Source organism: Netta rufina (assembly GCF_964035555.1).
Source record: "Netta rufina genome assembly, chromosome: 3".
Lineage (NCBI taxonomy): Eukaryota > Metazoa > Chordata > Aves > Anseriformes > Anatidae > Netta > Netta rufina.
In genome coordinates, this window is record NC_140125.1 from 52,144,996 (window position 1) to 53,298,340 (window position 1,153,345).

Genomic DNA, 1,153,345 nt, shown 5'->3' on the forward strand with positions numbered 1-1,153,345 from the left:
AGGAGGAGGAGGAGGGAGAAGGAGGAGGAGGAGGAGGAGGAGGAGGGCTGGGGGAGGCTGGTGGCTGCGGGGGCGGGCGGCGGCAGCAGCCGGGAGAAGCCCCGCCGGTGACTGGCTGGCGGCACACGCAGCTCAGCTCCGAGGGGGCGGAGGGAGGGAGGGAGGGAGGGGAGGGCGCTGCGAGGCGGCGGGGGGGGGCCGAGCAGGGACTGCGGCGGCGGGCGGGGGGCCGGGTGGCACCATGTGAGGCGGCTGCGCGGCCGGGCGCGGAGGCTGCGGGCGGCTCGGCGGCCGGGAGGACGGGGTGGGACGGGCCGGGGCGGGCCGTGAGCCCCCTGCGGGCGGGGCCGGGCCGGGCAGGGCAGCGGCAGGGGCAGCGGCAGCACAGCACGGGCTGACCGGGCGCCGTTTGCTTGGCTCCAGCCGCCGGGCCCCGATGAGGAGCGGCGCTGCGCTGCCGGACTAACGCGTCGCCCTCCCGCGGGGGCTCGTCTGCCGCCGGCGGGGCGGGGGGAGCGGGCGGAGCGGGCGGCGGCGGCGCTCCCCGCTCGGCTCTGCCTCGGCGCCGCCGCGAGCCATGAGGAAATTTAACATCAGGAAGGTGCTGGACGGCCTGACGGCGGTCTCGTCCGCCGCCTCGGCGTCGTCCGCCGCGCAGCAGCAGCAGGCGGGCAACCGGGAGAGCGAGATCCAGGAGACGCTCCAGTCCGAGCACTTCCAGCTCTGCAAGGTGAACGCCCCGGGGGGACGGGGGGGAGAAGCCGCGGGGCTGCGGGGTGCCCGCGAGCAGCTTGGCCGGAGACTCGCAGGGCTCGATGCCCACGGGGTGCGCCCGGGCTTCGTGGGGAGAGCGGGGTGGAGGATGGAGGGAGGGCTGGGGGAGGGAGGGAGGGATGCCCGGCGGCATCGCGGCCTTCAGCGGGAGCTGGCGGGCCCCGAGGAGCGGGGTTTGGGGCGCTGCGTGCCGGGGAACGCGGCTGCCCGCTGCCTTTGCGCCTGGAGGGGGCCGGAGACGTTCGTGGTGCTGTGGCTGCAGTGTGTTGCCAAGTCGCCGGGGCTGCTGTTGCAAAGGTTCTCCAGAGACGGAGGAAAAGTTCCCTTTTTTTTTTTTTTTTTTTTTTCTTTTTTTTTTTCATTTGCTTGCGTGTGATACAATAACTGCAGTTAGTGCCCGCACGCTTTTGGAAAATGATGCAGCGAATTAATCCGCTAGCTGTACCTAGAGGAATACAAACTGATTTGAATATCAATACCCATTTTTATCTTTACAATGCACCCGTGGCCTAGCTTGATATGGCTGAGCTTGTTTGTGGATTCGCCTCCTTGTTTTATCTAGTATTGCAGGTGTTCCTGCCACTTTTACAAGTTGCTCATGAAGGACACGGCGAAGAGCAGGGCTATTGCTGCTTAGATTTTATTCACAGTGAAATACCAAGAGTTGTGAGCTATGCCTGCAACTTCACTGAAGTAAAAGGAGTCTATCTGAAGTTCGCTATGAGGTCCTAAAATAACCCTGAGTTAAACTAAAGGTTTTGCAGTTGAAAAGCCAGAGTTTGTATGGCTTACGTTGCATACATCTATAGTAGAAGTCAGAATAGATAATGCTTTTATTCTTGATTCTGATTAATTGCAGCCTGAGAAGTGTAATGGGGTTGTTGTGTGGTTGATTAGCCAAGACTAATTTGGTAATCAGAAACCCAGATGTGCCAACTGCTTCATATTAAGAAAGAATCCCTTGGTTAAGGAGGCTTGGTTTGTTTTTATGGCATGTTTTCTATTTGTCTGTTTTCAGGAGCATTTATTTGTTTGTTTTGAGGGGAAGCAGAGGTTGAGAGAGATGCTCTGTGGAGGTTGGGCTGATAATTTATTGTTTTTGTTGTTTTTTTTTTTTTTTTTGTAAAGGTGATGAGAGAGTTTGCACTGTCATGTGGGGCCTGTTGGAGTGAAATTGAAGAAGCTCTCACAAGCAGGTGTAGCAATTTGTAACAGTTCTAACAACAAGTCTGGCTTTGTTGCCAAACTTCCTAGGAACATCACAGGTTTTAATGGGTTAGTGCCATTCTTAGGGCTAAAATAGGAGTATTCAGAGGATGACATGGATGGAAAAAAAAAAGCCATGTTGATACAGTCTTTGTACAGAAATAATGCAACATTCACATTAAGTTTCAGTAAGTATGACTGTCATTTGGTGATCAAGGGTGAATGACTGGACCAACTTTAAAAAAAATCTTTTATAATTGGTGAATATAGGACAGCTGTTATTCTCAATCTGTGGGTTTCTTTCTTAATTGTGATTAATGCTGAATCCTATTCCATAACATATGATATTGATTCTGTTTATTTTTGGTCTGCTGCTTGTCCCATCATTACTACGATGCTCTGACTTGTTAGACTGTGCGCCATGGTTTCCCCTATCAACCTTCAGCCCTGGCATTTGATCCTGTTCAGAAAATACTGGCCATCGGGACTCAGACTGGAGCATTAAGGCTGTATCCTTTCCTATTCTGAAAAGGAAATTAGCGTACCTCACACAAGTCATGTTTTGATTCAGCTGCTGGAGCCTTTCAGGTGTGGTGGGAACCAGGTATGCAGAAGGGGGGGAAAAATCTCTGTTTTCTGGTGGTGGGTGGCCTGGCTGTTCTGCTTGTTGTGTGTCAGTTCAGGTTGTGTTAATGCTATGAGGTATGGCTGCTTAGTCCCCCTTATCTGCAGTTAATATATACATTTTGTAGAGGATTACCTACATGCTGACAAATTAGAAGCACAGTCAGCTGCTATAAAAAAAAGACCTGTCTGAGGGTCTGTTTCATTTTCTGCTATAACCCCTGGAATTATAAAACTCCATGCTACTTGTATTTATTTATATATATATTTTTTTTGTGTCTTGCTCTTGAGAGAAATGTTGTAATAGTGTAGATCTTACTACTGTATTGCCAAAAGGTAGTTTCAGGTGGGGATGTTAAAGGGTGTGGGAACAGTATTTCACTAAAAGTTTGTAACTGACAGAGATGAGCAGATTAAATTCATGGAATAAACCAACAGTAACCCTTCTTCTCCATGTTCAATAAAAAGTGAACTGTCCATATGCTCAAAGCCATATGGTACCACATCTGTACTGTACCACCCAAGCCACATAATAACATACGTGTTTAAACTTTTATTTTAAAAGAAGGTGCCCTGTAGATCCTTTAATCCACACTAACATTGCCTAAACCTTACTTTGCAACAGAGTAGAATGAGTTGATTTCTCTCTTGTCCTGGAATTGTCTGAATTCTGAGAATTTTTGGAGAAGGCTTAGCAATCTTGCTAGAAAAATCGAGTTAATTGTCTTTAAACTGCAGGTAAATGTCATCATTCTCTTTCCTTTGTTAACTATGTTACTCTACAAGTGGACATTTTGTTTCCTTCTGTAACATCAGTGTTCTGTCTAAGGTTAACTGTCTTTAAAAGGTTGTCTTTGACAAGTGGAGAAGTTCGAACTTCAGTATTGAAGAAGAGGTTGAACTGAAGTAACTTGTATGAAAGACATATTTCTTGTCGCTTATCTTTGACTACACCCGTGAATTGCTTTCTAAATAATCAGGAGAAGCCTAGCAGGATTGCAAGGGAAGCATCGGTTGCTGTGAGAGGAAGCAGTAACATGAACAGAAAATGTTTCCTAAGGGAGGAAGTTTCATGCTGAGACCGAAACATTTGTGTTCCACTAACTTAGCCAGGGTCAGTATCTATCTCATTGCTGACTTTCAGTCTTGGAAGAACTGTTTTAAAGCCCTCCATTTAGCCTGATGGGTTAGCCCAGTAACCCAACAGCGCTGCAGAGGTTGTATCTCCTGTGATTACTTGCTTTTGGGTAGGGATAGGTGCAGGCAGAGGGGATAGATTCAGATACACTGTAAATGTAAAACCAGGTTCACTTTCTGCGTAGTGAAACCTAGGAAGACTACTACTCTTGGGAAGGAGTGGAACTTGCAAGAGCTGTTTATTTCACCCTACTGCTAATGGACAAAAACTGAACCTCAAATTTATTGGTAACTACAGGATGTCTTACCTGCTGAGGCTTTTACTAATGATAAATTACGTGCAAGGATTCATTGCATGTAATCTAAGCCACACTCTCTTTAGAGCAGCAGAAGTGTGTCTTAACTGAAATGAGGTGTGAACTAGGAAGACTGAGAGCGAATAAAGAGGTATTCATTGAGATCTAAATTTTAAAAGTGTAAGGAAAGTCAATCCTAATTTTCCTCTTCTGTTGTGAGGATATAGAAGTAAAGGAAGGAAAATGCTTTCTTCCTTCATTGTCTACTGGTGGATGGGAGTTGGGTATTAGCGTTTTTCTTTAGTCTTCAAGTATGGACGCAGCTTGTCAGGCTTTCAGTTCCTTTCTATTGCAAATAGGTGATCTGAGTAATTGCAAAGCAACGGGGTGTTTTGGTTTTTTGAAAAGGTATTAAAGATAAAATGCTCATAAGAAATGTAGTAACCTGGTTTAGATTTAATTTCTTTATGTGCTAGTGAATACTACAGCCCTGATTTACTTACAGCAATTTATGAGCTAGTCCCTTCTTAGAGCATGTTCTCTGTATTTGAGCAGTTTTCAATTCAGTTATTTTAACTTCAGTGTTGTCTATAAAAGGTTAATGTGAGCAGGAATGTTCTCAGTCATGCTTCCATCTCGTTCTTAATTTTGAGGACTCTGTAAACAGTGGAAGAAAAAATGCATTGCAATGCACAAATACTGCTATCTCTACTATTGGTACAGTTACATGTTACAGTAGAACTAAAGCTTTTTCTGAAGAACCAGAATTTGTCGACAGAAATGCAACGGGAGTTCACTGATTTAGTATATTTATCAATTAGAGGCAAATAAAGACAAAATAGCATCAACATGATATTAAGCTCTGAGTCCACAATGTAATTGTGAAAATGGAAATACCGAAGTACAGGTTGCATGTTTCTCTAATCAGATGGGAAATTGAATTAGTACTTTGTTAACAATGTTTGTCCCTATCCTAAGCTTGACCAGTTAAAATCAGAAGAGCACTGTGGAGTTGGTGAGTTAGCATGCAAGAGATAGAATTTCACCATTTCATTCCCATGACCAGCAGTTGGTTCTAGACCTTGCAGTTTTAAGAGGGAGAGGAGTCCATAAAGTAGTAGAAAGAAACTTTTTTTTATACGAAAGTCACTGAAGTGGTAGTTTAGTAGTATTCACTAGCTTAATTTGAGCTGCTTATAGCTTGTATCCTGCCCTCACCCCCTTTTAAAACAACAAACAAATCAACAATGAAAAAAAAACACCTTACTGTGTATTGGGAGAAGTTACAAAGTGTGTACATGTATAGCTTAATAGAATACAAACCTGGAGAGGTGTCAGATCCTGGACCTTCTGCACTTGACATAGAACAGCCAGGTGGCGTGAACATCCTCCCTGACATTAGGACCTGTTGAAAATAATTGAGCAGTTTGATTTTGTGTTCTGTATTTCAGGAGAAATTGAGTGATGCGATAGGAACAAGAGCAGAAGTGCACTTTGGAGCAGCATTAAAAACTTGAATTTGCATATCTTGTCCATACTCGCAATTATCCACTCGCTGTGATCCAGCTGTTCCTCTGTGTTCATTGTGTTGATCGAAGGATGCTCATTCAAGCTGTTTGAGGTGTCTTGAGTCTTGCCTGGTGGCCTGGCCTTCATGTGTGGCATTTCTACCTCGGGCTTACTGCAGTGTTGGATGCTCGTGAATGTGTTCCCCACAAGGAACAATTTTCTCACTATTTATACATGTCAAATTTCAACAGCAGCATAAGCTTCTGGGGACCTCACCTGCCACTGCAGGCCAGTCTCATCAGCTTCTTCGTATGCAAAGCCATTTAGCTGTTACAAGTGTTGCTATCACCTTCTGGTCTCCTGTCCCAGATGTGTTGGATATAAAGCTGTAAGATGTTCATCTATCTTTTGTTTCTTTCCTGAGCATACCTGAACTGTTACAACAGGACACACAGTCCAGAATTTTACGGAAGTTTCCTGCCTAACAACCGTCTGTGCTTTACTTTCCCAGCACATACCAAAACCTTCTAATGAGTTGGGTGTATGTACTTAAGGTCTTACTCACCTGCATGGCTCAATGGGGCAGACTCTCTGTTCCTTGATATCCTGATGGCTTGCAGTGTCACGGGTAATGGTGCTGCTTCTGTGCTCTTGTTTACTCTCACTCTTCCACTTGAAAGTTCCTCTAGGAGTCAAATGTGACCTGACTGCAACGGCATTTGTGCAGTGGAGAGGTTTGATAAACATGAAAAACACTTTTTCAGGATTTGTTGGTACTTGGAACGATGTTTCCTGAAAACTTTGTAGCTAGTTGTACAGAGCCCAGGCCTTAAAAACAAACAGGGAAGCTCAGCTGTGATAGGAGGTAGGATAAGCTTTGAGGCGAGAGCAGATAATTTGAAGGAAACTTGCTGCCTGCTGTTTAACTATTCTGTCTTAAGGTAATTCAGTTCTCTGTGCCTTAATTTCTCTATAGCAAAACCAGGACAGTAGATCAAGTAAGTCACATCTTAATTGTCTGCCAACATGAATACAGCATTTCTACTGGTGCTTCACGTCTTTAATAAACTTTCATTTGGAGCTTGCAGCTCAGCTTCTCACATAACTGAGAGTCTGAAAAGACCATTTCCATGAGAACTTCTTGAAAAGGAAGGGGATACCCGTACAGTAAATGTTATGCCTTCCACACAGATCAAATTGGCCATGAGTCTTTATTTCCAAGCAGAATAGGTTCTTTACTTAAAGAGTGTTTTTTCCTGTTGCAATCTCTGTTCACAGGAAGGAGAAAAATTAGGTTGTTTGTCATTCCGTCATTAAATAACTGAAGATCCCAATCATTCTGAATGTCAGCATCTGTTCATTTCCCCCCATTCTTTTCAGCAGTAAAAGAAGTCTCTTACGTAAGCAAATGGCTGAAGTTTTCATATATCTGAGGCATATAAAACTTATTTTCTGTGACTTCCATTCTCTGGCCTTTGTGAGAAGATCTCACAACTGTAATTCTTTGATCAAAATAGCTCAAAGCCTGGATGTGCGGTTCCTTGCAGCTTCTGATGAAATGTTTGTTATAGCATCTGAATAGTTCTTCTGTGGATGTGTACCATAAAATTCAAGCAAATCAGTGAAGTCTCTAAAGTTCTAACAAATTTCTATGTTAAACTTGTGACATTATATCCATTAACAATACTTTTTTTTCATTTGCATTGTTCAAACTACAGAAGGTAGTCTGATTATTCCCCCCTCATACTGAAATATCAACAGGAGTTGTTTTTTTGTTTGTTTTGAAGTAGCTGAATACCTGCTCTTTCTTCTGTCAGAAGGGCAGCAGGGAGATGAGTGGAGTTCTTTTTGCAGTATTCAGAGCGAAGACTTCAGTTTTTCAGACCAGGCATCTAACTGTGAAGTTGGCAGTGCTTCAAGTGAGAGACTGGATCAGATAAATTTGAGAGGTTGTGTCCAACCTAAATGATTCTGTGATTCTACTAAACTCAAACTAAACTAATGTTTTTCGGAGTGTCAGGTTTTTGGCATGTGGATGTTGGAAGAGAATGGTTTCAATCCGTGCCCACATTCTTCTGGACTTTGAACAAATGTTTCTGTTTGAAGAAGAGTGCATCAGTAAAGCTTCTAAAAAATATTGCAGTACTGTCATGCCAGAGCAACTCTGTGATTACCTATTAATGAGAAAATGTTTTTTGGATACCTCACCACCCAATTCACATAGAGGAGGAGTGTTTTTTTTTTAAAGTACTTTGGTTTTAGCATACATTAATCTTATCACATTTTCATTTCTTTAAACGTTACCACATTTCTTATCACATCTTTCAGCACTTAGTTCACATGAATATCATCAGCTCTCATACAGCTTGCTTTTAATGGGGGGAAAAAAAATTCCCATCCCCTAAATGAAGAAAATCCATCAACCTTTGGATACACTGGAGTGAAATATGGTCAAAACGATGGTATGGTGTGATGTGTAACTCTTAGAAATGCAAAGAATTATAGAGAGTTAGTCCTACAGAGAGAAAGCTTTGACTGAATTCTTCACAATGTATAGGGTGGTTTACTTTTAAAATTTATAGTTATTCGTGCTGGGAGACTTACTGATACTTAAAGTAAGAAAACTGCGTCATCTGTTTGAAGTATTATCTCGTCTTGTAATTCTGAACAAGAGCTTGCAGTGATCACTGTTGTTCATAAATACCTGAAGTATAATTGTGTTAAATCTCATACTATAGTTTATGAAAATGAATTTTATAATGAAAACTTTTCATCCCTGTTGTAGCTATATTACTGACAAAGTGGAAACCTAATGGACGTAGCCTTGCAACCTGAAACTTGCTGGGTCATAGTGAGCTTGGGGAAGGGAATATCTTCTGGAAAACAAGTGAAGTTTTCAAGGCTGCAGGCTTTGCTGTAGCACCAGCAGGGTCTGTTTCCTCGGATCTTCTAGCTGTCTGTGAAATGCTGAGGTGATGCAGTTTTGTGATCTGATGGTTTTTTGTCCTCACAGCACTGAACCAGAATTTTAGGGTAAAATGTAACAGGGAATTAGACAGCTGGGACCCAGCTTAGGCTTTCAGGTTTCTGGTACAGTGCCCAACTCTTAATTCGACATTTTACTGGATTTGTTCTTTCTCAGTCGCTGTGGAAGGGCTTTTAGAACTGAAATAGCATTATTGCTGCAGGAGAAGAAATGAGCAGTTTTGGTAGTCATGGCTGGAATAACAGAAGTGGCTCATGATTTGAGATGTGATAAAGCTTGAAAGCACAATTTAAGATCGTAAGCCCTTTCTAACAAAACTTCCTGTTTGTCAAAAATTTTGTAACTGCATTAGATTTCTTTTAAGTGTCCAGCACATCTGTGTTTTTTAAAAAGAATTCACAAGGTAAAGCTAAATGTTCTTACAGAGTGCCTTTATCACAGAATGGTTTGGGTTGGGTGATCCTTGGTTAAAGACCACCCAGTTCCAACCCCGCTGCTGTGGGCAGGGACACCTCCCACCAGACCAGGTTGCTCACAGCCCCATCCAGCCTGGCTTTGAACACTTCCAGGGATGGGGCATCCACAGCTTCTCTGGGCAGCCTGTTCCAGTGCATCACCACCCTCCGAGTGAAGAATTTCTTCCTTATATCTCATCTAAATCTCCCTTCTTTTAGTTTAAAGCTGTTACTCCTTGTCCTATCACTACGCTGCCTGATAAGGAGCACCTCTCCTGCTTTCTTGTACGGCCCCCTTTAGGCACCAGAAGGCTGCTATAATTTCTCCCCAGAGCCTTCTATTCTCCAGGGTGAACAACCCCAGCTCCCTCAGCCTGTCGTCATAGGAGAGGTGCTCTTGGTCGTCTTTGTGACCCTCTGGACTTGTTCTAATACTTCAGCCCCCAGCACAAGGACGTGGAACACAGGACTCCAGGTGGCGTCTCACAAGAGCAGAGTAGAGGGAGCAATCACCTCCCTTGCCCTGCTGGCCACACTGCTTTTGATGCAGCCCAGGATAAGGTTGACTTTCTGGGCTGCTACTGCATACTGTTGGTTCATGTGAGCTTCTCATCAACCAGCAACCTCAGATCCTTTTCCTCAAGGCTGCTCTCAATCCATTCTCTCCCCAGTCTGTGTTTGTGCTCAGGCTTGCCCTAACCCAGGTACAGGACCTTGCACTTGGCCTTGTTGAACCTCATGAGGTTCACCTAGGCCTGCCTATCAAGCCTGTCCAGCTCTTTCCAGATGGCATCCCTTCCCTCCAGCATGTTGACAACACCTCACAACCTAGTGTCATCAGCAAACTTGCTGAGGGTGCACTCAATTTCACTGTCCGTGTCACTGGCAAAGGTGTTAAACAGTGCTGGTTCCATTACTGACCCCCAAGGAGCACCACTCATTGTTCTTTGATTGTGACCATCCAGCTAATTAAAGTGACCAGAAGTGCCCTCACTTACTACTTTATATGCATCTTCTTGCTCTTCTAGAGCATCTGTTTCTTGATTTTTTTTTTATTTTTTTTTCCTGTGTTGTTTAGTGCTTTTGGAACAGTAAAAAAAAAAAAAAAAAAAGGCATTTTTTATCAGGGTTCCCGTAGAACATTTGTTTATATAGGGTAGTCTTTGTAGCACTTCAGTGAAAGAACAGAATCAAACCTGCAAATTGTTATGTGCCTGTTTGAAGTTAAACAATACCGGAAAACTTGAATTTTAGGAACATTGTCCTTTGAAGTTAAACAATACCAGAAAACTTGAATTTTAGGAACATTGTCCTTAATCTTAGTTGTCTGGTAATGGTTTTGCATTTGGGGGAAAAAACAAACAAACAAACAAAAACTTCTCAGTTCTGAGAGAGTAAATGTTGCAGTAAGTCTTTAATCCCCTGGGTCTTCTCTTTTCTTCTTGCTATTCCTGATTTGACCCGTCCTGGAGTGCACCGTTGAAATGATCATGCTAATTTATTTGAAAAATGCTGATTCTTAGACCTGCAAAGTACATCTGGTTAAGTAAACAAGACTCTAATTCTCCAGAGATCTAGTTCTTTGACACACAGAGTATTTATTTGTGTGCTGACCTGAGAAAAAAGTTTATGGTACTCATGAATGAAGACTGTGTATGAGAGTGCATTGCTTACCACTTTTTTGCCAGTACACTTCCATCAACTCTTACAGTTATCTTATTTTACTGAACTTAAGTTTGAGTTGTAGTATTGTAATTGACACTTGAGTGCTAATCAAGGCTATGCCTTGGCATAGGCTCTTAGTATTCAGCTGGTGGTACTTACGTGACCTTTTGTGTCAACACTTCTGTTGTAGGCACTTGATAATAATAATAATACAGCTTGTGTTTATCAAAGAGAACACTAAGTTACTACTGGTGTTGACTTCCAGTGCAAATACACGTAAAGCTCTAACAATGCAATTCAAAGTACTGGCAGTGATATTTGCACCACTAAATTTAGGCAGAGTGTAAAATGAGTCTTAGAAATAGCTACAAGTGAAATATTCACTAATGAGGATTGTGGTAGAGTGGTAAATTTCCTTATTAGTTCATTTCTAAAATACGTAGCAATTCTCTCAACCTCTGGAGATTCATACTGAATCTAGATTCATCTTGATTTTTACAGTGGTTTCATGAAAGTACTCCTTTCGTGGCTATCATTTAGTCTGATCTGACACACTGATGTTCTGTTTGAGACTCTGCCACAAATGAGAACCATTTTGTCTTGCAGTTAAAATCTCTCCTTGGTAAGAGATGCCTGCTTTTATGTCTGAGATCTGTACAACCTGATGAAAGCCCTGGTCTGCATAGTAGTAGTTCTAACTTAATTGCTTCCTGCACAGAGCTAGTCTATTTTAAATCTGGATAATTCTTTTTTTTTAATAAAAAAAAAAAAAGTATGCTAGGTATTGATAGTGCTTATACTGAGATAAAATCAACCATAACTCAGCAATTGATATAGCTTAAATTGTATTAGGTGAAATTTTTCACTTGTGTTCAGGATATGGCTTTCCCAGTCATTTGTCCACAGTAATTCTACTCTGCATTGGTGTTTCTGTACTTAAAATTCAGAGTGAATGAGAAATCCTTATCTTAAATGTCAAGAATAGTGAAGGTAGGTGAAACTTGAAATGGGTGTTCCCTGCTAGTGCAGAAAACAAAGTGCAAGATTAAATGTTTTGAGAAATGTAAGGTTATATTGACTGAGTCAATTAAAGCCTATGAAACTTTTTTTTGTAGTGACTCTGATCTTGAATTACTTGACCAAGTGCTGTGCAGTGTGAAGCACTGCAGTTTTCAAAGCTGTCTACCTGATCACTGTTCTACAGAGAAGTTCATCCTTGATAGGAATAACTAAGGCTACACTTGTTTATTTGTTAATTTTACTGAATGTCGTTGGATTTTTGTTTAATAAATGTCTTAATCAGGTAGTGACAATCTGTTTTCTGTCTGGGCAACTTGAATCTTATTTTCCTTTCATAATTAGATGAGAAAATCACAGTGGCCACTGCATGTCCAGAATAATTGTTAGCAGGTCCTGCTCAAACCAGACAGTGCTCATGAAAGCAGCATGGGTGGAGAGGAGATGGGGAGAGACTCAGGTTCTTCAGCAAGAAGGCTGCAGACTGCACTCACCCTTTCATGAGGTTTCTCCCAAGACCTAATTGTCTCATTCTGCTCCTGTGTTCTCCTGAAAAACATCCACAGGAACTACCTTGGCTTTGGAAAGCAGCAACTAAAGAAAGGATGCAGGTCCAAAGTAAGCAAGGCCCTTGTGGCTCTGCTTGGTGAGCTCCTGCTTTAGTTCATGTGATTGGTGCAGTTTCAAGCAGAGGGGTGCACTGCGTAGCCTCTTGAAGCTGCTTCCAGGCATGTACCCTGTATGCGTTCGATTAACACCAGATCTTTGGTTCATGCTAAAATGAAATATTTAACACTTAAGGAACAGCCAACTAAAGAGGTAATCCAACTGGTATCTAATGTTTTTCATTGCCTCCTCTGCTGAAGGTCCTGCCTCTTTGTGGCCTAGTAACACCAGCTCAGCAGAAGATGGACAAAAGCAATTTGCATTTTTCTACTTGCTCATTACGGGAAAAGAATAGAATGCTGTATTTTTGTGATCACTTAATGTTAAATTGATAGGATTAACTTGCTTGTATTTTTTTAGCATATGCTCAATCCAGTCTTACTACCTTGTTAAACAGAACAGATGTTCATCTTCACAGTTGAAAAACATTCTTGACTGAACTTTGTAGTGTTGGTATTAAAGCTTTAGTGATGCTTATTAATATGCAGAGTGAGCTTCATAACAATAATTTGCACAGCATTCCCTTTTGTACAAGTATGAAACTTGTGCAGTAAACTGGCACAGTGAAATTAGTTTCACAGCCACCTTTAGATGTCAGATGAAAAGCAGAGCCACCTAACAAAGCAAAATACAACTCTTCCCTCTACACCCTTGCCCAATAAATTCCCATTTAGGTGACTAAATATAATGAGATCTCTTGCTGGCAAGGTGAATATCTCCTCATTTGTTAAAATAATTAGGTGGCAAACACAACATTTTGGGAAGAAATCCAAGTGAGTTACTGAACTTATAGAAAAGAGATTGAATAGCCTACCTCTTTAAGGTAATGTCCCTGCCTTTTCATAAGGGCTGCTCACCAAAGGAAATAGTGTTCATATAGCAGCCATTCCCATAGGATACTCTGCTTTTTAAAAACTTATTTTGTATTTATTTCTGTTAATAAATAAACACAACAACAACAAAGCAAACAAAAGGCATGTAAGTTCAAAACTTATTTTTTCAATTCTCTACAGTGTATGTGGCTGTTGACGCAGGGTACTTGACTGTTGTACCCGTTTTCTTTCAGGCACTGCCTATGGAGATATCAAAGTACTATGAATATAGTCCCAATTGCTTGAGCAGTGAAAGGGATTGTTTAAAAAGAAAAAAGTGGTGGGCAGTGACATAGAATGGAAGAATGAAATTTATCCATTCTGAGGAGGATGCTGTAAGGAAGAAGCAGCAGGAGTTAACTTCTATAACATTCTTTTCGTACTTCAGTAGCAAAGGACAAAAACTTGAGAACTATGGCAGTTTAAAAGAACTGTGTGTTTTGTTTTCCTTATGAATGTTCTGTCAGTAACTTCTAGATCAAATAAATGCTGTTCTTGGGGCAGAGGGTGGAGGTAAATTGTGGAGAGGTGGTGGCTTTTCCTGAGCAAATTGTCCAACTTTTGATCATACGTTTTTTGTTGTTGTTGTTTTTTTTCTGCTAGCAATTCCCAGTGGGAGAAACAGCACAACAGAAAGTGGTAACAGTGAAGTACACTTAGAATATACTGAAGAACTGCAGTTTTGCATTTTAGCAAATAAACAGAAGCAGTTCCAGCATTTTATGATCGTCTTGTTATACGTAACTAACAATGAGTTCTGTCATTTCCAGACCAGGATTTTGATGGCGTTTGTGCAGCCTCTTTACCTCCTGTAGTTTTCAACAGAAAAAGTAACCGAAACTTAGTGAAGACATGTATTTAATGCAGGAAAGTTGCTTGTAAGACATACAACGTGGCACTAGTGGTAACAGCCATAAAGGCTTCTGTTACTGTGGATAGCAAACACAGCTCTGCAGTGCTAATATTTGAATGCGTTGGTATCAGTTTGATTCCCTGCTTTGTGGAAGAAAAGACCTGTATTTAGTGTAGACTTTTGATTTAAAACCAGCTCAATTATAATACCAGCGATTATAATTCCAAAGGGGCCAGTGGTGGTTCTGTGTAGTTTAAATTGCAAGTATTTGATAGTCACTAAAAATTGTAATCTTAATAGGTTTGCTCCATCCTAAAATAGCTAAAAATTAAGCTGTTAGTACTATTGCACCTCAGGGTCAAGTCATCTGCCTTGGCATAGTAGGCACTACAGGTGGTCAGTGTCACCACTTCAGAAAATCTTAGAATATCCAGAGTTGGAAGGGACCCGTGAGGATCACTGAGTCCAGCTCTCCAGTTCCTCCAGGCAAACAGGAGCTGGCTACAAGAGAAGTACCCAGTGCATTTCATTTCATTTGACAGAAGTTGTAGAAATCCTTCGTTGAGGTTATGGGCAGGCTTTTATCCCTGAAGTGCTCAAAAATGACCTTAGCTTCTCTATGTCTAGTTGACCCTGACCTGGGTAGAATACTTACACACTTAGCTGTTACTTTGCTGAAACCCTTTTTAATAAGGATGGCTTTGAAAACAGGAAAAAGTGCTTGTTGCCTGCTTTCAGGTTAAATTTGGGTTTTCCTTTACAAATGTAGTCTTCCTCTATTTTCAAGACTGACCTGAGGAAAAATATCAGCTCCTAGTGAGGCTGTGGAAACTTGGGAGAGTTTACTTCAATTCCAAGAGTGTTACTTAAATGTTTAATTCTTAAGTCCTTGGTATAATTTCATAGCAATTCACCTCTTTGAATTCAACTTGAATATAATATTTTATATTAAATACATTTAGAAACATGTAATATACTGGCCAGATTTGTGTGCTGTTCTTACATAGCACATAGTGATGATGTAGGGGATGGTGCCGGAATGTGCGGGCCTCTGGTTTGAGTCAGCGCAGTGGTTTCTGTGGTCGTCAGCTGGCTCTTGTCAGAGGAAAGACATCCTTAGCTGTGTGGCTGCACACACATCTTCAGTTCAGCTCAGTACTTTGCATGGTGATTGTTTTTATAGCACACAAATTAAAATTCTCTAAGCCTGTACTGTCTAGTGGCAAGGGGATAATCCTTGCTGCTTAAGCAAAATTTGTCTGATGCCTAAAGAGCTGATGAAACAATTTCTGTGGTATGGCGTAATGTAAAATGCCAAGGGTGTTGGTGTGTTGGTGATGGTGAGTTTTGATGTCAAAGAAGCTGGCATGGAAACTTGAGTGTGATAACCACACTGTGATCTGTTAATGTTCCTGCCTTTTTTTTTTTTTTTTTTTTTTTTTTTTTTTTTGACTGTAGCTGAGGTTATTGTTGCAGTTAGAACAGAGTGCTAAGCAAGGTCAGAAGCTCGTGGTGCTGAGTAAGATTTGAGGGGGAAAACTACTTTGTGCCACTTAAAACACGATAGCATCTTAGCACAGTAGTTGTACCCAGACTTGACATTGAAGATGTCAAGAGGTGTGTTTTCTGTTCTAAATTTGGTTTATTCTACAAACAAACAACCAAAAAGCACAAATACCCTTTAAAAGCGAACAAACACAACACAACTCTACGTGTATTCTGAAACCTCTTGTTGGCTATTATATTAAGAAGCGTATTATTGTACATATTACAAATATACTTTATATTTGTAATATGTACAAATATGTATAAATATTTATATTTATACTTTATTTGTAATATAAAATATAAAATATATTTTAAATATAAATTTATATTTAAAATATAAATTTAAATTATAAATTTAAAATATAAATAAATATAAAAATATAAAATAAAAATATAAATTTGCATATTTTATACAATGTGCAATTTGGGGGGGAAGTTTACTGCTAATGAAATTACTCAGTTGGCAATACGTGTTGTTAGTCTTTTTACTGTATTATTACAACACTTTTAAAGATGACCAGTGTAAATGCAGTCTGTGTGAGGGATGCTGAATCTCTATAAATATTTTCAGTTCCTACTAATAACTTTTGAAACACCAAGCAGCCTCAAGTATCTTCATAGCTCAGTGCTTGACTGTCTGTTACTCCTTGTTACTTCTGTGGTTGCCTTTATTAGTAGCCATTTTATAAAATTGCCATTCTCTATATCATTTTTGTCCCTGTGTGACTTCAATGTGGGGGGCTGGAGGTCTTAAATAAGTTCCTTCCTCACTTGTGTTGGAGGAGATTGTTCTCCTTGAGGAGAGTGTTGCTGTTTTGCATGTTGGGAATTTTTTGTTAATAGAAATAATCTGCTTATCTTTCAGAAAAGAATAGTTGGTCTGTCTTTATCATAAATGTTTGCAGTTTTCTGTGTCTATAGGTGATTTATTTTTCTCATGGAGTAACTTCAAAAATGCTGTTTCAGTTTTTGAGTGTTCATTGGTACAGCACTGCTTTTGTTAGTTCATCATAGCACTTCGTGGTGAGTGGCCTCTTCCAGCACCCAGCACAGATATGCTCTTGGCAACTATCTCAGGTGGTCTGGGCCTAATAATCAAACTTTCTTCTTGCTTTTCTGATTCAGGAGGATCAAATTTGCTTATATATGTGGCTTATGGGAAGAGATGGCACTTGGTTCTAGTGAAAAAATTCTTTGTCTGTGCTGTGCAGCCCTGTTGATGGCAGAGTGGCTTTGAAGGCGACCTGCTCTCCCAAGTTTAGAGTCGCACGGACTTGGAACATGTGGGGGGATTTGTTGGTGATTCCCGATTAATCAGCCTTTCCGGGAGGCTGGAGCTGGGACCTTGGCCATTCATGGGAAAAATGAGTAGTAATCAGACTTGTTGTGCTAGCATATCAAATGGGTTTTGTTTGTAGCCCTTGGATGCAAAACTAGTTGGGATTGTAGGCAAAACACTTCCAGATTTGTAGCACTTGAAAGAAATAAAACAAGTCTGCAGGCAGTTTGCCCAATAAAGTTTTTTCTTAGGAGAAGACAGCTTTTTTTTTTTTTCTTTATACATGTTTGAGTTGAGTTTAGCTCAAGTGGAGTTCTTTAGTAGCAGGAAGGCTAATCCTTTTTTTCGTTTTTTTTCAGTTCCCACAGATGTCTAGAATGGTATATGTGCAACAGGGTTGCTTGTTCCTGCTTAAAGGGTTGACGTTCTAGTATGCCCACATCTGAAGGAAGTAATAAGCTTTGAATGATATCTTGTAAACATGGTATTTACATGTATTCTCTTTGAACTTTTCTACCTAATTCTTGGGGGGAAAAAATTTCCCCCCTTGTTTTTGTTTTTATTTTTCCTTCTAGCGTACATTTAAGAACATCATCACACTATGACAGGCTTGGTATGACAGATACCAACTTAAATGCTTATTGTATCAGCTTATATTTGAGTGTCCCATGGTTTTTATTCATTACCATGTACAGCATATGTAAAACTACTACATGTTGCAACTTCTAGTGATTTCGGTATTTGGTGAAGAGTTGCAGCAGCGGTTTCTTGGAATATTTTTTGATGGAAGGCATTACAGAAGTGAAGCTTAACAAATGTTTTCACTTTCTTCTTATTGCTGAGTAATAAAAATCCATATAATACTCAGTGTTTTAAAAAATAAAAGGGGGGGGGGAGGGTTAACTGTACCCTGAGGGTTTTAAGCAGTGAATTACACTGTATCAGTGCAGGTTCTCCTGATGTGAGGCAGGTCTCAACTCACTAGGCTGGATTCAGTTTAAAGGTCTGAACTTGCTGCTTCGAAACCTTTTTGAGTTTGGGTGGGGAGTCCTGTTCCAGAGACCTCTGCTCTTGCCTGAGTCCCTAGATATTGTCATGTTGTGGTATTTCTGCAGTACTGTTTTCTACAAAAATTTACCCAGACAAGCTGAGAAACCCTCTGGCATCTGTAACTTCAGGCTTTGAAATTAAAACCTCAGTAAAGCTCTGAACTGGTCTGATAGCCTACTACAAACAGCAAGTGTTTAAATTTTTTTGGGGGGTGGGGTGGGAAGTAGTACTGGAACTAGTAATGATAATAGCAATTATTTGATTTTTAGAATCGCTGACTTTTGTGATACTTAAAACAGTGGTTGTTTACACCTCTTGGGGTGGCTCTCAAGAGCAAATGAGTTGCTGAAAAGATTCCAGTTAGAACCAAAATGCTCAAAAACCGATCCAAACTTCCTTAGTTTTTTAACTGTAAAAATGCAATTAAAGGTAACAATTTCTTGAGGAATCCAGCTGGATTTCTCTTCAAGTAGATCTCTGTACAGCCTTGGTATTTATCTTTCCTTCTTTCTCTTTACCATTTTAAAAAAGGGGGGAAAGGTGAGGGAGAGAAGTGGTGGAAATGAAGATCTCTTTTGGCATTTGGAGAGCAGACTGGTAAGTGAAGGACACAGCAGCACTTTGCGTAGAAAGGAAAAGCTCTAGTCTTTGTTTCTGCAGCTTTTCTAAGACTATGCAGCAAGACAAATGCTCAGCTTTCTTTTCCCCTGCTCCCTGCATTGACCCTTTCCTTGCTCCTCATAAATCAGATTTCAAGCTATTAAATTTCAGTGCAGGCTTTTTTGAAGACAATCTCATTCTTGCAGAATCTGTGCTAGAAACTTCATTCAAGCCGCAGGATTGCAGAGGAACCTTGGAGGAGCTGGGCAGCAAAAGCAGGTATATTTCTGTGGGTTTTAGCCAGAGATGCATGTTGTCATATATGTTTTCCTTCGAACTGTTATATGGAGAGTTCAGTTTCCCCTTTCCTGGGACTGTAACAGTTTCAGTTATAGGAAAAGAGTTAAAGGATGAGGGTATTCCTTTACCTGGGGAAAAAAAGCTGAGACATTTAATTTGTGAAACCTGGTATCATATGGCTCTCTCTTGTAATAGAATTACCCTGTGTGTGGTAACTGTTGTTAACGGTGTGTGTAACAGTTTTCCATGACTGCAGCATTTTATGCAGAGCCTCTATTTTAGGATATTGAGGTAATGCTGGCCCTTTTGGTGGGCTCTGCATCTAATCTAGGTTTCTCTTCTCTTTTCAGCTTCCTATTTTCATAAAGCTTACAGGAAAACATTATCTGCAACACTTCTTCCTTTCTGTCAAACTTGAACAAAATAATTCTTCAGCCTTAAAATGATTAAAATAGCAGATTACAAAGAAGTAAAACATTCTTGTGATAGCAGGGAGGATGAGCACTGCCTTAAATACCAGATATTACATGGAATCTGATGGGAACTGGAAGTGCACAAGGCCAAAAGATGAGCAGATTCTCTAAACTATCAAAAAAACCCACAACCAACAAAAAACAAAAACCCACCCTCATTTAAAGAAGCGAGGTGTGCAAGGTAGTAGTCTCCATGCAGTCAAATTCCACCTGGAAAAACTGCAGGAAACATGCTTAGGATAACTACTTTGGACTGGGCTGTTCTGTTCATGTTATTTTTTCCATCCTTTTGTAGTCTTAAAATGGGCAGTGGATACTTGCAGTGCTACAAGACTTTAATGAATTCTGTCCTTCCTAATCTTAGTAAGAGGTATGTTTGACATGCACAGCCATACCAAGCAGTAGTGCTGTGTTCATGCTCTCATGGGAATTCTGTTTAGCACAGGGTGATGCATTTCTTGTGGCCAAAGGAACTATCTGAAGTATACAAGTACAATGAGAAAGAGCAGGATTTAAGGTGCCATCTACAAAAAAATTTTAAAAGAAGAGCTGAGATGAAATAGGAAGCCTTCTATCTACTATATTCACATTTCTGTAATATCAAAGAATTGAATATTGTTTTAAATTGATTTAATGGCCATCTCTCTTTTTGACACTATTAATAAAGCTTAGGCTAAATCATGCCAAATGTTTACTAGTGATAGTAAAATAATGCCTAATCTTTTTTTTTTTTTTTTTTTTTTTTTTAATAGAAGACCTTTTGGTCTTCTGCATTTCAGGAGATACTGAATTAAGGTTGCATAAGCAGCTTCGAGGAACAACTTCAACGTTGTAGTCTTTCTCAGACTGGCTTCTGGTTTAAAAAAAAAAAAAGCCACAAAAATGTTTCTTCATGTAACAATGGTTACAGTGGAACAGTGTTTCTTCATGTACGGTTATTTTTGTGATAAGAAATGGACCTCTATGTAGTAAGACAAATGTCTGGACAAAATAGCAATATGGAATTGCATTTTGGCAAAAAAAGTAACAATGTCTCTTAATGTTTTTGCATGTAAAAAAGATTCATACATGGTTTCCTATGAAAAGTACCAAATATTAAATGCTCCAATGAGTATTTCAGATTCTTACATATTAAAAAAATAAGCTTTGCAGCTTCAAGGTAATCATTTGTTTATTGCGAGGACAGTTTCCTTTCTTGATTTTTGTGAAAGAGTGCCATCTACTGAATTGCTTGAATTGTATCTTAGTTCTGTGTGGTGGTAATATTGAGCTGGCCTTCCATAAAACTGTCACTACTGCTTAGATAGCACTGAAATGCAAATATGCTGTGCAAAATTAGAATTTATGTTAAAGTTGGAATTGTAATGCTCTCTGGTCTTATTCTAGGACAAAAGATTTAAAGGGTTAAGGAGGTAGAAGTGAAACTGGGACTCAGCAGGCTGGACTAGCTGCTGCTCAGTTTGGAGGGAGGGAACTGAAGGATGGGCTTAGATATGAATGAGGTTGAGATGAAATTCTAACAGTCAGTGTCTTCTGCCATGAGTATCTTGTGTTTTGTGACTGAAAAATAACTGAATAAGGTATGTTTGGCAGGCAAACGTTAGGGGAAGTATTTTAGATCATTCTGTCTTCCCCAAAATAAGGGGTGAGACATGTTTCTGGACCCAACAGTTGCTTTACTGTCAGAAATTGGCATTAATTGACAATAATTGATTGGGCAGGGATTGGCTATGTTCTTTGATAACATTAAGTTATTGTTGTAAGGTAATATATATGGCTCTTTATGCTTTTGTAAGTTAAACTAAATAGGTATATAAAAATTCACTTAACATCTAGTTCAGCACAGTACATTTGTTAATGCTGTTTTTGGCAATATCTGTATGGAATATTTGGACACAGGGAAGAGAGCAAGCATAAAGTGGCCATGCCTTCAGTTGTGGCCAAGAAGCTATGAACATAAGAAGAAAAAGCCTGGTTAATTATTAATATTGTGATATAGCATATGCTACCAGAAGGATGGATGAGATAGGATATTTGTAATTAAAATTAAACAGTTTTAAATGGATGACAGATGAGCAGCATATAACAGAATAAAAAGATTTGCTTCTGAATTTTGATAAAGGTCTTTCAAAGTATGTAATGATTTGCTAGTTTTATTCTTCCGTATATAGTCTTTCCAAAAAAAAACTTCAGTGAGTTAGCAGTTACAACCCGTTTCAGTACATCTTGTGTAGTCAGAGGAACCATTATGCAAATATATTTGTAGCAATTTCCTTCTCTCTCCCCTTGTGTTCTGCCATTCTTCTTCCCTCCCATCCCAAGTGAATAAATGCCAGAAAAATCTTTTTTTTTTTTTTTTTTTTTTTTGCATTGTTGGTGCTAAAATATAGCTTCTAGGCTTAAGTAGTAGGACCTGGATGAGATTCTGTCAGAAAACAAAATGAGTAAAATCAAGGAAATCCAGTAACCTTGTAGGGTTTTTGAAAAATTTGCTTAATCTAAATTGATGATTTTTGCCCCTTGAATTAATGACATGCATTGTTATCCGTGAATTAAATGTACGTAAAATTGTTTTTAATGATAATTCCTTTTTTTTTTTTTTTTTTTAAGTTGGGCTTTAATGCTGTTTTGACTACCTAGTTTACATCTTATTCTCAAGAAAGATTGCCTCTTACTGGCAGGCAGGAGAAAATTCTACTAAATACAGCCCTTACAGAAAATTTACTGGTACTTCTCAAAGCTGTTTGGGAAATGCTGTATTTTTGCCTAGTTATGTAAGTAGCTTTGAAGTTTAAGTATTTTGACTCTTAGCTATTCTTTGTTAGAAAATAGATCTGATATAACTGCTCAATATCCACCATGGATCAGTTTCTGTGGAGGCTAGTTCAATAATTGACATATAATTTTGACATAAGCTAAGGAAAAGTGTTTTTTTTTTTTTTTTTTTAAACCCTTTAAAATTGCTACAACTGCCTGCCTATTTTCACCCTGTCCATGTAAGACTCTCTTTTTCTGAAAACACTATTGAATCATTTGGCCTATGAGGTTTAAAGGAGCTGAGGCTGTTTTCTGAACAAGGTGAATGCTTATGGATGATGATTTGCATTTATGCAGGAACTGATGTTATCAGTGACTGACTTGGAAGTTGAGAAATCCTCCTTCCAGGGGCTTGCCTAGTCACTGGTTCAGTGGAATTTCTGCAGCTGCAGGAGCAAGCAGCAGTAGTTCAGCCAATATGGCATTTGAAATAACAAGATTAAGATCTAAAATGAGCTGCTTGAATACCACATGTTCACAGAATCAGAATAGCTGGGGTTGAGGGGGCCTCTGGAGTTCATCTGGTCTAGCTCCCCCTGCTCAAGCAGGGCCACCTGGAGCAGATTGCCCAGGGTGTTGTCACCCTCTTTCGCTGATACTAATTGGACAAAGGAAATGCTGAGTTTAATTTTTTGGTTGTTTTCTACCCTCTGGGAAACTGTGAACTCAAAATTATGAGTGTAAATGAACTCCTGAGTTCAAATGGTATCAAATAATATCATGACAATGCATCTCAAATACTTTTTTGGCCACATATAACCCATCTGAATGTGGCTTCTTAGCCTTCAGTGGCCATATTTAAAAAATAAAAACAAACACAAAAAACTCATCACTCAGTACAGTTGCTCTCAAAAATACCTGAACAATGCTAAGGTTTCTTGGAAATGAGAAAAACGTAATGGTTTGATCTTTGTGTGTAAATGGTATCTTTGGAGACCGTAAGACCATAAGAACTTACCTTCTTGGGTGTTTGTGGGTTTTTTGAGTGTTAGTTCTGTTTTGGGGGACTGTTTTTTTTTTGTTTGTTTGTTTGTTTTTTCTCCTTTCTCTCAAGGAAGGGAAGACCTTTGGAAGGTTAGCAAAAGGTTTTCCCAGCACTGAGATCCTAGTGTCTTCTACAGCGAGGTGCCTTGCATTTACTTTCATCTTTATGACTAATAGAAAGAAGCTATATGTAGATTTTTTTTCATTGCCTGGAAGTTATTTCTTTACTGTCTAGGGATGCCTGAGTTGGTTTCCAAATACAATATATATAATGTTGATGGTTTTTTCTGTCCAAATAACTAGGTCAAACTGTATCAGCTAATTCAGCAAGTGCTATATTTGATGCACAGGCATTACAGCCAGTGTCTTCTGACTGTCTGTATCTGGCATCTTTTTCCTTATCCTGCTTCCTTAAGGTCAGTTTCCCTGCCTTCTCCACTTCTTCGCCGGCAGAAGGAGAATGCATTACAGCAGTCCAGCTGGAATTCCCATAGCCAGCTGTTGCTGGTAATTTGATAATATTCCCACCTGGCAACCTTTAATCTCAGTTTTGAAGCTAATTGTACTTAGTGTGGAAGTGCGGATGACAGCACTATGGTCCTTGTAACAAAGCAGTAAACTATTCAACTTCCAAAGAGGGTGGTGGCTGTGAGGTGTGGCTGTGCTTTTCAGGAAGAAATAGTGGGAGTTAGTGGAGCCTGCATTGTGCGGACACTTGTCCTGGCTTCTCTTCACCCTGTTGCCTGTTCTTAGGCCTGCTTGTGGCTGCAGCTCCTGTCCTTGAAACTTCTGGCTTGTACTGGGGAAATGTGTGGGAGGGTATGGAGGTGAAGGGCCCTCATTGTCACTAGAGGAGAACTTGGGGGGAGCTGGTGTTTGGCTGTACTTGGAGGAGAGGAGAGAGGAAAAAGTGTCCGTAGAAGTGAGTTCAGCTTCTCTTCAGTGTTGAAAGAGTATTAGCAATGTTGCGTATTTCTGTGCTTTTGTAATTCGTGTATGAATTTCTTGGTTTTTGGAAAGCAGCAATATGAGCTTTATGCTTTAAGGCTGAAGAAAATGAGACCTGCTCATTAATTAACAAAAGCTTGCTTTTTCAGATTAGCGGTTATCCCTTGTACCTTTGATATGTTACGAAGTTTTCTCTTGGTTGTATATCCTTTGTATTTTTAAAATAAAAATAGCTCTTATTTTCTGTGGAGATGGCTTTATTTCATGGCACTCTCCTTTATTCCACAGTTGGTTGTAGTTACTGTTAGTGTGACAGACTTTGGGGGGAGCTGCAAAGAAAAAAGCCTAACTACTACTGCAAAAAAACTCAGGCTTGGAGTTACTTTGGTAGTACGCCTTAGTAATGGAAGGATTAGATAAAACTGAAGAGGGGTCTTAATGGCACCAAATTCATCCAGAGGGATGTAGATGGTCAGAAGAAAGGAGAAATCTCATCAGTCTTCTCAGTAAGTCTGCAAATTGGACTAAGACTACCATTTTGCTAAATGAAAAAATCTGAGAAGTCTTACAGCTTTCTTTTGGAGCTGTACCTGACCTTAAATTTATAAAAGATCTCTGCCTTTCATAAGTGCATACTTATTATAGATTAATTTATTCATAATGTTGCACCGTCTTCACCTTCCCTAAGCGCACTCATTGAGCAGGGTGAGTGTAGCTCTTGCTGGGCCGCTATTTAAGGTAGGGGTCGGAAAAGTCAGAGCTGGAGAACTTAAGGGACCTGATTTTTAAAACGAAGAAAAAAATTAAGTCTGTGTGTGCAAGTGCTGCAATTCTGGGTAAAATAGTTTTAACGATTCTAGGTATGTAAGAGCAAGCTGTTTCATTTAGAGATGTGGCTGTTTGTTTTCCTCTTTGCATTTTAAGCTGTAGCACTGTTTATGTAAAAAACAGAAGCCCTTGTTTATTTTTTTGCCTGATGTTGTCACTTTCATAAAGGAAAGTGGATGTGAAATGTTGCTGAATGTTATTTTATACTTTTGCAGGCATAAACAGTGAGACTTCATGAAGAATAAAGACCTGCTTAGCTGAGGGATGTGAATACAGCAAGATGCTATTCAGGCCTAAGATTTTGGAAAGAAATTCTATAATTCTGTTTTTTCTTGAAAAGTGGTGATATGCTACCATATTGGGCTTGACATGAAATCTAAAACACTCCCCCAAATGTTCTGTGACTTAATTTTATCCTGTTTATTGGTATTAAATGGACATGAAAGGTCAAAGCTAGTTTTGTAGACAGTATTGAATGTGGTACTTCCCAACTTCTGGCATAACTCTCTTGCTGACTAGCTGTGTATATTGATAAACTGTTCTTGGAGGCTGTTTCTGTGAGGGATTGTATAGTAAAAATGCACGTGTAATCTGTGGTGCTGTAGAGCTATATGCTACAGACTGGTGTATATAAGAATATTGTAAGCAACGTATTTTGTACATAATTCATATCAGTAGTATGTATCTTCCTCTACTAGGAGATCTATTTTTCTGTCAAAGTTGCCTGATGTTTAAAAATTGTGTTACAGCTACAGGTGTTACGGCTACAACTTTAAGAAGTATCTGGTGATGAATTTTAAAAGCTGTTAGTTCTGTATTTGTCTTGAAGATCCCAAACTATCATAACAGTGGCAAATCTGATACAGGAGTATGGTCTATATCTTGTACTAAACTATCAAAACTTTATTGCAATGTATGAACATGAAGGTGGGGATAGTTTGAAAGGTATCTTATATTGTAAACGTAGTTTTGTATTTGTAACTGATTTATGCTGGGGGATTGAGCTGATATAGTTACAAGTTTAATCGAACTTACTTGCTCATGTTTGGAATTAGGAACAAAACAGGAACAGTAGGAAGAAATGTGTGGAAGTGAAGGAGGAAGGATTGGTATTTGATTTAAAAAAAAAAGCAAAACAAAACTGCTCTGAGCAGACTATTTCTTCCTGAGCAACCCTAGTTCTTTGGCAGAGAATTTTTCCTGTCTATAGCATGAAAATGCTTTGCCCGTCTTGTCGTTATCCATTATAATCTTTGTTTCAAGGACTGCTACGTGGTAGACGGCCACTGCTTAGTACAGTGAGCTCTCTTGCCTTAAGCATTCATACGCAACAGCTATAGAGGAATTGGAGAAACTGCGCTCCCTGGAATACTGTGTGTTTTGTATGGTTCATCGAGAAATGCTTAACATGGAAAGGGTATTTTAACAGCCATGTGTTCTTACAGGCATTGGGATAATGCCCTCGTTACTATGCTTTAACTTTTGGTTAGCCCTGAAGCGGTCAGGCAGTTGGACAAGATGATCCCTGAAGGTCCCTTCCAGTTGAACTGTTCTGTTTTCCTTGCACAGTCAGTATTTGTAACATGCTTTTTCAACACAGAATACCCCCACAAAACTGCAAGGCTTTGCATTGCTTTAGAAAAGAAGATTAATGCTGATTAGGAGAGTGATATTAATTTGAGATGAGAAGAACAAATTTAGCTACCAGGTGAAAAAGTGAAGGCTACATAATCCTTGGTTAGAGGAACTAAATGGACTGACTGCTAGGACTGTTTGCACTTAAATTTTTTTGATAAACATAAGCAAGATAAGAGATCAAACTCTGTTTCCAGATCTGCTCATGAGGCTTCCACTACCTTGTCAAAAAGCAGAAACTGCCTCTGTACGATTAAAATTTACATAAACTTACTCTTAATGCTGCGGATGTACTGATATCTAGAGAGGGAACTGGTTGAGATGTCCTGCAAAATGCTAAAGGATTGTTGGTCAAAAGTTCAAGTATTCTTAACTAGTGAATACAAATTTCAATATTATAATAGTGCTTCTAGAAAATACTTGCAGCAGAAAGTGCTTGAAGCCAACGTTTGAGGGATAGAGCTTGTGAAGGCTGGAGTAACTTGAAGAATCTGTGGGTTTCTCTGGGTCATGCTCTCATACTCTGGGTCATACTCTTGTTTTAAGGCAAGGTAGCTATAAAGCCTCAATTCCTTCACCACCCACAATTTATTTGAAACAAGTGTTGCATATTTAAATTGGAAGCTGATGTTCAGTGGAGGTGTTTGGGAAATCTTTTTTTTTTTGTTAGAAAACTGTGTCAGTGCAGATAAATAATTGACAAATCATAAAATTCGGTTCTTGTAAACATGTGAATTTCACTTTCGGAGAAGGCTTTGACTATTTCTATGAGAAATTGTGAATTTAAGTAAATGCAGAAACATGAAGTAAACCAACTAATTGACTCTGAAATTTCTGTTATTGTGGGGGTTTCCTTTTTCTTGCCTGGCAGTTTGTAAAAGCACTGCTGCTACATTAAAAGTACCCTGAGTTTGTGAAGTACCCTAATCTGTGGGGGAGGGGAACGTGGATTTTAAGCTTCCTATTTATATTAAGAGCTATGACATGGTAGTGGAATATGGAACTGGCTGATGACGCTTCTGTGCAGGAAACATACTGATAAGAATGTAAAATACAAGGGGAAAAAACAGGTGAAGCAAGCTGGCTCTTTAAGCCCTTCCACTCCAGAACAAAATTAAATTACTAATTCTGTTCAGGGAAGAAAGCTGGAATTAAGTTTGGATTATTCAACATCTGTTTAGTATATCTCTTATCACTTGGCTGGATGTTATATGGATTCATTAAGCTAAGAGAAGAAAGTGGTTGAAGTAGAAAAGGTAAAACACTGAGGTCTGTTGAAGCAGACTTGTTCCTACTTCAGTTCTGCTTGCATTACATCTTGTTATTTAGAAGCTGAGTGGGAGATCTGTGTTTGAGCTTTAATTTGCATGAAACTTAGTAGTTACTTCAGCCTTTCCACTTTTCACTGGTGTGAATGTATATTTTATATATATAAATATTTGTGAGGTGTGGGTGGTGCATTATAAATTAATGTGCTACACAGCTGAGCTCCACCACAGCTACTCTCTCAGTCCTGCTCCTCAAAGGAAAAAAGCAGAGAAAATGTGATGGAAAGGGCTCAAAGGTTGAGATAAGGACAGGGAGATCATTCAACAATTATCATCATGGGCGAAACAGACTCAGCATAGGGAGATTAATATAATTTATTGCCTACCACTAGTGGACTAGAACACTGAGAAAATAAAAGCAAACTGAAAACACCTTCCCCCCATCCATCCTCTTCTGCCTCCTCCCGTGAGAGGCACAGAGGAACAGGGAATGGGGCTGCGGCCAGTTCCTGACGCTTGGTTTCTGCCCCCGCTCCCCGTGGGGTCCCTCCCATGGGATGCCGTCCTTCCCCAACTGAGCCTGCGGAGGCTGCCCACAGGCAGCAGCTCTCCAAGCACTGCTACCACACGGCTCCTTGCCATGGGGTCCATCCATCCCCCAGGAGCAAACTGCTCCAGCATGGGTTCCCCACAAGTGGGTGGCAGCTCCTCCCAGACCTCCTGCTCCTGCATGGGCTCCTCTCCACGGGCTGCAGCGTGGAGATCTGCTGCATGTGGGACCCATGGGCTGCAGGGGGACAGCCTGCTCCTCCAGGGGCCTCTCCACAGGCCTCAGGGGGACTGTTGCTGCGTGCCTGGAGTACATCCTGCCCTCCTTCTGCACTGGCTTTGGGGTCTGCAGGGCTGGCTCTCACTCATCTCTTCCAGCTGCTGTTTTGCAGCAAGTTTTATTCCCTTTCTCAAATCTGTTTTCAGAGTTGTAACCAGCATCACAATTGGCTTGGCTCTGGCCAGCAGCAGGTCCTCTTTTGGAGCTGGCCCTTACTTGCCATGGGGCAGCTGCTGGACCCTTGTCACAGAGGCCACCGCTGCAGTCAGTCCCCCTGTTACCAAGCCCTTGCCATGTAAACCAAATACAATTATGTACTGTATATATTGTTATATATATACTTTTTAAAAGGTTATTTATATTCACTTTTGCTGTGATCAACAATTTCTCAGTAAACAGAAAGCTTGAAGAATGGGTGAGAATAGTAATGTTTTATTAATTTCTACTGTTTACTGAGAGAACAAATTGTACATTGTTTTCCCTGATTTGCATATGTCTTCTATTCTCCTGTTTTAAACAGGCATATTGGGAAGGTGTTCAGCTCTTTGGCAAATTATTCTCTGTGAACTCTGTTTGTACTGTAATGATGGTATACTGACTGTTTCACGTAATTCATTTGGACTTGTGTTATTTCTGTTCCTTCTCCTAGAGGTTGGAAAATTTCCTTAATTTCATGACAGAAGAAAGAGGATAACCAAACTGGAAATACAAAGTCTTTGCAACTAATAAATTAATCTAGTTTCTAGATAAGGAAGAATCTGTGTTGTTACCCTTCAATTTGATATTCATTATAAAAGTAGAGGACTGATTTATGTGTAGGAGTGAAAATGAGCACACTTTTGTTATCTCATAGTTGGTATGAATCCAGGAAATCTTGATACAGAGATACTGGAAATTTACATTTATACATAATTTACCATTGACTCCTCCATATTTTGGCTACTGATCTTTTTATCTCTGTCATAGCACATTTTCTTTTAATATGCCTTGCATTATTCAGCTCTTCTTTCATCTGTAAGTAGCATCTAAAAATGAGAGAAAGCTCCTTTAGCACTTAAATAAAAAAAAAAAAAGATTTTGATTGTGATGTTTATTTAAATTAACTTTCTTTTATACTAGTCCTGATATTTAACACTACTAAAATAACTGCTTCATCATCCTCCATTGTGTTCTCGTTGACAAGGGATCCTTTAAATAAATGTGGTAAGTTTAGCAGTTATACATAATTTTCCTACTTCATGGGGATAAATAAAATGGGCCTTTCAACTGTTGTTACTCTGTTTATGAATTTTTTCAGTGATCGTTAAGGTCTATGTGGTTAAATATTTTGAGTGCACTAGCTAGAAGCAGGATGTTAGTCTGTTTGAACATGATATTAGTGATGTTGATAACATTTTTCTTTTTCCTACATTGCATACAACAATTATTCCTTAACAGTACCAATTTCAGCTTTGGTCGGCCAGGAGTGGAATGTTACTGCCAGCATGACAGTGGAGCTGCAGTAATCCAGCTTCAGTTTCTGATTAACGAGGTTAGTAAAATGATGTTTATATTCCATAATTTTGAGAAGATACAAAGTACGTTTTCTTCAACTTCTCATTAAGAAAACATCAAAATACAAATCCTATTCACACTTAGAATCATTTTTGTTAAACAGTGATAACAATTAAGGTACCTTTATTTAATCACATAAATTGCTAGACTAACTGCTGAAACTGGCTGTCTCTGGAGTGCTCCTGCTATAGGCAAGAACTGTTTTGCTAGGAAAATTTATTCGTGTCATTAGATGTAGAGCTTAGGGAAATGGTTTAGTGGGGACTGTTAGCGTTAGGTCAGAGGTTGGACTCGATGATCTTGAGGTCTCTTCCAACCTAGAAAATTCTGTGATTCTGTGATTCTATGTTATCCCTTACAGTAATAAAATATGCTTTTAATAGTGCCAACAGTTTCAGTGGGTTGTTAATTTTATTTTGATTGCTACTGTTTTAGATGTGAGCTGGGCAAAGATCCCTAATCTAATCCCTCAGTAATTTCGGATGTGTTTTTTCTAGAAATATTGCAGCTGAGACCCGACAGTAATGCTTTTCTTAAACCAGCTATCGCCAGATTTCTAGAGGGATTTCTAGCTCAGAGGAATGCTGAAATTAAGTATTGCTAACTATGTTGGGGCATAGACACTAGCCACTGAGTTCACTGCTTAATTTCTCTGCAAATTGTGTACGTGAGGGAACTGATGTACTCACACGAGAAAAAGCTTTTTCTTTCCCTTTACCCCTCAGTATAGCACTGAACTAAATGTGTGTGAGTTCAGTGTCATGATCAAATCAGTTACTTTGTTACTACTGTTTGAAACTATCTGCTCTATGATGTTGACATGCATGCTTGTAAATATTGTAATACTGGTAGCAAATATTACATACTTGATATTGATGTTGTAAATACTGTAAATACCATGATTTACAAATACTAGGTTTCTAGAAATAAAGTTTTGCTGAACTTATTTCTAATAGGGAGCTCTTGTGAGTGCCTTGGCTGATGATACCTTACACCTGTGGAACTTACGTCAGAAGAGACCTGCTATACTTCATTCGCTCAAGTTTAACCGAGAACGGTAGGAATTGGACTATTTTTGCTTTGCTCATTACCGTCACACTGTGTAAGTGGGAGATTGGATTTATTATAGCAGTACAACTAATAAATAGTTAAAAATTGTAACTGGATTTACTTTAGGATTGACTTCCAGGTTGCTAGCGTCCAAATTGCTTATAAGTAGACACACCATATGTCTGCTAACTCGAGATTACTTCTCTATTATTGTGAGCATTGTTTTGCTGAACAACAATATTCCTGTCTTTATCAAGTGGAGGGAAAAAAGACTGTTAGTTTGTCTCCAAAGGAATTTTTGGAACAGAAGTGTTAGTTTTCCTAGTGCCTTGTTAATACATACAGTCTCCATTTTTGAAGGCTTTCTGAGATATATTTCTATCATTTTTCTTCAAGTTTTTTTAGGAAGTAGTTTTTTTCTTGCCAGATTAGGTACAGTCTCAATTGGAATGTTATGTGTACTTCTTGAGCAGTGTGTTTCTGAACTGGACTTCTTAGAGAGCTGAGAGGAGCCTAGCAAGAATGCACAGTAGTCTGTGACCTGTACCTCTGAATAGGGCGGGAAAGCAGTAGGCTTTAAGTAATAGGTAGTGCGAAAGAGGAAGGTTTAAATACCTACGTGAAACCTTCTGATGTAATGTCATATGAAATGCTACAGTAGACTGTTGGGTGGATTGTGGAGTAACCTTGTAGTTTTAAAGAACAGACCATAAACAGGTTTGTCAGGAATGACACAGAAGCAGATTGTTTTTTCTGGGGTAGAGGATTAAGTGAGTCCCAAGTCCCTTTTGAGGTTGTTTTCGTGATTGTGATGCACAACTATTACGCACAAAATGGAAAGTTCTGCTTACAAAGCAAGATTCTTTGCAGTCTGAAACAAAGCATTGGACAGCAGCATGTAACTAATGCTTTAAAATGGGTGTCTGAGAAGGTGACTGTGTGTGAATCAGTTGGAAGCTGTTTTAGAGTCTTAGATGTACATATAGCTTAGTTTAAACAGTGGAAATCTTAAACTGTCATTTTGCTCTAAATGGGGTATTCTCACAAGCAAAACCTGTCATAGGCAGTTGAGCTTTGTCTGCCATTCACAGAACAGGCTAAGGGAAAAGTCTAGATAACTCACATTTCTTGAGTAGCAGTACTAGTTATTAGTTTTGGGCAGACTACTGATTTTCAAAAAAAAAAAAAAAAAAAGCTGTGCCTTGCTGAAATACGTAGCGAGATCATCCTAATTATCAAGAGTGGTGAAGATAAAGTTTCTGAGACAAGGGTTATTCTTGTAGTAATTTTAATCTTAAAGTATCCATCATTATAACTTACAGAAGTAGCCAGAACACTTAAGGTCCCCAAGCCACCAATGTCACCAGCCATTTATTAAGTCATGCTGGATGACGGTTACATATGTTTTCCAACAGTTTTCTTTTGGCTAATTCATAAAATGAAGCTTTATTTTATAAAGTGCAATCTCATTAGAAGGGAATTATTTTGATTCTGAACTTTAGAAAATTGCAAATTCATTGCTGAATAATTCTATTTAGTTGGTTTTAGTAACTTAGAGCCATTAGTGTTATTACTACTCCTAATAGGTTTGTTATGTTATGTGAATTTGAAGTAGTTGACTTTGTTTGGGTCAGTTTTATGTTGTGTATTAGCTACGAAGTTAATTAAGAAGAGTGTTCATGAAAAAAACTGAACACTCAATTAGCAAGTGCAAAGATGTTAGGTACCTAATTAATAAAACGGTTTTAAATAATTTATGATTTGGGGTTAAGATTTTCTCATAAGGATAATTAACTTCTCAACCATTAATTATTAAGATATTAAATATTAAAACTGAGCCTCATAGTAATGTTTTCCAATGATGCTTCACTTTGCCAGCTTGCACTTTGTAGGGATTTTCAGTATCTTGGAAATCAGTTTGGGTAAAAGAAAATAAATGAATGGGAAAATGTCCTTGGAGGAGAAATCAAGTCAAATCTTACTAAATAACTGAATCAATTGCTTTGGTTATATCAGTATTTGTCTTAGAACTCCAGATGCAAAGGCTTAAAATTATTCGCCTGATTGGGAGTACCTGGAAGTGTGTTGACATTGCAGAAAAACAGTATTTGTATTCTACTTAAAGAGTTTAACTCAGTATGTCAAGGGGCAGGTTTTCTCCAGATTCTGTTTTCAAATTGGATTTTGATGTATAAGGATTTGATGTGATTTATAAAGTTGTTTGTCGCATAGAAAGCTAACTGAAACAGTTTAAACAGTTTATGCTACTCAGATTAAAAGATATATTTTTAAACCTATTCTTGAATGTTTTGAAAAAGAGGAGGGGGGAGAAAAAAGGTAGGGGTATGGTGCATTATTGAATTCTTTCTTCTCCTGGTATAGCCTTTTACCAGCTTTGGTTAATTCCCTGGTTTTAGCCGTACACATGAATGTGCTCTTAGCTTAATGATGATATTTCCAGAACTTGTATTTGTCTCACCTGTTGGTGATGTATTTTGACTATCTTTATTTTAGGCCTGTTTTGAGCAGATCAAAACAAGGAAACAAAAATTGACACATCTTGTTTATAAATTCTTATGTTAAATATTTCTGATACAAAGGAAAACAATAACAATAACCTGAAGTATTGAATTACCTGTAAACCAATTAAGAATGCAGCCTCTAGTATGTGACTGGGAAGTGTTCTGGATTCTTGCTTTTCTGCTCATGAATTTTAAGAATGGAGATTAAGAGTTTTACATGAGTGTTACCCATTACAGACTTCATTCTTATCAGTGAAAAATACCCTCATTGGGTAACTTGCAGCTTTTCAGTTTTGAACAAAATGTTTCTTTAAAAGTAGCGGCCAGGAGTCTTTAAAGACTCCGCTTTCTGTTGAACCTGTAAATGAGTCTTACTATCTGTAAGTAAGAATTTGGTCATTTAATAAATTCATAGCTGCCTATTGTATCAGTGCTGGTGAGTAATCTGAAACAAGTCTTTTTTGACCTGGTGACTGATGAACTTGTATAACAAATTAAAAAAATAATGGCAGATATCAGAAATACAAAACAAGCTAGTTTTGCAAGTTTTCTAGCCTTTTGTTCTTGTCACATTTGTGTGGGTTTTGCAGCTGCTCCATGTTCTAGTTACTAAACAAAAGTTAGAAGATATTAAACCAATATAATGCTGAGCTTGGCCACTGCTCCTTGACTGTGGGAAGGAGGAAGAGGGGCCAGAAGAAAATGCGTAATGGTGCTTACATGGAGGGCTGGGTTGCTTGCGTGCAAATTAATGTGTTAGTATCTCCTTGTGAAATACACGTTTCAGAGTGTGAACTTATTAGTATCCTAGATTTTATGCATTGCTAAGATTTTTTTTTCAGTGAGTGGCAATAGTTTTTGTCATCTATGTACCTGTATAAACTTGAAAATATGCCAGCTTAATGTAGGACATGAAAAATTTGTTTTGTAACCTGACTTGCATCTTTCCTGAGCTGCCTGTGATTCCGTGCCTTAATGCAGAAACAAATGTTCCACTTGCTTTGTGGCTTAGCGTAAAGACAAGAACCAAAATCACAGCATAAAAATAGAACCAAGTGTTTAGTGTACCAGTGCTTTGCATATCGATCATTGAATGCATTGAGAGCAGTTTAATTTTTAATATGTCACCTTCTGTGCTGTAGGATTTAAATGGTCTTTCTCGGCATGAAACTGCATGATTTGGAGTTACCAAATTGTTTTAAGTATTGCTGCCTTTGTACTCTGAAAAACAGCCACTTCACATTTGTATTTAAAACACAAACTCTGCACTGTGTGTGAAAAATCCCACTTGTATTTACTCTTTACTAACAGATAGGATTTTGGACTTTTATTATGACACATACCTCACGTTGTAAGATACTGTAAATTTGTACTCAGGCCACGCATTACCAGGCATTAGTTGAAAGGATTTCTCTCTGCTTCCACCTCACTGAATTTATAAACTGACCAATTCTGCCACTTTGTGGATAGCAGGAAGACATACAGGATTTTTTTTTTTGCCTTTGAGAAGAGATTATGATAGACTTTTTTTTCCTCCCTTTTCTGTGTATTAGTATCAGTTGTGCTTCCACCATTTATTTGGGGGGCTGTTTTTTTCCCCCCACCTTGACCTATATGCTTTGAGGTAGGATTATAGTATAACTGGAAAGATGCACATCCATACAATACTTCTGAGAAATTGAATGTTTGGACTCTGAGTTAATAATATACTGAGTATAGATCTGACATATGACACATAGCTAAGTTTTTCACCCTTTTTCTAAAGCTGGCTTATTTTTCAAGATCAAAATGAAATGATCATCTGTTTTTATGATGTCATATAAGACCATTTTTTCCTGTTGGGCTTAAAGTTACTTAATGGTGATCCACTAGAGGACATACTTGAGTTCCATCTTGCTTCAAGAAGTTAGTAAGGGAAAAGGAGCTCTTCAACTGTCTGGGTTTGCTGCGGGTCTGAATGTCTCATTTGTGCAAGATCAAATTCCTTTGAAAAATGTTTTCTGGAGGCCATGCGGTGCATTCTCTGTCCCATGTGTTGGTGCGGTTGATGGAGCTACAATTGTGTGTTTTCTTCTTCTGCTGCCTTTGGCATTGAGGCAGAACTGAAATACTGAGTCCTATTACTCTGAGACTATAGGTTTCTATGAAACAGTTTTTAAAACCTGTCTCCACTGTCCAATTACCATTTTTCCCTGTACACCAATGATTTTTGCAGTGCTGTGAGCCACATAATGACCAACTGCCACATTCCTAGGTTGAATTCAACCTCTAGTCTTTTTGCCCTGCCTGCCTGGCAGACTTTTCCTCACCAGTGATGAGCATAGCTCTTCTTTCTCCTATGGGAAATTTACATTTCCAATGTGGCCATTTTATAAATCCTCATATATAACTTCCAAGAATAAATGTTTAGCCTGAACTGCTTGTGTTATAGCAAGCTACCTGACTGATGCCAAACATGGTGGTTATTCCTTGAGTATAGAAACTCTAAAAGTGAGCCTCTATCTGGAATGATGTATAAAAGGCCTTAATATTGATTGCATCAGTCATGGCATTCTTCCATTTTATTATTGTTCTCAGATTTTGCTTCCCCAATACCACATTTTGACATCACTAGTGTACAGAAGAAGTCAGATACTGAGTGTAAGTCGATGTAATAGTGATGTCAGTCAACATCAGAGCCAGGTGATCATATTTGGAGAAGAATCATTGAGAGTGCTGTTACGTGATATAGATAGAATTAAAGTACCTAGGCCAGTTTGTATGATGTACTACCTTTACCAACATGGCCTTTTTAGGGAAAATTTTGGGGGGCATTGAAGAACAATTCTTCCTCTGCCTGTGCTTCCTGCCCCTTCAGGCCTTTTTCATACAAGTAGGCATATAAAACCTCTTGCAGTTAACAAATCTGGAAATAACCCCTTGGCAGAAGTATGGGAAAAATCACAGCTACTGCTTGGTTCCATGTGAAAGTCACTGTGACAATGGCTCTTTGTTTTGTGCCCATTAAATACTTGACACAGGGACCACAGACATGGAGTCTGGTCTAGTATATGACTTAAACTTTTCAGTCTCGGAATTTTGTGCTGACTATCCAATGTATGATAGCTTGGAGAGAGATGTATGCAGAAGGCGACTGATAGCTTACCCCTTTTCTTAGAAAAAAACATGTTGCATATACACAAATTTGAGCAGCTAATGTAATTGCACAAACTGAAGACTTATAATGATAGCGTGAGGTTCTAGAAATAGGTTTAGTGTCTTAAAAATAAAACCTGTTATCAGCATTTGACATTCATCAAAGTATTTGTCACTGTGCTTTGTTAAAGCAGTGGAAAATTCTGAAGAACATAATACTTCATAATGCAGCAGACTAAGGAAAGGTAAAGATTAATTTAGAAGGATGTTTATTGTCATAATAATACACTTAACTTTTTTTTTTTTTTACTTACTAGTTCCCTTAAGTGGAAGAATTAGGCTGTTGGCATATTAATTTAATAAACTCTATTCTTTGAGATTTCTATAATTAAATTCCTCTAGGGAATACTGTAATTTGCTATAATTATTTATATATGCTGTGACACAACCACAATCAAAATTTTAACTAATTTTGACATTGTAAGAAAATACATGGTCTGCGGTTACGAAAAAATCTTTTCAGTGGGTTTCCAAATGGCTGCTTAAAGACTCCTGTCACTGCTAATGCTCTCCCATAAGCAACAACACAAAATACATCCTGAGTGCAGTAAAAATATTTAAAAAAAAAAATAAAATATTTTGAGGGTTAGGGTTTTTCTCTTATCAGCATTTTCCACTGCTAGTGCAACGCTGTATTCTGTGTATAACTGTTTTCTTGAGAAATAGTGGTTAAACTCTGATAAATACATTTCACAGGAAAGCTTCTTCTTGGGTTCTGTTAGCTTGTTGCAGGGGGAGGTTGAGAGCACGTACAGTGGCTTTGTGAATGTGTATGCAGTAAGGAAGTAGAATTAATGCTTCTAGAAAAGTACGGATACGTTAGAATTTGGGACTATGCTGACTGTTTTGGGCTTGCATAGCAGTACCTCATCTAGGCAGTGATGTTAGCATATATTAAAGTCATTGTATATCTCAGATTGGAGAAAAACTCTTTAAAGCATTGTTTTCTTCTATAAAGGGATTCAAAATATTTGGAATAAAGCACGATACTTGTATTATGGCAAAAGTTCCATCAGCTTCACAGAATGTACTAGATGAGATAGCAGAAATTTCTTAAGAGATAGCACGATAAATTTATTGTGCCATGTACGAACTGCCTGCAGAAGCCTGCTTTCTCTCATCACTTGCTCATGCAGTCCCATTTTTGAGCTGTCTCTTTGGATGCACAAAACTAGTCTTTTTTTTTTTTTATGGATGCCTTTCTCATGGTATTTTTTGGTCAGAATGGTTTGATACAGGAAAGAATGTGTACTGCTCTTGACTGTTATTAGGCAGTTGGAATTTGTGTTCAAGAAAGGCTCGCAAAGAAATTTCACTTCGGTTTGGTGCATCTGTAGGGCTTTCAATCTCTGCCCAACCACTGGTTCTTCTCTACATTAGTGTATGTATCCCTTTGTGTGTAAGGAGAGAAGGAGAATAATGCCTTAGTTTTGGAAATTGGCAGGGCATAGTATGGCAGTTTCTACTTCTGTGAATCATATATGCGTTAGGGACAGAGTATCTAATATCATATTCTAATCGTATCATGACAGAAATAAAGATTTCTGGAGGAAAGTCTGCATTTTTAAGGAAAAAAAATGCCCTGTTCTTGGCCAGAAGGGAGCTGCCTGATTACCAGGAAGACCTTGAAACTTGTTTTCATCTCCCAAAGCAAGTCTAAATCTCTTGCAGACCCAACTCCAATTTAAAATGAAATAAGCTAGGTGACATAGTTATATGTTAACGTGTCAATGCGGTTTCTCTGGTTGTTAAGATGGTCATAGCTTCACTGAATTTATTTTCTAAGGGGGTTATAAATTTTCCAGCCATTGTTTAAAATCTGCTTAGTGTCTTAGGTGAAGCCTTAAACACTGAAGAGAAGAGAAACTCAGTACATGGACCATAATGTTGGAAATGTTATTCTGTAAATTGAATGCAAAAATAAATGCAGTTATCTGAAATGAATCAAATAGATGAAAATTTAATAGAATTTCTGAAAATTGGAAGGTATACTTTTATCTCAGAAAGAAAATGGAGTAATAGCAGTGATTCTTTCATCATTGCAGCTTCAGCACAGTGAATTCCATTTGGACTTAGCTAGTCATCAGTTCTATGAACCATGAAAGCTCCAAAAGAATATTTTTTAGTTGTATAAACATCATGGAAGACTTTCTGATTGTGGAAGACTGCTAAAAGCACACTTTGAAGGTTGGGTTGGGAACACTGTTTTAAATGTACCTATACTTACAATTCTGAAGTCATTTGCCTCCTGACTTTGAGATTTAGTAAAGCTACTAGATCAAATGTAACTTACTCTTGGTGTGGAAGTATTTCACTGCTTGCTAACTGTTGACAAAAGTAATCTCTGCTGCACAGAGAAGACATTGAGTATGGCTGAAGAGTGCAAAAAGTATTCCAGAAAGGTATCAAGAGTATTGAGGAGTTGAACGCTTTTCTTTTACCTTCAAGTGTTGCCCTTTCATTATAGCAATTGAAATTGCAGCCCAAAATTATATTTCTGTCCACCTTTAAATGCCATGAAATAGATTTTAGTTTTTGGTTGTGTTGTTTTTATTTTTAGAATGAGTGTTGGGCAACTATAGGTGACAATATTAACTCACAGATCAACATAGATATACCCGTGACCCTGCTCTTGAATATTCTTTCTGGCTGCTAGGCCACAAGTTTAGATCCAGCTGATGCGGCTGCCAGCTTTTTTCTGGCACATGGAGTGCCAGGAAAAAAATCTATAGCATTGCAGAATGCTGAAAGTTTGCTTTACCTCCTGCCTCACGCTGCCTTTCTTCACATACCCTGCTGTCCTGCTTACACTGGGAGAGCTTTCTTACTGGGCAGTGGTATTTGGGGTCCTCAATGGTGTGTGTGTACGGATGTATGTTTCTAACTTCCAATAAAATCTGTCTTGTCTTTCTTCCAAGGAAGTTGGTGAAATGCAAGTGCTTCACCTGCAGTGTTTACAGATTACTCTGTAGTAAAAATGTTATAACCTCTACAAGTTCACTGAGTTGGAGCACTTTAAACCTTGCCTAGAGTACTTTTTTCTATGTAACATCAGTGGAAAAAAAAGTGCAGCCTTTGCACTTTAATATTTAAGTACAAGAGCAAAAGAAACCAAGAAAGTCAGAAAATGGATAAATTAAAGATTTGCTTAAGCAATCAGCATTCCCTTGCTGGAAATAAGTGATATAAAAAGTTAAGTGGTGCACTTTGGATCCAGGTAGCGTTACAACAGACACCTTAACTTTTGAAACCTGTAATACAAATTAATGTCTCTTCATCCATCAGTAATTTTTTGCATTGCTGCTGTTAGACTTCGCTTTTGTGCTTGTTAAATGCATATATAGAACATCTAATGCAAAGGATCTAAAGCTGTTCTTTGCGTAAATAATTATTAACAGGCTTGTGAAATGATGCATGGATTTGGCAAGAAGGGAACCCAACTGGGAGAAAATAAGAAAAAATATGTAAAGCTAAGGATTAGCACTGACAAAACAAATTCACGATTAATAATTATTTCAGCTTATCACTGAAACCTTTCTGAAAATCCTAGTTTGATAGTCCAAGGGATTTGTCAGGTTTTTACCATATTGGACATTATCAGATGAAACTGTAAATTCAAAAACATTTTATAGAAATTTTCTAGGGTTTAACTTAGTATTTCTGTTATATAGAAAACTCAAATACTTTAGAAGCTCCAGTTCCTATGCGTACATTATTACCTTTATCAAAAAATTAAACAATAAGCAGAACTCGAGAGGTCAGAAATAAGTAACTTTTAAAATACTACTTCTTGCACTGGAGATACAGTCAGAGGATTTCTGCCAGACATCAGCATTTGGGTTTTGTTCAGCTATTTCTTTCTAGCAACAGAGGTGAAAAATGCGAGATTGGAAATTAAAGTGTGGTTTAAGTAAAATAGTAACACCAACTTTAAATTACTTTTAAAATGAATTTTATTATTTTATAGGTCTTATGGTTGTTAATAGGCTTGCTCTTTGGGGGATACATTGGGTTACGTGTAAACTTATGTTTATTAGGTTACACTTTCTCCCTTTGCTTCATTCACTTGAAGCCAGTTTAAACTGCAGCAAGCTACTTCCTTAACTTAACTAACTTAAGTTTTGTTCTTCAAAACTTGAAATTAGATAGTTTTCAAAGGGAGATTTATAGATTATAACATAAGAGTATTGTGTTTTAAGCTTAAAATGGCAGCTAACTTGGGGAAAAACATTCAATGTGATGATTTTCAATGGCAGTGGTGTGGTTTTTATCTGAAAGACTTTAATAGTCTTAGAATACTTTGGTTTATATTCCATGTTTAGTCTAAATTTTACGTTGTCTGTGGATCTCTGATCAAGTACTGTTTTTGCTATTTTTATCGAACTGTAACTTGTATTTTTTTCCTGTTTGCCTGCTGCATTTGTTCTACTTTTTGGCAATTTAGACATTGAAATACAGGATTTATAAAAAAAAACTTTTCTTTAATCCTCTTTTTCTGGTGGTATTCTTTTTCAGGATAACATTTTGTCATCTACCTTTCCAAAGTAAATGGCTATATGTGGGCACCGAAAGAGGAAACATTCACATTGTCAATGTGGAATCATTTACTCTCTCAGGCTATGTCATCATGTGGAATAAAGCCATTGAACTGTGAGTTCTGTCTAGTATTGTCTGTTAGGGGTGGTGGTGGTGAGGGAAACAGATGTCCAAGTGTCCAAGATGTTTTAAGTTGCAGAATTGACATTCTTATCTAGAACAACCTCCATATTAGTCTCATTGCACCAAATAATGTGGGCAAAGTACATGGGCATGTAAATAACTTTATTTTCATAAAAGTGAAGTGTTAATGTTAACTTGGTGAACTTTTGTTTTTCTAGCTTGTTAAAACTATTTCTGACTTGACTTAAGACTGTGATGCCCAGAACTGTTTAACATCAGCATGTTTTCAGGGATAATTGGATTCAGTAATCCTTGCAGAATATCTTCCAGAGTGTAAAGATATGCATTGTGACAGGGCCGATGCATACTGGCTAAAAATGTAAATTTAAATAAGCCTATTCCAAGAACAAAATACATTTTTTACAGCTATTTCCGTTCTTCCTTCCTTTTTTAATAATAGATTTGTGAACGTAAATGTAGTGGTATGTGGGTGAAAACATACTTATATGCTGCTGTTGCTGTGCTGCTGTTGTTTCTAGAGTGTTATATCTATCTTCAAAACATACATGAAGTCCATCACTTGCCAAAGGCTTTTGGAAAAAAAGCACATCTCTTCATTTGTCAGTCTTCTTTAATATCAAGATAACAATTCTTTAATAGCAAGAAGTCAACATAAAAACATATATTTTTTAATAAACCCCATTTTAATAGTACCCATCTTGAGCAGTATAAAAATTATATAATGGTTAAAAAACAGTTACTCTAATTCTTTTCTCATCACTGAAGAATTAACAGTTTAGAGAGCGTGTCATATTTTCTTGTCTACAAAAGAGCATGTGGAAGAAGGAAGATAGCAGAATGTAGCTTTCCAGTTTGTGCAATTAAAGGAGGCAAAGCTTTATGGAAATAATAACATGGGTTTTGTCTTATCTGTAGCAGCTATTGTTAGTTAGAGTTCAGATAATCTGTGTGTATGCAGGAATACAAGATAAAAGTCTACTGTATGTAGTCTACTGAAATCTTCTGAAGAAAAGTGGCACGTGAAATAGGCATTGTATGAAACGCTACTGATCTTTTTTTAAAAGTGCTTTGTTTCTCCTGATCAACTTTAGGAGATGTTTTAAGATTAATTGATGTCTAGATGTTTCAATATGAGAGTAAATATAGTTTTTTAATTACTTGTAATCACCTTATGAGATGTAATTTTGGCAGGGCTATTTTTTTTGCCTAATTGGAATTATTCCTTGTTTAGGTCATCTAAATCTCACCCAGGACCTATTGTTCACATCAGCGACAATCCAATGGATGAAGGAAAGGTAAGATACGTTTGAAGGCTTTTCACCAAACTATTTTTCAAGTGAGACTTCAAAAAAAAAAAAAAAAAGGAAATAAATCCGACTGCTTTTAAGGAGGGATTAAGTAGATGAGGACAATGTTGGATGCATGAAGGAAGACTAAATCAAGGTGTTAGGCTCTGAAATATGAAGTAAAGTACAGACATGAATATAGGAAACACTGCTAGGGTAGTTGAATGTATCTTGTAATCAGAAACATTTTAAAATACAGGTGAAAGTATTGAATTGCAGAAATCCTTGAAGATATAAGCAAGGAACATTACTACTTGTGGTTAAAAAAAAAAGTTGATTAAAAAAACAACTTGGGATGAAAATTAATAAGCTTTATATTGCCATGGGGCTGTTGTTACTTTTACAACTGTAAAATGCTTTGTGGTCACTGAAGTGTATTTATATAGCTTACTGTGTACTTTATCTTTAGCCAATCCAAGACAGCAATTTTTATGAAGTTCAAGATCTAACCGACAAACTATCACTTAGCAGTATCTAGTGCTTAAAAGTTAACTGGCTTGTAGTACAAAAGAAAAGTCATCTGTAGTAAAACATGCAAGAAAACTACGTATCAGACTTGTATTATCCTTGTGAGATATTGCTAACGTGGTCGTCTTATCTTAACAATAATTTTTGATGGTATACATTCTTGAAGCCCTCACAGAACGTTTATTGTAATGTCCTGTGACACAGCAGCCAACAAGAAGAACCTGAACAATGAAATCATAAGTTCTTTCTTAGAACTTTCTTAGTTCTAGAATAAATCTGCAAGTATTACTGTTTGTTTTTGAGAGACCTCTTGCAAGGCACATGTAAAAATGATATAGAATGAATAACTTAAGTTCATCGTGAAGATTTCATGAATTAAAAATAAAGGCAAGTAGTTAAAACATTTTTCTCTGAGAGCAATGACTGTAATACTAAAACAATACTTTTTTTATACTTTATTTTACACTTCTATAAATAAGTGACCTGCTAGGCAGTTTAATTCAGTGCTTTTTTGGCTGCGTGGCTAATGCCTATTCCACTTGATTTCTTTCTTTACACTGGATGGAACAAGATAGTTGTGCTAGAAAACAATGAATCCTTGGAAACCCTCAAGAATCTGTATAAAGAAATGCTTCCATTTGTGCTGGAACATCTGTTTTTGTTGTATCTGTTTCCTAAGTGCTTTATTCTGTATTGTTACATGCTATAGAATCACTTACACATGATCAAGTGTGTACAGAATGACACCATATATGTTATGGCTTTGCCATAATTCATTCTTCACTTCAGTCATGGTTGCTTTGCTTCAGTTGTCTGACCTCTTTTCTAATCTTTGGATGAGATTGTGACTCTAACCCTTTGAAGGATCTTTAGCCTGTTTAGCTTGCATTGCCTCATAGTTACTTAGTAAATCTAACTGATCTGCTGCAATTTTTGTTCAGGTGTCTTGGTCCACAGTTGAAGAGTAAGCAGGAAGGGTTTTCCTTAATTTTCACAACAGGAAAAAAAAAAAAAAAAAAAAGGTAAAAGGAGGGATTTGAGAAGTATAGTACATATTCATCTCTTCCAAAAGTGTATAGACCCCTTTCAAAACTTTCAAAAACACGGTTATAATTTAGCTAGGTATACCAGAAGAGCTGGTATGTCTAGCCAAATACCGTTTGAGAAAGTTTGTCTCTTCAAACGGATTTTCATTGATTCCTCTCTAGAGCATATATAGATATATTCAGGTATAAGTAATTGAATATATTGATGAATTAAATTCTAAATGTTTATTTGTCAGTGTAATGGCTCAGAAATATTGTAGAGCTTTGAATTCCCAAGAATAAAGAACTTTCGAGGAGAGAGAAAATAATGTTGCTTTCTACTGTTCTACTTGTACAGGAAAAATATTATTGTTTGTGTTTTCTGTTTGATGTGTTAGTGGTGGATAAAACTGAAAAGATTGGGCAATGATAGTGTTGTCTCAGCAGTGATTTGAATATTTTAACAGCATGCTAGTTGTGAGCTTGTAACATAGATGTCTGAGGATTCAGTCCAAAAAGAATTTAACAAGTAGAGCTTTTCCATTCACTTGAAATTCACTGAGGTAAGCATGTAACTATTGGATTTTTCTCTAGGATTTGGTCTGAATTGCACTCCAGAATCATGAACGCTAGATTATAAATGTAATTAAACTATGGTAACTTGAGAAAGACGAGCAATCTATTTAGTATGGTGTATTCTACCCATACTTCATATTTAATTATTGTGAATTAAAGTGAAAGGTGTATTGTTTTTATCAGTTTGAGTGTTCTTTAGTCTTGTAGAATGACCTTATGGTCCTCTTCTTTCCAATTAAAAAAATAAAAATAAAAAAACATCCATAAAAGTAAGCAAAACAAAACAAAGACCTGTGCAGTTGCAAGAATCTGCTGTGTACTTGCTTCTTAAAACTTTCAGGCTCTTAGAAAAATCGTAATGAATAGAAGGCTAAATTCGAAGTTTAAAATAGAAAAATTATAAAATGGCTTATGGTAAGCAGGGTAGTGTAAAATAATAGTATACATGACGATGTAGTGAGGAAAAATATCTAACATTCACTTTTACTGGATCAAACACGCTTAGTGTTTAAGTCATTTTTGTGTTATGTAGCAATGAAATAGAATATATTGTCTGTATGCTGGCTGGAGATCCTCTTTTACATATTGGATAGAACTGAAGACCCTGAAAAACTCAAAATCTTGAAAAGACTGTTCAGGCAAAACCTCTAGGTACAACAATAGACTCATGTAGATCTTTTTCCCTGACTGCAGTGGCATGTATGGAAAGGCAGTGTTTTGTAACCTCTAGTATGAAGATCAGTCCGTGGGGTGCTTCAGCTTACATGAAATAGGCTGTTACAGCAGTGAATAAATATCTGTAGCCAAGTACTCCTTTTCTGTATGTCCTTGCTGGGACAAAAAAAAAAAAGTGGAATTGAAGGCCTGCTGCATAATGCTGCACTTCAGTGTTGCTGAAATGAAGGCTTTCGGAGTAGATCCAACTACTGTAAAATAAGCTAATAAGAAGAACCTTCTTTGATTATATGATAAGTACAAAGGCTGTTACTACTGTTTTATGTTGGCCTTGTTTTGTTTTCATTAAGAGAAGTGTCACTTAAGATAGGAAAACAAAACAGATACTCAGCAATGTGATAATGCAATTATTATGAGCAATTTGGATCTTCATTCCCTGCAGAAATAGTTTTGCTTCTTGAAAAATATGATTTCAAAAAGCATTATTTAATTTCTCTCTACCTTTCCTTTGAACAGCTAATTTTCTTTGTGTTCATTTAGCCAGTTAACTCAATTTTTATTAACATCGGGGAAAGCTTATATTATTTTTTTTTCTTAGAGACAATGAAACAATAACCAGAACTTCAGAAATGAGTGTATTTTTTTCTAACAAATCTAAGCAGAACAAATTCTAGTGATGAAAACATATGTTAGTGAACAAAAAGTGCTTCCCCCAACCATAATTTTCACTCAGGAAAGAATACAATTAGGAAAGTGTTTAATGTTGGGCTTTCTGGAACTCAAAGGGATTTCCAAAGATTCTTCTGAAGATTAAGACAATTTTTTTTCTAACTTTGAATGAATTTCATCATGTAATAATATTGTATTAGCTGGAAGAGAATGATAAACAGTATAAAGTAAGTCTTCAATTTTGAGGTCTTCACAGCTTGTCGCTAACTTCTGGCTTCTCAATTACTTGCGATTGCTTCATCTAGTATTAGGCTGCAGTTCTTTGGGACGAGAACTACAGGCCATGCAAATTGTGCTTTATTTGCTTATAAAGACTTAATATTTATGCTTATTATTGCAGCTCCTGATTGGCTTTGAGTCTGGAACAGTGGTATTGTGGGATCTGAAGTCAAAGAAGGCAGATTACAGATACTCACACGATGAGGTAATAACGATTTTTCATTTGCATTGTATATTATGAGGACATCATTCACAGTTCTAGAGATACCATTTTGATTATTTTATTCAGTTCTTCTCCTGCTCTTGTCACTAGTGGATGAATAAATAGGTCTCTCTGAAATTGCAAGTACTTGAAGCTTTCTGTAAAAGAAACAGTGTTTGAATAATAGAAACTTCAGACTGAAGAAGTGTTTGAGTTCAAGTTTTTTGCAATGACTGGTGTCGTGGATTAGGTTTCTTCCCCAATTTCTGCGGTTAAGGTTTCAGCTCTGTTTTTCTGTTGAGTAGTGTGACTTTCATCCATGTTAAGAGCTTGAGTCTTTAGTTGAAATAAGATAGCTTAGCAATTTTTGTAGTTTGGAAAATCTCACATTCTGAAAAATGTGAAAAAAGAAACTAATTAATAGTCTCAGTAAGATGGTTCTGTAAGTGTACCTTTTCACTGTAGGATAAGATCAATGTTAAAACCAGGAGAGTGTCTTTGTTTGTTTGTTTGTTTGTTTTTAAGAAGGTTGGGGGGAGCATTTAATGGCATTTATTTCTTACAACTTGATTTTTTAAGAGAATTCAGGCTGCTGGAAAGACAAACTAAAAATCAATCGTTCAACACATTATGCAACTATATGCATTTTATTTAAAATAACATAAAGCTAGTCTTTGTTACATTTAAAAGATCCTAAAATGTCTTTATAATTGTTCAGTACTAGCTACTCTAGACATGCTTTGTATATCACAAAAGGAGTATGTTTCTTAGCTCTGCGCTTAAGTTTTCACGAGACAGGTTTTTCTGTGTTTTTTTCTTTTTTTTGTGGTTGTTCTGGCTTAGTACTTATACTTGCATGTGTCAGCTCTGCCTATGGAGCGTTTCTCTGAAGGGTGAATCTCTGAAGCAGCCTAAGCCTTAGATCATCAGAGCTGGATGAGATTTCTTTGAAGCTTGTACAGTTGTTTTTGAACACAAAGTATGTTATATGAAGAATAATTTCTTACCTTCCAATTGCATTACATGCACCTCACTTATTCTCTCTATGTATTGCTTCATTTTATAAACTACTTCGTATCTCCATCTCTTTCTAGTCTTACTTTTGTTCATCTTCAATCTCTTTCTATACTTCTTACTGTTCTTGCTCATCCCAGATTTTATTTTTTAAAGTCTTATTGTACCTTTTAAAAAGAAAAACACAACAAAATAGCTTATTCAAGATGTAAGCACATAACATTTCTACTGGGGAATCACTTCATGTTTGGTTTCATTTTCTTTCTTTCGATCTTAAATACTGGATTAGCATTTGCAAGGATCAAACAATACTCCCTTGGAACAACCTGCTATAAAAGTATTGTATCACTTTTTAGTGTCAATTGTCAGCTCAGTGCCCCTTGTTTTAATGTATAATTGTGGTTTAACCCGATAGGCCACTAAGCACCACACAGCCATTCACTCATTCCCCTGCAGTGGGGGTTAGAAGATACAAGAGAGAATCAGAAAAAGGTAAAAACTTGTGGACTGTCTAACAGGATGGAAAAAGAAGGGAAAATAATAATAATAAAGAATATACAAAACAAGTGGTGCACAATGCAATTGCTGATCACACACCAACCAACATCCAGCCTGTCCCTGAGATCGAGCAGGGACAGCCCCCCAGCCAACCTCTCCAGTTTTATTGTTCAGCATGATCCCACATGGTGTGGAATATCCCTTTGGACAGTCTGGATCAGGTGTCCTGGTTCTGTCCCCTCCCAGTTTCCTGTACACCCCCAGTTTCCCCACTGGCAGAGCAGCATGAGAAGCAGAAAAATTCCTGTCTCTGTGTAAGCACTGCTCTGCAACAAGTAAAAGCAACAACTAAAACATTGGTGTGTTATTGGCATTATTTTTCTCCTAAATCCAAAACCTGTAGACCAGCCACAACATTCTATACCAGAGACTAATAAAAAAATTAACCTTATCTTAGCTGAAACCAGGAGAATACTAAACTCTCTTTTTTTTTTTTTTTTTTTTTTTTGTCTGCATCACTTCACAGTTGCATGTGCTGGCTGATTTTAGAAAAGGGAAAAAAAAATCTTTCAGCAGTTCTTCACTGGAAGGACTCATTTCTACCTTGAATAAGCCTTAGTATTGTCAGTGGACCTTATCAGTTCAATATTCTTGTTCTGATTTTCCAGGCTATTTATGAATAAACCAAGCAGCACAGATCCCTGAGGTTCTCTGCCAATTACCTTCATCTGTTAACTGATCAATTACTGCCAGTCTGTCTTTCCTTCAGCTTGCTTTACTTCCTGATACCTTGACCAGTTACTCATCTGTTCAAGGATATCTAATCTGTTTGTTTGGTTTCCTTTGAGAAATATTGTTGAAGACTTTGAGGAAAAAAATCTATGTAGATGGCTTAATTGGTGTTTCAATTAGCCACATGCTTATTTACATTTTCAGAGGTTTGTTGGATGTGATTTCCTGTTACAAAAAGCATGCTGACTGCTCATACCTGGTATATTAAACTAATTCTTACGTTGGTTAGTTCTTTATTAAAGTTTTGATAATGGTTATAGAAACTTACCCAGAATAGTCATTACTCTGTTTATTTTGTTTTTCTTTGGATTTTGTGGCCCACTTGTTTAAAGGTTGACCTCATGCTTGTTATCTATGAGTTTTCCTGAACCAACCTGATTTTGGGAAGTCACAAACAGCAGTGCATAGTTAAGTCATTTCATTTTTGATTTTCTATAGGATGTGTAGGTGTATGCATCTAGCTATTCCTTTTTTTTTTTTCTTTTTTTAACTGCAGAAGAGGTAATGAAATACCTGAGGTAAGATGCTTTGCTAAAGAAAGTATTTACGGTTGTGATAATGTGATAAATTGGAGGTGGATAAGGAGGAGACCTTAAAAAAAAAAAAAAAAAAAAAAAAAAAGATATATATGGAGTGAGCTTGAGAAGTTTTACTGTTCTCATTAGTGAGCAACACCATATGATAATGTTCCTTAAAAAAAAATAAATCTATAGGCATGTGTTTTAAATCTAACTTTCTAAGGAGGAAAAATAGAACAATGGCCGTTTTTTGAATTTGGCTTTGATACAGTTAGCACAGTATCATATTTTTCTGGATTCTGTATTGAGTGGCATAAAACTAAAAATGATTAATCTTGTTACACATGTAAAAGGTATATTTCTTGACAGGTGTCATTGCAGAGAGTACTGTAATTGTCTCTGGCCATATGGCCATGAGAGATGATGTATCAGATGCAGCAAAGGTAAAGCTGCAGAAAGTGAACGATGACTAGATTTATTTGTTCGTATGTGTATGATCTGTTTTTTAGCATGGGCTAGGTGAGGTGTGTCTTGTCCTGTATCCTTCATTTTGTTCTTCAGTGCCTCAGTTCTGTGTTCAGCTGCAAAAATTGAGAATCTCCCTGAATTTGTCAGTGAAAAAAAATGTTAAGCTCCATAATGTTAACTTCCTAATTATGCTTTGATCCATGCTGACTAACTAGTGGCCTATATGAATATACTGTTCCTGCTGTTTGTCAGCTAGCCAAGTTTCAGCTAAGGGAAAGTAAGTGTTGCTGATTAAAAAATAAATAAATCTAGTTTGTGTGAGCAGTATCCCTAACAGGTAAGAGAAAAGCCATCCTATTTGCTTAATGCTGAGTGAGGTTACTGTGGAAAGGTGGGTAACTTTTTTACTGGAGCACTAAGAGATCTTCTGTCTTCATAATACAGAAGTCTAAGAAATTGGTGGTAGGAATATTGTTTGGCAACTGAAGCCTGCTTATTAGCACTGGAAAACATTCTCTGGCTCTAACCCTATTGAAAATAGATGATGACTTCGATACTGATATTGGTCCCATCAGTCCGATTAAAGTCCACCACCAGTCATTGCAAAGGTAATGACTGAGTCTACACCTGTCTAAAAATTGTAGTGCTCTCTATGTGGGACATGATCTTTGCTGCTGGGAGTTACAGGATCGACACTAGCAGAGCCTGGTGCTGCAGCACAAGGCATTGCCTCTGGTATTGCCTCTGGAGCCTAGAGCTGAATCTCTAGCTCTGCAGACTCTTTACAAGAGAAATGTGTGTGCTTCACAATGCTGCTACATTTTGAGTTACGATGGCTGTTAATGGGTGACTAGGCTTCAGTAGGTGTCACAGACAGGATGGCCAGAGACACTTATTACCATAAAAATTGTTTGTAAACCTTGCCATTAGATAAGTTTCTTCTACCTTCATTGTTTTTTACCAGTGTCATTTGATGTAACTGACTCAAAACTTCCCAAGTGTCCAGGGGTCCAAATGTTATCCTTTTACTGTCTTCCTCTACTCATGAGCAAGGAGTAACCTTCCTATATGATCATAGGTTTATGGCAAGATAGCTGTGCAGCTTCCTTGGAGAAGGCTGAATCCTATTACAACTTCTTAAACTTCTGCTGGGTTTCATTCAGAACTTCATGACCACCAAGGAGGCTCTCCTGAAGCAAATTCCAATGTTGTTGTGTGGCAGATTGATCTGTTATCTGAAAGCTGAGTCAGTGGAACACTGTCCCTGTTTTCCTCTTGTCTGAACTTGCATGCCCACCCAGCCCCATACTCTGATAATTGCAGCACAAAATTAGGAGCTTTCATCCCAAGGACAGGCAGGAATGATTAAAGGATGGGCAACACCACCACGACAGCATAAAACCATTTTAACCATATTGCTGCTGAACCATGGTTGGGGGAGGCTAATGAGTAAAGTACTGTTTACTGGAGTGATCCTCCCTCTACAACATGCTAGTTTATGATAGGGAATTTAGTTAGAATTTGTTCTTGATTTTTCTGTATCACGAAAGAGGTTCTGAACTTCTAGTAGTATATACTTTTTTATTACAACAGCAATATGTTGCATGTTTACATTTATGAATTATTCTAAATTCTTGTTATTCACAGAATTTGGAGAACAAACTTTTTTTTGTCTTGGACAGGCTTAGTGAGAAAATAGGAGTAAAATCTTTTTTTTTTCTTTGCATAATTTTTAAGCTTTTTATGTTCAAATATTGGTGATATTTTTTTTTAAGTTATGCTTTTCTCCCATGGAATACGGTTTATACTACAGATGCTTCCCTTTCTTTATTTGCAGCCATGAAATAAGTAAAACAATACTTAATATTAGTCTGTAATATTACTTTGTTAAATAAAGTTAGTTTCTTAAATAAACTAGATTTTTAAAAATGCATTTCAATCTTAGTATTCAATAAAGTCCATTCTTCAAGTAGTATTTTTTTCTTCTGAGTTAAAGTCAGCTTTGATAGCATTAACTCAAAGAATGTATTACAGTTTGCTATTTTTAGGCTCAATCTTGTACATGGTTGAGGGTAAGAGATTATTTTACAGCATTAAAAGCATGTCAAAGTATCCTGGGGGAGTTTAAATAAATTAATTTAAAACAAACAAAAATCCACAACCCTGAAATATGACTTGCCAGAAACCGAAGCACGATCAGGAAGTCATTATGCCTTGCACATTCCACTGCATCAAAATGAACTTCATGAGTTACATATTCACTTAAGTTTCAGTAACTACGTTTTTTTATTTTTTTTTCTTCTCAATAGCCTAAGAAAAGGGAAAAAAAATGCCACAGAAGAGAGTTAACAGGAATGTTGACGTTACTATGCATGTTTTGGATACTTTGGTGAACCAGTAGAAAAAGAACGCGTGTCATCACCTGTTCAAGTTGACCAAAAAACATTTTATGTGTCCATGCAGGAGATGGAGGGCTATCATAATAAGGAGGAAATCTAATAAATAAAATCATAGTCAAAAACAAATTATGAATGTAATTCTCCCCAGTTTTGGTTCATTCTTCTGGGAAATTATGCGGAGGTGTTTAGCCAGTGAAGATTTCTAATACTTGAAAAGTATACAGGCATGTGCATATTAAAATAATAAAAATTAAAAAGGTAGATGATTTTAATTTGTTCTGAGTCATAGCAATTGTATTTGCAGTAGTATAAGCTTGATATTAGAAATATGATTTAAAACAAGTCTTTATCAATAGGGAGAATTGCAAAAGGTTAATACTGTATTCATATCAAAGTATCAGTTTCTGCATGTATCTTGTCTTGTGGGAAGATAAAATGAAGAGCAGTTTCAAACTGTTCTAAAATAGTATGCATGTAATCAGCTCTAGGGCTAAAATAGGTCTATATGAATTGAAAAGATTATTTTTGGAAAGATTTTCTGAACTGAAACAGTTAAATGCCCTCCGTAGATATTAAAAAAAAAAAAAAATCAAAACATATGAAAATATGAGTCTCTATTGATTAATTTAGTTCTGAGATTCTAAGTAAAAGTTGTCTTTAGAATTTCTAATTTTTTGTACCTCTCTAAAGAGCCAAGAAATAATAGTGATTCTAGGGATATTAACAAGCTGTTGTAGCAGAAAAAAAAGTTGCATAAAATATTAAAATGCATCAATCTCATTATCAGTGATCTAATTAAGTCTTGTGTAGAAAAATAAATGCTTTTAATTGTTTTTCTCGGACTCTTTCACTTTACAGTCCTACCATTTCTCTCAGGTAACTGTTGCAGACATTGCAAAAATGTTTCCTTCTGAATATGAAATATATTAGCTTCATAGCAGGCAGTACAGCAGTCATTTTTTCACATGGGATCATGCATCTGGAACAGCTGGTGAAAGTAAGGCTTCCTATGTGCACCGTCTATCTCCATGTAGTACATTAGGATGGTCAGTTTCTACATTTCTGGATTTTACTCTTTGCTTTGACAGCAAAGTCAAGCATGATGGTTTTGTTGTTCAAAAATGTATGGATTTATTTCCTCTGAGGCAGTTACTTATCTTCTAGAAAGTTATGAAACACGCTTCCACTTAACCCAGAATAGCTGCCTTAACTTACAATCAAAGTGAAAGAGGTGATTTCTTAATTTAATAAGACACCTTTTAGTTATAATAATTCACTTCATCTAAATAAATCTATTTACTTTATTACTAGAGCATTCTATCTTTAATCTCATGTACAGTTTTTGTGTATTTGGTGCTTGTTTGTGAATGGAAGGGTTCAGGGTATTCGTCTGAGGTCAGAACCTTGGGCTGCTCTCCTGGTTTCAGCTGGGATAGAGCTAATTTTTCTAGTAGCTGGTATGGTGCTGTGTTTTGTATTTAGGACGAGAATAATGCTGATAACACACCGATGTTGTTTCAAAGCAGTGTTTACACTAAGTCAAGGACTTCTCTGCTTCCTGTGTTACCCTGCCACTGAGGAGGCTTCATATTCAGGCAACTCTTCTTGAGGATGTAGACAGCTTCTGCCTTAAATATAGCAACAGTCCTCTGCAGTACTAGTGCATGATCTCATGAGAGATTACTGTCTGATCAGGATCCAAGTGACCAGTGAGATATTGTACAAAAATATGAGATGCAGCTGAATCAGCATCAGATGATTTAGTCATATTGCTCTGGTACCAAAAGGATACCAGATGATGATTAATAATCAAAGATAAGAATTATGATTAGAATTTAAGTAGTTTTATTCTGGATTGGTAGGTCTTGTATGAAAATATTAGTGGAAAAATGTATTACTCTTAAGGGCTTTTTCTTGTCTAAGAAGCTATGTATATCTTTGTGGCCTCAGTGTATTCTGCCTGATTTTTCTGTCTTGGATGTTATACTTTCTTTCTAATTCTAGCACTAATAGTAACCATGGAAAAAGTTTTTTTTGGTGATTGAAGGTGTTGATACGAACTAGCTAGTGCCACCTAAAGTTACTGTAGTTTTTTCATTATAACTGGTTTGCCCTAGGCAGCCCATTGAATACCTTGAGAGTTCAACTACTTACAAGTCTTTTGATTTTTAGACTTAAAAAAGTTGAGTTGTGTAATAGCAAAGGATAGTGCTCAGTACCAAAGTTTTTCATACTCTGCCCAGAGAATTTAGTTGAATTATTTGAAAAATACATAAAATATGTTATGCGTTAAATAATATTTAACTGTCATTAAATTTAACCAGATGGTCTATAAAATTAGTCAATAAAGTCATAAAGCCACGACATCATTGTTCTTTTTGCAATGTTCTTTCCATCTCATTGGGTTCCTTGCAGAAATTAAGTGATAGCAATTGTCTTTCTCCTTTGTGCTCGGTTTATCAGATCTCGATTTTCATAAGCATTAATGCACTTCAACAGTACTGGGTTGTTTTGTGTCCTCCCTCTTGACCTTTTTTCAATAAAAAGAAAGTGTCTGTCTATTACTCAATTATCCTTCTTTCTGTGCGGTTTGCTTTCTTATTGGATCTTAAGGCCTATTCTTCATAGACATATAAATGGCTTAATTTACACTATGAGTTGAGCTGATTACATATGGGAGAGTATTTGAAACATTTATTACATTGCATCACTAATAGTGTAGATAGCTTTCAAGTGAAGAGAACTTCTTCAAATACAGCCTTTGCTTTAGCTAGTCTACACTTTCAAACTCGCTGATCTCTAACTTTGGTACTATGTTGGTAAATAACATAATCTAGAAAAAAAAATTATAAGCAAAACTGCTTTTATAATTCCTGCTTTTATTTGATAATTAAATATTACCTCACAGACAGATTAAGCAAGACTATTTTACTTGGTCTCTAGGTTAACTTCATATGAGTTGTCTAGGTTTCCAAGCTGCAAATGTGTAGATGAGATGTTGGTACACTAAATCTGTTTTCTAACAAAATCCATAGTGATTCCACATGAAAGAGGGAGCAAGATTACCTTAAAGTTTAGCATTTCTTTGTCAAATTTAATTAGTGGTTTGCAGATATCCACATCTGCTGTATTCAATTGAAACTGTTTGTACTGAAGACTCCACGCTCATGTAATGCAGTCATTTTCCTGTCTGTCACGTTGTCTCTGGATTCTCCCTTCGTGTTGCTGAAAGCTGTCTTGTTCTTCTGCATAACTTTGTTAAATGTGAAGATCAGATCTGTGTATAATCACTTTAGATGAAGCTGTCTTACATCTGTCTTCTGTGATTTGCTCTTTGCCAAGTATTTACTACCTAAGCATCCACTGTTGGGTAGGGTTCCTTGCAGGGGCAATCCATAGGTACATAAGAAATGGAGTGAGTCTGAGCCCTGTTTACAAATAATCTCTACTGAGGGTATGCGTTCAAAAGATAGTATTGGACAGCCTATTAGCATTCACACATTCAGTTTCTGCTTTGTTTACCTAGAGTAATGTCTCCACCATGATTACTAAGCAAATCTACTTTCTGAGCAGGACTAAAGCTCAATATTTATAGCAGGTAATACTTCCTTCTGCACATTTTGGATAGTAGATAAAATACTCGGACTTATCATTGTTTATTGATATTTTCATGATATAACTAACATTTTCTTGAATATCACCAAATGGTTTCATAATGTCTTCATGTACTAAGAGACCGGAAGCAGAAATAGCAACAATCATCTATTCCTACTAGTTAATCTGTTTGCTTTATCTGAACGCATTGCTTTATTGTTCATTGTTTTCTCACCTAAAGGCAGCAACTAGATTTCATTTTTTTTTTTCTGCAGTAGGTTTTTATGTGGCTTGGCTGATTGCTCACTTCCTAATTTTATGAACATTAAGACATTTCTTTATTTGTGAAAAGATTTACTAGTAGTTTCCTACTCAACACTGCTATTGCAACATCAGAACGCTAATATTTTGTTTTCTTCATCTGAAACTGAAACGTTTAATTTCTTCAAAAAAAAAATCTTATTGATCACTTCAATTCTCATTTCACTGGTGTTCTCAGCCCTTGTTTGCCTCTTGTGCATATCCACTTGGCATCTCAAAATGACTTGTGAATTTTTGACTTAATGATCTCTTCAAGTAGATCTTCAGTATCAACAAGATAATTTATTTTGCCCAATAATAAGCTTTGGTTAGTGAAGTTCAAATAAGAGTTTGCAGTTATTTTCTGTGTACTACCAACTGTTGAAAATGTTTTAATGCAACATTCCAAGGAGGTTTTTCCCCCCCCCTTAAACATGTCAGTACAATGAAGGTAATGTTTTTGATGAATAAATTATGTCTGAAAGAAGTACTTTAGAATTTAACATGGGTAATTTAGGACATAGTAAGAGCAACAAGATTTAGGTAGTGCTTTCTGTAATTTCCTTTTGTTGTCTAATGTCATCAAGGAAGGAGTAATGATAAAATGATACGAAGATATTAGTCTTGTACTGTTATATTTTGTTTGTTTTCTTGTATAGGCTATCCATTCTGTGGCTTGGCATCATGAAGGAAAACAATTTATTTGTAGTCATTCAGATGGTACCTTGACCATATGGAATGTAAAATCTCCTACCAAACCGTTCCAGACAATCACTCCACATGGTAAGATTGAAAATAGATGCCCACTGTGTGCCTTAAAACCCAGAGGAAACTTAATGGAAACTTTTAATGGAAATATGTTTTATAAAACTAAGTATTAAAAATCTATTTTTTTATTTCAGTGCAAGTAGATTTTGTCATATCAAATTCTGATAGATTTAATGTTTAAAAAAGTCTGGTCTTTATGAAATAGGAGACCAGCTCAATGCAATGGTATCTAAATCTCTAAACTTTAGGCTGTTTTTTACACAATGACATTGATCTTAAAATTAACTAAGGCATGTTTTGCAGAGCTTGCTTTTTGCTTGACATTACAGTCCCATATGTTGTTTAAAATACATATAAGCAAGCATCTGTTTCATGTATAAATGTGTAGATTACCATATAAATTCTTGGAAAGGTTTGTAAAAGAATAAGATTTGCATCTGGTAAGATGTTCCCACTTCTCAGATAATTCTGCATTAATTTAAGCCTAGAAAATTAACATGTTGTTCTGTGAAATATGCGGATGCATATTTCAAAAATATATATATCAGTATACAGAGTATTATCTGTACACGGCAATTTATTTACTTCAGACAAGTGTGAATGCAATGGTGAGGATAATCTGTGAGGTCAGTTGTAAGATGCTGGATGCTGTAGTTAAGCATTCTGGTTTACGTATCTGAGACTATAGCAAGTCCCTGCTTATTATAGTGGATGTTGGCCAGAGTGGAAAGAGGAAGCTATAAATTTCTCATGGAAAAAAAGGCAAGGCTAACTTCAGTTTTATGTTTTGTCATCTTCACCGTTTTCATTTTGTTATTGGGTTGCAAACTAAATCTTCTGCAGAACTTTATAGCTTTATCAAATGTTATCAATGTACATAGGTGCATATTTACACCATACTTCTAACTTCTGTTGACTCCAGGAGAAATTGTGACTGTAGAAGCTTTAGTTGCTAATACTCCAAAGTAGAGGAAGAAGGGCCCTTCATATTCAAGCTCTTAAGGGTAATGCTTAGAATAAACTTAAAATAAAGTTCTTGTAAGCTGAGAAATTTTAATTGCAAAATGGTAGAGATAAGTTTTAAATCCTCCATGCTACTTAAAATAATTTTAGGGGAAGGTTATATTTTTGAAAATAAAGATTTCACAACACTGAAGACACACACACAAAAAAGGCACCACTAACAAAACTCTAAATTTTCAGGGTTAATGTACTGATAACTTTAACAATTTTTTCCTGGTATTTCAAGGCATACTCTGTAATTGTCAGTCTACTTTGTAAGTTGCATAGTGAATTTCTTAATTTGCCATCATGTTATGGAGTTGTAAGATTAATATAAGAAAAATTCACTTTAGGAAAGCAGCTGAAGGATGGAAAGAAACCAGAACCCTGCAAACCTATCCTTAAAGTGGAATATAAAACAACTAGAGCTGGGTAAGACTTGTTTTGAATATGAAGTTATAGCATACTTAAAGTAAATTTAGCTCTCTAAGAATGTCCTTTGTTTCCTGTTGTTGGGATGCATATTTTGGTATCACTGAGCTACAGTAAAAAAGCTGAAATAATTTTTCAAAAATCAGATTTGCTGAATAAACTGCAAAAACAAATATGAAAAAATTGCTATATGCACAAACCTTAACTTAGGTAGTGCACTATCACTAGTATCGCTAGTGCACCATCTACATGTTTATTCTATGCTAACAAAAACAATCCTTGTATATTTTTACTATACAATAGTAAAAAACAAAAACGTATCTTATTAAAGAAAAAAAGCCTGACAGAGCACAGAGGACACTGAAATGTAGAGGCCTGAAAAATTTTAACTTTGAAAAACAGTGGCCTGATGCAGTTATTCTAAATTCTGAATATATGTTCCTCCCCCTGTACTCCCCTAAAATGTTACTGACGGAAGCTGTTCTGGTAGAGTACAGTAATTTATGCATTGAATTGTTCCTAATTATGCACATTGAAAAAGTAACAAAGCAGTAATTGCAAGAAGAGGCTGAGATGGAATTACAGTATCTTGAATAGCATGTTTTGTTAGCAAGACTGCAATTAGGATTGAAGGATTTCATGAACTTTATGGGATTTCTTTTCTTTATGTTTCTAAAGTGCTTTAAAATGGTTGAGTATAAGGTGCAATATAAAGATAAAATATTCATGGAAACCTGCTTAGCTATTTGATTTTTTTTTTTGCTTCTGGATGTTTATGTATTATCTTGTTTGCTTTCCAGGCATTCAAATCTATGGAATATTATTAATTGATGTAATATTGATTTCTACTATATATCAGTATTTATACAGATAATATCAGTGGCTGTGTGTAATTTCACTTTCTAAAAGTGAAGTAGAAACCTAGGGCTGGTACCCAGATGTTTGAACATCCACAGGCAGTTGAATAGTCATTTTTTTACAGCAGTCTACATCTGTCTGCATATTTTCACAACTGAAATGTCAAACTGAGATCTAAATAAAGGTACAGATAACTTGAAGCTGAAGCTACTTCAGGTTACAATTTCTGCAGTCAAAAGCCTTCTACTATGAATTCTGAAAAAAAATAGTTTATAGAACAAGCTTCAATATTACAATACAGAAACTGGTTGACCTTTTATACAGCTTTTAAAAAGGAGCTTGTTCCAGTACAATTTCTGAGAATACATAGCTCTTTGGGGAGAATGTATCCTAGTGTAGGCTTTTTTGTTACCCCTTATTTTCCAGCGTGCATCAAAACATTCAGTTTGAATGAATTTCAATTTAATTTCTCTTAAATATTCTTCTCCATTCAATGTACTTATTAAATCCATAACAATATGTCTATGTTGTCATATTCTTCCCTTCCAGAAGTTTAATCAAAATAAATACTAAACAGTTTGCCCTGTAGTAAGGAAGTGTTGCACTAGAAATACCTGTTCACATGTGCAGTTGGATTTCTATTTGCTATTTTCTATTATAACAAGAATTTTAAAGTGTGACTAACTACCTTTCAGTGCTTAGATTTTTCATAGCTTTTCTCTTTACCAATGGAAATGTATTAGGTGTGTGAACATGAAACAATTTTGACTGTCATACTTGGCTCATGGCTTGATTTCTGTAGCAGAGAAGAGAATAATCACTTCTGGGTTTGTTTAGGACATGTATCTGGTTTTCTGGCCAGTAAAGGAAATAATTTTGCTTCTATAGTAGTCTGCTCTAGGTGTTCTTCAGAAAACAACAACAAAAAACTAGAAGAAGTTAAAAAGTGGCTAATGCATAATAAATTATTTTACTTAACTTCTTTTTTTGTGAAAACATAATTCTAATTCTAATAAACACTTTTTTTCTGAGAAAATATGTCCACAACCACACTGAAGGAAGGAGCATAACTGATTGCATTCTGTTGCAGCAGCTAGAGACACCATTCCTTCTATTGTTGCAGCATTTATTAATACCTTCTCTTTTTTCCCCCCCCCACTACCTACTCCGCATCATGAAGTTGGAATGGGGAAAACAGGAGGATGTGAGCGCATGCTGGGGTGCTTACAGAGTACTTATTTGTTCTTTAAGTTTATGGGGGTCTTTGCATTTTTTTCTTTTTTTAATTTTTCCCTCTGAAGTTATGTTTACCCTTCAACAATAGTGTGTCTATAGCTTTATTCATCTGAGCATATTAACATCTGTAGAAAAGTTACTATTGACAATCCTTTTGTATCTGGACTTAGGAGGTCAAAAAGGCAGGTTCCTGATGTATTCCTTAATCAAACTGGTAAAAACATTGCAATCACAGAGCGTAACATCATTGTTCTCCAGCCATTTAAGTTCATCTAAATTATTCTGTCTTTTGAAGTGGTTGTTCCAAAGGTGGGCTACCATCTGAGTATGCTGAGGTGGCTTTACATGTATTTTCCTGTCTAAAGTGTATCCAGAGAATCTCATGAATTTCCTAATGCTAATTTCCCACCCCCCAGGTTCAGTCCATGATGGTATTCACTCTGGCTTAGCATTACGTGAAATTTCTCAAGTTTATTTTTTGCTACTGGAGCTCTGTTTAATGGAAATTACAGCTTGTAAATTTTCCTGTTAATAAGTGAAGAGGGTATTCTGTTGGTGGTAGCTAATGCAGCTGTCAAGACTGACAGTCCAGCAGCACTTCCGAGCAAGATAAATGTATATTATTGGGATCCACAGATTACATGAATAATGAGAAGGTATCCAGATAAGTAAGTTACCAAATTTAGTTTTAGTAGGATTATTTTGTGTTGTGAGCATGTCAGTTGAAAAACACACCTCCCAAAATGAATTTATCTTCACCGTTATTTAAGACTTTCATTCTTGCACTAAAATAACTCTTGAAGCCTTTTCTGCCTTCATTACTAGAGAGCAATTTCTTCACAAATTATAGAAGTACATGTAATAGATTTGAAAGAAAATTGTTCACTCATGGTCTGAAAAGCAAATCAGCTGGTATCATTGGTGTGATGTCTATATCTGTTTTCTCACACCTAAATTGCTGATTCTGATTGCTGAAACTGACTAAAGTTTAACAATTTGCCTCTAAAACTGAGCAGAAATGTTCCTGCAGGAATGTTAGCCACTGATATTGATTGTATTGTGTATTGATACACTGCAAGAGGTAATCCTGTGGGTTTTGAGACCTTTTTCAATGAAACATTTCCACCCATGTAGCGATATTTTCCAGTGTTATCCAAGTAATTTTACAAATTTAAGTGATCGTGCAAATTAATGTGAAGAGATTGATTTCAGTCCTGCTGAAGCAGAACTGTTTCAATGAGGAATTGATGTTCACAGCAGCTGGAAATGCTGTATAGCTGTTCACTAAGAGCTGAGCATCACTTCATGTTGTACATTTTCTATCTTGTTAAATATTTCCTATAGATTTAGGTAGGTAATATGTACCTATTGAAGCTGAATCCATCTCACCTATTACAATTAATTGTAATTGTAAATTAAATCTTTATTTTTCTTTTAAATCATTTTTATTAAATATCAGTGTGCACTAACCTTCTAATATGTATCACAATTGAAGAACAACACAAGTATTTAACTAGAAAATGTACACTTGCTTTTATGGTAAATCTTAGCTTAATGAAAATATGAAAAGTTTCTATCCAAACCTATTTGTCTTTTTTGTCAGACTAAAGTTAACTGTAATTTTTGACTCATCTGTGAAATATCCATGTGACAGATCTATGTAATCTATTCTCAGCTCTTCCATTCTTTCCTTTGTAATGATACAGACTCTGGTAAGCCTGCCAAAAGCAACCCGATTACCTTGAGAAATAAAACTGGCAGAAACCAGCATGTGATGTTCACTGTTATGTTAGAAACTTGGAAACTAAAATGTATCACTATGGTTTTTATCAGATGATCTAAGTGAATCCACAAGTCTACTTGTTACTATAAATTGTCCTGGCAGCATTACTAAAAAAAATAAAATAAAAAATAATAATAAAAAAAAACTTTTGCCAAAACAAACTACTTAGTAAATAATCCCATCAAAATGAGATACTGGAAGCATATCACACAAGTGATGTCTATTCACTAACATCCTGAAGAATATCATATTTTATTCTCTTCCTGAGAATCACTTTATGGACCCAATCGTAAAAGATTATAGGAAGTTCCCATATGAGGAAGTGTAAGAAAGCAAAAACTTCTCCAAGTTTCAAGGAAAGTGCTTGCAGTGTCCTTACTTCTTTGCTTACTGCTTTCAGTTGTGGTTATGGTGGAGTCAGGGTACTGAATGAACTCAGTGAGGTCTAGCTTATGTCCATTCCTTTGAGATCTGTTTCTCAGCCTCAGAACTTACTGATCATGTTAACCCTTCAGTTAAAGGGCTTTCTGAAGGATCAGGCAGATGGCAAAATAATGAGAAACTGGAAGCTGTCCCAGTCTGCTTTGCCTTTAGTACTGCAAACACAGTGTCTATTTTAGCCAAGCTTATGAGGGCCAGCATGTGCATAAAAGAAACCCTTCATGCAAAGTTCTCAAGAAGATGTATGTAATCTGTCACACTTCTTTGAAACACAAGTGAAATCCAGTTAGACGTTGGAAAGATGGAGTTATGGGAAAAGACAACATAAAGACATCTCTTCAGCCTCATTTTCTCAATCAGTGAGAATAGCTTTTTTCCCTACAAATTTTCCCTACAAATTTTCTCCAGATTCTGATGTGTTAACTACTTCCACTTAAGACAGACACAAGCAAAGGGTGTGTCTTGCCATCCTAAAGTCGGTGTACAAGTAAATAAGAGGAATTGCGTCCCTTTAGTGCCTGTTGTTCCTCCAGAAATATAATCTCAAATTTGAGGAAGTAGTCAGTAGTGGGTGAGATTTCTTGAGCAGCTATATAAACAGTCAGTCTGCTCTTAAAAAGGTATAAGACCCCATTTTAAACAAACAGTATTAAAGTGAGTGGTGGCCTTTTAATAATTGGGAAATGAAGAAAATATCTAGTACAATATATTTACTTTATCTTACTTTCAGTAAATTATATATTATGTGCATATTAGAGAAAATGTGAATGTTTTGTAATATGCTTCTGTAGCAACTTAATTTTTTTTCAAAGTCCGTAATCTCTTCTACCATGACAAGAAGGCTTTTTGTTTTTGCTCTACTTAGTCATTTAATTACACGGCATGAGTGTAATCTCTGACAGAAAAAATCCCTCAATTTAATGCATGATGGTAGGGAAAAAAAGATAAAACATCTAGAGTAAATATATGTTGAAGTATTGGCATTTATTTATGTACTTGCTTCTTGTAAGGTCTTTGAAGTTTGCCAAGCACCTGGTTGCTTTTCTAAGAAAGCCAAGTTTTTGTGATTGCAAAATTGCTTCGCCTTTTTTCGTAAAATTTTTCATCTTTCAAGCTTTAGGTTAATTCTATACAAAAAGCAAAATTCTTGAGACTATTTCTTTATAATCCTGCAGGAATATTTTATATTGTGGTTATATGTAGGTGTTGGCAAATCTGAATATGCTCTTCAATAGAAGAGAAACAATTCTAAAGTTCAACAAAATAATAAAAACTGCTTCATCTTGGGAAACAGTCTTTTTAAATTTTGAAATGTACCCAAGCTACCTATTGTATGCAGAGCTGCTTTGCATTATTCTTGATGTATCTACTTAATGATATTTTGTGGAACTTTACTATTAGGTCACAAAAAATGACCAATCTTTTTACTTATTATCTTGGTTTGATCCTATATATGTCTGATTTATTCTAGGGAGCCTTTCATCATTCTCTCAGGAGGCTTGTCATATGACACTGTAGGAAGAAGACCCTGTTTAACAGTTATGCATGGGAAGAGTACTGCTGTGCTAGAAATGGATTATTCTATTGTTGATTTTCTAACCCTCTGTGAAACACCATATCCTAACGGTAGGCTTTGTAAAGATTTTTCTCTGTACTTTGACCTAATTTCTCTGGAGTTTTATCCCATCAGAATATTTCTTACTATTGTCCTTGTTTTATCTCTGGGGATCAGACTGCAGCAGTAGCAACATCTGTTATTCCTATTGTCTGAGGTCTGTTTTTCTTCCCAAAGCATTCATAATAGAAGAGTTCATAATAAAATCTGTTTTGTTTCTAGAAGAATGCTGATTGCTGGTTGCATGTTTTCCTTTTTTTAACCCCAAAAGCAATTGCAGACAAAAAGTAGCATTACAATTTTAAGCTGCTATTGCAGCAGATGTGTTCATCAATATTTATTACTGCACATGAGACCTTTCCAGTCAATGCTAAATCTTGATTAGCATTTGTGTAGTACTCTTAACTTTAGTGACTTTCTTATTCATTCCAATAGTCACACAAAATTCTTCACTAACTTGTAATCTCTCTGTTGCAGAAGGGGATTTCTTTATCATGGATTAGATAGTTGTCCCACATTAGTGCTATTATTTCTGATTCCGGTGTTTTGAGCTGTCAACTTCCATCAGAGTGTATAGAACTGCTTAGCTCAGAATTTGAGAATTTGTCTTTCTGAAAGACAGCAAGCTAAACTTTGACAACTTCCATATTATTTATTTTATATAAATAAGGAAATTTTGGGGTTGGGGGAGTGTTATTGTTCAGTAATTGGTACTTTCAGAATCATGCTTATACAAGTTCACCTGCATGTTCCTTTTCATGTTATATGATCTGTTCAAATGTTTCTAGCAAATTGAAAAAGAGCTGAGGACATAAGCTAAAGGAGTGTGGCTTTTCCAAACTCAGAGTATTCAGAGGAGTGAGTGCATAAATACCTTCAGAAACCGTGTGTCATCTAAATCACTTCTCTACTCTTGACTAATCAAGTGCAAGGTCTGATTGAGTGCTGTGCATGCAGAGTATGATGTTTATCTATAACTTAACTTTTTTCTTGCTTTTAGACTTTCAGGAACCGTATGCTGTAGTTGTTCTGTTAGAAAAGGACTTAGTGCTGATTGACCTTGCACAAAATGGGTAAGAATCTTGTATAGTCTTTTTAATGGTTGCTTGCAGTAGTCAGCTTGTTGTTGTGATCTTTAGCTTCTTAATCCACCATACTGCCTCACTGCCCAAAACATAACATTTTGAATATTTGATATAAGTTTTATTGGGTAGAATATAATACTTTTTAAAAGCAGCTTTTCTCGAGTTATCATGTAGTAGATGGGAACAGTATATGCAACTTTTTCCAAAGTTGACTGAAGGAAATTACTAGCAGATCACTTGTGCTTTTTAATTATCAGTTTATTTTAGAGTGAACTAGAGCTCAGCTGGCAAAATACTGCAAAGAATTTTAGGGAAGGGAGCAGGTGTAACAGTTGTTCTGAGAGGTTGGGTAATTTTGGCTGACAATGAGTGTGGTTGTCATCATATAAATACATAAATATTTGTTAATATTATTCCCGAATTGAAAAGTTTTAAGTATTGGATAGTATTGGTAACTCATTACAGATGTAATAACTACCATGTACACACACACACACACAAAAATTGTGTATATACACAAAATTAGAATGGTAATGTATTCCCTCATTCCTTAGTGTGGTAAGAGGTTGCTTAAAACTAGTATCTTATTACAGTTTTCACAACTAAAACTTACCCCATGCATCTTGAAACTTGTGTTACTTTGCCCGTAGAACAATCTGTACGCTGTGGTGGGTCTTGCAATTTTTTATCAGAGGTTTCAAAATCATTATAGGCAATAGCCACCAACTATTAATGGATTAGTAGCAAGGGAACTTGACAGATAAGATCTTTGTGATGTTCCTGATTAAAAGTAATGAACCATGTGAAGAACATCCATCTATGGCAGAACGAAAGCTTGTAAATAAGTATCCTCAAAGTCTATGGTGATACCTTAGACAGTAAAGCATCTGTGAAATTTGGAAGAAGGTCAAGTTTAATCCTAATATCTGAAATTGGTTTAGTTCACAACTTTAATGGGAATGGAAACTACTGAGCAGTTGCATTTAGATTTTCTACGTGGCCATTTTTTACATTGCCATATGCCGAAGCCAAAATTTGTTTCTGATTAAACCCATGGCATTAAGCTTCATAAATTCATAAACCAAGTTTAATGGGCTTGAAATAAAATGCTTTTTACAAGTCTTTTTTTCTTAAGTGAAGTAGTTGGCAGTGCCTGAAATCTGAAGATAATTCCTGTTCTGTTTCATGATAAAGTAATAATAATCTTCAGTAGCTATGTTTTTTAGAAGACCTACATGGTCTTTGTTTCACTTGCAATGTGTTAATTCTTTTGCACCTGGAAAAAGCAATAAGATGCACAGGTGCATGCGTAGATGCTACAGGATTTTTCCGTTTGCCCCATGCTGTCATATGGATGTAACATATCTTGTTAAAATTAAGCCTCTTTCAGACATTTTTAGAAAAATTTTTAGCTTCACAGGTAGCTTTATGTAAAATTATTTGTATGCATAAAATTTTCATATGTTTTTGCTAACTTTTCCTTTAAATGGGTTGAAAAGCTGTTTCTGATTCACACACACAAAAAGCATAGTATTAATTTAACTGAAGAGTCCTTTGAGCACAGATAAATATACCCGAATATTATTGACTTTTTTTTTCCACATTAAGGCTCATTAACACATTGAAAATGAGGCTGTAAAGAACAGCAGTGTTGTAAACATATTCTAGGAACAGTATAAACTTCAGGTTCTGTTTAGAGATCTACAGAATCTGTATAGTGTACTCGATGAGAAGTAAAGTTTCATAATATATTCATTCATAATCTAATTTTGTATGCATTTATTTTTCTTTGTACAAAAAGAACCCAAACAGTCTTCAGTGTTTCACTTGTTCTGGATTTAAAATAAATAGTTTTTCCTAGATTGAGTCTTCCACTTTCATCCCTTAAAGGTACCCTATATTTGAGAATCCTTATCCTTTGACAATACATGAGTCTCCAGTTACCTGTTGTGAATATTTTGCTGATTGTCCTGTGGACCTCATACCTGCACTCTATTCAGTTGGCGCTCGACAGAAACGTCAAGGTTACAGTAAGAAGGTAAAACACTTAGTACATAAGTGTTATTTGAAAATTCTGAAAATCAACTGCTCCGAACAGTGTAAGCATGGCCATGCTGTGACTAAAGCTCCACCTGACCAATTATTCTGTCTTTGGCTAGTAGATGTCTAGAGAGGGCATAGCATATGTCATGCCTGCTTTCCTGATGTGATTCAATTGACTGCCACATCACTGGAAGCTAAGGGTTTTCTTGGAGCATGGGTGTCGTCCATAGACCTTGTTGACTTTTCTTTGCTGTAGACATATCTAGTAACACAGATTCTAATATTTCTCAAGTTCAGAAAGTTATCTATAATAATTTCAGTGGCTTAACTCTGCACTGTATCTTATTTTCTACCTTGGTGTATTTGTTCCTGTATTCAAATTCCTGTACTATATTTCCAAATTTGATCCTGTATTGCATTGATTAATCTTCTAGGAATGGCCTATCAGTGGAGGCAACTGGGGTATGATTACTCAAAGCTATCCAGAGATAATAATTACAGGGTAAGTGACACCATAGTGTAGTAATAACTCACTTATCTGGTTGAGTAGAACTGAGAATATTTTGATCGTTTATAGAAAGAAAAATGTTCCATGAGTGGTTTAATCATTTAAGAAATTATGTTCACTAGACAAGATATTTACATAATCTTGACAAGAAAGTAAAACGTGGAAGAGAAGGTAGGAATAGTATGAAAGCAAGTGTTTTACTATTATGTGTTATTATGATTGTCTGCTATCTATACATCCTGGAATTTTTCCTTTTTTCTTAACGTTTGGAAAATACTTGAACTATGTTTTAAAGCATAGGAAGTCCGTTAAATTGTTATTGATTTTTCAGTTCTCAAAGGAAAGCCAAGTTTTTCTTTTAAAAATAAACAACCAAATACTTAAATCTGTTTGTTTTGATCTTTTTTTTTTTTTTAAACAAGTCCTTCTAACTCTACTGTAAGCAGTAGAAAGGAAATTTAATTTATAACCATGCAGTGCATCACTGAAAGTGAGAGCACCAGTAAAATATTCTTTCAAGAACAGCCCGTTAGTCCCAATGAGGATTACTGTCACCTTCGTACTAAATGTTACGGAGATTTTGAGAGATGATCCTGAAAGTCTAGTCTTCTGACTATGCTTTAAGGATAAAAACAAATTAGAAAACTCATTTACGCTGAAATACACTGAAAGTTAATTTAGGCATTTACTTTATGAGTGTCACTTCAAATAATGGCATCATTTTAAGAAACAACGCATGGTAAGGTATGCCAAACTGCTTATGAGAAGTGTAGGTAACTCAAATCAGTTTAAAATGGGAAATTATTACAGTGGAATTTCAGTGAGGTAACCTCTAAATGTTTTTTTAATCCTTTTTGTCTAAATACGTGGGACATGTGTTTGTAAATGGTTTACCATAAGTTGTAATGACATTTTGTTTTTTAACAAATACTAATAAATGTCAGTCATCTATTTAATCAGTTAGTAGCAAAGAGGTCTAACACTCAAACTAACCTTTTTATGATCTTATTAATTTTTAATATTTCATAGGCATGCTGATGGGTCAATCAAGTTTTGGGATGCCTCAGCAAGTAAGTGTTTTCAGCAGAGAACTTTTTTCTGTTCAGCAGGAGTTTTCTAAACTTACTGATTTCTCTAATGGAATGCAATTACGAACTAGTCATTCTTTTATTTCCTGCCTTATGTACAGTCAGCAACTCCATATGAAATTTTGATTTAAACTTAAATAAAACTAACATGATTTTTTAGTTAACCTTTCACTTTTTTTTTAACCACCTCAGTGAAAATCATAGAATCATACGGCTTGGTTTGGAAGGACCTTAAAGATCATCTAGTTTCAAGCCTCTGCCCTGGGCAGGGATGCCACCCACTAGATCAGGTTGCTCATGCTCATTTCAAGCTCTTTGTCCACCAGAACCCCCCAAGTCTTTTTCCACATAGCTTCCCATAGTAAGTTCTTCTCCCAGGCTGTACTGTCTGGGATTACCCCAACCCAGGTACAGCAATCTATCCTAGTAGTTCAAGGCCCAGCTGGAAAAGAAGTTTTTTTGTATTTTAAATTTCAGAAGTAGCTTATTGACCATACAGAAGAATGCCAGCCAAATGCATCCCTTTTTAGTACTTGGTACTTACTTTACTAACTGAATTTCAGTAAATTATTTCAGCCTAAAATTAGGGCTCTTTTTATATAATATCAGCACCCTGGAACTCAGAGTATCTAAAAATGAGAATTGGAGCCAGTATTTGTGCTAGTAAAATGATCTACACGTTTGTGAAGAAAGGCAGGAGAACAGTAAAATTCTTTGTAGCACTGAACAAGCCATTTTACATTTTTAAAGGGTCAATTGCCTCTGATGGTCTACACAGCTAACAGTGAGAAATGCAGTAAGAATTCAAATTAGAATGGACTACATTGAGTTAGATATTTTAAATCATCTAGTTCTGACTAAACTTACTCTTAGGGCTTTATAGCTGTCTGAAACAATCTTGGAATCATTATCAGTTGTCTTTTGAAAACTTGTGGAAGACTGGTGAGGCTCCAAAATGCTAAGGAGTGTGTAGGTTGGAACAGATGCAATATATATGTTTAAAAACGGGAAGGAGGAGTATTGGGAGTATTATAGATCTTTAATTTGTTTGGAGTGGGGGTGGAACCTGGAAGAAGGAAAAACTGATTGATTCTCTGTGGTTAAAAATATTACTCAGCATAGATTTGTCAAAAGTAGCTCCTGTTATAGCCATTTTGTTTCATTTTAATAACAGATTAATTAGCCTGTTAAAGTGGAAGCTACAGCTATCCTGTGTCTTAATTTTGAACCTTTTTCAAATTTCTCCAACACCACAGCCCTATAGATATAATAGGGCAATGTGAGTATGTGAGTCGGGTGAAGCTACTGAAATACAGAAGAGCAGAAAGGATAGGTTAGGTTTTCATAGGGATATGATTAGTACTGATGTCAAGGGTTTGGATGACTGATCAGAGACTTCCTGTGAAGTTTGAAAGCAACACTAGGGCAGTTGCAAGAATACTGGAAGAAAGAATTAGAATTACAATTATAATTGAGGTTAATATTACTGACTGTTGAGTAGCATGAGACCATTTATTTGAATATAGGATCAAGGCTATACACTCAAAACTTAGTCTAGAAAAAAAAAGTTATGTGGGAGTGCAGTGTCAGCACATACAAAAATCATTGCAAAAATAGTTTTGAAAAATTGGAGGAATTGAGGCTGTTAAGTTTGAAAACACAAGTAAGAGGCCATGGATTTGAAATACTGTAAGGAGAAAGGGAAGGAATTTCACTTTGTGTACCATAGGCTTAAGTTGTGGTGTGGTAAATATAACTAGTTTTTACCAATATAAAGAGAACCTGAAGTGTTGCTAAACGTGAGAAACTCTGACAGCAGTTTGTAATTTAAGCTTAGCATATATATCTATAGATGGGAAAAGTTTTTGATACTAACTGATCCTGCATTGAACGAGTGGTGCACTGCATGGGTGGTATCAACAGTTACTCATTTTTTTCTACTCTGCTGTATTTTACTGAACACGTGGGCTGTCTCTACCAAGAAACATTTCTAAATTAGAAAAACTATCAAGAGAAAAATATTTGCTTAAATGGGAACTAACTTTTATTTCTCTTGGTTTGCTCCTAGTAACGCTGCAAGTACTCTATAAGCTCAAAACAGCTAAAGTATTTGAAAAATCACGGAATAAGGATGACAGGCCAAACACGGATATAGTAGATGAAGATCCATATGCTATTCAGATCATCTCATGGTGTCCAGAAAGTAGAATGCTGTGCATAGCTGGAGTTTCTGCACATGTCATTATTTACAGGTTCAGCAAGCAGGAAGTGACAACAGAAGTCATTCCGGTAATTTGTATAACTTTATAGGATATAGCTATAATAAGATTTTTGCAGCAATTCAGTTTTTCATTTTGTTAGTAAAACAGACAAAAAAGATCATCTCAAAAGTGGGAGGGCTTTTCATGGAAGAACAGTAATAAATTATGAAATTCAGCAGAAATAAAAATTACACACCAAGATTTGGTTTTCATTGCCTTTTTCAGATCTTGCTACTGATAATAGTACTTTGCTCTATCAGACCAACTCATGGATCAAAACTTAGTTGAATCAGAGATATATTTTAAATGGAAGTGAATTAGATATGGAGTCAAAGAATTTTCAAATCTTTTGGTTGATGCCTTTTTTTTTTTTTTTTTTGCTTGATTACTAATAATTACTATTTTTCTTGGTAAAAATTCTGCAGTATGCAGAACAAGAAGGGGAGAACTGTACAATACATGCCCAAAGGTCTATTAAGGACTTTGCTGTTATTGATTTGATACTATTACAAGTTGTAGAAGACTTGGGAAGACTAGTACAAGAGTTTGAGAAATCTTTTGTTAAATTAGAGACATGCAACTTTGCTTATCTGGATATACGAGCAGAAAGCTAACTTGAAGATGGTTAGTTATCAATGTTCTGAATAAATCATTAGTGGTGATACAGTTCTTATTCTTTCCACTTGAGACAAGTCTCAGTAAAGGAGATGAGCCATGTTAGTTTTTCTTCTAGTGTTTAGTCATGTGTAAGTGTATTCCCTTCTAAAGTAGTAGTATTTTCTAATGGATTTTTAGAAATAAGCAAGTAGCAAGCTGATTCTTTGTTCGGAATGCTTTAAAGTTTACTGTATAGTTATTTGTTTGTCTGAATTAAGTTCTGCTTTGCAGATGAGAATAAGATATTGGAAAACTTTCTTTAAACTGTGCTGCAATTAATACTAACGTTGTTGCAGATCCAACAGAAGAAAGTCTGAAATCATGATGAGCTTCTGTTCTTTAAAATGTATAGTCTAGATCGATACAACATTAAAAAATGAATTAAGTTCTGTATGTATAGTGCTACTGAGTGGGTATATCAGTCAAACTGTTCACCTGCCTTTGGCTCTTCTTAGTTTCAGCATTCCCAAACTACATAAAATAAGCTTTCATCATAACTAAGAGTATTACATGCACATAATGACAATTAAATGAGTCTTGTATTCAGTATTTCCTTTTATTGTCCTTATTGAGCAGGAAACTTGTAAATGGTGAGAAATAAGTTAGGTTTTCAGGTTTTTGTATGTTCAATCTCAAGTAGCTAGTATTGCTCTATTTCTGAAGACCGTGTGTGTTCAGGTTGTGATATTTGTTAAGCAACTTATCTTTAAAAAGATGGAGAAGTCCTGGATGTCACTTTTAGCACTAGTAACTTTGGTTGCACTTCATTTAATTCATGTATTTTTTGAAAGACAGAATTGACAGATTTTGTTGTTGTTTTTAACTTTATGTTGCAGATGCTGGAAGTACGTCTGTTGTATGAAATAAATGATATTGAATCTCCAGATGGTGAGCAGGTGCCACCTTTACCAACTCCTGGCACAGGTTCCAATCCTCAATCCATTGTTCCCCAGTCTCATCCATCAACTAGTAGTAGTTCATCTGATGGACTTCGTGATAATGTCCCATGTTTAAAGTAAGTATATTCTGTTTTGTTTTTGAGTTTGAAACAAGAAAATTTGTATGCTGATAATATATCTACTTGGAAAAATCTTACAGAAATGTTACTGTCAGTGAAACACATTTGTTACAGCAACATTCTGCAAATATCTGGAAGTTAAATTCCCTTTCAATAAATTGATTCCAATCTTAATTTCTTTAAATGTCCTAATTCCAGTTGATATTAATAATAATAATCAGAAAATAGTTTTATGACTATGCTGCTTGTTTTGGGAAACTTTGGCACAGATGGTAGTATAGATATAGATGCTCATGCTGTAGAACAAGCATTTTAAATAAAAATGTTTAAATTAAATTCCTAAGTTTGTTTGTCAGCATGCAGGCAATGTTTCCAAGAGCTTCAATTCCCCCCCGCCTCCCCACCCCTCAAGCTTTTTATTTGTAACTGGTCTACCATCACAGTCATCTTACATTGCTTTGAATTCTTTTCCCTATTGTTAACTTCTTGTTTGTGTTTGTCTAATACCTTGTGCTTCTGTTTTCATTTTCCATATGCTTCTTCCATCCACATTCCTCACTCTTACATCCTCTAAACCAGAGTTCTTTTAGGAACTCAGAAAAGAGTTAGTGCCACCTTCCTTTTAGATGCTGTTCAAGTCAGTACAGAGTGCAAATACTGTACTTTTTCTGAAGAAGAGAGAAATGGAGTTTGTGATCATTGCTCAATTTATTTTCAACACAATAATGAATCAAAGGGGCTTTTAAAAGACTGGATGAGCAGTTCTGAGGTAGTTTTCTGGTTTTGGTTGATTTTCTTTGCAGCTATCCAAACTTTCAAAAGTTCAGTGAATTCTGAGCCTATAAGGAAAAAAAGATTTTAGAGAGTCAAAAAGATATATTTTGCTTACTTTGCAGAGTTAAAAATTCTCCTCTTAAGCAGTCTCCAGGTTACCAAATTGAGCTAGTTATCCAACTAGTGTGGGTGAGCGGAGAACCTCCTCAGCAGATAACCAGCTTAGCAGTCAATTCAGCATATGGCCTGTAAGTATATTCTATGCAATTTTGTTTTTCATTATCTTGTTAATGTGTTAATTATCTTGTTAAAAATTAAGTCAGTGTGTTCACATGACTTGCACAGCAACACGAGATGCAATCAATTTCCTGTGCTTAAATTTTGTGGGTCATGGCAGAGTGATTGCTGATGATGCTAATGTCAGAAACAAATCAGCATCATTCTTCCTTGTGTTTGCACTGTAGAGCTAAATGTCAGTTAAGCCTCTGTCAGATAGGTTGGCACATACAATGACAGTGATCTACTTTAGTCAGTGTCACATCTTTATACAAAAGAACACAAACAATTCTGCATTCTAAAATTATAATTTATACAGATTCTTAATTTAGGGCAACTTATTAAAAATAGTAATAATAAAGTAAGAAAAAAATAGGAAGTCTTAAAATTCTTAACAGCAAAAAAATATCAAAATTGAAATTATACCTATATTTGACTAGCATTATCTTCCCTTCCACTTATCTTTTTCCAGAGTAGTTTTTGGAAACTGTAATGGTATTGCCATGGTTGATTACCTGCAGAAGACAGTGCTCTTGAATCTTGGCACTATTGAACTGTATGGCTCCAATGATCCTTATCGTAGGGAGCCACGATCTCCCCGAAAAACTCGGCAGCCATCTGGGGGTGAGTTATTCAGCACTTATTTTAACCAGCTATGTCTATCTTCTGAGTTTATCAAGGCTAACGGTGTCTATTCTTTGCATACAAGTATGCTTTTGCCGTTATGGTTTCATCCTTTCTTCTTGATCATCACTATTGCAGGTTTGTTACTTTTTCCTTCAAAAATAATACTCAATAAAACAATACTCAGTAATGCTTGATATCATTGTTAATGTTTTCTAGTGTAATGTTAGTTTTTTAAAAAACAGATGGAAACGCATGTTCTGTGTATGTAGATGTAAGTTACAAACACTCAGTAGATTTATGCCTTTAACACAGCTTGAAGTCATTTCTTCTGCTAAGCCTAGTATCCATGTCACATGCATGTATAAACCTATTAATATTAGCAGATAGTTACTGTATCTGCTGAGATCATTTTGCATCCTATTTTAACCTTTGTTTAGAAAGGTCCATGATAATCTAAAGAGTGTTATAATATTGTACATGCTCTTATATTAGTTTCGGAGGAAGCCTTTGATATAAATAAATCAATTAAACTTCACAATCCAAATGAGTAAAACAGAAGCTTTTTTTGAAAAATGAACTTGACTTCAAAAGTATACTTAAGAAGGGTGCTTCTTTGCAGCAGAGGAGGAAAATGACCTTTCAGTCAGAATTCCAAACTTTTTGTTGCCAAAATTAAAAGTTAGAATTTCAAGATTTTCTCCTTCTTGTTAGTTAGTGGATAATTTTAAGCTAATTTGGAAAGCAGCTAAAGACAGGGCTATCAACAAAGTCACTGCTTCCCCCATATGATTACCGTTTGATGGGAAATTATTGATGTTCAAAAAACTTCTTCATGCTCTAGAGTTGGTTGGTTTATTTTAACTGATCCAGAATAAAGTTCAAGTAACATTTTATCCAAGTGAAAATTGATGCTCCAGGAAATTTTAGTAAAACATTGGTTTGAGAAAGATGTAGTTAACACCAGTCAGCTTACTTCAACTGGAAAACTGCTTTAAAAAAGCATTAGCACAAAGCAGAACATAAGCAGTTCTTAGCCTGTGTCAGATAAGATATACTTTAAGTATAATTTAAATATATATATATATATCTTTGAGAAAGAAAGAAATAACTTTGCAGCTTCACTGTGTTAATTGCACTTGGTAGTAAAGGGCTTAACTTCTACCTCATGCATTTATGTATTAACTGCATTTTTAGTGTTAAAAATTACTTCTCTTGCCTTTTATTATTTTAATGTTCAGCATAAATCTGAGTTAACACTCTGGCTACGATGTTCATGAATCGAGTCTTTCTTGCTCATGAATGTAACTGTTACATGAAATCATATAATTTTTCATCTTACATTTTAATACTAATGACCTGCATGGCAAGAGCGTTTTCTAAACCTGGTTATACAAGTTGTTGAGCTGGCTTTTCTCTCTTAAATGTACTGTTAGTGTCTCCGTCTTTCCTTTTCTCATTGCTGCATAAAGGTATGCTGACTGTGGCTTCTTGCATGTGCGGCCTTTCTAACTTATATTCAGAGTCTGTGAAAAAGCTTCGCACCTCTTATATAAGTAAGTCATCTCATGGCAATAAAATATTTTTGAACATCTGAACCTGATTTTTTTTTACTTGCTGTTTATTCACCACAAATATTTTTTGTTATTCCATTATAAGTAATTGTTTTAGTTTTAGAAACTGATTTTAATCAATCATACATCTATCACTTGTTCATGGCTTCATTGAAAGAAACTGGAAGGAAAAAAGCAACCATGATAATAGTCTATGTACTGGCAGGAGAGAGGAGGAAAGCAAGAACCTGTCTCATAAGTTGCTGATGTCTATAGGTTCAAGATCTGACTCACCAAATCCAGTGGTCCTCTGAGGCTAGAACCTTCTCTTCCTTGGTCCCCATCCTGGCTGAAAAAGCTTCAGAACTCGTGTTACAAGATGACAACAGTTATTTATTTACTTATTAACATTGTAATGGTGATTTGTCCATTAAAAGTGAAAGCTTACTTCTGCGAAGAAATTGCTTGTAGGGTTTAAAAGTTCAGGTGTTGGTGCATTGCACAGCCCTGTAGGGGGCTGATGGTAGCCCATCAGAGCCATGAGTTACCCTCAGGGCTTCTCTGATGTGTTCCAGCAGTCACAGCATTCAAGAATTCAGAAAATATAAAGTAGATTTTAAAAGTACAATGTGCATTTTTCTAGTATGCTAGTTTTCTCCAGCCCTTGGGCTGTAATCCGACCACCTTATAACAGGAGTGTAGAATAAAACTAAACCCAAGGAACAGTGAGCAGGGTGGGGGAAGGCATACTTGAGACTGTGGTCTAGTTTTTTTAGTTTCTCTCTGTGGTTTTTCCAAAAGAGAAAAAAATAAATGCATTTCAGAGATGGTAGGCTTAATAGCCAACTATTTCTTTCTTTATGGTCTTCCGTCATTTGCTGCCAAGGAACAGTTAGGCATGAAAGAAACGCTTCCACCTTGAGATGATAAAGAACTGATAGCTGGGATCTGATGCTCCTTTGACACTGTGAAGGGAAGCAAAAGATGGGCAGAAGTTCCAGAACTGCCTTCTGAAGCCAACAAGTGAAAATCTGAGTTTACCTGGAATATTTATAGGTTAGAATAGTTTTTTTGAGAGTTGGTTTCTTAACCAAGTAGTTGATCCTGCTTTCCTTCACCATCCTTTCCAAATTTTGACTAGCTAGAGCTGCACACTCACTTTCTATAAAGACTGAAATTAATTTCTCTAGAGCTATTTAACATCTCTAATGATTTCTAGTTTTCTAGTTCTTGCTGTTATCCAGACTTTGGTAGCTTAAAAATAAATAATTATTGCTGTATATGTTTACAAAACTCTGTTAAGCTAAAGCATAATTTTTTGCTGTATTTATGGGATTGGTGCTATATGAGCTAGTCAGTGCACTTTGGGGGTTTGTGTTCTCCAGTTCTTGAATGTTAATATTGGTGTTTAGTGCCTTCAAAAATACAAGGAACTTATGATCACTCGTTTGTATTTCAAGCCTACATTCATTGAATTCTTTTGTTTTTGTCTTTAAAGCATTTCTATTTTAATACATCTGAAGATTTGTATGCATAAGACTGTTTCAACTGCTGTACAGTTCTAGTAACCTTCAGGCATTACTAGTACTCAGTACGTAAATCTTCCTAGAAAAAGTGTTTGTGTGCCTAATGTGGATGTTTTAGAGAAACTTCAGTGTATTTCTCATTCTTTGAGACAACAACAGCATTAGAAGGTAATCATTCTAACCTATGTAGGCGTTCAGACAAATTATTAATTAGTTGTTTGAAGTTCAGGTTCAGACAGTGTGACAAAGCGGCATATTGCTACTGTCCATAGTATCCAAGATTAGCAAAACCAAAGATTCAATGATTTCATGATACAGGGGAGTAGGAAAAAAATATTCTGTTATTCAACCATTTCCACAGATTTTGACCAAACAAAGCAAGAAGAGTTGATCCTTCCTCAGTAAGAACCCTGCTATTTCATATGTTCCAGCATAAATTGTAAGCAGATGGTCTAAATGGTCTATTAAATAGACATTTATAATTTACTAAATGGCATGTTCTGAGTTAATCAGTTGAAAATTCAAAAAGACTTTCTTTATAAAAAAAAAAAAATCATACACTAAGAGCTATGTATTTTCTAAAGTATGAGTAGAAATGCAAGATTTTCCCTTCACTTGTGATACAAGAATATGATGTATGTTTCTGTCATCTTTTTACTTGGGAAAAGAATTTCAGGGTCGCATCTTAAAGCAACATCTATTTAGAGTCAAGGTACTCCACACTAGCTTGACTGTGAACTGACATTTCAGACTAGTTCGACAGGTACGAGCTATGGTTGGGATTGTATTTTGCAATTTCAGTGAATCTTACCAGGTATTTTACTAGTGTTTTAGGTGACAGTTTATAGGTTGTGAAGCATGCAGTATGTGTTTTGTGAAGGCCTGCTAAACAACATCTTCAGGTGCTTGTCATGGATAAAAACGAAATCAATCTTAATCTTTAACTCGTGATTGTGGAAGAAAAAAGTTAGCTTTGGCTGTATGCTGAAATGTGAGAAAATTTTCTACAGGATGATGAGAAATCTATTCATAGTGGCTGTTAATACTGTTTTGAGATCTTTGCTTGATATACAAATTCCAAAGTATGACAGGAGAATAGAGTCAGCAAGAAGACAGCCAGTACTGATACCAAATATCACGCACTTCAAAATTTTATGACTACACAAAAGAACTACAAATAGCAGTTGTTGCTTGCTTAGTCCCATAATTTTGAGTTCACAGAAGACACCAACCTTATTAACTCTTTCAAAGCTTATTATTGGTGGGAGTTGCAAGGGTTTCTGTGATTTTTCAATGAGTACAATATACTAGAAATGTATGTATGTTTTATATATTCCTATAACGTTTTTATATGTTTTAGCAGAGAGAGTTCAGAATTATTCAGACAAAGTAGAAGCAGTTTTTGCTTGCATGTGACTTTTATTTGATTACACATCAAAAAGTCTTTTTTAAATGTAACCAACAAGGATTTCAGAACTGGAGTTGAATCAAACCAGAAGAAAGTACAGGGGTTGGTTGTTCTACTCATTTACCCATCCTATTTCTACTCCAACTGGATCTGGACCTGAACTTGTTTTGAATTTTTAAATTTAGGCTTAAACTAAACCAGACCAACATCAATTGTGGCTAAGCCAAATACAGAACTGAAATCACAGTTTGATTATTGTGTTTATTTAATTGTCTCAAGTTAATTATTTTTAATTCTAATTCTCATGTCGTTTATTATTTTAATTGTATTTTTTGTTAGGCAGGTTTTCTGTGAAGTTGTTTCTTCTGTGATAAATCTGCCTGAAGCTTATGCACAAAATCATCAAACATCTTATGAAGCATAATACATTAGTTAAATTTGGTTGTAGTTCTAGGGAGCATTTAATGCAGCATGATGTTTTTTCTATCTTTAGTAGCATTATATGACTTTGATTCATTTTAAAGTTTATTTCAAATTTCCTGCTACTAGAGTTCAGAAGGAAGCTAAGAGCTTGTTAAGAAGATCACTTTTCCATATATTTGTTTTAGTCAGGTTGCAGTTCTGAAATAGAAGACTTTGGATCAATTGGTTTAGAAATTCACAGCAAGTTGCACATATGTTGTAAGCCTGAAACCTTTCCTGAATTTACTGTGCACATGGGTTATATCAGGGTGCCTTGGGTTATAAGGTAGACAGGCCTTCATGGTTCATAGGCTCAACTCAGATCATCTTCATTACTCTCTGCTCATTGTAACAACTAATACATAATTTTTTTTATATATTTCTGTCCCTTTCTCCTATCTGTCAAATAAAAGCAGTGTTGACTATGCTTAGATTTCCAAGGTTTATGTGCCATAATGATGGTCATAATGCCCACTTACTCTTTAGTAGGATAAATCTTAACTAATGCATAAAACTGGCATATAGCTTTATGACAAGAGACTATATTTTGAGGGTTTCTGTTGGATCAATTGATATGAGTCATTCATTAAGATGGATATTAATCAAATTTAACTTAAATACTACTTACAGAGGAAGCAAATGTGTAGGTATATGACTTTATTCTTGTCTAAAGTCTATTCCAGACAAAGCAGGATTTCACTTTTCAGACGAAGCTAGTGTAAGAAGCTCAATTCTTCCTCTGAAGATAAAGAATTAAAATATTTGTGAGGAGAGAGGATGTTAAATTCCTGAACTGCATCTTAGGATTTATGTTGTTTGGCTCCCTGAGGAGCATGATTTAGAAACATGACTATTTCTAAAAGCACAGGATATATATGTTTGTCCTCCCTGTATCACTGCTGTGAGAATTTACTTAATATTTGGTCAAAGAGCGTTCTTTAAACCTCCTGCTTCCAGTAATGAGCCAGTCTACATAGTGTGATACTGTGTTGTCTATTGTGACATTTCAGAATTGAAACTGTGCTTTGACTGGGAGTAATGAGCTCATATTTCTGCATGTTGTAATAGAGCTTCATGTACAATAGGTATGTGTAGCATCTGAGTGGCAGTGTGAGCACAGCACTGTGTCTAAGCTAAGAGCTTTTGAGATGGCAGACACCAGAAGGCCTTGGGTAGCGTGTTTTAAAGTGAAGGCCAGAAAACCTCCTGGGTATTTCTTTGTCACGCTTGCAAGAACTGTTTCCCCTCATACTTAAGGACCATGTTCATTTTCAAATCCCACTCAGCAACGCTGGCAAAGTCTTTGCTGGATTACCAAAAAAGAAAGTGGGGAGAGGCAAGAATAAACAGTCAGTGATGAAAGAACATTAAAATGTCAAAATGGTATTTGTTCTTCTGTGGGTGAAACTGGTTTTTCAACTGTTAGTACCAGAAGACTCCACCTCAAATATTCAGGACACCTAAAACTTCTATAAAGAAGATGCTAATTGGTTTGATAAACTATGTGTGGCTACTCCTGACGGGTTTTTTTGTTCCTCTATTGATGATATAGGCTGCCCAGTGAAACCATTCTGTGAGGCCTGTGCTTTCCACCAGCTGAAAGAGTAGGGAGATGTTTAATATCTGTTTTAGGTAGGGTCAGAGGATCCTTCTGGATGTTAACTATTAAAACTGTTAATAAGCACATTTTAGGCTTAAAAGATTTTTTTTCCCGAAAAGGAGGCTTCAGTCCCCCGCCTCCCCTCATTCTCATCTAAAAGCTTCCCCATGTAGTAACCAAGTGCAGTCTCAATTTGGTTGTTTGTTCCCAGCACCAAAAATTCATGTTTATTTCTTAAAGAAGCCTGATCAAGATCTGTCTTTATATTTTTGAGGGACATCTGCTCTCACCAAGGCCATATTCTCAGAATGGTAATCACATGCTTTTAATCTGTGAAAAGGGAGCTCTGTGAATTTTCAGAAATCTTAACGAGAAAGATCATTAATTCTAAGCTGATTTTGATCACCCTTACTTGTGATTAGCAGAGCTATTGATTTCTGAATGTATAACACGTGGTCTGCTCAGGCTATCTTGGAGAGATAACATGCTGAAATTTATCTGTAAATGTATCCCAAACATTGTCCTTTAAATATACATAAAAATATATTGTCCACCCATGCTACTGTCTAAAATTTATTTTGCTTCTTGGGGAGAGCAGCTTGTGTATTTTTAAGAAAATTTATTACACAACATTGTGTAGTACAAAACATTTATAGTCTCAAGTGTGTTTAAAACTGGGCAGTGTTGCTAGCAATTTATTATCAAAAAGGAAAAGGGCAAAATTCCTTGTATATTCATAGTTAATGCTATGGAATAATCTTTAGTACATTAATGAGGTAACTTCCATCTTTAGCATCAGATACTGAACTCCTATTCTTTATTTCCTTCACTGGAATGTAAGGAATGAGCTTTAGATGTTAACATATTCATTATTCAAATGGTCAGAGTTGACAATGTAATTTAGTGAAATGCCTTCGTATAAGGAAGAAGGCTTTTTTAAGCACCCTAATACCCTAAATTCAGCAAATGACATAATCTTTCAGTAAAACTCCATATTGAACTTCACAGAATGAAAGTAAATACAAAGCTCATCACTTTAACAGATAGAAAACAAATAGTGAAAGAACTCAGTTTCACATATACTCTGAATGTGGTTGTAGTCTTAGAGATCCTCTTTCATGTGACTTTCTTTAACAATTACATTTTTGTAGGATTTTTTTCAAAATAGAAATGATGTATATCTGATATATCTATATAATGTAATTAAGTGCTCAGTTAAGTGTGTCATGCTTAAAAGATAGTTCTTTTCACTGAAATTTAATGAGTAGGATGAAGTGAATAGCTTTGCAGTGGCTGCAGCTAGTGTCCAAATTTTAAAAAGTGTAATATGTAACAAATTCTACCACAGCCAGCTGGTTTGTATTTAATAAAAAAAAATCCTAACTGTAATGGAAGAAAGGATGAAATAGCAGCCATATTCACTATACATTGTTTTTGTGTTCCAGCAGGTCTTTGTGATATTAATGAAGGTACAATGGTGCCAGAAGATCGCTGCAAATCACCTACTTCAGGTAATCATCACCTTCTCTAACTTTCATCTTCCTATTTGCACAGAAGATGGCATGCTTTAAGTAAGCGCATATTGGTTAAGTAATTATATAAAACCTGTATAACTTGTGAGAAGTCCTGAAAAACCATTGTGTTGCTCCACTGTATTTTTAAAGCAAAGTTTATTTAACAGATGCAATAAAAATGTCATGAAAATGAGTGAAGAGAGATACAATCTGCAATATTTGTGTTTCAGGGAGACTACTAAACTGCACAATGGAATTCTGAAACACTGATAAGAGGTGTATGAATTCCTGTAGTAGTTCAGGTATCTGGTGTTTCACTTGTCAGAAGTAGTTTAAAAAAAAAAGTTTGCAAAAGGAGCTAGTTTACTTCTGCTTCCACAAATTATCATTTTCCTTTGGAATCAGAGGTCTTCAGAAGCTGTCATCCTTACAAAGTATGATTTTCTTGTTTCCAAAAAAAAAAAAAAAAGGAGAAGGGGATGGATATTCAGTAGTTACTGAATATCCATGTACTTTAATATTCTAAAAGAAAGCTTCAGCAGTATGTTACACAACTTTAAAATTTTTCAGTGTTGGCTCATTGAGGCTATAGATATGTAAATATTAAATAGTATGTGTCAGTGTATAGTATTAGAAATTAATATTTCATGTAGTAGGTAAAAGACGCATCTTCAGCATTACTCTTGACAAAACTTTTAAAGAAGTATTGTCACTTCATCTGTTTCACTGAAAGCTCTGCTCCAAATTAAAGGTCAAAGGTTTACACAGGTAGCTAGTATAATGTAGTTAGTATACTTGCAATGTCGTGCAAACTGGTAATCAATATAGGGGTCTAAGGATAGATTCCTTTTATATGGTAGCCTGTGAGTCATGTGAGGAATGAAGGAAGTGAGCCATGAAGGAAACTGTTTAAAACTGAAATGCAGTGTTATATCTTGTTATCATCTGCCCCATCTCCATTGAAAAACTTACTGTTTTTGCAAAAATGTTTACAGGGAACAAATAATGAGTTGTAACTGCAATCTTTTTTCTCTCTTGCTCCAGCATCACTCAAATGTCAGCCCAAATGACTTCCAACTTGTATAGCTAAAGCTTAAAACACTAAGTTGAATTAGAGGCTTTTTTCATAATGTTGATATTGAAGTGGTATAAAACTCAAATCACCATTTCCACTAACAGTGCAATGGAAGTACTAGGGTAAGAATCAAGGTTATATGGAAAAATCTTAAATTTAACAATCTGCCTACCCTCCCTCCCTCATGTCTGGGTTGTGTTAGCTGGAGTAGATAATATATATATATGTATCCAAATTGCATTATATTTTAAAGAGAATCAAATAAGGGGACAATTTAGAATAGACAGATTTAAATGGCCTGAAAGGAAACAAAATTAGAGGGTAAATCTTAACCATAGAGTGATAGGATTTAAGTTTTAATTTATAAATTGATGATCTGAGAAGACTTTAGAAGGTAGCTTACTCATAATAAAATCTAGAATTTTGGGGAGCTGAATATTCTGTGAAAAGAGTATATGATTTCTTAAGTACACATGCACTACTAAAGAGAAATAATTCTAAATACCAAAAATACTGAATAGAGAAAAGAGGGAGCTGAGAAGCCACAGCTGCAAGCCCTGTAAAGTAGATTCTTGAAGTGGTAAGTTTAGACTGTGTCCTGCTTCCCTCTGTTCTGTCCTCTCCTCCCAGTTTTTCATGAATGAGAAGGTTCATGGCAGGCTTCTCCAGTTTTCCTTTGAGAAAGATACTTGTAACTAGGGACGGAGGCAGTCACCTCACTGATAAGAAATCTTTTTGTGATGCTTGTATGTTCCGGGGAAGGCCGGCTCTTATGGATATGAGAAGAACTGCAGTTCCTTAGGTTTGGTTTCTGAATTTTACACCTTTTCTGGGCAAGATCACAACACTGTAGTCTTCTTTTAGTCATGTGAAAATGACATGCTGTTTTCAGAAAGATAAGAGAGGACATTTTGGAGAAAGTATCGCACTGTACTGGTGAACTTGAGGTGCAGGATGGAGGCCAAATTTAAATAAACTTTTTCCAAAATAATCTGGCTAGTAAAGAAAGAAATGTATTAGCACAAAAAGTTTACCTTTAATTTTGGAGGAGTGGATTGAAAATTTAATATGTTGCTGGCTTTGACTGCTAATAATATGACCTGTAAAACAAACCAGTCAGTTTGGGTTGAAGTCTGAATTTGCTCTAGTGATCTAGATTTTCCATGTCTTCCACGTTTCAGTCCCCAGGTGAAGAGATACGGAAGCTAACTTCCATTTGATTTGCTCCATTGGGTGATTATACAGTTTAGAGGACTGTGAAAGGGGCCACCTGCAAGTTAGGAGTGTATCCTACAGTTTTAATAAGAGAACTACAGAAAACCAGGGGGGGATGGGAAAGGGGACAGATGGGAACTTTGTCTCCTGCTTTTTTTTCCTCTCCAGAAATTAAGAGGTGATAAACTGAGGGCATTCATCTGACCATAAAATAAATGTATAGCATTGTAAACCATCATGTTTTTGTATTCACAAATGTCAAAATGTTTGCATTCCATTCTTATTTTTACACTTGCACAAAATAAAATCCAGTGAAATTTTCTATTTTCAGTAGGAGGCTTCAAGTAGTGGCCTACAGACACCACTACTGTTTTTTCAGTATTAAGAATTCTGAAAAATCCTAGGTGACAGCATTGGCTTTGAGCTGTTGGCGGAATAATTGAGGAGCTGTGGCCAAACAATGTTATATTGCATTGGGGAAAAAAAAAAAAAAAAAAAAAAGATTTTCAAAACTTCTTATTTTGTTACTACTGTGTTCTGTGAATTGTAATTTGGGCTAATTTTTTGTCTGGAACCATGATTAGGACAGCAATACAGTTACTCAGTGTTAAATATTTTATTCAGTGAGAGAAATATTTCTCTCACTAAACTAACGTCAATGTGGCAGAATTCCTGTCCCAACAAAATAATTGTAATCCATAGTATCTAGTACAGCTACCAGCTACCAGAGAATACCACCATCAGTATTTCATATTTTAACAAACCTTTTTATCTACCTTAAACTGAAAATTTTATTAATGCATTGGTTTTGTGTCAAAATTAAATGTGTATCCATTTCATTCTGTCTTCACTCATAGGTTCTGGTTCACCAAATTCTGATGATGATCAAAAAATGAATAATTTTATAGAAAAGGGTACAGTATTTTTCTTTTCTAAAGTCTTTTTTCCAGTTCATTCTTTGATACATAGATTGACCTTTTTTTATTAATATATTATTTACAGTGAAGACCAAAAGCAGAAAATTTTCCAGGATGGTAGCCAATGACATAGGTAGGAAGTAGAAAGAAAATGTTCTGTTCCTAATCCAGTGCCTTACTCTATGCAACACTAACTCAGCAGCAAAAAATAAATAAAATTTTTAAAAACGCATACTTAGTTGTTTTTCATTCTTTTTTCTAATTGGTAATTCTGTGGGCTGCTTCTGTACTAAATACACTGGGCACAATTTTAAAAAAATCAAGGAAACTGGTGGCTTAAATTACACTCTTGCAAATGCACTTCTCTGTTTTCTGGATGGGTGGAATTCTAATCTGTACTAAGAGTTCAGTCTATGCAATTCACAACATTATTCCATTATTTTTGCAAAGGTACACTCCCTTTGAGAACGTGTGGCTGTTTAAACTTCTTTTGTGTGTTACATTTATAGCCACATGGTCAGATTTCCATATTACAGTGGTCAAGGTGGAGGTAGTATCATGTTTTGATTTAATCACGTGGAAAAGGACTTTTGGTCATATGTGTGTGTATATATATATATATGTATATATATATATATGACTAAATATTTGGTCATAAATATATATATGTATATTACGTACACCCCATTACTGGTCCAGACTGTATTTACTTTTCTGCATCTAACAGTGACACAATTTCCTTCCAAATCCAGACTTCACTTAAAAATTTGGCAACAAACTGCCTTGGAATATGTTGTATGCAGGTTAATAGATTGAACACTTTTGTGATTGGAATGAAAATTAACTCTGCTTATAACAATTGGGTCATTAAATAAATGAAGTCCAGGGGCTGGGTGATTTGATTTTGGGAAAGGGTTTTTCTTTCTTGCATGGGATATGGCTACTTTCATTTCAGAATCTCTATGTTAATGTTTCATTATGTTTTCTGTTTTTACATTAGTATATGTAAATTATATGTATAGTATGTTAGCAGGAAGGCTTAATTTTAACTCTTTTTGTGAGGTCAAAAACCAAACTATTTTGTGTAGTGAAGTTGTTTGCTGAAGTACTACTTCAAAGGTTATGTTGAACCATAAGGTCAGGTGATGGAGGACGTTTCTTTTTCACTATTCTCTGATTTGCTGTTTGACAACTTAACTTTTAATCCTAAACCACAAATCCACAACTCAGTAATCGAGAAGAATTGTTAATATGAAAATATGACTATGGTGAAGGTTCCTTTGGAATGTGAAGCATAACATGAGGAAGAGTAAGAAATGTCCCCTTTGCTCAGTACTATCACAACTGCAGCGATAACAGGTTAGGGAAGATGAGCTCAGAGACAGGAGAAGCCGAAGCATAATTCAAAAAAGCAAGTGTCTCTCAGTAATAGATCATTATGTCAATTAAATTATATAATTGGAAAAACTTGAGCATGGTTTACATGAATATTCATTGATATGTTCTCCTAAAGGATTCTGGCTAACTGGAAGCTTATGTTCAGTTCTTCTCCTGAGAAAAACAACACTTAATGTTGTGCATGTTAGGTCAGTGCCTGTTGATGAGGTATTTTCCTTTTGTCCCAAAGCAGTCTCTTCTAAACTTATTTTTTTGCACAAGATATGAGGTCTTATAATGTGTTGGAGCATTACTTTATTTTTCCCTTTTTTAAAAGAGTAATATTATGGTATTAATAAAACATGCTAATGATAATTCTATAGAACTGTTGACATCTGTTTCAGCTTGAAGCCTTTCAAAAAAAGTGTGAATGTTTTTCACAGCTAAAATAGCATAATGTTTACAAGCAATGCCTTCTTCTGGGTGTAAGTTAAATGCAGAGCTGAGGCCATAATGAATGCATTGGATGTGTAATTCATAACTGTTTCCCAGTCAGCCCTTACTTTGTGTACCTTGCACAGTGTAATGGAAGTCTGAAGAAATGTAATTATTTCATCTGCATTCCGTTAGTTGGATGCTGTGCAAGGAATGATCTTGTTTTTTCTCCACTACTATGTTTTCTATACCTTATACCCAGCATCTTTCCTCTGCATGACTTTCTGAACTTATATTGTACGCTCTTCGGTATATGTAAAATAAGGCAAAATGCTATGCCACTTCTTTGGTGCTAATAGTTGCATTTTTTTGCATTTTCGTTGTTTTAAATGGAATTGTCAGCTAAATGTGAATGGAAAATAAGTTTTGTAAAATGTGAGTGCTACTTTCTGTCATTATCTTCACACTGTTGTATGAAAGAACACAATTTACGATCAACTGTGTTCACAGGAATGAGTTTGTGTGTATGTAGCATGGTCATAGCTTTTTGCACTGGCATATCATGCAATCAGTTCAAGTACTTTCACGTCTTTATCCATGTGTGAAATACAACCTGTCAAAATGGGTTACAAATAAAAAGAATAGTTTACATAGTTAATTTCAGTCACTGTTAATATCACCCCTGTGTTTTTTGTCAGATGTGAACAGTGAGAGAAAACTGCTGACAAAGACAGAAATAATTTAATTTCAGTGATAGGCCTGTAAGGTGGTAACAGAAAATGCATCCATTTAGAAATATGAAACCATTGTCAATTAAATCATTTTATTAAAGTTTTTATATAGAAGCATCTTCATTTCCATTGATATGTATCATTAGTGACAGTATCAGGCAAGGGTTCTTACTTCATTAAAGGATCCAAAACCATCAAAGATTGCAACAGTAGGATAAATAAGTTAAAATGCAAATGTTTCATGAACCAACGTTTCAGCTTTGTCTTTACGAGTATTTAGGAGGGGAAAAAAAAAAAAATGCAGATGTACCTATCCAAAGGTCTATTGTTAATATGTGGCTTTAGGGTCACGTTTCCCCTTCGTTTGCATTGGGGTGAACTTCAGAATAGTTGCAATTACCTTAGGTACAAGGAGATACTTGGTTTAACGAACTAGGAATTTATAGAAAATACTCTGGCTGTTATGTGATGCAAACATTTCTCTTGGGAATGACAAACGTTTGAAAACGTAAGTCATGTTCTGTGAATTACTGTTGAAAAGTGTGTTAGACGTAAAGAGAAAAAAAATAGGTATTTTACGTCTAAGACCATGTAATTTTTGTAGAAAGGCATTGTGATCTGATTCCAGATGAAGCAATATCTTTAGCTGTTTTACATGTTTGTGTCAGTAAAGTATTTGGTACAATGACTTAATATATCAATATGAATCTGGTCAGAACTTGAGGTATTACAACATCCATTTCTGTAAGAAGCTCTAGTGAAGTTATTGTAGACTTCAAAAATATTGTAGACTTCAATACCGCTATAATTATTTCAGACTGCATTCTTCAGTAAAATAATTTTTATTTCTTTTTTGCAATCTGCAAGTTTAAGAACAATTGCAAATGATATCATTAGGCAGATCTAAGCAGAGTAATTGCAATTCAAAATTTCTGTACTCATAGCTGTTACCATTAACATAAGGCTTTTCACATTATGAAGTGTACAACTAAAATTGCCAAACAATGCTAAAGTCATTGACTTTTAATTCCATTTTCACAGAATCAAAGGTTAAGTTCTCAGATGCCCAAATGCCAGTGTTTTTTTCCAGCGTTTTAATACTTTGTCTGATTCAGGCATTCTGTTATAAAATGACTTCATTATTCTTCTAACAAATTTAGACATCTCAGCATTGATAATCTATTTCTTTAACTGTCACCAGTACAGTATTTGATTCTTTAAGCATCATGAAATTTGGTAATTTAAATTTTTCCTTTTATGCAGTTGTCAAACGTTGAATCACATAGGAACTTGAGTATGTCTAAAATACTAGCAAGAAAGAAAATTCAAGGCTGGTTAGATATTTCTCATTAAATGTTAAATGAATTATGCTTCATGTAAACTATTCTCTTGTCTGTCAAAACACCAAGATACTCGTCTTACTTTATTTTAGGTTTAAAGGATTTTTTTTTAGTAGAGGGTTTTGACTGTTTCCTTGAATAGGGAATATATGAGAAAACAGTTTACAGCTTTCAAACTAATGTGCTATACAATGTAATGTTTTGTAAAGTAGCTCAGGGTAACGTACTGCAAAATAAGATATAACTATTACTTTAAGCCATAGCTTCCTGTTGACAGTTGAGATATGTCTCAGGTAGTCTTCAGATTTTCTTCATTGAATTGGTTGAGCCTGCTATACTGAAAAATAGCACAGTGTGCAAAGCTAACCTTTTATTTTATTTTTTTTTACCACTTCAAGACTGACATATGAGAAATCTCCAAGAATCGTGGATGTTGTTCTTGGACAGTTCTCTAATCTCATATTTTCATAATATACGTTTAGTTATATAAATAAGCAAAATAATGTGTGTATGTGGCCTATGTACAACTTAAGGTTTTCTAATTTAGAGAAGTATAAAGTGTAGGTCTAAGCAGAGGCAAGAGAAGCAGAATTATTCCCTAGTCTGACTCCTTGTCTTGCGCTGGTTGCAGAAAGGCAGCCTTGGCTGTAAATGGGGCAGAGGTATTCAGCAGTGGCATCACAGCTGCTACTTGAGGTCAGTTACACTCAGAAGGGGCAGTTGACATCACCTGTTCTACAAATAGAGTCAAAAGCCGGACACTGACATCTCAATCCTGTTTCCTTTCCTTTTCCCCGATCATTATCTTTTATGTGGTAGTTCTCTAGCTGTCTGGCAGTATTGCTGTTTTTCATCTAAGTCATGGAAAAACTGAATTTTCTTAAAACTATTGTAAACTATAAGCCACATATGAATGCAAGCAGTTTATTATACCAAGTACTGTTAAAAAACGATTTGGCTGGTGAAATATTCCTATTTTCTCATTGCATCTTCAGGCACTTCTCTCTTTAAGCACAAGATGGCAGTACTGCTATTTAAATAGGCTCTTGTTTATTTACATTGGAATTATTGAGGCTTTTGACACATTGAAATATGTTTTGAGCTGTAAGTTTTCTTCATAACGTTAATTCATGATTTCTAGCAATGATAGTCTTACCTCTTGTATCCTGTTGTCCTATTAATGAGAGGCATTTTTTAGTATGTACTGAAGAAGATGCTGGGCAGATTTGTTTTACCCTGTCAACCTAGACCATGCAGCTGGCCTTTTACTAGTGAACAAAAAAGCCAAAAGTAGGGATTGACTCTTAGGATCTGACACACAAACCTGTATTTGTATGACCTGTTGCCTTATACCTTGTGTTTCTTGCCATTTTTTCTGAGTTAAAATTGTTAAACACTTTGATCTGAGAAGCCAAAAATAACCACTCTAGTCTTTAAAATGATTAAATAAACTAATCATTACTGATATTCACACATAGTAAAAGCTGTGAAAAGCCAAGACCAGATCAATTTTTGTGTGCATGTTTCAGCTTTTGTTCAGTATCTCAGCTTTTTATGATTTACACGTCCAAAACAGAAAATAAATCTTACGATGAGGAACACCTGTCTTATAATTCCTAATTCCAGATGAGGTTCCATGTTCTTGCACCAAGCTGATGCAAGTTCAAGCTGACAACAGAAAAAAGGATTCATTGTAATTAGTGCAGTGTTGTACCACAGTTTACCATATGTATAGCTGAGCACTGATCTGAAACAAGTCAGTCTTGCTGAAAACAACCTCTGGCAAAAACTTCTTGAAGATGAGCTTTGGCCTCATCATTAAGCCAGGCAGATGCCAATGCAAGGCTGTGAGGGTAGAAAACATGTAGGTGCAGCACCCTTTTCCGTTTCAGCCTGCGCTAAAGTAAGTTAAAATAACTAGCATTGTGGTCTGAGTTGAATTTAATTTGAACAGGACATACTTTGTAACAATGACATGTGAAGGAAATGAGAAGATTATTTCTGGAGCCTTACTCTCAAATTTTCATAATGTATGACAGGAATAAAACTGTTCAACCATTCAGATAACTAGCATTTGTAATATTGATGAGCATAATTGATGATACAATGAAGTACTTCTCCTTTTGAAGGAGTGGAAGTAACTTTAAATCATGTACTCTTCTTCAGGACATGTTGCAAACAATGATTTCTGTTAAAAAAAAAAAAAAAAAAAAAAAGATAATTACAATAAGCGAACTCCCATTTTTAACAGAGAAAAAGCAAGATTCAATCTGCCTAATGACGGGTATCCAACATCTATTTAGGTGGAGAAGTATTACCCTTAAAAGACAGCGAAGAACTAAATGATATAGCATGTGGCTGAGAAATTCAAATTCTAGCCCTGGTCTAGAAGTTAAGCTATATCAAAATTATTCCTTCTACTACTTGTTAAAAGAAAGATGAAGGATGTATGGCTACAAGTCTACTAGTGACTATTACTTTATCAATGTTTGTTAGCATAATACTGCATTTTAAATAAGCCATAAGATTTCTGTTCCTACAAACAGAATTCTCTATGTCAGTGATGATATCAAGCTCTACTTTTCACATGACCAGTACTGTTGAAATCTGACTTTTTTGCATGTTACATTTGTATGCTGCTGATCATATATAATTATTCCTTGTAATTTCATTCTTTTAAGATTGCTGATTACATCTCAGATTACTAGCTTATTTTACACATGTACTCTTACCTGTTACATTTTAGAGCAATTAAAATTTCATCTGATTTCTTTTTTGAAGTATCTCAGGTGTGATCAGGAAGTAGGGCAGAAGAAGAGTGGAGGGGATGTTCAATTTCTGAAAACTTCAGTGTATAGTCTTGCAGTAACTGAGTCTGCATTATCTTCTCTTACCCAAAGAGATAAAATTTGAGTTTGAGCCAAAGCAAAATTCATCCAATCCATCAAGTTCATTCAGAAGTCTAAGGGGAAATGAAGTTGGGCAAGAGTAATAAAATGCTGTATTTGAAGACAGCGGTATCTTCCACGTTCTACTTTGCACCCTTCACTTGTGAAAGTCGGGCTCTGCTTTAATAGAAATCCTGTTAAGTACTGCAGTTAATGTAATGAACAATAATTTATTAAATGTTTGGAAAGCAGCAAATAAAGGCCAGCAGAATTATGTTTATTCTTTTTAAAAAAAAGATATACTTCACTTTTCAGCAAAGATGTCCAGGAAGCTAAGTTTGCCAACTGAGTTAAAGCCTGATTTAGGTAAGTTTACATAGTTGATTTTATCTTTATTGAAACTGTTTTGCAGAGTGTGCATACATTAAAGAGTCCTTACTTATGTAAACTATCATGACTGAGTTGCATTATCTGAAGTGTAGAACTAAAATTTTAATTCCACTCTCCTTGGGGGCTCTCAGGCACAAAATGTCATTGCTGTCATCATAAGGTAAGCCTGCAAATTTTGTACATGGCTTATCACATTTTTGTCATAATTTTTAGGCATCTGTCACTCCTACTTTCAAAATAGTGCTGTGATAGAAAAAGTGTTGAATAAGCAGGTAATTTATTATAAGGAAAATTGCTTGCCTGTTTAAAACCATCTGATATATTTTAAATTGAAAAATGCAGTATCTTGGGAACAACAGGATATGTTGAGGTCTGCTCAGCAAATAGTTGGATGCTTTTTACAAATAGTAATTGTCTTGTGACCACTCTCCATAAATGAAAATAACATACAGCTGTTTGCTGGGTAGATGGCCAGTCTGAGAATTTCAATTTCCTTGAAAAAGTACAATACCTTTTTACATAATAAGCAAATAAGTTGTGAAGTTTGTAATGCTAAATGTTTTGCATAACTAAAACAACATACAAATGAATAGTTTTTTTTTTTTTTTTTTAGAGCTTTTTCATCAAAAGTTGACTACCAGCTTGTAGAGCAGATCCAGCATTTTAGAGAAAAAAATGATCAGGGACAGCTGTAGACCTACAGCAGTAGATGTAGCCTGTATATGAAAGCTGCCTTCTGTCTGCCACAGCTCCCTTTCCCCTCTTGCAGCAGAATCCCCTGTACAACCCCAGCAGAAAACAGATCAGGATCGGACTGTCAGCTGGAGAACCGTGTATTTGACAACCCTTGCTATCAGCAAGGGAAGAGTTGATGGCACTGGAATATCCTGAAACTTAAGAGTTAGACCACCCTGATTTACATTACAGCTTGCTCTGCTCAGAGAAATGTGAAGCTGGAAGAAACCCTCAGAAATCCTTTAATCCATTGCTATGGCAAGGATCCAGGTGTCTGGCAGCTTAACCTCTCATTCATGAGCCTCCAATAAATAAGTTTCTAGAAAAATACCAGACAAAGTTTGTGTTTTATAGCCAGTTAAACAAATTTCCTGTTATTCAAACAATAGTCCTTGCTTCCATATTAACTTAGCTTTTTTTCTTGTCCTTTCCACAAGGAACATGGATAGCTATTGTTGTTTCTCTTTGCTAGTCCATCTTTTATGCTGTTGAAAGCTGTCATCACATGCTAATCTTCATTTTTGCAGATAGGTTTAGGTTTGTTTTAGTTTTTAACAAAATCAAGCTACTTTTAAGTTACATTGTCTAAATCTAGACTGGCTTCTGTTAATTGCCTCTGGACTTTGAGTTTTTCTTCGTCTTTCTAAAGGTCTTCTGTGTAGCACTAGAATGATTTAAACATGGCATCATTAGCACTAAGGAACACAAAAAATTCGTTTGTCTTTTCACTGTGTGTTTGTTCTTCCTTACTACTTTTACTGACAGTTTAGGGATAATTTCAGCTTAGGGTGAACTTGATCAGCCTTTGCAAACTGGAATGCATTTATGCTTAAATGTTATCAAATTCATTCTATTTCTACTGTTGTTTTTACTTGAAATTCTTCAATAGCAATAAGTGCATAGTTGTGTTTGTTTGTTTGTTTGTTTTTTTAATTGGAGCAAGGAGAAAAGAGAATGCTAAAACAGTATCTTCTAATGCTAAAATTGCCAGCATTCTTTACATGATTTAATATTTGCTGTTCTAATGAAATAATGGAGCTTTTTTGTTCAACTCACTTCTGGTGTATTTCTTTACTACTTAGTTGTAGTCTTTGGTTTTGCTTGACTTCACCCCATGTGTAGCTGTCTGCACTTACACACCTCATTTTGTTCTGTATAGAATTCTTAGATTTTCAGGTCTGTAAATAACTTCCTTAGGCAATGATAAGTCTGTTTTTATTTGACTTACCATCTTTTCTGCTAGTGGAATAGCTTTTGCATAGGGTTCTTCAGTGACTCAGCTTGCTTGTACTTTTTTTGTCACTTAGGTGACCATATGTACTGGATCTAGGACACAGCTCTGAAATGTCTTTCTCACAAGTTCATTATCCATATTTTCTCTCATTTTCTTCCATGGCTTCTTGAACCTTGATCACATTTACTCTTTCATGGTTGTGTTCTTTCAAAATACTTTTGTGTCTAAATCTTTGATCTACTCCCCATTCTCTCTAAGTAGCCAAAACAAATTGTGCTTCTATATTTATCTTTCAATTCCTAAAATAGAAATTGTCTTAAGCATACTGTAGTCTGCATTATACTATTGTTTTTCAATGTTGTAACCCAGATGATTAAGGTACCATTACCACTAGGTCCTAGCTTTAGTTGCTTAGAAGAGGCTCATCTTTCCTTCCTTCTGATGAAGTGGTTTTGTAGTCACACTATTGTAACTTCCTCTTCATTCAAAACTAATCTATTAAGAAATTAGATTCTTGCCTGACTTCAGGATAAAGAATATGCACTAATGCAGTTAAATCTTTCACTCCCAGTTCTTCTCTTTGAATGAGTTGTCCACTCTCTACAATGCCTGTATTGTTTGGCTAGTTAATTTCTGTGTTTCCCTGTCTGTTCCAATACTTCTGGAATTTGTACACATGCTTTTCAAATGTTCAACCAGCTGCAACTGAAGAAAAGTACATCTTATGCCTGTTGCAGTAATTGTATCTTTCTCAGGAAGAGGAGAAGGATCTTTTCTGAAATAAGGAGTATAGAAAGTATGTTCTCAAATTGTTAGTCAAAGGGGTATAATTAATGTAGTCCCATGTTCTAGTGAGATGCTAGGATTTGAGTTATCTTTTATTCATGCAGATGGTTTACAGTTGGTTTGCATTTTTAAATTCTGAATATACCAATATATTCCAGGTTTTTTGGCCTTAATTTGGTTTACAGAATATTTATGCCTTTTTTGCAAATATGTATTTTAGTGTCAGCAAAGTTCAAATGTATGATTATATTCAGAGTGATTAATCTGTTACAGTTGGAAAAAAACAAAAAGCCAATAAATATTCAAACTTGAAGGAACAAGCATTGTACGAGGTTGTGGTCATTAAAAAAAATATAAAAGGATTTTCATCATTTTATCCTGGTTTTTATGTTTTTCCTAGGCAATGTTTTTAAATGTGAAAACTTGAGATGTCAGCATATGAGTGGTTGACCTAGTTTATTTTTATGATTGATGTTTTACATTTGAATTAAATAAAATAAAAACAAGGCAGGACAATAATTTTTCTATCCTTGTTGGAATGAGACAAATCTCTCCTGAGAGTTTCACTGTTTATATTGTCTACATGTCTGTATTTTGTCAGCTGAAATCTAGTTTATAAGATTTTTTCAAATGCATGTTGGGTGTTCTTTGTAGAAAAGTTGCAATTATTTAATGAAATTACCATATTGATACTTCTAGTACGTATGCAGTTAAACGTTGCTCTTCACTTCATAATCCTGCTTAAGAAATGTTCCGTGCACCACCTGAAGATCTAAAATAATAATTTAGTTTTAGGAAGTCATGATATAAACAAAGTGTACCAGACTTTACTGGGAAGTGTTGTCTCGTGCTAAAATTGTGGAATGACGCATTGAGAAAGTAAAGCATTAATTTGGAGTGCACAGATAACTTCAGACATGCTGATGTATTAAGTATCACCACAGCTACAGACAACACACGGCTAGAATAGAGCAGCATGGTTTGTTTTTAATTTTTTTGTTAATATGCTAATTAACTTTCTGTTAAAAGAACCGTATTTGCCAAGCAAAAAGACTAAGACATCCCGATGAAAAGTGTTACTGACATATTGTACTGTATTCAAAAAGGAGATCTTCAGCTTTTCATAGCAGTGCCAAGTGGCATTTGGTAGCATTTGATGTTTCTCTTACTAAAAGTTCAGGTGTGTGCAAATGGCCTATGAAAACTCATGCAGTTTCCTGAAGTGGGACAATATTGTAAGTCATTACAGGTTGTGTAATCGTGATGTCTGGTTGTCCCTGTCCTTCTGAAACTAAAATAGTTAAATATTCAAAAAAAAATCATTAAGCTGTTTGCCATTTTTTATCTGATCAATGAGCTAATTGACAGTTTTTTATAATTTTTTTTTTTAACTCCTGTTGTTTAATGATAACTTTTACTCTTTGTCTCTAGAAGGCAGAAATGTCCAGTATGCTTTATAGTGTAGTGACAGGTTAAGGGATAACAGTTTTAAACTAAAAAAGAGCAGGTTTAGATTTGATACTAGTAAGAAAGAAGTAGTGAGGCACTGGAGCAAGTTGCCCAGAGAAGCTGTGGATGTTCCAACCCTGGAGGTGTTCAAGGCTGGGCTGGATGGGGCTTTGAGCAACCTGGTCTAGAGGAAGGTGTCCCTGCCCATGGCAGGGGGGTTGGAAGAAGATAGTCTTTAAAGTCCCTCCCAACCCAAACCATTCTGTGATAAGTCATTCATGGCAATTACTTAATCACTACCTCTGCGAAGAAAGATTGGGTGCTTTGTTGGAAATAGAATCAAAAAAAATGATTAAGGAAAAATCATAGTAGAAATATGATTAAGGAAGAATAAAGTAGTAATAAAAAGCAGTAGTATAATACATACGAAAGAACAAAACTAAAAGGTGATCTCAATTTTTTTAATTCCTGCATTTTGCTCTTCCTAATTAATACCTATCTGTTTTCAGATGTCAAAGACAATTCTTTCAGTCGATCCAGGAGTTCTAGTGTAACTAGCATTGATAAAGAGTCACGTGAGGCAATTTCAGCTCTTCATTTTTGTGAGACTTTCACAAGAAAAGCTGATACATCACCTTCCCCGTGCCTGTGGGTTGGGACCACCCTAGGTACAGTGCTTGTCATTGTACTGAACCTACCCCCAGGAGGAGAGCAAAGACTTCTTCAGCCAGTAATTGTTTCTCCTAGTGGTGAGTAGAAAGCAGAGTACAGCCTAAAGATAAATATTGCTGTTGTTTCTCATGCTTTTATTTTATTATGTTAAGAAACTATTTTTCTCAGCTACGGAGTAATTGGAAACTAATATATACTTCATTGATCTAGCTAATAAGGTTAACAATATAGATTGGTTACTTTATTATCAGAATTTTAATGTTCCAGAGTTGAGAATATAATCTCATAATATTAAAAGAAAAAAATCAAAGTATATCTGTTGAGAAAAGTAGACGTTCTCATTTTAATGTAGTGGATGGCAATAGTTAAACAGAGACAGTAGAGAAGATGTGTATTTTGTTTTTTCTTCAGTAGCATGGTAGGAAACTTTCAGTTCTACAGAATCATGGGAAAAATAAATAAAAATTAAGGGCTGTGTATTTTAATGGTTTAAATACTAATGATGAAGTATTCCTGTGATTTACTGAGAGATCTTGTTTTACTGATATGCAGCAACTGATTTTGTTGTAATGATGTCTTAATGGTTTTCAGACTGTTGCCTAAATAAAGATAAACACTGAATAATGTGCTGTTAGGCATAGATTTAGCTTTCCTACTACAACGTCATTGCAGAACATGATGCATGTTTGTAAACTTTGTTACAAATATGCATTCCAGCTCTATTATTTTAATAAATACATTACTATTTATATTAATGGAGCATATTCGGACACTTAAATTTTGAAAACTGGTATAGCATCTTATTGAATAGGTATGTGCACTTGCACATGCTTCATTGGTTTTCAGATTAATATCCAAAGGTTTTTCTTCTGTTTTGTTGAGGCAAGTCTAAGTTCTTGTTTAGCTTTCATTCTGCTAACTTCATAAAGAAATCTTTTATATTTAAAATTCAACTTAGAAATCTTCTCAACTTCTGTTTCTTAGGAACCATCCTGAGGCTAAAAGGGGCAATCTTGAGAATGGCTTTTCTGGATACCACAGGATCCTTAGTCTCACCAGCACATGAACCCTGGAGAGAACACAATGTTCCTGAAGATAAAGATGAAAAAGATAAATTGAAAAAGCGACGACCTGTTTCAGTGTCCCCCTCTTCCTCTCAGGAAATCAGTGAAAACCAATATGCAGTGATATGTTCTGAAAAGCAAGCAAAAGTTATCTCACTGCCATCCCAGAACTGTATTTATAAGCAAAACATAACAGAGACTTCTTTTGTTCTTCGTGGAGACATAGTGTCATTGAGTAACAGTATCTGCCTTGCATGTTTCTGTGCCAATGGACATATTATGACTTTTAGGTAAGACCTCCTTGATAGTAAGATGTACATACATATATATATATAAGTAAAAAATGAGTCTTAAGTTAGATAAAACTCAAGTTATTTTTCCAGAATAATATCAATAAAATAAATGTACATTCACCTCAGTGTTGATGAACCTCTAACATCTGGCCAGGATACCTTTGATTATATATTCTTATTATTTATTGCTAACTCAAGTTAGAGCAATTCAACAAATTATAAGTCCTTGAACTCATGAAGATTGTCTCAAACATGAGCTTACTCCTTGATGGAGGAAACTGCTTTAAGTTAGACCTTTAGCTAATCATAGCTCTGCATGTTTTTTGTGCAGCTGTTACAGTTCTGTTTGCTTCTCAATCATGTCTTGAGCTTACTGTTTCGTTCTGTAGCTCATATTGCAAAGGCCTTAAACTCAGGCTATAAAGGTCAAATTGATGACAGTTGCAGTATAGAAAAATCATCTAAATTAAGAGGTTTAAGTTATTAATTTAAACATGCGTAAAAGTAATGTTTGAAGGTCACTTTTGTAACTTTTACCTGTCCTTTCTCTTGCGTATTTGCAAATGCAGTTTTATTCTGAGTAGCAGTAGGAGGGGGGAGAAGACTGTATATACCTATATCCTTGCACCTATATTTTATTCATGGCTAATGGTAAGATGAATGTGGAATATGGCATTCAAAATTGTGCCAGTACAATTCCTAAAAGATCATTTTAAAAGTTGCAAATATCAAGTACTAAGCTTGGGAAATTCTGTAAATTCATTTCTCCAGGGAGCTTCTAGGAATAAAACTAAAGCTGTTTCATATCATAACTTAAAAAGTAGGGCTTTGTTTTTAAGTCTGTTGGTAACTCTGTTGATCTATACCCCAACATACATTCTAAACATCTCTAGAAAATGCTGCTCATCTTGTTTGTTTGCAGGGCAAGTATTGCTTTTTCCATAATTGAAGCTGAATTTGGTAACGTTCATGTTCCGTATATTCAAACAAATCCTGTTTTTCTCAGGATCAATTATTTTCTAATGAACTTTGCATTGAGACGTAGGTGCTAAATTATAAATATTGAATTGATCAGCTCCTATGACAACCTTGCCCTGACATGACTTCTTGTCATGAGTTTATTTAGAACAACATGAATTTATTTCAGAAATAGTTATTTCTGGTGGCAGCTACACTTGCTTGCCAAGGGATTTGGACCTATCTAAGAGGATATTTCATAAGCATGAAATTGCTGCCATTTGTGTAAAGTTGTCAGAGCACTGTCATGTCCAAGATGCCCAATGCCTATCTACAGATATAAATTTAGGTAAGACCATTCTGCTACAGGTTTGTTTGATACTCTGAAAATGCTGTCATTAATGCCATGCTTGTCCTATGTGACCTAATATTGTCATGATTTCTCTCAAAGCTGTAAGGATTATTTGATGCTTCCAGCAGTTTGAGGCAAAGCAGTTCCCTCTTCAGTCTAGGAATATTCCTATTTTACATACAAGCAGTGCAGATGTGTCATAGCTGGATGATGTGCTTACAGGAAAATATTGCTTTTTATTTCTTAATGTGACTTTAGAGGAAAGTTCTGCAGGTATCTACTCTTTCCTTTTTCCTGCTATTGGACAATACACAGTCTGTAAAACGCAAGCTTAACATTTAGAAATTTCAGTGTCGTACTAAAGGGGGGGGGGGGGAGGCAGATCATTGTTGCTATCACTATATTTTTTAACTTTATCATTAGTTCCAGCTTCACTTTGTCCTGCTTTCTTAAGTCTTTAGAACTAGTAATCTTAGATGATATCTGCAGCAGAAGCTGCTTAATATATTGTCGATAGATTTTCAGTTAACATTTTGTGTAAATCCTATTTTTACAGAAATTTCACAAATAATATTTTTGAGGTAGGGGTTCATTTTGGGTTCCATTCATTAAGACATAAGTTATCCATGCATTTAGTATTTCTTTGAGGGAGAGGAATGTTTGGTAGCTTGAGCATTATTACAGCATGAGTGCGTTGCATCTGTTCTTTAGTAGCCTGATGCAGTAAGTACTGCAGTTCCATATGCAGAAACAGAAAATATAAGGTAAGCAAAACCTTGATTTAAGAGGATTTCCTCTTAAATATACACTCAGGAAAAAAAAAAAAACAAAATAGGTGGGCATAAATTCACAAAATTATCGTTTGAAATTACTGAATTCTGTCATCCTTTGAAAGCACTCCTCCTGTGTATTTTCCTGCATTATACGAACAGTTCTTTCAGACCTGTGGTTTTATTCAAGAAGAAAATCTTCATCTGAAAGAAGAGGCAGGGTATTTAATTGTTCATGAAAGAAAAATAAAAAGCAGGTATTAAAATATTTAATTAGTAATTACTGAATAGTACTTTAAGTGTACCTGTGATATATATACTCAGAGTATCATTTAAATTGTGCTTTCACATGCAGCTGTTGCAGATGTCTGTTTTTTCTTGTTGAGGTGCTAATTGGAAGATTGCATAGTTCTGTTTTGAATTTTTTCCTAACTGCATTAAATGATATCCTGTGTTTGTTGTACTTATTCAAATAGTGAGGAGGAAAATAGTGTGCTTTAAAAATGAACCATTTGATCAATAATAGATAATCCTGTTACATTTTTTTAATTTATTTATTCTTTCTTAAGTTTGCCAAGTTTAAGGCCACTGTTGGATGTGTATTACCTGCCACTCACCAACATGCGAATAGCCAGGACATTCTGCTTCACCAATAATGGACAAGCACTCTATCTTGTCTCACCAACTGAAATACAGAGGCTCACCTACAGTCAAGAAACATGTGAAAATCTCCAGGTAATTAATAAAAACAAATTTACTATCTTCTAACATGGCTATCCTCCAAGTCTGTTTTAAATTCACAGTGCTTACAGTAATTATATTCCTCACAAAGCTGCACTTCAACTATCATGCTCTGATTTTTCTCACTGTAGAGTCAAACTCAGGATGAATTTCCCCCACTCTTATATTGTACTGTTTCATCCATACTCCTGTATTTGAAACAGTTTCTTCCATGTTTAACATGCGCACAATTCTTGTTCAAATGAAGCTGGTGGAGATGCATGCAGACTAAAGTGGAGATTGCTAACTTAAGATACTTGAAGGAAACTATTATGTTCCAGGGGTACTAAGAATTCAAGCAGATTCACTACAATGCTTCAGCTTCAAAGTTGTATAGGATACAGATATAGCAGAAATACATTATGCAAATTCTGCTTTGCAACCTGTGGATATGAATATTTGTGGATACAGTTTCAACAAAACAAGATCAGAAGTGTTGGCCAAGTTGAGAGGAAAATACAGCTTTACTCAAATATTCTTGAGCTATAAGCTTGCAACTATATGAACAGATGGTCTGGACAGATTTCCTAATAAGTTTTTATTTTTTTTATTTGCTAAGTAGCATTGACTGCCTACTGCAAAGTCAGATGCCTATTAAAACATTTATTTTGAAATTCAAATCCACAAACTAAATGTTTGAAATGACAGAACATTTCGTTAATCTGTGTGTGAAATGATGTATGCCTTGTTGTATCTCTTCATTGCAAAGGAAATGTTGGGTGAGCTCTTCACTCCTGTAGAAACACCAGAAGCACCAAATAGGGGTTTCTTTAAAGGCCTGTTCGGAGGTGGGGCACAGTCACTTGACAGAGAAGAACTGTGTAAGTTTTTAATGTTCTTTATTTTTCTGTTATTTCCATCCAAGGAAGCCAGTGATTCTTGAGAAATGTTTTGACTGTGTTAATAGGACACTACATTTCCAAAGAGGAAACTGAGAAAGGGAATGATAAGAAATAAATTTTCATAGCTTTACATGTTGTACACCTTACCAACAAGATCAGAAAATGTTAGTTTTCTGACATGCTGCTTTACCCTATTTATTCAAGAGTGGATGATAAGACAGCAAATGGGACAACTGATCTTATATTTATTCGTTTTAAGTCTATAGCACTGTCCATAATTCTCTTAATGCTGGTAAACTGAAAGAGACTGGTTCTGGAGAACACTACCTTTGGACAGTGAGAAAACTGAAACTATTCTAATTCAATTCATCTACTAGATTTTTTCCTCATTTGGCTTGTGCCTCAGAAATGAGAGAGAGTACACCACTGTACTCATCACTGGACTTTATTGTCCTATGAATAGAGGATTGAATTAAGTTCACATTTGGCCAAAATTTTATTGCATTTTGTCATTACTTCTTGATTACATATTTATTAGCCTTTTATTGTGGTAGCATGCAACGTTTTAATATATTTAAAGGAAATTAAATCTACTTAGTCATAGATTTGCTAATTGAAACATCATTTTATGCAAGTTTATTGGTAAGTAGAACTGTTTCCTTTTTAATGTGAAATGTTGCTGTTAAAACAGACAAGGCTCCCTGACAAACTTTTCTATTATAAGTTCTTTTGATCTATCCAGTAAAAATTAATCCTTACTTCTTTTCCTGTATATTTTGAACATGTGTGTATTTATAAATAAAAAATATTGAGAGGTGTTTTCCAATTTAAAAATGTCATTTGTAGTTATGTATGTATAATAATTTGAAAGGTTGGTCAAGTATTCTATTAGAGAAACTCGCATGTAGAAATTATACATTTAATTAGTATGACTGGGACACCGGAAAATTACAAGTTCATGGCAACAGAAAAGCATACTTGTAACTTTAGAAGGTATCATTTTACATCATTTCAAGTTTCCACAATTTTGCACTGACTCCTCTGACCTATTTTTAAGGAGATCTCAAGTGGTTTTTATAACAGTCTCTGGCTTTGTGGTTTTCAATAGAAAATGCTTTTTTGGCTCAAATTGTCAGAATAAAAATGCTGAATAGGGAAAAAATCCAAATGAATTGTAGCCTGACAGTGAGTTCAATGACAACTAAGACATCTGAAAACATATTCAAAATAGTAATACTTAACATGAGGATCACAGCAGAATGCCTGCGATAAGTGAAATGATTTTCTGTACATTCCTTAAGAATCAAATTGTATGTAGTATTGGTTGAAATGAAAATCATTCTTCCTAGAACCATAAAATCAGATCAGAAAATCCTGAAGTACTGCAGCAATTTTTTTATTTAACAGTAATAATATTCTTTGTTAGAGTTGGGGGGAAAAAATGTTAACCATAATTTCATTTTTAAAAATAGACAAAAATAACAAGATTATTTGGTTTGACTTTAATACCCAGGAAGGCCTTTTCTTGTCCTTTCTTTTGATATTTGTAGAGTATACAATTCGGCTTGAGAGAGAGATGAATGTCTAAGTTTCTAAACTGAACTAGGTGGCTGATGTCCCATTATGAGCAAAGGAGATATAGTCAGTATGGTTACCAGAGCAGAGCTGTTCAGCTCACTACTTGTGGGTGTTTATTTTAGGATGAACTGATTTGTTCATACAGCTGCACTGTCTTTCCAAGATGTGTGTTACTTTTCTTTTAAACGTGTTTGCTTACACTAATGGGATCACTGATACCTAGTCTTCAGGTGTCTGAATCTAAAACTGAACTCCCACTGTAAGAAATTTATGCTGGTAGGCTGTATCAGCAAAGCACTTTCAGTATTGACCGCAGCTCCTATTACCGGAGTTCTCCTGCTTTGCTGAATTTCCAACACCCTTCTTGTGAAGCAAGCTGTATTGTTTAAAAACTGCATAATTCTGTTAATGACGGTGATGTCAACACTGTTGTGGGTTTTAATTTCATGCTTGAACTGTAACGAGGTTAAAATTTTATAAATTGCCTGGAAACTCTGAAATATGTTTTTAAAATCTCAATTTGATTAAATAGTAACAGAGTAGTGAGTATTGCTCATAGGCATGCTTATGATTGTTTGCTGTCCATGTTAAAAAAAAAAAAAAAAAAAAAAAACACCTCTTTATAAAGCAGTTATATTGATATTTGTCATAATGATAAGAAACCTTACTGTTCTTTTTTTTTTTTTTTTTTTTTTTTTTTTTTTTTTTTTGCTGCTTTGCAAATGCCTCCAGTTGGAGAATCAGCTTCTGGAAAGGCATCAAGAAGTCTTGCCCAGCATATTCCAGGGCCTGGGGGTATTGAAGGTGTCAAAGGAGCAGCATCTGGTGTAGTTGGTGAACTAGCACGAGCCCGGTTGGCACTAGATGAACGAGGACAGAAACTAGGAGAACTGGAAGAAAAAACTGCAGCTATGCTTTACAGTGCCGATTCTTTCTCTAAACATGCTCATGAGGTGAGTTTATTACATGTTAAACTTAGAGCATTAAATTAGTTGTCTATTGAATACATGTAATCTTTGCAAGAAACTGACTTCTGCTTTAAAGACGTATTAGAGAGGTCTAAAGGGAATGCAATGTCATTTATAAAGGACTTCATTTCTATCTTGCAATCATTACTCCTAATAGTTAAATATTAAGGTAAGCACCTTTTGTTTTTTGGCACATTGATCTAGGGTATGCCATCTGTCTGACTGGTATATAGGCTTCAAAAAGGCCTGTTCATTTCCCATTACTTAAAGAATTTGTCACTGAATTAGATAAGTAATGTTCTGTGTGAGAGTCATGTGGTTCTTAAAGATCCAACAGTCTGTGATTCCAAGTTCATTTTTTCCTCAGTCACTACGAAGGATAGCTGTTCTCTTGAGTGTTTCTGCAGATCTCCTTTCATACCCCAATCTTCTGTGCAACCTTCCCATTCTCCAAAATTGTCTTTTTCTATCAGAGACCAGAAAATCAGCAATGATGTCACCATTAGAAAATTCATCATGCCAAACCCTCACTGTTCAACTATGATGCTTTCTTTGTGTTATAGCACTCTTTGGTACATTATAGAAACATTAATTAAAAATTGTTTCTTTGTTTTTTAGATGATGTTGAAGTACAAAGACAAGAAGTGGTACCAATTCTGATGATGCTCATCAATTACACCTGTTTAATTTTGTCCTGATGAGAAAAAATCTTGTTTTTCATTAATTTTGGCAGGAACATTGAAATTTAAAAAAGTATTCAACATTGGATACTGTTGTTTCCTAGCACAAATCACACACTGTTTTACCTCAGTCGTGGCTTTAACTGAGGAGCTTTATAGAAACATAAAAAGAAAGAAACCTGGAGTGTTTCTTAGCTGTTGGTTAGCTGAGAGTTGGAGAACAGAGCAGGTAACTGGAATATGTGGAAAAGGGATAAAGGAAGTAGTGTGATGGGCAGGGGCAATGCAGGGTCAATCCTGTGTTAGTATTTCATATGCCAAAAGTTTTTGTGCTGTTGTACTTGCTGCCAGTGTTATACCCTCCTGTGAGGAGAGGCAATAAATCAGGGGTCCGAGAGCTGGAATAAAGTTGTTTGTCTTGCTGGACAGTAGCTGACTTACACTTACCCTCTCTAGGACTCACTATATTTACCATTATTGTTGACGAAGAGTGGAAGCTTGCTGTCATTTCTTTCATCAGAAAAGCTGGAAGCTTGGAAAATTTCATGTTGAAAATTGTATACATAGTTGACCTGTGCATAGTCTTTTCTTGGACCCCGATCTAGTATTCTTGTATTCACATCATATTCTGTGAAGTGCAAAACAAGAGAATACACAATTTTTGCATTAAAAGAAGTCAAGTGAATAATATGACTGGAATGTGTCATGCTGGGAGTTTTCATTTGTGTTATGGATGTGCAATGTGAAATGTGGTAACATCTTCATTGTGGTAAGAATACTTCAACTTCTGTTTAGTTAAATATTCCTTTTTGCCAAAAACAGTTATTGGTTTAGTTTATATAACATTTAGAATTGGCTGTGGGTTCCATTCATGCTGTGAATTTTTATAAAAGTTTAACAGAATGTATCTTTACAGCCACTAATTAAAATAGCTGAGATAGTGTCACTTAAAATTTAAGTTCTAGATGCCCCTTTAGTCCTTTACTATGAAATCAGATAATCTTGTACTCAGGTTTTCAAACAGTTTTACACTCCATGGAGGTGCTGATGCATGAATAATGGCAAGCATCTAATATTTAATAATTGTCAGGTATTGTTCAGCAAATTTTTAAACCCTGCTAGTAGAGCTATTTTACAAGTACCTATCTCAGCCCCAAGAAGTGTTAAAGGCAGCTTGTCTAAAGTTCAGATTTAGTCTCTAAAGCAGTGTTTTCAATATTGTGGGCAATGTTAAGTGTCCACTAAAACTTGGTGAAATGATATTCAAGTTGGGTAAGGTAAATAATTTAGCTGACCTTACTTGCTACTGGCTGCTGCACTAAAGCTGTAATAGTGGGGATGACCAGGGGTCTTTTAAAATAAATGTTTGCATTTCAAAAATGAATTTGGCCTTTGTTTTCCTCAAAAAGGCAGGAATAGTTACTGTCTGGTTTTGCTTTATAAAAGGGAATACTTAGAAGCTGATAGGTAATGTCTTGCAATATTGTCAGAAATTAATTATTTGGGTCTGCTTGTCCAAGCACTGCATTCTGTGTGTTTTTTTTCACATGCTTTCCAAATGTTCTGAAGCAAAAACCTGGGTTATATCTGTATTGTGAAGTGATGTTACAGGTACATAGATATGTGAACCTTACAATACATATAAAAAGATGCCAAATACTAAAGTTAGTGATGGTTCTTAATTCTTTTTTTTAATTTGTCATTCATCCCAGTAAATGTGCTTGGGATTTGTAGCACAAATCGATAAGTTTTCTGATTGTATCTATAGTTACATTTAAAGACAAATAATTTTTTGTTGCCAGTATGAAGGCATACCATGCTGTGTCAGCTGTATGAACATCACAATTTGAACATGTGGCACTGTTTTCTTGATGTCTCTGTACCATATCTATTGAGGCAACATTAACTCAGCTTTCCACACATTTTGTCTCTGCCTATTAATCTATTTTTTTTAGTGTCCAACTAATGCATATTTAAATCGATACCATTTTGTTCAAAGTCCAGGTAGAAGATAACTAGATCATACCTGGTTATACCATTTACAAAAATGTAACACCCTACCTGACATTCGTGCTGGTCCTTTTCTCACATTCATAAATAATATTATGTAACTTGTTGAAGATGAACTGTATTTCAGAACAACAGAATCATCCTGGAAAATTAGTCTGGTTAGTCTCTGGGAGAGAGGATGGCAAAAATACTCTTCAGCAAATTGTGGTATCAGTTCAGTGGAAGATGACCTTGGCTCGAAAGAAAAGCATATTAAACTTTTTCCCGTTGGGAAACATTTGATGACCACCAGCAAGCAAAAAATGAGGCAATGAGTGACCACGTGCCCAGTATAAGTAGAGCAGTGGTTTATTTGGTATTATAGAATGTATCATAGTTGATTCTTTTGTTGCACATGTTCAGAGCATGTTTCTAGATTTGAAAACCAATGGAATGATTGCTCAGAAGATGAATATAAAAAATGGTTCTTGGTCAATAACAGGGGCTATGTACAATCTCAGTGTAAGATGTTCCTTATTCCTTCTCTGTAGAAGGAAGTTGATCATATACGTGTATCTTCTGCTATTTGTGGTGCACCTTTTGTACAGCAAACTACATTGAAATTCCTGGGGGGAAACACCCCTGTGTTTTTTTTGTTTTTTTTTTTTTTTGCTAGCATTTTAGTTGTGTGAAACTTTTTTAGAGTGTCTTGAAAAAATATAAAATACAATTGAGCTATTACTTTTTTATTTTTTTGATGGAAGTGTAAGAAACTGCTGCTACCTATCTGTTTATATGTAGTGTGTCTCATTAGGAACTGTAAACTGAAGAAGCTTTTCTTCACCTTAGTCCTGCCAAATTGTAACTTCTGAATGTTGATATGTGTAAATATGCGTGTATTCCAAATAAGTCTGAAAGTGTTACACCACAGGCATCTCCAGTGATTTGTTCTTTAGCAAAAAAAAAAAGTTATAAAATATAGTGATATATAGCTGTGTTCTTTGTCTGTCTTTATACAAAGATTTTTGCCTGAGGTGGTACTTACACGGCAGGTGATGTTAGAAAGCTACATCCAAAGGAGGATTTTTGGAAGCAAGTTCTTTTCCTTTTTTCCTTTTGTTTCTTTTCCTTTTTTCTTTTTTTATTTTTTTCCTTAATTAATAGCACTGATCCTACCTGAACTTTTAAACTTGAATTTTTCCTGCACTTTAATTCAATCATGATACTTTATTCCTTAATTTTGTTTGGACATTTGTGCAGTTCAGGTTCATTATTTGTATATAAGCACACACATTCAGTGAAGAGTTTAGAGCAGGTTATTTTGGGGCACATTTGCTAATTATGTGACTATAATTCAGAATGTGTGTTTTCTTAGCAAAATATGTATATACAAGTATATACAATGTAGAATCTAATGAAAGGCACTTATCCTGTGTCAGCATTCAGTTTATAAATTACTGCAACACTTTCAGATTTGTTACTAGATAATACAATAAACTCTGTTATATTTATACATACTGCTTAAGAATATACTTTTAATTTTAAGTAATTTTTATATGTACACTTCTACCTTTAATTTTAAAGACTTATGTTCAATTTTTAAGTCAAAGTACTTAAAGTATGTATATTATCCATAGAAGAAGTTGTTTTAAGCTTATGAATACATTCATATCTCATATCGAGATGATACAATTACTAAGCAATGAAAACAAACAGCCCATTTTGCTTTGCAGAAAATAATTATTCTTACTTTTACCTCCCATTTTGAACAGTCTTTAAAAAAATTCCCTAAGTATGAAGAGGGAAGATAACACATTCAGAAAATGAACATAACGTAGAAATTCTCTCAATAGCTGCAGTCAGTGGCTAACTTGCTTTCTATGATATTTTTTTTTTTTTTAAGTATTCATATAAAAGAATTTTCAGCTATATTCCTTGGACTTTTGAAATTCCCGAAAATTGAAATGAGGTTTGTCCAATAAAGATTTTCTTTGACTAATGTACAAGTCTTCATTATACATCAGCTCTTTACATGTAAACCATTTTTTGGTATACCAAATGTGTGTCGAAAAACTTATAGCCTGTGACTGAAGAAGTACCCTCCTCCCCTTTCTCATCATGGTTTCACATAACTGGTGGATACTGATAGTGGCTGAAGTTCTGCATGTGGTGGGAAAACTGTGCAAGGACTTGCCTCCCTCTACAAGCTGCAAGGTAACTTGTCAGTGGAACTCTTTTCTTCATTCTGGCATATTTCTTGGATGTGATTCGTTCTGGGTAGATGTTGATAACTGTGCTACTACCATGAAATCTTCACTTCGTAGACAGAAATGAGTGATGTTTGAGGGGAGGAAGAGAATCAACAAATGCGTAGTGTAGGAGAATCAGGTGTACTGGTTTTATTTCAGTTTTCATTGAAAAGCTAATTTAAGCTGGGCCAGTTTCTCTCTCTTATGTATGTTATAAAAATGTGCTGTCATCTATTTTATTACTGTTCCAAGCCAGATGAGCGTACTGTGTTTCTGGGTTCTTTTATTCTTTATAAAGTTCAGGCTAAAAGATGTGGGTGTTGGTAAAGACAAGATAAAAACATAGAACAGTCAAATGAAAGCTGTCAATTGGCATTCCTTTTAGTTTTTCATGGAAAGCACCTCAAAATGTTTGTCATACAGCCGTAGGTTTCTTTGACACTTGCATTTGTTTTTATTAGTACCTAAGTTACATATTACAGGCAAATAATAACTAGAAGTTAAGCTGTTTCAGTTGAAGACATGTAAGGAGTTGTATGTGGTTTACTACTACTATTCAGTGATGCAAAGACAGTGGGGTGGGAACATGTTTTAAATATTCCCTTTTAAAAAAGAACTGTAAATAAGCAGTAATATGTTATTTTAGACCTGAGCTCTGCTATCTGTAGTGGTTAGAACTAGGAAAACATGCTGCTTTCTAGTTATGCTACTGTTTCATTGTACCAGCACCATGGGCCGGGCGGGGAATCAGTAAATTTTTCTAACATTGCCCACTTGTGGGTAAGCATGCTTGATGTGTAGCAGTTCTCGTTTATGTATAACTTAGTGTGTACATGTGTGTTTTTTCTTTTTGTTCATTGCAACTTATTTTCAGTTAAGTCTTGCTGAGCCCCACTAGCTCTTCTGAGGGTGATTACTGGAATATGCATTTTAGGTAGGGTTGCAAATCCATCTGTCTACAAATATAGTTTCATATGAACTGCAAACTGTACTGTTACAAACAACTATGTTAGATTGCATAGAGTTATTTTACTTACATGTACTTGAACTGAACTATGTCATCATAACAAAGTTAAAAAAAAAAATAAGTATGGAATATTTTTGTAAATAAAAATACCTGTGCAGCTGGTATTTTAAATTTAAAATGTATTATACATTAATGTTTCAGAAAAAAAAATGTTCATATATGTGTATATGAATGTGTCATTATGCTGAAGGGCTCTGATTGGGCAAAATAAACTATTCAAATCTCTCCTGAAGTGAGTCTAATTTACTTCTCTTCCCCCCACCCCTCCTTTTTTTCCTTCCCCTAACAGTTACTAACAGTTATTTTCCTGCTGTCTGGAGTGCAGTAAGTCCCTTCTTTCCAAAAGAAGGGACTTTTTTTGTTTCGCTTGAAGTTTCAAGATGTCCTTTATAATGTTATAATAAGGACATGTTGCAAGGATAACTTTCAATCCATTAAACTTTCTGTCTTTTACTGTTGTGGGGGTTAAAAAAAAATATATATATATTCTGAACAATGCAGACATGCTGAATCTGAAGAGAGGCTGGGGCAGTGATTCTCAGATGTCTGAAACTGCAACACCTTGGTGAAATTTTCTTAATCTCATGCCACCTCAAATAGTTGAATACTTCAATGCTGGTTGTTTTAGTATGCAGTTAATGCAGTGAGGATATAATTTCATCTGTATCAAAAATCTGCTGGTTCCAGACCTTTCCTGCCTCCCTTTTTTTCCTCCACTCTAATATCTGAAAGTTTTGTATTCTGAACCTGAAACATGGAGTTATAAATAAGATGATGCGTTGGAATCAAAACCTGTTTTAACTTCAATTAAATGGAGGGTGTTCTGAGCTGTGACAATGACTCCAGCCACTTAGTGGCTCTGGTCATCGTTTTCATTACTGTGGCAAAAATCCTCCCTGTGGGACTCCCCGTGGCTGCATATGGCATCAAAGGACTGACAAAAGGAAGGGGAGTATTGCCCAGCTGGGGATGCAAAATGAAGCACTTTAATTCAGTGAAAGCCAGGATTTGATGGGAGACACATAACACGTGGTCCTTCTGCATATCATGTGTTATGGCAGTTTCGTTGCAAACTTACTCTAAATGAAATACATCTGAGCCCTGCTGACCACATGAGGGTATGCACATTAGTATTAAACTGTGCCACCTTCCAAAGGGTTGTCATATCCAGATTCTTTATTAGGAATAGTCCCTGGCCAACCCTGCCTGGGAGTTACATGGGAGTAGGGGACGTCCCCTAACAACATGGCAGTAGGCAACTAAGGTCCAGTGCTGGAGGATGAGTACAGACATAGCAATCAACATCAGCGCACCAGAGTATAATTCCAGGTTGTTTGGCTGATTTTCACAATATATAATTAATGCTCCCTTAGCACTGGATTTCTCTGCCAAAGGAGACTGGGCTGGGGCTAGTGTGCAGGCTGGGAGGGAGGGAAGGAGGGAGCTGCACGCTCTGGCTGGCTGAGATCTGAGCACTTCTCCAATGCTCACTTGCAGCTGTTTGACCCCAAAACCGCTCAGAAGGGGCAATAGAGGACTGTAGAAAATCCACAGTCAAAAGGAAAGTGGAAAGAATTATGTTCTGTTTCAGAGCAGATAACAGCATTTCTGTATCTTGCTTCATCCGCAGTGTAGGCAGGGCTTGAGAGGCTTTCTGATTTGAAAGGGTTTGCAATCAAAGTCTGAGACTATGCATACTGTTCTGGTAAGTTTACCAATGCCTCTGCCTAATTAAGCAGACATAATGAGGAATTTTATACAACTGTGATTTCTGTGGTGCAGAAGACTCCTGGGAAGAGTAATGCAGCCTTCTCTGTGGGAGCAAAGAGAAAACAATTTCGAGGTGGTACCTCCTCATGCTGTGGGGCACCTGCAAATTTCTTATAAAAGGTACTTACTGAGATTCTGTTCTCTGAATGTCAGGAGGTCACCTACCAACTATGGTGCTTCTTGGTTTTCTAGGATCAAGGAGTGCAAAGTGCAGTGGGCTAGGCTCCTCGTGGGGCTTTGTTTCATTACAGTTATTGTCTTCAGATGGAGTATGCATGTGCATATCAGCTTTGAAACAGAACAGCAAGCAAAGAATCCATGTAGACTTCCAAAACATAAGCAGTGACAGGGTTTGGCCATGTACCACATCCTGGAAAGCCAATTTCAAGTCTGAAGACCCTTCTCCTTGTGACCTGACCTGGAGAGAAGGCAAAGCTGATGCGAGTAATGGCTGTTTGCCATAGTCCTACATGTAACTGATGACAAGCAATGATTTAAAAGTTCTCCAGTACCAGCTGAAAGGAATTTCTTAAGCTATAAGGTTGGGCCAGATCGTGAGCTGTGTGAATTGCTATCTCTCTGATATTTCTGAGATCCCTGGTCGTGATCTGCTCTGTTCTTATTGTTACAAGAGCTACAAAAATGTAGAAAGAAACACTGATCTGAGCCTGGCCCTATAGGCTTCAGCCTGGCAGAAGAATGACATGGGCAAGGGGGTAGAACAGGGAGACAAAGTTTGGCTGAGCTAGTTGGCACATGACCAGTTGAATTCCTGTGACATTTTGGCAGCTATTGTGGCAAAGGAGGGCTTGCAGGAATGTATTTAGAAGGACATAAAGTGTGGCTGTTCTGGTATTTACAGGGAGCTACTCCCTAACATAAACAACAGCATGGAAAAAATGAAGCAGCACTGCTTGAAAAAAATTAACAAGAATTGATGGTGTTTGGCATGGTTCTCCTACCACATGAGATCTGGCATCCCACTAAACGAGCAAAGATAGCTCTGGCGGGGCATGGGGTGCTGTGCAGGCAATAAACATGGAGACAAACTGCTCGTGCCTGCTGCTGCTGTGAAGGGGGATGCAAAGGGAACGTGACACAAAGGGAGGCAGAGAGCACAACGCAGCAGGCTTCCAAAAGGATCCTCACAGCTGTGTTGTGTGAGGAAATGGAGAGTGAGGGTTTGGTATTGCTGCATCTTCCCTGGCATCCAGACTGGGGCCTCTGCCCTTCCCCAAGGGATACAGGTGGCCTTCACAGTTTGCAGAGCGGAGACAGGGATGCCCCTCATGCAGTCCTGCAACCTGCCCTCATACTGACACTAGGGTTTTGACCCCAAGTGTTTTTGTGAGGTGGCTGTGAAGCAGTAATGGTTAGACATAGTCCAGGTTTTCTTTAACAGGGAAGGTGAAGATTAATCAACTTTTGGTTTTATAGATCTTTTTATTATGGAGAGAAAGGAGAAAAACAAACACTGCTCTGGGCCAAATTAACTGGCAATGATGCTTAACATAACACCATGTGTGCAGCTTCCTACCACGCACCAATATGTGACGGCATCTGTCGGTGGGGTGTTGCAGTGCAGCCACCATTTTGTGTGAAGAAACGATTCATTACAGAGCTCTTCGAGTAGCCTTCGGCCTCATGGTCACTGTTCTGCAGGGCTGCCTTGCCCCAGGCCTCTTGCTCCCTGACGGAAATGCAGGTGACACAGGAACAGATTTTTCTTTTATTCCCAGAGCCTGGTGAAGTGTGAAATTTGAAATTTTGGCTGAGGAGGCCAGTCTGCGTTGGCATGCCTGAGACTTGAGTGTCTGCTTCCAGGTCGCTGTGAGCAGTGAACAGGGCCTGTAGGTAACGAGATGTGGGGCACCAGTTGGATGTCTGTAGGAGCAATAGAGGCAATTTAATGAGTAAAGAGCCACCCCTTCTCACCCTTACCACCTCTCCTGCTCTGGAGTGAAATAGCCTCCTGCTCTTGCCCTGTGGGTTTAATTAAAAGTCGTGCTGTCACATCATAGGGCTTTCAGGATGACTGAAATGAGCTAGAGGGAAAGCATCACCAAAGCCTGTGCTCCAGGTTTCTGCGGGTGGGCAGACAGCTCACCATGGAGCACTTTCCTCCCTGTTGGTGCCAGACAAGTAACTGCATCTGGGCCACAGGAGCAGCGGTATGGCAGGCCTGCCTTGAAGAGGACAACTCCAAAACGCTGTCTTCACGAATGGCCTCCCTCTTCCCATCAGGTTGGTGAAGAGCACAGTGGTTAGGACAGGAAGAGGGGAGGCGAGGGGCTGCAGTGCGGGATGGAAGCACTTTGTGTGGGGCCAGGCATCAAGCAGGGCCAGGCACCGACATGGCAGTGAGGGGGAGCTGGGTTGGATGGTGCTGGTGGTGCCCCTGGAGCAAAGGGTAAGCTGGCAGAGCCCTGCCAGGTTTGTGCAGGTGAGGGAAGGGGAGCAGGACACTGGGCTGGTGGTTACCAGTACTAGGTGAGCAGCTGGAGGGTGCAAGGATGGAGGTGGCTGCACTGGACAAGTGCAATGGGACGAGGTCTCTGTTTGGGGGGCTGCTGCTCTGATGGCACAGCAAAACCCAGCTTTGCTTGCCAGGGCCTGAAGTGCTGTTTTGCAAACATGAGGCATCACTGGAGAGCCATGAGAAGCAGCTTGGTTTCTATGACTGTTCCAGCTCACGCTATTAGTTTTCAGTTTAAGCTCATCCTCTAAGCAACAGAGCATAATACAAGGATCTGCTCACAGCCTCTTTCCCCTCCTGAGCTTCGTGAAAATCCCCTAGGGACAGGAACAGCAGCACCAGTGTGGGGGACATTCAAAACCTGGCTTAACCCAGCACTCAGGAGCACTGCACACCGTGTAATCCTGCTCATCACTAACTCATTTTCTGAGAAATCTGTGTTTATCTGAGGATACTTTATATAGGCCTGGGCTTACCACCCATCTGAGGGGCCGACTGTTGGAGCTAGGGCAAAGCTTTGTTTCAAGATGCATAGTCAAGGCAAAAGCGTGCTTTTTTTTTTTTTTTTTTTTTTTTTTAACCTAGGTCTGACTGTAATGAAGTGAGTGCTGGGTCATTTAGCAATTATTATGGATGATCAATAATAAGGATGGCACAAATTAAGGTTACCCAGCTCTTCTACCACATTAACATTTTAGAGCTAGTGACCTTTGCCATAATCACCACAACTCTGATACACCCCTCCCAACCTTTTCTAGCACTGAACAAATCAGCTTTTGTCAAAAGCACAAAGAGACATCCTGATCTGTGTTCAGATACTCCAACTCTGTGGTTCCTCAGGAGTTTTTAAAAATAAAAACAAAATGCCTTAGAGTAGGCTTCTATTATAAAATGTCATTGTGCGTAGATTACAGATTTTCTTAGAGTTTAACAGTCAATCTTTTCCATATGAGTGCATGCTTTTGGCTGGGAAAACTATTATCTGAATATAATGGCTTTCTTTTCAAGCCAAAAAAATAAGTATGGAAGGCACATCCAACTGAAATGAGAAATGCTGTGTTATTTCAGTTTTTTGTAAAACTGCTCTTATTTCTGACAGTGGTTTTGCTGAAGACAGTGGTTTTGCAGAAGAGATGCAATCTTTCTTAAATAGACTATAAATAATAGCTAAAAACTGAATTGGAAGCAGAATAAATAGAGACAATTAATTTGACTGAAAAAGGCTAATTTTCATTCTGATTACCCACAGTAGCACACAATCATCACTTAATGCTATTAAGAGACTGTAGGATGAGGAACAAATCATAGAATTCAATTGATAAAATAAATGGTACAATGCACGTTCTGTTCATTTCAATCTGTAGGCAATTACTCTCCGCTGTGTTACACAAAAATATTCCCTTCCAGTTTGAACACAGTTTCAAAACTCTCATTAGTAACTTCAAGATTTGCATGTAGGCAACGAGGGTGATATTTGGTCCTCAGCTTTCCAGTGATATATATGTCCTTCTACCGTCGTTTTCCAACCACATACTTGGAAACCTTTCCCACTTGGCCAGTGTGCTTATGGACCCCACTAGGTTCCAAAGTATTTCACTTGGTTATTCCTCCAACCTCAGGCAAATCTTGCTGCTTCCCACCCAGCCAGCTAATTTCCAAGCATAGCCCACAGCTAGTTATATTTTTGCCATCCTGCTGTGCTGGGCATGTTTCTTCCTACCACCATGTCCCAGCTGAAGTTCCCCATATGGGGCAGCTGCCATCCAAAACTGGATCTTGAGCAAAGTTCTCTGCTGGGAGGGCTGTAAAGTAGGTGCAGAGCCTGACGTGCTGTGATAGTTACCCACAGCAATGCAAATTTCCCCTGGAAAGCCATTGCAACAATGCATTTTAAACAAAACTCCTCAATTTTACCGATGTGGTCTTCATTTTCTGTTTAAAAGTACCACTTAGAGTTTATTTCACTGTAATGTTGTTCTCCAGCTTCACTTGTTTCTGCCCACAGGGCAGCCTGGCCCAACCCCAAAGCTGTCCCCACCATGGTGTGTCTGCCACAGTTGATGGCCAGAACAGGTATCAGAAATTGGAGGGGATTATTTTCACTATGTCATAAAATTTAAGTGAAATTGCAAACTGGAGTTTAAATTCAAAACCAATTTGCTCAGTACAAGCAGCCAGTCTGTAAGAGCACATATAACCTCCCAAGGAACTGGGCTACAGACCCAGTTTAAAACCCTCATTTGGATCAAATAGTGTTAAGAAATCAATTCTAGCATTTCTATAAACAAATGTACCTTAAAAAAATAAAATAAATAAATCACTCTAAACGTTAGTTCTAACCAGTGCAGAAATATACCCTTAAATTCTGCTGTTAGCTACCTCAAAACTTTTCCAAGCCTATCTTTTAGCTTATCTCTCATCTGTATAGACTCTGGAAAGTCATGTTAGTCTCTAGGCAATGAATATGATTTGTTTACTCAAAGAGCTTCCTGAAATCACAACGCAGCACTACTCTGTGTTATTAAAAGATAAAAAATGTATTACTCTCAGGTGAAGGGTCAATGTCAAATCCTTTATATCTGGTAAATTCAGATTTAAAGCCAAAGCAGTCTTGAAGATGCTCAATTGAAGGCATCATACTCAGCAGAAATATCTCATGATACCACGTTGTTTCCTGTGCCTGGGTCCATCTAGTGTTGTCAGGAGAAAAATATCACCCTACCATTCAGCTGCCTGTCAGTTTACCTCTCTGGATACCTGCAATAAATTAGAAAGTCATACAACAACAAAACAAATTTAAAGAAAACCTATCTGCACAGCACGTATGCCTGACTGCGGGGAGAGGAGGGCCGTACAGGAATGAAAAGGCTTGCTGAGGTCTTTGTCCCCTTTCTGGCCATGCGATGTGGTTCTGCACTGAAAGGAGACTTTTAAAACAGCATTGGTATGTACTGTATCTCAAGGGGAAAAGGCAATAAAAGTCATTTATATCAAACAAGTAAGCGGATGTGACTGGATATTGTAAGGAGCTATTCAGTCAGAAATTAGAAGTCATTTTTACATGACTGCATTCCAGAAGAAACAGTCTTTAAGTTTTTACTGCAGGACCTAATTAACTCTTATGTATTCACATTTTCATCCAATTTTACAGATACCCTCTTCAGAAGGGTTACTATCAACTGTTTTGTGGAAACTATGATTTAAATCTGCATAATTATTATTCTTGCTCTGGAAAGTTACTGAAAAAAATAAATAGAAATCACTTCAAGCATGTTTGAAGTCTGCATTTCTAGTCTGTGATGAAGGTGAGGCAGCATAACTACAACTTTTTATTAAAACACAATGTCTGTAGAATGGAGTGGTGGGGGGAGGAAGCACGGCAGTGTATTAGGACCACGAGGCAATCTGTTCTGCCAGCTAAATTGTAGGAATCCATCACATTGCAATGAGGTTCTCAGAGGCAATTTAGGTAACTTTGTTTGATATACATCTCGGAACAGTAATGGTAACAATAAAGAGCAGAGAAAACAATTTACCCTGTTTCTGACAATTATTCTTTCAATATTGTGGTGACCCCATTAAACAGCCATGTGCATTAGCAAAATCCAGCATTTCAGCTAAGAATAAGGGAAGAATAACAATGCCTAAATGGGTTCGTTCTAAATGTAATAGCCAGTTGAAAAACCTATAAAGTTTTTATCAAGCATATAGATTCACCTAAATAGGCAATGTTCTTACTTATTTTTTTCTCTACAGAAAAAGATGAGATCCTTAAATCCAAGGACTTTTCAACAAAGGGCTTGAATTTCTATTATGAATCTTAGCTAGTGGAAACTGCTTTTGTAATGACATTTTTCTGACAGCAGAGGATCAAATATTTAAAATATGTAATTTATTGTTGCTCACAAGCAAACAATTTCTATCTTCAAGAATGAACATGTACAAATAATTACTTAAGTGTTCCTGACAAATGAGGCACATGAATCCCCCTCACCCCTTATGATGAGGCTGTCTACCCATCAGGTAGTTGTTCTCAGGAAAAAAATTAATGGCTTTCAATACCTTGATATGGTAGTGTGTAACATCAGTGGCTTATGACAAACCCTATTCTCGAGTGATTTTGTTGAGACAGGAGTTCTGCGGACTTCCTGCACAAACAATGCTGATGGACATATTTCTGCCACCCCAGCTACTGCAGGTGTTAACTAATCATGTTTTGTCCCCATGATGCCTGGAGCCCAGCGGATTTCATGCCGTGTCTCATTACTGCCTCGAACTGCCCAGGCGTTTTACTTAGGCTGCCTCTCCTGTTTGCTAATGTGGTATCTCTAGAACAGACCCTGTTCTCTCAGTGCTGCTTGTAGATTTATTTCAGAACGTCCCTTTGCAACCCCAACCACACTTCCATAGTTTTGTGCTTACTGGCAGAGCTTCTCAGCTGGTAGAAGACATAAAAGGTGTGGATTCATTATCACCAGCAGCGAAGTAACTTGTAAGTTGCAATTCTTCTTTTGGTGTACTAGAAAAAGATCTTTTCAGGTGTTTTTAGAGTTTTAGATGTTTCTCTTCAAGTGCAGATGTGACGGTGAATATTTAGAAAAATTCTTCAAATTCTAAAACAGAATATTATGAATACAAGAACAGCATGCTAGTCAATCCCAGCATGGCCTATGTAACATTTGGAGATGTATAAATTTTTTGGTGTCTGTGAGAACCACTGACTCAGCCCTGCTCCTCCTCCACCAACCAAGAACAGCAGAGCCCATGGTGCCTGGGGCTTGTTTTCCTCCTTGTTGTGGTATAGAAGCTGTTGTCATAAGCAAAGAAATAAAATAAAATGCAATAACTCAACCAAAATACATTACTGAAAAGCAAAAGCAGAACCGGGATTTTTTTCAGAGGCAAATTACAGCAATAACCTCATATAGCCTCCAATTCTTTCCTTTCTCTGGATTTGAAGCTCTGCATTAAGTCTTCATGCCAAGCAAAGCAATTGTTTGTGACCCCAAGAAAATAACTGTACAGACTTTTTATGTTTTCAATGGAGTTCTCCTGGTCTTTTGGAGATCTCTGTGGCATGGTGGTATAAATGCTATACTCTGTGCTAGAGTGTACATCCCTGATAGGGCCAACACTGAAAAATAGTTTTCCCTAGTTCCTCAACCCATGGCAGTGTGTGGGCTGTCATACAGCTGCTTTGCACTTTGTATTTATGAGCAACAACCCAAGAATTGAATGTGTTGGTTGTATGGGGAGATTTTTTTTTTTTTCTTAGAGTCGTTCTTCAAAGCTGTGTTATGATCATTATGTCTCATAATGTTTTCCGTCTGACAAGCTACTTCAAATTTCTGCAAGACAGACAGACGTTCTGGATCCAATCCACCTCACAGACTACCGTTCTCATCACACACGTCTTTTATGCCGGAATAACGGGTGAGTTTGCAGCCCTCCATCAAACAGTTCTTACCAGGGTGTGTTGCCATGTCCTGGCTACCATGCCCAAGCTTGTATACTTGTTATTTTACTGAGAATTGCTCACTGGGCTGCTAGAAGTGTAATAACATTTGTCCATGTCTAAACTGATAGTAACTGATGTATAACAAAGTTTGTACCAAATTAAAGGCCAAGGAAACAAGAACCCGTGTTGATAACAAAGCTATGCCTGCTGTGCATTCTCCATCAAACTCCCCTCAAAATCTGTTATACCTGGAGGTTTCCTAATTGCCATTTCCTTTTTCTCCATGCTTAGAAAATTCTAGGAAATTTAATAAATGCTGGCATAATGTCAGGTGGAAAGTTAATACACTTCAGACCATGGAGATCTGGGGCAGATGGGTCAGCAAGGCTTATTCTGAAGGAAATCCCTTCAAGGAAAACAACCTGGCTTAAAACAAAGAGTCATTTTTTTTTCTTTCAGATCTAGAACAGAAATACAGACAGCTATGAAGGGAAGTTAACTTCAGATGCTAAATTATGCTAGTCCTTTATACTTTATGTATAAAAGATTTATACAATTTTATGCTAACCTAGCAAATAGGTAAGAGCGAATTGAGTTTTTACTTTGGATAGTGAAAATTTAGACCACTTAAGACAAAATAGGTTTCATTTTTGTATACTGTTGGAACAATTCTGCTTGCAAAGCAGACATTTTCTCCTTTTCTGTCCCCAAGCACCTGGTTTTCTACTAGTGCTTGTCTCCACCACTGCTGTACCCAACCTGCCCCAGTGCCCCATGTGCTGCTGGGGACCTTGTCCCCCACAGGACCAGAGTTTTGTCTCTGTGGTACCCATCTTGCTTCTCCTTCTGCCCTGCAGGTCTTTTCACCAGCTGCCTCTGCACTGCCTCACACCCTTCAACCACTTCCTTGTCTCTACTGCCCTCATTCTAGAAGGACTCCAGAAGGTCCAGACAAACCCCCATCTTTTGCATCTGTATCCTTGTTAGGCTTGCTAGGGCTGTGCTCCATCTCTTTCCTCCTACCTTGTCACTTGTATAGTTTCTGCCAACAGCACTTCTTCAGATTCTGAAGTATTCTGGTTTTGTTACCAGTTTCAAAGTCCAGTGTCATCTTCCCACCCCCAGCTAACCCTACTAAAACTTAAAAATGTCAAAATCCATAATTTTGTTTCTGAAAATAAATAAACCTTGATAAGCACTTAGTGAATTGAATAGGCAAAGTTTAATAAATGATTTTCTTTCCAGTAACTCCCTCAGGATTCCCCACCTTTGCACACCAAGAAGAGAAACCAAGGCTTGCTCTGGGGTCCAGCAGCCCCAGCATGTTTGTAGCAGAGAGCTGGCTGCCAGGTGTGAAAAGCTCAGTCCCCTTCGCTTTTAGGTAACTCCACACAGCTTTGCATTGCCCTAGGGATGGGTCTAAGCTGGCTGCTGGGGGAAAATCTGCTTTTTGTCCACTTTAATCAGTGCTCCATATAGCCCTGTCCTTTCAGGCACCAAGCCGTAAAATTGCTTTTGTTATTTATGTTATAAGAGCACCTTGAGTGCAGCCTCAGCAGAGCTTTCTGTGCCTTTGTCTCACAATTTATTGATTGAGGTCCTTATACAGATGATTAACACTGCAATACCTGTGCACCTTCCAAAACTACTGGGAGGAAAAGACGCATTTACCTCTTCCTCCAGACAAGAGGTCAAAGGAGTGGCTTGTGTTTTTAGCACTAAAAATGGCAAATGTTGTGGTCATCTCAGCACTGCTTCATAAAGAGCCTCAGCCTCCTGAACTGACCGATGAGGACGCAAGAGCAGCCGTGGGCACTCCCCCAGCTCCACTGCTGGAAAGTGGCCAGCTCTGTTTGTTTGGATCCAATTACAAATCCCAATTCTGTAGTCTGCTGGACCACGCAAATACAAATTACAATTTGCTCATGAAATGAGATGAATCAAACTTTTCCTTTGATTTGTGGTTAGATATAGAAAAGCAAACACCAGCAGGGCTGGGGCAGCATGGTTTTGATAACCTGTGTTGCCTAGCACATTTTCTTTAGTCAGCACAAATTTGATGCAAAGGATCCACATTCATATTTCAAGCTTTCACTTTAAAACAGTGTTTATCATGCAGCAGTCTGAATTCAACAGGAAAATTGCTGCTGCCTTTCCAGCTGTCAGTCAGGTCAGAGGGGCATCTCTCTCCTTTCTAGCAAACATTCCCTTGAGACTCTTATGAAGGCTGAGGAGTACCTTAAGAATTTTGATGGACAAGTAATCTGCTTAATGCCATTACTTTCCATTTCAAGTGTTGACCAAATATGATAGCCATGTCTTAATTAGGATTAAGCATTTTAAAGTGTCTATCACAAATGATGAGTCTTTTCAGGAAGAAGAGAGTATAAAATGTTTACTTTCTGCTATTGAATTTCACCCTCCTGGGAGCAGAATATCCACATAAATGAATTATTTGGCATTCATTGCTTAAGAGCATTCTCACAGTTCAGGAGCCTCCAGTGTCTTCACCAAAGACAAAATACAGAATGCCAAAATGTGTGACGGTAAGTATTTGTATTGGTGATTTAGCATGATTAGCATCCATTACTCTCTTTTAGACTCATCTCACGTAAGGCACAGAGCTACCTATAAGCCTAATTTACTTAACCTTACCTGAAGATTTCAGACCTTTTTTCTGGTTAGATCATGAATAAAATTGTCTCCTGAAGGGGAAGTGGGCTCTGGACATTCTGTGACTATTCATACTATTCATTTTTCTTCTGGACTGTAGGGCTAGGGTCAGTATAAAATGCTGAACATTATCTTATCTTTCAAAAGACCAACAAATCTTAATGCAGGGATTTTTTTTGTTTCTTTGTATCAAAGGAAAGGTATTAGAAGGAAGAAAGTCAGTCCTGGATTTCTAGAGTGAATAGCAAAACTGCTGTTGGCAACAGTGAGCCACAATAAAGCCTGACCTGCCTTTCAATTAGATGGTTTGAGGTGTAAAAGAATTCTTCAGGGTGCCACTGGATTGTGAAAGGCCAAAAAAAGAAAAATATCAAATCACTACCACCAACAACAAACCACAGAAACTGTAGTCCACTTTGGTTATGGTGACTCTGTTTTGATAGTTTGCCTCCATTTTTGTCTAACCACTAAACTGGCCTGAAACCATGTCTCATGTGGCTTTCAATTTTTTAGGATTAGGAGGTGTTGTGCTTTTGGGGAATGTCCTTCTTGGTGCAAAAGTTTGTCTCCTAAACCTCAGTGTTTTCTCTTGCTTAAGTTCTTAAATGACATTTTTTTTGGTAAGCTTTCTGAGATTTGGTGACCTTGTGCCATTCCCAGTCTTCAAAAACAATACAAATTGATTGACAGTGAAAAGGCCATGCTTTGGTGCTGGGATTCAATTTCAGAGATCTGATATTATTGCAGTAAGTTAAGCACAAATAACAACACTGAAGTCTCCCTTCCCTCACCTCCCTCCTCATAAAGCAACAGCTGTGACTTCAGAAACAACACACAGCACCAGATATTAACTCAAATTTCATTTGAACTAATTACATGAGCAGTGTTCCAGGGTTCTGTCTGCATTTCTGAACTTCACCCATTTAATTTCTTCATTCTCAGCACTAATCCATGTGAATAGCAGATGAGATGCAGACCTAGCAGTAGTCTCGTTGTTCCAGTTGTTTCTATTTAATCTTTCATGAAAACCAGCCTTGGAGTTAAGTTTTTCAGCATTTCTCATCTCAGCTTGAACTTGCTCTTCAACATTTCCCCTCTAGCATCAACAAAGATCCTACAGAAAAACAGAGAAACAAAGGACTGTATTAACCCACCTCAGGAAACAAAGGATAGCTGATGGAGAAGGACATACCACCAGTGGCATGACTTTCCTCTGCTCCAAATGAAATACTTGTATTGACTGTCTCTAGAGACTTCATTGGCACTGGCTCTGGACAAAAAGAAAACCACTAAGTTCTGTGCAAATAGACCTGGAAATTCAGTAATTATTTCTTGCTCTAATTTTTTCTGTGTAAGTAATTATATTTGCCAATGTATGTTTCAATAGAAGTGCTCTAGCAGATTGCAAGTGATGGGGTGGAAGTTCTCCAGAGACAATAACTTTGATAAGATGTGGTCACTGTTACCAAAATCAGTCCTCCATGACCTCAGGCACTCAGATCCTTCTTCCTCTTGCTGCCTTTCAAATTATAGACTTGCATTTACTTGTATGGAGGTTGTTTTTGTTTTGTTTTGTTTATTTGTTTGTTTTGTTTTGCTTTAAAAATCAAAAGCACAAATTGGAAAGGATGTCAGCATTGATGATACTCTAATTCTGTGGCCTGGGATCTTTGAAAGAGCTTGGGTACCCAACCATAGCTGCATCTTCCACTCTTCTGCTGGTAGCAGAGTCCTGTCATCAAGTCACTGTACTTCAAAGCCTTTAAGAAAATCAGGAAACTTTACTTGAAAATATAACAAATTTGCCCTGAAAGAAAGATAATAAGATATAGCTTTGCTTTTTGTCATTATTTAGATAATGTAAGAACACTGAAACAGGCCTAAAATCACATCTTTCTTCCCTGTGATCACATAAGTTTCACAGCTATGGTGAATGAATGCATTAAATCCAAGGCAGTAAATCCAAGTTAAAATGTAGTGGAATTGCAATGAGTGATGTAATACCCCAAATAATTAAAATTATATAAATTTGCACTTTTGGAGAAATTATTGTTTGTTAATGTGTTATCTATATTTCAGTAGCACCAAGAAGCTGCTCTGTGACATTCACAATACCCCTGAGGGAAAGTATCTTCCTTGTAGCTCAAAGTTTCACTCATTTTATCCCCTCACGAGAGTCTAAATTGAGTTCCTGTTGTTCATTGCACTGAATATGAGCTTCTTTTCCAAATCTCCTGGGATGTAGCTCTGACCAAGAAAGCTGTAGCTTAGCATGTTGGAGAGAAGGGGAGGGCTGACTGCTATCACAGCTTTTTTAATGGAAATATGCAAATGACCTTCAGTTTGTCCTCCTTCGTGTACAACTAAACATAGCATGAATTTCCCCCAATATTTAGACTACTAATGCCATCCCTTTCTCCAAATCTCTAATTAGTACTTGCTTCTGTGTTGGTGCCTGCTGGAATTAATTGATATTTGTAAGATGCTGAAGGGCAGGAACATATGGTGCCACCTTGTGTGCTGTGCTGATCTGTATAAAACCCTGCTGCTCTAGCTGCTGAATCAGTTCTCTTTCCTCAGAGATGGCAGTAGCTCCAAGCCTGACAAGTAGAGAAGGTGAAAATGTTGTCCTAGAGACAGACCACTGGGGCTACAGCTGCATTAGAGAACAGTATTGCCTGGTAGAAAGATGTCTGTAGACAGAAACACTCTGTGGTAAAGAGCTGGTTTTCAGTCAGTAGGGTTACTTTGGGTTAGGTCTGTTCTGGCCCCCTGGGCTGGACCCCAGTAAGCAGATGAAACACATTATTTGTGTTCCTAGAGCATGTGTTTTGGTTTAGCTTTGGCCAGGAGGAAACCAGTTCCTTCACTCCAAGGGTGTGTTGTGATGCCCACCAAGCATTTTCTGAACTCTACCAAGTTTATCAAAACTGTGAGCTGGAAAAATTGTGAGACATGCTTCAGACTGTGCACTCCCAATCCAAACTGTAACATAAATGTAAGCACGCCCTATGCATGCCAAACTTCTCTGTAGCACCAATGTCCCATATGTGACCTAATAATGGTTTCATTTCCCTGCAGATGTCCAAACTGTAAACTGTTAGTTCATGCCCTGGCTTTGAAGTGGGCTGAACTAATGGCTCCTTCTGGCAAAAAAAAGTGGGTGTGTTGAGAAGGCTGCTCATTCCAAGCTCCATGCCTGTAGACAAATTGCAGATGTAAAGAAGACTGGCTTTCTAAGACTGACACAGTCTTCCAAAAATATCTCGGCAACCTCCGTGGCCTCTTTCTCTCATAAGCCAAGCACAAATCTCTATATGACGTGATTGGAAGTCGTGCTGTAAAAGTTGCCTGTGGTAGGCTGTGAAGCAGCCAGTCATTCTTTGTACCAGTGGCCAAAGGACACAGGGGTTTGGTGACTTTAAGGCTCTGGTTTCCAGCTGTTGTACTTGGACTTTGCTTCTAGCAGCAATCTAAGAAGGCAGTTCAGCAACTGTTCAGCATTGGCTTTCATACTAACAGCATGAGATGCCAATCTCAACACAAAAAGGCAGCCTACCTGCAGCCCATGGAAAAAAAAAAAAGTAGCCAAAGTGCAGCAGAACCTTATGTTGGCATGGAGACCTCTGCTATGTTCTGGTCATAGCCTGTTGGGGTTGGGGCCTGGGCCCATGACCTGCTGGGGTTGGTTCATACAAGGTTGTGTAAGAACGAGCTCTGAAACTCATTTGTGGGGCTGTGAGACCATCCTACCCATCCACCCAGGCTGTAACTCTCAGGGGCCTTTTCCAAAGAGCATGCCTCCCCGTGCAAAGGAGTGCAAAGGTGATGTCTGGGTGATGTCTTGTCCTGTTTTGTTTTTTTTCTCTGCCTTGAGCAGAAGGAAAACCATGGGGAATGACACGCCAGCAGATAGGGATGCTGCACATCATTGCACAAATGTCGTTTCTTAGAAAGCAGTTGGGGGATTCCAGGCTTATTGACATGCTGCTGCTGTGGGATCAAAGCATCTGTGTTTGTACTGCAATTACCCTGCGTGCTTTTCTTTTTTTTTTTTTTTTTTTTTAATCACTCTTGTTTAGGGATCAGTAGTGATTATGTAAACAAGTGATGTATTACCAGCCTCCTGACTTCATAGTTGATTTTTTTTTTTTCAGAAAAAGAAAGAACACACCAAAGCAAAACAAAAATTAAAACTAAAAACTAAATCCCCACTAAAAAAAAAAAAAAAAAAAAAAAAAAAAGGTTATGAGTGCTATCTCTGTGGTGCCTAGGAACCTGAGGTGCTGAAAAATTAAACTGGCCATGGCTTTTACTGCTGATTTGGCACATCTTGCTCCCAGGTCTTCAGCAGAAGATAGTACCAAGGAATTAGTGGCAGAGCTGGGGATGTAATCTTGATTTTGCTATTCCCAAACCTTTCAGCTTAATCCCCTCTTAGAGAGGACACATGCATTGAATAAAAGTTTATTGTTTTAAAGCTACACTGTAGACTCATCTGTTGAGAAAAAAAAAATTTTTGAACTTTATGGACTTAACTGCATATGGGTAGAAAGTTGCATACACATTTTTCTCAGCCACGGAAAACCATAAATTGGCTGCATTTACTGACAGAAAAAGGTGCTGCTAAGGCAAACATTCGATTTCCTGCTGAGATGCCGTGAATCATAAAGCACAAAGCAATACATACTGAGTTTTTATTCCTTTGTAAAAATACTGGGGTGAATTTGTTGCCTGGAAGAAATGAAATGTCCTGAGATGGTGAGAAATACCTTAGTCTGTTGTTTGCTGGCATAATGTGTTTTGGATAGCTTTCCATTATATTATCTTAGGCAGATGGACATTTGAGATGGTGAGATTTTATCAATTTCTCATAATTAATATAGGTTTGTTTTGAGGGAATGGTATTTCTAATACAGCAAAGGGTTATTTTACTTTCTTTATTTTGCTCTCATTTATCTTCACATCTCTCTCACTGACTTTTTATTTCAGCACCTTTTGCTTTTCATGGGTCTTTAGTTCCATTAAACATCCAGCGCTAATTAGACGCTGTTGTCTAAACTGTAGCAAACACTTCACTCAAAATCAAAGAGCATTTAATTAGTTAGTCTCCAGGTTACACCCTATCTTGCAATGTTAACGCAAATGAACAGTTGAAATGCTTGTTACAGCCTCGCAAGAATGTAAAAAAGGTTCTTTAATGGCAATCAAGATTTCTGTTTCACTATTGATGAATGATGGCATGACAAGTCCTTGCTACTCAGAGGGCTCCTGGGCTGTTTGCATTAGTGGGAAGGCAGGGGAGCAGTAATGCTTATTTCTGTGCTTTCCCAGGAAAGGCTCTGAGGGATCAGAGCCAAAGGGGGAAGGCAGCTGAAGCCCTGTGCTGGTACTGAACACCTGAGTTGAGGGATCGGAGCCAAAGGGGGAAAGCCTCGGGCTCCGCACAGCCTGCCACTGCAATGAGCAGGATCAAGTGGCCACAGAGCATCACTCCTGCAACTTTTTTGGATCTCTGGGTTCTTATTCTGGCATTTAAATAGGAATCAATGCAGTGCAGAAACAGTTGCTAATCTAATAATATCTTTCTAATGAATATAGCAATAGGATACCAAAATTCAATCTATCTATATATCTTAGAAGCAGTCATGGTATTTGAACAGATAAATCTGGTTTTAAGCAACAGTCGGAATTAGTGCTTTAGAAAAACAGGTGTTTCACTGATAACTGCTGCAAGGTTTTAGCAGTGTTACATCTCAAGGGAGCTGCTGAGAATGTTAGAGTGTAGGTCAGATCAGCCAATATTAAAAGAGCAGCCTTAAACATCTTTGGTTTCCAGTGAAACAAACACTGTTTTCTATTCGTACTTTGTGCAGAGGCAAAGTGAAGACCATGTGGCCTTCCATCATTACTCTTCAGAGATCTGAAACCCCAAAATTCCTTGGCCTGGCACCTATAAATAGTGTTCGGTGCTTTACACTGCAATTAGGACTAAGCTGGAATTTGAAATTGGTCAATTCTAGAAGCTCAGTGAAGGCTTCTAACCTAGCCATGCTTTATGCACTTGTGTTGTACAAAGCACGCTTAAAATTTCATCAGAAATGTTAATTAATTTCATTATTCATTAAAAATTACAGTCATGTTTGTTAAGGTTGAATTTCTAGGCAGATCACAGAGATGTATAATTTTCTGTCATATCATTGATAGGGCCCCCATTTTGCGTTCCTTACCCAGTTCACAAGAATTGATCTTTGGCATCTATCTTGCTCTCACTTTACTTGAACAAAGTGTCATTTCCTGTGATCTACTATTACAGCAGACATGCAGTGCATAGTTCAGCATAGCAGTGTGCAGAGTAGAAAACATCTATCAAACAGGGAACTTAGGAATTTAAAAGCTCTGATTAAAAACATCCATAGAAGACAAGGCCTTCTTCTCAAAATAAAATAACCCATTTGGGTGAGATGGGGTTTTGGTAAAATCTTGTAACTCCACGAGCCCTGCACTGGATTTGGAACATTTTGCACGTGTTGGAATTGATGCAGGCTTTTTTGGTTTGATTTTTGCTGCCATAAGAAAGGTGGGATTTTATTATAGAGAGACAGGGGACATCTGGGGTTGTAGCTTATATACCTGCCAATGGAAAGGTAAACTACAGATTGTCTCTTCAATTTACTGACTGGCATCACTAGAAAGAGGTAGCTTTTAATATTCTCTGAAGAGAGGAAATAAATCATTACAGCACATCCCTGAAGAATAATTCTGACACTTCATCTGACCAGTCTGAACCAATGCTGATTTTATGAGGCTAAGACTGGTCAGGGATAAAGATATATTAATCTTCCATGTGGGTATTTAATTGGTCCTGAATGAAACAGGAATTGCCCTAATATTTGACTAATCCAAATTAAGCTAATTCATCATTATTTTATTAATGTTAGATTTAGATCAAGCCTTGGATCTTCCTTCCAAATTAGAGTCATGAACTTCATGCTGACACAATTTAACCTGTCTCAGATCATTAGCAGGACTGAAACCCAAAGGCTGCAGTTAGATGGAAAGATGGGTGTGCTTCGTGGCACGCTTCCATGTCCGGGTCTCTCAGCCATCCAAACTGAGATCGTCACTGATGTGAGCAACACCGGTCTGCCAGTCTGTGTGACTCCTACTCTTACCTTATGAGCCACTGCACAGGTAACCACATAGATCCTGAAAACTTACCTCAGTAAGAGGTTGTGACACAGCTGAAAAATGTACCTTGACATAGACACCCGAGAGCTCAGAAATGTCCATGGTTCACCCAGCTGAAACAGCCTTTTTCTGATGCTTAAAAGGCAGAGCCATAATCAAAAATGCCTCTTCTGACTTGAGGTAATGATAAGAATGAAGATGTTGACAAATGCCAAGGTGTTGTCAGTGAGGCCATTTCTGAAATAGGTCTCAGCACTGGAATTGTGTCACAGCTTGGATCATCTCACATAGACAGCCCTTAAATGCATAAGAGCCCACTCCTGCTTTGCATTTTCCACTGAAATAGGTGTGATATGAAAGCTTATGGAAGACTGGAAGCGAAGAAAGCTTTTCTTCCATCCCTCTACCGACACTTCCAAGGTTAACAAACAGCAGCAATCTCCACACATGGTATTTTTGATATTTGAAAGTTGTTTGCTTTAAAAGTCTTCTTTCTTCCATCTTCTCCCACCAGAGATGCAGAGGTTAACTGACAGATCTGCCTGTGTCTCTGCAACCTCTCAGGAATCTTCCCAAATTCACTTCAAAATAAGCTGATAATGAAAGATGGACGATAATTCACTCAAGTGAAAATGTTTATAAGTGTGTGGATACTGCATGCATGATAGAGAGAAAAGACAACTCAAAAATGCATAGATTTAAAAAATCTGTTCAGATACTATTTGTAGAAAAAGAAACTAAAATATAACACATCAGAGATATAACACTGGACGTGTTCTCTGGAGATAAAACCCTTCATCCTGATTTTGTATCTTTGGAAAAATTCAGGACTCTTTTAGCCGGTGTGATTCTTTATTAACAAAGAAAAATTGTTCAGATGGTAAGCACATATTGCTTCTTCCTCTCTCTTCTATTTATTTTTAATTAGACTGTTAGATCCACTTTATCAGAAATATCCATGGTGTAAATTCAAGAAACCATTTGTTTTTTTAATTCCCTGATCTTGTAATATTCCGCTAGGCTTGTGTTTTCACAACCAAGCAGTTAAAACCCCACAGACACAGCATCCCCAAATGCCTGTTAAGAAGATGCAGGGTACCAGCTGCAGGAAGACTGGTTTTCTCCACCCAAAATTAGGAAGCGATGGCAAGGTGCTGCAGGGCGGCCATTGGCAGAGATAGGTGTGATGGGCCAGGCTCCTGTGATGCCTGATCAACTCCTGACACACCACAGGGCTGGAAACAGGCCCCAGCTGCAAGAGAGGCCACATAAAAGGTGTGAGCTGGGATGCAGTGCTGCCTTCTGGGATACCTAGTTGGATGACTGACAAAAATCTATTACAGAGGAAGGGGCGAGCATGACTAAAAGGTCTCATGGCATTTATTCTGACAGGATGATTAATTTCTCATTACTCATCCAGAATGGGAGCGTCTGAGGGGAATTCAGGGAAATGTTTGATTCTTTCAAACATTGATTATTTGGAGAGGAGCTTTTGCATAAATCCAACACTTTTTACCATCTTACTTTTGAACTGCTGCAAAGAGAGCTTTCTAATCTCCTTTTGGAGGTTCTTCAGAATCAGTGCTATCAGGACCCCACAGTTCAATGCGAGGAGCCAAATCCTTAGCCACCTCAGAGTGTCTAATTTACTAGGGCCATGCTGAACCCTTTCACACAGCCAGTTCTCCCATCTCCTCTTCCTCCTCCACTTTTTCCTCCTTCCTCCTCCTCCTCCTCTTTTCTTTCCTTCTCCTTCTCCCTCCCCTTCTCCTTTTCCTCATGTGTTCTGGGTGCCTACTGGTCCTGCTGATGTGCTGGGAAAGGTGTCCTGGAAGAGGAAAAATTTCCTGTAAGAGGAAAAATCATGATTGTTACACTGCAGCACTGCTTGGTTCCAAGGGTTTTTACCTGATAGCCACCTGGATAACAATTTTGACTTCTCCCTACAAGGGAGCACTTTACTTTGGATGAGTCTCAAGAAACAGAATAAGTACACTCTGCTTTACTTTTGATGATTTCTACCTCACAGGGCTCTAGCTTTTATGTCCTGCGTCTCAAGTGCTGTTCAGAAAGCTCTGTGTGTTTATGCCATCTACAGCAGCTGAGCTTGAGAGAAAAAGGGAAAGCTGGGACTATTCTTTCACCTTTAGTAAGATCACACACAGCAATGGCCACACTGAATCAGGTAAGTCCCATGAATTCGATATACTGTCTAGGTAGCAAGATCCTAAGCAAAAAGTCAGTATAAGAACAAGGCAAACACAGCAAGGGAATTTTCCAACTGGACTATTTCTGTTGGAGGGGGGCAGGAATCGGATCTGGACATGGTGAGAAAAAGAGAAAATAACAGAAAGTGAAGAGCGTTAACAAAAAACCCATTCAGCACAGAAGGCATGAAGGAAAAGAGGAGGAATTGTGGAAATGGGAGATGATGGAAAACACAGTCCATGAGGCAGACAGAGCCGCAGGAAATTGGTAGGGATAATAGACATGGAGGAAGGATGGATGAATGGAGCAGTCAGAGAAGGAGCACATGGTCAAAGGAACTGAGCATATGCCAGCGGGTAATGAAAATAGCCAGTCTATTACTGGCTGCGTGTATAAGAGAAGGGAGTTTAAGAATACACTTCTAATGTTTATGTACTTAGAGAGCTGTGGCTTTGAGAAATTTTAAAAGTCTCATCATTTTTTATCTATCTCCCTCTAAATACATTACAAATCTGGGGTTTCACCTGCGTGCCTCTGAAGAGAGGCAGAGTAAATGCAAACATGGGAGAAACTAAGAGCTGACTGTCAGTTGGCAGCTTCTCTGATAGCTCTGTAAAATCAATGGGTGACTCTGCTCCCTGATGACATGGAAACCTCAGCTGAACAAAAACAGCAGGGTGTTTTTCCCTGGGGTCAAAATATTGCATTGCGGTCCTAGGACATTGGAGGAATCTTCTGGAACCAAGAGGATAATTTCTGAAGGGTTGATCATTTCCCTTGTCTCTGACAGACGCTTCCTGCCCCACAGTAATTGCAGCTGGTGATTAGTGCCACAATTTTTAGGACAAGCTGCACAAGCTAGTTAGAAATGATGGATACGTTTTTCCCCATTTTACGAAATCATCTTTTTTTCTCCACAAAATGCTTTTGTGTCCTGGAAATGTGGTGCCTGCCTGATGTTTGCAGGTTTTTACAATGTCTTTGTGTAAGACATATGACTATGCTGACTGTAAGTGAGTTCAATTTTATTAGGCAGTAGCTGTATGCTCTAAATTCAATTTCTCATTGGAAAAAAAAAAAAAAAAAAGAAAAAGAAAAAAGAACAAACAACTTCAAAGCTGCATAAAGACTGTTGTTTCATGGTACGTGCAAGCATCTGATAAAGGAGCTCTTCTTGATGAAGAGGAGTATGGGGACATTTATAGAAAAAAGGTGACAGAAGCTCACAGTAAATGTCCAAGAAACCAAAGCTCTCGGCTTTTTGTTCATTATAATTCCAAGGCAGTGTCATGTGGAAGTGCTAGACTGTAAGTTATGTGGGTGTTTATATTAATTAACTTTCTACACGCTGTTCAGCTGGTATTTCTAGGGATTGCCACAACATAAGTAGTACTAGGAACACTACTATTAATAATAATATAGGATTATTATTTTTTTTTTTTTTACATTTGCCTGCTATAAGTAGTTTATTTAAAAACCTTTCAGTGTGAAGTAAAATGTTTTGGGTAAATGTAAAATTCCTGTGTGCACACCACATCAGCATTGCCTTCTGGCTCAGAGCCAATACTGGTCACTGTTTAAAATCTGTAAAGACAAGCCCACTCCGAATTATTGTAGGGAAGGAACTATTGCATTGTGAAAATAGGTGCCTACCAGCAGTGAATGAAACAGCAGTCACAATATATTTCTAGGGATAAAGTGGTTTTGTCTTGTTTTGGTTTTAGAGTTTTTGCCATGAAAAGCCAAGAAGCCAGTACTTGTGCAGACTGGTTTTAGCTCTTCACTGGAAGTGGAATACAAAACAAAACAAACAAACAAGCAAAAAACCTTAAGAGTCTTCTGGTTAACAGAAAATGGGCTGCTCTATGGAAGAAGTTTAGCTCTTACACCTTCTCATTCTGCTACTGAGGAAAAAGAAGCTAAATGTTTAGACTGAATTCTGGTTACAGAACTTGGTCTGAGAAAAACAGCCTTGATGTAGATATTTATTCTGATTTCTATTAAATTTGCTTCTCTGTTACATTCAGAAAGTGATCTAGTTATCATAGTCCTGATCTTAAATTAATGCCTGTAAATTTTTATGGGAAAGGAAGCAAGAGTACCACAGTAAATAAGGTAGCTACTCTGTTTCAAATGTGATTTCAAATCCAAAATAATTTAATTTCATGACTAAAAAAAAAAAAAAAAAAAAAAGAGAGAGAGAGAGAGAGATGTTTCATCAGCTAGGTTCTTTTATTTTCCCCTTTAGATAGACTCAATGAGCATTATATTATTATAAAAATGAATATTCTGAGTATATTTGGGACTGAAGGTAGTTTTTGAAGTTTTTGTAGTTTTTGAAGTTTTTGTATATTTGAAGTTTCATTTAAAATTAAAGCGTTGCTTTGTTTATATAAACAATTGATACATTTCATTTTGTAAACAATACTCTTTTTACATTTAGATTTTATATGAAATTCCATATTGCCATGTTTACGTCAGTCTTCATTTTCTGTTTCTTTTTTCTGTGATAGAGCTTTTGCTTAAATACATCTTAATTCCTCACAAATAGTATCTTTTCAAATTTTTGTCTACTGACAACATATGAAGAGAGGGCAAAGGCTTGTTTAGCCTAGAGATGAGAAAGCAAAGGAAACCAGACTTCAGCTTTTGACAACCTAACAGGAAATCTATACAGAAGGTAAAGCCAAACCTTTCTTAGAAGTGCCCAGCAGAAGGACATGAGACAAAGGGCGCAGTTGCTTTCACTAAACAGGAGGTAAATGTTCATCCTGGTAAGAGAGGAAGTAAGCTGGAAGAGGTTGCCCAGAGAAGATGGGGAATCTCCATCCTTGCAGATTTTCAGAAATCAGGTGGGCAAACCCACCTGCAACCTGATCTGGCTTTGAAGCTCACTTTGCTCTCAGCAGGGTGTGGGACTGGATGACCTTCAGGCGTCCTTTCCAATCTAAATTTTCCATTCTTCCATGAAAGGGTACTTAAAGTAGTTAAGTAGTTAGTGGTCCTTTTTTTTTTTTTTTTTTTTTTTTTTTATATATAAGAAAAATTCAGTCATCAGAATACTCGAGTCAGTACTATTCATTAGTTAGTACAATTCATGAGAGCTGACATAATGTGTACTAATTTCTGAATTTCTAACCTTTATACATAAGTTTATTTATTTGCAGAGTTTACATGAGCTAATCTTCCTTTAGATGCTGAATTTTGTATTTATATATTCTTCATTTCACACTCACCTTTAGATAAGAGAGTATTTTCAAACTTTATCTCATCACCATTAAATTCCTTGGGACTTTTTGCCAATGTATTCTAGGTATGGTCACACATTTGCAACGTTTTACAAGGAAGTATAAAGAGCTCTATTTACCTTAACTAATAGCCTAGTTCTGCAAATATTTACCTTTGTATATGAGCAGTTACATTCATTTTAGTGAATTATTCACCTTTTGCCCTGGTGGAAACCTTAGAAAAGTATTTGGGAATTTGCTTCTGTGTTTTACAAAAGTACAGAAGTATTAGCTTGCACTCAATAAATTATTTATAGCTATGTAATCATGTGCTATACCCTCATGCTGTATGTGAATTTGAATTTACTTTTCTAGCTGAGCGTCACAAACACCTTAATTGAATTTTATTATTTTCAGACTCTTCCTCCAATTCATGCACAAGGTGATTATCCTTCAGAATATTTATGTTTATGCCTAGTTTTGTTTCAAACATCAAATATATCACTGTGGTTCAAAACACTAAGTACTCAGCTATCCAGAGCAAAGGCCTGCAATGCTTCCTTAATGTGTCAAAAATGAGTCAGTAATGGTAAAGGTAGGAAACAAACAAACAGAAAAAACCTCTAAAGATTACTGAGTATATTTTTATCTAGGTGTAAGTTAGCATTCAGCTACAACTTGATTTATCCCACTCCACACAAAATGACTATATACAGCATCTCACGGTATAGAAAATGGGTGACCATAGCTTTGCAAAATCTACCATTATCTGACAATGTAATCCATTAGCTAAGCATATATTTTAATAGCATACACTTCAGAACAGAAGTTCAAGGATGAAACATTTTTCATTTACTGGTGCCCTGGATGAATACAGCGTGCCCTCTGCTTGAAGGATACCTAAACTGATTTAGTTAAAATATACTTTACATTTGCTAAACAAACTTGCCGTTGCTATGATGTATGCTTTTTGGCAATAAGTATCTCATTTATGTCATATTATGTGAATAATACAGTCTGACATGGTAAAACCTGCCAGGACTCTCATTTTTTTCCCTCGTAGTGAGCCTGAAAAGATGCTGGAAAAAAAATGCTAGGGAAAAATGATATTTTTCTGCCATGTATCTCATCCGGACTTGATTCTTCTGAATACAAGTTAGAAATAACTTCTATCCATTTTGCTGGAAGCTGCTACAAACTTAACCTGAAAAGCAAAACTCTGGTCCTTACCCTTCACTACCAAACTGCTTACAAGGAAAATTCTACTAACTTGGTAGCAAACATTCCCTCCATAATGTGTTTATGTAGATAGTGACTGAAACATTGCAATCCTGTATATCAGTGAAGCTTCTAATATGTGTTCTCTTTATTATATTCTGAATTTGAAAAACAAAGTTGAGATTTAGTTTGGAAATGCTGGAGACGATCCATTCGCATGGAGCACTACAGAAGTTAAATGCATTGTGTCAATTATCATCAGCCCACACAATTCTAATGAATTCCAGTCACAGTGTGGCTTGATTAACTTTGCCCCAAAAGTGGTGGTCTTTATTTGAATGGCAAAGTATGAGAAGCAAGGAGGAGTGCCCTGTTCTCACTTGTCACCTGCATGATTACATATATACCTGTCGTTACATTTATACATAACATAGAGGTAAGAAGATACTTGCTGTGTATCTCTACTAGAACAGCATGTTTCAGATTTTCCCTGGGAGGCTCATCCCTTCTCATGTGGTCCATTGGAAGGTCACAGACCTAGAAGACCAGGGCCTAGAAAAGAGGAAGAGTATTTGCACGCTGAAGAGCTGGGTACAATACCTAATGAAGAAAGCCAGGATGTGTGGTGCCACTTCCTTTCTGCTGTTTATCCTGGAACTTGAAGGCAGATTTACCTGTACATGTTTTAGCTCACCCATGTTTTATCCTGGAACTTGAAGGCAGATTTACCTGTACATGTTTTAGCTCACCCATACTATTAGTCTGCCTGTGTGCCTTTCATTTACCAATTGCTTGTGCTTTGGCTCTTTGTTTAAGCACAGACTATTTCCAGTGTATGTCAGGAAAACCCGTGTATTCAGGGAAAGCTTCCCCCACCTTGTGATATATTAACATCTTAATTAGTATCTGTATATAATGTGAGCATAAATAGTGTACTCTGCAGAGATAAGCTAAAAGCTAAATATAAGCTGAAATAGTGTCTCTATTCCACCACTGAAATTAATCTGCAAATACTGTAAGAAATATTGTTTAATGTTTTACTATCTTATTTAATAGCTCTACATATAAGATACAAATGACAAGTGGAGCCTTACAATCAGCAAACACACACTTAGGCATGAGCTGGATCAAAACTGTAGTTCAATATCTGAGGAATTAACAAATTTAACATTTAATAATTTTTAATAATCATTTTTGCATGTAACAGGTTTTCAAGCTGACTTTGCTGTTATCACTCAAAACACACTTCCATCTCCTGCTCCTCCACTTGGAGATCTTCCTCCTCCAGTCTCAATATAGGGCCCCAGGCTATTGCCTACCCCTCCCAGTCTGGGGTCATCTGGGAACTCACAGAATCACAGAATCACAGAATCACAGAATTTCTAGGTTGGAAGAGACCTCAAGGTCATCGAGTCCAACCTCCAACCTAACGCTAACAGCCCTCCACTAAACCATATCCCTAAGCTCTACATCTAAACGTCTTTTGAAGACTTCCAGGGATGGTGACTCCACCACTTCCCTGGGCAGCCTGTTCCAGTGTCCAACAACCCTTTCAGTGAAGAAATTCTTCCTAACATCTAACCTAAAACTCCCCTGGCTCAACTTAAGCCCATTCCCCCTCGTCCTGTCACCAGGCACGTGGGAGAACAGGCCAACCCCCACCTCGCTACAGCCTCCCTTGAGGTACCTAAAAAGAGCGATAAGGTCACCCCTGAGCCTCCTCTTCTCCAGGCTGAACAAGCCCAGCTCCCTCAGCCGCTCCTCGTAGGACTTGTTCTCCAGGCCCCTCACCAGCTTCGTCGCCCTTCTCTGCACCCGCTCAAGCACCTCGATGTCCTTCTTGTAGCGAGGGGCCCAAAACTGAACACAGTACTCGAGGTGCGGCCTCACCAGAGCTGAGTACAGGGGGACGATCACCTCCCTCGCCCTGCTGGTCACGCTGTTCCTGATACAAGCCAGGATGCCGTTGGCCTTCTTGGCCACCTGAGCACACTGCTGGCTCATATTCAGCTGACTATCCACCATCACTCCCAGGTCCTTCTCTGCCTGGCAGCTCTCCAACCATTCCTCTCCCAGTCTGTAGCTCTGCTTGGGGTTATTGCGCCCCAGGTGCAGGACCCGGCACTTGGCCTTGTTGAACTTCATGCAGTTGACCTCAGCCCATCGGTGCAGCCTATCCAGATCCTCCTGCAGAGCTTTCCTACCCTCGAGCAGATCGACACACGCACCTAACTTGGTGTCATCTGCGAACTTACTGAGGGTGCACTCGATGCCCTCGTCCAGATCATCGATGAAGATATTAAAGAGGACCGGCCCCAGCACCGAGCCCTGGGGGACGCCACTAGTGACTGGCCTCCAACTGGACTTGGCTCCATTCACCACGACTCTTTGGGCCCGGCTATCCAGCCAGTTTCTAACCCAGCGAAGCGTGCGCCAGTCCAAGCCAAGAGCAGCCAGTTTCTTGAGGAGAATGCTGTGGGAGACGGTGTCAAAAGCCTTGCTGAAGTCAAGGTAGACCACATCCACAGCCTTTCCCTCATCCACCCAGCGCGTCACTCTGTCATAGAAGGAGATCAGGTTCGTCAGGCATGACCTGCCTTTCATAAAGCCATGCTGACTGGGCCTGATCGCCTGCTTCCCCTGCAATTGCTGCATGAAAGAAGACGCAGCCCACCTTGCCACTGAAGGCATCTGCAAAGATACCGTACAGTACTGGCCCCACAATCAACCCCGAGGAATGCCCTTTTCAGTAGCCACCAAACCTCTACACAACTCTTCATGAAGACTTGCTCTGGTGTGTTCCCAGGGACTGAGGTGAGGAGGATGGGTCTTTTCCCCTATGGACCTCTGACTGTTTTTTTTTTTTAGGTCTTTTTTAAGGACATAACCGTTTATTAATATTATTTATTTATTTTTTTATTTCATTGTCACCTAAAACTCTGCTGTATCTGCTACCAGGTGAACTCCTTTTGTGAAATCAAGGTCAATGCCAAACCAGAGACAGTTTCATAACGCTGTAACCTGAGGCTGAACTCCACAGCCCCGAGGTGGCGATGCACAGGTTCAGAGAGACGCTCAGGACCCTGCCCTCTTACAGATGGGACGCACATGGTTTGCCAAGCCACAGCTGAACCACAATATTTGCAATACCTTAAAAAGCCCTCCCAGACCCTTCTGAAATCCACAGATGAAACCAATATAATTCTGTATGTGCAGTCAGTAAGCCCGACGAATGGGGGCTGCACCAGCCAGTTTTCCCCATCTATCTCTGACACCATCAATTCCAGCTCTGCTCGCGGAACCTCCTTGCTAATTTCTCCGGCCTTGTCAGTCGTTCACCAGGCCTGTGAAAAGAAGATAATTGCTGCTGCAATCTCCGTGTCGGGGCTGGGGAGAGGGTTTGAAATATTGCGTGGCCTGGGAAGAAAATAAGATACCGGATGAGAAGATGGGTGGAAGGAGATTTTAAAGGGGAAAAAGTGCTGTTCTTTTTCCCCTTTTAGTGTATGAATGTGTGAGCCATACCCAGAGGCTGCATTATAACCGCTTGTAAGTATGTAACTTGTAAAAAACGCCCTGCAATAATACATGTACAGTGCTTTAGCTGAGGATGTTGCTGTGTTAAACAATCATGAGGTGAATCCCTACCAAGTCCAGAGGAGAAACCCGAGCCCATCCGCTACAGAGGCCCCCCAGGCACCTTGTCACCACTACAACCAACCGAGTTACGGAAGGGGGGAGGCACGAGGGGCGCCCTCAGCAGCTCCCCGCAGCCTAATGCGGGCTGCCCCCTGCCCACAGCCTCCTGTCAGGACGCCGCGGGCTCCAGGCGCTGCCCCGCTCCCCCCGCAGCGCCACGGCCGCGGCTCCCTCCGAGGCGAGGCGACCCCCCCGGCCCCTTTGGGTCCCCCCCCGGCCCCTTTGGGTCCCCCCTCGGCCCCTTTGGGTCCCCCCTCGGCCCCTTTGGGTCCCCCCTCGGCCCCTTTGGGTCCCCCCGGGGCGACGCCTGGCCCCGGCGGTGGCGGCGCTTCCCTCGGCGGCCTGGCGAGGGCGCCGCGAGCCCGGCGGTGCGGCCGGAGCAGGGCGGCCGCCCTCAGGCAGCCCCCGGCCGAGGGGCGGCGGGGCCGGGGCTGAGGGGAGCGAGGCTCGCCCCCGGAGCAGCCCCGCTCGGGGCGCGGTGCCCAGCTGGCCGGGACCCGCTGCCCGTCCTGCCGCTGCCCGCAAGGGGGACGGGGCGGCGGGAGGGCGTGTGGAGAGCGGGCAGCCCCCCTGCCCCTGCTCCTGCCCCAGCTCCATCCCCTGCCCCTGCCACAGCCCCTGGTCCTAGCCCCGAGCCGTGTAAAGGGGGCGGCCGGCGGCGGCTGCCTGTCAGCCCGCGACCCCCTCCAAAGTTGTGAGGGCGGCGGGGCAGGGGCTGGCGGCACAGGAGGAGGAGCAGGAGCGGGGAGAAGCCGCGCCGGGAGGAGGCGGAGGAGCCACCCGAAGCCCCCAGGGGTAGGGGAAGGAGGAGCCGGCAGGGAGGGGGCTCCGCAGAGGGGTCCCGCTGGCGGGGACCGGTGGGGGGCTCGGCCAAGGCAGCGGGGCAGGCGGCAGCGACCTGCGGGGGGCGGCTCGGCAGCCCCGGGGCCAGCCCTGCCGCCGAGGGATGCGCGGAGCCCGGCCGCCCGCTCGGCACCGCCGGGACAAGAGGGGATAACGGGGATCAAGGGGATAAAGGGAATAAGGGGGGTAAGGGGGATCAAAGTTGTGCCCGGCCGGCGCCCGGCTGCCTGCCCGCCCGGGGCACGGGGAGCAGGAGGGGGGCTCTCTGCCGGGCTGATGCCGGCATCCCGGGGCGGGGATGAAGGGCAGCGGGGAAAGTAACTCGGGAAAGTGAGCGGGATCCTTCCTTATCAGCCCTCCCTTTCTTTTTTTTTCCCCCATCCTAATCCGAAAGGAGCCGTTTAAAAGGGAAGCGAAAGCCGCCCGTGTGCACCCGTTGCCGGCAGGGATAGGGGAAAGGACGTAAAAATAAAAATAAAATAATAATAATTTAAAAAAGCACGGCGCTGTGCTGGGAGAGGGAAGGGGATCCTGCTCGCCCGGCGTGACCGGCCCCAGGCAGGGAGTGGATTGATCATGCGACAGAGCACGGGAAGGTGAGACGGGAGCTGGAACAGAAACCGAAGCTGGAAGGAAGAGAGGGGGGGAAAAAAGAAAAAAAATAGACAGCGCCGGCGAATTACTTCCAGAGAAAGTGGGTGGATGTTGTGCGGCAGCGACTGGGGATTTTAGGGGATGCACCCTCGCACTTGGCTTCGCTCTCGCCCGAGCCTCCCCTCTCCGGTGGCAGCGGGCGGCGGCGCTTGGTGGCAGCAGCAGAGGAGGAGGAAGAAGCGGGAGGGCTTCGCTCGGCAGCGCTGCCGATGCCCCGCTGATCTGCTCTAGGGATTCGTGGCTTGCTTTTTTTTTTTTTTTTTTTTTTTTTTTCCCCCCCACCCCCGGTGAGTGTTCATTTCGTGACCTTGCTCCCGAGCCCCGCGAGTCGCGGCGCGGCTCCTGGCCGTGTCTCTGTTTCCTCCGGCCGGGGGGAGGCTGGCTCCGGTGCTGAAAGTTGCGGTCGCCGTCCCCGCGGAGCCAGCATGTGCACCAACATCGTGTACGAGTGGCTGAAGACCCTGCAGCTCCCCCAGTACGCCGAGTCCTTCGTCGACAACGGCTACGACGACCTGGAGGTGTGCAAGCAGATCGGGGACCCGGACCTGGATGCCATCGGCGTGGCCGTGCCCCAGCACCGCCGCCGGATCCACGAAGCCGTGCGGCGGCTCAAGGAGGCGGCCGAGACGGCGGCGGGGCTCTACTTCACCCTAGAGCCGCCGCCCGCGCCCCCCGACACCGGCCGCCCCCCGTCAGGGCCGGGGTTGGCGGCCCCCCGGCACCGCCCCGGCCGGGGGGGGCTGGTGGCTTACCCCCGGCTCAAGCTGAAGATCATGATCCGTGACAAGCTCGTCCGCGACGGCATCAACCTCAGCAAGCCCCCCTACTCCAACAAGGTAAGACAGCTCCTCGGGGTTTTGGCCGGGTCCTTGGCTCCGGTCCGGTTTGGGTGTGAAGGCAGGGATTGACGGGACCACCTACAAGATGCTTCGAGTGTTTGTTATTTTATTTCTGCTCTATTTATTTATTTTGCCTTCTGCAACTTTTCCATTGTGTTGGGGGTTGATAGCTGCTCTCACCAGCCCTTACAGGTAGTATGCTAGTGTCAGGTCCTGCTGGCAAAGTGGCTCCCGAAGGAAGCAGCCTTGTGGCTGGAGGAACAGCTCCTGTTGCCCACGTTTATTTACTAGGGGATGGAAGTGAGCGGTGAATGTCAAAACCATGCGTCAGCCGCCCCGGGCACGAGTCAGTTGGTGTTCAGGACACATGTTCTGCTGAAAGGCCGGAAAAGTGCGGGTCTCAGAAAAGTGTATTCCAGTTTGATAAACCCCCGACATTCACCTAATTCTTATCTTCTGGAAAGGTTAAAGCATAAGGTTAATGTGGTCCAGAAGGTAGAAATTGTTTTGTCTGAAGTTTTCTGTAGATTTCCTGCTGCAAATAAGATATGCACGATGAATACAGCTATAGAATTAAACGGGCAGTGCCATGGAGGAGAAAGTGACTTGTGAAAGAAAATAAGGTATTAAAATGCATGTTTGCTTCAGAGCTGAGAATGAAGTGCTTCGGAAAGTTGTTTGATGACCCAGGTTGCCCATACTTTCGATAATGTTTTTTCAGGAAACCTGAGCAGTTGTCAGTTGACCTTGAAATTGTGGGCACTTTCTTCCTCGGAAAAAAACTTCCAGAAGACATGGAAGTAAGGGGAAGTCTGCAGGTCTGGGTCTCTAGAAATGGTTATGGTTGTGATGAATTAAAACTGAGAATTACCATCAGCAGCAGGGGACCTGGATGTGGTAACAATGGGTGAAATTCAGCTTGGTTAACAATGTGGAGGTGCTCATAATAAGGCTAAGAGGATAATAATTTTCAGGACTCCTCTTTTTAATAGAGGACCACTAGTCACTTCTCCAGTACAGCACAGTTGACTGGTTTGATACATTTCTTTGTTCACTTCTTCCTGAAACATCTGACTGATGACAGATGTTTCAGGAAGAGACAATCTGAGATGGATCAGAGGCAATGTACCAAATCTGATAGGGTGGTGGCCAAGACATCCTTGAACGTATACATTGAGTCTAAGTACAGCATCTTCCAAAACCTACTGTGTCATTTCAGAGAGATCTTTTTCCCTTTAAAGTGATATGTCATTGGACCGACATTGTTATGAAATTACCATTACACGTCTTATATAAACAAACTTCCATAAAAGTTCTTGCTTATCAGTGCTGCTGCAGTGCATCTCCCACCTTCACAGCTGTTTCACTTCTTTCTTTCAGCTTTGTGCATATTCACAGTCATCAATTCCTTCTTACCAAGGAATTCCCTGCATTCTCACTTCACTACCTACTCTTTGCTACCTTCTCTATAGGAATTATAACATTCCTAAGATGCCAGCATGTGACATCACGGAAATTAAAATCTTTGGCATTGATTTCTTCTTTAGCTCACCTTGTTTTAATTTGATGGGTCTGATAGTAATGTGGGTTAACTGTCAGGACAAGCTCATCTTACATGGAAAGTGTCACTCAACTTTAATGGGTTTAAATGTAAATGTAACATTTTGAGGTAGAAAGAGGAACTAAGCTTTATTTCCGTATTTTATTTCAGCTTGTGGTGTCAGTGTTTATTTTGGATGATAAATGCATATAACATCATTTTTTTTTACAGTAATAGAAAAACTTTCTCCGTGTTCTTAATGTGAATCACTTCACATTGAAGCATGTTGTAAGAAACCATAAAACTGGCAAGATTTGAATGTGTGTTGCTCAACATGTGTTCTTGTGAATGCCACCCACTGTAGCAATCCATCTCAAAAACGGCTTAAAGGGAATACCAAAAGATCACGTCACTGTGCATTATTCATTGGATGTTGTGTAGAACACGAGAAATAAATACTGTATTCTTTCATTTGGGAAAGAACTGTATTGTAATTGTGCCTCTTTTGAAGAAAAAGGTCCTTTAGAAAACTGGCTGTAATTTCAGCAACCTGTATTATATGTTTTTGTATAGAATATGCAGTGTACAGACTTCTGCATGTCCAAAGAAACCGGATGTGTTCTCTTCTGCACATAAGATTAAAGAATCAGCTTCAGGTATATCCCAAGTTTTTGTATATATTTATCCAAAGACACATCTGTCTACAGATGGTCATGTAGCTGGTGTGGAGCAGGGCACTAGACACCAACCTATTGAACATCTGTTTGCATTTCTGCTGCTGAGCTCCTAACCAGCCTTCTCCTTCACTCCATGGCTTACATGAACAATGTCATCTTTTCATGTAGACTTTCAATGTCTATGAATGGAGCATTACACAGAGGAGCATGCCTATGTGTATTTGTATGTGTATATTTATATATGTATTTTACTTGTTTCCTGATGAATACTTAAAGCATTCAGTTATGTAGTTCTCAGACAATTTTGTAGTTTTATTTGAAAATGTCCCTGAGAACTGGAAGTGCTGATCCTCTGCCTTGTTTACATCTTTTTGCTAGCTTCCTGAGCTGCAGGCTTGTCAAAACACCAAAAATGAGTACTAGGTGTGGATGATGAGATGTTAAAAACATCTTTTTGCTGTCTCCTTTCAGTGTTGTCATTGTTTTATCGGATGAAGGGGGAAAACACAGAGTATGAGGGATAGAAATGTATTGGCAAGGTAAATTTTAGTTTAACTTAGCTTGATCGCACTCAGAAAAAACGAGTAACAACTACTTAATGCAGCTTAATATAAATCTCTTAAAGACGTGCAGGCTTTGAATTCAAGCCATGTGTGTGGGCGCCTTCAGACATGGAGAATTATCGCAAGCCATCTTGATTATTTCCAGGAGAATTAGAACCTAAGACCTCACTTCCTCAAATTGAATCTTTTATATTTTTCAAATGTAAACCAAGGAATATAACTGTAACTGAGAAGAACTCTACCGAGGCCAGTTTTTTTCTCCACAACGGTAATCTTCCTTAATACTCCAAGTCTTCTGTTTCGGTTTCAAGCCTGCTGTGTCAGATCTCCTTACAAGTCCCTTGAATCTGAGGAACTTCTTGTGGAGGTGATGGGCTGCAGTGCACTTCAAAGAAGAGCTTGTGGTACCTCATTGAGTCAGCCCAGAACATCTAGCTGCTTTTAAATATTTATTGATGGTTGTAATTCTGTCTTCAGTTAGGGAATCTGTTATGCCGGATGTAGGAATAGTATTGCTATTCTTCTGACATGTAGAATTTAGGGGGTGCGATGGCAGAAGGAAACTAAAATGAGCAAAATGCCAAGTTTCCCATTCAGATGAACAAAGGGGAGCTCAGTGCTGACCTGAGCCAGCCAGAACAAAGGCAGTGGAGCCTTCACCCCCATGCAGACGCACTTCTTACCTTGGTGGGCTGTCTGTAAACCAGATTATGTCCATGCTCGGTTCGAGCAGGAATAATGTCACTAAATGTCACTGTGGTATGGAAAGCAGAGGAGCTCCACTTTAGTCAATACAAAGACGAGTAGGGTACCTTGTCGTGGAACATGTCAAGAGAAATTAAGTATTCTATTTATCTTGAATACAGATTAAGTGACATTTAATAGTTTACTGGAATTTCATTACTATTTCTAATTGAAACAAATGGCCTGACCTGTTCTTGAGGAACTTTATTCAATTTTTCATCTGCAGAGAACTGCAAATACATTAAAAATGACTGAAAATATACATGCATTAAAAGCTCCCACACCAATTAAGATGGTTTGCGTAGCCTCAATAAAGTTATACTGATGTAGATTTCCATATTTATTAGAGAGAATAAAACTGTAGTATGACATGTGTGTGTTGTATGTGACCTCATTGTCACTCACTGTGCTGTTTACGATTATCAGCATGCTTGGAAAACAAACACTGAAAATTCAGCTGCATTTGAGGTCATAATCTCAAGAGCTCAAGCAGATGTAGAAAAGAAAGAAGTCAGATCCAAGTGAGTATCTGCTTAAACATCCAACTATGTTTTTTTTACGTTCCATGCTGATGGTATAGCACAGATTTGTGTTTCTGATTAAATCTTTGTTTAATCCTTGCCATCGCAAAATGAGGAATATCTCGCATAAGTCATATGTAAAGAGGTAAAGATGCCAGCAATACTCTTTGAAACATACTGATTCAAACTGAGTCTGGGACTGGATAATTTAGTTAGTGCTTCAGATAGCTACAGAAATGAATTCGGTGAATTAAAAATATTGTGCTTTGAAGAAATGGCAACACTCACCCATACTGGAATTAAACATGAACCTTTTTCTAAAGACCTGGCTGCTTTGGAATAACTGCATCAACCCTGATTAGCAGAGCGTTCTCAAATATGCCTTGGGGAAAGCTGCCTATTGACAAAAGTACTAGTGCATTAAGTAGTAACAATATTTTCATGGCAATAAATTAGCAAAGCTACAGGCAATGTTCAGGAAGTGAAAAGGTATTTTATATTAGGAAGCACTGAATTTGCCTTTAACTTCATACCTCTGTTTTCTTTTAAAGAAAATACAGCACCTCATATATTGGACAGTTGTTTCAAAGTCACAATTTATTAAACTCAGAAAAAAAAAAAAAAAAAAAAACTGGAAAAGGTCTTCTCCCAAAAGAGCATTAAGGCAAGATATTGCAGAATATGAATAATACAGCACTCTGCTGTATTTGCATTTGAATACTTCCTGAATATTTTAATGTGTATTTACTCTCCTCTGGAAATGTTGAATGTGAATTTTCCTGGGTTTCATTATGTCTCAGTTTTGAGAGGAAAGAAAATCCCATTAGGGTGTATTAAAGGTGGAGTCCTAAGAGAGGATAGCATCCACTTTTAGTATTTTCTCTCTTTTTCTAGGGTTGTGTTCACTTCCCCTGTGTGTCTTCTCAGGTCTGGTCATGGTGGGTGCTGGAAGGGTGAAGTGGAGCGTGGGGTCCTGAGCTCAGTGGAAGCTGAGCTGAGCTGCCTTCCCCTGCACTCAGCATCAACTGCGCGTGAAGGGGATGCTTTAGCCAGCCTTCAAATGGCGTTACGTTTGAAGGAGAAACTCAACTTACAGCTCCCTGGCAAAAGAGAGATGCCTGGCCTCTTGTAGTTCCCAGAAGGCTTTTTCTTCCCCCCAGGGACATGATTCAGTCAGAGCTCAGTGGTGCGAGGCTGAACTGAATTTTCTCAGGAAAATTCTGAACTCTGTGTGTGTGTGTGCATGTGCAGGGCCATTCGCCAGTGCCTTAAAATTAAATTTAAGTTTCCCTATATGTAAGTAAGAAAAGTGATCAAGGAACAAATAGTAGCTTGGATATATGACAATTAGCTATGCCTGTTATTTTTGCCTGTTAGACATACCCTGTGTGCATATGTCATTTATGAAAAGTCCTTATCCACTACAGTACATGTATGTATGATCTGAAACACACTGACAGGTATCATTGAACTTCCAAAAAATGTGGTAGAGGGGTTTGAGGTGAAAGGAGTATTGTTGTTCCCAATTAGGAGGGAATTTAGTACAGGAGGTCACTTTCTGGCTTGAGATTCTTCCAAAGCAGGGGAGGACGCAGTATGTTCAGGCTGGATCAGTAGGTGTAACTTTTACGTTTCTTCCTTTGTCAGTTTGAATGAGCCCCTTTGCTTTGTGTTTGACAAAGCTATCTGGTTCAATCTCTTTGTCTAGGCTAACATGACATCTCATATTGATGTACTTATCTTGACAAACGCGGTGGCTTGTACACGCTGCAGGAATTGTCATTTATTAAACGTACATGGCAGAGCTATGTTTAGCACCACCGTGTTATTTTAGGAATGGCTGTGCATCAGGAAGCAGAGAATTGCCTGAACCTTCCCCAGCACTGCCAGTCTGCAGCCAGGCTGGCCCAAAACTGTCTGCACTGAGTCATTGAGGCTGCTAGCTTTGCTACTTGCAGAGTCTCTTAATATTTTGCAAAACAAAAGAGAAGTGGTTTGTCAAATGAAACACAACTGCAGCTGCCTTCAAATAATGCCTCGTCCCTGTTCTCACGAGCTCAGCAGTATGTGAATTGCAGTGATACATGCCTCTTGCTGGAGTCTTGCTCCTCCAGTTGGTCTCATTCCCAGTGAAGTCACTGAGGATTTTGCCAGGGATTTCATTTGATGCTGGGTTTGGCTTGAAGTGTTCAAATTTAAATCAGCTAACAAGCACACCCTTACCAACTGTAATTGTTGTGATGGGTGAGAACAGTACGATGTGAGATGAGAATGATAAATATAGCAGTAGCACGCAAAAAGAAACCAGAACTTTTTCAGGGCTTTAAATATCACCATTAGCAGCTTGAACAGCAGCAAGGCAGACTTCTGAGTGTAGATCTCACAGGTTCACACTAGAATAAATGTTTAGTAAATATTCTCTGAAATCTATGCTCATCTATATTGGCTGTAATCAAGTAAACAGTTGTTTACAGTTGTCCTGTCAGCAACTATAAATCAGAAAGAAATGGCGTGTATCAAATAAAACTTACAACTGGGTACAAACATACGTCTTCCATGAGTTCTTTTTTCTCCAAGAATTGCGTTGGTCTTGGGCATCCACACTCTGAAGTAGGGATGTGGTATTGTCACTCTGCATTTGACATCTGTGGGAACATGATGGGGAAATTAGGCCCAGTTCTGATGTCTGTGCCTCAAAAACCACACAGTAAATTTTGTGTCATTCAGGAAAGAGTTAAAAAGTCAAAAATAAAAGCCTTTTCTTTCCATCCAGGATGAAGAAAAGCTTGAGCAGTTTTTATTCCAGGGTTAGCTAAGTGGCCAACTGGCCATGCACTCAATAAGTCAATGTTCCATAGAGAAAACAAACAAATAATTAAATAAAGCTAAGATCAGATGCAGATTTGGCATCGGTGCCTGTGTATCTTGGGTAGAGATTTTTGCCAGGAGTGACTCTTCTGTGCTAGGAAGCTCCCGTCCTTTGGGCTCCGCACCTCCCAGTCCGTTTTCCCCAGAGCCCTCTGCTCATCGCAGAGCTACCCACTGCCCAACTTCTAAATCATCTCTCCTAAATCTGCCTAAAGACACTCCACCTTCTTCCTTAAGAGCGATGTGTTTCCCACCCAAGAATAACAGAATCACAGAATCACAGAATTTCTAGGTTGGAAGAGACCTCAAGATCAGAATGTACATCTTTTTCCTGGATCTCTCTAACCATTTTCACCCCAGTCTAGATTCACTCAACAAAGCTGAGGAGCGTTACCGCTGATCTATTTGGGTGGAGAGAGAGAACTGAGGCAGCAATTCCTTTTTGTACAGCTTGAGACAATGCTCCGTCTTCTCATTTGATTCATCCCCTTCCAATCCCATGCTGAGCCCTGTGTTAGTTATCCATCCCATCCCAAGCTCTGCATGAGTTTTATTCCACCTCCCTTTCCCACTGTCCCAGAGTGCTGGGCTGTAATTTGGATCCTTCCCTTGCCTCCTCCACGCTCTGCTGAGAAGAAAGGCTTTCTCCCACTTGGGAGAGTTCCCAGAGATCTGGGGAAAGGAGTAGGTGTTACAGCTTTAGAAAATAGGTATGAAATTGGTCTTTATGAAGCAAGATGGAATGTATCACTTAAAAAAAAAAAAAAAAAAAAGCTGTAGTTTCACCAAAAGTTATGAGTTCACTGCAAAAATGTTGAAAACAATTGTTGGCATAGTTTTTGGGTGCTTATTATGTGATCTCAGTAATCTCTCTGAACTGTAGCATTTCTTAATTCTAGTCCGATTGTGTGGTGTTTGCCAAAATGCTTTTCTTGCAATTTTGTTTAAACCTGTTCTACTAAAAACTGATTGTGTTGTATTATATAGAGAACTGTATACAGACACACCTCTGATCTTTTGTATACCTCGTAGTAAAGGTCTCCCCCTAAATATTCAACTCTTAGTTTAGTAAGGGTTTTTCCATAGCTAGGGAATGGGAGGTACCAGAATAGTCATCAAGAATCTAATTTGCCCTTGTGAAGACCTGTTACATCTTCATGTGCTGGTTCCTGGGCTATAACATTTAACCTAAGATAAGAGTGAGTGACTATTTCTGGCCCTGAGACTACATTCACTCTTATTTTAGACCAAACTTCACAAACAATTCTCATTTTAAAATGCCATTCTGACAAAATTAATGCGTTAACAAAGAGAACTATGGAAATTACTAAGCAAGAATGTCCGTTCATTTTTATCCTATATAGGTGTTAACATTCAAATAAAGGGGAAAAGCAGAAGCAAAGGAAATGTGACTGAAATTATACCAAGAAAGATGAAAAAAAAGTCACATTCATCTCACCTGCTTTGTTATTTTTACATGAAAGAAATTACTAGGCTTTTGCGATGATAACTTCTAAACAAGACTTTGCCAAGAGAATACTTCAGAGGAAAGATTTTCACATACACTTGATTTTTAAACAGTGGTAAAAATAATGCTTTATAACTTTTAGAATAGAAGGAGCAAGAGAAAGTTTGACAAGCTACCACTAGTTGTTCTCTTTCCGGGTCTAAAAATTGCATACAGGAAGGACATACTTTGTGCAGCCAGTGACTAGAAGGAACAAAATGTGTGTCACTTTGACAATAAAGTCAAAACCAAACAAAAATAAACATGAAGAACAATGCATATGAAGTTAATCATACTGCGCCTCTTTAAGAAGTAACATCAGTAACCCTAGCAAAGGTTAAGGCAAAATTCTCCTAAAAAGTAGACTTTATTCCCCATGTTTGTGGTCACAACAACTCAGTGTTTGAAGTGATGTTGGAAAAATACTGTTTACCCCTTCAGTACTAGAATCAGAGATGGCTTGGGTCAGAAGAGACCTTAAAGTCCGTCTCATTCCAAACCCCTGCCATGGGCAGGGATACCTCCCACCAGACCAGGATGCCCAAAGCCCCATCCAGCCTGGCCTCACCACCCTCATCCTGAACATTTTCTTTGAGTCCTGATGGGGTCATTTCCTGGAAAAAGGATTTTATTCTTTTTGACAGAAAAGCACATGAGTGCTGGATTGGGGAAGGAAGGGAACTGCCTTAACTGCTAACGACCTGAGCCTGGCCTGCTGCTGGGCACTCCCAGGCTGGTGGCCTGAGCTCATTTAAGCTTTTAAATCTTGAGTAGTGCCCTGGCCAGGGCTTAATCACTTAGGGATGTTTTTCTAAGGGAGTTTACATCATCTGTAGTACCAGTTACTGTAAGTAAGTTTTATGTGTTTGGAAAAGCTTCTATCAATGAAAGTAGAGAGAGTTTATTATAATTAGAGGAAGCCTGACTCTCTCGATGAAGCAGGCTTGCTACAATATCAACTTATTGTAGCAAGTATGTGATAGTGTGAGTGCTGTGCATTTTTTTTGAAATGTCTCTTACAAAATTGGGAGGTTTTCTTATGAGCCCTTAGTAGGGGGTATTGCTTCACCTATGCAGGAAGTTGTAAAGGTTTCAGGTGTTGCCCCAAGGGGCTATTTCATCACAGAACTGGAAGCGTACTTAAAAGAGAACTTACATTCTAAACATAAATATATTAAAAAGAGCTGCCTATGCAACCACTAGCTTCATTAAATCAATTTCTATGGTGTCTAACAGGAAATAAGTGATTGCGGTACATCCTTCCTGTCTATGTGTATGATGTTTTTGCTAGCAGCCTAAATTTGTCCAGGGGAATGAATTGTTTTTATAGAATGTGTCTTTATAGATCTTCAAGTAGGTGAAACTGATGTGATAGTTAATAGTATTGATCGAGATGTGGAAAATAAGGCAGAAATTCCTTTGTGCTGAGTACACTGCTTCCTATGTGGATAAGGAAATGAGCACTAGCCTTTTAATAATAGCTTCGCTCTTGCAATGAATATCAACTAAATTCAAGGCAAAGGTGGTGACGGAATTCAGGAGTTTATTTTTCTCTTGCTTTGCCTCTCTTGTCACATTTATTACAGAAAGATTTCTTTCTCTAATTTGAATTTACTGTACAATTGGACAGAAACAATTTCATCTTTTATGGAGCTAGAGCATCCTATCGTGCCCTAACATCATAATCTTCTTTTTTGTCCTTTTTCTTCATATTATGTGGAGTTGAATTTTAAACTTTCAAGATGTACTATTTTTAATTGAAGTGGTGATATTATGTTTTTTTCAAATTTTAATCTGAAGGAAACTTAAATTTTGTTCTACAGTTCTAGAGGTGGTATTTTTAAGAAAAACTTCCAGAGTGGTTCAGGTGTTTTCACTAATGTTTACTTCTTTATACAGTCATTTCCAGAACTTAAGTTGTCTCTTTAGTTGTATTTTTTTTTTTTTTTTAAAGTATTTGCTATCTTTCTGTAGACTATTTTGGATAAGTTCTTGAACAGTGATTATCTATTGCCAACTATTACAGCACAGAGACGATGAATAATAAGCAGACAGAGCAATACTTGTGGCGTGTATATTGCATGGCTTTAGGGGCATGTGGTTTGTGTGAAGGTTCCTTAATGTATTGCTTGTTCTATATACATTCATTTTTAAGCCCTAAGTGACAAGTGAACCTTAGTTTTGATGTTAGTTCTTCACTGCAATGCTACTCGCTTTAGCCAGTGCTAAAGAAACAATGCTCTTAAGTGTTAATAACTAAGCTATAACTGTCAGAGAGAGATTTCTTCATCTAAAGAGCTTCTAATGTCCCCTTTTGTCTGATGGCTGTGTGCTTAATCACCGATGCTTCAGGATGTTTGATTAATAACTGCTATGAGAAAGTATGGCAGCCATTAAATGCAAATAAGCATGCTTCAGTGCAACAGAGCTTGTCAGAGAATGTTTGGGTTTTAGTTTTAGATCTTTTGTAATGTTTCGTAAACAGTCAGCAGCACTGGATTTGTCTTGCACATGCTTTGCTTTTTCTACAGTAGGATTTTTCAAAAGTACACGTACAGTAGGTGTGGTTGGGTATGTGGGTTCTGGCCCTGTGCTGTGAAAGCCGGTGGAGCTCTTGGTGTTGATTTGTATTAGGAAATGAGAGAGGTTTTTGCACAGGATCTGTAGTCTGTCTTTCAAACCACTAAATACAAAAATATAATCAGTATGGTTTCTCGTCTCTGCCTTGCCTTGAGCTAAGTGGCTCTTCAAATGTATTTTTACTATCCATATAATGTTAAATTGATACATACCTCTTTCTACTTTTTTTTTTTTTCTTCTTTTTCTCCTTTCTCTTCCTTCCCCATTCTTCCGGTCTGGAAATGTGTGAAATAAGCCATAGCCTGTCAAACCGTGTGCTGAAATCCTTGCTGACTTTCCATTTCTTTGGTCAGAAGTAAAGACATAGAAAATATAATTAGTAAGAAAGAAGCTTTTTGGTATATGAAAATATTTAGAATGTAGTAAATAGAAACAGTTGATAGTTGTGCTGTGATGCTCGATAGTCCTCTCAGAAGGACTTTTAGCACATCTAAGAGTAATCCTGTATGTTGATTGTTGTTGTCTTACTGGGGTTAAACTGCCATGGAGAACCTAAACTTGGAAAGAAAACATAAGCTGTAGTACAGAAAACGTCAGAACAGCTAGGTTGAGAAAAAGGTCTTTAGACAGAATTTGTATCATGTTATTTTACAGCTATGTACCCGAAGGCAGAGATCGCTGTCTGATTTGGATGAAATGGTGGGATTTGTTTGGAGACTGCTTTATTTACATGTTCTGTCAATCCTGAAGGTGGAAATTTGGCAGGCATTGTAACTAATTTCCTTTTTTTTTTTTTTTTTTTTTTTTCTCATTTAACGTAATATGATCAGAGAAGTTACTGGCTGTCTGCCAACATGCTCCTTTGCTTTTCCTTTGGAATCTCTGGTTTCTGCTCTCTTTCCTGATAAACGCATGAGCTCCTAGACCCTGTGAGCCCATTGCTGTTGCCCATGTAGAAAGCTTTGTCTGCCTGGAAATTGAAAGGGGGGGAGGGAATAGGAACTAAAAAAGTATTGGAAATAACACTCTTAAGGGTGTGTGTGTGTGTTTTGTTTGTTGTTGTTTTTTTTTTGTTGTTGTTGTTGGTTTTTTGAATTCCCAAAACTCTGCATAAAGAATACTTAGACCTTGGGTTTCCAAATAGTGTCTTTTAAATTCAAGAGGTTGGAAGAGAAAAGCACTTTTTTTTTTTTTTTTTTTAAATAGGTTCATGTTTAAATCACAGCTCTGGATGTTGTTTAGACAGCTTGCAGCTGAAGAATATGTTTAGAAAAAGACTCCTGCAGTTTTTTGCAAGCTTTTTTCTTCCACCGTACAAAGTGGTATTGCTGCATGGAACTGAACCAAGTGTATATCTCTAAAGAGCAGAAAAAGCAGTGAAATTATTGCAGCAGTTTTCCGTGTGTTTCCCTTCAACATTTCTATGGTTCGACTAAACTGAGATTGCTGAAATTATGAAAAAATAAATTAAAAAATAATTTCTTGCTCACATTACACCAGATCCATGCTGTGAGTTAAACGTCCTTCTTCTCTTTGCCGAATTGGAAGTACCAACCCTTAGTAATTTGTCGAAATACTTGTCTAAATAGTTTTAAGCCTCTGAATAGAGGTCAAATAATGATGTGGGTTTTTTTCCTCAAGCATTAGCTGGCTTTTAAAAATACTGATTGACAAGCTTAAAGGAGGCTGTAGTGAGGTGGGGGTTGGCCTGTTCTCCCATGTGCCTGGTGACAGGATGAGGGGGAATGGGCTAAAGTTGCGCCAGGGGAGTTTTAGGTTAGATGTTAGGAAGAACTTCTTTACCGAAAGGGTTGTTGGACACTGGAACAGGCTGCCCAGGGTGGAGTCACCATCCCTGGAAGTCTTCAAAAGACGTTTAGATGTAGAGCTTAGGGATATGGTTTAGTGGGGATTGTTAGCGTTAGGTAGAGGTTGGACTCGATGATCTTGAGGTCTCTTCCAACCTAGAAATTCTGTGATTCTGTTGTCTAACTTTACAGAGGTTGTGTTACTGGTGATCTTAATCTTAGTTATTAATCCTTTTCTAGTGTTAAGTTGTCTTTAGCATTAAGATTATTTTTTTCCTTAGTATTCGACCTAAATCTTCCATACCACAATTCTAGTTTACTTCTTGCTATGTCTTCTTGGACCATGGAGAATACCTTTTTCTTTTCTGATGGTGGTAAGGTTTAGTTAGTTGAGAGTACTGCAAGTCCTAACAATCTCTGATAATTAATGGTTTGTTAATTAATAAAGTAATGATTAATGATGAGCATGTTTTGGCCATGGCCAAGGACCTGATGCATATTGAACACTGTGAAACCCATCCTACAGTTCAGGACACAGCTGAAAAAAACAGTAATGTGGAGATGCAATTCACAGATGAATCATTATTAAATTTCTCAAGCCTCAGACATATCTCTTCTGTGTTAAGTCTACAAAAGTGTAAGCTGTAGGAAACGCTTTCCCTGCTGGGCACGTCATGTAAAAATAAATGTGTCTGTTCTGTGTCTCCCTGCAGACACACTGACCCAACTCAGGGTCACTAGGGGTAGGGCTAATGCACTTTTTAAATCACAGTTTGGAATTTTACCATATTCTTGCAACGACTTCTTTTTCTCTGGGTAACCTGGTGGACTGGCTTTTTTCTTTTTTAAGAAGCTGTCTATGCTCTTCTGCAGTTTTTCTTGCACCAAGACCTCAAATTTTCATAGACGTCTTGTAGGTCTTACAACAGGCAGGTAGGTATTCTGTAGGCTGTGTTTATTTTGTTTTTGTTTATTACAGCTACTGTGAGGAGGGAAAAAACAACACAACAAAAAAAACAGTTTGTTGTAGTTGACACAAAGTCAGTGACAGAGGCCTTGGGGTAGCTTTCTGTATGAGTATGAGCAATTGAATGACTGACACAGGAGCAGATTTACAGGTCATATCACAACCTTTATTCACTTTGCGCAGTGAAATGTTACTTTCTTCTTTTCCCCCAGTTGTGTGTTTTTCTGCTGTTTTGTCAGGGTTTCAGCATTCACACTTCTAATCCCTAGGACTTCCTTCACTTTTTAAAGCCACCTAACCTGTCCCTTACTTGTGACTCACAAGAGCAGGGAGGTTGCAAGTCTCCTCTGTTGTTAACAGTGGTCAACTACTGAAACTACAGATACCATTCTCTGAAGAACTGCTGTTTATTAATTGGACTGTGTGATGGCCATGTGTTGTGAGGATCTCTATACTGTGATGTTGTGGTTGACTATCACACCTTAAGCCTAGCAGAAATAAATATATTTTTTTTATTATTATAAAATAAGTGCTTGGTCAGGTGTGGGTGGAAATGCACTTTTTGTTACGTAACTGTGGGGACGGATGTGCTGCTGAAAATGAGCAAGCTCTCAATAAGCCTCTGAGAGTTAAAATGCACAGGCAAGAGAGACTTGGAGCCAAGTAATGTTTGCATTTCTTGCATCAATAGCCACATGTTCAACAAACAAGCAGGAATGTTAAATATAATCCTCAATATTTTACTTTTTTTTTTTTTTTTAAATACCCCAAAGTAACTACTCTATCACTGCCACTACTACTCTGTTAGATAAAGTAAATGTTTTTAAAGTCAATTCTGCAGGGCTGCAATTCTTGGCAACAAAATAATTCTTGAACATTAGTACAGAAATTTATGGATTTCAATTATAGCTTGTTGTGTATCATAATTCTAATTTTATACCCTGTGCAATTCAGTGTTTTGGATTTTTAATGGGTATAGAGCAGTAATCATAAAAGTGATTCAAAATGCACCCAGTAATTACAGAGATTTGCTGTTGCTTTTGCATTAAAAATGATGATGATTTACAATCAACAAAATTGCAGTCTATGGTTTTAGTTAAGACACTCATGCTATTACACTGCTTATTAGTTATGGTCAGTGATTTAAAGCTTGAGCTACACGTTAGAAAGCTGTACAATTATTTGTTCTTTAATAGATGATAACAGTAAATTTAAAACAGGAGTTATATTAATTAGAATCTTGTATGTTAAAGAATACGTATGTAGCCCTTTGTATCTTTTGCTGTTGAAAATTAATTACAACTAAAATAAAGTAGCTAGCTTTGAGCAGCCAAAGCTGTGTGTATGTATTTTCTCTTATAGTCTCTATTACAGTCCATGAATTTTAAGAATAGCTGCAAGACTCATTTCTATCTAGCAAGTAATGTAAATGTCATTTTCTTCCTCACCTCTACCTGTACCACAAACACATATTTAGATATATATGAATTATTAAAAAGGTAGCTAATATACTGAAACCACAAGCATTTAAAAATCATGTAGGGAAGGAAGGCATTTTACTTGAGAATTTATTTTTAAATACTTTTGGAATAAGGTAAGAATGTGGTGGATTTTGTTCACACTTCTCCTTTCCATCCATTTTCTTCCTCTTGCCAATATTTCTTCTTTTCTAGTACCTTGATGCAACAAGTCAAGGAAACAGATTACCAACTTTAAGACATATTATTTATGGATTAGGTTTTACACTTGGTAATTATAAGAATTAAAGCTATTTTAACCAAAACATGTTTCTCTAGAACATTCAAAAGCATTAGCATAAACAGCACTTCCCCTTCTTATTAAATCTGGATTTAAACTGAGATAAGATAGTGCTTAGGTACATTAGCAGTCAAGTCACGATGCAAAACATAGTGGTGTAGTTACTGATTATATACCTGTTTGTTGGAAATAGTGACTGAAAAACTTGAAACAAGGGAAGTTTCCCAGCTGTTGGATGAGTGGTTTCTCTCTACAAGTTTGCATGGAAACAGTGCCCCTTTTATTTTTCACCCATATTGTCACCAGAATAAGTTGATAGTATTCTATTTTAGCTTGTGTTGTATTACTCTGGGGTATGGTGACAGCATGCCAATTTCTGATGTCCAGGGATTGATCATCAAGGCCAGGAGGAGTTTGCCCACATGCCCTGTGCACCCTCACAGCTGCTCAGTCAGATCACTCGTTTGCATAATCGAAGATGTCTTTAGCCAAATCAGCAATGAAAGTAGAATCTGAAGCAGAAGGAGGCCCTCATCTTACAATCAGTTTAAACTGTTTGTATGGAGGTGTTTGTCGTGTGTTGTTTTTTTTTTTTGTTTTGTTTTGTTTTTGGGGGGGGGGAGGGATCTTTTTACATTTAAAACTGTGTGCTACCTCCCTCTCTTGCAAAAGCACAGATGCAAAATCTTCTCTGTGTGAGGAGGACTGGTTTTGACTTTCTTTAGTCCTGCGTCATGTGAAAGTCCAAGGTCATGCACAGACAAGTGGCCCAAGCGAGGAGGTGGAGCAGAGGTGAAGATAAGGGCTGGGGGGAATTCAGGAGAGCTTATTTGAGTCAGTTTTCCCCTGCCTCCTTAAGATGTGACTCTCTGTCCTTGTGTGCTGTAGATCCATGTGTTGTAAGGAGGATTACTTCAGCCAAGTATAAACTGGAAGGAGTAGTGGGTGATGGGTGAGTATTAAACAGCCCCAACAGAGTTCTTTGCTCAAACTAGCTTTTCTTCCATTTGCCAAGAGTTCAGACCTGCTGGTTTCAAAGTAACTGTGGATTTGCCAAAATAAGTCTGTTGGGCAGAGTTTATTCTCTGATTTGCATAGCAGATAGCACTGGATGGGTTAATGCTTGCTGCTCATAATTGAGTGGTTTCTCTGTTTAGACTCGGTTTTCTGTGTCATACAGGAAGGACAGAAAAAGTAAGACCTTAAGTTCCCACAAAGTCTGTAAAACATGAACATCTGCTGGAGTCATGAACTGTGTATTGACTGTGTTTGGTAACAGGGCGAAGGCAGCTGATCATGAGCGTCCTTCTCTTAATTACTTTGTCAAATGTCACTACAGTCCCATGTAGGGAAAAGAGGTATTTCCTTAGTGACAAGGAAATAAGATAAACAGTAAGCAAAAATGAAATAGACCACCAGAATTCTACTGTTCTTAGTTGTATTTAACCATAACTGTCATATATCATGCTGTTTTTTTGCTGATTTTTTTTTTCTTGGTACCTTTTTTCCTACTGAAGGATATGGTCTCAAGGTTTTCTTTTAAAAGATGTTGGCCCTTCATCCTTCTATTACTACTGGTTGATAGTATAGGTCAATTTCAGTTTGGATGTTCTTTCTGACTCTGATTCTATCTGGCCTTATGCTCATCCACCCAAATATTTTTTTAAACATATATGTTTTTTGAATGTCATCCTAACAAATGCTTTTATGCAGCAGGATGAGGAAGAGGTATATTCTACACTTGTGAATAGCTTACCAAAGTGCAAAATGGTCAGACTTCAAATGAGTCTATTTCTTGGAGCTCAGCCTTACAATAGATACTGTTTGAGGCCTCTGGTCCTTCAAGGGACAGTAGTAATCCATAGCAACTGGTAATCATGTTAAGAAAATCAAAGACGTATTAATACATTTTTAACTTTAAAGACGTATTAATACATTTTTAACATTTAACATTATAATTAACATTATAATACAAAATCCCTCCAAAAGGGATTGAATGTTTAAGTCAGAAGTGTATTATATCCCATTAACTCCATATTGATCATTTAGCTCGTGAAGCTCCAATAAGGAATCTGTGGTCTGTAGGGCAGGGAAGACCCTTGGCCATGTAACAGCCATGACATCTGATTGTGTGAAGGCAAAATCAGACTTGTCAGATTAAATGTCATTGGATGATACACACGTTGTCACATGTTGGACTTGATTGTTGACTGTAAAATCCTGTTGAGAGGTTCCTGGGCAGCAAGGCAAGTAGATGTGCAAGTTACATTTCCACTGTCCCAGAGCTGAGTGTTTTTGATTTAACTACTATTGAGACCCCTGAGTGTTTTTTTCTCTCTGTGGGAGCATAAGACAGCAACAGTTTCCTGTGCAAAACAACTCACTACAGCTGGCTGTTAACCCTTGCTGTAAAAGTGACTGTGCATTCAGTTATGCTGAACTATGCTAGCCTCTTAAGATGAAATATTCTAAAACCAGCAGCGGCTACATGCATTAGCTGGAGCTGCCTAATTAGTTTAATTAGCATAATTAGCTAAAGCTTCATTGTTCTGAAGAGTTGGACTTTTAGATAAGCGTTTGAGTTCAGAATGAGTATTTGAAGTACCTGGGCTGAATTAACATAGACCGGGATGGGCTGAATACTTATTAATAACAGAAGTAAGAAAGCATGACATGGAATTGATTGAATGTACTGTTGGGTTAGATCTCTATCTAAAGGAGATCTTTACCTCTGCTAGAGTCTTAAATTAAGATTGCATTAACTTTATTTGTACAGATGCTCTCTTGACAAAAACAAAACATGAGTTTCAATTAAGTTACAGTGGCTGCATATGAGGTGGGAGTGCAGCTGTTTGGGATAGGTTAGCATAGCTTATCAACAGAAATTGTAACCTATATGGAATTTATTATTTAAAGTTTTTGTTTTAAATGTGTTAGTTATCGTTGAACGATGGGCAGGGCACTGAGGAGCAGCAGCAATGGAAGCTGCTGCATTCATTGCTGTTTCAGGTATTTGGGGATACTCAGTTTGCTGCTGGTGTAGGAATTCACTTTTTCTGATATCTGTGGGTAGCACACGTGAGGGTTTTGGACTAATGTGGTACCCTGTGATGCTCTGTGCCCTGTGGCTGCAAGGACCCTTGCCAGACAGGTAGGAGAGGACTGCCATCACCACACGAGTTGATGCTGACCTCAGGCTGTCCAAGGGATTGGTGCTTTTCACTAGGCTGGTGCTGTTCTGGAGAGAAGTACATGTGTTCTGTCATGTGTCTTTGACTGTGTGTGTATATCTAAAAATATATGGGGTTAGGGTTTTTGTTTGCTCACAAAACCTGGGGGGGGAGGGGAGGGGCGGCACACAATCCATCCCTGATGTAACATACAGAACTCTCGTAGAGCCATTGTGGAGTTGAATCCGGTGTGTTTTGTCTTCTAAAGCAGTAGTAGCAGGATGTGCAATATTCAGTAAAACAAATTTAAATTCATATTTCCAATCCTGTCAAAGGCAGAATACTCTATAAATAGTACTGTCACAAGACAGATTTACAGGAACTTCAGGAAAATTGCTTTTGGGTTAATTCTTTAACTATTTTCTACATAGCCACAGCTACACCTTCTTATGTTTCTTAATGAATCAGAATTTTCATTCCACTGTCCTAGAGTAAATGTTGTAATATATATCAGTTCTTATATTAGTTTATGTAACAATCTGCAGAAGTCTGAGCACCAAGACAGCTCATACCAGTCCCTTGCAGGTTTTCTTCTTACTGCATTGTAAATGCTCTGTCTGTGCAATGTACAAACTTTCAATAAGCATGCAGTACCAAAGCATGAAGACACATTAGAGCAACAACCTAAATATTGAGGTTTATTTGGCAAAGCTTTGGAAGGAATTGTGGTAAAGTTACACTTCTGTTTACTTGCAATTTTTTTTATTAAAACAGTGAAATTGAACAGTAAAGACTGTGAAATGGCAGCAGCTGGCATGTACTTGCATAATTGCAAGTGTGAGATTAATATTGTCTTGTGATAGTAGTAAATCGTTAATGTTTGGTGTATTGGTTCCTGCAAAGTAATGCTGTAATTTATCTGTGATGTCATATGTCATAGATGCTTTATTTCAGTGATTGGCCTAAAAGTAATAATATGCCATTTTAGATGCTCATTTGTAACCACAGACACTTGTGACTGATCAGTCATAGGACATATTCTGTACTGAAGCTTACCATGAGCATATATTATTCACTCAAAATCTCATCTTTCATAAATAAATGGAAATGTTATTTTACTGTGGGAGCACTAGGTTCACCACCACTACTTGTTTCAGAAAACCTTGTAGATAAATGATGAGTGTATACTAGGGGCCATATGGGTTGAGAAGTGGTGTTGAAAGCCAGAGTAATTTATTACAATCAGCTTGTTCCTGGAACAGGTGAGGTAAATCATTAGTTGCCAAGGACATCTCATGAGTGAGCAGAGATGAAATACATTAACTGAGTGGGGGGAAAAACAGGACACAACTTTAATGTTCTTTTGTCCCAAATGTAAATGAGGTGCAGAAGAGAGGTACCAGAATATCTTGTCTCATACGGACTAGAGAAGTCTTTGTGGGGGTGTTTTTTCTTCTTTTGCATGGTAATTATATATTGTTGTGAGCTACTAAGTCTTATTTGTCCTGATATATAAATGGGCTCTTTAGATTCTACATCTTGTGATTATGATTCCCTGTCCATTCTCTAGACATAATTTTCTGCCTCTGACATAATCCTAAAGCTTCAGGAGTGTGTGGCTTGACTTTTCCAAATTTTTAAAACAGCTGTTGTTATACTTAATTGGACACTAGAGCTGGTTGATTTTTTTTCTGAAAATATTTTAGTGAAACAGTGTTTTTGATTAAGTACATGGGATCTGATACTGCAGCATTCTGAGAATGGAATGTTATTTTTTCACAAGAAAGAAACAGCACCATTCCTTAGGGTAAAAAAAAAATATATATATATATATATGTATATGTATGTATGTATTTTAAAGCCGACAATCTTCAGTTCTTGTTCTAATTGGATATACAGACTTATTTAAACTCTGTCTTTTTTTACCTTTGTGACAATGAGATTTCCATTTTCTAGAAAAGAATCTTCAAAGTCTTAGTTTTGTACTTTGAAACAGAAAATTAGCTGGTGCTGTTGCAGGATTTGCCAGCTAATGAATTTGAGAGAGCAAAGGAAAGAATATGAAGGCCATCCAGGAGAGTCAGTATGACTTTATTCTCTTTTTGGAAACTAAGGAGATGATGCTGAGTAAAAAGGAATATGAAAAAGGTTGATACAGGTGTAGTACAGTATAGTCATTCTGTACCAAACCTAGTATGTGATTGGTTATGGTTACATTGCTGCATTTGGGGCAATTTTCCTCATACTTATGGGAATTAAATAAAGCCGTGGCCTGCCACACAAACATACTGTTATCCTTGCCCTGTGTTTGAACAGTGATAGCCAAATCTTGTCAAATAGGAGTGAATTATTTTAGAAAATTTGCGTCCTCTAAAGCACATCTACATGTTCCACATATTCATTTCTACCCCTAAGGTTTGCATATCATTTTATTATAAAATAAACTTGGATCTTAGTGTTACGTGACTGTTTATCTCTGACAACCTAAAATTCATTTGATCATGATCTGTTGTAACCGATTGCATCTACATCCTTTTCCAATCTGTCACAGATGATAGGATCTTTTGTCCGATTGTCTTGCTTCATTGGTACACACCAAACCAGGTCTCTACTGCAACTAGCACAAACAATCACACAAAGCTTGTGCAGGACTGTTCCTACTATGTTCATACAACTCTGAAATTATGTCAGACCTTCACTGCTGTATGGGATATCAAGTGATGATTAGCATGGAAGTCTTAAGCTACTCCAGATATAGCAAAAAGAAATTTCAAGATGTGCTGCTAATTTTTGCTTTTCTTCATGCCTTCAGGCTGGTTTATTTCTGTAGTGTTGTGCAGAGCATCTCTGCATGTTGTTCTTCCTCCTTTGGATTGTTTCAGTAATAGATGCTCCCATTTACATGTGCCAATTATAACTTAAGATTTTTTTTTTTATTTTTATTTTTTGCTGTTGACACCAATGGAGTGCAGCCCAACCAAAGTGGTGCCATTTTCTCAAGATTTTCATTCATCTAGACAAGATGATGATGTTTTCCTATTCAGGCTGAGGATCTCAGGCCTTTGCCCTTCCTGTGTAGGATGGCATGCTTAGGAAAGAAGCTGACTGTTGGACTTCCTAGTCCTCTAGGAAATCTGGGTGGGGATGAGAGCAGAGCAGATACATCATTTGCCTAAGAGCACTGGTACTTGAATAGCTGTACCAATTAATTGTTATAGTTTTTTATAATATCAGAGGGCAGGTGTTCTTGTTTTTTTTCTTGCTTTCTAACACTTTTTCATTACATTCTGTCTCTTTAGCCTTCTCTCCAGTTGCTTAATAAGGCACGCAGACGACTGAGTTAATAAATAACTTACATCTTCTTCCTGCTCTGCATACTAATCTAGCTCTTTGCGACTGCTGTGTCCAGTAGGCAGTTGTGATTGGCTCCGTTTTTTTCGAAGCTACTTGGGTCTCCTCAGCACTACTCAGCCGGTGCTTTTCTGCCACGGTGGAAAGCAGGAAATGTAATCTCTGATTGGTGTCAAGGAGATGCAGTGTCCTGCTGAGGGCTCTGTCATTAGTCTCCTTCTGTGTCTTGAAATCACAAGATTCTTTTCCCACTGGTAAAATGTCAGTGATTGGAATGCATGCACGGCAGCGTAAAGACAAAACATATGAAACAAGTCATCTTCTGATGATGAAGTCGAGAAATATGATATGTCACAGGTGGCAGAAGGTGTGTAACAGAGATAAATGGATGCAGTTAAATTCTATACTAAAAAAATAAAATTTTCTAAATAGCAGTCTTGGTTGAACTCAGCATTGTTATTCATGTGAAAAACAAGGACTTTGGGAGTGAAGATTGTTTCCTGAGCCTTAAAAACAGACACTAGGAGTGTTTACTGAAATGGACATTGCATTTTTATCTTTTTTTTCCAAACTCTTAAATGTTCCAGTTTTATTAGAGAATTAATTAAAAGGCGCCATATTTTTGTGTTTAAACAATTAGATGACAACAATTGAAGTCTTAGAGCTGGAGTCAGGGAAATACGGAAGTGCAAAAAAAAAGTTATGTTTAATATGCGCTTGATTGTGTAATGTCGGTTTATGTGCATTTTCTATTTTTTATGCTAGTGCAGTCCCAGGATTTCAGAATTAATTAGTACACAAGGCTTGCACCATCCTCAGCACAGGATTGTTTTGCACATCATGTGTATTGGCTTTCCAATTACTGCTTTCCCAGGAGCAACAGCTTTCAGATTTTTTTTTTTTTGAGGATGGAAGGAAGGAGAAGCTGGAACTGACTTGACAGTTAATGGGAAATTGCTGAAATTAATATTGGGTTCCGGAATATCATCCAGACTTCAATTCAGTCTACACGTTTTACCTGAAGTGGTAGGCTGAAAATCTCTCATTTAGTACTGGGTGTTGTGCAAGTGTTACTGAGAATTATCTTTGTACCAGGCTAGTGCCTAGTGCTATATTTCTTTACAAACACATTAAAATGACTTGTTTCCTCTTATGATCTGAAGAGGCAAGATGAACTATGGGAGGTTTGGGGAAAGTGAAAGGTAAAACTGACATATCAGAACCAGAACTAGACTTTTCTAGGCTAATAGCCTGCCTTCAAAGCTATGCCAATTATTGATAAAGAGAAATGGAGACCTTTTTTCCTAGCTATTCCTGCCTGTTTCAGCAGCCCTGAAGTTTTCCTCTGGAAGTCGCCTTTTTGGATGTTTCTTAATACATGAAGCCTGATGGCTTGTCATGTGATAGTTTGCATTGGGTGACCTGATGCTGCTGTTGTGCCAAGTGACACAATTTTCATCGTGCTTGGAGTGCCCAGAACCAACGTGAGAGTTTTCCCATTTCTTCCTTCATTCAGGAAGCAAGGATGGCTTGATGAGCTGGCTGGGAGCCTTCTGCTCCTGTCTACTTTTTTTTTTAACCTGGCAAACATTGCCATCTTACTTCCTGCTTCCAAGCGTGTCACAGGCAAAGCTGTTTCACTCACTTAAATGTAAAGTTTGGGGCTATTATCCATAATATTTTTCAGTGATAAAGTAACCTTAAGTATAAATAAAATAGTATAATCAACAAAACCGCCTTCATGTTCATGTCTTAAAGTAAGCAAAGCCTCAGTAATATCTCCCCGGAGACAGGAAGATAGCAGTTCTGAAAAACATAATTACAAACTACTTTGAGTTCTGCTCTTGGCTTTTGTTTTTGACAAATGGTGATGGTGTGTTGGTTTTTGTTTTGTTTTTTAAAAACAAACAAACAACTTTGTTGATCAGTATCAATGGTTTCAAATTAGCATGTAATGTTCCAGCAGCTTGGCTTTCATTGGAGTTGAGAAAGAGCCAGTTCATAGTTGCTTGGTTTTTCCAGCCAGTGCAGTTGTTTCTGAAGAAAAATATTTACAAGCCTAAATTAATATTTCCTTTGGCTGACTTGAGAATTATTTTTTTTTCCAAGAAAGCTATAGGTTGTTTAGGAATAAACAAATTTTTAACAGTGCTTTTCTTAATCTGAGCACAATAAAGCAAAAACTAAATCCAACTAGAATTAACCGCTATTTCAGTAGTGATTCCCCTCAAGATTGTGGGACTACTTTCTATTATTGCATATATTAACTTTTTTCTTCATTTAATCTGTAGGTGTCTAGGTCAACAAGTTACAGAACCTATGACATCAACTGAAAAAGAAGTGCTCATTTATATAGAAGTGGTCTTCAGTAATTTTCATGTGCTTTACAGTGGAAATAAACATCATTTGACAGGTGTTGAAACTTTTATGAATAGTAGAGTAAAATAAATTGCTTGAAATTGCATGTTAGATCAATTGAAGATCTGGGAATAAAACCCAATTTTCCTGTGTCGCTTTTGTTTATTTTCCAACAAAAAAATACTGCCTTGTGCAGCCACCCCTAAAATTTCAGGAAAAAAAATAAAATAAAGCAGTTGCTAAGAACAGCACTGGGTAGCTTGTATGGATGCATGTAGTGCTATATATAGAGCTTGTATTTTCATGGCTCTTTGCAAGCACTAGCTTACAATTATCTGCAAGGTTAATATAATTATCTGCAAGGTTATATTTTCTTATACCTCAATTATCATTAATATTCCTAATTATCTGCAGTGTGAATATAACTTTTAAATTCAGATAAAGCTGTCTTTTGTAGAGTGACAATATTAGTCTTTATGGCATAAAAGAATGAAGGAAAAAGTGCAGGGGTGAGGGGTGGTTTATTGTATGAAGTGAGATTTGTCTTTTTCTGCAAAACTTTTTTCCTTTTTTTTTTTTTTAAATAAAGGTAGAGGTCTCTACTTTTTTTTTTTTTTTTTGAAGAGGCTGTAAGACTGGTTATACTCAGAGTCCAGCGAAGATCAAAGAGAGTCAAACTTAAGTGGGATTAAGTGTTATTTCCAACCTTAAACTAAATGTCTGGTATGCATAAATTGGATTTATTTCAGCTGAAATTGAATATTTCTGTTGTAAATACCCTGTTGATCCATCACAGGATTATATTTGCTTTTCCCATGGGCAGTGTTGTCCTGCTGACACTTGCAGTTAATTACAGTTTGACATATTTACCCACGTTCCTCCTCTACTCTTTTGATATAAACTGGTCTGGCTTTGTGAAGTGTTATAGCTGTCTCTCTTCCATATATTCATCCTTAAGATCTCTTTTTTCTTTAAAAAGAGACTCTCTGGTGTGGTGTTGAACCTCCCCTGCTCTGTGACATTCACAAATTCTACTTTTTTCTTTTTTTTAGTGTTAGGGGAAAATAGTACACTAGATCAGTCTCAACTTAGTTAAATTTTTAACTACTTTCAAAGTCATGTACTAATCACCCTGCTGTCCCCTGAGGAAACTAGATGATTTTGATGTAAATATCTTAAAAATGTGAGACCAAGCAGATTTGGTATTAACGGTTCACCAGGACCAGATGCCATCCACCGCAGGGTGCTGAATGGACTCATTGTGAAATGCAAGATTACTGAACCACTGACTGAGCTGAGTAAGGTCCCATTTGGGATCCATGGTTGTGGTGCATGGCGGACTGCTTGTATGTCTCCCATGTATGCCTGTATGGAAAGGGAGCCTGGAAGCTATAGACCACTCAGGCTGACTGGTGGATGATGCTGAGCTTTTGTTCAGGTAGTCAAATGGTGTGGTGATGGTGGAGAACTGCAGGAGGATCTTCACAAAGCAGAGTGAGTAGGCAAAAATGCAGCAGATGGCTTTAGCGTAGACAGACATGAAAGTAGTATGTTGAGGAGAAAAATAATCCAAACCAGAACTAAATGTTTCTGAACCTAGAAATACTAATTACAACTTAGGATCTTTGACATTCATGTTAAATTCATTGTGCAGCAGCAACTAAAGAAGCCAAAAAAAATACTGGGAACTTCCAGGGAAAGAACCAAAAATAAAATGGAAAGTATTGTTTAGCTACCGAATAAAACTTTGTTCCTGTATCTTGAGTACAAACTGAGCACAAAATAGGGTACAATGTAGTTATGCCAGGTATCAAGAAGGATGGCAAAAATGATCTGAGTAGCAGTGCTGTGAGGAAAAGTTTGGGGGGCTGGGGGAAAGCACTATGGAAGATCACAGCTTCACAGAGTGGATTGCAAATTCATCAAGTCTTGTGATATGAAAGCTGCTCAAAACTTCTTTTAGCATATGGATGTAAAACGGATTTAGAAAAAAAAAAGAACCTCCATAACTGCTTATCTCCACAACAGGGAGGGAAAGCAAATGCAGCAAGTGGCCATTCCCATGTGTGTTCCCTCAGCAGAGCTTCCTCTCCCTGCTGCTACTGGGAGCAGAAAGCAGGGATAAATGAGGTGCTGGACTGAGCCACTCGTCTTTTTTCATGTTCTCCCACAAGTCATTTGGTGTGGAAAAGGTGATTTAAGTTTTTTTTTTTAAATATATATATACACATATATCTTCCTACTGACCTTCTGACTTTCACTGCTGCTTGCAGTTATAGAATGCAGAACATCTGGTTCTCCAAATTCAAGCTAAAACCTCTGCCTCAAATAGTCTTAGTTCAGTCATCTCTTGTCCACATCTGCCCTCATGTTCTGTATCCTCTGCTACTGAAAAATAAACCAAAGTGGATTTTGGTCCATATCTTGATTATTTAAGATATAAGCATTACCCTTCTGAATCAATGTGGTGTTTCCTCTTTTTTTCTTGACTGATGGATGTAACCCATTGATACCATTTCCAGCAGTGTCTAATTGTTGTGAGGACCCTCTTTTCATGAATTTTTGTGTGGTAAATTAAGTTACTGAGGTAACTCTATAGTTGTGGCTTCTTCAGTAAAACATTGCTCTTCGCTCCTAGCTTCAGATTTAATACAGCAAAATTTTGGTGATCTCTGTAAATGTTCAACCCGAGCATGCTGTGAGCAGCCTGGCAGTAGGGCTATGTTTGTTGTGGAAAGTTAAGCATACATATGAGCTTTGGCAGGATTGTGTTTCTGGGTGCCACTTAATCAGTTACTTGAATGCTTAACTTCAGCTATGACTTATTCTTTTGACTTCAAGGCTACTTACCTTGTGTAAACTTATGTAGGAGTTTGCTTCTAAGGTCAGTCTCATAACAAGATAGGGTAGGGAAAGGTTCCAAAGGACTGGAAGGCATTTCAAAGGGTTATTTTACAGAGCAAACATCAGGCTTTTATTTCTTTGCATTTCTTTTTAACAATGACAATGCAAGCTAAGACCTCTGCTGTAATTTCTTTAAAGCTATTCCACATTGTCATCTCAGTTTTGTCTCTCACAGTCTATTTTGGTATAAGATACTGCAGTTTGCTCTTTGTCAATGAACTTCGCTAGCAAAGATGGATAGCAGGTTTCTTTTTTTATATGGAACAGCATGCTACCATTTTTGTATTATATTAAAACATTGATAGGTTCTTCCTTTGCATTGTTTCCCTCTAGTTCAGTATTTGTAAATGCAATTTTAGGGGGTGGGGAAAAAATAATTGGCAGTTTAAAAAGATTCACAAGTGAAATCCTGTGGAATGCATCTACCATTCTGTGGTTGCACTGCATGATTTGGTATGGTACCAAATCAATTAATAACAGCCTAATAGTTAACATATTGGTACCAGCAGGCAATTACTTTAAGTGTGACCTTCTCTCTTTTTTTCCATCCCTTAGAATTGTTGGGTTTGTTAATGAAATTTACAATAATAGCATAATGAAAGTAATATGACAAAAACATGCTTTCTATATATCTGGTTTGAAAAAATACATGTGGTCTATAGACAAAAGCTTATACTCTCTACTGGCATTGAAAATGGAAAGGACTAACTAAGAACACAATCATCTAAGCTTTTTCATTTCATCAACTAAAGAATCTCTAAATTTCACCTCTGTCATTCTGCTTTTGGAAACCTTATCACATTCTCATGGTGACTGCTCCAGAAGAACAGGTTGAGGCACGGTCTTATGCTTAACTTTAACTTTGTGTAAGCCTCATAAGATCGTTGTTGGTGTTTGGGAGGCTATGCGATCTCCAGGAGGGGGTGACTACAGCAGTTCACACTGAAGCTCCCAGGGAGCAGGGCTGAAAGTTGTTTTCCCAGCCCCTTTCCCCCTTCCCCTCACCCTGACTACCCACGCGTGTTCCCCTAGAAGCAATGGTGAGGATGCACTGTGGCACACCTTTAAGAAGGGCTGACTCTGCCTTCTGGCAGATGGGCAGTAAATCACAGACTCATGCTTGCAGTCAGTTTTGCAGGGGCTGTAGTTCCAATGAAGGCAGTTAAAACTGTCAACACCTCACAGTGCTTGAAGATAATGAATGTAATATAAACCTGAGAAGCCCACGAGCAGTGCTGGCTTCCCACATAGCAGATGAAACCCTCTGGGTCTATGCATTTCAAGAAAGCTTCTTAATCCTCCTCAGGCATTCATAACAATAGTTAAGGATTGTTTGTGTGTGTGTATAACTTATATATATATATACATACATGTATGCTTGTTCAGAGAAGCATATTAACAAAAAAGTTAGAAATACTTAAACATCCTGTGGTTCCAAAACCATTTCAGGATGTTGACAGCTGGTTATTAATTACACTGCCGTGAATAAATATGCTATGATAAAGCAGCACCTAACTTACATGCCATATATACACATTCTCCAGTGGATGTTCAGTGTTCCCTTGGTGGATTTCAGTAACACAATCGGATATTTTATATTTTTGAGTTCCTCATTACTTTGGCTGCTTTTAGTCAAGTGTAATGTAGAGATTAATGTCATTATCATTTGGTAATGATTTTAGCAAAATGAAGAAGTATTGCAAAGAAAATGTCTTTGTACTTCAGTAAGTTTCCTATTTTGGGAGGAAGGTAAGAGGAATGAGCCTTTGATAGGACTAAGATTCTGGTGCAGGAAATCTAATGATGAGAGGCCTGTTTTTCAAAATCTTTCATTTAAATGAAATGAAGTACAAAGTATTGCAGTATAAAGTAATCCCCTAGGAAAATAAACAGGGAAATGATCATGAAATGTGTGAAGTAATTGCAGAGAATCATGCATATAGAAATTATTTTTCAGTGTATGTGGCTCTAAGTAGAATTAAGTATTGTTTGAAAACCCATCTGCCACTAGCCATCGTGTATTCTGTGTGATTTCCCTTTTATTTGAATATTGCAAATTAAGTGGCTTGAACTCTTTAATTATAGGGCCCTATGTAATGGAGTGATTTACAGTCATAAGATACGATATTTTTTGTTGTTGTAGAAATTACATGGATGCTCTAGAAGTCTTCATTAATTATTACAAGTGCCAGTCCATATACATCCACAGATGAACGTACTATTTACAGAATGATATGATGATACAATTTCTGTCAAATTCTGATGGCTTATCTGCAAGTAATGGAAAGTTTAGGATAACAGAGGGGTGTTCTCTCTTCCTCAAACTGCAGTTTTAGTATTATTCTTATTACTTGAAATACTAGCACAGAGTTTGACAGCGGGTCGCAAATTGGAATTCCTTATCAGCACGTGTCAACCCTGAGCTCGTGCTGCTCCTGGTAACTTGCTGTGTTGTGGGAACACACAACAAAGAACAAGTAAAGCTGCAGAGAATTCACATCAGCTTTGAAGACAACCCATTTAATGTAGTTCATTGAAGGTGCAATTCAGAAGAGATCTTTGCTTTTGAATTTTTGATGCAGCAGAAGTGTCCAAAGTAAATCTTTGTTGGAGGAATTACTCAAACCTCCCCCAGGTAGTAGGCAGAAAGGTCATAGTGCCCTAAATAGTTACAGTACAACAACCTGATTCACCTGTTCTTATAGTATCTGTAGAAACTTGCCACTGCTACTTCTATTTTTCTCTTTAATACCATTTATAAGAAAGAAAAGACACCTGTTTTTGTGTGAGCTACAACCATTTTTTCTTTTTTCAAAATAAATACTTGGTATGATAGAAATTACACGGTAGGATTCTGGCTTAACTTTTTAATTAATTCCAAAGGATGCACTTAAAAGTTGAGGTCCCTCTGTTGAACAGTTCTAACAAGTGCCACCAAATCTCCAAGTCACCGCTTTGAGTTGTAGTAGAGGGTAAAATGCTGCAAAATCCTGGGTGTGTTTCACTTGCATATAAAATTAGGTTTCTAAATTGTATGTTATTTACTCCTTTGTCATGTGAAAAGTAGTTAGTTGGAAGGAGGATTGCAATAACTTGTAGGACTTTGTAAGTCTTACTGTGAAATAATTTTCATATACTCTGTAGTAATGAATATAGCTGGGCAGGGTACTGATAAAGCTGCTGTGCTCTAATAGGACTGCTATGCTGAGCAATTAACTGGCTGTCTAATATAAGGGTCTATAAACACTGTAAGGTTAGTTTTATACAAATGAGCTGTTCTACTTGAATAGAAAGTGTTTCTTCTTCATACTTCTGAAGTTAAGGAAGCAGCCAGATGTTTGAAGTGTTAATCCCATGGAGGTTGTTTTCTAAAAATTGGAGTGGGTATAAAACAAAGCATTATATTTTACATATCCCACAATAAAGGTAAGACCTTTTCTGAAGAGCAAGGAAGGGTGGTTTTCTTTTTTTTTGAGTTTCCAATAATTTTCCTCATGAGCATCTCTTGGCTTACTGTGTTGCATGTCTTGTACTGACACTTGTTTTTCATTCAAACCTTAGGCATCTTCACTTTTACTGTGGAGAATGATACTAAACTGGACAACTATAATCTTTTTTATTATTTTGGGCTTGGTCCAATAGCTGCAACCAATACCATAGTTGGTGATCATCTCAAGTTATGAAATATATATTTATCAAGCTCTCATGTAAATATGCTCTATATTTAATTCTGTTTCTGCAGTTATTGAGACAAAAAAAAAAGTACAGGACTGTGCTGGATAGTGCACATTAAAGTGTACTACAGAATCGGGCTACTAGCAATCTTTCCCTCTGAAAACTGCTATTGGAAGTTGTATAAAGAATCCCATCAACCAGCTGAAGGGGGGGGGAGGTTGGAGTTGTCAGCTATTTTTTTCAAGTAATTTCCCTTGACTTTCTTAGGGAAACAAATATCAAAGAGAAAATTAAGAAAAGCAAATTTAAAAAAAAAAATAAATCTGTAGCTTGTAGCTTTGGGAAAACTTTTTTTTTTTTAAATAAATATTAGTATTAATTTCTGAAGTGAGGCAAATGGGTTAAACTGCGTTTAGATCTGTTTTCTGCTTTCCAGCTAGTTCTGCCAAAAAGTCATTCCAGTGGAACATTAGGAAGGAAATAAACTTTTAAACATAATTCAGGACCTGAAAAGTCTTTTATGGATGATGTATTTTGTATCATGTCTTTTATAAAAAAATAAAAAAAAATAAATATATATATTTCAGAACTGAAACAGTCTTTAAAATATGTACAGGATAAAATAGTACATCACAGGGACAAAATGTCAGGCACTACTGTTTTCTGCATTTAATCTAATGGCTGTACATGTTTACCATTTCTAGCAGTTCTTCCATACTAATGGTTTAATTCAGTAAAACTGTCTAAGAATATGAAGTCTGCTCAGTCCCTGAAAAATCATTCTGAGTCTTGTTCAACAATGCAAGTGCTCACATGAGATTGTGTGGGGTCTTCACTTTTTTTTAAATATTGTCCTAAAAGTATTTTCCTGTTGGAAATCCTTTGAGGAGGGGGGACCTGTAACCCTGAAGTAGCATGTTTATTCTTCACAGCCAGCATAAACATGCTTTTTCCTTTGTCTTTTTACTTTAAGTTTTAGTATAACTGTATTTGATGCCATTATTTCCCCTGAATACTACCTTATCTTTGAAGTATTTCCAAATTCCTTGCATAAGCATCTATTTGTAGGTGATCCTCACCTGGATCCTCAAGTGACTGTTCAGTTTCACTTTGCCTTGCACCATTCCATAACCTAAAACTTCTTTTTTTGGTTTTGTAAGATCAACAGATGAGTCCTGTGGCAGCAGCAATTCTTCCTTGCTGCCCCTTGAAGAGAACATGCATGCTTTGTGTGTCTGTCAGATCTTCTGTATGTTTGACAAACAGGCAGACAACTGTGTATAGAAACTTGGAAATTTGATTTGATGAGCACATATTCTGAAAGGGGGAAAACAAATCTTTGATTATATTTGTTTCTCTTGAATATTCATTGGCTTTCTGTTGAAAGCAAAACATGCTTGTGAATAAGTTTGTGAACAAAGTGGATGTGGGTTGGTGAGAATGATTGGCAGATATGTTTTGGCTCCAGCCAACAGTGGCATGGGAGGCCCTGTGTTTATTAACAAAATGATTCCATGTGCCAAACATTAAAATTAATACTCAAAATGTTGACTGGACAAGATCAACCACAGGCTTTTCCTCTAGCTTGTGACTTGACTGGCTAAATTTACATTGAATGATCCCCTAGCATTTCAAAACATGTTGGCTAGACTAAGCATGGTCAAAACCAAACATTCTTGAGCAGATCTTCTGGCTGTAGCAAGTCTAATAATGCATGCTTGATAATATTAAATGTCTTAGTAAGGATTTGCCCATTACGTGTTTTTCCCTTCTCCCCTTCTGTTGAACCTGCCCTCCTGAGACTGAGGTTGCGATTGTTTTGCTTTAGAGGCTGTCTTCCTGTATAATGACTCTTAGCCACAGATCATCAATCAGCTTTTTTCTTCTTTACTTATGTATATTAGAAGGTTTAAATTTGTGTTAAGTTATGTATATTTTCGAAGCTGTAACTAACTTGAAGTATAGTTCAAGTTAAGCTTAGTTAGCTTTAGCATCATTTTATTTTGCATAGAATTCCCTTCATTTTTCTTGTTCTCAGTGAAATTGGAGCTTACCATAGTATAAGCTATAACTTTGAAAATCTATCACAGAATTGTCTAGGTTGGAAGAGACCTCAAGACCATTGAGTCCAGCCTCTGACCTAACACTAACAAGTCCTCCACTAAACTATATCACTAAGTTCAACATCTAAATGTCTTTTAAAGACCTCCAGGAATGGTGACTCCACCACTTCCCTGGGCAGCCTGTTCCAATGCCTCGCAACCCTTTCGGTAAAGAAGTTCTTCGTAACATCCAACCTAAAACACCCCTGGCACAACTTTAGCCCATTTCTCCCTCATCCTGCCAGGCACGTGGGAGAATAGACCACCCCCCACCTTGCTAAGTCCTCCTTTAATGTACTTATAAAGAGTGATAAAGTCACCCCTGAGCGTCCTTTTCTCGAGGCTGAACAAGCACAGATCCCTCAGCCGTTCCTTGTAGGACTTGTTCTCCAGATCCCTCACCAGCTTCTTCGCCCTTCTCTGGACTCACTTGAGCACCTCCATGTCCTTCATGTAGCGAGGGGCCCAAAACTGAACACAGTACTCGAGGTGCGGCCTCACCAGAGCCAAGTACAGGGGGACAATCACTTCCCTAGCCCTGCTGGCCTCACTGCTTCTTATGCAAGCCAGGATGCTGTTGGCCTTCTTGGCCACCTGAGCACACTGCTGGCTCATATTCAGCCGACTATCCACCAATACTCCCAGATCCTTCTCTGCCAGGCATCTTTCCAATCATTCCTCTCCCAGCCTGTAGCTCTGCTTGGGATTGTTGCGCCCCAGGTGCAAGACCTTGGCCTTGTTGAACTTCATGCAGTTGACCTCAGCCCATCGGTGCAGCCTATCCAGATCCTCCTGCAGAGCCTTCCTACCCTCGAGCAGATCAACACACGCACCTAACTTGGTGTCATCTGCGAACTTACTGAGGGTGCACTCGATGCCCTCGTCCAGATCATCGATGAAGATATTAAAGAGGACTGGCCCCAGCACCGAGCCCTGGGGGACGCCACTAGTGACTGGCCTCCAACTGGATTTGACTCCATTCACCACAACTCTTTGAGCCTGGCTATCCAGCCAGTTTTTAACCCAACGAAGCGTATGCCAGTCCAGACCATGAGCAGCCAGTTTCTTGAGGAGAATGCTGTGGGAAATGATGTCAAAAGCCTTACTGAAGTCAAGGCAGACCACATCTACAGCCTTTCCCTCCTCCACCAAGCATGTCACTTTGTCATAGAAGGAGATCAGGTTTGTCAAACAGGACCTGCCTTTCATAAACCCATGCTGACTAGGCCTGATCACCTGGTTGCCCTTTAAGTGCCATGTGATGACACTCAAGATAATCTGCTCCATGAGCTTCCCTGGCACTGAGGTCAAACTGAAAGGCCTATAGTTCCCTGGGTCTACCTTCCGGCCCTTCTTGTAGATGGGCATCACGTTTGCCAGTCAACTGGGACCTCCCCTGATAGTCAGGACTGCTGATAAATGATGGAAAGCAGCTTGGCCAGCTCCTCTGCCAGTTCTCTCAGTATCCTCGGGTGGATCCCATCTGGCCCCATTGACTTGTGTACATCCAAGATATCTAGCATTATCATATGTTGAAATAAAAATACAGATAATAAAGATAGACTCTTGGGTGTTAAAATAAATAGAAATTCTAAATAAGATGCTACACAAAGTTTTCAGATTATCCCAAACTTCGTTTTCATACCCACAGTAAAGATGACATTCCTAGAGATACTTTAGCATGTGTTTAAGTTGGCATACCTATAAGTCCTAGAGCCAAATATAGATGATTGAGACTGAAGTCCATTATGAAACTAAAATATTAAAATTGTAAGATTTTAAACTACTTGATCGCATGTGTAGGGAGAGAATTATCAGGGACATATGAATCATCTGTAACATAAGGGACAAACACATTTCCCAGTCCTGAAACTGAAGAGCGTCCCAAGAATTCTAAGCTTATAAATTATTTGTTTTTACTAAACTAAATTAGGTAAACCTATTTTTTTTTTAACGTGGAATGGTAATTAAAAAAAATAATAATAATAAAAAATTGCTACTTGAGTTGTAACCATGGTCAGTCTTGTAACACCTATTATAGCCATCCTTAATTTGTATAATTAGGAAGAAGGAGAACTAGTGACAGAATACATTGTGACAGAATACATCAAGCTCTTGCCTTGATGATTTGCTCACTTTATTTAACATGGCGTAGTTTTATCTACTTTGACGTGCACTTAAATACTTAACATTTTATTTCAAAGGAGGAGGTACAGAATCACAGAATTTTCTAGGCTGGAAGAGACCTCAAGATCATCTAGTCCAACCTCTGACCTAACGCTAACAGTCCCCACTAAACCATTTCCCTAAGCTCTACATCTAAACGTCTTTTGAAGACTTCCAGGGATGGTGACTCCACCACTTCCCTGGGCAGCCTGTTCCAGTGCCTCACAACCCTTTCAGTGAAGAAGTTCTTCCTAACATCTAACCTAAAACTCCCCTGGCTCAACTTAAGCCCATTCCCCCTCGTCCTGTCACCAGGCACATGGGATAACAGGCCAACCCCCACCTCGCTACAGCCTCCCTTGAGGTACCCATAGAGAGCGATAAGGTCACCCCTGAGCCTCCTCTTCTCCAGGCTGAACAAGCCCAGCTCCCTCAGCCGCTCCTCGTAGGACTTGTTCTCCAGGCCCCTCACCAGCTTCGTCGCCCTTCTCTGCACCCGCTCAAGCACCTCAATGTCCTTGTAGCGAGGGGCCCAAAACTGAACACAGTACTCGAGGTGCGGCCTCACCAGAGCTGAGTACAGGGGGACGATCACCTCCCTAGCCCTGCTGGTCACACTGTTTCTGATACAAGCCAGGATGCCGTTGGCATTCTTGGCCACCTGAGCACACTGCTGGCTCATACTCAGCCGACTATCCACCATCACTCCCAGGTCCTTCTCTGCCTGGCAGCTCTCCAACCATTCCTCTCCCAGCCTGTAGCTCTGCTTGGGGTTATTGCGCCCCAGGTGCAGGACCCGGCACTTGGCCTTGTTGAACTTCATGCAGTTGACCTCAGCCCATCGGTACAGCCTATCCAGATCCTCCTGCAGAGCTTTCCTACCCTCAAGCAGATACGCTACCATGCTTTCATTTCCATGGCTCCATGTTAGTTTTTCTTCAACCATATGCATCTGTGGACCCTTCCAGTCTGGTGCCAGAATCTTCACTAGGTTGTAAACCAAAGAATAACAAAATCTAGAAACTGAAGTCTAAATGTTTTCAATAACTTGAAGAGTCTATGTGCCTGGAAAAAAATGGTAGGCAAATGACGCATGATAGGCAGCAGTGTATTCCCTTTTCCCTCACAATGGAAGAGGTAGAGGCTGAGAGGGCAGTTTGAAGGATTACATCTAAAAGCTCCAGAAATGAGAAGCACAGAAAAAAAAAAAAAAAAAGCAAAATAACGTGGCTATTTCCTCTCACTTAATATACTCCCTATGGAGAATCTTTAGTTGTGTGTTTAATAAATTTGAGTACGCTGAAGAATATAGGAATTTATTTTGCTCTCTGGTCTAATTACTGTTAATTGGAGTAGAAAATTAAAACAACTTGGAAATGAATTCAGTTTCATTCAAATATTAGTAGCACATGCTACATCCTTTCCCATCACCTTCCAGTGTGCAAAACAGATGAAGAGAAAATCTGCTTGTAGAAAGTCAAAACGTTCCACAACAAATTGTGAAGAGAGTGTGTTATTTACTCTGAGATGAAAATTAAATAAAACTTATCTACAGCTTAGTATGTGTGGGGTTTGCAGAAATTTAAGTTGTTAATGTCAAAACACATGCGTTAGTATGTGATTTACCTTATATAATGTACTTTAAGTGATAGTTTGTATATTTATATTGTCCTGAAAATCCTTCCACTGCAATAGATGCTGCTATGAAACAAAAATAAACAAAAACCTAGAGGAACCTTGTTTGTTTGATATTAGTAATAGTAGGTATATCCTTTACTAGTGGCATGAAACTCAAGATTTTTCTATTATCTACAAACTTGGTTTCTAAAACAAGTAACAGTTTATATAAATACCAAATTCTGATCCCTTGGTCAAGAGCTCTTCTAAATTTGACTCTTATTTATAAATAAGCATAAAATCAAAACAACATTTTGAATGTTTAGCTTGTCTTGTGGAAATATTCTTTTGATAAAGAGACTGGCGATTCTTTATTTTTATCTTTTCAGGTAAATATTTTTGCAGAATATGCAGGTTTACATAATCTTGTCAGTAGTATAACTTTAGGTCTGTCCTCATATTTTTGAAAAGCAGTCAAATCATGCTACTACGTCTAATGTGTATTCTACTCACTGTTAGAAGGTTAATTATAAAGAAGCAGCCCTGGAAAAATCATGAAGGTGATTATCAATCATTTTTCAGGTTGCCTGTGGGCAGTGTGCGTCTGTGTAATTAATGGTATGTATGTAACCAACCACAAGCATGGAGAAAAAAATATCAATGTCTTACTGTTGTGTTTGTGAAGTTGTTTCTTACTTGAACTGGACTACATGTATTAAGTTATTGCATTAATCAAATAGTAAATAATCATTGCTCGTGGTATTTGTGGTAGCATTGAGTTTTTAATGGGGAAACTATTTTAAAAATTTAGAGGTAATGGAAAAAAACATTTAATTTCACCAAAAAAAAAAAAGTTTCAGTATAATGCTGTGCTGTCTTTAAATATCAGGTAAAAGATGGTAGTTATTGAAGAACAATTTCAGGTGGTGTTCAGGAGCTGAATTTTGTCTTTGTGGACAAGGAAATGTTGTGTTTGCTCATATGTTAGTATAGGAAAAGAAAAGCTTAAACATTGTATGGTGGTTGCTCTGCTCTTGAAAGTCTTCTCCAGCTCCAAACCTTTCCATCACTTTGTTCATATTTTGAACGTCACAAAATGGTACCTGTCTGATCTCAATTAATCAGGTGTGGATTATGCAGTCTGGAGACTGACTCTGCCCTGGGGCCAGTGGACTAGGACCCATCAGCATTGGGCAGAACAGGCTCTGCTGCCCATCCATCCTGGGCTGCTGGCGGGGACTGATGGAGCTTGGGGTACCCCTGTGCCTTTCCATTTACAACCCTCTGTGCTGTGTCACCTCTTACAGTAAGCAACTTGATCTGGTTTTGTTTGTTTGGGGTTGTGTGATTTGTGGTTTTTTAACAACAAAAGTATTCTGCAGGATTTGACCTTCCCAAAGATGTTTGCCTTCCTCTCTTAAAGGAAGCATTTGTGTCTTGGGGGATCAGCCATACTAGTATCTGGTGATTGGCATGAAAGGCCCAAGTTCTTCCAAGCAAGCTTTAGGAATACAATATAATTAAATATACATATTTTTTTCAGGTTCCTAGTGTATGTTAAAAACAGTCAAATTGATTAATTGTCTCGCATTATTATAGATCATGCTTGTCTCACTGATCAATTTCTGGGGGCATGGATACTGTATACTTTCCTCTCCCATCATTTTACCTTACCTTTTTTTGCTCCTCATTATTTTGTTAATTGTATCTTTTTCCTGCAGTTCATCCAGAAGTCACTTCTGTATTTGCTGTCTCTGAAGACTTTATTCAGGATCTTAAGTTTTAATACCAAGCCGTGTCTGCTTCAATGAATATAAAATACAACCACTTTACTAAGTGTTTCCACTGGACTGTAGTAATGCAAATCTATTCAGAAATATTCTTGTGTGTGTGTGTCTATGCTGCCCTGAATAAGCTCATCATAGTTCTTTGTTTTCTCTTTGTTTAGAGAGAGTGGGGGACGGGGAGCCAGGAAATTTAATAGAAAATGGGAAAAAAAAAATGTGGTTGAATTTAAATCTAATCCAAAAAGCAGAATGCAGTTGAACATGATAACTGCAGTTGCCTAAAGCATTGTTCTGCAAGATATTAAAAACAGTGGCTGAATATTCCCTACTTAAACTGATGAAAATAAGAAAAAATCTCTCCTACTTTAATTGTCTTTGTGTACAGACAAATATTGTAAGTGAAGAAAGAGAATTGAGCACTCTCTTGGACTCTTTGCAAACCCTATGTTTTACTGCTTTTTGGACTGAATAATTATGGAAAAAATTAAGGCTTTGATCAAAAGGGTCTTTTATATAATAAGATGGGAAGCAAATGGAATGGCATGTGAAGCTGCAGCACAAAATGACTATAATGTGCATAGATGTATATTTAAAATGATAACTTTAACTTCTGTTTTAAATATCTCTTGTGCTATGTACAAATAGCCCAGAATTGAGACCCTTGAGATATGTACAGCAATATTAAGTAAATTATTACAAAAATTAAATGCATCAGACTAATAAATCTATTAAATTGTTGGCATTTCAGGAGATAATCTGTGTATGACAGCTCTTTAATATTTAAAGCATTTTGAAAAATGACTATTTACACAACAGTCAGTGTGGTCTCATATTTCTCGCAGTATTTCAAGATGTTCTTCTTCCAGTCTACTACTTGTCAAAATGTATTAGCTGGCATTTGCATTTGTCAAAATCTACAGGATCTTGCCAAGTTAATTTAAGGTTTTGTTGACAATTATTAGGGAAGCTTCCAATATAATTAGTGTTTTATTTCATGTTATATTATGATGCTTTACATATTATGTTTCTGAATAATTAATTTTGAGTTTTCTTTGTGTGGGAGAGACTTTTTTTAGTGAAGTTAACAAAGAACGATTTTTTAAAAAGAGAAAGGAAGGTTGTGCTAAATGATTTAGTATGGTAATGCACCAATCTACTTGATCAACTGTACCTTGTGAATAAACAAGATACTTTACTTGAGCATTAGATTCATAAGGGTAGATATATTAGTATTGAGTACAGGTTGTAATTTCAAAAATATGTTCTATTAATAGAATTTGAACAATAACGTAATTTCTCCCTTATTTTTCCTGATGCTCCAGATGTCTGGAGCATCTTCCCTATGAGGAAAAGCTGAGAGACCTGGGGCCTGTTCAGCCTTGAGAAAAGACAGAGGGAATCTTATTAACAATTACAAGTATCTTAAGCATGGGAGATAGAGGGATTTGGCCAACCTCTTTTCAGTGGTTTGGACAGGACAAGGGGCAATGGCCACAAAACGGATCACAGGAAGTTCCACACCAACATGTGAAATAACTACTTCCCGGTGAGGGTGACGGAGCACTGGAACAGGCTGCCCAGGGAGGTTGTGGAGTCTCCTTCTCTGGAGATATTCAAGGACCATCTGGGTGCCTACATAGGCAACCTGCTCTAGGAAACCTGCTTTGGCAGGAGGGTTGGACCTGATGTTCTCTTGACTTCTCTTCCAACCCCTACAGTTCCGTGATTCTTGAACTCCGTTGCTGAAAACTGATGTGCTCTACAGTAAGGAAGTGTTTTTGAATGACAGTACTTGTACTTGAAACTGAGTATCATTGGAAACTTGTGGATAAAAATGCATGTGTGTATACCTAAGAGGACAGAAACATGTATAGTGGCATGTTTGTGACTGATATGGTGACTGTAACTTGCTTTTCCTGAGGCTGTTTGAAATCTCATTTTCATAATCAGGAGAAGGAACTATAAGATTGGTTTTATTTTAAAAACAGTTCCAAATGCTTCTATTTTAAAATACAAAGCTTTCCCAGCAGACCATGTTGCTTACTTTTCCTATTGTTTAAATGGCCTATAGAGTGGGACACTGTTCAATATGACTCCTGAAGGGAGTGCTAGGGAGTAAAAAGAGCTGGAGGTTCTAACTAATAAAGTAGCAGATAACCTGAAACCAGTCACCTTGATTTCCCTCTGCACTGGGATGGATTGAGTTTAAAAACATGCATCATTTGCCTGTTTTCTCTTCTCTCTGGAAAAATAGAGAGCTTTTAAAACTGCAAAGCCCATGTCTTCCAAGTACTAAATTCATTATAAAAGACTTTTATAAAAATAAGGACAAACTGTTTTTTTCACTCAGCTATGAAATTTGCTTATGACTTTTGTAGTTAAATACATCAGCAAAAGTGATTTCCCACCAGTGCATTACTTCTAAAATTTCTCAAATGGGAAAAAATATATTTACACTTCAAACCATTCAGTATGTTTATTACACACAAATCATTTCAATCTTATTTCTAGGGATGAAGCAGAGCACAGAAAGCTACAGGACTTTGGTGAAAAATCTTCAAGTTCTTGTCCTCGTATACGCTAAGTGAGGACAAGTGAGGGATGAAAGTTGTGTAGTGATGAAAGACGTAGTGTCCGGTTACCCTGGATTGTTTAGTTTGGCAGTGTTGCAAGTGCAGGCTCATGATGAGATATAGGTTTTTCCACTTTCTGTTGCGTAGGGTATAACATGTTTTCTTTGGAACCAATAGAGAAAAGTAAATGTCATAGGATACGTTGAGAGCACTGGTGTTCAAGCACAACATCCTTGCACTGTAAAAAGTGGCTGTTTCTCAAAATGAGAACAAGTTGTTAAAATGTCTGAGCATGCTGTTCTTTTTTTTTTTTTTTTAAATAAATAAATAAAGTATATATATCTAAAAGAAAGAATAGTGTTTGTTTTAAGCTAGAGTGCTTCTTTATGGATATTTCACAGAGCAGAACTGAAGCAGCAGATGTTTTGATTGGTGTCATGCAGGCCTCTGGAGGGAAGGGCTGGTCCTTTCACCCACAGCCTGAGGTCCAGGAAGCTAGAACTTGGACGAGCTTTGAGCTTGCAACTAGTAAGAACAACAGCTTCCACTTTTAGTCTAGCGTCAGAGCACAAAGTTAGAAATCTCCATCACAGACAGTTATTTCTGCTCCTTCAGCAGGAGATTGGCAAGTATCCCAGTTGCCCTCTGTGAGCACTTGTATGAAGTGCTCTGTCCCAAAGAGGGGTGTCAGAGGCTGGCTGTACTTGGGCTAGCATAGAGATGCTCTTAGCAGAGGGGCTGCCAGAAGGAAATCAGGCACGCCTGTCTGCTAACATGTTTTTTGGGCTGGTGACAACTGCAGAAGTGAGGGAAGGGTAAAGAATGGAAATTATATGCAACCTTTTAAAAGTAGAGTGGGATAAAGAATCTAGAATCTTGCCACACAGTTAAGTGGTGCCGGTTGCAGCGTTTTGGCAGCTCTAAATGGAGATTAATTTAATTTTACAGCAAGGAAGAATTTCAGCAACATCCTCATCCTGCCTTGCAGTCTCTTGCTAAGGAAATAGCTTTGCTAGAGCTTTCCCCCCTTGCCCACTACTTTTTTAATCAAAGCACTTTTCCCAGTTCTAATAACCATTGATGTAAAAAGAAAAAAAAAAAAAAAAGTTAACTGACTTGCCTGTCTTCTAATTTTATCTTTATTCCACAGTGTGCAAGACCTTATTTACTCATTATGTAAATATTCACTGGCTCCAGCAGCCCTGAGTCAGCATGGCTATTTGTAGGGTAGTCGTGGCATGAATGTGATATGCCCCATTCTGTAGGCAGAGTTCTGTGGAAAATGTCATCTTGCTAATGAATACAAACATATTAAGAATTAAAAAGAAGAGCCCATTTCATTTGGGAATAAAAGCTTTTGTCAGCGAGTCCTTGAGGCTTCCAAACACATCTGAGTCTTCTGTCTGAATGACACAAAGCTACTGGAGAAGATGGAGTGATGGGTCTTAGGCGTCAAGAAAACCTTTCACAATGAAGAACAAGCCTTTGTTTTTTTTAGCAGTTTGCTTTGGGTAATTAAAGGGAGTGGGATGATGGAGAGGGCAAAGGTAAGGAAAGCAGCTCATGATTTCTTGTAGAGCTGAACTTGCCTATATCTGCAGAGGCAGGAAACATACAGATTTTCCAGTTCATTAAAAGCAGCAAGCTGTCAGTCAGATGCTTACGAGGCAGCTCAGTTGAGAGAGGGCACATGCCTTGGCTGTTTACACAGAAATCCTATGATTGCTGCAAGAATGCTTTTGCAGCCACTGTTGGCAGCACTTAACACAGTGTCACATTGCTTTGATTTTTGGACATGCTTCCTGTTTTGGACCTGCTCTCTTGTGCTATTACCAATCAGCTTGGAGGGGTATGGAGCACCCTAGGCTCTAAGTATTTCCAGAATCAAAATTTTTGTGGTATACTTAACCTTAGATTGACTCCATGCATTCACTGACTGGATTCTAAAATAAATTATTGCATTAATTTATACTATGGTAATCTCTGTAGTACAGAAATGGATCAATTCCTCTGCAAAACTACTCTGTTCCTTCCCCCCCCCCCAGTTGCATGCTGAGATATCAAGAACAGCTATCATCCTAGTTCAAAGAGAAAAGGGATTGACAGGGCACAAGGAAGAGGGAAAGATAAACTTTAAAAAGTGGATTTAAGAATTCCTGACAAAATAGTACTTAAAGCATAAGGTAAAAAATAAAATAAAGGGGAGAAAATGCAAAATTGAGAGCAAAATAAAACTAAAACATGAAGCTGTAATTGAGTTGTGGTTTTTAGTTTTTGAACAAGCAATTTGAGGAGTATCTTTTGACTTTAAGAGGATTAGTGATGGGCAGTACAGAGGTGCAATACCACTGCATTTGAATGTGCAAAATGTGTCAGGGCTCACAGAGAGTAGAGCAGGCCCATGGTCTGTCCTGGATTATTATTTCCAGAATGCTGTGTTTTCCTATGGAAGAATGAGATGAAATGGGAGAGCAATCCTTTTACTGAAAGGCAGAAAAATGCCTTACAATGGCAACACTCACCAAACCTGTTATTGTAAATCAAATTATCATGGGGTAACTTTCATTGGGGCAGTATAATGTTTTGGTGCAAGCATTGTGGAAGTTTCACATTTCTTTCCATTCTGGTGGTGGATAATAAAAGTTCTGCTAAATTCTTAGCTGTGAAAATGTAAATGCTGGAATTATGTTTTGAAAGCTGTCTACCATTCTCTTTTATTATATCAGTCAGTAGTTCTTGAAATAAGTACATTTCTTGATGATTCAGGGGCCTTTGAGATAGTTGTTGTTATTTTCCCATGTACAGTAAATCTCATTATTTGTACTTGCAGGCAGCAAGCTGATTTGCAGATGTAGCAAGAAGTAAAAGAATCCAATGGGTTTAATACTGTCCTCAGCTGAGTTGAAATAAATCTAGAATAATTGCACTTAAATATAATAGTTGCTCCAAAACTGTTTTATTACAATACCCTTTTTCTCCCATGTGTTTCTTCCCCTTTATTTTTATTACTACCTATTTATCAAGAATCACATAACTGAAACCACTAAAAGGAATCAGGAAGTAAATACTGGATATTTGTGACCATTACTTGAACATCCCCTCTTTTCCTAACAGCCAGCCTGTTGATCTTGAAGTAGTGCATAGTGAAAATGAATAGAAAGCCAGAGTATTACATGGTGAAGCTGGATACAAATCCTTTTGGATTAATGACAGTACACTGATGCATACCACTTGTTGATTTGACTTGCAGGATGTAGTATAGCTACTCCATAATACAGCATATTGTAGAGCTATGAAAAATGCTGCTCTGCTTCAGGGAAGTGCCATTGCAAACTGCTCTCCCTGCTGCAAATGAAACACACAAATGTTAAGAAATCATAATTATTACTTTTTGTGTTAGTTTGTGAATTTTTTGTGTGTGATTTGAAGGTGGAACAGATGGTGAAAACGTAGCTATATGTGGTGTGCATATTGTGGAGATGGGGATGTGCTCATTTAAGGCCCAGGTTTATTCTTCTATCGACTTACCCTAACAGAACGTTCCATGGGAAGATATGGGATTTCTGAGATAAGAGTCTATTGTAGGGCAGTGATATTTTTTGTAAAGCTTTATTTAGTGAAAACCATGAAGTACTTGTTAAATGCCCTGGAGAAACTGTGTATATATAGAGAAGTGAAAATACTGAATTGTATATTGTTCTTCAGTTAGGGTCAGGCCAGACTTGTTGCCCAGAATGTCCAGAATTCATGCTATGAGGAGAACGATGGGAATGAGGGAGGAAGGATGCTACCTACATGACTTATGGACTATTTTAATTTATTCTCCATGGTCTCCATTGGGAAACAAGAACTGAGATGTCAGTTGGTTGATGAGATGAGAGAGAATTTCATACAGGAGTGTATGCAATAGATCCACCTCTAAATGGTTGTGAACAGTACTAAAATATTGTTAGATTCTCACTTGTGACAAAATATGCCATGGATCCATCATACCTGTGCCAGAAGCTCATTAGCATTCTCAGGAGTAGCAGTGCTCTGTGGTCCTGCAGTGCCCAGCAGGAAGGTACTTGCTGCATAGGCCTCTTGAGAGATCTACACGAGAACGTGGCTTGGTTCATCACCCTTAGTCTTAACTATGAGGGAAGTGGTGGATTCTGCAGTGAATGTCTTCTGTCCTAGGTGTGGTGAGTTGCTGTGGTGCTCTTGTCCGCTTGAGGGACACGTACCACAGGCTTTGATGACACGTTCACTTTATTGTGGTACATGTCCTGTTGACAGTGACTGTTAATTATTTCAACTCCTTCTTGGGTGAGCTTCAGTGTACTGACATCTGCAGACCTTACTAAGTGTGCAGTAACCCTTTTTTCTGCTTGTCCAGGCCAACACAGCTGCATTATATAAGTGTTTTCAATCAGAAGAAATAAGTAAATTGATTTAAAATCATGAGATCAATTCTGGTTCTTTCAGGTTCTTATGAAAATTTTCTGATTTTACTTCTGTGCTTTTTAATTTTATTTTTTTTTACCCAACTACAAAGAACACATTATTTAAGAACGGATGCTCATTGCATTGTCACTTAACCATATGCCTCACAAAGGGAAAGAAAAGTGCTGATAGCACTTCTGACAGTGTTATAGAAGTTGGCAACATGTTCATACCTTCCCCATGTTCTTGACAGAGGAAGCAGGCTGACTTTGACACTCACATTTTGACACACTATATGATTTGTTTGATGTGCATGTTTTAGAGGAAAAATAAATAAATAACACACCAAAACTCTAGTTCTTCTAGTCCTGGTATCTAATAAAAGAAGTGAGACTTACATTTAATTATAATGGAGTCATAAGATTTTTATAGTCAAGTACAGATATTAAAAACTCACTGTCTCAGTTTTCCCTACTTACATATAGTAAAATACCAGCCTTCAGTTTTGTGTTCCAAAATTGTTTGGTCTACTATTTTATGTGGCCACGGCTTTCCGTCTGTGTAAATTGCCTTTCCTTTTCTGTGTGTTGTCATCATAAAAATTTGTCTTTTAAAATGAATGCAGGTTTATTGTGTTGGTAAATTTGGATCTTACCACACCTTATGCAGAGCTGAGAATAAGGATGCAAGCAATTTAAGGAGGGAGTGTTTTATAAATAATTAGTTCAGCTACAAGAGTTATTCCAATAATTTCAGCTGTAGCAGTAATAGTGTTTTTTATGTTTTAAAAAAGTTAGTACAAAATATTTGAGATAGTAGCAAGGGCATTTAGCTTTACCTTGGCTTAATAGCTGACACTCTACCAGCTGCTGATGCTAATCAGTTACTAAAGATTGAATACAGCTGTGTTTCAACATAACTAAAAGCTCAGGTTTTCTCTCCTGACACTTCAGTTGGGTGTGTGTCTTGATTTACTTAATCTATGCCAACCTAAATAATTTCATAGCTTGAATTATCTTTTTTTTTTTTTTTCTTAAAGTCTTAAGAAAACAGGAAGAAAAGGGGGAAACAAAAGGACAGTAGATGTACTTCTGGGGTCACCAATGGTGCTTGTTTAGATCCATTAGTCTGGTTCAATATGTCCTCCTTCAAATTACTTTTATGTTCAGTTGTGCTCTTCCGTACCCAGAAGATAATGTGCTATTATCTGATGTTTGCAATTTAAATACATGACTTGGTAATTGTTATGTTAGGATGTGCTTTTTTTGGTGTGTGTCAGGTAAACAGAATCATTGAGTGCATGTGATGCTTTCTTAAAAAGGCATCAGTAGGAAAGGGTGTTAAATGCAGAGGAAAAAGTCATACGAAAAGTCAGGATAGAAGCTGTGAGTAAGGATTATTATTAAAAATGCTGTAGAAATGATTTACTTTTAGCCCCCTTGGTCCATCCTTCCCCAAACACTTGAGTTACTAATGTAATGCAAGGAATAAGTAATTCAATTTCTTTTAGTTCTTTTTATGATTGTCAGACACATTTCTGTACAGACTGTTTTGGCAGCAGCAGTGATGAAATATGTTTATTGACTGCAGCCACAGCAATCTATTTAGATATTTGTCTTTCCCTAACACCTTGTAATAGGAATTTGCAGATTATATACATGAAGTAAATCTACTTACAGAATTATTTTTCCTAGCATAGGTTATAATATTTGGTTTATTTGTCTACTGTGTTTCTGATAACTTTTGGAATACTTACAGAAGGCAAGAAGGTAGTTTCCTGTAACGCAATATTCCTTTGAGCATATTTCACTGCATTTTGGACTTGGTTTGCAAAACCTAGTATAGAGTTTTGTTGTTCTTCTATCAGCACAAACAAATCACTCTTTTCCATAAAAGTCATTGAAGAGAAGCTGGAAATAGTGTCACTCTTCTTCCCCCATGCCCCAAATGCATGGTCAATCTCATTTTCTTAATTCATCTTTTTTCCTTGCCAGGTTATCCAGGGAACTTGTTCAACTAGGTCCAGTTGTTCTGATAATTGAGTAATAAAGCAAGTTGCTGAAACAAGGGAGTTTAATGTTAAATAGAGTTAAAGTTCTCATGGTTAGCCAGTTAGGTTTTTATGAAGAATTCCTGGGTGTTGAGGTCTCTATTCTGCTACCTGTATCTGTATTTTGTATGAAACAGTAAATTGGATCAAATATGTAGTTCTGTTAGGAAAAGGTATTGGTGGGTAGAACAGTGAATGGATGCCTGTATCAGATTGTGGAGTCACCTACCATTTTTTTTCTACGTTTTCTTTGAAATCCTAAGAAATTGTGTCACTCAACATATATGAGTTCAGCATGGGAGCAGAAAGTTCATACTTTCCCTACAACTTGATTATTAGCATATACATCTTGGAGGTGAGAGAGATGAGAGGGTAGAGTGATATCAACAAGTTCTTTATCAGTAGTCAAGGCTCTTTGGGTACCTTTTTCATGAACCCAGGCTGGGAAGAAACTAAAAGAAGATGGGCTATGTATTGTATACAAGTGGCAGGGAGAGGTTCAGTTTCAATGTGTAAGTCTGTGTATGACTATAAATCACATTCTGTTCATGCCCATTCTGCTTTCTAATACTATAACTGTAGCTACATATTGACCATTTTTTCCCATCAACAATACTTTCCTACCAAGCCCCTATATTATTATCCCCATTATTTGTTTTCAAGTTGTGGAAAAACTTAACATTTCCTTGGGTCTTCACTCAAGCAGTCTGCTTGGACTGAAGATTTCTCCAAGTACTCCTCCCATCAGTTTCCCCTCTGCAGATGGTGGTTGTGGTGGGATGTAACCTGCTTTGGAAGCACTAGGCTTACATCTGGCAGTGTGTGGGTACCCAGTTGAATGTGCTTGGTCAATATTCTATTAGAAACTTCTGGTCATACAACCAACTGCAGAGCTGATGGGCATTACTGAGCAGGAATTTTGATACTAATACCCAAACACTACATTGCAGGTCAACCAAGCAAACTCAACAAAAATTAAGAATGATGGCTATCTTCTATATTTGTTTAAATATTAATTTCACCTAAATTATATACCATGTGTCTGCCCTATTTTCATGTAGTCTATTGGTAAATGTAATAACATGACACATTCATGAAGGCTTTTCTTGGATATCTTGGGCCAGTGGAATTTGAGCACAAAATGATGTAGTGGGATTTCCAGAATGTTCTTTGGTGTCTCTTTCCCACAGAAATTCTACCAGGCACTTCTGTGAATTTTCTTCTAGACAAGTCACTTTTATAATCTGATGTGAAATGTTTGCTTTCATTGTTGGAATTTGTCAGTACACCTGATGTTACAAAAATAAATAGCATGCACAGATTTAAGCTAAAGAATTCAGGAATACGGGAAGAGAAATGTCAGCAACAAACACGCATAGCTGAAGAAGTATCAGGTTGTGGCTACCTGTGCAAATTGAACTTCTTCACCCTCTCTCCTCTCCTTTCCTTCCATGTGTATTTTTTAAAATTATTTTTTAACTGATCACAAACCTTTTTACCACATGTGATGTGCAAAATTAATCTTTCCTTGCTATGCCCCCAGTATGCTTTTTGTATGCTAATTAAACTATAATTCAAAACTATTCATTTCTCCATGGGCTTTTAAGGTGGATTTTAGTTATCTGTGCTTCATAAAATTCACTATGTTTATTTCCCCCTCACATCCCCTCAGTATCCCTTGATGTACTATCTCCATTATACATTTGGGTAACTTAAACACATAGAAGGAAAACTAGTATCAGAATTTTAACGTACTTAACACAGTATAGATGTACTGTTTGATTCAGCTATGATGACAGGAACATTCTCCAATGAAGTCTTTAGTTCATTATTAATCAGCACTCTAAGCTGGCTGTCACATACTGTAGTTGGTCATAGCTCGTATGAAATACCTCATAATTACAATCTTTTCTTTGTGGAAAGGGATATGAGTATCTTCTTGGTGAGACAAGACAATTATATAAGGTTATTTGTGAATGCTGCAGCCCTGTCATGGTTTTGAAAGGCTTCTCTTTGCTATTGTGTATAGCTTGCTCACCTTGATGATTTTAAATTAAGTAATATTAATCCGCTGCCTCATGACTTATTGTACCCACTCACAGGCTTGCTATTTATAATTTGTTTTTCACATATTTCTGTGCTGGTGCCATGTTTCAGAGTCAAGACGCAGGTAAATGATTTTAGTGCCTGTCTACACTGGAATGTTTGCTGGAGACTGGAAATATCACTGGCTTCAGGGTTGTTCTGGATGTTCCCATGGTACATATGGTATCATACCTCAGCCAGTAGTTATCTAGCATCTTCTAGGAAGAAGATAATCATGCAGATGGGCATGTAGGAAGTCAGCGTTTTCTCAGCTATAAGGGTTGATGATGATTTTCGTTAGGACTAATTAGCAGGGCTATTAATCCAAGCATTTAAATTCTCTTCTAACAGTACAGCTGTCTAATTAATGAATCTATTAATTAATCAGTAGATTCTCCAGATGTCTGCTTAGATACTGTCCCTTGAGCAGAAACATTAGTTGTTGAATTTTTGTGAACTGTGAACTAGAATCTTTCATTTGTTTGTTTGTGTAGTAAACAGGTGCTAAATTTATTGAATTACATGAGTTGTAACTTTTCCTCTGAGTAAAAATCTATTTTCAATTATCATTGGTTACTTTTCCATTCAGCCACCTGACATATTCGTGAATAGTTAATGTGTGATTAAAATCTAAGGATATGTTATTCAAATGGCCTCCTTTCCATTGACCCAGAAAAAGCTTTCTCAAAAGTGAATATTACAACATAAACATAAATAGCGTAATTGTTTTCATTTTCAGAAACCTACTTACCTTGTGTGAGTTAATCAAGATCTCACCACAGTGCTGCTGCTGCTGAACTCTGGTATTTACTCAGATGCATTTGTTATTTTTCTTATGAATGGGAACACGCCTCTGTGCTGAGCCCAAGGTCCCTACTTTGTACAAAATTTGGGTAATCTGTTATTACTGAAGACCTGGTCAACCTGCCTGCTGTCTCTCCCCCTCTCTTCCTCCTTTCAATGTGTGCAAGGACAGTGAAAGTTATTAAGTCTGCTTTCATCTAGGTATCAAAAGTTGTTTTTCTTGGTCTTAGGTATCAAGAAACCAACTTGTGTAATAGCACAGCCTGAAGAGCTGTTTGTATTGGTGGCATGATGCCTTGCAGGACAGCTTGAAAATGGGCTATTGTTTAGGTCAAGTCTGGCAAAAGACAGTGTCCTTTAGCTTGATTGATACTATTTATTCAACAGAAATGGAAAGTACTGTGACCATACACTATGCATATCTAAATTTGCATTTTCTGAAGTTATGTTTGTGCATGGGGTTTACCAAAAATAAATAAATAATTAAAAAATTTACTCATTGTACTAAAGATGGATATCTGTGCGTGTTTGTGCAGATCTGTTTGGTTTGTAATTTCTTCTTGGAACAGTAGAGTTTCAAAATTAAATATTACTTCTTGGCGTTTAGAATCTTTTTTCATGACTAAAACAGTTCTTGGTCCATTCAGCAATGAAATATTAGTCATCTAAAAGCAGTGAAACTGGTGATCATGCTTTCCTCCCTGTTTGGTAGACGCCAAGGTATAAATTACCCAGTCAGCTCTAATTATCGTACAACAGGCTAAAAGGTAAATTCTAAGCTGCCATAGCTATGTTTTTTGCTAGCACGTTGTTTCCCACAGAGACAAGGGCCTATTTTATTTCTCCTTTCACTTTTTGCTCTTAAAACACACTCCCTTTTAATTTATCAGGTATGAAAGAAGATAAGTTTAAGCCAAAAGAAAACTGTATTTAACTTGAAATCCTAGAATGCAATCTATTCCACTTATATTCCTGTGTTGGTGAGCCATGAGACTCCCAAACTTGCCAGCCCACAGCTGCCAGCATTGCTGTATTATTGGAACATGTGCAGAGTTGGCTGCTTCTCCCAGTGGCAAGCATCCTTGCTGACAAAGGTGTTACACTGGGAAAGGACAGTGTCAGAGGAGCTGAGGGCATATGTTCTCAATTGGAGTTCGTCCATGGTGACATCTTGCTGAAGGCTTGTGCTGTTTGGGAAGGTGGTTTTCCTGAGGTGACAGGCTGGGTTTTTGCCAGCAGGCTTCAAATTTTGCAAACTATTGGCAACAAGAAACAACTCCTTTGAATGAAACTTTGAAGGCCTGAGTGAAGCTGGCTTTACCGAGGAAACATCTTGTTCAGGTTCCTTCAGCTGCTGTCCATTTAACTTAGTGTTAATGCAGATATTTTAGGGAACTTTGAGATTATATTGGCTCAGTTTACAGCTGAGTTCTGGGAACTGAGGGCTGAACAGCGGCATAATTCTGTCTCTAGCTATAGACTGAGCTAGAGATAGCTGTAAGTGTTTGTCTGAGCTGTGTTGTGCTGAAACCTACTGTTGCACTATATCAATAGCTGTCTGCTTGTGGCTAACCAAGCAAAGAGGGCTCACTGGAAAATAGAAAGAATGCTGAACATATGAGGAAATAAATCCTGAATCTATTAAAGGAAGAAAACACAAAACTTGGCTCTGTAAAACTCCTCTGAATTAGGAAGAGCCCAAGTCTGCTTCAAAGTTAAAAGCTTTATTAAGATAATATTTAAAGTTTTTCAGTATTCCTATACATCAGATTAATCTGTTGTGATCTTAAGGAGAGAAAAAACAAATTTGACCCCATTAATTGCAAACCTCTCAGTGACAGCTGAACAAATGATATTTTGAGATTTTTTTCCATGTTACATATGATTCCTTGATCTAATTTATTTATTGGAAATAGGTATTTCTATGTGTCTAAGTAGAGGAAAGAAAACACATGAAATTATGCAAGAATTTCCTCAAAAAAAAAAAAAAGTTACCACCTCTAAAACAAATGGTACTGTTGCTGAAGAGCTTCATACAGTTACATCTCAAATATTTTTTCTCACCAAAGAATCTTTGGAATCTGGCTAATCAGAAACTGGAAAGCAGTTTCTTTCCTCCCCTCTCTCTTCCCCCACCCTCTTTTCTAAACTGAATTCATTATCTAGTTTTAAAATTTTCCAGTCACTTTTTATTGTATTAACTCTAGTATGTTCAATGGATTTTAGACGACATTGCTAAGAATCATTTGAAATGAAATAAACAAAAATTAGTTGGCTTACTTTTATCGTGACTTTCCACTGTGTCATTGGTTTTCACTTTGTGGTTCAGTAGTTATTGATGGTCTGGGAAGTACATGGCAAATATGTGATCCTCCGAGAGCTAGCTAATCATATGGTTTCAACTGTCCTTTTCTTTTTCTATTTCAAAATTTCATTAAAAGAAAGACAAAACCACATTGCCAGTATTGCTCTCTTATGTAAGCAATTTAGGTAGTCATTGAAAAGATATTGTATGACTTGTGAATGGAAAAGGATGGTTGTCTGCATCTATGAGAGGAAGGATATACGTCAAAGAAATTTAAGACTACCTTAAGAGAGTTTGCAATATGAAAGTATTTGAGAAATCCTGCCATCCAACCTCAGTTTCAACATTTTCACAGACCCGAAGTCAAGGATAACCAGTGCGGTCTGAAACAATCAGAATTAAGAATTACGTGTACAAGTTTTGTTGCTCTTATAAGACTGTTCGGATCATGCCGTATTTTGTGCCTTTGAAAGCATTCCCTAGCAGTGAAATCAAAATGCTTGATCTTGAGTCTCAGCTTTATCGACCTCTTGATTTCCCCTTTTTGTGTCCTAACCAGAGTTATATTTATAATACTTACTCCGGGCTCTTTAACTTACTTACAAGAGGAAAAAAAATAAATAAATCATGTCATTACTGTTATATTATTCTGCATTTTACAGTAGCACTAATAAGAACCTTTTCCTCATGTTGTTTATTATCTAATATCTATTATAGATCTCTAAATTAATTGCTGAAGAAATATGAGAAATATAGTTTCTGATCTCCACGACTAATGAATTAGAAGTTTCCTTCTAGGATGTACAAAGTAGGTAACTTGTTGCAATAAGCTCCACTTTGAGCTAGGGCTGAGATCTGCTTGAAGAGCAGAGGTTAAAAGCATACCTCAAAGCTGAGATTATTTCAAGTGATAGTCTCTTCCTCCCTGCCAATGTCTTTTATGTGCTATTGTTTCTCACTGCCCTGTTGAATTTCATTCCTTTGACACTAGCTATTTGTTATGTTTAGAGAAACTTTTTACTTCATCTGGATGGTCTCGAGTGTAGTAGATTCTTGCTATTTGAATAGCAAGATCCTTTTGAAGGCTTACCGTGATGTGCCAGCCAAGTTTCTGAGCTGGTATAAATAAATGCCAAAGAAGTAGTCACTGAAATGGCTTTGTAACTTTTGGTTCTGTTGCTGCAGAGTAGGACTGTGGAGGCTGCACTGTTCTTAGCAAAGACCAGGTTTTAAAGGGAATTTAGTTTGAAACTCTTTTTTTTGATGCATGTGGGTAAGGATCCTTGAAATATGAATAGCCTTTTGTTCTTCAAGCCTACCTAAGTGGAGTGCTGTGAGCGCACTGCTGGCACGTCATGTGAACTCTGAATGAAAGTGGAAGGGCCCCTTGGTCTCCTGTTCAGGCAGACTCTCAGTGTTCGGTGCCTGATACTTCAGCACTTTAAATAAATGTGCTGTGTCAGGCATACTTGATCAAAGGTAGCCTTCCACTTCTGATTAGGGCAGGTGTGCTTATAGCATGCCTTTTCAGAAGTGCTGAGCATCTACAAAGCTCTGAGTCACTTGGGTTTGCAAAAACTCAGCGTCTTTGGAAGTCACACCACTAGCAATGACAAAACTGGAGTATCCAATTAGGTGATCTCATAAGTCTAGTTAAATTATATATGTTAGTATACTTACAGATGCAGGTAATCATACTATTGCTTACCTCCATTGAAATCAATAAATGTTAAATTACTCAGTGCTTTTGAAAAATCCCATTAGGCACTGAGACAACTGAATAACTTCAGAAATCTGATGTATGGGAACATTATTTTATATGTATAACATCCATTATGTTAGAAGACCGTGCAAGAAAGCTAAGCTTTTTAGAGGGAGGAAAAGAAATTAAATGCCCAGTCAATGGGGCATTCAGTGGCTAGCCATCATGAGCTGCTTTAAAGCCCCCAATTGCAGCCTCTGCTTCCAGAGGTTTATGGCCCATGTGTGGGAAGAGAACAACTTGGCATGCAGTGACAAAGAAGCCCAGCAGAATGTTTATAATATTCAATACTCTGTTGCCCTTGGCAGGGAAGTCTAAATATTGACCTACTGCCATACTTTCTAACTACTGTTAGCCAAATTCTCATCTCGGATACATTTATGCAGTGCAATTAAGTTCAGTGTGTAGAACTTAATAAACATCAAAAAGGGCAATAGCTGGAAAAATTGACATTCTTTAGAGTTTATTATTATTTTAGTATCAACATATTTCACTGGACTTTCTTCTCCTGGTCTTTTTGAGATATAAGGCAGTGGTTCTAAATTCACATTCTGTTTTGAAAAGCTTGTGTATAGGAAAGGATTCTCTTACAGGCAAGAAGGGGGAAATTATGAATGATAATCAGAAAGCCTGAGTGGTAGAGTTCCAGTGTTGGTGAGGGGATGAGGAGATACTTATCTTGTATGAGTCAGAGATAATATAGAAGTGTGCAGTCTCACTCGTTTGACAAATGTTCAAAAAAAATATTTCAAAGGCATGCCTAGAAGCCTTCCATGAATAGGAATGTATTAACAATGTTACTTTAATATATCTTTTAACATTGAAAGCTACTACTTGGCCATCAGCTTACCCTTCCCCATATGAGTAACATTTGATAGCAGGAAAGTTTTTCATCAAAGTATCACGTAAGTCAAAATATTTCTTAGCTGCATCTGATTTGAAACAATTGGCATATAGAAAAGTGTTGAAACTATTTAAAACTCCATTCATTTGTATTTTCTTACTTTACCTTGACTAATCTAGAGATATTTTTTAAAGTATATTTTAAGATCTAAAACTGCTAAAGGTTATTTCTCCTGAGTTTTGTTTTTTTTTTTTTTTTACAATGTGATTGTTCTTGATGGTTTTATAAATGGATTAACCAATGTGTTAATGAAATGCGTTTACTTAGCTAAACTTTTGAAGTTAGAAACTGCAAAATTTAAGGCTTGAGTAAGTCTTGTATGGTCTGAATATATTTCACTTTATATCTCATTTTATGATAAGAGGATTAATCAAGCTGTAAGTTGGTCAAGTTCCTGTATAAAATGCAGCTATATTAACTATTGTTCCTATAATGCTATTCAATTTTCTTGGGGCAGGGGTTTAGTGAGGAGAGTTTGGCATGGGTCCTATGAGGTGTTGAGAGAAGGTGGTGTCTTTGTTGGAACAAATCTTGAGGATGTACATTTACTAGAACTTTCAGTCTTTGCTGTTGTTTCACTTCTAAAGGTAAGGATCTAAGCTAAAAATAGTGTGTGTGTAGTGCTGATAACATCTAATAGTATTACAAGCTGGCCTCTGTCTATTGATCGTTCTGCATGACTCCTCCCTGTTGCATGACGTTATAATAGTTTACAATAAGCCTGAGTAAATCTGTGTGTTTTTTATCATTAAGATGTGTACTTGTAAATAAAGTCATTTGCCATGGTTTGATTTGAGACAATTCTGTAGATCATTGGAGTGACCAAAGGGAGCCAAGGCAATATTTTTGATAGGATTAAGTACTACAAATGTATAGATATCTTTTAACTTTTCCACTGTAGTGGAATTTGTTTTCTAGTATATTTTATAAAGGTTCAGGAAAAAGTGGTTGCATAGTTTTGGGAAATAAGATGAGGAGATAAAATGTTTTAGATTTCAGATGATTCCAGCGGATTTTATTAGCTTTATGTATGGTGTTAAATAGTTGGGAGCACAGACTTGAAATGTAGGAGCAGGTGGCCTTTTTGTCTTTCCTTATTTGTTTGCCAAAATATAAACTTTAAAGTCTACTTGCATGTGCTGAATAGAGTCAAAAGGAAGGTAATGAAAAAGGCTGATCCTCTCTGTAGTTAATGGCAAACAAGTTATTCCATGGCTGATTCAAAGGATCAAAGTTAAGTTCCTGCTGAGTTGTTCTCTTCTTTCTTTACTTCTGGAGAAAGTCATGGAAGAATAATCCCAGTTGACTGAAGCTAGCCTTGGTGAATAATACTGTTTTACTAAAATCTCTGAAGCTGTGTGAACATTTTGCTGCACATTCTAGTTCTGCCACTGCTGACCAGTCTGTGCACATATCAACATCTCTGGGATGCTTAACTTGTTTTAGCCTGGAGCTACAGGATTGAAGTTGAATTCGTTTTACTGCAGTTGCTGCTCCTGGCTGAAGAACTAGCACTGAAACTGAAATCATAGCCCTTGTCTTGCTGTGCTGTTGTTGAACCCTGTGCTGGCCCCAAGGCAGTGCTGGGGCAGACACTGTCATATGGAAGTGTGCAAAGAAAGAGGGGGGTGGAGCAGTGCTGAAATGTTTCGGTGGCAGTGGAGCAACAGTGGTGGGAGGAAAAATTGTGTTGCCTGTTGTGGTGGTTTTACCGTGCTAGGCAGCTGAACTCCACCACAACCGCTCTCTCACTCCTCCTCCTGAGAAGACAAGGGGAGGAAATAAAGGAAAGAACAACTCACGGGTTGAGATAAGGATAATTTAATTAACGGGAAAAAATAATTATTAAGGAAAGATTATTATTATTATTATTAATAAATCAATTTAACTAAAGGGAAAAGGAAAACAAACAAACAAACAATGAAGGCTGTGTGGAAATGCAGAGGAAAGAAATTACTTCCCACAAATGAGTGATGCTTGACTGTGTCCTTGAAGCAGGGCCTCAACGCACGTAGACAGTGTTAGGGAGGAAAGATGTTTTCACAACAAGAGCCCATCCCTCCCCTCTTCTACCTTTTTTCACTTTCTATTGCTGAGTGTGACATCATATGGTATGGAATATCCCTTTGGTTGGTTTAGATCAGCTGCCCTGGTGATGTTCCTTTCTCACATTTTTGCCCACCCCCTAGGAGGGTTAGAGGGAGTCCTGATGCTGTGCCAGCACTCTTCAGCAGCAGATGCAACACTGGTGTGATACAACTGCTGTTCTAGCTACAAGTGCAGAGCACAGCACTGTATGGGCTGCTGCAGGGAAAGTTAACATCCCAGCCAGACCCAGTACACGTGTGCGTGTGTGTGGGGGGGGGAAGGATCTGGGAGCATAAGGTAGCTTGAAGTCTGATGCCGGGACAAACAACTGCAGTTTTACAGCTTTACAATCGTAGTCTTGATGGGTCATATCTTCTTGTGACACAGGAGAAGACAGGGATTAAAGGGAAAAAAATAAACCAGCATACCTAAAACCAAACAAAATAACAAGAATAAAAATCACCTTGGCACTTTAAAATGTCACTAAAACACTTGCTATGTATATATTATAAATTGTCCACTGCTTTTTTTTATTTCAGTTCTCCATAAATGAACCTATTTATACTTAGTTGTATGAGAAAATGATGCTTTTGTGTGTAGAATGTGTTTTGACACAATTTATCTAAAGCTTGACAGGGATGTCATCCTTAATGATTAAAAAGGCATTAATGAGATGAGTACTTGTCAAGAGTGGATTATGGCTATCTCCATGTTTAGTTAAATGTCAATGGGATGACTGCTGGAAACAAATGAGAAGCATGCATTTTTGCAAAGTATTGATTGTACTTGGTAGAGGAAATAAGAAATCAGAATAACTGGACAATAAAATACAAACAGTCCTTGGTATTCTAATCAGGCATACTGTGAAGTAGATGTTGTAAGACTAAAAAGCTGTGCATGGTATGAAGTCATTTCTCGTAAAGAATCCTAATTCGGTTTAGATAGAGAAATATGAACTTTTTTTTATTTTAGCTATAATGCATATTGCATAAACCATAGTACAACTAGTTAATTTTCTTCAACCTGCACATGGAAGCCCTTAATTAGTAGTTCAACAAGGTGCTAAACATATGGTTGACATGACCTCAGAATTACTACTGATGTAAAAAATAAAATAAAATTGAAATATACGCTAGTTAGTGCTGCTTTGACTTCTTAACTATTGAGCTATTTTGATTTGAGAAATTTAAATAAGTGGCATCTTGGGGAACTAGACCAAAACTTGACGTGTAAAGATTTATTATCTTTGCAAAATCCTTTACAGACACTGTTTTGCTGTGGAAGTTTCTTCACAGACTTTTATCTCGTAATGTCAAAACAATTAGTGGGAAAACAAGCATTTCACAATACTTCATTTTTCTTGTTTTTTTAACAAGCTCAACTCTCTATATCTGGAAACTTTTAATATGTATTTGTATGGAAGGACGTACTGCAGCGCTGCTGGTACTTTATGAGGCAATAAGGTTTCAAGAAAACTTTAACAGTGAATACTGTTCCATCCCTGCCAAGATCTGATCTAGAAAGTATGCAATGAGAGAGAGAGCGTAAACACATTCTACTCACCATAAACTTATGCATCTCCCAACATGCAATAAGAAAAATGTTTTAGGGTTTGGCATATGCAGAATTTTGTGTCAACATGTGAGGAAGTTCTCTAGAATTGGTAAAAAAAAAAAAAAAAAAAAAAAGGCAAAAAAGGATTAAAGAATTTTTATTATTCTTCTGGTCACGCAACTGAAGAAAACACAGAAAGACAGTTTTAATCACTCCTAGTAAAATTCGTGTTACAGAATTATTCCTCTTGTATATTGTCAAATAGGGAGTCTTTATCCACTTCCATGCTCATTGCTGCCAATGTACTTTTCTATGTGAAACATCATAAATAACAGTAGCTTTAATTCCACGACATGATGGATGAGGTTTCTTGGGATTTTAACACTTTGTATGGGAATTCTAAAATGCCTTTATTTTTAAATCTTATATTTTTAGATAATAGTTTAATAGTAAATTCTGAGAAAGTGGTAGTTAGGAAGATCTAGCACTGGCAGTAATAAGTCTTGCCTTGTGGAAGACTAAGTGGTACTGTGCTCCACATTAGGCAAGCACTTGTGTTGATGCTTTAGTTTTCGGTCACAGCAGAGGGTTTACAAGATTACAATGTCCACTACATTAGTCACTGCTTCTTGTTGGGCTGTGAGGCAAGTATGTAGTGTAAGGCATTACCTGCGTTTTAGCTCTTCTTTTAAATCTTGTTTCATGATGTCAATAACTTGGAAAATTACTCCCCTACTCCTCAGTTCTTCTATGTGTCTTTTCATCACGGCAGGTAATTTCTCTTATATCTAAGCATTAGATGTCTTGTAATGTGCTTATGGATATAAACATGCCAAAATGTGCTAATTAGTTTATTAGGAAGCATGATCATCATGTATACAAACATTATCAGGCATATGAGCACTTGTGGCTTGAACTCCCCCATTTGGGCAATAATGAGATAATCTGCCTCCCCCTGAGCAGTGTGAAGTGAACAAACATTTCCCTGCACTCTGGCCAAGCAGCAGTGCTGACAGAGGGGTCTGCTTTGCTCAGGATGACACTAGGAAGAATTTACAAGTAAAACCAGCTGTACCATGGGAAGGGAAACGGGTGGATGTGGGTGGTGGTGTGGTGGGGATGTAAAGACCATTTCACCAAGAGGAGTACGTCTGCTGAACTAGCACTCAAGTTACTGAAAGCGACTTAAATACCCACTCAAGCAGTAAAGGAACTCTTGGCAGAGGAGCAGAGTGCAGACCTTCCTGGCTCACTTGTGCCAGGATGTGAACAGCTATGTTTCGATACAACCTGTGAAATAAAACCTTTTCAGGTGCACATCAGGTTTTTATTGTAGATTTTAACTTTCAGAGATTTTTTCCCCCAAAAAATGTCACTGTGAATATAAGGTTTCTGCATTTAGAGAGTGAGAAATACCTAATTTTCCAAGTTTTATGATGCCTTGGTGTTTTACCTTTATGTGCGGTTTTGTAAATCGTGAAAGTATTGTGAGTTTAAAATTCTTCTCTTGCTGAAATTGGTAGGAAAAACTCGTGAACTTGGCTGGGAAGCATGTCAAGCCAATAACGGGTAGGAAAGAAAATGAACAGTGCTCTGACACACAGTTGGCTCCACTTGGGCCCAAGCCTGCAGTGTTCTCTCACATGATGACTGCTGGGAGGTTGCATGTGTCAGCCCCACACTGGAAGCCTTGGCTGCATTGGGACTGGTCAAACAAACTTAAGCATTGCCAGAGATAGAGGAGTCTGCTTGTTCCTGTGGCTGCTTGCCCATCAGAAGCAACTCATATAGGCAGGTATTTATTTATCAAAAAAAAAAAAAAAAAAAAAAAAAAAAAAAAAAGCCTGGTATCTTTAGGTTAGGATGTAAGGACAATTTTAGCAAGTCTGCCACAAAAAGATAATTCAGAGGGAATGATATATCATAATGAAACCTGTTATCCATCAAAGTGATTTAGTCCTCACTGAGAATTGAACGTAGGTCGTGAGTTGTGAGGCTTTGTCAGCACTGCGCATCTGAATAAACAAAATAAGATTTTCAAGAACTGTTCTTAACACAAATCCCAGCATACAGTGCAAATTAAGCTTCCTATAGAAACTCTCAAAACATTCACTGGGGTGATTCTACTATTACAGGTTTTTAAATCCTATATAGATGAATAATATTATGGGCATATAAGTAAATACTAAATAGAGAGAGAGCAGTGAGAAACTACACTTAAAGGAAAAATTATGCTAGATTAGAGGTTTATCATCATCTATAGATGGTCTTTTTGTTTCTATAATGTCTTAAATTTGAAAGTATTGGTGCCTCAGGAGGTTAACTCATTTCTCTGTAGGTGCTAAAATTTCTGTAAATATATGGTATGAAACCTGATAGATTTGTTTTTATTGAACTGAGATGCAACTGAGGCTCTATTAACTTCTTATAATCCCTCTGCTAAATTGAGTTCTGCATGTTTCCTTACAGTTAAGTTTCACTATGCGCTGTACATATGGCAAATATGTAACCCTGCAATTGACTGGGAATAGTTGTGAAGAGGTTGTTATGGTCTCTCTTGCGTAAGTAATACATCCTTAGAAAACAGAATTAGGTCATTGGCACACATATTTAACAGTGATTTGACTGAAACAGAAGAGCTGAAACTGTTTCTCTGCCCCCTGAGTAAAAGAGCATTTCTCTCTGAACTAAGGACTTTCTTCTGACTCGTCATTTTAGGCTACGTATTATAGTTACTCTTTTCTTTGGAGGACAATTAGACTTCTTTATACCAGGGGTATTGTACTTCTCCCCTTCCCACTGTACACATATATTTGGACAGGATAACTGTTAAACTCAGCACTCTCAAGGAATGGAGCACAAACTCTCAGCTTGAAGCTTGTGACTGTTTGGAACACTTTTATGCTTAAATTCCAGGATGAAATTCAAGACATGCTTCCTTTGCAGTGACCAGAAATTCACAAACTTAACTGTCCTGGGACTTACAGTTCTGAGAATTTTTCAATAAGGCTGTCAAGGTATTCTGCAAACATTAATTAAACATCACACTTTGGACAGTGATTTACTACTTCTGGTAACTAAAGCACCAGGATACTCTTGGATTTTGCTGTGATTGTAGAATAAATCAGTAATGTGAAGGGATAAGAAATTTAAGAGTCCAAACTCCCATATAATACTATACTATTGGAACAAATATTTCACCTAATTAAATAACATCTAAAGTTTACCTATACATCCAAAGCTGGTAAGCATCTGTACTAGTTTGTAGGAGAACTGATGGAAAACAAACTTTTTTTTTTTTTTTGAAAGATTTCAAGAGGCATGAAATGTTTTTAAAATAAAAATAAAAATCTGTCTCGCTGATGAGAGCAGCTGTCTGTCTGGAGTGGCACTTGTCCACAAGAATTGCTCAGAGAAGGCTTGAGTTACTCAGCCTGTACGTGTGGTTGTGTCTTTGCTCTGTGGGAAGCTCTGCATCAGCCTAGCTGTGGGAAGCCACTCATTAGGATGTTAATGTCCTTACTCATCCCCACCCCTTGCCCTGCTCTGGCTGCAGTGTGAATTGGCTATGTGGAATATTAAATTAAAATCTCCTTTGTCTACATAAAATCCTCTTAAGGCTGCTTCTTACTCAGGGACAGTTTATCCAATTTCACATTTTAAGAAAGACTTCATGTGGCCTCAGGTTAAATCCCCCACAAATGGGGGTGTGCCTCACTGGTGAGCTGGAAATGTGCTGTCAGTGAGCTACAGTGCAAAACGGGAGCGGGTAAGCTTTGCCAGACCTGTGCTGCATTTCTACGTTTCAGTCATTTGGCCTTAGTGCATAAATCTGGTAGCCATGACCATTTGCCCAGGACTATAGCCATGAACAGGTTAAGAGCAGTTATTGTGCATGGCTCCACAGGGTGAGAGGGACAAAGGGATGAAAAGAAGAACTTGTTTGCAAGTGTTAAAATCTCTTCTGTTACACTGGTCAAATCAGAATAACTTCACTACATCTTGCATGCATGTTCTGGGCTGGCATTCAGTAAATGCATTAGAATCATCACTTTACTGCTTGAATATTTTGTTTCATGGATAGTATAAATAAGGGAAAAATGTCTTTGTATAAAGAAAACCTGGACTGTGGTAGTAGGTTGCATAAGAATCTCGTCACACTTTAAAAATAAATATATGAAGTAATGCTATATGTAGCAACTGTCATATGGCTTAATCATAGCTTAATACAACCAAGTTCAGTCTGAGTCCAAGAGATAGTTATCCTATTAAAATTCAGCATGATTACAGAGCTGTTTTCAGGAAATAAGGGGGGGGGGGGGTTAAGGGAGGGCTTGTCAGCTTTTGGCAGTGCTGAGGTGTTGGACTTTGATCAGAAACTTTGATTCCTGTGGCTTCTATTACACAGGAAAGGAACTAGTCTTGGCACATCTTCTAACAGGTTGTGAAAGATCTGTTGCTCATGCCCATTGGAAGAACTTGACTATCAGACATCTTGGTTTCATTAAAGAGTTTCAGAGAAGTCATGAATTAGAACTTGAGTGTTCACAAAAATGGTTTTAATAATGAGTTTCCAGGCACCATATTTATGAAACATGAGAGAATAGCACTTCTGCGCCTGCCAGATATTTGGAAAGATACATTTATTGAAGGGTTATGAGATGCTGGACTTAACTGGAGATTAAAGCATGGTAAGGGTGGAAGGTGAAAAGTCATCTATAAATGCCAGTATGAAAACGAGAAGCTACTGTATATGATTTATTTTAATAAGCATATTAAACAGTACAGATGTTTAAGTTGTTTCATGTTTTCTTAAGTTTTACACTTTCTATTAAATTTATAGCTAGTATGACTTCATTCCATGGGGAGGGTTGTGTAATATCCCCACTTACTGAGCAGCCTGATTACATCTCTGAAGATGCAGCTGGACACCTACTGCAATTTTCATAGATGGTTTTTTTTCACCCCCTGGCTAATTTTTTGCCCATTGGCTGACATTAGTCACATCCCAGCTGTCAGTGACCTGATGCCTCAGTGCTTCCAAAAACTCAGCCTTGGTTACCTTTTCAAATGTTTCTCATCATAGAAGTGTGAATTTCGAGCATAAAGCTGTGTCTGATAAGCTCTATGTGCATACCCTAGCAACAGAGTGCTTGTGCATGGAGATGATCACAAACTCTTCCATAAGCAAGTCCATCAAAGTGGTGGACACCAGGAAACACCAATTTCAGGTGTTATAAGCCCAAGTTTGTAACCATAAGCTTCAGTTATGTATTTTTCTTTAGATGTAGCTATTGTACTGCTTTATGGTGTGGATGGAGCACATCCTGCAGACCTGAGATGCTCTGAGGTTATCCCAGCCAGATGTGGAACACTAACCTTTCTTATGGGGGAAACAAGGACTGCAGGAAAGGCACTGGAGGATTCTGTGTTGTTTCACTTGTATTCTCTCTTCAAAATAAGCAGGTGCTAACTTGGTTGAAACTAGATCCTGGGCTCTAAGCCATGCTGCCATCTGTGCTAGTTAGCCAGGATGCAGGCTATCCAAACTCAAGTTAACTTCTTTTCTCAGTGGAAATAAGGAGATTTCAGCCAAGATTCAAGGCAAAAATTTTTGATAATACAGAAAGAACTGGGCTATTTCATTTTTCATTAACTTTCTGGATTAAAATGTTTTGCTGGGTGTAGTTTTCATCTCTAGCTCAAAGTAATATACAAACAGATTGCAGACTATAAAACTCACTATAATTGGAAGTTTTCATGCAAAATAATTAAAAGTCAAAACAAACCAACCAACCAAACAAAAACCTACACCAGGACCCAACGTGAATCTTCAGTGTTTTTGTTCTTACTGTTCCAAAGCAGAATTCTTTGCTTCAGATCTGGGCTTAATTTTCATTTTGGATGATTCAGTTCTTGCTTCAGTTGAATAGCCAAAGCTGTCATGATGTTGTAATAGTTATTTAAGCCAAAGATATTATACAGATTTAATAAATCTTCCCTAATTCAAAAAAAAAAAAAAAAAAAAGATAAAAACAAATGATTTTTCCACTAAAATATATGGTATATATGGTATATGGGACAAAAAGGATAATTTCTTGTTCAAATGGAAATCTAGCATACTTCATTAAGTACAGCATGCAGATCAGTGGTTTCCAATTTTTTGTTCTTTGTAAATCCCCTTCCAGCATCACAGCCTTTTTCCAAAAAAAGTTGTTCTCCTGGTCTGTGAACCCGGATTTATTTGAGAATCACTGAGTCTGCAGAACCATGGCTATGGGAAACCTCAGTGATGAGGAATGAGCCCTTTGTTTGCAGGAATACCAGCTCCCAGTGCTGCCTTGGCTGATGTCCTGGCTCTGACAGTGCATTTGACAGCATCAGATAACTGAAAATGGAGAAGTGGCACAGTGGGCAGATAATTTCTTCTTCACAACTGTTTTTATTCTGATCATAGATATTTAAAGACAGGCTTAAAATCATAAAGCATAGGATTTTAATAGCTTTTTGTAATGTTATGTTGGTTTCACAAAATTTAAGTATCCTTGACAGCTCTACAAGTTACACATGGCTGTCAATAATGTAGATATGTTCTTGCTTCAGTTTTGAATTTTAAGTTGCTTTGTTACAACAAGCCTCAATTTAATTATTAAGTGACACAATAGTGATCACTCTTCTATTTGATTTTTTTTCTTGCCTTCTGTTTCATTGTTCTGGTAATGTTAGGTGACTGATTCCAACTTACCTATGCTATTACTACTTCACCTTTTTATCATTTGTTCTTAACCTTTTTTTTTTTTTTTTCCTTGAACAAAGTGAAAGATTTAAAATTGAAGTCTTCAGCTTCAGCCTGCAAGATTTGCCCATTTCTCAAAAGCAGAACAGTAGTCTAACCGGGTTAGTGCATGCGCCATTATAGATCACTGCACACTTCGCTGTGCGCACTACCTCTCTTCTTTCCCCCCCACATTGCTCCCATGTGTGTATGCCTCTTATTTGCCTTTGTGTTGTCCCCACTAGTTCCTTGATGTCCTCTGTATTTTGTAATGTCCCAACTGTTTGGCCTTTGCTGGGTGAGATGTGGTACAGCTGGGTAGATGAAGATATGCCCTGGCTGGACAAATAACTGAGGTGACTGGGAACTGCTGTGCCAGGCAGCTTGGCAGCTGTTGTTGCTTGCCTATCAAGCACTTGTGGCAATGAACCTTTTCATGATGTTCTCATTTTAATAGCTCTGATTTGGTACAGAAGTGATGAATTTAAACTGCTCTTTGAGTCTGAATTACATAATTGGGTATATCGATATACTTACTTGCTGATGGGTTCACTGTCTGAGTAGCAACTTCAGTTTAGTAGGGAGCTGTGGGAGGAAAAATAAGTAGTTGTGAAAATGAGTATTTCAAAGTAAATTGCTACTGCAAAAACAACCGAGAGCAGTTGGTGGGGAATGCTGGGACAGTAAAAGATGGCTGTGTGGTGAAGGACAGGGAAGGAGGTAGTTTGAGAGAAAAGGGCTTTTTGGTGAGGTAAGGTGAAGAATCGTGGGAGGTTGCTGGCTGGGTTTGTTTGAAGGCTTTTCCTAGATTACCTTCACGCGACAATTAATTTTTGTATTGTACACAGTTTCATGTAGGAATACTTAGTTTTTAGCAGTAGGTGAATGCTGCTTTTGTTTTAAGAATTTGCTGTTGGTCCCATCTGCTAGCTCCAAGGCCTGGCTCAGCAGAGCCAGTTGTGTTGGGCTTGTTGGATAAGCACAGTGGGTGCTCAGGGGACTGCCATGAGGCAGGCTTACCAGGCTCTTCAGCAGAATATGTGAAGTCTGTAAGGTGTCACTGAGTCCCTTTAAGCAAAACTGAACTTATTTCCTCCTGAGGGGAGTGATGGTGCTGGGGAAAGTGGCTCAGGCCAGGCTGGTTCTTTCTGCTGCAGGCTGGAGTAACTCAGTGTGTTGTGACTTTCCTCAGCATCTCCATCATCAAGCATCGCTCCTCACAGCTCTGAAATGGGAAAAGAGGAAGAAAGGCCAGGTCTGTTTTGCAGCCCCCAGAAATCCACTGCTGTAGGTAGTTACCTGCTTTTAGCTATATGTGTACAGGACCCCATAAAGCTCCCCACGGAGAAAGTCACAGAGAGCCAGCTTTCTCAATGTAGCAGCAGGTAGTTTCTGTCAAGTACCAGAACATCCAACATCCTTAGTCATCAGGTAGAAATTTAGATATAAAGAGGAATGAAATCTTATTTTATCCTGACTCAGGATGCTGTAACACGTTTTTATCTAAATATACAAAGTAGTAATTAGGCTAAAGGGAAAAACTTCATGTAAAGGCTCTGGGACTGTCAATTCACAGACGTTTTTGCAGAAATTACCAGGAGACGGTCTTGTGGATGTGACTTCTGTCATTTTATACAAAAGTTTTAATGAAAAAGCAGACCAAAGGACTGTACCCTTTAGAAGATAGAAGTATTTTATACAATACCATCTACCTTGTGTTGGGATATATATCAGATCCCAAAGGCGTAATCCCCTACAGTATTCTGGGTGTGGGGAAAACCAAGAGAGAGAGAGAGACTTTCTAAGCCTAGTAGTAATAGGATCTTTAACATACTTCTGTTGAAGGGATGTGAAGTTATTTTGCAGGGTATTTATAAATCCTTTCTGTTCAGCTGGTATTTGTGCCTTGTCCTGTAACTTCTGATGACATCTGTGTTATACTTCATCCATCCTTGTGATGGAACCGAGAAGTTATTGAACTGAATTTTCTTGCAGGATTGTAATCTACATTTCAGTAAGCGTTCTTTATAGTTAAGATTGTGATAAAAGACCTACTCTGATAGAATATGCATGTTTTTTCAAATGCTTTGCCTAGATTAATTTTTTATTCCCAGTGAGTCCAACAGCAACTGCCACTTATATCTGGAGTTTTTTCATTAAGTTGTTGGAAATAACTGTACTGTATCAAGTGATAAATATGCTTTATTACTCTGGAAATTTGGCACTGTAAAGCATGAACATAATTTTCTTATAAGATACTCTCCATGCTGTGCACAAATCTCTTATTATGTGTCTTGTGTTGTAGTTGTCCTTATTTTCATTTAAATTTATTGCATTGCTTTGTCTGATGAAAATATTTTGATTGGTTAGTAAACATGCCACAGGGGGTAGGTAATTTACATGAACCAGCAATTCTGCTGGAATTGCTATTCAGCAGTTTAAACTACTTATTTCATCCCAACTATGGTTAAACTAGGGGGAAGAGCTCCCAGAAATGACACCTAGCCCCTCCCCCAAAGTTGCAAAAAATGCAGAACAGGTGTGGTTTTTTTTTTTATTTTGTAAGAGAATAAGGGAGTAACTCTCTGGGAAACTAGTAGGAGTATGGTGTGTTACTTGCTGTGAACACCCCTGTGACATGCTACTATTGCAATAAACTCCTGTAGCCATTGATGCTGTTCTTGTTGTGCTATAAAACTAGATGGGACTGAAGTTCACTGCTAGTAGCTCCACATGACTAAAGTTAATTTCTCAATTAGTCTGAGTAGCACTATGAAACAGCACTGCAATGCCTACAAAACAGCAGCTTTATTCAGGAGATGAAGCAATGAAAACAAATGCCAGAGGACAGCCACATATCTCTTTCCTTCAGAGTGTGAAGCTTCTCAAGATGCTGCTGTTTTGTTTTGTTTTGTTTTCCTATTTATATCTCTTAGTTATTAAATACTTAAGACATAACTAAATCTGTAAAGTCACGAAGCACCACAGGTATCACCTGAGGCTTGGTAAGGAAGGTTTAAGCTGTCAACTACAGGACTTGTAAAGGTTGTGCAACTTTGGGACCTCACTTTCCCATTCTTCCATGGCTACATGTGAAAACATTTTTGTTTGGCAGCCCTGAAGAGTATGTAATGCTGAATGCTCAAAATATCACAGAATCACAGAATTTCTAGGTTGGAAGAGACCTCAAGATCATCAAGTCCAACCTCTGACCTAACGCTAACAGTCCCCACTAAACCATATCCCTAAGCTCTATGCAAAGGATTCTGCTGTGAGGTAAGGTGTGAAAGAAAATGTCCTCTGTTACTCTTGGACATTTTGGAGCATCTTGCACTTGTTTGTGTGTACATGCAGTGTTCACTGGCAAATTGCTTTCTGCCTTCTTGCTCTTTGTTTTCACTTCCATGCATTCCAACAGAGCACTGGTGCCCTAGCCCCTGTGGGCCTAAAACTAGATAGAAAAAGAAAGCCTAAATATTATCTCAAGACACATCTAACCATGTGTGTGCCTCAGGTCAATTAGTACTCATTATTCCTGTTTTGTGTCTAAGTGTTCGTAGGATGCATTTCTTCCCCTTTGCCTCTTCCTGATGCAGCTGAACCAGTATGTGTGTTCAGAGAAAACCTGTCACTTTGCTACATCAAAAATTCACAGTGGGACTGCAGCAGGGGAAAGAAAAAACAACAAAAACAAAAAACAGAAGGAGAGAGGGGCTACCCTCTGCTCATTTTGGGGATCTCAGAAAGGACAGGGGAGGTTGCAGCACATCTTCTTTGCTCCAAGATGTGCTAGCCCAGGCTGCCCAAGAATGTGTCCTACACAGCCCTTAATTAAAACTGCTTTTTGGAGGAAAAGGCTCATTGCTCATTGTTGTGAGCAACAGGGGAGCAACTTTCCCCAAGTGGGATGGGGGAGATAATCAGAAAAGTAAAAGTGAGAACTCATGGGCTGAGAGGACAGTTCACCAAGTAAAGCAAGAGTTGGGCTCACAAGCAAAGCCAAGCGAAGGATCCCTTCATGGCTTCCCATCGGCAGGCAGGGGCTCAGCTGCTCCCAGGCCTGCAGGGCTGAGCACACAGAGTGGCTCCTTGGGAGGACAAATGCCATCACTCCCAATGTCCCCCCTTCCTCCTCCTTGGCATCAGCTCCCCTGTGGTGTGGGACATCCCTCTGGCCAGTTTGGGCATGCTGTCCTGGTTGTGTACCCCCCCAGCTCCAGGTGCACCCCCATCCTCCTCGGTGGCAGGGCAGTGCCAGGAGCAGAAGGGTCCTGGGCTGATATGTGAGCATGGCTCTGCAACAGCTGAAACGTCAGGGTGTTACCACCTCTGTTTTAATTAGAAACCCCAAACACAGCATTATATGTCCCTCTATGAAGAAAATTAACTCTGTTCCAGCCAACACCATGACACGCATTAATTCAAAAAACAATAAGCATTTAGATTGGCAATGCTTATGCATCCACCTACCCAGGTTGCCAGTTTCTGAGGGTGTGCCATGAGGAACCTCCTTTCCTTGTGAATGCAGAGAGTAGTTCACAGCTCAGGACTGTCAGGCTGGTGCAATGGAGGTTGGCAGCACAATCCAGGCCACAGATAGCTTGGCCCTTGTGTGGCTTCTCTGTCCCCAGAGAATGTGTTTATCTTCTGTCCAAGAGAAAATAACCTGTATAATTCCATCATAAACAAGGATTTGCAGCCTACCTAAATACATCAGTTTCATGATCAGCATCAGCTTAGGCCATTTCCACATCTGAAATCTGCAAAATATTTGTGCCAAGACAAAGGCGGCAGCATGTGCTAAGCTTGTCTATGTGTAACATGATGGTCAAAGAGCCAAATATTCTTCTTTTTCAGATGGTCTTCTCTAAAACATAATAACTCTTAAATCCTGTACATCTGAAGAATTAACAGTAAATCTTGAGTCCAGCTGTAACACATCTGAAGATTAAATGTGGGGATCCAGGGATAGAATAATTCATTCAATGCTGATCCTTTTACATTCAATTTTATCCTTTTACTGTTGTATTTTATGATTTTGTGAATGGTTTAGTGCATGAGATAAACTCACAACCCAGAGTATATGACAAGTTTGTTAGCTTTTCACTCGTTTTTAAAATAATCTTTGCACAGATAAAATCAATGAATTAAGAATCAAAGCATAAGGTGCTATAAATATTGCTTCTCACACCTATGTGCAAGCAGTTTTCTTTCCTTTCTTACTTAAACTTTTCCGATTCACTGACAATTCTTTATGTAAATATAGCTCCTAAAATGTACCTCACAGCTCATTCCAGTTTCTAACACCGTGGAGTTCAGAATGCTATCTCTTCGTTGCTATACTGTATTAGAAATACTCAATGTCATGCATGCAAAGGCCAGGCAGAGCAGCAAGCTACAGCAGAATTTTCCTGGCTTCAGCCTTAATAGGAAGTGGTCAGGAATTTCCTGCTTTGAAATGTTTTTGAAGTTCTGAAATTGTTGTGACATTCTAATTTAATACTATTTAAATAAAAGCTCTGTTTTTTTTTTTGTTTTTTTTTTTTTTTTTTTCCTAACTCTAATTTACAGTAAAACAAATTGTAGTTATCAAAATGAAATGTTTCATCTGATTTTAGAATGATTTTTTTTTTCCAAACTTTTGGCCTGAGGCCGTATTTGATTTTTTTTAAATGTTTTATCTATAGTTAGAAAAAAGAATCAAAATCGTTTGTGGCAGCAAAATGGCTTCCATCTCAGTACAGCATTAATATTGTGTCAAACTAGCTTTTCATATTAGAAATTGTAAATGTAAGGAAGGTGTAGTAAGGCTGTATTTCTTAGACAAAAGAAGAAATCACATGAAAACTGCTAACCTTCAGTTGACAAAGTCAACATTGTAAATATATGAATGTTTGTATATGTTCTAGCCTTAACATATTTTGAAAGAAACAGCCACCTGTCCACTTCATCCCTTTCTCAGTTTAAATTTGCTAAAAAACTAGCTCCTTTTGCATCTTCATGCAAGCAGGAACAGATAGCTTTGGTGTTTGTAAAATGACAGATGTTCTTGCTGCCCTAAAGTGTTCAGAAGCTCAGTAGCTGATGAACATATAGCATAATAACAACCATGATTATAATGATGATGGAGTCTAATTTACTATTCTGTCCCAGCCCTAATCTGATGTAGTTACTAATGTCAGGTACCTGTGAACCTATTCTTCCTTCCGTATTATCAAATTACAAGTGAAATGAGATTGGCAAGAAGTGGCAGGAATATTTTCCCTCCTTTTAACTTCTGTGAAATACCAGTTGCCATTTGACCTTTTACAGTTGGGATGGTTTCTGTGAAGATATATCTGTACTAGAGGTGAGAAGAACTGTTTATTTGGGAAACATACAGTTGTTCCAAAATTTCCTGTGGATTCTGAATGTGCTTTTTTTTTTTTTTTTTTTTTTGAGTTAGTATGAGCCAGTGTAGCCACCAGTGTGGTAAAGAGCATACCAACCACTTCCTTTTTTATTGTATGCTAATATATCTTTGAGAAATCTATTTTGGGGAATAGCTCATTCAAATGAATAGCATTGAGCAGTTAAACTTGGGTTACAGAAGCACAAACAATTCTTTCTGTGTCTGCATGTGGAGGGATTCAAAGCCTGGTCAGGAACTGGGCAACAGCAAACCTCATTAAAATTTTCAACTTGGCAAAAGCACAACATAGTTATCAAAGAACTATTGCCATTGGTTATTTTACAGGCAGAAAACCGCTTACAGACCATATCTGGGGGTACGGCTGGAGGGCACAGGGATCAAGTGAGGGCTATGAGAAAGAAATCAGTTTTTGTTGAGCAAACTTAAGACTTTCAAGGCAGGATCCCAGCTGAACCTTTTTTGTTTGTTTGTTGTTTTCCCACCTAAGAAGCAAAAATAGAGCTACTGTATGCAGAAAAAATGCACAATGGAAATAGTATCTTGTAATGACTGTAATCATTTTAAATGGCTTAGAAGGAATGGTAGCCATTTAAAAAGCAAATATATTTAAAAGTGGCTTAAAATTGGAGAGGAATACACATGTATTTGGAAGGTACCTCAGAGACCTAAGCCTAACCCTCCACTGAACACAGGACCAACCTAGAGCAGGTTGCATAAGGCCATTTTGAGTATCTCCAGAGGTGAATACTGAACGGCCTCACTGTGTTCCTATTCCAATGCTAGACTCTTTGGTGTGAAAACTTGTTTCCTGATGTCTCACTGGAATTTCCCGTGTTACAACTTGTGTGATTGTCACTTATCTTGTCCCTGTGCACTTCTCAGAAAACTCTGACCACCCACCCCAGTTTGGTGTCTTAAACTGTGGTTGTCACATCTGTGCTGGCTGCAATTAAGAGAAGGCACAAGCAGCCTGTTTCCAAGAGAAGCTGTCATACAGACTTGTATGGTTTTGCAGGGACCCAGAATGGGAAACTAAGAATACAGCCCAACATCTAAGGGGCAACATTTCACTTATAAGCCACTTTAAATGTCAGTAGTGACAGAGCAAGTATTTTCGGTCTGATGTTTTTCCTGATTTAAAAGTTCTAATATGATGTTTAAAATATAACCCACAACCTAGTGTACAGTTCTCCATTTTGTGTTTCCCTGTCTAACATTATTGATACTAGTTATTTAGATTTAATAATGACATGCTTTTGGTTCACCTGTAATTTTGTCTTTACATGTTCCTGGATACGTATTATCACTGAAAGTGCCCTCTCTCAATCATTCTTTTGGTCAATTCTTTGCCTGCCCCACCTCACCGTTTAGCAGCTGCTGAGATTTATAGGACAGTTTCTCAGACAGTTGTAAGAAGTCAAGTCTTGGGTTGCAAATTCATGATTAGTAAAAGAAAATGTACAGCTGATCACAGTAAAAATCAATTATGTTAGATGTGATAAAATGCATTACAACACTAGTGCCTTTGTGGTGCCTTGAGCCAAGGATAAATGCCTAATATGTTTGCATGCATATAACTTTACTTTATTTTGATACCTACTATAAATTTCGAGTTGACAAAATCACTGATTGGACAAGGACTTCTCTTGAGCATCTCCAGACAGCAACTTTGTTCGTATCTACTTCCAAAGAGGCTCTCAATAAGTTCGTGTGATAAAAGAAGACTGTGCCTGACTTGATTTATTTATTTATTTTATTTTTTTGTTGTTGGCTAAAACTAGATAAATTCTGCCCCTAAGCAACATCTATCCCTTGAGTGATTCCCCACTTCATTTTCATAACAGCATAGCTCTTTTCATAACTTTTGAAATCCACAAAAGAGAAATAAAACACAGTGGAGTTCAGCAGCGATATAGCTGGTTTCTAGGTGGGAAACTGAAACATCGTGAGCTGAAAGAGTTTATACAGATTCTAATTATGGCTTTCTTGTTTTCTAATTCCCAATGTACAGCCCTAACCTCTAAGACAAACTGTAACTTGAGTCCTTTAGGCACTATTTTTTTCCCATAAATGTTAGAGCTTGAAATTAGGTTATTATGTGATAACTTCAATTTCCTTTTTTTTAATTAACCCCCCAGCTTGAAAATATAGCAGTCGAAACTCAAGGTGTGTAAAGAAAATAAGACTTCAGATACAGTCCCTAAAAGGCAAAGATATGCAACTTCTGAACATGCTTTCCTGAGCACCCCACCAAATGCCTATGATTTTGTAGAGTTCCTAACTTTCACTATCTCTGCATATGCATTTAGCCAGCGCACTATGCTCTGTTTATGCAGTGATGGTGGTAAATAGTGACAAATACATTGCAGAGTAGCAGGTCTTTGCAGGATGCAGAGAGCTGTGGTGCTAGTTTAATCTGTCTAGTGCAAAGAAGATTCAATATAGAAAATCTGGGTGGTCTCTGAGGGGGGAAGGAAACAATAGCCTGCTTCAAATAGCTATATTTTAGGCAGACCACCTCTTTGCTTTTTGGTAAGGAGGGTGGGAGGTTGCAGGGAGTAAAGGGAGTAACAGTGAAATAGTTTGATTCATGATCAAAAGCCATGCAAGTCTGGAAGGGCTCCTTTTCAAAATCTCCTACACTTTTTTAAGTTTGAAAGGAAAAAGAAAAAACAATCCTGCTGGAAGTCTTTACTGGGTTTTGTTTGCATGCTTGGTTTTTGCCTAACAATGTTGCTCAAATACAATGTTGGAAGTCTGTTGTTAAGGATCAATGGCAACTTCCAGTAAAGCTCTGCATCTGCTGATGTGGAGTAATTAATAGTATGGAGCAGTGCGGGTGCGTACCTCTGAACAGAGCGCCGTGAGACCTTTGGTGTTATTGAGCTAATTGCGTATAGGAGGGCATTATCCTGTAGGAGATACCTCTTAAACATGGGGTTTTAGTCCAATATGCAAAGATTTAGCCGTGAGGCCGATTAGGATTAGAATTATGTGGGTCAAAATTATTTTTCTGGATGATTGTCTTAGACTAGAAGTAATATAACTTTGCTAGTGGTTTTCAATCACCTGCAAGTAGGTAGACACTGGCATTATGCCTAATATACTATGTGATAATGTTCTGTTTGATGTTAAATAATGCTAATATCCTGAACATGAGAGAGAAATACAATGAATATGAAAAATACATTATTCTAGTAACCTAGGGTGGTGTTAAAAGGATGTAGAAGAAAATATAAGGAATTCAGAGAGGTAAACATTAGCTCTGTGTGTGTTCTAGGGAAAAAGTAGTAAGAAATACATAACTAACTGTGACATGGGAGGGGATAAAATGTATTTTCTCTTGTTATCACCACAGCATATGCATGTGCTATGCTTCATTAATGTGAAGTTACCACTAAGAATGCAGCAAAAATCATGGTTAAGCAATATTTAGGAGAGTATTTGAATTAAATTTAAGCTTCTAAACAATAACAGGCTGAGTTTCTTAATGGCCTCTAAATAAAAAAAGAACTTGTTTTCTGTTGGAAAAACAAATGGTTTCATGTGTGGTAAGCTGCTTCAGGACTCTAACTTTCTAAACCTTCAAAAGTGGATTTAGTCTTCACAGATGAAATCCAATTGCAACTCACATGTGCCACTGACATACCTATGGAATGAATAAGATGATATTGTGCATCATTGTGCCAGTTGAAATAAAACATAATACTGTATTTTTAGTAGTACTCACTAGTTGGTATGTGCACGTATGCAAATGTCATATGGGTTAAAAAGTCATCACCGAGATATCTAGCTGAAGTTAGTTGTTTGAACACATTGTTGAGCCATCTATTTAAAAAAAAAAAAGTCTATATAATGTAAATTCAAAATCACTGTAGATATTTATTTCTTCTCAGTAAGTGTTGGTTGTTTACCTTAATTTCTTCATACCTATGCCTCTGTTAAGTTTTTGAACAAACAGTGCTATTCTTTGGAATCATGTTGTTGTAGCTCACACATCAGTTTAGCAGAGACTTACAGTATATTTATTTTTTTACTATTTATATTTATTTTTTTACTATTATTTTACTAAGCAGTACCCTTACTGAATTTGCCACATTACTTTTATGAGATTGATTTAAACATTACTTCTTCTTTATTTGACAGTTACCAAAAAAAAGAAATCTGGAAATGTAATTGTTCCTACTTACTTCTTGCTTTTAAATTTCTTTTTCATTTCTTCTATTGTTTTGGGAGTTTATTTTTCACTTTACTTTTCACTAGGTTTGCTTGTTCTTTTTAAATACAGACTTCAGATTTAGTCCTCTCCTTGTAGCATAATCACTACATTTTACGGTATTACAGTAAGCAAAGTGATAGATGACAGCCAGCCCTTGTGGAACATTCATCACACAGCTAAACTTTTTATTTCTGAGACACAGAAAACATATAGAAATACAAAATGGCTTCATAGGGAAGGGATATATACATCCTTTTACATGTCATTGTCACCTACTGGAGTTGCTGGAAAACAAGAATAGAAACTCGATCTACAGAAGAAGGCAGGCCTTCACCTAAGGAGCTGGGTGATTCTGCACTTTTGCAGAATAGGTTGTGCTGTGCTCCAGGGCAGTGAAAGGGCTTTCAACATGCATTTAAACAACACACTCAGTGCCATTTACTCTCCTTGGGAGCACCAGGAGGAGAGGAATACAAAGTGAGTATTTGTTTCCCTTAGACTATTTCTGAGGCTGCACAACTGTGTCCTATTTGCTTGTCACCACTGAATGCAAATTTAGGAAAAATGCCATTTTAGACACTTAACTGGGACCAGGGAGGTTTTACTTGCAAATCTCTTCTGCTGAAGGCTATATTTCAGTCCCAAGTAGTAAAGCTGGTGTGATTGAAAGCATGTGGCATACTGCTAATTGCAACAAGACCCAGCTCCTAGTGTTTGTAGGGCTTGTCCTGAGAAATCTTGAAAGTACTTCAGTAAGGCCATTGGCCTTCATTTTGAAGGCTGGGAAACTGAGGCATGAAGAGATGGGCTGAGGTCAGTGACACCAGCAGGTTGCAGTCACCAGAGTATCAGCTTGGCACCCATTGCAACAGATCATCAGCTTCTGCTTGACCTATCTGTTGTCACTGAGAGTGATTCAAGTGCTTTTTGGATGCATAGAAGCAGTGTGTGAATGGTCTATTTGTTCCTATTATGAATTATCTTTTTTAATGCCAGCATATTTGCATACATATTCTGGAGTCGGTCATTGCTGTTTTTCATACTTGAAAATGTATGTATGTTTTTCATGCTTACATACTTTCATATACTTGACCCATCTTTGTTTCTTCAGTTTAATTTAAAAACCTTCTTACAAATTGGCACAGGTTCATGGATTTCCAGTTTATAGTTACACATTCTTAATCTAAAATCAATTTTCATTGCTAAGAATATAAGTCTAGTTTTAAAAGGTGTGCTACAAGTTTCTACATACTGTATGAATTTTAGGACACAACAGTGACAAGCCTAGATGCCATAGCTCAGACGAGTGATATGATTGCCACGTTACTGAACAGGGAGAGTAGGCTAGGGATGCTGTGTTACACCCTGCTATAGTGCTATGTGTGAATGTTAAATAACGACTCTGCTCAGTACATTTTCTTAAGAGATACTTCAAGTGTGCATTTAGATTTATATGATTAGATTTATATTAGATTTATATGATTTAGATTTATAGACATTTGACAAAGAGTTCTGAAAACGAATTGAAGTGGTGGGTATGAGCTACATAGGGATAGAGTTTATTTCAGTGTGTTGAAAAAGGGAATGTGTCAATAGTGGATGGGGGACCCTGAAACCATGTGTTCTTGACCAAAGTAAAAACAAAACCAACAAAAACAACTATAATGCTGTCTTGTTGCCACTTATTACAGAAGCACACTTAAAATCTTTAATTCCAAAAGAATAAAATATTTCATGTCTCATCATTTGTCTGTCAGCACAACTTTTGATCCAGTTCTATGCACTTCTCATCATCTTTGCAACCCTATTTGTGCCTTCTCTCTCCACATTTTCTCAAAGTATGGAGAATCATTGACTTTGGTGGCAACATGTGTTTTACTAGTGAGACACTGTGGAGAAAAAATAAATCAAAGAAGCATTGTGTGGGCTTTGGAATGTGGTCCATCTTTTTAATGAAGATCAAATGGGTGGTAAATAAAGGTGTGGATAATTTAAAATATTACATTTGAGTAACTGAAGAGGGAAGAAAAAATATCTGTATAATCTTTAAATTGATGAAAGAGGACTTTTATGCTTGGGCATATGATTTCCTATTTATTTTATGTGCAATTTTAAGAGAATGACAAATACACCCCAAAATCATGGGAACAATTCAAGCATAAGAAATTTTCTCCTGGAGAATGACCTTCATAAGAAAATGTATGAAAATGCTTGACATGAGGACTAACGATAAAAATAACTTTTCAATCATAAATCTGACCTTGTCCCTCTGATGCTATACTCTGTATATGGATGTAAAATGACTGGATCTTGCTTGGCTGTGACAGCGCATTGCTGCTGTTACTGTTAATTCTTCATTCAGCTGGTTATAGCAATTATTGCATTGTTCTGCTGCAGCATTAACCTACTTTTAAGTATATGTTGTGCCTCCCACTTACCTGTAAATTCTCAGTCAGAATGGATGTGTCATACTGTGCTTTGACACAAAAGTTGCATCTTCATATTGCCAACTAATTGGCAAATCTTCACACGCTAGGATTGGCTTCAACACTGCTAAAAAACAAATTGATGTTGTGCCAAATTCATTCATGCCATAACATCGTTGACTTCAGTGCTATTACACCAGATTTGAGTTCAGTCTATTGTGTTCCTGTTGCTTGGTTTTTCCAGGCACAGATACAGGAAGGAACAGGGTGGATGTAGAATAGCTGATATCCTTGCCTTGCCCATGATTCATTTTCCTTTTAAATTACTTTCATTGAAGGATATGATATAACTTAGCAGATCCCTGGCACAGTTCTTCATACAAACAAATAACATTATGGAAAAAAAAAAAAAAAAACACTTTGTTTGTAATAGTCTGACAGCATTGTGCTCGCTATGTCTGACATCTGAAAACATAATGGGGCTGCTTCATCTGAAGCAAGGAAGGGGCAGAAAAGGCGTTTCGAATAGGATGGCAGTGACCAAATAACTTTAACAATATGGGGTTTTGTTTGCAGTCTTTGAGATCTTTTGTAACATTGTGGTAATCTTCACAAAGCTCAACCAAACCAAGGAGCTTGCACAATAGTTTTCTTTGGAGCATTGTCAGTTGTAGAACACATGAAGTAGAAAAATAGGAAAATTTTGTCTATGCGGCAAATTTGGCCGAACCTGATGATTGTTACCATCATGTCACACGGAAAGAAATTTAAGAAGAGGGAAAGTAGCTGAGGACTGGATTCTGCCTTGTGAGCAAACAGGCAAGGGTGAATTGTGAATCAAGTAATCACATTTTGGGGGAATAAGGGATATCTCTTCATGTTTTGTTTTCCATCAGTGTTTTTTCAGCAGCTTCTGGAGCTGGCAGAATGAAGTAGGACAAACTTAATGCTCATTCAGACTCTTTTTTTTTTTCTTTTTTTTTGTATTTTTTTTTCTTTGTCTTTGCTCCATCTTGGCATCTTTCTGCTCTTGTACTGGGTAGGACTAACACAAAATTACATCATCTCCCTTGCCTACACCTACAATCTGTCTCCAGTGCTTACTTAACACATCCTCAAATGAGCACCCATTGTATTTGCCCATGTGAAGCTTTCCATGCTTGGTTGGGGCTCATTGTGAAGATCTGTAGAACTGCTTCATTCTTCTCCTTCACATCCCTACTTTAAATTCTCCATGAGTGTTAAGCCTATGGATAAAGGACCTGCTGGTGACTGTTGGGCTGACCAACGCTGCTGCTACTGAACTTTTTTTTTTATTGGATTTCCATCTCTCCATGTCCATCTTCCCTGTAGATAATACTGTATTAATCAGAAGGGATCTTGTGTTCTGCATTTTGTTTTCTACAGCAGTGAGATCTTGGTCCATGACTAAGTAAACCAAAATTTGTTAGCATGTTGCATAAAGGAAAACACACAAAGAAAGGAAAAAGGAGACCAACACAGAAAAACTGTTCAAGTAGAAAAGTGGCTGAGGTCTTGAGACCAGCTCTTTTAAAGCTGATGTCACATGATGCTTCCTTTCAAAAGAATTTATTTCAGGAGTGTTTTTCTTATTTGTTCTTTCAATTTCGTTGTCAGCATCCTGAAATACCTTCTCTAGTGTTCATGAGAGAAAATTCTATTGTGGTTTAGAGCTAGCATACAAATCTTAAAATTAAAAGAGTGGTAGTTAAGTGGCTCTTGAAAACAACACTGGTTTGAAGTAAAGTCCTGTTCTTCCTGCAGCTCCGTTCACCCAACAACAAGGACAGGTCTCTGTGATGAACAGACTGGTACAGATGAACAGTGGTACAGATAAGTGCTGGGGGGAGGGGGACGTTGGTCTGTTTTCTGGTGTTGTTTTTTTTTTTTGGGAGGGGGGGAGGGAGGACAAAAGGGGTGCAACTGGGAAGGGCAGCATTGTTGGCAGGATTTGTGACTGTTGATTCACTTTATGCCCACTTTCCTACTTTGCTGATCGTTTTGATTCACTTTGACAGGGTTCTGGTGGAATTTTCTTTAGAACTGTATTGAGGTGAGGTGTTTAGAACTTTTTTGGGGGTGGGGGTGTCCCATGTGTTTCTGAGGTTGCCAAAGTCCTTCACTGTCTTTTTTCCACTTTGTCCCTTGATGTGAATTATATGCTCTTGCTGTCTGCTGTTGTACTATAAAGTAACTATCTATTATTTCTTGTGAGATTTCTAGCTCTGTGTTTTGCTTTGTTTTTCTTGCTGTAATTCATTATATGAGAGAATGCATGATTGTGGTAGGTCCTCCCTGTGAAGGGTGTCAATATCCACTGTATTTGAATCTAATGTATTGTTCAATATTAATTTTTAAGTGTGATATTTAAGCTTCCTTCTCTTTAAGTCTGCTGTCAATTTTCACAACGCAGTGAAGGAGCACAAGTGTCTAGGATTTACTTCAACCATTCCCGCAAATGCCACAAGCCAAATTCTGTTCTGTTTGTTACCAGTGTAACATGGAAGTAAAGGATTTGCTGGCCTAGCGTGGATTTATGTTATTGTCATAGATGCCTTTGCTTTGTTTGACTTAGCAAAATTGTGCTGCTATTAAATCAAGCGTACTAAGAAAACGAGGAAAAAATGAAATCCTTCTGTATTGTTTTTTACATTCTTTTGTAATGCATGTAAATAATAGAGATGGGTTTGCTTTATGAAAGAGGAAAAAGTCACAAGAAAACAATTCATGCACTTTTTAAAATCCAAATGCATCTTTTCATAAAGCTCCATTGTGCTGACAGTGCTTTAAAAGTGGGAAGGAAAAGAGAAAAATGCAGATCTCTTGTTCTAATTTTCATTACATACCACCCATGAAAAAGTCTCGGGTTAGAACACTTTCTGTGGTGGAGATCAAACTGAGTGGTGTGTGTGACTTTGTGATTTACAGGAGCTTAATTGTCAGAGGGAAGATCTGTTGCTCTTCTGTGTCGAGCAACAGGGCATTTGTTCAGTAGCAGGAGAGAAGCCACTGCAGCATCAGCTCTGCCTTCCCAACAGGTGGGCAGCTGAGAGGGCTGCTGAGTCTGCTCATGGTCTGTGACAGGTGAAAAGTGCTATTTAATGAGTTTTCTTCCCAGTCAATTAGCAGAAGGAGGGAGCTTTCCCATCTGTGCCTGACACAAGCAGGGCTTGCTGGTTGCCACATTTCCTTTGTGAGAGTGATGGGTAATTCATAGATTTGGATAGTGACAATTACTTTGCTGGCTGCAGTCAGTCTCGCTAACCAGTCTGATCAGTTTGATCTTTTAAATCCAAGCTTTATTTCTTTCTGAAATACTTCCCACTGGTGAGAAAGAGCAATGCAGAAGAAGGGTTCTCACAAGGACAGTGCACTGCTGTAGGTAGGCTACTTGTGTCTTGCAGTAAAAACAAAGAAAACAAACAGCAACTCCCAGGCTGTCCTCATCCATACAAATATCCATCACAGATGTACGTTTATTTGGCTTGCCTGCTATCTGCAGGCGTTACTGATAAACATTGCCTTATTTGACTACTGTTGGATTTCTCGGAGAAATATTTTGTACCTACATCACTAAAGTACACGCAAATCCTTCTGAAATCTTTAGTAATCTCTTCTCAGCCTTTTATTTTTTGGGGGGGTACCATAGTAAAGAAAATTTCAATCTGACATCAAAAACTCAAAAACTCAAAAAAAAAAAAAAAAAGTAATTATTCACATGCATGTTGATATGTAGATTATGTAAGAGGTCTCTGCAAAGTCTCTTAATTCAAACAGATTTTTCTAATCATGTACTTTGTTTCTAGACTCTATTAATCATTCTAATGCGCAGGCTTTAAATTTATTCACACATCAGTTCTGTTGAAATACTGGGAATTAGAGCGTGTTAAGTTATCACATCCTCCTGCTAATATGTTATATTTAGCTGCAGTGGTACATAGAGTCTTTACAGTGGAAAGGACAAGACAGGTAGCTGTACTTTCTATATATCAATTCAAGATCTTTGTGGGTTTTCCTGCAAAGTAAGGTTCTTATAAATGAATAGTATTCAGCTAAGAATCCTATGTGTTGGATGACATTCATTTGTCATCATTCATGACTGCCCAGTCCCACTATTATTCCCACTATCTACAGTGTTAATATTTAAGTTATCTACACTGTTAGTATTTCTTTTCCAAAACGTTTTTTATTTTTTTCTTAATATCTACTTAAACCATTTTATTTGTCTTCTTGTGCACTTGTAAAATAGCATAACTGCATCTTTGAATGGAGGGAGCTGCTTTGTTTTTCTTTCTTTTATTTTAAATCTTCAGTTCTGTGAAATATAGCCACCTTGGGGATTCCTTTGAAAAACCTGATAATGAATGTAAGATGTGAGTGACTGGTGTGTGATTGTGTTGATGTTTTCCCTTCTCTTGAGCCCAGTTTGAAATTCAGCTCTGCACAGCAGGGATTGTCCTCAGACACATATGACTATTTTGAGGATTGTGTGCTCAAGTAGCTGTGCAGGCTTTGGGCAACTGGCAGCAGTTTGTCATGACTGCCTTTAGGCTAGTAAACCTTGGGGATTTTAATCCCTGTCCCTCTCTGTCAATCAAGTCTATTCCAGTTTTAATGTAGTATTATATATTTTCAAACAAATGGTGTTTTTTCTACAGTAGGTGCAAAAACACCAAAAGGCAAAATGCATAATGTAGGGTTTCACCTATTTTCCTTTGGCTGTGTCACTGAGAATTATTTGTTCTATGATATAATTGTTCATATTTAAATCATCAAGTTCACTTGCCTATTTTCTCATTGTTTTATTTTGATTGAGTACTTTGATGCTGTGAGTCCTGGCTGCATTTAATTCATTATAATCATGTGAAGCTAAACCCTGAATGGCTTCCAAATGAATATTATTTAATTTTCTTTGGCATTCACACAAGCAGCTTCTTTGCCAGCTGAGTAGTAAGTATACACACATTTTTCACTTCCTTGTGACATGGTCAGATTTTAGAGCTGTTCTCTTTTAAGTTTCCAAAGTACTGAATATACTGTTCTGAATGTTGTTCTTAATATTCTTCCTTTTAGTCCCCAAATGTTAATGCCATTTACTCTTTACTTTTTACAAGTTTTTGGCTGCTTTTTACCTTTTTTTCCCCTAAATGCTGTAAAAGTTGAAGAGGGAGTTTCCACACTGTTGCTCTTCTGTTGCACAGCAAGGTACTGTGTGAAGAAGATCAGAATGCCCCCAAAAAATTAAACAAATGTTTTCTGTTCTATGGTTTATTATACAGTTATTTAATATGGGAATGAATATATATATATATATATATATATAAAATATTTGGATGACTTTAAAGCCATGGTATTTAATTACAAAACCTCCTATTGTCATGTCTACAGCACTTCCAATGTTCCAAGGTGAATTAGTTCTGATATTAGGATTCTTTTGCCCCCTTGTTTCATCTTGAGCAGCAAGGCAGTGAATGTGGTTCACAGTATTTTTAGAAAATTCGCACTAAAATGGTAGTAAGTTGGTGCAGAAACAAGGTTAGGAACAAATTGTCCTCAAATCTAAGTGATTTCAAAGGAAACTGTACCACCTTTTAAGGCCTGACGTGGCAGGGGAATAGGTATGTCTTTTCTGACCACTGAAATCACGCAGATCTTTGCATGACTGCAAGGAGCCAGCAGCTCCAAGTGAAAGGTTGCTCACAGTGGGTGGAGCTGCCCCCATAAACCAACCAAAGCCAGCCTCTGTTGACTTCTCACAGTGGAAATAGGCAAGGAGTCTGAACTGTGGGGCTTTGGAGAGGTTTTTTTTTTTCCTAAAGGAAGGGTAATGTAGCTATTGCTTCATGGCACTGCTGTTCTTTTCATAATTTATGAAGCTTGCATACTTGGACCTTGGACCTATTCACCTTTTGAGGAGTGTTACAATATTTTAGAAGAATAAAATGGTTCAAAAATGAAATGTAGCATCATGAATTAAGAGCTTTTCGTCCCTTGCAGCAGATTATGAGTAAGAGCTTTCTTGATATGATGATGGGGTTAATTCCAAGGTGCCTATCTCCTGCCTTCCTTTGGAGGCTGGGAATAGGTGAGTTCCTAAAGCCATGGATTAAAAGAGGGAAAGAGGAAAAATCCTGCATAGTGAACTCGATGTAGGGCAAAATACTTCTCAGAGACTTTGTTCAGAACATGGAGGTCATAGTTTATTATTAAATTATATGTGGGTAAACACGGGTCCTCTGGTCACCTTACTACATGTGCTCCTATATATATCCACATCAAATGGAAATCCAAAAATTAAAAGACAGTCAGTCCTAGATGATAAACTTCATGAGATGTTGGAGACTATGCTTTCATCCCATTTCAGTATGACAATAAGGAGGCATGTTAAATACAGTGTACTGGACTCACCTCCTTATGTTCTGCCAGCCTGACCAGTTATCTGGTTTCTAGACCTTTTGGTTCTTCTTGCTGGCCTGAGAGCTGAATTTCATGAGAAACATGCTTAAATGTGTACTGTTCTTGAAGTCAGATTTTTTTAAAGAAGACTTTTTTCCCCTTGTAATTTCCTTGCTGTTATTACAGTTACCTTTTCAGTCACCTAAACACTGTGCATTCTGTGCAATTTTGACCCACTATTCATCAGGCTGTCAGGTTCCCAAGGTACTAATACAGAGTGCATGAGGGAGGTTTAAAAATGATTTGGTCCCCTAGTTTGTTACAGTTATACATATGATTAACTACTAAGTGACTCAAAATGCTGCTGTAAGCACCATCTTTATATTCCACCAGAGATGCGCTCTCGGGAGAACAATGAGACATTTATGGTATTTGGGTGGGAGGGAGATTCGAAAGTGTGAAATAATTTCTAACTCATAAACTGGTAAATTATCTTTTCATTTAGTAATAAAACATGAAGTTTCAATAAAGATATACATTAGTGGATTGCCAGAAAATGGCACTATATTTCTAGCCCTTACTGAAGGATAACAGAGTGAAATAACTTCATGTGTTTTGTTTTGTTTTGTTTTGTTTTTTGAAAATTTCTCAGAATCCTTCAGATCTTTATTCATGGGAATTCTAGTACTGAGCCCTTTCATTTATATTCCCCTCTCGTCATCTCATTGTCATTAATTCAGAACCTTAAGTCACTGAATTGCAAAGTCTGCTTTTGTTTTCATTTAAATTGCAGAACGTTAAAATAAGTGATATGTTACATGCAAATCTCAGTACCATTTTTCTCCTGGAAATAAAAGAAATACAACCAAAGGCCCAGATCTTCCTCTGCCATGAAAGAATGGATGGTCTGGGCTCAACCCTGGATTCCTGTTTCCTTTATAGTCCCGATTTGTCTTACATGGAAGATATGGCCGTAGGCTATCACTGTGTCACCTTTTGTAACGTTCTATGTGATGGTCTTTTTCCATAGCCTACATAGCTTCCAGCATGCTCTTGAAAAGCTCTCCCTAGTCTGTATTCATTTTATATGTAGAGAAATAATTTAAGAGCAATGAATGTTATGGAGTTTCTAGAGACTCCTTCCTGAAGTTTTGTCTTTCATATGCAAGGGTGGGATTCAAACACAGAGATTGGATGATCTAGACAGAAGGATGCTTGGACAACCTGTAAGTTTCTCCTGTGATTCAAGTGACTAGCTTTTTCCATTTCTGTTTCTGCAGTAGAACAGCTCATTTTGGTCTGGATCATCAAGTTGCAACCCAAAACTTGCCTTGTGGGCTTGATATTCCTTAGGTTTACCCCTGGGGATGTTGGTAGAATTACCCTTACAACTAGCATTAAAGAAAAAGAATCTGGAAATCATGTCCATTGGCATGGAGGTGATTCTTATTAAATGCCCATTTATGTACCCTGCTCATCTTATGAAGTCTTTCATTCTGACCTATGGAAAACTTGCCTGCAATGTGTCTGGTAACAATTGGTTAGAGATTTTCAGTATCCATAGAACATGTGTTTGGTATAGCTCCCTACAGGTGACGAAGATAAAAATAATATTCTGATATACAAACTGAAGTATGTGATATTCACAGTGAATAATATAGCTGCATCTCTTTGTACATTACATTATTTTTTTTTTATTTTTAAAAGGAAATAGTATGCTTACTGATATTGTCACTTTTTTTTTTTTTTTAACTTGTACACTGTTGATTTTTATGACTTATCCACTAAATTCTGCAGTGAAGCTTGTAAACTGTTCTGGTTTTCCATTGTTAAGTTCATGATAGGGGTTGAACGATGAAGTGGCGTTTTCTTCAGTGGGTTCTTGTCAACCAACTCAGATGTCTTGAGTGTTGCTGCCAGACACCCGAACTAGATAATGGGAGGCCTATGACACATTTTGAAACATAACTTCAGGTTTTTGCTTATACTTAAGTTTCTAGAAGACTAGCCTTTGGCTTCAGACTTTTTCTGCCTCTCTAGTTGATTCAGGTTCCTGGTGTCTTCACTAGGCATCCAGGATTCAGCAGCCTAAACTACTGGACATGTGTTTGTGTGTCTTTTCCTATAGCTACACATCAGTACACAGTCAGCTGTGATGCTGAGCTGCTGTTGTTTCTTTGGCCAGCGATGATGTCCAGTGCTTTTTGAGGGGTGTGCACTACTTGGATGATCTGTGGATGTCATTTTAAATCGGGAACACTTTAGATGGACAGAACAGATTTGACAAAATCTATACTTTTCAAAGGGAAGTTCAGTCAGCTCAATTTTTTCTCTTATATTTATAGTTTTCAAACTATAAGACAAGGCTTCAAATATCTGATTAACTTTTTTGATAGGAAGAACTTGTATAGAATTATATATTCACATTTCTACCCTTGTCTATTTTGATGTAGTTGGAAAAGAGAGATGCAAGAACTGGATGGCATGTTTATAGTAGTTGTTTAAGGGAAAGGTCTCAACTGGACACTGTTGTATTCACCAGTCTTAAAAAGAAAGATAGAATCAGTGTGAGATGCTGTGGGCTTGCACAAACATTATTGGCATGTGAATGGGTACAGAATAGCCATATCATCCTTCTCCCAAGAATCCAGACAGCTCACTCTGCCTCCTTCCTTTACTTACGCTAGTGTGTTGGCTTGAAAAATCACAGAATTTAGATAAAGTTCAAACATAAATGCTACATTCAAGTATGAAGAAGTGGAAACTATTCTGCAATCTTTTAATGATTTGATATAAAGTAATTCCTTGTGGAGTTATGTAATTCCTTTTTTATTATTTTTAAATAAATGATCCTACCAATTATGAGATCTTCTATTCAGTTGTTTTCTTCATTTATAATACAATACATATTTATAAACTGGTAATACATATTTATGTGTTGCTTCTAAGACAGCAAGTGTCCCACAGTTTGTATAGAAAATGGTTCACAGGGCTCTGCTCTGTCATTTTCAGAGCTTGGGGAAAAATAATTACCTGTAACCTTTTGAAGACAGACACCCTTACCAGATATCACTATTAAATTAAAAATAAATAAATAACAATAATAAAAAAGCTCACCATTATAGAGCAAAGCATTAGTAGCTATCTAAGTAGGAATTCAATTGCACTGAAATATATATATATATGTATATATAAAATAGTTTTTTCTTCCTCTCTCCACAATGCACAAGGAATAGAGGACTGAAACGATGGGGGTAATCTGTAGCCTTCCCACTCACAGCCTGTAGTACAATCTGTTGTGTTTGGGAGGAAGCCTGTGAACCAAACAGAAGTATAAGCATTGCTCTGGTTGTTGTTGGTACATGAAGCTGTCCTCAAGTAGCTGGGGGATGGAGCTGGTGAGAGTTACAGAGCCACCTCTAAGCAGTTTAAGACATGTAGGAGACAAGAGTGCCTTTAGCACCTTTGTTCTTCTGGACTGAGTCTGCTCTGGTGTACTTCGTAATTCATTCTGCACAGTGTATGGATCTAGCTGTTCATTCTCTGCAGTCTCAGTCTCAAAACTTATCTTGTTAATCAGAACCAATCACTTTTCGTATGTCCTTCTCTGTTCTCTTAAAATTAGCACAATTTTTGTCCAACTTTTCCTAAAAATATAACCAGAACATAATAAGCAGGTCCCTGTAGAGTTGTTACATGGAGAAGTTGTCCCTGCATTGCTTTTTAAAAGCAGCTAGCAATGGAGAGCAAACACTTTCTAGACTTAGTGTTCTGTCCTCATAGTACAACATTATAGATTGCTGCAATTTTTAATGTACCTCTTCCATAAAGGAAAAGAAAAAGGGGACTTTCTGATTCTTTAGTGTTTTATGGTTGTAGCACCATCATCTCAACTTTGGGCCTTGGTACTGTGACCAACTTCATGGATCCCACATAAACAGGAGTTAAAGATCTGGGATGCTATGGGTGTCAATTACTCAGATTACACGTTCTGTCTGGTGAATCTAGGTAGCAATATAACTTCTCAGATTGTGAAACTCTTTAAAAGATGTTTTTAGATGGCTGGAGGTGGCTTGTTTGAAATAGAATATGAAGGGGTAGTCTCTGAATAGATCGACATTATTGATCAGACACATAGGTAACCTGTTATTTTCCAGTACATGAAACTAATCTCTGTACAAGACACAGTTAAAAAAAAAAAAAAAAAAAAAAAAAAAGAGAGAGAGAGAGAGAAGAGCTTTAGTGATCACCCCTGTGGTTGATAGTGTTTTGGATCATTATTAGCTATAGGACTTTATTAAAGCTCACACAGCACTTTAAAAAGAGATTTTCATCTTGCAGGAAAAAGAAAAATATCGCATACCGAACTTGAGAGACCTGGGCACTTCTGTCTTTGCTGAAGCTCACACTGAATAAATGGCGAAAGTGCAAAAGATGAAAGACTTTCTTCACCTCTGCTCATTTCTAAATTACGAGTCTCATAATGTTCCACCTTCATGTTGGGACAAGTCTAAACCACACTCATTCCTCCTGGTCCTCTTGCCCTTTTTTCATCTTCTCCCTGCAACCACATGCACCCTGGTCAGGTGCCTTGCAGTTCAGACATTCAGTATGACTAATAAGCTCCACTGCTGAAGGGAATCTCCATCTGCCTTGTTACAACAGCACCAAAGGGACTGACCATAGGACTATAAGGCAAGTTTAGTTGCATATAGAAGTATTTTTATATTATGAAACACTCTTGTGGTGGTTTTACTCAGCTGGACAGCTGAGCTCCATCATACCACCATCTCTTCCTCCCTCTCCTCAAAGGGAAAGCAGGGAGAAAATGCACTGGAAAAGGTTCAGGGATTGAGATAAGGACAGGGAGATCACTCTATGATAGATCACTCTATGGTTATTGGCACAGGCAAAATGGACTCAGCATAAGGAGATTAATGTAACTTATTGCCTATCACTAGTGGACATTGAGAAAATAAAACAAACTAAAAACACTTTCCCCCCATTCATTCCTCTCCCCAAGCTGTGCAGGGGAATGGCAAATGGGGGTTGTAGTCAGTTGCTAATGCACTGGTGCCACTCCTTTACGATTACTCTCTGCCCCTCTCCACAGCCCGCAGGGGAACTGCTGCTGCATACCTGGAGCACCTCCTGCTGCACTGGCCTTAGGGGCTGCAGCGTTGGCTCTCACTCCTCACTATCCCAGATGCTGTTGAGCAGCAAGTTTTTTTTTTTTTCCCCTTGCTTAAATCTGCTCTCACAGAAGCTCAACCAGTGTTGCTGAAGTGCTAGTCTTTAGGCAGCGGTGGGTCCCTTCTGGAGCCAGCTGGAGCTGGCCCTCATCTGACGTGGGGCAGCTACTGGACTCTTTTCACAAAGGTCACTCCTGCAGCCCCTCTGCTACTAAATCTTGACACATAAACCCTAGACACCTCTGTATTTGCTACATCTTGAAAATTTTGCATTTCTAAACACTACTCTGTGGCTTTCTTTTGGTAAAACAAGTTCTGTTCAGCTTTGTTAGGGTCCAGAGTAGTGGATTTGCAAGATCTTCCAACTTTGACCATTGCCAGCATTCCTATCTGGAAACTGGGTTTTCAGAGGCTCCCATTATCTTATTCTGGTTCATTAAGTCATGTTTTGAGATTCCTTTGCTAATATTTGTCAGTCAAAAGAATATTTAAGAATTTGTGCACTGTATTCTTGCATCAGGTTGAACTGGTTTCATGCTTATCTGTTTTTTGGTGTTTGTTGTTGTTGTTTGTTTTTTTTTTTTGTTTGGTTTGGTTTTGTTTTGTTTTCCCTCTCTGGAGGGCAACATTGACATGAAGGCACCTTTGCTATGGTGAGAGCAACTCAGCTGCTCTACCCTCCCCTCAGCACTGGATAGACCAGACAGTGTTCCTCATTTGGGAGGATAACTGTAGATCCTACTGTAGTTCCACCTTTGCACTGTGTAGTCATTGTCTAAAAATGAAGAAATACTGTTATATTGAGGGGAGAAAGAAAGCAGCATCCTAGTAAAAATTCTGAAGAACCTCAATCACTGTCCTTTGCTTTAAAGACATAAGTGGAAATAAATGTTATTTCCCAAATTTATAGTCTCTCTTATGTGACGGCTGATTGTGGACAGAAGAGAAAAAAAAAAGGCACAACAAAACCTACATAGTTTAATATCCTTGACTGCAGCAGGACCAATTTGATGGACCTGAAAATAAAATTTCCTGTCTGAGGGCTTGGCATGAGGTCTAAGATCACAATGTCTGATGTCGATAATGACTTCTAGAAGGTATGTAACTAAGCCATGATTCTCAGCATTGCTTCAGGTATCAGCATCCAGAGAGAGAGGTGAGGGCTACCTTGAGATGAGCATGTATGCCTGCCAGTCAGCAAGGGAGTTCATAGAACAGCTGAGATGTTAAAGGGAAATACACACCACAGAAACTTATGTTTTCTTTTGCTTTCAGGGGAAGAAAACAAAACAAAACAAAAGCTATTACATGTTCTGGAGGCAAGCTTAGGTGTTTAGGTTCAGTTGCTTATTACAGCCTTTAATACAGGATTTCTGCTTTGTCTCTTGCTTTCACTTTCTTAACTGGATGTATTGCACGTAATGATAATGAAGAGCTTTATGGTACTAAAAAATTTACCATCAGTTTGTGATGCTAGTACACTCTGGGTGACCAACTGATATAGTCTTCTGCTGAGAATGATATTCCTGAATTGCCGCAGTTTTTTCTTAAGGCTCTGTCACTTTCATAGTTGCTGCCCCATGGGGAAGTCATTTCCATTTTAAACAAATTATTTAGCGTTCGTAATTCAGCAAGCTTAGTTCACCTTAATGGCCCTAATTTATATGCTGTCTCACACTCCCTACCCCCACAGTTTGTATTCACTAACGTTGTCACACAATTTTTTGCTAAGTAAGTACTGTTTATGTTTTGGGGTGGGGATCCTGTGGTCTAATCATCTGTGGTGTACATGTTTGGTGTTTGCATTCAGCTGCCTTTGCAGTTCATAGATGTGGCACTTCTAGAAAATGATTCACACGTTCATCCTCTGACAGCTGTGTAAAGTTGGTCAGGTGAATCACAGCCCAGATTTGCCCTTCTCTCAAGGCAAGTCCAGGCAGATAGCCAAGATGTGGAAGTGTCTGCATTGTAGAATTCTGAAACTGTGTCCTTAAAATAAAATGTTGTCGCTGTTGTTTCCTGAACAAGTCAAGCGATGGTGTTAAACTATTAGGATATTCGATAACTGCTCAAAAAGTGAGAAAAGTATGACTTACAGCTTATTCCACATAATAGTGAAATTTATGTATATGTTGTAGGCACACAGAAACTTTTGTTCATTGACTGTAAAGGCAGACGCTCCCTCTAGTGCCTAAGACTATTTTCTTGTAATGATAATAGCTTTGTTGGGCTTTCTGCCATGTTTTGCTATCCAATTCCTCAAATCTCAATCTTAAAATGAGTAATATGAATCAGGGATAAAACCTTTAGTATTGCATGTCTCTCTCATCTTTCCCCTTATGTGTCTACAATAATGCATTAGGTAACTTAATCTAAATACATTCTTAATGTCAAGGCTTTTATAGCCTATCAGGTCAGAAAACCACTTCGAATTAAATCTCATATGGAAAACTGTAGGACTTGTGGACATCTCTGAACCTGGAGAGGTTCAGAACATTCATTGCATGTGTGGAACAGCCAGGTTTCAAAAAGGTACCTGGGCACTCTATCTCAAATTCAAGTCGTCATCACCTTTTTGATATTTTTGTTAGTTGATGTTTTTGGTTATTGAAGATAGTGGACTGAAGTTTTATGACATTCTAAAATGCTTTGTAATATCACTGTAGAAATAAAAATAATCCGTGAACTGTCAAGTCAACCATATACACTATTTACTAAGAGGATGTAAGCTCTGAAGCACCCAAGCCATCACCAGGGAGGAGTTGAGGAGAGAGCAGAGTATACTTGTATGCTGTGCAAGATGCTTGGTGATGCACATCCTCCTTCCTTGTTAGACTGTGGCTGCATTCATCCCTGCACACTGCCCTTTCTGAAGGCAGCTTTTGGATGCTGTTTGTGTTCTCAGATTTTCTACTATGGTTTTTAAAATGAATATTCTACTGTTTTACATTTATCTGTAAATCATGCTCAAAAATAATTTTTATTAGAAATAACATGTATACGGATATATATATACATACACAAATCAGTGTATATTCCTATCAACATTCTGTAACAAATTGTGAAATCCAAGACGATAAACAGTACTGCAGTAATGCATTGCCTACACCATTGTCAAGCTCTGGTAGTTGTGATAGCAGAGGGTTTTAAGGGGTTTGAGGGAAAAGAATGGGTAAGGGAGGGGAGAGAGGAGTGTGAAGAAATTTCTCCAAAATATCATGCATTCTTGTGCTTTGTATTTATCCTGACTAAAAGCTGCATGAAATAGTGAGCTTCTAGTTTCATGGTCAGTGCGTCCCTTCTCTCTCCTTTTCCTTCACCCAGTCTTTCTTTCCATAAGGGAAACAAAATGAAAACCTATTGTAAAGGCTCTGGGGACATCAACATTCAAAACCAAGAAAAACGTGTATAAATAAAATGTGTGTTCCACTTAGGTGCACTGGGAATATCAGTGATATTTTTCATTCTGTAGCTTGCATTTGCACAGCTGAATGGTGCAGTGATGCAGCGCAATTTGAAAGAGCAGCCAGCAGCCTCTGCTCTGTCCCTGTGCATCCCTGAAGTTTCCTCTTTCACAGGGGAAGGGAGGAAGGAAATGTCTGTGCGTTTCAGCAATCTTTCTTTTGATTGTGTACCAATACACAGTGTAAGAAAAAGTAACTGAAAGTAATTAACTCTGCTTGATTGCATTTTAAAGTAATCTGAAACTGGGGCTAAGTCCAAAAGTAAAAATAAAAATTAAAAAAAATCTGGTAACTTGTTATAATTATAACTGATTGTCTCTTAAAAGTTACTTTCTCAGCAATGCCATTGGCAAAACTATTTGCCTGCTGTAAAGATTACTTTTCTTCTTGTGGCATTTTATCAGCATTAGTGGGCATGGTAGTGAGCAACAGAATCATGTAGTTTAAGAGCGAGACTCCAATACAGATAACCCCTCCATGAAAGGATGCCTCCTAGATTACCTCTCTTAAATTCTGACAGGGTTTGTTTACATCCTTGTTGATGTCTCCATATGCCTTTAGCCATTTGGAAGTTTAAATGCTGTGCACTTACTCTTCTGTTTCCAGCTGTGCATTGTAGATTGTGTGCAGTAAAATGTTCCACTTGTCTGCTTCAAAATCACTGGGTAGGCTAAACCCTTACTGAGACTACTTTTTCTTGTTGTTTTGGGGGTACTCATCACTCCTAAAAGGGGAGCTAGGTCCCTATCTTTTTATTGGGTGCTACACAATTACGCTTGCTGAGGCTCTTTCCAGTGAAATGCTGTTTCTTGGCAATATATTACAGTATAAGACTAGCAGAGACAAATATGGTTCAGCCGAGTCATATTTTAGGAATGTTAAAGATCAGGTAAGATGTCAGCATCCTGAAATGCAGTATGGAAGTGATGATTCCTGAGGATGCCATTCGCATGCAAATATCGCATTTCTTTTTTTTTTTTATTTTTTTTGAGGAAATAGGAAGGATTTCATCCATCAAGATCATTTGCATTTCTACTTCAAAATAAAGGATTTTTTCTACAAGCTGCATTGAATCAGCAGGATATAGCCCATCCCTACTGTTCCCTCCTTGCTGCTTCTTTCCTCTAAGACTGTAGCAATTAGCCGATAACCTGTTAGAATAACAAATCATTACTCCCCCTCCTGCTGGCTCTGCTTAAAGAGGAGTAAAAGGTTTTGGATATGAAATGCTGAATAATCTAGTTTTTGTGTGATGATCAACACTTGTGTATTTGAACCAAAGACACAGGTGCCATATCAGAAATGTTTAATGAAGTACACTTTTTATTGTGATCCAACCATACTGCTGTCTTATAACATTGCTGTTGCAGAACGAAGGTGTTCAGGTTTGTGATCTTAGGCCTGCTTCTGCTGTACTGTGTGTCATTAGCTTTGTGCTTCTTAGTTAAAACTGTGGTGATAATTTTGAAATAACTGAGAACAGAAGTGCACAGCATGATGCTGCACTGATGGAGTTGTAATTTCTGTCTAAACATCAACTGCTATGGGCTTCAAATTTGGACAGGATTTTTAGGTTTATAATTTTGGTTTTATTAGTAAAGAGTAAAATCTGCCCTGCAGACATGAAAAAATGCATTGACTTTTTTTCTTTTTTTTCTTTTTTTTTTTTTTTTTTACACTACTTAGTGGTTTTTCGGGTAAGGATAGGAGAATTTCATATAGCTGAATATGTATTTTAAAAGAATGTTTCAGAAATTGTTGCTTGGAGCTATTTTATTTTTGCTTCCCCAGTACTGGGAATGTCTAAGCAATGGAGCACTGACCTGATCTGTAATTTGGTCATGAATTCAGTTCCCATCATAGCTATTCTGATTTACATTGCTGCTGAAGTTCAACCAAGACCTCAACTATTTATGTCATGTGGTGATTCTTTTCATGTAGTTTTTCTTTAGTTCAAAAAAGGTGACTGTTGCCTTTCTTTGTAGAATTCTTAGTGTTTCCTGCCAGTCCTCTTCTTTTGAGTTAGTCTTCTCCTGAATGCATTTGTGTACTGTCTGAAAGCTGATTTTCCTGTGCTGTAACCTAAGGGCAGAACTTAGCTCAACTTTGTTTCGTGCTAATAGTGTCTTATTTGAGACAGCTTGCAGTTCTTCTTTTTATAGATATAAATTCTTATCTCACTTCCTAAAACTTTATTTTATCTGGATTTTCTCAGAAGATAGATCTAGTGGAAAATGCTGTCTTTGACAGCAAAGCTTTGAGATGCTGAAGCTATATTACACCTGTATTTTCTGCAAAAAGGAATGAGTTGTGATAATGAAACAAAACCCTTTCAAACCTTCAGCATTACTCCACACTCCTAACTTAAGGCTACAAAATAAAGTCATTGATATTTCTCTCATTTTTTTTTTTGTAAGTTTGTCATTTCAATAATCTTATTTACACCATTCATCTGACATGTGCTACCAGTCGATACCTTTTAAGTATAAATCAGGATTTTGGAATTATTTCCAAAAGGCATCACAGTGTAATAGATACCATTTTGTAAACATATTGGCCAAGCTCACCTCAGTATAACTCTACTGAATTGGAAGCATGAGCCATCGTGCTCATGTATTTCCAGTAGCTATTTTTTTTCATGCTTTTGTGATAGGTGACCTGCTTATCTTGTATTCTTTTCTCTGATTTGTATGCATTTTCATTTTCTCTCCAAGTGTTACAGTGCCGTGTGCGCTTCCTGACAGCCGGTTAATTGGCTGGCTCTTCATGCGGCCAGAATAGAGGTAACGGCCCGACACAAACCCCGCTTGTCCATTGATGTATGCAGCCAACGTCCTAAGAATGGGGACATGTTTCCCCAGACTTGTGGCTGCACGCTGTTCACATCAATTTCCCATTAAAAGGTAATTTAAAGGTATAGCCCCAGGCAGGCTCAGGAGAGAGTTATAAAAAGAGTTTAATTAACAGTTCAGAGTAATATAATCTAAGGTTGAATAGTCTGCAACGGGCTCAGTTTTTGTTCGCATTTGTCATTTCCTTTACTTGCAGATTAGAGGAGATTTCCTTGTTTGGTAAAGAATGCAGTGAAATAAGTCTTCGAAGAAGCTTTGTTGTGTGTGTCCTGGAGCTAGATCAGGGCGTTATCACAGGCTTTAAACCTGCCACTGCTTATCTCCTCTCTGCCTTAGCTCACCTCTTCTGGTCAACGTGTTTCAAGGGATGAGATGCAAGGCACCTCACAGTTGGGTCCTCCATGCTTTGTGAAAGCTCAGAAATGTATTTAGCCAGCTTGTTCCAAAATACTTTACAGAAATAGCTACTTTCATGTGGGGAAAAAAATGGTAGGCAATGGTGCTAGCAGAGATATAAGAGGCTTTGTAGTCAATAGAAAGAACTATTCTGTCTTTCCCCACATGGTTGGATGTAATTTTGATAAAACTTTCATTGCAAGGATTTTGTTTCTCTTTTCTTTTCTATTGTCCCCCACACACCCCTCACCTTCTTTGTGTCTGTGTTTTGTGGGTTTCTGCACACATCTAGCCGGGCTGAATATAGCAGGATGTGTTACTCTCATGACTCCTAACAGCCTTCAAATCAGAATGATTTTCTGTCACACCAGCCTGACCTTTTCCTGGAAAAATTTATTGCCTAAAAGAAGAAAAAAAAAAAAAGACATGTAAGGGGTTCTGAAGTACTGTCTTCCTTGAGGGCTAAAGATATACAGTACTTGTTGTCATTTAACCGTCCACCCATCTAATTCATTCCAAAATGTTAGCTACAAGTACAACAATTCGTGGACATGACATATCTTGCGTGCTTGGTACATTAGGACTACAAGCCTGACAATTTTATTCTTCCACAGAAATCTGTCTTGCTTTCTTGGAGTTGCTTACTTCTCTCTTCTAGTGAGTAATATGCAGATTTCTTAAACTTTTGGTTTCTGCGTTGCTCACCTCTGAGAATAGAGTGGAAGCAGTGACTGAACTCTTGTTTTGCCCTGTGGCCAAGTATATTAAATCACTCCTCAATTAAATATGGCTACGATGGGACATATTTTGCGCAAGTTAAATAAGCCTGACTTGTCAAGTATTGAGTTTGTTTTGATTTCAGAGAAAACGAGACGAGGCACAGTTTGATCTTTATTCTTTTGTCTGGCAAGTTTTTAGTTATATCATGACAGGCTTAAAAAAAAAAAAAAAAAGGCAAAGCAGGAATCTTTCTATATGATTGACAGAAAGACCCCTTAAGAAATGCTTGAAGTGACTACCTAAGTGGAAATTGTTGTGGTGCTAAATCAGCTTTAGCAGTGTCTAATTAGCACTGCCACAACATTCAGATAGTTTGTTAATTACTGTTCTGCTTCTCCCTCCAGTTGCTGTGTAAGGTAAGCACAAAGCTAACATGCATCTCTGTAGTATGCATCAGATCTGCTCATTTTCATCATGTCCTAACAATAGGAAGCTGTAAGGGTAATTAAAACAAATTTTAACAATTGTCTTTTAGAAGACTTAGTAAGCTTATGAAGCAAATGTTAGTTTACACGTCTATTTCCAGCATATGGTGGGTTTATAATTATAACTGTGAAATGGTTTTGGGGGAGTTTGACTAGTAGTTCTGAGACTAAGGGTAGTATTTTTCAAGGAGGCCTGAAAAACTCCCATGGTGCCAACAACAGGGATTTTCCAAGGTGAGCATAACCCAGGCAGGCCTTATGTTTGGTGCCAGGAAACTCTGACTTCAGGGGTCTTCAGCACCCATGAGTTCCAGGGAGCGGGTGAAGGGAATTAAACGTAATTCAAAAATAGAGATGTGCTTCTCCGCTGTAGTGTAGGCATGCAGCCTCACAAAAACAGTTGTTTTGTAACTCTTCTTGGCAAGAATGTCAGGCTTCTGATTTGTACTGACAGGTAAAGGTCCTGTACAGACCTTGCAAATCCCAAGGCATAATGTGTGTGGTGCAGAGGCAATAGTGCCATGGTGAGAACAGACGTGACTGTCCTCTATGCACACACAGTACTTCACTGCAGGACTGCACGCTGCTGCAGGAGAGGTCTGGCAGTCACCTTGCACCACTGCCCAAGAGTGCCAGAGGAGACGTGAGCAGGAACAGGCGCATCAGTAAGCTGCGTCGTATTCTTTGCTTTCTGCTTGCTCCCAGGTAATTGCTGACCTGTACAAACTGTGTGTGTGTTGTTGACTAAGCAAGCCTGGCTAGCACATACAGCACTCTGGAAACAAAGTTCTGCCTATCTGCAGTAACCATCTACTCTGAAAGAAAAGAGGAAAAAGCAGTTCAGTCTCCTCTTGTGATGTAGGCTTGAGGACTTGATAGCCCAGATAAAGATGAAAAGGAAGAGCTGGGAAGCTCCGCTCTGAGTTGCGTAACAGAAATCACTGCTTAGCTGTAAGGCATGTAGGCCTAAAACTACCAATTTCCAAGAATGACAGCATGATGCATGTGTCAAAATGTCACTCCGTCTTGCATTAGGATATCCAAATTGTATTACAGCAAGAACACATCTACCTATGCCCAAGACAGTGTGCTGCAGTTTAGCTGCTGAGGGATACTTGACAGCCTTTCCCTGAGAGCTATCGCAAGGTGATCTGGGACATCAGCTTGGCTTGTCTCTCAAGAGTTGGCCCAGCTAGCTGAGACAGTGAATTTTCTGTGGAAACATCACCGAATAACTAACAACATTCTGACACTTCTCAGCCTTACTACATGGCAGAAAGGCAGAGTCTGCTGTTATGGTTGACCATCCCCATGCAAAGATGACTGGTGAACAGGAAAACAAGAGGCACTTTGCCTGCCCCAGAGCATTAAAATTTTTTTAACTCACGGGCAACCCCAGCACCTTTATTATTATGGTTTGAACTAAAATTTCCAAACTCTTTGGAGTATGGTGACTATGAGTAAATACCCATTCTACCAGAAGAAGGTTAAAACTAGGGAGATGAGGAGCCTGAAGTCAGGGTAAGGACTGAGGAAGAGCGAGTTCAAAGTGTCACTGAACGATTCAGAGAAGGGATATGGAAGGGACCTAGAGAGAGGAGTAGATCTGCAGACACTTGGGCTGTTCAGAGGTGGATTGGGCCAAACTGTTGCACTGAACATCTCTCTATGAACATCCTTAACTACTAAAGAGAAGGCCAGGAGAAAATCAGCGCATTGCAGTTTTAAAATCTATTTGCAGTGCTCTTTCATTTCACCAGCTGTTCTGTCCGTTCTTCATTGCAGCTTCCAAAGTTTTAATTATTCTTGCCCATAGTTAAAATTATGCTTGTGTCGGTAAATGCAAGTGTGTTGTATCTAATGTCAGAGATAATTGCTGGCTGCCTCAAGAGACTTGATAGATTCATTACCTCTACATATGGCAGGAGGAAAACTGTCAGATTTTATTTAAGCTTTGAGGAGTCTATAAAAAGAGTAAGAAATTGTCACAGAAAGAGCATCAGTTTGTTAAACAAGGTCCCACACATTTCTACATTGGTGCAGTATATTTAGGTTGATGTATCTTTCCTATTGGTCTTACAAAGAATAATCTGGAGACAAAATAAAGGATTTATGGCTCTCTTTCTGATGCCCATAGGTCTTCCAAAATGAAAACACTTCTTGTTGGATTTTGTCATTCTGAATGGCTGTGAGGGGTCTGTCGAATATATTGAGGCATTTTCCATGCAAAATCTGCAATGCATCTGATGCTAACGCTTGCTAAGAATGTGGCCAGTGAAGGAGTAAGTGTAACTGTTTGGCAAATGTTACAAGAAACGTGTTCGCTTTGGTGTCTTATGTTATCTGTTATTGTATTTTTCCAGTGTGGTTGCACTTAATGGCCTCATTGAATTTGAAGTTGTGCTGTATGAGGTGCTGTATGAATGCAGATGAGAGACACTCCTGTCTCAGAAAGCCAGCTGAAGATCCTGCTAGCACCTAACAGGAATTTAAGCTGATATAACAGCTGGCTGCACAGTCCCACTCTCCTCCTTCCTCTGCTGCACAGTCCTGTCCCACTCACTTTTGGCAGTTCTGGTATTCATCAAACCTGCATTTCTCTGCATAGAGCCAAAGCTGATTTGAGCCTCAGCCTGGGGATGCAGTTACACGGTACAGCTGAGCTCATTGAGTGCTGTAAAGAGAAGTCTTCCCCTTTCCTCCCATATTCCTCCTGCCTCTTGTTACCAACCACACCATTTGCCAATCTCCTTTGCTGCAGCTGTGGTTCTCACACAGCTTTTCATTTAGTCCCTTCACCTTGCTAATTCAGCAGAAAGTTCTTCACTTGCTTTTCTTCGGCACCTCTTCTATATGTAGTGCAGAGTGGGGCAAGCACTTGCTGTGGCACAAAGAAGCCACTGGGATCAAGGGGGGAATGGCAGAAGAGTTGGCTGCACCTACAGCTCCTTCTTCAGTAGCAGCATCATTCAGGTCAGCTCAGGTTGTAAAGTGTCTCTTCACCCCAGCAGCCTTGCCAGAGGAGCAGATAAAGCACAGGGCAGGAAACAGAGGTGCAGGGAGCCAGCACTGAACTCAGGAAGCCTGCACCCACCAGACTGTGCTGTCATCACTATTCTTTATGATCCTTATGAACTTGTGGCAGGGGGTTGAAAATTACAGCTGCTACAGAAGAAAGGGCAACAGATTTTGTGGGATATTTTGCCTTTTGAATTCCTCACCATTTCCTGAAAGATTTGCGTGAACATAACAGATGCTGATAAACTTTTTTTTTTTTTTTTTTTAATGCATTAGAAACAATACAGGCTAACTTCACTGTGTGGATGAAGTATCTAAGTAATAAAAGGAGAGGAGAATAGTAAGAACAACAGGTACCTTCACTGGCAAGGTGGAAATGTGAAGGCTGTAGGACTGTGTGGTGGCCTAAAGAGATTTCCTGGTGATACTTCCTGGAATCTGCAAAAGCTTGAATAGTTCCTTTGTGCTGAGCTGTCATGGGTGTTTGAATCTGCCATAAGCAAGCAGGGAAATGATCAAAATATAGCATGCATTTGACATAATGCTTGCTACAGAAAAAGGGATTAAATCTGTTACAGATGTTGACATCTTGCAGGCTTATGACACCAGTGGAGATTTAGCTCCTCTAAATTAACACACAAAGCCAGAATTTGTATAAAGAGAAAAGCTCTGTGGGGGAGATACAGACCCTTTCTGCTAATTAGTCAGCTTGCTCACCTCTCCAATACAGAACGGCGTACCTTTGGACAGAAGAGTTGGATGGTGAAACACAATTGCCTCTTGTTATATACAGCATTAGAGGTTAAGGAATCTGTTAAAAGCTTATTTGTAAATAATTTTTTTTTGTGCTGAATATCTGTAGCAAAATGGGAATCTGTTATAATTAAATTGGTGAAGGAAACAGCAAGGAGATTCACAGCTCTTCCAGTTTTGAAAAGTCTTTCCTTCCAGTCAGCCTAGCACCACAGCAGTGTAGTATTACCCTGTTTGGATTGCTCAGATATGAATTTTGTATCAGTGCAGGTGAGAGAGCACATACAACAGCTATATTGCTACGCAAGATAATCTTCTAAAGCAGCAGTGTGAAACTTTCTTCCATGTTTGGCACACCTGAGAAACAGAGGGCTTCTCTGCAGAATGTCATGTAGGTAGGAAAGCAGCTAGTTCATGGTGGGAGGTGATGTGCATACAGAGGCATACAACCCTGCTGTAAGGGTTTCATTTAGACATAAAGGGCATTTATTTGCTGTTGTGTCCTTTGAGGAGAATTTATATTGGTTCTTTTGCCCTCAATTCTTCCTGTGAAAAACTTTGTGTGTGTGCTGTATTTTGTTCCTGTGCGTTTCTGTTTCTATCTCTACACTGTAATTTTCTCTGTTACTCTGGAGAAGAGAGGTGTTGAGGTCCATAATTTAGAAATTTTGTTGGTGTCACCCAGGAAGTGAAATTTATCTCACTATTGTCTGAGCTGCAGAAATTAGTTTGCAGGGTTAGGAGGGAAATAAACAATGAGCTTTGGCGCAATCTTTATTGTTTATGGTTTATTTCTGGTAATAGCCTCTGTTGTACAACTAATCACTTTACAAGTATTCAAGGAGAACATTTTTTGCTGTAGGGAACTCACAGCATAAGGTCAGGGGAATATGGGGACAGTGACAGGCAATTTGAGCTTTGAAGGTGATGACAAGAAGCTTAAATTTGATGTGATAGAAGTGGAAGGTTTCAAAGGAGTGACTTGATGTGATCGAGTGGACAGGTGAAAGAAGATGGCTCTTGCAGCTGCATTATGCAAAGAATGAGGAGGGTCTTTCTGGCAACTCAAGGAGCAAGGTTTAACAGTTGTCAAGGTGGGGTATAATGTGGTCTGAGTTAGGAGACTTGGCTATAGAAAATATCAGCAGGATCTCAGAGATGTTAAGAATGAAGCAGCAGAGAATTTGAGTGTGACTCCTAGACACAGAAAAGAGGAAAGAGAAAAGTGAAAATTAGCTCTGAGATTGTAAGTATAAGTGATAGTGAAACCCTTTGAGTTGTCATCTTTGATAAAGTGGAAAAGCAGAAACAAAGGTTATAAGAAAAGATGTGGTTACTGTTGTGGCAGTGTTACATAATATCCATGCACTTGGTTACTGAACATTGCAAAATGAAATTACACAGTGTGACATCTTTCATTTCCGTTTTCCAGGCTACAGGACAGATACACAAAGCATGTTTTCCACTGTGAGCAAGTGATTTGCAAGTGATTTTTTTTTTTTTTTTTTTAGGTGAACTTTTTGACTGTCTTTTTGGCTGGTCATGGAGGGGCAAGGTTTAAGGGGATTGTTTTGGAAGCATTCTAATGGTTTACCTGGAAGTCAGAGCTTTCTTCAGTTTGAGGGGATTCTGAGCTACAGATGTCTCTTATCAGGAGAGTTTTCTAAGCAGATGCTTAGAAAGGAAGAGGCTATGAGGACAGTGACCCTCCCACCCCAATCTTCTCTTGAAGGTAGATGGCTGTGCAGCCAGACATGCAGGAGTTACAGGACAAGAAAGGAGTAAACAGGAGCTTTGCTGCTGCTTGAAAGTACCCTCATCTCTTGGAGTTTAAATCTGTCTGCTACTCTTACCCCAAGGCTCATGCCTCAGGTTACTGTGATTTTTTTTTTCTATTTTTTTTTTTTTATTATTATTATTATTTATTTTTATTTTGGTTGGTTTTGGTTTGGTTTGTTTTTTTTTTTTTTGCCAGTGGAACTATGGAGAAAAATTCATTCTATACAGTGACATAGAAGTTGAACCTTGGGTCTCTTGCCCCTAAAGTAGTCCAACCCCTGGGCTTTTAGACATAAGTGCTGTTGTAATTTCCTCTCCCTTCTTCCCAGCTACCCTATTTTAAAAAGAGTGTGAATCCAACTTGGCTTTCCTTCTTGACTGCTACAGTGGCCTTCTACTTCTGTCTTTGGCTCTTTGTGTTGTACTTCTTGGCGAATGTCTAATTTTAAGGTAGTATCTATGGAGAAGATGCACATTCCATTAGTTTGTATCTCATCACTTGGCTTCTGTCGCTTAGCTTCTGTGAAGCTTAAGGGAATATTTCTTTGGCTGATGTTAGAGGAACAGCTGAAAATACTGAAGTGTTTTTCTCTATACATTTCTTGTAAAATTTTGTCCTGATTGCTTAATTTACAGGATATGAAGTCTATGACAGAAATGATTCTGTTGTGGGTTAAAATTTTACGTGTTATTTAAAAAAGTAAAGGAAGAGGAGATCTCTAGAAAATTCAAATTAACTGTCAGATAGTACTTAAAGATACTGTAAAATACTTGCCAACCTAAGAATATATAGAAAGTCAGGCACAGATCATGTTATGCAGTCTTACTGCAAAACAAAAATTATGGTCCACCAGCCTGTATTTTGTGTGTTTCTTTTCTTAGCCTTAAGCTTTATGAAACACATCTATTTTAATTTTATTTTTATTTTATATCACCATCAAAATAACATGATGGCTGATTGTCAGACTACAGTGAAATATGCTCTCCGCTACTGTTGGCTTTCACAGAGGCTTTCAATTCCCCCTGTTACTGCAGAAGAACTCTTGTCTGAGCTCTCATAGTGAAATCTGCTCTAATTCTTGCTGTCTGTCTTGTGTGTTTATGGATTGCTGCTTTAAGTAGAAAAGTTTGCATTACTTTAAAAACATAACCTTTAAGGTAGGATGATGGAAGAATCAAGAAAGCCCCTTTGCTGCTGTAATGGCACTAGCAGCATTACATTGTTATGGTGATCAGACAGTGCTAGGTTTGGTGGGGTGTTTGTTTTTTTTTGTTTTGTTTTGTTTGTTTGTTTGTTTTTTTACAAAAATTAGTGGGACAGGAATAACCAAAAATTTCCTTTTAGGACAGAGTATCTAATGTAGAAGGAATGTATTGCAGAGGGAAGAAAAAAATAACATAGTGTCATTGCCATGATAGAAAACAAATTTCTTTGGAGTAATTGGCTGTTATGCAAATAAAATCAGTGGGCAGGAGCTGTGTTGACATATGGCTGGTCCAAACATGAATGTGTTCAGTTGCATTTTTATTTTGGTAAGGTTGAAGAGACTGTGTTTTCACTACAAGAGCTATGTAGTTTTGCAGGTTCTTGCTTGTAATAGTGATATCTTTGCTTTCAACCTGGTGCAATTAAGATTTCTAAGTACTATTAACTCACTTTTATTTTTTTCCTCATCTCATTGCATCTACCTGAAGCTCTCAGTTTATAAAGACATGACGCTCGGTAATTATGTCTCTGTGGGTTTTAGAGTACCTTTTTATAGAAGTATCCTGGAGAGGACAACGCACATGGGAAGGGAAAACTCACAGGGATATGGTCATATGTTCATAATAAAATTTTATTGTACTTTGTTGTACTAAGTCATATTTTGTATACTTATTTTAAAAATGAAATTAATATGCAGACTTTTTCATATTTTAAAAGAAAATGTTTGAAATGTGGACAGATGGAAATGTCAATATGTAACACAAGGGCTCTTCTACAATAACAAAGATGAGATATTATGACTCGAAAGAAGCACTTGTTATTAACTTCTCAGCCTACAAGAGCTACTGCTGTGTGGGTGTGTGGATGACCAGCTGCACATGTTCACTGCGTATGAGTAAGGTAATCTTTTTTTTCCACATAACATTTTTCAGCATCTATACACACGTATACATAAATATATAGAATGTCACTAGATGATAAGCTGGCTAAATGTTCTATTTATAAGAATTGTAAAAAAAGAGACATGAAGAATAGAGAACTGGAGGTGATATGCTAGAAAGGGCTGTAGAGATGTCAAGAATAGAAAACCAAATTACACAATGAGAAATTATTGCATTCAAGAAGATTGTCTGTCTCTGCCAACCTGCTTCTCCATATCAAAGTTAAGATCTCTGATTGTTTGAATATTTTGATAAGCACTTGACTTTTCTCTGTCCAAACAAATAAGTAATCTTTGTATGGACTTAAATAAGAGGCTGTACTAAATAGTGACCTTGAAAGATGAAATAATTTTAGTTGCCATTATTCTGCTCCATCTCTTTATTTAGTAGTTCTAAATACTACATTGCTACTAAATAAATAAATAAAAATAAACACATGCACAACGTGGAAGAAATTAGTCTGCACTGTGTTTGTGTGAAATAAACTGCAATGTGGTAGTTATTGATAACTTTTAAAGACTGTGGCTTTCAGAATTTTAGCATAAACAGTATTTATAGAGAGAGACATTCAATAAAAACTATGTAGCATGCTTCTTCTGACATTTGCTTTTTTCAAATTTGTATATGTTCTTGGGAGAAAAATTTTGCCATATGTTTTGAGGCAATAGTGTTTAGAAGTCTCTGTCCCAAATTCCTTAAGGTATATGATCACATGCTCCACTCCAAGTATTATAACTGACTGCTGAGTGTTCAGAAAGGTAGCAAAAGATTAGCCATTTGTAGGTTTCAGGAGGTGAAAAGAAAGCTGATAAGATTATTTTCTTGATTTCTACTTTATGTTTTCACTTCATATGAGATGAATGTTAACGAAGTCTTTGTTAGTTTAAACAAATAAATAAATAATCCCAAATTCTTTATTCAGAGACCCAAAGAAACAGCATATGGATATGCTGGTAAAGCATATGGAGACCCTTATGTAAAGACAAAACAAAAGCAAAATAAAGTTGCTGGCTGGACCCCTGAGGTGCAGCACATAGAAGAGCTTGGTGGAGTGTTGCCAGTCCTCTTTTCTTCTGAGGAACAAAACTTCCTTCATCTCCTAAACAAGTAAAAACAAATAACACAGCTAGCATACATCTGGTAGCAGCAACAAATTGCACTCTACTTGAATTCATCTTCACACTGGTAATTTTTACTCAGTGCTCAGAAAGTAGTGACCTTTTAAAGTTAATGGCAATTACATTATTATGCTAGATGGTTTATTCCACACAGTCTCAGTGCGCTGTTTTCTGAGGCTGTGTATCTGCAATACAGAGACTACTACTATAGGAATCCCCTTTCTATTAAGAAAGATCTTTACCCTGAAGTAATGTTTTTCCACTGTAGTAACTTAACTGCACTTGCAAATAAAACTTAACTGGCTGAACCCACAAACATGGTTTAGTGCACTTACTGCTGCTTTGAATTTTATGCAAATTCTTTGGAAATTTTTATTTCTGTAGTAATGGTTTGTGTCTTCATTTCTCTTTCATGGCAGCCATTTAGGCACACCATCTGTGTAAAGGTAAACATGTACTTAAAATTAAAACATTTATCTTTTGCTGAACATAGTGTCTATTAATAGCTTGCTCAGAGCATACTTGAATCAGCCTCTGGTATCTGTACTGTACTGACACACAGTCATTAGTAAATTAAACATGCCAAGAACTGTTATGGCACATCTGTACACTCATAATACATTTTCACACTCTTTTCATACCCTCCAAAACAGAGACAGCATGGCTATAGACAGACTGCCGAGTTGGAGTAGCCTCCCATGTGTCCTAACTCATGGACCATGGCAGGTAGTTGTTAGGGCATACTGGTCATCACAGCCCCAAAGCATGTTACAGTACTTTAAAAGTACAGATAGCTGAGTTTTGGTACCCAGGAACATTTCTTGACATGTTAACGTTTACTAGTATAGTAAACCAAAGTGTTTCTAATGTCTTCTTCCAGGCTATGGCTGACTCTACTCTGATGTATTTTTAGAGAATATTGCTTGAAAGCAGACACAGGACCTCCTCATGAAGCATTACTACCTTTCAGAGCACACACACACAGACTAGAACTCATGTGTCACTGTGTGCAGTAATTTGAGGATGAAGAAGTCCTCTTTGCAGTTTTTCAGCTATAAGAGCTTTCCAACATTGCTATCTAGTAGATGACTGATGAACTGTGTTGAATATTTTAAAGGACTGAGTTCTGCACTCAGCAGCAACTAATTGATAAAGATGCTTTGATAACTTCAGATTCTTTAAAAAATAATATTCTCAATTTTATGCTATCTTTTTACAATATCCTTGATTTTTACTTTTTAATTAATACTTTTACTGTTGCAAATTTATAAAGCTTCTTTCTTGTGAAGGACTAAAACCTACACCCCAGCTTCCAGTATATAACCGAGACCAAATTCTGAAATGTAAAAAATTTGTTTGGAAAAGTTGAATAGTTGCCATATTCTTCTACACTCAGATACTGTGTCCCAATGTAAACCTTTTCCTGTGTCTCCATTTTTGTTTTAAAGATTTATAATTATGTTGTTAGATGTAATTAGGAAGGCAGCTTACTATGGATAAGTGTGTTCAGCTGTTAGTGCAAAGCAAATAGACAAGCAGTGCTTGGCCCCAAGCCGTGACTGAAAAGCAATTGGGCAGTGTGCTACATGTCACAATTTGTTTTGCCATTCACTGGATGTAATTCTTCTGATACGGAAAATTCATCTTCTATCTCCACCTCTACTGTTTTAAATAGCAATAGAATTTAAATAGAGAACAGTTTCCCAGACAACTTTAGCATTTTTAAATGCTAAAGACCTTTCTGCTATTTGCTGTAAATGGAGTAGGAAAAAAAAAAAAAAAAAAAAGCCAAGTAAGCTATGTCCTAGTTTGTCAGTCAACTTGGCAATTTGCCGTTATTTGACTCAAAGCTCATAAGTGACCTGTACTTTTATTGCTTATCAGTTGCTCCAAACTGGGTTGCATTTTTTTTGCTTCTGTAAGTGTTCTTAAACGTCAGACTGATGGTTATAAACAAGTGGAGAATATCTTTGCTTAGAAGGAGAAGCTAAACAACTTTGACAAGAAATGTTGAGAACAGACATAATCTGAAGGGTAAACTCTGCTGCAGATTGAGCAATTTCTTTTTCTTCCATACTTTTAGACCCTCGCTGACATGATCAAATCAATGTTATGACACTGCATAAAAGGATGAAAGGGTTTGGGGAAACTTATGCTGAGCATCCTTGAAAGGAATAGGCCAACTCTTCAGATGTGTCTGTGCAATCCCATAGAGCAGGATTTGAGCTGGAGGTCACAATGAGCAAGAGAAGATCAGAAAAACTGGTAGGTCTTCTGCTACCCAGATTTGGCAGCTATTCTACAAAGAGTTTGTGTACAGGAGAGAGTGGAGCTGCTGCTCTGTGACACGGGAAAAGAAGGAAGATAACTTTCATCCTAGATTTCTTGTTCTTGAGTATTTCTGCTAATAAATATTTTTTGTCCCATGACAGTTTAAATGTGCCACGTTATTAAAAGGCACATAGGAGAAGAATGGAGAAAATGGAAATTACAAGACTGTCTATGCGTGAAGGCAATTTTCCGTAAGACTTACATTGCTAATATATTCAAATGTTTCTAATATGATGCTGCATTTGTTTGTTTTTAAGAAAAACACCTCTGCTGATTCGAATTATTATGATATGATGAAAAAACAAAGGCTTTCAATGCCTGGTGTTATCACAAGCAGAGCATAACAGCAGCGTTTCCTCTACAGGTATATAAATGATTTTGCTTAAGGCTTTGACCCTCAGATAAGTTTCACCATAATCTTAGTCAACAAAAACCTTGCTATTTCTGTAGCACAAGATGGCTAGATCAATGTGAAAGCATGTACTCTTACAGCTATGAGTAGATAGAGTTCCTTCTATCGAATGCTCAGATAGCAGCTCTGGCTGGGTCCTCACCCAGCACATTCTGAAGCTTCCCTCCTAGTCTATGGATGCAAATAGTTTACCTTGTTATTGCTTTTTTTGGCCCCAGTGGCATATGATAATGGTTAAGGCTCTCTGCTTATCACTTCTCCATGGCAATAGCTACTTTTGCAATTTGGCAGTGCTAGGCCCCCGCACTGTTGCTGTTACTAAAGGGCATTCTAGCTACTACAGCATCATCCTGTAAGGTTAATGATTCTCTGTTGTGCATGCTATGGGAGGTGCATATTACTACGTCGACAACAGATAATGGATTCCAGGTATGGTGTAACATTTGCAGTCTTATAAAGCAGACAAAAATTATCATTTGTAAATACTAAGTTTATTAGAATATTTAGGTCTACAGGCACTCCTCAGACTGTTTCCCAGTTTCCTAAATGTTACCTACAGTTATCAGTTGGGTGAACTGAGGCAGGGGAGGCCTAATATAGAAATAAAATGTAACAGCAGACTAAAGGAAAAGAAATTGGAGGTCAGCGAAAGGTAGTAATTTCTGTTTTTGAAGGACGTAGTTGACTGGAATGTTTGACACTCACAATGAGTAGCACCATGCATCTCAATCCACAAGCACTGTATGTTTTACGTGAGGATTTTGAAAGGCTCAGGCTAATTCTCTTCATAAGCATGGTATTCACTCTCATTTTTCCTGAAGTAGAACGTCTTGGTTTGTAATCTTTCACTAACCTCTATTAGTTTTATTTGTAATTATTAATAGTGATAGTGATAACAATTACAGCTAATTTAAGGCATGAAGACAGCATAGTCTTATGGGTGTACAGGGACACTGGGGAAATACACATTTTTTAGATATCTTTACTCACTTTAATGTTTTTTCTCCCTTCTTCAAAACAAAAAGTCAAAATTTCCATTGCTGAATTCCTTTTTTTTTGTATGAAATAATTTTAAAGTGTATGTTAAGGATTACTGCAGATCTTGAAAACTATCAGTAATTTGAGTGATGATAACAGTAATAGAAGTGAAGGTTTGGGATAATATGCTTGCCTTCAAAATCAAAAGCTCAATTACAATCAGAATAAAAATAAGAAAACTTCGTGAACAGCAACTGTGGCACATCTTCATCAGCGTACGTAGAATCACGGAATGGTTTGGGTCAGAAGACACCTTAGAGATCATTCAGTTCCAACTGTCCTGCCACAGGCATGGATTCCACTCACTGGACCAGGTTGCCTAAAGCCCCATCTAGCCTGGCCTTGAACACTTCCAGGGATGTGACATCCACAGCTTCCCTGGGCAACCTGTTCCAGTGCTCACCACAATCATTATTAAGAATTTCTTCCTTATATCCAAAACATATAAGGATAAGGAGAGCCTGCTGGTATCAGTGGTTTACAGCCTGTATGCTCACACAAGTTCTGGTAACTTGAGGTCTTCATTTACCAGACTGGTATCTTTAATTTCTTTTGTTGGGAGTGTGTGTGTAAACAGCTGAAGGTGGAAATATTGAGGGCAATTTCCTTGTGTTTGTTTGTTTGTTTTTTGTTTGTTTTGTTTTGTTTTTGTTTTTTCTTTTAAGGAACAAATATCTTTTTATCATGAAATAATTTCTGAAATTCTCATTCTGTTGTTAGAAAGGATAGTGCATCCTTTTTGCCTTTCAGAAACACTTATGTACATACACATTAATTTTACAGTGTTGCTTTTCAGAATGAAAGTTGCATTTAGCACCTCTGGTTTCCTTCATAGCACATTAGGAAGACTGTTGTTCAAGACTGTTAATCACAAACTAACAAAATTATTTTTGACAGCCAGAATTTCAGATAATTTGCCATTCAAAGTACCAGAATGCCAAGAAAGAAAATAGAAGTTAAAAATAAAAATAATAAAAAAATCTTAAGCATGAACGTCATCTTGTAGAGCTAAGACTAACCAGAACTTAGTCATGCTTCTAAAGGATGCCTAAGAAGCTGAAGACTAAGCTTTCTGATTTCCTTCAGCTTTCATATAGCTACTGTCCAGGTATTAAGTATATCTTTAGAACATAAAAGTTGTCCTCCAGATACATAGTGCTCTATTTCAGCAATGCAAAGAAGATTCACAAGCTTTAGCAAACTGAAAGGATCTTGGGAGGAAGATGTGTAATAAAATTAGTTATTTATAGCTCCTTCTTACAACTAACATTGTTGTGTGAGTATTTTATTCCTTTGACCTTGAAGCTTCATAAGAGGATGTTTACTTTAGGAATGTGCAGTAAACCATGTATTTGTGACTTGTTATAAGTACTAGTTTTAGCCAAAAAAAAAAAAAAAAGGATAGTACATAATTTAAAATGAAAGCAATTTGCTTTACATAGAAAAATGTCCTTATCAAAGAGATGAATGTAAACTTTTAAAGAATTTATAACAATCTAAAACATATGAAACTTGATTAACTTCCAGTACAAAATAACTGCACTTTTCAAAACCAGTAAAACTGGTGTGTATTTTATATATGTCAGATTAACTTCTGGGTTTATTTTTTGTCAGAGCTGCTTTTACAAGATAAGATGAATATTTAGTTCATCCTTTTTAGAGCTTGCTGTGTTATTGCTGCTGTTACTATTCTTTCCTTCCCTCCCCCCTTCTCTTCTCTTATCTCACTGTACAAATTCTCACCCCATCTTCAAAGATCTTTTTTTCAGACTAAAATCTGTTGTAGAAATTGGTGCAAGTGCACCATAAAGATGGTGATACAGTGATGTTCCTAGGCCTTGCTAGGCAATGGAGCAGCAATATTGAAGAATAAATGTATCATATTGAAGAGTAAATGGTTTAATTCCATATTCTTTCACATTTTTCTGCATCCTTAACTTTCAATGCTCATGTGCTCTCTACACGTTTTTTTGTCTTTGATGTTATTATCTCTGAAAAGAGTGAGATTGCCTTATTGTCCTGTTAGCTGTGATGTTTCCAAACTTGAGAAGAACGCTGTCATGTCTGATGACAGGACACTGATTTGAGGGAGATGTCATTTATATAGCTCATTCAAGGAAGGAGCCCAAGTTTGTCAGGGGCTACAGTGAGTCTTTGTGAATATTCCCTGAAACCTCACCCTCACAGTTCCTCTGGCTAGATAAGTGTGCTGCCTGTCTGTGCAGGGTATTAACTCTAGACCTCAGAGCCTTCATTTGTTATGTCATCTGCTGAAAAGCAAGCAGCTGATGCTGAGTAATAAACACCTTGTCCCCACTTTGCAAGGGAGAGGTGGGAGTTCTCTGTTTTCTTCCCTTCTCTTTCTGCATCTGCTCCACTTCTCCATTTCAGCTTGTGAAGATATATCTCCTTGAGTGTTGGTATTAGAATACTTGACCAGAGGTTTCATGTTGCTTCCATTTGTCTCTATTGATGTAGATGAAATTAATTTTGAATTATGAGTTATTTCAGTTAGATGGCCTTTCCCATCTGGTTGTCTTCAGAAAGAATCCTTAACTGTCCTAGCTATACATACTGTAATTATTGTTTTCCACAAGCTTATTATTCATTGGTTTAAAATAGCAAATTTTCCCTTTCCAAGGGAACAAGAAATCTCAGTATGTCTACTGTTAATCTGGATATTTTTTCCCGTCTGGTTTCCTAATAATGATGGGTTGTGAAAAAAGGATGTTTATATTTATAGCTATAATGAACTGTGCAATCACACGAAGAATTGGTGGGGGCCTGCTGGGGATAATTCAGGAAGGAGGAAGTGAGACACAGGACATAAATGCCAAACATTATGTGCAATTAGAAAATCTGCAGCATATTCTTATGAACTGTGACCACTCATCTGCGCCGCACATTCGTCGGCGCACATTAAAGGCCTGATCCTGTGAGATACCAACTGTGGTGCTTGCAGGGCATGGTCGTTGTTGATGGTAGTAGGAATTGAGGGCATATGTCACCTAGCATGAGCATATGCTCAGAGGGGTAACATCCGTTACCTCCCACAACGTGAATGCCAGCTCTGATCCATCACAGCGTGGTTACTGAGATGAGTTTTGGGTCAGATCTCTGTGCTCAGTCTGCAATGTTCACCTGGAGGGCAAGTGTCCTACATCATGTTTGTACCCCTTCCTGTTCCTGGCAGCCTGTTTGAACCACCACAGCTCAATTACAGCAGTGACAGAATGGGCTTTCCTGTTGGGGTGGCTTTCTGTGGGTAGGTGAGATATTTACTCTTTAAAAAAGAAAACTGGTCAGAAAGAGAAAATTCAAAAGCTTAGTTCTCCTCCCCGAGGAACTGCAGGCTGATGAACTGGTTTATTCAACTCTGTTAAAAGTGCTCAAAATGTACTTACACCACCTCATTGATTATCATGACAAAAAACACACAGGGGAATTTTGCTAGAGGCAGGGACAGCACCGGAATGTCTGGCAATTACATTACCACTTATAAAAATGATCTTAACCTCTGCTTTTAATCAGCTTCTTTAGGAAAGTTGTTTTGTTGAGGGGGTGTGTGTTTGTCTGTCTCTTTCTTCCCCTTCACTTTCCACATTGTAATGGAAATGCAGGATGCCTGTGTGCAATCTTTCACCTCTGACAGCATGTACTGCATACTGCATGCAGCTGTCATGGTAATGACAGGTCTGGTACACCAGGATAATTGGGTACTTGAAGAAGATTCATAAGGCAATATGCTGCACGGTGCTGTGTTATGCCCTGGGGCAACGGGGAAAAGAGAGAGGGTACCAGAGTCTATTTGTGAGAAATGATAATCTAGCAACATGATTTAGTTTGCCTATGAAGTGGTTTCCCTCCTGCCTGCCTGCCCCACAAAATGACGTTGAGGGTTTCAAAGTTGGTTTGTACTGTGTGTGAAATTGGGTGCCATTTTATAAGGGATGGCATCGATGCATCCGAATGGAGGGAAGGCAGTGAGTGCCATGAAGAAAGCTGTGGCTCTCCATGGGAAAGAGTTTGGTGTCAAACCTCGCTATAATCTGACAGCTCATTATTAAGAAACAACAAGAACTGACTTTATTACTGTAGAGTATACTTGGCTTATCTGCAAATTAGGATCTTTTGTTCCCATGTGACAGATTCTGTATGCTTTTCTGGCAACTGTCATGAGGTGTTAAAGGGGAGCGTATTTTTAGAGTTTAATGTGATAACAATTAACCTCTGATCTCTCCTTCTGATAAGTCTCCTTTTTCAGTATTATTGAAGTAATTTGTCATAGACTGACAGTGAAGATGAAATGCTTAGAGACTATGTATTTATGTTCACTGATACTGATAGCCTGCAAAATTATATGTTTAATGGATTACACATTTAAATCTTCATGGTAGAGTCTCTCCACAGAAAAGGAAAGGAAAGTGTTGATCACCAGGAAACTAGGATTCAAACTTCCATCTGAATCTCTGCTTGTTTCCGTGTCCTTGAACAAGTCATTTAATCTCTCAGTATGATGGAAATAATAGCCACAGTACCTCACCAGCATGTTGAGAAAACTAATTAATTACTGCTTAAATAGCATTTGGGTACCAGTGAATGACTTATGGCAGAAATATGAAGTACTGTTATTAGTAATAGTTTGGGAAAATTAGAAACTACCTATATAATACTTTGCCTGGAGAGTTTTTTGTATCATACAAATATAATTTTCATCCCCAAACCATTCAGAAATTAGATCTATAACGTGATTTATGCTGTAGATATATAGATAATGATAACAGCATAACACAACACCAGCACTTGTAAACAAGAGCTGACTTGCAGTTTTATAGAGGAAGGTCATGTGCCTAAAAAGCTTTTCCAGCATCACCAATTTAGACTATTATAGAAAATGAAATGTGTATCAAGACGTCCGTATCTTATTACTAGTAATGAGGCTGACATTGGAAGTGCTGGAAGAAGCACTCCTCAACCACCTAAATAGTGAATTATGCTGAACTTACTTTTTATACATCTTTACAAAGAACTGAAGCAGTTATTGCCTTGTAGATCTCACTCTTCGGGAGTGCAAGTTATTGGATACCTCTCAGGGTAATTAATTTGTTGAGTTTTTCACTTTGCAGTAACATATTCAAAAATTATCTAGAAGCAATCTTGTTGTCTTCAGATATCTTCTGTTTCTGAGACCGAGACTGTATTCTACATGTTTGGTATTTATCTGAACAGATGCTTCCATTAACTCCCTTTTTCATTCCTCTCAAAATAAATAAATAAAGCTGAGCTTTTTCCTAACCCTATCCAAAGATGCCTTTGTATTTTAGCTCTCCTGGGAGGACTGCCTTAGGACAGCCCAGTTCCTACTGGTGGAATGGTAGGCAGAAACCATGAACTCTTTAACTGTTCAGGTACTGTGTTAGCTTTGCCATTTGGTGACTTGTGATTAAACCATTTCCATTTGTTAAATATCAAAATGGATGACCTTATAGTAGTCCACACTTTATTGACCTAGCATTGTAGGTAGCTCCCTTAGATATCTAAAAGTGTGTATGCAAACCCTAAATACATAGGACTTTTAATCATCAGATCTCTTTTGGCCAAATTTTTCTGAGAATGGAACATAATTTGTTTTTCTGTTGAGAGCTGAAGACATAAATGATCTCTTTAAATGTTATTTTCAATGCAGTGTGAAGTACAAAGGGGTTTTTGGGGTTTGTTTGATATCCCTAAATTCTCAAATTGCTTAGTCTTTATTAATTGTTAGCACATAAGTGATTCAGGCTCCTATATGGCTGTATTTTGAATGTGTGTAATGCAGGAAAACATCACTGCCCAACTGTAGTCTCTTCTGTGTATCTGGAAAGCTTTGAGAGTTCTGAAGCTGTTTTTTTGTTTTGTTTGTTTGTTAGTTTAATGTTTTTTTTGTTTGTTTTTTGTTTTTTTTGAAGACTCAACCTCACTTTCACTTAGAAATTACTTAACATTTCAATAGGAAAATGACTGCTAGCCCAAATTAAGTATATGGAACAGAACTTTATGCTTCTTGTGTTGCAAATAAAAGAAAATGTCAGGGTAGGAATGAAACTTGTAACACATTAGGTTCAAGTCCATTACACTCTTCTGTATGTTGTCAACTAGGGAGTGAAACCTTCAGAATGGATCATGCTTTGTCCTCTGAACTTGTAAGGTTTTGACTTCTTGTTACCACTTTGGCTTAAGTTCATGTTAAAACATCTTCCATGGGATTGTATCCATGATTTTATTCTCTTACTGCCCAGAGTGATAACCTGGGACCTTGGCTCATTTTGTGAATACGCTGCAGGTCGGCAAAGTCTGACAGCAGGCAGGTAACTAAAGCCACTTAACAGAAAGCCAGTAGACTGCATTTCTAGCTGTCTCAAAAAGTTTGTTTGCAGCTCCTGATCCTCATGAAAGTCTGTGATGATGTGGGCTTAGCATGGTTATTTTATAAGTCTGTTGTCTAATACATAAACTGACTAAAATACTCAATAAAACAGAACCCCAGTCACATTGTCTTATTTCTTTTAACATATTTGTTATATTCTGTAATAGAAAGGTAAAAGTTAGATATGCCAGATGGAGTGATCTGCCTACAATTTGTCCTTGTTGTCCTGCCCAAAAGTCAGGTTTGTTGCATCTGAGGATCCGGTCTGGGTTATTTAAAGTAGAAAGACTGTGGAGGTGATGGAATATGAGTACATATACTTTAAAGGACCTGTAGTAGATGGGGATCTTTGTTTCAGGCTTCAGATTTCATTTACAGAGAGCATGCGCATTCCCCAAATTAATTTAAATGTCTGTTTCTTTAGTTTGAATAACTGGGATTTTTCATCTCTACCCGTGTCCTATATTAAGAAGACTTTTGAATCTCAGGAAAAGTGTAGTCCCAAGTAGTGATACCCAAAGTGTTAACTTTTTTTCTTTAGATTCTGTCTTATTCTTGCTAATTATAACTATGCATGTGAGAAATTAAATCATAGAAAAAATACTAAAACTTACAAACATTTTCTCATCAAGTTCATTGCTGCTATTAACAGTCTTTACTCATTAAAAAGTATGGGTATAAAATACTGTTAATCAGAGAGGTTTATTTTTATATGAGATTTTTTTTGAGATCCATTATCCATATTTGCTAGTAATTTTTAGGAAGTCCCTGTTATCTGGATATCTAAACCTAATAAGAGTATATCTGGATATCTAAACCTAATAAGAGTGTATAAAACCACAGTAAAAAATATATTTACACAACACAACCAATAAATCACAAAATACTGCTCCATACCAGCCTGATATTTGAAATCTGAATTATAGAATTTATACACATACCAAATTCTCTAGAAATAATAATCCATAATTAAAGGTTTCATTTTAATATCAACTAAAGAGAATAATGAATGATTGGAGTAGAGAACCTATGTTTAGTAAGTGAATACATCTTTTAAGTGCTAATTAATTCATTACTTGCTCATCTTTCATCACTTAGCTTCTCTTTTTTTTTCTTTTTTTTTTTTTCCCATTGAAGACCACTGTTGCAGTACCTTTTTGCTTGGTGCCTTGAATTTCTATGCAAAACTGACAGGTATTCAGATTGGCCTGCATTATCAAAATGATAAATGTCACATTTATTTGGATGGCAAAAAATTACCCTTAAGTTGCAAATACAGGTCTTCAGCGTTACAGCAAAATATCTGGGGAAGACTGTTTCCAGGCAACCCCTGTAGGATCACTAGAAGGGACTGCAGCTGTAAACATCAAGGCCCTTCTTACCTTTATTTTTTTAGCTGTTTCCCTGTGTTAGGCTGTTAGCAGCACTGAAAGGTGCAAACCTTGTAAAGTCTTCCCTACCACACCAGCTGCAAAGTAGAAGATATCCGAGTGCCTTTTCAGCATAATCAGCTGGGATATCCATGAAAATCAGAGATATTTTTTTTGGTAGCTGCTCCTTTGCTACTTCAACTCCTGTCCCAGGCATGCCCATCGTGCACAAAAGAGTTGATATCACAAAGGTACAATAAAAGGTTCCTGATGAAGAGCTCAAACAGGGCAGCCATTCTTCTATCCTTTGCCAGTCTTACCTCACTTATACAGGTTTAGCTGATTTTGAGGCTTGCTTTTTCTTTCCTTGTTTTGTTCAGACCACTGGGAATTGTATCAGGAAAGTAATGGAACTGAAACTGATCCATAAGAGTAATTTAATCATTGGTGCACATATGATGTTCTGATTCAATCTCTTGTTATCCAAGTGCTTTTTTAGGAGATATGGGAACAGGGTAGGAAAAGATAGACAAGGAACTGGCTGGAGGCTGTTAGTTTAAATTTTGATGATATTTTTGTCATGTGGCATGTTCTGAAGTAATAGATCTGCTTCTCAGAGGAGCTATCCCATCCTTTTATGCAGGTGGACACTTAATGTGACCAGACTGGCAATAGCAAAGACACTGTTTTAAAGTGAGGTAGAATAAAGCACCACATTCTTGAAAAACAATATTATTGGAAGCAATGATGGTAAATGTGATTTGCTGGTGGTAAATTGAAATCACTGATTAAATTACATCTCTGGCTAATAAATTCACTGGGGCAACAGTGCACAGCAAGTGCCAACACAGCACAGCCCTAAGGCATAAATAAAAGTTATCTAATTGATGACAAAGATAAATCAGAGTAGAAGCAAGTGGCTTCTTAATGTCCTTGCACAAGATTCTTCACAGCCAGTGGAAGAAAATATTCCTCTGTGCATGCTTCACTGCACAAGACAGCCCTCGTGACTGTCACAATTACCCACCTGAATTTGATGCCTTAAAGTTTTTCTGACTTGTGGATTCTTTTGAGGGGATACAACAGGTATTGTGTCTTGTCTTAGCAGGGGGAGTCAAGGCCCCAAGCTGATTTGAGACCTATCTATCTTAAAATAAGGAATGAATTATTTTGAAGCAGCTCTGGTGGTGAGCTACAGTTGTTTCTAGTCAGTGCACATGCTTGTACAGAGGAGAGAGAATGCTTCCCCAGAGTGGATCAAAGTCAAATTTCGGCTTAATGACTTAGCAGGCATTAAATGTCACACTAAAAAATGTGTTATGGAAATCATCCTTTCTCCATAGAATAATTTGTAGGATGCTTTGTTGCTGCTTTTGTTGTTGCTACGTTTGGGTATCCACATGGGTTCACATGGTTAGCAAAGGAATGGTCAAAGACATTTGCTTATTGCGTTTAAAAAATAATAATAATAAAAAAGTGTGTCTGATTCTGCAGCTTTTGATATTTATCTCTAGAAGAAGCCAGTAGGAACTTAGATGTTTTACATCTCCCTGCTTAGTTCTTCAGTTATGTATTGAAATATCTTTTAGAACGGAGTCAACTCTAGCACAAAGAGGTGAGCATCATGGCATAAACTTTGCTGGCTTATCTGCTGCTATCTGTGGATAAAGGTTTCTGTTGTGCTCTTAGTAACACTGAGTCCGACTCTAGAGTAAGTGTTGCACTGAAGGAGTTTTTTATTCCTCTACACGTAGTTAAATAGAACTTGTCCTGCTGCCTCAAGATGACAATTAGTTAGGATCTAGTCACTTCACAGAGGTTATATTGTACATCCTCTTAGAGTTTTTGTGATTGATATTCACAGGGTTTCTGCAGACTAAAGCTCAAACATAAATATGCATGTTCAAATAATGGCAGCAAACTTAAGCTGCGGTAGAAATCCCAGAACCTCTTTCAACTGTGTAGTTAAAGGCAATCACATGACCCATATATGACAAAGTGCAAATGAATATAAACATGTTACCAATGCAAGAAACTGTTGCATTTGACAAAAATAAAATGCAGTCCAAACCTGACAGTGATAAACCCTGGCAGATGTTATGGTTCTTTTATATGAGCACAAACTGTCTGGTTTTTCATGGTTCTTTGGAAGTTCACAGCCACAATTTAGTGGAAAAATCAAGTCATCTCTGTGAGGTGGAAGGGGTAATGGCTCGACTTTTCTTATCTCAGTGAGTTACGAAAAGAGGCAAAAATTGCTTTATTTGAGATGATTGTGTATTTCTCCAGAGACAGAATGACTGAGCAATCATGATAACCTTATTGACTTATTTTACCTGCCCTGTTGAGTGGACATGTCATTCAAATGAATGCTAGTCAGCATTGTACAGTCCTTCACAGCATGTTACTGATTCTTTATTTTTTTTTTTTTCCATCATGAAGTGCAACTGCAGGCACTGATGAGTTTGTAAAGAGAAGCAGGGCAACTATCAGGAAAAACTAATCTGTACTGAACAGGAGTCTGAAGTGGGAGGAAACTGTATAATAAATAATTGTTTTTCTTATACTTAAGGTAAGTGGGACAGTGTGTTTTCATCTCCAGATGAAAAATTTTCTTTGCTGTTGCGGCATATTGTTCTCTAACCTAGCTTGTAGATATGTGTATCTACAACTCATGCCCAACAACACTCAATTTTGAGCATAAGTATATAAAATGTTATTGAAGCAGATGAAATAAGTTTGTCCTGATTGTCTGAGGCTCTGGCAGCCCTTCTTAGAGCCATTAACCAGCATCTCTGAACGGTTTCTTTTGCAGGGTTGTCTAACTAAAGATACTCAATTCTGAGATAAAGCTGGGCATGTTTTTGTGTGCATAGTCATTGATTCAGAGTCAAAGAATGCTGTATACACCACATGAATGCATATACACAAAGCTATCCATAACTGGATATAGAAGGCTCTTTTTCCTTCATGTTCATAGTGGGAAAACAAAGTGTTGGGTCCGTGGCAGTCTCTGAGTATAGTTAAGAGCAGAAGGGGACTCTAGAGGAGTAACTCGGACTGAGTAAGGTCTGGTTATCACTTGCTCCCTACTCCAGAAGCTGAAGAAAAAAAGGTGATGGACTGACGTGGCATTTGTGGAGGGTTGCAGAGCCAGCTCCTGCTTGGAGAATGGGTTGTGTACATTGAAGACCTTAATAATTCTTTGTCCAAGGCCAGATGCTGCTGCTCTTATGCATGGGGAGGAGTAAATTTCCCTTTTAATGAGTACAGCTGTCTCTTTAACACTAAAATGCATTACTTATTACAAATGGCAGTAATGGAATACCTCGAGATTATCGTCATGGTTATGTGCTATCACATGCCTTGACATCCCCATTCCAGGGATTAGAGGCACAAAGAGAATGCTCAATAAGCTGATTAAATCAAATAAACAGATTTTTAATTCTCAATAAAAATAAAATAAAATTGAAAGCTAGTGCTTTTACCAATACAGGGGGAGAAAAAATAAATAAATAAATAAATCTGCTTCTCTAATTCAGAAAACTTAAGGCAGTGTTTGTATCAGAAATATTGTGCAAATGTAAGATTATCCTGCTGAATGTTACGAACCTTTTGCATTATAAGCAGCAAAAATGCCAAGACACATTTTGTATTAATCAGTCAAAATGCAGAAAGTAAAATCTAAAACCTCATACAGCAGCAGAGGATATTCCTCAGGGGCTGTTTCTGTGGAATTGCCTGACTTTTGCCACTGCACAATCCAGATATCCAGCTATTGATTTAAGTCTAATTATATGCCTTTTAGTAATGGTTTATATGTGTATTAGAACTGGTTTCAGGAAAGGAGTAAGGCAGTTTAGAAACAAGTAAACTATAGGGACAATCATGAATAAAGGAAGATAAATTCAGAAATGTCTTTGAATCGTCATGAAACAATTTTGTGCTTATGTGATGGGAGAATCACATAATCAGAAAGACATTTTATTGCAGGCATAAGCACATGTCTTGTTTAGCATTTTTTCCATTATAAGCTAACATTTATTTTACTCGTTGTTTGGAGTCCTATAAAAGCAGAATTAATATAATCATTTAGTTTTCTTGTAAAATTTTAAAACATCCTGAAGAAGTGCAACTTATTTTTTAGTCTGGAATAGACAAAGAGACAGAAGGGAAGAAACAAGAAAAAAAAAAAAAAGTACAATTAGATGAATACTATCTCTGACTTGTCAGTCTGGTTCCTTCTTTCCTTCATCCATCTCCTTTTCATCCTCCTCTTTGCCATCTGCTCTGGCAGCAGCTCCCACAGGTGCTGGGAAGACAAGCACATGTAGCAAATACTTTCCATTTACTGGAGCTGGGGCTTGTTCTCTCATTATAAAAATGCCAACTGCTTTTGACTACCTTCTGAATCTAATACTTCACAAAAAGTTCCATGAGAATTTAGCAAAAGAGCAGTCCCAAGTGTCAGCATAATGTAGGCACCTGGTGGTCAGAGACTTTTCTGTAGTCCTCTGAGCAGCTGTGAATTTTAAATTGCTGCATTCAAAAGGATTTTCATTAAATGAGAATGACAAAGCAATCTACAGACAGGAAGGAGGAACAAGAAGAAGAAAAAGAAAAAAAAAAAACAAAAACTTTCAGGGCTCTGGGATATTCTTATGAGGTTTCTTTAGAATGAATAATATGCATAAAAGTTAATGCACCTAGAATATATATACAGTAAGAATGAAGACATGCTGCATGCTTCACAGAACCCTTAGCTTGTTAATTTTAACACATCTAGCAAGAAAAATTAGAAAATTATCTGGGTAATAGTTGCAAATCAATATTTGGGGATAACCTACAAGGTTAAGTAGAGACCTGTCATGTTCTATCCTGTTTCTATAATAATTGAAGGAACTTTTATTTTTTCCTCTTTGATTAAATTGGTAGTAATTTTCCTTGGTGAGTTGATCCTCTTCTTCATTTCTCTCTTCATCCAAAGCACAATTCAATGCACAGAATATTTGCTGTAAAACTAGTTCACCTCAGAAATAGTCTGAAGTAGGAAGAGAACGTGTTATGGAGCAAACGCTATCATGGCAGTACATTTTGAGAAGGCCCTGAAATGCCAGCCTGTAGCAGCAAGCACCCACAGACCTTGATGGTTCTGGTCCTGACTCAGTGTGGAAAACAGTACAGGTCAAAAGTGGAGGGTAATTTACACAGGGAAGGAAGCTTTCAAAAATCCAAGCTTAAAACAGAATTTATTCATTAGGTTGACTATTTTAAGCATTTCCCTTTCATTACTATGAAGTATATCAAAATCTTTGTGTACACGCAGCTTCCTTATCTTTTCTGAACTTCCGCAAGGCAGTGGCTGAGCAGTTGCTTTGTTTAAGAAAGTCTTTGAGTTGTATAAACATCTGACCTTGTTCCTAGACAATTTGATTGTATTTTTTTTCCTAGTAATTATCCCAACTGAAATTAGACGGTCCCAAAATATTAGGAAATGAGTAATGGAATGATACCAGAGACTTTATGTGACTGGTGAGTCATGCAGATTCCATGTACAACATCCTTATCAAATTCTTCTTTTCTGAATCATCTGGTTAACTAATGGTGTGTATTCCCTACTGAAGAATACTACAATATATTGTTCAGAAAACACAGTGTGGAAAGAAGTGATGTGCACACTCTTAAATAAATACTAGCAGAACTTTTCTTTCCTGCTTTAGCACTTGTAAGTTATCCTCGTCTTTTTTTTTTTCTTTTTTCTCATTGTCAGTTTCACTCTAAATCTTCTTTCTATTTGGAGGAGAAACAAAAACAAACAAACAAAAAAGGATAAATTATGTCTAAATTACTACATGGAATTAAGATGTAATTGCAAAATAGGTATATTTTTTTTCTGGTTCTCCCTTTCCCAGTGCCTCCTGAATGATTAACTTCTGTTTATTTCTAATTAGAAAAGCCACATCAGACTAAGCCGCAAAGCATGTCAAAGAGTATGCAAATAGTGCAGAGTACTTGAAAACCTAGGGCACTTTGCCTTTAAATACCCTGCATGGTTTATTAAACTATAATTGCACCCTCTAAAATGTCCTTTTGCAATTACATCCAGGGTTATTAATTAAAATAAAAGAAACTATAAGTGATAAAAGATAATTTTGCCTGTAAAAAGCTTTATTGAGATTTTAGAGAAGGGCATTCAGGCAAAAAGTCATTTGTGAGAAAAGCTCTCACTGAAAGAAAATTAGATGTTTTGATCACCTTCTGGGGAAGTGAACCTGCATCCATTCTCAGCAGGTTGGGAGCTGTAGTTAAAATACAGTGAACCACAGAAGAAGAACTGTAGGTGATAATGACAGATACTTATGCAAATTCATTGACAGCAGCCAACATAGGGAAGTTCTTGTTTTCTCTAGTCATATATTTTGGAAAAAATTAAAAAAATGTTTACTTCTTGGTGTTATAATATGGAAGTTGGTAATGTTCTTTAAAAACAGGTGCAGATGATGAAACTTCTGAGAGCATCACCATCATTATAACCTCCACTTCTGCTAGAGGTAGTGGTGTGCAAATTATTACAATTTAGGAATGGCACATTAAAAGAATAACTATTTATGTACTTTTAATAGAAGTTTACTTTCCATTTTCTAGAGAATAATATGCCTTTTTTTTTCTTTTAATTGAGTTGAAGTTTATAATACATGCAGACCTAATACAACTGTCTGCTGAAGAAAGAAAGACACCTTCTACAAACCACAATTTAGTCTCATACTGTTTCACTTTAGAAGTTTGTTTCTGTTTGAAAATATCCTGAAAATGAAGGATTACAGTTTGACTGGAGCTTTTTGGTAATAAAGGATCAGTTCCCTGGGTCCTTTTGTGTGAGAATGCATTTATAGTTCTCAGAAATCATTACGTTGTTGAACGGTGTTGCTGAGATTCAGCATCTTGAATCATTTGTTGGTTCTTTTTTTTTTTTTTTTAAGGTCTTCCTCCAGTGCAAACTGCATGCTCACACAAAATTGCTTTGCATCTGATGTCAGAAAATAAAGCTGGCAAGGTTCAGCGTGTGTTTCTGCCTCCATGGGTATTCTCAGTCAGACCATAAGGAGACTGTGTTTTTACCTTTCTATATATAAATGTGGGAATCTTTTTTCCTACTTCAAAAGAAGTGTACCATTAGCTGTCTTTGGGAGAAAGGGAGGAACATCCATCAAATTAGTTAGTGGGTTTGTCTTCAAAAACAATTTCTCCATGCTTCTACTTGCTAGAGGTAGATTAATCTGTGTGCAGTGTTTCTGAAAGGATGGTACCACTGTAGCTGTTTTATCCTCTAAGTATTGCTCTGCCAGTACAAGTCATAAGGTTGCTAACTTGGGAAGAGTGTTCAAGTTATGTGTTCTCAGCATATGGCTTTCATTTAATTCCAGAGAGACAGAGGAAGCTGGGTCAGGAGGTACCGGTGAAGGATGGACCAAGAACAACTTTTATAAATCAGTTTTAGTATTAGCCTTGCAGGTGTAAGTAATTCTTGTGGTCAAAGGGACTGCTGGAATGAATGGAAGAATGTACAAATAATAAATAAACTGCCCTTTTGACTGCACAGAAAGACAGCTTTTTATGATAAAAAGGCTCTAGCTCCTATCTTTTTCCTTCAGCTGTTGAGAGGAGAATGAGCTCCGGGGATTGGTTATTTTGTGGAATACTAATCAGAATATGCTTTTTGTTATACTGTGTCTTTTAATTGAGAGAACAGGAGGTGAAGAAAAGAAAATAAATATTCTTAAAGGTATTCTTTTTGATACATTTCAATGAAAAGCAGAAGCAAATCCTCTCTTCCTGCTAGAAAGCAAAACCAAACAAACAAAAGAAAAACTAGAAGGAGCAAACTCTCTAAATTCACCTTTGTATGATCTTTTTCAGAATATGTGAGGCACAGCTAGATTTGGGATAGCAAGAAGGTTTCACTGAATCTGGTGTCCCAGGCTGAGGGTTGCTGGAAGGGTTGCCCCTTTTCAAAAAAAAAAAATAAAAAATAAAATAAAATAAAAGTGTATCAGCTTATCTCCTCTCTCCTTCTTACAGAGGCTATATTTCACTTTCCTTTTTTTTTGATTACTTGTATCAGAGATATGTCAGATTTAGGAGCTCTTGGAAGTAACTGAGAAGAGGAGCTCAGAAGTTCAAGTAGAATATTTATTTATTTATTTTAAAAAACTTCTGATACCCTATTTGTTTGAAACATGATAAAAAGATAAATGATAAATGAAATTATAAATTAAAATGATAAAAGATAAATGATAAAAAGAAAATATTATGCCTTTAAGCAATAGGCTATAAGGAATTAATAGTGTGATATTTGGTCTTATTTTTTTTTAAGACTCAGCACTTTTAATCAAACCAAGTATTTTTAGACCCAAATACTTCCTTGCTACTAGCTATTACAGCTGTTTCATTAAAGCATGTTTAAAAGAATATGATTAGAAAAGTCAAGTTAAAATCAAGTTCAATTCTGTTATTATTTTAACAGTACAATTTGGACTCATTAGCAGCTCATTGGTAAGGTCAGAACTTGAAAAGCTCAAAACTTTTGACATCAAAGGCTTTTGACACCGTCTCCCACAGCATTCTCCTCAAGAAACTGGCTGCTCTTGGCTTGGACTGGCGCACGCTTCGCTGGGTTAGAAACTGGCTGGATAGCCGGGCCCTAAGAGTCGTGGTGAATGGAGCCAAGTCCAGTTGGAGGCCGGTCACTAGTGGCGTCCCCCAGGGCTCGGTGCTGGGGCCGGTCCTCTCTAATATCTTCATTGATGATCTGGACGAGGGCATTGAGTGCACCCTCAGTAAGTTCGCAGATGACACCAAGTTAGGTGCGTGTGTCGATCTGCTCGAGGGTAGGAAAGCTCTGCAGGAGGATCTGGATAGGCTGCACCGATGGGCTGAGGTCAACTGCATGAAGTTCAACAAAGCCAAGTGCCGGGTCCTGCACCTGGGGCGCAATAACCCCAAGCAGAGCTACAGACTGGGAGAGGAATGGTTGGAGAGCTGCCAGGCAGAGAAGGACCTGGGAGTGATGGTGGATAGTCAGCTGAATATGAGCCAGCAGTGTGCTCAGGTGGCCAAGAAGGCCAACGGCATCCTGGCTTGTATCAGGAACAGCGTGACCAGCAGGGCGAGGGAGGTGATCGTCCCCCTGTACTCAGCTCTGGTGAGGCCGCACCTCGAGTACTGTGTTCAGTTTTGGGCCCCTCGCTACAAGAAGGACATCGAGGTGCTTGAGCGGGTGCAGAGAAGGGCGACGAAGCTGGTGAGGGGCCTGGAGAACAAGTCCTACGAGGAGCGGCTGAGGGAGCTGGGCTTGTTCAGCCTGGAGAAGAGGAGGCTCAGGGGCGACCTTATCGCTCTCTATAGGTACCTCAAGGGAGGCTGTAGCGAGGTGGGGGTTGGCCTGTTCTCCCACGTGCCTGGTGACAGGACGAGGGGGAATGGGCTTAAGTTGAGCCAGGGGAGTTTTAGGTTAGATGTTAGGAAGAATTTCTTCACTGAAAGGGTTGTTAGACATTGGAACAGGCTGCCCAGGGAAGTGGTGGAGTCACCATCCCTGGAAGTCTTCAAAAGACGTTTAGATGTAGAGCTTAGGGATATGGTTTAGTGGAGGGCTGTTAGCGTTAGGTTGGAGGTTGGACTCGATGACCTTGAGGTCTCTTCCAACCTAGAAATTCTGTGATTCTGTGATTCTGTGAAAACAAAAATATTGCTATGAATCTACATTGTCATTATTGTGAGGTTCTGAACCAAGCATATGTTTAAATAACTATTTAATTAGAGTATGAAGAGAGAACTGAGAGTGTCTGCCATAAAGGTATAATAAAAGTGAAGCTGTATTACTGTAAAAGCTTCATATTTTGGCACATGTACACTTCTTTTAAATCCTTATAGAAGTTTCAAAATAAATTTTTCAACTCTGTATATAAAGGAGTAGTGAAGAATTGGATTTTCTACAATATGAGGCTCTGCTGAGATTAAGCCCAAGGAGCTGTGGACTGCATGTGTGAAAATGGGAATTACTGCATCCAAGCAGAATTTCTGGAGATGAATATGCTCAGTTCTGGAGAACTGAGTTTATATTCATAGCTTATACCCCAGAATTCTGAGAAGATTTTTAAATAAGATTGTCAGTTTGGAATTAGTAATTTAGATGGAATTTACAGTGACAGAGTAGTACTGAAGTATGGCAAATTAATTTTAGAAAGGAATGTTGAAAAACTTTTTTTTTTTTTAAAAAAAAAAAAAGAACACCTGGGGAAGATTGAAGTTACTATGTGAAATATTAGAAAGCTAGATATCTAGCTAACTAGAGATGACAGCGGATTGTAGTGAAAAAAAAAATAACCAGCTTGAGGGGGAGAAGGAAGTGGAATTTCCCAGAGATAAGGAAGTTAATGGAGTATGTCATATTTTCATTAATAATTTTGTAGCAAGTTGTACTCCTGTTGCAGTTGACACAAGTTTAAGAGGGATTTACTGCAGAGAAGGGGATTGAGTTAGTGAAATGAGAAGAACTGGAGGAACTTGAAGATTGTAACAGAAATGTGATGAAATTCAGTTCTAACAAATGTAGGATCATTCCTACATTTGTAGGACTGCTAAATAAAGTGGAGATAGTTAATGAGATTGTGGAGTGATTGCTGTTTTTTACTGCTTATTTTTTTAGCGTGGGTCTTAATTTCTGGCACACTCCATGATGTGCTTTTGGGCCATGCCAACCAGCCTTCTTCAAGACAATAGAAAGATATGGCTCAGGGAGTAGTGTGCTCCAAACACCACTCCCAGTAGTCACTTTGGAAAAGATGAAATCAGTTTTGGCACCACTTTGCAGTCTTCCAATGCCCACAGGCTTTACTTTTCCAAACATTCCCATGAGCTTTCAGACCACAGCCTTGTGCTGCATGTTACACTTACTCTCCTGTTTGTAGCATCAAAAATAGCCAATGTAGCTTGGGCTTCTGAGTTATTTCAGATACTTTGAACTGAAAACAAACAAACAAACAAAAATGCACTATAGTAATAATAGTACCAGTGATAGTAATCATCATCACCATATCCTTTGAGCCAAAGGATGTCCCAATTTTAGACCCTGCTGTTGTGTGATGTGGAGGTGGCAGTATAGATAGAGTCCTTGGACTTGTTTTCTTTAGCCTTATAGGCTGCTAGTCCCAGCACTGAGGTGTCCTCTTCATTCAGAAATTAAGTAAGAAAAGTAAGAAAAAAAAGACCTGTTATGACCCCAAGGTACATCCATGAATCAGATATTAGCCAGTAATATTAGCCAGTATGAAGCAATGCACTTTTGTGGAGGTAGCAGAGCAGTCATGACAGTAGTGGAGAGACCTTCTTGGCTCCTTAAATGTAGTACAACTACAATTAAGGCTTAGAAATGTAATTACTCCTTCAGGAGCAGGCACCAGAGAAGAGAGCAAAATAGCTGTTTCAGCTAAAGGAGGACATGAGACTGGAATGAATATAACTGTCCCTGAGTACACATGACCAGGTAGGCTCAGGACAGGCTTCTGGAGCAATATGCCAAGAGCAGCAGAGAGGGCAAAAACTGGTTAATCTCACAAAGGATCAGTAATCACTTATGAAAGGAACAGTGAAGTGATCAACATAAAGTTTACATGATGGAATTGCCTGCAGTCCCTGGACTGTCCTTTCCAGGTTTACCTTTTTATTTTGTCTAGTGTAATGGGCAGAACTATGTAGCTATTTAAAGTAAGATAAGCTTGAGCACCAAGCGCATTCAGAACAAAATCAATGGTATCCTGTAGTTTTCTCTGGTTAAGCTGTATTGGGAAGAAGCTGCAAATGCTCGGTGCTAAAGAAAAATTCTGTGTACATTAGTTTACATATTATGTGAAAAACAATGTAAGAAACCTATTTTCTATCTTAATAATTAATCTTTGAACTTTGAAAACATCAAGTTTGAGTGACACAAAGAACCTTCTAGAAAATGCCAGTGTTTTCCCACTTTTATTACCAACCTTTTTCAAAGATGAAATGGAGTTCTGAAATAAATCTAGGCTTACTTGTTTTCATACCATGGGAAAAATGTAATATCCCGATGGACTCATGTTTCTTTCATTTTAATTTTGATGTAGCATGAACTTACATTCCTTAAAAAAACATACTTTTTTTTGTACTTATTTGTGTTCACAATGAAATTAATTGCATAAATGCTGTATGTGCTTAATTACAGCTTCAGAATGCTAATGCGTTTATAGGCTGTAGAAGATCTATGATATATATTGACTACAGTTTTCCAGTTTATATTTTTAGAGTTTATTAATACTTAATGTATTTTTAATTAGAGTTTTCTTTAAAGATAGCCTGTTTGGCACACAAGAATATTTAATGCTGTGTTTTTTCCCATCACCTTTTCATTTTATTATACAGTAGTTCTGGGGTTTGCAATTTCTGAAGTTCATCCAGATGTTAAGAGAACAGTATTAGGTTAGCCAAAGTTTACCAAATAAAAGTATATCCCAATGTTTAGTAGTGAAATAATGCTCAACACCTTGAGAAGTTAGTTCTGCAGTCTTGTTTTGGGTTCTGGTGCCTTTTAGAGCACTAGAAGATATTATCTGGGAAGGCAAGAATTTAGGAACATTTGCTTTTAGAGAACTTGCAACCAGTTACAGTTTTACCTTTTGCCATACAATGACCTGATGATTGCTGGGCAAATTCTAAAGAGAAAAGGTCAGTTATAGAATAAAAGTATATTATTATTTCTCGGGAGATGTAGCTATTATTTTAAAATGTTAGTAGAGAGAGAGACTTCAGAGTTTTCAGAGTACCACCTGGGGTTTGTGGCTGTAGATCACCGGTTGCAGAAAAGCTGATTCCCCACAGCCTATGGCTGGACATCTACCAGCCTGGTTTGTTCTTTATAGGATGTGCTGCTATAGTCTCAGTTGCTCATATACCTCTGGTTTTTAATGAGACAGCCTCGTCCTGTTGACATTTGTGTTTTTACTATATTGAAAAATACCCACTGCAAGCAATATTATTTGGGAGGAGGCTAATTTAAATGTGTCATGTCCTTTTATTTGTGTATCAACAGTCTCAAATATTGTGTGTCTAATAACTTTTCCTCTGAATAAAGAGACCCAGTATATGCAAATGCATACATGTTCTAATAACTTTTCCTCTGAATATAGAAACCCGATATATGCAAATGTGTGGGGAGGCATCCGTTGTTCTGCTGCCTCCGTGCCTGAGGGCACTCTGTGAAGTGTCAGTGATTACAGGTGCTTTTGTTTCAAACAGCATTTCCCCAAAAATAGTAACAATCACCAGTAAGAGGAAAACAAAACCTTGCCAATATCAGCAGCGTAAATGAACTCAAGGGTGCTCAAGGGCCCTTCTAGCAAAGATAGTTGGTAGGGAGATGCTCTCCTCTTAGCATATTAAATAAGTTTTATTGTGCTTTATTTATTTATTTATTTGTGGAGAGTGGAGAATTATACCACTCAGAAACACCATGGGAGTGGCGCTGCACCATAATGGGACTAACTTTTATGCATCCACTTGAAGCACCTGATCACAGCGGTGAGAGATTCAGAGGATGGGAGCTTCTGCCCTCTGCTTGCATGCAGATCCCACTGTGTGAAGATGCTGGGGAAAAGCAAAAGAGAGCAAAGAAACAAACTAAAAGGATCTCTTAGGAGAAGCGTTACAGTATGGTCACAAATCCAGGGGTTTAGCTGTTCCCCTGCTGTCCTTGCTTACTAGGGACCCTCTGGCTGTGGCTGGTTGTCTGAAGGCAATTCATTCTGCGCAGTGCCTCATGTTGTCTGTTGCCACACTGCTGCAGCTCTGCGGAGGAACCTCCCTGCCCTGCCTCTCACTTTAGAGTGTTGTGCTTTGGTGCTGTGAGAACACATCCTTAATGCAAGATGAATGTTCACAAATCAATTCATAAAATTAAGAGGTTAATGCCTTACCATGGTAAATGTATTATTTACATGTGTATTAACATTTGAAATAGCAAAATACAGGAAAATCAACCTCATTTCTTCCTATGCTTTTGGTTAACTCTAAGGTATTTTTCTTTCTGTTATATCTTGTTACCAGCTGTTAGGATGCTTGTATGAGATCTCAGCTGGAATCCAGTCCTCATGTAGACTGTTTCTCCCAGGCCCTTTTTTGCTGAGTAGAGCCCTGATTTGAAGATGCAAGTTTCTCAGTGTGCCCAAAACTTCCACCACGTTCTCTTTCTTCCATTTCTTTTCTGCAGAAGAGGAGGAGAGGAGTGGACATTCATAACACAATGTCTGACCTGTAGGAATGCTAACCTGAATGTGGTAATGGCTTGTCATCTCAGATGCAGGCAGAGAGTAAACTGTGGTACCAGCCCTCAGTGTTTTAGCAGTTCTTAGAGTGGTGCTTGTCCATTCTCAGCTAAACCCTTCCATTTGATTCACAGGCAGAGCTCAGCTCATAGCTCTGGTTTATTTTCTGAGGGAGAGATTTTCTGTACAGATGTAGACAGATAATGATTCTTTATGCAAGCATGCATTTAAATGAGAATAACGTATCTGACTCATTACTAGCTTTTGAACGAAACTGGACTTATTGATAGCTGTTCTTAAGAGATAGTATTTGGAAGAAGTATTTTGGAAGAAATTTTTTTCTATTAGCTGTTTTTTCTTGGAGCAGCAATATTTCGTTGGATATTGCTGCAAGTATAAAATAATAAAAAAAATAAATGGAAACATTCCTATTGACATGAATCAGAATATTACAGGGATCACTTAAAACAGTCTAGTAGATTTTTGGATTTTTCATTTTTAGTTAAGATGTACTGTCCTTGGTAAGAAAAGGGTTGATGTGAAAGTAAAGTTAAAAATGATTAATATGATTTCTCCAATGGAAATGATGCAGACTTGCATGATGAGAAATGAATCTAATGCAAAATCCAAACAGCAGAGAGCAAAAGAAATAGATGTGCCCAGCAATGTTTTAGTATGCCAGGCTACCGTGAACTACAATGTATGATAGCTCCAAAATCAATAAGAAAATCCATTTTGGAGAAACAAAGGAAGAAAAAAATGTGGAAAATATGTCGGTTCCCCAATAGGCTCTTTAAAAAGCCATTTTCAATTTCTGGTGATGCATCAACAAAAGTAATATTTTCTATAGTGGTGTTTTTCTATGGCAGAGCACATGAAGATTTTTCTGTGATGAAACAGATGAATCATCAGATGCAATTAACTTGCATCTAGCTCCTTAATTTTGCATAGCAGTAAATGGTATTAGCAGATCTGATTTTTCCTTTATGATAGAGTGTATCAGGTCCTTTGTCTCGTATCTGTGTCTGTATGGAGACCAATTAATTTCAGACTAGTTTTCACAGAGGTTCTCAGTGAACCATTTTTTTTTTTCTAATGCATATTATTTACTAGAGAAAAGTTATGCCACATGCTTTTCAGTAGAAGCCTAGCTCAGTGAATTATAGTAAATAATCCAGGTCCCAGTTGTCAAAGACTAATCCAAAAAAAGTCCAATTTATGGATACAACAGTGTAAAAAACAGTGAGCTGCAGGATAAACATGCTACAGCACCTGGGTTATAAGGTATATGCAATAACTTATAATAAATATATATATATATATATAAATAATAATAAATTAATTTGGAGTAAAACGTATTTTGTTCATAACCAAGTAGCTACCAAGTGTTTCAGTTGTTATCAGGTCCTAAAACTTCTTCTAACATAACGTTTCATTAAATATTAAGTTGTACGAAAGTTCCACAAGCAGTCTTATATTGTATACAATTTAAATTAAACCAAGAAAAATCCTTTGAAGAAATTATTGTTAAACAAAGACAAATAGTTCAAAAGCATGACATTATGAAATTCCTTGTATTTACAAACACAGTATTTAAGAAAGATTTTAAGTATTAGGCTAGTGAAACAGTTACGGAGCATACACAACCTATTTGCTTTGTAATTGAAATTTCTTGGGCATCTGAGCAGTCATATGACCCTAAAGAAAAAAAATAGTGATTGCAATCATATCTAGCTAATCAAGCCTTCTGCAGCAAGCCATATTTGAAAATTCTTCACATACACAGGACGTTTCAATTGACTTCTACATTTTTCTCACACATTTTCACAATGGTCCAGTGTTGCATATTTGCTAATATTCCCTAATCTCATTAAAGAGAGCATGGAGGATGGATAGGTGGCAGGGGAGGAGAATAATGTCAGAGACTTCTGTGAGCAGGAGTTGGTTGCTGAAGCTGCTTTGGAAGAACTCCTGTTCTGTTTGTTGCTCTGATGTGAGAATTGGGAAAGCTCTGAGGTGCAAAACCAACATTGCTTTTGAGTGAGGAACAATGCCTGATCCCCTGGAGAAATTCACAGGCTCTGTTTTTAGCTCAATTGATTTTTCATTTAATGAAAAACATGACAACATGCTGGTTGCCCCCAAATAATAATCTCATAAATAAGTGTTCTTTTTTTTTTTAGGCTATGCTCTCTGCTAGACTTCTTTTTTGAGATATCTTAGCTCCAACCTGCAAAATCACAGTTTCTTCCTTATGTCAGTCATGTTCACGTAGCAAAGGAGTATTTTCTGCAGATTCTGACATAAAGAAGTGGTCATATAAAATTAATTAAGGCAAGGGGAGAAGAATATTCCAAAAACCTTGAATTATTCACACTATGGCAGAGATCTTTCTCCTGATTGGTTCCAAAGAGTAATTTGATAAGGTATTTTCCATACACGTTTAATGTATGCTAGCTCTCATCTCCCATTTAAATTGTCTCACTGGAGGAAGAGGGATTTGATCTATCTTTATTGGCTAAGCTACAGCTCAAGACAGCAGCACAGGGCAAGACTTTTATTTGCAGTAAAACACTGACATCAAGGCAAATTTTCTACGCCTGGTTTTAAAAGCTAAAGGGAACCTGAGCTTGGGGTTTCCAGTCTTGAACTGTTGCATCCCAACAGCAGTTCTGTTTATTGATTCTTGCTGTCTACTCTTGTGCAGAGACAGTGGCAAGTGTAATGTCAGACTAGATGATCACAGCAGCCTTCTCTGGCCTTATAAATCTATGGAGAAAACCCTTCAGTCTCTGCATTTACTAGACTCTTCATTTGTGAATTAGAATAATATCTGCATACGTAAGTAACAGGGTATCTTAAAATCTTTTTTTTTTTTTTTTTTTTTTTGAGTGCGATGAAAATGGAAGGACATGTGGTGTTTTTTATAGAAATGTTCAAATACTGTTGGAGACTTTCTTTAAACATTCACAAAGTATCATCTGGCTGTCAGAGTTAATCTAATAAGATTAACAATTATATTATTGTCATATGTAATGCAATGCAGACATTTCAATACCCATTTGCAAGGGATTCCTTCTGATTAATTTGTATGGTAATCCACAGTCATTTATTCCAGTTTGTGCCTGTTTGTATGGGGTGGTTATGGTCTATGTTAAGGTGTTTGTGAGCTGGAGAGGCAGCTGGATTCATGCTCATTAAGCCTTAAAGCCTCTCGCTTTCTCCCCTGCTAGTAGCGTGCAACGTGCTGTGGTTCTCTGATTTGGAAGTACAGCACTGAGGGAACCGAGCTGAAACCACCAGTCTAATTTCACGTTGGTCTTTTTTCACTTGGCTGATCAGAATGATTTTCAGTCACTCCAGCCAGGGCTGGAGTCCCAGAGGTGAGAAGTCAGCGAATAATCCATTTAGCCACCAGGTCCTCCAGGTGGGCTTTGGAAAACTATCACAGTCATTGTATTCCCTTGTTTCTTATCATAACGTGGCCATTGCTAACCTTGTGTCCGTGCTTCCTTTTTGAACCAGGCTGTGCGGGAGGTGTAGAATTTGCTGGAAAAATGCCCTACGTGCCGAATGCCGACACAGGGGGTCACAGTGCAGGAAACCTTTTTGGCACTATTTGAAAGATGAGCTTCAGTGACTTTTAATGAAAAATTGACTCCTTCATCCAGAATGTATTTTTCCCAAAAGCCGTTCACAGAAGAAAACTTCTATGAGGAGAAAAAATGTTGTTTGGTGGGATATTATACCACTATCTCTCCCAGCTGCAGAGTAAACTGTAGAGCCCCTTCACTTCAGTCTTGTAAGAAACATGAAATAGCAAAGGGATACCTATGAATTGACCAATTTATTAAGTACGTTAAAATACTTTTATTTATTTATTTGACCAAGAACATTTCATTTTGTTACACTTAAAGTACTAGTTAGTCACAGCAAGTGTTTTTCTGACTTTATGATTTGGTTATGCCCTTGCATTTTTTTCAGATCAGAGAGTAAAGAAACGAGCAGTCACTTATGTAAACAGGCGGTTTCAGTTGGCAGATGCCCTGTACTTTAACATCTGTGATGCAAATATCACAAAACTGGCTATTTTAGTACAAATTTTTGGAATCAGGATGACTTTTTTTAATATGCATTTCTTGAATCCATGCTGTTAAGAACTCCTTTTTGGATGAAACTTTAATACCCTTTTTAAAGTGAAGTTGGCAAACTGCATATATTTATATTGTCTATGTATTCTCACATGATTTTTTTAACATACTAAGAAAGTAACTTCCCTAGAAAATATGAAATCCGTTGGTCAAAACCAGCTGAAATATGATAATGTCATTGTTATTTTAAAAGCAACCATTTTACATCCAATCTAAGGTTTTATGGGCCTTAATTTGAATTTTTAGGGGCTACAGACCCTCAAAACTGAGAAAGCATATGATGAGTTAAGTACAGTACAGTGGTATTTATGAACAACATTCCATTTACTGTCATTTCCTCTGGCTTGGGGGTAATATTTTGTTCTTCTGTCCTCATATTCTTCCCACTCCTAGGAAGAAAACTTTTGAAGACTAATGGCCTTCGTGTTTCCAGACAGGATTGTACCCTTTACTCATTAATGTTGTTAACCATGCAGGTACCTTCTCAGCCATCATTCTTCCAGTTTTTGTCAAGTGCAGACATTTTTATTTTTTATTTTTTTAGGATTGGATGGTAGAATCATATAAAAGCTTTTGGTAGTTGCACAGTTTATATTTTTGCTATTTCTTTGAAAATTCACCCTCCAATAATTAAATAAATAAACAAAAAAAGAAACCTTCACCTCAATTCTTTTGTGTTACTGACTTTTCATAGTTGCCATGAAACCCTTATAATTTTATCCTAAATCTCCAGTAAATAATGTAACATTAAGTGGTAACTAGGTCTTATTTTTCTTGAATATGTCATACTTGGATGTTCTTTTGTATATGGAAATTAAATGGCATGTATGACTTTTGTGCACTTAGGCTACCCCAATTGTTTTTATTTGGTAACAGAAAAATGGGGAAAATTATCAAATAGGGGAATATATTTTGCTTGCGTCTTTCAATGTACAGAACACAATAAGAAAGCTGACAAAGCGTTTCTGAATTGAAGATCCTTTGTTTATTACAAATCTTTAACAGTCTCTTGGTTGTTAGACTCAAGATGGAATCAATTATTTTAAATCTGGCAAACTCTAATCAATATTCAATTATTGGTTTGTTAATTAGTAGATGATGCCTTTTCTCTGTTATTAGCACAGACAATGTACTGGTGAACTTCTTTGTTTTGACTGCTCAGTCTCCAGCTTAAAGTGAGTACCTTTAAGGAAGCACAAGCGGTGTAATTGTTGCCTTCTTGGAGCTTTAGGGTAGCAGTTGGCTAATCCATGGAAATGTGGGATTTCAGTGAAGAAATACTTCTGTGGGTTTTTTTTTTTTTACATAAAACATTTTAAAGTGCTTTTTGTTCATTAATGAGTGAAAGGCAAAGCTGTAGAAGATGTCACAAAATTTGCCTGTTCTTGTTTGTAAAGGGTTACTGCACCGTTTTGCAGCTAGTTGCAAAACATTCCTTGACTTTAGGGCAAGCTAGCTGGGATTATTATGCACGTGGCAATTGCAATGTTTTTTCTATGAAGGTAACTGAGTATTAAATTCATGTAAAGACCCCTCTCTTAAACTATTATGCATCACGTGTATACTTGAATATGTTTCAATTTAGGGATCAGAGTGGGGACAAACAAGATGGAATTATTTCTCGCAATCATAAAAGCCTATAAATTTTTATCCTATCAAATGGCTGAATTGTTGTTTACAAAAATAATCTTTGAAAATGCATCTGAATTTAAGATAGTGATCATCTGTTGCATGCTTCTGAGAGTTTATTTATGTAGGGCAATAGAACATTAATACAAGATGAAATGGCCTGAGTTGAGGATTATTAGTAGAGACGAAGTTTAATGCAGTCTCTTTGCAATGTCAGTAGGTGTTGCGGCACTGTGGCAGCACGCTTCCAGTGAATCTAATGGCTCCTACAGAAGTCAGACTCTTAAAAAAAATTAAGATGATAATGTATGCTTTCCAAATGTAGTAAGGTACATTGCTTTTGATTTTTTTTGCTTGCAGCTAGGTAGTGCCAAATGATTGGTAATACTCTTGGAGTATCAGCTATGATACTTCAGGAGAACAGCATGCATACTAGTACTTAGCATCCTGCCAATCCTGACCATTTCATTTAAAGCATCCAATAATTCTGCGAAAAAGTTTGCTTACCACTACTTTCTAACCCCAGTATAATACTGGCAACTTTTCTCTACAATGGTCCATCTGCCTTTATGTTTTTTTTTTTTTTTTCCTCCAGGACTTTACTCCTGGGCTATTAAATGTACACTGCACTGCAGCTTTGTATTTTTTGCAGTATTAAATATGAATTAAAGCACACACGGTTCAGCCTTACTCATTTTTCTTGTTTTATGAGACTGTTTTTCTCCCTCTGTGTACAAGGGGGAGAAAAAGAGCTTTATTTAAGTGAATGTTGCCTGTTGAAAGAGACTATGTGGAAGAGTGAGAATGAATGCTTTCAGTCTCCAGAAACTATTGATGTGTAACCTACTTGAGCTTCAGCATGTTTTCAGATGAAGCCTTTTGTATGACCACTTTGTCTTGCCACCTCTATGTGGAGCTGAAGTCCTCAACATTTTCCTACCTCCCTATGTTTTTCCTGGTGTGATTTAGTTGGGCAACACTTAATTAAACTCCATTTCCTGTCTTTATGCTTCTGGTATTATTGTGCAGCTCCCTTCAAAAGGTAATTTGTGGGCTGTTTATCAAAGCTGTGAATTTAATAATATCAAAGCCATGCTATTGTGCTGCCACTGTAATGAGATGTATTGGCATTTCTATGAACAGAATTTTCTCTCCATGAGTGTGTAGTTCTCTGCTGAATGTTGGGGGCATTCCAAATGAAAAACCTATCTACCTTGTTTAGTCACGTTATTCCATTACCCTCACCTTCTCCGTTGTCTTACGTTGGCATATAGAAAGCAGAACTTTGGCACTATGGTACTTTGCAACAGGAAAGCCATCATGTACTTTATCTGACAGTATTACCTGCTGCACTCAACTAGCATTTCTGTTAGGAGACATGATGGGAATATTAGCAGTACCCTGACAAATTTTTTGAAGATATGACAGTCTCTGCTCTGGTTGCAGAGCAGCACTGATTACATAGTTCTGTTACTGGTCAAAAACACAGACTTGATTTTCCTATAGAAATCTCATATTATTTGCCAAAAATGTTGTTTGTGTTGTGTTTTTTGTTGTTGTTTTTAAGGAGAGAGATTTCTCAAAAAAAAAAAAAATAACATATAGAAAATAGATACTTTATGAGATATCGTGGAAAACTTCTTAATGGTTTTTCAATGTAATTTCACAGTAACATGTAGTATGATTATAATGTTTGCTATTTCCTTACCTCTTGCACTGTTTTTTGTGTAATTTGCTCTCCTTTCCATAATTTTTTCTCTTTGCATTTGGGTTTTCTGTGCTTGCAAATCCAAAATATCCAAAATCCAAACAGTCACATACTTTGGAAAGAAACATTATAAAGACAAGCAGCATGCAAAATAAACAAATCTAACTCCCACTCCCCCCTTTTTTTCTTTACTTTAAATCTCATTTAAGGAATAGGATGAGAAAAGGAACAGCTCATGGACGTTATATAATCAACAACGATTTAGGTAATTTTAAATTTAAAGGTCTGAATATGCAGTATATCCATGCATTAATGCTAATGGCTATGATAGCATTGTGGCAGTCATAGAATTTTTGAAATAAAATTATTCTGCTAGAATATTCAGTCCAAAATATTTATAGCTTTTGATTTTAAACTTGTGGACTTTGTTGCTTTACTTTAATGGGTTAAGAAAAAAAAAAAAAAAAAAAAAAAAAAAAAAACACTTTTTTTTTTCTGGGAAGGTATGAATCAATTTTTTGGCTCAGTCTTTAGCGGCAATACCGGATGTTCTCTGGATACTCAGTACCCTGAGCTGGTGGAAGGCGATGGGGAGCAGGATGTGGCCCTCATTATCCATGAAGAACTGGTTGGTGACCTGCTACGGCACTTAGATGTGCACAAGTCGATGGGGCCGGATGGGATCCACCCAAGGGTACTGAGGGAACTGGCAGAGGAGCTGGCCAAGCCACTTTCCATCATTTATCAACAGTCCTGGCTATCAGGGGAGGTTCCAATCGACTGGCGGCTAGCAAACGTGACACCCATCTACAAGAAGGGCCGGAGGGCAGACCCGGGAAACTACAGGCCTGTCAGTTTGACCTCAGTGCCAGGAAAGCTCATGGAGCAGATCCTCCTGAGAGTCATCATGCAGCAATTGCAGGGGAAGCAGGCGATCAGGCCCAGTCAGCATGGCTTTATGAAAGGCAGGTCATGCCTGACGAACCTGATCTCCTTCTATGACAGAGTGACGCGCTGGGTAGATGAGGGAAAGGCTGTGGATGTGGTCTACCTTGACTTCAGCAAGGCTTTTGACACCGTCTCCCACAGCATTCTCCTCAAGAAACTGGCTGCTCTTGGCTTGGACTGGCGCACGCTTCGCTGGGTTAGAAACTGGCTGGATAGCCGGGCCCAAAGAGTCGTGGTGAATGGAGCCAAGTCCAGTTGGAGGCCAGTCACTAGTGGCGTCCCCCAGGGCTCGGTGCTGGGGCCGGTCCTCTTTAATATCTTCATTGATGATCTGGACGAGGGCATTGAGTGCACCCTCAGTAAGTTCGCAGATGACACCAAGTTAGGTGCGTGTGTCGATCTGCTCGAGGGTAGGAAAGCTCTGCAGGAGGATCTGGATAGGCTGCACCGATGGGCTGAGGTCAACTGCATGAAGTTCAACAAAGCCAAGTGCCGGGTCCTGCACCTGGGGCGCAATAACCCCAAGCAGAGCTACAGACTGGGAGAGGAATGGTTGGAGAGCTGCCAGGCAGAGAAGGACCTGGGAGTGATGGTGGATAGTCAGCTGAATATGAGCCAGCAGTGTGCTCAGGTGGCCAAGAAGGCCAACGGCATCCTGGCTTGTATCAGGAACAGCGTGACCAGCAGGGCGAGGGAGGTGATCGTCCCCCTGTACTCAGCTCTGGTGAGGCCGCACCTCGAGTACTGTGTTCAGTTTTGGGCCCCTCGCTACAAGAAGGACATCGAGGTGCTTGAGCGGGTGCAGAGAAGGGCGACGAAGCTGGTGAGGGGCCTGGAGAACAAGTCCTACGAGGAGCGGCTGAGGGAGCTGGGCTTGTTCAGCCTGGAGAAGAGGAGGCTCAGGGGCGACCTTATCGCTCTCTATAGGTACCTCAAGGGAGGCTGTAGCGAGGTGGGGGTTGGCCTGTTCTCCCACGTGCCTGGTGACAGGACGAGGGGGAATGGGCTTAAGTTGAGCCAGGGGAGTTTTAGGTTAGATGTTAGGAAGAATTTCTTCACTGAAAGGGTTGTTAGACATTGGAACAGGCTGCCCAGGGAAGTGGTGGAGTCACCATCCCTGGAAGTCTTCAAAAGACGTTTAGATGTAGAGCTTAGGGATATGGTTTAGTGGAGGGCTGTTAGCGTTAGGTTGGAGGTTGGACTCGATGACCTTGAGGTCTCTTCCAACCTAGAAAATTCTGTGATTCTGTGATTCTGTGAATTTTTTTCTAATATTTAAGAACCATTGTTTAGTGTTTCTGGTTCTCTGCCTATATAGGCAGTCTGATGCTTAGATTTTTACTTCTTTGAATGAGTGTCTACAAAGATTCTATATTTGGTGCGTGCATGACTCATGTACATGAGATTAGATCTATTTTGAGTACTACTGCAAATATTGTGGCCCTGGTTGCTACTGTTGTTGAAAATTCTTAGCTTAGGATTAACCCTGCTTATCTGAAAACTTGTTTTTTGTTGAAAAAGTGCTTCCTTGGAGCTAATACTGCTAATACTGTTACGTTCTAGCTGCAAAATCATTGCTAAGATAGTTGTAGCTAGATAATTTGATGGAAAGTACAGTGTCTCAGAAAGATCCTCAGAAATATGGTATGTCCTTATACATCATGTCCTGTAACATCATCTGCTGCCTCAGAGAATGTAGGTGCTGATCTGATCACCTAGTCAAATCCAGAGGACTTTCTGATCTTCGGTCTCTGTTCCTTTTCCTCTTCCCTTCATGGTGATGCCACCCTCCACCTTCTCTTCCTGTGAACAGGAACATATACTGGTCAGTCTGGAAGTGAACAACCAATATAGGAAGACAAATCTAAACTCAGAGGTGGTCTTGGTTGCTGGAGATTGTGGAATTGCTGCACACTCCCGTTGTGGTTTAACCTGTCCAGTAGCTAAGCATCACAGCTGTTCACTCACTCTCACCCCCATCCTGTCACATCAGTGGAATGGGGGAGAGAATCGGAAAAGAAGTGAAAGCTTGTGGGTTGAGAAAAAGACAGTTTATTACGACATAAAAGAAAGGAAAATAATAATAGTAATGATATAGTACTACTACTAATAATGTGTACAAACAAGTGATGCACAATGCATCACCACCCACTGGGTGATGCCCAGACTATCCCCGAGCAGCCAGTCACCCCAGGCCAGCTAGCCACCCCTATATATTGTTTAGCATGACGTCAGATGGTATGGAACTGGACTTTGGCCAGTTTGGGTCAGCTGTCCTGGGTCTGTCCCCTCCCAGCTCCTGCTGCACCTCCAGCCTGCCTGCTGGCAGGACAGAGTGAGAAGCTGAGAAGTCCTTGGCTTAGTGTAAGCACTGCTCTGCAACAATTAAAACATCAGTGTATTTATCAACATTATTTTCATCCTAAATCCAAAATGCAGCACCCTACCAGGTACTAGGAGGAAAATTAACTCTATCCTAGCCAAAACCAGGACAACCTCACAGAAAATATGCATGATAACTTCAACTGCTTACCAGCATTGCCCAAGGACTTCAGTCTTGTGATCAGTAGAAAAGTTGAGAGCACATTTCAACCATCTCCAAGACGGTTGTCCCAATACAAGTTACAGAAAACAATCCAGATAGACACCAGCTTTATTTGTGCTGGTTGCACTCTTCTTAGGTCAGTAGTAAATGACAATGAAATCTGTATTCTCATTTCCAAAGAGAATTCCCTTTCTTAATTGTTAGGAAAAATATTGATCTGATTTTCACTTTATTTTGTTTAACATAAAATTAACATACTGTATTTTCTTAATTTCTCTCCTGTGTCAGATTCTGTACAGTCACCATATTCACCAGCACCTTGAGCTGATGGAGTAGCAGAACTTGTGCTGGACTCCGCAGTTGCGCTGTCATGACCAACATATCAAATTCTGAGGGCATACTGAAATATTCTTTGATACTGGATGCTTTGTAGAGCTTCATTTGCAGTGGTCTGGGTACACACAAGAGAACGAATAGTCAGGGATTCTCAAATGAGACTTCTTCTGCCAGTTAGCTAAGAACAAAAATGAGACAGAGGTATTTGGTAAATTGAGGAGAGGAAATTATGCCAGGGCAATGTATTTAAAACTAGTCTTGCAGAGGAGACTGAAAAATATTTTAAGAAGATGCTAAAATTTTCCTGTGAATTAACCCTGGGAAGCCAGTCTCAGTGTGTAGTAACCAGAGGCTTTGAGCTGAAACAACTGAAGACAAATCTGTTATGCGACTAACATACCATTTGTGGTGAAGTATACATTCAAGAGGAGAGAGAACTTCAAAGAGAATTAGTCACCACCTTTCTGTTGTGTTAACTTGTAACTCTGTTTGGTCCTCAAATATGTCTGTTCTCACGTGAATGTTCACATAGACCAGGGGAGTACATCACAGTGAAGAAATGGTTGTTGACCACAACAAAAGACCAACAAGACATGCTTAGTATGAGACTAAATGCTGGCTGTGTGCTCAGTCTCTTTAATGACAGAGCTTACTTATGTGAGGGACTGTTGCATTCTTGCTTTGTGACTGGATTTTATTTTTCCTGTTCTTTGAGCTTCTATAAACTCGGTCTGTGGAAGTAAAAAAGTAACTTTGTGTTTATCCATACACCTACCTTCTTCCTACTCTTCACCTTTTTCCAGAGGATGCTCTAGTCATAGAGGCAGACACCCAGTCTACCAGAATTGAAACCTGCTTGCCGTATTCTTTAACATGCAAACACTCTTGTGATGTCAGCAACTCTGGAGACAGTCTAGCAATTAAGCTATTGTTGCCAGAGGCTCCAGACCAACTGTTTCTAAGAAGACAGGAAGAATTTCTAGGCTGCCGTATTCAGGGGCTGTTATTCTTGATCCTGGGATCATTATTTCAAGAGCTGTGCCTGAAAGCATGAATATTCTCTGCATCTCAAAGGATTATGATGCCTCTGGTGAATTCTTCTCTGCAGCATCTCAGTCAGACATCTGTGACTTCCAAAGGCTTGGTGTCAGCATCAGTCATCTCTCCTGAGGCCAGGTAGCTCAGCACTGAGGCTGCTCACATCATTGGCCAAACTTGTAAGTTAGTTCAGTGTTGAAATGCCCTCTACTAAACATCAAGAAAGATTCAGTATTTAGGTAGTTGTCCTTAAAAAGAACTACCTTATTCCACTAAAAAGAACATGAGGTAGAACTGGCAGATCCATGCCTTCAAAGGATGATTTTGTCTCTTTTTCATCTGCCTCTCTGAAAAGAAGCCAGGGTGATCTCTCTGCTCACAACTCCGTCATAGATCTCATATAAAAGAAGTGATATGTTGAAGATTTTTAAGATGAAAAAGGAGATGTTTTCCTTACAGAAACAGATTATCTGTTCTCAGTATTTAGGAGCCCTGTTGGCCTTGGATGGGTTTGTGATTCTTCTTCAGATAAACTTCTTTTAAACTGTCCTGTTGCTCCAAATTCTCTCTGAGGAATTGCAGTACTTTTGCCCTTTGAACCTCTGTTTTTTTCAGTGTCAGTCACTAGAAGGCAATATTTATTTATTTATTTATTTTTTAAAAAAGGTTTATAAACAATGCCGCCCCTCCAAACTTATGGGGCCACCTTCATCAATAGATCAGGTGCTTTCCACTCATTGTCTGCCTCCTAGGATATGGCTTACTAACTTATCAAAGGAGTTGCAAAGATAACTCATGGATAACTTGGTACAATTTTTATTACAAAAGCATTAGAAAAACTTATCCATTAACAAGAACTTACTGTAAGCATGCCAAAGTACAATGTCACTTTCCCAAGAAGTAGAAAGTACTGCTAGGTCACAGCTAAAGAAGACATCTTGGGTGTTAACACAGAAGGAATGGAGAACACTGACAACATGTAAAAAGCATTAGTGGTACAAATGCCACCATAGCAAGCAGCCACTAAAAGGAATGGTCTGTTTGCTCTCCTACCCCAAATCCATGTTCCCACTTCCATACTTTATGTTGGATCAAGTGGTAATATCACTAGAAGTTGAGATGATATATCTAGTTGATCCAACAGAAAACTTTTCATCTATTTTTCTGTATAGGCATACAAGATGAGCCATTTGAACTAACTCACCGTGAAGTAGCATAATCATGAAATCTGATGCAAAACAGAGACATGCGAATCCTTGACGTGAGAATTCAGAGAAATCAAGTTGTTTCAGCTGTGAAATCTATTCAGAGGCAAATATCCCTAAGTGAGGTATCCAGCTCTCAAGAACTGAGACTTTAAATATGACTTTCTTTTATGGTCCCTTAAAAAGGAAAAAAAATATATATAAAATATGTTATTGCTACTGTGTGCAAATAATGTTGCTCATACATGAAAAATATATAACCCATCTGTTAAGCCCACTATACAACACATTCTTATATGTAAATGTTTTATATTTCATGTGTATGAACATTATTGCTTGTGGTCATTCAGGATGTTTTTTTCTTTTTGGCTTGGATACGCTTTTTTTTTTTTTTTAAAGCATGTTTTTTTCGTCCTAGTCATGCACATGCAGGCTCTATCACAGATAGCTCTAATTCAAACAAGAATCCTAGGCTTTTTTTTTTTTCTATCTCTCTGTTAATATTTACCTGAACTAAGTTATGAAGGACGTCAGCCCTTCAAAAAGTATCCTAATACTTCAAAAAGTATCCTAATACTTTTTGATGCTACTATTTATTATATAGTTTCTTATGGTGGTGCTAGTTACTCAAAAATGAGAATATAAATTCATTACAAAGGAGAATGCATTACTTTTTAAATTCTGTCTTTAGAAACTGAAGTCTTATTTTTAAATGTGCTGCAGCTGTTCTATGATCTTATGAATCAAATGCTAGATTGCTGCTGAAAATGAAATCAAACACTTTGCTCTTTCCAGTCAACAAGAAATTAAATAAAATCAGATGGCCTAACCTGTAAATATTCCTACACTTGTCTTTTGAATAAAATAAAGAAAAAGAAAACAAAACACAAGCACAAACATCCTTCTGCTTGGTTTATCGTGTATGTTAAGGCTACACTGCCTTGTAGCCATGTACTTTGTTATAGCATTTTAAGTATTTTTGTTTTTTTTTTGTTTCATTTTGTTTGTTTGTTTGTTTTTTCATGAACTTTAAATTTAGAAGCAGAAACATGTTTTTTTCTCTATTATATATAAGAAGTGAGATGAGAAGAAAAGGGGGTATTTGACATAGATAAATATACATTTCTAGAAATGTGAGATAGAAAGCATCAACTGAAAAGCCTGGGGGGGGGGGGAGAACAAAAAAAAAAAAAAAAAAAAAAAAAAAAACGTTTTTCCCTTTCTGTAGTAAAAACTGAAGATTGTGGTATGGAAACTATTAAATGACAGTTGTTATCTCCTTATAGTAAATACAGCACATATTTGCTTTTTGCCAGACCACAAGGTAAACTCGGGAAACATTGTATTTCTCTGAGCTTATCTCAAGGAACTTTGTTCATGCTCTGAACTGGGATTGAGAATTGTGTAGGCAGTAGTATTATAATCAAATAATTGTGAAAATAGCTTCAATTGTGTCTCTAGGAAATAATTCTCATTGGCCACATGAGAGCAGCTGTTAAAATATATCAGGAGACTGACCTCACAAATTGTCCTTTTCAAAATGATATCAGTGATGGTCAGTGAAGCAAAAGCAATAACAAAAATGAAGGCTTTTTTTCTTCTTTTATTTTGGAAATCTGGATGTGTTCTTGCCCATTAGTGTCATGTCATACATCCCAACTGTAAAGAGATGTCCTCATATTCAAAAAATAAATTCTTTCTCTGTGTATACCAGAGGAGTTACCCTTTTTGTTTTCTTTCTGTGTGCCAAAATACTTCCTCTGTTATTCACTCGGTAATGCCTGCTGAGTAATGTGCATGCTACTTTATATGCTCCCTGTTGGGTCCTACTGAATTGTCTGTTGCTTTAATTATCTGTGCCCCCACAGGATGTCACAGAATGTGCTCCAGCATAGTATGGTGAAAGAAGGACTCATTCAGCCTTTCTCTTCCTCTTGTCTCTGCTAGGAGATCTGTACTTTCCCTGCCTGCACGATTCCTGTGGCACTTTATTTCTTTGGTGATGTGACCACCGTGTGAGGCATATAAGGAAGAGAGTTAAGTTCTAGAATATGGTATGGACAGATATCGCTACAAGTTAAAAAATATAAAATAAAATAATAAGGGATTATTTTGGAGTATGTTAGAAATGTTTGTTTTAGATTTGAGAGAACCAAAAATTAGGAAAACTTCACGACAATGTGAAGGTGGGAGCATATTTTCAGAGTGTTATGAAGAAATATTAAGGGGAGAAAGGAAGGACTTGACCATGCAGGTGCTGGATAAGAGAAAAAGGATGTTTGAGAAAAACACAGAGTTCTTGTTTTTTAATTATTTTCAAAGTGGTGTCTTTGCAAGTATAAAATATAGAAATATTTTGTTACTGCCCTTTAAATCTCAAATCCATTTCCTGTTATTTGCAGTGTCTCTTTTCTCCATTCACTTGGCTGCTTGTCAGCGTGAAGAAAACCTATGACAATTATTTCCTAGAGGAATCTGCCTTGGGCTTCAGAATTCTGACATTGTGGTTATGATCTACCCAATTCTTACTTAAAATCAGAAAGTTTAGGATTTAACTGTAAAGTGGTACCTTTCTGAATAGTTTTTCTACTTTTACATTAAAATTAAAGTAACAATACTTCAGGTAAATGTAGGTTATATTTAAACTTAGATTAAGTTTTAGGTGTACATTGCAGGATACCTAAGTATCTTTGGTAGGCCGCCCTAGAAAGTAAAGCATTCAGAATTTGCTAATTTCTTCTGATTTTGTAAAACTTTGTATTTTGATAGTATTTCCTCCCATCCAATGTTTTGCATACCTGCTTCATTTATAATTCTGCTCTAATATTCATACACATCATTCCTAAAGCTTCACTGCAGTTAAGTCCTTGGGTTTGGAATAGGTCATGATATTACGTATCTTCTGTTGTATTTTCCATATTGTATTAAGAAAAGAAGATGTTGAGATGAAAGCCCATTTTCAAATAAACTGTTAGAAGCAAAAGTAAAAATATAACATATTTTTACTTTTAACATACATGTTAATATGTTAACATACATGTTAAATGTTAACATACATTTGCATACTTACACAATTAGTCTGACAGAAAGTTATCACAGACTTAGATTCCAAGATATGATACATTCACGGTTTTGTCCACTGCCTACCAAGAATTTCACTTGAGAGAAGCTGCTAAAATACATAGCATAGCATCAATACATTGCTACTACTCAAAACTTAATCCATAGCCTGTTTTTTCCATCTTCTTTATTTTTAGTTTTGAGGCATACTGATATGAAGCACCACCTGTATCATTTTCAAGACTTTTAGCTCAGTTCTTTTGTAGATTCTTAAGGTACAGGGAGGAACTCTTTGTTTATGACTTTGTAACTGTTCAAGGTGTTGGATCTTTCAGAATCTGCTTCTAGTGAAGCTTTTACAAGAAATATTACTTGAATGATAATAGCAATAATTATAGTACTTAAAATGTGAATTTTTAGTGAAAATATACAAAAATATGGTTTAGCAATTATTATTTTATAATAGCCTCTAATTATATTATCATTTGCAAAAACAGGGTGGTGCTTATACTTGCAGAAATTTGAAAACTAATTTTTTTTTTGGTATAATAGCTTGGTTAGATTATGACGAAGTTGACCCCAGCAGAGCATCTAACCTGGAGCAAACTGCACATGGCACATCTGAGTAAATGTGGAAAGGAAGGCAGGTGTACTCAGGTGCAGGATGTGGCATGTCAAAGTCTGTTTGGAATTCTCAGTTTTCCTTTCAGTAGTGATACTCACTGTACTTAAGGTAGGAGCGTGTTCATCCTGGTCAATTTGGGAATTACTGTAATTTTCTTTTCCTATGCTGCTCCATGCCTGGTAAATGGCACAAAAATAACGTGACATGATGCCATTGTCATTTCCAGGAAGATTTTTGGTCCCTGAAAGACGTGACTGACTGCCATTGAATAAATCCTATGCTATTGTTAAAACAACTAAGTGCTAAAAAAGTGTTACGTGTCTGTCCTCACAGCATCATTTGAATTCTTGTTATTAAATTTGAGTAATGCGATAATGCTATTAAGACCATGTCTGAGAAGACATGTTTGGAGAATAATAACAGTCTATAAACTAAGAGTCCTCTTCTTTTTGCAATCCTTTATCTGACGTCTTTCCCGGGGCCATTAAAATTTACCTGCACACTCACAAACAAGGTCTCTGCTGACCTATGTAGTGTCTAAGAGGAGCTGTTTGGTAGGCACCTTCTTAGTGTGTGGTTTTTGCATTGTTTTGTTTCTTGATATAAACCCTGATATAGTATACATGCGTGCATGCACAGACGTGAAAGGGAGGAAGTACCATGAATATAGGTGATAGGGGATTACTTGGATAGAAGCAAAGTCTAGAGAGGTTTTAGTCACTAGTATAATGTAGGTGTCCAAACACAGTGTGGTGGAGTGGCTGCATCGGTGTGTCGTTGCATCTTCCAAAGCTCCTGTTGTTTCTGTGAAACTATAAAGGATACTGCAATGTAACTAAAAATTATGCAGTGCAAATAGATGATGGCCCTGCCAGTTTTAAGAAAGCATCCTGTAAAAGCTGGGATAAATTTTTGATGAACTTTGCTGTAAGAGTGAGGAGGTAGCTTGCTATTTATTTTTGAAATTCCATCCAAATTTAGCTACGTTTGATGATAGTTTTACCTAAGAATGGACTAGAAGCTGAGAAATTCATAGATATTATGAAAGTTTTGGTAAGCCACCTAGTTCTTCTGTCTGTCACTTCACTGTTGTTCTCCACAGGCAATTTTCCAGTGGATTGTCTAATCTGCTTTTAAAAGAAGCCTCTAGAAATTGTGCTTTTGCCATTTCCTATGGGAAAATGATATTGAATGAGTCTCAGGAGAGCCATATATATATATACTTTTCAATTATATACTATGTCATCAGAACTTCATCATCCAGATAAAACTCACACAGGAAAAAAATGTATATTTTTTATTTGTTCAGACAACTTTCTGGCATTGTGGTGATGTGTTCTTTTTCATAATACAAGTTTTCTGCCTCAGTGCACAGCAGCTGCCTATACTGCTGTGTTCTAGAGGACACTTGCTAGGTGACAGATTTATATAATACAGTCATAATTTACAGTTGTTAATATGAAGATGTTTTATCAATTACCTAAGCAAAAATGCCCTGCAGAATTTATATCTTTTTGTTATTAAAAAGTGGGGACTATCTTAAATTAGTTATTGGAAATAAAGAATTCAGCAACAGAAATTAATCACTGTCACTTCCTTGTGCATGTTGTTTGGATGCTAGGCTGTGTAGAACATTTGTTTGGAAAAAGGAGAAGTGTTATTATGACACCTTTAATAGAAACAGACAATCAAACAAATCTTAATTTGAAAAGGTTTTTGTAGTCATAAATCATAATGGCACTGTGTTCTAATGGAGGAAAAACATCTTCATAACTGTATGACCTTGATGCAGAGGGCCACATTCTGGGAGGGATATGCTCTCATCAAACACATTTATTTTTTTCTGTTTCAAAGATAGATGACATTTTTGTCAAAACACAATGTTAAAGACATGCATTTTAGCTCCTGGTAAAATCATATTGTATTTATCTTTACATTTTACAGCAATTAAATATATATTTACCTGGCGTGTTTGTTAAGCTTATCTCTCTCAGTTAATAGATACATTAGGTAATTTGCAATGTAACTGAAGCTAGTACAAATTAAAGATCAATGTGTTTTTAACACAGATACAAAGACCAATGGTCAGGTAACTCTTAGATTGTTAGGGTCATAAGTATGTGGGCTGAGCAGGATGAATTAAAACAAATAAGCAAACAAAAAACTCCAAAAGGAAAAATGTGGAACTTAGGCTGCAAAAATTTCACTTGTAGGTATAATAGAAAGTAATATGGTTTGTGGTCATCTGAGTGACCTAGACTAATGCTCACAGTGGTATGTGGTGTGGAGAAATGTATGTGGTGTGGCGTGGTGTTTTGCCCTCAAGAAGCAAAACAGTCCAGCTTGTGTGGCAGCAGAGCCTACCTGGCATGCCTATGTTTGAGGTCACAATGTCATTTAGCTGCCCATTTAGGCAATCTGCCCATACTATCTGGAGAGAATTTATTTTTACACATATATGTATGTAAAAGATAATAATCACAACTCGTTTCCACTGAAGGGCGAAAAGATAGTGGAATATTTAGCATATTAAGGGCTGAGATGATGAAGATATCTATCTTCAGCCTAAGAAGAAATTACTGTACATTTGAACTAATAAAAACATGGATAGCAAATTAAAACAGATGAACTGTAGTTTCCTGTATTCTTTATTTGCAAAAGCTGCCATTATCTCAAGTATTATTGTCAGTGGGAGGCAACTAGCATAGCTGAAAAAAGATGAGGGAGCTATTTTGTGAATTTATATAGCTGATGTATATATAGCTGATGTATAGTTGGCATAGTTTATCTAATTGAAGTAACTGTCATTGGCCTACAACGTCTGTCTCTGTCCCTCTGGCATATCTTTAAGATGCATTAAGACTGGTGCTTATTGACTGTTTAGTGCATATTTGTTTAGAGAGAGGTAATGTTCTTGCCAAAGAGCAGAGTTAAGAGTATGAAGGGTGTATGGCATAAAGACAGGAGAGAGGAATGTTAAACCGATGGGCCATAAAGCTGAACCTATGTCTGCCAAAGCCAGCCCCATACCTGCACCAAATCTAGAGTCATTCAACAGCTTGAGCTGGTTGTATTTTTCATATTCACCACTGTATCTTAACAAGTAGGATTTGATCTATATCTTCAGAAAAGGAAATAAAAAATTGTCACTACCTAAGCAATGAAGGGCATAGCAAAAGATAAGCGATAATATTCCACGGTAAAGACTTATCTTCCATAAATGTATGAACTTGTGCTGTGTCTGCTTTACGTCATTACTGTGCGTGTCTGTTGACCCTCTGTCTTTGTGTAATGGGATGCACTTCCTCCAGATTTTCTTAAACCAGTATTTTTGGAGTAACATTTTGGAGTAATTCTTATGTGACATGTTTTCCACTGTAAAATGAAACAGTCCCATAATAAACAGCTCAGCAGTATCACATAATTTTTTCAGGTCACCTTTAAAGACAAACACGGTGTTCCTACTGTGCTACATGCCCCCAACAAACTGCTTCCTTAGCAGGAGCTCTGTTGTTTTATTGATAGCGCAACTAACTACAGATAAATCCTCTGATTTTGATAAGTCCCCTGTTACCTTCCTGATACAAGGAATCTCCTACTGTGCTTCGTAACTATCATCAAAAAACAAACTGTGAAAACAACACTAACCATCAATCTGCCTTTCAGAATCCAGTTTTTGAAATACAAGTCTTACAATAAGTTAGTAGATGAATGAAATATAGTTCATTAATATATGTTCTGACAGTGAGAGAGAGATTTTTCACTAATTAAGGAAATTTGGTAAGTTGGAAAGAATTCAGCTTTGCTCTTTTAATAATGGGTCATTTAAATTACTGTGAAGTATGTGATTCAGAAGACATCCACAATTACAGATCCACAGAGTAAAGGAATAATGACTTTGTATGTGCATTATCTAGTTTATCCATCCTGTACACAGGATCACACTGTGATATTGGAGTATGTTTCTATTTCCTCACACTGAAGTTTGCACTCACAAGCTTTCAGCACCCATGCAGAACAGAGAATTCTGAAAAGTTGTTGTCATGGTTCTATGTCTCAGGTATCTGTCAAAGCTTTTACAGCTTTGTTTTAACAAATCTCTTTTTGGGGGGATGTATTTCAGTCTCATGTTTTCTCATGTAATCACACTGCCTAAAGCATATTGAACGTGTTTTGTATCCTATCTGCATTTCATGTGACCCCATTGGAGGGATTTTAATACTATAATAATAACTGAATAGCCGCCTAGGTTGGTCCTCCAGGAGCTTTTCAGCTGTACTGCAGTATATACTCAGTAGGTGTAACAACTTGCAGGTCGGAAATACCTTAAGGAAATTAATGGGGCTTTAATCCAGTCTTGGTAACAGCAACTTTATGTATTAAAAAGGCTGGTTAAGCCTCTGGAATAGCTGTGTTATTTTAAGGAAAAGCTATAAGGGTGGAGGCTGTGGATTTTGTATAAAACTGGTCTTTTTTTTGTTTTGTTTTTTCTTTTATTTTCTTTTCAGGTTTTATATGTAACTCTTAAGTAATAAAGGTGACATTTCATAGCATGCAAGCATTGCTTTTCCTGGTGTTGCTTACGGAAGAATCTCAAACAATTTGAATAAATTTGCAGAAAATCTGGAGGCTTGTTCCATCATTGAACACATTGACTCCATAAACAAGTCTAGGCCAACTGAAATTTTCTCTGCTTCTTTCAGTCTGACCACAAGAGCTGCCTTTTCTCTGATATTTCTGTCATATGGAATCCATAGAAAAGGAAAATGCTGATGGGAGAAAAACTATTAACTGACTTTTTTAAGCTCAAAAACAGTGGTCAGTTTGACTGTGATTAGGGTTTTGGTTAAAGAATCAGTGGTACAACATAGTTTCTGTTGTCAAAACTGTTATTACTCTTCACCTGATTTTGTATTATTTCTGGATGTTACGTGTCATGAAGATCTAAGGAGCAAGGTGTTATGCTTCTCATATTCATATATTCATATAAATAGACAAATACTTATATACATACACTTATATATATACAAATATGCACACAACGACCCCATTTTTCTTTAAGAGCTCAGATCTTCATTTTGTGCCTGACTGATAAAATGTGGCAAAGTGAATTTATTTAGAGAGAAATAAGGTAGCACTCCCTGATTGCGGCTATAATTAAAGCACCAGGATTCTGTCTGAGGAATGGACATGTGCCCAAATCTTGAAATATGGGATAAAAGCTCAAGTTGGTGTACATCCAGTTTGTGTTTCCTATACTACTGAAAGTTGTTGAAGAAAATCTTTTTTTTTTTTTTTTTTTAATAAGTATTTATAAGTATTTATTAGGTGCTCTGGTGAGGCACAAGAGGTTGGAACTGCCACTTTGGTTACTTTTTAATGGTAAAGGGTGCAACATAGAAGAGTTTGAAGTGCTAGGTTTTTTAAAGTCTTATTTTGTAAGTGATCAGTAAAAAAGAAGGCAGTCTCAAAACTAGGAGAGCACACTGTCATTGCAATCATTTTACTTTTTCAGTAAAACTAGCAACGTTAGTTTAGGGCCCAAGGCTATGAAGTATCAAAGTTAAAATGGATTTTGTGTCCTCAGAAAACTTTTAAGAATCTTTCCAACTGTGTGGTATTTAAAAATGAAATTTTCCTTTGTCTCTAAGGAAGAGAGCAGAGAAAGAGAATTTCATTGTGCAGTGCTCTAACAGCCTTTTTCTCCAAATTCCACACGCATTTATGTTTTGATGGAACAAATGTATTATGATTTGATTATAGATAAGAAGCATATGGATAGCATATGCTAATGAGGACCTACTTCTAGACTATTTTCTGCTAAGCAGAAAATTATTGAATGTATATCTAGTTCAGAGAGTGTCTGAGGTTATCGCATCCTGGAGTTCAACACATGCTGCAAACAGACGACATCCAAAACAGATGGCTATCCAAATATATCTATACTCTCTCTTCCTCAAACACATACATTCTAAATTTTCAAGGGTCTTGGCTCTAACTATAAAGACATCTTTGATACACAATAATATACAAATGTTACGGAAGCAACGTGTAGGCTGTCTGAAAATGACTTGTCATTTTACAAACGCAGTACAGATTGTTAATTGTTTTCACAAGGTGCTATTTACAGTAATAATTTCTGGACCAGGTAATGAGCTCTTACAAATTGTGTGATGTTTTGGATATAACACCATGCCCCAATGCATTTGGACTTACCACCAAATTTATACAAGAGTAAAGTTTTCATTATTTACAGAAGTGATTTTGATGTGTACTACAGGAGCTGACCAAATAAATAATTGAACATGGCATTTTTTCCTCATGTCCTCTGCTACTGGTGCATTTCTATATTCTGACAATTAGCAAACTGTGCCCTTAGCTACTGCTGAGAAAATACAAAAATGGTTACAAGCATCTTCATTTCCACCAGCCTGAAAGTGATGTACACTTAATTCAATCATGTAAGCTTTGTACACTGGTAGTACTGTACTACCTTATTAGTACTACTTATTAGTAGTTAGTACTGTACTAACTTGTGATGTAGGGAATTGAATTTTATTTTTTGCTTTCCAGATGCTTGATAATTTTGCTCCATTTCTTTTTTTTTTTTTTTTTTTTTCCTCCACAGTTACCTAGGTTGTACAGATTGTCATAGCTTTAGTTCTGTAACCCAGGTCTCCTTGGGGCTTTTGCCTCAGGGCAAACCATAACTGTCAAGAGCCCTTGTTTAAATTAGCTTGTTTAGAGTGTGTAGCAGGCAGAGACTGAGTAATGAAATCCATACCCTGACTGTACAAAAAGATTGTATTATTTTTTGGACTAGTTGTAGAAAGGTCTAAAGCATCAGTTCCAGTCTCGTGAACAGTCCTACTTGTAAACAAGACCAAAAAATAACCCATAAAATAGCCTAGTTTCTGAAGGAGCAGACTAGAGCTACAGATCATAAGCTTGTATTTAATTCTTAGCTTTTTACAGTCAAAGTCCTAAATGCATGTCGCAAAGCAGTCAGCTGCAAAAATGTTGAGAACAACCTCACAACTGCCTGCTCCTGCTGGACAGTTTTGTCAACAGGCTTTATGAGTATTCCTCAGCCAGGGCAAACTTAAGTGGGTTTATTTTTTACTGTCATGGAAATGTGTCTCTGGCCTAGCTGCTGGATTTCCCTCTAAGTGGCTGAAGAATGCGGGTCAGTGCAGTAACCTTAAAACAGCATGGCAGTTACACAGAACCGCAGAAGAACGGTATCCTAAAGTAGGTGCTTGCTAGGCAAAATGTCTATCTGATCTTAAAATCTGTATTCATTTAGTGAAGACAAATATTTATGACAGCCTTTGCCTGAGTGACAGTAAAGTTTAATATATTAAGCTTAAAAAAATTTTTAAATGTTATCTTTGAATATGAGCTTGATTTTTCTTTTCAATTTTTTAAAGAAGGGTTAGTTTTTGAAATTACATTGTCTGTTTCTTTTCCTGTATTATTAGGTTAGTGTATATGCATACCCTTAGAAGTCTAGTCACTCTGGAATGAGGAGGATCTTAGGTGCTTTGAAAAGTGTTTTACTTGACAGCTGATGTGTAGTTTATCATAGGCAAGAATGATGCGATGATTATTATGACTTATTTAGAAGTATAGTAGAACATGAAGAATGTAAAGAAGAAATTGGAAGGACTTTTTTAAAAAAAAAAAAAAAAAAAAATCTTAAGAAAGCTTTTTCTGACCTCTCCAATAAGCTGCTGAGTTGCTGGCTTCTTGACTGACTGAGAAGACTGATAGAGGGATTCTTCTTTGTCACTGCTTCTTCTAGAAAGTGTCTAGATTTTCTTTTATATATGTATATATATATATCATTTTTTCCTGGACAATTAGCACCTCTGCAGAGAAGGAGATAATGGAAGAGGATAGTGGATGCTACCCATCTGCAAAGTTCTCAGTAAAACACCCACAATTATGTTTGAGTAAGGAAACGTATCAGGTAATTGTAAGAAGGCAGAAAGTTCAACACTTTCCTTAGAAAGTTTGCAATCTTAGCTCAAGAAAACAACATTCTGAACAGAAGTCTTCAGTAGTACGAAAAGTAACATCCCGTTGTAATCAGGACCTGCCAGGTGGGTAAATTTCCATTTTATTTCAAGGGCTCAGCTCTGCATTACAGCCTTCCCTTTGCAGTGTCATCTTCACTAGCTGTTGTGGTAGGTGAAAACAACAGTTTTGTAGCTGATGCCTGACAGTTAGAGGTGTGACAGGCTTTAAGTTGTCTCTGTGCAATCAAGGACCTTTGAAAGACATTTTCCAATTACAATGGTAGTTTCTCATTCTTTAATCACTCTAAAGAAAATAAAGGGAAATATGGGAGGAGGAGAAGGGGGTTTAAGGGAAGGGAATACAGAGAAGGTAAAGCCCTGAACATCCCTCGTAAGAAATATATGCAGTTAGCCAGGACCACATAGGCAGACTTGGCTGTGTAGCCCAATGAAATTTGTCAGTAAAAGGACCAAGACACCACTGCCACACATGGAGTATACTGCTGTCATGGCTTTCTCACTCTGATAACTCTCCACGATATTTTGTTCCTACAGGGTTGTTACAAAGTCAAGAAACGTGATTGCTGGGACTCAGTTCTTTGCCTGTTTGCCACATTTCTTTTCTGCTGAAAAGGGATAATGTAGGGCAAGGACCCATTCCTTGGTCCTAAGCTTGAGTGACACAACACAGTTTGAAGTTACATAGCTAACATGTTCCTCCAGAAAATATCATGGCTTCATTGATAAACCCTTTTGGAACAGTCCCAGGGCTCTTCTGCAGCCAAGCTGTTACCCAGTTGCACCAGTGCTAGCTCAGCTGGTGTGAGCCAAAAGCACAAGGCAAGACACTAACTAACACTTGGTGGCAGGTACTCTGAGTGGAGCTGCAGAGGACTGATCTCCCTTGTTTCTGGGATGCCAAAGTGATAATGCATTTGAGAGCTCCAGATCACAAGTCAAGATCATCAGTCAGTAAATGGGCTCATTGGGCTTTAGACCACATGGGATCCAACAGGTATGCCCACGTTAGAGACGTGCAAGAGAAGACTGATTAGGACATTTCCATGTTTTTACAATAGCTGACTTAAAAGCCTCTGCAAGTTTGCAAGTGACAGGGGCAAAAGCTGAGAAGAAAGCTTTGATGAGAAAGATAAAGGAGGCGTTAACAGTAAAGTTTAGGCATAGTGTTACTGCAGCTGTCACAGTGTCACATCTTATTCATGTTCACATAATGAAAGGAGCAGGTTTACTCTTACTTATGTAATGCTCTAAAATGCTCTGAAATTGCACTCACTGACAGTTCTTTCAGTCACTCTAATCTTCAACTACAAATGACTGTAATGTAAAATGGAACAAACCTACAAGGTCATACAATTACTGTAAGGGTATATTTGAAAGTTTTCAAAGGATTCAAAGTTGATGTACAAAATTTACCCTCCAAGTAGTTTTTAAGATATAAGTGACAAGAAATTTACATGTCTGCATATAGGCTACCTTTGAGTTTCTAATGAGTGCTTGATTGTGGGGATTCTAATCTGATAGCAATTTTCATCTTCACTTCCCTATTTCTGGCATGGAATAGTCTATCATGAAAAACAGAGTGTCTTCTTTTTTAGTATATTCACAATAACAGTAGGTAAATGCATTTCATGGTTTTACAGTGGGGCTTCAGACTTCACAAAGCAACTGTATTGTTTTTTATGCATCCTTTCAGAATCTAAGTAACTTTATACAGTAGTAATCACCAGTAAAAAGAATAGCACTCTCTTGAGATGTGAATACCTTGATTGTAAATCATAGTTTTGTAGTGCCTCACTACAGGAACTAGGAATATCAAACTGCATGTATTATTTTTGTTTAATTGCCTGGAAGTATCCAGCATCATTCAAGTAAATCACAAATAACCTGACTTTACAGCATTGTTTTTTGTTCACATAAATGCTTCAAGACTTGGTCTAGTGAAGAACTTTCTGAAGTGAAAACCTCCAAAATCTGTATGTAGTTGTCTGAGCTCTGAGGCTTATGAAGGGCAAGGAGGATAAGAATGCTAAGCAGAGAGTGCATAGAAGAAAGGAACTGCCCTTTTCAGGGTCAGCACAGTCAGTTTAAGAAAATGCTGAGACTACAAGTGACAGGATGCTGGCTGAAAACATGGACTGTCCTGGGCAGCTGCCTCCACATCCTACTCTGGTTCTGCCCCTTGCTTCCTGAACTATGTGAGGATTTTACAGAAACCAGTCAGTAAATGTGCTTGCATTGATTTTTGCTCTTCCTCCTGTTTTATTTTTTTTTATTTTTTTTTTTTTTTACAGTGTCCCAAGTTGGTTCAGAATTCCTGTAATGTCCTGGCTTATTTTTTTTAAAGAGTTCTAGTACCCTTGGAGAAACTGTACAGGCTCAAGGGAAAGAAGGGAAAATGGAGAGGGTAGGCATGCTACTTTGGGCAGCAGAGCAGACATAGCCTGACATAAGGCATGAAGCCATGCTCAGTCCTTGCTTCCCCTTCCTGTTTTCAGAGTTGCAGAAAAAGTTGGTAAGGGTATAGGTAAGGAGTAAAACAAGGTTACTGCCTGTGTAAATTATGTAACTATTCTTGTCACTGTGGAGAAAAACACCTTACTGTGCAGCATGGATTCCACTCTTAGAGCAGCGCCCTGGCAGGTAAATGTTATGTTACCTAATGTGAAAGCAGTTAATTTTTGGTCCATGTCTACAGAGGTAATCAGTGTTCTTTTGATTTGGGTATTAGCTGATTTGGCCTTCAACCTTTTTGTGCTTCAGATCTTGAACTCCACAACATGTATTAGTGCTTTTCTCACAGTTCACAGGAGTCTTAAATAAGAAATATGCTAAAAAGCAGGAACATTCAAATAATGAAATGTGAACAAGGCACCATTAATGTTTCGCAGAAAGGATAAGAGAGGGTGGTTGAATGGGGGATGTGGAAGATAAAAGATACTGATAAAACATCATAAAGGTAGAATATATAGAAAGGAGGTGGAGCACTCTAGAAATCTGAGAGGCTCTGCCTGTAGGAGACTGTGCCTTTCTGGGTTTAGATGCCTATCTGGGATAGATGTTTCACAGAATGTAGCAATAACGATGACTTCTAAGATTCAAGAGATAATAGTAAACCTGAAGCCAGCTCATAGCTTGGTCCTCCCATGAATATACTGAAGCCTTTTCCCCAGCAGGAGCAGGTCAGCTGACCAAATTTAACAAAGCCCCTATCCCCTGATGCATAAAGCTGCAGATATTTTTCTGTTGGCATAACATTAAAAATTGTAATCAAGAATAAATGTGCCAAATTTCAGAGTTCAAAGCCTTCAGACAGACCTAGCACATCAGGAAGGGTCTTGGAAAGGCTTTAGGAAACAGTTGCAACGGACAAAACTGTAGTACTTCTCAAAAGTCTTTGTGCTAAAAAGCAGAAAGTGATTATTTCTGAACTTATGGGCAATAAAAAGGGTACAAATTACCTAAACAGGGCACTGCTGTCATTGGAAAATATCTGGATGTAATCTCTGTTTACCTTATTGATCATTAATTTCTAGCAAGTACCCTGTGGATATAATAAGCACTCCTCAGATTGAAAAAAATAAATAAATTAATAAAAAATAATAGTCAAGCACAATAAATAAGTGCAAGAGTATTAGATGGTCACAGTCTAGTAAATCCCTCTCTTCCTGATTGATTTGATCTAATTTTTTAGACACAGTTGCCAATAGTTTCACCTATGCTAATGTTACCAGTTAGCCTTCTGAATCCATTCTGCCATTGATGTCATAGACATTTTTTTAAGTGAATATTACCAAATTTTTATGGGAATAAATTTTGCATGAGGAACGTCACTGGGGCCCTACCCAGCACCAGAGGCCTGAGGAGAAGCAGCCAAACCAGTGCAGGAGGGGCTCTCCCTTCTCACTCCCACTAGACATTTACATCTTTCAGGTGCAATTTGTGGTTAATGCCCAATCAGCAGTCAGCTGAAGTTTCTAAATTTTCATGTGACTGCTGTCTGTGGAGGTGGAAAATTCTGCCTGGGAGAAGGGGGGGGGAGGGGAACAGGAATTATATTTTTTAGTTTGTGTTTACCAACCTTTTTCTGGTTGTGTCTGTTAAATAATTAGCTCTCTGAGTTTTGAACTTACTCTGGAGAGGTCTGAGGTGAGTATTTTGATCTTTGCAATGGTGGGGAGGCTCAGAAGGGGCCCCAGAGGACAGGCTGCCAATGTTTTTCACCTGTTCTCCAAGCTGTTTCCTTTGTTCTGGTTGGAGCCAGCACTGCTTCTAATGAGTTGTGGTGGTGATGATTAGACATAATCACTTTTTTTTTTTTTTCCTCAGTAAATTTAAGTTCAAACATACTTTGGGCATTTTTTTTCCTTTTTCTCCAGAAAGATGAGGTATGTTAAAAAATTTAATGGATAAATTATTCTAATCTAAACATACAGATGGAGGACCTACCCTTACTCCCCTCCCCTGCAACTATCCATATTCATTTGACTGTTGCAAAATAGACCTGCCCTTAGCTTTATTTTGCACGTAGTTTTAGCAACTAATCTGCTGTGAGATTGGCCTGTCATCGTTTTGAAGGAGTATTTCATATCTCATCAGTTTTGCTCTTATACAGCTATACAGGACACAAATTATGACATTTGTGACTGAGAAGGGTACAGACTTCTGTTTTATTTTGAAGTGCTGTTTCATGGTTGCTGAGCAGACATAGCATGTTATTCAGCAATAAGAGCAAGGTATCCAGTGAAAATACATATTATATTCATATTTGTTAGGTGTGTGACTGCTTTCCTCTGTTTTCATAATACACGGAAATGTGTTTATGCTTAGACTTGCAGTCTGGAGCAAAGGATACCATAATAGGAATGATATGTCAAGATCTAACTGCTCTATGGGTTGTAGCACAATAAAGCAATAATCCGTCTCCCCTGTGATGGCTCTAATTTTTTATTCAGCTGTGGCATTCCGTACCATGCTGTTTATCTTGTATTTTCATTCACTCATGGATCTGATAGTTGTGAAATTGGCAGATGGTTTGTGGTGCTGTGCTAGGAGTGGTTGTATCAATCCCTGTGATTAAAAGACTTGCTGATTTGCTTACCCAAAAGGATTAATGGCAGGCAGCAAAGGCTTTGTTTGAAAAATCCATGCCCCATAACTCAACAAGGGGACAACAATGTAGACTGGAAGTAATCCAGTATTAGAACTGCTTTATGGGGAAGCTTTTTACAAAACTTACTGACTCAGCAGCTGGACACTTCCTGATGAGATCTGAACTATCAAGTAAAATGCAGCTTCACACTGTTTTCTCAGTCATTCCATGAGAACAAAGTTCAAGTTTTTAAGCAGGTCAGCAGCAGAAGTGAATGACATATAAAACTTTGGAGAGCTGCCCTGAATATCTCGCTTCTGAAATCAGAAATGCAAAGTACGGAAGTGTGGCCTTGACCCTTCCACTCCTACCTACACAATTTAAGCATTCATAAATTGCTAGTTTTATTTCTATCAGAAATTTAGGTGGAAGAAGGTATACCAGAGTTTGGATGACAGATGCCTAACTCCACAGAACAAGGTGCTTCTCTGCATGTAAATATATCTATTTTGTGCCTAGGAAATTGAAGTGGGGGTGTTTCTTGACTTTGCATTTGTGAGTAAAAAACAAGTTTACTCAGAGTAAACTCTGTTGTTGTTTTTGTTTTTTAATACTGCTTACTAAGAGTAAGCAGTCTAAGCATGCCTATATTGGAACCCTAATAGGCTATCATGCAGTCACATTGCTGCCACCATCCTTTCTGTGTGCTGACTGATTCTGTGTATTTTTGTCCTTTCTTAAATACAACTGGTAACCCTTGCATTTTTTCACCATTACATTATCCTGATTTTGCACCTTGTGCAAGCTTCAGGTATTATTGCATACACATTGAACCTGCTCTACTGACTTTTTTGCTTATGGTCCTTTCATGTGATACCTTTTCATTTCTAATCTTGACTGTGGGGCCAGAAACTTCAGCCTGGTAAACATGGTAGCTATTGCTGGGAAAATGAGAGTCACCTTGTAAAGGATTAATTCTAAGTCTCCTTGAAATCTCTCCCTCAGATTTCTGTCCTGTAGATCAAGAGTGGTCTTGTATCTCAGCTAATTCTTTCAAAGTTGCAAACAGCTTTTCAGCCTTAGATCAGCCACAAACTTTCTCAAGGTTTAATTTATCTTCTGTCCTCAAGCTTAAACCATGCATGTTTTAAAACAAACATTTTGGTCTAACATGACACTCCGCAGCTGTATGCAATACACTTGCACAGTCAGCTTCTTCTGCATGATTACCAACCAAAACTCTTTGAGAACACCAGAATCTGCTGTGATCAGATGATTCTCTTCATATTTTTCTTTTTAGTAGCACCCATTCCCTGAAATACAGAATGCAGTTTAGATCCCTTGCAGTTGTCTTCCATATGTCCAGATACTTTTATCTTTCCTGCTCAGATTATTTTCTGTAATTTATATATTTATTTATTTATTTTTGCCTGGTGGTAGTAGATGCTGTTCTGAAATCACTTTGGACCACAGTGCTTGAGAGCAAGCCCCTGATTTATGGGTGTATTTACAGTAATTCCTGGTTAATTAATATCTGGTTAATACATTTCTTCAGGAGACCTTCTCGTGTCTTCCAAAGGATGAGTAAAATTATTTAAAACTGCATTTCTTTTGTCACACAATATTCTGATGATATCAACCAGGTTACTCCACTGTGCTATTGTCTAAAGAATCTGAGATCCAGTAGGAAAACCTGTCTTGTAGACCAAAGATAATGTCGTCAAATGTACCCAAGTAACTTAAGATCCTACCAGCAAAGGAGAGAAAAAAAAAGAAAAAAAAAAAAAGAAAAAGAAAAAAAAAACACTTAGGAATCTAAATTTTAATGAAAGCACTTCTTTTACATTCTTTTGCATTCTTTTCTAAGCTAGATTTAAATCCTGGGATTTTAAATGTGCATATTTTCCATATTGTCTCAGCATACTCTGGAGACCCTCTGTGTAAGCTGGTTTTAATTAGATTTGTGTTAAAGGGAGACTGCCTTTATCCTACTTGAGCAACTAGACATATGTTGAATACTTTTAATGGCAGTCTCTCAGTACTCTAATTGTATATGTGATTATTTATGATCTTTTTCCAAGTTATAAAAAGACAGTCAAAATTATCTTAAAACAATAGAGGCATGACACTGATGTCATTCTGATCTCACAGGTAATAAATGGGAATAAACTACTGACCCCAAGCAACCTGAAGAGCAAATGATTTTACGATGCCCATTTCCTCAGTGGCAGAGAATAACCACCAATCAAAGAATTTTCAATTTTCCATTCAGCTAATTCCTTCATATTTGGATGGAGTACTTTCCAGTAGACATTTGCTTTACACATTTTTTCTTTTTTTTTTTCTTTTTTTTTTTTTACAGAACTTTCATTTTGACTAGAAATGAATAGCATAATGGGGGGAAAAATTCCTGCATGAGCTATTTTTTGTTTCCATGAGGAAGGTGAGTAGTTAAAGGCAACAGATTCTTTTCTACTCATATTCTTCATGTGTAAAATAGGTACTCAAGCGATACTATTTTAGCTTTTACTCCACAAATACCTAATGTATTCCAGTGTTTTCTTAACCTTCTACATTAATTATTTATCCAACCTGAATAGCTTAGGTTGTATAACTATTTTACTGTGTCAAGGAATAGTTGATTGGGCTGAGCGCATGAACTTCTGTATGTCCATAATTATGCACACGTTGCTGGCATAATCAAGTGGTTTGAGGGAAAACAATTAGAATATGTTAAACTATTGTGGAAGAGATTTGCAATATTTCTGTACAGATTTGTCGCATGCAGTATGATCATTTCATAAATACAGTGTTTGCTGCAATGAGCAGAAATGCAGTGTAGATGTGTTTTCACATCATTAAGTAATACATTAGCTACATCTGAAACCACTGTTACCACAGCTAGTTTCAACCTTCTTCGTTACTGACTTCTGTCAGTGCTTTTATCTCAAAAGAAAGCCATACAAAGATGCGTGTCACACACACACGCCAAACCAACCAACCAAACAAACAATAAAAGCAAACAACAACAACAACACCTACTGAGTCTTTCCAGTGAGGAGGATGGTATACTGTCATTGTACCATAGGTTAAGGAACAGTTCATTCTGTAACTTCAGAGTTGAATAGATTTCTGTTCAGTCTCTCTCTCTCTGTCTTTTTAGTAGTTAAAAAGTATCATATCAATCATATCATTTACTTGTGGAGTCCTCTGCTTCCTACTTGCAAACTGGATATAAAATCAGGACAAAAGTAAACTAATTCTACTTAGAAATTTCTGGTGAGAACATAGTATGCAAGTGTTAACAATTTTCAATCTTTTTTTTTTTTTTAATGAAAAATATTTTTCCTTTTCCTTTCTGATTTGATTCTTCAGCATACACCTAATGAAGATCTGTAGAATATACAGATTGAACTCTAAATGCCCCTGATTTTAGTCACAGAGAGTATTATTTAAGCATGGGAAAAATATCCCTTTCAAAAGTCTGATCTCTCTAGTGACTCCTAGAAAGACTGTGTTTTAACAAGGCATATAATCTGTAATTATCTGACCCTGTTGCTGGTACCATACAGTCATACCTTGCTTTGTTGTGCTATTTCTATTGTATAAGGTATAAAAGACTCAACACTTTACTTCTCTGTGCTGAATAAATATTCTCCCTAATATAAAAATAAATATGTTCCCTGTAGTGTAAATGCTAGGGCAGGCTGATTGGCATAGGTGATAAAGTTAGATGACGGAAAAAATGGAACTATTGTCTTGTGGGGACCTTGACCAAAGAAGCAGGTAAAGAGACTGGATCTTACCCACACTGTTTTCTCCAGGATTAGCATTAAGATTTATTATCCTCTCCACAGCGTCCTGGTCCTTCACACTGTAAACCTTATTGAAATTAAGCCTTATTCAAAGTCAGATTGTAAGTAAAGAAAAAAGTAGCAATCAGTATGGGGTAAATTCAGAGGCAGCAGTTACAGAGGACTATTAAGACATTGTAGGTTCACTCAACAATAACCTAAAGTCTTCTGAATATATTTTCATATTTCTAAGATGTTTCAAGTAAAACAATGGAAAATGTGTCTGTGCACTTATGCATACATTTGTGAAGCTGGCAATTTTATGTTAGTTTATACTCTTATCTGAGGTTTCAAAAGTCAGTATGAAGTAATAGTAATATTTCTATATTGTTTTCCACCATTTCAGTGCATGTATTAAGTTCAGGGTTGTGCATATTTTGAAGATGTATATATGGAAGTATATGAAAGAGCTCTAAGAAACAGTGAATGTACCTGATAAGCAGGAACACTTAATATAGAGTAAAATCATCTTTGTCCAGTGTCTTTTTTTTTCTTTTTTTTTTTTTTTTCAAAAAGCAAACACACACACGACGTGAATATGGGGGAAAAAGGAAAAAAATATATTTTAAAAATGAAACAATTAGAAGTATCATAAGGAAAAAGAAATTCTAGATGCCTTATTAATAATAATTATCATACTGTATAACTAATATTTTAATGAGGAATAGATCGTAGAAAGCAATGTAAAGAGGTAAAAGAGATCACACACTATGAACAGTTCTCAGTCTAAAGATTAAAAACAGACTGGAGCTAGAGAAAGAAAAAAGAACGGATGAGGAAATTAATTTGGGCAAAAATGGCCTAGCTTTTTTTTTTTTTTTAACTGTACATCTACTTTTTTTATTTCCTGACTTTAATTGTTAGATATGTTTTTATTTGTTATATTTTTTACATTATTTTAATTGTGTAAAAAATAAATAGGTCTTGCCACCTGCTTTTTCTGAGAGTCATTTGAAACTGTGGTTCAGAATAAGTGAACATACTGTAGCAGGCAGATGTATTTTTCCATTTGCACAGTATCACTTTCCCAGATGAAAGCTTGGCTCTGTCTCGCTGTGTTGTGAGTATTTTTGCCAATACTGGCTTTGTACCATGATCTATCTGGTATCTCTGTTTGGATCTGTGTAAAGGAATGGTGAAACAGAAGAGATGAATTGTTTCTTAGTATTGGCTTAACTCATTCTGTTTGTATAATGATAAAATAGCTTAACGTGATGTCCTTTGTGAGGCTAGTTTTTGGTGACTTTGCTTGGGATGGAGTCAACCTTAGGCTACAAAAGAGGGACAGCCATATCATTTTTTTCAAGTACCTTCAAAAAACTTTTGAGCTATCTTCAGCACCATCCTGATATGATGTACTTTCTGCCTGAGCTCTTTTCTGTGCCTGACTATACAACACGAACTCTTCCCTCCAACCCTACCCCGAACCAACCAACCAACCAAAACAGAAACTAATAAAAGAAAGCACAGTTAGCCCTCCAAATTAGATGTACAGAAATTGGAAATGTGAACTAAATTTGTATACAAGTTGTTTTGCATGTATTTCAACCCACTTTTTTCGTTAAATGGTGATAATGAAAAGATAGATTACCCCACCAATTACCAGTGAGATGTGTTTGGATGAGATCTGCCAAACAGGGACTGAAAATTGATATAAGGGAACAGGAAATAAGAAGAATCCCACTTTTTTTTTTTTTTTTCTCTACATGTCAGATTATAAATACAGATTCGCTCAAATCTACTTCATGAAAACTAGTGAGCAAAGACTGCTGTAAATTCTTGTCACAGTATGAAATAGTAGATTTGTATCAAGCAAGAGGTTTGTACTTCAGAACACCACCAACGAACAGGTGAAGCACAGGAGTGATGGGTGCTTCAACTTCAGCTGAAGACACGATGAATCTTTGTCGTATGTCATGTTCATGAAAAGGATGCATTTTTTGTCTCATTTCTAGAATTGTAGTGCCTCTCTCCCTTGTTGGTATAGGTATACCATTTGCAGTAACAAGGAAGCAGTCAGTAAACCTGTAATTTTGGGTTCTTGTTTTGGAGATGTTCTGTGACATTTGCAAGCTGAGGAAGTTGTATTTGATCAAAAGATTCTGTATTTAATCTAAACAGTCTTTAAGAGAAGTGATGGCTTTAGTCTGATGTGGAGTGAGTGACCATGAGAATGAAAGATGATTTTTTTTTTTCTGTAAAAATCTACCATATGGTAAATGAATTCCAGTGAAACAAAGCTATTAAACAAAGACGGTGGTGGGGGTGGTAGCTGGTTTCTGCTAAACATCCACATAGAAGTTGACTTACATCATCACAACACAATATGGAATAGACTGGCCTGTGTGATTCTTTTGCAAAGGAAATAGGTGAACATCATTATAATACTATTGAAGAAGGGCTTACAAGTATATCCCCTCACCTGAATTGCTGGCCGTCATAAGGTGTTCTAAAAATTACTACATAAATCTTACTTTTTGATGATTTCTGAGATTGAATTTAGTTGAGCTGAAGCCTTTATTGCATTGAATCTTAATGTGAGTCAAGGACCAATGGACATGAATAAGAATTAAAAAGATGCATGAAAATAGCCTTAATAAAAAAACGCAGCACTTGGATGCCAGAGTTAGATTGAGTCCTGAATTGTCATTGACGGGTTTCTCAATCTTGTCAGTAATGATGGTCTCCCATGGTGCCAGCAAACAGAGAGCAATTTTCTGCAGTAGCTGCTGTGACCAGATTGTATTAAGATGAAATGTTGTCAGTGTTGTCATGAGACAAATATACAAGAGCTTCTACTTAGTTGTATCTGATGCAAGGAGGAAAACCATCTTTCTGAGCCTTACACGGGATAGACAACCCTCCTTGAATCAAGGAAAGAAAATGGAAGAAAATGTTTTGGTCTTTCATTCACGTGCCATTTATTGTGTCTTGTGTCTTTATTGTAGAACACTTCTTTATAACTGGAACAAAATGAGATTGTGTATGTACAGACTATTTACAATGTATTAAATATCATTTGGTCATTAATGTGGCTATATTATCTACAATAATGCTTTCCTTGTGTATTGTGTAGTAAAACAAATGTTCTTTGAAGAAGAATAACCTAATCTAGTAGGAACATTCCTAGACAGCATTTTGTATTGCTAATACATGTTTTCTGTACAAAACTTAAATTTGTATTTCTTAGAAGTAAGCCAGGGTAGCAGTGGTTGCTGATGAGAAAGGAAAACAGAGTTGTTTAAATGGGTTTATTGAGAAGCATTGACATAGATGACAGGTATCTATGTCAGAGACTCTCAGTTCTCTTAAATCCATTTTGGTCTTTTGTCTGAGACCTTTATGATGAAAAAAGTTCACAACAAAGCAGAATGGAAATGCAGTTATTTTCAATTATAATTAAATAGGATATTAATTATGCCAAAGACTGGAGACAACGGGAAGTCATCAAATCCAATTAAATTTAAGCAGAAGTCTCGAGAAGGATGCTGTTAAAGGTTAATGTTCTTACATTTGTTTTTTGCCAGTGGTGAAAAAGGCACACTGGCAGGTACTGCATACAAACTAGTTGACTGGGCATAGTGACAAAATCAGTAAATCAGAAAATTTCTATCTTTGAAATTAGCTAGGATAGAACTTCCAGTATTAAGAGGATAAATTATATTTGCAGTCAAGTACAGTTGAGAGAAAGTAGAGGTAGCATATAATCGCAGCTCTAAGTCCTTCAGATACATCATCAGCTGAAATTTGCCTTTTTTTCTTTTTTCTTTTAAAAAGGTGTTCTTCATTGTCATGTAACTAACCACAGTCTGTAATTCATCATGTAACCTATTGAGCATTGGAAGGTGGCAACAGTGACACCAGTTTTTAAAAAGGCTTTCTGGAAAGTTGAATTAATATTGACCTGTGATCTATATAGATGCTTGTCTGAAACAGCAAATAAAATTTTCTGGGAAATTAATAGAAACTGTGGTAAATTAGAATTAATGGGCATACAGATAAATATTATTTACTGAGCAACATTCATGGTGGCTTTTTAAATGGAGTGCTTGGCTCACAAGGCCAGTAGAATTCTTGGAAGTTGTCAGCAAGTATGTGGGCAAAGCAGTGTCCGAATTTCCAGATAGAAAAGGAGTCTTGTTGAAGGCTGAGTGTTTTAAGGAAATTAAGTGGCTTTAGGATTGCTGCCTATACAACTTCTTGCATAGTAGGGATGCATAGTAGTTGAGCAAAAACAAGAATTAGGAATAGTTTGTGACTTCGTGTATTAGCTGGAATCTGAGCTGGGATAGTGTTCAGCATATTAATAAGTTACCTGGGAACGGTCATGAACAGAGATTTGACCAAGTCTGTTGATAAGATTAAAATTCTTCCTGTATAAGCAGTAGGGGTCGGAACTGAAGCTGGCAGAAGGCAAGTTAGGAACAATAAAAGGGGACAATTTTCCAGTAGTCATGGGACTTCACACAGAGCAAGATTTTGCCCTGGCCCCAGGTTTTATATTTTACAACCAAATTTGCTAAATTGGCCCTAAAATTTATTTTCAAATATAGTTATTTCCCTGACAGTCACAAAATATGGCTGATATTGGTAGTAGCAGGTGATAACAAATGATAATCTTTGGTTAGTAGACAGAACTTCTGTTTTCACAGAGACACTGCCAGCACCTTTTGCAAGCAGTGATGCAGTAATACTGATAAATTGATGATGTGTTGTTTCACTGATACCATTTTCAGTCTTGCAAAGATACAAAGGAAGAATCTCACAGGTACCATGCTATCCTGGGTCAGAAAAGAACCCAAAAGACTGAAACTGAAGCGCTGCTAGGGATAGCTGAAAAATTGGATGCTTAAAAGTGGTAAAAGATATAAATTCTATTTCTTAACTCCTGCTTCCAAGGTTGAGACAGAAAGGATAAAGTGAAATGGAGGAGTGCAGAATATGAAAAATACACCAGCAAAGGTGGTTGAGGCTGTTGGACACTTTTTTAAAAACTTATTCCAAGCATCTATTTCATTCCTCAACAAGCTGAAATTCTGATTTTCTGTTGTCTGAAGCTGCCAGGCATTGTTCTACTAAATCATCCCTTACATCATCCCTTGGAACTTTCCATGGTAGATTTATAGTTTACACCCCATCTGCCTCCTAGGGGGTATACCCTCTGTCTTTATCCTCTCCTTCTTGCAAAGTTTTACATCTTTTTTCCAACATCTACTTGTTATATATGTACACATACTCCTCCTTTTGCCTCTCATATATATTACTGCATTTTACCTGCTCAAGATATCTTCCTTGTACCTGTTGTAAAAATTACCTGCTTTTTTGCTTCCTTGTATTGTATCTGTAGCCAGGTGTCATGGTTCCACTCGAGTGGGCAGCCGAGCTCCACCACAGCCGCTCTCTCACTCCCCCTCCTCAAAGGGGAATGGGGAGAAAATATGTGAAAAGGGGCTCAAGTGTTGAGATAAGGACAAGAAAATCACGCAATAATTATTGTAACGGGCAAAACAGACTCTGCATAAGGAGATAGTAAGATTTATTGCCTATTACTAACAAGCGAGAGAAGTGAGAAAACAAAGGAAAAGAAAAAAAAAACAAAAGCACCTTCCCCCCCATCCACCCTCTTCCACCTCCTCCCCCCGAGCGGCGCAGGGGAATGGGGGAATGGGGTTTATGGTCAGTCTACAGCACTTCTTCTCTGCCGCTCCTTCTCGGTCACTCTCGTCCCCTGTGCTGTGGGGTCCCACCCACGGGATGCAGTCCTTGATGAACTGATCCGGCGTGGGCTTCCCACAGGCAGCAGCTCTTCCAGAACTGCTCCAGATATGGGTCCGTACCACGGGGTCCATCCCTCAGGAGAAAACTTCTCCAACCTGGCTCCCCTACGGGCAGCAGCTCCTGCCAGGTCACCTGCTCCTGCGTGGGCTCCTCTCCATGGGCTACAGGTCCGGCCCGGAATCTGCTCCGGCAGGGGTCTTCCACAGGTGGCAGCCTCCATCGGTGCAGGGCCACCTGCTCCACCGTGGTCTCCTCCACGGGCTGCAGCGTGGAACCCTGCTCCACCGTGGTACTCCATGGGCTGCAGGGGGACATCCTGCTTCACCATGGTCCTCACCACAGGCCGCAGGGGACTTCTGCTCCAGCGCCTGGAGCACCTCTCCCCCTCCCTCTACACTGACCTTGGCACCTGCAAGGCTGTTCTCTCACTCCCTTGACTCTTCCGGCTGCTGTGTGGCGCAGCGTTTTTTTTCCCTGTCTTAAATATGCTCTCACAGAGGCGCAAAACAACATCGCTTATTGGCTCAGCTCTGGAAAACAATGGGGCCCTTCCCAAACATAGGGCAGCTTCTAGATCTTTCTCACAGAAACCACCCCTATGGCTCCCTGCTACCAAAACCTTGCCACGTAAACCCACTACACCAGGTCTCTTTTATAACCCTTGTATTCTTCACAGCTGTGGTGCACAGACACTTTGTCCTTCTTCAAGGGACCACCCAGCTGTCTCATCAGAATCGTATGGCTTAGAGCAAAATAATCCTTGTAAACATAAATAAATTAGAGCTTTAAAAAAATGCTGCAAAAATGTTTTGATATTGCTTCCAACAGTGCACAGCTGGAATGCTGAATCTGTAGGACAGGTAGATATAAAAATGATTGACCAAGAGATTCTCTGCCAGATGATCAGAAGATATTAGTGCCTAAAATATCAACTGTCAAAATGTCTTAAAATCCTTCTTCTTGAGCAACATAATCCCTTAGCTGGGGTGGGAGGAAAGGTTATCATACAGCAGTTTGAGATGAGTGTGCCAGTTTCTTTCAATTCCTTCAACCTTCAGCAAGGACAGGGTAAGAAAAAAATGCTGCTCATCTATTTATTTTGCAACTGCTTTCTTGGTATATGACGTGGATCTGTTCTGAATCTTCCACAGATTAACCCTAAATCTTAACCTTACTAGTTTTAAGAATCATCCCTAAAATTTCTTTAGTTTCTGAATGTCACTTTTGTTTTATGGATGCCAAATGCACATGAAATACTCTTATGTCAATTTTACACTGTGGTGAGGTCATTATTTCTCCTTGATAGTTCTTGCTCATACCCAAAAATTCCATTAGTACTTCTTGTCATAACTTCATATTGGGATTTCATGTTCTTTCTCAATCTTTTTCAGCTTCACCATTTCCCAGGTCTCAAACCTCCCACAGTGTTACTGTGGGCTGTAGTCTGGATTCCTCAATGTGCCTACCATTCCAGTAATGGGTTTATCTGAATTACATTCTTCTCTGTATCACTGCTCACAAGCAGTCTTTGTGTAAGTTAGAAAATCAGCTATGTGTTTTGTGTTTATCTCTAGATTATTTTTGTAAATGTTTGATGGGATTTTATCTAGCACAGGGCATTACAAAACCACCCTTTCAGCATTTTGGAATGATTTAGAATTAGATTATTTTAGACCATTTAGTACTCAGAATATGTGCTTTACAGATATTGTCCAGTGTTGTGCTGTTTTCTAATTAGTAGTTAATGTGGTTCTAGCCAAAATGATACAAAATAAGAATGCTGCAACTTACAGGTTGGGAGATTAGTTCAGAGATGTATAATATCTAAAACCCTAGAACTAGGTATGGCTGCCAAGACTTTCATTATGTAAACCCAAATTGTATTCCAACCTACTAGAAACTAAATTTTTTGGAATCTTTTCCTTTATCTTGCATAATATTCATACTGCTTAGATTGCCTTTGTTGTATACTGGAATATGAACATGTTTCCAAATTTCTTAAGTTTTCTGTGTTAGCAGCCTACTAGTAGTGGTTGAAATATCTCTCCAGCCATCTCCTTAGAGCTTCAGGGAGTAATTAGGAAATAAATAAGTAAAAGCTGATTTATTAATCCTTATCCCTAGTCCATAGTCAATATTTATCCACTTACGTTATTTCTTGCAATGAAATCTTTCATCATTCTCATGCGATAAAAACACTTTCTGCTTTTTGCAAATACGAGTATCATATGAACACTTGAGCCTCATTGGTATGCTGTGAAGTTTTAGCATTTCCATCTGTAAATTATGTTTTTAATACTGCTAAGACGTCTCTCATTACTATATTTTAAAACTTTTTTTTTTTTTTCCATAATGACTCTATACCTGCTATCAGTGACATGATTCTGGTTCTTCTTAGATCTCATTGCCATTTTTCTAATAATATCCGTCCCACTGGTAATGGTAGCTAACTAATTTCCCTTATATTTTGTCATTCTCTAAGCCAAAATCTCTGGTGTGAATTTGGCATTAGCTACCACCCCTGGGGAGGTGGGGGTAGAAAGCAAGAAATATCAACCACTTGTAATTCATTCCAGTTCAGTCCCTGTATAGTTGTGCTTGAATAAAAATAATCTTTGCTTATTTTTAGGTTTATAAAATCAGTAATAATATTCCATATTTTGTTGTTTACATATAATTTGCTAATTGGTTTTAAATGACCTCCTAAAAATCATAGGAGAATAAATAACCTCAGTATATATCAAAAAAGATGTAAACTAAAATGTAGCAAAGCAACCATATTTATCAGTTTATCTGAAGAAATTGAACATTACTTTTGCAGATAGTTGCAGCCTGGCATAAAAATCACAAGCATCTTTTGTGAAGCTTTAATTACCTTAAACTTCAGTGTAATTAAATTGCTTCCACGTGCAAATCCTTTTCTAAATATCTGTATCAGTAGGCCAGGCATCACATTCTGAATCAAAAATCATGTTGCTTTTTGCTGCCTCTGGAAATTCAGTGTTGATATTTTCTAGGAAGCTGTTTGCTCTGTAGTTACTGTGCTGGAGCAAGGCTGAAGACATGTTATGATGGAGCCTGCAGTTTTCAAACATGAATGGAACACCCTTCTAGCCTGCTGTGATGAATTTTCTGCACAGTCATGTCCTTGAATCACAAGTAATCAGTGAAGCACAGTTGCAGGAGATGATTCTGGGAAAGCAACCTGGGGGATAACTACCTTTCAAAGGGACAAATGTAAGCAAGAAAACTAGCTTTGATCTCACAATGGTGCTCCTGGATAATTCTTGAAATTACACGTATTGAACCAGCTACAGCATCTTGGTCTCAAAAAGGCCAGTAATACTAATTTTAATCTTAATCATTACAAGACTTGTCCTACTAAATTAGGAATTATTCTATTCTTTAATAGACATTGAATAAAAACCTACTTTCAGTTATTTATGGATGCTGAATATCTTCCAAGAGAGCTGTTTGTTATTTATGCCAAAAGGTCAAACCTCCTAGATACCCAAATATAGATTTAGGAGTCCATCTTTAGGCACTCCTGCTAAGAAAATTTTGAGTGCTCTTCTTGAGAGGAAAAAAATAAAAAAAATAAAAAGTCTTTATTTGGTTCTCTGTCCTGGATAAAAGAAACTAATTAAAAAAGATAGGGAAAGTAGAGTTAGTATCCTAGGTACAAAAAAAAAAAAAAAAAAAAAGGCAATGTTTTTGTTAAGCTGCTCAAAAGGAACTTCTTTACAGGTACCAAAGCCGATTGGATTATTTTCTAGATTTTACTTTCTTAAAATTCCAGCAAGCTTCAAGCAAGAAGTTTATCTTGAGGCCCATTCACATGGAAGGCTGCAAATTTGCATTTTGATATGGATTCCTTACACACTTCTATTGGGAGAAGAAGGATTGAAAGTCAGTTTTTGATATATTGAAAATAATGTAACTGATAAGAAAAAAAAAAAATCCACCTCCACAAGATAGACTCCACAAATAATAGAAAGCAAAATATTAACTATTTAAGTATAAGGCTACCACTTCATTTTTAAAAGTTCATTCTGCATAGAATTGTTGTATAAAGTAACTGTAAAATAGCAATCTAACCTGAATTGGCTGATAAAATCTGTCTGCAACCCAAATAGAAGTCCATTATATGTTCCTTTATTTTTCTGTATTCCTACAGAAAATATCACCTAGTAGGCCATAAAAATCTTTTCAGGTGACATCATAGTTTGTTAGTGTCCTAAATGTTATTAATTAGAAAAAATATGTTCTCTTCTCTAAGGTAGTTATCCATCTGAATAATGGATAACATAATTGCTTGTGCTTATTCTTTTTACCTAAGGGCTTGTCTATTTGCTGCTTTAACAAAGCTACCTGGAAGGAGACTACTGATAATATAAAAAATATGTTTTATTTTGTTTTTTTTTCCTTATTTAAGGGTATTATACCGCTTTTTGGTGAAAAATTGTTATATACTTATATGAAACGTGTGCTGAATTACTCTATCAGGGACAAAACATCAATGTGGTTAACCATAGAATATGATATTCATTAGCAGTTGGTACGTTTTTGTATTCCTCTCATTTTCTTGTAGCCAACAGTTGCTGAACTCCGTCTCTTATACAGTAGCTTTGTTTAGTAGCACCCATAATCTTCTAAAACTCCCACATCTTGGATCAGGTGGTGACATACAAAGACAGCTTAAAATCAGCGGAATGGCTGTCAAGGGATTGAGGTGATGAGCTGGTAAGCGTACAAGGAGTGGAAGGATGAAGAGTAACATGGAGTGATATCATGATTAGGTGACACATGGCAGCCATGCTTAAGATCTTGCATCCTTGAAACATGACAGATTTTTGGCTCATTCTGTGAGAAAATATAAGCTGTGAATGGCATTTGTGCAGGCATTGTATGAAGTGTTGGTTGGTTGTGCCAGCAGACTGGCTGTTGGGCACCAGGGTATTGAACTGCACCATGACTGCTGGGTCTCAAGTGCGTACTTCAATGTGGATTTCTTTCTTAGGATAATCCTGCTATTTCATTAGATACCTCCAGGAGGGCAGATATGTTTGCTTTCACTTGCTACTGTGAATGGAAAGATCAGCCTCTCCAGTTACAGCCAGCTCCACTTATTGTTATAGTCATAGAAAGCATGCTAAATGGTTTGTGATTCATTCTTTGTTTTACAGGGTCTTTGACCTGGGAAGGTGTGGTACACAAAGGGAAGGAGCTCTTTGCCCTGTCATAAAAATTGAAAGTTGTCTCAGCATGGCTGTAAAAAAATGATTAAGAATATGATGAAGGGAGGTATAATCTCTGTGGAAAGAGAGTTGTTTAATTGTGATACTTCAGTAAGGGAGAACTTGAACCAATAGCATGAGAGCTTTCTGTTTCTGTATTAGATTGCACAAAATGAGTGTGATATTGTATACTCTAGTTCTGTGATTAGTTTCTTATTACATTTTGGTAAAGCTTCATGAGCTAAAGACTATGAGCTGTGGAGAAATTCTGGGTTGTTATTGCTTTGTAATGCACTACAGAGCTATCTGCAAAAATACTGTAAATGAAAGTGTTTGCTTAAAAAGGAAACAAACAAAAAACTGCTACCACTTCTTTTCAGTTTGTGCCACTGTAAGAATCTGAAAGAACTGAAAAGTTTACTGAAGACTTTGCTTTAAGCAATTGTCATGCTGCATACATAGCAATGTGTGTGTTGCTGCCTCCATGCACTACTTCATGACAGCAAAACAAGTATCCCTTGCATTGTTTGCCCTAGCAGTGGAAAATAAACATTTGGTTATCTGTCTCCTCAGAAAATATAAAATGCAACTTCTGAGAGAATCTTTACATACCAAAGCATTACTTTGTCAGAGAAATAATGCTTTATCTAAGGGGAAAAAAAAAAAAAGCCTCAAAAACTTAAAAATCACTGTGTAGGCCATTAACATCTGGTTTAAAGTGCATTAAAAGCCAACAACTCAATGTCAATTTGGTCTGACTTTACGGTATTATTCGCTTGATTATGGCTCTCGCTGGGGGAGCACAGCATTTTGATATCATCCAAAACCCCTGAGAACAATTCAAACCAGCTGGTATTCCATATATTACATAATTACGAAGCACACAGTGCAGTTTGGAATACTGAAGAGGCACTAGGGGCCCACTTCTCAAAATATTTACAGCCTTTTATTCTTCTCTAAACAATTATTTGCATAGTAAAAGTGATATACAGCACACCAACATACAGGTTTACTTTATTTTCACTTTCTCAAACTTCCCTGAAATTGGTTGTGTTTAGCAGTGAGTAGGCAGAAGGGAGATGGAGACAGCAGGGATAAAAGCTGTAATGTTGCTAGGAAAAGCTTTATACTTACTCTGTCAGTACAAGAATGGAATGTTTTCAAAGAAAACCTGAAAGGTGTATAGGAGTTCCATTGCCTACGTGACACGTCTCCCCTGGATGTGGAAGTGTTAGAAATCAGGAGATGTTGCAATTGAGTAAGCTGGTCACAAAGGGGTTGTTCGTGTATAAATGAGATTCGGTGGCTACATCTTGGTAAGAGTCTTGCATGAGCATGCATAAGTGCATGCGTGTCTTTGTTCTGAGTAACTTATTCTTGGTAGTGAGATCAGCTTACTTGTAAGGCAGAATTGATGTAACTATTTTTTCTAAAGTGACTAAAAATGAAAATTATCAATAGATAATAAAGCAGAGAAAACGGAAAAGGAAGAAAGAAAAAGGAAGGAAAAAAAAAAAAAAAAAAAAGGAAAATCTGGTGGAGTTTCTTCCATTACATATTTGCATAAGAGAAGTTACAGACAAAGAGGTAGGTGAATGGTTAATGGTAACAACCACTTTTCTCTGCACCACACTAATAAAATTTATGCACTTATTGCACACACACAACTCTTGAACTTCCAACCTCTATCTGGTCTTAGCACACACAGCCTACCATCATGCCATGTGTGGGATGAATTGCAAAATACAGATAAAACACTTCAAAGCCCCAAATGCTACCAGGTTTTCCATTACTAAATTCATGTTTGTCAAATTTTAGTAAGAATACTGCAATATTAAATGATAGTTAATTTAATTCTTAAAGGCTTTCATGCTGTCTAATACAGGCTTTCTATTTTGTTTTGGTTTCAATTAAGAGGTCTTTTAAAGTTGTTAGCTATGTTGTGCATACAGGCAAACCCCAAATTCTTTCTCTTTTTTTCCACAAAGCTTCCAATCTGATTTGAACCAAACTTTTGCAGCTTATAAAATTGTTTGAGGGATGAACAAATTATTAGCTGAAAGTGAGCATTGCAAATTACTAGATACACTATGGGGAGCCTGGTATTTACATATTGTCCAGGATCTGAATGGTTGGTGTGAACAGATATGGTTACTTGTAAATCTCTGGACCTCTGCAGGGGGTGTTATCATTCAATTTCCTCACAGCAAGGGTTACTGAAACTAATTTTTGGTACATGTTTGCTTCCCACTTTAAAGATGTTTTAATGCATTGCATAATTTGGACAGTTAGTGAAGACATTATAAGTGCAGAATCAAAATGAAAAATGTAATGGCAATGTGAATAGACCATTATACGTGGTTTGCTGAGCACAGGGACACAGTGTGTCAGGTACCACTGTGTAGTTAAACCTGCAAACCACAAACTTTACTGAATTATTATTTTTTGCCATCTGGTCCACTGCAGAACTTGACCAAGTGCCAGTGGGTTTCAAAGCTGAATTCTTTAAACTGTCCAAGAGATAGGGCAAAGAAAGGATGGTCCTGTCTTACAGAACAAGGAAACTAGCATCTTCACCATGCAATGTCACGTTAGATAACCAAGCAGACCATTGGATGTCCCAATGCACTATTTTTTAATATAAAAAACACATTTTTATACAGGAGATGCCAGAAAAAAAATGACCTTAAGTTTGCTGGATAGCTAGAGGTGAAGTCATCTACTGTCTTAATTTCTCTAAGAAAATATTGACTGCATTTTGATGTATCCTGTCTCTTTGATGTATCCAGTGTTCAAACATGAGACCAGACCACTAACTGTTGCTTTCTTATCCATTTCATCCTCTGGTTCTCATTCCTAATGATTCTGCCAGTTTTGCCTTGCAAACCCTGCTGTGCCGAGGCAACATCGTGAAAGAAAAAAGGCTGGATTGATGGAATTATAAAAAGAAAAAAAAACAAAAAACAGATTTGTTTATGACACAGGTAATCAAGGAGCCAACGAAGGAAAACATTCAGTTCAACCTCATACTCCCAAACAAAGAATGCTTGGATGGGAATTTGGAGACTGGGAGCAGCTGTGGCTGCAGTGACTATGAAATGGAGAAGTTCAATATTCTGCAAGGAGGTGAAAAGAAAAAAGGCAAGATTACAATGCTAAATTTCAGGAGAACAGTCTTTGTCCTGTTCATGGACCTGCTTGGAAGGATCCTATGAGATGTGGACATGGAGAGAAGAGGGGTCAAGGAGAGCTGGTTGACTTCCAGGGATCTTAAAAGTCAAAGTCAATAGGAAGCTTGCAGGATGAATGAGGTAGTCCTGAAAAGACTCAAACATAAAAAAGAAGTAGACAAAAAGTGGAAGCAGAGGTAAGTGGCTGGGGAGGAGCATAGAGACACTGTCCAAGCACACAGGAATGGGGTTAGGAAAGCCAAAGCCATGAAAAAAAGGCTATGAACAAAATAGATGTTAATATAGACTGAAGGCTTAGATTTTGGATCTCACAGACTGAGCTTCTCATCAGAAATGGATCTGCGTATCTTGGAAGCTGTTACATTAATAATGTGTGTCATTTTTAGGCTTTTCTCAACGTTTTGCTTTCCTAAGGATAGCAAAGACAGCCACCCACTCAATTGAAGTTCATGCTTTCACCACACATCCAGTCTTTCAACAAAAATAAATCTTTGTTACATTTTCAGATCCTTTCGGAGTCCTTTAACTTCTCTAGTTACTCAATATATAGTGGTGAAAACTAGTTCTATCTTTTGTGATGCTGTGAGTTTTAAATGAGACATGAAAGCATGCTGCAAAGCAAGGCAGAAATACTGCAGTTTTGATAATTTATTCAGATGTTTCAGAAACCTGCTGCGTGGTGAGCTTGCTGAACTCCCAATACCATTCACCCTTCAATATAGATATTCAGTGAACTTAATGTTCTTTCAACAGCACCTATTTTAATGCTATGTTGACTTTTTCAAAAAACATGCAATGAGGCATCCTAGCAAGCTTTTTTCTTTTTTCTTTTTTCTTTTTTCTTTTTTTTTTTTTTTTTAACATAAAATTGCCTTTTGAGTTTATACTTTGAGGTTGAATTCGGAAATCTGCACAGGCAGAAGCTTGGAGGCTTAATCCTTTCTACACACTATCTGCTCATCCTGGTTGTGAAATCAAAGGAAAAGAAAGAGGGGCAACAGAGTCATTGGCATTATCAAATCTGGGTAAAGTATGGGATTTAATGGAATCCATCTGGAACCTGAAAAAGAAATCCATACATCAGCTATGAATATATCAGCAAAAGTATACCTACATGGATTTCAGATTTGTTGCCATAGCGCAGCACCTAGTAAGGTAACTCCATTAATTTCTACTAATAAGATAGATCCCACAAATGAAGGGTTCAAATAGTTCTCTAACCAAGCTGTGGGTCCTCCCACACAGCGACTGGAAAGATGTGGACTGAACATCCACTTTCCTGAATGGACTCTGGTCTGCACAGAGAAGAGGTATGGGGCTCTGCCTTTCCCCCTGACAGTTCAAACACCTGTGCATGCCAGTGAAAAGTGATGTTTGACAAGAGTCAAATTTAAAACAGTTTTTTTCCCCCCTCACTTGTGGGAGAGACATACCTCTCCAAAAGTATGTAAAAGAGTGTAACTTCTTTGTTCTTTGTTACATTTGAAATCCATCTTCTAGCTAGCAGATTCAACAGAGTCTGTGTGGTCCTACTACACAATTTAATGATATTTAATAATTAAATTCAGTATTATTATTAATAAGGTTCAACAAAAAAGAAGCACTATGGAAAAGCAGAAATATCCCTTTGAAAGCTCAAACACGGAAGTAACCATCATTCTATTGAATATGTGCTGTATCCTGATATGGTTAGCTTTAATTAATTCTGAAAAGGCTTCTCACCTGTTACAAGAGAGTTAGCTTTTCTTGTGTGGATCAGTTTCTTTTACTGGCTTTAATAATTACATTTATCTGGTACTAATTTTTCTTCTTTGCAAAAACATTTGCAGTAACTTTTATGTGAATGTATATTTGAATTTCCCAATTAATTAAGTCTGTAAAGCTGCACTTTAAAAGTCCATTACATCTTCAAATGGGCAAAGAGCCTCTATTGTGCACAATTGGTATTGAGATATTCAAGGTGGTTAATACCGTTTATGTTCTTCTGAATCGTATTTGTGCAAATTTTTCAATATTGATCTGTATACCATTGTTACAAATCACAACCAAACCCCTATTTTCTGAAAGGTTCCAAGAGACAACGCTTTAATATGATCCTTAAATCAGTCAGCTGAAAATTATACCTTCTTAAAATGCATGACAGCTAGCATTTTGCTACAGGAAGGAAGGAAGGAGGGAATGAAGGAAGAAAGGAAGGAAGGAAGGCAGGCCGGCTGGCCAGCCGGCCCACACCTAAGGCTTAATGAAGCAAATGCATCAATTAAGTAATTAGTTTAAAAAGCAAAAGGGAATTTCATGTAACTTTTACTCACTAAACCTTAGGCTGTCTTGCTAATTTACACATTAGATTTTTCTCATAAGGAGGTTAATAGATTGTGCTTGCAACTGCATTTACGTAGATAGAAAAATAATGGACATTGAAAAGGAAATTCGTAAAACTGAAGTACTATGCCTACTATGAAGGAGTAGTTTGCTCTAAAATAAATCTTAGCATATGAAACAAAAATGTTGATTAAAAAAATCATGCTTTGATTTCTCTAATTCAATTGCAGGAAGAACTTCAGTAAAAATAGAGGGAGAATATCATGTCTTGGATGCTATGTTGTAGTACCAGAAATTATCCTTACAACAGAAGATTTTAGTTTTCCTGTGTTCAGAGCTGATTACCTCTGTTAGGGAAGTAGAATTTTCAACCTTTTCAACCTTTCTTTTTTTTTTTTTTTTTTCTTCAACCTTTTTCTTTTCAACTTTTTTTTTTTTTTTTCTATACTTTACAGGGTCCAGATGTTATGACCCTTTAAATGTTTCCTGTTACAACCAACCTTTGCTAACTTGAGCAGCTATGGTTGTATGTGCTCACCATTGTACTGCAAATGCAGGAAGGGACAAGTGAAGGGAAATTATTACTGCAATCATGTCTAAGTTTGTACTGTGACATGAGCTGCTTTAAAAGAGATAGTAATCCATACCCATTTCTAAAAAAGCACCTAGCACCTCCTTCCTCTCCTTTGAATTGTATCTGATGTATTTTTGATGTGTGAGGGTTGTTCTTTTGTATACACACAATATTTATTACCCTCACTGTTCTAAGAAACTTGTGGAATACTACAGCAGAAATGGAGAAAATTTTTTTCCAGTTTTGTCTATTTTATAGTACTAATATGAACTATGTACTATAGTACTAATGTGAACTAATGAAGGCCCAAACAAAGGGGCATCAGTATAACAGGAGTTAAAATAATGAAATTACTGAGAAATGCCATATGTCTTTATAACCTGATTTTGCAGGCTTTTGGTATAATCCTTAATCACTGAGTGTCTTTAAATCTAAAGTTCCCTCGTATGAGGATTTTAATCAAGTACTGTATCAGTGATACAGTTCTTGATGCTCTCATCAGAAACTCCTTGCAGATCGCACTTTGATCATTTGCAGTCTACCGTTATTACTTTCTCACATTGGGAAACATCCAAGGAAAATAGCTAATGAAAGACATTCCATCTAGTTAGAACTCTGACCTTGAATTCTGAGATCTTGTCTTTGCATGCAACATCTACTGTTGGAGACTGATTGGTAACTGGCTTTTCTTTGAAGGCATAGAAGGTCTTACTTATTTTTCTAAAAGAGGGATTTTCAGAGACTCATCTAATTCTTCAAGGTTCTTTGAAAATCCCAGATTAATTCTTGATTCATTTGTCTATTGACTGCACAGCTTTTTTTCCATTATACTCTTAGCCTCTATCTTCAAGTAAATTAAATTGTGTTTAACTGGATTTTATGGATATATTTCTTAAAGGTACTTGTAAAGGTTTTTAAAACTCAATTTATAACTATTTTATACAGCTTACCTCTAACTCAAAACTGTAAATTCCTCAGACTGACCCAAAAACTTGAGTCATACCTACAGAGGAAAAGCTTATCAGGCTGTTCTGACGATTAGCCTTCTGTAAATGAACTGGCAATCCTATATTCGGGGTACATCTGTATGACAGCTAAATGCCAGCTGAGGGCTTCTGTACTTCAGTAGAATAGCGATAGTGATGCAGGAATTTACTTGCTCGATTCAAGTTTGTGTGAACTATAACCTAGTTGCAACCTAGTTGTGAGAAACACAACTTTTGACAATAAATCCTTGTTAAATAGACTAGCATGCCCCTCAAAAGCAGTTTGTATGCCCATAAATCACCAGAGAGTGTGTTTGAACCAAGCTCACTTGGATGCAGTCAATCTATTCCTGTTCTCCATTTTACATTTGCTTTCTCATTTGCCTCCCATGCTTGCTGACCTCCCATGGTGCGACCTCAGTCCAGAAAGCTCTAGCAAAGTCTGTGAGCCAGCTGGTGTCCCTGCATGACCATGGCCTACCTTCCCCAGAGGAACCATCTCGTCTTCACACCTGCCTTTACTGCCATTACTCACACTGCCACAGGCACAAAAAAATAATTGGAATATGCGCAAAGAGGTTCAATTAAGCTTTTTTTGTTGTTGTTTTTATTTCCAGTTTCTCTTTATTTGTGCCAGATTGGCTTAGCCTGCAAACTTACTAAGCCTAGCAATGGCTTTTATCTCAGCAGTGTTGCTGAGGGTGTCCAATTTCTCGCCCCATTGGCCTGCCAGCTCCAGTGGACTGTCTCAGTGGTTGTGAACCTGTCAACACTAAAGGACAAGAGGGCAATATTTTGTTGAATAGCTATAAAGCCACTTCAGCAAAGCTGTAAGAATTGCAGAACGTTATTGTACTAGGATGCGTAATACCATTTGAATCTTTCACAATATTGATACTAAAAAGTAAGAATCATGATATTGCAAATGTATATGGTACTTTGAAGCTATTTTGGTTGCAATTTAAGGGTCTGAAGGTCTCTCTCTTTCCTCACTAACCATCTGTCTTCCAGACAGTCTAGGTTTTACTTTGCAAATAAGGTTATTTCTCTTGGAGATTGTGCCTGACATCACCAGCTCTTTTGCTGCAGCTTTTGAGGCCTTTATCCCCTTCATCAATGTTCCCCAGCTTCCTTCCAGATCCCTCCAGCATCCCCTGATTCTTCACTTGTGGTGTTGTCCCTATGCTTAGACTAGGCCAGGATGACTTTAGCGTAACAAAAGGTAGCAGCTTGACGAGAGCCATGTACCACGTCTAATACCAGCACTGCGGCAGAAATATTAACATTCAATACCTTTGATAATACTAGCAGGTTTCAGCGTACTGCTGCTTCAGGAAGAGGCTCCAAGCAATCAAGTTTGTTCCTGACCCTTTGTCTATTACATGTATGCTCCTTAGCTACCCAAGATGATGGGTTTTCTTGAAAGTGGAAGTATTTAAGGGAAAAAAGGGTATTAGAGGAGTTCATCAAGTGAACAATCTTATTTAATATTCTCCTTAATGACCTTGACTCATGAATGAAATTTGCTGATAAAGCAGAGATGGGGTCAATCTCAATGCAGAGGAGGAGTTGAATAACAAGAAGGATGAACTGGGTAATTTTGAGAGCTGATAAGAATAAAAAAAGAGATGAATTTAAATAGCACTAAAGATAAAGGTGTTCATCAGAAAAAAATAATAATTTCTGCTATATCCTGAATTTTCATCAGTTAGAATAAAATGACTTACTGCATAAGGCCTTTATAGGATGTTTATGAAATACTGATGAGATTTGGCTGTGTGAAACATGATAGCAAGAGACATGTGATAAAGTATTTCTAGCCTTTGCGATGAGTAGTATCAACTACTTAAAATATTGATGAGGTTCCTTCCACAATGCCACAGGCATGTCTGTCATCAAGAAGGATGAGAATGATATTGAAATCATTGCAAATAAGAGCTCCTAGGATTATTGCAGGCTATCAGGGAAAGGACATGTTTGTTGTCAGCCAATTGCATGTACCTCTTGCATAGAAAATTTCTGCAGGTATTGAGACAACAACTGCAACAGCTTTCCATTTGGAACAGGAAATCTAACCAGATTTAAAATGACACTTGATAAAGTTATAAACAGGATTATGTGATACAATTGCTTGTCTGATATACCGGGGACTAGATTAGGTGGAAGGCAATTGCTTCAAGTATATGTTATTTTCTCTTCGAAGAGATCTCTTAAGTTTCCAAGCACTGAAAATATAATTTCAAAATTCATATCAGAGCCATGCATTCTCACAACTAGTTAATCTCTACAGAAGAGGTGTCAAAGGATAGAGCTGTGAATATCTATTGACAGAAATGTTTACCTTTTAATTATTTATTTTTTTTCCATAAGGATTCTGTATGGTTGTGTTTAAAATCTGGGCCTCCTTTGTTTGAAAACAAAACATTTCTCTCCTGGAGTTTCACAATTTTTCATCATCCTAAATCACGCCTGTCTGTGTTGGCTTTTCGGATTCACCATCCCTTCTTGAAGGTTATGGTAGTGTGGACTGACTCCAGTCAATGCCTTTTTGTCCCTTTTGCCCCTTTGGTGTTTTTGTTTGTTTGTTTTTGTTTTTTTCTAATCTGCAGTGTACATCTGGATCATGACAGGAAATGCATAAGAAACTTGTTGATAATTATAATATCTGTGTATAATGACACATCTTTCAGTAGAAGATACCTTTCAACTGTCTCATCGTTTTTCCAGAGTTTACCTTTATTCTCAGCCACGGTTTGATTATTCTAAAAAATATTCCTAGTTTTAATTCAGATGCAAGAGAAAAAGTTTCCATTGATTTTTTTTATTATTATTATTATTTTCTTTTTCTGAGAATTTCTAAGTATTTGCTCTCAAGGAACTCCAATTACTTTGACAGTGACCAGATAAAATGCTGGTTACTTTCCAAGCTCTCGTTAAAGATCATTTCAAAGATCTCAGAAAACAGGCTTCTAACAAGTACTTACATCCGAACAAAAAAGGTCAGCAGTTTTACCAGATCCGATAGGATTAATGGGAATGAGAAGAACAGTCTCTAGACAGTTAGGTAGGTAATCTTCCATGTACTATCACAGTTTTACCAGATTTCATCATCCTTAAGCAGTTTTCTCTCAGATTCACAGACATTAATGTCTTAGGCTTCAAGACAAGAAACTGAAGGATTTACCTTCCAGACAATAAGCATCACTGTACAGTCAACATTAGAAAGTAATTTTTAAAAATCACAAGGACAAGAATTCAAAATTCATTTGAGAAATACATTAGTGTTCCTGTACTATTAATTATATCTGTATCCTAGCTTTCTGAAGTTTTGGGTTTCAGTGGAAAAAACATTCAATGTTTCCTTCCAGTTCTGGATCTGTTTCCACGCATGTTCAAAGCTCCCAAATTCTTAAACTATGTCTGCATGAATAAATATAGAATTCCAGCAGGAGACTATAGTACTTAAACATTTTTACTCTCATTAGTCCCTGAACCCTTGATATTTTTACAGGTGGGAAAGTCTATTAAAAATAAATAAATAAATAAATATCAAACATTTCCTATTAGCTGTCATAGTGGCCCCATAGAATTAGTATGTATTGACAGTTTATGCATCTGGAATGCTTATGTGCACATTTTTTTCTTTGGATGCAGAAAAAAAAAAAAAAGCCTCTAAAAACCTCTACCTTCTACTAACTGTTGTCCATTATTTTCAACCTGTATGCATAAAATATTTCTGAGTGCATGTAATTCTTTGGAAAAGATTACACTTGGTCACTTAAACAACTTTTTTGCTTCTTCAGAAAAGACTGGTGTTTCAATTGTAACAATTTGCTGCACATTTTCTATGTTTTCAGTGTACCTACTTGGCACTTTAAAAAGGGAAGTTGTTCAATAAATGTCAACATTGCATCCTCACAATCCCAGTCAGCCTGTCTCTGCCCTCTTAAAAATTCTCCAGAGTTCTTCCTCTCCTCCTGCATAGTCTTCCCAGCTGGGCATGAGTCACCTGCTGCTGGGACTGATTTTGAGTTCTGGACATGCTTCTTGCCAATCCAATTTCTGCTGCTCAAAATGGCCAAAATATTCTTTCTACCTGTACTTTCAGAAAAAAAAGAGAAGCATACACATCTTATTCCTCTCTCCAGGTGCTATATAAGAATTCTACTTTCTTTTAAAGTATAGTTAAAACATTTAAACATGTTTAAAGAGGTTCAAAACAGAGGAAAGAAAACAAAAACAAACGAACAAACAAAAAAAAAGGTCTAGGTTCTAACTAACATAATTAAAAAAAAAAAATCCAGCGTTTTCCCTCCTTTCTATTTTTTTACTCTGAGTTGTATGGCTTCACCATAACTGGATAAAGGATCTTTGAGTACTACATGCACTTAGTGAAGGAAATATGCTTTATTATTCAGAACATTTTTAACAATATTTTATCTAGAACAATTTAATAAGTAATCATGAAAAATATCCAGATGTATTAGTCATATAACATATGTGAGCATCAAATGGGTCACATGGCAAGATGTGCTTTGCAGAACATGGTAAGTAGATCATTTTGACTTCTTAGATTTCAGAACAGGGAAAGGGTTGATAATTTTAGTTGACCCAAACCCAAGATTCTGCAACAGAAAATCTAGAGATATGAAAGATTGTAGAAGAAATCTCTGGGGGAAGTAGCTTAGAGAGAAAGAAAACAATGACAGTATGGACAGAGGTATTGTTCTATAAACTGTCTTCTGTTTTGTCAGTAGAAGAAAGAACTTCACTGAAAAATAGAAGTACCATGTGGCAGTCTGCTTTTAATAAATGTTTGCTCTTTTTTAGGGCTCCCACGGGGCTGCTCTAGATTAGCCTGTAGAGAAGTTGCTGAAGTAAGAGAAATACGTGGCCCTCCTTGAGCAGTCCTGCTCTAGATCTCTGTCAAGCAGCGTCTTCTGCAAGTGTAATCTGTTCCCAGCAAGTGATGGTGGTTGAATGCATGACAGGAAACTGAAGTCAGTTCTTTTAGGAAGCATAAAATCCAGTGGACAAAAAGGACTTTGATTTTTGTGCTAATAGGTTATTCAGTATTAGGTATATCTGGGGGATTTTTGAGACCCTTTTCTGACTTTAAAAAACATAAAACCTAATAGATCTTACTCATTGAGAGTCAGTCACATTACTCCCTGCCATATGAATCAATAGTATTTTTTTTTAATTTGTTTTTCCATTGTTTTATTATCCTTCTCACACAAACCTTTTAACTCCAAATACAGTCTGGAGGCATTTCACAATCAGGTAACTTTGGATGGTTATCAGCTATGACTACAAGTTCCAGTGAAGAAAATACTGGGTGACTTTTTTTTCTCCTTTCTCCTGTATACTCCTCCAAAAGGCACCGACACATGGAACTTCAGCCTTTGGACACAACAGTTGCCATGGGAATCTGAATGTTTAACCCCCAAGTCCTTTGCAAAAGTACACCTTCCTTGTGGCAAAGGTGTTTCTATGGAAACATTTACTGGAGGCCACAGAACTTACGTGGGATGTGCCGTAAGACTTCTTTTGCACATTATCTGTCTTAAATATGTCAATATAGGTTTAGTCATATTAAGCCAGATAAAGGTGAGGAGAAATATTTTTCCTTGGTGACTAGACTTTCCAGGAGTTACTGAACACAGCTCATCAGAATTTTACTTTATTTTAGGTTTTTATTCTGTATTCTTTCATTATTTCTGATGGGGTGCACTGTTCTTCTGCAGCAGTCATTGTCTGAATAATATCGGCCGATCGTATTATCTTCAAAGAAAATATAACAGTATCACTTTTGGTCCTTCTTTAATAAACCAAATAGGACTTTTAATTTCTGAGAAGATGTTAGTGGTGTTTTTCAGCTTCCTAAGATGTCACTTTCGTATTTGAAAGGGAGTTACTTTCTGTAGCAAATGTAATGGATTGAGGGGTTAAGTATGGGCTTTTATTGTTTCTTTTGATTCACTATAGATCATTGTCACCTCTGATAATGGTTTTCACCTTAAAAAATGAGATGACACTTCCCAAATTAAAATGGGCCATGTTTTCTCGCTGAGAGTCATCCATTGATGTCGGCTTCCATTTACAGCTGAGCCTGAGCAGGCAGCAGTGTTCTTGCCTTGTAATAAATAATTTTGGGTTATCATCATTGTTTTATTACTGTGCTATCAGCCTTTATATTTATTCCCATCCATCAGTGAAGGGACTCTTATTGCTGCCAGGTATGTGGGCCCATTTTGTTTCCCTGATTGTTTCAAAATACTGGTGCTGGCTTTGCATCAGCCATTACTTTGCTATCACTATTGAGAATAGCTACAATATGGGTTATTATTAATGTCGATCATTTTCTGTTGGCAAGGGTACAAAAGTCAGCTTCAGCCAACACCATGTTACTTTTAACTGGAATCTTAATCAGATCATCTTCCTTGGCCAGGGAAAGGTGTAGAAGAGAAAATCAGATGAGCTACAAGAATTAGGACAAATAAAGGCATTTTGTGAATGCATTTGTGACAAATTAGCTCAGACTACAAATAGAGATTGATTAGTTTGGGTGAAATGGATCGGTGCTTGGTAACATAGGGGTCAGACTCATCAAGTTTAAGGGGAGGGAAGATATGTTTAGAACTGATGTTAGCTTTTCTTCTGACATCAACCCTAAATTGAAAATCAACGCAATTAGCATTGTGGAAGCTTATCATATATACAGTCTTCTTGGGTAAGAAGCATCTATTCTTGCTCAGAAGCTAGACAAAATGTAAATTCTGAAAGTGATAGGCAAACTGAGTCATACCCAGTAGAACTACTGCTTCTTGTCACCTTACCCCCAATGACAGCAGTTAGTTAGGCACCAGCATCCCTTCCACTCACTGAGAAGCCTGCAGAATCTTATTCACTAGATTTACTTGAGATGAGTCCTATAAGTCTGCTGCATTAAAATACTCAGAACTGCTTGCAACTGTGCAATTGATGCTAAGTTTCTTTATTTTTTGATATTGGATGCATAAAAAGGAGAGAAGAAAATATTTCCATCATCTACCTGTTGGCATTTGGAGCATTTCATTCAAGAAAACATTACTTTCTCCTGCCTAATAATAAAGGTGCCATGAAATTTAAAGCTTTACATGTAAATAAATAAATAAATAAATAAATAAAAATAAATCATGCACACGTTACTATCTGGTATTAAAAATTCTACTTTGAAAAATAAGCAATTTGCTTAAATATGGAAGCAAAGCCTCAATGCAAAGTCTCAATGAGGCATCTGAAATTATTCAAGTACTTTTTAACAAGCATTCATTGCCATGCATAAGTTAGGTGGCTGTGCACACAATCTTTTGATCCTTATGTGTACCATTTGGTGCTCAGTTTCAGACTGTCTCAAAATTGGAACATTTGTTTTCTTAGCTGGATTACTTAAAAATGTGTTTTGCCAAGACTTTAAGCAAGCCAAATATTTATAGATTTTGGTTACTAGGGATTCTTTCCTGGGTAAAATTTTTCAGACCTCTGGAGTAAACGTATTATTACCTGGAAAGTGGTGAGAAATGCTGTATTGCTACCTGGTCCCCTTCCTACATTTCCTTGGTTAATTTCCATCCATATCTTTAATTCTCTGGAATAAATCATTTCCATGTTCAAAATAATCAGTTTAACCCTCTCAGAATTAAATATTTTCTACCCAAATGAAGTCAGTCTTCTCTAGTATCTTGGCAAAATCAAATTAATTAATGTTGGACTTTACTCCTTCCTCAGGTCTTCTCTGCTGTTGCAAGAAACCGTACCCTAGATAACTAGCAGGCCTTGTGGGCACCATTTCTTTCTCTTTACTTAAGCCTGCTGCCCCCTCTTTTTAGCATTTTAGAAACTATGTCATACTGTCTTTCCATGCCCAGGAAGAAGGATGACGCACAAAGGTTAGTATAAATCTTGTGATCTTGTAGACAGTGAGAATATGGCTACTTCTTCACTTCTTTCTTCTCTTTCTTAACCTTCTGTCTCTGGTAGCATCTTGCTTTTTGTTGTACTTTGGTTCTCTGTTCCCACTCACACTTGTTCTTCTTGGAGTGCAGTCCACTAACTGAAGACAGAGATCACATGAAAGGACAAAAGGCAAAATTTCTTCATGACTTGAAGGAAAATGAAGTCTTGATTATATATATATATATGTATATATAAATAAATATATATATTTTTCAATTGTGTTAGGAGAGACAATGCTAGAATTAAATAAGGTGTGTGGCATGAAATCTGCAGTTTGGGAATCCTCCCTTGAGACTGCGCTGCCTCTGTGCTCCTCTTGTGCCCTAGGAGCAGAGCAGTTTTCAGAAAATGAAGGAAGAGAACTTGCTGTTAAGCCATGTTCCCCCCCTTTTTCCATAGCCAGTGGTGAGCTTTCCTTACTCTGTGAAGGGCCAGAACAGATCTATCATTTTTGCCCTGTCAATGGGGAAGCAGTCCAGTCCTGTACATAGGGTTAACGTAGGGAAGGTTCCACAAGTTCTTTGGGCTACAGTCTATACCATGGATCCAGACCTTTTCTACAGCATTTAATTTGGAGTAAGGGTTTAGCTGAATGAATAAAATGTTCTTTCAAATAAAATTTCCATTGAATTCTTGTGGCACGTTGGTAGGAAAGCTCACACAATTGATATTATGGAGAGCTAGGGGAACACAACTGATATTCCAATAATAAACCTTCTCTTTGTGGCATCTGTATTCAATGCATAATTAAAGTAGAAGTTTCCATTATATGGTTTTGTATCCTGCAACGATCTCTAAGAGCTTCCATCAGTTTCAGAATCTGTTGGATTTCCTGCAATACGGAGTATTTCTCTCTTCCTTCCTCCACCCAAAAGGACAGGCATTAGATAATATTTACCTGAAAATAGTATTACTGAAGTGGAGGAGCATATGTGCTCCTATATTTGTGTCTAAAAAAGAAAAGAATTAAATGAAAATTGTGATTTCAGCTAGGCTGACATGGAAGAAAGAGCATTTTTCATGTTAAGAACTCATTTTTTATAGGAGTAATGTATACAAATGTATTGTAATGAAGATTTGGTAAATTATAATTGGTAACAGTGTTGTAACTTGATAGATTTTTCTGTCAATGCACTTTTATTGTGACCATCCTTTCTTTCATTTCTAGTTCTCATTTATGTCAAGTAGGGGAGCAATGACACTTAATATTGTTTGTGCATGTTCAACAAGGAATAGCTAGTTGGGGTGAATATGGGTATACTAACACATACCTAGTATCTTGGCAACACTAATGCTAAGCCCTTCAGTATTTCCACAGTGGTAGTATCATTATGGTGACAAGATAAAAGCACAGAAGTTCACCTATACTATTGTATTGGGTTTACATGGCAAGGATTTGGTATCAAGGGCCTACAGGGGTGGCCTCTGTGAAAAGAGCCCAGCAGCTGCCCCATGTCAGATCAGAGCCAGCTCCAGCCGGCTCAAAAAAAAGGACCCACTGCTACCCAGAGCCAAGCCTGGGAGTGACAGTGGGTGGGCCTTTGGGAGAGCAGATTCAAGAAAGGGGAAAAATAAAATAATAATAATAATAATAATAATAATTAATAATAATAATAATAAAAACTGCTGTGCAACAGCGGCTAGGAGAGAGGAGTGAGAACCAGCCCTACAGACCCCAAAGCCAGTGGAGAAGGAGGGCAGGAGGTGCTCTAGTCACAGAGCAGCAGTTCCCCTGCAGCCCATGGAGGAGCCCCCGGTGGAGCAGGTGGATGTGGCCTGGAGGAGGCTGTGGCCCATGGAGAGCCCCCACAGGAGCAGGCCCCGGGCCGGAGCTGCAGCCCATGGAGAAGAGCCCACACAGGAGCAGCAGGTCTGGGGGGAGCTGCTGGCCACCCGTGGGGAACCGTCCTGGAGCAGTTTGCTCCTGGGGGATGGATGGACCCCATGGTATGGAGCCGTGTGGGAGCAGTGCTTGGAGAGCTGCTGCCTGTGGGCAGCCTCTGCAGGCTCAGTTCAGGAAGGATGCCATCCCGTGGGAAGGACCCCACAGGGAGCAGGGGCAGAGAGGGACTGTGAAGGAGCAGCGGAGATGAAGTGTCAGGGGCTGACCTCAAGCCCCAGTCCCTGTTCCTCTGTGCCTCTCAAGGGAGGAGGCAGAAGAAGATGGATGGGGGGAAGGTGTTTCTAGTTTGCTTTTGTTTCTCACTGCTCTAGTCCACTAGTGATGGGCAATAAATTATATTAATCTCCCTATGCTGAGTCTGTTTTGCCCTTGATGACAATCATAGAGTGTTGTCCTTATCTCAACCCCTGAGCCCTTTCCATTTTGTTTTCTCCCCCTTTCCCTTTGAGGAGGGGGAGTGAGAGAGTGGGTGTGGTAGAGCTCAGCTACCCAGCTGGGTAAAACCACCATCAAGCATTCCTCTGGTAAATCTTAATCTTTAATGCAGGACTAAAAAAGCTTGCTCTGGTCCTGATTCAGGAGAGCTTTCAGACCAAAGACTTTAGTTTCTGCATACCTTTTTAAGCAACACAGTTCGTAATCATGCTCAGGTTATTTTGCTGAATCTGTCTTTTAGAGAGACAAGATTGTACGGTACTTTTCATTTGAGCAGTTGCTTATACGGTTATCCAAGACTCCCAACTCATCTTCTTGGAGCTTTCCGAACAAGTGCAGTGGCAAGTTGCGTGTTACTTAGGCCAGAAGTAATCCTCTTAAGTAGAGGATTTATCATTTTACTAATTTATAAACATTTCTTACAATGATGTTATTTGCAGGGGGATTGTTGAGGGTGTTTTGTCTCATCTTACCTAACCAGCAATTTCAGCATCACTTATAACAATAAATATAGGGTTCCTTAATACAGTGCTCTATTCCAATTTAGATATCCTGCATACACAAAGTGTTCAAAGATTCATGACTATGTCTTGCGCTATCTTAAGTAGTAACCAAGGTAGGAAATACCATTTTTGTTCTATAGCAGCAAAATAGTTTAAAAATCTATGAATGAGCAGACTTTATTTGTTACTGTATCAAGTTTTTCCATAATGAATTTTGTCAGGAAGATCTAATCAAATCAAATAGTGGTAAATGGTGACAGTGATACATGGAAGTACGTCAAATACATAGGTATCTTGAGAGACATTGAATGTTTTCAATTGCCTGTTGAAACTGTAAAATATTGTAAAAGGCATGATGTGTAGTAACAGATTATTTTAAGTTGTTTTGTTTTTTTTTAGTGATGTTTAACTGTTTGGGGGTTCTCATGTGTAGTGCCATAATACTGATCTCCTTAGGTAAAACTGTATGCGTTGGATTAGTTGAAATCTATTAAGAGAGAAGCAATTTTTTCAGCATTACAGTGTTTGAAAACTAAGTTTGGTTGTGGTCAGAAGCTGAATAAATTAGTAATGAATCATAGTGGCAAACTTAATATTTGTGGTTTGCAATTCTGTCTTTATGTGTTGGGGTAACTTCACAATAGTACACCTGCAGGCAGAAGATATTATGTGAATGACCACCTTGTTTCAAAGGAGAGATGAAAACTTCAGACTCATTCTTAAAGGTGGAGCAGTCCTACCACCTAATGCTCCAATTAATTCCGGCCGTTATTAAATGATAATGGGCACAAAGATGGAACTACCATTTCATCCAGGGAATTTAATTCAGGGATATACAATAAAATAAATTAATCAATCGATCATTCTTTCTTGTCTTTTATGAGTTAATTTTGACAAAATTTAGTTGTAATTTCTGTGTTTCTAGCTTTCTCTTATATTTGTCAAAAAAAATACACATTTGTTGTCAAAAAAAATACACATTAGGATGGGAGAGGACTATTGGGTTATCTTCTCTGTTATCTCAAATATATTAAGCAGATTGGTTAAGAGGTAACATCAGGTATCATGCATTCAGGGATTTATGTATTTTTTTCAGCACTATTAACTTTGATTTTGCATTAGTTTGTTGTGCCTCAAGGACCTGCTGGCTTGGACAGAGGTTATCCAGTAACTACTAACCTTGTCTGTGTTACTATTGATTCAGTCTTTCAGGCATAGTTAAAAAGCAAAGGCAACTTTGAAAATAGAAATTGTGTCACAGTCTACTGCAAAGTGTTTATCAAAGCAAGAGTGAAAACTAACCAAATATGCCCTTCTGTCTCCTTAAACTATGGGGTTCATTGTAAATAAACACAGATGCTTTAAATGAGCCCTATGCACCCATATAATTTTTGGATTTTGTGTTTCTTGATAGGCAATAGAAGTCTTTTTATGCTTGTTCACACTTATTGGTTAAATATTGAATTTTAAATCATTGAGGAAATATAGGAGAGGGAGAAACGGTGGATCTGTCACTTTGACCTGGTCAGCATTCCTAATGTTTAGCCTTCTGGAGAGGCTTCTGGAAAAAGTCAGTCTTTCCCAAGAGCCAGTGAACCCCACTTCTGTCACTTGTGGCAGAGCAGATCATCTCAGCTAGCAGAAGCCTTCAGCTGCACACAGCCTCAGAGACCCTGGGAAAGCTGGAAGCTGATGGGCTTTGGGAAGCTCAGTTTGAGCAGGTGAGAAGAGGGGCTTTCCCATGCCCTCTGATACGATGACGAGCAATGTGGTTAAACCTAGACACTGAAAGCCGGTGAGCACAAGGAAAGGCAATAGCTTATCTTCGAGCCTTTTGATCTACTCTTCATCACTCTGCAGTTCTGAATTTCTTTAGTTGCAATTATCTTATTCTAATAATTATTTCTGTTTTCTAAGAAAAAATATCAGGGACTGTAAATTTGCAATTAAAGACCGCAAATATTTAGTGTCTTCAGAGATGCTCAGAAGATAGAGGGTGGCAGTTGTTTCCCAAGGCTCCAGCTGGCTTGAAATCATGTCAGACTTTTCTTCACCCACTTTCCAGTTTGCACCATTTGAATCTAACATTCAAACCATTGTAACAGAAAAGGGTAGGGAGTCAGAGAGGAAGGCTTGTAGTGATCTCTTGTATCTTTCAGCTGGCCAGATAGGGTTGCCCTTTAAGTCACACATGCTGTAGTACATTTTGTGTCATCTTGTCCAGTCTGCTATTAGGAAATTAATTTCCTTTCTATTATATTCTCTCCTTAATCTCATCATATTTTCATTTTTGTATCTTCCTTGTATCACCCTAAGTACTCTAGTCAGTCTACATGCTGCTTTCATACCTTTGCAAATCATTTTAATAGAGGTTGTTTTGCAGAAAGGATTGGATATATTAATTTACATTTAAATGGTAAGTTTTATCACAGTTTCCGGGTGTTTATTGGTGCTACAGTAAAATCATAGCACCTCCAAGCCAATGCATCAAGCGAGAACTTGGCAAGCTGTAACCACTTGTTCCTGTGGCATTCCCCAAAATTCATGTAGTCATGAAGGAAATCCTTTGGCTCAACATCTACCAGCACATAACCACCTCACTGTGGATGAGGTCGTCATCCTCTGTGTGGATGAGAGGTCTACTGTTGGCTGTGCTCCTCTTTGGCCAGTACTGGATAGGGCAGCATGAAGAAAGATGTTGTCTGAGTGAGTCCCAAGATCTTTGACAGTAAGATTTGCCTCACAAAAAGCTAGTTCTAGCATTTAAATATTCTGAATGTTCACATATTTTTCTGGAACAGCATTTTTATATATTTATTTTTATAAGTCGATTCATAATAATTTAATCACACATCACAGTTTCTGCTGTGCATTTTTCTCAGCTGTGCAGTTTAAGCAATGTGTATGTAGTGGCTTGAGCAACAGCGCTGGGGGAGAAATGGGACAGTGAAAGCTCAGGGGAGTCAGTACATCATCTTCCTACATTAAAATGATACTGCAGAAGTAGTGATATTGTTCTTACTGAAAGCTATTCTAAATAAATGAAATATTCCACTAGAGGAAATGGAAAGCAAATTTGTTTTGACTTCACAACATAACAGTAAATATCATATAATATTATATTTTCAGTTGTGTGAAAGGGAACGTTTGCTATAGTCAAAGGAACAACATATTTCTGTGGTAATAAATATCCTTAAAAAGAAAAAAAAAAAAAAAAGTAGTGTTTTTGTTTGTATGCTTGTTTGTTTGTTTTCAAACAAACAACATGTCTTTAACAAGGAAATGGAGAAAAAAAATCATTATTTTCACTCGACAACTAATCATTATGCCCTTGCTGTGGTAAACATATATTTCTCTCAGTTTGGCTGCATTACATAATAAAATATTCTGGTTTCAGCAAGTGTGTTTTCTGCTGAGTGTTGTGAAATTTAATAGAGAAGTAATGTCTTATTGATGCTTAGTTTTTGTGACCTTTTCCGTCTTGTATTAGTGACATATTGGTCCTCTGTCTCCTGTAGTATGGGATTCTAATGGATAGGATAGAATGGGTCAGATAATGAAAGTCCCTGGTACATTAACTTTCAATTTCATGAATGTCTGAATACTGCCTGGAAGATGAATAACGGGCATTTCCTTCTTTTTGCATTTTAACATTTATGACCTGGTTACAATTTGTGTGTGTGTGTTACCTCATAACAGGTCTTATATTATAGTATTAAGCTGTGTGCTCTGCTTTTGGCAAAGAGAAAATCTTGTAATTTGCAGAGGGAGGCAGATAATGCCCAAATGCTTCTGTGTAAGACAGTCTAATGCCGATTTTTTATTAGCAAGCGCATATATATATATATTTATTATTATTATTAATTATTGTTTTTTTTTTTTCCCAGTGTTATGTTCCTTATTTAATAAGGTCTCACTTTCCTGGTTTAGGAATGCAGATAGACTTTGTTAGTGGTCGATCAGTAACTGAAAAACAGTAATTTAATAATGTTGGCAGCACTTGAGCCTTGTAAGGTTGTAACAGTCACGTGATATGTGGAAGACAACCAAGGATAGGGGGGTTGCCTGTATTTTTAGGAGGCATGCAAGTGTTTGTAGGATGCACTATTACATATATAATAGACATGTTGTGTATGGGATATAATGAGTGTTTTGGAACTGGAAGTAGTTAGATTTGATACTGCCACTGTGAAAACAAATAAAGAACTGTTCATGATATGACTGAAGGTATGACAGGGTGGGAACTCAATCAATCCTTCAGTTCTTCATAATATATTAATGTGGCAGTTAGTCTTTTTTACAAAGTGTGCAAGAAGCCTTGTAGGCAAGGCTTTTAGTTGAAGTTTCAGAACACACTAGCTTAAGCTTACAGCCTCTTTTGGAAATTTCAAGAAGCCTGTACAATGTCAACTTTTACAGCAATGGGTACCAGAAAATTTCTGAGAACGATGATAATAATACCTAATGTTAAATAACATCAGTGCAGCAGCAGCCGAATCTTTATGTTTAAAACACTGTAAAATATTTTCAGGGGAGGACGAAAAAAAAAAAAAAAAAAAAAAACATTCTGTAGAGAAATTCAGCTGCATTTAGTCTCCTTCCATTCAGCAGCATTCAGCCACTGGAAGCAAAGTTATTAGTGTCAGTATTTGTTTCATCCATTGAGAATGATGGATATAGATGAATAGATTGGTTAACAAGATGGGAATATAGCCAGTGTGCTATGTCTAGATAGGAATTGGACTAATTTCCTCATTAAAGTGAGGTTTGTGGTTTCTGTTGCAGATTATAAACTGATCTGAAGTTAGGACTAGGGGAAAAGGATGTTTCTCCCATGTTGTGAAGGAAGAAAACCCACAAACATTTAAGTGAGATTTTCTATGGGGAGGTATGAAACATGATGCTGTAAGTAGGGTAGGTTAAATCAGAGTGTTTTATTGTTTTGTGGTTGCAACAGCTGAGTCAGTTCACAATGCGTCTCTGAGAAAAATTGTCTGTCAACAATTTTTCAATTCACAATATTAGCATTATTTATGATCCCAAAAGAAGAATTCAAAACATTCTTGGGCTGGATTAAATCTGCTGCCTAGGACCCATTCTTCCTGAGAAGAGGTTTGGTTGAAGTATTTCAGGAATGAGCAGCATGTGGATTTAGCAGTTGTGTGGAACCGGTTGTAACACTCCTGCGGTTATGTAGGCACTTTATAATTAACTTAGTTTGATAGACATTCTTATTTTACAACCAAAATTGTAAAGAGGGAAACAAAAAATACAATGGCTTCTTCTGGTGCCAAAACAGCATACATTCTTTTTTTTGTTTTGTTTTTTTGTTTTCTCCAGAGGTGTGATTTAATAAGGGACCTTTTGAATAAAATCTGTATATAAATACATAAGTAAATACACATTTTATGGAAAAGGGAAAATATTTTGTACTGGGTAGCCTGTATGCAGAAAAAAATAAATTTAACTGCAAAGGAAGAACTGCAAAATAACTTTAGTGTTGCACATTGTGATCTGAAAAGCCTGAAAGACTCATTTTTAGAATAACCAGGTACTTTTGGAGAAGAAATTCCTCAGCATGGGTCATGCTCACTATCATTAGCAGTCCCATCTGTTTCAGGAGCAAGGACTTATTTGTGGACAGCTGCTGATTATGCAGATGCTGCCTTGTTTATAGATGTTCTGCCCTGAAGTAAAACATGACTGTATGTGCACATGGAGCATCTTTTACCTGTGTTTAGAGTATTGCTTCATCTTTGGTAACAAAAATAGTTGCTAAGATTGTGCCTGAAGCCTTGTTTAGCATTTGCCTGCCTGACAGGCCATAAAAGACTGTTAATGTGCCTGGCATGTGTAAAAACAGGTTACCTCCTACAATAGTCTGTTAGAAATAGCCAGCTACTTGCTTATCAATCCCAGTCTGGTTCAAGCATCAAATGGGAAAGCTGGTATTTGGAGGATTGGTGCACAAGCAAGCGTACAAAACAATTCAAGCCTCAAATCAACCTCCTTCCATCCAGGTCCTGTTGCCTTTGGAAGATCAGGTCAGGGCTTATGGGGTTGCTGCAGCCCCTCTCTGGATGTACCCTTGACTGCCACTGGAGTAGATGACATTGCCAAAAGCAGCTGCAATGGTATTTGGCTAGAGGTAAATTTTAGGAAGTACAGGCATCATCTACTTGGACTTGGGGGTCCTGGTGGACGACAGGTTGACCATGAGCCAGCACTGTGCCCTTGTGGCCAAGAGGGCTAATGGGATCCTGGCGTGCATTAAAAGGAGCATGGCCGGCAGGTCAAGGAAGGTGATCCTCCCCCTCTACTCTGCCCTGGTCAGGCCTCACCTGGAGTACTGTGTCCAGTTCTGGGCTCCCCGGTACAAGAAAAACAGGGATCTCCTGGAAAGAGTCCAGCGGAGGGCCACAAAGATGATACGGGGCCTGGAGCATCTTCCCTATGAGGAAAGGCTGAGAGACCTGGGTCTGTTCAGCCTGGAGAAGAGAAGACTGAGAGGGATCTCCTCAGCGTATATAAGTATCTGAGGGTTGGGGGACAGAAGGATGTAGCCAACCTCTTCTCAGTGGTTTGTGGGGATAGGACAAGGGGCAATGGCTGCAAGTTAGAACACAGGAAGTTCCGCACTGACATGTGAAGGAACTTCTTCACGGTGAGGGTGATGGAGCATTGGAACAGGCTGCCTAGGGAGGTTGTGGAGTCTCCTTCTCTGGAGATATTCAAGGCCTGTCTGGACGCCTACCTGGGCAGCCTGCACAGAGGAACCTGCTTTGGCAGGGGGGTTGGACCCGATGATCTTTCAAGGTCCCTTCCAACCCCTACAGTTCCATAATTCTGTGATTCATGTTACTTCCATAGGTAAAAAACCAGGGCTTAGTATATTCACTGTGAAATAGAGCAAAACTGTAATATGAAGGAAAGGCAGTGAAATCAGGCTTCTTTCAGGAATTAACTTGATTTACTTGCATTTTAAAATCAACCGGATGGTATCAATCAGTTTTAGTCTATGGTTAAAATTTCATTTATTTTAACGCACAGAGAAAAGGGTATTGAAAGTAATCACTTGAAAGTGCTGACATAAAATATTATCCAACATATTTTTCCCAGATTTAAGAATGAGCCAATACAATCAAAAGAGATAATCTGCAGTTTAAATTTTTTACCTTCAAAACACGTATTGTATGGCCATAGAAGATACACACACTTTGTACGAAAGATGAGTACACAGTTCTTTAAAATGAATGAAATAAATCTAGTAAAAGAGTAAATAGCTTTTAATTTAATATGTAATCTGACAATATGTTTTACACTGAGGTATGCCTTATATGTCATGTTCGTGATTCAGATCTGGATGAGTCCTTTAGGTCCTCTTTTCCATCTCACTGCTCTGCTCCCTCTGTCTGGTCATTGCATGATTTAAAAGGGAAATTTTATTTGTCACGTGCTACATGCAGATTTGAGTGACTTCTAAGTTGGGTGGGATTGCAAAGGTTTGACTCTTCATCACTTTAACAGGGTAGTGATCATCAACAATGAACAGTGGCCACTCTTTGTCAGATAAAACCTATTTTGTTGCCTCCTGGAAGGGAGGAAGCACAAGGTAAATATATCTGCACCAGCATATCCTAAGTATGAGACCTCTGTGCTTGAGCAAAGAGGAGTTTGAGCCTTTAGTAAATAAACATGTTGTACTAAGAAATTGCCACAGCTTAGGGCTGCATCAGGCTCTCCTTAAGTGAGAAGTGGCTCTGGAAAGCTCTTGAGTCTGCTCCTACAATACCAATAACTGAAATTTGAACCAGTACCCTCTTTTTCAGCTGTTTGATCCTCTGCTAGGAATAATCAAAAGTAGGTCCTGTTGAGGTAGTCCTGCTGCAGCCTTGCAGAGGCAGTGCTCTGAAAAGGTATAGATGGCTGCTCTGCAAAAATGGGTGTGCCAGACCTCGGCTGCACTGGTGTTTCTTAGACAAGGCTAAGAAATTCAGAGAAATCTCATTAGAAAAAGATGGGGTTTGATCCTTGCAGACACGACGTAACTACATATTTTCAGGGTGAAAATCCAGGAGACCGGTGTGCATGGGGAAAGAAAGCTCAGGAGAAGTGATTTAGCAGGGAAAAAATATTTATCTTTCCAGTGGCTACAGCGTTATGGATTATCAGTAATAAATTTATCAATTCCCATTTTAAGACTAATTAGCACAGTTGCCTCCCTTACTTATACAGAGTAGTAATTTCATTTTAATTCACATACTAAATCTATTTGTAGTTAGCTTACACTAAGTTTTTCTCTTGCCAACATGACTTTCGCTTTAATGTTCTTTGCTCTTGCCAGGTGCCTATGTCCCCAAGTGTTGCTCTGGCTCCTATGTATGTCCATTCTAGCTTCTACCTTCCTCATTTAGCAGAACTTTCCTTCACAAACATATCTGCCCATACACTAATTCACACACACGTAATTAACTCCTGTGCTCTTAAGCTTTTATAGTTGAATCATCCTATTTCCCTTTTAACCCCATTTAAGCTTTATGAAATCATTACTGCCCAGTGCTAAGAACTCAGGCTAAGAACCTGTCCTCTCATGAAGAAATATTTCCCCTGCCCAATTCAATAAAAGCAGAACACATTAAAGGTGCAGATGACATTTAACTTCCATTCAAGATATCTGTGAAAAGTGCAAGCAGGAAACCCTATAACAGTTGTTATATTTCTCTCCTTCAGTCAGGAAGTTCTCTTTAACCCATATTAACATCTTACACTAATTGGGGAGGAGGCAATAAATTAGTTCATGGGTCATTCAAAGTCTGATGATGCAGTGACACACAAAGGTTTTCTCTGAAGAATCATTACCTGATTATTTAATCTTTTTCCAGAGCCTGAAATTCTGTATTTATTTCTAAGTTCTTTTAGAAGACTTTGGAAGTGAAAAATGTGATGGACGTATCCAAGAGATAAGCTGCCAGAAAATTAACAGCCAATGCATAATCAATGTTTCCAGCATCTATTGATTTAAGTCAGTAATTACTTGGTAACCCATAATGCTGACTGTTGTCAAAATAGTCTGCACTTTATGGTGTAAAATACAAACTGTGCCAAGGGAAACCTTATTTATCTCAATAAATTAAGTATAATAGTGATAATGCTAAGCAAGTGTTTATATTATATGGCACCTTTGACACTGGCCAGAGAGCAATTCATTCAGAAGATTTCTAGGCATGAATTAGTAAAGAAAATAGGGATTCCAGTCAGAGTCAGACAACAAAACCCATGGGTTGAATCAGCCTGGGCAATGCTGACCTAGAATATAGTTGAAATATAACAAGTCAGCTTTCCTGAAAACTCACACAGACGCTGTTCTGTTTGGCATTTGTATTTTTTATTTTTATTTTTCTAAAGAAGCAACAGTCTAAGTTGCATTGCTAGGAAGCTCTTCATTACCTGGTAGATGACAACACACACAAATTGAAATGCAGCATTGAATTTCTCAATTACCCAAGTTACTAGTTCATACCTGACTCTGAAAACAGGAGGCCTGCAAATTTACCAGTTAATTGCAGCTCTGCCCTTGATAGTTTGTTTTGAGCACTTTTAAGAACAGGTGCTTTTGAATGCTTCTCAAAACAGGTGCTTTAACTTGCCAACTACATAATGCTTTTTCAAGGTGTAACATATTCCTAATTTCATTAAAATTCACAGGAAGCTGTGAATTCACAGAAAACTAGAGTTGTGGATTTTCAGTAGCTTACATGCATGCAAAGCTTTGAAAAACAAACCCACAAAAATTGTGGCTGCGTGTCCTGGTAATTGTGGGGCAATATCGAACAGTTGTTGGCACAATCACATTCTTTGTGTTTCAGTCCATTTTAAGATGTTTACAGAGTGTCCTCAGCTTTATACCTGATTTAGTTGTAATGATGTTAATTATCACAGCAGTAAATCATGTCTTGAAACACTTGACTATTTAAGTGTTCACCTGTTGCCAGAGTGTGTTCTTGTTTTGCTTGTGATAAACAGCTTCCTTTCCTGGCTCCTCATTTTTGTGTTAACATCACCAAAATTTCCAAGATTTTTGAATAATAGAAAGCATAAAAGCTTTTTTTTCTAACTGGAAAGAATACTACAAACACAACCTCTGATTGATTTAGACACGAAGGCAAAGGCCATGTGTTAGTGCTATCAGTACTAGAGCTTAAAATACTTAATGGAAGTTGTTAAACTTTATTTTTCTGCCATGATTTAATATTGGCAAAAGATTTTTGCTGATCCATACTTCTGTAAGATTAAGTGTTCAATTTAGCAGTGTAGTTTGCACAGTTGAAGCCAGGCAGGGGTGTATGAAAGGTCTTTTACTGCAAAAGCCTCCAAAGATGTAGACAACAAAGTTTTATAGCAGAAATACTCTGGATGAAAGATGTTTTACCCTTACATGTTTCCTCCATTGTTCTGAATTAACATGCTAAAAAAGGTCTGGGTGTCTAGTATCGATGTTTAATATTCCATTATATCTGGTTGTCACATAACTCAGTTAAGTAACAATAATACTGTGACACACGCTGAATCTATTAAATTAAAATTTCAAGTGTAAAGCTATGATGAGGAAGCACAGTATAAGACTAGCAGATATTCCTCTTTTGTTTATATTAAGTCCTTTGTGTAGTTGTTTCATTTAAGAATAAAACATCTGAAATAGGAATCCAAAATACCTATAAGAATGAGTAGATAGATTTGGGGTAATTTATCTTATTAGAAATAATGATATGTGTGTATATATATAAGAAATTAAAAATTGTCATAAGGAGTAAGGCAGCTGATAACAAAGAAAATGCAAGACCAAATAAGAAAACATGAAAGAGCTCTGTGTATGTCAAAAGCATATACTGAATGTTTTAAAGGCCTATTGGACACTGAGATTTAAGGGAATGATAGACTTTTTGTAAGTTTACTGGCTATGAACAGCTGAAGTGTAAATAGTTCTACTAATTAAATGGCAATAATATATGTTGGACAAAACAAGAGAATTAACAAACTCAGGAGCACATCATGAAATCATAAAGAAAAGTACAGTTTGGGAATAGAGGTGAGACACACCAAATTTCTGCTTTTCCTATGTGAAATCCAAAACCTGCCACCTTGACTTTACTGCAGCAGGAAGCAGCCTACAGTCTATTGGAAACCACAGTGAAGGAACTACATCAGGAACACTGAAGAAGAAAAGGTATCGGTAGCAAGATTATATGTTCCTTTAGTTCTGCTGGTTTTGTGCTTAAGAAAATAGTACGTAAACTGTTAGAAGTTTACAAAGACAGCATTTATAAATTTTGTTGTGTTTGCCTAATCTGGAATAGACATACATATCAGGAATTAAATGGACCTATACAAGTTATTGTAATTCATTTTATCTGTAGCCCTCATGAAGTTAAGATTTAATTATTTTCCTTTGGTTACATGAGTCTGAACAAACAATTTTGCTTTCTGACAGGAGAAAAGGAAATCACACTGTATACTTTTCCTTTAAGTCAATTAGTTTCTGATTTGTGTTTCAAGACTATGTTACTTTATTCATATATATGATACATTAGAATCTTGGATTTTGGTTGACGTTCATTTACAGTAGTTAGTATGTTAGTAGTTAGTATGAGAGAAGGCTCCAGGGAGACCTTGTAGTGGCTTTTCAATATTTTAAGGGGTGTATAAAGAAGATTCATAGAGACCTTTTAAAAGTGTTATGCAAAGGGGTAATGGTTTTAAAATGAAAGAGTGTAGATTTAGATTAGATACAAGGAAGAAATTATTTACTATAAGAATGATGAAATACCAGAACAAGCTGCCCATTGTCAATGCCAGTGCTCAAGGCCAGGTAGGATGGGACTTTGGGCAATGTGGTCTAGTGGAAGGTGTGCCTACTGATGTCAGTGGTGTTGGACTAGATGATTTTTAAATGTCCCTTCTAAGCCAAACCATTCTATGATTCTGTGATTCTATGAAGTAAGGCTCAGCTTCAAAAAGATATGTATCTTTTTGACAAAGAACTTAACCTTGAGCTGTAGGGATGATACATGATGGTCCAGTTGCATATGAAAAAATGGACATAGCAACGCTCGAGAAGAGTTTGAATAGCTATATGGTCCAGAAGAAGGAACAAGCAAGAAATTAAATACTCACTGCACACCAAGGTTTCTATACCAGCTGGAGATGAGGGTTTCCTTAGTATATGTTTATGTTTTGAAGGGATATAGTGTTCTTTACAGGCATTTTTTTTCATGTCTGATGGGTATCTAACATATCTCTGTTTCCAAGGACCATTGGCTACACACCAATGATGTGTTGATCTTGATCTTAAGGAAAAGCCCCAGAGGCAGCTATTCTTCTGTATTTTCTTGCATTATAATTCATAGAAGTTAGCATCTCCTACTTTAGCAACTACTTCAAGTGCTTTTTCCAGTAGTTAATGTAACTTATTTCTGAACGTTGAACATATCTGAAATACATATTCCTTTAAGATTTTCCTCCTTCATTTTATCACCTCAGGTACAGAAGGTCTAGTTAGTAAGTATAAAGCTTTTAGAACATGTGAGATCTGCTTGGGTAAGAGCCAAAAAGAAGAAAACACCTAGTGGTCTCAGTACAGCAAGACACATACAGATAAGCATGCATCCCTGCTTGAGAAAGTACTTGAGGAAGATACCTTTATCTTGCTAACCTCAGTGGGATGTAAGCATATATGTTGTACTCTGAAGCTGGAGCCGCCTACACAGGACTAGCATCACAGAGCTGGAAACTCTCAGCTCTTCCTTACTGATGTTTATTAGGTTCGGATGGGATAATTTTAAAGAACTGAATTATGGTTGAAGTCTTGACACTGCCAATGGTTTTGAAACTGAAGAAGCTATGAGTGAAAGGACCTTTGTGCCATTTCCATGCCCCTGGTGCAAAATAAAAAATGCAAAATAATTTTTTTTTGGCAACCCAGATTGGCCTGTGGAAGGATTAAGTCTTGTAGAGAAGGCTGATATTAAGAAAAAGTACTAATAGCTACAACTGTGGTGAGTGTGGAGTGAAGTACATAGCTAGCTGAACAGCTCATAAAAATAAGCTGTTGTTATTAGGATTGAAGAACAGGACAAATCTTACCTTTGCCAGCAGAGTAAAAATACCTAGCCTTGTCCTCCGCCAAAGGAATCCCAGGAAATGAATCTAATGCAGTATGCATATACTGTTTTTCTGCACAGAAGCAATGCAAGCTGTAACTAGTGTTGCTGTTGATTTTATTGGAGGTGTTAGCTAACTTGACAGTTTGACCTTTCTCTTCTGATGACAAACACTTGGGAATATGCACTCACATTTAGCTTGACTTGACTTGTAGTGCTTTATTTGGTGGTACTGCTTGTGCCTTTTGGCTTTTGTGAGGGAAAGTGCCTTTTACTTACATTCTCGTCTCTACCTGTGAATTAGACTGCAATGAATAAACTTCTCCCCTGAAAATATAATATAAAGATCTCCTTGCTGGCAGGTAGCTGGCTGCTATTAAGCACAAACAGTTGGTGTCTCAGAATATGATCAAGTTTTTACCTTAGCCTTATAAATATTCATTAACTTACATATTCACTAATTGCTCTAGAGAAAGAGAAAATGTTAATTTTTAATCAATAATACAGCATCCTTGAGAACATTTTACAAATTAGGAGTTCATTTGAGTCCCAGCACATGTTTTTAATTTTGGCTGTTACATGTTAATTAGTTTGGATTTATTTTTTTTTTAATCAGGAGTAGCACTGGAAATGCAAGCTATGGAACTTGCAGTGACCAAAAATTTTCTGAGCAGTGGTCAAGTGAGAGCTCCTGCATAGAAGAGGCAGTATGTAGTTACTTGCTTGAGTTTCCTTGATGAAATCAGCTGATAAAGAAATTAACTCTTTTTCTTAGTGTAGTTTAACCATCCGTATGCGTAATACTCAGGAATTTCTTCTGATTAGTGATTTCACCATGTTAAGACACAATGATTATAAATTGATGGGTTTTTTGAAGGTTAAGTATTTTAAAGCACACAGATTTATTCATGCAGACTATCAATTACTTTGATATCCTTTGAATTAGCATTAAAGTTAGGGGTCTTTGAACTGAAAGGATTTCATTAATTGCAGGCAAAGATATGGAGTCCATAATTCCTTTGGATGGAACTGTCATGAATCTTGAAATATGGCAGAGAGAGTCATTAGCAGAGTGCCATTCACATTGGCTCATCAGAAAGGGAGTTTGATGTGATTGCCTCAGGCATAGTACAGAAGGTCAGCACGGGCCAATACCCTCAGCTAACAGAAATGTAGAGAGTTCACAGAGCTGCATGACAGCTAGCTCCAGTAATCCTGACTCCTCTGTCTAGATGAGTTGTTTCTCTGGGAGAAACCCATTGTCAACTGCTCAAGGCTCTTGCCATTTAAATTCTTAAAGGGATTTTATTTTTTATTTTGTGACATTTCTATAATATTCTACATGACTTAACATTATTTTTAGGGGTAGGAGTAAGGTTCGATTAGAGATTAAGGATCAAGAGGATGACCTGCTCTCTATTTCTACGTTTCACTTCCAATTTTTTTCTGTGTTTAATGTTCTCCTACAGTAGCTCCTGTGTAATTTCACATACTGATAAATGAAAAAAAAATAAATAAAAAATCTTGCTTGAATCTTTGCAGACTGAAAAGATATGTGACAGGCCAGGAAGGGACATTTCTCCACTTCATTTAGCAGAGCTTGGGCACAAAAAAAAAAGATGGATGGAGAGCACAAACCACCAAGTCTCGGTTCTTTTGTGCCCAGGCTACTATAAATAAAAGTGCTTTAGTTTATTCTACTGGTGCAGGACCAGAAGTTGAGGCACACTTGAATTGTATTCACACTAACCATTCACACTAACTTGAATGGTTAGTGGCATTTACCTTTCTTCGTCCTGCACCACAAACATGAAGGACACAATTCTGAGAGTGTATAAGGAGGTGCTGGCTGGCAGAGACAACAGAGTTAATGAAATATCAGAGTTGTCCCGAGGGTCTTTGTCCAATACAAGAAACCAAAGATAATATAAGTAGGTAGGAGACTCTAAGCTTTTGCTATCCATCTCAAAATAAATAAATAAATAAATAAATATGAGATCTTGAGCAGTTTTAGCTGTAGTATTAGATTTCAGTTACAAAACTTTAAATCTTAACCAGGTCTGTACTGGACAATGAATATTTTACACTTAATATAGCTGTTGAAATTGTATATATGATTCTGTGACTCCTGGTAGACTCTCAGAAGTCATTAAAATAGGTGTCTGCCTCAGACTTCCCTTATTATTATTCTTCCTACCACCCCACCACCCCATTTTAATGTTCAGGTGAATGTTCCCCAAAATGAGAGGCTGAGACATCAAGTTGTTCCAAGTGGTCTGGCTTTACAGCAGACACAGACTGTGCTTGACTTCATGTGTACAGAAAAACATACATAGGAGATTAATTTTTCTGAACCTCATTTATTTCCATTGCTTCTCCAGAATGGATGCAGTTTCTTCATGTAATACTTACTGGTCTCAGTCTCTACAAGAAACTATTTGAGATTGACTGAATAAACCACTTGATTCATAAATCTTTCAGGTTACTAAATTGATAAATCGGAAAGGACATGCAAAAGGAAGAGGAATGCCCAGATCTGACTGATTGGTAGCAGAAATTGATCTCACATAAAGATTACAGTGCAGTAGAACATTCGTTTTTCTGCTGGTGGAGGGAAATGTTTTCTGTGGTGTTTTTTTCTGTGGTCGCTATTTATCTTTTTTATACAACTGCCTTTTAGGAAGTGTATGAGTGGCACTCAGCTCCGGTTGCATGAAAGTTCATGCATAGCCTCTGGGGCTGTGAAAATGTTCAGCTGATAGTCAAAATAAAAGGTAGGTCACTTACTGCTAGTCATATTTTAAATGTGGTGATACTTTTTTGGGAACTGCTTTCCATGACATTATAAGTAAACACACTTTTTTCCCCTTTTAAATGGCACTTCAGGTTGTAGCCACATTATCTCTCATAATCAAGACTTAAGCTTTTATGTATCCTGTCAGTGTCAGTGTTAACAGATTTTTTTTAAAAGCAGTCAAATTGAAATTGCACACCATCTGTCTTGTCCTACTATCATTCAGTAGTACTTTGGATCTCTAATGGTCAGTGATGTTTAAACCTTGACCAAAGTTTAATTTCAAAGGGTTATTAGTTTTGTTGTTATTGGTTTTGTTTTTCTTTGTTTTCTACTTACCTATATTTCAGTATCTGAAAGTTTTCTGATGCCATCTAAGTTATTCATAACTTCTGAGATACCTTTTAAGGTACAATACATTCTGTTTAAAAAACTTCATATATTGTCATTGGTAATGGTGGACTGGCCAGTGGTGATACAGCTTTTTTCTATGACAGCTTTGCTTCCCAATAGGGAAGATGCAACAGCCCCATTTTGAGGGAACCCAGAGATGACAGTATCATCATGAGGGAAGAAAGCAAAGTGGATGACCAACTGGAGGGCATATATATATACATGTATGTATGTGTGTATGTATACATACATATATATATACATACATATATGTGTAAATATATATATATGTAAATATGTGTCTGTGTGTGTGTATACGTGTACATATATATATATATGTAAAAGGGTAGACAGTTCTGATAAGACCAAGGAGTGGTTTATTTTGGTCTGATTTTCTAGTTACCCCAGAAATCCACTGAGCAGCTTTTATTTTATTTTTTTTTTCAAATGTAGATTGAATCCAAATACAAAACCAAAGTAAATTGCATATCGAATTATTCCACACATGGGAAGAAAATGCATAAATAAGCTTAGAATCGGTTTAGATTTGTTTTTAATGTTCATTTTATTACACATGCCCCCTGACAGTTATTTAATTTTAAATGGTTTGGGTTTTGAGTCATAGATTTTGAGCACATATCCCTTCAAAGAGATTATCAGTGCTGCTGCATTCTTAAATAAACTGTGATGTAAATAAAGCAAAGTAAAAATGGTTTAGTAAATAAATTAAAATGTGTTTAATGTTGTAGTTCACAAGGCTCAGATAATTTTAAACATCATTGTATTATTTTCAAGGTCTTTCTTCACTTCTTAACGTTTAAAAATTAAGTACATGAACAGTATTTTACTCTAAATGAATAGAATAGAAAGTATAAATTAAATGCATACAGTGCATGTAATGAGGTAATAAAATATTACATACAGTATATATAAATTTACAGTTACTGTAAGCTGATTCCAAAACCTTCATGCCAAATTCAAATAAAATTCCCACTATTCAGATGACTAGCTCAAGTACTACTATAAGGTCTGCTGTGATGCAAACTTTTATAATTTGGTCTAAAATGGGTTTAAGAGGAAACAACTTTGGTGTTAGTGTAAGTTTGTATGAAAACAAATCCAACTGAGGTGGCAGGATAGGTGGAAATAATTGAATACAGCAGCTGTAATAATATTGTTTTATAACTTTTCTATTTTTTATTTTTACTTAGCCTATAAATTACAAAAATGAGTCAGGATCTTACTTAAAATACATACTGCAAGACAAAAACAAGGTAGATACAGGCACACAGAGAAACAAACATGCTACACATACTGGGATGTTTTTCTAGCACAAATTCTTAAGGTAATATTTTGACTTCTGCTGGGGTAGTCCTCCAACTTTGCCTTGTGTTTCTTCAAGTATCCTCATTAGGAGTTAGAGAACTTATAACATTCCTGGGTTCAGCCTTATTGGTGAAGAAAGAAATTAGCATGGAAGCACTCAAAATAGTTAGAAATGTCACTGCCTGACATTAATTTTAAAGTAAAGATCCCAGCAACATCGATTTTTTTCAGAAGTTTCAACATTTTCAAAGCCACAAAATGATCTCTCTCAGGCTATCAAAGGCTGTTTTAAGATTATCTGAGCTCTTTGTAAGAAGAGTCCTTGAGGATTCCCTGCCATTTTTGATCCAAATGTGTAGCTTTCATATTGATTGAATTGAAATTTTCATGAGAATAAATCTCCTTGTAGCATCTTTCTATTTTATACCTCTGGGTAGAGCTCTGCTCCCCAGACCTCAATTAAATCAGCATTGACCTTGCAACTCTCAGTAGAAAACACAAGAGTTCATCTTGTGACTTTTTCCCATGTTGTTTTTAAGTTGTTGTTGTGCCCTCCAGAATTGTAGAAGCAAACCTCCAAAAATATATCTAAAACACACCATTAAAGTATTTCAAATGCAATCTCCATATTAAAGAAAACAAATTATTCAACGTGTTCCTTCTGGAAATAGTTAAAATAATAGAGAAGTCCATCCAAAATATTTTTTCAGTTCTTGTTTGTACAATTTGCTAACCTCATTTCTCCCTGTATTTCTGACAGGGAATGTTGCATGCCATTGGAGTTTCGTTGGGTTCAGGCCACCAGCTGGGCTGGCTTCTGGGAGCTGGAGCATGATTTGCATGCTCCTGCAAAGCTCTGGGCTTGGGGATTTCCCTGCAGGAGCCAGAGGTCAGGGAGACCAAGAGCCAAAACTGAGCTTGCATCATGGGAATTATTGGGATAGGAGAGGAGTAGTGGAGCAAGGTACAACATAGGTAGGTTTTAACTGCCAACTGAGGAAGCAGGCATGCTTTTTATCACTGGGCTTGGCCAAAACCTAACTGCAGGCAGTGCAGCCACTGGATCTCAGGATGCTTAGCTTTGGTAGAAAATAAGTTGTATAGGAGATATAGCTGAAGACCGGGATGCTGAAAGAAGTAAACCCTCCAAATTTCATTTTTTCCCCTTCAACTCCACAGAAGGACTTATGCATGCATAAAACTTACACAGAATATAGAATATAGCTGATGCTTCCTGATTTCTGAAGACGGAGGGATATTTTATTTATAGCATAGAAGCACAGATGTTCCTAAATACAGAATGGATTTATAGCACAGAAGCACAGACGTTCCTAAATATAGAATGAATAATACAAAGCCTGTTCTAATTGGTTTGAAGGCGCTGCATTTTCCATGTTCTTCTGTACACTTAATTGAGCGTTAACTCAAAGAGAAACTGAAGCGTATTTGCATTGTGGTTATTCTGACTGTAAAATTGACCTCCTTGGTAATTTTAACAGCCTGTAATGTTTTTTTCATATGTAGAATATGTTGCAGGTGTTTAATTTTTCTTCTTTTCCATTTTTCATACAGAAATTTTGAAAACCCTTTATTATACATTGATGTTGAACAGTACTACAAACCAAACCCTAATGACCATTCCACTAGGTTCACTAATGTTTATAGATTTTAACTATTAACTAATTTTCAGACACATCTGTTCTATTACTTGAGGGGCTTTTTCCTCCCTTTTTTCCCTCCCTTCCCCCTTTTTAAGTTTTAGGTAACTCAGAGACTTGTTAAGTCCATGGTCAGGGAAAATTGTTTGTCTGTTTTAAATTTCTTTCTTTTGGATTATTTTTTGATTTGGATCAGTACTAAAATCATGTTCATTATGAACTGGGGGAATTTCACACATAGCCTTCCCTGCTATGTGTTCTTCAGTGAAACGTGTTTCTTCGTATGCCATCTGCAGAAGTCAACTCCAAATTCATTTGTCCCTTTATATTTACAAACCCAATTAGATGTTCTCACTGTCTATTTTTCATCTTTCTTGTAACCATTTGATGTAACAGTGTACATTTTTTTTTTTTTGATTGATTGATTTTTTCTTCTGATCATTGTCTGTTATAATTTCATGTATTATAGTAGTAATTGTAGGATCAAAGACTGAGACCTGATAAATTCTCTTCTCAATGTACTCTGAGCACTTATTTGTCTCCAGGCAGACTGGTGGTGTGTGTTGATTGTAGTTTTTTCTTCAGCTGCTAAAGGAAGGCAAGAAGAGTTGACATTTGTTTTTCATTTTACTAAAAATTGTGTAATTGGAAAGATTCTGTTATTGTTAACTCAGAGAGAACTGTGGCCTGGTAAAAGCAGGGCCAAAAGAAAACAGAAGATGTAATTGGGCTTAGAGTCTGGAAATCTGGGACTCAGAAGTTTTCCAGCTCTAGCCTGATCTGCTGTGCCTAACAGAAATAGGTCATGTATCCTGGAAAAGAAATATAAAAAGGTCAGGCATTTTTGGCAATTTGGAAAGTTTGTTCAGGTGCCTTTAGCATGTACAGAAAGACTTAGGATACAGGGAATTTATAATCTGTAAAGCAATTATTATGTAACCAGCACACAGGAGATAGGTGGGATGTGATGAGCTGTTAGGCTAAGCATCTGTCCACAAGTGTTAGCATTAGCTATTGGGGTAAGCATGCGGCACCTCCGAGCCTGACGGGGAAGGGTCAGCCTCTGCAGCCCCTGGCACTGGCTTTGCAGTGCTGCTGAGCTGCCGTCTGCCACCAGCTCCGTCATCAAGGCTGTCACTGGCAGCTCAGACCCATGGCCCGATGCTTCCCAGCTTGCTTGACCAGCCTCCCAGCCTTCTTCCTTTAGGATTTTACACCCTACCATGTTGGTGTGCTTCTTCCCCTTTAGTCCTTCAGCCCCATCTCAACAGTTGTACCCCATTAGTATTTTCTCTTTTCTTGACTTTCTGTTCTTTCACACAATTCTTTCTCCCAAGTTAGCAATTTTCTCAGAAACTGGAGGCACAATTGCACAGTTGGACTAGATTAGAGCTGTGCCTCCAACACTGGAAACAGAGGAAGCCAGGGCCCTAGAAGACAAAGGGGGAGGCTGCAGCATCAGGGTCCGGTTCTACCATAGTCTGTTTTTATTATGGATAATATTTAAAATTATCAATACTTAGTAATGAAACAGTTCTGAACATTTTGCTTCTGAAAGCACGGGTGCCCTCTGGATTGCATACAGCTTTCCTCCTTGCATGAAGATGGACAACTGTTCTGTATTTCATCTTTTGCTATCTTTTTGAACCATTGATGGTTTTTGTCTTTTCATAACCACTTCCAGATGCATACCATATGCTGTAGCATTATAATACAAATTCTATAACCAGGAAATGTATATGTTGCATACATTGTGGAGCAAAATAAGTCATATTTGCATGAAGGCATCTGTGCTTTCATTTCATAGCATAACTATGTTATCTTGCTGTGTTCATAGAAACAATCCTTATAAACCAATGTTTATGCAAATGCTGAAAAAATCAGATATCCTGTAAATTATTTTACAGTCTAGAATTACATTTGGTCTGAATTCCTTCCTTGATAGCAGACTGAAAATCTACATATTGAATATCAAGGTAGTAGTCTCTCTATTCCAATGGATGTTGTATACTTATGCAAATTACTACTCGAGTTATATAAATTTAGTTTGAGGTTATTATGTGGATAATTTGTTACTTAGTAAAGTGGTTTGTCAGGTTACAAGACATTAATCCTCCAATAGGTCTTTAATTAGAAGAGATGAACTAAATAATTCATAGCCAGACTTGGCCTGAAAACATTTATACTACTCGATTATACCATTTTGCATGCAATGACAAATTGTTTTGGTGTACTTTGGAAATAGAGGGACTTAATTAATTACTTCCAACGTTTTAGACATCTGTGATAGGTTCTTTAAAAGCACTAGATTGGAAATTCATACAAAGGATAAAAATAGAGTTGAAGTCCTTGGGGTTAAAAAGCTGAGATGAAAAGAGAGATCATTCTGTTTGCGGGAAAGAGCAGGAAGTGGCTGAAAAGAGGAGAGGAATGGCAGCTAACTAGCATGTCCAATTCCCCAAATATTTTTTGTGCAAAACTGAACTGGAAATCAATAATATGTGAAAATGACATGTTTTTAAATGTGAATAAAAGGAGTGTGCTAATTACTTCATCACCTTTTACTGATCTGGCCAATTAAATGGGAGAGGTGGCTGAGAAAGGAGCCCTGAGTAGAAGCACTAAAAACAAAGGAAAAAAGGGATGGTGTTTTTCTGATCTGAAGTCACCTTGCAGATGAGATTAATTAAATGAGTATAATTAGACTGGAAAAGGAGATTCTTTTTCAAAAACACAAGAGAAGTAGGATTTATGTTGTAGTAATCCAAGATTTAGTATACACCATTAAGTGGTATCTCCAGATGATGGAGCTGTGAGTCATGCCGCTATTGCATTTACAGGTAGCAGGAAGAGCAAATAGCAATGTTATAGTCACATGATCATACCAACCTGAAGAAAAAAAAAAATCATTTTGAGAAGGATATTTATTAATTTACACTGTGGAGGAGTATTTTTTATTTTTTTTTTACAAATTAGATACCTTCTTGAACACAACCTAGGAGTGCTAAAAGATTGAAATCTATAACCCCAAATATGGATTTAATCCCTGAAAGCAGTCCTTTTGAGCATGGACAAATGTTTAATTTTTGCTTTTGTACAGTCAAGTTGCTGACCTTTATATGCAACCTCACAGCTGGGGCACTCATCCAGTGCTCTCAAGCTGTCATTTCAGTTTCCTCCTTGGCCTGAGAGACCTCAAATGCACATCACCTACCTCGCAAGAGGACATCTCAGCTGGGTAAAAGCAGCTGCACCATTGTGCTGAATGCAGATGTAGGAGGCCAGAAAATGAGCAATCAAAAGGATGGAACAGATATGTCATTTGAGGACTACACTGTCATTACCCAAATGATGGTTTGAACATCATGCAGCAAGAGAAGGGATTTTTATCTATTACTGCTTTCTGGTGCTTTGCTATAAATAGCTACTACGTACCTTCAGGCAGACCTGGAGATCATGCCTGTATCATTTAGTGGTACAGATGTGGCTAGTGGGGACAGCCAGAAGTTTGTGAAACAACCTCCATGGATGGAGGGCAGTTAAGTGTCATTTAAACTGTAAATTTGGTGCCTCAGTGCTTGTGCTGCTTTAGACATTTGACACTCAAGTTTCAGGTTATCTGTGAAAATATTCCTCTGGCCAAATCACTGGTGTTATGAACAGTGGCACTTAGATTAGCAACCAATATAAAAACATGATGTGTGTAGAAAGAAATAAGAATGGAAACAGCAGTAACCGCCTAGTAGCCACCAGTGCTAGAGTGCACATACCTGGCCTCGTTCATAAAAGATTTCACAACTAGTATTTTCTAGTGATCCTAGGAAGACTCAAAATATTTGCCACCTTTGGGATAATTCTAGGCATATGTAGAAATTTCAAACAAGGACATTTTTATTGAAGAAAGAATCTGACATCCACCTTGGAAGCAAAATAGCTCCATGTATTATAAAGAGGTACTGATAATAGCAATGCAAAGAAGAAAAGGGATATGAAAGGTCTCAGCAAAACAAGTGATATAAAGGGTAAATAGCTAAAGGGTAGACTTACTGATTGTGTTTGGTGCAGATATGTGGCTTATACTGAGGCTGAATTCTATGGGTTACATGTCAGTAAAAAATCACAGCTGAACTTCAAAGTACTCACTTTATTTCATAACTATACAAAATCAGATGAAATTTTCTTGTTCCATTTTTCAGTCTGAAACACATTTTTACAGATCCCACTTTTTAGCAAGTCAGGGCACTTAGCAGGAGCTGCAGCAAATTCTTTCAATTCATTTATCAAAGCATTTGCAGCGCCCATTATAAAACAACAATAGATGTTAACAAAAGGAAGTTAATCTGTATTCTATAAATAAAAAGCTAGAGAACATCAAAGCTACTTGCAAAGTCCTGTGTTTCTTTTAAGTTTCATTTAAGTTTCCCTTCTTTGCATCCATATGATGAAAGCTTATTTAACGAGCCCAGCTAAAATATTCAACATTGTAGGAAAAATAAAAATAAAATAAAAAAGAAAACAGCCTACATAAAGAGAAGTAAGAAAAGTGCAGCTGAGTGAAAAAGATGTCAGAAAACAGCTTAGATGTTGGTAGCTGTCATATACTGCTGAGGCAAAGCCCTGCAGACAGGCTTTAGTTGGCTGCTGCTCTCCTCAGCATGCGAGGTCAGTGCCCTGAGCAGCTCCCGCAGCACCACTGGAAGGAATCACAGCAGCACACTCACCCGTCAGCATCCCCAGCCTCAGTGCCTGCCTGAAGCTGAGCCTGGGTTCCAATTAGCTGATGCTGCCAGCGTGGTTCCTCTAAGCCCACCCAAATAAAACATGATCTGTTGGCCTTGCAGAGGCTGCTCTGCTTTCTGTGTGAAGTTTTGCAAGCCTGCTATAATCTGCTCTGAATTTGTTCTGAAGGAATCCGGTAATAGAACTGATGGTTGCTCTCCTGCCTCCTGCCTTCGGTAGGGGTAGCACTGGTGGGTGTGACACTGAATGATACACACCAAGACAGCACTGAAACAGTCTCTGCCTAAAAGTCTTAAAGTCAAAATCAACAGGGAAAAAAAATGGTTAATCAAGTCTCCCAAGATAAATTGAAAGGTCAATGGCAGAGCTTGAATATGGAGTCTAGCAAAACAGCATCCTCTGCCAAGATAATCCATTACATGTGAAGGATGCAGGACAGAGGCAGCAGTGCCAGTAAAAGTCAGCATGATCTACCTCGCTGGAGCCTGGCTGCTGAGAGTCAGCATCAGGTAGTGATGGATGCAAAGTTTCATTCCCTACAATAAAGCCCATGAAACCTAAGACAAGGCTAGATTGTCATTTTCTGAAGAGCTTTTCATTATAGAGTTTGTTGTGTGTATATTACTCCAGTGTTAATGTATCTCAGTTTGCTTCATAGATTTTTAGGGGGCAGAATGGTTGTTTGGTTTGCTTGGTTTCAGAAGCTACCAAGACAAGTAATAGCAAAATCCATCCCTGATGCCATGCAAAGAGGTTAATCTCTGCTTATATCCTAGGTGAATTCAGCCTGTGACATTGCTTGAAAGCAAGTTAAGATATTTTCTATGATTTATGTTTTTTTTCAGAACACTTCTTACAGATGGGTAAAATAGATATCATTTGGTTACTTTACTGTTTGAAAAAAAAAAAACAAAAACAACAAAAACATAACAAAACAAAACAAACAAAAAAAAACACCACACAAGAGACATCTTTAAAACATTACTTTATGTCATTGTATGTATTTCTTAACTGTTACTAAAATTAAGAGTAATGTCCATTTCTCAAGCTATTTAAATAATATTTAGCATTTCTCTTATTTTTCAAATCATTACAGAGATAAATGCAGCCATCCTAAGTGTACACTGCAGTCATGAGATCTTAAAACAGTAAGATATTTTATAACCCAAGCAGGGTTTCCATATTTGACTGTTTGCAAAAACAGTTATTAAATGCTGAGAGTTGGAAGAAATGTTAAATCTGGCACTGAGAGGAAAATAAAAGAGAAGAAAAAAAAAAAAAAAAAGCCTGTGACATGCAGGAGCAGTCAAGCTGTGTTCAAGTATGCAAGCTGAGCAACTCCTCAGGTGTGGCCTTTCAGGGACAGGGGGTGTTTTGTGCAGCTTAGAATGTCTTTGTTGGTGTTCAGTGAAGGTAAATTTTTTCTGGCCCACATTGAAGTAAATGAAATTTAATACTCTTTTGCTGAGTAGCAGATTGCTCACGAGTCTAGGAGCTGCTCTTCAGAAGTAAGGAATGCTCCTGTCTCAAACAGTTTCTGAATCTGGCCTGAGATGGCTGTGTTCCTGGCAGACAGGCTCTATACATGCCAGCTGGGCCCCATCACACACAGATTTCCCCCAGCTGCCTTATAGGTGCCCATTTGAGCAAAGTACATGGGTTCTGACCCCTTGCAGCCACACTGTATGCCTTTGCATTCAGGAGAGCAGTAACCCCATCTCCTACATGCCCAAGGAAGCCTGGTGCAACAGCCTGCCTCCAGCTCCAAAGCTCACATGCAGAGGAGGGGCGAAGCCTCCACATTTTGGGGGTGGTGAGTGTCCATGGCCACGTCACAGAACCACAGATGGGTTGAGGATGGCGAGGACATCTGGTCCAAGCCCCTGCTTAAGCAGGGACACACACAGCAGGCTGCTCATCACCATGTCTAGGCAGCTTTTGAAGATCTCCAAGGTGGGAGACCCCACAGCCTCTCTGGGCAACCTGTGCCAATGCTCAAACACCCACCCAGCACAGAAGTGCTTCCTCATAGAATCATAGAATATCCTGAGTTGGAAGGGACCCACAAGGATCATCGAGTCCAACTTCTGGCAATCCGATAATTCAGACCATGTGACTAAGTGCACAGTCCAAATGCTCATATTCAGATGAAACCTCCTGTGCTCCAGTTTGTGCCCATTGCCTCTTGTCCTGGCTCTGGGTACCACAGAAGAGAGCCTGGCTCCGTCCACTTTACAATCTCCCTTCAGGTATTTGTGGACATTGCTGAGATTCCCCTGAGTCCCCTTTCCCCCATGCTGAGCAGTCCCAGCTCCCTCAGCCTTCCTCGCAGGAGAGATGTTCCAGTCCCTTCACCAGAACTGGATTGGGCTCTCCCTTCCTCCAGGGACTTTGAGTTTAGAATAAGCCCAACCTGTGGGGCTGCCAGCCCCACCTGGGGCCTTGTTAGCCTGATGAGGGCAACATGGGTGGTTCCTGTTTGGAGGGTATAAAAAGGAGGTCGTCTGCCCCCTTCAGTTCTCTGGGAGGTTTGAAGGTGTTTATGGGCATCTGCATTTGGTCAAGAAGAAGCAGAAGGGAAAGGACTACAAATATGCTTTGGGGTGAGTGTTTGGGGGCTATGGTGTGGGGGGTAGGCCTGTGGTCAGGAGGAGGGAGCCTGCCAGCTGGATCTCTCTGGCCAGGCTGGCCATGTATCATGTGGTGAAAAGGAAGGGTGGTCACCTGTGGTGGTCACTGATGGGGGTATATGACTTCTGGCAGGGTATGAATGTAAAGCACAAGTTTTGTTTTGTTTGCTGTGGCTTGCTTGGTTTTCAGGGGGATAGAGAAAATATATGCCTCATGAGTAGGCTGGCCTGTGAAATTGTAGAGACATGTACAAATACCTCCTCAGCTGAGGTCAGAGTGATTTATTAAAGCTCCTTCCCTAAATGCAGGAGGAGGGAGGGGGAGCACACAGTGAGAGAGCAGGTATGTGCTGCCTGGTTGCCTCCGTTGCAAGCACCTCCTGTGGTTCCTGTGCTGCTGTCCTAGCCTGTCCCAGCAGCAACCTTATGGGGGTCTGTTTTAAGGGGTATGTGCAGGGAAATAAGGTATTCAAAGGAGTGTACTTCATTCAGCAATGTATGGATGTTAGCTGTCTAAAAGAAACTTCATCTTCCTTGGAAAATTTCTGGATTATGAATAGGAATACAAAAACACTCTATTGCCGGGTAGATGACTATTGCTACTTTATGTTACTGCTTTATCCTGGTTGTAGCATGCAGAACAACTCAAGTTCTCTTATACTTCCTTGCCGTAGCACTGCATTGACTTTTGGATAGAAATAAATCAAATACTAATACTGACTTTTTGGAAATAGAATATTATGATTACTGGTAGTTTTTTAGTTTTTTATTCTTCTAAAAAATAGTATGCTCCAGAAACTTACTTCACTGGACTGTTACTTCATCTACTGCTAGTCATCAGAGGGTCAGAGGTTATCTAAAATACCTTCATAATGAAGATAGAAAACTAATGGTTATATACAGAAGAAATATTCAGGATAATCTAGGCTTTTATTTGCATATCGTAGTTTCCTGGTTTTGGCTATGTATTGGATTTACTCAGCAATATTCAGTGCTTTAAAGCCTCATTAGAGTAGAAAACAGAGCTAATTTTTAAAATGCCTTCTGGTTCACTTGTAGAAATGTTTCAAAAGTGAAATAAAACTTTTGAAGGCTGCCTGTGCTGAGCCCCTCAAGGTGATGTTTCTTGACTGCTCCTGCCAGACTTCTGTACAGCCAGATCACCTAGTGGATTAAACATGATTTGCAATTAGGCACAGTTACATGCCTGGACGCTGCTACATGATGGCAGTCATCCAGCAGTGATTTTGACCTTTTTGAAGTTTCCTGAACTTTTAAAATTTTTTAACAAAAAAATGAGCTGACCTCTTCTCTCCCCTTTACCAAAGCACCAATATCTTACATTACCTTCTAGATACTGAGAATTTTTCTTCAGTGGGTTTTGGTGTGCTCATACACCAGATCTCTAAGGTGCTGTCATTGATATGGGTCTTTCTGAGAATACCAGAGTATTAGGAAAAACAAATCATACAGTAAAGACTTAAGGGGAGGTCTCTAGGTCTCCTGTGTGCTTCGTGTCTTCTCCCACCCCAGGAAAGATATTTATCTCCCCTTTGGGTGATATGACCTTATCTCAGTGGCTTAGAGTTATAATGTCATACTAATGCTTTTCTTCTATTTGTTTGCATAGAGAGCTTTTTTTCTCCTTCTCTGTTATCTGTCCTTAAATACCCTGGAAGGAGGTGGGGAAGGAAGCTCTGTGAAAGGATGAGTTGGAAATAAGGGGAGAGAGATGAAGTTTGCTCATGCCTACAGAGAAACCTCCTTTGACTTGTCAAAACTAACTTTTATCCAAAATGTAATTAAAGTTGCTTTGAAATGTCTCTGAGCAAGCACGTATGAAGTGTTCAGATGTGCCTGGTTCCCTTATCTAGGTGTGTTGTAGTATACTGCAGTGCTCTTCAGGCTTGCATCGTTTGGCCTTCCTATAGGTGACCAGCATGTGCCTGTGCCAAGCTTTCATGCAGAAAGCTCTCTCTGTCTGTTGGTGTAAATCCAGCTATGCAAAATGTAGATAGATCCAATTCCATGGCAGTGTTAATGTTGAGTGAAATTGCTTGTTACATAGCTTCTGACACTTCTTTAGTGGTGTATTCTATTGTAATATTCAATAATAAATCTCTTTAAAATAATCTCTTATCATTTAAGCTATGAGACTATGAGTATCTCGTATCACAGAAGAATATGAAGAGATATATTAAGTAAATGATATTAAAGAGACACCAAATGTATGTGGTCGGAGCCAAAAGGCAGGGGTTCAGTGTAGCCCAGGAGCTCTCAGTAGGGCAGAGACACTTGTGCAGAAGTCTCAAGGGAAGTTAGCCATGAAATTTGTGTGAGAGAAAGAAAGGAGCATAGGCAAGAAGCTGGCTTTTCAAGAGACATCTTTAACAGGTGACTTGAAAAGTGGCTGTTGTGCCTGCTGAAACCAGCTGTTAAAACCTAAGGAATAAGTTGGCTTTGTTGTGCTGGCTTGTCCTTTTCCATGGTTCTCTTTACACATTGCAGACTTTTCTATGTGAATGATTGTATTATTATGTTTAAAATAGCAGCGTAGTATATGGAAGGTGATAAAAATCAGGAGAGAGGGAAGAGAAGTGGTGAGACGTTATTACACAATGTATCACTTTCAGGTATTGCTGATAGTTTGTAGACTTAGTAAATGCATTTGAAACAGAAATGTTTGCATAGGTTTGACTACTTGTCAGTCAAAGCTTTACCATATCCCCGGTAACTGGAGATGGGGAAAACCATGCTGGATCACTTGCTTTATTACAACTTACAAAAACAAAAAAAAAAAAAAAAAAAAAAAAAAACTCATAAATGGAAACTTCTATTGTGTAATGGTTTATTAATAAAAGAAAAGCGTTTGCAAGTTGATGGGAATTCTTATTAACAAAAAGCTGTTGTCAATCAAAAATTGCCTTTTCTTATATTAATGGTGAAGCTAGCTTTACAACACATGAAATTGAGGCTTTTGTGCTGGCACTGAAAAGCTTGCTGTTCTGCAGAGAAAGATGATCTTCAGTTTGTTTGCTTTCCAAGTCCTTAGTACAGACATCCAAGATCTTGAGGGGATTCTCTCTTATATTGTGGCTCTGTCTTCCTGTCTTTGCTGTTACAGGTGAAGTCAGCTTTGCAAAGACTTCTCTCTGCTTAAATAACAGCATAAAGAAGGACAGATAAGGTTTTTAGGTAAAAATTTGTCACCTAAAGATTATGCAGCAGCATTAAAACATGGGGGTAGATTGTTAATATTATTTTTATCTGTGAATATGATGACTTTTTGTTGACTCTTTGCTATAGAGAAAGTAAGCTTTCTCTCTTGAAATTTGATTCAAATCTCCATTCCAGTCCCTCTTACTAATCACTGTTTTCTGGTAATAATGCTTAAATATTAAATGAACTCCTGAGGCCATTCTGAGCCTTCCCCATCCTGCTAAACAAAATGGGGAATACAAAGAATGGTCTAAGTTGGCATCTGAAAGAAAGAGAAAGACATCACAGGAGTTCAGAGCTATTTGACTGGGCAATGCTTTCACCTGATCTCTTACATTTCTTTTGTCTACTCAGTGAAATTTTTCAGAACATAAGTTTTATGCTTGTCCAACATTGCTTTTCTGTATTTTTCTTAATGATCATGCAGGTAAGGAGCTGTTATCTCAGAATATTTTCTTTTGCTACAAACCATTTAATATCTCGTTTTCCTGCAACATTTGAAAGTACTTAAACATCTGTTTCTTCTGTAGTTTCACCTTTACACGTGAAAGTGAAAATAGCACTCTTTTTGAAGACTTTAGCTTTGTTTCTTCTGTTTGTTTTTCCAAACTGTAGTCTTGCAATGACTGATTACTGAGAAACTTTTTTTCTGGACATGTTCCTTTGTGTGCTACAGCCATGGTATATGAATCATGTTCCATTACCTGTTGCTAAGTGAGTTGTTTATTATGTTATGTCCGTATACTCATTTGTATTCTGTACCTTGCAGCAATGCCAAGCAGGACAGAGCAGTCTCATTGTTTTACACTGACAGCAGAGTACATCTTGCTTAGCTTAAAGCATTCCCCACGTAGGCATCCACATGTGAACTGGCAGTGTTCCTTTATGAAGGCAGTGGGCCTTTTTGAAGTCAGTAAAGAGAAAGAGGCCTTTCTAGGATGTGGTTAAGATCATCCTAAGGTTGGTGCCAAGAAACACGATGGAAGTATCTTTTTCTCTCCACTGATGTGTAAACATGGCATCTTGAAGTAATGATTTTTCAAGACGTTTTTAAGACATTTAATGTTAAGTGACACTTCTAAGTATGTTAAACCATTCCTTGGCTGTGGAAAGTACATAGAGAGTACATAGAGATGTAGAATTTATGAGCATTACATATTGGGGGATTAGTACTAGCTCAGTGTTCTCAAGTTAATTACTGTGTGTTTTAAAGTATTTGTTTAGCATTTTATTATTATTATTAATGTCTTGGAAAAACAAGGATTTGCTTTTGTATGGGTGATAATTTTTAAGGAGTTCCTGTGTGTTATGGCTTAATACCTCTGGATGTTAGAAGCAGAGAGACGGATATGTGGGCAGAGGGCAGGTGAAGATGGTCAGAGGTGCAGGGCAAAAGCAATTTATCAAATGTTTTTACTGAACAAAAAATGTGATTTATTCTGTAGGTAGTTATTGCATGACATCTTTTGCTGTGATTCATCATGAGTTGTGCCTCTACTATACCAGTGCAGGGGGCAGAAAGTAGACAAAGAATTTTGTTCTGCTTCTGTGCAGGAGGCTGACAGAGGCTCATAATTTTCTGCCTTTCATAAGGCTCTGTGGAGGCTCTGATTTGTGTCACACTTTACTGAAGATTTTGTGGAACACTTCTGTCTGTAGTTCCAAAGAATTGTAATAGACTTGGGGAAAAAAAAAGTCTTTTATGCCCTAATTGCCTGATGACCTGATTGAAGAATGCAACCCCTCTACTAATGTTAGTGATATATTCCAAGTTTCTTGGAATTATAAAAGACAAGTTTCTCTGTTTGTTTAATGTGACCAAAATATCAAAGGAAGAACTTGGCTTTTTTGTTGATTTTTAAAAAGCTCGTTTAAACTTGGTAGTGTGCAAATAAAAGTATTTGTCTTCTACAAGACTTTTTTAGTAAGAACTTATATACATGTATAATGGACAAACAGGCATAATACCTGTACAGATAAACGTTTTAAAACATTTAATGAGTAAATGTAGCACAAACTGTATCTATACTTTTTTCCCCTTAATGAAGTTATTCATACACTTATATATATGGAAACTGATATGTACAGCCTGAATTTCCACCTGTTTTTATATAAGGAAATTTTCTTTAAAGCAGTGTAATTAGCCATAGTGCCTTAAAATTATGGGAGATCTCTTGTTGCAGTTTGTTATTGCTGTTCTTTTGTGTTGTGTGATGCTTGTGATACAGCTTTTTTTTTTTTTTTTTCCAGGAAATTTCTACCAGATTCTCTTGTATATTCAAAAGACGTTTAGATGTAGAGCTTAGGGATATGGTTTAGTGGAGGGCTGTTAGCGTTAGGTTGGAGGTTGGACTCGATGACCTTGAGGTCTCTTCCAACCTAGAAATTCTGTGATTTCTGTGATTTCTGTATAAAAGATTGAATTCAAACTTTAACCATTACAGATACTACTGGAGTCCTAAAGACTTAATTTAGGAAAGTTTTGACAAAGACTCGATGGAAGTTTAAAACGTTTTTGTGTTTCAAGTATGTTTTACTTCCAAAACTAGTTAGCTGAGAGAACTTTACAGTCAAAACTATTAAACACTTCAGTTATGCTCTACAAATGAAAAATAACAGTCTTTCATCAAAGCAATTCTAGTGTGCAGAAGGGGAGCTGTTAATGTCTGTATGCTGTGATGTGTTATAAAGTACAAAGATCTACTGAGACCAGAATTGATTAGTGGTGTTTGACACCTCTTGGGGTATCATTTGAAGGTTCTAGGATGGTTCTCAACCTGAAATCACTACATGAATATAGAAGTTATATAGACCTGATTGGCTAGAATTATTTTACAGTATCACTTAGTTGAGTGAAAGAAAAGCAGTGATAGTAGTGTGACTCTACTCTGAGTAAAGAAATACAGCACTGAGAAAATAGTTGGCTTCTTCCTTCAGATGAGAAGACCAAAGGAGAATAAGAATAGAAAAATACTTCAATTTTCTCTTAACATATTCAGATTTATGATTCTATAAATGGGTAGGATAAAACGGCTATTTAGGTGAATTTCTGGCTTTATGCAGATGAAAATTCAATGAGGCAGAAAATGGAAACTCCATGCTAAATAGAAGCTGTTCTTCTTACTCATAGTTAACTGATTGGAACAAATGGGAAATTAAAAGCAAGCCTGGAATTTAGTGACCCACTGGTAAGAGGCATCAGTTCAGTAGAACAAGGGTGGGAGAGAAATTGATTGAGTTCAGAAAATACTATGCATGAATGCAGTTAGTAGACAAAGAAGGGCCAGTTTTCCAACTGTTGAATTCCAGTTGGAATTTCTCATAGACTTACAACTGCATTTCATTTATATTTTTATATAACATTAATATGCCATCTGAAAATTGATTTTTTTTTTAAATATGGAATCTTCTTTTGATCTCTCAAAAAAACGGGTATAAAAAGACTCTCTCAAAAAAAAAAAAAGGTTATTGCATTCCTGGTGCCTTTGAAGTTTATGAGGAGAAGTTGTAATCTTCACGATTGCATTCTGTGGGCATTACCAGTTATATGTGGAAGCAAATCTATCTTCCATGGTTGTTGCAGCAGAAGCACTGAAGTCACAGTTAAATACTTTCAGTATCTCTAGTGTGCAAATGCTTTTTAAAACTCAGTTCCGATCTACTGACATTACTTCTTTAATTTACATATTTTATGATCATGTAAGTGCATCTCCAGAGAGGGACTTTAAAATGAACAATTATTTGGGCTTTTCTTTTCTCTGATAGACATTTTTTTCTTCAGTTGTCTTTCTAGTATCATTTCCCTAAAGTAATTATGTAACTGGGTAGACTAATCTTCATTTAGTCTCTGCTGATCTTTCTCTAACTAAAAAGAGAGAGACGGGTAGTGAAATTTGTCTCACAGCAGAAGTCTCAGTCGAAGTCAAAATGAAGGATTTTAAATTCTGCACCAAAATCTTTCTTGGTCTGATTTCTTAGTAGTGGACCTACTAAGAAGGGACCCCTTCCCTTCTTTACAAAGGGAAGGGGTCCCTTGTATCAACACATGTAAGCAGTGCTTGAAGCTGCCTAATATTTCTGGTGAACCTGATGTCCTTATTGCACTGTTTTGTGGTTTTGTTTTAAGGTGCGTGTGAATGTCTTGAAGTTTGTGTTGTTGTTGTTTGACAAAAGGCTTTATAAAGAGTCATCTTTTTTCTGTGCCGAAAATGAGTGCTTGTAATTTCAAAACCACAAGTAATTGTAACCACCTGACCAGCCACACAGCACAACAAGAACTCCCCTGGGAATGTAATGGGCACACTTCAGACCAACAGCTTTAGAAAGGAAACACTTCCCTCTTTCCTTAAGTAAAGCTCCCAATGGCTCCACAATGGCCAGATCCTCATGTTCAGGAGTTGGTGGAAAACATGTTGTTAGTGTTATCACTGACTAGTACTCCCCAATCTAGGGTACTGAAATGCCATTTCTCCTTTCCATAGGACAGTTTGAAGAGGGTGCAAGGGGTGTGGTGTGTGTGGGTGGTGGAATTATATGGCCTTATTATTCCCCTGCATGGTCTGGTTTTGCTTCTGGAGTTGGACACATTCATAGGAAACTCACAGTTGTAGTGAGATGTGTATAAAGTAGTGGTGATGGTCTCCCAACCCCTGTTGTGTAGCAGTTCTTTCAGCTGTAGCTCCCTTGGGCCTTGTGGCAGCCCACAAGCATCATTCTGATTTATTTTTTTCTTTCCTTAATGATATGGTGTGCCAACTGTATCACTGCCAAGTTCTCGCTAGTAGTTTACCACTTTACATGGAGGTCTATGAACCTTTACCTGTTTATTTTTTTTTAATAATGGAAGTAAAATTAACTTTCTCCCCCTCTGGGCTTCTGTGTCTAACTTCCACTCAATTTAGAAAGGAGGCTTAACAGGTAAAGGTTGTTTGCTTATAGTGTATGTAATACATAAAATAATAATTTTCAGGACCCAGAGGGTTGGGAGGGCTATTTTTATTCTTATGCATTTCTAATACTTGCTTAGAAACCATGCTTCATCCAGCTGCCAAATCTACTGTTGTTTTTGAAGGTAGTAAATGGAGTTGAGACCCTCTGCAATTAAAGAAAATACTTGTGTAGGTCTAGGTGATGAAAAACGGTATGATACTTTCCCTCACTTCACACAAATCACCTGAGGTCTCATTCTTTCAGAAGATTTTTTAAGCTTTTTCTCTGAAATGCAGACGTTCAGCCCTTGTAAAGGTTTGATGATTTTGCTTTGTGTTGTAGTCAGTAAAACTGTTGAAGGAAATAGACTCAAATCCCTGTGAGTTTTCAGGGAAATATTATTTTGATGTTAAAGTGTAAAAACCTCCTCTGACCTAAATTTTTGTAAGTGACTAATGCTTTGGGGAATTGCATTTTCTAATGCTTGATTGGAGGTTATGTAAGGAGACTTTATGGAGAATGAACACTAACAATTGGGGAATTGACAAATCTCCAGTGATGTAGTCTGGTTATCTGCATATACATGCCTTAAAAATATATGGGATACAGTTCCTTCTCTCTAATTATATAACAATTTTTTTTTTCAGTTTTAAAAAACCTGTTCAATTCATTAACTTGAGTACAAGGATGTGCTGACATGAATCGAAGCAGGCTTTTTTTATTTTCCTGTGCTGATTGAATTGTTCCTCGTCTTTCTGATTTATTTTAGTAAAGCTACATTAAATCTAATGGGAAAACAAACACTAAGATATAGATAAAAGTGTAAATCTGTAGAGTTCAGAAAACTAAAAAGCAAGGTCATTGTGATCTGTCACTTTTCCTGGTCTTCATAGATTTGCAGTATTTTGTTACTGAGGCAGTGATAAACGTGCAGGGTAAAGGACCTGTTCCTGGAATAAACCTACATCTTCTGATTTTTGGGATCCTCTATTTTCAACAGGGGTTGTGTGTATTTTGTTTTCTGTTGAATGCAAACATCTTAAGTTCCATTTGACCCTGGGAAGAAAATGTGAATGGAGAGATGCTTTGTTTGGGGTAGAGACAGAGGTGTAAGGGTTCTGTATTCTTGGATGGAATAAATCTGCAGCCTTCCCCCACAGAGTGCTTGTGGGTGGTGGTCCAGCAGATCCAGACCAGTTTCCTTACTTGTACTTGTCAGATGCAGTCTGTCATGCTGATATCTGGAATGCATGCTGTTTAAAGTACGTGAGTCTGTGTATTTTGTATTTGATCTATGCTTTTTCTAGGCAATTGTTTATTTGTCCTCTAAGTAGATGTTTGGTACGTACCTTTAAAGGAGGTGGCAGAGTCATCTTCACTCTAATGTAAAATAACGTGTCACATAGATGAAGTTTTAGCCTGAGAAGTGATGGTATTCTTAGGCTGCATGTTCTGTAGCCTGCTAGCTCGTACCTGTTACTGAGAGTAGGCACTCCTTGGTAGAATGCAGAGAAGTAAAAAGAGGATAAAAATTATCAGAATTAAGGTTTGCTGATTTAGAGAGCTAGAAGTACATGCTTCGTCTCCCAAACCTTTAACTTTCAGTGGGTTACGTGTTCTGTAGCTTTAGAAGTGCTTCTATAACTGTAACTATTCTGACGGATCTGAGAACTGTCAATGTTTTTAAGTACATTGTAAAAGAAACTATTTTGCAGGTGAATTAGAAAACTTCTAAAAATAGGATGTTAATTACATGAGGTAAAATTTAAATTGACTTGACTGAAACGTTACAAACAGAAAGGTTGTGTATGTTAGGGAATGTCTTTTGACACTTAGCATTTCCATGTCCCTTATTTAAAAATTAGCTTAAGTAATCGGGAAAAACCTGTAAATGTGTGAGGTGCCTACAAATGGAGTGAACATCTGACAGAATTTCAGTCACTGTGGGTTAGCTCCTGAAACATGCTGTGGCTGGAAGCATCCATGTAAAGGTAAGAGCTACCTAACAATTTGAATGTGCTGTGATGCTAGGTTCTGTGAAAGTGATAAGTTGTGGGTCTTAAACCATTTCTTTAACATAGAAATCTTTATGCATTGTTTCATATGCTGAAAATTATTTTGCACATTTATGTAAAATATTAATAGCAGACGATGGCAGAGAGGAAAACACAGATTTAAAAACATACAAACAAAACTATGAATTAAACTCTCTGCCAAAGAAAAGAGAAGGGATGTTCCAGTAGATGACATTATAAAGCTGAACTTAGTTTGCTATAATCTTTTGAGTAGGAAAGGTAAATGGAAAAAATCAGCAGCAAAATAAGTAGCCACAAAAGAAGCTGCTAGAATTTCAACAGCAAAAAATTCTTATGTGGTAATGTTTAATTTATTCAACACATCAACCTCGTGGATAGCCTAGGATTTAGCAGCCTTCTGCATTAATAGGACACTTCTGGTGCCACTGAGGTTAGTGTTTATTGATCTTTAATTTGGCATGAGAAAGCTGCTTTTTATTCTTATAGAGTTATTCTTGAGTGTCCAGGCAGCTCCATCCACGGAAGTGCGGAAGAGGTGAAGACAGTAATTTGGAGGCTTTACAGCCAGAAGCATCTGTGTAAGCTGTATATGGTCTTCGAGTTCTTTCATGCTATCATGTGAAAAAACAGCTCTTTGTACTTTGAAGGCCTTGTTCTTGGCTGCTGAATTCCAAGAGATATGGGCAGATTTGAACTAGAAGAGATAGTGGAAACTAGGGCACCTGCTGGTAGGACGTTCTGATGGCCTGACTGACTGCTCAGGACTGACAGGGTATGCAGCCTACAGGATTTAGTTCAGTTCTTTTTTTTTTTTTTTTTTTTTTTCCAAAGAAAATATATGCAGCAATACTGGAAATGTCCAAAAGTAACATTCATGAAGCTACCTTTGGTAATAAGATGCTGATAAAGCACCTACAAAGCTCCGGTTAAAAATACCTTTTCTGTTAAATCTTTCATCTGAAGTGATGGGGAAATGTTTAACTTTGTGAAACCCTTTCATGTCCACAGAACCAACAGAAAAGAATGAAGTATCAGGGAAAAAGACAGATGTATCAAAAATCTATTTTCTTCCTCAAATAGACTTGAGATGAAAAAAAATGTTTCTCACACCATGCAGTTGTTCACATCTTTGGCTTATGACTTGCATGTAAAAAGTTAATACAAGGACATTCCTAATGAGCAGAATGCCATCAGAAAGGCTGGCCACAGTTTAAACAATAAAAAGCCAGGTCGAATGAATTTATTGCAGAACACTAAAATTTCACACATGCTCTATCTGAAAATATTTTAGGAGTGCCATCTTTTTCATACCTTTCTCATTCCTTCATAAACGTCTGTGTTTAAATAGCTGTGTTAAGGACTACACATGTGCTACTATGGGTGACTTTAAATTTTCCTTTGAACACTTTTTGAGGTGGCTGTGCTTCAGTTTGCAGTTTTCTCCTGTACACTGAGAGCCCCACAAAGGACAGTATAAGCTGCAGCAGCTTCTGCTATTATATCATAGTCACTGTGTCTGAAAGGGCTGTGTCATGCTGCGTTGTGTATGTATACTAGACATGACAAACAATTGCCACTCAGAATAATTAATCGTAATTAGCAACAAAACAGGAATGATTGTAAAATACCAACAGGCTTTTTTTATTTGCGTCAATCCTACCTATCTATGAGGCAGCAAGAAAGTAATTTTATAGAACGTGCTTTTGTAGTGTGGATCTTCATTTAGTTATCCAGCCACAAAGGATATCAAAATGCAGCTGATACAGCTGATGTTATGCAGCTTTTCTCACATGAAAGAGAAGGTCCCTATTCAAGTTAGGCAGTATTTATTTTATCATCCCTTAGGATTTCCAAATAGGGTGTATTCAGGGTTGGTGATTTTTTTTTTTTTTTCAAGTTCTCTAAATATATTCCCTTCAGTGCTAGTGACTTATATCAGCACCACAGGATGAAATACAGAAATGAGAATAGAATTTGAGGCCAGTGCATGTTTTCTAGAAGCACTGAGAAAGATTCTTGTAGCAATAAACAAGAGACTAAGAGGGTAGACCAAGGCAGGATTTGGTGCATGTCCTCCTAACATAAACTGATGCCATAAAGCTGGAAATATAGAGCTATAAAATGGAAATAGTAAAGAGAGTGACTTTACCCCCAGGCTTGGCTCCAGTGTCTGACTTAAAAAAAATAAAAGGGGCGGGGGGGAATGACCTGTGCGCTGAGGCCTGGAGAAAAGGTTATGATTGATTTGACCCTTGATACGTTAGGAAATCTAGCTGAATGCATAACCGTAATAAGCATGATACTGTATGCTGGTTGTCTTCACGGATAAGAACCAACTGGTTGGAGCAGTATTTGAAAGTAAGAACTAGCTGGTTTGTACTTAATGGGTCAAAGCACTCTGAAAACCCTAAACCAGCTTAGTGCTACTTTAGTTCTTATGCTTCTACTTGAAGGCTAAAGGCTTGACAAGTGTAAATAAACCAGCAAAATTCTTCCTATTCTTGAAAAGTTAATGAAAACACATTTTAGCATTTGCCCCTTCCCTCTTTAAATTCTTTTTTTTTTTTTTTTTTTTTTCCCCACTTGGATCAAAGGCAGACCATTCCTGACAGAAGAGAATTACCCCTGACCTGTCAAACTACATGTAAGGCATTGTTTGCATATTCTACATCAGGTGTTGTAAACTCCAAGTTTTGATAGCATGCAAACATAGATTTTGGTTGCAAATATATTTGTGCTGGCTACTGAAACTCAGGAGGGAGTTCTGTGGGGACATATCACAAATTACCGAATCAATGAATTGTTCCTTAAGTAACTGCAAATCACCTGAGGAAAGGAACCCATTGCTGGAGTGCCCCAATTTACAATGTGCATAGAAATTTCACACAAATAACATTTTCCTACAGCTGATAGAGAAATTAACCTCTACTTTCTTAACCTTTAGTCAAATTCTGTAAAATACATTTCATAAGTGGTGGTATTTCAGAAGAGAGGGGGGAATCGTGAATAGGAAAGTGCAAGTAAAGAAGGGGAGGCAGCTTCTCAGAATATGTGTTTGGGGATAACATTTGAACACCAGGAGGCCCAAACAATTTAAGCGCTAATTTAGAGCTTGTGAAAGAGATCTAATTACAGTGAAACTAACAAGGGCATTTCAGTGTACTCAAGTGCCACACTCTAGATTTGGGAATATGATTTTTTTCATAAGAAAAATCCTTCATAAGACTCTTCATACTGGCTCTGCCTGCCACCCAGTATCTCTTTCAGTTAGGCTATTTTTGTGAGGATAGTTTTACTTTGTTCCCCCCTCATGGAAGTTCTTGCATGAGACTTCTGAAATAAGTCTTACTTCTGTTCCCATTAAATCAATATCAAAACTCTGGCTTATGCGTTACCTGATTCCAGTGATAATAGTAATGTGAGAGGGCAGAGTCTCAGAAATTCTCCTTTTTTTTTTTTTTTATTGTTTCATATCTGAGTTAATCAGGCTCAGATCATTGCAGATATTAAGGGGCATAATTTCTTGTTAAGCAAATCACATTCATCAAAGTCAATGAGACAAGTGAAGAAATGCAAAATCAGTTGAAGCCAGGTTATAGCTAGCTACCTGGAGGGAACCTGATTCTTCCTTTCTTGAAAGAGTTTGTGAACTGCCTGCATAGTTGTATGTTATCGTTGACCAGCAGTTCTGTCTCAGAACAACAAGTTTCATGGATGACTGAAACAACTTAGCACAATTTTGTATGTTTTATACAATGAATATATAAAATGAAGTGCTTAACAAGTAGCAAATTTCCTTTCTCTGAAGGAATATGAATGGCTAAATTCTTGATCAAGTCAAGCTGTCAGAAAACCTAAGTCTTCATCGGATTTGTCTATCTTTTGTCTTTGTGTATTCATTTGATTAAAATGAATGTTGGGAGCATCCTGAGTAAGAAAGCAAATAATTACTTTATTGTCAAAATTTGATCCTTTTCCCCACTTTATTTCCTACTAGCAGCAAGATGAGAGCATGTTACTGGAAGACATAGGAATTACTGAGGACAATATTCTAGAAAGGAAAATAAGGAAATTACCATAGGACTAAGTAATTACGTGCTCTCTTGACTAGAAAACAGGTGTGAACTGGGGTGACACTGTTTGAAGTGCTAGTGGAATCCTATGAGTTACTGCAGTGATTTTTTTTCTTAATTACTATAGAAAAGTAATTTTTTATTACTGCTGCCCTCTGTTCTGAAATTCTGCCTCATTCTACAGTGCTCTGCTTGTACAGAAGTACACTTCTCCAGCGTCTAAATACTGTGCTTCAGTGAGCAGACATATAAAAGGTGCTATATTTTTCCCCAATTGTTCCTTCTGAATTAATGTTTTTGAGGTATTTTATGCAAGAGGATCAAAACAGATTGTTTAAAGCAGCAAACCTGAGCCACCAGGGCAAGACAGACTAACAAAATTTAAAGGAAAAGCATGAAGGCAGCTTTTCAGTTGCTTTGATTTGCCTTAGCAGTCAATATGCCCTTGACTAGATAGGGTCTAACCATCTAGTACAAATTCCTATACTTGCCGCTTCAGTGGGTTTTGTTGAAGATGCTGGCTTTTAATATATGAGTCAGCAGTGTTTATCAGTTTCAATATCATGCCTCGGGAATATTGCCGCTTACACTTTAATATGACTTGGCTTGTCAATTCAAGTCTTGGCTTTTTTCCTGGTTTTTGAATTCTCATAATTTTATAGTTTATAGGGATCCAGGGTTAATTCATGAAAATATGCCTGCTGGTTCTTAGGTAAACAGTTTAGGAAGAAGTGGCTCTTTGTTGCAGTGCAGTGTTTTATTTGTCAGGTTTTATCTACTGGATTTAAAGGTATAATGTTAAGGAAATGCAAATTTCAAAGATGTCATTTGAGTCACAGTGGGCAACTCAATTGGAAAATGCTCCTATAGAGGCCTTTCTATAAAGGTTTAATTCTTGTTGCTGCTATGCCATACAAAACTCTTTGCGTAATCGTGTTTAAAAATCATCTCACCTTTTCTAAGCCTACTCATGTGGGATGTTCAATCATAAACTACTTTAATTCATTGTGCTGGCATTTCTTAATACCCAGTGTGAGCTCTGATTCTCAGTATGTGCAAAGCCCCCAAATCACAGCTCCTTGATGCAGCATTTGGTGTAGAACTTTGCAGACAATGCACAGTGAAAATTTGGGGGATTTGCAGTACTGTTGCCAGCTTTGTATGACCTTTTGCCTCTTACTTGCTGCCCCACTTCTTTGAAATACCTTGGGTAAAGGCAAACCTTCTCCCTCCTCATCCCGCTCCTTGTATATGGCTTATATTAGTCTTCAAATGTCTGGTATGTTAGAAACCTGAACTGAATTTCTGGTGTAAATCACTTGGAAAGTAGCATGATGCTTTCTGCTAACAGAATCTTCCTGTGCAGAGAAGAATGTGTATTTCACTGCCTTGGCTTCCAAAATAGAGAGAGGCTGCGTGACCGCTTTTTTAAAGTGGCAAAGCGGTTTTTCCTTATTTACATGAAAGGAGAACAATTTGATTAAAATAACCATGACTATTGTATCTTTCATCCAAATGTTGTATAAACACTTAAATTCTTATGACAAACTCGTGAGGTATCATTTAAAAACAAATTATTTTCATACATCAATTATTAATAAAATGAAGTTCTTCTCTAAGCATATGCTGTGAGTTGTGATATGAACCTGGGAATACTTTATCCAAATTAAACTGCAAGAGAATTCAGCAAGCTTAGAATATAATTACTGTCATCTAATCATTTGATTGAATGTGTTTATGTGGTGTTTTTTTTGTTTGTTTCTCTCTTGGAGCTGTTTGTTGAACAAAAGCTCTTTATTGATCACTCAGCTGAATTCTCCACTTCTTCCTTTATGGATTGTCTTTCAATTTTACCCTGCTAAATGTATAAGATAAAACTATTTCTATTTAAAGAGCAGGAAAATCCCCATCCCTAGAAGTTCATAACCATGCCCTAACTGCAGCAGGGCATTTCACAGCCAATATCTGTGAAAATGCGTTTATGGTTTATTTACCTACCTTTGTCTCTGTTCCTGCACAGCCTCTGCGTAGGGGTATCTGAGCCCCTCACTTCCTGGAGTAGGGGAAAGGAAAATAAAGAAAGTGAGAAAAGGATGAGTAATTCAAGTTCTGGTACCTCTGTCTGCATCAAATTGTTTTTTAAAGCCGGTGAGCTGCATGAAGAACAGGAATTGCCCATTCATTGCAGGTACCAGAAGACTACTTTAGAGCAAAAGTCCCAGTACCGAGGACATTTGGCCCTTCAGTGTGAAATGCAGTTGCAGTACTGAACAGCTCCTGAACAGTTCCTTTTGTGTTTCCTTATGCAAACCTTGCTGCAGACCAAAACAAACTATCTACTTTATAGAGGGTTTTGGTTTGCAGATGAAGACAGCACAAACCAAAATCATGTTGAATGGTTGCTAGATCCCAAGAGCTTGCTGATAACTGAGTAAACTGCTGAATAGTAGCTTTCAGTGCTTGGACCTTGATTTTGTATGGGGTTTTTGTGGTTTTGTTTTTTTTGGGGTTCAGTGACTTGTTTTTACGTGTATTCTCTTATCCAGCATTTTATCAGCACTACATGTTCCCCTTCCCCCATTTCCATATTTCCACATCTGTAGCCCTCACTATTCCTGCATCTTGAAGTTACTCAATACATCTTCTTGCCACCTTCCACTAGCAAGGTACTTGTTCCATTTCCAAAGCGATATTCCAGGCACGTAGGTAGTAACCGGTAAGCTAAAGGCTCCATCAGCTGTAAAAGAACAGTTTAGGGAAGCTGTTTATTCTGAAGCATTAACCAGCAAAGGTGGGCTCAAAACATCAATTTTCTGAAAAGACTGTTTCCAAAATATGTTGCTACTGTACTGATTGATAGAGAATTTGTACTCCTCAATTGTTAGGTATTACTGTCCATATGCATATGCTGACAGAATAAGGGAGAAGAAAAGAAGCTCTGAGGATTTAATTTATAGTATATACTACAGTTGTAAAATTGTTTTCTTGTTTTATGTGTTTAGTTTTCTCTAAACTGAAGTTTATGGGGAAAAATATATATCCTGAATCCCTGTATATTGCTTTCCTTTATTCCAAATTTATGACTTTAATGATCTTCTGTGAGAAGCTGTTTATCTCAGCTGTGTGTATGTTGACATACAGGACTCATGTGGCTTCATTTATTTAATCTGGAATACTTTAGAAAGAAACAGCAATTGCAACTGAATATTCAGAAATGGTGTGATTCTCTGTAAAACTGGGACACTTTCTTTACTGTATGCTGTCTTCATCTTTCAATATTTGTACTCTTTCATGAGTACAAATTTGAGTAAGGTAAGTGTTTAAGTATCATTTGTAGAAATTGATTTTTTTTTTTTTAAAGTATATTGAGGAAATAACTTGTTTTTGTCTTTGAATGCATACATTAACTTACTAAATACCGAGCTTAATATAATGTTCTTACACTTAAGAAGGTTTCTGACAAAATCTTATATTTTGCAGATTTTTTTTTGCAGACATCTAATCTTTTGCCATTTTACAAGCTGCGTTTGGGTCTCAGCTATGCTGACAGTGTTTGAAATATTTAACTTGTGTGCTCTTATAGGAGCGCTGCAATACATGTAAGGATTTCCATCGTTTATAACTTCTCATACGTGCTTTCATTTTACATGCAAATCTATTGTTCTGGGAGTAGACCTGAGGCAATCAATAAGCTGGTCCATAGATTTAAATTGGGCATGTGATAGGCCTGAGCTATGGAAGAAGTAAACTTGTTACAGCTGCTCAGAAATATGTTTTTCTTTTTTTCATGGTGTTTAGCAACTCAATGATCTTAAGTTTTCCTGTTAGTAGTCAACTCTTCCTCCTTTTCCACAATCATCAGTTCAGTCTCGTTAGAAGAAACAGATTAAATGATCTTTGTGATATCTACAGTGAAGCTCAATATTGCCTTGAAAACCTGAAGGAATTCCTACCAGTTCTTAGATGCCCCTTAATCATTAGTTCCATTAAATGGTCTATTTCCCCTGGGGCAGTACTGTTACACCCGGGCCCATGAAGAGCTGAGCAGGCATTTGCATTAATGGAGCGCTGTGTGGTCACTTCTATCATGGCTATCTCCTGTTTCACAGATAATATCGTAGTCTGCTGTGATGGGTAGAGATAGAGGAATACTGTCTTCAGTGCAGTGAGCTGAGCCAGCCTTCCAGCTCATCTGGTCCAAACTACTGTACAGTACTCTGCTGATTCTGGGGGCTGGACTTGCTTTATTATCTAACGCCTTTCATTCTTTAATTTTCTGTCTTTATGTATATGCAAGGAGTATTTGCATTCCTTCCCTCTTAAAGCTCTGTTTTGTTGCTCCCAGCAAACCCAATGCCCTGGAAATGCAGAGTATCTCTATGAGATTCAATGTTCTCATCCACACCCTTGCCTGGTTTGTGCAACACCTTGCATCTCTTCCAGATACCTTCCTGGCCACTGTGTAGCTCTTCATCTCCCCTAACTAAGTTTTAAGTTAGGAAGGCTAAATATAGCATGACCTATATCCCAAAAGCAGTAAGGAGAAGTGTCCTTTCACAGTGGTGGGTGACACTTAAGGTGGAATTTGGCCAGCATTTGAAGTAGCTCCCAGCAGAGAGATCAGGAGGAATTGCAGCAGCAGCAAGCATCTCTCTGAGCTCCACTGCCAAGCAAACACCTCCTGTCTCATTTCTTCTGTAGACTACAGCTGTTTGGTCTCTCCCAGCTCCCCTGGAAGAACAAGCACCTTGGCTGTGTGCTTGTCTGTCTCTGTCCCTACCTAGTGAGTATTTATGAGACTGTCTTAAGTGCAGTGGCCTTGACATATGGTGATGTTTTAGTGCATACTAAACCTGGGATTTCATGATAATGTGTGTCCCACTGTGTTGCTTTGATTTACCTATAGAGGTTGACAGTGCCCATTTTAATGATCTGAATATATATAAGCGGCTCCTGACCTTCTCTTTATGGCTGCCTGTGCATCAATCACAGTGAGGCATAAATGAACTGTGACTTTGAGTAGCAATATGGAAATTTTTTTTAGTAGCAATGTACAGCAAGCACAGTTGATCACTGATCAAACCTACAGCCTGCTTTACTCCTGTAGATGAGTGCAGAACTGCAGCAGTTATCTTGTAGCTATGAATTTTGATCAGAGTAAACACTGAGGGCTCATTTGTTATTAATTGGTGAGGGTACAGCAACAGGCAGTGATGGAGAAAAGCAGGGCTGTGTGCTGCTGAGAAATGAGAGTCAAATAATGCTACACTTCACTAATTTTCAGACAAAAAATAGCAGAGGGTTTGCAATGCTGATATATGGAAAGCGCATGTTGATATCTGGTTGTGTTTGGTATGGGTTAGTGCTAGGTGTCTGCCTACACTACTGAAATAATATTTCAGGCAATTCCTCTAATAAAAATTAGCTTAAAATGCTTTGAATAAAAGGCACTTACAGGTAGCCTTTAAATGCACTTAGTGTATGGGGAAGGAGAGATCTGTGTTAAAATTAACTGGATGTCAGACACCAGTCCCATTTGATGAAGCATCCAAACTTCATTATTTTTACTTGACTGTAAAGCTTCCTTTGGTTTCTATTCCTGTTCTTGGTGGCCCTGACTTGGGATAGAACATCACAATTTGTAGTATCTAACACCTCGTGACTTGATAAAAAGCAAATAATCTTTTTACCCTTCTGTTGTGTTTGCTAACCTGTACTTAGTAATGATATCCTAAAAGAAGGCACATGGGAATGGGTGGGACTGCTTTTGAAGCACAAGTAACACAAGATTTGGGTTATGTACCTCATTGGTAAGCTCCTAAATACTGCAGGAAATTTTATTTTGCAACTCTAGGACCTTCATTTTCTCATCTTCAAGCAGTTCTACTTACAGCAAAGGACTTGTGATTTTTACCTTTAAGGCATGTTAATATCATTGGAAAAGATAGTGTTGTATTATTTGTGTTGCAACAGTATCTCTGAGGGCCCACAGAGTTGAGTACAGTATTATTACATTTTAATATAACTTGGTCCCTGCCTCCAACACTTCACAAAATCAAGAATTATGATATGCCATACCCTATTTCTTCTACTCCATCAAAGCTGCTGCCTCATCTACTACTCAGCATCTCAATGAGTGCTACACAGAGAGTTAATGCTGTTGACTGTAGGTCATCTGCCTTCTTTATTCTGGTATTTGGAAGTTTGACACACTATATACATGATCTTAATGGCTGCAATTGCACAACTACCTTGGGTGTATATACATCTTCTTTGAAGTTATCTGTGAACGCTTCTGATTTGGTATACCACTCTGGTTCTGCTGTGATTAACACTGCAAATAACCATGAAGAACAATTTAACAACTCTGTCAGCATTTGGTTTAGGTTCAGTAAATGCAACTTGGGCTACCATACAGTTTCACATCCACTGTGCAGGAGCTGTACAGAGGTAAATTTCTGCATCAACATTGTACATCTGATGCTCTTTCAGTTGTAAAATATTTTATGTGTACAAGGTTTGCACAGTGATATTCATCTTTGTGTTTATATCTATGTGCATTTGGGGCTAATAGGTCATTTAGGTACCAAAATACCAGATGTCTAGGGTATACAAATACATATATTAACTTATTGAATGCCTTGCATTGAAAATGAGTTTTTATTTTAAAGCCAATGTACTCAGAACCAAAAGATTTCTCGAAGATTAGCAATATTTAGCAGAAAATTTTAGGAGTATTGCTACGTTATTTCTGTAGCATGATTTCACAAATCAGGCATTCTTTTAAGTGTGTTACATAGTGACCACCTTTATATTAAAAGGGGTTCACCCAAAATTGAAAGAAATTCTTTTCACGCTGTTGTCAAGTGAAGTACCTACCAAGGCGGGGGGGGGAAGATTACTTATTGGAAGTAATTTTTTTTTTCCTATTTTCATGAAGGAAGTACCAAAAACCATGTCAGAACTAACAGGCATAACCCAGTTTTGTAAAATGGCTTATTATAAAATAATAAGCAACAGGCATTGTTCTGGGAAACGTTCTCATGATTTACATAGTATATGTTTTAGAAATAGTTCTTAATTGGTGGGCCTCAGTTAATTCTTTCAGTACCAAACTAGATGGTAGACAGCTCTCAAAATCATGATAAAACTTCATCTTACGTAGCATTGCTTTTCAGATTTTTAAGAGAACCCAGTGCTTTTTCCAGTGAAATGGTGTGCACAGTAACAACACTACTTTAAATTTCTCTAACTTAACAAGGCATCAGAAGCTGAACTGAAGTCGTCTCCCCTGGCTGATTACATTTCCTGCTGGTAGATTACTGTCAGGAGCCAGGGAAGAAACTCTTGGTGGGACAGATAGAATCTACCAATCAGTTCTGCTGTAATTAACACAGAATTCAGAGCAGAAAAATCCAGACTGTCGGTGATGTGTTCAATAACTTGTGCCAAGACTTCTTTATCAATAATGCTTATCTTTGGAAGAGGCATAGTTAATTTCTTCAGTAGTCCATAAATTATTACAGAAATCACAATTCTGCTATAAAATCAATACAACTAATTGTAAATTAATAGATTTCTAAGTGTGAAAGAGCATGTAATAATGTAGATGAGTCCTTGAATGAGCATGCCAGTTCTAGTGTCAGGGGTGGGAGCTTCCCACTGTTTTATGTGACATCTTCAAGTGTAAACACATTTCTTTTTCCTTTCCCCAACTGATTTAGGCTGCTACTGTAGCAAGTAACATTTCCATTAGCCTCCTACCGTTAAATCGTGAACTAACTATAATCACAAAAATATCCAACATGCAAGCAAACTAATAGAGCAGCAACTGTGGTCATAGCTTATCTCCATCTTACAGGCAGCTCTGTGAGTTCACCACAGCTGGTGCAGAAACAAATCCCTTTAAACTGAGTCTAATGGAGAATAAAAATGGATGATTACAATACAGGCTAAGGGTTTGTAGATATTTTTGAGAACACTTGCTAGAAAGAAAAAACTTCTGTTTTTGTTGTTTTCCTTACATGCAGTACTTAACACCAAGGCAGTGGCCTATGTGGTGATGTCCAGACTGCTTGGGATTGAAGGGATAGAAAAGGAACAGCTTGACATCAGGCTACTTCAGTTTTATTTAAGATCAAATTATTTATTTAAAATCCTCACAGGCTTAGTCATGTTACAAGCAGTAGAATAGAAATAATTAAGGCAAGAAAAGCTTTTCTTTTTATTGTTTAAACTATTTTGATTCTGCTAATGTGTATGGACTAAAAGCAACTGTATTGGCATATGTACAACAGCCATAACTTTCTGTAACTTAGCTTTCTTTTTCTTTAAAAGTGGAGTTAGTTAAGATAAGCTTTCATTGCATAGCAATCTCAAGCTTCTTTTTAAAAAAAAATGTTTGGTAGAGGACTTAACCTTGCTCCAGAGTCAATTCAGTTTCCAGTCTAACTTTCATACACGAGTTTTCTGATCTGGGTTTTCAAGGTGTCCTTACCTTGCTTAGAGACAGGGGGTCTGGAAACTTGCCACAAAGCCATTCGTGCCAAAAACTTATCTTGCAGCACAGTTCATCTGGTCTGGATGCAGCAACACCTGTTAGTATTAATGGATTTGATAGCACCTCCTTCGGTACCTATGCGGTGTGTTGGGTTGTTGAATAATAGAATCACAAATAGGATGATGATACGAGGTCTCTTAAAGAGACTTCACTTGACACCATAAGATTTTGCATAATATGAGTGCCAGAAATGTGCTTTCATATGAAAAATAGGGCACCAAATTATACGAGAATGTGTAAGTTCAAGGTTGACTGGATGCATGCTGAAGCCTGTATCACTTGTGTTACTACTTTGGATGTATCATGACAGGAATTGTAATATGATGTGTGATCTCCATATGTTAAAGCAGCAGTAGCCAAAGGAGGGGCTGAATCAGCTCCAAGGAATAATATATAGTTAATAGAAAGAGATCACTTCCATTTCCCATGGAAGTACTAACCATTAGATTTACTGGGCACTAATTTTCCTCTAAATTGTACTGGCATAAATTGGATTTTAAAATATGCCATCTCTTCAGCAAAACTGAAGTGTGTAGTTGCAGGGGAGGAGGGACTGCTCTTTTGTGGAGCAAGGGAACAGTGAATGTGGGTGGAAAGATTGTGCGTACTGTAAGTGAAATCCTGTTTGTGCAGAGTATTATTGTACACTGTCATTAAATGCATAGAAGGAAATGAATAACAGGAGGATAAGAAAAGGTCTATTGACCTTTTTGAAGGATAAGAAAAGGTCTGTTATGGCTGCCTGCTCTAACCACCCATGTCACATATAACTAGGAATTAAAATGCTTGCTACCTTATTTTAGTTGAAATTTATATTAAAGGTGCTTCAGTTATAACATTGTTCTAACATACAAGAGGAAAAAATGTATCTTTATTTCTTTCTCTGGCTTATTTTTGTTGTGAATTTCACTATTTCTTCTAGCCAGAAACTGCCAGCTGATGGCATGTTAAGTATGTTAGCAACAGGTTATAAAAGTCCTAGTTAAGAAATAACCCCCAAATTCTTCCTTTTACAAGAGGAAAGCACTGTCAGAACAGCTTTGCAACAGCTTAACTACAGCACAGGTGTGCAAGGCTCAGTGCTGCTGCTTCAGAGGGAGGAGTCTTTGTAAGCCTCATAATGAACAAGAACTAAAATGTGTGGCAAGTAGGTGCTTTTGCTATTTTGTTTGCTAGTTTTCTTAGAATAATTACATTAAAATATTGGATTTCTTTTACTAGAATTAGGTGTCCTAGCAGGGGGTGACACACAGGGAACGCATTCTGCGTGGTGCTGTCCAGGAGGAGCAGAAGTGCAAGATCCTCCCTAAGTATGTGAGGTGCAGCTTGGTCCTTTTGACTGCCACACAAGTTAAACAGTTCGGTATCTCTTTTCCATGGTTGCTGTTTACATTTCAGTAACTCTTAATTCTCTTATACATGTATATGTTTATTACATTTTATGTTCTCTGTGTCCAACTGTCCTGTATGATAATGGTAGAAATAAGAGGTACCTTAGCAAAAGCATCTGACCTGTGCCCAATGTCCCCAGACTTAGTTTGTCAAATGTGTTGTGAAGATGAATGTTCTTGTTTGTATACGAGCATTTGTTTAGGGGCTATTTGGAGTCCTATGCTGCAGCGTATCTGTCTGGTGGAAAGCACACTGAACAGCAGCCTCTTAGCTATACCCAATATGCAAACAGTAAGTGAAAGGCTGAAGACAAGTCCATTTCTCAGAAGGTCTTAGTTTTTAGTAAAAGATGATACAGGTTTCAGAAAAAGCTTACAGGTAACAAAGCTTTACGTAGACTGATGTGGGGTGGATTTTTTCTTCCTCTCCCTACTCTCCTGTTGAGTAAAGGATGGGGGCAGTGGGTTAAATGTGCTGGCTGGTCATGACCATGATACATCCAGAGTGTGCCACTGCTGATCTGCGCATGGCTGCCCCAGGTCTCCTGGTCTGCCAGGGGAGCTCTGTCCCTCTGGTCCTTCGCCATCCGCCATAACTTTAAGGTGATGGGGGCTCCACTGGGCTTCTCTAGATCCAAAATAATAGGAACACTCTTGTTATGCTTTTTAAAAAGCATAACCGGATGCATTTTAAAATATGTGTTTGAAGGGCACTGTTGCATATGAACTCAAAGCTCTGAGTGGTAGAGGATTGTTATATAGGCAACTATAAATACCACATAGGAAATCCTTTGTTTTCTCTTGAACAAGCTTTCAAAGATCCTTATTTAAATGCACAACATCATGTTTTAAATGATTCAAACAGTTCATGTGATGGCAAAGTTAGAAAAGGAGCAGTGCAGTTCAAAGATGCTATCAATGTAAATGAGGGCTTTGTTCTTTTCCTTTTTCTCTACTCCTAACCTCTTAACTGTGCTTACACACTATGTGTTTCATGTGGTTGAACAATGGTGTATTTTCAGACTACCCCACTCTTTGATGTTACATGCTAGTAACTAAAAAGGATTTGAATGGCTTTATCCACACGTACAGTGGAGACAACAATATGCTCTGTTTAAAAATAATAGCAATAAAGAAAATCTGTTCCAATAACTTTCAGACACTACCTCATTTCAGTTTTCACTAAATTCATATTCATTCTCAGAATTGTTGCTTATAAAGCTGATGTGCAATGGAGGACTTCCTTTTGATCTATTAATAGCACCCCATTTATTTAAAAAAACATTCTTATCCATATGGGATTGTTGTTGCTCCTTGCACAGGAGTCAGTCCTGATGCATCCACATGTGCTCCCTGTCAGGACGTTGCCCATAGCAGTCACTCTATCTGTGTCAGTGAGATGGGTCTCCCCTTTCTGAATCTCCATCCTAAATCATATACCTTTTTTTTTCCAGTATTCTCAATTTCTGTGACATTTTGGACAGGAGGCGATTCAAAGATGTGTTGATTAAGTGTATGTGCTGGTAGTGATTAAGTGTACATGCAGGCTATGGTTTCTTATCCACATCAAAACATCTCTTACCTTTTGTGGAAGGAGGGGGTGAGCAAGTAAAAACTGAATGAAGGAAAACTTCTTTCCCTCCCCCAAATGTTAAATCTGTAACAGAGATTTCCTGAGTAGTTTTAACTTTTTTTTTTTTTTTTTTCTTTTAGGTAAGTGGAACCTTTCTCTTCATGGCTTGGGGAAGCATTTTGTTGCTGTGGTAAGTGTTCTACATCATGTGAATACGCTGATGGCTGTGTAAAAATAAGCACATAAGTCTCTGGTTCAAATTTGAAATGTTTGCTGCTGTCCCTGGCTTGTCATTGGCATTGCAACAGGCAACTGCTGGTTCCTAGAAAACTGTGTACATATGCTGCTTTTCCTGCACAAGTATTTCTGAATAGCAAAATTGATCTTCTGTTCTCTGAAGATCCTGCTCGGTTACACAGCTTCCAAACATCCTGATTTTTGTTGATATAATTTGGGTTTAATGGTAGATGGTTATGTTGTGTTTGGTCTTACAATACAGAAGCTTCTTGGCTGAATTGGTTTACTTGTTTCTGATTTGACTGCTTGTCTTCGAAATGTAACATGCAGTTTGAAAATAACTTCAGAGGTTGCGTGTTGGGGGAGGGGGAGAATCACCACAAAACTTGACCACTTAGCTGTGAGTTTTTTCAGAGTAAAAACCTCGAAGTCTTGAATTTGCATTTGTGTGTGGTTGCTGATGTACTATATCTGGGTAGAAGTGAAGGAAGGACTATTTTTTAGCAACTTGATTTTTAGGTTATAAGGGGTGAATGTCCTACTTGGGCTGTGCAAATTCCATGCGTTCTTTATGATGGATGAGACAGTGGACTGCTGGAGAAGAGAAAAAATAAATAATCTCCCTTTGTGTTTCTGGCATTGTCCTGGAAATGGCAGTACCTGTATAATCCTTCTGTTGAAAGAGCTGTGGTCTCGCATGCTATCATTATCTCTTCAGTCATATCTTTTGAAATGTTATTTTATGACTCCAGTTGATTTTTGTGGCTTTTCTTTTTTTGACTGCAAGTCTTTATCCTATGTATCTTTCATTTGTGTAATGGATTAAAACATGCATTACTTACGGTGATAGTGCTTTAAGTGTATCCAACATGCTTAGCCTTTGCCAACATAATTATTTATATTGATGGTATTTAGGGATGGAGGTAAAGAAGGTTATGCTAGCAAAGACCAGCTATTCACTTCATTAAAATTGTTTTAATAACATTACAAAAATAAACGTGCAGCTTGTACAGCACAAACTCCTCTTTCTAACCCAGTGAGCTTGATTTATTATTATAACCTTTTGTTGCTTCAGGGAAAAAAATAAAAAAAAAAAAATAAAAAATAAAAGATGGGGGGGTAACTTAACTTTTAAGTAATTGGTTATCAAATATGAAAGTGGTGAAGTCCTACTTCAGAATGATCATATGAAGGCTTGATACAGTGTGTCTACACTGATGTAATTGTTTTCTGTGGAAAAATCTTTGTTTAGTTAAGCCTGCACTTTTAAGATCCAGATGTTAATCAGGAGATTTGTCACTTAACTAGAGGATACTCGTTTTCTTTTTTTTTCTGGCCCATGGGAGACATTTACTTAATACTATAATTAGATCAAAAATGGGTATATGTATTTGTTCAAGGTTATAGATTATTGCAACTGCAGAGCTGACACGGGTGAACGAGAAGCTAGTACAGCAGATGCAAAATCAGCGCATGAGTATGTACATTTATAAACCTTTTAAAGGTGTTGTCCTGGAAAAAGTTTTCTTTATTCAAGTCTTCCCATGTTTAAAATAAAAACAAAGCAAGAATTAAAAAATAAAATAATATACATGTATGTACTAAGTAGCTTGTATTTAGAATATCAATTTTATACCCTTATCATTATATTTGTCTTGTTTCATGCACTTTGAGTTTAGAATGAAAAAGTACTTAGGCTTCAAACGTCCCTTCCTCTTACCTACCTTTTCACCAAATGCTTGCTAAAAATTTTTCTTTTGAGGTCATACGAAGGAAACTTTAAACTTCTTGTTCAAAGAGAATTGGAAAAACTTGGAATAACTAATAAAACTTCAGTCACTGTGTATCAACTTAAGATTTTATTGCTCCCTGAAGTAGGGTAGAAAACTGATAGATCTATGTAGAAAAATGTCAAAATGGAAGAACCGCTTATGCCGAAGGTGAACAAATGAACTGGAGATTGTCATTGCTGTTGCTTTAGTTAAGTGATGGCTGTGTAGATGTAGATGGCTGGGTAGAAAGACCAGAAACCATTGTGCCAGTGATATCCATCACAGTGGGGGAAGGAAACTTGGTGTGTGCATGCGTGTGTGTAATGTTATATAGAAACTATCTGCCAGTGATCTATGTGTGAGGAACAGTGTGCTTGAGAACATAATTATATCAGTGACAAGTCTAGTTAAACGTTATTTTTCAGCTTTTAAATTTAATCTCCTTGTTGAGTAGGAATGCTTAAAAATGAATTCCTGGAGGACAGATCATTTTTTCTTGAAACATACTAAAGATAGCAGATTGTACTTCAGATACTACATTGAGGTTCATGCCCCATGCTGTTTTCAAGCCTGTTATAGTTTTCTTTTCTATTAAAGAAACAGGACTAGAAAGATCAGAAAATAGAAAAATGGAAAGGTGAAGAAGGTCAGGTTTTTTGTGCTTGCATAGGCTCTTTCATACTTATGCTTTGAACCCTTTTAAGAATGGCAGAGGCACGTGAATCCAGATGTTGTTTGAAGAGCTACCTCAAAGGAAGCTGGTCTGAGCAAATCACACCAGTGACAGGGCAAACCCATGCTGTGGCTTTTCATGACCATATGTAGTCCAACAGCTTGAGAGCTGCACCCCATTTCAAATGTTCATGTTATATCGATGTGCCTGTCTTTTCTTCTGCATTTAATTTGAGGGTGTTGGTTCTAAACACCTGAAGTTTTTCATTATAAAAAATGTAGTTTATGACTTGTCATTTTATTTTTTTAATTAACTTATCCTCAGTGATCCTCATTTGTACGCAATGTTATTATGTATTAATGAAGCTTTATGTTCCTACCATTGGAGAATATCTCTCAATCTTCAACTTCTGCTATACTCACTGATATCAATAAAAATAAGTTTTCATTTGTTTGTTTGATTTGCAGATGAATTGCCTGAAGTACAGTGCAAACTAATATATTCAAAATGTTAAGAATTGAATTTGAGATTAACTCATATTCAGAAATCTTCCTATTTATTTTGCAACTCAGGTTGTTTTCAAATTTGTGTTGAGAATGCTTAAAATAGTATTGCAGAAATTGGGAAAAGTTGGTCTGAATCCTTTGTTTAAAGCAAAATTTTTAATTAGTCTGGCTTTGCAGTCTTTCTTGATCTTGATTATTTTAGGTTGTAAATATTTCTAGTGTCTCTTTTCCATATTCAATCACTGGTTATGTTCTTGATGATCAAGTTCAGTTGTATTTTCAGAAATTAAAGTATTTCCTTTAAAACTTTGCACTTCTAGTTCCTACTACCATGTTGCTTGTTCTCTTGCCTTAATAGCGAAGTCAAAGGCTACAGTACAGACATCAAAACATCAGAAGAAACAGTTGTTTCTGATGCTGCTGAAAGGAGATCCCAAATGTAAAATTATACTAACAAAAACTTGCAAACACTAAAAATCTTGCGTTTCAGAATAACTGTTCAGGTAATTAAATAGTGAATCTAGCTTTCATACTTGCTTGCTTTTAGACTCATAAGCATGAGTTCACTCCATAAGCATGGGATGAAAGCATTTCTTAATGGCTCAGCAGGTTACTTCAGCTGAACATAATCTTGAGGCATATATGGAATGCCTGCCTGCATTCCTTGGTAGATGAAGACTATTGCAAACATTCTGCTTCTGGCTTGATGGATTGATGATTTCTTACTGATATTCTTTTGTGTGTGTAGTGTCTCTTTTTGTTGTGTGTTGTTTTTTTTTACTTGTTAAACTTTTCTATTTTAAAATGTTTTTACTAGGCTGTTTGTATATTTATGAAAAAAATGAATTTTTTAAATGTTTGACAGAAGGTGCTTTTTAAACTTAAAGGAAAAATCATTGCATTTCAAGATGTTTCGCTAACGGGAATTAAGCAAATAAGATATCAGTCTTCTGACAGTGCACAGCACAAAAAAGAAGTCTCGTTGGAACATATGTGAAATTTTTAATGATGGATTGCCACTAATAAACTTACTTCAACTGCATTAATCTGATAAGTAGCAGCTAATATGTAATATTTGATAAGTAACTGTTTTTCATGATTATACAGTTGAGATTTTTCCTAAAGCAGCTTTTTTCTACAGCAGGCTGGTTAAGGTTTTCTGTCAAAGAAACTTCAACCTGCACTGACAAAGACCTGGTGTCTTTCATTGAACTAACATGCTAAAATAATCATACATTTGTGAAAAGTTTTGGAAATGTATAACTGTGAATATATACATGTACATGCAAGCAAGCATATGTAGATAATAGTGACAATTTATAATACCAACCTACCTAGATTAGTTTGCATTTTTGTTTTAATGCTCAGAACTGCATTACTCTTCAGATTTAATATGCCAATACTTTGTGTTGCATTGTTACCACTTATAGTCCATGACCTCACCTCTACCTTACTGCATTTTTGGTGGGATTAGTCTCAATCACATTCCATAAAGCAAAAAGCACATTAGTTGCATTAATTCAAAAAAATCAGTCTGTTGGGATTGTGGTCAGGAGCTTATCGTTGTGCTTCTTATTCTATTCAATTTAATTTGGAAGGTTTAATAATAAGCTTGTAGCTGCTGCTGTTTTTGTCTTTTGATTTCTTAATTTTAAAAGTGAGTGGTGAATGTGTATGGAAATAATCAGTATCATCCTAGCAGATGCACACAGTCCTCAGTAGCAGGTTGCATCACTTTATGCTAGAGTAGGTAGAACCAATATGGAGAGCTGTGGTATGATCCGGCTTCGGATTACCTTGCTCTACTCGGGTTGCTCAGTGTCCTTTGTACGAACCCAGTGTGCAGTTAAGTTGGAGATGACACATTGTCTTGTTGAATTGAGGTTCTTGCTATTTGATTGAGATCCTGTTGAGCACTAAGCTTGGTGTTTACCTGTGCTTGTTCATGCCAGTCAAAACAGAAAAACAAAAATCTGTGTTTTCAGGTTTACATTTTGCTGCAGCTAGCCTTAAACATTTTAGTAAGCCTTGCAAATATCTTGATACTTTGTCCACACTAGTTAATAGGAAAAACACAAAACTGAATGTCATCTGGTGTTGTGTATCAAAGCTGGATGTTTTTAAAAGTTATGGAGCAGAATAGCTCCAGATCATTAACTTTTGAGTGTTCACAGCAATTAAATAATCATGTAATGGAATGCCACATAGGTATTGATCTATGCATTTTACTGCCATGCAATCCTTTTGAAACAAAGCTGAATTTAAGAACAGCCAGTGAAATCTTTTTTCTTTGAAAATCCTTTATGAAACATTTAAGTGAAACATTCATTATTTTGCAATTATTATTTGAATGAGTGCCTTCCTAATTATGTGAAATATCTGTTTTCCTTGGGGTTTGCCTGACAGGAAATAGTATAATGCTATTTTATAGCTCATTAGTAACAGCTTTTTTTATTATTTTTTATATTTCCCCAGCTGTGGGGATTTCTTTCTTCTATGTTCAGAACTTAATTTATTTCTAGGGAAAAGAGATGGGAAGAGAAACTTGTAAATATCTGTAACAATACCAGAGTGGAGTGACAGCAGAGGAATTACTAACAAATTGTTTTAACCGTTATTTACAAATGTAATTAAGAACTAAAAAGAGGAGCTTAAAGTAAAATCATAGTGGGGAGTCTTACACATGGTAGATTCTGCTCTTTCATTATTGCACACTTTCAGCACTCATTTACATTGTTATTTCCCGAAGTCCCTGCAACTGTTAAATTATGCAAATCAAGTTACCATAATATTCAGTGCCAAAATGTTTTATTTAATAGTAGTCATTAATTTATTTCTTCTAATTGATTCCACTAGGAAATCATCTTAAATGTATCATTTTGTTTTAAATAGGTCCCAGTTCAACATAACTAAAACCTGTTGGGCCTTACAGTCAGGGGGTGTTTTTTTCCCCCAACATCTCCGTGACAATTCAGCAGTTATGCCACAACACCCTCTGCATTTCCCTCCCATTTACCAAGTTATTTCACATAATGGTAGAATCATACAACATATTTAAACATGACACAACCATGTGTTTTATAATGCAGTGAATAAATACTATTGCTAGTGTTTCTGGATAGAGTAGAGCATTATAAGAAAGCAAGGAATGGAAGCAGACCTGAGAGAACTAGGGTAGTGCCTCTGGGAGATGGTGAGGCGAAGGTGATGCTAATGAGATTTTAAAAAGATAAATTTTTGAATAGCTCCAGGTCTGATTTGCATGATCTTTAGCATATAATACAAGGACATCTTGAATACTGCAATGATGCAAGTCTTAAGGGGCTTCTGGATCTCCCTTAACAAAAGGGAGGCAAGGGGTTTTCCAGTGGTTTCATCTTTCTGCTGTGTGCCTTTCAAAGGGGCTGTTTAGATGAGCAGAGACTGTTTAGATTGAGACTCATAACTTGGTTTACTGCAAGCACAAAAAGCAGCATGATTATGGAGTTAGACCTGTCCTAGTGTCTGAGTGCTAAACATAATTTGAACATTCTGTGATCTGAAAATATTACTGGAGTAACATACACCAAATCTTTCTCAGAAGAAGCTATCATGTTTGAATTACCGAATTCTAGGAGGGGGAAAAAGCTTAATATGCATGTATTTATAAGCAAAACCTGGATAGATATTTTTTCCACTAAACCTTTGCCTCCTTTCCCAATGCTGTTGTGCAGCTGTGGCAGGAAATTAAATTCAGTGTGAGAGTGGAGATTGTAATCTTCTCTTCTCCTGCATCTGACACATTTTTACCTTGTTCCATTGCAGAGAAGACCTGGCAACTTGTTTGAAAATGAGTAAAATATTTTTGCAGGGACAAGTAAGGTTAACCTTGCACCATTTAATAGCCACGGGGAGCAGAATAACCTGTTGTCTTTGAGAAAGTGCAAATGAGATTCTTGTCTAATTGAAAAATAGGATATTTCTGGGTTAATTGCTGGAAATGACCAATTATCCAAAGACCTGCAATAAAGGAAATACCACCATCCCTCTTACCTTTCTTAAAACAAATTACTATCATCTGTAACCAGCAGCACATTCACCAGAAAGCTACATGGTTCCTGTTACACAATTCGTATTTATCAGTTTTGTGAATAACAGGTAAGATCACTGTCTGGCTGCATTATTTACATTTTGAAATTAGATGGAGCCCCAGTTCTGATGACAGTATGTGGCCTCAAACCTGTCCTGTCTCACTTAGGGACCTGTAACTTGTCACATTTAAGAGCATAAAGTCATGTGAAAAATTGGGAGGGTGGTTGTCATGTCATTTTTCCTATCTTCCATCTATACAACTGATTCCAGCCCTAAACAGATTAATTCTTTCCTTGCTTCACCCCTAGTTTCCTAGAAGTGTGTCTGTTGGAAGTGGAGGAATAAGAGTGGAGAAGCTGTCCACTGTTCATATGAGACAATGGACAAAACAAGACTGCCCTCTTCTCAGCCAGCTTCCTCACTTTACCTCCTCATTCCCTCATCTGACATGGGCTTCAGGAAGATCCCTCAGTGAGGGAAAGCGTTCCTGGCTTTAATCTTTTTAAAGCAATGTGTAAGCATTTATAGGTTTGTTTATATGTGTATTTGATGATTTTCATGCAACCTCAACATAAAATAAATAGCCTGATGGGGTATGTTTCTTTTTTTTACTGTGTTTCGTGGTGGCTAAGGTAATTTGTTCCCTGTATGTAAAATGTCAGGGGTTAAAGATGTTAACAGAATAGGCTTGGTCTTTTGGAGATTTCTGCCTTTTTACCAACACTTATTTTTGTGCTTAGGCCTTTATTATATTTCGTTTCTAAATCTGGTAAAAACAAAAATTGCACATAAAAATGAGAGAAGACAGAAAAAAGTGTAAACTACTTTTGACTAGTTTCCCTGAAATAAGGATGTTCTTCTGTGACAGAGGTAAATATCCCTTTTAATTTAACTAAATAAACAAAGCAGCAAGCGTAACTTACAACTGTCCCCTTTTTTTCCCTCCCCCTTCCTTGACTTTGTTCTTGGTAGATTTCTTGTCCATAACTGCATGTTCCTGCATTCCCAAGATACAGAGCTCTCTGCTGAATCTCAATGACAAGGAGAAGTCTCAGTTGGTTTATTCGTTAGTGATCTGACCTTTTCTCTGTCAACTTGTTTACTTGCAAACATTTCATCTTTGATTCAACCCACAGTTTACTGAAAAGCAAGAAACAAAACTTCTGAATCTCTGTGTCTTGTAATCTGTAATTTCTGTTACAAAATAATATTTAGGAAGATTTATAGGGAATCTTTCTTTTCAAGAGCTCGGGGTCCTAGGCTTGGAATTTTGTGGAGGTTTTTACTCTTGAAAAGCAGTTTGTTTCATGGCAGTGTGGGATCAAATGAATCAGATCAAATGGAGGCACAGGCACGCTGTCCAGGGAGGCTGTAGGGTCTTCGCTCTTCAGATGTTCTGAACATCTGTTCAGAAGCTGCCTGGATGTGGTGCTGGGCAGCCTCTGGGTGTCCCTGCTTGAGTAGGGGGTTGGACCAGGTGGCCTCTGGAGGTCCCTGCCAACCTCAGGCACTCTGTGATTACATCTTGGCCATGGCCACCCCCAAAATGTGGGGGCTTCACCCCAGCTCCCCTTCTCTGCATGTGGGCTTTGGAGCTCAAGGTAAGTGCCATGATTCTGTGACACCTGGGTTCTATTGCTTCAACTCCAGCACCGGTACAGTAGGTATTTCCATCTCATCAGTCCTAGGCTTTCTCTGGTTTTCGTGTGGAATTTCTTGACAGTGATCTCAAAGTATTTTTAGTAATGCCCTTGTGTGAGAAAAGCCATTTGTGAGTGAAGAGTGGCTATGGGCTGGGTTAATGAGGGAAGCCTTTTGCAAATCTCTCAGCAACCCACCTGTCAGTCTGAGCCTCACTTCCAGGAGGCCATAGTCCTCACCTAGATCCCCTTTCCCTCCTCTCCTTTATGTTTTATGTTACTCAGTGAATAGACTCATAGCTAAACTACTTACCTAGCACTTGGACCTGGTTTACTGATTGTTCTCATGGCAGACTTTTTTTTTTTTTTTTTTTTAAGGTAATAGGACACTGATTTAGAAGTGTTCAGACAGAAATGTGTCTAAAACAAATGATGCCTTTGGTCTTGTCCATAGGCTTCTCCCCGAGCATCGTTGCTGGAGAGGCTGCTTGGGAAGCATCACATTGCCTGGCGAGTGCTGGGGTGGCAAAGTGGGCTTCTCCTCCAGTGTTCTGTGAGGAGAGCTGGTAGTGATTTTTTTCAGGAGTTCAGACAATGCCCCTGATCACTTCTACCTGTTACCAATTAGCATTACCTACAGGTAGTATGTTGGTTATTTGCAAAGGCATGAATTCTTGAAGTTATTTGTGACCAACTTCCATGGCTTGCAGTATGAAAAACTTGAATACATTTTGTAGAAGATAGAGTTGACTTCTCAAATCTCACACGGATCTATAACCAGTTAGCACTCAGCATAATCTCCTTGATAACCATCTGTTCTTCTGCTCACACTTACATGTAAGACATGTAAAAAGTGAATAAGGGAGCTTGAAGTGTATTTGTAGATCAGTTGCTTGTAAGTTACTTCCATCAAGAAAACAGTGGCTAAGAGCCTTCTGTTTTTCTTTCTCTTTTCCCCTACAAAAATAAAAACGAAGCGTCTGAAGGTATAAAAATGAAAATTAATACTTTTTTTATTTCATACCGTGCACTGCGGACTTTCACTGCCTTATATCCTGTTTTTATTCATCTTCAGCATAAGGGATGTTTGAGTTTATTTATACCAAGGTATGATTAATTTGTGTGAAGGAAGTAAATGATTTAAATAACACTGCTTATCTGCAAAGATTGTTGTTCAGATTGAAAAGGATCAATTGTAGTGGTATCTAGTGCCCTTTACTGACACTACTTTCAAAGTGCCAACTTCAATTAAACAATTAATGTTAACTGTTAATAGCCTCTGGATCTACCCACAAGGAATTTCGGAAGTGGCTCAGTACTCCAACATTTCATCAAGTAGAGAATTAAATTTGTTACCCAAATCTGTATAAATTATTTGTACTCTATATTTTCTTTCCTTGATAGAACTAAAACTGCAAGTTTATAGGACTGTTTCTAAAAGTAGGCTGAAATGGTGTATAACCTATCAAGGCAATCAATGTGAGAAGAACACTGTCTTGGGAAAAAAAAAAAAAAGGATACTTAACCTTATTCTGAGTGATTTAGGGATAGTACTGGTACAGACTGTACTCTCTTACAACAAGAGGTGTCATTTGTTAGGTATCTGACTGTCTTGATTATATGACTTTGAATAAATATTTCTTGAAACTATGCTGCCCTTCCTTATTTCAGTCAATTACTGATTCAGTCCTTTAAAAAATCTTCTTATGGGTTTGCTGGATGAGGTTGAAGCTCATCTATGAAAACTCTTGAACTAGCCACACAGGTTTACTGAAAAAGATGGAAGGACTTGTGTAAGACACAAATGTACAAGGTTATCACCTGTTTCTGATAATTATTTGTTTTGTTTTAATTAATTAATAGATCTGTAGTCAATTTTTTAATAGAATGAGTCAATTTAGAGATAAAGAATTGGCTTGAAATTAAGTGTCTTTAAAATTTAATGAATGCATTCTTGAAGTAATCTGAAGAACATAAAGAACATGTTATGTAAGTAAAATGTATGTCCTCTCTAATTACATGGAGAAATAGATATGAAAGGGGACTCAAATTCTTAATTCTAACACTAACAGCCTGGATAAGGTTACTGACTGTGGAAGATAGCAGAGCTCTTTCCATAGTGAGAATAAACAAATGAATGATATCGGTAAAGAGTAATATAATAAAACTTAAAAATGAATACAACAATTTAAAAATAAATTGAGTAGACTACAGAGTATGTAGTGCCAATTCTTTGAATATTACTTCACTTTGCTTCATAGAGATTCTGGAGACTGCTTGGTAGGTTTGTAAGCTTTACTCCTAAAGGAGATACTCTGACCAATGGAAATGTAAGGACAGTTAGCATGAATATGCATGGGTGTCTTATATTTGTGTTGTGTAAAAGCAGTATATATTTCAGCCTGTCCTATTCTGCTGAATATTGACATAGCTATTCAAGAAAGAAAGATTCCTGTCTTGATTCTTCCTGTTCTCAGTTTCAAATATTGTAAAACCTTCAAACTTGTATTATTCATTTCTAATTTGCTTCCACCAGAAGGCCAAATGGAGAAACAGCAAGGTGTTTTGGCAATAAGGTATGGATTTAAGTAACGTGCTTAAAACCATAGTCTCTGAGTCGAAGGTGTCGGACCTCAGTCAGCTCCATTATCACTGCTAATAGAGACTGTCAGAAAACTGATAACAAAACTCATCTCCATTAACAGTATTTGTGCTCAGCAGATGTGCATCACTGAAAATTGTTATGTTCATACTCCGAAATGTAGCAAAATGATCCTTAGTATGCTCTAGTTCTGCAAATTGAAGTGATAGCTGTCTTACTCATCTCTGTCAGATATTTATTTACACATCTCACAGGGAAATATATTACACATTTAGAAAGACACTGGAATGTTTTGCAAAAACAGAAGTTATTTTTAGAAAAAGATTCATCTGTCACTGACATGGACGACATCTGGTTTAAGTGTGATGAATCCATGTTGTAGAAGAAAAGGGACATCCTGATGCTATTGCATATACATCTTTGTGATTACAGGTGTGCTTTTTTTGAAGAAGCAAATTTATTACAGATAAATATTTTTTTGCACAAGTATGCTTCAGAACAACACAGATACTTGATGCTCTAGCACTCCCCTAGACTGCAGGAGAATCTGTTACACAGTGCAGAATTGTCTCTGGGAATAGTAGTAGATCCTAAAAACCATGTAGGTGATTTCTTAGGGTGGGCTGTAGCCACTGTAGGAGGATCCCAGTTTTCACATACTTTGCCATGTTGTGCCTGCAGCACTGTGTTGGATTCTATATCAATGCAGTGGAATGCATTTGCATCACCTTCTCTCCTACATGGCCATGGTGGCAGCTCAGGTATTAAATATCTGCCAATACATATGCCTCACAGAGACATTTGTTTATTTGTGCAACATGAGCTTTCCCATCAGCTATTCATCATCTCTGCTAAAAATAGAAGATGAAAAAAAAAAAAAATAGTAGTAGGTCAGATGGCAGCAGGCCAGGTTCTTCTCACTCTTGTTCCCTTAGGGCTAAGAGAAGGCTAAGAGAAATAGAGCTTGAAACGGCAAAATCTGTGAGACCAAACAGAAACGACTGGAAGTATTGCACTGTTTTTCTCTAGTCTAGTAAGAGTTCTGTTTAAATTCCTCTCCTTTTTGGGAAAGATAATTGAAAGATAAAGAAGAGGCAGGTGAACTTATTTTCTGATCTGTATTTTATATTGTATGACTTCGGCCAAGGATCTTAAAATATAGTATTTCTTTTGGTATTTGCCTATTAAACTTAACATATCCATATATTTTTATGTATTACTTTGCTTGTTAAAATAAATAATGCACTGAACATTGTTAAAGTGCAAGCTTCCACTTTTGCAGGCCTCACTGTGTAACTTGCATTCATATTTTTTAATGATCATGTGATTTTTTTTTTTTTTTTTTTTTTTTGGAACAAAGTAAATCTATAAGTAATGATGTAATACTATCATCTCCAGAATGGATTGTTCCGGTATGGCATAAGTCAGATTGTAACATGATACAGAAATACAGAAAACTGTTTTGACTGTGTAAAGAATTTGTTTTTTTAAATGCAGCAGTACGTTTTCAGTGCTCTCAGATGTATTGTTTGATCATGGGAAAAAAAAAGAACATTTGTGGAAGATCAAACAAGATCATGTACAACATAGATTTTAAGGTTCACATAAAGTCTGAGCCTTTTCTTCTAAAATTCTTCTGACATCTGTATCTTTGTGGGGGTTGGTGCTTTTTCGGTATAACAATTCAGACCTGTATAACGCACTCCAACGTGACTGTATGCAGTTACTTCTCTTTTTATAAGTAGACAACTGTGGTTGTTTCACCATCCTGAGCAGATAAACTTCAACAAATACCCTCTCTCACTCCCCCTTCTCAAAGGGAAGGGGAGAGAAAATAAAATGTAAACATCTCAACGGTTGAGATGACAGGGAGAACACTCAGCAATTATTGTCAGGCTCAAAACAGACGCAGAGGGAGAATAATACAACCTAGAGCAGTGATAACTAAAAGCAAACTAAAACCACCTTCCTCCTATCCCTCCTCTTCTGCCTCCTCCCTTGAGAGGCACAGAGGAACAGGGACTGGGACTTAAGGTCAGTCCCTGACACTTCATCTCCCCTGCTCCTTCACAGTCCCTCCCTGACCCTGCTCCCTGTGAAGTCCTTCCCACGGGATGCCGTCCTTCTCCAACTGAGCATGCAGGGGCTGCTCACAGGCAGCAGCTCTCCAAGCACTGCTCCCGCATGGCTCTGTACCATGGGGTCTATCCCCCAGGAGCAAACTGTTCCAGCACGGGTCCCCTGCAGGTGGGCTGCAGCTCCCCCCAGACCCCAGCTCCTGCGTGGGCTCCTCTCCATGGGCTGCAGCTCCAGCCAGGGGCCTGCTCCTGCGGGGGCTCTCCGTGGGCCACAGCCTCCTCCAGGCGACATCCACCTGCTCCACCGGGGGCTCTTCCACCCACTGGGGGGCTGCACCGTGGAGATCTGCTCCATGTGGGACCCATGGGCTGCAGGGGGACAGCTCCTCCAGGGGCCTCTCCACAGGCCACAGGGGAACTGCTGCCGCCTGCCTGGAGCTCCTTCTGCACCAACCTGTGGAGCTGGCAAGAACAGGCCCTTATCTGACATGGGGCAGTTTCTGGACTCTTTTAACAGAGGCCACCCCTGCTACCAGAACATTGACATATAAACCTATTACAGCAATCTGTGATTTTCAGCATCAGAATAAGGATGTTCAAATATGTATTTTTGAAAATAAGTACAGTAATGATCTGTTGGTAATTAATACCTCCTCTTAAAGATTTATTTTACATTTTCCTTCAATAGTGTTTTGCATATTCTATTTGGGAAGTGTTACAGTAAATTTCACCTTTAGGCAGGGAGCTGACTTAGCCTGCACGCAGCAGATCAGTGGTATGGTGGTTCTGCTCATGTGCACTTCAGAAGAATTTCTACAAGTGTATGTACATGTATATGAACCTGTTTGCTAGCTTCACACTTGTACTAGGTAAAATTTAAAAAACAACAGAATACCTTGTGGTTTGTGTTAGTTGCTTTGCATGGCAGGTAGAATGGAAATTTGCTCGCTTCACTATCAAGGAATAACATGATAATCTTGCAGCATTCCAGTATGTCTCTACTGGGAAAGAACATTTTTTTGAGTTTAAAGTAATAAAGTCAAGTATGTACTTCTGCTCTAGTTGGCGTTTTAGTAGCAGACTCCTGGTTTGTGGCATTCAGCTTAAGTAAAAAGGAGTTCCTTTTGGAAGGGCAGAGGAAATGCTCTTGTGTGTACCAAACAAGCATCAGTAGAGCTGCCCTTCAGTGACCCTTCCACTTGTCCTGGTATTTTCACATACTTTTCTGAAAGCACGGGAGTCATGATAGATTCTTAGGTCCACTACTTTCCTGATCCATCTTAAACTCCGCAAACTCTTGTACATAGATCTGAATCTAGAGAAGCCTTGTGCCAAACTCTCACTCTGGATACTTGGCATTGCACATGCCTGCCCCTTCAAAATGACTTGTGACCTGTGTTTCAAAGATCAGTTTTGTTCCCTCAAAATCATGGCTGTCTCCTTATGTGGGAGTAGTCTGTGCTTCCCAGATGGCAGGAACTGTAGTTCTTCCTAGGCTTTCTGAATGGGGGGCCGAGCAGGCAAAGGCCTGGAGAAAAGTGAGGCAGAACTGGATTTAGAAGTCTAAGGAAGTTATATAGTCCGTTACCTATTAGGTAATAATTATACCCTTTTAAATTGCATACTATGGTGAATTTGATTCCTTGCTGTGTTTCCCATATCAAGTTGGGCCACTGCAGGTAGCTGCTTTTTTCTCTTTAAACTTTTGTGGCATGTATTAAAAGTATATCAGATGCAATATGGAGATCATATCAATGACATTTCTAAATACACACTTTCTGGTTTCCTTTCCAATGAAGCTTTGATGTCAGCATTTTGACAATTGCCCTTTACTTGTGTGCCTACCTGCTGCAGATGGGGCCTGACTTACATGCTATAGTCTGTCTTTAAAGCTATACGTTCTTCTGTTGACATTTTTTCTCCTTTTATTTTTTGCCTTCAAAGGTTTTTGTGTTTTCATGCTGTTTTTCTTTTCTTTTAGCTTAAAAAAAGAAAAAAAAAAAAAAAAAAAGTTAGCCTACCCAGTTTCTACGCTTAGGCTTGTCTTTATTTCTGTGCTTTTCCATCTGCCCTGTTCACAAGTTTTGCATCTACATGCTGTGCTTTACAGACATACATGCTCTAAACTGGCATTGTATTGCATAATCATTTGTAATCAAAATTGCTTCAGGTGATTTAGCAAGTAACATTCAAAGCAACTGCAAAGTAGAGGGAATATAGGAGTAGAGACTGATTTAATGCCTTTTTAGAGCTTAAAGCATAAAACTAATGGTGCCAAGATGGTATCATGGAGACAACTATATGTTATCCAAGGCTGACATGATAGAAGCCTGAATTACGTTATCATTGTACTGTAGCCTCATGCAATGAATACTGTTGCACATAAGCAGGACACCAAGAGAAATAAAGCCAGCTCTGTCAAAAGCTAATTTGCAGGTGCATCTGAAGATGGGCAGTGTATTCGTACAGTTCTGTTCCTGATGGCTTCCTTGTTCTGAAACAGTGTGGTTCTACTCAGGATTTTAATATCAAAAAGGTTGTTTTCCTTCAAATTAAAATAGTCAGGGAACTTGTATTTTCTAATTTTTATTCTACTTTTTATTTATTCAGTAATGAAATAAAAGGATTAGGTAAGTCTTTAAAAGCATAATAAAATGCTGCTGTGAGTGGTATGCTGTTCAGGGGATGCAGGTGCAATTTCTTTCCTCTTAGGTATCATCTTAAATTGTAGTAAAATTCTAATGGAAAAATATTTTGAACATCAGTCTGAAGGATCTGTATACAGACATTAGGAGATAAGAAGTTCTGATTGCACTCAAACTTTTTTTTCTATATAAACAAGTTACCTGTTTTCTAGAAATCTTAACATTACTAGACTTAAGGAAATCATGTTTGCGCATTGTCTATGAAAAACTATGATGCTGATAGTGTTAAAAAGCTGTATCCAAGTTAAGTTTTCATAGCTATCCTGTCTAGAATGGCTTATTCTGGTAAATGTTTTCCAAAGTGTTCTGGGAAGGCAAATGGAAAGACTCACTAGGAGAAGAAAATGAGCTTTTACCTTCAGGGGAGGAAAGTTGAATTGGATCTGTGAAGTTTATTTAACTTCACTCTTGGCTCCTTGTTGTATTGCATAGGTATTTTGGTTCCTTGGCTTGCTGTTCAAAAAAAGCCTTGTTCATAATTTTCAACTCAACTGGTAAGAACACGTGGTACATGTGGTGAGGGTGTCTGAATGGTTTTACAGACGAATACAGAGTTGGGAATAAGTGTAGAATGTGAAGTACTTGGAATAAATGGCCTTGTTGGGTTTTACTTGGAAGGTCTGAGATGGGAAAAAGTGTTTCCCATGTAGAAGGAAAATAATTTCTGTTGAAGATGCCAAGGAAAAGAAAGCTAATGAGGATAAGTATGCCTGTTTTTCATGGTGCAGAACAATGAGGAGGAATATTTTTGCAGTTTGTGATTTTGAAGGGTAATTGCAACTTTTTATTATCTGGCTCTTGCTAACACTGTCTCCATCTTTAATTTCCAGAATGCAAAAATTCACCACTCTAACTTTAGTAGTGCTGGCATAGATTGGCAACAATTTCAGACTTGAACAGGTTTCTAATGCAGAGTAACATGTTTCTCTATTGATGTGTTAAGCTCTTAATTAGGCAGTGACTATGACAACCTCGTGTGATGTGGCAGCATCCCCAAATTGTTCCTGAAAAGTTGTGTGTATATCAAAAAAAAAACTTCCTCCTCTTCCTCCTTCTCCTTTCTCTTCTCCTCTTCTCTTCATATGGCTTCAGATATACTCTTTAACTGTGCTTAACCTTTTGATTTACTAATGTAATCCAGAAATGTTTTTTCTTATTATTCTTTATATCTAGTTCCTGGACTTTCCCATCCCTTACAGTAAGCTTGTTTGCAATGTGATGGGTGCTAATTTGTTGTTTCACCTCTTTGGGAGGTTTGCAGTGCTCTCTGTACCAGCAGCAAGTCAACCACTTCAGCACTGCCTGGTGAACAGCACAGCGGCACTGGCTGTCCCCAGGAGCCTTTCACTTGCTTCTGAAGGCAGTGTCCCTGCAGCCAAAGGGAAATTATCATCAATGAGAGTCAAAAGGCATTCAGCCTTTTAGTGATAAATTGTCCTGTTGCCTCCAGGCACCACTTCTTCCAAAGACAAAGGCACTGATAAAATATTTATGCTGAAAGGTAGCAGGCAAAGGGATTGTGCATTGTGAGGTTTAAATCTGTGTTGCCAAGATAATTTTTTCTTAACTTTAGTGATCTGAAGGTAAAAAATAAGGATCTTAAGGAACATATTTTGAGAGTTAAGCCCGGATGCAGAAGTCACCGATGCCATCATTTCACTTAAAATAGCAAACATAGAGGTTGCATTGTCAAGAGTTTTTATAATTGAATGATGTAGCCTGGGCCATAATACAGCCTTTTCTAGTGAAAAGGTTAGAAGCAATGAAGTGGTGACAGGAGAATCATGTTTTAAGTACTGATCGTTACCCCGTTTCTTAACGACACTTGTTTGTTTTGTTGGTTTTTTTTTTCCTTCGTGTGCCCACATGTAATTTCTGCTTTCACAGAGATGGTGAGAACACTGGTATGGAAAAACAGCTGCTCTTTGATGCTTATTGTAGAGATTGCAGTCTCAGTAGCTGCTCTGTAGTAACACCACTGCAAATGGTACATCCTAATGGGTGGTACAAACAGTGGCTGTCCAAAAAAAAAAAAAAAAATGACCTCTTGTAAACAAGGTAATAGTATATCTGTATAGGAGCTTCAATTCTCGTTTTTAGTAATTGCATACTGATGCTTTGAACTATATTTATTTAACTGAACGCAAGTTTACAGGATGACAACACAGCTATGTAAGTCTAGAGTTACAACAATGGATACTTCCAGGCTTCAAAGCTCCCAGCATAGACATGTCGAGAAGTCCATTCTGCACTCTGAATTCATTGTGATTTTCAATTACTACATGCAGAGGTCATGATTTCCAGCCCTATTGTTCTGTTCTTTTCCTACCTCTGAATTATTATGGTAGAGAGTAAGATAAGAGTCAGTATGTTAAAGTGTATATGCGTTATTGGAGGGATAGGATGGCAGCAAAGGCTACAAATCCTTTTAGTAAAATAGAACACTCTCTTGGTGACTGCTTTGCTTGGTTTTATTAGTTCATCTGTCTGTAAATGAGTCCTGCAGGTGCTTTCTCAAATGGATTGAGAGATTGCCTGGTATGTTCCTCTGCTTCTTATAAGTACCTCTGTGTCCTGTGTAGAAGATTTGTAACTTCCTACACTGAGATATCTTTGTAAAGCACACCAAGGACCCTTGAGCCTTCCAAAGCCACAGTATGGGTTGAAAGAGGAACTTAATGAAAACTGGAAAATAATAATAATAATAATAATAAAAGGATAATGATAGAAAAGGTATTAATACAAATTCAACAGCTAGATTTTCTAAACTTGTATTGTGAAAAGATGCATCTTCTTCTCTCACATGTTCTTTGCATTCATGGCAGTCAGTACATGCTGCTTGCACCTAGAGGTATGAATCCAGTTATCTCTTCTTCCTGCCACCAAGGAAAAGAGTAAACAAGGGGGGAGTATAGCATTAAGTTAAGCACCATTTCCAAGACTCAGTTGCAAGAGCTGGAAATTCCAGGATCTCCAGTTTCAATCTCCTCCCCACTTAGAAAGTGGTTTTTAGTTTTCTGCAAGATCCTGCAAGTTGAAATTCAGGGCACCTCTTACTGATGAAGGACATGGCAGGGATGCATGGGAACTAAAATAACTTCTTACATTTTTCTTCATACTTCCAGAGCACAACTAAATGCAAAATACCTGGCTCCATAGTGGGAAAACTTGCTGTGATCTAATAATGCCTTTTTAGCTTAACCTGGGTCTTCTCTCCAGCCAAGACTCCAACTCTGATTATTTAGTTACTCTACCTATTTTTTGTGTGATTTATTCTTTCAATATTTCTAGCTAGCTTGAACTATGAAGCAAGGAAACAGGAAAAACAGTGCTAGGATTTAGATAAGATATGACTTGTCTTACAAAGTGTAACTGGCAGGTGTGATCATATTACTGGATAGGGATGCATTTGGAAAGGGTAGAGAGAACAGAATTTTATTTTCAGCCAAGTATTTTTCTACTTGATTTGATTGAATATTCTAGAGAAAGCAAGCAAGGAGTGGCTTGAAAAAGCATTTCTGTGTAGGTGCCACATTTTTCCATGTGTTTTTACGTGTAGATTTACATAGACTACCATTATATAATATTATATATATGGTGTATGGGGAGAGAAAGGGATGTGAATAACAAACTTGCCTGAAAACACTTACATTGTTATTCCGTAATTGGAGTTGCTTTTGTTATGTGGAAACAGACGTGAACTGGAAAATGAAAGATATCTGAAGGTCATCTCTTCCATTCAGGCTTGGCTGGAGCAGAAATAACAGCCTCGTTTACATTTAGTACAAGTATGCGGTGATTAGTATGGTGTCCATTATGTATTATTCCACCAAGGCCAACAGTGTGCTTTTGCTGCAAAGGCCGATGGTACCCTAAGCTGCATTAGGAGGAAGGTGATCCTCCCCCTCTCCTCATTGTTCCTCACACCTGCAGTTCTGTGTCCGGTTCTGGACCCCCAGCACAAGGAAGGCATGGACATACTGGACAGAGACCACTGTAGGGCACAGAGATAATGAAGAGACTGGGGCAGCTCTCCTGTGAAGAAAGCTGAGAGAGCTGGGACTGCTCAGCCTGGAGAAAAGGGGGCTTTTGGGGGGGCCTGCATCAATATGTCTAAATACTCAAAGGAAGGGTGCAGAGAAGATGGAGCCATGCTCTTTGCAGTGGTGCCCAGTGACAAGTAGAAGAGGCAATGGGCACAAATAGAGAAGGCTCCCTCAGAAGCACTTCTGTGCTGTGTGGTTGACCAAGCATTGGCACAGGTTGCCCACAGAGGTTGTGGGGTCTCCCCCCTTGGAGATCTTCAGCAGCCACCTGGACGCAGCCCTGGGCAGCCTGCTCTGGGTGTCCCTGCTTTTAAGCAAGGGGTTGGACCAGGTGGCTTCCAGAGGTCATTGCCAACCTGAACCAGGCTGTGGTTAAGGAATTACAGGGGGCGTTTGTACAGAATACTGTATAATCAAAAGATCTTCCTGTAAGTCTGTATGTTCCTCTAAATTGTTAATATTATCTATTGTATAAGCCATGAAGTTATTTAAATACATAGATTTTTTTTCATTTGTGTTTACTTCATATGCATGTAACATTACGGATAAACAGCCCAAATGCCAGAGGTGGAACTAATGATAATGGGTGCTGGAGGGTTGTTTGATATGACTATTCTGTTCTGTCCAGGTTGCGAAGTTCTTTTTCTAGAAGGTGGAAGGGAGATCATTGGCCTTATTCAATAGGCCACATCTGGGTATTACCAGATTATCCTGCTGAAAACAAATAGGCCATTTAAATAAGTTTATCAGATGTTGTTGGATGACTGTGTCCACATCTCATTAGAAGTTAAACTAACAGATTAAATTTTTAAGTGTGTTAATGAGGTATGGATATCATAGCATAAAAACTCTAATCCCTTGCCTTATCTTGCAGTTTAGAAGACCTTCGTTAATTGGTTACATTTATACTTAAAAAGGACTGATATCATTATTTGTCCTAAATGATCTGTGGTATTTCTTTTTTCCTAAATAAATAGGAATTCTGATCCTTCTTCTCTGTAGGATAAACAGGGAACTCACAGGTCATGTTTGTTTAAGCTGAGAAAAAAACAATTGTAGAATGGGTGTTTGGTTATAATAATTTCTGAAAATACTTCTTTCTGTATGTAAAATATTCTCATGTATATATATTTATTAAGGCAGGAAATAGTACTGCCATAACTTGAATAACTTTTTTTTCTAGATTTCATAATCTTATAATTTATTTAGATATGTTTACTATCAAAACCAGTCTTACTACTTAAGATCTACCTCTTAAATTATATCCAGAATGAATAATATCTAAATGTCAAAGACCGAAGTTTTATCCTAGCAGAAATTTTTGAGAAAGTTGGATTTTCCAGTTTTAAAGACTTGCTAACTCTTTTGGTACTTTGTGCTCTGATTTCATGTGACATTTTCTGTGCTTTTTAATAGCAAGGCTTGAATTTCATGTCAAATTGAAGAGAGGGATTATTTCTGGGAGACAGAGTACATAAGAATGTTCACTAAAATCCTGGTTTATTTAATAGTTGAGTGATTTTTGGTGTCCTTCTTCTTATTTAGGTAAATGAACTTGAGGAGCATTCTGTTTCTGCTTGCTTCCTAGGGGGTTAGCCTACACACTGGCTGGCTCTCGGCAATTTTGTTTTAATTTTGGATCTTTATCTTTTTTATCATTATTATTTTCATTTACTCACTTCAGAAAAGATAGTTCTTTATTTTGTTTTAGCTTCTTACTTGTGGTTTCTTTTTCCTATTGGTACCTAAAATGTGAACCTTCCTAACATGCCTAAATGTGCTACCACACTAAGGTTAGTTGTTTTCAAATGTGTTGGTATTGCCTCTTAAAAATCCTGATAAAGAGAGAAATTAAGAAAGACTAGTAAGGTTTTAGAAAAGCTATTTTACCTGCTGTATTGTATTGCTTCAGATGACGCAAGTGATAAATGCAATCCCAGGCGACCTACAGGTTAACAATGACCTTTGATTGACCATGGAAGAATATAAAGTCTTAATAACAAGACTCCATACAGAGATAACTTGTAGTCCACTGCAGTTAGGAGTAACTGGGTCATTTTATTCTGATGGCTATTTGGAGGCTTGTATAAAATGAGGTGACTCTTTCAGTTTCTTCTTGGGTTGACTGATACTTGTATGTCTATAGATTATTTTGTTGGCAAAGACACAGTACAGCCAGGACTGATGTAAATTGTCCTTGTGACCATAAGTAAGGGCATGCTTCATTCATTGGCAAAACCAAGTTCTTCATTAAAATGTTTTGGTTTTATTTTGCTTTCAATTGGGAATACAAGAGAAGAATTGATACAGGTGTGAGTTCCAGAAAAATATTTCAAAATGTATATATAGACATCTGACTTAATCATAAATAAAAGGCAGAAAGGGCCTTTCAGAATGGAATTCCAAATTATTGGCCAGATTATGTATTTAATTTGCTGAGTTTGGGGAAAATCTCTAATGCATTTTAATCTTTAAGAGAAATTTAAAATGTCATTGCAGGCCAAATATAGAACTAGACCTAATAAAAGGCCTCTTCTTTGTTCTTTGTACACTATATTGCAGACACTATATTGCATTGCATGTTCTTTTGTTCTTCTCTAAGCCAGTGTTTGCCAAGAACTGGACAAGTTCTGTTCTCAGCTGATGATTGCTGCACTGTTGGGTACCCGGTCTCAGGAGGATTCCTTAGCTTACATTTTTTCTTTTGTGAAGCTGTACTAATAAGACTGTCTTTCTCTGCACAAAAGAATGAAAAATGTTAATCATTTCAATTTAGCAATGTTTTCCTTTCTGCAAGCTTGTGAAGTGATAGAAGTGATAAAATTAAACAATGTGTGGTGTGGTGGGTTTTGTTTGTTTGTTTTGAAGCACTTGTTAAGGGAATAAAGACGAGCCTTAATTCTGAAATTATATACTGTGGAGTGCTGCTTTTCTTTCTTGATGATGTTTCTTAAGTACTCTAACAGTGAAAATCTGAGAGCACAAAACCAGTCATCTCATTATCTGAAATGATGTAGAATTTTATAGATAAAATTCTAGCCATTTTGAACAACCTACACTTTTGTTAAAAATATTATTTCCCACTAAAAGAGTTTTCCTACTGTGTACTTATATACTTACACTTATATTTCTTTTTTTTAAGTTTCTTATATTTGTATCTAGATACTAAATGTTTTAACTTAAAATACTATTTAATGAGACAAATTTTCACTCTGAATTTTGCGTGCCTGGTAAGGTGAGGATTGACACGGTGGTAAATTTGGGTTTTGAGGAGGTGGCTTAATACTAGACCAAAAACTTTCCACACATGTAAATGGTGAACAAACTACTCTAGGTCCAATTTGTTTTTAAAGCTTGAGAGAATAACTTTGGCCAAAGAAAGTTCAGATTGTACTGGGGGCATTTTCTACTTGCATCATTTGGTATTCAGACAGACCTTATGCTGAAAGGTCTACAGCATAAACATGGGCATGCAGTCTGGTGAGATGAAAGGATGTACAACCCTATCTATATTCATGCTTGATCTGAGTCACACTGGTACTGTGATGTATGGCATTAAGGAGTTTGGCATCATGGTAAGAGAGGCCCATGTAAATAAACTCGCAACACCAACTTGGAAAGCTTTTGTTGGAACCCTTAATATAAAACAGCAAAGCTACCTTGTTGAGTAGAGGTAAAAATAGCAATATAGCTAACAGCACCACAGTATGAGCTGCCATTGAAGAGAGGTGAAAGCTGTGTTTGTCCTGGCTATTTTCTGGATTCTACTTCAGCCTTTACAAATAGATCACAGCTGGAGTATCTGCAGAACTTGACATCATTGGGTCACGCTCAACACCGGCTTTTACTATAGATCTTTTTTTTCCTTTTGTTGTCTCAAAAGGAATTGGAGTACAGGTCAAAAAGAGCATCTGGCTGAAAATACCCAAGTCAAGATACCAGGACAATTAAAACAGGAAGAAAAGGTGGAGGAAAATAGCAGGACTCAAACAATCACAAAAGCATGGTAACCTTCGTAGTTCAACCTGACCTCTCTGCCTTTGAACTCCTCATGCTGTACTTATTTTGGGAGCATAGTAACAAAACAAAAAAAAAAAAAAAAAAAAAAAAACTAAGAATATTAAAATAGCCCAGCAAAATGGGGTATTGGTATTGCAATCTGAATGCTGTACAAACATTGTTTTTAAAATGTTAATTTTCCATTTTTAACCTTTTTTTCCCTAATTGAGCACAGATATACCCGTGAAAAATGACACTTGGCACACAGTGATTTGAAAATCGCTGTCTGCCGCTTGATGTCTTCATCTGACAACATCTATATGTTGCCAGGTTGCCATGACAACTAAGTACAGTTGTAATTGCAACCCTGGAAAGGTAATTCTTTCACTCAAAATGTGGCATACATTTAGTCTGTCTGAAGTTTAAACAAACCATCTTTTAATGACAAGTATTTTGAAAAGCCTGAATGAGGTAGCTTCTTTGATGTCATTTTTTTTATTATCTCATGTAGTCTAACTAGATAGATATGTTGGCTTTTATTCAGCAGAGTCTGTATTTTTAACCTTTTTATGCTTTATTTAAGTTTCAAATATATGGTATCAACTGTGAATCTGAAATTAACATATGAAAGCAAAATAACACATAAAGTGTTCATTTACTTGTACTGGCAGTTCTGAAAGCAGAAGATCTTGATACATTCCTTAGACTTACAATCCTTTGCATGAAGTCAAATGAGTTTTGTTGTTTGGCTGGTTTAATGTTAAAAAAAAAAAAAAAAAAAAAAAAAAAAAAAAAAAGAAGGAAGGAAGAAAAAAAGTGTTCTAGTTTTTTACTCAGCAGGCCACATAGATTTTATAGTGCCACAAAGACAATCTTTAGAATCAGCAAAACTGCAGCAATTCCATGAAATTTCCACCTGATTTTTGTATATAGCTGAGCCTTATTACAGACATCTGTAATCCTTGGTACTGAGAATTGGCAACATGTAGCTGCATTTTGCCTGTTGATCTGTCTTCTCCATCATTGATGTTGTACAGTCCCTCACCTTCCATTTCCATTACACAGAGTGAGTAATATGTTAGTCAACTACACCTCTTTGTAGTAGTGGAAAAAAACAAAAACAACAAAAAAACCTTTCTTAGGTCTTTGGGCTGTCATTTAGGGCTAGAATATGAGCTTTATACTCTCTGGAGGGTGCAAACTAGCTCTGAAAAGTAAGAATGAATGCAGTTCTGAGCTTTCAGTATTAATTTCCTCAATCTGCAGTACTGCTCCATGAGGGCATGGTAGCAGCGTTTCTGTGGATTGCTACATTTTTGCTCACTAAATGATAGAGCCCTCACTTGGGGTTTCTGGATAAACCAGGCAGCTTTAGTCTTTAGATGTGTTAGGCTTTCAGTGAATGTTGAACATCAATAGTGTGATTTTAAACTTCATATGAGACAAATGCTTTCATTTAGGTACTCACTTGGCTCAGCAATCCACAACAATAAAATCACCCTTCCTAAGACATGCACAGAGAGATTCACATTTTTGCTCTGGAAAACAAGAGCATGATGAGGCTTTTGATAAGTTTTGAAAATCAAGTCGATTTTTAGGTTGACCACCGTTTTCTGCCTGCACCTCCACTGTCAGTAGAAAACTGCTTTGAATGCAGCAAGGCTGTTCACGCTCACAATATACTTTATTTTCATAATAGAAGGTCTTCTTGCAAGTCTAGACAACTCATCATTTCAGAGCAAGTCCTCTTGAAACAATTGTGGCATTATGCCATCTGATTTTTTTGATCTATTCCTTTGTGCTTGAAATTTATTCAAAATGTTTTTCTTTGGCTTTTTTTAATTGCCTCCTAATGAACCAGAAGACAAAACCGTGGTGTCACTCGGCAAAACAGAACTTGTATATTTTGAAGCAAGTCACAGATGTGTCCCTAGAGATGTCCTAAAGCTCATTATGACCAAAGTATTAGAATAGGCTTTCAGTATCCTAACACGCAATGCGGTAGTATAAATTGCAGAGAAAGAATCATGATTGTTTAATTTGAAATAATCCTTTATCTCCGAGGTCCGTGCTTTGCATAGATGTGCTGTATTGTTTGAGCATTTTGTGTGATCCGGTGATCAGTGCTCTAATTGTTTTGCAGAAAGCTAGTTTAAAAAGCCAGGCACACCTCTCTGTGCAGAGTAGAAAGCAGCTATTCTGTGATTAAAAGGCACTGAGCAGCAAGCACATAGCCATACCAGATGGGAAGGCAAGTAGAATAAGAGAGGGACAACAGCAATCCTCAGCACCTTCCTGCATATCTTACTCTGAATATTAATACGGATGGAGATTCTAGCAACTCTTGAATAAGCTTACCCGGGTGTACTGGCATCATTCAGCCCAGAATTTGCCACTTAGTATATATGAAATATGTATTATTTCAGAAGTTAATTGTCTGAAATATGCATGTAGATAGCAAATCCCCACTGTTTTCTATAAACTTCTAATAGTTACTTCAGCACACAAGAAGATGGATTAGGATCTGGCATCCTGCTTTTCTGATTTATGCTGTGTTTGTAACTTTTTCTTATAGTATTGAGCTCTGAGTTGGCTGCATATTCCTGCAGAAAAACAGGTTGTATGTGTTTTGAAAGCTAGTTAGGACTATGAGTTTGAGTTCTTACTCCAGTTGCTGTTTTTTTTTCCTGGCAGAAGCCCTGTGTCGTATCACCAAAGTTTAGGAGTTACCACCATCCTGTAGTGACTTAACACCACTGGAGTTTGCTGGGTTGAGTTTTCACCTAGTTGCTATTGTGCTCTGCATCTTGCCTTGCAAGGTAAAGTGACAGGATTCAGTCTTCACTTACTTTTTTTTTTCATATTTGCTGAGTAAAAGCTCTTGCTTTCCTTCCTCCTATGCTTCCACACTGACCTGGAAATCATTTACATGCTCTAATGCTCTGCACCCTGACTGTTCCATATTTACAATTTAGCAAGACAGGTTATAGCTTACAGATATGCTCATGTTGCACAGGATTAGCTTTTTCTTAACTTTCACAAGAAATGCAAAAATAAGAATCCCTGTAGTGTGCTTTTTCTCAGTTCCACCAAGATCCTTCAGAAAGCGGGCCCTTCTCCTGTTTTAAACTCACTTGGATTCACCCTTTGTCTGCCTCTGTACTTAGACAGGACTTTACCTGCATACAGGGCAGGCTTTTCTTTATTATTTTATTGTGTCAATGCTATGCTGGGGGCTCACTTCCTTTGTATACGAGTGACTTTTTCTCTGGCCACCTCCACACCACTTTGCATAGAGCCCTTACCAACCTGGTTTCCCTCCCAGGCAGCTTCCTTACCCTGCCAGCGGCTGGTCATGGCAGCAATGTCAGGGTTAACCATTTCACCTTCTCTCCTTCCCACAGAGGTACATTACGCTCCTCCTTCCCATAAACACATATTTCCCCTTAAAGCAATTACATGTCAACATTATAATGGTGCCAAGAATTCATAAATTATATATAGACTGCCTGTATCATTGTATTTCTCCTTTGTCAAGAAAACCTCATTAGGATAGAGGTGAGCTACTCCCCTGGGTGCCTTTCTCATGTTCTGGCATCTTGGTCTCAACACACCTGCTTATAATCCTTATTAACTGAGACTGGCAGCATTCATTCTGGGTATGGCCCCCTATCATGAAATTGTTTTAGGTCAGTTTTCATCTACCCAGTGTAACTGGCCTTTCTCGTTACGTGTGGGAAAGCAGTACAGAAAAACAGCATTCATAGCTCCTACTTCTCCATAAGTTCATTCATCCATGAAATCTGTTCTTCACACATGAATATTAAAGAAAAGGATTTACATGAGGTATATGTGCATTAACCTGTAATGCTTTTGTGAACCTCTATGTTTATGTGATCGTTGAGATGTTTGAGTGATTGTGATATATTTTAGGAAAGAAAAACAATTTATGCATAGTTTTGCCATTGTCATGGAGCCTTGCAGCAGTTTGGAATCCGGAGCATATTTGTCTGCTACTCAGGTGGGAATTCCAGTTACGAGGGTAAAGACTACATCTTTTCTATTGCCCAGTCGATGTACATGAAGAAGTTAGTTGCTTCTTACATAGAAATGTGATATAGATCTTCTTGCTTATTCTGTAACAGTTCTGATGTGGAATATGCAAATTCTGATTAATACAGTCCTCGCAGCCTTTGGTTACAAATGTGAAACCATGGGCTAATCTGTAAAAATCAATTTCATTGTGTGCAATCCATACATATGAATCTAAGAACCCATTTTGGCAATGAAAAATGTGTTTGAAAGGAAAACGGTATTTAAATCAGAGGGTCACATAACATTTTCTTGAAATAATAATTCAATCAAGAAATTGATGGTAATCAGTGTTTAAATCTCTCATCTTGTCAGCTCTATGTTTGGTGCCTTGTTTGAAGTGAAATGTTTTTTGACACAGACTTCCTAATGCAAAATTTGTTTTCCTTATTTCTTTGATGTTGTCATTAAAGGGAAAGACATAAAAAAACCTTCTCTAGCAATAGTACTAAAGGAAGGGAATTGATTTGATATTCATAACAACTTCTCCGGGGCTTTGCATATAAAACATCAACAACTCTGACCTATCTTTATCAAGAATAGAGAGAAAATGATTTATTTTTTGTACTATAGTAGCACCTAGAGGCTCCTTTCAAAATCAGCTTTATCACATTTGACATTATATATGTTAATGAGCATCTGTCCTCCAAAAATTCATGAGTAGGCCAGGCAAAAGTGTAACTAAAATTAGTGTTGTAGTAAGCTTGAAAAGGGGGTATTCAAGGACATTCAAAGATACATCAGAGAGCTGGGAAAAAATGCAGGAGTGTAGAATTCATTGCATCCATAGATGTGCTAATGCCAGCCCAGTGTTTTGGGATCTTGGGCCACCAGACATCCTCCTAAATCCTGCTGTACTTCTTAGGCCTTACACTTCTTAGACTTCTTGGATCCTGCCCTGCCTGGGTGGCTTTGTGGGGAAGAATGAGGTAATGGCAGCAGCAGCTGGAGGTGAGCTGAAGGAGGAGAAAATGGTAAAGGCTTCCTACCAAAGCATTAGTACTGTACCAAATTGCACTACTTCTGCACTCTATACTCTTAATGCAGGGTAGTATGAAACCACGTGAGCTTGCTGTAAACGCTAAATACAGTGCTTTGTAATCTGCTGTTCATCGTGCATCTGGCAGATGCATAAAACACTATATTCCAGGTGCAGGTGAAATAGAAGTAACAAAATATGTGCTATGAAACAATAATGTGAGGGTATGTTAGTGTGTATAAACATGATATAATTCATAAATAAATCAAGATTGTGTAATCTCATATCAAAGCAGTAGTCTTATTGAGGTTACAAAATAAAGCTCTCAGGTGCTAGGAGAGGTCATTGTGAAGGTTTTCTTCACAGTCTCCATTTACTCTTCTTGTGCCTATGTGTTGTATGTATATTGTATACTTTTTTTTTCTGCTTAAAATTCTCACTTAATTCGGGAAAGATTGTACCTAGTTTCCCCCCACTTCATGTTCATTCCCTGTCTTCAGTTCCTATGACCACTTCACTGCACATTATTCGAATCCAGTTCAGATAGAACAGTTGATATCCCTGTGAATTTTCTAAGGTATTTTAATGCTATGTAGTCTGAATGTTTGAATGTTAATAAACCTAGTATCAATACTATTGTGAAATTGGGCAATAATCTTTTTCCTCATTTAAAGATTAATTTTTCCAGTATTTTATCAAAGTATTAATGATGCTGGTTTATGTGTAGCAGGCAGTCTAGAACTGGGACCAATATATAATGGTAATCTGTTCAAAAATTGTAACTAAATTTGGTTGCCTACCCTGAAATGTCTAGGATCACATTTCATAGGATACTGCTTGGTTCAAAATATGGTTCCATTCACAGCTAAGAAGTTTGGGCCTATTGCAATTGTACAAATAAGAATAAGTTCTTCAGCTGAGAAGCTAGGCGATGTGAAAAGTGAACATTTAACCATCTATGAAAGTTAAATTTGTAACTTGTCCAGTATTCCTACTTCCCACACAGTCAGTATGTAAATACAGAATTAAATTCACCATGGCAACATCCTTGAGAGTTGGCTTTCTCTGCTGTACCCACCCAACTTTCTGGGGGAAAATAAAAAGTCTGGAACAAATGTTGCAAAAATTTTGTGTGTGTTAGTAATCCTTGTGGATCCTCAAGAGAAGGCATGTTATATCCACCCCCATTTCACATATAGAATGAAGAAAAACAATAACAGATCAGATGTAAAGACGTGTGTTTCGCATTGGCTGTGCCACTGCTTCTTTTTATTACCTGCCTTACGTCATTGTCAAAAAGGCTACCTGCAAATGGTAATTGAGGTAACACAGTACCTAACAGTAACGGGAAGTTGTTTCTTTTCTTTACATTGATGGGAAATACCGAAGGATTGGTGGGTGCGGTCTTGGTGTTGTTTTTTTTTGTTGTGTTTTTTTTTTTTTTTTGATGCTATTTTTTCTTTTTTTTTTCTTGAAACACCATACAGAAAACAGTTGCTTAGTCTTATAACCAGATATCTTTTCCTTAAACAAATTTGTCTATATGAGCATACCATCTACTATTTTAAGAAGAAATTAATTAGTATTAAAATTAGTAGTAAATTGATAGTACATAGTTTTAAAGGTTTTTGCTCTGAAAATTATAACAAAAACATTTTAAAGGAATTAAGCAAACACTTCATGTATTTTCTTTTCAATAGCATCATTTCTTTTCAAGTCACCCTGACAACTCTTGACTAGCTACTAGAAAATCATAAATTAAAGTAAACTAAGCTGGATTACCAGATCTGAAAAATAGAAATAATCACTTATATAAATTATTCTTCTCTATAAATAGCACAGTATTAGCCAGAATGTAGGATACATCTGAAGACTACTTCAAATGCTGTCCTTGTATTAAATGGTTTTTCATTTGGAGTGCTTTTTAAATAATAATTAGTTGTGTGAAACCTTACATTTCTAGATGAATTGATTTATTCTGTCTATACTATTAATGATGAATTGCAGTTACAATTTTTTTATATGAATGATACATCTTCAGTCAATAAACAGCTTCCAGCAATTATTGGAAGGCAGCAATCAAATCTGTTGGTATTTTCACTAGATTAATTGGTATTGTATGACATCTGATTGTAGTTCTGCTCTGAAATTTCCTCTAAAAATAGCAATTATTATAAACTTTGTGTAAGAGATCTTTTGTTAAGAACCCATCAATTATTTTTTCTTTATGACTTTAAATATCATTTTCCTTTATCAACGCTATTATTTATTAACCTGAAATTTTGGAAATTTTTAGTCCTCTCTCACATTCTAAGGCAATCCTAAACAGAGTATGATAGTGCTGGAGAACAGTGAGAGTCTGAAAATCAATAATATTCATTAAAAATAAATTATAATATATATTGCTGTTCCCAGGTATTTTCTATCCTTGGGGTTACGTTATGTCCCATTTGGGTATGACTCCCTGTTTTGTCTGATATATGCGGGAAAACTGTTAAAGTGTTCAGGCTATTTTAATAATCTTTTAAACAACTCCTAATATTGGTTAGCTGATCTGCAGTGGAATGTTACTAGGCAAGTAAGCCATTTCTTATGCTCTGGAAACAAGTGTATTTAGAGATCAAAATTGAACATTTCACTTTGTCTAGGTATTAAACTATTATTTCAGTATATGAACAGCCCGGAAAGGCCATAAGTCTCACTTTCATCGGAGAATATTTTTTTTTCTGATCTCCAGGGCACACCTTTTTCAGCAGTGGGAAACCACTTTGAGGGGTACACTCTTCTGTTGTTGGCTATTTTTTCCTCTCATGTCAGGCATCTGTGTCTTTCAGACTATGAATTCAACGTAGGTCAAGGGCAAGCTTTGAGAAGCCTGTTTCTTTCTGTAACTGGAGGTAAAGGATATCTGTCTGGGTCTGAAGTAACTAGGGGTCTGAAGTAACTAATTTCATTGTTAAATATGGGATGTCCAAACATTTGTACAGTCAACATTTGCAGGTTCTTTAATACAGTACTTGCTTTTACAGTTTCCCCAAAGTATACGCATAAGACCATTGTAATTGCAATTAACACATCAGCCTACAGAGCCATGTTAACACCCAATGTCTGCAGGAAATACTACAGTTGTTCAGGTGTCACTTTGCAGGATCTAAAAAGGTCATTTTGTCAAATTGAACACATCGTGGTTCAGGTAACCATTCAGATGGTCATATTTTTGATTGTATTTATGTACTGAAAGACTTGCACCTTAAAGCTCAGGAACTCCTTGATAGCATTCTGATAAGTAACCGTTCAGTTACTGTAAGATCAGTTTATCTTAGTAACACCAAAAATACAGTTAACCATCTGTCTCAGACCTGTCCCCAAGTCTGTCATGTTGTCACCTAGTGCTGCTTATTTCTGAATTAGTGAGAAAATGATGGATTTGCCAGAGTTGTTTAAAGATTTAAGAAGAGTAGTCAAGTACTAGGCATATTCTAAAGGCGTCTGGGCTGTCATAGAGAAATGGCCATGCTTGTTTAGAGATTTATCTCTTACAGTGTGTAGTTATGACAATGATCTGCAGGTATTTGACTGTATCTGACACCTATATGTAAATATATCTTGTGTCCATAGATAATTCCTTAGTATTTCATCTGCCTGCAAGCATAAAATTTTTAGGAACACGTTGCTTTTCTCTTCTGATAATGTTCGGAGAAGGCGTTTAGGGCTTTTAATGTCTGATTAATCAGGAATGTAAGTAATTTTTGCAGTAATGGCACGTGAACTAGGTTAATTGCTTGTGGAGGATAAAGCAGTGTTCCAAGCACAGTCCTCAAAAGCCCTCTGTTCAAAGGTGGTGCTGTGCCCAGATAATTCAGACCAGTATCCCATGTGGAATATGTATATTATCTTTTAAACTGAAAACTTATGCATACTTGAAGCTAATATTGCTAGTGGCTGTACAGTTAAAGAAATAATTTCACCTTTGTATTACATCAACATGCTTTGTAATGAAGAAATGAAATAGCTATAATTGCTCTTTTTATTAACAAAACCAGTAAACTGATTTTAAGTGGTTCATTGTGGATTTAAATTTAATAATACTATGAATGTGACTAATTATATCCATATAAATTACATTATGCTTTTGTATTTCTGAACTCTAGCTTACTGGAGGATGTGCTTTGAGTTCTGAAACCAAGAACATTTGCTCATATCACTTAACATTTTTGCTGCTGAATTATTTGAAGGAAAAAATAAGCATCTGAAGGAAGTATACAAGGTTAAGAAGTAATCACAAGATATTGTTTAAACACTTATTGTTTTGTGGGTTACTAATCATTTAACAAGTTATCAATTTGAAACCATTCCAGCTCAAGATGGCAAAGATATTTGTGTCAAACTGTTCAGTAATGAACTGAAGAATTGTTCAACACATTTTATTCCCCAGTATTTAAGTGGTAGCTTAAATCCTGAATTATGTTTTCAACAGCTGGAGAGTGTCTTTTCTAAGTTGGCATACAGTACTTTTGCTCTGTTGTGCTTCATAATGACCTGGTCTCCTGTGGACAAGGTAAAATGTAGAATCATGGAAAGCTTGGGTGGACTTGTGGACGTTGAAAGCAAATTGCAGACTTTAATCTTGGAAAAGAACTCATCCCTTCAAAAACGGTGATTTTGTCATTCTCCCATTTTATGGTTAATAGTGATTATATTTGTAGTTAGTAAACCCGATACCTAGCAAATCAAATTAGTTCCATTGTTCTTCAACCAGAAAACTGAAAAAACTCATGATAATGTCGTATCTGTGAACATTCGGTTAATAGAAAGATGCAGTTTCTTACTTTTTTTTTTTTTTTTTTTTTTAAATAAAAAATAGGTGTTTGTTTTCTTCTAGGTGCGGGTTTTCAATCTTTCTGGGATTTTCAGTCATTTTTGGCAGCTATTTGGAGTTCAGTCAGCCAGATAAAAAAGCAGAGTTGTTTGAAGGAAGGTTGCCTTTTGGTGTCTCAGGAGAGTTTGAGTTAATTTCCCTCTTAACCAACTCAGACTAAAGGACCTAAAACTAAAACACATAGCACCCCAGAAAAGGAGCAAAGCTGAATCTCTTTCTTTTGTCCAGGAAATGCAGGCTGGAGGGAACAAAGCTCAAATGGGGAGATAGCACCCATATATTTATTCTTTGGCAGAAGTTATTGAGGAGACATCCTTTACAAATTCACGCAGTACAGGAAAAAGCATGTGGCAGGCAAATAAAGGCTTCTATGGTTTTCTCCTGTGTCTCTTGATAAAAGGCATCGATGTGGGAAGAGTACAGTTGAAGGTGCCTTTACCAATGCAGTTGTGGGTTGCAAATAAGAAGATGAAGGAGCAGCACAGATTTATGTATGTTCTTTGGGTAGATTGAATGAGGGAGATCCAAAGACCCTTGAGCTTCAGTTAAAAATTGCTAGAAGACAGAAGAGAGTCTGGATCTGGTGTCGCGGAAAGCAGTTTGAGTGGCTCATGAATAATTTTGCATCAAATGATTTTTGAGAAAGCATAGTCCTCAGGCCCAAAGACTTTAAATCTTGATTAGATTCAGGCCTCATGTGGGTTAGGCTTGAAATAAATTTAGGTATCAAGTGCTTAAAATTAAAAGAAATTGCTGTCTCTTGAAAAATGAAAGTCAGCATTTGTTGAAAGGATCCCTTTAATTATATTCCTAGTCTACAATTTTAAATTTTAATTCAGATGGGCATCACTGTCATCTAAAAAAAAAAAAAACACTTGGATTAGTTAATTGGCTGATGAAAGTGAGCAGGCTCTTACGTATTTCCAGCATGACTTGTTCAGCGATAAGATTAGGGCATCCTCTATGAAAAGCTGTCAGGACACACATTTTGCCACTGACAAGAGTTGCTGCACTTCCCATTAAAATATTTGTTTTGCTTCTGTCCATTTTCTAGGCAAGCAGGGAATATTTGTGTGCATTTTCATGCACAGCTCTGTCAGCGTATTTTGCCACTATGCAAATCCTTCTTATTTCTTTGCAATAGCTGCTAAATATCAAGTAGTACAGTGTTGTTTGGGATGAAGGTTGGATGACAGTGACTTGTATGAAGTCACCATATCAGTTTTCAGCTTTGGCCAGAAATAGGTTTTTAAACCAGTTCATGGTGATGGGCTGGCAGAGTAACTTGAAGAGTCACAGGTGATATTAAAGGAAGAGCTTAGTAATACTATTCTTGTTGATGGGCTGCATCACAAGTTGCAGTAAATCCTGTTATTAAAATCATTTTAAAAATCTTTCATTAAACAGAATTAAAAAACTGAGAAGTTTTGATTAAATTTAGTTGCGTGACTTCAAATACTTTAGAATAATTTCACAATAACTTATTTAAGAAAAGGTAGGTCCTTTGTGAAAAATGTTATTAGTGGAGTCCTTGAAGCAAGTGCTGGAAAATGGCTTTTCCATTACTTCAGAGGCAGTATTAAGGTAGCATGAAATTCAGAGCCCCTGGTTTTATCACAGACATTTTTATATCAGTATTTAAGCATTTCTTTTATAGACCTTATATCTAACAGCCAGCATTTTAAGAGAACTGATATACCTGGAGATGGATCACCAAGTGACCATTATGCAGCAAGTTATAAATCAGTTAGATTTTCTAAGTGCTTTAGATATTCATATATCATTAGTTGCAATTCCAAAATATATTTGGATTTAATTAAAATTCTGGAATATATAGAACTTGCTTTTGTATCTATAAGTTGTAAATTTAGCTGACCTGAAATGAGCTCCTGGATTTTTTTCCTATCCCAGCTAAGCAGGCCTTTATGAGTTCAATGAAATTATTCATTGATCTCTTATATAAATAAACTTTCAGACATTGTTCCAGTTATTGTACTTCATCATGATAATAAATTTTCTTTCCTGTTACAATGTCACCTGCATTCTATAGAAGAAAAGGGTTGCATTTTATTCTTCCCTGTTGTAAGAAAGAATTAGAAGGTAAAATGGAGAAAGCATGAAGTAAAGCACTCATGCTGACTATCTACCCTACCATCAGTCTCCCTTTGCCAGCAAATCCAGTGAAGCAACATTTTTTTGGCCTTGCAGATTATTTAAGGTAGCTGTGGCTGATGATTCCAAGAACGCAGCTGCTAACACCTGGGTTATAAATAGGGACAATTTCAGAGGAAGAACAGATATTTACCAGTCCCCAAGCCAAGGAATTTTACCGAAGGATGACTTTCAGGAAAAAACAGAACAGGACAATGGGAACAGTTTCAAAGAAATAGGCTGAAATGACATTTTTGCAGGACAGGACAAGACAAGAGGGGCTGCAAAACCAGAAGCAAATATGTAGCTCCATACCCAGATCTATAGTTTACAGGAATCAAGAAGGAGGAAGGAGCAGAGCAGTTCAAGAGGTTAGAGGGGCATTGTCATGCAACTAGCTGTAGCAGTTTTCTTCTCTCACATAAGGACAGAAGAAGCCTCTTCCTTTTGCAAAATATTTGCATGCCTGACTAGTACCAGAGGCAGATATATTGTTCTTTTCTTCTGTTACTGATCAAAGGAATGATCTTTGAGTATTAGGACAATGTTATGTTTTGTCATCTTCTTCCACAGTGATAAAGGACAAGCCACAGTAAAGGCTGGCCAGTGCTTGGTTAGGAAATCTATCAGGTACTTGAGGCGATTTATAGGAAAGGTTGGTGACAGCAAAGGGGGATAAATGACTGTTAAGAGAACATTACATAAAGTGTAGTGTGGCGGAAAAGTTGTAAATATAAGGTCTGATCACTTAGAGTTTTGACATTCTATTTCACCTTTCCTAAGTTGCTTTTAGAATTGACAACTGGCGATGGCCAGACCAAATCTGACTTTACATAAATGTCCTCTGACTACACTGCAGTTCTTGTAAGAAAGTGTAATCACATCCTCTCCTGGAACGTGGTCTGGTGTTATTGCATTTTAGAAAATAATTACTCCTCCTTCCCTAAAGCATATGTATTGAAGGGGAAATAGGTAAATTGCTTCTGACAGAATAATTTTAGGCAAACTAGCAATGAAATAATGTTGCCTGATGCTTTCCATTATTAAAGACTGCTTCCTGTAGCTAATAGTTTTACCAGGCTTAAATTTCTTGTTTGGAGTTTTCCATGCTTGATCTCCGTCTTAGGATATTTTTTCCCCACATTAAAAATGAAACTTTGGACTGTGAATATAAAGTCTTTGCACTGAACAAGGGTTGTAAATATTACAAACACCTATAATTATAAGACTGGATCATTAGAAATCAATTTCGCTTGAACTGATGATCTTCACATGAACATTTGGTAAACTCTTGTGTGCTTTTAACAAGGTGAAGCATTTCAATAAAATGAACGTGACAGTCTTGCATTTGGATAACGTAGGAAGTAGCTGAGAGTTGAGAAGCTGCAAGTTAGCAAATATCATGTAACATATAATCTAATTTCCAGATTTTTAAAGTAAGGTCTTAGTACGATTAAGTCAGAAGCTTGAAAAGAGTGGATGTTAATCACCAGCAAATTTAAGAGAACCACTCGGACAGGAGCAATGGCCTCTGTGCTTGTCCTGTTCTTCCTTTTGATCACATTTTTTTACCATTATAGGTAGGAGACAGTTATCTACATCTAGTAAACTGTTGTTTGCTATGAAGTCATATGCAATATGACTCAGAAATACATTTCCACTTGACTTAAATTTAAATATCATTTGATGGATGAAAAACTGACAGGCAGTAACCCAAAACTACTGAATGATCAATGACAGTGCACTGGCTTTTGGAAGGAGGATCTATGTAAGAGCATCGGTGGTAATTGGTAGCCCTGCTTATGCTGTGGGAAGAGCTCCAGTAGTAATAGACTGGGGAAAAATACCACGTATATGAAACATGCAGATTGCACTAAACTGGAAGAGAAAATAAAAAATGAAACACAAAGCAAATATTGATACAGGTGGGAAATAAATTTAGTTTTGGGAGAGCATCATGCTTTTTTCATATTTCCTTGAGAAGTAAGGGAAAAGTAGAAATCACAAATGGCCTGCCATTCTTCTTCACATTAAGTAATAATTTACTGTATAACATGTAATATTATTTTTAAGAGCTTCTTGTGGATTAACTTGCTATTCAAAACAGAAGGAAACCATATCAAAACATGAGCAATAACTGGCATGAAGGTGTTGATTTTTTAACATTAACTAATTTAGAAAATTCAAAAGTAATGGTAGAATATGGCTGGTAAGTTTATACCCTAATATGACATACATTAAAAGAAATGCATTTTTAGTTTAAAAAGAAATCTTGTCATAATAGGGATATATTTTTGTAATAACAATACAGTTTATCACTATCAGGCTCTGGTGTAATCGTATCAACACTGGACAGCTAAGTGTTAGATGTGAGTTGAAAGAGGAAATCACTAGGTGAACCTACAGTAGTAAATCAGTGCTTAGTAATTGAACTCTGACTTGCAGAAAAAAAAAAAAAAAAAAAAAAAAAAAAAGAGGACTGGAGTGCCTTAAGTCCACAGTGCTCATATTAATCCTCTCTAGAATGACTAGGTGGTGTTCCTACCGTGTGCATCTTGGTCTCCCCTGGGCTACATGTGGCACCCCATCACTCCTGGACATGGTTATATATGGGATGGGGAAGAAGGGGTGAAGCATCTCAATTTGTAATCTTAAATAGAGAGGCCTAAGTCACAACCCACCAGAGTGGTGTTTTATGGCATAAGGTTGAGGGCATGACAGTCAGCAGTGATCAAATTCTCCAACAGGAGAGTTGGTCCTGGAAGAAGGGGACATTAAATGGTTCTGCCTAATTCACTCTGCCCCTTGGGGAAAAGCAAGATCTGCCAACCTTACCTCAGTTGTGTCTGAGTGGACATTTTGCTGCTCTTCCAAGAGACACTAGGGGACATGACCCATAATCAGACTATAGATCTGTTTTATTTATCAGCATATGTGTATCTTCACAATAGTTTGTGCTGTCTGGGAATGACTGCATTTGCTTGTACTCTGTAAAAATACATAAGTATCGGCCTACAAAGAAAGATGTACCTAATGAGGACAAAAAATCATGATAGCTTATGCTGGGCCAGTTCCAAAAACATACAATGTGATGAGTCACTGATCGTTTTTTTAATATATCCAATGTTTACCAGTGTATGCTAATATACCTTTAGAAAGCCAAGCATCGAATGCATAAGTAAAAAAAGTTGTTAAAATTCCATCACACTGATGATTATTGTTCTTCCCATGTCAATGCAGTTTATGACTGTTAACCCCAAAATTATTAGATATGGAATCAGTTATGTATACCATCTGTAACAAGGAAACATTAACTTCCAATGGCATAAAGCATTGATGTTTAACACTGGGTGTTAATAAGATTTGCATTAGAAGTACTATACTTGACAGAATCAAGGTACTAATGATATTTCATGTCTGGTTCTATTAATTACAGATATCTAGCTTTTTGTTTAGAATCCAAAATAGAGATCTTAATCTAGGTAGGCATTCTCAAGGGTCAGTATCAGTGCATGTTGTCAAATTTAAGCAAAGTAAAACTTCTGAATGTTCTCACAAAACCAAGAAAGATTTATTTTTTTTCCTTTTTCTTTCTCTTTTCCCTTTAGGAGCAGAGCTGGGTTTCATATTATTGCTAAAAACAGAAGCTTTTATGGGCTAATCGATACACTGTTTGGATTTTCTGCAGGTTTAGGGGTATGCAAAATACAAAGAAAGTCTCTTATGGTCTTTAGTAAAAATTGAGCATACCCTCATCATTTTGTAGTTTTTTGTTTGCTCATTTTACAAATAGGTATTTCTAGAACTCAAATGCTAAAATGTGTTGGTCATAAGATCTAGTATGCTGCTTATAGAAAACGATCCATCGTTTGGTGCCAATTCATATGATGGTAGAGGTGTATATTGGAGGCAGGTTTTCCAAGGTGAGAGCTGCCACTGTGCAGCATTTTCAGAGATGTTTTCTTTAAGATGTTATTTGGTCTACATGCATTTCCTAGCAAGTCCCTTGCCACCATGTGAAAAATAGGTTATAAAAGTTGCCTGTGAATGTGTTCACATCAGTCACTTTGTATGAAAACAAAAACTCCATCAGAGCAATGACCTGCAGATAAGACGGCAAAAGAATGAGTAGTAGGATCTATGCCAACAGTATGTCTTACATCTTAAGGAGAATGACTTTGTAAGATTAATTCATCTTAGGCAAGAAGAATCACCTTGTTTTACGACCAAGTAGTAATTTCAAGGTCTGTACATTAAGTTTTGTCATTATCAAAGGAAGATTCTGAAGTCGTATAAAAAAACATGACCTGTTGAAACAACCTAATGCCCAAAGTCTATTTGCAATGATTGTGTTATAAATCATGATTCATTGTGGGATTGTGATCGGCACGTAGTAGGAAAAATCATCTTTTTCAGTGATGTATTATTTTTATGGCCTTCTTTTTCTACAGTTAAATTGCTTTACTGCTTTGTTCTTTATATTTGAGTTTAAATAGTTTTTATGTTCTTGTTTGCATATTTTCACAGTATCTGTTTCACAGGACTGGAATCTTTAAAAGAAAAAGCTTTTTTCTTCTTCTTCTTTCTTTATAAAATCTTCCATTTGCATTTATGTCAGTAATGTTTAAAACATGAAACTAGGTACATAATCCTAAAGCATCACCTTGCTTGATTTTGGCCCTGGTTGTGGGTGATGCCCACACCCATTGCAAGAGGAAGATGGTGTAAAGAATCCCAAAGCCTTTGGCATCACTGGCCTGGGCTGTAAGTTATAGCCCAGCAGGGAGCAAGCCGTGCTGCTAAGCACAGAGAAATGAGAAATGAGGTAGACACCCTTCCTCAGTACTCCTTTTCTGCTAGCTAGTGTGCCTTAGCTGACGTGAAGAGGTGGGAATGATCTCGACCACCATAAAGCTGTCACTTATGTCCCTTTTTTCTGAGTTATTGCCTGATACAACTGCAACTGTGTGTTTCTCCCTGAGGTTTTGTATCAAAGGTAGAATTTAGTTCTTTATAAGCAAAGGATATAGATGTTTGCAGTCGTCTCAAAAACTTCCTTTTCACTGACTCTCAGATGACTTAAAAGTACAGGTTTGGTCTAAAACACGATGAAGCTACACACGTAGATTTTCTTTACATAACTCAGGCTCAGTTTACACTCGAAGTTTTTTCACTTTCCTGTTCTTGAAGTATTTGAAAATATTTTTCTCTGCCAGCAAGTGGAGATAGCTTACAGACCCTCTGTATTTAAAAACCCTGTGTATGTAAGAGTGTTGCCACTTACCAAACGTCAGCAATGCAAGGAACAACAGATGGAGAGCATAATAACTTCACTACCTCAGTAGAAAGCCAAAAAGGATCAAACTGTCTGTCACATGGGCTCAAAAGCACATACAATGATACAATTCTTTTGCTGGAGAACTTGGAAGAATCCAAGGTTATATTTAACTCACAAGATGTGAAAGGTAAAATTGGATACATACAGGATTTTTATATACAAATGCATTTGCAGTAGCTTTCTTATTTACATTCAGATAATCACTCAAGGATCTGTAGCCATAATAATTTAAAACTAAGTAGTTATAATACTTTTTTCCACTCTAGGCATCTATTATTAAATGGAATAAGACTAATAAATCATTCACATTTATTGTTTTGTATACAGAAGCTTGAACTCTTCTACTACAGAATATCAAACCAAATGTCATTTTTTCTGCATACTAGGATAAACAACATGTAGGCTTTTGAAACTTTGAGCTAAGCTTTCCTAAACATATCAGTGCATAGTTTTTCTTTGTTTTTAGTCCAATGACATGACCCTTGAATCAAGCCAGGCAAGGCCTGCCTTAGAATTAGTCTCTGTTGCTTTGAGAGGAAGCCAACAAGGGATGTGTAAATTATGCAGAGAGCAAATCCCAACTGTGTGCCGTTTACTTGCGCAACAAGCTCAACTTTAATTAAGCCAGGGCCTAAGATCCTTTGCCAAGTTGCTTTCAATACTGATTTTACAGTTCATAGAACAACAGTCTCACCTATGTGAAAGGCTTTTAACCCTTCAAAAACATGCCTGTGTTAGACCGTACGTAAGGGGCCCTCATGATTCAGTGGCTTACAGGGACACTCCATGATAAATACATTCAGACTTCAATTTAAAACTGCACATTTTTAGACTTTTTTTTTTTGGCACAGCAGGCATAATGATTGACATGACCTACCACTGTAGTGTTGGTATTAAATCCATGAGATTATCGCCTGCTAACATCAAACCAAAAGGATTAGACAGAGGTTACCTAAAGGGTGCACCCAGGACTTGGAAGTAAGGTAGGTTCTCATGACTGGAGAACAGTGAACCTCCCTTGTAAACTGTGAAGGTGATTCCCAGGGAGTGGAATCGCTTCTGGAGATGCTTATTACCATGTGAATGGTTTGCTCCATGAGGAAATAAAATATTAATCCATTTTGTTTATATTCTGTGGAGCTGTATATATCTGTTCTAGTACAGCTGCCAGCTAGAGACTGTGACTGTTTCACTTCAGAGATTGCTGTAAAATACATTCTAGTGTATTAAACGTTATTTCTAAAAATGAGGGATATTGATTACCAGTAGTAAAATACAGTGTTGCACATAGCAGTAACTCCAGTTTCTTGTTTGTGAAAATGAGATTTTAGATGGGAAAGAAATTGATCACTTACAAAAATTAGTGGTAATTAAACATGTGGTTAAAGTTGTCATGTGTTGTTAAATTAGTGGTTTGGACTGGATTCTATGTATTAAAAGAGACAAATTCCACCACTTTGAGAGAAATCATCAGGAACATCAGAGATGTTCTAAAGAAGAAAATATGAGTAAAGATTGGGATAATTTTCTGGTTTTTATCTTGCTTTTTAAAACCACTGCACTGACTCTAATAAAGGATTTAGTGACTTAGAGCATGTGCCAAAGCAAAACTGTATTTGCCCAAGAGATGTTCAGGTTAGAAGAAAGGAGGTTGTACCAAAACTAGTGGCTAGTAATTGTGTGTGTTTGTGTATGACTTTGTCTAGGGTTATGTTTTTCCTGTTTGGTTTTGGTCATTTTGGAGGTTAGAGTTTGTGTTTCTTTTTTTTTTTCTTTTTTTTTTTTTTCTGAAAATTTGGCATATCTACAATGTGCAGAGCTCTTTCTGACAGTCTCTAGTGAGCTTCAACAGGTTCTCCTTTCTGATTCAGTTCATTTCTAGTATCTGGTAGACCTCTGATAATACTGGGAAATTTGATTTTTAACTATGATTAAAGTGAAATTTTGACTGTTACAGTAGCATCTTTAGAGCAGACTGTCATGTCAAGCACAGCCAAATATGGCTTTGTCATTAGATTTCAAGTCCTTTCATTTATTTATTAGCAATTTAAAAGCTAGTTTAAGCTCCATTATGTCCCAGACCATTGAATAAAGGAATGAAGCTGTCTGGGACTTGATGTTGCAGATTAAAATCCACAATCCCTTGTGAATGCTGTAAGTCCTGGTCATTGAGCTGAGAGTCATTATCAGTGCTATTCCTAGCACTCTGTATCTGGCACATAAAGATTTCACACATACTTGTATTTTTATGTGAAATTTCTCTTGACTGAAATCTCTAGGAATACAAGTAATAATCTAATAGTAAAACTTAACCTACGTATGTAAATATTAATGCCTGGTTCAGATGGTATCTCCAACTTTTTCTTATGTACCAGCATTGCTTCTCGTCTCTGTCTCTCAGTTCCCATAAGATTCTTATGCGTTGTTTAAAGTGCATGTTTTTAAAACTCAGTTTAATAATAATAATAAAAAAAGTGAGTAAATATTGTACCAGTTCCATTTAATTTTCAATAATTGTTCATACAGTAGTTTAGCAGGAATTAGTTCCACAGTAAGCACCCTCAGTTTTACTGAACTTTTCCATATGCACTGGGGGGAGAGAAGGTTGGTTGGTTGGTTGTTTTTTTCTTCTTAGAATTGTCAATTGGTGATCATGTAAATTTTAGGCCTAGAAGTATTGTAGATGTTTAATATCTGCCTATCAGCTAGAACATTTTTGTTTATTTCAGGAGGATTTCAGGCATCTCAGTATCTTTTCCTGATTCTAGATCTTCCAAGATTTTCAGTAGTTGTTTTTTGTTTGTTTGTTTGTTTTGTATATATATGGGTGTTTCTAGTCATTATCTGATTTTGTCATGAAATCTTCTGTAAGTCTCATCATCTGATTCATTAGTGTAGGCTTAGTCACAAAAATTGGTCTTGCTTTACTTCTCTGGTGATGTCATAAAACTTTATCCGCCTCTCTACCTCCCCCAAAAAATCACACAATATTCCTCAAACATACTCACCATAACATACAGCCAAACCCACATTTGTGGACTTAGTGCATAGCACTACCATAGCTTACAGTCCTGTCGTATTTAGAAAATTACTGAGTTTCCTGACTTTCTGAGCCCAGTTGCTCATCTCTGCATCCTGAGGGGATTTTTTCAGTGGAGTTTACAGCTGAGTGCTAGGTCTTTCTACCTCTGAGCCCTCTGGTTTTCTTGGCATCACTGTTTCATTCCCAACAGTTGTGTTGGTTAGTCTTTATTTGGGGGGCACTTTCTCTTCTGATAACCCTTCTATGTGAGGGTACACTTCTTGTACACTACACTTCTTGTAGTGTTTGAACAAGGACTTCTGGTAGTTTGTAGAAGGTTTGACAGAGATCAAACCTACCCTCTAGGGACATGTTAGCTGTTGGAAAGCCTACAGCTGCCTGACTGCAAGTGCCAGATAATTCCCATGGCCTCAGAAACCCAGATCACCAGACAGTAAGCTGGTTAAAAAGAATAGACAAAAATGAAGGTTGATAGTAGTAAATATAAAACTAATATAATGAAAAAATGTAGTAAGCTTTTTAAAATAGGGTCTGTCTAGTATGTGTCAAGGAAAACTACCCAGCACTGTTAGCACTTAAAGCAGTTCTTGAAATGCCAGAATGTGCGTTGGATGGTATGTAGTCTACAATAATATCATCCTCCCAGAAGAATAAAGTTTAGACATGTAATGTATGTAATATTAACCCAAGTGTTACTTCAGATTTCTACAGGGAGTTTTGCTAATTATGGAGAGCAAACAGCTCTGCCCTTCAGGGCTGTGCTTTTAGGACACTAAAATTCAAAGCAAAACTTCTGAGCTATTTGCCAGCCATGGCTTTGTTAATCACACTCTGTTTCAAATATGAAGCAAGAATAATACTGAAAAGCTCCATAAAAGCAGAGGGTGATTAAAATGGTTAGGAGACTAGAGAGACTATAACAAAGGAAGAGAGGCAGGTTTTACAGCTTGAGAAGAGAAAGGCAACAGGGATATCATTGCAATTTTCAGTTAACAAGCAGGGAGGAGGGTTTTAGAGAAAGAAATTGGATTCATCTCAGAGGTGCACACGGGAAAAGGACAAGAGGCAGCAGACACTTTGTTGGACATCAAGAAAAAAAATCTTCCCTTTGTGAAAGTTCCACACTGGTTGGATGAGGACCCCATGGAGGCTGTCATTCTCTCCATCATTAGAGATTTTAAAAACTTGACTAGACAAGGCTCTTTGCAACTTGGTCTGGCTTGGAAGCTGTCCTTTCTTTGGGCAGAGTGTTGGACTACATCACCTTTAGAAGTTGGTTAGGGCCTAAATTATTTGATGATTGTATAATTCAGTATTAAATCTTCCATGTGGCATTTGATTTGAAATCACATGGTTAAAAGTTCAAAAATAATATCATATATGCAGAGTAGGTTTAAAATTGCTAACCAGTACATGGAAAAGTAGAATAATTCCTGAGAAAGTCTTTTCTAGTTGGGTAATTCATATTTTTGTCCTTCATTTCATTTCATCCCTCAAAATAGAAAATATTCAACATCTGGTGAAGGAAAAGAGAAAAGCCCCGAGACATTTTTCAAACCAGACAAAATAGCCAGAATGGTTCCTGCCGCTGTATACCTAATGCACTTTTACAGGTTCTTGGAAGCAGGAATAATTTTTGCCTTCCCCTTTTTTGGGTCAGGTAGGGATCAAGTGGGACAAGACATTATATTGTTGTTTCTTACTTAGCAAGGTATTACTGCTATCAGGATACTTAAACAGACCTGTAACTAATAATAATATGAACACATCCAAGCCCAGCAGCAGCCAGGATTAAGCAGCCCCCTCTGCTGGGGCTGGTGGCATCTGGAGGTAGAACTACAACACTGGAGAGCACTGCATTCTCTTCTGAAGACTCAGTATCATGACTTTAGCAAGTAGTTTCTTATACTGAAATCAAACAACATCTGGAACATCTGTTTGTTGTTGATTTTTTCTTTGCTTTTTGCACTGCTTTTAGTAAAACATTTGCTTTTCTTAGTAAACAAATATGCATAAATTGAAACAACATTAACATGGAAAAAATTTCCTGCTGTCAAAAAAAGTTACCGAGAGGAATACAGTCTGTGCTTCTCTGTAAGAAGAAAATGCCAATTCAAGTAGTGTGAAATAAAACTCTCACCTTGTTTCTCATGAAATACCTTGTATAAGCTGAGAATAAAATGGAGTGAATAGGGATGGAAAGATGTACAAAGTCTTCAGATATTTGAATTGCTGAAAGAGAACTCTATTTTAAAGTAGGCTTACTTGTCCTTCAGAAATAACTATTCTTACAAGAAACTTTCTTTAGTTTTACTTTATTTGGCTAGTCTCATTACTGCTTAAATTGCCCATTCCTACATCCAAATTGCACCCCATCTCTTTTCCCAGCTCCACATCCCCCCGAACACCCAGACTAGTTGGGGCCAGATCTGGAAGTGAGCTCTAGGGCTGGGCATCCTGTTCGTCTCCTGCTATGGATGTGGATACATGTGTCAGTATCATGGCAAAGTATTTGCAGTCTTTCATTCAGTTTTGTTGTTTGTAACTTACTTTGTTATTATTTTCAATATTAACAAACTTCCCTTTAAGAGAAGTTATACTAGGAGAAGTTGTTTTAGTACTTTTGTACTAAACAGTATCAAACAAACAGTAGGAGTAGTGGACTTCTCTTAAAGGAAGAAAAATAATAACTAAAAAAAAAAAAAAAAGTCCTGGATCATTTGTGAGCAAAGGGAACAAGCAACAGAGATCAAGGAAAGGGTGCAGCTGGAGCAGGCCTGTCTCCAATTTTTTATTTACGAGGAGAGAGGGAATTTCCAACTCCTATATACATCCTCTGTCTCAGTCACTGCACCTCTTAAATATTTTTGGTCTAAAATTCAACTAAAATATTCTAATTTTAAGCTGTCAAAAACGTCTTAGTAAACTAGAATCAAGTTATTCGTGTCAACACTTTGTTTAACTCATATAAAGAGGTTAAAAAAAAAAAGGCATGGAGGAGAAGAGAGGAAGAGAATGCCCCAGCAGTTGTTACAAAGTGGCAGAGAGGTCATTAGCATCTTTTACTGTGTGTTTTTATTCTTTGCCACTGCAGTCTCTGAAAGGAGAGTGACTTGATTCAGGACTGTTCAGTGAAGTGTGGGTCCTGGAGGTCTTTAAAAGACGTTTAGATGTAGAGCTTAGGGAAATGGTTTAGTGGGGACTGTTAGCGTTAGGTCAGAGGTTGGACTTGATGACCTTGAGGTCTCTTCCAACCTAGAAAATTCTGTGATTCTGTGATTCCTTGGCTAAGCTGGGGCAGACCTGGGGAGGGCAAAATGCTGACGTAGCTCTTGCTGTTCTGCTGAACCTGTATGGCAGGGCCCAGCTGCAGAGTTCCCCAGTGCTCTGACAATTTTAGCTCTTTCTTATCTCATGTTTATTTGTGGGATGGATTGGAATATGTCCTAAAGAGACTATCGGAAATCTTTACTGCTTTGGGTTAAACCCAACTTAGGTCTCACAGATATTATCAGCAGAAGTAGGGGGAAAAAAAGGATTCCTTAGTAGGATTCTGCTTATGTCAGCAAAAGAAATCTCTGGGAAACTGAGTTAGGCCAAAGAAAGATTGTCTAACTTCTGCTATAGAAATTAAAAAATAATAATAATAAAATAAAAATCAAGGTGGCACTGTGTAGCAGGAATGTGTTTTGTTTTTATTTGGTTTCATTTTTCATTCATGCATCACCCCTAACCTTTAGGGTAAAAGGTATTTCACATTAGCATAAATATTAAGCAGATGCCATTTCCGCTGCATAAAGAACTTTCAGCTAATCATTTTTTTCATGCATTTAAATAGGAATATTAGAATGAGGGTAATTACTTCAGTTTTCCATGAGTGATCCATCAAGACATTGACTTTCGCTGTATATTGTTGCACAGATTAGTAAGTATAGAATTGAATTAGAAACCAGTGTTGAAATATCTGAAGTGCATTGACAAGTTCAATAACTTTGGATTTTTAACAAAGTTAGCATTTTATTTTTAGAAGGCATGTCCTTCTTATGAAGAGGCTATTTTGTCAGAAAAAGGTACTACAGATGACAAGGAAAAATATGAAAGAAATGACTGGTTATGTGAGGGAATAACCTAGCAGGGGTGAAATAGAAAGAGTGAATGATCTGTTAGAGAAGTTGCTTTAAAATGAAAGGTTCCAAATTCTTTTATTATTATTATTATTATTGTTTTATTTCACATCAAAGGTATCACTGTTGGCACTGGGGATGGGCAGTACAGTGCTGTTGAAGCAAAGGTAGTTGTAACAACAAGTCTGACTTCAACTAAACTGTCACTGGGAGTTTTAGGTCTGGCTATTATCAAATAAAAAGAGCTTGCTCCTTCAGGTTTTGGCCATTTTATCCAAATAAATTTTATTTTCCAAGTCTTTACAAGAGTATTCCATATTCAAAACATCATGCTGAAAAAATAATATTTTTATATACCAAGAAGCTAAGCAAGTATCTCAAAAAATTTGTAAGACTTGTAAGGAACTGCCAGGAATTATGCACCATCATGTGCTATCCACTTTGCAGAATCAGAAAAATGCACCATTCATCCCCTACCAAGGCATAAAAACAATGCTTTTTTGTGCTTCTCTCTGCTTGACCATACTGAAGAAAGCTGATTATTACCTAAGGAAGTGATGGGACTTGGAAAGAAATTTCCTCTTTGAGTAAAACAGATTGCACTGCCAGAAAGAAGCGTCAGAGGAACTGTTTATTGCATGACTGCAGATCAGATATTAACAGAATGCTTTGTCAATGCTTTGGAAAATCCTAAGTAGGCATTGATTTCTGTTGCCAATATCAAGATTTATTGGCACAAGAGATATTGACTACAGCAAATCTATGACATTATTATATCTGAAAGATTAATAAATCTTGTTACCAGCCAAGACCATAAGTCAATGTAATTATGCTTGATGATGCACATGTTTTCCCTAAAGATCTCAGCATCGTATTAGACATCCAAGAAATATCAGAATATCCACAAAAAACAACTGAGGGAAAAGTCAGTATATATAGCCACATTTGCACGGACAAGTGTCTTGTAGTCTCTGGATCTTCATGAAAGATGTTTGCCTATTTCTGTGATGTTTCATATGCTTTTTGAGAGGGGTTGTTTGCTCTTGAAATGTTGGGCTTCCTTTCAGCAACAGGATTTTATTTTTGTTATTTAAAAAAGACAGACGACAAATACATGCGTCCATGGGAACTTCTGAATTCTTTGGTAGTCTTGTTGCCAAATTAATTTTTAAAAATATATATATAGGCCTAATGGGCTCCACCAAATTGTTGTCTGCTGAACAGACCATATTTTACAGTGTAAAACACACCTCTGAATAACCTGAGATATTTTGAGCCCATTTGTTACTTTGCAAACCTTCTTCCCCAATGCCAACAGCAATACCTTTGATGTGAAATAAAATCATAATATTATGACAGGTAATTTTTGCTTTAAAAAGACCCTTCCATTGACATACCTCTGTCACTGAGTATAACCAGGGTTTATTTTCAGCTTTTTTTTTTTTTTTTCCCTTGGATTGTGTTCTTCAAAACAAAAGGACAGTGGAGGAGACCTAGGAAGGCTGGTCACTCGCTGCACCCTCACCATGCCTGCTGGAGAGATATGAGCAGGCACACAGAAGACTGCTCATGGTGCACAACCTCTGCAGTTGGTATTTCAACACAGAAATGGCATTGCTTTGCAGCTGCATTTCTAGCTGTACAGTAATTTCTGTTTCTCTGAATCCTGAGTTAGAAGAGCCTATTTTCCCAAACATTAACCAAATTTCATTGAAGTGTATTGTATATAACTAATGGTGCAAAAGCAGGGAAAAGTCATGAAAATCCCTTTGCATTGGCTTAGTTTTGATTTCCTCCTTTATGGATTTATGACCAATTTTACAAATCTGAAGAAGCTTCTGTCTGAAAATATATAAAAACTTTTTTTCTATTCCTTAAACTATTGCATGATTTCAGATAATTCTTTTAAAAGCTCCTCTCACTGAGCTCTTATTTGTTTTCCCCTTTCCACTACGGCATTTTATTTACCTGTTGACATTATACGAATTAATAGCTTTTCTTTCTGATTTGCAAAGCAAGTGGCAATCATCTTGTGGGTGCTTTGGTTTAATCTGTTGACTTTGAAAACTGTATAATGCCAAGTATATATAATAGATAATGCTAGTAAATTTCTGAAGAAAAATAGGAAGGATCACAAAATGTAACCATACAGTAAATTATATTTCTATTTTTCAAAGAGGATGTAAGAAATGATGTGAAGACCTACAGTCACACAGCGTGGAGGTAATAGCTCTGCACAGGAGTTGAATTCAATTTTGTGACAAAGCGGATACTGAAAATGCATTTTAACAAAACGGAGATACTGCTGTGGTTGAAGAAGTTTTAAGTTTGTCCTTTCTTCTCAACTGTTTTAATTTCAAGTTTGTCACTCCTTTGAGGTGAGAGGGCTTCAATAAAACATCAGAAGATCACATTTTTTTCTGAGAACTCCAAGCTGTTTATCAAAGAACAAGGGACAACATTAAGAACATGTGCTTTGTCACTTCTGATATAGTTGAGGTTGCAGAACAGTTTCCATATGATGTGAGGGGATGTAAAGTATTAATGGCTCCATAAAATCAGGTTGTGATATCCCGTCTCTTAATCATTTGTTGTTTTTTTTTTTTTCTTTCACAAATAAGCTGGAAGATTGCTTTATTTCAGAGTAAATGAGAATTGTCAAGTATTTCTCAAAGCACAGGTTAGAGATCAGGGAGATTTATCATGTTACCAGACCATATCAGTAGGTATTTTAATTTCTTTCCACACATCAAAAGGTTATGTATGGTATTCACAAGGTGAGCCTTTTTTTATTATTTATTTTATTTAATTTGAAGCCATTTATAGAGATTAAGGTAGCAGTATAAAGGAGTAACAGGAAGCTAAAAGAGAAAAAGCTTCTTAAAAATGGTTGTAGAGTTCCAACAGCTTTTCAAATCCTGTCTGTCCGCTGTTACTGGTGAGGTTTCAAGGTGGCACCCTCACAAGAACCTAGTACTTTTGCTAACAGTATTAGCAACTGCAGGGAGAAAGCAGTTGTCATGTTATCCACAGGCTTCAACAGCATATTTTTTCATGTGAATGGATACCTGTTCTCCAAACCAATTTTTCCTAAAGTAAAGCTTTCAAAATACTATACGTAATACTTTAAAGACAGCTTCCCAAATTTAGTTTCCCCCTTAACATGTTATATTTGTCACAGCAAAGCACAGCACAGGCAATTTTGTCAACAAGAAGGGGTAACAGAACCTATGGTAAATTAGCATATGGAAATGTCTTCTCTTTCCCTTCTGAGTTCATATTTATTAGCTGGTTGTTCTCTGGCCTTTACAGTCCTTTGGTAGAGACTGCATCTACAAGTCTGCACACTAATTTGAGGGAGAATTTTTAGCAATATTGCATGATCATGTTGTCATTGAGTGCACCATCACGTTTTGGGGAAATCTGAACACATGGTCAGATTAACTGTCATCTTATCAGAAGTTCCTAGGGGTGTGAAGAAATTTGAAGCTCTATAGGAGGAGAAGGGGAAGCAATATCTATGGGAAAGGCATTGTGGAGAGATGTTTCAGAAGAGGGGGGACAGGGAGGAAAGCAATGAAGTAAGTACAGGTGCAGGCAAGAAGTCATTTCTCTTTTGTGAAGATAGTGGGGATTAAAAAACAAACAACAAAACATCATCAACAACAACAAAACTTGCACAACTGTTAAGGTTGCTATGTAAATTAGTGAAAAATGTTTGTCTATGCTGATAATAGGAAACTGTTTTCTTTGAGATTGCTTCAGCCTCTCTGCACATCTCAGGTGTAATCAAGGCAGAACTGTGACTTATTAAGTCACATGTACTTACATGACATATAAGAATTTCAGCTTTCCATAAAGCTGAAATATTCTGGTAGATCAGCCCTGTGTCCTGGTTCAACATTAATTCAAAGTCTCTAAACTGTGCTAAAAACCACAGCTAGGCAGCAGCACATCTGCAAAGAAAATGATTTTTCATATTTCTACTGTCTGTTAATAGCAAGCTTCACTGAGTCTTTTTAATTTTCCGTTTCAAGTTGGGTACAGTAAGAGTAGCGTGGGAGGGCTGCAATGCTGTTATGATATTACATTATCTTAATTTTACTGGCATATATTGCCCTTTTCAACATGAAACATGAGTTTTTTTCAGGAGGGCATGCAAAGCAGAAAGCAAATATGGCAACTGCCATTCTTTAAAGCTGTAGAGTAGCATGACTGGAGCCAGTTTATACTGCAAATATTAAACCACGTGCTACGAATTTCCTGGTGAATTAGTGACTTGTCATCTTGCTTATGCTATATGGATAGACATGAAATAAAAAATCTGTACAATTTCCATAATATACTGATCAAATCATTTTGTTTATGAGCAATATAAGATAATAGTATGTAGTACTGTGTGTGTAACTGAGCTATAAACCTTTGCTGTCTGCTCTAGTAGGGGTTCAATTTGTAATATTTGATTCAAACCATTGCTCTTTCTTTTTATATTTTTCTCTCTTGGTTGGCTGAGTCCCAACACAGTTTGTTCTTTAAGCAAGCACTGGGAGCAATAACCATTAACCTTTTTAAAGCGGCTTTTTAGCATGTCATGAGTTTAGATGTCTTGCTTCTTTTCACCATTAACCTTTCTGATGGGACAGTGCGCTGTGTTTTGCTTGCTTCAGCATGTCACACACATTTTCACCCCTTGCCGGTTTGCAGGCATTTTGTTTCATTAGGAGAAGGATGAGGGAATGAGGTGGGGAAAGAACAAAAGCAGTGCATGTCATACCTTTTCTCTGGCCGCATAAGCAGCTAGCATGACTCTTGTTAAGAAAAATAGTCCACTAAAAAAATATCCTTATTCAGGTGCAGAAGCAGTTCCTCTAACACTAGCACTGGCCCTTGCTACAAGGCAATTGTCATCCATGATAAGGCATTGCAACCAAAGCCGTCAAAACAAAAGCTGTTCATCTAAGGCCAACACCAGTGAAAGGTTCAGTTATTCTTGCTTTACTGAGCATGAAATGGAATTGAAAGGCAATATTAAATGGGCTATTAAACTTAAGACATGGTGTCTTGTGATTTTCTCTTGCGGTTGCCCTTCCTACATGCATCTATAATGTGTGGAATATTCTCTATAGAGCAGGTCATTTGTATGGCCTTTAAATTTCAAGAAATGTTAGCATTGCAATTATTCAGTAGCTGGTTTATGATAAACTAAAAATATGGTTCCTTTGGAAACTAAATGTCTGTCCACTTGTTATTCCCATCCTTTCTACTTGCAAGTGGGTATCTAGCACAAGAGAGAGATTAAGAAGTGGAAACAATATGCTTATTTCTAGGACAATTTTCACGTGTCTCAAAAATTCTTAGTGTGAGAAAGGTGTACTTTTAGTTAGGTTAGGGACATCTCTTTAAATGTAAACATTGATTTGGCAAGGTTTTTGTTAGTTTTACGTTACATTATAACTTCCCTCATATCCCATTGAAATTGTTCTACAGCAACTGATAAAAGTTTCCTGAAAAGAAACTAAGCATTTAAAAATGAACCTCATAGTTTTGTAGCATTTTGGTCAGAACTTTTTTGTGGGTGAATAGAGTTACTTCCACAGACTTCATGTGGCCTGAGGGCAGGCCCAAGAGAATTGCATGAAAGCACATTTCTGGGGCTAGATTCAGTGTTTGTTCAGTTTGCCTAGAAACTAGAAAGGGGTGGAACATTAAACAAAAGGAATTGATCTAAAGGGCAATTGCCATTTAGCCCAGCTGTTAGTAAATAAGGTAAAGGTACCTTAGTTGTCCAGAAAAGGACTAGTCAATCTAACACCCAATAACATAGCATTCCCACTGTTTGCTCATAAACTACAACTATACTGGAGTAGGAGGCTCTCTTGTAACTCTTGGTGATTTGCCTGGCGACAGAAGTGTTTTCTAGATATTAACTGTCTTCATAACTAATTTAAAGAGTAATCCAGACTGGCTATATATCATCAGGCAGCAACATTCAGTATAACTTTGGTAGCATAAAGTAGAAGTTGGAGGCGGCTAATTGGCAATTAAGCAGAAGATAAAGCATCAGTTAATTTTGTTAACTGAAACTTAGCTGAAAGCCAATTTGTGTTTAAGCATACACCTGAGGGTTCTTGCAAAAGTATTTCAAATTTAAAAGGGAAAAAAATATTCTATGTGAAATGAAAGAACTTTTAGAAGGTATTTCCCCAAATATATTGGTAGAAACAATATACTTCCGTCAAAATTTATCTGCCCTTTTTTTTGAAAATTTATTGTGGAAATAGACCAACTTTATTATGAGTGGCTTAGAATTATGGTATAAATGGGTAATCTGTATCATAATTTGTAGTATCTATAGCTGCAAAGTCTGAATCTATTTCTAAAATAGTAGGAAGAGGTTCTGCTTTAATGATTCTGGAAATGTTTTTTACTATTTCTTTAATAATTTACCTAGGTCTGGAAGATCTGGCAAGCAGCACAAGAAATCAGTGACAAAACAGTTCAAACACTTGTGAGTAGCTTTAGAGAAAGAAAAAAAAAAATTGAATGGAATTAAAGATATCACTGGAGAGGATTTTGGATTAGTCTATTGACTTGGTTTGGTTTATGTCTGTTCAGAGACAGGCCAACTGCCACAGCTTCATTTTAACACTTTACAGAATCACCTTCCAAATTGCTAGAAATGTGAGGAATATATACAGGCAACTTTTACCTTGAAAATAAACTTCTGTATCAGAAGAAAAGCAAGGCTAAGATCAAAGCAAGGTTGATCTTCAGCAGATCAACTTTCAGTTGTTTGGGCCAATATAGATACCATACTATTACTCTAGAGATGATTTGAAAGTAGGGTTCCATCTTATTCAGAACTAAAACTATTTAGTATTAAATAGATATTCAAGATCCTAATAAATTTTTGTGTGTTTTGTGCCTGGAGTTTTGGCTCATCCTAATGGTCTTTCACAAGAACTATAGAATATGACTTCTGACTGAGGGGCCACCCCAGTCTGTATCTAAATCCTGAATGCAGTATTCATAAATCACTTTTCTGTCATAATATTTTGTGGCTATATATGGGAGAAACACAGATTCATACCAATGCTTTTGTGTAGTTATTTTGTTCTCATTTGTAGTAATGAAATTCTGAGTTGTATTTTTTTTTTCATGACAGGCTTTTCCTACCCACACCATTAAATCTTCCATTGTTCACCCCTAGAGTCCAGGGAAATGTACCGTAGCATTTTTTATTCCAAGCACTAACAGTACTGATCCCGTTTTTGTGTTAAAGAAATGAGTAAATCCATCCTTCCTGCATGGCTCAAGCAATTTACTTTTGAAAGGGAAAACCTATTCTTCTTTTACCTTCAGACAATCTTTCAGAATTTCAGTGTAATATTTAGTCAATTGATTTAATATTTTTTTCCCATAAAACTATGTACACCTATGGACTGTTTGCATTGAAGCTCATGTTTGGGGTATGCATATTTCAATAACTCTTTCTAGGACTGTTTTAGCATTCTAGTTTGTGCTTCTGCCTACACTGGGTTGGTTGGTCTCATTACTTCCTGCTCCGTTATTTCGTAGTGAGTGAAGGACGTTCTGTATTTACAGTGCTTTGTTCAACCACTAATGCTTGGTCTGTTGTGTCTTCCAGTGACTGAGTTGGGACAATGAGGAGCAGATTTTGAGTGCTAGTGATGTCAGTAATCACTGTATCTGAGTTGTTCATCGTTCATGTTTTACCTGCTGAGGACAACTGAAAAATGGTAGTGCAATATACAAAGACTTTCGAGTCCTTGGTGATTTTGTAAAATTATATTTTGTGGCCTTATTAAGACATCTGATCTTAGAGGTTTACACTAAAACTGTCAGAAAAGCGAAGTATCTAGTCTGAGGGAAAACAGTTTCCACCTAAGGAAACTGTTTGGCATTAGGCCAAATTGTGCTTGGATGCTTCAGATCTACTCTTTAGGTTCTCCATAAAACTTCAGTTTTGTTTAGCATAGCAGATGCAGGAAGCTCAAGCATCTTTGCCCTGTCATCCAAGGAACCCTATGAAAATGCCAGGTATGTTTACCTTGGAAAAGACTCGTGTTCAAGAAACCCAAAATGAGGAGAGGGATGAGAAGAGGGGAGGAAACATTTTTAAGAGTAAACTGTGAGGCTATAAGGATTTAATTTTTTAATTTCATTATTAATTTTTAATTTCATTTTAAAAGGTAAGATGTGCTTACCTAGAAAAAAAAAAAAAAAAAAAAAAACAGATTCAGCTCTGCTTGACATGGATTGCAGTGCTTTGACACTGGGAAGAGCAGGACCACAAACAGGTGAAAGCATTGTCTTTACCACCTGCAGAAAGTTTATGGTGGCATCTAAGAACTGAACACAGACTTTTATTTTATTTTTAGCTCCTACATCTTACAGTTTATTTATCTGATTTTTCTCTTACGCTTTACAAAGCAATTCTAACAGTCACACCAGTAAGAGGTTAAGGATTTGTACTTAGTCTAAATGTACACGGCTGTGGGAGAATCTCAGTATGGCATTTTAAAACCTCCAAAGTACAAATTTGTGTTGTTTTTCAGGCCTCAGATGACATTATGAAGGACATAGCAGGGCTGCCAATCCATTTTACCCCTCATTGGGGTTCCCTGGTAGAGCTGCTTCTGTAACCTGTTAACATATTGAGAAGCAGTTTAAGCTCAACAGCCTTAAAATGGTTGGAAATGGCTTTCTTTTTTTTCATTTTTTTTTTTTTAAGTTACTTCTAAATCTCATTGGCATCTGTACTTAAATGCGACAGGGATTCTTTTTAACTCCAAGGCAAGGCCCAAGGCTCTAATCCATGTCTCCAGGTGACCTGCAGGTAAAGCTTGTCAGAATAATTACATTTTGCTGTGGATAGGCATGAGCCTTTGTAGTATTTTTAAGACTGTTCTCTATAAACTACCTGACTGGAGCTGACTACCCTTCAAGACAGAGGAGAGGAGCATAACGTAATATTAGTTATGCATGTCCTGCTGTCAGCCCAAGATCTCCATCACTGATTTCTGTCAACCTCCTTGACAGGAAAATAACCTATTCAGCCAATGCTTTGCTGTATGAAAACAATGCATGTTCATTAAAGAAGAGAGAAAAAAAAAAAAAAAAAGACGTACATTCGTTAACATTTAATTGCCCCAGAAACCAAACCCCACGTGTTTATTAAGATGTGTGTCCCTGTTGCCGTGACCACCTTGCATTGCCTAGCAAACACCAGACAAGGAGTGATTGAGTGTGGATTTTTCCTCTCTATGTATTATACTTGAGTTTAGCCTCAGTCTGGCTGCTAAATAGAATAATCAATGCCATTATCTCTTCCTCCCTTATCTAAATCACATCAGGAGATCAATAGCTACAACAAAGACGGCCAGTGCTTTCATTCCGCTGGGACTCATTACTTGGCTGCCCGAGATGGGGGTATAGATATTCTCGGGAAGGTTATCTGCTGTTCCCTGGTAGTTAACAACAACTGTCAGTTATTAATGGTGCTCTGCAGCCTTACCTTTATAGTACTGTGACTGATAACAGGACATCTTTATAACAAAATGAATCTCTGCCGCCTTTCCTCCTCATCTCCCCATTCTTCCTCTTTCTTAAGTTTCTTTTCTCCTCTCCTTTCTGCTGTTGTAGTCTGAAGCAGTGTGTCTGAGAATATCAAATGTTTGGGGCATTCTCATTGAGATTCCTTGCAAGTGCAGGTTTGCTTTTATATGGGCTAACATCTGCTGCAGTATTACAAAGACTAATTAAAATAAATTCAGATCCTAAATTAGTCTTTTCAGTAACATTTATTACACAAGACACTGGGTGATAAAGCATATAATACAGTTAAGCTGAAGCAAAAGTCGTATTTTGATTGGGTTTTGCGGGCCAGACAGGAACAACCTCCCTGAAGAAGTTTACATTTGCAATACAATACTTTCCACTAGACTAATAACAAAGTCTACCACAGTGTTTCTCCTCATGTTTATTTATACATATCAACTAAATGTAAAAAATGATGCTTTAAAAAAAGACAGAGAAATGCACTTCTCCTCCTGTCATTTTGGACTACACTCCCGGTTTTTCTTGTCAGAAAGACAGCCAGTTTGCAAATCCTAGGTGAGTGGTATGACAGACAACTCACACATCAACCCATAAAATCCTCAAAGGGGCAATTAGCCACTAATTTCCTGCCTTCCCTCTCTGTATGGTGGGGCCTCAGTGCAGGTGCGGTTCCTGCCTGCACTCTCATTTTGCCTTGGGGCTTGGTGTAGGGCTGGGGAACTGCCACATCTGATGGGCAAGGAGCAGCGGTGCCCACAGGACGTTTTGTAGGCCTTGAAAGCGTTTACAGCAGTTAGAAATACACAGATGACCGGGATCACATTTATTCCTTATTATGTGCTTCACAGAAGCAGAACACAATGCCCAAACAATAACATTGTCATTTTTCTGGTCTGTAAAACTGTAAATGAGTGAAAACAGCTGGAGAGCAGTTGTGAAACAGTGTGCTCCACCCAATGGCAGTCATTATGCTAAGCTAAGGAACCAAACCATAAAGTAGTCTCATTGCATCTTTTCTTTCTAACACGTTTCCTTGTAGGATCTTACAGTCTTGATCTGATGCCAAATGGAAGTAGTGGGAGTTTAGCAGTTGCTTTCAAGTAGGAACAAGAGTTACCCTTCACAGAAATGCTAAGGGTTTCCTAAGATCCACAGTAGGAAAGGTGTGGTGCCTCAGGCCTTCAACCCGTGAGTGAACACCAGCACAATGTGAAATACGTAGCAGTAGAAAGGCTTATCTTAATAAAGAGCTGAACTACTTATATTTCCAAGTCATTTGTCCTGCCTATTAGAAGAGGGGTTTTTTGGTGCTCTGTGCTAGTAATTCCTTTTGGACTTTTTGCTGCTTCCTTTAGTCTATAATTTCTCCTTGTTTGCAGTGAAATGGACCCAAAAAGGACAGAAAGTAATTTCAGTTTTGTTCAGATTGTCTCTTGATGTACCTAAGAAAATATTCAGGAACCCAGAGTGTGGGATTATTGCTTTCCTCAGCCAGCACAGCATTTGAAGTGCAAGACATGTTGGCCTTGACTTTTGCTACCTTTTTCTTTATGCATTTTAGGTGTTTCTGCTGGCATCTTTATTCTTTAAAGACTTTGAGGCCTTTTTTTAATTAATCACTTGTCATCTGTCCTGCTACTCAAAGATTTTGTGCGCCTTCCAGTGGCTGGGAAATAAATTTGTTGAAAATAATTTGCATTTCTTTGTGTATGAGAGATTGGACACCATTGTATACACTGTTTGCTTAGACAGTGTTTATTCAGGGCTAAAAATAAAACTTTAAGAAATATTTACTAGTAGCTTTCCCTCAGCTACTTCATTTTTCTTACATTTAACAGCAAAGTAGGTTAGTTATAGACATGGCATAAAAGGGCATAATAGGTTGCAGGCAACTCTGCACCAATGTTTATGTTTTCTTTTACTTTCTTAGTCCCCAGATTGTATACATACAGATCAAGAATTTCCAAGGACACCACAGGAAAGCTTGTGGAAAATCTAAAATAGACTATGGTAGGTCATAATCAAAACAAACAAACTCTCCAAAAATAACCTTGGAAATAACTAAGCTTCAGAGTAAGATAATTTTAGCAAAAAAAAATAAATAAAAAATTAACAGGAGCATAATGAATGAAAGAGGTGGGCAGTCTAAGTGACTGAATCAGTGTCACATTTAAAAAAAAAAAAAAAAAAAAAAAGTGGAGTTGTCTCTCTGAATTTTTTGAGAAATCTGTGCTAAACTCCTTTCTCTCTGATTGATTCCTTCTGTGGAGTAAACAAAATGACTCGCATATGGTTTGCTGTCTAGGAGAAAACACAAACTGGTTGTTCAATTCTGGACGGGCTGATACCAAATTTTACCTCATTGTTACCTGCGTGGCACTGTCTCTCCATCTCACATGAGATGAAAAGCTTGTATTTGTTGGAGAACACCATTCTTAGCTTCATCTGATAATGTGTTTGAGCTTTTCCCCACTGGTTTGGGGGCTTTGTCTGTGCTAGTAGCCATCAGCCCTTTGGCTCTGCATTACTATTGCTGTTATTGCTGTTCATGTATTTCTGTCTTTAAATCAAAGTATGATCATTAACTGACACAACAGGTATCTCTGCTATATAAAACTGACAAGCTCCAGCAGTGCATACCTTCTCCTTTTCTGTGCTGAAGAGTGGATGTGCTGGAATTTGGAATCAGTCTCTCAGAAGCTCCTAAAATTATAGTGAAAGTTTAGTCATACAGTTCACAGCGTAATGGTTGGCTACAGTTCAGCAATAAAGATGAGAAGGGAGGAGCAAGGCAGCAAGATAGGCATGCCATGCGGGAGCACTGATGCTGATGAGATGTTTCACTCAGATGATTAATGCCCATTTACAAAATTGGGCTATTTACAAAATTGAGCATGTAACTTAGAGTGCCTGGGTTAAAAGGAAGTGTCCCTGCCCGCTGGCACTGCTTTTATCCTACGCTGTTTGCTCTGCCCCATTGTGCCATAATTATGGCTGAGCCTTGTACAGTGGCCTGTCTCAGGTGGCAGTTGTCCAGGTCCTGTATGCTGCAGCCATCTCTCCCGGTGTGCTGTGCCAGGCTGCAGGAGTGAGGGGACAAGGGAACACTTAATGGAAGGTGAGAGGTTTCCATTTGTGGCTGTTATCCACTCTGATTCTGGGGTAAGAGCCATTATAAGGGTGTTTCAGAGCACAACAGGAAGAAACTACCATAACTAGGAGTAATGGGATAAGATTGAGCAAAGGCAAATTTAGGCCATTTCCTGACAGTGAGATCTATTAGACTGTGGAATAGATAAGTCTCCCAAGGGAAGTGGTAGAAGTCCAAGCACTTGAGTCATTTAAAACTACAGTGGACAAAGAGCTCCAGAGTATGTAATAGGGAGTAATCTACCAGTGGACACAAAATGAAAAATTGACATAATATGTCCTTCCATCTCTAATTTCTGGGTTACGTGTAGAGTGATTGAAGCTTTCTAGCTTGTAGTTTCCTGTTAAACATTATTTTAAAAGTCCAGTTTCTACAGACAGAGTGGTAGCTGCAGATGTCTTTTAAAGGAACTACTGCTTTTTTATAATGCTATTCCACAACCTGTTCTGCAGACGTTTCCTCTGCAGGTGGCAAGTTTAAAGCTTTTGCAGTTAAGTGAAGTCCAGCCTGGGGGACAGTTTCCTCCTCAGAAACACTCTTTTTCTTCCACGCTTGTTGTTCATCTCACTCCCTACCCAAATATGCACAACGTTATTATTAGTTTCAGCTTTTTTGACGCCTTGTCCCTCATTTAAGCTTTTATATCAGTAACCTAAAATGTAGAAGGAAATCCTCATCTTAGAGCGCCAGCCATCTACTCTTCACCTTAAGGCCTTTTGTTGGCATGATGGGACTGGCCTTCAGGAACAGAAGTCAGTCCTCTAGTTAAACTCAGAAAAGGCACAGGGTGTATGAGGGACAGTAAAAATGTGAAACACGAAGTAGTTATACGAGGCACAAAAAGGTCTAGAATTACTAAAAGACAAGATGAAGAGTGATGTGGTGAGAGAGGAGAGCAGTCAAGTTAGGAACAGAAGAGTTCTTAAGGTTACTTGAGTGTGAACACCATGCAGTAGGATAGTGATGTGAACAATACGCTGCCCTGGAGCTATAGACCTGAGAGGCTGTCATTGATAAACTGAAGGCAAAATTAAAGGTGTTGAACAGGAGTCACTGGGAGGGCAGGGAAACGTGTTAAATACTTCTGGTTTTGGAAATTCCACTGCCTCTGGTAGAAAATATTTATCTTAAGATGCAGATTTGAAAGCTGCATCTAACCTGTGGCTTTTGTCCTTCATTCACTGTTGTATGCAGCACATAACCCTAGATTAAACTGTAGATTGCAGAATTCACAAGCAGGTTGTGCAACATAGCTTGACATATCTCCCCTCCCCTCAAGCTATACCTCTTGGTGGGTATTGGTGGAACAACACTACAAGCATAAGAATTGGCTTGATCTAATCAGCAGTGTTGTTTGTGTTAGAAAATAGAGAACAGAACAGTTATTGAAATGGGTTATGTTCAAGATGCCCTAAGGGTAGGCTAATATATTAAGAAATCTTTAGCACCCTGTAATGATTTACTGTCTCCAAGAGGTTGGTTTCTTTTCTCTGTGACTTATTTATTTAAATGTTGCCAGATTCATTTTTAACAAATCTGATCATTTTTCATTCATATTTTTACTTCCTTTCCCTGTTTTTTTTTCTTTAGCATATATATGTATTATGTTTGCCATTTATGTCTAAGCACATATGCTTTGCTACATCAAGATTGTCTAATCAAAAGCCAGAGCTGAGAATTTAAACAAACATGTTAACCCACTCTGAACTAGAGATGTACAGTGTCTCACTTCATTCTATGCTGGGCTGTGTGAATGCATGGATCTTTGCTTTGCTCCCAAAGGGTTATGGTAAATGGGGCTGCGTCAGGCTGGCGGGCGGTCACCAGTGGGGTCCCTCAAGGCTCCATTTTAGGGCCGGTACTTTTCAATATTTTTATAAACGATCTGGATGTAGGAATAGAGAGTATTTTGAGCAAGTTTGCTGATGACACCAAACTTGGAGGAGTTGTGGACTCAAATGAGGGCGTAAAGGCCTTACAGAGGGATCTGGACAGGTTGGAGAGCTGGGCGATCACCAACCGCATGAAGTTCAATAAGAGCAAGTGTCGGGTCCTGCACCTGGGACGGGGAAACCCTGGCTGCATGTACAGACTGGGTGATGAGACGCTGGAGAGCAGCCTAGAAGAGAGGGATCTGGGGGTCGTGGTAGACAGCAAGTTGAATATGAGCCAGCAGTGTGCCCTGGCAGCCAGGAGGGCCAACCGTGTCCTGGGGTGCATCAAGCACGGCATCGCTAGTAGGTCAAGGGAGGTGATTGTCCCGCTCTACTCTGCGCTGGTGCGGCCTCACCTCGAGTACTGTGTGCAGTTCTGGGCACCACAGTATAAAAAGGACATGAAACTGTTGGAAAGTGTCCAGAGGAGGGCTACGAAGATGGTGAAAGGCCTTGAGGGGAAGACGTACGAGGAACGGCTGAGGTCACTGGGCCTGTTCAGCCTGGAGAAGAGGAGGCTGAGGGGAGACCTCATCACAGTCTACAACTGCCTCGTAAGGGGGTGTCGAGAGGCAGGAGACCTTTTCTCCATTAACACTAGTGACAGGACCCGCGGGAATGGGGTTAAGCTGAGGCAGGGGAAATTTAGGCTGGACGTCAGGAGGGGGTTCTTTACAGAGAGGGTGGTTGCACACTGGAACAGGCTCCCCAGGGAAGTGGTCACTGCACCGAGCCTGTCTGAATTTAAGAAGAGATTGGACTGTGCACTTAGGCACATGGTCTGAACTTTTGGGTAGACCTGTGCGGTGTCAAGAGTTGGACTTGATGATCCTTAAGGGTCCCTTCCAACTCAGGATATTCTATGATTCTATGATTCTATGGTGATCAGGCGTTTTTTCCTTAACTAGCTACAATGGCTAGCCCCCAGATTTTGGCCTCTTATTTGGTCAGCACCTCCATATTTCAGCATTTCACTGACATGGGTGGTCAAGATATTTAAGACATTAATATAAAGTCTGTTAAACCAAAAATCTTTTCAGGATCATTAGGGGTGGGTATTTGGTGTAACTTGGCACATCAAAAGAGATGTCAAAATTGTTTATTGGGCTTTTTCTAATCATGATCCTCTATTTTTCTTCATGCATCCTCTCCACTTAAAAATAGCAGCTTAACACAATTTTATGCATTTTCTGTTATCTGTACTAAGCAGGCAGATCTTTCTTTTTTAGCTATTGTTTTTTGCAGAGCAACTTGATAATCTTTCTGGCTCAGAATTGATTTGTATAGGATAATAATAAAACTTAAGTATCAAAGTTACACCAGAATAGCTGTTACTTTATCTATATTTTATAGTTACAATGGTCTTCTATAGTTACAACAGTAAAGAAACTTGAGAGGAAGAGCAAAATTCCAGTAAAACTGCCAGTATTTATCCACCAAACAAAGACCTTTATTGAACCACTGAGGAAAAAGTACACCAAAAAAGCTTGTGTGATGGTAGGATATGGAGTGTGTAGTCCAGCAGGAAGCTATGCTGTGCCGCTTAAATGCATGATCATAGCATATGTAACCATAGCCTTTCAATATATATATATCCATATTATTTTCTGCAAAGTATTTTCCAAGAGGGAAAGACAAGAGCATGTGACAGGAATACTTGTTCCATTGGCAATAATGGCATCTAGTCTATAGAGATGGCTAGTAGATTCAAATCATTGCTTGCCTTCTAGGCAGCAATCTTTCAATGCACGATTTACCATAAAGATCAGAAAAACAGCAGGCAAATAGCAACATATTATATAAAAAACCTTTAAATGTCTTCTACTACCTAGCTGTGATATAGTGTGATTCCCTTCAAAATGCAGCTATTGATACACAAAATTATTCAAGACCCACAGCTCCAATTAGCTGGTAAAATCCAGTTATGGTTTTAATTGTTTTCTGATTTCTGTGGGGATATCAGGCTGTGACGAGCTGAAAGAGGAGGGACTGTGTTCTGGAATTTCAGTTTCCTAGCTGTGGCAGAAGTCTATCACTGGATGCTTATGCATTGTCATTAGTGACTGGGGACCCACATGGCGAATATTAACAAAGGATAAGAAACTGCAAACTGCAGAAAAATACAGGTGAAAGGAAAAAAAAAATTGTTGAGCTGAACAATATGTTGTACATTTAAAGCAGGAAAATAACTGAGACAGTAATTTTCTCTGTCAGTCAATTAGAGCAGCTGTGCAGGTGTACATCTATACAAACCCAAGCACACTCTACATTGCTGGTGGGAAACGATATATCTCCAGTGCAGACACTACTGAGAGAATTAGGTTGGGGTGATTTTAAAGTTGGAATTTCAAGGTACCTTTTGTCCAAAGCAGAATGCTGTGAGAAAATGTCATTGCTATTAGCAGGATTTTTATTTCTATTTCATTCATAAGGTCCAAACTTGTGCTTCCTACACTGATACACTTTTTTTTCCCCCCATGACTCCTGGAGCTTTCTTTGGATTATGAAGAATCTAATTCAGCTTCCATATCTATTTTAGCCATCTATCTCTCTGTTATAGCTACTATAGCTATATTTCAATAAGCTATCCTGCTGAAATATCCTGTCTGCAAACTCAGACAGACAGCTCAGAGAGTGAGTTTGGATGGATGGATGGATAGATAAACAGTTATCCAGAATAGCTCTCAGAGCTGTCTATTTTAGCAAACTATTTAAGCTGTCAGCCTCTGTGTATTTATATCCTACTTATCGCACTAGTATCTGAACACCTATCAATTTAGCATTAGAAATCCAGTCCAAGTCTCAATCCAATTGTGGAGGCTCACTGGCTGTGGAGACTCGCTTGACTTAGACAAGTAGAATAAAAGATGCAATAGCCAGACACACTTTGCTGTTTCCTTTTGAGTCTGTTATCAGAAAACTTGATCTAGAGCTTCCTAAACTGTTAAAAGAGGCTCTTTTGGGGGATCCCTTATAAACAGTAGTTCGCTTGTTTGTTTGTTTTTTTCAAAGCTCTTCTCTGACCAAGTTTTAACCTTTTTCTGAAAAGGAATATTTTTATCACAAAGTCTTAAAAGTCTTGCAAATTTCAAACTAAAATTTCAATTTCCATTTTCCCAAACTTTTTTTTCCTGTTTAATATTCTACCATTTTCCTTACTTTTTTTTTTTTTTTTTTTTTTTCTCCTGTGAAATTGTTTCTCACATCATTTGTGGGGCAAAATGCAGAAGTGCTTAGCTCAGAGTCATCTGAACAGATGAAAAGGAAACATTAAACGTGAAACTACATAAACTTTCCTATTTTTAAGAAAAAGACTTAAGAAAAAGTAAAGAAACTAATGTTTTTCAGTGCTATGCTGCTAAGTATTAGAGGGATATCAGGACCACATGGTAGACTTCCAGGGTTTATGGTGATCATGAAACTGCATCCCACACATATCAAAGCAGGCATCTGAGTCTTGTGTTTAGAAATGGTCCACATTATAGACTGTGTAACAGAAAAAAAAAAAAAAAAAAGAAAAAAAAAAAAGAAAAAAAAAAATTCATAATGACTTCCTAGGTTAAAAGGCAGAACAGAGACTTTTTTGAAAAGAATACAATATGAAAAGGGCAATATAGCTCTGTGCAACCTGCAATACTGATTGTTAATGCAGTAACGCATCATTAGTAGAACTAAATCCATCTGTACTCCTGGTAAAATCTTAATAAAAGCCATTCTGCGGAATTGAAAGGTCTTCGTGTTATCCCAGATGCTCCGAGGAGGTGCCAATAAAAGGAACCAGGTCGGCATGGTCATGAGTTACCCACATGCATACAGATGTAAGTTCACACCTTCATTATTACTCAGGTCAGACAATTTTCTGGTCGTACCTCTCATGAATGAGAAACAAGGAGGACCAGATGTGTGCAGCCATAGGCACGCTTGCTATTGTTCAAGGAAGAGAGCTTGTTTCTCTCCAGGGGAAAAAAAGCTTCCTTATGTGGTGGTCTCAAGGGGCAGCAGTTTTCATGTTTTTGTCCTTGCTCAGCCATAGCTCTGAGGCATTTCAGACAACAATCAGTCTGTAATAGAGGAGAGTCCATCCTTTGATCAAAGGGAAGTAGCATTTTTGGCTGGGTTCACATTCTTCCACAGTTCCTTAGCCATTGTCACCAAATCACACATGGCCCATTTCTGCAGTGTCAGTGTGTCTCTCCTGTTTCCACCAGGGTAGGTCAAAAAGGAAAAATCTTGGATTATGCTGTTTTTCTTTCACTGAATTTGAAATTCTGGTTCATGTAGGTGATTAATTCCCTGGTATGGAACTGAACTGGAGAAGCATTGATGTATTTGGCTCTCTGATTAAATGGGAGAGAGCACAAAGCAATAGCATTCCAGATGTTGTTGTAGACTGCCCTTACTCATCAGGCTGCTTTTTTGGTGCAGTCAGGAACATGCATCTCCTCTCTCCTCTCTATAGCAAAATGAAAAAAAGAGAGGCATTTGGTATGCTAAAGCACACTGCTTTTCAGAATAAAAATAAATAATTAGTTGGAGAAATCTAAATTAGAATTGGGAAAACATGGCAGAGAGTTGGCTGGGTGTCTGTTTTCATGAAAGAGCTGAGAAAGAGAATAACTAACAGATGAGGACACAATGATGGAGTCAGCTCACAGGAGGGTTAGTGAAAACATTGGAAAAGGCTGCCACCCAGCAAGGAGGCTGGGAGAGGCACTGCCAGGACAGCTGACCTGAAGTGAGCAGAGATACTCCATACCACGTAGTCTTGTGCTAGTGTTCCTGTAGTCTGCTCCATAAACCATTCTGGTAAAGCTGGAAGGGGTGGCCAGGGCTGATGCTGTTCATCTTGCTACTCTGAGCAAGCAGCTGCTGCTCTGAGACTGGCTGAGCATCAGTCTGCTGGTGGGATGCAGAGAGCCAATGCCTTTGTGTCACTTGTGGCTTTTTTTTTTCTTTTTCATTTATTTAACTGTCTGTACCTCAATCCATCGGAACAAGAGCAAGTTTTTCTTGCTTTTCCCTTTCCAGTTCTCCTCCCCATCCCACTGAGGGGAGTGAGTGAGTGACTGGGCAGGGGCTTCACTGGCAGCTGGGTTCAACCCACCACAGTCTGACCTACTCTTTCTGCTGTCACCTCCTTCCTCCTATACAGCCGTATTTACTACTAATGTGCTTGTATTCATAGGTTGTTTGCAGTAAAAATATAATGGGGAGAGAAGGACGTGCTTATAAATGCAAATCTCCTGAGGTGTTAGTGATGTGCGGCCCTCAGAGGAAGCAGCTGATCAATGCATAAAAAGGATGAGGGTTGTGATCATGATCAGACAACAAGGTTTGCAGTATCAGCTAGGTCTCCTGAAATAAATGGAAGACTTGCAATTTTGTGTCTTCAACTACATCCTGGCCTTGTTTGCTGGTTTCAAATATAAAATAGCAATAAAGCATCCATCTACCTGACATCCTTTTATGTTCCCTTTCAATCATAGGCCACAAAATGTTTCTTTTCAGGTTTACTGTGGTTTGGCAGTCCTGTTATTGCCTATCACTTTAAGGAGTTGAAAGGACGGATTTCATTTTCTTTTAGCTTGCAAGCTTTTTTATGTGGAATCTGTTTCTCACTTGGTTTGCATTTCATCTAGGATAATGCTGGCTATCAGTGCTTGAATAATAATTGAACTGAAGCAAGCTGTTCAGCCTAAGGTCTCAAGCTGGGAAAGCTATATATGTCGTGTTTGGGTATTTCAAAAGAATTGAACATGCCAAAATTCAGTCACAAGTAAACACAAAGGTGGTGCAAAGCCGTGCAGCTCTGGCTACACAGCTGCAGCTGCAGTTTCTCACTGTACCTGAGATCTTGCCCTTAATGTCCCTTAACAATTTTCATAAATGGTTTGTATTAAAGAGCTACAGCATTAAGAGATTGAAAATGACATACTGGTAATTTTGAAACATGGATGAGCCTTGTGCAATTGTTTCTCCCGCCCCTTCATATGCTTAGCTTCTGTTGAATGGGACCTTAATAGTTACCCTACTTGAAATTACACTTTTATTTAGATCCAATTAGTGCTGCTAAACCCATAGATGCTGGTTGTAGCTTTTGTAGTTATGTTGCTGCACCTTTAGTTTACAGTAACCCTATGGCATTATTGTTCCTCTATCTGTAATCTCTGCTAATAAGAATTTGAAATTGTGACTAAACCGGCAGGGAAAGCAAGCTTGTCATACAGTATTGCTCTGTAAAAGGATTGGTGAGTATGCAGTTTGTAGATTGCTTATAGTGAGTGCCACAGTTTGACACATCCCACTTGAATTTGGCAAATTTGGGTAGCCACTCAGAGGTGGAGATAAATGGTTTGGGGCTGTAGTGCATAGTAATAAGCACCAGGCAGCTTGGCCCCAGCTCATTCCCCCTGCATCAGGCTGGGGCAGTGCCTTAGGGCAGGGCTTGGGTCAGGTGTAGGGGAGCAGAAAATGTTCACTCCCATAACTTAGCTGCTGTCTGTAAAAGTACAGAATACTTTGTCCTCTTCTTTTCCCATGAGGTTGCTGTTTGAATCATCCTAGTGTTCCTGTAGTCTCTTCTGTAAACCATTTTTTCTTTGAGCTCAGGGGGGGAAATCCATTAGTGGTCCAAGTAGCAATTACATCTTTGAAGCCACAATCAGATGGCTTGAGAATATGTGTTAATTAAAGCTTCCCAAGCTGTTTAAATCTTTGAAAGACTTTAACCTTCTCTACCCCACTTAACCCAGACACGGCACAGGAACTTCACCACTACACGAGCACTTGTACTTGCTTGATCCTCTGGACTGTGCTTTGCTAGCAATTTACATACACAGATCCTGTGCTGCCAGTTAGGCGTTGTGATTTCTTTAAGCTCTGGAGCTGAGAGACAAGAAAGGATGGCTTCATTAAATATTAAGAAGAGGTCTTTCCATAAGAAGTTCTGTCACGTGAAGAGAAGATGCTACAAGTCAGAAAGACGCGTGTTAATTACAGAGTTTAAACAGAAGAAGAAGTCATGCTCAGAGGGAGAAATGCTCCTGTTACCTGTTCATATCTATGAATTTATGATACTGCTGATTGATATCTTTAAACTTCAGAATTAATGAGCACCCTGAGGACAAATGATAGTTGGTTAAAAAGAAAGAGAAGATTGGAGGGATAGTATTGAATGTAGTTTCTTTGCTCTGTGGGGGTAGGGCACATTAATATCCTTCTGATGATAAATAAAAAATAATATATGTTGGAAAAAATATCATGCTTCAGCCAAATAAAAAAAAAAAATAAAAAAATACAAAGACAAGTTCATGTAGCTCCCGTAGCTTTAGTTTTCCTTGTAAGGGGAAAGAAAAGACAGTTGAATAGCATGACTTAAAACAAAAACCTAGCTTTTTATTTACCTTTGAAACTTCAAGAAGAAATGCCAAGCTTTCAAATACTCTGATATCTCCTATCCAAACTGTTAGTGATTTCCTTTTTTAGCAGAGAAGAAAGGAGTTGGGCTGCCTTGGGAGTGTATTTTGCCTGGTACATAGACTTATGGGAGAATTGTACATGTTTGAAAAGATGAAGCACCTCCATCCGCTCCTGAGCAGGTGCCTGCAGAATCGTGTAATGTACATCTGCAGTCTGTCTGAACTGTTAAGGTGTTATAATTCAGGGTGAGGTACTTGCTTAGTATTTTGTTTCTTCGGTTTAAAATGATTCTCATCAGTTTTGAGCACTCTAAACCAGGAATGTGGTTTCCTACTTCCGTGATTCTTTTCAGGCTGATCCATATAATCTTGATGGGCTGGTTGAGAGTCAGACAGGCCTTAAACTGGCATCTCTTTAGAGTCCGAGGTCGGTCACCCATACAGCAAACCTCAAGATGGGTGCAGTTTTTCAAAAGCCTGCAAGCTTTTCCTGGCACTGGATGGTCAGTGTCATGGCAGGAGCATGGACTCAGCTTACCTCTCCTGTGGGTACCTGCTCTATGACCACCCTTGTGCAGGTCTCTTTGCCTGCCTCTCCCAAACCAATGGCCACAAATTTGTCAGCAGCCTGGCAGTAAGTAAATCTTTGGGCTGTGAATCTGCCACCCACATGATGAATGAAGAGAGCAGTGTATTTCAGAGAGATGTCTTGCTCTCACAACATTGTGGCTTTTCTCCACACCAGATGACTTCATCTTTTCTCTGTTTGTAAAATATCTGAGCAACTGTCTGCAACTTCTGAGTTGTGTGGCATTTTATTGTGAAATTTGCTGAGATTTTCCTCACCTCTGAAAAACCTTTTCTTCTAACCTTCAGACATCAATTCAGGCATTTTGTTGAAAGCACTACATAGCTGGCAAACTCCTTTTAATACTACCTATCCTTTGGTTGCTTTGTCTTGTCAGCCCTTTTCACGAAGAGCCTTCTTCCATATGAGTACTTTGTCCTTATCAGGGCAGAGAGCATGCATTGTGGTTTTATATAAAGCCCTAAGCTTTCCTGTATGATGGGGTTAGACAAGGTTAGACGAGTAATTTCACTTACCTTCATACTTATGTCTCAGCTGATCAGGCTTTTCTGTACCAAAACCAGCTTTTTGATAGGTGAGCAAACTGAGGGACTGTAGTAAACATGACAAAATCTCCCCTCATTGCAGAGGTGGGCTCCAGCAGTGAAGAGAATGATCATAAGCAGTTCTCCTGAGCTTGAAGATGTTATCCTGGGAAAAAGCAATCTGTTAATCACAGCAGATAAGAGTTGAACATAGTCTTCCAAGGCAATATTGAGGCTAATATGATCAATGATTTTGAACTTGGTAGGAATGCTGCTGAAGTTCTGTGCCTGGGTCTGACATTCCTAGTACAAGAAGGAGACTGGCAAGTTGGAAAGGACTCAGATGAGAGCCTTGCAGTGTCTGAATAAAGATTCCTAACGTGTTTAGTTACTCAAGAAAATGATTGAGAAAGGACTTAGTTTAGTAGGACCCAAACAGAGAACAGAAACATGATATTTTCAAAAGATGTTCTAAATCAGATAGGCATTGGTTACAGAGTCTCAGAGGTTCCTTCTAACATTACATGAAAGTCTTTTAATAATCATAACTATGCACCTTCCACCTGTCTCTTTAGTTCTGATACATGAGTTCTTTATACTGTGCAATAATGCCTTTTGCTGTACATCCAGACTCACCGATAGCTTCTTTTTTTGCTGGTCACAGGGTCTGTACCGTGTATTGGAGACAGTGATGGAAAGACCCTGACTGGTCTTGTTCTGAGTGCAGAAATAGCAATAGAAAATATGAAAGCTTTTATTTGATTTTCCTGGGCTTTGAAACTGCTGTCTTAGAAGACAAAGCAGAACAGAGGAACATTAGAGCATTTCTGATCTCTGGCCATCTCCATCCTGTTTTCAGACTAGTCATAGTTCCTACCTGATAAAAAGGTCCATGGTGGTGTTAAGTTCATAGTGTTAATATTAGACTGCCCTGGTAAATAATGAAAAGATTGATAAAGCTGAGTGTTATGCTTACTACCTTAATTAAATATAGTTTTGCTTAGTAATCATCCCTGAAGCCCATTCATTCACTCTAAATTTCACTCAAAGTTTCCTGGCACAGGTCTTTCAAAAACGAGCCTCAGGTCTGCAGTCTCCCAAGCCTTCACTGGGGCAAGGGATACTCGCAGTGCTGTGTTATTTTTATTTTTATTTTTTTTAATAAAGGTGTTTCAGTGCCTGCAGTACTTCATGCTCAGAATTGAGAAAATGGCAACATGCTCGCAGCAAGCAGCAGAGTATTCAGTCCCCAGGGTTAGAAGATGCAGCGTTTATATCTGTATTCACTTCCCAGGTGGTTTTAATGTCTTGGGTTCCTTTTATAAAATAGGAATTCTGTAGCTAGATTTATTTCTTATTTAATGGGGAGTTGAATATGAACAAGATAATAACTTCCATTTTCATTAGCTGCGCTTCTGCCTGTCCTGCCATTTTCTGATGAATACCAGCTAAAATTTCAGTGGCAGCAACAACAGCAAAAAAATTCTGACTGTGCTTGAGGTTTCTTAGCAGTTTCTCGTAAGGGGAAGGAGAAAAGAATACCGTAAAAATATATTGCTTGTGACAGAATTTGTTTCTGCTTCCAAGTGATTAAAATAACCAAAAATACATCCGAGAAACAAGTGGGAAATTATTGATATCCTCAAAGGTACTCTCCCTTAGTATGTACTATTTGTATTTCCTCTATCCCAGTTTTTAAACATAATTTTATATCACTAGTTTGTGCGTTCTCCCTATGAAACGTGAAACTGCTGAGAATAAGAGCCATTGTATTTTTAAAGCTTCATCTGCTCCATGTGTAAGCAGTACAGGCCAGCTACAACCGCAGCCATTCATTTAGAACACCCCATTCAATGGAAGTGTTTAATGGAGGAGGGAGCTGACGGAGTGCCTTCGGATAATGGCAGCAGCCGGGAAGGGCAGCTATACATTTAAAACTTTCTCAGCGGGGCTGTCACTATTTTGCCTGAGCCTTCAAAATAAGAATGAGCAATTCTTGCAAAATTTTTAGTGACTGTACAAGTTTGTACCATTAACAACAACAACAACAACAACAAAAAGTATTTCCAAATTTGATCAGCACAATTATATATCTAGCCCAGTGTTTCTGTCTCCAGCAGTGGAGAGTATTAGATCTTAGAGAAAAGTGCTAAAACTCCCACAGTGGACAATTATGGAATAAGCTGCTGTAAGGGAAAGGTTCTTCCTTAACCCTAGGATGCCTTAAAGAATTTCTGTTCTGTCTAATGTAATTGTAGATCTTCATATTAGTCCTATAAATGCGAAATCCTTTTATTAATCCTTCTGCAAGATTAATTCTGCACTAAAGTAAATTCTGCACAGTAGCTGCTCAAAAGAAGTAGAAATTCATCTTGGAATAAAAAGAGATTCCTTCTGTTTTCAAAGCCAGACAAGATCTAACTGATAGTTTATAAACATATCTCTCTCCATGCCTAGCCTGTATGTGCCAGTTCAAAGACAAGAATGATTATTCACACTGTTTGTAGGCAAGTGAATAAATGATGTTGCTACTTGAATATTCTTGAGGCTTCTTTTTAACGTTATTTTTTGTTTATTCATTTCAGTTGTTCCTATAACTCTTCATACAGTTCTCACTCCATAGTCCTTTGAAATGTACCTAAGAAGGTCTTCAGAGCATTCTGCACCTTCAGGTTTTTTTACTTTGCAGGTTTGTGATCCAAGTTTTAAACACGTAATTCACTACTAATCTTTGAAAGAAATAGGATCATAAATTCAGACATTAAAGATAAATACTAGATAAATTATAAGACTAATGTGTTCCTAACTAAGTCATTTTCTGATAAGCATTGACATTTCTAGAAGACATTTAATTATTGATGTACAGTATATCAGGAATGATTAATCAAAAGGGTATTGTAAGTTCAAATGGATATAAATTATATGTTTTATAATGCTGACATTATTTAATTTACTAAGATTTTAGTTTAGTAGTCATCTTGGATTAGACAATGTAGTGACACACTGTGGGGATATTAATTTTTGTCTGACTACCGACAGAAACTAGGCACAGTTTCCAGGTCTAAATCCTATGTAGAATTTCAATACGAACACATGCCTGAAAGACTGTTTAACTTGTATAGTGGTGTCAAACACAGGCAATCTTTTTACATGAAATAACACAGGCTTAACCTTTTAGTGATCTTACCAGGGAGACCTATGTTACACTGTAAGGTGGTGAAAAATACCACCATCCATTTTTTGTCTAAGATTTAATATTCTAAGGTTACACTGAATAGTTTAGATGGTGTAGATTTGATTTTTCTTTCTCACACAAATTTTACTCTGATACGGTGGTACAGATACTGCTTTCTCATGAATATGTAACAGCAGAAGGAAAGAATTGGACAGTACGCATTCTATATTGAGGAATCTATTTTCTCTTCATTATAAAACACAAATATGTTCCTAACAGAACTATTCATGCTGTAAGTAGATTTAAATCAGCTGTCACACACTGTATGCTAAAATGCTGTTCTTGCACATTTGGTCTATTGTGCAGGCTGGGTGCTACCCAATAGATTCATTGCATGAAGGATTGGGTCAGTGCTGATGGCTTCTCAGCCCTCCTGAAGGCTGTATGAAGTTTGTGCCCTTTCAACTTAGAAATAAGTCAGCTTTTCAAAGTCAAACTGATCTCTGAAATGTCTTTTCCAGCTGAATAGGATGCTTACAAAAAATCTCACATGGTAACATGTTATCAAAGTAATTGTGGATCTAAAGCAACCCCCTTCCCACCCACACTCTCCCCACAAAAAGAAAAAAAAAGTGTCCTTCAGGAAAAATCGTGTTTTCAGTGAAAATCTGCATACAGTTTAAACTGGAGTACCCATACTGGGAAATACAGGCAGAAAAGTATGTTTGTCCAGTTTCGCATTTCCTCTCAGTCTGACTCAGTCAATCATTCAAAGGAGACAAAGTCCATTTATAGGGCCTTTGATCATTAGTCCCTTTAGTGTATTGGGGTGATACTGCTCTTCCCACAGTTTTCTGAGTAACTTGAGAACTATTTAGAGGTTCAGCTCAGCAACACACATCTGGGAGTAACAGGGAAAAAAAAAAAAAAAAAAAAAAAAAATCTCTCCCTTATGAGTTACCATGGCATAAAACAGCATGATATGATAATGTCACTGTGACTCAGCAAGTTTTGTGCAAGTGCATTTTAGAGACATTCATCATTCCTGTGGTGCAGCTGCCTCTTACAGCAGTTGCCTATCGTCTGCTCTGGCTCCTTCATACTCAGCAGGTCTACTCCTGATGTCCAAAGCTGAGGGATTAATTTTGTGAGGGGCCTGTTACTGTTGGCATTGCTCGATCTTCTGGTATGTGTGCTGTTTCCAAGCTGTCTGTTTCAGCTAACTTGGTGCAGGTCAGCATGGCTGCAATTTGTTCTGGATCTGTATTACAGCTTGATTTGGTATAAACAATGATTTTGCTATTTTGCTAATAGCAAAGCAGCAATGTAAGCAAATACAACAGAGCTTTAAGTAAAGAAACAAAGAACAGAGAAACATCATTCCCTCATGGGGCTCATCTAGCTGTGGAAGAGCCTAATCCCAAGGAACCACTGAATGTGAAGGCTGGGGCAGGCATGCTGGGGGCATTTGTGCTTAGTGTCACCCTAAAAAAAGTTCTAATCGCCAGGATAAGAGGATTCAACTGACATGGCAAGGAAAGATGGGAAACAGCAAACAATATTCTGTGAAATAAACCTTGAAGGTTGCCTATACATTTCCACAGAGTCATTTAAAAAATCACATATTTTAGCACGAGGTGTGTAACTTCAGAAGATGCCACAGTAATTGTCACAACAAAGTTTATGTATTTTATAACTAATAATGAGGAAAGAAAAATATACTCTAAGAATTTAGAAGCTTATAAACAAACATGTTTTCTTGCCTAATGAAGCTGTTGAACATCAGATCTCTAGAGCAAAACCAACAAGGTCAAAGTTGCATTTGGTTAAAGAGTCAGCTTTTTATTTAAGTTTCCCTCTGTAGGGGCCAGGAAGCCATGGTATTCTAGAGTGGGTTGCATTTACAAAATGGGGATTTTCTTGCTATTTTCTTGCTAAAAGGCTTATGTCTGCTAAGTGTACAGCACGAATTTGGAGTGGAGAAAAATACAGAAAAGGAGAAGAGTAAGCATTTTGCATTTAAGAGATCTGCATGTATTCAAGGATGGGCTTCTTTACCACTAGAGATTTTCTACTTCCTTTCCGTTTACACACCATGTAATGTCACTTAATGCTATCTATCTGTTGCAATAGTTTTATAATGGCTAGCTGCTTAGTTAGGTGTAAGGGGCAGCATGCCCATCTAAAGGCAATCTAGAAAAGACTCATTCCACTGCTGCTGAGTTAAAACTAATCTGTTTAGGGAGAGAATTCATCTTACCACTGTTCTTTAAAGAGAGAAGGAAAGCCCTCTCCTCATGGGTTAGAGGCTTCTCAATAATCAGAGCAGTCAGCCAAGTGAGTGCTCTGTTGGCTTTCCCTCTACAGGGGCCTGTGTGCAAAGTGGAAATTCAAGGCTGAAATGGGATCTCTGCAATCATTTATGTGAAAGTTGTACAATGATGCCTCTAGATGAAAGAATACATAAAAATTCATAAGATACATGAGGAGCAAATTTCATTAATATTTATCAGCCTTCTCCTTTGTGGAATATACAGATGTTAGCTCATTGTTGCATTTAAATGCAGTATACTCAAGACAGGAAAGAAGTAATGGGCAGTAAATTTCAGCAGCCTAATGCTTCTGAATAAATCTGTACATGGCTCCACAGCCAGAATGATAGCATGTCTGCTTATAAAAGAGCGTTTTTAGCTAGTCTTTTCCTCGTGAGTTTGTAAAAATTAATAAACTTTATTAACATTCCAAATTAAGGGCTGCATTAAGACAAATTGTTTTTTAAAGGTTGGCCTTCAAACTGTTCCAATTTCATACCGTCACAATCCCAGCAATACTGGAAAACGAAATGATAGTAGGACACCGTTTTCTGTTAATGTAGAGCCTTTTCAATCTCATCTTCTTTCTGACTGAGGACAAAAGTTCAACCTGTAGCTCATCATTTAACACCGCTGAAGGAGAGTTAGTTATTTGGAGCTACAAATATGCTAAAGCCTATCAGTTTCTGCTGTGGCTACTCTTGTTCTCATGATAGTGGATAATTACTTGGAACCAAGGTGCTTGGCAGGCATATGTTGTGCCATACCAGAAAATCAGGCCGAGCAGAACAGCGTAATAAGCAGTATTGTGTAACATGTGGTTCCAATTAGTTCATGCCAGGACCTATTAAAAGCACTTTCTCCCATTTTTATTTCCCAGCCAAATGCAACAGCAATGCCCCTAGAAAACACAAGATAACAATTACTATCAATCCATCCGTTCTAACTAAATGGCAATATATAATCAGTTACTGAGGGGTCCCACATGGTTTTGCATTGACTGACAGAGCTACCCTGAAGGAAAACCATGGTTTCAAAGCAGCCTTAACTGTGTTAATTCTTGTGCCTTGAACTCAGCTGGTTGACCTGCTGTGGTTCTCACCAGAGGCCTTCTCAAGCTAAACAGCACCCCATTCTTCTGGGATATGGCAAAGGTAGCACCCCCTACTGTTGTATAAAAACTGACTATCTTGGTTAACAACTTCATGTGATGCCACCTACTACTCGTGATGTCCTCCTGTCAGTGGTCATAGTTTCCCGTTGTAGATGCTTGTTTTCATTGCAGCCTCTAGGACCCACACTCTATTGATTTTTGTCTTGGCTACTACATGTCCTGGCTGGGTCTGATGTTGGTTTCCAGCAGCATGTGTCTTCTTGCAGTTTTGGTTGAGCAAAAAGCAATAGCTGACTACATGGGCTTCTTTAATACTATCCCGTAATTTAATACATATGGATCTGAGTTCAACTCCATATTTTTTCAGCGGACGCTTTATTGTTTTAATACCGTTTCTCACCAGCCCACACTTCAGATCAAATATTTGTTCAGAACCAAGATATAATGGTGACAGAAACATGTATGTGAATTTCTGCTAAGCGGGACCTCCAGTTTCACGCTGCATTGTGATGAAAGTCAACTCTCAGCTCTACGATAGCAGCTAGAGCCGCGCACGTTCTCCAGCCTATTCCACAGACTTCAGACAATTACAGTATTAGTCTCTGTGTCAAAGGTAGGAAGGAAGTTTAAATAAAACAATCAAAATTGATGCAGTTCTCATTGCGGTGGAATCTGGCTCTAATGGACCATCAGAGCCGTACTCTGGTGTGGAACTGTGTGTGTCAGACCTGGAAGACGCTCACTATGTGATGGGTTATTACATAAATGCTACCAGAGGAGCAGTTTCAAGCAGCCCTGAAAAAAAAATCAATGATCTAGAAAAACAGAGTTGAAGAAATGATGATAGGACTGTAAGAGTCCTGAAGGAATTGAGGGCTCTGACCCTGAGAGGATTTTAACTAAATGGCTACTTAGTTTATTGGATTTACTTGGGTGGAGGGACAGGGAGGAAAAAGCTTAAATGAAGCTGGATGGAAAAAAAGATTCTCTAATATATCAGACTGAACAGTAGTAAGAGCTTTATTACAGTCTTGTTAAAATTCCCAGCTGGATGGTTACTCAGTTATTGTGTCAAGATCCTACTGCAATACATTCCCAGCCTTTTTTTTTTTTTTTTTTTTTTTCCTCAGTCTGAGGCTGCACCCATGCCATAGTTTCAACCTTTTTCAGAGTTAGAATCCAGCAGAAACAAGTCAATAGTTCTCCAGTTTTGTGCCAAGGGAGGAGGACTGTGAGCTCCTTCCTTGTGAGGCATGAGCAGAGCTGCACGGAGCTCATCAGCCCAGCGTTAGCCAGGTACAGGCCATTTGGATTAGACTTTAGCACATGCTGGTTCAGCCAGCCTGTGGAGTGTGTCTTTCTTTTCTTGTTCTTGCCTACGTACAGCCAACTTTCTCCTTGTTTCTGCCAATGAAATGTCATTCCTTGGTTTGCCTTCACCAAATGGCATGTGTCTGTGAATCATTTCAGCAGCTCATGGATTGTTTTCTAGATCTATTAGCAACAACTGCTTTGTATTAGTCTGAATATCTCAGTGCTCCAAATGTCTAACTCCCCAGCTTATCTTCTAAACAGTTCATGTCTTGAGTAGCTCAAGATCATTCTGACCTTACAAGAGGGCACTTGAGCTCAAGTGATGGCTCTCCAGCTTCAATGACCTTTCCCATTCTCCAGCCAGGAAAATGTGTGGTAGAATCCCAAGAGCATGATTGACTCCATGTGCACCAAGGCATCATTAAAGACATGCTTGTTTCTGTACTGCATACAGTACAATTCCTGAAATTGTCATACAAAGTCTAGGAGGGGGTGGTTGGATTTTTCTACACAAATGGAAAGATGAAATGTAGTGTGAAGTACAGCCTCAGATGAAAACGTGTCAACAGATGGCAAGCTGCTGCTGCTGCTATTGGTTTATTTGTTTCCATAACAAAGAGTGTGTGAGAAAAAAGTATGCTGGGTCAACTAACTGAGCACACAGCAAGCGGGGGGGAGGGGGAGGAAAGAGTCTTTATGAAGTATTTATCACTGATTTGCATTTCTAACACAAAATTTCTAATATCACAGATTTGATCAAGCTGTTCTTCATGAGGAGACCACTAGGTCAGCCCAGGTCTTTGGCTTGGTGCTGGAATGGTGGTAGAAGACACATCTGTTCAGGAGCTGCTGCTCCTAAGAACTGATTCCTGTGGCCCAACTGTTTGGGGATTAGTACTGACTCCCCAACACAGACCAATGACTGGAAATGTGTCTTACTATGGAACTCCACCAGGAGTCTTTGGGGCTACTTCTTTCCTCTTTAAAAGAGTCTTAATGACTGAACTTGTCGTGCAGTGTCAGCAGAGGCATTCTGTACATCCACACTCTTTTCTTAAGAAGGTAGAGTCAGGTAGTTGTGGTTAATTTAGAAACCAAAGATCGTGATCAAAGTTCACTAACATACTGTTTTTCTTCATGGTTTACCTTTCCTTGGGAGTCTAGCTTTTCAGAAAGATGGGTCTCTGCTTTTGCTTCGGGCACAGATAGCAGCTTGATTTTAAGCAAGTAAAACATCATCCAAACCAAGAACACCTCTGATCTATTTATTTTCCTGCTGTTATAAAATCTTGTGCTTGGCACTACAGAGCAATTCCCAGCCGACCCTACTCAAGATTCTGTTCTGAATGATGGCTGCCCATCAACGCCAGTCTTCCAGGGCAAGGCTGGCCTGCTGGCTAGCAGGGACCTGATTAAATTGCTTTGTAAACATGGAAATTAAAAAACACTTCATATAGAATTTTCACTCTTAAAAAAGGAAAGAAAATTAAATTAGACCCTAATTTTCTTGGGGTCATTGTAGTCTTTGCTCTTGTTTATGGTTTTGATTTAACAGCTGGGTTCATGATGGATTTTCATGCTCTGTTTTCACACTGAATTTGACTGACAGAGGTGCAACCCCAAAGTGCCTGCTTAAGAGCAGTATTTGCATCTCCTCAGTAGTCCTGCTTGTCACTGACCCACTGCATCTTACATTATTTAAAAGCCTTGATTCTGCAAACATTTTTGTATGTTCTTAATTTACTTACATAAATAGTCTGCACTTCAGAAAGAAGTTTATCTTATACTTAAGAAAAGCTTTTAAAGGCTAATCTTTGCTTCCTAAGTAAGTATCTGGATCTTTTTCCAGTGTACGCCATGAATTTAATAAAAGCTGCTGAATGTTCCACATGTTTGAAAGTAAGGCCTTTATTTTTATTGTATAAAAGGGTTGTTTTTATTAGCTCATATTTTGCTTCAAAATTCGGGGCATATTTGCTAGATGAGGACATAATACTGGAAGTTTTGGGGTGGCGGCAGAGCAAATTAACCTGCAAGAACATCCTTGCATCCCACAGACAACAAGTGAAAATTCTGGGGCTAGAAAAAGACTGTATGGCAGAAAACATCAAAAGTGTTCCTACATTAAGAATGCATTGAAACAGGCTGATATTAACCAATGACAAATTACAAAGGTCTTAAATGTTGCAGCCGACTGAGTACTAACAGAGAGTGTCAGCATAATGTTAAATCAGCAAATACTAAGAGACAGAAATCAATTGCAGATTGCTATGATAGGTGTTTATCAACTCTGCCTCCATAACATGACTACACTTTACTCATTAATCGTGAGAAAAACAAAAGTTTTATGAAGAACATGCTGGAAGCTGAGTACTTTATACAAGCCTCTGTTGTGTTGCATTTAGATTTCTATCTCACATGCAGTTTGCCTGGGACTTGGGTAAATGGCACGAACTGGTGCTCTGAAGGGGATTACATGCACAAGAGTGGCTTCAGGCTTCATAGAAGTCATGCCTCTATCTCACACAGGGCTGAGACACCTCCAGACAGATACTCAGTTGACTTCACTGTGATTTTTGCCCTGTTTTTTAGCTCTGCGCTGCAGGGCGTATTGGACTTCCATCTCTCACACAGACAGGATAGGATTAATGTTAGCCTGAGAGAGGGAGAGGCTTCCATCTTCCACTGAATTCCTGCTGACATTACAAATGCCTACAACTTAGGGGAAAAAAATTATCACCTTCAAAATAAAAAGAGAGTGACATAAAAAAGAGAGGCGGATGAATGCCTCCACATTATGGACAGTTATGGTAGTGTCAGAGAGCTCAAGGAATGAGTTGAACTTTACATAGATGGTTAACATTTAAGGGAACAATTATGCGGTTTTAATAAGAAAATCCTCCATTTCAGAGGAGCCACTGGAGCTATAGCTAGATATCCTTAATGACTTGGAACTTTTCTCAATTATATATTTATCTACTGGAGATTAGTTATTTAAATAATTAACCATCATCTAACGTTTGTTAACTCAAAGAGGTAGCAGAAAGCAATGCCTGCAAGCGTCTTTTGTGTGCTTGGAAAGTAATTGGATTGAAAGATGAGCCTTTTTTCAATAAAAATGCAGTTGGAATTTCTGCCTGTACTGCTGCATCTTGGTATAAAGTGGGTTTTGCTGTGTTACTGTCAGTGTATAAAATCCTTAGATGTTCTGGTCTTAGACAGATTGCTTTGAATATTCATTCACTGAATTCATATAAATTCAGATGATGATTGTCACACTATTTAGAAAACAGACTGGAAAATCATTTCCATAGTTCTAATAGTGGTTAACCTTCGGCAGAAGAGTAACAGAGAGACCAATGCAGAAATAGTAGATTTTTACATTTTTTTGATTTTGCATATATTTACTGTGCCTTTCAGTGTATTAAATATAAGTACCTTGTAATATAGGGAGTATGATTAATAGCTGGCCTTTGATACAGTTTGAAGTTATCAAGCAATCTTTAGAGCACATTCTGCTCAGCAAAGGATACCAACACAAATTATATCCTATCCTCTTTTTAATTATTTTTTTTAGAAAATAATATCAGCATGACTGAAGCTCTGGTTATAAGCTGAAACAGAATTTGAAAAGAATCTGAAAGAATTGTTGGCATGAAAAGAAGCATCAGTCTGCCTCCCTAGGGATAATATATATATATATGTATGTTTGTATTGGCTATTTTTCAATGTTTATAAATATTTGTGAGGGCAATGTATTGTTTAAATTTTGTGGAAAAGTGTGGACAAAAGTTGGGTTACCTAGCTGACATTGAATGAATTGCATTTTTGTGCATTTAATTGCATTTTTGTGCATTTAATTTTGACCCTGGCTATAACCACTTTTACTAACATCTCTTTTCCAAAGCTTCTTCTGCAATATTATAAGTTATTTTTTATTTTAATTCAAGTTTATCAATTTGTAAGTTGAGAATTATACAGGTGACCTTTACACAAATGATTTCCTTGTATAATCTTAAAAGCAGCGTTATGCAGTTATTGATTTATTTTAAAAATATATCACATTTATAAACTTTTTGTTCTCAGAATTACTAATAGAGATTTTTCTGTGTTGGCTTTAGTGGTTTATTGAGTGCATATGGACCACTAAATTGAGAATCAGTTTACAAAACTTAAATATAGGGCTGAAATCTGACATCTCATGGTAGTTCTTTTGGAAATGATGCATTCTGTCAAAGCTGAAATGGCATTAAATGTACACATATTAAATATGTATTAGATACATCTTAAGCCTGAAATGTGCAAATGTTGGAACCCATAATTGCATTTTGTTTGTTTGTTTTTTGTTTGTTTGTTTGTTTTCCCCTGGTGGGTCTATCGATTTTTCAGTGACACCACATTCTCCTCTTCTGATCTATTAACACTTTAAAAATTAAAATAAAAGTGTAGCAGGGTTAGAGCATTACTGTGCGTTACTGTTGAATCCACAGTGGATTGTTCTGTTGAACTTCTGGCTCACATCACTTTCAGTGTTTACAAAGTACATTTGGTACATCTTAAACATTAGGGGAAGAAAATAGCTATGCAAAACCAATTTCCAGTCAAATGCCATTTGAGAATTTGGAGTAAATACTGCATTATTGGATGCACTATCATTTATTATTTACATGGAATAAAAATAAGATTTTGACCTTCAGTGATTCTGTTGTGATCTAGGATACAATAAAGCTTTTACTAAACATAATTTAATGTTCTGGAACATGGGTAAAAAGATGTGCAGATACAGATTATAAGGAAAATGTTAATTATCTTAAACTTAATTACAGAATAGATCTTGATGAGAATACATAAAAAATGCTTGAAATGCAGCCAAAACATTTTTCCAAAGAACATTAAAAATGATTGCTGTTTACTAATCACAGATCATGTCAACACAAAGCTGTGGTGGAAAATATATTTAAATTTCACCTATGTGGGTACCATCAGAGAGCCAGGGCCAGCTATAAAGTACATGGGAACCTTAGCTTTATAAACTATCAATTTTTCCATGGCTGGAGCAGAGCTTTCCCTGCTACCTCCAAACCATCCCAGCTGCAGAGGTCAGCAGCCTCCGTAAAGTGCCAATGTCTCTGTGCAGATTTCCGAATCCCTCAGTCCCGATGGACACAAATTGCATGATCTTGGTGAGGTGTCCTGCAGATTTCAATGTTTAAAGGAAGGGCTGAAAATTGCAAGTAGGAAAACATAACGGTACACGACAGCAGCATTACCTACTTGGTAATTGGTGGGGGGAATTGGGTGCATTTAAGGATTACTTCCTCTTACATGCAGCTTCTTTCTCTGTGTCAAAGATGGGGAAAGTGTTGTAATCCTAAACTTTCAGACGAGAAATGTGTTTTAGCCAGAAATGAAACAAAAAAGTCTGTTTATTGGAAGACTTGCTCATAACTATTGATTTTCATCTGAGCACTCTGACTCCCAGTTCCTTGGAAAGTACGGCTCATTTCTGACAAGTCTATTTTTTATGTTGTTGTATGCAACCATGATTCAGCCAAGCTGAATCCCAGAAAGCTAAATTCACCTGAGTATTAGGACATGTATAATTATTGCTTCCTTTCAGAATTGTTTGAGCTTTTTCCAGCGTTGCTTAGATCGCTCTCTGCGCCTCCTACCTCGAAGGGAAATAAGTCTATGCATTTGTCTGCCTGGCTTCCAGCCCTTCTGTTCTCCTTAGTCTGAGGTGAATAGGCAGAAAAGACAACAAATAAAAATATCCGCAAAGACACGCAAATGAAAATGGGTCAGATTCCTCACTCCTCCTTAATATCCAGGTGGATTATATAAACCTTCATATTCTGCAGAATACTGACATTTCTCAGACTGCTAGGAAATCCGACAGTAAACTTCCCAAACCTGAAAGTTAAACAAAGGTTAGAGACAGGGATAATCCTGGAACAACTTTTCAGGATCATCTTCCTGAGTTGGCAGACAGTCTGTAGCATAGTTCTGGAAAGTGTGAACTCCCTCATCCTGCCTCCATCCCTTTTCATCACCTTGATTAAGTGAGTTTGTGGATTGCTTCAGTGCCAATTAGTCTTTGTGTAAGAAGAGGAAAGAGGCCTGAGATGTTGCAGGAGAGAAGGGAAGGACTAGCAGGGAAACTGAAAGAAACAAAAGCAGGGAAGGGAGAGCATGAGTGAAGAGGAATGCTACGGCGGCGGGTGGCTGGCTGGTGAGCTCTGCACGCACTTTCTGCTAACCCGGGGCTCTCTGGCAGCAAGATCTGGCCTGGCACCAACCTATCCACTGGCACCTGTTTAAAATCTGAATTGGAGAATAATAAGGAGTTGCACTAAGCATTACACTCTATTCCACAGACCGCAATTAGCAACCTAATACAGTCCTGCCTATGAATTTGGCACCCCTTTGCCAGCCATTTTCAGGGAGGTTTTGTTCTGAATCGCCAGGCAGCAGAGTGCCGTGCGCTGGCACGGGGCTGGCCCCGTACCCGGGCAGGAACAAAAGGGCTGGGGAAGGGAAACAAGCACCCAGCAGAGCCCCGGGGAGGCTGCTGGGCCTGGCATATTTGGGGAGAAAAGGATTCATTATATTTTAGGCAAATCAGAAAATGCTGTGGTTCGTAGACCTTACAGGCTTGCAACAGATGGTGGTGTTTTGGCTGGCGCAGGAGGCAGGTGTTACAGCAACTTCCTCAGATAATGGAGCTGCGACCGGCAGAGTTGAAAAGGGTGCAGAGAGTCATGGGGCATAATGGGTATACATGGAGCTAAGGGAAGAAGGACTTCGAAACTCAGCTTGGATTTGGCACGCTGCCACCTGACTTTTTCGCTGCCTCTAGGAGGAAAGGAGATGCCACGGCATGAGCTGCTGCATGCTCCCCCAGGAATTGTTTGAATTGTTGAAAATATGTAACCTTGATAGGGCTGAGTTGCAGTTTTCATCTTTTATTGCTGATGTTTTCCATCCCCATATATCACTGAAGGAAGAGATGTGCTTTCTGGAAGAAGTAAAAGTTGTGAAATATGGGTGTAGATGGTTGCTGAGCATGGCCAGAGGTGTTTATCCACCACAGCAGCCGAAGAGGACAAAATGCCTTCAGCCAAGGAATGGGTCTTCATGGGTCTTGTTTTCAGTATTAATCCCAATCTGTCAATCTCTGGGTGTTGCTTTCATAGCTGGATTTCAGGGTCTGATGACAAACTCTTCCTGAGTGCCTCGCTGCCGAGCCACAAGTCCTGCCTGCCAGCGGGCCTGCCCTGACCTCTCCGCTGCCTCCCTGCTGCAGCCTCACCCCTCCACTAAGGAGGCTGCGGGGCCGCTGGGCGGTGAGCACCAGGCACAGGCTGACCGCTGCCCCTGTGCCAAGACCCATGCTGGCTGGACCATGCTCAGCCTTTCACTGCTTTGGCCAAACAGCACCAGCGAGCTAATTGTGCTGGCTTTCTGGTTTGGTTAATTTAATGCTTGCCTGATTCCAATTGCTTGTAATGCAACCCAGGCAGACATACCTCATATTCAAGTGGAATTCCAGAGGGTTGTGGTACAGGCTTAGAAACAGGGTAACATTAAACCTTGTTAACTCCCTTGTCACATTAATTTGCCCCCTGGCAAAAACTTGCTACCAGCTTGCCCGGTTTATTTTGTGACTCAGGAATGACTTCTCCCAAGGGGAGCCTTGAAACTGAACAGAAAATCTGTGTGACTAGCTGTGCTTGAACAAAGAAATGAAGGGTGCACCTGCAAAGTTTTCTTATATGTCAAATACAGATATTGCTGGAACCTCATCAGATTGAGGGAACCTGAGAAGTGCAGGGATGAGCAAGTGTGCACCCAGCTTCAGACACCTTAATTGGGAAAATAACCTTTTAGGTATTGACTTTCTAGGTATTCTTTAAAGCTGTGATTTCAGGGATTATTTCTTCTATTTCTTCTCTTTTGTATTTTAGTTAATTTTGATGCCATTTCATTGTGGCTTATTTCATCATTGCTACCATGAAAGTAAATAGTAGCACAGCCACTATAATAGTTACTGTATACGGATAATTAAAATAGAAAATATTATTCTACTCAATTCCTTTCAATAACTTAATGAGGAGTCATTGAACGTGTCTCAAATGCCACTTAACATTCAAGAGGTACTTCCTGATGGTGTTAGGTGCTCACTTGGCAGATGAAACATGTACTGTGTCACAGTTAGAAAACTGTGATGATACCTGGGCTGTTGTGTCATGGAGAGCCATGTCATCTAAGGACTGGTGTGAACAGATTTGTGAAATGGTTTGGACCTCTAAATTCCTAGAACTTTTTTTTTTTTTTTTTAATCAAATTTGTCGATCACATGTTCTGTTCTTGAAAGTGTATATGGATTATAACTCGTAGTACAGATGAATAGAATATAAACGAGCCTTCCTGAAATATAATCTGTTATCTAACTTAAAATGCCAAGGTTAGTACCGAGTGTTAGTGCCAGAAAGAGAGATGTTTAAATTGTCTAAATAGACTACTGGAAGAGAGCTACAAAGCTGATCATTTTCCAGTAACTGAATGATAAAAATATATATTATTCTTGAAGTTCTGTTCTAGATTGGAAGTGATTTGGGGACATAGCTGGCAATAGGGCATTTATTATGTCTAAATACAGCAGTGCTGTGATATCATCCATGTCAAAATGGGGGCAGTAGAAATTACCTCTTAGGCATGTCTGCGGAAGAGTGAGCAATACAATACTTGAACTATCTCTGATCCGTGCATATTGCTCTTGGCTGTATGCTGCCTGGTAATCTCAAACCCATAACTTTCAACATTTGAGGTTGACTTACTAAATGACAAAATAAACACACACAAAAAAATTCTTGCATAGAAAAGCAAAGTGAATAATATTTTTGCTGGGCAAAATGCTTATGGATTTTTTTTAAGTGTCAAGCTGTATAAAAACATAGGTTTTTATACTTTGTTTATCATTCTCTAGTCAAGCGGTTTTTCGCCTCTTTCAATTTGTATTTAATATAATGGGTGCTTTGAGAAACCTGCTGTAATTTAATTTGACAAGTAGTATGCATATGTTGCACAAATTTATATTATGTGACACTTAAAACACACTAGGAATCTCAGTCTTACTGAGCTTGGCTAGGCAAAGAAAGATGAATAAAATAATATTGTCATGAGTCTTTGGAAAAGTCAATGCACATTTTTTCCTTTGAATAGTGTGTTTGTCTTGCCTGTTGGCATGAGTTACACAAATTCTGAATAAAATGTGAGATTTCACATGGCAGTTGGTGTGAAGTTAGCAAGGTGCCTAATTTCTTGGCAAGTATTAGCAACAAGAGATTTGAATATTAAATTATACAGTTGCTATCATTAGTTTAGAAATTTGGGATTGTTTTAATATTAGGGAATAAATTGCTCTCATTTTACATTACTGCAGTTTGAACATATGACAGGGTAATTCAAGTCTGAAGGGAGATCAGGGAGCATCTACCCCCACTACTTCCTAAAAGTAGGGTGAACTATGAGTTCAGATGAAGTTGCTCAGGGTTTTGTCCAGTTGTTCTCGATAACCTCCAAGGGTAGAGCCTGCTCAGCCTCTCTAGGCAACTTTTTCCACTCCTTCACTGTCCAAACAGTTGGGGAAAAAAAAAAAAAAAAAAAAAAAAAAAAAAAAAAAAAAAAAAACACTTTGATACCCAGTTTGAACCTCTCATTTTAGCTTTTCCCATTGTCTCCCATCCTTCTGCCATGCAGCACTGGCTCCATCTTCTCCCACTACTTCCTTGTAGGCACCAGGACTGAAGATGTCTCTTCCCAAGATGAACAAGCCCAGCTTCTTCAGTCTCTCCTCACAAGGGCAAGTGCTCCAGGATGTGTCAAACTTCATAGCTCTCCTCTTACGTGCTTCAGTTTATCAGTGTATTTTGTGTATTGGAAGGCCTCAAAGTGTGGACCAAGACGTGCTGAGTAGAGGGGGACTGTGGCTGTGCTCCTGCTCATGCAGCCTCAGTTGTCAGCTGTCTTTGGTGCCAGGACCACTCCTGGCTCCAGCTCAGCTTGTGCCTGTCCATACCTGCAGGGTGCTTCAGCAGTCCTCAGAAATGCTCCGCAGACACTGTCATTGTAGGGATTATTCCCTCCCAGGTGCAGGATTTGCACTTGTCCCTGTTGAGTTTTGTAGGGCTTCTGTGACCCATTCCTCCAGCCTGTCCCCCTGACAGCAGCTCAGCTCCCAGGTGTATTGACAACTCCCACCATTTTGGTGTGAGCTGCAAACCTAATACAGCACACTCCACTGCCTCCTCTGGGTCACCAACAGAGACATTAACCAGGACAGACCTCTGTGGTGCTCTGCTTGTAACCAGCCTCAGAGCATGACCCACTGACCATCACCAACTGAGTCCAGCCGCCCTGTTTTGTACCCATCTAGGCTGTAACATCCTAATTTTCTGGGATGTGTTGAAAGCCTTGCTAAAGTCAAACAAGGTATGAGCACTGTGTGCAGTTTGGGGTCTCACAATACAAGAAGGACATGAAACTATTAGCAAGTGTCCAAAGGAGGACTACAGATACGGTGAAGGGTATGGAGGGCAAGACGTATGAGGAGCGGCTGAGGTCCCTTGATTTGCTCAGAGGCGAGCAGGCTGAGGGGAGGCCTCGTGGCGGCCTGCAGCTCCCTCATGAGGGGAGCAGAGGGGCAGGTGCTGAGCTCTGCTCTCTGGGGACAGCGACAGGACCCAAGGGAACAGCATGGAGCTGGGACAGGGGAGGGTCAGGCTGGGGGTTAGGGAAAGGTTCTGCACCCAGAGGGTGCTCAGGCACTGGGACAGGCTCCCCAGGGCAGTGGTCATGGCACTGAGCCTACCAGAGTTCATGAAGCATTAGAACAACGCTCTCAGACAAAGGGTCTGAATTTTGTGTGGTCTTGTGTGGAGCCAGGAGTTGGACTTGATGATTCTGATGGGTCCCTTCCAGTTTTGGATATCCTATGATTTTATGAGCCTATTCTTCCCTTGTTTGGCCTTTTACTACTAATGTGTCTTTATTGTTCCCCTTATTTTAAGTGTTGTTTTTTTTTCTGACTTTATTTATTCCTGTTCTTTGGAAAATTTTGAAGCAACAACCTTTTGACCAACAGGACCAGGATCTCTTCTTTTAATAAACAGCCTTTTTCTCCATTTTATTAAGTAAAAATCCCCACGTGTGATACTTGTCATTTAATAGGAGTGGTAGCAGACACCATTGAGGAAAAGAATACTACAATTTTTTAGGTTGTTCAATAAGTTATAATTTGCTGTGCCAGACTCTCTTTTAGGCTTTCTAAAAAACATATGTCTGTAGTGGAAATGATTTCCTTTAATTATAAAAACAGCTTCCTACTAGACTGTATTATGAGTTTTGTTTCCATAGCAGTATCTTTCTAAAAGGTCATTCCTCAGCCTCAGATATTGCCTTCTGTTTAAGCTGATTTTTAAATGCATTCTTACAAATATTCCATCCAGGTAAATCTTGTTAGAATAAGAATTTCATTTCAAAGTAGTTGAAGTCCCTAAACTATCAGAATTTAGGGATCTGAATGTAATCTTTTCAGGTAAGAATCTCCACTGTATCTGTATGTGTGCACAAAAGCTTGCATTGTTGAAACCAAAATGCCCAAGAACCTGAATTCTGTTTTCCAGTATGGCAGATACTGACAGACATACATGTATTTCTAAAGCTGCTTAGGCACCAAAGGATTTATGCAACCAGTAGGATAATCAAAATAATCTGGCTATCTATCTATCATCAACATAAACAGACTATTGATATTTTCCCAACCTTAACTTTAGTCATCATAAGCATCTAGTCAGAGTATCCTAGAATCTCCAAATCATCAGTGGAGAGACAGAGCCACCAGACAAAGATATTTTCCTTTGTAGGACAGGTGTCATATGGGTCAGTTAAATTCTGGAGGTGTGTATTTCTCCTTTAGCTGTAACATGGGAGCCTAAACAGCATTGTCTAGTATTCAAATGGCTATAGCTGCCTAGGGCAAATCCTGCGTTATGTGACTTTAATTCCCATGGAAACTGTGGGAAACTGGATTCAAGGGAACAGTTCAAGGCACCTCTGTATGTCCAATCATTTAAGTGTTTTCTGACCTGGTTCTCTTCCACACAGTGGTAAGTCTTACTCCAGACTTCCCCACTTGTCTCGGAGGCTTGGGAATGCTTAAGGCAAGCCTTACCATTAAAGACTGAGATAAAGTACCTCATCATTGAGTTCCTCAGTCTTTTTGTGTTCTTTATCACCAGGTCCACTGCCCTGTTCAGCAACAGGATCACCTCTTGTTTGCTTCCTTTCTATGCTTGAGTTGTGTCAGGAGCTCTTTGTTGATCCATGCAGACTTCCTGCCACCATGCTTGACCTCCTGCACATCAGGATGGACCATTCTTGAGCTCAGAGGAGGAGACTGTTGAAAATCTGTGTGTTCTGGATCCACATTTCTCTACTGAGCTGTTTCCCACAGCGCCCTCCCAAACAAGTCCTTGAACTGGCCCAGGCCTGCCCTCCTGATGTCCAGGGTTGTAAGCCCGCTTTCTTCCATGTTCCCTTCTGAGGATTCTGAGACCCACCATCTCATGGACACAGGAGCTGAGGTTGGCCCCAGTCGCCATATCCCCAACTATTTCTACCTTGTTCATAAGAGTGAGGTTCAGCAGTGTGTCTCCCCTTGTTGGCTCCTTGATCACCTGTGTCAGGAAGTTACCATCGGTGTACTCCAGAAACTTCCTGGTGCTCTGTACGGTTTTTAATTGTACAGTGCTGCAGTAATTAAAAATATATATATTTCTATATGGACCTAACTAACATGATTGTATCTGCTTAATAATTTGGTATCTAAGGCCTGAAAAATCATACACTCTGAAAATGATCTTTAAGAATTTTTCAGCCCTGCTTTTCATGGTCTGTATTTATTACAAAGCACATAAGACTTGTCTTTGAATATGAACATGTCTTTGGAGACATTTTTTTCATGTGAAAGCAAAATGGAAAAACAAAAAGCATTCAGAATTATGTTAACGCATATTTCTATCTACGACTTGAGGAGGTTCTTCCTTCTGTAGTACTTATATAGAAGTTTTCATGAAGGTAGCTGACTAGCTGTCCTCCTCTATGCAGGGAGGGAAACAGGGTCTTGTGGACATTTCACCTCAGTGGTGGAAATGAGAACAGAATACATGTACAAACTGCAGAACACATGCTCGGTCGAAGCCCGCTCTGGTTCATGGGTTCAATTATTTCTCTTCACGTGTTCAGATAATAAAACAATTTATTCTAATTTCTTCATCTTGTTAAGAAATTGATATGTATGATGCAAAGACAAAGACTTATTATTAAAGAGAAAAAGTGTGCTTAGACGGGTGAGAGGTGGTAAATGAAGATACTCTGGAGAAATATTTTGTATTACAGGAAAACCTTTATGAATATAGTAAAAGAGTGCATAAACAGCCTCCTTTTCATTTCAGGTGGTAAGGGGTAGTGAATTTTTTATAGAAAGGTGTCTTCTAGAAGTTATAGGACGGGATAAATTTGAGAAAGTCCCTTCTTCAGGATTTGAGATCATCAAAATAACCATATTGTGGGCAGCAATCCTGAAGTCAGCAGCCGTTTTTCAGGACACGCCACCAAAGGCTTGAAGGTAAATAGAAAGTGCCTGTCAATGTGCAGTGCAAAGAGGCAGCTGAGTGCCCATGTAGCTCTGCTGTGAGCAGTGTTTGAAGCAGAAGCCCTGGCTAGGAGGGTAAGAGAAGAGGGGAGTGAGGCAGGGATGGAGCGATGGAGACCTGGAGGGGCGCTGCAATCTGGATGGGCGGCTGGATCTCAGCCTCCTCAGCTCTGCCAATCTTCAGCTTGAAAAGCTCTGGGAAAGAGGTTTGTCGTGAAGTCAGTCAGTTAAATGCAATGATTATGTTTGTTCAAAAGCAAGTGAAAGTGGCACATGTTCAGCAGAGATCTCTCGTCCCCCTTTTTGATTGTAGCAGAAGATTTGGGCGGATTTTCTCTTCAGCGAGCGTGGAGAGTGAGGGATGCAGGATGCCCTGGATGACCTTCAGAAGAATTATTGTTTCTTTCACTCATGCTTTCTCCCCCCCATCTCTCTTTTACAAGGGGAGCTACAGAAGCTTTCTGTTTAAAAACAGGTGCATAAGTGGAGCTGTCGACTGCAGGGATGTAATTGATTCAGGACAACAGTGCCCCTAATCAGACAGCTGCTTTTGTCATCTTGCCCTTTGTATGAGACAGTAGGAAAATAACTATCACTATGTGTTTTTGTGAGGAAATATTCAGCAAATATTTGTGTGTTTAGAATACTGCTTGAAATTATATATATGTTTAACACTTTCCCCTTCTTTTCTATTCAAAACTGTCAGGCTTTAAAGGATACAATTTAATTAACAGTGGCATTTTAATACAGTTACTGGCACTGGCTGTGCTGTATGCAAATAATTTATTTCAGGGAAATTGTATGGGGATTGAAAACGTTTTCTCTTTCCCAAGAAGTATTATAATTCCTAATTGGCTGAAGCTTTGCTGATTTAAAAATGCATTTAAAGAAACCAAGATGCAAGTCAAGGGTACAGGGGGATTAAAGATACTGTCACTCTTATGCAAATGTCTGTCACCCTGCACAAGGCTCACAAATTAAAATTGAAGTGCCGGTTTGCTGCAGCAGTCATGCTTTCAGAATAATCAGTGATGAATTCAACTGACATACCACAACCGTTTCCTAAAACCAGAGCATCATTCTTGTATAACACGGCACGTTTATATTGCTAGAGAAGATTTATATTGGTTTCATTCTACAGTCATATTTTTGGAAGTTGCTAGATATGAACCAAGTGCATTTGCTTGCCCTGAAGATGAGTTTTCCATGTGCAGCGCCATGCTTGTCATTACAGATTAGCGCATCATTTAGAGGGAAACAGAATAGATAGAATAGATAAAATATTTTGCATATGCATAATCAACACAATTGCAAATAAAGGCAAAAGTCTTGGGAGGCAAAACACAGCTGTAATGCTAATGCTGAGTGAATAATTTACTTGATGAATTTAGCCTCTGTGTCTGCTCACCAAATGTCCTCAAACATATTGTAATTTCTGAAAATTTAGCCATTCTTCAGAATTGCTGAACTGTTTTGTTTTTGATTTTATTTTTTACTCTTTGGATCACATGCAATTTGCGATTATAAAATACTTGATATTCAGCATGCAGGCTTGATTAGCTACCAGCCATTGATCGTGGAAGCATACCTCATTTCTATCTTCTGCTTGGAGTGATGCAATTCCTTTAGGAATACCGTCTGCAAGCAGTTGGTCCGTAGTAAAGTGTTAGAAATTTATTTCTAGCGTACTATGGCATGTCCTAGAGTTAGTTGCTTTCTATATGTATGACAAAAAATGTAAATGTACATAGCCACAGTCAGAAGGAAGGGCAAAAGATAAAATGATGCCATGTTTTCTCTGTGATTATATATATTCCTTTCTCATCACCTTTTCTTTTTATCTACTTTGTTCTGATTGGACTTCTTTCTTGCTGTTTTTCTATGGGATGGAACGTTGACTTGCTTTTTTTGTGTAATGTTTGAAGTTTTATTTATATGCAAATTAATGACAATTATAAGCATTTTGAGATAGGACCTGTGAGTATTTCTGTTTCTGAAAAATGTTACAACCTCTTTCTGGTACAATATAAACAGCTTAGCAAGGAATAGGGGAACAGGTAAAAAGTGTTATTTTAAAACAGTTATTGTCGTAGAGTAATTAGGTGATTGCTTTCCGTTGTCTTGAAGAAAATATTTATTTTACCGGTAAATAGATTTATTTCACTAATTTTGGGGAAATGTTGCAATAAGTCCTGTTAGGCAGTTCAAAAATGTCCTAATGTGTATATACAAGCCCATATATCTACAGTGATTTGGGAATATTCTCGGTGATGCTCTTCTAGTGAATAGTGGAAAGGTTACCTTATAAGTCATTACAGAAAGCATAAAGATATAAACCTTTTGAAGTCTTTTCATACAGAAATAAAATGCATTTTGAAAAACAGTAAATCGAGACTATAAATGTCCTTAAGACTTGAAAAAAAGTTAAATGGACTCGTATAAAGTTCATGCAATTTAAAACTACTTAGATGTGTAAGCGCCAAACAACAGGCTGCTTCTCCCAGTGGTGACTGTATTTTTGCATTTGCTTTCCAATAAATCCATTAGTCAGGCACCACTCTTCAACAGCCTCCTCATTGGGTTTTACAAAGCATTACATTCAGTTATTCAGCAAGTTATATATACCAGAAAAAATAGCGGCTGTATTTGTTCCTGGCTCTGTACTGGTGGAGTAGCTGCAATCAAGCTACCATACATAGGATGCTGTTAATAGTTCTGATTGCATAATCGTAACTCACATAATACAGGAAAATGAATATGATTGCCCAAAGCAAAACAGTGTTTGCAAGGAGCTCATAGCATGCCATTCTCTTTCATGATGCATTTGATGACCAAGTACAAAACCTTCCTAACTCAATAGCTGTTATTCAGGAACATGATTTATTTTTAAGTGGGGAAGGAAGGTCAAATTCATTTAACAGCACTGCAATTTCCCCACCTGTGTTTTTACTATGTCTAGATGTTGACTATCAAATCGTGTTTCTTCGAAACACGTTATTTGAGAAAATGATCCGGGTGCAGTTTTTACATGTTTACAACATGCACTGTGTTTTCAGGAATTATTGGAAGTAAATTGAGCGGATCTTTAGGCACCTGTCGGTTTTGTTCCCTGTTCTGCATGCTGCCACCCCTGCCCACCAGCATTCATCCCCGCTGAGGCGCGCCGTGCTGCTGCTGGTCCGGTGGCTCCCTGGGGTCTGAGGGCTTTGCTCAGAGCTAAAGCTGTTCCTTTATAGATCCAAACTTTGCAATTTATTAAAGCAGCACACCTCAGTGAGTCGTATTGGCTATTACTATCCTTCCACATCATGAAGCAACAATTTAGAAACTGGAACTACCTTTTTTCTCTTCCCCTCTGAAAGTAATTATTAGCTACAAAGCTGTAATAAATCAGAGCACTTAAAGATGGCCCAAGGGAGCTTTTGTGTGTGTAAAACCTTGTTAGTCGGGCTTTGGTTCTGCAAAAACTCCAAACCAAGGAAAGTTCCTTGTCCCGTTTTATTTGAACTTTCAAAGCAATGAAGCCAGGAAGGTTTGGATCAAAGGTTCTTGTTGGGCCTTTCTTTATTTTTTTATACTGTTATTAATGCTAGCTCATATATTAGATACGGTAAGTCAGTTCCCTTTGGTTCCCAGGCTGCAAAAGAGTTAAGCTAGGATGAAAAAAAAAATACACATTTTATATCTTTTGTAGATCTTCCTATGTTTACCCAGACCATTTAATTGCTTATGTTACTCCGTATTTGAGCAGGGTTTGCCTTGAGCAGAGAGATCTTGCAGTGCTTAGGGACATGGTTTAGTGGGTGACATTGGTGGCAGGGTGATGGTTGGACCAGATGATCTTGGAGGTCATTTCCAACCTTAATGTTTCTATGATGTGCTACCAGCAGGGCTTGAGAGCTAATGCCAGGCTATGTCGGAGTGCTGCCACTGGTGGTGCTAAAAGGGTACGCACGCTGTATGGGAGCTGCGGGCATTCAGGGTGCTCACAGAGGTTGCTGCAAACAAGGGCAGCCCGAGTCCTTTTATTAGGGTGGCAGCTTTATCTTCTGTTCTGTAGATATATTTTGCATGTGAGCAATGTTACTGAAAGTGCCTTGAAGGACTGCTGGTAGAGGTTAGATAATATCTCATCAGATATGACATGCACCAAGAAATCTCTTGAACAAGAAGTTAGCTCCAACATTGTCAAAAACTGTGCTGTTACTGTGGTCTGGGCCAAGAAATACGGCAACTCTGCTGCTGCAAACACTGAAAACTTAAATGGTTTCTAAAACTATCCTAATTACCGAGCCTTTAGTTTTATCTCAGTAAAATGAATTTCTTTCCTTAATAGAGAAGTCATTGCTCTTTTACAGCGAATTAAGTAAGAGTTTCTAAAGCTGATATATATGCTCTTTTAACAAACTGAATGGTACCAAGTTAATGGCAGTTTTTGGTAGGGCAGACAAGGTTAAAAGCATTACTGGAGAGAGCAGAGACACATGCTGTCTAGAGAATATCTGTTGGAATATCTGAGAATGTTTGAGCAAAGGGAATTTAGTTATAAACCAGAAGCTGGAATTCACTGCTTATATTTGTCTTTCTTCCTGACAGTAAATCTTCCAACCAGTCAGTCTTTGTGAGGCAAAGAAATTCTGGAGAAGAAAATATATATATATTGCTGATGCACCTATTTAACTTATATTGGGAGTTTCTGAGCTATAAAGACACACAACTGCAGAAGATGGACACAGCCCTGCAGTGTGGTGTGGCTCAGGTATCCTGGCTGTTGTGCATCTGCTCCACTGCAGCAAAGGTTGCTTTAGAGCCCATGTTGCTCTACAACAGTCTAGACCAGGGCCAGCTATCTAAAAGCACTAGACTCCCATTAAAACAGACTCTTTTAATTAAAAAAAGACATTGGAGTATGAAATGCAGTGGTAGAAGAACCACGAAAAGGGAAAATTAAAGGTCTACAAATAATTCTTCCATTTCAAACACTAATTTAATGCCTGTGTCATCTCTGAGACAGTTAATGTCTAGTAGAGACATTACTACATCTAATGTACGGTTAATGAAGAATACGAAAAACAGTTGGACTACAACTCTGCTGTACAATCGCTTCTGTGAATAAGATCATGACCAGATGGTGTCAAAGTACTGTCGAAGCTGACTGATACTAAAACTCCATCTGACTTTGATGGGGAAAGTGGAGTCAGGATTTCTCATCCCATATTTACCTACCGGAAAGACTTCTGACATCACTGAAAAGGGACTGAAATTCTGCTTCAACTTCTGTTGAATTTCTGTGAATTCTGTTCATTTTTCACTGAAACACCTCCAATAAATAGATTTATACATTTGTGAGCTCTTCTGATCTAAAATAAATTCAGCAGACTAACAAGTGCATGCTGAAATATCTAAGTGGTCTGATTACAAAGAGTGCATGATAACTCTGGACCAAAGGCAAGATAGAGTCAAACTTTTCTCTTTAGTTTCTCTGTGTTTATATTGGGAGAAATTGGGAAGAAAAATAAACTTCTCAACTGTAAATAATAAACTCATAAATTATCACAAATCCCACAAACAGTCCCATGTACATTCCAAAGGCATGCTCCCAATGACACAATGACAGCAATCTTCCCTGCTTCTAATAGATTAAAATCTGTACAGGAATTAGGGCTGGGGGGCAAAAAATAAAGTGACACTGGATAAAAAGGTGAAGAACTAACCCAAGCTGTTACCTTTGCCTGCCCGTTTGGTCTCAGAGTCCCTGCTTAGCTGAGCCCTGAGAAGCATGAGCTTATTTCTGATTCTCCTCAAAACTTAAATATCTTTTTTTTTTTTTTTTTTTTTTTTTCTTTTCTTGTTAAAGCTTTGAGCTCTCTTGGAGATGTCACTCCCTCCTCCTAATAAAGATTTGCGAGTCATGCACGTTAACTCCAGGCTCAACAATCCTAATTTATAGATTTTGTAGCTGTGTGTGAAAATGATGTACAGCTCCCAGCTGGCAGGCTCTGCGGCTGCTTCCTGGAGCCCTCTGAGTCCCAGTTGGACTGCTCTCGTGCTGGGCTCCTTCCAGCTGCTTTAGTCACCCCTTGCTAAACCTGCTAACGAGGAGCTGTTGCCCATTTTTGTGTGGAGGGCCTAGTGGCAGCAGCAACAGCTGGCAAGTTTTAAGCTTATTTACTCCTTTTTGGCAACCCCTTCCCTGACTCAAAGGGGCATCTGAGAGGTTGAGAGGTTGTAGTGGCAGCCCTTCTGCTCCCCTTGCCTGCTGCGTTGGCCCTGTAAGCACATGAATTTTCTGTTCGTGTTGCTGCAGTGTCCTTCAGTTTCAATCCAAAACCAGCAGGAGGGTCTTTGAAAGCAATGATTAGTTTGCATTTCTCCATAATGTCATCTTCTTGGAAATCGTATTCATCAGTGAACCTCTGTGACAAAGCGGAGAACATCTGGCCCCGGGAAGGCAAATACCAGGTGAATCTCTAGTGTTTGACCATTGTAGGCCATGAAAAATGACTTTCCATCTTAAGAAGATGATATTTACTTGGCATTGCCTTGTATCCATAAGTCTTTACTCCTTTTACTCTTGCCAAAATAGTTTTTTATTCTAAGAAGAAATGTCAGAGTTGAGAACTTCAAGACTTTTTTTCTGAAATTGTTGCTGTTATATGGAAGATGCATGAAAGTTATAATGATGGGGAGAAGTGTAAAAGCCTTAAAATAGACTTTTTTTTGGATCTGGAATGATGCTATGAAACGAGTAGGGTTACTGCAGTATAAATCACTGTTTGGCCCACACTCTGAGTACTTCTGCAGCTTTTCGTAATTCCATGTAAGGTCCCTGTAATTTTCTCAACGTGTGCAGTCAGTGTTGCCATTTCCTTAAGTTTAGCCCTGTTCACACGTGTCGTCTGTGTTTTCTAAATGTACTTGTAGGGCTGAGTGGTGGCAGGCTTTTCTTCACCTTTGAAGAAACACAGAAACAGGAAAACAGAGTCTCATAATTCCTTAAACCACACTGTCACCAAACCCTAGCTAGGTTCCAGACAAAGCAAATATTCATTTATGTTTTCATACCACAAAATCCATCATTTCAAACCTGCTGGATCAGTGACAGCAAACTCTGATCTCTGCACTTTACTTGCTCAGACCCTCAGGCCATACAGGAATGACAACTTTTCTCATCCAGAAATGAAATACTTCTGTTATTTTGTAGAAGTATTTCAAGTTTTGCAGATATTGATGATCAAAAGTTCATATTTTGAATTTCAGCTTAGGTATTGTATGTAAAATTTAATGCTTTCCCTTCACTCAGCATCTGCTAGCTATTTAGAGTTGGTTGATGACAAGTTGCAACTATACTAGTAAGTGTATTTTCCATATGTTTATGTGGGATTAGATGGGATCTAATTGGATGGGTTGAGATCAAATGTGTTCTTTGATACATCTGGGGAGTCCAGTTTTGGAAGCTGAAATTTTGGGGCAGACTTGGGACTGCTTGAAAGCTGCCGACTTGGGAGGTGCCAAAATCCAGGTCATGGTCTGGGGGCTCTGGGGGCTCTGGCTTCCCAAACAGCAGGACCGAGCAGAAATGTTGGGAGGTCACCTGGCTGGGACCTTGTACTAAGAATGTGGCACAGCTTCACGTGTGCTGCCGCAGTTGAGTTTGCTTTGGCCCAGTGCCAGACTGAAATAAAAGAAGTCAGGGGTGCCTTGCATCAAGCGTGGCGTTAAAACACTGTGTGCACACTCCTTGTTTGTGCTGTGTGGTTTCTCTTTCTTTTTGGTCAGTTTGTTTAGTTTCCTATATTGGCTTCCTGAAATTACCCAAGGAGAACCAAAAAAGCTTTGGTAGGTAATAAAATTAAGCCTTTTATAATGACAATAGTGAAAATAAAATGATTATTTCTCAAATGATGTGATGCTGCATTTTGGGGGGAGAGTATTTCTTGATTTGTCTTTTATTTATTCTTTTATTTCTTAATATCAGTATTCTGAGAGATATAGAAGATTTATTGTAGAAGTCAGAGCATGGGAAACGTGGATATTCTGAACCAAAATCTTAGGAACCAGAAAGTCCCGAGTTGCAGGTTGTTCCTGGTGGGGGTGAAGGCACAGTACGCACTCACAGACTTTGCAAAGATGCAGAGACATCTGGGGTAAGGCAGTCAGAATTAGCTGTCTGTGTGCTTGTCTGCAGGGAAAATTTGCCAGTGTAATTAAATTGCTCTAGTTACACAGGTACAGCTCCTCGTATGGTCACTCTGCTTTCCGGAGGAGTGCCCGGGCAGGGGATTTGTGCCAGTGTAACCACGGAAATGTGCTGCCATACAAGCACGGCGAGGCCATTTGCCAGCTGCTGCGTGCCGGGTGGCTGCCATCTGAGATGCTCAGGATAGCGCTGCTCAGAGTGAAAGAAACGCCAAGCTGCATCAGGGCCATAGGCAGGACACGTGTTCCCATTAATGCCCTGAAAATACATGTCTGAAGTCATAAATCCAATCATTTCCCTAAGTATAAGCTCCAGCTGCCTTTGAAAACCTATCGCAGCTTTCTCTTGCATGTCAATTCGACAAAAAGCTGAGTTTAACTGTTAATATTCAATCAGTCTCCTGATGCTTGATCCTTAACACAGTTTCTCACCAGCCCCGTTTCCCCATCCTGTCTGTGGCTGCAGCTGGACTCCTGTCTGAGGAAAAGGTGGGAGAAGACATTGCGTGAGGGGCTGGGAGTGTGAGTGACCTGCCTTCAGGTCCTTGCTTCACTGCAGACGTTCTGTGTGGCCTTGGGTATGACAGCCCCTCTGCAGCTGCCTTTGTGCCTTGTGACATCGAGGAGCAGCACATCCGAGAGGCAGGGAAGAGGAGTGAGCTGTGATAACAGCGTCGGAGGAGATGAGCTGCAGAGGTGGTGCTGGAGGAGAGGTCGGGTCAGCATCTCGGCTGCCTTGCAGCTCCCAGGAGATGGGGACTGGAAAGCTGTTCCCATCAGACTGCCCTCCTGCAGCAAATCCACCTTACCCTCCCTCCTCTTCCCTTACTAAGCCACCTTCCAGAGCCTTTACTGCCCCAAGCAGATGTCCTTGCATCCTAATGCACTAAAAAGCATCTTTCTGAAGAGGCATAAATCCTATTGAAAACCCTTGTTACTTGTGATTATTACAACCTGAACAAATAATTGGTTTTAAAGCAGGAAGGTTCCTGATGCTGCTCAGGTCATTTGTATTGTCTTGTGAAAATGAGGCTGCAGAAAGGCAAACCTCATTCAGACAAAGGCGTTCTACAAAAATTGACTTTTGAATGGACAAGGTAGCACAGTTGTTCATTATGGGACAGGCTCCGTTGTTACTCTCAATGTTAGCTAACAAGAAGTTCGGAAAAAAATGGCAGCTCCAGATGTTAATGCCGGATAATGAAAAGAGGGGAAAAAGAAAAAAGCAAGCCAGACAAACTGAGCTAAATCTAGTTTACTCTTTTTTTCTTCATCATCCGAGTGCAGCTTCCCATGCTTGGCCCCGTCTGAACCAGAGTTACTGATTTGGTTAGTGGCTTTTGAATGGTGTTCCTGAACTGCTGAATATTTTGTTTGTTCCCCAGCTTGCATAATTTGCTCTTACTTGTCTTACACCAGTCTCTGTCTGGGGGAAAGCACATATCTTATGTGGGAACTCTATTATACAGTTGTTAAAAGCAGCTGTTTGAATCTTACTATTCAATCTTTTCTTTAATTCATTTCAAATGGGACAATTCAGATTGTGAGTTTAGCTCAAGGATATACAATGAGGGTAATCAAATGTCTTTATATAGCCTCAAATCTGTGTCATAAAGAACTGCAAAAAAGGCATCCAAATGCAACGCTGAAAGTTAGATGGCAATTGATTTCTACTGTGTAATCTCACAGTCGTTTCGCTGGCCGAAAACAGGCTCAGAAGCCTCTGCAGTGTTTTGTACACCCCGGAGATAGGGAGATGTCATGGTTTAACCCAGCCGGCAGCTAAACACCACGCAGCCGTTCGCTCACCCTCCCCCCTCCCTCTCTGGGACGGGGGAGAGAAATGGAAAGTGAAGCCCGTGAGTTGAGATAAAGACAGTTTAATAAGACAGGAAAATAATAATAACAAAAATAATAATAACAATAATAATAATAATAATAATAATACAATGGTGATAATAGGAAAGTAATAATAATATGTACAAACAAGTGATGCACAATGCAATTGCTCACCACCCGCTGACCGATGCCCAGCCTAACCCCGAGCAGTCCGGCCCCCTCCCCTGGCTAGCCACCCCTATATATTGTTTAGCATGACGTCAGATGGTATGGAATACCCCTTTGGCTAGTTCGGGTCACCTGTCCTGGGTCTGTCCCCTCCCAGCTCTTACTGCACCCCCAGCCTGCCCGTTGGCAGGACAGAGCGAAAGGCTGAGATGTCCTTGGCTTGGTATAAGCACTGCTCTGCAACTATTAAAACATCGGGGTGTTATCAGCACTCTTCTCATCCTAAGCCAAAACACAGCATTGTACCAGCTACTAGGAAGAAAATTAATTCTGTTCTAACTGAAACCAGGACAGGAGAAAGCCTCACAAACGTCAGTGCACACTGATGTTAAACGTACCTTCTGTGTTTCAGGATTGGTGTTTACTTGTGGAGCTGCAGGCATACGAATTACCTGGCGTAAGAATGATGGGATCGGCTAATACCTTATCTATGGTCACACCACCTGTGTCAGCATTAGCAGATTGGAGAGGCAAGCCGCAGCTTTTGGACACGGGATGGATGGGGCTGGCTGTCCGGTCTGGTCCTGGGCCAGAAGACGGGACAGGGCAAGGAGAGATGCACTCAGCAGGCTGGAGCTGCCAGCTCCGTTCCCTTCCCTTTCCCAGCCTGGGTTCAGCGAGCAGCTCCGCAGGCAGTGCTCAGCTGAAATTCACCCTTGTAGGTTTCCTCTGGTTAAGTAGTGCTTTTATTCCTGCTCCCCAGAGAACTTTTCAAGCAGAAATAGCTCGTTCTTCTTGTTTCTTTCAACATGCAAAGCAGACCAGTGCTGTGGCCTTTCAGATACCTGAGCGGGTCTTTGTTGGTGGGTTTTTTTCGTGTTTTGTTTTGTGAGAAAGCAACCCGGGGTGGCAAATTCAGCCTGGGCTTTCAATCCAATCGGCTCTACTCGAGTGTGTGCAAAACCTGAGGTGCTTTTGCTCTTGTAGCTATTCAGTGGAAAAGTGCACGGTGTATTTAGTGCTTTGTGGGCTTTGTCTCTGTGCAATTTCACCGGCAATGTAATCGTCTTTCCTAAGTTTTGCAGCGAGTTTTCTCCCAAGGCATCCTTCGGGGAAGGGATTGCTCAGCGGGGGCTGCCGCGGGGCCTGCGCGTCGGCAGGCGGGGCTGCCACCTAGCGGGTCCTTTTAAAATGAAAGGAATAGGGAAAAATCCTACTGAATGTCCCCCACGGGCTGAGCTTGGGGCTGGCATCGGGCTTTTAGCGACGAATGGTCCCGGAGGGGAAGCCCGCGGTGCGTGGGGCGCCGCCTGCACGGCATCGCCCTGGGCAGCCTGGCCGCGGGCGGGTCCCGCACGGCTCCCGGGGGCTGTGGGTCCGTGGGATGCTCTGTGGGGTCAGAGCAGGGGTGCTGGGGGCTCCCAGGGCATCAGGGATGTGCCACGGTGACTCGGGGGAATCGGTGGTGTCGTGTGCTTTGGTATTTCAGGAGTAAACCTCTGAGCGGGCGTACCCTGTGTCTGCTGGAGAGGTCCATGCTGAAAAACTCCCTCTTCCTCCCCTCCAAAAACCCCAAAAGAAGACAAATGTAGGACAAGCTCACTTCAGCAGACCAAAGAAGAAGGAAGAGAGCATGCTTTGCTTGCGTACAAGATCACAACTTACACATGATGTAGAGGAAGGAGCTGAGACTCTGTCCTGACCTGGTAATCTTAACTGTACTTGCAATTTCTCCCCCAAATGAAATCCTTCTGATAAAGGTGATAATGTGCTTTAAATAATTTAGCCTTTCAAACTGTTCCATCCAGTTACATTCATTGAAATGAGATGATGCCTTTGGCTTTTTCTGAGGTCTAGGCTTGAAAATACAGATTTATTTGCCATTTGCAGCCAGCTCATATCAAAAATTGCTAGTGTAAGGTTGCTTGGGCTGTACTCTGGTATTACCCATTGCAACACCACTAGTCTGCTTATAGCACAGAAAAGTTGATGCATTGTGTGTGAGCTCCCCTGCTGTGCCACACCACCTCACTGAAATCAACGGAACTGAGCACGTTGGATGGGAGAGGAAATTTGGGGTTGTTTATGACATTCTTGACATTGTGCTTTACGATGGAGACCTGTGGATATAAACAAAATGCTACAGGATTCCCTTGATTCTGTCCCATCCCCGTGACCTTGAGCATTTAAAACATGATATTCTTCATGAAATCTGAGCTTCTCCTAAACAATGTGATTCCAGGAGCTGAAACTTGAAAAATAAAGCTACCAAATATCCTCAGTTATGAAAATTATGTTACTGAATTGGCCATAATGTTTTGGGGGGAGGAAGGAGGTTGGTCATTTTTTGTTTTCAAAGCACCAGTGGATAGCATGTATTGATGAATGAGGAATGAGACAAACCTGTCCGTCCATACTGATAAATACTGTCCTGTCAAAGCCAGATGCCTGGGGGAGAGATGGGGATCAACCACTGCTTTTGCTAAGAGTCAGACCTGATGGTTCAGAAGCATGATGTCTTTGAGCCTTGGACATTTTCTTCCCATCAACTATCAAACCTTGACTTAGCCTTCACACCGTATTGTCCAGAAGTTTGATAGGTATCTTGCAGGTTATTTATAAAGTTTATATAATTCTGGCTCATTTTTGGCAGGTAATCATATCAGTCTGTGCTGCTACCTAGCTTGTGTTGGTTTTCCCATGCTGCTGGATTGCTACGTTAAGTTGCACGTCGGGATTGTGCCATAGCTGCATGAGGAACTGAAGTTTAAAAATTTCTGTTTCAAGGTCTAAAGGGGAGAGGGGAAGAGCAATAAAACCTGATGTTTATGGGGGAACTTTAGAAAAGAACAAATCAACCTCCTTTTTGTTTCCAGTCAAGATCTCTGATTGACAGAAAATTACTTTGGCTTCCAGGATTCAGGATAACAATTCTAATAAGTGGTTGCAGCCTCCTATTAATGGGTAAGCAAGATGTGTAGGAAGCCTACAACAGGAATTATGCAATTTACAGATCCACTGGAAAGGTCAGCAGAAGATGACTTTTTCCTCTTTCCTTCTGTCTTTTTTGACTGCACAAAGATCTTCACTGGTTGTGTGTCCTCACTTTTAGCATGGGCAACTTCTCTAAAAGGAATATGTGCAGTATCAGGAATTCATGTAAGCACAGACCCACCTTTCATATACATTGTGCCAGTTACGGAGACTGCTGGCATCACTCCTCTGGAGGCAGCAGCACCTACATAATGGGGTTTTCTTCCCCTACCAGGGATAATGCTCTGTGTATATTGTCTGTGATATAAGGCATAGTCAACAAACAAAGTATACAAAACCTAGGTCAGATGAAAATTAGGCAGCTGGAGGTAATCAGGTGCTTCCAAGAGGAGTTTTTGTTTGTTTGATTTGGTTTGGTTTGGTTTTCAAGTAAGGTTAAAATTGCTGTTCTCATTCTGGCCAAGCTTGTAAGATCTGCTAAGGAAGAAATACTGACCCACTTCCTTGGGAAGGAGCTAAAACGCATTTTTTAGAACAGTGAAGAGTTTACTGTGCATTCTCTAATTCCACACAAATGTTAGTGTCCGCAGTGTGCATGTACACAGATAAACATCTTGAGTTAGACTGGCTGCAGATGGAGAGAAACACCATCTGCTGCTACCCTTAACTCCTAGCCCCAAAGTCCACTGATCTACTGGAGTGCTTTTGGTGCCTTCTGCTTGAAATAGTTCTTAATGTTTTTCACACCTCCCAGAGGAGTTGATTTTGGTGTCCCAGCTTCAGTTTGGCAGTGAAAGAACACCTGTTACTGCAAATTTTCATTCCTTCCAAGGTTTTCTGCTAGAGGATATATAAAGATGAAAAGAGCAATTGGAACTCTTCCTGCAGCACACCAATTTCAAGAAGTAGCATTGTTCCTGCAAGGAAGAGGAATAAGAAACAATCACAAACATAAATAGTTACAAAATTAGAAGAAGCATTTCCCTGCTTCCTGCTGCCATATCAATTTTGAACAAGTATCCAGGCACATGAAAAAGTTTTGGCACTCACAGGTATTGAAGGCCTGCGTGAGGGTTCCCAGAGGGTGAAGACTCTGACCTCTGCTTTGAATTCCCAAAGTTGCTGTGACCTTTACCATCCTCACGTAGTATCCCTGCCCATCTAAAAACCCCATGCTCTTACTCTGTTATTGATAAACAAAAAGAGGACTGAAGAAAATGCAGTAAAGGTGTAATGAACATTTTCCTAGCCAAATTTTGACCAGATCCTTAAAAGACTTGGTAGTATAATAATCAAGGATGATTGATGATGATTAAGTTTCCATTAGCACACCTGTGTCCAGATTTACTAATCTCTATATTGTTTGCATTTGGAATGACTGTCTGAGATGAACAGGGACCTCTCTGCCTCATTTCTCTTTATTTGTCAATTCCTTTCTGTTGTATTCTCATGTACTGCTTTGTAATAAACAGGAAAAAGAATTCCTCTCACACCTGAGACTTTGTCATTAGAAATGTTACCACTTCATTTAATAATTCACAATAATAAAACTGACTCCAGTATTAGGGAGTTTATTTAGAATTCAGAACTGTAGGATTTCATGATGAAAATTCACCCAGAGTATTTTGGCTTGCCAAAAGGAGATGATTTGCACAGATAGCAGTGGGGAATTGTAGCAGGGTTGTATTTGATCACTTTACCTTTGTCACAAATGATCCAAACAAACTGTTTTCAGTGATATTTTACAGTGGTGGACACTGAGCATACGATAATTTTTAATATCCAAGGGCTAGAACCACCATGGCTGCTTATGCCTCTGCTACACTTCTAGCTCCTTTCTCATATTTTAACTTGATGAGTCTGATCCAAATTCCATTGGCATTAATGAAGAACATTCATTGACTTCAATAATCTTTGAATTGCATCTAGCATCAACCACATTAGCATAATCAAGTGAGAGGCAATTGTTATGGATGCATTATTTAGCACTGATTGGGGAGGTACCGTGAGCTCCAGTGTCAGCTGGTGTTAGATGTTATGTTATAAGGGCTTGATTATTAAATTACTATCACAGGTTATGAATCTTTCAGTTGTGCTTTCATGTCTTATGGTGCAGTATTCTGTATTTATGTTATAGGTCCCTAAAGAATACATTGGAAGGGGTCAGCTTTTTTATATAATTTTGGAATTTGTAACCTGCTCTGTGAAGTAGCATTTCACACAAGCCCAAGTGAAGCGAGTGTCAAAATGTGCCTCACATTCTTGTCTGCATGACGTAGCGAGACACATCCTGCATTGCTGCAGATAAGGCGCTGACCTGACCGCACTCATCCATGCATGAAGTGGGAGAGGGAGCAGGCCAACTTTCTGATGGTGTTAATTTGAGTCTGGCTCCTGGCGTGCAGCGCTCTTGAGCTGCTGAAGCCCATGAAGACAAAGAAGATCAAACTACCGCTCCACATCCTGGAATAACTTTGTCAAGCCCTGAATCAGGAGGTGTGACCGGCTGTCATAAAACAGGCAGTAGCAAGAAGGAAGCATACTGTTGGCAGGCCTCACACCTATGCAAAGCCCTCATCCTGCTGTTTCTAATGCTAGTGTTACTAAACCAGTGTTTGGAGCCACTGGAGGCTCTGTCCATGCCCAGGAAGTGAGCATGGTTGGGAAAGATTTGCTACGTTCAATAGCACTCGTTAGTATTTTTTTAATCAGTATTCAGCTTGACTGAAGCTAGAAATACTTGCAGCACTAGTTGTAAATGGTTTAAAAAACATACTTGATCATAACTGGAGTGAGCAATGTCAGAGGCCGCAGTGGTGTGGGAACAGGAGACAAGGTATTTTCAACAGTGATACTCTCGTTTGTTAATGTTGCTGGAGCAATTAAAAATAGTTTTGTCAATGATCGGGGGTTTTCCAAAGAGCTGCAGGGGGCATAGGTCTCTGCTGTAAGCTAGCTGCTTGCCTTCCAGGAGCACATAATTTCATTCATTAGGTTTGCTATTAGCAAAGTACAAAATGATTAACTGTCATATTAGCCAATGCATAGACTTGTGTCAGCAGTTAGGAGAATTTTACTTAGATCCTAACCTCCAGGCTGATGGACTCCTGTGCCAGCTCAGGACTTCATCAGTCAATAAAAGTTGATCTGCAACCGTATTTCATGTTGCAAAAGCCACACCTCAACCAGTAAAACAGAAGGGAAATCTTTCTCTGCCTTGTAAGACTGAAATAAAGATGCTGGAGAAGTAAGTGCGTTAAATTCTGGGGCAGAGAAACACGTGCGTGTTGTATTTGGCATGGCGGTGTTGCGGTGGCTGTCCTGGTCACCCAGGGTAAGAGAATAGATGGCACGTGGGTATTTAACATTAGCGCTGAGGTCTGCTTAAAAACAGGCCCCTGAAATCACAAGGTGCTTGCAGTCTTTATAGGAACCAAACCAAATCTGTCTCACAAATCAAAGAAGATGTGCTGTTGGGCTAAGGATTAACATTTGTAAGAAATTATTTACATGTGCATGATTTTAACATGTAGCTACTTACATAGGTATTGAAATTAAAATGTAATGTTGGGGTGCTTCTGCCTAGTACAGGCAAAAGCTAGGAGCTAGGTGATGGACATGTGAAAACGTTCAAACCTTGTTTTCTGAGGGGATCAATATAAAAGAACTTCAGGATGGGTACATAAAGGTGATTTACTTTTCACCTTTTTCTGGCTTACTGCAGAAAAAATGTAATTGAACTTCAACTGGTCTCTGAATTATTTGGCCTTCTGTTAAGGCAGCAGAGAGATCTTTGATAGATGTTTATTATGATCCTGATGGAAGATTTTATGCTGTGCATCATGAGAATCAAGGGAGAGAGAAAAAAAAAAAAAAAAAAAAAAAATAGACTTTTAAAGATGGTTTCTACTGCATGCCATTTCACCTCTGTGGTTTTTCTTGCTGTCTCTATCCCAAGTTCCCACTTATAGCATCCAGTAATCCACAAGCTGCCATCACTCACCCCGTGCTCTTCTTTTTCACCCTCCCCTCCAAGTTATTAATCCAAAACCAAGAACTCAGCCGCTTTCCCATTTTCACCAGTTTTTCTCCACAGGTTTTCTAACTATTGAAATTTTTCTCTAGCCTTTGAAAGAACTGGTGTAAGACCATGTAATTTTCAGTCAAAATGAAATTTTGTGACAGGTTCAAATGGTTCTCAAGGTAAGAACAACTAAGAGAAATGAAGTAATGTTATTGGGGTAAAGTAATTGGGGTCTACAAAAATTCCTGAGCTCAGCTCAGAACATATTTCCACCCGCTGGCCTCAACGTACGGTGTCCAAAACAACAGAGAGGGCAGTGGAGACATCCTGGTTGTGACTGGAAAGCCCAGAGGGTTCAGGATCCTTTTTAATGGGACAAAGAGGTCTGTGTTTCACCCAATGCCAGGAGGATTGTATTCATGTGCCAACTTGCAGGGTTCACGGAGCCGAGCAGGAAAAACATACACGCTGATAAGGAACAGTCTGCTGGCTTTTGCGAATCAAAGAGCCTGAAAAGCCCTAAGAATAGATTTATTGCTGAACAACATCCTTTCTAGCTATTTACTTCTGGACAGATACAGGATGGTGGGCATCCTGTTTTAGGCCACTTTGTTTGCGCAAGCAGAACAAGTAACCGCGACCAAGCGCCGACCAACAAGAAGTTGATCCCACATTGGGGCTGGCAGGCAATCCGCCGCGGGACCACCGCTTTTATTTCCCACCCTTGCTGCAGAAAAACCGACCAGCGCCCCACGGGGCCGTTCGCAGCCTCCCTGAGGCAGCCGTGCCGTCCCCCCCGCTCCCCTCGGCCCGGCCGCACGGGGGCGCTGCGCCGCCGGCCCGGCCCCGGTTGTGGCGGCGGCCGCGGGGGCTCCGCGGGCTCCGCTCCCCGGCTGGGGCCGGGGCCGGGGCCGGGGCCGGCGGCTCCGTGCTGGCGGCCCCATTGGGCCAGCGGCCCTCCGCCGCCTCCTGGTGGCTCCGCTCCCGGCCGCCTGCCGGTTTTTAGCCAGGGGTTGGGTTTTGAACCTCCACGAGGTTCACCTGTGAAGGCAGGTTCGCCAGAAGGCTTGGGGATAGGCAGGTGAAGCAAACGGCAGGTGTTAGGCTGCGGTCTCCTAATTAGCAGACAGTCATTAGGGGGTATTAGGGGGTTCCAGCCCCCGCCCGTTTTAATTTACTGCAGAGTTGTTCCCAAGCTCTTCAGTCTCTCGCCTCAGGGCACAAATGGGGTCTGCACGTATATGGAAAAGAAATCGCAGCATTTAGGTGGTCCCTGGGTCTTGTTATCCCTATTTCTCAAAAAATGCACTGTAATTTCTCCTGTGCTTTTGTTGGAGGTTTTTAAAAATTGTTATATTAAAATGTTAAGTAAGTTTTTGTAACTTCTTCCTATCCCAGCCCTTTCTGTGCATTAATCCAGTAATGCATCGTGGCAGTGTGGATATTTTTAGCACGCAGCTTAGGATGAACGTGATGATACGTATATGCACAGCAAGCAGGAACCCACACTTGTGCTCCATACGTAACTTCATACACCTTAGGGACTTTGACTTCAGAGACACATAAATGCGAGCCTCTGGCTTGGAGCTATCTTTCTTTTGGCTGCACATAGCACCCAGTAAAAGTTCATATCTGGCACGTCATTTTTGAGGTGTGGCAGAGTTATAGATGGTAATAGGAGTTGAAGTTTCACAAATGAGTATGTCAGAGACATGTATGATTTCTCTAGTTCCTTCACTGTACATTGTGCAAGCATTCAGTTAGCTGAGGCATACTTAGCTCTTGAATCATAAGGAAAATGCCACTACCCAGCTTGCTTGCAAACTCGTTTGCTTAGAAGCCTCATTGCATCAGCAAAAACAACAGTGTGTCTTTAGAGTGCTGTGTGGAGCACGATGTTTTCTTTTCTTCGTTCAGTCATTTAAATGATTGGAGCGATACTTTTGACAAGGAAGCAGTAATTTCATTGTAATGGACCGTTTTTCACGTGAAACCGAGTTTTGGAATAAAGTGATGGTGAGTAAACCATGTGAGCGGGGATGGGGGGACTATTTTTGTTCTGACTTTAATTCAGCAGTTTCTGAAAACTAAGATGGAAGTGATTTTTCTATTCTGACTGTGGGGTTGTATGTTTCTCATTAAACGGGAAACATATCGATTAAAGCAGGGGGGAGACAGCAACAGGCATGCTCACTGTCGTGTTCCATGAGAAAGCGGAATGTGAATGCTGTGCTAATAGCGAGATGCAAGTCTGATCCTCAGTTAGTTGTTACAACTTCTTCTGAAAGGGAGACATGTCAGCTGATTGAATAGATGTATTTTGTCCAAGCAGCTGCTTTTAACACAATAGAAACCTAGCTTTTCAAAATCATTTGTGGAATTTAAAGAGGTGTGGTTTTTCTTTAGAGAAAAAGGAAAAATAAAAATAAATACTAATTTCATTTCCAATGGGGGATTTTTTTTAAATGGCTAACTATGATGAGTGTCTTTCTGGAAACTATATTCTCTGTATTAACTGTTTTCTTCACGTACTGTATATAGCCTTTTTTTTTTTTTCCTCTTTTTTGCCATCAGAATTCAAATAATATTTTGGTCATTGAACTATCAGTTTCAGCCAAAGAGGGTTGCATGTTTCTTTTTTTTTCTTTTTTTTTTTTTTTTTTTTTAATACAAGTTCATAGTCTTTACCCATAAGACTAAAAAGGCCAGACAAAATAATAGATGCCTAAGTATAGGGAGGTGCCTAAGTATAGCTGCAGGTTAGAACAAGTAAACTTTATTGTGCCTTCTCTTGTTGCTTATGGTAATCAGGACATTCATATTAGCCTGATGAAAAGGAAAAATCAACTGGAGGTTTTCTGAAGTAACTTAGGGATCACATTTTTCTGAGGGAGAAAGACAGAATGATCTACTTGGTAGAGCATATGATCAGTGTGTCTAGCTTACATGTATGTCCTCAGGCTCTGCCACAGGCACGCTTACATGAGCTCAAGGGAGTCAGTGTACCACCAATTTGACTACACTTGCTTACAAAGTGAATCGTGCCTTACTCGCGTACTAAGGTACACCCCAAAATCTTTGTTTGCCTGTTTTTAAAATATCAGTAACTTCTGTCTGCTCCACAGGGCAGCTGTGATTCTTGCTTTGGCGGTGTATTTAGTCTCTGCTGACACCGTTCCAGCCATTGCTAGCTCTTTCTTCCATACTCAGCGTTGCTGTTGGGAGAGAGTAATTAATATAAAATGTGTTCCAGTCTGAGAAGTCATATTTGTATTTCCTTCTTTTTTTTTTTTTTAAAAAAAAAAAAAGCCCCCAAAGTAAGTCTTTGGCTGTCCAACTGCTGAAGATACAGGCGTACACAACCAAGTTGCATTTTAGAAATGTATGAGCTATGCTAATCTTTGCCCATATAATTTAGTTCACGTTTACAAGCTATGAACTTCTTCATTTTGCTGTCTTGTATAAATGATTTGTACAGAAGTCATTAGCTTGTGACTGCAGGTGTGCAAGTGGATGTGATTATCCCGTTGAACCTTTAGGCCATGATCTGGTCATAAACCAAGGGTTTTGCTACCTCTGTGGCTGCCTGAACATGCACGCTGAGCATGTTCCCATGCGGGGAAGCTACCTTTACAGTTGGGTTATTTCAAGTGAGCTTGTGTCTGTGGTACCTTTGGAAGTGTTTCTCCTTAATACTTTGATAACTGGTTGAAATATTTCTTAAACATAAAAGTGAGAGAGCAGCTCAGTTTGCTCTTTTTCTGGAGTGGCTGGTTTTCCTCTGCCTCTCTCCCAGAACAGTAGCATTTCATCCTCACTCGCCTATGGTCTCCTCGCATCAGTATCAGTCCTCCGTATTGGATTATAGGGCCAAGCTATGTCACATGGCAGAGGTAAAAAGAAAAAAGCTCTTTGAGGGATGCTAACGCTTCAGTAACAGTGCTGGAGCCATTCTCCTGATCACAGGCATTTTGCTTACCTCAATTCCAGTTCTGCGCCTTGATAAAGAAATTCAGAATAACCAGCATGTCAGGGTAAAACGTGTAACAGTGGTGGGAAGGTGTTTAGTGCTATGCTCTGACCTTGAAAACAGGGCTGTGGGAGGGAGATGATTAAAGCATCATGGCTAGTTGATGCAGGACAACCAAATCCTGTGGAAAGATATTTTTTCCACTTCCTGCAAGATGCAGATTTTCATCCATTTCATGGGCTCAGGAGTGCCCTTGCCATCACTGCCATCAGCTGAAGCACTTCATTTGCCACGCAGCCAGTCACCAACTGTATCTCCTGGTGAAGGGCAGGGGTCTCAATATAAATCCAGAATAATTGTGGCTTGCCAATTAGGGGTGTTCGAAACAGACTGTGAGAAGGAAAGCTCCAAATAATGGTTGTCAGGTCACAGGTTCAATGGGTTTTGTTCTGTCTGTCTAACCATCGAGACAGGATGTGTGGGAGTTTGCTGCTGGCAAGCCCAGTGTCACTCTACTAAGATTTTGGGGACGTGGTTCAAAAACTTGGCTCTGCAAAACTGTAAGTTAACTGGAGGTGTTACCACTTTCACCATACAATGGAAAGGGATCACTCTTTCATTTAATTAAAAGCACTAAAGCAAAGTTATTCTAAAAAGTGCTTGAGATGACATAAAAGCACTTGTAGGTTTTACACATGGATTTAAAAACCACAGAAGAAATCATGGTTTAAAGAGAAAGTAACCTTTCTTTTGAACTCAGGTCTTCCACAGCATCAGATATGGTTGGGCTGCATCTTCTCCTTGTGACACGTTTTGGAAATGCTGATCATAGTCAGCTTCTCTTGCCAAGATGAGGTTCCCAATGTTCTTGAGAGGCCTGCTCTTGTCTACTTGCAGTCTGCCAACATCCAAAATGCTTTACCCAGGGACTGCTGATCCATTTGCATGTTATGTTGTGGTCCTGCTGCTTTTATTGTAGTTAGGTAGCAGACCACAGAACATTCTGGAATATGTCCTATATGCAACTATTATGGAAAAATATCTTTCTTTTCCCCTTCCTCCTAATTCTCACTCCCGTTTTGCCACCTCAATTTATATTTTGCATTTATTTTTCGTCCTGTCTGTGGAACTAACCGAAAGCATTGCACCTGCTGCACACCCGCATTTGTTTTCTGTTAAATCATCCAAATTCCGAAAATCCCAACCCAATATTTGCAGGTAATCTGCTCATCTGGAAGACAATAACTTTCTAGGATCAGGTTGAAGGCTATGTGCTTCCCCAGAGAAAAGACACGTATACTGACGTGTTTATGCTTTATAATAATAATATTTGTCCATGTGAGAAAGTGTGAAGTTTTTTTCTTCTGCCACACCATATGGCTTATGACTATTTACAATCCAAACAATAACAGCTGCTGCTGTGTAAGAGAAGTCATTTTTCTGAGCTGGAGATGCGCTGAGTAGTGAATGACAAAGTGTATGTCCACAGATGTATTCCAAATACCCGAATTTACCACTCAACATCCTGTCTGTTATTCTCTTCTTGGAAACTGGTGGAGCTTTTTTTTTTCCATGCTTAACTAACGGGGAGGGCTTTGACAGCTTGGTTTGGGAAATATTTCATGTTTTGTATTTTACTTTTATATGCTTATAGAGAATCTGTGTCAGGCGACTGCTTTCCAAAGAGGAGAAGGGAAGGACATTCTGGTTGGGAGCTCAGCAAAATGAAAGTGAATCATGCTCTTAATCCCTTTCACAGAAAAGCAGTTGACTCTTACAGTCAATAGCTGAGAAGTTTCTAGTTGGGAAAATAAACCAGGTAGTCTTTAGACCTTTAAAACGCGGGTCACTTACTGCTCTTTGTTGCTGGCATGCTTGGTCTGGATTTCAGCAGTCCACAGATACATAAGTACCCTGTGCATTTCTCAGCTACTATCAGCCATTTCGGGTTCCTATCAGTTGTCTGTTCAAGGCTCTTTTTTTTTGTGGTTGTCCATTGGGCATGCTGATGAATTCCTGAGTTTTTGTATCAGGCTTTGTAATAGGTGACTTACCGTTGTCAGTCGGTCCTGTCACCAGCAAGAGGACAATTGCAAGATACCATACAATTGGTCTGCATACCTGGCCCTTAGCTACGGGGCTCTGATTGGAAATGACATTTAAACCTCTGCCTGTTTCCGTGCCTGTCAGCAGCTCTCTGGAGCCGTGGTTCTCTCATATTTGCACCAAGTTGCTCCTGTGCCTGCTCTTTCCCAATGGGTTAGACGATTGGCACATCGTATTTATTATGATTTATCTCAAAAAAGCATATTCCAGGGAGGATGAAATGATTGGGGGGCTATTCCCTGGGCATATTCTTGCTGTCACACAATAATCTAGCAGTGCTCATTAGCTAAAAAGAATTGCAAGTGTCCTGCAGTTGACACTTTGTCCCCCATGAAGCTTTGCTGGTAAATAAAACCCTCTGGATTTCATCCCACTTAGGAGTGCCCTAAAAGGGGGCTGTGAATGCAAGTGACCATGCTTTCTAACAGTGTCACGGTGGAGCCTTCTCATTGAAAAGCCTTAAAATTAAGCTAGATTAATTGCTCGATGTATAACCATTTCTATAATTTACATTTTTTTATTATTATTATTATTTTAATATATCTGTAAGTACTCCTGTGTCACTGGGGTTTTTCATGTCAGGGCTACAGACACCATAGAAACAAAAGGGCTGAAAGGAACTTTCTGGCACAGTTGGGCTGGCAGCCCCAAAAAACTCACTGCTTCGATGGTTACAAACAACAACCCTTCAATTTGGATGCCTTTGTGGTCGCCTTACACAGAGATGTTTTTAACTGGAATAGTTTTCTTCCGTCTGCTTGATGCAAGCAGCTCTCCATCTCAGACTTTGCTTTAGTGGGGTGAATGGCTTCTGCTCATCTCCCCACATGTGATGAATGCTCTGCTGCACGATTACACCGGCTCTTACGGTTCCTCTTCCACGACTGTGCAGCAACCAGAGGGGTTTGGAGGAAGGAAACCCTCACAGAAGCAAACAGGCTCTTAAGACTTACAAGAACGGGCTGGTTCCACATTTGGAAAAAGTGGGGCTCCAGGTAGACGCAAGTCACATCCCTTTATTGTAGAGCCTGAGCGATTCAGCTTATAGTTAATGAAAAATCTCCTTTGTAAACCCGCGGGCTGTGGCGCGGCTCCGGGCAGCTGCGGTTCCATAATTCATGTGCTGAGTCAGCTCCTCCCGGTGCGAGTGAAGGAGTTACCGGGGAACGTGCTCCTCGGTGTGAATTTCATCTCACTTGCCAGAGATAAATGGGATTACCAGAAATATTTGTATGGAAGGCCATAAGCACAGCCTTAATCTACATTGGGGCTAAGGGAAAGAGCTTCTAACGTATTCGTAACAGAAAAGCGGTGATAGGTACTGTCTCCTGCCCCATTTCTGCTTCGCTGGGAGAGACAAATTGCTTCAGCTTTCTTGGATCAATGCAGCTCTGCCCGGGTTAAACTTGAAGCTGCACGAAGAGAAATCAATATAAAAAAATATGACAACAAAAATGGCAGATGGGAAAAATTGCTCTGTATAAACTAAGCCTACGGTTTCTCATGGCCTTTGCCTGCCAAAGCTATTCCATGAGCAGTAACAATGGATTGCATAAACAAATTTCAGGGATTGATGGAATTTGATTTCACACTTTGTTCTTTCTAGCTGTCCGCGACGTTAAGCAGGGAATCCATTTCAGTACCCACTATGCAAAAGTCTGGAAACAGCTGGGATTATTTACTGCTAGGCTGCTGCCTAGGGATAGCTGGGCTTGTTGGCAGCTCCGCGTTACAGCAATCAGTGTCAAGAAATCTCCTGGTGGATAAAATTGCTTTGCTGACCTGTGACATGATTTGGTGCCATTAATACCAGATGTTGAAGCCTCTGCTCCTCCTCCGGTCCTGCCCTCAGTCCACACCGCACTGAGATGCAAATTTGCTCTTGAAAGCTGTCCCTGCTTCCAAAGCATGGGGCTTCATACATAGAGGAAAGCTGCTGTGTTGGCTAAACTGAGGGAAGATCCCAAAGAACTATTTCTTGGTGTTGGCTTTGTAAAAGCAAAAAGCATACGGCAATGCTGGCCAAACGCAAAGATTAAATTTACACCCATTCCTTTCTGCTGCCCCCTACCTTTGGAAAGCCGTGGAAATAAATCATGGAGGGTCTGCGCTCTGCTATCAGCCTTGCTAGCTGCTGAAATTGAGTCTCTCCTGCACAGGGGCAGCCTTGCATGCTAAAATTGCTTCGCTTTGGGACGTCACAGGCGGCTGTGTTTTGGCTTGGGACCAACGAGCTGGAATTTAAGACAGTCATCGCTCGAATCCCCTGCACTTGCTTTAGCCTAGCAAGTTAGAGTGAGAGGCTGCATTTGGACAGCATCCCAGTGAGACAGTGAGGAAGATATGGAACCACTTAATATCAGAGACCTGTGCCTTCGTGTGCATCCCAGTGTCCTGCAGGTGCTGAAGCAAACCTCTCAGAAGCCTCCCCCTGGCTCAGTGGTTTGCCCACAGCCCCCAAACGTGCTTGAGCAATAACCTTGCGAAAGCACATCCATGAGCACCAGGCAAGCAGCTCCAGCAGCGATCCTGCGTGCAGGTTGCTGCCTGGCATGCCAGAAACAGTTGAGCAAGGGATGAGGTAAGAGGGAATTTGGGGAGGCCTTCCTTCCATCTTACTCAAAAGCAAAGAGGATGGTCCTGCTCTTTCTGCCTCGTGTCTGTAAGTGATTTGCTTTCCTGCGTTTTCACAGACTGATGTCTCGAAAGCTCATTTTGTTGGAAAGTACAGCGTAGGGGTAACAAAGTGCAACAGCAGAACCTTACATGAGAAGAGCTCTTTAAAGTGCAAATCCTCTGTCTCCCTCCTTTCCCCTGCGGAAGACAGAACGACTGCAGGGCTCTGCGATCCTGAGGGAGCCTCGGGCCCTGCTATACCGTAGGAAGAGCGTTTTGGGACATGTCCCCTGGCATGGCTGTGACTTGGTGCCTCAGGAGCCCTGTGCTGCCAGTCAGTGCCCCAAGCAGCAGCCCTGGTGGGTTGGAAGCTCAGCACAAGTGGCAGGGTTCGCATGACCTGCTTTATGGTGGGTGTTTGGGGTTTTCAGTGTGCACCAACTATCAGCCTAGGCTAATTCCTGCAACACGAATTGCACTTCAAAGCGCCGTTGATCTCATCATCCCTGCAATTTTGTTCCTTTTATTGTCAGTTTTATCTGAGAAAGCGACGTGCTGCTCCCCACTTCCCGCTGTCACAGTGAACTTACCTTCCCCGATACCTGTACTGAAGTGGTGCTGCGCATCCCCTGTGACAAACCTGCAGCTGTTACAGGAATGTCTAGCATATATCTTAGAAATCCATTTTTTGCCTCTTGATTTAATGGTCTTCTAAGCCATTATTTCAAAAGGGGATGTTGCCTATTTTTTATTTCTCGGGTTCAGTAGTTAGTGATAAATGAATCTCAAGAGGGAAAGTAACTGAAGATGATGAATAGAAGAAAAATGTTCATTATTAGCTCAGGCAGAAAATGAATCCCTTTTCAGAAATTCAGGAAGTTGATAATAGTGGATTTTTTTTATAGATGATTACCCTCATGACAAATCTATCGCTTTGCCTTCCCAGACAAGTATGATATGTTTTGTCTTTTTTTCCTCTTGACAAAGGAATTCATGACATAATGTCACCCTGTTGGAAAATGTGTATGTTTCTGGTAATTACTGGAAAATGATGCTGTTCTTAATTTCCATATTACGCGGGGTGGTTGTGATTAAAAAGTTAGACATTGACATGCAAGAAGGTTCTGGGATAAGTCAGTTAATTTCTCCTAGCTGCTGCAGACATTTCTCTGCAAGAAGACACAATGCAATTTGTATGTACTTTTTTTTTTTTTTTTTAACCATTTAACAGCAATCCCTGTACAAAGCGGAGCCGTAATCCCACGCAGATGCTGAGTTTCTTTGCTATCTCTGGGAAGGTGCCCCCTCCCTCACGTAAATTTTTTCCTCATCAGGAGGAAATCTGCAAATACATTTTGTCATTGCTGCACAAATCAAAAAAGGAAGAACTGTGTTCCTAGCCGCTTCCAGAACTATATACCATATTTTAAGGGGTCTAGTAGTGAAACTCTGTGAGTGCCCATCCCCTTACAGTGATGTACTACATTGGAAACTCATGCAGAGAACAGCATGTCATGCTGTCCTCCTTACCTGTAAATCAAAATAGTATCTCTGCTCTCTCAGACATACCCTGTCTTTGGACTTCTTTAAATATTTCTCCCCAGATTGTTCTCCAGTGAAGTCAATGCCAAGGTGATGGAACCACCTGTGGTTGCACGTACCGGTTGCTTCTGGCTGTAGGCTTAATGAGTGAAGTCACAACTTGTATTAAATCTTGCCCAGCCCTTTATAACTCCTCAGCCCATTGAACATGTCACATCTGGCCACCCTTAGGTGTGGTTGGCATCTTTATTCAAAAGATGTGACAGCATGCTTACCTAAAACTTCTGCCAAAGCAAAGGACTGAATCAAAGCTAAGGGATTCTCCTTGGAAATGGGAAGAGGAGCCCAAAGTCTCGACCATGAGGATTCCTTCTAAAAAAAAAAAAAAAACACTGAGAGAGAAATATTTGATAAATTGGGGAACTCAGGAGAAGGGCTGATCTCTTGTCAGTGTCCCAAAATAAGGCGAGGTTTGCAGTCGTGGATTGCTGCAGCGTAGGCAAGCTCTATGAGTTTTCTAAACTTGGAAAGGCATTTTTCTAACTGGTCATGGAAGAGAAGTTATCTTCTCATGCAGTGAGAACTTATAGTATTTCATTTTCAGTTCTCAAAATAGGATGAAAAGCCCAAATCCTGGGTAGGACCATGAATTCACAAGATAAAAATGATTAAATAAACAATGAATCACAGTATGTCTTTTTCTTTTCCGTTCCTTTCCCTCACTTTTTGCACATCATTTTACCAGGATTTTTGGTTAAAATTACTTATGTTTCAAAAGAAAAAAAAAAAAGCATCCACAGGAAGTACAAACTTTCCCCACCATTTTTGGTATTGGCAAATCAAGAATCTTTTATAAAGATAGGATGTGTTTATTGAAAATTTTGTAGTCAGCCTTACTCTGCTTCTGAAAGGAGTCCCTTCAAATCTATGGAAAGTGCAGATAAAATCCAGGTCAATAGTCTCTTCCCTGGACTCTGGCTGATGTCCATGGGCTGAGGACATAAGGTGAAAACCTGCTACAGTGAGTGACAGCTGCAGCATGACCTAAGTTGAGCTATCATGTTGACTTTTATATCGTGTGGCCCAATCTGTTCTGCATTCCTGCATCTGAAGGGAAAGGAAGAGGAAAATAGCTTCTGTTAAGTGGCTGAAATAAATTTCAGTAATCTCACAGTGTTATAATTGAATGATTGATAAAGGAAGAGCACGCCATAAAATGATGTGAAAAAGATGAATACTGTTCAACAAGATTAATATGCTAATAAGGGGGATTTTTTGCTCTGAACTAATTATAAAAAACAATTCCTGCAAACAGCTGAATAGGCTCAAGTTGCTTCTTTCTGTTTTTTCTTTGCCATTGGTTATCTATTAGCAATAAAGTTCATTATTTGCTACATAATGATAAAATGAAAAGTGAAAAAAGGAATTGTCATCAATTCAAGGGTGATTTTTCTTCCTTTGTTGTTGTTACAGGCATTCTGGCAGCTTCATTTAGCTTTCAAACATTCAGAAAGTTTGTATTTAAATCTGAGGTCTTGGATGCAGCACACAAAAATTTCCAGCAGATGTTTCTAGCCTGAGCAGCCACGTGTGGTGTTCCTGGATCCTCCCCGTGCCTGTGCTCCCGTGAGATGGATGCCGGATTGCTTTGGGTTATTGGAAGGGTTTTGTCACGCACCACATACGAAAGAAAGGACCTTTCTAGTACAATTCCTGAGATGCATGGGTGTGCCCAGGTGGCCAAGAAGGCCAGCAGCATCCTGGCTTGTATCAGGAATAGCGTAGCCAGCAGGGCCAGGGAGGTGATCGTCCCCCTGTACTCTGCTCTGGTGAGGCCGCACTTCAAGTGCTGTGTTCAGCTTTGGGCCCCTCAGTACAAGAAGGACATCAAGACCCTGGAGCGTGTCCAGAGCAGGGCTACGAAACTGGTGAAGGGTTTGGAGCACAAGTCCTGTGAGGAGCAGCTGAGGGAGCTGGGGGTGTTTAGTCTGGAGAAGAGGAGGCTCAGGGGAGACCTTATTGCTTTCTGCAGCTACCTGAAAGGGAGGTGTGGGGAGCTGGGGGTCAGCCTCTTCTTGTAGATAACCAGTGATAGGACCAGAAGGAATGTCCTCAAGTTGCACCAGGGGAGGTTCAGCTTGGAAATGTGGAGACATTTCTGCTCAGAAAGAGCAGCCAGGCACTGGGACGGGTTGCCCAGGGAGGTGGTGGAGTCACCGTCCCTGGGGGTGTTCAAAGAGAGGTTGGACATGGTGCTTAGGGGCATGGATTAGTGGGTGACATTGGTGGTAGGAGGATGGTCGGACCAGATGATCTTAAGGTCTCTTCCAACCTTAATTATTCTGATTCTACGATAGAAGCTGTCAGAGTGGAGGTGATGGAAACACAGAATACTTGGAGGTCTCATCCAGAGGCAGACAAGGATCCTCCATCCTCTGCTCTGCTGGCGATGGTAGGGGGCAGAGGTAGGAAGCAGGTGGTTCCACATCCACAGGACAGATGTGTAGCAACCATCTTAAAAGATGTCTTTGCCTCTTGCAAGGCTTGCCTTTTCAAAGTTGCCTTGCTTTAGCAGTCTTTGTCTGATCTCACCTCTCTCATCTAGCATCAGAGGCCCTTTGGTCCTGCCAAAGGCTGCCTAAAATTTGCACTGCCTAGGAGGAGCCCTCCTTTATCTTTCTGAAGCATCTGTTCACCATCTAATTTCAAAGGATAACTGAAAATATTTGTTTGGTTTGTGTTTTTTTTTTTTTCTTTTTCCCCATGCCTGTGCTTTTAAATTTCTTAATCACTTTGTTGTTGTTTAATTTTTAACCTTTTAGGTTTAGTCTTTTTTTTTTTTTCAGAGCACATATACTGCCTCAGATTGCTGTACCGCAACATATATCAGAAATGTATTAGTTAATAATACTCCTTCAAAAAACTTAATCCTCATTCTGTTTAAGTCAGTGCAATGATTAGGATCTGCTTTGCTTCACCAAACAAACAAAAAAAACACAAAGAAGAAATTGGCTCTTACAAAGAGCGCAAGAAACAGTTAACCTTGTTGGATTCCCACACATCAGTTTGGGTCTTTTTTTTCTATTTTTTCCTCTAATACTATAAGTCCCTTGACTGATGCTGGGATGCTTGCCATGACAATGTAATTTCTGACTTACAGAGATTGTATGTGTGTTCCTTGGTGCATGCAAGTATAACTTGAATTCTCCTTTCCCTTACTCCCCTCTGCGCTCCCCCAGCAGTTTTCCTTGTCCATCCAATAGTGATGCAAAAAGAAAGGAGAGCTACTTCCTACCATTTCCTTCAAGGCCTGAGAATTTGGGGTACATATCCAGCTGGTTACACTTTTAGTTTATGTGCATTTTTTATTCTCTTAATTTATAGGCTGAAGTCAGGAAATGCCTTCCTCTTAGAGCCAGCCACAATCTGCTGCTCTTAAAGAAGAAAGAGGAGGGACCCTGGGAGATTTTCCCTTGCCTCTCACCCCGTCGTCCCCTTCCTCCTTTTAAATTGCATGGGTACTTTCCTTTCAGGTCCTTTAAAACTCGTGTTTTGGGAAAAGGAATGGCAGTTTTGCAGTCCTTAGATCAGAGGGGAAAAGCCTTGAGAAAGACATATCCAACCAGACCGTGCTGAGCTTACAGCAGAGACTGCTTCCCCTGGGCACCTCGAGCTGCATTACTCGAGCCTGCTTGATGGGAAGAGCACCATGTGTGCACCACAGCAGCTTCACCGTTTGCAAGATGTTAACTCCGCTGTGTGGCTGGCCTATGTGCTACACCACTATGCGTGTTTGAAATCTGAGGCAAGATCGAGACAAAATCTTTTTTCACTAGAAAACTGAGGGCTGCATTTTGGTGCTTCTGAGTAATATATTGGCCCCAAATTGTTCCCTTGCTAGATATTTGGGAATGAAAATTATTATTTTCAAGAAATGATAGAAATTTGGAAAATAATTTTTAGGTTTTCATAGTTCTCTAAAATGTTTGAACTCTGGAAAACTTATCCTCTAAGAACTAGGAATGCAGGTGATGTGAGCCTAGAAAGTAAAAGTAATTGTAGGTGTAAAGGTATGAAAATCAAGAGGATCCACTAGAGGTATTCATACAACATGATAGTTGCTGTTTTTCCCTCTGTAGTAGATGCTTATGGCTGTATGCATGTTTTGGCTGTATGCGTTCAGTTACTGTAAAACTGGTCCTACTGAATCAAGAAATCCTGAGAACTCAACTGAGAGGTTTTGAGAAATCTGTGCATGTTCAGTTACAGCTGCAGCAAATGCTAACTCCACATCTATCACCAGTGCAATACTCTGGGGAGGGGGGGGAATCTCATCTAAAAGCAAGTACAACAAGTCTGATTTGCCTGAGTTTCTTCTTTGAACTTAGAGAAAAATGTTCTCCACCTAGGTGAGCAAGAGCCAGCTGCTTTCTTGCATATACACATAACATGTCTCGTCCTGTGGAGTGGGCAGAAAGTGAGTCGATGCACTGCACTGAGCAAGTGTAATTTAAGTAGCAGGTTTAATTACAGCCTTAGAACTGGATTGTCGGGTTTGTGACAAATGCGTTGTAATTTCCACTGCACTTCATAGAGTCAGCAAATGTTGATCAACAGGTACTGCTTACTCTGGCTTTCTGAAGTTTTGGTTTAAAATAACCATGATCAAACCAGTTCAGAGAGCGAGGTATATATTCATTGGCTTCTTAAACTTTTGTTTTACCAACTCTTTTTTTTTTTTTCACATTCTCAGTAGCAATAAGCACTGCAAAATAACTGCTGTAACAAGATAAATACAATTTTAAAAGCCAATAGCTTTGAGTGCCAGAAAAAGAATTAGAGAATTGAGCAGCTCTTGTACAAATTTAGAATTTGTGTCTTGACAGTTGTTTTCCTGGAAATCAACAGTATGTCAATGACCAAATCCTATTCAGAGAATACGTCTTCAAACCATTCTACAGACTATTAACTATACATTTTTCATTAAATCAATCAGAGCTCAATTCCCACAGCATTTGAAAAATCTTCACTTAAATCTCCCCCTTAGTTTTACAGTATGAGTGAAGCACCTGTTATTAAAATTATTTTGCCTCCGGTTAAGAGAAAATGGTGTTATTAATGCAAAAAGTGGAAAACGGTGCACAAGCACTTTGTTTTTAGAAGTCATTTTCTAAACATTTAATTTGTTCTATGTCCATTACTTCCACTGAAAATGAATGCCAAAGTGGGAATTATATTTTTAAAATAAACCTTTTTTCCTCTGTAAAACACATTTTGTGCCTTTTTATGAGGACCTCATAAAAATGAAAAATGAAAGCAAATAGTTGATTCTTGGGAAGATTTTAATTTGCTCAAAAGATGTAATGGAAGTGAGGGCTTTTATTTATTTACTACAGCAGGTGTTAGTTTAAAAGGTGTCATTCAAGCTAAATGGGTAGTTACTTTTCCCAGTATCTTTTGCTTTTCCAAAAGACCCCCAATAACTACTTCCATATATTTGAATGTTTATCTGTTACTGTTAAATCAATGTTAGAAATAAATAAATTACTCCAGAAGACATTTCAGAATTCAAAATCTATCAATTTTATTTTTGTCCCTTTCAGGCACATTTATCCTCTCCCTAGCAGAAACCTGGGCCTCCTTGATTTTACTTCTGTCTTTGCCTACCCTAAACTTCTGCAACACTTCAGGCAAATCCATTCACAACACCAGGATTTTTATCTTGGTTCTTTTCTCTAATATTTGAATTCTATAAATAGTTTCTACATCATCTGCTCACTTTTGATGTCTCTGATGTCAGAACCCAAGTGGGATGCACTGAACACAACCTTGGTCTCTTTTATGTTGTCTCCTATTTGCCCCAATGTTTTTCATTGTGCATGGAAAACAGAAAACAAAAGGGCTAGTCTGTCTTTTTCAATTGATTAGTACATTCTGTTTTCAAAAAACATTTGTGGGACAAATATATTTACCATGTGTTGACTCTTTGTTCTTTTTCTTTGGAAAATTTAGTGACCACCTTGCCAGTCTAAGTCATTACTTGAGAAATAATTTTTAGTGCTTATTTTTCCAGTTATATTTGTCAAGACCTATGAAATAGCTGACTGGAAAAAATGTCTGTTTTCTCTTCCATTTATATGTATGAGCAGATTTTTGCTTTCCTATTCCTAAAATTAGCAGTTCTATTGTGTGAAAGTGAGGCTTGAGCTTTTCCCTAGGCATAAAATGTTGTGAACTTATCTAGTGGTTTGACTTGGCAAGTGCTCTTCCTTAGGGTACCCTGACTCCTCAGCAGTGGTCCCCTCAAGCCCTCTCCTCAGGATGCCTCTAGAAAGAGAAATTGCAGCTTAGGGCACCCCACCACAGTGAGAAGGGAACAACGCACATCCCTCCAGACCCTTGGCTTTTCCTTATGGTGTTAACCAAAAAGCTGCCTTGGAACCAGAAGATTTGGAGGATGATGCTCTAAGAGAGGTACTCATGTGACGTTTTGTTGCAAGGTAGAAAGATCTTCAAAGAGTCACAGCAGAACTACCCCTGGTGGTTCTGCACTCTGCTAATACTGATGTTTCCCCTTGAGTGCTAATGAAAGCAATAATTAGATACCTGTGGTCTCTTTCTGATATTTATATACATCCTTTTAGGTGCTATTGTTCATCCAGAAGCAATCCAAAGACAGGCAGGCTGCCTGCTGTCATAAATACTAGCCCATGGCTTTGTCCTTAGTGACCTAAGGGGTACCATAGGTTGAATTTTTATTAGCAGTACTTCCCCAGTAAAGATACTTTCCCTCAAACATCACATATTAAATTGATTATGCATGTCATTTTAAAAGTATGCAGTTGCTGCTTGATTTATATGGTCAGACTGCCTGCCAACTCAGCAATTTCCATCCTAAAATAACAGATCCAAAAAACCCCAAGCCCCACAGTCGGCTGCTTCATGTTGTAATGAGTCAGCTGCAGATATGTGCAACTACTAATTTCAGCCCATTTGTCCGAAGGGACAAGCGAAAACATGCAATTTTCTAGCAATTACAATCAGTGCAGAAGTACATGGAAATGGTCGGCAGAAATACCAAGTAAACAATTTAGACCAGGAAGCGTTTTATGCTGTTTTCTGCACTCTCTCTCCACCTCTCCATATACATGTGTTTCCAGTAAACAACTAAATGACACAGATCTTCTTGGCCAGTTCTAGCAAAAAAACACAAACAAAATACAAAGCTGGTTGAAGTCCCATGAAGTTGCTAGAGGTTTGCAACTGAGTGCCTACTTATGTGAATGGATAGCGGCAAGGAAGTGCCAACTTTAATAAACTCTCTTAACTTCACAACAAAATGAATGAAGGATTTTCTTGGCAGCTCTTCCACGTGTAGTTATTTCAGATGGAACCCAGACAAACCTGTGTGTGGCATATATGTGGTACTCTGTCACTGAAGAGCACAGAGGCTAGTAGAGTAGCTGCAGGTATGGCACATCCAAGTGTACATTCATATCTGAAAGCAAAAACAAATTGGGAAGCAGCCCTTAAAGCTAAACAATGCTGGTACACGCTTCAGGTGTATAGTATTCATCTCAGGCTTGACGAAGAAAATAAATTAGTTTACTCTTACTTCTCATAGTTCAATGTACGGAGCTTGCTGACCTCTTCAGGGTATTGTGATAGGGATACCTGGTGTTGACCACTGCACCCGAATGTTGTAGTCCTTTCTTTGAGACAAGAGCATTAAAAGCGGACTAGATGATCTTGTAGGTCCTTTCCAACCTTGTGTTTCTATGATTCTATGGGAAGCAGATCTCACCTTGTTACCTCCTCATTTTGACACAGGAAGGTGACCAGGAATTCAGACTCCCTTTCTGAAGCCACTGAGCCAAGGAGCACCTGACAGGCGCTCCAGATGCCACCTTTTATCAGTCCAATCCCTTATGACCATGATCACGTGTGACTTTGTCGGTTTAAGGTGATATATAGAGCCTGGTACTCTACTTGTATGCTGTTTCTGCTAATGATGCATAGTTAAGCCCAGAGCAATAGTGTAATGAGGCGAATCCAATAGAGTTCATTTGCGGGGCCTGCGAACATCTTTAACAGACTTTGCATTTAATGAGAATATGGTATTGATTAAATTAGATCTACAATGGTATAAGCAATAGCGCTGAATTTCCAAAGTGTGCTCTGATTGAATTACTATTTCAGATTTAGGCTCTAGGGTTAGAAATGGGGTGAATGCATACCCATAAATAGTGTTTTCCTGGCATCATTACTAATTAGTATAATTATATGCCAATGTCATTTGCTTAATTTATGAGTTGGCAGCATGGCTGAAAGTAGGATTTTTTTTCTTGCCTTTTCTGTTTAGAATTTGGTTATTAGGATGAGGTCGTTAGTTTACAATTAAGTCACTTTATTTCCTCTAGCACTAATATTAATGGAACACTTCATCATTGAAACCCATATCTTGCTTCTCTGGTAAATGGAGAAAGGAACTCCTATGGGTTTTAGCTTCCCACTCCATCATTAAAGCTGCAGGAGGAATTTCTTATGTGTGTTATATGAGACAATGAGGCAATTTCTTATGAAGTCATTTCTGTGCATACATTCCCACCTCCATGCCTCCAGTGGGCTCCTTGGGTCTTCCCCCCATGCCTCTGCCAGCACCGTCTGTCAGTTCAGATGTGGAAGAAGGCTTTGCTTTGTAGGGGAAAAATGTGAAAAACAGCTTTAATTGCAAAGTTTTTAAAACACAGATCAGGCCTAAGCATTCAGTTCTAGGGTATGTGCTTGGCGGTGCTTGACATCAGATTCCTCTGATGACAGCCTGTCTCCTCGATGCAGAAGGGCAGTAAGAGGTGTCCTGTGCTTTAGACCACTCTGTGCTACCAGTGTGCAACGTAAATGAAATCCTGTTATTACTACAATGTAATGCTAAAAATAAAATAAAATAAAATAAAATAAAATAAAATAAAATAAAATAAAATAAAATAAAATAATAAAATAAAATAAAATAAAATAAAATAAAATAAAATAAAATAAAATAAAATAAAATAAAATAAGGGAACAAAAAGGTGGGAGAGATTCCTTTTTTTCCCACCTGTATTAAAAGAAAAAAAACTAAAAAGGCTCGGGGCTTTTTATTGAAGGTACACAGCATGATCTGTTTGAACTATCCAGCACTCTGTGTTTGCAGTGTTCCCCTCTAGTGGCAGACGTGTGGAAAAGAGAAGAGCAGCTGCCTGCCGCAAGAGCTGCTGGGGAGCAGAGCAAGGTCTTTGCTTATGAACCGAGCAGCAAATGTTCGTGTCACGTTTTAGGATGCAAATTCATAAGGAATTGGCCTTGCTTTTTAAATACTGTATTTTCCAGTCATATCCTTTTGTAGTTTTTATTTATTTTTTTACCTGGAACTAAGTGACCTACAGCTACAAACCACTGCCATAAAGCACGTGCTTCCCTTTTATGGCCCCCTTTGCCAGTAGTATCTGCTCAGAGCACAAGGCATACTGTTGCCATAAAACACTGTTTTAATTCCAATTCAATAGCTGACTTTCAAATTCTAAGTCATTCTAGATATGTGTTTAAATAATCCCAAATCTAAGAGCTCTTGAGAATGTGTGGTATGGATTTCTAATAGTATAGTTGTGTTTTCATGTACACGCAGGGATACTTGTCCCTTTATATAAACTATAAGCCTGAAACTTCTGACTGGGCATCTCGAATTCATTGAAAAATCCCCTCTGTTCACTTTCTAATTGAGGTCTCGGGTGGTTGCTTTGCATCAGCGGCCATGTGAGGATGTGTCAGAGTGGTGCCTCTGCCAAGGCTGGCCTCCTTCCACCGTCTGTGTTTGCCCGTCAGCCTCCAGAGAACGCTGCACTTTGAAGAGCTCTTCCCCTGGGCAGGAGGATTAACCCTGATCCCAGTCTGGGAGAAGACAGAAGGGCTGGAGCTGGGCAGCTGGCAGGGCTGTGAAAGCTGCTAAATGGAGAGCTGGGGGTATTGCCTGAGTGTGGACGTCTTGTCCTGGCAGTCCCTCGTCCTTCCCACATTCCAGCCTCCTGCATTCATCTCAGATGTCTTCCAGGAGCCTTCCCAGGAGAAACAGCTGCCTCATGCTTAACAGAAAGAAATATTGAAAACTCCTGAGGTTTTAAATCTGGGGGATTGATGCAATTTCACTCCTTTGGCAATGCAAGCAGCATTTAACTCATCTCTGGCCACAGTCAGGGGCTGAAGAATTACCCTAAAACTTTTTTATTGGCTTGAGTGGAGCATGGTAGCATGTGGGGTCTTGATGTGCTTGATGGTGGGCAGCTTTTTGGTATTAAGCCGCATAGCCTAACAGAATTTGATAAGCTCTGTTGAGGAGGAGCTGGAAGTGATGTGCTGGCACATGGGCTCAGATTTTCAAGTTTGAGGTGCCATAAGCTAGTTCACCTAAAGGTGACTATTTAGCAGGATTGCTGGAAGCATCCCCTGATAGGACAATAGATAGGTCATTTAGCAACTCACATTTGTTTGTCATATTGAGGCCCTAAATAACTATAAAAACAAGAAATTGGGGATCTTTCTCCCCTGCAATGGCCAAAGTCCTTACTCTAATGCCTTTGGAAGGGACAGTCAAAAATTAGTCTGGTATAGGGCCAACTCCTAGCCATTACTCACAGGGAGAAGCAGCAGCCTTATGGGAGCCTGGCAGAGAAGCCGAGGTCTGAATGTCCACACTCACGCACATGTTCGTGCATGCATTTATGCAAACAGGCAGCTTCTGAGTTGGGCCTGTAGCAGATCTATGTTAATCATGAAATAAAATGTTGGGTAGCTATTTTGCATCAGAGACATATTCTGCCATTCCTCTAAGAGTATGGTTCAGCTTGTGGTAATGCTTACAGTGCTGTCAGTCCAGCGCAACTCCTCTGTGTCAGTGGCTCTAGCACAGATTTTCCCAGAACATAAAGGGGAACAGGGACTTGAAAGTAGGGTGCTTAAGAAGTGGAAGAAAAATTAATTGCTGTGCTATATGCAGTAATTTTTCTAGATAAAGAGAAGGAGAAAGAGGTGACTAATAGTTCCTAGAAAAAGAAACAGCAATTCTTCATTAAAAAAAAAAAAAAGAGCCAAAGTTATTTTAATTAAATGCATATGAAGCTCTTTTGCTTTTATTCATTTCTCCTAACTTGCTTGTTTCACACATTTGACAGCATTTTGAAGATAGCTCAGTTTGTTGTATCTCCTACCATATCATTTAATCAGTTTTCAGTGTTGTGCCCAGGTCGCTGCTGTCGAGTATTTGCAGGAGTGCCAGCTGCTTGCTTGGCACTGTCTAAGCACTTGAGGATGGCAGCTTGGACAACTGGTAAGAGCAAAAGAAATAATAGCACAGCTTAAAATCAATATATTTTAATAAACAGCATGTCACAAGTGGATCTCCTGGAAAAAAATCAAGAGAAGGGGTCACATGGGGCAAAAGACAAGGAAACTGAAAACCTGCAGGCAGGAGAGCTGGGGAGAACTGGAGGAAAGGACGGATTAGAAGGTAAGATAAAACTTAACAAGGAGAAGATAAATTAAAAAGCCCCAGAATTACACTGAGCTGGGAAGGTGCTGACATCTGTTATGATTTTGGAGGGAAGCCAGTGGTGAAACTAAGAAAGGGTTGGGGGGAGAGGAAGGAAAAGAGGTGATCAAACTTCCAGGCAAGGAACGTGTGTTTGTTTGGCAGCGCTTTGATTTGTGTGCCTTTGTGCGTATGGGAGGCCAGAAAGGAGGAGTGGGGGCTGCAGTAATCAAGATGGGATACAAGTGAGAGATGGAACAAAGGATCACACTCTTAAGAATGGAGATGAAAGGGTGGATTTTGAAGATGCTGAAGACATAAGTGTCATGATTTGGAAGTGGTTTGGTATGGCTAAAGGGGAAAGAGTCAAACACCAACCCCAAATGTGGGCCATGGTGACAGAAAGGGGAGTGGTATTGTCAACAGCGCTAGAAGAGTTTTGTGAGAAAAGGTATATTTGTGTTGGCAGTAATCCCTCAGAAATGACAAAGAATTACAGATTTCCTTGGATAGCTAATTCATACTTGAACCGTGATTTTTTTTCATGGACGTAGTACAGTATTAACTCACAGCAGCTGAAACATGTGTGAGCTAATTTAAATAGCTCTTCCATAAATCTCTACAGGCCTTGTGTTCAATGACATAACTTGTTTGAAGTGGTTGTCAGTTTTTGGACTATATAGGGTAGGAGAAATATATGAATTTTAAAGGGAAAATGCAATTGGAAGATCCTAGCAATTGGCAAGGAAATGTAAGGCAAAACATTAGTACCTTAAGTACATAGTTTATGTGTGGATATGCACGTGCTCCCTCTTTGGGTGGCTTAATTTCACAATAGCTGTATCTCTTGAATTTCCACAGATTTCAATCTTTCTATCTGTCTTGCTTTTTCTTTTTTTTTTTTCTTCCCATTGGCACAAAATAAAAGTAGAAAGCAGAAACATAATTAGTTTAAATCTTGTGAGCAGTTTTTACACAATTCTGAAAAAAAAAAAAAAAAAAAAAGGTATCTTGTCAGGGCTGAATCATTCTATCTGTACCAAAGAAACAAAACAAAGGTGGTATCATCTTGGACCTAATCAAATAGGATGGGTATTATTACCTGCAATTCCTTCCCGCACCATTGTTCTCAGGACGAAGCTGTCTTTTCAGCCACTATTGCTATATCCACATATAGCTGTTTAATCTAAGAAGCTTTGCATTAAGATGTAAGTTTTCAGTTTTTAGTCTACACAGCTGAAACTCATTGCTGCTTCCTTCATTGGCAACAAGGTTTAATTCCTCTGGCAGCTCTCAGGTCCAGGGCAACCAGGAGAGGCAACCTCCTAATGAACCATTACGGGGTGGGTGTCCAGCTGGGAGCCTTGCAGTGGTTTGAGACTCTTCCACCAATGTCATGGCAGCACCGTGACTGCATTGGTAGACAGCACGGAAAGCAGGCTACCAATACTACCATGGCATTCACAAAAGTAAAAAATCAATGAATTTTGCATTCCTAGTCTTCTCTGCGCTTCTTCTTTTGCCTTCCTCTACTGCCTAAGTGGTGTGGTGCTCACTGCTAATGCCAGCCTGGCTGTTCCTTCTGGGGAGGTGAGGGCAGACTGGGGGGCAGCCACACTTCTGTTCCATTCCCCCATCCACGAACTCCCCTTTCTGCTCCCAATAAAAAAAAGGCAGAGCAAATTTCAGTCAGTGAGGTTGGTGGGACCAGGGTGCGCATCCTAAGGAGCTGGGAGGGGGTGAAGGAGGAGGCTTCATCACCACTTTGTGTTTCAGGTTCCATGCAGAATGAAGGCCCTCAGGGACACACCTGGGCTCCCAACGAAAGCACATTGTTTTAAGAAGCAGAGAGGTTAGCACAGAAAAGAGATTCCTATCGCCATTGGGATACTCATAGAAACCTGTGTGACACTTCAGATCTAAAATCTTGAGCAGTGTGTGGTGTCTTTTGTCCTCTTTTAACAGACAGGTGAATGTACTGTTTCTTTTCAGTGTCTTGGTGCAAAAGAGAGTTGAGTTTAAAACGCTGAAATGTATTTATAAAACTAATGCTTCCTCCAACTGGGAGTTGGAGCAATTCCTGTCCTGCAGATCCTTGTTAACTGCTCAAGGACAGCTGTGGCTGGTGTGTGATAAGAGAGAATTATTCATGCAATCTGTCTGGAATACAGATTGCATCCTTTATTTTTAAACCATTAGAAGAAGACATGCATATGAGAGGTGGAAGGAAATAAAAATGTAAGAGTTCTAGGAAAATCAGCCCAGGTCCTGCCCCTTCCCTCAACAAATGTTTCCTTATGCAACGTCAAAATTTTTCTTTCCTTGTCATTACTGTGCGTTATCATCAACTTACAGCATTCATTATTATTGCTGAAGAAGACTGAGCAGGAAACCCCCCATTTCCAAACCAAGCATTGTTTCTAAACCAAGCAATCAGGGTATTTGATTTCTTTTAAGGAAATCAGTCTAATTTCCTGCTAAGCCTTCTATTATACTGGGTGGGAGGGAGCTGCAACTACTTCTGATAGTGTTACTTTAAAGTGTTTGCCTGCTTTTGCTGTACATACAGTTTCACGTTGCCAGGTTTGTATGTGTATAATGATTCGGGAAAAGGAGCTTGAGAAAGTTTTGATGACTTCCCTGATGAACCAGGGTGTGTTGTCCACCTCCTGGGCCACAGTGCAGGGTTTGTGGCAGACAAAAAAAGACCAGAGAGCAGAGAGAAACGGCAAATGTGGAGAGGCGCCACGTCTGAAGTTACCACTTCAGCCCCAGGTTGGAAGTTTCTCTGAGTGCGATGGCTGAACATTCCCTTTGTAGCAATTACTCGCAGAATAATTCTCCTCTAGGACATAATTGGGTCACTTGCAGTTGGTTTTGCGATCTGTCTGTTTTGAAGTCTTGCTTCAAATGTATAAATGGGTCACGAGGATTTAAGTCCTGTGGGGAACTATTTTCAGGGTTAGATCAAGATCTGTGAGCACATATTCACAGAGGCAGGGCTTAAGGCATGTAGCCCTGCGTACATAGACTGCCTGCTGTCGGGGGGAGGTCTGTGCATACTGGGACAGATTGACTTCTTTCCACTTGGATGGTAACAAGAATACAGGAGCATGCTAGGGCAGCCAGAATAAATTGAAACGAGATTACTCTATACGTGCTGCTGGGAAATGCAGAACGAGCATCCCCATTCATCTAACACTTCTCCGCTGAGGCATTCAACTAAGGAGGAATGAGGGACTGCAGCTTTACCCCCGCTAAAAATAAAACAGCTCACCCTCTTCTCCCTTATTTGAAAACAGTGCTCTGTGGCAGCATTGCTTCTGCTTGGCTGGAGCAATAGCTCCCCATCTTTTTTCCTTCTGGTTTTAGTGTTGCTCACCTAAGTACAGATTTGCTTATTGCGATCATCTAATCCCTTACAAGAACAAGACTGGTATTTTTTAAGCAAAAAAATTACCTGAAGTAGTTCTAATTCAAAGCTCAAACCATTGAACTCATTGATTTCTTCTCTTGCTGCCTCTCTGAGTTCATTTGTTAGATCAGCTCCAAGTGTTGTGTTGGGGGGATATTTGGGAACCAGAGCTTTGCACCTGCAGTATCCAGGACCAGAGCTGAATGATCCGAACACTTCTTGACCACAACCTCTGCCTCCACTTACCTCTCTCTACCATTAGCTACAGTCTGTGCTCTGCTCTGACTGCCTCTGTGGTTCAGATCCATGCTGTGTTCTCATTGCAGTGACTCAACTTCCAACACAGGTCTAGAGCACAGACTTTAACAGCTGGGAATCACTGCTCTTATCTGCGCAATACAGTGCCAGGGATTTCAGCATGGAGATCATTCAACCTATCAGTTATATTGGACCGACACTAGGGCTCCCAGATGCAGTCTGGTGAACAGGGTTCATCTTTGTCTGTCCCTTAAGTTATGGAGGGAAAGTTGTGAAAGCAGAAATAGTTTGACTTCAGCATTTTGTTTGCAATGGTTAGTAAAATCCAAAGTGGATTTGGCTACTAGGGAGGCTAGGGGGAAAGCAGCACATCCATCATCATCTGTGCAGAATCCATCAAGAATTATATTTAAGATGCAATAGTGGCTTCCTTGGCCAGCTCTGTCTCTTTCCTACGTGCATGCATGTATATGCATGTACACACCCCCTTCAGTCTTTGACACAAAAGAATTTGTGATGTTCACTTCGCTCTATGTATATGTCCATCCTTCCAGGTATCACATATGTTTCTGGGGAACAGAGCAACATTACAGTGCCAGCTGAGATCTGCGAGCAGTTGTCCTTTTCTGCTAAAGCAAACATAGTCTATATTCTGATGAGATGCCATTTCTCATTTACATCACCCTTCTTACAGCACTGCTTCCTTCAGTCTGGGGTCTTAGGAGGACAGATGAAGAAGGATGACTTCAGCAGAGGTTATGGCTCATTGCAAATTGGCTTCCAAATGCCCAGGTGTTATCTGAATAGAAATGCAATCCATTCTAATATCCATGTCTGGCAGTACAGACCCATTACTTGGGATGTGCCTGAAAAATTTGTCTATTTACTATAAAAGTGAGAGATGCTTAAAAAAATAGGAATATGACAACCTTGTGTGATTTGAGTAGTAAAGTAAGTGAACATAAGCACTAATGAGCAAAGTGTGAAGTATGGCTTGGAAAGCATGCAAATCCTGTGATAAGTATGTCAGATTTCAGACAAGACAAAGACAAACCACAGCCGAGAGAGAGAGAGTTTTCCCTCAAGCCAGTATTGTTACTGTGCTTGGTGAAGGGGAGGAACCGCTCTGAAAAGCTGAAGCAGACCCAAATGCACATATTTAAAGTTCAAAGACTATCACAAGCCAAACTGGGATTTTGTTGTTGTTTCTTTAGCTATGATCTACCTGCAGATCAGGATTAAATCCTTCTTGCATGCCTAACAGTTGTCCCCTCTCTCCCTGGCGATGCCATGGACAAGCAGAAGGCTGTGCCTGGGTTCACTGAGCTGGAACAGCCTATTGATACAAACAGACCTGGGACCCGCTGAAAGAGATGCGTGCTTGGCAGTGACACCACCTTGAGTTCAGACTGGATGTACATCTGTGCCTCATTGATAATGTAATAACCTTCATTACGTTTTTGGCTGAGAGCACCTGTGCACAGCCCGAGACGTCAGCCCAGGGCAACCATTTTGATTGAGGTGATATTAACAGCTCTCATTAAAACTGATGACTATAGCAGTGCCCAATAGCACTGCTGTACTGAAGCGTCTGTCAGCATTTCTATTATAAAACTCTATTTTGTGGAGTTAATAACTCAGCCATAAAAGTTTGCCTACCTCTGAGCAGCAACTCGAATACAAAATATCTGGCTGGGATCTCATCAAAGCAACATTACTAATACAGGTCTAACTTCTGCTTTTTCTGACACTATCTCGTGCTTTGTTAGCAGTGCAATGACATTCATCTGGCAATCGTAAAATGCCAAGGAAGTCATGTGTCTTCCGAGGTCATGATGGGAGAGCTGGAAATGCCTGAAAAGTCCTGGGAGTCCATCGGAGGATGCATCCTCCATCTGCCCTCTGAGCAACTGAAATGGCTATTAACCTTTAAAATTGGGCATTGTTCTAAAATATAGTGGTATGATTATCCTGTTTGTAATCAAACTTTGGCTTTTTCAATTGAATTTTGTCTTGCAGCATGGGTGTACACTATTGTTTTCTGTCTGGATAATAATTGTCCCGGTAATAATTGAAGATTTATTTGAGATAAAATATTCCTGGTTAACTTTCTGGAGGCAGACATGTTTACTTCATAGTAAGAATATCACCTTCATATTATTTTTGCATACTTTTGAGGATTGGTTTAAATAATTTCTGAAGCTTAGGCATTCTGATTTTGAAATACAGATTTTCAGACGAATTATTCCTGAATCGTTTTTCATTTTAAATATACTTGCCACTGTGGATGGACTCTAAAAGATGCTTAGATTCATTTAAACATGTAAAGCTAATGCATAAATACAGACCCTGAAGATGTCAGCCTTCCCTTCTTAACTTTGCTGGCAAGAAGTATTAATGTGTTTGAAGGGTTTAAATCACAATATTTATTTACACAATTCCTTACAGACACAAAATGACCAGCTAAATCAGTGGGACTGCAAGACTTCAAATACATGTCACCAAAGAAGAATGTGGATAAACAGCAATTATGACACAGATCTGACAAGTAAAAAATCCAGCTGAGCTCTAGAAGTTTATATTTTGGCATCTGGATGTTTGCCAACGCCGCTGCTTCATACTTGACACCTTACATGGACAGGGTGTACTTTTAAGGGTATTCTTAGACAATTATGTTCATCTTGGCTAGCCAGTGTCCCCACAGGGAAAGGAGGGGGTGGGAGAGAGAGCAAGCAAATAATGGGAACATTAATGATGTCTCTCATTAGTCATAAATTATAGAATCACATAATAATTTAAGTTGAAAGGGATTTATGGCAACCGCCTGCCTGAAGGAGGGCTAACTTCAGCTGCAGATCAGGTCCTGTCAAATTTTGACTATCTGCAGGGATGCTGATGTGACCAACTCCCCAGGCACCCCTCCCACTGCTGAACCATGCTCGCTGTGAAGGGTCTTGTCCTTGTATCTATTCGGAATTTCCCTTGTTGCAGGTTTTGACTGTTGGCTCTTGGCCTGTTGTCATGCATCTATGAGAGGAGTTTGGCTCTGTCTTCTCGGAGACACTGCTTTTGGTAGTTGAAGGCTGTGGTTAGATTGTCCTTCTGCTGTCTCTTCTTCAAGCAAACATGGCAGTATTTGGGTTGGGTCCAGCCCCAAAACTCTTTGGCCTCTGAAGCGTTTCTCTCCACTTTATCAGTATTTCTCTTGTGCTGGGTTCCAAGGTGGCCACAGAGCTTTGGATGTGGCTTCAGATGCAGAAGAAAGAGAACAACCAACTCCCTAGACCTTCTGGCTGTTCCCTGGCTTACACAGTGTGGTATAGGGTTAGCCTCCATCACAACTCCATGTCCGGCAGGAACCCTCAGTGCTTTTCCGACAGGCTGCTAGCTGGCTGCTAGGCCTAGGCCCCATCGGTGTGTTCTTTGGCCCATCAGTATGTTAATAGGTCACTTTTGACTTTTTTTGTTTGCTTTTTATTGTTTAAAAAAAATGAAACCATTCTGAGATTTCAGCATGCTTCTGTTTAAGCATCAATGGAAGATAGGAAAATAATTTCCTGTAGCATATGGAGTTAATGCAACCAATGGGAGAAGGCAGCCTTGTTATCTATGTCATACTCATCGTCTGTATTACTGTTCAGTACATATATGTTTGAAGTTTCATCATACATATGACTTATCTTTTATACAGTTGTGTAAAACTTGCTAAACATTCTTTCCAGGTCCATTATCTGAACTACAGCACAGGGGTATGCTAATTAAGCATTCCTCCAAATCCTTCAGCAAGGTAGGGGGGTAAACGGGTAAACATTACAAACAACGTGCAGGAGATGGGAAAACTGAGACAAAACATGCAGTTTTCTCCAGAGGGCCCCTGAGTCATTACATGAGGCAAAAGAAAAACTGCTCCTTATCCCTTGCAGTGTCACCATCTCCGTTACCTAAGCCATGCTATGCGTGTATTGTAAATGTATTTACAGTTTTTGTAAAAATGGTTTTGAAGATGGTTTGAGGAATGTATGAGTGTTTTGAATATTCAAGTTATGAGTTAACCAAATGGTTCCTATTTCCGGCTGAGGAGAAAAAAAAAAAAAAAAAAAAGTGTTTTAGGACCGGATATACCTATAAATTGCCAGAAAATGTTTTCCATTTCCATGAATGGAAGTAGGGCTTGGCTCTCAGGGTCAGAATGGCTACAATTTACAGAAACAAAAAGACCTCAAAAGTCAAAAAAATCCAGCAATAAAATGAGCAGTAAAGCTAAAGACTTTGAGAAAGCGGTCATAATTCAAGGAATGGGGACCTCAGGATGCAAAGGCAGGTGCTTAAATCTTTGCTTTCTGGAGGGACTGGTCTAAGCGATGCCTTCATGATCAATCCTTCTCAGAGCAAGAAGGCTATGCCCAGTGTATTGAGTGTTTTAGATTAATTCACATGGGGCCTACCAGCCAAACCAGAGAGGTGGGAAAGCAGCTCAGCTGCTTGGCACTCCCCCATGACTGAAGTCGGCCAACAAGCTGTTCGTGATGGCAGCAGATGTTCCTGCCTTTGTTTTGTGCCAAAGTTTGCCTTATGGACTAGTTCGTGGGCCATTCTTCCCAGCTGCAAATTCCAGCACAGGCAAAATCTTTTCAAAACAGAAAAACTGGATGCTGGGCCGTCAAGACCTGGCAACAGCCAGTTGTTTTTGTAAAGGTAAATGATAGAATCATAGCAATCCACAATGTAACAGTGCATATATCACAACTGCATTCTTTTCCAGTCTTTGGCCCTGTGCTGCTCTCTTCTGCTTCAGTGTATAAGCAGTGAGGTTTCTGTGGCTGGACCACATTAAAATTTGCACTTTGCAAAGTCTACTTCTCCAGCATTCTCCAACTGGCTGTAGATGTTTGGCAACAAGGTTCCTCAAGGTGATGATCCAGTCCTTTGGAACAAATGCTAGTGTGGATTTGCACAAACAAATAATAAATAAGATTTTTTATTCATACTTCTTTTATTCAGAGGAATCCTGGTTTTAGTAGTGAAGAACTTCACAAATAGCACATTTAAGACCAGTTCTGGCACAGAGATGACTGTCTCAAGAAGGAAACAAGTTTTGTCATGTGCATCAGTGGGTATAGGGTGCAAATACAGACTTTCTGGAAGCTCTGCACCCCCTCTGAGCCTCTGAAAAGGGAGCGTCTCTTGCAGCCATATGGTATGTGTGTACAGCCTGCTCCTGCCTTCACTGCACCCAAAGAGATGTGGCTTGGCTTTGGGTCTGACATCTGTGCTCCAGAGGGCTTCAGAAATCAAGGTCTTAAGGAAAGAGAGCAGAAATCTTTTCAGGTTGTTTTTGATGCTGTTGCTGTTTTGCTTGTAATGAGAAAAAGACCTGGGTGGCACATTGCTTGTGATTTCAGGAAAAATATGTTACGTTTTCAATTACTTATGTAATCTTGCTCTAATAAATACATTCATTATTCTATTTTTAAGCATAGAAAGTCAGTTGCATGCCTAGTGTTATAATGCTGTTTGTTGATTGGTGTTTTTTTTTCATATTAAAGAAAGAGAAATGGACCCATTTTCAATATTCCTTTTTGTGTGATTTTGTTTAAGGCATCAGTATTTCAGTAGTTATTACTGCAAGAGCATTGTTTTATGCCTAATGCTTTTCAGTTTTTCATAAATATGAAGTTTGGCGTAATTGACTTTTATTCAAGCTAGAGAGCAACCTAAGAGCAGTTACACTGCTGAACCTGATTTCAGTGCCTTTGGAGCTCCATTCCTGATTTTGAAAACTCAAGTAGTTGGTCTTTGAATCAATTTTGAAAATGTAATGTGGGCTGCAAGACCACAGAACTGCTTCTGAGCAGTGTCGCTGTTGAACTGCACTGCAACGTTACGGCACCGTCTGGTTAGAAAACATCTGAAATGTGTCGTGTGGCTGGCATCTAATGGCAGAGCTCAACATTTTGTTTATTTCTTGAGAAGATAGGTTGCAAAACCCATCTTTTCTCTTTAAAATTTGCTAGTTATGTAAGCCTTAATTTTTCCCCTTGCTTACTGACAGTTTGATGGAACCTTAAGTAAGCCTCAGGAATCAATCCCTCTGTTTTATATACCATGCTAAGAGTGATTCAATTATCCCTGTGGCTGCAAAATAAAAAATAAAAAATACTAAAAAAAAAATACCCTACATCTGTCCTGAATTGAAAACAGATCTACTTAAGAGAACATTACATCAGCATTGCTGATATGCTCGAAATGAGTCAGTTGGGAAGTTAAATCACAGTTCATTTTCAAATAAAATATGATAGAATTACAAGCAATTAAACTCTTCCTTGGAATAACAGAGATGTACATGATACATGCTGCATTCTTTAAAAATACTTTGCACTGTTTGTCAGAGAATAAGACAGGAATCGTGTGTTTAAAGCGTGTACTGCACAGGTAGCAAGGAAATACGGGCTGCACAGTATTGGGGACTGATCACTTCAGCCTCACGCAAGTAAGTGGTAGATGTTCAAACAGTTAAATGGTCATTGCTGCTTCCTCCTTCAGCTGAAAATATGGGTTAGCATCTCTAACCATGCAGGTGCATGGCTGTCCTTCCTTAGGGATGTGTTTTAGGTCTGCTCCTACCATGCAAGAAGCTACAATGCTGTAGAATCAACACTTTAGTAGTAATTCAGATCACACAGTTCTTACTCAAATCGATCTGTCTTTGGTACAAACTGAAAAATTCTTACATCATGGGCATTTTTACCTTTCCCAGGTAAGGGAGGTGAACCCATTAGTCAGTATTGTTTCTTTGTAGCCATTAAAATTTAAGTAACAAAATCCAGTAGCAAGTTGGCTTTTTCACAGCCCTTTCCATGTTAAGGCATATGTGTGACTGATCTATTATTTTTTCATGAAATAAAAAATAAAATATATTTAGCAAATTGAAATGCACCATGTCAATATCTGCAAATTTTAAAATTACACAAACCACGCTTTAATTATTGTCAAAGTTTTTTGACTCCTACCTCTTCGTTTGTATTGCTTCTCAACAGTTGGATGTACTTAAGGACCAGGTTACAGCAGAGGTGACTGGGCAAAGCGTGGAGCATTTTTTTGTAGCTAGTCATCTACTCTGAAGCTGTCCTTGCATTTTTTTTTTACCTCCCTGTCCTCCTTTAAAAAAGTTAGTGCATAAAATTACACTGCTTTGCTATTTTAGTTCACTGCTTTGGTGTTGGTATGTAAAATGAAGTCTCTTCTTGGCATCTGGGAAAACCGTGACAGAAATGAAAACCAAATCATCTAGATATAGATTGAGTTCAGAGAGCAGTCAGCATGAAGAGAGATGGGACAACTGCTCTGCTGATTGCTTTTGGACTGTCTGCTTGGGACGGGTCAAGACAGTGGGAGGCAATAGGCCCAGTTTTTAAGGAAATGAGGCTGTGAATGTAAGATTGACTCCCTGCAGGAGGTATGAGTTACTTCCAGTGACTGAAACCACATGAAGGATAGGGAGCCAAATAGCTGACAAAACTGGAAAGGATTTTTGTTGATTCATTATAACAGAAATAATGAAAGCTATGAAGATTTTGGAAAGCTGGGGTACGAGTCACTGGGAAAATTTCTTCCTCCCCTTCTTTCTTTCTTTTAGAGCTGTCAGAAAAGTGGCAGCAAAATCTGATCTAGTCAGCTACCACTTTCTCTTTTCTAAGTCCATAGATCGTAAATATTGTGATGATGTTAAGAGGATTTATGTTACATGAGATTCCCATAGCTGAAGTAACAATATATAAAGCATATTGACTAGGAGGTGATATTTTCTGCAGAGGATCCAAAAATTTGTTGTGTTTTAAGAACCTGCCAGCAGCCCTTAAATGATGTCAGATTCTCATGTATGCCAAAAATGACTGCAGACTGCTGTGGAACCATCTTTCCCTTATGATCAGCCAGAATCAGATTTTTATTTTTTTTTCTTTTTGGAGGCTTATTTGCATTCACCTAATACTGAAAGACAAAAAAAGTTTATTGGTAGAATTAACAAATTACCAGTACCTCATATCATTTGAGTAATGGATCGTTGTGAGACACATAAGGATCTAGATTAGTAGATAACTTCTATCTTTGAAAATTCATATCATTCCAGAACAAAAGGAATGGAAATGTGTATTATACGGTTCTATTTGTCTTGCTGTTGAATTCACTTTTGATCAAACTTAAGAGCCTATTCCTTGTCTTTGACTCATTGGCTTTGCTGCTGACAATGTCAGCATGGCAGAGGAGCATGAAGAACAGAGATAGCACTGAGAGGGGGGATGCTGTTTGCACTCAGGTAACTCTTTCTGCACTACCTATGTAAAAGGAAAAAAAAAAAAAGAAAATCTACTGCATAATTATTAGTTGTACAGGTGTGTGTATATACAATTACTGAAGAAACAAAATGTTTTTGAGAGGAAAAAATGATCTAATCTCTCTGTAGTTATTTTTGTTTCCTTGCTTTCTCTCTAGAGGTTTGTGTGTGTGTAAGTTGGCCTAGCATTTGCAGAATTTTACTTAAAATATTTGCAAAATCCCCCAAATTTCAGTTACTCCTGGCTTTGCAGGCTTTGCAAGTTGTCATCAGGCAAGTTCTGTTCTGTAGCCAGAGAGCAGGAGAATTGCTAGTCAGCAAATTAATAGCCAGAAGTGTAAGTCTTATTTTACTAAATTATTCAGGTATGATTTCTTGGTATGCAATATGTTCTCATTAAAGAACAAAATGAAGGTGCCGTATAGATTAGGTAAGGGAGAAAGAATGATGCAGCTATGCAGGTGCTGTGCTGTCACATGAGCAAGTTTTACAGGGCATCCTTAATGACAGGGAAGGGGACTGTCCCTGTAGCTTGTCCCTGAGAAATCTGTGTTTGTCACCTATCAGATTAGATAATTAAGCTTTTGTGTAGAAAAATATTGCCTGCTCTGCCTCTACCTGGAGCACGGTGGTGGGCTGCCTGTTGCAAACCGTGAGGTATCACCCGTGGATGCTACCAACCGATGTGCTGAGAAGCAGCATCACACCACATATGCCAGTGACTGCTTTATTTATTGCCCCTTCCAACATAACTGTATCACATCTTGCAAGAGGTGGCATTTAAGCCTGAGCTTAATTTTAATGACATAAATAGCTGAATTGAGATGACTTGCATTTTTATTCTTAAATACATGTATAATTGGCCTGTTGGCTGACACCACAGCACTAGCCAGCATCCTGTTAGATCAAGCCCTTGTTTTACTACTTGGCAGAACGAAGTAACATAAACCATGTACGGGTTTGTCTACGCTACACTCATGACCATATCAGGACATCCAGCTACAAGGCTACTGGTTTTGCCCACCATGATGAGCTTTTCTTCCTTATTTGGTTGGTTGGCTGGGTGAAGGAATTCTTGTTTCACACACGTTGAACCACCATTACAGTCGCTGAGGAGTCTCCTCGATGTTTAATTCTCAACAACGGGGTTCTTTCCACAGCCAAAAGTAACATTGCCAGTGCTAATGACATACCCTCGCTCAACTTTTTTAAAGATTAATAGTTAACAAGGAGTAGCCTTGCAGTCTTGACTGGGGAATGTAACATGAAAGAAAAGGATAATAAAAGCCAGATCGTGACTTGTTACTAACCATATCACCAGAAGTTTTCCATATAATGTATATAGATGCATATCTTGAAAGCTGATCTGGCTTTCAAAATATTTTTTTCTGAAAAAAAAAAAAAAAAAAGTTCCTCCTTTTCAATGGGCAATATTTATTGCATCTTAAGACATATGGTCTGTGTGTTTATTTGTTCATGCATTCTCCTCAGGAACAGCCATTTTTTAAGTTTTGAATGATTTCTACCATCTCAACGTTTCTAAAGGAAAATGGGTGATGTGTATTAACTAATGCTGTTGTTTTTATTAGTAGCCAGCCGTATGAAATTATTTGCAAACAGGTTTGATTCTTTGAAGCAAGAAATCAATTATTTTTTGTCATTTATTCAGTTACAGTCCAAATGACATAAAGGATAAATGAGTATCACGTACTCAGTTGTAAATTAAACAGTTGTAAATTACTCAGCTGTAAATTAAATTGTATTCTGTAATGCTTTAAGAGACTTGTATTTTAAATGTCTTCTTGCTTAGGAATACACCTACTTTTTAAAGTTCAGAATGTATGTTAGCTGGGGCATGCACACAGCCATCATAAATTACATTATTCCTTCTTTTACCATTACTGAAAGCATCATCAGAATTACTGCTTTGTCAAAAACAAAAGTTCTGTCTGCAAAACATGTAATCATTTTCAGACTATCAAACCAAAGGGGAATTTAAATTTGAGAGCTTTCAAATGACTGACTAGTGACATTTTAAGTGTATGACAGAAAGAGAGATAATAAAGCGCTGTCGAAACAGAAGGCACCAAAAGGAGACACCATGGTTGCCTCTTTGCAGCCTCTGGAGCTCCCACCTCCACTCAGGAGGTTCAGCAGCAGCACTAACAGCCCCAAGATTGCTTCAGCTAATTCTCTGATTTCCTAATTTAAACCTGAACTAGCCTGTTTGAAAACATCCAATTTATCTAAGTAGTCTGTAACCTCTTCTTTTTCCTAATCCGACCTGAATTCTCACCCCTTTGTCACTCACCTTAATTGTTAGACACCTGATAACAGTTAACATTGTTAGTGACATAGAAACAAAAAAACTTTAAATGCTTTAGCAGTCTCTGTAGCACCTATTTGCTTTACATTCCTGTTCAACTGTGGATCAAAGCATTTCCTGGTCCCTACAGCTAATCTACTGTACTTTCTTGTTAGTCATACAAACACAGGAAATGTACAGCCAGGGTTGCACTTTAATTCAGGCATAAGGTACGTAAGTACAGTGAAGATATTGGCTCAGTCTTAAGCCAGTAATCGTTCCATACAGTAATTTACATTTTGACTGATCTTCAAGAATGCATCTCAGAATCTTATTAAAAAGAAAAAATGCAGCCTTCCAGTTTTGCCCAGTATATATGATTATTTACTGTTCTTTGCATGCCAAAGTTCATCTGACAAAGAAGTTTTAAAAAGATATTCTGCAGAGAATTAAAGGATATATTTTTGAAACAGTTGATAGTCCCCTTTATTTCCCTTCCGAGCAGTTGTTCCTACCTGTTATGCAAAAATGCAATGGCCTACCTTGGCTAATACGGTAGTTTCCTAAGCCACTAGATCTGGCAGTCACATGAGGTTGTGCAAGCATTCAGAGCAACCCTCACTGGGGAATCACTGCCCCACACCGTCAGGAAAATATTGCTGCATGAGATTATATGAAAAGTAAAGTGTTCTTCACGCATGAGGACTTCTTTGCAAATGTTTTCCATTATCTAAACTGTTGGCCCAGATCCACTGGCAATAGCAATAGTGGGAGTGTAGAACAAGTGGTGAATATTGTTCTTTTTTTCATTTTATTAGATTTCTCAAGATATTTGGTATTTTTGCTAATGCTTAGTTACTGAATATAGTGATCACACGAGAAAGACAGCTTTCATTACAATAAACAAGTTGCATCAGTGGTAAAATTCAGCTCTTGCTATTGCAAAGAGCTTGAAAACAGAAGCTGGAGGTGCAAAATCAGAACGGTACATATGCCTCTTATGTATGAATTTAAGCCACTGTGGGACATAAGGGATTACAAATGACAGATTTTGGAATTTTGCGTGATGTGTGCAGCCTATGGTACCTGTATTACACACCTTTACTCCTTGTTAGCTTCTAAGAGTGGTATATAAAAGCGCTGTGGCCAGCTTGCTGTGTCTGTGCAAAACCTCTTTTGCCCAGTTAGACTTAGCTAGGAAGTTATTATCTTTGAGGTCAAGTCAGTTCACAACACTGGGACCGAAACAAGACTGAAACATAAACCTGCTCAAAAACAAAGGGACAAGCAGAAGCCACTTCCTTTCCTGAGGGCCTGTACTATCCCTCCTCGCCTCGCTGCACAGAGCTAGCTCTGCCGGGCTGGCCTCCAGCCATCATGCCAACAGTGGCATGGCTGCGAGCAAGGCAATGTGAAAAACCCAGCCAAACTCTTTGAGAAGCAGTGTTGATGTGAAACGGAGCCGTCACCATCAGCTGGAACATCCCGCCCGCAGCAGCAGGGTGTGAATCCCTCCGGCAGTGCTATTCCTCCCAACCCTTTCCGAACCAGTGCTCCAGGGGGCCCTGTGCTGCCAAAAGTGCCGCTGCTTCCCAGTCCCATCTGCAAGCGGGGGCTCTTGGGCTTCTGCCTGTGCTCTGGCACCACGCTCTGATTCCCCGCGTTAAATAAAGTGTCGCGGGGGTAGCTACGTCCTGCCCAAGCCCTGCCTGCTTCCAGGCGGTGGCAGCTCTTTTTTAGGTTTGTGCTGATAGGGGCTGGCGTGCTGCTGCTCCGGCAGAGAAGCAGTGGCTGCGTCGTGCCCCAAAGGGGATTAGGTTTCAGTGCTCAACACAGTGCTCTGACTTTATCGTGTATAAATGTCAGCTTATGGGTAATCTTTAAACTCCTTTAAGGAGTTCTTAGATGCTACAATAGACCTCATATTATTGTAGGAGTGATGCTTTATTTAGAGAGAAGTGAAATATTTAATTTCTAAATAAGAAAGCCAACCCATGAAGTGAAATGGATCGTGTGTTTGTTATTTACATTTTTGTGATTGTTTCTAGACCAAAAAAAATGAACAAAATGAAGTTAGAAATGACCTAGCAGATGGGTTGCAGTGCTATGAATTGTTTTCTGTTTGTTCTGTGGTAGAAGGAGGAAAGCAAGTGTTTATTTTTGTGTGATCTTGTTGCTTAGTAGGTTCAAAACAGTTGCAGTGCACCTCTTGGAGGAATCCTGCCCTCAGTCCCATGGGGCGTGCATCTCTGCCGCCCTGCTCTTTTCCTCTGGCACACACTGCAAAGGGTGAGAGCAGCTGATTCACTTGCAAAACGTTCGCACCGTCCAACACCTCTCATTTCCTTTAAGTAAAGCATGTTCCTGTATCACCAATCAGCGGAAATTTGGACTTCCACCTTTTCTTTCTGTTGCTCAGGCTTCGGCTGTACTTTGTCGTGTCGCCTCTGAGGCCACACAGGGAAGGCAGCCCATGACCATGGTGGCTCCTGCTGCTAGGCTGGAGAAGGGGCCTCGGGCCCGCAGCCTCTCCCCGCTCGGCTGGCTCTGGAGTCACTGACAGACCCGCTCCTGATAAGGCCCCAGGGCAGCCTTAAGGACTTCAAAAAAAAAAAAGAGCGATTTGAAATTTGAGTCAAGATGTTTTCTCTCCTCAGCAATCCCTTGCCTTTGTATGCGTAGCACTAGGTGGCAGATAGGTTTCTGATGTGAAGGGAGGGAAAGCAATGAGTCAGGCTTGGCTCTTACAAGCTTGTTGTTTGGCATATTAAAATTAGTAGTAACTGTGATAGTCATGGAGCAAGCCTTGATTTCTTCAGTTTCCTGAGGATTTATATGAAATGCTTACTTTGTTTTGTGTCACTGATGGCTGGAGTTTAGAAGAAGTCAAACTGCCTGGTCTTAACAGCAGTGATCATTCCTGCTTCAAATCCCTTTTAAAACATTGGTGTGACAGACTTGGGACGCCACTTAAGGATCAGTCAGAAACTGCCGTAGCTGTAATCATGGCCTGTTTCCACAGGGCACTATTACCAAGCTTATAAAAGCTGTGCCCAGCTTTATTTAGCTTTACAAGGCTTCAGCTTCATTCTGGCAGAACCGAATAAGCTTGTTTTCCCCCACACCCCTCTCAAGAAGGAGGGAAAGTTTAAAAAGGGGCCCAGCCATCACTAACGAATGCCCAAGCTGTGCACGCAGATCCCTGTTATACTCCCACTCCTTCCCTCTTCCCTCTCTCCCACCTCGGGCTATGCCAACAGAGGTGTTCATGTGGCTTCCTGATCTACCAGATCACAGGAGTGATCTGGCCAGAAAAATAGCCTAGAATTTGATTTCAGGTTTCTTTTCTCTGCAGCCAGATCAGCTCATAGATGCATATCACCACCCAGCTACATAAACAGTTGGCTTTGGCGTAACTCAGGGAGAGGAGTGGGGTGGATACAGATGTCCAAAAGGGAAGCGGAGCCAGGGCTGTTTAAACTACCCTTGCCATCAGAGAGATGCTCCAAGAATCACAGTCTCAGCTGCATGAAGTTCAAGAGCACAGCTCTAGAAAACCAGCTGCTTTCGGTGCCTGCATGAAGAACCTCTAGACAATGGTGAAGCCATCGCCAACAGCTATGTGACTCACCCTCATCCATTTCTTGTATGTAGTCTGTTCTCAGTATGCCATTGCTGTGAACCACGCTAGTTAGAGTTGTTCAACCTTCTATTGTTGATTACCATCCCCAAGTAGCTTTGTGCCTCTAAGAAGCACAATTTTATTTATTTATTTAGGTAAATAAAAGCAGTGGTCAGAATACGTAGTGCTAGTGCTGTGATCCCATGGACACTGTGCTTACATTGTCATTAAGACCAGTTCTGTGCAATACCAGCTCCAGATCAACTGGCAACATAGATGTGTCCCAGATCAGTCCCGGGCACTTGGCTACTCAATTAGCCAAAGTTTGCAAAACAGCATCTGTTTCAGACTTGTGTTTATGCTGGATTTGGAGGACAGACAGTTCCTGACTGGAGTAATGCCTGCCAGAACAAAAGTTACCCTTAGAAATCCTTTAAAACAAATCAGAACCAGAAATGTAGGTTTGGACAGATTCAGTACTTTAAGTCAAATAGCTAGATTTTATTTTACTTTATTTGGAACAACGTGCCCTAGAACCAGATTTACTGCATTGTGTGACAACCTGACATTCTGCACAGGAGCTACGAAAGGAATGAAAACAAAGAATCTCCCCAGCTAAATCCAGTTGGTTAAAACCCAGCTAACAACCTCTAAACACCAGTAGCTTACAAAGTCTAAAGTGCAGTTTTCACTACTTGTTTTTAATGCCTGATTTGCAAAACTGTTCTGAGACAACCAAACCTGAGCAGCCAGGGCCTGGGTGTCCCTGCCTGACCAGCGGGGTTGGACCAGGTGACCTCCGGAGGTCCCTTCCAACCTCAGCCAGTCTGGTTCTGTGAATGTGAAATGGCAGGAGTTTCATTTTCTTTTTGTGGCGGCCCTCTTTTGAGGATGGGAAGATGGCTAATTCTGGTAGTTACAGCAATTGAGTGAGAGCAGCATCCCTAGATCTTAATGACTCAAGGGAGAGGTATATTTTAGAACAGAGAAAAGAAGAAGCTTTTGTACAATGAGATTTGAGCTGAAGTTTTTGAAACCACCTAGGGAAGGTGGTTGCAGCCTGCACGGACTTACTGCTGAACTGCATGCCCGTCAGGTATGGAGCTGAACAGGGTGTTTTGCAGAATCCTTCTGGAAGGAAAGCTGGCTACAGGGGTCTGTTGGAGCACTTGGGATGATGGCAGAAAGACAATTTTTGCAGAGTTCCATCCCACAGGTCACAGAAAGCAATTTGCAAACGTTGGAGAAATATCAGGGAAAAGGGAGACAACAATGTCCATCCAGATCTCAAAGCATCTGTGAAAAATTACATAGCCCAGATGGTTGAAATGGTTTTCACATTCATTGCACATGTAGTCTGGCTTTAGCCATCTCCAGTGCAGTCGTTCTGCTGATCTATGGCGGTTATTCTCCCCTCAGTGCATGAGCATGTTTCCCATTCACATAAAAAAGAGTTATGTCTTTGTATCCAGAGAGAGTGGATTTCATTTGTCTCGTGCTGTAGCAGCTTCTCACGGGCTGTTTTCCTCCCCCGCTCTCAGTTTGGTTAAGCTATCCTGACCTGTGTTTTCTTTGTTTTGAACTGTTCGGACTTTTACTTTTTAGGTAATAAATGTCAGTAAACTATTGGCGAAATAAATGGCCAGAAATGAAGCCCTTCATGGGTTCAGCCATCTAAGTAATGCAATCTGAAATATGAGAGGTAGCTAGAAAGAGATAAAAAAAATCATGGGAGTTTGGCACCATAGAAGTAATTTCATTTTATGTGATGATATCACCATGTTTTTCCCTCTCCTTTCACTCAGTACCTATACGTGAGACTCTTTGTTTGCAATATGTGGAAATGTTTACTCTTACTTACAGGGCTTTTGTGTTACTTAGCTATTTTTTTGTAAATTGCTTTTAAAATCTCTGCCATAAGGTACCGTTTAAGCATTGCTGATGATGACCATAGCTCTTGCTGCTTAAAAGCTTCTAAGCCATGGCCTGTGGGTTTCCTTTGTACATTAATTTAGGTTCTTTAATGAATACGGCGCTGGTAACGCTGATTGCCAAGGCACCTCAGGCTGTACAGACTGGATTCCAGAGCCCCCAGTGGGTGCACGCAGATGCACGTCTCCAGGTGGTTGTCCTTGTCCTACACAGCGCTGGGGCTGGGAAGGTGGAGGTGGTGGTGTTCCCTCAACGCTGCCGTGGGTGCACCAGGGCTCTCTGGGGGTTCGCAGAGTTGGCAGAGTCACTTTAGCCATTTGTTCTTCCTCCCGCACAGTTCACTTGGTTGCAGATGTGCTGTGATGAGGTTAGGGGTGCCCTTCTCCCAGGGATCTTCATGAAGCATTGCTGTGTTTGTTTTCCTTCCCCACTCTTGGTTTTGTTTTGTTTTGGGGGGGAGGAAAGGGAGATGAGGAGGAGATGACACAACAAACCTTTTAATTTTGCTGCAGCTTTTATGGATCAGGTCCCCTGCCCACTCCAATTTTTTTCTCCTTTCATATGACAAGAGCTGCCATAGGACCTCCTGACGCTGCATTTCTCTTCACTTTTTCTGTCCCTCCTCCTCGCAGTCCACAGTTTTCTCACCCACCTCGCTGCCCAGTTAATCAAACCCATTGGCAAGCGGCCACCTCGGGAAACAATGAAATAACCAGGGATGCCTAGGGGAGGCAGGGGGTGTTCTGCAGCATCAAGCCAGTGGTGGCACAGGTGGAAGGAGCTCAAGTTTCCTCAGGTGGCTGCTGCTGGAGTTTGGGTTAGCCTAAAACACCGGCAGGATTTTGGGCTTGTTTGTGCAGAAGTGAGTGCCCATCGGGGCATTTGGCCTCCATAGCTCGAGGGCAATTTGGCATAAGGCCATGGCTAGATCTTGCTCTTCTGCATCCTCAGTGCTGGCGGAGCTCACGGCCTGCTGGACCCTTCCCCACCGCCTCAGCCCGCCTGGTTATCGGAGGCTGGAGCAGAAGCAGATTAGGGCCATTCACACCAGCAGTTTCCTTACCACATTTGCAAGACTGATAACTTCTGGCAGGGAGGCAGTGACGCCAGCGGGCAGTAATCCTTTCCTCTGGAGAGCTGTTTGCCCTGCCTGCGTGTTTATCCCCGCAGGTGTGGCTCCTGGAAACCCTGCCTCTGCTTCTGGTTTTTGGCATCGGCAGTGGTATCCCAGCCTGTCAGTGCAACTCACCCAGCTCCAGCCATCCTCCCTGAGGAGCTGCTTCAGGGCAAGGTCTTCCTCAAGAGCCACCTCTCCCCATGCTGGGGCCACTGTCACCCTGTGTGAGCAGTGCTTGGTGCCCAAGCTCTGGCTGTGGCTGGTGGCAGCACACACCAGTGTTTCCTCAGTGCTGCCCAGCAGCGTTTGGAAGAAGGTGTTGGCTTGCAAGAACCAGCCAGACGGGGTGAGGAGACAAGAAGAGGCATGAGAATAGCTCTGTTTAACTCCAGATCCTCGCCTCCCACTGCTTCCCATAAGAGGCAGCAGGAACAGCCACAGAAGGGTGGTGGGGAGCGCACCCTGCCAGGTGCATGGCCAGCCAGTGCCACTGCTACCGCTGCCACCACCACCAGTGCCACCTTGCCAGGCAAATGCCACCCTGGTAGCAGCACGGGACCGGCAGCTGTCAGCGTGACATGCTGCATGGCATCAAGTCCTTTTGCATGAGGGCAGTGCTTCGTGCAGGCATGCCCTTAGTCCTTAGCTCCTAGCCTCACCTTCAGCTGAGTTACAGGAGCAAAGTCCTGCGCCGTTTGGGGAAATTAAACACGGCCGTGAATGTGTGTCAGCTTGCTTGGCCCAGGATATAGCGAGCTACTGAGGAGTGTTTACTGAGCTGCGCCCTGGCATCCTCATCCTTCCTTTGCAGCTGCTATTTACCAGACAGCATTTGTGGTGAATGTAGCTGGCAGGAAACATCGTCTAGGAATGAGCTGGATGAGTTAAAAGAAATTTTCACACTAACATTGTCACAGGCTTTTGAAAATACTTCACATGAAGGCATATTTTTGTAACGCTGGATTAAAATAGCATTGCATGAAGCTGGCTCGACTAAAGCGAATTTTACCGTCAAAATGTTTGGTGTTTTTGTTTTGGGTCCCTGTCTTGTTTACAGATCTGCTGTGTTATGCAGAGAGCATCCCAACTCTATCGCCGCATTGTTCCACAGACGTGGCAGCAGCACAGCTAATTCATCTGCACTGGGGGAGAGGAGGTTTTGCCTTTCTCTTGGCAATTAAAGAAACAGATTATGAAAATGCACTTACTTCACCTTCAGTCAAAAAGGCCTGCTATGCCACTATTGCTTTACGAGGCTCAGATCCCATATTTATTATGAAAAGGTCTTCATTAAAATTTATCAGAGTAAAATAACAGGATTGTTTCTTCCATAGGCTATGCTGAGATTCAGCATTCGCTTTCTCCACTCTGGGATTTAAATTGCCATTCAGATGATTTAATTATTCTTCCTGTAGTTTTGTAACGCCTGACTGGAACTTTTCGTTTTTGCAATCATCCTTCCTGAAACTGAGAAAATTGCTTTAAAGTAGTTTTTACAGGAGATCAGAACCCACAAAAACAAAAACATGCAGCCATTGACATACATGTTACTCCACCGTGCTGATTCTTTCTTTGCATGTTGTGCAGTGTACCCCATCCTTTATCTGCCTGCTTTGTTTTCTTATTTAGATTCTTGTTTAGCTTTCTCGCAGGACTGTGCCTCGATTTTGTTTAGAAAGTTCCTAGCAGCCTGCGGTTGCTATAGCTATATGGGAACGGAATATTTGTGTTATTTATTTGAATTGGGACTTCTTAAAACCATCTCCTTGTCATCAATCTACCAGAGACGTTTGGACAATGTATTTATTAGTCATTGCTGAAGTGACACGAAACTGCGCAGCGTTTGGAGACGCCCTTCCAGCAAAGGACCCCGAGGTTCAGGCCTCCTCACAGATGTGCGGGGCAGCGCTCCCGTGCCTAACTCACTTGCATGCTTAATAGCCTTATTGCCTGTAAATCCCCATGTGCCACGGAGCGATTGGCTCTGCAGAAGGGGTGGTGTAACGGGAAGCCTGGACAGCCCTGATTTATCTCCCAGCTCCGTCTCCAGCGCTGCTGACGGGTGGGTGGAGCGCTGCTCCGAACCGATGCTGGTTGCCACCCGAGTGAGTGAGCAAGCGGTGGAGGAGCGGGGCTGGGTGCTCAGCAGCCAGGGGCAGGCTCAGAGCTGGGGCTTTGTTTCCCCAGCCCTGACGGCAGCGTGGCAGCGAAGCAGCTGAAGTAAACAAACCAACAATACAGGCATTTTTGTGCAGAATAGGTCCATTATTCTTCCTGACAGCATGACTTGGATTTTGAGGTCTCATTCCTTGTATTGTTCCTTATTTAAAGAGAAAGAGAAAGCAGAACAAGGAATAATACAAATTAGACAGCCTAGGGCTTGTGCTCGCCTATAGGATACTATTAAGGTCCTGTCGGCGCTACAAATTGGAACCATTCTGCAGCCGGGTCCCTTAACCCAGCTGCGTTTTGAAAGCAGTCAGGCCCTAAAGTCCTACGTGCTCGTGTGATCAATTCGCCCGGGACTTTTCTGCGGAGGTCAGGCTCGTAACCACGAGGCAATAAGCAATCACTTACCGAGACTGCCTCATTGATTATTCCACCCGCAGACAGCAGCACGTTTCTTAGCCCGACAGAGGGGCTCATGCAGCTATATAGACTTGTGCACGTGTGTGTGTGTATTTACTTGCCTTTCTGTCTCAACCGCGGATGTGATTTTCGCTGGAGGATGCTCGGTGGGCAGCTGGGACATGCGGCGATGCCTTGGTGCTCTGTGCAGTGAGCCACATCCATGGGGGCTGCTGGGGTGGTTTCAGGCCCTCCAGAGAGCCACAGGGTTGCTGGAGGGCTGGAAGAAGCTGTTGAGGCTTCTGGGCGGTGGCATGTTGCAAGGCTCACACTCAGTAAGGCTTCAAAAAGTTTGTGCAAATTCTCAACCCTTTCTGTTCATTTGGACCGGAATCCCATGGTATCTGCTGGACACAGGAAAGTCAGCGTGGATTCGGTGCAATGGCCTTTTCTTTTTCTGACTCCAGCAGGCGCTGGCTGTGCCTGAGCAATGGCCCTTGAGCTTGCTGAAGTGCTAAGGGTGGAGACATTCCCCAGATACTCAGGAGAGCATGGATTTATGCACTCACAAAGGCACATGGCCTTTCCACCAAGGGACAGCAAGTCTGTTTTGTCTCTTTGGTAACCTCCTCGGCTGGCTGAGGAAGACTTCTTGCAGCTGGGAGAGGCATGGCTGTGGTTGAGCCGTGCCCATGGGAGAGGTGAGGAAGGGCTTATTGAAAGCCTCAGGGTCTCATCCAGCCTGTCTTTTTCTGGCCTGGGCAGTCACAGCATGGGACAAGCAATAGAGGCGTCATCACTGAGATGAGACACGCTGTCATCCCAGTCAGATTAAATATCTCCAGTCCGCTCCTGGAAAGAGCATATCAGGAACACTAAGTGGAACCATTGCTGTGTATTTAAAACTCTTCAAAGTTACTGACTGCGTGCATTACACACACAGTGTGTCAGGTTGTTCCATGCCATTTTTCCTTTAATCTCTTTACTTCTGATTTTCCTGGGGGATACACAGAGTAAACCCTTTCTTCATTCTGAGGACTGAGCCCATTTTAACTGGGCAGCCTGGAAGTTCTTTTGTTCAACTCGGCGCTGATTCTGTTTGCACATCTGCAGCATTTAAACATTGCACGATTGTTTAAATGCATTTAGTGTTTAATGTGTTTATGTTTAAATGCATAAACAATGCACGACCACCTCAGTTCATGGTCTTAAAGATAAATAACTAATATTTTTTCCCCCAAGGTAAGCAAACTGACAGCAGAGGGTTTAAAGGGAATCCACAGAACAGATCTCCAACTATGGACAGATACCAGATAACAGAATAACCTTACTGACTGATAAATAAAGGAGTGGCTGAGAGCAGTGTCCATCAGCAGCTACCACCAAACAGCTTCCCCTCTTGCTCTCCCAGCACAGTTTGGAAGCTGATGCCCCAACCCAGCACTGTCTCTTGTGGCCAACAGAGAGGACAAGCAGCACCAGGGTCACTGGGATGCGGATGGCACAGAGGGAAAAGAGAAGCTGCACTGTGAGGACGTGGGGTACACGTGGGATCGCTGGCACAGGGACACCGTGGCCAGCTGCAGGACAGCCCTGCGTGGCTGTGGGAGAAGGTCAGGCCCTGTCCCCTCATTGCTTTGTTTGTGTTTAATGGTGTTTGATGCAAGGCTGAGATGGGATGAGCATTGAGGCTGTCCTCAGCAGTGCACTTCACAGGACTGACAGAGGGAAAATTTCCGTGGGAAATATATTGTGCATCTATTTTTTTTTTTTAGTATGGTTTTTAGGTAAGAGAAACAGCTACAGGTAATTCACTGGCTTGTCCCCCACTCATATTTTAAATTTAAAAGCTTAAGCCTTTTTCTTTTCAGCATTACGGCTGCTCAGCAGAGGTTGCAAAGCTCAACTTTTAATGCAGAAAATCGATCAACTTGAAAACCCCAAAATTCTCCCCTCTCTGACTACTGTCTTGAAACTCCTGCCATTTTATATTGTGTTTTTGTCCTTTCTCTTCTTTTGATTTGTTACTGTGGGGTCACTGTCCAGTGTTTTGAAGGCATACGTACGCCTAATTGAACATTCACCATTCAACATACATGAAATTCATTAAGACTGTGGAAGTCCTTTTAAAAAGGAGTTATTCCCCCTGCAGCCTTATACAAACATGCAAAATGCTTGAGTCAGACTGAATCCCGAGGTTAAAAATAGACTGGTGAAGTCTTAGTATTTACTTTCTGAATTTTAAGCCCTGTGGAGGAGAGGGAAGCGTTTAAAATTTTTCCACTTTAATCATTGCCTCTGATACCACAAGGACTAAGTGGCTCTTTTTTTCTTTCAATGCAAACAGGAGATTCTCAAGACTTGAAATGAAATCCTGAGTGCAGGCGACAGCACGCTTCCTGCTTCCTTCCCATGCTTTCCTGACCGCTATCCTCTGCTGCTGGGAGGAGGATGTTTGCCTGCCTCCCTGCTTCACCGTAGCACAGCCCCGCTCCTTTCTTCCAGGGCTTGTGCCTGTCCCCCTCCAAGGATGCTGGGCTGTGTGCTCCTGCCCTCTTTGGCCTGAAGGCCACTGCTGCTGTGCAGTCCTGGAGAAACCAGGATATAGCCACATGTATGCATGGGTGTCCTCCCCGAGCCAAAGGATGGTACCTGTTTACTATATTGCTCTCTCTCACATTTCCCAGTGCCCATCCATCCCCCCACGGCAGCAGCGATGGGTGGCAGGGCAGGGGTGATGCAGCTCTCACTGATGCTGCTTCTCTCCTTCGTGGGGAGGTTTGTCCTCCTGTGGGGGTAGGAGAACCAGACCCTTCCAGAATCATTGAAATGATTCAAGCAGAATCATTTTCTGCTCTTCCACTACTCCAAAACAGCAATGCTGTTTTTGATCATATAAGAAAGAAATCAAGAATTTTTGTAAGCTGAAAAGGGAAGATCTAAGGCACATGAGTTACTAAAATTGGCAGAGAGGGATTTGCTCTATGGCACTCCATTTCAGCGTTGTTCTACCCCTTCTGAGCTACATGGTAGGTGTGTTTGATAGAGCATTTTAGTTTTTAATTTGCTTCCAAATTAAGCACTGGTAGTAGGGGGTGGTTGGACCAGATGATCTTGGAGGTCTTTTCCAGCCCTAATGATTCTGTGATTCTATGAAACTAAAAAAGATATTTTATAAAATTGTATTCAAGAACCTTTGTAAAGGCCTAATATTGAAAGTGTGTTTGACAGAGTGCTTGTGTGCGTATAAGAGAAATCTGTGCGTGTTGGTGTAGGAACGAGTTAGGGCTTTCAACACATTCGCTTGCTATTAGCACTCGATGTTCACTTCAAGTTAGTGCAGTTGCAAAGTTTTTGCTGGACCAAGTCCTGGGTAAGATTCCGAGGGCCACACCAAGCTGTCAGCATTTCACATCATCAGCAGGGCTGGTGCTGGAAGGGAAGCTGCGAAGGAAGCAGCCAGGGCTGGGAACAGGGACCAAGGTTTGGGGGCCAGGAGCCCCCCTCGGGCGATTCCCAGACACTGGGGGGCCGCATCCCTTGGGAGAGGGGGAGCCCGGGAGTAGGGGCTGCGCCACAGCCTTTTGGCACCCGGCGTGAGTGGTGGAAGTGACACCCGGCGCGCACAACGGGAAAGCCCTGTTTGTTTGTCAAAGGAAGGCCAGGAGCTGGACAACTGCAGCTGGGCGGCTCTGCCTTTGTCTGAAAGTCAGCGCCGGAGAGCCCGCCAGGCCTTCGGCTCGGTGCTCCTGGGCCGCTGCGTGTACCTGTCGCTGTGGGTTACACCAGGCTAGCGAGCGGCTAGCCGGCATTTTGGGGAGGCAGGGCCCTTCTCCGAGGCTGGGACTGATGGGCTTGCTGATGCTTTTCGTCTGGAGTGTGAAGCGCTGTTCTGGAGGCTGATGATTTTTCCCCCCTTGCTGGGTCTGGAAGTTGCAGAACTGAGTGGCACAGATGCTTGGGCGAGTAGCCTAGAGCGGAAAGAAGAATTAACTTAATAATCCCACTGAGACAGTTGCTATTGCATTGATGTGAGATGGTAAGTCATTTAGATCACTCCATCCTCGCATTTTTATAGCTATATACCTGTGTTTCCAAGCTACATTCAGATTGCATCAATGCTTTTCACAAACCTATCATATGGTTAATTACAGCTGAATTTAATAGTTACTGTCATTGTATGTTTGACTGAAAATAAGTAGTTTCACTCAAGCTGTTTTCACCCTGAGAAGCTAGATCTTGTGATATTATGATTTGTGCACGGCTCTGCTGCCTGCTATCTTCCTCAACAGAAAGGTAAGAAATGAAGTTAGACAATTACTTGTAATTGCAGGTAAGATTTGAATGTTGGTTTATATTTTTAATTGCTTCCATCTAAAAAATTATGGGTGAATGTGAAGATGAGTAATGTTTAAACTGGAAGAAAACAGACCCATAAATATAAACATGGGGCAGCAGCATGTGTATAAAGGGCAATCTTTTTTTTTTTTTTTTTTTTTTTTTTTTTTTTTTTTCTCCTCTCTGCTCTAATACTCCTGAAAATGTGCTTCTTGAACTTATCTTGAGTTCAGATTGTTTCTCAGTGGCCACAGCTTCTAATTACTCGCCTTTTCACACTGGGTTTGAGCTAACAGAAACTGAGTGTTATGCCTGTGTTCACTCGGTCTAGATGTGATTTTCTGTTCAGGGCACTCGTACTGGAGAAAATAAAACCCGGATGATTCACTGGTGAGTGAAGCTGTTGGTACTTCCCAGGGATGGCACAAGAAATGAAGTCTCAATTAAGAGTGACTTTCTCCTACAGAGTAAAGCCTTTGAATCAGAGCGTACCTCGGAGCCTTTTGTCTGCCAAAAGGGTGGGGGTAATTCAGTTGAGAAAATGCAGTCAAGATGTGAAAAAAGTGCCTGAGGGCATGCAAGGCCTGTTTCCAGTGATGCACGGATGTTAGTAACACACTGAGCTTTAAAATCCCAGAGCACAGTAAAGCAGAATATTCCCATCCCACTCCCTGGGAATTAAATTAGGTGTCGAGCCAGAGGTCTTTATGAAAAATAAAATCAGAAAACATTTAGTTTTCAGTTGTAATTTTTATGTGACTTACTACTTTTGCGTGTGTGTGAAGGCTTGCAGAAATGCAGCCCTGTGATAGCACTGAAATGAGAGATCATCACTATTTCTGTCCGTGCCTTTTATATAAATGTGTTGCCTTTTAAACTTAGAAGCTGTTCAGTTATGTGCGTAGTTCCTGAGAAATTTGCAGACTGTGCTTCAGCAAAAGGAATTAAAAGAATTATAAAAGCATGAAGTATGCTTTATGGTATCTATTTCTTTGCAGTGTATCTGCTTTATCAAGCTTAAGATTCTTAACTCCTAGAATTTCCTGTAGAACTGAACTGAGTTATTTTTTTTAAAATGTAGGTCCTAGCTAAATAAGCAGGTTTCCACAAGTGCAGCCCTCTCATACCGCATTATGCTAGAGCATAAGAATTTAAAATGAAAGGAAAATGGGTGGTAATTAGGAAAAAGAAATCCAGACTGTTCAGTCTAAGTGTTCCTGAAGTGGTGACAAGCACAGAGCGCGTCCCCATTGAGATGCAGTGAAAAAATACTTTCAAACTCCCTCCCCTTTCAGAAGGCTCACTTGGGAAAATGACAAGACTTGTCTCACTCCGCCTGGAAAAGGCTCGCGTGTTCACATCCCTCTCTGTACCAGTGGGAACCTCTGCACCCCTGAGGGAGGCATTTTAAGAGAGGGCTGCAGAGGTGCACATCCCCTCCTCTGGCGCTGATTATTTCAGGCAAGGCAATTCAGCACCACTTTGCTGGCAGCCTGGGGACCAAGCAAAACTCCTGCACATTGCCTGACTCTGCCCCATCCCACCCTGGGGCGGGCGCTGGGAGCAAGTAACAAGGAAATAGGGTGCAGTGAAAATTCACTTAAAGGAGTTCAAAAGATACTGCTCGTAGATTGTATGAAGATATCACTATGAAGGGAGGATTACATATTTCTAAATGCAGATTGGCTATTTTAAGAGAAAATCATAAAAAAATAAAGACACTGGGCTTTATTCCCTTTCTTCATAAAATATGAAGCACATCTTTTTTTAATGTTTTCAATTTTCTTCCTTTTATGGCCTATTGTAAATATGCAGTATTCTTGATCTCAGCTGTTCAAGGCTTACATTAGCCTTCCCAAATAATGAGAATTCTTCTTTAAGCAATTCCCCACAAATACATTTTTGGTATGTTTTTATGCTGGCTGGTTGTTTTTTTTTTTTTTCAGTATTTAAAGTATGCTGAAGTGGTATTTTCATGGACTGTAAAACTAAGAGATTTAAACAGCTCTGCTTTCTTCTCCTAATCTCCATTTCTAGTTAAAAAAAAAAAAAAAAAATCTTTTGAGTCCACATAATTTCTTGTGATTGGAGAGGGGAAAAGAAATGCCAGCTGTCATAAATTCTTAGGCTGAAGATTGTCTCCCAACAAAGCTTACATCAACAACAGTTAGTCCCAGGCAGTTTTTTTGGTTGTTTTGTTGTTGCTTTTGTTTTGTTTTGTTTTTAGGACACATAGTGTAGGCCTAACAGCTAGGTCCCTGGGTTATTTAAGGTATTTTTGCACTCTTCTGAATTGATTTGGATCAGTGCCTGCAATGTCTCAGTAGCCCAGCTGATAGAGGTCTACAATTCTGAGGAGTGCAAAAGGTTTATTTTAAATGCCGTCTCTTGGTAAATCTTCACATAATGGTTGCTTTTCTGTGACAGCAAGAAAGAAGTTGATTCGTGTTCTGCCTGCAGCCTCCAAATCCTGTTGTGAGAGCTGCTGCAGGACCAGCTGTCTCCCATCTTCTGCTCATACTTCTGACTTATTTCCTCCCAAGTGAAGTATTTTTGTAAAAATAGGTCCTTTTCTCCATCTGCCTCCTGTTTGTGTTAGCTCATTTCTCCAGTTTCCACATCCATCTGTGTATCTGATCATGCTCTCCAATATGCCTGCAGTTCTTTCTAGCTTTGTGCTATCTGAAAAGTCGGTAAGCAGGTAGCATCATCCCCATTGGAGAACACCCTACAACATGGTCCTGTCTTTTTTGCTAATGATTTTCAGTGCTTTTTGTTGGCCTTTGCAGGCTCGGGCACTTCCTTGCAGGTTCCTGATGAGCCACATGAGGATGGGTACTGGCCCATCAAGGGCCTCAAAGCAGCCACCTGGGTCACAGCTCTCAAAATGTGACCAGCCCCTGGACAAGTCTGCTGTAAAAATAGAGTCGTGCCTAAATGTCTTGATAAAACACTGACAAAAACTCTTTGAGATAGTTTCCCTGCCATGCGCCAGCCCTGATACTTTCGTGTAGACTGCTGTCTTTTTGAATATCCTATGTGAAGGAGCAGGAGGAGCCCAATGAGGCTGGTGATACCTCTCTGCCCCTCCTTATCTGCATGCGTGGTATTATATAATTGATAAAAAATATCTTTATTTGACAATAATTTTGATTGTTTCTCACAAAGGCATGTGAACATAAGGTCTTGAAATGTGTACAAACAGCACGTGTGACTCTTTGTTCCCAAGCATATTTACTGTAAATTTAGGTCAAACCGAATGGCCAGTCAGGGTCTCAGTGAAACACAACCCATAAGGTGCACGTTTACTTGCCTTTTCTCTCTCTTCTGCAACATCAACCCTCTGTATCAGTGAGCCTGAATGTCTGGTGCTGGGCTCGCCAGACTTGTGCCAGGAGGATTTTGGTGTGCTGTGGTTAAGGTCCCCTGGGTAAGGGGTCGGGCTCAGCTTCTCTCCCTGGTTCACACCCAGGCTGCATCTGCCGTGACCACCTTGAGCCACTTTCCCTAACTTGCATATCAAAGGTGAGCTTGGTAGCCTGTGGTTTTTGTGTCTCGGTAGCATTTGGGTGGGTAAGCCTTTCTGATTGCCAGCAGCTCCGTGGGATACCACTCAGAAACAATCCTCACTCACCCTGGCTTATGCTTGATTTGGTTATCTGTGATAGATGTTCAACAGTACCGGACCTTGGTTATTTTCCCCTCTTATTACTGCCCCCAGACTCTCAACGGAGCTTTCTGCCATCTCTTTCCAGAGCGCAACAAGGGGAGATACCTTCAAAATGCAAATGCAGGCCTCTCCCTTGCCTGTCATTCCCTTACAGGCTGTACCTCACTGTATTAATACTTCAGTTGTGTGAATTCTCTCCAAGTTGATGTTATGCCAGTTAAGTTATGTGTTTTGTTATGCATTAAGACTTCTAGTTCCTCCTCTTTTGTGCCTCATACCTCTTTTAGCAGCACACAGGCTTTTAATACATGTGCCGCACTGAGCTGCTATTTGTTCTTTCCCCTTGTATGACCTTACAGTGAACCCCGCTACCTCATCTCCGTTCTTCTCCTCATCTCAGTTTGTAATCTTTTTTTTTTCCCTCCTTTCCATCACTTCCCTGGGTTTTCACTGTTTGACATTGTTTTGGTTGAGAGGGGAGAATTTAGGTCACTGTCTTTGTTGTTTTTTGTCTTTCTTCACTAGATGGATAACGGCAGAATAGCAGGGAATCTGTCGTGGAGCCATTATCCCATGATCAAAGAAGTCAAAGCACTCAGCAGCGTACTCTGCATAGCCACACATTCATCCCCAGCATGTGTTTGTGTGGGCACACACACGTGTGCCCCTCTGTGCCTGCTCTTTTACACCGGTGTGGTGGGCTCCCAGGTGATGCTTTGGGAGTCCCACGCACCTTCTCCCATGTGCCCATTTGTTTTCTAAATCTGTGCTGCTTTCCCTAGGAGTCCATGGTTTGGTTTCTGTGCACACCTGCTCTGGTTTTAGAAGCAGGAGCAGCTTCTGGCTTCCAGAAGCCCTCCAGAAGGAGGCCAGAAGGTGGCTGAAGGTGGCTGTGCACCCCAGAGAGAAGCAGGAGCACTTCCCTCTGGCTTCCCACTTGGGCTGGGAGGCTCTGGGCTCCCCTCCTGCCTTCCTGGGCTGTTCCATGTGTTGCCTGGGGACCTGTCTGCTTCTGCTGGGAAGCAGGGAAGGGGGAGCGCTGAATGTTTAGCCCGGCAGGGAGGACATAGCGGGGTGAGCTGCCTGCTTCGTCCCCAACCTGTCGCCTCAGAGCAGTCAAGGCTCAGCAGAAGCGATTTGCAACCCTGATGTATTCCTAAATTGCATCCGTGCAAATCTGCGTGGCGAATTTACGGCTGTTAGAAACTAAGACGTTTTCTTAATGGCTTTGCAAGGACTTCATTAAGGTACTTAATGAGGCCTCAGAAGTCCGTCAACCGCTGCTTCAGAAATAAGGCGTTAGGGATTGCTGGTGAAGTCACGGTGTGTGTTACCTGGATTGCTGCTTGAGGAAGGCTGCTGCTCTCTATTTCAGCAGTGAAGACTGGCCGTGGAGGCTTCAAAAGCAATTTGTTTCCTTGGCTGCTATCAGCAGGGGAGGGACTTCAGTAGCGAGGCCATTCTAAATGTCTCATTCCTCTTTCTCCCCTTTCACCATATTGGTGTAGAGTTTTCCATAGGGAAGGGTAATAGGAAATCCAGAAAGGTCTGAGGGCCTGAAATGAAGGCAGATAAAACCCTGTCATTGTGACTCTTATAAATGTAGATTAGCTTGGTTGTGGTTGAATATTCCCTGGTTCTTCATCTTTATTTCTGTGTCAGCAAATGGTCACTATGATATAGGGCCAGCTTCTACAATGAATACAATTGTTCATGGGAAATACAATTAAAATCTGACTGCCTGTCACTGTGCTCCCCCCCAGTCGTGGTGCTGATAAAGTTCTCTGGATAACTGCCATCTGCTAGTTCTAACATGCCCAGTTTCCTTACAAAAAGGCTTTGCTTTCACCTCCAAAACATTTGATATTTCAGCTCAGTTTCCTGTGAAACTCTGCATCTTGTGAGCACTTTGTATTACAGAAGTTCTGCTTTCCAGCAAACACTCCCACGTCTTCACATGGTTTGGGGCTTTATTGCAGAGCATTTCCCCTGTAAGCGTCTGCTTACTGCTGGATGTTTTCTCTGGGTTTCGCTGTAATATTTTTAGCAGGTTTATTTCTGTTATGCTAGGCTGTATGATAGATGCCCAGCAAACCTGACTCATTTCCAAGATATCTTTGCTTCCTTAGACTCATGGAGCATGTGATGCGCAGCCTGGGCTGGTCCCTGGCTATTTACAGCATGCCCAGTACAGCCGGCAGTCCCTGGACTGGGACTCAGGAAGACCCCGATTTCCTCCTTGGTGCTGCTGCTGATTAGCCGAGTTTCCCAATGCAAATCACGTCGTCTCCAGCCATCTTCACCTTCTGACTCAGATGCAGCCTGTAAATTCCTTCACTCTGTACAAAGTGTGTAGTAGAATAAGGAGGAGCTTGTTCTGTAGGTGAGGTGCCCAGCTGCTTCTGTAGAAGACACTAAATACAGGCTAAATGCTAAGTAATATTTAAGAAGGAACAAAATATATTCAGAAAACAGAACTTAGGCAAACACTTGTCAGGAAACATTTGATCATGATTCCAGTACCTGTCATTTCCTATTCCTGGATTTATTCTGCATTAGTTATTTCTAGACTTTCCAGAGCCTTATGCGTAGACAAAAGCTCCCACTTTACTTGGCATATTCCTCTGACTTTGGCAGCTCTGACTTTGGTAACGTTGTCATTCGTTATTACTGCAAGAGTTTTAACATCTCCAATTGTGGACTGCTGGCGTCGAGGAAGTTCAGACAGCGAGAGCAAGTTGCTCAGGAAGGAGAAAGCTCCCTTTCACAGTTGCCAAGGTAATTGTCAACTAGGATAAAGTCAAAGCACTGACGATTTTAGATCACGGCCGTTTGTTTTTAACACAGATGATAGCCATACCAAGGAAAAAGCTTACTTCAGAAGCTGTGGTTATTGCTTTATATTCCTGTCAACATTCATTTTCCATTTCTTGTGCAAATTGGAGTACTTCTTGGACAGTTTAAATCAAGCATGAGCAGCTGCTACAGAGAGGGCGCAGGAAGGTAGTGGAGGGACTTTGTGAGACCTTGTCTTTCTTTAATGCAGTGTGGAGAAGGGACTGGCTCATCCCTGGTCCCGTCTGGATTAGAAGAGAGAAAGGGAACTTCTGGCTGCTCTGTTTCTTTCAGAAGCTGCCCTTGTTCAGGGGAAGCGACTAGGAGATTTATGGCTCACATCGTACTGTTTGCAGTGTACAAACCCAGAATTCGCTAGGAGCTGCTTTAGACCCTTCTGGCAGGGAAATGAAGTAACTTGCCAGTTTTGTTCCTCTTTAAACACTTGTACTGAGTGGGGAGGGGAGAGAGGGGGAGGTCAGATATGTTTTCCTACTAGTGGTTTTGGTACAGTTGTTGCACCTGCAAAGCTACCGCAAAACTCAGTCTGACATTTAAGGGTGTGAATGTTTGGGGTTTTTTTCATCCACTGACATAAAATACTGCTGCAAAAAATATTCCAAAACTTTCCAAAGGACTTTTGCTATGGAAAGCCCTAGCACAAAGAGCCCTTTGTATCACAGGAGTATCCGAACCTGTGGTAAACTCTTGCTCCTTTTTTTTTCCCCAGACAGGTGCCGCAAGCTCTTTGACATTTGTAGAGCAGATGGGATGTCATTTCAGCCTTGTGTCTAATTGACCGAACCTTAATAACTCTCTCTACACGTCCCTCCTCAGAAAGTGTGGGCCATGCAATCGTGGAGAGGGGTTTCCCTTCATAAGTAATGCCCTTAACGTGTGTACTGCTGGGTGAAAAGTGGGAGCTACACTCACTGACTGGCCTGTGAAGGTTTTGGGGATTCACAATCCAGGGAAATAATTTCTTGCTGCTGGATTTGCTGTTTTGGATGGTTGGCCACTTGCTGCTGGCTTGGCTTCCATACATTGTATTATGTATACACACAGTCCTAGATGTTATTGTATGCATATATTCTTATATAAATAGCAGTCTTGTTTCTATATGCAATTTCATAATGACATATGAGTTGAATACGTGCAGAATGCGTGACGACATCGTAGTCTCTGGGGCTGTGCAAATGCACACGTCTGTCTGTCCTTGGCTCGTCCCTCTCCGCAGCTCCCAGAGGAGTGACTTCACGAATGTCCAGTTTGAGGACTCCAAACTCAGTGGGGGTCTTGTTTCCAAATGCCTGGTGCCTGTGGAGGTCTCAGAGAAGAAGGTAGCTGTCCTAACCATTTCTGCAAATCTCAGCACACCAACAACACGTTCAAGTCCTGCACATGCTCAAGTCTCATGTGAAAAAAGCAGAATAACTGTTTTGAATGCAACTTCTGCTAAAGGTTGTATGCTCCTTTGCATGCCTGGTTTACACAGGAAAACCACATTTGCAATGTGTTTCTAGCATTTCAGTTCTGACAGGCAGCTATGCTTCCCCAGAAATTGCTTCTGTAAAGAAACCAGGCATTAATTTTACTTTTGGAAAGGCAGCTAGGCTGCGTTTTATGGTGGTTGTTGTTGGCTAAGACCAAGAGGGGTAGGAGTACCCAAACAAATATTTAATGCATTTCAGTTGGAGTATATATGAACTAACAAAACCCTTGCCCTCGAGCAGCTGTAATTTCTAGGATTATTCTTGTGAACCGTATTGAGTTTGGGATTCTTGGCTCCCTGGTGCAGCAGCCTGTCCCTCTGGCAACTGTCATCCCCAATCATATCAGTTACACGCTGCCACGGCAATTCAAACATCTTGTGCAAGTGGCGATACTAAAAGCAGGCCAGGTGGCAGCAAAGTCTGGGACAGATCTTGAGGTCACTATCAAAATCACAGCATTTCCAGTTCTCCAGGCATCAATACTCATTCCTGTGGCGCTAGAACACAAAGCATTTCAATGCCCTTTGTGGTAGCCTTGATACCTCTAGGCTCTAATTCAGCAAAATACATAAATTGCAGCATTGTACGTTGGCCTTTTGGCATGAATGGCTTTCAGATATTCTTTTGAATAAATGCTGGCTGCTGTACACGGGGCTTTCACAGTCTGGTTTCAAAGAATTAAAACAAACACAAGAAAGTATTAAGAAAATAAAAAGACTGGAAGGAATCTTAGGAGGTTATTTAGCCCACTCCAAGCCCCAGAGCAGATTCGGTTGTACCAAAATGATTGTTGGGAGGCTCTCAAGAACAGGTTAGACAGTGATGAAGGCTCCACACTGACCCCAGGCAATCAATTCCACTGCTTGTGTGAACCTTGCAGTTAGACGACTTTTTCCAGCGTTTAACCTGACATCACCCCTGCCGCAATTAAACCTGTTCGTTCTTGCCCCAACCCCAGCAGATAGAGAGGATTATTCTCCCTCTTAGTGGAGGGAACTTTTCCATTTTTGAAAATGATTATCCTACTCTCTGGCAATCTTTCGTCTAGGCTAAAACATCCCAGTCCTTCCAATCTCTTCTCATAAACCTCTCGTTCATGGGGCTGCCCTTTCCATTTTCTCCCAGTAGTCTGTCCGTGTCGTGTCTTGACGTCTGCTGCATGCCAGAAGAAGGTATGACCCAGGACTGCAGCTGGGACTCACGCTTGGTGAGCAGAGTGGAGCTTGCACCATGTTGGGCATGCAGTGGTGCATCCTGCTGGCTGCGCTGTGTCCTCCCTGCTCTGAACCTTGCTGCTCTGCAACAAGACAAAATGTTGGATTCATGTTCAGTGGTTATTTTCAAGCTCTCTGAGCTTTCTGTCATCTGTAAAAGTAGCAAGCATGCCCTCAATCATACCAGCCAAGCCGTTAATTAAAATATTGAAGAACAGATCCCCACTCAATATATTCTTTCACTTTGGCCGCCGACCACTGAAAACTAATCTCTGAAAGTGTTTTTTCCAACCAGTTGTGTACCACTTCATAATGGTATCAGCTGACCGGGTTGAATAAGGTAGAAACCTTATTAAATTCAATCTGTATTCCATCTGCTGCTGCTTCTCATCCAGTACCAATTATCCTCCAAGGAAGGAAATAAGATTGATTTGACACAATTAATTCTTGACAAATCCATTTGGCTGTTTTAAACTTGTACAAGATAATAGGGTGGAAAAAAAGCGTTATGTAACTTGATGTATCTTTCCAGTCCTGTGCTCACCCTCCCTCAGCCTTCCTGAACTCTCCTCTTTACAGGTTCTCCCTTGTAATTACTGCGGTGCGGGAGTGAGAACCCGGGATGGAGGGAGGCAGCAGCCAATATTACAGCCAAGATCATTGTGTCTTAAAGCCAAGCCAGGGGATTGGTGGGTAAATGTGATCAGGTTAAGCTTATTTGAAACCACCAAGCACACTAAGTAGCCTCTGTTTAGCTCTTTGACACTGACACGAATTGTCTGTCACATGTGGAGCCTGTTGCAGTCATTGCTCATACATTCACGTAACAACAATTCAGCTGTTCCACTATTGTTACCAACACATACGTTTTTTGGGGGGAAATAGTGCTGAAAGATTTTAAAACTGCTTCTTCTCCCCTGCCAAAATCCTTGGATGCATTTGAACATGTTAGAGATCAGGATACTGTTGTGTGTGTTTGGTGGCACTGCGAATAACTGGGTCCTGATCTCTTGGTTGCATTCCTTTCTAGTTGAGGACAAACATGAATAATAGCTGGGCAAGTACAGGCAACAGAAGGCATAAGCTTAAGTCACGTTTGATACACTGAAAGCTGTTTGAAGTAACCACCCAGGAGAACAATTATATTTCCTTTCTAACATAAGAAGTCCATGTCTGTTTCTATAATGTTATCTGGAAAATGCTAGAAGATAAAAAGGTATTGCAACGTTTGGAAAATGCTTTTAGGAGGTGATGAATCTGCCTTCTCTACAAGTCAAAATGCAGCCCTTTCCTAACAATGTCTGCTCACACTGTTTATGTATAAAAATAAATAAACAATGAATATAAGAAAGATTTTTATCTCCTGAGGTTTAAAATTTTTATATACATATATAAAAAAGGAAGCTGGTGGGTAATGAAAATCATCTAAATGAGGCCCAATACCTTGCTGGTATTTTACCACATTTTTACATATTCCCTAAATGGCACATATGTAATTAAAATCAGCTGAGAAATACTAAGCAGACTTAAGTGGAAATTTAAGGGCCACACAGGCTTTTCAGACTTCTTAGGCAATTGCCCAGTTAGCATGCACCTTAAAATGAAAAACACCCAAAATAACGTACATAGCTCCAAGCCATGTGAAATTAAGTCATGGATTGTTTGTAGCCCTGAGCCTTGTGGGTTCACCACCCCTGCTGCTGCCTTCTTGGTGGTGGAGATGGCAGATAATATACTGTGACTCCAGAAGGTCACCTGGCTTGCCACCAAGATAGAGAGTTGCTGGTGCTATTTCTCAAATTCCCTTCGCCAACGCAGCAAATTTCTTTCATTCCTTTTAGTCTACTTTTACATATTTTTGTCCTCAGTGACAAATAGGGATGACTTCTGAAATGACCAGATCTCGTTTTGTATATACAAATAATGTCATCGTTTTGGGAGCCAATGTTTCAGAGCTTAAAAACACATACATTTATCTCACTGCCCCGAGTTACACCCTCATGAGCTTTCTTCAGCAATCCAATTTCCCCTTGGAGTTTACACACCCTTCATACTTTCAGATAATCATTGTATCCTTTCCAGTCCCTTTAACCTTCATCCAGCCAAGCAATGGTTGTTTGTTTTCATAAATCACATCTTCCCACAGAAGTCAAAAGGAATGGGTGATGCAATTCTGGGATTAAGCGCATCGGTAACTTCTAAAAAGCCAAATTGCGATTACTTTTTGCTAGGCATATGTTGCCCACAGGATACGCATTGAACTGCAGAAATGTCTTTGGCCATCTTTAACCAGAACTGCCTAATTATTAAACCCTTGCAAATGAAGATTCATTTTTCTGAGAACTAGCAATACCAGCCTACTCTCTGTGTACTTAAACAAAATGACTTCCTTGTAAAACTTCATCAACGCAGAGCCAACGTCGTTAGCTCATTGCCCTTGAGGGCTGTTATATCATCATCGATGCAGTTGGTTGAGTTGTAGAGGGTAAATTCCTCCCACTCACAGCACCACAGTAACAATAATCCTTCTGTTCACGAACTTCCCAAAATATTTATCAAGAGAATAGCTTGGAGGTATGTTTTCAGCAATACCTAAGCCTGTTTCCACTTGTCTCTCTTGCTTACTTTTCTTCTTTTTTATTACATCTTGAAAGTGGGTTGGCCAGTGCTTAAAAGCTGCAGTTTCAGATGGACGGCTTCTCCTCACTTTAATTAGTTTGACAGGCACCTTTGCCTTCCAGCTGGGTTGCCCTAACTGGAAGCAGCTGCTCTGTGGAATTACTCTCCCTCCTTTTCTCCACCTCGGTGTGCTGCACAAGTAATAAGCATCCTGTGCCCCTTCCGTGAATTTATAGGTGTAAAATGCACAGTTTCCAGCTCTTCGGGTGTGCCTGCATGTGGAGAGATGTTTCTCTCTTTCCTCTATTAATGAAATTTTATGGGGTGAAACATTAGGTGTGTCATTAACAATATAGAGAAAATAAAACGTACGGGTCGGATATGATTCTCCACTTCCTCGTTAACTCTTGTGAGTGAGCATAGAGTGGGTTTTAGTATATTTTTCCATGGCAATTTGAAACTGCTTTGAGAGAGAGGCTCCTGAATGATTGTACAGCTTGCAAGGCAGTGAAGAAAAAGGCTCCTCCAGGAGAGCACGGGCTCTGTGAATCAGGCTCATGTCCGTGTTTACAGCCACAGCTGAAACAAATACTTATCATCTTGACTGCATTGTCACAGTCCTGTGAATGCTCCTGATTTCGTCACCAGCCTGATGATTTATTTAACATCCTACCACCTGGAGCCAAGTGAGGTATAAACCTCAATTTGTTGCTGGTTTTTTTTTATGATGGAAATGTAAATGTTTTCCAGTAAAAGTATAAGAGCATGACCTAAGTGCACCATGATGATTCAGACAATTGAAGCTAAAGCACTCCAAAAGTATTACTTTAAAAATTCCATTATATTTAAATGAAAGTGTAATTTCCAGGCTCCTGACATCTGTGAGGTTTTGAACACTTGTTATTACAACAGGAATTGCGGCACCACGTGTACTACAACCGCTTGCCTGCTGCTTGCTAGCCAGCTGCTGTTTGCTTTTCCATAAATTACCTTTTAATTTAGGTGTCTGGGTGCAGCGGGTGGCATGCAGGTCAGCCAACCCAAGGGCACAGCGCTGAGGCGGGGAGGACGCCCGTGTTTTGGTCTGATCCGGTAGGTCAGGGCACGGGCAGGAGGAGTTTAGCAGGACAGGTGGGCCAGCTGCTTTGAAAGGGAGAGAAGACAAGGGCAGGGGTGCTTTGCATCTGTTGGAGACTGATAACGCCGAGCTGTTTCCAGGGATGGGGGTGAGAGGAGAAGCTCTGGCAATGGAGGAGGAGTTGTCCTAGCAGCAGAAAGTGACTTTGGAAGAAGAGGTTGAAGCAAGCATGTTCTGCTCAGTGGTAGCAGTAGGGAGAATTGGCTCTAGGCTGACATTACTTGTGAGCAAGCATCAAATATTCCCATCTGGTTATCGGTCTATTGCTGTCATCTGTAGCTTGCTGAGGTCATCAGGCAGGAGCTGTTTGGTTTTGTTTTTACTTTGTTCATTTGTTTCTGTATCGAGTAGGTCCACCTACTCCTTTGCTAATAAAATATCCACGTGACCTGGAAGATAAGTTTTAAAAGTGCAAAGTCTGAGCTCAGTGTCGGGTCCTCGCAGGAGCGAAACTCAGGCTTCTGGTAGGGTCTGGTTGCTGTTCGTTCAGAGGGAGGGTGTACTAACCTCCAAAGAAGCAGCTGAAGAAATTATTTGTGTTTTGTTAGGTTTTGGGATGATATTTAATCACTAAATTGGAGAATGAATGTTCAGTGAAGCGTGGGGGAGGTGTGTGCTAGGGAGCTTTTGGGTGGAAGTGCTCTGCTCTGGAAGAAAACCCAAACAGCCTTTTATCTTCTGGTTTATTGCAAGTCTCTGCCATCAGTGTGTTTGTGCCACATGGGCTTTAGCGTAACATTTTGCCAAGGGCAGCTCTGTAAATTTTTATCTATTCCTTGATAAGAAGCAGATAACAACATTTTTTTTCCAGGTCTGTATTTGCACTTCATAACTAAGTTCTTTTGCAACAATACATTTAACAGGAGTTCTTGGGCTTTGTTTTTCTGGAAGTATTGTTCTTAGGAAAGATCTTTGATGCATCTCCCTTTGAAAGGGAAAATATCTTTGAGGTGTATCTATTCTCATCTTAATAACTGGGGCTGGCCATGAGGAGTGGGTCACTGCATGAGGCTGGCTGCCTCTCTGTGTGCTCTTCCCACCCTGCCACAGCTGACTTGGTGTGATCTTTGAGTCAGTGCTGAGCATCTCTGAAATACACAGCTATCACATGCCACTAAGTTGTACCTTATTCTTGGCTGGTTTTGTCGTGTGCTTTAGGATGAGATCATCAGGCTCATTTTCTTACTATGAGCTTCAATGAAGGAGTCAAAGGACTCTGCATTTGGGGAAAAAAAGGGGGGGAGGGGAGAGGACTAGGACTTACTCCCACTTCTGAGACTTGATTTTTCTCTTCTCCTTTCATTTCGCCGGTTCTAAAATTATTTGGGATAAGAGCAGCCAAAGGACACAGAGCTAAATAGTTTTGTCTCTGTGGATTTTGTAAGTCTCTCACAAAGAAAAAATATTTGTATGTATCTTCTGTAGCAGATGCTTACGAAAAGACTACAAGAAGTTGAGCAAGTTCCTGTGAACTAGAGTTTGGAGACTACCCCCAGACATCCCAAAGGATGCCGAACTCCTGTCTGAAAAGTTAATTAAGGCTTGTAAAGTGATTTGTAAAAGCTGCTGCAGAAATACTAATAGAAAACGAATGCTATTTAAATGTGAATAACTTCCAAACAAAGTATCAGAGGCATCTTCCCCATGCAGAATGGGGGATGCTGATTTTGGGTGGAGAAGGCAGAAATAAATAATACAGAGAAGCAAGAATGTCTTTGGGGAATCGTTCAGGCAGTGCCTGACGTGGTGGGAGGTGGATGGAGCACTGATCTGTGGGTGGCTGTGGAGCATTGAGCCATGTGCCCAAGTGGGAGTGTGGCCGTGGTGTCCCTGGGACACATGTGTGCCCCTTACTGGAGAGGCAAGCACCATACCTGGGGTTAAGGGACACAACAGTGTGCTCCATGCAGCCAAAGGAGGTTGGACAGGGCATCAGGGATCTTCGTAGAGCATACCTACGTGCAGGAGGAGAGGATGTGAACCTTCCCCTTCTCACAGCTCGGAGGGTATCGTTCCAGAGGGGCTGTAATTCTCACTGTGTGCTAGGCATAGGTTTATTTTCCCCATATGAGTTGTCATGCAGAGTCACAGCCACTGTATTTTCACTGAAGCCTGCCAAACCAAGCAATATTTGCATGTCTGCAGACTGTGGTGCCAGCCCTCAGTGTTAAGACCACTGGAAATGACTTCCCTGGGCATGTGTCTCACCCTCCTTATTTTTTAATCTAATAGGGTACCGCAATCTAGGACATTGATGGGTGTGGTGTAATGCGGAGAGCTCAGACTGTTATCGGAATAAAGCAATTTATTGTTTGTAACAGCTTTCTTCTGATAGAATTACACAGCCTTAACTCCATCTGGTTTGTGTTGGGCACTGCTGCTGTAGCTGCATGACACGACGCTCTGTACTCATCCCGCTGCCAACAGCAGCAGGAGCTGACAGCTAAGCCTCTAAAGGAATAAATAGCGATTTCTGACTACAGCAAAGAGTATCCAGTCTAAATACGGTCTATTTTTAAGCCACTGGATAAGTATTGTTTGCACTGCTTTTAAAATTAGGAACACTTTCTGCAGTTATCGAACTGGCAGAGGATGCTGAAACTTGATCGCTTCACGAGTGCATGGCAGCCTGATGTGGAAATGCGTGTGGTAGATCCGTCTCCTGCAATTTACATCTGTATGTACCAAGAGCATCTGACACACAGCAGCAGCCTGCTTGCTGATGGTTTGGGTGTGCAGCATCCATCCTGCCCCATGGCAGAGGCTTTCTGGAAGGGCAGCCAGCACGTCTGCTTTCTGCTGGAGAACAGCTGCTGGCTCCTGTAGATGATGGGTGATGCACAGAGCACCCCACTGCTTATATGCATATTTATATGATCCTGTGAACTGTTCTGTGCATATTCATATGATTCTTAAGGAAAATACTTTAAAAATAAAGGACCAGGTGAGAATTAAGAGAAATGACACTTCAGAAGGACTTTCAAAAAAAAAAAATAATGAGGACAAAAAGATAAATTTGTTACAGTATGGGTCCTGGTAAGCATACGGGATGGAGCGTGCAACTGGTAAGGGTTGCTGCGTAAATTAAAGGCTGTGATGTGAAACTGCATGCTTCAATTCTCCCCACCAAGGGAGAAGAGGGAGGGAGCTGAAAGGCGATAAAATCACTGCTAATAGAGCGTTGCATTGTAATTAGCTGGTGTTAAGACAGTTCTAGGGCTAGTTCTGTAGGGACTAGCTGGAATTTTACTTCTCCCTCCCCCTGCACCTATGTTCTGTGCATAAAAGGGCTTGTTTATTTAGTTCTCCGAAGCTTTGATGTTCTGATGTGGACCTGATATACTGGGCAGGGTGGTGGTGGTGGTGTTGAGAAACCTCCTGTGTTTTGTTTGTGCACACGGGGTTAATTGCCAGGCCTCTGAGCATGAAGTCACTTCCCTGGGGTCATCTATCAGGATCCCATGAAGTCTGGTGGCCATTATGCTGTGGGGCACGATCCGCTTCCCAAGTCACCATGATCTTTCCTTACATACTCTTGCAGGTAGTTTACAAGTGATATCAAAGTCCTCAGGGTTGTTTGTTGTATAGATTTCCTGGATTAGAAGTCTCTTACACAGTTGCAAGCAGTTGTAGGCATCCAGTTCAGATGATGCTTGTCATCTCTCCCAGTTTATTTTAATGCTTTTTTTTTTTTTTTTTTTTTTTTTTTTTTTTTTTTAATATTAAATGCTTTGTTGAAACCATGATGTCATTTTTGTGTGACACTGTGGTGAGGTGATGTACACTGCTGGAGGAGAGGGCGATTGTGATCTTTCCTCTTGATGACTCAGAGGTTTGTGTTTGGGGCCTGTGCTTGTGAAGAAGTGATTACAGAGACAGTGTGACCTGGTGAAGGCCAGCTGCCTAAGCCCTCAGTAAAGAAGGGAGAAAGACAAGCTTCTCCACAGCCACCTTGACTTGGCGCTGGGCTCCTGCTTTGATTAGCCCTCCAGCAGAAAGCCCATCTACCTTGAACACAGGGGAGTGTTCCCCAAGTTGGCTAATCCTGTCTGGCACGTAGATGTGGGAAACTTAGGAACTGCACACCCACGTTCAGCTGGTGGCGTGCCAGTAGGACACACTTGCATGCACAGGGCCTCCACCATAGCCAGCCAAAGGCAGTCCCTACACCCGTGCTGACCATTTCTATCTCCTGTGTAGAGCTTCATGGCAGGAGAAGAGCCCCGAAGGGATTTGCCCCCAGGGAGCTTCATCACCACGGGTGCAGAGGGAGGGCCTCCTGTGCACTGGGGTGCGTGTCGGTGCAACCCCGAGCACACACACTGTGTGTCTGATGAACCAGGGAGCCTCAGCATTGCTGCCCTGTGGGGGTACAGACACTGCTTTGCTTTCCCACCACTTCCAGATGGTAAGCACCTGGCCAGAGCTCCTGAGAGGTATCCCAAAACCTCAGACTACTGACTGGGTTTATTTCTGCCTGGCATCTTATACAGATGCAGTGCAACATAATTCTTAAACATGATGCTTTGTGGATGCTTCTGTTGTTATCTAGCCAACTACAGGTAAAGATGGAAATGAAAACTGTATTTGTACTCACTAAACTGAAGTAAATTTGGAATTAATTAATAGCAGTTGTCACACAACCCAAATCTTGAAGTCTGACAGGCTGGGCTGCAGGCAGAGCTGGGCTTCAAGACCTTTGCAATATCCGGGCTCCTGTTTGTTTGAAAAATTACATACTCTTGATGCAGCAGGGGTTTTTAGTTTGTTTGTTGATGGTTTTTGTTTGTTTGTTTGTTTTTGTAAAATGCCCCTGGGACTTGTTACTACAGGACACTGGCATCATTGAAGTAGAGGAACCACGTGGTATCTAGAATGGGTGAGCCATATGGGGGAAGGAGAGTGGGGAAGTAATGTCTTAGCTTGTCACAGTCACCAAATCTCTGGGAAAATGGTATCTTGTGAATGAATGTCTGAAGATGATTTGCAGTAGGGGCTGTAATTGCAAGACCATGGAAGGTGTAACTACTGTAACCTGCCATGGATTTGTTGGAATTTGCTCGTCACTTTGTTTCTTAAAGCAATTGCTCCTGGAGTTGAGTGACTTTTTTGCAAGACTTTTTTTTTTTTTTTTTTTTTTTTTTCCATGTGTCCCCTTCCAAAAATCAAAGGCTCTGACTCTCAGATAAATTAAAGTCCACTGGCTGAGGGAAAGGCTGCCACAGCCATGCGTCATGCTCCTCTGATGAAAGTCGCTGCCGCCACAGAGGGGGGTGACCTAATGGCTCAGGAAGCAGATCTCAGACCACCGTGGTTCGTAACCCAGTTCCTGTTACCTGTGCTGCCAGGCTGGGGAGTGCAGATGTTTTCGGGACTGGCTTCTGCAAGTTGTTGAGTCATCTTTGCACGGAGCAATGACCTCCATCGGCAGGGAGGAGCCAGGCAGTGGGAGCGCTGCCCGCTGCACCTATTTGATCTTAATCTACTGCTGCGTGAGTCACAGCAAGGAGGTTTCTTGTGCTGCAGCTTGCTTTTTTTATTTTTATTTTTAAATATGCCTCCAAAATACAAGATGGTATAACACAGAACAGTATGCACAAGAGGAGCCCAGGTTATTTAAATGTTGAGGGGAACAGTGTGCCTTGCTCAGATATTTTGCATGTAGTTTAGCGCTACTACAGCAAGTGGTTCAACATGGATTTCAGAGGGTCGCTAAGTAAATTACCCTGACTAATTAAACCAGTTTTGGGTTATGCAAGCCATCTCAGAGCACAGAGGGACTTTGCACTCCTTATCCTCGTGCTTCGTAGGCTTATAGGCACATACAATGAAAAGGTCAATTAGCAGAGATTTTGCATCTGTTTCAGGCCTTTCATTATTTCTCATTACTAGTCACTAATATGACAAATTACACAATGTATGTCGTACATCCTAATGTGCACAATTCTAAAGCATCAATGGTTTCTTTATTACTTTCTCTTGGTATAACTCTTTTGGTGTTTCTCTTTCCAGCACCTCCTCTTCTCTGTCCTGTAAGCACCACTCACTGCTCCAGCAATAGCAGCTGTAACACAGTGCAAGGCAGGCGGTTGTAGCTTTGAGGGCAGAAAAGGAGCATGACTGGGATGGTGGAGAGACGGTGAAGAGCACGTAGGCGCCCCACTGCTGCTTCGTGCCTTCTCCAGAAGCTATTTCAGTCCCAGTAGCAAATGGTGTCATCTGTTGTGCTGCTGTGGAGGGAGTGCCCTGCGCAGGGAGCACGGAGAGCTGGCAGGACACAGGAGGTGCCACAAACTGCTCTAGACGTGAGCATTTAAAGTGCTTGGCTAGCGTGACAGCTGTGTTTCTGTTAAATTCAGCGCTTTTTCATCCCCCTGCACAGACAGGTGCTTCCAGGGACTATCAGCTCGAAGGGGGAGCTTTTTGAGTTGTTCTGAGGCAACAACGTGGGAGCTGAGCAAGGCGTACCACCATGGGCACACTGTGGTCTGGTGCACACTCACGGAGCTGTTACTCGATGAGTGGTTGTGTGCCCGCACAGGGCTGGTGGTTCTGAGGCAGAAGCATCCTAGTGCTGCTGTAATGAGGGATTATTTAATTTTATTACAATACGGGGGGGGCAGAGTGCTGTGAAGCACGAGGCATGTGCAGAGGCAGTGCTCCCACAACCATTCCACGAGGAGACCAGCGCCAGATCCCTCCTCCCCGAGGGAAAACGAGCCCCTTCCAGCCCCACAACCCGGGGGCCGGCTGCCCCGGCGCCCCCACTCCCCCCAGGCAGGTGAGGCCCGGCCCCACGGCCGCCATGCCCGGCCCCGGCCGCCCCTCAGCGGCCATGCGCGGCGGAGGACGGGGAGGGGCCGGGCCGGGGTAGGGGGGGGGGGGGCACGGCCGGCGGTCCCGGCGCCGAGCGGAAAGTTGTCGGGGCGGCGGCATGGCGGGGCGGGGCGGCACCGGCACCAGCACGGGGCCGGCGGGGAGACGGCGCTGAGCGGAGGCTGGAGGCTGGCGGCGGGGCCGGGCATGGAGGGGGATCGGGAACGGGACCGGGAACGGGACCGGGAGGGCGTCCCGGCGGAGAGCGGCACCCCGGAGGCGTTCGCGCAGCTGTGGGCAGACGTGATGGGCATCCTGGTGAGTGCCGCACCTGCCGGGGGGCTGCCCCGTGCCGCCCCCTCCCCAAAACCCGCGGGGGACGGCGGCAATGGGGGCATTGTGCGGCGGCGGCGCCCCCCACACCCCCAGCAGCGAGGGGACGGGGCGTGCTGGGGAGGGATGGGGGCGACCGCGGGCAGCTGCTGCCTGGGGGGGGGGGGGGAGGCAAAAAACCCCGAATATCCCCAAATATCCCCGTGTGCGTGTGCGGCAACTTGCACGGGGTGCTTGAACAGCGAGCGGAGGGGCTGGGTGCGCGCCTTGACTTCGTGCTCCGGAGATGCAAGCAACAGGCATGGGGAGAAAACCTTTACGGGAAGGGGCTGCGGGGTCTGAGCTGAAGCGGCGCTGAACTCTGCAGAGAACTTTGTTAGCCTTTGATGCTGCGGTTCTTGCAATTTTATTTTTCTTTTCCCTGTAGACTTTGCAGTTCATATTCTCAAATATATTTATAAACTTATTTTAATCAAGCGAAGCCTGCCTCGCTCCTGTTCCTCGCAGCCCCTCGCGTTGGGTCCGGCAGCACCCGGCTGCACGCACGGCTTCCCTGGGAAGGGTTTGGGGCAGCGCTGCCAGGCTGCAGGAGCGGACAGCCGGCACTTTGTGAGCAGCCCCTTTCTCTCTCCTTCTGGCAGGTCTCAGCGCTGCGTTTAGGAAAAGCAAAAGGGTTGTTGGATGCCTGGCAAGGGGTGTTGGAAGAGGCCAAACCAACAGCGTAGCATGCTGGGGTTTGGTGCAGAAAAAAGGTCTGATTCTCACACAGCTAAAAGGTTTCTTCTGGCTGTACAACCTATTTTTCCTTCTTGGGAAGACAGAGCTATTTATTTGTTGTTTTTCTCCCAGTAGAACTAAGTGAAAGTCATTTGTCTTAGAGTTAGCCTGCTTTGCAGGGAGTTATCGTCCTGTGACTGTGAAGCTGCTGCGGGTGCTCCCAGCACTGCTATCTTTTCTCACTGCGCTGTTTCGTATTACGCCACAATCACAGATATGAAAAGCCACCCTTGTTCTGGGTCTCAAATAATAATAACTTATCTGAGGGAAGACAGAAGCTCTTCTCACTGCGAGTTATCAGTGTTCTTCAGATTTCAGGTTTTTAAAGAGTTTCTAGGCTTTGCTGCTGTAAAATGCATCTTTGTGTGAACTGAGTGTAAACTTGCTTAGGGCTGTCCTCCTGAAAGCAAGGAAAAGGTAGCCCAGTGCCTCTTTCAGTGCTCAACTTTATGGCGTGTAGAAGTTCGCTCCTTTCAAACCTTTGCTGCGAAAGGCAAGCAGTGAAGTAGATGAGTGGTGTCCAAGTGGGTGTCTGTAGGCTGTTGGCCATGGTCTGTATGTCCACAACAGTTACCTGCAGAGCAACTCATGAGCTGTCAGTGAAGTTAGAAGATGGGTCTTAAATTCCGGGGGTTTACAGTAATTCATAAATTAAAATATTTAGGGAGCACTGCTGTAGACACTGGAGGGGCTCACTGGGAACAGCTCCGTAAACCCAGAAATTGTTGTGGCGCTATGGCAGCAGGTTGGCCCGGTGACAGCTTCGCTGTCCTTGTGATGCAAGAGGTGTTCCTCATAAAGGTGATGAAATGCCTGGGTCTGCCTCCCTCCTGCTGAGGAACTGCTGTGATGGGGAGGAGGAAGGGTGTCCCCTTCATCCCACTGCCCTTGCTGGAAGCCCACTGGACATGCCCAGGTAAATGAGCAGAGCGTGGTGGGACTTCCTCAGGGCACAGGTTTGGGAGGCGATGCTGTGCACAGCAGTTGCTTGAAGTGCAAGCTGAGCCCCCCTCACTCAGGCCGATGCATATATTTTGTTGTTTGTGTGCATTTCATTTAGGTAGCTTCAGATAGGACCTTATTAGCAGGAACCTGTGATGGCAGATTCCAGGTCCGGAGGGGAAGCAAATACTTGTCAAGTGCTGCTGGTAAGCAGCATATTTTAAGGACTTTGAAGTCGCTTAATAACTCTCGCTATACTTGACAAATATCGAGTGTATTTGCAGCTGTACTGGGATTTCGCCGAAGTAAATGCAACTTTTCCCTTTTGCGCTTATTCTAATGAAATATTCCATACTTGCAGCTGTGGTATAAGTGCCTCAAAGCTATTTGTACTGTTAATGGAGCTTACTAGATAACACAATTAGACTTAAAAGCTCTTGCTTAGTTTGTAGCAAGCTGGCGACGGAATGTACTGGTTAATTGCAATTTGCAGCGTCTCAGAGCAGCAGTGACTGGTTGAAGGATAGTAAGGTTTTGAGCTTCCAGTACGTGGATTGTGAGCAATAGCATAGGAATTCTCTGCATCCCTGAAATTCAGCACCATGAAAAGGATATTTTTTTCGAGGTATGTAGTGCTTGGAATCGGGTATTTATGAGGTAACGGCAAACTCTCCACTAGCGGGGACTGGAGGTTTGTATGTGGATCTGAAAACAAGTTGCCGTATGAAGTGAAAATCAAGAATTGTGTTCTTTTAAAGGTGGCCTTTCAAAACTTGGCCTGTTGACCTTTGTATGTAGAAGACCCTGCGGTGTCTTTTATGCCAATGCGTTGTTTTTCGCTCCATAGCTGGAGCAGGTATCTGGGTGTAATTCTGACATTAATGAAATCACTGGCAAAACTCTGGTCAGTTTTGATGGAACAGGGACTTCGCTGAAGAAGACTTTTTCATGTGAGGAGCTTTTGTCTTTGTGGGACAACCTGAAGAAGATACAGAGGAACTTGCAAGAGACACGATGAGTTAGAAGTCTTCCTGGAATTTCATTCCAAAGCAGTAGCTGGTTTCAGATTTCCAACTATTGAATCCATTATAAGATCTGAAGAAGATAAATTTATCTTTCCATAATATTTTGCAGTTACCATGCCAAGAGACAACCAGTGCTTCCCTACCGACTGTTGTTAGCTGAAGAGAACACAGTATCTGCTTTGAGGACTATAAGGCTCCCCTTTGCTTGTCCGGGGAGCTGTAATATTTACATATATATGATCTACCCTGCTCTCTGTGTTTCAGTGGCTATTTGGATTTCTTATCAAAGTAATAAAGAAACAAACTGAAAGAAAGACGCCAGCTGATAATACCCCAGTGGTAACGTGTAATTGCGTACTGGCTAGCATACTTCAGGGAGAAGTATTGGTAGGAAGCCAGGCAACGTGGAGATGGGGGAAGCAGATCCTGGCTGATAGCAGCAGCCAGAGGCATAGTGGCAGCTTGTGCCAGCTGCGGGTTCCTCCCAGGACTGCTCTTCCTGAAGCTGCCAGTAGTTTGCCATGACCTGCAGCAGAAATCTTGTCCCTCCGTCACCCTCCCAGCACCTCATTCAAGTGCCTCCCCTTCTTTGATGTCTGCTTGGCACCCAGAGGCTGCTTTGGCCTCAGCCATAGGCACTTGGTGTGGGCAGGCAGCCAGGTCCTGGCTCCGGTGGTAGGATGTGCATTTGGAGGAGGGGTATACCCAGCTTTTATGGGGTCTGCAGAATGGCTGTGGTGCTGCTTCACTGGCTCGGGAAGCACTTGGAGACATTCTAATTCAAAGGATTTCTGATACTTTGGGGTGTGTTTTTAAAGTGCGTCCCAGTTGCAAGAGTAAGGATAAAGCCCAGTAGGCTTAACCCCTGCTCTGTAGACTGGTACCTTTCATATCTTCTGGTTTACAAAACCACAGAGTGGTATCCCTTCAGATAAAGGGATCCAAATGGAGATTGACTTTCAGTTTAGGTGTTTAGCTTTATTCTTCAGACATAACCTGTTGCATTTCCTTTCCCTCTTGTCTCCACAAAACGTTACACCTAGCCCCGCTAATCCCGTTATGAAAAAAGACAGCTCACAGAGATAACCTTTGGTCCAGGGTTTTTCTCACATGCCAGGTCACATAACACAGATGTCTCCAGCAGGCAGTGCAGTCTCCACAAGACCCTAAACAGGACTGATAAGAGTTTGTGGGTCTGGTGCCCTCTACGTTCTTTCTTGAAGGCAAACTCAGGGTTTCCCTGGCCTTTGAATTACAGAGAAAGAGGTAGGGAGGGTTTTTACATCTCTTTTTCTGCTGAGAGCTGCTGTTTAATAGAAAGTAACTTTAATTTAAAGGTAAATTGGAACCTTGAGACAAATTTTCTATTTTGTTGTTTCTATGTGTTGTTGGTTTGCTGTGAATACGGGCTCCATTATTAGTGTTTTGAAATACTTTTTGTTTTCCCCTCTGAATTTTTACATGTCAATGAACCAAGCTTGTTGTGTCAATGCTAAGAGCAATGGCATACCAGGTTGACATTAATGATGCTTCCTTTTGTGGATATGAAAAACTGGCATAGTCTAAACAACAGGAAAATGTAAAAATTGATGGGGAAAATAGAAATCATATGTGGAAATCCCCCAATCATATGTAGTCTCTGCTTTTAGCTGGGTCTCCTCTATAGTTTTTCCTTCATGCAGCAGCACAGGCTTTCTTCATTTCCACTTTGCCCATCATTAGGGTATTAAGGGTTGGTGAGCACGCTTTGTGCTCAGGCTTTGGTAGGTTCAGTAACACAGGATGAATGAGAATTGCTTTCTAATGACCCAGCAAAACGATTGGTAACAATACCTCTTTTAACATGAAGTGCTGCTGATAATTTTCTGCTTTGTGATTGCATGGCCTGGACCTTGACTAATGAACCTGCAGCTTTGTCAGTGTCCATTGTTGGCTGTGGGAGGAGGAGATGGCAGAGCCTGTGATGGTGCAAATGTCAGGTCGCTTTGCAAGAATTTGGATTCCAAGCATTTCGTGAGGAAATGGACAAAGAGAAGGAACTGGTGCAAATCTATAAAAATTAACTTTCTTCTATAAAAGTGTGTTCTCCGTTAGAGAAGATGTGTGTGATGAGAGAGAGAGACAGACATGGAGGGCTTTTAGTTATTACTGTCTTCAAAAGACTTAACTGTCTGACTGGCAGGAAAAAAATCACAGCACAGTTTCCTGAAACACATTCAGACCCGGGAGTCCTCAGCACAAGTTTACAACATGACGAATGGGTAAACTTGAAGCAAGAAGAGCCGCACCCGCCGCCATCCAGCAGCTGGGATGCGGGCCAGGTGTGGGCACGCTTCGGTCTTCTGGAGTCAAGTGGAGGATCTTTAGTGCTTACGACAGCAGCAGCAGAGCTTTCTCGTCTGCTTCCAGGCTTTGAAACGCGAGGTTATAGTGGACTCTTGCTACTTGAACCGAGATATGCGTAATGACACGCGCGGTGGTGTAGGTTCCTAGGGCAGCAGGGTAAGGCTTTCCGAGCTACGTGCTACTTTCAGAGGCGTGTTTCCTACGAAGGGTGTGAAATTGAGAGCACGGATTGTGTAACCTGTCTGAAAAACAGTTTTAAGCAGGGCTTAACCGGAAAATTAGGTGGACAAGCTTAAGAATATAATACAACGATGATTTCTAAATCACGTTTTCAGGCTTCTTTACTAAGCGTAATTCAATAAATGGGAGAACAGGTTCCTGACATCCGTGTCACACCAAGTGCAATCTGGTTGGAGTGCTGTTTCAGGTCAGCTGGGCTACAGGCTCATTGGATTTTGCTGATCTTACTTCCCCATGGCCCTGTAAGAACATAGGGATATGCTATTGAGAACAGTTTACGTGATCAGGCCTCCAGATGAAAAAAATTAAAATGAAAAACAAGCCCTCCTCATGTGCATCGGTAGATGCACTCATAGAAGTATGGTAATACAAGTATCAGGAGCATAAATATGTCCTTTTCTTTTTTGTTATTGTCTTTGTATTTACGATGATATATCGTGTGTTTTAGTCTGGTAACAGCATGCTAAAATTTTATATCGCAGTACTCTCTACCTTCAGTGTATCCTCAGTGTGGTGGAGTGTGTGTAAAGGAGATTAGGTAACTATTTAATGTAGCAATAAAAGCCGTACTTTGAAAGCTTTGCAGTGGTCATGACAGGAGTCAACAGATGACAATGAAAACATCAGCGTGCTTCTTGCAGTACTGAATCGAGAGCACCTGGGCAGTCCCTTGGTGCTGGGTGTTCCTAACCTTGTTTGCAACTGGAGGTGCTTTGGGTGGTACAGTGGGTATGAAACAAAAGACAAAAAGGCACCACAGATAAAGGGTCTAATTTCTGCACTGTTTACATAAAAACTTTGCAAGCCTAAGGCACAAAAGTTTATTTACACTGAAACTGAGCATGGCTCATGGGTTTTGAACAAGAAAGGAGAGAAACAACTTCACTTCATCGCAAGTTCAAGCAAGTTGAGCCCCATGGTTCTTCCAGCATCAAGCTGACTCCTCAGTGCAGAGCTGGCTCTTTTCCCCTGCATGCTTGGCCTAACACGGTGGAGGAAAAATGGATTTGAGAGCACTTGTCATGAGAGCTCAGTGGCACCACACTGCAAGTTTGCAGAGTGTACATCCACAGCTGGAGCTTTGGTGGAAACGCATATTAGGGCTGATTGTGTCCTACCTCAGGAAAATGTGGTTTAGGCTTTTGAGGAATTCTGCTTGCCATTGTATCTTACCAGTCATGGTATACTTTTTTAACAGTGATACAGAATCTGTGGCATTTATGGACTTAGAGTTGGGGAGATCTTTGGAATCGTGATTTACCTGTATTTGTTGTCTCCATGTGTCCGTATCTGTTACAGTTCTGAACACATCCATTCTCTTAGGATTTTGTGCTTGCAGTCTCACAGGTGGAGCTTCCTGTGTGTCCAGACTGAGCCGAAGGGGTTCTTTACACCAGAAATTGTTACTACTATCCTAGGGATGGAAAGCAAACTGGATACACTTATTTTCTACTGCTAGATTGAAGCTCATCACTATCATTTTTACTCTCCTTATTAGATTGATTTCATATCGTTATCATTATCATTACATACACTTAAGCCTAGTCTTCAGCTACACTGAACAGTTGATAGTACTTGTGGTTTTGGTGCTTTCAGTGGTTGGCTAGCTTAACCCTGTAGCTCTGAAAGCCGACAACAAATATTTTGCATTTAAGCCAAAAAGTATGCTTCGTGAGGTTGAAAATAACAATAGTTTTATACACGTGTGTAACTGTATCCAGATGTAATATGCATCACAACTCGCAGGCTCTGACTTCCACTCCATTATCTGTCATCTTTCCCACCTCAGAGTCTGTAAATAACCATTGTCTAACAGGAAAAGGGTGGGGGCAGACTGCACGTTGCATGTCAGTCGGGACTTCTGTCTTCGGGTTTCCAACTTCAAGATGACTGCGTGTTTGCACTTCAAAACCTCTGCTTTAGAATGTTTTGTGGGAATATGTTGTGTTTTATAGAGAAATTAGGGACAAAGGATTTCCACAGGAGGTTGGAGAAATCTGTATCAACGTACATGGGCTGGAGGCTACAGCCTGTTTGTCTAGGGTGTAAACAGTACCTGGGACGTGTTGCTGCTGCCAGGTGGGTTCTGTGTTATTAAATGAGGGAGCAGCATCACCTCGGCAGTAAGGGAGATGCTGCTTGGAGCACAGGTATTTTCCTTTTGCTGTCTCTCTGGCATACGGATGGGCTAGTTTCAACACTTAGTGCCAATATCTGCAGTTGGTCAGATTTCTTTTCTAGAAAGGTGCTTTGGGTTGTGTTTCTTAATTATGCTGAGTGTCAGGCCTTGCCATCTAAGAGGACCTTGGTCACCACCAAGTGCATGCCACCACTAGGCTGTCCATTGTCACCTCTTGAGAAGTGTTGACAGCACCACGTGCCTGTGAGGCTGCAACACCAGTTCAGCTTCAGTAGCAGGTGGCTTTCTTTTGCCCCTCTGAATGTGTTTCCTTATGTCTGTTTTCATTCCACTGCAGAAAAATGGCTGAGTAAAGGAAGTTTTCCTGCTGGCGCTTTGGGAATCTCCACAACGTGGCAAATTCTTTGGACATTTTTCTGTGTTTTTACATACCATACTTCTCCAAAGTTTCTCTAAGGTCTTGTTTTTGATGTAGAGAAAAATGACAGTTCCTGGTATCTCTTCTTAATTACCCAAATTTCTCTGTGTTTCAGCTTGTAATGTTCTACATTGCTTGCTGTGCAGCATGCAAATAAAGGTTGAAAGACGCGGGTTTTTTTGTTGTTTGTGACGTTGTGCCCTATTCATTCTTTGGAGAGGTTTGCAGTAAGGTCTCTATTTCTTGCTTCATCAGTGGAGATTGCTCAGCTGTAGGTAGTACAAAATGGTTGTCATTCTTTAAAAGGTCTGCTCTCCTCTTTAATTACTGCTACCTGAGTGCTCTGCAGTGAGGCATGAAATGGAGTCTAATCCTGTGTCATCCCACTCCGCTGTGGTGCTATGGTCTGTTGTGTAACATATTGAGGAGAAATTGGGGTATGTCATGTTATGTCAATGTGTTATTTCTTGCTCAGCGCAAATCCAGCAGTGTATTGTTTAGGTTTTATGTCTGGAAGTGAGCATATATGTGCAGATGGGTAAAGTTTGTAAAACCTAAGCTTTGTATGGTATCTATCTAAACTCAGGAAGTTAACTAGGAACATAAGGTCAAGGACTTAATCAAAATATTGGCGTGGTGATGAAGAATTGCTTCATACCACATATGGTGTGTGTGAGTTCATGCAGAAATGAGAATGGGGAGGGATGCTTCTGCATATCCTTGTTGCAGACTCAACCATGACGAGTCTCACCGGGTTTGTTCGCTTTAGAGGTCGGGTTCCTAATTACCAAAGTTGAAACAAAAGGAAGAGTTGGAAGTCCTGACTGCTGATTTTCCTCTCTGACAGAATGCTACTTTCTTCAAGTAGTCCTTGCCAAGTTAATTGTGGTTTTTAATCCTCATCTCAAATGTACTTATAATACAAAAGGTTCTACAAATTCTTTTTTCCCCCATCTGCCAAACCTAATTACAGCTACTTCACATTGCTTGCGGATAGCTATTTATGTTGTAAACTGCATGGAAAAGGTGAGGGGGAGTGCGTTAGATCTCTGGCCATCCTGCCTTTCTTGGGCAGAGCTGTTGCTCTCTGGGGCTCATGTTTTGAGCAGTTCAAAAAAAAAAAAAAAAAAGGCAACAATGTGGGTGTTTTTTGTTGTTGTTTTGTTCTCCAGATGACTCCCACCTCACTTAGGCAAATACCTCCAACGTAAAGAGAAGATGGTGGATGGCAAACGATAGAGGTGCAGTACTGAAACTCTATTTCTCTGGCTAGAAAAGTGAAAAGTAGGTCCCAGCCAAGAAGCGTCACTTGCAACTGCTGGGAAGAGGGGTTTGGGAAGATTGTGCGGAAGGAAGAGTTGCAGCATCTGTGAGAGGAAAGGAGCAGAGGGCGCGCCAGGACTCGGGGGAGGAAGGTCAGCACGCAGCCGGCCCGGGGAGGCCCGGTGCTGACGGGACCACGCAGGCCGGCAGGGAGCACGTGGGGGGCTGGTAACGGAGTTTTGGGGCCAGCTCAGAAGTGACAGGGCTTGTTTCAGGTGTTGGGTAGGGATATCAGAGGGCAAAGTAAGCCTTTGTGTCCATTTGGTTGCACCTTGTTTTGTTTTTGCTTAAAGACGTGTGTAGGGTATAGGTGGGTAGCTGCTAATGACCACTGAGTCATGTGGGATAACACCAGGCAGGTATTTCCAGCAGATGCTTCAGGGGGATGATTTGTAGCAGAGGGCTGGCTAGCTGAAACAGGCTGAGGGTGAGAGAGTGGTTTACTGTTTTGCTGGACACAGCTGAATGCCCCGCTTTCCTGTACATGTGTAACTCATTCCCAGCCAGCCCTTATGGGTAGGGTTGTACCTCTAAAGGTTGCAAAGAGATCTCCACATGTGATTCTCCTTTTGCCTCGAGAGAGTCTTACAGCAAAATCTGCTTCCCTTCAAGCCCCAATCCTTTATGCATGAGGCAGCTGATGCACTATGTATCCTTTGGTTCGGAGCTGATAATGGTGCGCGCTGTGGCAAGTAGTGTAACGCCTTCCTTTTGCTCGGAGAGCTCCCTGCGGTTCTTGCGGTGCTTCAGACAGGCCCAGGTACACAGCTTGTCCTGCCACGCTTGCTGGGTTCACGGCTTAGTGTTCCCTGAGACTGCAGGCTCTTCTTTCATCTCAGAAGCAGAACCTGTGAGGGGACTCATCCAACTGAGGCTTTCTCACTTTACAGTCGCTTTTACAATTAGGTGAGATGTTTTTCTTCTGCATGACACCTTTCCTGACAAATGGTTTGTAGGGGGGATGTTCTTTTGATGTTGGGGTTGTGTTGCATAGAGAAGTTGTTCAAGTAAGAACTTAGTTTACCCGCCAAGTCCAAGTGTCTTTATCTACAGTTGCTGTCTTTCAACTTGTGGCTCGGGGCCTTGGGTCAATCAGAACAAACTACTGGGTTATGTAGAGACACGTGACTTTCCACGCGCCTTATTGACATTGGGGTTCTGCCAGCGTCTGATTTTTAGCATCTCCTTAACCACGCGCGGCTGTTCACAGAGATTCACCCTGAACTGAACGATAAAATATGATGTGCAACACTTGAGTAATTGCATTCAGTCTCCAATAAAAGCAATACATGTTATCAGTGGGAGGCATTACTGGATAGGCAGCACCATGGGCTTAAGCACTTGGTTGAAGCAAGCATGTAGCACACTGCTGGGGGGCTCCTTTAAGCAGTGAATTGCATGTTGCCCCTTCAGAAAAGCACGTGCTTGAGACACCTGGGAGATGTGGCAGCCACACAGTTATTCGAACCCAGACTCAGTAGGATTTGCTCTGTAGGTAAGCAGAAATACCTCTTTTATTTGGATAAGAGGTCGATTTAGCCTAATTAGGAAGCGCTTTGGCGACGATGAAGCAATATGGGCGCACAGGAATGCGAAAAGCCCATCTTCACTGTACACAGCTAAAGGGGAATGAACAAATAAAATACCAGATCCCAGAGCAGAAAGGATTATACACTGACAAGAGAGAGAGTCTTTACTGCTAGGTTGATATCCCTAATTGATATAAACAGGAAGCCTGTGCAGTCTGTGGTAGTTAAAAGATACGCATCTAAATAATATTTAAATAGATCCTTGCATTTTTAAGACCCACTAGAGTATAATTGTATTCAGTTTAATTAAATGAACTGAAGCCCCCTGATAACTGTGCATTACTGCTCCTAAATAAAATGCTCTCCAAAGAGACTTCATGATGCTTAGTTAAGACAATAAAAACCTTAGCCCAGCACCGTGAAGTGTTGCATGAGCAGCTTTATATTTAGTTCATCTGTGTGTTACCTGTGGTTAAAAATAAGCCTTGACAGTGCTGTGCCCCTGCCGGAGTCAAACCTGAAGCTTCACCAAAGTGCTTCAGTACAGAGTCAGTCTTTCTGGTTTCACTGTATTTGGGTGTATTCTCTTATTAAGCTAAAACCGGGAAGGTGCACTAAGAACGACCCACACAAAAAATAAATGAGAGCAGTGGCAGAGTTAACCACATCGCAGTCTGGCTTCTGCCTCTGGCTCCCTGTGTAAATGCAGGCTGGCTATTTAAGCAAGCTCATTATTGCCACTATTCCCTCATGAATAACACGGCTGTCATTATGCATGCCTCACACAGGAACTGGGATAAACCCTCTCCTTCAGAACCAAAATATCTCCAAGCAGAACAATATCCTTCATGTCCCAATTCACTCCAAAAAGAACCTTAGCACGAGGAAGCTCCTGCATAAGAAGGACCCAGAAGTGGAGGATTGCTTTGAGGCAGCAGGAGGCTGCTGATTGCCAGGCCCCATGCATGTGGCACCTTGGATATCGTGCTTGTGGCCTTGGTGGAGAGCAGATTGCGTGTGGCTGGCATGGTTCATCCATGTGCTTGGTTCCCCTCTTAGGGGTTGCTGTGCCACTGTGTGTGTGCACCTTGCCAGCCTTTTTCAGGTTTTTTAGGATGATCTTTGGCTTGCCACCGACCTTTTGTATCCTAGGCCTGGCTCTGGCCAGAGGCTTCGTCCTCAGGAGGCTGCCCTGGAGGCAGCGGGTCTGGCGGCCTCCCTCAGCAGCTAGGGGGGCAGGGGGTAGCTGGCGCAGGTTGCAGGAAACCATTTCTTCTGCTGTTAAGATTACATGGGGAAAGATGGACTTCTGCCATATTCAAGTATGGTTATTTCCTTTCCTGGTAAAGCGCTGCCTGCCAGGAAGCAGTAGGAGTGAGGGAGAGGTTAGTCTCCAGGCATGCAGAAGGGTTGGATGCATCTTCCAGACCACAAGCTGAATTTCTAGCAGGAGGAGTCAGAAGAGCAGAGTTTCAGAGAAAGCAACTCGAGTGTAGGCAGTCTGTTTTTCCAGAGCCAACAGCCCTCTGCACTTGTGGGCAGGAATCAGGGGCCATGTCCCTGGGGTGCACGGTGTGTTGTGCCACCGGGCACAGCAGCCAGGACAAACCCCCACGTCTATTCCCAAAACAGGAGAGAGCCAGTCTCACCTTGGTGAGCAGAACAGGATTATCCCATGAGCTGTAAAACTGGTGGGTAGCAGGAGAACGAGAGATCATTGGAGAGGTGAGGAGAGAAGAGGAGCCTTGCTCCTGTGCTCTCCAGAAATCAGAGCTGGAGGGAAGGTCCCATCACAGTAGTTGGACGCTGAGGTGGTGAGAAACTGGAGAAGGCAGCTCCTGGGGAGGGGGCATGGAGATCTTGCCTCCTTTATCAGTACATCCCCACAGCCAGCACCGCGGGGTGTCACTGGGTGAGGGATGCTGTGCTCCCTGGGGAGAGCTGGGCAGGACCTCAGGCACAGCTCCCAAAAAGAAGGGGGGGAACCCAGACCCCAGGAAACAGGGAAAAGAGGGGGAAGGAACAAACAATGCTGCCCTGAGGAAGCCAGGAAAAGAGGCGGGGGGAAGCAGAGGAAGAAGGATAAGAAGTTTCTTTCAGTGAACTTTCCTTTTTCTGAGCAAGGTATTTCCTGGTGAAAAGCATAGCAAAGTTTAAGGTAGAGATGGTTGTTTTTACTGTCACGATCCTGGGAAGGACATACAAGTAGGGAGAAACAAAGGTCAGAGTTGGTATTTGTTGCTGTCACTGTGGTGTTTTTTTTTTGTTTGTTTGTTTGTGTTTTTTTTTTTTTTTTTTTATACAGCACCTAGCATAAGAATAAAATACCATTTCTTTCATATGGAGCTTACAGATTGGGAGAGCTTCTTAGCATTGGAGAAAAAATACTGGAAGTGCTTCGTTGGGCAAAACAAATTTATTGTGTTTTATGGGGAGAAACTGATTAGAAATCACCAAACTGGATAAAGAATTATTTTACTAAACTTTTTTTTTTTTTTTTTTTTTGCCTTGGATAGTGCAGTGATGATTATGTATAAGCTTCTTATAGCTATATATGTGTTAGGAAGCTGGGCATATTGTGTCTCAGTTAAAAATTACCAACGTGAGTATTAAATATGTATCACATGCTGTGCTGTAATGATTTTTATTATCGTGTATTGATGCAATTGAGTTTGACAAACTCAAAAATTTCATCAGTGCTTTCCTTGCTCTTTTATGATTTGATAATATACTTTGTTTAAAGGTTAAAAGGATTAGGTTAGATGAAATCCTGTAAAGGAACCAAATATCAAATAGTGTATCAGTAGATGGTATTAATATTCTGGCTATCGATTGAGTATGGAGTTTGACTTAGCGACAAACAGAACTGCAAAAACAGTTGAAAAATAATTGCCTAAAATAAGATCATCCTTTGAATACACCTCAGCATACTCCTAAGAGTACGTTCACAGTTAAACCCTTCTTTTATAGCAGTTTCTGCCCTTTATTTTTTCCCCACAGTTGAAGTAGAAAATGAAACCAGAATTCCCCACAGCAGGATCACTGTTAAATAACATTTTGGTGCCTCTTGGCTTACTTACCACATTTTATTGTTTTATTGTATTTCACCAATACATCCAGTGATGCGGGAACGCCTCATAGCAAATGCTGGTACAAAGTAGAAATCACAGTTTGGACTACAGCATTTGTAATAAAACTTGGATGTAAATGACCGAAGTTCGCTTTCATTGCATCTACCATCCAACTTCAGCGTGTTGCCAAATACCCACTCTCTGACCTTCCTTACTTACACAGTTGTCCAGAGATAGGAAGAAACAAAGAAGAAACTAACACCTTTAGTTTTTGTTGTTGATGGTGGTTCTTTTCCAATCTACTATTTCAAGTTGCTCACACCTCTGTTACATAGGAGACCTAACCGCCGTAGAATTGGCTTTTTGTCATGCTGTGTTACTACTAGATGAAAAGAAAAGATACAGGTTTTAATGAGACCTCTGTCATTACTGCAGTTGATATATAGTTGATACTATAGCCAGCTCACTGCGATGAGGACTTACTCCACCATCGACTTCAGATGTTTGTTTTTTTTTCATCCTCATTTCATTAGACTGTAGCCTACTCAAACCTGAAACCACCCACTAACATATGCAAACCTTCATGGTTGTGAACCAAGAAATTCTTCTCCATCTCATTAATGGTACTTTAATCATATCTATGCTTATATCTTAATCCTTGGCACCGTTCTGTTTATTATTTGTTTCTACTCCCAAGTGTCAGGATAGAAGCCTGCTGGAGCTGTGTGCGCAGAGGGACGCTTTTCCACTCAACGTGAGGAAAAAGGTCTTGGCAAACGCGGTGCGCTAAAGGAGGAGGCAGTAATCATAAGGGGAACAAAACTAATGAGAGGTGATGTCAGGCACAGCTCTTGCATGGCTTGAGGAATTGTTCACTTATCCTGCTTTACAAGCTGGCAATGATAACTTGTGCCTGACTGATGACCAGCCGGATGGGTAGTGGTGGCCTGGCAGGTATCTCTGTAGACAAGGAGCTTTGAGTTGCATTTTGATGAGCTTAGTGCGGATCACCTTGGGGAAAGGAGGATAGAAGATAATATACTGTTATTAGGGAAGCTGGACATTAAGGATTCTTTGAACTAACTTTTTATGCATGAAATTTGCATATAGTCTTGTCTGTCAAGATAATGAGTATGTGAAAGAGCTGGTTCTGCTTGTGATAAATACCCACTTTTTAAGCATGTTGGAACGTACATTTGCATAGATACAACTTTAGCATATATTTTTTAATTTTTTATTTTTTTTTTTACATAGAGGACTTCCTTCGTTGCATGCCAGAGAGAGAGGGATTCCAATAATGTGCTTTCAAAGGGGAAAAAAGTGGAGCACGGAGATGCTTTGTTACATCTTGAAAAGTTTTAGGGCTTTTCAATAAAAAGTGAGGGGGTGCTGATGGTGGCAGAAGTGTTTTATTTGCAGAGATTTGCGAAGGGGAAGAGTTTCTCTTGATGTGATGACATGAGAAGGTATCGTATATAATAGAAAAAGGTTACACAGCTGTGTGATTCAGTATAAAGTTTCTGGATTTAGTGAGACTTTACTCTGAATTCAGTGGGCTCTATCACTGATTTCAAATAATGGCTACAAAATCTTTTACATCAAGCGGTACCATTGTGCGTTCTATTTATCATAATGGGTCTAGAAATGTTTTAAATGTGCTGCCGAGAGCTTGACACGTTTTATTAGATCTATTTTTGTAACCATCTGTACAGCCACATAGCTTAATGACTCAAGGGTCAGATGCCATAAAAATTAATAGAAAGTCTTGCATTCAATGTTCTCTTTGTTCTCGCAGTGTCCAGCTATAGAGGGGTCAAGGGAACCATGACAACCCCTCAACATCATCTGAAATAGCTCTTCTCAATATAAAAATGTCATGACTTCTACATTGAGTGTTTTATGCCTTGCCCTTGAATATCAAGGCGAGTGCAGGGCTCCCCGGCCTCATGCTTCTGTCTCATTCACATTTTTGACCCTGCTGACTGTCAAGATAGACTTTGAACCTGTCGCTTTATGGATGGTGGAATTGTTTCTTCTGCTGAATGGAAGATTGTCCTTTCTGAGCCCTAGGAAGAGAAGGAGGCATTTCTCTAGCAGCTTGTTGAGTTTATTTTTAATGGCAGCTGGTTTGAAGCTAAGCCAGCATGTGAAACATCAGTCTTGTTCCTGACAGAAATACACTGCTAGCAAGGGATGGGTAAGAGGGTCAGAAATGGGTAACACACACATGTGGATGCAAGTCCTCACGTGAGTCCAAATTGCTGTATCAAACACAGACGCAAGCCTTAGCCAGAGAGGTGGATACAGATCTAACTGGTCTGTTTTGGAAAGGTGTGGGTCTGATTTAAATCTGCCTTCTCAACAAGAATGGTGGAGGAATGTGGAATGCAGTCTCTGTATCTCACACGAGTGGCCTGAAGTCGTGTGTCGGTACACCCTGTGGTGCAGGAGAGGCTCTGCCAGGCTGGGGCTGCTTAGGGCAGCATGCACACACTTCTCAACTTCTGTGAGCCCACTCTGGGGAAAACATCTACAACTGGCTGGTGTCTTGTTCAGAGTTGTCCCAGGGAAACCTGAGCATCCCATGCTGTCCAGGTAGTCTAGTTCTTGCTGTATCAAAAGATCTCGTTGGATGTGTGCTGTGTAGATGATGTCCTGTTGAAAACAGTGTGTTTGTTAGGCACAAATATGTTTCTTTTCCACATATGTTCTCATTTCACTGCTTTTCTTTTTCTGGTCCTTCTTCCCTCTCCCCCTATCCTCTCCTCCCCAAACAAGCCTGTTTGCTCTGGCCCACGTTCTGGCTTTCATTTCTGCGCTCCTCACAGCTATCCAAACCAAAGGTGTTATTGAAACGCATGATCGTCTTCCACAAATTTTTGGTAGGCGTCCCTGTTAAGATCCAAGTGCCAGAAATAAGCTGCTCGTGTTTACAGTCACTCTCCACACAGTAGTCCTGTGTCTCAGGCAGGGAAATGGATTTTTCTCAGCTGGGGCTGCGAAGGTCAAAGTCATGCCTTGGCCAGGGCATGGTTGCAAAGCCTTTTAAAAGAGCATCTTCATCTGTGCCCTCTCCACGTACGTTTATACATTTAATAAGTTGGATTTTTTCCTCAAGGTTTCTGACCTGTTCCTGGCCTCCCAGATCATGCCTGTGCAGTGGCCAGAGTTGGTCTTGCTGACCAAAGAGCCTCATAGCATTTGGATCTTTGTTACGTTTTGGAGATTTGCTCAGCTGCATGAATTTCACTCCCTGCTTTGAAGAGCGAGCATGTGTATTTGATAATCAAGCCTCTTTCCTGACATTCACAGCTGATAGAATAGGGGGATATGCTGGAATATGCAGCTTTGTAATAATACTGTGTCAGAGCCTGAGGTAGTGAAGTACAAATTCAAATAGCTGTGGGTTTTTTTTTAAGCTTTTTCTAAGACTATTCTGTGTGAAAATCTGTGCAGAAAGAATGTATGTTGTGCCAGTGCCAAGGACTTTGGTCCATAAACAGGTTCGTGAAACGTATTTGTTACTAGCAAAGTAATAAAGTCCTAGTACTGTTTTTCCTTTATCGTTATTATTCTTAAAATACTAATTATTTTTTGCTTAATTTTATTGCCAGCAGAGCTTTCTGGCGAAACATTTTTCTCCTTTATACTTTTAGATGTCAAATACAAAGGATTCTGCCAGGGCGTTAAAGCAACTGATGAGCAGTGACCGATAAATCCTAACTTTATAATAAGTGTCAAATCGTTCCAGCTCCCCTTTGTAGTCACTCCATTAACACGAATCTCGGTGGATTCCTTTGGTATTCACATGCATATCAGAACTAATTCCGTGGGAATTCCAGGGTAATTCATCATTTACTCCCTATTTTATGATGCCAAAAAATGTTGTATGCATACATTATAAGATGGGAATTCAGGAACGTTATTTGGCAACCAAAAATAGGGATCTGAGCTAGCTTCTGCTTTCATTAAAGTATTTTATACATTTTTAATTTTAGGTTTGCCCCTTCAAAATTAGTGGGTTGTTTGCTTTTCTGCCTATCAGACTATTTCTGAAAAGCTCTCAGGCAGTAGCAGAGTTCTAGGAAAAACATGTTAACTTTTTATGAACAAATTAAAGTATTTCAGGAATTTTAATGAATATTTGGGTTGCTTATGATTTTTTTTCCTCCAGAGATGATCAGTGGGTTTATATGATAATTACATATATGTCAGTAAGAATAAATCTGAAAGCTGTGCCTTTTTTTCATGAGGATCTCATGAACTGTTTCAAATATGGGTTGGTCCATGTCAAAATGGGATGTAGTGGCACATAACTGAAGGCTTACTTTAAATGAGTTTTGAGTGTTATTTCTATTATTTTAAAAATCCTCTAGATTTTGGCTTCTGTATGAAGGCAAGAAAGTCAAAGGAAGTTACCAAAATTAATATTGGCTTTTATTCTTTATGTATCAGATTGAGATGATTGGTTATGAATGATTTTAATGTTCTATGTTATTATGTTGGGGAGTTTTTAAAAATGCTTTAGACAAGTCCACTGCCTTGTAAGGGAGATGAATGAGTTCTCAAGTTGGGTGTTAAAGTTTGCATACAAACTTAAAGATTAGGAGTGGATGATGGAGATAATCACATGCATTTAATGTACACCCTGTGGGAGAAAACTTGAGATAATGTAAATCAGATACATAATCATCTGTCAAGTTATAACATTATTTTCATGTATGTAACATGTAGGTGCTGCTGGGTGTTAAATATTTGCTGTATTTGACTTGGGCTGACTTGAGGATCTATTTTTCCTTTCTGGATGCCCCCGCAAGTAAACTGCCCTCCATCTGGCAACCCAGCAGAAACGTATGGAAGGGTTGCAGTGATTGTCTTCTTCAGGAATCAATTCTTGTCCTCGAGACCTTGTGATCTTTCTATCCCTTCATCCGTTCTGGGTGTTGAGCTTCCTTTCACACAGGACTTGTCTTCCTTGGAGAGCTGGCACGAGCTGCATTTGAAGCATAGCCTCTAAGTTGAGACCTGTGCGTTGACTCATTGAAATCCTGCCTGCCGGGCAGGCTGGTGGCTTCTCTGGGCTTTCTGGGGCTGGTGGCCTTTGTCCCTTGTCCAGAGGCCGCTGTTTGCCATCACATGCTTGGTTGCAGGAGGGCCACCCCACCCCTACAGGCTTTAATTTGGGTGCTGACGTTGAGCTTGTTTTACTCTAGGGACAGTCACAAACCTTTGGACCTGTGGAGACCTCCTTTGAAGAAAAGCACCACTCTTCCCTCACCAAAAGCAGTGAAAAATGAGTATTTGCAAAGCTTTGTTTGCTCCGCTGTGCATGGCAGGCCTCTGTCCTGTCTGGTCTCAGCCCTGCTCGCAGTAGAGCTGGCTCAGCTTTTAGCTGAACGTGGTATGTTTGGGTTTGGAGTGTATTACTCAATTTCAGAGTCATGACGGTAACCTATAAAATCCATAATTGCTGTGTTGTATAACTTTTACTTACACAAGTTACACCTATTCCCCAGCAAGCTTACCACGTGAAATTTAAAGGTCTCCGGAGTTCAGGAAGGAGACAGGCTGACAAAGTAATGAAGCAGCTTTCATATTGTTCTAATGAAATGATGGTTTCCAGTCTTATCCTACTATTAGTACCACTTCCAGCTCCTATAGTATTAACTGGCAAAGCTTATTAAGCAATAAGCAGCCTCTGTCCAGTCGGGGAAGATGCTGGGAAGTAGGAACTTTTTTTGTAAGCTTTACAGAAAAATGTTTGTCACAAGGGAATGGCTGGGAATTAGATTTCATTTCATCTCTTTGAAACCCATGCGGGTTTCCGTACCGCCCGCAACAGCGACCAAATGAAGGTTACATTCGTGGGCTGCTTTTTCTGTCTTCGTTTTCCTCCCTGGCACAGCAGAGCTGGTGATCCCTACCGAGTGTGCAAACCTTGTGAAGGCAGCTCTGTGTGTGGGGGGCATCAGCAAGCGCCGCTCAGCCAAGGCTGTGACAACCACTGAGAGAGTGCCCAGCTGCACGGGCAGATGTGCGGGGCTTGTGGCACAGGTGAAGAGTCCAGATTTCTTGCCCAGGTTACTGGGAAGCGAGGACTTGTGATGAGGGAGCAGCTGGAGAGGACATGTGGCTGCTGAGCAGGGACAAGGCAGGGCAGCACTGTCGAGCTCTCAAAGATGCTGGTGTTTTGTCCCTGTAACCTGCGTGCTCACTTCGGTATGGAAGACTTTGTCTGAAGCTCTGTGAAGTCTGAAGTTCCCAGAAGTGTCTTTACACTAAGGAACATAATCTTGTAACACTCTATACATCTCCAATTTGAGATCTTTGGCAGGTTGAGAGGTAGGAAATACAGTTAAAAATAAAATAATAATAATAAAAAAAAATATATATATATATAGTTACTCACAGAGGAGGGTGCGTATGTATATATATTTTCTGTACCTATTTTGCTCCAACAAATTGCTTTCTATCTCTACTGTACACGGTAGTTTAAAGGAACTGAACACCCTTCTGCATTTTGGGAACATGAGTTCTCTACAAAGCTTTCTGGGGAGGTCTAGATACCTGTTGAGCATGTGGAAATGTACTTTAAGAAAGCAGAAAGTGTGTTTCACAGAATCTCAGGTTTAATAGGCTTCCACTCTGACTTAATAGGAGAGTTTTTTCCAAACTGGAAGTGATACTTCATTAAAGCAGGGCTGCCTCTTCAGCACAGTCAGACCCAGAAAACAGGGCTATTTATTTTCAAATAGCAATAGCTTCAATAAGATGTGCTTTCTAATTAAAAGATTTCCTCCTAGCTCATATGTTAACACTTTGCATTGCAACTTAGGTGTACTATTAGCATAATTCTTTTTAAATGTCTTCTCGGTTGCTTATTTTTTTCTTAATATTCAAGACAACTTTATGTTTATGTGTTACATCTATTAACAGATAGCAACAATGAAATAACACCGCAGTGTATCCCTGTTCTGCTCTCAGCAGCCATACTTTGTGTAGGCATTCTTCAAAAGGTAGATAATATGTATACAATAACATATATGCACTTACATAATTTAGACAAAAAGAGAAAATGTCTCCATTTGATCTTTTGGCCCCATGTAAGTGTGTGCCCATTGGTAATCCACCTTGTCCACCCTCTCTCCCTGCCCTCTCTGACACAGATACCCAAAGTTCAGAAAGATTTCTAATGCCACTTAAAATATCCAGCCTTTCTTTCCCCCCTTATTTAGCCATAATTCAAGAAGTATGAATTCTGGCTGTAATTACCAGATGATTACGATCAGGTTCCTGGCTGTAGCCACTTTATTAATGGGGTAGCAATCTTGCCTAGCAGAACAGACATTTGGGACCGAGCGAAGCCTGTTTCCGCCCCCAGAGTACCTTAAAAGAAGAACTGGCAGAGTGTCTTTGTGGGTGGTATAAACTCGCCTGTTAAACTCATTTGGCTGAAATTGTTTGCAGTCTGACTGATGGTGCTTATAAGCAAGAGGTTTTAGCGTTTCAAAGTGCTGTTAGTCATTGTCAAGGAAAGCAGGGCTACTCCCAGTAAATAAGGTCGGTGAAACACGTAATGACTGGGTATGGGGTGAGTGGGCAGCTGCTCGGGAGAGCCACTTGGAATATGAATGCATGTGGGCAGGAGGGAATCGAGGCAGATTGTGCCTGGGGACACCACTGCTCGGCATCACTGTCCCTGCTGTTTCTGTCAGTGCAGGGAGCAGCAAGGACCGACCCACTTGTCCCTGAGTAGCCACGAGTTGTGTGCTGCCTGCCTTGCGGGGATGGGGTCTCCCTCATGCTCATGCTGTTGCTTTTAAATTAGAATTTTAAAACTGATTAGCCTCTTTTTTTTTTTTTTTTTTTCCCTTGTCTCCACTGTAGGATGGGTCACTGGGAAACATTGATGACCTTGCACAGCAGTATGCAGACTACTACAACACCTGCTTCACGGATGTGTGTGAGAGGATGGAAGAGCTGCGCAAGCGGAGGGTTTCACAAGACCTTGATGTGGTATGTAGAGAAGTTCATGGCTTTTTTGACAAGTGATTGCTGTTTGTGACCCAGGAGAATCATCAGTGTTTCATCCTGATGATTTGAAAGTTACTTCCCTACCAAGAGAAGTAACCAGATGTGATTGCGTTCATGCAAATAAACAATTGGGCCAACTCAATTAAACACTTGGAAATTAACTGCTTAATTATTTTTTTTTTTAGATATTTGTTGTGATTTATTAAGCCTGGAGACTGCATTTCTTAGTCAGTGTGCTCCTGGTGTGAGCATAATGAAATTGTGTACTGTTTTTCATCCGCACGACTGTTTGTTGCACTGTATGAACTGGGAAGGTACAGCTTCTTAAAACTCTAAGGTGCAACTGTTGATTTCATGCTCCCAAATATAAGCAGTCACCAATTTTGTGAACCCTTTTCCATTAAAGCATGTCACAGAACCTGTAGGGGGACACTGAGTCGCAGTCATTCAGGCTGGAAGGGGCCTTAGGAGGTCTTTAATCCAACCTTCTGCTCAAAGCAGGGTTGACACTGAATTCAAAGCTTCAAAACAGGTTGCTCAGGGCTTTATCTGGTTGGGTCTTGAGACTCAATCAACAATGGAGACTGCATAGCCTGTCTGGGTAACCTGTTCCTCTGCTTCACTGTCTTTAGAGTGAAGTCACTTATCTTCCTCCCCGATAATCTATTACAGACTCTCCCATATAATTTTTTGGGCCTGTTTCTCTCATTCTTGTGCTACACACCATTGGAAAGAACTGGGCTCCATGTTTTTGATAACCTCCCTATAGCTACCATCAGGTAGCTGTGCATGACAGTCTTTTTTTTTCCAAGATGAATTTCCCAGCCCTCTTGGCCTGACTTTGCAGGGTAAAGGCTAAAAGCCCTGAGCACTTGGTGGCCCTCCTCTGGTCTCATTCGATTCATTTGACAATTCATTCTTGCTAGCACTGAGGGCTGCACAACTGGAGGTGTGCTCATGGCCTCAAAACTCCCCAGGCCTTTTCTGCAGGGCAGGCTGACCCAGCCTGTCAGTCCCCAGCCTGTGTTGGTGTGTGGGTTTACTCCTTCTCAGGAGCAGGACTTTGTATTTGTCCATGTTGAATTTCATGAGATTTCTGTGAGGTCACTCTGAAAGGCAGCTGTGCCCTCAAGTGTATTGACTCTAACTCAAATCCACAGCCTGGATAATGGTGCCATCTATTTCCTCTGCAGGTATTTAATGGGACAGGCCCATAGATCCTGCAGTTCTCTGCGTATAACTGGCCTTCCAAGTACAGCACACTAACCATTAAGTGACCCTTAAAGCCCAACCTGCCAGGAATTTACCCATTCAGTGGTGCAGACTCCTCGGGGAGTCCCACTTTCATTGAAACTAAAGTATATGCAGGTCATCTCTGTAACTCATTTTTGTTAGGTCTGGGGAGGAACCTTTTCAGGAGGCCTGACACAACAACATTTTTGCTTGTTGGATGATTTCCATTTCCTTACAGTCCTGTAACGTTAGTAAGTGTTTATCACTGCTTAGTGTATATATGCATGTTTGTTTTGTACATGTGTATTACTGATTGTTTTTTTCATTTTAAACCTTTTCATCATTTTTTCATAACATTCATAATCTGTGTCAGAGAGAAGAAAGCTTCTGGGCATGCTTAGTTAGGTCTTCTATGTTAAGTTTGTTTCCCAACTGTATCGTACATTTTACTTACAGTTTTGTAGATATTTCCTACAAATCTTGTCTGACAGAAAACAGGTTACTGAAGGAATTCTTCTTTATTTTATATTTGGTCATTGTTTTGCTGCAGTGGTAATTCTTTGGTATCACACAGAAACTCATAACGAAAGTTACTAGTTATTGCAGAGCTTGTAAATTGTGAACCTGCTGACTGTAGTTGTTCCTAGCAGTTTTGCTTTGAAACTCTGTGGAGTTTCTGGTATGAAATAATACTTATAAAAACCAGATTGCTGTCACTTAGTATAGTACTTTTTATTTAGAAATCTCAAGCTGTAAATCTCATATCCCATCTTGTTTGTATGGGAAAGCAAGGTAAGGGTAATAACCTCACAGTGCTGTGGTAGAGCCAGTATGGTATCTGGTAACAGTTCTGCAGCTCCTCTGCGAGTTCAAACCCTTTAAGAGAAATGTGGGAGCTGAAGATGTGTAGTGGTGTGTTCTGTCTTTGTTTCCCTGGATCTCAGCACTGACTAGCAGCAAGGAATGGTTTGCTCCCATTCTCCAGCAGCTGTACCTGTTGACATCGATTACTTAAGGCTAAGTGTTAAAGAAAAGATGATTGCAGGAAATCCCTCTGTATACAGACCCTTGAGCCTTCTGTGCATAGCAGCTGATGGCAGCAGGAAGTGTGGATCTGAAAGCCTCCATGTACCTGGTATGCTGGGTGGCTGCTGGCAGCAGTGATGCCCACCTTTTCTGGCACTGGGGCTCTTGGAAGGCAGCTCCTGTGCTGGGTGATGGAGTGTGCTATGTGGCAGGATATGGCAGGAGGGGATTCCCTTCCATTTGGACAGATGGGCCTAATTTGGCTCCTTTCTCTTCCAAAGCTGCAGAAGCCAGTCTGGGGAAACCCATGTGAGTTTAATTAACTCACATCAAAGGTGCAGAGCTTCAAGCTGGTTTAAATAGATGCGAGCTAACCCAAGACAGACCAGCGAGTGGTTCACTAGCTCATCCTGTTCAAGAGAAACTGTAGTCAGAGAAAATGACTGCATGAAAGAACATCTTGGAGACGTATCTGCAATGGCTCCCACGTTTGGTTTGCTCGTTGTGGTATTCCAGTGATGACTTCTTGAACTTTTAAGTCAGTGTGAAGATTACACAACTGAAAATTAAATTAGTGCTCAGTTTTTGCTATATCCATCACCAGTGTATAATACAGTTTCTGGGCATCAGATAGCCATTCTGCTGCGTGCTGCACTCAGTAGGTACACAGTGGGCAGGGAATGGCCACGTTGACTAGCACACATTTTCACTGTGATAGATTAATATATCTGATTATCTGCTGTAGGAGAAGGATTTGGTTTAAACAGAAGAGCTCCTGAAGTTGGATACTTCGTGCAAAAAAATTTAAAAGGCAATAGGTATTGGAATTTGCCTTCGGATTTTAAAGCAGGATGAGTGTTAAACGCAAAATGCAAAAGGCCAGTGTTGGGTTTGGAGCTGCCTTTACTGAATGCTCTGCAGAGAAAGAAAGAGTGGATCACCCCAGGGGTCCGAGCGTCCTCCAAAAGTTGCCCGGAGAGGCTGCGTCAGGAGAAGCAGTGCGATAACAAAGAAGTGCCCGCTCTGGCGAGCCTTGCCAAGAACATGCATTCAGCACTGGCTCGCCCAGATCACCCTTTGTAGCATGTCCACTGAAAGGACAGAAATATGAGCTGTTTATTGCTGCTTCTGTACGCTTTCAAAATGTTTTAAAGCTGTTTGGGAGCAAGTGTTGATATCTTGATTGTATATTGTACTTTTTAATCAGCTCCTCCCCAACCTTTCCTATCAGACCATGGCCATTTCAGTCTGGATATCCTGCTCTCGCCGGATTTTTAAAAAATATCGCTTGGTGAAATTGTTTGGGAGAGCAGCATATCTTGTAACAAAACAGTAGCTGCAGATGGAGCTAAACACAGATTATTTTTCCAAATGGTAGTGCCATCAGGGATTGTTGGTTGTCTCCAGCCACGATAACTGCTTTTTGCATTTGGAATTTTGCCTCTGTTTTTGTAATGGAGAATGTGCTTGGGTTTGGACATTAATGTTTGTGAACAGCATGGGAGTTGCCCACGTTTCCTAGCAGTTGGCCTATTCCTGTGCACCGTATGTTTTTCTGGCTGAGGAAGAACTGCAGAGAGTAGATGGAGTGGATTTTCAGGCCCGTAATGGATGTATCACTGGTAATATTCATCTGGACATCTGCTAAAAAGTGGTTATGGCCAGAAAAGTGACTCGGTGAGGATGGCTCCTTGTTACTCCTCATATCTGCTTCCTTTGTGTCTTTGGGTTCGTATCTGCTTGGCTCGCTGTCAAAACCAGGTTCGTCTTGCCTGTCAGCAGGGCAGGACAGTATTGATGTAGCTGTGAAAGAGCAAACTGCATTCTGTTGTCTCATCCATCACTGACAGCGGCCAGCTAACTGCTGCTGCCAAGCTCTGCATTGTGGCTGGTGATCCTGGAGTCAAAGAGCAGCTTGAGGCTTCCTGATGGGTTCTGACAGCTACGGCTGTGGCACTGAGAAACTGCACTAATCTTTTGATTTGTGAATTGCATGAATTTGAAATGAATGTCACTGGAAAGTGACAAGGCACAATTTACCTCTTTTTTTTTTATTTATTTATTATTATTTTCTTCATGCATGGATTTAATTGATTTCCTTGCACAGAAAGGGAAGTATTCAGTATCTCTCTGCCTACATGGTAGGAAGTACACTGCATATATCTTACAAATCAACTTCCCTAGGCCCTTGTGGTTTTACAGAACCTTTATGAATCTGCACATACATGAAGTCAGAAAATAGAAGTGAACACAAAACCAAGATACGATTCTTGCCTTGCTGCCCACATGTGTAAGCACGTAGCTCATGTCTTCGTGCACGGTTTTGAAAAGTGCTCAGCAATCAGATGTTTGGTGACAAATAGGTTCGACAGTCGAGGTGTCATCATCATGTACAAATGTGTCCGCCAAGGCAGGGTTGACGAAAAGTGGCACAAATAGAGTAATTAGTAATTAGAGTGACAGAGTAATTAATCTTTAGCCTTTTTAGAGGTGCATTTGGCTGATACTGTATTACTGGTGGGCGATATCATAAAACCACTAAAGAAATTCGGCCAGCCTTCGCTGAAGGAGACTGAAATACCCCGAACTGTTTCCCAGTCAGTGATTGATGTGCATTTAAGAAGTCTCCATGGGAGTTAGCCAGTTAAGTTGCAGTCCTGAATATCTTTGTGGAATCTGCCTGTGCCTGCACTAGAGCTGGCTCTAGCCACTTCCCGTATTCTTTGTGTTTTACAGACATTTAAAATCTCCGGGCCCTTGAATAGGCTGCTTTTTCCCTGCCATGAAATGATCAGCTCTGCCTTGAAAATGCAATGTTGTGTGCTTTTACTTTTGTCCTGAGAGGACACCTCTATCTTGCAGGAACAGAATCCCACTGTTTTGTTTTGTCTTGCTGCCTGCAAGAGGCCCTCCAAAATACAAACAACATCTGAATTGGATTAGAAAGGTATCTACAGCATGCAAAAAAAAAAAAAAAAAAAAAAAAAAAAACCTGGAGAACACGCAGATAAGACTTCTTAAATTTTGGAGGGTTTCCAGGCCTTATCAGTCAGACACACGAAAGAAAAAGCAGTAGTAAAAGATGCGGACTTTTAAGCATTTCAAACTACACTGGAAGGGAAAAAATAAGGCTCTTTTTTTCCTAAATGTGAGGTGCATAAAGTAGATTTACATACGTAGGAAATACATAATGGAGATTTCTGTGTCTGCAGTCTCAGTCTCTCAATATTTTAGGGCATATCTACATAAGTTTACTTCATAATAATTTTTTCATCATTAATGGAGCTTTTCAAAGGTAGACACAATTGAAATTGTGAAACAGACAGGCTATTTTTAGTGTCTCATGTATCACACATCAAGACAGCAAAGGCATTTAAATACAGAGCTAGCATTAAGAATGAAAATAAAGCAAGGCTTGTTCCAAACACAGTGAAGTGAATGTGTTTCTAAGCAGCCTTTAGTCTACTTAGTTCTAGCAGACTTAGTAAAAATCTCTCTACATTCTGTAAGCTAATGATCTCCTGCAGTCTCAACTCTATTTTTTTTTTGGAAGCCCACTTATGAATAATCCCTAAAGCAAAATCTGTCTACTTATAGCCAGAGTTTGTAGGCTGGAGACTCAGTGGCTTGTTGTGGTGGTTTGGGCAACCTTACCTTTCTTTAATGCATTCAGAGGATCCGTGCTTTTTGGAGCAGGATCTTCACTTCAACACTTCCAGTCTTCAGAACGTTTGTATTTTTGGCAGTGTCAGTGTTCTGGGAAGAACAAATTATTGAATGTATTTTATATATTGAATTTATTTATTTTCTGGAATTTTTTCCAGAATTGGTAATACTGTTATAAGTAAAAAATGTCCTAAGTAGAAAAAGTAACTCACTTTGGGTAGTCTGACTGGAAACTATAGAGAGGAATAACTTTCCTTTAGAGGTATAAATGTTTTTCTAGCTATTCTCAATCTTGCATCTTCATCTGTAGTGATTTTCTTGTCCCTTTATGTTTAGCAGGACTTTTAATTTGAACCTAAGATCAATTGAACATATTCTTGCTGTGCTTTTCTTTTATGCTAGTAGCAGTGCATGTCTGCCGGAACTGACAGACTAGATTTGTATTAACGCTGTGATTTGATCTCATTGGAGCCTGAGGACTTCGGGAGTGTAGGAGGAGGAATCGGTTGACTAACTTCAGCTCCCTTTGTGTATTTTCTTTTTCTTTTCTCCTCTCTGAATTTAAAAGATGACAACCAACATGGAAATCTACAGTGTCACGCTGCCTGGACCATGAGGTAAATTTCATTGCAAGGAATAAGATTATTAAAAAATGAAAGAAAACGAATTAAATTGTCATATAAGAAAATACATCTCTCAGAATAAAACCCCGAATGGGTAAATGGTTTTTGTGGTGTGCAGTCAATGCATTGATAGAAGGATTCCAAATACCTGAGCGACATTACTCTGGGAAGGACAGTAACATGTATTGGCAGACCATTAAGTTTCAGGGAGTGAAGATCCAGGATACTGTGAACATGCTTAACATGCTTTTCTAAAGTTGCCAGGCAATTCAGAGGTTGTTTAGCAGACAGTTGTTTATTGTGGTTTTGCAAACCCTGGGACAATCCTGATAGCCAGCTAAAAACACCAGTGTGACTTGCGTGAAGAAAAATAACGTGGCATCCAGTGTTGATCTAAAATGCACACAGCTAATCTCTTAAGATTTTTCCAGTCCTGCATTCAAAATAGGTGACTTTGGGTAACTTTTTTGGTAATTCTATTGGATTCAGTAGTGACTGTTAAGGAGAAGATTGGTACTGTATCAGAAGAGTATCGGATAAGTGATAGCAGCTGAATCATCAGAAGAATGAACCTAGAAGGTGCAATGTCCACCCACTAGATCAGGTTGCCCAGGACTCTTCGTTGTCCTTGTGTAGATTAGTTCTGACTTCCCAGGCAGTTCTCTGTTCCTTTCCTTCCATCCTCCAACCAGTCCATCTACGTGTGCTGAAGATGGCTGACAGCAGCTTCAGGAGTCAAAGTAATGTTGCACTAGCTTCCATTTCTGCATCTTTAGGTAGAGGAACACCATTGCTGGACCTCAAGGAATAAGGAGGATATTGCTTAAGACAGAAGTCTTGAAGTTAGTGAGGTATCCAAAAAGAAATGCACTTGTAAGAAACGGAACAGCCTTGCAGGTTGTCAGGAAAAACTGACGGGTCTTAATCAGGAATAAACCAAGAGCATGTTTTGAGGGGAATGAGAAACGTATCACGAGTATTCGTGCACATCTGGATGTGCTTTGGAACATCTGTTTCTCCACAGCAGAAGGACACTCCTCCAGCAAAGATGCCCAGAGGAAGGCAGGCTTCCTTCTGCAAACTCAAAAGGTTTATTCCTACCCCCGCTTTTTTTTTTTTTTTTTTTTGCCAGCCTGGCCCTGATCTTCATGATGTAGGTTCTGGCACTGCACAGATACCCCCTTTGATCTCTCCATGCTTTATCTTTTTCCAGTGTTGTGTAGGTTTCCTGTTTCAGCAGTATTGCCTGAAGCATGCAGAGAAATGTTCCGTTTCAAACAGGATGGTCTGCGAATTTTGTGTTTGAAGGAGAGTGCAAACAGTTTGAAGAGATGTGATTTCTTTAGTGATTGATCAATCTGCTTTCCACAAAATAATAAAAGGAATGGATAGCATATGGAAACCCCTCTTCCTGACTCCTGTCTGCCCTATCCCTCTTGATTTATATTTCAGTTTTCCCCCCAGTTTAGATTACAGCTGTCTTGCAAAATGAAACAAAATAGTTTGGGATTTCTGAATCCAGATTTTCCTTGATTCTGAAGTCTTTTTTGGATGTTCAAGAAAACTAAGTAATAGCTACTCAACAGTAATTGAAGGTAGCAAACCTGTTTCTGTATACGTATGAATATGAATGGGTAATACTTTGCAGCAGGATTAAATTTCAGTACCTTATCAGAAGGATGAATTTCTTGTGTTGCTGGGCATGATAAACAAAATCAGTCACGGATTAGAAACTAATTAAAGAAGAAAGACTTGAAATGATAAGCAAAATTTGGAATGCATAAGGTTCTTACGAAACACACAGTGGTAATTTTCATTTACATCTGTGTCTCTTGCCTGTTGCTGTTGCATTTCCCGATAAGACAATAGTCGTAATCATTAGATCCATTTTCCGTGTGAAAATGATGGCAATGTAGTTGTGTACCTCAGCTCACATAAGGATGCAAAGAAGGCAGTGTTTGCAGGAATAATGACTTATTAAATCAGTGGATATAACTATGGAAAAACAGACGAGCTTTTCAAGGTACCCAGATAAATTAGGAAGATAAGGTAGCAAAAGAAACTCAGAATTTGGAAGTTTCTTTCAAGAAAAAGCTAGGATGATAAACACTATTTGAAAGGAGCCCACCTCCAAGTGGTGCATTTCAGGCTTCAGTGGGCTGTCTGTCTTGGGCCACCTCCAGATGCATTTAGGCTTCTCCTCATTCTGGTCTCACAGCAAAGATTAAGCCATAGTTCAAGTCCGTTTTGACACAAAAGATCGCTTTTAAAGTTTCACAACTTGGGGGAATTGCTGGAAGGGATGCCAATGAGATGTACGAAGGAAGTCGGTCATTGGAATTGCTTTATTACATTCATGTGGTGATCTACATAATTGGAGCCGTCAGTTGCTAGCCTACACAGTTGCTCACCAGATAGTTTAATTTCTCCTTTGTATAGTGCTTTCCACCCTCAAAGCACTTTAAAAACGTTAATTACCCTTTGTTGTGTCCTTTGAGGTTGGTAACTTGAGTACCATTATCCCTGTTTAGGCCTCTCCTCCCGGAGATTTTGTTGCTGAGGGAGATTTACCTCTGTAATTCTGTAATGTCTTGTCTGTGACTATGAGTTTGCAGTAGAGCAGCACAAAATTTATGGGTAAGTTCAGAAGGATTTAACAAGTAATGGCATTAGGCTGGTTGTACTACCAGAGCAGCTGTAAACAAATACTGACCACAAGAGCTAATTACATAGTGCATGGCCAGAGTGATGAACAAGCTAGGTGGCCTGCGGCTCAAGGCTAAAGTCCAGCCCGCTATCTCACTTTTCTTTAAGCCAGGCATATCTTAAGAGTGTGTAAGACCACTGAGGTATTCTTGATCAAATATCTTTCAGACAACTTTACTGTTTTCTTCTGAAGTATGGAGGTCTGGTGAAGAGTCTAGCTCTATTAGTCAATAGCTCACTGCCATTCCTACAGCTCTCTGGCTGCTTTATGCCATTTATGTATGGAGGGGATAATGCTGATGATATGCAGAAGTAGAGAGCTCTATTACTTCACTATAGAGTGGACTTTCTTCAGAAATGCATTGGTTTCACTGGAAAGTTAGCAAACAGTTAGCGATGGCTGAAAAACGTGCTGTTTCAGTAAGACCCAAATTAAATATTCATTTTGAACACCTGTGGGAAAGTATGAGAAACAAGGGGCACGGTTTGCAAACAGTAGGAGGTGGTGGTTTGATCCAGTGGGGTAGAAACCCAAAGTTCAGTTCTCTCCTCTGCTTGAGGAAACTTGAACTCTTATCTCCTATCTTGGAGTGCTTTTAATATTCCATAGTCGTCTTAACGTTATCTGTTGATCAGCACAATTCGCATACATAAACAGTTCCTGCAGCAGCAATGGGAATACCAGTGTCTCATCTTCCAGGTAGGCATCTTCTCCACAAAGCTTCTAAATCTTATTTTACCTTCTTCACTTGCAGTTTGAAAAAGACTTGAAACAGGGCTGAACGGCTTTATTGGCAATGGAGTAGGAAGATGAATCTCAGACTAATGGGCTTTGGCTCCTTTTTTATTTTTTCAAATGCTTCACTTCAGATTGATACTATATAAAGGAGCCAAGCTGCTGACCCTCTAGCAAAATTCAAGTTTGTTTTTCTTTACTGCTGTTTTTAACTCCATAAGTAGTTTGGATAACTTTTTGTTTGTAAGATAGACATTAGCAGGTCAATTATCTCCCTTGATCTCTTTGTTTATGAGTAGCCTCCCAAATTAACAGCAAGACTAGAATTTACCTTTATGCTGCCTGGGATGAACATTTCAGGGGACTTGATAACTTTGTTGTTTCTTCCTCCATTGAACTGAGATATGTTCAGCACTAGTGGATTAATTTTGTTGTGGCTTTTAAATTGCAGGTGGTATATGTAAATTCACACCTTTGCTCTTGAACTATTAATTTGTTTTGTAGATCTCATCCTAATTTCCTAAGAACTTTTAATGTTAATCTTCAAAATTCCTTTAAGCAATGGAAATGGAAAAACATCATGATACGTGTCAAATTTTACATCTGTCTTTGGTAACATGGAAATATAAAATATCTAAGGAAGCTTTCCATGACTGAATAAAAGGGGGCAGTTATACATGGAAGATCGTTGAAAACATGTAGAAAAAAATAATAATAAATTTTCAGCGTGTTACAGTTCAGCTAAGGTAAATACAGAGGTGAAGTAGTCATGTATTTTTCACTGAGTCTTTGGTCCAAAGGGAGCAAAGGAGGTTGGAAGGTTAGAAAGATTAAGATAATTTTTTGCTGTTAGATACGCTCTTTGGAGCTTCCCACATCTTGCCACTGTTGTAAGTTTTGTTGAGATACTTAGACTGTTCAGGCATGGCAGGAGGTGATGAGTGCTGAAGGAAAGAGCCTTGGCTTTGGGGCATGTGAGAGCAGAATAAGGACGCCAAGCGAGTCTGGAGCAGGTGCCCCCATAAGCTGGGACCTGTCACTGAGGTTTGACAGGAGGAAGAAGAGGAAAGAAGGGAGTTTGGTGTCATTGCTTGTTCCCACGGCTGAGGAGTGAAATGCTAGGAGGTACAATGAGTAGGTTAGTAGGAAATTGGGCTAGGATAGAGAAAAATGGGTGATTCACCCTGAAGGCTACCAGAGAAAAAAACTGCCAGAAAGCCCCAAGCTATTTTCACTGGTGTGAGACCTATACTGGCTGTGTTGATCAGGATGCTGTAACGAGATAACATGGTTTAAAGTATTACAAAAAGTAATAACCAAAAGTTTAAAGTAATAACTGAAAAAAATGCTGCAGTGTAGCATAAATTTAGTAATTTTAAGGCCCTTTGACCAATGGCTTTTATATATACATATATTTTAGGGTCAATTTGTTGAGGCATGAGGTCAAGGGAGGAGGTTTTTAATAACATTTTTGATCTTTTTCTTATAGGTACTGCAACTGTGAGCCACGGTCAAGGCTCTGATTTCCACTACAGTAGGTTGCTCTGAAGCTTTGCAAGCTTCAAAATGAAGTGAATGAGAAAAGAGAAAATAAAGGCTTTGAAAATAGATGCATGGAAAGGTTGAACTGTTTCTACAGAGACTGTTTTATACACTTGAAAGTCCTTAGAAAATGAAAGTTGAGGTTAGCTCTGCCATAGTCCAGCTTCACAAAATGAGAGGAGGACTTAAAACTATTAACTTTTAAGAATAAACTGGAGGAGTTCTCTGAAAACATAAGAAGATCCTGTAATACAAAAGAGATTTATTGTATTATAGCTTCATTTGGAGAAGTGGCAGGACATCTCTCTCTCTAGGGTTTGTATCTTGAGTGTATTTCTTCTACTCTTAAAAATTACAAAAATAAAAATGTTCAGGCAGCCACAGCAGAAGAAAGCAGGAAGGCATTTTAGCTGAGTGGGTGATACTGAAAATATAAGGTCTATAATGAAGTTTAAGGAGAGAGGCATTTTGCCAAAAGTCACTTTCATGGGAAACATAGCAAAGTATAGTAGGAAACATCCTTTGTGTTTTCTTTAATGTCCATGCTAAATGGAACAGGAAATAGTTATTGTTTTCTCTAAATAGTGCAAACACAATTGATCTTCTCTGCTTACTAGTGGTGACATTGAGATTCTTCTACCTGGAATTACTCATATTTCTATTAAAAAAGGCCACTACTGAATAACTCTCGTGACAATAAAAGGCATACAGTTAGGGCAAGACATCTTAGTTGGCTCTCTGAGTAATTTTGCTTATGGCAGGTTATCTGCTGTGTTTCCTTTCAGCCTTTGACATAAATGTCGTCTTTAACACTTCTCTGAATCTTGGGGACCTTTTCGCAGTGAAGAATGCTTTACCATTATCTTTGAGATAGTTGTAGGTAATTCATTTGAAAGGATATTTCTAGTTGCGTAGTAGTAGCTCTTGAACTCTGCTTGAAGTATGTAAACTTTCATTAGAGGTAATTACAGCATTTTTCAAACTCTTTACATATAAGCTTATGGATTCCCTTAAAAAGTTGACATTCTTGATTTAGTTATTTATTTTTTGTGATCTCTAGGGTGTGGTGTTTTGTTTTTTTAACACCCATTTTCCCTTTACCGTTTTACGACCACAGTCCTTTTTTTACCATCTTGTAAGTCAAGCAGTCTTGAAGACGGGAGTATCAATTTTTCTTTATGAAGTTCCAGCAGTTTCCTAAAACCTGGGGCCTAGCAATTTTCTTTAAAAATCAGAATTTAATTATATACAAGAGCAGGTCATTCTGCTTCTTAATGCTAATGCAATTCATTCTGGTCAATCAGTGTTACCTGAGGGGCACCTTGAAAGTTACCAGCTTCATTTACTTGCGAGGGGCAAAACCTTGTCCACGAGTGAAACCTAAAATTTTGGTGATAATGTTCATGTAATTCATTTTGTATAAGAGCACGTGTTGTATGGTGGCAATGCTTTAGGTAATGTAACATTTGTAACACGGAAGTGCTCACCCCATAGCTCACAGAATGGTGCATTATTTGTAAACCAAGTGGAAGGGTATAAGATGAGTTTTGTCATGGCTCACCTCTTTAAGCTGAGGGAAATGACACGTGTTGCTTAACAGCTAATAGGAACACCAAAGGAGGTTTGGAAAGCTAAAAAGATAATCTTATTTAAATTGGTCTTTCAGCCATCTGAACAGCAAAAGGAAATATCAAATTGAGGCTTCTTGAGAGCAGCTGCGACTGATGAGGATTTCATGTAGTTTTAATAGCATTTCTTATTAAAGTGCCTTACCAGAACTTTTTAAGGAACATATTCCTACTCACTGTCCATATCTCCAGCTTTGGTGGAGTTTGGTAACTATAGTAGAGGTGTGAAAGAAGTCATCTTATACTAAGAATTCCTTTATTAATTAATTTTTAATCTTGCCTTAAATGACTTTTTCATAATAACTCTCCTTCCCTGACACCATCTATCTTCTCAAAGCTTTCCTTTGTAGTAGTTCCCCACACCTTCCTCTTCAATCCCTTCCTGCAGCAACTCAGCAGCTGCGGGTGCCCTACACCTGGAGATACTCAAGGCTGGGCTGGATGGGGCTTTGGGCATTCCGATCCAGTTGGTGACATCCCTGCCCATGGCAGGGGGGTTGGAACTAGGTGATCTTTAAGGCCCCTTCCAACCCAAGCCATTCTGTGGTCCAGTGTCTCTTTTCAAAGCTTCACAACCCTTTCTCTCATCAGTACTTGGAGTACAAGAGTCCCTTCAGCCTCTTTTCTCCACTCACTTCATCCCACATGCTTAATGTTCTCCTTTCCTTGAGTGCCTTCTGCACCATGCTTTTCTTCTACCCTTCTATATTCCTTGTTCTTGTACCTACCTCCCCAAGTTGGTTGTTAGTATCTCATGAAAAGCAGGAGTTTTGTTAAAGCAGCTATGCGAGTTCTGCAAAACAGCAACAGAAGGAATATAAAGGCTCAGAAATCTATGTAAAACACACCCTTGATGACTGATGAGTTGAGGATGGTGCACATGTAAAACATCACTTAAAGTACAAAAAAAGTGAGAAATTAAACTGCTATATATAGCTTCCTTTCCTTCAGTTTTGAATTAGGCATCGCCATGAGCAGTCTGTATCTCAGCCACACCTGATTAAGGTTGCAAATGCTTGCTCTGGGATAAGGATGTCTCTTACGGCAACTGGAGGAGTGGAAGTTCTTTGTAGTTGTGTGTGAAATGCTAAACCAGAAGTGAAATACAAAGCAAGATCTGAATTTTTGTTGTTGTTGTGGTTGAAGATGGGTTGCCAAACATACCCTGTTTTCTGCTCCCTCAGTCTCTGTGTTTTATAGCGTTGCACGGCGTGGAATTCAACTTAGCTTCATCTTACAATTTCGAGAAAACACCAGGTGCGTCCTTTGCCCCAAGACAGATTCACCGATGCTTATTATTCCTGACAGATGTTGATCTGACCTGTTCGTAAATCTATCCCAACATGTTAATTCCATGGTCTCCCTAGGCAAATTATTCTAGTGTGTACAGTCCTTACCACTGAGTATTTTTATTGGTATCTCACAGACTTCTCTCTACCTTTTGCTGTCTTGCAATGAAACAAAAAACATTTTTCCTTCTCTTTACAGTAATCCTTCATATATATGAAGGACGTTATGTTCTCTTCCCCCCTCCCTTTTTCATTCCCACTGGTTAAACATCCTTTTTTTCAGCACCAGGGTTGACCATTCACAAATATCTCTACTTTTTTTTCCTGTGTTCTGATCGATTTGCTCCCTGTTTTTCTAACAACAGTGCCAAAACCAGACCATGATTGCACCTGATTTCTTAGTGGGGTTGAGTGGAGCAGAAGGGTTGGTAGCACGCCACTATTGTGTTTATATTTGCAATACACCAGTTGTTCTTTATACAGCAGCATGACACTTAGGCTCATGTGTGGTTATGATTCATGATAATCCCCATGTCTATTTCTGCCAGCCTGTTAGCTATCCAGATGTTCCCCACCCTGGATCTCTTTGACTGCGTAATTCTGTTTGAATGCAGTACCTTTCAGTTCTCTTTACAGACTAGCATCCTATTATGAAATTAGGCCAGTGAATAATCTGCTTTTTCATCAGTTATTTCCCTAGCAGTGTCGGTGGATTGATGTGTTTGTTTTTCTAGAACGGAGCCTTACATGAAAACAACCTTTGTCTGTGTAATGAATAATGACAGTACCTTCCAGCCCTTTGCGCCTTGATAATAGATCTAGACAACAGTGTCTCTTTGTACCTTCTTTGATCTACCAGTAGAGATCAAGCATGTATTTATTGATCTGGAGTGCATATGTATTTGTATAGATGACACTAGTTTTGCCAAAAATAAGGCAAGATTCTGGCACAGGAACTTATCACTGAGCAGCCATATTTACGTGCTCTTTTGGATTTCTTTATTGATGTAGATTTATTTTTTTCAGCTCATTCTGAAAAGCACATCCCGCTGTGGACTTGCAGGAAAGGATCAGTCCAGAAGTCAGAGTGACATGGAACAGGTCCAGAGAACCCCCTGTATTTACGTGTGACCTTGCAAAAAGATGGGACATAACCTGTCTCAGCATTGAGGTCATCTGCAAAATACTGAATAACTTATTCAATGCAAATTGTATTCATTGGATTGATTTGGAATATACTTACCGCAAGGAAAATCTTTGCCATCCTCTCAAATAGAGTTACCTATTTACCTATACTGCTATAATAGTTAGTATTATGAAGACATTGCTTTATTCATATTGCCTCCTTAAGTCACTATTTATTGATTTCTGTAGTGGGGCCTTCCATAAATTTAGTAATGAATTACTTGGGCTTGAACCCTGACAACCTTATTTATTGCATGCCATAATAAAGACGAAAACAAGGGGCCAACTCAGGTTTTAACATGACTGCTCTCCAGACTTCCTTTCAACAGAACCACGCTGTAAAATTCGTGTGTTTTTTTTTCTCCGTTTTATGTAATATTAACATCTCTTATTTTGAAAATATTTTTAAATTTTCATGTGATGCACACAAACCAAACATGCTTGCTTTCCTCTTGTGCCTGGTAACTTTAAGATCGAATGACAAACTATATTGTGTAGATGTAGAATCACATAACTGCTTTGTGAAATAAAATTGTTACTTATACGAGTTGTTTCCTATCATAGGGCATTCTCTTGTTTTATGGAATTGCATTTTAAGATCCTGATTTATTTTTTATTGTTTCTAAAACAATATCCTGAAGCTTGTCTTACAATGGAGAAAACACTATTGTTTTTAATATAGGTGTTTGACTGTCACTTTCTTAGTCCATAGGCTATTTTATGATCTGATTTTCATTAATATGAAATAGTACCTACGCTCCTGCTGAAATTACTTTCATGTGTTTTGTTTTTTCCCCCTTGCCTTTCTATGGAAAATACATTTCTTCATCAAAAAAAGTTTTAAAACCAGGCAGGAAAGGATACTTCCGCAGTGCTCACTTGATTTGCCTTCAGAAAAAATGTTTTAGAAGTATAAGGGCACATCAGGTAAAAAAGCTTCTGTCCTTTCCCAACATTATGGCTTCTCTTTATGAAAACATGTTTTTCAGGTGGTGGATGAACACTGTCACGAAGAGGACAGGCTTTGTATCTACAACATTGTGAGGATTTTCTTTCATTTTGCCATGATAATAATGTGTATGCTAACAGGTTATTGTTATGTATGATCTCCATCCATGCATTTCACAGAGCTTCAAAAACTTCGGGTTTGATCCCTCACCCCTGGACAAAGTCCAGTCTCTTGGTTGGGTGTGCTAAAGCCTGCAGTGGGACAGTGACCAGATTTGACCAATGATGAACGGTGCCACTTCAGTGACACTGAGAAATAACACAACCTACTGGTGTTCCTGGCGTTTGGCACACAGGATGTGCTGTTGCTTTTGGTTGCTGCATTTCCTTGACAGTTGGCTGTGAGCCATTCTTGGATTTTCATCTGCCAAGATATTTTTTTTTCAAAACAGCAAGAAAATAAATTAAGCTTATAGGTGTGATTATAGCAATAATCATTCTTTGAATTTGATGAAAATTTCAGGACACTCATTCAGCCATGTGAAAAGCTCTCCAACTGCAGAAAGGAGCAATCCCCCAAGGAGCATAAATCAGTATTTGAAGGAGTCACAGTGAAAATTAAGGGCATTCTGGTCAAGGGATACTAGGTCAGGGGAAGAAGAAGAAAAAACTATATACTTAGTTGTCCCTTTAAATAATCTAGAAATGGTAATACTCTTGTTTAGTTAGAGATTTTTCTAGAGGAGCAGAAGGCGCTCTGTGGGTGTCTCCTGTTTCTTATTGATGCATGACAGAGAAAGCTTAAGACTCCTTTGCGTTGCTGGATGAGGACCTTATCTTCGGCAGTCAGTAAGGCAATGCTGATAATGTGAAAACATTTGCATAACCTATGAAAATTGGCATATAGAAGCAATTACATTGTGGCTTCCGAGGGAATTTATGGAGAACATAAATATGCTGGTTTAATTAGGGGCACAACGCTAACTGCTGACACATTCTCCTCAAAGTCTGCTTTCAGAGCACAATTGCTAAATGTTTTTTTCAAAACACAGGGGAAGCTTAAGGAGGAAAATTAAGTTGAGTAAATTTTTTATTATTAATGCAAATGGTGGAAATGTAGTCACAGTCCATGAAGTCTGCAGAGCTGCTCGTGTGTTTGTATCCAGAATCAGAGCCAAAGACTGCACCGGAGTTGCCAAAGAGCAAATCATGAATTGCTGCGTAGATCAAAATTATAACAGTAAGAGATGTTATCTCGACTTGGCAGGCACACTTTTAATAAAGCAAGGCAAATTGAGAAGAATGAGTTTTCAGGGAATTGGATTGTCATAAAAAGGCAGTTAGAGTGTTTTGTTTTTCTTTCCCTGTATTTATTTTTTCAGAGCAGCTATTTACTCTGAAAACGAAGAACCTGACAATAGTCCTGCAGTTACAATGAGCATAAGATAGGACAAACAATTTAACCTGCTCAGCAAGACTTCATCTGCTTGTCAACTTGCTGTCACGGGCTTCTTGTAAACTTGCTCCTATGTTGTCTCTTTCTCCTTTCCTGGACCACTAGAGAAAGCTAAAGCTACCGCTGCCTTTAGTGATCAAGCCTAATTAAAATCTAGTCTGTGTAATAAATCTACACGAGCATGTATACGCCTGCGTAAGAATTTAGAGATTCGTCTGCTGAGACTGAAAGGGAGACAGTGACAGTGTTTTGAGGTTACTTTCTCAGAGGATCCTCTCACTAATGGTTTTGAAGGCTCTTTTGGACAAGAGAGTGGTTGCAGCACCAGGGCCCTCTTCAGCCAGCCAGGTGTCTGAGTTGAGGTGGCATGCATTAATGGCCATTGGTTTGCAAATATGAAGGAACATCGGAAAAGAGACGTAGTTCTAGTTTTTTGTATTCCTCAGTTTGTCTTTTTCTGAGGTTTTTCAGACTGCTTCACAAAAATTTTGGCAAAGCAGGCGAGTGAACAGTAGGTAAGGGTTCTTATTTCCAGACAAACACATACAGGCACAGAAGTTTTATATGACTTCCTTGTGATAATTTGGAAAGTCAGTAACAGAATTAGAAGAGGGCCTCTCTTAGTTTCTAGATTTCTCCTGTATTGTTTCAGGAATGCTTTTCACAGAAGGTAAGGGGAATGGTTTTTAATTTCCATGCTGGGTTTGGTTCTTGTGTATGTGGTGGTGTTTTTGTTTTCCTTCTAGAGGAAGTGCTTACTTTAGTTATAGCAAATGATTCTCCATTTTGTCTGTGGGCACCGTAGGAGGATGTGTTACTAATGTGCTTGTGCAGCGTGAGGCAGAATAGGAAATGGTAATAGCTACGTTTCATTTTTTTTATACGGTAGCCTGAGTGATTCCAGTTTAGTCTCCTAAACCCTCAAGAGTTTTTTCAGAGTATTTACAGGAAGAGCACAAGAAAATAATGGAGAGTAAATTTTTTTTCCATGTAGGTTCTCTGGATGAGCCTACCGCACTGTCACTCAGTTCTGCGTTGAGCTAGCTGCTTGCGGAAAGTGAGGAGCCTCATTGTCCATTGGGAGACCACAGCTGTCTGAATATTGTCAAATGTAATCGACAGATTCATCAGAACTGTTGCTGATTTTGTCTCAAGCTGTTCACCCAAGGAGCACCATCTTCTGAAGTAGTCTCCTGTGCATTTGAGCTTTACTTCATATTCTCTTCTGACCATCACAGCGTGCTCCTTCCAGTTTTGCCTACAGAGCTGCTGTTTTCTCTTCAGCAGTACAAACAGGAGAGTTCAAAGCATTACAGCAGACCTGAACCCACCTGCTCCCGTGGTGGGAGGCATATCCTCGAGGTTGAGTGGGCTTTGTTTTGTTTTTATTCTTCCTGGGAATAGCAGTGCATGGTGTGTTTCATGGTCACCACATAAATCACTTTTCTACGTTTGTAGCTGTGGAAAAATCCCTTGCAAGTAGGTTGCACAGAGTAGGATGGCATATAGTAAAAACAGCTCTAAAAATCAACTTGCTTGAGGCATTACAAAGTGCATAATATGCAGAACACAAGTCTAGAGGGGGCTTCTTCCTCTTCTTTGAGGACTTTTACTTCCTCTTTCCCTAGTATGGAGGACACATCAAAATCTATGACTTAGAGAACACCCAGAGTTAGGTAGGGATGCAGAAGGAAAGAGAGAGACAGGCTTCAATTAGCCTTGTGTGCCCGTATCTTAAAACGTCAGTAGTCTTATTTCTGTAACTCCTCCTATTTTAAATGGACTATTGAAGATGGTTTCAGTATTTTTCAAGTGCGTTGAAAATAATCATTAGAAGTACATTTGTTGCTACAAAGACACTGATTTTCAGGACACTAAAGCAAATGGATCATTCATATTTTTCATCCTGACCAGCAGATATTTTTCTTTTGTCAATAAACTTCAGAATGTCTTTGTCCTCTAACACGGACTTGAAGTGATAGAAAGGGACGGTATAAAACATGAGCATTTGCAAGTGTTAGAAAAGCCAAGGACGTGCAAAGAAAACAGATTAATTTAGTAGCAAACAGGCAAAGGCCACGAGGAACAGTTTTTACTGCAGATATCTTGCACAGCCAGCAAGGCAGCTGGAGTGGGAGTGATCTACTGAGATAACCTCACATTTTAGTACCTAAACAACAGTAGCAGCGCTTTCAATCCTTGCAGGCATGTCAAGGCCTTGGCGAGGTGGGGGGCAGCCGCACAATTTGTGAGAATCCATCTACTGCTTTCTGAAACATGCAATGTTGGGCTGTTGAAAGTTGTTTCTCAGTTAACTCTGAATCGTATTGAATGAGTAAGCAAATAAGGCTGCTAATATAGAAGGCTAATAGTTGAGTTTGATTCACAGTGTCTAATTCAAGCTGAAAGCTGAGAGGCAGTTAATTTATTTTTTTTAAGTGTAAGAATAATGTTTGTGTCAAATGAGTGCTCTCAGCTTATTCAAGCTTAAATTTTGGCATTTTAAAGTTACAGCAAGCTGAGCGTTAGTATATACATTTGCCAAGCACTTCTTACAGGGAGCTAGAATTTGGCACTAGTCAAGGACAGGGAGACACAAGAATGAAATGAAATCGATGATGATTACGAGTAGAACTGATGGTTATAATCCAGTGTTATCATTTAGTTTGAGTACTTAGGAAAAAGTTAACAGCAAAAATAGTTGATTGATTTTTTGATTATTTTTTAAAAATATTTTCTGTGTGAAGCATTTCTAGTTTTCAGAACTGAAATAGATCCTTCAAGACTATTAAAAAATAAAAATCCGTTACATCCTCCTTTGTGATTTGGCAGTCATAGGAACCCTCACAGAATTCTAATGTGTGAGGAGTATTCCTAGGTGTGAACATTTGCATGTATTTATGAGGAACAGTGAATAATGAAACTGGCTTCAGGTAATCTTCCTGTCATTGCTGCAACTCCCCACTCGTTCATAGCACTGAATGGTTTCCACCCTCTTGTCTTCTTTCTTTCTGTGATCTTATGAATTGACAAAGAGTCTCAGGACGTACTTGGACAGTGAATGTTTTTCAAATCTGGAAAACAGATTAAAGATCTGTTTATCCTCCAAAGGTTTGGTTGTGTAGAAGTTGTAGATTATGCATTGTGAAACATGATGAAAGCTGCAGTTTCTACAGACACTGCAATTCCATTCTGAAAAAAAAAAAAAAAAAAAAAGTATCTTATAGTATTTGCTAACTTGTACTCTTACTGCTTATATACTGTATGTGGGATCAGGTCTCCATCCACTGAAGCATGCAAAAACATGCCAAAAGTTAAGCATGTCAGTACTGTTGATGGGCATGTGATTAAATATTTTGTTGTCCTAACCTCTCGATGTCTTTGAAAGCCAATATTCAAAATGTGTATGTTAGAAGGGTCATGGATTAAGCTAAATGAGTAGCAGACTAGAAAGACGGGAAAAATATGTGATATTGATGAACTGCACTATGTGTCTTTTGTTGGTTTGAAAGCCAATGGAAGTATATACACCCATAGTATCGTTAGAGAAGTAAGTAGCACCCTCAGTGCATTGCAATGCACTTGATCTAATTCGTATTATCAGAACCTGTTGATAATCTGTGAAAGGTTGGTGTAGCATATGAGAGATTGTTTTGTAGTTTCAGCTACACTTGCTAATGTATTATTTTTATATCATTAAATTTGGAAATGAAGAACACTCTGTACCTCCTGCCTTAAAAGAAACATTCTGTTAATAGCTTACAGAATTTAAGCTGTATGTACTACAAAAGTCTGTTCAGTTCTTAGAATCTTTTCAGGAAAACTGTTGCTTTACACACTTGAATGTAGATAGGGATTTTTTTTTTTTTTTCCAGAAATTACAGGGAGACTTGCCTGAATTACAGGTTGGAAATGAGGAGACCTTCCTTCTCAGAAGGAGCGGTCAGGCATTGGGACAGGTTGCCCAGGGAGGGGGTGGAGTCACCATCCCTGGGGGTGTTCAAGGAGAGGCTGGACGTGGTGCTTAGGGACGTGGTTTAGTGGTGACACTGGTGGTAGGGGGTGGCTGGACCAGATGATCTTGGAGGGCTTTTCCAACCTTAATGATTCTATTAAAAAATAAATAAAAAATGAATATAATGCATCGGTGTCAGACTGATCAGCAAGTAATTGTGATACCAACTTGTGTAATTAGAGTTACTGTCTTGATTAAACTTGTGAGAAGAAATGGCCTTGTGTAAAACCACTGCGTCAGAGTCACGTGCTGCTTGTACTGCATGTGTGAAGTTTTCTCTGCACACTTAAGGAAGGGCTTGTTTTTAACAAAATCTTGTGTAATATAAGACACCGTAAGCATACTGTTGGTTTGCGCATATTCACAAAGTTCATATAACATTAAATAAGAGGCAAAATTATGCTGAGGAACAGCTTGTGTTAGAACTGGGGCTGAAACAAGAAAAGCTCTTAAAGAAATGGTCTGTGCCCTGAAAAGAGCCTCCAGCTGTTGTAACTAAACTCTGCTAGGATCATAGCCTGGAAAAGAACTAAGGTACTGAGGAGAGTCTGGGCAGAAAAAAAAAAAAAAAAAAAAAAAGCTTTTTCAGTCAAGTCATTTTGTTTGTGTTGTGATTTGAGCAGAAGCCAGGGCACCTTTCCCTCGTGAAGGCGGTTGAACAGAGGAATGTGTACCATGGACGCTCCCATAACACTGGTAGCACCTGCCCAAACAAGCAGGTCTTGGCTAAAAAAAATAAAAATAAAAAAAAGACATTTAGAAACTCTTGCAAGTGTCTGTACAACTTAAATTTTACTTTGCTCAGATTTTCCTTACCACAGTAAATTAACTTAGTTGGAAAGCCTACCAGCAAACTGAGTCATAACACTTACACAAAGGCATTTGCAAAGGCAAGGTGTTTGGTCATTTGTTCGCCAGGTTTTGCATGTGTAAGGCTTTTGCTGGGAGGGCAGATGAGACAAGACATAGCATGCTCCCTTCCCTCAGAAAACCCTTTGCTTGCTGCAATCGGGCAGCTTGCGATTTGTCTGCTCCATGTGGTTTGCCAGCAGTGGCAAAGCAGCACGCAAGTGCTTGGCAGCAAATTATTCACTGTAGGGGTTTGGCTTCGGTAGATTTCAACTGTCTACAGCTTTCAAATTCTGTTTCTCTTAGGTTGTAATTGAGAGTTAGCATTCCTCATAGCAATACTGCAGTGCTGTTAAGGGAAGTGAGGGTCTCTGGACTTGGTGTTTATGAGTTTTATGTTTCTTCTGTACCTTTGCTGCTGCCTTTCTGTTTGAGGGGTTTGTTCCATTTGTTTTTTTCAATAGTTCTGCCGATGGCTCTTTATTCCAGAGACTTCATCTCTGTCCAGGATGAGGTCTGGTACAACACTTCTTACCTTGAGGTTTGCAGTATACAGTCTGCTTTGGTCTTAACTTCTGCAATGTACGTGTTCCAGCTCTCAGCATTTCCTTTGCCACTTCTGGTCTGGTGCTTTGTTATTTGTTGCCTATAGTGTTTCATTTGTCCTTTGGGTTTTTGGTTTTCTGTTCTTGGTCTGACTGTTTCCGTTCAATATTCATACAGAAGGTGATTGGTTTAGTTATGTGAAGTAGGAGTCCTGATAAAGACCCAAGTTTCTGCAGGAAGACAGCGAAAGACAGCATTTATATTGTCATTAAATCAACTGGGCTTGGTGTAGAGAGCGTGCTCTAAATGTGCTCCAGGGTTACAAAGGCACTTCTTGCATTTGTGGTTGTTAGTGGTCTCTTTCATGGCAGGGGGGCTGGAATTAGATGGTCTTTGAGATCCCTTCCAACCCAACCCACTGTGTGATTCAGTGATTCTTTCCAATTAGCCAGCTGTTTGGTTCTGCTGAGGCATGTGTAGGGCTGAACCTTCCCTGTGCCAGCACAGGTGAGGCACACTGACTGGATTTGCTAGTTCTGCCTAGTCCACCAGAACGTCCCTGGAAATCATGGCCAGCTCTTGTGCTGTGGGATAGTCTGTGTAAAGACACCATTTAGCACAATTAGGAGAGGGCCTCCAAACAGCAATGGTTACCGGTCACTGAGGTGTCTGTTTCACTGCGTGGAAGACAAGCTATGTAGGTTAAAAACAACACATGTCAGCGTTTTTAACGCCATAATTTGATTAACTGTGACAGCAGTGCTCCTTTAATAGTAAAATATGACACTGAGTGGGTCAGATGACTAAGAAGGTGCGTCAGCGAGTACAAAGTTTGTACAGGCTTTGCTGGAATGAAGTGCGTGTGCTGCTTGGGCCTGCTGGGCTGTTGAACACCTAACAGCCGCAGGTGACTCTTGGAGCACAAGTCTGTGCTGCACTTGAGCTTCACCTGCTTCTGCTTGGCCAGTTCTTGTGTCCTTAAAGTTGAGCATGACCCACAGTCCGGTGGAGAGAGAGGCTGAAGTGCAACTTGGGATGCTCACAGCTGCCTCTTCAGTAATAAAATAGTCTAAGCAGCTGAGCTGTGAATACGTGTTACAGCTCTGCAAGGGAGAAAACGTGTGAGAGTGAAGCATTTGTAAGGTTTTCCTGGAGCATTCCCCATTCTGTGTGCACGGCTGTGGATGATGGCTGCAGATGATTTGCCTGGAGCAGCAGTGGCAGCTCTCCTGGCGGATTTCGCAGGGCTGAGTTTCAGCAGCCACAGAAGAAGGGCTGCTCACCAAGGCCCAAACATGCTGTCTGCAAGCAGCACCTAACGCTGGCATCGCTACTTTTTCTCCACAGACACTCTTAGTGCTAGGTTTGCTCAATGTTCGGCAGTTGGCCTTCTGTTTGGAAGAGGTCCTGACTGGCTCCATGTCGGGATGACTGCCACGCCGTGTAAAACCACAGCGACACAAAACAAAACCGGGCCTTGCCATTGCGTGCTAGCGCGGCACTGGGCTAAGGAGAGCAGGAATCGGGCCTGGCCTTGCAGTACGGAGAGGGGCCTGTCCCCTCGTCCTCTGCTGGGGGACATCTGAGTCGCGTGCCCCTCACTACATCTGTATGACAGATCCACAGGGCCACCTGTGTTGCCTGTTGAATCCAAGAATCACTGAAGCCCGTATTTCTGCTGTCTGGTGGGCATGCTGGGGCAAAACCCGGAGCTAGTGATGCCCATGTAGCAGCACGGCTGAGCTTCACAACAACTAGCTGGAGCTGGCCCAGCAGCAGGAAGGGTTAATTGCCTGCTCAAAGCTGTCGGTTTAACCCTTACCAGCATAAGAGTTTCCAGCTAGTCTTTTCTTAAATGTAAAGAGCCAGTAAAGAATCCATCTATCAATAATCGTGTAGATACAGATTCCTATCATAACTGTGTAGAAGTTCATAATAACTACTTGATATTAGCAGACAAATGCTCGCTGAAGTGTCTGAGCCCCAGCTGGCTTTATCTTCATGTCACAGAGCCCGCTGCCTTTCCTGTAAACACTGAGATAGAGGCTGTGGTCCTGCGGTCTTCTGAGGTCAGGATGCTGCGTGCCTTGTTTGTAAATACACTGCAATGTGCCAAACAGCTATTGGGCTTTGGTAATATTTTTTCACTCTGATGGGAACAACCTTGCATGTGATCTCTGCGCCTAAAAATACGATACAGTGCGTCAGAGTTAATTTGTAATTCAGTTTGATGATAATCATCATGTGATGGCCAGTGATGAAGGCCTCAGTCAGTAAGGGTCTGGCCCAAAGCATCCATCAAATACAGGCTTCAGTTTCAAAGGAAAAGAGAAAATGACTAATTTGAAAGTCTCTTTATCAAAGGCAGTTTTTATAGCAGGGAGGAGGTATAAATAGAGACTAGCAATTTGTGGGCTAATCCTTTTTTGCATTAATATGGTTAATTTGTTTTCAGTTCTCTTGTTCAAGAAATTAATTCTCCCTCATTTTCGAATACACTTTGAAGTTAGCATCCAACTATCAACCTCTGTCTCTCTTCCGCTCCCCCTCACATTCCTGGAGTGCGTTTATGCAGGTTGAGAGCAAACACTTCAGTGCATAGCTCTAGGGAATGGATTCATATTGTCCAGCTTAAGTTTTGGGTGATCAGTTTCACATACCTGTGTAGGAGTTAAGTTAAATATTCATTCTGTTTTTAAATGTCAGATTTAAAAAAAAAAAATAAAAAATCTTAAAGCAGTGTCACCAGTTCTTTTCTGCTTCAAGTGTGCCTTCTTAAGAAGGATCTCGAAACAAACTCCTTTGAAATGAGCTGATTGTAATAAAAAATGTTTGCTAAGACTGGATTTTTTTTGCTGACCTAAGTTTCTGGTATTAAACTTTTCATAACCTTTTCGTAGTTGCATTTCTGCTCTTACCACAGACAGCAGCTTAAATGGAGGGCAAGCCTCACAAACTCCTTGCTTCTGAATGATGAAACAAACAGCATATCTCACATTGTTATGGATGTCTGGCTTCAATCCTCTCATGGAGTGATGGACACGAGTTGCTAAGGGGAGCTAAACAGGATAAAAAAAAATTAAACTGGAAGTGCAAATCAGTAGAAAAGGCCTACTGAGTCTAAAGCACGGAGAATGACTAGATCGAAGGCTAGAGCTGTGATGCTCTGAGTTCAGGATTTCTGTACTTTCGAGCTTGTAGCTGATGGTGTTTGTAACCTGAAAGCAAAAAAAAAGAGGTGTAGGTCTGCTGTCAGTTGGAAAGCAAGAATCCATGTTACACATATTTTGACATAATTCTTTCTGTGTCATATCAGCATATCAGGCTGTTTGAATCTCTTCATGGAAAGAATAGAAAACCAGTAGATGTGCATGTAGGCATATCCTCATAAGACTACTCACTGGGGATGTGGGGTAATGTGGTTCACATCCTTGCATAGCTTAAATCTCCGTTGTACTCTTCTGTTACCTCTGTTCCTGTTCTCTGTTGGACTCTTGCACTTCCCTAAAAATTTGAAAGGAAAAAAAAATCTATTTCCTGAGCAGTAGCACTAAAACTTTCAGTAATTCTGTGCTGGATGTGAGAAAGTCTTAAATATGGTGTTTTTTCTTGAATAAAGGTTTTAGTCATGTTCTGGAAGGCTCAGTTTCCCATTTAAAAAGAGGACACAAAATATGTGTATATGTCTCTGTATACAGACCTTTTAAAATCAGCAGCTTGAATATAGGTGCAGATTTCCCCCCAGGAGTATAAAGTCAGGAGTAGGTCGCAAGCACTTAAGAGCATGGTCTGATAGCAGCATCCTGGCTGTGGAGCTCCTCTGCCTGCTTGGCAACGTGTCCCCCAAAGCTCAGAGAAGTAAGGCTGGCACCCACCATAGCTAAAGGATCCAACAGAAAGAATAGGAAGATATGGATCTCTTTTCAAATATGTTTGCTGTTCTGAGCCTCTGTAAGGTGAGGTGGCTCAAGTAAATGAGATGGGAGAGCTGCCTCATTTCATTGCAGTAGCCAGTCTGCACATGACAGTAACTACAATGATGGATGTTTCTGACATAAAATGCATTGCAGATTATGAGCATGTCATAAATTAGGGAAAAAAAAAAAAAAAAAAAGAAAAAAAAACTGGAGGGTAAAGTTTTAAACTAAAATATCCTGTTTTCCATTGGGTAACTTCTGTAATTATTTTTTTTCGTTTTAACCAATCTCCCTTTTCCCTAGGTAAAGCAAATCACAGCTTTCCCAGCATGAAAATAATACAGAATATTTCTTTCTTTTTTTTTTTTCCTGAAATGAAAGACTTGACTGCTGGTACCCCATGCATCTGTGGCAATACAAAAAACCTTCTTTGTGGATTTTTTAATGAATAGCGCTTTCTTCTGATTTGCCTACTCCAGAATTTCACCAATGTTTTTAAGGTCCTAGTGAATCAAAGTCAACTGTAGTTTTTCTGCTACAGATCTGAATAATTCATTGGTAACTTACTGTTTGGCATAACATAAAGTGAAAACAACAGAGAGGTGGTTTTTTTAATGTTAGCTAGTATAATTAATTATGTCAAAGTGTGAGTATGCTTGTAAAAATAGCAGTACCTCAGTAACAACCAAACTCACCAGAATCCCTGGGATTTTGGTGTAGCAGTTGATGCAGCTCACAAGATTATATTCATTTGCAATATAGATCACCTGAAATTTTGTGTGCTGCAGGCATGGATAGTGGCTTGTAGGTGCACAAATGCATAATCAATACCAATACAGCTTAGAGTGGATCTGTGTTAGCTGGTGTTTCCGTGGCATGTCTGTTTGAGAGGATTTATAGTGTGGCTGTAGAAGTTTCCTGGAGGCATCAGTCTTAGCCAGAGACTCCATTTTTCTTTCCTTGCACATTTTCAAAGCCAAAATATGTCTTCTGTTCTTCTTGAAAATACTGAAGAAAAAATGGGAAAATGGTGAATAAGCTTCATAATAAATGTAGTACAGCATTGTATACATGGAAATGAAAAATCAGTGAGTTCTGATAAATGTTTCAAAAAGGAGACAGACCATAACCAGAATACTGAATTTGAAAGGTGCATAAAGGCTGACCAAAGCTGTTGATACTCACGAGAAGTTTGGAATATTCTCCGTGGCTTTAAAGATGAGGAGCTGCTTGTGATTCTTCTCCCCTTATCTGCAACACTGTTAGTGTTTCACTTCAAAACCACTCTAAATTCCTGACCCTGCAGTTGCTGGAAAGCAAGGGGCAGGGGCAGCGTGCAGTTCAGAGAGATGCCAGATCCCTGTTTTGGTGTGCTGGTACCTGTCCTGTGCCAGCACCCCTCTGTGGGGACACACTGGGCACAAAGCCTGGTCCCCCGGCCCTAGCTTGTCCCCTGTGCTTCTGCTGCCACAGCTCTTTCATCTGCCCACCCAGCCTGCTCCCACAGCAAAGCGCACTCTAACAAAGCTGTTTGCTTGCTTAGTTACCCTCTCGCTTCGTGTTTAAACATTCCTGATGTGTTTGGCTATTTTTTCATCCACCTGAAAGATCGCAGTTCTCCCCAATGCCATGAGCACCCTCACGAGCTTCAGATCCTTCCTGAAACCCCACCTCTTTTGCGTTGTTTTCTGTCGTTATTTCTCCTCACACACATATTTTTTTTGGCCATACTTGAACAAGAAAAGTTTAGCTGTTAATGCTGACAGACATCAGGACTTTTAGTCAAAAATGGCAGGTCCTATTTATACCACCAACAGCTCTAGTGCAGATGCAGTTACACCAGTCTAGAAGCTTTACCATTTTAGCATTTGGGTAATGGGTGTAAAACACATCAATCAAAGACCTGCAGTGCCCTGGTTGCATATATACGCCTTCACATTATTACATTTTTAGCACCGAGAGAGCTACCGTAGCTTTGGGCTTGCTTCAGCTTGTTTGGAAAATTGATCCAAATGTATCTGATTTTCCCACCGTAGAAAGCTGTGTTCTTGTATCGACTTTCCTTTCTCTGAAGGCTTTTGCTGCTGTTTTTTTTTTTTTTTTTTTTTTTTTTTCCCTGTCTGCACTGTAATTTCACTGGGTTCAGACTCTGTTTGTTACGAATGGATTTATGAGTTAGCTCTGCATAGCTTTTTATTGTTACAGAGCTTTACAAAGGCTGTCATTCCTTTGTAATTACTAATGAATTACGTTTTTTCAAAATTACTGTAGAATGTTTTTCAGCCCCTGTGGCTTCCAACATTAGTGTTGAATGCAGTGTATTTCATACGGGGGAAAAACCAAAAACAACCACTTGTGCTTTTATTGTTGGTAGAGGGGAGAATGTCAAGCACTGCTCCCTGTGACGTGTTACATTCGATAGGTCCAGCACCTGCATCAAGCCAAGAGGCATGGTTTTTCTTTCATGCCTACTGCTAAAAGCAGGCACGTGAGTGCTGTAGCAGTGTTTTTGTTCTGAAGCTACAATCATCAGTAGTTAAGCTAAGATTTGGCCTATGTCTGTGTTGTTTGTGAGGCATCGAGATTTTTAGACTGTTATTTCATGTGTAGAAGTCTTTACTTGGTTGAAATCCCATTTTTTCACCTTTCCTCCCACTTAGTTCATTTCCTCGGTCCAGTGTTTTGGTGCTGCTGCAGGATGTAATCAGTTAGCATGTGTCAGCTCTGGCCCTAACATGTAGGAGCAAAAAGCCTCCCCTCTCCACCAAAACGGCTCCAGTGAAAGGATGGACCAGAGGCAGCAGTCTGAGCCTCAAAATGGGACTTCTGCTGATCTGCACCCCTGGAAGCTCACTGAGCTGGATAATCCCTTCAAATACTTGCTGAGGCAGTAGCCACGGGGATAGGGCTTTTTATTTCTATATTCTGCTCTGTGATGTGTGGCTAGTGCCTCCCAGGCAATTTCCATTAAGCACCTGTGTACCTGCACGGTCCCTGCACAAAGGCTTGCCTGCACCTTCTCCAGAACCTCTGCAGAGGCTGAAATGTGATGTGTGATGGAGGACCCCAGGCAGAACGACTGCTTTCTGAGCAAAACGAATGCTTGGAGACCTGTGGTGCTCCGGCTGTCTGTCAGATGTGGTGGTGGTTAATCATCTCAGCAGCAAGACTGGAGCAGGCACTGCGCCTTCAGAGCAAACGGGAGGTGTCTGGGGGAAGAGACTTTCAGAACTTTCTTGTAGAAATTTTTTGCTGTAGGTGCTTTATCTACACCTGTGGAAATGGTTTCCTAAAATTATTTGTAAATTTATGAGCACTTCAGTCATCTTTTCCATTAGTTATGTCACTAAATTTCCCCAGCACTTGTGTGTGCCTCACTTTTCACTGTCTGCAGAGTGAGATTAATCCTGTCTTGGGATCTGCACAGGAGTGTTTAAATTTATAATTTAGCTGCATACAGCTCCTGTGGTATAAACTGTGAAGAGGTTCATGAATTTCTAATTGTAAGGGATTCATTCAATAAATGTAATTTCCTAAACTGACAAAGTTGTAGTGTCGAACGTAGATGAAGCTTAATGCTTAGGTAATTAAAACACACGGGTGCCCTCTTGTAGAGCGCACAAGCCCTGCTCTGAGTGCCCAGGTTTCCAGTTGGATGCTTTCCTCCACCACGCTTGTGTATGTCAGTAGCAGAACAGTCGTACCTTCAGATAGGCAGAGATTTCCCTTATCTCTTGTGTTGCACTCAGAACAACTGAACTGAAGTTACCGCAGGAGGAAAAGTCCCTCATGAATTCAGAGCATGTTGTTCTAGCCAGGAAATGTGTTTCAAGCCTCTTCCCTGTATGCTTTGTGCTTTAATGCTTTCTTCCCCTATGCACTTCTCAGGCTTGATTCATAAAGACAGTAAGACTGTTTTCAGCATGTTTACAAGGATGATAACATATAGAACAGAAATGACATTATTTAGAAATTACTTAAGATTTTTAAAATTAATTATTTAGAAATTATTTAATTATTTGAAGAGAAATTGCAACCAAATGACTTGATAAATCACACAGCGAACAAAATAAACAGGAAAGCTACCTGTAAAGGAAGCTTCTTTCTTGGGCCCTGAGGCAATCAACTTAAGGCTTGAAGCATAAACCACAACTCCTGGTCAGTAAGCTCACAAGTCGCCTTTTCTTTCAATATGAGAGATTTGGGAGAAAATAAAAGAAAACACTGACACACTTCTCATGCACCAGACCATCTGAGCCTTACCCCTTCAGCTCGGTGGCCACTTTTGGCAGGGTCTTTCTCAGATCAGTAGATCTCTTGCACAAACACTGCTTAGCGTGCAAGTGGCATGAATGTCTGGCACGCTGCAGACGAGCTTTGTGGATCCACGTGGTGGGCAGTTATCTGGGGCGGCAGGCAGCTAGGACAGAAAATGCCAATTGCCCTGACGCCTACTTTGTCTAGACCAGAGCACTGAAATGCAGGCTTGGGGTGGCTGTTACTGCAGCAGTATCTTCTATAAACCCAAGCTCTCCTGTATTTCGTTTTTGAGATTCAGTTCAGAATGATGAAAGATGTACTTTCGTGAAACCAATCTTGGAAAATATTTTTTTAAAAGATGTAGCGTGCTACATAGCACGCCAACCGTATAAGGCTTTCTCAACCTTCTAGAGTTAGCCCTTGATAGAAAAAGGCTTTGATCCTGATGTATTAAAGTCAACACAACCTGTGGATTTGTAATGTAAGGTTTAATGGATTTTAACCTAAATAAATAGAATTACTCCAGGTTGATAAAATTTCTGTGATCTGTGATAAAAACCTGAACCAGAAGTTCAGTCAAGAGTAATGTTTTCTTAAGTATTTTCCTTTGGTTTCTTGTCTAAATAGTAATAGCAAAAATATCATTCTGTTGGAAGTAGGGAGGGTAGATACTACAATTGCAGTAATACAGGACCGTCGGGTGTTTTGCATTCCAGCACTGCGAAGTTTTAGAAGAGGAAGAGGACAGTCGTCCTTGTTTCTATCCTCCAGTCATCCTGATCATATAAAACTGCTCCTGTTCAAACAGGGTGGGCTTGACAGTGAGAAAAAAAGAAAGCAAATGCAGTCAGCTTTTTTTAGGATTTTGTTACACAGGATGCAGCTGGCTATTCATCTGAATAGTTTTCATTTTAGGCTGAAAATGGTAACTTTCCATCTAATTGCAGTCTCAGGCTACAAATTCACAAGCAACTGCTCATGCAAAAGACTTCTGTAAGGCCTTGGGAACCCAGATATCATCTTGTAAATGATAATTTACAAAAACTACAATATTAAATATATATATATATTTTAAAAATGCAGCAGGCAGCTTTTTAAGGCAACAGGTAAATCATCAGAAAGTGGAATATTTACTGCTGAGAAGCTGGGATCTGAAGGCATGTTGGACGCACAGTGGATTCTCCTTCCTGACTACATGAAACTTTAAGACGTGATAGCTTGTAAAATGCTCCATTTCTCAGCCGTGTGCCAGTCAGTGGACAAATGAAGTGCCCGTGAATGAGACAGGACTGGAGCACGGGGCTTCTGCTGCTCCCTTCCTCCTTGTGAGGCCAGGGTGGGCCAGGGGGCGAGGAGGGCTGCAGCGGTGTGCCCGCAGTCCTCCCCGGATAAACAATTTTCTTGGATTCCATTTTGACAGAGCCAAAGGACAGAGAGACGGATGCCTGGTGCCAAATGGCTAATTTCACTTCCCTGATCTGTGAGCATCTGTGGAATTTCCCTGGGCTTGGTCCAGCTTCTGCTTGACAGCAGGAGGAGCCCTGCTGGGGCTGCCGGAGGGTGGACACGGTCCCCTTGTGGTGCTGACTTCCACTCAAGGACTTCGGTTCCCTTTTTGTGCACTAGGATCAGCAAAAGCAGATACCCAGACTGCGTGTGTTTAGGCAAATCCCACGAGTTGAGCAATGACCCCATGTCAGCCTTGAGTGCTCAATACCAAGCACGTGGCAATGAGCCATTCTGTGTCCTTCAGGCTGCCGGGGTCGTCACCAGGCTGGGCTCCTCTGGCCTTGCAAACTTTCTGGGAGTCCTAATCCCACACCACTTCACGGCACTTAGCGGTGATTTCCTGCTCAGCGTCAAAATGCTGCATTTCCAGAAAATTGTGTCTACTTTTCCTTTTTGTATTAAATGCTAAGAACATTTTGTCACCCTTTCTATAAACAAAGGGCATAGGAAGTACAATTTCACAGAGATAAGAGGTTTACATGGAGGCTGAGGAATGCGTGAACAGAAGGACCTCCAGGATTGAGAAATAAATCCGTGTCTTTTTTTTGTGAGCGTGTGGACGACTGTGGTTGCTTACTCAGCCACACTGGCCCTTGGGTTGCAGTAACAACTTCTCTAGGGGCAGAGCTGGCTGAGAATATCTGGTCATAAGCAGGCGCCCCCCTTGTTTCACATGCAGATCAAGCAGTGAATTGCAGCTCTCCGCACTGACAAATAACTATAATTTGTTCCATCATCCCAGTTGGAATTTTCCCACTGACTTCAGCCAGACTCGTTGCTAATGCTAGGTGCCTTTCAGGTAGCTGGCTAACAGTCTTAAATTAGATACCACGAGTGGGACTCGCCTCGTCTAACTCGAGGCATGGGAAGCCAGCCAGGCGAGTTGTTCTGTAGGAGTTGCTGCCTCTCCATTGATTACGCAGGGAGCCTCAGTGACTGGGTCCTGGGGTAGCTGGTTATATTCCAGACATTTGGGGGAAGGTGCTTTGAAGTCCATCCTGTTGGCACATCTCTGTGTGAAAAACAGGCCTTGCTGAAACAGAGCAGAATCCGCGCGTTTTTTTCAGCCCATTAAAAGGAAATGCTCTTTCAATGCTGATTTTTTTCCTGCATATTACTCTTTAAAGAAAATTGTCAGAAATTCCACTTGAATTTAACTAATAAGTTGTGTGATGATATAGCATAATTTTTACATCTTTTGTATCTTTGCGTCTTCTTAATCCACAGCTGCAGTGGAAATACAGATAGCTGCATGAGCAAAATTCTTGTTGATAGCGGTATTTTCGCTGAAGGATGTTTTGTGATGCGTAAAAAACCTCAACTGCCTAATTTCTGAAACTATTTTTTTTTTTTAACTCATTTGAGAAACTAAAGCTTGTGAATGTTTTTTTCTCGCCACATTGTTAGTATGATAATTGGGACCCCAAAGTTGTGGGCATTGTTCCTGGTTCTTATGCGCTGTCACTGAGCAACGCACCTTAACACTGGGCTATGGAAAAGGGTTGTTGTATCTAGCAGTGATGAACTGAGCTGGCATATTCTGTCTGGCTTGGAATAGGAAATACTTAGAGAAAAATACTACTTTCATACTTAATAATTATGTATTATTCTTTATAAATGATACCTTAAAGTTTCAAAACAGCAATATTTTTGTTGTAGCTAAGCATTTGTAAATTATGTTTTTTGTAAATCTTGTATCACAAGTGCCAATGGTTAGAAGGCTGGGGAATGGTTCATGATGTGTGTGTAGTCACAGGCTGCTCTAGCCAAGTACATTTAGGCTCCTGCAGTCTGTTAACAGAAACAGATCCTGAGCTTTCACTCTGTCCCCCACATTTGCCTCACTTCAACCTTTCTGGAACCCTGTACAGAGCATCGGGACACCAAGTGGCTTAACAATAAATCTCTTACTAAACATATAAGGGAGAGAATTCTGAAATACTGAAAAGAGTAACAAGCCTTTTCCACGAGCATCTTTTGAGCATTGACCATTTAGAGAAAATAACTCATTCCTCCTTCTGTTTAGTTTTGAATCCCTTCTGTGTGGCAATCTTACATTGTTCTGTAACCTCCAGTGATAAGGAGTGGAATTGGCTTTTGCTGGAGTTATTTCAGACTGTATCCAGAGACTGCTTCCTCCTGGAGAGGTTAATGTTTGCCATTCAGCAGGTTTTGAGGTATCCCAAGGTTCTGTTATCCGGTTTCTTCCTTTTTCTGTGCTTCCAACTTCTTCTTCCTGGTGTTTGGACATTTCATTAACCTGGCATCTGTTCTCTTTTAGGAGAAACCTGATGCCAGCCCCACATCTCTACAGCTGAGATCCCAAATTGAGGTAAACACTTTGATTTTGGTCATCTATTTTTGTTTGTTTTTTCATTTGATATTCTGCATAAACTGGGCAAAGGCTGCTCTCGTGTCTGCTCTCACTGCTGTGTGTCTTCTCTTGCAGGAGTCACTGGGTCTCAGCAGCACCGCGTCAACACCAGACACTGAAAGAAAGTAAGTGAGGGCACAGGAGGCAAGAAAGGAGAGGGGAAATTTGGTGTTTTCTTTTTCCATGTAGTAAATTGATTTGAAATTGCATTGGTACTTCAAGATTTAAGATCCAGGATTTAAGATCCACCCTCTGTTATGTCTGGTTCCCATTTTGGAACCTGCTCTTTCTCTCCTCTTTTGGCATTTTATTGTTTTGTTTTTTAAATCAAGGGAGAGTTGTCTTTTCTCCCTTCGTGTGCACTTGGGACATGCATACACTGATAAAACTGGTAGTCATTTCTGAGAAACATCACTGTTTGCACATTCTCTGCAAATTAAACCTGTTTAAAAATAACTTTCTGAGGCTAGACCTAAATGCAGCCAAAAAAGATAGACTAGAGGAAGGGAGAGCTACAAACTTAAACCACTTTCCTTTTCCTGTGCACTCCTGGGTTTGTAACTGTGCTTTTGAAGAAGGTGCCAAGGGAGTGAAGTATTTAAAACCAAGTTAAAAGGAACTTTAATTTTAGCAGTCCTTAATAAAAAGCTCTCTGTGTGGACTGAGAGGGTTTCTGTTTACTGTCACCTCCTGCTGCAATGTGTGCTTGTTTTCTGCACCTCCTTCCTTTGATCCCAAGATTTCGGTTCCCTACTGCTAAGGGTAACGTGCAGCAGCGCATGAAGACAACTGACACTGTATTTCCAATTGCCTGCACGTCGTAGGGTTGTGCCAGCTGGATTAGTACAGAGACAGTGCACGGAGTCCAGATCTGAATGTGAGGTGCTTTATTTAGTAAAGTTTTACAGTCTCGCATTTGAATAGCTTCTAGCGGAGCCATGATTCCATACCACTGAACCATAACAGGAAGGTTTTATAAAATTGCTGCCCTTGCTCTTGCTCATTCAGGAGAAGCAGTGTCAGTTCTAGAGAGAGCTGCAGTAGATGTGGCACATGGGACTTGCCTCACTGAGTGCTGGCAGCATGGAAGTCAGGTATTTGGAATGGAACAGCTCTTTAGGAGCTTCCCGCAGAAACGTCTAAAAGCTGATTCGTGCTGAAGATCTTGGAAAGTGATGAATTATGTTTTAGAGGTGCCTTGTCTCTCTTCATCACTCACAGAGAAAGGGGCGATGGCTTGCTTGAGGTAGATACTCATTTTCAAAACAGCCTAAGATAGATAAGGTCAATTTTACCTTGGTACCATCACTGCCCCCATTTGATGTGCTGTTAAGAGAGAGAACCTACAAGTGCAAGATTTAAAAGTGATACCTCAGATATTGAAACATGGAGAAGTTCTTTTCAAGGATACTTCCCTGTCTCACATTGTAATGAAACCAAAAGAGCCGAGTGGATGGGAACATGATGAGTACTGCAGTCTGGGAAGTAAGCCTCCAAGGTTATCCTATAATCATAATACTTCTCTCTCCGTCTCAAAGCGTTTTCCCCATGGGTAAACAACATCATTATCCCACCTCGGATAATGACAAGATAAAAATCTCACAGGAGGACAGCGCACAACTGGGAATAAACTCCTCTTACAAGTTCTAGCCAGATTCCGAAAATGTGTCTCTGTGTAGGTGTTGTACCACAAATAACTGAGTGAGGAGACAGTATCTACAGAAACATCTTCTGAATGACTGTATTCCAAGACTACCCATTTACTTCACTGAAAGGAAATTATCTTCATTATCTTAGTTGTGGTGGAAGAGATCTATGATTTTTGAAGACCTATCAAGAATGCAGGTGTCCTTTTTGAGGACTTTTTTTTGTCCTCAAAAGGGGCAAAAGGGGACGTATGTGGTTAACCCAATCAGATATGTGAAACTGGCACAGGGGAGGTCAGATCAAAACTTTGCACTTCAGTAAACAAGCCAACATAATGGATGCTAACTGGGCAGAGTGTTGAAAATAACAAGTATCTACTTGATGCCATAGAAAATAATCAAAGCAGAAATGATACAGGCCTGGCCTATTAGTGGCAGCCTGCCCCATCAGTGCTAGTTTCAGTTCTCTAGCTCAGAGGCATGCCCGTGTCAGTTCAGTCCTCTTCCAGGAAGGGAAAGGTTATAAAATTGATCTGCTGAAAAATGACTATTTTAAGTCCATCTGTACTTGTTACTAAGATGCTGAGTTTGATGTTTTAGGGGGAGGATGTGTCAAGAACTAGTGGCTTTTTGTGTACATTTTCTAATTTATGGCTTTCAGCTGAGTTTTGCTGCATGGGCATGCTACGAGAGACAGGAAGTTTGTCCTTTTGGGACCATTGCTTCTGTGGCCACCTCTGCTGTGTGATAGATCTGGGGTGAACCTTTTACAAAGCTGCTTTTGTTGTTAGAAGGCTGTTTTGTCAAACTTGAAACTGGATGTAGATGTGCATCGATTTCTCATATTCAGAAATAGATTTGGAGGTCTGAATTAGAAAGATTTGTCCCAAAATGCCCATCCAGACTTTTTGGAGCTGAAAAATCTGTTGTTGTGCATACTCTTCCAAAGCCCAAGTAAAGGCTTGGCTAACGAAAAATTACACGTCCGTGTATTGAAAATACAAACTTTTTTTAGGGTGAGCAAAGAGGAGTTGTCTGTATAGTGTCATGAGCTGGTTGCTTCAGAAAATGAAAAAAAGAGAATTCCTGTTGGCATGAGGAGGCAAGAGCGATTGGCCCAGCGTATTGCAGGAGTCTCCGGTAGCTCCCTCACCCAGAGCTGCTGTTTGCACACCCTGCAGCTTAACCCAACCAGGATCTAAAGCTCTAAAATAACACACCTGGATGGTTGTTTAATTTGACAGTTGAGAGATTCCAGACAGAAAGAGGCTTTGAGAGAGTCTGGAAGAAACTGTGTTTGTTTTAACCTTTGGTTTGGTTTTCCTTTTCTGTGGTGCCCGATTGAAGAGAAAGTCTGACAGGCTCCACTGTGCACCGCACTGAAAACAGATTAGCCTTGATGCCCTGTGGTAGGAAAAAATCCCGTTTATGTGGACAGGCAGTGTATGTTCGGTCTTGCCTTGAATCTTACTAACTGTGCTGCCCGGGTCATTATTATTACCATCTGTTCAAAGCCAGCATGAAATTAGTTGGTCCCCTCAGTCCAGCAAGTTGCCAAGCAAGTCTCTGTCTAGTGGGTGATTTGCTGTAACACAGAAGAACAGCCGTAGTGCCTGGAGGGAGGCAAAAAGGGGTTAAACAAGCCTCAAGACAGCTGCTTGTCACTTCAAGTGGTTGTCACTCCGAAAGGCATTTGGGGCAATGCCACCTTCCTCTGTTCCTGGCAACGCTGTTCCTGTTAATTGATGAAAGTACAAATAAAGACGGCACATATGAACCTGCACTACGCATTATAAATGCCCTACCAAAGATGCTTTTTGTTTGATTGATTCTGACAAGGAGAGAAAAATCTTCACTGTATCAAAGGCCTGTGAGATTCACGTGAAGGAGTGTGGAGGATAACGCCAAGGGTACTGATGTGGCCTGGAAAGCTATCAATAAAGAGTGGAAGAGAAAGTCATGTTTGTTCAAGCTTCAGCTCACAATTGCTCTGAGTTTGGCCATGCTAGAGTTACTTCTGTAAATGAAGCAGTTGGGCAGGCTTCCTAGCCATATAATATTCAGCAAATAATGCAAGGCATGGAATGAGGTATTTGTTTTTTGTTTTCTCAATAATTAATTTCATTTCCCTCTGCCCTTTCCAAAATTTCCTTCTTTTAAACGGCAGTCACAGCATCAGTTGGGGTGCTGGTGTAACTTTGCAGACTCTCAGTCTGCCTCCAGCAAAGTGGCAGCGGCATCTCTATCCATGACATTTCATTTTAAACAGAAATCTCCCCAGAACTGCAAGTGCTCCAATTAGACACACTGACTTCTGATTTGCCAGAAGAATAATCACTGTAGCAAATAGGCAGTAAGTGTGTTCTTAGTAGTTACTATTCCCTCTTTGTCCCCATAGCATGTTGATCTGGGGATGTGTTTGTATATACAATCCCTATTATTTCAAAGTGATGGCAACACCCCAAGGATGTTTACCCAGGCAGGGGACTGAGCAGGGTTTTCTCATAATTGTAAACAGAGCATTTAAAACAATGTAATTCAACTTTTAGCCTGTTCCATTTTTGAGTATTCAGGCCTACATGACAAACTGATGAGCTCTGCATGTTTGCCAGGAAATCCAGGTTAAACCCAGTCCCCTGAAGTCAGGCTTCTGCATCCTGACTCTCATCCTGTTTTCAGAAGAACTGGGGATGTTGCAGAGGGGAAGTTGTGTATTTTCCCTCTTGGGAAATAGATCTGCTTGCTCTCACTGCTCACTCCAGCAGCCTCTGGGCAAATTTCAAACGTGGTGCATCAGAGAACTGCCCGGAAAGAGAGAAAAGTGGGTGAGAGACCCAAGAGCACTACATACAGGCAGGATGAGGTACAGTCACTCACTCCTGTGTACTCATTCTTTTTATTTGCAGCTGCCAGAGAAAGGAAGGACACAAAGTAATGCATGGGGTAATGCTTGTGGCATTTCACAGGTGTTCTTACCACCTTTGCATGCCAGTGAATGTTATGAATTGCCAACTTCTGCATGAGTCACCGTCTCTTTCTAGATCTGTACCACTCAAGAACACTGCTGACCAAGTAAATGGTCATACTTCATATCGAGTGCCATGCTTTGCCTAGCTATACTTCTCAGCCTGCAGCTCAGTACATTTTAAATGTTTTCTGCCCAATGATCCTGAATACTGAAATCCCAGACTCTGCCAGAGCAGGAAGCTGAGCAGAAACAGCCTCACGGAGCAGAAGATGCTGGCAAGCAGCTCACACGTATGGGGCAGCATTGCTCGGGGGCTTTGCATTCCAGCACAGGGGAGCTGCTGTCCCTCTGGCAGCTGCATGCTCAGCTCCTGGCTTCAGCTGCTCTCCAGAGTGAGTATCTTTGTCGTGTGCTCCGCGTGTGCAGGGTGCACGTCTTAAACTGAGCTTCTCCCACGTTGAGTGGATGCAGTTTGGCCGGCTCCTTGGTTGCTTGTTGTGGATGTCAGAGGAGGAGTTGCAGGCTGCTCAGTAGTTGGGGTTTTCTCTGAGGCTGTTAGCAGCCAGCCAGTGAAGCCACAACAGAAGTGGTTATCTGCATGTTGTCAGCCCTGTAGGAGAAACTATTGACTGAATCTGTTCTTAAGGATTTTCTGCAGTGGATGTGCCATAGTAACACCGGTCACACTCCTGCGGAATAAGCTTGAACTCCGCATCAGCCCGAGGCTGGGAGAGTGCCTGCAGTTTGGTGTCCCCATGTTCAGCAGTGTTTTCTACTGAAAACAGCAGTCTTTAAAAACAGCTTTCATTTTGCAGCAGAGTTCATGCAAGCCTAAATTCTGCCCCCTTTGGTACACTAATCTACTTGCCTTTGCCAGTAGTTTTTAACGCTAGATTTCCTAATCCTCTTCCCCTACCGCATCCAAACTACAGGTCAAGCTCTGAAAGCAGGAGGTTATTAAATCATCACTCCAGGTCATGGATGGGGGGGGCTTAAATTCTGTCATATTTGATTCTGGCAACTTGACAGGGTGCCCGAATTAACTTTGGCAGATATTTGAAAGCTCTTCTGCAAAGAAACAGGAGTCCTCTGCCAGAGGACGTGAGGCAAGGAGAGGGCAGAAACTGAGGAGAACAAAGCAGAAAACAAACAAAACCCTAAAGTGAGGATGCCAAAGGCTGCACTTAATTACTGACGGAATAAATTGTTCCTTTTGGGTAGGTTAAAAATGGAAAGGAGTGTTGGAAGGAAAAAAAGGAAGAAGTAAAAGCTTGCCGTACTGGAGATGTCCTCATTTAAGATGCGTTTCTTTATACCCTGTGCTTGCAGGAATCAAAAAGAAGCAGTGAATGTGTACAGCCCCGTTGTCACTTGTTTGAGGCCTGATTTAGTCAAAGCCAAATTATTCATGCTGCCTTTAAACAGCCTCCTCGAGAGAAGTAGGGCAGGAAACTCCCACAATAACCCTCACAATGGGAGCGAGAGGCCAGCCAAGCACCGCCTGGGACACGTGAGGAGGGGAACCAGTGCTCCTCGGAGCCGAGCCGCTGGCAGGAGCTTTCTGTCCTGGCAGTTGGGTGCTGGGCAGCATGAAGGCCGCCTTTCACGAGGAAGCTGAACTGCGAGCAGTGCACGCAGTGCGTCACCTCGGCTGCCTCATGCTTGGCCGTGGAGGAGCTTTGGGCTGACAGCGATCTGCCCCTGCTTCAGCCCCTTAGGCCGCCCAGGCGATGTGCGATGCAGCCCCGCCACCGGCCTCCATGTTGGGTGCCCACAGGCAGCCCAGTGGCTCCGCCATGGTCGTGGTTTGGGACACACACACACAGCCACAGGCAGCCCCATGTTTGTTTCCACTGAGAAAGTTTTGACCTGCTTAAAGAGCCATTGCTATGGAAACCTAATGAGAAGATAATTGAATGAAACGTCTTTGCTTTCCATCTCTTTCTCACACTGGTGCCAGCAAGGTCAGAATCTTGCAGGCCTGCTTTCTCTTCAGGTTCATGCAAATTTGATAAAAATACCAAAGGCCCATTTTCTTCCCTGTGCCAGCTCTGGTTAGATAAATCACCTTGTGTTCAGTCAGGAGCAGTTACAAGTCTGTCAGTTTTTGATACTAATTATGTGACTGGGCCATTTCTAATGCACGCAGATAACCAAACGGCTTGGCGACAGAAGCCAGCGTGGGCTTTTACATCAGCTTGTCTGCTGCTATGAATGTGAATAATATGTGTAGATTGAAAATCCCATGAAAAGCATTTTCCTCAATGGTCTATAAATAGTCATCGGGAAAAAGGAGAGGGCCAGTATCAGTTTATTGAAGATCATAGCAGTAGTGGTTTCATTAACAGATGGTGCTATGCACCTGTGGATTTTATGTGCCATAAACAAGATGTAGCTGTGTGTTAAAGCACATCTGCATCAAACATACTTAGTGGTAAAACAGAAACCCATCAGCCTTCTTGTCATTCTCAGTCCCCGTGTTAGTTCTGCTTCGGGAATGATGAGCTTTCAAAAATGCTCAGGTGCATTCATAAAAGCAGCACATGGTGTCACTGGTTTCTTTTTCCCATTCTGTGGTGTCCCAGCACACCACGTCTTGAGGCACGTGTGAACGTGTGTCTTGTGAAATCAGCCGCTCCCTGTACAAGACAAGCCGTGGCGTTTCTCTTTCTGGGTCAGAACCAGCCCAGAGTTAGCAAGAGAAGGTGAACACAGCCAAGTTAAAAGCCTCTTTATGACCAGATTCAGTTGCAATGGGCTTCTGAAGCAAATTTGTGCATCAATTCTTCCTTGTATTCCAGTTTTTAGAGTCCACATCCAGGATTTCAGAGGTAATTTATAAAGGGAGAGGTTACTCTGGTACAGCAAGGTCATCCCAGCTGCAGCACTTTTATGGACAGATGGATTCAAAGACCATTGTGCTTGCCTGGCTTTTCTGTTGTTATACAAAAGCGATGAACCCACAGTCTGGAAAAAAGAACTAGAAGTGCCCTCCAGAGGCAGTCCTCATGTCCAGCTCATCCTCATCAAATGTCTGGTCTGGTCTTTCAGGCATCCTCTTAGAAGCAGTTTTTAAAGCTGCTATCCCATTCTCTGCCTACTGGTCTAAGTTTGTCCAAATAGTTAGGAAATGGTAACTCCCTGTTTATTACCACCTTATGTCTGCTTGTTCACATGCCTGTTTTATTAATAGGCAGTAAAATAATCTCCTTTCAGCTTTCAATTTGGCAAGCTGAAGAGGCAAAACTTTTCTAGCCTGCGCTGTTAAGATGAAGTGTTCAGTTCCCTGATCCTTACAGCTTTTCTCTTTACCTCTTCTAGTTGGAATTCATGAGAAACTTCAATCACAGAGGCTATTCCCATATATATTCATTCTCCATACTGCCATTGGAATGTCCCATCCTTCTTTCTGTCTTTTAGGATTAAATTGTTACTGTGTGTTCTTTTTTTCCCTGTCATTTTCTTTTTCTTCAGTGGGTATCTCCAAGTACTCTATCATCTGCAAACCTCCAACATTTGAAATACTGTCCTTTGTGTCACTCTTGTTTGCGTATTAGCACATTTTGGCATTGAATGTTAAGTCAGAATGTTTGGCGTTTCTGTTAAGTCAGTCTTTTTAATAATCTAGTTCCTAGTCCAGGTTATCCAGGGCTGCTCTTGCTACCAGATTTTGTGTCTCTGATCGCTGATTGTTCTGATGTAATTTACTCAGCTACACTGAAAGCCGTCATCTCTCTGAGGCAGGAATGAAGTAATATCTTGTTATTCCCCAAAGCAGTAGCTCAATTCTTAAATACTCTATAGTGCTGGTTTTTTGTTGTTGTTTGTTTGTTTCGGCAGTTTGGCTCTGAGAGGCCCTAAGTAAAGGCCTAGAAGATGGTTTTTAATTTGTGAGATCAATGGATTAAAGTTCTGATGCATTCTGAAGCTCACTTCCAGAGATTTGGGGCAGATACAGAAGTACTCCTTCCCTCTGGCCATAAATCTTGTCTCCCTTTCTGTCTGAACATATACCCGTATATTTCTCCTGCTATATGCTGTGACATAGTACGTTTCATGTGAAAGCTTGCTAATGAAGTTGTACATCAGACCACAACAAAAATGAAGGCCTCTGTGGTGGAGTAATGGCATTTGGCTCCCTTTCAGGCACGCAGTGCTGAGACTTCTGCCAAGTGTCACTGCATCATTAACTTTCAGTACAAGTTATCAGTCTATGAATGGAAGAACACAAATCACTTTCAGCGCACGTTCACAGAGAAGCTGCAGATTTAACAGGGTAAGGGAGTGTAATTGGCAAATCAGACATAAAGCAACTCGGAGGTACTATGCTAGGAAGTAAAGCACTTGATTGATTTCACTGAGCATTTTTAAGCGTCAGAGTTGTCTGATAGAACTAAGAAGCAAATGCTTTGTCAGGCTCTGCGTGGTAGGCTTTGTTGGCATTTCCATCCTTTAAAACCAGCTGTTAGCATTTTCAAGGTCAGCCCAGACATGGAAGATTTCCTCTTCAGGGAATGCATGAAATGATAACTGAAATTTGCATCCTCTGATGAAACTCAGTATACTCGTTAAATCAGATATAAAGGAGAAGGCATTTTGCTTGCTGTGGATCCTACTCATCTCCTCGCCCTCTCTGGCTCAGGAGTATCACAAGTATGCTCCTGTTGCTCTTCCCCTTCTTTGGAAACCAGCATGGAATGAGTTGGTGGCCTCAGGCTAATTCCCAGGGAACAGATGTCCACTTCACAAACATTGCCACTACACCTGCTGCTTGCTAGCATCGTTGTTGGCAACTGTGAAGAAGAAAAGAATTCAAATGGATTTGGAGGCTGCAGAGTGCAAGAGATTGCCTCTGCTTTGAGGCTGATTTCACTAGCGAGGCAAAGTTCTGATAATTAAGAGAGTTCATCCTTCAAGGCTGGTGATTTGGTTCATTTCGTGAATACTGAATTAATTTAAGATAAAGTAACTGTTCGCTCGATGGTTGAGGTCAGTGGTCAGGTACAAATTATTTACTCTTTTAGTTCTGTCACTTCCAACAGGAGTTGGCTTTCTTTTTACTGTGTTGTCTCCTTATAAAAGTCCACATACTTTTAATCCGTTTTTCCTCTATTTAAAAAAATACTCACTGACATCTTTACTTTAAATGTCTGGATGTGGAAAGTCTGGTGGTTTGGGCACTGGACTTTCTGGTTATTTTACCCAGAAAGTATAGAGGGTTATTTTTCTTCTGCATTTATTATTCTGACTTCTGAAATACCAAGCAGTTGGTGGCATACACCTATATCATTAACTTTTTCCCTTCAAAGGTAGACTTTATCAGCAAGGAAAACACTAAATGTCTCCCTCCACCTGATGCACTTCAAATCTGAAGTTTAGCTACTTCAGTTGGTTTGCAGTCTGTGCTGGATTAACTTTTTAATCAGACTGAGGTTGAAAGAGGTCAGATTTCAGAGCTTTGCTATGCCAAACCCTCTTTGCCTAGATGAATTTCTAAATCAAACTGAAACTTCATACTGTCTCATTTCCCCTCTAATGATGTCTCTGCAAATTGATGAGGGTGTTTTTCATGCTTACTAAATGTTGGCCAGTAATTGCTTACATCTTTTAAACTCTGAACTGTTTTAAACTAAGATTTGCCTTCAAGAGCTTTACTGGATTTATCAAAAACTCTGCATTGCCCTCTTCTGGGAGTCCAAGAAAACGCAAGGAACCTGTGCAAACACTATAGACAGCAACTAGAATATGACATGTATGTATTCCATGGCCTCATTCACAGGACAATTTGGCTTGAATACTTCTTGGTATAGTGGGATATGTGTGTTTCCATTTTGCATGGATACAGCACAGGCACAGCACAATAGGGCATTGTCATGTAACAGGGCAGAGCTCTCAGCCAAAAATACTGCAGTAATGCTTTGCACTTGGAGCCTCAAGCAAAGCCATTGAAGCTGGCAAGAGTAATTTCACTGGCTTGGCTCAGCCTGGTTAGAGATTCCTGTAGGAAGGCTTCAAAGAATTTCACAAGATTTGGTAATTTCCATTAGCTCCATTTACAGAGAGAGAAAAAAAAAAAAGGCAATGGGGGGGGGCTGGGGGTGGGAGGGCAATGTTGTCTCATCAGAGGTCCCACAATGAACGTTGGCACTGAGTTGGAATCCATTATGGAAAACTGGTTCAATGAACATAAAGACCGAGAACAAAAGACTTATGTACTATATTAGTGGGTTGTTTGTAAAGCCCATGTTCTGTTAAAATAAGTCTCTCTAGCTAGCTTTTTAGTAAGGGAGCGTAAACTGGTGGGAAAGCACACAGAAAGGAAACAGGAAGAAGCAGCTGTAGTCTCCGGTCATCCGTGGTCCCACTTCATAGGGTCCGGACAAGTTTTCTTCAGCTGGTCTTTAAACCTCTGCTCCTGTCTTCCTCTTGGTGGCTTTCTGAAAGTTTGATGAATGCATATTTATAAATAACTTGCAGAGGAAAGTCAAGAAGGCCCCAAACTGTTAAAACCTAAACAAATACAGCATCCCAGTGCTACGGTTTCTAAGGCAGCCAATGAAATGAAAGGGAGAGAAGTATGTGAAAAAAAAGTGTTTTTCTGAGGGATCCTGAGACGCTTTTGGCTTAACCATAGGCTTCTGTCAGTGATGTTTTTCTGTGCTGGTCAAAGGCTTTTTTCAGAGCGTGCAGAGGGAAACTCAGTTACTGTGGTCAGACCAGTGGGTTCAGGTTTTGTTTCCAACATGCTGCATTTGGAAGAAAGGGGAAGAGAAACAGCTCATGATGTATTGTTTGGAAACTATAATTTACTGTAATCAGACAGCTCCCATGAAACGTGAGAAGTCTGCATCAATAAGTCCATTTCTCTTTTGTGTTCTAGGCTCTCCATTCATAAATCAAGTTCGGAAGAAGGCTCTGTAGGTCAGTATATTTCGTTTTATTTGATACTTCTATTGAATTCTTAAACAGGTTTTCAGTTTCGCTTGTGCTAGGATGTGAAGAGCTGAGTAAACAGAATGCCAGCAGAAGTCAGCAGCATTTCTGTGCGTGGGGAGGGTGAGACTTAGGAGCTTTAAACGTGAGATGCTAGGGCTCTCGGTGATCTCAGAAGCAGCTCAGCCATCATGTGATAAATGCACAGCTTTTGACTTGTTATATTGAATTTCAAATTCCTTAATGTTTGATTACTGCTAGCCTATCCATTTGTATTCTGAAAGTTACCACCGCCAGTGAATAACTGTGTTTGTGTATGTCATGCCAGAGGCTCATCTTTTGTTTCTGAAATATTTTGCGTTCTTAAATATGTGTTTGTTTTCTGTTGTCTTTCAATTTATTTATTTTTTTTAAACTTACTATAATTAGTTCAAATTGGTATCCAAACTCATTAGCTAAATTTGTAAAATTCTGGGTAGGGTGGTGTGTTTTTTAAGTGTTATTTTATTCACGGGAGAGTTGAAAAATTAGAGCAGAGGGCTTGTTTCTTTTTAAAAATTTTCTAGGATCATTTCCACACAGTGCAAAATTAAGCTGTTTTTCAAAGAGTCAAAGAAGCCCCAACTCTGGGGCTTCTAAGGCAAGATCCAAAATACCATAGTCACATGCTGAAACTCAGTGGCACAGAACAAACTGCATTCACTTGAATTTTTGAAAAACAGAGGGATGAAGTAGATCCAAATCAGTAGCATTTCTGTCAGATCAGGCACAGTATGTTCTCTTGCAGATGGCATAAACTTGGTAGCATGTGTCCTGGTTAATTCAGCAGAGCACAATTATATGCCTTCCTTTGATCCAGATCCTGTTACTTTTCTAGAATAAATAATTTACTTCTGGGTCATCAAGCAGTATGCAAATCTGATGTTAATAGACATGTAGTCCCAGCCGTGCACAGTCAAGGCATACAGTGAGCAAGAGTCAGATGTAACTGAAGGTCTCCTGGAATTTCTCATGCCAAGTAGCAGAATGTATATGTGTGTGTATTTATATACGCAAACTGTTTATTTTCTATATAGATATGCACACATATATTAGAGAATTCCTTATCTGACTTGTAGCTTTTGCTGCGTAATCATGGTTCAGCTAAAGAGAATAAACCAACAAAATGCTTCAAAGACACTTCCAAACTTGACATTAACAGCTCAACAGATATCAAAATGAATGTAAAATATTTTCTGTTTATAGTTCAAAATATGTAAGTTATTGGCTTATCTCGGTCATCTATAGCATTGGCAATTATAAAAGAATGTGCATTTCTCTGAATAAGCTACATCAGCATAGTTCTAGTACAGACTAACTCAAGAAACAAAGAAAATTTGAGATTTTTTATTCTCATTTTTGTCTTAGAAAATGCAACTTGATACCTTCTGTAGTGTTTACTAACTAATGTTTCTTTTTGAAATCCTTCTTCCCTTTCCCTTCTTTCCCCCTCCCTAATTTTCTCTTAGGGAAAGCAGACTGGAAAAAGAAAAATAAGTTTTTTTGGCAGAATTTCCGAAAGAACCAGAAAGGACTAATGAGGCAGACTTCCAAAGGTAAATGTTTTTAAAGGGCTTTTGAACCTATCCATACAAAATACAAGGATCCAACCATACAAAAGAGTAAAACTCGTTTGCAGCAGTGTGGTAGTTACAGATCTGTGGATCTGGAAGTATCGCTGACTTGGTTCATTGTGATGGGGCTCACAGAAGGATGAGTCGCATTCTGTGAGACCACAACTCCAAATTGCTGGAACACCTTCAGTCCTTGTTGTCAGTGATAGCGCATTCACAAAATGATGTGATTAACAGGTACTTATAAATACCATATAAAAATGAATAAGATGCTTTTTCTTCTCATCCTGACTTGATGAGAGAAATGCTTACCTGTTTTAATTAGAAAGGTGTTTCTCCTTTCTTTGGGATTTAGTTATGTAGACCTGTTTGATTTAGGCTTTAGTCCAGCCTCCCATTGCAGGAAACGATACTGCAAGGAGTAGTAGAAATGCACCTGGTGAATAGTGAAAATTTAGGATTGATTCCACTTAAACTGTCAGGTTTCCTCTGATTCTTCAAAAGATGCAGTTGTGCATAGCTTTAAATATTTTGCTTCACAAAGAAAATTTCTTTTTCCCCGTGTCTATCTGTTAGATCCTTCTGTTGCAAACAGATGCCTCCCTGCATTACTGTGACTGTGTTCAGATGGATTGTGAAAAATTTTAGGAACCTGCTTACGAGGTTGAAAAGGGGTGCATTTGTACTGTCAGTTCAGTGTGGGTCCTTGTTGGCTCTCAAGTTCTAACTCTCCACGCTGACGTTCCAAGCTCATATCAGAAGAGGTCCTGGAGCTGGGAGGCCAAATATATCCAGCACTGTGTGCCAGCTCGTAGCTCTACAGCAGAGAGCTAAGAGGGCCCAGCACACTGTTCCTGGAATGGCTTCCCATCCACTCAGCTGACCAAAGTATTCCTCGGGGCTGAGTTTAGGACTTACCTGGCATTAGCACTTTCTCTTTTGATTCTCATCTTTAGGGTCAATAACTGTATCAGTCACGTTTTATTTCTCCTTCTCATATACTGTCTTGATTTCGGTGTCATAGTACACTTGGTTTTTCTAGCCCTAATTTACTTCATGTCATTGCTTAGTTACTTCCAAATCATTCAGTCCTGTCAAATCATACTATGAGATTGGTCTGGGAGGGGTCTATTCTGGCCAGCCAGATCTATGTGGTGACCACCTCTCAGAGTCCAGCTAAAATCCAATTCCAGTATATACCACTCTGTGTGTGACATCTTTACCACGGTTGTTTTCTCGGTGTGTTTCTCTGCAGGAGAGGATGTTGGGTACGTGGCCAGTGAGATCACGATGAGTGATGAGGAACGGATCCAGCTAATGATGATGGTCAAAGAGAAGATGATCACTATTGAGGAAGCACTTGCTAGGGTATGATAAGTACACACTTCAGTTTTCCTGGGAAAATGTTTTATGATGTAGGATACAGCAATTCAATGTTTTCAGGTGCTCACAAAACACAGGAGAACAGGCGAAAAACTGCCTGTTTGTTACTTTGCACTAGGTAGTACAAATTAGATAGGAATTGCATTGTTTATGGGAAAAGTGAGATTTAGCTTAGCCAAATAGGTGCCTAATGTATGGCAAATGAATTGAGTCCTATAAGCAAACATACTCAGCCATTTTGGGTATTTGACATTAAAATCAAAACAGATGTGATTTTTGACAGATTAGTGACTGACACAAGTGTTTCTTTACAAAATCTGAATTTTGATGAACCACAGGAAAAACAACTGTTTGCTCAGAAGCCAAAAGGCCAATGATAAAGTTTCTGTACCACTCTTCATTTTGTTCCCTTGAGCAACATAACATGATGGAGCACAGGATGTTCTGTATGGGTACCTCAGGTTCAGAAAACATGAGCTTGATCTTGGCTATAGGCTATCATAGAAATTAAGGTTACGTTATTCTCTGAAGGAAATACTGCTTTACTGGGAATCATAACATGAAAAAAAATGCAAAAATTTAAAATCACCAGGGGGGTAATACTGGGATCTCTGCTGTTTAAAAAAAAAAAAATAAAAAAATGTGGGGGAGAATTGTACCTGATCTTTAATATTCACTATATGTATTGGTATTGTTTCCCTCTAGTGGTCTGAGTTATTAGCAGCAACTCTTTTTTTTTTTCCCCTCATTTTTTTAATCATCAGTTCTTGATGATCCTCTCAACAATTTTCCTCTGGTAGGGTTGGTTGTAAATATTTAGACTTTAGAAAGTGGAAAAAATGTTCTTTAGTTGTAAAATTATAAAAATCGGTTCCTAGTCTTCACTGCAGATAATTTTCTTTATCAAGGAAATTGGTAGAATATTGTGAGTCTGTCCAGTGTAAACTGTGCCTGTGATGGGGATGTATAATTTATATTTTGCCAATGATAATTCATCAAAAAACAGTATTTACAGATCACTTTCTTTAAAAAATAAATCTTATCATTAAAACTGCTGATTGCAAAATAAATGAGTTTATTTTAAACAAGTGAGACAGGCAATGCAAAAGGTCTGATTCTCCCCATTCCACAGTGATACTGGAGAAAAAAGAATGAAAATACATAAACTCTTGCTATTTTAATGAAGACTGATAGCTTCTTCTCACTGGAAAACGTGTTCTCTGTCTTCATGAATTTCAGCTGAAGGAGTACGAAGCCCAGCACAGGCAATCAAGTACTGGAGATACTACAGACTGGCCTGATGGTTCTTACTCAACATTTGATGGGTCTTCCAATTGTAATGTAAGTACCTGTCCTTTTGATATGCTTCCCAGTATCATTTAATATTTAAAGTCTTTCATTGTGGTGCTGCAGTATCCTGATTTACTTGGTGATTTATAATAGCAAATCTATCATTTGACCTCATGATGATATGCTCTGTCTACAGCAAGTCTTTAATAGAGATTTTAAATCATCAGGTTCTGTTAGTGTAGACTTAAACTGGATTATTACATAATTTCTGTTTTTTAATGCACAGAAAGAGGTGTGTTTTTTTTATTTATTTATTATATACTTATATATTTAGAATTGTTTCATGTTATTTTTCAGTTACTGTGAATTATCAGAGTTTCTCAGGCCTTCCCAGCTGTTGTTGATGCATCCTAGCTGAGAGCCTGGCTAAGTCCTAGCTGCCCGCTGGTTTCAAACAGTTCTAGCTCTGCATTTTCTAACTCTCAGCCCAAAGTTTGCAGCTTTTGTCAGACCCAAAAGTAGTAAGGCAGCTTTCTTCCCTTATTTTTGCTTCTGAGTTTTGTAGCTTCGCTTGTTTTTATGGGCACCAGTCTTTGTGTCATGCCATACTGAATTAATTAATTTTTCGTTCCAAATATCTTCATTTCCACAGAGTAGTTTATTCCACTTCATTTCTCTAATTGAAAGTTCACTGATAAATCTTACAGAAGAACACATTTGGCTGTCAAATCCAAGCTCTTTGTAACCCATATATTTGAATCATAGACTTCTGAGCCCATTGATTGATTTATTTATTTTATTGTCAATGGAATTTCCTGCTAACTGCAGTAGACGGTTAGCTTCTCCTCCCTAAAAGAAAAGAGGAATGCTATGTCATTTTATGAGATGTTTAAAATATTTTGTGGTGGAGAAGGATTTTCTTGTTTGTATTCAAAAAAAAAAAATGCCCATCTTCAGTTAGATGGGAACAGAGAGGAACTGATGTTGCCTTCTAGCCTGTTCTGCTATATCAGAAATGTGCAAAGAATGTAGAAGGAAGAATCTTTGCTCTTCTGCATTGGTTCTTTAGCCAAGTGAAAGTGTCTTGATCTTTTCCTTATTAGTATTTATAGCCTGGACATTCCCCTCTTAATGCCTTTGACTAAAATACTTAAAGCAGAAAAGCCACAAAACTCTCATTTACTTTAGTAAAATCTCAGAGGTCTACTGAGTTTCAGTCTGAAATACTCTGATAATGGTTTATGCTTGTGTTGAAGTTACCAAAAGCTGTATATACCTCTGAGGACAAAATATGACTCAGTATTTGCTCCCGAATGGAATGACTTGGCACCTCTTCTCTGAAATTATTTTCATAAGCTGTCTTTACTTTTCCAGCCAAGAGCTTTCTTGCATCTCTCTGTTGTTCTGGTGGGATTTGGACCATCTTCCTGCTAAGATCAACGGGGGAATCTGTATTCTGTCGTTCTAAATATCTCCCCAGATTTTTGCCCTTGTTGCTATTTTTTATCCTGGTTGCATTTAACAGAAGCTGTGAAACTGCATGCCTTCAAGTGAAGAGCAGATCATATGCAGAAACAAAAGTTCATGTTAGAACAAATGTCAGCTTGGCTTCTTTCTGGACCAAAAAGCAATTAGGGTTAACTGGGGTGAAAGACTCTGAGCTATAACTGACATGCAAGAGGGAGGAAAACAAGTAGTGTGAAGTGTCAGATATGTCTAGAGATAGGGCATGTGTTCACCCAGACTGTTTTGCCAAAGGACATCTCTATTAATCTAAAATGACCAGCTTTTGAGAGGCACAGAGTTGATTCTGTGTTCAAGCCCTTCCTTTGCTAAATCGGTTGACTTTCAGTGCCATTTGTGTGATTTGTACTCTGCAGACTCGGAAACTCAAAACTACCACACTCATTTTATAGAGTCCAAGGAGCAAAGATGTTTTTCCATATATTAGAAACATTCTGTTAGATAGCCCACTGCCTCCTAGCCCCAGAAAGTAATTTAAAATATGAGTCACTGGAATTGAAGTTTCTGGTTTGAATTAAAACTCCTTGGGCAATGACTCTTCTGATTCTGTTGGCATTTTTTTCTGATTTCTGTTTTTTTCGGTCTCACGGCCAAATTGTTACTAGGCAATTTCTGATGGAACACTGTGATCATACTTGATCATTTTGTGAACATTTTGTACACACATGATAAAAGTGAATTGTGGGATACTTGCAGATTGAGGAAATTCAGGAAAAGCATAATTTTAATTCACTTGCTATACACTTGTTTAATAACTTCAGGGATTTAAGAGAGATCAAAACATTAGTATAATTTCTGGGGGTTGTTTTTTTTTTTTATTATTATTCTGTTTATTGTTTATTGTTTTATTTGTCCAGACAGAGACTTGCTGGTAGTTAGGAGGACTTGGGAAGATGTTTTTATGGAGAATCTCGGTCTAGTTTTGTCTGATAACAACATTTCAAGACAAATAAAAAACAATAATAATAATAAAATAAACTAAGCATTCAAAGAAGCTAAAAATGTAGGGGGAACATCTGGAGATCTCTAAGTGCTCCATACTTTCAAGTCAGGTCTGCCTAAAACATAGGAACAGCCACCAATGAGATAACCTCTAAAAGGGAAATGCCATTAGCTGTTGTTTTTCTTTTGTTTAAAAAAAAAAAAAAAAAAGGAAACTCAAGCTTTATTTTTTTTTAGCTTGTGTAACTGTCATGTGTTTATGACTAACATCCTTGGTGTTGCTACTAAACTCATTTCAAAGATTTAAAGATTCTTCTTCCCAACCCCTCTTCTTTTAAATTACTGTGCCAGGGAATGGAAACTTGCATTTCACACCCTTTTAAAATTAAATCCGAGAGATAAACAGCAAAGGGTAGAAGGGTCATTTCCTCAGTATCCGAAGGGAGGCAGCCTGATGTAATTTCTGTGCTGTTAATTGTGTGTCCTGTTTGCTTGCTGTTAGGAAACAATCAAACAAACAAAAGCCTTGCCAAGCCAGTAGGTGACTTGGTTCTCCGCCACTTTAGAGCGGTTGGTGGGTTTAAACCTCACTGTGAACCTTTTTATTCACAACAAAGTTATGTGTGTTATTTATTAGGTAATATAAAATGCAGTTGAAACTGTTTTTCTTCTTAGTCAGATGTATGAAGTCTGAAATACCTCGTCATTTTTTACAAATTGATTTGTGAATATTGATTTTTCATCTCCGTTAAAATGAAGGCTGCTCGGAGTAGCTCTAGACAAGCTTTCATTGCCTTTTGCCAACTGTTGGGTTGTAAAGCAGGTGCAGATTACAAATGAATCCCTTTCTGGGTTTTAGATAAGGACCTATTTGTCCTCAGGATTCAGAAAGTTCAGGGAAAGAGGCTTTCAAAATTACCACATTCTTTCCCATTACTGAGGTGCCTTTTATGCTTCTTAAAGACAGGAGCTCGTTTGATAACGTTAAGGGGCTGAAATTCTCTGTCCATCTTAAACAGAAGCCTGGAAGGGCTGCTCCATCCCCAGAGCTCTGCTTGAAGGACCAGTGTTAGGAGAAACCCATAGAAATCCATTCCTGTGCCCTCTGCTGAAAGACTGCTAATTGGTACCGGTTGTCATAGTTGATGCAGGAGTGGGGGAAAGGAGGGAGATTGTGACAGAAGCGTGTGTATCATGCGCACGCTGTCACGGAAACAAACCACTAATTAACTTCGCCGACAGCTTCTGTAGATGCAAGTTCAATGAAGTTGTAATTAGCCCTGGACTGAGCTGTTTTGTTGGGCTTGTGCGCTGCAGTTTTGATCATCACATAATGGCCGGCCACGCGGAGCTCATTAGCGCCGGCACCCAGGTAGCGACACACGCCTGCGTTTGAGGAGAGCTGCCCTGAGCCCCCCTCCCCGCTACGTACCACCTTATCAACCTCGTTAGAGAGGCCTTAAAATTTATGAGCCTGGAAAACAAAAACCACATCTCCCTCCGGCAGAGCGGCTGGGTGAGGGGAGAGCAGCAGTGCTGCTCCACCTGCCTTCTGGAAGCTTCTTCGGCCGGGTCTGCCAGATCTTCATCTACCGTGAGGCCACAGCTCTGGGAAGCTTCCAGTCCCATTTTTGCTCTTTTCCATCTGCTATTGATCTGTCTCATGGCGGAAGGCAGCAAACTGAGTCCACACAGAGGCAGGCCTAGTTAGACCAAAATACCCTTTTGTTGTTCCCAGGTTTTGTGTTATTTCCTGAGGACTTCTTCATTTGTCCAGCCATTCAATGGGGCTAAAAGCTGAATAAGCATTCAGTATTGGTTCTGTATCTCCTACCATTGTGAAAACCAAAATAATGGGAGAGAAAGGTGTTTGGGTCCTATTCATTTGAGTCGGCGGCATGCTGTAGCTGTAGAATCAGGATTGTATTACCTGTGTATGCACCTGCTCCCTTTTTGGCATAAATTTAACTCCGATAAAAGACCAAGTCTGATAGAGTTGTCTCTTACTCATAACAGCTATTACTATGTTGTTTTGTTAAGCACAAGAGTAAGAAGAAAAGAAATAATTGCAATATACCTTCCATAGCACCAATTGTCTCTGACTAAATATAAGTGTAGCTACAGCAAATCCATATTATTCAGGGCTATACTGTATTTCAGTGATTCAGCTTGCTGATGCTTTCAGAATACATCAGTTTTTAAATTGATTTTTATTCTTATTACTGATGGATTTTTGAAGTGGTTAACCATTTGTTAATGTTATAACTGCTAATCACATAGGGCTGCATGTTACAGGAAAAAAAACCCTTCTTTCCAACCTGTTAGAGCTAAGGTAGAAGTCAGTGAGTATTCAGAACCAGTGTTAGATGTGAATGGAGACTAGGGTAGGATGCGATTTTGTAATTTAAACAGTAGTATTTAAACGGAAACAACATGAATACTTTGAGCATTTTGAAAGCTATGCACTGTCAGGCCTGGATTTGCTGTTATCGGAGGATCTACCAGTTTTTGAGTTATTTTTTTTCCTTGAAAGGCTTAGGAGTGGCACAGGATGTTCCCAAGTTTCAGTTCTTGAAGATCTTGTTGCTGCCTCCAGGCCCTGTGTGCTCTTTGAAGTAGCAGAGGGGAGCTGATACTCAGTGTGCCTGTGAATGAATGCAGAGCATTCAGCGTTGCTCTGAAGAGTCTAGTGACCCAATTTGTGTGAAGATCTCCCGAAAGGCACTAATGCCCCTCATTGTGTTGGATAGTATATTTATTATTCGTTTCCAAGTTTCTGTAATATTCTCAGCACTTATTAATAGTAACGATGAAGAAAGAGCCAATAATAAGACAGCATCAAAACGCAGAATTCCCAGGCTGTATGTCTAGCATGGGGGTCTGTCTGGGGTAGCACTGTCTGCCCTCATTCTCCAGTGATCTCAGTCAGCGCAGGTGTCCAGCACCTCGTGCTGGAATCTAGTAGCAGAAGAATAACTGCATTTTTGCTATGAACTTTCCCCCCATCTCTGTCCATGCACAACAGCAGGGTTTCCCATGGGTATAGTAACACAAGAGCATTCGTGAGAGAAACACAAATTGCCATTACAGTTTCCAGGACAGTACACAAAGTTTGAAGTTGGATCAGTGCTGCACGGAGTGGGAAATCACGGATGTGTTTATATGTTGCTTTGAAGAACGCTGTAAGGTGTTGGCTGGGTTGTTTTGGTTTTCTTTCAACCTATTTGGTCTGATTTTTTCCAGAAAATTTTAGAATTTGGAGAATACATTTATTTAGGAATACAACTATATGACTTCAATAAGTACTACTTACCATGGAAGACCTGCCCAAGTTGTCCTCAGATACAGATTAGCTAGGTGTGTGTCTGTTTAGCTGGTGGGACCATATATTGTCACCACAAGGTTGTACACAGAAATTGACAGCGGTATAAGCCAAGTACACCTCCTGGTCACTGCCAGCAGGAGTTGCTCCTGCATATGTGAAGACTGGATGTAATTAGTCTGTAGGAAGGTCTCTAAGAAAAGTCTTCCTGCTATCATGACAGAGAAGAGAGAGCTTGCAGGAGCACACAGGCGGTGACTGTGATTAACCACTTCTGTTTTGACTGCATTCAAACAAGCCCCGTTGACTAACTTCACCACAAAATGCTTGGCCACGTATTTCAGGAGGGTGGAAGGTGGAAAGGCGAATTAGTTGAATATTCATTCCCTACCACCTTATTCTGTCTCGTATACCTTTCGGCCTTTGGGCAGCTGCCTAATTTCTCTGCATGTTACCTAGAGGAAGTGAGACCGTGGGTTACAGCTTTTTCCTGTGACCGTTCCCACTGCGTGCATCAGCCAGCAGGAGATGCTGTAATCCAGAATGTGGTTTCCCTGCCCCCATCTTTTCAGAGACCAAGCCTATTAAATTGGAACAAAGCCCTGCTCAGTTCAAGAACTAAGAATCTCAAAAGCCATGTGTTTCACTGCCCTATTTGGCAGACCCAGGCTGAATAATCTTTACTTGTGGTACAATAGAAGATTTTAATTGTGCTCCTGTCGTTTACCACTTGCCCCTTTCCCCCCGCACTGCTGGTGTTTACTTCTCGCACTTAGGACAGCAGCGTTAATGGTTTGATTGTTCAAAAATGCGATAAGAATATAATTTAAATTACCATACCCTTTGCTAAAGGGCTCTCATTGTTTTGTTGTTGTTGTTGTTTTTCCTAAACCATCTCTGATATGAATTTCACTGTATTTCATGTATTTCCCTTCCACCACTGGTTTTATGAAACGCTCAGGGGTTGGTTTCCAGGACCAATGGTGTACTCCATTCATCAGTAACACAGTCTACACCAAAAAGTAGGGATTCTCCTCGTGTCCTCTTGGCCTTGCCAAAACCCACAATGAAGTAGAGACTCTCTCTCCCGTGTGTAGAAAAGTCTGCAGGAGAATTGGAAAGGAATGCTGGATGGTAACAGATACAAAGTAATGTAACGCAGAGCTTCATTCTGCCACATATACCTATGATGAGTGGTACGTGAGCGCAGTCATAATGTCATTAAAATTAATTATTCTAATCAGCAAGAGAAACAGTTCACCGTGAAGAAATGTATCTGGCGTGCAGATGCAAACGTCAGCAATGTGCTTCTCAAAATTATTTAACAAAAACCTGGAAACAGTTAACATCTAGGAATTTGCCTAAGCAGCTATTCTAGTATCAAGACAGACCTCCAGGGGGAATTAAATTATTGTGCTCTTGTTACTTATGACAAATATTTCCCACTAATTTCAGCAAGCAGTGTCGTCACCAGCTAATGTGTAATACATCTTTCACCAAAGTAGCCGTTAGACTCTCCTTTGATTTCCTTGTAAGTAATCACAGGCCAAACCCAGACGTAGGACTGCTTTTTTCTTCGGTTTACCTGGGGGGCTGACACTACTGCTTCATATTTTAGACTCGCACAGTCTTTGCAATTCATGCTCTTGCAGTTAATTTTGGGAAGAGGCAAAGAACTTTATGACCACATGCAATTTTCTTTAAAATCTTGGAGGCCCTTTTTGGGAGCCTCAGAACATGATAAGGATTATCACATCTGAATTTCACACACTTTTCTATAAACAGCCTCTCTAAGGATTAGAGGTTTGTGAATATTTCTTAGTGAAACCAAAACCTTCAAAACTCAAGTTGCAAGCCCAAAACTTAGATCAATTTCACTCCCGGCCATGAACTTTAAGGGAATCTGGGATATGTTTCAAGGAAGTCGCTGTCATGTTTCACTTGATGTGGGCTGGTATGTTATTGAAATTGGAGAACACCAGCTGGTTTTATCCAAAGCTTAGAATTTTCCATGGGGTTTTACATCAGAGTTTTGGGGCTGAAGTAATTCAAGGGTAAAATCCCAGCTACAACATGCCAGTAAATCCAGTTTACATGACTGTTAGGGAATAGAAAAGCTGTAAAATTGGTAATACAAAGATGGAGAAAATTGAAGAAAGATACATGGCCAGGTGGCTATTTAAAATCAGCCAGTCATCAAAGGAAGTAGATACTTAGTCCTGCTATGATTTCACTGTGTGACTGATCTGGAGTGAACCCAGATCAACTGTCCATTAAAGGTATTGTTCTGAGTAAGGGGGGATTATACATGTATATTCTTGGCTTAAAGAGAGTGCTGTTGTATTCCTTCACTACTGCTTCCCACCGCTGGATAGCACTGCTGCTAATTAGCAGAGGTTTTGCTCCATTTTCTTGTGCTTTGGAAAGAATTGCCCCAATTCTGGATTGCCTCAAGGTCCAGGATTAGGTATGGTTGACTGTAATTTACTTGGGCATCTCAGAGTCTGTTTCTTAGGAAGGGAGGTTTGAGCCCAGCCTAGGAGGAGAAGTTGGAAGTCACACTACAGTGTTTCATAAAGCCACAACGTGGCCAGTTCTAGACCAGGCTGAGATTTTGGAATTAAACATCATTGCCAGTTGTTAGTGATGTTTTTTTTTTTTTTTTTTTTTTTTTTAAAGCACTGCAAACCAAAAAAAGGGGAAAAAAAAAAAAAAGTAAGTTTGCTAATTTGAAGAACATTAAAGTAAGTTTATTTTTCTGTCAAATTAGCCCTTTATAAAGGGAAATTATCAGGGGTGCTTTTGTCAAAAGAATTTAAAAGTGAAAATAAAAAGAGCCTGGTAAAGGGCTTAAGTTATATTTCCTATAGACACAGGCTCCACTCTAGCGGTTGCGTTTGAGGGTCAGTCTTCGTCCTGGCTTTGCACAGATTCTCTGTATTTTTTTCTTTAACTGAAATTCCATAGACAGTAATTAAGGAACTGGAGGCCAGCAAGAGGTCAGCAAGCTTTCGTCAGTGAAAACAGGGATTGTTTGCCATGTACAACACTCCCTTTTTTCCTTGTGGTGAATAGAAGATTTGCTTAGAGCTGATGACTTATGCCTTTCTTGCAAGTTATGCAGCTAGCGAGTAACTGGGGGAATCAATCAGGGAGCAGAAAACAGCTAATTGAGTCCAGCATCACGTTTTTTTTTCTTCTTTACATATTCAGCGCTGAAATCAGAGCCAGTTTGGTGCCTGATAATGTAACTCCAGAGAAGAGGCATTTTGTGGACGGGATTCTGAGCGAATGCAATACTTCAGAAGAAGGGTCTAATCCTAAATTTCAGGGTAACGAAGCTGACAGCAGCTGAGCACTCGGGGGGAATTACTCGAAACTGAGCTTTAGGCCTATAAATGCCGAAGCTGGTAAGTCGCTGAGCATGTAGCGTGATGTGGAGAGGATGTGCCTCCTGTTTCAGAGAGGGAGAAAGAGAAAAGGCTTTTGTGGTTATTCTTAGGCACAGCACAGCATGTATAGCTTTTCTCAGTTTTTCTCTTCCTTTCCTTGGGCTTTTAAGTTCTTTTCTGTTCTATTTTCCTGTCTCTGACTTTGTCCAGGCAACTTTAATACAAAGAAAAAAGTTAGAACGGTTGTTTTTTTTGGCGGATGCAAAGCCTGTTTGAGAGAGAGAGAGAGAGAGAGAGAGAGAGAAGAAAGGACACGTGTAGCCACGTCTCCTAAAAGGAGCAGCAAAATGTCTTTGCATTTGCAGTGAGCTTGTAGTTCTGAAGTGAGCTGGCAAGGGGTGGATGATGTGATATGCCACAGATCTGCATGTGTATTTGTGCCCCACTTTGCTGGATAAGGATTGTCTGATAGCCAGAAATAATTGCAGTTTAGGCTTAAACAGGTATTAAGAGATTTTTTGCTTTCTTAGATGGGAGATTTCCTAGAGATTTCAGTTTGGGGCTGTACGATTGCTGGGCATAAAGTGGGTGGTAAAAGTTTAACATCCCCCTAAATGGCTTCATACAGCTCACGTAAAAGTTATGTATGTTTTTGTTTATGGAGCTGGAACAGATGAATCACTTGTGATACCTTCAACTGCCCGTTGTCCTGATGTTTCTTACACATTTTTATTAGGACCTAGCCAGCGGGTCTTGCGTATCTTGTGTTTTTTAAGTGCTGCTGCTATAACCCTGTAGTGTTTCCAAACACAGTCGTGCCGAAAGCAAGCTACTTACTCCTGGTTTACATTTGGCCTATTAATTCCAAGTACCATAATAAACGCTAGCCGCGTGCACGCGTGCGTGTGTGTGAAGCGCTAATTCAGAGGGCGAGGTTAGGACTGTGGGCTCTTGTTTTTCCTGCGGCGCATGAAAGGGGCTCGGTGTTTCACAGCCAGAAAGCCACGCGTGCTGCTCGCCTCCAGAGCAGGCAGCAGGGAAGGAAGAGCCTGCCTGAGAAAAGCGGCAGAGAAAGCGAGGAGGACGCTGGGAGCAGAATGCTGAAGCGCACGTGTTGATTTCTTGCTTGTTCCTGGATGCGCGGCTTTTCGTTTGGTTTATGTCTGAGGCGACGCAGAGCGTGGCTTTGGGCTGCACGAGCAGGGAGGTGTCCAAGCAGAGGGAATGGGTCTCTTTCAGATTCGAGACCGTCTTTGCAGGCTTTCGGCCACGCTCGCTCGCGGCAGAGAGCTGCGTGGTGGGGCCGGGCTGGGCCTTGGCCTCCCCGCCGTTTCCCAGCCATGCGCTACGTGGTGGCCGCCGTCCTCCGCCTGCAGCCCTGGGTACTTCCAGATGCTGTTCATTTAGTCCCCGTTTCCCCGCACGCGCTCGTGCGGCGCAGCGCTCCAAGCTGGCGGCCTCGCGCGCCGGGAGAGCAGCGCAGATGTGTCGGGGACGCACTTGCTCCAAGGCGAGCGGGAAGGCGGCTCCGCCCGGCCGGCCCCGCCAAGGGGCCCCGCCGGCTCCCCGGCCGCGCTATCTCTTTAAAGCCAGCGCGATTCCTGCGCCTTGGCTTGGCCGATTTGTTATGGTTTAGGGCTGCGGAGCCAGCTGTCTGCAATCTGATGTAATGTTGCCCTGGAAACCAGAAATGAAACACTTGAGCATTCACCGCAGAATTACTACATGCGGCATTAGCCAAAATAATTAAAAGTTGAGCCATATGGGCCTTCGGATGGAAAAATTTGGAGCGGAGGAGATGGAAGTTCAGTTGTTCCTATTTACAGTACTGCAAATCCATTTGTTTTCCCCTTGGAGCACGCGGAGAGGCCTGCGCCCACGGCCGCGGAGGGGCCCGGCTGTTCCACCAGCCCCACACACACGGCCCGGACCCTGCCCGGCCATCGGCAGGCACGCTGTCCTCTTCTCAGCGTGTTTCTGCCCTTCTGTAGTGCCACAGCGTGCTGACACACGTGAAGGGACAGAGAAGGAGAGAGGGGGCATGAGGGTGGGTCAGTGGGATCAGGCTGATTTTCCCATCCGAAGCCAGGAGCCGCAACCAAAAAAGGCCATTCTGTCGCCTTGAAACCCGGAGAGGAAAAATGGGCCGTATGAGTCAAAATGTCCAAGTTTGATAATTTCCAAATATGTCATTTAGGCCTGGATGCTTTACATTTCTGTTTTCTGTTTAATATTAGCTGCGAAAGAAAACACTGCATGAACTGGGAAATTAAGCTGTTTTCCTTGTGCCAAAATGGAGCCTTTTGATAATTTCAAGGTGTTTGGTTTTATTTTTGTTGTTTTTTAAATCATTTGGAAATCAGGAAATGAAACAAAAGTGATCCTCTTTCAAAGCAGTTTAATTTTCAAGCAATCAGCATTATTTGACAAAAAAAGTTTCCTGACCAGCACCACTGGCGTAGTCACAGATGTTTTTAGGCCTTTCTGTGTAACCTTATAAGCCATCCTTTTCCTTTACAAAAGATTTTCCATGCCACTTGCGACCCAATATGGTAGGAAATAGACTGCTGGAGAGAGACTCTGACTTAGTTTTTAGTCAGGCTATTATCCGGCGGTTCCTGTTGTTAAATACAGGCTGTTCTCGGCTCTCCCGGCCGAGCATCGGGGCTAGGAAGTGTCTGTCACTGCACATAAAGGACCCTGGCTGCTGGAACAAAGGGTACCAAGAGTCCTGCAATGGCAGGAAATACCAGCTAGCCTTTTATTAGGATGGCACTTAATGTATTTTGAAGTGTGGTAGGGATCCACTGTACCACCCACTCGGGTTCGGTGTCAGTCCCTTGTATGGAGGCTATTTTGGCACCTGCTTTCGCTGTGGCAGTAGTGAATGCAAATGTCAGACACTGTAAAAGCTTTTGTGATTGCTGCTGGATCTTTGTGGAGGACACTGAGGGACAGGTCTTTCTCGGACACTGGTAGTGCAGAAGTTAGGCCAGTTGATCTGCAAGGCAACTTTCGTATTCATCAGTGACATCCTGGGAGGGAGGACCGGGTGTGAGCTGTGCTCCAAATCATACAGAGCTCACGGTTCTGTAAACAGGAGCCCTGCATACCAAGGATGGATGCGAAGTAATGAAGGAAAGCAATTGCGTAGAGTAATTGCATTTAAAATAAATGTATCTGGAGTACAGAGCACGCATGATGGTTGCTTGCCAAAATGTGCTTAGTGGCCTAAGAAGTCTTGACTGAACTTCTTGATTACAGTCAATAATCCATTCTTCATCTTATCTAAATATGTCTGAGGTATATCTTGTTGTTTGACATGTCACTAAGTTGTCCCAGCCGGAATCTCTGAATTAATGCTCTTCTTGCTGCTTAATTTATCTTGATATAAACAAGTCTGTTACCCCTCTCTACTGCCTTATTTCTCCTGAAGGAAGATTATTAATTACCTATCCAGTCTGTACCCATAATGAATGCATTCCCGCGGCGCTCGGGTGGCAGCCTGGTAATTCCTTCTGCCATATGCGGTCCATTCAGTACTCCTTCTTGTTTCGGAATATCAGGAAGTTTGGGGGGCATCGGGAATTGGCAGTGCCCTCGCAGAAAGTGGCTGGCGTTTGCTCAGGCATGGTTCTGCTGGCTCTGTGAAATGTGCTCCTACCAGGTCGACTTTCAGAGTTGCGCTGATTCCTTCAGGCACTGTTTGTGCCTTTGAAAATATACTCGTGCACATACAGCTGCTAATTGGTGTCCTGTCCCATAGCATCTACTGCTGTTACCACATCCTGATATCGAAGTACGTTTGAAAAGCAGAAAGAATTTTTATACTCGGGCTGTCTTTTAATCGGTCTCTGGATAAGCAGAGAGAGCATTTTTGTTGGGGAAGGGGAGAGGGTGAAATTTTTTTTTTTTGCTTCCCTTTTTTTGGCTCGGGTCTGTTTGGGATTGTTCCTTTTTCAAAGTTTAATTAAGGAGAAGGAGAGAAATCATGGGAGCGCCGTGGAACCCCAGCTAGCTTCACCGCCAGGAAGTCGCGTTAAGGTTTTCGAGCCGGCCATTACGAAGGCAGGGAATTGGCTGTGGCCACGGGCGAGCACAAAGTTAAGGTATACAATCCGTACCGCGCTCCAGCTGGAGCCCGCGCGGCGCGCAGGAATGTGCAGCGCACAGTGCCAGGGCTGTCCTGGCCGGGCTGCAGCGTCCTGCCGGCCTCCTCTCCCCTTCCCCCCGCCGCCGCTCGCATTCTGAACTGATTAAAACAGAGGAAGTAGCACATCGAGCGCTGGATCTGGCTCGAAAATACGAAGTCGTCTTCTGGTTCACAAGGAATGGATTGTTTCAGCTTGTTGTGTCACTGCTGCTGGAGAAGGGAGGATTTTTTTTTGTCTCTGTAATGTTTGATACTTGAGGGAAAACAGCTGGAACTGAGCATACTGGATCAGATGCAAAACGGGATGCTGGGGAATATGGACTGCACTGTATATCTGAAAAGGTCAGAGTTTTCCCTTGGTCAGTGTTGGAGGAATGCTGTGTCCATCTTAATTCCAGCCTCGAGAGCCTTCAGGAGGAGTGTAGGGAGCAGGGAGGAGGAAAGGAGCGTTTTGTAGCTGTGGCAGTTTCTGAGCAAGGCAGATGAGGTCTCCTCCTTCCTTTTCCTTCCCGTCCCTTTCTTGTGCTGCTGTTTTTGATTTTCTGGGAAGACTGAGGGGAAAAAAAAGAGAAGTCGTCAATGACAGAGCTTCGGTTTGGAGAAGCTGTTTATAACCAGGTTTAAACAGCGAGTTCTGAGATGCCAGACAGACCAGTGACCGACCCAAACCACAGGAGCATAACTGGTATGGTAAGAAGAGCCCTGGGAAAGAGCCCTGCCTGAAACGCATTGAGCGAGGACGTGGAAGTAGTTATTACACAATGCATGGGAAGAAGGACAAGGGCAGGAATGCATTTCAATGCCTAGGATCTTACGTTGCACAGATTTAGAAATCAAAATGGTATGTCACGCTTTCAGAAAAAGAAAAAGAAAAAAAGAAAACCCTCACTAATTTAAATGTTTCTCTCTGACCTGGGCTGAAAATATGATACCAGTTACAGAGCTGCATTGACACAGCGCAGCAGATGAACTGGGTTAACTTGACTTGAAGGAGCAAGCCGTGGAACGACTGCTTTATTAATATTCCCTTTGTTTCTTTGCCAGTCAAGAGAACAATCCGATGATGAAACAGAGGAGTCGGTGAAGTTTAAGAGGTTGCACAAGCTGGTAAATTCTACTCGCAGAGTCAGGAAGAAACTCATAAGAGTGGAAGAGATGAAAAAACCCAGCACAGAAGGTAAAATCGGTGTGCGTATGGTTAAAGCGTATGTGTTAATGCATTTTTCTGTTGAGAGGGGACAGAAAAGGGGCGGGGGTGGGAAGTGTTCTTAGGGGACAGTGGGAAAGGCTGCCTTGTCTACGGTGCATGCATTACCCAAGTAATTACATTTTGAGTCTGTAGAAGGAGGAAAGTGACAGTCTAGGATGTGGTTACTGCTGATCTCCAGGCGTTCCCAGAGCGGTGCTGGAGAGCCCTTCATTAAGAGATTAGAGCTCGGTTTATGTTTTGTGCCCCACGCTGGAGGGAACGAGACCAGGAGTGACTCCAGCCGGCTGCCCCCCGGCACTGCAAGGAGGGGAGCAGAGTAGCTGCCGCTTTGCTCCCTCCTCTGAGGTCTGGGAGGCAGCACAGGTGAGGCTCGTAACTAGTTTGGGGAGGGGAGCGGCTAATGGGTAGAGCAGTGGTGCTACATGGCCTCCTCCTGTGGCAGAAGCACAGAAAGTCCATCGGACATTCTTGTGGGATAGCTGCTGCCTCGTGTAATGTTAACTCCTGGTTCAGGGGGAGCCTGCTTGCAGTTTGACTGCTGAATGAGCCGTGCTGCCAAGAGACAGGGGGAGTGGGAGAGAGAATGGAGGGTGGGGAAACGGGAAACAGTTCAGCCCCTGGGAATGCCATGCTGCAAAATTAACTCTGGATGACCTGGATCCATGTGTGAGCACTCAGACTAAAGAAGCCTGAGCCTCAGTAGCCTCTCTGTGAAGCCGTGCTTGAGTCCTTACTGGAACTGTGGCTACCTCTCTGTCAGTGGCCTTCCCAGGATCAGACCCTGTGATTCCCCTCAGCTTTGCAGTGAGCTGAACCATATTATGAATCCTTCTGAGTGTATTTAAGGAGAACACGTGCATCTTCTTGGGTATGTGGCAGGAAGCTGTTGGCAGATTTATGATCGAGTCTGCCTCTCTCATGCACGATGGTCATGTAACGAACTGGAGTGAAAGGCTCAGCCAGCCTAGAGCTCTGGGCAGCTCTCTTGGCCTGAAAAGGTTTATTCACCTCACAGGGGAGACAAAGAGAGCATAAAGCTGGGTTATCTTGGAAGTAAAAACATGTTTTATGGGAAGGGGCAAACAAAACAGGGCTGGTGTTCCCCTGCTCTGAGGGAGGAACGCCAGCGATGCCTTTCCTACCCCCTGGGGGTCTGGGAAAAGCTGCGGGGAGCAACCAGCCAGAGACTGCAGGGCTGGGAGCAGCTGCAGGACCAGGCAGCCCAAGGGCGTGCAGGCGCCTTCCTACAGTTTGACCAGGCTGTCTCTTCAGCATGTTAACTGTTTTGTTCTTAATTCCTTCTCTCGCAGTGCTTCACTTGCAATTCTATTTCATTGCCTTTTTAATTTTCTCCCTCAGTCTTCCACTTACGTGTCTCAGTTCCTTCCAGGTTTTTTTCCACTGATTTTTTCCACCCCTGCTCCCCAACTCATTGAATGAACTCCAAAAAATCTTGCCCTGCTTCCTTCTTTCTCCATCTCCTGCCCATCTCCTCTGTTTTAATGCTAGGCTTTTCTGAGTAATTCATCTGTAACTCAGAGTTTGTGCTTCATCCAGGGCTGTGGAGTTTCTTTGTAGGTTGGCTCTTGGTGAATTCTGTAGCTTAAAAAAAAAAAGTGTATATTGTTAAATAACAAGATGGATTGCTTCTACATAAGTAGAAGGCACCTTAAGGAGTCAATGACACATTAGGATTAGATATCTATCAGAAAGGTCTCCCCATACCCTAATTTTCATAGGACAAATTAAAAGTGCTTCATAAATGCTGTCCATCCCCACATCTCATAATGTAGGTCTGTATTCCCGTTCAAATGTGTCAGAGGACTCTGCAAGATCACAGAAGATACTGTGGTCAGATTTGGGGATTGCCATCTGCCCTTCCAAGTTACCTGAAGTTGACTAAATTGGTTCTTGAGCTGTTTGCTGCTATTATTTAACCAGTATACAAACATGAAGTCATGTGAAATCCTAGATGGCTAGGATTTTGAGAGTTGGATTGAGTGAGAAATCTATTTGATGTAGTAGCATCAGCATAATGTCAGTAAATTCATAGGTGTTCAACAGCCTTTGTTAAAGTATGACAGTAGGCTTGGTTTGAAAACCAACATGAAATTCCCCAGAAGAAAGATTCCTCATAACCCTCCTCAGAAATGTCTTGACAAAGAAGAGCTTTTCCAAATTTCCTTATACATTGCCATTGTTTTTAAAGTACCCTACCCCCAGATCCTTCTCCCACAGTTCTGCTAGTGAGTCTTTTGTTGCACTAAATACAAATTTTGGTGATCTGACAGTCACTAGTACGTGCCAATATCTGAATCCATGTGTATTTTGTGTTAGTCTTCCCTCAGTGAGCTAAGTGAAGGTTTTAATTCTTGGGCACCGCTCTTATATAGCATTTAAAAACATTTAAATCTACATCTGTGTCATTATGGCTTTGTGTCATGGACTGACTCCAAATAACATCTGTTACGATGTTGACACACAATGCATATTTTACAAGCTGTTTGAAAACATATTTACTCAGTGGACTAAAATTGTTTATCAGCCCATATCCAGTCTCAGGAGAAAGTCAATTTTCTGTTCAAATTGAGAATTAGAGGAGAAAAAGAGCAAGTTGGACAGTCCAGTGAAAATGGAGTTAAAACAAGGCTCCAATCTACAGATCTACCCCAGCAAAGTTCTCAGCAGTGAAAGTTGTGTCAGATGTGACCTGCTATCCCTTCACTGTCACAGTGAGTTTTATTTTGGTAAAACAGTGTCTTAGCTTTCAGTAAATAAGGGGCAAATATGTTTTGCCAGCCAAGTGACTGAAGATGAGACAGGAAGCCTGTACAAGGCAACTAATGGTTTTTGTGTTGATTTTTCCCCTTATTAGTGAATAAATGACTTCAGTAAATCATAGGTATTTTGGTAATGATGTTTCTGATATATACCTGTGACTGCCATGAAATTTGTCAAGCAGGACTGAGCAAGATGTGTACTCTCATTTGACTCTTTCCTTGTTACTTCATCTAATATCTGAGCCTGCAGTTTGCTCAGTAGAAAACACTAGACAAAAATGTTTCTTAAATTATAAATGTGAAAAGGAATCACAGTTCCAGGTACTTTTCTCCCTTCACTCCATTCCAGAAAGGAGACCTGGCTATTTTCCCATATTCACTTGTGTTTCAGAAAGTTTTCTTCCCTTTCTGTGAAATATGTATTTGGTGAAAACAATGTGTTTCTGTCATTAGCAGGACAGTGTTGAAATTGGCACAACCACAATCTGACCTACTTTGGCTTTTTTTTTACTTCGCATCTGGTTGTTAAGTAAATTCGGTATCATAAAAATTGGTTCCTTTTCCCCTGTGGAAATCCCAGCTCTTTTCATTTCAGCCCTGAGATCAGCTCTGTAACTTTCTGGGACAAATACTGTTTTCTACTGCAGAAGCTTTGGGTGTTTGAAAACTGGACCTAAATGAGAGATGCATTTGGTTTGGTTTGTGTTTTTTTTTTTAATCCCTGGGTATATTTCTGACTTACCGTAATTTCATTAGGGCAGAGCTTTAGTAGGCCATCGTAGAAAGCGTCAGAAGAAGAACATAAGAAACAGATCCCAGTTCCAGCTTTTCAAGGATTTCTAAGTGAGAGCATCTGTGGTCTTATTTAGCAGCCGATGAAAGAGAGAAACTTAAAATAGCACTTGCTTTATTTACATGCTGTTACAGTCTATTTATTGTTATCCCAAAACTCTCACTTCACAAGTGGAAGTTGCTGATTCAGCTGTATCCAGCTGCAAATACCTTCTGGGCTTCTTGAATCAGGAAGAGTTTTCCTTCCATTTTAAGTGGATGATTGTTGATAATTAAATAAAATAAAACTTTACAGAGAAAGATCTTAAAGAGTTATGAACAGTGACATCCGTTGTCCTGCTTTCATCCCCCTGCAGGTGTGGAAGAGCACTCACTTGACAACTCGCCCATACTGGATGACAGATCGGCACTTTACTCTGGAGTTCACAAGAAGCAATTCTACTTCGATGGCTCCTGTGAGAAGCAGCCAGAGGATGACTCGGACTCACTCACTACTTCTCCCTCATCTAGCAGCCTTGATACGTGGGGAGCCAACCGGAAGCTGGTGAAGACCTTCAGCAAAACTGATAGCCGTGGCCTTATCAAGCCTCCCAAGAAACTTGGGACATTTTTCTCTTACCCAGAAGAGGAGAAGACCCAGAAAGTTTGCCGCTCCTTGACAGATGGGGAAATGAAGAAGAGCCTCGGCTCGCTGAGCCATGGGGTAAGTACAGAAAGCATTTGCTTTTATGACAGCAACAGGCACAAGCACCATCTTCTGGTGTCCCTGGAGGAGATTCAGAGTGTAAGGAAGCAGATCCGATTGAAGAAAATGGATACTAACTATTCCTGTTCCAGAGCTTTTCTTTGCCAGCGCCCTGCTAGGAAAGGAGCATCCCCCACCACTTGCGACCTGCAATTACTGCGGCACAAAGCGAAAGGGGGTGGAGGTTGTGGCTTCCCAAACAGAAGGCTACGAGGGCGCACCTCTGTCAGCGAATTCAATATTACCTATGTGGTGGAGAAAAGCCTGTACAGTCACCTCAACCTCTCCCAGCTGGTGCGTCCCGTTACTGACAGGACCCTGAGCAAGGCCGACAAGCAGGACCTGAGGAGATGCCTGCTAGAGGAGGATGAGGAAGCCAAGAGGAAGTGGGCTGCCACAGTGGATCGCTGTACTAAAAGGGTTCTCTTGAGAATCCACCAAAAGTCTGTGAGTCAAAGAGTTGTCATGAAGGTGGTCTTCCAGTTTCTGTGAGGTTGCAGTCAACACTGTTTCTGCTTTATACTTTTAACTAAAACTCAGCGCTTCTTCTGCTTTCATTGCCATTATAAACTCATAAGCACTGGAATTCAGCTATATGGGAAGAGTAAGCCATGAGGAGCTTGATGTAATTTCATCAGAGAAGAGTTTTGTTGAGTCTGCAGTTTCTATGTGCACAGAGTAACTCGATGAGAAAGAGCAAATATGACAAAATGCTGTGTTTTTTTTTTTTTTAATTCCCTTAGAGCAGAAATCGAGATGACTGATGAAAAGCTTTGAGACAGTATAAAAATATTTTTACGATGCTTTGGAAGTCAGCAATCTCTTAAAGGCACACTGAGAGATATACAAGATCTTCAAAGGATTAGAGCACGCTTAGTTAACTGTGCTCTGTTTCTGTCCTGCCCTCTGTCATTGCCTCATATTGGCCCTTCACAACTCAGTTTGCATCTCACCAGGTTGCCCATCCAGCTCTGTAGTTGCTGTCAACACGCAGCTGCAGAAAGACAGGGAGTTTTACGTTATCTAGACACTGCCCCCCTGCTTGCTGCTCGCCACCACCAAAAGTGCCCCTTCTGCTCTGTCCCTGGCCACTGCTCCTCCTTTCTTGCCTGAGGTGAAGGTGTTAACTTCCCTCAGAGCACTGTGGAAAAGGAACAAGGGGTGGCTAAAAAAATAAATGGTGCTGTACAAGATATTAAGTGATTTGAGCACTCCAGAGACCCAAAGTCTCTTCCTGAGTATATGACCCAGTTTTGACCATTCCCTTCACCGTGATGCCGAGTTTCCTGGGAACTTGCCTTTGGGGCCAGCCAGATCTCCAAAGCTGAACCAGTCTCTTGTCTAGTAGAAAATATAGGTATATTCCCTCCCTCCGTGGGTGGAAACAGCAGTACACCCATAACATTAAGCAAGATATCCCAGTGAACAATACAGTAAAAACAGCTTTTCTTCTTGAATTACAGGTTTTATTTTGAGAGGCCTCTGCTTCATTTCCCCAGGTGTGAGTTATTCTTAATATAAGAGCCCACAGCCTCGGTCTCCCTGAATAACATGTGGGAGCTGACCATATTTTTATGGTCCACTTTTTGTTCTCTGGATGCAAAATTGATTTTTTTGGTGTTTTGTTTTTTGTTTTTTTTTTTCTCCTTCTCAGTAGCATGAATATTTTCTCTTGGCTGCTTCGCTATTTCTTCTGCGTTTACTGCTTGCCCTGCCACTGACATGATACTGTTTGTTTTCATAAATATTGTACTCAGAAGACACTGTTTTCCCATAATGATATTACAAAGATAAGAGAAAGCTTTTTTGTCCTTCCTTCTCAGGGTTGAGCAGTAGGTGGTATCTCAGGCAAAAGAGCGTATTCGTTTGGGCTAGTGATGCTGCATAGTTAAAAATGCTTTCTAAAGCTGTCTTTGTAAATACAGGTGTCAGAAACAAGCTTTTCAGTTCTTCTAGAAAGTGGTCTTACTACAGTAATTTCTTTATGAAAACCATCTGGACTGACTTTTGTGTATTCACGGAGATACAGTCAGAGAAGAAATGGATAGCATTTTGTTGTTGTTGTTGATGAACTCCTCAGCTAACTGCTTCTCCAGCCTCATTACAATGGGATAAAAGGTGGGGACGCACTGCTCTTACTAGCTTTTTCAACACACTTCTTCCTGAAACCACAGAAAGCTGGCAAACTTGAGCTAATGCCACTCCTTCTTCCTAGAAACACTTAATGTTTGTTTGCTGCAACCTCAGGGAAATTGCAATGCCTATGTATTCAGTGGAATCGGTCACTATGTCTTGCCTTGCCATTCATTTTTGTCATTTATATTTGTTTCAGTGACCTGGACATGCATGAAATTTTCAAATAGCATCAGTTTTTCTTTTCTCCCAAAATGATAATATTTTTTTAATGCATGGCCATTCCATTGAATATCCCTTTCCTCATCCACAGACCTTTTGTTTGGTACAGAATTACCAGGCTCATTACTGGAATTGAAGGCTGAAGATAACGTTATACGTAGGGGAGGTCCATAATGAATAACAATATCCATAACAATAAAAGTCCTTAATACGGTACATTTATGCAGAAGCTTTTAACCAACAGGCGTTTTGCTGTCTCAGAAGACTGCTAGAGGAGGAGCTTTGGCTGGTTTGACAGATGAGCTTGCTCAGAGCAGTTCCAGATGTCCTGTCTTCATTGTTGGATTTACCATACGCTGCAGGAATAGTTAGAATGGACTCTTCACAGGAGAACATTACTCATAGCTAAACGTGCTGTGCTTTAAAAACTCGTCTTATTCCTTGTGGTTGGTCTCAAATCACAACACTTTTTTGGATGCGGGGGGGGGGGGGCATAGACAAAGTTGGATTTGAGTTTTGGTAGAGCCGTGATGGGTACAAAAATTGGCATTCAAGCACTGGGTATAGCACCCACTGTAAAGCCAGAAAATAAAACTTTTTAAAAGCAATTAACGCATATGTTGATTAGTAGTGAATGGGGCAAGAAGAATGTTCACATTAACAGAACTAATTGATCTAATTGTGTATTAAGTGGCACAGTTTATAGGGCTTGTTTCTTTGGAATAGAGCCTTGAAGCAAAGCACCTGGTGGTTCTCAGGTGGTGGATCTTTGCAGCTCCCAAGTACACGCTCACGGGACTAATTTGGCAATCATTTGCAGGTCTGATCTGATGCTTAAAGTGTCTTAAGCTGAGTCTTAAGGTCTCTTTAAAGTTACCCCATGGAGTGGTTCAGGCCCTAAGAATTTGCAGTTTGCAAGTTGCTGATTTTCTCCTGTTTGTCTCAGGTCTAACTCTAAAGAGAATACTTACAACAGAGATACGACTCTCTCAAAACCCCTGCCTAGGGCCCGGAGTTGAAGCTGTGCAAGTACATTGCAGCAGCCATGTCCTCATTTTCCTGGATTGCCCTTTGAGACTTTTGTCAGGGGCGGGTATTTGAGTGCTGTGCAGCTGGTTGGTCATGTGGCCAGAAAAAAAGTCAAAGGTTTGACCTTTTAGGTTACAAGGCAAAAGCTGGATTCTCTCTGAGCCCCCTAAGAGGCTCGCTGTTTTCAAGCAATACCAAAGCTTTAGCAGACTCATCTGTTACACAATCTGGTTTTGGCTGTGGAAATGCAACTGTACTGAGCTTAGTTGCCTTCTGCTCTTAGGAAGGAAGCGGTATCATAGTGCTGATTTTCTTTTTTATGCAGGATGATTATGATAAACTGCACCAGTGCATTCAGCCAAAACTGAGTCACTCAGGTGATTGTGCCACTGCAAATATGACGTACTTTCTCCCAGAAGTAGCAGAGCTGCCATGTGCCACCAGAGGTGTGATGGTAAATACCTAATCTGGAATTGGGGGTTACTTAGTCACTGGGGACACAACGCTGACAGATAGCTGGGTGGCTTTTCCCCTCCTTTTTCCAAGGGCTTTGCCCTACAAGGTAGCATTTCCCTGTATTTCAGTGGAAATGGAGTGCATGCAGCAATTCCCAGAAGGTAGGTTATTCGATGCTTTAAAAGATTGGTGGTTCTCTGTTTCAGTGCTACCGTGGATTAATTTATGAAGGCAGATGGGAGTGCTGAGGTGGAGTTGCCAGCAACCTGGAAAACTTGATGCATAAGATCAACAGTTTCCTCAGACCAGAAAGTCTTTTTTTCTTTTTAAAAAGAGTAGGCAATAGATGACTCAACAGCAGCAGACCTTAGGCCAAGGAGTTGTCTCTGGAAAAGACAAATGACTCAAATTGCTTTTAACAGCATTCTTGGTTTATAATCTCCCATCATTTTGTTTGTTTGTTTGTTTCCATTTTTGCAGACGTGTGTGTTTTCACTGGTGTTCTTCAAATCACAGTGTTTCAAGTGAGCTAATCATTGTGATAGAACTGTTTCCATCCTTTTTTTTTGCAGAGAACCTGCAGCTTTGGAGGATTTGACTTGACAAATCGTTCCCTTCATATCGGAAACAATTCTGACCAAATGGTGAGTATAAGACGAGAAGGCTCAGGCTTGAAATAGCAGAAAATGAAATGCACAATAGAGTTATAATAGACTGAAGTGTAATTTAGGTCCATAATAGCAGTTTGGGGATCCAAGAAAGTAAAGTATCTTTGTTAACCACAGACTTCCTTAGCTTTGAGAATAACATATCCACCCATATCCATGTGTGTATAAGTATTTATACACCATATGTGTAAAGAGGCAGGAACAAGTGATCAAAGCACAGATCTGGGGGCACATCTGTGGACTATTCCTGTGTCTAACTTCCTCAGAGCATCACCCCAGGCAAAACATAGAACTACTATCTTTTCTTGGTAAAACTTTTTGGAATAATTAGAAATCTCCATTTAGTGGAAATCGGCAGATTATTTGGGTGGAAGTCATTTTGTAAGAGATGCATTATTTCTTTTCTCATTGTATCTACAAGTTCTGAAGTAGACCAGAACCCAGCTGTTCTGGGTGCTGCACAATTGAACACAGAGCCCCTTTGTCTATAAGAGAACTTTTTCTATACAATAAAGTAACTCCCCTGAGAGTTAATTCCATTTTATGTTACTCATGTTGATCCTAGTGTTGCTGTTGGTCAGCCTGTGGCTAAAAATAATAGAACAGAAATGAGTCAGAATGTCGCATCAAATGAAATTGTCAACATTTTTTCTTTTTGTCCATATTTTTTTTTTCTTTTCTGTTTCAAGTTTGGCTCTGAAAACTTCCCTGTTAACTTAAAACAAATCTAAATTGTGAAACATTTTACATGTCAGCATTTAAACAGCTGGTTTTTGTTTTTGTTAGCAACGTTTTGTTGTTGTTGTCGTTTTAACATCATAAATTCCCCCTTTATTGGTCAAAACTGGATGGCTATTTTATTCATCAGTTTTCAACTCAGTAAAAAAGCTAAATTCCAAAATTACACTAATTATCCCTAAACATAGCTAATTTGACGTGTTTTGTTCAGATTATGTTTTTGATATTGGAGAGAGTAAATTCTAGGTGCTACGGTTTTCCTACTAACATCACCTGTCTCGCATGGTGGGACAGGTAAAGTATGCCAGATTAATTAACATATGCAGATCAAGGTTGTTGTTTTGTTTTGTTTTTTAAACATTTAAGTCCACTAACTTAATGCAGTTGGGAGGGGGAGGACATCCAAAAAGGCAAAGAGCTGTCCTTATTTCCTACTCAAAGACCAAAAGTTAGCAAAGACATTGCAATCACTTGTAAAGGGAAAAAAAAATAGAATGGTCGGTAATAAATTATCAGTTGAACATCAGAGAATGTTTTTGGCAGAACATCAGTAAAGTAGCAAACATGCATAAATTTTGGGGGGAGTGGGGAATAAATCCTTTATGTGGAATATAGCATACACTTATTTTACTGTTACTTGGTGTACTCAAGTTTTCCTCTAAGGGAATATTGAACCAAGTCAGAGACAAAAGTCAGTAATCAATCTGATAGCTGCCAAGCAGATTTTGGCCCTTTTTGCGTTGTGATTTTTGGTGCATCTGTACTGATGGCAGTGGTGGTAGAACTCTAATAGAACTGCCGTGCTGCGGTTCCTGAAATGCTGTAGGATGAAGAACTGTGTTTAACATGCAGCTTGGAATATCTGAAAAAGGGCTGAGTCATACAAGTTCTGCAGAATGTTAGCTGATCCATGGTAATTCGTTTTGTGTGCTTGTGGCAAAAGTAAATGCTAGGTATCCAAAGCTAGTTTAGAAAAGGTTAAATGCGTTCAAAGCAGCTGGTTTTTGTCATCCACTATATGTGGACCAGCTAATTTAGTTCAGCAGCAGCTTATGGCCGTGTTTTAAGAATAGGTGTGCACGTGCAACCTTCCACCATGGATGATGGATTTAGTAGCTTTTGTTTGCATTTTTTTTAATACAAAAATCCACAGTAAAGCCACAAAGATGGTAATCGAGAGGTTAGCTGAATGCCTTTCTAAAAACAGAACATAAATTTGAGTAGCCAAATACAGGTATCTGTGTGTGTATATAGAGATATTTGGCTAGGATTTCAGAAGTACCTTGAGTCCTGTAAAACTGTGGTACTGACCAACATGAGACACGACTGTTGTATGTCCCATCAGCAGGGCTTAGCCTGAGACAGTTAAGCTCTGTCAAGTCAAATACTTACCTGAAACCCAAAGGGACAAAGAAGTGCCAACAGACCCCAGAACTATCTACACACGGTACCTACAGTAAAGTTACAAGTCAGGCCTTAAGAGTAAGTTATGGCAGACGGCTGCAGTGGTTTTAGAAGGTCTCAAGAGAGAATTTAAAGCTATAAACAGAACACCACACTACCATCCTGCATCTGCCTGGCTACCTCTGCAGTGACTGCTGGATGGAGAAGAAATTGGATCTATATTTTATAGGTGTTAACCCTGGTTTGTTTTACAGGGCAAAGAAGGAGACTTTGTTTATAAAGAAGTGATCAAATCGCCCTCTGCCTCCCGTATATCTCTGGGCAAAAAGGTGAAATCTGTAAAGGAAACCATGAAGAAAAGGATGTCTAAAAAATACAGCAGCTCTCTGTCTGAGCAGGTATGTAAGGTCTCATTGGACTCTGCTTAATAACATAGAAGCGATGATCAATATTGATTACCAGGCTTTGAGGTATCACAAGGCATCTGTAAAGAAATTTCTAACAGGAGTATGTGGTCTGGCTTATTCCTATGTTCTTATAAAATCCCTCACTGTGAAATGGCTTCTTACAGAAGCTCAACCATGAAAATGCATTTCCAGATTTTCATTCAAGTAACTCATCAGCAGAAGCTTGTGGTTGATGGCACTGCACATCTCGCTCTATATTTCCATCTCTTTATCTATCATCCTTATTTATTAAGGGAACTGGCCTGTGACACAGGGTCACAATAATACATTTAGTCTGCAGTTTACACCTTAGTTTAAATTCCCAGCATAATTTCACATACACAGTGCCTGTCTGTTATTACAGATCTGTTTTCCATTATAACTTGCTTTCTGTAGCAGCTCATTAAGACAGATGCACAATGCAGTCAGAGAGGGGCACCCCACAGAACATTTTCCTATTTATTCGTTCATTATGGAATTCTCTAACTCAGTCTTAAACCTGAAGTACAATAAGGCTTTAAATTTTAGTGGCCTAGGAACAATTGCTGGCTTTTTCTATAGATACCCCTTCTTAAGTTAAGGGGTATACTTGGGGTTCGTTGCTTTGGTGGTGTGTCAAAAATTCGTCAGCGTTTGTTTAAAACTATTGCAATGTGTATTTAATAGATTACAAAACCGCCGGGAAAGCAGAGCTTTCTCTGGCAAACATCGCCCCCAAGTGGCCTCTTACCAGTCGCTGGATGGCCGCGGATGCTTGCAGCAATAGAAAAATGGAAATGGAAACGGAAATGCTGTCATGCCCTACCAGACAGAGCTTTTTGGCATTAATGCAAAGTGCTGTTGCTTGTAGAAGGAGCTTCAATTAATAAGATTCGAGATAACAACCCCAAAGTGCAAATACGGAGACAGCACAGCAGGCAGGTACATGACCAGACTTACACAATGCACTGTAACATTAGAAATCCTTCCCTGGGGGACTGCTCGACCTACTGGTTCGTGACCAGGGGCAGTGCCATAGTTATGGTTACATTTCATTTATAATTAAAACATTTTAAGGTCTATCAGTATGATTTGATAGTGATAAGATGCTTTGGTGTCTTACTGTCCTTAAAGTGCCCCACTGGAAAATCTCCCTAAGGAAGGGATGCAGTGAGAACTCAGTGGGTTAGCAGTACTTCTGCCCTCTAGCTCTCTGCAAGATTGACTAGGCCTCTGAAGTCTTGTGCTGGGATGACTTTTTTTCTGCTGACTCTGCAGCATGCAAATAATAGGTTTAATCTAAAAGCTTCATGACCACACACCAGCTCAAAACCCTCTTCTCGTATGCAAGCTAGAGTTCTTTTCTTTTCCAGCTTCTTGGCACAGTCATTTCAGAATATTTTTACCTTCTCTCTTTCTGGCATGACTCAAACTATGTGCCAGTATCTCTGCCTGCATTCAGAGAAAACAAGCAAAACCATTCTGCCACAAGTAATCTGCTCTGCTTCAGTTTTGCGTCACGGAGGCTGACAGGATTTCAGTTTAGGAAAGACCTTTTTGGATTTCCTGTAATGTTTGACTGAATGAAAAAAGAAATTGCTCACCTACTGCATATGTAGCAAAACCGTTTTGTTTGTTTGTTTTTGTTTGTTTGTTTGTTTTTTTTTAATTTATGCATTTATGTTTATGTGTGTTGTATGCATGTATATTATGTATAGGCTGCATTTTCTAGTTCTTTTTTTTCCTTCAAGGTAAATAAGCAAAAATACTAATAATACACTGAAAAAAAAAATTACATTGCTGTGTTTTTGACTTGAATTATCTGATTTGTTTGCATTCACGTTTTTACAAAATCCCGATTCAGAAAGCTGGATTTGGCTTTAGCTGTTTGGCAAGCACTGCTGATAAAATATATTGTGTGTGTTGGAAACCTTGAATTTGTAGTTTTGTGTAATGTTTCTTTCCACTTGCAGTGCTAGCTTTCTCAGACAGTTATTGATTTCTTCTGTTTGCCATCATGCGTAATAAAGTGGGGTGTCTGCCACAGCTGAGTATCACTAAATAAGTTGATAAATGTGTTATGCTTCTGTCCTGTCTCTAAAGAGCAGGAAAATACAAGAAGTTCTCTCCTCAGATATGAGTGAGCAGCTCCTGTCAATACCTGTGCTCGCTTACCAAACTGAAATGGTTCAATGCCTTGCAGGAGTCCAGTCCTGGGGTCATGCCAGGTTCTCCACAGTCACCACCGCCAGACACTGACTCCCTGGACAAGCCCAAGCTGAAAGCTGGTGGCTCAGTGGAGAGCCTGAGGAGTTCCTTAAGTGGTCAGAGCTCAATGAGTAAGTCCTGTTCTAATTGTGTTGCTCCATTTTTGTGACTGCAGGGAGCAGAGATCTCCACAGTAAGCAGAATTAGAGAAAGGCAAAACAGAAACAGTGGTTAAAAGTAGAAAAGGGTTAGTCACTAAGGGCTTACAAAGAACCGTAAGCTATTTGGTGCAGAGACTGTCTCTTTTGCTCAGTGTTTATACAGAGCCCTGAAAAAGTGAAATCCTTCTTTCTTGCTGGGTCTGCTGGTCCTACTATTATAATGCAAATGACTGGAGTGAGAATCACAGTCCTTCACCTGTAACAATGCAGTGAAAGTGCTTTTTCAATTCCAGATCAAGGACAAGTAGCAAACAAGCACATCTTCACACTAGATTTCTGCTGGGCACTCCTGCTGGGCTTTTTTTTTGGTTCCCCTCCAGAGAGACCTTGAGGTTTTCTCATTAACAAGCTAGAGGAGTATTATTTTAAACCTCTCTGGTTAAAGATTGTTTCTAGCACAAAGCAGAGTTCAAGCAGGATCCAGATGGGGTGAACTTAATTCTATGAACTACTGATCAATAGAAAACAAGAACACACTGGGCAAAAACACTGAAGAAAAATCTCGGTGCTTAAATAATGAAAGTGTTTTCTGAATATAATCTGATTTATTTTTTTTTTAATAACAACACAAAGTGTCACCATAAAACCAAACTCATGAATATGAGGGACCCGTCATATAGGATTCAGAGCTCAATTTCCTCACATCACTATGTTTTTTTGTGGGCAAAGCTTAGCAAAAAGATGACAATATCACTCCTGTGACATATCATAGGTGAGGCACTAGTTAATCATCTTCTCAGTTAAATATCGAGGAGAATAATTTGGTGTAAGAAAGGGCATTTAAGGAGTTCCAACTCCAACAACATATTTTGTAGGAAAAAAAATGTTTCCTAGGAAGCTCTGACTGCTTTTTTGGTTTAACCTTCAGAAATAATTTGTTCTTTTGTGGACTGATATTAAGTCTGTCATGTACATGTGCTTAGGTGGTCAGACAGTGAGCACAACGGATTCCTCAACCAGCAACAGGGAGAGCGTAAAATCGGAAGATGGTGATGATGAAGAACCTCCTTACAGAGGACCTTTCTGTGGAAGAGCCAGGGTTCACACTGATTTTACTCCAAGTCCCTATGACACAGACTCTCTGAAGCTCAAGGTACCAGCTATGTTTGTTTTTAAGGGGTCAAATGTGTATTTTGGCAAAACTCTTACAGAAGAGCTCCTCGTAAGAACTGTACAATTCTTGGTCTGTTAATGAGGTTGCTTGTGGGTTTTTTAAGCCTTTTAACCTATCCTATTTTGATGCATTTGAGAGTTGCTCAAATGATACTGAAAGGTTAGAAAATGCAAGTAAGTATTAGTATTTCCACACATCCAAGGGAAAGACACTTGCATTTTTAGGAAAAATAAAAATAAGCCACACATTAATTTCTCTTTTGCAAGGATTTTGTTTGAAAGATTGGAAAACTACTTTGCCTGCTGCAATGAATTAGTCCATCCATGGCATAATTTTCAAAATCTTTGGAAGAGATGTGGTTGCACCTACACGCAATGTCCTCTAAAGGCATTTTAGTTAATACATGTATAAGTTAATTTGAACTAATACTGAATTAATTGACCATGAGTTGTTACCCCCTTTTAATTTTTCTGGGTATCAGTGTTTTATTTGTGCAGTATTCAGTCCAAACTATCTGACTTTGCACAGGGCATTCATTACTTAAAATTCCAAGGGCAGCTAATTCCTATTAAAGCAGGTGTAAGTAAGGTAATCTCTGTAAGGATACAAAACCTTGTGCATCGTTTTGTTTGTTATGGTCAGATAATTGGTAGGAAAACCAACAGTTTTACTTTCTACATGTGCCTCCTTTCCTTACAAGATCTGATGCGAGAACGTATCCTTATATGCTGAGCAGTCTGATCTGTTCTTTCTTGCACAGTTGCACTGCTTGGAGACCTCTGTACAAAACAGCAGCAATGCATCACTGGGCTATAATCTTTGCAAAAGGTCTCATTAACTTTTTGAAAACTAAAGGGTGTTTTCCATGCTGTGTACTGTGTTCTGTCCATTCTGGGAATATGGAAAACCAAGGAAAAATGATGTGTTTGCTTGAATATCCATCACAAAGCATGCCTAAATGACTTCCTTGCTGCTTTGGTCTGCAGAAAGGCGACATCATTGATATCATCAGCAAACCCCCCATGGGCACTTGGATGGGCCTGTTGAACAACAAGGTTGGCACTTTCAAATTTATCTATGTGGATGTGTTAAACGAAGAGGAAGAGAAGCCAAAGCGGCCCACCAGGAGACGCCGGAAAAGCAGACCTCCACAGCCCAAGTCAGTGGAGGATCTCTTGGATCGCATCAACTTAAAGGTCTGTCCACATTTTTTCTGTTATCCCTTCGGTTTTGTTTGTGGGAAGGATAACACCTTTGGAGTTACCAGTTTTGAAAGTTGCACTGCAGATTCATAGTCCTAAGCAACATTACCCCACTTAACAGAATTAGGTCTTAGCTGCAAAGTGGAAATAGCTAAGGCCAGGAAGAACTGCCTGTGAGGATGTGCTGCAGGCTTCTTTGTTGTATGCGCTCAGAGAGCATTGCAGCCATTATAAATCTTTGTATGGTATTGCTACCAGCTAACACCCATCAAAAGCAAGTAAAAGTATAATAAAAAAAATAACAATAGTTACCCTATCTTTACAAAATAAGTTATTTTCCACATTCCTGTTCAGAGAGCTGGAGATAATTGGTGTGGCTGTTGTTCATCGTTTGCAGTACTCTGTTCATACAGAGCTGTGGCATATTATGCAGATGGGTAGCACGCTACCCAGGCAATTTAATACAGTGCATTCCAAATACAGAAATATGTGCAGTATTCTATCTGGCACAGCTACCTCCCTGAGCTCTGAGCAATGTTTATACAAGCTGTAGTCCTATAATTTTGCTGTTATACAGTGGTTTGCATTTGCTAAGCTACTGATATTTTTGCTGGTTATGAAAATCTCCTCTAGTATTTTTATTGCCAAAATAAGTTGAATAAACATGTTGTCTTACAGCTCTTTCCTTTCTCTTATTATGCAGGAGCATATGCCCACTTTTCTGTTCAATGGTTACGAAGATCTGGATACCTTTAAGCTTCTAGAAGAAGAGGATTTAGATGAACTGAACATCCGAGATCCTGAGCACAGAGCTGTTCTCCTCACAGCTGTGGAACTTCTGCAGGAGTATGATAGTACGTGAGATGTTTGAGGTTTTCAGTTTCAACAGAGCTCTGCCAAGAACCTTGTGAACCCCTTAAAGCAGGGAACTGGTTCATGGATTTTGACTTTTTTTTTTTTTTTTTTTCCTAATCTAGTTATTTCCAGGGTCTTTCTATATAGCAGCATGTAGATTTTTGAGGAATGACTTAAGATTTGCATTTGTTCTGACAGAATTCTTTGTTTTTATAAGCCCTGCATACCTAGCCTATTCAAATGTTGTCAAACGTACATCATTTACCCATTAGAATACTGATATTTGAGAATAAATCCTGAGGTGACCTACTCAAAATAAGAAGCTGAGGCATAGTAAATAGTCAAGAAGACACTTCTAGACTAGAGAGAAGAGATTGAGGTTATCAAGGAAAAAGATCGAAGCTAGGGGGCTGTGGAAAAGGATAATGTGATTTAAGCTTTGTCTGATTTTACCTGCATGTGCATATGATTCTTGGACTTACAGGATTGTACAGGTAGCCTCAGATTGTGCATACATCAATACAGTGATTTTCACAGGAGGGAGAAAATATATTGTTCAAGTACAAAGAGTGAAAGACAGTGAACCATCTGTCTAATATGCAGCAGTGCAACTCTGTCCATTGTCCAGATGGTCTCAGGCGAGGTTAGACAAATGAGGGCAAGCAGGGTAAGCACTGGCAGTCCAACTGGACAGGGTCGTCGCTGCACAGCAAGAAGCAGGGCTGTACCATCCATGCAGTAGCCAAGAGTCACAGTACAGCAGAATCATTTATATGAAAAGCAAGTCTTGCTTGAGACAGGAATTTAGATGCTTTCAGTGCTTACGTGAAGCAACCTAAGATGTACTGAGTTTCCCGTTCATCCCTAAATTTTGGCAGAAGTTTAGTATCCCACAGATGAGAATCGGTGGAATGAATTGTGGGAGGACTTTCTCAGCTGCTTCTGTGCAAAATCCTACAGTGTAGCTAAAACTGTCATAGCAACAATTTAAACAGCTGCTTATTAAGTGGGAAATGCTTAATTCTATTATAAGAGATTTGTGGTTAGCATCTTTGGATTGTGCTTTTTGGCCTGAGCTTTCACTGACATGTATCTTTCCTGTACAGTTCCCAAAGAGGCATCCAGAGTTTCTCTGCCTTTTGTCTCCGCCCAATAAAACTACAGTTGCAGAATTGTATTCTTTTCACTTATAAGAGTAGCTTCATGTCACCTAATATGAACTTCTCTTTAATAATTGCAGAGCTATTTAGAATGTTCGCTTCCCTGAAGGAATCTTTTTCTTTTTAGGGACCTTCAATTTTGGTCAAGAACTATTTGATGTGGTGGCTGGAAAGTATAAATTCCGGCTCCAAGTCAGGATGATGAGCAGAGAGAAATGGGGACCAGACAGCTGGAACCTGGGAGGGGCAGCAGCACTTCTTTCCACTCCATAATTACCTTTCATGTGCTGAGAATAGGAATCAGAAGAACCATTTCTGACATTGTATTGCAGGGGTGGGGAGGAATGCAGCATAAACTGAGTCCTTGCATCATGAAGTTTCTTTTCTGTGTCTTCAGCTCCAGATTTAGTTTCTTTATAAAACGTGGTTTCTAACTGAATGCTGTAAGTTCCTGGAATCAGGTCTATGCAGCCTAAACTGGACCACACTTGAGCGTTGGTTGTTTGCACAGATCAAGGAAGGAAGGAAATTTTTACCACCAGTCTCTCCATTGTCACTTCCCCCTTCCTCAGGAGACGTTGCCTAACTTTGCCAGACCCATTCTTGATCCTTCCTTTTGGTCCCATCTGGAATATAAGTCAGGGTTAGGATTTTATTCTTTTAAAAACAAAAACAAACAAACAAACACTTTATTTCGTTCTCTTAATGCTTTTTGCTTTTGTTTGGGGTATTATTTTTTTTTAATTCTTAGAAAAAACTTTGACACCATCATTTTAAATAAATTTTGGTGGTTGTAAATTGTAGGACTTGTCCCCAAAGCAACTGAGGACACAGACAGCTCATTCTGCTTTTATTGTTTACAGCAATGCTCCCTGACACTTGTGCTGATGTTGTTGCTTAATCCTGTGCCAAACATGATGAATGCTTACAACAGTGTTTATCACTTTGTGATGGCTGTTCCTAATGCTCACTGTTTTTTAAACATGGACCTGTTGTAGTTGTTAAAACAGTGAAAATAATGATGTTAGAAATGGAAGGTTGATAAGTTCTACTGGATTCTCTGTTTGTCTCTGTTTTCACTGTATTCTCATTTCCTCTAGGTAACAGCGACCAGTCAGGATCTCAGGAGAAACTTCTCATTGAAGGCCAAGGCCTTACTGGATGCTCTCCTCGGGATTCAGGCTGCTACGAAAGCAGTGAAAACCTGGAGAATGGTAATAATGTCCTCAACGAGCCTTAAAATCCTTGCAGCCTGTTTTCAGTAGATAACTTAGTATCTTTTCTGCTCCTCTTCTAGCCTATGTGAACTACTTCATGCTTGACTTTCTCCCTTGCTTTGGCTGCCTCTTTCCCTCTTGATTTGGGCCATTGGTCTTCATCGCTGCTGTTTCTAATTTATTTATTTGCAATGGTAGAAAACAAATCACATTTCACAATTCATCTGCTATTTTTTTGTAATCATATGGCAACAGGTACTCTCACTGCCATACTTTGTCTTGTCCACCCCCTATCATAGTCTTGCAGCCATGCCTCATGAGGCTTGCATTACTTACACTCAGACAGCACTTTTCTAAGGGACCATTGGCAGTAGAAAAGCATCTGAACTACACTGGGATTAGGCAAATTGCTGTTAAACTTACACAGAAACTGTTTATAAGATAAACAGTTAAAATGCACTGTGTTTTAGGCTGTTTTTTTTTTTTTGTTGTTGTTATTTTTATTTTCATTTTGCTCAGGTTGCATGTTGCATTCCCATCTGATCAGAGGCCAGGTGCAGAGATTTAGGATTTTAGTGTATGAACAAGTGGCTAGCAAGTTAACTTAATTTAAAAGCTTGTGAGAAAATAAGCTAAAACAAAAGCAAGAACTGCTTATGCTCAGTTCCAACTACCTTGTCTTGCGCATCAGTAAAAGGTGATGCGCTGAAAAATTACTGAGATGGATGCTAATTGAGATTATTCTCCATGTTCTGAAGAAATCAGATTGTTGTGTTGACTGAGGACTACATACTTGAGGGATGTAAGCTTGTACACACAAATATTTCATTAGAGATTAAATATTAAAATGGATTAAACTGGTTTGTATTTCACTTGGTGCTTGGCATTATCAGTCCAAGCTTTTGAGCCTTGTTTTGGCCTCAGAGTGCCTGGTTTCATCACTAACATCCAGTATAAACAGGAATCCAAGAACAAAATAAACAGAGATGCTGTATGCCCCTTGTAGTAGCCATTTCTCCCATTTAAAATACAAGCTAAAGATCTTTCTCTTAGTATGTCCATTTTCTGTCAGTCTGTCACTCAGAAATAACCATTTATTGAAGAAAATTGCAATTTGCTTTGAAGCTGAATGCTCGAAATTGGCAATATACTAAATTCCTGAAAGCAGAGGGAATTTTCGCCTTGAACATGAATCCTCATGGAGCAGGCATGCTAGAATGTAATCATAGCTAGATATATGGCATATGTGACAATTTTCTTTCCTTTTTATCTCTAAGTGCCATCATTATGATAGCTGTAGCACTGAAGTTAAATTGCTGCCTGTACATTTTCCTTATTTTAACAATATAATAAAATCTTTTGAAAGCAATTGTTATTGCCTGTCTGCTTAGATACTTACTTTTACGTTTAAACTATTATTTTTATCTGAGTTTTGCAGAATGTGAAATACCACTAATGATTTTTATATTGCTTTTCATCTATGGCTTGCTGCATTTCTGTATCATTTTTGCTCACAAATGCATTTAGTGCTTGCTTTGAAAACCATTATGAAAAGAACGTTCAGTATGGGAGTCATTCAGAGATTTTGTCAAGGCTGGTTAATCTGAAATGTGCTCCACCTTCTCAGCAAAGTTCATGGACAGTAATGGCTTCCATACTTATTGTTTACAAAATACATTGGAGGCTCAACTGTTAAAATAAGGGTAATCATTTGTCTAATATAAACATCATAATGTGCAGATCAGCAATAATAAACTGCTTTTCATAAAGGGGAAAATGAAATTATGAGAAGAAACTGGCCTTCACATTTCCCGGGGAATGGTTTTGCGTAATGTTTTAATGGCCACAGTAGGGCCCTGTTTTAGGCCGATATTGCACCTTTTGGCATCAGTTCAAGATTTCAGAGCTCTTCTTGCAATTTGGATAAAAATGGCTTGCCATGTATTATGGCAGTGATATGGGTGTATTTCTTCTCTGGATCCCGCTGCAGAAATACTTACATTTCTCATAGGTATCTGCAGTGTACTTACAGCAACATTGTGGTTTTAATGCAATTTGCAGAGAGTAAGGACTATAAAGTTTGCAACTTATTCAGTGATAAACAGGAAGAAAATAAGACCAGAAAGCAACCATACAAGATCAGACCATTAGTCCATATAGACTAGTCCTTGATTTAAAACAGGGCACAGAGAGATGAATTCTCCTTTAAACTTCTGATAACAGTGCAGTTACTGAGTTCTTCTTGCATGCAGTTGTCTGTCTGAGACACATTTAGAAACCTTATCAGAAATCTAGTTCCTTCAGGAAGCAGCCAAAAGCAGATAGTTACAAGAAGAATGTAAGAACAGAGTAAGCATATTTAAGGCTTCCCAAGGTACCGAAATTCCATGAATTTGGTACAGTTTCCTGGCATTCATCCACTTTCCTCAAACTGTTTATTTTTATGCACATCCATGGTCTTCCTTAAAACCTCCATACTTAGCATTGTCTGTGTATAGACCTCTGTCATACTCCTTCTCAAGTCATCTCTTTTCTAATCTGAGCCATCATAAGTCATTCTGTATCTCTGATAACGCCTGGCTTCTTTGAACCTTTTCCTGTTGTGATGCATACCTTCTTAAGGAGGAATAGGGTGTGAAAGGAATAGGAATTGCATATGCAAGGCACAAAGATGAAGAGGCTGACAAACCATGACTGTATCAGGTGGGATAATGATGTTCTCTGATTTGTTCAGGAACTGAAGCCCAAATTTCCGTAGTGCCAACTGAGCACCCAAAGCACTTAAGCATTCAGTACTAATTAGTCAGAAGAGGAAGCAACAAAACAGATGGCCATGTTGCCTGATGTAGGGTGGTTTTCTACTAGTTGTATTCATAAAAAAGCAGTGATGTAAGGATTGTCTCAGGTGCCATCATCTTCATTGTGTCAGTTGAGATGTTTGAAATGCACACAGAAATACTGCCACAGAAAGCAATGCTAAAAAAAAGAAAAAAAAAAAAAAAAAAAAGAAAGAAATCTGGGATCTATACAGGCCATTGAATATATTCTGTATCTGGTTTTGAGTTCTGAATTCCCTGAGCGTGATCTTCCACACACAAAAGGTATTGAGGGAAACACTCAAAATTTATTGCTGTAGCTCTGGTACCTCTGGAAATATTCCCAAAGATAATTTTCTTTCTTCTGAGGTAGATAATGACAGAAGATTGAAAAGTTCATTCTGTGTATTCTAACAGTAATAACTATATCATGAGAGGTGGACACAGCTTTATCTAATAAAAAAACCACTGCAGCATAACATTGAACAAAAGGGTAAAGTATGCTTGTAGCTTGAACTGAACCTTTTGTACTGAAAACAATACAAACATTCCATTAATTTTGTGTAAGGACCACCTTGGTTATCTTAGTTTTCAGCCAGATGCTTATGTCCTTCTGCACATATTTAAATCAGAGAGATTGCTGTGTTTGACAGCACTATGAAAGGCAATAGTCTGCTTACCAGGGAGTCATAAGAATATACACTTTAACCGGTATAGGTTTGTAGGGTTTTGTTTGTTTGTTTGTTTGTTTGTTTTGAGATGGGGAAGGAATGTTACATTTGTAGACATTGTTTATATAGGTCCCCGCTTCCTGGAAACAATTTAAAAACATACTTAAAAGCCTGCTTTCAGGAAATATGGCCTTCTTTTCTTAATTTCACAAGAGCATACTGAAATTATACCCCTCAGTCAGGAGGAGGGAAGGAATAGGTAGAAGAGGAGAAATCACAGTGGTCATACTGCTACATTGCTCATGACAAATCTATGTAAGAGAAATTATAATCTGAATCCTTGTCCTTTGTACAAAACAGTAGCATTGAAACATTGAACCCACTGCTTTTTTTAAACAATTTTGAAGCAGAGACCTTAAAGATTATATATCCAGTTACTTATTTTGCAGAAAAAAATGTTTTGTTTTGTTTTTTCCTTTACTCTCACCACATTTGTATTTTTTTGTGAATCAGGGCTGGAATGAACTAAAGTTTGCTTTTGTTTTCCTAGAATTTTTATTCTCTTATTTCTTCTGTTTTCTTCTTCCTTTTCCTGTTTCCCACTTCTTCTTTTTCTCATCCCCACGTTACTGGACTTTACACAGACATATCCCAAAGAAACAAAATGATGTTTACTAGATACCATCATAACTTCAGTAAAAGCCTAACATCGCACAGCAGTAGCATTTGTCAGAACTTTTCTTTTAGGTGTTGAGGTATCTCAGTGTGCCTTTCTAAAACCAGCGTAAGCCCTGATGAATATTTCAGGCTGAAAAGAAGGTACACGGATTGTGTTAAGTGAGCTGTGACAGCAAGCCCTAGACAATATGGTGAACCGCTGCCTAAGTCAGACATGTGCTAGCAAATATGAATAATGAACAGAGAACACTCCTTTCCATGCTCACTACATATTGACATTAGTGCCTGTGGTACTAAAAAATGAATGTAATGTTTCTTAAACATGCTTTTTTAATGTGGTTGTAAGTTATTTTCAGAAGGCAGTGGTCTCACTCCACAAAAAGGTGCAGGTAGTTAAGTTTTTCTGCTACTTCTCAAAGTTACCTGAATACAAGGATGTAGGAAAGGAACCAAGTTCTTGTGTGATGTGTCTTTATTAGCTTTTTGGGAAAATGGTGCTACTTAGCTGGAGCTGAACTGTACACATTCTGAGAAGAGAGTTCTTGTATGCTTGTATTCACCATTGTGGGCACGTGTTGGTTTTAGACAGAATAACCTGGCTGGCATACGAGTAAACATGGCCAACTTCCCCCCTTGAGGGAGAATGTTTTCCTTATTTCTCTTTAAAGGTACCCTCAGCCATATTTGCTAGTTTTCTGACTACTTTGATTTTAAATTCCTTGAGCAGAAAAAGAGGGAAAGCAAGCAATTTCTCTTGTAGGTTAAGCAGGTGCTTTCTTTGCATAACAGGAATTTTGGAAATGGGACACTCCTAAGTAAAACACACACTAGATTTATGTTAGCATTCATATTTAAGGCGAGCAATATATATTATTCAAAAACAAAACATTAAGCTTCTCTTTTGAAGGCAAACTATATGAAAGGAAGCATCTATTGCTTAAAAGTACATTAGATTAATTCATTTTGAATGAAGTTAGCACAAGTTCTCAGATCTCTAAAGCTAAATTATCCTTTAATTGACAGCAATTAATTACCTATTATTATTGGATTTTGTCAGCATTTAGCCAAAGCTTTTTTCTTTCTTTTCTCCATTGGAAAAAGAAGTTCCAAGCTTTAGCTATCTGTCATTGTTTTAGAAAGTTTACTGTAGGTGGGCAAAAGTAGCATTATCACCCAGAAAAAAATAATTATTCAGGATATGTTGTTCATTCTGAGAGGTTGTCTGCTCCGAGACAAATTTACTTCAGTCTTGTAAATACACATATATCTATGCAGTGCTGGAGAAATGGCCTTGGATTTCATGCTCATGAATACAGTAATGAGATCAGAATTTTTCTATCAAGCAGATTTGATGGACTTCTACGCTGTCTTGAAGTGTTGGTGCATATCTCATAAAAATATGAAATAAAGCTTACGAAGGACATGTGGTTCAGATTGGTTCAAGTCCTCACATCTTAAATCGTTATAATAAAACACCACATTTCTAAGACCTTCCACTCTGATAAAGCATATGGCATGAGAATAACACTAAGATTAGTCACTCTTGAAAATTTCTTTTGTAACAGTCTCAATTTCATAGTGTAAGACCATTCTCCATAAAACCCTTGTTCCTAAAAGTAACTTTACAAAGGGATTGTTGCAACACCAGTCTTCCTGGAACGTTTTTGCTTTCTGATTTACCATCAAAAATGGTTTGCTGTTTACTTTAGAGATGAAATAACACTATTGACATACATAGTAATTAAAAAAAAATAAAATTGAGCATTCCTGCATTTTTAAAGCAATCTAGTAAACTCCATTAGGAGGTGAACATATTTATCAACATCCTAAAGGAGTTAGAAGAGTGGAGAAAAGTGCCAGAACTTATGAGTTACTTCTGCATGGGGTCAAACCAGTTCATATAACTGGTATAGAATATCAGGTCTAAGTGCAGGATATATTTTCATTGAAAAAGGTTTAAGTGACTTAGACCTCAAAGCTCTGTAAGCAGGGGAGCAGATGGGACAGTAATTATTTTAAAGGTATTTTCCTTACCTGATAGCAATTATCAGTTCTTCATTAGCAAAGCTGAAACTCAGAAATTCATGTTTAAAATGGCATTGGGTTCCTGTGCTTTTAGAGTTAAATAGTAAACTACTGTGTTTCAAAGTCATTTAGAAGTGATCCCCTATTAATACGCAGAGGGTATTTTTTTCTAATGGATTGTGATTTATTTGATTTTAGGTAAAACTCGAAGGACCTGTCATCTGCCCTCAAAATCAGCAAGTGAGCACAGCTTTAAGGACTTCAGCAGAAACCAGCTATCCAATTATCCTACACTCCCACTGACCAAGTCAATAGAAACTCTCCAGCAAGGGGAAAAAGAAGGCCGGTTGAGCTGTTCACATCGTGCTCTGAAGAGCTCCGTCCAACCTCCAGCTGTTATGGGTCTGAAGAAGAACCGTAGGAGTTTACCAGTTGCCGTCTGTCGGAGCTATGAAACTCTGGATGGCCCCCAGGGTGTGGATACCTGGCCAAGATCTCACTCCCTGGACGATCTCCAGGGAGAATCCAATACCAACCTACAGGACACTAGCAAGAAAGATTCTTTTCCTCAGGATTCACGGGATACAGCAAAAAAGGCAACTGGATCTGCCCTGCCACCTCAGCCTCATGGGGGCAGTTGTATGGTAGGTGACTTGATGCCTAAGCAAGGTAAGGGAGCTGCCAGTTCTCAGAAGGGAAGAGGTAAGGAGTTGGACTGCTCTGTAATGGAAAGTGCAGGTGGAAAGCCTGTTCTGTTCCCCCTGAAAAACTGTGAAGCTCAGGCTGCCTTGGTGACACACCCTGCAACAAGGACACCTCTTGAAATACAGAGTAAGGGCTTTCATGACCTTGCACGGGCTGATTATGCTCCAGTCCTCAAGGGCGGTCTAGAAGCTGAGCAAAAAGGCACAAACGAGGCAAGAATGCAACCAAAAAATCCCTCTCAGCCACCACCTGTCCCTGCCAAAAAATGCCGAGAACGCCTTTCGAACGGATTATATCATCCTCCCGTGACCGCAAGCGGGAACCACTCGAGTCTAGAAGCACCGTGTTTGCCGGTGAAAAAGTCCAGCCCATCCGCTCCCGTTGATTTGCACGGAGTACCTGCCCATAGGACATCTGAACAGGAGCCCAGTACCCCTCCTAGCCCACTGCCGCCCTGGCTGTCAGAGCTCCCAGAGACTGCTAGTGTTCAGCAGCACGTGGTAAAGCTCGGTCCTGCTTCGGCAAGGAAAGTCTCTTGTAGCAGGGGAATGGATCTGGAAATGGTGATAGAAAACAAGCTGCAGTCTGAAGACATTGATCTTACTGAAGAACCATACTCGGACAAGGTAGGTGGAGCACATTGCTTCAGTCTTTTTATTCTATCAATGTTCCAAGGGGCTAGTCTTTCATTTATCTTATCTGTTGCATTTTTGCAAGTAACCGGCCTAGATAAACCATAAATCATGAAGACTCTAGACATTATGCATCTGTGCTTGTCTTTAATATTGGGCCTTCTTCCTAAAATAACTATCTAGATGTATTGCAGAGGGACTGAGATACCAGACTTATTCTGAGTCTTCATCTCTTAGGGCCACCAGTACTGTGGTGGCACCAAGCACAGAAATCTCCTCCTCTGCTGCTGTAGGGAAGTGAAGCTGAAGAAGGAATTCACATAGATTTCCAAGAAAATCTGAATCAATAGCATAGTGATGAGGACATCATTTTGGGAAGGAAGGAGTCCTAACTTCCAGTCCGTCCCTTGAGGATTGCTCTTTCAGTTTTCTTGGAAGAGTCATTGGCTAAAATGCATGAGCAGTGTTAAAAGGAAGAACAGAACAGAACATGGTAATTTCCCATCTCCCAGAAGTATCTTTGTCCGTAAATAAGGCTCATGCATTTCTTGTTTTTCTGGGCTATCCTCTTCTGCACCCTTCAGAAGCAGAACTGAGCCAGCAGCTGACTTGCAGGAATGTTAGATATCTGACCCCTTTCAAAAGCTGAGGCAAATTTTGACATGTGCTACATCTCATGCCATGAAGGAGAATGTTACTAAGCTTGTAATAGCCCAAAGCTTTTGGTGCCTAGCATATATTACGATTCCAAATAGTGGTTGCTGATTGATTCAGACATCTTCTGCAGTTAAGTGGTGCCTGGGAGGAGGTGGTCTGGGGCACTCAGGGAGAACTCTGCAGCAGCACAGCATAGGTGGTCCAGCCGCAGTGTCAGAGTGCAAGGGGAGATGCAAGTGTGAGTTTACCAGTATGCTGTCCTGGTAGGAAATGTATAGAAATCCTTTTTTAAACAGAACATAGAAGAAAAAAGTCCTCGCATGAAGAACAAATTAAATTAGGATGATGTGGAAAGAGTAAATCAGAATTTAAGAAATGTTCTTTGACATGTGCTATGCTGTTACTGGTCTGTCTCTGGCAGACCTTGCCCTGCCACTGCTGTTGGAGACTTGCTGCATCTGTCACGCAGCCTCCAAAAGAAGCAGGGAACAGCTGGGCTGAAGGATCACATCAGTTAACTGATTAAACCAAACCTCGTAAAATTATCCAGAGAAGCTTACTGTGAAAACCAGTTACTGTTCAGTAGCTTATGGGAGTCGAGTTTCACTGGGAAATGCTAACAACATGCCCTTTGGGGAGACCCTCCTTCAAGTTGAGCGATAGGATTTTTGCTGTTGATTTCAGTGAGACTGGAACTGACCTTAAAGCTCATAAAAAGCTGTATGCTGCTGTTTGTTAAAGATACTGGTAAAGATACATACTGCTATTTTTGCATCTCCCCACCATCATGCTTTATAGCAAAGTAAAATTATTTTTGTGAATCTTGAGGAAAAATGCTTCTTGCTCCCATCCCACACTTCTTTGTTTGTGTCGATTGATCAGTACTGACACGCTTCTTTCACTTGTCTCTCCTTTGTGGCTGGCTGGGAACGTTCAGCATGGTCGCTGTGGCATTCCTGAGGCTTTGGTACAGAGGTACTCGGAAGACCTGGACCAGCCTGAAAAGGATGTCGCTGCAAACATGGACCAGATCCGGGTAAAGCAGCTGAGGAAGCAGCATCGCATGGCAGTAAGTATTTCCTTAAACCCAAGTTTCTTAATTATGAACAGACCTTTTAAAAAGGACTGACTACTGGTAAAAGGAGGTAGCTGTCAAGTCCTGGTACAAAGCTGTTGCCTGTGCTCACCAAGCAAGTATGACATATGTAGGGGTACTACAGGGGCAGTAGGTCTCTCCCCCTCTCCCAAAGGAGGATATTTAATAGTTAAAGGAGGGCAGACAGCCCTTTATTCTGACCAAATCCCTCGAAAGTTTAAGGAGACTGTTACCAAGTGTAACGGAGAGTCACTCACTAAGGATGGTGTATATTGATATCTTGATATCAATACCTGTTAATACCTGAAAGGTTTTGCACCCTTTTTTCCTTTCTCAAAGTGTGCCGTTTTGCACTCCTCTCCTTAGAAAAAGCGGGAGGGGGAAACAATCAAAAACCTTCATGTCTTTTTATAAAAGAGCTTGGTCTGTCTGAGGAGGTAATAGGCAAACGTGGTATTCTTTTCCCTTGGATCAACCTGGAATGGATCAGCCTGGGAAGAAGGCTGGGTATTTTTGAGTGATTTCAAACTAATTCAGAATGGTACATGACAATTGCCCAAGCAACTGAATACTACCCACTGCATCTACCTTGCCAAAATTGTTGCTGTTTCTCCTTCTCCGTGGTGATCTTAGCCTTTCTGCCCACAGCCCACTCTCATACCAACATGCATCCCGTAAGAGGGAGAAGCTGCAACACCTGCTGTTGAATTCTACCAGCTTAGAAGAACAGAAGATGACCTGCAGTAAAACAAGCAGTATGTTTAACGTTAATGCTTTTTCTTTTTTCTTCTCTTCTGCCCAGATTCCAAGTGGAGGGCTCACTGAAATTTGCCGAAAACCTGTCTCCCCAGGACTTATCACTTCTGTATCTGACTGGCTGATTTCCATTGGCCTACCTATGTATTCCAGCCCGCTCACAGAAGCAGGATTCAACACACTGAGCAAAGTGCCTTCTCTGTCACAAACTTACCTTCAAGAAGCTGGCATCACAGAGGAAAGGCACATAAGCAAGCTCCTGGCAGCAGCAAGACTCTTCAAACCTCTTGATCCAGAGGCAATTTAACATGCTCCCTAGCATGGCATTGCCTGGTCAAGGACCCATTGCTCCTTCCTGCACCGATATTGCCCTAATTACTTCACATAGCTAAAGGGATCGAGGAAGTGGCTCCAAAGGACAGGCAGATATCTTCTTCAAAGGGTATGAAATGTTTCAATTGCTGTCTTTGGCAACCGAAGGAGAAGAGAAGCAACCACCAGGTAACATAGATGTGGTACTTCCCTCCCCCTCTCTCCCTTGTAAAGTATTCTTGTTTCATAAAGTGCATAGGGCTGGCCTGGGATCAGACAGTGTCACAGAATTAAGGGACCCTTACATATTTTCCACAAGTTCGTGGAAGTGATACTAATAATAGGCCCCATTTCTATGTAGAACTCCTTAGGTTGGGGGCCTTCTGTACACCTGGAGTCAATCCTACAGACCTTGTGCAAACCAAGGTGCAAGCCCCGGTAGAAGCTGTTTGGCAAATGCCATTTATTTAGCAGTCTAGAGCTAATCACATACCCTCCTCCCTGGTCATTTTTGCTGTTGCTTGGTATAGGTCCCAATATGCCACAAAGCCTTTAGCTAGGCCAAAGTCAATGGACTGGAATTAGTTTACAGTATGGTCCATTTCTGTCACTCCAATACAATTAACCCAAGGAGAGTCAGAAAGCTTCTTTTAATTTGTACAGAACTGAGGTCATTTTTATAACTGCTTTCTAGCAATCTGCTTTTTATTTGCCTTAAAACAAGCTGTTAAGCAGTTACCTAATGTTCACTTACCTGTATTTGTGTTTCCCAAGCCTTTTTTCAACCTGTCACTTTTAAGCTGCATTTAGGGTGATATCCAGCTGAAGTAGCTTCTATAAATTGCCTCATCATGACATCTTATGGGTTGTAGAGATGCTTTTACAAATGCAGGGTTATGCTAGGTTTTGGTTGTGAGGCTAACTTCTTGTTCACTACGGTCTGCATTTACTGTTCTTACTAAACAGTTCCAAGATATACTGCCTTGTATATATGTAACTGCTTTTCATTTTAATCATATTCTGTGTACTGTGTTATATTGTCAATCATTATGCTGCAGCTTTGACTTGGTATCCTGACCATATCGATTCCAAACAGTGGGTTTCTGCAAATGAAAAATCACTTGTGGGAAATAAAATGCATCAAAAATCAAATTGTGTCCCATAGAAATCATGAGATCCGGTAATTTCATTGCATGGACAAAAAAATCCTATATTGTCTTATAAATTACACTGTGATTTTAAAACAGTCGATATCCTTCATGTCTGAGTGTTAATGTTACCTCTCACTGGAAGACAGCATTGTTCTGGCATATGTGGTGAACCATTTTTTCATGATGTAATGATATTTTTCTGCCTAAATCCATGTGAAACGTTCCATTCATATATGTGGCTAATGACAGATTTTATTTTTCTATATGGGTATACGTTTATATACCAAATACAGATTATCATGAATAGCATATAACTATTTTTTTTTCTTTGGGGTCTATGTATGGTGTATCCTTTAGCTTCTTATAGCACAAATGCTCCACGGAAGACAGAGCAAGCTTTACTCTGGTAGGCAAAGTGAGATGAAGAAACCTGGGCACAGGCCAGGAAGTGTGACTGTTTGCATTATCAGTTCTGACATCAGCTTACTGTGTAAAACCAGGCCAGTCACTTCACTGTTTGGTGCCTCAGTTATCCCGGCCTCATATTGGGCTAATAACACTTTTCCTGAGGAAATGCTCTCAGATTGATGAATAAAAGGTTGTGCTTACTACATGAGTCCTTGCTATATATGGTCCTTACGTGGCCAAATTTTAAGTCAGATAACTATGCATTTTACTACAGATGATAATTAATTTGTCTCCTGGTGGAATTGATAGGTGTTAGGCTTACTTTCCTAGCTTTAGAGCTGTTGACTCCTGGTATCATCAGCTTTGCATTCTGTCCCCATCAGGAATTACACCATCACGTGAAGGCAACTAATTCGCCGGTATAACTTGAAATTGTTTCAAACAAAGCTCCTCCAGATCTTCTGCTGTAATGTTGTCTTCAGTGTATAATCGTTGTGTTGTAATATGGCAGCATCAGGAAAAAACAGCATAGATGTTTCACACAGCTGGTGAAATTAAAAAAAATAATAATTGAAAAGACTTTTTAATAATAATGATTTGTCATTTCCTCTCTGAGGTTTACATGGCAACTATCAGTAAGCAGGAGATGAAAAGAGTATTGAGACTTCCTGGGATTACTGGCAGGGGCCAGAACTGAGGAAAATTAGACAGCCGCTTCCTTGGAGCAAGAGAGAGCCCAAGCTGGCTATATGCAATAAAAAAGGGAAACATTTCTTCTTGTTGCAGGGAAGGCAACTCACATAATAAAGCCCTCCTGTATTAATTACCTCCACTCTTTTAATAACAGAAGAAATACAGGAATAAGCCAAACCTGCGTGCCAAACTCTCTTTGTAACTCCTTGTTTTTAAATGATTTTATAGCCCAGGGAAACCAAATCCCACCCATCCAGGACTAGAGTGAGCAGTCTGAGGTGTGTGAGTTTTAGTAGTTGCTTTGTTTTCCTTTTTAAGACTGTGCTCTGTGGTCTTACTTGAAGTATAATTTTAGTTTATATTTTAATCTAAAAAAAGCCTTAAGCTTCTCAGTGTTTGAGCTTCCCTGCTGTGGTTGCAGTGACCCGTGGCGTTCCCCAAGCAGGTGAGGCGGTGCGGTGTACAGCCATAACACCTCTTACATTTCCTCGCAGCCATTCAGTGCTCTAAGCAAAAATTCACTCTGACTCTTGGGAAGCACAAAAGAAACCTGCCGCTGGAACCCCAACCTGCTCTGCTCAGGCTAATGCTGTTACGCATCTATCCATTGTACCGTTGTAACTCAAATAGCTATTTAACAATAGAAGCAGCAAGCCCCAAATATTGCAGAATGCCGTCGTAACTGTGCACTTCCATCAGTAACCCTCTATTACTACCCAGGTAGGCCTTGGGCTCTTCGAGGAGCCTGGCTTTAAATGCAAGCTGGGAGCACGATCAGAAGCATTAAACGTTGTGTTACTCAAACAGGTCATCATCTCTAAGAGCAGCAACAGTGGTCGATTCACCAAGTCACAGCTGTGCAGTTGTACTGTATTATTTTTAGAATAAATAATACTTTTGGTCCAAGATACCTTTATCTTTAATTGACACCCTCTGGGGAATCAAAACTGTCAAGCAAGTTATGTAACAACTAACAAAGTTGCACTTTCTGTATATGAAATCAATATTTAAATAACTTATTTTTCTCCATTTGCTGTTCTTAAATGATGTAAGTAGCTGTAATATACCAGTACTCAATATGTCCTGCAGTTTGCTTCAACCCAAGAAAGCTGTGTATTGTAAAGGAAAAAAAAAAAAAGAAAAAAACAAAATATGAATGTGTAAAGATTATTGTGCTGTTTCATTTAGAAAAAAAAAAAAAAAAAAGGTTGACAAAAGGGTTTTCCTGTGTATCAAAACTGTCTATAATTATATGTCATATGTTCATAGATAAAAAGTAAATAAATTTCCTTGGTGTCTCTCTTTTTTTTTTTTTTTTGGTTGCTCTTAATGTAGCTAAAAGACTTGCTTACTGGTGTGGTAGCAATGTGCAGCTATTTAATTTCCTATCTCAGGCCTCCTCCCTCCAGCTCACCTAGTCTGTAGTTCCTCATGGTGTAAGCATTCTCAACACACACCAACAGCTAGAAAAAAGAAAAAAAAAAAAAAAAGATTAAAAAATAAACTTTTAAAAGCCCTGATAATCCATGACTAGCCGGAGTCCTAAAAATGTGACTGAGTGCAACGTGAATCATCACTGTCTGAACCTCCTTGCCATGGTTTTGGTGAACTCCGCAGTTTCATGAACAGTTGTGGACTCTGCAGTGTATCGGCAATAACCTGCTGTCCCCCTTCCTTGTCAAAGCTCAGTGCCCTGAACAGCCCTTGCTCTGCTGATGTCCTGAGGAGGTTTGGATCTTTGTCTCTTACATACATACCTTTAATGTCCAGCTGCTGGATTTGGGGAGATCTGGATGAGAGGTCTCTGAATTCTCCCCTTGGGAGCTTTTCCACTTTGCAGTGGAATAATTAAATATTGGTAGAACCAGGGGAAGATAGAGGAGTCCAACTCGCAGGCATTACAGCTCTTGCCTGAAAGAAGGGATTTCAAACCTGATCTTTGAATGCAGCTCAGTGCCTTTGGGCTGGTGTAGGTGCCTCGCTGCGGAGAGGGTGGCTTTGACCCCTGAGCAGGTAGGTCATCCCTGCAGTCCGTAAGGAGATGTCAGTGTCCAGGTGGGACAGCAAAGGAGCTTTAGGACGTGACTTCCTTCCTGTTCACTTAAGTCACTTCCTGCTTAGTGTGTTGGCCTTTGTTGCTCTAGTTAAATTTTCTAAGTAATTAATGGGTACAATTAGCAATCTAGCAGTGATATGGAGTCCACTTGGCAACAGCGCACCCATACCTAGAAGTTAATCCTGTATGGATCATTGCCCATAGTGACAAGGGTGGACTGTGCCTGCTAACTTTTGCCATTGCTAACTGTGGAAATGACAAAAGGTCAAAACAAAAAAAATCCATCCTTTGGGTTGGGTCCAGACAGCTGGATCTTCAGTTCCCCTTAAGCAGCGCTCCCATCAGAACTGTACCACGTTGCAAACAGTTGATGGGAATGAGGCAGCGTGCAGTAAAATGTCAAGATGAACTTTGAATTTTTTTCCCTCTATTCTTATCCTTCGGTTCAGCTGAGGACCAGGCCACTGCTGTGCTTGTGCACCAGAGGGCACTGCTCCGCTGGCTAGGGGAGAGCATTCAAACAGCCTCTAGGGACAGCAGCTGGCTCAAAGACAGGCTGTTTCCAAGAGTCTCTCAAGTAACAAAATAGAAATAAAAACAAAACAAACACTGAACGACATGAAAAGCCAAAGCGCTTGCCATTTCTGCAGCTGGAAGGAGTGCTGCTTCCCTTCCAAGACTGCTATGGTCCAGGATTGCTTTGGGAGCAGCTGAAACACAAAGCCCCTATCTGTTGCTCTCAGCATTTTGCTAGTTTGATCCAAATGTGTGCTAACCACCATGACCACTGCCAAAAACAACCACAGCCACCCCCCAGCACATATGTACCTATCCTCTTGGTCTAAACGTTCTCTCTTCACAATGAAGCATTACATAAGAAAAAAAGAGATATAGAAGAAACATGTTAAAATTATACCTCTAAAAACGAATACCATTAAAAAGAAACTTTATTCCTGAGCAGAAGGTTCCTGTGTAAACCCCTGCCACACAGAGGTGTGCTGCCTTTCTGGAGCAGCACAGGCTGCACTCGCTCATTGCCACCTCTCTCTCCAGTATGAGAGAATGCTGGAAAGGAGACCAGAAGCAGTGGAGCTCACATATGGTAAGTTAGTCTTTCAACGTTAAAAAAAATAAATAAATACAAAGGCTGCCTAGAAGAACTGTTTGGCGTGCCTTTTTTAAAAATTATCATCTGTTCCCATGCCCTCATAATAAGACACCTCTTTATTTTGTTAACTAGTCCTAATTTTTTTAAAAGCCTCTCGTTCTCAAGTTTCAGATTTCAGATAGCGTATTCCTTCTCGTACCCACTCGCAGGCGTAGAAGACTAGTGGGGAGGAAGCCTTCAGAGAATTGAAATCACCATGGAGAAACTTATTTACCCCCACTACAGCTTGGTCATTTTGGCATTCCCACACAACGACGTTTCTTCATTTTATATATATATATATGTATATATATATATTTTAAGTGCAAAGAGGTTTTTGTTTTGTTTTTTTTTTTTTTTGTTTTTGAGTGGGCTTCAAACTTGCACTTCCAACATGACATAAGCCTCAGTTATTGCAGTCTGTTTTCCGCCTTGTAGCAGAATACAGCAGGTTTGGAGAGATCAGATTTAGTCCATATCCATTGATTATGGGATTTCTTAAAGCACTGAACAGGATCCATTTCAGGCTTGGGTTTTAACACAGTTTATGTGTTAAAGTGAGTCCACTGATTGACTGAAACTGTATTCTGGCCTGTGCAGTGTTTCCAGCTTATATTCTTATAAGGATCAGTAGGACGTATTTGTACTATTTGGTTTATTTCATGAAGTTCTTCCATCTCTTACTCTACAACTTCAAAGTATAAGCATCATAGAAGGTGCTTTGAATGTGAAACAGTGCGGTTCCTGAAGAGCAGAAAAATGGCTTAGATTAATTCAGTTACACAAATGAGCACTCATTTAATTAAATAAGAGACTCTCTCCATTCATTAAGCCTTTTCCCCTCAAGAGAGACTTTCCTAGCCCCTTAGGGCTAGATTCAGAACATCCCTTGGGACCAATTGCTGCTGTCTGAGTTTTCTCCTCCACAGCCTGATAGCAAACCGGGAGAGGGTTTCAGGCTGCTTTCTAAAATGCATGCATGTCTGAGTCAAATTTGCCTTTTGGCACACCAAAACCCGTGGAATGACTCCAGGCTGCCCAGAACCTTAAGTTTGTTTGTTTGTGGTTTTTTTTTTTTTTTTTTTTTTTTTTGTATTTTAGCAATTTGATCGATTTAGTCTTGCTTCAGGAATATGGGAGGTTTCTACAAGAGTCTAGGAGGATTCTTACAGGTTAACATTAAAAGCAATGTCACAAGCTCCTGCTTAATACCTTTCAGCATAAAGACAGGCCTTCCCTGGAGCAGACAAGCATTTGCAACACACAGTGTTTAACCCAACCACTGATATTTCGTGCCCAGGAAAAAAACAAACTCATCTGTGCTTGTCTGTATCGATAATAAGCCAAGATTCAGCCTTACTTTTTGCAAGCAGTGTCTTAGTGTCATGTGGGCAAGTGTCAAGGACAAGGTCCTGCCGAGGTCTGCTCTCCAGCTCATCAGTGCTTGTTTAGGTGTGTGCAGCCCTCTGACCCCTGGTGCACAGCACCACAAGTGTGAAGTGTCATGAGGAAACTGCAGCTGCTGTGATGCGATTTGGTGAATGTCTTGTCCCTGTCTCACAAAAAATACCACATTCAAATGGGAATCAGGGTGAGAAGACAAGTGAGCCAGCCAGAGGCCTTCCAAGCTGGTAGTTATCTCTCTTTGCACATTTTTTCAGGTGTATCTATTTTGCTGACCACTTTTATAAAGTTCTATGAAGTCAAAGTACCATCTGCAGAGGAGAAATTCATTTAAATCAGGTAAGTGAGAGAAGCATTCAGGACAGATGCACTTGTTAATTCTGAGTAATGTTGCTTTTACTAGGAGCATTTGGTCCTGAGGCACAAACAACACGACACCCTGGAGGACCAGCAGGTACAGATGATAGCGGTAGATGTTCCCCAGGTAGATGATAGATGTTCCCCAGGCAACATCTTCTTGATACACACGAAGTGCATCTGGATAAATTTTATTTAGAGCAAACTGCACTGCTCTGTTGGATTGCACCCTACAGCTTGTATGAGATTTGCACAGCGCTAGAGTGGGAAGCATTTCTTTTCTAGTACTTGCTTTCTATCATTTGATTTTTCTCCTTTGCCTCCATTATCATCCCATGCAGTGTTCCTTCTATTACCTCTGTGCAGCCCTGCTTCTGCTGGTGTGCTGGGTTTACGTGGCAAAGTTTTGGTAGCAGGGGGCTGCGGGGGTGGCCTCTGTGAGAAGAGTTCAGAAGCTGCCCCATGTCAGATAAGGGCCGCCTTCAAAGGGACCCACCGCTGTCCAGAGCCAAGCCAGTAAGTGATGTTGTTTGTGCCTCTGTGAGAGCAGATTTCAGAAAAGGAAAAAACAAACTGCTGCACAGCAGCAGCTAGGAGAATGTGAAGTGAGAAGCAGCCCCGCAGACCCCCATCTGAGTGCAGCAGGAGGGCAGGAGGTGCTCCAGGCAGGCAACAGCAGTTCCCCTGCAGCCTGCGCAGAGTCCCCTGGTGGAGCAGGCTGTCCCCCTGCAGCCCATGGGTCCCACATGGAGCAGATCTCCATGCTACAGCCCCCCCATGGGTGGAGGAGCCCCCGGTGGAGCAGGTGGATGTGGCCTGGAGGAGGCTGCGGCCCATGGAGAGCCCCCGCAGGAGCAGGCCCCGGGCTGGAGCTGCAGCCCGTGGAGAGGAGCAGGGGGTCTGGGGGGAGCTGCCGCCCACCCGAGGGGGACCCATGCTGGAGCAGTTTGCTCCTGGGGGATGGACCCCGGAGCCGTGTGGGAGCAGTGCTTGGAGAGCTGCTGCCCGTGGGCACCCCCGCAAGCTCAGTTGGGGAAGGACGGCATCCCGTGGGAGGGACTGTGAAGGAGCAGCAGAGACGAAGTGCTAGAGACTGACCGCAGCCCCTGTGCCCTGTTCCCCTGTGCTGCTCAGGGGAAGGAGGTGGAAGAGGGTGGATGGGGGCAAGGTGTTTTTGGTTTCTTTGTTTGTTTCTCACTGATCTCACTTGTTAATAATACGTAATAAATTTTATTCATCTCCCTATGCTGAGTCAGTTTTGTCCGTGATAATTGTTGAGTGATCCCCCCATACTTATCTCAACCCTTGAGCCCTTTCAATAATATTTTCCCTCCTTTTCCCTTTGAGGAGAGGGAGTGAGAGAGTGGTTGTGGTGGAGCTCAGCTGCCCAGCTGGGTAAAACCACCACAGCTGGGGAGAATGATGCCAATGAGCTCTGTCTCTGCTCTTCCTTTGTGCCCTCTTCAGCTGCAGCTGAATCACACAACTCTGACATCTTCCTGAGCAGCCCAAGCATAAAACATAGTAAGGAATATTCCTGGTGATTTTTTACTCTGGCCTCATTAGGAAGATAGGAGGAGGGAAAATGGGTCACCCAGAGCAGCTGAGATGGTGGTGAGGATTGCTGGGAGAGAAGGAAGGGATGGATAAAGAAAGTAGTGGGAAGCTGAAAAATGTCATAAAACTTAGAGCAGCGTTGCCACCTTCTGGGAATGTAGAGGGTCTCAGAAGTGTGTTTGTTGTATGTTAGATGTCTGTCCATCAATCTAATGAATCAGTTCTAAGCCACATTTTTCAAAGAGGAACTACTTAAAAATATGTGAAGAAATTAAGGAGAAAACAAACAAACAAACAAAAAGTTCCAGTTTATTTCTAAACACTTGTGAGAAATCCTGGCCATTAATCCCCAAAACAGTCATCACATGGCTCAGGACAATTACTACTGGACAAGACACCAGTGGTCCAGTTTTTCAGGGATAATGAATACATGCAACTACTTTTCACTTGTTTCAGTAGAGTTTATAGATTTGCAGCACTTCTGCAAAACACACCGTAGGAAAGGATCCCACTGGCAAATCGTGGTGGCGAAATAAATTTGATTATGCCAAAGGATGAAAATGTTTGTTTGTTTGTTTGAACTTTTATTAAGTATTTCTGTTAGAAGTTTGGATTCTGCAGTTGAGTATGTTTGCCAGATCTTCGTTTGCTTTAGTTATCAAGCCAGGAGGTACTTGTTAAACTCTGGTAGAATTGATCAGATTTGAAATCATCTTTAGTTAGCTTTAATTGAAAATATTTCTATTTCACTTTTCTCCCTACAAGTCTAGATTCTTTGTCAGCATTTGTTGAAGAAGCAGAGACTACCAGAGGAAGTATTGGAGAGTACAGTATAAAACAAACAAGAGAACTTGCTCGACTCTTAGCATGGCAAGCCATTCTTTATTTCTGCGCTCTTATGAGCAGGCTGTCACTAGCTCTAAATCACAACCGTGTCTGATTCATCCTTTCTCACACAGAGGAATGGGAATACAAAATAGGTTGTTAATTTTTCCAGATGCATACTTTCTGCTTGCTGGCTTGACTTTTAAAGAAAGTAGCAGATACAAGGTTTGTCATTGCCATCATGTTAACTACCTCTAAAGAACCGAGGGCTTAAAATAAATAAATAAAGATGAGATCACACAAAATTAGCAGCCCCACACTGGTTGCTCATGAGGCAATTAACCAATATATGGTATGAGTACCTCTGAAGGAAATTCACATAGAAACTCACTTAGTGCCTGTTATCTGCATCTCATGCAAATCTAGTTTGCCTCCAGCTCCTCTTCGATCCAAAGTAGAATACAAACAGTAACTGATGCTAGTATGAGGCTCTGAAAATGGAAATGGCTCTGCAAGTGCTGCTGCCATTCATCTCTGTTATGGAAATGTCAAATATTTGCCCAAAGGCCCTTTTTGCATCTATCAATCCACACTTTTAGAAGATACAAAACTTCACACTAAATGTATAAATGGAACAATGAATAAAACCTATGTGGGTGAGCAAGATTATTAAATATAAGAAAAATGGACTTGAGTCTCTATTTGTATTTACAGGCAGATTTGCTGTAACTTCCTTCTGTGTCTGTATGCTGAAAAACAATATAGAGTTGATCTGCTGTAGAGTACGTTTTTATTACTTGACTAATGCTAGCCAGGTGTTAGTAAGGAATACAATCCGTCTGTTATCAAACTAAGTGGTGCAGTGACTTTATTGGAAATCAGGATATCACTCATGAGAACTTTCCCAGCAAAAACAGAACAGAGCTTTCCTTCCCCCTCCCTCACAAAGAACATTCATCAGATGCCTGAGGAGGGACTTACTATGGAGCCCAGGACTTCTTGGAACCTGGGACATGGCTTGTGAGTGACCTGCTCTAGTTCTCACCTGACACAAAGGAAGCTTGTAAAGGTGAGAACAGGGGAGGAAAAGGATCAAACCATCAAGTAAAATGAAAGTTTTAAAAGCATAATTTACTTGGCAAGTCTGTCTTGGAATGGAATATGTTTCATCTTGGTAGTACTAAGAATCCTTCTTGCAAAACTAAGATAGAAACTAATGGCATGTCTTATCAAGTCTTTGTTGCAAAAATGATCTTTGAAGAGGAAATAGCATATTAGGAATTGGGACTGGTAACTGTGCTTTCCTTTAACACAAGGAAACTTACTTTACTTTAACTGGGGGGTGGGAGACGGATTGCCTGGAGAAAGCTAAGAAAATAACTCCTCATGCTTCAAAGATGTCCCTTCTATCATATGGCCCTTGCTGTCTTCCATTTCCTTTGCAGCTTACTGACTTGTTATGCTTTTCCACACACATACCCACTCACCTCCTCCCACCCAGCTCTGCAGGAGGACACCACCATTCTCACCAAGCCCAAGCTCAGCTGAAGGCTCTGGTGGTCTGGGCAGTGAGGTGAGTGTCCAGGCTACCAGCTGAGGCAGGGACTCCACCAAACCTGGGGTATTTTGTGGCTTGGATCTTACAGTGACAGTCCCAGAAATGGTCCTAGAGCAACTGTACTATGCAGAAGATCACAGGCACATAGTACATGTAGCCATGGCCTGAAAGAAGGTCAAACAGAAGGGAGAATATTCAGGCAGTTTTGTGCATTTTATTTATTTAGTTTATTTTTAAACACAAGAAATGGATTTGCACCACATTAAGAACAACTGAAATTCCAAGCAAGTAGACTCTAAAATTTATATATATACATATATATATATATATATATTTACCTCCAAAGGCTTCTAAATATGTCAGTTTAAGCGACTATCATCACTAAAACAACCATCATCCCTTAAAGATGGAAAGATCTTCCAATTTGCTGACATTTCCCCCACACACTTTTCAAGTCAAATTTGTGCTGGTGTTGTCCTGAGCTGGCCAGCAATGTAACATAACATCAGTTAAATGATTCACTTGGATGATGTTTTCAGTGCAAAGTTGCACTTACAATATATAATTAAAGCCCCTGTGGACTTGTATACAGAGGAGTTTCTTCACATGATAGTTTTACTGGCCAAGTACTGGATTGCCATCTACTGGAGGCTAAAGAAATAAAATCCCATAAACCGATATTACACAGCAAGGGAACTATGTGGTCTGTGCCTTTTTGTTTTTCATTTTCCCTGCTTCTATATGATTAATCCAAGACTATGATGGCCTATAAAATTGTTTTTCTGTTGTGGCAAATATAACTATAATATTCACTATCTTCAAAGTTCTCCTCACAAGTTAGACCACATAAATATTACTTTTATTAAGGCACTTCAAAAATAATTTAAAAAATATTTCTTCAAAATGAGCATATATAGTCCATTTAGAGCTGGAATTAGTAGATAAGCAGCTAGGAACAAACATTGCAAGGGATTAAAGCTTTCTTAGTCCTGAGCTTCTGTATTTGTAGTCTGAGTCATAAGAGTGGCTACTGGATAGTTAAATGGCATAACTATAGGCAGATAAAATTGCTATTAGCAGAATTTATGCCAAAGACAAATTAAAATGAAATTTCTAAAGCTTTCTACCTCTGTCCATCTCCTTTTGTTTGTTTAATGAATCTATGTATTTAAGCCTATTAATATACAGTAATCTCTTGCTGCCTTCCAGAAATTAAAAAAGGACTTTAGAGTCAAATGTTCTTAGAAGATAGAAGAACAAATGCTGGTTGTATGGCCTCCGTTCGCCCTGCCGAGTCCTCTGCAACTGCCCCTGATGATCTGAACATCTTTTCTCTATGATGCTCCTCTCAGTCCATGCAGAACTGGACTTTGCATTAAGAAACAGTCCAGGTGGCAAATTGAAAACAAGAAGAAAAAAAATATATATTTCTATAGAACTGTGGGCTGCATTGCTGAGGATATTTGGGGCAGATAGCAAACAAGGCTGAGCTGTACAGTAACAGAAAGAATGGGTTTGTGTCTGCGTCAGCTGAAACTGGCTTAAGTCATGCCTGTAACACAAAAAACATGAAAACAAACAAAAAACAAATATATATATTTTTAAAAGGACAGATCAAAAGTATTTTTCTTTCTAGAGGAAAATAAATTTATGCTAATCTCATTTACCCTGAAACCAAACCACGTATTAGTTTTATTCTCTGCCTGTCATACAGCACATGCTGTATCTCTCCAGAAACGATCATGCCACCTGACTTTGACTGTACCCCACTTTGTGGCAACAGTGGCAACAGTGAGACAGAGGCAAATCTCAGTGCTAAGCTTTGCGAGTGGTACAGTTATCCACCAGGCTCCGAGTCAGGAAAACACTCTATTGATTTAACGTTCTGTGCAGCAGTTTGGATATTTTTTTCATTTTGATGAAAATATATTTCTTGAAATCAAAGAGAAGCAGCCAAACAGGGTGGATCTGGGGATGTTTCCAGGTCACGTTCTGAGAGAGCAACTACAGAAATCATGTTATAATTCTTTTGTCCAATAACTTTTTCTGAATGACATCAAAAGAAAATAGCTCTGTGATGCACGGTTGTTCAGTAACTCTTCATGCAGCTCTATGCCATGCACTTTTATTTACATCGTGTAGCCCCTACGATAATCAATATTACATGTTGGCCAACCTGAGAGTCTTACTTTAGAGATTTGTGGTGTCCTTGACTTTGCATCTTGCTGCCAGTGGCTACTTGATATACGTCTGAAAATGAGTGTTCATGTTCCCTTTGCCTCATTTTGAGTCAGCTAACCTACAGCTGTGGCACAGGTTGCAAAACCATTATACTGGACATCCAGAGTATGTCTCATAGAAGCCGAAACCATTACAGGTACATTTGGGGAGGGAGAGAATGAGAAGTTGTCGAAGTATTTTTTTTTCAATTCATTCAATATTCTTATTCAGAGACTAAAGATAATCTGTAGCATCACATACACTTCCATGGGCTGCCCTGAACTAAGGTCCTGGAAAAGTAACTTCTGCCCACCTCCTGCACTCACAGAGGTAATCAACTCTGGAGGAGAAAGGGAAATGTGTAGGCCTCAGAGGGCATTTAAAACTATACCACATACCCTAAGGACCTAGGGTTTGTCCCAAAAGCCGCTCAGAGCTGCTCCCTGTCTCTCCCAGACTAAGAAGATGGCCCAGGAAGGAGCTATAATGCACCAGCTGAGATGGTGACCCACCCTGCCTGTGCTTTTGGCTCCTATTTGGGGTTAGATGAGTATTATTTGTTCCTGAGCACCGTATGTATTGAGCTGGAGTTTGAGCCAGCTGTGGGGGCCCAGAGAAGGCCATTCTGGACAGCCCACTTGGAGAGGAGATATTCGCAATACCCTTAGGCTGAATTGAGGTGACGTATCACCAAACGATTGATTGAAAAGTTTTATTGATGGCAGAAGCTACTCTGGTAGAAATTGATCAAGCCTTGTTATCTATATTGGGAAGCTGTTTAAACCTTGTTATTTCACAAAGGGCTGAGTGACCCTTTATATATGAAAGGGAGAGAGAGTAAGACAGAAAGGTAGAAGCAGAGGAAAGGCCCAGATCACCACCCTGGGCTCCAGCAACATCTCTGGTCCAGCTCTTGGTGTGTCTGCAGTGGTAGTGGGTGCTCACCTGGCCCCTCTGAGCTGTTCTACCTATAAGCAAGCCCCCACCTCCAGTTCTGGCTTCATGTGCTAATTACTCCGCATGTGCAGCCTGTGTCCCTGAGCCTTCTTGAGAGGAGGTCAGTGGAAAAGGGTTGTTAATACTTTTCGTCCCCTGGCTGCCAGAACCACAGGCTCCAAGATGTCTCAGATGGTTAACCAAGATAAGAAAGCAGACCCCAGAAATGTGCAACCTTCACAGGATCCCCTTTTCTGACTGTATCTTATCTCGTTAGTGTGGTAACACCCTTTTCTGCCAACTGCCTGAGACATCATTCTTTTGTGGCTTCTCAGTCTCTTACACCAGCATCATTTCTAATTTTAATATAAATCACCTGGAATTCAACCCGATCCTTTTTGCTACCAAACAGTTCTTGGGAGAAGGGAGAAGCTCAGATTTCAGGTGAGCTAAAAGCATATGTGCTGCCAGTACCACAGCTCTGCTGACACAAGGAGGAGTTTGTTAACACACCGTGAGCCAGCAGTGTGGCTGTTCTCTCCTGGCTTTCCTTCCCAAACCCTTTCACGAGCCCTCCTGGCCCTTCTCTGTCATTTGTCATTCAGCAGCAAGATGCCAATTCCTGCTTCCACTCATGGCTACATTTCATGATCTCTTCTCTGGCCATATCCCATGGCTGAGCAGACCTCATCCACAGATTCATGCCAAGTTACTTTACATCCTTCAAAACTCTCTTTAAAGAATTCCTGGTGTCACCGGAGCCTCAATGATGTTTCAGGTGCTGGTGTGGTGAGGCCTCTAGCTCATGTTTTGGCGTTGCCCAGGACCATTCCTCTTGTTGCTCCCCATCCAGAAGCTGTATTCCCCATCTTTGCTTCTCATACCTGGGCTGTGAGTGCTTCAGGGAACGAATCTTTCATCCTTTGGTAGCACTGTGATGGGCCCAGCTGGGTTGTGGTACCAGCTTCCAGGCATCCCAGCAGTACTGGCTCCGATGCTATGGCAAAGCCTGCTCTGAGGCTCTTCTCCTGAGCAAATGGCTCCTAAAGCTTCAGTTGTTTGAACTGAAGGATGGCTGTGTAACTCGTATTTGAAAAAAAATTGTGTAAGCTTGGCTCCAACAAACGTAGGGATTTCTGCTGTTAATGAAGCATGGCAGGGAGCACAGCTTCTTGACAGACTGCAGAGAGGTTTGGGTAATTGCATGATGCTCTGCAGGAACGTGTCTCTCCGTGTGATATATGTTCCTCCTGCTAGAAACCGCTGAGAGGCAAACATCCGAACTGTCTTTTACCGTGTTTTCAAAGAGATTAATAAACTAATAATGCTTTTCTCTGTGAGGATTAGTGAAAGAAACAAACCGCTCTTTCAAGTGCATCCTCGTACAGAGGTAAGCAGTGGATTCCCACTGATTGCAGTGAAATTGTGGAAACAATCCCCATCCACCTGTCTTGTGACATTGCAGGGGCACACATTTAGGTTACACACAGGTTTGGGGCAAACAGTGCTCTCTGCTAGGGTAAGCTGAAGTGTGCCCTGGCACAATCAGCAGAGCCCACAAGGGCTGGATTTCTGGTAAGGTAAATGTGGGTCACAACCAAGCAGGGGGTACTTTGTTCTCTCAGTGCAGCTGAGCTAGTAATATTGAATTTAATAACTTTCTTCCTAACTTAATAACTGTGGAGTTTAAGTGTTTACCAATCTCTTACCTACTTAATTAGATAAGGTAGAGGGAGAGGAAAGGGATGATCAGTGCAGCACAGCTTTCCTATGAAGAGAGATTGAATAACTCTTGAGGTTTGAAGGGAGAGACTGAGGCGAGATATGGTGAAGGTCGGTGAAGCAATGACGGCCAGGGAAAATGGGAATGGGAAACAGTTTGCTCATGGCCTTCATGAAGCAGTGAATCACTGCCTTTAAATCAGCAAGAGGAAACAATTGTTCATGACAGTGCAGCTAGACTGTGGAGTTCCTTACAGCAGGCTGATTCAGAAGCCAGGAGAAATAAAGGATCGAGAAGCTTCTGAAAGATAGATAGCTTCATTTGTGGCTGATGAAAACATGATGGTGTGACTGTAGGCTTGACATCAAGACACACTTAAACCACAGATAGCTGGGAGAGTGTACAGGGGAAATGTCTCATAACCTTTCCACAAATTTCCAGTTCAGGGTGCATTTGAAGAAGTGGTACCAAGACGAATAAAACCAGTCCAATCTAACATAATTGTTCTTAAATTCATGTACTCTTAGGCTGGAAGATGCAGCTTGTGCTTTTCTCTTTGTATCTCATTTTTTCCATAGTCTGGACTAGCAGTAACAAAGTGGGTTTTGCCTTAGTGGTCAAATGTGAGATCACTTTTCTTCTGGCTGAGAGTGAGCTGCAGTCCCTCACACCCCAATTTAATTGCCCAGGACACTGAGAGAATGCATATGAAAAAGGAAAGGTCTTTCCTATTAAAATATATATATATATATATATACATGATAAATTTTTAAAAAATGAGCAGCTAACTACTGTGTTACTCCACAAGACTTCCCAAACTTCAGCTGATGCCAACAGCAGCAGCTGAGGAATGCTCTCCTGGCTTACGCTCCCTTTTCGTGTACAATATATAGAGCTTAGTTTTAGTATATAGCCTTAAACAGATGCTGCTTTTCTCCTCCTGTGTGATAATAAAGCTTGTGACAAAGCCAGGAGTACCTGATGAGAAGGACTGGATGCAGAAGGGTCACCACGTGGAGCCATGGGTAGGCTCGGCTGCTGTGCAGTCGGTGATGCAGACGTGGCTCGAGCGCTACCTTTGCCCTCCCGTCCTCCCCTTCCAGGTTTCCGCTCAGGCCTTTCAAAGCAGGAACCAGAGGAACCATCCTGCTTAGTCCAGACGAATTCCAGACATCTGCTTTCTCGCTGTTATTTCAATCACTAATTTTTCAGGGTTGAAGTGACCACGCGAACCAGAGGAACAACAGCGGCAGCATCAGCCAGGCCTCCATGTCCTGCCCTGGGAGGAGGCCAGAGGCCGCCTGGCCGAGCCTCCCCCTGGTCTGCCTGCCCAGCACGCACCCCTCAGCTCTGCTTTCACCACTGTGCGCAGCAAGCAAATGGCTCCTTGCAGCCCATAAAGTCCCGTTCGCCATCCACAGCATGAAGTCTACTCCCAGCCATTGTTTTTTTCTGATGGAAAGTGAGTAAAAATCCTTCTGTCCGTGCCATGTTGCTTTTCCAGGAATGGGGCCTGTCGTGATTATGTGCTCACGAGGGAGCTTTCCAAGCTTGAGCAATCCATCTGGCACAAGCGTGCAGTGCTCCAAGGTCTGCTTCTGCAACGCAGCACCAAGGCCAATTTCATCGTGTTACTCACCCAGCAGCAGCACCGCTCAGCTTGGACCTGAGGTGCTGGCCGGCCTCAAGCCCCGTGGTTATAACTCTGTTTGCTTGACCTTTTCAGTGGTCCAGGTCCCTCGGGGAGCTGAAGAATGCCTCTTCCCCCTCTGTCACCTCTGAAGGGAAAAGCGGCTAGGGCCAAGGGTTAGGGTAAATATCAGGATTCATCTTCACAGAGAAGGCGCTGCCTCTTACCGACTGGCTGATGAGAAACTGATTTTTAAATAGAGGCTGAATTTGGTGGGAAAGAAGGAAATGAAGCTGGCTTCTGCTTACTGCTTCCATTATCATTAAACATCTCCTTCCCTTTTTTTCTTTTTTCTTTTTGTTAGCTTTGAGATTTCTTTATAGACAAATAAATCAGTAAATCCATAGAACAAAGTCAAAAATTTACATGTAGGCTCAGATTCAAGTTTTCCCCAAATTGTGGGCATTCGAGTCATGTCATACTGATTCAAGCAGGATAAAATAAAGAAGCTGAAAAAGTTATATCCCGATAGAAAGCTTTCAAAGTCCAGCAGGGCTCTGTCTTCCAAGCAGATCATTTGAAGGTACATATTGTGTACCTAATACCATTACTTGCTGCAATTCCTATTACCGTAGACAAAGCATTGCACAAGTTTGAATGTCTCCAAATAATGTTTCTAAAAAACTGTTTACTGCCAGAACGTTATTTTTTTAACCTCTTGAGCCAAACTCTCTCAAACTCCACAGCATCTGGGGAGGAAATTACTGCTCAAATTGCCAGTGTCAGGATACACGCCAGACAAACTTTTTCTGTAGCAGTGATATCTCACTCATTGCTGTCTGAATTACACACTTGTGCCTTGGACTCCTGCACTCTTCAGCATTCAGGAAAGCACTGGTCAAAGCTGAGCTGGTGCAGCAGTTTTTGAAGAAGCCTGGTCACAGATGACTTTGACTCCTATCAGCTGGATTACTCCTGCATAGCAGGGTCAGAAAGAGGAGAAAAGATAGAAGGAAACTTGCATCAAACATTCAACAAAGCTGCAACACTTACAGACAAGTCATATGGAAATAAAGACTAAATATATGCATTTCATTATATGATACCTGAGGTTGTATCACAACGTATCAAGTTTGAAAGACCTCCACACAAACCATAAAGTTGATAGCCCAAAATTATTGAATCATAACACAGTACCGTAAGAATCAAATCTCTGTTTTAATAATATTTATCTCACAAGATCTTGGCAAAATTTGACAATGTTTTCCTTTTTAAATATCCAGCAGCACTGAGTTTTGAGTATGACAAAGATGATATGAATGCACTTATAGGTTATTTATGTTCACCCCAACAATGAGCTTCCAGGTTGATGCTCCTAAAGTTGGAACACTTCCCCTTCCAGGCAAGGCTGCTTTTAGCAGAAATACTTTTGAAACTATTTGAAATTTCCTGATTAACACTTCTGGGATTCTGTCAATCATGGTCGAGGAAGACATCTGCTTCCAGATAAAAGGTGTTCACAGATTCACTGTCAACGAGGTGCAATCCCCAGAGCAGCTTTACCAGCAACCTCCGTGAGCCAAAGCAGACTCTGAAAATGATGCCTCTGCTACTGCAAAGAGTGAGAGGGACAAGCGGGTGGTCACATGCAGGCACTGGCTCTGGAGGTCATCCGGGACTCCAGTAGAGCCTCCAGTGCAATTTTTAATAGAAAGAAAGATAACATTTAAATTCCAAAAGACATATATTTGATAGATTTAACTCAGCTCAGGGAGCTGTGGCAAGCAGCTGTGTTTTCAAAATTCATTTTATAGTGTTAAACTGCTTTGCAATCTAAAGGCAGGGGAGGGAGTTGAGGTTTGGTTTGAGCAGAAAGTTAGCTAAGAGAAATTTAGTTTGAAATGTTAACTAAAACATGATAACCTTTCTTCCTGTACTGCCATATAAACACGTATGGTATGGCTCCATCCCAACCTCTGCGGTTAAGAGCTCCAACTCTATCTCTACTCTGAAAAGATGTTCTGTAAAAATACACATCCGCATTTATCGGCTCTCAGTCACTCAAACCTCAGGTTTGTTCAAGTAAAAATAAAAAAATAAATGTGTTTTTCTGCTGCCAGTGCTTAAACTGCACCTGGCTCACAAATCATCTCTCGTACACTTCAGCTGCACCTTAACTATGCCTGCAAGGCATCTTGCTGGGTCGGGATTATGGATGAGGCAGTAGGTGCCAGGAAGTACACAGCTCGTCTTTCACATCCCTGAGAGGGTGTGCAGGGCTGGCAGCCTCATAAAACATCTTTTTTGCTTCAAAGCTGCAAGCATTCAATCTGCCAGCCAGCCAAGCCATTCCAGAAATCACACAAAGCTGTGCTGGATGCCCCAAAAGCAAAGGTGAGATGGGGCGCACGTTAATTGAGAGGGTCGTTATTCTTCCCTTAATGAGGTGGGCCAGCTCTGTCACTACACATCTGGCTTCCTGACAGCTCTCTGAGCAACGTGAGGGAGGCTGGGGGGACCGCAGTGGCCGTGGGGAGGATGTGCTGTGGTGGGAGATGCCAGCCCTGCCCCAGCATGACCGACCACTGGGCCTATCAGCAGGAAACCCACAGGGCTTGCAGCAGGATGGGTTGGGGCTGGGTGATGCTGAAATGCTCGTGGGGAAGGTCGATCCTGTGCTAGAGACAGGGCTGGGAGCACAGCTGCAGCAAGGGCTGAAGCTAAGCAGAGGCACAAGTGTGGCTGCACCTGTAGTGAGGCTCAGCTGAAAAAAATTAAAGGGAAAAATATAAAGGAGGTGTGCTCCTCTGCTAATTAGTTCCTACCTGCAGGGAAGGTGGAGGCTGTGACAGAAGTAGGGAGGGAACAGTGAGCTGCTTTTGCTGAGGTAAGGGCTGTATTAGCACTTCTGCTCGATGCTTCCTTTCACATGGAGGTTGTGGTGTGAGGGGGTGGATGTTGGGGCAGGGTGGGCAGCAGGGCAGGCACAGCATGTACCCCAAAAGCAGACAGGTTTGGGCCACCCTAGACCTTCTTCAGTAAGTGTAATGCTTCCCAGGTATTCACTGACTGCTATGGCAGCAGGAGTGATGTTTCTCAGTTGTGTTTTTTGTGGAAATGTCTGTATTTTACCCTCAGAAAATGAACCCTTGTCATGTCAGGAAGCATAGGGTGAGTGGAGGGAGTGTGTGTCCCATGGCTGCCTGACACAACTCAATGCAAGGTGTGCTCCTTCCCATGACTGAGCCCAGGTCTGGCTCCTTAACCTGTCCCAGCAGGATCACTTCTTCCCCCTTTCTCAAATTCTTCTTCAGCTTCCTGCTTACCCCAACACACTTTGACTTGTTAAGCTATTGGTTTATCACTTAAAGTTCTTTAGCTCTCCCTAAAAGCTTTCATTGTAACTAAACAACTTAACTTCTGGTTGGCCAAGCAGTGCTGGAGAGCTCTTTGCATGTTTTCCCTTCCCTTTGCAATTTGTTTGTATTTTTCTTATGTAGTTTTCTGAATGTCCTTTCCCTGTTGCTTCTACTCCCTTCTAATAACTTTCACCTTCCAGATCTGTTTTTCCACTTCAGTGATGGTTTTTATATCTCATCTAAGCATATGTGGCTGTGCGTATACTAATAACAGGGTTCAGTGCTTTGCAACACAAGGTAATTTTCCTTGCATTATACACATGCATAACTATGCTTACTTGGAAATGTTTTTTTTCTGTGATCTCACTTAGTAGAGTGACAAGGAACAGTCTTGCTGAATAACTGCCCATCAGTTTTCAAGCAGTCCACTTTAAAGAGGAAAAAAAGTTGGCAGATATTTAATTTATTAACTTAATGTCACTGCAGTCATGCTTTTAGAAGGATAAGGTCTTTTAATGGAGGGGTGAAATCTGCTTAGTGTAGGTCATCACAGTGCTGTTACAAATTGTTTTTAAGTGGCAAAGCCAATATAAAGAATCTCTTTGTGGCTAATAAATTCATTATCATCTTTAAGCTATAAAAAATAAGCTAGTCTCACCTCCCTTAGGAAGGAAGGTAGGTATCGTTTATCTACTGATGCAGCTTAAGGGGGTAAGAGTTCAAGATGCTATGTGGTGATGTAAGCACACTTCTTGCACAATGCTTAACCTGTTGGGAGTGACTTCACTTTTGTATTGAGGCTAAGAGGCAACTGAACTTCTAATGAAGGTCTAAGGTATGCATGTGTATGTGTGCTTATTTTGGTTGCAGTTCAGTTAAATCTCAGTAGATAGGGTTATGTGTACAACAATAAAAATATTTTTTGACAGTGATGGCAGAAAGCAAGAGAGGCTATAAGATAGTTCACAACACTAAAGATAGTGCCTTCTAGTTAGGGATAAGGCATGCGGCTGTGAGGTGTGGGGGACCATCCTTTCATTTACAGCACAATGGGAGAAGAGGGGGAGCACTCTTTATGCTGTGTGATTTAGAGGGAGTTTTTTTTTTTTTTCCTCTGAAAGAAAGAGGGGGAAATTCTTTATCCATTTCATGACATTATTGTGCAACTCATTGTTTCTGTTTCTTGTCATGGCTCCAGGGAGCACAGAGCTTTGACTTCAGCCTAACCTGATCTATTGGTGGCTATAATTTCTACCATCCTTTATATTAGGGAGATTTACTAGAGCGTTATTTCTCTAAGTTACTGCACAAAAGTGATGGTATTCACAAAGAGGCCATGATGAACTACTGCTACCTGTGGGAATCACTCCTGCTATACACAGGAAGCAGCAGTGCTGTTGGAGGGCAGTATCTGCCTAGTAGCAGGCAGTGGCAGGAATACAGTGAGAGCAGCAGGAGTAGAAAGGCTAATCACCATTGCACTCTTCCTGCTCTGCAGCAGCTTGGCTTTTAGTGGGATGGCTTTGGGGCTGACATAGCAAGCATGCTGTTTGCATTACTCATTTAGTGATATGCTTAAACATTGCAGTTGCTGAGACCTAAGAAGGGAGTGAAACCAAAAGCAATATAGCACTCTCCTGTGCAACATGCTTGTCCCATTCCCCTCTGCCACACTGACTGGATTGCCAAAGCTCTCCAGCAAGTGTATTCCTCCAACATTACCTGCACTTACCTTTCCACAAAAGTGCCCATCAAGGTCCAATTAAAAAAAATGTGCTTCTAGATCTGGTCTGGGATATTACAGTGTTAGACTGGTAGATCCAGAATGCTCTCTGTAGGTGGGCACAATCCTGTGGGTATATCCCCCCTCTCACGCAGGTCTACTCTATGACCCATCCTATTTGCCACCTCTTTTCAGGACATGCTCAAAAATCTCAATGCTGGGAACCTATTTAAGAAATTTTAAGAAGACAGTCCTTTAAAAATAGAAATGTATACAGGTTGCTTACCCCTCCCCCCCCCAACACACACACTTTTTTAAGGCCCATTTTCCCATATGGTAATATTGAGTATAGAACTGTGCAAAAAATACCTTCTTCTCCCCTCACTTTTAACTCCAACAGGCTTGTTCAGAATATCATCTGTTCAGAAAAAGCCAAAGGCATCAAAGGTTTCTTTCCCACTTCAGTAGAATGCAATCTTGTACTGACAACCGCCAAGATTGACACTCATCTGCCAATTACCATCTTGTTTCATGAACTTTAATGACATTTCAGGGGCCTCTTTTTATGGAAAGAGGAACAAACCTAGTGAATTTTTGACTTTGAAAAGAGTCAGTTCCACAAATACTGCTCACTGAGGATTTCAGATATAAATAAGCCAATGTAAAAGCTTTCATTTAGTTATTTCTGTGAAATAATGTTTTTCTGTGCTGTGAAAAACACTCATAAAAATGCAGAAATATAACATGCTAATATTAATATGTGAACTGTGCATCTTGCTTTCATAGGACTCATGCTAATTATAAGACTTTTTTTCAAGTGCATGCATTTGTAACAAAGGACATAACATCAAGGAGAGCACACTTCCACAACATGCAGGAGCTATTGAATACCTGTTTGAATAATTAGGTGTTTTGAAGCATGCTTCACGGTCCTCCCTCTTCACCAGTCCTAAACAAAGAGAGCAATGCACTGTGTTTGTGCAGTTACATTATACATGTAAGTGCTGTGTCTAAGCAATTTCCGAGTTTGGTCACCTCTACCTCATCCCGAGTACTGGTGTGATGACAGCACAGATAACAGTGGGAACACTTGTACAGGCAGGCATCCAGGAGGCTTTGTTTGGAGGGTGGCTGGCACTGAGCTTCTTGCAGATCGTGAGCCCTACAAGCAGGAATCCTGGGCACCCCCTGGTTGGGGTGCGGAGTCACTCTGCACTGTGCATGGTCCCCCAACAGGCCCTGAAGCTGAGAACAACACAGCAAAGATGTCCAACCTCAGACCATCTTGGGCAAGCTTTTTGGCTGTATTCTTGGCATAACAGCTCCGGGGCATCCCTGAAATAGAGTAGTGGTGTGTTGGTGAGGCAGTTGGAAGGGATGACACCACCCTTCATTTAGATATGGAAAACCACAGGAATTCAATCTTTAGGGCTGTTGAAAGTTACTCTTCCAAAAGCTGCTCTTCCACAAGTAACAAGCTGTCTGTTTTGATCACGCTGTCTTTTCATCTCAGTACCAGACTCAAGCCCTCTGGGAGCTTAGTGAATTTTTGAATATATGGCTTAATGTATATATGCACTAAATGGTGGTGTTGTGACCTGCCACCCAGATCTCACAGAGCAGAACCAAGCTACGGAATGCCTGCATGTTACTTGATTTGTACGTATAATACACAGCTTCTGTAATTATAATATGAGCATTAAAATACCATGTATGGGGTATAAAATAGCTTGCAGAACCATGTTCAAAATTCAGTGACATATTTGAGATACTATTCAGTATAGCAAACTGAACAAGGAAGAAATTTGATTCAACCTGTGGTGTACCTGAGCACCTGAGTCTAAATGTAAAGACTGAAATGCTGATTGTGATATTTTCAGGTTGATGTTTGCAATTGTGCATCTTCATTGACAACCAGTTCTACTTTGTGAATACTGCAAGAATTGACTTGTGACTCCCATATGATCCAATGCTGGTGGGAGGCCAGTCCTTTGTTCCCCTTACCTGAGTAAATGCTTTATACACTCTGTGAAAGAGGAGATGCAGAAAGAGATCCTTACCTCTGTGCAATTCAGGGAAAACTGCGTTCAGGTCCTTCATCCCCAGAACATCTGTAGCTAGATAATGAGAGGTCACAGTGCAGTGTAAATTCAGATCACTGTGGCCAATATTTGAAAGAACTTACTCAGATATGTTGTTGATTATATATGTGCTGAAAGGCAAGAATCTGCAGAGTGTATCTAATTTTTATCACGCTAAGGTGAATTCCACTGAGGCTTCATGTTGTGTAGGAGCACAGCAAGATTGAAAGCCAGGTTCAGGAAACCTTTACTATAATCAGTTCAAAATTTGGTTGTTGGATTTGTTTTTCTCCCAGTGGAAAATCAAATAAGGGTTCAGGATTGTTAACATGCTAGCTTTAAGGAAAATAACAGAAATCTTCCAAATCTATGGAGCAGGATTACAACTAGGGTTTCTGTGAGTACTATCTGTTGGCCTAGTTTAGGTTTATATCTTTTTCAGAAAAGAAGCATTCTGTTTTACATGGCTGAGTGTTTCTCCTGTTCTGTTTTTAAACTTTAGAGCCAAAGCTTTATTTAAAAAAAAAAAAAAAAAGGCTGACAGGGATCCAGCACACTTTTGTAAACCTAGCAGTTTTTGTCGTTTGGAGATGTTGTAGACCACCACTGAGTACATATATTCTATACATATGCATTCCTACATGTAGTTTGGCACTTTGTCTGGATAATTTTCTATTAATGATCCAGGCAACCTATCTAAGCTCCACCTCCTGTGCATGCCTTACTACTTCTTGGTATGTCTTAACATTTTCTTCATCACTGAAACTCGCAGTGTGTACTCAGCCATCTGTTGCCAAGAGAAATAATGTTCCTCATGATGTTCTTAGTGAAGAAAATGTTTTTTTAAGGCTTAAGTGCTAATGCCAAACTCATTTACAGTTACTTCTAGTGTTGTAGGCAATAGGGCTGTGCATTCTGTTCTGAAAGTATGTGAAAACTTCCATCAAGTAAACAAAAAATCCTTTTACATTCTTTTTACATTCTATATAGAAAGGAGGTAGCCTGAAGAAGTGTAGGAAACTTATTTCAGAGACAGATTACAGATTACTGAAGAGAGAAATAGTAAAATCGGGGATGAACGATCTGTTCCGGAGCCAAAAGAGTTTGAAGGAAGAGCTCAACCTGTTGGAAGAATGCAATAGATGACTTTGTCAGCTTAAGTCAAGCAGAAGAGTGAAACATGATTTCCTGGGAATTCATGAAAAGAGATGTTTCAAAGAATGAAATAAAGTAATGATGCTGTATCCAGATGGTCAAAATTACATAGTAAGAAACTGTCTTCACAGGTGAAGATTGCCAGCCTTTTCAAGTGCTGATGTCAAGTCTCATCAGCTGAGGAACCGCAGATGTGAGCAGTAGCTGTGCAGGAGGCATCAGAAAAATTCACAAGCTCTTTATTTCTCACAGTGACTCAGGAGGTGATTTTTCTTACTCAGAACAGAGCACATGCCTTGTCTTGGTGCTGAAAGGTGCCATCCTTACAGTGAAGGAGGAAAATTGAGCTGATGACCTTCATAGTAATCTTTGCATAATTAAGAGTGATGATTTCCACCCCAGTCGTGGTTTTTGTTTTGGTTTATTGCTTAAAAACATTTCTTGGAGGACAGAATGTCTTAAAGTTTTGAAAACAATAATACAGATGTAAGTGCTGGGACTGAGATCTCTGAACTGGAGACAAGGAACATTGAGCTAGCCCAAAAATACTGACTTCAAACCTTTCAGACTGTAGATGTCCTCTTGAGGAAAAACACATGGTGCCACCCCTCTGCTGGAGGATGAAGTTCTGGGAGTCAAGAAAGAGGGATTGCTGGCTGCAAAACTTCCAACCATCTGAAGCTCTCCTACCTTAAGAAACAAAGTTTTGAGTACAGCATTACCATGTCTTCAGGCACTGTTTTTCATTTTTTCACAGCTTGTACTGTTGCTGTTGATTTAAAAAATCCAGGTGGTAACTTTTCTTCTCACTTCCACTTTCCCTCTATAGTCTGCCATCCGGTCTTTTCTTGCATCAATGGTTTTGTTTGTGTTTTTTTTTTTTTTTATTTTTCACATAAGCCCTATATATTTACCTAGCATTCTACATTTATAAATTTGGGCCAGTAAAGATAAGTTGTTGTTCTTGTGCTCATCTGCCTATACTGTTGATGTGAAAAGCCTGAAATAGTCTGGTGTGGTGTCTTTGTCATTATTCATATGTACAGGTATATGTGCATGCTCACAATTTACACATAGAATATCCAGAGAAGAATATGCAACAGCAATGAAACTTATGAAACACCAACTGATAATGTATTTATAATGGAGAAACCAAATTGTTAAGATGCCTAGTAAAAGAGAATCCCATTCTATGTCTCTGAAAGGAAGACTTTGAAAATCTATATAACTTCACCCCAAGATGGTCCTAGGTGCCAAAAAAAGCAGAGGAGCCAAATGTTAGTTGAGCTAATGAGGCTTTAGGCTCAAGTTTTGTCAAAGACTTCCTCTTTTTGCTTTGCTTTAAGGAGCTTTGTCCTGAAAAACAAAGCAAGTAGAAAGACTGCCAAAAGAAACTTATGGAAAGCCAATTCTAAGTAATAGGATTCAATGAAAAATAAAGTTTACTTGGAATTAATTTGATGATAAATTATGTGGTAATTGTCACAATGACTAAGTAATACAAAAACTTGAAAAAATGACCTTTCAATTTGGGATGAGTGAATCAATTTTCAGCTACTACATCTAGATTTTTTTCTAGATGGCCTTGAACAATTATTCATATAATCACAAGTATTCAGAAAATAACTTATGAACATATTTTTGAGATTCTGTTCAGAAATAGTACAATAAGTTCAAAGTGAAAATAATGTCATTTGTATACAAGGAGGCTGAATCACTGCTCTAAGTAAAACAAATATATTCTTGTCTTTAAGTATAGTTTTTATATTGGCAGATTTTTTTCTACTAAAATGATCCGCAGTAAATGATAACAATGTCAATATTCAGTCCGTCATCTTCAGATTTCAGAGTTAGTATTGTATAGGGATGAGCTGTTCACACCAATTGAAAATTATTCCTTTGCCTTTGGTCTCTTGAAGATAAGTCTGTGCCAGTTCTGTCCGATTCATGTTATCAAGGATTTCTTCAGTCATAACTCTTAGGAACAATTCTATTTTACATAGGATATAAGACTTCAGAGCACCAGCTTGATCACAAACTTAATAATAGCATAAAACTTTGTCTGAATCCAGCACAAGAAATTTCAGAAATGCAGGAATTCAGTTGAGGATGCCCTTCTTCCTTCCACCACCTTGCTTTTTCCCTGTCATACTGAAGTTCAGATTGGGGTGTGGTTTTTTTTTGCATATATTTACACAGGAAGCTAACACCAGCTATCATCTCACAGTACTTCCTGTCTGTTTATTACCCACCCCATGAAATATTTATTGCTGTTTCTTATATCTTTATATCCTGAGAGTTATGGGTTTTGTTTACTTCTCAATAGCACTGAGTAGGAGAATGTATTTGCACAACCTTACAGGCATGTTCTTCTTTTAGTTCTGTTTAGGTCTGTTTAGTTGTTAATACTGCTCTTGAGGGACTTAAAAGTTGAAGTTTTATAAGTAAAAAAAAATAATACATGTTTCTTGCAGAAAAGTGTTTCTCATTACATAATGAGAAGGAATGTGTAATTTTGGGACAGTTTACCCAGCTGAGCTGTTTATTTGCCTGTGGTAACACATTTACTCTGTGTATTTCTACTCTTGATGTGTTTCACAATTCTGTATGCTTACCCACAAAAAGGCAAGGATACAACCTGATCATCTGGCAGAGGGCTTGATGGTTTCGAATTTTGTGCGTTCCCAAATCTACTGTCAAATTTTTTATTTGTAGTTAAATTTACAAAAAGATGTGGTGCTCTTACCAGAGCAACACTTGATTTACAGGCAAGCATAGTTCTGCTATGTGAAGTGTGTGAGATGAGTGTTGAGCCTTCCTCTCGCCTCAGACCATTTAGGTATGCCTGTACTGCTAAGTAAACTACGGAAGGAAGCAATACATGGCCAAGTGGTGTAGGACACATCCTGTCAGTCCTCCCAGTGCCTGGCTGCCCTCCAAGCAGAAAGTGCCCAGATGTCCTGCGCAGAGCTCAGCCCTGCACTTTTTTGAGACCTCAGTTGATGCACTGAGGCCCCTGGAGGTGATTGTTTTAATTTTTTTCTTTCCAGTTCAGAGCATCTGAAGCAACCTGAGCTGCACTACAGCCCACGATGTTTTTACAGCATGAAACCAAGGTTATTGTCATATTCCATAGGGGTCATGCGTGAAACATTTTGTAGTACACAGCCTGCTAGAATAATGTTAGAAAACTGTGCAAGGTGGAGGGAGCCTAACTTGGGCCAGTCATGTCCCTGTTGCGCTTTGAAAACCATCCATGTTGTGACTTCCAGATCTGTGCCAAGACTTTGTCACGGAGAAGGTTATCGGGTGTAGCTCAAAACAGGAGCTCACCAGAGAATGAGCAATACAACTCATCAGACCTGTGCTGTTGAGACTTGCTGCATGGTCATCTTTTAATACAGCAGCAGGGTCATGCTCAATGAATCTCAGCAGAGGCCATGAGCTACAGTTTGTCCTTGCACAGAGGTAGGCTGTAACGAAGGAACGCAGGCTGCTGGAGGGTTTTTCTTTCCCAAACTGCAAATAGTGAGTTTAATTGAGCCATAGGATGCTTTTCTCTTGGAGAAAGAGAAACAGATGACTCTTGCAACTTCTTAAAAAAAAAAAGTTTAAAAATCTGTATATATAATATGGTTTTAATAGTCAAAATACATCAAGGGAATATTTATCTCTAAAAATAAAATTCAGCAATAAAAACACAAGAAATTAAGGCTGGAACAGGGATACAAAGAAGGCTTAGGAGGTCTGGGGGTATTTTTAAACATAGATAAAAATAAACATTTTATTTCTGATCTTACATTGGTTTTTAGATCTGGGCCACATTTTTCAAAAGCTAATCTAATAACCTGGAGAAGAGGAGGCTCAGGGGTGACCTTATCGCTCTTTTTAGGTACCTCAAGGGAGGCTGTAGCGAGGTGGGGGTTGGCCTGTTCTCCCACATGCCTGGTGACAGGACGAGGGGGAATGGGCTTAAGTTGAGCCAGGGGAGTTTTAGGTTAGATGTTAGGAAGAACTTCTTCACTGAAAGGGTTGTGAGGCACTGGAACAGGCTGCCCAGGGAAGTGGTGGAGTCACCATCCCTGGAAGTCTTCAAAAGATGTTTAGATGTAGAGCTTAGGGATATGGTTTAGTGGAGGGCTGTTAGTGTTAGGTTGGAGGTTGGACTCGATGACCTTGAGGTCTCTTCCAACCTAGAAAATTCTGTGAAATTCTGTGAAACCTTTAATGCATAATAAAGCTCCTAGATCACTTACTGCAGAAATGAATCCCTACCTCTAGTTTCTAAGTAGCTTACTAACTTGCTTAGAAAATGACAACCTTATTAAAGAACAGCTTAAGCTAAAAGTTTGCACATCCTGTCATTTGTAGTATGGAATAAGAAAGGTTGCCCAAGAAGTCAGGAGAGCCATGATTAATGTTCCTGTACCTGTAAGAGAAAAGAGTTTAGACTTCAGTTATTTTTCAAGGAAAATGTGAGTTGAAAGATTATTGGTTAGCTTCCAACTTTCACTGATAATTCTCTTAATTAGAACTCACTTCATCACCTTGCTGCTTGCATTGTCTGTGAAAACAAGAAGTTTGGGTCCCAGAGAGCAGACTTAAATGGCTTGGGGCAGAGCTGCCTGCTCTGGTGAGACATTGTCAAACTTCAGTACTGTCTCTGCTTTTCAGCACTACATTATAAAAATATGTTTTTTATAAAAGAGCAACAGCAGAGAACAGAGCTTGAGGAAACTAGATCAGTGTTGAAAGGCACAGGAATTTTTTTCAGTTAGCTTAGAGAAAAGATCATCTAGAAAAATTGTAGTAACAATTAGAAATGCTTTAGCAGAAATGTTAAAGACCACCAGGAAAAATAAAGTCAACAATTAAGCTTTTCTCCACAACTGCTGTGATCGGGACAAGAAGTAATGAACTCAAAGTGGATCAAGTGAGATGTAGCTGAGATATCGGGAAAACCTTTCCACCAGTCAGAATAGTGAAGCAGTGGAAGTGTGTCCAGTGAGGCTGCAGGCCCCTTATTGTCAGAGGTTTGAAGAATATCTCTTCAAGGGTAGGTTAGGCATAGCCAGCTCTACCTTGGGAGCGGCGGATGTGCTAAATGACCTACCAAGGTTCCTCATGGACCTATTCCCACCATTCTTCTGCTCTTTGTTTTGGTTTTGTTTTCGTTGAAATAAAAGAAAACACTTTTAATGTGTAATGCTGTATAGCAGCTAAAAATACACATTTTTTGCTGTTTTGTAATGCTGTTCTTCTCCAGGGACACATGATACAAGGATCCAAGAGATGTGAGGATTCTGAGAAACTATTTGGTAAAATTTTGGTTGTTTAATTTCTACCCCTTCTCACCCCTACATAGTCTTAGAAATGTGTTCCCCATTTGAAGGGGGAGGGGGAAATAATTATCTTGATGCTCAGCCTTTGCCACAGTAACTCAGAAAGATGTATTTTACGTGAGCAAAACCATGTCTTCCTTTTTGGAAAGTGTTTTTCATGTTTATGATCTTGGCTACAGGAGAAAAAAGTGAATGATACATAGCTGTACCCATTGGACATAAGTTTTTTTTTTTTTCATTGAAGGTAACAGTATGAAACACAACTGCAGTTATTGCCTCCTTCTGTTACGTCCTTCTGATTTCGTAATTGGCTGGGATTGTTCCTGGAGTCACTCCACACCACTTTTAAGCTTATTCAAAGACATGCAATCTTTTCCTACCTCTAAAATTTAAAGCTGCTTGGCCTTTCACATTACATTAAGTATGAGAGACATTTTTGAAATAATAGCATAGATTTCTATTCAGCAGAATGTGTACACGTGCTTTTGGAAACCATTTAATTCACTGTTGGTACCTGAATGCACTCAGGCATGAGCCTTGCTGAGTTGTGATTGTGCTGTCATTAAACTCTGATGGTTCATAATTATGAATTTGGTAGCTTAGAAGCACAGCACTCCCTGAGAAGGCTTGAATACCTCCTAAATTTTGTGAAATGAAAATGCACAATAGTGAGAAGAATAGCTTTATTTTCTTCCATTCTACTTGTATACTGCACTCTTCTCTTTCTGGTCCTGATATGTTTATTGAAGCCTGTCTGGTCCAGCTGACTCAGTCACTTGCTTTTGAATATCTGCTGTTAACCAGTGGTGACAACTTGTTGTTCAGCATGTTGTCTCTGCTGCCATACTGCCCCCTTCTTAATGTCAGTGACTTTACTTCAGGACTGTCAGTGACTTTAGTTCAGGACTGCACTTCTTGATTCTGACTGCTTCTCATTTCAGATCATCTTAGGTTAATCTTAAGGCTTTTAAGTGTCCTGTCTATCTTTTAGTCAATACAATAAGCATACATCGCTATTATACCTTGAAATGTCTATTCTTCAGAAAATGCCATTCAGCATGCTTTTCACTTCTGTTCTTGCTACTGATTTTCACTTCTGCCTTTTGCAGTTCAAGTTGTTTATTAATATATACCAGCTTCAGCCACATTCACACACTTCTATTCTCCAGGGATTTAAATTTGAGGCTTCAGTAGCATTGGGAAACCCCACATCAAGAGCAGAAGAACACTTTAAAATGTAGCACCTCAGATCTTGGCCACAAAGAGGCATCTATCTACCAAATGGAAAGATCAACAGCGTTATGCCTGAGAGCTCTGACCAGGGTTAAGCCTAGTAGTTGGGCCACGGGACTTGTTAGATGAACAAGTCGTGCTGCACTGGAATATTTCATTAGTACTGCTGAGCACTGACGTGACCCTGGGTCTTCCCACTCTGCTCTGCTGCACCCAACAGTAATTTTGCTGGGGCAGAGACCTGCTTGCCCTGTGACTGAAAGCAGAAGTCTCAAAAATGAATGTTATTTCAACAGCTTTCATTTCTGGCTTTCTTTCTGGTATTCTTTCTTTCCTTGTCTCCCATCAGCTTATGCTTCTGAAGGGACAAACGTGGATTTAACTCAGTAGTTATTGTCTCCTCCCATGTCCTGTTTAAGTAGTGATCAGAGAAGGATAGAAAAACATATCAAAACTGAGATGCAAAAGAAGCACCAGGAACAATTTGTCTGAATGGGTGGGCAGAATAGGTTGTGTTGAACTGGTAGTGTTTAGATATAGCTCTGGTTTGCGGAAGAGGGGAGAGGTAAAACTCAAAGGCAATACCCAGGTGTCAGGGCTGAGACTGGCAGGAAAATGCATGAGGAAGAAAACATGAAGAGAACACAGACACTGAGCTATTTTTTCCAAATGTATTAATAGAGGAAGAGTGAGGAAGGTGGGTTGGAATGTTAGCTTGGACTGGAGACGGTTCTGAAGTGAATCTTTAAGACAAGAAACAGAAGATAACTGCATTGTGTTCATAGCTCATATCGCCCAGAAGAAAGGTGTGGAAGGAGAAGAGGATGACAGTGCCTGCTGAAGGCTGGGAAGGACAACAGGGCTCCTCTGAAGAAGGAGGCAGAAGGAAGAACAAAATTGCAGCCAGTTACGGAAGCAAAGGGAAGGACCAGGTTTTGAGCAGAGTCAGCAGTGCCCATAGCATCTGGCAGGCAGCTGAGGGCATGTTCTGCACTGAGCTTTGGAAACCTTGACAAGAGCAGCATGCCTGTTCTGTAAGCAAGAAACTGCATTTTTAAACCTCTAAAGTAACAGTGTTTCTAAATCACTTCTAACCTCCACAGGAAAGGCTCCAGGTCAAAGCTATGTATAATAGTTTGATCTGTATCCCTGGCTAATGTAAAAGACAAGTTTTGCTAATCACCTATTAATTTATTCATTTTTCCTGTGTTCAAAAACCTTTTATGTGACAGGTATTTCTGCAACAACAAAACACCAAAGAAATTGTACTCTCACAAGATGACATATTTCTCCTCAACCAGATTACATTCAGCTAGCTGCCTCATCTGAAAGCTGAATATGGATAAACAAGCTACCTTTTTGTAGCATAGATGGAATAGGGATTAAGCTGCAATGCATAATGTTTATATGTCCATCATGTGTACAACTGCTCTGATTCCAAAATATTAACAGTGCAATTTGAGTTAGAAAAATCTATCCAGTCATTCAGCAGCATAATGTTACACAAAGAACTGATAACATAAAACACTGCTGTCTTTTTCTCCCTTCCATTTTTGCTTCTGTTTCTAAGGACAGTAAGAAATAAGAGAATCTATTATGCAAGGTAGGTTATTCAGGAAGCTAGTTATAATTCATACAGAAAAAGAATATTGATTTTTTATGGAAAGGCTGAAATAAGATGAAAAGATATAAGGCATACTTTTGTCAGGTACACTTATGGGGCAAAATGCTTCAACCACATTCAGAAACAAAAACTGCACATCTAAAAAGAGAAATAATCTTGATAACAAGACTGCAAGACTGTGACACATTTATCTAAGTAATGAAATTTTTCTCATGAAATGACAATGGGTGAAAATAGGAACACTTACCATGGACAGAAAGATCCATGGGAAGAAAGTAATAGATGCCAGTTTCACTCTAATTACTTTTTTTTTTCCTTTTCCCCTGTGGAAAATCAATGACCTATGGTGTATAGTAAATTAGTTAATTATGTGAGATGTCAGACCCTGTAAATGATGTGAAGTTTGATCTTACCAATCAGTCCTGCCTGTGAGAAGTTTTGCAATAATAAGTACTAGTGATTAAAATGCCAGCATGAAAGACTGCTGCAGATTCTACTACTATAATAACAGAATATGGTAACTGCATGCTTGGAAAGTCCATGTAATAAAAACTCAAAAGTTCAAATTATTTTAAAGGGTAGTTACAATTGAAAATTAAGACATGGCTCTAAGGTGCAATAAGGTGCTCTCCATGTGTCCTTTTTCTTTTCTTTTTTTTTTTTTTTTTTTTTTTAAATCAGAACATTCTCTACAGCTGCCTTTGCAGAAGAGGTACTACCCTGCCAGCCAGAGAACCCATGTGTGGGGACAGTGTCAGATTGTCCATGTCTGGCTTTTGCAAGTATTGTGCATATTCTGAACATGATGCATTTGGAATTTCTTAAAACACTTTCCTATTTTCAGTTATTTGCATTTCTCATTTCCCAGCCAGCCACATCCCAACAGGAATTGACAGTTTTAATGACAGCAGTTTCTTCTCACATTCAAAAGCATAACAAAAAGAAAACACAGCAGGATTCCAATAGGCTTTACCTTTCCTCCTTATGTAGTACTTGTGTTCAATATGAAATTCAGTCCTTTGTCTACAGGTCTAGTACTACTGTTTTTAAGTGTGAAAGAGAATTCTTGCATCACACAGTGATTACAGCTCAAAACTGAACTACTGCACTGGGAGTTTAGGTTTATTTGGTAGGCAATGTCTCCTTCAGAAGATAATGTGGCATTATGTTTATTTGGCACTCACTTAGATGTAGAATGTTGAAAAACAGTGGCTATGGAAAAAAATATTTGGGTGGTGATAACAGGATGTGTTTCAATTTGGAAATTTCCCTACTGTATTTTTTTTGCATTCTTTTTCCATTTGGAATTGCCTTCCTATAACTTGCTTTCATTCAACTAGAATACAGTTTGTCCAACTTTGTTGTTACAGAAGTGTCTTGCACACTTCAAGACTTCCAATAGTTTTTGTTTGGTTTTTTTTTTTTTTGCTTCTTAAATTTCTCAAACTTTTAAGCATTGTTGTCCCTGAAACACCCTCTTCAATAATTCCTTCTAGTTGGTGACACTGCCAAAGCAGGTATGTAATCATTCCTTTTGGGGAGAGTATGTTACAGAGCGTGCTAGAAGTGCAAACATCTGGCAGCCTGCTTTCTGAAGCCAATGACTGAGTTGTATATAGCACACCAAGCGTCCCGTTTCAGACCGGGCACTCTCAGACCGCAGGCGCTCCCAAAGCACTAGCATGTTTTCATATTCACTTAGTAAAGGATAGTTAGAGTTTAAATTAGGAGACACTGGACAAACTATGGAAATTCTCACCTTACTATCACCAGCTAATCCTTGCCTCTTTGCAACTTTCCTGCGGTGCTGCAGGAGGGAGTAGATTTCTACTCACAGTAGAAATCGCACTATGAGTAATTTCCCTTGAAAAACATAAGACAATGATGTAAAGGTTATAAAATGTTTCACAGCCTCTCTGCCAAACTTCTTTGGGATCTTCCAGCCCTGCTTTAATTTACAAAAGTCTTGAGCTATGCAGAAAAACAACACGTGGGGTACTTGCGTGCCTTCACCATTTAATAAGCAATGTTATCCAAACTCTTCTAAAAATATATAGATTTAAAGTTTGATATGTTTGCTTGCTTCTCAGAGTTTTCCCAGCCATAAAGCTCCAGTAAAAAGACTACTGTCGTCCCCTTCCTGGTTTTGGTTGCTTAGCTGTATGTGTGCTAAAACAAACCTATTTAATCTATTGGACAGAAAAGGCCTATACGGCAGATCCAAGCGGTGAGAAGTAGAGGCATCCTTAGGGTTGAAGGTAGTGTTGGTGAATTATCTTTATTTTAATTTTGTTCCCTTTAATTTATCAAACAAATGTAATGGAAGGAATATTCATATGGCTGAGATACAGGAAATATATGACCCTCTTCAGGTGAGGTGTGGTTTTGCCCCAACAGCAAATGAGTTACCCAAGGAAAGGGAAGGACTTGGGAAAGGCAGCTTATAAGGGCTGTAAACCAGGATTCACCTTTCTACAGACCTGTAGGCAGCAGATATCTGTTCAAATATTCGCAAATGAAGCGGAGGCCTGGAGATTCATTCTATGTAGCCATTTGGTCACTCAGTTTTGCAGAGGCTGGGAAAATGAATTTAAATGAGAAGATCAAATTAACTGTGCCACCCAAGACTTTGTCATTCCATAGATCATCATGAGACAGGTATGGCTGTTAGCAGAGGAAGGCATGTTGTCTCCTTACAACTTGAGAGTGATAGGAGTCCCAGCTTGCAGTCCACAGGGCAATTAAATTGACCCCCACTGTATGGCCCACTGAACTCAGGTACAAGATGCTGATTTTTTCTGGTATTAGGCATATAATAAGTGATATATAAACAATAAAACTTCCAGTTTAGCATTTCAATACTACAGCAAATATCTGAACTTGTAGTTTTTGTGCATCCAAAACTCTAAAGATGGATTTAGACTTCCACATTCACAACCTCAGAAAAGTTGAAATGTCTCTGATACGATGTCAGAAGACATGTAGTTACAAGAACCTTAGTTGTGTATTAATATTAGAAATTTTGACTGGCAATAAATAGAAAATAAGTGTTTTACTCATCTTGTGTTGTCTTAAGAATTCACGGAACAAAAGTGAAAAGACATTTAAAAATAGAAAATACAGTGAGTTGCAAAAGGAGTCAGGAGAGAACAGGAAAATAGGAGAGAATGTATCCTCTGTAACAAGAGATGAATGTTTGTCATTAGGTTAATGAAGGGGCCCCAGAAACCTCCTGCAGCCCCCCATTAGTCTAACAGTTAGTCCATTGTATGCATATACAATACACAGTCACTTGTCCTTGTGGGGGATCATGCCTGGGTCAAGTCTCAAGGCTAAAAATGAAGCCACTTCCACTTTTCTGAAGCTTAAAGTATTTATTTTTGTTTTTAGGAAACATTCAGGTTCCATATTTCTCTAAAATATGTCATTGCTCCACCAAAGTTTCTCCTTTGCTTTTCGCTGAGGGTGTAGTCTAACCATGATTTATTTCCATCTAATATTTAAGTTTCTGTTGGAAGGAGAAGAATTTTCAAAACACCAGAGTTGAGTTTTGCACCTACCTACCCTGGCTTGAACAAACAAGCTACATTTGTAAAGAGACGGACATTTTGGCACTTGTGTGACCAATACTTGCAGTAGCAAAGAGCTGCAAAATTATAGATTCTTACCACGAGAAGAGTTAGAGACACAAGGCTGTCATTTGGAGCTTGAACAACAATAAGGGGTGCAGTTTGTCCTCTAACTGCTATGATCTATAACTGTATGGATGCTGATGTAACACTCAAGAGAATTGCAGTTAAAGTAGTTGTTTAATTACTCTCTTGGGGCGAAATTCAACTCTTGCCAAGATCAGCAAGCCAATCAAATCTCTGAAGTCAGTGGGAGAATCACAGTTTTGACCCTGTATCATAATTTCTTCCACAGCACTTGCATTTCATACGTTTGCAGTGTAGTGCTGTAGCTGTTTCCTGACCTGGGATCAGACGCAGATGATCGCAGGAGGAATAAATCTTCATCGTACTGTGCTTGGCCCAAGAAACCTAGGCTGGGGTCCAGAGGAGTGGAGATGCAGCTGGTGCAATGTGTGGATTTTGGAGAAATAGCCTTGTCCTGCCACCCTGTTCCTGTTATCTGCTCAGACGAGGATTTATGTACCATGTGATCTCCCTTTGTATTTGGGGGTTTCCATTACCCAATTCAGGCTGAGATTTCCTACCCAGATGCGCATCTGTCATCCCCCATCCTTTGGCCAACACAAGGCTTGACAAATCTACAAGGTCTGCAACTCATCTAGAGAGTGTAAGCAAGGACTGCCATACACAGTCCTTGCAACAGACTTTTATTGCAAGGATGGATGGATGCAGTTGTGAATAAAGAGGCAAGGCTGAGAAGAAGGTGATGTGACCTTTCTTTTGCAGTAAATTAACAAACATTGTAAAATTATAAACATACACCCTTTTTTGCTTTATGCCATTTCAGTATGAAAAGGCATCAACACTTTAAGCAGATCTTTCAAGGACAGGGTGTACTGTTCTCTAAGTGCAAATGACATATGGTTGAGCCTGCTTGTGTTAATTTGAGATAAAAAGAGAGGGAAAAAAAAGTTACATCTTTTAAAAGAGCCTCCCATAAGGGCAATACTAGCTGCCTTTACAAGGTGTGATGTGAAAGTCTGGCTTAGCTCAATCAGCAGCACGCATGGTCCCACTGAAACAGCAAAGGTTTCTGTATTAAGAAGCACAGAAGTAAAAGTATAAAGGAGGTAAAATAATAGCAGCAGCAACAGCAGAATCAATTGTTATTTCATCAAGCAACAGAAATCAGACCACTTGATCATGTTGGTTGCTCTGGTTTTTAAACTCAGGTCTTTCCAGCAGGAGATTGCTCAGTTGAAAGCCCCATACAGTGAGAATATATGCCTTCTTTTTCCACAAGAATTGGAAATAATATGAGCTAAGACTGACAACCCCAGCATCTGGGAGTGCTTAAAGCAATTCATAGTTTTGCTCCAGTCACGTGACTCTGGCCAAAGACTGCAGAAAAGCCAAATTGGTCCAGAGGAAGCCTTGGTGTTGGGTAAAATGCAATAAATTGAGCAAGGGTACTTTGATTTATTTGTCCTAGATCACTGTAAATGAATGACGTTCTTTCTCCTATTGCAAATACTTATTTGCTATTTATTATATGTCCAACATTCATGACTATGTTAATTGAATTGTATCTTTTTTACCTTAATTTTATGAACATTATTGCTCTGCTTTAGAGGTCCTGATTAGTTGATTTATACGGTTTCTCTTTTCCACAGGCACTGTCTTCCAGATGTATTTTGTATAGGTTTAAAGGAAATGTTTACTGCATTCCAGAAATACTGTTGCCAAAGTCTCTAATTTAGGGGGGCGGGAATAACTTGTGATAGGCAGATCTATGTGCTACTTTGCATATTTCACTTCTAACCACGTGAAATTGTAAGAGTAACAAGAATGAATTATTCAAATGAGAGAAATTCTTACTCAAAACATTAAAAAGTTCCATATTTCCGACAGTTACTCTACAGCTGTCACTGAATAAAATTCCTAATCTGAACAGAGAGAATCAAAATGAAACTTCACTCACAGCTTTAAAACTTTCAGGTTTATATGTGTATATGTTAAGGAAATGATAGGAAGCCAAGTTTATATGTGTAACTGTGTGGGAAATGAGTCAAAACCAAGTTGGAAAAAAGCTCTGGGCTGTTGCAATAGCCTGTCTGAACTAGTGTAAGTTACGCCTAGTATATGTGTGTGCCTACTTGTGTGCAGGACAGGCTCTTGTGGAGAATTATCAGAAAATTATTCTAGCAATTTGAATATTATTCTGTTGGCCTGAGGTTTTTAAATTTCGACCTGCCTTTTCAGTTCTCAGCATTGCATCACCACTCTGCCAGTTACATGCTTCCTGGTAAAATTAAGTGCTTGGAAGACCAAGTTACCTGTGCAGTGGAGGTAAACTATTTGGTAGGATGTTCCCTTCCCTCTGCTGTAGCTAAGTAGTGAAGCTTATATTATCTGACATAGGGCCCACTTCTGTTTTGGGGTTGGAAGCCGTAGGTCGTTGCATTGGTAACTGAAGGAACAACAAAGGCAGTTTCATGTAAAGGTTTTATGCGGTGAGGGACCACAACTTGTGTGGGCAGTCAGAAGATGAAGTGAACTAATTTACAGACTTTACTGTAAACTTTTAGCTTGTGGATATGTCCCTTTTCTGTACATTGCTTTTCCCAAAATTTGACCTAACATATGTAATGACATCCTGGTGGCAGTTTATATAAAAGCAGTTGATGCATAACAGTACTATTTTTTTAATTTTTTAGTGAATACCACTTTACCAAGCGAAGGATTCATGACAGAGCTTGACATTTGCTGGCTTTTTGATGTGTGAACAAACAGCTTTTCTGAAATACTTTGATTAGATGAAATATGCATATGAATAATTCAATAAGGTAACTTCCCGCTTGTGAATTGCTAATTGGTCGAGGGAAGTGATTGTCCCACTCTACTCTGCACTGGTGCGGCCTCATCTCGAGTACTGTGTGCAGTTCTGGGCTCCACAGTACAAGAAGGACATGAAACTGTTGGAGTGTCCAGAGGAGGGCTACTAAAATGGCAAAGGGCCTAGAGGTGAAGGCCTGTTCAGCCTGGAGGAGAGGAGGCTGAGGGGAGACCTCATTGTGGTCTACATCTTCCTCACGAGGGCGAGTGGAGAGGCAGGTGCTGACCTATTCTCTTTAGTGACCAGCGATAGGACCCGAGGGAATGGAGTCAAGCTGCAAGAGGGGAGGTTCAGGCTGGATGTCAGGAAGAGGTTCTTCACTGAGAGGGTGGTTGTGCACTGGAACAGGCTCCCCAGGGATGCAGTCACTGCACCAAGCCTGTCAGAATTCAAGAAGCATTTGGACTGTGCTGTTAGTCACATGGTCTGAATTTTTGGGTAGACCTGTGTGGAGCCAGGAGTTGGACTCAATGATCCTTGCGGGTCCTTTCCAACTCGGGATATTCTATGATTCTATATAATGCCTGAGATGAGCTGAAAATACACAGGGCCAAATTTAACGAGGGATTTAGACCCCTAGTTATTCATACTTCTGCTTTTGAAAATCTCATCAGGAGCCTTCCCTGAGTGGCTGGCCTAGAAGCGGTCACCTGTGGATTAGATCCCCTGCTCCTTAACTGGCAAGTGCTGTCAGTCCTGGGGTCTGAGGGTGCCTCTGCCACACAGAGATCTGCATCAGCTTACAGCACCTGCCTACCAGGAGCTGAAGCAGCATCCTTCAGGAATAGCAGCTCTGTTGCTTATGCACTGATAGCACCTGGAGGGACCATCCCGTGGGCGTCCCTGGTACACCTCTTCCAGACTAGATGCCACAGAGAAACATCCTACTTTTTCTGCTGTTGGAGAACTAACGCAGGACAAGAAAACACAAAGTTTAGTTCTCCCTCTTGTCTGAGGCCAAAGGCATTCACTTGTAAGGAATGGTCCCTCTTTCCTGTAGGAAAAGAGAGACCTGGTTCATAGGGATGCCTTATTTGATAAGAGAGTAGTGGTGTTACTATTAGTAGAACATGAGTAAAGGTATTTTTAGGGGGTGTTTTCAGGGATGTGGATTGAGGTTTCCTATAGGCTATGCTAGATGTATGACAGCCTGTTTCACTGTCCCATAACATTCCCAGTTGCAGCATCAACACACCTCTCAGTGGATCAGCTTACTTCCCACAATGTTTTTCCTTGTGATACAGACTGCGGTGCACTGCAGGGAGCTGTGGAATCACTCTGGGACAGGAGGAGGTGAGGCGGTGCCAGGATGGCTTTCTGCCCTCCCTCATTAATTCTGCTGTGAGCGCTGCACTGGCCTGGCCCTGCTGCTCCCTGTTATTACCATGGCATAGCCCTGTGTGGTTCTGCACACATCCACTGGCTACTTTAGAGATAGCCTGGTGGTGCCAGCATACTCTGTACAATTCCTGGATTCAGACGTGTCTCGCTATCTGTTTTATTTGGTGCCTCATTAGCACCAGTGCTGTATTTTCCCCATGTGACGGTCTCAGTCTTTACATGTCTAAATCTGTCCAGTACATTGCATGGTGCATTTCTGTTAACTGTCTAAACAAGCGTGGCTTTTAGCGGGTGTGCTGTGAGAAAACTCTTGTTTACACATGGGAACTTCTGCTTTTCTGCTGTCAGTTTCCTGAGATAAATGCAAGACTTAGATTACTATTGGGAAATCAATACAAAGAGGACACAAAGTCAAAGTGAATTCAGTTGGGCTGTTATGAGTGGGCATTTATGATGGGGGAAAAATTGATCATTAAGACTATACATTATAAAACACTGTCTTGTACCTTCTGCTTTCATTGCTGCTTCTCAATAATATGCATACTGCTGAAAAAAAAAGAAAGGGTCTTGGTTTAACTCCTGTTAGCCATTTTGATTTCAGATAAAATTAAACAAACAACACCATTGTAATCAGGAGTAAGGACAACCCTGTGAGTAGCACTTTGCTGGGGAGAGCCAGCAATGTCAAGGGATTAATATGAATTCATTTTGATAAGTTCTATTACTCTCCAAGTGATGTTGATAGACCATGTTCATATACTTTCAAATGGCATTTTAATTAAAAATTCTAAATACCTTTTCTGGAATGACCCTGCATTGTCAGAGTGTCACTAGGTTGTACCTGTTTGATGTATGAGCTATAGGATGTGGCTCATGTACCTACCTTCAGACAGTTACTATAATATTTTTCCCAGAAATGTATTTCTGAACCTTCCACAAAGGACAGAATTAATACAACTAGCCAGCACAGACCTACAATCCTAGTTCAGTCAAGGAAGATGAAATTTGCAAGCATTTTGTGTGCATGAAATTAAAAGCCATGGTGAACCCTTATTTCATCTCCATCAAATTATCGACTGTTGCTGAATAAAGTAAAATAAAGCCTGCACGGCTGTCATCAATTACCCTGTAATGCTTTCAACCCTTTCCAAATCAGACAGAAAGTGCTGGAGGAATCTCAAGCTGCAATCTTTCATGGGTGCTTCTCAGATGATATTACATTAGGTTATTCCCATAAACCAGTGAGCCTTTACTCAGTGTAGCCTTGCATCTAAAATTCCTGTCTTTGCTGTCTTACAAAAAACAGGGCCTGGGTTCTACCTTATCCCTTTCGAGTTGCTTACACCTTTGCAAACTGCCTATTATGGCATACCCCAGCTGGGGAATTTGCAGAATTTATCTAGAAAATTTCAACAACAACAAAAAATATTCAGATGTCAGAATAAGTGAAGGATGTTTTGCTTATGTTAGAATCAAAATCCTACTGCTGCAAAAATGAGAAACTACAATGCCTCCACTCCTTGGAACATCAGTGTTTACTTTTAGACGTGTGGTTTCTGCTCTTCCAATGGAAGGCTACAGATCTCAACGTGACCTCGGGCTGTGTGCGCTCAGCAGAGCGGAGCTATAGCCCCCAGCAGCCTGGCGCAGCCATTCCCAAGCAACTGAGCAGTGTGCTGGGCTTGGAGCCATGAGCAAGCAGCTCTGTGGGTGCGTTGTCATCCCTGGGCTGGCAAGCAGCTGACCTGACAAGCTGGACAGATGAGGCCACTGGGCTACTGGCACCTAAACCAGGACCTTTGCCAAGTGCAGACGTGTGTCCTGCTGACATACGACCTCCTTGTGCTCATCTCGCTCACTGAGCTAATTTCTCAGTGGGGGTTATGAGTTTGCTCAGCAGTCTCTAGTGTAGCACTGAGGTAGACCCAACTGGGAATTGTTGGCAGCGATATTCTCTGCTCCTTTGATTGTTCTGAGCATCCTCCTCCAGCCCCAGGGAGCCACCCCTGAGCTCACAGTATCCTTCTTGCCGGAACCATCACAGCCAGGAGAGGGATTCAGCTGGAGCAAAGCTGAGCAAAAAGCTGGACCTACTCTGGCTGAGGTCATGGAAGGAAACACACTTGGACAAAGATCCTGGAGCTGAGACTGGGTCTAGGAGAGGAGGAAAAAAAGGAGCAGGACAAGGTCAAGACAGGCAAGGAGCATGAAGACTGCTGCAGTCTGAAAGTTATCTGAAATACTGCTCTGAAAGTTATCGGTGGTGTGCCTGCTAGCACCACAGCACTCCTATATGGCATTGAGCAGATTGCTTGAACTGCGTGGCCACTGAGTGGTCGTTTTATGCCTAGTGTTCAGTCTGAGAGCCTGGGCTCTGATTTGTAGAAGTCGTTATCATTCATAGCTGTGCCTAAAGTCCATGGGAGCTATGCTGTCAACGTACAAAATGCTTCATAACACTAAGTATTTCGCTAAGGCAAACCCCTGTCATCTCAAGCCTGGCAACCAAAATTAATAGACATGTTTAACATTAATCTCTGTGTCCCATTTGTACAATTAGTGAAATGGTGATATTAGCTGCATTGCATGAAAGTAATTCAGAAACATTCCTCGTATGCTCAAGGTACTGTAACAATGAACACTGTGGAAAAGCCTATTACGACATTAATAATTCCATATTACAGGCAGGATTTAGATAGCTTTAAACAAAGCCTGAGGACATATGTTGAACAAAGAGATTAAAAATAAACCAAAAATCTGCATGTTCAATGATCAGTGACTGTCGCAGACACCATACAAGGCAGCAGTCCTGGGAGCAAACAATATAATCACACAATTAAAGGCTGAATTGCAACTCAAATCCTCTACAAGTTAAAACAAGTTTGTCTGAAAAATTTTACCTTTGGATTTTCTTAATGTTGACACTTGGCTTTTCAACCGTATCTTTCCTTTAATGTGGGTTTTCATTCTTCTGCGTGTGTGTGTTTGAATGCAAAAATCCTGCTAAGGATATATATATATGTTTTAATTGCTTTACGCTTTGCATGCATAATCATACATTTTTGTTAAAGTCGATAAGTAACAGGGGAATTAAAAATAGGGAGACAGTTACACTACATCAAGCTATAACAAAGTAAACAATATTTATTTTTCCTACTTGTTGTCCTACTTTAATTTTAGGCATTTTAATTGATAGAATAACAGAGGTGTGATAGTTCATACATATGAAAGGAATAATGATTTCTCTTCTTCCTCTTAAGAGAATTTTTTTACCTGTCGATGGAAAGAGTGATCTTAATAAAGCGCTCTCTTCCCAATGATAGATTTGCTTTCCATTTTTAATTTTTTTCCACAATCTCTTCCTAGAGATCAAAGACATTCTTTGCAACTAGAAAAATAAAGATTTATTGATTCACCTTACAGATGTTGTCTGTCTTCTTGTCAAAGCATCCATTTTTCTCAAAGGTTCAATGTAAATGCTTACCGGTTTCTCATTTGCAACAGTAACTAGCACTGCGAAATGAATCTGCAGTGTGGTTGTTGCAAACTGTCTGGTAGACAATTTAAGTGTTCAAAGCAATATAAAATAATGCAAGACATCCACGGCAGCAGAGCAGGTTAAGTAAGCCCCTCACACTTTGTTTCAAACTGACATTCACGAGAATCACTAAGTGGTAGTCTAACCATGCAAATACACTTAGGACTGTATCTGTTGAATATTACTGGGGATTTCTGTTTAAAGCAACCTACAGTCCTAAAGACTGACCTTTTATGTCACTTTTGATGCTTGAGCACTAGCCTGAAGTGGAACTGTTTTATATTTTGTCATTTTTGTTTTCTCCTTCTCAGAAGTGAGGTGTCATTGTTCCTAACTTTGTTTTTGTTTGGTTTTTGTGTGGATTTTGAAGGATCTGTGCAGTGATGCCATAGACTGTAACTAAACCAAATAGTTTCCTCTCCAAATCCTCTAAGGTCTGATCTTTCAGCCACTATGGGGATATTGTTTATCAATGAATCCAAGGGGCTTGCTCACTAGTTGTTTATTTTCAGGTTCTGGCTCTATGGTCCTGTCCACACCACCAAGGTTAATTTCCCTGTTTCAGCAGATGCCCTTTACTGCTGGAAACCAGCAACAAACCTAAGCCAGTAAGGTAGGTGGGATTCAGGCATTTACATGTGCCTTTCAATGTCAGTGGCAAAAACGCCTGAATCCAGCCTACTGAGCAGAATTTGCAGCTGCGAGTGCTAAAGGATTATGAGTCAGCCCCCCTCAATCAGGATGCATTTTTTTAAGCCTAAAAAGGAAAAGGGTGATTGCATTTTGGTTTCTGACCTGGCGAGTTGCACTTGGGTCATGATTTCCTACTTTTCTCCCAAACCACAGAGGACAGAACTTGCTGTTGGCTAAAAACAAAAGAAGGCTCTCGGGGGATCGCGTGAAGGGCTGGAAGCCCTACCCTTCTAGCCAGGTCTATAAAATGAGACTGTGGACTGGCAACGCCGTACCAGGCCTCCTCCCTCCATTGTAGTGGTGGCAGTGTGGCCACGGGATGCACCGAAATGCATTGCAGCTGCAGACGGTGCCTGGGGACACGAACAGTCTCAAAGGAGATGTATGAAGAGGGTGATGGCATTAAACAGCCCAGCACGAAGCGAGAACCCTTCACCCTTGTTGTGTGAAGCAGCTTTGCGGGCACGACCACAAGTCGTGAGGGATCACACTGCGAGCCACGTGCGGTCGGGAGTCACGCTGGGCTTTCGTGATCCCCGGGGCCCGTCGCAAGGCAGCGAGAGGGGCGCTCCCCTCGCCTCAGCTCGGCCGTGGGGGCGAGGGGGCAGCCCCGCGACCCCCGCCCGAGCCAGGAGCGCCCGGGGCAGGTGCCTCGGGATGTGCCGGGCCCGTGGAGGCGGCGCCCGACGGCGCCCGCAGGGGTCGCTCGCGGGGAGGCAACGGCGGGGACCGGGGCCGGGCCGGGCCGGGCCGGGCAGGGGTGGGCGGGCGGCGGGGGCCGTGCCGGGGGCGGCGGGGCCGGGGCGGGGGCCGGGCGGCGCGCAGGGCTCGGCGGCGGAGCGGCGGCTGTAACTCGACACCGGGGCGAGAGGCCGAGCGGAGCTTCGGCGGCGGCGGCAGCAGCAGCAGGAGGAGGAGGAGGAGAGGAGCCCCGGGAGCGGGATGGTGGCCACCTCCTTCCCCTCCCCTTAGCCGCCGCGCCGGGTTCTGCCGGGGGCGGCGGGCGATGGGCACGGGACGGGCGCCCTGAGCCGCCGGCAACTTTCCCCGCCGCGGGCAGCCGGAGCCGAGCAGGCGGATGGAGGATGCGCCTTCCCCGGCGGGCTGCGTGAGCCGGCGGCGGCCGAGGGGAGGAGGATGAAGAAGAAGCAGCAGCAGCAGCAGCACGGCGGCGCCGGGGGCTGCCCGGACACCCGGCCCCCCGCGGCGGCGGCGGCGGCCGGAGGGGGCCCGGGCCCGGGCGGGGGCTGGAGGCGGCGGCGGCCGCTGTCGCTGCTGCCCTTCCTCTCGCTGCGCGACTACGGCTTCTGCATGGCCGCCCTGCTGCTCTTCTGCCTGGGCTCCCTCTTCTACCAGCTCAACGGGGGGCCCCCGCACTTTCTGCTGGACCTGCGGCACTATCTGGGTAAGCGCGGCCGGGCGCGCCGGGGACTTGTTGAGCCTCGGGGATGGGGTGGGATGGGATGGGATGGGATGGGATGGGGCGCCCCGCGTCGCTTCCCCCCCGGGGGCAGAGCCGCAGCCCCGCAGCGATTTGGGTTGCGGTGCCCTCCGTGTCTGCCCCGCTGGAGGCTGCTTCCCTGCCCCGCGGAGGATCTGGGGGGAGTGCGTTGTGCAAGTGCCGCGCCGCGGCGGGGCTGAACCGCACGGGGAAGGGGAACGGAGGGCTTCGCCTCACGGGGAGGTTGCTGCGGAGCCGTTTCGGTACCGGCTTTTACCACCTTAGCTCCTCGTGGCTGCGAAGGCAAGCTGTCAGCATTAAGCACTGCAAAAGGGCAACCCCTCAGAGACAGCAGCACTAGGTTGCAAAGTAGAGCGCAGTACTTGTGGCTCAGAAAAATAAGCTGAAAGCTGTATGCGTGCGTATGTGTTTTGTGAACATCCTAGGAGCACATCTCAGTGCGTGTACGTGTGTTACTTTTCTTTAAAGGAAAGCTATCCCGTATCCTCAGTTAAAAGATAAGAGGACAAAGCCGGGCTCTTCTGGAAGGCACGCAGCAGTGGGACAAGAGGCAACAGACAAAGTTGCAGCAAGGGAAGTGCCAGTGAGATGTTAGGGAAAGAAATTTCAACACGAGGGTGGTCAGATGTCAGAACAGGCTACCCAGGGAGGTCCGGCCGTCCTTGCAGGCACTCAGAGCTCAGCTGGACAAGGTTCCGAGCAGCCCACTTCGAGTTGTCCCTGTTTTGTGGGGTGGGGGAGAGGACCAGGTGGACAGAAATCCTGCCCGGTTCATAGTCTGAGTCTACTGTAGCTGGAGAAGAAGGTCAATGAAAATTCAAGTGAGAACAGAAGAAGAAACTCTTTGAACGTTACTTCACAAATGCACCAGCATATTGCCTTTGCCAAAGGATTGCCAATTGGATTTTACTGACTCTTTTTCTTCATGTAATGTTAGTTATTAAGATATTCCTCCACTGAAGAGGAAACGGACAAGTTTTCCACCAAGGCGGAAGCAGGTTTTGCTTACAACTGATTGACTTTTTAATTGGATCAAGTACAGATATCTCTGTTTCAAAGCAAAGTTCATGCCAATTTTTTAATTTTAATCTTCACTAAGGATGAGTCTTGCTTGGCTGGTGTGAATAGAGAATAGGGAATAGATAGAGGTACACGGGGTTAGACAGTATCTCATTTTATGGCCTTTTGACTGCTCTTGAGGGATCCAGGAAATAAAACTGGGTTCGGATGCTTAAACCACCATAGCCGGTAGCTGTCTCTGCTGGAAAGTCTTCTGAGGCCTGGAGATTAAAAGCTTGGAAGACGCTGGATCTGGGTGAATGGGTGGTGATTGTTTTTGTGAGGTACTCAGCAGGTGCCAAGGAGCCTTTGTTGTACGCGCCTAAACGTGATGAGCTCCTGGGGAAGGAGTGCGGTGTTCTTTGAAAAACGGGGTGGTTGTTTTTGTTGTGTGGTCACTTTTTTTTTTTTTTTTTTAATGTTGGCTTCCCTCAGGAGGAAAGTGGACAGATCTATTCATATCTCACCATTAGCAAACTTCTGCACTTGTTAGCCTAGGAATTTCCTCCTTGTGCACAGGTCAGCTGGGACATTGAGGATGAGGACTTGTCTCACGCCCTGCAGCAGGCTGGTGCCTGGGTCTGAAGCAGGGTCCTTGTGGACTGAGCCCTGGTACCCAACAAGCAAACTGCACCACTGCCACTGCTGGTGAATGGAGCGTGTTCTGCCTCAACGTAGATGTGCTTGTTTGAACGGTATTTTCTACAGGTATTTTACCCTTGCTGGTGTACAGTGCCATTTGGGCTGTCACCCTATGGATGACATTGTTAAAGAGTTTTTATATATCTAGTGTACATTTTCCAAGAACAGTGCCATACTCCTTGATTTGTCCAACTGGTAAGGTTTGCAAATTGTGAACGCTTTTTTGTAACCAGGTAGTCTTGTTGCCTTCCAGGGGACTGACAAGTGTTTGGAGTAATAGGCAGTGGACACCTGGCCGTGCTAATGACCAAAGCCCTACATATGTGCATGGTGCTTTGTAAAACAGCTTGACTAGTCAAGTCTCATGACGTTAAAGAAAATCAAACTTTTTCTTTCCCCTGAAGCCACAGATCCAGTGAACAAGCAACTCTTTCCTTCCAGTCCTTCCAAGCCACAGTTTATGGTGTGAAAATTTAAATCCCCAATCAGACAGACAGCTAGTTTGCAAACCATGTTTCCAGTGTGTGAATTTTGCAGCCGCCCTTATTGCATTTATAGCTACAAGAACCAAGAGGCACTAGACCAAAGGGAAAACTTATTTCTCAGTTTAATTACTCTGCGGCCTCTATAGCGTGAGGGGGGCCGTCTTGTCCAGCTTTGCTTTTTTATTTGCATTTCAGGTTTCACTGTGTTGTTCCTGGTTAGTTATGATACTCTGGAAGGAATGCTTGGATGTTTTTTTTTACTTAAGAACTTGAAAGAAAGTTCACAAGTAACAGCACAAGACTTCAATGGACAAAAAGACTTCAATCAGGATGGAAATCACACCTGTGTTGGGCAGGTGTGTGCTTTAAAGGAAATCTAGGTGGTGAGAGAACTGCGAGGCTGAACAGCTTTCATTTAGTTCTTAGGCCTGCAGCATACTCTGTGGAGGAGGAATAAGTTTGTTTTCAAAGGAGTCAAGTGTGAAGATTTGCTAATTCTCTCAACTTTCCTTTGGTAAGGCACGGGACAGGTTTGGGGGGGCAGATGACTGTATTTTTGGAACATTCAGACCACTAGTAACTATTTTTCCTCCTGGACCAGATTCTCTGGTGTTTTGTCCATATTTGTCTCCTTTTTTGTTTGCTTGCTCTACTAATCGGGGAGAATCAGTTGGAAAAATGTTGTGGTGTCTTGTAGGGGGAGAAAGTAGCTCTATTCAGTATTTCCACTTTGCGTTGCCATCTCTTCTCTTTTGCAGAGCTCTGGAAGGGTCATATGGGGAAAATGGGAGGAGATCTGTAGATATGAGGCTGTGCTTTTTTTTTTTTTTTTTTTTTTTTAAATCCTGTTCCAAATTCAAGCTCATAATAGATCTAATAGGAATAAAGGTCTGTGGAATGCTGTTGGTTTCCGCTGTCCGTTCTGGCTGTGGTTCACAAGAACAGGGCTCAAGTTTCACACTGTAGTCAGGCCATCAGGATAGATGTAGAGCACTGGTTTGCAGCATGTAATCTGTGGGGGCACGGGTATTAGTCAGCTATTTCTAAAGAATCTGTGGAAGATACTTCATAAAAGCATGCCTGTTGCCAGTGGGCTTAAATTTGCTGTGTGGGGGCACATATCAGTCCTGGACCATCCATGAGCTTCAAAAAATAAGAAAGCTTAAAAGCTGCCAGGCTTTTCAGTAATGCACTGGAGTATTGGGATTTACACAACATCTATGAGATCTTGCTTGTTGCTTCTGCCAAGGTAACCCTGGCTCGCTAACCAAAACACAGCTCCAGCACTTGGAGGAAGTGAGGAGGATCTTCTGCAAGATGTATAGGACAGAGCTCATAAATCTTGGGCAGACCCGTGGCATCTGGGGAAGGCACTGGGGACCCCTTTCCCTTGGAACAGCAGTGGCTTTACGTTGCTGTAGTCTTTCCTGCTTTGGCTTGTGATAAAGACGTGCTTCAAAACACAGAAACGGGTATTTCCAAGGGCTGCTAGCAACCCTCTAATGGCCAATAAAAAAAAAAAAATGTTTTGATCTTCAGTATTTGCAGTGTGAAGTTGTTGTTGTTGTTCGTGTCAATTAAATCATTTCCCCTGTTGAACTCCCCGGGAGACTGCCAACAAGTGCACTGCTTGATGTCAGGGGTTTGATTGCATGTGGAAATTGCCTGCGCTGTGCTTCCTATGCAAGACAAAAGACTGAAGTGGCCGGTTGTGCTGAAACAGGCTCTAAATTGCTCCCCACTCTCACTCTTCATTCCGCTGGAAGCTCTCAAGTGTTTTGGCCAGGAGATGTGCTCCGTAGGCTTAAAGTTGTCACAACAAGGGTGACTGTTTATTTTGGACGCACGGGAGAATCCAGCCATAATTCTGTCAGGTGGAGGCAGCAGAAAGAAATCTTTCAGGGGAAGCTGTAGCAGAAATCTTCAAACTATTTTAAACTAAATGCAAAGCGAAGAATTTTCATTGAGGTAGTATGAATTGGTTTTATTTCAGTACAGTGTGGCTGTTGATTTTTTCTTTTGTATTTTTTTCTGGTGTTTTTCAGGGCAAGCTTTCCTGAGAGTGAAAGCACCTAGCATGCTCCGTTTTAGGTAGACAGCATGTTATTTTATCGTTGTTGTTGTTTTTTGTTTTTTGTTTTTTTTTTTTTTTTTTTGTGTGTGTGTGTGTGGTTTTTTTTGTGTGTTTTTTTTTTTTTTTTGTTTGTTTGTTTGTTTCTTAATGGCCAAAAAGTTGGCTCATCCAGTTTTGTTTTGCACTTGGATCATCAATATTGTTTTCCACAAACTTGCTGGTTTTGAAGGCCTGTCAGATGTGTGAGTAGGAAAAATACATTCAAGGAAAGATAGCCTCCACTATGGATGAAGTCAATATGGTGATACACAGTATCTGCTTCTTAAATGAATATGCTTTTAACAAGGCCCTGGTTATGTTCCTATTGACCTTTTTTTTCCCCTCATCATTTCAAGAACATGCGGTGTTCTCAAAAGAGCTCTTCTGTACTTTTAAGAATTTTGATTTTTGTCTGGCTTTTCAGTGGACTGTTTAAGAATACATTACACTTGAAATTTATTACATGTTAAAATTCATTAACATTACAAGGAACTGAAATGTCAGCTTCGAAGTTGCTTCTTAAAGCCTTGAAAAGAAAGATTCTGAATCAAAATGACAAGTCTGTAGCTGTATCTTTCCTCACTGACTTTTCTGTTCTCTTTGGACTTCCTAATTTTGCTATGGAGAATGCGGTACATATTTTCTTTTGAGGTGTTTGGACTTCAATGTATGTTGCTAAATCCTCATGCTATAAGCGAGCTATTTTGGAATACAAAAGATGTGCCTCATCTCCGATAAACTTTTGTTAAAAGGCTGCAAGACTTGCTCATCATTCACCACTTGTCCAGTTGTAAGATCAACAGAGCTCTAGCTAACACATGATGCTGTCAAGGAATACTCTAAGCAGATACGGAATGTCCCTTTTTTTTATGACTGACTCAAGCCTTTTCCTTTCAGAAAGATGAAGTGGTCACTGCACTATGTTACCACAGAATCACAGAACGTTATCCTGCCTGGCCATGAAACACTTCATACAGCAAAGTCATAGCAAAAGTGTTTAAACTTGCCTGAAAGTGTGATGCTGATATTCTAAATATATTTGGAAAATTGGATGATATTCATTCAGAGGTACATTTTCTGCTTTACCAAGTCAAAAGCCAGCATGGCAATCAGGTATTGTGTATGTGCAGCTGTGTACATTTTTCTGCTTCATCTTGGCAGCTTTGCCTGTGACCTTGAAAAGATTAATTCAGTTCCTGATGAGAGGGAATATTATTACAACTTTTTTCAAAATTTATATATATACACATATATTTCTAACTTGAGATTATATGATACAGACCTAGGTATATACACCTGTGAGAAGATGAGTCCACTGGGTAAATAGGATGCTAGAGTTTGACTCGGGGGAGCGGGGAAGGCTTCAGTTCTTGTCTGTGACAGAGTTCATATGACTTTGAACAAGTTGTACATTAATTCCATCTTATTTTAATCCCTTTTGCCCAAAGGACATAAAGAAGATAAACATGTAATAGAATATTATATTCTCTGTACAGTGATGGTAGGCATAGAAATACTTAAAGAAGAAAGATACTTGTGATTTTGGCCATTTATGAAAGTGTTAAGGCAGGCAGAGTGTTGGAAGGGAGATCCCATGTAGGCTGAGGCAGTCAGCAGTCCAGCTACTTTATTCCTATTAAGGGTATTGCTACTGTTCATTAACACAGTCTCTGTGCAGTTTTACTTTAGGAGTTATTGTTATAATTGATAGCCACGGTCTCATCAAAGGGCATCAGTTTCTAACAGTTCTGCACGTACGTCTTCATAGCAAAGACTTCATGCCCAAGGGAATGCAGTCAGATCGCGTACTTCTTGTTTCCGTTTGTGCTGCATAGACTTCATTTGCAAAAACAAAAGTAAAACCACATTTTCGTGAAGCATGATTCACTTCCAGTGAAAGGCAAGCATTTTGTGCTCTGTCAGGGAATGTTCAGCCAAAAGAATGGTGGCTGTCACAGGAAGAAAAAAAGGTGATTGATGGAGTAGTTCTTCTATTTTCATATGAAATTAAGGAGGAAGAAAATTACTTTTGCTTAGGGCTTGGCAAAAAATGATAAGCATTAAAGGATGTTGGAAAGCAGACTCTAACAACAGTAACTTGTACAAAAGCTTCAACACATAGTGCATTGTGGGAAGGATAAAGGCTATTTAAAAATTAAAAAAAAAAAAAAAGTTAAATGGTTTGAGATTAACATCTATGCTAGCTCTACCACACTGATTCCTGATAAAACTATTCTGAAAACTATTCTGAAGTCAGTAGCACATGTCAGAATCATCAGTGACAGTAAGTGGAGTTTTTTCATTTGTTACTTAAGTGCAGGTCTAGCTTGTCAAAATTTCTGGAACATAGCATAGAAGTACAATGTAGAGCTTTGATTTTTGGTGGGAACGCTCTGTAAAATAGTTGAACAGGTCAGCTTTGGTCCTAGGACAGTTCTGGCACAAAAGCCTGAAGGAGTAAAAAGAAAAAGAACATCACTTTTTTTTTTTTTTTTTCCCTTTCTCTCTCTTTTTTTATGGTATGCTGTTCTATCCCTTGTTTCCAGCTAGTAATTGAATCTTTCTCCTACCTCTTCTTATGATTCTGTCATTTAATATATATATATTAGTCACAAAAGAGAGTTTCTAATCTCTTCTGTGGGTAGCAAGAAACTGAAATTACTGGAACTGCTTGAGTGGTATTTTTATAATATTAGCCTTTTTTTTTTTTTTTTTTTTTTTTTCAGACATAAATTTGGGGCACCTAAGAGGAACAGAGCCCTTCTTCCTGGGTTGTCTTAGCTTTGAGGGGAAGTACTTACATGTTAACTTCTGACTCCAGTAACTCATTCAAGAAGAGTTTCCAGTAGCTATTTTGGTTTTGTAGCTGTTTCTGTAAGCAAAGACAAGGTTTGTAGATGAGATGTAAGAATTCACTTTTTTTTTTTTTCTTCCAATCCAAGATTTAAAAAAAAAAAAGTCTGTTTATCCTTTTTTTGGAAGTTGTGACTGTGCACCTGCTGCTGACCCCCTGCAAGTGCTGTTCCAAATTGCAGCGCTGTGAAAGGAAGCCCTGTGTTTTAATGGTGTTATGAAGCACAGCCAGCGGAGCGAATAGCTGCTTTCTCTGTTCATCTGACTTTGGTGAACACACTCAAGAAAATAAACTACCACGTTGTTATTCAGGACAGATAATTTTTAAGGACATGTTTGCAGCCATTTCAAATTTGTTTGTCTTTCATGAAGGATTGGGTGCTTGGGGGAGGTCCCCATGCTCACTGCTCTGCGTTGTTTTACTTCTGGAGTAGTGGGATCAGGATCCAGGGCTTACAAGGGTCCAGAACCTGATCATTCGAACCATGGGGGCATGAAAGGGATGAGACTCATTTTGAAATGCATGAGAATTGTGTGCCTGTTTGTGTCTTGCTTTAGGACTCATGCGCCAGACTTTATCTCCTGAGTTAGGTATCTACCCTCAGCTAGTTATCTCCTCTCTAATCGTTAAGGGGCAAGAGCTGCTTCCAGATCATTACAGCTTGTGATAGCTGTGTAATACAAGTAGGATCAGTTATTTTCAGGCGGGTCAGTCGTAGCACGTTGCCATTAAGGTGAAAGGGAGCACCAGGCTCGAGTACCCCGCTGCTGTCTCAGCCACCGCTGCCTTTCCCTGGGCAGTGGAGTTTCTTGTCTCCAACACCTCATCTGACCAATGCAGCAGTGGCTCAAAAGCGTAAGCTAAAAGCTTGGTTGTTGGCTGGTTTGTTTGTTTTGTTTTTGTTTTGTTTTTTAACTTTTGAGTGAAAGCCATGGAAAATGATGACACATGACTTTTCACCAAAAGTTTCCCCATCTTTATTGGTGAGCAGGCAAGTAGATTTTCAAACATAGCTTATGTTTATATATCAAGGCATTTGTTTTTCTTTGTTTTAGGATCTGTGTTAGGGGATGTTTGGAGAATGAAGGGTGGATAGGAAGTGGAGAGCAATAATTTGTCTGAAATTTATTTTACTCTCTTGCTCTTCAGAGCTGGAATGAGGGAAGCAGATCTTGTTGTATGGAAAATAGATGTTTGGCTTTAAGTGTGGAAGCACGATTATTAGGTCTGTATTAGGGTTTATGAGTACTAGTGCTTCAGAAACGGATGTTTGGATGCTTGCCAAAGCTTCCTTCCTGTCACGCTTAATGATTCAGAGTGGAAGTTTGTCATGAAACTGGCATGGAGATCATGGAGCCCTTGACAATTTGGGTACTCAGAGGTAGGTTTTAGTGCTCCCACTCCTGAGCATGTTGACTTGAAGGAGAACCAACCATCCACTTGGCCAGTAGAGGTTTTTAATGTGTCAGCCCCAGATACGTTGTGAATACATAACATAGTATTCATAGGAGGTCACCAAACTGCTAGCATATTACGGATCTTTGAGATGAGCAGCCAGTGGCCAGATCAAAAGCTGCTAATCAAGGGGTTTGACTCATCATTTCAATTTTTTTCCCCTATTTGGAAAGTCTGTTGTTTTTCCAGATAGACTAGTAATTACCTATTCAGAATATGAAATTGTACAGCTTTGCTCCATGGCAATTTCATTTTTCAACTTCAATTTCCATTCTCAATTTGTGTTGAAAACAACATGAGACCTGCAGGGACTGGGACGGCTGAGGAGATCTGAAAAGAAAGCAAGTCTGATGATACTGTTTCAGAAGGTGTTTGAGATCTTGTCTCCCAGTATACCAGTTCCAGCTTCAATTTCAAATGACACGATAATTTTGTGAAATGAATGCTTACATTAATTGATTAGTATTATTATCGCTTCATCTCACAGCAAATAAAGCTTTAGTATGGCCACTTTTTCCCACTTATTTTTATCAGAAAGGAGATAAATATAGTATTGGTCTTTTTTTTTTTTTTTTTTCTGGTCTCATTTCCTCATTTTTTCATTGCCTTGTAAGATGTGGCCATCTCTGTTTCCCTCTGCTTCTGTTGTATTTACGGGTAGTGGCCCAGTCCCGTGGTTAATCATTTCCTGTACAACACCAGACCGTATTTAGCAGCTGGTGGCTTCCAGAGTGGCTTCTCTTCCCTTGGTGGCTTTCTTCCCTCTCTTGTGTGTCCTACATCTAGCAAAGAGATCTGAATCTATGTTGAAAATCAGAAGTAAGGATCTTGGGAGAAGTGTCCCACAAGTATCCCATACCTTTGCGTTCTTAAAAAGCAAAGAAAAATGCAAACAAGATTTTTCAAAATACACAGAAAGGTTGTAGAGCTGAGATATTTGTAGGCCTCTTCTGAAGTTTGATGAGACTACAGACGGAAATGGCATTTTGGACAGTAGTGTTCCAAGAAGAGGTTAAGTGGAAGAGAACTGCTTGGGGGAAGAGGGGACAGAAAGGTGTCTTTGATGATCAGAAAAAGTTGCATGAGGTTTAGACCGAGTGTGGCTTGTCCTTAAGGCCCTGACTTCTCCTTTCAAAGGTTTCCTCTGAAGCCATCGGGGAGCGGCAGAGGTCACTCCCAAGAGCAGTAGGGCTGCCTGTGTCTTCATGACAGCCAAGTCCTTGACTTCTGAAGTTTGATGGCAAGAATCTGGGTCGTTGTGGCATTTATTCTTAAAACCATGGGTTGATGACTACTGGAGATGAGGGGGAGGGAGAGGAGACTGGAAGCCCCACTAGCAAGATTTTTAGGTTGAGAGAGCAGTTCATGTCAGTGGGTCATGGAAACCTCAGTGCTTAGGATGCCTAGAAATAGACTGCATAAAACACTGGAAAAATAACACCACAGGGGATATTCGTCACCGCTTGATGGGTGGATTTGATAATACGGTATGCGTATTTCTCCCAAAGTCTCACAGTTCCATGAGAAGGGTGTGTGACAAGGGTTGTGATATAATCTAAAACATTGTAGCAGATATTGTAAGGCAAAGGCTGTGAAATTGCTGACATCTTAGTTCCTTTCTTATCTGCAGCTGATTGTTCTTTCCTACCAGAACTTCCCATACAAATGTACAGATTTCTTTTGTGTTGCCCACTGGGAGATAACACAATAAGTAAATTATTTAGAACAGCAAAATAGCAGTGCCTAAACTTCAGCACTTGTGGTTCTTTGTGATTTTTTTTTGTCTTTTTTTTTTTTTTTTTCCACTTGTGTCATTTTGGTCATCACTGCATCCATGCAACAGGCTGATAGAGGCGCAGCAGTACATATAATAATGAATAATAGATAAGCTAATGTATTGGCTACCATTACCAAGGGGCACAGAGGTAGGTGAGACTGAGAGTTAGCTGCAACCTGAGGAGGTGTTGCCTCTTACCGGCTGAGGAAACATTGAAACCAGAGGTAATTTGGGAAGAAAGACAAGTCTGTTTTATGAAAATCAAGGTGTAGCCTCACCTTCTGGACAAGGGAAGGTGATATGGGAATGTGAGAGGGAAGTCTTTTGCAAAATACAGGCTTCCTTGGAAGTCTTTTTCAGCACATATATGAGGGAGAAAGGAATCCAAGTAAGGAATCCAAGGTGCTTACATATTGCCTTTTTGGTGCTGATTTATTTCTTAAATCACTTTTGAACTGATAAACAGCCTTGTTCTATTAATCTTGTTGCATCCCCCCTCTAGTTTTCAATCTTATCTAATCAATGAGGCAAACTTTGGGAAAGCTCTGGGATTCTTTATAGCTCAGCAGTCACCTACTTTCTGCGCTGTGCTACATGGAAACAGCTGACGGCTTCATTTTTTTTCCCTGGAATGTTTTGGTTATGAATGTTGGAAGCTGAAAGATTCTAAAGTTGCGTGCAGTCTTTCACCTTCTGACCCCAGCTCCAGCAGAGCTGAGGCTGGCAGTAGCTGGATCTCATTACTGGGGTGAGGTGTTCAGTGACTCGCATGCAGTAAGTTCACTGTGTAAGCTGTGATACCGTTGCTGGCATTGCCACTCTCCTTTTCACTCCTCTAGCTCTAGAATAAGGCATGTCAGGCTGGAGTGTGAGCAGGCAGCAGCAGTGGAGGGTCCGATGGTTTTTACCTGGCAGGGATCCCAGTGGGCTGCCTGTTCCAGTGTGCTGTGGTGCTGGGCTTGGTGAGGGCGCACACACTGCCCGTGCTTTGGGCATGAGGGAAGTAAGATTCAGTGAGATGTTACTGAGGGTTATAAAGCTTGGAGGGGCTGTTGAGCCCCAACTGGCCCCGAGATAAGAGCTGCCCCTGTTTAGTGGATTTGTTTGTACTACCCCTGATCTGTAGGGAGAGATGTTTGTCTGGAGCTATTGCATCAGTGATAAACTTATTTCTTAAAAATGAAAAAATCTTGGAATTTCCTGCTTGGTGTCATAGACCAAGAAGTCATTCAGCTTTTGCAAGGGAGCTGCTGACTGTCTTCCTCTCTTCCCCTTCTATCTCTGATTACAGACCAGAGGGTACATCTTTCTGTTTTTTATCTTCATATGACAGTTTCCATCCAACACTTCAAAGAGGAAAGTAAATATTAACACCTTTTATTTAAGGCACACAGAGGGGCTTTGTAACTTGCTTGGTGTTGTTTGCTTGGTGAATAGAAGTATCAGAAATAGATCCACAATTTCCTGGACTCAGAAGGACAGGGATTTGCCTGGAAATGCATACAGCATGTCTAATGAAACACTGATGCTTAACAAAACAGCAGCCCTTCTGCTTGCCTTTTTCACAGCACTTATCTGGCTCGCCTGGTTGGGGTGATTTAAGTTTATGCAGCCTGTGGGGAGCATATCTGCACAATGCTCCTGAAAGGCAATGGAGTTACTCGTTTTTGTTTGTTTGTTTTGGTTTTCTTTGGTGGGGCTTTTTAAGGTTCAGAAGAGAGTGAAACCAAGTCTGACCAGGTTGGATGAGGCCCTGGGCAACCTGATCTAGTGGGTGGCACCCCTGCCCATGGCAGAGGGCTTGGAACTGGATACGGTCCCTTCCCACCCAAGCTGTTCTGATCCTGTGAAGTCTGACAGACTGTGGAGTAGCTTTTACAGAGCCACTGCCCTATGTACATATAGTAACTTGTATTTTCCTTTCTGCAAGCAGCCACTTTTTAGTCTTCACTCAACCTGTTCCCATCAACAGGAGAAGCCTGCTTCTGCAGAGCCATACGTAAGACTTGAGTCTCTCAAAAGAAAAGCAAAGTGTGTAGGAAGAAGTGATAACTGGGAGGGGGAAAAGTGGGGTGAGAGAAGGACAGGTTGCTGGGTGAATCTTTCCTGATTTAAGCTAGAACAGAGCACCTCTTACTGTGTTCTTCTTAAAATGAGTGAGCAGGAGACAGGAATAGCAGTGGGGGAGCAGATAAGCAATAAATGGCGTGTTATGGAGCCTCTTCCCACTGAAAAGGTAATTGGCCTATTTCTTGTTGCCTTTTGCAGCTGTCTTCATCACCTCTGTGTAATTTGTTCACCAAAGCCCCTACTGTCATGGGAAAAATTGTATTTGTGGCATGGGTAGATGTTAAAACAGCTGCTTTTGTAGCCAGCAGAGTTTAAAAGCTGTATATTCATCTTCAGAAACACTTCCTTATCTGTGCTGAAAACAGAAATGTTTTTACTACAAAGGATCTCATAATGTGAGGGAGTCAATGAGTTTCATGCAAGCTTCATCTGTTTAGGCCCTGTGGCTACAATTGGTTAAAATTTTACATTCACAAATTGCCTTAATTCACAGGTAATTACTGCATGGTATGAGGAAAAAAGACCAGGGAATTTATTTTCTCATTCTATCAGAATCGTTACCATGTAACAAACAAAACAAAACAGCAATATTAAAAAAAAAAATAAGGCAGAAGAATTGAGTGGTTTATGTGGTAGTTTTTTGCTTTTATGTGATTACATTTTGGCTAACAAAGTATGAACGTTCTCCATTTTCATGCATAGTACTCTGAATCCTAATTCAAACTTGAAATTTCATTCCTGTAACAAATAAATGTGGTGATCGTGAGCTATTTTTTATGTGTATATGTTCAACATCAAGGAAAATAAGAGACCCACAGTGCTTCGATATATAGTTAAGTTTGAGTTAGAAGTGGCAGGTTTAGCTGTTCAGTTGTAGTATGGCTCTAGTTCAAAGGATTTCCTTACTCCTACTCTATAAATAACATCATAAGTAAGGTTTACACTCTTTTCTTTCTCCAAGAAAAAAGAAGCATGGATGTTTGTAGGCTGTTTGCACTCCTGATCCTTGACTGCACAGGGTCCTGCCTACTGACCAAGCATTACTAATCTCTTTTATTTGCTTTGGTAGCATGCTAGGGCAGTGAATGCTTGCTGGATTGCAGACCCAAGGATTTGGAATCCATGTGACTGGATAGATTTATTAGTGCATACCTGTATGCGTTTGGTCATATCTCACAGAGGCTTACAATGCTGTGCAGGTCACATGTATTGTCTAGAAAATGTTCCTGTTCAACTTGGAAAGAAAGTTGGATGGAAGAACAAGGAAGAGGAAAAGTGTAAGCATTTTTCCTCATTCCTTCCTTTGCCATGTTTTTGGGCACTTATAACAAAATGATGTTAGTACTAATGTATGGCTAAATGCGTTCTGCCTCCCGCAGCTGTAATTCTTTGTGAACCACAAAGAACAGTTTATATAAAGTACAAATTTGCGAAATGCTCTTTTGTGTGCTTTTGAATGCATCGCAATTTCTTTGACCAAAAAAAATTTTGCTTCACCAGCTTAAAAGTCCTGTAAAGTAAAGGAGTTTAGAATGGGAAAGTGTGTGTTAAGCAACTAAAAAGCCAGAGCTTGCATTAATAGTCCTTATGTGAATTATACCAATTTCAGTGCGTCTGAGACACAAATGCTAAGTTACTGCTGAGAACTACAGTTCAGTAGGGCCTGATGTTTATTTTCTTTAACTAGAAATAACATAAAGTGTGTGACCAAACTGGGTTTATTGTACTGGCGTATATTGAAATTTCTTAGAATTTACATTTCATTATTTAATATTATTCTATTTATGTAACTTTATCTTCAGTTTGTTTTATTTGGAGTTCAGTCTGTAGTGTCACATGTTCATTTTTTAGGAGGAGGATCTGCTAGATTTTTCTTCAGTGGTAGGTTTTTTTTTCCTGCATGTTTTTGAGTACAGAGATAGTGCAGAGTTTAGGCGCTGGGTTACAGGACTTACCTTAATAGAAAGAAAATGTAATGTGATTATGGAAAAAACAGCATCAATTGTGTGTGTGTGTGTATAAAAAGAGAAATTATATCCTTTGTTACACACAGTTTAATCAATATGAAAAAGATGCAGAGTTAAAGCACATACTAAACAGTGCATTACTTCTTTGCCTTGCTACGCAGAGGTCAGTATGTGTGTCCTCCCTCTAATTTACAATTGAATTAGGAATGGCTGTAAGGAATTAAAACATCTACCATTGGATCTCCTTTACTCTTGAGATACAGATGGGAAACTGAGGTTCTGCTCCTGAATAAGGTGGGGCCCTGGTGACAAAGGACATTCCACTTAAACAGAACATTTTTTACGTCTGGATGGTCAAGCACTGGCATAGGTTGCCTCGAGATATTCCAAAGCAGTCCCTGAGCTCCCTGCTCCAGCTGACCCTGCCCTGAACAGGTGGGCTGCAGTAGATGACCTCCCGAGGTGCCTTTCCAACTCTGCTATGCTGTGCAAAGCTGACTGCACGTTCTGTCCTACCAGAAATTTGGTTAAGAGTAGGAGGGAAAAGTCAGCTCTAGCGTGAAGTGTGAAGGAAATGTTTCTTCTCTTGCGCTAGGAAATGAAAGGACATAGAAAAAGCAGTCATCATACTACTTTGTATTTCCAATTGTAGATGAGATCTCATAAAATAAAGCCTTTGAATGCTGTGAGAACAGAATCCAGAAGCCAGTTTTTCACTGTTTGTTGTGCTGTACTTGATGTGGAGCTGTTTTGAGTCTAGAGTGCACATGCATTGAGGGTGATCGATGTGATAGATGTATTGCTGATTGGGTGCAGATTTAGGAGTAGGGCCTACGTCCAGGCTTCAGTTGCAGCCTAAAGGAGATGGATATGTCAAAATTGCACGTCACATTCACAAATCACTTCTATAGCTTGAATATTTCTTCTGGAGTCTGAACTTTAGTAATGAACTTGCTCTTAAGTTTTACGCAGTTAAATATCCAGTTGGACTTGAGCCTAGAAGTCAAAATAAAATTATTTAGACCTACAATTTATTGTAGCAGAAAACATTTTAGAAGTACAGTTTGATTAGCTTCTGCATGTATTCTGCAAAGTTAAGCTCTCCCAAAACAACAACGAAATCCTAGAGAACATATATGTCTGAGGGAGAGAGAATGGATGGGAAGTTCAAGAGAGGATGTAAACATGATTATGGTGGGAAGGGATTGCTCCTGAGTGATTCCAGCTACCGTTTTACCCTTTTCAGCACAATCCTTTTTTCTCATTTTCATCTCATTCTTTGTGTTTTTTCCTCTTAGGTCAGTAGGAGAGCGATTTCTTAGAACAAAGAAGTAGTACAGTAAATCCATTGTGCCTCTAGGATGTATTAACTTCAAACGATATGATGCTTCCGTCTCTTCGCCAAAGTTAGATAAAATCAAGCCTGCTTGTTTTTGTTACTCTGACTCCAGTGTGATTCTGTCTTGAAATAAATTGGACAGTGCCTTTGCAAGTGAAAAATATTGAAGCAGATTTGTTTCAGTGAAACTGATACCTCTGGCAGGTTGGATCTAATTCAGATTGGTGTTCCAAGGATGGGAGACTTGAAGTTTGAGGAGCCCCAAAAAAAAACAAAATAAAAAATTTCAATTATAGTTTAATTTTAAAGAAATTATAGCAAGCTTAGCTTAAAATTACTTGTGGATTGAGAGAGGAATTGCTATTGTGTTAATTTATTTTCTGAGATTAGCAGTAATATTCTGAGATTTCCTTTAGCACACACAAGACATTCATATTTGGCACTGGCAAGCATTCCTATCTGAAGGAATTTTGCCTGTTTTTTTTTTTTGTTTTTTTTTTCCTCTTTTTCTCCAGTACTTTCTCTGTTTCCTGGAGTTAAGGAAGATCAGCTTGAGTACTTTTGCATCCTTTTTCCTACTGTAATTGCATGTGTTAGTTGGATCTAGTTAAATTGTTGGGAGACTTGGAGTAAGTTTTAAAGGAAACCTTTAAAGTTTAAAAGGAAACCTTTAAGCTTCAAGATAGAAAGAAGCAGAGCTGTTTTGTCAAGGCAGGTTCTGATGTCTTTGCAGAGGTTTAATGCCCACAGTGATACTGCACACTGGAAAACAATTCATTTGAATAATTCAAATTATAGAATTGGGACATCGTTCCATATCATCGATGTTTTTTTCCTCCACTTCCTTTTCATCAAATGTTTTAATAAATCACAGAAGTCTTTCTTGTGAAGTTCTCCATTTAAAGAGGTACCAAGTACTTTTCTCTTCTGGAAGGCTTTTTCTCTTGATTCTTTGTTGCTCTCCGCACTGGATTGATTGCCCACTGGGCAGCAATTCTCAGGTAATAGGGATGTGTAGTTTTCACATAAAATTGTCAAATGCTTTGTTGCTCTGAGAGTGGTGATTTGCCCTGGGAGTTGTGGGCCATGCAAAAGATCTTTCTGGTTTCTGTTAGTTTCATGGGTTGGCTTGCCTAAGAAGTAAATTAAAAGCATTTCTGCTGTTTCATTGACCTGATTCTTTGACGTAAACTGAACTCAGTGAAGTTGTTGATGGACACTAGAATTGAGACTGCAAGTAAGAGGTGGGTGAGAGTGTCCTTTAGAGGGAAGAGGATCCAATCCTTGGATCAGTACAGGATTGCACCACACACCAGTGGTCATTTAGAGCTAAAGAGTCTTGGTTCTGAGAGAACACAAACAGTGGGAATAGAAAGTGGAAATACAGATAAGCATGGATACTACAGAGTGAATATTTAATCCTTCTTTATCATGGTAGACTTGTACGCCGTTTTCACAATGCTGCGCTTTGTTGCTGTATGGAACTGTATGTGCTGCTGCAAGGAATAGGAAATAAGATTAGAGCCATTTCTCAGCCCTTTGTGAGACGGCAATTTAGTGATATGCTGGCAGTGAGCATTCATTCCCTCATCCACCATGTTTGCTTCTCAGGTCTACCTCATCTTGGAAAGGCAGGGCGTAAGCAGTAGCAAAACAAAAAGAAAAGATAATGGTCTGTAACATAAGTGTGCATGTATAATAATAATATATGATATAATAGGTAGAATAATATGATAGTATAAGTACATGATACAAGGAACATATATTTGGAGATGAAGGAGAAGAAATGGAACTTTTATAGGGGGGAAAAAACAGTGCTTTGACCAAAAACATGAACGTTGTTATAGGTTAAGTTAGAATAATGTAGACTTAGCTAAGAAATGCTTGTGTTGCTTGTCTTTCATTGAACCAGTCATAAACAGTTCTCATATGCACAGTTCCAAGCTCGAGTTATCTGATTTACTTTCTATCAACACACTGGCTGAAGTAATTTAGTTTAAAAAAATAATAATCAGCTTCCATTACTAATTATGCTTAGTACTCAAATGTGAACAACTCTTTTAGCAAGATCACAAAAGTGCAGCTGATTTCTTCATGGAAGGACCTTGAAGCCTCATGCTGCTATGAGAGAAGTCTCATTTTAGAGTGTATTGTGGTGTGTCCCATTTCTCTCACTTGCAGATAATTGTGAATATTGCTTACTTGATAAAAAATATTTTTTGTTATAAAAATATACAGGGAGCCACTGTGAGGAAAAACTCTTGTATATGGTATCTAGAAACTTTTCCAGAGATTCAGAAACTTTTTTTGATTAGTGGTTTAGCTAGGTTTAAACTCATAATGTCTTCACTATATATATTTGTGTGTGTGTGTGTATATATATATATATATATTATTTGTAAGGTTTTCAGAGTAGGTGGGTTTTGTTTCAGCTGATGGGTTCCCACAAGAGATGTTTCTGTCATTCTGTCATTTCCATCTTCAAGTCATAAGAAACCCATAAGCTGTTAATTGATTTTGCTTCTGAAATAGTCATACTGGTGACATGGCCTGCAGTAGGGCCATGCCCTAGATAATAAGGTAAGAGTTTCAGAGGGAGTATGTTCATGGTTTTTTCTTTGTTTGTTTGTTTTTACTTTTAATAATCGGTATCAAGCATATTTTCACTTCCTTTCTGGACTTTGTTGTTGTTGTTCTGTATGAATAGAATTATCAATCAAAGTTGAAAAAGTGTTTCATAACTATAGCTGTTTTGTTCCCTTTTAATGAAAGTTCTTCTGAACATTTCTATAGTTCATGGTTTGCTGTGTTTTTCTGTTTGCTTTTTTGGAAAGGAAATCTATGATACTTTAATCTGGAAAAAGGACTTTAAACAAGACAGGGCACTTATGGAAATATTAGAAGAGTTATAGTTCTGGTGGTTTTTTATATTCCAGTCGTAATAATGCACTGCATTATGCTTTGTCTGTTCTCACATGTAAATGGAGCTGAATGACAGCTGAATGATAACCATTTTAATGATTACATGATTCTTGTTAATATGATAAGAATTTCCATTGAAGTGGCATGGGAAATGAAAACTTATCTCCTTATTACACACCCATTACTTTACACTGTGGCTTAATTTTATTGTTTGTGAAAGTGATTATGCGATTTCTGGTGCTTACAAGCAGCAGATTCAACTTTTTTTTGAGCAGTAATTTTCTTGCAAACTGAAAAGTTTGGAAGTTACAAATCCAGGTTATCAGAGCAAGGTTGTAGAAACAATGCCTATCAGAAACCAAAACTAAAAACAAAACAAATATCTTAAAAAGAACACTTGAGATCAAAAAGAGGAAATGGTCTAGGAGGTGATGTTCGTTATTATTAGAAACATAAAGTGAACGTCAAGACATATGAACTTTGATCTAGGTATATAAGAATTGACAAAGAGGGAACCTTCTGTAGCTATAGGGCAAAATAAGAAAATTACTTGAATTTTGGACTTGTTTCTGTCAGTGTGCCATTCTGTGCACTGCATGAACAAGTATCTAGAAACAATGGGGAAATCAGCAGGGATTTCAGAAAGTTAGCAGTGTTTTAATCTTCTACGAGGAACGTTTGAAAGTGCAGGAACTTCTGAATATTACTTTTGCTAGTCTTTTAGAGAGACACCTGGGATGTGAATCTGAATCTGGCTTTCTGAAAGTGAATATCAGTATCTTCTGTAAATGTTTAAAGTAATGTGATTGTCATCACATAGCTGACACTTCGTACTAATAGTTAAGAAAAAAAGCCTGATTTAACAAGAACAAATAACCACTGCTTTACTGTTGGACTTGCATCAAAATCATTCTCTCTCTCTCTCAGAAAAATGCAGTCGGTTGTAGCTGCCAGCTAGTGTACAAACAGAGCTGAGAGAGGGAACAGCTGCGCTCTGAAAAATAGCATAGCTCAAAGGCAGCAGTGCTGGCCTCGCTCACTGTGGTGGGGTTTTTTGTCTGTTTCTGTTTCAGACTGTTATCTATTTTGGGGGTCGTTTTGCATATGTAAATAAGTTTTTCTAAGTGATATTTAGGATTAAAGTTTTTTTACTCAAAAAAAGTATAGCAATGTGTTGGCTTTAAGAGTTACTGCATCCGTTTTTCCTTACCTTTGTGCTTCTCCATGTTTCTGTGATACTCAGTCAGAGGCTGTCAAATGAGGACAGTCGGCATCCTTGAAGCTATATGATCATGCGTTGGTCAAAAAAATTCACTCACGTGAATAGGAATATCATCAAGAAAGGTGGCGGTGGCCTAATAGAGCATTTTTACTTGGTGGTCTTCTGTGTTGCAGGATGTGAGTATTGAGGAGCAAATAGTGGGTGTTGCGTTTCAGTAAAAGCTGCAACTGAATCTGCATACTGGCAGAGTTAAAAGAATAAGTTGTGACTACAGTATAAGGCAATAAGCGACACTATAAGAAAAAATGGAAGTAGTAAGTATAAAGAGTGATAAATATGTTGTGCATTCATGCAGCTGTTTGTGTGTAGCATGGTGTGCAAAATATCACTTTATATCTCATTGAGATATTAAACTTTTCTTTCCATAGTTTTCTTTCCTCTCTTACAAGCTAGAAACTCTTGACTAACCATTTTCTAGTGAATATAAATTTAATACTGCCATAAAATCTGACTGTTCTAAGTGACTTGAGGTTTTTATGTAGTACGATGTCCATTGGTTATTACTGAGAACTGACACAGCTCCGTCTGTGTTGCTGTTGTGTGTGCTGTTCCAGATGGCACAGGATACAATAACTTATTTCTGAACTCCACAAAAATAAGCTAATGCTCTTTTGGCTTGCAGCAAATGAAGTGTTATGCGCCACTTGTTGTGTTTTAGACAATGCATGGTATTTTAGAAAAGGTGGAACACTAGAATTTTCTCAATAGTACAAATATAATTTGTTGTGCAGGAAAACATTTGTATGTAGCTTGTCTTAATTTCTGCAGAGGTAACATGATTCTGGATTCATGTTACAGAGAACTGGATTACTGCCTGGGTAGGGTTTGCTTCTCTTAGGAGCGTATGGTGTTTTGTTTTCTGCATAAAACCTACTTATTTTCAAAGGCCTGACAATTGCAACTTATTTGCTGTTTTTAGAAACTTGGGTGCTACTGTAGCCAAACATAGAAAGTAATGGTTTTCATTGTTGTTTTTTTTGTCAGGGACTAAGGTACAGCCAGGATCTGTCTTTGCTCCTTCATTGATGCCTTGCTCCTGCAAAGTCTTCCAATTCAGGGAACATTTCCAATTGTCCCCACCTTGCTGCCCTGAGGTCCATCACCTCACCTGGCTGTGTGGGGCACGCTGTGGTCAGAGCAATGGTCCTCATCGCTGGGTGTTGTTCTGAGCACAAATTGGCTGATGCATGATGATATTTTCTGATGTTCTTCATCAAGCAGGGACTCTCTGGCCTTGGTTATGATACTTGATTACATCTGTCCTGTCTGTTGATATCTGTTTAATGTTCAATCATCTTACTGGAAAGCATGTTAACACTTGAAAGTAGTTGTTTGCTCATTTGTTTTGTGTGATACTAAAACTGGCAATATGAGATTTGAGAAATCTGCCCTTTCTGCAGATCTGAGAAGTGTGACATTTGACAAAGCTGGAGATAATGCATTGAATTAGGTTTTGCAGGATTTTTTGTTTTTCTTTTTTTCTTTTTAGTGCGGTTGAAAACTGATGGCTGCAAAGTTTTTGATTTGGGCACTGCCAAGTTCACAAGGAGCGCTGTCTCCATTTTTTGAGCTGTTTGGATGTCTAACACTTCTTTAGAGTGCTGTATGGAAGTGCTGAAAATACATGTATTTAGCTATGGCTTTATGGAAGTATTTAGAGCATAAAGAAGTGAAAACGCTGTTGGGCTGTGTCTCCTCAGATGCCGAGAATCTTTGGAATACTGTGGTTAAGATGTTTTGCTTCTTTTTTTTTTTTTTTTTTTTTTTTTCCTGTATGTTAAGCACTGTTGACGTTTTAGGAATTTTTGTAACAACAATTCAGTGGAAGAAATCGTGGATTGGAGGCTTGGGATGGGGAGACAACCCATGTTTTGTGTGCCTCTTCCTGCTGGTTACGTTGGGTATGTTTAATATAGCTTACCTTTTTTTGGCCTTTTGATAAGCATATGGGCTAAGCCGTTTGTTTTTAAATAGCAAACCACACTGCAGTGGTTCTGGATGTGTAATTACTGGAAAGACTCTGAACGTAATCAAACCTGCTCTTTTGGCGTTGTCCGAGTTGGACCAAAATAAACAGCTTTTAATAGCACATATCAACAAAGCTGTTTGTTTAAAAGGTGTTGACTTTATTATCAACACTTGAATTCTAAAATTTAGCTGAAACTTTACGATGTGGCATCATTTGCTGAAAACTTTTTTTTTTTTTTTTTTTTAGCTTTTGTTGTGTTGTCAGAAGTGAAAATTGGCAAATAAGCCAAAAAAAATCCGTCACTGACCCACTTCCAGATTTGATTTGTATGTTCAGCGGCACAAGTGTGGTGCTGTATTTGCTGTGTTTGAGGAGGCTTTCCATGCATTTTGTGAGGACACTGGCCATCAGAAACAGAATGCAGAAGTGGCAGTTACCAGAAGTCCACGACAAAGAGATTTAGTTTCTCTGAGTATTTGTGGATTAAGCCCTATTATTAGAAATGGTCTAGCTTGTAACATTTTCTGGTTACAGGCTACATTTTTTGTAAGGCAGCTCAGCATACATCATTTATTGCAGGCTGAAAACAAGAAAGAAGTGCAAAGAGGGAAGAATTGGTGTTAACTGTTGTGGAATTATCTCAAGCAGGCTTTGTTGAAATTAAGTTTAGCCTCTACCTCCTAGGTAGTTGTGACTCCACTGTGCATTTCTTACCTGCCGGTTCCTCTGTATGTTGATTGAACTGTAAGTTGAAGGACTGAACTTTTGCAGGGAGGATGATCTTGTGTTAAATCCCTGATCTGTCTGTCTAGACATATCACCAGAGCAGTAAACTGTGGACAAAGTGGCAACAGTAATGGTGTTGGAACTTCTGGTTTCAGATCTTTCAACCCTAGTAGTTAGCTGAGGTTAGATTTTTCACCTTCTTCTTAGCAAATTATTTTTCTAATTTTACATCATAGTAATTTTTTTAAATGACTGAGCTTGCCAGTAGGTTTGAAACTGTAGCAGAGTGTTGTTAAGGTATTGGGGCACCCAACTGTAAGGGCTGGTGATTGTTCTTGTGCATTCCACTTCAGCATCCTTTCTTCTGCCTGTAGGATGACTTTGAAAACTTAACCTCCTTTTGGAATTTGCCTGATCCCAACTTTCTTACTCTGGCAACGACATGAGATTATGGGGGTGGAGGGGTGTGTGCATTGCCCAGGAGCTGAAATCCCTGCCTATGTGTGTTCTTCTAAGAATATGCATAAAACTGTTGACAAAAGAAGATTACAGGTCTGTTTGTACATGCTGTATTAGAGGAGGATTTTATGGATGCCGGGTATACTGGGATAAAACAAACTACAGTATCAGCTTGGTTGTCTGCCAGACTGGAAGGAGAAAATTGCAGAACCCTACCTGAAGAAATCTCTTTTGTTCTTTTCTTTCTTCTGAGCAGAACTAGAGAGTTTTGAGCTATGTAATCAAAGCTACCAATACAGAAGGGAGGGACCCCAAATCCAGTCCGGTGCTATTGTATGCAACTACCTACTGTAATCCCTTTTATTAACTGTTCAGATTTAACCTTAAAGCTAGTTACATTTGATTACTTTTGTATTCTTACTGAAAGTTCGGTACTGAACAACAATTCTCAGATGTTCAGAGAATTCCTCAGAATTCTTCCAGCTGAAACTTTTCTCCATGACATCTTTGTGTGTCTTTGATCTTGTGCCACTTTTTTTTTTTTTTTTTTGGTAGGTTCTGCTGATGCCCTCCGTACCTCTGATGGGGATAGTAACGTGTCATGCACCTGTTACAGAGTGAATTACCCTTTCTAGAACAAAATTGACAAGAATGGTTCACAATATTTTATAAGCAGTCTCTTTCAGTACTTTGTTCAGAGGTAATTACTACATCCTTTTTCTCTCATGGACAGGACTTTCCTGATGCATGCTATGCTGTCGTTTGCCTTTCTTGGCATTCACTGTTATCTTTTTATAGATCTGGACACATTAATCAATACACAGAGTGTCCATCTGAAAGGCTCCAGCCTCATTAGGGAAGATCTCTCAGCGAGTGGTTTTGTACTACCTAGTTTCAACCCTTTTTCTTTATTCTAACCCTCAGCATCACTATGGTTCTTCATACACCAGATCGTAATCCTTCGCTGTTGACAGTTCATTTCAGCTTTGTGTCACCAGGAAACTTCATTGTAGCAGTCCTAACCTTTTTCCAAAGTAATTACCAAAATTATGCCTTCTGATTATAGACTACAACATGTCCAAAGTAAGGTTTGTGCAACTTCTGGTTCATATTATACAGTTACAAACTTCCTTTCTGTCTGCCTCAGACACACGATTAGGTTGAAAGCAGAGGGCCAAATGCTTAAGTTGTATTTTGTTTTGGTGTTGATCTACAGTTGTTGTATGAAACTGTAACAGTTCTGCATTCCTTCTTGTATCAGATTTAAGATTAATTGTGGTATAAGAAGCCTTTCACTTTCAATTTGCTGTTTCAGTTCCTTATAACTTCAGATAGATTTGTAAAATATAAACATACATTTAAGAATAGTGTAAGTGCTGAGATGGATGGTACCAGGGAACACTCTGGTTGCTAATCAGAACTGTATTACTGTTACTATGGCTTTTTGCCTCTATTCTTCTGCACTGTACCTGAAGATGCTCCATGGCAGCTGGTGTCATGTGTTCCTTCCACAGCCCTAGTGGAGCTTGCATGGAAACCAAAGTCAAGATACGAGAAGGTGGGGAGATTCATGCATGGATGCTTTCTCCGACTGGATCCTAAAAGTCTTGTCACTAGTTACTTGTGCGTTGAATAGTAACACTGAGTATTTGGAAACTCACAATATAGTTATTTTTGAAATGGGAAGATCTAATAACTTACTGAACTGTAGGTTTTTTATATTTTTTTTTAAACCAGTTAAGAAAAAATAGTAGAGATGGGTTTTAACAAATCTCTCTTGAAGGGAGCTTAGTTTTGTACTCCACCATCTTACAGGAAGATTGCTAAACCCAGTGATCTGGGTTTAGAGATAGGGTTGAAAAGTTCTGTGACACGTTATGCTGAAAAGTCATCTTGGTTATATGGAGTCATTTCAGCAGTTGTTATAAGGTCTGTGAATTTATTAATTTATTTTATGAATAAATATCACAAGTGAAATCTTACTGTGTTAAGTGTAAGCTGCATACCTTTCCCTTTCCATATGTGTCAGATGCAATACAGCTGACTCTGGATATTATTGGCTGTCTTCGGAGGACTTTCTTTTCAGAAAAACATATGGAGTCATTTATGTGAGATACTAAAATATCTTTCTGTCATTTAAAAATGGGATATACTTTTAATTGTTGACCTCTGATGTCTCCAATTTTTTTTGTCCGTCCAGTAAAGCAAATGAACTGTCATGATGAGGAGAGATGTTTCTGCCTTGTAAAACCTGTAAGAGATGATCAATTAGGCAAAAGGAGGACTACACATCTGCAAGAGAAACTTTGTGTAGAGCTTTAAATGCATGGGTGGTCTGTTTTCACTCTTGGAGTTTTTGAAGGCTGGCAAATGAATGTGTTATCGCGAAGAAAAGCTTTCTGATGTTTTCTTGTGCTGGACGTAGGCAGCGTTTGGCCCCGTGTTTGGAACAGAGGGAGAACTAGTTTGACCTTCATGTTGGGCAAGAAAACCCTGCTAAAGAGACTTGCAAACAAGATTTGTTGAAGATTGGCCTAATTGCCCTAATCGGGATGTGTAGCCCAGGAGTGGCTACATCATCTCTTGTTCTTTCTGCTGAATTAGGCAATTGGTAACATGGCAGATAGGATGTTTGAAAAGTAACATCTGCTGTTTGAAAACCTTCTAAAATGCCTTAAGTACACTGTTTCTGCTTTCTTACTGCATTTGTTTCTATCTGTTAAACAACAAAAAGTTTGTCCAGATGCTGACAAGTGCTCTAAGTGGTTTGAAGTATTCACGAGATCTGCTCAGTATTGCCAAAACTGAGTTGCAGGTCTGTCTGTTCAAGTGCTCCCTCTCCAGCCCTAAATGGGTGGTTAGACCATCTTACGGTACCCTACCTGGTGCAGTGAATTTCATTAGGAACTTAGCTTGAGCCATTCTGAAAGAAATGGTAGCTTACACGAGCAATCACTGTCCCTAACATAACAATGGATATGTAGGAAAGTGAATGTCAGGCAAACATTTTGTGGAAAATATGGGATTCAGGAAACAACTTCTTAGTTATTCAGAATCTGACTGCAGTGGGACCTGTGCATATATCAGTGTGATGGATGATGCTTTGTTTAACCTCTGGAAACCTAGTGCTTGTTTACCAAGAGTGAATAAATTCCTACTTCATTTCTCTTCTGCTCCCACTCACTGATTCCAACTGGAGGGGATTCAGGTTTATTTATAGACTGATGCTCTGCATTTTTTACTGTTGGTGTCTCTGTTCTTCTGCAGTGAAGTAGAGCCCTATGTCCAGCACACACTACAAGAGTCTGACGGGTGTACAGAACTCCCCAAAATAGAGAGAGGCTAGCATGTATTTATATCAGAGTCTTTTATCCTCTTGGTTCTTCTTCCCAACTGTTGCTGCGTATTGATGGCCCTTGAGGATCTGCCTTGAATAGAATGGGTGGCTCAAGGTGAAATAGGAGGAGGGACCCTACTCTACAGTCGTCTTCCTTAATGTTTTTGGGTTTTGCTGACAGTTTTGGGTAAATTTATTTCCATCTGAAATGGTTTCATACACAGTTGCCTGCTAAGCAATGCAGGAGTGGCCAGCCACTTTGCATCTGAAATTCCTGATTTTATTATAGCCTGAAACTTGAAAGGACTAAGGAAACCATGAAAAATGGTACTGTATCATCTTTAAAGTATTTTACTCTAAATTGTATTGAAGAAGAATTCCAGTAACTTCCAGGATGCTTCTCAAAGCTCAGGGAAAAGCAGAGTGAAAACATTACAGTTCCTTGCCCACAAAACAGGCTGACAGTCTCACAGCTCAGTACAGCACAGGTGAAGAACTCATCTTACATCTTCTTCATACCCTATGAACTGGCTTAAGGATTAAGATCGAAAGTGGTACCTGGTAACAGTTACTCTTCCAGCTTTTCCCTCAGCTAAGTTGGTAAAAACAATGAAGAGACCACCCTGCCCCAGTACTGGATTTAGTTTGTTCTAGATACAGGCTGCCTTTCCATGGTTGTATGTTTATTTTACTAGAATAAAGAATATCTTTATCATGGCCATATCTGCAATTCCAGACTTCACGAGTGGCTCTTATGGTCTAAATGTATAATTCAATCAGTTAAAGGGAATGATGGAAAGTGGTTCAGTTCTGGTACTTGTCAACTCCTTGTCCTTGGAAAGAGCCTCTGGTCCCAGAGAAATCCTTTTTCCTCACATCAAATAGTTCTCCCTCACATCAGATAGCACTCTTCATCCAAAACACCTGAAAGGTTTCCGTTTCTAAATTCATGATACAGACAAATTAAAACTTAAAATTACTATATGCGGAGTTGCTCATATTTGCAGAAAATGATACTCTGGAAGGTAATGAGAGCACAGTGAAGACATATGGTCCTCAGTGTAACAACCTTTAAAGTGTTTGAGCATCTTCAACTTCTGTTTCTTCATTCCGGCCTCTGTATGTGCCAGGATGAGGCTTTACACAGCAGTGAGTCTGTATCTGAAGTGATGCTTGTGCCGAACAGGTGAAGGCTTCCTCTTCTGAAACAGAATTTCTTCTCTTTTTGAAGGCTGTTATTTCTTTGTAATTGGCTTTGTTTGTTTTGGGTGATGTGTTTAGTGCAGAGAATGAGGGTGGAAGGTTGCTTTGAGTGTGGTTCATTACCTTCATTGCTTTTTCTCTAGAAGAGATCACTGCTCGTTGTACTGCATTAAGCCAGCAGAAAGCTTTTTTTGTGTGTGTGTGATTACTGTGCTGTTTAGTGTTGTTTGTGAAGTAGGTCAAAGGGGTTTGAAGATATACAAAAAGATGAGAGGCATATGTTGGGTTTTACATAGTTAGGCGATTAAGTAATAGTGTTACAATAGCAACAGAAATGAAACAAACTGTGCCACATGCGAGAATCTGCAGGCTGAGGGATTTCATGCATGTGATTGAAGCCCTTGTTGTGGATTAAAGTAATTTGCCTAAAACATAGGGATTGTACAATAATGAAAGATATTATTTCAGTTATATGTTTCCCAGGAGGAAGAATTCAAATCCTTTATTTAGGGAATACCTATTTTAGTAACAGTGCAGTCCAGCATTTCTATTCAGAGAATGGGCGAAGGGTGGCTGAATTGGCTGCTGTAAGAGAGCTCACACCAGGGCAGAAGAGGTGCCAGGAGGTCAAGCAATGGAGAACGTAGTTCTGGTGGCAACAGCAGGTTCCCTCAGGAGGCAAGAATACATTTCATATATATAACTTGTTATACAGTCCCAGCCAGTTCCAGAGGTGGACTCTGGGTCTACTGTAGGTGACTTGGGTCATCAGCATGTCAGAGAGAAGCGTTTCCTTCTGCCACCCTTCCTCTCCTGCCTATGCTCTCTGCTTACACAAGTAACTGTGCTCACAGTGACAGGATTACTTTGAGGTCTGTGGCTTTGGGTATATTATAGCCACAGCTCCTCCAGAAGTACAGGCACTTGGGAAGTGTGTGAGTGTTTTTAGCAATTGGAAATGATCAGGAATAGCTATGAAACAGACTTTCTGTCTAGAGGGATAGGAAAGGATATGGTACATAATATGAGGGACAGAGAAGAAAAGGAAGCCTTCACAGTTGTCCCAGATTAGTACATCCCATCTTGTTCTGGCTTGAAGAGATGAAAAGATGTGGCATTTCTACCAAACGACTAATGAACCTGACTTGTGGAAAGAGAGCTAATGTTTATTTTTCTATTAGATAAGTTTCGACTAGAAAAAAATGTTGGGGAAAATAAAAATTGCTAGCTGAGGTGACAAGTTTGTGACAGCACTTTCTTATTAGCTCTGAAGATGTGCTCAATATTCATCTTCTCTGATGTCACAAAGATCCTGTTTTAATTGCTCTTCAGCTTGTAGGTAACCCCCCTATTTAGTATTATTTATGTAGTCAGTAGGGTACCACACCAAACAGTATTTCATGGCTTGTTCTTATGAAGGATGTGCATGTCTCAGTAAGATTTATGCTGGTCTACCTCACCTTGAAAAATTGCCAGTGGTAAATAAGCACTTTCTCTCTCAGATAGTCTTTAGTCGCTCTTGTGTATTTGATAAGAGAAGACTTCCATTTTGCGTATGTCAGATGTTACTTCCAGAACACCTACAGCATAAGACACGTTTCATCTGGTAAATACGGGATAAAATGGCCAAAGCCCTTTTAGTTTCTAAGCAGCTGTAAATAAGACCTTGCAACAGGAGGTGAATGCTAACCTGGGCAATGGACAGAGTGAGCAGCATGCCCACAGCTGCCCTTGCTGCGAGGCCTCGTGTCCGCCTCCTGTTTCCTTCTGTCCAGGCCCGTGCCACTCTGTTCATACATAAGGCCTCATTTGCAGTGCTGTGACACCACAAAGAGCCCGGAGATGCCTACGCCAGTGAGAAGCATGCTGGTGAGGGCAGATATTCCCCCGGTATGGGACACACACGTGTCCCTGAGCATGGTGGCATGGGTGCCACAGCCCTCCATGGTGCGCTGTGGCTCTGGATAGCGTTGTAGTCCACATGCCAGCCCACCATCGGTGTGCTACACCACTTGTTTCCAGGTGTGGCTCTGCTGTCATACGCCACCTTCTGTGCGGAACAGAGGTGTCCACTGTTGCAGGCTTTCGTGTTGTCATCAGTGCATATTTTGGTGAAATCCAGAAGTGAATGCATTTAAGTGTTTTCTTGCTTTCCACCAGCTTTATGGCCAGCTCTAATGATGTTCATCATTTATTATAAGAGGAACTTGTCAACATGAGTGTGATTCAACAGATGCAGCAAAGAAATGCTATTTTGAAGAAAGGACTTCTAATGGAATTGGAATGTGAAAAAGAACTACTGGAGACCTTTGGAAAAAAAAAGTGTTTTTCTTATTTCTGGTACTAGCAGAATGTCATGATTTAAAGCTGTGCCAGCAGATCAGTGAGAAAGGAATTGGTGCTTGCAGAGGTGTATGTTAACATTTGGAGAGATCTAGATTTTAAATTGTTAGTTCAGATTTGCTTGATTTGTATTTAAGAATAATCCAAAGTATAAAATCTGTGATAATCAAAATACAAAGGGGGAACGGAAAGAGCTAAGAATCTCCTTAAAATTCTCTGGGCATTGTCTTTGTTGTTTGTGTTGAAAGGGCAGATGCTGAGTGTAGTTTTTGCCTTATTTTAACACCTAAGCCAAGATGAAGGCAAGGAAGTGCTGATGCACGTCTGTGTACATCTGTCTGTCATAACAGCTTAAACTGCTTCTACTTATGGGAAAAAAGGAGAAAAAAAATCCACAGGATACTCACAAGCAAACAAACAAACAAAAAAAAAACACTAAATATAACAAAGATATTTCGGGTTTAAAACATTGTAGCCTTTTTGACTGTGTCCAGGGAAACATTTCCTCTGGAAATCTAAGAATTGAAGATTTTTCAAAGACCTTGAAATTTTGCAGGAAAATATTTCTTTTATATGGAGGAAAAAGACATTTCCAGTCTATCTACAACAGGAATGCCAGTGGTATTTTCCTACAAAACATGAAGTCTGTATGATGACCAAAAATTATAACAGATTTTAATGGCAGTTACGCTTTGACTTCTGTTGCTATAGACTTTTTTTTTTTTTTTTTTTAATGTAGACATGCTGTTTCACGTAAGAAATATTGAATAACAGTGACTAACTTAAGGTCTAGTTCAATGGCAATTGACGAAATAGCAGCTTTAAATTATCATTTACTAATTTGCCAGAGATACAATGCTGGGGCCTATTTAGAATCAGTTGGTACCTGCTGTACTTTTCACTAAAATATTTGATGCTAAATATTGTGTCTATGACCAACCAGAAATCAGTCCTAATTCATAGGTTAAAGACAAATTTTTTAAAGACTACTTCTGAAAATGAGCTGGACGAGTAACACTTGTAAACTCTGTTTAGTGTGCGGCATTGTCCAGCTTGTTTTTTCTTATCCATTAGCATTGCTGGTATCAAGTGTAGGAACTGAAGGAGTAAAACTTGCTTTGGTTTGTTAAAATCTGAAAAATCCTTTAAGTCTTGCAAAGAAACACAGATATTTTTATATATTTATATATTTTTAATTTTAGCCTAAGCAGTAATAGATAGTATAAGGTTTGCTATCTAGATTTAGAATCCTTGCAAATATTTATATACATGAAATTGCTCAATTGTGTAGGTCAGTATTCAAGGTTAAGCTTGCTTTACATATAATCACAGAATCACAGAATTTCTAGGTTGGAATAGACCTCAAGATCATCAAGTCCAACCTCTGACCTGACACAAACAGTCCCCACTAAACCATATCCCTAAGCCCTACGTCTAAACGTCTTTTAAAGACTTCCAGGGATGGTGACTCCACCACTTCCCTGGGCAGCCTGTTCCAGTGTCTAACAACCCTTTCGGTAAAGAAGTTCTTCCTAACATCTAACCTAAAACTCCCCTGGTGCAACTTCAGCCCATTCCCCCTCATCCTGCCACCAGGCACGTGGGAGAACAGGCCAACCCCCACCTCGCTACAGCCTCCTTTAAGGTATCTGTAGAGAGCGATAAGGTCGCCCCTGAGCCTCCTTTTCTCCAGGCTGAACAAGCCCAGCTCCCTCAGCCGCTCCTCGTAGGACTTGTTCTCCAGGCCCCTCACCAGCTTCATCACCCTTCTGTGGACCCGCTCAAGCACCTCGATGTCCTTCTTGTAGCGAGGGGCCCAAAACTGAACACAGTACTCAACGTGCGGCCTCACCAGAGCCGAGTACAGGGGGACGATCACCTCCCTAGCCCTGCTGGTCACGCTGTTTCTGATACAAGCCAGGATGCTGTTGGCCTTCTTGGCCACCTGAGCACACTGCTGGCTCATATTCAGCCGACTATCCACCATCACTCCCAGGTCCTTCTCTGCCTGGCAGCTCTCCAACCACTCACCTCCCAGCCTGTAACTCTGCTTGGGGTTATTGCGCCCCAGGTGCAGGACCCGGCACTTGGCCTTGTTGAACTTCATGCAGTTGACCTCAGCCCATCGGTGCAGCCTATCCAGATCCTCCTGCAGAGCCTTCCTACCCTTGAGCAGATCGACATGCGCATAGCTTGGTGTCATCTACGAACTTACTGAGGGTGCACTCAATGCCCTCGTCCAGATCATCGATGAAGACCCGGGTCAACTGCTTGGAAGGCAGCTATGCTCACCACTACACTATACAATATACTATACTACACCACTATACTATACAATATAATGTTCTTTCTGCCAATATATTGGCATGCACTTCAGGCTGGTGCCGTGGTAAGGAGGAATAATTTGCTCTAATGCAAGTAAACAAAAACAATTAGAAGACATTTATCTCTGTACATAGTGTAGTTTTTAACAGCCACATTTTTTAAAAGGAAAAATATATTGGAGAGAGTACCAGGGGAGAGAAAAAAAAAAAAAAAGCTGCTAAATTGATTTGAGGGATTGGAAAAAAAATGTTGCAAAATGAAGCTTAGAACTCAGTAAGTATTGGTTTAGCATAAAGAAGACTGGGATATAACTTGATTACAGCGGTCAAGTACCTTTGCTGGCCAAAAATACTAAGAAAATTATAGTACATGAGAAACTTATAACAGAAAGCAATAGTTGGAAGCTGAAATCAGATAAATTTGTATTGAAGGTAGCAATGATAATCTCATTATGTGGAGAAATCTGGGGTCAGCCCTAAGAGATGTACAGAGAAAAACCTGTCACAGAGCATATGGCTGCAACAAAGTCAGTATCAGTAGCAAGTTTTTTGAAAATTACATTTTGAGAAACATTCTGGCTTTCTTGTGCTGTTTGTGTAGAAGTCATGGAGAAAAAGGGAGAAAAAAAAAAAAAAACAAAACACAAAACAAAAAATATAATGAAGGGAGGAGAAAATGTTCTGGGAAGTTATCAAAAATGTAGGACAAAAACATTTCTCGTGGCAAAGGCTCAGATATGTCTTTTCTGGAAAAAAAGTGGAAACATCATTTTTTGCTGATTTCTTCGGTGAATGCCAGAATTGAAGTACTCAACACTTCAAAAACAAGTCTTTTTTTAATAAAAATAATAATAATAAAAAATAATCACGGCACTTTAGTTCTGAAATAAAACTGGCTGCAACAGTCTTTGTCAAAATGGACTTGAGCTGTTCTGAGAAGTATCAAATTCTTTGGTTCTGCCTTCAAAAGCGCCAACTGGTGGGCAAGTAAATACTCCGTAAATACTCCACTGCAAGGGCAGTAATTGAGGGGTGAACTTCTCTAACCTGTTGTACAGGATGATGATATGAGAATAATTTCTTCTGGCATCTGGAAGGGGAGCCAAGGGAAATTCTTTTTGCTTTCAGGAAGGAATCTGAACTTTATGCGGCATTTTCTGCTGTGTGCTCATTTTACATACTTTGCCCAAGGGTTAAACAGTTTCTGCTTGAGCTGGATATTTGTCCCTTTACAAAATACAGGAGCTGTGAGGCTTGGTATTACTAAACAACTGTGGATAATAGCCTACTCATGACACAGCCTAGAACAAGTAGCTTGTGTGCAAGCCAAGGAGAGAGGAGCAGTCCTGTGCTCTAGCAAACTTTCAGTCGCCAGCAGACCTACAAAGTTTTGCTGAAAATGAATTCCCCATGAACTGTCCAAACACGACGTGTGAGTTTTCATTTCGCTAAGTAAATTTATGCAACAAGAATGGTTTCCCATCTGTGTTGTTTTTTCCCCCACACGTTCCCCCCTAAGATCATCCTCCCTTTAGACAGCAAGGGAGGAAGAAAGTTTGCAGACAATATGATTCGGAAGGGTGCCTTGGCATGGGCAAAGAAGATGCTGCACGGAGACAGTGTCTGGTAGAGCCAGTTGCATTTTGCAGATATCAGCAGAGAGAGGAAGCAGGCTGGAGAGGAGGCAGTGAGAGCCAGGGAGGCTGGCAGAGGCGCTGCAGAGCGCAGCCAGCAGGCGAGGGCTGCCTTCAGGCTCCACCAGTGAGCCAGGTCTTATGGCTGACAGCAGGAGTGCAGCAGGCCCATCCGAGAAGCGGAGCCAAGGACCAGTTAAACAATCATAGCTGCTCCTGGGAAATCTTCAGATGTGCCAGGGGAAGGCTTTGATGCTTGTGCTTTTCTTGGAGCTCTGTGTTGGGCTTTTCGTAGAACACAGCGAGAGGTTCAGCGTTGGATTGAATTTGGAGTTTGACCTCCTGGGAAGGTGAAGTTGGAAGCAAAGTGTATGAATTCCTGTAGCTTAAGAGCAGATGTCCAGCTAATATCATATACTTCCCTGAAACGCTTAAACTTTCCAAACAATTCTAAACGAGTACCAAATATCAACATCAATATTAGTACCATGTTTCTCTATTGGTCTTGCAATGCTTGGGCTCCATTCACATGGATGGCAGTCAGTCTTCTCTCCTAAAGATAGCTGAGACTTTTGTACTACTCTTCTTAACGTTTTGAACAACAGGACTGTACATGATTAATGTTTTTTCTTTCCTTGGTGTAAAATTGCAGGAAAAGTAGGAGATTAGCCCTCTGTAATAGGGGAGAATAATCCCAGCTGCTCTTCCTGTGTTACAGTTGGTCCTAGGCTTTCACACGTTAGGAGTAACATGCACAGCATTACCTGTGTGAGCTGCAAGCTGGTAATCTGTTCCAAGATAAACCAGAAAAGTGCTTTTTGCTTGGGTTTACCATCAGCTTGTCACTAAACAAGCTAATTTTATATACGGAATGGTTTTAGAAAAACAAACATACTCATCCTTGTATGCATGCTGTTTAGTCAGATGTGGTAGGTAACAATTTGGAAAGAAGTATTTTTGTCATTTGAAACTGTGTGACCTGAGGCATGGAAACGATTTTATAAACTTCGAGATGTCAGTTGCCTCTTGCAGAGGCACCTCAAAACAAATGCTGTCATGTCTCTTCCCTATTTTACATGGAAGTTATTTATGTTCTGTAGAACAGGGCTTGACACTCTGATGGGAGTGTGCGTGCTGAGCTTACAGAAAGCATGCAGTAGTTTCTCAAGTTTTAAATGTGTTTATTCTGAAACCAACATTTGCAATTTTGGAGAAAAATGACATACCTTAAAATTACAGTGGCTGATAGGCACTGTTATATTGTTGTGTGGTTCGAGTACTTCATTGTGGACTTGCTGCTGTATTTACAATTTCATAGAGGATTCATAGGTCACAAGATGCACATCCCCACCCCTTTAATAACACAGCCTCTTATTCCCATATGCTGGTCAGCCTATTAGATCTCCAGCTTTATTAATCTACAGACAGTTCTCTCTATAAATCTGGAGGAAAGAGAGGCATAAATGCTTACATTTAAATAATGGGATGTTACAAATGGGGCTGGATTCAGTTACTTTTATTGGATGGTGTAGAGACAGCAAAAGAAGCTAATGGGTTCAAGCTGTGCAAAGGAAAGTATTCACGTGGACAGTGCTGCAAGGCTTGTTGCTCTTACCCTGGGTGCTTGCTGAATTCTAAACTTCTGTCTTGTCTCTTGTTTTTGAACAAATATTTCTGGAAAGAAAGGTGGATCAGATACAAACAAATATTTCAATAATTTTGGTTGGACATTAGAAAGGAGAATCAGGTGGCTTTTATAAGAAAAGAATAGTCATGACTCCTGTGAAATGCAAAACGGACTGAGACACCTGTATATGTGGAAGAGGATGCAGTGTGCTAACACCTATCAGCCAGAGTAGCCCCCCACAAAGAGACTTGGGGAAGAGTCCATTGTGATCTGTTAATGAACTAATCAGTGTCTGAAAATACCTTAAATAGGTATTTTATCTGTATTCACTGGCTTGACTGGATCAGCATCTAGAATCCCCCCGCAAGCTACTGCTGTCACTCACTGGCAATAGCAGCATGTCTCCATTTTAATGTATTTCAGCAAGAGTTCCATCTTCCTCCCGTGTGCTGTGTGCAATACTGCTGTGGGTTTTTGTGAATATTCAGGATTTTTCACCTTCCAGTGCATGTTCTCGCAGCCCTGGTGGACAACTCTGCTCCTCGATGTCTTGTAACAGCAGTACTCTGTCCCAGGCTTCCTGGGTGAGCAGTAATGCTCTGTGCTCATGGCAGGTTTTGAAGGGGAAGTCTGGATGGTCATTCACACCTTCATTCCTGCAGGTCAGTTCCAGCCTGTAGGTTGCATCTGAGACACTCTCCAAGTTAAAATTGAACAGTTGACGCCAGTGCTGTGCTTCTAGAGAAACCCAAATAGTCACAAATGATAGCAGAAAGAAGCTAGTGACTACTACTGTGTTGTTGTATCAGAATTTTCTGTGTATCAATCTCTGCGTATCAACTGTGAAATGACATTTGAAAATACTAGCCAAAACATAACTCTTAATTATATGCGTTTTTCAAGTTTCCTGATTTATCTGAGTGGCCTTTATTTTACCAGGAACAAAACTGTAATCTATCCTTTTCTGAAGAAAAGTCATTACTTAGAGGCACCTGGGAACAAATTAGCACATCATCTATATGCTCAAGACTTTGAGGAAAAACAACAACTTCCGAAATTCAGAACGTATGTATTAGCATAACAGCACGACTATGGCACATATCCCTGCACTACTGCAGTGTGATCACATTCCATGTTTCTTGCACACAATTTTTTTTTGAAAAACTTGGACTGTGCTTTTTCTGTCTCATGATCCTGTCATTCAACAAAAATGAGATCACACAGTTAATTTTTTAGTGTTTTAAAAAACAAAACAAAAATGCAAACCCCCAAACAAAACTTCTGTTAATTGAATTCAGATGTCTTGCTTGGAGAACATTCAATTAAACACAAAAATAGGATACTATTTGGTTCAACAAAAAGGGTTTTTTAATTTTAATTTCTTTGTTTCTTACGGTATAATTATGTTTTTTACATGTACTGAAAACCCTCTGGATAGCACAATATCATGCTTTTGCCTGCATGTGTTGTCGTGCTTTCCTATTTTTCTGCTCAGTAAAAAAAAAAAAAAAAAAAAAAAGTTGCATTTCCAGCTGCAATTTTCATGTCTAGCTTGAGAATCTGTTTCAGAATAAACATTCACTGTTTTTACAACTCTTTGTAGATCATAAAATTTTAGAAGGGAAATGCTGAAAGTTGTTCACACATTCTGAAGTCTTCAGATTATAGAAATGTCATTTGTAAAAATTAGCACTTAAACTTTCTTCATGACATAGCTTGATGCCAGAAATGATGCCACATTGTGAAAATAATGTCTTTGCAGGAGTGAAGGAGATGAGCAAAAGTGAGTGCATTAAGTTGTAATACTGCCATGTGGTACCTGGGGGAAAATTTGACCAAAGTGGTGTTCACCCCCTTCTACTATGGACAGCAGATATTTTACCTCCTGCTTAAATCTACCAAGGAAGTGAATTTACCCGTGGTTTTCTTGACTGCTCTGTGACTCCAGCTGCTTCTGTGTCCATGGATCATGTGCTTGCTGATAATATCCAATTACATGTGTACCTTAGCCTGTCCCAGCAGAGAGTAACATCTAGTCATTTAGGTTGGAAAAGACCTGTCAAATCATCAAGTCCAACCATGACCTAACACTACCCTTTCCACCGTGAAGCCACATCCACACATCTATTAAATACCTCCAGGGAAGGCAACTCCGCCACTTCCCTGGGCACTTCCCAATCCCTAACCACACCTCTCTGTGAAGAAATTCTTCCTGACATCTAATCTAAACCCACCTTGACACAACTTGAGACTGTTTCCTCACATCCTATTACTTCTCACTTGAGAAAAGAGTCCAGCACCCACCTTACTCCAACCTCCTTACAGGTAATTGCAGAGAGTGATGAGGTCTGCCCTCAGCCTTCTCCACACTACACAGCCCCAGCTCCCTCAGCTGCTCCTCATATGTCTTGTTTTCCAGTCGCTTTCACCAGCTACACTGCTCTTCTCTGAACACATTCCACCAACTTGGGTTCCTTCTTGTAGTGAGGGGCCCAAAGCTGAATACAGTACTCGAGGTGCAGCCTTACCAGAGTTGAGTACAGGGGGATGATCACTTCCCTAGTCCTGCTGGCCATGCTATTTCTGATACAAGCCAGGATGCTATTGGCATTCTTGGCCACCTGAGCACACTGCTGGCTCGTGTTCAACCAGCAAGTAGCCTTGTTCCTCTGGAGAGCCTTTTTCAGATTAAACATCACTGTGGCTGCCTGTGTGGCCATGTCAAATTTACCCTGGCCACAGGTCTGAGGGTTGGTGTAGGACTGCAGGGCCTCTGTGGGAGGCTGAAATTCCTGCTGGATGCCTGTGGATATGGGGAACATGAGTTCTTCCATGGTGGCCTTGCGCTAGGTTCCCTTGTGGCCACGCTTGCAGAATGCTCCCATGGGGGTGTTGGCCAGGGCCTGGCTCAGCTCACACAGGAGGTGCTGGTGGTGATGGCAGCAGCAACGGGCCCTGCAACGAGAGCACGGTCACTCAGCTCCACTTGGATTCCTGCACCGAGGGAGATGGAGATTCAAAAACTGTGAGACTGTAAGGCTCATCAGTTCCCACCTGACTCACGCTGTATGTATGCCATGGATTTCAGCAAGAGACTCTCAGAAAGCTTAGTTTGGTTTGTATCGCAAGTGAAATGTATCTGTAGCACTTGAGGGAAGCTGTCATTCCTATTTACTGCATGTTTCGGGTTGTGGTTTGGGGCTTTTCCTCATTATTATTACATTAAAACTACATTACTAACAGCTGAAGGAAATGCAGAACTGTCATAGTTAAAGTGTGTACAGGAAACGTAAACATATGATGGAGTGTAGTGGAAGAGCTAGGCTTGCCTAGTGGTGTTAATCTGTTTTAATTTAAGAAAAAAAATCACTGATGAGTAGTGGGTTATTCAGCTGTTACTTGGAATGTTTGCACTCTCCATGCTTTTTTTCCATTGTTGCCAATCAGGTGAATCACAGAATCAGGACGGGGTTCAGAAGCAGCCGAATCAGCAGTAGCACAGCTCTACCGCTGTTCAGTAAGGGATGCTCTTGGCACACCAGAAGTATTATTATCATTATTTTTAACTTATTATGCAGAACTGGAATTTCTGCTAAAGTAAAAGCAAGAGGTTAAATGAAAGTGTTAATGTACTTGATTTTTTCTCAAAACAGCAGTAGCAAGAGAAAGCAGATAGGGTTTGGTTTCTATAGAAGCAAAGGGAGAAAAAATGTTGTCTCAAAACAGCTTTAATTCCCGTTTCACCTTTCTAGTTTTGACACTTAGCCAGAAGTCTCAAAAGCAACCAGCTTGTCATGGGTCCTGCTTTCAAACTGTGTGTTTTCAATTCAGGGCTGCTAGAAACTAGAACACAGTAAAGAATTGTGTCCCAGCGAATAACTTCATACGTGCCACATTGTAGTTCTGGAACATTTGAAGCAGTAGTTGATGATTCAATCATAAAGTAATTCAAGTTTAAAGATGTCATGGTGTGTAGTGCTGGCAGCCCTGAAATTTTTCTTATCAGAACCATTAACGTTTGAGTGCTTTGCACGGTGCCCAGAGGAAGCGGTGTGTGGCTGCTGTGTGCTCGTGACAGTGCCTTGCTCAAGTGGCTCTTTGCTCAGAGGTTGTAGTCAAAAGCCTCATGCTTCTTGTAGGAAGTTATTTTTCTCTAAGATGATAATGAATAAATTCCCAGCAGCATCCTGGGCATGGTTGTCACGTTTCTAGTAAGTCTCAGTCGGTTTTATTAACTTCCCATCAAATCTGGAGAGTTCAGAAGGGAAACCTTGTGCTTACTGTGGTGACGTTGAGTAATGTGGTAGGGGGGTAGGGAGGACAGTAAGGCAACCTGAGCTGGTTCCATATGCAGCCTGGTTTCATGCTGAGCAGTGGAGGTGGCAGAACTGTGCCTGAAACCCCAAAGCTGCAGCTGCACGAGCAGGAGCTGTACCAGGAACTTGCGTCCAGGCACACCTTGGGGCAGGCTTACAGAAGGCAGAGCAGAACCACATGCTGGTTGTGAGAGCCTCTTGTGGTGCTGAGGATGCTGCTGGTGGCTGGATGCAGTTTTGTATCATGTAAGCTGTGCTAGAGTGCAACACTACAAGTATAAACAAAAAAAAGATGATGTACAGAAGCTAAGTCTCTTTCCTTCATCTAACCTGCATTCTCCATTAGTGTATATATTCTTAATTGATGAGATTAACAGCAATGATTATAATACTTACGTAGCACAGTGTTAAGCTCTAACAGCATATGTATGTGTTGAAGAAGGTATCTATTAAGGATCAGTACTCTGGTTTCATTTAACATCTGCATTAATGCTCAAGAAGTGCAGAGTTAACATTTTGATTATATTTGCAGATGAATCTGAAGTAAAGATATTGTAAGAGCTGGAAAGGGCACAGATGTGTGTCAGAACAATCTAGAAAAATCAGATTGGCAGTAAATACCAGGTCAGTTTTGGAAAAAACGTGGAGCTGGCATTTTTGCAGAAATATAGTCCAAAACACCAAAACTGCATAATGTTCTAAGTACTAACTAGCATGCTAAAAACAGAAGTCAAGTCAAAAACAGGTTGTATGCCAGATTGCAAAGTAAAAAAGACTGTAATTTCAGCTGTGTGAAAACAGTGTTATGATAGAGGTGATGGTATTCTTCCATTTGCAATGGCAGAAATTTCTAATCACTGAAGACATCCGAACTGGGCTTCTGACATTTCTGTGCTGCCTTTATGAGTTTCCTGAAAAGTGTGAACTGCCTTCATTTATTTCTGTATTGAAAACAATTTCTGAAACTGTAAAATGCCTGTTCCTCTGTGATCGTTTTAACAGAAACCTTAGCTCCTCCAGGATATTGGTGAGTGGCTGGGAGGAGTAAAACTACTTTCCCCTTTGTGATCTTTGAATGAGTAAATTATTCCTAGATCTTAGCTATACTATGAAATCACATTTCCCAGCCTGCTCTAATTACTTCTGATATTGCTGTCCTGTTCTAGCTGTGCAAAGCCATTGCTGGATCTAAAAATGTCACATAGAGTACTTGAAGTTCTTGAAGTTTCAAAGTTGCTTTTTTTGTATGTATTTGGAAACTGCTTGTGCACTTGTGGATGCACGCATGCTTTGGGAAGGGTGCCTTGTCTGTCTGGTGTTTTTGTATTAACGTTTTTGGAATATGATGCGGAACGTGAAGTATCATAGATGTGCATCTTATAACAACTCAGGTTCATGCAGGAAATCACTCTTTCTTTAAGCAGAGAAACAATTTTGTGTAGCCAAGAGGTGGCTTCTAGCAAAAATTGTTTTAAAAGTTTGTTTGGGTTTTAATGACCTACTTGAGTATCTGTCCTCTAAAATGGGTGTAGGGAATCCCTAGGTGAATGACAGTAGTGATGGTTTTGTCTTTTGTTCTTTTTTTTTTTTTTTTTCCTTTGTATGTGGTTTGTGGCTAGAACACCATAGTCTGATGTGATGATACAACCTATTCACTTCTTCTGCTTGGTCTGCCATAGTCCCAGCACATAGTCCTAGCAATGATACCGATGTCAGTCAATGTCTTAGCTTGAGTCTGTTGAACCTCCAAGCTGAGGAAACAGCAAAGTCCCTAAACTCCTTAACAATTCTTTGGTTTACTAATATTTGTTTGCCAATCCATTTTTGATAAAGAGGAGAGGGACCTGTCTCACCTGATGCTTAACGCTTTGCTTCAGATTTCCTGGGGCTCATCGGTAGTCCTTTCTCCTTGCTAGTTCTTGCAATAACTGAATGTTTTTACAGTATAAACCAAGACTCACAATTCCCAGGAGCTGTGAATGTTGGCAGTTGTGAAAACTGTCTCTCAGGCACTGTGGACATTTAACTTAAAATAAGTGGTCCAGCTGTTTGCTGGTAACAGTTCCAGGTTCAGCGGTGATGCTGAAGGTGGTCAAAGACCTGACCCAATCCCTTGAAGTAAGGCTGGCATTTTGCATGGACTCTGGGCATTGCCAGGGTTTGGCTAAGCTGTCCAAGCAACCCAGGAGGTTGCAGTGTAGGGCTAAGATTTTGCAATGTCACTGACGAGGTGTGATATCCTTGTTTCTGATTGTTTGTTTTTTCTTCTCCCAGGGAATTCATAAGGGATGACTTCTGTTTGTTAATAGCTTTCAGTCGTGGTACTTAAAATGTGACTAAACATTCAGCGAGTGCCATGAGAATACATGGTAAAAATGTATCTTGTTAGTTAACTGTTCTATGTAAATGGAGAATACTATCAAAATACTCTACTGGAGAATACTATAAAAAACTACAGTTAGTGCTGGAAACAAGCAGAAGGTCTTGAAATCTTTTACTCGACTGGAGGTGGCGGAAGAGGGTATGCTGAGCCTGCTGGCATCCTTCCCAGCCCCAGCAGAAATGTAGTAGCTTAATACAACATGATAAATCAAGTGCAAAGTTACTTTTCTACCCCTGGAAATTATATGTAGGATAATCTGTGATTTCATTATGATAAAGGCAGCCTTCTAAATGAGTGGATGAGGGGGAAGGAGAGAAGCAACAAAGTCAAAAAGGATTTTTTAAGGGCAAAGCTGGCCTTCCCAGTTCTGCTGTGAAGCTCTAGGCAGAATGCTTTGTGTGTGGTGCAGATTTTTTAATTTTATTTCTGATGTGTGCGCACCCTAGTTTCCCGCTGTGACTCATTTGCCAGGCCGTTTGTTTCAGAAAGCAAACAAAAGAAGCCCAGCTTCCCCACTTTCCATCCATGGTGGTGTGTGGGAGTCTAAGTCTTGTAAGCCTGTAGTAAAATGCTATAGTTTTATAGGAGTCTTGTATAGTCAGCTGCCTGTGCGAAATCTTATTTGTGTTTACTCACCACGTTTTCCAACTGACAGCACCATATTTATGCCTTTTCCTTTAATTTTCCGTGAACTAAAATGGCAGCATATTGCAGGGATTCTCCAGAGCTGGATACAATGCTTGTTTACATCCCAAAGAAACAGGGAAAAGTACACAAGTATATAGAAAGTCCTGGAATTAAACAGATGAATGCAAATCTCTTGGTAGTGCTGGAAGCTTGATGTGCTTTAATTATGAAGTTAGTGAGTGTTGGGCACTGTATGAACATGTCAGAGTAAAGTAACCCTTCACAGGGCTTTTAGATCGATTCCCTTCTGTAAGGGCTCTTACAAAATATCTCACGCAATGATCTGGATTTTCAGATGGCTCTGAAGAAAAGCAATTCTTGTTAGAGTTGTTGGAGGAAACACAGTTGTGTCCCGCTCTAAGGAAGAATTGCAAAGGGAGGGAAACTGCCTGGCATCAGAGCAGGAGCTCTGGGCCCAGCTGAGTCATCCGAAACACTTTACTGCTTATGCCTTGGCTGTGAACACACGTTACAGCCTGAGCTGAGTAAATACACCGTTGTATTCTGAAATACGAATATTAGTAATCCCAGTACCACAGCATTTTGTCAAAGTTTCTACCCCCTTCTTTTACCTCCTTAAAGTCCCATTTTCAACTCCTAATTTTCAACAGATTGTTTTATTTGCAGTGCCAAGATTCTGTCTCAGGATGATTTTTTTTTTCTTAATCCTTAATTTGAGTAAAAAAAAGTAATGTACTATTTTTGAGGAGGCAGCTAAGGGAATTACATTCTTTCTTACTGTTTGACAAAAATAAGTTCTGGAAAGCTCTTCGTTGTTAAATAATGTAATACAGTGGAAACTGCTGTGGGAAACAAGAAGAAAACAGTGGAGACCTTTAAAACGGCTTGCATGAAATTGCAACAGCCACTGAGAGGATGTATTTTCACAGCTGTATTTTGTTTGGAGGCAGGGGAGCCGAGGAGCTGACACTCTGGCTGACCATAGCATGAAAGCTGCTGATAGTGGATCCATAAGGACATCAAGACCTGGAATATGATGACTTCTGGTAGGAAGTCTGGGACAAATTCTTGAACACCAGAGAGGAAAATAATAACAAAAAGCCCCGACATATGTCCCAGTGCCTAGGGCTTTGTCAGGCATAAGACAGTGGAATATTAAGCAATCTGCTGCAGCCATTGGTGAAAGTTATTTACCTTCATAGCAAGGTTGCAGACTGAGTGTGCCTGCTGCTGTGGCAGGGCAGTGCAATTTAATGCACTCACTTAAGGCTGCATTCAAATCAAAACAAATTTGGTGTTGGCCTTTTACCAATTTTTAGATGTTACCAGAAATAGAATTCATTTCCCACAGGAGTTCTTCTAAATCAGAGTTCAATATTCTTCAGAAGTATCCTCTGTCTTTGGATCAGAGGTCAGAACAATCCATAGAAGCATTAATCTGTCCATGAGTGACTAATATCAGTACTGCAGGTACCATCCATGTACTTGTCTGTTTATTCTCATCCCCTTTACACTGCAGACCATTTTTTTCTGTCTGGAGGTGCTAGCTTCTTTACCTTGTAGGTAATTTGCCAGCATGTGTACCTGGCTTTGGAAAATTCTGAGCATCTACCCTCTGAAAATGGTCTCTTTCGAGCTGTAAGGTATTGGTCTGTTAGCTTTAAAACTTGGGCATTAAAAAGGCAAAATCTTTGAGGAAAGAGCACATCAATATGTGCTGAGAATGGGATGAGATTTGATTTAGTTTCTATGGTATCTATGTGAAAACAGTTCTGCTATACATCTCCAGGGTAAGGACCTCCAGTCATGCTAAATAGGGCTCACTTTTTGCAATTTGCTGCTGGTGGAACAATGCAGTAATTTAACTTCAGAATTAGTGTACTTACAGAACCTCGGCTGTAAAGGGAGAGAAATCCCACATGAAGAAAGAAAAAGCTGTAAGAAAATTAATGGATGAGATTGGGATGAGCTTGCTTTAGGAATATTTTCACTTAAGGAAACAGCACATAGGAGGAAACTAAGCTGTAGTTATATGTTGGTATTTAAACTTCTAATACACAAAAAAGCCATAACTCTATAGACTTTGTAATAGGGGAGAAGATGCTTTTTATGTATTAAATTAGCATAAGTAATTTTTTTGCATTCTTGTTTTCTCAGCTGTAGGAAAAAAAAAGTCCCTTTGGAGTTAATCATGAATTTTGTACATTCATATTAGCAAGTGCTGCAGCTGGCAGATAATATTAAGCAGCAGCATGGCCTCACTTTAGACATTCTTCAAGTTTCTTTCTTTGGAAAACAATAAAAATTATGTAGAATTGTAGAAAGGTGAAGAGTTGCATTTTTTGAGGTATCTGGATGTTAATTTCAGTGTGCTACAACTTCTTTATTCTGTATCTCAGCCAAGCAAATTTCTAGAAATTAAATACTGTCACTGAAATGACCTCATGAAATGTTGCAGAATTATGCCATTGTGCCTATATGATTAGAATGATAAGCCTCTTCTCACCTTTCAGCAAAAGTTGAAAAGCTTTGCGAAAACGAATGCTTTGGCATTAAAGCACTATTACCTTTCCAAAATAGGCTAAGGCATGTCTTAGTGATAATACACCTTCTAGTAACATAATGCAATAATACGTCTATGCTGTTTTGTCGAGTAGTAAGTGACAAAATGAAGTGATACCTTTTGTTTTTGTGTTTTTTGTTTTTTTTTTTTTTTTAACAACTAATTTCATTGTTGGTTAGAAGTCTCCCAACCATTTGTGCAAACTAGAGTTTGTTTCTGATATATATTTATATAGTTATATGTAAATATAGTAAAAAGCTTCTCTTAATGCATATGTACACTAAGAAGCCAAATTTAGGTAATGGCTGATATATGGTGATAGCCTACATAGCACAGATGTTTGTTGTGTATTTTGAGACGTCTCTTATAAGAATCATGGTCTGTAGGAGGGCTGGTGAGTGGCAGTTAGAGATCTATTAAACTACCATGTCTTAGTTGTGACATCCTGATGTGGTTCTCAAAGCTAAATAAAACACAGGAAAACGATATAAAAAGAAAGAGCACGCCTAGGTAATTGTTACCAGGAGTGAATGTTTGCATCTTGGAGTTCATAAGTGCGGTCAAAGCAACCAAGAGCAGTCCTAAATAAACAAACAGTTATCCAAGTGAGTCAAAATGCATTTGAGATCTTCTTAGCATCTTCACCGAGCTAAATTCCTCACCGGTAGGAGCAAGTGTTTGGTAGCATATAAAAGAGAAATGTTTCTGGGACAGGTAGAGAGCATGAAGGGAATAATGCTATTTTGAAAAATTCTGCTGAGGTCGATGAAACTTGGACTATTTGTATGGTTGTATGACGCTGCATTGTTATGACACTGTATGGTTCTTTTTTAACATAACAATGTTAATGTAGAACCTGGCATTGCTGACACTTTTGGGAGACTATTTTAGTCATAAGAGAGCTTAAGGCAGCTGAAATTAAGTAACACATCTGAACACTGTTCATCTGAACACTGTCTTTCCCATGTTTTTACCTAAACATCTTAAAGTCAAGAGTGTACTAAATGCTTAAAAATTGAGGGCCAGATCATTTTGTTCACAATCTGGGAAAAGCCATCAGTACATATTTATATTTTTTTGCTGTATGCATTTATGAGTTCATGAGAGTCACGAGAGTTACACTGTCCTTTCATACAGGTGAGTCTTGTGTATGCCATGTGGATCTTAGACTTAGTAATAAAGGCAGCATTAGATTTTGAAGAGCAAAAATGTTTTATGACAATTCACTGAATTATTAGGGCACCTTACAGAATGCTAACAAGTCAATCTAGCAAATCAAGCACTGGTACAAAAATGAGTATATCTTGCTTGAGATCATGAGAAGTGAGGCTGAAGGCAGGAAAACTCATCTTTTTAAATCATGACATTTATACTGAACGCATACAGTGATCGAAGGAATAGACAGATGTAGAAGAGAATAATTTCAGAAACATTGAGTTTTATGTTGCTTGTTCCATGTGCTAAAATGACTTTTTTTCCAGTAAAGGCTGAAAACTGAATTTGAGGGAAATGTATTGCAAGGGGTTGGAATGGCAGGAATGGGGTCGATCCTGTCCTTTTGCATTTGTAGGTGAAGGGGTGCTCAAATGGAAAGGCAGGTTTAAGCAAAGTCCAATGCTCTATGATTGCTAAATCTTGCCTGTTATTTTTAAAGATGCAATTTGTACACAGAAGTCCCTAAAACACAGAACACTTACAGAAGTCTTTCTGTCATTAAAGTGCATCTGTTTGAGTCAGGTAGAAAGGAGTTAAAATGTCTTCATGAACTGAAGCCAGTAGCTGGATAGTGTGAAAATTGAGTAGTTTGGCCAAAGCATTTATAGTAATGGAAAATATTTACATTAAATCATATTGAAGTCTAGAAAACCATCTGATATTTAAGTATTTTTTGTAATAGAGATTAATAAAACTTTATGCTAATGTGTCATACAGAAGAAATAGTTCATTTAAGTACGGTATGTTCCTTATCTGGCCTACTTATATATACTGTTTTGCGGTTGTAGGCTTCTAATAGACTTTGGCAAGAAATGCTACTTCAATGTTTTATGCTTGTTAAACCTTTTGAGGAAGGGAAACTAATCATAGTTAAACAACTTGTGTTTTTTTGGTTTTTTTTTCATGTTTCCTTCACAGAGGAAAGCAACACAAAGGCAGTTATGTGGAGTGCTTTTGCTTTCTGAAAGGTATACAAGTGTAGGGAAGAGTTTTACAGTGATTTCCTAATGGCACAAAAAAAAAAAAAAAAAAAAAAAAAAAAGAGAGAATAAAAGGAGACAGACTTGAAAAAAAAAAAAAACGCAGAAATATATTTTTCTGTTTTCAGTAGTACTTAAGATCAGATAGAAAGGGAACCTGACTGTGGAGAAAGCAGAAGACTGTAGAGACATATCTTGATCCTGCACACCTCCCTCAGATGGGGGGTCCATTATCCTAAATGCAGCTGCGTCTGTAACGATGTGTGACAAAGTCATAGCAACCACATGACCTGAGGGATGTTGTGAAAAGCATATGCACAAAAACTCATCTGCTTTTAGTATGATAAAAATATGAATAATTCTTTAGAGCTTTATGCAATCAATTATCTGTGAAGCACGTTCATTTCTTCTCCGCTAGGAAGATACCGCTGGGGTCAGACCGCAGCCCTGAGCAGTTTCTTGGAAATGTGCCTCCTGGGATAGGAAATTTAAACCAAACACCCAACAAACAACCCATTCTGGACAGCATTTGCTGCATAGTGCTTAATAATAATAACAGTAATAAAAATCTTCCTTGAATAAATGGTGACTTGCCAGCTGGGCGTTTTCCAAAATTCATTGACTTGCTGGTTTCCAAGATTGCCTGTGCAGGAGGAACAGAGAGAAAAAGAAAAAAAAAAATCTGAAAATATCTACATAAACGCAATGAACAGGAATAAAACTTGCAAGCTGGCGTAGGTTTAACTAAGCAAATAAAATCCTTGTCTCTGGAAAAACATCATGCAAAAGACCAGAGCTGATGTCTGGTACTGATGTAATAGGAAACTCTTGAGAATTGTATCATCTGAGAAGGTGTCTGGTCGATACAGATTCCCTGGAGTTCGCAGTCTGAATGGCAGAGTGAAGCGAGAATAAGAGGCGTCGCACTTGACAGGGTTTTCATTGAAGCTTCATCATTATGCCTGTTCTCCAGCCATCAGGCCCATCTTTAAATTGTCGTCACTTTGGTAAGGAGAGTCTTGTAAAGAGAAAGCTGATCTGTGGAATTGCAGTCCCAAACTTCAGATGTGCATTTGGAAATTCCCTGAATCTGACATGCTCTTCCCTGGTGCAGGGGAGAGTGTGAGCATTAAGAGGGGATGTGTCCTGACTCTGTCAGCATCTTTTGTCCAACAAAGTTTCTTCCTCTGTGTCATGCGTTCTGCAGGTAACAGCAAAAATAAATAAATAAATTTCTCTGATGAAGGCAAATGGTCTTAAAATATCCTCATATGAATCTCTCACTTTGGAGGAGGGAAACAGGCTTTTAAGGCTTAATCCTAAGAAGATTAGTTAAAATGGAGTTTTTGCCAAGCTAGTGAAAGTATCACCAGACATTCAGCTGGAATGGAAGGATGAATGGAGGGATCTTTCTGAAAAGTTTTCACAGAGTACTCAAAGAAATCCAAAGGAAGCAAATTGATATTAATTTCCCATCATCTCTCCCTGTGCTCTTTTCTGCAGTTTCCCCATTGTTTCCCATTCTTCTTTTTTGAAGATGTTGATCTTACCTGAGTTGAAATTTTTATACTTGTTGTTACTGAGTTGCATCTAGTATTTTCAGGCCATTTCATTGAACGATCAACATCTTTTTGACTCTGTTTGTCTGTGGTGGTTTTAGCCAGCTGGGCAGCTGAGCTCCACTACAACCACTCTCTCACTTCCCCTCCTAAAAGGGAAAGGGGGAGAAAATATGATGGAAATGGTTCAAGGGTTGAGATAAGTATGGGGAGATCACTCAACAATTATTGTCATGGGCAAAATTGACCCAGCATAGGGAAATTAATATAATGTAGTGCCTATCCCTAGCAGACTAGAACAGTGAGAAACTAAAAGTGAACTAAAAACACCTTGGCTGCCCCATATGCCCTCTTCTACCTCCTCCCCCCCCTCCCCCCCAAGCAGTGCAGGGAAACAGAGAACAGGGGCTGTGGTCAGTCCCTAACACTTTGTCTCTGCTGCTCCTTCTTGGTCACTCTGCCCCTGCTCCCCGTGGGGTCCCTCCCACGGGATGCCGTCCTTCCCCAACTGAGCCTGCGGGGGCTGCCCACAGGCAGCAGCTCTCCAAGCACTGCTCCCACACGGCTCTGTCCCACGGGGTCCATCCATCCCCCAGGAGCAAACTGCTCCAGCACAGGTCCCCCACAGCTGGGCAGCAGCTCCTCCCAGACCCCCTGCTCCTGCGTGGGCTCCTCTCCATGGGCTGCAGCTCCAGCCCGGGGCCTGCTCCTGCGGGGGCTCTCCATGGGCCGCAGCCTCCTCCAGGCCACATCCACCTGCTCCACCGGGGGCTCCTCCATGGGTTGCAGTGTGGAGATCTGCTCCATGTGGGACCCATGGGCTGCAGGGGGACAGCCTGCTCCACCAGGGGCCTCTCCACAGGCTGCAGGAGAACTGTTGTTGTTTTTTTTTTTTCCCTCTTTCTTAAATCTGCCTGTCCCAGAGGCCCAACCAGCATCCCTGATGGGTTCAGCTGTGGCTAGCAGTGGGTCCCATTTTGGAGCTGGCTCTGATCTAAGGTGGGGCAGCTGCTGGGCTCTTCTTGTAGATGCCAGTCCAATAGACCCCTGCTTCCCAGACTTCCACATAAACTTAATACAATGTCCCAGAGTTTCTCCATTGTCAAATCCCTTCACTTGGCATGGTTACCAAATTTAATACCAGTGCTGTGTACTGCATTTTTCAATAAATGAATGAAAATATTGAATGATAGGACACAGTACAACACCCAGGGAATTTTTGTTTGATTAAAATAAAAATTAAAATTAAGAAGTAAGGCTGGAATGGGATCTAAATTATTATGTTTGATCTAAGCAGCATGGTGACGCCTGTGTCATTCCTGGCAGTGCCTGCTTGATCTGCTCCTAAACATCCCTGGGGATGGCCAATCCTCACAATTTACTGCAACATCTTTCTGTGCTTAATCCTTTCAGTTTAAGAGTTTTGATATCTGTTTTCAGAGGATTGTCTTTCACTCATTCCTTTTCTGTGAATTCTCAAAGATAGTGGTTAGTGCAGACTACTGGCAGTTTCCCAAGCATGCAACATGAATTTCTTTAAGTCTAGCTCATTTCGGCATGTCATGTTTCTAACTACTCTCTTGCAGAGAAACTTGACAGTTTCTATGCTACGCAAATCATTTTTGTATTCAGCCATAATAATTTGACACAGCTTCCACTGTTATTCTCATGTTAGCCAGTTAGGAAATAAAGTCGGGGGCCAGTCTTTCTGTCTGTGTGATTTGAATGGGTGGCACTTCAGCTGTCAGTCTCAGCTTGCCCCTCAAATTTTGACCAGCTTTGTTTGCAGTTGCCTAGCGATGACAACTTTTTCAGAAGGACTCCCTGAAGGGCACAGGGGAATATAGTACTGTATTTATATAGAGAATTTACTCTGCCTTTTTGTGGTGGTGAATCTTTGCTGAGGAAATTAAGAAGTAAACACAAGTCATTGCAAAATACCTGGCACACATTGTGACAGAAGGCAGGGTAAAAATCCTCTCTGAAAAGAAAAACCTCTTATTTAATCAGTGTTCACTTGCTGTGTGATACCAGAAAGCAGAATTTGAGAACCAGCTGAAAAACAGAGTGAAGACGAAGAACAGATTAATGCAGCTTTGAAGTGCAGTTTGCAAAGAGCTACCTGGCAGTGGGGATAGACAGTAGTCTTTGTTCTCATAGAGAAACACATTCAAGTAACATTGAAATAGTTTTGCTTAATGGCACCTCCTTTTTTGGGATGTTAGTTTCTTCTCCAAACTGCCTAGAGTACAGGAAAATATCTGTTTTTCTTAGTTGATTTTATTTTATTGTTTTCTTCTTTCTGCCTCCAGTGGTAGTAAAGTAGTGTATTGACAAAACAAATATGAAAATGAAACGCGTGCCTGTACTTTTGCAGTGGAAAGGTTTGTTGCCTTTCTGTAGCAGGCATGTTGAAACAAAGCTTAACTACACAATTCGAGTTGTTTTGCCTTCTGGAGTCTCCTCTCTTTGCAGGAGGAGGGCTGTGTGTAGTGTGCACTTTCACCTGCCCTGCCTGCACCTCTGCTGCATGTGCAGGTTAGGAAAAGTCTCCCAGAAAGTGTCTCAGAGCAAAATATTCTGTACATGGTTTGTATACAAGAAGAATACATGATGTTGTGGCTGGTAATAGGACAATTTTGTACTTTCATTTCAGACTGCCTGGTTCTGTCTTTGTTAGTTTGTAAGATGGAAGGGTTTTTCCCCTTCTTTGAGACCAGTTATAGCCAAGAGTTGTCATTATTAAATATTCAGATTACGTTTCATCTGGACAGCATTTCTAATTGTTCATTAAACTGTGTCTTTCTTCTTGTAGAAGTATAGACTGGATGTTTGTCTCATTAGCATATAGAAGAAAATTTAAAAGTAAAATAAAGTAAAACATTAGGAATATCACAAATAAACCAATGCCCGTGATATTTCATAGAATCATATCATAGAATGGCTCAGGTTGGAAGGGACCTCATAGATCACCTAGTTCCAATCCCCCTGTTGTAGGCAGGGACACTACCCACTAGATCAGGTCACCTGGGGCCTCATCTAACCTGGCCTTGAACACCTCCACAGATGGGGCATCCACAGCCTCTCTGGGCAATCTGTGCCAGTGCCTCATCACCCTTTGAGTGAAGAATTTCTTCCTAATCCCTAATCTAAATCTTCCCTCTTTTAGTTTACAACCATTCCCCCTTGTCCTGTTGTTGTCTGATTGTGCAGAGTCACTCTCCATCTTTTTTATAAATTACCTGTATGTACTGAAAAGCCGCAATGAGGTCCCCCCAGAGCCTTCTCTTTTGCAGGCTGAACATTCCCAGCTCTCTCAGCCTTTCTTCATAGGAGAGGTGCTCCAGCCCCTTGATCTTCCTTGTGGTCCTCCTCTGGACCTATTCTAACACATCAACATCCTTCTTGTGTTGGGGACCCCAGACCTGGACACAGCACTCCAGGTGGGACCTCACAAGGGCAGAGCAGAGGGGGACAATCTCTTCCCTCCACCTGCTGGCCACCCATCTGTGGATGCAGCCCAGGGTTCAGTTGGCCTTCTGGGCTGCAAGCACACACTGCTGGCTCATGTCGAGCTTTTCATCCACCAGAACCCCCAAGTCATTCTCTGTGGGGCTGCTCTCAATGAGTTCTTCTCCAGGGCTGTACTCATGTCCGGGATTGCCCTATTTCCATCATAGTGTTTGCTGTAGTTCACACAATTTGGATAAATTTGGCCATATTAGAAATTTGGTTCGTTTTTTGAATGAAAACACTGAAAGTTTTGATTTTCTTCTTTTATTTATCGTAATTATACATTCAGTATGTTTGAATGGAACAAATACAATCAGTATGGACGTTTTTCCGAAGCAATTGACCTATGGAACAATTTAACTCCCTAGCCTGATTACATTAAAAGGGAAATGTATAAGCAGTAATAGATTTGGACAAACTTGTAAGTATAAAGAAAGACAGTATTTATACGTGTGTATAAAATATATATAACATATCTTTATATATATGTATAAAGGCTTTTTTCTTCCTTTAGTGTCTTTCTTTGATATATGTTCTGCATTACTTTAGAACCTGCAGTTATTTAAACCCTCCATGTCTTTATAATAGTAGTATTTTTAAATATATTACATATGTTGAATTACAAGTAAGTTTTCAAAAACGGTATTTGAGTGTGCCAGTTTCTCTCCTCTTTGTATTAGAGCAAACTTGCAGGTAAACAAATCTGAATTATATCTTAATGAAGTTTCCAGGGTTCAGTGACTGGAAAGTAAAGCTAAACAGGCATTTTAGTCATCTTCCAGGTTCATTGCGTGCAGTGACATGGAATTAATACATAGCTTTGGGGTTATTTTGGGGGTATTTATGACTTAAAAAATGAGAAATAACTAAGATGTTTTGAAAGGCAAAAAAGGAAGCAGAAAAATCCATTTCAGAATGTTTTTAAAAATAGTGCTCTACATTTTTCCATCTTCAAAATGAAAATTTTGACAGGTGTTAGTCTTAAGCTGAGGAAACCGCTTGTAGGTACAGGACCTTTTATATTTAATGGAAGAAATTGTAGTGAATCACTGTGTGTTGCAGTGCAGACTGGACACTAGGGTTTTACTATGTTAATCTTTTCTGTACACCTGTGAAAAAAATCCCTCTGTTGAGGCTGGTACAGCTCTGCTGACCTCAGCAATCAGAGGGTTTCCCTTCTATATTAGATTTGAGCTGGGCAACATCAGACTGCTAAGCTGCTGATTTTCAAGTTGTAGTCCATATCCCCCTTCCTGCCTTTGATCCATAAAGGGCTCCAGGAAATGATGACTAAGGACATGGTATTATTTCAGATGTGTAAAAATCCACAACATTTCTGAGGATGTCCACTGCTACCTTGGAAAAAAAAAAAAAAAAAAAAAAAAAAAGACTTATAAAACACAGAAGGCTGAGAACAACCCCAGCACCTTCAGTCTGTTGTTTCTGGCAGTCCCGGCTGGTCTTGGTACCTGCTGCCGGCCACAGGCATCCTGTTCAAATTAACGCTCCTACTGGTGGAGCCTCTGCAGTCTTTCCTGTCCTGGGAAATTTTTCATGGTGGAAAGAAAAGAGAAAGTGAGGAAAATGTATAATACAAACTGACGATTGGCACTGGGGAGCCATGAACTGATCTTGATTGTGAGTGGCTTTTCAGATTCTTGTTTAAATAACTTTTGACTGAAAGCAGAGCAGAACTAATCCTCTTCTGAGTAGTCATTGGCACTTTCATTTATTTTGTAGACGGAATGCCAAGAAAGATTACATTGGCTAGTAGAAATTTGAGACAGTGACCAAGTAAAGAGAACAAAGTGGTATTTTCAGAAGACATGATAAATTTGGCAGTAACTGCATCCCAGTTCCCTTAGACCACTTCTTGTGATCCCCACCAAGGGAAAAACCTGCTCCAGGAAAATAGTAAAAATGCCATATTTTCCATGTTGGCTTTCTCCCTTCATCTCTGACCATTTCTTTCCATATGATAGCTAAATTGTTCAAATGCAGTGATTGTGGTTCAGTTACTATCAAAGGATCTTCATACATAAGCCCATTTACCACCTCTTCCCGTACTCTCCAGTCTTTTTTCTTTTTTTTTTTTTTTTTTTTTAAGATGTTTTTCCAGGATTGCAATTAATCTTGCCTTCTGTGGTTATGAACTGCACACAGTCATGTTTGTCCTTAATCCTGGAGACTGACCATCTTTTTCTGTTTAAACTTGGCTTGCTTCAAGCAAAAACCCCCACACTTCAGTGATTCCAAGAAAAAAGGAACATAACCACAAGGTTTCCCCAAAGATTTTGCATACATCTGATTCACTTAACCTCAAAGATAATAAATTATGGAGAAAACTGGACTGCTTTCGTATATTCACCATGTTCTGTAATAAAGCTGGACTCTTTTTTTTTTTTCCTGAGACACTGTAAAAGACTGTGTTCAGTCAGTGCAAGTGTGCTGCTGAGCGTGTTTGTGGAATGCATACCACTGTTTTGACCATTGATTATTCTGTCTCCTTTGTTGTTTCTAATGATTGACTATTGTGCTATTAAAGGAAGGCAGAAAAAGTTATAAGGCAGATTTTTTTTTTAATTTTTTTAAAGAATAAATACTCTGTTCCAGAAAAAAAAATAATCTTTAAAAGTCTCGTTGGATGACAGACAAGAACAAAAGCTTTATTAAAGGTTTATTAAAGGGTTTCAGAAAAATCCTATTAATAATTTAATGAAATATGTTGTTTCAGGAGAACGGAGTAGATTCTTAATGAAAAACTGTTGACTTCTATCACTTCACACAGAAAGCGGCACCACAGAAAATATTTTCTCTTCTTGTGACACTTAGTAATGTCAAAAGCATATTTGTATAATGTTCTAGTTGTTGTCTGCCAGAGCATATAAAAGCTGCATAATCATATTCTCCATCTGAGATTAGCTGGTTGTGTTGATGTAGTTACAATAAACACTTCAGCCTGATGAACAGTGGTTTCAGTGTTTATGGTAGTCATTCCTAAGTTCCTGATTTTTACTGTGCAACTTCCATTTTTTGTACTTCTGTGTCATCTCTTAGTAGAAAATAGTTCATAGATTGGCTTTACCTTGATGTTTCTTCACTGTTGCAATACCTATCATGTTGATTTTTCTTTCTTTCCTTTTTTTTTTTTTTTTGTATTTTTAATTATCATAGTCTGATATGTATTTTCTGAGAAGTGGCACTAAAAGTTCGTACAATTTGTAAGTACCTAACTTAGGAGCCATGTGTAACATGCATTGCCTCTTCTTGTATTAGAAATTACTATTTTCTGCAGGTATTCTGCAAAAATATTCTGAGCTTGGTGTGTATTTTTCAGGATATTTCTGCACATGTTAAGGCTCAAGTAGTGTTGCCCTACTTTTGCTGGCCAAAGGGAATGATATCTTCCATGATAAGATGCTCAATGAGAGCACATGAAGGGCTTCACAGGGTTAAGGAGCTGGCAGACAGACCACAGAGCCTGCTTGGTCCACACCATCACAGCTGGGTTTGTTGAATTATTTTAGTGTTTTTACTAAGGGTATGGTATGAATCATACAGCAAAAGGTTTCACTTTTATTACTGAAAACAAATACTCATTTTAAACATGAACCTAAAAGAATTCGGACTATTGAATTGGTCTGGCACACTGTGGATGCTGAAATCAGCTCCATTTTATATGCCTGAGGAGCCCAAGCAGAAGAACTGGCAGGAGAAGGAAACTAATTCAGCACATGGCATTTGGGGCAGTGTAAGGGAGTGGTGAATTTCTGTAGCTTTCCATCCTCGTCTCTTGATTTGTAAGGTATTCTGACTGGATTTCAAATCAGTACTCTGAATTTGCTTGACCACTTGTGTCAGTCTTGTGATTATTTTATATAGCCAGTTGTTACTTCTGGATTTGAGTAAGAAATTGCCATGAAAAAGAGCTTTATAAAATGGACCAAAACTTACTATTGTCTTAAAGTGGAAAAGTGGATACAGCAGTAACTAGACTGTGCTTAAAATAAATAAATAAATAATAAAATAAATAAATAAGAACAGGAATCAAGTCTGCAGGATACATGTTCGATGCCAGGAAGATTTGGATTTAATTGTAATAACTAAAAACTGACACAGGAAGGAAAATGCAGTATGCATACCAAGAACATAGGTTAGTGATACAGGAAAGTGAAATTGCTTAAGTTATTGGCTCCTTAATTTTAAAGGATATCTCAACAATGTTTCTTGTAATATATTTCAGATTCTCTTGACACTGCAGTCTAAGATATCATATAAACAATGGCTGTAATTATCTGTTTCTCAATAATTTCAAATCCTTCTCCTCAGCAAAATGAGCTATGATGAGTGTTTGCTAAAGACGAAGTGGCAGTATTTCAGCTTGATTAATGACAAAGAGGTGAAAGTTGCTATGAAGCCTGATCCTACAGGAAAATTAACTTCTGAATAAGTGCAGGAGGGGAAGCACTAACAGGGCTTTCTTTGCACCACTCCAATGTATAACTCCACATTTTTCTGAAAAGCTTATTTTCAAGACCATCTCTGTGTGTACAGGTGGCTCTTTTACCAGAAGGTCGTACAGGAGACTCTGTTAGCAGTCTGTGCACGGGAAGACTATCCTGGCAGTTAGAACCATATCAGAGGAAAGGATAACAGAAATTTTTCATCCATGGATATAGGGGATGATTGAAATTATCCATGGCATTAAAATAATCAGCTGTGTCATTCAGAGGATGGATATTTGTGTCGAATGTGTAGAAAGTTGAGTTTTTCTGCATCAGAGTCATGGAAAGCACTTGAACAGTTAAATCATACAGAAGGTGGCTGTTGGCTGCAGAAAAGTTGGCCTCCTAGACCCAGTTCTTTGTGTTTGTTTGTTTGTTTGTTTGTGGCACTCTCAAAAATCATGTGACACACCATCATTTTGGCCAGATTGACAAGAGAGGAGCTCTTTGGTAGCAAGTTGTTTTCCCCCCACCTATCTCATGTTCCCCCAGAGGCATCATCTGCTGCTCCTTCAACGCCCCAAGAGTAGAGATGCTCACTAAGGGACCATGCTTTTTAGAGACCTCACCAACGTCATGTTTGAGTATTTAGTAGACACTTGTTAAAAGTTATTCTCATAGTCCATACGGATGTAAGATTAGTACAGAGGTATCTTTGCTGTCTTTGATATGAGGATGACTTGGAGGATATGTATGCATGGCTTGAGGAGAACTTCTCGGCCTGCGCCAAGGTTTTATCCTCTGCTGGGACATGTTGGGAAAGCTCATAGTTAATCCTTCGGCAGAAGGGTTCAGGAAGGATAGCTGGAGAGGAGACATCATGTGGATGAGTGTGGGAGGGATTATTTTATTTATCAGTGTGTGTGTGTGCAAGTAATAGGTATAAAGTCTGAAAATGCTGCCTTTTCTATTGTAACTACCTAAAAAGAGAGCAATTTAGAATTTCAGAAGCTTTTTTTTTTTTTTCTGAAAATTTTCTTCTGAATTAAAAGAGCATCTTGGAAAGGCACATACATGTATAATCACATCAGAATACAGATCCTATTCCATCTGTACTGCTTAGGAACAAAGGTGCAGCTTGGAGGTTGGGAAAAACCCTTGTTAGAAGGAAGATAGTGAATGCTTGTGAACTACATCAGAGAAAAATCTGTTGAAGGCCTTTGATACTTTACTATTTAAGAATCTTTTTGAGGTTAACTGTATTCATTTGCTTGAAGTGTACCAGGGTGCAGCTGACAACTTTTGTCATGCAAATAATTGAATGCCATGACTGTTTAATTAATGCTGCCTTGGCCCATTTAATTTTATGCTTAAAAAAAAAAATAAAAAGTGCATCTAACCTTTTATCATAAATTTAGCCAAATCAAATTACTACTGTTTTTCTCATTTGAAGCAGAAATTAAAGCAGAGGGTATTTATTTTCCTTGAATTATTTGACACCACAGAACAGATGCAATAAAGGTAACTGTTCCCATGCATTGGCAAGTTTTGAAGTTGCATTGGATGAGTTTTATTTATTTTCAACCTTCTTTTTGTAGGAAATTCCACTTACTTGGATGACCACGGACCACCCCCTCAAAAGGTGAGCTGCTTTTATTTTGCATTTGCTTTCTTCTTGCTTTTGCTTTCTTTCATTTTATTTTTTAACGTTTAGTATGTTTACTTGTTCTGGAATATGTGCAAAACAGCCCTGCTGAGTTTACATCAACAGCACTTGGCCTTTCTGACTTTTTTTCCCAGTGTTCTCAGGCATTTGTAAGTAACTTGGGTTAAATGTCTGGGTGATTAAACTAATGGGATTTTTGTCATTGAGTCAAGGGGAGATAGGATTCTAGTGATGAATTTTTTCTGTCAGCAAAGTCATGCGAAGACAAGATTTGTCTCTCTTGGACAGGCATCCCTTAATTGTTTTGGAAATCATACCAGTTGTTGCAATGTTGTTTTTCTTGCAAAGTATTTGCTTGCAAATGGTCAACTCCTGGTGAACTACTTTCACTGGAGGACAAACTGTATTCATGCTAGAATATCCGATCTATAACTGTTTTCATTTTGTATGAATATTTGTATGGTTATAGCATTGCAAGTATGCAGCAGGAGGCTTGACACCACTGTGAGAGCTAATAAGGGAAGTGAAGATGGCCTTTTTGCTGGTAGCAGTTCCTGAAGCATGGGCTCTGCTGCAGGAGCAATCCTTTCAAGCAGAGTGGAAGGATATATTTAATAAATGTACATAATGAGCCATTTTATGGGGGTAGAATATACTTTTTCTATCAAGTATGTCTGTGTGGTGCTGTCTATACCCTTACTGTAGTCATGGCATCTCATGACATTACAGCTGAGAGCCAACATTGTGATGGTTCTTCAAGAGGAAGAAGTGGAAGTGGAAGCAGAAATTTAGGGTCTCTTGTTTTGTTTTGCTGGTTTATTTTCTAAAACCTGATTTGATACAATCTTGTATCTGTCTTTCCAGACAGCAAGGCTCTAATAACTCCTTCTGTATAGTAGCATTTTCAAAAAAAAAAAAAAAAAAAAAGAGAGAGAGAGAGATTTCTCCTGCTGTTTTTAATTTCTCCAGACTGACTTTATTTCTGCTGGTACAGTATGTTATCTTACTGAGGTATTTGGGCAGAACTGTGGTTTTGTAGTCTTTATGCTGTGCAACTGTAACACTTCAGGGTGCGTTTTTTATGAAAGTTTCCTTTCCAAATTATGCTGAATTTGCACTGTTACTTGTAAAACACCAAAGCGGAAGGGGGCATACTTGAAGTAATGTTGTTTTAGTGGGACTTAGATGCTTGAATGCTTTTCTGAGCTCTCTTGGCCTTTCAGTAGAAATTTTACCTACTTTAAGAACTCCTTGTCAAAAGGTGAGATTGTATGATCACTTCGAGCCAAAAAAGTGGAGTGTGCTGATGGAGGGGTCATTTTTCACAGTGGTGCAGGATTTCCACTGGGCTGATACAGCTGTTCGTGTGGGAGAGCTGGAGCAGTTACCTGAAAATGCATATTTCTTCTAGTTTAGTTTTCAGACAGATTGCTTCACTGATGTGGCCCACTGTGAATGCCAGTGCAGCAGGTACGAGGAGTTAGAGATGGGGTGGAAGTGAAGAGCCACTCATTCTGATGGCATTTCCCACTCATGTCTGTTTAAAGTGACCATGAAATCACATCCTGAGCCTTCACTTTAAATGCCTTCACTTTAAATGCTCAACCACATGTGTAAGATAGTGTGGTGAAACGGTTGGCGTTTGGTCAGAGGAAGTAGGGTAATGTGGAAACAAATTTGATTTAGCTCAGTTCTCAGTGAAAGCAAGCTACTGGGATTCTTCACTTTATTTTTTTTCCCTGAAAATTCAGTGTGTGCATGAGATCTGTAACTTTCAGCAAGTACATGGAAATTTGTTACACTCAGGTTCACAAAGTCCAATTAAAGAGGGATGGTGGAATTCTGATTTTTGTCCCCTCAAAGAACAGAAGTTATTCATGTTTTCTGCATGTGCAAATACAAATGGCTGTATACAGAAGTGATTTAATCACCTGTTATCTTAATCATTATTAACTGAGATTGGGGTGAGAGGGAGGTAGAGGGGAAGTCTAAAGCTAAACAAATGTTCCATACTTAAAATTCATTTAGTACCCTCTTGTACCCTCTTTAAATTTTTTCCTAATTATTTGGGTAGTCAGCTTCTGTTTCCCAGAAGTACATCAGCCTCCATGATTGTGTTTGCCTGGTCTCCACAGTGAACCCTCAGCTCCAAAGAATAAAGCAATGCTTATTCCAGACCTGTATTTGTCATGCTTGCATTTGCATTCAAATATGCTTAGCTGTACCAGTAGGGAAAAAGCACTAATCTAAATAAGAGTTCTGAATTTTGAAAATTTGATTCAGATTTAACATTTTGTTAACTTTTACTTCAGGAATTTTGTTTTGCTGATGAAAAGTACTGTGGATAGCAACTATACCCCAATGGATAGTAGCCGTTGGCCAGATTTATCCAACCCAGACACTTTCCTGTTTACATTGGGAAAATTTCCTTGCCTTTCTAAACACATAGTTTGAAGCTGTGTGAACACAGCCTCATCCAGCTGGAACTCAGCTGTCTCTAGAAAGGCCAGTTGATTAGGTACGTAGGTGATTGATTGTGTAGGTAGTCTGTGATTAGCTGCCTACGTGGTCAGTAAAGTTTTTAGGGCTTTTTATGTAATCATCCTCACTCCTGAAAGCTTGATGGATAGCTCAGTGGAATAGCAGGATATAGCCTTGTATTAGTCACAGGTAATTTGCTTTTTGAAGTATTTGCCGGTGTTTAGATACACTGATAACAGATGATGTGGTTTTACCCTCCTACACAGCTGAGCTCCACCACAACCACTCTCTCACTCCCCTTCCTCAGAGGAAAGAGGGAGAAAATGTCAAGGAAGAGGCTCAAGGCTTAAGATAAGGACAGGGAGATCACTCAACAATTATCATCAGAGGCAAAACAGACTCAGCATAGGGAGATTAATATAATGTAGTGCCTATCACTAGCTGACTAGAGCAGTGAGAAACTAAAAGCAAATTAAAAACACCTTCACCTCCCCCCCATGCACCCTCTTCTACCTCCTCCCCCTGGCACAGCACAGGGAAACAGGAGCTGCGGTCAGTCCCAGAGGCTTCGTCTCTGCCACTCCCTCACGGTCACTCCCTGCCCCTGCTCCCCATGGGGTCACTCCCAGGGGATGCCGTCCTTCCCCAGCTGAGCCTGCGGGGGCTGCCCACAGGCAGCAGCTCTTCAAGAACTGCTCCCACATGTCTCCGTCCCACGGGGTCCATCCCCCAGGAGCAAACTGCTCCAACATGGGTCCCCCATGGGCTCCCTCCCCTCACCCTGCTGGCCACACTTCTTTTGGTGCAGCCCAGGATATGGTTGGCTTTCTGGGCTGCAAGTGCACACTTATGTTAAGCTTCTCAACAACCAACATTTCCAGGTCCTTTTCTTCAGAGCTGCTCTCAATCCATTCTCTGCCCAGCCTGTATCTGTGTTTAGGATTGCCCTGTTCCAGATGCAGGACCTTGTGCTTGGTCTTGTTGAACTTCATGAGGTTTGCACAGGCCCACCTCTCAAGCCTGTCCAGGTCCCTGTGGATGGCATCCCTTCTCTCCAGTGTGTCAGCCGCACCTACAGCTTGTTGTTATTGGGAAACTTGCTGAGGGTGCACTCAATTTCACTGTCCATGTCACAGACAAAGATGTTAAACAATGCTGGTCCCAGTACTGACCCCTGAGGAACACCACTCGTCACTGATCTCCACCTGGAGATTGAGCCATTGACTGTAACTCTTTGAGTGCGACCATCCAGACAACTTCTTTACCGAGCATCCATCAAATCCATGTCTCTCCAATTTGGAGACAAGGGTATTGTGCAGGATAGTGCCAAATGTTTTGCACAGGTCTATATAGATGGATGTCAGTTGCTCCTCCCCTATCCACCAATGCTGTAACCCCATTGAAGAAAGCCACCACTTGTGCACCATTAGGATCCTAAGCTGGTCTCAGACCTGATCTTTCACTACAGTAGATGGTTCACCATTCTCCCAGTCCCTGTCTTTGCCTTCTGGGGCTTGGGCTGTGTGGATAGAGCTCTTGACAGTGAAGACTGAGGCAAAGAAGTCATTGAATACCTCAGTCTTCTCCATATCTCAGGTAGACAGGTCTCCCATTTCCTCCTAGAGAAGGCCCACGATTTCCCTAGTCTTCCTTTTATCACTGACTTACCTCATGTACCTATAGAAGCTATGCATGGCTTCTATACACAATACAGCTTTCTTTATTAGTATGCATAATGAATAGACAAAAAAGCCCTTGATTTGTTTTTTGCAATCCTGGCAGTCACTTATCCTGGGAAGTGTATCCTTGTCTTGCTTCATTCAACTGGGGTCAGTCCTACTTGGCACTGTTATGTGAAACTCTTCAGTGTTTTTCTAATGCCAGCTGCATTAATCAGAGGGAATTACAACATGCCATGAAGGAAATGAAAACATGAGGGGGGTATTTGGTAGGTTTATGAGGTGAATTTTAGAATCAAAGGGTTTCTAATTTTGTGTGTCTACTTTAAAATAGGAATGCAGTTAATGAACAACAATTAATTGTCCAGGGTTGAAATGAATGATAGCTAGCATCAGTGATATGTAGTTGTAGAAGAAAGCCACCAACAGCTGATAATCACTGAATAGTAGCTGTTTTGCAGAATTTATTCTAATATTTTACTGTAAATCATATTAGTTTTGGCTTTTCATCATGGCTAGGAGCCTTTTTTCTTAATTTTGTTTTAAGTACCTTTTTTTTTTTTTTCCCCCAGTGGAAGAACTGAAAGTAGCAACTTTTCTCTGAACAAGGAATAGCATGCTTATGTGTCAGGAGGTCAAGGTTCATGGTTGCTCTTTCAAATAAAGGTATCATCAGCAGTTTTCCCAGTGCAGGTAGACAAGGAAGGTTTTGTTCAGTGCCACAGATCAATGTCACCGAGGTGGCTGTGGTTCTCCCTTTACGTCTCATTCAGCCAGCTTTTCCAATCTTCCCCCAGCTGAGGCTTCCTTCATTGATAAGGGGAATGTGCCAGTGGTATGAAGGTAACACACCTAGCATAGGCCACTCTTCTTTGGTCCTTAGGAACTGAAGACTTAACCAGTGATTTACTAATCTTAGACTTTCTCTAGTCCCAAAATAGATCTGTCTGTGCTTTTCTGCGAGTAGAAACAACTCCCAGTAACACTAACATAGCCTGATCTTGCTGGTATTATTAGCATGTGGCAGATAAAAAGGGAATACAGTTGAGCCAAACATAACCTCCTATTCTATCAGTAAAAAATAACTCTTGAAGTTAAAGCATTGGATTTCCTAGTTTGAGTGTCTATCTCATTCTCTTGGTTTTTGTTTTGTTTGTTTGTTTCCTTATAAACATCTGAAAAGGTTAATTTTAAGCTTTTTTTCAAGGTGATCGTTTGTTTACCATTCCATGTAGATTGGAATATAAGTAATGCCTATCAATGATTCTAGCCTATTGTAAAAAACACTTGTGAAATTGATGTTAATTAGTGGCAGATGATGTTCAGTTGATTTTTTTCTTGTGTGAGCATTTCAGTGAATACAAATGGTGTACTCTGTTCTAATATTTGTTCTAGCTATTTCCTTAGTGAATAAGATGTTTTTTCTCCATCCATGAGGGTGAACCTGACCTTTGAGGGCTAATGATGTGATCTTCGTCAAACCTACTGTTTTTACTGATGAGAGCTTCTCCCCTGAGAACTTGCTAAGAGCATCAGGATACATCCCTCTTTTGGTGCAGCTGATATATATGTGTAAAGGAGCTGTGCACACAGATGACAAATGACTTTCAAGTGGTCCCTTCTCTTTTTCTTGATGGCTTTCCCATGGGATGCCTGTCATGGCTCTGATGCCTTTTGGCAGCTGTTTAGGTGTCAGTAAATTCCTGTCCTTAGCACTTGTGCGACGGTACTTCAAAGCTTTAAGTGAACACAAAAATGGATGTGGGTCAGTATGAGGTCAAAACAACAACAACAACAAAAACGCATGCACAAAATAAAATTTAAATTGATTTTGTTGTTTGAAGCTGCAAAGTGGACAAATTCCTTCTACACCATTATTTTAGTTATTACCTACTAGTCTTGCACTAATTGTTCATGTTTTCCATATGGATCAAGACTACAGAAAATATAGCAGAAATCTTGAGCAGCCTTTGATATGCACTGTGCCCATTCATTGCCACACACAGCTATCAAATACATACTTTCTTTTAATTATTTTATTTTGTCTTGATCTCAGCATTGCCTCCATTACTTTGAGTTTTCATATCCATCAGGTTTGCCAACTTCATTTTTTTTTCCAATTATTTGGTAGCACTACAAGGATAACAGCCAAGAGCTGTATTTTCCTTTGTTAAGATATTTTTTGAGTGGATACTTCCTGTTTCACTTGAACTTTTGCTTTATTGCTAGCAATCTTTTTGAGAGCATGGGTTTCTACTCCTGTAGTGCTATGCACTATTAAGTGATCAATTTGTTAGGGATGAATTACTTGACTTAAAAAAATACACAAAAAAAGACTGGTTTCTTTCAGATACATGCTTATTAGGAATTTTAAAAAGCATGAATCAGAAGTGTCTGTGGTTTTGATAGTATTTTAATTCTCTGTTCTAAAACAAATAGCAGATAATCTTTGAAGCAAGCCATCCTATAGTTTACTGCAGTCTAGGTTAAACACTGAGAAACAGTCAATCTGGATGAGGGTGGAGGGAGGAAGGCAGAAATTTCAGTGATTTAAAAATAGCCTGTCCTGCTTATAGAGAGAAGAGCTGTTTATGACATGATTGTGCAGTGTGAAAGTTTTCATCTAGCCAAAATTGTCAGAATTCAGAAATGCTAAAATACAGTAAGTAACTTACTGCAGTTGCAAGACTTATTACATGGATGATAAAATCAAAATATTAAAAGAGAATTCTGTGTCTTAACAACAAGGACCACCCTTCACAGTTTGAAGTACTGTTTTACTGTATAACTGGGCTTCTGAGCCTAGTACAATCGATAAATACTTAGATTTAAAAAATACATATAAAATACTTGTCAATTTCCTTAATTTTATTAAAGGGTTGTAAAAGAGTAGTTGAAATATTGGCAATCATTATTTTATGTTCTTCTGAAATGGTGTTCTTGCTTATAAATCACAGTATCTCGAGAGAATAAAAATCTGATTTTCCAGAAGATTACACCATTGTATATTATTTATAATCAGTTGAAATCCTCCTAAAGCTATAGCTGGTGAATGATGTAGCCCTCTAGTATTAGAGAGACATTGCCAAAAGCTACAATAGAATCTACACTATTAAGTCTGAATTGTGTTGTAAAAATATTTGAATAGTTCTAGAGCACTAATTTGTTTGTTTTGTTAATATTCATTTACTGATATAGAATCTTCAGGAAAATAAATAGTTTTCCACTGGTTTTCCCCAAAATAGAGAAGATCATTAATTATTTTTTTCTTCTTCATTTCATAGTATATCAGAAACATGTTCATATAGGAAGATTGATTGATAGTAAATGGACAGTACAAAGAGACTTGGGAAATTAAAGCCAGACTGCCTGTCACAAGAAGATAAATCCATGAGGGATACTATGCATGCTGATATCCTGAAAAAGTTCCAACAATAGAGAATTTTCTTTTTACTAAGCCTTACATTTTCAGCCTCTCAATTTCAAAAGACTGAGCAACAACAGGGGTGCAGATTTTGTGAATGATAGCAGTCTGTAGTTTTCATCTAACTTATTTCAAAGATGCTTCGAAAGTGTCTTGTATTTGATTTGTATTCTAATTGTCAAGCTGCATGCGTAGTTAAAGGTGGATTTTTCTTGCTTATGGCATTAACACAGCAGTCACTCCAGTATTACACAAAACAGAAAAATTCTGGTATCACCAACTTTTTGACCTGTAGGTTTTGTTTTATACCATGTACAATAACTAATAAACTGTCCAAGGCATTAGTGTCCCCACTTCTGAAGCTAATAGAGCTCTGTATTTTCATTGAAATTTAGTACATGATTTCTACCGAGTTGATTTTTGTTCACCTGCTAAGCATCCTTGCAGATTATTTCACAGCATATGAAGATCTTTTACAGATTGCAGTTTCAAATTTCCAGCTGCCCAGTTCATTCTCCCTGTTCTTCCCCTTCGTGACAGGCATGTGTTAAACTAACATAGCACAGAAGGACATTATAGTCACTTAGTCATATCCACTCAAATAAGAATACTGTTGTATCGAATACATTCCAATGGATATATGTTACACTACGTAAGGAAACCTAGCAGAAATACATGGCTCCACAGAATGCCAGGTAAATAAGAAATATAATAAATCACGTCCGCCTTGATTATATGTTGTGTAGGAAATGCTGGTTCATAATACTGAGGTCCAATTTACAGCTAGGTCTGGATGACCTAAACCTCCAGTGGAGAAAATAAAAATCTGCCATTCTGGATTAGAGTAGCACAACAGGATATCTTGTAAAAGTGACAAACTGATTTGGTGGAAGTTTCTAAGCCTTGTGACTCAGTTGAGTAACATTCATGATTTTACCACAAGCTTCATCTTCCTTGATGATGTTCTTAAAACCCGATCTATTAACATAAAACAATTCTGAAAGAATCTCTGTTGACTTGAAAAAAATATTCCTTTTCCAGCCACTCTGTTTGAAGAAAAAAACATGAAAACCCAGATGTTAAAAAAGCTTGCAAAACTGAAAAACAAATAGGAATTCTAATGTTAATTTGAAAGCCTAGTGATTTAAAAAGCAAGACTCTAGCTCCTGGCACTTTTCTACTGTATAGTTTTCTAACTATAAAGTATAGCTGAGGGAACAGTAAATAGTGATGAAGTACTTCAACAACAACCATGAGCTTTAATCAAAAAGGAGATTGGGAGCTCAACTATGTGTGGTCAACCATAGACTCATAACTGAGCAAAGAGGACAGTTTGTCTTGAGTGGGACAGTGCAAGAGTGATGGTATCATGGTAATTCAGGTGGAGGAGGAGTTTGGGTGAGTAATATAAGCCAGGGGCAGTGGGGATGTGAACAGGTAATTCTCAGGATGTTACCAATAATGCCCTGGCATCCTGGGGGAACATGGAGCCCTTTGCTGCTGGAACTATTTGGGATTTTTGAGTAGGTGCAGGGAGAAGTTCCTCCCGTTGTAATGGAAAGGAGTCCTCCTCTGGGCAGCAGGAATGAAGTTTGGTTTCCCTGAGCAAGCCAGATTCATCATGTCAGACTGCAGGAAGGTAAAATGGGAGCACTTGATACTGGGCTTCCAGCATGTGGCATCTCCAAAGTCATGGGATACATTTGCGGCTCAGATGTGAATTCTGGTCAGTTGGAAAGTTATTCTGGCCCTGTGAGTAATAATGGCCCTGGAAGAGTCACCCGGCAGTACATCATCCTTCATGTGGGTGCTTCTTGTTGCTCCTTCCAGGTGGTGACATACTGTGATGAACCAGATTTGAATCTGTTACCTTCAGAAGCTCTGAAGGAAATCCAGATCCTTTGAGTTCCTCTGAGCATGTGGAGCAGGAGCACCCTAGAGCCAGCCTGACAGTGTCAGCACAACTGGCCTGTTTTACAAATTAAAATTCAGTTTTGGCTATAAACAACATATATTTCATGCTGCAATTGACTTGTAAAGTGCCTGCACAGAGTGCAATGGAAAATACAGACATGATTAAGACCATGCTGGAAACATTAAAATAAAATGTGAAAGTACTGAAGAGGGGCTAAAGTAAAGGATAGGAGGGCAAACTGAGACATAGTGTGACAGGTCTTTGGTAGTGGTGAAACCATGATGTGTTACACTAGCTACAGCCTGACTGATAGTCAACCACAATAGAGATACAAAAGAGTTAAACCTTAATGTGAAGCAAGACAAATGCATATAGAAGAATAAATTATTTAGTCTACCACTCACCACAGTCAAATCCAATATTATTGGCTCCCTGGGTGAATTCATGAATACTGCATTGGAAGCACAGAAACTGCTACAAGGTAGTTAGGTTACTTAAGGGAACTCCAATGCCACAATGTGTTATAAAAAGTTTTAAAACCAGGCTTAGCTACTTAATATCTCTTATTTTGTAAGTATCCAATATAAATATGTGGGTTGGATGTGATAGGATTTACTACTTAAACAGAATAACTGTGCCAGTGTGTTCTGAGCACATCACAGTGTACAAAACCCTGGGCTCAGGAGGAAAACCAATTGGTTTTAAACCTTACAGTTCCAATATTTTTATTTTCATGGATATATATATATATATATATATACAAATGTGAAGGTACTCTGGAGTTGGAATCTGGCTTGCAAAAAATCTGCAGCTTAAGGGTTTTTCAATAGTACGTGGAAAACTCTCAGTGGAAAGCTGGGTTGATTGAAGTGACATGAAAAAATTTTAACCTACCTGAATTCATGCTCATTCTCTCAATTGCCAGCATCAGTGAACAATTTGGATCACTGATCTCCTTTATCTTGTTATGAGATAGGCACGTGCCAGCAAGAGGAATTACACAATGTGAGGAGCTTTATAACTAAGAGATTAAAATGCTAGTTTTCAGAAGAGAACTAATGACAGCCTTACCATACTTTATTTTCTGTTGTGATCTGCATACACCCATGTAAGGTTGAGAGAGGTCAAACCACAGGAAAAGAGTAAGGTCTTTCTGTTCTGCACCTCTCTGTATACGAGAAACAGTCATCGATTGTTTTAAATGTCATTCTCAGGTGTATTAAAAAGGGACATCTGCAAGATATGAAGCATAGTTGTTCAGTTCTCTGTGGTGCTAGGGTGAAAAGGTACAGATTTGTGTCTAATTTTGGTCTCAGAAGAGGTGAACAAGTTGCCAACTGCAGAGGAAAGCAAGAAGAATGAAGAGGAGGCTGAAAAGCATTCTGTGCTAAGAAAGGGTGAAAGGAAAAGATGTGGTTAATCTAGCAGGTGTTCAGCTGTAGCCCCAGTCATTACCTGCTTGGTAGGGTGATTCCCTCTCGCCTGCTTCATCCCCAAGAGGAGCTGGAGCTGCCACCACCTCCATTCAGGTCTGAGGGATTAGATCCAGGAGTCTGCTCGCACTTCAAGGTGTCTAATATCGATGACCACCTGAAACTGCCAAGTGATCTGAATGAACATCTGCTCTTTACCAGTCTGTTTCGCTCTTTGTATGCTTGTGCTGAATTTAAAAATTGTGGTCATTTCACATACCTGAAATAAACTTGGTCTCTGTTCTCTTTTCTGGGAAATCTTGAGCAGCAGATGGCAGAAGTAGAGGTTTTACTCACCTGCAAGCTGCTGTTGTAGGAAAATAAATCAGACATGAGGGATAAAATGAGCAAAGCGAAATGTGTTGACAAGGTTCAGCCTTAACTTTGAAAGCTTGCTCTTTGCAATTTTCTTTTCACAGGTTGTTACTGATATTATCAAAGTATCAATTTGCTGTATGTACAGATGTGGTATCTTGTAATAGGACCTGGTATCTTGTAATAGGATCTGATCCAAGATTTAACAGGCAGACATCTTTATGCTTTGGTCTTAGCTCTTTTCAGAATTATAGGGGTTCAGTACTTCCCAGAAAAAAAAAAAAAAAAAAAAAAAGGAAAAAATATATATATGTGTATAGGAGGGTTTGGTATTGGCTATATAGATATGTTCTGTGGGACAAATTGGGAATCACTAACATTGGAAGACACTTTATAGTAATGGTTTTCTTCTGTCTTAGTAAGTGGGAGGACTGTGTCTACATCCAATCTCCTTTTGTTGCTTGTGCTCCATGCTTATGTTTTCAATTATTTTGGTACTTAGGGTTGTTGAATCATTAGGGAACACGTTTTAACTTATTCTTCCAAATATGTTAGCTGCCAAAAAGATGAAATGCTCTGTTTTTAAAAGTCATGCTTTTTCAATTGAATTAGTTGCTTAATGAAGATGCAACAGAAGAATCTTCTGTTTATTCTTCTGCCTATTTTCAGTGCTCCACTGCAGCTGTATGGACTTCAGATTTTGCAAACAAACTTCACCCTTATCTTTCTTGTGGTTTTAAGTGTATTTTCAGTGAACCGTAAAGGGGATGATGCTGTCTAGTCTGCTTTAGTGTTGGTTACTTCCAAAAGCTTGTCTTTCCCTACTGCCACTACATTCTACAGATAGACAGACAGGTACTGCTGAGTATCTGGAATTTGCAAAGCATTTGACGCTGTCCTGCATGACACCCTTGTTTCCAAATTGGAGAGACATGAATTTGATGAATGGACCACTTGGTGGATAAGCAATTGGCTGGATGATTGAACTGGTAAGCTGGGGTTATTTAGCCTAGAGAGGAGAAGGCTCTGGCGAAACCTCATAGCAGCCTTCCAATATTTAAAGGGGGGCTAAAAGAAAGATGAGGAGAGACTCTTTATCAGGGAGTGTAGTAACATGACAAGGGGTAACAGTTTTAAACTAAAAAAGGATAGGTTAAGATTAGATATGAGGAAAAAAAAAATCTTTATTGTTGGTAGGGCACTGGAACAGGCTGCCCAGAGAATCACAAAATGGTTTGGGTTGGAAGGAACCTTAAAGACCACCCAGTTCCACACCCCTGCCATGGGCAGGGCCACCTCCCACTAAATCAGGTTGCTCAAAGCCCCATCCAGCCTGGCCTTGAGCACTTCAAGGATGGGGCATCCACAGCTTCTAAAACCTGTATGCAAAAGAGGGTAGATTAAGATTAGATATAAGGAAGAAATTCTTTACTCGGAGGGTGGTGAGATACTGGCACAGGTTGCCCAGAGAAGCATGATGGTGCTTGACAGAATTGTGTCTATGATATTTAGCTAGGAGAGAGGGAGGGTAACTTTTTCACCTTTCAACCACGCTTTCTACTGGTAAATCTTTGTGTTAGTAATTCTTTGTTCTAGGCACTTTTAAGTGAGAATAAGGTAATTTTTGTTTGGAAAGGGATTTTTTTTTTTTTTGGGGGGGGGGGAGGGGGTGGAATTTCTGAAGTTATCTTTGCAATATGCTATCTCTAACTGGCCTCGATGATTGTCTTTAAGTAGCCTGTGACAGGCTTTTTACAAACCTCACAGAAAAAGAGGCATCAGATGGATCTAAGATCTCAAAGCTAGTAATTGAATTATCTAATCTGTCTTCTTGAAACCCGCAATATGAGGGTGGGTGTTCACTGGGAACAGTAGAAGATAAGGTAAAAATGAAATGCATGGTGGTTAACAAAATTCTGGAGTTTCTTTTGGGTGTGCTGGAAAGGGAGGAGAAATGTCAGAGAGAAATGGTCTGCAGACAGTGTTGGGTGTTGCTTGCTCTCCATAATGAGCATCTTCCACCACTCATGAGCCAAACAGACCATTCCTTTGACACAGTAAGCCATTTTTGAAGCTTTATGATTGTCTCTCAGCTGTGCAGGAAGAAAATGGAGGGGTTGCAGAGGGAAGATTTGGTATTACACAGAGATGCGTGACATTAGCAAGCGTTTGTTTTCGTAATCATATCACTTGTGTGTGTGTTGGTTGGCCTCATTCACACGGCTAAGGTGGAGCATCTTCTGACCACAAGTTAGTGTCTGCTGAGAAAGGAGAAGCCAGTTAGGGCATCAGCTTCAGGCCTCTCTTATGCATAAGGACAGTGGTCACTGGAGTGATTCACTTACCTGCAAAATTTGTGGAGATAATGGACTGCTTTTGGGTATGTGCATCTCTGACATGAGTTACTTATCTGGGGAAATTCTTACTGGCCTAAAGAGAGAGCTCTTTGACAGTTGTCACCCTTAATGCAAATTCATTTTGGGATAAACATGATTTTTCTTCCACTGGGTTTCATTCAGAATGGTTCTTGTCAACTTCTTTAACTGTGGAACAAAAGGAAAAAAAAAACAGTTTGAATTGACAAGTACATTGTTGTATAACTTTTCAATTCCTTGAAAAGAGCTGTTGCAATTATACTGTGGGTTTTACTTTTCTATAACTGTAAGTACCAATTTGTATAACTCCAAAATTAATTATATGTTTGAATTGTTTTTATTACCTCTGGGCTTTGATGCCATGCTCAATAAAGTCACTCTAATTGTTTTGAAGTTATGCATTGTTACATGAATATTATGTTGCCGAGCATCACCTCAGTCAATTAGCCTATATGGTGCAACTCCCATTGCAAAATGAAATGTAACCCAATTAGCAGTTTGTAAATCCCAAACCTCTGTTTTCCATCTTGTTTCTGCTAATATTATAGAAGCACTCTTTTCAAGTGTCTCTTCTGCTATGATCTCTTATATTGTCTGACTGTTGCTGTTGTGGGTATTGTGAGTGGGAAAACAAAGGAGTTCCTCTTTTAAAGTTCCTTTTAAGTTCCTCGTTTTCTCTGTCTTGCATGGCTAGATCTGCCTGATACAAACTCAGGTTTCTAGAAGAAGTACTTCTTCTTCCAAGAAATTACTTAATCTCTTCCTAAAATGCAGAAAGCAGATTTGCAGTGTCCTAAGGGAACTGGTCACATTAAACAAAAGTTTGTTTAAGTACCAAAAGCCTCTGTGCTGCATGGCTTTGTGTATTGGGCACGCTCTCTGTTGCATTTAGGTATGTAAGTGGAGTGGTGACGTTAATAGATAAAATGTTAGCAAAGCATCAGCAATGAATCCTTAAAGCTAGCCACATTCAGCAGTGCTACAAGTGAAGTTCTGATTACAGCTAATTATTGTGTTCTTCTAAAGCAATCTTAGAGCTGTAGTGTTTATCTTGAATCTTGTCCGATTTTACCCAAGTGCATTCACATGTTTACTCAATCAAGGCATTGATATATTGGCCTCCTTTAAACTAAACAGTTCTCTGGAAATAATAGCCCTTTATTTCAGCTTTCTCTATCTGTAGTGAGCATTTGCTTTTGGTTTCTTTTTTTTGCGTTGCCATGGTTATTGTCTGCATGCAGAGCAGAACTGCATTACATAAGAAGGTGAGTTTCAGAAACAAAGGTGAAAACTGGCCAAAATTGATTAGTAGATGTTAGCTGGCAAAATTATTTGCGCTTAGAACAGAAACTTTACAAAGGCCTACTTTTATTTGCTTTCATTCTTTTCTTTAAAAAAAAAAAAAAAAAAAAAAGAACTGTATTAATAAGTTTCATCCAAAAGTTATTGTGTAATAAAATCAGGGATTTCTTTAAAAATTGAATTTAATCTGAGTGCAGCAAAATTCACTTGAAATGAATTAAGTATCAATGTAGAAAAATTTTTGCTCACTGTCTTGCAAAGTGCAACTCTGATATGAAAATCAAAGCAGTTAATAATTATGAAGCATTGTTTAACATTTCCAAACTCTCCACTACATACTTTTACCAGTATCAAAGGTTAGGTACTGGTGCACCATCCAGTTCATCACCTTTGGAGTTCTGTAACCACTGAGGATGGGATTTTGCATTTCATGGGAAGTAAAGCTTCTGCAGGAAAGATTGATTAAAGAATAAGGGGGCTGGTTTTCTCATAGAAAACCTTTACATAAGTGTGGCAAAATAGTGAAGACGTCGTGTGTTATGTGTGTTTTATGGGGCCCGTGTTCACTTGCTGAATCAGCAGATGAGATGTACTGGAGAAAGCTCAAACAAGTCACCAAACACCTACCCCTTCCACAGCTAGTTCGGGGAGTCACAGCCTTTATACAGAATCACAGAATCACAGAATTTTCTAGGTTGGAAGAGACCTCAAGGTCATCGAGTCCAACCTCCAACCTAACGCTAACAGTCCCCACTAAACCATATCCCTAAGCTCTACATCTAAACGTCTTTTGAAGACTTCCAGGGATGGTGACTCCACCACTTCCCTGGGCAGCCTGTTCCAGTGCCTCGCAACCCTTTCAGTGAAGAAGTTCTTCCTAACATCTAACCTAAAACTCCCCTGGCTCAACTTAAGCCCATTCCCCCTCGTCCTGTCACCAGGCACGTGGGAGAACAGGCCAACCCCCACCTCGCTACAGCCTCCCTTGAGGTACCTAAAAAGAGCGATAAGGTCACCCCTGAGCCTCCTCTTCTCCAGGCTGAACAAGCCCAGCTCCCTCAGCCGCTCCTCGTAGGACTTGTTCTCCAGGCCCCTCACCAGCTTCGTCGCCCTTCTCTGCACCCGCTCAAGCACCTCGATGTCCTTCTTGTAGCGAGGGGCCCAAAACTGAACACAGTACTCGAGGTGCGGCCTCACCAGAGCTGAGTACAGGGGGACGATCACCTCGCTAGCCCTGCTGGTCACGCTGTTCCTGATACAAGCCAGGATGCCGTTGGCCTTATTGGCCACCTGAGCACACTGCTGGCTCATATTCAGCCGACTATCCACCATCACTCCCAGGTCCTTCTCTGCCTGGCAGCTTTCCAACCATTCCTCTCCCAGCCTGTAGCTCTGCTTGGGGTTATTGCGCCCCAGGTGCAGGACCCGGCACTTGGCCTTGTTGAACTTCATGCAGTTGACCTCAGCCCATCGGTGCAGCCTATCCAGATCCTCCTGCAGAGCCTTCCTACCCTCAAGCAGATCGACACACGCACCTAACTTGGTGTCATCTGCGAACTTACTGAGGGTGCACTCGATGCCCTCGTCCAGATCATCGATGAAGATATTAAAGAGGACCGGCCCCAGCACCGAGCCCTGGGGGACGCCACTAGTGACTGGCCTCCAACTGGACTTGGCTCCATTCACCACGACTCTTTGGGCCCGGCTATCCAGCCAGTTTCTAACCCAACGAAGCGTGCGCCAGTCCAAGCCAAGAGCAGCCAGTTTCTTGAGGAGAATGCTGTGGGAGACAGTGTCAAAAGCCTTGGTGAAGTCAAGGTAGACCACATCCACAGCCTTTCCCTCATCCACCCAGCGCGTCACTCTGTCATAGAAGGAGATCAGGTTCGTCAGGCATGACCTGCCTTTCATAAAGCCATGCTGACTGGGCCTGATCGCCTGCTTCCCCTGCAAGTGCTGCATGATGACTCTCAGGAGGATCTGCTCCATGAGCTTTCCTGGCACTGAGGTCAAACTGACAGGCCTGTAGTTTCCCGGGTCTGCCCTCCGGCCCTTCTTGTAGATGGGCGTCACGTTTGCTAGCCGCCAGTCGATTGGGACCTCCCCTGATAGCCAGGACTGTTGATAAATGATGGATAGTGGCTTGGCCAGCTCCTCTGCCAGTTCCCTCAGTACCCTTGGGTGGATCCCATCCGGCCCCATCGACTTGTGCACATCTAAGTGCCGTAGCAGGTCACCAACCAGTTCTTCATGGATAATGAGGGCCGCATCCTGCTCCCCATCCCCTTCCACCAGCTCAGGGTACTGAGTATCCAGAGAACAACCGGTATTGCCGCTAAAGACTGAGGCAAAGAAGGCATTGAGCACCTCTGAAGACTGAGGCAAAGAAGGCATTGAGCACCTATAGTTACGTTGCAGTGAAGGATATCCTAAACATTGCTACTAGAAGCAATAGTAATGTTCTTTTGGCCTTGAAGTGTAATGATGATAGCAAAGTGCCATGAATGACCAACACTTTATGTTATGTTCAACATTATATATGATGTTCCCATTATATATAAGGGTATCTAGATTTCTCCTTTTATTTTTTTCTAGTTAGCAGTCTTCTATGAATGTAATCTGAAGGGTTTCCTGAGGAAGCATTTTCCTTCTCTGATGAAGATCTGCTAGCTGTTCCAATATCATGAGAAGTGCCAGAAGCCTTTTCTATGCCTTTTCTGACTGCTGTTATGTTAGAAATCCTACTGCTAGAAAACATGATTGCACCACCAGCAAAAGTAACTGTAGGTTGAGACACACCATTGCTTTGGCACATGACCTGTTCCTTGTGCTGAAAATGTCTTGCCTAGAACCACGTTGCAGGCCTTGTGTCAGGAAACATTTTGTGCAGTTGTCTTAATAGAAAAACAAGCTTTCCTTAAGTGCCATACGTGTGCTGCTGTAGGTGAAACCGTGAGGTCCTGACAATGTTGGCCAATTTAAAGGTCTTGAAAACAGATGATTCTTGGTCTATAGCATTAGATGCTGCTGCTATTTGCTATACCAACTGTTTGTCTAATGTGATAATGTGACTTCAGAGTGCCTTTTACTGATAGAATAGCCCTTGGAAATCATCCAGGAACAAAACAAGGCTGCATCCAGCTTTCTTTAGAACACTGAATTGCTAGTTGCATTTTTTGGTTTCCCAGTTTTATGATTTAAGCTTCTAAAGCAGTCTGCAGATCTCAAATCTGATGTCTCCTTCCTTTTCACTCCAGTTTTATTTGTTCCTAACATCTCTGATCAGTAGTGACCCTAATCAGTAGAATAGCTCAATGTGCTTGTTTTATGTACTTTGATAGACTGCTTTTTACTTCTTTTTCTTTAAAAAAATAAAAATAAAAATGTAGTGCATATAACAATCACACTCTGACTTCTGACATATTAGAAATATATACCAGAATGACAAAATACTTCTGCTCTTAGAAGATAAATAACAAACATCAGTTTTATTCATCTTACAAAATAGACAGGAGAGTCTTTTGTATATCCTGCAGGAATGGCTATGCATAATGGATTCCTACAACATCATGCAATTTCTCATCATTTTGCTTTGGTATCTAGTCTAAGTCAAGGAAATTGTGGACTATCAGACAGCAGTAGCATTTGGTCAGTAAACAGTACAATGAAATGCTTTATAGTGTGTTTTGAGGATCTGAATTCCAAGAGATGCAGCATGGGTGACATGGAGCTAAGAGACTGGCATCCCCAGGAGCAGCAGTAGACTAGTATTGGCAAGATCAGTGCTTCATTGATCTTCTCTTCACTACCAGTAAGGAGCAGCTGAAATTTAGGAGCCAGAAGGGTTTTTTTAAGGCAATAGCTAAAATTAGCATGCAATACATAATGGATAAGAAACAGTGACCTTATCTCAATGTCACTGAAGAAATCCAAACTGCTGAATGATCAGAAAGCTAGTTGTGCCCACTGACTCCTGCAGAGGAAGCCTTGTTTGCCTCTTGTAGAAGTTGTGCTGTGCCTACATTAGTGAGGGAGATCTGTAGCGGACGTGGAAAGAGCACAGCAAGGACAGTACAGAAGAGGCTTGGGGCACCATGTCTGCCATGACTGAATCCAAACAATTCATTAAGTAGCAAAAAATGAAAGCTTCTGCATGAAAAATGTCTGAAGTGTGATAGGACATACTGTATTTAAAAGAAGAGTCCATCACTCCTGACATTGGTTGTCTTGCCTCAAAGGCAAGACAGACATTTTCCAGAAGTGGAAAACAGCTGGTGCAAATGTATGAAAGCAGGCTTAATGAAGTTCAGTTTGTAAGCTGGCAGTTAATGAAAGCTATTTCTAAATATTCATTTGGAGAAATAATCAAAAGCCTTTTCCTTGTCGGCAGTCTGAATGGAAATAGCCAAAATAAGGCTTCACTGCATGGAGCAGAGGTGGGTGCTCACCCATCCATGGCAGGTCTCAACTTGGCAAGCCTGTAGATAGTTGTAGAAGACACTTGGTGGTTCTGGACTTTGGTATCATTTTATGTTAGTTGCAGACTTGTGGCCATAATTCCTCACTGGACTTACTGTAATGACAGCCTTTGTGGTTTTCATATTCTGTTGTTTTTTATGCCCACAAATCATGATATCATATTCACCTCTCAGTTGTCCTATTCTTTCATCCTTGAAAGTTTTGACTGTAGATCTGTTACCTTTCCCCAGGTGATCTGGGGTTTGAGCCAAACCACTTCCTGTATTACTGGCCTTATTATTCCTGCGATTGCTCTAAGCTGGGTTTCAATATGTCTAGTAATAAAACTTCTTAATTAACATGCTATATTTGCTCACGTTAGTCTAGCATACGAAGCACCATCAATGATGTGTTGCTTTGCTTATTTGTGAAGCACTTCTCTTCTAGAATACCTGAGCTGTCTAAAAGCATTTAGTTAACTATTGTGAGCTGCTCTTTTGGTTGTGCCTTGGAAAAATACTGTTAGAACCACACAGGTACCCCACCTGCACCCCTGGTCCCTCCTTCTTTGCCTCAAAAACAGTAATAATTATAATAATAAATGTTGTCAAACTGTAATAGGAATTTCTGAGAAATAACTGAAAGAAGAAATTTCAAACTTTTCGACCTTCTGTTTGCTGTTCTTGGAGCCAAAAAGAAGCTTACCTTCAGCTTCAGAGAGATGGTATTCAGTGAAGAGCACTGATGCCTGCAGCAGTTGCATGAAGAGTGCCAAGTCTGGGGTCGCAGCTGCCCATGCTGTTAAATTATCTGAATAGTCCTTGGCATAGTTTTAGCCCAAGCCAACTATCAGTCTCCCGAGTGGGGACAGGAGTGTGGTGCAAGAAACTTGAGCTGGAGATCATTGCCGGTAGGTGGGTGGGATGTGGCTGGTCTGGTTTGATGCTTAGTGAATGTCACCTGTGTGGCTGTGACCAGACTGTGCCATTTGTCCTCCAGGCCCAGCAGTGTCTTCTGGCTTGGTTTATTGCACAAGTACGTACCTCGCCAGTGGCACAATTCCTTCTCTAAGACTTTAGAAGATTCATGTTTATATTTTACATTGAAACGGTTGATTAATTTTAGCTCTCTCCAATTGGTTGTTGCTTCTTTAAAGCTGAAGTTTTGCAACTTGAGCATTCCTCTTTCATTAGATCAACTTCACTTTGAGCTGCCAAACTGTAGCACAAGTTCACTGCTCTTCATTCTTTGTATGGAGGCAGTCAACAAGCCCATCAAGTCAACAAGTCCATCGTCATCTTCACTGGAAGTCATCAGCCATGGCTTAGTGTTCCTTGTGTAGCTACTGATCTGTGCTGTTACTTTAAAGTAGGTCATGAGGGGGAAGTCTATGTTTGCCATCTCCTGAGTGACGTGTTTTTATTATAAAGAGCTTATGGCTTGCTGGTGGAAATGAATGTTTCTGACCTGGGCAGGGTCCTAGAAATTCTCTTCTACATACCTGTTGGCTGACGGGCAAAATATTCTGTGACTGGGATACAAAGCCAAAAATAGCAATATACTGACTCATTTTTTTTTCAACCTTTATTTAGGTACTTCCTTTCCCCAGCCAGGTTGTCTACAACAGAGTTGGAAAGTGTGGAAGTCGAACTGTGGTTTTGCTTTTAAGAATTTTATCAGAGAAACATGGATTCAACCTGGTAACGTCTGACATTCATAACAAAACAAGACTGACCAAAAATGAACAGGTAAGTTACTCCTGCTCAACTTAGATCCTGTTCTCTTACTGTGTTTGTGAAGCTGAGAAACAAAGGGAACTAGCACAAATCATATTGAAAAGATGTATTACCTGAGTAATCTGCCAGTATTCATCATCTTCTAAGTAGCTTTAGTTAACAGGAGAAATGGATGGTAGAGCCAAGAGCAACATGATGTGGAGGGTTATGTGAAAAAAAAGCTTCCAGTGAGACAGCTCTTGAATGTACTCGACATAGCAGTTAATCCAGCAGAGATGCAAGAAGAGTTACTACAAGTGAAGTTAGGTGCTAACAGCTTCTGGGACCTGTGTTAAGGTATCTGCAGGGCACAGCCGTTTGTCACGTAGGCATGCTGGCTTATTCAGACCTAGCTTGGGTCTCTTTAAGCAGAGTATGAATAAATAATAGCCAATTTCTCTGCTGGCTTTTCCCATTCACTTTTAGTAATGACTTGCATCAATTTAATTTTTTTCCCCAGGCCATGCTAAGTCATGTTGCTGTAGTCTGACACATCCCTGAACCTATCTCAGCCTCTCACTTGTCTACCTTTTTCACATTGTAAAACAACCCTCCCTAAATCAATGCCAAGTGAAACCTCTTTACCCAGACAACCCTCTTCATTAAAGCTGTAGAGGGCATTATTTTCATTCCACAAGAGATCTAGTTATTTAAATTCACTTGTATCTAGCGTAACTGTGTGCCCACCAGAACTACCAATGTCATCCATAGGTATTGATGCAAGTAACACAAAAAAACTCAGTCTCCAAAGTGTGCTGATTAGTTCAGATGCCTTACACACAGCTGTTTCACACGTTGCCCACAGCTGTTCTTTTGATCTGCTGATTCAGGTAAGTGCTGCTGTAGCTGCCTGCATCACTCCTGAGATGAGCAATCTACAAACCACAAAAGGATGTGGGCAGTGATCAAAACAGAGGGATGGGCCTACCAGTGGCATCAGCCTGGGGTTAGGCGTTATTTATCTGTAGCCTGTTTATGAGCATAAGTTTCAATGTTTGTTATTTTAGATATAGCAGTTCATTCCAGATGAAAGTTCCCAAACTTAGCAGATTCCCAAACTACTGCAGTTCCCGTGTTCCTTCCTTGCAGTGTAGCCGTTCGGGTCCCACAGACAGCAATTCACCTAACCCTCTAGGGCATTTGTTTGTGGCCAGAGACAGGAACTGGCTATAAGGGGCTGCCCACCAGCCAAAAGGCTGTGGAAGAGGCCAGTGCCCCCTCTGCTGCCCCTACTCAGCCTCACTGGGTGACCAAGGGAAGGGGCAGAGCCCAGGGCTGTAGCTGCCGCAGCATCCTTCTGTGCACAGCAAAACCGAGCCTGGGGAGTTTGCAGAATGGCCGGGTCAGGGGCAAGCTTTCTTGTGTTATTTTTTCTGCTTCTTACTTTTTCTGCTTAATTGTTGGTTATGCAGTAGGGGATTTCTATTGGTACGATTGCTTTTGTGTTCGGGGTTGTTTGGGTTTTGTTTTGATTATGTCCTTCATTGTATTTCATTGCTAATTGGGAGATAAAATCTAAAAACCTCAGAAGTATTAACAGCCACAATCCTTCATCCTCATAATCTGCTGCATTTCTCTGGTAGGCAGAGAACATGTTAAACATGATAACAGATCCCATGTAAACAGTCTTCTGTGCTTTGGTCCAACATGTCAAGATTCCAAAAAAGCCCAGACTGATTTGTGATGCAAGCAATACACTGACAGAGGATAAATAGGTGCATTATTTTTTTCACTCCAGAAGCTTTGGGTTACTGTACAGTGAATGTGCAGGAACACAAACAGTGGTAGACATACTGTTACAGAGCTGATGATTTACTCTCTAGCATGGCCTGCTATAACGTGAGTCTTTCTATTTTAATTTATGGCTTATTTACGTAGTTACAATAGGTTCATAATTTAATGAATACTTTTGCTGAAAAGCACACTTGATCGCCAGGTTACATGCCTGGAGACACTAACTGTTCTGTAGTTTAGGGTATTTTCAGTTGTCTTCCCATTTTTTATGAGTAAAATATGAAAAATGAATTATTTCTCCCACCTTAAATGTGGTACACACAAGAGGAAATTAAGAGAATGAATTGTCTGAGGCTTCAGGCATTGGAATGAGAGAAAAGAGGTCTGGGCTGGGCTGTAGGCTCCCCGCATAAGAAACTCGCTCGAGATGTTATTGCTCTCTCCCTTCTGTCATTTGTCTGTCCCATGTTTGGTTAAAGCTCTGATCCAGCCAAGACTTTTCTGTAAATATTTAGCTTGCACAGTCTGCTATTGTTAAATAAAGTTAAGCATGTAGGTGTTTTTAATGACTATGGAGATTGCATTTAACTGGAATCTGTATGCTCATTGCCTCTTCCAGTCTTCATCCTACGAAGAAATTTTCCCAAATTATGTCTGCCTGCCAGCAATTAGAAGTGTAGCCATTGAATCTCCACGGGCATAAAGGAGTGGCTTCTGGAAGCAGATGAGTTAATTAGGTCATTGCCATTTACTATATTTTCAATTCATAATTAGGAGCTTCCAACTACAGAACTTATGAGTAGTATTTATGTATACAAAGTCAATGTAATTGCAGATTTCAACTTCTTTTTTGCACTCAGAAGTAAGAATGAGTTTGTCTATAGATATGCAAATACTGACCACATATAGGAGTACCTGATAGTTTGACCTCACATCATTTCACTCTACCCCCCATCCTTTTGGACGGACAGCTGGCTTTATATATAATTCAAGTTATACACACTAAACATCCATTGCTAATTTTTCTTAAATTCTTTTGAAAGCAGAAAATTGATCGTAGCAGCTCAGGGAATTTAAGAAATTTTTGAAACAATTCCAAATCTCTGAGAGTTGAAAATGAAGATCTGGTCTCATTCCTGTGAGCTGTGAATTGTTTATGGAAATGAAGTAATACTGAGATGAAAGTGATACGCCAAATGCCTGTAGATACTTGTGCCTCCTGGACCCTACACGCCTTCTTTAGAGACCGTAACCAGTATAAAAGAAGGCAAACAACTCAAAAGAGAGACAAATAATGAGAATTTTTTGTCCTATTTGCATCAGTGTTAGTGGAAACCATAGTGTCATCCACTTGGAAAATCAGTCACCTCACTGTTTTTATATATTTTGACCTCAGATTCTCTCCCAGTGAAATGAATCAGCTCCAAAAAGTAGGAACACGTTGGCTGTTCTCTAGATAAGATTATTATCTGATTATTTCTTTCTGTTCCCAGTGCAATTAACCATTACAAATCTCAAACGCAATGGGACTGCTCTCAGCAGGCCAGCGTGTAGAAATAGATGTTTATGGAAGGGGGAAAGAAGGTGTCCTATCTCACAAGGCTGAGCTGAGTTTTGATGCAGAAACAATGCTGTGGCTGGAGCCAAGCCATGGTCCACGTTTCTTTCCTTTCAGGGAGGGCCCCAAGCCGTCTCTCTCCAAGTCATTTCACTGTGCCATCTGCTGGATTGTTATTTACAATGCAGCAGCGACTGAAAAATACACTGCTGATGCCGAGCCATGGTGACTTGATTCTTTCAGCATGGCCAGCTGAGATGCTACAATAGTGTAGGACAGTAGTCTGAGGGAAACTTTTTTCCCTTGGAGTATTGCCTCTTGGTTTTCTTGCTCAGGTGGGCTTTGGGATTCAAAAATAGCTTGTGATTTATGGAGCTGCCTCTAATTGCAGATCTGGTCTTGTTTAAAGATCCTGTTTAAAAGACAGAAAATTGATTTTGGAGAAAAAATAGAATGAAAGCTTAAGCAAGGAGTCACAGGAGTCAGAAAGACTAGTCCTTGCAATGAATTGCTGCTGAGGGGGATTGTGTTCTTCTTCTGCTCATGTAATTTATCTTTAAATTTCAAGTATTTCTGTCAATGACAGCAAATGTCTCAGCACAGTTGATCATGTCACAGTGCTCCTTGCAGTTGCTTGCTTTGGTTTAGTATCTCCCAAATGCCTGCTGTGGGGCATGCAGTCTCGCTGTCCTTGGCAGCACAGTGCAGGCAGTGATTTGGGCTCACTTTTGCCCAGCGACGGAGCTGAAGTGCTCAGGCAGCACCATGGGCTCTGCTGGCAGATGTGAGCATGTGGGCATAGGGTGCCACTGCCTCAGTATGTCCACACACTCTTCATGTCCTGCCATTTCCCTCTCCCTAGATCCTCATTCAGCAGCATCAACTTCCTGGTGCAATTTAGTTCATTTCCAATGCATTTGATATCTTTGTAAGCACTGTTTCACTGAAAAAGCTAGAAATTAACTCTTGCAGGGGAGCTCAGGGTGACAGTGAGAAAGGTGGACGGCTCTTACAGTCCCATGTCCTAGCGGGCATGTGTGCCTTTCAGGCTTCCCCCAGATATTTTTGCAGCTTCCTTCCCCAAACATGGATGTGTTCTGGTTCCTCTCACCCCCTGACTGTGTTTGCTAGCACAATTGTAGTATCTGCTACTATACCAAGGAGTATCTGCTGGTGCTTGTATGTCTTCATCTCTTTTCAATTTTAGGGTGGTTTAGATGATCTGTACTTGTGTCTATCTCCTTCCTGCATGGCCCATTCAAAGGCACCCAAAGGTGCTCACATTCCTGAGCTATCGTCCACTCCTCATTCTTCCTCTATACCAGTTTTCTTGTAGAAAAGAAATCCTAGAGACCCTACTCTTCTGGGAGACATTGGAAGATTTTTTATTTGTTTTTGCATCATCTTAAAAGGAGAGCTGATTGCTTGGTATTCCTGAGCAGTACATTTGGCTTGTTAAGCTGAAATCAGTTCAACACAGTGGGATCAGAGAGAGAGAGGCCCATGGGAAATATGGACACAATTTGCATGTGGCCGTGAGCCATTACAGTTATTTATTTTTCCCTACTGACATCTGTGTGTTGTTTCTGTTGAGCCTTACTTACCCTTTTGGCAGGGTTTTTTAAAGAATGTTTTTTGCTTGTTTGTTCATATGCACGTTGTAGCTTTATCCACATCTGCTTACAAGCCCAGCTGAACATTAAGTGTCTAAGTATGAAGGTACTTTAAGTCAAAACAAAATTCTGTGTCTGCCTTAGAGTAAGTTATCATAGCACAAGAGATTGAGTTTGGTAGCAAGAGCTTAAAAAAAAAAAGCCAGGCAGCCAGCTGCTCTGCAGCCATCTGCATGTATCTTTGCAGACTGCCTGTGCTCGTGATGCCGAAGTGCCTCTGCTGGTCCAGCAGCAGGCTGACACAAGCCCAATACATCAGATGAAGAGAAATGGGAAGTGCTGTGGTACTGCACTGTGACTCAATGAGGTGCTATAGCCAGTTGGCACCTGCCACAGGGTGAGGTGATGGACAAGGGAGGCTGGAGAGGTACTTAGTAATGCTCACATGTACCCCATTGCACGCATTTGTCTGTCATTAAAAACACAGGCAGCTTTAAAGTAATACACAACATAATTAATTGTATGTTTATAACAGCTTTACATCTCCGTATTTATGCTATAATGATGGTACCTCATTTATTCCAAGAACGAATTACAGTGATGACTGTAGTGACATGAACAGAGTTTTTGTACCATATGAGTATTTTCCTTCTGACACTCATTTGTGCAGATAGAGTAATACAGGTAAAATACCAATACAGCAGAAAGCTTCATACAGTTTTGAGAACTCCAATTCTCCTGTAACTTGGCTGGATAAAACAGACACACAAAAAAAGAAACAAAGTGAGACCTCTGATATCCAGCCCCTAGAGTCTCTCCTCTGTTTCTTTCTGGAAACAAGGTGGATGAATATAACTTTTTGGCACAGAGAGTTACAAGTCCTAACTGGATGTCAGCTATTTGGGTTATTATGAAGTGTCCTGGGCTTTCTAATTTTGGGCTGGGCAAGTTCTGCTCTTTAGGTTTCTGAATTTCTTGCTGATAGCAGTTTTATTGTGCTGGAGGAGCTGTGTGAAGGTATGTTTGTACTTGGATCCAGAGTCTAAAGATGACCAACTGAAGCTAAGTGGCCTCTTCTCTTCCTGCCTGATGGATGAACAGTTTGCTTCAGTGCTTGTTGTATGCGTATACAAATGTTGAAGACAGAGGAAAGTAGGGAAGAACATAATTGTGTGTGCACTTTTCATTTGGTCCTAAGAATTATATGGCTACACCTAGTCTTGTCTGAAAGACAAAGGCAGGTTGTGTGTCCTATGGAAAAAAAGAAGGAGAATGAAAAATGGATGAGAAGCAACAAAATGTGATATGCAATGTAAAAAACATGGCAAAAAGTCCAAATATCAAAACTAAGAAATACAGAAATAATTAATGATTGATCTCCCTTGGAGGCAGTTTAATATTTTTGTAGTCTGGATATGATTTTCTGCCAGGCTCTAATAGACATTGGCTCAGGTCCTGTTTTCTGTTACATTTTCAGTTATTTTACATTTTGGCATTCTAGCTAATGGATCTGGTGTCTTCAGAAGGCAGCTGCCAGTTGCAACCTTCTGGTGCAGATTTAGGCAGGATTTCATTTTTTCCCTTAGTTTAAGCCTTCCTCTAAACCAATACCCACTTTTGGAAGTACATAAGCTCCATGATAGCATGATGGTGTCTGCATCTTTAACCTTCCTTGTTTAGGCATGCAATAGTGATAGTGCTATCTTGGTAAGGATGTTTGGGAGGGATGGTGGGAAAGGAGTTCCTGAGTAATGCTGACTTGAAAATTATGTTACTATATGTTGTTTAAGTTATATTTGTCTCCATAATGTGCCTTGACATAACATGGAAAATTTGATTTGTTAATTCTTTTCAGATGGAATTGATTAAAAACATAAGCACTGCTGAGCAGCCCTATTTATTCACTAGACATGTTCATTTCCTCAACTTCTCAAGGTAAGACATATTTTCACAGTATTTTTTGCTGATTTCTATTAGTTGTAATACATACAATATTTGTCTTTCTTTTTCAAATATAAAAATGGACTTTTATTCTTTTCTGGCGTTGGAAGTCACATTTCAGAGTTTTTTTCTCTATTGTCTCTTTCCTACCAAATAGTTACATACAGTATGTTTTTGAAAAGCCAGAAAACTATTGTATGCTTTTGCCAAGATTACCTTGGTTTCTAACATTTCCAGTCAACACACTAGAGGTGGTAACTTGGGTCTTTGAGATTAGCAGCAGCCTGTTGTGCCACAGTTGTGTGGCATCTCTGTGTAATTAGATGCTTATCTAAGAATGAAAGCTCAGCTAAGCTCATTAATTTTGTACCTGGAATGATTTTTATTTAACCAATTTAATTTTGTACTGATAAAATAGTCCCAATTCCACAGGATACAGAAGTATTTAGAAACCATGCAAATGAATTACACTCCATATCATGGGAGTGCAATCCCTTCTGGCATAAAAAGTAGCAGCTCTTTAAATTACACAGTAAGACTCTAGAGAAATTTATAGCATAGAATGTGAAGAAAATTGAATTTGGATGAAACTTCTGAGGAACTTTTGGAACGGTGTGAATGAGTTATGCCAGTTAGCATTTAGCCAGGATACAGAGGTTAAAGCTAACTGCAGATGGTTATTGCCCGGGCTTTAAATTTCATTTAAAAATTATAATCAGGATGTGTGCCATCTGTGCTACTAAGTTGGATTCCTGGTATTTAGATGAAAGAATTTCTGTGGAAGTGTGAATTTTCTACAGCTTTGCAAGAGCTTGCCTAGCTTCCCAGTGTTTTGTTTATGCCATAATATTAGTGGATGATATTAGTGGATGTGCTTTGAATGTATGGCTTCAGGCATGGGTAGAGAATGCAGTAAGAAATGCTAAATTTTGGGAGGGGTTGGTGGTTTTGTTTTTTTAGAAAATACATTATTCCGAGCAATTGAAAGTTCACTTGCCTGTAACTGGTTATAGGCATGTTTTCACTGCATGAAAACCTGAAGAGTTAAACAGAATTTTAGTCTTCCATGTTCTCTGTTCTGATTCTGTGACAGTTCCATCACTAATACATTATTTTTAAATTATAAAACTCATTAGAATAGAACTTCACATCTTTGGTAAATGATCTTTTCTCCCAGCCAAAATACAGGATCAAACAAGTAGCCTGCCTGAGGGTCAAAGGGAAGTTCTTGATTAAGCTGATTTTTTCAGAGGCGGTACACAGCATTAGATACATGAGAAAAACATGAACACGGTTACCTCTTACTCTTCCTATGATTCCATTTCCTATAAATACGGTACCTCCTTGTCGCACGGGTAACATGTATCTTCTGTAGTCTTTCCATAAGATTAAATCCATCTACACTTTTCTTAAGTACAAATTTGTGAAAATACATAGAACGGTGTAAAATATATTAAAATATTTTCAGCTTCCTTTTTGGCTGTTACTTGCAAATCAGGAAAATGTATTTTTCCTTTTATTGAGAGAAAACTTGGTTTAACTGATAGCTGTCTAGTAGTGAAGAGGCTGTGATTAGTCTTTTAAATAGGGTACCACTGAGGTGCATCAACATTGTTTACTTCTGATTTAGGATTTCCTAGTGTTTTCTGATAAATTAAACATCTGTAAGAGTTTTAGTTTCAAAATATATTGGTGGTGTTCCATCTAATGGTGAAGCAGGATGTTGGATATTTTACTTTGTTCTTTAATTCTATAATGTTATTTTTAGACTGTATTTCATTAGGGAGCGGAGTGTCAAGTACCGATTTTGCAGAAGTTTCAAGAATGTGATTTAAATAGGCATTATAAATAGTATGGTATTGTGAAGGTGTTCTAGTTTTGCCTGTGCATTCTTTTTCCTTTCTGGTTGATTGAGGGATGGTTTTTTTTAGAACTATTCCTTTATGGCCCATCCATAGTGGATAGCTGAACTGAAATTGCCTATGGGATATGCTTCTTCCTGTTTGACCTAGCCCTTCTACCAGCTCAACATAAAAGCCATGCAATACCCCAGAAACTAAAAAAAAAAAAAAAAAAACACAACAGTGTCAAAGTATCAGTGTGGTGTTTCTTGACTGACAGCTCAAGACTTTACACAGCACCTCTTGGTTGGAAGGCAGCACAGCGGGGAGTGGGGCTGAAGGTAGAAGACAGCTTAGCTTGAACATAAAAGAAGCCCACTTTGGTGAAAATCATTGCTCCTTCACAAGGAAAGGGATGAGGCTTTCTTCAAGGTATTGTAGCAGAACCTTTACTGGACATCACAAAGTTTTTCCCAGGCAGCCATCCTGGATATTAGTCCAGTGAACAAAGTCACTTCACCTTTGGTGTTTTATACCTTTGAACCTAGCCTTTTGTTTGTAGGAAGGGATAGAGAATGCTTTATTCTCCTTCCACCTGTGTTTATCGAGCAGACAGGTGGGAGGTAAAGGCATGTTATCTTCACCACTCTTTCAGTAAGCTTCAAGGTCACCACACATTTTTGTTTGAGTGCTTTCAGGATCTGAAGGGATTGCTGTAAGCAGTTCAAAGCCTAGCATTGGCTACTAGAGAAGCAGATAAAACAGAGCAGAGGCCTGCAAAAAGGGAGTCTGCTTCGCCTCCAGTTATTGGTGCCTCGCAGCTTCCCAAACAGTAGTAGGAAAAATAAACTTGCTTTTTGTTTAATGTCCCTGATGTGAATAACAGCAATGACAGACCGTTTGGATTTTCCTCCTTCGCATCCTGCACCTGCTTATAAACCTGTCAGCACTTAAAGCTCTCTGAATATTCAGAAAAGCATTGTGGCATTTACTTATGCTGTTTAGTTTGTTTCCAACTGGAGAGGGGAAAAAAAAAAAAAAAAAGGCCTATATCACTTACATCTTCTTTCCAGAAAAAATCTCCTGTGGAAGTGAGCTAAGGCTTAGGTCACCGGTGAATTTGAGCACATGCATGTTTCAGAGGCACTGTTAGTTCTGCTGAATAAAGTTCTGAAAATTTGAAAATCCCATCCCAACCTGAACGCTTGCCAGGGACATTTTCCTCTCTTTTTGAACAATTTAAGAGTGTCTGCTGGTTCAGCTGCAGTCATGAACCTTCATTTACTTTCCTACATTCTTGTCTTTCTTTAGTTCAGTACTATCTTTTCTCAATCGAAAAGAGTGCAAAGAGGCAGACAAAAAGTTAAATCTTAACAGAACACGTTAAAGCAAATCTTCATGTGAACTTTTACTGACAGAAATCTAATTAATTGCAGCTTCAAACAGAAGACAAAAAACTAGATTTCTTGCTGTTTTCTAATGTGAGGGAATTTATGTGTCGCACATGTCACAAACCAGTTAAGGAAAAACTTTATTCACAGAGTTTCCCAGCTTGTGTTTCCAGTCTGCCTTGTGTCTGTCCAGCTTTAGGAGACATCCCCGTGCCTCAGATGGGTGGCTGCTCCATCCAGTCCATTTCGGGACTATTTATTTTGGGGGAAAGGGTGCTGTTTATTGAATCCTCCTTTGCTTGTGATTCTTGGATGAGGCTTTTCATTAATGATCATTGTCTTGCTCAGGTAATTTTAAATGCTGGACTGGCTTCTACATGTCTGGCTTTCTTCTGATAACCCTACTTTGAAATGTTGTTATCTGCAGAGGTAAATGTTTGGATGCTTTTTGGTTTTATACTGGCTGTTGCTGTTTAAAAAGAAAAACGTTAAGAACAAAAAGGAAAAAAAAAATCTTATGTACCCAAAGAAGGTAGAAGTTGTCCGTAATAACCTGTGCTAAAGCCCACAATGCACAAGGCAGAAGCACCCATCGCCACTTACAAGGATCTCAAGAATTCCAAAGGTTTGTATCTGTGCATGGATGTCTGCCTGAAAAGGACACATGGCAGGATCAGGATGACAGCTGCCATTTAGCTTTGTCATATGCCAATTCCTTTTCAGTATCAATACTGCATCTATTTAAAAAGAACTGTGGGAACAATTCCATTATTAAAAGTACTATGGGTTTTGTGGCATCTTTCGTAAGGTCTCTTACATGTCTCTTTCTGAATTTAATTTTCTACATTAATATTGCTGTGAAAAGCTTCTGACATGTTAATCAGAAACAAATACATAAGAATGTATATGCTCAAGGTAGGTACAGATTTATATGCCGCTGCTACATTTGCTGAGATGGCAGGTGTTATTAGTAGATGCAAGTAGCATGGTGTTAGGCTGTAGAAGCTTTGAAAAACTGGAATAACTTGCAGAAACATAAAAAGCTATTTCATATTTCAAGTTCACTGTGTTTTATCATAGACACCCCTTGTCATCTATTTATTTAGCCTGTGAAAAATTAAGTGGGAAGAAGCTTCAAGTTTGTGGAAAAGCCCCGCTTGAACTCTTCTGATGAATTAAGTAACTATAACAGTCTTTTGGCAACCATTCAAGATCATTGGAGTGTGCTCCAAGTGTCACAGATTTCAGAGAAGCAGAAGAACATTTGCAGGAATGCATATAGGGGCAGCGAGGCCAAGGCTTTGGTTCAGGATGAGTCAGGGATCCAGAGAGTTGCACAACTCCCAGTCTGGATGTGGTAAGGCAGATTTCTTCCCTCCAACACCTAATCACAGTAGGTGTTTTTATATCTTCGGAACATGCACTTACAGCCCCCTGTTCAAGCAGAGCTGGAAGCCTGCCTGCTCCCTCCTGTCTCAGGGTAAATGAACATTACACAGGAATGTGTTAAAGTCTAAAGGCGTGCCTCTGTCAGTGACTGGTAAGTGATTTTTGCTTGCATAAAGGCTGGCTGGCTAGGTCAGGGTAAAGTCATAGGTGGGAGAAGCATTAAAAAGACCACCCAGAGAGAGAAACAGGCTTTTTCAGGTTTCACCAAAGCAATGAATTCTTTACTTACTGTAGGAGGAGTCATAAGCCACTGGAGTAATCTCCTTTAAAATGTCTTATGATGTGGTAAATAGATGCAAAGAGATGAAGCGTGAATTCAATTTAATCTCACGTTTTAATTAGCCCTTAAATTTCAGTATATCTTATTTGTCTGAGAAGCCGGAATGAATTAACGGCCAGCAGCAGATGCGAGGAATCGGCCTTTCTGCACCATTGGGCTGCTGCCCCGTTCTTCTCTTCAGTTGCAGTTTAATACCTGCAGTGCGTCTGCATTTGGTGTCTGTGTGCCTGTGCTTGACAGGAGAGGACAATGCGTTCCTTTTAGCACAACTTACTAAATTCTAAAGTAAGGCTCATGCAGCTGTTCCAGCTGTTCCGCCTCTCTTTCCATTTTCCCCCCACACCTCATTCCTAAATAACTTCTGAACCCGTTGGACAGTTTCAAATACAATTTGTAAGGCCAGTAGAAAACCCAGAAACAACCACGTTGCTGCAGGTGCCTCCGCCGAAAAGAAAGCCAAGCAAGACGGAGCTGCCAGGCTTCTGCTGGGCCACAGCCAGCGGCCACCACCCTCTGCCCTGCTTGAATGCCAGCCCCAGCTCTCCTGTGTCTTTCCTGCTTGGTGCACGAGGGGGACAGGTTTGGAGGAGGAAAGAAAAATCTGTTAGGTCTTCTGCTCCTGAGGGTACTTGCCTTGAGTCTCTGGCATCAACATAAGAAATATTTCTGGTTTTCTGTTATTCATTAGTAAAGTTAATGTGCAAAGCCCTTGTTTTTCTTGAAAAAAATATATTTTTTTTGGTAAACAGTCTGTATCAGCATTACTGATTTTTGTATTACTTTTTTAAACAGACACAGAGGCCAACACTAACTAATAAAAATCAGTCTGTTGTAGGGACTGACACAGTCACGTGCAGTAGTGCTGATGAGTTTACACCCTTTGCTTCAACTCATACCCAAGTTCTGAATTTTAGGTACCAGTACATCACGTGCTGTTTGAAGTAGATATGGGCAGAGAGAGATTCAGTATGGATAAGTGCAAAACTGTGCTTGATTTCTGAATATTGTTCAGTTGTTGTTGTTCTTTGGCAGTCATGTTTCTTCTGATGCAGAAAATAACAGTTCAGCACAGCACTTTTACATTACAGCATTCTTGTTCTTGGGCTCTGTAAAAATGTGTCCATGGCCAAAAAAACAAAAAGGAGGTAACTCTTGGAAAAGTAACTTGCCTATACGTCATGCAAATCAGCTGCATGTTTGAAAGCAGGGGCACTCTGCTTGGAAGCTTGGCTTTTGAAAGCCTTGCATGTCAGATTTTGATTGTTCATAAGGGTTGTATGATAAAATGATACGATTTAAAAATTATTCCCATTTTTAAAAAGCAGGTCATCTTGCTTTGCCATGGCTTAACCTGCACATGTGTCTTTGACCTGTCAATTTGGAAATATAATTTAAATGTTTTATAGACTGCTAAGACGTCTGTAAAACAGCGGTGACTCTGTGATGCTGCTTTCTTTGACTTAAAACAGAGCCATGGAATATTTGTCATAACCCTCCCATTTATTAACAACTTGAGAATTCTTGTTTCTCCAAATTCTCCAGAGCAAGTAATACCACACAGAACGCAGATGTTTTGCAGAACATGCCTATTATGTGTTTTAACTGTACTCAACTAGCTTTCGAGAAAAATGTTCAGGGCAAATCTGAAGATGCTCAATGTCCACGCCCCTTCAAATACAAACTATAGTATACTCTGCATGAATATACTGCATGAGTACTCATACAGTAAATCAGTCAGCTTGCACCCATTTTGTGCAGTTCACTGGTAGGAGGGATCAGGCTTTTGAAATACCTCCTTGAAATGACATCTTGAAACAATGATTGCAGCCTAAGTTTACCTACTAAAGTAGTTTCATGTTGTGGATTTTCTCTCCTTTAAAAAAAGAGAATGTCAATAAAAATATGCTAAGAAAAAAAAAATATTAACCTTTGGGTAAGCCCTTAAAAGTAGGGAAATGTCAGCTATGTGCCCGGCTTTAACACTGTGTCTTTATGTGTGTTCATTATAATCTATATTTTTTGCTAACACATCATGAAACACTTTCTACCATCATGTGAGGTCCGCCTTGTAAAGTACACATTTCATGAATGGCCACATGGTGCTGTAATCCCTCCTACTAAATTTTTTTCTTTTTTTATACTAATTTTTTTTAATGATGTGACAGTGTAATGATGTTTTTAACTGTGACTTGATGGAAGGCTAAGCACAAATCTAATGTGGAGTTTGACCTTTGTATGATCTAAGAGTTTGGGGGTTTTGTGGTTGTTTTTTTGTTGTTGTTTGAAAACATTGCCCTGTAGTGATTTTTTTCACAGTTTTTTAGATTATCTGCTTTAAAATTTATTTCCATAGATTTTCCATGTTCTTCACATAGTAGACTTTACAGCTTTCATTTAGCAGGTAATACAATATTCACTGAATAGAAATCGTTACTTGAAATTTAGTTACCATGGACTTGAAGGCCAGTGGGATTAGTCAAAATGCTTAAATTATCATTTTTTACTGTTGTTTTGGTTTCTGTGCTCATATTTGCACTGTAGATTATATTACTATTCTTGGAGTACATTAACTTGAGAAAGATGTTCATTAATCAGTAAGAGTCCAAAAACAAGTAAAGGAAAAGATCAGAGAGAAAAAAGTCACCTGTGACAAAAGACTGAAAGGGCAGAGAAAGAAACAAGAGAGAAGACTGGGAAAGAGGGGACTGTGATAAGGTAAAGGAAATACACTGTTCTTTGAAAGTAATGATATCAGAAGTGGTGGTCTTAAATTGCATCAGCAGAGTTCTAGATTGGGCATCTGAGAAAATGTGTGAACAAAGACGACAGCAAAGCAACAAAATGCAGTATACTCATGGATGCTGGAGTTGGTAGTGATAACTGCATAGCTGATTCTGCCTTGGGGCAAAAGTTGGGTTGCGGCAATCAAGTCATTTCTGTAGTCCTCCTCACCCTTGCACAACACCTTATACAGACTGTTTAAACCTTGATTCAAAATTACTGATAATGGAGAATCTGCTATCCTTGGTAAATTCTTCTGATATTGAATTGTCCTCTGACTCTAAATTTTGAGTTGTTTTTCCTCATAATTTTTTTCTGAGAAAGCCAATTGACTCCTTTTTATTGGATCTCAGAATCCATTTGCCCTACTACTTGAAGGCTCCTTTTATCTGATTTTTCTCCTATGTTATCTTTCATGTGTAGGTTCTTATGCTGTGGTAAAGTCACCTTCCAGGCTTCTCAGGTGTTTTTATTTTCCTTTTTGTTCTGTTTTCAAGGTGAAGGCTCTGCCCTTCTTGACATTTTTTTCATTGCAAGGCATTTTTTCATCATTGTGACTCTGCTCTGAACGTTCTGCGTGCTTTGTTTGAAAAGGACTCAGAGCTCAGTTAGTGCTTGTGTTGGTGCTGTGGCAGGTCTTTGCTCTTCTCCACTCGTGCATCATAGAAGAAGGGAAACTAGGATCATTCTGGCCTAGAAAATCTCACACTGCTGAGTGCAGGCATGCTGGTCCTTATAAAAATGGTTCCTTTCCTGTGAGTGTCCTCTGCTCTTGGTTCTAGGTACTTTGGTTTTGTTTTGTGATTTTTTTTGTTTGTTTCGTTTTGTGGTGGTGGTGTTTGTGGTTGTTTTTTTTTTCTGTCCAACAATGTGTGTTTGCTTACCTTGTGGCTTGTTCAAGTGTCTCTGTACCATGAAACCGCTCTGTTTATTGTTCTCACCTCTTGCTACTTTATTATCTGAAACTGTGACCAGTGGTTTTCTGCTTTTCTTCTGAACCACAGATGGTGATATTAGACAGTATAGGTTCAAATACTGAAACGTAATAATATCCACAGATCCTTCTATTCAATGCTGATTGCTTAGAATTTCACTTTTGGGATGTGGCAGCCATGTTTTCAGTTGTTGTTTTCAGTCATGTTACATTGATTTTTATATTCTGTGCATTGTCACGCAACATGTACTACTACCAAGTTACGGGTTGTGATGAGAGGTGACTTTTCATTACACCCAGTTTACTGTATTTGAATTTCCATATGGTGCTCGTAGCATTGTCTTCAGTTGCTCTGTGACAGCCATTTCCACAAAACAGCTGGAGTCCCCATTAACAACCCCGATAAAAGCATGAAGACGGGAAGCTGCATATGCAATACCGAGTGCATTGTAACTTCTGACCCTTGTCTACATCCTCTGCATGATAGCCTTCCTAAGAAGTCAGGTCACAAGATTTATGTGAATAACCATCTCAGCCAAATCTGTGCTCTCAGTTTTGAAGATGCGTCTTTCCTGCATACCATATTGGTTGATTTAATACTTCTGAAAGTGTTGTGTTAGCTGTTCTACTATAAATGTTTGGGTTTTTTTTCATAATAATTTGTAATTTTTTTTCCATTCCTCTACATAATGTGCAACATTTGCTTTTGATGGAACATCTCCAAATTGTAGCAAAATGTTAATTAGAGGTCTAGAGAGTTCCTGAGCCTGACCTTTTGAAAGCCTTGAAAGCAAAGTATCTGGAATTAAGTGGTTTTAAATCATGCAGAGTTTGACTTTAACTGCTATTAGTGTTGTGTGGATAATTAGTGTTTTCACTCTTGCTTCCAGCTGTTCATTAATAAAACCACAAATAGTATTTCCTTCTCAAGTATTCCCTTTACTTGAGCTGGGGATGCTACATAGACACAGGCAGGAGTTGTGTCAGTGTTGGTGCTGTTCATTATCAATTTATATTTCAAACTACTTTGATATCCTTAGTGTACGGAAAGGCATAGATACGGATAATTTTCAGTATGTTTGCCATGCATGAACGTAAAAGGCTGGCAGAAATACAGCATAAAATATTTTGGGAGATCTACAGCATAGTGAAATAGAAAGCCTCACAGTGTAATCTGCCAGTTGTTCACTGGTCTGAGGCAGTTTACTAAGCAATTTCTTTGTGTTTTGTTTTGTTTGTTTTTTTTTATGATGACATTACCCAGACATGTCACTCGGAAGCTGAAATTTCTGCTGTTGATGTCACAGCTTCGGAAGGGGTAGTTTATGAGAGCAGTGTTGCCAGCTTGCACCATTTTACTGTTAACTTTGAACCACTGAGCACTTTGGATCACACCTCCCATTCAAGGCCAGCCCAGCCAAGAATGCAGTCTTGAAATTAAAAGAATTATCTCTGCACACTTCTTTTTTTCCTCCTAATTCCAAAGAAAAGCTTGAAAGCATGGCCACAGCACAGGGTAAAGGCACAAAAGCAAGAAGATAAACTCCTTGAGTTGGGAGTCTGGCAGTACAATGCAGCACCAAGCAGACAATACCTCAGCCCACTCCTCTGGGATTTGTTGCAAAAAAAGGTGGCAGCTCATCCTTGAGGAGGGTCGGTGGAGTAACCCAGAGTTGCCTGATGCCTCCTGTACAGAATGGGTTTGCTTCACCAGAAGTGTTTGTTAATAAGAGAGATTACAGTGACTTTTCATTTCTAATTCTGCAAGTAAGATACCTTTTCCGGAAGACAGGATTTGATATGACTTCATCTGTTTAAGTCCTGAAAAGCTGAAAGTTGTACATTGGGGTTTTTACCTGATCTTTCCTTGAATCTGTGCTGCAGACCAGGTACTGGAGCTGTAACACAGTTAATCTGTAAAGCTTCCTGGGCAATTGTGCTCTCAGCCTGTTTGTATGAAGCTGCAGAAGGAAATTGGGCTTTCTGAGAAGGACGCAATATACCTATCCATGTTAATCTGACTGTCAGTTCTTGTTTGTTTCCATTATACATGTATTTAACTTACAGCAACCAACTCATTTGTTTAAGAAGACATTCTTCACATTAAAAGAGTAACAGGCAGCTGATGTTCTTGTAGAGAAAAGGTTGGGAATCTTGATTTCCTCTAGGAATGTGCTCTGCCTATAGGGATGAAGAAGCCTGCTTGTGCAAAGAGTTTTGTGCTGAGCAGACCTGCAACAGCCTCCTGAAGTGAAGTGACAGGACTGCATTCATATTTAACCTTCCTTAAAAAAGAGCTTAAATGAAGAATGACAGGAGCTGAAATACACTCCATTTTACAGCAAAACAAATTGTTTGATTGAATTTTTTGAAATCTTTTACTGCTTTTTTCTTCCTGACTCAAATGGGGTTTGCTAACTGTTTTGGGCAAAGGTTTTACTCATGTAAATAATAAAATCAGAATTCGTCAGAGACATTTTTCTACGACAGAGTTGCAACATCTGGCTTATTTCTCAGCCTTTTTTTTTCCTTTTCTTTTCTTTAAAAAAAAGAGGGATGGGGAAATGCTACAAATGAATCTAAGTATCATTGATTGAAGCCTGCAAATATGCTAGTTATTTTGATGAGGAATCTGAAAACACATCTGTCACAACAGAGTAATTAAAATTAATGCGATGTAATTGTATATGCTAAATAAATCGGAAGCTAAGTGCAGAAGGAACATTGCAGAGGATCAGTGTGTACATTTTCAGTTCTCCGTTGGAGAGGCTGTGTCCTGTCCCACTCAACCCAATTATGGCGATGAGCTGCGGGGCGTGAGAAGGATCCAATATATTTACCAGGCAGGATCCAAATGTGATTCCTCTTATAGAAGATAAGCCTTCTGCTCAGGCCTAGAAGAACAAAATTATTTTTTTTTTCTGAATCCTTCACAACAGATATTTGGGAATACATAAGATAATATGATGTACATGTATAATGAGAGCACTGTATGTTATTACTGTTTGCAGGAGCATTTTCAAGTGGGTGTTATTAATTTGAAAAGTTGCATTTGGGAGAGCTAAGTAATATTTAATATGATGACTAATAGATATCTAAAAATGGGCAGAATATACGTGAACAAATGGAGCATTGATTTTCCTTTTTTTATCTAAATAGCCTAAGATTATTGATTTCTAACCATCAGGATTTTTTTTTTTATGCCCTGCAACTGCTGCTTAGCTTCCCTCAGAGTCCTAGTACAGTCCGTAAAAACAAATGGTTGGAATTTGGAGTATTATAAAGCATGCTTAAAAAATGCAGATTTGAATAAGTGCCAGAACAGATTTAAGTTTTCTAAAAATTCCCTGCTTGCTGCCTGATGGAGCAACTGCAGCTGGGTGTATACCAGGCCGGTTAAAGTGTGCAGGAAGTCAGAAATTTGAGCTGTGCGGTGTTTTGGGAGGCCACAGTCTCCATTTCCAAAATGAGAAGTTCCTCTGCAGTACCTTGTGAGAGACTGACTTCCCATCCCAGCTGTCCTCTAGGGACAGATGAGCCTCTTCTCTCAGAGCTGTTGGTACTGAGTTTACAGTTCACGTGTTCAGGGACACGACCTTACCAGAAAAAGAAGAGGCTTTAATGCTTTGGGTGGTTGGTTATGCAATCCGACCACTCCTTTTACTTCAGAAAAGACAACGATTATTTGTTGAATATTGTATCTAGACAAATAATAACTGTCTGGTTTTGCTTGTTTTCCTCTGCTGAGGAGTGTTTAGTTTAGGCTTAGCATCTTCTACAAACCCCAGGCTGGATACCGCTGCTCTTTCGCTTCTCTGACTCTTGTAATCTTTCTCTATGTCTTAAGACAACTTGCTGCTGCTCTCATCTGTTCTTACTGTCTTGAGATTACTGTTAATCTGCATCAAGCAGCAGGAAAATAGTATGTTTGGTAATTTAGGTGCAACCTAATCTTGCCTGCAATTTCACTTGAACAAGTAGTTTTTGTGGCTACCAGCCATGGCATTCACCAACCTTTTTCTTTTTAAAGATATTGTCAAAGGTTTATGCCTTTAATTTTCTATGATAATTGCAGGAATGTCTGGTTTTTATGTAAGCCTTATTTCTGTATAAAGGCAAAGACAGCAGCAAAAACAATCTCAGAGAAGAATTCAGGATGTTTCCATTACAGACATATGTCCAAACTGGGCTATGTGCTAATCAGGAAGCAAGAAGCATCTGCCTTCTTAATTGGATTGTTTCAAAGCTTTCTGCTGTCTGTGCATCTACAAATTATGGGGGTGATCCTGCAACATTAAGGTCAATCAGATTCCTGATATGCATAAATAAATAAATTATTATCTAATTACTGGTATACATAGGTAGATATGCATAAATAATAAGTTATAAATATACACAAACCTTTGCAGGCTGTGTTTACGGGTCTGGGGGATCATGGAGAATAAAAATAAATTTGAGAGTATGGGATTTTTCTTGTCTCTTACTATAAGTCATATTTTTAAACCATTTTGCTGTGTCTTTAATATTTATGAGGAGCCCTGATCTTTTATTATATACCTTCAATTATTTATCTGACTCAAAAATGAAGAAAACCTGAGAGTTGTGTTGTGTTTTTTTTTAATCTAAGTGGTGTCTTCTGTTTTCTGTCTTCTAATCTAATATTTCACATTTTATAAGAAAGAAATACAACCTGTGGCTTAGACAATCATATAAACAGCATTTAAATACTTAAATATGGCTATATCCTTCAGCTCCCAAAAATAAAACATAAGCTAGTGCTTAACTAAAGATTGTTCTCTTAAAGTGGGGAAACAGAGTGGAGAAACATAATGCATGCTTTTAGATCAGAAAAATTTCAAGTTGGATTTATCCTAGGAACAGCACCATCCAAATAAGTTTTACTTTGCTCTGTCTCACATCGTTTGCAGTCTGTAAGTCAGTTCCAGGGCATAAATGTTCATCCTTCTGTTTTGACCAAGGAAGAATGTAAGCAACTTTCCTCTCTCTTTCCACTGGGTTGGCAATTTTCCCTGTCCTGCTAGTGATATGTGTTGATGTAAAATAAGCAGTCAATATTATAACACTCTGAAAATACAGTAAAATCACGTGCCGTATTTTCTCAAGCTCTCTTTTCCTCCCTTTCTCCTTTTGTATCCCGTATATGAAACTGAACATGTTTGTCTTAACTATCAGGAGGAGACAGGTCCTCTAAGATGCAGGTACCTATGCTGTCTTTTGCTTTTTTAACAGACCCTGGTCACAGATGGTTTTACACCTTCTTTTTCTTCAGACTTGTGTGTACTTGAAATTAATACTTAATTTGTTTTTTGAAGCAGGATTTTTCATATTGACTTTTTTTTTTTTTCCATGAAATGCAGTATGAGTGTAAGGTGCTAGATAGCCACTAAATAACCTCAAATCCAGCAGATGGGGCAGGTTTGGGGGTGAGGGGAGGAATATCTGCACAAGTTACAGCAAATAAATAGATGGAAATACCATACATATCTGTCAGTTCATCCAAAAGAAGCCTTTTGAAATATGCTTGAAAGTTGCAAAATCCTTAGCACGTTCCCACTCTTGTACAGGTGAAGGTGATGCAAAGCTGCCCTATGGCAGTTAGTGTCAGGCACTGCCTGCTCTGACATGACTTTTGAGACGGGAAGCAAGTGTTTAGAAAAAAGAAATGTTCATCCTTGGATTCATCTGCAAAAGGTTCTTCATCTGAAAATTATAAGGAGAAAGCTGAGAAGCATAACCATTGACACAGTGGAAAAAAATGGTCTTAAACTAAAATGTTCGTAGTCCACATACAGCTTAATGTGATACTTGCCATTACACCTAAATAAATCTCGTATGCATTTACAGTTTTGTAACTAGTCATAAGCATCTCAGCTTTACTTCTAGCTTTGTAAATGCTGTGAACTCTGTAGAGAATATTTTGAAAACATTCAGGGGAACGAGATACATTTGCCTATCTGAAACCTTCTGGTAAGATTCACCCATTTTTCTTCCCACCAGGTTTGGAGGAGACCAGCCAGTGTACATCAATATTATTAGAGATCCTGTCAATCGATTTTTATCCAATTATTTTTTTCGACGTTTTGGAGACTGGAGAGGAGAACAGAATCACATGATCCGTACCCCAAGTATGAGGCAGGAGGAAAGATATCTGGTATGTTTAAACAAAAGCTCCAATTATTGATGTCCCTGTGTAGATACATAATGCTGATGTTCAAACTGGATGCTTGAAAAGCAGGAGACCGAGGAACCTTCAGTGTTGTGGTTTTCAACTGTCTTCATCTTTCTTGGTCCTTAGTTTGCCCACCTTTATGTGAAGGCTGTTGCTGGTGAGTTCAGTTGTCCTGTTTGATCTTGTATAAGCTGGCAGCAAGTCCCAAATGCCATTGAATTTCAGTCCTCCCAGTGAGTTGGATCTGGACTAAGTAGTAAGATGTAATCATTCTGCCAATAGTTATTAGGAATATTCAGACAAAGTTTTAGGTTGAAGCTGCAGCAGTAAATATTCAGCCTCACTAGAGGAAAATTGGGAAAATTGTAAATTCAGTGTGCCCAAGTCTCTGATACTTTTCCTGGTGAGTTGTGCAATGTTTCTTCACACCAATTCTAGGTTTGGCTTTGTATTCTTTTTTGATTAAGAAAGTGGTAATAATGCTTGATGTGCTGCTGTTCATAACAACAGTTTTTATTTTGCACAACTGCTGAACTATCATAATGCCCGTAAACCTTTGTCACAGATGAGGATCCCATGTCAGGAGGTGTACAAATGCTGAGGGAGGAACATGGAAGTAAGGGTGCTGGTTCACTTGTTTGATGCCTGGTAACCGATCTCTTTGCATGCTCATCACCACCTACAGAAGAATGCAAAAAGGTGGAATTAAATATTAACTTCTTTATAATGGAGATCCAGTTTGGTTGGACTCAGCCTTCAGCCACACATGATCATGCAGAGAGGGTTCAGTGACACAACTGTGACAGGACAGCATGATGTTATCCTATGAGATGTTACAAGCCAGATGTACTGAAACATACAGATCTAATTCCTGTGTTTGTGCGGGTTTAAAAGCTAAGAGGGGGAAAAAAAAATAAATCACCTCTTATTTTCATTTGTGTTGGGGTATTCTTTCGGAAGTTATATTTAATTATTTATATGCATGTACACACGTACACATACACAAATCATTAAAAAAGCTACAATCAGAAGGAAATATTAAGTGGCCATCTGTTGAGAACATTAGTTGTTTTGTTGAAAAGGCTGTTTGTCATTCTGAGACTCTGATCATAACCTTCATAACCTTCGTCAAAAATATCTTTTTTTTTGCTTTGATCTCCAGTTCATTGTTAGAAGCCTGGAAATGTTTTTTGGAATCTGTCCTCCACCTCTCCTTGGCAAAGTTTGATCGTCAGTCACGCTACTCAAAGAGGGTGGTTGTTCCTGTCAGAGTAACATATAGGCCACCTGCCAGTGAAATTAATTTTAATGAAAGCCACTTATTCTGAATGTTAAGCATTTTTAAGACTTCTGCTATTCAACCAAGTAATGTATTATGTGACTGCATTTTAATCTTTTCCTCGGTGGTGCAAAAGAATCTGCTGGCATATGTTTTAAAACTCAGGGTAATGGATTTTGTGGCATAGTAGCTTCAGAAGTCTGCTAAATCAATTGCCTGATGTAGCTGTGAAGAACTAAGCAGTTGGTTTTACCTCTGTGCGTGTGAGCCAGTGCAGCACTTCAGCACACAAGCGATGGCTGGCCTGATTGCTGTCCTCATACCTCTCACAGTTCTTCCCCAATGTTTGCCTTTTTATTTTCTTGAAAATTCGACATAAAGTGTTGCTTTTCTGTGGGGGACTATATGAATGATAAACTTGAAGTTAAGAGATCCCAATTTCAAGTTCTTAATGATAACACTAACATATTAAATATTTTCTGTATTGATCACAAAATTAAACCTAAATCATTTGGGATGAGATGTGCCTGACTGTGAGCAGATGCCTGGAAAGCACAGGGTGGATACAAGAAGCTTTTACTTTTCTTCTTTCGTTGTGCCTCAGATCAAAAGCTAGGAAAATACAGAACTGCTGATTGTTACAAAAGGTTGTGCTCTTTGCTGAAGATCCTGAAAAGCCTTGTGCTGGCAGCAGTTAGTTACAAAATGGACTGGAGAACCTGTAAATGTCTAAGGCCAAGTAATTCCTGAGTTTTACCAGAGCCAGGTTTACATGAGGAAAGGTGCTCAACCTTTGAAACTGGGATATTCATGGCTAATTGCATTTTCCTCCTAGCACTGATGTTCCTGGCTTCACATCTCTTGGCAGATGTTTTGGCCACCCTGGCATTTTGGTCAATGACTGAACACTGCCCTTCTCTCTTGAGAAGCTAAGAGCATGCATTTTGTCTCAGAAACTTCAATGTGAAAGTGTGGGAGCTCAGCACCTCTAAAAAGTGGAAAAGTGGGCTTTTAAATAAGTAAATAAGGGAAGGAAAACATTTTAAAATCAGGTTTTGTAAAGTTCTGTACCCAGTGAACTCCTGCTGTGTCAACAGGTAGTGATATCCTTAATGGAGGCATTCCCTCCCCTTAGATCTGACCCTTAAAGAAAAAAGAAATGGGGGAGAAGGGGCTGGAAAAAAAAAAAAAAAAAACTTAGTCCTTTTGTTCCTTGGGTGCTCTTTTTTCAACTGTGAAAATCCTAACTGCTGACATTGCAAAGATGAGGAAAAAAAAAGACAGAAATTTCCACTGTTCACTGATCATTTGAAATCTTCTCTGAATAGAGCTTCAGGCTTTGACTCCACTCCAGAGAAAACAACTATTCATTCAGGAGTCAGATAAATTGTTTTAAATGTTTCTGCAAATGTCTGTGTTTACCAAAATTTAATTCAAAGCCAAGATAGAAAACAAGTCCTTTATTCACAAGCCAGATACGGTGGAGGCAGCTGCTGCAATGTGAGACTTCCCATCCAGATTAGCCGGCTCCTTGCCCTGACCTGGCACTTTCTCAGCTGGAGTGAGTTACTGTCAGTCACCTAAACAGATCACTTCCAAGCTATCCCAAAATAAACAGTGACAATGCTTTCGTGTGGAATACCGTGGAGAGGGTGCTGGTCTGAAATCGTAGCAAGGACCTCAGGTAAACTCTCAAGCATGTTCATGGGAGAGTTGCCCTATGTTCCTGTAAGATGGGATAAATTCATGATAATGAATTCAAATTCATTGTAGTGGATGTGTTTCAGATTGAACTAGAATAATTACACTTTAATAAAGCAAGTAATCCCTTGTCAGTACAGCTATAATTACTGCTTGTACCCAGCAAGAGAAGATTACGCACCAGTTGATATAGCTTAGGCCTGAAAGTGCAGAAGGTAAGAAGCACTCCTGATGGTGTGACTACCATAAATGTTTGAAAGGTTTGTATTAAAATTGTCCCTTCCAAAAGGCCTATTAATGATTATCTGGCAGTTACTACAACTGCAGTGTGAAACATCGAAAGCAAAAGATATGCATGGCTTTTTCATCTTCCTTTAATGCATTCTAGAACTTTGATGTAGGACTGCCAAGCCTGAATAAAGGCGTGAAGCATTGTGAGCTGTGCCCTGTTGATTGAGTTGCAGAAAATTGGCTCTGTGTGCTTCTGATCTCTTTTAATTCCGGGATTGTTAGTAGCATGGCTTCTAACTCAAGACCTAGATATCTTTCAGTTAATTTGCCAGGAGAGATTTTGTGTTAAGAAAGAGAGAGAGAGCGCTTAATAAATTAAGAACTTGTCATCCACATATAGGATGTTTCAGATTTTCATTATAATTAGTGGTTAAGTTTGCAGCATCTCTCTCCCAGGCTCAGCATAGTATTTCAATATCTCAGGAAAATAAATAGGAATTTCTCATTTAAAAAAATAATATTTGATCATATTCAGCTTTGGTTACATTAAAGATAATTTTGTAAAGGAACATCTGTCTTTTTGTTTTCTAAGTTAAACTTGTAAAAAGTGCATTAGGATCACTCCAAAGGAACAAATTAAAATTCAAAGGATGTTAGGAAACTTTCAAGTCAGATTTATTGTGATAACATAGACATCTCCTCTGACAAAGATTGGCTTTTCTTACTAAAATTTTTAAGTGGCCTGTTGGTTTTTTGGTTATTTCATAACTTACAAACAAAATTCTAAAAAATTTTCTCCTTCATAACTTTAGCTAGGTTTCTTGAAGTCCTTCAGTTTGCCAGAGACATGGCCAGTAGGAGAGGTCATGGTGCTAAGCCTGTGGCTGTCCCTCCCTGCTGCCAGTCTCCTCCATGTTTCTGTTTAGAAGGGAACGGGAGAGTTGCCTGTCTGCAGCTTGGGGGTGGGCACATTTCTATATGGGATTTTTCTGCCGAGGATCTCACAAATGCCTAGATGTTGACTGAACCACAGACTTTTTGGAGGGTCTGATGAACTTAGTATCATTTGGATTTAAAAACTGTGGCATGCAGAGGTTAAAATGATTTGCTTATGTCCATGCAGTGCATACCAGATATTAGGGAGTTCTTCCTTTTTTTTTTTTTTTTTTATGAACCCAGTAACTGAAAATGGTACTTATGTTTAGTTGAGTATTTTACACACCCTCTGTTTTCCCTTCCTTCCCAAACATACAGTAGTCATTTTGCTCCCTGTGCCATATATCGGTGCTGAGATGACTTGAAGTGATCATTCGAGGCCTTGCAGCGTGTCCTGAGCTGCAGGGCAGCCTTGCAGCTGTACCCCTGGCCAAAGGATCACACAGTAGCATCAATCACTGCGGCTGCCGGGAAGGCACCGCCAAAGCGCAGCCACCTGTCAGCTGAGCCAATTAGAACAGTTTGCTGCTTCTTCCTTCTAATGAGTGCTTTTAATAGTCTCCAGCTGTTCTCTTTTGCTGTATTAACTCTTCACGGCATTTTTTTCTCGTGTTTTTGTAACTCTTCGCCTGCTGTTTATATTCCAAAGCATCGAGCAAACTATCCTGCCCTCAGATTTTCCCCATTTTTTATTAATAATATATTGGGCCTTGAAGTTAAGGATAATTCAGACTCAGTTGGAGGAGAGACTGATTAAACAACTTATAAAGTAACATTAAAGGAAATGTTTTCATGGCTGACATTTACTTTTCAGTGACTTTAATTTACAAAGCAATATTTTTTAACGTTCCTCTGTGGATTTGCATTCCTAATGTTGCAACATTATGCAATTACATGAGAGTGAGAAAATGCGTCTTACTAATCTGTTTTCATTTACTGATCTGAGTCAATTGCATAGGGTAAATAAGCAACATATCATGGTTTAACATTGCAGCACTAAAATCTTTTATGTAATTCATAATAGATATATTAATAGCAAATACACAAAGATATGGATTTTATTAATATTGCTCTTTTAATTATATCATTCTGTATTGCATTCCTTTTCATGGAGTCAGGATACAGGATAACCACAATATTTGTTTCAGAATTTAAAAACATGAGGTATTTTTTGTGCAATGTTCTACTGGTCAATTATATGAGACTGAAAAATTCTGCCTGTTGCGAATGTTAAGAAACTACACGAGAAATCTGAGGCCTTAAAATAACAGAGTCTTAGCACCAGCAATAAACTGTACATGGTATTAAAGCATTAGTATATACAGTAATTTATGTTCTCATATTTAAGGACCCAGCTGTATTAATCCCAGCTGAGAAACATGAATCTTCATTTTTATGTTGATTTTGCCAAGTTAGTTAGTAGTACTTTTATGAGTGTAAAGAATACAAGATAGGACTTGATGGTCTCTTTTTTGGGTGGGTGGGTGGGTTGGTTGGTTTTAAATGCATTATGGTAACATGGGGAACTATTTTTCTGCAACTTCTCTGTAGGAAGCTAGTGTTTGTGGGGTAGAAAATCACAAATGTCGAACCGAGTGTCTAATATGTTGATACTGGCCTTTTTGGGCCAAATAACTGGATAAGGGAAGAAGTTATGTCCAAGTTATATTTTCAGAATGTTTTGGAGATTTAAAAGAAGAACAAAAAAGAACATTCTTGGGTAGCCCAGGGATAAAAGTCAAGCCTCGCCTTCAGCACAGGCGGGAGGGCAGTTGGAGGGGTGTGTAGGCCTCATTTCACAGAGGAAACGACGTGGACTCAGTGGACAGTTACCAGTCAGTAGGGCCTGGGGTGTGGGGTGGATGGCTCTGCAATAGCATCAGCTCAGTTCTGGAAAAAAAAAAAAAAAAAAAAAAAGGCAAATCAAAAGCCACAGGGAACAAAACAGAGAGCGTCATTGTGTATAAATCTGTAGCATGGCTGCATTTAACCTCCTCGAACATTTGTGACCTCCCATTTCCAAAATGGGTTTGGAAGAACTGGAAAATATCCAGAGCTGGGTAGGAGTAACGATGAAAGTATGGAATAATTTCCATGCAAGGAATGACTAAGTAGATTAGCACGCTTCAAATGAGGAAGAAATAAAGAGGGGAGAGGATATAACAAGACTAATTTGCAGAAGGCATGGGAAAGTTGCACAAAGAAATAATATCCGGGCAAGATCTCTTCTTCAGGAAATCTCTGATTGGTACACAGCCCAAGCCTGGGGTGTAGAAGAAGGGTCTTGTTCTTCCAGTCCTGGCAAGGTGCGTGCTGAGAGGCCCTGGTCAGGGTCCTGGCACAAGTGGAGCAGTCTGCAGATCTGAAACAGGATGGCCATCGTTGTGTGCTGGAGCTGGTTTGTAATGGGAAGACACTGGGAGGACCCTGGGAGGCAGTGGAGGCACCGTGTTTGGGGACAGGGAGAAGGGGAAGATTGGTGGGGAGCTCTTGGTGTAAGGCCAACGAAGTGTCTGCAGTGGTGCAGGTAGAATTAAGTATACGGGTGGCATTTTATTATTATTTGGTTGCATATATGTATTTCATGTGTTAGCTAAGAGTTGACTTAACTCTTAGCTTTATTAAGCATTATTTTGTCAGCCTATCTTTCTAATAACCTTAAGCTCTCATTCCCTACCCAGGAAAAAGTGCTGGGAGTGTGCAATTCACTTCCTCTTGTGCATAGAGGAACATGAGTAGATGTTCCTCATAGCCTATAAAGAGTTTCTAAAATGAGTGACTGATCCATGTCAGTCAAAATCAAACTTTGTATCAAACATTCCTGCAGATGAGTTCTACTGTTAGGTGATTTCACTTAGTTTTCATTACAGACATTTCTAGTTAAACATGTTGTGTCTTAACTTTAAACCAATTTCATGTTTTTGGGTTTATGCCACAGTTTTGTTGTCTTAGAGCTCCGATTGAATTATTTTTTACAATTTCCAAACAGGCCTGAAGCTCTTAATTGTTACACTGTATTGATTATTCTCAAACTTATCTGAAAAAGATGAGACAAATATATTTAAAGTGTGAAATGCACTCACAACTTTGCATTGTGCCCTGTTACTAGTAAAGGTGCCAAAACAGACAATGTGAAAATAATTAATATGGTGGTTTTAAACTGTTTTTTTTTTTTTTTTAAGTACATGCTTTCCAAAATGTAGAAATCTATTGTTTTTGATGTACAGTTTTTTCAGTAAGGATGAGCTTCAGGTGTTTTGATAACTTCTGTAACTCCTGATTGAGTGTTCACATTTTTGTTTCTCCTCATGTATTTCATGTATTTTTGATTGCTGTTAATGTGAAGAGAACAGGAGGACACAGTTAAGGAGACTACATTTAAATGGTTCCCAATAAATGGGTACTTACAATAATTAGCTGGTAAGTAACCATTGCATTTGAATGGAAACAAAGCTTAAGAGAACCTCGTTGTGTGATGTGCGTGTTCTGTTAAATGCACACCAACGTTTTGTGTTAAGCTAAAGAGCTCTGTGCTGTAGCAGTCATCAAGTAAAACCAATTATTGCTTGATACTTTTTTAGAATAGCAGGTTTTTTATCAAGAAGAAAAGAATAACTCCAACTTCCTCTTCTGTTAGCGTAAATTTTAAAATTAATGTCTTTAAAGTTACATTATACATGAGCTAAATAACATAGACTTTGCATTAAACAACAAATAATATTTTTAATACCATATAATCATATTTATATATTCATCAATAGAAGTCTGATTTTTTAAATGCTTGGTATTGTATTAATGATTAATTAAAAAAGAAGGTTTGAAGTCTTGTCTAATGAAGACATAGGGACCTTCACTAGAAAAGCGTACTAAATACCCTCCTAACTATGCTCCTTACTAGATCTGTTTTTCCTGGTTGTTTTATGCTCTAACCACATTAAATCAAAAATATTTTATTGACAGTGTGGTGGGGAGGGAAACTGCAGGACCTTTTAGTCCTCTTTATAGATGGCTGAGAGGCAGGCACCCCTCCTCTTACAGTCAATATATTGAACACGTTCAGCTTATGGTGTGATAATGTAATTTCAAGCAGTCAGGTATACTCTTCATTCTGTAGCTACAAAAAAAAATATGTAGGAACTGACAACCTGACAGAAAAAAATATATATATATTAGCCTGTTTTATTTCTTGTCTGTCACTCTCCTTCCTCTTTCCTTTTTGTGGTTAATACATAAGTTTTCTGGCTGTCAGCACTGCCAGTAAAGTGAAATAAACTGAAATCTTGATCTCTAAAACTTCTTTGCTAAAGCCTTCCAGAAGGCGGAATCGCAGTGTGAGTTCAGTGTCCTGAGGTCAGCAGAATAACCTGCCTATGGCACACTGATAGCATGGTAAAATATAGCAGTGGTTTCCTAAAAGTATTCAAGACTATACTGTGCTCTAGATTCCTGGCACATTCACAGCTGAGATATTTAAGGTATCGTGCAGTGTTAAACTGTTAGTTAGTGTGCACAGTTAGACCGATGCCCTGAATGTATTCTAAGTTAATCTGTTTCTCTTCTTATCGTTAGTTTAAACTGTGTATCATCAGCAAAGCATTTTCCAGGCATGTATTTTTTGGTGGTGGTGTGGACTCTTCTAGTGAATGCAGAATAACTAGATAAATTCTGTATTTCTAAGATTGAAGTGGTTTATGCGGAAACCATGTGCAAGCTGAGATGCAGCATGTTGCAGAAAAAAAAAAAAAATGGGACCTTCAGTGCCCAGGCATACTCAAGACTTAGCTTATCCTATTTCTTGTAGATTTCTTCCCTTCTGAAGTCTTGTACCTACCCTTGGTGGCAGCTAGCATGGACCCAGGTGCCTGCATGAGCGCACCATGCCCTATACTGGTCAGCACCAGGCTCACATGGCTGGAGCCAGGACAAACACAGGGTGCCAAATGTCACTGGGGACACAGCTGAGGTGCACGACCACTCTGGGCCAGAAGGAGGCAATTCCAGAGGTTTCCTTCAGATGCTAAAGCTAATATGTTGTTTCCTGCCCAGGCTAAATAAAAGTACCGGTGCCTGTGACTAGTAACTCTTCTGTTGTGGCAACTCCTATGGCAATGCCATCTATTTGGACAATGTTAGACCATGGATTTTTGGCTTTTCTATAATGCCAAAAGCAGCGTGCTCACAATGCTAAGAGAATAGGGTGTCTTATTTACAAATAAAATTGACTGTAATCATTGGCTGACTAAACACACAAATACAGGAAAGAACCCTCTGAATGACACAGTGAGAATGAAGCACAAAATGCAAATTTCGTTTTTGTTTGTCTCCTCACAGAATGAACAGATCAGAACTGGGGAGTAGTCTTCCCAACAAACAGATGTTGTCTGTCTAGTCTTGCTTTGTTTGCTTCAATAAGCTCCTTAGAGGTAGAAATATGCATTTGTGTTTCTACAAAACAACTTCTAACTAGATACCAAACACCACAGATTTTTGTTGGCAACTGCATTTGGATGTTCTCTCCAGTGCTTGGTGCCACCTGGCAAGTGGCTGGTTTGCCTTCTCACAGGAGTGTCTTCAGGTGTCAGATATTCCAGATATTCAGATTTTCCATCTTGGCATAAAGGGTATTACAGTGGGTGCTTTTCTTTTCTTTTTTTTTTTTTTTGGTAAGACTCAAAGTTTTATTATGAGGTTATCAGCATGCTAATAGCTTCAGTTAAATGAACTTAAATGAACTTTTTAACATGGAGGCCCTGGGATGGTATTTAGTGTCCTCCCTTCTCATATTTTCCCAGAGGGATATGAAAGGATCAGGGACAATGAGTCAGAAGATCGGCTTCTTTGCCAGCCCGATAAGCAATTGCAATCAAAAGAGCATTTGGCAAGTGTTCAGTGCAGTTGCTTTGGGAAGAATAATGGTTTCTGTGCCCTGAGATGAAGACTGATTCAAACCACATGCTCTAAGGTATCTTGGCATCTTAATGAAATGAAAGCCCAGTGGAAATAAACCCAGGCAGCTGAGTGGTCACTGATGGTCACTGGGGGTACTTCAGAAAACTGTGCATGCCCTGTTTCCTTCGGCCTTTTCGTGATGGATTTTACTTGAATTAAAAAGTAAAAAAAAAAAAAAAAAGCAACTTTTAATAGCATGGCAAGGCGGTGTTGCCAGGAGAAAACTAGAAGAAAACTAGAGGGAACAGACTGTGACAAGCTGCAAACCTGTATTTGTTGACATTGAGTGGGGTTTGGGGCACTTGGCCATTGTTTCCTTAAAGTCAGTCAACTAAGGAAAGGGATTGATGCCAGGAACTCATTTTCTTGTCTTTCTTTATAATTCCTCACTTTTTTAAAGAAAGAAATGAGAGGAAACATGAGACAGACGTCAACTGTTTCAGATGCTTTATTTTTTTCTTAGGATGACTAACGTTAAATAACCTTACTCAAAAAGCACAGCCACTCGCGGACCTGTTGGCTGATGATGCTGGTTACAGTTTGATGGTTATGAACTAACACGGGAGGCAGTGGGGGCCTCTCTGCAATGAAAAGGTAAATCCTTCATTCAAAAGCAGCTGTAAACCATCCATAACAGTTAAGAAATATGTTGTCCATGAACTGTTTTAAGTTAGGGAAAATTTCCTATCAAGCAAAGGCAGTGTACGTTTTTTCTGATTTTTTCATTCTAAGCGTTCTCTTCTTGTTTCTCGTTGATTAGTATTTTCAAAGATCCTATATCCCTTGCAACTACAGGCACTATACCTAGACAAGAAAAGTAAAAGAACAACAGAAGAGTGTTTAGATGATTATTAGGGACTCTGGTAAAGGGGCTGCCATTGTTTCAGCAAAGCTGCCTATTGCTCAGTGAATTGTTGAAACACAGTCTAGTCAGGTTGCCTTGAACTCAACTTTTTCCTATGAGCTCTGGTCCAAGCAAAGCCAGCTACTATTCATAACTAAGCTTGTCAAGAGTAATTTCCTTTTTCTTGGGGAAAAATCCACTAACTGGTGGCAAATAGGAAACTTTCCATGGTGAATGTGGGTTGCTAAATGAGATTTTTTAGAAATTAATTTTCTGTTCCCTTTAAAAGGGGAGAAAAATAAAACAAAACTATGCATCAATGGTTGGAGAAGAAAAGAAAAATCAAAATTTCGTCAGAAAGTAATCCAAAGAGATGATGTCTTTGATTTTTAAAATTAAAAAAAAATAATAAATTATTTTTTTCCCTGTTCCTCCTAGTAGAGTTATTAACTTACATGATTTTATAATTGATCGTGTTACTTGTACCTTTTGAAGTAGCATTTGGAATAAGATGATAGATTCTGGATTTGCACGTAGGTAGGAAAGCATTTTTCCGTTTTTCAACACTGTAGAAAAGAATTTCAGCGGACTGAAGGCTCAAAAAGAGGCAAATACGAACATTTTATGTGTCTATATCTAGTTATTTTAGGAGTTTAAAATACTTGGAGTTGTCCATACAGTGATTGTCTTGTCAAACTGACAGATGAAATCAATATGTTTGTTCCATTTTGTTTCTACAATTCAGAATGGCACTGCTAGAAATAATGCAAAGTACTAGTAATCATCCAGGAAAAAAAAAAAAAAAAGAAAAAAAAAAGCATTATAGCTGTTCAGCGTGGGGAAGATTATAAATATGAAAATTAGATGGGGTCAGCAGAGTAGACACCATCCCCAGGTGCAGCAGCAGGGAAGCCATGTGCAGAAAAAGCGTTTTTTTTTCTTCTCTGCTTTTTTGTATCTAAGCCCTGAGAGGAAGAGATTCAAGGTCAGCAGACACAGCAGAAATCTGATAAGAAAACAGAATCAGGGCACAAGTCACACTTCTAGCTCTTGTCTCACCATTCAAAAGGCTTGTGGTAAAGTGCCACCACAACTGAAGTAGGTTGAGAGGATATAGAAGACATTTAGACCTTGTTGCTGTAAGGAAGTCTGTTGATTTTTCCTAAAGGTCAATACTGTGCTTTTAAAAACTATCATCTAACTTTAAAAATACTAGGAAAATATAACCTGTACTGTATGAGGATGATCGTACCCTTTCTCATTTTTAATGAGAGGACATCAGCGAGCTTTTTTTTTTTATTTTATTTTTATTTATTTATTTATTTTTTAAAGAAACAAAAAAGTCTTTTTAAGTGTCTTTTTTAAGTGACGATTATTTCAGGTACACAGCATAGGCTCTTGGCTACAGTCCCTTTCCCTGATCATCACTGAAAGAGAATTGGAAAGAGAATGGCTGGAATTCACAAAAGAGCTAGACTAAGCTATGGGTGAGCTGTATGTTAAAATGAAAATTTTAAGCTACTCGGTGTTTCCTTTCATTGAGAATTTTGCTGCATCTTCTGATGAGAAAAGCTTAGCAATATAAATAAATACTACAGGCTTCAGGAAAGCAGTTTTGCTTTTGTGTGTGTGTGGCATATTTTCCCTTCTTCATATACATACTCTTACTTTGAAGATTTATATTGAATAAAGTAAGCCCTTTTCTCCCTAATTTTTGTCATATGAACTTCCATTACAGCATGTGCAAATCGAACCGTCTCTTGTTTGTTCTCTCTCTGTCTTGATAGAATGAGTAAGGCAGCATTCATATTTAATGCCTGTTGCCAATGAAATTAATTTCCCTTTGTCTCATGGATCGTTTCTCTCTGATTACATATTTACTGTTAGGAACTCTGATACTTGTTTTAACCAGACTTTAAAAAAGAAAATAAATTAAAAAAAACTTTCGTATTGTTAAAACAATATTATTGTTTATTTGTGGAGATTTACTGAAACAGTGTAATGTTATTGTCAAGATGTTATGGAGTTCATAGAACTTAAATGTGTTTCTGTTAGTATAGGTGTTTTGAGGTTTTTGCTAAAATCCAGTAAGCATGATTTCTGAGTATGAGGTCAGAGTTTAAAGGAATTGACCTGGGAAAGAAGACATGAGAAAAATGTGAAACTACAGAAATGTCATGTTATTAAAATAGGCTTTCCTGTATTATAGCAACTGAGCAATATTTTGAAAACTTTAAATCCCATGTTATCTGTGCAAACAACATAGTGTCGTAAGTAAACGTGTGAACTTCCTGCCTTAAGTCCTCGTTGGGAGATGAAGATGAGATGAGATGTCCTGGGCGAGACAGGAGCACCATCCAGCCTGGCTGGGGAAGGGCTGAAGGGCTGCTTCCCCTCCAGCATCCTCCCAGCTCCTGATATTCTTCAGCTTGCAGATTTCCTCAGCCAGACATTGTTTTCATATCTGTGTTTAATAACCCTTGATAGACCATCCTTCCATTCCTCTCTCTTATTTTCGGATTTAAAAACCCAATTACACTTTTTTCATCCAGAGTATGCATTTACCGGCCCTGAATTTCTTCCAGCATTTCATCAACTAATCATTTAGCATTATAGGGTTCTTCTATAACTCTCTGAGGCCAGATTTCTCATCCACTGTCACTAATAACCCCTGAAAAGCATTATTTCACTGTTAAGCCTTCTCTGTAATGCACAAGTGATGTTTCAGATACTGTGCAACCCTACTCAGTGTCTCATTTCACTAAGAAAACTAGCCATTTTATTTCCTGCCCTTGGCTTCCTATCCTTTATCAGCCCCTCCTCTATTTTTTTTTCCTTGGGAATTTAGATACATAAGGCTGTCTTTGCCATTTCTTCAGGGACTGACTCACAGAACTGTCAGAAATTGGAGAGGCTCAGCTATCTCTGCTAACATATGTTGATTCTTCCTCTTGCTAGTTGTGTTCTTTGTTATAGTGTCCTCTAATACTAGCTGGTTCTGGCAATCTTTTCTTCTGTTCATTTTATGCATTTTTCCTAAAACATCACTGGCTGTCACTTCATTTTGAAACTTTTCTTCTGATTAATTCCCTCCCTAGAGGGCCCTTTCCTGTGTATGAAAGCATCCCACCTCTCCTATGGGATAAGAGATATTTTTCTTCTGATATGATTTTTCATTCCAAACAATCTTTAATGCATAATATTGCTCAGTTCTGAGCAGGACTTGCTCTCAACTCAGTACACGCTGAGTCTTAGTGTTGTAGTGTACTTGACTGGTCAGTGAGTCTTTTAACATAAATAGAGTAGTATAGTAGAGAGGTGATGATCTGCAGTGTTTTACAATAATTTCTTCTGTATCTCATCTAATTCGTTTTTTAAAAAATGCGTAGCACAAAGCTGGGATCCAGCATTTCAAGTACAACAGAAGATGCTGGGCTCCAGGAGCCAGAGATATGAAATGATTCCTTCATTCTCTCCATAGCACTCTCTTCTTCAGAAGAGAACTTACAGAAGACATCAGCGAGGTATTTTCTGCTTTATTTGGAGCTGGAAAAGCCTAAGTTAAAAGTGCTCTGTTTTCAGACTTCTAAGAAATTGAAGGGAGTCCAAAAGACGTTCTGAAAAAGGAAATACTGCAGGGAAATGCAAAGGAGTGAAAATGTGTTGTATAGCAGTTGTCCTCCAGTTATTCCATGTGTTCATCACAACTTAAGACAAAAAGGAGTTTCCTTAAATTACATAAAGGTGTATTCATGTCAGGTACTAGTAAATATTTCTTGACTATTAGAGAGAGAGGATATGGACATTTTTATGTAGAGAGATGTCATCATAGCGATAAGTCATTATGGAGAAATGACAACCCTACTTTAGAAAAACATAGTTCTCCCTTAGCGAAGGATGGACTAAAAAGCTTCTTGAAGCCCTGGGTTGTCTGTAGCAGCCTTCCCCCCAAGCAGAGGCAGCAGCCAGAGCTGCGCTGCATCCCACTGTCCAGGTACAGACCATGTCCCTACCTGTGCCACCACCCTTGCCGTGGTGAGCCTCGCCTGCCATCTGCGTCTGCTTCAACCCCACTGACCAGCATCTCAGTCCAGGCTGAGTCCATCATTTGTAGCCAACTGACTTTATCTGTGTTCCACAATTACCTTTTGTGAGCTGCATTTGTCTGTTGACTCGCTGCTTTTCTCACGAGCATCTGTTGGCCAGCATCCAGCCGCTGCATTCAGAAGGGATGAAAAATCAGTGAGGTAGAGAGTATTTCCTGGTCAGGGCTTGCAGGATTGTATATGTGCCATCCTTAATTGGCTTTATTAAGGGTTATCATCTGAGCAAACTAATTTTCCAGATTCTTTTATGAAGAGGTGTTGATAAGCAGAAGTGACAGATGGACTGTCTCGGTGCTGCTAGTTGCCACTGCAATTCATTCTTTATCACAGCATAATGCTCCTGCACAACAGGATGATTATTTAAATCATACGCTTCTTCCAGCTGGCAGGTACTCTTTGTGGCATAATTTCTTTCTATTTTTTTTAATATATTTCCTGTGCCAAGATGGTTTGAGGTGAAAAATACAAAAGCAATGAAAAAGGAAGATGTCAGAAGGTACCTACTTACAACTGTTACAGAATCACAGAATGGTTTGGGTTGGCAGGAATCTAAAAGCCATCCAGTTTCAACCCCCCGCTGTGGGCAGGGACACCTCCCTCCAGCGCAGGTTGCCCAAAGCCCCATCCAGCCTGGTCTTGAACACCTCCAAGGATGGGGTATCCACAGCCTCTCTGTGCAACCTGTGCCAGCGCCTCACCACCCTCTGAGTGAAGAATTTCTTCTTAATACCTAATCTAAATCTTTCCTCTTTTAATTTAAGGCTTTTTAGGCTGCAATGAGGTCTGTCTGGAGCCTTCTCAAGCTGAACATCCCCAGCTCTCTCAGCCTTTCTTCATAGAAGCAGTGCTACAGCCCTAAGGAGTGGTTTGGTTCTAATTAGCAAATCTGGTTGTCTACAAATTAATTATATTTCTGGTAACAGAGGAGTTATGAAATAGAAAATTGGGATCTGCAAATGCATTTGGTGTCTGCCAAATACATGTTGGAGTTGTGGGCAGAGGTGTTCACCTCTGCTACGTTAATGCCAGCAAAAGTTTGTACATGAATGAATAATTTATGCCTGTGCTAAACGAACATGTAGACAGTTAGCAGAAGACACTGTTTTGTTAGGTGCTGCTTCACTAGTTGGGATGCCAGGAAGAAGAGCTGAATACATTGTTGGCAGAAAAGCCAGGCAAACTAGCTGAGCCAAAAAAAGTCCGTCAGTAAGAAAAAAGTGGGAATTCAACTTGGCGGCATATTTGCTTATGTGGTCTGGGGGAAAAATGAAAAACACACATTTTGCCAGAAAAAAAAAAAGTGGAAAGTCAATTCAAAGAAAATGCAGAATTATCCAAAAAAAAAAAAAAAAAAGGAAATCTATGCCGATGTAAAGACAGCATGGTTTGAATCTAAGCAAACCATAGGCTACCCTAGGCTAGCTTTGAAAAGTCAAGTTCTCTCATTTGAATAAAATTAAAAGAAGGCTTAAGTGAACCAGTCTTTGTATGGTAACAGTTGAAACTGTTTTTGTCTCTTTCTTCAGATTTTCATAATAGAATTTTCTCTTGAATAGTTGTACTCTTATAATACAGGCTTTTTTAATTAAAGAAAAATTATCTCATGTTATGAAACAAAGTGAAGTTTCATTAACTTGTGATTAGAAATATCTAGCCTACCAATGCCTTTATTCATGAGAAATCTCGAACTTTGTATGTATTCCTTCTTACACTACCTGTCCGGATATTTAGTCATCCACAGTAGCCAAGGTTTCTGTGAGCTCCGCATCCCCTCTCTCAAATACAGCATTAGTCTGCTACCCTGGGCAGCATGAGATAGAAATATTCAGTAGTAAGTCTGCCCTGGTAACCATGGGTAAAGGAGGCTTAGCAGAAGGCAGTGGGGAGTTATGGGACTGGTGGGGTGGGATGGTGGTATGCTTTGCCCACCCCAAGGAAGCAAGGAGGTGACCGTACCCCCAGGAGCCAAGCAGAATTAGCCAGCCACAGGGCTGAGGAGTGAAAGGCTGCTGGGATGAGCGGCTGTACAGTCACCGATATCCATGGCACCTCGACTAAATCTATTTCTGTCTGTGGAAGTGGCAGCACTGCCCATCGGTTACAGCAGACATTGTGTGCAGTTGGATGCTGGTTTGGGTACAGAGGTAAGCTCGGTTTTGTCTAACCTTGCTAATCGGTGAAAACTCGTTCCCTGGAGATGAAACTGAAAGAGAAAACAATATTCCCGGGCTTGCCAATATTTTTATCACGTGTACCACAAGTACTTCTAAAGTTTGTTTTTTCAAGTCAACTCAGAGCACTTGCAGCCAGGCCCCTCCACCCTTTCTCAGAATGGCTGGTGGCCTTGCCCCTGCCTGGGGGAAGGAGTGCTGTCTGGCATGTCTTCTCCTGACATCAGGTCTCTGAGCTGGAGGATCAGAAAGGGGAAGTGGTGCAGTCCTGCTTGTGGCAGCGAAAGCCATTCTAAAAAATAAACAGCAATTTTATTCATATTAAACGTTGGAAAACATTTTTCAAGTTTCTCAAGTGCATTTTTCTTTAAAGAAAGTTTTTTCGGAACAGAGACCTTCCTATTCTCCACTTTACCTTATGTTCCACACTTTATCTTTGCAAAATGTATTTATGGTACACGTTGTTGACTTGCCTCAAGTGTCCATATAGTAGTGTGACTTGCTACCCAGCTCAGTACTGCCAGGGAGGGAGCTTGCTCTTAGAGGGGACAAGATGCCTCTGGAGCCTTTTGGCAGCCTGACGAGGCAGAAAGGCAGATGTGGAGAAGAGCTAATGTGCAGGCATTTGTGCATTGCCTCTGCTTGTGGGGATCTGTTGTTTCCCCAGAACAATTGTGTACGTGGCAACTTTACATAAGATTCCTCTCAAAAATAGCCCTGTGAATACTCCCAAAAACATAGCAGGATCCAGTCCTTCAAGTTGTCCTCATTGTTTCCCATGGGCTCCCGGGGGACCTTGTGCAAGATGCAGGGTTGGCGTTGGTGGTCCCTGAATGCTGACAGTGTTACACTACTGCCTTTCGCTCTCCACATTTCTGGTCTTGTGAGCAAAAGGCATCAAGAGGCGAGAGGTGGGTAGGTAAGCAGTCCCACCATCAAAGCAAGTGGTTAACTAATGCTTTGCGGGGAGAAGTGGGGTTGTAGGAAGCATTTGAAGAATTGGAAGAGATGGGAAGGGATTTTTCACTTTCTATTTCCAGGAAATGAAAAATCATTGGGAGAAAAAAATAATATATATATATATATGTTCATAATATATATTCAAATATATGTTCAAATAATATATATATATATGTTCAGTAAACCATTTGTAAGAGCACATCACTTTGTTTTACAGGGTAATCTCTGTTTTGTACTAACCTTTACATCAGATAGCTGGAGGACAGCAGCTTGAATCAAAGGAGCTGGCTCTGCGGGGTGCTTTTGCTGTTCCAAGACACTGTTGCTAAGAGTCCCTGAAACTTTCTGAAGGATACTCCTTTGATCTCTTGTGTAGGCTGTTGTATTGTCTCCTTCACCAGCAGAGCACTGTGCCTGACAGCAGTGTGGGTGATGAGAGGACTGACTTTTCCATTTTTCTCTTTTCTTCTCGTCATTCTCTAGTAGCTTTTGCTGCTGCGTTTTATCAAATATTCGATTTAGCTTAAGGTGAAGAGGAATTTTGGGGAGAAATGATAATGAGGCTTTTCTGGGAATTTATTAGATCAAGGTGTTGTTTGTTTGTTTTTTTTTTTTTTTTTTTTTTTTTAAGAAAAAGCATATTTCAGCTGCTGACAAATATGTGGAAGAAGGGAAGTTGAAAACCTGCAGAAATGTGAAGTGTCTGTGCAGCCTTTTAAGAGCTGTACAAAAGCTTTCAGAAATGTATCTCTTCAAAAACAGACATGTGAAGTGAGAAAGAGTTGAAAGGAATACTTTTGGTGACTAAAACCAGCTTAAACCTTAGCTCAGCTTTTAACGTAGTGGTGATTGGAGGTAAAGTGGTATTGACACTTGGCCTTTAAGCAGAAAAGGCATGGCAGTGCCAGCTGAAAGAGGTCCCTGGGGAGTGAGGAGTTTCACAGTGCCGCAGAAGAAAATGCTCAAAGTGACTCTGGTCCTGGCAGCCACTAGGTGCATGTGTGAGCATGGATGGGTATCTCCATGGGGGCAGTATTTGGGCACAGTAGGCAACCGGTGCCAGGGAGAAATGACCACGCTCTCTGGTGACAGTTTCCTAGTCATTGCAATGACCACATTAGCAAAACTAAAAATTGAAGAGTGTAGCTGAAGACGTTTGGTGTGGCCTGCTTCACCTGGGGAGGGATGTAGAAGACAGGATCACAGGTTGGATGAGGTTGTATGGGACCATCTGGTCCAACCCCCTGCCGAGCAAGGTCACCTAGCACATGCTGCACAGGGTGGCACCCAGGTGGGTTTTGAATATCTCCAGAGGAGGAGACTCCACAGCCTCCCCATGCAACCTGTGCCAAGTGCTCTGCCACCCTCCCAGTAAAGAAGTGCCCCCTCATATTCAGATGGAGAGACCAGGCAGTGGAGGAAAAGAAAAGGGTTTCTGTTGCCTTTTTGGGCTGGTGGAGCCCGCATAAGAGTGAAGGGGCAATCACAGCTGGTGCAGAGGGGCCAGCTGGGGACAAAGACCTGCATTTTGGTTAGCTAGATCAGCTCTGCCATCTCGTGGAGCTTCTCCCTGAAGTACCCGCTGCTCGATCTGCAGTCTGCCATTGGTGTTCAGATAGCATTGACCAGCGTACTGTAGTCTCCAGAGGGCAATCATCTGCTTGGGAAATCTCCCATGCAGTTTGGCTCAATCCCCCCTGCCTGGCAGCAGTTCTTGGAGGGGCTCGATACCAGAACAGCACTGGCTGGGAAGCACTTGGCTTCAGCTGTGCTGGCAGTGCTGGTCTGGGAAGCGATGCCCAGCGCCTGCACACCTCACAGCCATTTCCTGCCAAAGTCGTTAGGCTTGATGCACCACCAAGCTCCTCCAGAGTCTGAATAAAGCAGGTCTCCTTGCTGCTGCGTGGCTCTCATTATCCAAATATTTGATTGCAATTGAATAAAACCCATAAATATCAACTGATGATGTAAAAATGTTTTTAACTAGGGTTAAAAATATTTATGGCATAGTTTATTTTCTGTAAAAATACATACATAACCTGTGTTGCTAAATAACATTCAGTAAGATGTTACCTTTGTATTTGAAAACCTTAACTCCAACTATACCTTGATTTTTCAGTTTCTTAGGAGCAAGGTATGTCTTTCTGTAGCCTTACAAAGTAGAAAACCATGCATTTCCTTCTTTCCTTTCATATTTACATTTGCAAGGCATTTTCTGAACTGTGTTGTTTACATTTTCTTCCCAGTTGCTCTGTGGTACCCGCAGCTCCCTAGCCAGGGGTCAGAGGAAGAGGCAAATTATTTTATTTTTTATTTCCATGTGGTTGTATTTAGTTTGTATGATGCAACGCTGTCCTAAGGATGTAATGGTCAGCTTGACCTCCTTACAAACACTGAGCAAGTATGTGAGAAAACCTTCAAAAAGCCGTGAGAGGATTTTGGGGTCTCTCAGCAGAGAAGAAAAATTTTTCTTGGCCGCCCATGGTGAGGACTAGACTGGGCCATTGACTGCCACGGAGTATTAAGAGCAGCCTTGTAAGCAGGAGAGGTCACCATTGACTGGGCTTACTCGCTGGTTTTCCACATCAGGTTATTTCATTTCCTTTCATGGGTATATTTCTCCTTGAAAGGTATTTATTTAGTTCCCTGCTTCCTCTGTAGTCCTCATGACACAGCTTCACTTCACATCTGCTGCCTTTGGACATGAATAAGGACCATGCACCATGACCCAGCTGTAAGCAGGGTCTCCTGGCTCTGTCACAGAAGCCACAATATTCAACCAGGGCAGGACATGGAAAGACTGTCTTATTCTGCATCGTGGTTGTGAGAAAAGGAAACAAATATGGAATGTTTTGAAGCTCAGGTTTTCTTTTAACTTTGGTGTTCCATCTTCTGGCCAAAGAAATGATTTTTTTTTCTACCAGTACTGTTAGGATTTTACACTGGGGAAAAAAAAAGTCTCAAATCTAAGACTGGGTCTTTTGGTATATGGTATAATATCTGCAATGAATTAAAGTCATTAACTTAAGTAAATTGTTTTATGTTTTACAGGAAGTGCTTTAACGTTTGGTATTTTTATGACAGCACTAAAATTCCAGAAGAAATTTTGTATCCATAAATTTTTTTTAGCACATGCAGGCTTCCTCTTATAGCATATATGAACATGCTACAGCAAATAAAACAGTTCTATTATTAACTTAAAAAAAATTAATAGCACGTCTTTGATACACCTCTGATAGATCAGTAGTCTGAGTTGTTCACAGATTAGTGTATTAGGGCACATCATTATTTTTATATGAAAGACAGTTTTACCAAAGGAAATGGACATTGCTGTTACCAAAATGCCATTCCAGCCAAAATTGTAACAATAATAGAAAAACTCTTTTTAAAAGAAATCATTTGTTGTTACTGACAGCCCCAGGGCCGCTGTGGGGAGGGGACCATTGCTGGTTCCAGGCAGCCCTCTGCCTCCCTGCAGAGAGAAGCCCAGCAGGACATGAACAGTGTAGATCACATCTGAGAGCTGAGGAATAAAGAAGGATCCCTCTTTCTTTATTGTGGAGAGGTCTGATCAAAGTAGGTTGCCCAAAGCCCTGTCCAATCTGACCTTGAGCACCTTCAGGGATGGGACATCCACAGCTTCTCTGGGCAGCCTGTGCCAGTGCCTCACCCTCAGAGTGAAGAATTTCTTCTGTATATCCAATCTAAATCCACCTTTTTTCAGCTGAAAACTGGAAAAAAACTGCCACTTGACCTGCTGCTACTGGCTGTGGTAAAAAGTCTTTCTCCATCTTTCTTATAAGCCTCCTTTATATATTGAAAGGTGGCAATAAGGTCTTTGAGAAGAAAAACAAAAAAAAATTGGGAGCATAGGAAGAGCAAATTAGCAAATTACCCGTGCCACCCTACTGTGCCACCAGTAGATTTCTCAGTGATGTTCATAGCAGTGAGAGCAAAGGGTGTTTATTAGGTTAAGGTCTGAGCCTTGAATTTCAAAATTTATGTCTTGAACATAAATCTTACAGTATATATCTTCTCAGTATGCTTGTGGGGAGCAGGGGAGATGGGTTGGTTGTATGCCAGTTTGCAATTTTTATGCTGTTTTCCTTGATAGTTCCTCACCATGTAATTTACTTTGCAGTCCAGTATCTCCTGACTCACTAATAAAACCTGATTTACAGAAGCGTAAGATGAGAGGAAGGGGAAAATACTTTAAACAGGCTTTTGGACCCAAATGTGAAACTAGTTAGGGCTTATGTTCTGTGAAGAGCTTTTCTGCACTGAGTTCGCAGATGCTGATGCTGCAGCCAGGGCCTTATACCCCACACGGCCCTAGGATTGCCCAAGGCACTTGTTGGTATAGTGGATGCTCTACACAGCTCCCATGCTGCTGAGCAACTCTGGCTCTTAGAGGGTGTGGTGCCCACAGAAATGTTCTCTGTCCCATCTCATTTACTTTATAAAGTATGGATGGTGTTTACCTAGACTTTAATAAAGCTTTTGACACTGCTTCCCACAGCATTCTTCTGGAGAAACCGGCTGATTATGGCTTGGACAGGTATACCATTTGCTAGGTAAAAAGCTGGCTCTGTGACTATTTGTCGATAGCTGGCTGAATATGAGCCGGCAGTGTGTTTAGGTGGCCAAAAAAGCCAATAGCATCCTGGATTGTATCAGAAATAGCATGGCCAGCAGGACTAGGGAAGTGATTGTCCCTCTGTACACAGCTCTGGAGAGGCTGCACCTCGAGTACTATGTTCAGTTTGGGGTCATTGAGACCCTGGAGCCTGCCCAGAGAAGGGCTATGAAGCTGGTGCAGGGCCTGGAGCACAAGTCCTGTGAGGAGCGGCTGAGGGAGCTGGGGGTGTTTGGGCTGGGGAAGAGGAGGCTCAGGGGAGACCTCATTGCTCTCTGCAGCTACCTGAAGGGAAGGCATGGGGAACTGGGGGTCGGCCTCTTCTCTCAAATAACCAGTGACAGGACTAGAGGGAATGGTTTCAAGTCATGCCAGGGGAGGTTCAGGTTGTGTATTAGGAAAAATTTCTTCACTGTAGTGGTTGTGAGGCATTGGAACAGGCTGCCCAGGGAAGTGGTTGAGTCAGCATCCCTGGAGGTATTTAGAAGACGTGTAGATGTGGTGCTTAGGGACATGGTTTAGTGGTAGACTTGGCAGTGCTAGATTAACAGTTGGACTTCATGATCTTAGAGGTCTTTGCCAACCTGAATGAGTCTATGATTCTATGGTTAGTCACTGGTTTCCTGTCCATGTGTACCAAGGCTATTGCATTATAAAAGCACATGTTGAAGAACGATGGGAGAGTTTTGCAAAGATACGATTCTTTCATCTTTGCTTATGTTGTCTTACTCTTTCTTTCCCCAGTAAGTCCTTTTGGAATCAGTGAGTCTGCCTGCAGAACAAGGGTCTACTAGGCGCTAGATAAGGGTGGTGGAATTCAATCCGATTTACAGGAGTGTTAGTGAGCTGAGTAAAACTAGAAATGGGGTGCAGTTCCTCAGGGTTCAGTAGCTATGCCTAGTCTTTTGAGAAATGAAAGATAGTCCATAATTAGATGGCTGATGAATCAGGAAAATGATAAATACTTTCTAATAAGTTCTTCTCTCAGTGAGGGTTTACACAATAGGCTCAATTCTGAACATCTCAGGAACGTGATCAATGGTGATGTATGTTTTTATATCAGGAGCAAGCTGTGTGAATTACAAGTTCATTCCAGTCATTGTATGAAGCAGAATAATATAAATAAATAAAATAATCATTGTCTAAATTTGATTTATTCTGGCCCCTTCTTGTTTCCCCTTGGGTGTATTCAGAAGAAAGAAAAGTCTGAAAATAATATCCTAACTATTTTAAATATATAATTCATTGTAAAAGTCAATCCATATGTCACGCTTTGAATCATGCATTAATCTCAAAATAAAAATTGTGGTTTTTGCAGAAAAACATTATAGAACAAAATAACTTTTTTTTTTTTCTGCAGCTTTCTAATAAAATGTAGCAAGTATTAAAATGACTGGTAAATTCCTTCTAAGGTATTTGGTATAGCCTCAGCACAATTCTTTGATTCTGAGATGTCTGTGTAAAGTGTGAGATAAATAAAACAATTGTTAATAAAGAAAGGAAAACACAGTAATCAACCTCATTTTCTTTTCTCTCACCCACAGGACATTAATGTATGTATCCTTGAAAACTACCCTGAATGTTCCAATCCCAGGTTATTTTATATCATACCATATTTCTGTGGACAGCATCCAAGATGCAGGTAAATAAATATAAAAGGTATCTCAATTTGTTCACTAGTAGCCATTGACAGCATTTTGTCAGAAACTGGTAATTTGAGATAACATTTATTTCAAGTACAAGAGAAAAGTGTTAAGTACAGTGTAATTCTGTATGTGGCAACTGCATGTGTATATTTTGGAATAAGAGGGGTAGGAATTTTTTTTTTCTGAGTTGGCAGAGTGACCTTATGTGCTTGTTAACCATTTTACCCATACTGTAATTTTTTAATACACATTTTAGTTTTGCTCAGATGCTTATACCAGGCCTGTATCTTAGGAACCCTAGGTTTCTGTTTCTACATAAGAAATAGTGAACATGCTTAAAATTATGTAAAGTGGAGCCTTCTACAACTGTAATTGAATTAGCTCATTTTTAATGTGTCTATTTTTGCCATTCTCATGTTGCTGTATTATTGATGAGGCATAATAAACTTTCATGCAGTGTGTGAATAATTTTCAATACCTTCTTGTTTTCAAATATTTTTATATTTTGGGTCACAACACATTCTTAAGTAGGCTTGTTCAACTTCAAGGTATTATATATTTATTTATTATTATCACATTTCCATAATGGAATAGCTGTGAATATTTTCAAAAATTTCTTACAAAAGCCATACTTTCTTGTAGCTGTAATAACAAGTAAAAATACATTCATATTTTTGTCTTTTTGTCTCTGTTTCTATTTGCTGTAAATTTCTACTTTATTTCTTGGCATAAAGGAAGATAGTATTGAGAAACAAAACAGATTCATGTCTTCATTAAACATTTTTTTCTTTATATATTTTGGCTTCATTTGCAAATACTTATGGTCGCATATTTGACTTGCATATATGAATAATCCCATTAACGAGAGTGGCACACATAAATACTTTCACAATATATCTCTATGAGGTTCCTGAACATTAAAATACTGGTTTTTAGCTTGTTCTAGATCTGTCTCCTATCATGCACTGGCTACAGGTCTGAGAAGAATCATGTCTTTAAACTCGTTTTCAAGATGAAGTTCAGCATTACAGCCTCTTCGGCTGAGTGTGAGGAGTCCTAAGACCTGCTTTCTCTAAGATGTCATGGCCTCGCTGGGAAAGCTTCATGCTGTCTCCAGCAGAAGAGCAGGAAATGATATTAAGAAAGATCCTAAATCCAGATGGGAATTGGCTAGGACAGACCACCTGTCTTCTTGATGTCACACAACTGAAATACAGGATGGTTGTCTCTTCAGACCCATGACAAGAGAAAAACACATACTGCTTTTCGTCATGTGGTGGATATATGTCCAGCCACATGTAGCACCACATACACATTTTCTGTTGCAGGAACTGATATGTGCTTGTCTTAGGACATAGCCTGTTGGTATGATGGAGATGCGATAGTTTCCTGATAGTTTCTGTCAGTGAGGGAAAAGATAGAATAACCCCCAAATGATTTTTGAAGCCAATATCTGTCAGCGAAAACAAATGTGAATCCTGTATCAGATCTGCAGGGCAGTCATGGGGTACTGGCAGAGAAAGGGAAGCTCCTGGAGACCGTGGCAGACTTTGTCCTTAACCCAAGGACAAGGCAGGAAACAGGCCAGTTGCCCCCTCTGTGGCATTCACTGGATAACAAAAGGCAATGGTTGCATGCAGCAGTTCTCCTGGTGTTGTTCAGAGTTATTGCCAGAGTTGTCCCCTCAGAGCCATTCATCACCTGGAAAAATAATTCCTCCAGCAAGATGGGTTGTGCTTCTGAGCAGAAATGTGTGAATTCACAAGTGTGAGCTTTTAGACATCTCTGTGGAAGTTATCTATGGAACTGGGTAGTTCCATACAGTTTTTAACCTCATTTTATTGTGATCGTGTTTTTCATGATATGTTAAATCAAGTCTAGATGTCGTGTGGAAAATCTCAGTAAGGCACACTAGTTTTTTGTCTTGTTCTGTTTTTTAATCTTCTATTGGAGGAACAGCATTCAGCACTGAATATTTTTCCCCCTGCGGTTGTCTTCTTGGCTTGAATTTCTGAAGTAAATACATATTTAAACAGTCATTCCTTTTTTTTTTTTTTTTTTTTTTTTAATTCCATTCCTCTCCCTCTGTTAATTTCATACAGGGAACCTGGTGAATGGGCCCTTGAAAGAGCAAAGCTGAACGTTAATGAAAATTTTCTGCTTGTGGGTATTCTGGAGGAGTTGGAAGATGTGCTGCTTTTATTAGAAAGATTCTTACCTCATTATTTCAAGGATGTGCTTAGCATCTACAAAAACCCAGGTAACTTTTTCCATTACACAGCTATTTTCACAGAAATTTTGGCAAAATTTAAATAACGACTGAAAGGTAGACTATTTATGTCTTAGTTAGTCAATGAAGAGATTTATCTTCCTTTTAGGCAGCAAATTTGATTGATGGAGAAAGGTATGTATTCTGCTTTTATTCTTAATATCTTTGTGTGGTTTTCATTCCCAGGCAAGCACTTGGTGCTCCAGTAATCTTGCCACATGCTGGAAAGCTTCCCAGTTATCACTAGAGTGACTTTTTCTTCTTTTCATTCTGGCATAGTGAGCTGTCACATAATGTTGCCAATTCTCAGAATGCTGTCAGCAATATCTACCTAATGAAATCTGGAAGAAATTGGTTGGGGAGCTGGACCGCGAGGATTCTTAATTACCAGGCTATTTGTTTTCCCTTAATCTTGAGTGAGAGTTGCTAAGATTTTAATCAATTATGTTGAAATAACTGTTCACTTAAACAGAGATTAAATGAGTACAAATAAAAGTACAAATTCACAGCACGCTGAATAGAAAGCATGGTCAGAAAAAAAGACTCACGTGGCCTTCAGCAGATAAAGGAGAACAGAGATAAATGAGAACCTCTTAATTTGCACTGTGGCATCAACCTGAAAGGTTTCTTTCATTGTGTTCAGTCCATCCCTCCCAATGCTTATTTTCTGTTAACTTCTTTAGAAGATGCTTTTGTGTCCTATGCTTAAATCAAGGAATAGATGTTCCTGTTTTTGCAGAACTGATCTGCTTACGTTTGACTGGGTAATTAACATGGTATGAACTAAGGAGGGGTAAAACTTCCCTTCTTTCCTGGTGACTCGGTTGCATTCATGTCAATTAGAAATGCCTACAGCCACTGAGAAGTATGTTTTGTACCGATTTATATATCAAAAACACATTAATCAAATGTTGAATTTTGTTTGTAGTGCACTAAGCTTATCACTGGCTTTTGATTGAGAGCAGCTGTAACAGTAATCAGTCACCTTGAAAAAATTATGGGTTTCAGTGGGTGACTGTCTACCAGTCCCTATTTCTAGGACAGATGTCTGGAAGTTTTGTATTAAGCCATGATACAGATATTACAGGGAAAGTTCTCTTTTCTTTGTAAATTAAATAAATAAATAAATAAAATAACAAGACATTTTTAGCATGAGGAAGTCTTCTTAAAATTTGCCCAGTTCTTTCTCCAAGGTTTTTCCATAGGAATGCTAGACTGGAAGGAGATTGGGGATCACTAGAAGGACACTCTCTGTAATCAGCAGATTTTTCAGTGGGAATCTGTAGGGTTTCCTCAGCTGTTCTATGAAGCATAGATTTTCACTTCTTTTCCAATATGGGAAGCTAATAAACAGCACACAGGATCTTGATTTTTCATCAGAGTGCCCTTGAAATCATCAGAAGTGAAATAAATAATCTCCCAGAATCTTTAAGTGCTGGATAATCTCTTCTTTGTGTATATCCCATTGTATATGGGAGGTTTGACCCACGTTTCGGGGTAGTGATTTCCTCTTCTCTGGGATTTCGTGGCTAAGACCTGTCTTGTCATTTCTTTGCTTCAATATTCCCTATGTGGATTAAAGTTTGTTTTATTCTTTCCATTCACTGATTAACAAGGAGTAATAGAAAGGAAACCATTTCCCTTTGTTAACCCTTCTCTACTCTTTTCATACATGCAAGGGTGTATTGTGTGATTATTTTTTTTTTTTAAGTCACAAAGGACTTAACAGAATCAGTCAGAAAGAAAAAAAAATCCAAGTGCTTTGTAAGAAATCCTATGTAATTCTTTTCAGTGCACCTTAGACCTGATCTGCAACACCCTCTGCTGTTGCATCATGAAGTGCTGGGAGGAAGAGATGCTATTCTCCTGCCCAGCTGTGTGGTACCCCACAGAGCAGCAAATGCCTCAAGCCAAACACAACCTTTTGTTGTGACTAACGCTTGCAGATAATTCTATAAAATGTACAGTTTTGTGTGCTAGCCTGCTGTTCCACCTGAGATACTATAATTGCAGTCTGTCTTCTCTTCATATAAAAAAGGTAAAGCTTTGCCAGAACTTACTTTTTATCAATTTAACATATTCAGATGAGAAAAATACAGTGGAAGGACCTGTATGGGGGGGGGGAGAGGGGGATTTATTCCCAGGCTAATGAGTCTGCACCAGAGCTCACTGCAACAAGCAGTTCTGGATTAGATACATTTCAAAAACTGAATTTATAGAGCTGCTTAGCAGCAGAAATTGGTTGAAGTCCATCCTTTAGTGGATTACATGGATTAGAAAGTAAAGTAACAACTTGGTGGCTGGTCTCCCACCAACATTGGAAACTAAGCAAAATTAGGAGCACCTGCCTCCCACTGTAGGTAGTAAACTGCTGGTTGTATTCATGTCCATAAAACACATGCTCCACAAAGTGACCTTTGGACATGCCCATACCTGCACTTCTTGATCTGCTGGAGGCTGCTTTGGGCATCTTGAAAAGCATCTAAGATACAGCTGTGGCAGTTCTGGGTTAAACCCTTTCTTCTCAAAGTTTGGGCCATCCTTCTCATTACAGGTGCTCTGGGTGGAAACCAGCTTGCTACAGCTCTAATCTGAGCAAATTTGTTATTATCAGGAACCTTCAGGGTAGGGTGATAATAGCACATATCAGTAAATATGGAAACTTTCTTTTCCTCATCTCTGCTTTTTTAACTACACAAGTCTTATTCAAGTGTTTTTTTCTTTTCTTTGTCTGCAGTAGAATTTCTCATCTGAGACAGCAGGTCAATAATTTTTAATAAACACTCTTGCTCAGTGTTCTTCTCCTAGCAAGAAAACAAAGCCTGGAGCCTTTTTACCATCAAAAAATACTTTGCTCTTATTGCTCTGAAGCAGAAGAGCAATAAAATTGTGGCTCTGTTGATCAGATAGTAGGACATTTACATCAGAGAGAACATAAACTGAAGTGCGGCTGTCTATCTATGTAGTGACAGATATAACTGTGCAATGTAATGTGACTTAAGGGCATTTGTTGGTGACACAAGATTTATTTCATCGTGTCTTATATAAGCTGACAGGAGGAGACTGATGGAAGGTAACTTTTAAAGAAATTTCAATGTCAGAGAATGTTAGAAGAATAATTGTCCTCACTGCATTAATAACAATGGTTCCTTAAGCTAATCCATATGCCAAATATTTTGACTTGTGTATTTTATAACAATGTGCAACAAAATGTGACAGCTCTTTGGAACTATTAATCTTGTAGCATTCTTTGCAGCTGTTTCATTTGTTTTGTTTTGTTTTTTCCCTTTTCTACTCTCTCCTTGAAGTTAAGTATCATGTTAATATCAGTATCAAATCAAGCATTGCAAAGGTACTCCTCTTTTTTAAGTGCCTGTCTTGTCCAAAAGTAAGAAACAGAATCACAGAATGGCCAAGGTTGGAAGGAGCCCCTCTGAAGGTCAGCTAGTCCAAGCCCCTGCCAAGCAGGATCAGCAGAGCACACTTCCCACCTTGATGGCCACAACTGCTTTTGACAAGAGATCAAAAGTAGGGAGAGGATAGTGCAAAATATACATGGATAGAATTAAAAAAGAAAAAAGAAAAAAAAAAAAAAGTATTACTTTTTTTACTGGATTTCTGTTCTGTGCTAAGCAGTAGAAGCTGCTTGCTGTTCTGTCGTTCCTTCATTTTTTCCCCATCATTGGAGCAGATAGGGTCCAATTGCGGAGCCTTGGATAAGTTTTACTGCAGAATTTGAAAGTATTCCTTTGCAATGTGAAAGGCCCAAAATAGTTACAGAATAACTTCACATGCAAAATCTCTCCTCACTCTCAGGAGCACAACTGAAGGAAAAATAATTGGTCAGTCCTGTTCATTTTTGCTGGTTATAGCTCTTTTCCATGGTCTGGCTGGTAGCCAGAAAGTGGAGAATGCTTACACGGTTTATTTTTAAACGGGCACGGGTGGGTTTTGTATCTTTGGTGTTTTAAAGGGGCAGAAAATGCACACAAAGCACAGCAGAGCATTTTTTTGGCCTTTTCAACTTCTCTGACATGGGGTAAAAGTTAACAGCATCTAATGTAAAAGAATAGGCAATAAAAAGGTTTTTTTAATCACCTCAGAAATAAGCCTTATTCTCTCACCTTTCAGAAATTTTCTTTGGCACTAGAAGCCCTATAAAAACACTTCTTCCCCGTACCATAACTTTGTTTCTTGAACATTACACTTTGCTATGAAGGACATACAGATCTTACTTGAAAGCAAAAAGACCAACTTAGACTTTTCAGACAGTTACTTTTATTGACTGTAATGAAATTACTGATACTGTCAGCTGGAACAAAATACATTGTTCAGGTAAAATGTAAAATGATTTTTTTTGAAAATGTAATTCTTAGAGACAATTACATTTGCAGAGAATGGTTTTAAACGTAGTAATACTGTCCTAGGTAATATAAAAATGCTGATTTTTTTAATCATTTTGTATTCATGAATGCTGATGATAGAGTTTTGTTTTTGTTTATGAACTTCTCATTCTTTTTAAACTCAGTAAGGAGTGCACTGCTGCCATTTGTTGTTATTGCAAGGCTGAGGTCCTGTAACACAGATATAAACCCTTTGGTAGAGTTAGGAAAAAGATGAGATAAACTTCACTGAAGGTGTGACGTGCCTTCAGATGGTTCTTGTGCTAGAAGTGGAAAAGAGCATTTTTTCCACTCTGTCGAAATAAAACTCTTTGCAAGTGAAGAAGGCTGAGAGGCTTTTCTTTCTTTATCCCCCGTTCATGACATCACTTCTTTAGTAGTGCTCCCCCAGAAAAGAAAGACATTTCTGATACCTTTAGTACTAAGTTCTCCAGGCAGGCTTTCTGGCATCCTGTTCTTAGAGTGCTCCAGCACCCAGGACATGGATGCTCTGCATTTGGAAATGTTCAGAAAATCAGTTCAAATGAACTGATTGTCATTGCTAGAAAAGTTGCTGTGATATGGAGAAATCAAAGGGAGGGCAGGAAGGATCCCACTGTGTTTTCCATCCAAGAACTGAGAGGAAAGCCTTTGCAGATGTGACCTCTAAGAGCAAAAATTCTGAATAAGAAAAGTTGAAAGAAGTTTGATGGAAGGAGGTGGTGATTTTTGTGCAGTGTTAAACAGTGATTGTCTTGTGCTCTGCCTTTGTTCAATACAAAATGAAAATTAATAATAAGAAAAAAAAAGGTCAGGTGATCTGTACCTTCTAATATTCTACCTACTTCTCAAGAACCATCCTTTCTGGAGAGGGCAGAGCTAGCACTGATAGGTGGAAAGAGGATACACTGGCCCATCTCTTGTGCACAAATACATCGTCTCTCTCTCCTACAAGCATCTTTACTCTTGATGTGAGAAGAAAACCAGCTTGGATGAGATTAAATCTAGATTCTCAGATTTTTTGCATCACTTCTTTGCATCTCTTACTTTCTTAAAACAGAATATGGGAAAACTTTGCAGACATTCAAATACTTAAAAACTTTGGAGACTCCAAATATGCTGTATATTCTTTTGCCTCACACTCTAAACCAGCTTTGTGCTTTCCCTAAATAATACTCTGAAAAGGAATCACTACATATGAAAATTTTCTACAGAAAAGGAAAATCATAAGCTGTGCATGGAGGTAGTACATGAAGTTGGACATGGGAAGTAGCTAGCTGTATAACGCTTTGATGGCATGTTTCCATCCATTATGTGGAGCAAAATGATTGTCTGTGTGACTTAAAAAGTTTTGTCCAGAAGGTGGTGTAATCTCCCTGCTTTTTCCGGACTTTCAGGGAAGTTGAACACTGTGCCAATGGTAACAGCACATGCGAAGTTACATTCTGCCTGGGTGGCGTTTTCTTCTTTATCACCCAACATCCTGTTCTGAAAAAGAAAATAGAAGCAGGAATGTGGACAAGGCATTCATTTCTTCTCCCTCTGATGTCTGAACTTTCAAAATTATCTAGAAGAATGCTTTAAAATAATCTGTACACTAAAACAGGCAGTTTATGCTCTAGGAAAAGTGTTTAATTATGTTGTTGTTTATTGTATTGTAAAACAAATTCCCTGTTCTTTGTGTGCAAGAAAGATGGGGAGGGGAAGCCACAGCACATGTCCCAGGGGGATATTTGTTCCCCTTTTTGTCGATAGCATCTAGGACAGTTTACACAAAAAATCTGCTCTTTGGTTTGTTCTATAAAGCTGAGGACAATGTAAAAAGCTGTAGATATATTATTTAGCTCTTTAGCCATGAAAATAAGGTTTAGAGAGCAGGGACAAAATCAGACTGCCTGATCTGGGGTGCCTTGAATTTAGTGGATGCACCAATCAGTGATAAGCACAATCAGTGGAAATATTCTTCCTTTTTCCAATTCCATAAAAGGAAAATATGTTGTTTTCTGACTTTCAGAGGATTCAAATCCCACTGTGAATAAACCAAGCTGTTTTAAGAATAGGAACTCTTGGAAGCATTTGAGTACTTCTAGACTTTCTCATGACTATTTTTCAGGAGAGCCTCTAGATCTTTTGAAGATTCATCTCAGAAACTAAACTCTCTGTGGCGCGTTCTGCAGAAACAATTGGCATCTCATAACAGCTGCAGGTTTTTATTCTGCTCTGGAAGGTGAAGCCAGCCCAGAGTATGTGTGTGATACATGGGAGACATAACTGTGTGACCAAAAGATTTATCCAAGATAGTTTAAATATCATTGTTAAAATACCAGCAACACTGAAGTTGTGGCAAGAGAGTTTGGAAAGGCTTTCCAAGCCTACAGGGAGCTTGTATGCATCCAGGATCAAGCCTGCTGTACTTACTGTTCCCTGCTAACATGTGCTTTTTAGGTTGGAGTTAGTCCATATGTGCATGGTTATGCAGCAGAACATTTGTTTATAAATGGTCCAAAATGAATGGTGCCTTTTGAGCTGAAAAGTGAGATAGCTAAGAGCTTGACATGGTTACGGCTCTCATCCAGGGTAAATCTGCTCCTTGAGCTTAGGGTGTAGAAAAGAGCAATTTATGGGTCCATCTGCCAAAATTATTGCTGTGGTTCTGAATTTGCCCTGTGTATTGCCCTGAAGTGAAGATGTAATGGAAGGTGAAGTCCCTGTTTCCTTGGGTCATCCTTTGAAAAAACCTAGGTCAAATGTTCCTCTTCTACTAAAGCTTCTAAACACGTGAGCTCATTAGCTGTGACAATTTACAAGGTATTGCAGAGATAGGCTAAGTATGACATAGAATTACTCAGTCTTTCATTTCTCTGTGGTATAATACATGCTAGCTGGATTAATATTGCTGGCTTGGGCACTAAGCTCAGTTCCCGTAGGAAAGGATTTCTGTTAGAGACTGAATCCAGTTTCTTGGCATGCTTGCCATAATTGTTCTCTCTGGTTGGCGTGGTGTTCCCTTGATGCACAGCTCTCGTTGGGTGCTGGTTTCACCTGCTTATATAGGTGGTTCTTTGTGAACCTTTGCAGAGACCAAGCCCATACATCTCTGGCTGGTTTTCAGAACTGCAGGCTGTGCTCTGCAGTCACCTACCTTTTTCTTATTCCTCTCTGCCACCTTTTTCTGGTCATCAGTTGGCGAAGTCTGCCTGAAGCCATTTTATTGTTTTGCATGCTCTTGTCTGTACCTCTCCACCATGAACAGAGTTTTCCCTCTCTAAACTTTCTGCGTAGTGCATTTGTATCTGTAGGTTTATGAAGGCCGAGACTACCTGCAGCTTCATCTTCATCTTCTAGTGCAATTCCAAAAGACTTTAGTCTTCAGATTCTGCATTTCATCCCCCATCTTCATGATGCATGCATTCTTTCAATTTCCTTTCATCAGATCTATTGATGGGCTGTCCAGTTTTGGACTAAACCCACACAGATGTAATTTCATACTTTCTTGGAGTAAAAACAAAATGTATTTGTGGTCTAAACCCCAAGGGGCGAGTCAGCCAAACCCTTGCATCCCACATGTCTAGAATTCATGTGTATTCTCTTGTGTCAGGAGATCATTTTGAAGCGTTGATGCTGGTATCTTTCAAGAAACTATAATGTTTATCTAATAAGTGTATCAGTCACTAAAGATGTTATGGATTTGTAACAGTGCTCCTGCTATTCATCCAAGGTTGCTTCTCTGATGCATCTTTTCAATGTTTCCTGTTCCTAGTATAAAAAAAAAAAAAAAACTTGGGGAAGCAGCATTGTTAAAGCTCTGGCACACAGGGAAAGCTGCATTCAGGTACAGTGTTAATATCTCATAAATAATCCAGGGTCACTGATGACAGGATGCCACAATCTTTTTAATGGCAGACAATTCAAGCTTGCATTGACAGTTCATTCCTCCTTGAATAACTTACCAAATAAAATCATAATGCTATTTTAATCACTAACGTTCCAGCTAAACCTCTGTTACTGTGTATGCTTTTAAAACAGCATTTGAATAAAAATTATAGCAGTAACACTATGCAAATTGCTTCTTCAGCAACTTTGACCTCTAGGCAGCGTAAGGCATAGTGGACAAGGCGGATGGCTGCTAAATTCCAATTAATAGGCATGCTTCTGGTCTCAGCTACAGTTCCAGTACATTTACACAGGTCTTCGTTTCACCTGCATGGAAACAACTGAATTGCACAAAGTGGCTGAGGCTGGAATATGAGGAACTTCTGTTACTAATAGGTCCATAACAATTCAACATTTGGTTTGATCATGACTCTGTGCCACATTACATTTTCAGGGTTAGCATTTGGGTAGAAATGTCTTTAACTGAAGATACAGCATATCTGACATAACAGCAACAGTATGGAGCAGATCGGAGCTGACTATTCACTTTGCTTTAAGGAACATAATCATGTTTTCCGTGTTCAAAGAAGTGGTTGTATTTTAACCTCAAACTAATCATAAGTTGTGCCTATTACAGCAGCAATAGAATAGGTTACATGTTCAACTGATGATTCTTATCCTGGAGACACATTGCAAGAGCAATGTGAGTACCATCAGAAAGTATCTTTGATGGCTCTGAAATGTTTTGAAAAATATTAAGGGTAAGGTAACTACAGAAAAGAAGTATAATTAAAGAGATTTTACCTGTAATTTTTGTACAGTCAAGATGAGTAGCCATCCTTAAGGAATTACTTGGGTTTTCACATAATTGTAGCAATTGAAAATCAATTTTTTACAGTGATAAAAATTAGTTGCTATAACAATTAAAATGTTGTAGTAACAAAAATAAGGAAAAGATGAAAGACCATAAATTCTAACAAGTTAAATATGAAATTATAGCAAGGCATTTTCTTGCATGCAGCTTGATAAAAGCATTGAAGTTAATACCAAAAGTTATTTTCAACCTCAACTGACTGGTCTGCCAGAGAGCTGGAAGGAGGGAGACGGTGGGTAGCTGGGAGAGGTGGCAGGCAGGCAGGCACTCTCAAGCAGAAGAAAGCCGTCATAGAAAATGTCACTGTACTTACCTTGCCTACAGGTAAAACATGAAGGCTCCATGTTGGACCTATTCTTAGTAATGACGGGTATGAGGAGGTATCAGAGACTGAAGGGTCAGTAGAAAGGGGTTTTATTAAAAATCAGTAATATTAAGGGGAAAGTGCCAGGTGATCCTCAAACTGTGAGTTGTTACCCCTTCCTCACTTACAAATGCCAAACACAGTCTGGGGTCTCTGAGTCCCTGGATGATAGTGGTTCTTCTCTTGAGACTGAAGCATCCCAAGAGTGTACCTGTAAATAGGTAAGTTACTCCCAGAGTGGGAATCATCTGGTCATCCAAAGACCTCTAAGTCACTTTAAGACTACTATGATTACTCTTACCAAAAAAGAAAAAAAAATGTAAGAATTAGTGAATAAATTTCAGCAAAGTGTAAGGGTTGGCCCTTGGTTACAAAGTTAAAAGAATTAAAAACAAGGAAATGTATTAGCAGTGTAGCTCTCAGCTGCTACACGGGAATCCTTTTGGTATGTCTGCCACCATCACTCCTGAGGGGATAATGTGCTCACTCGAGCAGAGCTTCACACCATTCCTCTGCTTCTTCTTCAGAGCCCCTCTGCTGAAGGTCCCCTTTACCTGCCCTGGGGTAGGAGGCTGTTGCAATGCTGCTGAGCTGACCCCTTGCTCTTCCAAGAGCAAGTCTTCCTTGGAGTTTATGCTCCCCGCTTCCTTTCCCAGTTGGAATTTTCCAGCCTTTTTGACCTGTCCCTCTTGAAAGCTTGCTTTCCCAGAAGCTGTATCAAGAGAAGAGGTTTTTACTAAATATGGCTAGGAAGATTCCTTTTTTCTTCTTTTACGTTGTTCTTGGAGTTGAATCACACGTTTACAAATGTAGTAGCAACGAGCATGTTCCCTTCCACTTCTCTCTGGCTCATCTTCCCTCTCTCAACCCTTTCTTCTGCATTGCAATCCTATTGTATTCCTTAATTAGCGTGTTATTTCCAGTTGGGCTGCTTTTTCTATCCCCAACATTTGCACAATGGTTACTGCGCTTTAAAAATGCCGTATTATGAGTTGTACATATCTTTTTGGACTAACTCCGAATAACTTTTCAGTTATTCACACATGCCATCTATGATACAGGTAACAGATTTGTTGCTAGGGCAACAAATTTTCTCCTCAGTTTTCTTTCCTCCTTGGCAGTGTCAAGATGCTGCTGTCATAGCCACTACTCACAAAGGATGTTTCTGAAACTGTAATTGCCAGCTCTGCTGTGTGTCCTATCAATCCACAGCTACACTGGAAGAACAGAAGGTAGTTAACATGATTCCAAGTTTTTAAGGGCTGAAATGGTGATCTAGACATCTGCAGATGACAGAATCCCATTTAGGTATGTCTGGGAATTATAAGAAAGAATGGGATTAGTAGACAGTTGAGAAAATTAAATGTGGCTTTTGTAGGGCCTCAAAAATCAGCTAGTTCCTTGAAGGAGTCAGCAAGCACATGGATATAAGATGGGGCACATTTGATTTTCATCAGGATCTGTCCAAAAGCTCTTAAGGAAAGTAAGTTACCCAGCTATGAGAAAAGAAAAAAAAAATGTTCTCCGGAAAGATAGAATTGGCTAAAGTGGTAGGCATTAATTATCTGGTAGTCTCCCCTTACTTTAAAGAAGCAGTGGAGTCCTGCAGGGACTGTGCTTAAGTCTGGGATAAATTTTCTCTTAAAAAGATGAGAATGGGGTTAGAGTGCTCACTGCCAACTTGAAATCACCAGGAAGCAGCAAGAACAACACTTAAGTGTTGTGGTGCTTGTAACAAAGAAAGCAACATACTAAAATTCAGCTTATGTGTAGTTCAGGAGGTCTGTCCTCAGCACTCAGGACTACAGTCCACTCATCTGCTGGGTCCTGGTTTGTGGCCAAGTGATTAGGAAAGTGTACAGATTGTCAGGTAGGTGGGGGTTTTGTTTTTTTCTGCATAGAGAAGCAGTCTCCTACAGATCGCCTGAGTCACAGGACAGCAGCATTTCTATGGCAATGAAGTTTTTATTGGAAGGTAGATCAAGCCATGGCTCAGTTTTTCTGGATAGCAGAAAATGATGACATAGGACAGAAAGGCTGAATCCTGGCTAAATCCTAGGAGCAGCTGAAGGGAAGGCATTCATATCTGAGGTGCTGTCCTAGCTGCAGACCAGAGAGCTCATGCAGCTGTAGTCCTGATCTGCCTTTAATTGCAGATATGTCAGGAGCATCAGTACATACCTGCTTTTGCTCTGATTTATCTGTTCTCTTTCAAGTCCATGTTCAGGGTAGGCAGAAGATGGTGAGGATGACAGTGAAGCCAAACAAAGGCAGTTTTTCTGTAGGAACACTGGGCCTCTTTTGCCAGCTAGATTTACCAGTGAAAGAAAGAAACTGTTGAGATGGGCTCTGGTTTTCTAGCAGTGAGCAGCAGCTGTTTTGGTAGCAGTAGCAGCAGCTCATATAACAAATGTTTCATGATGAATGCAAACAAAAGCCAGCCCTGAAATTCCAGCTCCACTATGTACATATAAAATATAAAACCAGTTCAAAATAACATAAGTACTCAACTTAAGGGATTTTTCCCCCCTCTAAATAAATTCCATATGAGCATTAGTGTTTGGTCTGCTCGGTTCTCCAGGGCTCACCCAGAAAACATTTTTATCATACAAGCTGAGGGCAAAAAGTAAGCATAAAAACAGGCCAAGAAGAAAATACTTTTAAAAGAAGTGCACGTGCAAAGAGGTGTGTGGTTTGGGGGAAGGCTTCCAGAATACCAAACATGCTTACTTGAATGAAATTACTGCTGATGTTTGTGAGTTGGCTGAATTCACTTGCCTCCAAAGTAGGTCTCGGAGGAATTCTTCGTGCACCTCCATGCAGTTCGGTTTCTGAAGATGACTTGTGGTTTTAAAGGCATCTTCGTGTCAGAAGAGTGTTATGCCCTCTAGCATGAATGTCTTTCCAGACAGCTAGTGGGAGGATTTCTGAGGAATGCAAGTTGCTGATGAGTGCATACTCAGGGGAAATGAGGGTATTGAAGAGAAAAAAAAATAATAATTGGAGACTCAGGAGAAATAGAAGAGCTATCCAGGGGGCAGTGCCTTAAATAGGCATCTTCCTGCAGTTGCTCAGTTAGAACAAGTAAACTCGAGCATTTATCCATCCCTCCCTGCTTTGCTGCTTGTTGAAAGCCTGCACCAGCATCCGTTGTCTGTGACACAGTGCTCCCACTCTGTTCTCAGGCCCTGAAATATTCTCTCTTCACAATCAATTTACTTTCCCCATGGCTTTCCGTGATTCCTCTGTTCTGGCTTCCCTGTAACTATTGGATTACTCAGCTCTCTGTATCGGACATAAAAAGGAACCTTATTTCCTGTGCTATGCTAGGTCAATGGAAAAATGATGTATCCCGATCCCACATCTTTTGTGGTATGAGTCCATACTTTTTGTGTAGTGAAAGTGTTGAATAGGTAATGGTAGTGGTCTGTTCCTTTCCATAGTTTTTCTCCCAGTTGTGTTTTGGAAGGTACATGAATCTGTTGTGTGATTGTGTGATATATCGTGCTCTAAGTACATGTATGTGTGTACCTACTTGTTAATCATAACAAGTATTGCACCTTTGGTGTTACAGAGCATGAAAATTCAGGGCTTAGAGCAAAGTCTGTATGCTTGTCCCAATCTCTTTGCTCCTGCTGTTTGACTGTTTTGCTTCACTTACAGTCAACTACATTATTTGACTTCTTGCTTCTCTTGGAAATAAAGGGAGAAGAGGAGAGGGATAACAAGCACTGTTGCACCTAGGAAAAAGGAGGGTAGGGAGGATTTTTCTTTGTTTCTAGCCAGGAAGAAGTGATAGGTTATTGGGAACACAAGTACAACATTAGGAAAATGTCTCTGAAATTGGATTAATTTAAAAAAATAAATACATAATAGTAGTTTCAGCTGATGTCAGAAACTCTTGAGGTATATTGGAAATAAGGTTACGGCTGTCACTTGAATAAAGGGCATGATGCCTTACTAAATTGGTAGCTGTTGTAGGATTCGTGTGGGCACACACAAGTCCTTGTGCTTTGCAGGACTGTGCTCCCATTGCTTTCAGGGCATTAGGGAGTGTCAAGGTTTACTGCTTGGGCAGGAGCATGCACTTTTTCTGCCATGTGGATTGAGAGTGGGGGATTAATGTATGGCTGCTATGTAGTATAAATCTCCTAAAAGCTAGTGGAAATTGGACATGACAATAGCGAGAACATAGCCAAAACAAATTAATGCAAAATGTTGAATGAAAATGTTCACCAAAAACTGTTTTAACCTTAATACCAATAAATACTATTTCAATGAAAATATGAAATGAAAAAAATTTGAAGGGCTTTGTTTTCTTATTTTTATTTTTCAAGTTATCTTCCACTCCCCACTGTCACTGTACGTGCTGTGCCACTTTCACAGTAGCCATGACTGATCTTTGGAGGGTCTTCAGACCCTTACCAAACCTGGTTCACTTCACTGGGTATTGACTTTATGTAGTGTGAGGTACTTTATGAAGAGAAACTGAAGTCTACGTGGTCAGTGAACAGAAACGAACAGCTACTTATCTCTTCACGAGGTTGTTTGATATCCTCAGTGGCTGCCAGAAGTCCTAAAGCAGGAATATTTCTCTCTTGTGCTGTACACTTGTATAAAGTTGGGTGCAGATGGATGCTGTCAAGGAGCCTGCATTTAGTATTGTTTGTAGGGGCAAGGAAGAGGTATGCTTATAAAAACAGAGTTTATGCTATGCCTTACTAGTGTTCTCCTTGCCTATCCAATAGATGAATATGTGCATGTGACTGCTATTTGAGCTGTTTTGGGGAGGTGGGGGGAAATGTCTGGGTGTTTGGGTTTTTTTTGGTTGGTTGGTTGGGTTGGGTTGGTTTTCTTAGCATCTTTTGTAATATTTTTTGCTGTGGTGTTTTCAGGAGCAAAGTATATGGCCTGATTCCCTGTATGGCAAAGAAATGCAGTAGAAGATCAGGACTTCTTTGCCAAGAGCAAAGGAGATTGATGAAAAGAAAGATCTACTGCAGTAAAATCTTGGGAACCCCTATGTGGAGACAAAAGCAGCTGCTAGAAGAATGCTTAGAGAATGAACTGCAGAAGGCAGGAAATCTGAGGAAGGAGTTTGTATAGTAAAACTGAAGAGATCTTGAAGAGGGTAAAGTGTGGCAGGATCAACTGGGGCAGAAAGCAATGATCAAACAAACTTGCTTGGATGTTTGGCAGTGGAGTAATTTTGCCAGCTGCCTGCTCTATGTTCTCTCCATGGCTTTTTTTGTATGCAACCACGTGTGAGGTGTGTCTCTGGTCTTGCCCTGTCCATAGCTCATGTTTCACTGCTTGAAAAGACCTCGATCATTTTTTCTGCACTGAATCCTAGTTCATAGTGACTATTGTTTGTCCAGTTTCACCATAAAGGTGTCAGGTAATAGTGATTTCTATGTCTTTGTTAGGGTTATTGTTTCAAGATTTGTGGATCCTTCAGGTGTTGTTTGTTTGTTTTTGTTTATTTGTTTGTTTTTCTCTCCAAATTCTTATCTTAAGCATTCCCCTTCTGAATTTAGCCCAGTCAGATGTAGTGGTAAGTTCTGGGTGCCTGTGGTGCCAGTTAAATACCAGTAGAGATAGGGTATAAGCTGGGAATCCTGAATGCCAAAGAGCGCTTTGAAGAGGTCGTGGTCTTTCATATTTTGGGGTACTCAGTTTAGCCCATGATTCTCTATGCTAAACCAGCTGCTTTTCTTTATGGACAGATTTCTCTTGTTCAGATTATTTTGTTTTATTTGCCAATGGCAAATGATTCTTTTCAGTCTGCATGGTGAAAAGGGTGAGATGAGTGCTGTTGGTGTCCAAGAGCTTGACAGAAAGGCATTATCCTGAATACCATCCAGATATACAAGTATACTCATCCTGATATACCAAGAATAGCTCCTATGGGACTGCAAACCCTTTTCATAGTCAATCATTCCTGTCTCTTATTAGCTGAAAATAACAGGTACAAATTGCAGCTTTGCCTGTTTGGTGCAGCTATGCCACTGCTGCTGGATGATAGTAGAAAACCTGTCAAACTTTTGCAAACAGCTTACCAAAATGTCAGCCCAGTTCATCTAGAACTTCTAACACCAGAACAACAGTGAAGTTGCAAAGCATATTTTTTTGTGTATTGAATTTCAGTATTTACTTGGCACTGCCTTCTGCTGCTGGTAGAATATAGCATGTGGTCCCCTGCTAGCTCCAGTACTTTCTGCAGTTGCAGAATACATTATATAGCCTATTTTAAGGGCAAACTCACTATTTAGCCAAAGGTTCTGCTTTGAATCGCTGACAATTATTTTCCTTGGTGCATGTTTTTGCAAGCTGCTTGTAGAAATCAATGGTTTGAATTCTTGTTTAATTCAGCTATTTAATTTACAGTCTGTTTCTGTTACCCTTCCAGACCACATCTTGGTGTACATCCCACTTGTTCAACAGGTTTTATTTTAACATAAATAAAAATGTAGAGCATAGACACTTCGCATCTCATGCACAGAAAAGGAAAAACTCCAAGCCCCATGCATCTTTTTATACTGTATACATATGTGTGAGCAATTTTGTGAAGAAACAGCATACGATACGTTGGTATATTTTTTTGGCAATTGGCAGTGCCAACCCAACATTTTGATTTCAAAGTGGAGGCAGAACTTACGCAGATTGCCATTAAAATCAAAGGAAGAATCTAGTGCAGTGTCCATAAATCAGAGCAGACAGGCTGGATAATTGAAGACAAAAGAAGCACAACAAACATATTTTGATAAACAGATGGTGGACACTTTAAAGCATTAAAACTCAGTTTAATTTTTCCCATGCTACATAAATAGTCCTTTCACTTCCTTCAGCCTCATGGCTTTTCATTTCCCGCTATTACTCTGAGCAAATTAAAAAAAAAAAAAATGTAGTTATGTTTATGGGGACTCTGTATTTGCTCAGTTTAGGGATTTTAGTTTCTTCAGTAAATATACTTAACAAAATTAAATGCTCTAGGCATATGCCAGAAATACTTTCAGCCACTGTGGCAAGCAGATGGATGAAATGTCAGCTGAATATGATGTGCCTGGGTACCATGTTTGTTCAGAAAATGATGACCATAGCCACTGGCCACACCAGCGAGGAATATATTTTTAAAAGACCTCAGAAGCGCAATTTCATAACCCCAATGCTTATAGGAGAACTTGGCCTTCGTTTAAACACTAAACTTGAGAGTTTTGAAGAGTTCTGGGACCCATATACTCAACACTAAGAACAAATCTGATTTTAACCTGATTATACATGCCTTGGTGTCCAAGGGAGAACTGAGCCTGAGTCAAAGTGTGGGCCTTATGGCCCTCTTGGCATGTGTAAGGGCATGTGCACATCCAACACAGTAGGTGTCCCTTCCATGTAAACTCACTCCAAGTCTCCCAGAGACAATCTCCTTGGGTTTGGATGGGCCATTACAAGGCTCCCTTGATTTTTTTTTATTTTTTTTATTGTTTCTGTTACTGTGGAAACCCTGAATGTGTCATCCTCTCCGATATGTTTTCCACAGAACTTCATTAAAATCCAAGCATTTATTCTTCTGATAAGCTTAACAAATAGGATTTGGATTTCATAGATTCAGAATCCACTCGGGATGGGATTTTTTCTTATTTTTTAAGAAAGAAAAAAAGAATATTAATATTTTGAGGATTATCTGTTGAAAATGGGCACTGAATTATTAACTCCCATTTTTAATAACATTTTCTATGTTACTTTACCAGATAAATTAAATTCACTTGTAGGTGCCGCTCGTGGTTTTAGGATTAGCCAATGAAGTTGAAGAAACCTCTTGCACTGAACTGCCTTTGTTCTTAAAGTAAAAGAAGTATTCTCAGCCTGTGCTTCGGGACAAGCACTATTTCAAATCTATGTTAAATCTATGTCTTTGCTTCTGCCTCTTACGTATGAAAAATGTTGAAATTATTTATGTTGTACGTGCTTTTAACCACAAATTGCAGCGTTTTCCTTGAGACCTCATTAATTATTTGTAGCTTTAATCGCACTCTGTCAAAATGTGTCTAGCAGAATTAGAGCAAGTACACAGCAGGAGCAATCAAGATGGTCAGAGATGTGGCATGGCTTTGGTAGGAAGAGAAATGGCAGGCCACCATTCCAATACTCAGCAGAGTGACTGAGTGGATACTTCATCTTATCCACTGTGCCTGTTACGTGTGTGAGTTGTATGTGTATTTTAAGTTTCCTAGAGAAAGGTGTGACAGGTTTGCCCATACCTGACAGCAGCCGCTTTTACTCTGGAAATGTAAATATCAGGTAAATGATAATGGCAGATGCACATTGGCAGCTAAGCACAAAGGTATAAGCATTCACATGGACATCTTTATCAAACTAACTCTTGTTCCCGTCTTCTCTTGTTTCTTCTAACATCTTGGCATACAACCTACGCCCACTTTTCATTTCTCTACATATATATACATTCTCTCGTCTTATCTATGTCTTGCCTAAAACATTCTAATTTATACTTTCTGATTTGTTTGGCATAGAGGGACTTGTCAAAACTACCTCATCAATGTGATAACTGGGAATAAAATCTCTTCTCCTGGCAGTTTTCATGCTAGAGCCTGTGGAGCCTGTAGGAGCTGAGCTCTGCTATTCTGGCTTTGCTCTCGAACGAAAATTTGTGATGTCTTTGTTTTGAAACATCAAAGATGACAGGGCTACCAGTACTCAGGTGGCCCCAAGTTGCTGAAAATTTGAAAATTTGACCTCCGAAGAAAGTACAGAATAGTGGCCCTATCTACGCTGCCAAACGTGCAGGGTGAAGTGAACCTTTCAACTTGTGTTGGAGTGACCAGCCAAACACAAAAAATCCAAGTGGTGACATGAGTGCCGAAGTGCTAATATGAAGTCAGAGATAACCTCAACTAAACTTACTGCCTTGGAACCATGCAGAAGAACGACTGGAATTGAGGGACTGGGAAAAAGATCTGTGTTCTCAGAAAGGCTTTACACAGCCATGCAAGAGTATGCTGGCTCCCTGCAGGACCCTGCCTGCATGTGGTAGAGCTGCCTCACAGCCTATGGACCTCTCCGGGCTCTGTCTACCAAGCCTTGCAAAGCTGTTAGAGAGCTGCTGTGACTCAGAACAATTCTTATACACCCTGTGTCATCCTGCCTTCTCAAGCCCAGTGCTACCATTATGTCTTTTTTTTTTAAAGAAGATGATAATGCTATTTTCCTGCTTTCTCATGCATGTTATATCCGACATTTTTTTATGCATGTTTGAGTCCATGGCAGGACATGGCCCATGATGCTGACTCCCTGAGGAGAACTGATGTCCCTGTGTCAGTGGATGTGCTGGGGCAGTCTGTGTTCAAGTTAACTTTCTACATAACAGCCTGTGTAGTGCTGTTTTGGATTTGTGGCTAAAAGCATTGATAACACACCAATGTTGTGTTGTGGTTGTGCAACAGAGCTCAGTAAGGGTCAAGACCTCCTCTTTTCCTGACTCTGCCCTCTCAGCCACTAGGCTGGGGGTGAGAAAGAGCTTGGGAGGGGACACAGACAGGACCACTGACCCAGACTGGTCAAAGGGATTGTCCATACCATGCAATTTCATGCTCAGCAATAACAACAGTAGAGGAGGAAGAAGAGAGGTTTTGGCTATTGCTTAGGGACTAGGTGAGCTACTAGTCTAGCTGTGGGAGGTGCTGAGTGATTTCCTTTGCATCACATTTTTATTTTTTAATCCATCCATTGAACTGTTTTTATCTCAACCCAGGAGTTTTCTGCCTTTTTTTCTTCCTGTTCTCTCCCTCATCCCATGGTGGGGGCCATGGTGGGGGGAGATAGCAAGTGGCTTTTGGTGCTTGGCTGCTGGCTGGGGTCAACCCACCACGAGGTTTTCTCTTTATCTTGATGCAACTCTTAACATTGCATACCTCGTGAGCAATGTTGGGGACCTGTGTTTCACCGGTCTTGAAAATTGCAATGTAGAAAATGGCAATCTTCTTCAACAAAAGCCTGGTTTGCTGCAGCTCTAGGGTTCTTCTCAGTAGCCTAGCTCCTTCTCAAAACTGATTTTTCTTGAAGAGTTCTCGTTAATTGCTGTCACATCCTTCCTGTTTTCTCTCCCATTTTGTACTCATTTGGAGGTGTTAATGTTTACATGTGCATACAGAATATAGAAATAGAAAAATACAGAAATACAGAAATAGAAGAAGACAGTAGGTCATTTTTCTCCTGTTTTCTTAGGCACAAAGGAAAGTTTTGTGCAGTATAGCCTTAAAGCATGGTAGTCATTATGTCAGGGCTAGTATTGTCATTAAATCAAAAAAGTGCAGTCATCCTGGAAACTTTGATACTAGCCAGTCTCTCTTATGCTGGAACGAAACTACTGATTGAAATACTACAGACTCAAGGCAATTTGCAGGATCAAGTACAGAAGTAGTGGCTTTTCATACCATCTAAATCTCCCATTCTGATTCATGTTTTCATAATACTCAGCTAATTCCTTTATCCTGCAATCGAGTTGAGGCTACTGAGAATATACTTCCTGTAAACAAGGTGATGGATGGCAGGACGATGTGACCATGTATCTCTTCCCCTGTCAGCACAGTAATGCGAAATGCGAGTTGAATTAAAAGGGATCATTGAGCAAACTCTGTTTCCTCAATGGGTTGCTCTCATGCTGACGCACAAAAACAGTCAAGGTGTGCTGGCACAGATCACACAAATCTGAAGATAGATGAGAAGTGCTGCAGCGGAGCCTGTCTCTGCTACTGGCTGGTGCAGATGTACACGGAGGCCTTCTCCAGGAAAGACCTTGGTCTTGTAAGTATGTGTCAAAAATGCCATTTCTCCACTTCAGGAGGAAAATCTATTGCCTGTAATACAGAGCAAGTACATTCGCATTTAAATCCTGATGGTCCTCAAACAGCATCTAAGCACTGAAAAGTGTCCTGTATTATTTTATTTTAACCCAGGCAGATGAAAATCACTTCTTGAGTTGGGGCCTGCTTCCGAAAGCTCTCAGACACATGAATAATTGCTGGGGGAAGTCTCCTGCAAGAGCTCACTGAGACACTACATCCTGTAATACAACCTCTGAAGTAGCTGACATCACTCAAGCACTTCAGTGCTCAAAGTCAAGTGGGTTGCTTCAGACCTAGAGCTTTTTCTGCCCTTTTCAAGTCTTCTGCCCTTGGCTGTGACTGGGCTCTGGAAGAGGAGGTGCTGAGGGTGGCATGGATAGCCATCACATCTCTGCGTAACCTCTGCAACAGCATCTCCCTCAGGGGTTTTGGGGAGGAGGGAGACCTCTCAGCCTGTGGGGAACCCTGAGTGTCCCATGTTCTCCATCACAGACCATGAGATGGCAACAAGCCCAGGTGTGAATCCACCTTCACTATGTTTTAACAGCTTTGTGAAATCCAGTAGGAGCTTCGGTCATTGTGAATTTCCTAGATAGCTAAATGCCTGCCTTCCTTATCTGGGAGAATCTTTAAGGTCTGCTAGGAGCAAGGAAATTTCTGCAATCTTTTTATGAGTGAGGACACTTGCCCTTCTCGTAAGCGTACTAGGGCAGGCATAGAGGGGAGTAGTGGGACACCTGGGGCTTCCTGGAAAGAAGAAAGATGCATTCTTGTTTCAGCAGCCTTATGGCTTTAACCCTGTTGAGACATTTCACTTTCCCTTCTAGCCTGAGAGGTAGACAGTCAAGACGTTCCCTCTATGGGAAAGGCATGGAGCGAGAATTGCATTAGCCACACTAGGAGATTTCTCTTCTCTCTCAGGACTTTCAGTTAATATAATTCCCCTTATTTTTAGTTTTTGCTCTTGCTGAAACAAGTCTGCCTGTGTTAAACAACGGGCCCTTTTCCTCGGTTTTGGCCAGAGGAGGAAGCCTTTGTCCCAATACCCTGGCGGCTTGCCAAGGCAGTCAGGCTGTGGGCCAGGAGGGGGTGAACTTGAAAGGAACAGTGTGTTGTTTCTGCTCTTGTAGCATTCTTCCTTCTTCACTAGTGCCTCAGCCCCTGGCCGCCTTCAGTTGCTCATTATACACAAAAGAACCTAAGGGGAAAAGAGAGAATTTTCTCTTGACCTTCTTTAACTTTTAATAATAAGAAATAAAGCAATTTCAGGGCTCTGAGTTGCTTGTGTGCAGACACAGTTAGGAGAAAATCTTCTTAGAACCAGCAGTCTTCTCACAAGGGAGAAGAGAACTGGCACCTTCTTTTTTTCTCCATTTTAATAGCCACTTGCATACAGTATTGCGTATCTTCCAGCCCCATTATACCATATCAGTCATGGTTTTACCTTGGCAATGCATTTTTTTTATTGGCAATTACTTTAGCTCTAGTTAGCATTTTTGCTCTAGTTTCTCATTTCAGTAGTTATTCTCATATAAAGCAATAAGCAGTCATATGTATGCACTAGAAAGGTGCAACACTTAGAATTAATAATTTTTAAGATCATGTACTCAAACTTTTATTTTAACCTAGTGTTTGTTATTTCGCAGTCCCCCAGGGCCTGATATTGCAGGGTGGTGACCCCTGGTCTTTGAACAGCTAAGAACTGAAAATGGTAGCAAATTAGGTGTTCAAAATGTTCTTAAAATGACATTCACTTAGGTGTCTCAAAAGCACTCAGAAAAGGCTTTCAGAAGTGGTGCTACAAGCTTGGAAGCTGAGACATGCAAGACTTTTGCAATCTGCAGCTATAAAAGTCTTACACGGACCACTGGAGCATTTAGCTTGGCTTTTTCTGTGCTACCAGCCACACAATTTCTCCTACTTCTGCACAGAGATCAGTAACTGGAATTGGTTAAGTTATCCAGTTCTGATGTAAAAACACCAAAATACCAAGGGCTAATCAACTGATTTTATTTTTTTTTCTAGTGATTAATCACCTTCACCACTTGAAAAACTGTGCTTTATTTCCAGTTCATATTTCTCTGGCTTCAACTTCCAACCAAGTATCTGTAGTTTTCTTACCATGAAAGTACGTGGATGCTGTAAACAAGTCACCTCTCTATCTTTTTTTGGTCAGCTGAACAGAGCAAATGTATCTTCTTTCTCTAAAGTCCTCCTTCCAACCCCGGTATTCATTCCGAGGCTCTTTTTGTATCCTGTCTGATTTAGGTTGTGGTTGCAAAGCTGAATGCTATATGCCAGTTGCACTCATCAATACTATATATGGAAATAAAGACACCTCCACCTCGCTCCATCCCACTTAGACACTGTAAGCTTGCTCTGCATGCCTCTTCCAAGGCTTCCTTTTTGCGGACACAAATCACACATATCGGTCTACTGTGACTTGAAGCACAAAGGCGAGATGCCCGTTCAAGTTGCTCAAGTCTCAGGCTGTATTTCTGTTTGCAGATTTTCTGTGTTACATATCTGTGGTGTAGCTTTTCCTGCTCATGAACACAGCTGAAATTTGTCTCGATCACTCCAACTTTCTCTTCTCTCTGAAAAAAAAAAAAAAAAAAGTTAATATTGGTAGTATCTGCCTAACCTACTATGTAACAGTGTTCACAAGTGATCATCTGTAAGAAACTATTTTTAAATTGTGGTTTTGTCAGATTGTCAGGTTGACTGGATTCATTCAGTAATACTTATACAGCTATAAAAGATATATTCAGAATTTCATATGAACTGCAAACCTAGCAATTCTCTCAGCAGCTTGAACTAGAGAATCCTGGCATTTCCTCTGCAGATGACTTTGGTTTTGGCACCTCCAACTCTGTCTAGTTTCAGCTCAGAAGTTGCTAAACAGCAGTAAAAGTACCTGACCACATTCTCATAAGAATTTGCCTCTTCGCTCTACCAATGGGGGTTAATTTTCAACTTTTTTTTTTTTTTTTTTTTTGGTGTGTGTGATAACTTATCTTAACTGGGAATGCAATGCATAAATTGAACCAAAGAAAAGGAGTCTCTCAGAAGATCCTGTTGAGATTTGTTATCTGATTGTGTGTGAGATACAGCACGTTTCCAGGCTTGGGCGGCACCACAGGCAGAGCATACAGGAGAGTCAGCTGAGGTGTCAGCTGGAAATGCACATTGTTGTATCCACAGCTTTGAATGGGTAGACACATGAGCATAATACTGTGAAAAGTTTCCAAGAGGAGAGTTGGAGACTTCATGACACATGTAAATACTTTCTAGCTGGAGAAGAGACCTCAAAGAGTGGTGGCTGTTCACAAAGTATGGAGAAAGATAGATATTTGTGTTGTTGAATGTGCTGTAACGCAAGTGTTTTGTAATAGTGATATGATGCCTTTGATACCTTAAGCAGTATTACAGAGCACTGTTGGATACATACCACTGTTACTTTGTCCAGTCCATGGCCAGGCCAGTGCAGTGTTTATCTCTGCAATATATTCCTAATATGTGTTACATGCATACAACGGGAAGATATTTCTTTTGTTGATTTGAGCCTTACTGATGTATTTCATACATTTATGATTAATATTTCCTTTCCCTTTTATTTTCCTTTCTCCCTCCTCCTTCCCTTTCCTCTTTCCTCCTTGTTCTGGTTTTGTCCCTTGCCTCCTTGGCGTTTATAACCTTCAGCTTTAGTAATTGTTTGATTATGTGTCTTTCAGAATGCCTCTGTGAGCCGTTCCTGGCTAATCTCTTTTTTGGCATTCCTCCATTTTTCTCTGCTAGGTTATCATTCTCTGAGCTCCCTGCAGTTTGTCCATGTTACTGTTAATAAAATTATGAAATTATGTTAGGTTAACAGTGATATTATTCTTCCCTGAGGTTTCCTTATACATTGTAGTGGTAACAAAGTAGAAACAGAACTGCTGTGATGTCCCACCTAGTTCAGACGCTCTCATAGACAGTCATTTTGCAGTGTCTGAACTAATTACAATCTGGTGTACTTGCTCCCGTGATCCCTGCTTGATAATAAGGACATCAGATTTGCCTAGGACCAGAGGTCTCTGAAGTTTTGGGTGTTTCCATACCTCCAGATAGCTGTCTTTTCACAGAGATACGTATCTGACAATTAAGAGATGGGCCATTACTGTGTGCCAACGTGCTGGAGTTTTCTTTCTAATCCTCTGGAGCTGGGAATTGTCTCATGCCATGAAGGAAACACAGCAATTAAGATAAAAATACTGAAACAAAGCAAGTATTGCTAGTGAGCTTAGTGTAACTGTCTTCGGTACACACACAAATGTTTAATCTTTATCTAAATGTTGTTAAATTTTACACCTTAACTTGTTAATGAGATTAACTGAGAGGAAGAGAGCTAACTTCTGTTTCTGGTATGACCCCCGGTGCATACAAGCAATAAGGAGGTTAATAAGAGGGACTTGGTGTATTTCAGACAGAGCTAGTAGATGCTGTGGGACAAATTGTTGCCTATTTTTTCATCAGCTTCCCATTTTAGTACCCATCACCTCAGCTGGTGACTCGGAGAGGTCTGCACCACCCCAGCTCGGTGTGGCCATGGGCCGCTGCCGGCCTCCTCCACCTGGCCCAGGAACAGGCCCTGCCCGAGGGAAAGACCAAACAGAGGTATTTCCTCTGCTTTCCCAAAATCATCATTTCCCTGATGCCCTTCGAGAGCTCAGCAAAAATATAAAGTCTGAAAAAGTGGTGCCTGAAAATGTTCAGCTGAGCTGCAGCTAAATACTCTGAGGGGAGATTGCCCTTCACACAGCCACCAGAGTCCTGTTTTAGTGGCTCGTTTTTTTCACTCGTTTGAGTGGCACACCAAGCAGAGGCCCTCAGTGGTTTGTACGTCATGCCCAACCACAGCGACACTCGTTTCTTTCCATTTAAAACCGTGGAGAAGTAGGTATGTGCTGCAGTTCAGCTGAGTGCGGCTGAGACGGGGGCCTCCCTGCGTGGCTGCAGGAAATGAGTTTGCTCTATCTTTGACAACCATCGTGTTCACTCAGTCCTGGAGCAGCAGAGCTCAGGGCAGAGTTCTTCCACCTTCTGCTCACCCACAGCTGGCCCAGGCCTGGTGTGCATGGCCTGGCCTGGCCCCCGAGGCCGCTCAGCTCCCCGCAGCTCTGCTTAGCCGGGAGCAAAGCTCGGGAGCGCGCACCTCATGGGAGAAAGCACAACTCATAAATTCTCTTTGGAGGTAGTCTTTAGGATCATTTTGTCTAAATATGGCAATCCAAGGTTTTTCAAGCCACAAAATGTAAAAAAAAAAAAAAAAAAAAAAAAAAAAAATCCTTCCCCTACGGTTTGGATTACTGCATTACTGCAGTGAGTAATGTCAGATTTCTTAATTAAAAAGAGAAGAAAGGAGAAGTGAAAGTGGGGAAAGTAACAGTAAATATTAATCACCTGGTAACCCAGAAGAATTTAATTTTCTTCACCCGTATCTGTGTATCAATTTAGTCTTCACCACGTTAATTCAAGGCGTGAGCAGGCAGTACTGGGAGGTTTGGTTACTGTATAGTACATTCTTTTTAGTAATTTAAAAGAACGCCAAAGCAAACACAGTTTAAAAAAATAACCCTAAAAAGTAAATGGTGTAGTTTGTTGCCCTCCATATGGTTAGCTGTCTCAAAGGTCATAAAATGGGGTCCTTTGGTGGGACAGCTGGGTTTATGTAGCATATGCAGATTGTTATTTTGGCTTTAAGCCAAATCTACATAATTTTTCCATCTTGCTTATACGATGAGAAGTGGTTAAGGTGACTTCAAGGGGCAGTTCTGTGATTTCATTCATATTTGTATTAAAGAGCCTTTCAAGTGTATTTAAGATTACAAACCAGTCTAAATAAAATTCAAGTGTAAAAAAAAAAAAAAAAGTAAACTTGTTTTATCAAAATGCTAAGCCTGAAGTCCCAACTAGTCCTATCTGACAAGCAGCATCTCACAGCTACTTAAGCGCTGCAGTTACTGATAGTTACACTGAGAGGCAAACTGAAAGAAGACAGAGAATATACGTTTCTCCTTTCAGAGCATGTGCATTTCTGTCTGTATATATCAATATATGCACATAGGTACGTTCATAGAGCACAGAATAATTGCACACATCCAGATACTCTATGTCATGCTTACTGCAATTGCAAAGCTCGGGCCAATTCAGCTTGAGTGTATTTAGCTGCTGGCTGGCTCTCCCCCGGCGGTGCCTGTCTGCGAGGGTGGCATGCAGCACCTGGCTCTTTGGCCGAGCTGGTGCTGGCGGGCTGCTCCTGGCCTGGCACAGCACCAGTAAGCCACCCTTTGGCTGGTCCCACCCTGTGCTGCTCCCCCCCCAAGAAAACAGCCCAGCTCTTTTCACCTTGTCATCGTTGGCAGCACTCCTGGGCCGAACACAAGTGCCTCTCTCTGCTGGAAGGAGCAGCCACCAAAGGGAGCTGGTGCCTTAAGAAGTGGCTTTTCCCAGTTAGAGTCCTGGAGGGACCGTATAAATAAAGAGCTTTCTCCAGCGATGTAAATGGTGTTTTCTGTAACAGAAATAACCTACGTAAAATAAAAATGCAGTTGGCAAGCAGTATAAAGGCTTGAACTTAATAAATGAAATATTTAGTAGTGTATATTTGCTGCTGAGTTTGTAAAGAAAACCAGACTGCAAAGCTGGTGGAAGCTACCAACTAAGCACCAGAATGAGGAATTTTTTGAAGTGCTAAATCATCATAAGAAGACAGCTCTTGCTTTCTTTCTTACCCAAGGACAGGCTGAGTACAGTGTCCTTCCTTGAGCGCATTTGTCTAATGCCCATCAATGACAACATGAACGAATAATTAAAAATTTAAAAACATGAGACCTTTGTTAGTCTATTTCAGTCTATGGATGTAGGCAGTGTAGAAGAGAATAAGTTCTTGACCCCATTCATTAGCTTTTTATGCTAATGCCAGTTTTAAATGCAAATATTTCATGAGCCTTCCTTTACGCTTTTTCTTATCTAGACAGCATATTAAAGATCACCCCCCTGATTGTTTTTAAAGTCAACTTCTATGCATTTTAATAGTTTTACTCCTAACTAAAACTATACAAATTGACAAACTGTGAACAGTCAGTAAGTATACAGCATGTCACCGGTACTGTTGTAATTAAAGAACAAAAACTCTGTACACTAAGCTGTTTAATTATTTAGATATATGAGTAAAGACATCTCAGTGCCAAAAGTTATGAAGTTTGGTGTAAAAGCTCCATTTAGTAACAGAACAGCATGTTTTAATTGTCACTAAATAATGAAAACCATTATTCCTTTAGAGAAGGAATTAAAAGTACAAATGCAAAATAAAATCAATGTTTAAATCATTTTTTTGTGATTTATAACCACATTAAGTTTGGTAGACTAGTCAACCTGTTCTCTTTTTGTATGATATCCATTACAAATTGCTGAACTATAATTGGTAAGCAAAAATGAGAGGGAAAATACCTTTTTCAGATACATTTTTTTTCTTCTGCACCAGATGTGTTCACATAATAAAACCAAATGAATAGGAGAATTTCCAGCCCAGCAGCACTTGCTGTCTTGAGTCTTGCTGTCTTACTCTTTGCTTACATGGCAAGTCCCATTCATCTTGCCTAGTCTGGACCAAGGGGTATTTTAAGGCTATTAGGATCATTTCCATGGGTGTCACTTTATATAAAAGTAACACACGAACTTTGCTGGATTGGAGCACTGTGTTTTCAGAAAAACTGATTAATGACAGAGGCTACTGCTTCATCACTGTAACATTCATCTCCACTTCTTCTTAAGACAGTTGTAGTAGGGGGGTCAGTACTCCCAGAGGTTATTGTTCTGCTCTTTTCGCGGTTGACCTTCAGTTACATTTCTGTATTGGAGAAGAAGAATATACTTGGGATAGTCCAGCAGTTTGTTGCCATCTGGTAGAAAACAGCAAAATGGATGCTTGAAGTGGTTTACTTTGCACCTTATTCAAATAAATTAATCTCTAGTGGTAAAATAATCTATTGAGAGAGGAGGCAAAGAGAGAGGCAATACAGTGCTTTTGCTAAATCTTTATCAGCAATAATTGTGTTTTATTTCAGTTGACCAATGCAAAAGTTATCAGGTGAAGAGAAACGTACTGAAATCTTCCAGTCCCAGGACATGATAGGAAGATGTACTAGTGTAATTAATATGTGCATCAAGATGACAAAGTCAACAGGCGCATTCAGTCTTGGGGTGTCATCTGTTGATGCAACGGTGCTAGCCTGAGATGGATTCAGACGGATACATATCCGCTTAGGTCTGAACAGTCATAAAGCACAACTGCAGCACGGCATACTGTGCCACATAGGAAGTAAATGATTAGTTCAGCTCAGCTGTGTGTTGGATATATATTTCACATGCATCAGCAAAAATCTCCAAAGCTAGGCAAGATTAGTGCACAATTAGGTACTATGTGTGTTTCCCTAAATGTAGTTTGTGCTCATAATTGGTGTGACCTGATTTGTATTTGCAGATAACCATTGCCTGTTAAGATCCTCAGCGACTATCTGCAATGCCAAATGCTGTGCGCGAACTAGCCATGTTTAAACATGCAAGTCTAACTTCAAATCACTAAGAGTAGTTACGTTATTAAGGAGGCAGATTGAGGTCATTTGTGCCAGTAATGCAGTACAGTCAAGTTTTAATGTTAATGAAAAAAAAAGGTTTAGGTGGTCTCATTAATCAGTACCCACCATGTGGCTTATTTTCTTTACAGAACATAGGAAACTTGGCAATCTGACTGTGACAGTGAAAAAGACCGTCCCCTCTCCAGAAGCAATACAGATCCTCTACCAACGCATGAGATATGAATACGAGTTTTATTACTATGTCAAAGAACAGTTCCACCTGCTAAAGCGCAAGTTTGGACTGAAGTCTCTTATCAGGAAACCACGTCCCAGACCCGAGTTCTTCATCCCTTCTCCCCTGGAAACAGAGGAACCCATAGACGATGAGGAAGAAGATGATGAAAAGTGGCTAGAGGATATCTATAAAAGGTGATGGATGGAAGAGCTATCCTTTCTCTTCTGGTTACCCCTCCAGCTTTGTTAAGATTTTTTAATTATTATTAAAAGTAATTCTTTAAGGAACTGAGTTAATGCGCAGCAGCATTTAAAACAGAACGAAACAGAGCAGTCCCACATGTTGGGGCAATCGGGAGGTGCCTGGTTTTGTGGGTTTGATGTTACTGTACTGTGCTGGCTCCATAGATTCCTTGCTATAGCATATTTCAAGAGAGAAGTATCTACTGTCTATCACAAAATAACTTTTGGAGTACACAACAGTCCCCTGGGCATCTGCAAAACATAAAAGAACAGATTAGGCACTATTTCAAGGTGAATTTTACAGACTCTCATCTCTCTCTTTCTCCAGAAACAAGTCTTCATTGCATAATACTGCGGCATTAACTACGGAAATGAGGAGGCAGTGAGCCATTTGGGAAGAGTGCCTCTCTCTGCCCAGAGAGCACTGGTATTCCAGTGATGCAGTCAGAGCCTTTGCCGTGTGTGCACGTCCAAGGATAACAGGCTCAAGAGTGGGTTAGATAATGGCTTCTGAATTGCTCAGTGTGGGAGGAGCAAGTCTACTATTCTGGCAAATTAATGCGGCTGGTCATAAGGCAAGTTACAGGAACTAGATGTTTCTGGTAAGCCCTTCTAGTTCATAGAGCGGAAAAAGCTACCAGGTCAGTGAATGGCAAGAATGAAGAGTCTGTGGGGCAGGGTTATGTAAACTGCAGTTTTGTTCCTTGCGGCTGAGTACGTTTCTATTAGACTCTGGTGGAAAAGGTGCAGTGTGTTTTTTCTGTTCAGGGAGAGTATTTGTAGAGATGCAGAAAAAGTTGCTCAATAAAAAAAAAAAAAAAAAAAAAAAAAAAAGGGTACGGAGCTCTGATTCAACATAAGCAATGCTTCTGTGATCGCAGAATTTAATTGTTCGTGTCTGAAGCACAGCGCAGCTGCCACACCAGTGCAAACATCTGCTACTAGTGTGGCTAGAAGTAAAATTAACAATATGGAGACACTCCACTTCCCTAGCTGAAATACTTCAGAATGATAAAACGAAAAGAAAAGGCTATGCTCTGTAAAACCAAAGCCAATTCAATGATGCATTGTTGAGAGAGGCACTGTGCAAGCCTGCCCTGGCTGATCACTACAAGTATTACCAGCAAACACTGGGAAGTGGAGTAGGGTTGGCTGAGAGGAGAAATGGGGATGGCTCCCATATGCAACAGGCTGTTGTCTTTAAGGTAGGTGTCCCCGGGGTTCCCAGTGATGATCTGCCTGGGCTGCAGGTGCAGAACCAAGAGACCTGCACACCGCAATGGGCAGAGCCACCCTGCTCCACAGCAGAACAGGGGGGCCTGGGGGTCTCAATGAGGCCTTGGCCACTTGTGCACCCTTAGGCCCAGAGGAAGCTAAACCAGTAGAGGATAATAGCAATAAATTCCTGTCCCAGAGCACAGCTGCAGAACTGCATCATGAGTCCCACCCAGTAAGACTTCTGGAGTAAAGCACCTGTGTCCAGCTCGTGCCCTCTCAAACATCTGCCAGGCACTATTGGCTTCCTATCCTGTGGCTGTCTCAGCAGCACGCCTGCTGTCTCCAAGGTAATCCTTCGGTTTGAACTAACAGCAAAAGTTATTTTGTGATGGACGAGGCACATGAACTCAGGCTAAGCTCGCATGTGCTTTTCAAGGGTTTCCTCGGCCATGAGCCTGCTGAGAGCCAATACCCATTATGGCCTGTCTTCATCAGCAGTCAGTCTTTACCGTACCTACACATAGAGAACAAGAATAAAGAAGTGTAATCGTGTTAAGACAAGACATTTATTTACAGAAAATGCTACGTAGAAGACTCTGTTCTCATGATTAACATCCCAGGTTGGTGGTAGCAATGCGCTGCCATGAGGGAGTGCGTTAAAGAAAGCTGAACATGGCACAGATAACAACTAACATGTTAGCTAAAATATGAATCTGCTGCATTGTATATTTTAAGTGGTTTCTATGAAATTACATTGAAAGAGTAATGATTAGTTTACACACTGTGGAATTGTTATATTTTGGAAAGAAAATTAGTATTCTCACCTTTCAGAAGTTCTGTTTGAATCCTTTTTGCCAACATTGTAACAGAATAATCAGTCACTTAACACATTCACCCTTCCTGCAAGTTCACTGCCGCTTACTGTAAAGTCTATTTTTATCTGTTTATTTAATGGTATCTTCAGCCATCACTACTTGTAACCTAAATACAAAAACTGTTAAACAATTTACTTGCTAGGTTTTAACGTTGTTGTATTTTTCTTAACAATCAACCTGGCCTCTCCTCCTCGAATGGTACTTCATAAATTTATCTGGCACATAGCATCTAAGATTCCTGGTCCTACGGCTTTTTTGTCTGTCATTAAATATATTTTACGTAATTGTTAAAAGGTACGTTTTAAGCTGGTTAATCTTTGACTTATTTATTGAAACTTTTCAGCACATTCCAAATTCTAAGTTTCTCAGGAAGAAGTTGATTTAAATGATTATATTTTGGTCTGATGAATATTTCTTATTCAAGGAAAAAAACAACATTGTTTTTAAGCCTTTAGCCCACGACAGCTTTGTAGGAAGTGCCATGCATGTACTTGTAAATCTTTGTGGGGGAAAAAGGCGGGTGCTTGACATTTATGAAAATAAGAAAACTTATGTGTACATTAGCTTAGCTATCAATGAAAGCAGCATATGTTTTGGGATGAAATATTCTTTAACTTATTCACTACCATCTCCTGAAAGATAAACAAGCCATACAAATATTTTTCAGCCCAGCAATGTTTAAAAATAAAACTTGTACTTTTCTTCATAGCACTATAATCTAATTGCTTACACTAGTTTTCTTGCCTGGGTGTACTGGCTACGGGGACATGTTGGAATGGCACCAGGTGGAACAGGATTTTATACGGCACAGTTTATTATCTAAAGGTCAAACTTCAGCAGAGAGGTTGGGGCAGGTTGTTCCTGGGTTATTTTCTGCGTCCAGAACCGCCTGGAGGTATGAGATGGAAAGCAGAATTATCTTGCTCACCTGAGATACATGCAGTAAGTTCCCCGAAATACCTTGTGTAGTCTGCTTTATGGCTGCTCAAGTAGAAAGAAGTTTTGTGTAGAAAGAAAACAGCTTGGTTCCCATACACAGCATTTTGCTAGACATGGTATTTGATGGCCAGGCTGAAAAGCTCCAAAAGTCCAAAGCAATGTTCTAATGTAAGCAAAACATCAGTGCTTTCACACTAAAGAATCAACCATTGTTAAAATGCAGCATTCTGGAAAAAAAAAAATAAATCTTAGTTTTAAGTTTCAATGATGGTGACAAATGGTGCATTTTTTTGTTCCTGTTTAATTTACCTCTCTTCCACATAAATTGTTCTGATGGTGTGTGGCTAAATCAGAGTATCTAAAGTGTTCTCTACTTACACATAGAGAAGTAGCTCAGCAGAACTCAACGTATGTGAAATCAATGGTATATTTGACGTATTTCAATTTGTAAATGATTACCACTGGTACATAGTGTCATAAAGACACAAAAGAAAATTACAAATTTAAAACACCAGAGAGCACATCTGTGGATGTCAGCCATTGAACTTGTCCTGCTTTCAATATTTGATGTAATAAAGACAAATATTCAATATAAAGGTACATTTTTTGACTAATAAAGGAGATGACACTGCATGCCAACTTAGACCCTCTTTATTAAATGAAGATGCGTGGTCTGCCAGAGAATAGAGCTCCCCATCTTATTAAAAAATAAAGCTCTGTAATTCCCAGTTAAGGGTAATGGTGCTCTGAACTTTTCCTCCATTTTAAGAAAGGGAACATCTGTGACAGCAGACCATAGCCTAAAACGACAGCAGCAACATTTCTGAGGGCAACTAGACTGTAATACAATACTGCACCATTCTTTTTATTTTTTTAAGATTTCAGCCTTTACTGCAAAGATTTGAGCAAATATATAAAGCAGTGTTGATCAATCTGCTTGCATGAGCCAAGACGAGAAAAAAGAACTGAGCCTTGTTATGTATAGACCTCTATAAACAGACTCCATGTGAAAAAATGAAGAGCATCTGGTGAGATGCTTGAAAATGCACACCCAGTGGTGTTGGCACTGCTGGGACCACTTCTGTTGTTACAGTGTAGTGTCCCAAGGGAGTGTTTGCAGAATTCGGCTCTGCTGAGGTGCACGGAGGTGAAGTGTGCTACAAGACCATTCGGTGACAGACACCGGGGAAAAAATGCAGAAGGTTAGACATAGATGGCAGGGATCTTGTGCTGAAGGTTGAAAGCTACATCTCAGCTCCTCAGCCAGCATAAATCAGCTGTTAATGTCTCACTTCCAACTGAAAAACGCTTGTATCTTTTCTTCAGTTTGTCCCTGCATGCCACAGCAGTCGTGTCATGGCAGAGTGTGTGGGGCTGCCACATTTCGGGAGCCTGGAGGCAGGGTGGAAGGTTGCTCTGGGGGCAACGGTGGGGTGGGAAGGGGGGAGGATTTTCTGCAAACATGTATTCGGCCTTTCACATGCTGGAAAATGGTAAGATCTCACCAATGGTATATTTGGATGTGGATTTTGAATATAAACATGTGGATTTCCTTTTCTGAGTACATAAAGGAAGAATGCAAGTCTGTTTTTGCATTTAACTGATTGTGGACGAATTTAGCTGTCATGTAAGGGTAAGTAATAACACTGGTGTCAGCGAGGCATGGTAGGAGTGTGTTTTATTCAGACTTTCACCATCCTTCAGTTCCCTTCCTCCTATCAGATGGGCAGAAAGGAGAACGGCAAAGAAATCTGCTAGATTGAGGGGGAATTAGGGCTGTGAAAAGCAGGAGTACATGGAGGCAACGCTGTTAAGTACAGTGGTCTAAACACTAGGATTACACAGAGCATCCAGCAGAAGTGTTACACAAATTCACTCTCGTTTTGTCTTTGTCTCATCTGGAGAACTTGAGACCGTGATTTAAAATAAAATGCTGCTTCATACGTGCTTCTATTTAATTAGCACTCTCACAGCTTTTCCCATGCTACCCTACCTAAAAACTTGGCAGAGCACGCAGCCTGTACCTGTTTCTGACGTGCAGGAGCAGATCTGAGACAAGGATTTGATCCTTCAGCACACTTTTCTCCAGGCTGAGTGCTGTGGATAAGCTGACTGAACTGAATGCTCCTCAGTGCAGCACTGCTGCTAGCAAGCTGCGTAATACTCAGGTACAGTGCCACAAAGGGAGCCGCTGCCGCAGTTTACAGATGCCAGGACAGTGCAGGAGATAGCAAAGGCCAATGGCATCTCCCAGTTTTGAACTCATGATCATCTCCAGATCAGGTGCAGGAGAGAAACAGAGGCTGTTCCAGCCCGTGCCAGATGCAAGGGAAAGTCCAGAACACAGCTTCCCATGGCACATGGGGATTTCTCCTTTGGGCACCTGCAGTCTAGCTTGTGTGGCAGTAAACTCAGGAAGGGAAGGAGGAAGGGGAGACCAACTACACAGTTGCTGGTCTCCTCCCTGATTCCCCAAAGAAGACAAGATTCATAAGATCACGCTGAAGAGATTTGCTGAAGAAGTGACAATGAGGCACCCATGCCTCCCTGAAGAGCTGCAAGCCTTTCTTATTTTTACCTTATCCATTTGTTTTGCATTTGAACAAACCACAGACTTTGGTATATTTCCCAAAGTCAGTCTGCGTAGGGTACTTCTGCACTAACAATATTGTCTGAGCATCTTGGAAAATGATTAATACCTTTATCCTTTTGATCCACAGTGGAGGTAAAGAAGTGCTGTTATCCCCATTTCATACACTGGGAACGGATACTGCAAGTGGGTAAGTGATATTCCCAACATTGCACAGGAGGGGTGTGAAGAAGACACCAATTACAATTTAGTCAATTGTCTTAACCCTTTTTCCCTTCTTTCCTGCTCTAACACTGGCCCTAGATATAAGAAGACAAAACAAGTTCTGTGAAAATTTTTTGTTCCCCATAACTTTTCCTTGAAACTTCCCAACTTTTCAGTTAACAGCCTAAATAGGAATGACTTTTTAGCCATTCATCAGATCTTTTATGTCCTTTGGGGACAACAGGTAATTCCTATTCTTACTTGGTTACACAACAGACACCTGTAGAACTGGAGAGGCTTTGTGTTTTTCAAAGGTGATCTTGAGGATAGATGAGTAGATGGGTTAGATGAGGACAGATGAGGATAGATGGGTAGATGAAGTCACACCTTGCAGATTTAGTCATTTGCAAGAATACCTACCTGAAAAGTCATCAAATCTGTTTGCATACATAGTCTAAACTGATTTTTCCTTCTGTTTCCAATAGTGCCTAGAAGCCCAGACCGTGATGCGATGCCTTCCTGCTCAGCAACCAACACCAGCACAGAGCGAAAGGACAGCTCCCACTCTGCCCATTGTGCAGTTGGTTTGGCGTGACGTACCCCCAGGCAAGACAGCTTCTCCAGCTGCCAGGCAGGGCGTGTGCCTCTCAGCTGACAGACACAGTGCTTTCCCTCAACTCCTCCCTGCCTTACCATGGTGCCTCGGCAGTGCGTGTTGTTGGAGCTTTGCCTGTGTCTTCTGGGAGCATCTTCAGGGAGAGTGAACGAGCCTGGATGTCACCCCAGCCCCTCTGTCTGAGTGCTTTGTGGAGGAGCGAGAGCTGCTGAGCCTTGGTCTAAACCTTGATACTGGGGCAAAGACGTTGAGGTTGAGCCCACCCTGGAGGTGTCAGCTTCACCCCTGCTCCCATTTCTGCTCTGAGTACTGGGGCTAGTCATGGCCTGCCTCTGTTGAAATAACTGAGGCTTAGCAATGCCAAATCCGTCCCCTCTGGCTTGGGGCCGGGAGGCTGAAATGCGCTGGCAGGTGAGAGCACCAGGGTGCAAAGAAGTCTCAGCAGCGTCAGGCCTCAGACACAAGAACAGGCTCTGGGTGTCAGCAGCAGCCCTGGAGGCCAGTGTCTGAGGGGAGAGAGGGAGACGGAGCCAGTTACTTAACTGTAGCTAGCTGGTGGGCATTTCTGCCAAATCTCCTTTGGACAACTCCGTGCTAGTCCTGTCAGCACTTGCTGTGGGAAAAACCTTTCTTCCCGCACTTCTCGGGACAGAAAGCTGGCAAGCGGAGCCCGGCAGTGCCTCTCTTCCAGGGAGACTGGAGGCATCCAGCGAGGACAGCAGCCCCCTGCCTGCCTGCTGCATGGGGGCTGAGCTCCGGGCTGTTCCCCTCCAGGCCCAGGCAGGAGCATGCAGATGGAGGACAGCACTGCTCCTCGGAGCATGAAACTGAGCTCCTCACAATGGGGCTTCTTGTCCAGAAACTTCGCTGTGAAAACTCCCCAAATTCTCCACATAGCTGAAGCTTTCCAGCAGGTTGTGCCCCAGTGAACGTGATGTGGCCCATCAGTGCTGGCTGGAAGCTGGGCTTTTCAGTGACTCCACAATCCTGGCCTTGTCAGTCACGCCACTTCGGTCCATGCATGGGGCTCTTTGTGATAAACCTCACTGGAATCTGGAAACCATTCAGCAAATTTGACCTCTACTTTGTCTTATAAATATCACAGTGTCAAGCAGCATCGTGCATGTCTTATCACTCAAAAACTGGGAGAAGGGGATGGAATTATGATGTAGTCAGCTCTGATTTTCCAAAACAATGTCTTCTGAGACAAAGGAAAAGCTTTTGCTTCTCTGACAGGAAAGCAAATGTCCTCTTTCTGCCTGGGGGAAGGAGGCTTTTCTGGAGCTTGCTCCAGTCCCGCATGTGCATGTACCAGTCACGCCGAAGGAGCCTAAAGTGTTTCTGTACAGCATAGGTAGAGTGCAGTGGCAGCCAGCTCCTGTGAGGAAGACAAGAACGGCCCAGTTTCTCTGTTCTCATCATAGGAAAGACAGCAGAGGCAGCAGCAAAACTTGGGCCAAGACCAGCTCTGACCAAAGCTAAGAGCTTCTAACTTCCCTGCAAAACAGATAGAAAAGCACAAAATAGATAGGAAACCTTACCAGAGCAATCCAGAAAGTCCAGGGGGAGGGCAAACAGAGAAAACACATTTTGCTCTCAGACGGCATCTTTTAGGTGAGCTGCTTCTCCTCACTAAGGTGAGCAAGGTCAGACCCTTTCTTCCCTAAAAAATGCATGTGGTCCTGCAGTACCCCTCCCCAGGCTGCAGTGTGGGTTGCGGTGTGGGTCACGGTGTGGGTCACGCTGCTATCCCAGGCACAGAGGAGCACGCAGAGGCACGGCTGCCTCGGGAGCCCCGTGCAGCTGGCGGCCCGGCCGGCTGCCGAATCGCTGTGTGGCCTGGCCTAATTGCTTAAAGCTTTCCCTCTCCCTCGCTGCGAGGGCTGGAGCGTAGTATTTATCTACTCTGCAAAACTTTTTATGAGGATTGGTGCCGTTTTGTAGAATTCCTGAATAACGTGGATCACAATAGCTGTGGTAGAGCCTGGCTTCGCAGGCTCGGATGCTTTGCAGTGGTTGCCTTATTTACATGCAGCTGCTGAAGCCAGGGCCTCGTTCAGAGAGAGCAGAAAGCTTGCCCCTCTGCTCCCACCAGCTCCAGCAGCAAGTGCCCTGAGGAGCTCCAAACCACCTGGTTTGCCCAAGGCTTCCACCCCCCTTTTCCAGCATCTGTAATGAGCCAAAAAATCCTTTTTATGCAGAAGAATCCTTATGCAAGAGGAGGGCGAGTGCAGGTTAAGCTGTGGGAGCCTCTTACTGAGGAGGACCAGGTTGCATGCCTGGATGCTCAGAGTGTTGCTAGCTTCTCCTTCTTCCTTCCCCTCCAGTGCTTGCTAGTCATTTCAGTTTAGATGAAACAGCCTCTTATAAAAAAAAAAAAAAAAAAATAGTAAGCCCAACAAAACCAAAGTATCCATTATTTTTCTAGCCTGTCCCTCCAAAAGCATTTTGCTTTAGCCCAGTGAGTTGAAAACTATTACTTACTCATCATTCCTCTTTGCATTTAAGAATATAAATGGCTTGAACAAACCCCCAAAACTGCACTGGAAGCAACGGGGGCTGGTTAGCTCTCCCCTGGGGAAGCATTATGTTAGCTGTTGCTTCAGGCTGGGAGACTGTGTGATGGTTACTGCTGTTTGACCAGCACCAGTGGAGCTGGCATAGTGGTGCCACACGGCTGGCACATGCAGTGATTACAAGGTCCCTGCGTAGTGAGGCAGTTAGCATGGGTGAGGTGGAAGGAGCAGGGCTCTGTGCAAGGGGCACCAGGGGAAGATATGCCCCAGGCAGGTGTTAGGGGGCTGGGCATCCCTGCCAGCGCTCACGGAAAGGCAGTCGCAGCCTCTCTGGCAGCGCTCTCCCTGCTGCTGTAGGCACAATTCATGAAAAGCCTATGCCTGATAAAAGTCAGGAGCACAGAGCAGCAGGGAAAGGATTCAGCCCCGGTCCAGAAGTAGTGATGGGTCCGGGTGATGCTGCTTAAAAAACCTCACTGGCTTTCATGTGCTGGAGCCAGCCTGAGGGAAGTGGAGCAGAGATGGGCATTTCTTCCTTCGGTTCGCCTCAGCACTGCTGGTGCAAGCTGATACCGCACATTTACACAAGGAAGCAAGGCCGCCTATTGCATTGTTTCACGCTTTATTCTAGCAACCAGCCAATATCAGCTTCGTTTAAAGGCTTTCTCTCACCCCCCAGTCCCAACCCCGGGCCCTCTGCTTCTCCAAAACAAAGCGGTGCCCTCCTCCTCCCGAGCCGCAGCCCTGACGGACTACCGCTTTTCCCTCGAAAAAATAATAATAATAATAAAAATGATAATAAAAATAGCGACTAAAAGGGCAAGGCCCGGCCGCGGGCAGGTGCAGCCCCGCCGGGCGCTAGGGGGAGCCGCAGGCGCGGCGATGGGGCCGGGGCGAGGCCGGGGCCGGGGCCGGGGCCGGGGCATGGAGGGCGGGCAGTCGGCCCCGGGAGCAGGGCGGTGGGAGCCGGGCTGTGCCCGAGCTCCAGGAGCCTGCCCGCGGCTCCCCGCTGGCTATTTTGGTCGGGCACGGAGGGATGAGGTGGCTGAAGCCTCCTGTGCGAGGAAGAGCTGCCGCTGCCTTCCAGCTGTCTCGTGCTCTCTGCGGAATGGCAGGGAAGCCCATTCAGCCTGGTGAAAATAACCCCAGCGCCATAGCTGGCATTCCCGGTGGCAGCCTCGGCGCGGGGGCCAAGGCTCTGAGGGCTGTGACACATGCGGCATCTCGCTCCTAAAGAGCCCCGTCTGGTCTGAAGCGTGTCATCAGGAAAGCATGAGGAGCCTTGTGCGCCCGCTGTCAGTGCGGTGCTTGGCCTCTTCACGCAGCCCAGCCTGCCTTTTCTGTCCTGCCAGGCTGGCGCAGGGCATGGGGACCAGTTACTGTACGCTGATGTTAAAGGAGAAGGACACGCAGTTTCCTCTCACTGAGCTCCAGGACTCAACCATCAGTCCCGCACCCCGTTCTTCTCCATGTCTCCATGACCATTTGCTATCCTCTCTTCTTTCAGTGGTCATCATGTTTGCTCTCCTAGTGGCTGGGAAAGACTCAAGAAACACCTCTGGAGCTCTCCAACTCTGCAATGTCAGCCCTCGAGCGTCTTCAAACAGATGGGCATCTGTGAGGAAAGGTGCTTCTGTTTTCTGGAGCACTGCTGGCTGGAGAGCTGTGCAAATTGTGTGCACGCATTTTATTTGTCGCTCTTCACATCACTTACAATGAAGCTGCCTCGAGACACTGCAAAAGGGGATGTTAAATGGCGTAATTAATTAAACATGATTTATTAATTATTTAAATTTAATTAATAAACCTGGGAATTGCTCAGCTCACTGACCTGCCCCAGGTGCTGCTCTGACCAACACGAGTGTCAGCAGCCCTCCAGGAGCACTGCAGCAACATAGCATTGTACGTGCTCTGCCTCCCCTTTCAGTTTAGGTCCAGGAGCAAGTCTGGGGCTGTGCAAGATGCTATTCCAGGCAAGAAGTGCTGATTACAATAAGGATGGACAGGCACGGTGGTGGGACACACCACCAGCAGAACCCAACGCACAAGGGGAAGCCTTCTAGAACAGTTACCATCCATCTAAGATGATTTGCCACCATACGTCACCACTGTAATGATCTCACATTTCACAAGCTTTTTCTGATGGAGCCCAATCCAACTGCCAGTGCCTCTGTGGATGAAATTAAAGAGGTGCATCACCCTGGAGATGACCTGTGATCTTTTTAAATAAAAGAGCACTCAGACAAATAAATAAATAAATAAAAGGACTGGGGAAAAAAAAAAAAAAACGGAAAAAAAAAAAACCTGTCATATCTCTAAGCTTTCCCAGGCAATTCTGGGTGGCCCAGTTTGATCTCTTCCCCCTGCAGTCAGTGACATAGGTGTTTTCTTGATATGACTTCCACACACTTAGTGTGAGCCCTCCTCAGACCAGAACCTACTAGGTTCTCATTCTCCAACTTAAAAAAAAAATAAAAAAAAAAAAAAAAAGGCTGGAAAATGTAAGATGCAGTGAGGCTGTGCAGACAGTCCTTAAGTCTGCAATGCCCAGCTCCCGCAAACCTTCTCCTGAAGGATACAGAAATGGTTTTAAACTAAAAAGTGCCAAGAGAAGGGGAGGCCCACAGCTGCTTGGAGTCCTTGGGTGAGGAAGTGAAAAGAATAAAAGAATTAGAGGCAGGTCTTTCACACAGCTGATTAGTGCACTGGAATGTCACATTCGGCAAAGAAAGTTTGCTTATCAAGCTGCAGATTTATTAAATGTGTTCCAGACTTGCATTGCTTCATTCAAGTTTAACAGAGCTGTAATACTTAATATGCCCTTTAGCAATTTAATACTCTCTTGTACAAATCATTGGAAAATTTAAAATAGAAAAATATGTCCAGGCTTAACTGTAAAAAGAAGGGGAACTCTTTACAAAAACAGAGGAGAAAGAATGCATGGGTAAAGCTGAATATTACTGAATATATTACCACATGTACTATTCTGCTGAGTTATTAGTACATGCACTCTCATCTGCAGGCCAAAGGAGGAACTAACACTAATAAGTTACAGAAGAACAATTTTCAGCATCAGGGCTTGAGACTGGCATCACACCATGCCCAGAAATTACTCCTCAGAAAACACGTTTTATACATTTTTTGCCTTCAGAGAGTACAAATGTGGGTTTCTTCTTTAAGGAAATGAAAATCAGTTGTTGGTCCTGCTGGTAAGAGACAGGAAATATTGCTGTCAAACATCAAACAACCACATTCACAGTAAAAAGGGATGTAAACATTGAACTGGTACATCATTAGGACATTAAAGACACTATTTGTTGGAGACAGAGAGAGGACAAGCCTGTAAAATGCCTAGCTGCTGCATAATTACTTGTGAATATAAACACATCCATACAAACATAGTTGTGCATAAATATTTTGGGCCATAGACTCTGTGTAAGAAAGCTCTTTTGAGGCTCTGCGTGCCCAGCGTGTGCAGGGATCTGTCCCAGTTCAGACACGAAGATGTTATTTAATATTGTGCATGCATGTGGGAAAGAAGAGAAGGGCTTTATTTTGCGGCAGCCAGTCAGAGTGCTCAACTTCTGCTTTTTTAGAGGCGTAAAGGCTCTTAAAGCAGCCTTCCCAACAGATTAGCTGCAGTGTAGATGCATGCTCCTGAATCTGGAAATGGGCTGGAACAGGAGGTGCAGCAGTGCCTGCTGCATCCCACCAGGAGATGTGCCAGGGGGGCAATGACAAGTACATCCTTCTTGATCCAGGTGCAAACGATACAAAGCTGTTTATATCAATAGCCATGTCTAAGGTCCCCGAATAACTGTGTCACTCACCGTGCTGCTAGCGTGTACTGAGCCTGACTGAGTGCCAGCAGCCAGGCTGAGTCCGTGGCATACACAGCCCACGGGGCCGTGCAGAAGCTGCGAAGACAAGGGAAACTCGTTGAGAATAAAAAGGACAGCGTGCTTAAGGATTTGCCAAAACGTACAAACAGAGTTAAGGAGCTGGGCTTTGAATCTCCCCTCTCCTGCCCTCCTCACACACGACCAGGCCCTAAGCCACTTTTAACAATTATCGTTGCCTTCCTCTGGCGACCTCAAACTAACTCTTTCCAGCCGCAGGCCTGGAAGTGACCTCCTGAATCACTGATCCCAGTCCTTTCTAATTGGAGGCGACCGCATCATATGATACCAGTCAGAAATGCCTCAACGTGAGCGGGCGGGGGGACGTGTGATGATTTCATCCTTCCAAATTCCATGGGCAACACCCAAGCGTCTGTGGCAGGGATCGTCTCTTGCTCAGACCTTATGGGAAGACGGCCGTTGCCTGTTAAGGAATTGGTGCTGTAAGGTGGTTTGTTTGGCTTGCAGTTTTCTTGGTGTGGCCACGGCAATGGGAACGGGATGGGGTCTGGGCAGAGCAGCCACTCATCTCTCCCACCATGCCACGTACCAATGGCATGAAGTACTAAATAGAGGCTTGCCAGCATCCGAGAGCCCTTCAGAGAGCCCTATTAAAGCAGAACCTGCTGCAATATAATGAAGGTCAGCAAAATCTGGTGTATGATAATGAGGACTAATGTAGGTATGAATTTACTAGCACCATTTGCCTTTGAAAGGCAAATGTTTCATGGCCTCTGGGATGCACAGAATCTATTTCCCTGGGTAGGTGAAGGGGGTTTTAATCCTCCTTCTCCATTAGCACATCTCCCACTGTGCTGTAGCTTTAGCATGGGGCAGCCTGCCCCTATACCTGCAGCAACAACGGGAGAGAGGACCTGGGAAGCAGGCGCTCCATCTTCAGGGTGCAGGTCTGAGAGAGAAGCCCTGCACACCTTTGTTATCTGATCCACGTGGTGGAAAGGATAAGCTCTCTGGTTCACTGTGGTTCCCATCCTGCAAAGCACATCTCCTACCGGTCCTTTCAGAGGCCACAAACCAGCGAACAGGGTCAAAGCAGCACCATGCATCTTAGGTGGGGATAAATGGCAGCCAGAGTGAAGCAGGTGAGCAGTTTGCTTGGATTTTGAGGGTGGGATAGAGAGGCAAGTAACACAAGAGGTACAGGGCTGTCACACCAGCGTCTCTGCAGGCTGCTGGTGGTCTGGGTCACCTGGATGCTGCTTTAGAACTGTTCTTGGATGCAGGTGATATATGAGGGAGTCTGAATATGGGAAGAAGGGGTAAAATGAATGGAAAGTACTTGGGAAAGAATGGAATGGATGCTTGCAGCAGTTCCTGGCTAGAAAGCAAGGGCTCCTAGCAACTGTTGGATTCACCAGGGCATGGCGAGGCCCAACAGCACCTTCCATCACGGCATGGCAGAAACAAGCAGCAGGGACCCAAGACTTCCACTGAAACAACCTCCTTGGGCTGGTATCTCCAAAGAAGCTGCCAAAATATGATGGTAAACAGCTACACGTTAAAGAACAAAGGCCCATTAAATATCAAAAGGTGTTTTAACTTGCTCCAGAATCCAGGGATGAAATTCAGTTTCCTGTCACCACTGAATTGTGACAAGCTACCAGCTAAAGCTACTCTGGAGAAGCTGGCATGGTTTCCATAGCTGATATCCACAAGCTATGTAGAGTTATCTGTGACGACAAAGTGAGAGTAACGAGCAAAATAGATTCTGTTGTCAGGAGCAGGAAAGGGGACTCATAGCTGAGATGTACTGAGGCAGATGATCCAAATGGCTCAGGGGTTTTTTAGTCCCATCTTCAACAAATTCCTAACAAGACTAATGAGGACTGCTTTCTCAGGAAGATGGAGACAGATCACTTGTATGGACTGTGTGGATCAAATTCATGTATAATTAATAAGCTGCTACTATCACTGTAACTCAAGTACAGCTCATTTTATTTATATTTAATTTTTAAAATTTAGAAGTAACATCCTTATGAGTCCTGCAATGTAGAGTAACGTAGATTACTAGGAGTCAAGATCGCTAATGTAGATTGCTAGGAGTCCAAGATTTGGGGTTTGGGTTGGGAAGTAGTAGTATGGACCTCTTCTGGAAAATTGTCCATCATTCACAGCAAGGGGAAAATAATTGACAGGTACAGAGAATTTCAGCACAGTGCCATGCAGTTAGAGCTGCCATTCATCGTGAGGAGCTGCAGTGCAGGAGCTTGGGAATACTTTGTACATCAACAGATGTCTGGGCAGCCAACACGCTCCAATTTTTCTCTGTCTTCTCATAAGACCCTGGCATACCCTTGGGAGCTGGATTCAGGGAGAACCTTTCAAGACACACAGACATACACAGAAGGATTCATCCATTTCTGCTGGATATTTATCTGGCTATTTCTACATATGGTTGTGTGAAATTTCTTGGCAAAGTTCAGCTTTTAGGAAGGATATTATAGAATAGAGATTGTGCTGCATCAGCACTGTGTGAAGAGATGCTAAAAATAGGCATAAATAGGAATGGCAGGTGTTGGTAGCATCAGTCTTCGAGTCAATCACATGTGGTTTCCATAAAGTCCTTTCTTTATGAAAATCAGTGCTAAGAAAATAGGATGGCTTCTGCACCTACTCTGGAAACAAGGAGATCGCTGTGCTAGCCCTAAGGAGGAGAGCTCCTCGGCTGAAAACGAAGCGGCATGGTGGCAGCTCCCTCTGCCTTCTTCTGTGCCCTCAGCCTGCTGCTATCCCTGGTGAAGGAGCCGTGGCAGAGCAGCAATCAAGGAGCCAGGACTTCTGCTCCCACTGCTCTTTCTTACCTGCCTTATGACCATGTTTTCTCCCAAAGCTGATGAGGAAAGACATGGGGTGGGCACAGGCTTGGATGAGAGAAACAAGGAAGGATTAAACACAAACATTTCTGCATCAAAAACGATTTGGAACGTGCCCAGATGGGGTGGTAGTGGCTAGCAGTGGCGTAACAGAGCTGTTCAGTGCCTGTGGCAGATCAGATCTACATGTAAAAGGCTGGGGAAGTGCTGTGGCTCTCCCTCCTCCCCATGTCTCTCTGGAGTAATCCACCAGAAGTGCACTCTGACCCTACTCCTGAGCCATTTTTCCTTGCTCCTCCACCAGAGGTAACCCAGTCTCACATCATCCCACCTTACAGCAGACCGGGGGGGAGCGGCTCCCACCAGGTCCTGCAGCAGACCAGCCTCTGTCAGCAAGAAAGGATTTAGCCTGGGGGATCTGAAGATTTTAATTTCCTTTCTTCTCTCTCCGGCTTTACCAATTTCCTTCCTCTGATGTCTTGTACATGCACAGCTTGTAAACAGCGGGGAGAAGAAGAAGGAAGGGTCTCAAATTAGCCTGACTGCGTGGTAAACTCTGGTCAGGTGGTGGTCTCCACAGGTCTGTGGGAAAGTAAGGTACCAGCCATGGTAAAGGTGGACTGTGGGAGTCCAGCCTCCAGGATATTAGAGAGGGAAGACTATAAATTTCAACAGAGAATTCTTCACTTCCATAAGGAAAATATTCAGCTTATATTTCCAAGAAAATACTGGCAGTCCAGACACGTCTTCACTGTCACAATGGATCTATTACAGATGTGGGAAAATGTCCCCCACCCAAATCTGGGTCTCCCTAAGCTTGGCCACTATAAAAATCCTATTAGAGAAATCAGAAGGTGACCATGGAGTACCAGTTTCTTAATAAATGCTTCCATTTCTTACAGTATTTGAAATGTGAGATCCTGAGATAATGGCTCTAGGGTTGCTCAAGAGCACACGATGCAGCCTCTCTGAGGAGCTTGCCTCGCTTCCCTCTCTGCTCCCTGACTGGTAAGACAGCTCATAAACAGCTCCTGGAATGGAGCTTGCTCACATTGCCAAAATTCAATTTGTGTTTTTGTTCTTCTGAGGCAAAGATGTTGAATGATGTAAACCGAAATGCCAGTCAGTTGGGTAACACCAGTTAATATTCTGTAGCCCAGAAAAAAAGTTCCTGTAGCTGCATTCCTTCCAGGTGCAGCTCACTTAAGTACTTCAGGTAACCACTGAGGGAATACTCTGGGGCTTGGAGTCAGCAGCGGTTAAAACATAAGCACACAGAGGCTAGCTTGCAGAGCAAGTTCTTTGACTGGAGAAAACCTCACGGCAGCAACAGTGGTACTGATACCACTTTGGGTTAGACTGCACAACAATCTGGATATAAGACACTGCACCCTTGGCTTTGTGTCTAGGAACAGGAATCCCTTACCTCCAGGTGCTGCATGTTAGTACTTCCCTGTGGGCCACTATCTCCCCCTTCTATTTTGCTGGGGGGGATAAGATCTCTCCCCTTGGTCCAGAATGCTCCCTGGTCTCCTGGGGAGTGCAGGCAAGTCCAGCAAATTGGACTGGCATTTTAAAAAATAAAAATAATAAAATAAAATAAAATAAAATAAAATAAAATAAAATAAAATAAAATAAAATAAAATAAAATAAAATAAAACTTAAAAAAATAATAATAATTTTTTTTTTTTTTTAAATGGGGAGAAGTGAAGAATCACATTTGGAAGGCCTGCTGACGTAGCTCGGAGGTGAAAGTGTTACAAACAGGACTTGAGACTTTCTTTTCACCGTAAAGAGTTGTTTGCCATGCTAGAGTGTATTCTTTCGCTGCTGAAAATGAAAGTATCGCTCCTCCAAATGCCAGAACATTACAAGCAGTGAGATGATAACAGCTGAGATGAGGACCAACACCTAGAGGCTTACAGAGCAAATGTGACACAGGCGAGGGAGCTAACGGTGCCAGGACACCTGCCCGTGTGTGACCATCACTTTCAGTAAGCAGCCTCTGGCCTGGCAGCCGAAGGAAGGTGGAGACTGATTTGCACCCGGGCACAGCAGACCCTGGGGTTACAGGCTGCCAACATCTGTATCAGCAGGAGCAGAGCCAGCCCCATGCTTCCTTGGGCTGAGATGTTGAGGAGAGGAGAGCCATAACAGATAGGCTAAGGGGAACCAACACAGGTTGGGTACATCAGTGGATCTTACGAGAGGAAATAGGCTTTTCCTTGGGTCCTCCCCAACAGCCACAAGAAGCCCTAGTATCTGGGTGAAATTAGTACAACCCAAGCTGGTGTGAAGTACTGTGAAAGGTGTACGTCAGCTTTAACTAGTTGAGGGCTAGCAGGCTGAAACCCTGCCTATCCATCCGCAAGTTTCTTCCCAATTTTCCTGGCACAGCACATCGGCAAGGGGAGGGCCGTGTTTCTGGCTGGCTGAGCAGAGTGAAAACAACGGAGTTTGACCTGCGGTGTAGAGCTGCTGGCTCCAGTAAGCTCCCTCCCTGCGCTGGGAGTTAGTTTTGAACCCAGAAGAGGCTTGATAAGAGACACAGAAGTGGCAGAGAAAGTTGAAATGTGATTCAAAGGCAAAGGGAAATATGCACAGTAAGTACCTCTCCCTGCAATCCTTTCCTGGCTTTTATCCTTACCCCGTCACTGCTAGAGCTACTCCGAGTGCTGACTTCTTTCAAATGGTTAAAACCTAGCTGTGCTCAGGGGAGGAGAGGGTGGTTCGAATCATAAATAATGCAAGGATAAGGTCGGGCAAGCCAAACTGATGTTTCAACACCCAGTGGGCTGTACACTGGGCTGTATGCTCTGTTGGACTCTGCAGGATATTAATAAAAATTTGCCTCGTTTAGCCCATCTAACTCATCTCTCATTTTCCAGTGTACGACACTAGATGTTAACTCCACTGTTGCTGTATTAACAGCATCTCGTGCACAGTCTGTAGCCTCGTGTTCATAGACACAGAGAGAGAGAGACAGATCAGTCTCACTGGCCCTATTCTGCACCCAGGTTTCAGAGAGAAGGTAGGGGCCAGGCTCACACAGCAGGTCAGTGAGAGGGCCCCTGGGAAAAAATAATGCCCCAGCCCATGGTGCAGCACTCTCCAGTTTAGCAGAGATGACTGGGACCATCGTGGAAGGTGGCAGCAAAGTTATGGCAAGCAACCATACAATAAAATGAAAGACTTTTGTGTCCTTAATTCATGGTGAACCCCCCCAACGATCACTGGGAGCAGAAGGGGATAAATGTAAATGCAGAAACTGAAGTGTTTGCATCTTTCTGCTGTAGAAATTTGTGGTTTCATATTTTGTTTTCAAGGCTAGGCACCGCACTGCATTGAGCGCAAAATATCTGTATGTTTGAATCTGTCCTGTGCAATTAGAGTCATTTAGGATCGTTTAGGTTGGAAAAGACCTCCAAGACCATCTGGTCCAACCTTTAACCCAGCACTGCCAGGTCCACCATTAAACCATGTCACTGAGCACTACATCCACATGTATGTGAAGCCAAACAGCCTGTTATTTGGGGTGGCATCAAGGTGGCTGTGTCTGAGCTGCCCACCCAATCTTGCCAGCTCTCCCTTGACCTTTCTCTGGAAGCGAAGAGCTGGGGTCCAGCTGGAGCACAGCCTGTGCTTTAGAAAGCAAAGTCCAGGCAGGTTCTGACTCAGGCCACATAAGCCAACCTCTTTCATGAATACAGGACCATGCACTGGTGATGCTGAGCCTGGAACATGGTCCCCCCTTCTCATCAAAACCACATCTGGGCTGTACCTATAAGTCTCTAAGGAGATACCTATGTGTGCGTGTCTTTAATTACCAGAGCCCCATGGCCAAGAAGGCCAACCTGTTCAAGCACCCCTGCTCTCTTGACTGTTTAAAGTGCTGTGCGTGCTGCTTGGATACCCCCTAACACTGTTTGCTGGATCAGATATCAAACAGGAATGTTAAACTTTGAAAGCTGGGCAGCAGTGTGCCTCGGTAATTGCCCTTCTCTCCAAATAATGGAAACCCGCTGGACAGGACAATGATTTATTAGCAATACCTCTCCTGCCTTCCCCCTTCTCCACGCTCCATCTCTAGCAATTCAATCAGTAATTTTTTATCGCCGTATTTTATGGTGCTGTAATTAGCCTAGAGGACTAACAAATGTGTGTCCCTATAAAACTCGTATTAATTCTCATAGTTGTTGTTGGAATCCAAAATATTTTTCTACCATTGCTGTGTGAACATGTTTCTCATTCTCGGAGCCACAGCGTTTTGTGTTGCTGCTCTGGCTCCCATTCACATGACTTCCATCAAAAACAAGGAATTGCAGGGAGTTAGAAGCAGTCCTGGGGCTGGTATCTGGCCAGTGAGCTCTTCACTGTTGTAATAGTTGGGACATCTCGGACATGTCAGTCAGTGCAGGTGTGGCAGAGCGGGGTTTTGATTGGAGCCCCCTCTAAACACTGATTGCAGCAGCTGCTACAGGACAGGGCTGATCAAGCAAGCAGCTTGCAGGCATCATACTTGAGTTTAATTTCTAACCAGTCTAGGAAATTCAGCATGTCTCACCTGCTCAGTTTGCTGAGCTATTAAATTAGTATCAGAAAAAAAAAAAATCTCACGGTGCACAACGGTTGAATATTTACTTCTAACTTCTGGAGAAGCTTTTCTTTCCATTGCTGCAGGGACTCCACCTGCCCTCCAGCACCATGTCTGACCCAGTTAGCACCCTGGAGGACGCAGACTGAGAGCAGCCCATAGACATCTTCACAGGATCTCCCCACTGAGCAGAGGGAGGTGTCAGTCCCTCCCCGCACAGCACACCCTTTTCTCGCTCAATATCCAGTGCCTCCCAGAAAATCTCCTGAAAGCTATTATCTCAGAATCTGTAAATAATAGCCCAGCAGGGCTTCTTGGACATGCCTGCAAGATTGAGCAATAGATTTGCTTCTAAGAATCATGAAATTTGACACTTTTTGTAACAGGGCAAATTTAGCCCTTCTGAGCGGCCAATGGGGCCGAGAAGTCCTCATTCACGCGACTGTCACTCTTCTCAAGAGAGTGCAGTAAGGCCTCCCAAACTGAAATGGGAGCAATTGACATTTGCCAAGTTTATGTGTAAACGATCATTTATTGTAGTGAGCCAAATAAGCCACTGGAGCAAGCTATCCAAAGAAAGTTTCCAGAAATAGCTGACTCTTGACGAAGCAGCTCAAATCTAACCATCTCTTTATACTTCAAAACCTATGAAGCTATGGCGAAACACAGGAAAGCACTCGAAGAACTCTTCTTTCACTGCAAACAAGATAGGAAAGAGAGGACACAGCCATGGTCAGTGTTACTCTCAGTATGTGTCAGTTAAACCTCCCAGCTCCTCACAGCTTTCCCCTCGTTGTTCCCCAATGGACATAATGACTGCACTGATCTTGAACAGAAACTTTTAGGGTTTTGTCCATGAGATGGCTGAGCTGTGGGAAGCACCCTAGGTCAGAATCAAGAATCAGCCTCTGGATCTCTATTAACTTATTGAAAATGTGATAAACGCGCCCCAAATGGATCCTATAAGAATTGTTACCAAGAAAAACCCTGTTCGCGTTTTGTGAAGCAGTGAATCTGCGGTCATAAATACATAATCCACTTACATATTCTTTGCTAATAAGAGTCACTGCTTTATCTTTAAAGGGGAGACAAACATATTTTTCACTCTGTTTTTTACAGGGCAAATGTCTTTCCCTCCCTGCGGATGGCAGCTTGCAGGTGGGCCGTGTTCTCACAGGAGTGGCTGGGTCTGGCCCACCGGTCAGGGGATCAGTAGGTGCTTTTGGGATTCAGCCACTGCGAAGGCAGCAGGAGGCTGAGGTGGTGCCCACGGCGCAGCCTCTCACCACAGTCAGTTCAGCACGGTCTGGGCCCCATCCATGTCCCCTGTGGGCCGCTGTCCCTACAAGCACACCGGGGTGGCCAACTTACCAGCGCACGGTGGAAGCAAACAAGTGACACTGAGAGCGGTCGCATGGCCTCCCTGCACAGGCACCCTACATCTAACCTTGTGCACCTTCAGAAATATTTTGTAAAAGCAGCCTGCGCTGATGGAAAGCAGCTCCTTTGTATCTGGAGGCCTGATCTCAATTGTTTTCCTGGAGCTGGGCATTCAGTCCAGTCACTGGTCCAGAACAACTCAGCAGAAAATACGGTATCACATCAAAAAGCCATTTCCTGGTAACGTGGCATCTTCCCTGGCAAAAGTTTCTTAAAACAACAACAAAAAAGGCACAATAGATAAATTTCTCAATTCCAGACTTGTTTTAGACCATGTCTGCCAGACGGTACACACTGCTGGTCACACAGTAACTTTCCCTTCCTTCCTTATTCCTGGTACAAGGTCCTGCACACACTCCATATGTGTTTACGGATATAGCTCCGTGATTACTTTGGAAGTGCAAAATGCTTGGCGTAAGGGATTGTGACAGAGTTTCCTTGGCTCTGACAGGTCTCCTCTGTGCCTTCAGTCTTGGCTAGCCCAAAACAAAATCTGTACTTCAACATACTGTTCAATTTTTCAGCAATAAAATAAACATCTCAGACAGTGCTTTCTGGCATCAGATGTCCATCCTACTTGCTGTCTTCAGGGTTTAGGAAGGAGGCTGGGGGAAGAATGAAGATGCACGTCTGAAACTGGCATTTAGGAGGGATTTCTGGCTTTGATTCCTCCTTTGTGGAATCCTGTCTGCCAGCCAGCTGTCTGAGTGGGCCTGCCTGGTTATTTCAGTGTGAGCCACTAATCAGCAAGTGTGTGGGATGCAGCCACTCCTTGGGAGATGACCTGCACTGGGATTTAAGGTTATTTGTTGCTTAGGGTTTGCTATGGGCTTTTTGCTCTCAGCTACCTCATACCCAAATTGTACAAACAGAGCTGTCTGCCGTCCCCTTTCTACTACCTACCCACTTCTGCTTCTGGCTCCAGGTGAACCTGGAGAGGCCCACGGTAGTGCTTGTTACTGAGTTTGGGACTGCTCAGGAGCTTTGAAAGAGCTCCACACGATGTGTGCATGGCGTTAGTGAATGCACGGTTTTGTATCGGGACGTTAATTACCAAGGAGCCTGGCACAGAACAGGAAATACAAGTCCTTTTCTTACATAAACACGCTCGGTTTTGGTTGGCTGAATACCTGGATACCAATTCTCCATGGGCTGGGATCCCTTAGGTTTATTTATGCAGTTATGTTCCTGTTCTGAATTTAACAACTCCCTAACTATCATCACCATGGTATAAAAAATATTGATACACGAGGTACAGGAGACAGTTTTATGTTCAGTTTCAACACAAACTAAGAAAACTATTCAGCCAGAGGCATCACTAAACAGCTTGCTCTGTTCACACACAAAACTGGAAGAACCACATTTGTCATTTTTTTGCCACCACGCAGCATTTCCCAGTTCTTGTGCTTTCCAGAACGAGGACTTAAACACAAGCATACAGCACCTTTCTTTCATGCAAGCTCTCCCTGTGTACCTCTGATAAGAATATATTGTTGCAAGCCCCCCAAAAATTTAAAAAAAATGCCAAAGAATCTACACATGTTGAAATAAAGGGGGGGAGGGTATAATCAGAGCACTGCTTCCCACATGGTGTCCAATAGCACTAGTATCAGAGGTTTGTACACTGGAAGAAATAGTGTCAACACTGAAAATGGTGTAGGCAATACTGCTTTGAGTTTTGCTAACATAGAGTGTTGATTTAAGAGGGCTTACGGTAAGTACAAATATTGGCTAATTATGTTTTATTAAGCAGAAAATAGGTGGAGGCTTTCCAGAGATCAAAATGGAGCATACGGCTTAATACAGTGGAAATATATGGGGAAATAGTTGGAAATGTGTCTGTGAAGTTAAGTTCACTGATTTATCTACCTCACAGTCAGCCTTACTCTTTCCCTCTACCCCTCCTCCCATTTTTGTTTTGTTTCCAGCATAAAGCCCCAGATGGAGACTTTGGGAAGGCTGGGGAGGGGCAGATATGACAAATTGCTAATTTTTTAAAAAAATCTAGAGAGGTATGATTCTTTTGCAAGATAATCCTTGTCTGAAAAGAATTTTCAACAAAAGTGTATTGTACCCACAGAGGTAAATCTTTTGGTTTTCCTTATGCTAGATAAAGATAATTAGTGACTGGCCTGAAACTTGATAGTAGACTGCCTGTAGCAGCATGACATTCAGTAGGGGCAAATGGAAGACACTGCTGACAAGTTGAACATATTAAAAAAAAATAAAAATTAAAAAAATTGTGGAACTGAGAGAAGGTGAAAAAAAAAAGCAGGTAGAAGTATGATTATTAACTTAGATTATAATTCTTATTACTTAGAAACTTAAAAATTTATTTAGAAACAAATTAACTTGATAGTTATATAAAACTGATTTATTAATTTGGTACAACTGAAGAGAGAAAGAGCACTTGAATCAAAAAGAAGTAAACCAGGACCAAAAATGTATTTAAAGTGACCCCAAAGTTGCAACAGTCACCCTCACTCAAGTTTTCAGTATTAGGTGAAATTCAGAGCACATCACGAAAGAGCCTGAATTCCCTACTGAAGGAGATGGATTCTTCTGCAGAATGACTCAGATGCCAGACATTAGACTGTATGGTTTTTGGTGTCTCTCAGAATATTGCCTCCAGTCATCAAAAGCAATATTCAAGTGAAATTAGCTATGCACCAATAAGAGAAAGAAAAATTATGGAGCTTTAATAAGAGGGAACCTATGTAAAAAGCAGCAGGAGATGGATAAGAAGGTTTGATTTATGTTTGGTTTATTTTGATAAGAAGATTTATTTTGATTTATGTTTGATTTATTTTGATAAGAAGGCTTGATTTATGCCATAAGCAATAACATGACTACTTTGACACAATGCTTAAAGGAGTACTAGAGAAGGAAATAGATGCATGACAGACAAAGATGATAAGATGATCAATAGTCACATAAAAAAAAGATAGACTTACTCTGGTTTTACTTGTATTTGGAAGGCAGAAGCTGCTGTGCGTATATGCCTTCTTTCCACTCACAACAAAACAAACAAACGAACAAAAATAATATATTAGACCACTCTGACTTGGAATGGGTATTTTGAAAATCAGCAGGCCTAGATAACTTGCAGTCAAGAGACCTACAGACATGGTAGAGAAGATCCTGGCCTAGAAATACTCATTTACAGTGAATCTTGAAACACTGGAAGGACCCAAGAACAATGCACAGCGTTCAGCCAATGTCCCAGTGGGTCACAAGGACACTTGACAGCACTGCAGCTTAGTTTGCCTGACAAAGGATCCTAGGCCAAAAAATGGGATAACAAGCAGAAAAAAAGGAATTGTTAATGACATTAGATGGAAACACGGTCACTAGAAGTCTACACTGTTTTACAACATAGCATTCTTGTAAGGCTAATGATACGCAATGTCTGTGTAGTTCCTTCCAAAGGGATTAACACAGGGCTTGAAGCCACAACAAAGAGTTCATTAGAGGGTTCCCTTCAGATGGCCATCCACATGCAGCAGGCTGTTCAGTGTTGCTTAGGTATGACCAGACTGGTGGTTGGACCACAGTGTCTCCATCATCAGATGTGGGTCACAGGTAAGACAGAGGGAGCAGTGATCTTGCCACATTGGCAAGGAACTGCTCAGGTTAGAAATATGTGACTGATTTATGCTGTAGAAAGAGGTGAAAACCTCACAAAGGTGCTTGATGATTTTGTAGCCAAGACAGATGACCAGCTTGACTTCGAGTGTGTGAGAAAGAGACACCAGTAAAGCACTGTAGGGAGTAGGACCTCATTATCAACTGTAAACCAGGTCAGCTTCTGACAGAGACAGAAATTAAAAAAAAAAAAAAATCACAATAAGATTGTAAAAACAGTTTACTACCCCAATCCAGTTTGAGCAGGGATGTGCTTTTATCCCTGTGTACAGTATTAGGGAGCTTGTTTCAGTGCCCACAGTTTTAGAAGGTTGTTGAAATACCGGAGTGGGTGCAGAAAACAGCCACAAGAAATTATGCAAGGTCTAGAGAAAAATGCCATGACTTGGAGAAGTCAGTTGGTTGAGTGTAATAAAGACTTGTAAAAAATGAGTAGTGACTCGATTACAGAGGATGTCTCCCTCCTGAGGGAAATTATCATGAACTAAAGAGCTCTTAATCTAGCAGAAATGTGCAACAAAAGCCAACAGCTGAAAGTGGAAGCCTGAAAAATTCAAATACGAAAATAATCAGAAATGTTTAACAGTGAGAGTAAGCATTAAAACAAATTGTCAAAGAAAGCGGTAGGTTCTGCATGTCAAGCTATCATCACATCAGAGCTCCAGGCCTTTCTAAATGACAAGCTTCTGTTAGACAAGCCATTGGTCTCCTTATGAGAATAACTGTCCAAAACCTAATAGCCTATCCTAAGGGCTGAAACTGGGTTCAGGAGGCTCAGACCAGAGGAGTTGCTGGTCTCTCTGACCCTCATACTGTGGGTCTAGGAGACTCATATGGGTTAGTTTAATTTTTTTCTTATCTACCAGCCTTGTCATCTCTCTCATAATCAACCACTTCCTGCAGCTATCACCTGTTGGGACTCTGCAGTAGGTGAAGAACTTTTTCTGCATATCTGGAGATGCAAATCCTCTGCTGGGTGAATCTCTCCTTGTAGCTATGTACCCTGCAATAGCAGGGGTGTTTCTTTTCTCAGACATTTAAATTTTTCCTGGAAAAAGGACAGTTTCTCTCTTACTGCCTGTCTCTCTCTTTCTCTCTCTTTTTCTCTCTTTCTCTCTTTCTCTCTCCATCTCCAGCCACAATTGCCAAGTCTCCTGGAAAATATTTTCTAGCTTCTGGAATGGATTATTATCCCTGCTTGGTGCAGATCTTCTGTACTCTATTTCTCTGGGTGGTTTTCAGAGCCTCTTGGGGCCCACTACTTCCCATGGTCTGGCAAAACCCCTGACCACCACTTGGGACCTTGGTATGTTTATTTTAACATTTATAGTGCAAAAGAAAAACCCAAAACCAATCGATGCCAACCATTGGTACAGAACAGAAAATTAATACAGACCAAACACATTTCTATCCTCTAAAGAAAGATGTAGAATAAAGGCCCCACCCTGTGTCAAATTAAATAAAGGCCAAAGTTAAAAGTTCTGTCTTGCGACACATTCTACAACTGTCCAAACTGCATGGTAAGAAGCAATAAATACTAGAGCCAAGGGCTTAAGGGGACGAGTCCTCCTGCCTGGTCCCAGTAGCTCAGGCCCAGAGATAGACAGCAGGAGCACTCTGGTTTGTTTCAACTATTGTAAAAATTTAACAGCCCAAGGGCAGATCCCAGCTCCTGTTGGAGAAAGCAGGGTTTAGAAGGCACTCAGCTCTAGGAAAGCTGGTGTCGTAAAAAGGCACACATGACACAAGCCCCAGAGGAACGCTTGTTCTCACCTAGGCGCCTGCTCTTCTGGCACTCCTGTTTTCTTATTTCCCTACTGCTTCTTGCTGGAGGTGGATCGTGGGACTGACTTACTGCATATTCTTCACTTTGGTCTTTGCATCTCTCTCTCTACTCTTCCCAGTTTGGGGGATTTCTCTGCTCTACTAAAAAATGGGAGGCAAAGGAATTCAGTGTCACCAAGACATCTGGGAAAAGCTGCCTCAGACTTCGTTGTAGTGTACATACCTAGGTTGAAAACAGTAATCTGCCTCCATTCCCTTTCCAAGGTCCCTGGCATTGCTGCTCATCCCAGAAGGGCTCCTGGGTTGCCAGCACTTAGTTCCATGGCTCAGACAGTGCCAAAACCATTGTTTTTTGTGCTGGAGTTATGTGATTCCTGTGCCAGAATCGTGAGTAAACCATGAAAAAAATACTAACATTTTTATGTAAATTTATGTAACTTTTTCCATGAAGACCCTATAAAGTGGCAAAAGTTTTGCCTTGCCATTAACCATATGGAAGTGTATGGCATATGTGTGTCTTCTTAAAGGAGCAAGAGTTTGTCCTGAACACACATGATTGCAGATGTTCTGAAGTACAACACGTATACAGCTCCCACCAAAAGGCCTCTGCAAAGGCCCAGCTAGAGAGATGGACATGAAATTGGTTTTCCAGGCAAACTCCAGCCTACAAGCACAGCTGCGGCTGCTCCCGAGCAGTCACAAAGCGTGGCTACAACGCCAATTAGGCTGGGGGCCAAGGCCCACAAAAAGACCCAGCAAGCCCTCAGTCCCAACGTGGCACCACTTTTAAGCACGAGTGGAAGGGTTTTCTGTCCTGGAGCAAGAGGTCTGCTGGATGGGAGAGCCGTAGTCGTCGCCAGCCATGCGCTCATGCTCTGGGGCCTGCTGGCTTCACCGCTGCCTCTCACCCAGGGCCCCAGCAGCAGTCCCTCTGCTCTCCTACCAGGAAACGCTATTGTACATGAGAACCCAAACACTTTATAAAGTGCCTTCGGCCTCAGCATGCAGATCAGCACTTTGTAAAACACACGGGGATGGAAACGCACATGCCAAGCCTGTCGAGCAGTGAGACTGATTAGCAGTTAAAGGTTTGTCCTGAGGAGGAAATGCTGGGCTTCATGAAATGGTGGGGTGCTGTCACTTGTGTTTGAGCAGCCTGTCACTGCTCAGGAGCCCAGACACATCCCGTGAAATCTTCCTGGATCACCGTGTGTTGCCAAGGTTGGTGGGTGGACACAGCCTATTGCAGAGCCCAGCAATACAGATGCTCAACAATTAAGCTGTTAGTGGACTCCTACACACTTGTAAGGTACACAAGGCCCATGCAGTGCCTGCCAAGTTCCTCAAGTAGTAACAGTTCATGACACTCTTGAGATATCTGCCAGATGCCGACACAGTGTTCTGAAGTTCCTATTTCAGGACATAATTTTAAAAATACTTCTAGCTCAGGATTTAGAGTGCCAAAAAACATTTGTGTATGAATTGTAATGTAAACCATAAACCCAACAGGAAACATCAGAGCCTTCTCCTTTTGTAGATATGATGTGACTAAGGAGTGTTAGGAAAATGTTCCTTTATTGGCAAGAAAACAAATACATTTTACTGTCCCATATGTGCAAAATGAAACAACCAATTAACATATATCTGGCAAGGAAAATATATTTTTACCTTCCAGCATTGCCCATACATCCCAAATTGTATATTGATTGCAACATTTATGAGCATTGCACAGGGGGCAGATGGTGAACACTCTGCTCAGCACTGAGTTCAGCTGACAAGGAGGCACTGCAGTTTTAGTAACTGAATCAGCAATTTGCTCAGCCTAAATTTGCTCATGTTTCTTGAGCTCACGCTGGGAATGCTCAGTGGCCTAGCAAATGCTTTAACCTAGCTGCTTTCATATCATCAGCTGGCTGGCATAGTCACTCTCATAGTACTAATATAATTCTTATCCTTTCAGTAGGTGCCAGAATTAATTGCAGTGGAAAAGCAATCCCAAGAAGACACACTTGTCTGCTTTGCCTAACATAAGATACATCTTTGCAGGTCTAAGTTCAATAAAAAATAATCGTGTATGTTTATTTTGAAATATTCTTGGAACATTGGAACTTTGAAAATAACTTTTTTTTCTTAACTAAGATTCAGGTGAGGAAGTCTTAAGGCTATCAAGATGCTAGTCCTGTCCTTCCCGGTATATTTTTACAGGGTAAATACATAACAACAACAATAGGGTGAACAACAGAATGCAGTTCCAACCCCTGCAGCAAGCCATCCTCAATTCATGTTCTTATCCTAGCCTTTAGAGCAGAATAAAGCATGCTTTGTTGTTTCTGGGATGTTGTCCGCTGGCTTGTTGTAACCGCTGTGCAGACTCAAATATCCACCACTTTGACACACACACACATCATCTCAACCCCCCACCCTTCCTGCCAAGTTTGTGAAATTATCTTTAAGAGGCTGGTGCTCTCTCAAACATAGTTGAAACCAACTAACAGGGAAACGGGCTAACAGATGGGCTTTGTGTAAGCCCTTGTTCCTCTGAGCTCTTGCACTGTTAAGTGAAATTAAAGTGCTCAGGGAGTAGAGTTATTATACCTCCTTAATTGTTTAGTTCAAATGAATCCATCAACGCTTGTAATAGTATATTGAATGTATTTTAAAACATTTTGAAGCAACAGTTTTAGAACAGTGCATTGTGAAGCCAAAAATGATGAAGTATCTTCCTGAAATACCCTACTGCCTTCTGTTCTCAGACCTGCTGCACAAGATCAGCATTTTACACTGTGTTATGCTAACAAAGAGCTTCCAAACAGCCATTGCACTGCACGGGTATGTGGGGAACTGTTCATCAGTAATTTACAACAGAGGGAATTTTGCAATTCTGGAAGAGAGACTAGTAAGTGTAGTTAAAGTGCTCTTTTTTCCCTTTCTCTCTCCACTGTCTCCACACTAGCCTGTTGTGTAACCAGAGAGTTTTCTGAGACCTCTGTTAGCAAGCAGAGTCTAGTGTGCAGGCACCAATCACCGATCTTAATATTATGAGAGCTTAGAGGCCTGTGAGTGCGGAACAAATTGGTTTTAAAAGCAATAGCAATTGCTAAAAGGATTGTATTACAATAATAGACTTGAAAGCTTATACTCCAAGCAATGCTGCAGATGAGAGCCGGCGATAGAGATGAAGTATTTTGTGAGCTGCTAGGAGCAGAGCAGGTCCTGATTATTGCATTGACAGAGGTGGGTTGTGGGGCAACTGACACCTCATTGAAGTCAGGTCTTTCAAGCCACCCATGACTACTGTGGGACTCAGAAAGGGCACAGGAGCAACACCATTGATCATAGGCTGGATGAGGGAAGGAGGAGAGTCTGTATTTGCATATTCAGAGTGCTCTGTGCTGACTAACCTGGATGCTGTTGTGATAAATATAGCAAATGAAAGAAAAAATGAAGGGAGCCCCAGGTAATGGGAATTCTAAAGAGACCTTGCATCACCTTGACAGAAGACACCAAAAGATATTCAACCAAGAGTGAAGTAGCTGGAGAACTTTGAAGATCTCAGCCACAGTCTGAAGAGACAGAAAAGGAGCTGGCAGCCTACTAAGCTGCTGCTTGACAGACCACTTTTCATCCATTTTGAGAGGAAGCCTCAAAGGCTGAACTCAGTATTTTTCAGGATGCTCATGCTTTTGGGAATTTCTTCTGCTTTTATTTACCACATCATAATATGAAATTATGCTTTACATGTGGTATATGCATTGGAAGTAACTTGAAATGCTAGAGGTTCCTTTGCCTGGCTGCCTAAATACAGCAACACCTTGTTTGGCAGACTGAAGGAAGGATTAAAAGTGTTTTGGCTGTAAGTCCCAACCAGGGTCAAATCAAGACCTTGATTTCCTTTAACACAAACTCCTCATTAGGACCACACTTTAGCAGCAATGGTTTATGCCCCTAAAACAGAAGAGTTATTATTAGCAAAAGCCAAAACATATTCAGTCAATCAGATTCTGGTTTGGGGATGTTATGGATGGCATGTAAAATGAAGTACTAATGACTGACAAAATAGCACAGTAATGAAATTCTATTCACAAATTCATGCCCACTAGTTTCCAAACTATTGTCAATGGCAACTTCTTTCTGGACATCAACAGGGCAGGACTGGAAAGGCAGAAAAACAACATCAATCATTAAACTAAATTTTAGTGTGTGTACACATACAAGCATACATGCATGCACATGCATACACGTGCATGATTATTTTTACAAGTGAGATAATTCCCTGTCTGTTCTAAGTGTTGCTTTTCTGCTGCTCGGTCTGAACAAAGGGTTCGTAAGGCTGAAGACAAAGTGAGGTGCAAGGGAGCATATTGCCCAAGAGAGGCATGCAAATCATGAAGACACATAGTGTGTGGGCAGTTTGAGCTGGCTCACAGGCAGCATAGGATGAGTCTGTCTCGTAGTGGATGCCACTTTGTGCTCTATCCCATGGCTTTAGTATTTTACAAACATCCTGCTGGCCCTCAGATAGTTGTAGCAATGGTTTTGAAAGCGTAAGCCAAAGATAAGCAATTCAAAGGTGTCTGCTTGAGTCCACAGTCAGACAGAGCAAGATCTTCAAAGATCTGAACTTTTGCCATTCATCTTAATGGCATGTTATTACTAAAGCCATGCAGCAAAATACAGTTTAGTGTTGTTAACTATTTCATTGCTGGGTAAAACTTGCAAGAGAAAACTAGAGTGACAAATAATAGGTAGATATACGCTGCCATCTCACTGCCATCTCATTTGGCCTCACACCATAGTCACATTTTTACCTGAGCTTTGTATTTTCATTATGAAGGACAGTCTTGAAATTATTTCATCATTAAGCAGGCTGATATTCTGACTGTTCTGCTGTTTAGCTGACTACCTACCTTTTCATCAAGCTTAACACTACTGTGAGCACGAGATCATAAAATCTATGCTCCCGGGGAAAGCAAGGAAGGCAAATCTCATATGGCAGCAAAGATCAGCAAGAGTCATGCAAGTAAATGAAGAAAAGAGGCTGATATGTGCTATGTACACTATTGTTCTTGGTAATTCTGAAGGTTTTGAGACAGATTCTGTCATCTATTTCACTGGAGGAAGCAAACATCTCTTTCCCAACTAAGCATAATGTGCAGATTGTTGAAGGCTGCGATGGGACTCCAAGTTGACTAAAGCTTTGCAGTAGATCTGCCAATTTTTTTCTTCTTAAGTTGGGCACTCCCAAGACTGCAAAAGAGCTTTTAAACTCAAACCCATTTTATTATAACAGAAACTAGATCCTGTAGCTTTTTAAACAGATAAAACTTAGCGTGAGACAAAACAGAAGAAAAAGCATTTAGAAACCGAATTCCTTCTTGCCCACTATGTCCTGGCAGAAAAGGTCCTTTTTTTCAGGCTTCCTCTCAGTTCAGCAGCTCGGGAACTTTCTGTATTGCAACAAAAACTCCTCTGAGAAGATCTCTGAGACTCTAGGAAATATCTTTTGCCCCATCACTGAGGCCTGGCTGTGTGTCTGCTTTTCTCAGCAGTTTGCCAGCCTTTGCCTATGATGCAGGCTCTATGCCTGCTGAGTTCTCCTCATTCTCTCAGTGTGAGTTCTCCCACATGTTGCTTGGTGATTCGTTATTTTACTGTGATTACTCTTTAATTGGATTCTTAGATTATAGAGTATCTAAAAAATTCACCTGAGAAATGGCAGAGGCTGATGAGAGGGGAGATATCTGGTGGGTGAGGGGAGGAGGTGTTAAAAGATGTAAACTGTCAGAGGAAGTTCATTTTAAAACAAGCTTGGCACCGAATGTATGTGGTGAAAGAACACCATGAAGAAAAGTCTCTGGCCAAGTCTTTGGGGTTGGTTTCTTTGTTGTTGTTGTTTTTTTTTGTTTGTTTGTTTTTTCTTTAGCTTTAGTGCTTAATCCCATATAAATTGCATTTGGCATTACTGGAAGAACTGGCTGGCAGAGAAGATCAGTATGGCTGTCAGAAAAGGGCAAAATAATGAAGATCTTCAGAAGGGACTAGAGGGCACAAGTTAAGAAAAGCTACAAGAGGTACAGAAGCAAAAAGCATTGTCAGAAAGAGAAACTTGAATGAAGAGAGATGATCTTAAATGATAAGTTTGTTTTGTAGTAACATTGAAAATACGGTAAGAAATTTCAATCTATATTGCACACTGACTCTTCAAGAAAGATGATTTGCATGTAGGAAAGAAATTTTCTGGTAAGTACACGTTAACATAAGAATGTGACTTTTCTCACAGGCACTTTTTAATGGAAAAAAACAAATACAGATGGTGTTGGAAGACTTTGTTCATTCAGTTTTATATCGTCTAATGCCACTATTTGGCATAAGGCTGTTCTAGCACCCAGATACAAAATTTTTGCTTTACCTACTCTTAGTTTAGAGTTGTGAAACCAGACTATCAAAGAGTCTAATAGTAACTGTTAAAGTTATGGTTCCCAGACTGTTTCAGCAGACTGCTGTCTTCCTATGGCAAGTTTCCTACTCCAGCTGCACCTTCTACCCCAGACGTTTAATTGATAAGCTGGCAATTAATTGACAGTTAATTGACAGGCCTACACAGGTGCACTAAAAGCATCCCCCTCAGCTGATCACTAAAGGCAGTGGGTATTTGATAAGAGGAGAGCCTGCTGATTTGGGACAGGAGTAATGAACGTGCAGTACATTTTTGTTCTGTCTCTACCCATGCTCTAACCAACCCCAAATGTTGGTTTCTAGGATAGACAGGATCAAAATCAAGTTATTTTGTAACTGCATCTATTTCTAATGGAAAACTAAGTGAATAGAGCAATTGCCTGACTGGGGTCTGATATGGGGCTCCACTTTACAGCCCTATCCCTCTGGTTAAGAACAATGAGATTTTTTTAATGGAAAAATTTCAGAAGCTAAATACAATAAAACCACTGCAGCAGAGTTCCCCTGTAGCACATAAACCAGAGGTGTGCAGAAATATTTTCATGACATCTACTTGATTTTGATGTAGCTGAAGAAACATCGAAATAAGTAGCTTCTGTACAGACCTGCAGTCCATCCTCAGCAAGTGTAACAAACCAGGGTAGGAGAACCTGCACGGTGTTTCCTTAGCCTGCAGAAAGGGGTGTTGGGACAGTGAAGATGCTAATAAAATGCAGACTCACTCTGGTGAGTTATGTTATTTTGAACACATATATTTAAAGTCTCATTTGTTTGCTGTACATGTTCCTTTCTACTGCAGAATGTGCAATCAGTGTTTTTCATATCTACATGTAGGTTTGACATTATTCTAATTTTAAAAGATGTATTGCTTTCAGACAGAGATATAAAACTGTACTAATAACTTGCCTTTCTTTTGCTTTTTAAAGGACTGTCCACATAGAAAATGGTGTGGACTTTGTAGGCACCCTGAGCCTCAGGCAGCTATGCAAAGGAGAGCCCCAGCCCAACCCACAGTCCTCAGCAGTAGCAGATCTGTGGCTGTGCATCTGCCAGAGTAGATGCCCCGCCACCAGGGCTGTGATGGTGAAACAGAGCCCTGGTCATGCTGTGGAAACAGTAGGCTGCTGGCAGTTTATGACAGGGGATGATCCGGGTGCAAAGGGAGAGTCCCCAGCCCGTTCATCACAGTGGCAGGTTGAAGCCCCGGAGAGGTCAGTGTCACACCGCAGCTATGCGCGTAGGAAGTTCTGAGAGCTGCTCCCTAATGAGCCCACAGCGTGCCAGTCTTTGGATTGGCATGAGCCAACCATTCGGGTTTTAATCTCTTCCTCTGCACACATAGTGACTATTCATGAGAGGATTACTATGAAGTGCCCTGAAACTAAATGGCATGTTTAGGATCTCATGGCTATGTGAATAAAAGCTGCAGGCAAGCTTGGATAGCACAAGCAATGTGCAGCCTTATTCACATTTTCCATAAAGAAGATCAAATACCTTGAAGATCAAGTACTCAGTGTCAAGCTCTTGCTCCCATGTCCCCAAACTCAAAATGCAACCATCAGTTCTAAAAGTTCAGTTGCCACTGCTAGTATGCAAATGAAATACCTCGTATGGGTGTCACCTCTTCAAGATCACCTTGTTCTTATAGATCAGGAAGTCCAGCAATGGGAGCAGGTAATCACATCAGCTGAGAAAGTAGACAAGCCAGTATCTTCTGCAGATCTGATTTTTAAAAATGTTTTAGCAAGCATGTGCCTGCCTGGATTTACCCTGTAAGACAATAGAATACCCAGCTATGTAACTGCAGGGTTACTGCTTGCCAAAATAAGACTCCTGTAAAGCTGAAGTTTTGCAGGTACTTCAGGCTCACCATCATCTCCAGAGCCTATTTTGCAGTGCTTCACAGTTAAAGTTACACAGATGCACTCAGCAAAACCAGATCCCTTCCACGTGGGGTGAGGGGAGCAGAGGCACAGCAGCTAACTGCCAGCCTAAAGAGAGAGGAAAGTGAGTCACGGTCATGAAATAGGTCACTTCCACTCCGTGTGAACTCGCTTCTCTAGCACTCAGGTTGGTTTCTGTAATAGGGAACGGTCTGGGCTCGAGCATGCTACTGGGCTTGCTGCTTCTGCTCCAGATAAATGGAAAAACGTAAGGAAATAACTGCTCTTTAAAAAATGGGTGTTTCCAGCTGATGACTATATGACTGTGGGTTCTAGAGAAATTGTTCTAACTTCCACCGATTGAACATGTGGTTTAGTTTTGTTTCATGCATCTATGTAGCTTCTTTTTTAAAAAAAAAAAAAAAAAAAAAAAAAAAAAAAAAAAAAAGCTCTGTAGCAGCTGCACTGGCTTCTGCTAATATTTGCTTCCCTAACAGAAAAACCTAAGCAGTTCAGCAAAAGATGAAAACCCTTTTCTTTATTTTTATTTCAAATCATGTCTTTGAAACGCGAGTTCCTGCTGGAAGATAGAACACAAGCTTATCTATAGCGAGTGGGAGGTTGTGTTGTTAGACCTTCTTTCAGGAAGCCTCTTTGACCCCACACAGGATATTTTACAACGTTTGAAGATTTAGAGATGATAGCGATATTTTTTCCAGGAAATTTCTCAAAGAAGAGGGAGGGGTATCATTATGGTCGTTGTTTTGTTGCAGCAGATAGACCGCTGTCTGGAGACACTGTCCTTGCTGGAAAATTGATTAAGGTTCAGTTTGAAAAATAGGCACTTCCTCTCCTTTTAGTTACCATATTAGGTTTTCAAAAAGGGGAAAAAAAAAAAAATCTTGTTTCTCATGTTCCTGTTACTTCCCTATGTCACAACCACTTACTGAACGTGAAGCAAGCTGCTGCTGCTTTTTTACCTCCCCCTCTAGGAAACAGTTGCTTTAGGACTGATTCTGGTAACCTGATACCACTTGATGTATTTTTGCTGGAATATGGAGCCTACATAAATTGCACCATAAGCAAATTTCTTTATAATGGAAGGATCAGGAAGCTGCAGCTTGGCAGGCCATTTCATTGGTGTGTTTTTTTTAAGGTGGATTTTCCAGACACTTTTTAACAGATGATACTGCAGACTTTTGCAAAAGGTATTAGGAATATACAATTGTCACTGTTTGGACGGAGCGTCCCACCTGTAGACTAAGTGCCTTATATTCAAAAAAGATGCTGTCTGCCTGCCAGATACCATTCTACAACTGAAATAAAAGCTGTTGTTGTTTACTGAACGTGCCTAGCTATTTACATGTATTACCAGTGTCACATGAATCCAAAGACCCTTGCTGAAAGCAGCTCCCATCTTCACATGGTCTCAAGTACAGGCAACAAAGTTAGTCCCTTCCTGCAGATGTGAACTTGGAAAGAAAAAAAAATAGAAAAAGATGCATCTCACATCCTTCCTTTCTGACTGGGACACAGCAGGTGGCATAGGGATTTCTTTGGATCCAGGATGGGGAGATGTTGGCAACTCTGCAATGCAGCGTGATGCAGGCGGGGGTCCTTCCAGCACTAATCCCATAAAGGAACTGAAACAGAGTTTCAGGCAGGAGCATTTCTTCTCTCATCTGTTACAGCTAGAGCAAGATGAACCAAACCAGCTGGATCCGCTGCATGCTGAGTGCAGCCCAGGACTCCCCTGCAGTTTGACCCTACTGTCCTTCCCCAGTAAACTGAGCCTGTACTCCAAACTTTTTTTTTGTTTGTTTTACATTGCTTGCATTGGAAGTGATGTTTATTCGAGGAGCCAGAGGGAGACTGAAACCCTTTGGGCATCCTCAGGGCATATGTGGCAAGTGTCACTGTGAGAGAAGCTTCCCCAGGCTGCTTTGCCAGCACATGCCTGGATCCTGCAGGGCTTCACCTCTGATGGCAGAGGAGGAGCAGAGCCTCGAGGCTCCCTTATTCCCTCAAGGATATTGCCAGCCAGGATGCCAGATGGCCTGGACAGCTGCCTGTAGCACCAATGCCACAGCTGCTAACCAAACTGCCCCGGGTGAGGAGGCAGCAGGCAGGTAAAACAGCACCGCCCGCAGGTCCCACCTTCATGGGCTGGTGGGAGGCTTCCTGTCCTCTCACTAGAGCTTGTGCTTTTAGTCTGGCGCAGGCTGAGGTGCTGGGGGATGCTCCGAGCTCTGCAGACCATGCAAGCTCTGTCACTATGTCACACGAAGGGCAGAGCTCCCTTACAACCCAATAAAGCTCCCAGAGCACTCAGACTCAGTTATGGTGTCACTGCACTATTATATGTCACCAGGATGGTGCACAGGAGTCCACCAGCCTTCCCTCTCGCTGCAGCACGGGGATGCACGTTGCACACAGTTGAACTGTTCATCAGGCTGCATGGCACAAGAATTTCTCCTGATAAGGTAAACCCTTGCGATCTGCCCAGAAACAGAGCCTGGCCTGCAGGAGGAAGGGAAGAAGATTCCCACGGTATTCCTTTCACTGGAAAGAATGCTGCCAAGCCACCAGGTTGGAGCAAGCACGAGATGCAGGGCAGGAAGGCAGCTCTTGCCTTATCAGCCGCAGGCCGCCACCTCAGGAGCCCTTTGCCATAGCATGACACATGTGAAGGGCTCACCACACATCAGAAAGGCTTCTGGGTTTGGGCTTCTTCTGCTAAACAGCTTGTATGGTGATGAATGAGTGCTTTAAACTTACGGCACATTGCTTCATTCATCTCCACAACTAAGCAATTCCTAACAGGAATTTCACTGGGCTCTCTGGAAACTCAGTGCTCATAAATCGCCTTGAGAGCCTTTCCTCAAAGGCTGTAAGATGCAAAACATTTTTTCTTGTTATGTACAAATAGTGTAAAAAACATAACTCCAGGTTGTAAATCCACAGCCTAGTGATAAAGACCAACCCAAATTCACACTGCTCAGGGTTTGTCTACCCTGGAGCAGGCTGGCCACATCCACTCTGTAGTGCCTTTGGCCTGGGTGTCCTCTAGGTCCCATGTACCATAATCATGGCTATGAAACTTAGCTTTTCTTTCACATGTAACTCTTTTGTTACCTACTCTTTGGTCTTACGCATTAACTATTAAAAAAAAAAAAAAAAAGCCCCCTTTAAAACACGTTTAGAACATGTGGCAATCTGGTTTCCCTAAGCAAAAGTCACCTCTGCTGCTTGCTAACTGCTAAGGAAGAGTTACTCTGTGTCTGCAGGAGGGACTTTCCCAAAACTCAGCACCTGGGGATACCACACATCAGACACTGTCACTTTGCATACACCTCCAGCTCCCGGGGCCACCCAAAGTCATCTCAGCTAGCAAGGTATCCATAGTCACTAGTTCTAGGGAAGAGGAGCTGTTTGTTTCTGGTTTTGTGCGTGTTTTTTTCTTTTTTATGTATATTTGTATTTCATTTGTATTTTCATAAAGTATAGCAAAGAGGGAGATGTTTTTTGTAATCAGTTTTCCACATCATGCTCTCTTGTCTCCCAGATTGTGCAGTGCTGGCTGCCAAGATCCCACTTCTTTCCTCATGGAGGCCTTATCCTGTACAAGGGCCAAAATCTAGATGTGAGGCTGGAGGCATGACTGCAGTAGGAAATGTGTCATTTCACTGTAGCTGTGCTGAAAATGGTCAGGTGCTATCTATGAATGGGTACTAAGGAAGCAGAAGGAGCCATACCTGTGAGCATCCCTTCCAGCACAGCCCTAAAGGGGTATGTGGTTAAGGAGCTGGGGAGACAACACTCCTAATGCAGACATACACGGTTATGCCAGGAGAGTCCTTCAGTCTCGGGGATTTCCAAAGGTCCTTCAGACTTTAAGATCTGTTTTCTCTGAGGTGAAACTCAGCTGGGAATCATGGTAGAGACCTTCATCAGCTTGACACATTCACCAAAAGAACAATCTGGTGTAATAAAAGAAGGAAAGTAAGTAGGAGGCAATTTATTTGACCAAATTATTATTTTCTTCTCTTAAAATTTTACTCTTCTTTGGCTGGACTTCTGTTTTTGCTGCCTTGCAAATCTAATGTTTCCTCTTTTGATTTTGTAACTTTTTTTCCTGATATGCAGAATTCTGAATAAAAATGAGTTAAGGGGAGGACACATGAAGGAAAGACAAAGGTAGAATAATACTAGAAAGAGTGCCTTGGGGCAGAAAACATGGCATATCTAACAATACATAACTGGCAACAGAAAATTGGTTGGGTGGTCTTTCTTTTTTTTTTTTTTTTTTTTTTTTGAGAAGAACTTCCAGACAAGGCTGAGAGCCAAGCTGAAGTACTCACCTAAGGCTGCTTTAAGATTTATGTGCTAACAATTGACTGTGGGGAAAGCACTCACACTGAACATGGGAAGCCCATGCCCACTTGTGCCATTGACCAATTCCTAATAAAGAATTGCTATTCTTGTGTGACACAGCGTGGAACAGGCATCCAGCATTAAAGTTTTAAAAACACAGAATAAAAAGCAGATCATCATGATACAGGTTTTGTAACTCTAAGGTGGTGATGAGATTGTACATTGTTTGGCTATGATAACTTGACCAAGTCTGATTTGTTTTATATGTAAAATATTTATTGAAAATTAACTGAGCAATATTAATCAGAATGTATTAGACATTTTCTGTCCTGCCAATAAAATATCAGTAAAGATATTCAAACAGTTTACTTTCAAGAGAGAATTAAAAACAAGGTGTTCATAATAGAGCTTGTAATGAGCTGTGCAGTCTAAGCTGCTACAAAATAAAGCAATTGCTTCTGATCTGGGGGGTGTCAGTGACAGATCAGCATAGCTTTGTTAGCAAGAGGAGAGTATGTTGTTCAAACAGAGAGAGAAATAATCAAAAGTCTAGATTCATGCATGTGTGCATGAGAAATGAATGTAACATTTGATCTTTCCCATTCCTTGCATTCAGGATCAACTCTTTCATGTATGGAGTGCCCTAAAAGACATGGATAAGTTGGCAAATGAAATTCAGTGATGAGAAACACAAACCAGGGGCACGGGGAATGAGAGAAACTGACCTACGTGTGCAGAACGCTGGGAACTAACCCACTTGCTGCTTGGGAAAAGGACCTTTGAGTCACTGTGGCTAACACACAGAAAAATGGTTGCACAAGGCTCAGAGAAAGTTGAAAAGCCTCCGAGAAAGAAAAAGAGAGTGAAACAGAAGACGTCATTGTTTCACTGGGTAAATTTATCATCCACCTACACTGCAGTTACTGCAGGCAGTTCTGCTGCCCTACCTCAGACAGGGCTGGTTGAGTGAGAGAGGTCGGGGAAAGCAGCAGGATGCTCAGAGGTATGGAATGTGAGGGGAAACTAGAGAGGCTGCAATTTTTTAGCCTGTAAAAGAGATAATTGTGAGGAGATGTGGTAGCTATAAAACCAAGTCAACAGGGGAGAAAGATGGATAGGAAGCACTTACTCATTGTGTCAGAAAAACTAGAATGATCAGGCCTCAGGTTTAAATCAATACACACAGAGCACAATTATGCTGTAGATTTCATTCCCACGGGATGCTGTGGCAGCCAAAAAAGTAAATTAAGTCATAAGAAAACACTAAACAATTTACAGGGAATAGCTTAATCAAGACCTACTGATGCAATTGCCCAGATGCTATCTCCTGATCCGGAAATCCCCTACCTGCTGACGGCTGGAGGCTGGAAGGGTGTACCAGAGAAGGCATCACTTCATCCACAGTACTGCTGCCCTGTCAGAAGTAGGATGCTGGGTCAGACTGACTGGTACAGGTGCTCATTCTGTCCAGGTCTGCACCCGGGATGTGATCTGGGCAACACTCCACAATGCAACCAGACAGTGAGCATTATTTATAAGAGCCAAGTTTTCTGGAGAACCAGCAGGCCTTAACATTGCATTAAGTTGACCAGAAGTGTCAGTAACAATAAAATTAAATTCAGAAGCACAGGTCATGTTTTTTCAAGTCTCTAGAAATAATAGTAACCTCATTCAATCAACAGAAGAGTGATTCATTGGATACCTGTTTTCCTTGCCAGGTTCTTTTTTTCCTTTGGGAGTGCAGAACAAATATTAGAAACTAATCAGCAGGGTCCTTAATTTACACGCACATTACAACGACATTATTTATAAAATAGAAAAGTTATTGCTCCACTCAGAGTGGGAATGTGAAGCTTTTTAAAGCCAGTGACCCTTTACAGTTCAAGAACAAAATCACCCCCCGGAGACTGTCTGTTAGGTGGCCCTGACAGCACCGTACTGCAAGAAGAGCTCCTCAGCAACAGAGACTGAGGCACCTTGTGAAACAGAGTGAAAATCTTTTGTCTCTATGTGTCTAAGCATTTCCTATTTCCATTGCAAGACAGATGAACTTTTGATAAATAATGGCCTATTTGGGTTCTGCAACCCCCTTGAGAGCCACAGAGTGTGGGTGTCTCTCCAGACTTTGTTCCAGAGCCCCTGTATAGCAGTGACTGTCGGTACCTGAGAGGGCCAGGATAGTTTCTAAGGCCATGAAACAGTTAAGCACATATAGGTATTTGTATGTGCTAGCATACATATATCAATAAATAATAAATATTAATAATAAATATAAATGATACTTACTTTTATAAGGATACATGCACACACAATTATGTATTCAATATATTCAAACAGTTCCAATTTTTTATAGCAGAAATTGTGTAACTAGAACTGTGTAACAGTATTCAAAATTATTCTCTTTCTGTGATTCTTCAGCTTTTCTAGCATTTTTATTAAGCAGCTTTTAAAGAGTCCTCTTTGAACTCCTGTCAAATGTTTTGCATTTGTCTAAGATGGTTTGTTTCAGTAAATTGACACATCTGTGGGTAGTTTCAGTAAATCTGACTATAATGTTGTAGAAGCTTCTGTGAAAAAATAAAACTGTTGGTAACTTTTCACTTTGGAGAAAAGAGTAAGAGAGATTTTCTCCTGGAAAAGACTTCTCAGATACACATTTTTGACTAGCTTTAATAAAAGGTCAAAGAAATGAAAACATTCCGGTTTCTTGGTTCTTGCCAGCTCCTGCTGCTGCTATTTGTTTTTAGTTTTTTTCCTTTACTTTTATTATTACTGAGCATTTATTAGTACTGTAGTGGTGCCCAGAGCCCCCGCAACCATCCTGCCTGCACTTTGCAGCATGATTTACAAAGAGATGAGCTGACAGCGGTTCTCCCACAGAGACCTGACACTCTCAGCACACAGCCAGCCCACGTGGAGCCAGGAAGAGCGATACAACAAAAACAGATTCAAGCTTTGGTGGGCCTTGTGAGCAAGATGTGCATCGCAGCATGCCCCAGAGAAGACTCTGAACAACTGCAGCCAAAGATAGTTTGGGAGATTCATATCTACCTGCCAGAGATACAGGTATATCCATGCTGCATATGATCACAGAGTGGTTGGGGCTGGAAAGGACCTTAAAGACCATCCAGCTTCAACCCCCCTGCCATGGGCAGGGACACCTCCCACTAGATCAGGTTGCCCAAAGCCCCATGCAGCCCGGCCTTGAACACCTCCTGGGTTGAGGCATCCACAACTTCTCTTGGTTGGGTATAATGCCAGAGACCAGTCCCCGAGCACTGTTGGGAAGAGCTGCTGACTGCAAAGCTCCCAAGGATGGGTACATCAGCAAGAGCATGTTTGTCTTGGAGGGGAACCACAAAGGGGAGGGCACACCAGTGCTTATAAAGTGCTGACTTCACCCCAGGCAGAAAAATTTGGGAGTTACCTGTGCCACCAAGCCCCAAGGGGAAGTTGGTAATTTTTAGCACCTTTCTCAGAGGAGGAAATCAAGGGCTGAGGAAAATGAGGCTGGTAAGGCACTGGGGTGAGACAAGGATGCAGCAGCAGGGCAGCACTGTAAATGAAAATAATTCCCTTGAGGCTACTGGACTCAGTTTGACTTTCCTGAGGTGAGGACAGTGAGGGGATGAAAGAAGATGATGATGGTGATGCAAGAGAGAGCTCTGGAGCATAATTCATCCCTACATCTACTGGACAGTGTCTGACTCGGGCAGGGGCACGCGGCTGGGGATGCAAACAGCCAGAAAATAACTCCCTGCCTGCCTCGGCTGAAGGGAAGGAAGTGAATTATTAACTGCAGCTTTATGTCAACAATGGCATAACGTTAATCCTGTGCCGAGCTAAACTGATAATAACTAATAAGAACTGTTTATGGCTTATTCAGTGGAAATTAAGGGAACAATGAGTAAAATATAATCAGATACGCAATAAACATTAATTAACAAGTTAGAGACGCTGAGACAATCACTGGCAAACAAGATTGTAAATGTTTAAATAATGTAGCAGTTGCAGAGCAGATGTATATTAAATTAAATGGACAGTCTCACTGACAGAGAAGATATGTTTAACAGGTAGTAAAATCAGCACACAAAAATGTATTGTGCTGTGCACAGTACATTGGATAGCACAGGCACAATGAGAGTAGTATTTCAGCGCACTATATCAGGCGTTCTGTTTATAAGGTGGCCGTTATTTCTGCCTCTTTATGAGAAAAATGTAAAATAAAACATCCATAGGCACACCATTAGAGAAACCATGCCTGCAGAATTTACCCAGGCAAGTCTGAAAGAGCATGGAAAGTTATCAACCATTCTGAAGCAATAACCTGGAGATACCTGCCCTGGGAATGTAGTATATACAGTATCTGCAGCAACCCCTAATGCTATGTTGAGGATGAAATCCAGGTAAGCTCAGCAATTTATAGTAAAGAAGGGTGAAATGGCATGTTAAACATATAATTTGCTTATAGTATTCATATTAGCAACCTCATACAGAGAAAAACACAGTTTGTTGGAATACAATTTGCTATGGTATGCTCCGTTTCATTATTGGGAATTATGCTGTAACTCAGATCATGCCAATAAAGAAAGAAAGACTCTGCCTGAAGTATTGCTGTCATATGGTATTTGTATTGCTGATAAACAGGAAAACATTTGCTCCACATCTTGTTGTAAGGCCATCATGAAGCAATAAGTGGTTTCTGAACCAGAACTCAGTTGCTGTAGCCTGTATTTTAAGGGTAAAATCTGAAAAATGACATATAGGATAGGAGTCCTTATAGGATAGGAGTAAATTTGTGGGTGACACCAAGCTGGGGGGAAGTGTTGATCTGCCAGAGGGTAGGAAGGCCCTGCAGAGGCACCTGGACAGGATGGGTCAGTGGACAGAGGCCAATGGGATGAGGTTCAACATGGCCAAGTGCCGGGTCCTGCACTTTGGCCACAACGACCCCATGCAGCGCTACAGGCTTGGGGCAGAGTGGCTGGAGAGCTGTGCAGAGGAAAAGGATCTGGGGGTGCTGGTTGATGCTTGCCTGAACGTGAGCCAGCAGTGGCCAAGGTGGCCAAGAAGGCCAACAGCATCCTGGCTGGTATCAGGAATAGTGCAGCCAGCAGGAGCAGGGAGGTGATCGTTCCCCTGTACTCGGCTCCAGTGAGGCCGCACCTTGAGTACTGCGTTCAGCTTTGGGCCTCTCAGTACAAGGAGGACATCGAGGCCCTGGAGCATGTCCAGAGAAGAGCTACGAAGCTGGTGAAGGGCCTGGAGCACAAGTCCTGTGAGGAGTGGCTGAGGGAGCTGGGGTATTTGGTCTGGGGAAGAGGAGTCTCAGGGGAGACCTCATTGCTCTCTGCAGCTACCTGAAAGGAAGCTGTGGGGAGCTGGGGGTCGGCCTCGTCTCGCAGATAACCAGTGACAGGACTAGAGGGAATAGGACAGGACTAGAGGGAATAGCCTCACACTGCACCAAGGGAGGTTCAGGTTGGAAATGAGGAGACATTTCTTCTCAGAGTGGTCATGCATTGGAACAGGTGTACTGGGTCTGCTGACGACCCATCCCAAGGGTCACCATCCCTGGGGGTGTTTAAGGAAAGGTTGGATGTGGACATGGTTTACGGGGTAATATTGGTGGTTGGGGAACAGTTGGACCAGATGATCTTGGAGGTCTTTTCCTACTTTTACGATTCTGTGATTGATGTACTCCCCCAGCAGGGGAGAGCTGCCCCTTCTCACCATCCAGTGAGGTGTTTGATGTGGACTCTGCAAATCTCTGGTCTTTCTACTTTCTCCCATATCCAAATATATAATTCCTAGATTATGTTCTCAAGGGTCTTTGGTCAGGGTTTTTAAAAACCCCAGAGAGAAAGAAGAAAGAGTTCTCTTCTTTCCATACAACATTGCATATCCATCTTCCAATATAAACCTCTTCTCCGTAAAATTTACTTAAAAAGAAAAGAAAAATCTCTTCTGAAGACAGAATGAGTGAAAGTTCCTGCTTTGAGAAATGCATTCTGTATTCTGTGCATTTGGAAGGGATTTTTATTGTGCCTTTTTCTGTTTGATTGTTTTCTGTTAGTGGCGAGGAATTCAAGGGAATGAAATTAAGCCTGTGAACTAGTACCAGTAATCACATTAAACATGGGAGAATTGAACTAGCAATTTCCCCCAGCTGTAGGCAGTTTGTGAACCAGGCAGTAAATCTACTGCCATCCACCACAGACAAAGCTGCTGCCTGGTTTCCCTCCCATTCGCCTTTGGATTTTCTTTGTATTTGGCTATGTGTTTCAAACCCTTGCCCGCATTCAGGATGTGATCCAAGAGCAGTCCAGAGTTTCCTTCTTTGCAGTCCCTGACCAGGGCAAGGCCTTTGAGCATTAAGCATGCTTCAGGGGACAGGCACAAAGAAGCCGTCAGGTGCTGTGGAGCCTCCAGAGCTGCAGAACTCAGAAAATAGGTCAGCTGTTCTTCAGCTGCCTGGCCACAACAACAACAAAAAGGAGGAGGGGGGAATAAACTTGTTTTTCTTTCCATCCTGTCAATGTTGTTCCAAACCCAGGGAGATGGGGTGGGGGGGAGGGAAATATCCCTCTCCCACAAACTGCCCAGCCACTGCTGTTCACATTATTGGCTGTTTCATCTTTTTTCCACCCTGAACTTGGGGCTCCTGGTGCTGCTCAGGTGTTTGGGTGCCTGGAGAAGGCCAGGGCAAGCTGACCACGAGCACACTGGTGCTGGGTGCTGCAGCACACTGCTCCTACTGCTCCCAGCTCTGCAGAAAGACCTCCTTTCTCTGCCCTTGCTTTAATTTCCTCACTAATCCTGCAAACAGTTGTTTTTTTTCTTTCTTTTTTTTTTTTTTCTTTTTTTTTCCCCCCTTCATACAAAGAAAAACCTCTCTGTAAAAAAAGAGGGCTTGTACTTGGCATGGAGCATAGTAACATGAGCATAATAAACAAGAGTGGCTGTCCCCATAAATAATAAAAGGAATGTTTCTCCTCACATGGCAGCTTTTCAGAGGAGAAAAGGCAGGGAATAGGTAGTCCTGCGCTAATGTGCACGTTGCAAGATCTAATCCCCATTTCTGTTGTTTTCTTTGGCAAGCCAGCAGCTGGTGAAGCAGGGGGTACCTCTCTGTTTTGCATTCCCTTCCAACTTTTATTTGGTTTCTTATCTCTTGTACCTTGTGTCTGCTGGGAGCGAGAAGGCTCCTTAAAATGCTATTGTATTTCTTCCCTCTGTTTGATATTCTCATAAAGACAGAGCCACGCTCCACTGACGATGAACTTGGACTCATAATACCAGCTTGGAGGTGAAAATAGACCCTTCTTAGCCTAACATCTCCCTGATTTACGTTCCTGCAGCAAAGGCGATGAGCTTGTGATACAAGTGAATAACTATATCATTGGAAAATGTTTCTGATGTTGTTTCAGCTGCTTATGTAAAAATGCTAAGCTTTCTCACCATTAGGGATGTGATTTACTGACACGTCAAAATTTCCCTCTTCTGGCCACTCAGTTCAAACTTTGAATATATTGTAGTTGGCCTCGATCTGCAGAGCCATGTGTTAGCTACTGCAGTAGCTGAAAATGCATGCAAATTATCCCTTTATTCTGGCGAAGATTACAACATTAAAACAACAACAACAGAGAAAGGCCTGTGCAGAGAGTATCATAAATAATTTAGCTTAAGTGAATGCTGAAATTAGTCAAGGCACCGCATTGCTTGGCTCTGAGCAGTCTATTTGCAGCCAGATATGTAGAGTGCCCTCTGGCCAAAGCCTAGCCTTTCAAAAATGGAAAGCAGGAAAAACAATATGATCTTCTTTTAAAGCAGCACGTTGGAATGACCCGCAGGGTTAAATATACCTAGACAGCCCTCCGTGCCATAGCTCCAGTGATCTCGGGAGAAAACAGACCGCGTATAAAAGCCACCAGCTAGGAAAGGAGATAACGAAGTGTGCGTGTGTATTATTGGCAAGTGCTCTGAATGGCGAGGCGAGCAAGCTGCATACAGTATTATCTTGCATAATTATTGGGTCACCCTACTGTACGCGAAGCCGCTGCTATACTTAGCGGCACTACCGTGCCCTGTGCCTGGCTGAGGGCCGGATTCGGCCCTGCCCTGAGCTGAGCTGTATTTACACCCAGCTACAAAGCGCGGGGCCATGCCTGAGCACCACGGCACCCACAGGCCCCTGTAGGCCACCAGAGCAAGCAGGGCCCTCGGGTGCTCCCAGGGCCTGAGAGGGCCCCAACAGGCCACAGCCGCCCTCTGTGGAGGGGGAAAAGCCCCCGAGTGGGGAGGGAAGGGGAAATTAAAATAAAATGAGTGCTTCCGTTGGTTAAATGAAGGACAAATCTTGGGAAGTGGGCATGGTGAGAGAATAAACGAATTGAAAGCTTCTGTAAGGAAAGTGCTTGGAAAAGTTACCAAATTACACAAACACAGCAAAGGAGATGTCCCAAGATGCTCGTGCAATGTTTTCTTTTAACTGACAGGTGACAAGTGGCTCATATTTTATATTCCTATGGCCCTTAACCAATGCTACTGCCTTTTTCTAAATGGCTGTGTCTGCGTTATGGCAGGCACCTGCCAGTTTTCACTCTGAAAACTGTGAGGTGTGAGGGTGAATATAGAGACAAGTGCAAGTGTAGGTTTGATTTATTCACCCATATTTTCTGATGCATTACTACTGCTTTTCAAGAATCAGGGAAACACTCCGAGTTAGTACATCGTAAGGTCAACTTTAAAAGGTTCCTGATAGTGTGGCCTTCTTTCAGTTCCAGTTTCATGGGAACCAAATGCAATGACAAACCCTAAACATGAAGGATTTCCTGCGGATACACCCATCCTCCCCACAGGCAACCACTGGGTACATTGCTGGTCGTGGCTATAGCACGGCTCGACGGCTGTAACAGGATTTCTGCTGCCCGTCATGCTGCCCTGCCAGTGATGTCCAGCATCCCAACACATGGATATAAGGAGGGAAGAGTACTGCCCTCCCTAGACAAAAATGGGCTGGTGAATGTTCTTCACATCTAATGCTTCCTTAATGACACTTTAATAGAAGGAAGAAAAGGCAGAAAGACTCCATGTTTATCAGTTACCCAAGAAACATTAAATTCTGGGTCAGGTTCTTCTAACCATGTGTGTTTTAAACCCTATAAAAAACAGTGTTTCCAAAGATGCAATCCTGCTTGTGAAGATCTTTCAAAAGGACCTAGATCAAGTGACTGTTAAAAAAAAAAAAAAAAAAAAAAGGCAAAATCTGACATAAAACCTTGTGATGTTCAGCCTCCATATGCCCCAAAGAGCAGCAGTGGAGAGGACAGCTTCACCTGCTTGCCTTCCTTCCTGTGCAAGACCCTGCTGTCCCCATTTGTTTGTTGTTTTTTTTTGTCTGTGTTCCAGGGGAGCCCAAAAGTATATAATTCCTATTGCTCAAAACTTCACCTTTTGAATGGAGTGAGACAGCCCACTTCAGGTAACTGGCCAGTGAGGTGAATTCCTTTGATATTTCTATCTGCTTCAGAGCTGGCTAGTTAGGAAACAGCCTGTTTTGTTTTTGTTTTTGTTTTGAGGTTGTGAGAGGCACAGCTTTGTAAAGCTGTAAGATTTCACTTTTAATGAACCAAAATCTGCCCTATATACAGATTGAGATTAAGAAAATAATTTACCTTACTGGACAGGGCAGTTTGCCATACTGAATTGTGTTCACCCTATGTGCCTTGCCATAGCACTAAATGAGATGCTGTAAGGGCTAGATTTCATTATTAGAAACTTGATCAACAGCAACATGAACTTGGTGTGTCTCACTGACAATCTTCAAGTCTTGCTTTGTGGAGGGATAGGAAAATGTGGGAGCCCCCAGTGAACATTAAGAGGAGGTCTAAACAAATGTTTCAACAAAAAGAAATTACTTTTGGAGGTTTTTGACCTTTGGAAAGTTCAAACACAAAATAAATTACCATGATTTAATAATCTTTCTTCTGAGTCTTTACAGGTTTGTGGGTTGTTTTTTTTTTTTTGGCCTTTTTTTTTTTCCTCTTGAGAGAGGGAAAAAAATTATGTTTTCAACTTGAGCCTGCACTGTGTGCATGCAAGGTGAAAGGAGGTTCCTTGGAGGGAAAGAGTTATACATTCAGTAACCTTTGTATATTTATTTGTTCAGCATGCTAGCTCTTGTGCTATTTGCTGGGAAGGAATGCCTGCAAAAAATAAAAGCCATGAGGTGGCTCAAATAAAAAAGCACAGAATGTTTTGAAAGCCTCCCTCCTGACTTCTGATTCAAGGGAACTGTAGAGTTTTTGGCACATTGTAAATCTGTGTTTACTAGAAAGAAAGAAAGAAAAAAAAAAAAAAAAGAAAAAAAAAGAAAAAAGAAAAAAAAAACACTGATTCGGGGGTTATGTCTATGAAAGTCTATGCTAGCCCTAGTTTATAGCATGTCAAGTGCTAATGTTTCACAATAGACCCAAGACAAAAGAAGTTTTTAACTGCATTTTGGGTCAAAACATGTACAGTATTAAAATCTAAAAATACTATGCAATTCGATATTAAGAGAATGTGAAGATCCAAACCTACTCCAAATTGTTCCAACTCTTCTCCTAGAAACTTAAATGTAAACTTTGTATTTAAATGTAAACCCACCGCTGGATCTGGTCTATTCTCTTAATTTATTTTATTTGCCATGCAGCTGAAAAGGTTATGCACACAAAGCACACATGCTCTCTTAATCTTTTTAAGCCATTGATGATATAGTTCATGCAAAACACTTAGTTTCATTGTGCCTCTAGAACTGGAAAACAAACTCATTCCTCAATCCCTTTTAACACACTGCTGCATCTTTTTCTCTCATAAATATTCTAATTCCAGTCTTTGGTCTCACTCAAATTGTGAAAAGGATACATGTCAGGGTTTAGAAGTAACTTGGGCACAAAACTGATCTAACAAGATAAAACCGTTCTTCAGGTAGCCCTTGCCAGCATCAACAGAGTAAGGTGGCATTTCATCACATTACTTGTTTTAATCCTATCCACCAGTTCTTTGTTTGCTTCCTAGGAAGTGGGGCATAAGAACTCTTGGAACAGAAAATTACCTGGTTCCCTCAGATACCAGCAGTCCAGGGCTTATAGAGATGAAATCCAGCACACAGGTATGTAAATGTGTGTCATTTTCTGCATGGTGCCTCCTGAATTTTCCTGAACTTCTGAATTTTCTTGAACATTTTCACACCTCACTTTGCATGTGCATCCCTCATTGCCTCCACCATGAAAGAGGTAGAGTTATCTTCTTCTGTGGGTGATTTTTGGCTGCCCGGTGGTGAAAGAGATACATCAAAAGACTCAGCATTTGCTTTCAGGGCCCTCACAGAAATTTTTAAACCCTCATGTTTAATCAGACCCAGAAGCTTATTAGGACTCAGCAAGAAGCAGAGGCGCTGTGTCTGAGATGTCTCCTGACCTCCCTGAGGCATCTTGATGTATTCTGCTCAAGTTGGTGCATCCATAGCAATGTTTACACCAAAGTCCCTAGTACGGGCTTAAAACCACCTGCATGATTTCTGTGCATTAATTTGGTTGTGGGTCAGAACTGGAGTATCAAGTTGTGCTCTGGAAGAGCTGAGTTTAGGGTATCCACCAGGGAGCGGGCTGCTGCTCTTGTGGCACCACCTGTGACTAAGCACCCCTGGAGCACACAGCAGCAAACCACCCATGAGGCAGGATAAGGCAGAGTAGTACTACCTCACCTCTTCCCTGCAGTTCCCAGGCTGTGAAAATGACTGTTCCTCAGGATCAGACAGAAAAGAAAAAAAAAATAATACAGAATTATGTACACAGAAAAAAAAAAATAATAACTAAAACATTACTAAAGTGAAATGTAATGAGCCATCCACAAAACACACCTTGCTTTCTAGCACCTAGGCACTTCTATTTCTCCGTACAGCCCTGAAGTTCTGCTGCCACGTGCTCAGGACAGTGGCACCTTGATGCCACTGGGCATCTCCAACTCTATCTCCACCCAACCCCACTGCAAAATCTCCAGCAAGGTGTCTCTGGTCATCCGAGGGGCTTGTTTCCACAGGGATACACTGAATTCAGCACACCAGTGCCATGGTAAATATTTCTCATTAATCTTCTTGTGTATGGCCAGGAAAGTGTCTAGTACAGTGCCAAAACTGACCTCCACTAGGAATGAAGGAACATGAGAAGTTTTCTTCATCAACAAAAGAGCCTTTAAAACGTCCCTCCTGTATGTTAATGCACCTCTGCCCTGCCTATACTGCATGCAAATCCTCTGGACTCCCATCTCCTGTCCTAATATGACCAGACAGCCAGGGAAAGAAGGTGACCATAAAGCCTATGTTATCTAAGGAGATGTGGGACAGGGAATGCCCAGGTATTTCATAAAATTATTTTCCCAGAGTGTTATGGAGAGGAACCAAGTGCTTCCAGTGGCCGTGTCTCAGCAAGGTGAATGGATTTTCTATCTTTGCCTTTATTTAGACCAAAAAAAAAAAATGGTTTTGGAGCAGATGCAGCTATTGCATGGAACTTGCGCTCTGCTGTGTTCTGTGGAGGAGCATCCAGAAAGCTCATTCTGCACACAGCAGCAGAAGCAGGGCAGGGATAAGGGGCAGAGGACTGGAGAGTGGAGACCTCTCACTGAGCATAAAGGGAGTAACAAAAATTGCCAGATTTAGAAGTGAGGAAACTTCACTGATAACCAGAACTTTGTAAAGCTGCTTAAACAGAAAGCCTGTGAGCTGCTTTATTCTGCTCTGGTGTAGAACAGAGGCTTATTTTGTACTTGCTGGCCTTTTTTATATTTACTTTGTGTCAATGAGGCAAAGGAAATGCTCGAATGAAGAGCAAGGCATGCTACAATGCTTTGTTTATTCCTGCATTTTATCACTGGAAACTTGATCATCTTTGCTGGCATTTTAGAGACTCCACAGTTGCTCTGCTCTCAGCACTGTCTGATAACAGATTTGTGAAAATCCCTCTGTGCAAAAGAGAAGGGGGTGGACAGAAACAAACTTTTCACAGTGACTCAGAATTATCTCACTGGTAAGTTTAGAGAGAAACTGCTTTTAAAAAGTTCCTGCTGCCTTTGGAACAAATTGGGAGGGGGAGGAAACAGTATTCATTTACATTGTAAAGTATTCCTTTTTAAACAGAGAGAAAGAAAGAAGTATTTAAAGGGAGGGGAGAAATCATGTGTTTTTCATAGCAACACTTCATTTTCTACCAGCAGTTCTAGAATTTCCATTATACAGAAAAACAAATATCAAGGCTGCCAACCGCGGAGATGAAAGAAGAAGCCAATGGAGAGAAGCATTTTTTTACAAATAGTACAGCGATGACAAAATACCAAGAACTCATCGACAGCATAATCAACAGCACTCAAAATACCAAGGCTCATCGACAGCATTGTCAAAGGTTAAAATTATAGTTAATGATATAGCAGTGGCTCTCTGGCATTTTAAGGCAGAATGGCACACGGATTTCTCACCATATTTGCAGTTTCCTTGTTCTCTCGAGAGCAACAAACTTAAACTGATCCCGCTGCTAGGTGATAACAACCAGTGCAAAGCAATTATTGTCTCAGGCTATAGCATAAACTGGATCAGGCGCTCCTCCATATATGTTATCAGCCTGCTGGGAGCAAATATAGCACTGTAGTATCAAGAGTCATTAGTTCAAGTCAGGACTTGGGTGACTGAGCAGGTGGAAGTTTTACATGTCAGATGGAGGAAGCTTAAAGCAATATTGAGTAGCAGTTACATAAACTCTGCTAGGGTGTTACTGCTCCTCCAGAGACGGGCAAGCTGCAGAGGTTAGGAAGCTTGAAGTGGTCAGAAAAGTCAGGGAAGCCACAGCCATAAAGCTTTCCTTTAACTGGTGTTGGACTCAGGTTTTGTCAGCAGACTGTTGATCAACAGGTTACTTTGTAAGCACTGAAACACTCACATTTTGTTTAGAGTGGAATTTAGGCGCCTAACTATAGCTGGCAAAACACCCAGCCTACTTCCTTGCCTGCCTCCCCATCCCAAGTCATGGCAGTTCACACCACAGCAGCAGGTTTCTCTCTCCCACACCACCAGTACATACTGAAACGCAAGTGAGATATAGCATTTCGCATCCACTCAGGCTGCTTTGTTGAGAATACCATCTTGGAGCTCCTGCCTCTCTGTACCTGGCACACAGACAGGTGATGTTGAGTTTTTCGCTAACCACCATTGAGTGAAATGCATCCACAGCCTGGGCACCTCACCTCAGGGCTATGACCCAGTCCCTAACACTAGGCTAGAGGCACAAGCTCTGTCTTCCTCCTCCCACTCGTGGTCCCCCAACGTTTTTTGTTTGAACTATGCCATAACTTAGCCTAACAGATGGGATGAGGAAGGTCCTGCAAGAGAATTGCCTGTAGGGGGTCGGTGAGCGGATCATACTCAGCTCTGGTGAGGCCACACCTCGAGTACTGTGCTCAGTTTTGGGCTCCTCACTACAAGAAGGACATCAAGGTGCTCGAGCAAGTCCAGAGAAGGGCAACAAAGCTGGTGAGGGGTCTGGAGAACAAGTCCTATGAGGAGAGGCTGAGGGAGCTGGGCTTGTTCAGACTGGAGAAAAGGAGGCTCAGGGGCGACCTTATTGCTCTCTACAGGTACCTTAAAGGAGGCTGTAGCGAGATGGGGGTTGGTCTGTTCTCCCATATGCCTGGTGACAGGACGAGGGGGAACAGGCTAAAGTTGCACCAGAGGAGGTTTAGGTTGGATACTAGGAAGAACTTCTCTACTTTCTTAGTAATATGGTTTAGTGGAGGACTTGTTAGTGTTAGGTCAGAGGTTGGACTAGGTGATCTTGGAGGTCTCTTCCAACCTAGATGATTCTGTGACTCTGTAACTTGGCTTGGGCCCTCTCTGGCTGAGGGGGACTCCATGTCCTAGTTGCCTCCTTCCTGGAGGGTGCTGTAGGACTACCACACAAATGTAGCTGGTGAGACTATTGACTGAGGTCCTCTGGCTTAAATAAGAACCAACAATCATTTGAAGAACAACCCGAGACTGAAAGGCTGATGATGGAAATAGACATTAAAATAAGCAGCATTTTGAAAGAACTACCACTTGACATGGAATCCAAGAGTGAAGACTTGAATAAATAGCTGACACGAGGTCAGATAGTGAGGGAAGAGCATAAGTAGCAAATACTGTGCCTATGATTAAGATATTGAGATACAGCATGAGCAGCTGGATCCATTGCTTATATCTCATCCCTGTGTAAAGCTTTCAATTATTGAAGGAAACATAACTGCATACATTGAGAAAAATGAAAAATAAGATAAAATACAACACGTACTTCGAGAGTAGATTATGCCATGCTAATAAGGTATATGCCTTTACCAGCTGATCTTGCTGAGGAGCAAAGCAGCAAATCCAAGCCATCTGGATGTCAATGAAACACATCAGGGAAAACAAGAGTTAATGCCACAAAGATGAAAATTAGTAGGAGAAAATGGAAGGTGGTGAAGGGACCAGCTAAAGAAGAAACAAAAAATTTTAACCCCCAAATCAAGAGGGACTTTGCTGTCACAGAGGAGATAAATAAGATAAAAATCAGTGCTGGCACAAGAGCAAAGTAGTATAAACCGCCCTAACTAAACTTACATTGAAAACTTAAGAAGTTTTGAAACATCAGAGGAGTGTGGTCTGGAACAGCCATCCAGTGAGCATAATGAAAGCAGTCTTTCAAGACAGAACTCTGCAAACAAATTCAATCTTGATAAATTACAGACTACAGGGCTGACTCTGATAGCAGGGACCTGGACTTGATGACCCAGGAGACCCTTTCTAATCCTTTGTATATAATTTGGAATACAGGAGCTGGAATGCTTAAGGGCCAGACTTCTTACTGATAATGCATAAGATGATCATTTCAAGTTATATTAAAGAATAAAGTGACTTGTTCTTTCATCACTTGCTAGTCTGAGGGAAGAGGTAAAGGAGAGAGGTATTTTGTGAACAGTAAGAATTTGTAAAAACATATTTTTTATGTTTGCATTGAACAACACTTTTTTGCATGTATCTAACATGGTAGTGGTTTAGATTGATAAAGGAGTTGATCACAACAGTAAAATATTGTGATAAGCTAGCAGAAATAGTTGCACCTTCATTATTTATTTTTTTTGGTGGTGGTGGTTGTTTGTTTTGTTTTGTTTATATATAAACATATGTTCATATATATACATATATATATACATAGATACATAGATATTGTTTTTATATAAACACATGTTTATATATAAACAAAACAAACTCTCTCTCTCTTTCTCTCTCTCTAAATATATATATATATACAGAATAGTGTATAATAGAAATAGACCTGGGGAGGGCCTTAAAGAAGTAATGTAATCCGTTCCCTTTGAGACTGACTGTACCCTACAGCATTCCTGCCCAACATTTGTGTGTTAACCTGTTTGTAGACATCTCCAGAGGTGGACCTGTGTGAACTTCCCCAGCACTGCAGTACTTCTGTTGCACCCGCTGCTAGAAAGCTTCACTTAAGGTCTAACCACAAACCTCACAGCAAATGAAGGTGTTTGTTGGTGGTGTGGTTTTGTTTGTTTGTTTGTTTGTTTGTTTGTTTGTTTTAAGCAATTGTCCCATATTTGAAGTTTGTTAGTTTATCAGTCTTCAGTTTTTCCTTCTCTTGATCAAAGAGTACCAGTTCTCTCAATCTTTTTCTCATAGGTTGCAATTTTTTCACTTCTAATCCTTCCTTGTTGCTTTTCTCTGGTTTCAATAAAACTGATCTAAATCCACCCTGACCTGTGAAGCCCAGTGCTGAGCAGGGCAAGATTACGTTCTGCATCTTGCTGTCTTTACTCTTGTTTATAAAGCCTAATATGACATTGTTTACCTGGAAGTTCTTTGTGGTTTTTAAGAGAAGGTCATCTAGTGGAGGTGAGGACACATCAGCCAGGCACTTTCAAAAAAAAAAAGAACTGAAACAAGGTAGCGTGAATGATGACCAAGAGCTGGCTCTCAGTAGAAATGCTTTTAATAAGCCATAAATAATAAGAAAAAAAAATGCAAAATTAAAAGGCATATATTTTCATTTTTAAAAGGAAACACAGAAGCATAAAGAACAAGGAAAGTTGCTTGTTAATAATTTTAAATATAAGAATTGTAGAACTTTGCCAAGGGACAATACACTGGTGGAAATAAAACATCAGTGCAGGTTTTAACTTCTTTTGTTTTTAAGTATGTTGGAAGCTAAAGGAATTCTAATAGTCTTTCATCTAATACAAGACAGAACTGTTGATCATATCGTGGAAGAGAAAAAATGTTCATGTAATGGAACTTTTCTGTATTTTGAAATAATTCAGTTGATGTATTTGATCTCTTTCCCAGCTTTTGTTACTGGCAGGGTGGGGGGCTTCTGGGGCGGGGGGTTTCTGTGTTTCCAGGTTGCTTGGTGTCGTATGCATGCCAAATGGCAGTGACTCCATGCTCTTGGTGCGCATCCCTTCAGCCTGGGGTTCCTTACCATATGCCAATGGACCTGCTCTGCACTAATGGGAAGCACTGATCCTTCGCCCAGGTAGTTGTGCTGCTTTTTGATTTATGGAGGGCTTTTTCTACATGAAGATTTGTTTGTTACAAGTCTGTTTCTGTGCTGTCCTACATGCTTGCCTTTTAATTAAGACACTCGTGATGTCTCCAGAGTTAGGTGTGGGGATTTTTTCTTACCATAGGAGGAAATAAGTATTTCACAGGCGAGCATCTTCCTACAGAAAAATGTTAAAATCACAGTGCTCAGAATATGTCTTTATTAACACTGTTTCAGGCATTACTCCAGACAGGAACCTTGTGCTCACTTCTTCCTCTCTGTCTTTCCTCTCTCAGTAATAAAACAGCAGCACCTCCTCCCCCATAAGTGTACTTTGCAGGGGTGGCAGCATCAGCAGTGGTTGCTTCAGAGCAACCTGCACCGTGCAACGTGACTGAAACACACACTGCATTGCTTTCAGTGCCTGTTGCTGACACGCTCCTCAGCGGGGCATCTTTAGGGCATGGGGGGCCACCATGGCTCAGGTACAGCACCGTGAGAGACCTCTACCAGTACAGCAGACATGGGTAGCAAGGGCCCTGTTTGGGGATGGGCTGCACAGCCAGATGGGGGGCCATGCCTGCTGCTTCTGCAGGATGAGCCCCTCCGGCTGCTCCAACGTGGCTTCCAGCAGTCCAGGAATTGTTACAAAGCAATGCAAATAAAAGAGAGCATTTGTCCAAAGATACCCGGGAAAGAGGTCTTCATTTTGGTGAACCAACTGCAATAGGAAACACCTTACAAGAAGCATAGGTGTACTATCTGCTAGCCAACTCCCTTATTGCAGGGCATTGTTTTAATGTTGTATGCTATTATTTTATTGCATCATCTGTGACAGCGCGTCCTTTCATTTAAGCACGAAATTACACACTGTACTGCAACATTTTTCCCCTCCCTTTTACAACATTTCCATTTGATTCCATTCTAAAATGATACCGGATGCTGGTTTTTCATCATCACATTGCTTCAGAGTGACTGCACAGACATAATTTTCCTGTACGAGTCACCATACCTCTAAAAGAAACAGAAAGCGGCTGCAGCTATACTGCCTGGTTACACGGCCTCGCGGTCGACATTATTCATTTTTTGACCATGCATTATTGAAATTGGAAGCTGCAAACCTCCACTTGTGACACAGGCATGAGAAATAATGGCTGCACGTTTAGGTAAACAGGATCGTGACTCTAAATGAATGGCTTATACACTCCTAAGCTAAAAGTTGGATAGATCGAGCTAATAAGTATCATAGGTGAGCAGCGGAAAGGAAACTTGTTCTTTGGGGTATCTCATCTTGACATAGACACCAAAAATCACCTCTATCCTCCTCTTGTGCAACATGCCATGCTCCTTGGTCTTTATGCAGGTACCTTATGAGTGTCAGTAATGTAAAACTGTGTCCTAATTGTTTTCCATGTTTGTTTTTCTTTCATTGTGATCTTCCTTTGTTTTTTAATGGTTAGGAAATCTATAATAGAAATAACAACCAAAACCTAACTTACATGTCTGTGTCCTTTTTTTGTACATTTTTTTTCCTCCCTCTTGTATAAGCTGAGGGATGAAAACTAGTTTAAGCTTAAAAATGCAGATTTTAACCCAAGATTTCTTAAGAGCACTAATCATACTTAAAACACTTTTACTGCATAAATATTTATTGCCTTGGGAATGTGCAGGTGTTTCTGCAATTTAGCATATGCATTGCCTTACTAGAGCTTCATTATCTGGAGCAAAAGTGTGTGCACAGTGCTGTAACAGCTACACACATGTTAGTGCTATGTAGGTAGAAGAAAGTGATTTCTTTAGCAGCTAAAAATAGAAGAGTCTAAAGAAACGTGAATCCCTTTCTAGTTATTGCTTAGGAGCATATTCTCCACCCTATCTAATCCAAGCTACCAATTCTGTAAACTAGTCATTGATGTACTGAATGATTATAATGCAAATAGTTTATGTATTAGCATATTTCCTTAAAATACAACATGAAATATTTTGGTGTCTTTTTAAAGAACACAGTATGCTTTCTGAAAATGAATGTTTTCTATCCATTTCTGGATAGAAGTGTTACTCTTAAAAATAAAACTGAAAAATACTCTTAAATACTCTTAAAAATGAAATTGAAATTCTCTAAATTAAAAACAAAGCGTGTCCATGCTGTAAGGCATCAAATATTTACAAGCAAGCTGAAAAGTGGCTTGTTATAAAGAAGGAAAACAAACAAACAAAAAAGCAACTTGTTCTTAACAGGAGTTTACATCTTCTGGTTTCCTGAGGGCGATAGTCTCACTATCACAAAAGATCAGTGACAATTATTTTAATCAGTTGCAGCTCAGTGCCCACACGGATTTCAGATGACTGCCAGATACTGCATTTTAGTAGCTGGGAAATTGGAGCGGATGAGAATTCTCTGGTTCATTGAACATAATTCTATGAAGCTGCAATAGCATTTTTTTATTGCATTTTGAAACTGGTTTTCACTCCCCATCACTGCTGGAAGACTATTTCAGCACTTCATTTCCGTGATTAGAAACTTCTTTTTATTTTATTTATTTATTTTTTACCTTAAATGCAGCCTGTTATCCAGCACTGGGATTGATTCTGACAAAGATTAACTGAAACAGGTAGGAGTTTTGCTTGGAGAAGGGCTGATGATTAAGCTCTAAAATATGTAGTATGATGGGAGCAAGCTCCCAAGCTGGAAACCTCGACCTGATGGGAGTTTTTATGGTCCCATTACTACAGCTATTTAGAAGCACGGCATAGAGTTAACTGTTGGTGAATCTGACCCGTTCTTCTGGTCTTCCTGTACCCTTCTGCCCATCAGCAGCAGAAGACAGGCATAGTTTGGAAGTGAGACATGACTGGTATGGGTTCCAAAGTGCTCATTTCCATGGTAAGAAGTGGAGGGACATTCTTTGAGCAGCCTTGCTAATTAGAGGATAATCCAAAAGAATTACCAGGAAAAAAAAAAAAAAAACTCTCTTGGAGCCATTTTTACTCCCATCTGTGATCTCAGAAGTCTTACAGAGCTAAAAAAAATTACTGTTTAATGTTTATTTGTGTTGTGGGGCATTGGGACCTTGAACGGGTCTTCATTGAGCAGTGGGCTGTGCACATAAGGCATGAAAAGAGGATCCTGAGCTTTCAGTCCTGGTGAAAGCAGGACTTTGGCAATAGCGGAGTCACAAAACATGTTTTACTATACTCTGGTGCCTCCAGGCTGGGGTTCCCTGTGGATTCCCACCTATGCAACATGGGTGAGTGCAGCCTGGTCTTTATTCTTTCCTTTTGTAAAGACACTACTATCTTTTTCTACACCCCAGGCACTTATTTTCTGAAAAAATCGTGCATTGCAAATGTGGCTGCCTGGAACCATCCGTTGGGCTCAGAAGCTGCGGCTGAGAAGGATGGATGAGCGCATGCCTGAGGCTGGGCACTCAGCAGCCTCATTCCCTTTGGAAAACTGCCTGCAACAAGAAGGCTTCTGAAGATGGGATCTGACCTGAAAACAAATGAGTGTGCCTTGTCTTTTGAATCCAAGTTTTTCCTTTTGAGAATGCAGAAAATGCAGTGTGCATCCATTGCTTGGCAATACGGTTGCAAAGTAGTGCAAGAGGGATAAATGGAGCTGTTACTGTGCAAGTTCAGCACATCTTCTGTGTAAGGACATCAGCAAGAGGATGCCCACGGGCACAGCTCCCCTGCTGCTGGGAGCAGCTGATGTGCTACCGCAGAGCAAGCGGCGGTGCCATTGCCTAAGTCAGGTCTGTCCCAAATGGGGCCAGATAGCACTGCACGTCAAACCCCAAAGGAGCCCTATCTGTGCTAGAATTCATATTCTGCTGCACTGTTGTTAGCAACAGAAAGTTTTTGCTGGAAAAAAAATAAAATCAACATAGGCACCATCTAGGAGAATTGTACGCCTTCTGTTTCTGCAGATGATGTAAGTTCTCTTTAAAGGCCAGGCATACAATACCAAATATTTAGAGAGGTGCTTAACATTAAAAATAAATATGCATCAGTGCACAATCCATACAAGAGAATTAGTTGGCTGACATTTATTGTATATATGCGATTATATGATTTATTTGTTGCGTAAATCTTTTGAATGAGCAAATTCAGGTGCATGCCTGTAACGAAGCTCAGTGTTTAGAAAGCTTGGCCTCCTGTCTGCCTGTCTCCTTCTCTGGGGAATGCAGAGGTATCTCTGGAGCAGCCAGGCTGTTATGAAGCACTGGGATAATTGCTTTTGAAGCTCATGCTTGGAAAACTTTTCTTCCTTGATGTGGAGTTTAATTTGCTTTTAGGGATGCAAAGATGCAAGAAATGTTTTTCATCAAATTAAGAAAAATGAAGGTGCTTCTGTAGCAGGCTAATTAGATAGCTATCTAAAATAAATGTTTTGTTTAACGCCTGATTTCTTCTTTAAATACATAAATACCAGCCAGTGTTTTAAAGCTCCTGTAGCCGTGAATAGCTCTGCTGTCCCTCACTGCAAGCTACGGTTTTATTACTTCTCCCCAAGAAATTTATTTTGCTGACATGGGCCTTAATCCAGTGAAGTGTTAAAACACATGCTTAATTTTAAGCATGCGAGGAAAGCCAGGAGAACTGTTCCTATGCCTAAATTTAAGCACAACTTTGTCTTTGGCCTAGCTGGGGCTATAGTTTTTTGGTTATGTTCTTGAGGATTGTGTGCTTTTCTCAGAACGGGCACCCTCCTGATGGAAAAACAGACTGTCATGAATTTTTAAGGTATTTTGCTATTTATCGGAAGATCTTGCGAAGAAAAATGAACCAACAAGGAAATGCTGAAAATTTTTGGACTTCAATTCATTCTTTTAAATATGTAAGTTATGCAATTTTCCTAAGAAAATTCTCACAACTCTCCTCTTCAACCTCTGCGTGACATTGTAGTAGCTGAACACAGCTGAGGCACTAGCTGATTGTTTTCATGAATGACCAGCCACCTCAGGAATTCCTCCTGATACTTTCACAGGTAGAAAGCTTTATTTTCTGTATTGTTTTTTTCTACCTGTTTTGGGTGTTTTAGTTTGAAGAAGGAATGACCTTCCTTATTTCTAGTGAGCTAATGAGTTAGAACTTCAGTGTTTCTTAATATCTTGCCCTGTGATACCGAAAGGTTTTCAACTGTGAATACATACAAGTGATCTTTTCCAATAGGAAAGGTAGAAGCTTGGGAGATGATGACTGAAACGCAGCTCGACTTGGAACTTGAAAGTCACACAGGTCAGAGAGGAATCTGGTGACACTGATGCAGTGAGCAGAGGGTGGCTGGTTACACGGTGAAACGTGTTCCAGCAATTTTCACTCCTGCTGGCAATCTCAGGCAGACCTAGGACAGAGTGGACCTGCAATCTGAGATGCCTTCTCCTTACAAGGGCTTGCAGGAGATCTGGGATGAAACAAACCGGTACAGTGTGTATATAAGCTTACATGACTGATTCTGTTTCGTTACACTGGTGAGTTTTCCACCAAAACGGTGAATCCACTACCACTCTACATCAACATGAACTGTTTCTAATGCATATCAGCGTTAGAAAGCTCCAAGTTACTTTTTCTTTTAATACAGGATGGCTTAAAGGCTTTGTGCGTTTCATCTGTACCATGCAAGTTGTCAAGCACCACAGCTGAACAGAAGAAAGAATGCGGGGAATCTCCTCTGAGCTTTAATTTCACTTAATAACAGGCACAGGATTTGCTCGGAGAGTTTTATTATTGGGTGAGGAGTTAAGGTAATTACAGGAGAAGGCAGAAGGCCAGAAGATGATGGAGAAATCTAATACCAGCAACCATTTAGGTTTAGGGAGTACTGCAGGTTATTTTTTAAAATATACTAACCACCTACCAATGCCCCCCTCCTGGGGGAATTTATACACAATATAATTATTGCACCTTGTATGTTGACATTTACAATAAGATTAAGTGTATTGCAGCTTGCACTCTGGTGCTCACATTTACAAAGTGTGTAAAGGAGAAGGATTTGGCTCAAGCCAATCAGACAGAAGAGGTTAAAATCAGTAGCTGGGAAATGAAAGAGCTTTAAGGCATTCTGCACATGTTTTTACTACAAAAACATTCATGACTGATTCGAATCTGGAACAGGAAAGTTATTTGTTTGGACTTCAAGGTAGGTTTCCTGTCTCAGACCAGCAAGTTATACCTGTCCAGAAAAACACTTAAGCCCATTCTTTGCCTCAGGTTTCAGCACAGTGTAAAATTTAAGCAAGTGGTTGAGGGGTATCCTGAAAAAAGATGGACCATAGCAAGAGACTGGATGTTTTGCTGAACCAAGACCCTAAAGAAAAGCAGAAATGTATTGTTATCATTACTTTCTACTGAACTTCCCACAAATCATAGTAAATGGTGGATTCAGGATGAAAAATAACTGGTATTTCTTCTTACGTGCCTTGGAGCCTCAGATGATCTTGGCTTTCTATATTTTATGTGAGCCATCAAAAAATATTTTCATAAAAGAGTCATTTGATGGTAGCATCAAATAATACTAAATGTGTCCCACCAGTAGGTAGTGTCTCAGCCATATGTCATGTGAACCTAGATGGCTTTTTATTCATTTTGTATTCTCTTATTCAGAGCACTGAAAGATCCATAAATTGTTTATTTATCAATGATGTGCTTTTTCCAGCTTAGTCAAAAGATTGATTTAACACAGCACTCTTTCCCAGTTTTAAAACAACACTTCTAAAAAACTTCAAAATTGTTCTGGCCAGGCTAAGATGTTTTCATTCAAGTATAAACATTCTTCTAAGACACTCAGGATCGATATAAATGAATGCTTTTAATTCAAGCTATTGCTAAAAAAAAAAAAAAAAAAAAAAAAAAAAAAAAAGCCTTACCAAGTCTCCAAAACTGTTATTGTTTTATTTTTGTGTGTCAGATTAATACGTAGCCTACAATAATGCTTCACTTGTACCACATAAGCCTTAAAATCGAAATGCCAAGGTAGACTGCCTCTCTCAGTGGATTTCCCTCATGCCTTATCCAAATCTTGTGAGGCTGCGAGAACTCATGAACCACTAAGGCACCTCTTAATCACATCCTTATCTCGAATGTCATGTTTGCTCTCTACTCCTAAATAGATGAGCTGCGAGGAAGTAAAAAAGCTGGTGCTATCTTGAAGAAAGGAAGGGAGCAACCTGGAAAACCAGGGGAGCCTCAACAGCGATAGTGCAGCTGTTTGTGTGCTGCGGATCAACAAGGAAAATGTCAGGGCACAACAGCCTTTCCCAACTGCTCGTGTGTGCAACCCAAGCATCCAGAGTTCAAAATAATCTTTGAATAACTCGAGCTGAAACCCATTTCTTTACCAAAACATTTTCTCCTACTTGAGTGATTATACTTGTTTGTTATTTTAGGGTTGTTCATAAATTCTGAGCTCCTAGAACTGTTTCTGATTAAAGAATAAAGTGTTTTGGGTTTGGTTTTTGTTTTGTTTTGTTTCTAAACCAGACTCAGGATTACTCTGACATTTATAACAGAAGGAGAAGAAAGTAGACTATTGACACTACAGTTTCCAACACACTCTTCCAAATAAACATCAATAACTGGACTAGTGCAATACTGAAAAGAAAAAAGGTGTGTGTTTTTTAAGCTATTTCACAGAATAAGCACCCAAAGGGGGAGTGGGAAGGACAAGCTCTGAGAACCTTCCTTCCCTTCAGCAAACCTGTCCTGTGTATTGATCACAGCTTTGGCTTTGTGCTGATGCTCTGCAGCTGAATTTTCTCTCAAATCCAGCAATGTCCACTTCTGTACATTAGACCAGGCAAGTTCTTGTACTGTGGCACACGGCTGATAACTGCTAGGTAGAACAGGAAAAGCACAACGCATGAGTTCTGTGAAATAAGGTGAATTTCTGTATTCCCTTGTCACATTATTAAAAAAAAATAAATCTAATTGTTTTTACAGAGAAAGCTGTGGGTGTAACCTCAGACTGGGAGCTTTCAAAGGCTCTCCTTTGTTGTCCTCTTTTTGTCAGCCTGAAGATTGACAGACTTTCTGTCTAGAAGAATGGAAAAGAAATTGTCAGGTGACTGTTTAAGTGAAAAGTGGTGTTTTTAAAGCTGTCAATGCCACCATTTTCCATTGCAGAAAACCAAATTTAAACTCAATTTCAGGCATAATTATGACAATTGTTGTGCATTGGGTTTAACTGCACTGGTTCTCTTTTCATTTGTAAAAAGCTTTCTCAGGAGATTTGAGCACCAGAAATGTCAGTACTGGACTCACAGAATTCACTGTACTTTTGCAGAAACAGGTTTCCTGTACAAAATATTCAGAATAATTCCCCAATCTAATTTATAATTTTATTCCCTAGCTGTGAAGAATATGAATTCTGGTGAAGGTTTGAAAAACATGAACTTGTAACCTGTAAGGCCAAAAAAAAGGTAATATTTAAAATCTGCAGCAAAAGAGGTAAGGCTCTGAATCTACCGGACTGCTGGGCAGGCAGCTGCCTGTGCCTCGGTGATGACTGAAGCTTTGATTTGCATCATCTCAGGAGTTACACCCAGATTTTAATATTAGATATATCCTCCTACTTCTTGTTACAGATACATAGGAGAATAGTTCTTTTCTGAATATCAGTATACAGAACAATTTTCTTAAATACTGCATTCTTTGCCTTTGGGAAGGTGATAAAAATGATTTCAAATTAGCTGCTATAGAGGAGAGAAGGGCAGTTTTAGGAACGGGCTCAGACATAGGTGCAGTGTGAACAGAGCCTGGGAAGAGAAGGAAAAGAACTGAGCAGCTCGGTCCCATGTCCCGTCGCTTAAGCACTGCAGTAAATATTGCTGATGGAGGCTGTAGCAAGGAGGCTCAGGGGCAACTTTATCGCTCTCTACAGGTACCTTAAAGGAGGCTGTAGCGAGGTGGGGCTTGGTCTGTTCTCCCACGTGCCTGGTGACAGGACAAGGGGAAATGGGCTAAAGTTGCACCAGGGGAGTTTTAGGTTGGATGTTAGGAAGAACTTCTTTACCGAAAGGGTTGTTAGGCATTGGAACAGGCTGTCCAGGGAAGTGGTGGAGTCACCATCCCTGGAGGTCTTTAAAAGACGTTTAGATGTAGAGCTTAGGGATATGGTTTAGTGGGGACTGTTAGTGTTAGGTCAGATGTTGGACTCGATGATCTTGAGGTCTCTTCCAACCTAGAAAATTCTGTGATTCTGTGGAGCAGTGAGAGATGGGCTTTCACTTTCCTGTGGCAAATCCCTGTTTTAGCAACTGCAGGCAAAAAGAGTCAAATATTTAACTTGGTATTTAACTTAACAAAATAAACTCAGTTTCTAATGCACAAGATTTATTCATTTAAGTATACTATCACATCTGTCTGAAAGGTCAGGTACTGCTTAGCGACATTTGAAACAGTTGTGTTGGAAGAGTTGAACAGCAGTGTGCTTGGGCAGATGATGGGTAGATCATTAATTGTCTACAGCACAGGTTTCAAAAGAAGAAGATTTGATTAATTCATCTGCACAATTACAGTGGACCAAGCCAGTTATGGCTCTCTGTGATCTGATGTTTCCATTGTGTCTTCTTTCTCGATGCCCCAGTGCCCATTTTTGCAAGAGACTACCTTCCTTTCTGGCTGTTTTGGGGCAGATACTGTTTTATTTACAATTAATAAACAAATTCCAGCAGATTCTCCACCCTCTATAACCTTGACTCAAGACAGGCTTGGTAATAAACTTTGGGCACATGCACTTCCTGTGCCATACTGCTGATGTGCAGAAGAACTGCAAACTTCTCTGTTGCAGCATATGAAAATGACTAATTCATATTATGTATATGCACGCCTATATTTCTATATTTTAGATGGGGGAAAAAAATGTCTTCCTTTTTTTCCCTTTTTTTTCCCTTCTCACTATCAGGCACGTTGGTGTTGTGCTTTCTCTCTTCCCTGCCTACTCCAAACAAAACTCGTCTCTGCTATTGCTTACTCTGTTTGACAATTTGAATGTGGTTCAGAGGGTTGTTTTTTTTACAGGTTAGTGCTTTCATTTGGAAAACATGTTTTAACCATTTCTGAAAATATCCATTGTTGTGATGTCAGAGAACGTCATTTCTTGTAACAGAACACTTAGCCTAAATTATGTCACAAATAATTTAATTCCTGTCTAATGCATGTTTGTTTTTTGTTAGTTTATGCAATTTTATATCACAAGTGTCAATTGGCCAATCTCTCAGCTAATGTCCTGTGAAGAAACTAGAGCCCTCTCATCACACCACTGTGAAGGATATTGCAACTTTTTAGGGTTTTAGAATGACTACGGCCTAGCAGTTTTGTGGTTCCTTTCATATGCTGGAAGGCACTGGAAACCTCTGGTACCTTTGAGAATTAAGGTTGGGGACAAAAAAGTTTCTCTTAACCAATTTCTGCACAGTACCGCTGTTGTACAGGGAAATCTGAAAGTCATATAGTCGTATAGTTTCTACTTGTATAGTCATGTCTGAAAGCTGAGAGTCGTAGAGTTTCATTCTGCTACCAGTGATGAAGATTCATTTTACAGCATTTCTGTTTCTAGCTGTACTTTGCTGACTAGAATTATGCAAGAATGAGCGTACAGACTGTCCGCTGCTGGACTGCATGGGTCAGCACCTGCTAAGAGCTGTGGGGACGAAGAGACCAAGACAGCAGGAAGAAATGAAATAAAGCAAGAGCGGGGAAGAGTCAGTGGTGGGACGTAACACTCCTCCAACACAAAAAACAATTGGGATGATTCTAGAAGCTCATCTGAAAGTTGTTGTAAAATGAAATGTAAGGACCGACTTGAATGTCCCACTAAAACCAAGGATGCCTATATTTCTGTCAGAGGAAAGATTTGGTCCATTTTGAGCTCTGCACGAGGACCTACAGGGCCTGCTGCTCGAAGGCCGGTGGGGCTCCTGGCCAGGTCAGGGGTCCCTTCTGTGGGTGCTGGTGACCACCGAGCTGGGCATGGAGGGGGGCTTTGGGCTGGGCACGGAGGGCTTTGCCAGCCTCCATACTGAGTTGCTCTTGCTGATTTGGCATTTCAGAAAGAGGATTTTGGTGAGCGTAGTGATGGCAATCAGGCACCCTGCATGAAGCTCGACGGCATTCAGAGACAGCACCGGCATTTCTGACAGAAACCCGCTCCCAGCGCAACAGCTCCGAGTCACGGCGCTGTTTGTGTTTGTGTGTGTGTGTGTGTGTGTGTGCGGTGTTGTTTTTTAACACAACTTTCGCGGGCACAGCACAGGGGGGGGACAAGAGGCGTAGAGGGGAGGTAGCGGCACAGAGGCGGGCGGGCAGAGCCCCGCACCCACGTCCCCCGCCCCCTTCCTCCTCCTCCTCCTCCTCCTCCTCCTGCTGCTGCTGCTGCTGCTCCTCCTCCTCCTCCCGCCGCCGCTCCCGTTAGCCCCCGGGGCCGGCTCTCGCGATGCCGTGCGGCCGCCGCCATGTTGTGACACTATTTTGATTCGGAGCGCAGCAGCCGCGGGGGAAGGGACGGGAAGGGAAGGAAGGGACGGGAAGGGGAGGGGGGGCCGGGCCGGGCCGGGCCGGGCGCGACGCGGAGCGGAGCGGAGGAGCCGCGGCGGTGCCAGCAGGAGGACGGCGGCGGCGGCGCCGCAGCCACCCAGCAGCCACCCAGCCAGGACCCAGCCACCCAGCCAGCCGCAGCCCGGCCGCCCCGCTAGTCCCGCCCGCCGCGGCAGCAGCAGCACGGACCCCGCTGCTCTCCCTCCTCCTCCTCCTCCTCCTTCTCCTCCTCCTCCTCCTCCTCCTCCTTTCCCCCCGGAGCGGGACGGCGGCGGCGGGAGGCTGCGGAGCGGCTCGGGGCGGCGGGGTCCCCCCTGCCGGGCGGCGGCGCTGGTGGCGGTAGTGGCGGCGGCGGCGGCGGCGGCGGAGGAGGAGGAGGAGGAGGAAGGCGGAGGCGAGGCGGCAGCAGCAGGGTAAGGCTCCCCCCGCCCAGGCGGGCCTGGCGGCGGCTCCCGGGGCCGGGCTGCCCCGCTCCCATCCCGGGGCCTGGCGGAGGGGGCAGGGGGAGGCCTCGGGGCGGCTCCGCAGCCTCCGGCCCCGCCGCTCCCGGCCCCGCTGCCCCCCCGGGGCCCGGCAGGTGACAGGTGTGCGGCCGCCGGGCGCGGCTCCGCCATTTGGGGCCGAGGTGCGGTGCCGGGGGCTGCCCGGCGGGGGCTGCCCGGCGCCGAGGCCATATATAGCCTGTGTGGGGCCGGGGTGCGGGGCGGGCAGGGGCTGGGTGTAGCCGGCCGTGGGGTTTGGTGGCCTTCTCTATCGGTTTGGCCCCCCTGCGGGAGCCGGGAGCGCGGTGGGGAGGTGTGTGGGGCTTTGTCTCATTCATTGGAAGGCTTGCTGGGAAAGCCCGAGCCCTGCACGGTGCCCTGAGCTGCTGCAGGCCGGGCCTCGTGTGCTTTGTCCTGTGCTGGGCAGCACGGCGGTCCCTGCGCTGTGCCCAGGACCTGTAGGCACTTCCATCCTAGTGGCACCGAGTGCAGGGCTTTAAAAAAGGAGAGTAATCCCAAAAAAACACCTCCTTGCGAGGAGTGGGTTTCAGGCGTGCTTCTCTCGTCACCTTTAGTTTAAGGTGTTGACACCGGTTGAAATTCAGGAACCGCTTTTTTCATTTATAGAGGGCTGAAGATGGCATTGCACCTAATTTTCAGTGCTCTGACCTATATAGGTACTGGAAAGATAAACACGAAAAGTCTTTCTCTTCAACTGCTGCAGCTATTTTCCATTATAACCATAGACACTAAAATTGTACAGCGTGTGCACTACAGTAAGGTGAGTTAGTGGCCCCATGGCAGTAGCATGGCCGTGATTTGCTGAAATCAAGAATAATTTTCGGTTTAGCCAGTGACTTAGCAGATAGCTAGGCATTTGCATTTCATCTAAATATTTCGATTTTGTTCTCTATCTGTATTGTTGTAATTAGGTTTTGTCAAAACTCACAGTTCTGATCTTGTTTATGTCTCTTGGCAAGAGGGAAGTTCCCCTGACAGATTAGGAGACCTGTATGTCGTCAGCTTCAGTAAGTTCTGCCCTCAGTTTAACAGAAAGCTTCAGTCACTTCTGAGCTCATTGAAGTTACTCATCTGTTGGACTTATAAAGGCTCATTTGCAGATTGTACCTTGACTTGGGCTGTAGCAGAAGGCTCACTGAGCTGTCAGTTAAGAGCTGGGAGGACCTGGGTCATTGCTCCTCTTGCTGCTTTGCAGGAGAGGCTGCAGAAGGGAGTGGGTGGAGCTGTTGGAGGAGGTGTTGCGACTGAGAGATGTTTGATAAGGCGTCCTCCATACCATTATCTGTGTGGGCAGTGCCATCTTCCTGATATGCTGCCCTCACGCATACCAGCTCTCAAAATCTTTCTGAAATGTAAACCATTTTCATCTAAACATCAAGAGAAGTCAAATGGGTTCTTCCTTTAAGTTTGTTGGAACGAATATAGATTTTGTGAAAATGGGCACTCTTCCTATGATGGTGTCCTGGTCGAACCTTCTCATCCAGTGACAGGACGAAAGAAAGCAGTAGTTTTTGTCACCGTTGCATTGCTTTGAGGGCTGAGGTTGTGTTGTTTCATAATGGTCTTTAGTTTTATGAATAACTGGTATGCTTTTTAAGCATTATAGAATTAAACCTGTCATCTGTTGAAGAGATTATTTTCAGCAAACTTATATTTTTTTTGCTAGGGAGCTTAAAGTGCTTTTGGCAAACTTTCTTTGGGAGTAAGTACTTTGAAACATAAAACTAGATTGCTCTTCATCCTATTGCAAGTTCCTCCCTCTGACTGTGATCTCCTTGGTTGGAAACAGTGGAAGAAATAAGTTGGTCAGATGTGACCTCGAGTTTATGAAGTGACTGTAAATTTAGGACTGAGGGATCAGGCTGATCTTTTCTGAACTGTTGCAAGCGGAATGCCGAATGATGTTGCTGTTGGTGCTTTTACAGGAAATAGAACAAAAATTCCAGTGATTCAGAACTGGATTTTTTAAAGCTATACTCAAAACTCAAATATTTAAATGATTGAAGCAAAAGTTAACTTTTTTCCACCAATGTGTACAATGATTCGAGTTTTGCATTTTTTTTCCTCCTCAATTGCGTAGTAGGTTATCTCAACTCTAAAAGTATACACTCTGTATTTCAAACAGGAAAAATGCTGGTGGATGCTCTAAAACATCTGGAACCCTGATTAGCAAACCGGTCTTGATTGGATTCCGCATACATACATGCAGCTGGGAGAGCGAGAAAGCGGTTGGTTTCACAGTTGGATAAAAGTTTTGATAAACTGGTAATTGCACTTAGAGGTTACAGTATAAGAGTTGTTTCAGTTTCACCTTCTCTTAAGAATGCCTACCAGAAAAATCACTGTGACAGTATTAATGCTGTCCCTGACATAAGGCTTTTTAGATCGTTTTTGTATGACTCTAGAATTAAGAATTTATTTTTATTGAACTGATCAGCAAGCTCAAGGTATTCCAAAGAGCGTACAGATGATTACTGCATTCTTTCTAGCTTTGTGTTGTGCTGCCTTTGGATTTTGGTGTTCCTCAGTTAGTAATCTGGTTCTAGTAAAGCCAAGTGGAATAGTTGCACATAATTAAAGTGGAGAGTTTGGTGTTGTGTGTATGTGATATCCTGATGTAACTGGAGCACATCGGTTGTTGAATGAAAGGCATCATTAAAGATGATCTTGTTGTAGGTGCAGCCAAGGTGGAGTTAAATAGTTAATATCTTTAGAACGTCTTGGGTATCTTTGGCGGCAAGAAGTTGAGCATTACCTACGGTAGTGTGCTGAATAGTTTTGTTCAATATCTGGCCGCAGAACTTCAGTTAAAAAAAAAAATCATTAAAAATAAAGCATTTTGCTAAGAATATAATAGATGTATAATCAGTTTTTATGGCAGTATGGAAAATGTATAGCTCTTTACTATGCTGAACAGAGATGAAGATCAAATTTCACTGTGTTTAATGATGAGTGGTTTAAAACTCATTCACATCCTGGTTGTACTATGAGCAGAACCTAGTTTTTCCTTTCTTTAATTGCTAGCATTTCAGAAGGGATGTAAAACTTGTGCTCCCTTTGATATTTAGAGAAGTGTTGACTTAGCAATGTGGAATGGTTTAAAAAATAAAAACTAGCACATCTGAAGGTTGCACGGACTTTCTTGAAAACACTTTTAAGAAGTGTACGCCCATTAGTCGTGATATGGTTAGGCTTGCTAGAATTTCCAAAAAGGAGAAAGACAAAACTACGAGATATTTATGATTTTCTGAAGTTAGTATTTGCGTGTTAAGTATTTAAGCTTGTGTCAGATCTAATGAAATCTGGTGTTATCTCCATGCTGACTGCTTGGCATGCTGGTGCTGCTGGCAGAGCAGGCAGATTGCCGCCTGCTTTTCCCCGTCGTTGAAGGCTCTGATTTGAGGTTCTCTTCTCTACGTAGCCGTCAGTCTTCACAAAACTTGCAGAGGCCTTTTTTTAATCTTTGAGACTTCTACACCACCTTGAAAATGTGTTTGAAATGGTCAAAGGATGCAAATAGTTATTAAAAGGAACATGGAAGTGCAGTTTAAGAAACCTTAATTATACCTAGTAGAAAATAAATTTTGGAACTTGGAAATTCAGAATCAACCGATCTCACATGGATAAGATGCTGAGATGAACTGGTTTTCTGTGTAACTTTTTAAAAGAAATAGTTACCTTTGAAGAGGTTGGACTTCAGTTTGTTCACTGGCTTTTACATGCGGACCTAAAAATTGAATAGAATTGGTGTTTTTGAGGATTGTGTGAGATGTTAAAATGTTGCTCCAGACAGGTCTTTGACACCTTGGTCTTCTGTTTGTGTAGATTGTCTTCAGAAAGGCAAATTAAATATGAAGATACAAGTCTCAAGCAATTATGTTTTCTTTAATCCCGTGCCTCAATAAATTTTGAGCTCATCAGCTAACTTCATTGAAGACACAATTAGCCAAGAGGCAAGGTCTCAGATTTTTGCATTTTAATATTATTTAACAAGCTTTCCTAAAATGGATGTCTTCACTGAGTAGAGGATCTCTTTGGGGGAAAAGTCTTGCATGAGCATATTGGTTACCTGTGTTGAGCATGCCAGTTGGCCAGTCTTTGGGGTAAGAACTAGATATGACGGGCAGTACTCCTTTTTTCAGCTGGTAGTTAGAGGGCAGGAGAGGTTAGGTACGCTGTGGGTAGGGCTTGGAAAAAGGGGACAAGATAAAGGGCATCAGGGACAGGAGTGGAAGGCGATTCCTTGGGAATTGGGAGCACGGCTGGAGCAGCGCATACCTGTGGGGAATGAGGCTGTGCTAGCCCTGCTGCTCGTGGGACAGTTCCTTGGAGAGCAGCAGCTGCCAGCCTGGGTTTACTGAACAAAAATGATGCTACAAAGGATTCTTAAGAAGATGAAGACTGAAGGGGGAGAAAAAGTATGGTACATAAGGTAGCTAGGTGGACTGCCACGCTGCTGAGGTGCCTGTTGGGTGTCTGCTGGTGCTTCCACGCATGAAACCTCTTCTGTGCCCCCGGGTCTGGCTCACTGCAGGGCTGTGATTACACTTATCCCCACCTGCAGCAGCACGGGGCAAGAATGTCCATGAGGGAGGAGTTGCTTCAGCTGCATAAGAAATACATGTTGCTCTCAAAATACTTGATAGCCAACGTGTTATTTCATTGTTACATCCATTTTCCAAGTTTAAATGACCTGACTAGCTGCCTCATGTCAGTGTAACTCAGTCACGCCTATGTGGGCTGTCGCGTGCAGCGGTGTAGTGAATGTGCTCCCGGGTCTAACAGGTTCATCCATGACAATGAGCCGTGGTAGCATCAAACTGTTTTAATGTCTGAAATAATTTGTTAGTACCCTTCCAAGTGAAGATTTTGATCTAGTTCATTGAATCTTGAAATAGGTATTTATCTTGTAGACCTCTGTTGCACAAATGATGCTAGCCAAAATGGAAGGGAACCCACTGGCAGGCAGGTGAAATGCTTAACAGCAAACTTTCTATTCTATTTACTGCGGTGTATGTTCTTTAACTATTGGGCAAGAAGAGGCTTTGCTGTTTTCGTAGGTGACTGGTACAAAGATCAAGTGTGAATATATGGCCAGGGAGTAATTGTTAGGAAAATTCCTAAAAGCTATCACACTTAGGGCTTTAGAATGCATTTTGTTATATGTTGTGTTTTTTGTTGTTTTTTTTTTTTATATATATATAAACTCATTTGTTGATCACTGTGTTTTCAGCATGTTTTACTTTTTCAGCGGTGTAAACTAACTGGAAAAAAAAAATAGGCTTCAATACCTAGCCACCCCACCAGATGTTAGTCCTTGTTACTGATCTGATGTTTCAGAAGCTGTGAGTAACGTATACATCGAGATACATGGATACCTCCATCACCTATTTTCCTGCATCTATTTAGGAAAAAAAATGGGCTTTTGCTTCGTACTGAAGGTTAGAAATACAGAAAATACTTTTCCTGCAGAAGTCCTAAGTCTGATTTCCTCAGGTGGAAAAAACTATGAACGGTTTCACCTCTGTAGGAAAAAACTCACACTTCAAAGAAATGAAGTTGTATAGTGTGGCATGGAATTGCATCCTTTGTCAATTCAGGTTGTCTTCAAATCCTTCACAAGGTCCATGCCCTTGCTGTGCTAGGTATCTATTTTTGCAGTACTGTGCTGTCTTTTTGCAATGTTGATAATTTTCTTCCTGACTTTTTAAGAATCTGTCTCTGCAGACGTAGATTTTGCAGAACACAGAATTAGTCTCCTCTAGCCACCTCTTTATTGCCATCCTTTCATAATTGTAGGTGACCTAGAAAAGAGTAGATCTGTTTGTTTGTATCGTTCTTCACTCTCCCTTTCCCTTTGCAAATCTGTGGTATATACTTCACAATTCAGATGCTGTTGCCCTCTTGTTTGTGTTTGTTTTTACTTCGTTGGCATTTTTTCCTCACCTGTTCCAACCGTTCTTCTCGGAAACTCCTCTTCCTTCTTCAGAAAACAGTTCAGCACTTGTCATTCCCTTTTCAATTCTGTTTCCTCTTCAGAGTATCTGTTGCTAAGTTTGCCCCTGCTCTGGTCAGGCTTTCCTGGGAGACAAAGAAAGTGTCATGAGCTCTGTGCTTGGATTTCTTTCAATTCATTCATCTGCTTCAAATTGCTACTTTCCCTTTGTTGGACAAAGCATTTTTTTTGAAAGAGAATGGTAGGTTATTTTTGTTAGAGCCTTCTTTAATCTAACAGGTTTAAGCCGGTTGTGAACAGCAGTGGGAATCTCCTTGGGCTCAGCAAAAGTGAGCTTAAAAGGCATTTTAGGTTGATACGTACTAGTTAAATGGATTTAGTGAAAGGTGCTCGTTCTGGAAGCAGTAAGTTTCACGTTTGCTTATGAAAAAGCTGCTTCAGTTTTTTTTAAATAAATGGTGCCTCGTACTCCCTTTAAAAAAAAAAAAAAAAGTGTATTTGTCAGGTCTGTGGTAAATGAGTGGTTTTTTACTTTTATTTTTTTGGTCTGAGACTGTAGTTTAAACTGTGTTGCTGGAATAATTGCCAATACTAGATTATTGTATTTTATTTATGCTTTGGTATTGGCTGGAGAACTTGACTTGGATTAGGCTCTATTGTGCAGAGCACTATATAAATATTTATTAAGGCAGTCCCAGAAGAGTTTGCAGTCCCATGAATAATAAAAAGTTTACTAAGATACATATATTGGATTAGACAGAGACGTTTAGCAAAGTGTTCATGTTAGCTTTCATTTCTTATATGCCTATTGTTAGTTTTTCAGTGATTTTAAGCAGTGCCTATCTTAAAGGAAAAAAAAAAAAAGTTAAAATTGCCTGCCTGCTGCAGCATTGTCTTGAACGGCAGTAATTCATGTAGCTGTTTTGACACAAGACTTTTAAGATTTGTCTGAATGATTCATGCAAAAGCTATGAAATTACTTAAGTGGGAACTTCACCAGCCTGGGTTTGGTGGTGGCTACTGAGGGCAGAGGTAGGTGCATCAGAGCTGGGAAGGCTGCTCCAGTTGTGACGGTGGCGTGCGTTTGTGGTACGGCACTCGAGGCCAGTCAGAATGAGAGAGCTTTTGTCTTAAATGGGTTGAATGCAAGTAGAAATTTGACAACTAAGCATTTTTTAAGCAATGTAACTTAAGTTGTGTTTGAGTTAGGACTTAACGTGAAAGTATGAATGAAAGGGGTTGATAAAGAATTAGTTGCAGCTCTTCCCCAAGAAGCACATTTCAATCTTCCTTTCCCAGCCCTAAAGAAGTACACCACTTTTGGGGTTCCTCTTCCACAGTATCTGGTAAAAGAGATTAAAAAATAAACTGTAAGCAGCCCGAGAGCAACTGTCCTTTGGATTGGGGAATTTTCTGTTTTCTCCAGCCTCTTGTTTCAAGCAGGTAATGTGTTGAGCAGCATGGTTCAGAGAAAATACCCATTATTTGTTTCTTTTTCCTCTACAAAGGGTTGAAAACCCCTGTGGTTTCCAGGCTGAAGGGAAAATATCACTTCTCCCAGTAGTGCTTTCATACACATAACTGCAAAGGGGGAAAATATCAATATGCTAATCTGTTATCTTCACGCTTTTGGTGAAAACAGGTCTCGTCGAGGCTGTGAACACTACCAACATACTTGCATTATTTTGGATGCATGCAAGCGTGAGATCCTTCTGTAATGCAGTTGTATGTCTGCAGAGATACGGTGCAGTTATACAGGTAAAATGGTGGTAGAACTTCCTTCACTGGGGTGAGGCGTTTTATGGATGTGAAATACACCGGGTGCTCTGACTCTTGTTGGTATTTCTATGTAAATGAGTACGCTTGGAGTGTAGGTAGAAGTGCCCCTGAGGCTGCACCTTCACAGAAATAAATGGAAGAACGCAAATGGCTGTGAGCATCTGGGCCGGTCTGAGAGCTTGCTGTGACTGAGGGCTGAAAGCTTCTTTTGCTGCCACAAGTGGCTGGTCTTTGGTTTCAGCTGTCCATGAGCCAGGTCAGTCTATGAACGGGGAGATAGAAAACGAACCAGAAAAAGTGGATTGCTGTTCACATTTCTTAGGTGATCTTGTGGAAGGAGAGTCCCTCCTTGGTGCTGGCAAGCCGCTAGATCAGTTCAGCAGTGTCCTGCAACTTCATGCTGGGGGTGATGTTTCTCGCGTCAGCAGTTCTAGCATATGGATTTGCTGTCCTTTCCCTTTAGTTCACTGATGTGGTTTGTAGTTTGATCCCACAAATAACTTTTTCTGCACAGCTGAGACAAGGAGGAAGGGATAAAGAGTTCTTTAAGCTTGTGTTGCTGATGAAGAAAGCCTCTCATGAAAATGCAGTCCTGAGAGCGGTGATAGCCAAGCAGCAAGGGCAGTTCAAGAAGTCATCTCTGCCAGCCTGTGGCTGTGCTGCTGTTTGCATGCTCCCCAACAGAATCACAGAAATAACACAGGTTAAAAGCTAGCCACTGGAAAAAGCGGGACAGGAACTGCTTGAACCGACTTCACCGACAGAACAGGCGAGTGGGTTCTGACAGGGAAATCTTCACCAGTGGCCTGTGTGGGCGAAAGATGGATGCAGTAATTTCTTTTCGAGTTATCTGGAGGTAGGCAAAGAATCTCAAGTGCTTTAAACAGGCATGTTTTAATTACAGGGCTGTAAGTGATGGTGCCTGTAAGAATCCTAGCAGTCTCCTCAGTCTCAGTAAGAACGGCTGGGTTTTTCTAAAGCGTTTAGTCTGGAAATGCTGTAGCCTGGTGTTGCAATATAGAAGGATATGCAGGTCCCACTGAAGCTGGTGAAAGCGTGGCAAATGGCTAAGCCTAACCGCAGTGAGGTATGCGAAGTATGGAGGGAGAGAGAGATGGAGAGTCACTTAGAAAAGGGATGCAATGTTGTTGATGCTTGAGGAAGGAGGTGGTTAAGATGGGATAGCAAAACAGATGTTTTGTAAATACAGTCCTGTTTCACCAGCACACTACAGAGGAGTCTTACTTGAGCTGGGTTTGAGTTAGAGCCTTCTGTAATCTCTAATGGTTATGAGAGGAAACTGGTGAACCTATTAAATTACAGTCTGCTATTCAGCTGCACTAGTGAATGTGAAACCTCAGCTGAAGATCAGTGCATTAAAATCAGTGTGTAGCTGTTCTTTCTTCAAGTTGCAGGTTTGGGGTGGACTTTGGAACATCATAGGATAGTTACCAATATGACCTGTGTGTGCAGATTTCAGGCTGGCAGATACTGAACAACTTTCTGAAACTGAAGCTTAATGTAAATGTCCACCTGCATACAAAATGCTGTCCGAACCACAAGCATTTGAGCCTTATTTAGGTGCTGAAGTTTGCCATCACCTCTTTGTTGTTTGATTTTTTATTCTTTTGCTTTTGATTAAATTTTTGTTGCGGGCTTCAGTTTCGAGTAAATTCCCAGCGACGGAGAGTATCTGAAAGTCCAAGTACCACCTAATGGTGTTAGCAGAGTTGATGGAGCTACAGGCTTCCTTCCTGTCGAAACTGGCCAAAAGACCAGGCCAAACTGTAGCTTGTGTTTCTGCGCTGCGGAGCCAGTGGCAGCCCTGCCGAATGTTTTTTCCACTCCCCATCAATGAGCAGGGAGCTTCTTGCCAACGCAAATGAGATCTTGAGACCTGCAGCTTGACTCAACATAATATAGCTCGTGCTGAAAAAGAATGCTTCAGCTGAAAAAAAAGAGTCAGTGTTACACTAGCATGAGATCTTGTTAATTAAACTCCAAACCAGATTTATTTATTTTTTTTTTTTAGGAGTATTACAGGAAAATAGTGTTTCAGCTCTGGATGTGCGACTTCAGGCTGTTGCCGGTGTGTGATAAGGGCAAGTCATCACCTCGCACTGTCGCGTCAGTGAATGTGGCAGAATGTGTGCGGTGGCTTCTTGGGCTGTCAAAATTCGCTGGTTTCAGAAGCACTTTCTTATTTCACATTTTATCATCGCACCTAGAGCTCCCAACTTTTAGTTGTGTTTTCTGATGTGAATGCATCGACCAGCTAAGGTTGGAAATCGATTTAGGAGGAGCCTGGCAGCATGGCTTTGTGCACCTTCGGAATTCAAGAATTTATTGTCGCTGCCTCACTTCTGAATCTATAGCTACATGTAACTAGAAGGAACAATACTTACTTTGCTATTCATGGATGGAGGAAAAAATGCACTTTTATCACAAAACTAAAGCACAGAGGTTTTCTTCATACCTTTCTTCTTGCCAGCTCTTGTGAAAAGTCCACATCTGTGTTTTTCAATTATCCCTGCCTGTAGCCCACAGCTTAGTGTTTTTGCAGGACAAACATCAGAAAACTGGAATGGGTGAAAAATTGAATTCTTCTCAAATACAAAGCTAAGCACAAGAGTAACAAATCCTTTACCACTTAGTCTGCATTTGTTAATCTCATCTTTCAGTAGTTGGTCTACCTCTATTAGCAAGCCTCTTATCTTTGATGCAAATGAAATAAATGGATTGTTACTTCGGTGTTGTGAATAGCTATCCATACAGCCTCACTTCTTTCCCCCCATGCAGTTGTTTAATATATTTTTATAAAATGGGATCCCGGCACTCTGTAGTTTCCTGGAAACACCTGGTATCTGGTTATGCCTGTGGTCAGAAGGATACACGTAGGCACCGAAGCTCAATAGCTTGGAAGCTCCGACTTGCATGCGCTTTCATATTTTCAGTGTTTAACTCGGTTGTGAAGAGATGCAGCTAATTTCTTAGTTAAGGGCTATGTGGTGGTATATCTAGAAAGCACAAAAACATTAAATATGAGAGGGAGAATAAGAGATTAATAAAGGGAGTGGGAAATTCATTCAGAATTACTGACAAGTTGATAACATGCTACTTTAATCTGTGAAACATACTAGCTTTTGTCCACTTTTGGCACGTGTTAATATGTATAAAAATTGTTGTTTCTACAATTAAAAAAGTTGGTTAGGTTTCATAGTTTAATAGTAGGTTTGTCAGTTTCAGGAAGCAGCTCTTCTTTTTGTGCTGCTAGATGATAGTGTAATCTTGATATCTAGCTGCTTAAATAATGGCTCATCTCTATGCTTTCCCTCAGCCCCTCGTCCCCTGTTTTGGTCTGTGGGTTTTTTCAGTTGTTTGGTGTTCTACCTTATTTTTGAGGGGGTGATCTTTAAATTTTGCCTCTTTTGCAGAAGACTTTTTGCAGTCTTCATGTATGGCATGGCAATACCTATTGGGAGACCTCGAATACTGGAGGCATTTCTGCCCTTCCCAACATACATTTCCTCATCCCTTGTTAATCTCCCCTTCCCAAATCCTGTTTGCAATGAGGTACAGAAAAAAAGTCATTGTTGTTAGTCCCTTACATAGCAGGAAGCACAGTGATGATCACATCTTGCTTTTAGAGATGCTTGGAGAAAAAGTGTCATCTTTCTCTTCTTTGAAGAAGGTTCATAGTGAAGCATGGGAAATGCTTGGGGCAGAGGGGCTGGTTTTAAAGTGATGTATTACCAGTTCCTGGGCAGGAGATCTGTATCTTATTCTCTAAAGGAGGTAAATATGGGAAAGTGGGAGCTAGAGGTACGACTGTTTAGAGATGTCTGTTGCTTTTGCCTCTTTGTGTGTAAAATATGCTCCCTGAAGAAATGCCACAGGAACAATTAGTTGTTGGCACAGACGTGAATATTTCTTTTTGACGTTTCCTTGCTAGTGGCTGTTACCTCATTTTGTATAAGGTTGGGTTTTGCAGTGGGGGCCTTGGTTTTGTCCTTTTGTGTGTTAGTTTGGGAACTGACAGAGGAGAAAGTGCAAACAATTCACAGTTTTGATGACCACCTTTCTTCCTTTCTCTCCCCTGGTCCCTGGCAGCCGTTCTGTGAAGGAAGGCTACCCGAGGACCTGCTGCCCATGTGGCTGTGCAGGTGAAGGTGGCCACGTGTAACAAGCTTGAGCTCTGGTAGCCCAGAACTGCAGCAGCCTGGCTGTAGGCCTTTTCCTGGTATAAGCTTCCTTCCTACCCAAGGGCTTTAATTCCTCTCCTAGATAACAGGAGAGACAGAAAAGCAGACTCGTGTCCGTACTTTTCTTTGTGGTACTGTCTTTAGTAGCTGAAGAGCTTTCTTCCCTACCTGCCACTTGGAGCTTCGCTCTTGAGGGTGTCATGCCAGTCTTTGTGAGGCTTCTCCACCTGCTCCTGCTTTCTGGCTGTGTCTCAACAACTGTGTTAAAAGACAGCACAGTCTTGTGTAGCTGTACTAGATGTTTTACTTCCTAAATGCTTGTTCTAGTGGTAAGGCAATGTAAAATCAGAGAAGTCTCTTCTAGTGTTGAACACAACACTACAATGCTAACACAGGGCTTTTTCTCCCTCCTCTAAAATTACCCTCAGGAAAACCAAAGGGTGTGATTTATAAATCCAAGTTGGCTCAGCCCCTTTCCCTGTGTTGGCACTGGCATTTGTCTGAGTCAAAGCTAATCTAGCAGAAAATTAACCCTACTTTTTTCCCCTCTGTTTTTGCTCCCTAAACTGGCTTGCTGTAGGATCAGATGTGTGCCAGCACTGGCTCAGATCGCAGGAGGGAGAGGCGACATGCTTGCTTGGGAGCAGGGGGGATGGCAGTGGCAATACTGAGTTGTGTTGGAGATGTGTTCCCAGGAGTGGCTGGAGTATCTAGCCTTCCTGACACTGAAACATCACGAGAAAACGGTGGATTAGCCAGGGACTTGGCTTGCTTACTAAGATGCAAAAAGCAATTTGGTGAAGTCTGGCTTTCAATAAGTTTCTACCCAAATGCTGGATTTCCACCTTGCACTTCTCCCATCGACTAAGGAAATGATTTTGTTTTGTAAAGAGGGAAAAAGAAAATACTCGACCAGCCCAGAAGTCAAAGTGTGTTTGTGAGGTTATCCTCTGTACTCCTTGACCAGGAGAGAGTGGTGTAAGAGGTTGTTGGGAAAAGAAAACTCAAAGTTCGTGGAAGAAACCAAGATGATGCTCAAGGTGGGTCTCCAGGGTCAATGAGAAGGGAGCAGAAGTTGCTTAGTTAGCGGACTCCATGCCCACTGCTGCAGTTGCTTCAGACCTTTCCTTCTGTGTGCATCTATTTCTGTGGGAAACAGGGCATGGGAAGGCCTCGTTGATACCAGTGTCCTACAATGATCATATGTTTTACCCTTCTTACTATTCAGTAGTGATAAATGATACTGTCATTTATTACGAAAGGTGGAAGTGTTTTGAAAATGTACTTACAAGCAGTGGGTGGATTTTTCTCCCTTGCTCATTAGCCTCCTTCTGCCTACCCACCTCTCAGCTGATCAAATCACTGTGGAAAGGGAGTTAACCGTGGGAGACTTCACTGCTGTGGAGGCTGCAGGACAAGGTATCGCTGGTCGTGCCTGAAGAGAGTGAGAGAATTGTTTAGATACTGCCGGGAAGCCTATAAGCTTAGCAAGGTAATGTCAAGCATTTTTCTTTAGTAATGGCAGTCTCTTTCTCAGGAAAGTATGGGTAAAACAAAGGACAGCAAAGCACAAAACATAAGACGTGTTTTATTATTAGATCTTTGGACTTAACTCTTAATAACTCTTAATCTTGTGTTTCATTATTCCATTATATCTAAGTCTGCTGTTCTGAAAATGTGATGTCTTTGAGTAAATGCATGAAAATTTTCTCCAAATGCTTAAAATAACCAAGAATGTTTGCTCTCGTTAGAGCAATTCTGCTTTCACTTAGCTGTAATAAGAGAAACTTAGAACTGATTGCTTTTGCTATAGTCATCCTTAAACTTGAAAAAACACTTCCTATCTTAAGAAGAAAAGCACTTTACATTTTGAAAAGAAATATTTTTCTCTGATTTCTGCTCTTCTGTTTGATAGGGCTTTAGTCTGTAATGTAATTATTTTGCACAGTATATGTTAATAGATATGTGAAACACTTTATACTGACAATGTTTATTTTCTGTTTTGAAGAAATGGTGAAGCTCTTTTCAAGTAGTAAGAAATACTCTGCTTGTGAAAGGTGTGAAGGAAGGAGAGTGCTTTCCTTGAAAAGCTGGAGATCCTAATTTCGAGCTCAGAGCAAATGAGTCTTGGTTAGGTTTGAACTGCTCGTTTAATTTCTTCTTTAAGAAATTAGATTTGGATCTCGTGACAGTTCAGAATCCAGGTTCTTCCTTCACTTTTTTAACTGAGGGAAAGGAACTGGTTTTTCTGTTGTTTGTGTTTTTTTATCATCAATATCTTTTTTTAAAAAAGAAGCCTAGGATTACAGATGTTAGTAAGAGTACTTCTTAAATTTCTTGCCTTTATCTTCAGCAGTTAGGGGCAGTGATGCTCTAAGTATCTGTGGTCTGTTAAGGGATCATGATGATAGCTTTCAGATATTTCCTGTATAACTAGATAAATATGTTGGTAACAAATTATTTGGTTGTTCCATACATGTTAGTTTTTACCTTTAATGCCATGCATGTCGAACAGATCTCCTTTTGTTGGTATTTGAGGAAATGGCAAGTAGGGACATCAAGCTTTGTGACCGGGGGTGCTGGGAAGGTCTTCTCTGATCTGTTTTGAGCTCTGGCCACCTCTTCTCTCAGTTATGATCGTGTACGCTTTTCTTTTTAGTTTTCCTTTTGTATCTCAGTCACCTCTTTCCTGAGCTGAGAGAATGAAACGTAATACTTCGTAGGCTGCTGGAGTTCAAGTATGAGAGACTAGGTTTTGGGTCTTAAAGTCACGCTGATGTCTTATGTTTTGATGTAGATAAGAGTTTTATCAGAGAAGCCAGTAAAATTATCTTTCGAGAGCAGATGCCGTTTCCAAGGAGAACGGGATCAACAAGTCATGTAGGCACACAGAGCTGTCTGTATGGAGGACCTTGTGTTTGTGAGTAGTGCTGCTCCCGGCTGACAACAGGAATTTTTAGGCACTATACAGATTTTGTCGCTCTTGCTAGTGGCTATTTCTGACGGCCTTTCTCCTCTGTTCATTTTCCTGGGTATCCTACAAGGGGTTATGTACTTTAATCTTTCCAAACACATTTTTTAACCTGTTCCTCCAGCCTATAGGGACAGCTCTATTTCAGACTACATCTGTAGCTGGTTTTGTTTTGCTGATTGCAGCGAGTGGAGCTTGTTGAAATCTGTGAAGATCTGAAAGTGAAATTTCTACTTGTGGTTACTGTTCAGGAGATGAGTGAGTGGAGAAAAGGGGATGTAGGGTAATTGAAGCGTTGGTTTCTGCATATGTTTATTCTGTGATTATTCTCGGCGTATTCTTGCTCACTAGTAGGGTATGTGTGAAGAGATGAGAGGAACAAGTAGCAAAGGAAACATAGAGCCAAGCCGAGTCGTTTCTCAACAATTTGCTCATAATGTTTGGTGTTCATGGAGCTCTGGCTTCTGAAGTCAGATCACCATCTCGGAACTTGATTGTTCTTAAAACACAAAATTCTGTCCTTCCAGGCTAAAGAGCAAAGCTTGCTCATATAATTCAAGGTTATAAATTTGGGTTGAGATGTCTTTTTTCTTTGTTATAAGAACCAAAAGATGTTGAAGGTTGGTCTGTCTTTTTTTAATCTTTGGAATGGATGCAGTCTGGGTGACAGAAACGAAAGGGAAAAGCAAAAGAAATTAGGATAGGGCAGCTGGAGTAAGACCCTAGAGCGAGGTTCCTTCCCTTCTAAGCTTTTGTCTGACAAAATTGTTGGAATAGGTAGACTAATGTTACAGCTGGACGTAAAACTGAAAGTCTGTGCTGAGTTTTCAACTGCTTCTAGGGTGATTTTTACTCTCTTCCTTTCACACTGTCAGGCAGAGGCTGCGTGGAGCCTAGGCTCTTGCTGTATACCACAGAATTTCTCAAAACTTTGACTCATGCTTTATCTGCTCCATTAAAGAGCATAACTGCTGCTTGTTTTGAATGAGAGAGAGACAGGAATTATACTGGTGAGAATTTCTTCACTCTTTCTTTCTTGTCTGAAGCCTTTCAGAAAAAGAAGGCTCATTTCTGTTTCCACAGCAATCGGGTTTTTTTGGCTACAGTTTCATGCTTTTAAATCTGAAATTGCGAACGCTTCTGGTCAGCTTCATTCTGGTGATGACTTTGGATTAACTGTAATTTGTAAAGATTTAGTTGTAAAATTGCAATTGTGCAACCATCTAGGTGAAAAAGTATTATTCCGAAGGGTTTTCATAACTGAGTGGTAAAATACTGATCTAAGCAGAAGTGTCATGGTTGTGTTTCTGGTGCTAGAGACTTATTTGTAAATTACCATCTAACCATACAACTTGAGTTATACTGTATGCTTTGTACTTGCTTCTTGATGTGGATATTTATGATGTGGAAGCGCAGAAGTGCTTCCTGATGCTCAGAGGGAACCTCCTGTGTTCCAGTTTGTGCCCCTTGCCTCTTCTGTCCAGAGCACCACAGAAAAGACCCTGGCTCCATCCTCCTTGCACTCTTCCTTCAGGTATTCATGTACACTGATGAGATGCCCCCGAGTCCCCTCTTCTCCAGGCTGAGCAGTCCCAGCTCTCTCAGCCTTCCTCATAGGAGTGGTGCCCCAGTCCCTCCATTAACCCTGTGGAGTCTCCCCAGTATGTCCATGCTCCCGTTGAGCTGGGGGCCCAGAACTGGGCGCAGAACTCCAGGTGTGGCCTCCCCAGCGCTGTGTGGAGGGGAAGGATCACCTCTCCATCTGCTGGCCACGCTTTGCCTAATGCAGTTGGGAATGCTGTTAGCCATCAGCTGCCTCTGTGCAGGGGCACCCTGCTGATGATGTGTGTTCAACCTGGTGTCCACCAGGACTCCTGGGTACTTTTCTGCAAAGCTGTTTTCCATCTGGGTGGCCTCCAGCACGTACAAGTCCCTGAGGTTGTTCCTCCCCATATGCTGGACTTTTCCTCATTGAAATTTATGGGGTTGTTGTCAGCCCATTTCTCCAACCTGCTGTCCCTGTGGATGGCAGCATGAGCCTCAGGTGAATCTGCCACTGTCCCCAGATTTCTGTCATTTGCCAGCTTATGAGGATGTAGAACAGGACATTTTAGTCAAAAATGATGCAAAACCAAGAATTACAAAAGGTGCCAAAAGTCAGTTAAATGTTTGTTTTTAGAGGCTTAAGTGTCTTTAAGTGTGTATATATAAAAGCAGTAGGCTTGTGAAACCAACTTTGTTCACAGTTTATTTAAGCAGAAATGGTATGGTAAGATATTTGTTGAAGATAGCAGTAGAAGTGGTCACTTCATTTATAACTGGCAACGTGTTATTTGGCTGTTAACTCTAGTGGTCTGTGATTGTTGTTGTTCGTATAACTGAAAGTAAGAGTTCCCTCCTTTTAACAAGGGAAATGCATTCCCAGCCTGTACTCTTCCTCTGCATGTGTGCTCGTATTGACATTTCCTGGTCCCATTTCTAGACAGCTAAATTTCTTAGACACTGATACAGCCCACCCCAAAGAATAGCTTTCTGCTCTACTAGCAAATGCAATTGCCTCTCTGAAGCATCCTGTGAGCAGTGAACCAGAGAAAAGGTAGCATAGAAGAGAAAGAAGAGTCAGGCCTCTTCCGATAGGTGGCAGCAGCAACCTGTGCAACTGGGTTGAGTTGGCTGGGACAGAAACATGGGGACAGGTAGGTGATAAACAGGTGAAGAAATTTCACTTAGAGTAATTCGTTGGCTTTTAATGATTGATGTACTGTTAAACAATGTACAATAAAACTCTGCCTGCAAACCTGTTGTGATGCAGGATGCTGACCCTGATGACATTTAGCAAAAGAGCTCGGTAAAGGTATTTAGAAAGGAATTTCTGCAAGTGACAGTGAGCTGTTTGCTCAGCTCCCTGCTGTAGGATCTTCTGAGAAGGCATATAAATTTAGGTGCATCTAGATTACCATAATAAGATGGTAGGACTTACGTAAAAGGAAATGCATATTTTTTGATGATGTGTGTGTGCATAAACAGGTAATACTTGTGTTGAGTATTTGGCCACATCAAAATTCATGATTATTACCTGGTCTGCTGCCGAACAAGATCGGTTGCTCGTGAGCCATCTTGAGGAATTGCTACTGCCCAATGATGAAGAGAGAGTGCAATCTTTTTCTGGCAATTACTGATTTCAAATAATTTTTATAACACTAATTTTGGTATACTCGTCTTGAAATTCTACATTGCAGTTTGAATTAAATTTGATTACAAACATCTAAACGTAACAGGTGAAAAAAATGCATTGACTCCCTGATTCTCTGAGTAGATAGCATTCAAGTATCCCATGACGGCTGTGGCACAAATTCAGTGAGAGAAGTCATAAAAGCCCTGACTTGGCTGTTTGAAATCTCAAATTGAAAGTGCATCAGTGTTGTTTGAAAAGGCACGTTTCTAGGATCATAGAAGCATTTAGGTTGGAGAAGACCTCTAAGATCTAGTCCAACCTTTAGCCTAGCGCTGCCTAGTCTACCGGTAAACCATGTCACTGAGCTTTCTTTAATTGGAGTGATCGATTTTTGTGAGAGGTGTTGGGAAACTTGCCTGAGCGTGAAGCATGTGTGTGAATAAGGTACGAACTTGCATAATTGACTGTTCCCAAAATTTTTATTTTTTTAATAAAAGTAAGCATTCGCTTTCAGGCATTAACAGCAATCCTTTCAAAAATCTGCGTGCTGTGTTTACAGGCAGGAGGAGGAAAAAGATCACATGCCAGGGATGCTCCTTTTGAACATGGTTGAGACACCTTGCACGCACCTCAACATGATATAAAGCTACTTCTGTCTGAAAGACCTCTTCATACAATGATAAACTCGAGCAGTTTGTCTTCCATGCTGTCCCCCGGAGCTGAAATCATGTCAGTGGTGCACAACCAGCAGGGATTTGTACCTCATTGTGGCCTTGAGTTTGTCCAATACTTCCTTTGGACTGAAAAACTTGAGAAATGATGCAGGTCACTAAAAGAAAGCCTTACTGAGGGGATGTGGTGTAGCCCTTATTGTAAACAGTGTACCTAATATTGAGAGAATAGTCAGATTATTTTTAGTCTTCCTGTTACTTTATTTATAGCACAAAAATGTGCTTGCATATAAAGGTTCTGCAAATTGATGTTATTGTCTTAGCTTACAGCTGATTTTCCTCTTCTGTTGTGATTTTGTTGTTTTAACTTCTATATTTGAAAATTTGTAGCTTCTATGAGAATTCCCAACCCCCTAAACAGTGTTTCCTGAAAAGTAGGTGGGAGCCTCCTGCTATTTCTTTATCTGTTTGTGAGGTGGTATTCTTCTCCTTTGGATAATGTTTGGGTAATGCACATACTCGGGGATCGCCAAAACGTTTGAAGACCAAGAATGTAGTTTCATGAGCATTTCTTTCCATGTCAACGCTGGCATGAGCCGCCCTGACCTTACTGCTTATTCCTGCCTTGCCCCTGCGTTGCTCTGGGGTAACTGTTCCAGGTGGCTGTGCAGCAAAGCAGGTTGTGGAATTTACCATCAGAAAAATATTATTTTTAACCTGGATCGATTCCCTGACCGGTCTCGCTGCTCAGCTGCACAAACAGTTGTGCCAGCACAGCTGAGGGATGAGGACTGCTTAAGCTGGTACTGCAGGGGGGAAAAAAAGTGCTTGTGAAACTGCAGCCCATGGCTTAATCTGTGTTTGTAGGTGTTCGTCAAGTACAGTTAGACTACATTGGCAAAATACTCCTCATACAGATGCAGCTTTCATCAGTGCAGTTTATTTTGATTGTGGCATGGAGAAAAAGATAATTGTGCTTTCTTGCTTTTTTCTCTGATTTTTCTATGTTGTCAAATTATGTACACACCACTTCAGAACATGTCAGTTCTGTTGAATGTGCCTCATGTAAACTGATTTGAGCTACTATGGACATCTAGAAGATGACAGAACTAAGTCAAGGCTTAGTTTTTTTATTTTCTTCTTTGTGTTGCCTACTTGGAATACATCTACCATAGAAGTAGTTGCTTCCATCTTTAACTGCACTGTTACTCTTCCAGATGATGACAGATTAGCAACAAGCCTTATTTTTGGAGGTGAGGGGAACAGAAAATCTTAGAAGAAATGATTATCACAGTTCTTGAGTAGATACAATGAGAAGCTAAAACCTGAAGAAGTTCAAGATTTCTGGAGATAAAGAATGGAGTTGTTGTCACTAAGCATTTACAAAGGTGGCTATGTAGTTGCGGGCTTCTTTCAACCATATTTGACTAATTATGTAATTAATTAGCTTGTTGCCCTGTAAATACAGTATTTCATCTGTTTTATTCTCTTAAGTTGATAAATATTTAAGCTCACATGTGGCTGTAACACGGTTTTATTGTTCTTATTTGGTAATTAGTTTTTGGAATGCCTTCTGCCCAAATTTGCTTCCAATTATTGGCCTGGAATAGGCTCTAATACTTATATGACAGTGAGAAATCTTAGATTTTGAAACAAACTTCTATAAAATGTTAATTATAATCGTGTTATGTTGAACAACGACAAATCAATTGGTAAATATAAATTAGTATTACAGCAGAAATCTGTGCTTTGCATATTCCTTTAAGAGTTTATTATCCTATGGCAGCAACTGGAAAGAGCTTTTTCTAATTATGCAAAGTTTAAGGTTTCGTTAAAATGGAGGGGGAAAAAGCAGCTTCTAACCTTCTACATTTTGTGGCTTGGAGAGGAAATACAAATCTGTTCTTTGTAGGCAGTGTTTTTGCTGATTCTTTGTAGCTTTCCTAAGCACTGAAGCAAAATTGTAATATGTGGGTAAGCTTACTGATCTGCACAAGAGTGAAATTGCTAAAATCACTGATATTTGAGAAAGTTATGCAATAGTTCAGAAGCTATAAAGAAAACTCAAGCAGAATTTCTTTTGAAGTTGGAAAAAAAGGCATCTTGAATCTATAATAACGTTTCTAAATTCCAGTGTTGTTTGGAAGAGAGTCATCTTTATAGAGTTTTAACAGTTAATAAGAACTGGCTTTTGTCTCTTTTCTGGTATAAATTAATAGACTGTGCTGCTTATTAATTTCAGTATTAATCCAGGCCTAGAAGCATTTCGTAGTTCTTCATTCTAAATTGATATAACTGAAGTGGCTTTCCATCATGATGGATTTTTGTTGTTCTTGAGTACGTTGCTTTGTTCTGTTCCCGAAAGGTGTGGGTCTGCAGCTTGCCTCTCAGGCTGGTGGTGTTACTGGCATTTATTTTTCATTTGGCTGGAGCAATCGATCCTGTTGTGACTCACTGATGGTAAAAGGGCTTGAATTTACTGTAACTGAAACAGAGAAACAAGTGTGAGTATTTCAGAATACGTTTTAATATTGTTGAATTGAATGTCTTCAGGTCTGTTAATTTCATTATCTGTGATAATCTGTGTTACATTATGATGAATTCAGTGGATTCAGTGGAAGGCTTGCTTTGCATTTTACTTGCTTCCTTGAATGCTGCCTGTGGCCACTGTCACTAAGCCTCTATTTTAGGGAATAAAATTAGTCATGTGTTTTAAGCCTATATAGCTCTAGCTCTCATTGACGCAAACGGGTGCAGTGTGGTCAAAATTCATGCTGCAATGCCTTGAAAATTGCTCCAGATGTGATTTTCTCCCTTACTGTTAACTCAGCTAATGTGCAGGAGCTGCTGCTTCCTGCTATTTATGGAGTCTTATTTCAAGCTAATTTAAAAAATAAATAAAAAAGAGAGAGAAAACATCAAGCAGCTGTATTGGTCCCCTGTGGCTCCCAATAAAGCGGTTAAGATGTCTTGGTCAGTGTCATTAATGCTCTTATTACATAAGGGAGGGTGAGAACCCTGATCGTCTGCAGACTGGGCAAGATTTCAGAGGTGCCTTGAATTTTCTGCTGTTTGATTCCCCTCTAGGACCTAATCATTAGGACTGTTACTTCTTTTAAAAGCATGCAATGTGCCCTGATGATACCGGCATGAGGAGGAGGTGGCATTTCCATTGATTGCACACGTGGACAGGGCGCTGTTCTTTGCTGCCGAACATAGCTGTAAGGGTAAGGTAGAAAACCATCAAAGCTCAAAGAAAATAGATTCTTCCAACTTTGTTTCATAGGCTTTTGCTCTGAGGATTTCTCACGTAACGACCAGAAGTGATTGCGTGTCTATTTGTTTCAAGACTCATGAGTAGGCTTGCTGGAGTCTGTAGGATAAGAGGAAGCCACAGCATTTCAAAATGTTTTTAATCGTTTCTTTCCACATAAGGAATTAACTATACCACCTCATTTAAAATAACCAACTATTCATTTGCAACATGGTGGTAACTTTTATTTCACGGAAAGTATAGCAGTTTCCATTCCTTATTGGAAAGAAGCTGCTTTTCAAGGCAGTCAGGGGCTGGGGGGTGAAGTTAAAAAGCCCATCTGAAACTGTTTTTGTCTTTTCTTAGTTTCATAACAGCCAGTGCCAGTAACAACTCCTAGTAGCCCTTCTGATACCTAAATGTTCCTTCTCTGATGAGGTTTACTGTTCTCTTAACTAACAGGTGGCCATCCTGCCTCTATTCACAAAGGCAGAGCAAGATCCAGCCGGCTGCTATGACCTGGGGAGCTGTGGCTCCCACACTGATGGTCTTGATAGTTTCTCTGAACTTAAATATATGATATTGAAAAGTTTTTTCCACTGTCTATACTGGCATCTAAAACTTTCCTACTGTGAAAAACATTGTTAGCCATGGCTTTGATTTTTGGCATTAAGAAGTTGAGCATTTTTTAAATTTGAATTTCAAATATTTAAATGGGATCTCTGTGGTGCCTACAGAGGACATTTGTCTGGGCTAGAAAGAAATTGGTCTTATTCAAGTGGAACTAAATTCCACTGAGACGTGCCATGCCAGTGGAGAGGGACCTAAAGGTCTCGGGAGAAAAAAATAGTTGGGGTTCGCATAAGTTACTTATTAAGGATCTGCATATATCTCAACAGTAGCAGATAAATAGTTGGCACAGAGGTTTGGATTGAATCTGGCTGCAGTGTCACAAAACACACGCAGGCCCATAGCTTTTCTCCATAGCATACTCGGTCCCACAGCTTTCATTTTTCTGTGTGTTTATTCCCATTTCAGGTTCTTAAGTACGCAACTGTGAAACTGAATGATTTTCTCTAGGTTCTGCAGGTTGGCCGTGTGTTCCCAAAATAATCAGAAATGGATTCACGTGTTGAAAGCATTGCACACATAAAAGTAGAGAAAAGTAGTTCTATACTAATTGTTATAGTTCTTTAGATGGCCGTTTTTACTTTGTTTAGAATATAGTTGCTGATGCAAGAGCACTATAAAAGCCTCAAGTTACTTAACCTTATAAATAGGCGCATTTCAAGCAGTAGCTGTGATCGAAATTGACTTCTAAGTACCTCCCATGTGTTGGTTTTCTCAAAGCACAGGCAAAAAGGGCTTTGCAGACTGTATGTATGCAAGAGCACATCCGGCAGGTTGTAGATGTGATTATTCCTTTTATCCAGTGTTTGAAGATTCAGTCTCTTAAGTGTGAGGGCTAAAGGTTTATGTATAGCATTAGGATAACGTAATGGGACTTACAGGGAAGAATGGGAAAGAAAGACCCCTCTCAGAGGTGGTGAGCAGAAGGACAAGAGCCATCATAGATTGCAACAAGAGAAATCCCAGTTACATGTAAGGAAAAAAAACTCTGTGTCAGTGGAGGAACACTAGAGGAAGTTTCCCAGAGACCCAGTAGAATTTCCATCCTTAGGGATTTCCAGAACTGGGCTCACCAAGGTGCTGTGCACCTAATTTAAACTTCAGGTTAGCCTTGCTTGGAATGGATGTTTGGATCAGTTTGGATCCATCCATTCACGTCCTTCATTTCAGAATAACACGCTTAGAGGCTTTTTGCATGCCAGGTCTTCCAGTGTGCCCTAGTATGTGCTGGATGTGATAAAGGCAGATGTACCCAAGGCATTTTGAGCTTATTCCGTAGCTCACTGCTGCTGAAGCATAAAGAATAATCCAGCAAAAGAAGGGTATTGTCTTCGAATAAGCTCAACATGGAAGAGGCCAGCAAGTATCATGGCTAGAGCAAGAGAGACAGGAGAATTGCAATGTCTGGGAGCAGGATGGAGAAAGAAGGAAAGTGATGTTCTCTTGCTGAAGCTTTCAGTTGTCTTGACCTTCTCCTGTAGTTTCATTGGAAGTCTCTAAGCGATTCATTAGTAAAGGGGTGTGTAAAGTTGGCTATTACTGCCAGGCAACTAACTCACAGTGCAGATCCCATACATCTTAAGAGACCTGAAGTCTTTTCTTAGAGGAAAGTCCAGCTCATCTTTGCAGTGCATTACGATGGTGGGCTTGAGGATTCCTCGTAAGCTGTCTGGAACTTGAAGCTAGAAAGAGCAAAATCACCTAAAGATGGTTCTGTCCTTTCCTGGTTGAGGTACCTTGCACTCTGGACTCGTGGCTCAAAAGGAGGCAGCTGGCAAACCTAGTAATGTGGGCACAGGAGCTTCATTGCTTGCACCTCCAACCATGAGGGCGTTCTGGACTTGTTTTGAACAGTTTGTGGAGCTTTTGGGCCTGTATCATTCAGCGGATTTACTCTGTTTCCTTCCACAGAAGCAAAGTAAGCTAGATTGTTAATTCTGGAATTACTTTCAAGAGTTGAAAATCAGAAAATGTTAGGAGGTTGACTAGTCAGCTTTCGTTTGCGTCAAAGCCAGTACATCTTAGCTAAAACATTTTGTAGCAGTATGTCCCTTAGGGGGGAGAGGAATTAATAAAAGATCTTAAAAATAATTTGTTTTGGTAAAAATTTGAGATTAATACCTAGAAATACGTCATTATTTTGTTAATGAAGAACAAGAAAGCTATGAATCTTAAGGAATGAACGTTACCTGTGGAGTCTTTAATCTGGGTAAGCACAACTCTGACTTTAGCAACTATTTTTTTTCTCATTCCACATACATTTTTGACATAAATCACTCCTGGTTTGGCAGTCCGAATTGAAAGAGGAGTCCTGCTTCCTTGACACATTAAAATCAGTGTCACTACCATACTGGGCAGATGATTTGCATTAGTGTTTTTGTTTGTTTGTTTTTTTTTTAATTAATCTGAAAAGATTCATTCTTGAAATATGAATGCATAAAACAAGTAACTTGCTTTCTGCATGTGGAGTGGGGAATTGAGAGTGCTTTCTGAAAGGAGTGTGTGGAAAGTAGAGGGAATACTTTAGAGTTCCTATAAACTTTTTGGATTCTTTGTGGCTTTTTGTGACATATGCATTCGCTACTTGGTGAACGCCAGAGAAGGTGTAATTTGATCATCGAGCCACGTTTGGTAAATACTAGTTTTGTGGGGACAGCTTGTTCTGTCCATAAGGGAAAAGCACACTGCCAAAATCTAAAAGCTTTCACTTTTATTTGGTTATATATTCTTTTGCTTTGGACTGCTGAAACACAGATACATGCTACTAGTGACACTAATAGCATTCGTGTTTGCTTTAACTGCAGTAGTGTCTGCTCAGTAAGTTTTCAAACTATACTTGAAATCTGGCTAAATAGTTACTTTGGAAAAATGAATTTTGCAACGTTCTCTCTAGCATACGGTCAGTAAAACATTAAAATCTGAAGCGATACCCATAGCCTGATGCTTTTTAGCAACTCTTTGAATACTCTCTGGTCTGGCATCTGTGAAGTAGAATAGAACTGCTTGTTTTCTGTTGTTGGAAGTAGTTTGAGACCTTTAAAGTTAAAGAAAGGCACCAGTTTCTCTGTAAATGGCACACTAAAAATGATTGGCTGATTTCTGCACAAAATTTACGCCGCAGGTAAGGTTGAAAACGCTAGCTGAAAGCTCTTGAAGTGCTAAATTTTGTGTTCCTTCCATCTGGATTGTAAGTGAGAATAAAGTACCTGTCTTGCTAGATGTACTTTTGAAAAAACATTCCCCAAGCTTTTTTTCCTTGGCATCAAATAACGTATGTATTTTTTCTTTAGGGAAGAACATCAGGGAACAGGGCAAGCATTAGTATTCTGGGAAGTAGTTTTTCATCTTCACATCGTGGTTCTGAGAAGGGTTTTAGCTGACACTGCTTCTGCCAGCCCGGATTGCTCCTGTTGGCACAAGCATTTGACTGGCAGAGTGGTGAACAAGACTGGGAAACTGATCTAGGTTAAAATTAACATAGCCCCCCCAAAAAAAAGGAGGGTGTTACTAAGTAGACTAAGATCTATTTTTTGTAAGTAATTTAACTTCTTCATACTTCACACAAGTGTGCTTGTGCGAGGGAGGAAGTGGTATTGCCTGGTCGAGGAGAGAAAAATGGGATCTTACCCACGAGAGAAAATGGACCTTAGACTGTCCTAAACACCACTCGTCTGAACCTTGACACCATGTCTGGTATAAATCCACTTAATACACACATGAGTGACTTTGATGTCAGTCACTGCTGTCTCGTACTGAAACTTTTGAAATACAGGGAGTGCTAGTTCTATAGGGTTATCTGAATTGACAGGTTGATTAGCAGGACTGAGCTACAAATGAAAGCCAAGCAGTTTAAACTTTGTTTACATTTGCACTGAGATGGGAGTGGAAGGATTTGGCTTGTGGTACTGAATGCGTATGCTTTGGATGGGACTCCAGTGTCTTAAAAAGCAGAACGTGTAGTGAGGAAGAGTGTGGCTGTGACAGCTAGGAGGAAGTAACGCAGCTTGTCCTTTAACTCTCCTGATGCAGTATGCTGGCAGTTCAACACACAGGTATGGGTTGCTGATGATCCATTTTAACGCCTTGATTAATGGCTTTCATGTAAGCAGGATCGCAAGTTCCACTGCTGGAATTTCAAAGCACACTTGTACATGGCATTGAATGTATGTTTTTACATTCAGGTAACTGAATTTTTATGCTGCATAGGAAAGAACATGAAAGATGATATGTGAGGAGTTTATTTTGCTCCTAAATCATACAGCTCTTCACTTGTAACAGCTTGCAGACCTGCTCAAAACGGTATTGCTTAAGCTATCCTTTGTGGCTTTGGGCTTCGCTGCAAGCAGATGGTAACTGCTCTAAAGCCAGTGATACCAGTCAGACATTTTCACTTCCAACACTCTCCTTTTGGGTGGTGTTTTCTATAAACCAGGCGTTCTCAACATGGTCTGTGAATCACAGCGAAGGGTACATAACCATAACTTGTGCAAATTCAATTTGTGTGGGAGGGTTTTGTGTACATTGTATACAACCAGAAGTTGTTAGCACTGGTATGACCACAACAGATTTGAGAGCCCTTGCTAGAAAACTTTGCAGAGTGTTAGTGTTCTTCTCTGCTTGCTTAGGTTGTGGGGTATCAGAGGTTTTGTCTCCGTGACTTGGGAAAGGTGTTGTTTCACGGGTTGGAACTGCTGCCATCCTGTAAAATGAGATCACCAAAGGGTCTGTGTTGGTAAGGCTGTTTGCAAGACGTCACCGTTCTGAAGCACAGTGTTTTGCCCAGTGAGTTACCAATTAATGCTGATGAATGAGCTGGAGTATGGTATGAAGAGAGAAATTGTCTGTGGTTTTGTTCCACTGTGTTAAAATCAGAGAGTGCAGTTCTGTGCCTGGCGTTTCTGTGGAGTTACTGCATGAGGTTGGACAGGAGCTCAGTGATGCATGTGCAATCACAAGTCATGTGGCTGCATTGAAATTTAGTTTTTTTACTTAACTTCCTAGTACTTAAAAGGCTTATGGTTACTTGATTTGGAAGTCAGTGACGTGCAATTGAGAAGTAGCTTTGCCCACTGAATATTTAGGTTCTGTGATATTGCTGTAGTTTTTAGGAGTGACTCTTTGTTTAAGATTAGTCTTGGAAGAAGGGCTGAAGTGTTAATTGTCACAATTGTCACTGAGAACCAACTTCACCTAGTAGGATTTAGAGTCAGTCATCTTGTTTAATGGGGTTATCTTTTAGTTTGTGAGTTAAATGCCCTCCTAGTCGTCAGCACTGTAATACTGGGTTTCACAGTGGAAGCTGTGAGATGTGCAGTGCTGTCACTGGCTTCTGTATTGAACGGCTCAGTTAAATATTTGCCTGGGTACTGAGACACTCCAGAGCTTCCTGCTGTGAACTGAACAATTCAAAATGCACATCAGAAATGGAAATACCTGGCAAGCAGTGAAAATATGGTACAACTGTTCTTGTTCATGTTCACATCTTAATTTTGAAGAAATATGATGACGACTGTAGATGGGAACAAACTGGAAAGGGCACGAAGTTCATTCTCAGACTTTCTGAATTCTGGAAACGTGGCAGTGGGATAATTTTACATTCAACAGTTGTAGGCCGCTATAAAGGAGAGCAAAATCATTGTATGTGGTGCATGTACGTTAGCACTTCAGTTTTTGGTGTACTTTCATCTTCGAATTGGAGATACAGGAAAAACAGTGATGTACTTTCAGTGATTTTTTTCAAAGCCTTTTTCATGGATAAATCTGACAGTTACTTCAGCAATACACCACTTAGGTGTAAAGTGCCTCTCTGACAGTCTTCCCACTAGAAGGCTGAAGTAAGTGCTTTTATTTACTGCTGAATCGATGACAGGTCCTGCTGCTCTAAATAGTGAGATATAGTGAGAATAGCTCCAAGAGTGAGAGCTGGGGTGTGCTAAGTTAGAGCTAACTGCGCCTAAGTGATCGGTGAGAAACTTTACAGCAATGCTGTAGTAATGGGTCATCTCTACCAGGGTTGTGTGGTAAGGGATAAATACATAGTTTCACAAAACCTGTCAGCTCATCAGCTGAAACCCTGCAATTGTTCTTCAGTTGAGTATTTCAGCATGGATTTGATTCTCTTAGTTGTGCTTTTATAAATACAAACTGTTTGCATCTGAGTTTATTTCTGAGAAATCATATATCTGTCTTATAAAAATAAACTGTTTATGTGTAATTTTGAAGAGGGCTTTCTTTACATTGAGAGAGCCTAAGATATTCCAGGTAGCTTTTAAAAGCGAAAAGCATCACGCTTGTTCTATGTGCTTGCTTCCACATGGTGATGTCCCTTGGTGGCTCCTCTGATGGTAAGCAGGTGCCTCTGTCCTTGGTAAAGGTTTGAAAACTAGTTTGGGTTTGGTCTTGTTTAGTTTTTAAACTGGACAAATGCTATCAAAAAGTATTGGGAAATGTCTAGAGTTATGGTGACCTAGAAATCACAATTCTTGCTTGATCAGATGGCTGCCTCCTGTAGCAAAAGAGTTTTGAAGAAAAGATTGCATGGCCTTAGCAAGCGTAAGCTGAATCTTACCTGGTAAGGAACTATGGTGGGACTGGGGACTCCAGGGTTGGGGCTGACAGCTCCGAAGCAGCCAGCCATGCCAGGCTGCAGTTCGTGGTGGTGGGGCCAGCAGTCAGAAAGCTGTGCAGTTCTGGTTGTAATGGGAGTGTGGTTTCATGATACTGAGCGTGCTTGGAGCCAAGAGGTTTTGAGATGGACTTCTGTGCGCTTGGGCTGCAGGGTAGTCCCATTTGGCCCACAGTCAACTATTGTAGAGGTTCCTGAAGCTATTGAATGAACTTGTCACTTGCCTCCGCTTTATTGCTGCCGTTGGCAGTGGATTACTGGCAACTTCCCCAAATATCTACATCATTTTAGGGGGCAACTTGTTCAAGGAAAACTTTGATGTGATTTGGAATGAGGTCAGGTATAAAAACTAGAAATCTTACAAACTGCTCTGGAGCCAGCGCCTTTTAGAAGTGTTTTGTGTGTAATGATTTAAAATTTATGAAAGTGAGAGGATAAAAATAAACCAAACAACACTTCCATGCTTGTTACCCTACTTGTTACTGTGATCATAAGCAGCATGAACAACAGGCTTTGCACCACAAACTTAACACTTTTTTTTTCTGACTTTGAGGTTAAAAAAAAAAAAAAGCATAGGTGGGAAGGAGGGGTGGCAATAGGGGCTTAAAGTCGCAGCATGTGGTTCTGCGGTGTGCAGCAGGTCTGGTGATGCTTACAGCCACTGTGTTCAGAACTGGCATTACAATTTAGGGGTAGAGCTCCTGTAATTATGGTCGACTCAGTGTTCAGCAGCAGCCAGAAAAGCCTACAGAGGTGTCGGGCATCGTCAGTAAGGACTTGAGCAGTGTCTGTCTTGCTCCTGCATAAAGCCCTGGTGAACCTCTTGAGTACTGGGTGCTATGATCCGTGTCTCTGAGGGAGGGTATACTGGTCAACAGGTCTGTAAAGGGAATAGATGGGCTCTGCTCTCTAATTCCCTTAATCAAACAGCTGTATGGACTTGTTGAATGTGAGATTACTGTAGCAAAAAGGCTCAGGCTTTTTCCTGCTTTTTGTTGCCACTGTTGGGAGACAGCACTTGGCTAAAATGACTGTCTGACTCATGGGAATATTTCTTATGTTGTTGCGTTAGTGTGCACTGGGACCAGAGAATCTGTAAGAGACTGTAGCATCTAGTTCCATATTAAATTTGTTGCCTAAAAACCACATTTTAGGAAGCTTTTGAATTTTCCATTTCCAAAGCATCTATTAAAAAAAAAAAAAAAAAATTTAAAGGAAATCTAGTGAAGTGAGTTGGAGAGAAAAACAAGCTTAATTAACCAAATATTGCTTGTGTGTAGGCTGTCATTGTTTTCAGACTATCTTAAATAAAAGTTAATCATGTCAGTGTGTATTTTCCTGCTTCTTTCTCTGATTCTTCATTTTTGCACACAGTGGTGTTCTTTCATCTTTTCTTCTCTCCTTTTAATGTCAGTGCTAGAAATAATAGGTAGTCTTCAAAATATCAATACCTGCACTTGACAGTAGAATCCTGTGGATTTGTATAGGATTTTCTTTATGAAAGCTGTGCTCTCGTCATAGAGGAAACTCTATGAAGGAAAAAAATGTGGAATATACTTTGTAGCTTTCTGATACTGTTAATTTGTAAAAGAAACCTGATAAAAGCCACAGTTAAGGATAGGTCAATACTTGCTGCTTGAACTTCTCCTGAATCAATGAGGGATTTTTTTGTGCGTAGGGAAGCTAAGGAATGGAAGCAAATACATGGATGCATAAAAAGGGGAATAAATTTGATCAAAGGTGAAGATAATTGATTATTTGTGTAGAACTGACCTGAAAGATGTTAAGATTGAAATCTTAATGCAGGCAGGCAGCATTTAGAGGTTTTAATTGACAAAACTCCACTGCTTGGGTTATGCAATGCAATTCTTACCTTGTCTACTTCACTTCCATATGGCATCCTATGTTAAGTACTGTATTTAAGATACATATAGTGTTCAGTATTTGTTGCAGTGCGAAGCTCGTAATGGTTTTGGAAGAACAGAGCAGACAAGACAGCAAATGCAAAGTGCTGCTCTTAAATCGATGGGTATATCCTTGAGAGTAATTGCAGAATTTAAAATACCTTCTCAGCCCTCTTTGAGATACTTTTCTTTCTTCACATCTATGTCTACGGTAAAAAATTGAAACTTTTTTTTTTTTTAAACAAATTTTAGAACTCTCAGATCCAGATTTTTGTTTAATATGCTGTGTGGAAAATACAGATCAGTTTTCAACCTGTTACAATACCTGCTAACAATAGGTTAAAGCAAGCGTGATAACTGTTGTGAAAGATTTTACTTTAATGAAGCCACACTCCTGATGAATTAGTTATATTTATCTGAGAAACCTCATTTCTAAGGTGCTTGTGGGTAAGGTTCGTTAATATTGCTGAGCTATGGCAAAAGCTGTGCTTTGTTAGAATCCACAGAGTGACCCTCAGTAAAGTGCCCTTGTTCTCAATTAGCTGTGTAGGCATCCACCCTCAAAAGTATGTTTATAAAGTTCCTGTAAAATCCATTAATAGAAACCTTAATGGGCATGTTAATGTGGCCAACATGGCAAAAATTAAAAGAATTCAGTTTTAAAAAAAAAAAAGTAATTTTTATTTGACTAACATAAGTACAACCCCCACTAACTAATTTTCCTTGAAAAATAATTGGTAATTATATCAACTGCTCATAGTTTCCAAGGAAATACCTGACAGATTAAAGCTCTAAGTATTGTATATGTGCATGTATAAAATCTTGTGGTGGGACTTATTATAGCAGATTATTGTTTAGAACAGGAGTTAAAAAGACATTATGAAATGTGTTAATATTCATTCACAGAAATAAATATTTAATAATGAGTTTTGGGGGGAAAATACAGGTGGAAGAGAAGCACAAGTTGGTCACTTAAAGTAGTTTCTCCAAAGGAACAGATCGTCTCTTTGAACCATAGCAGAGTTCTCCACCTTCCTCTGATTGTACTCATCATTATTTGATACATGTCTGCTGTACTGTTAAATCCAGTATGTGGAGGTGAACTGTTAGCCACGCTGTGTTTGCAATTCTGATATTTGTTTTATGGCCATGTGGCTGAATCGGTTTTGTATCCTGTATTGTACTCTGGCTTGGCTTGAGAAAGTGCAGAGCAGACGTTCAGTGAATAACTGAATAAAAGTATCACTGATTGGTACGTTGGGGATGGGATTCGGAACTGTAATTGTGATAAGCTGATTTTTTTGTCTTTGTTTAGGAGATGAATGGTAAGGAGTGGAAGGTAGCTTGGATTTGTGATAGGAGAATTATTCTATTTCAAGTAGAGATACTATAAAGACTGTTGAAATGACTTAAATAACCACAGAAAAGCTGAATAGTGTGTTTATAAAAATGAAATTCATAGAATCATAGGATATCCTGAGCTGGAAGGGACTCACCAGGATCATTGAGTCCAACTCTTGGTCCCACACAAGACCACCCAAAATTCAGACCCTGGGTCTGTGAGCATTGTCCTAACGCTTCTTGAACTCTGTCAGGCTCGGTGCCCTGACCACTGCCCTGGGGAGCCTGTCCCAGTGCCCGACCGCCCTCTGGGTGCAGAGCCTTTCCCTAACCCCCAGCCTGACCCTCCCCTGTCCCAGCTCCATGCCGTCCCCTCGGGTCCTGTCGCTGTCCCCAGAGAGCAGAGCTCAGCGCCTGCCCCTCCGCTCCCCTCGTGAGGGAGCTGCAGGCCGCCATGAGGCCTCCCCTCAGCCTGCTCTGCTCAGGGCTGAACAAACCAGGGGACCTCAGCTGCTCCTCATACATCTTCCCCTCCAGGCCCTTCACCATCTTTGTACCCCTCCTTTGGACACTCGCTAATAGCTTTATATCCATCTTACATTGTGGTGCCCCAAACCACACACAGTACTTCCTTCCCTCAGCCAGCTAGCAGTGCCCTGCCTGATGTGCCCCGGGACAGGGCTGACCCTTCTGGCTGCCAGGGCCCACTGCTGGCTCATGTTCAACATGTTGTCAATCCGAACTCCCAGATCCTTTTCCACAGGGCTCTCTATTTAAATATATGTATTTAAAGTGATATTAGTGTAAGCTCTTATATTCTGTTGTTCCTCATAATCCCTTTTGCAGACAGAATATGGGAGTCTTCTTCTCCTTTCCCATTTCCTTGGCGCACGTGGCAGGAGTTTCTAGTCTTCCATTTGGCAAGGGCTTGCAGATAGAGATTAGAAAGAAAAGAAAGGAAAAATAAGTGTGGAAGTCGATATGTAAGAGGTTGGGGAGGCAAGTTGCAAGCACTTAAGTTCTGGCACTTAGCTGATAATTTTTTTCAGGCAATGAGGATACAAAAATGTAATTCATGGGGAAAGTACTGATGCATAACAATTGTATACTGGTGATTAACTTAGGCTGCTTGTTACTGCCAGAGGAATGAGATCCCATTTAGGGGTATTTTGTGGGTAGAGATTCATAAGTTTATGATGTGATTACCAGTTCTAAGTGTAGACCAGAGACCTCTGTTTTCATGAAAGAAATTATAGCAATATCTATATCTGCTGTACTTTATGATTCCTGCAGTTTGGTGTAAGGAAGTCCTTGATGGAAAGTGGACTCCAGTTGGTCTGCAATTGAACTAGCAACTTGGAGTGATGCACCAGAATTGGGAAAGCAGGGTTAACAGAGAGGTTTTTTATATCTTTTATTGACCTGGTGCTTGGATAGGTGTTCAGGTGAAATAACAGGAAAAAAGTAATTCGGTATGTGGGGGAAGGTACTGCTCAAGAAGGCATGGAGGTGGAGCACAGGGAAGAAGCTGGTTGTTTTCTATTTTGAGGTAGGCATTAGGTAGGTGAATAGTTCAGGAGAGTTGGGGGGCTTGCTGATTCTACCGAAGGAACAGGAGGTAGAAGGTTGTTTTTATTCTTTGTTGTCTTTACGATTGCTTATCTGTTTCTGCTGTCTTTCTGCACCTCTTAGACCCATGAAAAGAAATGCCCGAAGTCCCTTGGCTGCTGTCTCAACAGGCACTTTAGCAACCTCTACTGGCCTCACATTGCAGCTTGGTGCGTTGAATTTGCTGTCATTAGAGCAGTCTCATATGTGCGGATCTGTAATCTGCATCCTTAATGCGAGGAAGTGTGCTCTTGTTCTTGCATTCATAGCTCCCTCTTAATATATATTTACAGCCAGGTTCCCAATATAATTGATTATTTTTCCAGCATTTTTATCTGTGTGAGTAACACAACGTGATTCAGAGCAATTAGTTGTCTTTTAGAACCCAGTAAAACACAGATCATATGTGATCAGATTAAAACTATGGGATAGCATGAGCAATTTACTTGGATGTAGCTGAAATATAAAGCCCAGTATATCTTCCTTTCTGCTGTTTCTACTGACAATTTCATGAATAGATTTTTCAGTTTACTTTTGAAATTTTGGCTCATTCAGATGGGCAATACACAGTGTTGCTTATTAATAATCTTTAAATACTCAAGTTATGCAGTAGGTTTTCCTTCAGGTAAGGATTGGAGTAGGACTTTAATGCTCATATGACGCAAGTGCACTTTTTATATGCTAAACTGCCAGTGAAGCCATATGTGGACATTGGGCATTTTATCAAGACACCAGACACTGAGCTAGAATACAAAGTGATTTGTTCTGCTGGTTTTAAAGGTTCTAGATAAACAACAAAAAAAAAGTTTTTCATGAAAGCAGTTGATGTGTGACTTTTTTTCCATGCAGTTTTTGTGGTAAGAGCTGGGAAAGTGTGTATTAATCTTCTTGAAGACAGCAGAAAATGATGTTTAGCCAATTGATCCGTCAGGCAAAAGATGGAAATTATATAAATAGTAGATGCAATTTTTTTAGTACTTTACAGAGGGAGTGAGAAGTGTAGAAGTTACAGATAACGATGCAGTGTGTTGTGGGTTAGTTTTACATAGGTTAGAGGAACTGGGGGCTGAAATTAAGAGGTTTTAGGAAGGTGCATGTGAGGGTTTCTTTAACTGTTTCTTCTGCAATTTAATGGATTACTCCGTCAAGGAGTGATGGAAAAAATGGCACTTGGTATTGAACAAGTTAAATCAATTTTCTTCTTGTGAACAAAATTCTTCATTGTTCTGGACTTGCTGTGATTTTGCCAGCTTTGGCAGTTAATTAGAGAAGCACTGCAATGCAGTTAGAGCTGATTACAAGGGAATTCTTCAGTTGTTTTTCGTTTCTTTCTGCAGAATAGTATTTTTCTTAACAGTTCCTTAAAGAAAGTGTATCAATAGTGTTGCTTTTGTCACCACCCAGAGCTGCTTACCACTCCAAACCATTGAAGAAATAACAAGAATGTCTCACTGAGAGATTCTTGCAGTCTTTTATTTTTTTTATTATTATTTTTTTTAACTCTAAGGTATGTGCACTGCTTGTTTTGTATATCCATGCTACCCTTAAGTGGTTGATCTTAAGGACTGGTGGCAGCTGCCATAGGGTGCCTTGTGTAGTAGCAGTCTCTTGAAGTGTTTCTCTATGGCTCTGAGGTGGCACTCTTGGGTTACACAGTAAATTTGTGCAGTATTAGTGCAGGTGCATCTGTCCTAGGTGAACCATAGTCGTTCTGTGGCTGGTAGTGTTGAAAGTGTCTTTCTGCTCCTAGTTGGCTTGTGTAGGACTCTCCCAGAACCACCTTGCACTCTCTTTTCCCATATCTTCATATTGATCATCCCTTTCCACATAGGTTTTTTAATTGCACAGGTCTGATTGGAACCAGATCTTAGATTTGTGCTGCTCTGTCTCCATTAATGAAGTGCATGAAGAGAAGGGAAGCTGCACTTGCACAGTCAGATGAACAGAATGTGTGTGCTGAGGAGGAGTTGCATAATCTGAGTTTCGAGTTCTCGCAGTCTTGGTTGATACTAAACGTGTGTTAAGGCCTTTTGAAGTTGTATTGCCTTCAGTAGTAGAATATTGCGTTGTTACGTACACTAAAAACTGTGGGTAGGTTTGTGGTCTCTTCTCAGAGCATCTCTGAGCATTCCAACAAAAATTCCTCTCCTTTCCCGTACTTTTAATTAAATATGTATTGTGACTGTATCATAGAGGATGGGATTTATTGGGCTGAAATAATGAGCAGATGTTTCCTGGAATATTCTTAGGACCTTCAGTCTTTGCTGTTTTATTAGCTAATGAGGTTTTTTTCCAAGTGCAGCGCATGTAGACAGTCCTCAGAGTAACATATATTTTGATGATTTTTTTCTTCCCTAGAGCTATTCTTGAATTGTTGGCAGCCAGTTGAAGGGTAACGCGTTGCAGTTTCAGACCGTGTTCAGCTATTATTGGAAGTGTCCTGGTGCAGGCCAGTTACCAGCTGACTGGTGCTTCACCAGTTCAGGCCAGAGACGGCAGAAGAGTTGAAGAGGTCTTAGAGTGGAGTGATTCAGGCCTTCCGTCCTGGAAGGGCTTTGTGCCTGTCTTGTGATCCCTGCTGGAAATCACGTGCTTCCTGCTTCATCACCAGTTCTTTGCACTTTGTCTCTATCTTTCCAGTCTTAGAAAAGCCATGGCATTGCAATACATTGCACTTCATTACAAGGGGAGTGTGCCAGTGGGATTGTTGGGAAGAGCTTGGGCTGCTGGATCCAGGGGCAGCTCCTGCAGGCAGCAGCTGCGTGCTTTAGCAGGTTGGTTAGAGCTTCCTTGGTCAGGTAGGAGAAATCCTTGGCAGAGGTGGAGAGAGGGAAGGGATATGAAGAGAGAAGCTCCGCTGGGGATGCAAATGTGAGGAGTTGAGGAATGTCTTTTATGTTTGGGGCTCCAGTCACATGCATCAACTTTTTCCATAGCTACTAGTCTTCATAACTGGAAATGCAGTTTGTTTGTTTGTTTTTTTCACTGGGCTCAGCAAGATCTCAAAATACTTATACTGCTTCAAGAAAAATAATAAAAGCTGATTCCCGTATTCAGGTTTGACTCACTGGTTGCTTTCGTAGAGGAAGATGGTTTCAGTGAATATGTAGGGCAGATTGGTGTGGATTTTATGGTATTTTAAATCTCAAAGGAATTAAATAGTCTTTGTCCCAAAAGATAGACATTGAGCGAGCACATTGCAGCAGGAGAAGGTCCTCGTTACGTTTAGAGTTCATAAGCACTGACTAAAAATGAAGGAAAATAAAAAAAAAAAAAAAATACACTAGTCTTCAGCATAAAAGAAACCCGTGCTGTGTTGAATGTTAGCCTAATAATTCCTAGTGAAGAAAGAGCAAAATGAAAGCCAAATGAGGACAAAGTATGAGAGGAAATAATTGGTCTAAAGTAGTATCAGGGGAAATCATTAGAGATAAGAATCTGTACCCATATTGTTAAAGAGACACTGTACCAAAGGGCATGCATCCAGACAGTGTTTAGAGCACAAAAATAAGGTACTTAAGGAAGCAAAACAAGTTAATAATCTGTCACATATCCAGTTTTTATTTTTTATCCATTGTTTTTACAAAACCAAAAAAATAGTTCATCCCCTATTCTTTACCTCCCTTCAAAAAAAAGGCATAAAATCAACACCAAAATTAATTAATTTATTTTTTTAGCATGGACTTTGCTTTGTGAGAACTCCTTTGTTTTGATTGGAGCACATCTTAGATTACTTCTTTAGCCACGTGTGAGGTACTTAACAAAACCAAGGGTCTGTTAAGGAAGAGGCATCAATTCACATGTTTCCAAACCAATTTAATTTTTGGAGTACTTCTCCTGTGCTGAAGGTGTTGCTCATAGCAGTGCCCATGTTGCAGAGGAGCAGAGCTGGTGCAGTGCTCAGGGAAGGCTGGGAGTGTCAGTGGCGGTGGTGGAGCAGTGATGCCTGTTGGGTGTGAGGCAAGATAGGAGGGGAGAAAAAAGAAAAGCAGGCAGAAAAGGGAAGGAAAAAGTGAATACGTTGACAGAAATGTTTGAAGGTTTGTGAACTTAAGAGGTAAACAAGCGTTTGCTGTGGTTTAACCCAGCAGGCAGCTCAGCACCACACAGCTGCTTGCTCACCCCCCCTGCAGTGGGATGGGGGAAAGAATTGGGAGGGGGGAATAGAAGTTGTGAGTTAAGGCCAGGTTATTAAGACAGAAAAGGAGGGGATAACAACATACAAAGCAAATGATGCGCAATGCCACTGCTCACACCCAGTGACCGATGCCCAAGCAGGCCCCAAGCAGTGGCTGTGCACACCCTCAGACAGCCCCCCCAGTGTTACTGCTCAGCATGGTGCCCCCATGGCATGGGACATCCCTCTGGGACGTTTGGGCCAGCTGTCCTGGCCATGTCACCCCCCAGCTCCTGGTGCACCCCCAGCCTCCTCGCTGGCTGGGCAGTGCCAGGAGCAGACGAGTCCTTGGCTGTGTGTGCAGAGTCCTTCTCTGCAACAGCTGAAACATCCCTGTGTTGTCAGCATTATTCTCATCTGAAATCCAAAACACTGCGCTGTGCCAGCTACTAGTAAGAAAATTAACTCTGTCCCAGCCAAAACCAGGACAGTGTTGGAGTTGACTACTTCGTATAAACTAATATTATACATAAATATAACAATAAAAAACCAAAGATAGCATTTCTTTGCTTAATGCACAAGTGCATTCTTCCAAACTTAATTGCTAGAGACTGTTCTTGTTAATAACATGTGGATACCATAAGCTCAGGACAGATACTTTGTATAAATGTGTTGATTGGCTGACTGTGATATGATCTTCATAATTTCTTTTTAAAAAGAAACAATTAGTTGAAGAAACATAAGTTGTTACAGGGTTATTTTCTTGTAGTCCTAATCTCAGAGGTATGTTGGGTAAAAAAGAGTAGGATATTGCTAATAAATCTTGAAACTTACAAAACACTGAGCTTCTAGCCACAATTTTCTGGTAATAAGCAGTAACAGTGAAGATAAAGGTAACTGTAAGTACACTCAAGCTGAATTAAGACTTTCTCCCTTTTTTTTTGGTGTAAACTTATTTGCGTCTATTCGTGTTTTAAATAAACAAATGCTGATCTTAAAACCATGAATTTTAATACTTTGATTAACCAAGTGCCTCTTATTCCTAATACGTTTTATAAGGTCAACATTTAAAAAAAAAAAAAAAAAAAAGGAAGCTGATTAAGAGATGTACCTATAAAAGAGCAATTTGTAAGGTTTTGAGTGTCTGAAGGGCAGTTTGTTAGTCAGAGGTGTGGTGTGGGAGAACACTGACATAAAATACAGACTTACATTTAATAACTGGAGAGGGATTTTTGTGCGTTTCATTTTTTTTGATTTTTTTTTTTATATCAAAAGTGCGTGTTTTCAGTGCCCTAATTTTTTCCTTCCTCTTTCAGAAAATGCTGGGACAGAAGAGATGAGTACTCCCTTTACTAAGGCCTAAAACTGCCTGTTGAAAAACAATCCTGACCAGGCAATATACGAATGGCCCAAGGAAGCCAGCAAATTGATATTCAGGTTTTACATGACCTGCGACAGAAGTTTCCTGAGGTACCTGAAGGTGTTGTATCCAGATGCATGTTACAGGTCAGTGTTCTGTTAAAGACCGTATGAGTAAGTGATGGTACTTATTTTAAATATTAACTAATCATGTGTGGGTGTCTGCATTGAAAGCAGTTTTTTATTCTGTTTTCCTCTTTGAATGAGACAACTATACACAGCCAATTTGTTTATTTTGCATAGGGAGCTAAGTGTTAAATTGGCCTCTCTTTCATGTCTAGTCAGGGGTGGCCCAAGGTAAACCAAAGCAGCCTGTGCATGGAGACTACCATTTTTCCAATCAGTATGCTCCTGCCATCTCAAGAGCCAAGGCCAATTGTGGCAAAAAGAGAGATGCAAAGCCAACTTGAGTCCAGTGGGAGTAATTTAAGGCAGTGCTGCACAAATGCAACATTGCATATACCCATATTTTATGTCACTTCTGCTGTATAACATCACATCAGTTACTTCGGCAGATGACTTAATAAGCCTGACCAAAGCCTGAGGAAGCAGGACATGGGGACAGCTGAATGCCCAGAGCTAACATGCTGATAGGCTTAACTGTTTTTGCTTAAATGTTTGCTTTGCATTTCTGGTTATCCCAAAGTACCCATGCTGATTGGATTTTGTCATTATCTAAAGTATTCAACCTTTGAGTACTCTGGATAATAGAGAACTGTGTGCATACTCATAATGATCAACACTATACACAACTTGATTGGGAGAAAGATGGCCATGAGTTCCCAGAAGCTGGATGTCACTGGACTATGGCTATGACATCCATGGCTATGATACAATTATGATATAAACACTGCTGGTTCTTATTTTTATATGTATTTTAACATGTAAAATACATATATGTACATACTTCATATATAAGTATCTATAGTCACACATACATGCATATAAACGCAGTGCTGTGCCTGTTGGTACTGTTGGGAGTACAAGTGTGACTGTGTCAAGTGAATGTGTGTATTTTCAAGACCTCGTCATAACTCTATATTTGAAATAGAGTAAGAATTTATGAAAACTGCAGTTCTTGAGAGAATTGGTTTCAATTTGCAAGAGGGCCTGTGAGGTTTCAGGCTTGCCTTAACTTTTTCTCTTTCATTATTTAGCTAAAGGGGAAATTGAACCAGACTATGGATAGCCTGGATTCATTCTCAGGATAGTACCTCACCATTTTTATATTAGCTCTCTGTAGGAATCATCTATTTTTTATAGTATAAGTTTTTTTTTTATTCAAACAAGAGAATTGCTTGTTGAGCAAGGTCAATGGAGTAGACAGTGAATGCAACAATATTCACCTTTTGGGTGTAATTACTGATTCTTTAAAAGCTGGTGTATGTCTCTTCAGAGACTCAGTCTTCATACCATTGAATAGTGATTTTTTAATATAAAAAGGAGCCTTAAAAATCATATAAGGTGATTTAACATTCCATATGTGCAATACTACTACACTAATTCAGTACACTGGAAAGTTACCTTTTTGTTAATAGTTGTTTGTGCAAGAACTGAGAGTTTCTAAGACTCACCAACATTTTTCTTAGGTTGGTGTTTCTTTGAAATTCATGAGCTCTGATCTCTTTGAATCATCTTCCAGTTATGCTACTCTAAGATAGCCTTCTTTAAAAAAAATAAAATAACCTTTTCAATCTGAGAAACTTTGTACCTGAGGTGGAGGTAAAGATTGGAAAGCAGAGTTTGAGGGTACTTCTATGTGTATTTGCAATGCTTCCAGAACAGCGTCTGCATCCCATGTTCTGCCTTCTAGAAGCTGAGCATGGTAAAAGGAATTTCTGATAAATGTGGTAACAGAAGTATGCAGCATAGTAAGTACATTATCAGCAATAAGAAATGCTGCCATTTGCCTTGCCCCCCCAGTACCTGATGTGTCAGAGAGAAGCTATTTTTAAATCAGGAAGTATAATGTTGAGAGAACCCAAAAGAAGTTAAGCAGTTATGCAGTTAAAAGTGACAAGAGGTTTTCATTACAACAAAAGTTTCTTCAGAGGACTGTGAGTTGTGCAGGAATACTACACAGATACCTCAATGCTGCTCTTTGCCCGCTGTTACTAGCAATATCCTAATATCCTGAAACCAGGGGATCAACCAAAATCTAATAGGTGAAATGTAAACCTGCGTCATCTAGGGAGTTGACAATCCTACTGCTTTCTTGGGCTGACTGCATTGAGTGTTCCTGAAAAGTTTTGTATCCCTCCATTCTTCCCAGCAAGCTTCCTGCATTCAACTGCTCCCTTCTCCTCACTTAAAGGAGTTGCTGCGACTTCCTCTCTCCGTGGACATTGTCCCCTTTTGTTCTTTTTTTTCGTCCGGGGCATTTTATAACCACCTGCTCCTCAAGTCTACATCCTCTCCTTGCTTCCTCATTTCCCTCCAACATTCTTATTCTTTCTTTTTTTTTCTTTCTCTTTCAGGGTGCCAACATTTTAAACTCAGTTGGGACATGGGCAGAGCTAAGATGAGGGGTATTGTTTTGCTGGAATATGCTCAGTTCTGCCATCAACCGGTTCTCTGATCTATAAAGAGCTAGAAGCGGTTGAAACTCTGCCTCTGCCAGCCAGAAGATGACAGGGGCTCCATGTGCCCCATTTCCCCCTTGAGTTCTCCAATTTGCTCATTGACGTCACTGAAATTTTGGAATTGATTGGATGCAGTCTTAAAAAGAAAACAAAAATTGTCCAAAGAAATGCATTCAAGTTGAATGTAAGGGCCTTGCAAGCCTGGCCTGTTCCTTTTTGGTTTTGTATTTTTGGCCTTTCTGTTAATAATTTTAATTCACTTAAGTTCATGCAAAATCTGCCTTTAAGATTTCTAGCTTGTTTTTTTTCTTTTTTTTCTTTTTTTTTGTGGCATCCTATCTTTGTCCCTTTTCTGGCTCCCTTCTGTTCTTTGCAATGAGTACAAGGCTATTGTTGTGATAGTTTCTTACACACTGTTCTGTCTTAGTGTGATTCCTTTCTTCACTACTAACTTCATTTCATTACTTTGTCCTTACTCCAAGCTATCATTATACATAAAATCATTTGGCCCATTTTAATTGCTCTCAAGACTTTTCTGCAACAATTCTTTTATTTGACTGGCTAGTTAGACAGCCTTTAGGGAATCACGTTTTTTTTCCTTTTTTAAAAGGTGTCTTTTTAATGTTGTTTGGTTTTGGTGTTTTTTCTTTAAGAATTCAGAACTGCATCTGGCCTGTATCAACACATAGTTTTGGTTTTGTGGGTGGAGTTTAGGCTTGTCCTCCCACTTCTGTTATGTCCTTTCATTTTTTGCTTTTTTTTTTTTTTTTTTTTTTCCCGATAGTCTTGCTGTGTCTGCAAATCTCTTTAAGCTCTTATCTTGCTTAAGGATGAGAGTTACTATGTGCTAGTTTAACAAAAATAACTGTTTGCAAAGCATGTAGTATGAATCACTTTCTTGCTTGTGTATTCTTTAACTAATTGGTAATGTTACTACTCGGCATATGCATTTTTTTCCTTGATCACTTGTATTCTTGTAACTGGTGTTCTGTGTGTTTGGATAAATTTGACACCTATTTAATTTTAATAACATCTGGGCCTGAACAGGTGCTCTTCTGGCTTCAAGTATTAACCTTTATTTCTTGAGGTGGGGGGCAAGGGGAGGGCACGGGGGGTGGTGTAAGAAAATGTAATATGGACAGAGCACACTGTTCTGAAGTTATGCCACCAGTGCATGTGCACTCTTCTAAAAGCCCTTATGTGGGGAAACTGTTGTGGAGCTATGAGTACAGCATTATTGAATTTGTGGAAATACAGAAGCAGGATTAACTCTTAATTTGCTTCTGAACTATTCTTTAAAAGCAAAATAACCAGGTTGTGGGAGTCATCCTATTACCAGTTTTATAAAGTAACTTTATACAAATACACGTATTTTTAAAATTTTTGTAAACAGTGGTTTAAAATATAAATGTCCCCTGGGTTTTCTTTAATTGTTTCATCTTGCAAAAGGGTAATCATGTGCTGTATGTGCATAAATTGAATTTTTTACGTTGCTTCTGAAGTCATATACTCCTGTACAACTTCTTTGGTCTGCATGTTTCTTCTCTGCATAAGATTCACTTCTCATTTTCAGCAGGAGGTAGTGCATCACTGGTACTGAAGCTTTTGCAAGAATGTTTAAAATAAATGTGTGTTTTTATTTTGGTTTTCAGTTATTTACCAGAAATACACAGATATGCAGGTATTGTGGATTGTTTTCTGTCACTTTCTTCTCAAGCTGGAGACTTGTCATTGCCGCAGATTGTTCTGAAACTGGGAAGGAATAGCAAAAGTATTCATCCAAGGTGTATTACACTGTGTCATGTTAGCTTGTCAAGACCCAAGATGTCAGTGTCATTGCTTAAGCAGCAATGCAGACCTCTGCCCTTGATGCCAGTGATGGAGTTGCTGTTCTCAAACTAGTAAGCTTCACATGCAGGCCCCTTGTGCATGTGTAGTAGCTATGCTGGCCAACTACCTAAAGCTGTCCATATCATGCTACATTGATAACTTTTCAGTGATGATTTTGTGCATATATAAATATATATCCAACCATGATGGTATTTGATCAGTAATGTCAAACTTTCATCTGTCTCTTATAGAATAACAATAATTTGGATGCCTGTTGTGCAGTTCTGTCTCAGGAGAGCACAAAGTATCTCTACGGTGAAGGAGACCTAGGTTTTTCGGATGATTCTGGGATCCCTGGACTACGAAATCACATGACTTCTCTTAATTTGGATTTGCAGTCACAGAATGTGTATCACCATGTAAGAGACGGAAGTAGAATGAATGGAAGTAGGACTCTAGCACACAGCGTTAGCGATGGACACCTTCAAACCAGTCAGCCCAGCAATGAACTGTTTCAGCAGGAACCACAGACAGCACCTGCGCAGGTTCCACAAGGATTTAATGTCTTTGGCATGGCTAATACAGTTAGTGCTTCTAATCCAGGGCAACACCTTGGATTTCACCTAGGCAGCAAAGGAGTATCTAACTTGTCTCAACAAACGCCCAGATTCAACCCCATTATGGTAACTTTAGCCCCAAACATTCAGCCTGGCCGCAATACCCCCACGTCTTTGCACATACATGGTGTACCTCCTCCTGTCCTTAACAGTCCACAGGGAAATTCTATCTATATTAGGCCTTATATCACAGCTCCTAGTGGTACAACTCGACAGACGCAGCAGCAGCCAGGCTGGGCATCTCAGTTTAATCCTATGCACCCTCAGCAAGTCTACCAGCCTTCGCAGCCAAGTCCTTGGACTACTCTTCCTACATCCAGTTCTACGCCACATACCTCATCGCAACACTCAACGCAGCCAAACCAGCAAGGCCACCAGACTTCTCATGTCTATATGCCTATCAGTTCTCCTACTACTCCACAAGCACCTATGATTCATTCATCTGGTAGCTCGCAATCCTCTGCTCATAGCCAATACAACATTCAGAACATATCCACAGGACCTCGCAAAAACCAAATTGAAATCAAACTTGAACCACCACAACGAAACAGTTCCTCTAAGTTGCGCTCAACTGGCCCTCGCACCTCCACTACTCCCTCTTCCCTCAACAGCCAGACATTAAGTAGAAGTCAGCCCACTGTTTACATATCGGCCAGTCCTCCAAATACTGATGAAGTGATCACACGTGGTCAGCCTAAGGTCTACATTTCAGCAAATGCCACAGCAGGAGATGATCAAGTTGTACGGAACCAGCCCACGCTTTTCATATCGACAAATCCTGGAGTATCTACCACTTCTAGGAATATGTCTGGTCAAGTAAGCATGGGTCCTGCATTTATTCATCACCATCCACCCAAGAGTCGAGCAGTGGGCAACAGCACCACTGCAACCTCTCCTCGAGTGGTGGTTACGCAGCCTAACACAAAATATACTTTTAAAATTACAGTTTCTCCAAATAAGCCCCCTGCAGTTTCCCCAGGGGTAGTCTCCCCAACCTTTGAACCTACAAACCTTCTAAACCTTCCCGATCACTATGTTGAACCAGAGGGTATCCAGCATCTTACTGACCCTGTTTTAGCACATGTGGATAGGATCAGTGATGCACGGAAATTGAGTATGGGATCTGATGATGCTGCCTACACGCAAGGTAATATTCTTCATATAAATAGTAGAGATTTCAACCAGATTGTCAATTCACTATGTAGATTACAGAACGTGAAGCAGTTGATAAACCTTTGTGATGTTAATGTTATCTTCAATTTTAGCATTCTTCAGCGTTTCCTAAATCAATAAAAGGTCTATAAGCAAGTCGTAGGTTTCTTTTTATGGCAAAGACATGAAACTGAATATTTGGAGATAATTCTTCTGTTTGTCCTAGTAGATACGTTATCTGTTTAATGAAGTGGAGTCGTAGTGTCTTTGTTTCTTTGTCGTTTTGAAGGAAACGTCTCAGCTTGTTCAATTTGTCCTGATGATTTAAAGTTACAAGTCTACTGGCAGATTTTTGGATCAGTTGAGATGCTGTTTCTACTGGATAAAAATCCCAATTTGTTTTTGCGAATGTTATTTAAAAATCAAGACAAACAGACTTCAGAAGCAATTAGTGGGACCTAATGCCTCTGTTTCCTTATATGTGCCCAGCAATAAAATGCTTCAAGTTTTGATACTTCTGTTATGTTCTAAACTGAGATAGAGGACCACAACAAAGAAAACTATTTGAAAGGATCGGTAACGTAAAAGGAGGGTAAAATGTAATGTGATACGACAACCCGATCTATTAATCTTTTTCTTCTGTTTTAATATTTTTACATGCTTTTGTTACTGTCGTGATGGTTTAGTAAGCTGCTGTGGGCCATTTGGATGAAGACGTCAAATGAGTGTTAGGATATTTATGCAGTATTTGGAACGGATTGTCAAAATCATTTCTCAGCTTATTGGTTCTTTCTGGACTCAGCAAATAATTTGGCATTCAACTGTTTTGTTCCATGACTAAATGCACTTCAGGTTAGACTTTGTGTAAGTACAATGATCAGGACACTAAGGCTGGCGCACATCTGGAGTACTGTAGTAATGAAGAGAATTGAAAGTGATTTTAGCTTATGCACTACTTCTGGAGGCAATTATATTGTTGGTGAGAGAGTAGCCCATCCTAACTCAAGTATCTAAAGGTTAGGTGTCGAAACTAAATCATCCTAGGCGGTGTTTTACAATGTGTGAAGAATTAAAGAACTTAGGAATGGGGTTCATATGCGGATAAGTGAAACAAATGCCCTCTAGAAGCAGTATTCCCCTTTCCTTACTCTTTCCTTACTCTTTTCCTGCCTACTTTAGTTCTAGGTAACTTAAGATACCCAGAAATGAAGCAAGAGGAATCTCATCCTTACTACTGTAAACACTTACTTCCCGGGCACTCTGCATTTGAGGTGCTTGTTGGGGAAGGGTGTCCTCTCTCCTGTTCCCCTCTTCCTACTGGGGGACTGACTCATACCAGGCCAGCCCTTTATCTCTTGTTCCCCCAATAGCAATGGCTGCTCTAGCCTGACTTGCTGCCGTCTCTGCAAGCAGTGGGTATCAGCATCCACTTTCCCAAGCTGAGGCGAGTTTGTGAAGCCCAATTCTGCCGTGCAGCCTTGCATTCAAAAGTTGTGACTGGCTGACAGAGGGCCCACTTGTTCCTGAAGCCAAGGCATAGACACAGTTTTTAGTAGTGTAGATGTGTGATGTGAGCTGGTGTAGCTTTTGTCTCAGTGCTGACATTGGAGAAATACCTTCCTTTTATGTCTTTCAAGAGTTTGTATAAACCACTCTCATGTTTCCCACGTTCAGAAGTGCTTGGGACTTCTGGCATGTGTAGCTCCATTTCTGCTGTAACAAGTACAGTATTCTTTATTTTCGTCATGATTTAATCTTTTGAAAGTCAAGGCATTTATGACTGATTTACTGGTATGACTGTGATACCTGGAAGTCCTAATTATTGCTTCTAGAGCTGGATCTGTTTCCTAGAGGTGGTTGGCCTTGGTTTTGTATTTTTTGTACACACTACATGTGATTTGAGTTACTTGGTGCTTTCCGTTGTGAGGCCATGTTCTCAGCTACATGTAGTTTAGCAAGGCTGCGCAGAGTCCGTCCATACCAGGTGCTTGTCTCACTTTAATTTTAGCCAAAACAGATGAGTAGTTTCTCTGGCTCTGATTAGAGAAAAATGTATTTTCATCAGCTTTTCCATTTCTGCCCCGAACGCTCCGTATCTTGGCAGGGAGAACTAAAACTGGCTTGGGGTAGAAGGAATGTGGAAAGTAGAGTTGATTTGGTGTCAAAGGAGATCTCTTTCACTTTGTTCCAGTGAAACAGATTCATAAGCATGGTCCAGCCCCGGAATAGGAGGAGGGAATAGAAGGTGTTGGACCCAAGCGCTGCCTGTAACTGTAGTTGCTTTGGTGAAAAGCAGAGGGAACTGATGGCAGCAGTTCTCCTTCCTTTGTTCCATCGTCTTGGTTTCTGCTCAGACAGAAGTACGGACCTGACTAGAGTGCCTGAACATGTGGATTTGAGCTCCTTATCAAAAGGGCAGGATGAAACAGTCATCCCAAAGAGAGGATAAGTATTTCAGGTGGTCAGTAACAGGATACAAAGACCTCAAGTCTCACCAGCCAAGAGCAGGATGGCCTCTGGCCACTAGAGAGTACTGGGCTCGCTCAGAGCCTGGAGCAGGTCACGAACACCGTCCTTGTGCCGGCGTACAGCCATGCAGCTCTCTGGTAAAGCACAGGGCTTGTCTGCCTCGGAGCTCGTCCATTCATACAAGTTACAGAATCATGAATCCAGAGAAAAATGAAGGCATTGCAGAACCGAAGTTGTCCGAGGAACTTAATTTCAATTCTGATATTGTGTAGGCACTCCAGCCTTTTCTTTTCATGATTACATTTCTGGTTTTCTGCCATGGTTTCCTCTGCTGTTCTCTCCCTGAAGTCTCAGTGGGTAGCTGAAGGCTGTCACAGATTTTTGGTTAGCTTAGCGCCAGAAATGTAGGCTGTACGTTGTGAAAACAAGAAGGGTAATGCTCAAATACTGCTGATGTAGTTAAGACATACGTGTTACCCCGGAATACTGGGTTATCTCTCTGCAATTGGCTTTGATGCCAAGGAAGTCACTGCCGGCAGACTTTTCTGAAGCAGTTGCTAATTGCATGTTCCTTGTTTTCGGGAATTCCAGTCTGAGATCCTGTGGACTTGCTCATGGAAATGTTGACAGCACCCATCCACTAGTGAGGTCAATAAGAATTAATAATGTTAGAAAAATCATACGAGAAGCATGCTGGAAAGGACAGCCAAAAGAGGATAAACTTCCATGCTAATCTAGTTAGTGTCAGTTTCCTGTATGTACAAGAGTATCTATTCCCATTTCTTAGGAGATTTCAGTGTGTAATACAACTTTACTAATACACTTAACAGAGATTTCAGTATGCTGTTCAAGTGCCTCACAGGTGATAAACAGTGATACTCATGTAGAAACTGAAAATGCAGTGCTCGGAAATGTTCATGCATGCAGGCATCTGTTGAATAGTGAGGCGAAACAATTATTTAGTCATTGCTCATTCTCTGTAAAGCTTTCAGCCTCTATAATGGGCAAGCAACGATGCTATCAAAAAATTATGTAATGATTTGTGGCTTTAAGTTGTTGTACTAGCTTAATTAAGTCCCTTAGTTCAATACTGTTTGGCTTTTGATTATCTGACACTTCCAGATTTTTTTCTTTAACTTCAGGAGGGGCTGGTATACATAGTTATAGTCTTAATCACCTGTACCAGGTATATAGGTATTTATGTGGATGTACATTTACTTTGCAACTCTTGCCACCCTGTTTTTAATGTCAATATATTAATTGCAAAACTAATAACTTGACATTTTTGCACAAATCTCACTGTTTCTTGGAGCTTTAAGTTTTCAAACTGAAAAAGATGCAGGAAGTAAATTTCTTAAAATCCTAGCTAATCCTTATAGATGTTCTTAAAAAAAAATAGTGATTTTAGATAGAGCTGTGCCCCATGCTCTAAGAGTCCTGAAGTTCATTGCATCATGTGACATAAGAAAACATACAGCATTATATTTGGCTCTGCATGGCAGGCATATGCGCCCTCAGTGGAGCTCTCATTCAAAGCATTAAAAATAAAAGTGGAAAGGGCATTACAGGATAACAGAAATCAGTATGGAGTGTTGAAATTGCATGGGAAAATAAGGGAATTTTATGGAGCTTCAGGTACAGATTTTGAAAGTATGCATGAACAGAGGTCTGTCCTCGAGAATTTCGCAGACATTGCTACAGAGGAATTGCATTGCTGGAACTCTCATTTCCTCCACGTTGTAACAAGGAAGAAATTTGGAGAATGAAAATTCTTATAGAGTAGGGTGGAATCATTGTGTCCCTATATTAGCTTTTTTCTTAGATACACTTAAAATAATTACCGCTTTAGATGGGCTCTTGTTGTTTAAAATTCACATTCACAGATGCTCTGGGAAAACAATTCTGTATACACTTTCAGACAGGTTATGTTCTGTACCTGTTAGAATGGGTTTCTGCTGAGGAAGCAATGGTCTTTTGTCTTCCCAAGTTGCATGCTTCCTATAATTAAGCTGGTTTGCAGCTGGTTTGTGGGAAGTGCCACTGTTTCCTCTGACATTGACACGCATGTTGTCAGAGAATGGAAGTGCACTGTTCATGCCAGTCTGCTGAATGGAGAATGCAAAGCTGGAATAACTGAGGGTGCACAGTACCCCGTTTCCACATAATGAAAACGTGAAACATGGCTGTGAAATCAGTTCAAATTGTGGCATGCTGACAGTGAGTCAAGGAGGCAGACTTGGTAGCTCTTGTGCCACGGTGACTACAGTAAATAGCTTCTTTTTAGGGATGTCTGAATATAGAAGTGCAAGCCTGAGCCTTTCTGCTTTGTCCTGCAAGTTAGCCTGTAGAGAATAAACCGGCATGTGCCTGTGCTGCCTGCATGGATGGGATCCTATTCCTACAAGTAATGCAGAATTATATATTTAAAAAAAAAAAAAAAAACTAATACACTTCTCCACTAGACCTAGTACCTGAATTTCCTTTAATTCAGAGATGCCCTTTGCAGTTCTGTTAAAATTTCGCTAGCTCTGATCAACACTAGGGGGAGCCGATTACTTACGTTGCTGTTCCTTATTAATGAGTACTGGTGGGGGGGTTTTGTCACCCCATTATTTTTCTACAGCTGCCAAATGAGTATTTATGCAAAATTGCCAAATTCCATATGAAAGCCACCACTTGAACTAATGTCTTGTCAGTTCCTTATCCAAGTTATTTTTAATAGAAGTTTAGCATAGCAATAGCAAATGATTATTTTTCTTTAATCATAATAATAATTTTGTAATGCGTGTGTTTAAAATAAAATATTTGGGGATTTAAAATGGTAAAACAGTCACAAGGCAGCTAGGAGGAAAAAAAAAACATGAATAGCGTCTAGAAAGTGATGTGAAAATGAAAATGCCATGGGCATCCAGCAGTGCTTTCCGCGCCCCGTGCGATTCCATACTGACAGCTGGATTTGTAAACCACAGATGGGGGAGAATGTCGAAATTAGTTGTTTGCTTGCCCTTTAGGAGCACGGCTAGGGAAAAAAAAAAAAAAGGTCTTCCAAAGAGGCAGTCTTATTCAAAGCCTTGCTCTTGACTGCGTGCCACGCCGTGTGTCCTGGAGATGCTCTGATAGCGCTCTTCTCGCCTTCCACGTGCATCTCAGTCGCTGCTAACCCACAGCCTGCATCTGTAGCTCTGGCAGCTCTGAAGAGTCCTTGGGCCTGCTTGTGCTGCTGCAGGTCATGTCCCAGTAACCTGGCCTTTGAGGAGCTGGTGCAGCAGTAATACCAAGGCAATGAAAGCAGAAGGGACTTGTCTGAAAGTGGAAAATAAGTCTAGGAGGAAAAAGGCTTTGTGATCTCCCTGCAAGAGTAGGGTGGGGGCAAAGCAGTCTTTGATTTCCTTTCTGTATCATTGCAGCTACGTTTCTGGCTCCTGGAGCTCATCAACAGAACAAAGTCCTTTTCCTTGCTTGTTTCTAAAGGCTGTTTGAGAGGGGAGGCTGTATTTTGAGACTACTTACATCATGATTCTCAGTCCTTAACAAAAATCTACATTGGGATTCCAGTTGCAATGCTTTTGCACTGCATGAGAGCACAGCTGCACCTTCTACTGCAGTGTGGCTTGTGGATGGGCAAATAAAGGTGCCCATCTATACAAACACTTCTAAACTGAACAAAAACAAGTGGAAAGCAGTACAGCTCTGTCACTTCAATATCTTTTGAACACGTGGCTTAACAGCCTGGACTGAATCTGAGTAGGGCCTTGGAGTTCTCTTACACTGTACAAAAATAGTTTGGCATGGTTCCTCCTGAAGAACCTCCGAGAGACAAAGTGTGGTGTGTGAGTGAGCAAACAGCCAGGAATTGCAATGGAGAGCAGTTCTACCTGCTGAAGCTGTGGAAGGTTTCATCTTTTTGATGTGCCTTTTTTTTCCTGCTGCTGCTGCTCAGGGAAGCTAACCAGCCAAATTAGTGCTTTGACCTTATTGGCACCTGAAAGGCGCTGTGGTGAATCAAACCTCATGTTTCAGCCAGTCGTGTTTAAATGCTTGGTTTCAGAGGCAAATTTCTATCTTTTTTAAAGCCTTGTTGTTGCTATTTCTAAATAATTTCCACAGTGCTATAGTCTGCGAAGCTGGTCCACACTTATACAGTTTATTAATTTAATGGATGAACAGCTATGCAGAAGTTGAAGTGATTGAGTTTATTTAATGAAATATTTCTTTCATTTGTGTAGAAAGTGATTATTGCTTTGAGCAGTGTTGTCTGCTCATTTGGTGATATTTAACAGTACACCAATCTTTAATGAGCTAAACTCTTGTATAAATTCAATTGCATGTTCTGTTTACGTTCCTTATAGGTTTAAAAAGCTTTGGTTTAAATGCTGACGTTGCTGTCTCTAAATCAGGCCTCCTTACGTTATTTGATGTATGAATAGGAAGCAGCGATAGAAATTAGAAGCTGAGCTAATGGTTCTGCACCCCAGTTCGGGGGTAAATAGGTGGCATGCAGTCCAGCCTCTGTGATAAATATAACTGATGTTTACCAGCAGCATTGCTTGTAGCACTTTCTGTTTTGGTTTCGCTTATGTCTCTGCTATGAAAAGAACACTGGGTTATGTTCTAATCCAAACAGTAATAAAAGTCAAGATCTGAGTTCTTACCTCACATACATCGTGCGCTTTCCGGAATTTCATTCATCCCATTTCCTTTACAGTGACTGAGCAGAACACAATGCAAGGAAAAGTTTGGTGGTGGTTTCTGGTAGCCATTCATGTAGATTTGCTGGGTTCTTGAAAAAGACTTTTACAGGTTACAGCTAAATTTTGCACGGTCACCTATTACATAATATGACTTTCTCATTGTACTTGCTCGTTGTCTGCAATTGATTTGTGCTGTTTCAAAAAATGTAATGTTTTATGGCAGAGACCTTCTTGCGAGGAGAATGGAAAAGCAATCTGTAGAAATGTTTGTCTCTATTTTCCCAAATACTAACTTTCATCTTTATCTGATGTTGTCATATGAAGGATAATAAAGTAGATAAAACGGGACTTTATGTATTGCAGCTTTACTGGTACACCAGAAGGCCAGGATGGAGCGACTTCAACGAGAACTTGAGATTCAAAAGAAAAAGTTGGATAAACTAAAATCAGAGGTCAATGAAATGGAGAATAATCTGACACGAAGGCGGCTGAAAAGATCGAATTCTGTTTCCCAGATTCCATCAGTAAGTTGAAACGTCTGTAGGCTATAAACCTAAACCACAAGCATGGTCTGTCATAATAAATTAAAGGAACAGTGGCTCGCATATTGACAATACACTACTGATAGGCAGTACAGCTAGAACTGAGCTGGTGAACAGTGTAGTTTAGAAACTGAACGTGCATTATTTAGCCATCAGCCTTTTCAGTTCAACTGTTTTGTGAAATGTTGCTTTCAATGGCAGTCACAAAAGATTTCAGTCTACAACTGAATAGTTGTACTGCTTTTTGCACAGTATTTTTTGTTCTTCATGCATGTACCAATCTCAAAGAAACTGATAAAGCTGTTAGTGCCAGATCAGCCATTGATCTGATGGACCACGGGCTCTGTTCTAACAACAATCAGGAGTTGTACAGTCAACTCTGAAGTCTGATAAGTGTTCAGTGGGTCTGAAAGGTTTTTGTAGGGTTATGATTGGACTGGAACAAAGATCATTGCAAGGGGAGGTGCTCTTATCTTCACTTCTAAAATAACTAAATGCTATCTACCGATGTGTGAATGATAACTGATGATAAAATGGGAAAACTTAGTCTAACAGGCAGATTTATTTTTTCAGCTGGAAGAAATGCAACAGTTAAGAAGTTGTAACAGACAGCTGCAGATAGACATAGATTGCCTAACCAAAGAGATTGATCTTTTTCAAGCAAGAGGTACAGTATGCTCTTAGTACATCAGCAACTGTAGATGTTGATTTTATGTTCTCCTTTCACTGTCTGCATGTATCAAAAGAGGGTGTTATAAATTACGGGTGTACATACTGTTTGCAAAATCAGCACATTAGTTTGAGTGGAACCATGAAAGTAACTGTTTTAAGCCTTTTGTTTTTGTTGGCTTTATGATTCTTCTTAATCCCATGATCATTCGTATCTCATACTTGGCTCAGAAGGGAGACTTGCAATACCGTTAAATAATAAATGCTGGAAAAAAATCTCTTTGGTCACTTGAATATCAGCAGAGAGGGGGAAGAAGTTTTTCTAAATAATATAGCCTTACACACATGTCCTTCTTTCCCATCTTCTGTTTCTGTCTTGTATTCAGCATCTCTAGTTGGCAACCAAAGTACTGTTGTACCTCTGTGTTCTCCTCTTTCAAATTTCAGATTCTGTATCTGTGTTACAGCAAATTGGAGTTAGGAGTTCCTCTAAGTATTGAATCCAAACCTGTATTATATACTACATAGTAGATCATACAGTTACAATTAAAAAAGTCTCAGCTGAACTAATAAAATGCTCTTAAATATTTAAGAGTGGGGAAGAAAGTCATATTTAAGGAGCTTGGTCAATCAGCAAAGAGCTGGGCAGTAGAAGTCAGGACTCCTGGATTTTGTTTCTGACTTCATTTTATATCGCGTATTTTAGGCAGTAAGTTTCTCTGTGTATTCTTGACACCACTAATATCTCATTCTGGTTTGCACTGACACCTTTATGTAAAAGATAAGTGAATCATAGTACTGTCTCTTGGAATTACTGAAACAAATTGATATGCTTTCCTATCTGATTTTATTTTAAAAACTATTGCACATTCTTTTCTTTTTTTCATTTGTAGGACCACATTTTAATCCCAGTGCTATTCATAATTTTTATGATAATATTGGATTTCTTGGTCCGGTGCCACCAAAACCCAAAGGTACTGTATTGGTAAAATTTGGATATAATGCTAAATATCTGGTTTGCATCTAATATTAAGTTTTTTCCTGTGATTCTAACTTAAATGTTGATTGTGAAATAGATTACTTCTGCAAGAGCATACAAATCCACCAGCCTATCATAGAAGGAAATTAACTTTAGTTTTCTGTTACTAGCTAGCATTTGCATTGACTCACAAATTTAAATGTCTAATAATTTGGTACTAGCCCTCTTGAAAACGCAAAGCTAACTCTAACTGGTTTATAAGACTCTAACAACCCTTCTGTCCTTTCCTTCTTTTCTTAATAAAATCCTAATAAAATTCTTAATAAAGTCATCAGTACTGCATCTTCATCCTTCATAAAATTTAATTTTCATTTTATCTAAAGTTTCACTTTAAGTATGATGCAGACTTAGACCAGAGTTATCACTCTCCACAGAAGAATGAAAAATAATTCTTTTTGCCATTGTGATCTGTGTAGCATTGTACTTCCTGAGGGAGGCTCTGTCATCTTGCAGAAATTGCAACTGGGTGATTGCTAATGAGGTGTTCTCCAGTTGAAATAATTGGCTAAAAGTCTTTGCAGTTGCGTAAACAAGGAACCCTTAACTTCAGAAATCACTCTCCTCTCTTTTCGTCTTTTTCATCTCTTCACTTTTAATGTTTTCTCTTCTAAAATAGCTTAAGGTTGTTGCCTAACATGCTATGGAAAAAGATGCACTTTTATGCTTGAAAGGATTGCCGTACAGCATGACAGAGCTGGGCTTTGGTTTTTCTTTAGTGCATCTGGTTATCAGGTTTGGGGAAGAACTCTCAATATCCATTCTAGGGTTAACATGTTAAATACATTTTTCAAATTTTCATAATTTTTTGCAAAGCACGTATTTTGTAGCATAAAAAATAATTTAGACTTCTCCATAGGCTTCATACTTTGAAATTTTTTGCATGTTTCCTATGCTGATTAACTTGTAAGTTTCATCACATTTTCCTGCAACAGCTCTGAGCTGAAACCAGAAAGGAAGAAAGCAGAGTGAAGGGATGGGAAACTTGCTTTTTGTAGTTTCGCGTTGTGCCATTTGGCTGACTTACAATGAAGCTGTAGTCAAGGGGGTGGTAAAAAGCTGCCTCTGTCACTAGTAATAACTGTGCAGTTCTCAGAGGAACAAGATAGTTCTCAGTTACTGAAAAAAAAAGATCTAAAAATTCTTTCCATGCTGTTCTTGGTTAGTAACTGCTTATCTTATCTCTTTCATGTCACAGATCAGAGGTCCATTGTGAAAACACCAAAGATTGTTCCAGACACAGATGAAGATGAGGGAGCTCAGTGGAGTTGTACTGCCTGTACTTTTTTAAATCACCCGGCCTTAAATCGTTGTGAACAGTGTGAAATGCCCAGGCATTTCTGAGCCAACAGGCCCGATATCTTTTGTAAAACCACAGCAAGCGTACAAGGAACTATCCAGTCATTGGGGGGGCAAAAAAAAGCATATATGTGTAGGATTTTGTAAAATTGAAGGTGTGACGAGATGGTGTTTTGCTAATGTTAAATGTCAGCCCACAGAGTTAGTAATACCTCAGTGTTGTGTCACAGGCAGTTGAAACTCATCGGCTGAAAGGTAATCTGCTGAAAGACTCGGTTGCCAGCTGCCTAAACCATGTGCAGTATTACCAGTATCCCGGTAACACGCGCCGTGTTCAGTGCTTGGGTGTTGCCCATCCTCTTCTCTGCCCCGATGTCACTACTGAATTTTGACAGGGGAAAGGAACAGAGTGCTAGCGTTTTTTGTTTTCGGAGCTTTCAATGAAACACTACATGCACAGAGGAGATCTAAAAGGAACAAGGTTTAACTATTTAAACTGTTTGCTGCCACACAGTGCCTTTGAGAAAGGGAGGAATTTCACAAATCAGTGGTACTCTTTGCCTTGTCTTCCCTGAAAACATCTCTGTGAAGCCAGAAATCAGTACAATCACGTCTAAAGATGAAAAGGAAAAACTGCATGCGTTGTCTGTACAATACACACAGTGAAATACCCCAAAGCTTTTCCTACTGTACATAGCTCTAGAGCCTGCTTTAAGTGATTTCTTTTCTTCACCTTTATTATTTTCTTGTACTTCTGTATGTATAGTGTAATAGTCTTTTTGTTAACTTTTTTTCCCTTTAAGTGATTAAGCACGATCATGTCCCTTTTTTTAAGCTTTTATCTGAGAGAAGCAATGCCTTAAAATAAGAGCATTAATAAGAAACTATGCACAAAATAGCTTTCCTCTGCTCGTTCTGTACATTGCTCTTGTAAATGCTGATGATCTGTGAAGACCTGCAGATGCAGCGTGGTAAAAATGCAGGAAAAGTTGGAAGAGTTATGCATATAGTTCACTCTGTACACTGAGTTTTACGGTGGGTGACACGAGGTAGCATTTTGTCTGGCATGAGGGAACTTTTTAAACTAAGAAACTTTCAACCCACCAACAGATCAGCATCCGAGTTAAACTTGCTTCATCTGCTGGGTATCTTGCAGACTCCTGAAGAGAGATTCGTTGGGGAAGTACACACAGTGCCAAAATCAACAGCAGCAGCATCATACAGCTTTGTTCAAGAACTTTAAATGCTTTCCTGTTTTGGCAGCCAGTTTCTAAGCCTGACTTTGTGGTGAAGTCTCATATTTATAGAAAACAAGGATAGCAATATTTAGGACAACTGAAATAAAGGCTGGAAAAGAGAAATCAAACAGACTTGAACACTGAAGCAACCTCAAGCATCTCTTTATGTTGATGATCTATTTTTTTAAGGAAAATATTCACGTGATCAGGAATGTATGTAACAGATCAAGGAAATGGAATTGCAGTACAGTGTGTATGAAAGACAGCACACAGGATCATGTAGCAGCACTTAGAGGCTGGAGGGAGTGCTAACAATGTAGCAAGAGACAAAGTAGACTGTCACCCACTGTAAACATTTGCCAGTGGACACTCATTAGGAATTTTACAAGTGATCTATGTGAATGCACAAAGGCCTTTGTTTTGAAGGCTTTGCATTTTTTTTATGTGGGAAGAAAATGCCAATCCCAGGTAATTAGGCAGTAGACCCAAAGCACTTGCATTCAATGCATTTTGTTCATAAAATGAGGCCTTGTTTTTCAGCTTCATCTGCAGTTCTATGTGAAGATTGACAAATCAGTTTTTACCTGTTTATTAATAAAACCTAATTTGGATATCTTGAGTTGATGGTTTTGTGATTTAGCTGGGTAAACTGTCTTTGTAACAGATAAGTTATTTATAAAAATTAAAAAAAAAAAAAATTATATTCTAATGTTTGTTTTTGTGATTTGTTTACTTATTCCATGCTGTGGAGTAACAGAATAGTCAACAGAGCAATAAGTATTAACAGTATTAAAAAAAAAGCTGATTTCTTATGACCACAGGTTTTATGTAAGCCTTTGATTTGTCGGATCCTGTATCTTGACTCCCATGTATTGTCCATTTTAATGGGGGGCAGGAGGGATAATCTGTGCGCTTAAGGGTATATGACTTTTAAAGTATTTTTCTAAATCAGAATGAACAACCACTTTGTCCAAGGTAATATATGAAATATTTTGTGTATTAAGGATTGATATGCTTAAGCTGTATTTTGTTGCAGTGTATATTATAATAGATGTGGATGTGGAGTGTTCCTGGACATGTCTTTCCCACTTGGACCTTGTCTGGACAGATACTTGGTGTATGGTACATGGGCTTTCCTGAGACAGTGATGCCGTGCCAAAAACATTCCTTAACATAAATTGATTAGCTGGATTGCCTCGATCCACCGTGTGTAAAATAATGCTTGGAGCGAGGAGAGCAATAATTTAAATGAACGAACAAAACTCAAAACTAATCTCAGCTGCGGGTGGAAAAAGCATGTTGGGAAATAGGTGAAAAGGAATTCTGCTCATCCTACTAAATGCTTAACTGGTTATTTCTCTGCACTTATCTTACTGTTTATTTTCTGGGAGGAAAATAAAAAGTCTGTTTACATTGGAACTCCAGCTAGCTCTGCTAGCCATCGGCACATTAGTGTAAGAGTGTATCCAGCAGCATTTTCAGTACTTGATCCTGGGATAGAGGGACAAGAGAAATGACATCTCCAGTGTCTTCTATTCCACAGCCTCTTACCTTCACCCTCGGGGGTTTGTGCTTTCTGTATTTCATGTTATGTGTGCCATTAGCTCTTGCCTTAAACTGATACCACTATATAGACATATCAGCATTACATTCTTAAATGGTAGAATTTTAAGGGTGTAAACTTTGAAAGCTGAAGTAGAACCAGACTTCACTGCTGAATTTTCCCCTTTTTCCTCCTAGAAGATAAATATGAAAGATTGGATGCAGTGAGGTTAATCTTCATCTCACGAGCATCAGTAGTTCATCTTGGATACTGATTTAGGATTTTACATTTCTGTGATGTCTTTGGCAGGGATGTCTGTAATTGTGAAAACAAATAGATGAAATTCTTTAGCAGAAAGGAAGTAGACTTCTTGGCTTTTAGAGATGCTCCTGTTTATTTTTCATGACTGAAATATTCATCATGTGGTCAAACTTCAAAACGAAGGCAACAAAGCAGACTAAGAATGGTAACTGGGGTGCTGTTGCATGTCAGTTCTGTGGAACTGGTTTCAGTTCACGTTGCCAGCTTTCTAGGCAAGTTAGAAACTGCATTTTTCTTCTGCAGTCACCAGTCAATAGAGCTATGTTGCCCAGGATTTTGGTGATATTTCAGATTAATTGTGAGATTGGGTATCGTCTATCTCACATAATGATTTTAAAACTGCATGACCAATATTTGTGCCTGTCTGTTTGTACTTGTTTTATTTTTGTGAATTTAAGAATCTATTTTTAATCTTGAAATACATACCTTCGATGTATATTGTAGATGCCCAGGGAGAATACATTTTCCATTTTAAGGGAAGTATCGTTATTAGTGCTGCATTTCTTGAATCAAATTCCTCTTTGTATGTACATTGGAGCCTGGATACAAATTAAAGGAAGAGTTGATTAAAGATGATGAACACGCGTATTTAAAAACCAGATGTGTTTATGCTAATAAAAATCTATTATCTGCCCTTTTCAGTACATAACTGATATGCTAAAATCATGGCAGAGATTTTGCAGTACAGTTAATCAGCAGAATCTTTAGTGAGTCTTGTGAAGCCATGGTAACTCTTACTAATATTTAGTTCTCCTTTCAGATAGTAAGGTAATGCTTTGACATTTTTGGCATCTTTTATTGATTGTTCAAAAAATACCTTTCCTTGTAACGTGAACAAAAAACACACTATTAGTTTTAAATTTCTGATTCATTCTAGAAAGTAGAATGATTGCAGTGCGTTCCTTTATCCAACCTTGACTGTGCTTGAGTAGGGTTTTTTTGTTGCTAAGTTTGAGGGACAGTCTTTGATTTTACATAGTCCAATGTTCCTCATGAGGTCTTTATTTTGTGCAAACTACTTAAAAATTATTGGAGAATGAGAGAACAGAAGGAGTTAGTATGAAATGTGTGAGGGCTCCAGGCTCCATGATGAGCTCAAGTGCTGCAGAAACATTTGACAGTGATGATGAACATCGAGAATGACGTGATCTGACTAAATTTCAGCCTTTTTATTGTGATACAATTCTTCATGCTTTTTATTTGTTTTTCCATGATCAAGCAGTTCTGCACCAGTGATGTGCTTGTTACCTAGAGTTTCTCGGGTGCTACCACCTTGAGGGGCAGCGCTGGTAAAACTCGTAGAAACATTAGTTGCAGTTGGACTTCAGACATGAAAATTGCCAGCAGTGCAAGTGGGCACACTTGTTCTCATCAAATGCGTGGATACTTGTAGTAGTGAATCAAAATACAACAATCTCAGGCAAGTATAACAATGCTGCAGGCATGATCTTAGCTAAATAGTCTTTCCAGAGTCCTATTCTCTTCATTGATTTTGGAGAAGACTGAGAGGGATCTTACGTGTACAAGTATCTGAAGGGAGGGTGCCAAGAGGATGGGGACAGGCTCTTTCCAGTGGCATCCAGCAACAGGATGAGGCAACGAGCACAAACTGAAACACAGGAGTTTCTGGCTGAACATGAGGAAACTTTACTGTAAGGGTAACAGAGCACTGGGACAGGCTGCCCAGAGAGGTGGTGATGTCTCCCTCTTTGGAGATGGTCAAAGCCCGCCTGGATGCCACCCTGAGCAGTATGTGATAGGTGACACAGCTTGGCAGGGGGGTTGGACCAGATGCTCTCCAGAAGCTGCTCTGTGATTTTAAGTTGCAAGTATCTGTGTTTACTTACCTGGAATGGGCCCAACAAAGGGCCGCAAAAACAATAAAGGGGTGGGGGCACCTCTCCTGTGAAGAAGGCTGGCAGAGCTGGGACTGCCCAGCCTGGAGAAGAGGGGACTCGGGGATCTCATCAGTGTACGTAAATACTTGAAGGGGGCGTGCAAAGAGGATGGAGCCAGGCTCCTTCTGTGGTGCCCAGACCCAAGCTGGGGCAATGGGCACAAACTGGAGCACAAAGAGGTTCCCTCTGAGCAACAACTTCACCATGTGGGTGATGGAAGAGGCTGCCTGGAGAGGCTGTGGAGTCTCTCCCCTTGGGGATCTCCAGAAGCTGCCTGGACGTGGTCAGGAGCCACCTGCTTGGGGTGTCCCTGCTTGAGCAGGAGGTTGGACCAGGTGGCCTCCAGAGCCCCCTGCCAACCTCAGCCACTCTGCAGTTCTGTGTGATTCTGTTCAAGCTGTGTATTATATGCAAGTTCACTATAAATAATAATAAAACACTGCCATATTGCATGTGAGTGCTAATCTTGTAGGAGAGAAGTAGCATATCAATTTGCGTATGCTAACGGTACTACACAAATAAGCAACCTGAGATGCTTGTATAAACCTAGTCCTGTTTATTTATGGATGTGCATTCTGTTAATGGTTTTATGTTCTGTGACTGCGTGCTGTTTTTCCACCTGTTTACAGGAGCACAGTGCCGATACAATTCTAATGTAGTTGATTAGGTAACAAACAGAGGAGAAACGTATAGTAAGCATTTTAATGTGTGTTTGTCTTAATGTTGTCTTAATTGACACTCAGCAACCATACTCGGCTTGTGACTGATGAGATTTGCCTAAATTCAACTTCCTTTTACAATCAAGAGTCAGAGCTGAGAAAAGAGGTGATGGAGACGTGAAGGAAAAGGAATAAGGAATCCTGTGTCCTTTGTTCTTCATGTGTGAAAATATGTGGTGTTTGCACCCCCCTGCAAAGCACAAACTCGGATGTGGTGAGCGCAAGTCCAGAACCTCAGAGCTGGAAAGGCTGTAAATAATCAGGGAACATCGTGCACACAGCATGCCTGACCGTGAGGTCTTTTTGTGTGCTTGGTCTGAAGTGATGATACTTCAGAAGTCTGTTGGTACCAGCAAATGGGTTTATCCCATCATGGAGCCAGTCTTTAAGGAGGATTCACTGTTTTCTAGGTGGTTGATTGAGCTGATCGTGTTAGCACTCCTGGGCAAAATGACCACATATGTTTCAGGTAGAGATGTACAATATTTCTATTTCTTTGCAGACTTCTACAATACAATGCTAAGTAACTAAAAACTTGATCAGGAAAATTGCCAGACTAAAAACTTCAAATAAGTAACTTTATAATGATTTTATGTTTATATTGATCTAAAATGATAAGAAAAGTTTGTGTGGGCAGAACGTCTCTAACCAGAAAGAAGAAGAGAAGAAAAAGATACTACTTCATTTACAAACACTGCTTCACTCATGGTAGCAACTCTGCATTCCTGTAAGTCTCTGGCATTTGGGGTGGCACTTTGCTGGTTTTATTATTTTAATATTTGGTCTATCTATCTGGGGTATAATGTAATTGGGCAATTGGGCAGATTTTAAAGTAACGAACCCACGAACTCTTCTTAATTTATTTTCTCCAACATTCAATTTCTCATTTTTTCCTTCTGTTGTTTAGGGTTTGTGTGATTATTTTTGTGTTAGTTGCATTTCCAGAGTGATTTGCTTAGTCTTCTGGTATTGAAGTAGAGACTTACTGGTGCCCAGTCTGGGGAGCTGCTGTTTGGAAAAAAAAAAAAAATGCAGAAGTGACTTGGTTGTGTTGTGCCCTTTCCCACCCCTCAGCACACTTTGGGGCTGCTGGAGCTGACTGGGAATTGCATGCCCTATGGGCTAGTCAAAAAAAAAAAAAAAAAAAAAAATGTGAAGTGCCCTGCACAAGGCATTTAGCCAAAACACTTTGCTTCCCCCATCCTCTGCAAAGAACAGGCTCCTTTAAGCAAACTGAGAAACCTTCTGCAGTAACTGAAGCAGCAACACCCATCCAGAGCTTCAAGAGCTTCATTTTCACTGAAGATCTGATATCATTCTAGGACTTGTAGGATTTGTGAGCTTTCTCTCATGTATAACTGTGGTGCTTTTACTGAGGTGAAAAAACACCTCAGGAAAAGGTGAGAAAGCACCACAACTGCTTTCTCACTATACCTCCTCAAAGGAAAAGGCGGGAGAAAATACAATGAAAATTATCATGATGGGCAAGACCTACTCAGTAAAATTGATTTAATGACTAACTAACAAGCTAGAGAACTAAGAAACAAAAAACTGTAACACCTTCACCTCTTCTACCTCCTTTCACCTTCCCCACCTCATGGAGGGGAATGAGGGCTGTGGTCAGTCCCTGATGCTTTGTCTCTGCTGCTCCCTCACAGTCCCTCTCTGCCCCTGCTCCCCGTGGGGTCCCTCCCACGGGATGCCGTCCTTCCCCAGCTGAGCCTGTGGGGATGCCCACGGGCAGCAGCTCTCCAAGCACTGCTCCCACACGGCTCCGTCCCACAGGGTCCATCCCCCAGGAGCAAACTGCTCCAGCACGGGTCCCCCACGGCTGGGCTGCAGCTCCCCCCAGACCCCCTGCTCCTGCGTGGGCTCCTCTCCACGGGCTGCAGCTCCAGCCCAGGGCCTGCTCCTGGGGGGGCTCTCCCTGGGCCGCAGCCTCCTCCAGGCCACATCCACCCGCTCCACTGGCGGCTTCTCCATGGGCTGCAGCGTGGAGATCTGCTCCATGTGGGACCCATGGGCTGCAGGGGGACAGCCTGCTCCACCAGGGGCCTCTCCCTGCACAGCCCGCAGGGGAACTGCTGCTGCCTGCCTGGAGCACCTCCTGCTGCACTGACCTGGGGGGCTGTAGGGCTGGCTCGCTCATCTCTCCCCCAGATGCTGTTGTGCAGCAATTTTTTTCCCCCTTTCTTACATCTGCTCTCACAGAGGCACAAACACATCACTTACTGGCTCAGCTCTGGGCAGTGGTGGGTCCCTTTGGAGCCAGCTGGAACAGGCCCTTATCTGACATGGGGCAGCTTTTGGATTCTTCTCAGAGAAGCCACTCCTGCAGCCCCCTGCTACCAAAGCCTTGCCACATGAACCCACTGCAATAACCTGCCAAGACATCCCAAAAACATCCATGTTTTCTCCTAGTGTTTATGTTGCAAGGACTGTGTTTGCTGCTAGCCAAAGAAATAGTCAAAACTTGGAGAAATAGTCAGAGAAGATACAGAACAAAAACTGTAAAGATCCCTCAGGTGCCAGTACCACCACAGCACCCTGAGGCCAAGCATTAGATGTATGATTGAGTCACAGGTCCCCTTTCTAGAAGAAGATGTAAAATGTTAATCCATGCCCTTACTCTTCACTGTCCCTATCCTTGCCTCTCATCTTGTCAGCTTCCCTTTCTCCCCACTTCAGTGAGAGACTTGAACAACCCCACAAGACAAGGTCGCTGTGTTTTGCTGCAGTTACCCAGTATGCACAGTGAAGACTGGGGCTAAAACTAAGCATCTTGTTTTCTCTCATGAGATTTTTCCTTCCCTCTGCTTTGGGGTTAGAAATCAACTTTGTATAAGACCTGAGGAAAGAAAATACCATCTTCTGACAGACAGCTGGCACAACTACAAAGCGATTGTCGTGTGGTGTCTCTTCTGTCTGCAAGAGTCATTTGTTGGTGGCCCAACTCTACAAATTGTGATTCCTGTCGAAAGGCGGGTGTTGGGTGCCGTCCTCGGGGAATGAGGCTGGAACTTGAAGGCTGGATGCAGCTAAACCTGCAGGGCACTTTGCGGGAAGCTACCCAGGATGTCTGCCCCAGCTCCCCGTCACTTGATTTACAGCTGCAGCCAAGAGAGCCGCCGGGCATAGCTGTGCCGTGTGACGCGCTCGCAGGTGACGCAGTGCTGGTACCTCCCTCCCACCTTGACTGAGATCCCAGCTTTGTTCAAAACAGATATAAGGTAAGCAATGTGCAAAAGTATGTCTTGCATCAGTTTTGATGAAAAGAGTATCCACCTCCTGATTTATTGCCTCACGTTGTTTTCCACTGTCTTTTATTTATTTGATAATCTCCTGCCTTTCCATCCTGTTCTCTTCCTGGACCAATACCTGCATCCTGCTATCAGGACTGAACCCATTGATCACTGATTGCATTCAGGGGCCTGGTTAAAGCTTGAACCAGCATCCAGATTGCTCTTGAACATCTGTCTGTCACCCCAGGCAGACCGTGCTTTTTTTCTTGTTTTGAAAATATTTTTGTTAGTTCTCAAACTGCCTCAGTAGGCGGTAGGCTGCCATGCGATGATTTCAACTTATTAAATATCTTTCAATTTCACATGTGAAACTCATAAGACTTTAAGACAAAATGCATTAGTAATGCTTTGGAGCAGGGATTGCATCACCCCAGCTGGAAGTGTCCTCATTACTAGCTTGCAGAGTTGTGCTTCGTGATACTTCTGCTCTCTGCGGAGCTATTAATCCTGTGTTTTGGCATCGGAATGGCACACCCTCTCTAGGGGTGACAGGCAGTGCTGAGATTAGTGATTCTCTGTAGTTTGGTCACAGCTGCTGCTTTCTAACTAGTGCAGAAGGGCTTTTAATTCTCAGACCAAAAGAAAGGTGTTAGCAAGCGTTGAATTTTATGTATGTATCTACGTATATATACAAACATATAAATATACTAAAAACGTATAAATTACATAAATGATTTTTATTTTATTTTATTTAAAACATGTATACATATATATAATTTTCTGAATTTTAATGGTATGTCTCCAGCCAGGTCTCAGAAAGATGACAGTTCATTTTGCGACACAGTTGGATTCTGCTGTTACTTCCATAGCCTAATTCTTTTTTTTCTTTTTTTTTCCTCTTCTCTTTTTATAAAGAGCAAAAGCATTTCTCTGCAAACGTATAAAAGGCCAAGGAGTAAGGAGTAAAACACATGAGGGAGGAAGTTGCGGATAAAAGCCTGAGGTAGGTGGCATTAATCTGATTGCTCAGAGGCTTGTTTTGTCCATCACCAGTCATCTGCCAGCAAGTCCTGCGTGATCCCCTCAAACAGCAGCTACCGCTCACATTGAAAGGAGCTGGTTTCCTGGGGCATTCCCAGCCCTCCAGCCCTGCTGCATCACACGTAGCTACAGCAGTAGCTCCATCCCTGCATTCAGGGCTGGCCTGCAGGGACCATGCCTGTGGCTGGCGTGCTGCCTCCAATGCAGATGACCTGCTTTGGACATTGCTTGCAGGAGAACAGTGCTTCCAGACCCAGCAGCAGCAGCAACCTTGGGGTGTTGAAGCTAAGCCCCTGTGCAGCCTGGCCAGCTTGACTTTGTTCAGAGTATGGCTACATCTAAACATCACCTGAGTGCTCCGAAAGACTTACTGTGGGAGCTCCCTGGCAGATCTGTATGGCGTGGGATTTCGTCCCCTGTATAGCCGAGCAGTTCCCCAACCAAATTTTTTAAGAAATCAGTTATAATTGAGGCATTGTTTTTGAATTCCTCTTGTGGTTTTTGCTTGCCCTGCGGCGCTCTCTCGAGAGGAAGTTTGCTAAAAATACCGAAGCACAAGAGTTCCCCCTTCGACAGGCGTGCGCGAGAGACACGGGGGAGGCACAGGGTGCCGCCCAGGTCCTGCAGCCAGCAGCTTCAGGCAGGCGTGGAGGAGCTGTGTGAACCTGCTCCCCAAATGCAAGGGGTGAACGTATAAATAGGAAGTGGTGGCACTCGGAATTGCTTTGGAAAGAGCTTTTTTTTATTTTTTATTTTTTTTTTCCTTCAATGGGGCCTTACAGTTGCATGCCTGGAATACTTGTGAAATCCCTGCTTAACTCCTGATTCACGTCTATGCGAGATGATAAACTTAATTAGGTAAAATCCCCTGTGCTCAAACAGACTGATACCATCCAAAGTACACTTAGAAAGAATGTGGAGGTACAGTTTGTAAGGCAATGCCCTCTGGACTCAAATAGAAAGCGTTTCCCTAATTAACTTCTGTCTAAGGGCTGGCAGTGGTACTTACCCAATTGGCAAACCTAGTCTCAAATTTCAGCTTTAAAATACAATTGGCAGCTCAGCAAATTCATAGAATTGATCCCCATTCACACTTATTTTTGGCTTGCGTTAAGAATGTGCCAACCTGGAACTCTAAACTTAACCCGGCGTGACTTTTCCAGCGCTGCTGCCTGAAGAGGGAAGCCTGGCAGCGGCGCCTGGGCGCCCGCCAAGACAAACGCGCCTGGCGGATGCCAGCACAGCGGCGACTGGAGCCACAGGTGAGGGGAAAGTAAAAGGGGAAGCAAAGGGCGGGTTGTGTACCCTGCCCTGTTCCCAAAACCCTTTATTTGGATGACCCCAGGTTTGGGTTTCCCCGCTCCGCGGACTGACCTGGTGCAGCAGCTCCAAAGGCTGAGCTGCTGTGTGTGGTTTTAGGGCTGCTTACACACAAAAAAAAATGCGCTGAAGTTAAGATGCAGCATGGGGTCTGCTTGGAGGAGCCATCTCCTGACCCAACTATGTGTTGGATCCCCACAGCGATCCTTCTGTGATTTCTAATGCTTGCCTGGAGCTGAGAGCAACAGTGTGGGTAATCGGACTGCATCGTGCCCCTTTGGGGTTAGCGATCTTCTTGCCCGTAAAGAACAGGGCTGCCGACTGGTTTTAGGTGCTAGATTGTGGAAGTCAGCCCTGAGCGCCGGCTCCTCTGTTTCTAGTGCTACCACATTGACACCTTGTGGTGGAGCTGGCCATCACATTTTTATAAATATTTCGTACTGCAGGATGATTGGTACACGTTTCAGATGTCAGTTGCTAGAGGTTTCTGAGATGCTTCCCCCTTCTGTTTGTACTTTTTCTTTAAACAGCGCTGCTTAAGCTCCATAGAACAAATAATAACATCAGAAAATCCAAGTGCAGAAGCTGTCCTAAAGCAGTATGTCCCAGGTATCGTCCCCAGTTGTGTTTGCAATAGCATGGAAGATAAACAAAAATAATCACTGCAGACTATTATTTCCTTCTTTTTCTTAAACTTATCTAGAACTCTGATTCTCTGCCCCTTTTTCCATACTCTTGTTATTTTGACTTCAGTTTAGACAGATATCTGCATCTTTTTTCTTCTTCTACAAGGCTTAAATGTGTTCTGTGCAACTTAAAAAAGATGCTCTAAAGGGTTAAAGATCTTCCATATGCTCTTTTAAATGAAGACAGGGCTCCAAATCCACCATGTCGTATATTACAGAGCTAGTCATTATGAGCAAAAGGATATTCAGATGCTGAAGTTCTTATCCGAGAATGTTTCCCTGCTGGAAATAACATTTTTACAAGCTTCTGTATTCCCTTCAGTCTCTTCCTAACAGGACCTCCTGTGGGGAGAACTTAGTATTTCTCATTCTGATGATAGTTTTGAGTACCATTTATAATTGTCTGCCAATGGCTGTGTATTTCTTGGCAATAACAAATCATATTCTAGTTTGCTTCCCTGCTAAAATTTCTTCAGCGCTGCTTTTGGAGCAGTGGTCAGATGGACCACAGCTTTTGCCCAGCTCATCATGGCATTTATGCATTTGGATTCCATGAAGCTGCAGAATGTGGTATTAGTTATGAAGTGTGTTTTGCAACTTATAATTTAACGTGGTAAAAGCCTTCTCATTCCTCTGTATTTCTCCTGCTAGCCTATTTAGCAAGTGTTGGTTGGCCTTCAGTCCTCCGAGGCTGCTCTCATCTGTCTGCAGCTCTTTGGATGACAGTAGGAGGATAGCATTATTCCATTAATCTGGAAACTAAATTGCCAGGCACTAATGGTATCCTTGCCTTTTTCCTCAGTCAGCATTGCAGCTCACTCTCATTGTCAGCAGTAGCTGATACCACTCCGTACCTAGTGATCTCCTCAGTTGTTTGCAGTGTCTGCAGCGTGGATAAATTCAGTAAGGTGATGATCACAGGAGAGAGCTGGCCCCATTTGCTCAGTGCTGCAAGTATGCCGATGGATGGCAGCTGCCCTTTTGAGGCTTCCTTTGCAGAGCAGTATCTTCTGGAGGTAAATCATACCCTGCGTACTATACAGTGCTTGTTTCTACCAGCTTGACATTGCTATAATTTTATTTAACACCTCTTTGGTCTTCTACATGAAAAATTATTTCCATTTATCTGGACTGACTGTTTTTATGCCATCCATGCTTTGCTGTCAGCTTCCATTTTATGGTTTTATTCTGCCATGTAGTGCTGTAAAACACATTTGTCTTTTATATGAAACCTATACTGTTAGTAACTCCCTCAAACATACTGTTTTGGTGGCAGTGGGAGGATAGATGGGTTTTAGGATTTAATGTAGCTAAGAGTGTGTGATGGCTGAGGTCCTGCTAGCAACCCATTAGGTCCATAGAGAAAGCTGGATGAAGTCAGCACAAGCAAATGTGGGTGTAATGTGGCCTCTGTCTCCATGTATAAAGAGTGTTTGCTGGGAGGACTGCTATAAGGCAGGATGGAAAAACAGCTTGAGCACGTCAGGGCTCTGCCAAGCCAAAGATGCTGATGCCAAGTTCAAAAAACCTTTTGTGATTTGGGCCCTGCCCCATGAAGGGCATGATGGCTCAGGGGCAGGGCGGCGCTGCCTGGCCTCGTGTGATGCCAGTGCCCCCCAGCCCCCTGCAGGGCCTCACCTTGTCAAGGTGGCAATGCCAGTCCAGAGCAGAGATGGGACAAAAACGCCACAAACCCCCTGAAAGGTCGGCAGCAGGTCAGAATACTGTACTGGGGCTGGTGACAAACAGCACTGCTGAGTCACACCGGCCTGCACGTCCCACCAGCACCATGGGGCTGAAGCAGAGGTGTGCCAGCTCCTGGCTTGGGGAAAGTCCGTGCAAAAGGTGGAAGAAAAAAAATATATATATCTGAATTGTTATCTCAGAGATAAAGAACACAAAGTACCTTTGGCCAAGGGAGGCGTCTGCTTGGCTTTCACCAGAGGGTTATTATTTTCTGGCTTGCAGCGGTGGTCTGTCACACTCCCTGAGGTACTTACCTCTTCCTTCCTTCCTGGCAATCCAACATTTTTAAGCAGGAAGGAAGCTACAACTCCTGTCCTGCTTAAATATTTGTCATCAGTTTAGATATTTGCTTGTAAGTTGTGCCAGTTTTTATAGGGAGTTAAAATAACTCCCAGCCTGAATAACTGGCGAATACACCAAGTGTTTGATACAGAGCAAGATCACCTACTTCAAAGCCCTTCCTACGGCATGAATTGTCATGGCATCTAGGCTCACCAGACCGTTAGCAGGCTCGTGGAGAAACATTTGCTCTAGGGAAGCTGAGGGAAGAGCAGCAGGCTCCAGCAGCAGTGCTGGGCAGGGCCGTGCTCGGTGCCCTTTTCATGCCACGACCCTGCAGTGAAATACTTGTATCCAGCTTCCCCAGCCACTCACACACTGGGGTGTCTTTGGCTTCTCAGCTTTTGGGGAAAGAGTGAGCGTGGAGAAGGGAAGAGGCTCCTCTTCTATGATTTTTGTTGTTGTTGTTTTGTTTTTTAAGTCTTAAAATAAATTTGGCAACTTTGCAAATCTCCCTTAGGAAAGCAGCCAGGCTCCTGGAGGATTGCTCCCACTGCTTCAATCTTCTAAAAGAGTCTTGATGACCAAAGAGCAAAACACATCAAGGGCTTTCTGAGACTCTCAGGCTGTTGGGATTTATGGATTCATTTTCAACTTGGCAGCGAGAGCTGGACTCAAATGCATCTCAGCAGAGACACCAAATGGCAACAGCCGTCTATCGTGTCTGCACAAGAGGTACCTATTCCTTTCTGTTAGCAATTTCTTCCCTTACCTCTCAAGCCAGAAAGTGATCCTACTGTCTTGGAGAGTATAAAAGACTGAAGCAGAAGGTCCTGAGTCCCACATGCTTGCTCAGTGGCAAAATAACAAAACGGTTTGTGCTTGCCGTGGGCTTTTTGCCAAGGGCAGAGTTCCTCTGCAGCACTCAATGACATAACGCTGCTGCTGCTCTGCCCTTGAAACACAAACTTCATGAGAAAAATCCCTCTGAGTGGATGAGCCAAGAGAAATCAAGTTCTGTTTAGCACCGAAGTCTGATTTATTTTCTCAGACGCTTTCTCAGTAGAATGCACATTCTAAGTATTTTACTGAAAGATTTCTTAGTGACTATAGCAGAAATGAATGCAAAATAAATTATTAAACCTAAGAGAGAGGTTCTGAACAAGCAGCAAATTCCAGTGCATTCTCGAAGGAAAAGGAGAAAAGCTTACGCATGTGTTGCCAGCAAGCCAAGGGCACTGTATAAAGGCATCATGCCATTTTTTTTCTATGCTTTAAATGCTTTCTGTATTGAAACAGGTAACCTACCTCCATTCCAGACATAAAAACAAATGTTGGCACTGCAGCAGGCTATAACCATACATATCGCATGTGTATTTTCTGAATGTTGTCATTTGGAACTTGCTGTTTGAGCACGTGGGAAAGGCATTTATCCACTCTGCATGGCACTTTTTGAGTGTGCCAATGGGCAAGCAGGTAGCTTGGAAAGCTCTGGTGCAGGTTGTGAGGCAATGCAGTGAGCCTGTCTGGTCACTTTAATGTGTTAAAAGCAGTGTGTGCATATCTTATGGCAACTAACAACGGCTTTAGAACTTAAATACTTTCCAAAGTAGTTCACAGGACACTTTTTCCATAGTTTTGGTTTAACATCAGTTCTAATCTGTGTGCATTTTCCAGTGGATATCTTCTTGTAAGCTGTTCTGATGATCCAAAACTTATTATCTGAATGAGGTAACTTATTAAAAAAAAATAACTATTAAAATGACTATAACTAGTGGAAAATAACATGAGGAAAAAGCTATAATTATTTCTTGACAGAGTCAACCACCATATGACCACAAGCAATTCAGCTGATACAGTTTGCTTATTTCTGTACTAATTTGCTGATGAGTCTTTAAACAAATAAAAAAATAAAAAGGTGCTGGTGGTTTCCAGAAGGAAACAGGTTAAAGTAGCACCACATTCAAGATGAATCATTTGATAGTTGATAGTGATACTAAGGGTAAATTACTTCTCCTTGGTCACCTTTTCAAAAACAAGAGAACTCAGCAAGATCTGTTTAATTTCTGTTTAATTCTTGTACTTCTGAGAAGAACCTAACCTAGAGTGTAGGGCCACAGAGTGCGGAGATTCTATAAATCTTGAGTATTAGACCTAATTATCCATCAGTGCTAAAAGGAATGGTATAAAAAACGTTTTTTAAAAAAAGCAAACAAACAAACATATTCAGAGCAAAGTGTTCTAGGTGATCATTTTACAATGTGCTAAATAATTTTTAAAACATGTCATACTGACATACTCAAACTTTGGTAAAATGCCAAAAACTTTCAGGATCAACCTTAACATTTGAATTATACCCTAAAGAAGTCAGTGGAATAATGCAGAGATTAGCAGCTTTACAGCTTACTGAAAATCGAACGTCCCAGCAGAACACAGTTTAAATGTTTGTAATCATAAATCATCTGTATAATAGCATTATGGGACCACATTTGGTAATTAAGGGTTAATTCAACAACAGTTTTCTTGTTCACTAGAACAGAGGCCCTTTAAAGTTGTTGGTTTTTTTCCTCCTTGCTATTGTCTGTGTTAACTCAAATAAGAAGAAACAGCCCAGAGCCTTCAGTCCACAGCAGGACTTATATTAACAATGACTTCCCTGACTTGATTTATGTTGTGCTTGAGCCCTGAGAAATATACCTGCAGCTGTTTCCAAGAGCTTGGAGTCTCTCCACAACTCCTACTAGTAACCTTATGGGTTCACAGCATTGGTTCATAAACGCTAGCTGCTTCTTTTAAAGCTCACAGATGCAGGGCTGCGCCCGTAGGACAGGGTTGCTTTAGTGATTAAAGCCATCAGGCACTGACGGGGACCTGAAGATGCCTTCTAGCAGAGAGCACAGCCGCATGTTAGGAGAAATATGCCAAATTACTTTTTCTGCTAGTCAGGATAGGTCTGTGAGGAGCCCTTTAATGAGACCCATGGAGAATGTCTCTTTCATGGTAGTTGACCAGGACTTTAAGACTTTGAAAACATGTCTAGTGTTTCAAGGAATTAATAAGGAACCAGCCTAAAAAACAGGCCACAGGGAGGTTCACCCAAGCCCTCTTTTCATATCCAAGCAAGGTGAATGCTGTGAACCCCACTGCTGTGAACCACAATGGTTGCCTTGACTTGATACCCCGTGCACCATAGCTGGTTGAGGCTTAGATGCGCACTACTTGAACAGCCATAAGCCCTTTAACAACACAGACAACCCTCAAAACAGCAGCTCTGCATTTGCTGGGAAGCTTAACCTGGAGTTTTCACAAGTTCCTGTGTCTTTGAATGAGTAAAGTCAAACTAGCCATGTCCTTGATGTCGGGGTACAAGGCCATGACTCGGTTCACCTCAGCGCAGGAGAACATGGTGCACAGCTCCCTGTGGATGCTGGCCGGCTGGGCGCAAGGAGGTCGTGCAGCGGGGGGCGGCCAGTAGCTGCAGTAAGCAGCATCAGGGTAAGCGTAGGCTTTCTGGAAGAAGCTGAGCCCGCTGCTGGTGTCCAGCAGCAGGGACTGGCTGGGGAAGCAGCGGCGGGGCAGTGCAGACCGCTCGCCGTACCCCTGCAGCAGCCCAGCTGGAGACATGGTGGAGGGAGGCAGGAGGTGCTGCTGCTGCTGCTGCTGTGCTTGTAGGGCTGGGCAGTGCTGAGACCTGGGAGGGAGGCACCGGCTGCTGGGCTCCTGTGGGCTCTCCTGGGGCCAGAGGTGCTCCAGGTGCCTCCAGACACAGTCCGAGGGGTGGTGGTGGTGGAGCAGGAAGGGGCCGTGCCCAAGGCCACAGCAGCCCCGCGGGCTGTCAGCCACCTCTCGGTCCTGGGGGGCGCGGGCTGGCCCAGCTCCACCAAACGCCTCCTCGCTGATGGAGAGCAACGACAGCTCCTCCACGAGGGCTCCTCCGTCCCTCAGGGCCTCCGGCAGCCTCTGGTCCTGCTCCAGGGCAGGGTCGGGGCCAAGGGCCCAGGTGTCAGCCAGCCGCGGGCAGTAGCTGCCTGGGGACCAGGCCGTGTAGCAGCAGTGCCCCACACCGCTGTTGGCTCCCTGCAGCGTTTCTGTGCTGGTGGCAGGGGGCATGGGATCGCCGCCTGTCCGGCATGGAGAGTGGGTGCATGGCTCCTCCTCCTTCCCCAGGCCGCCAGGCACCTTGGTCTTGGCTCGGAGCTCATCAGCGACTGACAGCTGAGCTTGGTGTGGCCTCTCCGGGTGGTAGAACTTGCATTTATTGCCATAGGTGCATTTCTTACCTGAAAGAATTAAAAATACATATATCAAATAGGAGATTGTTACCAGTGCCACCATCAATTCGCGTACCCAGGGCTTCTCCCCAGCGCTATGCGGCCACAAGGCTGGGGTGAGCTCCAGCAGCACAGAGGGGAAGTGCCACTTTCCCACATGCCACTTTTGACCCCCAGATTTACATGCTGCTGACCGAAATAGCAGGCTGCAGCAGCGGAAGGAAGTTTCTGCGTGAAGTCTGACGTTGGTCTGTGTTCTGGTTGCTGCACTCGAGGGGCTGGGAAACCTACTGCTACAGAGAGCGGCTTTGAAAAACGGTGTGCAGAGATCTACCTCCAAATTTCAGGAAAGCTGTCCCGCAGTGGGAGCACCACACGCTTGAGCAGCCTCATCCCCATCTTCTACCACACTGAGGGTGCAGTAGGGAGTGCAGGCACTCCCCACAGCAAGGGAGCAAGGCCCTGGAGGAGCATAAAGGAACCCACCGTAGGGGCAAGGTTGCCACGTTGGTTCAGGAAGCACGGGCTTTTTGCTGAGGAAATTATTAAGGGTGGGTCCGTGCCGGCCTAGGGGGTCATCAGGAGGCATAAACCTGAAAAAGGAGAAGTCACAGGAATAACAGAAGTACTTTGAGTGCTGCCAAAGCTTGTTGCACAAGCTCGGGGCAGGACCAGCTTGTGATGCTTTCACAGCCTGGCCTCCAGGAGCTGCATTATCCCTCCTGCTTGCCGAGCCAACAGTGCTTCACCTTCACATTAGCCACTCTTCTCATTTCATAATAACTTCAAACAACTGGAAAGACGCTGGGGCTTGGCACAGCCCTGGCCTGGCAGCAGCCCCAGATGTCACAGTATCACTTCCTTTTTCTTCCGAAACAGCAGCAAATGCCTCTGTAGTCCCTCCACCCAGCTCCCTTCCACAACAAATCCACTTTTTTTTTTTAAAAAAAGGAGAACGGGATCTGAAGCCACTCCTTAATTGGGAGCTACAGTTTATAGTACCCATCCGGTGCAACGAACATGCCCAGCATTTTCGAGGGTTCAGGAAAGCCTTGGTGCTAACAAGGCCTGCAAAGTGCTCAGACAAACTGTTTACTCATCTATGCCAGCACCTGAATGCAATGCTTCAGGGAGAAAACCGATTCATATAGCTCTGATCTGAATGAACCCTCACTCCACCACACTTCCCACTGCGCAAAGCAGGTCGGGAGCAAGGGGGAGGCAAGGAGATTGTTTATCCACAGGATGGGACTGAAACCTCCACCTTTAGGCTGCTGTTTTATTTAAGAGACTCCCAAAACTGTGTACAAAGTTTGTACAAACTGTGCAAACCAAGGAGCACACAGCTCAGTCTCATGAACACAGCACCAGTGTGTCAACCAAGACTTTCCCCAGCAAGGATACTTAAGGGGCCAGAGACCAGTTTCTCCTTTCTCTTCTATCAGAAAGTTACGATCATAAAAGCACAGGAAGAAGTACTTTCCTGCCCTGTAGGGGCACCAAAAAAAAAAAAAAAAAAAAAAAAAAAAAAAAAAAAACCTTAGCCAGTCTCCCCTCTCTGATTTAATTCAGTTACACTGGTAGGAAATAGAACTGAACACATTCTAGGTTTGGGTGAACGTCCCAATTTGGATTGGCGAGAAGCAAAGCTGGTCATTAATATTGCCATTTAAATAGAGAAGTTCACCGAGAAGTGACATGGGGTTTTACAGCCAAAGCTGAGGGAGCAGGAACTAAAGAAGTGAGATAAGAAAAGTTGTGATAAATTCCTTTCCCAACAGGGTTCACATACACCAGTGCTAGCCGGAGGTGCAGCAATGTTTGAGCTGTCTTGGCCCATAATGTTTAAGTTACAGATTGTTCAACAACAAACAGCAATGTTCCCTTACCTGTTACTGACAAACGAGTACATGAGCAGCCGCTGCTCGATAAACCACTTCCACTCAGGGTTTTCATTCTGGAGATCCCGATAGTGGTCGTTGGAGACAATGACTCCGTCTTTCTCATACGCAACTTTCACGATGTAGCGATCATCGTAGCAAACCACCCTCTTGCCTTTCACCTTCCGAGAGGGGGTGTACACAAGGATCGACTGCTTCTCAAGCTCTTCGAGAATGTGCTGATCTGGTGGGGTGGTTGGCAGAAGGAGAAGGGGGAAAAAAGGAATAAAAAACAAATAAATCAATTAATGGTGGCCTGATATCAGTCATGCTAGAAACCTACAGGAATCTAGAGATGTTTCAGCACTTCAGGCAACTTGAAGCGGTGTGATTTTCAGGTGCAGTGGTACCTAGTGGTTGTTTGGCAGTTTACAAAATTAAGTATTTTATAAAAGCATCAGCTCATAAAATTTGAGGTGCCTTTTATTGATTTTTATGTCTTAACCATTAAAGGATGCTGAACCCCTGTAGTTCCCTTTTTACCCCAGTAGATGCTAGGAAGCTCATAACCAGCCCCAGTGTGAGTATCACTGGGAGATAAGATGTGCCTGATAAAATCAGTAAGTTCTCTGCCACTGAGCACACTCTGACTTCTTGCCATTCCTGCCTCGCAGGGAGGTGGGCTGCTAGCCTTCTCAGCTGTAGACATCAAGCTGCAGGCACACATCTTGCTGATCTATTTCTGTACAGTCTACATCTCCATCACAGACCTCAAACGATGCACTTTCTTCTCCTGGTTGAGGAACCCGTGCAGCCCCTGTGTCAGGGTAAGAGGCTAACTGATAGACTGAGAGCAGTTATGCAACACTGAACACGTTTTGGACATTGACACTTTTGGATAACCCGTGAAACATATCTGCTCAGAAACAACCTCACTGCTTACTGGCTGGCGTACAAGCTCTGCAGTCCTGTTGTGAGCTAACAAATTCATTATTCTTTAACTCATCTGGCAGAAACTGGTGCTTTCGAAGCAGAAGGCTTCTAAGCACTGTAACAAAGCCCAGTCTGCAGTTTTACTTGCTAGCCAGGAGCATGTGGCAATAAATTAGTGACTAATGGAGATGGAGACCTTAGACACTGTTTGCACTGTGTGTTTACAGGGCAAAACCATACGGGATTCTTCACACCTCTGCCTCCAAACTGCACCTAGTGGTTGCCAAATTATGCTTGGGATAGTGGCCTACCTGCAATGGGACTGTCTTGTCGAGGGGGCTCCTTTCTCCAAAGCGGGACAAAAACCTTGATGTAGGTGTGCCCCCTCTCTCGGAACCAGTCCACCGCCAGGCGGATCCCCCAGCAGGAAAAGACCTCTTTATTCCCATGGCTTAAAAAGAAAACGAAATTGGAGGAGGATGGTGAGGCAAAGATTTGAGGAAGCATACAGAGATCTCTAACTGAATCAGTAACAAAAAGCAAAACATACAGCTTTTGTGTCATTCACCAGTTTCCAGGAAAATAACCCTCCAGTCCTGAGCAAGCTATCCCGGTTGGACAGAGCCAAATACCTCCTCCAGCAGGACTGCTTGTTATATGAAGAAGTTTGGATGCTTTAAGACAGAGATATTCCGTCCCAGATTTCTATGACCTGCCTGCTAACCAAATCTGTTGCTTTCATCTGTATCTAGATGGGCTTGGACTTGTATCTGGATGGACTTTAGGACTAAAGTACCAGCAAGACCTTGACCTAAGTTGTGTCAGACCCTTCACATGCCTTCTCTGATAATGGTTTGAGGACGGATTTTCTTCCAGCATGTGCAGAAACCCGTGAGACTCTCTTGCATTAAACAAAATGTGGGGATTTCCTTCTGTGGTAACAGTGACACACAGACTTTCATGTGGCTGCAAGTGTGATTGCAGGTCATTCTGCTGCTGGCCTCTTCTGGAAACAGGAGTCAAAATACAGAGAAAGAAAAACTGCAAGAGGCAGGATCAGAAATATTGGGAATCTTACCCAGGACACCCAAAAAGGGACAAGCCCTCAGCTGGGATGGCCAAGGATGCCTCTGGCCCATCTTTATCTTGCCCAAGTTGGTAGATTTTGTCTTCATTGCACAAAGAGGTAGAAAACCCCCAGGATGTGCACTGTAGCAGATGCAGGCAAAGTGGGTTCTGGACAGTTATCCGTGTTCAAAACAAGACACAGAAAGTATGCCCAAGGAAAATAGATAGGGGTCATATCCCTCCTAAGTCTCTTTCCCCTTTGGAAAGTTCATACTATGTGTCTGTTATCTAAAATTTGACTATAGTGCAGTGCACGTGTAAAGGAAGGCAATTTGTTGATTGTTTCTGCACAAGGAAACAAAAATAAACTCTTCACAAAGGTCTTGAAATGGATAGACACCCCAGCAGTATCTACAGAAACCTCATCCTTGTACTTTGAGCTTTCTGGATAACATCACCACAATCTCACTCCTGCTTTCCCCTCTGTGAAACGTGGATGTAAGTGACTCTCACACTCCGTTACTACCTGCAGTGAGTGACCAGCTGAAGAAGATGCCACAGTCCTAGAAGCCTTTTTCCTCCCCAGCCCCCAGAAATTCAAGTCCAGATTCTGCTTATATCAACCTTATAGCCATGTTTTATATATAATGGAAGTTATACTACTGAAATAGTGACCACAAATCAGAAATGGTACTGTTGGGAGGATAAAATCTGGTTGTCTATTAATAGAAATCCAGGCAATGGGAATTCTTACGAAAAAAAAGAAAAAAAAAAAAAGAGCCTATACTGTGAGCTGAAGTGCTCAATGTGTATAATCTCTATTCTAGAACAAGTTTGGTTTGGTTTTAATGGTTGGGGTTTACCAAGAACAGACTGAAAGTCACTTGGGCAGGTGAATTAGAAGTTCAGGTGACTTTCTAATTACTGCCTTGAAGCATCAAGATCCAGCACTGCTTACCCCTGATAACCAAGTACAGCCTAAGGAAGGGAATTTAAGAGCCTAATGCCAGACTCAGCTGAAGGCAAGGTTACTTTCCATTCAGTCTGCGGATAGGCTGCCTGGTGACTGCCAAATCTTCCAATTGCTTTATTACATCGGGGCACATCAATCTTTTTCAAAACCTTGCACCCCACAACAGGCCCTTGGTGCCATCTCGGAAGTGCTCCAGAAACACCAGTCCCAAGACGGGAATACAAAGGCTCGAGATGTTTTTCTCCACAGAGGCAAGTCCTTCTCCAAGCCCCAACATTTTAACAGCTCCATCCCTAAGCTGCTGCTTCTCCTGCACTTTTACTGGTGACGGTGTTGGTGATGATGTCCTAATATCGCTTTTCCCTGACTATGCTGTAAATGGCCCTTCTTCTGACAGCAGCAGACCAGAAAAATTGAAACGGGGCTACCACTCACCAAGCCCATCCCATTATCCAAAGGCAAATGTCATCCAGCTCCACTTTGGAAAGACATCCAGGACAGCAAAGCAGCTCCCTCCAGGCTGCATCAGGTCGGTATGAGCTGACAAGCTCAGGAGTCTTCTCCACTCCGCCAAGTAGTCCTTAACTTTATCAAGGCAGAGTCGGGGGATGTCTGAGAGGAGCTGCAAAACCTTCGCCTTTTTGAAACCGGGAACTACTGCACATTCCTCTAATTCCTTTTCCATGAAAGAAAAGGAATCCATGGCAAAACACCAGCATTCAGGAATCTAGGCAGGCAAACAGCTCTCTGCCTTGCATCTTGGAAGCTATTCTTAAAAAGAGTTAAGTTTCACATGCTGGAAGCACAGGTGGCTTTTGGAAAACCGTTTTGGTGGGTGTGTGGTCAATGTGGCAAGGCTGCAGCTGCTGCTGCCTTACAGACAGCACTGTTCTCTGCTCTGTCCCCCTCTGCCTGCTCCAAAAACCCCGGGACGTCAGCAAGGACACGGCTGTGCCGGCAGAACCGAGCCAGCCACAGGTATCCCTGCCCCTAAAATGACAACAGGGTGGGTGCCCTGCTCAGCTGCTCCGCCTAAGCTGGTGCTCATTTATTTCACACAGAGACAGAAGGACCCCAAAGGAGGGTCTAGGGTGAAAATGCAAACAGACGGGAGACCCCAGGACAGCTGTTGGGTATTCCTCACTACTTGTGGGCTTCCCCGAGGATCCCCTTGCTTTCGGGAGGGATTTCTCCCTTCATCCAGAAGATGGCACAACTTAGCCTCCAGAACCACCTGCTCTGCATGTGTCCCTTTTGCCCTCTAACCAGGGGGGCTGTGGTCTCACCTCACCTCACCCCGGGGTGACCAGAGCAGGAAGCCCTCCTCTGCTCTGCTCAGAGGTGCACGGACGGGCTTGGCCCCGCAGAGAGGAAAGGGAGGCCGAGGGGAAGGGGTGGTGGATGGCCAGGGCGTCCCGGGGCCTCTGACAGCTCGCACTGCTCAGAGGAATGAGCAGAGGCCAACACGCTGCTGCCCCTGGACTGCCCGTCCACAGGGAAATGCCAGCCTCTGCAGCACTGAGGGTGCTTTTACGGTGTCAGGACACTACCTAGGAAATATAACTGGCCAGCATGGGCTGCTATCATGTTTCCCAGAAACAGAATGAATTAAGGAAGAAGTAAGACTATTTAACTCAAAAGTCAGTTATCGTTTTCCTGATATTTCTATCAAAAAATAAAAATTATATATAACAAGCCAGGAACTTTGTTAGTATTTAGTTGTAAGTGAAGACAATACAGCTTTGATTTCGTTAGGGACCACAGCCACCTGTCTTTAATTTTCCCTCTACTTCCTAAGTAAGTGGGGCTGTTCTGTCCTCCTAGAAATCCTAGGTACCCATCCGGAAAGGTAGGGAAACATGGGTGGTGAGCTAAAGGGGAAAGAGCTGCTGAATCATGCTGACATTACCTTATAAAAGGTCAAAATGCGGAGAAAGCCAGTGACTGCATTAGGTGTATGTATCTATGGGCTTAGAGACAGAAGGTGCCCATAAGCTGTGCCTCAGCCAAAGAAGAGGAATAAGCAGTGCTTGATATATTATACATCAAATACTTCAGTGCACCCCTCACCTGGAAAAAAACACGCTTCAAGCCAGCAGCTGTACAATTCAAAAGCCACCGAGGAAGGGAGATCCCTTTCAGGAAACACAGCTTACCTCATCGCGACATTGCTGCCGTCGATCACAATGGGTCTCAAGTGACTGGAGGAATCACTTTCGTCTCCCCCAAGCCACTGTGACACCGGAGAGGTGCTGCAGGACCCACGGGCAATGAGCTTTGGCGGGGCGGGCTGAGCCTGGCTCTCCAGAGCCTGGGGTTTGCTCCCCATCCGAATCAGCTCTTTCAGCACGTCGTCCTCCAGGGCCTCTTGGCCCAGGTTCTCTAGCACTTTGCAGATGTCCTGCTTGCTGTAGCCCAGCTTGCAGAAGAAGTCCAGCTTGCTGTGGTGCACCTCCATCCCCGCTGCAGGAGCTCCCCTGGAGCGCGGTGGCGGTGGGTTGCTAGAAGCGGCCAGCGCCATCCCAGCGGGCATCGACGCTCCTCCCGAACACAGCACCGCCGTCCTCCCAGCCTCGTCCCGCAGGCATCAGCTTCAGGTGGGAGAAAGATCAGAAACGACAAAGCACAAACGTTAAGGAGGAAGGCACAAGCTCAGCAGGGTGCCTAGCTGCTTAGCCGTCCCCTCTGCAGGAGCCGTCCCAGGCTTCTCTCAGCGTTTAAGCATTTTTCTGTCCCGCTCCTATTTATGCAGCGGCGGCGTGTTCCACGCGACGTGGGCCGGTCCCCGGGTGTTATGTCAGACAGGTGTCATCCTGCTGCACGAGCTCCGCGAGCCTGTCACACACGGTCACCCTGCATGCGTGAAGTTTGTTCTTCGGACTTATCTGACAGGATATGATATAAAAGGCAGTGCAACCGGGGATTTTCAATGTGCTCAGTGTGGTTAACGAGCCGCAGATAAAAATCTAGCAAATGCTGTTGGATGGTCTCGGATGCCATGGCAACTTGACATGCACAGCAAATCTCACCCAGCGATTTAAGGAAACACATTATTTGCAAAGTAACCGGGAACTCTGCACTTCTCCATAGGGCTGTGTTTCCCAGTATATACCCGAACGCATGCAGACAGCCTTCCTGAAAGCCCATCACTCATCCGCTCGGGTGATGCCTGAGCTAATATTTTCCTGTTGTTTTCTATTTCAGCGAGGGTTTTCACATTCGGAGAAGCAGCTTGTTTTTTGAAAGCTGTCATCAGCGGTGGTTGGAAGCAATCTGAAAAGTGGTTTCAATTTCACTTAGATTTATTGTCAAGAGAAGCAGCTAATTCAGAAATGAGTGTGCCGATGCAGCAGAAAGCTACCTCCAGCTTCTCCAGAACTTGGCTGTTTACATTTCTGCACTGCCCCGTAAAAGAAAGCGACAGGCAGCAAAAGCAGCTATGGCTAGAAGGACTTCAACTTAGTGAGCAAAACAAGACACGGGCACACGTGGGGACTATTCAAACACCAGGCCAAATGCTCTCAGCTGCATTTGGCACACTTGTGCTGACGCTTCCCTCATCACCTCTCTGTGGTTGTTGGTGATACCAGAATCACAGCCGGTTCCCCCACCCATGTGTAGGACACGAGTGTGGCCATCTCCCCTTCCCGGCAGCTCTCTCAGCACTGTCACTGATGGGAGAACAAGCACGGGCTGCTCACATTAAGATGCAAAGTGCACGGGGGAGAAAATGCAGCACACTGGAGCTGTGAGCGAGGCGTTCAGCCTGGGAAGGAGGCAACTCCAGGGCCACTGCAGCCCGTCAGCAGTTCACTCTGTGATGGTACAAGCCAAGGATAACAGCCTCGTCGTGGCCAGCAAATGGCCCAGCACTATCCAACCAAACAACCACTTTCTGGGCTGGACATATCACCCCCATCCACTCCCCTTCCCAGCCCGACCTGGCCCCTCCGAGAGCTCAGAAGCTGAAATCCTCTGGAGGAGGAGATGGAGCCACCAGGAAGGTGCCGATGGGAGGGGAGCGTGACGGCAGCTCCTCCCCAGGGCACTGAAAGCCCTTCCCATGGTGGTGGAAGAGAAATCTGCACTGGGCTCAGTTAATTTAAAACTGATTAGTATTTGTTCAGCCAGGAACAGGAAAACCCGATAATTAGTTGGTAACCATACCTCGTACAACTTTGACCTTTACATCCCTACGTAGCGTTTTAACTGTCAGGTAGTTTTCTGCAGAAGAAGTCCTGAGCTATTCAAGTGATGAACAGCAGCAGCAAAACAGAAAATACCTTGATCGTGTCACATGCATGAGGGGAAAGCAGTTACCACATGTACTTTCCTATCTTAACAATAGGAAGCATTTATTTTAGCTGGCGGACTCGACAGGCTTTCCTTACAGTGCACTTCAGAAATGCGGCACACTTTACCTCTAATCCATGTTTTCAATTCCTGTCCTGAAGATGAAAATGAATTTCCCTGCTTTTTCAGTACTGAGATGACTTCTCAGCCTTGAAATAACTGCTCACTGAGCTGAAGTACAGAGATACAACTTTGTGCCTGAAAATAGCCCAGGCCGTCAGGGCTGGCTGGGCAGCATACCAAGCCCAGCTTTCAGGTGCGCAGCCAGCGGCTCTGAGCACGCTGTCAAGCTGACACGTGCTCCCCCATTTGTTTTGATGCTTGGATTGTCTGAATAATTTATCATAAATGAAGAACTGAAATGATCGTCTGCCCTCAGGTCAAAAAGAAAATAGTTAAGGCATATTTCAATGGCCATGGCTGGTATTTTTTAATGCTGTGTTTCCATGCACCCTGCTGGGTACCGTTGGCACCAGCGCAATTTCTCACGTTAGCATCATGTTGTGTTTTGCGTGTTGGTCCTGGATCTCACCAGGAAGGAGGCACGACTTCCCCGGGCAGGTCTGCAGCTGCAGCAGGGGCAGTGACCACGGCTGCCTCCCGCACGCACCGCGCAGCTCCACGCTCACGAGGGCTGCTCACCAGCACGGCCCTCCTGCCCGCACCGGGTTTTCTGCAGAGGTAACCACTGCACTTCTGCTACTGCCTGGCCAGATGCTGAAGGTGAGTAATAGCGCGACGGACGGCAGGGGTTTCACCGCAGAATCAGCGCGTTTGAAGCCCTGAGATGAAAGCCTCGGTCACGGCTCACGCTGCGCCCTCGGTCACCCTCCGAAAGGGAGACCTGGCGGATGATAAAATCGCCAGCTTACACTTCAGTAAGCAATCAGGAGCGTGCCCAAGTCCAAGAGGCCAGCTGGCTGCCACAGCCAGTGCAAAAAGATATGATGGGAAGGAGCCCTGCACCGCAGAGCCCAGATTTCCCTATCGCACAAACAGGTTGTAAAATCCGATTTATGAACTTTCCGACCTTCATTTCCAAGCTGCTTAGATTTCCTCCCGCCACCTTCCCCAGCCCTCTGCAGCCCCCGTTGGGAAGCTGCTCTTGCTTTTCCCTCTGCCTATAACCACTCTTCTCACTTCCAGGCTAAATTTACCCAGGGGCGCTCCCCTCCTGCTATGGGGTTGTTCCCCGCTCACACGCGGGCTGGGCTGCCTCCTCTTCCCCCTCAGTCCCCAAGAGTCACCCCGCAAAGTGCCTGCACCAGCCAGCTCCTTGGGCACTGCCCTGAGCTTTTTCTTCTCTGAACGAAGGGAGTTGCTCTACTTTTGGATAAATAAGAATTTTCTACTTTCACAGATTGGAGATGCACATAAACTCTCAGCAACACGACTAGGTGACTACAAAAAGATTTGCCTTTTTCTTCCCCACCCTCTCTACCAGGTTTGCCAAACGTAACGGCAGCAGCCACCCCCGGGGGCTGTACTCACGGCTGGTCCCACTGGCTCTGCACGTTACCTGTCCGAGCCCCAGTGTTATCGTCCCACCATCGGCGAGCCAGAAGCTGTTTTCAGGGGAGCACTGAGCCCACAAGGAAGTCAGCCAGTATTTAGAGCCTTTATGGCAAGGCTGATGTCAACTGAAAGCAAACAAGTGCAGCGAGCAGGTTGGAGCTCATTCTGTAGGAAGGTTTACTTCCTCATTTGGCTAGCTGATCCTTCATTTAACTGCACAGGTTGATAAACTTTCACTTCATTTTTTTCAAAAGGAAAAAAAAAAAAAAAACAGAGGTTCCCAACAACATATCTCTGTTCTGAGTCACAGGCAAAGATTAGTCAAGCCCTCGCTGGCAGGGATCCAGAGCACCCCAGCAGCCAGAACACGGCCCGTGGATTAATTCTGGGTTACATGGGCAGTTTTCCATCAAGGATGCTTGACCAAGTCATCTCGACCTCCTCCCCTGACATCTGGCATATCCCTGACCTCTAGGGACATCAGGGAAAAGAAATCGGTGTTTTTAGTAGCGCCTGGCACTGCAAAGCCTCATTCCAACACATCCACATCTGAGAGAGCTTGTTGTGATGCTACAGTAAAATAGATTTCAAAAAATAAATAAATAAAGCAGCCCGTCCAGCCCAGCCCAGCTCACGGGTGCCTGAACTAAAAGCCAGCTGTGGTGGCAGGCAGTGTGTCCGCAGCCAGGACTGCCAGCCAGCCACTTCCCAACAGGAACCTGGGGTTTTTCTCCCGCTGGCTCCTCAGCTCGCTACAGGCAAGCCTGCCGAGACCCGCAGGGAGGCAGAGGGAGGGCGCAGGACGCGAGGTGGGGTTAACCCTGGGACACCTCCGTGGCTGCAGACAGCTCTGTGGGGTCCCCGCTCCCTGCCCGCTGGCTGTGGGGCAGGAGGCAGGGTGGCCGAAAGCTCCGTGCCGGCACAGTGCTTAATGCCAAGGAGCGGGTGGCTGCGGGTCAGCCTTAGCAAGTGTCAGCAGGCCACGCGAAATAAAGGACTGGGTTTGACTCTAAAATGGTCTCAAAACCCTTTTGCTCACCAGCTCAGATAAATATTTGAGAGCCGCAGGCAGTGGTTTCGTAGACGTTTCCTCTCCCTGCTGCTTCCTTGTGCTGACGAGCACACCAAATTCTCCCAGTGCAAAGATTTATTGCTTCTTGATGGTGGTGTTACGTTCAATAGGGAAACGGATCCAGTGGGAGAGGCTTTCTGCGGGGAGGACCCATTCATGGATGTTCCTGTGCCGAGCTGACATCTGAGGATTTACTGCCCTGCGAAACAACTGGGCTCTCACCAGCAAGAATTATTACCAGCCTCCGAGCCAAACAGCCTGGCTGTGCCCAGGAAGGACCGAGCACGCCACCTCAGCAGGCTGCCCGTGCAGTGCCACTGTCCCCTGGTGTCAGGCATGGTGTCATCCCCGGCACGGTGTCATCCCCAGCACGGAAAAATGTTCTCTTGAACCTCGTAGCGGGCAGCATCACAGCTGGCTTGGTCTCCACGCCCCAGTGAGTTATGAGCTTCGTACCAGGGAACATGCACTCCTTGCATGAGCAGCACGGAAAAGCGTTCCTGCCTTCGTCACCTTCACTCGCTTTCTGGGAAAATGAAACAAATCGACGCGGCCGTAGCATCACAGTGACAATTCCTTAGTCCCCGACCAGTCGGGATAAAGCAAGAGCTTAATCAAATGCAGTCCTACTGCCAGGAGTGTTTTACGTAGCTCCTGGAACCAGCACCCCCCCATCCTGCCTCAGGCAGGAGGACACCCCTGGGGCAGACCCTCACCCCATGCTACAGCCCGTATCTTGGTTAACCCTCACTAAGCAGTCCTCACCAAACAGTCCAAGCTACGATCCTGATTTTAAATACGTTTCTTTATGCACTGTTAGGCAAAGCCTGGACGTTTTCTGCCAGTGAAATTCTCACTGCTGGAGGCACTGGAAACGCTGATGTTGTTGACAACCCAATATTCAGGTAGGTGAAGAGGCAGTATCCTTACAAGAGGTGTTTCTACATGCTTGCCAAAAAGACCACCTTCCCCTCGCCCCACAAACATACAGCAGTCGTGAGCTCTGCATCTGTCCACGGAAGAGGGCGAAGAGGAGAGACGTGTATCTGAACGGCACGGCCAGCGGGCAGGTTCTGTTGCTTCTTGGAAAATTTCGATCCCATCTCCAGATCTGACACAGCAGGAACCCAGCTTGTTTTCGCCAGTCTGAAATACCTATTTTTCCTCCTGCCTTCTTACAAAAAAGATACTGCTATTAGTCAAGTGTTTTCCACTAAGCTTATATAAAAAGTACCTTTTACAACCAGAAAGCCCCAAACAAGTTTCGAGTTCAAAAGTTTACCGCTGCTTGGCTTAAGATTTCAGAAAGCTCTCGGAGCCGTCTTTCGGTTTCAGAGATTTATCACATGCTCGGTAGACCCAAACCTTAGTATGGCCTATCGATGCCTTTTAGCTCTCATACCACATTTTATCAAGACTATACTGGCCTGTTCACTGAGAAAAAGCACATTCTGACAGCAGCCAGGCCCAAAGCTGGCACACGTCCCGAAGGAAGATCCCACAGCGTCACCGTGCCAAAACGGGAATCTGCAAGGATGCTCTCATGTTGTCAGCTCCCTCACCCACACGAAGCACAAACCAAGCTTATGCTCAAGGAGTTTTATAAGCACACTAAGGAACTTTGGGGGGAAAAAAGTCATCAGCAAGAATGCCAAGAGCCATCAGGCAGAGCACACCAGGACAAATGAACAAACACAGGGTTATCATGAATGATTTTGGGCAACTGCTTATTGTCAGCCCTACTGGGAACGCCAACCACTGGGGTATATAATTCCTATGTTATTTCTGCTGGCTTCTGTGACACCCATGGGAGTTAAAAGAGAGCTCTCTTGCAGAACTCTAGCCTCCTCGTTTGCTTTCAGTGCCTTAAGATCAAACGCCATCGATAACGTGGCTGTTTTAGGGAGCTCATTTATGCCTTTAACCTCTGAACAGCGAGCCCAGAGCATGCACTGCTCCCCTTTGAACAGGCTCCAGCTAAGTTCAAGTGAAGAAGTGGTATTTCTGCCGTACCATTTGGGGCATTATTCTCAATATCACAGAGGAAGGCGGTTTGGTTTTATTTTGTCTTCTAGTTACCACAAGCACCAAAGGTCAACCCCAAAACTGAGGTTGGAGATAGCATTGACGAAAAGGAAATGAGGGTAGGGAAGTGGGAGCTCCCATTAGAATACAAGCAGGCAGCTCTCCAGCTGCTGGATAAGAAGAAGTCCTGGCGGCTCTGCTAGGACAGGAACAGCAGCTTGTGCCCGTGCTGTCGGCTGCTGGCACAGCTCGTGCGTGCCATTCCCCGAAGCACCACACGCACACAGCCGCCCCTTCCCGTGGCTGCAGCCAAGTCCCGTCTAACTCACGGCACACAGCACTTCACGTGTGTGCCAGGTGAACGTCAAGTGTTAGCAGAGCAGCCCAGAAATGCAGTCTCCTTAAGCAGTGCTTGCAATTCAGTACTTGCCTCCTCATACCGAACTCTCTCGCTGTCGCTTATTTTAGCATTAATGTTTGAAAATTGCTGCTTAAAAGCATAAAGAGTTAAGCCCCACAGCCTGAAGCTACGAGATCCAGCAACCCAGTGACGTTACATTTTTAGAAGCACTAAGGCGTATCCAAAACCAGACACCCGAGTTCTTTCAAATGTGCTTATTTATTTTCTTATTCTGAAGACTCTTTGGCCATCAACACAAAAGTAACTGTTCCCTTCCACATGCTATTCATATCAACGTTTCATCGTTCAGAATTTACCTGTTTTGAGAGAAGAAGCCATCATTTCTGCTGCTGAGAAGTGAGCACGTTTTCCAGGAATAGTGTGCTTGTTGTATACACCAAGATGTTTCATATTCCCACAGGTGCTTGGGCTCTAGCTGAAGCCTAGGAAAGGCGACTGAAACTCTTTGTGCTGTTGAGTCATTTTTAATCTTCTTTCCCACAAAAGGATTCTTACAAGAATCCAGCTTTCTCCTCAGAGTGGAAACTTTCCTCTTTCTATGACTGCCTGCTCTAACACCAGCTAGAGCTTCACTGCTTCAGCACCTCCACATCCTTGTCAAACTTTGCCGATGGGTTTTGGTGTTCAAAATGCGCCACTGAAAGGAACTGGGGACGATGCACCAGTTCAGACCCTATTTCTGTAACAAAGCAGGCTAAAAGCAGGAAGAGCTAGAGAAAACCTACTGCCTGAGCAGCACTACTCCAAATCATCACATCCTGGTCTTGCAGAGTTCTCTGGAAATCTGATGGATTGAAGGAAGAAATCTTGTTGATGCGGACAGTGTGCAGTCCTCAGCGCCAGCCCCCCAGCATACTCCCGAGTGCGGGCTTGCTTGTTTTTCTTGTGGGACAGAGGCCAAGGCATGTGCTCAGGCTCTGTACGGACTGCACAAGTCCCTGTAAGCCCCCAGTGGCTTAGCAGCAGTTAAGGAAAACTGGACTTCTAGTTCCATGCTTTGGAGCACATGAAAGATGGAAAGGAAAGATGTAGCAGGAGTGTATTCTTAGCCATGTATACCTGATGTTTAATGCACCAGAGGTTAGATGGCTCTGGAGAGCACATTCCCCTACACAACATCCTTCAGCATCCTCATTTAGTCTGGGTCTGAATATTGTAGGCATCTGGCCTGGCCTGCTAAGTCAGAATTTTCTGCCATGGGGTAAACAGCTTCTTTGTTCCTGTAACAGCAGCCCTCCTGTAGGAGCACGTTCATCAGGAGCTCGCTTTCCACATGCGGCCCCTTCAAATGCACCAGCCAGGCAGAGCAGCACTGCTGCTGGCCCTCCAGGGCAGGGGGATTTGTTGTGAGACTCCATGGCTGCCATGTATTTTATTTTGGTTTGGTACTTCAGATCAAGTCCCATTGAGAGGTATCAATCTATAAAAACTTGTTATACTGCTACAAGAGAACCAGACAATACAACAGGCATTACAGCAAAACCACAACAACAAAAGTTAAGTTTATTCACCAGACCAGACCGCCTTCGAGCTACCACACATTCCACAGAGGAGAAGAAAAGACAAACCTTGCCTTAGCTTCTCTTTCCCTCCTATCAATGCAAGATCTTTCCTCCTCTGGAGAGGAAGAGGACATAGATGTTCTTAAAACATACACAAACTGAGTAACACTGTTTAAATGTCCAAATCGTGTTTACCAGGGCGAGCTGCACATTTCAGAGCCTGCTGCCTTCAGTAAGCCCCAGACTCTGATAACATCACCTGCATTCCTCTGTAGATGAAGAGTTGTTAACTGACGACTTCTGCCACCAAACCCAAAAATTATTCCCATGTACACTTGGGCAAGTGCACCGCAAGTTACGAACTCTGCCTTCCTGCTGATGCCTGCTTTCTTCTGCCTCACCCACCCAGCGTAACTGGCCTGACATCACAGCGGCTGCACACCCCGACACTACAGAGGTCAGATGTTTAACAGCGATGGCAGCTGTGCCAACTATCAGCTGTGCATCTTCCTTCTGAGAAGCATCCTCCAGCAACGCCACAGCCAAGCGAGCTACACAAACAGCTGAGCGGCAAGTGCAGCACTTCCATCTCCCTTGCAAGCAGCAAAGCAGCACTTGGGTGCCTTCAATCACTGTTGCACGGGATTCAGTGAGGTAAGAGCTGGCAGGATGACGGCAAGCTGCAATTTAATTTCAAAGGAAGGAAACAGAGCTTTGAGTATTCTTTGTAATAATGGTATCAGAGCACTTTTTTGGAGGGAGTGTGCACAGAACATTTCTGTCTCACGGGTCTTCTATCACACTCCTTCCTGTAAGATCTGCAAGTGCTGGAAGAGGAACACAGCCTCCTTGCAGACAGGAGGCAAGCGCTGCAACTCTCTTCACAGCGGGCAATTCATTTGATAGCACGCTTACATTTCCAACAAGCTTTAGACAAAATTCCTTATCGGAGACTCAAATCATTCCACTGATGTGAAATATTTTATTGAAACAAGCTTTTGGGAACCCAGCCTTACTCCAAGTCATACACTGGGAATTCACAGAATCGTGAGGCCAAACCACCGACAGAAGATAGCTGCTTTCAACCAGTACCTGCACAGTCATATGGCAGCAATGTTGGAAATGCAGGAAGAAAACAGAGTTTTAGTTCCCTTCTCTCTTTCTCCTCCATCATCTGTACTTGGACCTCTCTTTGTCTTTTGATTTCTTTGGACTTCTGCTTCTGTCTGCCTTTTTATCCCAGTCTCTTACTCGGACATCTTCTCTGTATTTGTCCTTATGCTTGCTGTAACTGGAGCCTCTTTCCTGGGATCGGCTGCGACTCCGATGCCTGTCTTTCTTCTCACTCTTTGTCTTCTCCCTGTAGCGCTCTCCTTCATGCTTCCTATCAGAATCCTGTTAAAGGAATCGGATGCATACGCTGTTACAGACAGAAGAGGAAAACTGTAAAGGCGTGAGGAGAACTAGGAAGAGTCGAGCATGGCTCCTCAGCTACCTAAGGCTGGCACTGCCTGAAACAGATTCACATCTGTGATTATTTGAAAAGGGTAACACACCATAAATAAAACTAACTGCATCAAGATACATCTACAGAAAACTCTGTGGGGTACCAGTCTATTTAAATGGCCTAAAAAAGGAGAGACCAAGAATGTATTGCACATGATGGCGGTGTCTGAGCACACACAAAATACTCTCTAAAAAACTGCTGCAAATCCAGGTAGGCAGAAATGAGGAAATATTGAATTTCCCTGGCTTTCTGCATAGCATCACAGAGGACCCTGCCTAGCAGGTTCAGAGCACAGGAGGGATTTGCTCTGGAGATAAATGTTATGTACCAAAGGAGCGTGGCTGTCAGCAGGACACCTCCTTTGCTTGCTGCCACAGGTGGATGGTACGAAACCACTGAGACAGCGTGTTAGTGAATGAAGGAGAGGTGGCTGAATTACTCACTGTGAAATGTGACACCAGTAGGTGATGACACCGTACGTGCTAGAACGACCAGGTGGTGACACCAACACCCGGCCAGGCCAGAGCAGTTTCAGAAAGACAAGATCCTTTAACAAGATGCCATTTCTCCCGTGAAGTCACTCAGTCAAAGGTTTTTTTAATAAACAGCCCTGAATTTTAACACATGAACTCCTGCTGGCATTTTTAAGCACTGCTAGGAACTATTTTGTTCTTACTATTCAGTAAAGACATACAGGGAGACACAAAACACAGGAGGGGGCCTCAGATCCTGCAGGAAGGTGCAAATGCAACTTCCTATGGAGGAAGTGGTGGACGCTTTTGAATTGAAAGCACGATCACAAGTTTAGTATCAACGTATGCTCTAGCAGGTTGACACCATTTTTAGTGGGGTTTTAATAACAACACCGGTAAACACGGATCTTTATGAACTATGGAAAAGGTCTGCATTAAATTATATACTATTTCTTAGTTTCAAATACGATTTTCATTTTTCTAAACTCTAAACTTTTCTAAATGCTCGTGGCAGTAACATTCACCAGTGTATGGCTAAAATCCAAATCACATTTATGATCACGCACATTTTATTTATTTTTTAATAGTGAAAACCCTATCAGTTACAATGAGCAACATGTACATAAACAACCATAGATTTGATCTTTATCTGTGTAACTGAAAATTTCTGCTATTGCTGAGTGCAGCAATCTCACTGGTGGCCAAATATTATTCCACATCTTTACTGCTGAACTCTATTTCAGTACAGATTTTAAAATCTGAATCAACCAAAACAGAGTGTTGCTTTTTATATTTATAAGCTATTTGTAAGAGCTTTGTCCAGTCATCTTCAGAATGCGGGACAGATTTCCCTACTTTAAAGAGCAACTATTTTACCAGATGTCTTACTAGTGAACCTGAAAGCCTCGGTCTCCATGTTTGGAGAAGAAGCCAGGTTCCAGGTCTCTCTGTGGCAGGGACTGAGTACACGCCAGAAGGTGGACACCAGCAGTGGAGTAGAAAGGACCAACACAAAAACACTGCCCAGTAAAACAGATGGTGGGCTTGGTGTGCTGCTGCCTTCAGGGGGGTTGCTGCTGACAGAGGGCACGAGGAGGAACAGGAGAAACCCAGAACAACGCTCAGAACATCTACAAAGCCAACATCAGAGACGGGCGACTGGCCAGATAGAAGCAAAAATTCTCGCTTGCAAGTCAGGGCAGGGAAAAGGCTAGCGAAGACCTGAAAGTAATGAAAATTTGCCTGCACTGAACATCACAGAAAAGAGTGACTTGCTGAAAGGATTAAAAAAGCCACAGGGGAATGGAGCCAGATAAGCACAATGATCTTTAAGAAGCGTTTAATGTAAAGGTGTACAGGACGTGTCTGAAGCTGTAAGTGCCACAAAAAGGTTGTCATAGTAGCAAATATGATGGCAGCCTAGACAAACAACACAGTCATTGAAGTCATGTATAGTAATTAACAAGATAAATTGCATCTTTGTTCTCAAAAAAAAAAAGAAAGTTGTATTTCCCCTTATGCAAGATTCTACCTTTTTGAAGTCTTTGGCACAGGGAAGGGTCACATTTTTAAAATGCTAAGTTACTAAAAATACTAATGGTATTTGAAATCCAATCTTTTATGCTCTGTCCAAGTCAGAAAAATGCTCTTTTCCCATTGGAAGCAGAAGAAAATTACTATTTAAAAACAGACTCTTTCTTACTGCTGAAGTCCAGATTTCTCAATCCGGGATCGCTGCCTCTTACCAGTCAACAAATGAGTGACGATCACCCCCTTTCTTAATCCAGCACTGTGCTGGTGAACACACAAGGAAAGAATTATCAGAAGAGGGGAAGAAACTGCTCTGCAAGTTCATGGCTGACTTTGCCAAAAGTAGTAACTTGCCAAGCAGCACTTGAACGTAAATCAGCTTGAAATACCAGGATACAAACGCAGAAGGAAGATACGCCACCTCTACAGACATTAAGCACGCTAATTAAAGGTTAAAAGGAGCAAAGAAGAAGAAGAGACAGCCATTTCAGCAGGGAGATTTTGATCAAACCTCGTCAACCTCCAATAAGTAGCAAGAGCAGAAGATTAAAAATGGAAAGATCATGATCTTTTTGCTAAAATCATGAACTGCAGAAATCTGAAAGTCTGGAAGGTCCTATGTGTAACAAACACCCACTGGTTACACCCATCCTCCACAGATCCAGTTGTTTTAAAAAATAAACAATCCAAGCAACCAAAAAAGACGCAGAGAAAACTGGGAAGGGAACAAGGTCATAATACAGATCTCAAGCAGAAGCAATCAAAATGCTGTGCCAAATCCTATCCACAAACCCACACAGTGGTGCAGCCTCTTGCTCCAGACCCACATCCTGTTACCTACTGAAAGCAAGCCACAGCACCCTACCTCTTCAGCCCTCTGGAAGCAAGTCAACAGCACGAGGTTCAAAAATATATTCTTAAAACTTCAACACAAAGACTGAAGATTCAGGAAACTGGTGTCAGACTAAGAAAAGGGATGAGTCAAACTACACTAAAAAAAAAAAAGGCAAAAAAAAAAAAACAGCAAGAGAACAGAAAAACAACTCAACATCATGGAAACTATTCAGAAAATAAAACCCCCTTCCCTTCAGTCATAGCTGAAGCTGGTAGCACCAACTGCAGTTTCGGTTGCTAGAACTTCCTATTGTAAGACTCTGCTCTCTCTCAATTAAAACCTCTGACATCCTACGGGCTCAGGATGGAAGCTTATCTACGAAACACGGTCACTGCGGTCTTCGGCAATTGATTGTGGAAAGTTAACTGTTGTTTTCTTTTCAAGTTTTTACCTCAAAGGCTTCACCTATTTCCAAAATGGGGTTAAGGGAAAACACTTTGCTTGCCTGTTCTAAAAATGCTACCATTCAACAGAAAAGTTTCCGTGCTGTTACGCTTTGTGCTGGCCTCAGTACTCACACTGAGCAGTCTCCACCTCGGGAACATGCCTCCCTCCCTGCTTCTTTTATGAGCTGCCCAGATTATGACCGTATTATAAATTTAAGAAAACAACAACAACAAAAGGCAGTTTGTATATTTTATGTGGGATTTGTCAGCTAAGCTGCCTGCAAAATTCATCTGGAAAGGGCTGTGCTCATGTCACTTTACTGATTTTTTAAATTGGACTGAATGCATACTCACTTGGACTAGATGATCTTTGAAGGTCCCTTCCAACTGAACTATTCTATTCTATTCTACTCAGTAAATAGTGATTTTTTTTTTTCTACTTAGCTCATTTCTCCTTAATGCTCAAATCTTGACAGTAGTAACCTCTGCACCTGGTATTACAGGCATTCAGTTTCCATGAAACATCAACATTTTGACTACCTCAGGTTCACAGAAACGTGAAAATGCTGACTGAACAGGCTGCAGTGAATGACAGAACTGCTGTCTTCTGGCAATCCCCTCCACAGCCGGAGTCCTACAGCACTGTACAGATGCAAGTAAACCCACACAGAGATGTTGCACAAATATTTCCAAAACAATTCAGAAAAAAATAAACAGACAATTCAAAGAGGCTGTGTTTCTGATTCCACATGGGAGAAAGCCAACATGCGCTTCTGGCAAGAAAATAAAAAATAGATTGCATTCATGAAATATCATTAACTTCTGGTTTATGACTGGGAACATGTGAACAACAGGTTCAAAGTGCTGAAGATCTCCTACCTTATGAGAGGCTACACTGCTTCTTCAGGACGTTTTGGCAAAAAGCCATTCAGACATGCCAAGCTTCGAAAGTCCAGAAAGATTTGGGAAACCTCTTTCATAATCAGGCACTGACATCAGCCTTCTGTACGTTTACAACCGCTGTATTTTATGGGACTTTGCACACCAGGTCCCCAGTTCAAAATCACACTTCTTTTTCCTGGCTTACCCTTACTAGGAAAATAAACTGCTATCAAGTTAAATCATTAATGCAAGAAGAGGTGAGCACCTTGTATTTTTTGGTCCGCTTGTCATCCTCTTCATCGTCAGAGTGGTGATGCTTCTTCTTCTTCTGTTTTTTAGCTGAGTGCGATTGACTTGTTTGAGACTCTTCTTCCTCCTCCTCTAGCACAAGGTCATACTTGGCACTGATAGTGTTGGTTAAGGGCACATTTATTGCTTAATATCAATAAATATCAGAACACAGAAGTTCATGAAGCAAACAAACCCCAGTTTATCAGACAGTGAGTGGTTTATGAAGGCACACAGGTATTTAAATAATCACCTGTATTAAATGGCTGAATTCTGCCTCGTCAAACACTACAGCCAGGTCCTAATTCACTCTTCTTTTTTTTTTTTTTCCCCACCACCCACAGATCTCTGAAAAAGTTACAGCTTTCTGTTCTCTCATGCTCACCACAAGCAAAGCAGGATTGCAGAACCTGATTTAGTCACTACTATTGTCCCATTCCAGGTGCAGCAGATCCCACGTGAAACTACTTAAAACTCTGTTATGCCGTATGTCACTGCATGGCTTTACACGGGGAACATTATTTACCTGCACACAGCGATTTGATTACATTCACCTTCGTCACTAAATGAAAAAGGCAAAATGTTTAATTCCATCTCAAACACCAGATGGTTATGTGAAGCTGCAGCAAAAATATACATTTGGCAAGCTTTAAGAATAAGAAGTCTTTTCCAGACTGTTTTCATAAACTCTACTTGGTGCAAAAAATACATTTGACCGGAAAAGGATACTCCTGCTTTGGTTTCACCTTCTCTTTCAGAGCAAATTTTGAAGGTCTGTCACGTTCCTTCTCATATTCTTTGAAATCGTCCTTGGTATACTGCCCACCTGTCCACAGAAAAATATATTCAACTCACTGCAACTAAAAAAGCAAACAAGGGATCTTCCTAACCCTACAGGGATTCATACAGTTCCAAGAAAAACACTGACATCTGGATAACAAAGTAGAAAAGGGTAGGGCAAGTCATGATTCTGTGCTTCTCTTGCTTGCAGATCTCATTAAACAAATTACGGTTTTCTCCTCAGTCACATCCAGTAGAGACAAGGCATGAACAGGATCACAAAGCAGGATTTAGTAACTGGTTTAGCCCCTCTTTGATTATAGGTCATTTAATAGTGAGATTAGTCATAGGCTTTCACAGCAACAGTAATGTATCACAGGACCTGTGCTCTGGGATGCACAAAGGGAAACCTCTGAGACAGCTACAGCTCTCCATCTGAATTCCTAAGCTGTCAAAAAATCATTATGTCTTAAGAGGGGCATCACCAACCTCATTTTCCACCCACTCACTTGGCAACAGCAGCTCACAGACCGAAATGCTATTCTATGGCAACATGCTGCCATCGCCCGGTCCTACTTGAAACTGCAAGATTAACTGGCTGGGTCAGAAATAGCCCCAAATATCCGCAAACATCTGAAACTGTTTTGTTTTTTAAACATACAAGCTATACAATATGCGCGATATAGAGGAGGTGAAGAGAGGAAAGGCTTGGCCTGAATGTTCACTTTTCCTTGCGTACACCCAACTGTCATACAGTGAATAATGAAACTAGAAAGCAACAAGGCACTGCCACATTAATGTTGCAGATAAGCATCTTCAAAAGCACCACTTTTGAAGCTTGAGGTAGGAACATATGATTTACCTGCAAAAATCTATCTGTTGAAAGGCAATCCATGGTGATCCAATTTTTTGTTTCTGAGCTAGCCAGTACATGTAGCAGTAGTGAAGAGAAGAGCTAGAAACCTTGTTGCTCTGTTACTATATTGCCAGGGAAATCTACACCCTGGAAGATGAGATGATTCAAGCTCTTAACAATTGTTTCTCTTTACATAAATACTTACCGTTTAGGAGTCATGGCTTTTTTTTGTGAGGGTCAAAAATCACATGTACTTACCTTTTCCTTTCCACTTAATCTTTGCAACAGATTGGCTAAAATCCACATGTATCCGTCTGTCATCTATTAGCACGTTGTCCATTTTGAAATAGGCTTTCTCACAGTCTTCCTCCTGACATTAATGTTTCCAGAAATTTCTGAGTCATGATTATATCAAAGGAGTATTCCACCAAAGAGCTCAAACACAAACTCAACTGCTCAGTGGCATACGTTTCCCAGTGAACACACCACACATGGTATTTTTCTTAGAATTGCGTAAACCACAACAGTTCATGCATTGTGTCGTTTCAAAAGAAATAGTTATGCTTTGTCCCAATGTAAACATTTAAAATTACGTTTTTTTCAGTTCATTTCACCTCTTTAAAAATTTGCCAGGGACAACAGGAACTAACAGAAGTTCCATTTTAAGTACACAATAGGCTAACGGAACGTGTTCTTGCTTGTCCAGTGTTTTCCAGTTTTCCTCACAGATTAACAAGATTATCAGAAAGTCTCTAGCAAGAAGCTATGCACCATCAAAAAGCTTTTACGAGCAATCACACTGTATGAGCAGCATGTGGATAAAGCCAACGCCATTTACAACCCCAGTAAGTACTGTAGCACAGTGGTGTAGACACCGATCTCCCTTCTTTCATATTCCCTCCTCTCTTTATGCAGCACTACCCCATTTTCTGCTGGCATTCCTTTCTTTTACTCTTCCTAACTGTTTGAAAGTCCTAATGTACTTAGAAAAACACAGTCCTGCTCTAAACCCACTGGTTTCAAGACCAGCTAAGGCCATATTCATATCGTTTGGCTGAAAAAAAAAGATTTTTGACTGATTCAGGACCTACAACTTCTGCAACTCAGTCAGTAATAGAAAATGGTAGTTACCCCACACTTGAAGATTTCACTCTTCTCCTTTAGTGGTAGGATACTGAAAATGAACCTTGATAAGCAGAATCTACATCCAACACAACTACAAAACGTACCTTTTCAAATTCAATGAAAGCATAACAAAGAGATTCACCAGTCTTCCAGTCTCGAATCACTTCACAGCTGAAAAATTGGCATGAGATCAACATGTCAGTGCTTTCAGAGCAAGACTCACGTAAGCATTGCTTAAAAGGGAGAGTAACTGTTTAAGAATAAAAGAAACAGAAAAACAAACCTCAAAGGTATTTTAACACTTGATTCTGAGACCCTTACTGATACGGGTGTCGCTGCACAGGAAAAGTGCACGTGGTATTACTGAAGTAAGTAATTTTAACACTTAGTTCACAAGTCCTTAACTTGAATTGTAAGCTAGGGATGAACTGTAGCACTAGGAACAGAACTGTATTGGATTAATGAAAAAATTATTTCCCAACAGTACTGCTTGTGACTAAGTTTTTGCCTTTCGCCAATAAGAGACAATAAACCTCACATTCTGTTTTTACAGTCATTGAAGGAGAGTTTAAACAGGCAAATTTCTCTTCTTAGCAGGCACACTGCTAGCAGCCATCTTACCAGGCAGTTCACTGGGGAAAAATAAAAGGCCTGAAGTATTGGATCAGTAGAAGTAAACTGGGAATAATTAGAGTACTGCATCAGTATTACCAAACTCATATACAGCACCAGAATTCTGAATACAGTATGTTGAAGGAGCTCAAATAGGCAACAAATGCAGTAAATAGGGCATTCATGTGAGACTTGAAATTCCTTCAAGCACATTAAGCAGATGACATATTAGGATTTAATACACAATTCAAAAGATGATCAAGACAAAAAAAAAGGGGGGGAGAAACTGAGTATTCAGACAAGCTGTATGAATTCTTTGCAGCAGCCACTAATTAAGAGGAAGGTAGGACTATCTTATGCAAGGACTCTTCCCTTTGTTGAATTATTCAGACAATCTATCTAAAAGTGGAAGGTCTGCAAAAGAGTTTATTAAACAAACTGATAAAGGAAAAGAAAAGGTGTAAAAAGATCCCTACAACATCCAGAAATTCTGCTCCAGTGTGTGGTGAACACAGTATCAGTCACACACACACACCCTAAGGAGTGCACAAACTTGTAGGAACGTGACACAGAACTGACTTAGTGGGCATATGAATAAATAGGACCTACCCGAGACCATCGGAATAAACCTAACTAAACTTCTTTGAAAGGGTCAACGTGCCTATGCAAGATAGTGAGTCACTTTTGAAATCCCCCTGGAAATTCTAAGAAACTTCTGCACCAAAGTGCAGAAGTAAAATTAAGCAGTAATGGCATAAGAAAGATCTTTTATCGATAAAAATGTGCAAGACATGTATTGATAAAAACGTGCAAGAAGAGTAGGATTCTAAAATCTGTAAGATTTTTTTTTTTTTTTATTAACTTGCTAATAGTACAGGCTATAAAGCATTTATAGCTCTAGGAATAATTAGAAAAGGTGTTGAAAGCAAAGTGGAGAATACCCCTGTGCCATTCTAACTCTGTAATTTCTTTAACACTGTATGCAGTTCTGTTCCTCTCATCTCAAGGTGAAAACAAAAGAACAGAAAAGAGCTGAGAAAAGGGAAATGAGGCAAGGCAAATTCCTCTACAAACTATGCTGGCTTGTACTCTTAGCCAGAAACAAAGATGATTTGAGAGTATATGATAGAGAGCTGTAGGAAAGTAGGTTTCACTTCACTATCTTTTGATACCAGCATAGGGGAAAATCAGCTGAAACTACTAGGAGCCAGGTTCAGAGCTGAAGAAGGCAGCAGGCATGGGGAACACCTTAACAAAGAACACACTGAACGCTAGAAATGTTTACCACTTTATCCCAAGCTGTACGTACTCCCAGGGAAAATTAAGACACGAAGACTGTATGTAGCTCGTGTAGCATCTGAACTGTAGACTGCAGAAAGGAGGGTGAGGGCAGGGGGCTGGGAAAAAATATTCTGTATGTCTCCCTTGTTCCACTTTCACTTAAAGTCACTGCTGGAGACAGGATATTCAGCTAGCTAGATGTGACCTTGTATCACCACCATTGTCATCATCTGCCCAGGGACAAGCCTCCAGAGACACCAGAATACTACTTAACAGTCCAACCTAAATAGACTGATGGGTATAAAGTTCAGTTTCAACAAAGGTTTTCTTCTTCACATTACAATAATTACCTTTTAATTGGACCAAATCGTGAAAATATTATCTCCAGGTCTTCATCCGTGGTCACAGGATTCAGTTTACAAACAAACAGCACGTTTTCTGGTGGCTTGACTTCTGCATCTGGTAAGTCTCCCACCTGTGGGATACAAAAATAGACTTTCATCACTTCTGCCTAAAGTTCTCTGTGTTTTACCGCCACAAGCACACTGACAACACATCTTGTGGATGATTTCAGACACAATCCTATCACAAAATCAAAACCAAGCACAATAGTTTTCTCCCTCAATGTCACAATAAGACTATTTTCTAAAGAACCTAGAAACAATTAACCTATTTGCGATTCCACCACAGGGATTTCAGGAAAGTCACAAATACTTTCCCACCTTGCTTTCCCTGTTCGTAACTTAACAATACTCAGTTCTAATTGATGAAAAGCCTCACTCTTTTTTTTTCCTTTTTAGAATAAATGGTGAAAGTGTGATTTTTAGAGCCACTCTGTTTCAAAAATAGAATGGACTGGATCCGTTCTTTAGTTTCTATCTGTACCTAAGACAACTTCAAACTGCCTTGAAGTCTGGCAACAACTATCCTAAATTTCAGTTCGCCCTACTAGATAAGGATGACAATTACACCCCTTTGTTCAGATAGACAAAGGGAGGCAGCATTCATGCTACCTAGGAGACAACGCTTGCTTACAGTATGCACAACCTTGACTTTTGCAATCTCAGATCCAAATTCCCTCATCAGAACCAGCAATCTAAGTTCCAGAGGAAAACACAAATACACACAATACCTCCTGTTGAATTGCAGCACTTCTTTACGAAACCCGAATAAAAGACTAGTGATACACAAACAATTTATCTCCACCTTTTACTTAATATGCTAATAAAAAAGTAAATGTATATTAGTGTGGTAACAGGAAGAAGCAAAGTAACACAAGTAAGAAACAGATTCCAGAAAAGATCTTAAGGACACAACGTGCTGTCAGAAATGTTAGTACACTAAATTTTTCATCTCTTCAGGTAAAGGTAAATACAAAAAGATGTTCACCATCTCCAGAAGAATGGCACGAGTTTTCGCTTCTTTTTCTGCCTGAACTTCTTCTATTTCATCTGCAGATCGTCCTTTCAAGTCATCAATTTCTTCATCTGCTCCTATTCTGCCACTCTGAAAAAAATTGAAGGGAAAAACTATTTAATAGCAATCCATGGCCAAAAGATTCTCTCATTTTCCAAATCTTACTTGGATGCCTTCTGCCTTCCACTTGTCCCCCCTTCCTTAATACTTTCACAAAGTATTAAAGACAGATTCTTATTTTGACCAGTCTCTGCTGGCAACTAACAAGGATCTGTTTACTTAATTCTTTCTTCCAGCTTTCCCCAAGAAGCTGTCACAAATACTCACATCTAGCTGCTCCTTAGTAGGTTCTGGTGAGCGATCAGGAATAGACAAGCCAGGTGGATCATCAAAGGGATCATCTAAAATTACTGTATGATTTATCCTAATAGGGAACAACATCAAGACCAGAATCAGTCAACAAGCAAATAAAACTCTCTTTACCCAAGTAATAGGAAAGCAGCCCTGCTGATTCTCAGTTATATCATAAAAAGCCACATATACTTGTAAATACTAGAATCAGTGCTTTTATAAAGGCAAGGTAGGTGCACATTTTCTTATGATTTTTCTTATTTTAGTAGCTGCTTATTTTCTTATATACCTATTTCCAGACTAATACATAACCTAGTAACATCTAATATCAAGTAATGTTGCACTTTTTTTGCAGCTAATTCCTTCTACTACATAAATCTAGAAATCACAATTAAAAGAATCATACAAATGGAATAAAACTTCTTAGAGCAACTACATTGATTATTTTGCTCAAATTGTCTTATACTTTAGGTTGGACAGCATTTCCATCCCTGTTCCTGCAAGTTCACATAGGTGTTAAAGACTCCATGAAGATATGGAGTCCATCTGAAAACACATGCCTACACAAACGCTCAGATTTATGGCTTGCAACTCGTATCAACTCACGACAGACTTCCATAATAAATACTACATTACTTAAGAAGAAATTCAAGTTCTTGTAAAGACAGAATCATACAGCATTTCACCAAGAACACTGCAGTAAAATAGTATTTTAGATACCATGTACAAGTCACCTAACATTGCCATAACAATTTAGTTTCCAAGAAGACGGATGTGTTAAATTATATAATCCTCCAAAATGGGAAGCTAAATGCAGTCACACCTAATATCTTGATATGGGATAAAATCCTTATCCACAAAGGTTTCGTTAATTGTCTTCAATACGTCCATGCCTTCGGTCACTTCTCCAAACACTGTATGCACACCATCAAGGTAATCCAGGTTTTCCCCTGTTGTAATGAGAAACTGCAAAAAAAGATACAAAATCAGTAACAGTGAATGGAAAAAAAGAGGGCTTCAGTTTTACCTTAGGAGAGATAAAACTCTCACTGGAGTCAGGGGAAAAAAAACTCTTCCTAACTTCTGCATTCTTAAATGTAAATGCAAATATCACTGCTTCTTCCTAAAAAAAAAAAATCCTACCAACAATTTCATACTTCCAATGCAGAGAAACAGGAAAGTTATCTCTGTATATTATAACAAGCTCTAGCTGGAGCAAAATCACATTTATTGTTTTTTAAGTTGTTCTTTCTTCATGAAAAAAAATAATAATTCAAATGTATGGATATTTCATGTGACGCATTTTAATACATGTCTATGGAAGTGACAATGCATCTAAAATAATTATTGAGAAATTGTATCGTTCTATGAGATTAGAGCTTTAAACATACCTACAGAAAAAGCTTTGTGCACTTGAACAGGGAACAACATCAATTTCAGAAACTGTTTTACAATATTTTTTTTGGTGTGGGAAGAAATAAAACTTGCACTCAGATAAAATTATACATTTACATTGTCTTAATGCACACTTTAATGTAATCATACAGAGAACGCTGTGATTTCAGTTTCCAAACTCAGATGAAGTTATAATTGTAAAGTTTTAAGATTATTCTAAAAAACAAGTTCTTCACTTTTCATATCCATTTAACTACAGGATTTGTTATTCCTTAATCTTACTCTAAGATTATCAAAATCACATAAAGGTATTAACAAAAACAAACAAGGAGAAAAAAATGAGAGGGCTGAATTTAACAAAATTTATAAATTTGAGCTAGGCCAGGATTTTTATCTGAGCATCTCAACCTCTTTCTTCTCTATAATCAAATACCTACTGGCACCTGGAACACTACAAAAAGTATTTATCTAAGGCCGTTTTTATACATGGCTTTTGACCATCTTACAAGATGATGCTCTTGAGATGACATCATTATATATTGTTATACCCTTTTTGCAAATTCAAGGAATTTTCATTTTTCTTACTTAGACGTGCACCTCCAACACTGCATACTGACCTGTGATCCATGCTGATCGCTGCCATTGTTCACCATGGACACGGTTCCTTTTTTCTTGTGCTTAATTCTCGGCACTTTTTCTGCTTCAAAAAATCTGGCTTGATCACCATACAGTTGACTGAAAATACATGGAAAATATGTTATCAAGCAAGTAAATATTTAAAAGTGAGATTAAAAAATGCTGTAAAACCGTAAATGCAACTTTTTTTTTTTTTTTTAATCGGCGCAATGTGCACATTTTTATCTACCAGTACAGTTATACAGTTCACTTTATAATACAGATAACAGATTTTTCTCTGAAGCATTTCAGAGGTTTTATTTTATTTTTTTGTTTGTTTTTTTTTGTGAGGGCTTGTTTCTGGTTTTTAGTGCAGCATACAGTATTTTTCTAGGGCCTGAAGGGAGTACAGATTTTGATAAGGGTCCATCAGAATAAATTAAGCCAACACTTTAAAAATGCAACAATTTATGCTTTCAATTTCTCTTTCAAGACAAACAGAAAGCCACTATTATCCGCGTATAAATTAAGTTCATCGTACATGCAGGACTGCATGTACTTTATAATTTAAGACACATAAAATACGACAAATCATCAAAACATTTTTAATTTTTGAAGTCTATCCCTGATTTTCACCTTACTCCATAATTGACAGGGGCACGGTCAATACATAGTTTTGCCCAAATATAAGGAACAATGTTGTGTTTGAACTTATTTTGTTAAGCATGTGTAGGTCTTTACGAAGATTCAAATTAAAGTTTGCCTGCATCAGTTTCCTGGGTAGCAGGAAACCCCAGTTCTGTGGATTTCAGCAGTAATAAACAGGTGGAAATGACATATTGCTGTTCTCCGTGCTAGCAGCAGAAGAGTATCTGCAACTCGCTTATCACATTTTCCTTCCGTATCTGCCATACTACTGGGCCTCAGAAGAAGACCAAAACAATCCTTATAACAGAAAATAATGTAAAAATAAACTTGATCTACTCACATGCAGAGACAGCTCAGGTCTGGCAAGCATGCCTACCTAGACTAACATCTCCCTAGCTCAATTAAACTGCTTCCAGGATCACAACAGTTCCATGTCCCCAAAGGTTTTCTATTTTAAAGGCTCTGACAGACCAGACCAGAGTTACAAATATCAACACTGGTGTAGCAACACTGGCTCTGGTCAAACTGAGCTGTTTATCTCTATATACCATGTTCCTCAGCACCCCAGGCTTTTAGATCTACTATGCAATTTTAATTCTATTTTCAATATTATTTTTAAAGGAAACATACAGAACACACGGACTTTGCTAGGTTCCACTTTACTGTTTGAACTTCTTCAGCTTCTGTGTTTATGACCATTAACATTTTCAACAAGTCAATTTTTAAGGCAACACGACTGCTTTCTTGCACACAGGAAATCAAGCATAGCCTCTGTGTTCCCCTCTTGCTCAACTGAATATATTTTGTTATAAAAATAAAAGCAGTAACAAACTGGCAATGATTGTGCCTTCCGTGGAGCAGTTAGTTATGATACTCATCCTACAAAACCAAACCTAGTTACTTGCTCACTTTTAAATAAGCAGACATTTACATACAGCCAGTTATAACTTTGTTTCTAAGGTCAGAGATAGAATACTGTCCAGAAAAAGCATCTCAATGGTCAAGGACAGTGTAGGAATTAAAAAAGCATTTGGCTATAAAAGCTGAAGAAGCTTATGCATCATTGTTACTTCCCAGCAGTAACTCTGCCTCAAAAGAGCAGAAGACAAGCCAAGTGGACCCTTTGCTCCCGTATGATGTCTCTGCTATGAAGCAGCACAAACACGTTTTACTTACCAAAATACAGATTCGCCGCCTCGGCCGGTCCCCATGGGGTCCCCAGTTTGTATAATAAAGTCCCTCTGTCACAAAGCAGAATATGTAAGATGTTGCTGTCGTGTTTGCGAATTTAAGCCAAGAAAAATACAGAGAGAGAACTGCGAATACTCACCTGCACATTGTAAATGAGGCAATAGTTGTAGTACTTGATTTTGCAGAGCTTCAGGAAATTCAGGCAAGCTGCAAGAAAACACACTGCCGGTTACCGGAGGGGCTGGCGGACACGGTACGCACGGCCGTAAGGGGATGCCCCAGGGGCTCAACCTTCCCCCAGCCCCGGGGAAGGCAGCCCCCGGCTCCCCGTTTTCACGCCCCCCGCACACGCCGCCCCCGGGCGCCTCCCGCCCGCAGCCCCGCCGAGGCCCGAAGCGGCCGGGCCGGGCCGTGCCGTGCCCAGGCAGCCGGCGCCCCCCAGCCCCGTTCCCCATCGCAACGCCGCCCCGTACCGCGGGGCCGCTCCTCCGTGTACAGGTCGATGACCAGGTCGCCCAGCGTGGTCTCCAGCAGCACGGCCATGGCCGCTGCCTGCTCCCTCACGGCACGGCACGGCCCTGCCCGCCGCACGGCCGCCCTCTGGCGGGGCGGAGGAGGAGAAGCCGCTGGGGGCCGGGGCTGTGAGGCACGGCGGGGCGAGGGGCTGGGGGGTCACTGAGCAGCTCCAAGCTCACCCGGTCCAACCACCCCCTACCGCCAGTGTCCCCACTGACCATGTCCCCAAGCACCACGTCCAGCCTCTCCTTGAGCACCCCCAGGGACGGTGACTCCACCACCTCCCTGGGCAACCCGTCCCAGTGCCTGGCTGCTCCTTCTGAGCAGAAATGTCTCCTCACTGCCAGCCTGAACCTCCCCTGGTGGCAACTGGAGGCCATTCCCTCGGGTCCTATCACTGCGAGAAGAGGCCGACCCCCAGCTCCCCACACCTCCCTTCAGGTAGCTGCAGAGAGCAATGAGGTCTGCCCTGAGCCTCCTGTTCCCCAGACCAAACACCCCCAGCTCCCTCAGCCGCTCCTCACAGGACTGAGTCCTCCAGGCCCTGCACCAGCTTCGTAGCCCTGCTCTGGACACAAGCACTGTCACCTCATGGTTAGGTTATTAGTGGGTTATCAGGTCCAGTGCTTGCCTGGAGCACACTGCTAGGCACGGCTTGTGGTGCCATGGGTGATGCTGAAAGAGCAAACAAACAGAATTTACTCCCTTTTAACTGATGCCATAGCACGTGCTTGGTGTTACATGATACAGCTGAAATAATCTCATTGCCTTCAAAGCACGGGATCCCATGCAAAGAACTTCAACTTGACCTTGACCTTCCTTATTTTTCATAGCAATATCAAACCATGTTATGCTATGTTGAAAATAGAAATTTAATGCAATAATGGAAGTACATTTCATATTTATTAATATCATAATACTACTGTAGGCAATATGCAATATTATCATACATGTAATGCAGTGTATGAACTGATATATTTTCATAATATTGATACACTTCTTCTCAGAAGTAGTCAGGCATTGGGCCGGGTTGCCCAGGGAGGTGGTGGATTCACCGTCCCTGTGGGTGTTCAAGGAGAGGTTGAACGTGGTGCTTAGTGGCATGGTTTAGTGGGTGACATTGGTGGTAGGGGGATGGTTGGACCAGATGATCTTGGAGGGCTTTTCCAACCTTAATGATTCTGTGATTCTATGACTTCAGGCTGCACAATTTTCATCTCTTTCTGGGTGAAGCCCTGGTACTCACTGCACAATGAGTCGATCTGAGTCACAGATCTCTTGCTAAACAATTTATTTCCTATTGCTGAATCTGCCAGATTAGTGACCTGAGTTGACAGTGATCTGAGTACAGTAAAAGGGAAGCAGTGAAGGTGAGGGAGCAGAAATGCGCAGTTAGGAGTACAAAGAGATGCATGTAGGTAAGAGCAAGATCTTCTCCTTAAGTACCAGAAAAAATAGCATCAGATAAACATGTTACAAAGTGCACCTTAATAAAAAGCCAGACAGGGAATTTAAATGGTTTTCTGTTCATCATTATCCTGCTGCATGATGGTCCTGGAAACTAAGTGGGCTGGTCCTGGGACCAAGTCTGCACTTTAGGAAGTTGTATTTGCGTCCTTGGTGTGCTAGTTTTCAAAGCTGTTAGTGCTATCTAGCATTTTGCAGTGTTGCAATGTTTCTGTGAGTTTATTCCCAGTCTGTACATCACTCCTGAATTGATTTAAGACTGTTTTTAAGCCATCCTGTGTGACAGTTATTGACAGAAGAAAGCATTATAGCACACATTTATTTACTCTGAAACTTTAAGAGGGACTTAAACAGCACATCAGTTTTATGCAAGCCTGCGCTAACTGAAGTTTAACTATTGAAGATGGAGAATATGAAGATGGAGTTTAACTAAGTTGAAGATGGAGACATTCAAAGACGTTCAGGAAGGAACATGTATTCCTGAATTCCATTTCAGTGAGATGCTGAATTCCTTGAGGTGAGCTGATAACCCAGCTTGAACTTTGCTGAATCTGTAAATTCGACAGGTCAGCGAGCCTTGTTTCCTTGTACTTTTATATGCTCTGACACCATTAATTTTTATGCCTTTGGTACATTCAGTAAACATGTTAATCATCATCTTAACACACAAAACACTGGAGCATTGTAGCTTGCTTTTGTGCATTTAGGATTCACCATCCTTGTGGGGACATAACCTCCAGTCGGAATTACGCATGGAGTGCAACACGTAGTTAGGAATGTACATAACTTAAACTTCCTCCCACCAGCACAGGCAAACGACTGCAAGTACTAACAAGAGTCTCATTCTTGTAGCTACCATCCTGTCCCTAGAGACTCTTATGTGCCCCTTACGAGACTGGGCAAAATGTCATGTTGGGGAGCTGATGTGTAGATTTTTGCCTCATTAGATTGCACACTGAACGGATCCTTCATCTGTTTCTTTTAATTTACTGCACATAATAGATTTACAACAACAACAACAAACAAACAAACAAAAAAAAAAAGGCAGGTTTAGGACAGATTTAAGAGAAACTGTGTGATGTTAAAGAGAGACACTGGAAATCAAGACATCTGTGCTTTTATTCCTCATGCATTACTGACTGGTGTGATTACAGGGAAATCAGCTGACCAATTTTATTTTTTCTAACACAAAATCGTACTAACTACTGTCAATAAATGTATTCAGTGATGACATATTTGAGGTTTTCATGTAGCACACATTTCGCAATATGAAAATTTCCCTTTCCAACGCCTTGTACCTCATGCCGGATGTTTGCACCAGCGTGCACGACGGCACAGCGCATATGAAATAACAAGCCTCTGGTTTTCATGCTTTGTGTCCACTGCCGGCTGTGTGACTCACAGTGCAAGATGAAGCGGGGCCACAGACTCCTTCACCCACACGTTATTGCCGTGTCCCGGGGGGACTAAAACCTCCCTGGGGTACCTGCTCGTTGCCACCCTCGCTGTCGTGAGGTTACCCGGAGACGCAGCGCCTTCCTCTTTGCCCGTGGCTTTGAGCGCTCGTCAAGTTTCCCCCTCGCCTGCTCTGAAGCCCTCCTGGATCCCAAATAACAACACCGATAAGCACTGCCGAGCCGCGGGGGCCCTTCTGAGGGGAGCCCTGAGCAGAGGGACGGCTGCAGCCGCCTCCCCTCACCCCATACCCGGCTGCAGCCGCCTCCCTCGCCCCATACCCAGCTCCTACCTCCTCCCCTCGCCCCACACCCGTTTCCTACCTCCTCCCCTCGCCCCACACCGCCCCGTCTGGCCGCCCGTCCCCCGTCCCCGCCCCGCCGGCGGTGTTTCACTTTGTTTTCGTTCCCGGGTCGCAAGATGGAGGCGGCGCGGGGCCGGCCCGGGCTGCTGCCGCTGCTGCTGCTGCTGCCGCCGCTGGCCGCCGCGCTGCTGGGCCCGGCCGCCGCTCCGCAGCTGGGCCAGGTACCGGGCCGGGCCGGGCCGGGAGGCTCCGCGGAGCCCTCCGGGGACCGGCCGGGCTGAGGGGGGGCTCGGCTGGGTGGAGGGGGGCTGTGCGCCGCCACCCCTGCCCGCAGGCAGCGCCCCGCCGCCCGTAGGCGAAGGGCGAGGGCAAGGCTCGCTGCCCGTGCCCGCAGGGCGCCCTGCGGGGGGGGGTAAATGCGATGTAAAATGCCCCAAAAAGAGCTATAATTGGGGGTGGGGGGGTATTTGGGTGCGGTGCGCGGGGTGCCCGGCCGAGCCGTGACGGCTCGCTGCTCCTCCCGCTGTCTGTGCCCGTGAGTGGGACCCGCAGGCGGGTTGGGGTCTCTCGGCACATCGCGGGGTGCCGTGCCAGCTGCTTTTTTTCCTCGTCCGGAAGCCGGGCAGTGTCCCGGTAAGGTCCGTTTCGAGTTAAATGTGGTGGCTTTTCGAGGCGCAGAAGGACTGCTGTGGTGCTGTGCAGGGATGTGCTGAGGGGGATGCAGCGATGCGCCGTGACGGGGGGAGCCGTGGCCTCGGGGCTTACAGAAGAGAACCGGCTGCTTTGGTGCCTGTGGTTAAGTCGTGACTAAATATCTTCCTCAGACCCTAGGAATCGTGACCTGCCAGCTGTGAGATCCCACAGAGGGAAGATGGGGTTCGCAGTCACTTGCCTAGCCATAGCAAAATCGCTGTCACGGGCACGAATTTATTACGGCTTCTTTTCCTCCAGAGCTCCTGCGCTGGAATAACGCCATTCCAAGGCAGCCTGGCGCAGGCCCTGCGCTGGCACATCCTGTGCTGCAAAGCAGGATCCTGGGCTCGCTTCCTGGTCCCTGCCTCTCCTGGTGAGCCTCTGGAGGGAGATGGGCTTAGCTCCTCACAATGGGGATCTAGGTCTTCAGAGATCTATAGGCATGCACCTGTGCTTGAAGTCAGGCGCACGGAGGTATGAGAGGGCAGAGGAAGCTCAGGTACTTCGTGAATCCCCCTCTGAGGAAAGGAGAGCGATGTGGGATTGGGCAAGCAGAAGTAGCAGAGGGATATAATATAAACCTGCACCATTGCTTACCGTCTTCCATCCAGAAACTGTCATTCTTTCACACCAAAACTTCAGCTCCGTAGCGTTAAAGCTATTTCCCACAGCAGGCAATTATACGAGACACAGAGGCACATCTGCTCATGCTGCCTTAGGGTCTGAAGGTGTGAGTGAGCATGGTGCAGGGGTGCCTGAGCTGGTTACGTGGAAGCCAGCTTGGGGTGAGAGGTAGGGTAGGTATGTTTCAGAGTAAAGCCTGTCGGAGTAACTGGGGTGTAACACCTGGTGAGCACAGCCGTGCTGTTTGCTTGTGGGGACAGGTTTGTCCTTTCGTGCTGTATTACTGAGGTGGTCTGCCAGCAAAGTTTTTGACAGTTTAGACATACCTGCACCTTTTTAGCTTTATAGTGGTGTGGTGGTGTAAGTATGTGGAGAAAAGCTCTTTCAAGAGTCAGAAAGGGAAAATGCACCTCTACTACTTTTTTTCAGTTTGAAATTTTAAAATATATATATAAATAAGAAGTCACACTTCCTTCTGCACTGCTTCTTTCTGTACGTACAGGATCCTGTACGATGTAAAAGGAAGAACATGTCTTGAAAGAGTTTTGAGTAGAAGAGTTGCTCTTGTCTGAGCAGGAGCTGATTTATATTAAGTAGCCTGGTAGGAGAAGAAGGGAACAGGCAGAGCGGGAATTCAGCACTCATGGGCTGGCTTCAGAAGCAACGAGCTTAACAACTCAGGGCATGGGGGCAGAAGGATCTTTCCTCAAAAAGGTTTGGGACTACAGGTGGTCTTTTAAGCTTTTCTTTGGCTCCCATGACTGTGCACTCCATAATCCTGAGAGTACGCTGGCAGAATACTTCTGACAGCTTCACATTTTGTAGTTCTTGTGCACTGTGTGAAAGTTTACCTCCAAGTTGATGTCCACGATGTTACAAAACCTGTAATGGAAGGATTGAGGAAAGACATTGGCATTTTGGAATAACGTGTGTGCAATCGCGTTTTGTAAGTCTGAAACACTTTTGTTGAGCTCCGGAATGTGAACGCCCCCCTTGTTGTGCAATACTTGTCGTTTCTTAAATAAGCTGTTTTGAAATCTGAGCTTTTTTTAAAAAACGTTAGCATATGTGCTTTAGCTTTGCTTTCTCCTCCTGAAATTTGCATGAGCAAATCTGGATTACAGAGTGATTGATATTAGGCATAAGTTTATATAAAAAGGCATGGAATCATGCAACAAGATAACCGATCTTTGTGTTAAAGGACTGTACTTTTCTGATGCTAGGTCAAGAATTAGATTTTGTGTTGTAGACTATTTTTAATGTGCTGATAAAAGCTGGCTAAAAGCACAGCGGGCTGAATGCTGTGATGTTTGTTTGCTCCATTTGTCTCTAGATAATTTAGATTTAACTGTTTACTTTTGAAAAGGCTTACTTACCTACCGGAATTTTTTAGTGCAGTTGCTTGAAAAACATTTTTTTCAGGCTGTTGTTGACTGCAAGAAACCTCTATGAGGATAGATTGTTTCGCAACAGAAAAAAGTCATCTTCACTCCATCAGCCCTGTGAGTATGGATTCGGTGGGTGTAATGTATTTCAATCAAAGAAACTTTTAAATTGTGACACGCTGAAGTATTTCTTTCATAGCGTTATCCCAGGTTCCCTACTAACAGCCTGGCACATGTTCTGAGCTTTATAGTTAAAAGGCACCACCACATCATCTTTCCATGTATATTTGATTAAATTAAAGCAGTATGGTGCAACTGTGTCCTGATGATGTGAGACTAAGCATTCACCTTTAAAACTCCTGTTAAAATATTCATAGCATTAGTTGATTTAATAGGGAGAAAGCAAAGGCAATTAGTTCTAGCAACATATGAGGGGCAAAGGAAGGGATAAGCAATGTTGTACTATGAGTCATGGCAAAGCGAGGAAGCTTATTTTTCTGCTTGTTCAGAAAAGTAAAGAGAAGCAAAAGCATCATTGTGTTAGATTTGTGTACTAACACGGATAGTTTAGCTTCAGTTACTTAAATACAGGATTTCATTGTCATACCCTAAATATTGTCATGCAGTTTAATAACATCAATATTTGTTTGAGAAGATTTTGTACTAAAATCTGGTAAAATGTGAGGGGCTAATTATCGTCCTGCAAACTTGTCAAGGACTGCACCATGCCTATTTCCTAACTCAGCTGTGCCCCATGGCCTGCTAAGGCTTATCCTCCAACACAGCTGTTCGGAGCCTGGTGAAAGAATTAGAACAGAGCCTAGATTATAAAAAGAGAGTTGCTCTCCTTAGAGCCAGTTCTCCATATGGACTCAAAGGGTATGAGTTTGGATGTTAGCTGTTGGTTAGTTTGAGCACTCTTTCCCACAGTCTCTTGTCATATTTATGAAGAGATTTTAGTTTTGTCCGTTCCTTACCCGTTTGGCAGCCTTCCTTCCCTTCACGTCTCCATGCTGCAGGCAGGATGTCCCAGCTGTGCCTGCGAGGGGATGCTCTGTGGGATGCTCTGTGTGCCGCCCGCCGTACAGCTGGGCCAGGCGCTGGGCCATCTGCTGCCAGCGCTGCCCACTCCGCTTCGCCGCCTGCCAGCGCAGACAGAGCCTCGTCTGGGAGCCTCAAGAGAGAGCAGCTGTGCCTGAAGTGGGCTGGCTGCTCCTGGCTCGGTCAGGAGATGGGCTCTGTGGGAGTGTTACAGGACTTAGCAGTTACCCTGTGCTGGGGGAAGCTCTACACAGCACCGCAGCGCGTACCTACTGCCTGCCAGAGGTTTTTTCATGAATCTGTAGTCAGATCTGTTTAAAGTTCCTGAGTGATTAGACCAAACGGCTTTGTCTTGTGTGGCATTTTTCATTAAAGGCTGGGGTTTGGTGAAGCGTTCTCTGTAGCTTTGTGTGGCATTGGTGTGGGGAGTCTTTAGGAGCTAATGGATATTCCCTTTTAAATTATGTCAGATGCTTTATATATTCTTTGTCATCTTGCTCTTCTGCTACTGCTGTATTGTGCTGCCCCGCTTACCCCTCCTGGGTTCTGTCGCAGCACATGGCTAAAGAGAAGGGACTGGAAAATGATCGCTGCCTGCTTATCGCTATTGATTCAGGTTCACAAAAATCACAACATTGCTACATTATTACAGCCATAGCCTAGCTTTCCACCAAGAGAATGACATGCATTTGTGGTGTAAGTGCTGTCTGCTTTGCAGGTCCTGTGGCCGTTGCCACTGTAAATGTCACTGCCAGAGCACTAAAACAGCAATGAGGAGCCTTAGGAAAACTCAGGAGGCCCTTCTACGTCCTGTAATGGCATTAAGAACGATGGGTAAATTTCTAGCGTAAATTGGAGAGTTTTGTGTGAAGGTTTGCGCCCGCACAGCGAGGGCTAAGGTGCTGTGAGCGATGGGATGGGTGTCAGTGGTAAGTTGAAAGCACAGCCTGGTTCCTGGGGACCCAAATTGCTTTGTGGGGCTGTCCTTCGATTCTGACTCTCAAAGAGCAGCTTTCTCAAATATCCCAATGAATGTTTTAAATTACAGGAGTGTCTGAGACTTACATGAACATTCGTGATATTGTTAATATTCAAAAATGTGTTGTAAGTGATACAAACAAAGCTTATACTCATAGTTCAGGCTTCTCCAGAACTCAAAAGAGCAATATTGTGGATTACGGCACAGGGCCCATGTCCTGCACTCAGCGGCTTTGCTACGGCAGGATTGGCTTCGTTGTTTTTGATACAGGAAATAAATGATGCGGAGTTACTTACTTTTCTTAGTAGTGAGGTGTGTAGCTGTAAGGCATATCCGTAAAGATGTAAAGTGCCTTTTTTTGTTGTTTTCTGAAGTAGTGAATTGCATTATCCTAAGATAATCAAACATTTTCTGTGTTGAAGTTAAAGGATGTTTCTTAAGTCCGTGAGTCTTCACGCCTGGAACTGGAAAGAAGGTGAGATGGTCCCAAATGGGAGCACTTTCTAACAGGTGGGGGTGCACCACGCAGAGCCTGCTGTGGGTGAGCCCCCTGCCCCACATTTCACTGTGTTTGGCCTGTCTTGTGGCTCTTGTCCTCATGTAGGCTCTGTTTTGGGGTGTGTAGGGTCGGGGAAGTCGGCCACAGCAGTTTGGTCACAGCAGGCCCTGCTGCATTTTGGGTATCAGTTTGCGAACATTTGGAGCAGGAACAGTTGAAAACTAGTTATTTGTTAGCGCCAAAACTTTGAGATCTGCTTGAAATGTTTCATACCAAGTCTTGTGAGACTGCTTGGGCAAGACAAGAACACAAGGACAGCTCAGGAGCAAGTGCTTCTAGCCTGAAAAAATCAGATAGGCCACTATGTGTATACAGAGTATGGGCAGTCATCAGGAGAAGAAATTGTTGGCTCCAGGTGGGAACTGACGGGCCATGGGGGTGACAGGAAGGCAAGACTATGAGTTCTCCATCGCTTGTGAAGTGTCATGGTGTAACAGCTGTGGCAGAGGATTGATCTGAGCCCAGAGTTTTGGGGCAGCTTAACGAACCCGTGCCGCTGAGGGGCAGAGGCAGCCCCAACACGGAGCCTGTCTGGCAGCTCGGGCCTGCGGGGTCAGCAGTCCCGTGCCTCTTCTTGTCCATTTCTTCTTGTCAGAAGAAATAGGCAAAAATGTTGAAATTCTGACAATTTATTGAGCTGAAATGGCTCGCTGGCTTGGTGTAAAGGAGAGGGAAGGATGATATACAAGAGGCCTGCGGCCTTTCTGTGGCAGAGGCCTCTAGTCAGCTCAGCTGTCTTACTTGTCTGCATCCTATGTTCTACTTTTTGTAAATTTGACAGCATGGACATGTGCCACCTAAATATTTTGATTTCTTAAACATGTAATAAACTCTTTGAGTGAAAGCTTTAAGTACATACCATCGTTTATGACCGTGCTTTTGGATACTAAATCAGCAGAACGGGCAAGTGACTTGAAGAAGATGAATCCCCACACGTATGTTTCACCTTGGGCATATGGTGCCCAGTTGCTGAGCGTATCTATTTTGCCCTCTGCCCTTCATTATCAAATACAGCATTTGACTAAAACAAAGAGCAGGGGGATTTTCCTCCTTTTCAGTAGTAGCTATCTACCAGTCATTTTCTTTTTCTAGTAATCTCCGTGAGTCACATTGCTGGTGGTGAAAGAAGATTGCAAAATGTTTTCTGTGTAAAGCAGCTCAGATTTAAAGCTCAAAAACTGAAGGACTATTAAGACTGCCGGGAAGGTCCCTCCTCTGGGCCCTTTGGATTCCTATCATGCAGAAAATAGTAGGAAGTCTAAAAGTACAGCTCCAGATGCTCAAAAAAGTGCTAAACGTGTAGGGGATTTTTGTGTTAAATATACAGCATTCTTAAAACATGAGGAAAAAGTGGTTTGAGGAAGTTGCAGGATGACGGAACAGATCACATCCTACTGTTATATCATTGACCCGCTTTACATATTCGTTAATAGACCTCCGTTTTTCTAAGTAAATGGATAAGTTTAATATGAATAACTCAGATTTGAGTTTTGGAGAAAAGTCAGTATAAACACCCATTTCCTAGGAGGGGCATAGAAAAAGAGATTTTCTTTTTGGTCTCAGTGGCCAGAGAATTTTCCTGCTGACTTGACAAATGTATCTGAAACATCAGTGGCAAGTCATTTCGAACCAAAGGAAATTACTTTATTTTTTTAAATCTGCACTTTTTTTTTTTTTTTTTTTTTTTTTTTATTTAAATCTGTATCGGATTTAAAACCATGCTTGTCATATGAAGCCAGATTTCTGCTGCTTTGGGTTTAGATGTTGTTTTTCAGTTTGTGATAGTTCTGGCTACCTCAGTGCACCGATTAACGCCCATTATTATAAGGAAATGTTAATACTGGAGCTGTACTTGAGAAGCTCTCTGTTCTGTGCTGTGTACTCTGAGTATTTCCTGCCTAAAAATCCCAAATGGAAAGTCATTCATTCTTGCATTTTAAATTTTCATGAGTTCTACTTGCTTTTGAGACACAGCTCAATTTTAGTTGTTTAGTGTGAAACTTAATTAAACTCAGTGCTAAAAAAAGGTGCTGAAGACACAGAGGGGAGTTTTCCAAAGGAAAATTAAACACAGATAGAATCAATTAAGATTCCCAAAAGGCAAATGGGGACTTTAACATTATTTCTGTGTAGATGGCTCAAGAGAGCAGTGTGGTAATCATTACCTTTGTCTGTGTTCAAGAGAGGTTTGTTTCCAGATATAGACTTTGTCAGGGCTCAGATTTGGGAGATTTGAGGTCCCATCTGCAATAGAGCCCCTGAAATGACAAGGATGAAGTGAGAGGACCGAATGAGGGAAACAAGAAATTACAGTAATTGAGGTTGGAAAGAAGGAAATAAATCCCTATTACCTGTGGGTTTGGAGGAGTCCTGTGTGGCATTATTTGGGAATGGTAACCAAAGAAAAAAAAACAGGATTATTGTTGATGCTGACAAAAATGAGTGTTCTTTAGTATAGGCTAACATGTATTACATTATACTTCATCTTGAAGAGTAAGTGGAGTGCTTAATGCTCTTTACAGGGACCAAGAATCTGATTTTATCTTGCTTAATCAATTCTGTTTCAGTTAATATGAGAGACTTCCACTGTATCCATGCATAACAAGTTCTTCTGAGAATTTTGGTTGGTTATTAGTATCTCTATTTTAAAAGTGTATTAAAGGGGAAGCAGTCATTTTATCTCATCAATACCTTCGATTTTAAAAGAGGGAAAAAAAAAACACCTTACGTGGAACAAGTAAGCATAGTCTTCTTTGCAAGGCAGAAAGCCTGGCAATGTGCTCTGGGACTGGTACATTGCCATTCTGTCAGGATAACTTGTGAAAGTTGCTTGTGGCCTGTAGCTGCTTCTGTGTTTTCTCATAGAAACTTACATCTCTTTTCATCATGGTTTTCCAGGAAACCATCAGAGTCGATGTTATGATGTTGAAAAGCAATGGAGAATTTCACAAAGGACAGGTTCGTCAGTTTTTTCATTTATTGACTATGTATGCAATGAATTAATACGCAGCGAAACGAAGTCCACATGCGAATGCAAATATTTTGTTTTGTCTGACTTCAGTCAGTATTAATTACGTTCCTCTGGGAACAGAATTGTGGCATAGGGGCAGGACCGCACATTCATTCTGTCTGTCTGTCTTTCAGGTTGTTTTTAATATCACCTATGCTAATGGACAGGTATATCTAAATGATTTCCCTATGAAAAGCGGGGTTGCCCACATAACGTGTCAAACAGTAATATGTGAGTATTCTCATTGTTTTTTCCTGCTGTATTTTGATTCCCTGTTATCTAGTAACCAAAGCTTCCAAAGTCTGTGTGTTCTCATACCCTACTAACTTCAGCATTGTAGAAGCAAGTCATTTCCCAAATTACGAGAATTTTGCTCCTGATGTGGGTGGAAAAAAATCTTACTATCTTGTTCTCAAGTCACATTCATTTGCTTAAATGTAAATGGTTTCATCTGAAATTGAGACTGCCTCTCTTTTCAGAAGAGTGTTTTGCACTACAAGCTAGACAATGTAAACAGAAGGATGCAACTCCACCCTGCTAATGGCTGTGTCCCGAGGCTGGCTGGCATACATCCAAAAAGGGATTCAATAGCACAAATATGAATTAATGTTGGGAAGACCTTTTAATTATCTCATGCCTGACTTCACTGGACAAAGAAGTTTCTCCTGGATAGGATATTATAGCACAAATTACTACAGGTTTGCTAGTGTCCTTTAGTGGGGTTAAGGGCTTCAGTTGATCTTGAAACTGCTATTTTTAACACTGATTCAGTGCTATACCTTTTTGTGAAAGATCAGAAAGCACTGTGATTTTTGAGATACACAGAGCATACTATATAACTAATTAAGCAAGAGCAATTAAACTAGTTGATTTAAGCTTCTGTTGTATCCAGAATGATCTCTTGATGGATCAGGTGCAGCAGTCTCCAGCTTGGTTTCTAAGGTCATCCTCCTTTTACATTCAGATGTTTACTTAGAGGGTACTAATGCTTTTTCTAAATTGGTTCTCTTAGCCATGACCTTGTCTCTTGAACCCTTCCTTCCCAAATGTCATCAATTATTAATGTGACACTATTTCTTTTCTGAAGTGGGAGAGCAGTAATTTGCTCATCTGTTTTTTGGGATAGATATATTCCTATTGCTTCTGTGTTCTCTATCCTGTCTAGCGTAGGATAGAATTTCTATCCTATAGATAGATGTCTATCCTATCTAGGACAGAAAAACACGGCAACATGTCATTTACCTACCAGACAACAAGTGCTCCTCCTGTCTGTTACCTGTGAAGTGACAGTTACAGTATTTGCTAACTAAATTATCAATGACAGATTCAGGTAATGTTTGTAAAAGGTTGAAGGAATTTTGAGATACTCGTTACCTGTTAACAGAGTGGAAAAAATGCTCCTGATTATCTGTATGTAATAACAAAACTGAGCCAAACATTCATGCCCTTGAACAGTAGAGACCAAGTCTCCTGAACAGCATTCTCCTGGTGTTTTTCCACCTCAAGTTCCCACAGAGTCATGTTTAGGTGGGTGAGCATCTTCAGCTCCTATTGCATGTAGTGGGGACTGAGCAGCCTTACACAGACAGGAGAGGTTGAACACAGGAAGCCTCAGCTGCTTGGGATATTTGTGGCCTTGCTCCTTTCATGCCTGCTTGCTGCTACAGTTCAGAAAACACTCAGCAAACAGGTCGGTACTCCAGCTTACACCTGTTGGGAGTGGCCCCTCTTTCTTTCCTGGGTCTCAGTTCCCCTGAAGGTGAGGCATGGTACCTGGGAGAAGGATACTAAGCTTGTGGAGAAACATGGACAGTAGTTCTCTGTGTACGAGTGGAGCGTTAGGTTGTTGAATAGCTGAAGGCTTTTCAGTAGGAAGAGAGTTTGAGGTGTCACAGTCCCACGTGAAGATGGTAAGGAGTGAGGGAGGTGCAGAAAAATACGCATGAGGGAGCCAACACTTGTCTAGCACAAGCAGTGTGTGTGGGAAAGAGCTGAAGAGCTGGAACCCAGGAGCAACATGTCTCTGGCAGCCGCTTGAAAGAAAGGGCGATGCATGTCACACAAATATCTCAAGAAGGGTGATTTTGGAGAGCATATTTATTTCAGTGTTGAGAGGAAGAATGTTATATGAATCGAGATGTTTTTGCAGGAGGCTGTCTGGACTGTGGCATTGCTCTTATGAACTCCTTCGGACAACTGAAATAAGAAAGCAGTAATAGTGGAGCCAAAGGGTGCAGCTTAGGGTGCTTCGATGCAAACCTCAAAGGCCACATTGTTTGTGAGCTCCCTCACTTTGGGGATCGTACAGTGCTGCTGTTGTCTGCTGTGTGTATCATGAGACTGCTCTGAGTTTGATTTGGTGATCTACTGCTAAAAACCTTGGCATCTGTTTCCCAGAGAACAACTGCTCATAGTAGCAGTTACTGGAAATGTTAAGGATGCCAGCCTAGTCCGGGCTTTGATACAATCGCTAGGACATCTCTGGTTTAGTATAGAATAGTTCAGTTGGAAGGGACGTACAAAGATCATAAAATCCAACTGCATTTGATTCATTTAAAACATTTGAAGCGCTTGCAAAATAAAATGGTGAATTCCCAGCCCCAGCTCTGAAGAACTGAAATGAAAGGGAACATGCTTCCTCGCTAGCTATTTCTTCACTAAAACCCAGCTCTAGTGGTCCTCTGTGGTTGTAATGACTTTCCCACGGAGATGCTACCTGTGCAAAGGCACATGTGCTCTATGTTAGAGTTGCATCTGTTCGCCCCATGGAGAGTTCTGCTTTCTGGCTGGGATGGTTTCTCTTTGAAAACTGTGACGTTGTGTCCTAACAGTGGAGAATGGAAGCTTGGGCAACCCAGCAGATCAGCAGCGCCTGGGAACCGTCAGCGTCCGCATCATGGTTCACGAGTGGCCTTTGGCATCCAGTTCTGATTTGCAGCTGATTGTCATCCAGGAAGAAGTGACAGAAATTGATGGCAGACAGGTAAATAAAGATAATGCAAAAATAAAAATAATACAAAAAAAAAAAAAAACACGTTGCTTGTTTTGAATTTAGGAGAGTCAACCAAGAGTTAAAAGTTTTATGTGTAGCTAGCACAGTATTGAGGAAAATGATACCAACCTGTGTAGTAGCAGAGGTGTTTCTTGAGGAGAACTCAAGTTTTAATGCTTCTGTTCTTATTTTAGTAGCTAAGAGTTGGATGATTTTCCATTAAGGTTGTCAGAATATCATTAACTGTCGCATACTTTTTCAAAATGTGCATTTATGCAAGGAAAGTCAAACTCACGAGCAATAATTCAAATAATTTCAAAGTAATGTACAAAATTAATAAAAGAGGCATATGTTCATTCTGAGTTTTTCTCCATTATTTATCCCAAGCTAACAAAGCATTTCAATCACGTGGCTTGCAGCAACAACAAATGAAGCAGGTGGGCTTGTTGAGAAGGACCATCTGAGGACTTAGCCTTAGGTTATTGTGTATGTAAGCTAATTGATTGATTTGAATAAAAAACTTGATGTTGAACATGGGTTTTGAGATGAACAGAAAAAAAACACACATATCTATCTGATTTGCACAAATACTGGTGAACATGAGGGGCTACAATTGCAGCTGAGCTTGAAATGTACAGAGCCAAGTTCTCAAAATCGCCTGTACGCTGTAGTTATTTTTCTAACTAGGAAGGTTCTGGATAGAAGGAAAAGCTGCTGTCTTATATTCCGCTGCGTTTTTTTTATAGGAGGAGGAGGATAATAACAGTGATCTTTAATTAATGGCATGCCCAGCATGTAGTACTTTTCACAGCTCTACATCATGCCAAAATTTTACTCTGTTCATGAAAATGATGATCCCACTGAGAGATATGAAGGTTTTGTTTCATTTTTTTAATGAGGTTCTTATCCCACTGTTAGTTGGATAATGTGCTTTGTTTTATTTTAGCTGTAACACAGTAGTGGAGCTGTATTTCAGATCTCAAACTGGATATCAAAATGCATATCAGGTTTGCACAGGCACCCGGTGAGAATGACCAGAAAGCTCATGCTGTTTTCTTCCTTTAAGTCAGAAGCTTTCCATCGTTCCCCTTAGTTACGAGCTGACAGTAACAATCATCATCTTCATCGCATTGTCCTGCACATTAGGAGCACAAGGAGACAGTTGGCCTATGGCTCTGAAAACACAAGTGAAACTGAATTGTAACCCGTATTCCTTTCTTGTAGAAATATCTCTGCTGCAGTTCTTGTTGTAGTCACAGACATTGGATTTCTGTCAGTTCTTGGCCTTACACTGCAGCTGTCGATGCTAGTAGTAGCTATGCTGAGTGTCTTCTGTGTAAATGAGGCCTGCAGTGATTGTTCAATGAAGTAGGTCCAGTGCAGTGCTGGAGGAGGAGGAAAACTATTCTATTTTACATCAATGTGTAATAGAAGAACTGAATATATGAATAAACAGTTTCTCTACACTGCATTGTTGCCTGCCCTGAGTGATGCAAGTTCAAGGAAAAGGAATGTAAGTTTAAGGTAAAAAAATAAAAGCAGCAATGAGTGATCTCAGTGGGATTTTTTCACTTGTATGAAAAAAAGCAACACGACTGCAAAAGCAGAAGTGTCAGTCTTGTCTCAGCAGCACACTAAATGTTCGTGTGTCCTTTTACTACATATATCAGCTTTCTGTGCTTTCAGATGCCTCCCTGACAAGAAGAGCTATGTAAGACTTGGTTGAGAGCCCATGGATTGAGTGCCACACGTTTTTGCAGGGCGAGGGAGACCCAGTCTGTTTAGCCTATGTTTTAATGTGGCATAGGCTGTGGAAGCATGTTAAGTAAAAACAAAGAATACTGACTCATGTTACAACATCTGTATGTCTCAGTCATAATGGCTTGGAGTTTTCTGTCACATATTGGTTTTCTTTGCCAGCCTACTTCATCCTAACTGTAAATTCAGTCAATTTAAACACGGTATGTTTGCCTCTCTTGCAGGTTCAGCAGGAAGAAGTAACAGAAATAGATATTTTAGTGAAGGACCTGAGAGTACTTAGACATTCAAACTACACTGTCCCTTTGAAAGAGAGCATGCTGTATTCCATCCCAAGGGACAACGACATGCTGTTTACACTCCCCAACCTCTCAGGAAAAGGTATCTCTCTTAGCTGTTAAATAATATTTTTAACCATAGTTAACACACTGCTGTACAGGGCAAAGGAACAACATTATTCTTGTGTTTTGCATAGTAAAATAGTTCTGGATTAACAGGGAAGTATTTTTTACACCTAAATTCCACTCTTCTACATTCTGGTTATTTCATTTTGTTTTTAAATCTGTTCTCTTCTGAATTACTTGGTGCTTGTAAACCTGCAACCCAGACATTCACATGAATAAATTTATCTCTTTGCTGTTATGGAAATTTCTGTAAAGCTCCCCCCTTTTCCTGAGACTGAAAGAGAAAACTGCAAAGGAAATACCTGTCTGGGTCACTTCCAAACCAGAAAGTGGTTATTAAAATTGAATTACTTTAAAGCAAGAGAAGCTACTGGATACCTTAATCTTATTTTGGCTTAGTTTAGTCAGAAACTCAAGGATTTCACAGGAGATTAATATTTTTTGTCTAGTTCATTACTTTTTAAACCTGGTGACGGCTGAAATTTTGCAGCTAAGGGCACATCTAAAGGCTGCATTGTAACACTGCTGCTTCTTACCAAGTTCACTGCTAAAGTTAAAAAAAAAAAAAAAAAGTTTTTTAATTAAAAAAAAAAAGTTCCTTCTGTGATCTTCCTGTAAACTTAGGATAGTTGTACCGTAAAGATAGAAAGGCAGCGTGTCTTCGCTTTCTTGATTAGAGAGTCAAATTAAAAAATAATCCTCCCAGTAAATCTGTCTTTTCTTCTTTAGATATTCAGGACCCACTGCAAACCACCAGTCAGTACCTCATCCGGCAAGCAGAAACTACAGTGGATGAGGAGACATTACCTGGCAAGTTACCAGAGACCCCTCTTAGGATAGAACCTCCATCTTCGTACAAGGTAGGGTGCATTTGGGGGTGGTGTTTTAATTCTAGCAGCATAGCATGGACCAAGCAGACGGTTCATCAATATTACAGTTTTAGGGAACAGTCTTCCTTCACTATTTTTAGTATTGTCTTCAGCAACATGTACAAATACCAGGTTTTCCTCCTTCTTGGATATTTACAGAACAAACCACATAACAGCATTGTAAGGATTCAGATAGGGGGATTTTCCTTTGCGTAAAGGCCAACCAAAACATCCGTTTAAAGATACTAAGAAGGTGTGTAACATTCCTAGACCTTCGTCTTTGGACCTCTATTTTTCATTTGAAAAAAAGCAACCTGGCATATAATAACAGATTTATCGAGGAAAGAATTGCCGTTCCTGCTTAGCCTAGTAGGTGACTTCTTAGATGACTGTTTTGCTGCTTTGTAGTTGTTGAAGAACAGGATTCTCAGTTGTGTAAGGTATCTAACACTAACTGATTTCCACAGAAGTCGAAGAAATCCCCGCAGCCAAACACTAAGAACAATAGGCTGTTACAGACAGATTCTAGGAAACTGTAAAAACCAAGAAGAAAAACAAAACAACACCATTTCTAAATTACCCTGTAGCAGTGAGAAATCGTGGGTTTTTACTGCAGCTGAAGTCAAATAAGTGTCTAAATCCTGAAATGTTGCAACCTCACAGATATGTCATGAAAGTAGATTGTGATATCTCCATTATATGAGCCTATTTATAATGATTTTGACTCTTGTTGAGCTCCAAATGACTTTTTTTAAAAATACGTATTTTTTTCTGGCATTGCTTAGAGGCAAATGCTGGCCACTCTGGGAGATGAGCCATGGGTCTCACCCCTAAGAAACACAGTAGCAGCTTGAGAAGTTTCAGTTCCAGATGAGGTAGAGTTAGGCTCCACACCCTCCTTTGTGGCTGAAAGAAACACATTACAACATTACAGTATGCTGATTAAAGAGGATGGCAAAAATAGTATGCTGAAAGTTACCTGCTACCCCTCGCGTGGGCTTCAGTAACTCTTTCCCTGCTCTTACCTATAGTTAGGTAATCATAGCTACCCTAAGCCTAGGCCAAAATAGCCTATCCTTCACCTTCTTTGTTCAAGTGTCCCTTTATTTTCCCTTTCCTTTCAAGGGACTCCTCCAGGATGAATCACTTCCTCAAAAATTAAACCTCCAAATAGAGTAATTCAGTTGGAAGGTTCCAAGCTTTGTAAAAGAAACAGGTTTGAGTCACCAATCAACTCCATCCTGCTTTTACATATACTTCAGCATATTTATTTATCTATCTATCCGTAAAGTTACCACCGTGCAATGTGATTCAGGAGTAGCCACAAAAACTGCACCTGCTTTGTTTTGCAACCTGTCTTTTTCTATCTACCTGCTTGGTTGTAGGTGATGTGCCAGTGGGTGGAAGACTTGAGAAAATGGCTCTGCAGATTCTGGTTTCGATCTTTACCCATCTTCTTTAATTTGATGGAAGTCATTGTGGTTGGAGTCGTGGGAGCAGCTCTCATTCTGAAAGTCTTAAAGGTGATTTTCCCTTCCTGTGAAAACAAGTAAGTAACTTCCGCATTATTTTTTTTTCTGATGAAGACAAAGCACTACTAAAAAATCTTTTAAGTTAGAAACAGCCTTGTTCTTTAGGAATACTGGGGCAACAACTGACTAAGAAGGCTGCCAGTAACTTTCCATTCCAGGCGGCCTGTTGATGCATACATATTTCAGAGGAACACAGGCAAACCTTTCATTGGAAATGTCTTAAGCTTGGTTGTCATAATGCCAAATTTTTATCAGATTTTCTAAGGACTGAGTTTTGAGACACCATTAACATAGCTCCAAGAGAGGAAGGTAGAAGCTAGAGCTAAACCATTCCAGTCCTAAATCTTTCATATTGACTAGTATAAGAGTCATTACTGTAGCTATGAAAGGTCTCAAATTTGGCTTTGCAAATTTCTCCAAGTAGGATCTGTCTGTATAGGCAGCTTATAAACCATAGGAAGTGGCGGTATCATTCGTGGCAAAAGGTTATGGATCAGGTTGGTTGTCTGTGAGTGGCTTTATTCACTCAGCTGGGATGTTTCCAGCAACACAAATATTTTTCAGAGAAGCAAGTTTCCCAAACAAGGCATGGAAAGATAAAGTGGTAACTGTAGCTGAGAATCAGTATAGGTTTAGTGCTGGAATGGGCAAGCACGAACGTTTTTAAGCAACCTAAGTCAATTCAGCAAGCCCTAATCCTTGGAACCATATGTTCTTTCAGGAGAAATGACTGACAGCAAAGCGTGCATCCTCACTCTGAGCAAGCACAGCTGATATTCTCAAATCATACTGACCAGCTGTGCTTCTGAAAAGCCCTGAGCGTGGTTAATTTATGTATCTACCACGGGATAAGAATGGTCTTGGTGCTTCCAACAGAGCTAGGAAAATGGAGGGTTGGCAAATTGAGAAAGCAGATCCCCATGACACCTCACAAAGCGTGCCGTCAGACTGGAGTACTTCCTCTGACTGACTTGTTAGAGGTACAGAAAGCGAAGAGAGTTCATAGCGCAGCAGCAAGTAGCTTAATACTGCCACGTGTGAAGCTTTGAACTAAGCAGAACTAGAAAAAAAGTTCTAACCAACATAGTCTGTTCAGCCCAGTGCCTGACGGTCTGTCCATGGCAGAGGAAGCACAGACGAGAGGAAGCCACGTGCAGGACTTTCTTGTTCAGTTGGAGCACGTGCAGCTTGTGCGTGGCTTGTCAGAGCAGTCCTAGAAGCTGAAAAGCTGGGCAGTTTCAGGCTACTTTGAAACTGATCTGACAGCCTACGCTGCTGCTAGTTCAGATGCACAGACTGGGTCACGGGACCCCTCTGAAACAGGAGCAAGCTGTAATTTTTAAAACGCAGCATTATTTTGTCTACTATTGTCTAATGCCAGGTAATCTTACCTTTCAGAGGCATCCTTCTGCTGGATCAAGACAGCTTTGTACCTGTGATAACCATCAGCTTGCCTTCAGATGTTCCAGACAGGAAAAGCAATTTAGATGAGAAAGCATGTACTTAATACTGTGCTGACTTTGGAGTTCGTTTTGTTTTGTTTTAATTAATGAATTTTTAGTTTACTTGAAATTTGGCACTTGATCTTAACCCCTTGTTTCCTACAAAGAAAACTTACGTCAGTTGATTATTTGGCAAAGGGACACAGGCTGAGGCCCAGAGCTGACTCCCCTGTGCCTCTCCATAAACATCCAGCCTTTTTCAGAGCTTCAGAATAAAACATCTTTCTACCCTGAGGGTTACCTTTGGTTTTAACTTCTGTGAAGTCACTTCTCGCGGCTCGAGTCAGGATGCTGGCTGCCTTCACACCCACAGATAAACCAGTTCAGCTGTCCTGTAAGTAGGGAGCTGGTGAAATTCAGGGCGCCCTGAAGTCTCCAGATAGCGTTCTTCAGAAAAGGACAGAGGAGTTCCACAAGCATGACACGTGCCTGCAAGCCGAAACAAAGCTGCCCAGCCTGGGTTTGTATCTCATAGGGTTGAGCGTGCCTTGCAAGGGAAGTATCACTACCAACATCTGTGTTGCTTGAGTACTTTGACGTACGTGCAAAACAAAGCTTAAAAAAGGCAGATTTGTATTTCAAGCACTTTATACTTTTATGGCCCCTTTCGCTCATAAAAATTGTTGGCACTTGTAACGTGGCTTGTTCACAACATGCTTTTTGTATTTGTGACAGCAGTACTGCGCGACATCCCAACACCCCCCTAAAAATGTACAAAAGTACTGGCTTACTAAGTAGGCTCAGTCTTCCCATACTGATTTGTATTGTTAACATTTTTCAAATAAACATTTAAATTGTTTATTAGACCGTGGTTATGTGCATGCCTCTTTTGCTCCATAGAGCAGCAGTTTGCAGAATGTATTAGATCCATGGCACTGTTTGGTGGTGGTGGTGTTTGTTTTTTTTTTAGTTTTTAATCGTTCTAATTTACAGAAGACGCTCAGGCTCAGTGCCCTCAGGGAGTAGGACCTTGCCCCTTGCCAGCTGTCCAGCAGTGGCTGACAGCCCGGAGTCACACGCAGCGCGTTCCCTGGGCTCTGCTGCAAGAGCCACCACAACGGTAACACGACTGTGTAAAACCTAAGTGGTGCTGGAGCTAGAGGCACCTCGACTAAGAAGGAAATTTGGTGACAGAAAACACGACAGGTGAAATGTAAGAACTCTGTTAAGACCAGCCCAGGGATGGTGACTGCACAGAGAAGAATTGCTGAAGCAAGCCTTTAACAAAGCCCTCTTCCATGTATGTGGAAGTGTTCCTGCCACTGGGTACAAACAGACCTAGCCACTTCATTACCACAGTTCAAACAGAAGCGCTGTACAAGGCTGAATATTAAGGAAAAAACGAGGGAGTGGCCAGACAGCATAGAAGAATTTTTCCTTATTGCACAAGCACGGGATGAATTCAGTACAGATGGAAATTGAGCAGCTGTTGGCATGTGCTCATTGCATCCTTCCTTGTGAAACTATAAACCAAGCACCTGCACAGCAACATGATTTAACGCTGGTCTAAACAGCTGCGATATAAAGGAGTGGTTAAGCCTGAAGAAGTGTTGGTACTGCTTCACAAATTAGCCGATTTCCAAACTAAATAATCCTCTTTTTTATGGATTGTGTTCTACAAAGTTACAAGGCACAAGGAAAGAGATATTACCATCAGTTGCAGGAAATTAAGTGAAAAAATAGTGTAGATCTTAAACAGAAGCTCAGTATTTACCAGACAACACTGCTGTGCTACAGAGCCGGAGCTATCGTCTTAAAGAGTGTTAGTGCCACTGTTCTGCTTTAGCAGGTCCCTGGTTTTCCTGAGTCAAAAAAATTTCCTGCCTCCCAGAGGAGTGCAAGTTTGAGCTGGGACAAGCCTGAACCATTTTGTAAAGCAATTTAAAAACTCCTTACCGTAGCCAACAAGCTGGGAAAGGGCAAGTGGCCTGCGCACCAGTTGTGTTGGGTCACAGTTTCCAGACACAGGAGTTGGAAGCGATTTAAAAACAAAGAATCACTGTAGGAAGGTAGTAGGGTTTTTTTCTGGTCAGTTGGCTGGTTTGTCTGAGAGGCATTTCCGGGTTCATCACACCAGGTCCACCATGGGACTCGGGCGCTCTCAGCACTACCTGCATCTCCGCGTTTTCCTACCGTGCCTTGTCACCGGGCCAGCGTGAAGCCCCTTGTCATTGTGTTGAGCTGTCACTCATGACCTAGCGGTGAATTTTAAGTACGTTAACAAGATGTTCGTGATAATGGCATTTATAGAACTGTGCGCTTGGGGCTCCTTCGCCTTCCCCTCTGACCCCTGGTTTTCACTACCATTTGCCCTTTGCACCTGCCTTGCAGCACCTGGAGAGGCACATAAGCTCTTTCATTCAGCACACGCCTGCCAGCTGAAACAAGTCTCTGCGTAATTTGACTCATGGGCAGCACGGTGCTTAGCTGCAAGAACCGCAGGCAGCAGCGCTGAGAGGAGCTGGCTGGAAGGAGTGCTTCCAAAATAATGGGTATTCTGAAGGAGATGGACAGAAATCATGGATGTTTCGGTTACTATGACAACTGTTAAAATCTAACGTTATAACCTAAATGGTCACTGTAGAACCACGCTCATTCTGTCCTGCATCACAAACCATTTCTAGGCCATTAATAACAGAACCTGTACAAAGGTTAAGGGTAAATTCTCTAAGGTCAGTGAGCAAAACCATCCATTTATCCATTTAACTGTGTGCTCATCCTGTTTTCTAGCTTTCAGCATCCCTTACATATTTAGCAGTTTTTTTGTGCTTTTTTTTTGTTTGTTTGTTTATAACAGCTGTTTTTTCAAGAGCAGACCCTCGGATGCATATGTTCCAGTATTAATTTTTACTCATATTTTAAAACCTTGAAGATTAAAGCAGATCCCACCAATAGCTTTCACATTTGAGAAAAAACAGGTAACTGCTGAGCTACTTCAAAGACAGCTAGAGAGAATTTGCATTTTAAAAAATATTTATTTAGATATCTGTTGCTCTTAAATTACAAAAGTTAAAAAGAGCACGCAGTGCACTGACACACTAACTACTTCTGAAGCTGTTTTAAGACGTAAGGTGACTTCAAGGTAAGACAACTCAGCATGATCCAAATTCAACTATCCATTTCTCATATTTCTCAATGTCCGCAGCAGATACAGATTTAGAAACTTTCTTTAAAGCTATTTCAAAGTCTTCCATAGTTGTTGGCATGTGCATTTCATCTCGGGAAAGATTTCTTATTTCTTCGGGTGTCAAGCCTTCGATACGCCTTCTCATAGCCATCAACGACGCATCTCTGTTAGGTACGGGGTGGGAAGGAAGAAAAAAGAAGTTACCCGATAGAGGATGGCAAGTTCTGTTGTTTGAACATTCCAGTTAAGCTTTTCTGTCTTTTTTGAACGTAACAAGTAATTTTAAACTTTTATAGGAAGATTTCTAAGTGCCTGGAGAGCCGGCAATACCATGCCAGTCATATTTTTCAAACACTGATTTCTCCTCACTGGATCTCTGAGTGGCTCTTATACTAACTACACCAGCTGAACAAATGAGGTAAAGATTAACCAGTTTATCTAAGGCTAATGCATGCCTTTGATGCAGCTGCTGCATTTAGCATTTTTAAGCAGGAACAAGGTGAAGTAATGGTTCACTACTCTCAAGTATAGAAGAAGGAGCTGGAATGTTTTGAATGTTTCCTGGTCCAAATATGCCTGCATCAAAGAAAGATCAGTCTATGTTATCTACCTCCGATACATTCAAAGCTAAACAGTAAGCTACAAAACCTGTTCAACCTTTGGCTCCTCGAACTTCTGGTCTCATTAAGTATCAACTGTTGCACTTGCGAAGACATTTTCTTGCTGCATTGTTTGACTGCATTTGGATTTCCAATGTTAATACAAGTAGCAGCTGATGAGCTGAATGCTTTCATAAATGGAAAATACAGATACTGCAGTTCCTGCTATTTCACTGTTATAAAGCTTACTTTTTTTAAAAAAAAAAAAAAAAGTGCCATTTTGTCTAGCAGTAAAAAAGATGGAAGGGCAATTCAGGCAATATCACAATAGCGTATCATACCGCATTAGTAGGTGTGGATCCAGAGGGGAAAAAGACTCGTACAGTCTTCTAGGAGGATTTAGAAAGATAGTTTTGGCATATTCCGTTTCAATTTTTCCCCCAAAGGAAACCATAACTGACAGAGTTCTGCGTTCTAGTTGCTAACAGTTATTTAGCAAGCTCATGAATAATAACTAGAACTTCAGAACAGCAACAATGAAGAAAGAGTTGCCTTGTTAAATTCTATCTTAGTCAAATGTCACCATGCGTTGCTGTTACGTCGCCATTTGTGATCTAAAAGCCAGTTTTACCCAGCCTGCAAAGGGGGAAAGAGAAGCAAGCCATGCATCTGATTTGCCTCCAGTCAGCAGTTCACATGGAATAGATAAATAAATCAATCATCAGGCGCAGCTGCCACCACTTTCCTACGTGAGGTCACTTTGCTGACATTCCAGCACCGACCACCACCTCTGACTGCTTTCTCAAATGCACTCTGAGAGCCTGGCGAGCTATGTTCAAATAATAAGAAGCCACGTGCTGGAGTCTCTTCCATTCCAACAGCCTTTCAAGCTTAAAATTCTGCTCAAACAGCAATTCAAAGTCAGTTCCTACTGACATCTAATACGCAATTTAGATGTGATTTTACATTTCCCAAATATGCTTTTTTAAAATAAAGGTTCACCTTCATTTTTCATGGCCTCATGCTTACTGTTCGGGTATCAGTACTGCACCGATATCTCTGACTGTTTTTCACTTTGGCTCAGCAAACTTTGGATTTTACCTCAAGTTCTTTAAGGTAGCAGGATAATTTAAGCAAGGCAGAGTTCTTGGCCCAACTTAAGTTTTACTTATCACTAGCAAGTACTGTTAAATTCAACAAATCTAAACTTGGCCTATGTTTATATACCAAGGCTGAAACACAAAAGCACTTTAAGATCAGCCATATGTCTTCTTGTCTCAATGTATATGAAACAAACATGTCTAATATCTGTCTTCCCTCGCATCATTCACAAACTGTAAACACACAGGCTAACCTAAGTACTTTCTTCTTAATTTCAAGTCATTTCAGGTCATGCACATCCAGATCCCAGCTTGTCCACATTTCTGGTTGCTGCCCCTTCATGCTAAGACAACTGCCCCCAGCTGAAAGACTCAGGTGTTTGTTTGCTTTCCTATACTGTTTGTCCAAATGAACTTGGATTAAAAAATAAAAAGCAACAGTATACGAGTATACAGTTCACTCATATAACAGTATATGAGTGAAATTCACTCAAAAACATTACAATTATTCTGACTTTTAAACAAGCGTGCTAGTATCCAGTGCAGCATTCATTACAAATACCAAGCACTGTATCTGTAAAAGCAAACGGACTGGAAAAGGCAAACTGCAGCTAAAATGCACAAACTAGCAGGCCTAATGCACTTTTTTCATAACATGAACTTATCAGCACAAACTCCTTTCAAAGCATGACCCACACCAAAACTGAGCTGAACACCAACACAAATTCGTTTCACAAGCAGAACAAATCCGTACAGCACTGACTGTGAGCATCTAACGTGCTTCTCCCAGCCACTGTGTAAAGTTCACTCCTAAATGATACCCAGCCTCCAAAGTCTCTCTTCAGCCTTAGGTGACCCTTTGTGCTTCGGTGACAGTTCTGCCTACAGGCCATCAGTCACCCCTGCAGCCTGGGACGTCCTCTCAGTTGTGCTGACAAACGTTTGCAGAGCTCTACTAGAAATCGAGGCGAGAAACGGATCTGCTTTTGAGGAAAGCCATGAAGTGTTTTAAAACTGGAGCAGTCCTCACCCTGCTCAAAGCACAGCCCCACAACAGTTGTGTTGGCACAACTCGGAGGTCCAGCCTAGCACAACCTGCCACTCTTTAATGCTACCTCCAGAGCCTGAAAGCAGTTACATGGGTGCTTATTAGAGGACAGCAGCATCTTGAGAAGTTTCAGTTGTCACTTGCTGCTCATTACACAGTTTATCACCTCTGCAACTGTGCCAATGCAAATGTTTAGATGTGAAACCTAATATTAGACTCTTAAAAGAGCAATCAACAATTGGAAAGGGAAGGAAAAAAAAACTGGGGGAAGGCTTAGAAGGTATTTAAGTGATCGCATGCAAACAGTATGAAGAACACTAACAGTATTCTTGGCTGCATTAGGCAAAGTACTGCCAGCAGATTGAGAGAGGTGATCTTTATCCTCCACTCGGTGTTGGTAAGGCAACACCTGGAGCTCTGTGTCCAGCTCTGGGCCCCCCAGTTCAAGAGAGACATGGACGTACTGGGGAGAGTCCAATGGAGGGCCACAAAGATGAAGAATGAACTGCAGCACCTCTTCTGTGAAGAGAGGCTGAGAGAGAACTGGGACTACTCAGCCTGGAGAGGAGGCAGCTCAGCAGGGGGATCTCAAGGATACCCGAAGGGAAGATGCAGCGAAGATGGAGCCAGGCTCTTTTCACTTTTTTTTTTCTTTTTCAGGCTCTTTTTTTTCTTTCCTGAAGCACAGAAGGTTTCCTCTGAACATGAGGAAGCACTTCTGTGCTGGGTGGATAATTAAGCACTGGCACAGGTTGCCCAGAGAAGCTGCGGGGTCTCCTCCTTGGAGATCTTCAAAAACCACCTGGACACAGTGCTGGGCAGCCTGCTCTGGGTGTCCCTGCTCGAGCAGCCGGTCTGTGGTTCTATACTGAGCAGAGGTGGAGATGGCAGAGATAGAAGGAAAGTTTCTTAAGTCAGCTTTATCACTAAAGCCAACATGCTAGGTACACAGCTGTTGTGCTGTCACAACATGGTCTGCCTTGTCTTTATCACAAAGAACGCTCCATGTTTTTGCTTCATTAATTCTGTCACTATCACCTGTTACTCCTTCAACAGAACATCCATTTGTATGAGCTCAGTGGAATAACTGCAGCTCTACCGGTTGAAGTCTACCATCCTGTGGATATTCCTCACACAAGCATTTTGGTGTACATGGTGTACATGAAGGAATGTGGAATTTTACCTAAATCACAGCTCATTAATACGTTGCAACTGCTCTTCATCATTGTCATATGACAATATCAAATAGAAATACAAGTAAACATGAATGCCGTATTTTACCTTTTAGCCATGCATAAAAGACAAGTTATGGTGTATTCTCATCCAACAATTTTAATCACATAAATTAGGTTTAAAAACAACTTTCTCAGAGTTTGTAGCAGTAATAACACAACCGATGCAAAGTTCACATACCTGCATACGTTGGTAATGTCTGCACCCGAATAACCCTCCATTTTTTCAGCTATATTTGCAAGGTCAACATCGTCTGCCAGTTCCAGCTCCCGAAGATTTATTCTTAGGAGTTCCTCTCTACCTTTTGCTAATTAAAGAACAGAAAATTGACATTTACAATCTGCTTTCTGAAAATAAATAATGAATTGAAGAGGGATAAGGAGGAAGGATAAGGAAAGGACACTGCACTTGCTACAGAAGTGTTCAGTGTTTCAATTTAACCTGATCCTGAGTTTGTAAATAAACCTGCATATATGTATCAAGACTTTTTTTTTTGTTAGACAATCAAAACTAAATGAGTTTTGATATAGTTTTGATGTTAGTCTTTTCAGTCCCTTCTCTCCCCAGGTCTTTATACCTGATGGTAAAGGAATGTAAATTCTCTTTTCTAGTCTTCGCCTTAGGGCTTCATCAATATCCCAAGGAAAATTAGTAGCAGCAAGTACCATGACCATCTTAGATGGATCATCATTTTCAGTGGCCCCTCCAACACCTGCATTGGAGAAAAGAGTAAAATGTGCATATGTTTTATTCAGTTTGACATACAGAGAGAACAATATCCACAGCTGTCCAAGTGCAATAATAAAAATAAAGTGCAATAAAGTTCAGGTTTTCAACTGTCTGGCAGACTGCAAGCAGAAATGCAGACTCGGTTCGGTTGGGAGCAATGGCACAGGCTGTACAAGATCAGGAAGTCCCTCCCATCATGGCTGGAACACTTCTACAGCAAAGCTATTTCCATTTCTGCCACTACAGCGTTTTGAATTTTCACACCAATGTCGTGTAACAGCACGCAGGGGCCGGGCAGTGCGCGCTAACAGCCGCGCCAAAGCAGCATTATTCCCTAACAAAAGTTTGTTCACTTCTGAATTCAGGCCAAATGTTTCACATACTTAAGTAGATTCTTATGAACTGCTGAAGTGAATGTTCAAATTCAGTGGACTAAATCATAATTTTTAGACAGTGAAACCACCTCAGCCTCCAAAGCACTGTGAAATGGCTGCTGAACGAAGAAGTTGTATTTCATTAAACTTGCTAGGATCTGCACTTACTGTTTTGGCATATAATCATAGGACTGGGCTGGGGAATAGCCACTGTACCTAGTCTGCCTCAAAATTTGCATATAAAGCACCATTTATGAACTCTCAAGTAAAAGGACTTCAAATAGTTGTTACTAACAAAATTAGCTTCTATACATACTAGAGTTATGAGAATAGCATTACAGCTCTGCTGCTCCTTAAACTCAGACATAAAAGGGTATCAACATCAGAGAACCAGAATATACAAGTTTCCTGACTCATGGAATTGTATCACAAATTACTGCAGAGATTAGCAATTTTTGGTTGCTCCTTTCTGCTCCCTTCTTGCCAAAAAGGTAGCAAAAAGGGTGCTTCTAACAATATTTTAGTTACCTACTTTTAAGCTTCATTGATTTGCTGAATATTAAGCAAATAGCTGTAATGAACACAGTGCTTTAAGAAGAAAAGTCTCTCAACCACTTCTACAAAACTATTTTCTTTGTTTTTAATTTATAAACTTAGGAGGAAAAAAAATCCCAAAGACATTAAGTATATGGATTACCTTTGAAGTTTAAATTGGAACAGGTGACAGTTATTTAGAACCACTTCTCTACAAGTAAAAAGCAGATGGGTACTCTAGGTAACAACTTAAATGCCATTCTGGCTGCTACATTTATACATGACCCATTTATACTTCTCTCTTTCTGCAGTTCTGAAGTCTTGCATTCTCCGCTGAATCTTCATTGTTGTGGGTTAGTAATATAAGGTCATTGCTCAGATACTTAAAGACAGTTAAATAATTGGTTTCCTTTTTTATTTCACATGGGCAGTTGGAATAGTGTATTTGTGTGTAATTGCCCCAATTTTATATAAGTCTTTGAAAGAAATTACATCTGAAGAATGAAATTTGGATTTTTAACCCCTCCCTCAAGTTTCCTCCAGCCCAGAAGCTCCAAGTGATCAGGATATTTACCATCCATTTGAACTAGCAGTTCTGCTTTCACACGTCGGCTAGCTTCATGCTCCTCTGAGGTTCCCCGGCGACTACAGATAGAGTCTATCTCATCAATAAATATAGTTGTTGGGGCATAAAATCGAGCCTGAAGAAAGCAAAAGATAAAGCAGAAGCTGAAATGGCAGTCTACTTACATTTAAGAAATAGCAGCATAGTCGGAGTTGAGTAATGACATACTTATCCCAACGAATCAGCCCAGAAGTATCAAACAATACCTAACCTCCTGCCTCTTGGACCACCACACAGAGCTACAGAGCAGCTGTGCATCCATTAACGACATTTGAGCAGAACATTTAATGGCAGTCATAACTGCTAGGGCTATTATCTTATTAAATGTTTAAAAAAAACATTAGGAATATCATTTTTAATTTTGACAAAGTCATCACAGAACACTTGAATAAGCACTCAGGTGAAGTTAGGACTAACAGCGGGCTAGGACACCGTGATATGGAACCTGTCCAAGAGACAGGTCAACTGCAAGATAACCCTAACCCTTCTGACAATGGAAGAGGTCAAACAAAAGGGTCTACGATAATAAAAGTCATTGCCCTAGAGCATTTATGATGTGCTCCTTTGTGTATATGCATTTGTTTAATTGATGGTAACGATATTAACTTATTAAATATCATCACACTATACTGCAAAAATTTTCTATTTCCTGATTACTGTAATTGCAACTCTGCTGCCCCCTTCAGCACTTGGCACCCTGGCAAACACTGCATGCAAGCCTGGCGACAAAAAATACTACAGTGTTCTGAGACATCTTCAAGCATTACGTGCTCTGAAGCCAACTATATAATTGGTACAGTTTGGAAGTCCACTTATCTTAAATACAAGTCAACCACAACAAAAAACACCCATCCACAACAACAAAACACAGCCTACGTAGGGTTTCCATCCCGAAAGCAATTATTCTCCTTCCAGATTTACCTACAAGCTTGTCCTACAGCACTCATCAGCTTATAGCTAGCTATCTCTAACAAGTTAACCCTGAAAATAAAGATGACCCCATTTGTCAGTTTAGAAGGTGTTCACTAATAACCGTATCTTCAATGTACATAGCCAAATCAGAAGGTCCTGAAGTGTCTGAAGTTTGGAAAGTTCTCTCTTACATGTGCTATTAATTCTAAAACTTGGCAAGGTTTCACTATTCCAGAAGTAATTCTACTTCATTATTTCATTATTTATGTCAAGAAACTCCAATCACCATTTCAAACAGTAGACGAACAAGCTTCTCAGACTCTCCTCTGTATTTTGAGGTAAGCGTGGAAGAAGAAACATTGAAAAAAGTAGTCTTGCATTCAGTTGCTACAGCTTTTGCCAGGAGGGTCTTTCCAGTACCAGGAGGACCAACCATCAGCACACCCTATTAAGATAAAAACCAACCACATTTAAATACAGTTGAAGACAGCATTTATCTGTCTGATACCTTTATTTTGTTAGTACTATTTCCCATAAGTATTGTTATTAAAAAGTGAAGAAAATTTATATAAACTGTAAGACACCTGTAATTTCTTGTTGCTCCAAGATCCAATCTCAGAATCCTACTTATGATCACAGGATCAGATTTTTTCATACCTTCCATGGTCTTCTAATTCCCTTAAAAAACTCCGGCATCCACATCGGTAAAACTACAGCTTCCTTGAGCAGCTTTTTAGCTTCTACTAAATCAGCAATATCATCCCTGACAAGAAAGAAAAAGTTATTTGACAGACTCAGACAGACTGCAAACGAATCAGTCCACAGCTGAAATCAGTATGCAGCTGCTCATTGTTATATACGGGCTCTTCAGTAATTCAGACAAATGAGTTGGATTTAATTAAGTTCTAATGGCAAAGGCCTACAGCCACAGTTGTCAACCATCCTGTGGACTCCTGCTGGATGCTAAAGCAAAGAGGCATTACCTATTTCACTAAAGCACTGTTGTTCTTATTCACAGCAAGAATAAGCAGAATAAGGAAACCTGGGTAAATTTAGGCTAGTCACAGATGATGGTTTCCTCTTTTGCTAAGAAGTCGGCTGCCTCTTAAAATTCAATACCATCTTCCATCATTAAGAGAACAATTTACTGAAGACCAGTAAATGGAAATCAATTGAAATAAATTTTTAGAATTATTTTTCAAAGCTACAAGTGTATTAATTCTTAAAAATCTTACAGGCTTGTCTTATTTCCTTGAGGGTGACTCTCAGGGCATTCTGCATACAGCGTGCACTCAAGTGACATTTTGGTTACAAAACATACGAGGTGGAAAGTCAGTTTTAAATCTGAAGTTGTAATTTAAGATTCAGTATAAAAATTGATTTGTGTATTCACATATTAAACTGAGATACATGATAGATTTCCTATGCATACAAAGTTGTCAGGGTTTGTTCATTTTTTTTTAAGCCTACTTCATTTGCCAGAGTTTTGCTCATTTAATCCCCACAAAAATCACATAAGCTTGGAAACATTCAGAACACAAAACCTCCTTTGTATACGGTTTAATATTTAACACATTTATGTAAAGGGTCTGACACGTGGTTATATTTTATACTGGCAGTCATATCACGTCTAGCAAGAACTCAAAGGGTTCCTAAATTGATATAACTTCCTTGTTAATTCGTCTTCTATCTTGATACAGCCCTGGGTAACAAAACAGGTTTTAAATGAAGAGACGCTGTCAGACAACAGAATCTTAGACATTACAAAATAGTGTCTCACAAACTGGTATCAGGACTCTTAGAAGAGACTGAGTTTTGTATGGGTGAGGAAAAAAGTTCTAAAAATATTCAACTACACAAGAGGCTTAGCTGACTATTTAAGGAAAGCTTTTATGTACTTCTTATAGGGGAGCATAAGCTAAAATATTTAATTCTTATCATAATGTACAAGAGAAAAAAGCAAACAATTCAGATCTGGCAACAGTATTCAAACTTACCATCGAATGTTGGGATTCTGAGAAATGATATCTCTTTCCAAAGCTTCTACTAAGTCTTTATCATATCCAGTACTATCAAACTTCTTTGGTTCAGACTCTGAAATCTCAGATGCAGATTTGTTCTACATAGAAGGGATATAGCAGTGTAAATATGTTATAATGGTTATGCTACTAATAGGTTTTCATAACAAGACCACAAGTTTCTAGAAGGCAATATAAAACAGCACAAAAGTTATGAGGCATCTATATTACTGCTGCACCGCAGTATTTATTTGGTTCACTCACACTTCCATACTGCTCTGGTCCCATTTCCTTCTCCCCAAAGCCAGCAAGCAACGATGCAGTTTCTTTGCTTCAGTAGGTAATCAAAACTGCACACACCTATCCCAGTATAACAACATCTGTCTCTTCTCACAGAGGTGTTGAAAACTATCCACAGCATTTAGCTGGGCAGGGGGAATTCTCTGTGAAACTGGATTAGCCTAGCCTAGCGTGACACCTTCTAACTCACATCTCGTAGGTATCATAAATATGTCAAGTAGACAAAAAAAAAAGTGAAGCAGGACTTTCACACGTAGCTTGAGCAAAGCTGATCCACACGAAGACCATAAAAGCAATAGAAAAGCTAAATAACTTATGACAAGAACATAGAAGCACTTTTGCACTAAGCAGAAGCAAAGAAGCTACACAGCTGAGTAGACTTACACAGAAGAGATCACGCAACTGAGAGCAAATAAAAAGGACTAAACACATCCTTTCTTTTATACACTTAGTAAGCACTAGTTATGACTGAACTGGAAAAAAAAAAAAAAGAAAAAGAAAAACAAGAAGAAATCCATACTACCCTGCCTCTGCATATGTACGTCCTTTGAGTGAGGATCTTTACTCAAAGAGAATATGATTTAATTCCTACTAACTAAAAGTATCAAACTTCATTGGTAAACATTTCTACCCGTGTAGTTTATACTATCTGCACAGGCCATAACACCTTGCTCACACCATAAGGTTGCTGGAACTAAGAGAAACTTTAGTACATGGACATGAATACAGTGTCCTCGGTATGATCCCTTACTATGATCATTAGCTACATTTATGGAGACTGGAACAAAATTTCAAGCACTCCAATGGAAAAGAATAGATCCCACATCACTCTCTTTCATGGAATATGTCAGGTTTTTGTTTGCTCTGGAATCTGGAGCTAACAGCACATCTCAACAATGAGAACAAAAAGTAGGCAAAAGCATACCTTTAAGAATAAATCAATCTGGAAATGCTTTGGAATAGGCAAGTCAATCTCAGCCTAAACTATACAAAAGCAATAAAAAACCCACAGGGACATCACATTTGAATGAGCTCCACCAAGCCTGTTGTCAGTAATTAAATGGTATAATCTTAAACTATTATCTCCAAATTGCAGTGAACAATCCCACATTTGGCAGATCACTTCCTCTGGATGGCTTTATTACTGGGTTTCTGTTTGCTTAAATTAATCCATTTTGTACCCTTCGGTAAGCAAGGCTGTCCATAAAGCAAAGATATGAAGTGAGATTAAAACTGGCACACGGACTTGAAAAGAAAAAACATCGTATAGGCATCTAATTTTATAAAATACTAAAGTAAACAAGACTGAGTTTCTCCACATCATGAAGCTATCTGAAAACTTACCTTTTCCTCTTTTCCTTTATTTTGCTGCTCCTTTTTTTCCCGGCCGCGGACTGCCTTCCCTTTATCATTGGGATTTCGAGAGGATGGGCGGTGAGGGCCTCTGACAGCTGCACTTATGCGATTATTGTGACCTCTGCAATCGCTGCACTGAGCAGACTGACGTTTTCTGGGTCCTGGCGAAGGTCTAATTAGTTGTAATATATGCAAAAAGCCTCAGTGCAAAGTTGCTGGTGAGCACTAAATAACCACATCAAGTGGTTACAAGCTATAAAAAACATTTTGCTCAAGATAAAAATCTATCTGCATATATTGATGTTGCACTCAGTGAAATTAAAGGCACCAACAACATTACGAGTCACCATACAGAACATGTAGGTCAGAAAGAAGACAGACGTTTTTAGATAGGCACTAAACATTCACTTTCCCTTTGCCACAAGCTCAGGGCTCATTATTTGCTTAAAGCAAGCTTCTTGCTTTGCCTATTTCACAAATAAACGTAATTCTAATATTTTGAAGCTTAGAAAAAGAAAAAAATATATATACATTTCATTCTTATCACAATTGTTCTCACTTCCAATTCAAAGAAGCACAAGTGTAAAAATAAGTTCCCAAGAAACATCTTAATGAGAAAAAGAGTCTGATCTCTCCCATCATTGCCTATCATTCTATTGCTGGCTTAACCTAGGACTAACTAAAACAGAAGCCAACTCAAAACGTAACACGAAGCTATCAGATTTTAACTTCAGAGAGGTATCATTTTTGTTTTAAAGGGAAATACAGAGAAACACACACACGCACAAAATAACTTATAAAAAGCATTTCTGAACACCAATCAAGATGTCTTATCAAGATTTTCAAAGGGAAAACACATGCTATTTTTTTAACCCTGTCCCTCAAAGCTCTCCTCTCAGAAACTCCAGCTTGCAAAAACTACTGTTTTGGACACACCTGTTACCACTTACATAAACATAATTATTTAGATTAGGTTGGAAGGGACCTCTTGACATCATCTAGTTTAGCCCCCCTGCTCAATCAGGGTTAGAGTGAGCTGCCTAGGGCTGTGCCCAGTCAGATTTTGAGCATCTCTAATGATGGAGACTCCACAACCTCTCTAGAAGATCTGCATCAGAGTCTGACCATTCCCACAGTAAAAGAGCATTTTCTTATGTTCTGGTGGAATTTTGTGCATTTTAATTTGACCCCGTTGCCTTCTGTCTTGTTACTGGCTACTAATGAGAAGAGTTTGGCTCCCACAACTTCATTCCCTCTCATCAGGTATTTATGCACATGGATAAAATTCTCCTGAGCTTTCTCTTGCTCAAGTAATCACCTTTGGTGCCCTGTGCTGGACTCATTCCAGTAAGTCGATCTCTCTCATACTGGGAAACCCAAAATAGACAGAGCACTCCAGATAGACTTGCCTCCAAATAGACGTCATGCCACCGATAACAATCCTCTGAGCCCAGTCATTCAGCAAGTTCTTAAATCCACCCAGCTTGTCCACTTACCTAACCTGTACTTTGACAGCCTGCCTACAACAACGTTGTGGGAGACAGTATCTACTAAAGTTGAGGTAAATAACATCCACTGATCATCCACCAAGTCAGTCACCTCATTGTAGAGGGCAATGAAGTTGGTTGAGCATCACTGTCCCTTTGTAAATCCATGTGGACAACTCCTGATCACCTTCTTGTCCTTCATGTGGTTGGAAATGTTTTCCAGGAAGATTTTCTCTACCGTCTTCCCAAGGATGACTTATGTGTAGTTCCCTGTGTTTCTTCTTGCCCTTCTTGGAGGCAGGAGTGATACTTGATCTTTCCCAGACTTCAGACAGCTCTCCTGGTCACCATGGCCATTCAAAGAGTGGCATCGCAGTGACACCAACCAGCTCCTTCAGCAAGCCATCTGACATGTGGACTTGGGTACCTTCAGTTTGTTCAAGTGCTCTCTAACCTAGTTCTCCCCCAATGAGGGAGAGAGACTTTGCTCCAGACTTTCCCTTTGGTCTCAGGGGCCTGGTATTCCCAAACACCAGCTTTATTGGTAAAGGCTGAGACAGAGAAGACATTAAGTACCTTGATCTTCTCCACATCCATCCATCCCCTGCCCCATTCATCAGCAGGCCCACGTTCATTTATGTACTTACAGAACCATTTCTTGTAACCCTTCATCAGATTCAGTTCCAGACTGGTCTCCGCTTTTCTAATCCTTTTCAGATCCAATATATCTGACTCCTCCTGGGTCACCTCTGCACACTTTTGGTCTAAGTTCACTTCAGCTCACCCATGCAGGCCTCCTGTCACCTTTACTTCACTTCTTGCTTGTCAAACTGGACCCTTCTTCAGCTTGGAGGAGTTGATCCTTGAGTATCAGCCAGATCTCCTAGTCCCTTCTCCTCTCCAGGGCTGTATAACATGGGATTTTTCCAAGCATCTCTGAGGTTGAAGTCAGCTCTCTTGAAATCCAAGGCTGTGGTCATGTTTCTCTTCTTTAGATCTCGCACTCTGTAATATTAGTCACTGCAGCCAACGTTGCCCTTGTCCTCAGTTCTTCCTTACAGTATCTCCTTTCAGTATCGTGTACAAAGCATCCTTCCTTGTTGGCTCCTTAATTACCTGTGCTAGGAAGTTACCATCAGTGCACTCAAGAAATCTCCTAGATCGTTTCAGCTCTGCTGTGTTGTCTTTCTAGCAGATATCAGGCCCTGGCAGGTGCAAGGCTTAGAGTTGTTTGTAATGAGACTGCTCCAAGTTTCAAACAAACGCACATAACAGCAGCATATTGTAGCATAACTGACCAGTTCGTGGAGATCAGGGGACCAACTTGCTACACGAAAAGAACTGAACTTGGCACTTCAAGATTTTCCCATTACTCTGGTAACATTTCGTCCTTGTCGTGTCAGATACACGCAGAATCGTTTTAAAGTTGATGAAAAGAGCAATTCAGGAATAGACTTGAGCTTCCACAGAATGACAAGTTTAACTCAACTCAGAAAAAAACAAACAAATGCATGCACAAAGAACCTTGACATTGGTCAGCCTATAAAGGACAAAAGCCTCAGAATGTTCTGAAGGACAATGCCTCAAAATGGCATCTCCGCCACCATGGTGTATTATAAGTCATACAAGCTCTGAACAGAAATTGCACAGGAGCAGGCTGAAGTCAAAGCACACTTTACACTGATAAATGTTAATTTAATGTCTCCAGGTTTCTTCTTACCTCCGTTCAGCAGGTACTGGCAAAGACCAGACTTCTGCATCATGAGCTGGTAATTCTTGTTGTGAAGCTTTCAAAGGAGTACTGTCTAGTTTAAAGCTCTCTAGTGTTTTCATTATATCTTTCACATGCTTAGCTTCCACGCTTATCTCCTGCCAAACCTGATAAATAGAAAAAAAGGTAGATTACACACAGTGCAAGTAAGTTTGTCGTAATCTTCTGTTTAAGCCTATGTAATGCCTGGATGGATTCCACAAGGTTTCATAAGTTACCTCATCCTACTTAAAGAGACAAGAATAATGCACATCAGATATTAAAAATGTTCTTCTGCCTTTCCCAGCACACTTCAAGAATAAAAAAAAAGATTTTGAATTTAACACTGAAAAGATTTCTGACAAGTTTTCTGTATTAAGCAATACACATGAAAAGAGTATGACAGAAAAGAGTGCGACCTTATCAACTGAATGTCAATGTGGAAATGATGGCTTACGTTAAGGATAAGTTAACGTGGCAGCCACAACTCAGTTTCTATTAAATGTCTGTTAAGTCACACTACTGGAACAGAGAGAAATATGACTGTTCAAAGTAATACTAGCTAGAAAAAAAAGCTCCAGCATAAACAGAAGCTGACAAGCCAGATATTGCACTGGCTCCCATAGCTGAGTTTCACTCCCTATTTGTCAGTGCCAGAGCCAGAATTCTTAATGAAGCCTTACACATGTCTGTAAAGTAACACTAAAGTTTATCAGAGAGCAGTGCAACAATTTTTGAACTTCTGTTCAATAAACAAGGTGCTCTTTGCTAGTTTAATGTTTTACCCTCAGAATGTCCCAGAAAAGGATTATTTACCTGTTGCCATTTCTGCTGCAGATAGGTATCTCTGACAGAGTAGAGGTACTTATTCATCTGGTCAAGAACTCCCTGGTAGTAAACCAGTGCAGAGTCATAGTTTCCCAGTAAGGCATACTCACGAGCCAGCTTTACATTCTCACTGATCATAACAAGGCTCATGTTCAACATGAAGCTGAAAAAGACAGTAAACACATTAAGGAAAAAAATCCCACAAGCCAGGAACAGAGCAAATTTTTGCAACTATTTTCACGTGATTGTTACCCCACTGGGCATATCAAAACACAGAAACAGCAAAATACATTGGTTAGAAAAAGGTTCCAGAATGAATGTCAGCCATGGAAAAGGAAAATTGCTTCTCTATTGGTAGAAGTGGAACTTTTCACTTCATGCGATGAGGATTCTGTTCAAAATTATATACAAGACATGCAGATTTAACACGCCTTTACAAACCGCAACTGCATAATCTCCTCCCCTCTTCATTTGGTGTTTTATTGTTAGTGCTACAACAGCCCCTGTACTACAATGATCTGCAGTTAAAAACAAAGTTTTTCCTCCAGATACATAGGGTTCTGTTATTATGTTTTGCCTTTACCCCATATATAAGCTTAACAGCCTGATTCTGCATTGTGGATAACATTTTTCCCTTTTTTTTTTTTTTATTTTATTAGATCTTCAGTTTTATTTAATATTTCCTTAAAACAAATATCCACCTTCCATGCCCACCTTGCCCCTTCCCATCACCCTCATTTTCAAACATCAGAGCCTCTGTTTTGAGGCAGGTAAGATATCACTGAAATGTAAGGAAAAGCCAGAATTGAATGCTCGCTGTGTGGCTGCTCACTTTATTTAACATATTGTTCAAACCATGCTAACTTTCCCACAAGCGCTTTTTGGGAGCAAACACTACGGAATGTGACCTCTTCTACTTTGTAGCATTAGCAGAATCTGTACTCTTAGATTAGAATAGCACAGAATTATTATTTGCACGAGTACTGCAATAGCTAGACTAGCTAGCAAGTAGATTTATTCTTTACAGTCCTGCCTTCATCCACAGAGCAGTCCTCCTCTGGTTTTACCCCTTATTTACACATCCTATGCCCTTGCTCTCCAAGATACCTGCACCACCTCTACTTTCCCTGTTTCATTCACACCAAGAATTGTCCTGCTCTCCTCCAAGTTTCCCAGACCCAAGCACAGACAACATCAAAATAAGCAAATAAACAAGCCTGCAGGAGAGTCTTCTTGCTCTCGTTTCAGCACCTTTACCCAGCACCAGTAGGAAGCAACTGCAAGCAAGCAATTACTGCTAAGCCCTGGGATGAAGCATACTTGATACAGATCAACTATTTAAAGAATGTAAGAGGCACTGAATTCACGCACGCAATAAACAGACTTAAGACTGAACAATTTGAAGACCAGGTCATGGTCAAATTTGGACACATTAGCAGAGGTTTCAGAAGTCACGCTGCTAAAATGTGAAGTCCCCACCGTGAAGATGAGCTGCTATGTACATATCAAACAGTTTAAAGCTTCCACTCCTCCGTTTTCTGTTCCCTTCCCCAGCAGCTTTACGCCTGAATACACAGCTGATCCGCTCTTGAACCAGCAGAGCCTTTTCCTTCCTTTCTCTTCCTTCCTCAGCTTCCCTCAAAGCTGCAGAGAAAACTTTCAGCCCAAACAGCAAAACTTTGCCAACAGGACAGCTGAAGGTGGGCCCGGCAGTGGCTGTGCCCTCCCTAATCTCACCCTGGCCAGAGGCTCGCCGAGCTAGCCACGGGGATGTGTACAAGCTGATAGCGTGAGCGTGGCCAGCAGCTCCGCACACCGCCACATCCCACTCCAATTAACCTGCGGAGACAGAGCTCGACTTGGGAGTTTTGGTTTTTACCTCAGGAGAAAGAGCCTGAAGGTGTTTGCCAGCTGCCGGATGGATCATCACGCAGATATTACTGAAGTTTTTACTGCTATATTTAGGAGCAGGCTTTTCCACCCGTGCTCATCCTACCAGATACACCTGTTTGCCTGTCCTGTGAATCCAAACTGATGACTAACGCCTCTGAAATCACGCGTTGAGCAAGATGCTAATAAAGGTTTTAAAAATCAAGTAATAGCAAGTTACTAAAGCCAAGCCAGACTTTCAAACACCGTGAGAAGTCATCTAGAAAAAAAATAAAAAAAAATAAAAAGAAAAAAGAAAAGTAAAATGAAACAGTGTAGAAACACTTGGTATTATTAGAGTAATCATGCAGAACAGCAATTCTGCGTAAGTATTGGGGTGGAGGGGGGCAACTTTTACAAGTGGAAAAGAACTAATAGCAGGAATCAAAAAAAAAAAAAAAGGTACTGAGACTAGGTTAGGAAGAGATGAGAGCTCAGGACCCCGATGACAGTATTGCACATATCAGACAAGCAAATGTGATTTTTAGGTGAGAGAAGAAAGGATGGACAGAAAAAAGGACTGGACACAGAAGAAAGATGAGCTAACATCTAACAATGAATAAAATTAGAAAGGATCCTTCAAAAAGGACCTAATTCCAAACTGCTTAATTTTTAAAGTATTTTCAAATACCTCGTGCTGTCACGTAACAGGATGTCCAAGCAGCAAGGCTGCACTTATCAGCTATGACCTTCCCGTGAATCATACCCAGTGAAATTATCTACGTCCCAACAGCAACAAGCTTGTAAAGTTGACAAGGAGCAGGACAGAAGACAAATAACCTCAGTGCTTTGTCTTGTGGTTTAATTCTACGTGTACACACACACTTCACAACACTCTCTCTTTACACTAGCTGTGAGCATTTTGGGCTCCCACAGAGCAACACAAAAGAAACCCATCAAATTAACCCATCTCCAGTAACAGAATACACTTCACCATTTGCCCCAAGCGCCCAAAATACTTCCAGAGTTCGAAAGAGCCAGGAGCAGCACAGGTTGAAACTAAGCGAGGTTCAAGGTATCTGCAGCTTTGGAGAATGAGGTTTGGGAACTTATTTTTGTTTTTTAGTTTAAAGGTAACAGCCTGACCATCATCATGGAAACACTGGGGATGCATCATGTTTTCAGTAACAACTTTAAGGAATTATCAAGAAATACCTGAAGTTGATCACGTTACAGTATGGGAAGCTGAACACTGCAAAGTCCCCCATACACATAAAGAAAAAAATTATAACATTGAGATGTTGGGAGGGAAGAATAAAGTCAGGGTCTATCAGTTTCTGTGTAGGACCCACCGGCTCCTCTGGTGACTCAGAGGACAGCACAAGCCCTACCAGGAAAATATTTCTGCAGAGTCCCTCAGCCAGCCCTTAATGCCTGGACTATGTCAGAGCCGAGCCCTGGCGAGGTGTTCCTGTTCCCATTACCCCAGTCTGCTATGCAGGCTTCGACATCAAAGCAGCCACGTGAAATGCAGAAAGCTCTCTCAGCAAAACACGGAAAAACCCAAAGTGCGAGCTTTCGGGAACCAATTTTTGCCCCCAGCGTTGTGTGACGGGACCACATCGCCTCGGAGCTCCCTCCCAGCTGTAGCATCCTACTCTCAAACAGACCTGTTGATAACAAATGCTGGAGTTTGGAGCGTGGCTGTGCCAAGTACCCCAAAGACCCTACAGGTGCTGGGTTATGGGGCACCAAACCACCTGCTCGGTGCGTTTAGCAGTGAGGGCGGTGGAAGGCAAACACCACCCCACAGGGGCTGCCCCCACAGACACCCACCGCGCACCCCCTCGGCGGCTGCAGCGGGGCCTGCAGCAAAGCCCCAAGGCGGATTGCGGGAGGAAGAACCGAGAAAAGTCGGGAAAGAGGGAAAATGAGGAACGGGGAGCGCCCAGCCCAGCCAGCACAGACCCCGCTCCCCGCCCCGAGCAGCGGCAGCCCCGCACCCCGCGCCCCCCGGGGGTCCCCAGCCCACCGCCGCCTCCCCTCCCCTCACCTCAGGGCGGCCGCGCCGCTGCCCTGCCGCGACCGGGGGGCACCGGGGAGCGCTCGGTACCGCGCTGGCGGCTGCCGGGAGCCCCGGGGCCGCCGCTCCTGCCTCAGACGGGACGGGAGGGGAGAGGAGAGGAGGGGAGCGGGTGGCCCCGCCTCGGCTCTGCTCGGCCGCCTCCTGCCGCCGCCGCCGGTTTGAAGGCAAATCCGGCTGCGTCACTTCCAGCCCCGCCGCCGTGCGGGCTGGCGGCACCGCGCCGCACGGTTAATGCTCGTTTCGGCGCTGGTAGTGAGGTTTCGGCTGTTTTCTTTAATATATTACTTAAAAAAATATATAAAAATAAAACATAAATAGATAGAAAATGTTAAAAGAGTGTAACTGCATTGGCCGGGAATCGAACCCGGGCCTCCCGCGTGGCAGGCGAGAATTCTACCACTGAACCACCAATGCGGCTCCGCGAAGGGCTTGCGGGGCTGCTCGGTTAAAGGGCGCGGGGCCGGGCCCTGCCCGCGCTGCCGCCGGGCTTCAAACGGGGCGGAACCGCCCCCGCCCCCGCCCCCGCCCCGCCGCGGCCGTTTGAAAGCTGGCGCCGGCCGTTGAGGGCAACGGCTGGGGACGACATTTTATCGACGTTTTTTTTTGTTGTACGCTTCGTTTAACGGCACACGGAGCCGCCGCACGCACACACGGTGTTTTAGCTAAAGGCGCGCAAATTCCCTTTTTCTCATTTGTTTGATTTTCCGGTTATAAATTCACTCAGAAATCGAGCAGAGCCCAGCAGGTGGTAGGGGCTGAGCTCACGTAACGCCACACAGCTTCCTCGTTTCAGCCCGTGCCATTCCTACTTGTTTATTTACTCTTAAAGCTGAGTGAATTCCTCCCCAGAGATACGGTGGCATTAAACAAATTACAGTAACACAAAGATGCCTCGGCCATCTCAGGAGCTCCCGTTAGCAGGGCTCTGAGGGGACCTCACCACCAGCCTCCCATGTGCTTTTTCAGTCTTTCCTCTCTTCCTCAGACCAGGCGTTAAAGCACATGAACTGCCCCTGGCCAGAGGTGAGGAGAAGGAAGGAGAAAGGTCCCACAGCCATAAAGCATATTTGTGCTCCTGAGGAGGAAGGATTTCACACGGCGGGGAACCCAGCGCCACCAGCACGAGCAGGGCCTGCTGCAATATAGTTTGCAACGTGCAAAGAGGTGCTTTATTTACATATTTACTTCCTGTAATTTAAGACGGGTTTTGCCTAGTGAAGAGCATGCATGCATTCCTTCCACAGAGCATGCGCAGTTACTGCTTTGCAGCAATCTCCAGATCTTGAAACTGCTATAAAGGGTGAAGTTCTGGGGGAAAAAAATGCATCGTGTACAACAGGGCAAGGAAATCCAGATACCAAGCTCAGCGTGGCAGGGGCCACAGAACAATGTCCTTGGGTACTGTGTCCCAGATGGAGCAGTGACTTATCACCTGTCTAAATAGACTCAGTTGCTCAGCAACAAATAGGATCTAAAGGTTGGGCACAACAGAGCAGCTTTATGATAGTCCATGAGGGCGAACTCGAAAGACCTGCAGTCCTACGTAGTCCTAATTATGTTTATCTCATCCATTATCTCCCTTTTACTCTTGGGATATTTACCTGTTTGATACTGTTAAGCTGTCACTGATTTAGTTTGTGTTTAATAAATGTCTGATCTTAAAATAGCCCTTTCTGTATTAGTTTACTTGCAAGATAAAGCTGCTGATGAGTTTTTAAAATTGTGTTACTGTATTATACCACTTGATTGATATAAACTGAAGAAGGGCAAACTCCAGCCCATAAGCTGATGATGAATGAAAAATAGCTTATATACATATATATATATATATATATATATATATTCTCCCCCCAAACCCAAGGAAGAAAAACAGTAATATATAGACTCTGCATTAAGACACTATGTTTTCTGTATGGGCAGTTAATAGATGTGCATTTAAAGAAGTGGACTTTCTTAAAGACAATTTTCCCTCCTCCTAATAAACATGAAAGCTGGGATATGTTGCATCTCTTAAGAGAAGGAATAGCTTTATGATACATAACATATGCATAATAAATAAGCAACATTTTAATTATTTCGATGAAAAAGGCAGCAGAGGACAGGGAAAGAGCACCAATAAATTCAAATCTTGAATATCAAAATGTATACTTTTGAGAACACATTACAAACATGAGGCAATAGCTAACTTCAGTAACATTTCTGCTTTTAAACACACACAATTATTTTGTTAACCAGTAGAGCCGCTGCAGTATAAAGGGAACTCTGGAGAGAGGGGTGTGAAGGAGAACAAAAAAAAAAAATACATTTGAGCAACTACTGTTTAAATTTCATATTTGATTATCCAAAACAAGAATTGATTTTCACTTACTGTAAAAATCCTTGTATTTTTCATTACCCTAGCAGGTGTTACACTATGGAAACTGCTGAGAACAGAAATAGTGTCTAAACCTCTGAAGGAACATCATTGATTACCAGCAGCTGATAACTCAAAAATGCGCAAAGATGATTCGGTTATGCTGTTGACAAGTTCTAGAATTCTCTCTCTCATTCTGATGTAACTTTTTTGTAAGTCAGTGGAACCAACCACTCACAGCCCCCAGGTGAAACATGCTTGCTGCACTAACAGTGGGGTCAGCGGGGGCAAGCAAGTCTCAGTTTCTCAGCTAGCTGGTATAGACAAGGGAACGGTAAAGCTAGCATCTAACACAAAGAGGAAGGACAGTCTTGGAAGGACCAACTGGAAAAGAAAGCATGTAAGATGCACTTTCTTTCCATGTGAACATCAAAGGACTCAGGGATTATGGTCCAAGCCACCATCACACACTCCTGTGAAACCCAAACACACCAGAAAGCACTTGGACATCACGAACCACAGACCTGGCAAAAGGGGATGCCCACGTCATGACAGAGACAAGCAGAGAACACTCAAAGGCTGGTGAGTAACTTGCTATGGCCAGGAGATAACGCAAGATTTTAAAGTTTACTAAATAGGCACGTAATAAATGAACAATTTGCTTAAGCAGAACTGTGCAGTGGTCTATGTATTTAATTGAAGGATTCAGAAAGAAAGTTTATAATACAAAAAAGACATTATATATACATATACACACAGAGAATATATCTATATGCTTATATAGATAAATCAGTAAACTTGAGTAGTGTCTTTATCGAGAGCATCCTAAGGCATTCAAACATTTTACTGTGACATTGATCCAACTCAGTATCTTTTTGCTTTGGCTGAGTTAAAGCAAACAGATTAAAAGGTCTGATCTGAAACGCCAAAGACCAATGCCTAAAGGTATTTTGGGTGACAGCAGCATCATCTAAGAACCCACCCACCGCACTATTAGCTAAATCATATTAAAAGGAGTCTAAATAAATCACTCCCACTCACAGCTTGGAGCTTTGCAACAGCAGAAGATGTCAGTCTCAAAGTGACTTTCTAGCCATATATTCTATAGATTCTATTGCAAATCGAGGATAGAAAAGATACAGCAAGAGGGCCTGCCCTAGGATAGAATGCCACTGAATATCAAATAGTATTTACAGTACAGTAACATGATTATAGAACATTTTATAAATACAAATTACATGTATACAAGGGCACATAGGAGAAAATCATTTTCATGCTTTACAAAGTGAAAGTAATCCAAACTAAAACTTACTGCAGAATTCCACAGCTACTGGTTAGGAGCCTCTCTTCTCAACTGCCAGTACAAAGCAATCCCCATGATGAATCACCAGAGAAATACCCATGTTTTAAGCAGCAGCTCTGAAGAATCTCAACAGACTTGAGAGTGTGAAACGTGACGTTTCAAAACATGGGTAAGGCCTAGTGTGTTGGCGAGTTGTGCCAACGTTTATATAAGTAACTTTCTCTTCTCAGAGAGCTTGGACTGTAACACGCTGCATTTTTGCAAAGAGACGTATAATGTTTTAGCATATAGGTGGCAAAATTCAAACCCAATATTACAACTTCTAGCACAAGGTAACAGAAAATGCTAGAAGCATCAGCCAAAGTCTAAAAATGGGAGGGAGCTCTTCCTTTGTTTCAAAATGGTAAAATAGTCTTTAATATTTCAGTACTTGCACATGTCCATGAAACACTCGATAATTCCTTTTTAATAAAAAACAATTGGCTTTGCTTAAACAGAAGTGTCGTACCTTTGCAGGACCCTTCTGTTTGTTTTTGGTGGTAGTGGTTGGATTTTTTTTGTGTGTTTTGTTTTTTTAAAGCTACCTAGAGACCAGTCATAATGTTCAATTGGAATATAACATAATATAAAGCAGGCAAAGGAGAAATATACTCAGGTAAAAATGCAATTTTAACAGTCAATTTAATGAAGAACTGACATTATTTTCTCTGCAAACTTCACAAATGGCAAGGTAGGTTTCATTAAATTACCTTTAACCAGTAATATATTATACTTTACTCCAAGCAAAGTAGACCAGTTTTACTGGGATACTTACTATGAAGGAAGATAATCTTTAAACGTTTTTTTACATTTAAAACAATCTTTTTTACATAATATATAAAATGGAGTAGCTATACACTGCAGCCATTTTATAATATTTAAGCTAAATGAAATTAATCTGAAAAGCTATTCTGTTTCAACAGCTGTAGAACAGCTAGACAGAACATACATTGCTTTATTAAGCCCATTTTCACTGTAGCAAGCAACTACCTGCTAAATTTTTGTTTGGTTTTGTAACCATCTCATAATCCTAAGCACTTCACAGTAGAGGGGTGACCTTTAAAAGACATATATATGTTTTGTCCTGCTATTAAGTCTGATAAAGAGGGCTGGCAGCATGGAGATGTCTTAACTGCAATTCACTCCTCCCTCGGTTATGTCAACATAAACCATTTTTTGGACAACACTGGAAACTGGATCGTTTCAATGAGCACGCCCCACAACAACAAACAACCTCCAGATGCCGCACACCAAGCAGTGTTCCCACTGATCCAGTAACAGTGCAGTCCCAGAGGTGGCTGCGCTGGCACAGAGACGCTGAATTGCAGCACAGAAAGCGAACAAGAATGCTGTAGACCAGCTTGGTGAGAAAACTGAATTAGCAAGCTAGTGTCTGCTGCCAGAATAGCTATGAGAGTCATCGTGACAATGCAATAGCACAAAGTAATAATTTAAGAAAGCACTAACACTTTACGTGTGCATTATTACATCTATCCATTGGAATTCAATTCCAAGGATGAAGTGTTTAAAAAGGTAGTGCATTTTATTTATTAATGTATTAGCTTCAGGGGAGGGAGAGAGAGACAAAGAGAAATAGAAGTGTAATTCTTTCTGCCTCACCTGCAACTCCCCATCTTGTCTTAGAATTTGTTGACAGGGTTACGTGCTCCCAGTAACCTCAGCAGGCTCATCACCCTCCCACCACGAGACTAAGGGGAAGGCTGCTCACCTGCCGTGGAAAGTTACCAGAAGAGTAACACAGAACATAACAGACAGCCCCAAGCTCCTACTTCTGTTCTGAACTAGGCTGTGACAGATGGACCACTGAAAACTGTGCTGAGGAAAACAGGCAGCTCAGGTAGGCGGGTGCAGGACATTTCTCCTCGCCACCTGCGTCACCAGGAGGAAACCTGTTAAAACCAAGGGAAAGCGGTCTCCGCAACAACAGTCTCAAAAGCCGTAATTTATACTTTTTTCTCATTACTTTCTCAATCATACGATAAACTATTCGAAAGTTTAGATTTCAAACTAAAAATTCTAACTAAAGCAGTATTTTTTTTTTTTTTTTAGATTTTATAGTTTGTTTGTATTCAGAAAATTAAACTAATTTGCAGAAAGTATTTTTCCTAAAGCTTGTTTTCTCTTATAACTGTCAGAGAACTGATGAGACAATCATGTTCTTTCTGAGTGAGCAATCCTCCTGCTTTGAGAGTTCCACTCACACACTACACCATTACTAGTGTCAAATTTATGTATTTAATGGAAGACCAATTCTAACGTGTTAATCACTTCATGATGATACTACAGCCAAGAAACTTTCTCATTCCAAAGCTGAGAACTATGCCATTACCGCAGCAGCTGGAAACATTTCAGCAGATAGATGGCTCAGTTTTTCCCAACACTGTGAATAATTAGGCTAAATTCAGTGAGAAATGAGGGTACAGCAGCCTCTTCCCCACCCTTGTTCCAACCCCCCCCCCAAATGTATCAGAAAGCTTTATTAGTGTAAAGTAAATTCTATATTTGGTCAATGCAAAGGAAGAACTGTCATTAAAAAAAATCTGCAACAAAGATTTGTTTTTTAAAATTATTTAGTATATGTACAAATAGATACCAGGCATCATCTTCGGGTGGAAAAAAATAAATCACTATTTCCTATTTTAAGTACTTAGAGTACAGAGAACTGATAATAAAATTCAAGTGATAATTTTTTCACCTAACATCGAATCTCTTCTAAATTAAACAATTAACAATGATGGAATAAATTAATATTTGAGAAAGATTTCCCTGTATTTTGGGGAAACAAAATGTACAGAGAGGGAAAGAGAAGACATAACTTTCTTAGTGTTTCAAAACGAAATAAAGAGCGTGCATATATTCACCCTAGCAATCTTCTCTCAATTCTGTTAGGAGAAGAGACTTTTCAAAAACTCCAGCTGCAAAATAAACCGTTTATTTAGTGTTTACTCCTCTACTAAACATAAACCAGGTCACGATTCTGAACCCCTCTACCTGCTTGTTCTTCATCATCATCATCGTCAGACTGCTGTTCTGAGTTTTGGGAACTACCATACTCATACTCAATGGGCTTTGGGTTGTTGTACGGGTAGCCATTGTCATCAAAAAACCTTCGGAAAGTGAACTCATAAAACGCATGCTCAGGATGTTTTCCGTTTTTGTACCATCCGTTCAGGGTATCATTTACATTGCCTTCCTTATCATCATCGCTCCACAATTTATCTGGATCAACTGGATCAAAGTTTGATGTGTCCGTAGGATGGGCAATTTTGGGAATGTAGAAGGCAGACTGCCGCCGTAGATCACTTGAAAAATCAATAGTCTTAAAAAATGGATGAGCTTTTATTTCATCTGCACCATTTTTGCCTAAACGATCTTCTGGCCCTCGGCAGAGTTTAATAATGAGGTCGGAGGCCTCTGGAGTCAACTTAGCTTGAGGTGGAATATGAAGCGAAGTTTGCCAGTTGATAACCTTTAAAGCAAAGAGATGTCATTTTCTATTTACAATTTAATTAAAAGGAAAAACCACGGGGAAAATTAAAAGAATAGAATCATTCAGCGTATTTTCAAATGAGAGAGGGCAAATGTAAAGCTGCTTTTTCAGAAACACAAGCAATATTTTGTGTGGAAATTTGGCAAAATCCAGGCAAAACTTATTCATGTTCCGGGTCTAAATAGAGTCTGGCATGAAATATGCCTGCCATAAGCCAACAAGGACATCACAAAGAGCAGTGCCTGGAACCTATAATTAGGCACACAGCTTACAGTCTTAAAAGAGAATGCAGGAAATTAATTTTTAATTACCTGATGTATTGGAAAGATTAACACATTTAAAGTTAAAAAATTTTAAATTACTTCAAAAATCTGAAGAAAAAAATCAGTTGGTGAAACTATGTTTGGACCAGCTAATATCTTGCAAGCTGAACACCATTCTGTATAAATGGCACTGCAGAAGACTGCAGTGGTTTCTCTGCAACAGCTGAGGCTCAGGAAGGGAGGGACCAATAGCTCTGAGCTGCCAGAACCCTAAGCAGCCACGGTCACCTGCTGTTCCTCCACGTTTGCAGGCTGAGCACCTATGGATGCTTCACCAAAAGAAATCTGCTGTATGTAAGAAGGCATGGAAGCCACATGGTAGCTGGAAAATGAGAAGGGAAATTAATAACTGGAAGCAGGTGGTGAAGAAAGCGAAAGGGGACACCTGAGATCTGAAATGGGATTTTTGGTTGGCACACCTGCTACATGGCCAGATAAAAGATACAGGCGTGATTCCTGAAGTCCCTGACGAAGTAAGTGCACCACCACAGTAATGTAACATTTACAATCCTGTTAGTTTACAACATGCTCGGATAAAGCAGCACTCAAGAAAATCACTTTTGATTCTATTATAAATTAGAAAAATAATTTAAATTTCAACCCTGTTTTTCAGCCTGTTGACATGAGATTGTAAAAGTTACCTTCATTTGTGTTTCCAGAGGTGTTTGTGCCAGAAAAGGAGGCTGCCCCACTAACATTTCAAAGAGAATTACTCCAACACTCCACCAGTCACACAGCTGTGTGTAACCTGAAATGAAGTTAAAAAATAGCGAAATATTTTAAAAATGGTAGTCAGAGCCTTAGCCTACATTTAATCTTGTACTTAGGAAAGGTTTGCAGGAAAATTCTATTCAATACTTAAGATTTCCATATTAGTAACTACTTGTTGTCAAAATACGTACTTGGGGGAAGTGGTTGTGTAAGAAAGATGAAGCTACTACTTGAATACCAGTTACTCTGCAGCGAGATTACAATAAAAAATACCAATAAATGCATTACCGGTTCGTAGCAATACTTCTGGTGCAATATAATTGGGTGTGCCAACAAGGGAATGGGCCAGACAGCGCTGATGCTGACGCGCAGCCCTGCGTTCGAGTGGCTTCAGCCGATCTCCACACCTGCAGTTTGCTGGGTCACCCCATTCATTGCTGAAATCCATGCTGTCCTGGCGCGCGTGGTCACCTATAATTGCATGAGAAAGATGACAAAAATAGAGGAAGATTATTGTAGTACTTAAATGAAGAAAACTTCATACTTGTATTAACATTATAATAAAACCAGAATCTACTTCAATTTCAACATTTGAGAAAAAGACTTGAAAAGGTCTTAGAAGATCAGGATTTTGATTTTTTGCTTACAATACAGACCATCACAGTTTCTGAGGACACTTTTTAAAGTTAATTGTAGCATAATGTTGAGAAATATATCATGTTTGATATTTTCTAAGTTACTTAGAAGCTTAAAATTATTACAACTTATTATACCTGTATAACAACTTATAACTTATTATAACTATAACTTACACTGGCTGTACAAGGCGTCTATTATCTCTCTCTTATACAAAGAGAAAATACAGCACAAAGCATCAACTGACGCTAATTACCAAAAGATTAGATCAATCGTATTTTAGATCTTCAACATTTTCCTATTATTCAGTTTCAATCTCTTCTCTTGAAGAATATAATAACTTTTGCTTCCTCTTCAGCGACTGTGCCAATAGTCTGGCCTAAGAAGCACGACTAATTTTAAAAAAGTTAAAAGCAATTTAAGAATTGTTTTCAAAAATAAAAACATACCTTCAGAAATTGAAAAGTTAAATTGAGAAGTTAAATTTAGGTTATTACATAATTGATATCACTCACAGAACTGAGACTTTTTTTTGCTCTTCTTTGTAAACCATTGTTTTAAGTCAAGCAGGTTTTGTTTGTTTGTTTGTTTGTTTGTTTTAAGTCTTAAACCTTCCTCAGAAATCAAGAGTTTACATTAAAAGAAGTACATGAGACACTTGGGGTGAGATTTTCAAGAACAATGAATTTGAAACATCAATCCCACCTTCAAAACAGAACTACTTAGATAACAACCCTACCTATTTGCTACACCTGTGATCTTCTCCCTCCAAGTTTCAGAAACTACTCATGGGACAAACTTAGAGCAGCATAGCTCATTCCTTCTCCCTTAAGGAATCAGTGCTTACCTATGCTCACAAACTCTCCCTAACTAAAGGTTGCTTTTTGTAATCTGAATGGCATGTAGAAGCATTGCTAATGCTTTACTGTCCACAAAGGAAATGTCTCAGTAATTTTTCTACTTGTTATTTAGTTCCTTGCAGAGAACAACATGTCAACAACACTAAAAACAAACAAACAAACAACACTTTTGTACTTCTCTTACCACTCTGGTAGTATTTTGAATCATGGGTCCATCGAAAGCCTGTACAGAGCCCGAAGTCAGTCAATTTAATATGACCATCGCGGTCTATCAAAATGTTATCAGGTTTAATATCTCTGTGGATGAAGCCCATTTTATGAACGCTCTCAACTGCGCAGGTCAGTTCTGCTGTGTAGAACCGTGCCAGGTTTTCTGGGAAGACACCCATTCTAATTAAGAGACTCATCATATCACCTCCAGGAATGTAGTCCATTACAAAGTACAAATTGTCCTTATCTTGGAATGAATAGTACAGGCGAACCACCCATTCATTATCAGCTTCTGCAAGGATATCCCGCTCAGCTTTAACATGAGCAACTTGATTTCGAAGCAGCACATCTTTTTTTCTCAGAGTTTTTGTCGCGTATAAAGCTTTAGTATCCACTTTTCTTGCTAGGCAAACTTCTCCAAAGGCACCAACTCCCAGGGTTTTGATTTTTACAAACATCGACTTGTCCATTTTAGCTCTTCTTAGCCGAATGTAATTAGACTCTTTCTGGCACAACATTTTCCTCATTTGATCTCGGGCTTCCGGTGACAATCCAACCTGTACAGCAAACAGAATTAAATCCGACGATGAACAGTACTCTTAGTGCTTGGTGATCTTCGTATAATTACAAGGCTTAAGCAAAGCAAACGAAATACTTATATACAGCATGGGAAATAACACTACAAGGCTTTTTTTGTTGTTGTTTAAATTTACAGATTAGAATTCTATCGAAACAGAAAGGAGTGATAAAAACAAAACGTGATCTATGGGACACTTTCGACAGCAAAATGCATGAGGTGCCATGCACCAGCAGGTTCTTGAGAAGGGAATATGTTCTTGGGGAGAGAAGGGATAAGAAAACAGAAAACTGCCCTCACTTTAGCCAGCAAGACCACGGTATAGGAAGAGGACTGTTAGTATCCCCTTCCTTCTCCATACATTTTGATACTAAACTCTAAACTTATAAACCAAATGGTTTTCAAACTTCTGAACAAAGCCACCCATCAGACCACCCAGCAGATCACCAGCACAACTACTAAGCTTAGAGGTTTGTAAATTATTCATTTCAACACTATGGAGCACTAGTTATCATGGCCTCATAGAGCCAATGGTCTACATTTGGGAATCACTACATCAGTCTGTAAAGTGCTCTGCGTGCTCAATTTTTCATGGATTCTCTGGATTAGCAGTGTCATTACTGAGCTAATTCTTCACATACTTTTTCAGTGTATTCGTCTGAAGATTTTACAGCCGTATTTGAGAACTGCTCCCTGCGAGTTTGTTTTTTTAAGAAATTATTTCCACTGGTTCTCTTCACTGAAGAAGATCTGCCAGGGATTCTGCCTTTTATTTCCTCTTGAATAAAAGAAAGCCTAAAGAGTTTTCTGACTACTTTTATGTCAAAATTCAGATCTTAGCCATCTTGGAAGACAACGCTGCACCTGCATATCTAGTAAAGGAACACTAAAAATCCCTTAGGTAGTATACGTTGAACAATTTGTATTCTTGCAACTGTTCACTGCTTGTTCAACTTCAACAGAAAAATCACAAATATTTCTGATTTAAGATGTTCTCTTAGATACATGATCAAACTTCACAAACAATCCAGAAGTCTCAAGAAATTCAAATAGTAAACTAGGCTTTTCATAGTACCCTTAGCAAAAAAAAAAAAAAAACACAACAAACTAACAGCTAGCTTTTCAAGCCTTTCTTTGCAGAAGAAAAATACAGCCCTTACAATAAATCTTTTTGATCGTACTTGGCTAAACATTTCAGCTTTTTACAAAATTTACTAATTCCATAATCACTATGAACATGTAGCTGAGAGGACAAGGTACCACCTGAGACTAAAGCAAAAAATGATCTTTCTCATCTCTTTGGGCCTCACTTCCTCTTCCTATAAAATTGGAATAATTATTTCCTTTGTGAGGTGTCTTACAAACTACTGCAAGTACTATTACTTGCAGTATTTTTTTTTTTTTAATCTGAATGGCAATGTGAAATAACTGCCTCCCCTGATGCCTTACGCAGAGCAAAAGGAAGCCAAGATGTGCAGAGGAGCAGTAAGTAGGTAACCACTAAGCAGTAAGTTAGGTATCCACTAGTCTAGGCCTGTAGAGACTGTATGTTAAAGATGACTCCTTTGCTTAATTTAAAGCCTAACTTGAGACAAAATATATTTTATATTATAAATATAAATATTTTATATAGGGTGTTTAAGGAAAGGCTAGACTCGGAGCTTAGGGACATGGTTTAGTGGGTGACATTGGCAGGGGGATGGTTGGACCAGATGATCTTGCAGGTCTTTTCCAACCTTACTGATTCTATATGACTGAAGAAAAAAAAAAAAAAAAAAAAGGAATGATATCTAGTCTTTTATCTTACAAATCCTTCCAGGATACCATATAATGTTCATTCAGAACACAAACATAACTGTTAGATCACAGAACATTTCTAAGAGGTATCAAAAAAAAACACAAAACAAACAAAAGAACAGATCCAAAAGAGATGCAATTAGGAAAATACAGATGAAATGCTCATCTACTCAAAAAAGATTTAAATAGGGAAGGTTGTCTCAAATCTCAGACAAAACTTGTCATCAAAATCAGACAAGCAGTAGTTAGGACAGGGTAACAGTAGTTTCAGACCAGACATGGGAAATAGGTTCAGCTCCCTACTCCCAGCCACATACAGCAGGTCTGTGAAACTGCCTTCCGCAACCCCCTGCTGCAGGAATACCCAGGGCAGAGATGCAGTCAAAGGCTTCTCAAGTCTTCTGCAGATAAACACGCTTAAAGCACACTTCAATGCAGAAGAATGGAATCCTGAGGAGTTCAAAATGTCAAGATGACATTCGGAGCCTTGTTAAAGTTCAGACAATGGCGGGTCAGCTGCCCAAGTCCCACGGAAACCATGAAGTCTGCTTCAGGGCAGCCCCACTCGCACACAGACTGAATGCCACTGAGCAGCTATAAAACTAGCAAAGAGCATGGCCTAGGAGGCAACACAACACTAGAAAGAGGGAAATCCAACACAGGAATTAGTCACTGCAAGACAAATACAGTTTCTAAAAACCTTGCAGATTTACAGTCTAGTATCTGCTCTCTAGCTGTCCCATCCAACCAATTTTACTGTGAAAACCAGCCTAAATACTCCAATTTGTCATCTGTTCCCCTAACTCTAGTCTTCACATTTTCCTACGCCATTCATTAAAACAAATGCTCATCTCAAGCTGATCGCTCCCTGCACTGCAGTATCTTCCTAGAACTACTCGCATCTACCAAAAACTAACTGGTTTTGTCAGCTGAGAAAGTGCTTACGCACATACACCTCCACTTACTTCTAATCGATGCCAGAGCTTCCTGCACTGCTATATAACGCCACACAATTTGCTCTTATTTTACTTCCTTCTCATCTTGCTGTGCCTTGGATCATGACTGACTTAGTTTTGCTTTGCAACACAGATACCTAGCATAATACTTGGGCACGAATGTAAGGGAAGTCAATTCACACATTTAAATCAAGTATTTTTGAAAGACATCCACTCTGTTCCCCAGGAACCCTGACAGCATAGAAATGTATCACTTATCCTACAAATATGGCATCCTAGGAAGGTAGGCACTTCTGCTGGGATACATTCTGTTCAGGTTTGTTTTGTTTTTCCCTTTCAAATTTTTCTCCCCTATTGGTAGGGAGAAAGAATTTGATACTTGATTAATCCTCTTAAACTTCTTGAGAATATGTAATGGACAAGTTTCCCTTTCTCCTTCTCATGAAGACCTGAAATATACTTCACTATTTTAGGAATTTTCTCCTATAACCTGATGAAATAGGAGAGGCCTGCTGCAGCATAATACCTCATTTCCTCTCCTTCAGTCTTCAGTTAAACATACCAGCTTTAAATCTAGTGTAAATATTGTAAAATGCCTTTTCTTATATAAAAAACATTCACTAGGGTGCTTTAAATGTACAAGAAAATTTATAATCGGTGCCTTCATTTAAGTAAGACTTACGCTTCTGATACTATGGAATAACACAGTAAGAAGGGAAAGTGAAGTCTGCAAGTCAACATTAATTACAATCTTACTTTTAAGTACTCAAAAATAGTCAAAATAAAATTCATGCTTAATTTTGATGCAGGATTGCATGCAGAGACCTCTAAAAAGGGATCATGCTATTCTTAACAATAAATACTGTTGCTCCAAAATCTTACTTGCCTACACAGGGATGAAGGCTACAGAGTTCAGGAAAGCTTCCCACACCTTACCAGTTTAAACCAGCTGTTAGTGGAAGTGAAAAGGAAAGAGAAAAAACTAAGAGTAAAGATCTAGAAAAAGAGTTCCAGGAAGAAATCTTGCTAACATTTACGTATCTCATGATTAACCAAATGCTTATAAAACACTACAGCTTACAGTAAGAATTTTCAGAGTAAGAAAACACAGATAAAAAGCAGCATTTCAAGAAAGTGGCATAAGGCAAATACATTCTCTCATAAATTTAAAGGTACATCATAGTTATGTCAAATTTTCAGCTACAATTGTTATGAATATATAAAGTAATACAGCTCAAATCTCCATTTCTCTAAGTCTTAATAGCACTACTTGTTTTTTACTTTTGAAATTTAACAGGTATGTATCAGCTCCAGTTTTTACACAAAATCTCAGGAAATGGACCTCTGACTTCATGTGGGCACAAAGAAATTGATTTTACATGTTGATGTCTGTTTTTTATTGCCCATTCAATTACACCTTGTTTAAACAGACACCCTCCCAGCCTGGATTACAAAATACTCTGGCAAACTGCACCACGTCTCTCTCGTTCTAGAAATGTAACTTCTGATTACTGTTTTTTCGAATGTGAAGTTAGAAAACCCTCTCACCAGAGGGAACAAACTGCAGGAGGAATGATTGTTTGGGTGACTGCATAAAGGCATTAGCCTTCCCCATTACTCGTCCCTGCTGTGCTACTTGTACTTGCAGTGTTTATTTAAATACATATCATTAAAACACTGCTCGCTCAAAAATTAGGATCGTACAGAATCCATAACAAAAAGCTCTGAGTCATACAGTTATCTCAGTTCATATAAAAATTATTTTGCTTCTTCTGCCTGAGCCATACGAGCTATGTTTATACAAAAATCTTACTTTAAAAAATTAATTTATAAGAAGACAATGAAGCATGTAAATAAAGCAATGAAGAATTTGCCACATCTGAAACACAGAAACTAAAAAGAGACTTCAACAGCATGCTTATGCCACAAGGTTCTATTTATCTGTACTATTTAAACATCCTACCACTAAGAAATTTCTTAAAATTCATACAGGAGCAATTCTAGTCAGAGACTTAGGAGAAAGAGTTTACCCGCATCATTTCATTCTCCAGTTGCTTTTTCCGATGTAAACGCTGCTGGTGTGACTTGAGTATATTCTCCACATGCTGCTCCATGAAGAATTTAAAGGCCTGAGGGGAATAACTTTGAATGCGAGACTCTCGTCGCTCTTCATCTTTCTTGTTTTTCCTAACGGGGACAGGTGATGTTGTGATTTGTTTCTTTTCTTTGTCTGCTGAATCGACACATTCGTAACTCTTCTCATTCTCTTCCTCCTTCGGTAAAATCGGTGGCTCCTCTTTGCCGAGCTTGGGCCCTGCCTCGTACGGATGGACAGCCGGACTCTGGTGTAACAAGTGTTTTGGGTAAGGTGGGGGGGGACCCTGGTAATTTGGAGCCTCTGCGACAGGTGCCATAACTGCCAGGTTTGCAGAGGGGCTCTCGGAGAACGGGATGCTCTGCACGGCCTGCACGGGTTGCGGCATCCAGGAGGGGTGAGTGGGCGCCAGGGCCGTCTGCAGCTCTGGCTTTAACACGCGCATGCTCTTCACTGGCTGCTGAATGGGAGCTGGTGTTATAGCTGTCACCGTCGTCGCCGAAGGCTGCGAGCTGCTGGAGTGGCTCTGCCTGCTTCCGTGATGGTTGTTGAAAGAATTGGAGCGCACGGGAACGTTGGGCTGCCAGGCGGGGATTTCGTGCCCGCTGCCAGGTGACGACTGGGGTTGCACCGGAGGAGGCTGCGGCCAGGAGGCGGGTATTCCGGCTACGTTTGTGTTATAAAGTTCCATGTTGTGACTGTTTCTGTTTGGCACCATCATCGCCTGAGGAAGATTTCCATTAGTGTACGCTGAAGGAGGAGCAGATCCTCCTGCCTGCATCTGTAGTGCTGTAGGACTCTGCCTGTTGGTTGGGTTCATAGGGTAGGGGGGTGGCTGGCGACTCACTGAGTTCCCAGACACGACGTTCTGGTGAACCATGAACTCGGCCTGACAATTACCGTTCTGCATTCCAGCCCTTCCTGAGGGAAAGCTAAACTTGCTGTTGGCTGAACTCTGCATGATTATGGGTTGCCTGCCAATGGGGACAGCGCTCATGCCTCTCTGACCCTGCCCGGCAGAATTCAGGGCTGGAGGATTCATCGGTGGAGGCGGGTAACCATCCTGCCACGCTGCGGGTGGCACCGGGGAGATGCGGGTGATCACGTACTCCATGTTCCCAGAGTACCGCTTGGTCTGGGAGCTGGGCTCCCAGGAGGGAGGCGGAGGAGTTGTCCCCCTCGGAGGGGGCGTCTGTCCTCGAGGAGGCGGGGGCGGAGGAGTGACGCTCCTTATCTGGGGCAGAGGCGGGGGGTTCACTCTCTGCCCGTTGCCAGGATGAGCCTGAGCAAACGCTGCGATGCCGGATCCAGACAGTGGCCTTCCTACGTCAGGCTGAGAGCTGGGGCTTTCCGAGCGGTACACCACAGCGTCTCCCAGCGCCGGGCCGTGCCTCTGAGGGACCAGCGACTCCTTCGAACCCTTCCAGCTCTGCTTGCGGTTAACCGACTGCTGCACGGCCCCTGCTCGCACAAAAAGAGAACACAGCATTTGTGTTATTAGAAATTATTTCTGCCTACTGTTTGGATATTTTGTTCTTCAGCATTAATCGCTACAGAAACGTGATGGGAATTCTCAGACGTTGCACAACCCGATGTATTTCGTGGAAAATGTACTTCTATCTAATAATACACAGCATGCTATGGTAATATGCTCAGTACAGAGTACAAGAGCAAAGAAATTCAAAGAAACTGTATTGCAGGAATTTTTATAGACATTAGGAATCACTTTTCTGAAGACACATCTTGCTGCAAATGCTGATGCATTCATAATTTCTCGTTGAGGAAAATATGGTAATATGTAATACGGCACATGATGGATTTTTTTAATCATGAACACAAACAACACCCAGAAGAGCTCTTCAGGACAAACACAGAACAACAACAGCATGGAAAAATACTTCTAGTCATGCTGCTATTCGTTCCAGAGTGACGCCTATAACACATTAAGTGTTCCTCAACTAAAAATTAACTGAATTCTGAAAAAGCAAACAGCCCATTTAAACCCTTGTCTGCAATACAGCTTATCCAAACTTAACCAAATTTTGAAATCGAGGAATATATTCAGGTAATTGAATTTTAAAGTTAATGTCTATACTGGTAAAAGTTTTGCATGGAGGCAAGAATTTAAACTGAGAGCAAAACTTACAGAATAAAGCTTTACAAAATATTTACTTTGCAGATCTTATTTCACTTGTCATGCAAAATACTACATATGAAACTGATAGCTCATGCAGTCTTATGGTGCTTTTTAGCATGTGATTAGCAAGACATTTGTAAACACTATAATCATGGAAAGTTTCTGGATTGTCAGTAAAAGAACATGTTAATTAGCCTAACTTTGTGAATAATAATGAAAATTAAAGCTAAATGGTAGCATTTAGCTAGCTGCTTCATACAAGCACTAACTAAACCCACTTCACAGGGTAAATGAAAATAAATGCTGTACTTTGCTACTCCTGACCACCAATTTTTCCTCGCACCTATGCTGTCAATTGAAAATGTCACTTTACAGAGCCAGCTGTTCATCGTTCAACTTTTAAGTCAAATACAAGTTCAGTGTTCCTGCTGCATCTGGAAAGTACAGCTTGTTTAGGTCTACAATTCTAAAATCTGGTATAAAAGAAAGGCAATAAGATTTATTAAAGTGTGTTTGAACGTTAAGAAAGCAGTAATAGCAAGTGGCAAAATTCTGACTCTTGCTACCAAAGCTCCAGTCTGTTCCCTAGCATCTAATATAAAGTCTGCCTTAAAAAGAAGCATACAGGCAAGATCTGGAACCTAGCAGAAAACGAAGCAGAGAGGGGGATCTTGAACTGGGACATACTAAAATACAAATATTGGACCACGTGATATATAAATACACGGTTATATACATACACATAGTGCTGCTGAGTGAGAAAGTGCATTAAGGTCAGAATTCAGTGCTCACCACTGATTTCTAGAAGGGATGTGACTGAGAAAAAACATGAGCATCACACCAACTACGGGCAAAAAGGACTAAAACGATACCTGAATATCATTCCTTGGATAGAATACTTGGATACAACACTAAAAGCATGCAGTTATAAAAAGAAAGGCTGACACATTTACACTAAAGACACCTATCTTCCTGAAATATTCCAGAATTTACAGACTATTTTTAAAAGGGAAAACCTGTATCTCAGCACCTCTTCTCTTCCACTGGGGGCACATGAAGAAGGAATTTGCTATTTTATATCTTTTTTCACCTGTAACAATACGTGTAGTGGATTACTGGATGGATATACCTACCTGGTGGTTTCATACCTGCGTTTACAGGTCTTGCTGCTGCTGCAACCATCTGTTCCCGACGAGGATCCTGGTAGCTCATTTTACTAATAAACTCGATGGCTGCTTCTATACTACGGTTGTTAGTTTGTCTAAGAGCTTGTATAACCATATCCTAAAAGAAAAATTAAATATAAAAAATAAGTTACGAGAAAATGGCAAGACGACCAAAAATCACGAGGATTTAACCATATATCCTCCAGTAATTTTAATAGGGTATATTTTTTAATTGAGAGAAATCAATAATGAACTAAAAATGCTTTCTTCACAACAGATCCTCCAAAAAAATCAAGTCTGGATCTTCAGGAAGAAAAAGTTAGCTTTGTGGTGGATTTAGGCTCCGTGTTCTTAGAGATCCAAACAGAAGTTTTGGACAGCCAGCCAATGCCCTAGACTTAACCACGCTGCCTTTAGTGACTTGCTCTGGTCTGACTTTGTCAGCTGAAAGCCATCAGTTCATGTTACATCTGAACAGGTCACCAGCATCCAAGGGGATGTGCTTACTACCAAAAATCAACGGGAAACCCAGCAGGGCTCAGAAGGGAAGTGGTCAGTATTGATTTCAAATTCAAACCCACGTTGATATTTTCACCACACCTGTGCACATTTTTGACAATGCAAACATACACACGGCCTTCAGAAACAAATCAGAACCCATAAAAGGATTTTAAAACAAATACATCAAGAGAGTAAGACTGCCTCAGTGTTTACAGACCAGCTGATATTGTTGAATAAACGTACACAACCAGCAGTACTTTAAAAGATGAAATTTAAGTTCCCTCCTCCACTAAGCAGAGAACCAGAGGAAGAGCCAGCCAAGGGATCTCTCCCTGCTCTGCCCGAAGAACAAAATCAACCCTGGACCTATGTGACATGGAGTATTTCATGTCTTGAAGAGTGCCTAAAAACATATGAGGAATGAACTTGAATCTCACCAAGTCAGAAAGATTCCCTGTAAGCAATTTAAGATTTGTCTTGTTTTGTTAAAAAACACACACAATGAACCGCATTTTCCCATAATTTTATTACTCTATGTGTCATTTCAGCTTTAACCCCAAATGCTACTTACTATTAGATAGAAGGGCTGGGGAGGAACAACCAAAACTTCAATGATATTCAATGTATGAAGAAAAAAAGGGGGGAGGGAACAAAATCATTGTGTTTCCAAACTTCAGTTGGTGACTGAGCCTACAATATGACAACGACCTTCCTCTCATAGTAGATGGATTAGTCTCCACAGAAAGCCCCTGGTAACCTACCAGAGATCCAATCCTTAAAGAGGTCTACATGTAACCTGCTAAATCCCAAACATACCCAACTTAAGTCGGAAACAGCCCAGATCAGCCAACTGCAAGCAGCTAACACACCCCTGCTAAAATCCATTCCAGCAAACTATCCCAGCTCACAATACACCTTCATTCCAGTCCTACTTTCTGTCTCACCCCCTACCACACCCCCAAAAATTCCAAACGCAAAGGATCCAACAGAAATACCAACTTGAGGTGCTTTCCATCCAGCCACGTGCCATTCTGCAGTTTGCCAGTGACTGCAGGATCATTCTGAAAAAGTGGGCTTGAGAACTGAACTACTGCAGTCACTGCACTCCTGAAGAGGCAACCCCTGTTGTGGCACTGGGCTTTTTGCCCTTGGAAGACAGGTTAAAGAAAAAAAAAAAAAAAAAGGCAAACCACCTGCTTTTGTACTCAGGTCTAGAGAGAAGGAATGAAAACAGGCATACTTTATGTTGATGTGTAAATCTCAATAAAAACACAGGAGCAATAAGTACATTAATTTTATATTACTGGAAACCACATTTCAGACTCCTTTCACTTATTAGAATGAACGGAAGTTTAGTTGATAATTACTAACACTACAAATATTACTAATATATAGTCAATAAAAACTAAATAATTACCTACTTCCTGTTTTTTATAACAGTAATTGCAGATTACTTATGTCTAACACTCTCAAGAGCTATTATCTCTACATTTTTTCATGAATATACTGCAGAGAAGACACCCTGCAACTGTATTTGTTATCTATCTTATTTTAGCTGTATCTGACAAAGCATATAGCAACAATAGCCATTTTTTTCTTTACAAAATTGGACCTTCCGTTAACTCCAGATGTGAAAAGCTCATTAAAATTAATTTCTGAAATATTTGTTCACATTTTATCAACCTATTTTTACCGCACGCAATTTCAAACTCCGTGGAGTAAGAGGCAAAAATGTTCTAAGGTGTCCCGTTCTCTCTGCCTAAAATGATATGAATAACTAAAACAATCTATCCCTACCATGTAAAAACACATTGCACAAGGTGCTAAAAAAAAAAAAAAAAAAAAAAAGACAAACTTTATCTTCTGTAACCTTCTGTTCCTCTTCTTCATCCCTGTTTCATTAAGTCCTAATTACTATTTTACCTAGTCCTAATTCACTTCACATTAACAGTTTTACTAAATCCTGATTAGAAACCTACCTGATTTTCTAAAACCTATTTTGCTTCTCCTATGTTGTTTAAACATCCCGTGATCAACAACCCCCCAACATGCACTGGTAGTTTACAGTTAGCAGAACACTACATCTTGAAAATAAAAAGTTTCACCTCATCGAAGCCAGCAGCTTGTAAGTCTTGAAGCATTTGACGATTCACTTCTGATGTTCCTTTGACAGCTGAGGTTGTTTCGTTCGCAAAAGGCAGAAGAGAGTTTCTGATCTCCTGCAAAACTTTATGATACGTTACAAATTTGGGGGGATTTCGGCCTTGTCTGGGATCTTCAGATGACATTTTCCCCATGCTGTGATCAGCCTTAGCAGCATCTGAGGGTTTAGGTAAGTTCCTGAGGCTCTCTCGTATTTCCTGTAGCATCTGCTGGCTGCTGCCAGTATAGTTACTGGCAGGAAAAGTCTTAGGCCTCATTTGTCTATAACCTTCTGGTTTCTCACTTCTCTTCATGAAAACATGTATATATGCAACCTTCCCGAGGACTCGCGCGCACACCGTCTCCAGAAGGGCTGGATGGCAGTCTCAGAGCTCGCGAAGGCCGCGACCGTTCACCGCTGAAACCGGGCTCCTGGCGGTGCTGCAGCCTGCCCCAACCCAGCAGAGCCGTCCTGTCAAGGAAACACAACAAATTCCTGTTACACACCCACTGGGGAAAGTTCACGGCGCAGCGCCGGTGGCAGGGAAAGGTCCACAGGCAGCAGGGCCATCATCAGCCACGTTCCCTCCATCAGCACTCTCGGGAGCTGCAGGAGCCTGGTCTTGTACCATCTTCCATTTAACTCTGCCTCAGGCCCCTGTTTTCTCCGGCTGTCACAGGCTCTCAGCTCGAGCCTTCTCGATCCGGTCTCACTCACTTTGTTAGCAGTTATGTAATGTTTTTTGTGCGAAGGGAGATGGCAGCAGGCGGATAAAAGCCAACTAAAAAACACTCAGACTTTCTCACTGTAATTGTTTAACAACTCAGGCATTAAATTCACTGAGAGCATAACTGTGACATTTGGTAAAGGAAACAGAAAATTCTGCCAAAACCAAATAACTTCAGCATTTTGAAGGGACTGACTCATCAGGGAAAGAACCCTGTGCTCCGCAGCGAACTACGGTCTCTGCAGTTGTGCCGTGCTTTCGCCTGACCTGTAACTGGGACGGTAAAAGGTACGGCAACCAAGGTGACACCCTGAAGAAGTTACAGAGCCTTTGCTTCTTTAGAGTATCGTGGAATAAGCCTTTTATAGTCTCTACTGCTCCACTGAGGTGGATCATGTATGAAAGACAGCACAAAATACAAAAATTACATTCTCTAGCACTATCTTTTTTCCACGGGCAACTAGAAGAAAAGTTTAACTCACACTGCTCTGTTACTACAACGTCACATCCAAGAGAAGCAATACAAAAGCATTCACATTTTCTTGTTTCCATTTCTTAATGCGTTAAAATTCGTTTTCCCAGTTTTCTGATGATTCTTTTTGTGGAGCCAGCTGCACCCACAAACTTCCTTTGTCCCATGGTAGGTGTGAAACTCTACCTAAATGGAATTTGGTACTGATACTAAAGTTTTTTTTTCCTGCAGTCTGCTAACAGGCAATTCTTCAGCGCTCACTGAATACGGAAGAAATTATCAAACATCTAAGGGACTTTTAATAATAAACAGTGAAGTTTTGGTCAAAGCTTTAAGAAACCTATTCAGATGAAAGCACATCATGAGAGCAGTTGAAACATAACTTAATTTTGGCCACTTTCAAGATCATTTTCAAAACATGCAATATTTAAGACCACATTGAAAAATACTTGGCTAGAAACATTTTTTTGCTTGGGATGTTCTTTTCTATCCAATAGACCTGCTTCAAAAAGAAACATGTTGGATACACAAGCGTGGGGATACTTGCTACTAATGCTTAAAAGAATCACCACCTCCAGAAAAGTGAAACCTCTAGGATAAGCTCATCCCACAAGCTTAGGAATTTAGATTACTTGCTCGAATTCAGTCAAAATTAAGCACAACCATTGGTTCATCAATGGCAGGGTTATCTAGCTAAAACAGTTGGTATCCACCTTGAGTCGGACAAATTCCAAACGAGAGAAGAAAGAAATGCCCACGCACAAGTTACTCTTTTTAGCAAGCTCCAATGGCCTGGAATTCTGGAGGCAACACTTGTTTAGCACCCGTGTATTTTACCAAATTTCATTTGGTGTTTCATCACATACTTTATGGCTACCCCAACGGTAGCTGAGATAAACGAATGCAACACCCATAAAATATCTCAAGGTTAAATTAAGAGGGCACTTAACCCATAAATCCAAAGACCACAGCTCTACCACCGAGGTAGAGTGTGTAAGTCATCTTGTGCTTCGATGCCTTTCTGTGCAAAAACGAGTTAGCTGTATTTCTTTTTACAGTGCTCTGAGAGGTTTAAGACAAGAGGTTCTGTGTTTGACAACTATTATTTTGCTGGCAGCGGCAGCACAACAGGATATGCGCTAAGCAGTCCTGGAAAATAAAGCTGCACTTTCACGTAGCAGAAGCAAAGGTTTGCCAGTGCAAAGCGGCCAGGCTGCTTATCTGCCAGCACTTACCTGAGCCAGCACAATTGTCTGTAAGGCCACGCAGTGTCAGTCAGGCTGGGGAACTCACCCAGATAAACACTAACTTTTTTTTTCCATGGGTTGTTTCTTTGATGGCAGCATTGGGTAACAACAGTTAGACGTGTACGTGAAGCTACAGCCGTAATGGCTCAGGAAGCCAATTAATCTGGCCTCCAGTTTAATGAAGAAAGAGAAAGCCGGTATTTATTAGCACCGACTGCAGTTCACCTTGCTTTACATATGCACCTCAAAATTCAAAGGTCATCTGCTCTTACAGATGCTTGCATTCATTTTAAAAGGAGAAAATCTCAAGTGGGCAGTAGGAGACCCCCTCGGTTGTGTACCTCCAGCCAGCGAGCACGAACTCCAGCCCAGGCATCCTCCCTGTAGCTGTGTTGGTAAATGTAAACGATACGTGCTTGGTAATGCTGATATTTCCACTCATCAAGTTCTCTGCTTCCCTAAACTAACTAAAGAATTGTCAGTCCTTTTAAGAATTGAGGGTATTTTCCTCTATAGGTCAAACTACTAGGGGGAAAAAAAAAAATAAAAAAAAAAAAGCCTTTTTAGAGTATAATCACAGAAAACTCAACTTGAATGAAAACACAGGCCAGGTGCACACAACTGTCAGCGCCTTTTAGTCTCTTCTGGGGAAAAAATATAAAAACTAGACAGCTTCGTGGCAGGTTTGGGACGTTTCACATCTATTTTTAATCCATTTAAGCATTCCTACGTCCAGCCGAGTTACGAGCATCACCCTGTAACCGTTTGATCCCTCTCCCCGTCCCTGCTCTAATCTCTTATTTTACCATAACCTCACTGAAGCCTTTACCGCCGAGGGCAGGAAGGGCAGGAGCGCGGGGGCTGCGGACCGGCTCCGTCTGAGGGGCTCAGCCCGTGCCCCCGCCGCCCAGGGGCTGCCCCCAGCGCCCAGCGCCCCCCGGGCAGGGCCGCGCCCGGCCCCGGCCGCCTCACGGCGCTGCCCGCGCCCCGCCCGCGCCCCCGGGCCCTCTCCCCGCCGCCGGCCGGGGCCGGGGCCGGGGCCGGAGCCGGGCCTCGGCGGCCTCCCGCCGCCCCCGCGCCTACCTGCGGCCAGAAGGCGGCGGCGGCAGCGCCCCGGGGCCCGCAGCCCGGCCCCGAGCCGTCGGCGCTGCCGGCAGCGGCTCCGCTCCGCCGCCCTCCTGCCCGCCCGCCGCCGCCGCCACCGCCGGGCCCCGCTCAGTTCGGCGCCGCCATTTTGTCGGGGGCTGCGGCGCGGCGCGGCCCGGATGTGGGCTCCTCCCGGCCGCCACCGCGCCGCCGCCGCTCCCCGCGCGGCGCCGCCTCAGCTCCCCTCGCCTCACAGCGCCCCAGGGAGCGGGCGGGGACGGGGACGGGGACGGGGCGCAGCCCTCAGCGGGGGCTGCTGAGGAGAAGCTGGTCTCTGAGCTGCTGCCCCAAGTCCTGGCATCTCCCTCTGTCCTTCTCCTCTCGCCCCCAGGCAGCCCGAACTTGCAGTTGTTTGCCTTCCTGCGCAGCTAACTGCAGTTACACCTGTGGAAACTAATTAAGCCAGACCACTGTTCTTGTGCAAAATGTTTATTAAAAAAGAGAAAGGGTCCTCTGCAACAAAAAGGCGCAGCTTTAATCGTAAAATCAACCTTTCAAAGATTGCATCGAGGCTAGATGTGAAGTTTTGATTGAGGCTTCCGAAATCTGAGACACAGTCTTTGTCGATCTCATACTTGAAAACAGCCAACGCGTCTCTCATTTATGACCACTTAACTATAAAAACAGTCTTCTGCCCGTTATGTACCTGGTATCTTGTCATGGTCAACATTTAACATGCGACATCTGTGACGAAGCTGTAAATAACCCAAAACAATACTACTAAAATGTTAAAACTCCGATAGGGCCTTTCATAGTTCACATCTTTAACAGTTTACCTCTCCAGTTCTCATGCGCTTGGATAAAAAGTTATCTTCCCAAAATATATAGCAAAACCTCATAGTAAAAACCCCAATCTCTTTCATGTGACATAAAAAGAATGCCAAAGAACTCCATAGTTTGGCCTTGAATTAACACTTGGAAAAAAGTATTTACATTAAAAAAAAAAAAGGTTATCTTTTCTTCGCCTTGTGCGTATTCCAGAAATAACTTTACAGCATAGATCTTGCCCTACTGACTACCTGTCTGCTTACCAAAATCAGACAGGCATTAGGGAAGAAATGAGGACTAGCATACATGTAAACTTGCCTAGTTACCCATGCTGGAGCACGGGTACCAAGCAAGGGCTTTCAGAATCTGGGATAACTCACATTCCTGCTCCAATACCAGGGCCAAGCTACAGGCCTCTCCCCCACGTGCTGATAACAGACTGAGCAGAGTTAACCTAAATGAAACAAACGTTGTCCAGTAGCTCAAGGTCATCAGCACTTCAAAGGACTCCTGGAGGAGTCTCATGAAAAAAGTTGTCTGTTCACGTAAATAGCCTCTGCATCGGTACCATACACCAGACACGGTCCCAGAACATCTAAACTATTCACAGACAAAGTCTGATTTGGAATCAAGTTGGTGATTTCCATGCGGTCTTTGGTAGGATCGTTGTTTAGCCAGGCACACACAACAGACTGGTTAATGGTATTGTGGGAAAGGTAGGCAGTACTTCTTCCTCCTAAAAGAAAGGGAAGAGAAGAGGGAAAATGGGGAAATAAGTTTCCATTTAGTATTGTCTGAATTTAGAGAAACATAGTAAGTGTGGGACAGACTTAATTAGAATGCCACTTTAAACTGACAAGTCAGTTTTCGGATTAGTTAACAGAAGTTGTCTCTGTGGTAAACTGAGGAAAAATAGCTTAAAAAACTAAGTTCTTGAAGCTATTACAGAAGCCTGCTGCCAGCTCTATCCTCAGTCAACACTAACAGGTCAGTACAGCTAAGACCTCATCTTGCTGAAGAAACTAATTACCTACAAGCTTTTCTAGCCAGAGACTAAAGCAAGGAAAGATCTAAAATAAAAAAAAAAAAAAAAAGTCTGCGTACACAGTGTCTTGCTACATTTGGAGCATCAGCTTGGCTTTAACAACACTTTTACCCTTACTGTATCTTCTTCCTACTTATTCTGCCCCAAACAATATAGCTGGATTTGACTTGGAATTTTTTCCACATGAAATTTTAAATTCAAACCGAAGTCTTGCAGTTTTGGCATTCGGCATAAAATTAACACATGGTTAAAGAGGTATTAAGAGTTTATATTTAATATACCCCAAAACATGTAGAGTACAACTTGATCATCAGTTATCCTATTTGATCATCAGTTATCCTATTATTTCCCTACACAGAACTGGATTTTGAATGGCAACTTTGAAATCAAAGGCAGCAGATGACATCTGAAAGTCTCCCGTTTACAACCTGAAATTGCAAGCAATTAAGTAGTCTTTATGACTATCATGTGAAATGTTTATATTAAACCATTATCATATTTTTAATTAAAATCCTGCATGTTACAAAGGGATCCAGTTTCATTAATTAACAGTCTTCCAATTATAACCATAAAAATGCATAAGGAATAAATGTATAATTATTACTTATTTTATTACAAAATTTTGTCCGTCTCCCTCAGAGACTCAGGTAGTACGGTCATTTAGGCTGCCTTCGTGTCTCTTCTATATACAAATGATTTTTAATTGAACTCTATCTCTGAAATACCAGATTTCACACACCAAAGTACAGGAAGGACAGATTAAAACACAAAAACCCACACACAACTGTTTGCCTTATAAGTAGGTTTCCTGAAGTGCCTATCAGTGCTTTCTTTCTAAGAAAATAAATCAGCTTTAAACGTTCTGTGTTATGACTGTATTTGTAATTTGACATGGGCTTTAATTATGTTGCCAACTGACAAATTCAATGCAAATAAATTTTAATCATCCTTACCTTGATGAAGAAACGATGGTTTTTCAGATATGTCTGTGGAAGTATCCCAATGCCAAAGAGATCCATCTTCAGAACATGTAAATAAGTGATCTGGGTTGGAGGGATGGAAGTGAACTTCCCACACTGTAAGTATCGAAACAAACAAAGAAGAAAGCATACTTAAAAAGCGTAAAACATGCTCCTGAAGATTTTGACATTGCAATGATATTAAAAGCAGTTTGGTTCTTCCATTTCATAAATCCAGATAACGTGTATAAAACTCTAAGAGCTCGCTTCTGTCTTAAAATAACTTAAGCGTGATTTATGACAATAGAAAGATAATTTCGCAACCATAAACCAGGATGGCTTCTTTCCGTGTGGATAGTGGTATGGATAACAAAGCCACCGCCATCTCCAGGTATTTGAGATGTAAGTATTTCGCCGATCTGTCCAGACTGCAAGAACAATATGCGTCTCAATGGCAGCATAGTCAGTGTTGGCAGTGTGGTCTTGGTGTTGCCAAAGAGGTGGAGGGTACATAATCTATAACTACAATTCATGCACAAATCAAAAGGAGTGCACATAGCAGTAAAACAACGCTGCTACCACTGATGTGTATAGCCTGGCCATATGCAGAATGGAATCACCCAGTCAGCACCTCCTACAGTTTTGCTTGGGAGATGGGTGGGGGAGAAAGAAAAAGAGCTTTGATGAAACCGAAGAGTACTACTGATTTCTGAGAAGTTAACACCTTTCTCTTTACTTTTTGGACTAGTGAAGGCTAGATTGCCCTTCAGTAGGTCCTCGGGGCCTGAAGAGAAACAAAACTACAAGAAATACCAAGCATGTAGCTCAGTGCAATCTGGTTAGTATATGGACATGCACTTACAAGAGCTCAGGTCCCCATCAAAACTTTCCATTCTTAAGTGGGGCAGGTGGGGAGAAAGGCCCCAAGCCCCACCATTAGTTATCTACTGCAGTATTCCCTCCCCTGAGAGGACAGGGGGGAGAAAAGCCTATTTTGTTGCATTTTCAATACTGAGAATGTTCTTAGAAGTTACAATCTTATCTGAATTGAAGCATTCCAAATACTTTCTCATGCCATCTTCCCTACTATTAAGTTAAAATTTGCACACAACATGCATTCCTTCCCAGCACACGTGTTATTATTTTGTGTCTAAATACCACAACTGTGAAAAATATTTGTGGGTAAAGCTTACCTCATTTTTATTTTTTTTTTAACTCCTTAAATATAAGTGTGGCATTGAGTCAAGAAATGTTCAGCTCAAAATGAATTGGTATCTTAGTCACATAAATGAACAGAAAAGTTAGCTCTGTACTATTGAGTCCTCCTCCTTCACATTTTCAAGACTGCTAGAAACTGCATTCCCACTTTGCTACAGCTGCACACCACAGCATCAGTTTCTACGAGCAGAAACTATTAATATATACTTCATGGAAATAGACTTTCTGATTATGTGTCTCTAATGACTAATAAAGAACTCATAATGAGTTCTACTTTTAATATAAATAGAGTTGGCTTTTAGGTGAGAACAGTCTCTCGTACAGAAAAGGACCAACCTGAGCTGGATAAAGACACGTTAAGTAGCACATGTGATTGTCTATTGTAGCTACAATGCATCCAAGTTTTTACCCAGGATTTTGAGCAGCTTTTCTAAAAATGCTTTCTTCTCCCTGCTCCAATCCAGATACTCACTCTCTGCTTCATGAGCATTTAGGAGGGACACTGGCATAGTACCCTGCCTGATGTCCCATATGCTCAGCATCCCATCCTGGCCCCCTGTGGCCACAATGTGCTGCTGATTGGGGTGCCTGTCCACACAGTGCAGTGGAACTCTTTCACCTGTCCTGCAAGGGAGAAGAAGGAAAAAAAAAATACACACACACACGTTAATTCTTCTTTCAATTTACATTTTCTCCTCCTTAATCCCTAGCAGTGTTGACCAACATATTAATTGCATCGGCTGCAGCTTCAGTTCCTGCAGCAGCTAGTCACAAGAGGCTGAAGCCACATGACACCTACTGGAATTTATAGGCACAGCAGTAACACGCAGCTACAGCTGGACCAGCAGCAGGTTCTGCGCCCTGCAGTGTATCTGGCAGCTTTACAACAGAAAGCCTTGTGTACTTTAGGTATACCTACAAAAAGAGGGTTACTCTGAAATTCATGTTATAACTACAGTTACAACATACAGTAATAGTTAAAAAGGAAGACTGACTACTAACAAAAGCAGGTACCTAACCCGCAGTCTATTAACAGCAGTGGGAATTATTCCACAGACAAAGAACAGGATTTGAATCTAGCTCTAAGTTTGTTTTCACACAATGCCTTATAAGGCACAATGTTATCACACAAAAAAAAACATTTCAAATGCCAAGAACTTTATACTAGGCCTGTGGGGAAAAAAGGTATTTTTAATCAGGGAAAGAGGAAGGCTCAGTCTCAAGAGTAATTCAGCCATTAGGCAGTCTGCTTTTGGTATTTAAGATACCAAAGTGGTTAAAAACCTTTGGAAAAAAAAAAAGGTCATTTATCATCCCATTGTCAAGAACAGTGTGGGATCAGGAAAGACTTAAATCAGATATAAAGTAGCATATGCTTCTCAGTAACTATGTCAAAAATTAAGATCTTACAAAGAAAATATCTGAGATGGCTCATTTCTTTGCTGTCTGAAGTCCCATATTTTCAACTGTCCAATTGAATTTACTGTCAAGATCTCAGTTGTGCGAAGGAAAGTCACTGCATGGAGCGTACTGCTGTCTGCATTGTCTGCAAGAGAGATCGAGAAAGCATTGAACTAGAAATTCAGGTAAACCTACCGAATGCTCATCTCCATTTAACTGCAACAAAATAACTTCTAAAAGCAGACCACCTCTTCAGGGGCAAAGATGGTCCAGTGTCACGTAAAATTTTAAGTGTTGCAAGGATACACCGTGAAAAAGGAGCCCTTGCTTCCTCTAACCAACATTACTGAGACAAATCTGTAAGAAGCTATGTTTAGTTGGCTCCAGAGCTAGCACTACAAAAGCAAACATTTTTACATAGTGCTATCAAGTGAACACCAAGAAAACTAACGACTTATATCCATCTGAGCAATTGCCAGGAGAAAAATCAGTATTTTTTTGGTGAACGTCTCTTTCCTGTGAGTCAGCAAAACATTCTACTCTATTAAACTTGTATCAGAACACTCTCTGCCATAAATAAAAATGTTTATAAGTTTACCTAAAATGTAAAAATAAGATAACCCTTTTAAGTTAATTATTTTTCCCCTTCCAAGGGGAAGGAGTTACTGTGTTTTGTGGGTTAGTGCTAAAACTCTGCCTTGTGCCTCACTACATTTCTTCCTATACTTTAAAAAAAAGATTTCTTACAAGAATATTCAGGGAGCTTCAGTAAAGGACTGTATGCAATTAATAGGATTTACCTTGTGTGTGCATGCACACAGCCATACACACCCAAGTATCCCTCTCTAGAAATCCCAGACACTTCATTCCTTAATTGGCTTACCACTGTGTAAATTCCTTCATCTGCTCAATCTGAGGTAAGATTTCACTTTAGAGGAAACACAGATGATGTGTCAAACTGAGGTTTCAGGGAGAAAGTTACATTATCAAGCACAGCGCTAGCATGCTTTAAATCATTTTTGCTTTGTCTGATTTCTAACAGCCGCTATGTACTATTCCATGAGATTAGCACGACAGAAGAATTGAGATTCAGTTCTGACACCTTCCAAAAAACATCTGTCACTCTATCACATCATCTCTTACTCCAGGAAATACGAACCCTTTTCACTAAGTGGGAGATGATCACTCTAAGCCATGTTATCTGATAAAAGAACAGGGCACAAGTTGTGGTTTCTGGCTCTGGGGGTTCCTTTAGACACACAGAAGTAGATGTTCTGGTACAGGGAAGTTAATCTTACTACAAGTAATGATTTGAAATGACCGTAGACGTTTACTCACTTATGTAATGTAACAGTTATGTATGCATTTTATATGCTCGGTTATGAATGATTTGGTTCTTGAAATTTAACCATATTTCATGCATTCTATTAGAGTATTTAGCAATTCTGATGGAACAGAAGCCTACAGGGAGTGAATGTTAAGCTTAAAATGTCTCCATCAGTTTAATCATTGACTCACAAATATCTGAAATCTGAATGAATATAGACATTTATCTGAAATGCACTTCAAATATATGAAGTTTACGGGAATACAGGAATGATCTGGAGGAAGTACATTCACCTTGGGATATTTAAATTCTCAACTGCTTTCCTTTTTATTGTTATCATTTGATGAGCCACACGTGTTTTGGATTTGTGACTAGAAGAGCATTGAAAACACACCAGTGTTTTGGCTAAAATAAGTATTTTGCAGTTGGACTAGATGATCTTTGAAGATCCCTTCCAACTAAACTATTCTATTATATACAGAATAGTTTATATTCTATAAACTATAGATTCTATATAGAATCAGCCAAGCTTTTCCAAACCAAAACAACCTGAGTATTTACTTGGCATACCTATAGTCCTTACTGCATCCTTTTGGTCAGCTCTGAAGAGATTTATTCTACCATCTTCCCCAACAGTGACAATTTCTGGGTTGTTGCAGATGACTCCAGTACATGCCGCTCCACCACAAGATGTGTCTTGATCCACATGGCAATGGGCTTTTTCCCACCGCTGGTTGACCGATAAAGTCTAAATAGCAACCAGACACAAAATTCTGCTGTTAAGTAATGATCCTGATAGGGCAAAGCTTTCAGAATACTCACAAAACCAGAAAGAAGCTCAAGGAAAGACATACCACCTCACAGGAATGACAATCTTCTACACAAGTAAGAATCAGAGATCTGAATTTCCCTCAATGCTTGAGCATGTAACTCTTCAATAAAACAATGATTGTCTTCTCTGAACCACCTTTTTAACAAGAGCTGGAATTCAGAATTAACAGGATCTATTTATGAACGCAAAATGTCCCTCACCAGACTTATCCCTCCAATCTCTCCCTAGGCCAAGGAAAAAGAGCTGAGGCCTTTACAAAATGTAAGGGCAGATTTACATTCTGATTGCGAGGAATTTAGTTTCTTTTAGGTAGTGTGCCAAACTACTAACAAATATTAGTCTTTGTTGTTTCACTGTGAATAAATAATTTATTCTCAGTGACTTAGAATCAAAGCAAAAGACTGTGATTCTGTGACAAAGTTTTAGACATTACAGAGTCAAATAGTTTTAAAATAATGCAAAAAATCAAATTCATTAATTCCCATTGCCTAAAACTACTCAAATATATCTGTAGTTAACAATCTAATCTTTTCAAGTGTGCTTTCAGTGAACTGACTATGTAGCTACAGATATGTTAGCGTATAACCTGGTCTGTCTGGCACTGGAACCTAATTAATGTGGTATGAGTGCAAAATGTTCTTTCCTTGTATGTATAAGACTAAAGCTTTTTTTTTCTGACAGACTTCAAAAAAAAAAAAATTGTTGCCAGATGTTTCTTGCTGTGGCAGATTTGAGAAATCTTAGAGCAAGATCAAAGTGGCCCTGTGTTATGCAGAGCGGCAGCTTCGAGCCGGTGCGAGGTACTCACCTGGTTATTCTGATGGTGACGGAACACGGTTACGCTTCCTGTTGAAGAGGCAACAACAATTCTCTCCTGGTCCAAAAACTTTATAAAGGGAGATAACGAACACTTGATGAGTTGACGTCAATACTCTAAAATCAAAGCGATTAGACTTGTATCTTAACTTGTTGGTAAAAAGCAAAGACTGATATTGGCCAGCTTTGCCCTTTTTCATAAGGATTAGTTGGGGGTTGGGGTTTTGGGGGGAATATTAGTGTTACAATAATTACTGATTAAGTGTCAGGAGCGAACCGGGAGCCGTGTTACCTGCATGTCCATGACGTCCCCATCGTGCCCGATGTCGCAGAGCAGCTGAGGCTCTCCCAGGTACTCGCCGCTGCCGAGCTCCCCCACGGCCCACAGCGCCAGCCGGTTGTCCTGCACGGAGAACGCACCGCCTCAACGCTCCCGCAGGCCCGCCCCGAGGAGTGACCCCCCTGGGGCCCCCTCCCCGGGACCCCCGCGGCCGCTCACCTCGTTGTCCCAGGAGCCGGTGGCGAAGATGTCGGGCGGCTGCAGCGCGGCGGCGGGCAGGGGCCGCCATCGGGCCTTGCTGATCTTCTGCGCCACGAAGCGGGCGCTCACCTCCTCCATGGCCGCCCCGCCGCGCGCTCCCGCCGCGCCGCCCCCCATTGGCTGCCGGGCGGGGCAGGGGGCGGGCATGGTGGGGAGGGCGCCGAGGGGGTGCCCGCCGCGCTGAGCCCAAAATGGCGGCCGCGGGGCTGTGAGGGGTTGAGGGTTAAAGCTTTACGTGCGTCTGATCGTTATGTGGGTTATTGCACGTTTTCACTGCGATGGCACATTTAAATAAAATGAATCACAGAATCGCTAAGGCTGGACAAGCCCTCCAAGCTCACCCGGTCCAACCACCCCCTACCACCAGTGTCCCCACTGACCATGTCCCCAAGCACCACGTCCAGCCTCTCCTTGAGCACCCCCAGGGACGGTGACGCCACCACCTCCCTGGGCAACCCGTCCCAGTGCCTGGCTGCTCCTTCTGAGCAGAAATGTCTCCTCACTGCCAGCCTGAACCTCCCCTGGTGCAACTTGAAGCCATTCCCTCTGGTCCTGTCACTGGTTATCTGGGTGAGCAGAGGCCGACCCCCAGCTCCCCACACTTTCCCTTCAGGCAGCTGCAGAGAGCAATGAGGTCTGCCCTGAGCCTCCTCTTCCCCAGACCAAACACCCCCAGCTCCCTCAGCCGCTCCTCACAGCACTTGTGCTCCAAACCCCTCACCAGCTTCATAGCCCTTCTCTGGGCATGCCCCAGGGCCTCGATGTCCTTCTTGTGGTGAGGGGCCTAAAGCCGAACACAGTACAAAGCTGAGCACAAGACCATGAGAAAAAAATGCCTGATGGAGTATTTCTGAGGTTGCCAATGAGGACTTTAAGACTGGACAAAGCTGGCTCTGAGCATCAGGTCCAAACACACTAGTGGAGACAAAAAGGGGGTTGTATGGGTTGTCCTCAGCTGTGGCTAACGTTAGGGGTGTGAGCGAGGGCGATGAGAACCAAAGGTGTGCCTCCCTCTGCCAGAGGTGCCAGAGCCTGGGAAGGCAGGCACCCCCCAGCCAGTGGGTGTGCAAGGGCAGGGGGAAGCCAATGCTGACTTCTACTTGCCGACAATCTGCTTTCCTCCAATTATCATGCAGCAATATTTTAAGAGAGTTATTTGGAGACGCTGTCTTTACTGCTGGTCATGGCTCCTGGAGCTGTGCCCAGCTCAGTCTCCTGAACAAGCGCAGCTGACGACGCAGGGCACTGCAGAGCAGATGTACGAGCAGAGCACCAGGGCCCTGAGCACATCCCCAGCCCTTGCTTGCCCTGACCAGGGGCTGCAAAGCACAGAATAGCCCTAGATGTAAACTTTGGAAATGGAAATACAAAATGAAGGCACACGCCAAGGCTGGCTTGAGACTACAGGAAGAGATGTGAGATGAAGGCGAGTGATTAAGTTAAAAACAGAACGCAGGCAGGGAGAGGAGCAAGTGTAGGTGTAGGATCCAATTAGTGTGTGGTGTGGGACATAGCTGCGGAAATGTTCAGCAGGAACATTTCATAAGGAAACTTCTGCTTCTGGTATGTATATGCAGAAGCAGATGGGATCAGACAGTGATGACCAACTTTTTATATGCTTTTTAAATTCAAAGGATTTCAAAATTCTTACAGGTTCATGAGGTGGGAGGGAAGGGACGAAACAGAAATAGTAGCACGGAGGGGTTTATATATAAGTGTATAAGGGACGGAGATGTGGGTGAATGTGCAGAAAAGGAGAGAGATCCAAGATGGGCTGTGTGCTTAAAATTAGTGGGATCTCCATTTCAGAGCACTCACATGATGGACTCCTCTGGCTGCTGGCACTCCCCTACCTCTTCCCTGGCAGGGCCGTCCCTGCAGCAGCTCCCTGGAGGAGCTGGGGAGGTGGCTGCCCCTCTGGAAGACCAAGGAGCCTGTGACTGACTGTGGGCATCTGGGGCCCGAGGTGCTTGGGTTGGCTTGGACAAGCGAGGGGGAAGAGGATGAAGGAACACTAAGCAGCAGAGCAGATGGAGATGTTTCACAGGAGTGCTGATGGCCAGAAAACACACATGTATCTATTTATTTTGTAAAAGGCTTGTTTTTATTCTAGCATAGATTTTTGTTTGTTTGTTTGTTTGTTTGTTTTTTACAAGCTTATCTTGATGGGCATGCACTTAGGAAGTTTAAAAACCAGGCTCATGGCCTGGAGTTAGAGAGCAGAAAGAGCCAATGACCCTCGTGTTTACTGCCCAAAGGGGTGCATCCTGCTACCACTGGTGCATTCTAGTTTCTCAGGGACGTTTGAGGCAAATTGGCCTGTCTTAAAATTCCTGGAAACCTGCAGAGCCTAACTCGATTTCCTTCGCAGATGCCTGGTACCCACCCAAGACACCCCAGATATCACTTTGTTCTGCTGCTCCCTGAAGAGTCACGCCAAGAACACCTCCAGCAAGTGGCCAGTTGGTACCTCGAGGTTCCAGGCAGGCCTGTGTGCTCCTAGGAGATAAAGGTGGTCTCTTTCTCTGCGCTCTGTGACAAGCTTAAGCCTAAATCGGTAGGAATAGGCAGACTGTATGTAAATGGTTTCTCTTGTATTTCTGGTCTCCCGAGGGGGTAAATATCCCTGGAATGCTTTTAAGCATGGGCCAGCTAATTTCTTGCCAACAGCCTCTCTATGTGAGAGCAATGCAGTTTGCTTATGTCTCACAACAGAAAATGTCTTTTGCATTTAAAACAATGAAGTATTTTTTTGTGTGTATTTTTTTACAATGTCTGTTTGTTCTCTGTACTTGCTGCCCTTTGGGAATTCTTCTAACTCCAGGGCTTCTCTCCTTCTCTCTTGGCCCACGGGGTATAACAAGGAGACCCTTTATATTCTGGGACAGACTGTAGGGCAGCTCCCAAGAGATGCCTGGAGAGAAGACAGATGCTGAATACAGAGTGAAGCAGCAGAGCCGTCTCTGGGTTTGAAAGAACCAGATGGGAAGGGTCTGGAGACCCGGCATGCGCACTGGGCGACTGCCAGCTTTGCCATGCACGGCGTGCTAGCCAGGAAAGCAAATTCCCACGTTCTCCTCGTTTCCTTTACCTAAATTAACCATTGTGGGACGGGCGGTGCGTGTGGGGCAGAGATGGAACAGCCTCGTCCCTCCCGGGAGGGGCTCTCACAGGGAAGACAACATTATCTGCGTCTCCTAGGGCGGCGTGACAGGCTGTGCGCGTCCTTCTACCAGTGACGCCTTTAC

At 40.3% G+C, this 1,153,345-nt stretch overlaps 10 protein-coding genes and 1 long non-coding RNA gene across 28 annotated transcripts; 5 read left to right on the forward strand and 6 right to left on the reverse strand.

The window, feature by feature from the left end:
- Window positions 1-383: 383 nt before the first annotated feature.
- STXBP5 (syntaxin binding protein 5) lies at window positions 384-111,934 on the forward strand. 9 transcript variants are annotated; one of them, XM_084283522.1, is made up of 28 exons: window positions 384-730; window positions 2,392-2,489; window positions 30,069-30,150; window positions 31,130-31,230; window positions 41,456-41,590; window positions 42,852-42,915; window positions 46,780-46,863; window positions 57,103-57,226; window positions 58,567-58,645; window positions 64,435-64,589; window positions 65,579-65,651; window positions 67,554-67,701; window positions 68,141-68,208; window positions 69,244-69,284; window positions 71,371-71,591; window positions 73,057-73,235; window positions 74,135-74,260; window positions 74,761-74,912; window positions 82,907-82,972; window positions 86,123-86,179; window positions 86,268-86,315; window positions 93,269-93,319; window positions 98,057-98,296; window positions 99,204-99,573; window positions 102,225-102,390; window positions 103,145-103,256; window positions 105,588-105,808; window positions 106,442-111,934. In XM_084283522.1, the coding sequence occupies exons 1-28, from the start codon at window positions 578-580 to the stop codon at window positions 106,481-106,483; spliced, it is 3,456 nt and encodes a 1,151-aa protein (XP_084139648.1). In that variant the 5' UTR covers window positions 384-577; the 3' UTR covers window positions 106,484-111,934. The 9 variants fall into 9 exon arrangements, with proteins under 9 accessions (XP_084139648.1, XP_084139649.1, XP_084139650.1 ...); XM_084283523.1 differs by having other exon boundaries at window positions 82,910-82,972; XM_084283524.1 differs by lacking the exon at window positions 93,269-93,319.
- A 31,676-nt stretch (window positions 111,935-143,610) lies between these two features.
- LOC311208365 (SAM and SH3 domain-containing protein 1-like) lies at window positions 143,611-694,632 on the forward strand (the record flags this gene model as incomplete). Of its 3 annotated transcripts, none has more annotated exons than XM_084285033.1 (20): window positions 143,611-144,021; window positions 595,433-595,561; window positions 630,995-631,045; window positions 631,163-631,212; window positions 642,582-642,622; window positions 644,143-644,229; window positions 645,503-645,615; window positions 646,870-646,971; window positions 661,298-661,430; window positions 665,392-666,227; window positions 670,193-670,264; window positions 672,685-672,828; window positions 675,059-675,194; window positions 676,208-676,377; window positions 677,385-677,594; window positions 678,304-678,454; window positions 680,716-680,829; window positions 687,221-688,353; window positions 689,954-690,085; window positions 690,915-694,632. In XM_084285033.1, 20 exons carry the CDS (start codon window positions 143,611-143,613, stop codon window positions 691,173-691,175), a joined length of 4,476 nt encoding a protein of 1,491 aa, XP_084141159.1. In that variant the 3' UTR covers window positions 691,176-694,632. The 3 variants fall into 3 exon arrangements, with proteins under 3 accessions (XP_084141159.1, XP_084141160.1, XP_084141161.1); XM_084285034.1 differs by lacking the exon at window positions 143,611-144,021 and adding an exon at window positions 573,627-573,719 and having other exon boundaries at window positions 665,392-665,738; XM_084285035.1 differs by lacking the exon at window positions 143,611-144,021 and adding an exon at window positions 573,627-573,719 and having other exon boundaries at window positions 644,152-644,229; window positions 665,392-665,738.
- A 43,723-nt stretch (window positions 694,633-738,355) lies between these two features.
- Window positions 738,356-900,097, forward strand: UST (uronyl 2-sulfotransferase). 2 transcript variants are annotated; one of them, XM_084285103.1, is made up of 9 exons: window positions 738,388-738,867; window positions 797,732-797,775; window positions 818,813-818,968; window positions 825,756-825,835; window positions 840,536-840,689; window positions 865,065-865,162; window positions 867,269-867,426; window positions 896,555-896,834; window positions 897,211-900,097. In XM_084285103.1, exons 1-9 carry the CDS (start codon window positions 738,600-738,602, stop codon window positions 897,266-897,268), a joined length of 1,296 nt encoding a protein of 431 aa, XP_084141229.1. In that variant the 5' UTR covers window positions 738,388-738,599; the 3' UTR covers window positions 897,269-900,097. The 2 variants fall into 2 exon arrangements, with proteins under 2 accessions (XP_084141230.1, XP_084141229.1); XM_084285104.1 differs by having other exon boundaries at window positions 738,356-738,867; window positions 896,555-900,097.
- Window positions 900,098-965,952: 65,855 nt separating this feature from the next.
- On the forward strand, window positions 965,953-1,026,590 carry TAB2 (TGF-beta activated kinase 1 (MAP3K7) binding protein 2). Of its 3 annotated transcripts, none has more exons than XM_084284961.1 (7): window positions 965,953-966,310; window positions 1,005,949-1,006,138; window positions 1,010,715-1,012,227; window positions 1,019,756-1,019,916; window positions 1,020,508-1,020,601; window positions 1,021,497-1,021,577; window positions 1,022,838-1,026,590. In XM_084284961.1, the coding sequence occupies exons 2-7, from the start codon at window positions 1,006,037-1,006,039 to the stop codon at window positions 1,022,981-1,022,983; spliced, it is 2,097 nt and encodes a 698-aa protein (XP_084141087.1). In that variant the 5' UTR covers window positions 965,953-966,310; window positions 1,005,949-1,006,036; the 3' UTR covers window positions 1,022,984-1,026,590. The 3 variants fall into 3 exon arrangements, with proteins under 3 accessions (XP_084141087.1, XP_084141088.1, XP_084141086.1); XM_084284962.1 differs by lacking the exon at window positions 965,953-966,310 and adding an exon at window positions 968,533-968,628; XM_084284960.1 differs by lacking the exons at window positions 965,953-966,310; window positions 1,005,949-1,006,138 and adding an exon at window positions 1,010,357-1,010,534.
- On the reverse strand, window positions 976,147-981,045 carry LOC311207370. Its single transcript, XR_014618264.1, has 3 exons — window positions 980,828-981,045; window positions 979,627-979,772; window positions 976,147-977,152 (listed from the first exon to the last, which is right to left on the reverse strand). It is a non-coding gene; the product is annotated as an uncharacterized lncRNA (long non-coding RNA).
- Window positions 1,026,591-1,040,274: 13,684 nt separating the features above from the next.
- Window positions 1,040,275-1,048,629, reverse strand: ZC3H12D (zinc finger CCCH-type containing 12D; the record flags this gene model as incomplete). The annotated part of the gene is made up of 6 exons (XM_084284423.1): window positions 1,040,275-1,040,585; window positions 1,040,682-1,041,251; window positions 1,041,729-1,041,835; window positions 1,043,132-1,043,366; window positions 1,044,367-1,044,506; window positions 1,048,253-1,048,629. 6 exons carry the CDS (start codon window positions 1,048,627-1,048,629, stop codon window positions 1,040,275-1,040,277), a joined length of 1,740 nt encoding a protein of 579 aa, XP_084140549.1.
- A 9,265-nt stretch (window positions 1,048,630-1,057,894) lies between these two features.
- On the reverse strand, window positions 1,057,895-1,073,780 carry PPIL4 (peptidylprolyl isomerase like 4). 2 transcript variants are annotated; one of them, XM_084283907.1, is made up of 13 exons: window positions 1,073,689-1,073,780; window positions 1,073,355-1,073,422; window positions 1,073,201-1,073,265; window positions 1,071,379-1,071,496; window positions 1,070,190-1,070,332; window positions 1,069,343-1,069,439; window positions 1,068,989-1,069,105; window positions 1,067,950-1,068,074; window positions 1,065,811-1,065,877; window positions 1,064,840-1,064,951; window positions 1,063,675-1,063,771; window positions 1,062,923-1,063,061; window positions 1,057,895-1,058,379 (listed from the first exon to the last, which is right to left on the reverse strand). In XM_084283907.1, the coding sequence occupies exons 1-13, from the start codon at window positions 1,073,756-1,073,758 to the stop codon at window positions 1,058,155-1,058,157; spliced, it is 1,443 nt and encodes a 480-aa protein (XP_084140033.1). In that variant the 5' UTR covers window positions 1,073,759-1,073,780; the 3' UTR covers window positions 1,057,895-1,058,154. The 2 variants fall into 2 exon arrangements, with proteins under 2 accessions (XP_084140033.1, XP_084140034.1); XM_084283908.1 differs by lacking the exons at window positions 1,073,201-1,073,265; window positions 1,073,355-1,073,422; window positions 1,073,689-1,073,780 and adding an exon at window positions 1,072,365-1,072,437 and having other exon boundaries at window positions 1,057,896-1,058,379.
- A 3,265-nt stretch (window positions 1,073,781-1,077,045) lies between these two features.
- Window positions 1,077,046-1,095,103, forward strand: GINM1 (glycosylated integral membrane protein 1). The gene is made up of 8 exons (XM_084283494.1): window positions 1,077,046-1,077,178; window positions 1,085,137-1,085,196; window positions 1,085,383-1,085,479; window positions 1,088,080-1,088,231; window positions 1,090,223-1,090,379; window positions 1,091,132-1,091,262; window positions 1,092,657-1,092,820; window positions 1,094,202-1,095,103. Exons 1-8 carry the CDS (start codon window positions 1,077,074-1,077,076, stop codon window positions 1,094,308-1,094,310), a joined length of 975 nt encoding a protein of 324 aa, XP_084139620.1. The 5' UTR covers window positions 1,077,046-1,077,073; the 3' UTR covers window positions 1,094,311-1,095,103.
- Window positions 1,095,104-1,097,257: 2,154 nt separating this feature from the next.
- KATNA1 (katanin catalytic subunit A1) lies at window positions 1,097,258-1,116,382 on the reverse strand. Of its 2 annotated transcripts, XM_084284116.1 has the most exons (11): window positions 1,116,248-1,116,382; window positions 1,112,314-1,112,488; window positions 1,111,468-1,111,625; window positions 1,108,249-1,108,432; window positions 1,106,584-1,106,705; window positions 1,105,244-1,105,349; window positions 1,104,873-1,105,031; window positions 1,103,624-1,103,750; window positions 1,101,990-1,102,124; window positions 1,101,593-1,101,719; window positions 1,097,258-1,097,596 (listed from the first exon to the last, which is right to left on the reverse strand). In XM_084284116.1, exons 2-11 carry the CDS (start codon window positions 1,112,482-1,112,484, stop codon window positions 1,097,398-1,097,400), a joined length of 1,488 nt encoding a protein of 495 aa, XP_084140242.1. In that variant the 5' UTR covers window positions 1,112,485-1,112,488; window positions 1,116,248-1,116,382; the 3' UTR covers window positions 1,097,258-1,097,397. The 2 variants fall into 2 exon arrangements, with proteins under 2 accessions (XP_084140242.1, XP_084140243.1); XM_084284117.1 differs by lacking the exon at window positions 1,116,248-1,116,382 and having other exon boundaries at window positions 1,108,249-1,108,421; window positions 1,112,314-1,112,445.
- A 6,104-nt stretch (window positions 1,116,383-1,122,486) lies between these two features.
- LATS1 (large tumor suppressor kinase 1) lies at window positions 1,122,487-1,141,278 on the reverse strand. 3 transcript variants are annotated; one of them, XM_084283864.1, is made up of 8 exons: window positions 1,141,128-1,141,278; window positions 1,137,561-1,138,069; window positions 1,134,937-1,135,072; window positions 1,131,587-1,133,112; window positions 1,126,201-1,126,783; window positions 1,124,809-1,124,991; window positions 1,124,451-1,124,557; window positions 1,122,487-1,123,465 (listed from the first exon to the last, which is right to left on the reverse strand). In XM_084283864.1, exons 2-8 carry the CDS (start codon window positions 1,137,909-1,137,911, stop codon window positions 1,122,950-1,122,952), a joined length of 3,402 nt encoding a protein of 1,133 aa, XP_084139990.1. In that variant the 5' UTR covers window positions 1,137,912-1,138,069; window positions 1,141,128-1,141,278; the 3' UTR covers window positions 1,122,487-1,122,949. The 3 variants fall into 3 exon arrangements, 2 of the variants coding, with proteins under 2 accessions (XP_084139990.1, XP_084139989.1); XM_084283863.1 differs by having other exon boundaries at window positions 1,134,922-1,135,072; XR_014618282.1 differs by lacking the exons at window positions 1,122,487-1,123,465; window positions 1,124,451-1,124,557; window positions 1,124,809-1,124,991 and adding an exon at window positions 1,130,443-1,130,505 and having other exon boundaries at window positions 1,126,659-1,126,783; window positions 1,134,922-1,135,072.
- Window positions 1,141,279-1,141,609: 331 nt separating this feature from the next.
- On the reverse strand, window positions 1,141,610-1,150,197 carry NUP43 (nucleoporin 43). Its single transcript, XM_084283678.1, has 8 exons — window positions 1,150,056-1,150,197; window positions 1,149,849-1,149,959; window positions 1,149,549-1,149,626; window positions 1,148,479-1,148,656; window positions 1,146,591-1,146,726; window positions 1,145,653-1,145,804; window positions 1,143,957-1,144,079; window positions 1,141,610-1,142,694 (listed from the first exon to the last, which is right to left on the reverse strand). Exons 1-8 carry the CDS (start codon window positions 1,150,173-1,150,175, stop codon window positions 1,142,480-1,142,482), a joined length of 1,113 nt encoding a protein of 370 aa, XP_084139804.1. The 5' UTR covers window positions 1,150,176-1,150,197; the 3' UTR covers window positions 1,141,610-1,142,479.
- Window positions 1,150,198-1,153,345: the final 3,148 nt, after the last annotated feature.

Coding starts and splice junctions, on each gene's coding strand:
- PPIL4 (XM_084283907.1), bottom strand. CDS start 1,073,758: ATGGCCGTGCTGCTGGAGACCACGCTGGGCGACCTGGTCATCGACCTG. Junction 1,070,333..1,071,378: donor GCGATCAGCATGGATCACAG/GTCAGTATGCAG, acceptor CTTTTTTTGCAG/TTTCTCATTACAACAGGGGA. Junction 1,069,106..1,069,342: donor CTACTAAGGAGCAGCTAGAT/GTGAGTATTTGT, acceptor AATTTTTTTCAG/AGTGGCAGAATAGGAGCAGA.
- GINM1 (XM_084283494.1), top strand. CDS start 1,077,074: ATGGAGGCGGCGCGGGGCCGGCCCGGGCTGCTGCCGCTGCTGCTGCTG. Junction 1,088,232..1,090,222: donor CAGAAATTGATGGCAGACAG/GTAAATAAAGAT, acceptor CCTCTCTTGCAG/GTTCAGCAGGAAGAAGTAAC. Junction 1,092,821..1,094,201: donor TTCCCTTCCTGTGAAAACAA/GTAAGTAACTTC, acceptor CTTACCTTTCAG/AGGCATCCTTCTGCTGGATC.
- LATS1 (XM_084283863.1), bottom strand. CDS start 1,137,911: ATGAAGAGAAGTGAGAAACCAGAAGGTTATAGACAAATGAGGCCTAAG. Junction 1,133,113..1,134,921: donor CGCAGGTATGAAACCACCAG/GTAGGTATATCC, acceptor TTGTGCGAGCAG/GGGCCGTGCAGCAGTCGGTT. Junction 1,124,992..1,126,200: donor TTCAAAATACTACCAGAGTG/GTAAGAGAAGTA, acceptor ATGCAATTATAG/GTGACCACGCGCGCCAGGAC.
- KATNA1 (XM_084284116.1), bottom strand. CDS start 1,112,484: ATGTTGAACATGAGCCTTGTTATGATCAGTGAGAATGTAAAGCTGGCT. Junction 1,108,433..1,111,467: donor CCAGTACCTGCTGAACGGAG/GTAAGAAGAAAC, acceptor ACAACTAATTAG/ACCTTCGCCAGGACCCAGAA. Junction 1,102,125..1,103,623: donor ACTGCTAGTTCAAATGGATG/GTAAATATCCTG, acceptor TCTCCAATGCAG/GTGTTGGAGGGGCCACTGAA.
- UST (XM_084285103.1), top strand. CDS start 738,600: ATGAAGAAGAAGCAGCAGCAGCAGCAGCACGGCGGCGCCGGGGGCTGC. Junction 840,690..865,064: donor GGCAGGAGGAAAGATATCTG/GTATGTTTAAAC, acceptor TCTCACCCACAG/GACATTAATGTATGTATCCT. Junction 896,835..897,210: donor CTAGAGGATATCTATAAAAG/GTGATGGATGGA, acceptor CTCTTTCTCCAG/AAACAAGTCTTCATTGCATA.
- TAB2 (XM_084284961.1), top strand. CDS start 1,006,037: ATGGCCCAAGGAAGCCAGCAAATTGATATTCAGGTTTTACATGACCTG. Junction 1,006,139..1,010,714: donor TATCCAGATGCATGTTACAG/GTCAGTGTTCTG, acceptor TGTCTCTTATAG/AATAACAATAATTTGGATGC. Junction 1,021,578..1,022,837: donor GGTGCCACCAAAACCCAAAG/GTACTGTATTGG, acceptor TTCATGTCACAG/ATCAGAGGTCCATTGTGAAA.
- NUP43 (XM_084283678.1), bottom strand. CDS start 1,150,175: ATGGAGGAGGTGAGCGCCCGCTTCGTGGCGCAGAAGATCAGCAAGGCC. Junction 1,148,657..1,149,548: donor GTCACCATCAGAATAACCAG/GTGAGTACCTCG, acceptor GTTGCTATTTAG/ACTTTATCGGTCAACCAGCG. Junction 1,142,695..1,143,956: donor ACCATCGTTTCTTCATCAAG/GTAAGGATGATT, acceptor CCTTTCTTTTAG/GAGGAAGAAGTACTGCCTAC.
- STXBP5 (XM_084283522.1), top strand. CDS start 578: ATGAGGAAATTTAACATCAGGAAGGTGCTGGACGGCCTGACGGCGGTC. Junction 68,209..69,243: donor CCAGAGATAATAATTACAGG/GTAAGTGACACC, acceptor AATATTTCATAG/GCATGCTGATGGGTCAATCA. Junction 74,261..74,760: donor GTCAATTCAGCATATGGCCT/GTAAGTATATTC, acceptor ATCTTTTTCCAG/AGTAGTTTTTGGAAACTGTA.